The sequence below is a fragment of the Macaca thibetana genome, chromosome 5 (assembly GCF_024542745.1).
Source record: "Macaca thibetana thibetana isolate TM-01 chromosome 5, ASM2454274v1, whole genome shotgun sequence".
Classification (NCBI taxonomy): domain Eukaryota; kingdom Metazoa; phylum Chordata; class Mammalia; order Primates; family Cercopithecidae; genus Macaca; species Macaca thibetana.
In genome coordinates this window covers 22,367,490-23,520,922 of record NC_065582.1, presented here as the reverse complement: position 1 = coordinate 23,520,922, position 1,153,433 = coordinate 22,367,490, and the positions used below count along the sequence as shown (strand labels likewise).

The following is a 1,153,433-nucleotide window of genomic DNA, read 5'->3' as shown; positions in this document are numbered from 1 at the left end:
CTAGTTTTTGCATTGCTCACGTCACCTTCTATCACACTATTTAATTTAATATTAATTCTGTTCCCAGTTTTTGGGCAGTCCCCTCAGTAGCATTTACACTCCAAAGGATAGGAGTTTTTGTGTGTCTTATTGATCAGTTTGATATTTAAATGTTTCCCAAGCATGAAGAAGTTATTTAATAGGCATTTATTGGATAAATAATTGAATAAATAAGTTGGTTCTCTGCCTGCTTTCCAGGTTTTATTCCTCTCAAGTATATAGTGCCTGGTTTCTTAGAATGATACCAAATATTTTCCCTCTTTGGAGTCCTGAATGAAACTTTGACATAGGCCACACCAAATTAGATCACCACTTTGATTTTGGTTTATAAAATGTTGTTATGTACATTTTTGCTTTATTTGTATTGTTAAAAAACAGTGTTGTTATTCTATGATAGTTCAAATGGACTCATAATCACATATATCAACTAGACTCCAAATGTTTTGATACATTTAATCCATCTTTAGTATGGTTCTGGCAAATTAGTGTTGTTAGGCATGGCTAAAATTTTTGCTCAAGAGAGCAATATGTCCATTACCAAATACAGTTTTGAGTAGATACTATCATTGTACTGTGTACATATACCTAGTTACATTTAGGTCTTTAGTGACAAAACCTGTAGTGAACAAAACACAAAAGGTTTTATGTTATAATTCCTAAAATTTTTGTTGTTATTTAATGTCTTACTCAATTTCTCTTTTAAAAAATGGCAGAATTAACTTAAAACACATGTAAAATGTATTCACTTTCTACTTAAATTCAATGTACTGCATGAAATTCTGTTTTCCACCTACTTTATTCTAAGACTCCATTTATGCATGTGTATGTATAAAAGAAAAATGTGTGTTTGTATTGGTTGGTTTATTTATTTAGAACATTATGTTGGGCACTCAATAAATGAATCCTGGTGATATAAATATAAATAAACCATAATATTGAACCAATGCTTCTGTTTGGAAATAATCAATCGTCACAGTCCAGTTGGAAATAGAGACACAGCAACATATAATTACAATAAAATGTAGTGAATATGGCATATAATAAATAAATATATCTTTTTAAATAAGGACTTTAAAATCTAATAGAAGAACAAAGAGACAAGGAGAATTAAAGGCAAATATGGCTGTCAGGATTTTGTTTAAATATAATCTATAGTTATTTCATTAATTAAGATGAAAGAATGCTACAACAGTAGCTGACTTTTTAAACTAAGACACATTCAGATGACACATTGATTTTGATGAGCTACTGTGATTTTTCTAACAGATATTTGTAATAAGAAGCTTTAAGCGTTTATCTGGAATTAGTGAAAGGGGTTGTGAAAAGAGGTAAGGATTTAGGAATAATAAAAATATGGCTCATTTGAGGAGAGTGGACAGAATTGAGTTGAAGTAAATGTGATGGTGATTGTCAACTAGAAGGACTATTCCACCTTGAGGTGTGTATATCTAAACCTGGTGAGTGCATGGTGTGAGATTATTATGTGATTTATAAGAGAATATTTAGTATTGTTAAAATACTTTATGAACGATATATTTGGAAAACAAACAAAAATATATTAAATGGTATAAACTACAGAACATAAATATGCACAAAGTTGTCTTCACGGATGGAGAAGACAATCCAGTTATTTGCATCCAGACTCTTCATAAATGCTCTCTATGGATGGACATATTTTTTAAAAACTGCTGTGGGTAAATGGTTTCTATTTATATAAACATGTAAAACAACAGAATTAAAAATAAAATCCTAGAAATAAAATCCAGGATTTCACTGAAATCATTGAATCAGAAGTACCCATGGTAGATCTGGGTGCTTTCCTAGAGTTGAGAAGCAGCATTGTCTAAGTACACTAGGCAGTGTTGTATTAACAGGATTTATTGGAGCAATGAAGGATCTACTGAAGCAGATTGTTTTGGTAGGAAGTTTCTGCTCCCATATCACAGCTAAAGTAGCATTTTCCTATAACCGAAGTTAACAGACCCAACTTCCCAATTCCCAAATTCCATGTAGGGCATTATGTTCCCACAACCAGCTGTTGTAGAGATCCATTCGTCATTCCCAGGTTTTGATGAAAGTGGCTAACTTTGGAGCTAACAGTTTAGAAACGAGCATCATGATTTATTAACAGATATAGCAGTGTCCTCAGGGGCCAAAGTGCATATTTGTGGGGGAGTCATTGCTGGTTTCAGTTCAGGCCTTGCTCTGGCAGCCCGTCTCATTATTTGTAAGTATCTGACACCTTATATTAAAGCCATTTTTATTTAAAATAGCTAAAGTGTGGTTTTTGTTGCCTGCAACTCATATTGTGTTTGATACCAAAAGTACGTCTATGTAATAGATGTTTTTGGATGGAAATGTAATCTGTTTTATTGAAGTCAGTGAGAATCTGATTGATGTTATAGGACAGGAAGCTGTTGTTCCATATGCTACATAGAGCTAAACCCTGATTACTGACATTATCATTTGTGTTCAGCTGGAATAAATTGTCCTTTGAAAACAACTTGAATAGGTGGAATGACAAATGACATAGTAAAATATGTTAGGTATGGTAGATACAAGGTAGGCTGTCCTGTGCAAAACAGAAATAAAATACCAGTTTATACACTTTAAATTATCTCCAGGGATAGTGACTGATCCAGAGATTTGTTACGATTTCATGAAGAGAATCTCTTAAACTTTTAAGCTCCAGGGCTCATACAGACAAAATTAAGACCTAGAGTTTGATCCAACAAGTTTCTGAAGTAAATGTAGAATGACTACAAAGCATTTCATGAAATAGTTAAGACATTCACTTGTGAATTGTAAAGCTGACATTTTACAATTTTAATTGTAAAATTTTACAAAATTTTCAATAATTCTGACTATACTGCAAACAAAATATTTCATTTCTATGCCAACAGAAATAGTTCCTAATTTTCTGTTTAAAGAGGCTTGCCTGAAACAATACCAAATCTCCAGGTATATCACAAAGATTACTGCCTAAATAAAATCTTAAATAAAAGAATAGTTGGTGAAACTTATTACAAGATCCTTTTATTCAGTTGTTTTGTCTGTGAAAAAAGATATTTATTCCTTGAAAAATTAATGTAAGTTAATTAAACATTAGATAATGCCTCCAATTGAATATGGTATTTACACAGGACAAAATGGTACACAGGTATTAACTGGAGAATAATTTTTACTTCAAACAAATGAATAGAAGAATTCTGCTTTCAGTAGACGGGGACAGCAGAACACGTTTCTGTTTTTCTCAAGTACATATCAACTCTCCTGAGAGATAATGATCATTTCATCATGCCATAGAACATCATGTTGTTTCAATGCATTGGTGATATCATGTTTACTGAACTTAGCGAATAGAAAACAGCAGATATCTGTATGTATCTAGATGGGGTACGTATATGGCAAAAAGTGGCCTCTTGCTTGAATAGAGTTTCTTAGGATTCAGTGTTCTGATACCTGAAATACTGATTCAAATATGAAAGATAATTTGGGTGGTCCCCTGTACACTCTACGATTATGAAAGATATACTGTGCTCGTATATGAAAGAATCAAATACCACATTTAGGCATACTTCTTTGGCTCCTCTGCTGTGATTATGGTGTACTTTTATGGTGTTTTTTATGCATATTTGCTTGTGGTCCATTATATTTCATGAAACTATAAATTTATACTTTTCATCAAATTTGGAAACTTTTCAGCTATTAGCTTTTCAAATATTTTGCTTCCCCTTCCTCACCCAAACCCATTTCTCCTCTCCTTTTGGGACTCCAGATACATCTAAAGTAAACTGCTTGATTTTTTTCCTCCCATAATACTTTGTTCATTTTTTCTTCAGACATGTTTCTCTCTGCGTTTTAATTTGTACTGGTTTATTGTATGTCTTCAAATGTACTTTTTAAAAATCTTTTCTTCATTGATGCTAAATCTGCAGCTAACTCCACCCAGTTTATTTTTATCAGATATTTTGTTTTTCATCTCCAGGAGTTTAATTTGGATCTTTCTATAACTTCCCTTACTCGCTTAATTATGTTCATGCTTTTCGCTATATTTTGAATATGTGGTATGTATTTATAATTGCTCTTTCAATGTCTTTATCTGACAATTCTGTCACTTATTCTTATGTATCTACTAATTAATATTATCTTGATTATGGATTATATTTAGTATATTTGCATGCCTGATCACTTTTCTTAGATGTCAGATTTTGTGATTTATATTTTTAGATGATATATTTGTATTTCTTCAAAGAGTATTAGGCTTTTACTGCAATGTAGTTGAGTTACTTGGACTCAGTTTGGAACCTTAAAGCTTACTTTTAAACTTTGTTAGGGTGAATCCAGAGGAGTCTTTAGCTTGAGGCTAATTTCCCCTCACTATGAAGGCAATACCCTTTGAGGACCCTACTTCTACTTGACACTCCATGTAGTAGGAGGTCTTTCCATCTTACTGATGAGAACATAAAAAGTCAATAAGTCTGTGGGAGCTCTTGAGAATTTTCCACCTACTTTCCGGCAGTAACTTTTTTGTTTTTTTGTCTTCCATATAGTTTCCTTACAACATGGACAGATCAGCAGCCAGATAACCATTTGTATAGACTCCTTACATATATATGAGGGTTTTTCTCTCTCTCTTTCTGTGCGTACCCATGTGGCAACCAGGGACTGCAGTAGAGGGAATGGGGAGATATTGGCCAAAGGGTAGAAAGTTGCAGTAGTAAGTAAGTTGATTGCCATGCTGTTTACAATAGAAAAGACATGGAATCAACCCTGGTACCCATTAATGGTGGATTGAATAAAGAAAATGTGGTACAGGTACACCACAGAACACCATGCAGCAATTAAAAAGAATGAAATCATATCATTTGCAGTAACATGGATGGCGCTGGAGGCCATAATCCTAAGTGAACTAATGCAAGAACAGAAAACCAAGTACTGTATTGACTTATGTTCAACATGCAGGTCTGTCTTATAAGTAGAGGCAAAACATTGAGCACACATGGACATAAACTAGGGGAAAACAGATATTGCAGACTATTAGAGGGGGAAGCGAGACCAGAGGGTATAGGTTGAAAAACTACCTATTGGCTACTATGCTCACTACCTGGATGCGATATACTCATGTAATAAACCTGCATATGTATCTAAATAAAACTTGAATTGAAAAAAATGATGAGTAAGTTCAGGAGTAAGTACAACATGATGACTACAGTTAATAATACTGTATTGTATACTTGGAAATTGATGAGAGAGTCCATTTTAAGTACTCTCACCACACACACAAGGTAACAATGTGAGATGATAGTTATGTTAACAAGTTTGATTGTAATTATTTCAAAACGTATATGTATAACAAAAGATTATGTCGTGCACTGTAAAATACACAATTTCATTTGTGAATTATATTTCAATAAAGCTGGAAAATAAAAAAAGAAAGACAATTACATCCATTCAATACCTGAATTCAAAGGTAAAGCAGATTTAAGAACTATTTGTACTTCATTTTTAGCATACTTGCTTTACACTTTTAGAATAGCATAATGATCAAAATGTAACAATTTTTTTTTCAGTTCTTGTTTTCAAATCTTGGTCCAGCCTTTATTATGAGTATATAAAAAGAAAAAAGTATATTTTTTCCTTTTCTCTCATCTCCGAAATGCTAGTAAAAATAGTTCTGTGAAAATTAAATGACAACGTACATTAATCACCTTACGTAGATCTTGGCAAAGCAATTTCCAAATAAACGCGAGCTACTACTAAATGGGCAGCCCTTAACGTATTTGGCCCTAAATTCTTGCGATAGATGTCAAATTGGCATTTGTGCACAGTTTCGCTTTGGCTTATGGGTTTATTAGACTCAACAGCATAAAGCAACAACACTGGTAATTCAACAGATATTTCAGCCATGGAACGGCTGTGCTTCCAAAGTTAACTAAAATAGTTAAATCTCAGCCAGAATGAAAAAGAGAATTTTATTACTGTCCTAATTGCTGGCCTTATATTCAAGTCAATGATAGGACTTACAGATCGTAGATAGAAACATACTTCTATATATGACATTTCCCCATTCTCTGAATTGAATGTTAGCATTTCTGCCTTCGATTTCCCACCACTTGCTATCTGCAACACATTCTTTTTCCCAAATAAGTAAGACTCTCTGGTGGCACCTTGAAGAGAATTAAAGGAAGAAACAGAGTTAAACAAGTTAAACAAGTTAGAAATTATAATTAAATTAAATCTATATTAATTTGTGTTCAGTTCGCAGTTTTTCTTTAAACATTATTTGCCTTTTTGTTGTCCTTTGTGAGAAAATGCTTAAGGTTTAATCACATGAATGACAAATGTTCTTAAGCTTTCAGTAAGTGCTCAATCATTTTAAGATATAAGTTCTGCCAACTGTTGTCAGCAGCAAATCGTACACCTTTTAATATCACAGCATGGTTCATATTTTCTATGATCAATTAAACCCTAAGAGTATATAAACTTAGTTATATCAAAACTAACTTTCACATATGGATCTCTTTGAAAAGAAACCTGTGAAGGGTTTGACGTTTACCAGAGCAACCGGGCATACCAGTTGAATGTCAATATTCCATTGTTTATAACTTTAATTTTATTCAGAATTTACAAAATAATATTTACTTGAAAATATCAAATTTGGGTATTTTTTGATAAGTGCCGAAAATTTGTTCATCATGTTACATAAATTATGTTTCCCTTTGTATTTATCCACATAGTAACTTTCTTTTGAATCTAGTGATACATAATAAAATAAAAATGGAATGTTTCCCTGTAGTAAATAATAAAACTTACGATCTTGATGGTTTTAATTTTGTCTTCATCACTGGAAAACACATTTTTATTAACTAATACGTATGTGGTATTAAATGTATTTCTTTCTTCCCATTGAAATATTAATTCTGATGTTTTCAAATGATTTCACATCACATACAATCTCAAATCAATTTGAAAGTAAATTTGTTTTACTTTTAATTTCCAAATTCAAGGGTAAATCAGTTTAAGAACTATGTGTACTCTATTTACAAAGAGAGTTTTGTAAACTACATATAATAGACAAGTTTTACTATATAGAGACTATCGTATTAAAGAAGACTGTCTGTATTATTTCAGACTACTTCTGAAATTGAATTCACATATTTTTTTTCTTCAGAAAAAACCTAGATGTGAAGAAAGAAAGCAAAAGGTTAAAATAATACCCTAGTGGTTTTCTATATATACAGATAGACAGAAAAATAGAAAGGTAAATGTCAGACAGATAGGCAGTTGGATCAATAGACGTATTTGCGGTAGTTTGGTTTTGTTTAGTACCCATAGTAAAAATTATGTTTTGTATCAGGACATGGACACACCGCCCCCCTACACACACACACAGACACACATTGGAACACACACCCATAACGAAATTTTCAAAATAATTTTTATCCATTTTATAAGGAATGTGATAGGAAGAACAGTGGACATCAAAGGTTTCCAAGTCCTAGTCACCAGAACCTGTAAATAGGTTACATGGCAAAGGAGAATTAAGTTTGCAGATGGAAATTAATTTGCTAATTGGCTGACTTGAAAACAGTGAGATTATCATGGATTATTCAAGAGGATCCAATGAAATCACAAATTCTTAAAAGTGAAAGAGTCACAGTCAGGGAGGAAGATATGATAAAAGACTTAGTTAGAAGTGATTCCCATCATAGCTCTGAAATTGAGACCTCAGGACCTTCAGCCAAAGATGGCAGAGTGAGAATTTTACCCAGCTGTTTTCCTGGGGAGACAGGCCTAATTAAAAGTAGTGAATCTACATCAGAATTAGTTGTAAGCTATTCACAGTCCAGGTTTCCAGCCTCAACTCCAGAGACTGAAATTTAGTACATCACAGTGAGCCTAAACATTGTTTTGAGTTTTTGATTTTGTTGTTGCTGTTGTTTTTCATCTCTTCATGTGATTTTGATGCAACCAAGTTTGGGAAATACAGAATTAAAACACTCGTGATTCCCAAAGGACGATGGCAGTGAGGGGTGGAGTGATGTGAAAAATGGGCCTACCAAAATCACCTGGGAAGTTTTTTCCTAATTTCATCTGATTCTTCATCTACACCTAGTAACTCTCTGTGTAATATAGTGATATCACTTCAGAAATTTGGGAAGAATTTAAAGATTTGTGTAATTGGATAAAGATCCCCAGGTAAGTTTCACTGTCCCTCACTGCTTTTACAACAATTGAACTACAGATTTGGTAGAACTAAGGAAAAAATTCTTTAAAAAATGTTTAATGAGGCCAGGCGCGGTGGCTCAAGCCTGTAATTCCAGCACTTTGGGAGGCCGAGACGGGCGGATCACGAGGTCAGGAGATCGAGACCATCCTGGCTAACACGGTGAAACCCCGTCTCTATTAAGAAATACAAAAAACTAGCCGGGCGAGGTGGTGGGCGCCTGTAGTCCCAGCTACTCGGGAGGCTGAGGCCGGAGAATGGCATAAACCCGGGAGGCGGAGCTTGCAGTGAGCTGAGATCCGGCCACTGCACTCCAGCCTGGGTGACAGAGCGAGACTCCGTCTCAAAAAAAAAAAAAAAAAAAAAATGTTTAATGAAGTTTTGTTTGTTTGTTTGTTTGTTTTAAATGCACTAGACATTAGTGAAACCAAAATGGGGAGATAGCATAAGGGACTGACAAAGACTCTAGGACGGGAGCCAAATGAGTGAAGCTGGGAGGAGAGCCACGTTCAATATGCCTGTATGTATCATGTCATATTTATGACAGGAATTGTGAGGCACTTTAGGAAGCTTTGGTGATTCCTTTTGAAATGTAGCAAGGTCTGCAATACCCTTCCTACCCCAATCATTTAAAAGGTGCAAAGGGCTAGGCTAAAACAAGGAATGGCAGGCAATGGAAGACTGATCTTAGGTTTTTATAAGAGAAAGCATTGACATTAGGGTAATTATTTTAAAGCTCATCTTGATGAAACATCAGCAGTACACTTAAGTCTGTTGTATGCATTAGACTTCTCATTGTAAAAGGGATTATGATGACTTAAGTAAAGATTGCATATCATACCTCATTCAGAGGTGCTTTAGAAAGAAGACCAAGGTTAGATGATTTGTTCATAAATGTTTACTTGAGCTGGGATTGCAATGTAAAGTCCTTCGTGAGAATAACTTCTTACATACCTAAAAATGCATTGTAAGCTGTCACTGTTATTTTGAATTCCCAGTTACGTAACTAGGAGAAAAGTATAATTCAAAATACAAGGGACTACACTGCCGGACATTTTCTGAACCAATTTTGAAAAGATTATTTCCTCCAACTAGTATATTTTAACCTGAATTTCTTTTATTGCCAGGTTCTCACACTTCCCCAGGCCATCTCCATTAGGTCATAGAGGCTGTATCTTACATATGGTGTGGTAAATTATGGAGGGGTAACATATGACTCCCCAAAACCAGTTGCTTGCAACAACAAAGACTTGTATTGCTCGTACCACAGAAAAGAGTCCACTGTAACTCAGCTGTGGCCCTGCTGCAGGTCATCTTCATTTTGGGACCAAGCTTTTCTCATCAACCTCTTCCTAGAATATCACCAGACATTATATCATTGTGGAATAAGAAAAGGATAGAAAAATGCATCTATACATACATATATATGTGTGTGTGTGTATATATATATGGAGTGACAGATACACACACATATACAAATATACACACACAGATACACAAACTTCTATGGGTGTGTGTGCATGTGTAATGTATGTAATAAAAAATCATTTTAAGAATATAACAAAATTGTAGTTTCATGTTGTATAAATAAGCAAACAGAGACTAAATGCGTCTTAAATCAGTGATGTGCTGGAGCCAGCTTGCAAAGGCTTACGAGAGCTGATTATTGACACCTCTTCCCAACTCCGTATTTATCCAGATACAGCACATTGGTAGCTTGAAACCAGCCAGGGTGGGAGCACTTACATGGCAACACTGCAAATCAGGGCTGGCTGAGGTCTCTTTTTCCCTGTAGCACACCACTGCTTAAATGTAGCAAAAGTACAGCTAAATGATAGTCCTTAAAGTAGAGTACAGGGGTTAGAAGTTTTCTTAGAGCCATGAAGGAGTGAGGATCTGAAGCTGGTCAGGGCTGATCCACAGGCAGAAATCGTCAGGCTGTCTGTTACTTTAGCTTGCATATGTTGCAAATGAGACAGAAGCAGAAAACTGTTCTTTCAGGACAAAAGTCTAGCTGCACCACCTGGTTAGCTGCAAACACAAATCAAATAACTAAATTTACTTTTCTAGCTCCTTGAACACAATGTTTACACAAGGAACCTCAGTGGACTCATATATTTTAAAATGTTTATTCTTGATAGATGGGGTTCTTTCTACACACCACCTGCTTAAATTCTGCAGTGAAGTTAATGATCCTTTTAAATCCAGGATAGAACAGATACCCGATACAAACTTACTCATGGTACATTTGTTTTTGTTATGTTTTCTTTTTAAAAAATGTCATGGCTATTTGCCTGAGAATGTATTTTTTTACATTAAGCTTATTCATAAACTTTACCAGAATTGTATAATAAGTGCTTTAAAAGTCATTTCAAGTGGATTTACACTCATACCTGTGTATATGTAGGTCTTGTCCTCATACCTAGCATCAGCAACAGCAGAAAGAAAATATATTACAAAGCTATATTTTAAATTGTTAAAGTTTTATATACTTTAAGTTATCTAAATTACAATAACTTTTTCTAGATATTTTCACACCAAAACTCTTCCTCAGTGGTAGCAATATCAAAAGCTTTTATGCATCTAAGACTTTTGTTTCTTAAAGCAATATCATATTGATGCTCATATACAAATAGGTAACATTTAGATGGACAAGAACAGATAAATATTTTTAGAAAATGCAATCATTCAATGCATATTTTCTGAAATGAATAGTTATCTCACACATTTTCCTTTTTATAGAGATTTATTAATTTATTGATGATTATTATTTACTTATTGGGCTGTTTCAAAACATTGGTATCTTCAACAGAACTGCAGAAATATTCTTTGTGCACATAGACGTGTATTATATATACCTTTGCATGCTCGTCCTAATGTATCTGTAGGAAAAATTCTTGATAGTCATATTAGTGAAAAACTAAAATAAATACGGTTTGAATTAATTCGTATAGTTAATTCATCCTGTTCTATGTATCAGTTTTTCACACATATTAAAAAGGATTCATGCAAACTGTTTGCAGGTATAAATTCACTGTTGACCATGTCCTTCTCACACTTCAAAGGCATACATCTCATATACAAATGTGTATTATTTGATAAAATTGCCATAAAATATCCTTGATAAAAATAGTGTATATTTTTAGAGATGACAGAGAAGCACTACTGTATTCCTTGATGAAGCAAATGTAGAAAATATAGGTTCATTCGGGGGTCACCATTGACAAGTGCTTTACTTTACTTGATCTTGGGCAAAAGGCTGAGAAGTGATAATTGCCTTGCTTGAGTCCTAAATATTTATTTTTTTGGAGAAAACCTGACCCAAATTGGAGCAGGAAAAAAATCATCCACTTTGCAAAGTATTGCACTCATAGTCTTTTCCACATCTTTAAAAAATATATAAAGAAAGTTAACGTAACTTAGGCTAGGTAGCTCATTTAGAGTATAAACCATCATAAATATTGAGCAATGTTGCAGTTTCAATGTTTATGTGTGGGCCAGAGGGCAGCTATGAACATTTCACATATACCAGTAAAAGCAGAGATTTTTTAAATGATAGATTAATGATTTTAGGAACTAAACTCATGGGATTATGATAATTTTTTCAAAGTGGATGTTAAGTCTGGATAAAAGGTTCTTCTGTTTTGTTGCCTTGTGGTTATCTTAAATTGAATTCTAAAGAGAAATGAAAGGACTTGCTACTTTAATGATATTTAAATTAAAAGAATTTCATCAAAGCATTCAAATTGGAAAGGGAGAAATACAATTAAATCTACTCATAGATAACATGATCTTATATGTAAAAAATTTTAAAGATTCCACACAAAAATTAAATAATTTAGTAAATTAAATTACTATTTAGTAAACAAATTTAGCTAAGTCACAGAATACAAAATCAGTGTATAGAAATCAGTTGTGTTTCTATAAACTAATATGAACATTTCAAAAATAAAATTAAGAAGCTAAGAAAACAATTTCATTTACAGTAACATCAAAAATAATAAAAATTCTGGCCGGGTGTGGTGGCTCACGCCTGTAAGCCCAGCACCTTGGAAGCCGAGGCAGGCAGATCACGATGTCAGGAGATTAAGACCATCCTGGCTAACACGGTGAAACCCCGTCTCTACTACAATCACACACCAAAAAACCAAAAAATTAGCCTGGCGTGGTGGCGGGTGCCCGTAGTCCCAACTATTTTGGAGGCTGAGGCGAAAGAATGGTGGGAAGCCGGGAGGCGGAGCTTGTAGTGAGCCGCGATCTCGCCACTGCACTCCGGCCTGGGCGACAGAGCAAGACTACCTCTCAAAAAATAGATAGATAGATAGATAGATAGATAGATAGATAGATAGATAGATAGATAGATAATACAAATTCTTAGGAATAAATCTAACCAAGAAAGGGAAAGACATATGCTGAAAATTCCAAAATTTTGGCCAAAGTAATTAAAGACGACACCAATAAATAAAAAGACATTTCACATTCATGATTTAGAAAACTGAATATTGTTAAGATGTCAATACTAATCAAAGTGATCTACATATTCAATATAATCTCTACCAAATAATGTGTGTGTGTGTGTGTTTGCAGAAACAGAAAAATGCGTCCTAAAATTCACCTGAAATATCAAGAAACTCCAAATTCCTAAAACAATCTTGAAAAAGAAGAATTAAGTTGGAGGTATCACACACACAATTATGAAAAATAAGAATAAATTTGGAGGTTTCACATTTCCTGATTTCAAAACTTATTGCAAATCTACAGCAATCAAAACAGAGTAGTGGGACAGGCATAAAGGCAGCCATATAGACCAATGAAATACAATAGATATTCCAAAAATTACCCTCACATACATGGTCAAGTGATTTTAAACTTGGGTGCCAAGACCATTCAATGAAGGAAAAGACAGTCTTTGTAACAAGTGGTGCTGGAAAACTGAATAGCTACATGTAAACGAATAAAGTTGGACCTTTACTTACCCCACACTCAAAATTAAATCAAAATTAAAGGGTCAATGTAAGAGCTAAGGCTATAAAGTCTTAGAAGAAAATGTAGGATAAAAGTTTAGGACACTGAATTTGACAATAATGTCTTAAACTTGACACCAAAAGCACAGGCAACAAAGCAAGAAAATTAACAAATTGAACTACAGAAAAATTAAAATTTCCATACATCTAAGGGCACCGTCAACAGAGTGAAAAAGCAACCCAAAGAATGTGAGAAAATATTTGCAAATGACGCATCTGACAATGGGTTAATATTGAGAGTATATAACGAGCTGCAATTTAAAAACAATAAAAATGAACGAACAACACAATTTTAAAAAAATGGGTAAAGAATTTGAATAGATATTTGTCTAAAGAAGATAAGCAAATCACCAATATACACACGAGAAGATGCTCAATATCACTAATCATTAGCAAAATGCTAATTGAAACCACAATGAGATATGACCTCACACCCATTAGAATAGTTACTCTAAACAGAGGAACCAACAAAAAACACCAAAAGGAAATCAAGTAAGCAAACAAACAAAAAAGCCCAGAAAATAATTGTTGGTGGGAAGTGGAGAAATTGGACCCTTTGTGCACTGTTGGTGGGAATGAAAAACTGTGTAGTCACTATAGGAAAAGTAAAAGGAAGTTCCTTAAATAATTAAAAATAGAATTACCATATGTTCAGGCAATTTTACTTCCGGATATATATCCAAAAGGGGTGAAAATAAGGACAGAAAGAGATTTGTAAACACTTGTTCATGATAACATTATTCACAATCCAAGTGTTCATCAATACGTGTGGTAAACAAAATTTGGTATATCTGTTCAATGGGATATTATTCAGTCTTAAAAATAAAAGAAATTTTGACACATACTACAATATGCATAAATTTTAAGGACATTGTGCTAAGTGAAATAAGCCAGTCATAAAGACATAAATGCTGTATAATTCCACTTATATGCAGTACCTCAGTAGTTAAATTAATAGAGGCAAAAAGTAGAATGCTGGTGGCCAGGGGCTAGAGAGAAAGAAGGATGGGAAGTTGTTGTTTAATAGGTACAAAGTTATGTTTTTCCAAGGTAAAGAGTTCTATGGATGAATGGTAGTGATGAAAGCAAAACAATGTGAATGTACTTAATGTCACCGAAATTTACATTTGAAGATAGTTAAGGTGGTAAATTTTATGTTCTATGTATTTTATCACAATTAAAAATTTTTAAATAGCAATATGATCACAAACTTTTAATTGATATTGAATTCCTAATATTCTAAGGAAATTATATATTTAGTATATGTGAGGAAAAATAAAACTGTTCCCCCTCATTAGAAAAATATAGTACTCAAAATATTATAATTTGTAATATTAGTATTAATAAGAAAAAATGAAGAGGTGGGTTTTAATTTACAATTTAATGACTTGTACATCAGAAAAAGAATCTAAGAGTTTTGGAGTGAGTTTATATTAGGCTTCTTAGAGTTTTACAAACTTATATACCATTAAAACTCCCTGGAATACTTTTTTTAAATAATATATATTAAATACTCATTGCTACTTTGAAACTTGTGTGTGTTGTAGTACTTGAAAAGTGAAAGATGGTAAATATTCCCTCCCCTTAAAAGACAACAGGGTTGTAGCACAAAATAAAGTTAAGCTCACATTTTTAAAATAAATAAATGTATTAATTGCTCTTAGCTACATTCAGATACAAAAATTTGGTACCAACAAAAATATCTATGTTCTCTAAAGTTCAATTTCCCTGTCTACATTAATTATTATTATCTTTGGTGTCCAACAACGTGCTTATATTTTTAAGCATGTCTGAATTCTGTATTTTAAAAAGCCCTAATAAGATTCTGTTCTCAATCAATGTCTTCATAGATAAATTATTTCAGAACTTCTTGAGCACTTATGCAGTCTAAAAATGATCATCCTTCCTAATTGAAATACTCATCAGATTTTATTATTCATTTGTGATATAAGAGCTTAAACTGCTGTGCATAATTATTAGAGTGGATATTTCTGGTCTGTCTGTATTGTTTATTGTTAACAGAACTGAATTTTGTGGATGCATGAGGCACCCTTGTCTGGAGAAAGGATATAGCCACACAAAGAGTATAATTGATACTAATTATACTTTGTAATAAAATGGGGAGGCTCCAGAATAAAGTGGCTCCCTGTATGCAATTTTCCACATTCATCAATCATAGCAAACCTCTGAGAAAGCTGAAGCCACAATATATCCTATTAGAGGGGAAAAAAGGGAATTAATGGGTACTATAGGACTTCTCCAAGAAAAGAATGCTTAGCCTGCAGCCTGTGATTACCTGTATTGTTTGAATCATTAGAAATGTCTGGTTATGGTAAGATTTGTTATTTGTGTGTGTTTCATTCAATAGTTCAATCCTTTTTGCTCACACAAGGTATAACTCTAATAAAAGACATAATAGAATTCAAGAAAAAATTTTCTACTGACACAGAGAAGAGCAATACATTATATAATCTAAAGACCACAGATTACAGGAAAAACATGCAAGAAGTTATATTTGTCAAGTGAAATAAGGTAGAAATCTCCTTTGTAAAGCAGGGACTACAGAAAATTGGGGAATAAATAAGTAGAAATAGAAATTATAAAAATTAAGTCATAAAAAACTGTTTTCAGTCAAAGACTAAGTCAAATGGACAGAATTTTAAAATAAGATAGCAAATGTAAGAACATTACTTGTTAGTGTAATTATTAATATAGAGCTACAGGGTATAGTTTGCTATTTAGAGCTTGATAAAGGAAAATGTACTATATTCTTAAGTAATCATAGTGCATTTATAAAAGTTCATTATGCATTAGGTAAAAACACTATAAGCTACATAAGGTAGCAGTAAGACAAATACTATTTTAATTAGAATATAATAAAAACTAAAAATAATAGCAAAATAAAAACTAAAATATTCCTCCTAGAGCAAATCAGTGTTATTACGCTAAATAATGCTTGGGCCCGGAGAAGAAACAAAATTGTAGACTGTTTAATGAAAAATGATAATAAACATGCCAATATCATAATCTATGAAACCTAATTACAGCAATGATCATTGAAAAATGTAAAGCTTAGTTATATTAATTAAAATGGAAAAAGGAAGATAAATTATTAACTCTTGAAACTAGAAAAATAAAAAAAAAACATGACAATACTACTTCCCCCACTCCCAAAAAGAACTAAAAGTACTGTAATGGAAAATACAAAAACATATTTTAATATGGTTAAAAAATTAAATGAATAAATGTAGGACTAATAGAGCTAATATTAAAATTTTACAAAAGGTCAGATCTTAAAAAAGAAAATAGACAAAATAAACTATTAGCCCAGTAAATCATAAAAAGACATAGCACAAATATGGAAGTTAAGAAATCACAAAAGAATAAAATAACACAAGTATACAAAATAATAACAAAGGGAAGAAATAATTCTTGAAACAGAAATTTGTGCAACTAACTTCAAATAAACTTTATAATGTATATTAAACAAATAACAAAAACATAGAAAGACATTGCAAATAGAAAAATCGCCATAGAACTAAAATAAAATCATGAAATTTCTCACTGCCTTTTTCTTATCCCCCACACCAATAAAGGTGTCATGCATGGATGCTTTCACAGAAGAGTTATACCAAAATTTAAAACTCCAGAAATCTTAATACTTCTTAAATGATTCCAGATTATAGATAAAGTAAGAAAATTTCCAAATTGTTTTTATTAAGGAAGTGTAACATTGATTTCTAAATCAGATAAAGAAATCATAAGAAAAAAGTCTCACTTATGATTATTGATTGAGTGATTCTAGGTAAAACTGCTAGCAAAAAATCCAGCAGCGTATCCAAAATGCTGTATTATTTTTCAGCATGCTATGATGTTTTTGGTATTGACATTTTCAATACGTTATATGGTATTTTAATATGTTATTTTACTATTTTAACATATTGTAAAGTTTCAATTATTTTAAATAAATAGTAATCAAGCCAACATTAATACAATGATTAATACAATTGATATTTCTTAGGAGAAAAAAATCAAACAATTATCTCTTTACAATGCTAAAAAGCCATCTGACAAAACCAACATACTTTACTGATAAAAATCACTTGAAATAGAAATTGCAGAGTATACTGTTAGCATGGTAAAACCCTTGGGACAGGAAAAAGAGAATGATTATTGTTTTTCACCTGCTAGTTAATGTTTTATTAGCCAGTCTAGTGATGCCATCAGTCAAAGGAAAAGAGATGTACAATAATTTGAAAGAAAATGTAAGATTTTTATAGATAATAATATACTATATTAGAAAAACAAAATGCAAATCTAAATAACAACAAAACTCAGAAAGTTAACAAGATATAAAATTAACATCAAATAAATAAATTTTAATAGTCTTCATACATACAAACAGTAACAATTCATAAGATATAATTGAAACTAAAATTTCTTCTGTTAGTAACACTAAAATAAAATATATAAGCATAAATATAAGCAAGAGATGTGGGAAATGTATGTGACAAATACTTAAACACTCCCAAACAAAAGTTATAATAGAACAAATAGAACACCACCTCTTTGAAAGGAAAAAATCAACATCATAAAGGTGCCTTTATTTTCTTGTTAATATATTAACTAAATGGAATAATAGCACCTTTTTTGGGGGGTGCTAAACAATTATTTATAAAATTATATTAAGGGTAAATGGTAAAGAATGCATCTCCTACAAAGGAGAGCAATGGGGAGGACCTAGTCCAATCAGATGTTCAAATATACTCTTCAGCATTTACAATTAAAACACTGCAATATCGGTAAACAACTAGCTTGACAGGGTAATAAAACAATAAAAAGTCCAGAAGTAGCAGTATAAATTCAGAGAAAGCAGAGGAGAAGAAACACTGGAGGGCCATGCCCTAGGAATAGGGTCAAGATTGATATAGAATAAGTCTTACCCAACTGCAACCTAGGCCTCAGCTCAGTCCCTGATTGTACTGATTTGTTGAAGGGCATCGGGATCTGTGATTGCTCTGCATGCCAAATAAAGGCAAGAGGCAACCAGCTCTGAAGGAAGAAATATCATTGGAGGACTCTAACTTGAGAGAGAGAGAGTGTATGTGTTTACAAAGCATCTGGCATTCCATCAAAATGTCTAGACACGTGAAGCAGCAACATGATATGACTAAAAGAAAGAAAACATAAAAAGGGAACAAACTCCCCAACAATATACATATTGGTCTTAGAAGGCAAGAATTTTAAAACAATTAACATGTCTCGGCACGTAGAAGATAAGACATACAAAATGAAAAATGAAATCTTTGTAAATAATTAAAAGTCATTCAAAATCTAAAATATATACGATCCGAAATCAAAAATACAATGGCTAGGCTTAAAAGTAGATTAGACAGAAGAGAATGTAGGATTAGTTAATTAAACTTTAAAACAGGTAAATAGAAAATATACAAACTGAAGCAGAGATTACCACAATTACTTAGGGTTGGATGATTAAAAGAACTCAACATTTTCTACGTAGTGTACTCACATAAAGGTAACGCTGATAGTACAGCAGGATAATTAAATGACAGACAGCTATTGATCATTTTGCAAATTTACAAGTGAAGCCCTTAAAGGTTCCTTTCTAAATGGCACAGGATTTACTCCATTGGATTATGAATTATCAAGATATGTGGATGGTAACTTTGTGTCAGGGAAGTGCAGTCACAAGTTTACTCAGAGGTCTTTTTTGTTCTGCTAGTCCTACTACTAAAATCCGGCTACGTAACTGTATTTACTGAGAGACCTTTTTTTGTTCTGCTAGTCCTACTACTAAAATCAGGCTATGTAACTGTTTACGGCACATGCAAACCAATGATCCATGTATTCCTAAATGATGTTGATACGCAGTTTTAGATGCCTCCAGGGAAATGCAAAACTTTACAAATACATTATAAATCACTAGCTAGCATATCTCATTCTTGTATTAATCAAGGGTGAGTACCAGTCTTCCAGGTGTTCCCAGAAAATACCACAGTTTCCCCACTCCATCTGCAAGATTCCTCTGTACTTACGAAGGTATTTAAAACAAACAGGAAAAAATAAGCTCTACAAATTATGCAAGCCATGCTCAGATGTCCATATCTATCGATCTAGTTTCTCTTTTCATATTTATCTATGTCTATATATCTATATCTGTATCTCCAACATGACAGGAGAGACCAGGTTAGGAATATTCAGAGACACTGGCCAAAGGTTTTCCTTAACTGATGAAAGACATTAACCTATAGATCTACAGATTCAAGAAGCTCAGATAACTCCAACAGAAAAAATAAATAAGTAATAAACAAAACAAACAAACATCCCAGCAAATATCATACTGTGGAAAATTAGAAACAAGAGAATTTTTCTTTTTTTCTTTTTCTCTTTCTTTCTTTTTCTTTCTTTCTTTCTTTCTTTCTTTCTTTCTTTCTTTCTTTCTTTCTGTCTGTCTGTCTGTCTGTCTGTCTGTCTGTCTGTCTTTCTTATATTTTTTTTTTAACAGAGTCTTGCTCTGTCGCCCAGGCTGGAGTGCCGTGGTGGAATCTTGACTCACAGCAATTTCCGCCTCCCGGGTTCAAGCAATTCTCATGCCTCAGCCTCCTGAGTAGCTGGGATTACAGGGGTGCACCACTACAACTGACTAATTTTTGTATTTTTAGTAGAGATGGGGTTTCCCCATCTTGGCCAGACTGGACTCGAACTCCCAACCTCACGTGATCCACCCACCTCAGCCTCCCAAAGTGTTGGGATTACAGGCATGAGCCACTGCATGCATCCAGTCAGACTCTTAAAGCAGTTCTAATGCCAAAGGGAACATGTATATTGACTTTAAAGTGGACTTCCTAAGAAGAAAATGGAATCAAATATTGTAAGTGCTAAAAGCAAACAACTATTAACCTAGTAAAAGTATTCTTTAGAAATGAAGAAGGCAGAAACATGTTTTCAGACAAATAAACCTGTCCATTTACTATCAGAAGACCTCCTATAAAAGAAGCGCTAAGTGTTAAATGGAGTTCTACAGGAAGAAGAAAAATGATCTATACAGGAAGAAGAAAAAGGTCAGGAAGGAAATATGTAAATGTAAGTAGGAATAAAGAGTGCTAGAAAGAGTAAAAATGTGAATATTTATAAATTATTATTTACTGACAATGCAATGATAGTAATGCCTTATGGAGTTAAAATAAGACAGAAGTAAAATTCATGAAAACAATAATGCACAAATGACATGGAACAAATAGAGTTAAGGTTTTAAAAACAATAATCTTCATTAGATTCTAATAAGGGAAGAAACCATGTTTAATTCTAAAGGTAACCCATAGAATACGTGACTAACATAAGGACAAATAAAGTTAGAAAAGTATTTATTTAATTCAAAGCAAATCACATCTTAGCACATTATGACAAATCATCATTTTAATAAGTCTAAAATATGTTTTAAATAGAATAATTTCAAAAATGTAAAACAAAACCATTGAATGAGTCAATGCTTATGGTTCACTATGATAATAAAGATATATTGACAGATTGATTTTAGTCATTGTGTTGTAAAAGGATTTAACATATTCACTAAAATTTAGAAACTAGTGTATAATTTTTATAATTCTCTTGAACTTCAAAGGCTCTTGGCACCAGCTGTCACTATTTGATCAATATACTAATTGACTAATAGAACACAGACTGTTTAGGAACGTGGGAATACTGCTACAAGCACACAGGCCCTGGATTTGACTAGTCTCACATTTTAATTCTTGCCAAAAAAATATTAATAATCTTTGCTCATGTGATTTTGATCTGCATTGCAATCAGTACTTTTCAATGAAAAAACTACTTCTGCTTCTTCCCTATATAGAAAATTTATTCATCAACATAATATCTATTCTAAAAATCTCCCGGAATTACAATTCGTGGCCAAAATTTATGTTGGTATCCTTTATGTTTTCTCTTTGGTGTCTTTTAAAATACCTAATTTTTAAAAAGCTATTAATTTTACTATTGTCTATATATACAGTGCATTATGTGTCTATTATAATTTACATGTGGAATTATTTCTAAAAATTCTCTAAATATTCCTGTAGATAATTTAATTTGAGCTATTACATAAAATCACTTTATTTAGATAAGCCATTACCTTTGCTGATGAACTCAGTGAAAATCTTAAAGCTAAATTCATAACTCATGTAATTAACTACTTGAGAGTATTAAAATATATTGTATACATTGTTGTACTTCCTGCCTTCCCACTTCCTGCATCAATTTCTGCATCAATTTCTGTATCTGGTACATACTCAATAAGTATTTGTTAACTGAATGAATACAATAGTTTAAATCAAAATGTAAATTGTCACAATGTCTTTGTAGAACAAATCTACATCTCCAAATGTCACATAGTCAGTTTTTTCCCTGGAGATGCTCTTCCATGTATTATTTGATGTGGTAAACCATTCATAGCAGCTATTGCTAGAGGTAGCGGTTCCATTTTAAATTATATACTAATTGCATTAAAATGATTTAAGAAAAAAATGTTAAGTGCCTTTACAAATGTCATTTTTATTTACTCTATATATTTAAGAGGCATTCAGGGAAGCTTAATTATATCTAGAAAGTTTTTCATCTTATGTATCCATAGTATCCAATAAACCTATCATAATTTTCCTTTCTTAAATCACACCAAAGGATATTATTGTTATCTCTTTCCCTTAACTCCTTTACCTTCTAAACCTTTGGTCACTTATAAAACATTGACTAGGACTGTCAATGTTTTGTGGAGTAAAAACATTGAGTGGAGGTAAAAACCAATTTTGAAAATAACAGGTGTTCAGTTAAAATAATATTTTTGGTTGGTTACAAAACTTTGATGAATCTAAAAACTAATACATGACACAAATCTTCAACTATCGGGAGTAACTTGAAGATCGAGTAAAAAGTTATATTTAACCTCCAAATAATGTAATTCTAAAGGAGGCTTAGGTTTTAGGAACAAAAATAAAATATATTGGAAAATGAATCTACTTACTAATCCTTCATATATGGTAAACTGCTAAAATATTGTGAAACCTCTAACCTATTCCATTTAGTTGTTGACATTTTCTGGAGAGAGATATCAGATCTGATCATCATCCACATAGTTGCTAAGCAACTGATCCATAAGATGGAAGTAAAGTGCCATGTTCATAGGCATTGTAGAATGTGACTGCCCTTAAATTATTCCAGTAATAAAATTATACAGAAATACAAAAATACAGGATAAAGTACTGAGCCCTCAAATGCTAAACTAAAATTGCTAACCTTTGAAAAGCTAATTAGTGTAGCACAGAAATCAGTACATAATCACTTTGCCCATTTCAGAGGAGATATTTTCACTTCACAAGTACTTCACATGTAATAGGAGTATTCAAAAAGCAATCTAAGAAGGATATGCTGTTTAAAAGGAAATAAAAATTTTCATTTCCTTCTTTGTGTCTATATTTTTAATTCATGTACTGAAGTTGATGGCTAAAATTGAATTAAATGTCAAGTTATTATCACTGTCATTTCTAATTTGGGTGACTTAAAACTTTCATATACGATAGAACAAATTTTTTAAAGAAGTGAGAACTAAAAAGTATATTAGTCACATCAGATGGGTTATAACACCCACAGAGTACATTTTACTAACTAGTTGCAATTAATTTTAGTAATAATCATACGGTTCAGGAGAGGAACAAGAACTATATTCACATGAACAGAACAATAAAATAACAAGTAGGAGAATTTCTTGATTGTCTAATAGAGACTATATGTAAAAATGGATTCTGCAGTATAAAACATAGTTGCATTAGTATTCAGTAGTAACTGCCATGAATGTAAGAAAAATCACTAGTACACACAGTCCCTTGATTTAGGGCAAAAAATAGATGGCTTAAATTCATGCCCAGAGAGTAAACTCTCAGTCTTGAGACATAGTCTCCTTCCTTCCTTGTTATAAATTTTAAAGAGACACAGATGGTAACCCACTACAAATTTATGACAGCCTAAAATAATCCAGCCAAGTGTTAGCAAATGGTTATAAATGTCATGATTTGTTTCTGCTTTCAGATTTACCCCAGAGCATTCTACACACATATGTTCAATATATAGCACATAGCAAACTTCAAAGGAAAATGAACATGAATTGTACTCTTCCATTCTCTTCCCTTCATAAAGAGGGCAATTTTAAAATGTTTATTTTTACTATGATTCATTGATGGCTTCAAAAGTAACCATTTTACTATGGATGGAGTCATGTATTTCTTCACAAAACATGGTAATGAAAGGTGAGAGTAAGTAAAAAGATATTTCAGGCTAAATTTCTAAATTATCCTCATGGGAAGTTTTCTGAAACATTAATTTAACAAAAAAGCTAAATTAAATATACAATTTTTTTTTTTATAAACTCACTACTTGAACACTTAAAATAGTCAAAGGTTGGCTGGGAGCGGTGACTCACGCATGTAATCCCAGCGCTTTGGGAGGCCTAGGCAGGCAGATCACGAGGTCAGGAGTTAGAGACTAGTCTGACCAACATGGTGAAACCCCGTCTATACTAAATACACAAAACTTAGCCGGGTATGGTGGTGCATGCCTGTAATCCTAGCTACTTGCAGAAGAATTGCTTGAACCTGGGAGGCAGAGTTTGCAGTGAGCCAAGATCGTGCCACTGAACTCCAGCCTGGGTGACAGAGAGACTACGTCTCAAAAAAATAAAAATTAAAAAAAAGCTAAAAGTTACAAGTCAATGTCCTACTGTGTTGACTTAATTTACATTTTGCCTATTGTATAAAAACAGTGTAAAGTGCCTCTGAGAGTATTTTTTAATGCTTAACATTGTTTCCTTGATGTTTCTCATAGAAATAGATGTTCTTGGTGTTTCTCCACAGACTCTCTGTGCATAAAATATGTAGATGATGTGTTTTTCCCACTAGTACATTTAGTATTTCTTATACAATTTATGGCAAATGAGTCATGCAAAAAATTATAACTATTAAGTTTTTTAATATTTGAAGTTTATTCCCATATTTCCTCATTTCCCTTTCCCTGAAATACAGTTTACTTTGAATTTGTAAAAATTCTCTAACTCCTTTCAGATTTCATGGGTGAAAATCAGTCAAAATAACTATTAGGCTAGTAAACAGGGAATAATTCCCATTTTTAATAAGAATAATTTTTCTCTTTTCTTAACCTCAAATTAGAATATCAAAATGAGCTAATTCTGCAATCATCATACAAATTTGGATGTGTCTTTTGATTCACAAATCTGAGAATACACATTTAACAGACATATTCGTCCCTGAGGTAAAGTATGTTTCGCCTGTTGAGCAGAATTATTTTCAACTGTATTTAATTCTAGGCTCACTTTTAATTCAACTTTCACATGCTTGCATCTTAGTTTACAAAGTTGAATATTTACAAAAAGAATGAAAAGCACATTTTTCTTAGTTTCTTATTCTTTCTGAAAAAAAATGTATATTTCAAAGCATAAGAAGTCAATCTTTATATGTAGTTTGGAAGAGATTCTCATGCTTGAAAATGTATACTCTAATTCATTTCCTCTATTTTAATTGAGAAATCAATTTAAAATTTTAGTTCCTTTTCATTTTCTTATACAAAATAAGAGAATATTATTCAAAGAAGTTCTTATTCCCTAGGTTAACAACCAATTGACAGATTTAAAGGAAAGAATAACAATTCCTCTTACTGTGAATTATGGCCAAGAGATTAGAAGCTACTTAATATTTATTCTGATTCAGAGAATATTAATAATATGAGTTCATTTAGAGTTTCTTAGAATTTTACAATTCACAATATGCTTAGACATTGCTTATTTGCCTTTACTTATACCACCTTAAGTTAGATATTATTATTCCCACTTTTTCAGGTGACAAGATGGCTTAGGTCAAATGATTTGTACAAAATTCTTCAGATGGTCATGGAATTGACTATTGTTTTTCAATCGTAGTGCCACTTATGCAATTGAAGGTCTTTGAGATCCTTCATTAGAGCCATGTGCAATTTGACCTTAGAAATGTAAAAGCACTGTTTTCATCTTCTCAATCACATAGCACTGTTTTCTGGTGACCAAGATGAACACTTAAAAATTACTTATTTTCTCGTCTGATTCTTTCACTAGTAAGCTAAGACAGTGATTCCAATAGGGGCTTTTATAATACACCCAGGAAGTAACATAGTGTTTTTCGGTGGGATATCTGTTTTCAGCCTATACTTCAGTCAAGACTTATTCTTGCCTATGAACGTTTCAGATGGATTTTCTATTGCTATAAATGCGTGAAAACTTTGATCCTAGACATAGAGCATCTGCAAAGGGGCTGAATAGCAAATCCTTAGTAAAGACCAGAGCAATAAAATAAAATAAATTATTTTAGAAAATGAAGCGGATAACTCCAATTATGCAGAACACATCGAATGAAACAAATTCTTAAACAGAATTGTTATGAATTGAATGTTTGTGTCCCCTTCACATTTACACCTTGATATCCTAATCTCCTAGCTGTGGCTGCATTTGAAGATGGGGCCCCTAAGGAAGAAGTTAAGTTGAAATGAGCTCATAGGAGTGGGACTTGATCCAATAAGATTGACGTCCTTATCAGAAGAAATGCCAAAGAGCTTGCTCTCTTTTTCCTTGTGCACATGGTCTACAAACCAGGATGGAGTTCTCACCAGATATCAAATAGATGGGCATCTTGATCTTAACCTTCTAGCCTTGAGAACTGAGGAAATAAATTTCTGTGGTTTAAGCCATCTAGTCTATAATATTTTGTTATTGCAGTCTTAGAAGACTAATACAGGGACACTAGCAATTGAAAAATGTGGCAGATTTGTCTTCAATCCATTCTTATTTGATTTTTATTTTTATTTTTATTTTTTTTTTTGAGACGGAGTCTCGCTCTGTCGCCCAGGCTGGAATGCAGTGGCCAGATCTCAGCTCACTGCAAGCTCCGCCTCCCGGGTTCACGCCATTCTCCTGCCTCAGCCTCCCGAGTAGCTGGGACCACAGGCACTGCCACCTCGCCCCGCTAATTTTTTGTGTTTTTAGTAGAGACGGGGTTTCGCCGTGTTAGCCAGGATGGTCTCGATCTCCTGACCTTGTGATCCGCCCGTCTCGGCCTCCCAAAGTTCTGGGATTACAGGCTTGAGCCACTGCGCCCGGCCTTATTTGATTTTTATATGGTGGGAGGTAGGGGTCTAGTTTCATTTTTCTGCATATGGATATCCAGTTTTCCCAGCACCGTTTATAGAAGAGACTGTCCTTCTTCCAATTAAAAAATTAAATAAATGTCTATGCCCTAAACTGCAAGCTGTTATTAATGTTAAGGGCATGTAATTAAGAAAAAGGTAGACTAATGGTATGTCTTCTTTTGAGAAATGTCTACTCAGATGTTTTGCACATTTTTTAATCGATGATTAGACTTTTTCCTATAGAGTTGTTTGAGTTCCTTATATATTCTCCTTACTAATCCTTTGTCAGATGGATAGTTTGCAAATATTTTCTCCATTCTGTAGGTTTTCTCTTCACTTTGTTGATTGCTTCGTTTGCTATATAAAAGCGTTTTAACTTGATGTGATCCATTGGTTGCCTGTGATTGTGGGGTATTACTCAAAACAACTTTGCCTAGTCTAATGTACTGAAGAGTTTCCTCAATGTTTTATTTTAGTAGTTTCATAGTTTGAGGTCTATGTTAAAGTTTTTATTACATCCTGATTTGATTTTTGTATATGGTGAGAGATGTGGGTCTAGTTTCATTTTTTTGTGTGCAGATATCCAGTTTTTGTTTGTTTGTTGTTTGGTTTATTTTTTGAGATGGAGTCTCGCTCTGTCTCCCAGGCTGTAGGGCAGTGGCGCATCTCAGCTCACTGCAAGCTCCATCTCCCAAGTTCACACCATTCTCCTGCCTCAGCCTCCCAAGTAGCTGGGACTACAGGCGCCCGCCACCACGCCTGGCTAATTTTTTGTATTTTTTTTTTTTTTTTTTTAGTAGAGATGGGGTTTCACCGTGTTAGCCAGGATGGTCTCAATCTCCTGATCTCATGATCCGCCTGCCTTGGCCTCCCAAAGTTCTGGGATTACAGGTGTGAGTCACCATGCCTGGTGGCTATCCAGTTTTCCTAGCCCCATTTATAGAAGACACTGTCCATTTTCCAATGTATGTTCTTGGTAATTTTTTTAAAAATGAGCTCACTATAAAATTATGGATTTGCTTCTTGATTTGCTATTCAGTTCCATTGGTCTATGTATCTGATTTTATGCCTGTACCATGCTATTTTGGTTACTACATATTTGTAGTATAATTTGAAGTCAGGTAATGTGATTCCTCCAGTTTTACTATTTTTGCTTAGAATAGCTTTGGCTACTCTGGGTCTTTTGTGGTTCCATATACATTTTCAAATTTTTTTAACATTTACTTGAAGCATGTCATTGGTATTTTGATAGAGATTGCATTGAATCTGTGGATTGCTTTACATACTATGGACATTTTATATTTATCCTTCCAATACATGAACATGGAATATCTTTCCATTTTATTGTGCCCTTTTCAATTTCTTTTATCAATGTTTTATAATTTTCTTTTTAGAGAACTTTCACTTCTTTGGTTGAGTTAATTCCTAGGTATTTTGTTTTATTTGTAGCTATTGTGTATGAAATTAGTTTCTTGATTTTTTTTTCAGATTGTTTGCTGTTGGCATATAGAAATACTACTAATTTTTGTATATTGATATTATATCCTGCAACTTTATTGAATTTGCTAGTTTCGATCATTTTATGATGGAGTTTTAGGTTTTTCCAAATATAAGATCATATCATCTGCAAACAAGGATACCTTTTTTCTCTCTCTTTCTTTCTTTCTTTCTTTCTTTCTTTCTTTCTTTCTTTCTTTCTTTCTTTCTTTCTTTCTTTCTTTCTTTCTTTCTTTCTTTCTTTCTTTCTCTTTCTTTCATAAAGCTAAGAGGTTACATTGGCTCATGGTTCTAGGCCATACAAGGACGGCACCAACATCTGCTCAGCTTCTACTGAGGGCCTCAGGAAGCTTACGATCATGGTGGAAGGTTAGGAAGAAGCAGTCATATCACATGGTAAGAGAGGGAATAAGAAGGAGAGGGTATCCTAGAGTTTTAAACAACCAGCTCTCATATGAACTAAATGAGCAAAAACTCACTTATCACCAAGAGGATGATGCTAAACCATTCGTGAGAGATCCATCCCCATGATCCACTCACCTCCCACTAGTCCCCATCTCCAATATTGGGAGTCATATATCATCATGAGATTTGGCAGGTACAAGCACCCAAACCATATTACCATTTCTCATGTGACAATGAATGGGAGCCATTGTTTACAGGTGTGGACATAGAACATTTTTGGCAACGTTAAAATATAGCCCCTAAATTCCTCACCAGCATTCCTATTGAGAGGTGGAATCTCTGTTTCCTCCCCTTAAATCTGGTCACTGATTTCTTGACTACTAGAATGTGGCAGAATTGACAATTATGTTAGAAGAAAATTCCAGCTCCCACTTCATATCTCTTGGGATACTTGCTTTGGAAATACAACCATGCTGTGAGGCAGCCCAAGTAGGCTCATGAAGAGACCCACAAGGAGAGGAATCCAGGTCTCTGGTCCTCAATTCCAGCTGAGCCACCACCTGACAACTAACATAACTTGCCAGCCACGTAGGGGAACCATCTTGGAAGTGAATCCTCCAGCCACTTCATAAGATGAATAAATTGTTGTTAATTTAAGCCACTAAGTGAGTTTATAAAGCAACAAAACTAGAATACGGATACTTGATTCTTTATATGTGAACTTTTTCTTTCTCTTGAGAATAATTTACAATCTTTCTTTAATGACTCATAAAATGTAATGTTAACTATTTTTCTTTTCTTTCATTTTCTTTTTTTTTTTTTTCTCTGCAATTTGGTGATCTTTTAAAATAACAATAGAAAATAATATCCTTCAATTCTGGGGTATGTCTTTGACAATCTTCCTCCAGTAATTTTCTTACCTTTATTTTCTCTGTCCTTTATATCTGGAACCCCAAATGAGACAATTAGATCTCCTGATTGATTTTCTAATTATCTTTCCTTTTCTTCGTATTTTTTTCTCTATTTCTCTTCCAACCCTGATATTGAATGTTTAAGTACAGTTATCAAATATTTAACTTCCAAGAGTTCTATCTTGTTCTTTGATGCTACTTTTTAAATAGGATTCTTTTTCAGTGGATCAAATATATCTCTTTTCTCTCTGGGGATATCAATCTTCAGGATTTTTTATTTTATATATTTTTATTTCCAGCTTATATTTTAAGTTTAGGGGTACATGTGCAGGATGTGCATGTTTGTTACATAGGTAAATGTGTGCCATGATGGTTTGCTGCACAGATCATCCCATCATCCAGGTATTAAGCCCAGCATCTATTAGCTATTCTTCCTGATGCTCTCCCTCCTCCCACTCCCCACTCTCTGATAGACCCTAGTGTGTGTTGTTCTCATCATATGCCTATGTGTTCTCATCATTCAGCTCCCACTGATAAGTGAGAGCATGTGGTATTTGGTTTTCTGTTCCTGCGTTAGTTTGCTAAAGATAATGACCTCCAGCTCTATCTATGTCCTGACAAAGGAAATTATCTTGTTTCTTTTTACAGCTCCATGGTATTCCATGGTGTATATGTGCCACATTTTCTTTATCCAGTCTATCATTGATGGGCATTCAGGTTGATCCCATGTCTTTGCTATTGTGAATAATGCTGCAATGAACATAAACATGCATGTGCCTTTATAATAGAACAATTTACATTCCTTTGGGTATATACTCAGTAATGGGATTGCTGGGTTGAATAGTATTTCTGCTTTTGGGTCTATGAGGAATCTCCACATTGTCTTCCACAATGGTTGAACAAATTTATACTCCCACCAACAGTGTAAAATCATTCCCTCTTCTTCACAACCTTGGCAGCATCTGTTATTTTTGACTTTTTAATAACAACCATTTCAACTGCTGTGAGATGGTCTCATTGTGGTTTTGATTTGCATTTTCCTAATGATCAGTGATGTTGAGCTTCTTTTCATATACTTGTTGGCCACACATCTATCTTCTTTTGAGAAGTGTCAGTTTGTGTCCTTTGACCACTTTTTAACAGGGTTGTTTTTCTTCCTTGTAAATTTGTTTAAGTTCCTTAAAGATGTTGGATATTAGACCATTGTCAGATGAATAGTTTGCAAAAATTTTTGCTATTCTGTAGGTTGTCTGTTTACTCTGATGATAGTTTATTTTGCTGTGCAGAAGCTCTTTAGTTAGCTCCCATTGTTCAATTTTTGCTTTCATTGCAATTGCTTTTGGCATCTTCATTATGAAATCTTTGCTGGTGCCTGTGTCCTGAATGGTATCACCTAGGTTTTCTTCCAGAATTTCTGTAGTTTTGGGTTTTACATGTAAGTCTTTAATCCATCTTGAGTTAATTTTTGTCTATGGTGTAATGTATGGTGAGTTGATTTTTGTTCTATGGTCCACTTTAAATTTTCTGCATATGACTTGGCTGACCAGTTCTCCCAGCACCATTTATTAAATAGGGAGTCTTCCCCCATTGCATGTTTTTGTCAGGTTTGTTGAAGGTCAGATGGTTATAGCTATGTGGTTTTATTTCTGGGTTCTCTATTATGTTGTATCAGTTTATGTGTCTGTTATTGTACCAGTATCATGCTGTTTTGATTATTACAACCTTATAGCATAGTTTGAAGGCAGGTAGCATGATGTCTCCAGCTTTGTTCTTTTTGTTTAGGATTGCCTTGGCTATTTGGGCTCTTTTTGGTTCTACATGAATTTTAAAATAGTTTCTTTTTCTAATTCTGTGAAGAATATCAATGGTCATTTAATGGGAAGAGCATTGACTACATCAATTGCTTTGGGCAGTATGGCCATTTTCATATTGATTCTTCCTATACATGAGCATAGAATGTTTTCCCATGTGTTTGTGTCATCTCTGACTTCTTAACAGTGGTTTATAGTTCTCCTTGAAGATGTCCTTCACTTCCTTTAATAGTTGTACTCCTAGGTCTTTTATTCTTTCTGTGGCTATTATGAATGGAAGTTCATTTGTAATTTGGCTCTCGGCTTGCCTGTTGTTGGTGTATAGGAAAGTTGGCAATTTTTGCACATTGATTCTGTATCCTGAGACTTTGCCGAAATTGCTTATCAGCTTAAGAAGTTTTGGGCTGAGACAATGGGGTTTTCTAGATATAGGATCACATCATCTGCAAACAAAGATAGTTTGACTTCCACTCTTTCTATTCAAATACCTTTATTTCTTCCTCTTCCTTGATTGCCCTGGCCAGAACTTCCAATACTATTTTGAATAGCAGTGAGAGGGAGCAACCTCTATCCTCGTCTGCATTTCTCATTTCAGAGAGGGAGTCTTCAAGCTCTGAGGTTCTTTCCTCCACTTGGTCTATTCTTCTATTAATACTTATCATTGCAATGTGAAGTTCTTGTAGTGTGTTTTTCACCTCTATCAGATTGGTTATGTTCCTCTGTGAACCAGCTAATTTTGCTGTCAGCTCCTGCATTATTTTATTATGATTCTTAGTTTCTTTGCATTTGGTCACATGCTCCTTCACCTCAGCAATGTTAATTTTTATCTACATTCCTAGGCCTGCTTCTGTCATTTCAGCTCTCTCAGCCTCAGCCCAGGTCTGGGCCCTTGCTGGAGAAGTGTTGCCATTATTTGGAGGAAAAAGGGCACTCTGACTTTTTGAGATTTCAACATTTTTGCATTAATTCTTTCTCATTTTTGCGGGCTTATCTCCCTTCGCTCTTTGAGATTGTTGACCTACGGATGTGTTTTTCGGGGGTTTTGTTGTTGTTGTTTTCTGTTTGTTCTTCTTTTACCAGTCAGTACACTCTTCCATAGGGCTTCTGAGGTTTTCTGGGAGTCTGCTTCAAATCCTAGTCATCTCAGTTTTTCCCATACCTATAGGTATCACCAGTTAAGTTTGTGAAACAGCAAAGATGACAAGTTCTGGAGCTCCCTTTCTTTGCAAGCTCCGTCCTGGGGTGGGTACTGACCTGTTGCCAGCTCCAACATACCTGCAGAAGGTGGTTAGAGACCCTGGTTGGGAGGTCTCGCCCAGTCAGGAGAAATTGGATTAGGGATCCTCTTAACAAAACAGTCTGGCTGCTTTTAGGTAGAGCAGCTGTGCTGTGTTGCAAATCCCCTTAGCTTTCAATTTGTTTGGGGTCTTCAAAGTCTACAGGCTGGACTATCTGAGACACCTGAACTGCAAAGAGGGCAGCCTGCCCCACCTTTCAGGCACTTCCTCCCTGGCAGAAATTGGAACTCTGTTGGCTGTAGACACAGGTGGGTGTGGCTGGAGGCTCCAGCTGGGAGGATCTGCCCCATGAGGAGGAGTGGATCAGGGTTCTGCTTAAACAAGCAGTCTAGCTACCCATGGGTTTAAACTCTCCAAAGCCCCAGGATGGACACCTCAGTCATTCAAACAATGAAGGTGGTGGTCTGCCCCTCACCTTGTAGGGGCACTCCATCCCAGGGAGAGATCAGAATTTGCCTGTATAATACTGTTGGGGGTCACTAAAGTCTGTGGCTGGGAGGTCCTGCCCAGTGAAGAGGAATGGATCAGGGTCATGCTTAAAGAAGCAGTCTGGACACTTTTTGCCAGAGCAGCTGTGCTGAGGGGACCCTTTCTCCTATGGAGCATTTGAATTCTCCAGAGCCTACAAGCTGAAACAGCTGAGTTGATCAAACAGCAGAGATGGCAGCCCACCCCTGCCCCACAAGGCCTCCATCTCATCTCAGGGAGGTTCCACCTTGTTGCTAGTGGCTGACTGGAATTCCAAGCCAATGGATCTTATCTTGTGAAGTGACATGGAAATGAGGCCCACAGACTGATGCTGCTCAGCTTCCTGGATTCAGACCCTTTCCTAGGGTTGTGTATGGACCTCCCACCTTGCCCATCTTGTCCCACCAGACACCTTTGTTGGGGATGTCTGGAGCCAGAGCATGTAAAACTCCTGTGTCTCTGTGCATGCCTGAGAAGCTGCTCTGCTGTCACTCCACAGAGCTGTGTGTGTTGGACCCAAGGCCCTGGTGGCCTGGGCTCACAAGGGGATCTCCTGATCCATGGGTTGAAAAGATACGTGGGAGAAGTATGGTTTCCCAGATTCTCACACTCACTCACTGCTTCCCTTGGCTGAGGGTGTGGGTTCCCTTGGCTGTGTGTCACTCCCAGGTGGGCCATCGCCCTACCTTGCCTTCCTGTATTCTCTGTGGGTTGAGTTGTTTACCTGATCAGTCCCAAGGCGAGTACCTGGATATTTCAGTGGAAGGTGCTGTATTCACTCACCAGCCCCTTTCATTGATCTCCATGAATGCCATGGACCACAGCTTTTACTAATTTTTTTTTTTTTTTTTTTTTTTTTTTTTTTTTTTTTTGAGACGGAGTCTCGCACTGTCACCTAGGCTGGAGCGCAGTGGAGCCATCTCATCTCATTGCAAGCTCCACCTCCCCGGTTCATGCCATTCTCCTGCCTCAGCTTCCCAAGTAGCTGGGACTACAGGCACCTGCCACCATGCCTGGCTAATTTTTTGTATTTTTGATAGAGACGGGGTTTCACTGTGTTAGCCAGGATGGTCTCGATCTCCTGACCTCGTGATCTGCCTGCCTCAGCCTCCCAAAGTGCTGGGATTATAGGCGTGAGCCACCAGTTGCCTTTTATTTTGTTCTTTTGCCTGACTGTTCTATCTAGGACTTCCAGTGCTATGTTGAATAACAGCAATGAAATTGGGCACCCTTATTGTTTTCTGGAACTCAGTGGAAAGGCTTTCAATTTGGCCCCATTCAGAATGATACTAGCTGTATATCTGTGTACATGGCTTTTTTAAATTGAGGTGGCTTTTTTATATTGAGGAATATTCCTTCCATACACAGTTTTTTGAGAGTTTTTACCATGAAGGTATGCTGAAACATATCAAATTCTTTTTCTGCATCGATTGATATAGTCATATGGTTTTCATTCTTCATTCTGTTGACATGATATATCACACTGATTGATTTGTGAATGTTGAATCATTGTTGCATCCCTGCGATAAATCTTGCATAGTCATGATGAATAATCTTTTAAATATGTTGTTAAATTTGATTTGCAAGTATTTTGTTGAGGATTTTTGCATCAATATTTATCAAGGATATTGGCCTGTAGTGTACTTTTCCTGATGTGTCTTTGTCTGCTTTTGGTATCAGGGTAATACTGGCTTTGTTGAATGAGTTTCAAAGTATTCCTTCTGTATTAGTTCATTTTCATGCTGCTCATAAAGACGTACCAGATACTGAGAAGAGGAAGATGTTTAATTTGACTTACAGTTCCACATGGCTGGGGAGGCCTCAGATTCATGGCGGGAGGTGAAAGGCACTTTGTAGCCAGGCGCGGTGGCTGAAGCCTGTAATCCCAGCACTTTGGGAGGCCGAGATGGGCAGATCACGAGGTCAGGAGATCGAGACCATCCTGGCTAATATGGTGAAACCCCGTCTCTACTAAAAAAAAATACAAAAAACTAGCTGGGCGTGGTGGCGGACGCCTGTAGTCCAGCTACTCCGGAGGCTGAGGCAGGAGAATAGCGTGAACCCGGGAGGCGGAGCTTGCAGTGAGCTGAGATTCGGCCACTGCACTCCAGCCTGGGCATCAGAGCGAGACTCCGTCTCAGAAAAAAAAAAAAAAAAAAAAAAAAAAAAGAAAGGCACTTTGTAGATGGTGGTGGCAAGAGAAAAATGAGGAAGATTCAAAAGCAGAAACACCTGATAAAACCATCAGATCTAGTGAGACTTATTCACTATCATGAGAACAGTATTGGGGAGACTGGCCCCATGATTCAAATTATCTCCCACTGGGTTCCTCCCACAAAACATAGGAATTATGGGAGTATACTTCAAGATGAGATTTAGGTGGAAACACACAGCTGAATCATATCATTCCACCTCTGGCCCCTCCAGATCTCATGTCCTCATATTTCAAAATCAAACGTGTCTTACCAACAGTCCCCCCAAGTCTTAAACTCATTTCAGCATTAACCCAAAAATCCAATCCAAAGTCTCATCTGAGACAAGGCAAGCTCCTTCCACCTATGAGCCTGTAAAATCAAAAGCAAGCTAGTTACTTTCTAGATACAATGTGTGTACAGGTATTTGGTAAATACAGCCATTCCAAATGGAGAACTTGGCCAAAACAGAGTGATTACAGGGCCTATGTAAATCTGAAATCCAGTGGGCATTCAAATCTTAAAGCTCTAAAATGACCTTTTTTGATTCTAAGTCTCACATCCAGGTCACACTGATGCAAGAGGTGGGTTCCCATGCACTTGGGCAGCTCTGACCCTGTGGCTTTGCAGGGTACAGCCTCCCTCCAAGCTGCTTTCACAGGCTGGTGTTGAGTGTCTGCAGCTTTTCCAGGCAAACAGTGCAAACTGTCAGTGGATCTACTATTCTGGGGCCTGGAGGATGGTGGCCCTCTTCTCACAGCTGCACTAGGTGGGGGCCCCGTAGAGACTCTGATACCATATTTCCCTTCTGCACTACCCTAGCAGAGGTTCTACATGAGTGCCTCACGCCTGCAGCAAACTTCTGCCTGATCATCCAGGCACTTCCATACATCTTCTGAAATCTAGATGGAGGTTCCCAAACTTCAATTCTTGGCTTCTGTTCACTCACAGGCTCAACACCACGCAGAAGCTGCCAAGGGTTGAGGCCTGCACCCTCTGAAGCCATGGCCCAAGCTCTGCATTAGTCCCTTTCAGCCATGGTTGGAGTGGCTGGGACGCAGGGCACCAACAGCCTAGGTTGGTGGGCCCTGGACCCAACTCACAAAACCATTTTTTTCTCATCAGCCTCTGGGCCTGTGATGTCAGGGGCTGCAGTAAAGACCTCAGAACTGCCCTGGAGACATTTTCCCCAGTGCTTTGGTGATTAACATTAGGCTCCTCATTGCTTATGCAAATTTCTGCAGCCAGCTTGAATTTCTCCTCAGAAAATGGGATATTCTTTTATATCACATTGTCAGGCTGCAAATTTCTGAACTTTTATGTTCTGCTTCCCTTATAAAGCTGAATACCTTTAACTGCACCCAAGTCACTTCTTGAATGTTTTGCTGCTGAGAAATTTCTTCCACCAGATACCCTAAATCAACTCTCTCAAGTTCAAAGTTCCACAAATCTCTAGGGCAGGGACAAAATGCCACCAGTCTCTGTTAAAATATAGTAAGAGTCACTGTTGCTTCAGTTCCCAATAAATTCCTCATCTCCATCTGAGACGACCTCAGCCTGGGTTTCATTGTCTATATCATAATATTAGCATTTTGGTCAAAACAATTCAACAAGTCTCTAGAAGTTCCAAACTTTCCCACATTTTTCTTTCTTCTTTTGAGACCTCCAAACTATTCCAACATCTGCCGGCTACCCAATTCCAATGTAGCTTTCACATTTTTGGGTATCTTTTCAGCAGCACCCCACTCTACTGGTACCAATTTACTGAATTAGCTAATAGTCTGACTGCTGATAAAGACATACCTGAGACTGGGAAGAAAAAGGCTGTAATTGGACTTAAGGTTCCACATGGCTGGGGAGGCCTCAGAATCATGGTGGAAGTGGTGAAAGGCACTTCTTATATGGTGGCAGCAAGAGAAAATGAAAAAGATGCAAAAGCAGAAACCCCTAATAAAACCATCACATCTCATGAGACATATTCACTACCACGAGAACATTATGAGGAAAACTGCCCCCCATGATTCAAATTAACTCCCACTGGATCCCTCCCACAACACATGGGAATTATGGGAGTACAATTAAAGATGAGATTTGGGAGGGTCCATAGAGCCAAATAGTATCACCTTCTTTCTATTTTTCAGAAGAATAATTTGACTAGAATTGGTATTAGTTCTTTTTTAAATATTTGATAAAATTCAGCAATGAACTCATCAGGTTTTTCTTTACAGGGAGATGTTCATTACAACTCTGATTTCATTATTTGTTATTGGTCAGTTCTGGTGTGAAAGTTCTTCGTATTTCACACTTGATAAGTTGTATGTGTGTAGAAATGTGTGCATTTATTCTAGGCTTTCCAGTTCATTGGTATATAGTTGCTCATAGTAGCCTTTAGGGATCCTTTGAATTTCTGTTGTACTGATTGTAATATCTCCTTTTTCATCTCTGATATAAGTTTTGGGGTCTTTTCTCTTTTTTTCTTCATTAGTCTGGCCAAAGTTTTGTTGATTTTTTAAATTGTTTATTTAAAAACAACTTTATGCTTCAGTGAACTTTATATTGTTTTCTTCATCTCAATTTCATTTATTTCTGCTCCAATCTTTATTATGTCTTTCTTCTACTAATTTGAGGTTTGGCTTGCTCTTGCTTTTTTTGTTCTTTAAAAGGTATCATTAGGTTGTTTACCTGGCATTTTTGTACTTTTTCAATGCAGATGTTTATAGCTATAAACTGTCCTCTTAGTACTGCTTTCACTGTATCCTATAGGTTTTTGTATGTTGTGTTTCTATTATTATTTGATTCAAGGAATTTTTAAATTTTTTTCTTAATTTCTTCTTTGACTCAGTGATCCTTCAGGAGCATATTGTTTAACTTCCATGTGTTTGAATAATTCCCAAAATTCCTATTGTTATTCATTTTTAATTGTATTCCCTTATGATTGAGGATATGACTGGTATTATTTCAAAGTGTTTTGAGTATTTCAGGACTTGTTTTGTTGCCTAACATATCATTTATCATTGAGAATAACTTATGTACTAAGGAAAAGAATGTATATTCTGCAGCTGTTGAATGAAACTCTTTATAAAATCTATTATGTCCATTTGGTCTATAGTGCATATTATGTCTGATTTTTGTTGTTGTTGTTAATTTTCTGTCTGGATGATCTGCCAGTGCTGAAAATGGGATTTTGAAGTCTTCAGATATTACTGTATTGGAATCTGTCTCCCAAACTTTAACTAATAATATTTGCCTTATATATCTGGGAGCTCCAGTATTGGGTTCATATGTATTTACAATTGTTATAAATTCTGTTGAATGGGCCCCTTTATCACTATATGATGACATTCTTTGTCTCTTTTCATACTTTTTGCTTTGAAATTTATTTTGCCTGGTATGAATATAGCTACCCCTGCTCTTTGGTTTCTGCTTTTTTGAAATACCTTTTCATCTCTTTTGTTAAGTTCATGTGTATCTTTATAGATGAAGTTGATACAGGAGTTAGGAAGTCACTTAGACATATAGTAACTGTATGGGGGTCCTCAGTAAGGCTTTTCTTTTTAATGAAAATCAGCCCCAAATAATTTTCTAACAAAGAGCATCCTGTAAAGTCAAGCTGCAGACATAGACAAGCAAGCTGGGAGCTTGCACAGGTGAATGTCAGCAGGAACTAGGTACTAGACATGTTCAACATGGCGGCTTTATCTTCTTTTCTCTACAGACCATGTGTAAAGTAAGGAACAGAAAAGATGGTGCCAATCAAGGGGATAATTCATTTGCATAATAAGATTAGGGTGGGGTGACCAGACTTCCTTGCACACTATGTAAATGTCACACCTGATTGAATCAATCTGTGAGCCCTGCATAAATCAGACACCACCTCTTCAAGTTGGACTGTAAAATCCAGTGCACCCACCACCAGCCTGTCTTTCCCCTCAGAAGTATTTTCTCTCACAATAGAGATAAAGCTGTTTTTCTTTCTCTTTATGCTGTCTATTAAACCTCTGCTCCTAAATTCCTCATGTGTGTCCATGTCCTAAATTTCTCTGGTGCGAGATGATGAATGCCAGGTATATACCCCAGAGAACGTGGCCACTTCATATATGGGACATTGTCCAGGATGCCAAGGTAGAATATTTATCAAAACAGTGAGGAGAGGAGCAGGCTCCAACTCTGTCCTTTTGTTTAAGGGCTCTCGGCCTCCATTTTAGGACCAAATCAAACCAATAATGGGCATCTGTCAGCCAGTTAAAAACACAGTTAGTGTGGTTGCCATTTTCAAACTCTCAAATGTGAGGCTTACTGGGGAGAACTTGGGGAATCCCCCAGCACCCATGGGTTGCTGGGCATGTTGGCCATATTTGAACCAGCTCCCTTTCATGGAGGACTTAGCCATTTCGTGGGGCTGAAAGAAGTCCTAGAGCAGCTGAAGATTTCTGGCTGGGGCTACCCCCTGGCGTTATCCAAAGGCTACTGGAGAGACTCCAACTTCCGACTGCCCAGTGGGGTGTTGGCAACTGTATCTCCAACTTTTCTATCATAATTTCCTCCTTTCCTGTCCTTGACTGCCATATCTCCTGTCCTCTCTGTGTATGCAATGTGCAGGAAGTTTTACAGTTCGGGGAAGTAATCTTGTTTGACAAGATCAGAAAATGCTGTAGTAAGAAGGGATATACTTTAAGGGAATGCATCTTTGTGATTTTCTAGGAAGAGAGTCCCCCCATTTCCCCCAGTGAGTTTCACCCTCTGCCCTTGGTGTGGAGAGCATATGGCACTTCCAGGTCACTCTCATTCCTTGGTATGGAGAGTACATGGCATTTTAGGTCTCTCTCTGCCTTTGGTCTGGAGAGTAAATGGCATGCCAAGGTCATCAGTGCCACCTGGTGGAATAGGGATGCTCTCCATGAGTCACACTTTTGGTCCTTTAATGAAACACCCTAGCTTCCCTATTCTCTTCCCTTTTTGCACCTCTGTACTGGAAACCAGGCTTTATGCTGCCTCTGTAAATGGGAAAATTCTGCCTTCAAAAACTAGAAGTAAAATACCCTGCAAAGTCAAATTTTAGTCTTGATACTGTCCCATCAGCAGGAAAATGGCCATTTGGTTCCTACATACTTTTAAGGCACATATTCTGCCTCTAAGTAGAATGTTACTTAATTAGTAAGGGAATTTTAAGTTCATAAGTTAATCAGAACCATTCTTTAAGGGTACATGCTTTAGCATGGACTATAGTAGCAGGATATAGAGCTCAAACCAGCAGACTTTCTCCATTAAGAAGGGAAGTGTAACAGTTGCTCGAATGCAGCTGTCACGTAGTCTCTCCTGAGATCCATTTGTTTCAGGGACCCAGGCAGGTCACACAAGCCTAAGTAGTCAAAGGGAAATCTCAGGCAGAGGACTAGAGTCACATGGGTGAGCATGACTAATCCCAATCACTTAGTTCCTCTGGTTCCATGACTGGGAGTCACACCTGCAACCACGGGTGGCACATTCAACAAAGTGCCAGGACTCAGGAACCAAGGAGGAAAAACAGCAGGGGGGATGATCCCACTGTCTTTCCCTCCACCTGGGGTCACATCAAAAGGAAAGAGACTAAATTGACACCTTTCTCTCACTTCTCTTTCTAGATGGGTACCATCTTCAGCCTTCACGCCCCTAGAATGCATTCTGAAGCACTGGGACTCCTTTTACCCCAAGACTTTAAATAAAGACCAGCTTATTTTCTTTTGCACAAGGGCATGGGCTTCTCACCCTCTTGAAACATCCTGGCCTGAGAAGTATAGCCTTAATTTTAATATTATCCAACAAATATTATCCAACAATTAGACCTTTTCTGCAGACAGGAGGTCAAATTTTATCTGAGGTCCCTTATGTACAGGGTTTCTTTGCCTGAGAGACAACCCAGATCTTTGTAAGCAGTGCACAACTGACCCAGGCCTCTTGGCAATCGTATCAGGTAGGCCCAAAGAAAATAATTTTCCCAAATTAGAGAAGCAACTTTCAGGAAAACCATCTGAGGATCCCCTTTATTTGGGGCACCCTCAAGTTCCCACCTTATTACAGGACCTCAGGCAAATAAAGAGAGATGTACACTGATTTTTTTAACAACGCTGATAGGTATATAGAAGCTTTCTAAAATTTAACTCAGATGTTTGACCTCTCATGAAATGATATTAGGCCGCTCTTAAGTCAAACCCTAACTGCAACTAAAAATCAGGCAGCTCTGCAGGGAGCAGAAAAATTCGGAGATGAGCACTATGTCTCCTATAGGCTTAAAAGGAAAAGAAGAAATAGGGAAGATGAAGAGATAGTGGAAATATCATTCCCAAAAGAAAGGGAAGCAGTTTCTCTTGACAACCCTGATTGGAACCCCAGTGATGCTATAGATAAATGGAAAAGGAAACATTTTTTAAAATATGTAGGCCTATGAAGAACTAAGGCCAAACCTCTTAATTACTGTGAACAGTCCACAATAGACCAAAAGCCAGATGGGAATCCTGGTTTCAGTGGTTTAAACTGCCATTAAAGCATAGAAGCACTGCGTGTTTCTGGAAATTGAATGAATGAAGGTAGATCTTCTGGACACTGGAGTCAGCCTCTTCTCCTCTCTAATCCAGGCCTTCTCTCTTCCCATACCATGACTGTGAAGGGTATCTAAGGAAAAACTCTAATTTTTCTCAAGTCTTTAGTTGCAGATGGGGAAACCTACTATTTAAACATGGCTTTTTAATCTTTCTAAAAAGCCCTCTCCTTTATTAGGTAGAAACATTTTAGATTGCATGGGGCCAGCATTCTTATAACCCTAGGGCAATCTTTTTGCCTCCACCTGGTGGAAGCTAATATCAATCCAGAAGTGTGGACAATACAAGGATACCTTCTGTACACCATTATATCCTGACTCTCAATACCTATTTGCCTTTGAAGATCCCTCTGACCAAACTGCCCAGTTACCATGGACAGTGCTGTCTCAGAAATTTTAAGATAACCTTCATTTGTTTGGACTGGCATTGTCAAAAGACCTCTCTGAGTTTTCGATCTTCAGGTCAAGGTTTTGCAATACGTGAATGATATACTGATCTGTGTCCCAACTAAGGAAGCTTCTCAAGAAGACACTGAAGCTCTTCTTAATTTCCTAGTCGAGAAAGGATATACAATTTCAAAATGTAAAATGCCCAGCTTTGCAAAACCCCAGTGAAATACTTGGGTTTAGTGCTGTCTGAAGGGACCAGAGCATGAGGGGAAGAAAGGATTAAGCCCATTTCCTCCTTTCCCTTGCCCCAAACTGTCAAGCAATTAAGAGGATTTGGGGGCATTACAGGATTTTGCAGGCTACAGATACCTGGGTACAGTAAAATACCTCATTCTCTGTATCACCTCATAAGAGGAATGCAAGTGGCTAAAACTTATCTCCTAACCTGGGAACCTGAAGCTCAAAAGGCCTTTAACCAGCTGAAGCAGGCCCTACTTAAGGCACCAGCTCGCAGCCTTCCTGTAGGAAGGGACTTCAATCTGTTTGTATCAGAAAAGAAGGAGATGGTCCTGGGAGTCTTAACATAGGCCCAAGGACCAGCTCAACAGCCAGTGGGTTACCTGTGAAAGAAACTTGATTTGGTGGCTAAAGGATGGCCAACATGACTCCAAGTCATTGCCGCAGTGGCCCTACTGGTCCCAGAAGCACCAAAATTAATCCTAGGAAAGGACTTACCTTTTCATACTTCACATAATGTGGTGGGATTACTGTGCTCTAAGGGAAGTCATTGGTTAATAGATAGCAGTCTCCTTAAATGTCAAGCTCTACTGTTGGAGGGTTCCACCATCCAATTAAAAACTTGCTCTTGCTTAAACCCAGCCACTTTTCTCCCCAAGATAACTGGGGAATGTGAACACGACTGTGAACAAGTTGTAGTACAGACCTATGCAGCCAGGGATCTCAGGGAAACTCCCCTGGAAAATTCAGATTGAACCTTCTTTATGGTTGGAAGCTCCTTTGTAGAGAAAGGAGTCCCTAAGGCAGGATGTGCAATAATCACTCTGAATGATGTTATTGAAAGTGTGTCTCTCTTTTCAGGCACAAGCAGTCAACTAGCCAAACTTATAACTATTACAAGAGCACTTGAGTTAAGCAAGGGAAAGACAGCTAACATTTACATTGACTCTGAGTATGCTTTCCTAGTTCTCCATACTCAAGCTGCCATTTGGAAGGAAAAGCACTTTCTTACTGCTGATAGATTTCCTATAAAATATGATTGAGAAATTAATAGGTTATTACCCTCAGTTTTCCTTCCAAGAGAGGTAGCAGTGATGCATTGCAAGGGTTATCAGAAGGAAGTAAATGAAATAGCTGAAGGAAACAAGCTAGCTGATCAGGCAGCCAAGTTAGCAGCAAGGAAGCCCCTCTAATCTTGGAAGGCTCCACAGGAGAAATCAAGCCTCAGTACTCCCTTGCAGAAATACAATGAGTCACTTCTCGAGGGTACACCTTCCAGCCCTCAGGATGGCTGCAGTCAGAGGATGGCAAGCTCCACTTTCCAGCCTCCAGTCAGTGGAAAGTCCTTAAATTTCTTCACCAAGCTTTTCATTTGGGAAAAGATGAAATTTATCAAGGTGCCCAGTGATTGTTTTCAGGAGAGTACTTACTAAGAACAGTAAAACAAGTTGTTAATTCTTGTGAAGTCTGTCTTGAAAATAATCCCCTAAGCAGACGGCTCCTTCCTCTTCAAACCCAAAGGATGGGAAGCTATCCAGGAGAGGTGTATCAGATAGACTTCACTCACATGCCAAAGACGAAGGGAATCCAAAACCTCCCGGTATGGGTAGATACTGTTGCTAACTAGGTAGAAGCGTTGCCATGCCATACAGAGAGGACCTCTGAGATAGTAAAGGTGTTAATAAAATTATTCCTCATTTTGATCTACTTAAGTGCCTCCAAAGTGACAATGGCCCCTCATTCAAGGTAGCCATCAAACAGGGGGTCTTTTTTTTTTTTTTTTTTTTTTTTTTTTTTGAGACGGAGTCTTGCTCTGTCACCCAGGCTGGAGTGCAGTGGCGCGATCTCGGCTCACTGCAAGCTCCGCCTCCCGGGTTTACGCCATTCTCCTGCCTCAGCCTCCCGAGTAGCTGGGACTACAGGCGCCCGCCACCTCGCCCGGCTAGTTTTTTGTATTTTTTAGTAGAGACGGGGTTTCACCGTGTTAGCCAGGATGGTCTCGATCTCCTGACCTCGTGATCCGCCCGTCTCGGCCTCCCAAAGTGCTGGGATTACAGGCTTGAGCCACCGCGCCCGGCCGTTAAACAGGGGGTCTTAAAAGCACTAGGCATACAGTATAATTTCCATTATGCTTGGAGACCCCAGTCCTCAGAAAAGGTCGAGAAGACAAACAATATCATCAAAAGACACCTCAGGAAAGTGTCCCAAGACACTCACCGTCGTTGGGTTATTCTTCCTATGACTTTGCTGTGGGTGAGAAATACCCCTTCAAAGTTAGGTCTAAGACTGTTTAAGATGCTGTATAGACAGGTTTTTTCTTTCTTTTTTTTTTTCTTTTTGTCTGTCTGTCAGTCTGGGCTGGAGTGCAGTGGCACTATCTCGGCTCACTGCAACCTCTGCCTATCAGGTTCAAGCAAATCTAATGCCTCAGTCTCCCAAGTAGCTGGGATTACAGGTGCCCATCACCGTGCCTGGCTAATTTTTATATTTTTAATAGAGACGGGGTTTCACTCAGTTGCACAGACTGGTCTCGATCTCTTGACCTATTAATCCACCTGCTTGGCCCCACAAAGTGCTGGGATTACAGGCATGAGCCACGGCACCCAGCCTGGAGAGGCTTTTCTCACCAGTGATTTCTTATTAGATCAAGAAACCTCTGAATTGGTTCAGTGTGTAACCTCTCTGGCTTGCTTTCAACAGTAATTATCTAGTAGAAGCTCAACCTCAAGAGGTAGGACCACCTTTCTTTAATCCAGGAGATTTGGTGTTGGTAAAAGTTCTTCCTTCTCTCTCTCCTTCCCTAAGCCCAAGCTGGAAAGGGTCTTACACCACTCTTCTTTCAACCCCCTCAGAGGTATAAGTTACAGGTATCAACTCCTGGATACATTATAGTGGAGTCAAAGCCTGGAAAGCTGAGCAAGTCCTGACAGCCTAGAGGAATGTCCTGGATACCAATGTAAAGAAATAGGAGACCTTAAGCTAAAAATTGTAAGAGATAAGAAAAAGAGCAAGGGCTACTCATCCTACTCAGTTTCATTTCTACCATTTGGTCATTTCTACTTTTTCTCTCGAGATTCACCATCAAATATTGGAGCTTTTTTTTTTTTTTTTTTTTTTTTTTTTTTTGACGCATAATCTCAGGGAAGATAGTTACCAACAAGAAGGGTACATTGAAGATTTATACATCACTAGTCCGCTAAGACTTTTTATTGGGTTAGTGATAGGTCACACCCTTTAACGACTACAAAATCAGCCATAGCCAAGTAGTACAACAAGACTAATTGCTGGGTCTGTCCTAAGCAGTTTTCTCAGTTCAATAACACTAAGGAAACTCTCAATGACCCAGAACTTACTGTCTTAGGATTACCTTTGTTAATCTTACCTTTAACCCTTAAAGACTTATCAGACATAAACGGGACATGCTATGGGAGCACTTTCAACTGAGTAACTAACTCTTCTCAGGAAAACACTTCACCACCAGTGCCAAAGAACACTCTCTCCAAAGATAAGCTTCACACCCTCAGACTGGGAAACGTTCACCTGGTAATAGCAAATGCCTCCCTCTGCTTTAAAAGCATCGGGAAGGACCATTATATCATAGCATCACATTTGTAATTGATGATAGTTCTAAGATTTGGGGAGGAAAGCACAATAAGGGTGATGTAAAAAGATCAGAAGTCTTATGGGTGGGCCTTCAGAATCTAGCCTCTCCTTCTGGCTGGAAGTCCTGGTGGGAATGGCATGCTCTAAGTAACCACCTTGATTACAATGTAAAGAATAACACACGGGCCTTTCCAAATATGCCCCCTCATGGAATTACAGACCCTTGTATAATGTTTACTAATAGTAGCATCCTACAAATCTGTGGGTGAACTGGAGATGTCTGGACCGACAGCCCTTGTCACAAGCATCAGCTGAGATATTGGCCAGGGCATATTATGTCCCTAATTTTTCACAACTCTGTTTGTCAAGTCGACCCTTCTCATTTAGTATATAAGATTCCAAATGGCATCGTGAATGACTATTCTGACTATGGATATTCCTATTCCAAAGATGCTGTCATTATATGTAAGGTGGAAAGCTTGTAAGATATGAGAAAGATCTGCCTGTGCCTCTCACAAATCACAACTTAGAACCATCCCTTCAGGGGACAGGATTATATTTCCTTTGTGACTCCTGGCTACACTTAATCCTTCCTAGGCATTGTAAAGGAACCTGCACTATAGTAGCAGTGATTCCTAACCTATTATTTTTAAATTCCACTGACATGGACACATCATCTGGGGACATCACTAACCTAGGTTCCTTTTTAGAAAGTACACTCTCTCAGAGATGCCAAATGAAGAGCTCTATTATTTCTATGCCTTCCTATTGAGATTTAATTGAAAGAGAAGATTGGGGAGTACATGCACATGGAAATCCCATCATAGAAAAAACATGAATGGAAAATTCTAGAACCAGAGACCTCTTCTGGTATTCCTCTCCTTGAAAGGTCAGTACTTAATATTTCCATTATGATGCAGCAAAATGGAAGACAGTAGTAGGAGCCATAGAAGCACAAAAACAATCCATAGCCTCTTTAGCCTCAGTAGCAGCACAGAATAGATGGGCCTTGGATATCCTTACAACCAATGTAGGAGGGTACCAGCGTAGTTTTAAATGAAGCATGCTGCTTCTGGGTCAACACTTGTAGTCAAGTAGAAGAAAACCTACAGGTGCTTAAAGATGAAGTTAAAATCATTGACCGGTTAAGAGAAAATGCAGGGTCCAGCCCTGGATGGCTAAAATCCCTCTTTAAGGAATTACAGTCTTCACTGTGGAAGTAGCTAGCTCCATTATTAAGCCCCTTCTTGCTCATGTTTTATATTAATGTTTGAATATTGTCTACTCAATACTATAACTCGAATTGTTTCCTCTCACTTAGAAGTAATTAACCTCCAAATGGTGCTGCAGGTTGAAACACACAGGCACATGCCTTTCTTCCGAGGATTCTTAGATTGACCCTAGGAGAAGCCCTAGCTGCTGTTCCCCACATGATGCCCCTTTTCAGCAGAAAGTCACCAGAAAGACTTGTCACCCAGCATCCCCTAACAGCAGTCAGGGTTGCCACTCCTGAGGGGGGAATGATACAGGAGTTAAGAAGAAATCAGTTAGTCATATAGTGAGGGTATGGAAGTGCTCGGTAAGGCTTTTCTTTTTAATGAAAAGCAGCCCCTAATCATTTCTAACAAAGAGCACCCTGTAAAGACAAACTTCATACATAGACAAGGAAGGTGGGAGCTTGCATAGGTGAATGCTGGCAGGAACTAGGGACTAGACATGTTCCAGATGGTGGCTCCATCTTCCTTTCTCCACCAGTCACGTGTATGATAAGGAGCAGACAAGATGGTGCCAGCCAAGTAGAGAATTCAAAGATTAGGGTGGAGCAACCAGCCTTCCCTGCGTGCTATGTAAACATCACACCTGATTGAACCAATCCTTGAGCCCTAAGTAAATCGGACACTGCCTCCTCAAGCCAGACTACAAAATCCAGTGCATCCACTGCCAGCCAGTCTTTTCTCTTGGAAGTAACCTCTCTCTATCAAGAGAGAGAGCTGTTTGCCTTTCTCTTGCTTCTGCCTATTAAACCTCTGCTCCCAAACTCCTTGTATGTGTTCATGTCCTAAATTTTCCTGGCACGAGAAGATGAACATCGGGTCTATACCCCAGACAATATAGCTGTTTCAAAGTGTGTTTATTGTAGGCAACAGGTCATTGGTTCTTGTTCTTTGTTTATTTATTCAGTCATTCTATGTCTTTTGATCAAAGAGTTTACTCCATTTACATTCAGTTTTATTATTGATAAGTAACAACTTACTCCTGACATTGTATTACTTGTTTTCTGGCTGTTTTGTGGTCTTCTCTTCCCTATTTCCTGCCTTCCTGTCTTTGTTTTAGTGAAGCTGATTTACTCTGGTGGTATCTTTAGATTTTTTTGCTTTTCTTGTGTGTGTATTTGTTGTGAGGACTAAACTCTGATTTTTCTTATCTTGCCCAAATTCCTATCTAAGGGATCTAAGGAGTCATGCCCTAGAAATCATAAATTCTCATCAGATGTGTTTTATTTAACTCTATATATCATGACTTACTTTTTAACCTGGCTCTGGCATAACATTACAAGAAAAGAAAGAAAATCAACATATTTTACCTCAAAACATGTTTCCTTGCCATATCTTGAAATAGCCCTGCAAAGCTGTTCTTTGTGGAGGAAGTTTGCATCTGTAAAGAATCTCTATTAACATAGGTAGATCTTTTTCTTCCAGATCCTCCCAATCCTAAGGAGATTAACTAAAAGTCTAGCACCTTTTAAAGATGTGAATAGGAAACATTTGTCATCTATTGTCTATAAGTGCAGTCACGATAAGACTACAAAAGAAACTTGGTCTCCATAATCTTTCATCTTATCCTGAACATTTCCTTTCTGTCATCCTAGGTCTTTAGATTAACTCAACCAGTTGTCAACCAGGACATGTTTAAATACACCTGTAGCCTGTACGCCCCCACTTTGAGTCATCCCACCTTTCTGGACCAAACCAATGTATTTCTCAAATGTATTTGATTGATGTCTCATGCCTACTTAAAATGTATAAAACTAAGCTGTGCCCTGACCACCTTGGGCACATGTTCTTGGGACCTCTTAAGGTCTGTGTCCTAGGCCATGGACACTCATATTTGGCTCAGAATAAATCTCTTCAAATATTTTAAAGAGTTTGACTCTTTTCATTGACATTTGTATGTTTATTGATTTGATGTTGCCATGGAGCTTGCAAATAAGATTTTTTTTTGATGGAGTCTTACTCTGTCACCAGACTGTAATGCAGTGACATGATCTCCGCTCACTGCAACCTCTGCCTCCTGGGTTCAAGTGATTCTCCTGCCTCAGCCTCCCAACTAGCTGGAACTACAGGCATGCACCACCATGCCCAGCTAATTTTTGTATTTTTAGTAGACACAGGGTTTCACCATGTTGGCCAGGATGATCTTGATCTCTTGACTTCGTGATCTGCCTGCCTTTGCCTCCCAAAGTTCTGTGATTACAGGTGTGAGCCACCGTGCCCAGCCACAAATAACATTTTATATCCCATTATTTTAAACTTATGAAAATGTAAATTGCAAAAACGAACAAACAAGCAACGAGAAAACTAATAATTCCACATTTTAACTTCATCTCCCTACCTTTTAACTTTTTATTGTAGTTATTATTTCTGATCAGTTCAACTTTTAGTCATTCTACTGACTATATGAGTAGTTTACATGCCACAACTATAGAGTTATGATATTTTGTGTTTTTCTGTGTATTTACTCTTGCCAGTGAGTTTTGTGACCTCAGGTGATTTATTTTTGTTTTTCAGGTGGTTTCTTTTTTTCTTTTTCTTTTTTTTTTTTGAGACAGAGTCTCGCTCTGTCTCCCAGGCTGGAGTGCAGTGGCGCGATCTTGGCTCACTGCAAGCTCTGCCTCCTGGGTTCATGCCATTCTCCTGCCTCAGCCTCCCAAGTAGCTGGGACTACAGGTGCCTGTCGCCACACCAGATTAATTTTTTTTTTTTTTTGTATTTTTAGTAGAGACGGGGTTTCACTCTGTTAGCCATGATGGTTTTGATCTCCTGACCTCGTGATCCACCCACCTTGGTCTCCTAAAGTGCTGGGATTACAGGTGTGGGCCACCATGCCTGACCTTCAGGTGGTTTCCTATAGCTCATTAATTTTCATTAATTTCCTTTTCTTTCAGTTTGAAGATCCCCCTTTAGCATTTCTTGCAGGACAAGTCTGGTGTTAATGAAATCCTTCAGCTTTTGTTTGTCTGAGAAAGTCTTTATTTTTCCTTCATGTTTAAAGGATATTTTCATTTGATGTGCCATTTTAAGATAAAAGTATTTTTCCTTTGGCACTTTAAATATTTCATGCCACTCTCTCTTGGCTTGTAAGGTTTCCACTGAAAAGTCTGCTGCCACACATATTGAAGTGCCATTGTATGTTATTTGTTTGTTTGTTTTTTAAAATCTTGCTGCTTTGGGGATCTTTTCTTTATCCTTGACTTTTGGGTGTTGATGATTAAATGTCTTGACATAGTCTTCTTTGAGTTAAATATGCTTGGTGTTCTGTAACTTATAGTACTTGAATATTGATATATTTCACTAGATTTTGGAGTTTCTCTGTTATTATCCCTTCTAATAAATTTTCTACCCCTATTTGTCTCTCTGCCTCCTCTTTAAAGCCAATAACTCTTATATTTGCTCTTTTGAGGCTATTTTCTGGATTGTGTAGGCAAGATTCATTCTTTTTTTGCTTTTTTGTGTTTTCTGACTGTGTATTTTCAAATAGCCTGTCTTCAAGCTCACAATTTCTTCTGCTTGATAAATTATTCTACTTAGAGACTGAATTCTTCAGTGTGTCAGTTACATTTTTCAATGCCAGAATTTATGCTTGATTCTTTTTAACTATTTCAATCTCTTTATTAAATTCACCTGATAGGATTCTGAATTTTTTCTCTATGTCATTTTGAATTTCATTAAATTTTCTTAAAAGTTATTTTGAATTCTGTCTGAAAGAACACATATCTCTGTCTCTGCAAGACTGGTTCTTGGTGCTTCTTTAGTTTGTTTGGAAATACCATTCCCAGTAGGGAGGGAAACAGTTTCTTTTGACAACCTTAATTGGAATCCCGATGATGCTACAGATGAGTAGAAAAGGAAACATACTGTTTTTAATGTGCATATTGGAGACCTACAGAGAAGGCCCTGTTTTCCTTTTTTTTTTTTTTTTTTTTTTTTTTAAGACACAGTCTCACTCTGTTGCCTAGACTGGAGTGCAGTGGCACAATCCTGGCTGATGGCAACCTCTGCCTCTCAGGTTCAAGCAATTTTTGTGCCTCTGTCTCCAGAGGCACAAGAATCAGGCACATATCACCATGCCTGACTAATTTTGATGTTTTCAGTAGAGGTTGGGTTTTGCCATGTTGGCCAGGCTGGTCTCAGAATCCTGATCTCAAGTGATCCACCCACCTCGGTCTCCCAAAGTGCTGGGATTACAGGCATGAGCCACTGCACCCAGCCTCTGAATGCTCTTGTTGCTTGTGAGTGTTTGTTAGTGTCCGGGCATTGAAGAGTTAAGTGTGTATCGTAGTCATCATAGTCTGGGCCTATTTATACCAGTGTTTCTTGGGAAAACTTTCCAAGTATTAGAAGACAGGGACTTGGCCTAAGTTTTTAGTGTCTGTCCTGTATCTGCATTAGGAGGCACCCCAAGCCCAAGCAATTCTGTGCTTCTTGGAGACTCACAGAGGTACTGCCATGGTGGCATTGGATAATGTCCAGAAGTATTCTGTAACACAAGGTAGAAACTCTTGTTCATTTCCCTTACATTCTCCCAAATAAATGAATTCTGTCTCTGTGTTGAGATGCCTAGAACTGAGGGAGGGGTGACACAAGCACCTCTGTGGCCACCAGTAATGGACTGCACTGAGTCAGACCTGAGGCCAGCACAGCCCTGGGTCTTGCTCATGGCCCACGATCCCCACTGCCTGGCTATGGCCTATGCTTGTTCAAGCCCCGAAGGCTCTATAATCATCAGGTATTAAAGCCAGCCAGGCATGTGAGTTCCCTTCAGAGCAGTGAGTGCCCACTGGCTCTAGGCAGGTCCAGAGATGCTGTCCAAAAATCAGGCCCTGGTGTCAGACACATTAGGAATATACCTGATACTCTATTCTACAGTGGTTCAACTGGCACTCAAGCCACAAGACAAAGTCCTCCCACTCCTCCCTCCCCTTTCCACTAGCAGAGGGGTCGCTTCCATGGCTACCACTGTCCCAGACCTTCAGCAAGCACCGCCAAGGTACCTTCAATACTCAAGGCTGAAAGGCTCTCCTGTCAGCTTGTGGTAAATGCTGCCAGGTATGGGATTCACCATTCAGGGCAGTGGACTCTGCTCTGGTTCAGGGTGAATCCAAAAATGCTATCTAAAACCCAGACCTAAAATTGGGGACTCCCAGAGTCCATTTGGTGCTATACTCCACTTTGGTCAAACTGGTGCCTAAGCTGCAAGAAGGAGTCTCTCCCCACAGCCACTGCAGCTGAGAATGTGCTGGACCACACCCGAAGCCAGCACATCTCTAAGTTTTACCTAAGGCAGACGTGAGTACTACCTGGTTATTCTGGTTGAATACCCAGGTATTCAGGGTCCAAGAACCCCTTTGTCAGCAGGTGATAAATCCTGCCTGGACTGGGTTCTTCCCTTCAAAGCAGCTGGTTCCTTTTTGGCTCCGAATGTGTGTAGAAATGTCTTCTGGGTCTAGAATGCGGGTCTCAGGACTATGCCTGGTGCCCTATCATACTGTGGCTGACCTGGTATCCGAGATGCATGACAAAGTCATGCTTACTCATCCCTCTTCTTTTCTAAAGTAGAAAGAAGCCTCTTTTGGAGCTGCAAGCCAGACTGCCTGGGGTTTGGGGAGAGGTGATGCAAGCACTCCCTTAGCTGCCTGGCTGGTTTCTCACTAAGTCATGTGCCCCCTATGCCCACTGGCTTCAAGCCCAGCGGAGCACCAGGTCTTGCCCAAGAATTGCATCCTTTAAAACCTAGACTGCCTTTTAAGTCTATTTTGGACCCTAGAGCTCTTTAACCTCTGGTGGCAGCAAGGATTGCCAGAACTCTGGTTCCAGCCACTGGGATGGATGATTCCCCTCCAGCTAGGGCTCTTCTAAATGCTCCCTCCATGGGTACCCGCTGATTTCTGCCTGGTATTGCTTTTCATTGTCACAGGGCAGCACTGAGTTCCAATGCAAAGCCTCACAATCACTGTGCTCTCCCTCCCCTAAGTACACAGATTCTCTGCCATATGGTCACTACCAGGGGAGTGGGGAGGGGTGGTGTCAGCAATTCAAGACTGTCGTCCTACTCTTTTCAGTGATTCTTTCTGTGATATAAAGTTAAAACCAGATATTTTGATCACTCACCTTTTTTATGGTTCCTATGAAGGTGCTCTTTTAGTGTATATAGTTTTGCTCAATTTGGTGTTACTGTGGGGAGAATGATCAGGGGAAGCTTCTATTTGGATAACTTGCTCTGCTCTCTTCCCCAGTGTAGTCACTCTTATTTAAAAGATTCCCATTTGTTTATTTAATTAATTGACATGCAATTTGTAAATAAAGTTAACTAAACTGGATGAAAAGCAACTAAATGTTGCAATCAAAATTTTTTAGTTCAAAGTTGATAAAATCATGTGTGTAGTTTGCCCACCCTCCACAAATACACACACACAATTATGTAATCAATTAAATTATACTTAATTTTACCTGGGATGCTAAAAATTTCTCCAGTATTAATGCTAAACATTTTTCCAATATGGCTGAACTTATTTCACCTGGGTAGTTCCCTCTCTGTGAACCCATGAGACTAAAGGACAGGAAATTCTTGCCGAAATGGATAGTCAGTAACTAACTATAGAAATCAAAACAGTTGGTCAGACTTTTCTAAACCATGACATTAACGAGTCATTTTGTCTGACCTTATCTGACAGCTGTTAACTGTTAATTGCCCATATGTAACTGAATAAAGTTTGAATCTGTAAGTTGCTTAAAAATAGAACAAAAATTGTGTTTAGAAATCTGTTACTGATGCAGTCAGCAACAGACTTATATATATATATAATTTATTATATAAAAATTATTTTATAATCTTGCATTACTTACAAGATAGAGTTCTGTTTCAGATAAAGGAAACTACAAATTGAACATTGTGAATAATCTGTTGTTAATAATGGACCCATTAGTTAGGCATGTGTGCATTAGTATCAGCTGAATGTGCTCAGTTCCTATCTTATACTTTGCAGAGTAACAGATAAAGGCGAATTGAGAAAAAATAAAGAGGTTATATTCAGTAGAATTTTTTTGTAATCTAAATTCAACTTGAGATAGGGGCTACAGCAAGAACAGGAGTTGACAAACTTTTTCTGTAAAGGGTCAAAGGCAATTATTTTAGGTTTTGTATACCTAAAATATTCTATCAAAACTACTCATTTGTGCTCTGGGTAATAAAGCCATAGAAAATGCAAAAAGGAATGAGCATAGAAGAATTACAATTAAACTTTATTTTCACAACAGGTGGTCATTTAGATTTAAACTGATACCTTAGTTTGCTGATTCCTCTTCTGGAGAAACAGAAAGGTTGAATTTATATGTGTTTAGGGTCAAGGGACTGGAGATTTGCGATAGGACAAATCTGTAGAAACACAGTAGGCCATTGTTAAAGAACAAGAATGAGTTTTAATCCAGCATAGTGTCTGCCATTCCAAAGAATTCAAAAACTGGAGAAATGAAATACAGATTCTTCAAAACTGTTCTACACACTGACCATGTTCTTTGGAAATTGCCAGATAGGAGAGAAAAGACATCCATATGCCACTATTTATAATAAAAGGCAGCTGTAATCCCTATACTAAAGTACAGAAGAATCTTTAGAGGTATGGATTTCCTGAGAGATTCTGGATGCTCTGTTTAAAAGCCCACATGCAAGAGAGTATTGAATGAAATTATACATTGCATGTGCTCACCAGAGCAGCCATTTTTGACCTTTCCCTTGGCTTTTGCATTCCTTGAATTCTGGCCTTAGACCGTCCACTATGCTCATACTTGATTCTCTCACAGTTTTGTTCATTTGTTCATAGACCTGATTTCTACTCTTTATATATATACATTAACTTGATTCATCCTTGTAAAACCATACCCTCCTCAGAATCCCAAAACCCAGAGTTGTAATTTATACCTGATAGAAGGAAGTGACCATCCTGAAATTAACCACCCAGAACCAGAAACTGAAGAATCAAAAGAATGCAGTTTCCTCATAGTACCATGCCAAATGATTCACCAAGAGGAACTACTCAAGAGAAACTGTCAATTCCTAGCAGAGTTTATATGTTTATAATAATATACAAATTTATTTTCTAAATATATTGTTATATATCTATAAACAAATGACAATGTATTTTAAAATATATATTGTTAGCTGTGTAGATTGCTCATCTAATGTTCAGAATTAGTTTCAGTATATATTTTGATTGACTTGTAAAATATCAAGAAAAAGATATGGCTGGGGTAAAAGAAATGTTGAACCAAGGAGATATCATCTAAAAAAAAAACTAGCTGTTATTTCCAAAAAGAATATTGCCTCTTTCTGAATGTTTCCTTAGGCATAAATTAGTAAGTTTCTATACCATATACAAACTTTCCTGGCAAATAGGCAACAGGAGTACAAAAAGAACATATGTGTTTCTTAGTTCATTTGTGCTGCTATAACATATCATGCACTGAATAATTTATAAAGAAACAGAAAATTATTTCTCATAGTTATGGAGGCTGGGGAAGTTCAAGATCAAGGTGCTAGCAGGTTTAGTAAGCACCAAATGTTCAAGGCACCATCTTAGAAGTAGCCACTGATTCTAAGATGGTGCCTTGAACATTGCTTCTTCTGAAAGAGAGACACACTATTCTTCACAATAGCAGAACAACAAAAAAGAGCAAATCCACTCCCACAAGCCCTTTTAATAGCAGCATTAATTCATTTGTGAGGGTGGAACCCTCATTACCTAAATATCTGTCATCAGGTCCCACCACCCAACACTGTTGCTTTGGAGGTTAAATATCCAACAGAAGAATTTGAGATTCATTTGTACCATAGCAGTATATTTCTTTTAGCTGCCTAGCCAGCATCATGCATTGTTTGTTTATATGTAAATCCAATAACACTTAGAGCAGGTAATATGCATCAATCACATACTTGGTGCTGGGAATGCAACATGTTGTGGGTGAGGCAAACAATTATTAATAAATAAGCCAGTATAATATAGCAAAGATAACATAAACTCTTCTAACCCACATAATTCATTTATTCCATTTCCTTAAATGAATACAAATCATTATAAATCCCTTCAAGTGATCTCTTCAACAAAAATTGAATATCGTAATACCAGGTTGAGTGCTTCATTTATGTTGAGTATCCTAAGTGTCTAGGAGTTAACTTGAGTTTGTAGTTTAGTGGGTGCTATAGACAGAGAAACAGGAAAGTGCAAGCCAGTATGATATTTACTGGGGGATGTGGGAACATAAATTAAGTATGTAACCCAATTTTGGAGCCCAGGAAAGCTGCAAGAGAAGGAAGTAATATCTAAGCTGAGATTTGAATCCCAATATATTTGTTCAGGAGAGCAGGGAAAAGGATGGTGAGAAAGAGTAAGTACTAATCAAGGAACTGAATAAACCTTAATATGTATTCCAATCAGAATAAAAGTAGGTCTATTCTCTCTGGTTCCTAATTCAGGCTGTGCTAATGTGCTTGATGAGCCAACGTGAACTCACTGGGTCTTACGGAGACTGTGCAGAGCTGCACTGCTTACAACACATTTAACTGGATTTCTTGAGGCTGGAGAGTTATTTTTACCATCACAGGCATACTGTTACTCAATTCTCTGCTAGGACAAACAATAACAACAAAAACAACAGAAACGAAACTTCTAAAGGTCACTCTTATGGACAATGTTTACTCTTTGGCAAAAAAAAAAAAATCGTTTAAGTAAAAGAAACTCATTCACTTATTAGAGAGTTGCTCATAATTATGTGGTGCATCTTTATTTTCTATAAAAAATATAAGAGCAACATTATTCTATCTTCATCATCCAACCCTCATCCCTCTCTAACACCCCCCTCAAAAATGGGAACATCCAGAAAAATAATCTACTTTATAACTGAAATATCTGTGCATGCAATAATGGTTTTAAGGGCAAGTTCTCAAAAGAACGTATGTTCCACAGTTCATTCTGAGGCAGTTTTTGCTATTTACAAGTAGATGCTGCTCAGTTACTAATGCAAAGAACTATTCTCAGACAAAATCTAAAACATCCTGGGGTTTAATATATTGCAAATACTGTATGGAAATAAACAATTTTGGTGGTCCCCAAATGTTTCTAGAATGCGTTGCCTTATTTCTGCAATTCTTCAGACTAAAACTAGACTTTAATTTTTCTTACTCTAAAGTTTATTATTTGTTCTTATTTAACAGTGAATAGTTAATGCTTATTTGCTGTGAAAACACCCATGGATATTTCTGAAGCTTTGCCCCAAAGGAGAGTTAGCTTAAAGTTCTTGCATCAGAGTATTTTGTCCTTTATAATGGTTCTGAAACATTGCTTTTATACTGACCTATGGTATTAATTTTAACTGACTTCAGCTCTTTAGGGCATTTCTAAACAATGTTGCTGTTTGAAAGGAAAAGTTGTGTTCTTGAAATTATGTTTTCCACAGGGCCACTGCATATGCATTAGGATATAATAAAGCCATAAACTCATTTATTATTGCAAATTGCACATTGAATATGTCAGCTATGGTTCTAAACAATTGATTTGTTAAATGGAACAAATCCATTTACACTTTAATAGTTGCTAATTTGTTACATTTTAGACATTTGGAGAATTAATGGAAGCTTTATAATCCACTGACAAATTATCACCAGAGTAGTCATATGCCATAAATAATGTTTCTTTAATATGTGACATAGAATGGACTCAGAAGAAAGAACTGCATGTAGGTGTGATATATGACTTCTTTTAGAATCAATTCCAGGAATTGTTTATTGAATATAAATTTTATTGATTTTAGTTATTTATTATAAATATATATGAAATCATACTTTCATAAAATGCCATTTGTGAAAATAGTAATGAAAAGTTAGGAGTGTAAGTTCTGTAAATTATTAATTACCATTATTTAGGCTGAAAAATTTGATTATTTTTAAGGGTACTTTGAAAATGGCCTGTTTGCTTATTATATAATCGTTAAATTCTTACTTTTAGAGAAGGAAGTATTTTTCTTAAATTTTCTATTTCTTAGCATATAAAAAGAACTATTTTGTTATACAAGCTGTATGTTTCATGCTTAATCTGATACATCTAACTATTTTGGGGTTTCCATCTAGCTTTCCCCGTCAAATTTCAGTTTTGTTTGAAATGGTTTACAAGTATTAAGCTATTTTACAAAAAAGATAACCTAAGGAAATATGTGAAGTATTAAGTTAAGGTTTACCTCAATAAAATAAACACATTTTTTCCCTTTATTTCTCCAAACCCAGCAGTAAGTAGGATACTTTAATTCTCACCGAACATTATATACTTTACATAACTTAAATGTGAAGAGCCTCCTGTGGGCAGCCTCTGGTAGCAAATGTAAAACTGAGGCTGCGCCCTAAAGCAGGATTCAATCTTTTCCTTATTACCACAAGCAAATCTATACCAAAAGAGAGTGAAAGAAAAATGTACTGAATATTCTTTAGGATAGACCGGAGGATGATTTACCCACAAAACATACTACATTTTAAATTTTAAATATGAATCTGTAGATGTGTCTTTCCAAGCTTCTCTCAGCTGAAGGATTGCTTTTCTGTGCTATTCAGAATTTCTTTTGAGAAGACATTGCCCCAAAGAAAAATCTTTCTGCAGGTCCGATTGATTCATTTCTCTCAGAACAAGGATACCCACTCAAGAGACTAAAGCTCTGAGTGTGACTGGTCCTACGTTCTCCAGAATTTAGTTTAGAAATTACATGATTTTACTTGAAAGCATGCCTCCTAGAGAATCTCACCTCCCATCCTATGAGCCTTTTGAAAATATGTACCCCCAAAAGTGGAGAAAAAGTTTTTAAGAATAATTTATTTAGTAAATAAGTAATAAAAATATTGAGCGAAGAATGGAGAGAAAAAAAAAAAACTGTTGTAATTAGTAATTTTTCCATATTTTGATAAAAAATATATGTAGTGGTATTTTTTTATTCATTCAGTTTGCAAATGCCATATGGTATCTGATACTATTTCCTTCAGTGTCTGTGTGGGACTTGATATATTGTATCTAAATAATTCTTCCATTGAACTATCAGCTTATTTCTTTGTATTTCAAGAATTTTTTTCAGGGCAGTGTTGAAGAGTGCAAATTTTCAGATAATCAAAAATGTAAAATTGTCAAGTATCTGCTATGTTGCCCTGCTGAAAATGGTAGGAAGAAGATAGTCTGAGTTTACTTTGCTCAATCTGTGGAGAAGGCCATATTCCGTCCTCCTTGTCAAATATTCCAGATAATGTAGACCAAAAAAGGAGAGAGCGTTGTGTCATGATACCAAATAATAACAAAAAAAAAAAAAAAAAAAAAAGACTTCTGACCAAGTAGACTCAATTATCCAAGAAATTTTTCAACATACATACAACCATTTTACTAGCAGCTTTTGCTAGATATTTTAACATTTAGTTAAATCCCATGTTTCACAAGCAGAGTTTTTAGTCAGATGTATGGTAGGTTTTTTTCAACTTTTGGGTTTGGGGTACATGTGCAAGTTTGTTACAAGGGTAAATTTTGTGTCACTGAGGTTTGATATATGAATGATCCCATCACCCAGGTAGCAAGTACAGTACCTAATAGATTGCTTTACCCTTCCCCTCTCTCCCTCTTCCCCCACTCCACCTTCAAGTAATATGGTAGTTTTCTTTCCCTTCTCTATGGCATACAGCATTTGTATACTCTCATTAAGCAGTCATTATTCTACTGTATTTATTTCCTTTTTTTGCAATTTCTGCACAAAATGCAATTGCATGAATGAACTTCTTGCAGTCTGGGGCCATCATTTTATACTTCTTATTCCAGCCACAGTGTACTATTTAAATGTAAAGAGTGCTGATTGACAAAATCATCGCATAAATCACTTCCACTATAATTCAGTATCACCTGATATCTTTGCGTTAAGATAGAAAGTTACTGTCAACAACAACAAGAAAAGTTGAGAGCTTTCCTGGGTGTCACCCTGGATCAGCTCATTATGCAGAACATAGAATGTTTTAGCTATGCCATATATAGAGGCAAATAATTAGCGTTCTATCTATAAACTGTAACTAAAAGTTACACGATGCCCATGACTCTGGAATAGAACTGTCCCAGCCCACACATTATAAACTTCCCAAATCCCAAGGGAATGATACGAATGGGGAACGTTACAGCACAGTTGAGTTATAGTGACGGGCCTTTAAAGAGGAAAAGATAAGTACAAGAAAAGATGGCAAGAGAAGCTATCCCTATCTATTGAAGCCAGATTACTGCTATTTTTTATGATATATAGTTTATAACTGGAGTAATTTGTCTTTGTAGCTATATCTAACATATAGCTTTTTACACCATACAAATTTTTTTAAAGTGTAATGGTTTTCCACTAAATTGTACATAGTCCTCACACCGAGACAGTTCTCTCAGTGCATGAATGATTCTCCCTGAAACATCTTACTCTACCCGGAAGAACTGCTCAAATTGATAAATAATTTTAGAAAAAGCAAAGCAACATGCATTAACAGTGTACAAATGAACAGGAAATTTTATACAAGCAGTGGAGATTTGTAAAATGATAGAGCATATCTAGCTTTTAAGGTAAGTAACTACGCTTCTGGAATTGGAAAGCATAAAGAAGGTGGGCTATACGACAAACAACCAAAGTGGGAGGGCAGGTATATGGCTGCATTCTCTTTGTTTAAGCCCAAATGTGACACCAGCTAACTCTGGTCTCAAGGCTCTAGCTTTGTCGTTAGTGTTTGTAAGACCCTGTAAAAGTTTGTGGAAGGTAAATAATAACTATAACTCTCATTAGATTATTGCAAAAATTGCATTTTAAAATGTATATTAAACTCTTTGTAATGAACTAAATGTGCAGTAAATGCTAATTAATATTAGTTATGGTTGCATGAAATACAGTAACTTTATTTCCTGTACTGTATTTTACATGTTCTTCTCAGTAGTTTGACCTCTTGTGAGAATTGTAAATCTAGTTATCTTTGTGTGGAAATAAAAAAATAAAAAAGTTAAATACCGGATATCTTACCCATATTATCAGAACAATAACACTAAGAGCAATAAGAGGCCCTTAATTGGGCATTATGACAGAACCTGATTAATATTTGAATTCTTCAACCCATCCAATAATATAAGTTCCATAATTACTAAGTGTATGTTTTCCCTGTCTCTACTGTAAAGTTTTCCTCTGTTCTATAGTAAATACTATTAAAGAAATTATAAATGTAATTTATTTTAAAAATAAACTTTAGACACAAATTAAACTCATCACACAGAAAGCCAAGACTGTCAAATGGAACACTACATAACACACAGCAATAATTTTAGACTAGATGTATAATTTTGCAAAATAATTAGCTTATGTAGATGCCTGAACATTTCTATTCCTCCTTTCTTTCATAAGTTGCTAAAATTTTATGGGATTTTCTATAATAGCCTAATCAATAATAAGTGATATAACTAGTGTAGTCCAATATACTTTCATATAAATGTATGGAGGCAAGATAATTTGTTTACACAAAATAAAATATAGCACATATATCAATAGAACAGTATGCCAAGTTTGAATAAGGGCTTCACAAATGCCATAGGAAAAAAATAATTACAACACTTTAAACTTATCTGGCTTTCAAACTCTTCCCAGTTCATGACTGAAGTTATTATCTTTACATCATAACTTTTACTGTTATGATTCCTCTCTAATTTGGTCTTAAAATCTCTCTCTTGAGAATGGCCATTAAGTCAACATAGCCATACTCTAGGAGAGCCCTGAAGAGGGGAAAGTTATGTTTGGGTGTGTGTGTCAGGTGAAACACAATGAGGAGATGAAACTAAAATGCATGAAACAGAAGACACTTATTAAGCACAAGCCCCAGAGAGGTTAGGGATGCTGATGGGTGCAGCATCACTACCAGCTGGAAGGGAAAGAGAAAGGGAGTGAGAGCGTGAGAACAAAAGAGAGAGAAAGAGGGACAGTGTGGGATAACGCCTTTAAGTTCATGGGGGTTACCCCTTAGGCTTTCCCAAGGGAGACTGTGGATGGGCTATTTTAAAGAAAACACAAGAGAAGACGGAACTTATTTGCAAGATTCTACCATAGTTAGCAGCTCTGAGATGTGTTAGGTTTGGGGTTAGTAGATAAACAGGTGGGCTATATCACAACCAACCAAACTGGGAGGGCAAGTTTTAACTCAGCCAAAGGTGATGGGGTGCTACTGGGTCTCAGACCACTTATATCAGGCCTAAAAAGAGATCCCAAGGCAGTAGCTACTGTATTCTACAAATTTTGGACACCTTCTTAATCCTCACATAAGCTCTGCAATTTGGCTATTGTTATGGCATTGCTATGAGGTTACCGAGACTCAAAGAGTTAAGTAGTTTCCCAAATTCATACAGCAAGTAAAAGGCAAAGTTCAAATTTAAATCAGTGTCTGTCCGAATCCAAATCCCATGTACCTTTTACTATGTAGGAACTTACTCTGTTTCAAGAGGAATGAACACTTCATGCTTTTTCCTTGATTATCTATAAAGGAAAACTCTGTACTTCTGTGCTTCCTAATTCCACAGAAGTATGGGTAAGAATATGGATAGTATTGATGCATTTATCTTTGATTAAAACTGACTTTTGATTATCTGGATCTGTTTGATCACTTCACTTTTGTTTCACATTAAGTGAAAGCCTTAGAGTGTCGATTACAGGGGCTTTACTATGCCAAAAAGACAGGGATGCTTCATATGTTAAAAAATAGAAATTAAACATTGAGGGAGAATTAAGGAAATTAACAAGTGGTGGGTACAAAACGAAAGAAGTCAGGCATTCCTTAGACAAAATAGAGATACCTGCTCTGTTTTGTTTTGATTTAATACAGTTTTCATAAAGGCTTTAAATGGTTACAACAAAAGGGACACGAAGCCTCTATCAGAATTGCCAGAAATCTTTACTCCCCACTCCAAAGCCAAAGTCAGCTTTAGGTAAAACCCTAGGCTCCTCACCCATCTCTTAAGCATGGAATAATAAGGCAATAGTTTCACGTCACCACTGTGTAGCCTTAACTCTAGAAAATATGGACTATGGGCTAAATTTACCTACATTTTGCTGATTATGTTTTGTTTCTGTTACTTCTTGACACTTCACATCTTTTCACTTGCACTTCTTACTGTTGTCAATCTTGTTAAAACCAATGCAAGGAGTGATAATATAAAAAGGGGAAAACTCTAGTCTCCTAAGGGAACTCAATAATTGCCAGTTTTCCCCTACTCATTTTGAAATTTCTGTTTCCAAATGCCATGACTAATATATAGAAAAACGATTGACTTTTTTTGTAGGATGACATCATATCCTATAACCTTGATAAACTCATTTATTAGAGTTTTTTAATTATTGTTTTCTGTTTGTTTTGTGTTTTTTTTGGTCAATTTATTGGGATTTTCTACACAAACAATTATGTTGGCCACAGATAGGGGTAATTTTATTTCTTCCTTTCAAATCTTTTCAGAGATAAATGCCTTTTATTTTTTTAAAATTTAATGTATTTTATTTTATTTAAGTTAAATGTATTTCATTTCTTTTTAAATTGTATTATATTTTAACTTATTACACAGACTAGGACTCAGTAAGATGTCCAGTTGCAATGATGATAGTGGACATATTTGCTTTGCTCCTAATCCTATGTAGAACTATTCAGTCTTTCTAAAGTATGATGTCAACTGCAGCATTTTGTAGATGCCCTTTATCAAGTTGAGCAATTTCTTTCTCTATCTAGTATGCCTGGGATTTTTATCACAAGTGAGTGTTGGATTTTGTCAAATACTTTTGTGCCTAAATTGAACAATAATGTGGTTTATTTCTTTAGATCAAAATCTAAAAGAACCAAGTATTTTAGATTTTGTGGGCCATATGGTTTCTGCTGCATCTGACTTTTTTCTTTTAGACAATGTTTAAAAGGTAAACATTATTTTCAGAATGTGATCCACATAAAAATAGTCCACTGGCTACATTTTACCCTGGGACCAGACTTGGACAACTTCTGCTTTAGAGTAGTAGTTGATAGAGGCGTTACATTGATTTTTGAATGTTGAGTCAGCTTTGCCATCCTGTGACTAACCTCATTTGGTTGTAGTGGAGTTTTATTTGTATATATCCCCAGATTTTATTTGCTAATATTTTGTTGAAATTTACTTTTTCACCTCTTTCCATGAAAGATATCAGGTTGTAGTCTTTTTGTTTTACTCTGTTAATTTCAGGGTAATTCTGACCTCATAAAATGAGTTTGAATATATTATCTCCTTTATTTTCTGGAGGAGATTCTGGATAATTGGTGTTATGGCTTATTTAAATGTTTGAAAGATTTTCTCAGAGATTTCTTTTACAGTATGTTTTGACCTATGACATAAATTTCTTTAATAGATATAAAGAAGTTTAGCTATTTATTTTACCATGTGTAAGTTTTGGTAGTTTGCAGTTTTCAAGAAAATGGCACATTTCATCTAGGCTTTCATAGTTGTGTGTTTATAATTTTTCATTATATTACTTTACTATCCTTTTCATATCTGCAGGGGATAAAATTATATCCTCATTTGTCCCCAATGCTGGTAATATATATTTTCTTTCCGTCTTTGTAAATATTGCTTGAGGTATATCAATTTTATCATCCTTTTCAAGGAGATTACTTTTGGTTTCCTTGATTGTTCTCTATTGTTTTCCTGTTTTCAATGTCACTGATTTTTTTATTTTACCTTATTGTTTCTTTCTTATCCTTGGTTTGAGTTTATATTGTACTTTCTAGTTTGACTAAGATAAATTTGTATCGTTCATGTGTGGCTTTTTTTTTTCCTACTTTTTATTTCTTTTAAGTACTGCTTTAGCTGTGTCCCACAAATTTTGTTATACTTCCCTTTTTGTTTAATTCCTAATGTTTCCTAATTTATCTTGAGACTTCTGGTTTGACAATGAATTATTCAAAAGTATGTAGTTTAATTTTCATATTTTGGAGATTTTCTTATCTTTCTTTCTTTGGTTACGAGTTTTATTCCATTATGATCAGAGAATATATTTTTGTAAGATTTAATTATTTTATACTTGTTAAGATTTGTCTTATGAAGGACAAGTTGTTGTAACTATTTTCCCTCACAACCATAAAAGAAGCACAGTATCCTAGTGGGCCTCTTTGGGTTGTGGAGGTATCATATTCTTTATTTGGATATCACTCTCACCTATTTACTAAGTGATTCAAAAGCCATTTGCTTTGAGTCAGGGCACAGAACAAATAAAGGTTCTGAAACAAGTTCAGGCTGCTGTGTACACTGGTCTGCAACTTGGGGAATATGATCCAGCAGATCCAATATTTATTGACATGTCAACAGCAGATAGGGATGTTGTTTAAAGCCTTTGGCAGTCTCCTGTAAATGAATACAGTGTAGGCCTTTAGGATTTTGAAGCAAAGCCCTGTCATTCTCTGCAGATAACTTCTCTCATTTTGAGAAACAGGAATGGCTTCCTACTATGGCTTACAGACCATGGTCCACTAAGTTACCATGTGACCTGAGCAGCCCAGCATGCTGGGCTTTATCTGACCCACAAAGCCATAAAATCGCACATGCACAGCAAGACTTCATCATCAAATGAACATGGAAAATATGTAATCTGTCCTGAGCAAGTCCTAAATAAATTACGTGAAACAGTCCAAATATCCATAGTCCCCACTCTTGCTATACAGCCCTCTTTCCTCTGTCCTGCACCTCATGGGAGTTTTCTATGGTCATTTGCCAGAGCAAGAGAAGACAAACATGGATTACAGATGGTTCTGTGCTATATGCAGAGATTACCTGCCAGACTACGTGACAACTTTCTGGGATATTTCTACTGCCCCTTTCTGGGATATTTCTATAGGACAGTGGTGAAGGAAATTCTCCCAAGTAGGCAGAATTTAGAACAGGTTTTATTTGCTTGGAAGAATAAATGGTCAGATGTGTGATTATATACTGATTCATGGACTGTGGCCAATGATTTAACTATATGGTCAAATATTTGGAAAGAACATAATTGGAAAATGTGTGACAAGGAAATCTTGGGAAGAGATGTATAGATAAACCTCTATGAATGGACCAAAAAAACCTATGAGAATATTTGTGTCCCATGTGAATGTTCACCTCTAACCAGAGGAGGATTTTACTAATCAAATGTACACGTTGACCCATTCTATGGATATCCATTGGTCTCTTTCCTCAGCCACTCCTATTAAGACTCAGTTGGATTGTGAACAAGGTGACCATAGTCACTAGGATGAAGTTATATGTTGAATAAGCAAGTAGATTTCCACTCGTCAAGACTAACCTAGCTATGGCCACCTCTGAATGTCCAATCTGCCAGCATCAGAAACCAATTCTGAGTTTCCAATCTGGCACCATTTCCTGAAGTTATCAGACAGCTACGTGGTTGAAGGTTGATGACAATCGACCACCTCTATCTTATAAGAATAGGATGTTGCTCTTACTGGAAAAGGCACTAACTCCAGATATGGATTCGCTTTCCCTGTATGATGCCATGCTTCTGCCAAGACTACCATCTGTGGACTGACAGAATGCCTTTTCTAATGTCAGGACATTCCACACATAGCATCTGTTCAAGTAGCTCACTTCATAGCAAAAGAAGTGCAGTAATCAGCCCATGCTCATGGAATTTACTGGTCTTATCATGTTCCCCACATCCTAAAGAGGAAATAAGTCATTATTTACAGTGCCAGCTAGGGAGTAATACCTTATAGGACTGGTACAAAATTACCCAGAAGGCTATATATGCTCTGAATCAGCACGCAATGCACAGTGCTGTTCCTCCCACAACCAGGATTCATGAGTCTAGAAACTAAGAATTGGATATGGGAGTAGGACCACTCATTGTTATGCCCAGTGTCTTACTGGCAACATTTTTGATTTCTGCTCCCAAAACTTTTATGTTCTGCTGACCTAGAAGTCACAGTTCCAAAGAGAGAAATCCATCCACTGGGAGACACAACAGCAATTGCATTAAATTTGAAATTAAAACTCTTGCTTAGCCACTTTGAACTCTTTATGTCTCTTACTCAACAGGCATACAAAGAGTTACTATGGTGACTGGGGTGATTGTTCCTGATTACTGAGTGGAAATTGGGCAACTACTTCACAAGGGAGGTAAAGAAGAGTGTGTTTGGAATATGGGATCTCCCTTAGAGAGTTTCTTTGTGCTACTATGTCCTGTTATTAGGGTCATTGGAAAATGACAACAACCCAATCCAGCAGGACCATGCATGACCCAGATCCTTTAGGAATAAACTTTTGCATCACCCCACTTGGTAGAAACCATGATCAGCTCAGATACCTGCTGAAGGTAAAGAGAATACAGAATGGATAGTGAAAAAAGATAATTATAAATACCAATTACAGGATGTAACCAGTTGCAGAAATGAAGAATGTAACTGACATGAGTGTGCCTCCTTATTTTGTTATGAATATGTTTGTGTGTTTGCATATATATCAAATATCTTTGTATCTCCTATCTCTTATTCCCTTATCATGTAACATAGAATGTATATGGACTTTATATAATAGTATATATAAAAATATATATAATATTAAGTATTGCTTATTTTATATTGTAGTATCTAAGTTACAGCATATCAAGTAGAATAGTAAACATCACTCAAGGTCCTTGTGTTTTGAGGATGGTGTTAGTGCATTTTCAGTTCTATACAAGATGTTTGCATCATGTTAGGCAGTATTATAACCTTGTTAATGTTTTTCATTTGGAAAGGGCAGTGAATATGGATCTTAAGTTGGAGGATGGGCTTCTGATGCTTAATGCTAATTATGACAGTAAAAGCCCTGTTTCTGGGATACACACAGGAAATTTATATATGTTCTCGGTCAGCTCAGAATGTCTTTTTGAGTAATGAAAGGTCTATTATATGTATCCATGGGTAGTGCCACAGTATGTAAACACTTTTGTTTAGAGTTCTGGAATGTGAAGAATATGTCCTCTCTGGAAAAATGATGGATGTTTTCTCCAAATAATAAATATTGGCTTAATTTTACCAAGTTATTTTGTTTCATTATACTGTGCACATGGGGAGAAAAACAGTTTTATGTTTAAATCAGGCTTCCAGACAACTTAAGATAATGAGTAAAAAGGACACCCAGAAGCCATTTTGACGCTTAAATGAATCCTATATTGAATTTCTAGTCTCAGAATATCAGTGCTTATTCAACTAGCAACAATTACCTTGGTGGATGTTTAAGGACTTTTGGCAAAATCATTTCATAATCAGAGTGGAGTAATGTATTTTTAATGCTTTCTTACGAAAGTAAAAAAAAAAGTAATAGCAATAAAACGAGATGGATAGATAATGAGAAATAAGCAGAAAGACAATTGACAAAGAATAAAAGAAGCAGGTGATGTAACCAGGCTTCTCTTTGGCTGAAATATAGAGACTTAACGATTATTGCTTATTCACCAATCTTTATAGCCACTCTTTGCCATGGTTCAGAGCTCTTTCCATGAGCCTATAACTCCCCACCTGCCCTTTTTTTAGCTCAATACCAGAGATTCCCAACCTTCTCTCTCTACCCTCAGAATCCCAGTTCACCTTCCTTCACTCCAGGACTTGGTATATCAGTTACACATCAGGCGTTAATGATGGATTATTGAATTTACTCTCCCCTGTAGGACTATTTACATTTCAAATGTGAACATGTCCCACATAAATTTTCTTTTTCTTTAGCTTTTCTAAGGTATAACTGGCCAGTAAACATTGTACATATTTGTAGCATATAATGTGATGTTTTGATACATTGTGATGTGATTAAATCACCATAATTCAAATATCATCACTTCACATATTTATCTATTTTGTGGGTTTATTGAGAACATTTAAGATTACTCTCTTAATTTTCATATATACAACACATTCTTATTAACTATAGTCACCATGCTATACATTACGTCTCCAAAATTTATCCAGCCTGCCTAACTGAAATTTAATAATCGTCTCTGTATCCTCCAAATGCCCCAGGCTCTGACAATCATGGCTGTGACAATCATCATTTTACTTTCTGGTTCTATGAATTTAAATTTTTAGGTTCCACATACAATTGAGATCACATAATATTTGTCATTCTGTGTCTGGCATATTTCACTTAGCATAATGTCCTCCAGGTTCATCTCTGTAGCTGCAAATGATAAAATTTACTTATTTCTTTAGGGCTGAATAGTATTCCATTGAGATATATATATATATATATATATAATCTCACACTCTATCCATTCATCTTTGATGAGTGTGTGTTGATTCCATAGCTTGCTATCGTGAATAATGTGGCTATTGTGAATAATGCTCAAAAGAACATGAGAGTGCAGATGTATCTTTGCCATACTGACTTCTTTCTTTTTTCTTATAATTTGAACTTTTATTTTAGATTCAAGTGTATATGTGTGGGCTTGTTACCTGGGTATCTTGTGTGATGCTGAGGTTTGGAGTATGATTGATCCTGTCACCCAGGTACAGAACATAATACTCAATAGTTAATTTCTCAACCCTTCCTCCCTTCTTCTTTCCTCTCCTCTAGTAGTTCCCAGTGTCTATTGTTGCTACCTTTATGTCCATTTGTATCCAATGTTTAGCTCTCACTTATAAGTGAGAACATGTGGTATTTGGTTTTCTGTTCCTGTGTTAAATCACTTAGGACAATGTCCTTCAGCTGCAATCATGTTGCTGCAAAGGACATGATTTCATTCCTATTTATGGCTGCACAGTATTTCATGGTGTCTATGTACCACATTTTCTTTATCCAATCCACCATTGATGAGTTCTTTAGCTGAGTTCATGTTTATGCTGTTGTGAATACTGCTGTGATGAACACACTGAACACACAAGTAGAAGTGTCTTTTTGGTAAAATAACCTTTTTTTTTTTTTTTTGCTATATACCCAGTAATGGGATTGGGATTGCTGGCTCAAATGGGGTAGTGCTGTTTTAAGTTCTTTGAAAAATCTCCAAACTGGTTTTGCAGTGGCTTAACTAGTTTACATTCCCTCAGGTAAAAGAGAACAAAGTATGTGAGTGTTCTCTTTTATCCACGACCTTGGCAACTGGTGTTTTTTTTACCTTTTAATAATAGTCGTTCTGACTGGTGCAAGATGGTATCCTATTGTGGTTTTGATTTGCATCTAATGATTAGTGATGTTGATAATTCTTTAATGTTCATTGGCTGCTTGTATGTCTTCCTTTGCAGAATGTCTTTTCATGTTGTTTGTCCTTTTTTTTTTTTTTTTTTTTTTTGAGACGGAGTGTTGCTCTGTCACCCAGGCTGGAGTGCAGTGGCCAGATCTCAGCTCACTGCAAGCTCCGCCTCCCGGGTTTATGCCATTCTCCTGCCTCAGCCTCCCGAGTAGCTGGGACTACAGGCGCCCGCCACCACGCCTGGCTAGTTTTTTGTATTTTTTTTTTAGTAGAGACGGGATTTCACTGTGTTAGCCAGGATGGTCTCGATCTCCGGACCTCATGATCCGCCCATTTCGGTCTCCCAAAGTGCTGGGATTGTCCATTTTTAATGGAGTTATTTGCTTTTTACTTGTTGAAAAATTTAAATTCCTTTTAGATTCTGGATATTAGACTTTTGTTGGTTGCACAGTTTGCAAATATTTTCTCCCATTCTGTAGGTTGTGTGTTTACTCTGTGTAGAGTTTATTTGCTGTGCAGAGCTCTTTAATTTAGTTAGGTCCTACTTCTTAGTTTTTGTTTTGGTTGCAATTGTTTTTGAGGGCTTAGTCATACATTCTTTCCCAAGGCAGATGTCCAGAATGTTGTTTCCTAGGTTTTCTTGAAGGACTGTTACAGTTCAAGGTCTTACATTCAAGGCTTTAATTCATCTTGAGTTAATTTTTGTATATAAGTGAAGGTAGGGGTCCAGTTTCATTCTTCTGAATATGGATAACCAGCTATTCCAGAAACATTTATTGAATAGGGAGTCCTTTCCCCATTGCTTCCTTTTGTTGACTTTGTCAAAGATCAGATGGATGTAGGTGTGCTGCTTCATTTCCTGGGTATTCTGTTCTGTTCCATTGGTCTATATGTCTGTTTTGTACCAGTATCATACTGTCTTGGTTACTGTAGCCTTATAGTATTGTTTGAAGTCAAGTAATGCAATGCATCTAGCTTTGTTCTTTTTGTTTAGGGATCATTTTGGCTATTCAGGTTCTTTGTGGTTTCAATATGAATATTAGAGTATATTTTTCTAACTCTGTGAAAAATGACATTGGTAACTTGATAGGAATAACATTGAATATGTAGATTGTTTGGGGCAGTAGGGCCATTTTAATGATATTGATTCTTCCAATCCATGAGCATAGAACGTTTTCCCATTTGTTTGTGTCATCTCTGATTTCTTTCAATATCTGATTTCTCAAGATAATTAAAAATATCTTGAGACAAGCAGAAATGGAAACACAACATACTAAAACCTATGAGATGCATCAAAAGCCAAAAGCAGTTCTAAAAGGAAATTTTATAGTGATAGATTCCTACATTTTAAAAAAGAAATATCTCAAGTTAACAACCTGACATTATTTTTCAACAGTTTTGTAGCTCTTCTTCTAGAGATCTTTCACCTCCGTGGTTAGAGGTAATCCTTGATATTTTATTTTGTTTTCAAAGCTACTGTAAATGGGGTTACTTTCTTGATTTAGGTCTCAGCTTAAATATTACTGGTGTATAGAAAAGGCTAATAATTTTTGTATATTGATTTTATATTCTGAAACTTTACTGAAATCATTCAGCAGTTCTAGGAGCATTTTGGCAGAGTCTTTAGGATTTTCTCTGTGTAGAATCATATTGTCAGCGAAGATAGATATTTTTTCTTCTTATCCTATTTGGTTGCCCTTTATTTCTTTATCTTGCCTGATTGCATTGGCAAGGACTTCTCAATAATGTTTTGAATAGGAGTGAAGAGAGTGGACACCCTTGTCTTATTCCAGGTTTCAAGATAAATGCTTTCTGGTTTTTCTCATTCAGTATGATGTGGGCTGTGGCTTTGTCATAGATGGTTGTTATTATTTTGAGGTATGTTCCTTTGATACCTAGTTTCTTGAGCATTATTATTATGAAGGATGTTGGACTTTATGAAAAGCTTTTTCTTTCACATACTGATTTTATTCTCTTTGAATATATACCCATCAGTGGGATTGCTGAATCATATACTAGTTATTTTTTTAATTTTTGAGGAACCGCCATACTGTATTCCATAATGGCTACACTAACTTACATTCCTACCAACAGTGTACAAGTGTTCACTTATCACCACATTCTCACCAACACTTGTTATCTTTTTCTTTTTGATAAAATGTCACTATTACCGAGGTGAAATAACATCACATTGTGGCTCTTGTTTGCATTTTCCTGATGGTTAGCGATGTTAAGTTCCTTTTTATATACCTGTTAGCATTTTGTATGTACTCTTCAGAAATATCTATTCAGGTTCTTTGCCCATATGTTAGTTGGATTGTTGTCTTGGTATTAAGTTGTTTGAGTTCCTTATATATTTTAGATATTAACCTTTTATTAGATGCATGGCTTACAAATATTTTCTTCCAATCTGAGGCACATTCTCCAAAAATGTAGTTCTTCACTCTGTTGATTGATTCCTTGGCTGTGCAGAAGTATTTTAGTTTGATATAATCCCATTTGTCTATTTTTGTTGCCTGTCCTTTTGGAGCCGTATCAAAAATATCATTGCCTAGACAAATGTCAAGAAGTTTTTAACTCTATATTTTCTTCTAGTACCTTTAAAGTTTCTTACTTATTTAAGTTTTTATTATATTTTGGGTTCATTTATCTCTACGGTGCTAGTAAGGGTCTAATTTCATTCTTCTGCATGTGAATATCCAGTTTTCCGACCACCACTTATTGAAGAGACTGTACCTAAAAGAGATAACTAAAAATGTCTTGAGACAAACAAAAATGGAAATACAGCATACTAAAACCTATGAGATGCACCAAAAACCAAGAGCAGTTCTAAGAGGAAATTTTATAGTGATAGAGTTCTACACTAAAAAAAGAAATATCTCAAATAAACAACCTGAAATTATTTTTCAAAGAACTAAAAAAAAAGAAATGCAAAGCCCAAAATTAGCAGAAGAAAGAAAATAACAAAAATTAGAGTGGAAATAAATAAAATAGAGACTAAATAAACAACAGAAAAAAAATAAGAGGTTTCTTTGAAATTATAAGCAGCACTGACAAATATTTGGTTTCACTAAGAAAAAAAGAAGGCACAAATAATAAAAGAAGAACTGAAATAAGAAACACTGCGACTGATACCAGAGAAGTAAAAGGATCATAAGAGACTACTATGAGCAATTATATTCTAACATATTGAATAACCTAGAATAAACGGGTAAATTCCTAGTAAGATACAACCTTCCAAGGCTGAATCACAAAGAAATTGTAAAAATCTGAACAACCCAATAACAAGCAAGTAGATTAATTAAGAAAAATATTCCCATCAAAAGGAAAGTGCAAGTTCTGATGGATTTATGCCTGAATTTCACCATCACTGAAAGAACTAATATCAATTCTTCCTCAACTCATCCAAAAAATTTGAACAGTAAGAACACTTCCAAATTCATTTTTTGAGACCAAAATTACCTTGATACCAAAGCTAGCCAAACGCACTATCAGAAAAGAAAATTTGAAGCTAATATCCTTGTTGAACATAGCCACAAAAGCCTCAACAAAATACTAGCAAACCCAAATCCAACACACATTACAAAGATCATTCACCATGGTGAAGTAAGATTTATTCCTGGGATGCAAGGATGATTCAATTTAGGTCAATGAATGAATGAGATATATCACATTAGCAAAGTAAAGAACAAAAAACCTATGATCATACCAATAGATGCAGTAAAAACATTTGACAAAATTCAAAATTCTTTCTTGATAAGACTCTCTGCAAATTAGGTATACAAGGAATTTGCCTCAACAATAATAACCATATATCACAAGCCCACAGCTAATATCCATGACATTCAGTAGTAAAAATTTACAAACTTCTAAGATCAGGAACAAAAAGACAAAAGTCACTTGGATTCAATATAGTACTGAAAGTCTTAGTGAGTACAATTAAGCAAGAGAAAGAAATAAAAGACTTCTAAATAATAAAATAAGTTAAAGCAAGCTAACATGGCATGATCTTATAAATAGAAAATTCTAAATGCTCCACCAAAAGACTATTGGAATAAACAAATTTGCTAAAGCAACAGAAGAAAAAATCAATATACAAAAATCAGTAGCATTATTGTACACTAACAAAGAACTATACCAAAAATCAAGAAAATAATCCTACTTATAATAGCATTAAAAAGCAAAATACTTAGGAATAAATTTAATGAATGAGGTAAAAGATCTGTATACTAAAGACTATAAAACATTGATGAAGCCAGGCACAGTGACTCACACCTGTAATCCCAGAACTTTGAGAGACCAAGGCGGGCGGATCATTTGAGGTCAGGAGTTCCAGACTAGCCTGCCCAACATGGCGAAACCCCATCTCTACTAAAATAAACACAAAAATTATTGGGCATGGTGGTGCATGCCTGTAGTCCCAGCTACTCGGGAGGCTGAGGCAGGAGTATTGTTTGAACCCAGGAGGTTGAGGTTGTAGTGAGCCAAGATTGTGCCACTCCACTCTGGCCTGGGTGACAGAGCGAGACTCCATCTCAAAAGCAAACAAACAAACAAACAAAGCAAACATTGATGAAAGAAATTGGAAAAGAGCCAAATAAATGGAAAGACTTTCCATGTTCTTGGATTGGAAGAATAAATAATGTGAAAATGTCTCAAGGTAATCAGTAGATTCAGTGTAATCTCAATCAAATTCTGCTGATAATTTTCACAGAAATAGAATAAGCAATCTAAAAATTCAACAGAAAAGACCCCAAATAACCAAAGCAATTTTGAGCAAAATGAAGAAAAAAAAGCTGGTGACATTATACTACCTGATTTCAAAATATATTACAGACCTATAGTAATAAAACCTGCATGTTACCACCATAAAAACAGACATATGGACCAATGGAACAGAACCAAGAGCCTATAAATCTATCCACTCATTTATAGTCAGTTTTCTACAATGGTTCCAAAAACACAAATTTTCATCTATGAGATCTACCTATGTAAACAACTGAGAATACTGCCCATATGCCGTATAACAGTCATTCACTTATTGATGAAAATCTCACACAAAGCATTCACCTAGATTGTTTTTTTTCCTCACATAATTTAGTTATCAGCTCAGATAAACCTTCCGTAAAGAGATCCCTCCTTCTAGTTCCTAAAGAGGCTTCAAATCTCTATCATAATATCCCTATGTGCTGTATCATGGCACTTTTGGCAGTCTGAAATTATCTTATTAATTTACTTTTTATTATTAGTTTCATGCCACAGTAATGTAAACTTCATAATACCCTAGATTGTTCTTTGGTGTGTGGTATGTGTGTTTTATGAGTATGTGGTCACTTAGGAAAGTGGTTAGCACATAGCATTTGTTCTATAAACATATTGAATATAAATATAATTCAACAGCTAAGAAATTTGGCAAAGAATTTTGAGCATACTAATATCTGTCTCAATAATTTCTTTTCTATTTGTTTGTGTAAATAACCTAAAAATTTAGAAAAATGTTTTACAATTATTTGTCCATTTTAATGTTCTTTATGACTTGAAAATATGAAACCTAAATGCTTCAAAATAGCAAAATTGTAACAAATTATTAGGGTGCATGACTTCACTAGAATATTATTCACTTATTACATATTTTATTAACATGAAATTAGAACATACACAGAATATGTTTATTTTTATTTTATTACATTTATTTATACTTCAGTCAATATTTTTTTAATATCAAAAGCTTGTTTCTCATAAAGACCCAAAGATCAGACCCAAAGATCTTTGTCATGTAGTAATAAAACAGAAATAATTTTCCACAGGTAAGTCTAAGAAATCATTCCATGCTCACCATATGCTCTGCATGATTAACTTGATGGAATTTGACAGGCCACCTGCTACACAGTCTCCATGAGAACAGAATATAATACTGATTGGACATATCCAAAATTGAATTTTGTATATTCACGACTGAAATATAAAGAAAACATAGTTTCTGCCCATATACTGTGAGGTAGTCAGTCCTACACTTCACAGTCCACTTTTGGGTGCATAGGGTTACATGGCCATTTCTTCACAATGAGTTGTAAATGGGTATGATAGTGATCTGAGAAGAGCATTTAGTTGAGAGTTCCCAGCATTTATTTATCTTCTCTCTGACAGAGCAACAGGCAGTGTTTAACATAGTGATTATTAAACTAGACTGGTGCTTCAAATTACCATACTATCCATTATGCTTGAGCAACTTGCACTGGACAAATTGTGTGAGAAAAAAGAAAGAATATTTACTATTTGAAGGCACTTAGATTCAGGGATTTCTTGTTGCTGTGGCATAATCTGGTTTATCCTTATTAATATATTAAGCCTCAAAAACTTGCAGCTTCCTTTACTACATCCATAAGTACAAATTTCTGGAATGGCAATACAATTGTGTGATATATATTATTTATATTAAACTTCTAAGGAATCTGGATTAATGAGTATGGCTAGCATAATCATTATACACCATTGTGACAACTTTGCTTCTCACATGTGATCCATGCTTCGTATCTATTTAATGCGTCCACAGACTCAAGCTGTAAAATCTTTGACATCCTGCAGCAACCTCCTCCTGAGAAAAATCAAAGAACTTAGAATGATTAGATAATTAATATGTAGAGCATGCGAGAAGCCATCAAGGATTCTAAAAAATCATTAGTATCTATTTATACCTGTGCTTTAGTGAAATACAAAAATTAGCCCATCCATCAAGAGAACCCCTACTTTTACAGCGATTCTGACCTGAAAAGATATAGGGCAGGTCCTCTGAAACCTTTAAATGTGATTCAGCTTTAAATGAGGACTTTTAAAATAGGTCAACATGTAATTTGTCAACATTGTCTACTCAGAGTTTAAGAGAGGTACATGTCTTCTAACAAATTACAGGCTCTTTATTTTTTGGCCTGTGAAAAAGGCTGAAGTCAGTGACAGCTAAAGCATAGAGGTAGGACATTTCCTATAAATCTACCATGTAGGCACATTGTGTTGTAAAGGCTGATGGTAATCATTATTTCAGGATGATACTTCAAGAGCCTAAATTAATCTTTCATCCCTTCCAATGAAAAATGGGAATCTGGTAAGGTGCATCCTGGTTGAGAAAGAATTGTTCACATTTTCCTTTAGATTCTATAAATGCCACCCATTCAAGAGGAAGCATGACTAAAGTCTCCAATGCATGATTTTCCTCCTAAGTTTCCATTATTTTAAGTAGAAATGAATTATGCAAACAAGTGTGATTGGGAAAGTCAAGATAAAAGAAATATAGAAAAATAGTACATCTTATGAACATACTCAGAAGGAAAATATAATGAAAAAAATATACTTTGGTCATATCATAATTGTTTTTAAAACTGAAGAAAACTATCAGCTGCATAATAAATGTAAAAGAAAGGTATATATGTCATACATTAAATGTATATGTACTAAAAAACTCCCGTTAAAACGCAAAGCTTGACAACATTGCTAAGCAACAAAAACACTTAAAAGGAAAAAAAAATTGAAAAAATATTTAGCACAGAGATTATACACAGACATCAGCTAAAGTCAATAAACATAATACCAACAGATATTAGGTAATAATAAAAGGTATGATAAAACAATAAGTAACCATTATAAATCTACATGTATAAAACACAGCAGCCAAGTACATAAAGTAAAAAACTACTTGATCATAAAGAAACTTGATAAAAGAATTCACATATAGTGGGAGACTTAATATGCCTCTTTAAGAATTGAACATATAAAAATAAACAAAAGATAAAAAAGACACAAGAAAAACTAAATGCTAATCAAGCTGAATTAATAATTTGTTTGTAGAACCAGCCTCATATATCTAAGTAGAACATATATATGTATATATATACACACATACATATATATGTATATATACACATATACTTGGGGCATTAACCAAAAATATGTACCAGGCCATAATTTTTAAAATTAACTAATTCAAAAGTAAACAGCAAGATAAATTATCAGATCAACATATGATAAAATGAAAATATGTAATAACAAATTCACGGAAAAAATAATCGCTTGACAAGAAATTCACACTAGATAAATCTTTGATCAAAGATTTAAAAAGACACTAAGTGCTACTGTCTAGATACTAGAAAGGCAACAATAAGATAGAATGTACTAATACCAAAGTAGTTGTCACCATAAAACTTCTCCAAAGAATACTTACAATTGAAAATATTTTTAAGAAGAAATATAATAAATGATTAAAGTGCTTAGATTAAGAAATAGGAATAAAAATATAAAACACAAAACAAAGGAGAAGTTATTAATAAAGATAAAAGTGATATTATTTAATAAAAAGCAAATAGTAAGAAGCGTTAATACATCTAAAACGTTTTAACACCGATAAATGTCACGAAAGCCTGAGTAATTTTTTAAGAGCGAAGAAAAAGGAGACAATATAGGAAAGAGATTAGACTTCGAACCAGAGATTAGAGAAGGTTTAAAATAACTGTAAAAGAATATACCACGGAAAGGTGAACCTTGATAACACATATTTAAACACGCAGAAGAAATACATGATTCCTTACCAAAATAGCAACGCTCAAATTGACTATTTACCTACTAAGAAAGACGAGATTAATGCTTGCTCCACAATGATGCGCTTCACTTTGTCTTCGTGCCTATTTTCCTTACCGCATGCCATACAAATAAGCAGACATTCAAAATAATTTTATAATAATTCCTTTATATTTTCCCCTTCATTTCACTGTCCTTCCACTTTAGATAAGTCCCCTGGCCTGTCTTTATCTCTTCTTCTTATTGTGTCACGCTCCTAGGTTTTACTAACATAGTTGTTACTTAAATTTTGGAGTATTGCTGCAATTACTATTAAATTACTATTAAAGGCCGGGCGCGGTGGCTCACGCCTGTAATCTCAGCACTTTGGGAGGCTGAGGCGGGCGAATCACGAGGTCAGGAGATCCAGACCATCCTGGCTAACACGGTGAAACCCCGTCTCTACTAAACATGCAAAAAAATTAGCCGGGCGTGGTGGCGGGCGCCTGTAGTCCCAGTCACTGGGGAGGCTGAGACAGGAGAATGACGTGAACCCGGGAGGTGGAGCTTGCAGTCAGCCGAGATCTTGCCACTACACTCCAGCCTGAGCAACAGAGCGAGAGTCCTCAAAAAAAAAAAAAAAAAAAAATACTATTAAGTTGTTTAATATATTTATTTTTTACTTTTATTACAACTACGTGTTCCCTGCTTCTCTGCTTTATCATCCCCCATTGTGAAAACTCTCCTGGATCAGGAAGTGTTTCAGTGTTCCTCCACACCCACTCCCAGTTATTTTTCTTCTATGATATATGCTGGGATGACATACTCTACATATTTGCTTGTGTATCTATATATTTTTAACCACAACATCTGAATACTGTACAGCAAAATTATAATTTTCTTGGATTTCTTATTTTTGTCTCAATAGTTTGTGTTATTCTTCTGACTTTTAGCTTTCATTGGCATAGATACAAAGATCATTGCCAATCTAGCTTCAAGGATAACTTGATTTTCTTGTTTCAAAATTTATATTAATTTATCTTTATCCATGGAGTTTAATTATCTTATCTAAATACACATTAAGTTTGCATCATAACAATTCATTCTATAATTTATCTTTATTATTTACAGCACTATATGTTTTTTTATGGAAATTCTCTGAACTCATTTTAAAACTTCTAATATTCGTGTGTTAAATATTCTGAATTTAGCAACAGTGTCTTTCTAGGCTTATAATTTCTAAATCCATGTATTTTTATTCTAGTTTTTGTGATAGTTCTGTTATTTTATCTTCCAGAATTAATCTATGTCTCTCCATTTAAGGAATACATTTACCAAAGGTACTAATTTATATATCTTATTTTAGCATTTATGTGATTTTCTTAAATGTCCAAGCTTCTATTGTTATCTTTTTCTGTTTAGGTTCTTTATTGATGATTCCTCGGCTCAGTTATCTTTGATTCACTTCTAGCAGCCTAATCCTTCCAACAAAGTATAACAGCTGGACAAACAACATACGGAAATCATTTGAAGGCATTTGAAAGTGACCACCATTCATAGTTCTTTAAGGGTTATAATCCCCGAGAGATTAAAGGAATCAATAGAACGCATATTTATGGCAACATTTCTCCTTTAGGGTATTTTCAGCTTACTGTGTGGGATAGATTCAGAGAAGAAAGCCAAAGTCTCCCTGGGCTGAGGAAACATTGGATTTAAGTACAGTCACAGCAGTTGTGATTTGAGGGGACAAAAATCTCAAGGAATGCATATAACTGAACCCCAAAATCTGTACTCCATTTTTATTTTAGACTTTTTCATCTCTCAAGGTGTACAGGGAAAGCTCTAAGAAGCCCAACCAAAAGTGGGAGTTTAGACTGTGTAAAAGCACTGAACAAGTATTTCAATAGTTAACCGAATTAGTAGGCTTGGTAAATATTCCATGCTCTCAGCTGATACCTGGGACTATATCATAGAAGTATGATACTTACCCTTGAAGTAAGAGAAAAACGGAAAAAACAACAAGAACCAATTTGAATTGAAAGTATTTCAGAAAAAAATTGCATCTGTGCTTAACACGTACAGAGCATTTTTGGGGTCATTATTCCATAAACAATACAGTGCAACAACTATTATATAGCACACATGTTTTATTAGGTATAATAGGCAATCTATATACATATATGCCCTGGAATCTACTTTTTCTAATGCTAGTATAGTCACTCAAGCTACCTTAAGATTAACTTTAGAATGGTACATTCTTTTTCATTCTTTGATTTTTTTAACATACAGTTGTCCCTCCAGTATCCATGGATTATTGGTTTCAGGGTGTGTGTATATATACATATATATACTATGTATTGTCAGGGATAATATGGGTCATTTCATAGTGATAGATCAATCCATCAATGTTTAATTGCCTGATAGAACTCCAAAATAAATGAAGCAAAAACTAATAGAATTGCAAGAAGATGTAGACAAATCAACAAGTATATTCACAGAGTTCAGCACCACTCTTAATAGTTGATAAAACAAGTAGACACAAATTGGTAATTATGCAGAAGACATGAACAATATAGTCTACCAACTTGATCTAAATAACATTCATCGAACACTCCACTGAGGGCAGAGAGTACCAATTCTTTTAAGGTACACACACAAAGAAATCATCAAGATGAAACACATTCTGGGACAAACAAACAAACAAATAAACAAACAATAAAACTCATCCATTTTTTGAGAGTCCAAAACAGGAGGTTTTCTTGAGGCCAGAGGTTTGAGACCATCCTGGGCAACATTGCAAGACCTTGTCTCTACAAAAAAATTAAAAGAAAAAAATGTTCCAGGTGTGGTGGTGTGTGCCTATAGTCCTAGCTACATGGGAAGCTCAATCAGGTGTAGTTTGAGCCCCGGAGTTAAAGATTGCAGTGAGCTATTATCATGCCACAGCATCCAAGCCTGAATGACAGAGCAAGAACCTGTCTTTAAAAACAAAACAAAACAAAACAAAAATCAATGAATTTAAATGCATATCAGTCCTCCAATACTTTGTTAATCTTCTCTTATCACAGTGAAACTAAATTAGAAATAAAATATAGAATGTTCTCGTGAAAAAAAAAAAAACTTAAAAAAAGAAGAAAAAATATTTTCTTATTTTCTGATATTGAAGAGTTCTTTCAGCACTATAGAATTGAAAGTAATAAATTAAGGTTGAGTATGTCAATTTGATCACTTTTTACAACATTGTATTTTGTACATATCATTTTGTAACCAAGTTACTCAATAAAGAAATGAGCAAGGTAGTTAAGTTCATCACAGTGTGTGAACTCCAAAAGTGTCCAATAAAAATGTCTTAATTTTTATTTGGAAATGGTTTTTCTCCTGTAATACTGGAGACTATTTTATCTCCTCTTAAGTCTAAGCTGATTTAGTGACTTGTTTGCCCAATAGAAGGGGAAAGAATCATACAATGCCATTTTCCAGATCAAGCTTGAAGAAGTCTGACAGTTACCTTATTATACTCTCAGAGCCCTGAGCCACCATGCTCTGATGAAGTCCAACCTAAAGCCATGTAGAGATGCTATGTAGAAGGCAATCAAGGCAACTTGGTCAAAAACCCCAGACAGACACTAGCTCAGTACAGATGCAAGTGACCCAGGTGAGATGAGACCAGCTGAAGAACTGTCCAGTCAATCCACTATAAGAAACAAATTGTTAAGTCTTTAAATTTTGGACTGTTTTGATATACAACAACAGTAAATGATGCATTATAATTTCAATTATAGTTCAGGGAAACAATCTATGGAAAATACATGATTGAGTGAGAAATTGTTTTATGGACATCTTATTTTAATGTTATAACAAAATTCTAGAAAATAATAACATGCTCAATATATACAACAATACAGATATTAATATGATATATGTATTGTTTATTATATGTAATATAGATTGAGGATTATATGTTTTATTGTTCTAATTAAGTCACTTATCTGTGAAATTGAAAACTCCATTATTTTCATAATGTTGTATTTGATAAATTTTATTTCTTTTAGAAAACTTGTACTCTTCTTCGTTGATGTTGTTTGGCTGTGTCCCCACCCAAATCTCATCCTGAATTCTCATGTGCTGTGGGAGTGACCTGGTGGGAGGTAATTGAATCATAGAGACGAGTCTTTCTTATGCTTTTCTTGTGATAGTGAATAAGTCTCATGAGATCTGATGGCTTTAAAAATGAGGGTTTCCTGCACAAGTCCACTCTCTTTACCTGCTTCCAAACATGTAAGACATGAAGTGCTCCTCCTTGCCTACTGCCATGATTGTGAGGCCTCCCCAGCCACATGGAACTGTAAGTCCATTAGACCTCTTTCTTTTGTAAGTTGCCCGGTCTTGGGTATGTCTTTATCAGCAGCATGAAAACAGACTAATACAGTAAATGGGTACCAGTAGAGTAGGGCACTGCTGAAGAGATATCTGAGAATGTGGAAGTGACTTTGAAACTAGGTAACAGGCAGAGGTTGGAACAGTTTGGAGGGCTCAGAAAAAGAAAGGAAAATGTGGGAAAGTTTGGAACTTCCTAGAGACTTGTTGAATGGCTTTGCTCAAAATGCTGATAGTGATATGGACAATGAAATCCCCGTTGAGGTGATCTCAGATGGAGATGAGGGTACTTGTTGGGAACTGGAGCAAAGATGACTTTTGTTATGTTTTAGCAAAGACACTGGCAATATTTTGCCCCTGCCCTAGAGATTTGTAGAACTTTGAATTTGACAGAGAAGATTTAGGGTATGTGCTAGAAGAAATTTCTAAGCAACAAAGCATTCAAGAGGTGATTTGGGTGCTGTTAAAAGCATTCAGTTTTATATGGGAAGCAGAGTACAAAAATTTGGAAAATTTACAGCCTGACAATGCGATAAAAAAGAAAATCCCATTTTCTGAGGAGAAATTCAAGCTGACTGCAGAAATTTGCATAAGCAGTGATAAGCCAAATGTTAATCCCCAAGAGAAAGGAGGGCAAAATGTCTCCAGGGCATGTCAGAGGTCTTCACAGCAGTCTCTCCCATCACAGGCTCAGAGGCCTAGGAAAAAATAGTGGTTTTGTGGGCTAGGTCCAGGGTCCATGTGCTATGTGCAGCCTAGAGACTTGGAGCCTTGCATCCCGGCCACTACAGCCATGGCTGAAATGGGCCAACATAGCACTTAAGCCATGGCTTCAAAGGGTGTAAGCCCCAACCCTTGGCAGCTTCTATGTGGTGGTGAGCCTGCAAGTGCACAGAAGTCAAAAACTGAGGTTTGGGAACTTCTGCCTAGATTACAGAAGATATATGGAAATGCCTGGCTGCCCAGGCAGAAGTTTGCTCTAGGGGCAGGGTCCTCATGGAGAATCTCTGCTAAGGAAGTGCAGAAGGGAAATGTGGGGTTGGAGCCCCCAAACAGAATCTCTACTGGGACACTGCCTAGTGGAACTGTGAGAAGAGGACCACCATCCTCCAGACCCCAGAATGACAGATACACCAACAGCTTGCACCGTGCACCTGGAAAAGCCACAGACACTCAACACCTGCTCATGAAAGCAGCCAGGAGGGAGGCTGGACCCTGCAAAGTCACAGAGTCAGAGTGGCCCAAGACCATGGGAATCCACCTCTTGCATCAGCATAACCTGGATGTGAGACATGGAGTCAAAAAAGATCATTTTGGAATTTTAAGATTTGACTGTCCTGCTAGATTTTAGACTTGCATGGGTCCTGTAGCCCCTTTGTTTTGGCCAGTTTCTCCCATTTGGAATGACTGTGTTTACCCAATGCCTGTACCCTCATAGTATCTAGGAATAAACTAGCTTGCTTTTGATTTTACAGGTTCATAGGCATAAGCAACTTTCCTTGTCTCAGATGAGACTTTGGACTGTGGACTTTTGAGTTAATGCTGAAATGAGTTAAGACTTTAGGAGACTGTTGGAAAGGCATGATTGGTTTTGAAATGTAAGGACATGAGATTTGGGAGGGGCCGGGCAAGGAATGATATGGTTTGGCTGTGTCCCCACCTAAATCTCATCCTGAATTCCCTCATGTTGTGGGAGGGACCTGGTGGGAGGTAATTGAATCATGGGGGTGGTTCTTTCCCATGCTGTTCTCAGGACAGTGAATAAGTCTCATGAGATCTGAAGGTTTTAAAAACAAGAGTTTCCTGTACAAGCTGTCTCTCTTTGCCTGCTGCCATCCATGTAAGACATGACTTGCTCCTCCTTGCTTTCTGCCATGATTGTGAGGCCTCCCCACCCACGTGGAACTGTAAGTCCATTAAACATTTTTCTTTTGTAAATTGCCCAATCTCTGGTATGTCTTTATCAGCAGTATGAAAATGGACAAATACACTTGTTAAATTTCATTTCCCATAAGCATAGATAATTTTAGAAACTTACTTGAGTATGGTATTTGTGTTAATAGTCAACAAAGATTAAACCTAAACAATCATTAGAAGCATGGATATCTAGGAGAGAAACTCTGCTGGACAAAGAAGATAAACAATAGACACACAAACATAGTCAATCATAATCTGATTCCAGCATACTTTTTCATGTTTATACAAACTATTTTTTTGGTTTAAATTTATGCACATAGAGAAATTATTTCAAATATTTGAATAAATCATGCTGCCTCAACCTGTATATCTTAATACACGTACTGCTGCTTGCCTTTACAAGGCTTACTTTTACAGGCATAGCCGAAATACCCCTCGTTCAAAAAAGCCTTCAACTCTCCCTTCTCAAAAACAGAATTGGTAATTTCCCCCATTTTGTCATAGTTGTAAATTTTACATATTTTAATCCCTTAACACATGTTATGAAAATATTTTGCATTTCAGAATCTGTTATTAAACTATGTTTTTTGAGGGTAGGATCCATGATATGTTTATTAATGTCTCTTACTGGGGCCAGAGTGTAGTAGGTAACCAGTAGAAATATGATAAATGAATTAAATGATAGCAGAAAACCAACAGAGCTAAATAATTAACTACTGAAATGAAGAGCTAAATAATTAACTACTGAAATGAATATGTTAAAGTAATACATGTAACTTTGGAAGAAGTTGGTAAAAATATTCAAACATGAAAAGTAGTTGGTTTTTACCACGTTTTTAGCAAAATAAGAAAAGGGTTTCCAATACAGCACAAAACGTTACTGTGTACGCAAAGTCAGATGATATGCAAACGTAGCTTTTTAGCATATATGTCTAATACAAACAATAGAGTAAGCTGTAGGGAAACCAACTTTGGGCCATCCTAATATGTTCAGGTAAGCTTACATTACAAGTGACATGTAAAGATATCAATGCACTGCTTATTTTTAAAAAATAATTTGAGGTAGATAAAATAATCTCCAGATAGTCCTAAATGTTACTGTATTGTAGAGAAAACTTTCTGAAATGAATATATTGAGAAAAAACTTCATGCAACCATAATTTTTATATCATATAAAAGTCATATACACTTAAGCTTGATATCCATTCTGAGAATGAGCAGAGACACACTTTTCCTAAAATCAGTGTGGATGAGAAATTCCTTTGTGTCGTTTTTAAAAAACCAGTTAATGCTAAAATAAACCCCCTGGGAATTTCTTTAATGACAAATAACCTGAGTGAAAAAAGAATGAAAATAACCACTGGCTTTGGGCAACCATTCGTTATACCCACACTGTGGCATCAACTTCAAGTAGAGAAGACGTCTTTTGTCTAAATAATGCATTAATCCTCTTTTCTTTGTTGTTTCCATTGAGCATCCTTGATTGATTTTATTCCTTGCTGAAATAAAACTTATCAGACCCAATCATTTCAGCACCTGATTTCTTTGCTGTACTTAAGAAGAAAAGGGCATTTGGGGGCATTGCTCTATTTATATTGAAGCAGCAGAAGAATCATATTATATAAAACAGTGAGTTTTCCAATAATAAATATTCTGACCTGCAAAAATTGACCTCCTGTTTAAAGTCAAAGCAGCTATTACTGCCATTCGTTGTGATTTATTTCCCTCACGACTGTGACTGCATTAATTCAGATAATTTGCTTGCTTTGTAGTCTTAAAGGATAAGAAAAGTGGGTTATGAAGTCTGTGGTTTTGAATAATGACTGTCAAAAGGGACATATAGGTAAAGATACTTCCTAGGTATGAACAGCCATATTTTTGGCATTCTGAATACAGAAATCAGAGTTACCATAAATATTCTTATTTCAAGTACTTTTTGCAGATCTTTCACATACCAAAGTTTTGCTGCATTTGACTCACATCAGGCCCACATTTCAGGCTATCTAGAGAAGCTATTATAAATATTACATCAGAAAATTAGAATTTCACTAGTAATGGGTAGGACATGTATTAGAATCAAAACTGAATTTGTGGAAACATGGCAAAAATTATACTAGTTAACGCTAATGTCAAAATTTTAATACAGATGTATAAATGCAGACATAAATCACTGCCATACTGACAAACCCTCATTCCAAGATGTCAAAAACTAAAATCTTAGAAAATAAATGTTAAATTTTAGATTTGTTATTTATGAAAAGATACAAGCAAGAAGTAATATTACTATATATAATTAATCCATTATTTTATTTCATTAGATACAATTTTATCACTCATTTCCAGTGGTTATGATTTGGATGCTCTTAAGTCTTTCTCACCTTAAAGTTTAATTTATTTCCAAAACAGCTTCAGTTTACCTTGACTTAATTGAAGTATGTCAAAATTAGGGTATTGGAATTCAGAAGCCATAATCAGAAACACCAAAAATACATATCTTATTCATTTTAATACTGGCCAAGTGTCTTTCACAGAGCCTATACATTTAGGGCCTCCATCACGACTCCAGAGGACTTCGTATTTTTCTTTCTCCTGTGCTCTACAAGTTCTTCAAACTTATCTGTTTTATACCATCAATTATTTCACTCTGATACCATGGCTTTAAGATTAAGAGCAAAGTGTGCACCAGAAGTGATTCCCATTGCTTTCTGAGAAAGAGAGCGGTTAAAAGCAAAGTATCTAATGGTATGTGTGAAATGTACAATCTCCATCCCCGAACTTCTTTTTCTATTTTTTCTCAGAATATGAAATTTGTCATAAAAATAAACAAAAGAAAAGAAATTGTTTGGTTCACTTCCCTGCAATGTTTAGGTTAGCAAGGGCAACTTAGAGAAAACTGCAATGGAAGGATATTGCAGGCAATGGAAATGGAAGCTTTTCTCTCCTAGCTGTTTTGTGTTTCCTTTGTCTTTTGTTTTGAGATTTCTGATCTTTCCTTCATCCTACCGCTCCCTGCCATTTGTGGCCTTAGCTAATATATGCAGCAGATTATGACTACACTTTGGTAAAACACACAAAGGTTTTTGAGATTTAGAAGGCTAACTCTTGAGGGAACTCAGAGTATGGAAAGGCTTGATGAGTCAGAGTAAAGTTTCTCTCAGCCATGATCAGGTAGGTTCCCAGGACTAGAGGGATGACAGGGGAGATAGCACTGAGGTTTGGCTTAGATGGCTACTAAGTATCTACTAGGCATCTAATAGCATATCTATTTGGCAGAACTAGGTCAGAAAAATAGAAGTCATCTATTCCCCACCAGACTGGGGATTCACCCCTGGGACCTGCACCTCAGAGCCATGTCAATGCCCAACCTGTTTGGTGTCCTTTCCTCTGTGCATCTGCTAAGTCCAGAAGCCATGTTAGCTGTCCTTGGTGTGACCCAGTGACATCCTCTCTTTTAGAGCAGCCAGCACATCATTGCTTATTAGCCATCCAACAGGAATGGCACCCACCTAAGTTCCAAGAACCTGCTTGGTCTCCAAGTATCTTACATTGTGAATGTCAATATGTCCTATAACATAAATAACTTGGTTTTAAACGTCTAGGACACTTGAAAACTCAAAGAAAGTCATAATTTCTAGAAATGTGAGAATGCAGGAAAAGAGACACGATACCTGTCCTTATGTATTTGTTTGTGTCAGACTGGGACCAGGTCAGCCTCTACCCCAAATCAGTACTGTAGACACATACCCTTATAATCTTTACTTTCATTTATTTATGTCTTATCTTCAGAGAGCATGCATTTTAAGTTGAATAGATACAACTAATTCTGGTTCACCTGCATTACATTCCTCTCTATGGCAAGAAATTGAAAACAAAAATCACGATGGAACTGCTTAATGTTGGTTTATTACCCATCTTGAGTACCATTTACATAACTGTCCACATGTTAAAGGGATAGTCTCTATTTGCCAGCGTTAGCCATCCTCCCATGGGGAGCTTAAATATCATCTTCCAAGGGGAGCTTAAATACCACATTCCTCTGAAACTGTCCACTGTTCTCAGAAACCTGCTATCTCTCCTTCATTTTCTGAAATTTCACTGCACTTGGGCATCCTTGAGTTTACTATCAGGTGTATACATATGTGTCTCCCTAACTCCACTCTCAGTTTTTAATATCGGGTATGGTGGTGTTTGTGTCCATCTTGTATTTATTTTTGTGTTTCCTACACAACCTGCAATAAAGTCTTAAATTAAATAAAGGAGTCATTGAAAGGACATAGTAGTAGACCAGGTATTTTAGTAAATTCCAACTGATTATTTATTACTGCATTCAACTTTCTTTAGATTGAAATTAATATTTTATATAATATCATATGCTCCCTACATGCAGTTCATATTGTTGAAATTATCGAAGTCCTAAGAAAAGTGTGCATATGATTATGAGTTATATCTTTTATATGGTACCTGTCTGGGCATAGAGTGTTTAACAGAAATTTTCTATTCAATATCATCTTTAAAAAAAGAAGCAAAGCCCTTCTGCAGTATTCCAAATGTATATTTCATTGCCAGGCTTTTATGTCATGAAATTCATAATCCAAAATGATCTTCAATGAAAGTAAAACCAGAGGTTCTTACATTGTATCTGTAACGCAGAGAAAATGCTCATTGTTACAATCTGTATTAACTGAATATAAAAAGCAACTTCACAAAGGAATAGAAATCTAGCTCAGAGCTTACACATACAGACACATATATTTGTATTCTCCAAGAGATTCTAACATATTCCTTGTCATACCTCATGCTCCTTTCTTCACATCTGAACTGTATGGCTTTACTTACACCAGCAACGTGGAGTGGAAATACAGAGCATTTCATTCCTGGCAAATATGATCAAGTTAGGCACTGAGTCTGGATCATTGAGACTAAAATACAAGGTATTTTTCTTCCTTTTGACATCAAAATATCTTGTTTTCCCTCTTCAGCTTTCCATTTAATAATAATAGCATATTTGGATGGTGTTTTAGGATTTTTAAAAGCAAACGTAAGTGGTGGTTAGAGCAATTGGCATGAAGTCTATTCAACAGGAATGAAGAATAAAGAGTGTCTAGTGATTGCAAAAAACCAGAGCCAGTAAATAGCCAAAGAGAACCTAAGGGGCAGACATCCTGATTTCTAGTTCATTGCTTTTTTTTTTTCTTTTTTTCCTTTGAATATAATGCCTCTCACATGGTTATAAAGAAAGAAAGATAAATAACATTTATGTCTACTAAGAATTATGTTCTGGGTGTAAAATTATTTGAAATATTCTAAATAATCTTTATGAAGTCTCGATTTTAGTGGAGTGACTTCATGTATGTTAAATGAAATTACCTGACATCAGCAAGTTATAGGGTAGTCCAGATCTCCACTACTCAGTAGCTTCCTTTGAAAGAGAATTATTAATGACTTTTTCTGTTCTGTTTTTAAGTATTAATTTTCCAAAACTTTATTTGCTTGTTGTTCTCCAACTAGATTATGAGTCATTAAACTTATGAATCATATCTTCAACTTCTGTGTTTACCTAAGATTCCCAGTGCCATGTTCTGCCAATGAGGCACATACTTACCTGACTGTTAAATTTCTGACTATAAAGTTTTTGCCAATAAGTGAAAATTTCTAAATTTTTTATTTCTATTTATTTTATTTGAATTAAATCATATTAAAATGTGTGGCCTTATCTATAGAACAGGTTTAACTCTCAAGTGCTTGTTAGCAGGAGAAGTGAATAGTATTCTACATTTTACTGATTCTCTTTGTAAGTCATTTCTAGGTATATATTTTTATTACATTGTTTCATATGACAATAGTCTTCAAGACCTTAACTAAAATAATTTGAAGTTTAGAGATGCTTATAGGGTTTTATTCAGTCTCATTGATTTGAGCGTTTTAACACAGGATAAATCAAGTGAAATACCAATGGCTTCTTTTCAAACTCTAGAAATTAACAAAAGGCAGCTCATAAAGGGAAGAGAAACCTTATCCATGAAGGTTTGTTATTGAGAAGAATAGGATAAAGAATGATTTTTTTGGTCATTTTTTTCTAGCAGAAGCTTGCAGCACCGATAGGCTTCCTAAGTCATCACTATGTAGCAGCAGCCTCAAGTGCACCCAGGCCACAGTACAGTCTCTCACTTCACTGAGTCTCAGAGATGACCTCAGGTTATACTTTGCCTCATACTTAAACAAACAAAGAAATGGTACAAGAACTAAATAAAAGCTATAGTATGCAGTAGGCTTTTATTTTTTCTACTATAAAGGTAGATTCTGTAATAGACTCAAGGTAAGGTTAAGATACAGGCTTGCTTAGCTATATAATTGTTTATACCAATTCCCCAAATTACTACAATTTCAGAAATTTAGCATCCTCCTCTGGAATCAGACTCTCAATTGTAAAAATGAGAACAACACGTCACTGTCAGGAATGTGTGGTTTATTTATTATAAAAACAAAACAAGACAAAAATCCTCTCCTTCTTCATTATAGCCTACATTTCAAGATTCACCATTCATATGGTTTACTGAATTCAATACTTATCAGAATCCCTTGGGGAAATATTTAGAAATACAATTGGCAGAACCTATTCTATACCTACTATGTCAGGCAGTCTAGGCCTAAAATCTTGGAAATCGATATACTTTGGACCTCTTCAAATCACTTTATGTAATCCATGTCCTGCATTTGGAAAAACTTACATTTCATTAAAACTAATTTCTAGTATTCAGGCTTTCAACCTTAGAAACAATTCTGTGTAAGTGAACTGGCAAGATCTGTTAAATAAATTATAATTTGAAACACTGGATGAACTCCTTTATTTGTTTCAAAAAGAAATTCACAGACAATGGATAATACTTGTCCTGAATCAGGATAGAAAAGGTATGATCTTTACTTGTGACTTCTTATCTGTTTTTCTTTTCTTTAATCATTATTATTTTTGAATACAAACAGGATTTCACCATTTTGCGCAGGCTGGTCTGAAACTCCTGAGCTAAAGCATTCTGCCCACTTCGGCCTCCCAAAGTGCTGGGACTACAGGCCTGAGCAACCACGCCCAGTTGTTTTTCTATTCACAAGGTTCCCCGTCACCAGTAGCTGCAGCACAGTGTACTGGGAAAAGCACAGGGCTTGAAGGCTCACGGTTGTGAAGCTAGTCATGTTAATACACCTCAGTTTGTCCTGATGGTAAAATCTGGATTATAAATACTTATCCACAGATTTGCTGCTAATTTAAAATTATATAATGTTGTTAGTTACAAACCAGATAATGCTTTGAGAATACACTGTTTTAGAGAAATGTTAATTTCTTGCAATACAAGAGGCATTGTCTTAAATTTTGTGTACTTGAATTTTAATCCTTCTCTAACCACTGCTATTTATAAAGTATGATATCCCAGGAAGAGAACTATAATCCCAGGGTCATAAAATTTAGTAATATGAAGAAAGTTTAAAATTTGTGGAGTCAAATTTGTGGAGTCTACTGCATAGACTCCCAACCCTGTCAGCAGAAAATAACTGTAAAAGGTGGACATAGTAAACAAGCCACTACATGAAGGCACTAAAGACAGAACTAATGCAATTAAAGACTTATAGGGAGTTTGCATCACCATCAGTGGAGGAGGGGTACACAGAAAGAAATAACAAGCATGGAAATTGTAAATATTAGGTAAATATGAAAAAGTATTTTGTCATCGTCTTCTTAATTACTATGTAATTCATAAATTTGTTTAAAGCTAAGTTTGTAGCATTATTTTGTAGGGTTACAGAACATATAAATAAAATACTAAAACTAGCACATAAAATATAGGGTAGGGGCAATGATCTCACGGCTGCAAAGTTTCTATATTTAATTTGTAGTAGTATCATAATAACAGCAACAATTGGGAAAACTAAGGATGTATATTGTAATCCCCTGAACAAACACAAACAATGAATCATAAAAGTATGAGTTTTTAGTACAGTAAAATACTCAAAAAAGAAGAAATATTAAAGAAAAAAAAGTGGGACAAATGAAACCTAATAACAAAATAGTAACTCAACTCAACTGTATTAATAATTACACTAAATGTGCAATTAAATAGAAAGGATTTGTCAGATTGGATTAAATAAGCAAGATCTACTTATTTGCTGTCTTCAAGATACGTACTATAAACATAAATGTTTGAAAGAAAATTCATGGAAAATGTTACACTACACAAATAGCAGAAAAGGGATGAGATGACTAAATCAGTATCAGAAAAATATTTTATTAAAGATAATCTATCATTAAAGATAAAAATAGTGTTTAATTTTTTTAAGGGGTCAACTTATCAGAAAGAAAAAATAATTACAAAAAATGTTTTGCCTAATAGCAGGGCTTCAAAATACATTTAAAAAATACACAATTATGAAGACACATTTAGTGATTTTAACATCATTTCTTAGCAATTGTCAAAATAAATTGACAAAAAATTTTACCAAATATACAGAAAATCTGAACAGTACTATGAACTGTGTTGACCTAGTTGATATGTATAGAACACATTTTCTTCAAATATTCATATGAATACTTGAAATTATCCACTAGAATAGACCATTTACTGGGCCAAAAAATTTTCCTTAAATTTAAAAATTGTAATCAAACAGAGTTTATGTATCAGAAAAATTTGAATTACATTAAAAATTAGCAAGTATAAGATAACTAGGTAAAACAAATATTTAAATTTAACATAAAATACAATTTTAAACAATATAATTTTACATAGCACTATTCAAAAGTGAAATCACTAGGTAAATAGAAAATATTGCCAACTAAATAAAATAAAACATATCAATATACGAGAAAAGTAAGTAAAGCAATGCTTACTAAAAATTCATAGCTTTTAATGCATACATTAGAAATATAGAAAGATCTAAAATCAATGTTTCCAACTTAAGAAACTAGTAATCGAAAAAATAAACCCAAAGCAGATAGAGATAAATGCCTAAGAGCAAAAGTTGATTATACATAAAATAAGCAGAGGAGAAGTCAATAAAATCAAATGCTAATTCTTTGAAAAAAATCTACAAAATTGGTACACAAACAGATAAAGAAATAGAGAAATTGCAAATGACCAATATCAAGATAGAAAGAGGAGACGTCACTAAAGGCCCTACGGACATTAACAGGATAATAATAGAATAGAATTAATAATTGTATGCAATAAATTTGGCAACTTAGATGAAGTGGACAAATTTACTGAAGTATAAAAATGCTACAACTGTCTGAGAAAATGTAGAAAACTTGAAAAGACCTATATTAAATAAAGGAATTGAATTTATAATTGAAAACCTTACCTTCAAAGAAAAGCTAAAGCTCAAATGTTCTCACTGCTGAATTATTTCAAATATTCTAGAAAGACATTTTAATGATCTCTTATAAATTATGTCAGAAAATAAAGTGGGGAGGGATAATATTTCAACTGAATTTAGGATTCCAGTATTGCACTGACCTCAATATTTTTTCCAAATATTGTGGAAATCACAAGAAGAGAGAACCACAGAGTAATTAACAAAATTTTAGCAAATTGAATTCAGTCATTTATCAAAAGGATCATGCATCATGAATAAGTGGAAGTTATCATGGAAATGTAATACAATTTTAACGTCTGAAAATCCATTACTGTAAATTAATCATGTTAATACTAAAAGGAAGAAAAATTATGTAAAGAGTACCTAATTAGGATATCAAAAAAGATCTTCAAAAAAATTTAACATCGATTCATGTTAAAAATTTTCAGGGCCCAGCATGGTGACTCTCACCTGCAATTCCAGTGTTTTGGGAGGCCAAGGAAGGAGGATTACTTGAGACCAGGAGTTTGAGACCAGCCTGGGCAACATAGCAGGACTCTGTCCCTTTAAAATAAATGACATAAAATGTTAACCAGGTATGGTGGTGCATACCTGTAGTCCTAGCTAGTTGGGAGGCTAAGGTGAGAGGATCTTGAGCTCAAGAGTTTGAAGTTAGAGCGAGCTATGATCCTGCCACAGCACTCCGGCCTGGGTGACACAGCAAGAGCCTGTCTCTAATAATAATTATAATAAGTAATAGTAGTAGTAATTTTTTAAAATTTCAGCAAGCTATAAATAGAAATGAATTCCCCCCAGTGTAATAGAATGTATCTAAGAAAAACTCACAGCTAATATAAAATAAATGATAAAAGTCTCAAGGCTTTCTACTTAAGATCAGGACAAAATAAGGGTATCTCTCACAAATTCTATGTGACTCTTTACTGGAGAGTCTAGTCAGTGCATTAAGGCTGGAAAAATAAATAACAATAATGTATACTGGAGTAAAACATGTAACATTGTATTTATTTACATGCATCATAATTATGTAAAAGAAAATCCTAAAGTCAATGTAATATCTATTAGAATCCTAGAAAATATGTTTGGAAAGAAGAAAAACAAGTCCAAAGATTATTTGAAAATGAAAATCATCTAGAATAGTGTATTGAATTTTGAAAAAGAACAAGAGTAGATAACTCATACTGCTTTATTCAAATGTTTACTATAGTAACTACAATAATCAAGAGAGGCTAACATTTAATAGATACATGATTAATGGGACCAAATATAGATTCCAAACACCTATTTGTTCCATTGATTTTTTTTGCAAAGATGCCAGGGTAATTCAATAACGAATAATAATATTTTCAATAAGTGGTATTAAAAAGACTGAATATTTGTATGAAAGTAAAATGAAATAAACCTGTGCCTCACATAAAATGTATCAAAATGTACCTTTCTATCTCTTTATCATTCTCTGAGCTAAAATTCTACAATTTCTATAAGAAAAGAAAGAGGGAAACCTTTGTGACGTTGAGTTAGGAAAAGATTCCTTAAACAAGACAAAAAACTGAAACATACAAAAAAATCGGTAAAGCAGACTTCAAAAAGTTAGAGTCTTTTGTAATTATTTTCTTCATAAGAAAATGAGAAAGTTAAGCCACAGATTGGAGGACAAATTACAAAATGTGTATCTGACAAAACTCTCCCAAAAAATTTTTTTCAGAATAAACCCAAACTTGGAAAAACACAAATGTTTTTCATCTGATAAATGGATAAACAATTGTAGTACAAAATATTGTTACAGTAAAACAACCTAGATGAATCTCAAAATATTAGTCTAATATGGAGACTATAGTGTAATATTTATACTTTTATTGACATGAAATTCTAGAAAATGAGACCCACAGTTTAAAAAAAAAAAAATTAATGGTTTCAGAGAGCCAGAGAAAGACATGAATTGTAAATATTTGAACCTATATCTTGATTGTGGTGATGGCAAAGAGTTTATGGAAACATATACCAAAAATGGAAGAATTCTGTTGTATTCTAGAATATATTGTTAAACAAATGCAGAGAAAAATCAATAAGTCAGACATGCTAAATTTTAGGTGATGAGAATGCTGTTGTGGTATAACTATGATAGAATTGAATTATCTTAGTTTGACTTGTGTGTTGAAGGCTGGTAGACGTAACTTAATCTTAACTTCTGATTTTCAACACTACCAGAAAAGCTGAATTAACAGAGAAAAATAAAGAATAATTTTGAGAGAGTCTTGAACCTCAGTTTCAAGACTTAATTATCTAGTCTGTCTGACCTACCACTCCTTCCTCACTGATTATAGGAAGATCTTCCTTCTCTCAATATCAGTTTCCTTTCATAAAATTATATCAGGTTTCAGTATTCCTCAAGAAAAGTATATTTGCCACATTTATGGATCATGTTACCTAGAGTTGTCCATCAAAAAAAAAAAAAAAAACCAGCTCAAACGAAAAAATAAATACTTACACCTCTTAGCATTTTTCTTTTCTATTTGGAGCTTTTATTTTAAATTCATCATTCGTTTCCTTAACCATAGTCTTCTTTACTATTATATTAACCAGATTATAAAATTTCTCAAATACAAAGCTCTATTTAGGAGTTGTAGTAATATGGAGCATTTCCCTTGCTACTAAAAATTGGTAGAAAATGTAATGCATTAAGTCAAGCAGAGAAAGACAGATTGCAAACTGCCAGTGATTTACATGATAGAATTAAAGAATATACATAGATATATAAAAACACATTCTGCCAAACTTAGAAATTAGAAGAACCACAACTACCAGCAAAACTATACATTTATGAAAATAAGTTATTTGTTATCTGTTGAGCAAATTAATAAAGTAGATAACATAAATAGACGTTATTTTAATAGCAGTATCTAAAGTTTTGCTTCTACTCCTTAAAATTCTCAAAAGCTACCTTCTGGCTTTCTGTTACTTTAGTTTTACCTTATCCCTTCTCCAAAATGCAGAAAAATAGTATATACCAATGGTGGATGAATTCTTGTGTGTTGGAGGCTGACAGAGGTAATATACTCTCTAAAGTGGTATAGAGCTAGACAGAAGGTAAAATGAATGTTCACAGTGACAGCACTTGTTAATCATGAGAAGGTGGCAGGTTCAATCTGTGACCTGAGATACCGGGAATAATCAAGGCCTTAAAAGAAAGTAACTAGTAAGTAAAAATACTATAGCTAAAACCTATATCCAAAGTGAGAAGACAAAATAAAAACTAGAAGATAATGCAATGACCAAGAAACACATGAGAAGTCATCCTGAGAGGTCTGATTCTGTTGTTCTTACATGAATCTGTTTAGAACAAGATGGCCTATTTAAGAACCAGTGTTTGCCATACAGCACTCAAAGGTACATGTTAATTGTCTGATGGGATTTGACATTTGCCAATCTGTAAAACATTCAACACTTGTCCAGATTAAACTAATTTTCCTCATTCAGTCTAATTTAATGTAGGCTATCCTACACTTGAAAGGGTATAGGTAAAAATACCAGCACAATTGCACAATGAGAGAAAAAGCATTGTATGTGACAATTATCTGCAAATTCAAAAGCAGGGAAATATAGTTCACCATTTGCTCCAAAGACCTCATAATTTGAACTATCTATTCTGGTATTACACTTAGATTCCCCATTCAGGGAAATTCTCACACTATATGAGCAAGAAAACGTGTAGCTCACACAGGGGAAATTTCTAAATGTGGACAAAAATATCAATTGATTGTCTGAAAGCAAATCTTAGCTTGTTAGGCTTCAATATGTGTTGTATAAAATATTTCTACTGATTATTACTTCAACATAGTACCTAAGTAGATATTTGAATGAGATTTATTTAGCAGATTGATTTTTCTCAATGTGAGAATACCTCCTAGGAAGTATTAAGTTGGAAATAAATTATGAAAGTTAATTTTTTGTGGCATTATAAAACTTATTTTTTTCAAAAATGTGAGATGATTTAGTTATATATTCATACTGAAACTGATCATTGCAGAGTCTGGCCAGCAAACTTTAATAAATATTTGAAAAGTTTTGTTTATAACCTTCCTGACATTGGACTGAGTATAATAGGTACTTTTAATTTATCTTAAAAACTCAGGGGGGGCAGAGCAAGATGGCCGAATAGGAGCAGCTCCAGTCTCCAACTCCCAGCGCGAGCGACACAGAAGACCGGTGATTTCTGCATTTTCAACTGAGGTACTGGGTTCATCTCACTGGGGAGTGCCGTATGGTCGGTGCTGGTCAGCTGCTGCAGCCCGACCAGCGAGAGCTGAAGCAGGGCGAGGCATTGCCTCACCTGGGAAGCGCAAGGGGGAAGGGAGTCCCTTTTCCTAGCCAGGGGAACTGAGACACACAACACCTGGAAAATCGGGTAACTCCCACCCCAATACTACGCTTTAAGCAAACAGGCACACCAGGAGATCATATCCCACACCTGGCCGGGAGGGTCCCACACCCACGGAGCCTCCCTCATTGCTAGCGCAGCAGTCTGTGATCTACCAGCAAGGCAGCAGCGAGGCTGGGGGAGGGGCGCCCGCCATTGCTGAGGCTTAAGTAGGTAAACAAAGCTGCTGGGAAGCTCGAACTGGGTGGAGCTCACAGCAGCTCAAGGAAACCTGCCTGTCTCTGTAGACTCCACCTCTGGGGACAGGGCACAGTAAACTAAACAAACGCAGCAGACACCTCTGCAGATGCAAACGACTCTGTCTGACAGCTTTGAAGAGAGCAGTGGATCTCCCAACACGGAGGTTGAGATCTGAGAAGGGACAGACTCCCTGCTCAAGTGGGTCCCTGACCCCTGAGTAGCCTAACTGGGAGACATCCCCCACTAGGGGCAGTCTGACACCCCACACCTCACAGAGAGGAGTACACCCCTGAGAGGAAGCTTCCAAAGCAAGAATCAGACAGGTACACTCGCTATTCAGAAATATTCTATCTTCTGCAGCCTCTGCTGCTGATACCCAGGCAAACAGGGTCTGGAGTGGACCTCAAGCAATCTCCAACAGACCTACAGCTGAGGGTCCTGACTGTTAGAAGGAAAACTATCAAACAGGAAGGACACCTACACCAAAACCCCATCAGTACATCACCATCATCAAAGACCAGAGGCAGATAAAACCACAAAGATGGGGAAAAAGCAGGGCAGAAAAGCTGGAAATTCAAAAAATAAGAGCGCATCTCCCCCGGCAAAGGAGCGCAGCTCATCACCAGCAATGGATCAAAGCTGGACGGAGAATGACTTTGACGAGATGAGAGAAGAAGGCTTCAGTCCATCAAATTTCTCAGAGCTAAAGGAGGAATTACATACCCAGCGCAAAGAAACTAAAAATCTTGAAAATAAAGTGGAAGAATTGATGGCTAGAGTAATTAATGCAGAGAAGGTCATAAACGAAATGAAAGAGATGAAAACCATGACACGAGAAATACGTGACAAATGCACAAGCTTCAGTAACCGACTCGATCAACTGGAAGAAAGAGTATCAGCGATTGAGGATCAAATGAATGAAATGAAGCGAGAAAAGAAACCAAAAGAAAAAAGAAGAAAAAGAAATGAACAAAGCCTGCAAGAAGTATGGGATTATGTAAAAAGACCAAATCCACGTCTGATTGGGGTGCCTGAAAGTGAGGGGGAAAATGGAACCAAGTTGGAAAACACTCTTCAGGATATCATCCAGGAGAACTTCCCCAACCTAGTAGGGCAGGCCAACATTCAAATCCAGGAAATACAGAGAACGCCACAAAGATACTCCTCGAGAAGAGCAACTCCAAGACACATAATTGCCAGATTCACCAAAGTTGAAATGAAGGAAAAAATCTTAAGGGCAGCCAGAGAGAAAGGTCGGGTTACCCACAAAGGGAAGCCCATCAGACTAACAGCAGATCTCTCAGCAGAAACTCTACAAGCCAGAAGAGAGTGGGGGCCAATATTCAACATTCTTAAAGAAAAGAATTTTAAACCCAGAATTTCATATCCAGCCAAACTAAGTTTCATAAGTGAAGGAGAAATAAAATCCTTTACAGATAAGCAAATGCTTAGAGATTTTGTCACCACTAGGCCTGCCTTACAAGAGACCCTGAAGGAAGCACTAAACATGGAAAGGAACAACTGGTACCAGCCATTGCAAAAACATGCCAAAATGTAAAGACCATCGAGGCTAGGAAGAAACTGCATCAACTAACGAGCAAAATAACCAGTTAATATCATAATGGCAGGATCAAGTTCACACATAACAATCTTAACCTTAAATGTAAATGGACTAAATGCTCCAATTAAAAGACACAGACTGGCAAACTGGATAAAGAGTCAAGACCCATCAGTCTGCTGTATTCAGGAGACCCATCTCACACACAGAGACATACATAGGCTCAAAATAAAGGGATGGAGGAAGATTTACCAAGCAAATGGAGAACAAAAAAAAGCAGGGGTTGCAATCCTAGTCTCTGATAAAACAGACTTTAAACCATCAAAGATCAAAAGAGACAAAGAAGGCCATTACATAATGGTAAAGGGATCAATTCAACAGGAAGAGCTAACTATCCTAAATATATATGCACCCAATACAGGAGCACCCAGATTCATAAAGCAAGTCCTTAGAGACTTACAAAGAGACTTAGACTCCCATACAATAATAATGGGAGACTTCAACACTCCACTGTCAACATTAGACAGATCAACGAGACAGAAAGTTAACAAGGATATCCAGGAATTGAACTCATCTCTGCAGCAAGCAGACCTAATAGACATCTATAGAACTCTCCACCCCAAATCAACAGAATATACATTCTTCTCAGCACCACATCATACTTACTCCAAAATCGACCACGTAATTGGAAGTAAAGCACTCCTCAGCAAATGTACAAGAACAGAAATTATAACAAACTGTCTCTCAGACCACAGTGCAATCAAACTAGAACTCAGGACTAAGAAACTCAATCAAAACCGCTCAACTACATGGAAACTGAACAACCTGCTCCTGAATGACTACTGGGTACATAACGAAATGAAGGCAGAAATAAAGATGTTCTTTGAAACCAATGAGAACAAAGATACAACATACCAGAATCTCTGGGACACATTTAAAGCAGTGTGCAGAGGGAAATTTATAGCACTAAATGCCCACAAGAGAAAGCAGGAAAGATTTAAAATTGACACTCTAACATCGCAATTAAAAGAACTAGAGAAGCAAGAGCAAACACATTCGAAAGCTAGCAGAAGGCAAGAAATAACTAAGATCAGAGCAGAACTGAAGGAGATAGAGACACAAAAAACTCTCCAAAAAATCAATGAATCCAGGAGTTGGTTTCTTGAAAAGATCAACAAAATTGACAGACCACTAGCAAGACTAATAAAGAAGAAAAGAGAGAAGAATCAAATCGACGCAATTAAAAATGATAAAGGGGATATCACCACCGACCCCACAGAAATACAAACTACCATCAGAGAATACTATAAACACCTCTACGCAAATAAACTGGAAAATCTAGAAGAAATGGATAATTTCCTGGACACTTACACTCTTCCAAGACTAAACCAGGAAGAAGTTGAATCCCTGAATAGACCAATAGCAGGCTCTGAAATTGAGGCAATAATTAATAGCCTACCAACCAAAAAAAGTCCAGGACCAGATGGATTCACAGCTGAATTCTACCAGAGGTACAAGGAGGAGTTGTTACCATTCCTTCTGAAACTATTCCAATCAATAGAAAAAGAGGGAATCCTCCCTAACTCATTTTATGAGGCCAACATCATCCTGATACCAAAGCCTGGCAGAGACACAACAAAAAAAGAGAATTTTAGACCAATATCCCTGATGAACATCGATGCAAAAATCCTCAATAAAATACTGGCAAACCGGATTCAGCAACACATCAAAAAGCTTATCCACCATGATCAAGTGGGCTTCATCCCTGGGATGCAAGGCTGGTTCAACATTCGCAAATCAATAAACATAATCCAGCATATAAACAGAACCAAAGACAAGAACCACATGATTATCTCAATTGATGCAGAAAAGGCTTTTGACAAAATTCAACAGCCCTTCATGCTAAAAACGCTCAATAAATTCGGTATTGATGGAACGTACCTCAAAATCATAAGAGCTATTTATGACAAACCCACAGCCAATATCATACTGAATGGGCAAAAACTGGAAAAATTCCCTTTGAAAACTGGCACAAGACAGGGATGCCCTCTCTCACCACTCCTATTCAACATAGTGTTGGAAGTTCTGGCTAGGGCAATCAGGCAAGAGAAAGAAATCAAGGGTATTCAGTTAGGAAAAGAAGAAGTCAAATTGTCCCTGTTTGCAGATGACATGATTGTATATTTAGAAAACCCCATCATCTCAGCCCAAAATCTCCTTAAGCTGATAAGCAACTTCAGCAAAGTCTCAGGATACAAAATTAATGTGCAAAAATCACAAGCATTCGTATACACCAGTAACAGACAAACAGAGAGCCAAATCAGGAATGAACTTCCATTCACAATTGCTTCAAAGAGAATCAAATACCTAGGAATCCAACTTACAAGGGATGTAAAGGACCTCTTCAAGGAGAACTACAAACCACTGCTCAGTGAAATAAAAGAGGACACAAACAAATGGAAGAACATACCATGCTCATGGATAGGAAGAATCAATATCATGAAAATGGCCATACTGCCCAAGGTTATTTATAGATTCAATGCCATCCCCATCAAGCTACCAATGAGTTTCTTCACAGAATTGGAAAAAAAATGCTTTAAAGTTCATATGGAACCAAAAAAGAGCCCGCATCTCCAAGACAATCCTAAGTCAAAAGAACAAAGCTGGAGGCATCACGCTACCTGACTTCAAACTATACTACAAGGCTACAGTAACCAAAACAGCATGGTACTGGTACCAAAACAGAGATATAGACCAATGGAACAGAACAGAGTCCTCAGAAATAATACCACACATCTACAGCCATTTGATCTTTGACAAACTTGAGAGAAACAAGAAATGGGGAAAGGATTCCCCATTTAATAAATGGTGCTGGGAAAATTGGCTAGCCATAAGTAGAAAGCTGAAACTGGATCCTTTCCTTACTCCTTATACGAAAATTAATTCAAGATGGATTAGAGACTTAAATGTTAGACCTAATACCATAAAAATCCTAGAGGAAAACCTAGGTAGTACCATTCAGGACATAGGCATGGGCAAAGACTTCATGTCTAAAACACCAAAAGCAACGGCAGCAAAAGCCAAAATTGACAAATGGGATCTCATTAAACTAAAGAGCTTCTGCACAGCAAAAGAAACTACCATCAGAGTGAACAGGCAACCTACAGAATGGGAGAAAATGTTTGCAATCTACTCATCTGACAAAGGGCTAATATCCAGAACCTACAAAGAACTCAAACAAATTTACAAGAAAAAAACAAACAACCCCATCAAAAAGTGGGCAAAGGATATGAACAGACATTTCTCAAAAGAAGACATTCATACAGCCAACAGACACATGAAAAAATGCTCATCATCACTGGCCATCAGAGAAATGCAAATCAAAACCACAATGAGATACCATCTCACACCAGTTAGAATGGCAATCATTAAAAAGTCAGGAAACAACAGGTGCTGGAGAGGATGTGGAGAAATAGGAACACTTTTACACTGTTGGTGGGATTGTAAACTAGTTCAACCATTATGGAAAACAGTATGGCGATTCCTCAAGGATCTAGAACTAGATGTACCATATGACCCAGCCATCCCATTACTGGGTATATACCCAAAGGATTATAAATTATGCTGCTATAAAGACACATGCACACGTATGTTTATTGCAGCACTATTCACAATAGCAAAGACTTGGAATCAACCCAAATGTCCATCAGTGACAGATTGGATTAAGAAAATGTGGCACATATACACCATGGAATACTATGCAGCCATCAAAAAGGATGAGTTTGAGTCCTTTGTAGGGACTTGGATGCAGCTGGAATCCATCATTCTTAGCAAACTATCACAAGAACAGAAAACCAAACACCGCATGTTCTCACTCATAGGTGGGAACTGAACAATGAGATCACTCGGACTCAGGAAGGGGAACATCACACACCGGGGCCTATCATGGGGAGGGGGGAGGGGGGGAGGGATTGCATTGGGAGTTATACCTGATGTAAATGACGAGTTGATGGGTGCAGCACAGCAACATGGCACAAGTATACATATGTAACAAACCTGCACGTTATGCACATGTACCCTACAACTTAAAGTATAATAATAATAAATAAATTATAAAAATAAAAATAAAAAAATAAAATAAAATGTAGACATCAAAAAAAAAAAAAAAACCTCAGAGATATTTTTCAATAATATTATGCTATGGTATAGTATCTGATTGAGATGCATATATTATAATGCTAAAAATTTCCCTAAAGTAGCCTGTAATCTGATGACTAATGTTCATATCAACACTTTGTAAGCAAAATGTTTGAGTTTGATATTGTTGTAAAACTCCTCAAATCTTAATAAAATGTATGAAGCAAGATGAAATATTTTTCAAGTATAAAATTAATTGCAAATGCATGCAGACTTGATGCAGATAACTCCCTAAAAGAATAGAACTATTTGTGAATGAACAAACATGATGAACCATGATGAACAAAGAATAATTGCTTATACTTACACTGCACTTTAAGTGGCCTACAAAATACTGTCAAATAAATTATCTAATTTAGTCCTTACAGTTAGCTATTGCTAACTTTATTAGTTAATAGTTACTTGTATAAGTAGCTTATACTTATAATACTTGTATAGCAAGTATTGTTTCCTTTTCATGTAAAATCATGAAGAAATGTGACTCAGAAAAATAAGTAACTCATTTTATAAGCAAGCAGTTGGTACAGGTACAACTGGATTAAAATCCAAAAATTCCATTACAAGTCATGTCATTTTCCAGGATATTGTACCACCTCTGTCAATAAAACAGATAATTTTCTTCATCACCTTTTCAGATAAGTCAAAGTATAAAGCACAGAAGTGTAGATCACAGAGAGTTTGTGTTTGACAATTGTGTTTATTTTTCATTTCAACATCATTTCAGTCAATGAGTTACAGTTACAGTTTTATAAGAGCACTTAGCTCTTACAAAATATACAATAAAATGATTTATTCTGTTTATTTTATTGAGCTATGAAAACTTCTTCAACTAAATGCAAAAATGAAAACGTGATTTATAGTTATATCTATAAATATAAATACATTAAAAAATAAAATATTAAATTTCACCCAAAGGGAAAATCTTGAATATTTTAAAGAAGAAATCTAATAAAATGGTATACTATGATGAAAAAATACTTAAGTAATAGAGAAAATACAAATATTAAATATACAAATATTCTCATTTAATATTGTCTTTCTCAATTTGCAGTTTCCAATGAGAAGTTGTAAGGTATGCAAAAAAAAAAGCAATTTATGACCCATAGGAAGAAAAAGAAATAGTCTTAAGGAAGTCCAGACACAAGATTTACTAGACAAAGACTTTAAATCAGCCTTTACAAACATGTTTAACTAAATAAAGGAAACCATGTCTAAACAATTAAAGAAGTGTAAAAAATAAATCTTATCAAATAGAATATATTAATAAAGAAATAGTAACTATTTTTAAAAAGAGAACCAAATGGAAATTCTGGAGATGAAAAATACAGTAACTGAAATTTTAAAATATAGAAAAACTCAGCAACATTTTGAACTGGTACAATTAAGAAACAATGAACTTGAATATAGGTCAAATGATATCTAGTCTGAGGAACAAAAAGGAAAAAAATAATAACAAGAAATTAACAGATATTTAGCAACTTGTGGAGCATCATCAAGTACCAGTATATGCACAATGGGAGTTCCAGAAAGAAAGGAGAGCAATGAGGGAGCAGAAAGAATATTGAAAAAAAAAAACAATGGCTAACAACTTGCCAAATTTGATGACAAACTTGAATGCACATTTCCAAGAAGGTCAATTAAATCTAAGTAGGATAAACTAAAAAGTTATACTTGCAAGCACAATATAATCACGTAATTTAAAGCAAAAGACAAAAAGAGATTATTAAAAGGAGCAAGTGAATAGCAATTTATTATATACAGAAAACTTCAGTAAGACTAACATTTAAATTCTTGTCAGAACCTATGGAGGCCAGAAGGCAACAGAATACAAAATTCAAAGTGCAGGAAAAAAAGATTTTCAAGCAAAAATTCTACATCTAGCAATACTTTTTAAAGAAGCAGAAAAGTTCTCTGTGTAGTTATTTAATGCATGTGTCAGATATACTATAAAAAGAGGACACAGTGCAATAAAATGAGAGCAATTATATACAAATATATATCAAAAAAGATGAATCAAGATATTCCTTGATAAACAAAAACTGAGAGAATTTGTTACTAGAAGAACTGCCATACACAAAATACATCTTCCTGAAGGAAGAACTTCAGGGTTAAACGGAAGGATACTAATTATTATGAAAATAAATGAAGAACATCAGTAAAGTTAACTAATAGGTAATGTGGAAGACAGTATGAAGAGATTTCTATTCATAACTTCTTTATTTTTCTATCTGATATAAAATAAAATGACTAAAAGAAATAACTATTTATTTATTTATCTATTTATTTATTGAGATGGAGTCTCACTCTGTCACCCAGGGTGGCACGATCTCGGCTCACTGCAACCTCTGCCTCCTGGGTTCAAGCAATTCTCATGCCTCAGCCTTTCAAACAGCTGGGATTACAGGCGACCACCCCTACATCCAGTTAAATTTTGTACTTTCAGTAGAGTTGTGGTTTTGCCATGTTGGCTAGGCTTGTCTTGAACTCCTGACCTCCAAAGCTGAGGTTTCCCTGAAGAATAAGTCTACCTCAAGACTACAACTTTAACTACTGCCCAAGGGTTTCCTGCCTGTTGACATACCCTACAGATTTTAGACTTTCCAAGCCCCACAATCAAGTACCCAGTTCCTTGAAATAAACCTCTTCGATCACCAAATTTCCAAGATTGTCTACCTTCCTAGTCACCACCTTCCCTGCTGGAACCAATGTCTTCTCAAGACTAAATCTCAGATCTATCAAGTATAATTTTCAAAATATTAAAACCATAATTAGAATATAAATATGAAATGATCCCATATCAATGTTTGTTTACCACATTAACAGAAGGAAACCAATAGTATTATAGGATAACAAAGAAGATATAAATACTTATGTGTGTATATATGTGTGTGTATGTTCAATGAAACACACATACCGATAAATGCTGAAATAAATTGAATAGTTTAATAAAAACATGCTAAACATCCTACATGACAATAACTTCATATATTTTAATTATAAAATTAATTGTATCTTTTTTGCCTTATTATCAAATTTTGGTAAATTTTGATAAATTCTTATGCATTCCCTGTAAGAGTGCTTTCATCTATCAGGTGTCAGAAATGTTCTCGGTATTTCTCACTTGGTGTAGAACTTTCTTGGATGTTGATGTTACACTGGCTTATTGGTTTTAAGCCTTCCACTTCCCTCTCTGAACAGTCATATGATATCAGCTTGATGGTTATTTCTCTATTTACAAACAAATTTGTGTTCATGGTACTCTGTTTTCTAATTATGCTAAAGGACTAAGTTATATGTGTTTTTATTTGCTCTCCTTCATTGATTTCAGGCTTTTTTTTTTTTAAGACACAAGAAAGAATTCCAGTTTTCTAAGGCAACCGGGAATTTATTCTAAGGCAACCCAGGAACTTACATTATGTTATATATATTTCTGTATATATTTATTCTATTCTAAGGCAACCCAGGAATTCATATTATGTTTATATATATATATATATATATATATGTATATGTCTGTATATATTTACTAATGTTAAATAAATCTATTTGATGTGAAATACATGATTTTTGTCTTCTCTACTCTGAACCTTATCTTTCTATGTTTCTATGTACCTATATTTCCCTCATATAGTCTTATTGCATTATCTCTTTCTTTCTACTCAGACAGGATTAATTTTCAAGAAAGATTTAAGACACTTAAAAGTGTTTACAATCACTGTGCTTTTTCTTCTATGGCTAGGCTATTATCATTTAATCTTTTATGTTTTAATTATAAAAGTAAAATCAATGGCCTGTGTTAAAATAATTTCAAGGGTCAGCAAGTAAATGAAGAAAGTATAATTTGAGGCATGTGAGGTTTCCTGAAACTCCTGCAGGGTATCAAGCAGCAGCCTACTCGTAAGTCTAAACTAGAAGCAAAGACTGAGACAATCCATTTAGAATGTCTAGAAAAGAGATTATTGTGTCTTCATCTACTTCTCCCTATTCTCCAGTCTCCCAGAAAACTTACTCACTTGGGGTTGTAAAAGAACTTGGAATGAGTTTTCCTATGATATGACTGCTAAAGAATATTTCTTGAATGTTCTGAGATAGGGGAGAAAATTTCCAGATGAAAAAGAATCTTGGAATTCTAATCAGAAATAGATTTCATAATTTTCTCTGTTTGTCTTTTATTAGCTTTTTCTCTGATGCCACTTTGATGTTTAGTGTCTACCTATAATTTCAAATACAGGTATTTTACTTTCGCCAAGAGTCTGGCTTAAAGTCTGTCTGAAGTCTTTCTGTTTTCATTATATTCTTTCTGTCATCTATGATCAGTAAGGAGATAATTACATGAAGATCCTGGGCAGACACCACCCTTGTCCTCAGTCCTGCGTAGATTTGTGAGGCATTACTTCTACTACCTCATGGTTTGTGGCATTCTGGGCACCTGAAGTGAATTGTTCAGATGGGGGTAGCGGTGTAAGGTGAGGACTGACAATAGGAACAGAACATGTTAAACAAGAACCTTCACATGAAAGTTATGAGAAAGGACACAGGAGGAAATAAATGGAGCATCCTGTTCATTTTGACTGTTAGGAATCCATTTGTCTATTAGCATGATTTTAGGTATGTTCTAACTGTACTTATAATAATTTACAAAAAGCAATTACTGATGAAATACTACTTATAGATGGTAAAATAAACCAATAAAGATGAAAACCAAGCATTTATTTAAATTATTTAAGTTTACAGATTTAAATTAAGCATTAAACATATAATACTTGGGTTCATATTTGTGGAATCAGAATTTAAGAAAATTCACTCTGCCTAATTAATGTTCTATACAGTAATCATTAAGAATCCCTTGCCTATGTATCAGCTAGGCTCTTTTGTAAATTTTATTTAATTATAATAATAAATGCAATAGTTACATCTTTAACTTTTGCAATTTACAGCTTTTGTCTTACCCCTGCTTAAAAAATAAAGTGTTCATTATGATATGTCTTACATGCTTTCACAATGTTTCTATAAATAAATATTTCAAACTTATGCCTAACCATGTCATCACTACCTCAGTTGGTTAGATTTTTCCTACCTAGAATTGTCAAAAATATATGTTTAAAAAAGCAATTGAGATTGTGTATTACACAGACTGCCATCTTGAAGCAAGTCACTGTCTATGTTTAATCACCCGGCTTCAGTCACCTCTCTCCTTTTTTCTTAATTTTATTCTTTAGACCTTTTTTTGTTTTTTTGTTTTGTTTTGCTTTTAAAGGAGGTTGGCAGGATTCTGTTTTACATACACAGGGAATCCTGTATCCTGTTGACAATAAAGAGAGCCCCATGGTTCAGTTAGTTTTATGGTTGTATAAGTCAAAAACTCTTTAAAAACTTTTCGAACATGTTGAATGGTCACGAACAGTTCAAACAAATAATTTAAAAAATATATAACCATTACAATTTGATTTCTAGAAGTCCACTTTGATAGATACCTACATTGTTTAATAAGAACAAACAATTATTTATTTTTTTTAGTATTAGTGAGTTACATTTGACAAATGTATATTTTAAATCTCAAAACAATTTTGTTAAATAGTTATTATTATTAAGTCTATTTTGTAGCTGGGATATTTGAGGTTTACAAGGGTTAAGCAACGTTTTCCAAGAAACATAACTAGCATGTGGTGAAGAGGACTCATGCCTAGCCAGTCCAACTCTGAAATCCATTCTCTTAACTATGACTCCAGCAGTATCAAACCATAACCTGAAGGTCTCTGGAGACCCCTTTAGGAGTCTCCAGAGGCCCTTTTAAAGGATTTTTTGGATAAAACTATTTTCCTAATAATACTAAGATGATATTTCTCTTTTTCAAGTGTATATAGTGATGTTTTCTGGAAGCTACCTCACGGATGATATCACAACAGACTGAACGTAGAATCAGATATAGTAATCTAGATCTCTTCTATTGAGCCAGATATTAACATATTTGATAAGTTAAACACAATGTCACTTCTCTCTCATCTTTGTTTTTGGCAAAACATAACTATATTTTTTAAATATTGTTTATGTTACATAACAGATTATTTTTATTACTAAATACATAAATATTTTAAGCATCTCTTTTAGTTTCTAATGCATTTAATAATATAGTGCACATGTATGAACAAAGTCCTTTTCATTCCCAAAATATTTTAATAGTTCAGTCACAATCTGAGACCAACTGGTTTGAAAACCATTAGGCTAATCTGTACTATTTATCACTTTTGATTATACATTTCAACATATGATAGAATGGTATCCTCTAAGAGTATTTTAATAGCAATATTACTAAGATTCATAGTTCAACTATTTTTAATTCACTATATTTTATTTTAAAGATTCTATTCTCCACTTTTACCAGGTGGTCATTCTATTCCACAAGGATTTTGCATTTTTTAAATTAAGTTGCAGGACTTTAGTAAAACCAATTGTCACCCTAAGTGTGTTGGTTCTTCTTCCTCATTTCATCTAAATACTCATATCAAGTACCATTGGCGACTTAACATTCTCAGTTTTCTCTACAACTAATAGGCAGTTTTGCAGTATGAAGCTACAGCAGAAGACCCATCAATCAAATGAATGGAACCTTGACTCACAGAGAAGTAAATTCTTGGTAACTATCGGGATGTAAACCAAAAATAAAATTCTAAGCACCTCCCCTCAATCATCTGAATGGACTTACTGCTCACTCAGGACTCTTAACATTTAACCTGTGGGACTGCTTCAGGCCATGATGGGAAGTGGAGGTCAGACATGCCTCCTTATACCTCTCAGGCATTAACATGGACAGGGACTTCAAGTCTGATAAAAAACATTTTACAACCTATTCTCTCTGAAGCCTATTACCTTAGGGCTTCCTGTGCAAATAAGAAATTTGGTCTCTACAATCCTCTATCTTAACCCAGAGATTCCATTCTGTTGATCCCAGGTCTTTAAATAAACTCAACCAATTGTCAACCAGAAAGTTTTAAAATCTACCCATAAGCTTGAAGCCCCCACTTTCTGGACCAAACCAATGTATTTCTTAAGTGTACTTGATTGATGTCTCGTGCCTCCCTAAAATGTATAAAACCAAGCTGCACCCAGACTACGTTGGCTACATGTTCTCAGGACCTCCTAATGGCCGTGTCAGAGGTCATGGTCACTCATATTTGGCTCAGAATAAAGCTCTTCAAATATTTTACACAGTTTGACAGTTTGACAGGGAAAAGGCAATAAAATAAAGATTCTGTTACCCTTTTTATCTTGGCATTTGTTCTCATTAACACACTCCTAATTAATGGTCCCTGTCATAGGAGAACAAGGTCAGATGGAAAACAGTATGCAAGAGGTGAACAAAGAGTTTTTAGGTTAGTCTATGATGAAACTATAAAACTAGTAGAAAACGAGAGAAGACAAGATGAAACTTTTCAAGACTATCCAAATAGAGTCATGATAGATCCTTGGGAAAAACCATGAGCTGATGTTCACTGACTTTGTAAGAGATTCTTATGGCTATTGTTTAAACTCGTTTAAGCCATGCCGGATGTCAGCTCTATCCAAAAATGATGGATTTATAAAGTTCATTTGTGAGTGAGACTAAATATCTGTTTTTCTCAAAGCATAATTTCGAAGTGTTAAATGAATTCTACATAGAACTGACAAAAAATGTTTGACCTCAACGGGATGCCATTACAAGTTTAGTAAAATCATTAATGAGGAAAAGATTAAGCATTGATCACAGTATTAGCTAAATACTTAGCTAACTCAGCAATGACATTTACCAAGCTCATTTTCTTATTTTAAGAAGATTACACAAAATGTAAACATTAAACTCTTCTTCTCTAAGACAGCTAATGGTTCATTGGAGCTGCAACAGTTTCCTATAAAGATAAGAGGCAAACAAGCTCTTTTTCAATTATTATACTGTGATAAACTATATCTAAAAAATTAATATTGATAATAAAAGGAATAATGCATTATGTTGTATACTGGAGAGGTAGAAAGGAACCTCATACACAAAGGGGAAGTATCAATAGGTAAGATCTTTTTTATGAGAAGTGAGTTTTTGCAACTTTATTTTACTTGTTTCCAGAAAAAAAGATATAAATTGTAATTAATATCTAAAGTTTTGTATTTATTCTTCTGAACTTGAATTTTATTTAATGTACAGAATAAATAATTTCTACAAAGACAAAAGTGTTGGTATGTTGTTGAAGGCATGTCTTGCATTTAATTTTGCTCTGTAGTTCATCTTGGCCAAATGGAGCTAAAGTACTGACAGCTCTTAGTCACGTGTATTCTTAGTGAACTATTCTCTTCTTAGTGAACTACCCCCAGTCTCTAGGATTGTCCCTCTCAACCCCCTTTACTCCACTCTTTCTTTCTTCAACTAAATTCTTCTGCCTAAAGCATGTTGGAGCTGGGATTTCAGGAACAATGAATGTTTAAGTATTAACATGCAGAGTATTTGTAATATGAATTATAATATATCTATTCACACTATGTGTTCTTTCAGAAATAATTAATAGTACCTAAAAGATAAATTTACCTTGAATTTAATCAGCTTCTTTCTTTATCAATTCATAGTAGACCACAACACATAAATGTGTAAGAGATGAACTAGATATTGCAGAAGGTGGAAGAACAGCATTTGATGTAAGAAAGAGAATATCTTTGCATATATTATTTTAATAGGTAGTATGATGTAGATTATTTCATACACTGATCAACACCTTCCCTGATGCATCTATATGAATCTAAATGAATGGTTTACTTCTGAGTATGTAAAGGCAGTAATGAAACGGGTTTGGTCCAGGAAGAGCTAAGGAAGCAGTGCACTTTGGGAGTTGCAGTACTTCTTTCAGTGCTTCTGGCTGTAGAAAAATGTCGTCGATATTCTGGAATAAATCTCTTTCTCATAAGAAAATAATCAAGGACTGTTACTTTCAATCAATCATCCAGTTAAAATCTGAAATGATAACAATAAAAAAACCTCTAGAATTGGTCTGACACAATTTTGAATTTAAGGGATGAAAGATCTCTGGAACACGGGGGAAGAAAATATAAGGTATCCTGTAAAACAAGGAAAGTCATTCTTTACTCAGGAACAATGAGTACTGAAATTTTAGAACAATGGCAGATATTTTTAGGGAAAAATGTTGTGATTCAATATAACATACTCTTTATGATATTGTATTTCATATGTTTATGAAACAGAAGAACTTGCTTAGATATATAATAACTCAGATATACACACATCTCTATAATATATAAAGTGAAATTTGGTCAATGGAATTTGAGAGAGGAATCAAGTAAATAATTTATGATTAGGGATGTTATTATAAAAGTAGAAGCAGTGAATATTGAAATTAAATAAGAAAAACTTCACTCTAAATAAATGTTATGAATATGGATACAAATATGACTACAAATAAAAATATAAGTATCTATAAAGAGTTATAAAATACTTCTCAGTAATCTCAGTAATCACTGAGGTATCCAAATCATTCGATTATGAATATTGTCATTGCTCCTAAGTATGCTATCCTGTATGGGTTACTTTCTTCCATGAGGCATTTGTATTTGATGTCTGCAGGCTCTACATACCGGGGAACACTTTGCAATAAACATCTATCCACTTGATGTTTTTGGATACTACCCAGGTAGGTCCCAAATACATACAGTGTCACAACTTTACAGAAAGCTTTTATCCATTTTCAGGTGAGATAGAATTTTTCCCAACACCTAGTGCCTCGCTGGCTCTTCTGCTAACTTTCTAATGTGATCTCTCCAAGAGAACACTGAACTTTTCCCTTGATTCCCACGTACTTCATAGACATTAAAACAGAAGCTCAAAGTCAGCAAAGGCATGGGCTTTCAGAGACTCACAGGATTTTGAGTTTTCTACCTCTATGGATTTCTGCTTTCATTCATATATTTGGATATAGTAATTTTCTTTACATTCCTTTTAGCTCAGAAACACATTGAAAAATATACTTTTTATGACGTTTCCCTTATGCAGAATAAATAAGTTCTGGAGATTTAATGTAAAGCATGGTGACTGTAGTTTAGAATATTGTATTATATATTTGTAATTTGCTGAAAAAGATCTTAAATATTCTCACCTTACACACAAAATATGGTAACTCTGTGAAGTGATGGATTTAATAACTAACTTGATTGTGGTACATTTGACAATATATACATATGTCAAAACATCATGTCATATACCTTAAATATAGGCAATTTCTATTTTCAAATCATAGCTCAATGAAGCTGGAAAGAAATCTATAGATTTACTTTTATTATTATATATAGAATTAAATTTACTTTGCAACAAATTCATTTTACTTCATTGGTATTGTTTTCCCTAGAAATGTTAACCTTCTTCTTCTTAGGAATGTATAATAAAATGTTAGAATTGGCATATTTTCTACATTGTTCAACTTACATTATTTTTTGAATAGGTAGCACATATGGACTAAAGGAAAGCTGAGGACCTCTCTGGCCTATGATGCAGATAGGATCAGCCAATCTTATTCTTTGCCCTGGAAGCATAAAATAAGAAACACAAAAATAATTAGGCAATAATTGTTAGAAGCTACAGTTAAGAGATCATTGCTAGTGTTCAGACTGCATAGTCATCCTTGGGAGACTGACCTAAAAATGAGATAAAGAAGCTAAATAGTGGTAAGCAAGAAAATTTGGGTGTGCAAAGTAGAAGTGAGAGCCAGGATCCAAGATATTTTTAGCTCCCAGATATGTCTTACATATAGAACCACTCGCAAAACTCCATCTCAAAGAAGCGCTATTTCATTAAAATCAAAAATTAACACTTACTGCAAATGAATCCTGTGTCAGGTAGTATTCCAAATGGTTCACAAGGATTAACTCGTTTTATCTTCCCAACTACTTTAAGAGGTTGGGACTACAGTTATTACCACTCTACATATGGGAACACCAAGGCAGAGATAAGTTAAATAACTTTTTCTTAAGGCCATAGAGTGAGCAAATGATGCCTCCCAAAGACTAATCTTTGCAGTCTCCTTTGAAAGCCTGAACCCTGAACCTTGGCTATAATGTATTGATATCCATTTACCCTTCCTGTATTTGCATTTCAGGATCCCTTACCATGTCACGTGTATCTTTATAGTAAATATGCCTTTGCTTGTGCTAGTTTAAGTGTGCTTTTCTTCTCACGAACAAGTCTGCCTGAACATATTCCTGTGTGTTTCTATAACAACCTGAATTTTCTCCAGGCAAATGTTTATTACATAAGTACTCTACTGTTACATTGCTTTTCTGTAGCCAACAGATCTCTGTGGCAACAAAGCCCTGCTTGAGTCAGGGTTTATCATCATATCCAAATGTCTAACAAAATATACGGCACACAGTATGCCTTTGTAAACATTGTTGAAAGAAATAAAAGTGAATGAATGCTGCTGACTCATTAAAGAACACATACAAGAAAAAGAGAAGAAAATAAATATTTCAGTTTACTAAAGATGTTTGAAGTGTTTCCCCAAAAGTTTTATTAATAACTTAATTCAACAATTGTTTATCGAGTACCTACCACAAACCAAACATTTTTTTTGCAATTTTAACAGCAAAAATAAATTTTGATTTAATTTAATATATCGCTAGTTGTAGGAGACATAACTCTTAGCAAGACAAGTATGGTTCCTTTCTCTATGGAACTTAGAGTCCAGCAGTGGAGAGACAGATAGTGAAAGAAATAGTTACAATAAATCATGCCAAGTGTCTGATAAGCAAAGTTCAGTATCCTGACGAAGGCATAAAAATAATCATAATGGCCAAGGGGAAGGTTACACAAGGAAGAGAATTTTCATCTAAAGCCTAAAATGTAAGTAGGGTTTAGTGGATAGGGAAGTGGGTAGAAGACTGTTAAAGGTAAGAAGCACTCTGGGTAGAAGCTCCAAGACTGTCATGCTCATGAAATCAGATACAAATTTAATCAATGTATATTTTATGGATAATCAGGATATATACAACATCTACACAATATTCATTCCACACACTGTAACTGTAGCTTCTATGATCACAGAACCCAATAGGAAACAGAATCCTAAGAGAAATGATTATCATCATAGCAGCTTCCACACCATGGGAGTTAGCAGTATCCCAAATGAAACCCCATTCATAGGAATAGTTTCACAAAGATTCTGTGAGCATTAAAATTTTATCCAAAATCACTTCTCATCTCCCATCCCTCTCCATCACTTACTGCAATCCCTTCCCTCTATTTGACATAGAAGATAAGGCTGAAGTGATTGCTTTTAGGGAGGCTTACAATCTTTTTTTTTTTTTTTTTTTTTTTTTCTTGTGTGGTCTCCAATTCCCTCTTTTTGAGAAAGAAAAAAATAGCCTTGAGAGTTTTCATTTGTTATGACATTAAGAGCTAGGCCATAGCTTTTTTCTTTTAAATGTACACAATTTCAGGAAAAATGACATCTGAGGAGGCACTCTGTGATCGTGATGCGAGCTGACACCTTTCTAACTTTCACTGGGTACAGATAAAAACAAGAAACTGTGCAAACCACAAATGTGACCGATTTCCCTCCCTCCCGTCTCGCCTCAGTGAATGCTGCTTCTTTACCAATCATGGCTCCAACTGTTACTCCTCCTTTCTCAATGAAAACAACAACAACAAAACCGAAAAATCCAAGATACCCAATTATAGAATTATTACCTCTTTCTGAGAACACCCAGTTCAGAGAAAACCTCTGCTTCCTACAGCCCTTGAAAAAATCATTCATAACAAGCCATAATCCTTTAACAATTCCCACTTAATTCTGTTTGCAGAGGCCTTCATTGTTGCACTGTGGATATGTTCCTGGTGGTCTATAGCCAGACATTTTATTTGTTTACTCCATGCTGTGGGGAAAAGAGAGATCAGACTGTTACTGTGTCTATGTAGAAAGAAGTAGACATAAGAGACTCCATTTTGTTCTGTACTAAGAGAAATTCTTCTGCCTTGAGATGCTGTTAATCTGTAACCCTAGCCCCAACCCTGTGCTCCCAGAGACATGTGCTGTGTTGACTCAAGGTTTAATGGATTTAGGGCTATGCAGGATGTGCTTTGTTTAAAAAGTGCTTGAAGGGCAGTATGCTTGTTAAAAGTCATCTTCATTCTCTAAGCACCCAGGGAGACAATACACTGTGGCTGCAGGGACCTCTGCCTAGGAAAGCCGGGTATTGTCCAAGGTTTCTCCCCATGTGATAGCCTGAGATATGACCTGGAGGGAAGGGAAAGACCTGACCATCCCCCAGCCTGACACCTGTAAAGGGTCTGTGCTGAGGAGGGTTAGTGAAAGAGGAAGGCCTCTTTGCAGTTGAGATAAGAGGAAGGCATCTGTTTCCTGCTCCTCCCTGGGCAATGGAATGTCTCAGTGTAAAACCCGATTGTATGTTCTATTTACTGAGATAGGAGATAGGAGAAAACCGCCTGAAGGCTGGAGGTGAGACATGCTAGCGGCAATGCTGCTCTTTAATGCACTGAGATGTTTGTATATGTGCACATTAAGGCACAGCACCTTTCCTTAAACTTGTTTATGACACAGAGACCTTTGTTCGCATGTCTTCCTGCTGACCCTCTCCACACTATTACCCTATTGTCCCGCCACATCCCCCTCTCTGAGATGGTAGAATTAATGATCAATAAATACTGAGGGAACTCCGAGACTAGTGCCAGCGCAGGTCCTCCCTATGCTGAGCGCGGGTCCCCTGGGACCACTTTTCTTTCTCTATACTTTGTCTCTGTGTCTTATTTCTTTTCTCAGTCTCTCGTCCCACCTGACGAGAAACACCCACAGGTGTGGAGGGACAGGCCACCCCCTCACATGCATTTTATGAACTTCAGCTGTCTTTCATAAACACTGAAACTTTGACAGCACGTATCTTTAAGCAAAACATCAAAATCTTGCAATTAATAGTTTTTTCTACAACCTTATTTGCAGAGCTGACAAATAATTCTGCAGACACACTTCTTTAAAGAAATTTTTGAATTTATTTTTTTTTACTCAATAATCAGGGAAGGAAAAAAGAGGAGCCATTCAAACCATTGTAGGCAAAAGACAAAGGGAGGAAGTCTGCTTTAGATATTGGTCATCTCTATAATGAAGAATGTAATTAAACATGTTGAAATGTAGTAGATGGGGGGGAGCGGCAGTGGTGGTGAAGCCTGAAGCAAGCAGGGATCATCTCATGAGATGCCTTGGAGACCACGCTACAGTTTTTACACATTAGTCCACACAGAATGCCAAATAGCTGAAAATTGTTAAGCTGGGGAAAGACACAATGAGGTGTGAATTTTGAAAGCGTCTCTTTGGGACTAGCATCCATAATGGAATGATATTGGAGAGATGAAGGTCATTAGGAGGCAGCTGAGTTGAAGAATGCTTGTGTTTATGCAGGGACAGTGGAGAAGGAAGGGAGTGTATACACCTAATATTAAGAGGTAGAAATGCCAGGGCTGTAGGAGTGTTTTTGAATGGGAGAGGTGGAGGAATAAAGAATCACATCAAAGGTTATATATTCGGGAATAGAGAAGATGATACAAAGATGATACTACTCTGGAAAGCTATTAAGGGAAGTACATTTGGAGACAAAGAGAAGTTCAGTTTTAGATGCAGAAGCAGCAGTGCCGGCGGCGTTTGAGAGGAGGGTCTCAGAGTCAGTTGAATATATGGGTCAAGAGCTCCGCAGAGATGTCCCTGCTGAGGGTAGAGATTTGGGAATGGGCAACATGTAGGTAATAACTCAAGTCGAAAGAGTAACGGTGGTTGCCCAGGGAGAGTGTACATAGGCACCTTGAACTCTAATGCTGCCGGACCCAGGAAAAAAAATACAGACATGTAAACTCATTCCCCATATGAATGCATAGGGAGTGGAAGAAAAAACAAAGAGTTCATGCCCTTCCAAGAGATTGCTAAGAAAAATAAATATGAATTGCATATGATCTGGAAAAAGACTCCCCAAAAAAGGAACCAAGGGGAAAAGACAGGATAGTTTTTAGGGCACCACTCTGAAGAACGTTCACACTTTCATAATAGGTTGATAAAATGGAACATAAAAAGTGGGTAAGAATTAGAAGGAGAAAACCATGAGAGCGTGGTGCCACAGAAACGATGAAGGATGGTATTTTAAGGAAGCAGAAATGCCAGTAGTGCCCAATGCTGGGATCCTCTTAAATAAGTTATGGCTTTGAAAGGTCACGTTAGCCTTAGTGATGACAATGTGGTTTGGGCTGACTGGCATGAGGAGCTTCTGAGAAGCAGCGTTTTTAGAATCTGTTTTTAGGTTGAGGATTTAAAGGGATAAAGGGACAAAAGACAAAGTCAGCAATTGTAGCCAATCTATTCGATGTTCTTTGGAATAACAGTATATAACATAGAATAATATACCGAGATATTGAAAAATAAACTATGTTCACAAACTGTTTGATACCCTTTCTTTGCAGAAATAGAATCTAATTCCTCTCCTCGTTTTCGCTTATGCGCCTTCTACTGCAATCCAATAGGTGGCGCTTAAGAGCCATAGCCGGCTCACCCTCAGGTAGGCTGATGACTAGTGAAGCATACTAGGTGATACAGGAAATGGCAGGATAAGATTCTGTTGGGGTGTGCACTGAGGCCTCGGGGGAAGGGGAGCTTAAGGGGTAGCACCCGTTCCTCATCCTGAGCTGGCAGGAACACGGTCGGCTTCCGTATAATGCCCCTGTTGCAGGACTCATGACCCTCAGTTCCTAAAGACTTTGTCCTTTGTTTCCCAGTCACAGTGCTGATAGGTCCAGACTCTGCGACTTGTCTGTCCTGCATTGCTGCTGCTCTGTGTGGGAAGGGGAAGTTGGGCTCAAACCTTTATATAAAGGCTCGCTTTCAGCGGGCATGGTGCAGCTACGAAAAGTGGAGAACTCTCTGGGTGCATATGCGCCAGACCCCAGGATAAAGAACCACTGCTGCAACCACAACAGAGGATGGGGGTGGGGCAGGAGAGCACCCTTTCTCCACCTCTGTTCCCAGGCATCAGTGCTGCCCCCTTCAGTGACTGGCGCTGCACCCACGTTTTCTTTGTCCCAAGAGGGATTCTCTCAGGCTTTGTTCCCTTCTCCCTGAGGGGTGATCCACACCCAGGATTGTATTACTCAGTGACCCGCTAGTCTCCTGTGCATGCCAAAGGCAGACTGAGTTGTGCGGTGTGTTTGGGAGGGATCTGGTGGTGAGGTGACTCAAGGGCAGAAGAACCCCGTGCAGAGCAGTGGCCCACCATGAATGCACCACCAGTATCGCGTCTGTCATCCGGGTTCAGGCCTTGTGGGGAGTACAGCATGCCCGCATGAGCTGGCCACGTGGTTCTGCATCTCCCAGGAGTTCCCAAATCGTCACAGATAACATTGCCTTGGGTTATGAGGGCAGAGGGGCTTCCCCACAGTGTAGCAGTCAGCAGATTGTCGCAGAGGTGAGGGGAGCAGCAGAGAGGCACTCCTACCAACTCTTTCCACGGGGCTCTGAGTTCCTTGGGAGTCAATCTCTGCAGACTCCTGCAGCTTCCCTTTTCTGCATCCCAGCTTTTCCCATAGGCACTCCAACAGGCCCTGGCTTTCTTCCCTCAGTTTTCCATTTGGAACGTGTCCTTCACCACTAACATTTATCTTCTTCATGGAGACAACTGGCAATCCATGGGTCTAGTCAGACATCTTGAAAAACAATCTTCTATGTTGTTGGAATTTTATGGTCTCACAATGCGAATGGGTACAGGAATCGTGTTAAGTATTCTGGACGGGTGATGTCCATTATGAATGCCATGTCTTTTGTCAGGTCTGAAAAATGTTCACTCAGTATTTCTTTGAAAGTTCTCTGTACCCTTTGTTTTTATTCTTTCTATAACTTATATTGCATATACACTGGACATTATTATTCTATTCTCCATCTCTCAATCCATTTTTTCCATTTTCCATATATTCCATTTTGATCACACTCTGCATTTCATTCTCAGCAAAGAATCAGTTCTAGGGGACATTTATTCTTTTCTTTGCCTTACCTAAACTGTTATTTAAACCATCCACTTATGTTATCATTTCAATGGCTGTTGTTAGTATCAAGATTTTATTTTTCAAATCTGTCCTTTTAAAAATACTGTCATCCTCTCCTTTAATCTTCCATTTTTACAATTTTGTCTTTATCATCATAAATATCATTATTTTCTAATGTTCATTTAATTTTTCTGTTACCTGAAATTTAGATTAGTTCATTATATGTGATGCATTTTGTTTACGGGAGATTATTTTTAGTTTGTTTTTTTTTTATTTCAAATCATCCTGTTTTTGAATCTTATGTGACCTGGACTGAGGGTGTAACTGTCCACACCAATTTGGCATTTGCTTTGCCAAGTGTCCAAGGCTCTCTCTGCCTTAGGACTGCCTAATGTGTTATTTATTCAGTGTAGGGCCCTGAGCTACTCAATAACATGCATTTACATCACAGACTGATTGAGGGCATAACTGTGATTCTGAAATGTTAAGGATCCCAAGTCAAGAAAGACATATTTCCATTACATCTACCTCTTCTAAGACACTTATTTATTTATTTGTTTATTTATTTTTCTGGAACAACTGTTACTGAGGAGGTATCCAGTTTTATATAGAAGACTCATTTGCAATTTCACACAGACATGACTTTGCAGTTGATTTCTTGAGATTTATCTTATTTTCTTCTAAACTCATCTATACATTTAAAGACATAGTAATTTTTCGAGTATTTTAAAGTATTTTTTAGTGAGAGGGTTTTTGGGTTATGTAGTCTATGGAATGTAGTTCATGGAACAAACAGAAATTTCTTGACTTAATTGTTGAAGTAATCTTTCGTTGAATACTTGCAATTTGGAAAAAATCTATGTTGCATGATCAGTTTAGTGTTCTACACTTTGCTTATTGAGCTTCCTTCAGTGATTTACGTTTCTTTACTTATTCATGGTTTTGTGTTCCTCTCAAACCTCTACAGATAAAGCTATTAGACTCTCTAGAATAGAGGCAGACAAGAACAAGTAGAACATACTAAATTTTCTGATATTGAAACCTGCTGTAGAAGAATTGACGATCCATTAACTTTGTACTGAAGAATACAGCGGATTTCTTTCTGCCTCTAGGACTTACTGTGTGAGTTATCGTCCTTTCTTCTCCTCAGGTACTAAAATGAAACTAACTCCACCATTGAAATTTTCCTTTAGGCCCAGCAGGATTTTAAGTTTGGGGCAACTTCTGATAATCACAAGCAAAATGTAGAAAATGAGGTTCTTCTCAACATGATTTACACACCAGGTTATGGAATTTATTTTTAGGAAAGGAGACGTAAACCAAGCCAGGGCTGCTCAAGATGCCAATACTACAGAACTTGAACATTTTTTCACAGTAAGAAAATAATGGAATTTGTTTATCTTTTGGCTTTAACATATAGCGATTCTCAAAACCAATGGCCACTACAGAGTAAGGTGTCATCTACAAATAGGAATGAACGAATGTCAAACTAAGACATTAAATAATTTGGCTGGGCATGGTGGCTCACACCTATAATACCAGCACTTTGAGAGACTGAAGAGGGTGGATTACCTGAGGTCAGGAGTTCCAGAGCAGCCTGGCCAACATGGTGAAACCCTGTCTCTACTAAAAATACAAAAATTAGCTGGGCATGGTGGCAGACACCTGTGATCCTGGCTACTCAGGAGCGTGAGGCAGGAGAATCTCGTGAACCTGGGAGCCGGAGGTTGCAGTGAGCTGAGATGGCACCATTGCACTCCAGCCTGGGTGACAGAGCGAAACTCCATCTCAATAAATAAATAAATAAATAAATAAATTTGAAATATAATCTTGCAAATGTTAACAAATATAAAAACAATTACTTCTTTCAACAAATAAAAAGGCTAACACAATTTTGATGCTACTGAGGATTTCCATTGATTTCTGTTTATGAGTATTCCTTCTTTCTTGCTTTCCACTCCATTTATTCAGTTAGAAAAGGCAAGTCTGCTTATTTTCAAAATCTTCATTTCCCTATGGTAAATTGAAAACCAAGAAAACAATTATGGAAGAAGTGGCAGAGTGAAATGCAGTAGTCACTCATGCTGTTTAAAGTTTTCCTGAAGATCCATTTTCAATTGCTTCTTTCTCATTTAAATGCTTCGTACACATGTACTCAAAAACCTGGGGTCTAGAATTTGAAAACTTGTTTTGACCAATGTATAAAGTGTCTCCTTAAAATATCACACTAAAAAACAGAGTCCTAGAGAGTACATAAAAATAGTCTTTCTTTTTTGGTCTTCTAAGTTTTGCAATCTAATGTTTGGATCAAAATCAAAGATAATTTATATTGTCTTAAATTATGAGTATAATAAATCATATTTAATTGATCATTATTATTTTATGTATCTGAGGGGAAATTTCAGCAACTGGTTCATAAATAGAGTGGATAAATAGAGTTTTATGTCTACATATTTGGAAAAAAAGAAAAAAATGAAGTCACCTCCATTTAATCATATTGCAGCTTTATTTTGAGAAAGATTTGCTTTGCTTGTTTTAAATTAGGACACAGAAGAGAAAGAGTATAATAATGCCTTTCAGATAAGTAACAAGAATGGTGCATTCTTGTGTTGCCATCTCTGTTTAGCATCAATGAAGCTACAGGCTCAGCTGCATAAAAGCAATTGTCTCTTTAAGAGCTAAATCTTATTTGTGCACAGCATTAGCAATAGCCCCAAGGCAACAATGAAGATGTTTTCAAAGTATTGCTTGGGAATTTGTCAGTGATTCTCATTGACATTAATGGGAGTTTTATAGGCAGTTTTACTCACTTCACTTTGAAATGTGTAAGAGAGAGTTTCTGCAAGTGTTTTGTGAAGCCATTTTACACATTTCATGAAGAAATACTTTCAACTATGAAGTTGTCTAAAAAATGTTGAAATAACTGCTGATCTGGGGAACACAATCAACTATAAATCTTGGTATCCACTTTAATCAAAGTGGTTATTTCAATTTTTAATAGTTGATATTTTATCCTTCCTCTCCTTTTCAAATTTCAGCTTTTTGTAATGGATAATTCATTTGTAGCTGGTATGAATTGATACACTTGTAAGAGAACCGATCTACTTACACTATTTAACTGGACATAACACATGAAAATGAAATACCAAAATGTTTATTTTTACAGTGGTGAGCATTGATATTAGTTATCCATTGACTTATTTATAATGCTTAGCACTTCACTAGACACAGTGAATATAAAAGTGGTAAAATTAATAGAAATCAAATACTCATAACAGAAGTGCTTGCAAAATCATAATACGAAAAGCACCATGAAGAGATACATACATAATAAGAGGGATAATAGGGAGGTCCAGGCAGGATCTGGAAAGAATAGACCTTCAGCTGTGCTTTAAAGAATGAGTTGGTGTTGTTATGGTAATAAAAGGATGAGGAAAAACATGTCCCAAAAAGGGGATATCAAGTGAAAAACAGTTTTGTGATAGAAAGGATTATAGCAACTACCTGAAATTTTTAACAGGACACTGTGGCTTGAGTGGGCAAGGGTAGGAAGCCATGACCCATAAAGAGGCAGGGATGGTAGCAGAGATCAGACTATAGAGATTTTAGTACATGCTGTTAAAAAACTTGTTTATTAGGTGGGAGAGTGCGTGTGAGAATGAAAGGGGAAGATCCCCTTATAAAACCATCAGATCTTGTGAGAACTCACTCACTATCATGAGAAGAGCATGGGGGAAACGGCTCCCATGATCTAAGCACCTCCCACCTGATCCTCACTTGACACGTGGGGCTTATGGAGATTACAAATCGAAATGAGATTTAGGTGGAGAGACAGAGCCAAACCATATGAAATGTCAATGCTAATAAATCATTAAGTAATAAAATGGCTGAAATTATATATAAATATATAGGTGTGTCTAGACAAGTATATATAGAAGTGTACATTGAATTTAACAAAAGAGAACGAGCAATGGTGATATTGGAAAAGGTATTTGCATTTGTAAGGTCAGAAAAAATAATCTCAATCATTGGTTACGAACTGAGAAAGATTAGCAAACCGAAGGTTGGAAGGATCAAAGTCTAGAGGGTTGTGTGTACTGTATTTGATTCAGAAGAGAGTTCCTTGAGTTTGTGTAAATACTGATTATTATCATTCAATACAGAAAAGCAATCGAAGATTCAAGAGAGCTCAGGGATAGTGAATACAGTAAGTCACTAGGAAGGGCAGAAGGATTTGCTTTTTTAAAAAAGATGGAAACTGACTTCCACTACAGTTAATGACAGGGAAGAGGAAATCTATGGGCCAGGTAAATTGACAGATTTGTCAAAGGAAAAGTTTTGGCCCAAGCTTAACAAATGAGTATATTTTGTATCCTGCACCTTTGCAGCCTAAAACAATCTTTAATAGTGGTATGTTTAAAATTAGAACTATATTATTGCTTGGCCCTCTACCTCTGTTTTCTGTCTGATCCCAATTTACGCTTCCCTGTTAGTTGACCGTATTGTGCACTAATGCTAAGGTGTGAAATTATTAAATTCTAACTTAATATGCACATGTATCTTTAACATTTGTTTTTTCTATATGCTATTATTATTCTGACAGAAGATATCAATGTCATCTTGAACCATGTTACCAGTCTTTCTTTTCAACAACTTTTATGGGTATATAAAATATGTTCCCTCTTTCTCATACACACGCACACACATTCTTTAACCTTGAAACTAAAACAAAACTTTATTTCTGAAAAACAAAACTAGCCATTTATAAAAGTGAAATGTTTCATACCCTGTCTGAAATGGTACCCTATTTTTCATACTCTCAGAAATGGCAAATTTTTTTTCATGATTTTGATTTCTCTGCTGCAAGTTAATACAATTTGATAAATGTTTCTGATAAATTTGTCTATGAAATGTTGTTTTAACCAATTTTGTGATTGAAAAGTAAGATGCTATCTAATATTATCTATGACACCTGGGTAAGAGGTCATTTACTGTGGAATATAGAGTTGATGTTTTAAAAAAGTAAAGGATATTTTAAATAACCCCTGGGAAAGTGAACTGGCCAAGGAAAATGAGAGAGATTGTGGGTTAGCATTAAGTTCCACTTGATATTGGAGATTATAAATCTTATTTTATTTTACTGCCCAAGCTTTCAAATATTGCAATTATGCAATCCTTAATCTATGGGAAAATTTAAAAGTCCATATACATTGTGAGGTATTCTTATGTTTAAATTGAAATTTTCCTACTGGGATAGAAATATATGTTTATCTGTTTCTTCTTTGATACAGGGTAATATATTTCTCCTTGCCTCCTAGTGATAGATTTTTATTTGTACCCCAAAATTAAGATTGTTAGCATTTGGATTTCTCCCCTTTAGATAAAATAGTTTGTTTTAACCCTTTTTCTTCTTTGTCCTTTACTTATCTCAGTATTAAGTTATTGCTGGGTACTTTTAATGGCACAATTAAATTACCAACCTTTCCACGAGATTTCATCTCTTGTTAAGAAATAGGTGTGCCATGTTCTCCCTCTTTCCACTGTCTGTGAACAGAAGCTTTGTAATTTATCAGGTAAAGGCACCAGGAGAAGTGAAGCATCAGATAAAATCACAGTGCACTTTTTGGCGGTATGACAGGCATATGGAGGACTGTTATTAAATAAGTGAAATATTTCATGATGAGGAAAACTTTAAAAAGAGAATATGCATGAATTATAAGGAGAAATAAATCTGAAAGATAAGCTAGAAAAGAAAGGAATGTTAAAGACTACTATTACCTTTTCAACTAAAGAAAATAAATGTATTTGTTCTTATGTCTATATATATATATATATAAATATCAGAAAACAACACCAATTCAGCCATGATCTAACTTCTCACTTAATTTTGTTGTTATTATACTAGAAGATTTTAATTACTCTTATTGCCATTACGTTCTCAAGGTTGTGGCAACAGAAGTTCCCCAAGTGAGTTTCCCAGTAGGACAGCAGATGATGTAACTCAGCTGGCATTTAAATGGCCATAGGGGTCTACCACTTACCACATCTGTGACTTCTGAGGAGCTACTCAACTTCTTATCCTCAGTATCTTCCTCTGAAAATAAGAATAATTTATTCTTCAAAAGAATTTTTGCAAAGTAAATGACTAGTATATGAAAATTACTGAGTCAATTTTCTGACACGTAAGATTAATTAAATAAATAATAGTTTCTTTTCCTCTTCAGGGTTTCAGCTAAACATAATAAACTAACCTTGGGCTTTTGATAGTTATTCGTAATCATGCCAATCCAATAGTTTAACACTCTTCTAAGTTCCTCTAGGAATCCCGGAATACCAAAACGATTTAAGCTTTACTGCCTGAAAACTTTAAAGACATAGCCTTTCAAAAAATGTAAACCTATTTCTCATGGAACAAATATCATGATCAAAAAATTTTAGATTTGAAAAGTACTTTGAATCCTGGGTAGCTCAACCTTCCATGCAATGTAATGTTTTCTAAAGACCGCCAGCCAGGGTCTATTTGGACATTTCCTTGATAAGGAATTCATTTTGGAGGCTTTTTCAAGCTATTTGACACCTTTAATGATTACTACTATTATTATTGCAATGTAAGCGCGCAGTTTGCTTAGCTACACTAAAACCGATAACCTCTCTTCCCCTATAGTGGACAGGAGCTTACATTTTACCACAGGTCTTTTCTATAGCCTTTGCCGGACTGTTTGGAATCTGTGTCATGCACTGGTGCTTCAGATAACTGGACAAAACTTATCCGTACAATTTGACAGTACCCTTTTCTGGCTTTTTCTAGTCTGGAATTCCACTTCTCTCATTTTCTACAAACTGCAGTTTCCCCAGTCCCCACTGTGGTAAGCAGAACAATGACTTTCCCCACCAAAGACCTCTAGGTCCTGATCCCCAGAACCTGTATATGTTACCTACATGGCGAAAGGGACTTCAAAGATGTGATAAAGGTTATGGATCTTGACATGGAGAGATTATTCTGGATTTTCTGAGTAGGCTTGGTCTAATCATGTGAATCCTTAAAACCAGAAAACCATTTTGGCTTTGGTCAGAGACAGATTTAATAAAGGGTCAGAGAATTAATGCATTGCTAGTTTTGTAGGTACAGGAAGCATCCATGAGCGAAGGAATGGGAATGGCCTCTAGAATTGAAAAAGGCAAGGAAATGGATCCTCCCCCAGAACCTCAAGAAAGAAATATAGCCCTGCCAACACCTTGATGTCAGCCCGGTGAAGTCACATCAAGTTTCAGACCTAAAGAACTGTAATAAGATATGTTTTCATTACTTTAATCCACTAAGCTTTTGGTAATCTGTTGTGGTAATAACAGAAGGCTAACATACCCAGCTTCTAGTTTTTCAAGCCAGTACAACTGTGAGTTTTCCATCTGAGTGCCTCTGCTTGGGAAGCCTAGAGTCTGCCCCAGGCAAGTTGGGATGCTGTCTTCTTTAGTGAATCGCGTGTAAGTTCCATCTTCTTTGGTTCATTCTATTTTTGCTCACTCTGCAGTGTCTTCAGATAGTTGATCTTATAATTTATGCAGAATTTAAAGTTGTTTTATACCAGAGGGTCGATCAAATAGAACCTTATAGCTTATCAGCAGCAAAGTCTCCCATAACTTTAACTTTAAAATGTTTTTCTTTAATATTAAACCCAAATTCTTATCACAGTTATTGGTTCTAATTTTGTTCTTTGATACTTCACATAACTATGTCTAATCGCATTGAACATGGTGTAATTACTATTTGAAGAAAATCAAGATTTCCTCGCTAAGAATCTTCTTTTCCAGACTAAATTTTAGGTTTTTCTTATATGGTATGACTTCCAAATATTCCAGCTTAGAAAACTTTCTTGTATATATGTAAGCGGGAGAACATTCTGTGTGCATGTCGAAAGAAAGTTTACCCAGAATACTACACAGTATCTCACATGAAGTCAGGCCAGTTCAGAATACAATGTGCAATAGCTTTATCACACTGAATATGGTGATGACAGATCAGTTTCAATCAGGTCTTGTGACGTGTGCTTTTGATTCAAACTAAGTGTAATGCATTATATTTTTCAATTTTAGTTACTCCTTGGTAGATTTCTTCATATCTTTGAATTTTTAGTATAAGAAGAAGAAAATAATAATTACAATAGCCATTATTAATTGAAGACCCATAAATTGCTAGGCTCTGGGTAAGGTCACATTCTTCTGTTACCTTATTTACTTGGTACAACAATTATGAAAAATGTTGGGCATCATTTCTATATTTAAAATTATATTATTTAATTTAAGTGAAAATATCTACATAAATAATATATTAAGTTTTCTGAATAACCAATTAAACTTAATTTCAATCAAAATTGAATTTACTTTTAAGATACAAATAGATAAATTACATAAATGAAAGACATTTTTTAAACAGTGAGAGTTTATTACTGTTGCAATGAGTATATTCAGCTCTGTGAACCAAAATCTGCAAGTTCTGGTTAATAAGAAATTTTGCAATGAGTTTATTTTCATTTCAAGCATAGTAATAGGCATTAAACTGTATTTGTCTGAAAGCCAAGTATTTATATGAGTTTTTTTTTTTTCTATATACCATGCATGCATTTTCTCTAACAAAGAGAAACCCAGGTGTCACTGGCTCTCTTTTCATTGCTTTCCAAAATTTGACCAGTGTCTGTCCAACAAAAGAAGACTGGGTCCTTGAATAAGCCATCTCACTCAGTCACTCAGAGTAGCTCTTCAGAAAGAAGGGGGAAAATCTATTTGCTTTTTAAAAGAAAACCAGTTATCTAAGCCCTGATCAGGTTTCTACAGGAGCTTGGAGAAGGAGTTTCAAACTGCAGCCAGGCAGGTACTTGATAGACTTCACATTATTGGATTGACTATTTTTTCTCCCTTGTCACACCCGTATTTGTAAACTGTACAACTTGGTGACTGACAATGCCAAAGATGTACAATAAGCAGAGATTAGAGAAAGAGATGAAAAGACACTGTGTTGGAAGAGGAAAGCGATCAGCTTTTCATTATTCTATCAGAGCTTCTGCTTTGTGAGCGATAGATCACTGTCAATCACCAAGAAAGTAGGATGAGAGGAACACAAAAAATCTCATTTAAATAAAGTGTTCAGAGTGTTACAGGGATTCACAATCAGCAAGAGGTGAAGACTTTTCCTGTCACAGTTACTAAAATACTCGTCTTTCCGGTTGATGTAAGATTATGCTAGATGATATGCATGTACACCAGTAAACCCTTATTTGCTTATAAAGTGTATTGTTATTCCAACAAGAGTAAATATAAGCCTCACTTACTGATGAGACAAATTGTCCTAGATTATTTCAAGAAAACTTGGGTCTTTTTAACAAAGTTCCCTTTCCTCTAACTGCCAAAACCTAAGGAAGGAATTAAAACTCAATAATAAAGGACCAGTATAGACATTTTTCAAAAGAAGACATACAAATGACTGGCAGGTATATGGAAAAATGCTCAACATCACTAATAATCAGATAAATGCAAATAAAAACCATGAGAAAATATCAGCTTATTCCTGTTACAATGGCTATTACAAAAAAGACAAAAGATAACAAGTGTTGGTGAGGATGTGGAAAAAAAGAGAACTTTTGTACACCGCTAATGTGAATGAAAATGAGTACAGTTCTTATGGAAAATAAATAGAGCTGCCATACAATCTAGTAATCCTACCACTGGTTATATATACAAAGGAAGTAAAACCACTATGTCAAAGAGTTATGTGTACTACCATGTTCATTGCAGTATTACTCATAATAACCAAAACGTGGAGTTTACTTGAGTGTTCATCAAAAAATGAATGAATAAAGAAATGTGGTTTTATATATCATATATATATATGATATATATATGATATATAAAATTAGATACTATTCAGCCTTGAAACAGAAGAAAAGCCTGTCAATTGTGACAACATGGCTGAACTTGAGTGGCATATGTTAAGAGAAATAAGACAGGAACAAAAAGACAAATGCCACATGATCTCATTTATATTTGAAAATTTAAAAAGTCAAACTCACAGAAGCAGAGAATAGAATAGTGGTTGCCAGAAGCTGAGGGTGAGAGAGTTGGGAATATGTTGGTGAAGGTATACAAAATTTTAGTTAGATAGGAGAAATAAGTTCAAGAAATCTAATAAACATCACAGTGATTATAGTTTATAACAACATATTGTATATCTGAAAATTAAAAAGATAACCATCCTTTTAGATGTCAGAGGAGGAGATACCATACTGCTAAGTTTTGTGACATCCATGCTCTCAATGTTGGACAGCATTTGTCACAATAAAGAAGCTTTGGTGTCACTTATTGAAAACATAGGAAAAAGCCCTCTGTTTAGTTTCTTAGAGAATATTTAAATAATAACAAAAAGTTTTGAAATTTTCTATTGTAACATAAAAATGAGAGATTGACCAGAGTTCAGGCTTGATCAAAGTCATTCTTCTTAAATAGAAAGTATGTATTAATTCCAAAAAAATTGTGATATTTTATTTTGGATTTAAATTTCTAAATTTTTCATATTATTTTTATTCCAAGAACACAGATGAAATCACCTGAAGTTCAGAGTAATCATGTTAGAAATCAAGATGAAAAGTTGAATTACAGACAGTTTTTTAAAAAATCTGATATTTGCTTTCTGCTCTGTAAATCTCTGAAAACATTGTTCCATATGGCAGATGCCAAAAAGGGATTTAGAGATCAGGCAGTTCTTAGAGCCAGAACACATAGACGTAGTCATCTATCTTTGATTAAAGACTTTGGCCCATCTTGAAGTTATGTTACTGAATATAGATTAAAATTTCCATTGGCTTCTCCACTCCCTGAAAGCATGGACTGCACTTATACTGCTTATTCCATAGATTTTTATGGCAAATGTAAATGACAAGAGTGGACCCTTGAGATAATTGACACAATGCTGAGAAAAAATTTAATCATATACTTCCATTAAGGTAATAAGGTTATAAATGCAGCTAGCATAGTTCCTGGTACATAGTAAGTATCCAATCAATGTGACTTCTTTATTTTTTTCCTGCTTTGGACATGAATAATCTAAGAACTAACACACTTATGAGAACTGACATCTGCTAATCTCTCTCTGTTTCTCAAGATAAGTTGGGTCCTCTTCCTGCTATGAGAAATGATGTCCTAACTTTTTCAGGGTCGTTTTTGATGGTGTGTGGAAGACGTGTAGAATGAATTGTACTGTGACTATACAGTTGACCCTTGAACAATGAGGGGCTTGAGGCACCAGCACCAGATGCAGTCAAAAATCAAGGGTCAACTATATTCTTAAATAGGTGGTTTAATGAAAACAAATATATCTTTCTCTCATATACATCCTAGAAAAGCTCATATGAATGTAAACTGATGTTTTAAGTTAAAAATGTTTCATTTCTTTTCCCTATTTGTTATTATTATATCAAGAAGAAGACTACTTCTGATGCTTAGCTCCAACCCTCTCAAAAATATCAGCAATCTTCTAAATTTCATAGAAAATTAAGACAACGTAAATCATACTCCAAAGTCTTCTGTGTCTTTCTGTTATTTTGTAATGAGTTCTACTTTAGAGTAAGGAGTACACTGGAAAGAAGATAAACCAGGCTACTTAAGAGTCCTTCACATCTGTTCACATGTGCCCCGGCTAGTTTCCCATCACCCTTGTTCTCACACATGTTCACAGTCACAGCCAATAGTAAGTTCATGGTCTTCTGACTTACTGAGAGTTATTTGTAAAATGTAAGACAGACGTTTTTGCCTTTCAAGAAATAAGTCATGGACATGTTGCTGCATAAGTACCAAAAATTATGATAAGCCTCATAATATATCCTGGCCTAGTATATGAAGATTGTGATTGAGTTCCTATGACATTTCTGGAATCATAGTTTTGTTTCTGTGTTCTACTTCAGTAGAACAACATAAATAATGTTAATTTTAATAGAGAAGTCAGTGCTAAATGCTCTACACCATGTCTAGATGTCTATTATTTCTTCTGCAAACCAGTCATCTGTGTCAAATAATTCTCTTAAGTTTGTTGAGGCTCATCTTATTAAAGGTTCACTCTGGGGGAAGACGGAATTTTAAAAAGAAGAAATACAGGCAACTGAGCACGGTGGCACACACCTGTAATCCCAGTACTTTGGGAGGCTGAGGTGGGCAAATCACAAGGTCAGGAGATCAAGACCATCCTGGCTAACACGGTGAAACCCCGTCTCAAATAAAAATACAAAAAATTAGCCAGGCGTGGTGGTGGGTGCCTGTAGTGCCAGCTACTCAGGAGGCTGAGGCAGGAGAATGGCATGAACCCAGGAGGCGGAGCTTGCAGTGAGCCAAGATCTCGCCACTGCACTCCAACCTGGGCTACAGAGCAACATTCTGTCTCAGAAAAAAAAAAAAAAAAAAAAAAAAAAAAGACAAATACAGGCAACTTGAGGGAGAAAGGGAAGAAAGGTCACATTTATATCACTCTTTTACGTATCAGACTAAAAAGAAAAAAAATCGAAGTCTGACTTCAGTATGTCTGCGTTACTAGGTTATAGCCAGTATAGCTAGGTTAGTATAGCTAGGACGTTTACTCCGAATTACAGAAATGTCATCTTTAAATAAGACTCAGAAGAGATGTACAGTAAATAACAACAGCTAATCCTTATGAACACTTACTAGGCGGAAGTTTCTCTGCTAAGCAATTTGGCCTCTGCTATGAGACCTGAGAGAAATGATAGCTTCCCTCAACTTATCCTCAGTTGTCAACTACTACATGAGTCATTGTAGTCATTAACTCATCAAAAAGAAATTCTTTTTCTATTTCAGTTACTGTGCTTTCTTCCCACATATGACACTGCCTGGCTCAAAATAGACATTCAACAAATACTAGAAGTATTGTCTAAAGCAGTCCAAAGCCCTTAAAGTTGGAAATTACAAGAGAGCAAAGATGTGAATATCATTTTGAGAATTGTATGTCTGATAATAGAATTTCTTCTTGTAAGGTAATACATCATTTATAAAATGTGTACTATGACTCATATATGAATGTATTAAATAGATCTTTTTAATGCACATTTCTTAAATTGAAATAGAATCTTAGGAAGCTCAAGTTGCTCAAGGTCACACAGGTAATAAGTCTCAGAATAAAAATTTGAGCCGAGGAAATTTGGCTCCAAAATCCACCTTCTTAACCATTAAGTCATGCTGCTTTGTTACACATACTGACTATGAGCTTATGAACTAAATGTAAATAAGCAAATTTATAAATGTTTTATTGTTAATTGTTGAAAATTTGTATTTTGTGATATATACATCCAAAAATGTCTTAGTTATGATTATTTGATTCTTAAGAAAATACTTAGGAAATAAGAAAACATATCTCAAACAATAAGCTATCTTCTAGTTTTCAAAAGTCATTGCATTTTAAGAACATATTTGGATGTGGTTTTAATTTTCATAAAGCTATTCCAAACTCAAGCTTCTGTGTATGAAGCAATCCCACAAAATCAAATTAAGGTATGAGAAAGAAATATATATTTATTAGTTATTTAAAGCATTTTGTCAATGCAGCTGATCATTTCTCCACCTGGACTTCAGTACCTATGAGGAATGATGGTGGCCGAGTCCTGGAACATGGAAGAATGAAGTTTGTTAAGTTCATCTACTTCGTCTGTTTTACTATCCAACTGTTCTACTTTTAATAATGTTTAGAGTGAAGAAACTTAAACTCAGTAAAATATGAATTAGAGAGGAGGGAGCCGCAATCAATTTTTACAACTTCAACAATTATTCACACGCATAACATAGTAAATCAGGTTGATCTACTGGCATTTCAAAACTTTGTTCTTATGTTCCTGATCACATAGCAATTGCCAAAATATTGACTTTAACTCTTCCTCACTGGGGATTTCAAAAAGTCTAATGTAGACCAGGCATGGTTTACAACATAGGGTGCAAAGACTTGGGGAGGAAGGGACGTGGAATGGAGACAGAGACTGACATAAAAGAATTAATAATATAGGTGATATAAGTTAGGTTTGCACTGAAGGAGTTCACTTTTTTAGAATATTTCATTTGTGTATTTTTTTAAGTAAATAAGATTATTTAGCCCTATTAAATAACAATGTTTCCATTTAAAAATAATTTATGTTCAAGTAGTAAATTTATAATTTTCTGAGAATAAAGTTTGAAAATACTGCACATCTAATTTGCCTACCTGTGCTATTTAATAGATTGTAATAAAAAGGAAAAATTGAAAACAAAAACAATAAAACAACAGCAGCTCATTTACATAGAATCTCTGAGCTGTTCAAGTCGATTTTCTTTTGCCTTTTGGCAAATGTTTTTCATCAACTTCAGATGTAGAATGCATTTGTATTGGCTACAATAGCTCTCTAACAGCTGAAGTTGCAGCATGAGTCCAAAGTCTAATAGCACCCTTAAAATAAATCACTTTTACACTAGTAATAAGGCAAAGCCATTTTACTAATGGATCACAAAGAGGGTATGAACATGACACAAATGTTCGTCTAAATTGAATATGGCGAACACTATTACTTCTGTAGACTTCACTGCTAATGCCTGTATAAGCTGTTCAACAGATTGGATTATCAGACTTTTTTTTTTAATGTTCAAAATGGAAAGTTTTAAGTGGCTTAATTTAAATTGTAGAACTGATAATATTTGTGTCCCAAAAGTTCATACTAAAGATCTCTTATAGTTTTCTTATCGTTCATATTTTCAAAGGCTATTTCTGAATAGATCCTTTTATTTAGAAGTCCGTATTGATTACGAAATAAAAACCCAGAAGACACACACGTATACCCCAAAACCAATTCCAAAAGCCCAGACAATGCCTGGTGGAGTACAAATGACATTCCTTGAAATTGCTTATGTACACAGACATAAAAGTGCACTTAGTAGATGTAATTACAGCTTTTACAACAGTCTAATTAAACAGCACATCCATCATATATATTGTCTGTATCGCTAAGAATTGTATAAATCACTTTGAAGCAAAGCAAGCAGTGAGTTGCTTCTTCCTCCCCACCTGCTGTTACTAACTGTAAACAAGCAGCAGCCACAGGGAGAAAACAATCTTTCATATCAGAAAGTGATAAATGATATGATTTCCTGTTCTCAGTATGTCTTGGCTCAGACCAAAAAAATCTATATGTGCATTGTAATTATTGCACATTATTTACTTGGAAATGAAATTTATCCTGTGATGTGAATCAACACCATTATTTTTCTATTTAGACAAAAGAGAAAGATAATTTTTCCCAAGATGATAAAGTAGTGAGTATGCGGAAGGGGTGTGCATGACAGACAAACTAAATTGATTTCAAATGATAACGTCCATCAAATGCATAATTGGCTCTTTCTTTGTGGCACGATTTTTCTATAGTTTAAATAAAAAGAAAAGAGAGTTTAGTATTCACATTTTAAAATCAATACAGTCTCAATTTGCACGTTGGGCTTACTTAAATGTTGGAAATTTGAAACAAAGTGACTCATTAGGAAGAGCTAGCATATTTACAAGTGACTTCAGATCATTGTTGAGAAAACAAAATCAGCCTTATGAGCTCACTGTAACGTTACCAAGTTTCACAGTCCTAAGGTGTCCAGTTGGCTAGATGTTAAGGGGTAAAGTCAAAGGATTGGTGAAGAGTAAAGAACAGCATAAACATTACTTTCTTAGAGAAATTTGAAAAGCCATCACCATTTTAGGGACTTACTGAAAAGTAGAAAGTAATGAGATAGAGGTTTTCTTACTTATTGAAGGTAAAACCTGATTCTTTCTTTTCTTTTATAAGAAAAACTAAAAACAGAAAAAAACTTAGTCTTTCAAATCAGTAACATGGTGAGAAGCATCGGTGGGAAAGACAAACATTGAAAGGTCATCATTTCTTACTCCATGGAAAAGCGTTCCTTGGCAACCTCTTTGGGGGAAAAGTATACCTTTCTGCTCACTGACTTCTGACTTTTCACTGAATTTATCCACTTTATTAAAATCCCAGAAGTATTACTAGTCAAACACAGCTTTATAAATTACTTAAGATGACCCAAAGAGATGATTTCATAATGCTTTTTTTTTCTGGGTGAACTCCTGAAAAGAAATCAGCTCATGATCAGAAGAGGCAACACCTGTGTGGCAACTGTTTCCATAGTTTCACCAAACTTCCGGAGCACCAGTTGGTGGCCACTTCAATGTCTGCTCATGGAAGTAAAGCCCAGGCGTGACTAAACAGCAGTGGAAAAGCCATAGGGACAGAGCTAGGATTCCACCCGTTGTTTTTAGCTATTTCTTTGTTTTCTGTTCCTGGGAACTGAAGAGATGGAAAGATGTAGGGAAGGAGAGAATGGTTAAGAATCATTGAGTTCTGCAAATTCATTCACTTCAATTCTTAAAATTATTTCTGGCTCAGACAAGCGGTCAGTAATTTTTAGTCTTTGCTTTTTCTACCCTGTATTATTCAGTTGGAGCAAAGTGCCAGAGGAATAGTCAAACAAGGAGGAAGCAATTCAGCAGAAATTTGACAATACAGGGCCTGGGCAGTAGCTCACACCTCTAATCATAGAAGATTAGACACTAATCGCACTTTTGGAGGCCAAGGTGGGTGAATTGCCTGAGGTCAGGAGTTCAAGACCAGCCTGGCCAACATAGTGAAACCCCATCTCTACTAAAAATACAAAAAATTAGCTGGGCATGGTGGCAGGTATCTGTAATCCCAGCTACTCAGGAGGCTGAGGCAGGAGAATCACTTGAACCTGGGAGGTGGAGGTTTCAGTGAGCTGAGATCGCACCATTGCACTCCAGCCTGGGCAACAAAAGCTCCATCTCAAAAAAAAAAGAAAAAAAAAAGGAAGGAAAGACGGAAGGAAGGAAGGAAGGAAAGAAAGAAAGAAAGAAAGAGAGAGAGAGAGAGAAAGAAAGAAAGAAAGAAAGAAAGAAAGAAAGAAAGAAAGAAAGAAAGAAAGAAAGAAAGAAAGAAAGAGAGAGAGAGAAATCTGACAATCCCTGACACATAGTTACATGCTCTTCAAATAGAGACATATACTCTGATGCTTCACATTTTGAAACACTAATTTTCATAAATGCTTTTATGATTAAAGATGTGTTTCACAGAGGCATATGCTTAATTCAAATCAGTAGGAAAATGGATTTGTTAAGAATAATTCCTGCTCTTAGATTCTTTAGTCAAGTCCTGTGATACTATGGTAGATTGCCACCTATTTTTTTAAAATTTCATTCGGCCCTATTATTATAGATAACTGCACACCTGAAAATCTTGGATATTATCCATATTTGTGTTTACCATGTAAATGTAAAACTTCAGGCACATAATTTAGAGCTTATTCTTGAAAATGTAGTATATTTGAGTTATTTATAATGAAATAATAAGAGGCATTCCTGGTAAGAGCAACCTGAAAAGATTGCCAATTTGGATAATCCCTCTCGGAAGAAATAAAGTATAAAATCAGGAAAAAATTGTCAGAAACATTTCAAGTACACTGGAAATTAACCAAAATTAGAAAATAAATTGAGGTGTGATTATCCTGGAAAAACTGAGAAAAACTGGAGTCGGTGGTCTTCCTGATGGAGATTATCCCATTACCCCCAATCTCCACCCTCCCACCCCATTTACAGGTGTACACTTTTAGTTTCATCAAATTGGATCTGGCCAAAATAAATAAATAAATATAAATAAATAAATAATTAATAAATAAATAAATAAATAAATAAAACAGCAGCTTTGGTACCCAGCATAGAAAATTCAATCCAAAACCAGAGATGTAAACACCTACGGCTTTGCTAACTACAAGTGGCAGATTTTGTTGCAAACAATCAGGAAAAATTGAGTTTGTCATCCTGGTTCAGGGCAAGAAACGGCCCAGCCAGAAATTTATTGGGGAGATTCTGAAAACTGAGGGAACCATAGATACAAGGAGTGAGGTAAGTTCTCCACAGTCTCCAGGCTGACAGAAACTCTGCTTGTGTGAGAGAGATCAAAGACAGTCCTGCAAATCATGAGCTCCAAAGGAGATTTCGGAACAGGCTACAGTATTACATGCATTCCAGCCCGCATCCTGTCCAATTAGCAGATGAAAGCCTTGTGGGCTTGTGGTGTTTGAGCATAACCTCCATCCACAGCGGTAATTGATGACTAAACTATGCAAAGGGTTGACATGGGGGATGCAGACCGAAAACTAAAATAAGAATAAAAAACTAGCAGAGACATCAGTGGCTGTACACTGAGAAAGAAAAATAAAACAGGATCCATAGTTGTTAAAATATTGTCTAAATGTCTAGCTTTCATAATAAAACAGTCCCAGATAAGCAAAGAAACAGGAAATTCTTACTAGTATTAAGGATGAAATACAGTCAATTTAAACTTGCTTTAAATGGACCTTGAAGCTGGATTTAGCGACAAAGGTTTGAAAGCAGCTATTACAAACATAGTCAAAGGAAATGGTAAAGATCAGAGCAGAAGTCAATGAAATAAAATAACAATAAAATTAATAAAATCAAAAGTTGGTTTTTTGAAAAGATTATCAAAATTGATAAATTATTAACTACACGGACTTAGGAAAAACGAGAAAACAATAATTACAAAAATCAAAAATGAAGGAGAGCATTTCATTTAATCCTCATAGTAACTCTTTGAAGTAAATGCATTATCGTTCCTATTTTACATATTAAGAAACTGAGTTTTATAGCTATTCGATCAATTACCAAACTAATACATTTGAAAGAAATACAGGACAACTATTAAAAGTCAGTTGCTGTTCCAAGCACTAGAAATAGAATGGTGAATGAAAAAGACAAAACTTTCTGTTCTCATAGAACTTACATTCTAGCCAGGGAAACAAGAAAAAAAAAATTGATAGCATACCTTCTGTCTCTCTGTCTCACACACACACACACAGACACACACACAGGCGTGCATGCACATACACTAGATTAGAAAGTAGTAAGTGGCATAAAAGTAAATAACGTAGAAAGAATAGATACCAGAGGGTTGAATGGGGAATGCAATGTAATTTCAGATAAAGTGGTCAGGAGAAACGCCACTGAGACAATAACATTTAAAAAAAGATTGGAAGGAAGTGAGCATGTGATTCATGATTACAGTAGGAGAAATAAGTTTCCAGCAGGAAAAAAACAAACTGAATTTGTTTCTAGCAATTTCTAGGAGAATAAAAAAGAACAGTGAAATGGAGTATATCCAGGGAAAATAAGAGAAATAAGAGGTTATATTAAAAAGTAATGAGAGAAAATTGATGATGTACATAATCTAGTGGAAGGTTTTAAGGAGATCTATAATACAATCTGACTTACGTTTTAATCGAATGATACTGAATTGTCTGTTGAATCGGTTGAAGAATACAGTAACAAAGGAGATTGTGTGTCAAGAAAGTAAGTTTGTATCCTGAGATTTTGCTGAAGTTGCTTATCAGCTTAAGGAGATTTTGGGCTGAGACAATGGGGTTTTCTAAATATACAATCATGTCATCTGCAAACAGGGACAATTTGACTTCTTCTTTTCCTAACTGAATACCCTTGATTTCTTTCTCTTGCCTGATTGCCTTAGCCAGAACTTCCAACACTATGTTGAATAGGAGTGGTGAGAGAGGGCATCCCTGTCTTGTGCCAGTTTTCAAAGGGAATTTTTCCAGTTTTTGCCCATTCAGTATGATGTTGGCTGTGGGTTTGTGATAATAGCTCTTATTATTTTGAGATACGTTCCATCAATACCGAATTTATTGAGAGTTTTTAGCATGAAGGGCTGTTGAATTTTGTCAAAGGCCTTTTCTGTGTCTATTGAGATAATCATGTGGTTTTTGTCTTTGGTTCTGTTTAAATGCTGGATTATGTTTATTGATTTGCATATGTTGAACCAGCCTTGCATCCCAGGGATGAAGCCCACTTGATCATGGTGGATAAGCTTTTTGATGTGCTGCTGAATTTGGTTTGCCAGTAAATTAATGTGCAAAAATCACAAGCACTCTTATACACCAGTAACAGACAAACAGAGAGCCAAATCATGAATGAGTGTCCATTCACAATTGCTTCAAAGAGAATAAAATACCTAGGAATCCAACTTACAAGGGATGTAAAGGACCTCTTCAAGGAGAACCACAAACCACTGGTCAGTGAAATAGAAGAGGACACAAACAAATGGAAGAACATACCATGTTCATGGATAAGAAGAATCAATATCATGAAAATGGCCACACTGCCCAAGATAATTTATAGATTCAATGCCATCCCCGTCAAGCTACCAATGACTTTCTTCACAGAATTGGAAAAAACTGCTTGAAAGTTCATATAGAACCAAAAAAAAGCCCACATTGCTAAGACAATCCTAAGTCAAAAGAACAAAGCTGGAGGCATCACGCTACCTGACTTCAAACTATACTACAAGGCTACAGTAACCAAAACAGCATGGTACTGGTACCAAAACAGAGATACAGACCAATGGAACAGAACAGAGTCCTCAGAAATAATATCACACATCTACAGCCATCTGATCTTTGACAAACCTGAGAGAAACAAGAAATGGGGAAAGGATTCCCTATTTAATAAATGGTGCTGGGAAAATTGGCTAGCCATAAGTAGAAAGCTGAAACTGGATCCTTTCCTTACTCCTCATACGAAAATTAATTCAAGATGGATTAGAGACTTAAATGTTAGACCTAATACCATAAAAATCCTAGAGGAAAACCTAGGTAGTACCATTCAGGACATAGGCATGGGCAAAGACTTCATGTCTAAAACACCAAAAGCAACGGCAACAAAAGCCAAAATTGACAAATGGGATCTCATTAAACTAAAGAGCTTCTGCACAGCAAAAGAAACTACCATCAGAGTGAACAGGCAACCTACAGAATGGGAGAAAATTTTTGCAATCTACTCATCTGACAAAGGGCTAATATCCAGAACCTACAAAGAACTCAAACAAATTTACAAGAAACAAATAACCCCATCAAAAAGTGGGCAAAGGATATGAATAGACAGTTCTCAAAAGACGACATGCATACGGCCAACAGACACATGAAAAAATGCTCATCATCACTGGCCATCAGAGAAATGCAAATCAAAACCACAATGAGATACCATCTCACACCAGTTAGAATGGCAATCATTAAAAAGTCAGGAAACAACAGGTGCTGGAGAGGATGTGGAGAAATAGGAACACATTTACACTGTTGGTGGGTTTATAAACTAGTTCAACCATTATGGAAAACAGTATGGTGATTCCTCAAGGATCTAGAACTAGAAGTACCATATGACCCAGCCATCCCATTACTGGGTATATACCCAAAGGATTATAAATCATGCTGCTATAAAGACACATGCACACGTATGTTTATTGCGGCACTATTCACAATAGCAAAGACTTGGAATCAACCCAAATGTCCATCAGTGACAGACTGGATTAAGAAAATGTGGCACATATATACCATGGAATACTATGCAGCCATAAAAAAGATGAATTTGTGTCCTTTGTAGAGACATGGATGCAGCTGGAAACCATCTTTCTCAGCAAACTATCACAAGAACAGAAAACCAAACACCGCATGTTCTCACTCATAGGTGGGAAGTGAACAATGAGATCATCTGGACTCGGGAAGGGGAACATCACACACCGGGGCCTATTATGGGGAGGGGGGAGGGGGAGAAATGTCACTGGGAGTTATACCTGATTTAAAGGACAAGTTGATGGGTGCTGACGAGTTGATGAGTGCAGCACAGCAACATGGCACAAGTATACATATGTAAGAAACCTGCACGTTGTGCACATGTACCTTAGAACTTAAAGTATAATAAAAAAAAATGTAAAGATTCTGACTTTGAAGAAGAAAAAAAATAAATTATTGTCAATGATAAAAAAGAATCACTTAGTCCTACGTTCTGCAAAGGATTAAATAAATCAAATATTCCTCAAAAAAAAAAAAAAAAAAAAGAAGTAAGTTAAGAGATCATCTAGAGGGTCATAGCAACAATCCAGGTGAGAGATAATGGTGGCTTGAACCAAGATGGTAGGTTGAAAGTGATGAGAAGTGACAAGATACTGTATGATAATTTTATGGTGGAGACAAAGCGTTTTTTCATGGATTGGATGTGGGGTGTGAGACACAAGAAGCAGGCAAGAATCACACTAAGGATGTTGGTCTGAGGAATTAGTATAATAGACTTGTCAATCATTGAGATGAGCAAGCCTTGGAAGAGCAAACTTGGAGAGGAAAACCAGGAATAAGGTTTTGGAGATATGAAGTTTGGATGCCTAGTAGATATATAAATGGAAATAAGTAGGTATTTGGACATATAAATGTAGAGTTTAGGCGAGAGTTCTAAATATATCAATAGTAGTTGTCAGCATGATGATGGTATTTGAAGCCATTTGACTTTAAGCCATTTGTCTTTATAAATCTGATTATAAAGACAGCGATAAAGGAGAGAACTCTATTTCATCCAAAAGAGAGAAACAGAAAAGGAATGATCAACAAAACAGACTCAGAAGCAATGGCTACAGAGGTATGAGGAAAACCAAGATTTGGTGTCCTGAAAGACAAGTGCTTTAAATATCTATTGGCCTATAACAAACTGCTGTAAAAGGTATTGGCTTAATAGCAAACCAGTGTTTGCTTATTGTTCATGGTTGTCTGGGTTGATGTTTTAGGCTGGGCTCTGCAGGAGTGGCTTCTTTCTACTCCATGTAATCACCTGGGCTCCTATATACCTCTGGACCTCATCTGGTAACAGTGGCATAGCTGAGGCCTCCGCTCACAAGGTCTCCCATCCTTCTGGAGGCTAACTTTGCATTGTTTCCATGGAGGTTTCCAATACAGAGAGTACAAACTCTGCAGTGTTTCCTGAGGTTTATGCTCAGAACTCCGCAAGAACATGTCTATCATATGCTGTTGGTCAAAGATGGTAACAAGTACAGTTCAGAAAAAAGGGCATTGGAAATTAAAACTGCTTTGCAAAGAGTCACAAGAAATGTGTGAGAATTCTTTGCAATCTGCCTTATTTAGTGAAGAAAGTGCTTCAGCAAAATGAAATGGCAAACTGTCTAATGTTATATCAGGTAAGATGGTCAAAAGTGCACTTTTCATTAATACAATTAAAAACTCAGCAAAATTCCTTATGAAGATAATTAGATCATGGGGAATACAAAGGGACCATGTTTAATTATTTTTTGTGTGATAGTTATGCATATCACATGAGAACTTTCACAGTTTGAAGAAACTATGCATGGTCATAGGCTTTTATGATATTATATTTTAAAAAACTGTAGTGACCTTACTCACATTTTTATAGGATTTTAGTTTTCAGTCCCTACAGGTTCCTTTGTTAATTTAACCAGGTAGCAATTTGCTGTATTTTTTAAGTGAAAGAATGTTATTGAGAACTGTATTTTTAAATGAGTCAAGAGTAATACCATGACAACTAATGTTTTATTCTCTGAAATGAAAAGCTTAATGGCAATTTTTAAAAAATAAGTGCTTTATACAATATAAATGTATTTTTAAAAGGCTTAAAATTTTAAAGTTGAGAAAAATATAAAAGATTTGAATATATAAAATTACATTTGATTTTTCTATTTAAAAATATAGTTACATATGACCTGAAGAGTAGCAAGTTCACTTAAAAGAACACTAAGTGATTATTTTTTCCATTAAGGAAAAAGACAGATGAATTATTTTTAACACTGTTTTTACAATTGAGTGAAATTTAGTATATAATAATGAAAGTCTCTTAAATGGCTATTGCTACAAGAAAGAAGAAAAAAAATTACTTTTGGAAAAATATCTTCTTTCTTACATTTGGAATAACTAAAGAAAAATAATATCTTGTTATAAGATTAAGTATCAAAGGAAGACTATTGTATCTAAGTTATGAAAAATAATCACAATATTAGCACTACATTTTTTAAAACTACATACTTAATATTTCAAATTATATAACCAATACTAATTAAAGTCAAAAGTATAAATTAAACAATGCAGATAACCTTACCTCCAAAACAATACAATTTTTTTCACTAAATGTAAGAGAACATTTGATTTTATAATTAAGAAAAATTTAATCTATGCTAAGTTCATTTAAGTCTTTTGTGAGTTTAAACACATTTATTGTTTTACCTTTGTTGGTTATATGGATATCTAAATCATGATTTGTAAGTTTATGTCTTTAGTCCATTTTTCTCTAATGGTATTAAGTTTTCCTTTCGACTTACTTTAAAAACACAAATGAAGGACATTATTCTGACATAGTCACTGGTAAATAATTTATTCTAGACTCCTCTCTGGTTTTTAGTTTGGTTACATTTTTCTAAATGAAAGTTGTTAACAATCCTATTATTTTCCAACTTCTGTATCATCTCTTTAGCTCATCTAGGCACTGGTCATCCTATCTCCTTTGGGTACACTTTGCGAAATTTGTGCATTCTACTGCCACTCAATATATCATGCTTTCCTGTTAAGCTTGTGTGGGCAAACCTCATCATTTATGTCTCAACTCAGAAATTATCTCACATCAATGTTCACTGCTCATTATTTCTAAAGTGGAGAATTCTACAAAAACATAATCATCTTCTTTGATTTTCTTTTCTTTATAGAGCTCATTTTAATTCATAATAATTTCATTCTTTTCAAAAACTTAGCTATATTTGTTAAATGTTATCTCTACAAGGGCAGAGATTATATCTGTGCCATTCATTGTCAGGTGCCAAGAGTTTTACAGTTCTAGCTATATCATATATATTTAACAAATTTATTAAATGTATGAAAATATTCCTCACTAAAAAGCTATTTATGTGTCTGCTTCCATTAAAATCTAGTTATATTATACTTTTCCTTTCATATTTAACTCATTAAGCTACTTCTACTTTGTTTCGCTGAAGTAGTAAGTAGGGATATGATTTTTGCAGTCAAAATTTAAGATAGATATCATATCATATGTTTATGTATTTATTTTCTCCTTGGTTTAAAATGTCAACATGGTTAAATACTAATGTTTTCCCAAAAACAGGTGCCATTTCTGGAATTTTAAATTGTGATCCACTCTTCTACTCCATGGTCATGGCTCTTATCAAGATAAAGACTGTGGAGAATCATAGCTAGGAAGTGTTGAAAAGAATTATATTTTTGGAACACTCAAATAATATGAGACTATAGTCACGTAAATATCTTAAGCAAGTTATCACCAATGGCATCCAGAAAGTAGAACATTATTATCAATCATCTGGGTAAGCCTACTGCATATTAGTTAACTTCTGTTCCTAGCTGCCTGATATGGTTTGGCTGTATCTTCGCCCAAATCTCCTCTTAAATGGTAGCTCTCACAATTCCCATGTATTGTGGGAGGAAGCCAGTGAGAGGTAATTGAATTATGGGGGCAGACCTTGCCCATGCTGCTCTCGTGATAGTGAATAAGTCTCACAGGATCTGATGGTTTTATAAGGGGGAGTTTCCTTGCACAAGTTCTCTCTTGTCTTTCGCCTTCCTCCATGATTGTGAGGCCTCCTGGGCCATGTGGAGCTGTGAGTCCATTAAACCTCTGTTTCTTTATAAATTACCCAGTCTTGGGTATGTCTTTATCAGCAGCATGAAAACATACTAATACACCGCCCTGTGCTTGCTTAATAAGCTCTTGACAGTGACCATGGTTTTGGGAATGGAGGCTCTGCATGGAATTGCCACCCATCATCATCAATACCCTAGAAAAAATTCAAGACATAAAAAGACTCCTGAGAAAGTTAATTTTCCTAGGATACTCTGGGCAGCAGCAGGCAGGCAAAGACACATTGCGGGGCAATCATCTTATAACTGGCCAGCTAATATATTTCTGAACATCTTCATCAGGGTCACTGTTTTAGAGCTGCTAGCTACTGTTTTTGCCCCATGTTCAAGCCACAAGTATCACGCTAAATTAAGTGGGTTATTTTCAGGAACACCTCTTTAGATTGAAGCAGTATCTATCACAACAAAGGTGTTCATTAAATCTTAGCTATTAGCATTTTAAAACTATTATTGGTCTTACAAGTAAAGAAATTTGCTATGTTGGCAAATCTTAGCAATAAAAATATTTTTATAGGAAAATATAATTCCTTTAAATATTAAACAAATCAACTATTTTTGCAGTATGTATAGAATTTAATAAGCCCTTGACTCTAAATATTCCACTGGACAATAGTTGCCAATGTTATAAGAGCTGTGAGAAAACCATTTCTGTTTGTTCATCATAAAGGTAAGTGTTCAACATGATTTTTGCATCAGTAAATGCCCATTCCAGAGTAGAAACTGTGGATTCAGTTAATACTTTACAGATTATTTTCCTCCCTTTAGTTATTCTATTACTTCATTAGCAGATAACAGCAGGAATTTGGAGTATTTTATCTTGTTTTAGCATAAATGAGCTTCCATTAAGCCATAATTATAAATGCAACTGTGCTTTACATTATCTATTGATGTTTTTGTGCAACGCATTCTGCAATACCTGAGGTCATTATTTTTGGTATGCCTGGGCCTGGACTTAAGCACAAATTACAGAGTGCAGAAGAAATACTATGACCTTGAAATCATAGAAATAAAATCTATACAAACTGAAACAGAGAGGAAAAATAATTAAAATGTGTGAATTGATCATGAATCACCTGTGGAATAACACACAACGTTCTCATAGTGTGTGATTGGAATCTCGGAAGGAGACGATAAAGTGAATGATGGAGAAAACATACTATAAGAACTAACATATGAAAAATTTTCAGATTTGATTTTAAAAATCAACTAATATTATGGTGAAACCCAAGAGGAATAAATACATAGAAAAGCACATTTATAGAAAATAAATATAAAGAAAAGCAGGCATAGAATAACTATAATACTAAAAACATAATGAAGAAGAAAATCTTAAATGTAGTCAGTGAAAAAAATAAGCTATTATGTACAGAAACAATGATACAATGGCTCATTTCTCATCAAAAACAATGACAGACAAAAGATCATGAAGTTACATATTTGAAGTGTTGAAAGGGAAAAAAATATAAAACCAAAATTTTATATCTAATGAAAATATTCTTCAAAAATAATTCTTCATTTCCAGATAAATGAGAACTCAAAGAATTGTTTGAAGTCGCACCTGAATTACAAGAAATTTCAGATATTATTCTGGCTGAATAATGTCACTTAGAAACTCAGATCTACAGGAACGAATGAACAGCACCAGAAATGACATATACGTAGATAAATAAAATGATAATTTTTAATATCTTAGTTTCCTTAAAAACATATTTTTGGTAAAAAAAATTTTAACTATATATTGTGGATTTCATAATGTAAATAGATATATATTTTAATATAGCACAAAAGAAGGGGTTACATGGAACTTCACTGTCCAAAGATAATTGCATTCAAAGTGAAATGGTACAAAATTAACTTTAAATATACTGTGATTAATTAATAATGCATATTAAAATTCTAGAACAACCCTTAAAAGTTAAAAGAATTGTCATTAAATATCCAAATAAGAAATTAAAGTTTCCAAAAGAAATTTTAAAGAAAAGACAGAATCAAATTAAACCTAAGTAAAGTAGCTGCATACTAGAAAAATCCAACTATATTAAAGAAATAAACTCAGCATCCTACAATGTAAAATTCTTAATGTCTGATTTCCAATCTATAATTATCATACATGCCACGAAGCAGGAAAAGATTGTTACCAAGAAGTGCAGGAGTACTTGGTTCTTATCATATTCATGACAAAGAATTTGGCGAAGAGACTTAGTAAAGTAAGCAAAGGTTTGTTGAAGAAAAATAAAAGGCAAATAATGTATTGAAAGAATACACCCCAAGAGAGGAGCAGACTGATAGAGACAGAAAACAACTCCAGGCTGGTCTGCCCGGGAAAACAGCAGTAGTAGCAGCAAGGGTTAAGTAGTAGGAGAGATGGTATATTCTGAAAGAGGAGGCAGAGCAGGCTGCTCAAAAGAGAATGAACTTGGGAGGCCAAGGTGGGAGGATCACATGAAGTCAGGAGTTCAAGACCAGACTGGCCAACTTGGTGAAGACCTGTCTCTACTAAAAATACAAAACAAAAAAAACAAAAAATAAAGAACAGCCAAGCGTGGTAGTGGGTACCTGTAGTCCCAGCTCCTCGGGAGGCTGAGGCAGGAGAATAGATTGAACCCGGGAGGCAGAGGTTGCAGTGAGCCGAGACAGAGCCACTGCACTTCAGCCTGGGAAACAGAGTGAGATACCCTCTCAAAAAACAAACAAACAAACAAAAAAACAAAACAAACAAAAAACAAAACGAGAGAGAGAGAGAGAGAGAGAGAATGAGCCAGCAGTCCTGAGAATTCTGCACTGTGGTTTTTATTATGTCAGACTGTTCCTGCCTCTGTCTCAAGTCTCTGCCTTTGTCTTCGTCTAGTTTCCCAATTCTGCCTTAAGTGCCTGCCTTTTCCCCACCTAGTTTCTGCCCCAGGTTTGTGGGATTCTCCCTTACTCTCTGTCAATTGATGTGCTAGTGCGGGCTGAGTGTCGGATACAAATTCTACCTAATTGCAGCATTGCTCATTACTGCAACCCCAGGAAGGTTGTATAGCGATTAAATCTATGCTTATTGTGCTGCTTGTCTCTTAGGAAGTTCTCCTTTGCCCTCCTTCCTTCCTTATCAGCATGCAGCTAGTAACATTCTGACAGGTTAGCTGCAGAGTGTGTGATTACTGGATATCTTAAAGGGGGGTTCCTTTCTGCATAAGTGTTTCCTCTCCTCTCTGCTGGTATTTGGAATGACTGTTTCAAGTAGTCTCCGGAGCATGAAATTTTCCTGACCGCCTTTTCTCAGGGGCTCCCCCTCCTGCTTATTATGTCTTGCTATCTGCCTATTCTAACAAAAGATGACCCATAACCGGGAGAAACATAGGCACTTCTCCAAAGAAGATATACCTTTTGAAATAAGAATGTGAAATGATACTCAACATTACTATTCATTAGGAAAATGCAAATAAAATTACAATGAGATATCACTGTACATTTCACTAGAATGGCCATTTTTTTTATAAAGAATATACCAGGTATTGACATGGATATGAAATAACTGGAGCTCTCTTACAGTGCTGCAGTGAGGTGAAATGATACCAACTCAGAAAACAGTTTGGCAGTTTCTTTCCTTTTTTTTTTTTTTTTAATTGAGACGAGTCTCGCCCTGTCTCCCAGGCTGGAGTGCTCACTGCAAGCTCCGTCTCGTGGGTTCTCGCCGTTCTCCTGCCTCAGCCTCCCGAGTAGCTGGGACTACAGACCCCCGCCACCACGATCGGCTAATTTTTTTTTTTTTGTATTTTTAGTAGAGACGGGGTTTCACCATGTTAGCCAGAATGATCTCGATCTCCTGACCTCCTAATCTGCCTGCCTCAGCCTCCCAAAGTGCTGGGATTACGGGCGTGAGCCACCGCGCCTGGCTGGCAGTTTCTTAAAAAGTTTGAGCTCGCCGGGCGCGGTGGCTCAAGCCTGTAATCCCAGCACTTTGGGAGGCCGAGGCGGGTGGATCACGAGGTCAGGATATCCAGACCATCCTGGCTAACCTGGTGAAACCTCATCTCTACTAAAAATACAAAAAACTAGCCGGGCGTGGTGGCGGGCTCTGGTAGTCCCAGCTACTTGGGAGGCTGAGGCAGGAGAATGGCGTGAACCCGGGAGGCGGAGCTTGCAGTGAGCTGAGATCCGGCCACTGCACTCCAGCCTGGGCGATAGGGCGAGACTCTGCCTCAAAAAAAAAAAAAAAAAAAAAAAAAGTTTGAACTACATCTGTCAACTCTATGATCTGGACATTCCACTTGCAGGTTTTTCACACCAGAGAAATAAAAGCATAGATCATCCCAGACACTCGAATTCAAATGTTTATAGTAGCTAAAACCCAGATAATAGCAAAACCCCAGAAACAACTCAAAAGTCTATCTAGAGGGGAACGGATAAACAAAGGGTGGCATATCTATACAATATAATACTACTTAGCAGGAAAAAGTAATGAATGAGTGATAAATGCCACAACATGGATGAAACTCAAAAAATTGATCTGGAATGAGAAATGATGAACAAAACAGTATACACAATGTGTGATTACATTTATGTGTTATTTAAAAAATGAAAACTGATCAGTGTTTGCCTAGAGATTGGGGAGGGGATAAGAGGCATGGGCTTGTTCCTTCTGTTGAATTTGTTAATGTTACAGTTGCATACATGTGTTAAAACTAATCAAATTGTGGACTCTATGAAAAACAGCTTTATTGATGAATTATATTACAATAAAGATGCACACATAAAATAGCATGTTAAATTAATGAATGGGAATAGGAAACAAAGCTGCTTATGCATGTTTTGAACAAACACTTCTAAAATTTTAGGAGAACAACAGAATATTACTGCCAAAGAAAAAAAGAAGATTCCTAAAAGTCCATTTTTTTTTAAATCTCTGAGACACATTCTTAAAACGCATAAAACTTTTTGTGTAACTGAGAAGTGCTATGATATACCAATTAAATCAATCTACAAGGAAAATAAGGAATTTGACAATCATACATTTGTCTTTGTCTTTACCATGATACCAGGTTCTCCTGACAGCACCCAAGACTTGATCTTTTCTCTGAGGCTCTTTTTTTGAGAATACATTGCTGTTGTGAAAACACATTCCCGAAGTCATCAATATTTTCTTAAAATTCTACTTTAAACCTGACTAGTTTATTTTTTTAGTTCATCTCTCTCCTCTCATAATTTATTGTAAGCAAATAGAAAAAGCCAGTCAGTACCTTTAGCACTGTGCCCTTAAGCCTCTTTAGCTATATCATGCAACTCATTAGGTGCATTTTGCATAATCCATATCTCTACAAGCAGCAACACTCCACTACACGAAATGTATCCCTTTTCCTCTAGCTATCAGTAAGCTTTTCCTATAAGTCTTCACCCCTGTATTCCTTGAGGCCTGTCAGGTTTCTATTTACTACCTGGTCCCCAAACCAAAGCCACATATTTCAGGTATTACCATGAAAATAATCTTTTTCCAGGAACCACATTCTCTCCTGACTAACCGTGTCTGAGTAACAAATTGTCCCACAATTTAGTTCTGTATCTTCAGGGGTCAGGAATCCAGAAAGGAGATGGTATGTTCTTTTCATCAGGATACCTTGGGTCTCAGCTGAAGTGACTGAAAGTCTAGGACTGATCAATCTGCTGGGGGCTGGAGTAATTTGCAGACTTCTTTCCTCTTCTTATTCCTTGTGCCTGGTCTGACATGACTCACAGTATGGGTTCAGCAGATCTCCACATGTCTTTCTCCTTTAGATCAGGATATTTACAGCGTGGTGTCTGGGTGCAGAGAATGAACATTCTGAGAAGCATTTAAGAGCAACACTGCAAGACACCAGATAAAAACTGCACTTTTTTTTTTTTTTTTGTACTGACCTGACAAGTCACATAGCCTCTCGTTGCTGAATAAGAGAAGCAGTCCAAGGTACTGCCAGCCACTGCTAGCGTCAGACATTGGAAGGGGGTTAGAAAATTTCAAGTAGATGCTCTGGCTATTGGGACCCACATGGGGCTAAATTAGAGATGAGAACACCTGCCTGCATGGCCAGTCCTAGTCACTGAAGGGTGCTTACTTTAAAGATACTCCAAAATTAGGATTCCTTCAGGTATGGGGCCCAGGAGGAAGGCCTTCCTTAGCTCAGGTCTAAGAGTGGCATTGCTGGTAGCTCATTGTTAGAGCAGTGATAAAGATTTAGAAGTCAGTTCTACACAAGCAAGATAAATGCCAAATAAGACCTAGGTCATAGGTTAAAAGTCTGTGTGGTCAGATTTCGGATATTACAAATGTAGGCAAGGGGACTAAAGAAAACTCTTAGTCAAGCCAACAGTGGTAATGTGGTGATCGGATGGCAAAGTCCAATCAAAGAATCCAAACCTCAAGAACAAGACCCTAGTAGCAAGAAAGAAATTAAATACTATGTATGTTTCAATCCCTCTGAAGCAAACATTCACCATTCACCAGAGCACTCCAGTGTGACTGGGGTAGGGTATAAGAATTTGAAGACAAGAAAAATTTCTGGCACTTACACAATTAAAATATGCCAATCATTTCCCTTACAGCTTTCTCTGCAGAGCACTTAGGCATCCTAGGAAATTAAGTGGGAAAAGAGGATAGAGCAGTTAGCGATCAAAAACCTCCATCAAGTCTTCAGGTAATTTTATCTATCTAACACCTTGTATTCCCTGTAAATTCATAGGTAAAGACACATTTCCATGGCATTAAAAAATTTGAAAATCAATGTTACTAATGTTTAAGCAAAATGCCTCAAATGTGGAGTAATTATCTGAAACAAATGACAAACTAGTCAAGTCTATGTTTGCTGTATAATATTAAGAAAATTTAATTTTAATGTTGATGAGTCTGTGTCTTATATGAGTTTTCAAAACATAAATTCCCAAAGAAAAAAGTATCAAAAACAATAGTCTCTGGTAATATATAAAATTAAGTCTTCAATAATAAAATACAATAATATTTTTCCTCTGTTTCTTTAGTGGTTTAATTTTTAATATTTGAAATTTGAATCTTTATTACATTATATTAGATTTTTCTTTTTATTTCAAACTTAAATGAAATCAAAGAACTTCCAAATGCTATGCATTTGTTTTTAATGAACATAAAATGTCCCTCACTGCGACAATGTCAGTCTTCATGCAATAATAAAATGTTAATATATTTTCCAACCTGGAAAAATTGTCTGTTTTTTTTTATGTGTGTCTTTTATTTTTCACCGGTGTCTTCAAATTATAGTTATCTTTAATCCATTAAGAACACATGTTGTGAATCCAGTAAATGGAGAGTTCAAAGACAATTTAAGGAGATTAAAAAGAAATAGAAGTTATGGCTCTAAAACTTAAGCAGCTTACAATCACAGTGTTGACAAAGCAGAAAATATGACTTTTTTACTTTATGAAAATTAGTGGATCTCCATTCCCAAGTACTAGAAATAAGTTATGCCAAGAATAGGACCATTTTGTATTCATTTATAAATATTTAGTAAAGACATTCACAGAATTTGGAGACATTGATGAATAAGACATAATCATTAAACCAATGACATTTATGTTTTTGGAAAGAGAGAGGCCGACACATAAGTTAGCCACTATGGTATATTATGACACCAGTAATATTCACAGTTCATGTGAGATCCTATGAAACTACAGAGAAGGGAATATAGTTGGTCAATAATAACCTGTGGCATTTTCAAAGGCAAGGAAATTATCTCATTCAATATTTATCTCAGCAGCCTAGTGCAATACTTTTGAAAGGACATGTTCAAAATGTACTGCTGAAAACTACTCTTGAGTCAAAGAAGTCCTCTTAACAAAATTAACACTTGGGTTAACTCTTGAAGGGTATTGGTAGAGGTCAGGCAATCAAGAGAGAATAATGTGTGCAAATATAGAATTATAAATGGTTTTGCATATCAGAGCAAAGAAATGTTTGCATAAGAAGAATGGAACAAGTGAGATTCACAAGATACCGATTATTAAGATGTTTTGTGGCATTTCAAAGACTTTGAATTTTACACGTGTCCAAAAAAGAAAAACAAATAAACAAACAAAAAAAACTCTGAAAGATTAGAAGCACGAGATTGATATTTAGAAGAAAACCATGCTGAAGGCTGGGGACTTCATGGGGGTCATCTCAATAGCCCCAGTAAAAGCCAATAGTGGTTTGAAGTAAAGTAGTAAGTCTCTGTTTAATCAACTGTCTCTCCACAGGATTTAATGACTAGTTGAAAGAAGGAAGAGTAAAGAATAATTTCTAAATTTCTGTTTTGATAAACTGATTTGATGGTGTTATTTAACTCCACATATATTTTATCACTCACTATTTAAGACAAAAAAAATCCAAGATTTAAAAGCAGATTGTCATGGCTAACCCTGCCCCAACCTTGTTGTACTCCGCCAACTGCCCTGATAGCTTAACAAAAAAAAACATAAACTTTTGAGAGCTTTTGTAGCTCTGCCCATTGCCTGTGAAACCAGATTACTTCCCCCTGGGCAATTTGGGGCAAACTCAAATCCCACTACAACTACTACAGCTGGTGCTCTCTTGCAAGCACCACCTCCTAGCTGGAGACTGACAGTCTATTCTCATGTCTCCAGGTAGAATAACACTGCACCCAGGAAGGAGCAAATAAATACATAACCTCAGCTATCACCATTGCATACAGCACCCTCACTAACCAGAGATCCTGAGTCTGCCTGCATGACAGGTTCACTACAGTCATAACCAGCATTTGAGAAAACCAGCACACTAAGCCTATCTACAACCAAGGAACCTCACAGAGTCTATGTCACTCCCTTGCCACCTCCATCAGTGCTTATACTGGTACCCACTCCTGGAAAGCTTGAAGACAGGTCACATCACCAGACACCTTGAAGGTACTCCCCAGCATTAGCCTGGAGTGCCTGGAGCGTGGCAGCCCTATCTGGCTGGACCCAGAAGAGCAATATCAATCACTGTAGTCTGGCAAGACAATTTGAAGAAATAATCTATCGAAATGAGGAGGAACCACAAAAGTAATTCTGATAAAATGACAAAACAAGGTTCTATAAACACCCCTAAAATATTACACTAGCTCTCCAGCAATGACTCCAAACCAGTAAGAAATCTTTGAAATAGCCAATAAAGAATTCAGAAGGTTAATTATTAAGTTACTTAAGGAGATACCAGAGAAAAGTGAAAATCAACATAAAGAAATTAAGGAAACAATTCAGGATATTAATAACAAATTTTTCAGAGAAATAGAGAGCATAAAGAAAAACCAGAAAATGAAAGTGAAATGGAAAACACAGGTAGGGAAATACAAAATGTGGTGGAAAGTTTAAATAATACACTAGAACAAGTAGAAGAAAGAATTTCAGAGCTCAAAGACAAGGCTTTCAAATTAATCCGATTAGACAAAGATAAAGAAAAATAATCAAAAGAAGTGAACAAATTCTTTAAGAAATATGAGATTATGTGGAAAAGCCAAACCTAAAAATGGTTGGCCTTCCTGAGTGAGAAGACAAGTCTAAAAGTATGGAAAACTTATTTGAACAAGTAATTGAGGAAATCTTCCTTGGTCTAATATCAAAACCGGGAAAGGACATAACAACAACAACAAAAAAAACAGCAACAACAAAAAACTGCAGACCACTATCCCAGATGAGCATAGATGTAAAAGTCCTCAACAAAATACCAGCTAACTAAATAAAACTGCACATCAAGAATATAGTATATCACCATCAAGTGGGTTTTATACCAGGGATGCAGGGATGGGTTAACATATGCAAGTCAATAAATGTGATACATCATATAAAAACAAATTAAAACAAGAAACATACGATCATCTCAATAGATACAGAAAAAGCAGTTGATAAATTCCAGCATCTCTTTGTAACAAAAACCCTCAACAAAATAGGCGTAGAAGGGGCTTACCTCAAAGTAATAAAAGCCGTATGTGACAAGCCCACAGCCAATATTATACTGAGTGGGGAAAAGTTGAAAGCATTCTCCCTGAGAACTGGAACAAGACAAGGATAGCCACTTTCACCACTTTCATTTAATATCCACTTTCACCACTTCTATTTGATATAAATTAAAGTTATAATATAAATATGAATTCTGGCTAAAACTTTCAGTATCTAGCCAGAGCAATCAGATAAGAGAAAGAAATGAAGGGTATCCAAATTGAAAAAGAGGAAGTTAAACTTTCACTGTTCACCAATGATTTAATTATATACCTAGAAAACTCTGAAGACTTATGTAAAAAGTTCCTAGATCTGATAAACAATTCAGTAAGGTCTCAGGATACAAAATCAATGTATACAAATCAGTAGCACTGCTATACATCAAAAATAATCAAGCTGAGAATCAATTCAAGAACTCCGTTCCTTTACAATGGCTGCAAAAGTAAAATGCTTAGAAATATATGTAACCGAGGAAGTGAAACATCTCTGCAAGAAAAATTACAAACACTGCTGAAAGTGTCATAGATGACACAAACGGAAACATATCCTGTGCTCAAGGATGGGAAGAATCAATATTGTGAAAATGACCATACATTCCAAAACAATTTATAGATTCAATGCAATTCCCAGAATAAAGAACTCAAAATAAAGCCAAATAAGCCAACTGATTTTTGACAAAGCATACAGAAACATATATTGGGAAATGGACACCCTATTGAATAAATAGTGCTGGGAATACTGGCAAGCCACATGTAGAAGAATGAAACTGGATCCCATCTCTTACCTTATACAAAAATAAATTCAAGATGGATCAAAGACTTAAATCTAAGACCTGAAACTATAATAATTCTAGAAGATAACACCGGAAAAACTCTTCTGAACATTGGCTTAGGCAAAGCATTCATTGCTAAATCACTAAAAGCAAATGCAACAAAACAAAAATAAATAAATGGGACCTAATTAAACTAAAAAGCTTCTATACAGCAAAACAAATAATCATGAGTAAACAGACAACCCAAAGAATAGGAAGAAAAAGAACTAGTATACAGAATCTAAAAGGAACTCAAACAAATCAGCAGGAAAAAAAAAAAAAAAACAAACAAACAGAAAAAACAACCTCTTCATATAGTGGGCAAAAGACATGAGTAGAAATTTATCAAAAGAAGATATACAAATGGCTAACAAACATGAAAAGATGCTGAACATCACTAATCATCAGGGAAATGCAAGTCAAAAACACAATGAGATACCACCTTATTCCTGCAATAATGGCCATAATTAAGAGTCGAAAAACAATAGATATTGCCATGGATGTGATAAACAGGGAACACTTTTATACTGCTGGTGGGAATGTAAATTAGCGCAACCAATACTGAAAACATTATGGATATTCCTTAAAAACCTAAAAGTAGATCTACCAGTAGATCCAGCAATTACACTACTGGATATCTACCCAAAGGAAAAAAAGTCATTATATAAAAAAGATGTATGCACATGCATGTGTATAGTAGTACAGTTCACAAGTGCAAAAATTTGGAATCAACGTAAGTGTCCATTAACCAACAAGTGGCTAAAAAAAGTGTGCTAGATGTACACCACAGAATATTACTCAGCCTTTGAAAGAAGGAAATAATGTGTTTTGAAGACATTTGGATGGAGCCAAAAGCCATTATTCTAAGTGAAGTAACTCAGGAATGGAAAATCGAATAATATATGGTCTCACCTCTAAGTGGGAACTAAGCTATGAGGATGCCAAAACATACAGTGGGATATAATGGACTTTGGGGATTCAGGAGGGGAAATTGGGGGTGGGGATGAGGACTAAAGACTACGCACTGGGTGCAGTGTATACTGCTAGGGTGATGACTGCACTAAAATCTCAGAATTCAGCACTGAAGAACTCATCCATGTAACCAAAAATCACCTGTATACCAAATACTACTGAAATTTAAAATATAAAGGAAGATGGTTAGAACTGAAAGATATCCTGTTGTAATGGAGCAAAAGCATGTGAAAAATGAGACCACAGTTTATGCAATGAATTTATTTATTTCAAATAATAAGCACTCAGGCACAAGGCCAAATAAACACAGCAAGGATGAACAGTAATAACTAGATGAACTGAAAATATTGGGTCTGATTGTTACTAAATATTGATTAATATTTATATGTTGCTATATACTTGCAAACAAACATAACAAGATGGTGCTGTTGAAATATGCCAGGAGAAAAACCTAATATTATTAAAACATTTACACACTTCAGGTAAACAAGGTATAAAACTATTATTTTATTGCAAACACACTGTATGTGCTATGGCTGACAAAAGCAGCTCTTTTCCTTATATAATTTGCTTTTTTTGTTTTGGTGTTATTTTTACCCAACTAATGAGTTCCACAAAAATGTTTCCAAGAGGTTTGCAGCTAGCTGACTTGATTTCAGACAACCTCTCAGGGTCTCCTTATTTTTCCAAATCAAGTGAAAATATATTATTTGACTGCTAAAAACCTGAATATTTATTTCAGCAACCTCACCAAACTTAGATTATCTATCCTTTTAAAATGCAATATACTAGTATCTAAAATAGAGATATATTAGTATATATTGTTGGGAGTGTTTCCTCCAGAGAATTCCAGAATTCTAGAAGAATCACCTATGTATTCACTGTTACAGTTTCATTGGAAACAAATAATGGCTGTATTTCTATTATTATCATTTTAAATCACAAAGTGTCAAGCACATTTTAAACAATTTATAATTTCTTATGACTTGCCAAAAGAGTTTCTGATTGTTTTGATGCAGAATTTTTCTCTGCCCCTTTGCCAGGCTTGTGGCAGGAGACACACCATCTACTTAGCCTGCTAGGTCGTTTCTGGCTTGCGCTCAGGTGCAGATCCTGCAGCCACCATGACTGTGCACTCAGTCTTTGGTGGGAGGGGGTGTGTAAGCAAGCAAGTGTGGGGTCCAGTTGGTCATTCCAAATGCTGGCACAGGGGTGTACTTTGTGCAGGGCTTGTGGCTGGACCAGGTGTGGCACCCCAAGGGGAATGCAGGGGCACCCAGGCAGGGGTGCCCTTGACCCTGAATCCCCAAAGGGGGTGTTATGCCATGCCAATTAGCTCTTTTAGTTCCACTATCTGCAGCCCTATGGACATTGGCATGTTAACAGCTCAGTCAGCCTCTTGCCCTGCTCTGGCCTGTGCTCCACGGCTGGCTCAACCCTGCCACTGCTTCCTGTTACATGGGGTGCCTGCTTTACACCAGTGGAGGGCAGAGGGCCATGGTGTTGCAGTCTTCTGAATACCTACCATTTGGTGGATCCCAAGTTCTTGTCCTGCATCCAAGAAGAATGAGGTCACACTGACAATTGAAGGGTGATGACAACAGAGAATTTTCTTGAGCAACTAAAAAGCTCTCCAAGGAGACAGGATAAGAGGGTGGTCTCTCACCTGAAGTCAGGTCATCTCTCCCAGTGTGGCTGAGTCTGGGGTTTTTATTGGCACAGAATGGGGAAGGGTGGACCATAGGTAGCACTGGAAAAGGCAACAGTCAAATAATTGAAAAGCATTATTTAGAAAGAACCAATCAGGAAAGGGCAGACTAACAGAAACAGTTCTCACTCCAGGGTGCAGGTTTCATCTGGAACCAGTAGTCCTGCCTTTCAGCCTTCAGGATGTTTTTGGCTTGAAGATGGAGTTTTACCAAGGACCTGGCCCCTATCTGCCTAGACATTTGTCTGCCTCCTGCTGCTATCAGTTTGACCAAGTATGTCAAGAAACAAGCAAAGATTAGATTTTTGTACTTAAAACTAATAGCAAAAGCAAATGAAAATTTGTGCTCATTAAGCATCTGCAGATTCTAGAAATGTCTCAATACCTGTATGGTTCACTACAAAATAGTATTAAGTAGCAAAACAATGTGTTTGGGTCAATAATAGTTAGACCTCACTTCTAATGATAGGCTTTCAGAAGTAAATAAATTCATGATAATTAAGTCTTTATTTCTAATGTAATATTCTTGGCAGAGGGATAGACCAGAGAATGCCTTTTCTGATGAATGAGCAAGCATTAGTAGGACTGGACTAAAGAGGGAGCATATGATTTATCTAAATGCTTGGGTGGACCTAACTCCCACTCACTTACTTTCCTCTTATTGAGCAGGCAACCAAGAGACTATAGGACAAATGGAAGCATTAACATTACCACCATCCATCACCAGTCCTTTACATTTCCAGAAGGACATGAAGCTGTCAGATTACCCAGCACTGGGACCAAGGGCATGAGGTGAACAATGAAGGATGTCAGTGCCTCATCATGCTACGTCCCTGCACTCAGATTACTAAGTCTATTTCCTTTTTATGAAAATATTAAGAGTTTCCACTTCAGTTGGGCCATGTACATACATTAAGCAGTATTGAAATAACCTGCCTGTAAATCCCCCATTTCCCATCCCTGGATTGATGTTCTCTGTTTAATTCAGGAACCAAATGGAATATGACCATTTGTCATACACAGCAATCATCCTGAAAATGCCTTAAGGGGAGTGGTATTGTCAAAAGTAAAGAGTCTCCCCCACTCTATTACATACCATGAAAGTTATGAGCCCTAAATCATAGACTAACAGAGGTTTAAAAGTGAAACATTTGTGAAGTTAAAAACAACATGCCAAAATCTAGGGGTATATTGCCAAAATATTAAGACGGGCAAGTGGTACATGTTATAATACAGTATTAAATAGCAAAATTATGACTATTCTGAAAAGAATACATAAGTAACTGTATCTATTGCAGCCAACTGCCCCAAGGAAGGTTGTAAATGAATGAGTTTAATTATTTTTGGTTAATCTTTATCTGTTTTTCCGGAACAACTTTCCATTGAAGAAAATATTTTCTGATAATAATCAATAAAATGTTATTAAATTTGGTTATTTACAGCAGAAAAAAATACATATGTGAAATTGTAAAATGGGAAAACTGCCTTTTGTGAGCAACATGGCTATAGAAAGATTTCTCCACTTAAGAAAATAATGGAGCAAATGTGGATCATCACTTTCTAATGTGTTTTTACATTCATGAGACACATACAAATCTCATTCTGCAGTAGCCACTGTACCTCTGGGCATTGCCAATGTTTTATTTATTTGAGCTGCTTTCTCTTTAATGAATTACCAGATTGCCATTAGTCTGTGTAAAATTCCTATCCAGTTGGTTTTACAAGCACTATAGTAATGTGTATTGGCTCCTGGCAATATGGTTATGAACAGAATGTACACATCCTTACACTTATAAGAGGCACACCACACGCAGCAATACAGTAACACAGAACCATATTTAATCATCTTGCTGGATAAATAGTTTAAACATAACAGTACCCCAAAGGCAAGAACTTGGTATTGGGTAAACACTTTAAGATCAGCACAGTCTACAGTAAAGTTAATCAAAATATTTACAATATTTATAATTTAGCGTGTCACTTTCTTACAATACTAAACACTTGGCTTTAAGACTCTGTTAGAGACTCATAACAAAATCCACATCTAATAGAATTGGATGCTAAATATAATTCTAAAGACTAGTCATATTAAATGAGATATTGGTGCTCTTTCCCAACCCTTCCAAGCCTTCCTCTGTCATTCAGTGTACTAGCCACAGTCCTTACAATGACCTAGGAGGATGCAAGTTATTATCCCTTTCAACCCACTTGTCTCTAGCCATGCAGGCTTCCTTGATGTGCTATGTAAGCACACAGCAGCCTGCTTCTACCTAAGGGTCTTTGTACTTGTTCTTCCCTCTTCTAAGAGCACCCTTCCCAGGATTATATTCTCTCTTTCTCTTAACACACACAGCGTCACCATTCTCAGACCATTATTCAAACGTTATCCTCTCAAAGATGTTTCTCTGCCACCTTTTATAAGGCTGTATCATCACCCTCACCCTCCGTATACCCATTTCTGGCTTATCTTATTCATAGCACCCGTTGTATGATATAGAGTTTATTTATATGCTTATTAATTCTCTGTTATTCTCTCTCTCCTGACTAGAATTTGATCTCTGTGAGGATAGAGATTTTGATTGCTTATTCATTTCTCACATGCCTAGATCCTACAGGAGTGCCGAGTATGTAATCAGTGCTTAATAAACATTTGTTGGGTGATTGAATATTAACAATTTGAATTAAGCTTACTTTTTTCTTCCACACTCTTGAGAAACATACTGTATTTAAAATACATAATATCAAGAAGTTCTACTTGTTAACAGCTCAAGAAAATATCAAATGGCAGAGGAATATAATGTGAGATTTAATAAATGTAAATAGTGAGAAGATATTGAAAAAATATTAACAGAAAGGGCCCTACTCAAAGAGCTAATCAGAAACAGAGCACAGATAGAATGAGAAAGAAATCAGAATGTACTTCTGTGTTGAGAAGCGCAAAGAGCAGAATATGCAAATGCTATAGGACAGAAAGGGGGAATAGCATAGATTTGAATTTAGAAGAAAATAAATTTGAATAACAACACAGAAAAGTCAGAGGAAGACCTAATTTCTGTACTTATCAAATAAAAAGTTATGTCTAAGGGCCATAGTGAAGCAGATAAGGTCAATGTGGACAAAGATTTATTTTAATTTCCTAAGAAGGAAAGATGTGACAAAACAAAGAACACAGCAGAGAAGATTTCAGGAGACAGAATCCTGGTAGGATGAGAGATGTTAACAAATGGCTTAAGGAAAGCAGTGATAAGTATATCCTGAGAATCTTAATGCTGATTTTCAAGACTAAACCTATGCCTACAACTAATACAATAAAGGAAGTTCTTTTTGTTTTGGGGTGTGTATATTTGAACATGTATAAGAAGAAAATGCTTAAAATTATATTTCTTTATATTTCTGGTTATGAAAAGACGCTAATATTGTAAGATGATCAGGAACGCAGACCTTGGATTCAGGAAGACTTGGTTAAAATAAACAAATTGTATTTGCTATGTGATCTTGGATAGTTAACAAAATAGTTCTGAGTTTTCCTTTCTCCTGTGAAAAAACAGGAAAACAGAACATACCTTACAGTGTTGTTGTAAGATTAAATGACATAATATAAAAAAAGCCTTTGGCACAGGCCAGAAACACACTTATTAATTTTTTCTAGAATGAGCATCATAAACTCTGTCGAAGAATAGAGACCAACAGAATGACAAATTATATTGTGAAAATAAAAATCAAATTAGATGTGTATATGTGAGTGTCTCAAACTTTCCTTTGCCTATTTTATTGCCTGATGGTAAAAGCAGCTGATTCTGGTTCTGTTCGGAACCTCTGTTCCCGGTCTTTAGCTGGTTTCCTATTATTCTGCCCAGTCATTATTTATTAAGTATATCATGTTATGTACTATTCAAACAGCAATCGAGTTACTACTTGAGAGAAAAAACAAACTTAGAAATAGTTAAGAATTGTCATATTAAATACAGTTACTACCATAGCAATTATTTTAATTTTGACAAGATTTTTTTGAAGGCTAGAGACTGAAAATTTCTAGTCATTCCTGAGTGGTAGCACCACATTCACATCTAAGCATATTGAATCCTCTTTTTCTCTCTGTCTTCCTCACTCCACCAATCTCGGTTCCACTATTTTCAGCAGAGGCAGATCTCTGTGCACTACATTACTCAGGCTCCCTTACCCCATGGCTTCCACTTGAGTTGAATAGATCAGAGGCCAGAAGGAGAGTGACATTAGGATATTTATTCTTCCACCTGCCTGGATACAGTTTGAGGGTAGCCACTCTTTTTAGGGTCACTACACCCACAGGTAGAGCTGTGAGAGTGTCTATGGCTCTTTTTCCATTTGCAAGGATAGGTGTATATGTCTTGCAAATGGCCTCGCATTAAACTCTATTACCCCTTTGACTTTGCATTCTATTTTTTGGGGGAGTGCGAGCAGGTGGGGCTCAGAGTGCTTCTAAGTGTTTCTTTTAAGTGGCATTTCTACTGGGATAGAATTCTAGAGGTGAATTTTTAGTTATTCAAGGTACATGAAGAAATGCTCTAGGAGGAGCAGAAAACACAGCATTAGTTTTTTTGTTGTTGTTGTTTGGGATTAAAAACTATCCTACTAGTTCACTATGCACTGTTGAGGGATGTTAAGGGAGTAGGAAGGGCTGAGGGTTAATTTCATATTGAGACTAATATATTATCTTTTTTCATTTAATAATATCTACCCTCAAATTCACATTTTCTAATTTGAGCTCTTAACCAGTATTATCATCTTAAATTATTCATGCTTATCCTAAAAATGAATAATATTTTGCCTGAGGCCATACAATTATCTGTTATATCTTCTTGTATTCCATTTTTTTTCACATGTTCAAAACACTGAAATTCATGGTAGAAAGTCCTACTGGTAAAATGCCAAAACCTGGCCCAGTGCGGTGTCTCACCTCTGTAATCTCAGCACTTTGGGAGGTTGAGGTGGGTGAATCACGAGGTCGGGAGTTCGAGACCAGTCTGATCAACATGGTGAAACCCTGTCTCCACTGAAAATACAAAAATTAGCCGGGTGGGTGGTGCATGCCTGTAATCCCAGCTACTCAGGAAGCTGAGACAGGAGAATTGCTTGAACCTAGGAGGCGAAGGTTGCAGTGAGTCAAGATCATGCCACTGCGCTCCAGCCTGGGTGACAGAGCGAGACTCCATCTCAAAAAAAAAAAAAAAAAAAAAAAAGCTGAAACCCAATTCGTGTGACATAGTCTTGACATTAAAGAGAAAATAGGGTTATTAGTGGTAGATGAAACCATTTAAAAGACTGACCATAATAACTAGATAAATAAGAAATCAATATGCTCTTTAAAACAAAACTCTAAATACTTCTATTCTTTTCTTCAACATGGTGTTTTTGTTTTTTCTTTTGCTTTTGTCTTTCTTTTCCTTTTTTAATGCTAGAAAATGGACATCGAGCTGATGATTTGGATGGCTGTTTTGTGTTGTTTTTCTCATAGTTGTAAGCAACAATTTAATATTCATTTATGCAAAAAGTGGCATATTCAGCCAAAATTGTTTAAACTTGCATATATTTTAAAATAGTCCATCATTGCTGATTGATACATTGGACTTTTCCTTTTTACCCTTAAACACCATTGACTAATCACAAAAATTTAGTTTTACCTCTGGACTTCCAGTGAATGTTTTGATGCAGGCTGTACACAAACTCAGAATTGTTCAAATTATGGATATCATATTATGATTGTGCATTTATAATATAGGGCATAATTTTTGATATCTTCCATTTATACTTAACATCAAGATGTTTGCCTAAATAGAAAAGTGACATTTTTTAAACAAAGTAATATTTATTTCATATTCAAAGTGTGCTAAATAATTTATTTGAACACACACATGTGGATTATGTAGAGCTCGATTATATTGTTTACTTATACTAAACTATTTATTCTAATTTTCTTATTCGATTCTTTTGTGACCCACAGTTTTATTTGCATTATATTATTATTTTGGCTCTAAAACACCTATTTCTTTCTTTGTGGAGTTACACAACGCAAATGTTATAGTTTCAGAACCATTCTACAGGGTTTCTGTTCTTCTTCTGGTCATGCAAGGCCAAACATTTCTGAGAGTCCTCAAAGAGGTTGGATTTTACTTAAAAGCAATATTTTCTGTGATAAAACTCAGCATATATTAAAGATGTAAATAAAAATTCACTAAGGGAAAATTAAACTCAAGTTATGGGGGGAAAAAAAAAACAGAAATCACTGCCAACTCACAAATACACAACATAGAAAGCAATGCAATTACTTATTTGCCTGACTCTTCTTTAAGATCTTCTTGTCTCAAAAAATCCAGAAATATATGTAGATTTCAAAGATAACTGACAGTGAGGAAAAAGGATGATAGGATTTGATTTCATTGTAATTAAAAGATGTGAAAGAAGACATAAATGGTTAACATGAGTGTATTTTAGAAAGAATTCATTTTCCATTACTTTGATATTGGTTAATGATTTTAAAATCTTCTTGAGAAGTGATCTTAACATATAGATAAAAACAAGAATTTTTAAAAGGCACTGCAACTTTGAAAAAGGAAAATAGCATTCAGATGTATTGTTATTACTTTTTCTCTCTTCCTAAAGTCTTGTGTCAACACTTTTTAATGTAATATAACTTTAATCAAGGTCTAATTACTAATGTAGTTACTTATGTTAATTTTATGAGATATTTATTCTCTTACATGTAATTTTAAAGATAGCTTTATGCTTACCCCGTTGCTTTGAACTATTGTTTCCTTAATTGAAGAATACTGAAATTAGTCCCTATAAATCATAGCCATTGCTGGGGAAAGAAATATGTTCTGTGTGGTCCTCTCTCTAGAAACTGTACTTATCCTGTTATATACCCTTTCAGTATGATAAACAATAGCCATGACTATTCTTTTTAAGAATACAATTATATTCTAAATCCATGACATCATTCTTCGACTCAAATAAGCACAATAATTGTAGACATTTGATACTGAAAACAGAAAAAAAATCTTCCTTAGAGCAAAAGCAAAAAATAGTATATTCACTTCCTATTGACCCTTAAACATTTAGATAAAAATTTGAATAACAATGTTAATGAATATACAAATACACATGCATATTTATTCACTTGCTTTTCTGAATTATAATACAATAATTTAAAACATTCAGTCTCTATAAAAGTTATCAATGGCAAAATCTTGGTCATTAAGAAAGTGCCTGTAACTGAAAGGAAAGTAAAAATTTCATCAAGTGATTGAGTTATTGGATCTGGATATTACCATAAGCACCTATAAATTTGCTGTGATGTTTTTATACTTCTCAAATACTTGGGTTTTTTTTTCTAATATATTTTGCCATAGTTTGTGAGGCTTCTACTTGCATTCTTTGGGAAAATAAAGGATTAATATGTAAGCCAGAAAAATAAAACACATTTATGACTTTTTAATATATTGCTGTTTTGTGGCATATAAGGTCACTCTGCCCAGCTGGAGGTCTTCTTTGCCAACTAGATATTCTGATTTCCAAGGCTGTCCCAGGCCATGGGTGGCCCCATCTACTCTGAAGAATATGGGGCAGGAATCAAAAATCACTGCCTACCAGAGGAGCAGCACAAAAGTTTATTTCAGCGGAATCCTTTGTAGAATTTAATGCAGACTTCTAGGATTTATGTTCTCCCCTGATAACAGCCCAGGTTCCAGAAGGTAAGATCCATGTGGGTGACTGTAGAGTCCACAATGTCTCAGAAGCCACGTATCATGCAGTAGCTAGTGTTCTCTTGTAACAAGAGACAAGCCTGTCTTTCAGTGTCCCGCAAGAAATAAAGCAGTTACAAGAGTGACTGTCCTCAGAGAAACCCAAAACCACTGCTTCCAATCAAGTATTAATAATTCATTATTTGTTTATTCTCATACAGATGTGCTACACCAATCAGGGGTCACTTGATTTACAAAGAGCTTTCCTTAGAAGCAGTAGATATTCTTACCCTTATTAGGTTTTCAGGAGAATGGAGCTAGAAATATTCAAGACTGGCAGATACACAGTAAAGCAAAGGGTACGTTTTCCCTTTCAAACAGATGTCTTCGCAGAGTTTGCTGTTGGACTTTTTTGGTTGTCACTGCTAAAGAGACTCAAAACAAAAATTCATTTGAAGTTCAAACATTTTATATAGAATATGTCACAATTTCACTCTTATCTATCTAAAAACAATGGGCTGCACTCATCAACTGAATTAATTTAAAAATGTATTATATTTTAGAAGTTTTGTGGGTACATAGTAGGTGTGTATATTTATAGGGTATATGAGATATTTTGATACCGGCATGCAAAGTGAAATAAACATATCATGGGGAACGTGGTATTCATTCCCTGAAACATTTATCCTTTGAGTTACAAACAATCCAATTACATTTTTAAAGTTATTTAAAAACATACAGTTACTGACTATTGTCATCATATTATGCTCTCAAATAATAAGTCTTATTCATTCTTGCTACATTTTATCAATTAACCATCCTCACCTCCCTCCCAACAGCCCACTACCCTTTCCAGCCTGTGGTTATCATCCTTCTTCTTTCTGTGACAATGAGTTTAATTGTTTCGATTTTAGATCCCACAAATAAGTGAGAACACGCAATGTTTGTCTTTCTGTTCCCAGCTTATTTCACTTAACATAATGATCCTCCAGTTCCATCCATGTTGTTGCAAATGACTGAATCCCATTATTTTTTATGGCTGAATAGTATTCCATCATGTATAAATACCACGTTTGCTTTATCCATTCATCTGTTGGTGGATGCTTGGGTTGCTTCCAAACCTTAGCTATTGTAAACAATGCTGCAACAAACATAGGAGTGCAGATATCTCTTTGACACATTGAATTCCTTTCTTTTTGGTATAAATGCAGCAGTGGGATTGCTGCATTATAGAGAAGCACAGTTTTTAGTTTTGGAGGAATCTCCAAAGTGTTTTCAATAGCAGTTGTACTAACTTACATTTCCACCAACAGTGTACAAGTGTTCCCTTTTCTCCATATTCTTACCAGCATTTATTATTGCCTGTTTTTTGGATTTTAACTGGGGTGAGGTGATATCTACTTACAGTTTTGATTTGTCTTTCTCTGATGATAAATGATGTTGAGCATCTTTTCATATGCCTGTTTGCCATTTGTATGTCTTCTTTTGAGGAATGGCTATTTGAATATTTTCCCCATTTTTTAATCAGATTATTATATTTTGTTCCTGTAAAGTTGTTTGAGCTCCTTATATGTTCTGGTGTAAATCCCTTGTCAGATGGATAGTTTACAAATATTTTCTCCCATTCTATGGATCATCTCTTTACTTTGTTGCTTGTATCTTTTGCTGTGCTGAAGCTTTTTAACTTGATGTAATCCCATTTGTCTGTATTTGCTTCACTTGCCTGTGCTTGTGGGGTATTACTCAAGAAATCTTTGTCCAGACCCACATTCTGGAGATTTTCTGCAAAGTTTACTTGTAGTAGTTTTATAGTTTGACATATTAGACTTAAGTCTTTAATCCATTTTGATTTGCTTTTTGGTGAGAGACAGGGGTCTACTTTCATTAACTGGCATATGATATCAGCCTCTCCAAGCACCATTTATTGAAGAGATTGTTCTTTCCCCCACTGCATGTTGTTGGCATCTTTTGTCAAAAATGAGTTTACTGTAGGTCTGTGTATTTGTTTCTAGATTCTCTATTCTGTGCTATTGGTCTACATGTCTATTTTTATGCCAATACCATACTGTTTGGTTTACTCTAGCTCTGTAGTGTAATTTCAAGTCAGGTAATGTGATTCTTCCAGTTTCGTTTTTCTTTGCTTAGGGTAGCTTTGTGTCTTCTGGGTCTTTTGAAGTTCTATATAAATTTTAGGATTTTTTTTTTTCTATTTCTGTGAAGAATATCTTTTGCATTTTGATAAGGATTGCATTAAATATGCATGTTGCTTTGGGTATTATGAACATTTTAACAATATTGATTCTTCCAATTTTGAACGTGGAATATTTTTCCATTTTTTTGTTGTCCTCTTAAATTTCCTTCTTCAGTGTTTTATAGTTTTCATTATAGAGATCTTTCCCTTCTTTGGTTAACTCCTAGGTATTTGATCTTATGTGTGACTATTTTAAATGTAATTACTTCTTAATTTCTTTTTCACATTGTTCATTGTTGGCATATAGAAATGTTACTGATTTTTGTATGTAGATTCTGTATCCTGCAACTTTACTGAATTTGTTTATCAGTTCTACTAGTTTTCTCGTGGAGTCTTTAGGTTTTTCCAAATATAAGATCATATCATCAGCAAACAAGGATAATTTGACTTCTTCCTTTCCAACTTGGATGCCTTTTATATCTTTCTCTTATCTTATTGCCCTAGATAGAACTTTCAGTACTATGTTGAATAACAGTGGTGAAAGTGGGCATCCTTGCCATGTTCCATATCTTTGAAGAAAGGCTTTCAGTCTTTCTCCATTCAGTATTATACTAACTATGAGTCTGTCATAAATGACTTTTATTATGTTGAGGTATGTTCCTTCTATATGCAGTTTTTTAGGGTTTTCATCATGAGAGAATGTTGAATTTTATCAAATACTTTTCAGCATCAATTAAAATAATCATATGGTTTTTCTCCATCATTCTGTTGATATCATGTATCACACTGATTGATTTGCATATGTCAAACCATCCTTGCATCTCAGGGATAAATCCCATTTATCCTTTGATTAATAATCTTTCTAATGTATTGTTGGATTCACTTTGCTATTATTTTGTTGAAGAGTTTTGCATCAATATTAATCAGAGATATTGGCCTGAAGTTTTCTTTTATGATGTGTCTTTGTCTGATTTTGGTATCAGGGTAATATTGGTCTCATAGAATGAGTTTGAAAGTGTTCCCTCTTCTTCTATTTTTTGGAATAGTTTGAGTAGGATTGATTTTTTTTCTTTAAATGCTTGATAAAATTCAGAAATACCCCCATCCGATCCTGAGCTTTTGTTTACTAGAATAATTTTTATTAAGGCTTCAATCTCATACCTTGTTATTGGTTTGTTCAGGTTTGGGATTTCTTCTTGGCTCAATCTTGGTAGATTGTATGTATCTAGGAATTTGTTCATTTCTTCTAGATTGTTCAATTTATTGGCATACAGTTGCACATAATAGCCACTAATGCTCATTTGAATTTCGCAATATCAATTGTAATGTCTTTGTTTTCATTTCTGATTTTATTTACATTGATCTTCTCTCTTTTTTCCTTGGTCAGGCTAAAGATTCGTCCATTTTGTTTAACTTAAAAAAACAACTATTTGTTTCATTGATCTCTTGTATTTTTTATTTCAATTTTATTTATTTATGTTCTGATTTTTATTATTTCTTTTCTTCTAATTTCAGGTTTGGTTTGCCCTTGCTTTTCTAGTTTTTTAAGATGCATCATTAGATTGTTTATGTGATGTTTCTTTCACTTTTTTGTAGGCACTTACAGCAATAAAACTCCGTCTTAGTACTGCTTTTACTGTACCCCACAGGTTTTGGTATGTTGTGTTTCCATTATCATTTGTTTCAATACATTTCTCAATTTCTTTCTTAATTTCTTTATTTTTCCCACTGGTCATTCGGGAGCATATTATTTGATTTCCATGTATTCATATGATTTCCAAAATTCCTTTTGTTATTAATTTCTAGTTTTATTTCATTGTGGTCAGAGAAGATGCTTGATATTATTTAAATCTTCTAACATTTTAAGACTTGTTTTATGACCTAACATATAGTTTATCCTTGAGAATAACCCCTGTGCTGAGGAAAGGAATGTGTATTCTGCAGCTCTTGAATAAAAAATTCTTTAAATATTCATTAGATCTACTTCACCTATAGTGAAGATTAAGAGTGTGTGTGTGTGTGTGTGTGTGTGTGTGTGTGTGTGTGTTTTGCTTATTTTCTGTCTGGACGATCTAGCTAAAGTTGAAAGTAGGTTGTTGAAGTCTCCAGCTATTATTGTATTGGGGTCTATCTCTCTTTAGTTCTAATATTATTTACTTTATATATCTGGAAGCGACAGTGTGGGAGTGCATATCTATTTAAAATTGTTATATTGTCTTGTTGAATCTGTTTATCATTACACAGTACCTTCTCTTTCTCTTTTTATAGTCTTTGTCTTTAAATCTATTTTGACTGATATAACTACAGCAACTCCTGCTACTTTTTGGTTTCCACTGGAATGGAATATCTTTTTATTCCCCTTTATTTTTATCTATCTTTGTCTTTATAGGTAAAGCTTGTTCCTTGTAGGCAACAGTTCAGTGGGTCTTGTGTTTTCATCATGCACCCACCTATGTCTTTTGACTGAAGAGTGATATAGTTTGGTTGTATCCCTACCCAAATCTCATCTTGAATTGTAATAATCCTCATGTGTCAAGGGTGTGGCCAGGTGGAGATAATTGAATCATGGGGGCAGTTTCCCCCATACTGTTCTCGTGGTAGTGAATAAGATTCATGAAATCTGATGGTTTTAGAAATGGGAGTTTCTCTGCACAAGCTATCCTGCCTGCCACCATGTAAGAGGTGACTTTGATTCTCATGCATCTTCTGCCATGATTGTGAGACCTCCTCAACCATGTGGAACTCAGAGTCCATTAACCTCTTTCCTTTATAAATTGTCCACTTTTAGGCATGTCTTTATTAGCAGTGTGAGAACAGACTCATACAGTAAATTAGTACTGGGGGAGTGGGGTGCTGCTGTAAAGGTGACAGAAAATGTGGATGTGACTTTGGAACTGGCTAACAGACAGAGGCTGGAACAGTTTGAGGGCTCAGAAGAAGAAAGGAATATGTGGAAAAGTTTGGAACTTCCTAGAGACTTGTTGAATGGCTTTAACCAAAATACTGTAGTGATAATGGACAATGAAGTCCAGGTTTAGGTGGTTTCAGATGGAGATAAGGAACTTGCTGGAAACTAAAAAAAAATCGACACTTTCATGTTTTAACAAAGGGACTGGCTGGATTTTGCCCCTGCCCTAGAGATTTGTGGAACTTTGAACTTGAGAGGGATGATTTAGGACATCTGGGAGAAGAAATTTGTAAGCACCAAAGTGTTCAAGAGGTGATTTGGGTGCTATTAAGAGCATTCGGTTTTATCTATTCACAAAGTTATGGTTTGGAATTGGCATTTACGTTTAAAAGGCAAGCAGACCATACAAGTTCGGAAAAGTTGAAGCCTGATGATATGATGGAAGTGAAACACCCATTTTCTGAGGAGAAATTTAAGCCAGCTGCAGAAATTTGCATAAGTAATGAGGAGCCAAATGTTCATCACCAAGACAATAGAGAAAATGTCTCCAGGGCATGCCAGAGGTCTTCACAGCGGCCTCTCCCATCACAAGCCTAGAGGCCTAGGAGGAACAAGTAATTTTGTGGTTTGGAACCAGGGTTTCTGCTTTATGCAGTCTTGGGACTTAGTGTACTGCATCCCAGTCATGTCTAAAAGGGGTCAATGTATAGCTCAGGCTGTTGCTTCAGAGGGTGCAAGCTCCAAGATTTGGTGGCTCACATGTGGTGTTGGACCTGTGAGTGAACAGGGGTCAGGAATTGAGGTTTAGGATCCTCTGCCTAGATTTCAGAGGATGTTTGGAAATGCCTGGATGTCCAGGCAGAGGTGTGCTGCAGGGGCAGAGCCCTCATGGAGAACCTCTGCTAGGGTAATGTGCAAGGAAAACATGGGATGGAAACTCCCACACAGTGTCCCTACTGAGGCACTTCCTAGTGGAGCTGTGAGAAGAGGGCCACTGTCCTCCAGACTTCAGAATGGTAGATCCATTGACAGTTTGCACTGTGTACCTGAAAAAAAACCACAGACACTCAATGCCACCCCATGAAAACATCTGTGAGGGGGGCTCTACCCCACAAAGTCATAGGATTGGAGCTGCTGAAGGCCATGGGAAACCACCTCCTTCATCAGCATGACCTGGATGTGAGACATGCAGTTCAAGGAGATAATATTGAAACTTTAATATTTGGCTGCCTGGTTGGATTTTAGACTTGCATGGGGCCTGTAGTTCCTTTGCTTTGGCCAATTTCTCCCATTTGGAATGGTTGTATTTAGCCAACGTCTGTACTCCCATTGTATCAAGAAAGTAACTAACTTGCTTTTGATTTTACACACTCATAGGCAGAAGGAACTTGCCTTGTCTTGGATGATAATTTGGACTATGGACTCTCGAGTTAATGCTGAAATGAGTTAAAACTTTGGGGGAGTGTTGGAAAGGTATGGTTGGTTTTGAAATGTGAGGACATGAGATTTGGAAGGGGTCAGGAGTAGAATGATATGGTTTGGCTCTGTCCCTACCCAAATATCACCTTGAATTGTAATAATCCCCATGTGTCAAGGGTAGGACCAAGTAGAGATAATTGAATCATGGGGTGGTTTTCCCCATACTGTCCTCATGGTAGTGAATATGTTTCCTAAGATCTGGTGGTTTTATAAATGGAAGTTCCCCTGCACAAGCTATCTTGCCTGCCACTATGTAAGAGGTGACTTTGCTCCTCACTTGTCTCCTGCCATGATGTGAGGCCTCCTCAGCCATATGGAACTGTGAACTCATTAAAGCTTTTTCCTTTATAAATTAACCAGTCTCAAGTATGTCTTTATTAGCCACATGAGAACAGACTAATACAGAGTTTAGTCCATTTTTATTCAATGTTATTATTGATAAGTAAGAACTTATTCTTGTCATCTTGTTATTTGTTTTCTGGTTGTTTTGTGATCTCTTATTCATTATTTCTTTGATTTCTATCTTCCTCTAGAGAAGGTAATTTTCTCTGTTGATGTGCTTTAGTTTCTTGGTTTTTAATTTTTGTGTATTCATTGTAAATTATTTGGTTAGAGGTTACCACGAGGCTTGCAAATATTATCTTATAACCCATTATTTCACCTGATCATAATTTAACATTATTTGGATAAACAAACAAGAAAAGAGAAAACTAATGAAAACTTGCCTAACTTCATCCTCTCACTTTTTAACTTTTTGTTTTGTTTCTATTTTTATCTTATTGTACTATGCCTTGAAAAGTTGTTGCAGTTATTGTTTTCATGGGCTTATTTTTTAGTCTTTGTACTTAGGATAAGAGTAGTCTACACACCACAATTTCAGTGTGACCATATTCTGTGTTTTTCTGTATACTTACTATTACCAGTAAGCTTTGTACCTTCAGGTGATTATTGCTCATTAATGTTCTTTTCTTTCTGTTTGAAGTACTCCCTTTAGCATTTCTTGTGGATGGGTATGGTCTTGACGAAATCCCTCAGCTTTTGTTGTCTAGAAAAGTCTTTAATTCTTCTTTATGTTTAAATAATATTTTCACCAGATATACTATTCTAGGGAAAAATGTTTTTTATTTTCTTCAGCTCTTTAAATATGTTATGCCACTCTTTCCTGACCTGTAAGGTTTCCACTGAAAAGTCTGATGCCGAATGTATTGAAGCTTCAATGTATGTTATTTGTTTATCTCTTATTGCTTTTAGAATTATTTCTTTATCCTTGACCTTTTGGAGTTAATTATTTTATTAGGCAGTGTTCTCCAGAAGGACAGAACTAATAGGATATATGTATACATGAAAGGGAATTTTTTAGGAAGTATTGGCTCACACAAGGCAAAGTCCAATGATATGCCATTTGCAAGCTGGGGAAGAGAGAAGCCAGTAGTGGCTCAGTCCAAGTCCAAAAGCCTCAAAAGCAGGGAATCCAACAGTGCAACCTTTAGTCTGTGACTGAAGACCTGGGAGACCCTACACCACTGGTGTAAGTCCAAGAGTCCAAGTGCAGAAGCATCTGGAGTCTGATGTCCAAGGACAGGAGGAATAGAAGAAAGCATCGAACATGGGAGAAAGATGAGAGGCAGAAGACTCAGAAAGCCAGTGTATCCCACCTTCTTCTGCCTGCTGTTTACTAGCCATGCTGGCAGCTTATTTTATGGTGTCCACCCATAATGAAGATGGTCTTGCTCTCCCAGTCCACTGACTCAAATGTCAATCTCCTCTGGCAATACCCTCACAGAAAAACCAAGAAATAATACTTTACCAGCTATCTAGGCATCCTTAAATCTCATGAAGTTGGCACCTAATATTAACTATCACGATTATTAAGTGCTTTGAGGTAGTCTTGTTTGGTTTAAATCTTCTTGGTGTTCTGTAGGGTTCTTGTACTTGTATATTTACATCTTCTTATAGGTTTGGGAAGTTCTCTGATATCATTCCTTTGAATAAACTTTGTACTCCTATCTCTTTCTCCACTTCCTTTTTGAGGCACAGGCACTGCTCACTCTGCATAAAAGAGAAGTTTCCAGACAAAATTATGTGCATCTGTGTCGTAGTGCTTGGAGTTAAAGGGGGCCATGCTGTCAGCCACTCTGCGAAGCTCGGAGGAGGCCCGGGGTCTGTCAGGGCATCCCTTGGCTCCAGGATGGTCCTAACCTGGCCAGGTCCCTTACTGGAACTGATCTGTGACTTATTGATTTCCCCTGAGAAAAGAAGGCTTTGATGCAGTTCCAGCAAGAGTAGCCTACTGACCTCCCTCTGAAGCCAGTAGATTTGCCATTTTGAGGCTATTTTTAAGATCTTGGTAGGCATGCTTCATTATTTTTTTCTCTTTTGTCTCCTCAGACTGTGTATTTTCAAATAGCTCAAATTCAAGCTCACTAATTCTCTCTTCTACTTGGTCAATTCTTCTATCAAAGGATTCTGATGCATTCCTCAGTATATTAACTGCACTAATCAATTAAAAAATTTGTACTTGATTTTTAAAAATTATTTCAATCTCTTTGTCAAATTTATCTGATAGAACTCTGAATTCCTTTCTGCGTTATCTTGAATTTCTTTGGGTTTCCTTAACACAGTTATTTTGAATTCTTTGTCTGAAAGGTCACATATCTCTCGGATTGGTCCCTGATGCCTTATTTAGATCATTAACTAAGTTCATGTTTTTCATTTAGATCATTAACTTAGTTCATTAACTAAGATCGTCAACTAAGTTCATCAACTAGTGTTGATGCTAGTAGATATTCTTTGGTGCCTGGGCATTTAAGGTATTAGATATTTATTATAGTCTTTACTGTCTGGGCTTAATTGTAGCCATCCTTGGAAAGGATTTCTATTTATTTGAAAGGACTTGGGTGTTGTGATTTGAGCTGCTTCTGCTTTATGAAGCACCCCCAGCCCAGTAATGCTGTGGTTCTTGCAGACTCATAGAGATACCTACTGAAAGGGCAATATTCTTCCATTCTTCATATAGTCCTAGGCAATTTAGCTGAAAATGAAATATTAAATGTAAATATCCAGTGTGTCTGTTTTGTAAAAATCATGTAGAAAATTAGCTAATGTATTTAAAGTGCCTACTAATGCTTGGTACACATAACTAAGATCAATTATTGTTATTAGGTTTATAAATACAAATTAAGATTGTCATTTGTTAATCCATGAGGCTCATTTATTATAGGATTAAGTTTGATAATTCACAAAATAGTTTCCACACTTAGATATATGTGGTTCTACCTGATCACATCATGGTTTGATGGAGGTAAAAGATATTTTCTAGTTTACGGGAAATTGTTGACCTAGCACTGTGTGTGATGGAAATCTCTGTACTCCAAAATCTATTTGTAAGGCCTCCATAGAAGCTTCAGAAGATCAAAACTTATGCTTTATTTTTTTCCACACATCTCATTCTGTTGACTCAGACAAATCAAATTGATCTACAACAGCCTCTATTGAAAACATGTCAAGGGAAAGTGTTTCAACCACCACAGTGTTCAAAATATTGCTACATTCCGTCTAGTCAATTACTATTGTCTCTTTTGAAATTTTATTGTTTTCAGTATCTCCAAAAATATATCTGAGTTTTTTTAGGTCCAGTTTATTTGTTGAATTTTACTTCATCCAACACAAAATGATATTATTGGTCTAACAAGTTACTTTAATGTTTGAAAATCTAATTTTTACTTTTAGGATATAAAATATCCCCAATTTCAAGTATTATATAATGCAAACATCCAGTTTTCTATTATTCTCAGATTTTCCATCAATTTTATACTGAAGACATTGACATGAGCATTTTTTAAATGCCATGAAATTTTTAGAATAACATTATTATAAAGCATTTATATGTGACATTGCAATGTGGGTATCTAACCAAGAAACATCTTTAAAAGGTTCAGTATACAATTTCGATTCTTATGGGCATGACATTATCACAAATTATAAGATTCAAAGACATAATAATTATGCATTAAGAATGCTAATAAATGGAAAAAGCATATGATCAATTTGTTTTATTTTGTATTGTAGAATATTTTTACAATGCATACAGTCAACCAGTGAAACGTGCTATATCTGAAGATAGACCTCCTGAGTAATCCTGGATCTCCCCTCTGGTTAACTTTCTGATCTTGCGAAAGTTCTTTAATCTCTCTGAGATTAAAGTTTTCTTAGCCATAAGATGGGGAAAACAATTATTATACTAACTTTACAGGGTTGTTTTTAAGATTATAGAAATAAATACATGCACAATGCCTAGAAGAGTACGTGGCTCCTAATGGGATTTCCACAGCTATTACCTATAGAACAATATCTTTAAAGTAGCAGCAAAGTTGTAGTTCCATTTAAATCCTTTTTATGTTTACAATTTCATATTTTAAACCATGACAGAGAAAAATCATATTGCACTGTACATAGGTTCATGAGCTTTACAACCAGCTAGACATAATTTAGTTTACCTTTAAATTCCCCACTTACTAGCTGTGTGACTTTGGTTCTAGTTATTGTGCCTCAACTCACATTAAAATGAATAGAAATTTCCCTTTAGAACACTAGTCAGTAGTAAATAACCTAATTTAGATAGCTACCTAGCACCTAACCTATAGGTAGCAGTTGATGATAATCTGTTATTGTTATCTAAGTATTCAATTAAATAATAAACAAAAATTATATATTCTATTTATTTTTAAATGCCAATATTTATTTTATCTTTCTTTTAAGCAAGTTGCACATTAACGTTTTAACATAAAGTTATGAAAATGTTTTGTGACCACTATTAATAATATATGAGTAAATTACAAACTTAAAATCTTGAGGCCATAAGCTCCTTGTGGCCAGTAACAACCTTTTTGTTTATCTGCACTGCTAGTTTCCTAGAGCATTCTCAATAAATCTTTAGTTACAAAAATGTAAAAGATGATGAAAATAAATGACTTGCATAGACAGATTTTGTAGTCTTAGTATTATGTGTAGCAACTAACTAGAGAGGGATGAAACATTTAGTTGGCAATATACTGTCCACATACATGTGTGGAAAAAAAAAAAAAAACAGATATTTTGTATTTGCTTTCTTTTATCTTAAATAGCTGGTCATTATTAAACCAATTGTACAACTGTCAGAATTGATCAGTAAAAGACTTTAAAAGTATGGCCAACATTTTGGTTCATAAAAATTACTAAAAGCTTTGGTGTGGTGGCTCACACCTGTAATTCCAATACTTTGGGAAACACAGGCAGGAGGATTACTTGAGTTAAGACTAGACGGGGCCAAAGAGTGAAACCCTGTCTCTACATAAAATAAAAAATTAGGTAGGCCTGGTGCACATGCCTGGATTCCTAACAACTCAGGAGGCTGAGGTGGGAGGATCTCTTGAGCCTTGGAAGTTGAGGCTGCAGTGAACTGTGATTGCACCACTACACTCCAGCCTGGGAAACAGAGTGACATCCTGGTCTGAGAAAAAAAAAAAAAAAAATTACTAAATGAGACAGAGAAGGAAGATACATTATGAGCTAAATGACTTTTTGAGATCCAGACCACCTATCAATATCAGAACAAGGAAAGAGACAGAAGAGGATATTTATGATCAAAATAAGGACCGGGGTGGGGCAGGGTGCCTGGTAAGTTTGGAGAGAAACCCAAATCCAGACTGAGCTCTTCAGGCTAAAAAAAAGGCTAAAATTCTAAGGCTTATCTGCAATCTAGTTTAGGGATCCATTTTAAAGAAAGCTACAGAATCTTTAAAGTTCAGTATTTTAAATGCTTCCTCTATGGTGGGCAATATTTTGAGATTTCTCTTTTCTCCTACAGGTTATAATGGCAGTAATCATGCATTTTAGTCCAGGGGGTCCTTAATTCTATTAAGATTCTTTTCAATGGTATTGTGCTCAGCTTTCAGGTGAATGAAAAAATCAGGGATTGCTTTCATGAGTTCACTTTGTAAATCTGTGACAATATGAACAAATTTTGCTTTGCTATTAGGCTAAGCTATTTTGGGGAAAATTCACATGCTCCAGCATAGAACACTTAATAGTACCTTGCATTTGGGTAACTGTATGTTCTTTCAATCATGGAGAAAAATTTAATATTCACTAAACTAATCTCAGCGGGATTCACAGAGTCTAAAATGAGCTTTTAAAAGTGAAACTTTATAAAGAAAAAATATTTAAACCAGTTGTAAGTAAATTAATGTGGTGAGTGTTTTTATATAAAGAAGTAGGTTTGGCTGTTATCTGAAAAAAAATTTGTTTTAAAAAAGGGAACACTTTTGTATTTGTTTCAATAATGATATGATCTTTGTATTTCATGCTCTCAAAAATATTTTCCTAAATAATTCTAGAAAGTCAGTAATTAAGATGACGTGTAAAAAACAAATGACTAAAGCTCTGTGACTATTTGGCTACCTTGTTGAGTAAAAGGTTTGATATTATTAAATGTTTCATAGTACTTTTTCCACGGCTTTTGGAGCTGGGTGAATTTTTTGTGGTTATATATTTAAGTGCTAGATAATTTCTTTTATTTATCATTTTATTTGAAATACTTTTAGATTATCAAAAAATTGCAAAATAGTACAAAAAGTTTCCATATCCTCTTCAGCTAGCTTCCCCAAAGATTAGCATTTCATATACTTGTTTTATATAGTATACTTGTCTCAACTAGAAAATTAATATTGGTATACTGTTAACTAAACTAGAGCCTTTATTTGGATTTTATCAGGTTTTCCACTGATTTTTTAAAATAGAGATCAATTCCAGTTGTTATCATATCTACTTATTCATTGCCAAATCTGTAAGTTTGTCAGTTTTTCCTTGCTTTTCAGGACCTTAATAATTTTGAAGAGTACTGCTGAAATATTTCACAGAATGTCCCTAAATTTGGGCTTGTTTGACGTTTTTTCACAATTAGGCTGCATTATAGGTTCAAGAGAAGAATAACATGCAGGTGAAGTGCTGTTGTCTTCTAAATATATGAAGGATGCATGAGAATATTACACATCCCTGGTGATGTCAACTTTGATCACTTGGTGTCTTAGTCCATTTGTGCTGCTATCACAAAATACCTGATTTTTGCCTGAGAATGAATAACTTATAAAAAAACAGGACTTTACTTTTTCACAGTTTTGGAAGCTGAGAAGCCTGAGATCAAGGTACTAGAAGGTCCGGGGTCTGGGGGAAGGCATATTCCTTATATATGGTGCCCTCTAGATTTCCTTAAAAGGTGGAAGGGATGAAAGGGCAAAAAGAGGATAAATAAAGGTTGCATGCTTACATGAAAGAACAGCAAGCGGGGCCTAAACAAAATCCCCCCAGCCTTTGAATAAGGTACTAAGTCATTCAAGAGTGCAGGGCTCTCATAACTTAATCACTTTCCCAAAGGCCTCACTTCTTCATACCATCACAATGGGAATTAAGTTGTAACATGAATTTTGAAGGGGACACACATTCAAATCACAGCACTTGGCCACCATAGTTTCAAGTTTTTCTGCTTTAAAATTACTGTGTTATCTTTTTCATACTCAAATTATTAGAAGTCACTAAATCCAGCTCACATTCAAGAAGAAATAAATTAACCTCTAATCCTGGAGTAGTAAGTTTCTGTGTCACATTTAGAACTCATCTATAAAGAAGATTTGCCTCTTCCCCCATTTATTTAGACCTTATAAAAATCTTAGGTTAGAATTCTGTATCATTATTATTTATTTTGTTGCTTAAATTATTTCAGCTTTGGCTATTAGGACTGTTTCAGATAGACTTGTGTGCCCTGTTGACATGCTCTATTCTCTTATTTTTTCTTAGTTTCTTTCAGTACTTCCTTACTTTTTGTGCACACACACACACACACACACACACACACACACACACCCCCTGCAGGATCATCTTATCATTTTCTGGCCCCAACCTAGGAATCAGTCATTTCTCCAAGAAACCCAGTTGTCTTTTCGTAGAGAATAATATTTACAAATCAAGATATAAGTTACTGAAGTGTCAGTGGCACTATGCCCTCTCAGCCAACAGAGCAAGGAAACATATGTATATATACAAAACACCGTATACACGTAGGTCTGTATTTTTTTTTTCTATTTATCTCTCAGCTATTTATCTATCTGAGTTTTGCTTCCCTCCCAACATCATCTTCTCCCATCTTTGACCTCTATTGTAATTACAATTAAGGTCCACCTGGAGAATCCAGCCTAGTCTTCCTATCTCAAGATCCTTAACTTCATGACACCTGCAAATTCCTTTTTGCCACATAAGATAACATTCACGGTTCTGCAGATTAGAACATAGACACTTTGAAGGCAAGGGAGAGAGAGCATTCATTCTGCCTACCACATACGTTTCAATTTCCCAATTAAATATCCAGGAATATTTGTATTCATAACAATACATGAGTAAAGAATTAATTATAGTGTTACATATTAGTAAATAATTGAAATCAACTGAAACATTGATTAATGAAAGACTGTATATTATATTAAATATATAATATAGAATAGTACATTTTAAAACTGTGGTAGATTCTAATTTCTCTGTACTGAGAGATGTCCATAGTGTGTTATTAAATAAAACAAAATTAAATTAATAAAGGCTCTTTATTCTAAAATAATTTTTCTGGAATGAATGTGTATATGTGTGTGTATGTATATATGTGTATTCATGCATATATAGAAAATTATGAAGAAATATACATGCTAACCATTAAGAACAATTACAACTACAGGACTCAATTTGAAGTGCAGGGAATGGGAGGTATTTTGAGCATAGGAATTTTCGTATTTGATTCTATACTCCTGATTTGCTTGACTTTAAATAAGTATACGTCTATTGTATAATTAAATAATATTATCATCTGTTTTCCATTGAAATTACTCACACAGAATAACAACCAGGGCTTATAAAAAATTGTCTTATCTAATATGAGGGGAATGGCCCTTCCATTTCTTTCAATTATCATTATAATAGAACAAAACCAAACAAGCAAATTATTTCAATCTTTTTTTTTCTTAATGGCTTAAAAGCTCTGTTCAATTTCCTGAAATGCTCCATAGTCATTAGTACCTGATATTCTGTGATACTGTTGCAAAAATTTGAGCATTTATGTGTTTACACGCTTCCTTTTAATTATTTTGTAAAAATGGAAGGTGAAAGCACAGGGAATTGGGTGCTGTGCAGGCAGTGCACCACCTCAGAGCTATCAATGGTGTGGAAGCCATTGGTACATAACAAGAAACAGCAATCCAGTAACAGCCTCAGGCACAATCTCTACCTTTGTCATATGTTTTCGTTTTCCATAACAAAGTATTAAAACATTTGACAGGCATCACTAATCAAATTACAATGATATGTTTTAGGTTTTGATGGGCAATCTTTCAGAATGCCCTCAAGTCCATTCACCAATTTTTCTGGACATCCCTCCCTCTGGGCCAAAGTGCTCTACTGCAAAGCACACTGTCTTGGAAAACAGGGTGCATTTCAGATCCACTCACCTCTTCAGTGAGATATTTGGGCCCAATTTGGTGGGAACACCCAGCACAACTAGCCAATAGAGACCGGCGTAGAGGGTGTTTAAGATCTGATACAATAAAGCTAAACTCCATCTAAACTGTAAAACCCTAGCTGATGTAAAATAAACTACGAAAGTGGCTTTAAGATTTCTGAACACACAATAGCTAAGGCCCAAACTGGGATTAGATACCCTACTATGCTTAGCCTTAAACCTCAATAGTTAAATAACAAAACTACTCGCCAGAATACTGCAACCACATATGGTAACTGAACAACACCCTAGAGCCATGTGTCATGAAGGGAACTGAGACAGAGGAGATTAATGAGCTAATAACTGAGCACCATTGCCAGTTGTTAATGATTTGAGATGAGGGGATTGATGGATACAAAGTTATAATTTATAGCTAGAACCGTGAGACCTAATTAAAAAAAAATCTGGCTTGTGTAATTGATTATTTATACACTTGTTATTTAATTATTATATAGAGAGGGCCAAATATATGTGTGTGTGTGTGTGTGTGTGTGTGTGTGCATGTTTTGACATGAGAAATAGGTTCATGTTTTACATGAAAACATGAGACATTGGCTAGGATTATTTCCAACCCCTTTTTCCTTACAGAACAATGAACTGGAATGCAGTGACTTTTACTTGCCACTTCACCTCCAAAATACATTCGACTATACGGTCTTTTATCTGAATTAGAAAAAATGTAAACTTCTCTGAACATAATTTGAGAATAGTTTCAACCCAGAGTCATCTTTTCAAGAAAATAAGACCAGAAATAAATGGCTACAATTTCTTACCATTCACTGTATCTACACCATTGTGTAATATGAGTTTACAGCACTTTCCATCAAGAGCTGGTGTCTATTTCCTTACTTGTTGGATCTGACTGGCCTGGGCCTGGTGACTTGCTTTGGTTAATAGAATGTGGCAGAATCAGTGGTGTGCCAATTCTCAGCCTATCCTTCAAGGGGCCAGGCAAATTCATGCTCCCTGTCTGGAACCCAGGTCATGCTATGCCAACAACCCATGCTAGTTTGCTGGGGGATGGGAGACCATTTTGGGGACAACTTAGGTTCCTCAGGCAGCTTCCAGCCAACCACCATAACAGAGTCACCTAACTGACCCATGAGTTACCATAGACATATGAGGGAGTGAGACACATGAGGAACCAGAAGAATCATTTAGCTGAGATTAGACGAATGAGGACCTAAATAAATGGTTATTGCTTAAATAACTAAATCTTGAGGTATTTTGCTATACAGTGATACCTTAACAATGGTGGACCACATAATGCCAAAATAATGTGGAAATATGAGGATAAGGGAATGCTAGAACTATCTTTTGTACCATTTAATCATCAGCTATTTCTGATATTTTTAAGTTACGCTTCTGATTTTTTTTTAACAAATTTATACCTAAAGTCTGCCATATTGTTTATTTCAAAAGAAGTATGACAGACCATCAGTGTTTCTTGGAAAATAGGAAACTTTATATGTTTGATATGGTTTTTATAAAATTAAAAGTTATATTTGAATTTTAAATGTATTCAGCATATATACTTAACATTGTATCAAACGTGTATAATTTAGTGATAGCATACACACAATGATAGCATACACATGATGATTGATTAATAGATGATAGATAGATTATAAATAGATAGATAGATAGATAGATAGATAGACAGATAGATAAACAGATAGGCAGATGTGATAGGTAGACTTCTATGATGCCAATAATTCCTACATCCCAGTATTCACGCCTGTGTATAATCCTCTCCTCCGGAGGGTAGGCTAAATTTAGCTATTTGTTTCTAACCAATAGAATTTGGAAAAACAGGGGGATGTCACTTCTGTGAACAGTTTACAAAAGTTTATCACTTCTGTGATTAGGTTATAAAAATGAATTATTGGTAGCAGAATCTTTTTACTGTTTTCTTGACTTACATGTGTTGATGAAGCAGGCTGCCATGTTGGAGAGGCTCTTTCCTATAATGCGCTGTAGCCAACCAGTTCCCTAGTCACATACTCTGAACCATTCTGCCAGTCAGAACTGCTGTGCTTCTCCTCTCACCAGAAGATCCCCAACCTGAGTACCTTGTTTAACTATCGCTAATCCAACCAGGACTGGCATCCATAGACAGCTCAGTTGGTTTCTAATACATCTGAGATCTCATTTTCTTAATTCCTTCATTGGATTACCTGGTATGTCACTTCATACAACTCTTTATATTATAAATTCTTTCTCCTTTATCTATTCATTGAGACTGTCAATTCAAACCTGCAGAAGCATATCTATGTGTTTTCTAGATAAACCAGAGCAGAAGAGTGTTGAGAAGTCACACAGCAAGGCAGACTGATTCCAATAAAAATCAACTACCCCACAGTTTAACCAGGTTAACTCACTCTCCTATCCTCTGCAATGACTACTTTTACATTTCTCCAATAATACTCAAAATTTTAATATTTCTTCCACCATTTTTAGTAAATGCATTTATATCATACTTCCCAGAGAACCTGAGACGCTAGATTCCTTTGGGAAAAATTGATTAGCATCGACTACCAATATAAAAACCTACCAACAGCTATCATAATTCTCACGTCCTTTGATTTTACACTTGAAGAGTTGTTAATTAACTTCTGAAAAAAATCCCTGTGGCTGTCTCCCCAGAAAAAGCCTGTGATTTTTAATCTCTTCTATTGAGTCAGCACCTGTAAACTAAATTTTTTGTCATAATACTTAAATATGTTCAGAGCTCAAACTTAAGTCCATATTTATCTCAGATAATATGTATATATGTACTATGTAAGTACTTTTGTAGCCTCCAAGTGTATCTGTATACGGTATATGTATACAGTACATACTTGTATATATGTATACAGATACACTTGGAGGCTACAAAAGCACTTCAAAATACACGTGCAAAAAGCTAAATTAGTAGTCTCTGCTTTATAATTGTTTCACTTTCAGCACTTCCGATCTTGCTTAATGGTAACAGCATTGATTCATCTTTGTATGCCAGAAACCTAATACTCATCTTTGACACAGTCTCTCCCTTCTCTCGGTGTTTATTTTTAAATTATCTTCATTCAATTCTATTTCTGCTGACCCATGTTAGTCAAAGCTAACAATTTTTTTTTGAATCATTAAAGTATCATCCAAACAGATTCTGCGTGTATACTCTGGGCCTTCATCAATCTTTATAATATAGCAGATATAATCTTTTCAATAGAAACTGGCAAAGATTTAATTAACCCCAACCATTCTTTTCATCACTCTATTCTTTATTACCCCCCTTTTTCTTCAGGAAAAGTTTGAGTTTTTAAATATAAATTAAATATAAATAACTTATAATAATTATTATATTATATATTATTTATATGTAATATAACTTAAATATAAACATCTTATTTGTATTTGTTTATATTTTAATTAAATACATTATTTGATGAATAATAAATTAAATATAAACAGCTTATAAAAATCATATTATATATTATTTATATAACATAACTTATATTATTAAATATAAACATGTTATTTGTATTTAATTGTTTGTATTTTTTAATGAAATATATTATTTGATGAATAATCCATTAAACATAAACAATATATGGTAATAGGTACATATGTTTTCTATTTATTTATTTTTAATAGGAGAAAAAGGCATACAAAATTTATTTAATGTACATTAGCAAGGGGAATCACAGGAAAATGATTATGCAATAACCCAATGAGGTCCAGATGCTTATATACCCTTCTTTATAGAGCAAGGAGTAAATAAAGTTCCTTTGAACTCTGAGGGAGATGGTGAGAAGGCAAGTGGCAGAGCATCCCTGTGAACAAAGGTAGTCTTTTTATCCAGATAAAGTTTCCCAGGTATTCTCTTGGAGCTGCCCTCAGAAGAATAGATGAGAGGTCTGTCTAGGTGTGGTGATGATTGTCAGTCTCTTTCCTTCACTGGTGGTTAATCTTTTCGGGTTATTTGATGTGATTCTTAGGAAGGGGATTTTTAAAATAATTGCATTTCTTTTGGAAAGTAGCTTTATTAGTCAGAAAAGGGAATTCTAGAGAGAGTCCTTTTTTTCTTCACGAAGAGAAAAGATCAGAGAGAGAGGAGGAGGGGAAAGGTCAGAAAAAAGACCTTGGTTCTGAGGCTTGTTTCTAAGATCCTTCAGTTTTCTTTAATTCCAAGCAGTCACATGCTAAAGTGTCATATTTTAGGGTATTGCTTTCTGTACCCAATAGGCCTCACAACTACATTTTCAAGATCTGTTCTTTTGTTTTAAACTTAGGTTTTCTGTCCTTTAAAGGTGCTCTGTGGTCTATATAAATGTGAGTAACTTAATACCTGTTGTGGGTAATGTCAGCTATTTTGTGATAAGATAGAAAAAGATTATAAAGCATCACCCAAGTTCTCAAAAGGAAGTCTGCATGGAAAGGACTACTTCTTTATCTATAAAGAGGGTAACTTTGGAAGAGCCTCTCTGTCGCTCAGAAATAAGATCCAAAGAGAGAAAGTAGTTCAGTAAGGTTTCCAGTAACTTCCAGCTATCAACACAAAATGGAGGGAGTCAGGGAGTCAGATAAGGCAACTGCTTTTAAGGTTTTACTTTGTTAGATTGAGACATTAGTAGTTTTCCCAAGCTCATTATTTATGGTATCATTTTTTTTCCATAGGTTTTTCGGGAACAGGTGGTGGTTGGTTACATGAATAAGTTTTTTTGTTTGTTTGTTTTGTTTTTTTTCTAGACAGAGTTTTGCTCTGGTTACCCAGGCTGGAATGCAATGGGCGTGGTCTCGGCTCACTGCAACCACCACCTCCCGGGTTCAAGCAATTCTCGTGCCTCAGCTTCCTGAGTAGCTGGGATTACAGGCACCCACAACCATGCCTGGCTAACTTTTTTGTATTTTTAATAGAGACGGGGTTTCACCATGTTGGCCAGGCTGGCCTCAAATTCCTGACCTCAGGTAATCCTCCGCCTCAGCCTCCCAAAGTGCTGAGATTGCAGGCGAGAGCCACTGCGTCCTGCTAAATAAGTTATTTAGTGGTGATTTCTGAGATTTTGGTGCTCTCATCACCCGAGCAGTAGATACTGTACCAAATTTGTAGTCTTTTATCCCTTTTCAGAAAAAAAAGTGTTCCCATTAGCATGTATTAGTATTTATATTGATTCTTATCTCCATGAGCTAGAAATTTGTATGACTCTATAAAAATAATTTCTTAATAATTACCAAAGTGAATGAATGAGTCAATAATGTGATCACATTCCTAAATAGTTTCTTCATACTTCTGGTAAACATCAGACTTCTATCTATAACCTTTGAGGACCTAGAGTGTCCCTGCCCACCTCTGCAGCCTCAATGAGCATAATGATTAAACTTGGTTTGGTTCTTGGAATGTCCATACTTTCTCACAATTTACTACTTTTACTGTGCTGCATTCTCCTCCTAATCTCTGTGAACTTAGAGCAGGACTAGGCTCATGGAGATAACTACCATGTATTTAAAATGTTAATTGTGTAATTATAAGAGCTAATAAATCTAATAAACTATCAAATAAAATATTTATCTTAATAAAAATAAAACTTAGAAATGTATATAAAGTTCAGATTTTTATCTGACTGAAATTATGACAAAAATGTTAAAAACTACTAAATTTATGATTGTACAAGTTTCAGGGTTTTGTTGAAGAGAGATTGATATTTATGCACCTAAATAACTAAAAGTAGTGATTTTGTTAAAATGAAGGTTAACAAAATATACATGATGTTTTAACAGAATTTCCATCCCTGTTTTTTTCAACAAAACACCTTGGTATTCAATGATAATTAAATTCTTCAAAATTATTATTAAATGTAAAAGGCAAATTACAAATAATGAAAAAATAAAAATACAAATCAAAGTTACTTAAACTGAATTTAAACACTGAAAATGTTGCAAAACAGTATATATCTTTATAAAAATGAATGCTATATTTAACTTCAATTTTGTTGCCAAAATAAATAACTGATGTAGCACTTCACTAATATTTCATCTAAAATTATAAATTTAAGAATGCTATGAAATTTTAATACTGTAAAGTGCTCTTCAACTCTCTTTGCCATCATGTGAATGCAGCGTTAATTCACGAGTACTTTAGTTCCACACAATGGAATGTGAAAAGAAACAAGAAAATAGACTGTCAGCACTGCTAGGAAAGAAGAATTCTTTACGTAAGAATTGATTAAGTTCTTGCTATCTGAGAAGAAGAATTTGACAGTTAATAAATGTGTCTTTTTACTTACCTACCAGCTCCCACTGATCAAATCTTCACTGTGCTATAAACCTATGTCTAATTCTGACATTGGCAGTGGGAAAATCTATAAACCCTCACAGCATTCAGACATAGTCACCTTGTGTTTCAAGCATATGGGGAACGAATTGTGGAGTTTTCCTGGGCCACTAATGACAGTGGTGAGGATGATTACTTGAGGTTATGGGCTGCGCCGTACCAGTGCAAATCTCTATCTTGAGTGCTACTTCTGAGCCTGCACATTCTTTATTAAATTTATTTTGCTTGCATTTGTAATATTCAGAGTGTCTGTTTCACAGTACCAAGGATCATAAAGTCTTCATATGTCGTACATTTTCCCTCTCCATAGAAACATCCTGCATTGTAAATGCCTACATATGTGTCAGAGCTCATTCAAATATTAATTTCCTAGAAAGCTTTTCTCAAGCCCTGGACTAGGTCAGTGTGTTCAGTGTACCAGTCAGTATATTTTAAACTGCCTGCTATAATAAGAACAGTCCGATATCTCAATGGCTTTACACAAAGAAAATACATTTGTCACTCACCCAAACTGTGATGCAAGATAGACATCCTTCATCCACCTTGAACTAACCTCATCTGGAATGCATGGTTCCACGGCTACTGCAGAGGAGGAAGGGAGAGATGAAAGTGACATGCTGATGATTGTTTGTTCTAACCCAGAATTGACTCTGTCATTTACCTTTAATCCATTGGTCGAAACTAGCACCATTCCTAACTCTTAAGGTATGATGCAGTATGCAAAAAGACTCATAGATAACCACTAAGAAATAATTCAGGTAATCTTTCTGTTTGCCAAGTATCCTTTTGTTTTGTTCTTTCCATCACAACAATTCCTGACTTCTCTGAGAATCCACACAAAGTCCCCTCTTGTTAACGTATCCATGTAAACATCTAAGATTGGTAAATGATGCAGTACCCTCTTCATCACCTGTGGAATTTTCTTTCTTCAGTCAAAAGGGATACATAAATGCAAATTACTTCCACCTTCACACACCACATGCTTAAAATAAAGTGGTGAAATATGAACTGGAAAACTGCAATAATCACTTTATTAAGAAAGAGAAAAGATGAGAAGACATAACGATCACTGGTCCTTAGCAATTCTAAAGTCCCATTGGTCAGGCATTAGTAAAGCCTGCTATCTTTAGGGTGTAGAGGAATTCTTGAAGGAGAATTTGAATCCTTTCTCCAGAGAAGCCCCTTTGTCTTTATCTACTTTTTTTGTGTGTATGAAGAGGGTTTGAAAGACTATATCCTTGAGTGCTGTTCGGCTTTCATAGCCTTTTCCTTGTGAAAAGTATAAATGTCTAAACAATGTTTTAAGGCTGATAAAGTTAAAAATTTTGTAAAATACGTATTTGTGATTTCTTTGGCAACTGAATTATTCAAGACGATTGTAAGCTTTTGTCCACGGTTTCCAGTCACTTCCGTCTCCCATTAAATGCAGTCAAGTTCCTTTCTGGTGACAGGCTTAAGTGTGATTCCTTTGCTTCCTTGCCCCATGCGCATCTGTGTTACTCTAATGCTGGCTTCCTTGAGGCCATTAGCTTTGCTTGGGGAAGGTCAACCACTTCATCAACCTTTCCTCTGAGTCACTTGATCCAACTGAGAGTTTGGTATCTACCACACCTTAAATCTCATTTTTCTTTGAATGCAATTGAGTCATTTGTATTGACCATTTTTAATTTTTCTGTTAACCTTTGCATCTAACATTTTAAAAAATCAAAACCACAACAAAACACAATTTTAATTTCTTCTTGAATTATCTTCTTTCTTGTAATCACATACCAAACATAGACAAGGAGTGTTAAATTTCATTACTAATCTTATATTTTTCAAGTTGTTCCTCATATCAACTTTCATACATATTTTGGCTGATAATTTTCTTAAAGTGTTTGCTGTTTCATTTTCTATCCTCCAACTTCAGCTTTTTTTTTTTTTTTTTAACTATTTACTGCCCCTAAAACTCTGCCATACATTTGAATTTCTTAAAGCAGCAACCCATTTCAAGGTAGCAAAATTTCTACCTTAGTAAGGCTAGGCAAAGTCCAGTTTGATTTGCATGGTCATTTTCTGTCATGTATCTGTGCCATCTGAAACATACAGCCTCCAAGGTCACTATGGTAGAGACACATAAAGCAGACAAACCATCTCAACTCCTAAGAGACACATATTGTTATCTGCATACTATTCGTTGACTGAACTCATTGCATGGCTCCAAAATGTTTGTAATGGGTACTGGGAAATGTAAAGGAGCTTACTGGATACCAGTGCACATCAACTGTCTATGCCAATGTCTATCTTAAGATTTCAAAGCCTGGTATTATTTTGGTAGGATTTGCTTTTATTTTTATTAACTCAGATCTGACCTCATAATTAGCATCCCTCCCCCTATTCTCCAAACTTCCAACAAATCATATCCAGAAGCCAGATGTCAATTTCCTGCTCCATCCAAAAATACAGTCCTGAAGCCAAGCTCACAAAACAAACAAGCAAACAAACTCACCTAGAGAGAGCAAGCTCCCAAATAGCCTTCTTTACCTGTGAGTTCAGGGGTGGGGTGGGGGCAGACGTAGATCCAAAATGCTTTCTTAATATATGTTTTCTTTGCCTTTTTCTCAATTTGGGGAATATTTTAATCTGTTTGTATAAATATTGGACACACACACATTCACATATATAAATTATCATAAATACACAGATTTTTAATTTTCTGCTGTTTTTTTGTGCCTTACTTCTCTTTTCTCTTTATTCTTCACCTCCATACACAATAGTTTCAAACTGTTACCATAACCACAAACCCATATGAAAACCCTATATATTTTTATCAATTCTCCTATAACTATACAGATACATATTTGTATATATGCATGCATTAAACACATATAAAAGGTTATTTTGGCAATTATTTTAGAGACTTATATGTATCTTACTACTTCATATATATGTGTGTGTATATATATATAATTTTTTTGAGATAGAATCTTGCTCTATTGCCCAGGCTGGAGTGCAATGGCACAATCTTGGCTCACGACAACCTCCGCCTCCTGGGTTCAAGCAATTCTCCTGCCTCAGCCTCCTGAGTAGCTGGGATTATAGGTGCCCACGACCATGCCTGGCAAATTTTGTATTTTTAGTAGAGACGTGGTTTCACCATGTTGGCCAGGCTGGTCTCGAACCTCTGACCTCAGGTGATCCACCTGCCTTGGCCTCCCAAAGTGCTGGGATTACAGGCCTGAGCCACTGCACCCAGCCATTGTTTTACAGAATTATGTAACATATGTATCTTTAGATTTTTAGTATATATAGTTTATATACATATATGTATATAAATGAATATGTATGTATATATTCATATATTCATATATATTATACATATACAGGATTTTATAAATAAAACTTTGAGAAGTGCTGTACTAGCATATTATTTTTATTGATTGCATGGTGTTCTTGGTGTGGATTTGCCTTCATTTATTTAAGCATTTCTCATTTGCACATTTCCTTGGTTTTCTAGTCTTTGCCACTATAAGAATTTCTGCAATAAGTATGTTTTTGTGTCCATTATGCTTTTATTTCTGTGAGAAAAATTCCCAGGAGTAAGACTGTGAAGTCAAAATGCATATGTATTTTTAATTTTAATAGATATTACTACATTGCTTTCCAAATAGGCTGTGACAATATATGCATCCACCAATGATTTGTGAGATTATTCTTTTTCTCATATCCAGCACAGTAGAGCTAGATTTAATTACAGTGTCATTAGAGAAGATGCTGATCTAGTAAGACAAATGTATCTCATGGTTTTTGGTTTTCATGTTTTTTACACTAATTTCCAGCCAGATTTAATGAATTAAAAAGAAAACAAAAATATTGTGCCCCTCTAAAATTGTATAACTTCTATAATAATTTGGGAGAAATAAATACTGTTTTTCAAATTTATGAAATATTTTCATTCCAAGTATGCGGCATACTTTTCCATTGTTGAGATTGTCTTTGTCTTCTGATACGATTTTATTGCATTATTTATGTAGATCCTGTACCTTTCTGGTGGGCATTGTTTCTTGGCGTTTTATTGTTATTGCATCTGTTGTGGAACAAATTTATTCCCAATTCAACTTCTGGCATATCTTGCTATCCCAGAGATAAACTATTGATTTGATTATTTATAGCTTTTGTCAACTTTCAGTTTAGCAAAGCACTATCAGAAAATAGTATTGGATAAACAGAATTACTGAATTGAAAAATATATATCTTTGGTTGATTCTTTTTTTTTTTTTTTTCTGAGATGAGGTCTTGAAATGTTGCCTGGACTAGAGTGCAGTGGCACGATCTTGGCTCACTGCAGCCTCTGCCTCCTGGGCTCAAGGATCCTCCCACCTCAGCCTCCGGAGTAACTGGGACTACAGGCATGTGCCACCATACCCAGCTAATCTTTGTATTTTTTGTAAGGACGAGGTTTCACCACGTTGTCCATGCTGATCTCGAACTCCTGAACTAAAGCGATCCTCGGGCTTCTGCCTCCCAAAGTGCTGGGATTACAAGTGTGAACCACTCTTCCCTGCTGGATGTTGGTTGATACTTATCAGCACCTCAAAAAGGGAAAGAAGAGAAGAATGAAGTTTTAGAGCCTGGATTGAATAACTGAATTTAAGACAAGCCTTGCAAAGTTGGGAACTACTTGAGATTGGGCAGTGTGTATGACACAATAACTGTAGACTCATGGGCATGGTGAGATGACGTCTTCCACCAAAATGAGGTCAACAGGCTTCTAGACTTGGTAATTCAGACGTTTTGTGTTTTTGTTAATTCACATGGTATTTTCAGAGCATAAATATTTCATAGAACCGCAGTCTAATCTATCTTTTATTTCCCTCAGTCTTAATAATACAGTCACAAAAAAATATTCAGGTAATTGTCTTTTTTTTTTTTTTTTTTTTTTTTTTTTTTTTTTTTTTTTTTTTACCACTGGGGGAAAACTACATTGGTTAAAGTTCTCAGTTCTCAGACCTTTCCCTCTTTAGTCACTGGTCTGCCCACCATGGAGATTACATCACAGTCTGTTAACATACGCCATTTAAATCTTCACTGTTTTTCTGCTGTATCGTGGATATACGAAAAGGCTCTGCTGGTAGTCTTTCCAACGTTTATCGGTACCAGATTTTTTTTGTTCTTTTTATTTGAAGGTCATTTGTTGGATCACTTGATAGAACAATGTCTATGCAGCAATCTTCCACACTGTGGAGATGACACGTTCAGACACTATAGCACAAAATAACTAAGAGAAGGATGTAATTCACGGTTTGTAGTCATGTTTTAAACAAAAGATAATAGTACAGAAACTCTATTCCTGTGCGTGTTGGGCCACAAAGACAAACTCCAAGGAATGGTTACTGAGTGTTGTTATTGTTAAGACAGATACCTCCATATCGAGGCATGATTTAATAGTTTTTTTCATATATATTTCTGACCATCGGATCCAGTAGTTTATGGTCATCTAAAGGGTCATTTGGTGCTTGAGTCCAATAATGGAGTTTATTACATGGAACTAGTGTCAGAAGAAATTAGCTGCCATCCAAATGAATGGAACTATAAACACAGTAATTATATAGGAAGTTCATTTTAATCTAAAGACAGGTATTGAATACACAAAAAGGGGTGACCAAAGGGTCCAAAAACAAAATTAAGAATAAAATATATATGGATGCCATAAATAAGAGGTTAAGGAATCTGTTAATAATCTAGGCAATGAATATATGAAGAAGAAAGAATATAACTATGAGAGAACAAATGTAAGCAGATTAAAACATGGCAAGCTGTGCCTTTAATCCTTTGGAGTTTGTTTTCTGGATCGTGTGTAGAAACTGTCTCCGTACTTATCATCTTGATCAACGTTCTTGATAAAAGGTTATATCCTCTCAAAAATTGACTAGAAGCTTCTAAAGGGCCTTGGCCTAAGGTTTTAAGCTAACATAGATTTTCATGATTTGAAGATGGCTTAGATCTCTTCAATTGTGAGATAGAAAGCTAAGTCTCAAAGTTGTAGAGTTTTATTGTTGCTGTAGCTGTTGACAACTTCTAGTAATCATTTTCCTTGAGGCTCAACTACACATGTTCTTTGATGTCTCACCCAGAAGATTAAATTTCCTGTACCAGAATCAGAATTATAAGCGTGAAATCACTTTTTGAGATGCAGCACAAAATTTGTGTATAATGATGTGTTTAATTATACTCCAGGGGTAAATAATGCTGTATAAAATGAGAGTACTGAAAATCTTCAGGGTTTCTTGGCTAATATCTTAAATTATGTTATGATTATCCCTGACTAACAAGGAAATTAGAACATAGTAATTTAGGAATATATCTTTTGGTAGGAAGTTTCTTTAAACAATCTTTGACTATAAAAACAAATATGTCCTTAAGAAGTACACAGTTATTTAAATATATTGGTATTTGTAATTTATACATAATTATGACAATTGAAATTTATTTTTTTGATCAGGATTTTTAGCCTAAATTTAATCAACTAAAGAGCTTTAGTAGGAGTATTGGGTTAATTAAAATTTAAATAATGCCAGAGAATCCTAATTATTTCTATAAACTTCATTTTATATGGAGAAAGAGCAAAACTTTATGTTACCTGGTGATTGTTCCAAGAAACCCCTCTCTGCACAAGTTAAAGTTTATAAGGTTTTTCATAGTTTAGTTTGCTTTGAAATTAATAATCTGAATTGGGGAAAGACAAAAAAATACTGAGAGGGGTCATAAGAAGAGACAAATAGTAAGAAAATAATGGTATATAAATAAAGAAGTGGTTATAAAAATACTTTGAAAATACACAGCAATACATATCACTGAATATTAAGAACTTAATTCTTTATCAAAAATAAGGACATTTTGTCAAAATGATTCAGGATTATTTCAAAATCTTCAATTAATTAGGTAAATATTTTGATAATGCAAATTATATCTAGATACAGAAAAATATTGTCACTTTACAGAAAGAGAACACTAATTCTAATTTTGTTTTTATATATCTCCCATACAACAGTGGTTGGTAAATTATTCATAAGTCTTCTTCTTCATGAATAAAACCCTTAATATTGACACTTAGCAAACTTAAACAAAACACACATTTTTTTTCTAAATTCACAATTCATAGACATCATCAAATCAGAGCTACAAGCTTACCTTTCAGATCTTTTACATTTTTAGTGCGGTCTCAAATTTGTCTTCTATTTCATTTTAAAATTCTTTATAAATGTTTAAAATTAATTAATGTTAGTGGACACATGAATAAAAAATAAACATTTTAATTTTAGCATCGAATTATGCAAATGATAACATTAAGTCTAGATTGTCGTTCTGGAATTGTTTAACATATGTATTATTATGTAAAATAAAACTTTATGCATGTAAAAATTCCCTTAAGAAAAACTTTGTTTGTTATCTCTGATTTGTATTTTATTTCTCATATCATTTAAAATCATTATCTACCTGGGAATATTTGCTAGACTTTTGTTTGTATACAGGATAAAACTAAAGACAGAAACAAAGAGCTATCTATTTTACTATCTTTTTCTCCACAGAATATGTTTTATATAACTGACACATTTTCAGGTGATTACATGTGTATATACATGAACACTCTGTTCATGGAGTTATTTTTCTATACAAAATTTAAAATGCTAATTTAAACTTTGTTCAGTTAATAATACATCTTTATTTTTAATATAGAAATTTTACAGATTTCTAAAAACTATTTATTTAAATTTAATTACGTGTCCAGGGTCTTTACATTGATCAAAATCTTAAAATTGTAATTTAAGCCAAGAAAACATTTTTTAATGATTTGCAGGATTCTGAGATGTCATAATAATAAACCCTTTGAACCATGTATATCATTTAAAAGAGATAACATATTAAACTATAATTTCATTAAGCACAACTTTATATTTTAAGATTTAAGCAATTTCTGGAAATAATTTACCATAGAATTATGGGCCCATAGAAATATGCTAGAGATGTAAACAGTATGAATTTTGAGAATTAAGTGCAGGTCTTCTGCCAAGTATAATGTATCCTAACATCTTTTTCCCCTCTGTTATAAATCAAAGACAAGATAGTTATTTTTAATACAAAAACTAATTTGTTCAATAAAATTTCCACATATTATGAATATAATGTAAACTCTTTTGAATATAAATCTCATTTGCCCATCTAAAATAATACTTGTAAAGCTCTAAGAGTATAACTTTTCTTCTTGTAAAAGTACAAAGACTTTTACTCAAACTCAGTTGTTTCATTACCATACAAAGTAATAAAAATATTTATTATTTTTTATATATTTTGCGTATTATTGAAAATGTACTTAATTGATTCCTTCTAAAGTATAAACAAAAACTGCAGAACAATATTTTATGGTCAATAAATAGCAAAAATTTCCTATTACTATATGATTAAAAATATTAATCTACTAAGTATGAAACCAATGAGCAGAGTTGTTCTTTTATATTGATCTAAGTGGACTATCTTCTAGAACTGAAGAATGATTTTACTAAGTGTGCCTCTTCCTTTCGTTTACTGATGAATGTCTCAATTGGACTTTTGTTACTCATTTTCTGTCTAAATACTCTTTAAAATGTTAATAAGAAAACGGAAAAAATGCTTTAATTTTTAATAAAACGGAAAAAATGCTTTAAATTTTACGTTTAAAATTCTAATTATAGAAATTTTACAAGTAATATTCTAATTACAGAAAGTTTTACAAGTAAAATTACATGTTGATAACTTTATTTTTTCCTCTTTCTTTCTCTCTCTCTCTCTCTCTCTCTCTCTCTTTCTTTCCTTCTCTTTAGTATACTTTGCTTAATACTGGGAAAACTTGAATATTTATAGCTCCAGGGAAGAAGCCAGTGGATGGTGGAAAATAAATTTTAAAAGGTAAGTGAGACAACTAACAATTAGACAAGATCCTTACAGTAGTAAGATGGCATCAGAACAAGGCAGACTCTAAACTGAAAAGAAAATGGAAAGAAAATATTGGAAGTTATGCAGTTTTATTGAGATTGAGAAGTTATATAGAAACATTGAACTTGAAACAAAAAGACTTAAGACCTAGTGTTACTTGGTTCTGCCATATGCATAAATTGTGATAAAATTGTAGTCTTGAGATACCTGATGAAAAAATGCTAAGGAATCAGAAGGAATGCGTTATGAATCAGAGTAAATAATGTATGAGTCAGTTAGAGATTAAAAATTGTTAAATGCTCGAGAGGACTCTAAGATAGTTCACGAGTATTGTGATCCAAGTCCTAATCCCTGCAACTTGTGACTGTTACCTCCTATGGCAAAGTGGCTTTACAAATGTGATTAAATTAAACCAATATGACCTTGAGATGGAAAGATGATCTTGGATTATCCTGATGGTTATACTGAAATCTCCTGGGTTCTGAAAAGCAGAAAACTCTTTCCCAGGTAGAGTTACCAGGAAATGTAAATGTGGAAGAATGGTCAGAGAGACCAACACTGCTGACTTGGAAGGCTAAAGATGCTATAAACAAAAAATGTGGCAACCTTTAAAAAGTGGGAAAGGCAAGGAAATGTATCTCTTCAGAAAGTCTCCAGAAAGGAACACACCTTGCTGACACCTTGATTTTTGCCCAGTGAGAACTTGGACTTCAACCCTATAGAACTTAAGATGATAAATTTGTGTTGTTTAAGTCACTAAGTTTGTGGTAATTTGTTGCAACCACAATAGAAAACTTGTATAAGCATGAGTTGTCTATCCTTTTTCCTCTTTCTCAAAAAATTTCAAGATCCTGAAATAAAAGCATAAAAAAATCAAAGATTTTCTCAGTGATAAGGCTATACAAGCTAAGTACAGCAGAAAGAAAAAGGCTAATGCTGTAGCTGATAGTGTAAAACTGTGTATATCATGCATGTGTGTTACATCTATATTTCCATGAAAGTTGTTCAAGTGCTGTGGATACTTATTCTTGTACCACACTTAGGATGAATTATTAAACAGAAAATACTTAGAAGACTAGATAATTTACCTTTTTGTATTGATCACAAATTAAAATTGTAATTTTGTTTCTCTTTATTTACATAATGTTTTAGAATCAGTTCAAAATTAGTGTTAAATTTCTTCTCTTGAGCATATTGTTCTACATGAATGTAACCTTCAGGAGCCAGCCGCATATTTGCAGTTGTATAGAAGCCAATCGCATTGTTTGCAGCTTTTCCTTCTGCCTGTGATAGTGGAAGACCTCGAAGTTTGGATACCTCTTAGGTCCCGAACTGCCATGACTCCCTCATACTGTGAGCACATGACTGGGGGAAATTGTACACATCCTACTGTTGGGTTGTGAGAGGAAGTTCAAGAGTATTCCATGGTATCAACAGAAAAGGAAGCCCCGGTTTCCCATTTTTGGTAGTTTTTTCATGGAAATGTATAACCTGAATACAGAAATATCATAAATGTGTATACGTAGCTCACAGATTTTTCACAAAAATGCTTGCATAATCGGCACACAAATAAATGCATCATGACCAGAGGCAACCTTGTAGCCCTTGCCAGTTATGTACTGACCCCTACTTCTGCCTCCAAAGATAGACACTATCTGTCTTCTACCACCATAGAAGAGTTTTGCCTGCTTTTGAAAATTTTATGTGTATATGTATGGTGTACACACACACACACACACACACACACACATATCCATACACACACATAACCATACTGAACTACTTTCAATAACCTAGCCTGTGGCAGTTGCATGGTTGCTAATGAAATTTGCTTTAGTGTTCCTTGGGACTTAATCTTATGAGCTCTTGAGGGGAGAAAAAAATCTCAGGTAATTTTTTAATCAATAGGTTCAAAAATATAATCCCCATAGATTGTAAAGAGTTGTTATATCACTATGCTCCCTTAAGAAAAACAAAACAATGTAAAACAAAAATTCAAACAGGAGATAACTACATAAATAGTTTGTTTTTGTTTTCTCTTACACTCTTAAACATTTTTTAAATAAATAATGAAAACAAACTCTATAATAATGAATTTTAATGCATTTGCTAATCATATTTTTCTTTTAATGCATTAGCCCATCTTTGCTTTCTCTCGGTGACAAATAAACTGTATTTAAATTTCCAAGTGCTTGTATGTAGCAGGTAAATTACATATGATAATTGATATCTCTGGAACAGAAAAATAAACAAAAATGATCTTTGCCTCTCTAATTGTGAAAGTAACCATAACCTGTTTCCGATCTTTTGAACTAATTGGTCTTGGTGCTTTCATTAATTAATTCTACAAAAAATTTAATCTTCCTGTAGTGCTCAAAAGAGTGATGCTTGTTTCTGAGAATTCTATTAAGTAGCTGACAAAGGATATCTCAACAAAAACCAATATTTTCCAAATTTAAAATCCAAATATTATAGTGAAGAATATATTGTCAGTGTATATTTCTTAAGTAAAAGATACAATTAAAAATATACATGTAGGTCAAAAAGTAGGAAAACACATAGAAAATGGTATATCTTAAAATGCTGATTTTTACTAAGCAGTGTTTTAAAGAAATTATTATAAATATGCAGCCTCTCCCAGACAAGAATGTCATAGCTTCTCTCGCCTCAAATTTCCAACCACTTCTCCCATCTCCTTACTCTCAGATACGGACTTTGACTCTTAATTCTTTGAGAAAATAGTAGACATAAGAAGAGAACTTCCATAAAGTTCCTCAACTTCTTCCAATCTACCTTTGATCCAGTATACTCCCTTTACCTCTTATTACTGTGAGAAAAGCCCAGTGTCTCAATTTGTGCCCCAGCCCCCTTCCCCTTTTATCACAGGAGCACATGCTTTAGCAAATCTCTCCTCTCCTTTCTGCATCATGTGTTCCCCATCTAGGATATCTTCACATTGTTAAATGACAATCCATTTGTCATCTCTCAGTCTCAGTACTTTATGTATCAGCAGCAGCTGCCAACATAGATCACTTCCTCTGTCTTAAAATTTATGGAATTCTTTCTCTTGGCTTTCAGATACTATCCTCTTATTGTTCTCCACCTTGCCCATTTATTTCTCTATCACACTCTCTTTTGTCATTTTCTCCTCTTCTTCTGACTGCCTAAAATTGCAGTTTCCTAGGCCTCCTTGACCCTATTTTTCTATGTAATTGTACTCACTCCCTTAGTGGTTTCATTTAGTCTCATGACTTTACCAAATATGTCTGATAACTACTAAGTTTTTTTTTTTTTTTGTAGCCTAGATTTTCCTCCTCAAATCCAGACTTACATATCCAAAGCTCTACTTGACATCACCTTTTGTATGTCTAATAGAAATCTCAAAATTTACTTGCCATGAACTGAACTGTACATCTTCCATCACACACCTGCTCAATTTTTCATTATTTTTCTTCTATCTACTTTATAATGGCAATTTCAACCCCTTAGTGACTTAGACCAAAGGCTGGAGAGTTAACCTTGATGAGCCATACATGGAAATAATTTACTTGCCAGTTTAGTATCTGATAAAAGATGTGTTTCCAAAATACATATAGACTCTTAAAATTCAACAATAAGAAAATAAACAGTTTTAAAAGGCAAATGATCTGAATGGAAACGTCACAAAGGAGATATAAAGATGGAAAATAAACATATAAAAGATGTCCAACATTATCAGTTATTAGAGAAATGCAAATTAAAGTCAAAATGAGATCCTAGTCCTAGGTATTTATCCCAATAAATTGAAAACTTATGTTAACATAAAATATGAAATATAAATGTATATACAAAATATGGAAAATATGAATGTATATATGTGTGTGTATATACATATGTGTATATATATATATTTCAGTTTTATGAAAAATTTGGCAAAATTTGGAAAGGACCAAGGTGTTCTTCGACAGATAAATATAAACAAACTGTCATATCCATACAACAACATACTATCTGTAATAAAAAGGAAGAGGCTTTTATTCAGGTAACAATATGGTACTTGGATGGTAAGCATTTCTCAAAACCCACAAACTATGTACCATAAAATGTACTGCATGGAAATTGGGAATTCCCATAATGGAGTGCAGAATATAAAAGAGGAATTTAGCTGCATTACAAATGTATGATATAATATCATGGAAGGGAGTAGGGGAAAAGTTAGCTGACCTAAGTAATTTTGGAAAGCAATGTTTTCAGTGGTTCCTATAAGCAAAAGACAAAAAGAAATGTCAGTACACACTTATCTATTTGGTAAATTTTTCACAAAGGTACAGGATAACACTTTTGATACTACTTTATTTATATCTTGGAGTAGTAAAAATAAGTAAATCAATTGTCAGAGAAAAGTTACAAATAAGCAATAGAGGAAAGCTAGAATGGAACCTGTACTGTTGGATTTGAATCAGATAAATGAGTATGAATTCATATAACTATAAAAACATATATATATATAGCTATTTTATATATATATATAGAGAGAGAGAGCGCTATGTAAACAGGCCAGACAACTATAAACTATTTAAAGGAAAGTAACTTAGCTCTGTGTGATTAAAAACTGGTTAAAGACTCACATGATATATACTCAGATTTATATTTCTACTTTAAGTTAATTGCAAGTATTTAAGCTTTGAGAGAAAAAAGTTTAAATTATCCACCAATGGGCTAGGACTGGAAAGCAGATATTTTTACTATTCTTAATGAATGATGTGTTAATGCTAAACAATGACATAAAATTGTTAGGTATTTTACTCAGTGTCATTTCATTATTGTGTTGTTTTTTTCCTGTAAATTTAAAAGAGTTACCTTTAATGCTAATTTTCGTAACATTTAAGCCATATATAATAATGATATAAAAATTTACTCTCTTGGAGTATCTAAGTAAAATCTGTTCAACCATTTCTGTAATGAGAATGAGTCCTGAAGAGTATTACTTTACATCATCATAGATAATTGCAAGTCTATTTTAACAGCTTGCTAAATAAGATCAATTAAATTGACTGCCATCTTCAAATAAAGGAAAATCGACTTAGTTACTATAAATAAAATATGACTAATTTGAAAATCTTCTTACAAATAAAGTGAAGGTTTCTTATGCAGAATTACATATTAATAATATACAATTTCCATGTTTTACTATGTCAACTAATTCAGTTATCTGTATCTTATTACATAAAATACTTAGAAAATCTACCCTCTCACTGAAAATTTAGGTATCACTGAAATCCTGTGAATAAGTTTGTACTCTTTCTATAGAGTTGACTATTTTTCCTATAATACTATGGAGAGATGTTGCAAAATGAACAAATTTACCTGATTTAGAAGAACTAATTCTTTATCAAGATTTTATTACATATTTTTTTTTGTATCAAAAGAGAGCACCTTGGGCCAGGCACTTACTGTGGTGTACACTTGTAGGACTAATTACTCAGAGGGATGAGGCAGGATGATTGCTTGAGCCCAGAAGTTTAAGCCTGCAGTGCACGATGACCTCGCCTATGAATAGCCACTGCACTCCAGCCTGGACAACAGACTCCATTTCAAAAAAGAGCACTTTCATAAGCGGTTTTCTGAAATTCTTCATTTTCAGACAAAGTGAATGTTTCAAAGTCAGAAAAAAACTATGCATTCTCTGCTTTGAAAGGCACTCACCAGATTGGCTTTATCATGACTCAATTATTCCACCTGGACACCATGGACCCTCCCCATGGACTCATGGGTGTCCCCAAACTTGGTGCAGAAGGGGCTGAAGGACCCCGGTCTAGCTTTGCTTCCATTTGTTAGTGCCCATGACCTACAAGATGGCTAAAAATTTGGAGAAATACATGTTTTATATGGGACACTGATATATTGATGGAATGACTCTCTTATAGTTTATTATTTTTTGAGGAACTCACTTTCTTTACACATAGTAACACAAAGTTTCTTTATAAATTCCACTGATCTGCAACATGGGCATGTAAATTAAATAAAAAGTAACCAGCCCATAGATTTTAGTGTTGAAAATGTGAAGAAACCTTATGCTGCCTGGGAAAAGAAAGAACCTAACACCTAACCTTCATTTTCTGGTAAATCCAGTATAAATTTCAATATAATCTTTTGTACTTTTTAGATATCATTCAAGTCACAAGTTCATAATGTCATAATGTTTTCTTCCTTTCTCTCTTTTAGCTTTTTTTTTTTTTTTTTTTTTTTTTTTTTTTTTTTTTTTTTTTTTTTGGAGATGGAGTCTTGTTCTGTTGCCCAGGTTGCAGTGCAATGGCGCAATCTCAGCTCACTGCAACCTCTGCTTTCCGGGTTCAAGTGATTCTCCTGCCTCAGCCTCCTGAGTAGCTGGGATTACAGGTTCCTGCCATCACACCCAGATATTTTTTGTATTTTTAGCAGAGATGGGGTTTCACCATGTTGGCCAGGCTGGCCTCAAACTCCTGACCTCAAGTGATCCTCCTGCCTCAGCCTCCCAAAGTGCTGGGATTACAGGTGTGAGCCACCATGCCTGGCCAATTTTTCATTCTTAATTAAAACTAATTTATATTCCATGTCTGACTATATTGGGCAGATATGGATAAACAATAATTAGTAATGGCAAAAGCAGAATCATTTTTTTCTTAACTTTAATGAGAATATTATGTGTATTGTCATTAATAATATATTTAATTTGACATAGAAGTACATTCATATGTATTAAAATGTCTTCTATTATTTTTACTTCATTAGGAAAGAATTTTGTTAAATTTTGGGGGGAACTCATTTAATCTTTTAAGAATATAACACTCCAAATTTTATTATTTAAAAGTACCATGCAGTTTATTTATTGTTATATAGTTATATTTCAATTAAATTTAGAGTACTTCTTGCTATTTTTTTTTAATTTTGAGGGGTTTTTTTTACTTACCAGTGGTGGAATATTGATTTTAATACCATTGTAATCTTCTGTGTTACCAAAAGCTTTATGGAAATATTCACTGGAAACTTCTCACTATCCAAAAGATTTAAAGTAACTAGAAATTTTAATAAAAATTGGATACTATTTTCAGAGATAATGTGCAAATCCTACACTCGTTACTATTATAAATCTTGTGCCAAAACACCAGATTTGTAGAGATCTCATAGATAGCTTTTAAGTTTTATAATGTGCACATAGAGATAGGTGGATAAATGTTCTTTTAGTCTCTATGGAAGCAAAGGCATATTAGATCATTTTACTGCCATTAACATTTCGGAACATGCTAATTTTATGTTAGATAACTGGCTAGCAGATGGATAGAAGAAAGACAAAACTTCCAAATTGCATATAAATATGGTTGTAAAATGAATTAGGATAGAATAAAATAGCAGAGATGAGTAAAGAAGACCCACCCAAAGGATAAATCAATATATGTACCTTACAATATTCCTTTGTTTATTTTTTATATCCAAAAAGTATTCCCATCATTCGTTATTTCTGAGCCAAAAAATCAACTAATTTTAAAGAGTATCTTACTATAGCATAGAAAGCATGTTGCAGTACAACCACAGATAAATAGCTTCCCCGTTAAAGTCCTGTGATTAAAATCCAACAGAATTCTCTTGAACTTTTGCCTTCACATCAAGCAGAGCTTTTACATTTATTTTTCATTTACCCAAACTTCTGGATCACAATATGATAATCTAAAAAATTAAAGTGGTGACACTATAAGATGACAAAATAGGAGTTCTTTTGTTTTATTCCTCTCCACAGAAATTCAACTAGTAGCTATCCACAGACAAGAATACCACTGTGAATATACCAGAACTTGGAAGTGAAGCTAAGATAGCCTCTTGGACCACAAAACCCAGAAAAGTCTTGATCAAATGGTAAGAGGAATGGCTCTCTTTGACTGTGTCACTACTTCTCCACGACAGCATAGCACCACGCAGACAGAATTTCCCAACACTTTGAGTGTTTATAGTGGGAAAAGTGGGTTGGAAGTGAACATTCAGCTTCTGGGATCCATCACAGGAGGCTCACACTTGATTCATTTCACAGGAAACCTTGGTTATATCGACAAACTAAACCATCTGGGGTCAGTTAGAAACCAAGAACAGGGATGGGGCTTACAGCAACAAGCATGTAGATCTTGGTGGTTGCTCTGCATTTTAGCCAATGAAGAAAACTACCTACCAGCAGTTTTCCGCATTACATAACAGAAAACATGGTCAGTGGATCTTCCAGGCTTAAATCTCTGGATGGCTTCCCAATGCAGCCCAGGAGCCCTCATTGAGTGTTCCCCAGGTTAATTTTAGCCAGCCACTGTGCCAACCATTAAAGCCAAAAGGCTTCAGCTAGGGTGGTGCCAGCTGCAACAGTCCTGGACTTAGTGTGCCCTCTAGTGCTACAACAGCTGCAGTGGTCATGGGTTTAGGGACTACAACCTGCTCAGAATTTTTGTACAGGTTTACAGTTGAGGACATTCTCAGTCAAAGCCAGACTGCAAAATCTTCAATAAATACATAATCCGTAAATGAATAGACATTGATGCATGACCAAAGGGACCAAGAACCAGGGAAATATTATATCACCAAACAGACATAATAAGCTGCCAGTGACTGACCCAAAAGTAAAAGGGATGAATTAACTGCATTCCAAAGAAATTAAAATAGCTCTTTAAAGAAAACTCAGCAAACAAATAAAATATAGAGTAATACATCAGAAATTTAGAGAAATTTAATAGAGAGATTGAAATAATAATAAGAAAACAAGTGGAAATTCTGACTCAGAAAATACAATGAGCAAAATGAAAATAACATAGCATCAACAGCAGACAGAAAGAATCTGTGACTTCAAGACAGGTTATTTGAAAATATATTGCTAGAGGAGAAAGGAGAAAAAATAATGAAAAGTAATGAAGAAAACTTACTGGACTTATGGAACACCATTACAAAGGCAAATGTTTGAGTTATTGGTGACGAGAGAGTAAAGAAAGACAAAATGGGTAGTGTATTTAAAGAAATAATGGCAAAAAAAAAAAAAAAAAAAAAAAAAAAAAAAAAAAAAAAAAAAAACCCTTTCCAACCCTGTAGAAGGATATAAATATCCAAGAACAGGAAGGTCAAGAGTCTCTACTCAGATTCAATTCAATTAAGACTACCCCATGACATAACGTAGTCAAACTTTGGAAATTAAAGACAAAGAAAGCATTCTGACAGCAGCAAGAGAAAGAAACAAATAACATGTAAGGGAGTTCCAATACACTTAACAGCAAATTTCTCAGCAGAAATCTTACAGGTCAGGAGACAGTAGGATGATATATTCAAGGTGCTGAATGAAAAAAAAAAAAAGAAACAAAACTGACAATTAAGAAAATAGCACCCAGAAAAGCTCCCTTCAGAAACGAAGAAGAGATAAGACTTTCTCAGATAAATCAAAGCTGAGGGAGTTCATTACCTCAAGACCTACCTTACAAGAAATGCTAAAGGGAGTTCTTCAAGCTAAAACAAACAAAAAATGTTAATGGGTAACACAAAAACGTTAGAAGTACAAAATCCACTGGGAAAAGTAAGTGCACAGAATCAGAAACCTTTAATTCTCTGTTGGTGGTATATGAATTGTTTATATCTTTAGTATAAGGATTAAAAGAAAAAATATTAAAAGCAATAATAATTACAATAATTTAAAGGAATATGCAATGTGAGGCAGTGTAAATTGTGACAACAAAAATTTAAAATGGAGGAAAGCAAGTGAAGTGTAGAGGGTTTTATTTGCAATCAATATTAAGTTGTTATTAGCTTATATAGTTATACAGTTAAAACTATATAATGTTTTCTCTAAGCCTCAAGGTAACTGCAAAGCAAAATCTTACACACCCAAAATAAAAACAAGAAATCAAAACATACTGCTGAAGAAAAATTACTTAAGCAAAAAAAAAGATAGAAAGAGGCAAGGAAAGTATCTGCAAAACTAGAGAACAAATAACAAAATGGCAGTCATAAATTTTTACCTATCAATAATTACTTTAAGTGTAAATTGATTAAATTTGCTTAATAAAAGGCATAGTATGGTGCAATGGATTAAAAAAAAAAAAAAAGCCTACTTCACCTTCAAGGAAACACAGAATGAAGTGATGGGACAGAAAAAGATATCCCATGAAACTGGAAATTTAAAAAGAGCAGAATAGCTATATTTAGATAAAATAAACTATAAATTTAAAACTGTAAAAAGAAGACAAATGAGGTATCATATAATGATAAAGAAAGGGTCAGTTTAGCAAGGGAATATCACAACTATAAACAAAAATGCACCCAATATTAGATCACCTAAATATATAAAGCAAACGTTAATAGATCTGAAGGTGAAATTAGACTACAATACAATAATAGTATCAGATTTTTAACCCCACTTCCAGCAATCGACAGACTATCTATAGAGATAGCCAACAAGGAAACATGGGATTTAAACTACACTAGAAATCAAATGGAACTAACAGACATATATAGACTATTTCTACCCACTAATTGCAGAATACACATTCTTCTCACCTGCAAACAACATTCTCCAGGACAGAAGATAAATTAGTCAACAAAAAAGTCTTTGCAAATTCAAATGGGTAGTAATTGTGTCAAGTATCTTTTCTGACAATTGTTTGTCTTTAATTGTCTTAGGCCATGTAAGACACGCCTGCTTCCCCTTTGCCTTCTGCCATGATTGTAAGTTTCCTGAGGCCTCTCCAGAAGCAAAAGCTAATATGCTTCCTGTACAGCCTGGGGAACTATGAACTAATTAAGCCTCTTTTCTTTACAAATTACTCAGTCTCAGATATTTTTTAATGGCCATGTGAGAATGGCCCACAGGAGACATTGCAACTGACATCATAGATATACAAAAGACCAGAAGACACAGTTAAAACAATTATATGCCAACAAATTTAGTTACCTAGAAAAAATAGATGAATGTGTCTGAACATATACAACTTCTCAAGATTAAATTGTAAAGAAAATTTGTACAAAACAATAATGAATAAGAAGATTGAATTAGTAATAAATGTTTTCCATCAAACAAAATTCTCAGGACCTGAAGATTTCACAATTGAATTCTAGAAAACCTTTAAAGAAAAACCAATTCTTCTCAAACTCTTGAAAAAAAATTGAAAAGGAAAGGACACTTCCTAATTTATTTCACAATTCCAGCATTACCTTGATAACAAAATCAGACAACATCACAATAAAAACAAAAACAAAAATACAGGTCAATATCTCCAATCCACATAGATGCAAAATTCTTAGCAAAATACTATTAAACTGGATTTAATAGACCTTTGAAAAAATCATCCACCATAATTAAGTAAGGCTCATCCTAGATATGCCAGGATGGCTCAACATGCATAAATCAATAAATATATACATCACATTAACAGAATATAGGGAAAAACAATTTCAATAGATGAATATTGGACAAAATTCAATATTTCTTCATCATAAAAAACTCTCAACAAATTAGATATAAAAGGAATTTATGTCAACACGACAAAGGCCTAACGTTAAATTGAATGAGGAAAAGTTGAAAAATTTTCCTCTAAGAACTGAAACAAAACAAGGATGGCCACTCCCACCACTTCTCTTCCACATGGTGCTAGAAGTTCTTGCCTGAGAAATTAGGTGAGAAAAAAAAAAAAAAATCCAAATTGGGAAAGAAAAAGTTAAATTGTTCTCAGTTGTAGATTATATGATCTTTTATATAAAAAACTCTAAAGACTCTATGAAAAAAACTGTTAGGACTGATAAACAAATTTTGTAAAGTTGAAAGATAAAGTCAGCATACAAAAATCAGTAGCACTTCTATACAGTAACAGCGAACCATCTAAAAAAGAAAACAAGAAAACAATGTCAATTATAACAGCTACAAAAAGTATTTAGGAATAAATTTAACCAAGAGATGAAATATCTCTATATTGAAAATTATGAAACACTGATGGTAGATATAGAAGAAGACATGAATAAATTGAAAGATATGCCATGTTTATGTGTTAGAAGTATTAATATTATTAAAACATTCATACTATCCAAAGTTATCTATAGATTCAATGTAATCATCATCAAAATATCAATGACATTCTTTACAGAAATTTTAAACATCTTAAAATATCCATGAAATAGCAAACAACTTAGCAAACAACTTCCAATTACCAAAGCAATCTTGAGCAAAAAAGAAAAAGCTAGAGACATAACACTACCTAACTGTAAAACATAGTACAATCAACCTAAATGTCCCTCAATGGGTGAGTGAATAAAAAATTTAGTAAATATACACAATGGGATATCATTTAGCAATAGAAAAGTGAATCCTGACATTTTCAACAACATGGATAAACCTGGAAGAAATTAGATTAAGCAAAATAAGCCAGGCACAGAAATACAAAAGCCACGTGATTTCACTCATATGTGTGTTTTTCAAAAGACCACCAGGATGGCTCAGTAATAGAAAAGAGAATCTTATTGACAGTATTGGTTTCTGAGCTAGGAAGAAAATATCCCCAGCATTAAGAAAGGTGCTCTCTCCTTGAAGAGGGGAAGGACAGGTTAGGTTTTACACCCCACAAAGTTGGTATCATGCAATAAGGTCATACATAATCATCAAGATGGAGGGGGAAAGCTATACATATTTTTGATGGGAGTCAAGCACATGTGCAGTGGGTAAACATATGTAACATACATTCCATGTTCACTTTGGTGTGGGATTTTAGGATTAAAATGAGGTAGAATCTGGCACTTTAGGTCAAAAAGTGAACTATGGAACTTGAAGATAATTTGTGTGCAGGCTCTGTAAGTTGGTTGAAACTGTCTTGAATTCTGCAGTAGCTTATCAGAAGAGAATGTTTGTAAGGACGTTTCTCTATCCAACCAGAGTTGTAGTGATCTGGGTTGTAAATCAGAGTTTTGATAATTTGCTTGATAGTTCCTATTACTAGAACTTATACCCATATTTAGACATTTTCCATGCCAGCTGGGCTCTGAACCCTCCACCCATAGTAACTTGGTTTTCCTAAGCTTAGAGTTTATCTTAGTTGATAAAGTCACATCTATATTGGTATTTCCAATAACAGGTAGAATGTTAAAAAGTTGATCTCATATAATTTGGGAGTAGAATGATGGTTACCAGAGGCTGCAGTGGTTAGAGAGTGAGGGGAGCATTGGGGAGTTGCTGGTCAAAGGCTACATTATTATGGTAGTAAAGGAGAAATAAACTCAAGAGATTTATTGTATAGCATGGCTGACTATAAATAATGACAATATATTGTATTTTTCAGAAATGCTGAAATGAGATTTTGAGTGTTCTTACCATAAAAATTTATGTGAGATAAGTCATTGTTAATTAGCTAGATTTAACAATTCCAGAAAGTATATACATATTTCAAAACATTATGTTGTACATAAGAAATACATATAATGATATAGTTTCGATGTTTATCACTGCCTGAATATCATGTTGAAATATAATTACCAATGCTGGAAGTGGGTCTTAGTTGGAGATGTTTGGATCATGGGGGTAAACAGATAGCTCATGATTTGGTGCCATCGTCTTTGCAATAGTGAGAAAGTTCTTGTGCGATCCAGTCATTTACAAGTATATACTTCTCAGCTGCACAAACTTTCTCTCTCTTGCTCTTGCTCTGGCCATGTGATGTGCCTGCTCCTGCTTCACCTTCTGCCATGAGTGAAATCTTCCTGAAGTCTCACCAGAAGCAAATGCCAGTGCTATGTTTCCTGTACAGCCTGAAGAAATGTGAGCCAATTAAACCTCTTTACTTATAAATTACCCATATTCAGGTAGTTATTTATAGCAATGCAAGAATGGAATAACACAGAAAATTGGTACTAAGGAGTGGGGAGTTGTTATAAAGATACCTGAAAATGTGGAAGCGGCTTTGAATCTGGGTAATGACAGGGTTTGGAAGAGTTTGGAGGGCTCAGAAGAAGACAGGTAGATGAGGGAAAGTAAGAAACTTCTTTTTTTTTGAGACAGAGTTTTGCTTTTGTTGCCCAGGCTAGAGTGCAGTGTCATGATATCAGCTCACTGCAACCTCTGCCTCCTGGGTTCAAGTGGCTTTTCTGTGTCAGCCTCCAGAGTAGCTGGGACTACAATCACACACCACCACCACCGCTAATTGTTTTCTTTTTCTGTATTTTTAGTAGAGAGGGAGTTTCACCATGTTGGCCAGACTGGTCTTGAACTCTTGACCTCAGGTGATCTGCCCGTGTCAGCTTCCCAAAGTGCTGGGATTATGGGGGTGAGCCACTATGACTGGCCACAACTTCTTAAAGACCAGTTAAATTGTTGTGATGAAAATGCTGATAGTAACATTAACAGCAAATTCAGGCTGACAAGGTCTCAAATGGAAATCAGAAAGTTATTGGGAACTGGAGCAAAGGTCATGAGTGTTATGCCTTAGCAAAAGATTTGACTGCATTGTGTTCATGCTCTAAAGATCTGTGGAAGTTAATTTGAGAATGATGACCTAAAGTATCTGGTGGAAGAAGTATCTTAAGAGGAAAGTTTTCAAGAAATGGTGTGGCTGCTTCTAACAACCTATTCTTAGGTGCCAGAGAAAATAAATGACTTATAGTTGAAGCATATTTTAAAGGAAAGCAGAGCATAAAAGATTGGAAGATTTGCAGTCCTGGCCCTGTGACAGAGAAAGAAAAAGCTTTTTTGGAAGAGAAATTCAAGCAGGCTGTGGAACAATCACTTGCTGGAAATATTTGCATAACTAAAAGGGAGCCAAGTGCTAATATCCAAGACAATGGGGAAAAAGGCCTTGAGGGCATTTCAGAGACCTTCCTAGCAGCCCCTACCATAACAGGTACAGAGGCCTAAAAGGGAAGAATGATTTAATGGGTCAGACTCAGGGCCCCACTGCCCTGCACAGCCTCAGGACACTGCTTCCCACATCTTGGCTGCTCCAGCTCTACCTGTGGCTTAAAGGGGCCCAGATACAACTCAGGCTGCCACTTTGGAGAATGCAAACTATAAGCCTGGTGGCTTCCACATAGCATTCAGTCTGCAGGTGTATAGAGTGCAAGAGTCATGGATTCTTGGCAGCCTCCGCCTAGATTTCAGAGAACATAAGGAAAAGCCTGGATATCCAGGCAGAAGCCTTCTTCAGTGGTGAAGCCCTCACGGAAGCCCTACTAGCCTTCACAGAAGCCCTTCTATTGTGGAGGGGAGATATAGCATTGGAGACCCAACAGAGAGTTCCCACTGGGTCACTGCCTAGTGGAGCTGTGGCAAGGGTCCCACCATCCTCCAGATTTGAGAATGGTAGAACCACCAGCAGCTTGCACCCTGCACCTGGAAAAGCAACAGGTCAAATCGAGCCTATGAGAACAGCCCTAGGAGCTGGAACCTGCAAAGTTGCAAAGGTGGAGCTGTCCAAGGCATTAGAAGCCCACCCCTTCCACCAATGTGCCCTGGAGGTGGGCCATGAAGTAAAAGGGATTATTTTGGAGATCTAAGATTTAATGACTGCCTTGCTGAGTTCTGAACTTGCCCTTTTCATTTGGCTGATTTCTTTTGGAATGGGAATGATTACACAATGCCTATACTTCCATTGTACCTTGGGAGTAAACAATGGTTTTTTGTTGTTGTTGTTTGTTTTTGTTTTCTAATTTTATAGGTTCATAAGTAGAAGGGATTTGCCTTCTTTCAGATTAGACTTTGGACTAATAACTAGTTAATGCTGGAATGAGTTAAGTCTTTGGGGGACTGTTGGGAAGGCATGATTATATTATGCAATGTAAGAAGGACATGTGATTTGGGAGAGGCCAGGGAAAGAATAATATAGCTTGGATTTTTGCCCCTGCTGAAATCTCATGTTGAGCTATAATTCTGAAGGCCAGAGATGGGGCCTGGTGGGAAGCGTTTGGATCACAAGAGCAGATCCCTCATGGCTTGGTGCTATCTTGTGATAGTGAGTGTGTTCTCATGAGATATGGTCATTTAAAAGTGTGTGGTATCTCCTTCCTGTGGTATTTCTATCTTGTTCCTGCTCTGGCCATGAGCTGTGACTACTCCCCTTTGCTCTGACCATGAGGAAAACCTTCCTGAGACCTCCCTAGAAGTAAATGTCAGTGTTATGCTTCCTGTACAGCCTGTAGAAGCATGAGCCAATTAAATTCTCTTCTTATAAATTATCCAGGCTAAGGTATTTCTTGACTGGAATGCAGGAAAGGCCTAATACATATAATTTAAAATTAATAAATTTGAAAAATAAAGATTGTGCATTTTTTTCAACTTGACCATTTCAGAGTAAGATAGAATGCAAAATTTAAATATTCAAGGATAAATAGCAGCATAGTGGTGAATAGGTGTTATGAGATTTGCTCTTTGCTTTATTCATTAATTTAGAAAACAGATATTTTAAATTTGTTAGGAATTTTACATTTTTCAATTATTCTAAAAGGGCAAAAGTCAATTGGCTTTGGGAAGCAGAGATCTCCTATGTGAGATTAAGTGTCATATTTAAATGTGCCTTTTAGTTATACACATATAAAATAACTACCTACTCATTTTTCTAGGATGTTATCTAAATTCACTGCTTCAGATGGCATTATTGAGTATTCTATTTAGGAGTAAATGCTGGAGCTTTGTTAGTGTAATATAAATTGAACTTAGGCTTTGCAGTTTATATTGTCTTTAGTGGAAAGCTGCTCTTCTATATCAGTGAATTAATTATTGTTTGGCAGGGAAGTTGGGGCTTCTGGGTTACACACCATTGTCTACCAAGCACTTTGCTTGGCCAGAACTCCCAAGAGGCTTTCAGGAGGATCATCCATGTCAATATCCTTCTCAGCACTATGGAGAAAGATTGAAAAGGAACTATGGCTTATTTTGGCACCATGCAACCAGACTAATGTGTTAATATATACCTGATATTTTATTTTAGATTCATTAGCAAGAGTTAATGTCATTTGTTGTCTGTGTTTTTTATTTTATTTAATTTTATTTATTTCTCTGTTAAAGAAAAGCAGAGCTGGATAATGGCTTGAGTGGTAAAGCAGATCTTAATCAAGAACTCTTGCAATAGAGGACAAGAGACTCCAGTATAAACCAAACTCAATTTGAAATACAACAATAAAAGTGTGTGTTCATAGCCAAGGAATAGTTTGCATTGTGGGTGGAGCTCAGTGAATGAAAATTTACTAAGAACAAAATTCAGGGATAAAGGGAGATTCTGGTTAAGTTGACCTAACAGGATTCTTGCTGAAGGCAGACCAGGGTGAACAGACATCATCTGCAGGATGGTGGAAGGGGATACAAGTTTGAAACCAGCCTGACTAACATGATGAAACCCAGTCTCTACTAAAAATACAAAATTAGTTTGGCATGGCGGCACACTCCTGTAATCCCAGCTACTTGGGAGGCCAAGGAAAGAGAATTGCTTGAACCTGGAAGGCAGACGCTGCAGTGAGCCTAGATCATGCCGTTGCACTGCAGCCTGGCAATAAGAATGAAACTTCATCTCAGAAAAAAAAAAAAAAAAAAAAAATTATCAGATGAGGATGATCAGACATCAAGGAGGGGTTTGTTCTAAATGAACTTAGCAGAATTCTTGCCAAAACTGGTAATGCAACTTGACAGGAACAGAACAGGCACTGAAGATCTATGCCTAGAGGTCTTAAAGGAGCCTGACTAGAGCTTGGCCAAAGAGAAAATATTTGTGTTACTCTTCATGGCCATAAATCAGACTAGAACCCTACACATGAATACTTTAATCTCCCCATGAAAAATTATAAAATAATGCCCTGAGAAACCTCTTTCTCTGGCCAAATACTTCCCTACCTCTGGTGCATAAAAACCATCATGACAGTTTGACTTCTGTGAAAGCACCCCCACTCGTTCCAGGAGTCCGCCCAGCCATGGAAAATTCTCCATTCAAGCAATGAAAAGCACTTTTTCTTTTGAAAGACTCCCTTGCGCCCCATCAGGGACTATCAAATGTGCCTGAAGATGGATTAGACATCTCCCACTTCCCAAAGTCCCACCTTAATTGAACACCTGCCAATCAGACACTCTTTCAGTGTTGCCTCTTGACTCTATAAAGTGAACTCTTCTTTGTCATACCTCTTAACTCCTACTGAAACAAAGGTAATGCTACTTATAATAGCCAAAATCTATACAAAATCACAACAATACTATTTATAATAGCCAAAATCCAGAACAACCACATGCCTATCAACTAGAGAATGGATAAATAATAAAAAAACAAAAATCAGAATTAATGCAAAGAACAAATGCTTAAATAAAATAAAATGCATAATATGGAACATTATGAAGCATGAGAGTGTGGGGGTATTATGGCTGGATCTCACAAATATAATGCTGAGAAAAGCCAAACACAAAACAATGCATATTGTATGATTTCATTTACATTAAATTCACACACAAGATTATCTATTCTAGTATATTTAAAGTCAGGATTGTAGTTACCTAACTGAGGAATACAGAGAGACTGTCAGCCAGGGGTAAGTTTCTGGTTATATGTTTCTTGGTCTGGGTGCTAGAGGGACAGTGTTCATTTTATGAAAACTCAATGAGATAGAAATGGACTATTTATGCATATTTCTGTTTATATGCACATATTAAAATTCTAAAAAGAAATTTTAAAATGTTATCTTCTCTTATTGCCATAGGCTAGAGTTTTATATACCTCCTGAGACATAATGTGAAATAAAATAATTTAGGAAATATTTAAGCAACACTAATTTTCTCTTCTCACAGTAAAAGTAACTTAGATTTATGAAAAAAACATTATCAATGTTAATGCCTAAACGTAGTAATGGCTAAGAGAAGAGTATTTTTAAAACATTCTCATCTTAGTTCACTATTTACACCCTACTGTACAAGTATCAATAACTTTAAGAATGAATCAGGTAAAAATAGAAGTTTTTTTCACTCTAGTAACATTTTAAAATACGCATTTTTTTTCCTCTAGGCATGCTCACAATAATATTCTTCAATTTCTATGCTGAAAAAAAGCACCATATTATAATTTCAGGGTGGTTCAAGATCCTGAGACAAAATTGATTACATAAACAAAATTCAATAAACAAGAAACTCACAGTTCTTATCAGTAGACTGGTGTTTTACAGGTCTATATCACTTCAGAATGGTATTGTTCATAAGACCTTGCTAAGGGATAGGTTTGAATTGTATTCCTACGTGGCCCTGAACATCTCATCTCCAAGACAACCAGTCAGTAATGTACACTTTGTCTACCATCGAGTTGATAACATCTTGCCTACATAGTTAGCTTTTCAAGGTTCCCTGAATTATGTGTACAGATTTACACTTAGCTTTTACTTACTATATACAGTTTTTGCATAAGGATAAAGTCAAATCTAACTCTAAATATAACTATACTTTAAAGCCTTAAAAGTTATGAAATTGCCATTGAAAAAGTCCAGGTCAACTATATATAGAGAATATAATAAGCAAAAATGATCAGTAAGTCAAGTCAAAATCTAATGTTGAAACTGACCCAATAGTCCAATAGACAGGTTTTTTGTATAAATATATAAATTGACCCTTCTGGTCTTAAAAGCTGAAACTAATATTTGTTTTTTTCTGAGTTCCTTCCTCAGGAAAGGATGCTCAGCCTCTCAGAAAGCATGAAAGAACTGAAACTTCCTAGATCCTCTCATCCAGACAATGAGATGTCAGGTTGCTCATTCATCATGACTGCTTCCTTACCTCTACTGAGTTTCTGTCTTCCCACACATGCTTACATCTCTTCACTGCTATATAAACCCCTACTTTTAGTCAGTCTGGGAGATGGACTTGAGACGGGTCAATTGAGCTTTTTCTTTTGGAATGTCAGTGTTTCATAGTGCTACTTTCATGCTCCATTATGAATTAGAACAGCTGAGTTTACTGTCACAACTATTTAATATTTTGAAGAGCAAGGGCAATTTTCTAGACCTCAGCATTGTTGGCAAATATTGTTAGTGGCAGGAGGCAGACAAATCCCAGACAGAAAGGGGTGGGTCCTCAGTGAAACCCCAGCTTCAAACCAGGACAGTTTAAAGTGTGAAAGCCTAGCTCCAAGTCTTGGATAAATCCACGGACTGAATTGAGATCCTCTCTTACCATTTCATGCACTTTCCTCTGATTGATTCCTATCCCTCACCTATTTTACATATACCTACACTTCCCTAATTGGTTTTTTGCACTGTCATGCCCACTTCTGAGTGGTGCCTTTTTTAAGCCTTTTTTGTGTGCTTACAAACCAATCGGCATGCACTCCCCCATTCTGAGTTCATAAAAGTCCCGGACTCAGCCACACTTTGAGTCTTTTGATTTTTGGATTGGGGAAAATAGTTGCCTTTGGGTTGGGGTCCACCAACTTCAAGTCCCCTCTTTACTGAAAGAAGTTCTATTGCTTAATAAAACTCTTCTCCATCCTTTTTACCCTTCCTTTGTCAGTGTGACCTTATTTTTCTTGCATGTGAGACAAGAACTCAGGACCTGTTGAATGTCGATATGAAAAAGGCTGTAACACTCTAGCCATCCACCCCTCTACTGATGCCAGGCAGCCACCCCACACAACAGGAAGCAGCAGTGGGACTGGACCAGCCCTGGAGCCATGGGCTAGAGCAGGGCAGCAGAACTGAACAAGTTGTAGCATGGAGAGGCTGAAGCATGCATGGCCCAGCCACAGGCTGAGTGTGGATCCTGCAGCGAGCAGAGATTTAGGCTGAGGTGCAAGCTAAGTGCAGCCTGAATGACCAAGTGGGTGGGGTGTCTCTTGTGGAGAGACCAGAGCTAAGCGAGGGCCAGGCAGGAGCGTTGCCAGCTGCAGAGGTCTCTAGCTGACAAAGCAGCATGAAAAAGTTTCTGTGTCAATACGTTGACAGTGGAATATTATTTGATTATATTAAAATCTGGGGACTCAAGAAGACACAAAACCTGTGCGTAAAACTGCCTGAAAAACTGCTCTAAAAGCCATCCATGGATCTCAAAAACTATATGAACATCTGGAAAACTAAACATAAACACTTAGAAAGCTTCATAATTTTAAGACAAGAGTTAAGAATGTCCTTCAGACTTAAAAAGAAAGGTTTATCATTATAGTAAGACTAAATGAATTGAAAATAACAGTCATCAGGAGACCATGGGCCTCAAGTGAGGACACATCCCTCAGATCTGGTTCCCAAATAGAAGTAGATATTGAATCGGTGTTTTTATTATAATCAAAGGAGACAGACAATAGCCAAAGGTAGATGAGCTTCTTAAGCTCAAGGACAATATTGATTTAACTGGGAAGCCTAAAGAAGGGTTTTGAGGAGAAACTTGGAACTTCTGGAATCTAACATTCTCCTTTCCAGTCTTTCGTTCACAGAGCACACTTCTGCTTCCAGAAATTAGGCACACAGGAAGGCAGATACAGAGAAAGAGCAAAAATCCATGAGTAGAAACTGCTGTGGGAACTAGTACTAGGGTGGGAAAACCTAAACTGTAAGTAATGAATTCTAGAGACTCAGTGTGGACAAGTTTGAGAGCTGGTAAATCCAGGGATCGTAGAGAAAACTACACACCTTTGTGAATTTTACCTTCTAGAGTCCTACAAATTCTCACAGTGAAGATAGGAGAAAAAACAATTCTTTCTTCCAGGAGAGGGAGGGGTAAAGTAGACACATTGAAATATACCCAAAACATTCTGTTTTTAACAATACCTTCCCTCATGAGAAACCACTCACCATAGAGTAAACTGAGTTATGCCAGGGCCTACCTGACCTAGAGTAAGAAAAATACTCAATTCTACCCTATTCTAGCCTTCCACATCGGGGACGAGAAATATCCAACTCCAGCTACCTCTAGCCATCTGTCCTTCCTGAAAGCAATGGGTAAACTGACAAGGACTTATGAAGGTCATAGTCTAGGTATGTTTGTTCATTAAAAGTCTAAGAACAATAGAATGCAAAGAAGGCATTCTGTAGTCTCCTGATTAGTTCTTTGACTTTTAGTTCTTCTCTATTTCCCCAACTCATTACCTCCACATCCCTAAATGCCTATTTACCACAGCTTCTATTACTGAATATATCATGCCTCTTTTCAACTAAGATTATAAATCACATTAAAAAGAAGAAAAAAAAAAAAAAAAGCAAATAAAACACAGTTTTTAGACAGACCAAGCATAAGAACCAGATCAGCTATGGTTAAGATTTTGAAATTAGCAGGCTTGGAATTAAAACAAAAACAATGATTAACATGCCAAGGCATATCAAAGTTTATCCATTAATATCCATTCGATAAAATAGACAACATACATGAACAAATGAGTAATATAGGCGGAGATGAAAATTCTAAGGAAGAATTGAATTAAATACTAAAAGCAAAAACACTAACATAAATGAAGAATACCTTTGGTGGACCCATTAGTAAACTGGGCATGACTGAGGAAAGAATCAATTAAATTAAGGGCATGTCAAAGGAAACTCCCAAAACTAAAAAGCAGAGAAAAAAAAGCCTAAAGAACAAGAAGAAAAAAATAAAGAAATCTGATTATCTAAATATTGTGGGACACATAAAAAAGTATAATGTACGTAACAGTAATAACAGAGAGAGAAGAGAGAAAAGAACAGAATAAATGTTTGAAGAACTAATGACTGATAATTTTTCCCAAATTAATGTCCGAGACCAAACTACAAATCTAAGAAGCCCAGAAAATATCAAGTAGGATAAATACCAAAAAAAATCTACATTTCTATCATAGTCATGTTCACTTGCATAGCATCTCATTCTGTATCATATTCACTGCAGAAGATTTTGAAAGAAGGCAGAGGAAAAATGTACATTATCTAATGAGGAGCAAGAATAAGAATTACATTCATCTTCAAAAACAATGCAATCAAGAGAATGGAGAAAATGTTTATAGCGTCAACAGAAATAACATAGAATACTGTAACTAGCAAAATTACCCCTGGGAAATTAAAAAAGTCTTTCTCTGATAGGCAAATATTAAGGAACTTTGTTACCAGTGGATCTGTCTTACAAGAACTTTTACAAAAATTAATGGAGAAAAAAATGATAAAGATGATAAATTTGTATATTTTTAAAAACTACAGAAAAAATAAAAGAAAGTAAAAGAAAATCTTTTATTTTTCTGATACCCAAATGATCTAATATATAACAGTTTTTTCAAAATATAGCACAAGGTATTGCATGATTATAGTATAAGGATAATTGAAATACATGGCAGCAATGATAAAAATAACAAGAAGCAAGAATTAGGATCACTGAAGGAGTAAAGTGTTATTTGAAAATGGACTTGGATTAGTTTTAAATGCATATTACAAACTCTAGGGCAACCGGTAAAGAAGGGAAAATAAATATAATTGATATACTAAGAATAGAGAAAATAGAACCATAAAAATGCTCAAATGAAAACAAATACAACTGAAAAACAGTGAAGGACAAAAGATAGAAACACAAAATAAGGGCAAAGGCTAGAAAACGAAACAACTATGATAGAGAGTACTGCAATTATATCAATATTCACTATTAACATAAATAGACTAAATACACCAATTGAAAGATAGATTGCCAGAGTGGATCCAAAAAGGAAAGACCCAACTATATGTCATTTATAAGAAATGCACTCTAATTATGAAGACAGACCTCTTGATCCGCCCGCCTCGGCCTCCCAAAGTGCTGGGATTACAGATGTGAGCCACCGCGCCCGGCCATTCCTTGGGAAAATTGAATGGAGAGCACTGCTATCCTGGCTTTGTCATGCAATAAAGTCACAAACATTCATCCCCAGCAATTTCCATGTAAATATAGATCTGATCAATCCACAGACTAAGAACAAGCCACCATCCAAGAAATGCTTTGTTAGCTTTTTTTTTTATTTTTCATGGTGTCAATAACAGAAGAGTCACCTGGATCCTGTCTCAGGCATTATTCAGATAATTAGTTCTCTCCAATAGACAAACATATCCGTTCTGAAATAGTGTTTGCAAACCACTGCTAAAAAATAAAACTAACCAGCAAAAATTGACAGTTACAGCCCAGAAGACTTAGAGGGTTTCAGTAGTTTTGCCATTCCTTCTTAAATATTTAAAATGCTGTTTTGATAATAAATTCTTCAAATCAAAGTGAGCCGTTGAGTTTGCACTTCGTTTTATCTGGAGTCTTGCATTATTAAAAACATGTACTCTTGATGAGGAGCGGGTAAGGCTGGAATATGAAGGACTTTGCTAGTTTTGTGATATGATCATTTTAATACACTGAATATCCAGTTCGGCTCCAGGACCTCACAGTATGAAATAACTGTTATGTTCTGTATAAAACTTAGTCTAAAAAAGGAAAAAAAAAATTGCTAAATGATTAGATGTCTATAAATGCATGAAAGATAAAAGAAAACTGCAATTAGCTATGGTAACACAGTTAAGAAATAATGTTTCTCTGTCAATTACTATTATCTAGAGCTCCATCAGAGCTGGGAAAATATATTTTCTTTCTAGATTTATCTGAATTCAACTGGCTTATTTGAAGTTATATTAGGTCTGATAAGAAAGGTAGCCTGAAACACTAAAAAGTTCATTATCAATAGTTTATTAAATGATCAAGAGTTTGTGCTTTGTATTGAATGATTTATTGCTGCATAAAAATATGTGGGTATTGATAGTAATTTTCTAGATAAAACATGTTTAACCAGGATTCTGGATGTTATTACTACTAGCTAATTCAGAGACCTGATACTCATAGCAAAAGAATAAAATTAAACTTGAGTTATATGAAATTGTGAAGCTCCATGTGAACAAAGGAACAGACTTCTCCGTTACTTGTTTTTCTAGGGATAGAGCCTTATCTGACTTAGATATCTAACATCTGAATATTCTTTTATGCAATCACAAACAATGGAAGATCTGCTTCTTTTCATTTATATCCTCAATTTATTAAAATTATCTAATATTCGCTGGATGTATCATTTAATGGTCAACACTCTGGACTATAAAATTATCTAATCTAGAAAAATAATAATTTAAAATATTAGCATGCCTGGATTTGGTCATCATTTTTTAAATTAAAAATCCCATGGCAACTGACTAATTTGCCTTTATCAATGGCTGTGCAAAATGTTTTAATATATTCTTATGTGTCCTGTCATAGATTGCAGTAATAAACAATTGTCAAAGCAAAACAAATATTAGTTGATATCTATATGTGTATCTAACTATCCCTATCTATGTAAATCCTATTTAAATGACATTTTAAAGTGCATCAAATATTCTCTCTGGGCATGAACACTGCTGAAGCAAGCTAATTCTAAGCTTATCATCATTATAATGCCATTAAACATTTAGTGTTCTCTCACTGAGATTGGCAAAATAACTCAGCAATTTCTTCATCAGAATCTCTTCTGCTCCTTTATTCATAATTTCACTTTTACTATCTTTCAGTTTTATCTAAAACAAATATTTTGCTAGAAATTCTCATTTGGTGAGAATCAAGAACCTTACAAAACATCCTGCTATTTTCTGCCCCTCTGTTAATGTTTAAGACTGAAAGATGCAGGAGACAGAAAAGCAAGTGAAGATCCCTGACTTGTGTTCTATCAGCAGGAAGAATTGGATTAATTAAAATGGGAAGAAATGATCTTTACTTGATTTAACGAATATGCAAGTTGTCAACCTCCTGCCAAAATATCAGCATTAATTCTTATGGAAGTTACAGAAAACCTAGACTTTACAAAAAAAAAAGACTTCAGTCATTACTTAAAATCTTGTATACACCCTGAAGTCTTACTTAATATTTTTGAGAGAAAATTTGTAATGCTATTTTCCAAAAGAGGATCAACAGATGACCATAATATAAACCTAAGACATTATAATTTATTTTAAATAATTATAAACAATTATTTGTTTCCCTTTAATAATCTCTTAAAATATCTGAAATTCAAAAGCTCTGTGGAGGAAATTTTAAAAATAATGTATCGTTAATGCCCTTGAATATCTTACGCAAAGCTGACAGATATCACTTCTCAAAATAGAGAGATGTAGGTATAGTTATATGTAGCTATATAAAGACATATAACAATAATTCCATGATAATATAAAAGCAGTTGCATTATACGATAATAAACACTAATGATATAAAGTATTAATAAAGTAAAACAGAGACAGAATTTAATGAGAATCAATTCTTGACTTAGATCCTTGAAATCCAAACTGATAGGAATTATTTTTTAAAGTATCATGAAAAAATTCAAATTTTAACAAATGTGAAACTAGAAACAAGAAGATACCACCATAGGCAAATTCTACTGAATATGTACACTTTAGCGCTATAAACAGTGATTTAAAGACTTAACTCCTTTTGTCTTTTTAATTCTTAATGCACTAGGGCAAGAGTCACCAAATATAGGCCTTCAAACTTTTCACCTAGTTTTGTATATAAAGATATATTGATACACAGCCATACTCATTGATTTGAGTATTGTCTACGGTTGATTTTTCCTTAAAACTGAGGAGTAGCTGCAACAGAGCTGGTAGTTCACAAGCTTAAAATATTTACTATCTGGCCTTAAAATCTTTTGCCTACTTCTGCCCTATACAGTTACCACCTCCTTGACTTGGAAGAATCAAAGCATTACTGGGGATTGTGTGAGTGAGTGAGTGTGTGTGTGTGTGTGTAATAGTAAAAGAAAGAGACATGGAGAGAGAAAGGAAAGAAGTAGAGACTTCATCTATTAGAAGTATATTTTTATATTAATGAGGGGCCTTTTGATGTGAAAATTCATGTATTTGGAAGAATAGCAACAGTAGTTTAAATTATGAGAAAAAAATTATAAAGACTAGGAGCAGTGGGTCTTCCAATTATCCTGAAAGGGAAATCTTAATAGGATTTAAAAAAAAAAATACTCGATTTGCTGTCATATAAAATGTCAATTCTTTCAATACATATTATGATTTTCATTTTAGATGCAAAGTCTGTATCAGGAACTTGATGGTGTAAAGAATAAATGAAAGAGGCAGAGCATTCTGGGAAAATGGCAGAGTGAGAAGTACCAGTTATCTGTACCCACACCTGGATCAAAATTGCAGTGGTGGAATCTGTCTAAGGTAACTAAACTCATGTGTACATAATGGTGTTTCAGTCAATGACAGACTGCATATATGGCAGTGGTACCATAAGGTTATAATATTGTGTTTTCACTGCATCTTTTCTTCATTTAAATATGTTTAGATGCAAAAATACTTGCCATGTGCTACAACTACCTCCGGTATTCAGTAAAGTAACATGCTGTAGAGGTTTGTACCTTAGTAGCAATGGTTATACCATATAGCTTAGATGTATAGTAGACTATACGATTTAGCTTTGTGTAAGTACACTCCATGATGTTCTTACAATGACAAAATTGCCTAAGAATGCATTTCCTAAAATGTATCTGCTTTGTTAAGTGATATGTGACCATATTTGGAACCGTAGAGACTATCGAAGGCTTGTGATTTCCAGGGGAAGGCTTGGATGGTAAATTGTAGTAATTTTCAGTCAATTTCAGCTCTTAACACAATAACTATGGTTCCCCATCCTTCAGTACCATGGCAGGCAGCATGTTCTTGGAGCAGCTTGCACTCAACTTGCACAAGCAGGGTGGGCAAAAGCAATTCTGCCTGCCCTACCAATCTTGGGATTTGTGCTCTGATTGCTGACTGCTGTTTCTAATGATAGAGGTACAGATTAAGAAATGAGTGGCCATTGTTGTTGCACCTCCATCCATTATTCCAAGCCTCCCCATTCTAGCACAAGTCCCTTCTAGGTGAATTAGATGACTGGCGCTCTCTTTTCCCATCTTCATTTTTCTCTTTATACTTAGAGAAGAATGAAAATAAAAACACAGCATACTAAAACTTAAGGGTGCAGAGAAAGCAATACTAAAAGGGAATTTATAGCTATAAGCACATTAAAAAATAAGAAATATTTCAAATCAACAATCTGGCTTTACAACTTAAGGACCTATGAAAGAAGAACAAACTAAAACCAAAGCTGACAGAAGCAAAGAAGTAATTTAAAAAAGAGCAGAGATAAATGAAATAGATACTGGAAAAAAAATAAAAAGAAAAATCAATGAAATAAAAAGTTATTTCTTTAAAACAATAAAAAAAAATAAACCTTTAGCTAGATGGACTAAAAAAAAAGAGAAAATTCAAATTACTAAACTCAGAAAGGAAAGTAGGGGCATTACTCCCAATTCTACAGACATTAAAAGGGTTATAAGACAGTACTATGAAAAACTGCATATCAACTGATTGGATAATCTAGATTTATATGGAAAAATTCCTAGAAACACAAACACTATAAAGACTAAATCACAAATAAATAGAAAATCAGAATAAAACTATTAATATTAAACAAAAGCCATAGACCTACAACTAGTAAACTAGATTAAATCAGTAAATAAAAATTCCCTGACAAATAAAGGCCATGTCCCTGGTGGCTTCTCTGGTGAATTCTACCAAACATTTAAAGAACTAATGCTAATATTTCTCTAACTTTTCCAAAAAATTGAAAAAGATGGAATACTTCCTAACTCCTTCTAGGAGGCTACTCATTAACTGGATATTAAAGCCAGACAAAGACACTACAAGGAAAGAAAACTGCAGGCCAATATTCATTATGAATATTGATACAAAAATCCTCGGCCCAGGGCGGTGGCTCAAGCCTGTAATCCCAGCACTTTGGGAGGCGAAGACGGGTGGATCACGAGGTCAGGAGATCCAGAACATCCTGGCTAACACCATGAAACCCCATCTGTACTAAAAAATACAAAAAACTAGCTGGGCGAGGTAGCGGGCACCTGTAGTCACAGCTACTTGGGAGGCTGAAGCAGGAGAATGGCGTAAAAACCTGGGAGGTGGAGCTTGCAGTGAGCTGAGATCCAGCCACCACACTCCAGCCTGGGCGACAGAGCGAGACTCCGTCTCAAAAAAAAAAAAAAAAAAAAAAAAAAAACCTCAACAAAATACTAGCAAACTGAATTCAACAGAATATTAAAGTGATTATACACTATGAGCAAGTGAGATTTACTCTGTAATGTAAGGGTAATCCAATATTCAAAAAAAAAATCAATGTAATATACTATATTAATATACTGAAGGATGGTGATCTCAATTGATGTAGAAAATACATATGACACCAAAAAAGAGCCTGCATTGCCAAGACAATCTTAAGTCAAAAGAACAAAGCTAGAGGCATCACACTACCTGACTCCAAACTATACTACAAGGCTACAGTAACCAAAACAGCATGGTACTGGTACCAAAACAGAGATATAGACCAATGGAACAGAACAGAGTCCTCAGAAATAATACCACACATCTACAGCCATCTGATCTTTTACAAACCTGAGAAAAACAAGAAATGGGGAAAGGATTCCCTATTTAATAAGTGGTGCTGGGAAAATTGGCTAGACATAAGTAGAAAGCTGAAACTGGATCCTTTCCTTACTCCTTATATGAAAATTAATTCAAGATGGATTAGAGACTTAAATGTTAGATTTAATACCATAAAAACCCTAGAAGAAAACCTAGGTAATACCATTCAGGACATAGGCATGGGCAAGGACTTCATGTCTAAAACACAAAAAGCAACAGCAACAAAAGCCAAAATTGACAAATGGGATATCATTAAACTAAAGAGCTTCTGCACAGCAAAAGAAACTACCATCAGAGTGAACAGGCAACCTACAGAATGGGAGGAAATTTTTGCAATCTACTCATCTGACAAAGGGCTAATATCCAGAACCTACAAAGACCTCAAACAAATTTACAAGAAAAAAACAAACAACCCCATCAAAAAGTGGGCAAAGGATATGAACAGACACTTCTCAAAAGAAGACATGCATACAGCCAACAGACACATGAAAAAATGCTTGTCATCACTGGTCATCAGAGAAATGCAAATCAAAACCACAATGAGATACCATCTCACACCAGTTAGAATGGCAATCTTTAAAAGTCAGGAAACAACAGGTGCTGGAGAGGATGTGGAGAAATAGGAACACTTTTCCACCTGTTGGTGGGATTGTAAACTAGTTCAACCATTATGGAAAACAGTATGGCGATTCCTCAAGGATCTAGAACTAGAAGTACCATATGACCCAGCCATCCCATTACTGGGTATATACCCAAAGGATTATAAATCATGCTGCTATAAAGACACATGCACATGTATGCTTATTGCGGCACTATTCACAATAGCAAAGACTTGGAATCAACCCAAATGTCCACCAGTGACAGACTGGATTAAGAAAATGTGGCACATATACACCATGGAATACTATGCAGCCATAAAAAAGGATGAATTCGTGTCTTTTGTAGGGACATGGATGCAGCTGGAAACCATCATTCTCAGCAAACTATTGCAAGAACAGAAAACCAAACACCGCATGTTCTCACTCATAGTTGGGAACTGGGCAATGAGATCACTTGGACTTGGGAAGGGGAACATCACACACCAGGGTCTATTATGGGGAGGGGGGAGGGGGGAGGGATTGCACTGGAAGTTATACCTGATTTAAAGGACAAGTTGATGGGTGCTGATGAGTTGATGGGTGCAGCACGCCAGCATGGCACAAGTATACAAATGTAAGAAACCTGCACATTGTGCACATGTACCCTAGAACTTAAAGTATAATAATAAAAAAAAAAAAAGAAAAGGCATATGACAAAATTCATGACCTTTTTTTTTTTTTTTTTTTTAATAACAGCAAAGGAGTTTTTTAGTGGTGAAAGCACTTAATAAACTAGAAATAGCAAAAATTTCTCCAACATAAAAGGGCCAGATAAAAGCAGCAGCAACAACAACAACAACAACAACAACAACAACAAAAACACACCCACAGTGAACATCACACTCAGTGGTTACAGACTAAAAACTTATTCTCTAGCCTCAGGAACAAGAAAAGGATGCCGACTTTCTCTACTTCTATTCAACATAATACTGGAAGTTCTAGCCAGAGCAATTAGTCAAGGAAAAAAAAAGGTGGGGGGCATCTGAATTGGAAATGAATCAATAACCGCCATGTGAAATAGCAAATTTAGACCCTTACCTAATATCATACACAAAAATTAGTTTACAGTGTATCAAAGACCTATTATAAGCCTGAAACTAAAAACTCTTAGAAGAAAACATAGGGCAAATAGTTTATGACATTGGATTGGACAATAATTTCAGAATATAATACCAAAGGCACAGGTGACAAAAAAAAGAGCTAGACAAACAGAACTTCGTTAACATTTTAAATTTTGTGCATCAAAAGACACTATCCACAGAGTAAAAAGGCAATGCACAAATTGGGAGAAAATATTTCAAAATTATATAAATCTAGGAGATTAATATCCAGAATACATAAAGAACTCCTAACTGAACAACAAACCCAAGCCAATTCAATAATGAGAAATGGATGTGAGCAGCCGTTTCTCTAAAGAAGATACACAAATGAGTACAAATGGCCAATAAACACACTAAAAGATGTTCAACATTAGTAAAATGCAAAGCAAAACTACATTGAGGTATCACCTCACACACATAGGATAGATACTATCAAAAACATAAAATAACAAGTGTTGGTGAGGATATGGAGTAATTGTAACCTTTGCACATTGTTGGTAGAAATGAAACATGATACAGCCACTGTAGAAAGAGTATGGTGGTTACTCAAAAAATTAAAAATAAAATTATCCTATGGTCCAATAATTCTACTTCTGGATATATGCCCCAAAAGATTGAAACCAGCATCCCAATGATATATTTTTACCCTCATATCAATAGCAGCATGATTTACAATAATTAAAACATGGAAGCAGCTCAAATGTTAATCACTGAATAAATGAGAAAATGTGATAGATACATACAATGGAAAATTAATCAGTGTTAATGAGAAGGAAATTCTAACATACACTACAACATGGAAGACACTTGAGAGCATTATGCTAAGTGAAATAAGCCAGGCACACACACGCATACACAAAAATGAATACTGTTTTCTTCCACTTCTATAAGGTATGTACAGTATTCAAAATCATAGAGACAGAAAGTAGAATGGTAGATTCCAAGAGTTGGGAGGAGGGGCAAATGAGGAGTTATTGTTTAATGAATATAGACTTTTAATTTTACAAGATGAAGATATCTGGAGATAGATGGTAGTAATGGCTGCTCCTTATAAATGTATTTATTATCACTGAGCTATATAATTAAAAAGGTTAAGATAGTACAATTTATGTTATATGTATTAAACCACAATATTGAAAATGGTGGAAAAATGAGAGAACATCGCTTTCCTCGAAGCATGTGCAGTAATGGGGCTGAGGGGGATACAAGGTAAATGTACCTTTACTCTTGAATAACTTGTGCTCAGCATGTACATCTACACGTCATCTGACACCCTGGCCATTCAGTAACTAGACTATATATCCTGTGTAACAGTAACTATATATCCTGTATAATAATGTTGTCCTTACTCCTTTCTTAACTAATCATTACCCTAGTCATATTCTAGAATCCTTCATTGCCAGAAAATCCACCACTTCCAAAATCTTAATCTCCAATATCACAGCCTAACCTACACTTTTCATTTTTCTATTTATTTCCTCTACATTATCATTCTGGCCGTTTTTAATCCTATCAGATTTCCAATCCTTCTATTGTATTGCTTGACTGCATGTCCTCATGTCCTGTATTTCCTCGCTTCTCCAAGAATGATTTCCAGGACCCATGACTATCTGATCAAATTAGTAATGCATGTTACAAAGCCTTAGGCAAACAAAACATTTTTATCAGGCACAATATTCTAACGGCTTGGAAGATATCTCCCAGGAGCTGACCAAGGCCTATTCTGAAGTCAAGGCTTCATTTGTAATGCGCAGGGTTTGAGCAACACTAACCTGCGAGTTATTTCCCTCCTGCACATGTTTTTATGGAAAACTGCTCAAAAATTATCTATCCTTTATGTACAATTCTTTTTACTAGTATTCCAATGTGATTTAGAGTAGTAGAGAATGTTCAAAAGTTAAAACAAATAATAAAACCTTTTATTACATGGAGCAGCATAAGATATGCACATGGCAGTATGCGAAACTCAGATTGAATTAGTGTAGTAATAGGAAACAAATAAAATTTGAAGCTAAGAGGTAAAACTGAGCAATCATTTAACCTCAAATCAAGTTTGATATGCCCTCTTCAACTTCTAAATATAGAGATGAGGGAAAATCAGGGTTTTTTTTCAACAAAAAAACACCAAAACTAAAACTGAAAACATTGCCGAGAGGACCTGCGACCATGTGGTATTCATGTTTGTCCGTGGGCTCTGATTCGCTTGAGACAGTCTAAGTCTACAGTTGTTTTTTACCCACAACTATTAATATTGTCCCTTTTCACTCTGGTTTAGTTGATAAATTATATGGCCATTGGAAGCTGCAATATTTGTGGAGAAATCAGTTCCTGTGAGGCAGAGAAAGTGCTTCATGAGAAACAGGAGATTGCATCCAGGCTCACTTTTTAACCTTAAGCACTCAGGGAGGGCTTTCCCCGTTGTGAAAGAAGTCTGGAAAAAAAGTTGAAGTTGTTGTTGACAGTTTCTTAAGGTATAGCTTACAGCAAAAAATGATTTAGACGGGTGAAAAAATGCATATAGAATCTAGGGAGGGAGCAGAAACAAAACAAACTGTCTAATGAGATCATACGCAGCTCTGAGATATTCCCCAACCGATTCATGTCGGAATGTGGGAAGAAAGGCAAGGGCAGCCAACATCAAAACCACAAAATTTCAAAAAGTGAAAATGAATCTTTTTCTGCAAAATGAGATTGTAAATCAAAATTTCATAATAAATGGAGCAAAATAATAAAAGAAATCTAATGTTAAGATGTATAAAACTATGACAAACGAAAACTCATTATAAACTGTTAAGATCGAATCACCACTCTGTGGCCTACAGCATGTAGTTAGTGCCACATGATGTTCCTAGAGAGTCATCAGCAACATAAAGCAGTAAACCCATGGTTAAATGGATCTGGAAAATTATATTAAATGGATTTTCAACACCGTCCTTTTACTTTCCACTTTATAATAGCCTAATATTTATGGTGTATTTCATAATAAAAATAGATTTATGTATTATATGGCATGAAACACATTGCCCCAGCAGTTTTTAGCTTAAAACAACAAATATTTATTATGATAGAGTGCTAGGAATCAAGGCATAGCATGGTTTTATGGCTCCGAGTCATGGCTGCTGTCTAGCTGTTGATGGACAGACACATATATTTGGTTTTGTGCTTTTATGTTAATCCATAGGTTCTTATGTTGTCTGAGAATCTGAGCTGATACCAAGACTGACAAATTATAATTTTTGCCAGCAATTGTTTGAAAAATTTAATCTTTCATTTAAATTACATTATTTTTTTTACCCCCAAACTTCATTAAATACCACGGAATACCATACAATTTTTATTCGGAGATACTTCTGAGATTTTTTTTCTTATACATTCATACCTATAATAAAGTTTAATTTTTTGGCAAAGTAAAAGTTTATCAACAATACCTAATAATAACATAAAACAATTATAACAATATACTGTATATGATCTCACGGACAGAAGATTTGTTATTATTGTAGATCTGAAAATAAAATTCCTTTGATTTACATTGGCAAAGGGATGATTCATGTCCTAGGTGGTATGGTGCAGTGCAGTGCAAGAGTTCATCTCACTACTCAGAATGGCATACAATGTAAAACTTATCAATTCTTTATTTCTGAGATTTCCACTTAATATTTTCATACTGTGGTTTACTATGGGTAAACAAAGCTGTAGAAAGTGAAATGGCAGGTAAGTGGGGGGACTACAGTTCATTCTGGAGCATAATTATTATAGGTGCTTTAAGTTCAATACTGTGTTAATCTGTTTTGCATTGCTATAAAGGAATGCCTGAGGCTGAGTAATATATGAAGAAAACAAATGTATTTAGCTCATGTTTCTGCAGGTTATACAAGCATGGCACTGGCTTCTTCTTCTGGTGGGGCCTCAGGAAGCTTTTCCTCAAGTCAGAAGGCCAAGAGGGAGGAGGTATGTTACATGGCAAGAGAGGGAGTGGGAGTAGAGATGTCTCAGACTCTTCAACAACCAGAGCTTCTGTGTTTTCATTACTGAGGAGGGCACCAAGCATTCATGGGGGATCCTCTCCCATGACCAAAACACCTCCCCTCAGACCCCGTCGCCAACACTGGGGATCACATTTCAGTGTAAGATTTGGGGGGGATAAATACCCAAACTATCTCAAGCATCATCGTCAGTAACGGTCAGTTTCGATTGATCGACATTTCAAAAATGTAAACGTGTATCATTTACTTTTTCCTGTTTCTTTTTATGTCTAAATTTGCATTCTATTCTGCACATTATACATGATGTGCTATCGTAGAGGCTTTTGATCCTGTTATGTTCCTCTGAAGAAATTTTGTTTGTTGTTTTATTTGGTGCCAATCTTTTGTTTGTTTGTTTGTTTGTTTTAGCAGACAGTTAACTTGGGTTATTTCAAACTCCAAAGTATTTTTTTCTGTGATGTGAATGTCAGATGAAATCTCCATCCAATGTTATTGGTCCTATATGAGATACCTTGGCCAAATCCTAAATGTTTTCCAAAAGTTGATTTTTAAAATCATTATTTTACAGGTCATAGCTGTTATCTGAGGGAGTTTGTCCCATAAGAACAAATATGTCATTGCAAGAAATAATGTAACTTAAAAAAATTGGATCCTTGGTATACTTTACTTTCAAATAGTTTTGGAAGTAGTACAGATAAATAATAGCAATAATTGCTTATTTTCTTGACATATCATTTTGTAATATTGTGTAAAACTTTAAAATTAATCATTTATTAGAATTTAAGCTCCATGAATGATAATACTGTTGTCAGTACTCTATTTCCAGTGCTTGGAATACGAAATAAATGTGCTTTTGAATGAATAAGTGATTTAATAAACTCCTATTTTTATGTGGTTTTGTATTTGATCTATAATCTACAAAGCGTTGAAAATGTGAGTTTATATTTGGCTAATAGATATCAATTTTAATATTTTAGGACTTTTATTACAAATCTAAATATGATACTGTCTGTTTTAGAAAATGATAATCAGTAATAACTAGAAGTTACCCATTATTATATAATTTTCAGTTTATTTTTATAAGTATTCCTATTTAATTATTTTCTTTCATGTTAAGATTTTAAACTTTTTAATCTCAATTATCTAGTAGTTGGGATCAATGTCACTCTACACTGTTGTATGTCTGAAGGAAATATGGAAAAATTAACATGGTAACATTGCTGATTGTCTCAGAATATTGGGAAAAAAATATAAATGCCAAAACATTGCGGATTTTAGGGGCATCCACCTTTCCTTCACATATGATAAAACAAAGTTCCTTGGAGATTTGACCTCTCATTAATATACAGCTACATAGCTTGCACAAGATATACTATCAAAATAAGCGAGCTTCAACTACATTTGTAGAAAACACTTTATTTAGAAAGACATTTTATGTAAAAAAAATTTTTTAATGACCATAACAGAATCATGGAATATAATTTATTTATTATATAGAGAGACTAAAATTCAACATCTGAGGGTATTTTTATTCATATGATGTGAAACTCTAAGACTAATATTGTGTTAAGCTTATTAAGTTGAAATCTTGGTTTTAAGAAAGAGAAAGAAACTAGAGCACAAATAAAGATTTTGCATTGCTGGAATTTGAGCTCTATCTTTAATCCACTGGAAAGTGTGTTTTTTGTAACTCCCTGAAACTGCCTTGAGAAAAAGAAAATTGTCAGTAGCCAGGACTCACAGTTTTTTTCAATGATAACATCACTTCATCCAGATGATCAAAAAATATAAAAAGATAAATAATGAATGACAAGAGTAAAACAAATGTTTAATGGAGTAATTAAGTATTTTTAAATAGTCTCTCATATGTTTGTTCCTACAGTACTTTTCTGTCACTGCTTCTTGATCTTAAATAATTATGAAGACATTTATTTAAGTGGTAGGCAGAATAATGAGAATAATGTGCCTCCAGTGAGGTCCACAGTCGAATCCCTCGAACCTATGAATATTTTACCGTGTATGCCAAGGGGAATTAATGTTGCAGATATAATTAAGATTACTAATATGGTTAAGAAAGCATGATTATCCTAAATTATGCACATGGACCTAATGTTATGACAGAGATCCTTAAGAGGGAGCGGAGGGAAGGTTTATATAATGTGAGAAAGAAAGGCTCACCATTACATTATCTGAAGCTGGCAGAAGGGGGTCATGAGGAAGTGAATGTGGTTAGTGTCAAGAAATAGTAAATAGCCAGGAAACAAATTATCTTCAGAGCCTCCAGAAACGAAATGTAATATTGCATTTCCACTTATCAAAAACAGTCCTGAAAATGACCTGATACATTTTATGTGATCTACAATGTAGTAGAAACATCTGCATATTACATAATACGTGGGTAGCTAAACACAAAGCCTTCAATATATCACTGAATAAAAGCCATACAGTGAAAGGGGAATTTTAGGTTCAGACCAGTGGGAAAGCATTGGGAGAATAATCAATGATTTTTCTCACACCCTCTGTCTCCCAATAGAAAATTACTACTCATTCTTCAAGTTTTACTATTAAAAATATATTTATAGTTGTCTTTTTTGGTACCCTAAAAATTGCAAAGTATTGATACTATCCTGTTGGCTTTATTGTAAGTAATTCAGATCTTTTGTGTAATCTAAGAAAGTATCAATTTTGATTTAAGGAATAAGTAAACATTATAACTAGATTGTGTCCTCCTTGTGGATAAAGTTGCTAATGAGCTGTTTACTCTGGAAACATCCTTGATATGCATTGCTAAATCTTACAGCACTTTCATCTTCGAAATGTACTATTTTCTACCCCTTTTTAGGCTAAATTGCATGGATTAATGCCAAGTGAAATCACTGAACTTTACATTAAAATGTTTTGAAGTATTACATTTCCTTTCATATTTATTTATCATTTAAAAGCGTGAAGAATATTCTCACTTAACTATTATCCCAGTGGGAAAAAGTGCTTCCAAGAAACCAGTGTGCCACCAAACATAATAAAATCAAGAGAATTACTTTAAAGGCATAAACTTTAAAAAATACTTGTAAAATGCATTAACAAACATGTTATTCGATATCTGAAAAAGCATTTCATCTTTAAACAGCATATTTGTAAGATATTATTACAAACAAATTCTATATTATAAGACTGCATGTATTTGTGCAATACAAGCCAGTGGTCTCAGCCATATATAGAAGAACATGCATTATTTGCATTAGCCAATCTCTGAAACAACCCTTATCCACAATAAGTGCAAGTGACTATCCTTGAGCTCACAGTACATTATCTTATTTACTGCAGGTTTATAAATATGTTGATAGAGGTTAGATTACATCTTTCTTTTTTATGTCTTTTTGTCAAATCTTGACTATTCTTAGCCTTTTACATTTTCATATAAGTTTTGAAAGTTGATGCTACTTTCAAAAATATTTGGGATTTTAATTGAGATTGCAGTGAATCTAAGATCCCTACTAGGTTTGTCTTATTTGTTTTGAGTTGTTATTTTCAGAGTCTTCTGATCATTACTTTTTATGTATTTTGCTCAGAGTATTAGTTGCAACTAGCAGGAGGAATAGATTAGAATGCATGTATTCCATCTTGTCTGGATCCAGGGGTACTCTTAGTTAATATTTTAAAATATCGCTATGGAAAAAGTCTTCCACAGAAAGACATAGCCTATGCATGAATAACTAGTCATGTAACTTCATTACATTTCATTTAAAGGAATGAATTAAAATTCATTTCTTTAAAAATATATGGCAAAGTTTACATAAGCAAATGAAAGAATAAATGATAAAGTAGAATCATTTAACTAACATATTTAGCAAACAATAACAATCTCTAATATGCAAGGGAACTTTTAAATCAATCAATCAATCAATATAAACATGATTTGAAAATAGAACAAACTTTATTTATAAAAATAGATAAGATTAATAATATTACCAAAATATAAGTCATACTCAAAGCAAAATAAAGCATTAATGAGACACAATTTGTCACTTATAAGATTGGCTGATAATGAAATATTTTATAACATTCAATACTAGAAAATAAGTTGGGAAATGATTACATTCATAGAGTATTAGTAAATTTAAAAAACTATTGAGGACATTTACAGTGGGCAATTTGAACTATTTTGAATTTTAGGTATTTTTTAAGCCAGTGATTCTACCTATAGGAATTTATCTTACAGATATTTACATACATGTGGAAATGAAATGGATAATGTGGTGCACAGTAGCATTATTTGTAATAAAACACAGCTAATAATATTCACATCCATAAATAAACAAATATTTTGTTATTTATGACATATGTCCTCTTTATAGAAAATCTGTGAAGGTAGAAAAAGTATTCTGTCATGTTTACAACTATATTTGCAGTGCTGAGCATAAAGTAGTATATACTTATTGAATAAATGAAGAAGCAACTGATAAGGAAGGTACAAACCATCATATAACCATAAAAAAATCATGCAATCTTTTAAAAAAAGGTAGATATAAGTCCACAAGATAATATAGCATGAAATTTTCAAGCTGAAGAAGAAAATTATATATCCCATTCTAAATCAGAAAACATATTGACAAACATGAAGGTATTTATATATCATAAGATGTTGTATATTAATACGACCAAATTTTTGATAATGAATACCCCTAGAGATGGTTGAGGTGGTATTAGGAGGTTTTCTCTTTACCGTGTATTTTTATGTAGTTTGAAGATTGTACATTCAGTATTATTAACATTAGTTGTAATAATGAATCTTTGAGTGATTCGAGCTAAATTCTTTCTGCTATGCCCATCACTTTGCATAGACAACCTAAAGAGTGACTCTTGTTTGCCACCATATACATAGATACAATCAAATCTCAGGCTGGGGGTGGTAGCTCATGCCTATAATCGCAGTACTTTGGGAGGCAAAGATGGGTGGATTGCTTGAGCTCGGGAGTTAGAAACCAGCCTGGGCAACATGGTGAAACACTGTCTCTACAAAAACTACAAATTTATCAGGGTGTGCTGGCATGTCCCTATAGTCCCAGCTTCTCAGGAGGCTGAGGTACAAGGATTGCTTGAGCCTAGGAGGTCAGTGCTGCAGTGAGCCATGATCCCTCCACCGCACTCCAGCCTGGGTGGCACAATGAGATCCTGTCTCAAAAAAAAATAAAAATAAATAAAAATAAAAATAAAAAATAAATAAATAAAAATAAATTAAAAAGAAAGGAACAAAGAGAAGAAAATCTCTCACCTTTATGTTTTCTGGACTGTTACAATCTTATTTTTAAAAGAGTCAATCACTTCTACCAGAATGTTTTAAAAGCAGAGTTCCATCATCCCTAAGGAGAAGCAGTTTCAGAATAAATATATCTATTAGTCTACATAAAATGACTCTAGAAATATATTTCTCCTTATTTTATATTGTTAGTTCACAATAAGCCAAACAAATTAAATGAAATCATTTTAAACCTGTGGCAACATCAAGGAAAGTTAAATAAATCGGTTGGTATTACATGAAAACATAAAATAAGCCTTTTTAAATTTCCAACTCCAGGGCTCCAGAGTGTATCTTTAAGTTGCCCTGACTGAGGATATATCGAGTACGCAATTGAACACACTGAGATTGAATGCACAATTGCTCTCTTATTATGCAGTAATAGCTACATCAAAACCAGCAGGATGTTATATCACATCACCAAGTGGAGGAGAAACCCAGCCAGGTATTCAAGTACAATAAAAAAGAAAGGATTTGTTGCCACAGCAAGGTTTGATTCCTAAAAGTAATGACTTACAAACTGAGCTGCCTATAATGTCTCATCTACTTATTTTTAAGAATAAAAATCTATAATGTCAACATGTCCCAATTAACAACAAAGAAAAGAGATGAGTTAAAACTTGCTTAGAAAGAACATGTGACTTTTAAAATAAAATGATGACCTTTAGAATGCATGAATATAAAGCTATAAAGTGATTAATATAATCACTAGAAAATTCTCATGCTAATTATCTTTACGTCTTTTTATTAATAAGAAGCAAAGAAGTGTCATCAGGATATGTAGGACATTTTTGTTTCATTTTAAAAGCTCTTTTATCTCAAATTAAGCTCTACTGTAACTAGAATAGTGGTAATACCCACAGTGAACATTGATTTCAACATAAATTGTGTAACGCAATGCCTATCATGATCAATAAATACCTGTTAAATGAGCGAAAGTATTACATATGTATTAAGCTGTGTTTTTCATTGTTGAATACAAGTTAAAGATCTTTTTTCTACTGTTCTAAAGCCTCTCTTAAATGAAGAAAGTACATTCTAATGGCTGCTGTGGTTTGCCTCCCAGATTTGCCTAAGCACTTACACTCCAGCTGCTAGAAATGCAGGGTGCTAAGAGCTCACAACTGAGTCCCACCTTGAAATCACCAGTGATTGAAAGACATTGCCTGACCCCAAATTAGATAACTTCTCAGAGGCTGCCTGCGTCCAATACTTGTCACTGTGGATGTCCAAAACCCAACTCCCTTGGCTTAGTTTAAAACAACTGAGAAGAGACATTCCAGCTCCTGAGGCCTCAGTTTGTAACACATCACAGGTCAGCTTCTTCTCCTTCCATCATCCCCTCGCAGGTGTTCTTTCCAAAAGCACACACAAATTAAAATCCTGCACACACATTTTACACCCAGAGCTTATTTTCTGCAGAATCTAAACTCAAAGAGTTGGTCAAAGGTGGTCTGAGGAAGCATACTGTAAATGAGATTTGGAGGTGGACAACCGTCCCGCCTGCAAACACGGAGCAATCGTCACCCTCGCTCCACTCTCAGTGGAGTATGATAATATCTGGCATGTGGTAGAAGCACAGATGTTAAATCTGTAGAAACGTTGAACTGGAAGAAAACACTGGCTGAACAAATGCCCTAGCAGATATAACTCAGGCATATGGAAGGTGTTGAGAAAGTCGTAATTATAAGGACAATGGAATCAGATAGGGTGTTGAGGAGTGCAACTGACGCCCTAGAGAAAAACCCCGAAGGTCTCCTTGGCAACATATAAAAAGAAACGAATTTACTGCAGCTGCAGAGAAAAAAAAATCTGAAGATCCACTTTATATAGGAAGAGAAAATCACAACCCTGGTGATTTTTTTTTTTCCCAAGGTTAAGGCCCTGATGAAAAGGGGTAGGACCTGGAATTTTCTGATGGACACATGAAAGTTAATGCACTGATAATCTCAAAAGCCTAGATACCCTGAAATTCTTGAGTTTGAAGAAGTGGTCCTTTCCTCTCTGTTGAAAGCTAGCAAGGATTCTGCCTTGGAAGGTAACTCATGGCCACTGCCTCCGGGATTCATTCTACTTCTTCTGAGTGCCAGAGCAATGACTAGTTTTAACTCATAACAGAGCCGTGCTGGGACTGCTCAGAAAGGAAAGGGCCTATACCCCATAGTAACTCCAGTATCTAGTCAACATGTACTACAGAGCATAAGCTGAGAGAAGATGTGAAGGACTGGATCCTGAAATTCCTCAGTTCAAGTTGGGAGACATAAAACTGCATAAGGGAGAGTTCGTCTCTTTAGGAGCTATAGATATGGAAACTAATCGTAAGAGCATACTCCCATAAAGATGCAAATAAGCTGCATTTAGAGGCTTAGAATGTACCCTGAAAGCTGGTGCAAAAAAGATTCTAGGATGGCTCTTGGAAGATAACAGAGGGCCATGGCCGACACTAAGTGAAGTAAAAATTCCAGAACTGCCATAGTGAAAAGGACCAACGGGTTTATAATAGTGGGCATGTAAGAGCAGATATACTATGGCATATATATATAGATATAGCGATATATCTATATATCTATCTCAGGCGTATGGAACATGTTGGGAAAGTTATAATTATAAGAACAATGGAATAAGATAGGGTGTTGAAGAGTGCAATTGATGCCCTGGAGAAAAATAAAACAGTGAAGATCTCCTTGGCAATATATATACATTAAGCTATGTTTTTCATGTTGAATACAAGTTAAAGATCTTTTTTCTGTTGTTCTAAAGCCCCTCTTAAATGAAGAAAGTACATTGTAATGGCTGCTGTGGTATATGTATGTGTGTGTATATATATGTGTGTGTGTGTTTGTGTATATATATAGAGAGAGAGAGTTTCTAGTGAAAGATTAGATATACTCAGTATACAGTACACATGTATAATATACATTTCTATGTGGTGGCTGTCTTCGTGGTCAGATTTGTTTGCATTTGTATCTACGCCACCTAACAGCAATAGAGATAATAGAATCCCAAGTAGAAGTATCACATAAACTTCTTAATTAAAAGTGGGTAGAATTAAATAAATGAGGATTAAGTTTGCAATGGCAACTAGAGGGCTAGACCACAGAGAACTATGAAGATATTTAACAGAGAGGATGGCCTTGTTGGCAGTAAGGTAAATACGCATTGAGCAAGAGTACTGATCTATCTGGACAATGAAAATGAAAGCAAGAATGATCAGGAGGCTAAAGAAGTTTCAAAATTATTGCCTAGTTCCCAGATCTTAGCTACTTCTCAGACCTAGAACCCAATGACTGAAGGCAAAGCAGGCCCCTAGGAGGAAGGAGACTGCAACACCATGACAAATTTGTTCAGCAATGATTCCTCCAGTCTTTCTTGAAGAATCCAACAGTCATTTCTGAATATTAGCACAATGAGAATAGGGTGACATTCAGGCACTGTGAGAACTTCTGGAAACAGCCATGAATTGACACTGATTTCCAGAGATCTAGTGTATCATTATGGCCTCTATGCTAGGGAAGTACAAAAGAGACACAAGGAATAGGCAGAATTCTAGGCCCAGGTCCAGGCTGCAGTGGGTCTGCTGGGTGTACCAACATTCCATGGACCTTTCTCTAGTCACCTACTGTGTAATTGCAAGGGGCATATACCATATATTGGACATTGGTTCCTTGGCTTGTAGGGGGATTAGCTTATCAGTGAAAAAGAGTAAGTAGGAGCTTTTGAAACTCCACACAATCAACCAAGAAAGCAAACCAAAATACTACCATATCTAAGTGGGAATGGTAGAGAACGGCACCACTCTTAAATACCTGAACAACATAAGTGTTATCTCCATAATATTCCCATTTATTTTAGTAACATGGTTTTCCAAAAGTGCAACAGATACTGGAGGATGAAAGTGAATTAGAGCAAATTCAAGGAAGCTTAAGCTTCATTTTCAGCTGCTGTACCAGATATGTTGTCCTATCTGGAGATGATTCTTATGGCCTCGGGTACATGGTATGTGATCTTTGGTTTTGCCAGTGTATTCTATTCACCCGGAAACATAAATCTCCTGATAGTATTCCAGTGCTTGAGGAGACCAATCACTTATTGGTGACCAGTTCATTCTATGGAATAGCAACTCACTTAGATAAGAACAGACACATATTCTGGATATAAATTTGCCTTTCTTTCCTGCCTGTAGGGCCTCAACTGCAACCTCTAGCTGAGAGTTGACAGAGTTGTTTTCTACTGATACAAATCACACACTGCATTGTGTCAAAACAAAGCCTCCACTTTATAGCAAGTCTGCTGAGGAAGTGGGCAATTGACCATGCGATCTTCTGGTCCTATAGCATAACACGCTATTCAGACACCGCCAGCCAGATAGAGCAACAGAACAGCCTGTTGAAGTCCCCGCTAGAACAAAAATTCGGATGCAGAGATTTGTGAAAATGGGTTGACATTCTCTAGGCTACAGTGTACATTGTAAATCAGAGGTTAGCAAACTTTGGCCCACATGCCAAATCCAGCTTTGCACTCTGTTTTTGTAAGTAAGATGTTGTTGGAACATTGACATACTCATGCCTTTACATACTTCCTTCAGCTGCTTTGCCACAGTAGAGGCGAGTGGCTATGGCAGAGGCCATATGTACAAAAAAACCTAAAAATATTATCTACTACTTTAAGAAGAACCAAACTCCTTGCTGCTCCCTGCTATAAATCATGAATCTTTATATGGTGAAATCTCCAACTGATAGAATACGAGTCTGAGAACTAAGGTGTGGAAGTAGATATGGTCCTCCTTACCTTCAGTGTAGGAAGAATTCTAAAATTTGCCTCACCATTGTATAATAGTTTCTCCTTGTGTGTGGGCAGAATCTGTAAGTATAAAAATATAGTCATTGGCATGATTAGGTTACGGTATATGGACCAGCTGACTTTAAGAAAGCGAGATTTACCTTGGTGTGTCTGCTCTAACCAGGTGAGCTCTTAAATGCAATGATGCTCTTCCTGAAGAAGAAACTCAATATGAGGGAGATTCCACAGTCCAGAAATTCTCTGCTTCTGTCTTTGCAAAGCAGCAAGAAACCTGAGTAGTCTCTAGGAGTAGAGGGTGACACAGAGCTGAAAGCCAGCAAGGAAAAGAGGATTTCAGCACTTTCATCACAATTCTGCAAATAACTTGAATAAACTCAAAAGAGAATCCTGAGCCTCAAACAAGAGAGAAGCTCCGGATGACACCTTGATTTCAACTGTTTGAGATCTGAGCAGAGATGGCCTACAGCAACTAGGAGATAATAAATGGGGGTTATTTTAAGCTGCTAAATTTGTGATAATTTTTATGTAGCAATAGAAACTCATACACAACCACTGTTGGTGCTTCCTTTCCCTTTTAACCTGATATCTGAGTGTTTAGGGTAGACTTCTTCAACTGTGGGAAGCAGCAAGATTTCCACAAAAGTTTAAGCTGTAGATGCCAGGAAATTGACATGAAAGGAGTCACCATTGATAATTTTCCATGAGAAAAAGGACTCTTACTTTACCATAAGCATTGGGAAGAACATACTGGGTTTCAAGTACAGTTGGGTATCTGTGGTACTCCTTTGCCCAATCTTGTTGGCAAATGGACTGGTATAGCAGCTATGACTTGGTAAGTATAGAGAGGCCAAAGATGTAGACCCTTCAGATCCAGAATTTCTAACCAAGGTTGAAGGATGTATAGAGTAGATACTGCAGCTACAGGGACTATAGTTTATCCTACTAACCAACCATTTTTTTTTTTTTTTTCAAAGAGACAGAGTCCTTACTCTGTCGCCCAGGGTGGAGCACAGTGGCAAGTGGCATGATCATAGCTCACTGAAGCCTCAAATTCCTGGGCTCAAATGATCCTCCTTCCTCAGTCTCCTGAATAGACAAGACTACAGACACACATCATCTTGCCTGGCTAATTTTTTAGTAGAGATGAGTTCTTGCTATGTTGCCCAGACTGGTCTCCAACTCCTGGGTTCAAGCGATCCTCCCACCTTAGCCTCCGAAAGTGCTGCATTTATAGACATGAACAACCACACTCAGGCTCTTTTTCAGTCTTCTTCAGGAAATGAAAACAGATTCCAGAAATTGTTTCAAGGTAGGATAAAATTATTATACTAAAATAGATCTGAGTAGCACAAGTGATGAATTGCAGTAGATGTCATAGGGTGCCACACAGATATCATGTTTTGAACTGAGGCACTTGCTTCTTGGAGTGTTGGCTGCAGACATTTTACACATGAACCTTTCCCTTGGGATAGCCTGCATCCTACAACTGGTGAATGCAGAGGTCCAAATTCCTGTTCCTCTGGCCCTAGTTGGGGATAACAATTAAGAGCTATAGCAGCTCCAGAGCTCTTCAGAGGATCAGCTAAGGCTTCTGCTGTGACTGCAGCTGAGTCCCACATCTACTTATGCCAAGCTTGTTCCAATCACTCCCTCACAGGTATTGTTCCCAAGGGAACTACCCAATAAATTTTTGACATGACACACAAATCTCCATGCAGAGGTTGGGGAGCTCACTATAAGACACATATTATCTGAAGATATTTTCTGCAGATACCCAGTCATTAGCATGCGTTTGTCTCTTAAAAACCTTGTCTCAAGAAGATGCACAAACAGAGCTTAGAAACTCAAGGGAAACATTGGCAAGTTTGAATCACTGAGGCCCATGAAAAAAATATTGCTAGCTGTTTCTGATTTCTCACATTGGAGAAAGAAAAACAGAGATATGCAATACACTATGGTCTGAATGTGTCCCTGGAATTCATGTGTTAGAAACTGAATCTCCAATGCAACACTGCTGGAGGGTGAGGCCTAGGGGGAGGTGTATAATGCCATTAGAGAAGGGTCTGTGAGTGTGGGGTTAGCTCTCTTGAGCTCTTGCTCTTCTGTCTTCTGCCGTGTGAAGAAGGCCTTCACCAGATGCTGGTAACTTGATCTTGGACTTCCCGGCCTCCAAAACGATGCGTAGATACATTTATGTTCCTTTTAAATTATCCATTCTCAGGTGTTCTGTTACAGTAGAATAACTGTCCTAAGGCAGAGTAGGACAAGAATGTAAATGCAATACTTAGAATGGTAAACAAAGGATGTCAAGTTAAATAAAAGCAACAGCAGAATGAATAGACCAGAATGTGAAGTGTTTTTTCTTTAAGGTTGTCTTGATAGAGGTGACAAAAAAGAAATCAGAGCATTTTTTAGAATAAAGATGACCAAAGTAATTAGGTAATATGTGTATTTGTTTCAGCACAAATAAGTGATATATACAAGAACGATTTTTGAAGTATACCAAATACTAGTACCCATAGCTAGCTGTATCAAATTCTATGAATTTGCCTTGATTGCTTCAATTTTTTTTTAAGTAATAGACTTTAATTTTTAGAGGAGTTTTAGGATTACAGGAAAATTGAACAGAAGTAGAGTTTCCATGTACCCTCTGAACCCCAAATAGTTTATTTTAGCAACATCTTTCATTAGTGTGGTACATTTGTTACAACTGATAAACCAATATTAATATACGATAATTAAGTCCATAGTTTACATCAGGATTCACTCTTTGTGATAGGCAGTTCTGTGCATTTTGACGAATGCAAAAACGTCATAAATCCATCATTACAGCATCAAACAGAATAGTTTCACTGCCCTAAAGATCCCCTTGCTCCACCTATTCCATCTTCCTTTTCTTCTGCTGAATCCATAGTAATGACTAATCATTTTATCCTCTCCATACTTTTACCTTTTCCAGAATGTTATTGTTTGATATATATGTAATAGAACTTCTTCTGCTACTACACACACTCACAACACAATACTTCTGACAACAGATGTGTGGGGAGTTTTCCCCACATACCAGGTAACTCTCCAGCAGCCATCAGCTCAGTGTCCTATAAGTTAACTGAATTCTGATACTACTTACCTGGAGATACTGTCAAATCTTACAGGCTGAGGACTCAGTCTTATAAGACTGCCTCCCATTTCATTTTGCAGTTGTAAGTAGTAGGCTGTTAGCTATACTTTTGACCCGCTGGCTATAAATCAGGGTTCCCACGACCCCCTCCTAGGGTTCCATTAATTTGCTAGAGAGGCTCACAGAACTCAGCGAAGCACTTCTCTTAGTTTACAGGTTTGTTACTAAAGAATGTAATTAAGAATACAGATGAAGAGCCAGAGGGAGAGATACATAGGACAAGGTCTGGAAGGGCTCTGCGTGCAGGAGCTTCTGTCCTTTGTGGAGCTGGAGTGCGCCACTCTCCTGACAGGTAGGTGCATTCACCAAACAGGAAGCTCCTCAAATTCTCTAGTTCGGGGATTTTTGTGGAAGCGTTATCAGTAGATGTGACTAATTATTCACTGTATTTCTAGTCCCCTCTCCCCTCTCTGGAGAATTGGGTTTCCAAGGCTGAAAGCTTCAAGATTCTACTCATGGCTTGATTTTTCTGGTGACCAGCCCCTATCCAGGAACCCACCAAGAGTAGCCTCATTAGAAGAGAAGGTGCTCCTATCACTCAGGAAATTACAAAGGTCTTACTTAGGAGCTCTGTCTCAGGAACTAGGAAAGTAACCTAATACTGGGGAACAAAGTATTCTTCTAGCATTTCTATTGCTCAGGAGATTACAGAGATTTTAGTAGTTCTGTGCCAGGAACCAGGGGCAGAGACAAATATATTAACATATATATTCCTTATATTTCATAGTCATAATACTTATATTTCACAGTATTTGGGATCATACAGTATGTATTTTTTTCAGAATGACTGACTACTTAGCAATATTCACTTAAGATTCCTCCATATCTTTTCATAACTTGATAGGTCATTTTTTCTATTTTATGTGTCACCCTGTTTATTCAATATTGAAGAACATCTAGATTGCTTCCAATTTTGATAATTATGAATAAAGTTGCTGTAAACATTCATGAAGAAGTTTTTTTTTCTTTGTGGACATAAGTTTTCAACTAATTCGCATAAATACTAAAGGGCATGATTGCTGGATTGTATGGTACGATTATGTTTAGCTGTGTAAGCACTGCCAGATTACCTTCCAGATTGGCTGTACAATTTTGCATTCTCACAAGCAATAAATGAAAGTTTCTGTTGCTCTACATCCTCTTCAACATTTGATGGGATCTGTTTTGAGTTTTACCAGTTCTACTGCCATGAAGTAGTACTCACTTAATATTCAATTCCCTAATTATATATGATGTTGAGCATCTTTTCATAAGCTTAATTTTGTGTATATCTTCTTTTGTGAAGTGTCTATTCATACCTTTGGCCCATTTTTAATTGGGTTGCTTGTTTTCCTATTGCTAAATTTTAAGAGTTCTTTGTATATTTTTGATACATGACGTTTGCCAGATATGTGTTTTGCAAATATTTTTTCCTATTTTTTGTCCTTCTTTTCATTTTCTTAACAGTGTCTTTCACATGGAAGTTTTTAATTTAAATGAAGCCCCCGTTTTCTGAGAGTTTTATCATGAATGTGTGTTGAATTTGATATAATGTGTTTTCTGCATCTATTAATATAATGCAATTTCCTTTATTTAGATTTTTGATGTTATGGATTACCTTAGTTGATTTTCAACTGTTGAGTGAGTCTTGCATAGTTGTAATAAATCCAACTTCATTTTGGTGCGTATTTTTTTAGACACTGCTGGATTTGATGTGCTAATATTCTGCTGAGGATCTTTGCGCTTATGTTCATGAGAGAGATTGTTATGTAGCTTTCCTTTCTTGTAATATTTTTATCTGCTTTTGGTATTAGCGTAACACTGGACTCATAAAATTAGTTAGAAAGTATTACCACAACTTCTATTGTCTGGAAGAAAATGTAGGTCCTTGGTATAATGTCTTTTAAAAAAATTTGGGGCCGGATACAGTGGCTCACGCCTGTAATCCCAGCACTTTGGGAGGCCGAGACGGGCGGATCACGAGGTCAGGAGATCGAGACCATCCTGGCTAACACGGTGAAACCCCGTCTCTACTAAAAACACAAAAATTAGCCTGGTGTGGTGGCGGGCGCCTGTAGTCCCAGCTACTCAAGGAGAATGGCATGAACCCGGGAGGCGGAGCTTGCAGTGAGCCAAGATCCAAGATCGCGCCACTGCACTCTAGCCTGGGCGACAGAGCAAGACTCCAGCTCAGAAATAAATAAATAAATAAATAAATAAATAAATAAAATACAATTGGTTAAATTTACTGGAACCGCAGTCAGCAATCTTTTTGGCTCCAGAAATCAGTTTTGCGGAAAACAATTTTTCCAAAGATGGGGCGGGAGAGAGGATGGTTTCAGGATGAAACTGTTCTGCCTCAGAACATCAAGCATTAGAGTCTCATAAGAAGCATGCAACCTAGATCCCTTGCATGTGCAGTTCACAGTAGAGTTCATAATCCTGTGAGAATCTAATGCTGCTGCTGTTCTGACAGGAGGCAGAACTCAGGTAGTAATGCTTGCTTGCTTGCCAGTCACCTGCTGTGTGACTTGCTTCCTAATAGGCCAGGGACCAGTACTGGTCCATGGCCTGGGGGCTGAGGACCCCTGCACTAGAGAAGACATATTGAAAAATTATTAATTATTGACTCAATTTCTTAAATATAGAGTTCTGTTTCTCCTCGTGTGGTATGGAAGATTGTGTCTGTCAAGGAATTGATCCATTTTTTCTAGGTTGTCAAATTTATGAGCATAGAGTTTTACATAATATTCTTTACTATCCTTTTAATTTTCATGGGATTAGTAGTGATGCCTCTCTTTAATTTCAAAATTAGTAATATGTTTCTTTTCTTTTTCCTTACTTAGCTGGGCTAGTCCATTATCAATTTTATATATAAAAAATCAGGGTCTGATTTTGATTTTTCTGTTGATTTTCCGTTTTTAATTTTTTAAATTTATGATTGAATTTTACGTTTTTTTTCTAGTTTCCTAAAGAAGTTTAGATTAATACTTTCAGATTTTTCTTCTTTCCTAATATATGTATCACTTCTGTAAATTTTTCTCTAAACATTGCTTTTACTGCTTTCCATACATTTTTATATTATATATTTTTCTTTCAAACATTTTTAATTTATTTTGAGACTTCTTTGATCCATGTGTTATTTAGAAGTGTGCTGTTAAATCTCAAGTATTTTTTGAATTTTCCAGCTATCTTTTAGTTACTGATTTTTAATTCAATTATTTGATTGTCTGAGGACATACTTTATACAGATTTCTATTCTTGTAAATTTGTTAAGTTTTTTTATTCATGGTCCAGAAAGTGGTCTGTCTTGGTGGATGTTCCATGTGAGCTTTAGAAGAATGTGTGTTCTGCCATTGTTGGATAACATGTTCCATAAATGAAAGTTGGACCCAGTTGATAGAAGATGCTCTTCTGTTCAACTATGACCTTAATGATTTTCTGTCAATTACTGATTAAGAGGGGTTGAAATCTCTAACAATTAATTATTCATTTCTCCCTAAAGTTCTTGTACATTTTGCCTCATGTGTTTTGATGCTACATGGTTAGCTTAATACACCTTAAGAATTGTTCTTACTTCTTGGAGTATTCACGCCTTTATCATCACGTAATGGTCCCCTTTACCCGTGATACATTTTGTCACTCTGAAGTGCACTTCACTGAAATTAATATAGTTACTGTAGTTTTCTTTCGATTCGTGTTAGGTTGGTGTGTCTTTTTCCATCCCTTTACTTTTAATCTGTCCATGTCTTTATATTTAAGCTGATTTTCTTGTAGATAATATATAGTTAGTCCTTTTTTTTTTTTTCTGTTCTGACAATCTCTGTGTATTGGTGTACTAAAATCACTAACATTTCAATAAATAGTTAATATAATTGGATTACTATCTACCATATTTATTGCTATTTTCTACTTATTGCTCTGATTCTTTGTTTTTATTTTTGTTTTCCATGTATTCTGTTTCTTCTAATTTAAATTAAGCATTTTGTATGATTCCAATTTTTCTCCTCTCTAAATATATCAGTTATAATCATTATTTTGCATTTTAATGGTTGCTGTAGTCTTTGCAATATTCATTTCTGACTAATTGAAGTCTGCTTTCAAATAACACTATACTACATCATAGATACTGAAAATACCTTATATGAGAGTGCTCCTAATACTTTCTTCCTGTTCCTTAACATATCTGTCATTCATTACACTTATCTGTCAGTTTTAATCACTGAATACATTGTTGATATCATTGTTTTGAAGACATTGGTATCAATTAGATCAATTTTAATTTTTAAAAATGCCATTTATTTTGCCATCAAGTATTTTATTTTGCCATACTTTTCCTTTTTTTATGTAGGTTTGAGTTTCTGAGCTATATCACTTTCCCTCTCTCTGAAGTACTACTTTTGATAATTCTTGAAAGGCAGGTCTATGGGCAAGACAGTTTTGTTTGCCTGAGAAAGTTTTTATTTCTCCTTCACTTTTGAAGGAAAATTCCAATGGGTTCAGCATTCTAGGTTAGTATTTTATTTTTCTTTCTTTTTTTTTTTTTTTTTAAGCAAAAATCGAGCCCCAGCTCTATTTTATTTTTTTTTTATTTTTTTTTAATTTATTTATTATTATTGTACTTTAAGTTGTAGGGTACATGTGCATAACGTGCAGGTTTGTTACATATGTATACTTGTGCCATGTTGGTGTGCTGCACCCATCAACTCATCATTTACATCAGGTATAACTCCCAGTGCAATCCCTCCCCCCTCCCCCCTCCCCATGATAGGCCCCTGTGTGTGATGTTCCCCTTCCTGAGTCCAAGTGATCTCATTGTTCAGTTCCCACCTATGAGTGAGAACATGCGGTGTTTGGTTTTCTGTTCTTGTGATAGTTTGCTAAGAATGATGGTTTCCAGCTGCATCCATGTCCCTACAAAGGACGCAAACTCATCCTTTTTGATGGCTGCATAGTATTCCATGGTGTATATGTGCCACATTTTCTTAATCCAATCTGTCACTGATGGACATTTGGGTTGATTCCAAGTCTTTGCTATTGTGAATAGTGCTGCAATAAACATATGTGTGCATGTGTCTTTATAGCAGCATAATTTATAATCCTTTGGGTATATACCCAGTAATGGGATGGCTGGGTCATATGGTACATCTAGTTCTAGATCCTTGAGGAATCGCCATACTGTTTTCCATAATGGTTGAACTAGTTTACAATCCCACCAACAGTGTAAAAGTGTTCCTATTTCTCCACATCCTCTCCAGCACTTGTTGTTTCCTGACTTTTTAATGATCGCCATTCTAACTGGTGTGAGATGGTATCTCATTGTGGTTTTGATTTGCATTTCTCTGATGGCCAGTGATGATGAGCATTTTTTCATGTGTCTGTTGGCTGTATGAATGTCTTCTTTTGAGAAATGTCTGTTCTTTTATTTTTCTTTCAACACTTTCAATATTTCACACTACTTTCTTCTTGCTTGCATGTTTTCTAAACAGAATTTTCATTTAATTCTTACTATTGTTCCTCTATAAGTAGAGTTATCTGCCCTTGCCCATAACCCTCGCCTCAACTGCTTTTAATATTTTTCTTTCGTTTTGATTTTCTGCAGTTTGATACAATGTGCCTAGGTGTAGACTTTCTGGCATTTGTCCTGCTTTGTGTTTTCCGAGATTCTTGGATCTGTGGTTTGGTGTCTGTCATTAATTTTGAAAATTTTTCAGCCATTATTACTTCAAATATATATTTTGCTCCTTTTTATTTTATGCTTCTAGTATTTCCATTCATTAAACGTATAATATACCTTTTGCAATTGTTCTATAGTTTTTGAATATTTTGTTTGATTTTTTTCTTTTTTTTTTTCCTTTTCAGTTTAGGAAGTTTCATTTTCAAGCATGTGAATTATTTCCTTGTCCATATCTAATCTACTGATAAGCATATAATACATTCTGCATTTGTGTTACAGTTGTTTTTTGTTTGACTCAACAATGTCCTCATAACATTTTCTTCAAATGCTCATCTCTCAGCTGACATGTGATCTTGCATGTTGTGCACCTTATACATTAGAGCTCTTGACATATTAATTAGAATTATTTTAAATTCCTAGTCTGATAATTCCAAAACTCCAGCCATATCAGTGTCTGGTTCAGATGTTTACTTTTTATCTCGAGACTGCATTTTTTGTCTTGCCGCATGCCTTTTAATTTTTTTCTCATTTTGTGACTGGGGAGCATGACAAGAAACTGCAATAAATAGGCCTTAATGTGAGGATTTATGTTTACTAGTCAGAAGTGTCTACTCTTTATAGTAGCTGTGTGTGTAAAAGGTTATCATGTCCTCTATTGTCCTTCTTTTTGTTTTCCTTGATGTCTTTGGGTCTCTTTAGAGACTCATTTGAAATAGGACCTGAGTCTTGACTTTCTTTCCATTATAATCCCTTATACAGGAGCATGAGTTATGTGGTATAAAATGTGAGTTAAGAGAAGCAGTCTACAGTCCTGTAATTCAATTTCAGTCTTTCTGGGAGACTGTGCACCAGATATGTGAGCTTCACAAGTGCTTCTGAGGTGTTTTTGTTTTTGTTTTTTTAATCCCTAGAGATGCTAGTGGGTGTTTGATTTGGGTTTCCACCTTCTCAAAGTTAGGTTCTGGAAAACCCACGTTGCATAGGCTCTGGTAAAGTAGTTTTATTTGAAGACAGGCTTCTATTAAGGAGAAGAGAATGTTCCGGACTTATTTTGAAATTCCAGCTACTGGAAGCTTGAGGGGACTTTTCACCGACCTTGACAGGAGAAACTGGTGGGACTCCTGGAGGTAAAAATCATGACATTTTGAGTCCCCCCCAGACCGGGCCCCTCAATTTTTAACTGTCAGCTCATGCACACCGAGAGTCCAGCAATTCCTCCATTGCAGTTCGAGTGTTCCTTCCAGCACTGGATCCAGTGGCAAGTTTCTGCTGCTGGGTTTTGGTCTCAATTTAGTTGTGATTTTTCGCTGTTTACCTGTCTCTACAATTTTTTATGGCAGCAGTGTGCTCGTGACCTCAGTTTTCTGATAGATCTAAACAGAGTTGTTGATTTTCAGTTTGCTCAGCCTTTTTTGTTTTTTTACTGTTGTAAAGGCAGAAATGATGGCTTCTCAGCTCTTTATATGTCATATAAGATTCCAGAGTTCTCCAGATTTCTTTTAAAAAAAAATCTGGCCGGGCGCGGTGGCTCAAGCCTGTAATCCCAGCACTTTGGGAGGCCGAGGCGGGCGGATCACAAGGTCAGAGATCGAGACCACAGTGAAACCCCGTCTCTTAAAAAACAAAAAAATTAGCCGGGCGCGGTGGCGGGCGCCTGTAGTCCCAGCTACTCAGGAGGCTGAGGCAGGAGAATGGCGGGAACCCGGGAGGCGGAGCTTGCAGTGAGCCGAGATCGCGCCACTGCACTCCAGTGGGCAACAGCCTGGACTCCGTCTCAAAAAAAAAAAAAAAAAAAAAAAAAAAAAAAAAAAAAAATCTATTACGAATGATTTCATTCCAGCTCTAGCCTTAGGTATCGCCTTAGTTCTGGCTGATATAAAAAATTACCATAACCTCGGAAATTTAAGCGACATGAATTAATTTCTTACAGTTCTGGAGGCTGAGAGTCTGAGATCAAGTTTCCAAGCATCATCAGGAAATAGTGGGGGCCCTTTTCTAAGTTGCAGCCTGCTACCTTCTTGTGTCTTTGGTGGCAGAGAGTGAGAATGCTCTCTGGTGTCCCTTTTATGACAGCACTATTCCCATTCAATAGGGCTTCACCCTCATGATCTGGGAGACTGTACCCAAATCTAATTACCTTCCCAAGACTCTTCCTCTAATATCACCTCAGGGACTAGAATTTCAACATATACATTTTGAGAGGACACAACATTCAGTCAAATACTTTCTGCCCCTGACCTTTCAAAATTCATGTCCTTCTCACATGCAAAATATATTCATTCCATTCCAACAGTTCTAAAAGTTTTAACTCATTCCAGCATCAACCCTAAAGTCTAAAGTCCAAATCTTACCTAAACATCATCTAAATCAATGGCGATTTAATAAATGGGTGAGACTCAAGGTATAATTTATCCTGAGGCAAAATTTTTCTCCAAAAGAGTGACATGCTTCCAAAATACAGTGTTGGCATAAGCATCGATAACCATCCTTACTCCAAAAGGCAGAATAGGGAACAATGAAAGGGTAAGAGGTTCTAAGTACTAACCCAAGCAAGGCAAACTCCGTGAGATCTTAAAGTTTGAGAATAATCTGCTTTGGCTCCATACCCTGCCTGCCAGCCCCACTGGAATGGCAGTTCCACCTTCAGATAAACTCGGGCAGAGGTCCTGCCTTCCGGAGCTACTGAGGTGGCAACGTCACTCCCACAGTTCAGTTGGGCACTGCCCATGCTATCTCTTTCCGTAGTGACTTCACCCATGCCACAGCTCTTTGGGGTGGCCCCACCCATGCCATGATTCTCTGTCAGGGAAAAGGTAGCACCCCCAGGGCTCTTCTGGATATCATTCTTGTCCTTTGAAGTCCAGGTGGAGGTGTCCTGCTCCCTATGACTATGCATTTGGGGCCGTCTTCCCTTGTTTTTTCAACGATAACATGTGTTTGCAGCTGAACATGTTCTATGGTCTGGTCCTGGGGTCTAAGAAGTCTGACAGTCTTCCTCCATTTTGTCCTGTTTTCTCTATTTTCTTTAGTTCCTGCTGTCAATGCTTCTGCTGTTGTAATCCAATCTCTATTCCTGGCTTTCGCTGAGATGGTTGACCAAGTCTGTGGTTCACACTGGTAGTGTTCTCTTCTGAACACTGTTTCTCAATTTTTGTAATATGTACAGGCAAAGAATTATTTAAGTCTTCAAGTTCTGGTTCCTTTTTTGATGATCAATAACATCTTCAATTCATCTTTCTTTTTTTTACATTTTATGATAAGCCATCAGGAGAAATCAAGCCACTCCTTTAACACATTGCTTAGAAGTGTCCTTGGCTAAATATACAATTTCATCACTCACACGTTTACCTTCCACAAAACACTAGCACATAAACATGATTCAGCCGTGTTCTTTGCCAGTTTATGGCATGGATAGTCTTTCCTCCAGTTTCCAATAACGTGTTCTACATTTTCATCTGATACATCATCAGAGTGGTCTATACCATTCTTATTTCGACCTATATTCTCTTCATGATTACTCAGGTATGCCCTGAGAAGACAGAGGCATTATCTGTAGCTCTCCTCTTTTCTTTCCGAGTTCTCAACAGAATTGTGTTTAAAATTCGTTTATGACAATCTAGGCTTTTCCTAGCATGCACTTCCAAACTCATTCAGTTTTTACCCCTTACCCAATTCTAAAGTTACTTCTAAGTTTTTAGGTATTTGTCACAGTAGCATCCCCACTTTTAGGTACCAATTTCTGTGTTAGTGAGTTCAAATTGTTATGACAAAGTACCATAGACTATGGAACTAAACATTAGACATTTATTTCTCATAGTTCTGGAGGCTAAAAGTCTGAGATCAGGGTGCCAGGATGATTTGGTTCTGGTTAGAACCCTCTTCTGAGTTTCAGACAGTCTTTTCCTATATCCTGACATGAGATAACAAGGATGACAAAACCCTCCAGTTTTTTTTGTTGTTGTTGTTGTTTTTGTTTTTTTTTTTAAATAAGGGCACTACTCTCATTCATGAGGGCTCCACCCAGTTTCCTTCAGTTTCTTAATCACCTCCTAAAGCCATCACATTGGGATTTAAGATTTTGATATGTAAATTTAGGGGAACACAAACATGCAGTCCATTTCAAGTGTTTACCATACAAGAGGAGTAATATTATCTCTCTATATATATATATGTATGTACCCATAAAAAATATATATAGTAACATTTTTGCACATTTTAAAATCTTATGTAAGCAATTATATTGTGCGTAATTGACTTGTTTCATTTTACATTATATTTTATAGATTTGCTGATATTAATATATGTGGCTCTAATTTTCATTGTGTTTTTTTTTTTTTTTTTCCGAAGAATTAGGAGAAGTCTGAGATTTTATAATATTTGCTAGCTTGCAAGTCAGCCTGCTACAGTTTTATAGTTATTGAAGACATAACACTCTTGGGTCAGAGACAAAGGATATTAATTTTCTCAACAGTAGGAGAGGTCAGAGTATCTAATACATTTTCTTTTGCCTGAAGCCCCGATACTCATGGGAAAATTCAAAGAGGTCCAGGTGACTCCCGGGCATGCAGAGAATTGTGTTATAGGAGAGAAACACTGAACTATAGGGAACCTAAGTGCTTTCAAATGGACAGTAATCATGCAAAACATTTTTCTATCTTCTAAGACTGTTCACTGCACAAAAATCCTTGAAAAAATAATACGAATCAGTGGCAGTCAGTGTCTTTTCTCAGAAACATGAAGAAATATGAGAAAACCATAGAGAATTATCTGTTTATGGCTATTGGGTGCATGAAAAAATCTGATTCATTAAAGCTGTTGCTAATTTTATGAACAATTTATTACTTATTTTTATGTAGAATGCTGCAGTAAACAGACTTGTGCAAAAGTTGAACATATATGTGTATATATATGAAATATAAATCTTACATACTAATGTAGGGAATATAATATAACATATACAAGACAATATATATTTTATAATATATATAAGATACATTTCATATATAATATATATAAATCTTGAGCATACATGTATGTTCAAGAGAAGTATGTGTATGTGTGTACATATACATATATATATATAATCCAAATGAGTCTGCCTTTTTAATATGATCTTGGGTGTTCTATTTGGTTTTTGTTGCTATTGTACTGTTTTATTCTGTTTTTCTTTTTATATATTGAATTTATATTCATCACCTTGTTGATGTCTTATATAATATCTATTTTTGTCAATAGATATTTTCAATTATTATCACAACCCCTTAAGCCCTAGGAGTCACTCAGCAGATATTGTACCTAACAGTAATCATGAAAACTGCCTTATAAGGAAAGAATTTTATTGTCAAATAAGATAAGAACAGGTTATATTATTTACTTTATAAAGTTTACAATGCACATAAGTATATAAAGCTTTAAGAAATTTTGATAAAAAGCATGGTTTAATTTTATTTTCTATTGTTTTTCTTTTATTTTCTATTGTTTCTCAATTTTTATTTTTTATTGTTCTTTGCTTGAAATCTTTTCTCTAAAACAACTACATCTTCCTGTGTAACTAATCTTTACACTGTATATTTTGGAAAACAGCTCATTAAATAATTTCATCTTGAGATTTTTGTGATTAAAGTCCATCTTTGGGGTGTGCGTGTGTGTGTGTGTGTGTACATATAGCTACACATATATATATATATGTATGTTACATGCACACACCATACATACACACACACACTCATACACATTGGTGATACATTACCTTCAGAGAAAAGTTACACTTTTAAAGGTTTTCATTTTAGCTTCAATAGGAAAGAAAGGCTAAATCCTTTTACTAAGTAGCCATTTATAAAACGTTCGTTTCAATCAAGAATGAAAAGAAATAGAGCAAAGCCTTATAACAAGAAAGCACTCATTTCCTTTACCTCAGATTCCCAAACACATTGGCAAAGATGAAAACAACTTTCCTGCTGATGCTATTATCTATGATAGCCAGTCCTTTCCTCCTTACAATGAGGGCCTGGAAGAACAATCCGTTCCACGGGCGGCAGAGGCAATACCAAATGGGCAGGTGAAGAATTTCAGCATACGAACAATAAAAAGTATAGATGGCTGGACAATCACCAACAACAAAAGAGCCAAAAAACTCAAATTTCATCGCCTGTGTTTGTTCCAACTTCGCCAGTTCTTTCTCTATTTTCTTAGAGTTCCTATAGAGATGAGGAATTCACACAAAATGATCCTTTTCTAAGCTACACAGAAACAAAACAGATTTGAAAACAAAGAAACAAAAAGAAGAAAGAATGTAATTTAAGCTTGTGATGATAGGAAGTCAAACAAAGTTTCTTTTCTTTTGCTTGTATGATTACTTAGAATGACAGTAATTTTGTTAAATATACTTTTCTTCCAATAGGTCTTAGGAAATGGCCTTGTACTTAATGTTCTATTCTAAGGTTTGAATGATGAAATGTTGTAAAAAAAAAAAAAAAAATCTGGGGGGTGCTATTTTATTTTGCAAGTGCTATTTGATAGAAAACACACCGTTTTTATATTTTTTAAATAAGTAATCTTTTAAATTATAAAAGTCATATAAATTTGAAAGAAATTTATAACTTACTGCAAGGTACACAGAAATCTTTAAGATTTCCTCTGATTGTACCACCCAGAGTAAAAGACTCTACTAATATCTGTAGAGTGTGTGTGTGTGTGTGTGTGTGTGTGTGTGTATAGATACATAACTCTATAGTATTCTAATATATGAAATTTCTACTTAGAGGCATTCATGTTGCCACAATTTTATTAAAGCTATTTTTATTGAGGTAAAATATATTTATATTATTTACCATCTTTTTCATTTTTAAGTGTACATTTCAGCAACAACAAATACATTTATGTATTTTTTCCTTCATCCTCCTCCTTTTCTGGCCTCTGGTAAAAGACTATTGAAAATTATACTGCAAGTATAAGTTTAAATATAAATAAAAATAGTATACACTCATTACTTCCTCCTGAAACATACCAGCAACTGGAATTGTTTAGATATACAGATGTAAGTAAACTTATGACATATGATATGGCAAAAAAAAAAATTGGAAGACAAAATTTTTCAATTTATTTTATGTTGAAGTGAAGAAAATAATAGGTGGAATTATAAAGCATAATAAATAAAGATGTCTTGGATACTGAGAAAGAGTCAAACTAGTATCACTTTAACTTTTTCATGTACTTTTATTTATTAATTGGAAGAAACAATTTTAAGTTATGTTCTCTAATGGGAGATCTTACTATGACCTTCATAAATTATAAGAAAGAGAAACAAGAACATGCGTAATGAAAAGATCATTGCTTTTATTTCTACTTAACATAAAAGGAGGTAAGGCACACATTTTCATATTGCCTAGTTTAAAGGCTTTAATCTAAACTTCAAAATGAACATTTGAATAACCTAGAATGCTCATATAATTGATTTATCTTCTTCATCTTTTTGCTGGGTATTCATTACTTTAAATGCATTCTTACAGTTATATAGGAATCCTAGTTCTGCTTCTGAAGCTTAAATACTCGACCTTTTGGACACCACTAGTGGTCCTTCCAGTTATATCCTAAGCAATTTACCTCTTGCTCCAAGCATGCCCTGCAAAAGTCTAAATTTTATACACCAGGGGATGAATCACAGACAGAATGCATCCCAGTGTGAAAGCACATCTTCCATAGAAGTAAAGCTGTCACTAGTATGTCTGTATAGTTTACAAACTGCAGTGGAAAATGCCCACGATTTCATCAGACAGACCCGGCTTTGAGCGTTGTCACTATCTTTCATCATTATCCTGTTATCTTTGACCCACTAATTATCACCAGCGAGTTTTAATTTCTGCATCTAAAGAAATGGAGATAATTTGCCCTTGAAGGCATGTATATGTAATGTGCCTAACATGAGTCATGGCTCACTGAATATTGATTCCCTAAAATTGTCTTACTTATGATTTACTTAATTTTATTCTTTTTTAAAAATTTATTTATTATTATTATTATACTTTAAGTTCTAGGGTACATGTGCATAATGTGCAGGTTTGTTACATATGTATACTTGTGCCATGTTGCTGTGCTGCACCCATCAACTCGTCAGCACCCATCAACTCGTCATTTACATCAGGTATAACTCCCAGTGCAATCCCTTCCCCCTCCCCCCTTCCCATGATAGGCCCTGGTGTGTGATGTTCCCCTTCCCGAGTCCAAGTGATCTCAACCTATGAGTGAGAACATGCGGTGTTTGGTTTTCTGTTCTTGCGATAGTTTGCTAAGAATGATGGTTTCCAGCTGCATCCATGTCCCTACAAAGGACACAAACTCATCCTTTTTTATGGCTGCATAGTATTCCATGGTGTATATGTGCCACATTTTCTTAATCCAGTCTGTCACTGATGGACATTTGGGTTGATTCCAAGTCTTTGCTATTGTGAATAGTGCCACAATAAACATATGTGTGCATGTGTCTTTATAGCAGCATGATTTATAATCCTTTGGGTATATACCCAGTAATGGGATGGCTGGGTCATATGGTACATCTAGTTCTAGATCCCTGAGGAATCGCCATACTGTTTTCCATAATGGTTGAACTAGTTTACAATCCCACCAACAGTGTAAAAGTGTTCCTATTTCTCCACATCCTCTCCATTAAAACATTCTTGTGAGATAGTTCCTACTATCATTAAAATTTTGTTGTGTAGCCAATTAAGAAATCAATTAATATGAATTAAAAAATGGAGAAGCCATGATACAAGGTCTGGTGGTCCATTCAGATGTGAGATTGAACCTAAGAAACTGGAAATTATCATCCCTAACAGACTGTAAATATTATAAACCCTGCCCATGTATAATAATATGAAACAAATATAAAATAAAACAATATTATATATAATATATATTTATATAAAAATAATATAAAACAAAACAATAATAGCAAAACAAAACAGAAAAACCAGAAGATAAAGGGAAGAGATGTGAGACAATAGGTGATCATTCTAATTACCATATGTCTTATAGCAAAATGAATTAATTCAGATTGTCAAATTTGAGGCATAGAAATTTAAAAAGTTTGCCAATCTCAAAAAAAAATGTATTGTGCAGATGAGTAAATTGAGGCTCAGAAGTAAAATGACTTACCCAAAGAATCAAAACTCTTAGATTGAAAGCCACACCTAAAACTTAGCTATATAACCTCAGGTGGTATATTTTTTTACTATAGACTATTGCAAAAAATGCCATTGGAAAGCATAATTCATTTTTGCAATTGTGATAAATTGATGAATATTATGTCAAATTATTATGTTGAGGACATGCTGGGAGTGAAGTTTCCCCATGGTTAATCACAGATGCTGTCGTGCCAGGCTGTAGGCCTAAAACATGAAGAGTCTCCTGGAGCAGAGCTTTTTACAAAAACCACCACATAGAACTACTTTAAATGATTACATTTTTTCCTTTGCTGCTGTCCCATTTTCCAATTAGTTTCGCTGGATGTGTGCCCCTTTCCCCTCTAGACCAATCAGTCCCTGGCCACTGGGCAAGGAATAGATAACATGAGAAGCGAATTCTATTTTAGCTAACAAATCCTTATTTCCAAGTTCTTACTCTCAATTAGTTTTGAATTTGTGGGATTGGGTAAATATAAGCTTGACAAATGTTCATGAATAACAATAAATCAGTGTTGCATTTAACTGGTGATAAATCTGAATTTTTAAATGACCAGATGGTTAAAGAGGAACATGAAGTTAGTACGGAAGTTTCAGTTGGCACGAGGCATTGGTAACATGCTCAATATAAAGCCAAACAAGGGTCACATTTAAATAAGTCTAATACTTTTTTTTTTTTTTTTTCAACTAAGCTATAGAACTGAAGGAAAAAGTTCATAGATATTTAAGATTGAGTACAAAGCCACTCAGGTGAGAGATTATCAAATTGAGAGATGTCTGCTCAAAAGTAGGTACTTACTAAAATAATTCCTGGGGTTATCACTGTGGAAAATGACAAAGTGATTATCTTTTAAAAGTCAACTATTTTAGAGAGGCATTTTCCATTACTACTGTGGAGGGATTGAGTTTAACCTTGTGGAAAAACAGTAAGTGTGGGGTCAGAAAATGTCTACAATTTGGGGAATGACATAAACTGTGTCAATGTGTTCAATTTTGGAACAGACATCTCATCTAAAATTTCTGAGACTGGATTTTTTTGCCATTTGAAAATGGAAATTACATATACGGCTTCATATATGGATTAGTATGTATGAGTTTTAGACCCCACTAGTATATACAAGTCATCGATCCTAACATATTTTCATTGCTTCTCACATATGGATTATTATTTATGAGTTTTAGACTCCACTAGTATGTACAAGTCATCAATCCTAAGATATTTTCATTGCTTCTCACATATGGATTATTATTTATGAGTTTTACACCCCGCTAGTATATACAAGTCATCGATCCTAACATATTTTCATTGCTTCCTTATTGTCTCACTCCTCTCTATAAATAGCTGAAATTCCAAAACCTCACTTTTGCCTTAGGTTCCCTGTCGAATACATGGATGCTGGACAAATCTTCATTTGAAACGTAATCTCATCTCCTCCTAGCCTATAACTACACCTGTGCATTCAAATATGATAGGAGAACAATACACAGCCATCATCTTAGTCCATTTGTTTTGCTCTAAAGGAATACCTGAAGCTCGGCAAATTATAAAGAAAATAGGTTTATTTGGCTCATGATTCTGCAGGCTGTACAGGAAGCATGACACCAACATCTTCTGGTGATGGCATTAGGAAGCTTTCATTCACAGCGGAAGGTGAAAGGGAGCAGGCATCACATGGCGATGGAGGAAAGAAGATAGACGAAGAGGTTCCAGGCTCTTTTCAACAACCTGTTCTCACAGTAACTAAGTGTAAGAACTCAATCACTCCAGTAGGAATGGCAGAGAGCCATTCAGGAGATATCCACCCCATGATTCAAAAACCTCCCACCAGGTCCCAACTTCAGCACTTGGGATCAAAGTTCACATGAAATTTAGTGGGGCCGAAGAAACCATATCTGAGCCACAGCAGGCATGCTGACTATCATGCTTTAAATGTAGGACATCTAACTTCAAATTGGCCATTATTGCTTTCCTGTAATTTTAGTACAAGCCTCTATGTAGTTCACTCACTCTCCTCCTCTCATGGATGATGATTTTACATGTTCCTCTTCTCAAAACCGTAAGATTTCCAGTCCTATCTTCACTCTTAGGAGATAACCTGAAATCCAGTTGACTCATAAAATACAATAGAAGAGATTCCCACAACCTTCCACCATTGCATCCACACTTCTACGAGCACCTGTGCCCACATGACCTGCCTCCAATTCCATTGCTATCTACTAAAACTTCGCATCCTTTTCTACCATTGTCCTTTTTCTCCTCCCTTTCCTAAAATAGTTGTTATTACTCACTGATTCCAGTTACTTCTTCCCCCTAAATTTACTCTTGAACCTTTTCCTGGATATTGCTGCTGAATTGGCTCTTGCAAAATCACCGATAATTTTCACATTGGTAAATGAAATGATTCATTCTCAAATTACTCGAACCTTTATTGACATTCTTATATTTGACTATTTCTTCCTTCTTAAACTATTTTTCTCACACTGATTCCAAGAAATTTATTCTCTTTATTGCTCCTGTTACACTACCCCTCATTCTCAGCTCTTGTTGCTTGTTCTTTTTCTTCCTCAATGCACTAGCATGGATATGTCCCAAGGCTCAGTTCTCAGATCTCTATATTTCTCTACCCAATTTCCCTTCTGTAGTAATCCACTCTTACCCAAAGCTTTTTTTTTTTTTCCATGTATGTCAAATCTTTTTTTTCAATTTAACTTAATTTGATTTTAAGTTCTGTATTACATGTGCAGGACGTGCAGGTATGTTACATAGGTAAACATGTGCCATGCTGGTTTGCTGCACCTATCAACCCATCACCTAAGTATTAAGTCCCACATGCATTAGCAGTTTGTCTTGAAGCCTTCCCTCCCCCTCTCCTCTGACAGGTTCCAGTGTGTTGTTCCCCTCCCTGAGTCCATGTGTTCTCATTGTTCAGCTCCTATTTAGAAGTGAGAACATGCGGTATTTGATTTTCTGTTCCTGTGTTAGTTTGCTGAGGATAATGGCTTCCAGCTCCATTCATGTCCCTGCAAAGGACATGACCTCATTCTTTTTAAAGGCTGTATAGTATTTCATGGTGTATACGTACCACATTTTCTTTATCCACTGTATCATTGGTGGGCATTTGGGTTGATTCCATGGCTTGGCTATTGTGAATAGTGCTGAAATGGACATACACATGCATGTATCTTTATAATAGACTGATTTATATTCCTTTGGGTATATACCCAGTAATGGAATTGCTAAGTCAAATGGTAGTTCTGGTTCTAGGTCTTTGAGGAATTGTCACACTGTCTTCCACAATGGTTGAACTAATTTACATTCCCACCGACAGTGTCAAGGTGTTCTTATTTCTCCACAGCCTCACCAGCATCTGTTGGTTCTTGACTTTTTAATACTCGCCATTCTGACTGGTGTGAGATGGCATCTGATTGTGGTTTTGATTTGCATTTCTATAAAGATCAGTAATGCTGAGCTTTTTTGCATATGTTCATTGGCTGCATAAATGTCTTCTCTTGAGAAGTGTCTGTTCATGTCCTTTGCCCACTTTCTAAAGTTTGTGTGTGTGTGTGTGTGTGTGTGTGTGTGTGTGTGTGTGTGTGTGTAGGTGTAAATTTAAGTTCCTTGTAGATTCTGGATATTAGACCTTTGTCAGGTAGATACATTGCAGAAAATTTCCCCCATTCTGTAGGCTGTGTGTTCACTCTGATGATAGTTTCTTGTGCTGTGCAGAAGTTCTTTAGTTTAATTAGATATACCATTTGCCAACTTTTGCTTCTGTTGCAATTGCTTTAGACGTTTTGTCATGAAATATTTGCCCATGCCTATGCCCTGAATGAGATTGCCTAGATTTTCTTCAAGGGTTTTTAGAGTTTTGGGTTTTACATTCAACTCTTTAATCCATGTTGAGTTAATTTTTGTATAAGGTGTAAGGAAGGGGTCTAGTTTTAATTTTCTGCCTGTGGCTAGCCATACGCAGCATGGCCATTTCCACGACATTGATTCTTTCTATGGGCATAGAATGTTTTTCCATTTGTTTGTGCCCTCTCTGATTTCCTTGAGCAGTGGTTTGTAATTCTCCTTGAAGAGGTTCTTCACTTCTGTTGCTAACTGTATTCCTAGGTTCCTAGGCATTTTATTATCTTTGTGGCAATTGTGAATAGAAGCTCATTCATGATTTGACTCTCTGCTTGTCTATTGTTGGTGTATAGGAATGCTTGTGATTTTTGCATGTTGACTTTGTATCCTGAGACTGCTGAAGTTGCTTATCAGCTTAAGAAGCTTTTGGACTGAGACAATGAGGTTTTCTAGATATATGATAATGTCATCTGTAAACAAAGAGAATTTGGCTTCCTTTCTTTCTATTTGAATACCTTTATTTCTTTCTCTTGCCAATTACCCTGACTAGAACTTCCAATATTATGTTGAATAAGAGTGATGAAAGGGAGCATCCTTGTTTTGTGCCAGATTTCAGGGGGATGCTTCTTGCTTTTGCTTATTCAGTTTGATATTTGATGTGGGTTTGTCGTAAATGGCTCTTATTATTTTGAGTTATGTTCTGTCAATACCTAGTTTATTGATAGTTTTTAACATGAAAGGATGTTTAATTTTATTGAGGGCCTTTTCTATGTCTATTGAGATAATTGTGGTTTTTGTCTTTAGTTTGGTTTATGTGATGAATTACATATATTTAGTTGCATATGTTGAACCAGTCTTGCATCCCAGGCATGAAGATGACTTTATTGTGGTGCATAAGCTTTTTGATGTGCTGTTGGATTTGGTCTGTCAGTATTTTATTGAGGATTTTTGCACTGATTTCCACCATGGATATTGGCCTAAAGTTTTCTTTTTGTTGTTGTTGTTGTATCTTTGTGAGGTTTTGGTATCAGGATGATGCTGGCCTCATAAAGTGAGTTAGGGAGAAGTCCCTCCTTTTCATTTGTTTGAAATAGTTTCAGAAGAAATGGTACCAGCTCCTTTTTGTAACTTTCTTAGAATTCAGCTAGCAGACTGTCTGGTCCTGGACTTTATTTTTTATTTATTTATTTATTTTTTTTGGGTTGGTAGTAGTATTTACTGCCTCAATTTCAGAACTTGTTACTGGTTTATTCAGGGATTCAGCTTTTTTTCTGGTTCAACTGTAGAAGGCTGTATGTGTCCAAGAATTTATTCATTTCTTCTACATTTTCTGGTTTATTTGCATAGAGGTTTTTATAGTATTTTCTGAGGGTTGTTTGTATTTCTGTGCCTACCCAAAGCTTTAAATGCTACTTATATGTTCATGGTTGCCAAATTATACTTCTAACCTAATCACCTCCACAGAACTCCAGGCAAACATGTATGTCCATGGTTTTAAAATATCAACTTCCATCTGTATTTGATCTCTCAAACTTGAAGCATTCAGAAATAAATTCCTTATCTTTCTCTCAAGACATACCTCCTGCAGTCTTCCCTATTGCAGTTCATGGCCAAATCCAATCTTCAAGTTGATCTGACTCACCAAGACTCACTCTTGATTAATCTCTTTCTTTCATGCCCCATAACAAATCCAGGAGTCAATTCTTTTAAAATATATCACAGCCGGGTGCAGTGGCTCACGTCTGTAATCCTACTTTGACAGGCCGAGGTAGGCAAATCATTAAGTCAGGAGTTCGAGAGCAGTCTGGCTAATGTGGTGAAACCCCATCTCTACTAAAAATACAAAAATTAGCTGGGCATGGTGGCACGTGCCTCTAATCCCAGCTACTCAGGAGCTGAGGCAGAAGAATCACTTGAACCCGGGAGGAAGAGGTTGCAGTGAGCCGAGGTCATACCACCGCACTCCAGCCTGGGTGACAAAGAGGGACTCCGTCTCAAAAATAAATAGATAAATAGACAAATAAGTAAATAAAACATGTCACTAGCTCCACCTACACTGCTTTATTCACGTCATCACCCTTTTTCTTTTATATATCACATAAAATTCTAACTCATTTGGACTAGTTAACAACTCAAGTTCCCCCAGTGGTTTCCCACTCAGACCTAAAGAAAGACAGATCTCTTATGGTGGATTGACATGATTTGGCACTACACAAGTCTCTCTATGACGTATTCTACACTGTATCCAGGTTTAATCTCACCTCGGGTTCTTTGAACTTGCATTGCCCATTGCCTAGATGCTGTTCACCTAGAGATCGGGACTTCCTCTTTTCCATCAAGACCTTGATTATAAATTGCTCTCTATGGAGGTCTTTTATGATCACAATGCTTAAAATTGCAACCATTTTCACACTCCTCATCTCCCTCCCTTTAATGTTTAAAACATTAAAACTAATTTTTTTGTTTTCCTCATTATACTTATCATTATATGACATAAAAATACATTTTTTGTATTCTGCAGTATTGATTTTATTTGTATTGACAGTACTTCCTGTTATTATAATGTAAGCAGACATTGCATCAATGCAGATTTATTTTTCTGTTTGATTCATTAACACTGTCATCAGTGTCTAGAATGAGACTTGACACATAATGCTCAAAATCATTCTTAAAATAATGATAATATACAAAAAAGCACTTTGGAAATTATAAAGTTTCATTAAAATGTTGACATTATTATAACATCAACTAATTTAGTCAGATATTCTTCCTTTTAAATTTGATACCTGGTCTTATAAATATCCATAATTATCATTAAATTTATTTCCTATGTTTCAGGCACTGAGCTAAAAATGACATTAAAACTCTAACTCAGGTGACAGTGAGAACAAGGTCACATAGTGAAAAACACATGAAGAAATACAATGTTAATGGTTCATTTATGTATTAAAAATCATTTAAAAAATAATAATGATATACCTGTGGAAGTTAAACATATAAACTAATTTTAGCTAAGGTGAATGCCATCTTTAATTATAGTGGTTTTCACATAGGGCAATTTTTAATATTTTTGACTTACAGCTTACATGCAACAATTCTCAGTAATTATATATAATAACAGAGCATTTGCTTATATTTAAATGGCAAGACAATTAAAAAGTTATTACTCCTCAGTGTTTCAATACTAGCACGATCTCAATAATATGATTCCATCTGTCATTATTAAAAATTCTAGTCAGAGTCATAGCACTTAATTTATAATCTAATTTTATAAAAAATAGTTGACTTTTTATTTCTTAAATATGTGAGAGAAGGTTAGTGAATTTATCTTATGTTGAGAACAACCTAATCTAGAGATACCATGCATTTCGAATATAAATAGATAAGAGATAATATCTCCAAAAATGTTTTGTGAATTTATACACTGTATATCAATTTACAGTGCTATAGTAAATAAAGTTTTGTTTAATAAAATCACTTCAAATTTTTATGTTTATTCCAACTAAGGTAAGATGGAGGTAAGAATTATTTTAATGGGAAAAACCCTTTTGGAGAAATTCTATTAAAAAAGAGGAAATAAATTTACATGTCATGAAAATGAGTAACTTTTTTTTTCTGTTGCAATATGCCTTTTATAAAGTTTCCTCCTTTTCTGGAAAAAAAAATATGTCTATTGCTCAATTCAAAATATTTGACTACATACCCCTGTTAAGACCAATATAAGGTCACTAATCATTTAAAACATAATGTAATAGTTTTTGTTTGTTTGTTTGTTTGCTTGTTGAGACAGGGTATTTCGCTGTCACCCAGGCTGCCCAGGAGTGCAGTAGTATGACCATAACTCACTGCAGCCTTGACCTCCCAGGCTCAAATGAACCTTCTGCCTCAGCTTTCCAAGTAGCTAGGGCTACAGGTGCATGCCACCACACCTAGGTATACATTAATTTTTATTTTTTTTTTTGTAGAGACAGTGTATCATTATGTTGCCCAGGCTGGTTTCCATCTCCTGGACTCAAGCAATTCTCCCTCCTCAGCCTCCCAAAGTGCTGGGATTACAGACATGAGTCACCATGTCTGGCCTAACATTTTTATCAATTATATTTCAGTACAGATATTTAGCGGGGTCTGTGCTAAGAAAGACCATACACTTAGGGTGTAATGCTTTTCGGTTTCTGTCTTGACATTTTAAATAATTTTATCTTGAAATAACAACTTGTCAAATTTTGCCTTTCTGTCATGACCATCATAAGGGGGAACTTGTCAATTTGTGAAAGAAGCTCACATTACTTAGAGTGATTTACTGTTGAGTCATTGATTTACAGCTCTCCCTCGCTTCAGCTTGGTCTCAAAATGTTTGCCACTATCCGCAACAGTTTACTTTTCAATAATCATGACCACCCCATGGTCACCTGTTTCATTTGCCATTTGTGTTTCTATGACAGGGAGTCTATGCCAAAGTCTCAACTCCTCCTAGAACTATTTCCTGTATAAATCACACTGTGACCCGAAGTCTCACTCTTTCCTTACTAAACGGCAAACTTACTCTGATTTATAATATCGATGTCTATTATGGGGCAATTTTCTTATGTCAAAATCAATGAATGGATGTATTTAAGAGAAATCCTAAAAATACTAGGAATGAAAACAATAAACATTTAATAGTTAACATGTGGACAGCATGCTAACATCTGAAAACAAAATTCGAACTCTATGAGAGTCCCCTTCAGAGACTCTATCCCTTTTTAAATCCTATTCAACTCACATCTCTCTCTCTCGTACTCACTTTATCTGAGCAACCCATTAATTTTTTTTTCTATTCCTTCTGTTCCTTTACCTGACCTTCCAAATGTCACCCTTTCTTTAGGATTTTCAAAGGAAAATAATAATCACCTTTTAAAATTTCTAGACCAGAAGCAGACCTAGAGGAGGTGAATTAAAGCCATGGTCTAGAACAAAAGTATCTCCATAATCGAATATTTTTCTAATCTTTGGAGATATGGGCTGAAATTTGTTACAGAATTAATAATTATGTTAGATACTAATTGTGCTGGCCTAAAGGTCTACATCAATTAGTCCCATTAACTGTTGCTCTATTTTTTAAGCATTTTAAAAACAAAATTTTTAAGCATTTAAGAATTTAAGAAATGCTTAAATTTTTAAGCATTTAAGAAATGCTTAAAAATAAGTTAAGATTAAAATTTAAATAATCCATTTTTATTAAATTTTAAAATAATTCCCTTTACAAGCTAATAAAAATAAAATACACCACGTAAAGCAATTTGAGAACATTTTAAGATTAGACTAGACAAAAGCTCAAAGTTGTAAACTAAAACTAGATGCCAGAAAGCTTTCAAACATTAAAAGTTTCAGTATTACAGGGTAGGACCCAGCAACTGGAGTAAAAATGTTATTTCTTCTTTCTTCGTAAACCTGAATTAGGGGTTTTAAAAAATAAAATAAAATCCTTGAATTTCCAGTGTGTGGATGGACATTTTCAGAAATTTAGAAAGTAAACAAATTGATAATTGGCACAACTTTTGGCTCTTTAAACAAAATAACTCTTCACTCCAGGGGGAAAAAAAAAAAAAAAAAAAGATTATCTGTGTGAAATGGGAACTGTGACATACGGAAACTAGTACATACCATGAACAAAAGTCCATTAAAGAAACCAATTTTCCATGATGGCTAAGAAACGCAAAGAGAACTGTCCAAAATCTGTCCAATGATATTGCTTCTAGGGAAGCATAAGCACCCAAAAATTCCATGACCTTTATCTAAATTTCCAAGGAGAATTTGTTGATAACTATGTAAGGACAATACCCTTTCTTGTTGCTATGTGTGCCACTATAATCAACCATTCATCCCAGCTCTATATATCAGATCCCTTAGAGTAAAATACAGACCTGAAAAGCTAGAGGACACATTGACTGGTAGCGAGTGAAAGAAAAAGAAGTTTTGACTAAAGAAAAAAAATCACTGTTGTCAGATTATGAAAGAAGATAATAAAAGATATACTTGTAATCTAGTAGATTATAGATAGCGAGAGGAAAAATGCACTTCATTTCATTCATTTACTTCATTTACTTCAATTTGCTAGAGCCATTTAAGTATTGAGTATTTTTCACCATCCTATGTCCTTTCCAAAGTTCCAAATTCTGATATTTTGGCTTCATTATAAGAATACGCACTTATTCGTCGTAACACATTACTACAAATATAATAGGTAATATCTCATTTCATAAAAAATATGCTTCAATCCCAAGTCATGATTAGATCAAAATGGATCTAGGCATCATTATACCTATAGTATTCATGACTTGATTAATTACCAGAAAATTAGCTATAGTCCCAGAATCCTAAGGACAAAACACTACAACACTACAGGTCTGGACAGATTAATTAAAGTAGAGCATATAAAAATTCAGATTATCAAAAATCTGTTGAGCAAACATGAAGAGATTAGAGCATCTACAAGAAGTGTTATCTCAAAAACTTGATACACGTCAAAAACCAATCCAAACTAAATGCTTGAGGGGATGGATACCCCATTTTACATGATGTGATTACTATGCATTGCATGCCTATATGAAAACATCTCATATGTTCAATAAATATATACAAATACTATGTGCCCACAAAAATTAAAATAAAAAATAGAAAATAAAGTCAAATAAAAACCCATCTCTCATTTCGTCTATGTAACCTGCATTTTTGTACTAATTAGCCAAACTCTTTTCATCCTCCCTCCCTGCTACTCCATAAATATGTGTAATTATTATGCATCAATAAAAGTGACCCAATCTCCCAAAAAAAGAAACTAACTTTGATCCAGTAGCCAAGGTTTAACTTGCTTGCCTCCAAAAAATTCAGGCTGTAATTAAATTAATTAAAGCATCTTTAGATTTTGTAACAGGATCACTTGTAAACCTGAGGTTACTATAATTAGCAAAATTTTATGTTCCTAAAAAAACACTCAATATATTTCTACTAACTAACAAATGATTGATTACTGTGACTTTCTCTTTCTCATCTTACTATCTCCTGATGTAGCATTTCTAATACACCAAATCTGTAACACTAGTGATGGAAAATTACACAGTTGTATATCTGTAATTAAGGAATTGTCCATGCTCCCAACAGATTTTTTGTACATCCCAAAATCCAAATGTGACTTACTGTTTTTGAAGAGGTGGCTTTTATATTAAATATGTAAAGGAAAATATGAGGATTCATTAAAATATATAGTATAATCATTCCTGTAGAATCCACTTCCTTACCAGAAGTTCAATTGACAGAACTGTTACATTTTCTAGGGCACATCAAATTACCTAAATACAATAGATCTATATATTAGTGGTAGGTATAATTTTGGGATAATTCACTTATCTGAAATTATATAGAAACAAAAATATTTCATCAGACTCCTCAGGTACCATTTAAAAATTAAAAAAAAAAAAAAAAAAAAAAACAAGAATTACTTGATACCTTGATTCTTCCATAAAAAATTGTCATAAAGGTAGATTCTCATGGTAAATAACATATTATAGGATCAAGTGTCTTATACTGTGAAGAGTGTAGACATACTGTAGACTTACTATATTAACATATATACATACTTTAGGAAATCCTTTAGCAGGTTTTTATCTTTGGCTGTTCCAAATAAAGTACCTATAAAAGACTTTCTTACACATCAAAAACAAGTAGCAAATCTACAGAGATTTATAGACACACAAAATCTAGACTGATAAACTTGGGAAAAAAATGCCATGGAGGAATGATAGAGTTGTGAGAACTCAACATAGAAGGACATCACCTGGTAAAACCAGAATGACCACTTACAGCATCAGATAAAACCCCAGACTGTGTTTGGGTAAAATTTGTCTACACAGCAGCCTCTAGGGAAAAATTAGTGTGGAAATGATGCCAACAGGGTAGTGTAGATCATCATGTAGTTTGTGAGCAATAGAAATCACCTGAGGGGTATGTGTACACATATACATGTGTATACAAATGCAACTTTTCTCACTTGAGAAGTATGTGCAATTATATATATACACACACACAAATATATATATATATATATATACATATATATATGGATAAAAAGAGAGAAAGAGAGAGAGAGAGGGAGGAAGGAAGTGAGACACTTATGAGCAGTAGAAGATAATTTAGATGGCCTAAAAAGAGTGAGATTTTTAAAATCAGTAGAGCCTAGAGGTGCCAGGTCTGTCCTGCAGACCCTGGCTGAGCAACAGATGAAAGGAGTACTCAGACACAGGTATGCCGCGTAAGAGCAGCCAGAGGACTGCTGGGCACTTAATAGATGGAGACTGAGCAGTCTCGAACAACCGGAGCTGCTTGCTTTTATTCAGTATGGAAAAAAAGCCGAAATCCTGGAGTCAACACAATCAAACAACATGATTGTTCCTCCATTCAGGGAGCAGTCTTGGGTGTGGATGATCAAAAGTCAGTTTCCAGACAACATAAGTTAGCAAGCCTATTTAAGATAAATTCCCCTACACTCTCTTGTACCCATTCCTTGCCCTCTGCCTCAGGGTAAGAGAAGAGCTGCCTTCAGTTTATTATCCCCAAAAGCTGTGCAGAGCCTTCTGACCTTTCAGAATACCTGCTCATTTTCCTGTAGTTTCTCCCACCACCCTGACTGATCTCCTCCATGGAGGTCTAGGAAAGAGATGTCTGGATAGATCTATAGAACTGGATGCATAATGGGAAGCTCTTTATATTTGGAAAATTGTTAATGCCCATCAGCAACTATCCATTATAGAAGAGCACTAAACAACCAGGTGGATAGGATGACTTGGCCAATAGGTATCAGTTTCTATCCTCACACTCCACAGTATTAATACAATAGACTCATGAATGGAATAGCTGTGTGGCAGAGATGGAGGCTATCCATGGGGCCAACACCTTGGATTTCTCTCACAAATTCTAATCTAGTCACTGCCTCTGCTGAATTTTGATCTGTCATGAGAAGATACTGAGGTTGAATCTCCGATACAGTACCATGTCTCAAAGAAATAAATAAGCTTTCTGATGGCAACTGAATGACATGGAATATTTTCCAGCCAAGCAATAGCAATGATTATTCTGATCAGGACTGTTATTTACTTTGGATATAAATATGCATATCTCACCTGCAATGCCTCAGCCAACATCACTATTCAAGGGCTCACAGAGTATGTGCTACTGACATGGGAGCCCACATAACATCATAGCAATGATTTGTTGGTGACAACAAAACTATAGGATTGAATGGTTCTATTACAATATGACCCACCCAGAAATGACTGACTTAATAGAGCAGTAGAAAAGATTCTTGAAAACGTAGCAGAGAAACCAGCTTAGAGACGATACCTCAGAGAATAAGGTGCCACCCTTCAGGATAGGTAATATACCTTAAACAAATTGCTATTATATCTTTATTTGCCCTCCATTGACAGACTACATGAGTCTGGGAAACAAGGGGTAGAAATAAAAGTGACCTTCACTTTTAAAAACCCATTGAGGGTATTTGTATTTATCCCACAGCTTCTTAAACTCTATATAACTAGATGGCCTGGTTTCCAGAGAAGAGGCAAATGTATCAAGGGATATGGTCAGAATCTCAACAATTTTATATCAGGAATCTGAGCTCTTCATTCCAGTAGGCCAGCAGTCTCAAAAATGAGTTACAATACTAGCAGGAGTAATTGAAGCTGAATATCCTAAGACTGTAGGACTACTCCTTCTTAATTGGGTCAGGAAGGAATATTTGGTATTCATATAATCTGCTGAACATCTTTTGCTATTCTTATGTACAGTGTTAAATGGAAATATTCAAGTATAGCAGCCATAGCCAGATAAAAGCAGAAAAACAGGCTCAGATCTCTCAGTGATGTGGGTCTGAGTCACCCCACCAGGGAAGCCACTTCAACAGTGGAAGGGCTACCCAAGGGTGAGAGGAAAATAAAATAAGTGGTAAAAGAGGGATGTGATGAATATATCCTACGGTTTTAGGATTAGCGATAACATTTGGGGCTATAGTTTATTCCACTAAAGCAACTTCTTCCCAAATGAAATTCTGACTAACTGGACTCTTGTATAGATGTTTCCCTAATGTAGTAAATGTAATGTGAGTGCAAGGAATAGACTGATGTAGATGATGTTGATATTCTTTCCAGTTCTTATTTTCCAGTTAGCATGCCCATTCCTTAGTGATTGCAAGTGTCGTGGCTAATGGTTTACGCCTATGACCTTCTTGAAAGGAATTCCTTGGCTGATGGGGATTAACAGCACCAGGAAGACCTGGGAGGTTACACCTTTCACCAGAAGAGTAGCCACTGTCTGACTAACAAAGGGATACAAAACTCAAAGCCCTCAATGAAATAGGGGCCAAGTCTCTGTTGTAATATAGGCTTTAGAATACAATTTCTATGCTTTGGATAAGGCCAATACTAGAACTGAGGCCACATTCTTGCTTAGCTTCTTGACTTCCTCCTCTTACTTTGTTCACTCCCTTAACAGAATTTTTCCCCTGAATAGTACTTCTCCAATAAATCATGTTCCCTTGAAACCCAGTATCAGTCTTTGCCTCTGGAGCACCCAATGTAAAACAGTGATAATCTGGATATAAATGCTTATATCGTGCCTCTATTTTACTATGTGACTGAGTCAAAGGAAAATAAAAGTTGATAGCAAATAAACCTGACTTTGCCTGAATTAAGCTATTTTATGGCCTAAGGCTAATTCACAAGGGTTATATGAAGATTTTCTTTACTGCCTGCAGATGATCAATTGCAGGTAATGATGGTTAATGTCTAGAAGATAGCTTTGAGTAATAAGAATTTATAATACTGTCAAAAACTTAAAAGAGTATATGCAAACTAAGCAGCAATGAGGACAGATGAATAAGTAAGTTCCAGATAATATTTCTTAAAACTAAAACTATGACTTAGTAGGTGATTTTTTTTTTTTCAGGTTTGTGGAAGCAAATGGCCTTCTCATGTATTTTTGAACTGTCATGTGGTTGATTTTTTGACCTGAAATAACTTGAGGCAGAAATCATTTATGGTTGATCCTTGTGGTATTGAGATTTTAATATTTTCATATTTCTCTAAGTTCTTTCTCTGAAAGGATGAGCCTAAGATATACCATTTAACAAAAGTAGACTCAAATTGAGAATGTGAAACACCAACAGGGATTTCAGTCAGTTGTCTTGTTCTGCACTTTTAGAGCTATTAGAATGGTTGTCAGTGTGACAAACCTTGGCTTTCTGCTTCACTTGTTTGTGTGAAGCTGTACTGGTGTGTAACTGAAAGTTGAAGTTGGAGGATATCTATTAATTTCCTAAATAAATATTGTAGGTATGAACTTACCATTCTTTGAAGCATGTTTCAAACTATATGGTTCTTTCATGCCCACAGAATCACTAATTGTCTCTGTGGGAGATTTTAAAACAGCACTGACAAAAGATGTATGAAATAGACTCAAATATTAATTAAGCAGTATGTAAACTTTTTAAGGCTAAGGCCCAGCACACTAACCCAAGTTATTATGGAAATAAATTATCCAATCAAATAAAATTGCATATAAAAATTCAAACATATATTTCACATGAAAAGGTTTTAATATCATTAGTGTATTAATTGAAAGAAAATATAATAGCTCAGTTAGTCTACTTATGCACATTTTGAAATAAAACTTTAATTAATGTAATTATTACTCCTCTACCCAGGATATGGCTCTTTATTTTACCAAAATTTTTCCAATTTCTATGCTCATATTTATATGTATATCTCAGATATTATTGCTGCAATCATATTTCTTCATTCTGTAGTGTATTAGTCACTTATACTGTCATTCATTAACTCAACAAATATATATTGAAGAATATTGAATATTTAATATGGTCAGGTACAGTTCAACAGTCTGTAAATACATTGTAGAATGCTACAGATAGAAATCTCTATCCTTGTGGGATTTTATTGACCGAAAAGAGTCAATAAAAAGGATTAAATAGTAGAAATAGCAATCTTGTTTAAGGGCTCATGAGAAAACTAGAGCAAGGAAGGCCAAAGGTGATGTCATGATAAGGGAAGAAATGCCATTTTAAATATTGTAGACAGACAGCCAACTTTTGGGTTGATATTTGAATGAAGACCTAAAAAGATGAGAGGGTGAGCTATTCATTTGAAACATTTATTTTATTTTATTTTATTTTATTTTATTTTATTTTATTTTATTTTAAGAGAGGGTCTTGCTATGTCACCCAGGCTGGAGTTCAATGATACAATCATTACTCACTGCAGCCTCAACCTCAACCTCCCAGACTCAAGTGAGCTTCCTGCCTCAGCATCCCAAGTAGCTAGGACTACAGACGTGAGCTACCATGCTTGGCTAATTTTTGTAGTTTTTGTAGAGACCGGGTTTCATCATGTTGCCCGGGCTGATCTCAAGGTCTTGGACTTAAGTGATCTGCCTGCCTTAGCCTCCTAAAGTGCTAGGATTAGAGGCATGAGCCACCACCCCCAGCCAATGTTGGCTTTCAATAAGTTAACTAGACAATTATTGCATGACTTCAAGGAAAAAAACACATTTATTTAGCTAGGATTAACCAGATCACTTTAGCTGCTAAATTGAAGATAAATGAAAAAGGATAATAGTAGAAGTTAGGGAGAATAGATATGGAGCCCTTCCAGTCATCTACAACACATGGAATGATAGATTAGAGAAGAGTAGTAGCAGTGGGGGTTGAAAAAATAAATTGGATTCTGGACAGATTTTGACGATAAAACACACAGAATATGGCAAGAAAGAGAGCAGATCAGAAGAATATAATACGGAATGTTTATATAATACGGAATGTTCCGTATTATATATTCCGTATTATATTCCGTATTTCGGTCTGAGCTACAGGTTGAATGTTGTTGTCATTTAATGAGTTTGAAAAACTGTAAGAGTAACAGGGTTGGCAATTAAATATCAGAAGCTCATTTTAGGAAATGTTAGGTTTTAGAAGTAGTAGTTTTAAACAATTCTAGTTAGTCAGCTCATGCAAAGGTACCAAGTGGGCAGTTGATATTCTGTCCTGATATTCAGGGGAGAAGAGTTGCCTAGTGGTATATATTTGGTGGCCTTGAGCGCATAGATTACACTTAGTATCTTGAGGCTGGATGAAATAACCAACGGGGAGAGTATACTGAGGGAAAATAGATGAGATTCAAGAACTGAGCTGTGGGGAACTACAATATTTAGACAATACAGTGAAAGATCTGGCAAGTAAGACTGCTAAAGCAGCAACAGCAATAAAAAAGAAACCTGAGAATATTTTGTCAGAAACTAAGTGAAGAAATAGTTTGAAAAAGGAGAGAGATCATTGTGTCTACCACCTACCATTCCACCACGAACAACAGTAGATGTCCTCTAAATACCTAATTTTAATATAGAAACTTTATCTTTCAGTTCTAAGTAATTTCTAAGTCTCTTTTTTTCTTTGACTCATGAGTTATTTAGAAGCATGTTTGTCAGTTTCCAAATATACATGATTTTAAAAATTATTTTTATCTTAATTGTCTAATAATAAAAAACATAGCCTATATTCAGGGCTGACGTTCAGCCAGTATCACATGACAGGATGTATAGTCATCCCTCAGCATCTGAGGAATTGGTTCAGGACCCCCTCAGATACCGAAATCCATGGATGCTCAAATCCCTCATATAATGGCACCATATTTGCATATAACTTACATCCTCCCATATACTTTAAATCATCTCTAGATTATTTATATCTAATACAATGTAAATGATTTGAAAGTAATTGTTATAATATGTATTGTAATTTTTTTTTTTTTTTTTTTTTTTTTTTTTTTTTTTTTTTTTGAGACGGAGTCTCTCTCTGTCGCCCAGGCTGGAGTGCAGTGGCCGGATCTCAGCTCACTGCAAGCTCCGCCTCCCGGGTTCCCGCCATTCTCCTGCCTCAGCCTCCGGAGCAGCTGGGACTACAGGCGCCCGCCACCTCGCCCGGCTAGTTTTTTTGTATTTTTTAGTAGAGACGGGGTTTCACCGCGTTAGCCAGGATGTAATTGTTTTTTAAAATATTTTCTGTCGGCCGGGCGCGGCGGCTCAAGCCTGTAATCCCGGCACTTTGGGAGGCCGAGACGGGTGGATCACGAGGTCAGGAGATCCAGACCATCCTGGTTAACACGGTGAAACCCCCATCTCTACTAAAAAAAAAAAAAAAAAAAAAAAAAAAAAAAAAACTAGCCAGGCGAGGTGGTAGGCGCCTGTAGTCCCAGCTACTCGGGAGGCTGAGGCAGGAGAATGGCGTAAACTGGGGAGGCGGAGCTTGCAGTGAGCTGAGATCCGGCCACTGCACTCCAGCCTGGGCGACAGAGCCAGACTCCGTCTCAAAAAAAAAGAAAAAGAAAAAAAAAAAAAAATTCTGTCTATGGTTGGTTAAATTTGTGGTGGGAAAGCCACAATTATGGAAGAGCTGACTGTATTACTTTATGATTGTTAATCAAGTATTCATCTAACTTGCCAGGCATCTTTTTCAATTTATCAGTCCCATGGTGTAACAGTTGATAAATATTTTGAATATTACTTCTATCTGTATGAAACTGTTCTTTGAACTTTGTTGGGATTTTCTTAGTGGTCTAGTGCATGATTAATTTTTGTAAATGTTCTAGATTTCCTTGAGAAGAACATGTACTTTCTAATAAGCTCCACTGATATTTTATATGTTCATTAGATTAAGCATGTTTATTATGTCCAAATATTCTATAACCATTGATTTTTGTCTCTTTTTAAAATTATTATATATTTATTTGTTTTGGGGATATAGACAGGGTCTCATCATATGGAAAGAGTTATGGTAAAACATCCTACTATTACCAGTTGCTCTCTCTAGTTTTATTAATTTTTATTCCATGTACTATCAGAAATTCATGTGTCTTAAATTGTTAAATTTTTTGTCTCACTAATGCTTTTAAAATTAGTTAGTGGTATTCTCTATATCTAATAATGATGTATTTTTTCTTATAGTCTACTTTTTGTTTTGTATTTACAGAGATACACCCACTTGATTGCTTGTGCCAATAAATACCTTATATAATCATGCAAAAATTCCCTCCGGAAAAAGAAAATGTTAGCCTAGTTTCCGAAATTATTTAGGCAAAAACAATGTTAACCAAAGATAAGACAAAATTGAATATAAATGAAAACAATCAAAAAGGAAAGTCAGTGAAAACTAACTTAAAGTGACTCTTGAGATTGAAATTAGGGGAACATCACACACGGGGCCTATTATGGGGAGGGGGGAGCGGGGAGGGATGGCATTGGGAGTTATACCTGATGTAAATGACGAGTTCATGGGTGCTGACGAGTTGATGGGTGCAGTACACCAACATGGCACAAGTATACATATGTAACAAACCTGCACATTGTGCACATGTACCCTAGAACTTAAAGTATAATAAAAAAGAAAAAAAAAAAAAGTATAAAAAAAATAAATTAGTATACTGACTATTGTTAAAATACACCTCAGGAGACAAACACAATGAACTCTCTGGCTAAAAACAGACATAGTAAAACTACAAAACAGAACCAAATGGTCACGGCAGAGTGAGAGGCTGGTCACATATCCCTGGGCTCACAAATAAAATACATGTCACTACCTGTCACAAGGTTTTTATTCCTATAATTAAGCAGAACCAATTTCTCAAAAACATGTCAAAACAGCTATGGCTGAAAGATTCCCCAGCTGACCTCAGACAGAACACTTGGTGGTGACAGACTGACCACCTGGAACCTGCTAATTAAAAAACATGTAGCTTCCTGCTTCGAGACTACCCAATGCAGGCTTTTCTCCTTACCCTTCTGATACTTTCTCCCGCTTTGCAGTCCTGCCACAACTCTCAAAAGACTAAGGATGAGCCTTACAAACATTCTTTCCTGATAAACTGCTACAAACCTCCAGCCAGTTTCCTCTGGCTTATAGAGGATATGCAAAAACCTCCTTTGTGCCCAGTAGTTCACCATATGACATGTTGAGCCAAAATCTCCCTAATTTTAATATTGAAATCCCACCGCAAAGTGAAGGGAGAATGTAAGCTACACATGTTTAGCGGTTACACAAGTGCTTAACTTCCTCAAAAATATACATAATTTTTCACAAACTCCTCCACAAATCTCCTGTTTGTGTTTTTTGTTGTTGTTGTTGTTGTTAACACTGTAAAGTAAATATGCTTTAAAAGTTCAGGAAAATAACCATTAAAAATGAATAATTTTGGCTGAGAACTGGAAACTGTAGAAAGGAAATGACACTTTTTTTTTTTTTTTTTAAGAACTGAATTGAAACTCTGGTCAAAAAAAAAAAAAAAAAAAAAAATTAACCAAAATTAAGAACTCAGTGAATGATGTTTTAAGATGCATTGTAACCTCCAAAAAAAGAAATATTGAAGTTTTATTCCTCAGTATTCAGAATGAGATATTAAATGAAAATAGTATCATTTCAAAGGCATTCAAGTTAAAATGTGCTCATTAAAATGGGCCCTGATACATGTTAATGGATTCCTTAAAAAAGAAAGATTTGGACACAAAGACAACCATACATGGAAAACAATGTAAAGCACAGTGAGAAGACAGTCATCTATAAGCCAAGAAATACCTGAGGCTACCTGTTTGTCTAAATACCCAGTTTGTGGCATGACAGTCCCAGAAAAATAATACAACGTTTGTATTTGGTTGGTGCACCAACCTTATATAACTGTGTATTACACAAAACTGAAGAGATAATTACCAGCACAGGAGAGAACTCACAGTAATCCATCTGGAATAAAGGAGAGAGGTTCAAAACAATAAAACAAGAGAAGATAAAAGATATAGAGAACATAGTGAGAAGTACTAAAAATAATGTTCAATTATAGCCCTACTAGCAAAAAATATAGAAAATAGGGGAAGTAATATTTGAAGAAATAATGACTAAGCTTTTCAAAAACCAATGAAGGCCAGTAATCCAAAAATTCAAGATGTTTAATGAAACACAAGCAAGATGAATGAAAGTAAAGCTTTAAAAAACTGTAGTAAGACAGCAAAACCCCTAAATCAAAAAATAAAAATAAAAGAATAAAAACCATATCTGTAACAACAAAATAATTTAAAATCTCATAAAAATATTTCTCAATATGTTTTGTAAGAGCCAAGCACATGTAATAAGAAAGGTATTCAATGTCTTAACTGAATGTATCTACTGTCTTAAAAATCAACACTTTCTCCAGAATCTTTACAAAACAATAGTAAATAAAAATCATGTTCTAAAAAAGAAAAACAGGAAATTATGAAGATATCCTTAACTAGAGAATGAGATTCTCAGAAGCATTGTTGGAGATGCATAAAGGAATAAAAATATAAAACTATTAGATATTGGTGATACATGTAAATAGGTGTTTGAATAAATTTAGTCAACAGAATCTATATAATCTGTCTTTCTATATATACATATATGTAATCAGAAAACATAAGAAAAATAGCATGTAAGTCATGATGTTAAAGTATTCTAATTTATTTGCTTTCTTCTTTTCCAAAAGGAGTATAAAATTCCTATTATCATGATACCTTTATTAGTAGAGAATAAAACTTGTAAGGGTAGCGTAAGACACGTGTGTGTGTGTGTGTGTGTGTATACACACACATATATATAAAATATGTATTAGAATTTGTATATATTATATTATTGATATATACATTAGTATATATTCAATATAAGAATACATACTTAAAATGTTACAAGAATTTATATTAACCATATATTAAAATATTAAAGGTGAATAGTTATCAAAATACAACAAGTAAAGAGAAAATTTAAAAATACCTTGCTAAAGTGAAGAAGAGTAATATATGAGAAGGGAAAACAGATATAGAACTGAATAGCTGAACCAAACAGAAAGACTACAGTAAGATGGTAAATTAAAATATAAATATGTCATTAAATACATTACACGAAAAGGGAATAAGTACATTAAATGTAAATAGAATAAACACAAATTAAAGAACAATTACTGCTCATTGTAAAACAATCAGTTTGTTGATAACAAACATTATAACACATATATGCATAAATATATAGAAAATATAGTGAGAAATACTAAAAAAGTTCAATTATAGTCCTACTAAGAGAAAATACATGGAATACGCAGAAATAATATTTGAGGAAATAATGACTTTCCATTTCTTTTAAAATGAACCTATAAAAAGATATACAATAAAAATTATCAAATAATGATAGTAATGTTGTTAATGTCAGGCAAATTAGATGTTGAGACAAAAAAGCATTCATAGGAAAAATTAATGATTTCCTAATAAAATGTTCAATTAACTAATAATACGAAATAATTATATATATATTTATTTATTTTTATTTTTATTTATTTTTAGTTTTTGAGACAGAGTCTTGCTCTGTCACCCAGGCTGCAGTACAGTGGTACGATCTTGGCTCACTGCAACCTCCACCTCCTGGGTTCAAACTAAGAATTGTTATTCATACGCACGCAATTCCATGGTCTCAAAGAGTTAAGACAAAAGTTGTAAAATTGAAAGATGAAATCAGTCTAAATCATATTGCAGATTTTAACATAAATCTCTCAGTAACGAATGAAACAATCAAATAAAACTTCAATAAGAATACAAATGTTATAAAAATTAATAAAGCTCACCTAAGGGTCTCCTAACTATGACACTACACCCAAGACTTTCAAATAATGTATTATTTTCAAGAACACATAGATAATTTACAAATATTGGCCACATATTGAGTTATAAATACAGTAACAATACGTCCAGTTTGCCTGAGATACTTTTGGTTCTTTCCTGTTGTTTCAACATTAATTATTATTTCCCCCTTTCACCCTTTAAAGTGTGCTTGTTTGGATATAATTTATATGGGTACTTTAGTCAAAAAACAAGTATCAACAAATTTTGAAGAGTTGAAATCCTATAAGGTAAGATTGCTGACCCCACTGCAAATAAGCTAAAAATCAATACAATTTTATAAAAAGAAATGCCCATAAATTTAGAAATTATAATATAGATGTTAAACTAACCCATTGATGAAATAATGAACCATAATACAAATTGAAAAGTATTTTAAAAATAAGGATAATGAAAAGATATATCAGTTCTTTCTTTGTGCAATTAAATCTATTCTTAGAGAAAAATTAAGGTAGTAAATGTATAATGAAAAGAAAACAAAGCCTTAAAATTGGTAAGCTAAACATATGTGAATTTTATAAAGATGTATCTAGGTAAACTCAAAGAGAGTAGGAGAGAGGAACAAATGAAAATAGAGCATACATTCATAAAAGAGAAACAGGTATAAAATAGAGTGGATAAAATAAACCAAACTGAGCATACACTTTATGACTGTAAACTACTCAATGGTTTATAGTTTGTATAGGGCTGAAATAATATATCCTGGCAAATTTGGCCCAGATTTATCCCTTCAGTTTCAACTCTTAACACATTCCACCTCACAAAAGTCAACCAGACTGAGCTTTCAATTTCCCCATACACTCTCATATCTCAGACCCCTTCTTAATACTACTTCCTCTGTTTGGGATAACTTCCCACTTCTAAGTAATTCTTCTGTTGAATAATTCCTACTTGTCCTCTGGAGTAAGTTGAGAGCCCACCATCTCCAAGAAGCTTTCTATAATTCATGAGCTTGAAATAGGCATCTCTCCCATATATCTGCACAACATCATGAACTTTACAATAATGATAATAACACTGTATGGTAGTTTCCTGTGCACTTCTATGTGTCTTCCACCAAACTATTTATTCCAAAAAAAAGTAGAAAGTATGTCTATGTTGAGCAAATGAATAAAAGAATAAAGCTATAAGAGCTACATAAAATAGACAATGCAAGTACAGAAAAAAAGTGTAGAGATTAAAGTGGTTCAAGGAATTCTATACATGGTGACATTAAGTGGAAAGGATTAGAAAATACCCACCAAATTATACTATTTGAATGCTATTGTTAGTTATATTGACTGCTGAGTTTCAGGAAGTTAAATGTGAATAATAAAGTTCACTAAGAAGTGAAGGATAAATATCAATTATATACTTATTTTTTTGAGAAATTTTGATGAGAAGCAGAAAGTGACTGGATATTAGTGGATAAAACAGTGAGCAAATACATCTAAGCATGACTATTAGTATTTCTGTAAAAGAGACTGGGTATAAACCTTTTTATGTTTAAACCAGAAAAATAAATTTGAGCTATTCATACACGAATGTTTTATTGATAAAAGAGAGAATGGAGATTATCATTGCACTGATTTTCAAATTGAGTTGTCCAGATTCACTGTAGTTCCTAAAAGTTTATGGAGAGAGAAGATTTAGGTATAAATTAAACCCTAAAACTGACTCCTGGTTCTTTTACTAGCACAAACCTGAAAAAATACAGTTTTATCTGTCTTATTTGTCTATAGTTTCACCACATATAGATAAAGACAAGAATGTTCACATTAAAGAACATAACTTCTGCTGTTATAAAACATTCAGAGATGTGATAAAATGAACACCAAATTCTCCAGATCAGTATAACAAATACATATTCTAGTTACTTCAAGTAGTATATTCAGCTAAACTGTGAGGAACAAAAGTCTTTTGGATCATAAATGTTCACCCCAAACTCTCTGTATTATTGTTAACCACATGAAAAATGAAATATAACTAAAACAATGAGATTGTTATATTTCAACCTGTTAAACATTTTAGGAGTCAAATAACACACATGTGTGATGATACATCTCAATATATTAAAAACGAAAATATTTCAAAATTAAATGTATTAAAGATCTTTCCTTCTTAATATTTAGAGAAGTTTATCATCAGTTTCATGTTATATGGCATTCTATGGTACTTTTGTATCTGAAATAATTTAAAGAATTTCTTATTTTTTGACATCATAATTGTGTTTTTACACTTGTACAAGTTACTTACCATACTTCTCCTAGAAATGTAGAGTCTCTATGTCTTCTTCTTCAATATTGAAATACCTTTGTTATTGTCTGTGTGGAAAGATTAAGATGGAAATGACGCTGAGTGATTATCAAGGCTACATTGAGGAAGGTAATATAATTTCCACGTGGTTTCCTCTCTCTCTCCCTCTCTCTCTTTCTCTCTGTAAGAGTCAGGCACCTAGGAAGCTACCTTGCTGGAGATATCACAGAAAGAGGCCACACACAGATAAAGGGGTTGACTGAGGAAACTCAGCTATTCCATTCCTCAACTCTTTGAGACACTGAACCTGAGGTGCCAGACATATGAGCAAACATAAAGATGATTCCAGCCCTAGTCTGTATCTGAAAGTCATGAAGTGAGATACTGAGTAAGAAATGCCTAATGATTTGAATTTCTTTGATTGCTATTGCTATCTAACTCTTCCCACACTGTTTTTGAAACACATACACACACACAGTTTATGCATTTTGAAATATTTATGGGAAATGTGGTCAAAAATTTATACACATATTTCTCTTCCCATTAACTTTATGGAAGGGAAAGTCAAAAGTGAAAAACATTGTAAAAATATAAATTAACACATGAGTTAAGACTAGGTAGGACTTAAGATTAGATTGAGATAAAGGTCGAATTATTTCAAAATAGATTAACTGCCAAATTCCCAGGCTCATGTGATTTGAAGAGAGGTTATATCTTGAAAATCATCCTTATAAAATGCATTGAAACAGACCTCGCTTGCCCTTCAATATGTGTGTTTTCTTTTTTAAAATGATAATTTTTAGAAAAGAATTTGTTCTTACGAAGCCATTACTGTTGTATTTACACTCTACCTTTGTCGAAGGTTGACCATTATTGCAGAAATGTCCAATTCCGTACACAGTCACAGTGGAAGCCTGAGGGAAAAGTGTAGTCCTGGTTTACTAGACACTTAGAGAATATTGGTTTTATTGTTATAGAACATTGAAGAGACATGGAGGACACTAAAACTTTTATACATCCTTACCAGGAGGGTGCTTTTGTAAGCAGGACTCAGAAACCATAAAGAACAAAACCAACAAAAATGAAGGCAGAACAGATTACCTAAAGTTAAATTTAAATCTTCAAAAATAGATCATAAATATATTCAAAATAAAAATTAAAAAACGGAGAAAACATTTACCACGTGGGGGCGGGGGGGGGGGAACAAGAGCTAATATCCCTAAAGTCCAAAGAGCTCCTATAAAATAAAATTTTAAAGATATTCAACTCAACTGATAAATGCATATGAAAATTACAGGATTATTATCTTTCAGAATGATCAACAAAATGTAAAAACACTAATGATATTTCATTTTACTGATTAGAAGATATTTTTAAAAGATTGAGAGGTTTAGTGCTGGGAAAGACAATTGTATTCTTGGTAAGAATTTAACTTGTTATAATCATTTTAGAGAACAATTTGAAAATAGTTATTAAAGTTTAAATAAGACAAATATGCAAACATATGCAAGCAAGCATGCAATAAAGCATAATTTGGAGTAGAAAAATATTGGAAAACAATATTTCAAAATTGGGAAATGGTTGATTATTATATGAAACATGTGCTTCACACAAAAGATACTACAAGGGCAAGCTTCCAACAATCAACACTGTATTCAACAGTATTAGTTGAGCTAAGAGAAAAGAGAAAAAGGAGGTATTATAATTAGAATTTGGCATATGTCTCTCTTTAGATCCTTAATTAAACTCCATAAGGTTGGTGCAATTATTACCAGTTAGGAGCATAATTTTCAATACGTAAATTAACAGGCAATGTCATATATCTAGTATGTAAGAAAAGTAGATTTAAAATCAGAAAATCTGACAACTTAGTGGATGATTAGTATATGAGTACTATTAGGAGAAAATTATGAAGTAACTTTTGCCAAGTTGGGTGGTAGGAAAAAGTGTGTGTGGATGTTTGACTATATGATTTGTGGTAGGGATAAGTGGAAGTCAGTATTTTAAATAGAGAGAGAGTGTGTGTGCTTCATAAATGGTTAGAACATGGGTGATGCTTTTTACTTAAAAGTAGTTTCAGGGTTAATAGAACAACATAAAAATGTTTTAAAATTTTGTCACATCACTTGTTTTCAGAATGATTCTATTTGGTGTCTCTGTGTTTTTTAGGATTATGGAACCAGAAAGAATAGCACATTGTGAGTCTGATAATATGTTTAATATGAACTTAGATATGATAACATAATGCAGACATTTTCCATACATATTTTAAGATTTCTAAAAGTTAACATGAAAATATCTTGAATTATTAGTGTAATTCTCAGTCTAAAAACATTTTTGGCATTTAGATTTATCATACTGACCAAAAATATCACCATTTATGTACAACATCAGTTTTATATCAATGACTACAATATAAAGTCTACATAATGTTTAGTTTTGTATAAAAAATGAAATAATATTACTATTACATGGTTTTAATTGATTTTATTCTGCTTACAATCGATTCTAAAATGAAATAAGATACTTCTCAAAAGCCTCTGTGATATATATATTCAATGTCTAGCATGGCGATGGTTTGAAACTTGGGTTTTGTTTTCTAAACATTAAATTCGATCTACATTTTCACAGAGGATAAGCTGTATCAATTAGTGATTATACTCTAGTGTAAGATGGAATTTGCTAAAGTTAGAAGAAGGTTGAGAGATGGTGACATCTCAAAGAATTCAGAGTATTATACATATTAAGAGACAAGTAACAAATATTATAAAAGGTTTGGAAAATAGACCCTAATGTAAAAAGTTCAATGACATTACGCCTAGTAAAAGAAAATAAAAATTTATAAATATAGAAAAATATTTTTTAAAAACTGTTCAAGCATTTGAGAAAAAAATTTACTCTCTGAAGCTGAATTAATAAATAATAGGATTACTAAGCATTTTTTTCTGGGATGGCTTACATGTGACTAGGACTATGCTAACTGTCATAAAATTCTCACATCGTTCATGGAAAGAAAACTTAAAGCTTATTAAATATATTCCACCTACATTGTAAGTGAAGATATGCCAAATCAGGTTACTTTCCATGATCGTACATTAAATTATGGTAACAAAAGTAGAGCCCAGTTCTCTTGGATCTCAGTTTTGTCCTACTGCATATGCTATGATTTACTTTGTGTTTCTTCCTACTTCAGATTAAGTGCCATTTTTTACTAAAAGTGATGAAAAAGCACCTACACTCAATTCAAGTGAATACAAAAATATCTGAACAGAAAAATCAAGAACTGAGGCTGATGGAAATGGTGCATGGTAGTGTTATCAGATCCTAAAGGTATTTAGGATTTAGCATTTGGCTTTCAGCAAGTTAAAAAATATTTTAGCTGTATCTTTATGAAAAAATAGAAAGATGAATTGAAAAATGCTCAGACACAGATAATATGCCTCTCATATTATCTAACAGAGTACAAAAGCTTAGTGACAAGATCCATTCTGTTCTCCTATAAAAATTACTGGCTTTGGCCAGAATAATAGAAGATACTTGACACTAGTGTCTTAATGCTAAATTGAAAGAACTACCCAGTTGTTTTAATTTTGTGATAATGAACTCTAAAGAATGTCTTCTTCCTCTAGTACACATATGGTAGATTGTATCTCAGAATGCTTTTCTGTCTAAATATGCAGAATAAATACTAAATAATGTCACTATTATTATGCAAAAGCAGCATGATGTGAAGATTGAGGTACATGAAATACAGCAACATGGTATTTAGAAAAGCTTTTACTGGGCCAACTTTCATTCCCACAAAATGAAAACAAAATCAATTCTGCTTAAGATAACATAAGTGAGGCTATAATTGAGGCAATCTTTACAATACAGCTTGTGTAGTGACAAGAGGAAATGCAAGCCATTTTTATTTTGTTGGAAAATGGCTCAAAGGCAAAGAGATTCTAGCCCTTGGAGACTCGCAATAACCTATAATGAGGGCAACAGCCATCATACAAGAAATATAACAGATGGCAGCATGGTTGCCTCACTCAGACACAGGTTACAAAACAGATGAATATAGGATTTTAATAGTTAGAGTATATGAAGGAGATAGCTCTTAGACCAGGCAGTAAAACTAAAAGACATATAGCACCAACAATATCAAAACTATTATAAATATTTTTCAATATATATTACTCTACATGTGATTTGAGTTTCTTATCAATTTGATCCAAAACCATCACTAGAGTTTAAAGTCTTTGAAGAAAGAAAACACATTTTGACCAATGTTATAAAAATAAAAATTACATAGTGTGTATTCAAAATATATAAATATAAATATATTTGAAATGAATTAAAATGTAGCAGAAAATATCAGATAGAAATAAATTTCCCATTGTATCAAACTGCAAAAAAGCTTGGAAAGACCTATATCTATAACTGACCAAAAAATGTAAAACAGGATGAAAATAAAAACATCTCTTTAGTTTCATTGTTAAGTAAATGCAGCCGCTAAGACATGGAGTGAGGGAAGAAAGCAAGATCCAAGAAATGACGGAAACTCATTTATGTGAGATTCACATTAACTGTCACTTTTCCGCTGGGGCATTTCCCATTACCTGTCTGAGGCCATTGAAGTTTAGCTGAAATTGTGGTCCAGAGTTGTTGGCAGTCTTGCTGGCATGGAAGGCAAAAATTAAAATGTATAAGTACTAAGAAGACAGAACTTGGACAAAATGCTTGACTAACTGGATTACTGGAGGAGTGAACTGGACATTCTGCCCAGGTTTGTCCTCAATGTTATTTGGTGAATCTTGAGATGCTCGGGTCAAAAAGGGAAGAAGCTTAGTAGAAACCTGCTGTTAAAAGGTTAAACAAGAAGCCTAAGCTTTTGTTCATCTCACAGACCCAGGAACACACACACACACACACACACACACACACACACACACACACACACAAATGTACCTTAGAATGTTACAAGAAAGAGAAAACACTTCACTTTACAATTAAAACCAGAGAAAGAAAAAAACCTTAAACTACTTGCAAACTAGAATAAACCCTCTGAAAATTAAGCTTCAGATCACCTTCATTACTCTTTTAATAAGTTAATCTGTCTTCCAGAGAAATTAAATTTTCTCTGGAAGAAGGAAATATGATCTTCAGATCCTGAAAGTTTTCACACACAATGTATAACATTCAACCAGAAATTACCATGCATAAAATAATAGCACTGTTTTGGTTATCAACTATTACATAGCAGGTAATCTAAACATTTGGTGGCTTTTCCATCTAAAACAACAACAATTTTTTTTTTTTTTTAATCCAGAATGTTTCTGTGCATCAGCAACTGGGGTAGGGATTGGCTGGGCTTTTCTGGCAAAAGGCCTTTTACATAGTTGTGGTCAGACTGTTGAGGAAGCCTCTAGTGTGGGCTGCAGCAGCTGGGGAATAGCTGAGTATCTCCCTCTCCACGTAAACTCAGAGAAGAACTTGGCCTAGAGTGGCACAAGAGAGGGGCTTAGGATGTGAAATTTAAGAAGGCATTCCCGCTGAGGGTCATGAAAGTGCAGGTGTGGCACTTCCAAGGCCCTGAGAGAGAGTGTACAGTATAAAACTCAAAAGCACATTCCTTTTTTTTTTCTTTATATAAAAAGCCTTCACTTGCAAGACTTTAACAGTGAATATTTTCTTAATTGTTTGTATTTTGCTCTAGGCATCTCTTTTGCCTCTTGTCCCGTGTCCAAACTCTGACTTAGAGCTCACAATGTATTATAGTTCTATGTGACTTAATTTGGCATTCTTGGGAGTATGGTGGTCTTAGGATACATGACATAATCTATGGTGATCAAAGGCTTCAAGATAAGTTATTATTCTGAGGAATCCAGGTGGAAACTCTATCGCCATTTCTAACATAGGTTCGACTTCTATATAGTGTCATTTCCACTGTATTTTATTGAATATAAGTGAGTCACTAAGGTGTGATAGTTCCAATGGGAGATATATCACCACTTGATGAGAATAGTATCAAAAAATCTGGAGATTGTCTTAAAATATACTGTCTGGATCATTAACAAAATCCATACTAAAAATGAAACAGACCTAAAAGTAGTCCAGAGTTTAAAATAATTAGACATAAACTTTGGAAGGATTAAAATAATTATTTTTGAGGAAGTCAATAAAAAGACGGAGAATTTCACTAGCAAATTGTAATCTATAAAGAAAATCAAGAATCAAGAACAGAAAATGCAGTAACTCAAACTAAGAACTCATTTTTGAGTTTAACTGCAGATCATTAACATTGGAATAGAAGATTATTGATCGAAACTGAAAGAGAGAAAAAAGTACTTGGAATAAGAAATAAAATAAACATAAGAGACAGTGCCAATAGATGTGAAATCCATGTAATTAGAATAACAGAAGGAAAGGAGAAAGGAAATGGGTCAGAAGCAATATTTAAGAGCTACTGACTAAAAATTTTTTAAAACCTATGAAAGACATCAAACCTGAGATCCAAAATTATCAATGAACTCAAAGGAAGACATACATCAAGAAAACCACACCAATAAGTATTCTGTTAAATTGCTGAAAAAGAAAGATAAAAAGAAAAATCTGTAAAGCAATTGAAGGAAAAACGTCATGTCACCTTTAGGGTAGCAACAATAGGACTGACAAATGACTTCCTATCAATAATTATGGGCATCAGAAGACAACAATTTGACATTATCAAAACACTAGATGAAATTAGATTTTTATATTCAGCAGAAATAATCTTTCCTTATAAATATAAATAACATTTCCTTACCCTGGTGTAACGTGTCTACCAAAAACCTGCAGTTAACCTCATAACTAACAGTGAAATATTGAAAGTTCTTGTTCTATATTGAAAAATCAGTCAGACAATCTACTTTCACTATTTCTATTAAACGTATACTAGAGTGCCTAACCTGGACAATAGACATTTGTTTATATGTATATTTGTGTGTGTGTGTGTGTGTTTGTAAATATGTAAAACATGTAAGTTCATGTGTATGTGTGTCTACACAGTACTACATACAATTTGAATATGGCAACATTGTTTAAATAGAAAGTAATATATATTGTATAAATTAATATTATTATTAAGTAAATTAACCAAATCTGTTGGATTTAGTGTCAATATAAAACTCAAATCTGTATATAATCGCAACAAAAAATAGCACATTTAATATATACACAATCTAAGAAAAAGTTTAGCAAACATTCCACTCAATATGTCAATTTTGGGGGGAGCGTGGGGACAGAGTCTCTCTCTGTTGCCTTGGCTGGAGTACCATGGTGCAATCATGGCTCACTGCAGCCTTGACCTCCAGGGTTCAAGCAATCTTCCTGCCTTAGCCTCCTGAGTAGCTGGGACTAAAGGCATGCACCACCATGCTCAGCTAATTTTTGTATTTTTTGTAGAGACAGGGACTTGCTATGTTGCCCAGGCTGATGTCAAACTCCTGGGCTTAAGCAATTCTCCAGCCTCGGCCTCTCAAAATGGTGGGATAACAGATGTGAATCGCAGTGTGTGGTCAAAATATGTCAAAATATTAAAATTATTTTAAAAATTAAAGACGGCTTTAATGATTATAAAATTAGCCATTTATGATTGTTAGGCTTAACATATTGAAAGTTTAATTTTTCCCAAAGTATAGTTTCAAGAAAATTGCACAAAAAAGAATTCCTGCATGTTTTTGGTGGCTATTTACAAGTTGATCTAAAATATACATGGAAATTCAAAGCGTTCAGAACATCCAGCACAGTCTTCAAGAAGTAGAACACCATGAAGGATTTACCATTTTAGATAACATAACTTACTACAAAGCTATAGTAATTTAAACTATATAGTAATATTTCAATAATAGATACATGAATGAAATATAAATGAGTCTCAGAACAAATATTTATGTATTTTTTCACCTGCTTAACAACAAAGAATATTGTGGTAAGAGTAATTACAAGATTATTATATTGATACATGGTGCTGAGTGAACTGATACCCATATGCAGACAATAACCTTGCCTTTAATCTGTTATATAATATCAATTTCAAATAGATTTTAAATGTAAATGTAAATGTCCAAGCCACAGTGTTTCTAATATATTGCACTGAAGAATATCCTCCTGATCTTAGGATTTGTACAAATTTCCTAATTATAATTCAAAGAGCAGTAACCACAAGAGGTTGATAAATTAGATTTAACAAGAAAAGGCATAGCATTACTTTGGATGACTATTCACCAATAAAAATAAGTGAACTACTGATCAAATAGTAATAAGGAGATGAAGCTGAAACCCATTCAACTGAGAGACAGACTTCACGCACAAAAGAATACACACGGTATGATTCCATATGAAACTCTAAAAACGACAAAGCAATCTTTAGTGACAAAAAGCAGTCCAGTAGTTTTTCAAGGTCAGACATGTGTACAGTTGTCTGGGAAGTGCTGTAAAGAAAGTTGAGGTTAATATAAATATTATGTGTATTATTTTTTCTAGTGGTTACACAGGTATATGAATTTTTCAGATCTCATCAAAATATATGCTTAATGCAGTGCATTTTGTTAAATGTAAAGTATATCTCAGTAAAGCTGATTTTTAAATGTATGTAAATATATATATCTAAATTATATATATGTATAAATATATAAAGAATTAAGTAAAATAATTTTTGAAAATAAGGCTTAAATGGTAATGCTTCAATTTCAGCTTATTTAAAATCTTTCTGCTTTGCTACAAAGGCAGTCTACTTAATACACTATTAGTTTGTATCTTTTAATCCCCAGTTGTTCTAAATGCAAAAAAAAAAAAAAAAAAAAGGAAGAAAAGGAATAAGGCTAAGATTTCTATCAGTTTAAGCCAATAATGGCAAAATATCAACTGAGAGAAAACAATGCAGTTGTAATAAATATACTGCAGATAAAAACCTGAAGGGAAGGAATGATGTGTAGTGCAGATAGCAGCCATCTGGATTGTTTGTTTTTTGAGCCTTTCAACAACAAAGAAATGCTCATTTCCCAAAGAGACCTACAAATCAAGATGGATTGACAGCTTTCTTTTTTAAAGTGGCAAATGTTCAAAGGCGCTCCTGTGAGGGCACAGTAAACAAGCAACATCATCAGACCATGATTCGATTTAACTTGGTGCTGCTATGCAGAAAAAAGTGAGCAAATCCACATAATTCCAACTCACTTATTGAAATATTTTTAGTAGGACCCCTTCTTCTATCAAACAATTTGGTATTAACTCACACAATGGTATCTGGTGTCAACCAACAGTAAGAAAATTTCAATAAAATATTATTCTCCCGAATATCAAACGCCTATTCCAAATAATACTTAATGCCAAATATTTTCTTAATATTGGATTTTGTTTCAAATCTTTCAGATTAAATTCTTGCCTTCATTTGACATAAGAGATACAGCTTGTTTTCTGTAACCAAACCCCAATTGATAAAGTAGATGAGAAGTCCACAGTGTGCATACTAAAATACCTTTTTGAATTTTGCAGTGTGTGTATCATGTATCAAATGTATGTGAAGTCTCGGGGGAATGAAAGAGAATTCTAGGCAGGTAAAGCAATAAGAATGGCCACAATTTGAAGCAAAAGTGTATTGGGGAAGGTTTTCTGTCTTGTATCATCTATTCTCTTACTTTATTCAAGTCAACAATGCCATTGCAAGACTGAAAAGGGGAGATATTAATGTATATTCAAATAGAGAGTTTTGATTCACTCTTTGATATAGTTTGAACATATGTCCCCATCAAATCTCTTCTTGAATTATAATCCCCAGTGTTGGGAGTGGGGCCTTGTAGGAGATGTTTGGCTAATGGGGTCAGATCCTCTGTGGCCTGATGCTGTCCTCACAATAGTGAGTGAGTTCTCAACAGATCTGGTTGTTCGTTACACCTCTCTACTCACTGTCTCTCTCCTGCTTCCATTCTCCCATGCGAGACACCTGTTCCCCCTTCATCTTTCACCATAATTATTAGCTCTCTGAGGCCTCCCAAAAACAGATGCCAGTATTCTGCTTCCTGTACAGGCTACAGAACCGTGAGTCAAAACGTCTTTTCTTATATATTACCCAGTCTCAGGTATTTCTTTATAACAATGCAAGAACAGCCTCATGCATCCAGAGAAATAAAAAATGTGTCTCATTCAGTTAATGGAATTTAAAGGAAACAGAGATCCTCTGTTGAGTAGAGGACGTACCATTTCTGATCTTTCCTTGTCAACCCAAAAGACTTCTACGTCTACTACAGCTCTAATAATACATTAGGAATAAGAATAATAAGCATTCTCTGGGAAATCTTCCTGCAGAGGATCAGCCTTAAATAATTTTTCTCCCAGTCTACCCTGATGCAAAATCATAGCTTCTAAACATCATGCAACAGTCTTCAAGGACTGTGAGGCTAGTCACTGACATTTTTACTGAAGACAAGTTGAAGATGAGTAGACATGACAAAAAAAAGTCTTCGAAAGAATGGCCCAGAGAATCACATTATCCAATCCGGTATGTGCAAAAAGGCTATATCTGCAGCTGAACTGTGAGCTCAAGAGAAAGCTGACTAGAGCCTACAGTGCTGCTTCCACACCTCTTCCTCTGCCTGAAGAAAGTATATCAGTCCTGGAGAGTGGAACAGACACTGACTTGACTTGCTCACACTTATTACAGAATTCGTTGATGACAGTTATTTCCATTGGCAGCAATTGTGTAACCACATTCTTTTTGAGCCTGACACTTACAAAATTTGAGAGCCCTTTGAGGAAATAATATTTATAATATATATTAGATACAATGGCCTCTTGGAGGTAAAGCCAAAGCTCAAACTACCTTACCATCTCAATAAATCTATTTCTGAGAACCAGGTCCTGGATTCTGTAACTATGTGGAATTTTCAGGTTTGGCTGCATCAGGAACAGAACAGCAAATTAGAAAACACTGAAATGGGTCCCTGTCACCCCACAGGCATGTCCAGTACAAGATGGCAAGTCAGTGTTATAATAGATTCATGATGAATGCCATTGCCTGAAGGAGACACTTCAAGGAATTCAAGGCAGCCTGGCAGTTTTCCCGGAAGGTTTTAGGACATAAACTACAACACACATCTTTACTATCTCACATTGTATGCTTCGTATATGCCCTTTCTGATAGCAAGAGTTTTCCATGAAAAGTATTCATTCCATATGACTATATCCACTAAGACCACCCCAGTGAACACTGACAAGTCATCCAGGCACCAAAACACTCTTCTATTCCCGTGCTCCTCTGGCAGTTGAGTGCATGCATCCGCACCTTCACTAAAGAGTAAACAGCTAGCAGAATGTCCATATGGTAAGAAATATTGATCCAGAAATTCGATATGGCATTGCAAAGGTAAAGGAAATAGATGTGGTCCTATTCAGTTTGCCCTTTTTAACCAGTCTGGAGTTAAACATGTGCCCCTGCTGGCATCAACTTGACGCTGAGAACAGAAGCAAATGGCCCAGCAGCTCCCACTCTAGACCTGCTGGAGTAGCATTATTGATAAAAAGTAATGGAAATGGAATAGTATCAGTAGGTGTTTATGTCCTACGTTTTCAATTGCCTTCTAGAGTGGTACAGATGTTCTACTCCAGGCATGGGTTTCAAGCTACAGGAGTTTTTAGCACTAGGACTAGAAAGGTACTGATACAACCTCTTATAGGATCAAGGTCCAGGATATAGTAACAATATGACATCACAGAACCTGCCAGCTCTGTGTTTATAGTTCAAGGGAGCCACTAGTCCTGCATCTGAAATCATCAGAAGATCTGGGCTCGAGCATTCCAGTTGCAATTGCATTATATTGGAAACGACTCTCAGGGTTTGCTGCATGAGACTTCATGGTTGTGAAAGGACAAACCTCTCCCCTAGGGCAATCAGGGAATGAACTCCAAGCTTTATGTTTGGTTACTACTGATTGCTTTAACCACTCTGCTGTAGTTGATTTATGGGGGCATTTCATTGGGTGACCAATCTGCAAGGAATCAAATTTGGATGTGTTATCACTTACCTTTCACACTCACAGCTGGTATGGCAACATCACACATTCTTCAAGTAATGTAAATTGATTTTTAAAGTCAGGATCTTTTCCTAGTATCATAGTACAGTGACAATTTTGATTATATATTAAAATATTATATATCTTACCTAAATATAAAATAAAGTTGAATCGATTTTATGTAATAAGTTTAATTTTTATATTTGGTAGGCACTAAAATTAATGCTGCAAAGTCTTATATACAAAATATATTTAACAGCAGATTACATTTTTCTCTCATCCAAAGAAGAAGAAAATCATGGCACTAACAATAGGAAGTGATATCAGCTGAGTCTGGGCTTCCAGGATCTGAGGACAGCAGTCGTGTATGAGGAGTAGAAGATACAGACTCTGATTTCCAGGGAAGGGAATTGAGGAAGCAATAAGAAATCTGAAATTTTAAGTCAGTGGGCACATAGAGAGGCTAAGCCCTAAGTGAAGTGAAGTGTTTGCAATAAGCAACAGCCAATAGGCAAAACAATAAAACGGAGTTTGCCAAATTAAATCTAGAATGAGTGCCAGAGCTTAGAAGGGGTGCCGGTCTTTTATGAGATGTCTGTAGAAGAACCTGTAGGCTGAGAAAGAGCCATAAAGAGCATCCCTAGCTTAGAATGGAATCATCTAAGGCAGTGATTTTAACCTATTGCAATCACCGATCCCTTCAGTAATCCAAAGAAAACTATGAGCCATTCTCAACCTGTTCCACACTGAAAATGCACATAGACTTCAACAATGAGTTATTGTAAAATTAATTATTGCCTTTCCTTTTTGCTTCACTCCATTTATCAGAAAAGAAACAGCATGAACGAGATTGTAAATATTTTCTCTCACTTGAGGGAATTTTGTTTTGTTTTTTTGAGCTCAGGGTTTCCAACCATTCCAGTCTTTAAAGTGGAATGGAGTTAAGTTGTCTCAGAAGAGGAGAAGAGGGAAGATTCTGTACTTTAAATTAAGAGATGACTCTGACAAACACATGGAAAGGGTTAGGGTTTCAGAGACTCAGAATACAGTTGATTATTTTCCCAGTACCAATGAATAAGACTTGAGATGTCAGGTCTACTGATGAGGGCAGCTGCAGGTATACTTGGCACCAGAAATCAAAGAAGCTTATTGACAGTAAGTGATTCTAAAATATGGCGTAAAGGAGGAGCTGTCCACATAGTCTTGGAAATTAGTATTTCATCAGTGACCATAAGAAAACTGATCAGAGGTCTTTAACAATTTTTCATAAATTCCATCATGTGCAAGTTTTGCACAATAAGAAAGGAGAAGGGATTATAATGGATATGGGGGATTGAGGTGCAGCAAAAATCCCAACTTTCTTTGAATATTTGTTCATTCCTGTACCACATACTGGAAAGGCTAAACATTAACATTGTCTTGACCTCAGTGATTTCAGAATGTGGTTCAGATTCGTACTAAATCAGACGCATTGTAAGATGAGGAGAAACTGAGGAAGAATAGTACTCCCAGAGCTTCTGTTACTTGTCACATAAGCCTACTCTTACAGACATATACTCATTCAACTACTGTGTTAGCAGATACTTATTGCAATGCATCTACTTTTCTGATGTGTAAGATAATGGTTTTGTGGCTTGACGTAGTGAGAAGCTTCCTGAATGTGAAGGATTCCTGATGAGCAACAGGGTATGGCTCTAAAGCCATGGAGCAGCAGTTTCTCAATTTGAAGACAGTAACTACTTTGATAGACCACCCAGGGAATCAAATTAAAAATTTCTCCCAGCGTCTATATCTGTAACCCTATCAGTCATTCCAGAAACATCAATATCTTGGAACAAATCCCTTTCTAAGGATTCTATTTTCTGCAGTGTAACTGGAACCACTGTGACGAACAATCACCAGATGACTGAAATTAGATGGTTCATCAACTGGGCTGTTAGGACTAAATCCATATTTGTGGAATTTTTTTAAATTGTGTCATGTCTTGAAAGCAAGTGTAGTGTACTAGTAGTTCATGTTCATCATGTAATTGTCCAACAAAACTTTACACACTATGTCAAAAAATTTACAGAGTTCTATCAAGTTTTGTCCAAGGAATCACATGCCAAAAGGAGGAATCCAGTGCAAGAAAGCATGAAGAAAACAGTATAAGAAGTTTTATGTTAGATGTTGTTCATGGATAGCTATCGTAGGGAAGAGTTCATACACAAACACATGATAAAACAAACAAAAGCTTAACCAAATATGAGAAAGATAAACTTTTTTTTCTTGCAGTCACAGCCTCAGAGGAGAAGGTAAGAACACATTTGGATGAGTGGGCATATGTATCTAGATATTAGAGCTGAAAAATTAAAAATAAATAATCCCACTTAAACCGAACAGCTTAGTTTTCTGATTTGATGTGGAAGTTTGCCTCTCTCCAATTTTAGACTTAATGCAGTTACTTGAGAGACTTCTCAGCTCTACAGCCACAATTCACCAGAGTGTCCCAGCTGTCACAAATCTTGACTAAAAATAATGTGTAAGAATGTAAGGAAGTATGGTCAAAGGAAAGGAAAGAAGTAAGAAGAAAAAGAAAATCATACTTCTCTGATTCCTTATGCTGGAATATGTAGTAGCCTGTTATTTTTCAGGTAATTTCCTGAATCTTAAAAAATAAGAAAATTAAAAAGTAAGAAAACAAATAACAAACAAATGAAAACCTAGTATCAGAAAGGGAAAAGTCAAGGATTGAGAGAAAAAGAGAACGGAGAAGTGTAATAGTGTTTTCTTCAATCCCAGGGATCTTGAACATTCGTAGAATATTGCTCAAGATTTGCATTTATTGCCCACTTTTGACTTGATTCAGAAGTATTGTCTAATCCACTATCTCATTCCTTTTCTCCCAACAATATTTGGGAAAAGTCTCATTTATCAAAATGCTTTTCAGTCTTGTCCATAGCTCTTTAAACACAATCCCATAAGGCCTTAGTCCAAGACAGCCTAAACCAAAATGCATCGCTCTTTGAACCTTTCCCAGAGATCTCAGCCCATCCTCCCACCACCTTTTACCTAGTGCCCAGCTGATCGTGCATTTGCAAAACTTGGGTTTCTCTGGACTTAGCTTCAAATACTTCAAACACTGAGTCCTGACCTCAGTTCTACCCTCGACTCTCTGGTCTCTGCAGACTTTTTGTGTTTCAGCTGTTTGAACCTTGGGTTGCTCTTCTAGATTTACGCTGTCTGACTCATGAGGGCTTTTTAAAATGATCCATAGACATAGAAATCTCCTTGGTTCTTTAATTCCAGATAACTTTGTTGGAGTGTTAAAATAGTTATGTCTTTTATGTACATAGTCTTCAAACAAATCAATGTGTTTCTATTTTATATACCTCAAAGACGTAATAGTTTGAAAAGCATAGGTCACTGATGGGTTGGCATATTTTTTCATTTTTTACAAAACACGGTGGTGACTTTCAATGTCAATTTTCCTTATATCTCATGGCAAATTTACCATCTTCTTTGGTAGCAAGATATAAACATATGAACATAACAGAAGGTCAATGGCCAGCGTAGGACTTGGAAGAAGGATCACTCACTTTGGAAGCTTATAAAATAATGTCAATAAGAAATATAGCACCATTATTTTAAATTAAATTTGCACTATTTTTCAAAGTTATTGCCCTCAAAACTGTAGTCTTGTTTGCTTTGTATTGCTCTAGACTGAATAATCATATTCTTGTACAAATGACAGAAATACTTTTAAAAAATTTAACCGCACTTAAATGTTTTCATGGTGATATAAATCTCACATACCTCCATGTTTTAGTTCCATTCAATAAAGTTGTAATAACCCAAAATTTACATAGGCATATTTTATTATTTACCTCTCTTTGGGATCCTGGAAAAGCACATTCCTTTTCAGAATAAAAATTCATTCTTCATTTTTGCAAGAATATTGGTTATTATTTGCAAAATTAAAATATCCATAAAAGTAAGCATCCTGAACTTTAACGTCTGATTTGTTCCATTTGTGTTCAGGATGTCTTGGTAGAAACAAGATGCCATTTCAAACTAGATCCTCCTAATTGTGCTAAATTCATTATTTTATGAATGAAAAACCACATTAAAAAATTCTTGAAAGAATTATCGACCCAAATAGCCTATAAACTGCTCAAAAGAAAATATTTTTTCTTACAACATAGTTTTCTTTATTCTCCCTGAAAAAGCCTGTTAACTGATATTTTGTCTTTTCTTTCAAAGATTCATCTGACATATAATGTTTATTACTATCAACAAAAACCGTTATTAAGTTTTGAGATATTATCCCAAGGTAATAAACTATAGCTTTCCTCATTTTCTTAAAACTAGTGACCTAATACAGTGGGAATTTAATGGGTTTGGAATTTGGCAGACTGGCAAATGTGAATTTAATCCTATTTCACTATGCATTCTGTATCTAGAAAGATAACTGTAGTAACCTGTTTCCTCATCTGTAAAATGTTCACAATAATAACCAATAAGTAGATTGTGATGGGGGTAAAATAAGGCAGCATAGGAGAAAGCAACCAACAATTTTTGCTCATAGTGGATGTGCAATGATTCGTAATTTATATTCTTTTCATTAGTCATGCATTTTGTATACTTGTCTTTTCCCTCAACAATGTTCTCTCTCTCAATCTCTCTGTATCTTTCTGTTTCTGTCCCTCTCCCTTGTCCCTCACTGTCGAATCCTCTCCTACCCACAGACACAAGTACACACACACAGCATCAAAAATGAAAAACTTTTAAAGATACAGAAGGCATACACAATCATGTTAATGGACTTAGTCCAATCCAATTCTCTCATTTCAGTATCCATATAAATGCATGTACAGATAGCTAGACAAATTTACTTGATTGTGAACGACATGAGATCATAAGCGTAATGCTTGTAATTTAATCCAGTCACGCTACTGTCTGACCAAAATTATACTGAACTTTTTCCAAGAGACACACAGCTTTAAACCAGCCATCATTTTGCTTGAAAAAGCTGCCTGTGCTACCCTATGTGTCTGTGTGGTTGCAATCATACAGAGACGTTATCCATTTATATAATTGAGGATACAAATGGATAGAAATTTGCTTAAAATATGAATTCATTTATAGTTAGCATAACACACACACACACACATATACACACATGGTTTCTTTTTTTTCTTTTTTTTTCTTTTCTTTTTTTTTTTTTGAGACTGAGTCACCCGCTGTCACCCAACCTGGAGTGCCGTGGCCTGATCTCGGCTCACTGCAAGCGCCATTCTCCTGCCTCAGCCTCCCCAGTAGCTGGGATTACAGGCGCCTACATCCACGCCTGGCTAATTTTTTTGTATTTTTAGTAGAGACGGGGTTTCACCATGTTAGCCAGGATGGTCTCGGTCTCCTGACCTCGTGATCCACCCACCTCGGCCTCCCAAAGTGCTGGGATTACAGCAGGCGATATGTAATCCCAAATACATATCGTCCTCCCAAAGTGGACGATATGTCCTCCCAAAGTGCTGGGATTACTGGGATATGAGCCACCGTGCCCGGCCACACGTTTTCTTTATCAACCTTAAAAAACCCTCATTGTGTCACTTCAAGGTTGCCCAGACGGAAGCAGATCTCTCTCTTCTCTCTTAATGAATGCCAAATCATTCATTTATCATTTAGGTTCCTCCCTATCAGCCTTGAAGAATAACATATATAAATCTAAAGTGAAGAAAAAAAATTAAATAAGTGATAATAAAAACTATGGCTAATTTCATGCTTCATATATTTAAATAAAAATGGTATGCCTTATGCATAAACAACAACTCCTTGGAAGCAGGCAGTTGATTCAGCAGGTAATAGTCCATTTCAATAAGAATGTTATTTTCTCTGGGGATTTGTATGACTCTGTGACTCTGTGAGATGCTGGTAGCCATGATTGACGTACTACAAATTATGTGGAATTGGGCAAGTGCCATCATACAAAATAACCCACAGTTTCAAGTGCTGAATATAAGTCATTTGAGCAGTATCTATCTTAAAAATGTTGACTCTATCTATAACATACATTTTGGGGTATCATGTTTATGGGGATCGGGGTCATATACTGAGGAATAATATTGGGAGAACAAAAACTCACTGGTGGTCTCTTTCTCTAACTAGCCACATCATTTAGCAGTAAGTTTTTGTTCTCCCAATATTATTCCTCAGTATATGACCCCGATCCCCATAAACATGTTCCGGAGTACTGTACTTGTGCATATTTGAAGTTCAAATTTCAGGTCACTTTCACAATCACTAAGGAGGGCAGAGTACTCTTAGCCAAAAGTCTGCCCTAGTTGAAGTATTGAATTAAAACTGAAGTTTCTGAGTAGAGTTAGCTACAGTATTAAGTAATAGCTACCTGATCCAGTTGGAAACTAAGAGTATAGAAGTGGGATAGGATATATTCTTAGGTCAGTATTGATGTTAAGCATTGAACACCAGCATTGGCAGAGGTTCTGATACTTGTGATTTTTTTTCTGCATAGAATATTCAGAAATGGATTGAAAATTATTTTCAACAAAACCTCATAAGTATTTTTTTCTATATATTCAAATTGTCCTTGCTACATCCTCAGGAATACTTGAACTAGTTGCTGCTGGAACTGTTATTTTTTCTCCTTTCATCAGTGACAAACAGCCTTAGTACCAAATGATAGGCCTCACACTTTTCTTTCTCTTTCTTTTTGTTTCTCAGGTATAAGGCAAGAAGGACAAGCACTAATTCTGCCTTTGTTCTAGTTCTTTCATAATTGTGCTTTTGATAAACTTTATCTGCTGCATAAAAAGATATAAGGGAAACTTGATTAGTACACTTAAATTCTATGCTTATGTGGAGATCTTGATACAGACATCTAATGCACTGTTCTCTCTGTAATCTATTCATCTCTGGCCTTAAATAAAAGTCTCTCAGCCTAATAAATCTGTCTACGGTCTATCCAACATTGTCGAGATTAATGCCGAGACTATCAATTGACATGTCAAAGCACCTCTTCCTTTGAGGAGGATTACACCATGATTTGCTTGAATCTCATCAAAGTCATACTACATATTATATTTTATAAAACATATATAGATGCTCAAATAAGTCCTCAAATGTATATTCATTATATTCTTTCCAGATTGAATTTTCGTTTGAATGAAAAAGAACTTTCATCAAATAAAATACCAAATATATTTATTTTATAAATAGTGAGCTTAACTACATTTTGCCATCAATTATTTTGCCATCAATAGTTGCAATCTTTTCTCTATAATATTTTCATAATTTTTTTAAAATGATGGAATGCATTTCTTTTTTCTTGTTATTTTGGTGGATCTTAATTCTAATCCATCTATTACAATATTCCTGCTTTTGCTTTTTATTAGACCACTCTATAGCACTAGAAAAATACATATTATTATATATAATATTGTATTATTATGAATAAATGTTTCAATTTGATATCTTTTTTTAGCTTGCACCCCCTATTTATAATCTACTCCTTGAATTTATTTCTTAAATACAACTAAAGGGTATCAGTTTATCACCATGTTTAAGTAAGGACAATCCTTTATTGGTTTTCCCACATGTACTCAACAGTTTTCCAATCCATTCTCCAAGCTACAATGATGATAGTCTCTTTACAAAGGTAAATGTTCTATTGTGAGAATCCCTTACCCTTAAGACATTTACTATCTTTCCACTGCTAATAAGTTAAATACACATATCTTTAGTGTAGTGTACAAAGTGCATTCTCTCTATTTATATGTGTAAATATAGATGTATATATACACACATATTTATATTTTTCCATAAGGCCATGTACACTTCTAGAGTCTAGAGTTTACAAGGACATGAGAGTGAGTTCTACTTACCTTTCCAGCCCTAAATTGCACTATTGTCTCTTTCATGCTCTACAGACTACTTCAGTCATTCCACATGCTGGTTTTTCACCTGTGCTTCACTTGTCTTTTAAATCTCAGACAAAATGCCTCTTAGGAAAGACATTTTCTAGACTCTAGAGTGGAATCACTTTCTCAGACTTTAAATCTTTACAACATTTTTATCTCTCTTTTGTAAGTCTTATCTCATTTTATAGTTATTCCTTATATAAGGAATCATCTGCTTAATATCTATTTGAGCCACAAGACCCTCAGCTCTGTGAATGCAAAGATAAAACTGATTTTGGTCACCTTTATATTTCCATTACTTAGAGAGGTACTTGGCCCTTGGTAAGTACTCAATAAATATTTTGAAAAATATTTATTATGAATGAAAAGGGAAAAAAAATTGGAAAGAAACAAATTTCAAAATAGTGAAATTAGCATGTGAAGAAACAGATGTGGATGGGGACACTGACGCCAGCACCCACGTCTGGTGGTTTGGTGATTACCTGTACATAAACACCAGCTGGTAGCTCATGATCTGTGCAATCAAATCAGAATACTTCAGGTTTATCCCAAAGTTGAAAGCCATTATGGACATAGCAGTCTGCAGGAAATCATGAAAATATGTGAAGATTCAGTTAGATCTTGGATACTTTGATTATTCTTATAGCACTATATGCAACATCCTATCCTTAATAACCAGCTTTTCCCTCCTCTACATTAATGAACATATGCCTTCCCAAAGATAAGTTCCTCCTGACAAGTCTAGCCTACTGTTTGTTAATATTCAAAAGCAGTCCTTCTTGCTGTGTCTGTATAGTTTGCGAATTGTCCTAACTGCTGTCTTAAGGCAACACAAAGAAATTAACTAACTTGCTTAGTCTACAGAGTGCTTGGTGGAAATACCTCATGAGATGACTTTCATTAATTTGTCATTTTTCACTGCAAAACAGGTGAAAAGCCCTAAGAATCAACAGTATCTTTGTCTAGAAGCCATTAAGGAATTAAGAATTAATTTCTCTTGTGGATGTTAAAGACATTCACTTATCCTTTGAACAAGAATAATCTGTTTTAAAATGCATTACAAATGTAGTGATGGTGTTGATCCCAAAATTCCTAAAACTTTCATTACTACGGCAAGTGTATATTTAGTTTGAAGGAAATAAGTCTCATATAGGCAGTTTCTCATTATTTTATTTTAGAAAGCTAAGTCTGAAATGACTTTCATGCTGGCAATGGTAATATTGGTATTCTTGATTATATGTTTATATTTTTATCAGACACTTATAATATTATAAGCCTATAATATATATAAGCCTATTCTGTAGTTGACTAGATGATTTTAGATTTCATATCAAGGCATTTAGAGAAATATTCCTAAATGGAAACAGATCACCCTTAAACTTGGTACCAAATTGTCAGCTAATGGACTGAATATGTCACTTTTGGCATTCTGCCATTTATATGGTTGAAAACTGACTACAATAATCTTACTGGAATTATTTTCAGTGAAAGCTGGGACATGGAGGCAGTCCTTAGAATTTACATAAAGCCTAAACATCATATGCATATGGACTTGTTTAAACAAACTGCCCAAATCCAGAGCTTTACTTGGCAGTTTAATACTTCAGCAAACGTTTACTGAGGGTACAGCTTGTGCTACCCAATATGCTAGTCAATGGGAATATAAAATTGGAAAAGACACGTTTTGGCTGTCCAAGCCCTTACTGTCTTGTGGAGAAGGCAGAGAAATAAACATATCCTATTGAACAGCATGGTAACTTACATGATATGGGTAAGCTAGGAGTGCCCTGGAAGACAGGAAAAGCCTTCACTCCGCTCTAGACTTGAGCTGAATCAGGAAGCATGAAGGAGAACAAAGTAGCAACTGAAAAGTGGAAGGAGAGGAGTGCATTTCGAAAGTGGGAAAGAGTTTCAGCATGAAGATAGGAAGTTAATAGGTTGAGAATATCTTAATGCTCCAGAAGAGAGATGTCACCAGATGTGAGGATGAAGAGTTTTTCAAGGATGGTTCATGATCTCTTCTAAGCCAACCCTCAGCTTGTCACTGTGAACACACCTCAGTCTTCAACCCCAAGAGACAGGTCTTTCTAGCAGAGTCATTTTCTTCTTGAGCCTGCTTCCTGATTTGCTAATCTAGCTGTACTCTGAGTTCCCTTTGAAAAATGCACAAAGATTATTTTAGTCATTCGGTTCCCAAGAACCACAATCTATCCATTTCTATTTATATCCATGCTTTTTAATCCAATAAAAGTATGGTAAAAGGGAGTAAAGAAAAGGCTGAAAGTCAGTCTTGTGTTACTCTACTGAATTTGGGCAGTTTATCCTTAAATTACTAAAACTCACTGAACTTGTTTCATTTTCAAGTATTTTCAAGTCATTCTTAGCATTAGTACAAAGTAGTACTCAGTAAAATTGATGTTTTCACTATGGCATATTGGTAATATGATTTACAATCAACTCTCAAAGGGAAAAAAATCAAAAATAAGCCTTGATTTGTAATGTTTTCCATAATGATGGCATAATATTCTAACTATGACCAACTAAACTCTGACATCTATATTGATATCACTGAGTTCAAAGTTGATAAGAGATTTGGTGAATTAAAAAAAAAAAGAATTTGCAAATCATTTTGAATTAATGAATACATTCACAGGCTTACTAAGAAAAAAATAAACTAGTAAACAAATTAAAAATGTAATTTGATTTTTCTTCTGCTAAAAATTTCAAGCACCACATAAATTGTTAGAAGACACATTACCATTTTGCAATTTAAAAAAGGTGTAAATCTTAGGAAACAAGCAAAACTTGATGATCTATGACCATGCAGATATAGGTATCAATATACTTCTTGTTGTCATCCTAATAACCATCGAAACTTCAATTCATTTATTATGTTTATACATCAATTTTCTCAATACAAAACTGGAAAATATTATCCAACATTCAGATATTATGGAATATTCAGAAATCTTTAAATATGGAGCACTCTAGAATCATTAAAGAGAATTGGAGTTCTGGCCACCTTTATATGAATAATATTATTAAACATTAGCATGTTAACTATGATTTATCTGCTATCCAAAATATGGAGCTTAACTTTTTACAAACTTTGTTTATTGTGATATTTCATTGATACTTGAAGTCCATTTGTTTTCTCTTGTCAGATAACGATTTCACCAATAAAACATGCCAATTGTTATACATGCTTTTTAATTCACAAATAAAATAATTATAATGAATTATAAACTAAAAATGTTTTGTTAATATTACATAATATGTTGAAAGGCTAATCTATGGCATAGAGGAAATAGTTTACAATTTTAGAAGAGTTTACAATTTTAGGAGGAGGATCTAAATATACAATAATAACAACAAAGACTTTGATCAATAACATTTCTAAACAGCCAGTTTTGCCCAATGCAAATAGGATGTAACCCATACATGTATTTTAAATATTTTAGTAGCCAATTTTTTTAAAGTTAAAAAAGAGTGGGGGAAGTTAATTTTCATAATATGTTATATAATAAAGCATACCCCAAATATTATCATTTTAACATATAATTAATGTAAACATTTAAAAATATTTAATTGTTTCCTACTCAAAATTTAAAACCTGATGGGTATTTTACTCTTACAGTATATCCCGATTTGATGCAAATTTGTCTTAAAAAGTAATCTTTATTTAGATTTCCTGACATTTACAGATGAAAAGTAAGACTCAAGTACCCATGCTTTTGCAACCATACTTAAAACTTTTCCCATAATAAGTTCAAACACATTTTTTTTTTATTATTTGCATATACACTAACAAACCTGGTTCATATTTTTTAGGAAACTTGATTTGTCTTTGAAGTTGTCTTATATTTAAAAATTCCAATAATTCTGGATCTTTGATCTAATAGAGCTGGAGCACTGTGCACATAAGTGAAAAATTTTTTTCTGGTTAAAGCTATTCTTTAACATATATAAAAGATTGAAAATATCTTTGCAAGGATATTAATTATTTAGTCTGCAAAATAACAACATTTCTTTGTATATTTAGAAGCCCTTTCAGACAAAGCATACCAGTATGTTAACTAGATGGTCTCTCGTATGACACATCTAAGGTTAACTATTTTCGAGTTTTCAGAATTTGAATCCATTAAACTTTGATATTATTAGAATGGTTTTATATTCTATGGAAAATTATTTGATGGCTTCATTGAAGATGCTTCAGTTTCGTAAAATATCTTTTTTAGTTTTTTCATCATAATTTTCTCAAAAAAATTATAACTAAAATAATTTTTTTCTTTTACCATATCTTCACCTAAAAATGTGGTGGATTTTTGTGCAAGAACTCTGCCACATTTTAACTGGCCAAAATTATAGGCTGATGACCTACAGTTTTAAATCATCAGTATTTTTTGTTGCTCACTTTATTGTGATTTTAGACAACTAGTTTGTTAATAGTTTTTGAAGGTTGGGAGAAAATTCTTCATCAAATTTTTATCTATCTGCCAAAAATGTCTTTTAATATTTTCCCCTTTGTCAAATTTAGCCTATTTGTTTCACACAACACACAACTTTTCTATTTTTGCTCTACTGTACCAGGTTATAATTATCTTTAATCCTGAAATGGGCAAAGTGCTCTTTCTCTCTCTCAACTGTTCTGGTAACAGTTCTAGCTTTTGCATCTTCATTTGATCTTTGCCTCAGAATCACTCATATGTTTAAAATAAAATAGTTTCCTGCACCACTTAATTATCAAGCTGAATCTATGTGTTTCCATAAGTGTAGTACTAGAAATGATATATGTCCTAAACATGGTACAATGCACCAAAATGTCTTATGCAATGCAAGTTTAAAATGACATACAGTCCAGGAAAACAACAAAACTATGTTTAACAGAAGAATTTTTTTTTTACAATATACTAGTCATGGTTTCAGGAGAGACAAGATCAATAGGAAATATATCTAGATATAGATATAGATATATAGATATAGATATAGATATATAATGTATATAGAGGGTGTATATATCCTATATATAGTAGCTATATCTATAGCTCCTAAGTATAGTAGCTATATATATTTCATATATATAGGAGCTATATATTTGTAATATATAATATACATGAGAGGAGATTTATTAGGGAGATTATCTCATGCATTTATAGAGGCTTGGAAGTCACATGACAGTCTACAAGCTGGTAGTTGGCTCAGTTCAAGTCCAAAGAAGCAGGGAAGCCGATGTAACTGTCTCAGTCTGAGGCCAAAGACCTGGCAATCCAGGGGCCTGCTGTTGTGTGTCCTGAAATGCATAGGCTGAGGAGTTTAAGCAAAGAGATCAACACATTCACCTTTGCGTTTTTCACCTGTTTCTTTTTTTCTCTGCAGATCACCAGCAAATTGGATGGAACCTGTACACCTTTAGGATGTATCTTCCCAACCTAGCCCTCTCAGACTCACTTGCTCATCCCCTCTGCAAAGACTCTCACAAAGACACACCCAAAAATAGTGCTTTCTCAGTTTTCCAGGTATTCCTTAATTCAGACAAGTTAACACATAAAATTAATAATCACACACTGCCTTCGTATTAAAACTTAATCAAAATATAAAAATTTAGTTGCTCCTCAGATGTACCAGTCTCCTTTGAAGTCCTCAACAGCAACATTGGCTAGCGATGACTGTATCAGACTGTACAGATCTTAGGACAAATTGCCCTATAAGACTGCACAGATTTTAGAACAAACCACAAAATAGACACGGTAACAAGGTATTCTAAGTTTATAAAATTTTAAGCCAAGAATTTTCTTGGGTTGTTTGAACACTATTTCACTTAAGGCACGTTAAAAACAATAGAGTTTGCAATGTATGTGCCCTAGATTCGAAGACAGACATCCTCCTCCAATGGGACAAGGATGACCACAGTCTTTTTGCTAAAAGCATTAAAAGAATAATCATTCTAAAGAGTGTGACAGTCAAATGTGGGCAGTGTCCTTTTCAAGTACCTCCTATGGCACTTCTAACTTAGATCTACAAATATTTTCCAGGATTTATAATAAAATGATCCATTAAAATCAATACAGCACTGATTAAAATATCCTTTTTATCATTTCAATGAGGTACATACATATCTATACATATGTCCCTTTTTAGGATGTCTAAATACTCAATAATTACTATACAGTTTCAGTTTTTATATTTTTATTTATTTTTTAAAACATTTTGTTGACAAGTTCTCACTTGAAGTAATAGCAAGTAACTTCAAATAAGTATTTCATAATTTAGGTCTTGCATATCCTGTCAAATATGCCTGGGAGAAATGGTGCCCTATTAATTCAGAGCTTTACACACTTATAACAATAACCTTCCACTTACTAACTCTTAAGTATTATGTGTATTTGCTTCAGTCATAGTCATAACACTTTCCAAAATAGAAAAGAGGAGCTATGGCTTCCTTAAAAGATAAAGAAATAAAGGGCAAATGGTGAGACCAGTGTGTGAATGGATGTTTTTATTTCTATTTTAGTGCTTAATCTCTGCACGACTTTGTCCTTTGGGGAAAACAGCCACTGTGACTGCACACGATGTAACCTAGATCATAAAACTTTGCAGAAAGAATCCTCACCTTTTACCCTTCATGCCTTTATAAATCCTTCAACCCATGTTATTATAGTAAATATTTAAAAAAAAATTCTAATATGTCACTGACTTGCAACTACTCTTTCCAAGTGACCTAAGGCTGTTCTGCCAATGCAGTTTACTGTGCCATAAGTCGTATCATCACAATTTTACTCACATCAGATCCCAATGGGACCAAAAACTGCAAGAAGATTGTCAAACATTTCAATTTGTCATTCTGTCACCTAGATCCCTTTTCCCTCAGGCCCCAAATAGCTGTGTGCAACGGGATCTCAAAGAAGATAAAGTGGTAAACAGGAATCTTGATACACATCAAAACACTCTGCCACACGTAACAAAATGTTATTACCCTGAAGCAGACAAACTTATTAAAAGAGAAATATGTAATACCAAAGAGTGAAAAATAGCCTTTTGTGTTATGACAATATCTCTTATCTGGAAATACCCTAAGGTGCTTTTGCAAGATGCGCTATTTGAATTACTTTGCTATATTAAAATACAGGGACATATTGATTAATTTCTCAGTAGCGGAAGAATATATTTTTTTTAGAACGTGTAAATTTTTTAAAAAAAATTCTTGTCCTTTAAGGTCTTCTCACCTTTTCTGTCAAGCTTTATATCTTGTCTTCCCATTCCTCCTGTATAATTGCTTCCTCCTGAAATGACTGCTTGTATGAAGTTTATGTGAGTTATTGATCACATATTGCTATCAATGTACGATCTGTTTTAAGATCTTTTTTTAATGAAGAGCAGAAACAATCTCATGTCTCAGAATGGATGGATTATTTTAAAGACATAGGAAGCGATGTAGGAGACAGGTATGTTGCTTGAAGGAGTGAAGAAGCCATGGTCGAGATGGAGCTCATGCAAGCAGGAGGTGGAGGAAAGACGCATGAAGGGACCTAAGCAGCAAGTTTGCAAGTGTCCCGCAACAGACATGAATCGCCCATTTCCACCCAGCCGTTATCAGTCACTCCAGCAAATATATATTTGTCGCTACCCTTCATTGAGTTTGTCTCCTGGTAAATTTGATTACCATCACCACCTCACATCATCTGCTTCAACTGTAGTTGAAAATTTCTTACCACTTTTGAAATTCTTAAGAAAGAAGATATGCATGCCCCAGCTCATCTTTTTTTAAACACAAGGCCACCTTTTAAAATCTTGTTTATGTCTTTAGTTTCACTGTCCTCACCATCTGCATCTATTCTCCACATACCAATAGAATGCAACTCCTATATCACAAATTTGGTCTCATAACTTTCTAATGAAAAATGTTCAATGCTTTCCTCAGTGCATTTGTGATAAATGCACTGGATGTGGCACATTAGTGCGCGGTGATGTGGTCTGATTACTACTCCAGCCCCATGCTAACCACTCATGCCTCACCTCTTACTCATCAGTTCCATGTTCTACTTCATAGTCTCTGCTTTCCCTTGATTCTGGGCCTTTATGCCCGCTGCTGCTTCTAACTAAAATGCCTGACCTGCTCTTTGTACCTGAATAAGTCGTACTAACTCTTGAATGTTCTTTCGATGATTTTCTTCATTGTGGTGATCATATTCTACATTAAATGCTCATTACACTAGCCCATTTTTTCTCCTAGCACTGCCCAATGCACTCCTTGAGTGCAGGGTTTCTATCCATCTACAACAATGCCTACCATGTGCTTGGTAAATGAGAGACACCAATAAGTGATTGTTGAAGAAATGAAAACAAATGCATGTGCTTAAATCTGTCTACCTAGTCTCTATTAAATCTAAACAAACTAGTTGCAGGGAATCAAAATGCTGATTTATCGTGTAAGTGAAAAATTATTGAAGTTTTATCTGCATCCCAGAGTTGCTAGAAGAGCTGATTTAACTTTCTACAACAAATCTTTATTCTCATTTCTTCTTTCAACATTTATTTCCTTCCTTTAATGCTTGATGCATTGTACTATTTGCTATTTAAAAAAAAAAGAGTTGAAAATTGCAGTTTCTTTCTTCAGACTTCGAAGGCCAGTGGAGACACATAATGAAAAACAACAATAAAGCTATCAATTACAATGCTGAAATAGATAATGCATCAGTCATGGCAGTTTAGTTCATGCTGTAGCAACAAAGCACCGAAAAAATCTCAGTGGCTTCTGTGCTACCTATTACAGGTCAGTTATTATCCTGGTCTGTATCATCTTCACTCGGATACATAAAGTGATGGAACAGCCACTATTTGTATTGTCCTCCATCTCATAGTATAGGAAAAGGATCACGGAGTATTATGCTTATTCTGACTCTATAAGTTCTCGCCAAGTCTGCATTCATGTAATTAGGCAAAGCAAGTCACAATTTCAATTTAGTCAAGCAGGCTGGGCCTGTATCCTCCTCCCACAAGGATAAGCATCCCAAGGAGAAGCATCGAACATGGGTGAACTGAATCCTGTCTTGACTTGTACTGAGTCTTGAAAAATGAGTTGGAGTTATATAGAGGGAGAAGAAAGAGCGCTATTCCTAACAAAATGCCAGGACACAAAGGCAAATGACAGCAGGACATACTATTCTGGCTAACCAAAGTATACAATGTAGGGACCCACACATGTCTGCGTAGATTGGAGGGGCCATGCTAAGGGTTTGGAAGTGACTGAAAATCATTAAATAATCCAAGCTGAGAGAGTAAACCGGTGCACATTTTAGTAAAAATAGCTGCAGTCATTTGAAGAAGATGTTAATGGAAGTTGGAGTTAGGATAATCTGGAAAAAAAATAGTGATCTGTTAGAAGACAATTACAGCAATCGTGGTAAAAAAAAAAAAAAAAAAAGTGAACAGAAGAGAGGAAGGCAACAAGAAAGGTTCTGTTTTCTTAAGCTGCTTCAATTTTATTCGGTACCTTATGAGTAGGTTCAACTAATTTACCTTCAATATAATGGCAAGTTTCCTATTTCAGAACATAGAGGAAGTTATTCAATTGAGACAAACTAAAACTTTGGAAAAAAGGTCGTTGTAACTTTTGTTTTTATAGCAAATTACTCTTGTTGACATTTATGTCATACATTATCATTCTTAATTGTCCTACAAAATCATTGTATCATTTTAATCTATAATGAAACATGAGAGACTGTAGTCTTGAAAAATAATGAGGAGAGAGATGGCCAAAGTTATCTTAATATTCTTTTCCCTAGATCTTGGATAGTAAGGTTACAGAAATAACATCTCCATTCGTATGTTTAAGAGTTTTATCTAAAACAAAAAAGAGAAGTTACTCTAGGAAACTCTTACAAAACTTTACTGACACCTAATCACAATGAGTTTGGAATTGTTGTAAGGGTTGCCATTTCTATTCTCAATGTTGTTTTGGTATTCTAGGTTTCACACCTTTAGCATATCTAGGTGCTTTGATTTTTCAAAGGAAATTTAAAAATTAGAGTGCTATTCACAGCTTCTGGGGATAACAGTTAAGAGAGTTTTAAGTACATAAATAGTTACTTTAATTGCTATATTTTAATCCAGAATCCAGAAATCTTGAATGTGGCCAATGTATTAGATGTCTTTGTAAATTTTGGTAAATTAAGTAATGATATATGATAAGTTTTCTCTTCCAACCCTATAAACTAAAAACTGCTCATGCAAACTCTCTTTTAAGATGTTTTCTATATCCTCACATATATTAGTGTGCTTATAAAATCTCTGAATAAATTAGCATCAGGGACCAGTGTCATAAAATAAACTCTTTTGGAAGGAATAATATCATCATCTATTCAACAAGATGTGCCATTTTAGTTGGTTTGAAAATATTTGATAAATATTCGTATAGCATAGCTGATATAACTAAATGAAAATAGGGAAGTAAAAACATATTATTTTTTGTTATGTTATTAAAGCAAGTATTTGAAATATACTTTCGATTTTTAAAATATTCTGGTTAGCCTGCTCCTTGCAAAAAGCTAAGAGTAGCTTGGTTTATCTAATAGAGCTTATTACCAAAGTGTAAAGATAGGGAGAGTAGTATCAAAGGAACAAGTGAACCTGAGGGTCAAAGGAAGCAGAAAGACAAATAAAGTCAATCAGAACAAGAGTCTGATTGAGGCATGGAACTAGGAGGAATTATGAGTCAGCATGGTGAAAAATCAAGAGGCAGAGGGGCAGTCATGAGAAATCGCGGGGGGAAAACTTATCTTCCATGCAATGAACTATCTTTTATGTGGTGAAAAATTGACACTTTAAAAGTGAAAAGGAAATATGGTTTTTAAAAAATCACCTCCTGTTCCTCTGTAGAAGCACTCAAGAAAAAATTGTTTCATTTACACAATAACTATTGAAAGACCTAGCAAACTATAGTAAAGTGGAAAATCTAGAATTCCTCATATTCAGTTCCCCAACCAATCCAAGATTATAAAATTAGAGACACTGCAGTACATTTCAAAAACTTTATATAAAGTTTAGAATCTATTGAAGAGTACAAAATAGCATAAAAATAAAAGAAAACTCATTTAAAATTTCACCACTAAAAATGCACATGTAATTGTTCAATATGGTAAGTGAAATATAGTGATTCTCTCTTACAGATATAAGTATATATGTAATACATATGTATATCCATATATAAACATACTATTTTATTTATGATAAACATTCTTATGTATTTATGTGTGCATATATGTGTGTATATATAATTGTGTAACTATGTATATTAGTCCATTTTTGTATCACTATAAAGAAATACCTGAGACTATATAAGGTGTAAGGAAGTGGTCCAGTTTCAATTTTCTGCATATGGCTAGCCAATTTTCCAAGCACCATGGATTAACTAGGAAATTCTTTCCCCATTTCTTGTTTTTGTAAGGTTTGTCGAAGATCAGATGGTTGTAGATGTATGGTCTTATTTCTGAGGTCTATATTCTGTTCCATTGGTCTATGTATCTGTTTTAGTACCAGTACCATGCTGTTTTAGTTTCTGTAGCCTTGTAATATAGTTTGAAGTTGGGTAGCATGATGCCTCCAACTTTGTTCTTTTTGCTTAGGTTTGTCTTGGCTATATGGGCTCTGTTTTGGTTCCATATGGGTTTTAAGGTATTTTTTTTCTGATTTGGTGAAGAATATCAATTCTTTGATGGGAATAGCATCAAATCTATAAATTACTTTGGCAGTATGGGCATTTTCACTATATTGATTCCTCCTATCCACAAGCATAGGATGTTTTTCCATTTGTTTGTGTCCTCTCTGATTTCCTTGAGCAATGGTTTGTAGTTCTTGAAGAGGTCTTTCACATCCCTTGTTAGCGGTATTGCTAGGTATTTTATTCTCTTTGCAGCAATTGTGAATGGAAGTTAATTCATGATTTGGCTCTCTGCTTGTCTATTGTTTTATAGGAATGCCAAAACCAACACAAGTTGTGTTAAAGACTTAAATGTCTCAGGAGGCTGAGGCAGGAGAATTGCTTGAACCCAGGAGGCAGTGGTTTCAGTGAGCTGAGATCGTGTCACTGCACTCCAGCCTGGGTGACAGAGCAAGACTCTGCCAAAAAAAAAAAAAAAAAAAAAAAAGACTTAAATGTAAAATGCCAAACTATGAAAACCCCTAGAAGAAAATCTAAGCAATACTATTCAGGACACAGGCATGGGAAATGAATTCATGACAAAAACATCAAAAGCAATTGTAACAAAAGCAAAAATTGACAACTGAGACCTAATTAACTAAAGAACTTCTGCACAGCAAAAGAAACTATCATCAGAGTGAACAGATAACCTATGGAATGGGAGGAAATTTTTGCAGTCTATCTATGTGACAAAGGTCTAATATCCAGAATCTACAAATAACTTAAACAAATTTACAAGAAAAAACAAACAACCTTACCAAAAATTGGGCAAAGGACATAAAAAGACACTTCTTAAAAGAAGACATTTATGCAGCCAACAAACTTATGAAAAAAAGCTTAACATAATTGAGCATTAGAGAAATGAAAATCAAAACCATAGTGAGATACCATCTCACACCAGTCAGAATGGTGATTATTAAAAAGCCAAGAAACAATAGATGGTAGTGAGGCTGTGGAGAAATAGGAATGCTTTTACACTGTTGGTGGGAATGTAAGTGAGTTCAACCATTGTGGAAGACAGTGTGACAATTCCTCAAAGACCTAGAACCAGACATACCATTACTGGGCATATACTCAAAGAAATATAAATTATTCTATTATAAAGACATATGCAGACATGTGCTCATTGAAGCACTACTCACAATAGCAAAGACATGGAATTAATCCAAATGCCCATCTATGATAGACTGGATAAAGAAAATGTGGTAAATATACACCATGAAATACTATGCAGTCATAAAAAGGAACAAGATTATGTTCCTTGCAGGGACATGGATGAAGCTGGCAGCCATTATCCTCAGCAAACTAACACAGGAACAGAAAACCAAACATTGCATGTTCCCATTTATAAGTGGGAACTGAATGATGAGAACACATGGACACAGGGAGGGGAACAACACACACTGGGCCATGTTGGGTAGGGGGGTGGAGAGAGGGAGCACATCAGCATAAATAGCTAATGCATGCGGAGCTTAATACCTAGGTGATGGATTGATAGGTGCAGTAAACCACCATGGCAACGTTTAACTATGTAACAAGCCCGCACATCCTGCACATGTATCCTGGAACTTAAAACAAAATAAAACTATATATATATACACACACACGTATATATTATATATAATATACATATATTATACATAATATATATTTTATATATATAAAATACATATATATAAAACTGAGGAGACTGGGCAATTTATAAGAAAGAAAGTTTAATTGGCTTACAGTTCTGCAGGCCATACAGGAAGCTTAGTGGCTTCTGCTTTTCTAGAGGTCTCAGGAAACTTACAATAATGGTGGAAGGCAAAGGGGGAGCAGGCACATCACATGGCAAAAGCAGGAGCAAGAGAGGGGTGGGAGGTGCCCCACACTTTTAAATGACTAGATCTCACATGAATGCACTCATTATCATGAGGACAGCACCAGCACCAACGGGATGGTGCTAAGTTCTTCATGAGAAATTCGACCCCATGATCCATACACTTCCCACTAGGTCCCACCTTAAACATTGGGGATTACATTTGAACATGAGATTTGGGCAGGGACACACATCCAAACTAAATCAAAATGTATGTGTATCTATTTCAATATATCTTGTTTTATATGTGAATAATTATACAACGTCTATACATAGAAAATTTATATGTATTCTTTTTATGTGTATATATAAATTGTTTAAAAATCTATATGAATATTATATGGTCTTTATATGTGTAAAAATAGTACTGTTTATATATACAGATATATATTCATTTTATTTACTATACTGTGAACAATTATACATGTCATCAAGTATTTTCCTCAAGTCTCCAGTTTATGGACTGCATGATATTCCTTCTTTTGTTTTTGTTTGTTTGATGTGCACCAACACTGATTTACCATTTTGCTGGCATTAAGACATTCAGCTTGTTTTTGATTATCTGTATTACAAATAGCACAACGTTGCTCATATTGTAGATAAATTCTTCACAAACATTTACATGATTTTATTGATACGTATTTAAGACTTTAGATGAAGTTTTCCATATTATCCTCAATTTTTTATCCCATCTTTACAGTATAGGCACATTACTATACCTGAGTCTACTGTTTTTTTTTTTTTAATTTAATTTAATTTAATTTTTTTTTTTAATTTATTTGTTATTATTATACTTTAAGTTGTAGGGTACATGTGCATAACGTGCAGGTTTGTTACATATGTATACTTGTGCCATGTTGCTGTGCTGCACCCATCAACTCGTCATTTACATCAGGTATACCTCCCAATGCAATCCCTCCCCCCTCCCCCCTCCCCATGATAGGCCCCGGTGTGTGATGTTCACCTTCCTGAGTCCGAGTGATCTCATTGTTCAGTTCCCACCTATGAGTGAGAACATGCGGTGTTTGGTTTTCTGTTCTTGTGATAGTTTGCTAAGAATGATGGATTCCAGCTGCATCCAAGTCCCTACAAAGGACTCAAACTCATCCTTTTTGATGGCTGCATAGTATTCCATGGTGTATATGTGCCACATTTTCTTAATCCAATCTGTCACTGATGGACATTTGGGTTGATTCCAAGTCTTTGCTATTGTGAATAGTGCTGCAATAAACATACGTGTGCATGTGTCTTTATAGCAGCATAATTTATAATCCTTTGGGTATATACCCAGTAATGGGATGGCTGGGTCATATGGTACATCTAGTTCTAGATCCTTGAGGAATCGCCATACTGTTTTCCATAATGGTTGAACTAGTTTACAATCCCACCAACAGTGTAAAAGTGTTCCTATTTCTCCACATCCTCTCCAGCACCTGTTGTTTCCTGACTTTTTAATGATTGCCATTCTAACTGGTGTGAGATGGTATCTCATTGTGGTTTTGATTTGCATTTCTCTGATGGCCAGTGATGATGAGCATTTTTTCATGTGTCTGTTGGCTGTATGAATGTCTTCTTTTGAGAAATGTTTGTTCATATCCTTTGCCCACTTTTTGATGGGGTTGTTTGTTTTTTTCTTGTAAATTTGTCTGAGTTCTTTGTAGGTTCTGGATATTAGCCCTTTGTCAGATGAGTAGATTGCAAAAATTTTCTCCCATTCTGTAGGTTGCCTGTTCACTCTGATGGTAGTGTCTTTTGCTGTGCAGAAGCTCTTTAGTTTCATGAGATCCCATTTGTCAATTTTGGCTTTTGCTGCCGTTGCTTTTGGTGTTTTAGACATGAAGTCTTTGCCCATGCCTATGTCCTGAATGGTACTACCTAGGTTTTCCTCTAGGATTTTTATGGTATTAGGTCTAACATTTAAGTCTCTAATCCATCTTGAATTAATTTTCGTATAAGGAGTAAGGAAAGGATCCAGTTTCAGCTTTCTACTTATGGCTAGCCAATTTTCCCAGCACCATTTATTAAATAGGGAATCCTTTCCCATTTCTTGTTTCTCTCAGGTTTGTCAAAGATCAAATGGCTGTAGATGTGTGGTATTATTTCTGAGGACTCTGTTCTGTTCCATTGGTCTATATCTCTGTTTTGGTACCAGTACCATGCTGTTTTGGTTACTGTAGCCTTGTAGTAGAGTTTGAAGTCAGGTAGCGTGATGCCTCCAGCTTTGTTCTTTTGACTTAGGATTGTCTTGGAGATGCGGGCTCTTTTTTGGTTCCATATGAACTCTAAAGCAGTTTTTTCAAATTCTGTGAAGAAACTCATTGGTAGCTTGATGGGGATGGCATTGAATCTATAAATTACCTTGGGCAGTATGGCCATTTTCACGATATTGATTCTTCCTATCCATGAGCATGGTATGTTCTTCCATTTGTTTGTGTCCTCTTTTATTTCACTGAGCAGTGGTTTGTAGTTCTCCTTGAAGAGGTCCTTTACATCCCTTGTAAGTTGGATTCCTAGGTATTTGATTCTCTTTGAAGCAATTGTGAATGGAAGTTCATTCCTTATTTGGCTCTCTGTTTGTCTGTTACTGGTGTATAAGAATGCTTGTGATTTTTGCACATTAATTTTGTATCCTGAGACTTTGCTGAAGTTGCTTATCAGCTTAAGGAGATTGTGGGCTGAGACAATGGGGTTTTCTAAATATACAATCATGTCATCTGCAAACAGGGACAATTTGACTTCTTCTTTTCCTAACTGAATACCCTTGATTTCTTTCTCTTGCCTGATTGCCCTAGCCAGAACTTCCAACACTATGTTGAATAGGAGTGGTGAGAGAGGGCATCCCTGTCTTGTGCCAGTTTTCAAAGGGAATTTTTCCAGTTTTTGCCCATTCAGTATGATATTGGCTGTGGGTTTGTCATAAATAGCTCTTATTATTTTGAGGTACGTTCCATCAATACCGAATTTATTGAGCGTTTTTAGCATGAAGGGCTGTTGAATTTTGTCAAAAGCCTTTTCTGCATCAATTGAGATAATCATGTGGTTCTTGTCTTTGGTTCTGTTTATATGCTGGATTATGTTTATTGATTTGCGAATGTTGAACCAGCCTTGCATCCCAGGGATGAAGCCCACTTGATCATGGTGGATAAGCTTTTTGATGTGTTGCTGAATCTGGTTTGCCAGTATTTTATTGAGGATTTTTGCATCGATGTTCATCAGGGATATTGGTCTAAAATTCTCTTTTTTTGTTGTGTCTCTTCCAGGCTTTGGTATCAGGATGATGTTGGCCTCATAAAATGAGTTAGGGAGGATTCTCTCTTTTTCTATTGATTGGAATAGTTTCAGAAGGAATGGTACCAACTCCTCCTTGTACCTCTGGTAGAATTCAGCTGTGAATCCATCTGGTCCTGGACTTTTTTTGGTTGGTAGGCTATTAATTGTTGCCTCAATTTCAGAGCCTGCTATTGGTCTATTCAGGGATTCAACTTCTTCCTGGTTTAGTCTTGGAAGAGTGTAAGTGTCCAGGAAATTATCCATTTCCTCTAGATTTTCCAGTTTATTTGCGTAGAGGTGTTTATAGTATTCTCTGATGGTAGTTTGTATTTCTGTGGGGTCGGTGGTGATATCCCCTTTATCATTTTTTATTGCGTCGATTTGATTCTTCTCTCTTTTCTTCTTTATTAGTCTGGCTAGTGGTCTGTCAATTTTGTTGATCTTTTCAAAAAACCAACTCCTGGATTCATTGATTTTTTGGAGGGTTTTTTGTGTCTCTATCTCCTTCAGTTCTGCTCTGATCTTAGTTATTTCTTGCCTTCTGCTGGCTTTCGAATATGTTTGCTCTTGCTTCTCTAGTTCTTTTAATTGCGATGTTAGAGTGTCAATTTTAAATCTTTCCTGCTTTCTCTTGTGGGCATTTAGTGCTATAAATTTCCCTCTACACACTGCTTTAAATGTGTCCCAGAGATTCTGGTATGTTGTATCTTTGTTCTCATTGGTTTCAAAGAACATCTTTATTTCTGCCTTCATTTCGTTATGTACCCAGTAGTCATTCAGGAGCAGGTTGTTCAGTTTCCATGTAGTTGAGCAGTTTTGATTGAGTTTCTTAGTCCTGAGTTCTAGTTTGATTGCACTGTGGTCTGAGAGACAGTTTGTTATAATTTCTGTTCTTGTACATTTGCTGAGGAGTGCTTTACTTCCAATTACGTGGTCAATTTTGGAGTAAGTATGATGTGGTGCTGAGAAGAATGTATATTTTGTTGATTTGGGGTGGAGAGTTCTATAGATGTCTATTAGGTCTGCTTGCTGCAGAGATGAGTTCAATTCCTGGATATCCTTGTTAACTTTCTGTCTCGTTGATCTGTCTAATGTTGACAGTGGAGTGTTGAAGTCTCCCATTATTATTGTATGGGAGTCTAAGTCTCTTTGTAAGTCTCTAAGGACTTGCTTTATGAATCTGGGTGCTCCTGTATTGGGTGCATATATATTTAGGATAGTTAGCTCTTCCTGTTGAATTGATCCCTTTACCATTATGTAATGGCCTTCTTTGTCTCTTTTGATCTTTGATGGTTTAAAGTCTGTTTTATCAGAGACTAGTATTGCAACCCCTGCTTTTTTTTGTTCTCCATTTGCTTGGTAAATCTTCCTCCATCCCTTTATTTTGAGCCTATGTATGTCTCTGCGTGTGAGATGGGTCTCCTGAATACAGCAGACTGATGGGTCTTGACTCTTTATCCAGTTTGCCAGTCTGTGTCTTTTAATTGGAGCATTTAGTCCATTTACATTTAAGGTTAAGATTGTTATGTGTGAACTTGATCCTGCCATTATGATATTAACTGGTTATTTTGCTCGTTAGTTGATGCAGTTTCTTCCTAGCCTCGATGGTCTTTACATTTTGGCCTGTTTTTGCAATGGCTGGTACCAGTTGTTCCTTTCCATGTTTAGTGCTTCCTTCAGGGTCTCTTGTAAGGCAGGCCTAGTGGTGACAATATCTCTAAGCATTTGGTTATCTGTAAAGGATTTTATTTCTCCTTCACTTATGAAACTTAGTTTGTCTGGATATGAAATTCTGGGTTTAAAATTCTTTTCTTTAAGAATGTTGAATATTGGCCCCCACTCTCTTCTGGCTTGTAGAGTTTCTGCTGAGAGATCTGCTGTTAGTCTGATGGGCTTCCCTTTGTGGGTAACCCGACCTTTCTCTCTGGCTGCCCTTAAGACTTTTTCCTTCATTTCAACTTTGGTGAATCTGGCAATTATGTGTCTTGGAGTTGCTCTTCTCGAGGAGTATCTTTGTGGCGTTCTCTGTATTTCCTGGATTTGAATGTTGGCCTGCCCTACTAGGTTGGGGAAGTTCTCCTGGATGATATCCTGAAGAGTGTTTTCCAACTTGGTTCCATTTTCCCCCTCACTTTCAGGCACCCCAATCAGACGTAGATTTGGTTTTTTTACATAATCCCATACTTCTTGCAGGCTTTGTTCATTTCTTTTTCTTCTTTTTTCTTTTGGTTTCTCTTCTCGCTTCATTTCATTCATTTGATCCTCAATCGCAGATACTCTTTCTTCCAGTTGATCGAGTCGGTTACTGAAGCTTGTGCATTTGTCACGTATTTCTCCTGTCATGGTTTTCATCTCTTTCATTTCATTTAGGACCTTCTCTGCATTAATTACTCTAGCCATCAATTCTTCCACTTTTTTTTCAAGATTTTTAGTTTCTGTGCGCTGGGTACGTAATTCCTCCTTTAGCTCTGAGAAATTTGATGGACTGAAGCCTTCTTCTCTCATCTCGTCAAAGTCATTCTCCGTCCAGCTTTGATCCGTTGCTGGCGATGAGCTGCGCTCCTTTGCCGGGGGAGATGCGCTCTTATTTTTTGAATTTCCAGCTTTTCTGCCCTGCTTTTTCCCCATCTTTGTGGTTTTATCTGCCTCTGGTCTTTGATGATGGTGATGTACTGATGGGGTTTTGGTGTAGGTGTCCTTTCTGTTTGATAGTTTTCCTTCTAACAGTCAGGACCCTCAGCTGTAGGTCTGTTGGAGATTGCTTGAGGTCCACTCCAGACCCTGTTTGCCTGGGTATCAGCAGCAGAGGCTGCAGAAGATAGAATATTTCTGAACAGGGAGTGTACCTGTCTGATTCTTGCTTTGGAAGCTTCCTCTCAGGGGTGTACTCCTCCCTGTGAGGTGTGGGGTGTCAGACTGCCCCTAGTGGGGGATGTCTCCCAGTTAGGCTGCTCAGGGGTCAGGGACCCACTTGAGCAGGGAGTCTGTCCCTTCTCAGATCTCAACCTCCATGTTGGGAGATCCACTGCTCTCTTCAAAGCTGTCAGACAGAGTCGTTTGCGTCTGCAGAGGTGTCTGCTGCGTTTGTTTAGTTTACTGTGCCCTGTCCCCAGAGGTGGAGTCTACAGAGAAAGGCAGGTTTCCTTGAGCTGCTGTGAGCTCCACCCAGTTCGAGCTTCCCAGCAGCTTTGTTTACCTACTTAAGCCTCAGCAATGGCGGGCGCCCCTCCCCCAGCCTGGCTGCTGCCTTGCCGGTAGATCACAGACTGCTGTGCTAGCAATGAGGGAGGCTCTGTGGGTGTGGGACCCTCCCGGCCAGGTGTGGGATATGATCTCCTGGTGTGCCTGTTTTTTAAAGTGCAGTATTGGGGTGGGAGTTACCCGATTTTCCAGGTGTTGTGTGTCTCAGTTCCCCTTGCTAGGAAAAGGGATTCCCTTCCCCCTTGCGCTTCCCAGGTGAGGCAATGCCTCGCCCTGCTTCAGCTCTCGCTGGTCGGGCTGCAGCAGCTGACCAGCACCGACCGTCGGCACTCCCCAGTGAGATGAACCCAGTACCTCAGTTGAAAATGCAGAAATCACCGGTCTTCTGTGTCGCTCGCGCTGGGAGTTGGAGACTGGAGCTGCTCCTATTCGGCAATCTTCTCTTCCTCGTCTATTGTTATCAGAGGGGTGTGTAAGTGTATTTTGTCTTAGAAATGTAGTCATTAAAATATATTATTTATGTCATCAAGGGATAGTTGTTAATAGAATATTAACCCTCTGTGTATGTCATTGCTACAACTCTTTGTCAAATATGTTGAGTTTAAAAAAGGTTTACAGTATTTTGTTTCATATAAAACTAAAACAGTTATATTATTTTAATATTTTAATATAATGATATCTACCTATCTTTCTTTTAGAGTCTCTGATTTTGGAAATATTAGAAGGTCTTATTCTATGCAGAGGTCCTATAAGTAGTCACTTATATTTTTCCTTTAGAACTTTTATGGGTTCATTTTAAAAGTTAATCATTTCTTAATTTTTATATTTAATAATCAAACTTTTATTAATTTATTTTTTGTACATGTGACTTAAGGTGTGAATTATATATTTTTTCCAGGAGACTTACTAATTATGCTACTTGACTTATGAATTATTGCTGTACTAATTTTCCATATCATATATGTGTATGATATGTAAATAGATACTGTAGATATAGATATATCTCTCTATACAGGCTCTTGCACTCTGACAGGCTGGAGTGCAGTGGTGCAATCATAGCTCACTGCAACTTCAAAATCTCAAAATCTTGTGCTTAATCAATCCTCCTCCCTCAGCCTACCAAAGTGCTGGGATTACATGTGTAAGCCACTGTGCCTAACAAATACATTTTATTTTTTTTTTTATGTCTTTTGGATCTTTTTAAAAATTTTGTATTGAAAGGATTACAGTATTTTCATCAGAGTAGCTTTATGGGAACATTTAATGTAAAATAGAACATGTCCAGATATTTACTATTTTCTAAACTAACATTGGTTATACTCATCACTCCCAAGACGTTTACTTGGAAGTGATAGGAACTTATCTTTCATTCACTTATATTAAAGAAATTAAGTTTTGATAATTTATTTAAATTATTAATAGAGCTTAAAAAGGTTGTAATAGAACCTTTATTTTCTTGGTTATCTGAAATACGAATTAAAAGATGGCCCACTGTGAGTGAGCTGGAAATGCCTAATTGCCCTTGGTTTAAAGTAGAGGAGGGGATCCAAAGGCTTAGGGAAATCGGGAGGTTGGAGTGGATTAGTCACTTTAGACCTACTCATCCCAGCTGGGAGAGTCCAGAAGATAGACCCTTGACCAATACTTTGTGAAACAGATTTGTGAGGGCAGCACCTGCATCCTTGAAGAGTTATGTAATTGCTCTTCTCTCATATAACAGACACTTCTTTTCACTCAACTGCAAAATGTAAATGCAATGGGATCCCTAGGTGGCAGAGGCCAAGTGACGGCACTCAACCATCAAAGTAAGGTGGGTGTAGCTACCCTAATGAACAGCAGAGGCAAAGTGGCAATCAGAATAGTGTGACTCATGTAGAACCCTGGCACTGGCTAATGAATCACAGAATTCCCAGAAGTGAAGATGTTAGGAAGCCTACTGCATTCTAACTTAATTTATATAAGCAGGAAGCTTCCAGGTCAAGTGGACAAAAGACTAATTTAAATTATAAAAACATAATCGTCAGGCGCGGTGGCTCATGCCTGTAGTCCCAGCACTTTTGGAGGTCAAGGCCGCCGGATCACCTGAGGTCAGGAGTTAGAGACCAGCCTGCCCAACATGGTGAAATCCCATCTCTACTACAAATACAAAAAATTAGCCAGGCGTGGTGGTGGGCACCTGTAATCCCAGCTACTCGAGAGACTGAGACAGGAGAATAGCTTGAACCTGGGAGGCAGGAGATTGTGGTGAGCTGAGATTGCACCACTGCACTCCAGCCTGGGCGACGAGTGCCAGTTTCAAAAAACAAAAAACAAAACAAAACAAAAGAAACAACAACAACAACAACAAAACAAACAGAGAATCAGAACCCCTCAATCCATTTTCAGATTTGAACCAGTTTACAGACACAGAACCCTTTGAATGAAGAGGAGACCAGCTCCCCTTGAGGAAGGCCCCACTATACTACCGACAATATATGCTGTTAATCTTTCTCCTATCTTTTCCCAAGGAGACCTCCAGCCTTTTACCAGGGTAACTGTGCATTGAGGAAAGGAAAATAATCAGACATTTTGAGGACTCTTTAATAAACTTGCCTCTATCTGTACATCTATCCTATTAGTTCTGTCCCTCTGGAGAACCCTAATACAACATTCTTTCCATGCCTAATTTTGTGAGAGTTTTAATCATGAGTGGTGTTGAATTTTGTCAAATGTTTTTTCTGCACCTTTTGGGACCATCGTATGGTTTTTTCTTCTTCTTCTTTCTTCTAATATGGTGAAGCATACATACTGATTTGCATGTGTTGAATCAACCTTGCATTCCTGTGATATATCCCACAACATCATGATGATTAATCCTTTTAATATACTGTTGAATACAGTTTGCTAGTATTACATTGGTATTTGCATCTATATTCATCAGTGATATTGGTCAGTAGTTTTCTTACACTGTTGTTGTCTGATTTTGGTGTCAAGGTGATACTGGCCTCGTAAGTTTGGAAATATTCCCACTTCTTCAATTTTTGAAGGAGTTTGAGAAGGATTGGTATTAGTTCTTTTATAAGTTTTTTGTAGAATTCATCTGTGAAACCTTAAGCTTTTCTTTGATGTAAGGTTTTAAATTACTAATTCAACTTGCTTACTCGTTATTGGTCTGTTCAGATTTCCAAGTTATTCTTTGTTCACTCTAGGTAAATTATATGTTTTTAGAAATTTATCTATTTCTTTTAAGTTGCCCATTTTTTTCCATAGTGTCTGCCATAATCATTTGGTTTTTTTGTGTGTTATCAGTTGTAACATCTCATGTTTCATATTTTATTTTATTTGAATTTTTTTTCTCTTTTTCTTAGTCTCACTAAGGGTTTGTCAATTGTTCTTAGCTTTTCGGAAAAACAATTCTAACTTCTGTTTATCTTTTCTGTTGTTTTTCTAGTCTTTATTTCCGCTATTTCTGCTCTGTTATTTGTTATTTCCATCCTTCTACTAATTTTGGGCTCATTTTAAAAGTTTCTTGAGGTATATTCTAAAGTTGTCTAGTTATTTGAGGTTGTTCTTTTTTGATGTCTTTATTGCAATGAACTATCCACTTAGAACTGTTTTTGATGAATTCTATAGTTTTGGCAGTTTGTATTTTCATTTTCATTTGTCTTAAGACATTTTCTCCTTTAATTTCTTCTTTGACCAATAGTTGTTCAATATCAAGCATATTGCTCAATTTTTACTTATTTGTTAATTTCCCATAATTTGCTCACTTATTAGTTTCTAGTTTCATATAGTCTTAGAAAATATACTTGAAAGATATGATTTCAGTCTTCTTAAAATTGTTAAGACTTGTTTTGTGGTCTAAATATTCTTGAGAATGTTTTACATGTACTTGAGGAAAATGTGTTTATATGTACTCGAGGAAAATATGTTTTCTGTTGTTAGTACAATGTTTGGCATGTCTGTGCAGATCCATTTGATCTAACGTGTGTTTGAAGTTCGATATTTCCTTATTGGTTTTCTGTCTGGATGACCTGTTCTATGTTGAAAGTGAGGTTTGAAATCCTCAATTATAATTGTGTTCCAGTCAGTCTATGTTTACTTTAGATCTTTTAATGCTTGCTTTATATACTTATAAATATATAAAGATGCTCTGATGTTGTGTGTGTGTGTATACATATGTAGTATACACTTACATATATATATTTACAATTATGTCCTCTTGATGGATTGACTTCTTTATCACCATATAATGACCTTTATTTTGTCTCTTTTGCCCTAAAATTTATTTTGTTTGAAATAATCATAGCTACACTTGCTCTCTTTTTGTATCCATTTGCATAAAATATATTTTCCCAACCCTTCACTTTCAGTCTATCACTATCCTCTAAGGTTAAGTGAGTCTTCTGTAGGCAGAATATACCTGGGTCTGTGTGTGTTTGTGTCATGGGAGTCTGTGTGAAGAGACCACCAACAGGCTTTGTGTGAGCAACAAGACTATTTATTTCACTTGGGTGCAAGTGGGCTGAGTCTGAAAAGAGTCAGTAAAGGGAGATAGAGGTGGGGCAGTTTTATAGGATTTGGGTAGGTAGTGGAGAACTACAGTTAAGGGTGGTTATCTCTTGCAGGCAGGGGTGGGTATCACAAGGTGCAGGGTGGGGAGATCATGAGACTCATTGTCCGAGGGGGAAATGTCACAGGGTGACTGATTAGTTAGGGTGGGGCAGAAACAAATTACAATAGTGGAATGTCATCTTTTGTGGTTCTTCAGTCACTCCAGGCCATCTGGATGTATATGTGCAGGTCACAGGGGTTATGATGGCTTAACTTGGGCTCAGAGGCCTGACATTCCTGTCTTCTTATATTAATAAGAAAAACAAAACAAAGTAGTGAAGTGTTGGAGCATTGAAAATTTTGGTGGCTACTATGGAGAGATAATGGGCGATGTTTCTCAGGACTGCTTTGAGTGGGATTAGGGGTGGTGTGAGGAACCTAAAGTGGGAGAGATTAAACTGAAGAAAGATTTTGTGGTAAGGGGTAACATTGTGGAGTTGTTAGAAGGAGCAGTTTTGCCTGACAAAGGTCTCTTCTTCTTCTGTTACTCCTACATCTATGTGTGTCTGCCTATTAATTGGACAGGCATATGTATACCAGTTTTCCTTACTCCCCAAAATCTGTTTGCAAATAGGACCAAACAGCTTCCTGTTCCCCTCATGACACCAACACTTCATCACTATTTTGTTTTATTTTTTGTATTAATATAAGATCACAGGAATAGGCCTCAACTTACTCACTGCTGAAAAAGTAGGACTCTGTATATTTTTAAATGAAGAGTGTTGTTTTTACATAAATCAGTCTGGCCTGGTATATGACAACATAAAAAGCTCAAAGATAGAGCCCAAAATCTCACCAACCAGGCAAATAATTATGCTAAACCTCCCTGGGCACTTTTTAATTGGATGTCCTGGCTCCTCCCCATTCTTAATCCTCTAATACTTGCTTTACTCCTTCTCTTATTTGGACCTTGTGTCTTCCGTTTAGTTTTTCAATTCATACAAAACCACATCCAGGCCATCACCAATCCTTCCATATGACAAATACTCCTTCTAACAGCCCCACAATGTTACCCCTTACCACAAAATCTTTCTTCAGTTTAATCTCTCCCACTCTAGGTTCCCCACACCACCCCTAATCCCACTTGAAGCAGTTCTGAGAAGCATCGCCCATTATCTCTCCATAACACCCCCCAAAATTTTTGATGCCCCAACACTTCATCACTGTTTTGTTTTGTTTTTCTTATTAATATAAGAAGTCAGGAATGTCAGGCCTCTGAGCCCAAGCTGAGCCATCATAACCCCTGTGACCTGCACATATACATCCAGATGGCCTGGAGCAACTGACGAACCACAAAAGATGACATTCCACCATTGTGATTTGTTCCTGCCCCAACCTAACTAATCAATCGACCTTGTGGCATTCCCCCACTTGGAAAATGAGTCTCATGATCTCCCCACCCTGCCCCTTGTGACCCCTGCCCCTGCCCACAAGAAGTAACCTCCTTTAACTGTACTTTTCCACTACCTACCCAAATCCTATAAAACTGTCCCACCCCATCTCCCTTCACTGACTCCTTTTTCAGACTCAGTCTGCCTGCACCCAGGTGATTAAAAAGCTTTGTTGCTCACACAAAGCCTGTTTGGTGGTCTCTTCATATGGATGTGCATGACAGTTTGTATGAGTTTGCATATATATCCATTTTGGCCACTCTATGTTTTTTGACAGAATAATTTATTACATTTACATTTAAAGTAATTACTGATAGGTAAGGAACTTACTGGTACATTTTTAATTGTTTTCTGATAGTTTTATAAACTTTTTGTTCCTTTCCTCCTCTCTTGTTTTCTTTCTTCATGATTTGATGACTCCTAGCGGTATGCTTTAAATATTTTCTTTTTATCTTTTGTGTATCTATTATAGGTTTTCATTTATTGGTTGCCCTAAGACTTGCATAAAATATTTTATATTACAGTAGACTATTTTAAGTTGATAAGTTAATTTTAATTGCATATATAAACTGCACGCTTGTACTCTTCCTCCTCCCACATTTTATGGTTTTGATGTCACATTTTACATCTTTTTGTAATTTGCACCTCATAACAAGTTATTGTAGCTTTAATTGCTTTTAATAGTTTTTCCTTTAACTCTTATTCTAGAAATATAATTGATTTACCTACTTCCTTTATGGTATTAGAGTGTTTTGGATTTGACAATGTACTTACTTTACCAGTGAGTTTTATACTTTTATATGTTTTCATGTTACAGCTAATGTCCTCTTCCTTCAACCTGAAGAGTAACTTTTAGCATTTTGTGTAGGGCTGGCCTAGTGGTGATAAACTGTCTCAGCCTTTGTTTGTCTAAGAAAGTCTTTATTACCTATTTATTTTTGAAGGACAAGAATTCTTGGTATGATATTTTTGATTGGCACTTTTTTTTTTTTTTTTAATTTCAGGATGTTGAATTTACTATTCTATTACCTTTTGGCCTTCAAGGTTTCTGCTGAAAAATTCTTTGATAGTCTTATGGACATTCCCTTATATGTAATAATTCATTTTCTCCTTGCTGCTTTCAACTTAGTCTAATTTTTAGTAATTTGATTATAATATCTCTTTTTGTGGATCTTTCTGGTGCATCCATATGTGGAGGAAGTCAGGAGCTTCCTATTTCTACCATGTTGCTGATGTCACTCTCGGCAAGCACTATCTGATGTTTTCTTAAGATTAAATTGCCATCATGAAGTTTTGCAAGAAGGTCACAGAAATGATATTGTACCTTTTTTTATTGTAGTGCATATCAGGAGACATAGATTGTAGATATGTCTTATTTTTAAGAGTATTAGCCATGACTTCATTGTTAACATGGTGTCTGCTCTGTTTATCCAATATAAAGTTAATTTTTTTCTATGCAATTAAAATAAGTACCTTGTGAGAGATATTCTGTGTACATATCCTTTGCTTTTGCTCACTTAAAAACTGTATCCTGAAAATTACTTCACTTAACTTCAAAGAAGTCTTCTTCATTTGTTTTTTCAAACCCTCAATGTACTTCATTACATGGATATGCTGTAGGTTAATTCCACCACTCTCTTGAACCGCCTTTTTGACTCTTGCCTTTATGGATTCAAACTGGCTTTGAATTGTCTACCCTGATTTAAAGTCTATAAAAAGAAACACATTCTATTATTGGGCTGTGAAGAAACATGCACTTTAACACATTGCTGGTGGGACTGCAAAGTGGTACAACCTTTTGGCAGTAAATTTTGAAATCCTAACAAATACCTACACGTCTACTTACTGTTTAACCAACAATCCCACTTCTAAGAATCTTCCCTGAAAATACCATTTAAAAATCCAAAAGGACATATGCACACATTATTTGTAATTGCAAAATGTTGGAAACAATATAATAAATGTTCATACATAGGTGATTGAAAATATATAAAAGTATAAGACTCACTGGTAAAGTGTTTTTAATAGTCTTTCCTTTAACTCTTGTTCTAGAAATCTTTTAGAAATAAATTCTTACACAGCTCTCTATTAAAGTATTTCTAGAACTCAGCAACTAGCAGACTTGACTTTTCCTAATTGGTTCAATTGCCAGCTTCTCTTCCCCATCTCAAGCTCTAGCTTACTGTCATCCTACCTTGCATTATGGTGTCCCTTTAGCATTATGAGCTGTTTGCTTTCTGCCTAATAATTTCATTTCTTAACACGTGTTCAGCATCAGCTATATCTAGCGGTGGTGTTTATTGCTGTGATTTAAAAGAGTAAGCCATTCTCGTGTCTATGAAATTGGTATGCAAATGATAGCTACATTCCAGCATTCCATGAGAGTGGGGTGAGTTCCATGAGAAAGGGGTGAAAGGTGTTATAGCTCACTGTGAAAACACAGAGAAGGAGCAGAATACCTGTCTAAAAAGGGGTAGTAGTTTATGGGAAAAGCTTCATGGCTAACATGAGACTTGAGTGGAGGTTTAATTTTCTATTTGCTTGAAAATTTTCTCCTTTGTTGCCATATCTAGGGCTTCCAATTTTTTGTAAAATAAAAATAGATTAAATATTTTGGTTCATAAATTTGCCAAATGCTTTTCTCTATGAAATTATATATCAAGATCACTTTTGCTTTGTAGTTAAGTATATTGAGTACTTCAGTTAAGCACTTGCTTTTATGAAATTGTTATTATTATTATTTTTAGGAATAGAGTTTTACTCTTTATCAGGCTGGAATGCAGTGGCATGACCATAGCTCACTGCAGCCTCCAAATCCTGAGTTCAAGCAATCTTCCCACCACAGCCTCCGAAGTAGTTAGGACTATAGGTACATGACATCATGCCCAGCTAATTAAAAAGAAAAGAAAAATTTTTTTGTAGAAACAAGGTTTCACTACGTTGTCCAAGTTGTGTTTTTAAAAAACAATTAAAGAAGTCAGATAATTCACATTATTATACTAGAACTATTGTTACGTAGGCTTGGTAGATTATTTACTAATAGTTTTACTATTCGTATTACTATTACTATTGGTAGTTATAGGTATTTATATAAGAATGTAAAATAATCAGCCAGGCACGGTGGTTCACGCCTGTAATCCCAGGACTTTGGGAGGCCAAGGCAGGTGGATCACGAGGTCAGGAGATTGAGACCATCCTGGCTAACACGGTGAAATGCCCTCTGTACTAAAAAGTAAAAAAAAAAAAATATTAGTCAGACATGGTGGTGGGCACCTATAGTACCAGCTACTCGGGAAGCTGAGGCAGGAGAATGGCGTAAACCCAGGACGCAGAGCTCACAGTGAGCCGAGATCACGCCGCTGCACTCCAGCCTGGGAGACAGAGCGAGATTCCATCTCAAAATAAATAAATACATAGAAAGAATATAAAATAATCACTCAGTATTTTACTTTAGTACCCAATCATTTATTTCCTCATGAATTTTATGAAGGAGTTATCTTAGAACTCAATTATGTTACAGCGTATGCTTTTGTGATTAAGCAGGTGGTAATGCTTGGACTGCATGCTCAGTCTGTCAAAAAGAAACTTCCTCCTACAATGAGAAATTAATGTGCTTGTAAGGCAACAGCAATTTGTTTATGGCCTTTTCATGCAAGGAAGACATCATTACAGGCTCCATCAATACCAGCACAACTTTGATAGAACCTTCAGCATAATTAGTTTTCAACATATTGAAATTGATGAATAACTTTCTAAGTGTCATTATATTCTATATATGTGCTCATTACATGTGCTTTGGAAGGAAGAATAAAAACTTCAAAATGTTTCAAAGTAAGTTCTCTGATTATATGAAAATAAATGTTTGGGTATTTTCTTTATCTTTATTGTGCACAGGTGTAGGAAACTGTGTGTCTGTGCGTGTGTGTATGTGTGCAATGGCACACATGTGCTTTGGAAACTGACTCATAATTTCTAACACTTTGCAAGAAGAGAGAAGTAGAAAAGAGAGGTAACAACCTTCAGCCATTTCTGAGATAGCTAGAACTTGAAGGAAAATAATGAATCACCATGTTTAACAGAAGTTTGAGGGAGTATGGCATAGCATAATCAATTATTTTGCAGCCAGTTATAAATATCCATGTGGAAATATTAACAACATATACTACCATTAAGCAAGATGATATTTAGTCATTCTTTTTGTTTTTTGATGAAAAGAAACACAAACGAATTGTTGGAGTGGTAGAAAGTTTTAAATCAAGGCCTCACCTGGTCAGCAAATCTGATGAACTGTTCACTAGCCAACATGCTGCTATAGGGAACTGATAAGATAAAGGAGGAGATCAATTAAAAATAAGTTTTCACAACTTTGTTTGAATTGCATATGTCAAGTGTCATATAATTACTATCAGGATAAAACTGTGTGCTTGACATGAAACATGCTTAAGAAAGACAATTTTCTTCTTCCGTTAGATGGTGGCTAGGGCAATACTTTTGACTAAAAGTGAAAGAGGAAAAAAGGAAGGCCTATGAACATAGTTCTTTAATCAAACAACTTTGACTTTATTTAATTTGGTAGCCATTGAACACTGCAAAGCTGCTTCTGCTAAGTCTGGAGTACGACTTTTTGGACTCAGGCCACAATTATACTAGCCATTTGTTGCTCACCTCTGGCTCTAGGGACTCAGCTATTTTCTTTTTCTCTTAAAGGGATATCACTATTCATAGAATTCCTTGCAATCTCTTTCCCCATGAAGACCTTCTGACTAATAGCCTGTATTTTTCACAAAGAGTTCCATTTATAATGGCCATTTGCTAGGATATATATGCTATTGGGGTATAAAAATTACAAAGGTCATGAAAATCCAATAGAACTTGCCTAGATTAATTATATGTATTAATATTACCCTCTGCTCATTTGGGCACTGACAAGTGTTAAATTGACTGATGTGTTTTCTCTTCTTTCATATGTCATTTTTATTTTCAGAAGTCAGTATTGGAGACACAAAAGATTGCGTGGAGCATTACACATCCAGGTGTAGCCGCATCCATAATAATGCATGCATGAGCAATGCCCTAGGAATGCCCTTTGAAAATGATTAATACAGATGCTATATTTTTAACTAGGTACTACAGAAAGAGCATGCAATATCTATTACATAAATTTAATTTTCATTTTGGGCTTTATTATTTGTCATTCTTTTCCTTGAGCATGAAGGATTAAAATAGACTGTGATATTTATAAATGTTTAACAGATCTTCCTTATAGCATGCCCTAGACCATGTTTTAACTGAACAGCTCTTTGAATGGAGCCCCATCAAAGTCCAGGGCTAAAATTAATCTGCCTGAGGTACTACATGAACAGAGTGTGGTTCTTTTGGCAAGGTTTGACAATGTCTTTCCTGGCATTAAAGAGGCTCGGGTTGTAGCCACCCTGGGAAGAATACAACTGAGCTGCTATATCAACTGTGCTTTCACCTTGCAAGATTCTGGACCAGATTCTGGCACAACTGTTCCTATAATCACACTAGAGGATATGTTATTATTATTCAGCTAAAACGAGTCATAAAGTCACTTCCTGTTAGAGATCATTATAAAGACAACTAGAAACTATTGGCGGTAGTTTGGTATACACTGAGCATTCTTCAAAGGTATTTGTCAAAGTTTTCTGTATACCCTATGGTTTGCAGTTATCTTTCTTTTTTTAAAAAAAAAAAAATTTTTTATTTTAAGTTTCTGGATACATGTGCAGGATGTGCAAGTTTGCTATGCAGGGAAATGTGTGCCATGGTGGTTTGCTGCACCTACCAACCCATCACCTAGGTATGAAGCCCCACATGCATTAGTTATTTATCCTGATGCTCTCCCTCTCACTGCCCTTCCCTGACAGGCCACAGTGTGTGTTGTTCGTCTCTCTGTGTCTATATGTTCTCACTGTTCGGCTCTCACTTAAAAGTGAGAACATGTGATGTTTGATTTTTTTGTTCCTGTGTTTGTTTGCTGAGGATAATGACTTAGTACTTTAACCTTGTCCCTAAAAAGGACATGCTTTCATTCCTTTTTATGGCTGCATGGTATTCCATGGTGTATATTTACCACATTTTCTTTATCTAGTCTATCACTGATGGGTGTTTTGATTGATTCCATATCTTTATTATTGGGAATAGTGCTGCAATGAACATATGTATGCATATGTCTTTATAATAGAATAATTTATATTTCTTTGGGTATATGCTCAGTAATAGTATTGCTGGGTCAAATGCTATGTCTGGTTCTAGGTCTTTGAGGAATTGCCACCCTGTCTTCCACAATGGTTGAACTAACTTACATTCCCACCAATAGTGTAAAAGTTTTCCTATTTCTCTGCAACCTCACCAGCATCTGTTGCTTCTTAACTTCTTAATAATCATCATTCTGACTGGCATGAGATGGAATCTCATTGAGGTCTTGATTTGCATTTCTCTAGTGATCAGTGATGTTGAACTTTTTTCATGTTTATTGACCCAGAATTTCCTTAAGTTGATAAACAACTTCAGCAAAGTTTTAGGATACAAAATCAATGTGCAGAAATCAAAAGCATTCCTATACACCAACAATAGACAAACAGAGAGCCAAATCATGAAGGAACTCCTATTCACAATTGCAACAAAGAGAATAAAGTACCTATAAATACAGCCAAAAAGGGAAATGAAGTTCTCCTTGAAGAGAACTACAAATCGCTGCTCAAAGAAATCAGAGAGGACACAAACAAATGAAAAAACATTCCATGCTCATAGATGGGAAGAATCGATATTGTGAAAATGCCATACCACCCAAAGTAATTTATAGATTCAATGCTATTGCCACTAAACTACCATTGACATTCTTTACAGAATTAGAAAAACTACTTTACAATTCACATGGAACCAAAAAAAAGCCCATATAGCCACAACAATCCTAAGCAAAAAGAACAAAGCTGGAGGCATCATGCTACCTGACTGCAAACTATACTGCAATTTTCCTAAAAAAAAAAATAAATAAATAAAAATAAAATGGGATTAGGCCTGACACGGTGGTTCATGCCTGTAATCTCAGCGCTTTGGGAGGCCAAGGCGGGCAGATCATGAGGTCAAGAGATAGAGACCATCCTGATAAACATGGTGTAACCCTGTCTCTACTAAAAATACAAAAATTAGCTGGGCCTGGTGATGTGTGCCTGTAATCCCAGCTACTCGGGAGGTAGAGGCAGGAGAATCGATTGAACCTGGGGAGGTGGAGGTTGCAGTGAGCCGAGATTGAGCCACTGCACTCCAGCCTGGCGACAGAGTGAGACTCGGTCTCCAAAAAGAAAAAGAAAGTGTGTGGGGGGGGGGGCGGGGGATTAAAACACAAGTAAGAGTTTGTCACTAGTGAAAAAAGGAAGAGATAGGTTTTGTAAAGCTATGTTGAAATTGGATGCTGGGTGAATGGCTAGGTTTCCTTACTAGCCAACTGTCTTAGTCAGTTTGTGCTGCTATAAAGGAATACCTGAGGGTGGGTAATTTATAAAGGAAAGAGGTATGTCTGGCTCATGTTCTACAGGCTATACAAGAAGCATGGTGCCAGCATCTCCTGGTCAGAAAGTCAGATTGCTTCTACTCACGGTGGAGGGAGAAGGAAAGAGGTATGGGCAGAAATCACATGGCAAGGAAGAAACAAGAGAGAGGGAAGGAGGTGCTGGATTTTTTTCAAAAACCACTTCTTGTCACTCCTGCAAGAATCTCACCAAGTCATTGATGAGGGATCCACCCCCATGACCCAAACACCCCCAAGCATCCCCTACCACCAACACTGGAGACCAAATTTCAACATGAGACTTGGCAGAACCAAGCAGACCATATTTAAAGCATAGCACCAAAAGAGCAGTTTATTCTCATCTGCTTGGAGTAGGAGTGATTCAAGTTAAAAATGCATTTGTGGCACTGGAACACTTTAAGTGTATTAAATGTCAAGTGTATGTGATAATTAATGTAAAATATAATATAACGTAACTTACTTATAGTTATTGACTTCTGTTTCTCCTCACTCTAAACTGTCAGCATGCAGTTTTATTTCAAATAATAATCCTTCTAGGTATGCCCAATAAAAAATAATAGCCAGATGACTCACACGGAAACAAAAATTTATTCAAATTATCTCAAATTTTAGAAACTAAACTAAGATTGACATAGTTACGCATTGCTCTTATAATTATGAGGTTGACACCAAATACACATTAATCAATCAAATAAAGAGCCTCAATAGTCTGAGATTCACATGACCAACTGAACCAACCTTGTACAAAATCATTCATTTTTTTTCTTCCACCAAATATAACATATACACAATCTATTTTGCTATCATTTAATTGTATAAGAAGAAAGTTTTTATAAAATAGTTTTTAAATTAGAATAATTCTTTTTTAAAAAAATTATGTTTTTCCTTTTAAATCTAGTAAGTTCTAAATTACACTTTGATGCAACCTCTGGTAAGCTCTAAAACAAACTTATAGTCTCTATTTGTTGTTTTCATTTTCACTCTGGTACTTCTACATCTTAACCCCATGGGGCAAAAAAGAACATTGAAATTTAGCACTATTTAACATATCAATTAAAAAGACACATTAAAAATTAGAATTATGGCCAGGTGCGGTGGCTCACACTTGTAATCCCAGCACTTTGGGAGCTGAGGCAGGCAGATCTCTTGAGGTTAGGAGTTCAAGACCAGTCTGGCCAACATGGTGAAACCCCGTCTCTACTAAACATACAAAAAATTAACTGGGAGTGGTGACAGATGCCTGTAATCCCAGCTACTGGGGAGGTTGAGGCAGAAGAGTCACTTGAAATCGGGAGGTGGAGCCTACAGTGAGCCAAGATGGCACCACTGCACTCCAGCCTGGGCAACAAGAGTGAAACTCCGTCTCAAAAAAAAAAAAAAAAAAAAAGATTTACGGTGAAATTACATTAAGAATTTTCTATTAATAACCATTCTTTTGGATAAGACATTGTGGATAATCAATGTTTTGAAAATGTTAGCCCTTAATTAGGAATTGCATTTTAAGAGAGAACATTTATGAGAGCTCAAGAACAAGTTGATATTGGACTGCATTGAGCTGATGTTTCTTAAGTTTGGGCTTTAGTTTCTACGTTGATATCCCTGGTGACCTTTAGAGATCACCTTATTTCTCTGGACTAACTGTTTCCTAACACAGAAAACAGGAATAACAATTTCTATATTCTCATCTTAAAAATATAATGGATCTAAAATAGTGGCTAGTTTATTGATTTTATTTTTCTTCATTTCCCTCTTCTTAATAATAACTATTATTCAGTGCTGACTATGTGGCTAGGCATTGTTTTAAGTGTTTTCATAAGTACTAAAGTTTGTAATCCTCTGCCACATGTGCTAGGGTGAGAATTAATCTCATACCTATTTCACTGATGAGAAAACTAAGCCATGGAGATGTCAAGTAACTTCCCTAAAGTCACGCAGTCCATGAGTGCCAGAGCCAGGATTCAGACCTGGTAGACTATACTGTCCATGGCTTTTACCACTACACTTACTGTCTTTTTATTATTATTATTATTATTGTAGCTAAATTTTTTGAGCTAGGTATTTTACTAGAATGTCCACTGAAGCATTATTATAGCCTTATGGATTAAATCCTAACACTACTATTACTTTACACATGAAAAAAACCAGTTACAGCAAAGTTCATTATTTGCCCAACATCACAAAGCAGCATCAGATTGAGCTCAGAGATTTGACTCCAGGAATTGCATTTCCTGGACTGCTACACAAATATATTTCATTAAACAACAGAATTAACTTGTTTATGTTCTGCTTCCCTTTGCAAGGATTTGAGATGGCTTCAAAACATGTTGCATGTTGTTTAAGAAGAAGGCATTAGTTTTGGATAGTTGTTGCAAATGTAACTGTGGAAGTCGCATGACATGGTTCAATAACCAGTGGAACTGAGAGACACCGTTAAAAGATACAGTAGTCGGCCGGGCGCGGTGGCTCAAGCCTGTAATCCCAGCACTTTGGGAGGCCGAGACGGGCGGATCACGAGGTCAGGAGATCGAGACCATCCTGGCTAACACAGTGAAACCCCGTCTCTACTAAAAATACAAAAACTTAGCCGGGCGAGGTGGCAGGCGCCTGTAGTCCCAGCTACTCGGGAGGCTGAGGCAGGAGAATGGCGTGAACCCGGGAGGCGGAGCTTGCAGTGAGCTGAGATCCGGCCACTGCACTCCAGCCTGGGTGACAGAGCGAGACTCCGTCTCAAAAAAAAAAAAAAAAAAAAAAAAAAAAAAAAAAAAAAAGATACAGTAGTGTCACTGTTCCATCCCAACTGCCTGTAAACTGACGGCTGTGACACTTGCCTTGTCAAGAGTCATACATGTGACTTCAACTCACATTCAGTTGGCCAGAACTAGTTGCATGACCTCAATTTGACTGTGAAGAAAAAAGGAAGGTATAACGTGTTTAGAAAGGAGAGAGGAACCAGGAATGATGAGTATTAGTGATTTCTAGGATACTTCATCTCTATTATAAGAAAAAATAATACCCATCTCCTAGTTGATTGCTTGAATTTAATGTATATGACAGTTAATGTGTGGTACATATAGTAAGTTGACATCAACTCTAGTTCATGTTTCTCTTGAAATATATCTATTCAAAAATGAATAATTACTTAGGGAAGCCAACTAGTTAAGATACTTGGGTTTGAAGTTTATTTTTTCATTTCTTCATATGACTTTTACTATGCCTCATAAGCTTCTATAAGTAACAAAAATAATTACATTTATTTGGTATTTACTATGTTCCAGACACCATGTGTTAACTCATTTCATCGTCACACCGACTCTATGATGTGAGCACGATTTATTATGTCTATTTAGTATATGAGAGTACTATCAACTGGATCATTTGTTTGAATTACTGTGAATAAAGCTGTAAAAAGAGAAGATAATTCTACAGCACATCTTGAAAACTTCAGTAATACTGTTGTTGTCAACCTATTTTAAAGATCTGAAAAAAAAAATCAGCGTTTAGTGAACATTTACTACAGGATAAACACAGTGCTCCTGCTTTAACTTTGTGTTGCATATAACCTTCACATAAATTGGGGCCAGGATAAATACATTAAGCTACATTTGACAGATAAGAAAGATAAGGCATGTAGACTTCAAACCTAGAAATATGTGTATTTGTATATTTAAGGATGAATGGGATGGTTGATGATTAAAATATATTAAAAATGTATTCCCCAAGGATGTCTTTGAAAGAGTTGAATATGGATGTGATGGGGTTTATTGGTTGTTGCAATTTAAAAAACATCTTTCCGCCTACAATGGTTTGCTTTGCCATTTTAAATCAAGTTGGACCATGTATTCATTTATCTTAATTTTACTTGCTGAGCTTTTAACTGAGACATAGAAATTAGGTAAAGATATTAAGTAGAATAATGACAACAGATATGCATATACAATTGAGGAAAGAAAATAATTACTATTCAAAAAGACTATTCTGATTTGTCTTGTCCCAGGAGGGATGACATATATATTGTATACAGCAAAAGCTTAAGATGTTCTTTTTGAAGTGTTCATTGACTTAATCATTAATAAAAGTTTCATGAAGCTAAGTTATAATTCATGAAATACTTTTAAAACACAGAATTAAACAGTTGATATTATTTTCTATAAAAACGTGTACTAGAAAGAGTGAAAATGTTGCCTTTCATTATATTAACCTTCATATCAGCTATTAGGTTTAAAATAATGTCAAATAGAATAAGCTACAAGGAGCTCATATCATCATTTATTTATATCTTCATACCACTTTAAATGTTCTAGATTTTTAAATTTTCTTACTTCATCTGAGCAATGTATGATATGGTCTAGTACTTTTTATTCATCATGAACAAAATATAAGAGAAATAAATGTGAATCAATGTACTGAGTATTTTAAATTCAAAGAAAACACTGGGCTAATCTGTGTGCACACATGTGTTTGTGTGTGCATATGTGCACACTTGTGTCTGGCAGAACAAGCACATTACTTATAATGGCTGTATTCAGTGTGGCTCATTCTCCACTTTCCCCCCAAGTTATTAGAAATCTCTAAAAGTAGACTGTGTATGGAGGCCTTAATAATCTATTGCATACAGCTAACAACGACACTTCATTAATTTTATATAAAACAATTCATCAAAATGTTTGTTACAAAATGTGTATTTATTCCTGCAATTCTGTAAATATGCTCTAAATAAACTATCACTAGCCTATAAGGATCAATGCTTATGAGTTACTTTTCACATAATCAGTTTCATGTAAAATAAAAATACTGTAAAAATGTATACACAGAATAAAGTACTCTTAGCAGCTGTTTTATTAGTTAGAACATTTTTGCTAATGATTTTGATATTTTGGTTCGATGGATGTTTTCTATTAAATGATTGGCAGAAATACAGAGTTTGAATTAAGTCACATATCATTTTGATCAATATTAAAATGTTTCATGTTTATTTTAAACTTAGCATTTTTCCCTCAATAGTATTAGGCAGAATTACCATCCCCGATAGGCACAACAATAAAGCATCATTAATTTCCATATTAGATTTTGGCATAAAAGGAACACTTGCTATTTTATTTATATGTTTCTTCTGCTCATTTCCTCTATGTTTCAGTTTTCAATTTGCTGTGATTCCGAATGTCTTGTAATTTTTGAGTCGCATGTGTGCTTTCTAAATAACACAGATGAGAAAGATAAGACACTATTATAGACTGTATTGTATGACTTTATACCTATGAATCAGATTTCAATTTAAGAAAGAACAAACTGTTGAGATACTTGGATTCTTTTTAATTAAAATGTTAAGATTTGGGGTTTCTATCAAAGACTCTCGTTGGGGGGTTCAAAATACCTTGTTTCTTATTCAAATTAAATCTAGTAAATATCTTTATTTGGTTTATTCCAATGGAGATTATAGCCATATTGTATTATGGGCCAGGAATAAATGTATTGCCTGTCTTTACACTTCATAGTTAGTTTGTTCATTAATCAATATCTAGTGTGTAGAATACTGTCTGATTTACAGCAGCTGTCCAATATTTATATTTTGGGGGGATAAATGTATAGGTATAATTGTATTGTATCAAAATATTTAAAATGAATTAAATGATGATGAAAAGACCTAATATACATTACAAATAGAATTTTTATACACGCACAAATATATATTGTATACAAATAATTTACATAAAGTTCTATAGTGTAATTTTTTTTTATTTTCTATTTGCTGTTGATTTAATTGCTTTCTTGGGAGTCTAAGAGACACTTCTTTAGAAAAACAGCCTAACTTCAACATTACTATATTTGTTATGTTACATTCATTTGCTAAACCTCTGTATATAATTTGTTTTTGTCTCTTCCCAATCAGTTATATTTATATACATTTGTTAAATAGACAAGGCTATCTGACCACTCTTCAAAATGCTGTTGCTATAGAAATTTAGCCAAATATGTTAAGTATGACACTATAAAAGTGGGTTTTAAAATACAGCCTTGACAAAGATATGATCCATTTTACAATATTACGACAAATGAAACAAAACAAACCACCACCAACAAAAAAACATTTTTAACATACATTGAAAAATAATATTCAAGATTCCAAGGGCTCTAATTTTGAAATTCTAAAATTTCAGGAAACTCCCCTAGCTAGTTTGTGATGCATTCATTTTAAAAATCAAAGACTAGATTAAGAAACCTTCATGCTACTATGTGTATTCTGGAAAAACCATTGAGGAACAGTTCAATTTGGTTATAAGATTCTTTATTTTGTAAACTATACATAAACAGTAAAAAAGAAAATGCATTATACTTTAAATATTACATAAAGTCAACATTAAAGTTTGTATTGAGTGTGTATAAATTAAATTGAAATAATTCATCAATTTTGCTTTCAATGAGTTGTATACTGGGAAACCAGTTTACCCACTGTTGAAATTAAAGATACCAATATGTAACATTCAACAGGATTTTCCATTTTTATTATGGGCACAAAACCATTGGTCTGATATAGTTAAAAGTGATGGTGTGCCAAAATGTCTACACAATTAATTAACATGCTAACTTAAACACAGCGGTTAAAGTAATTTTTGCTACAGTTAAATCTTAAATGCTACTCTACACAATAATCATAAACAAGTCCACATGGCAATTATGTAACAATAGAAAAAAAGGAAGAAACATATCCCGTTTTCTTCATTCCAGCAGCAGTACCTTTACTGTTATTAATCTGTTAATTAGGTGTGCTTATATATTGCGTAATATACTATATTGGTATGCATGCTAAAATCTTTCTATTTCTATTTTTGCAAGGCACCATACAATACGTTCTCTAGGTTTCGGCACTACTAACAAAAATAACATAATTCGAAGATTAAATGTAAATTTTTATCTAAAATGGGAAATAAAGCGAAAATTAAGAATTTAAAATTTGACCTTGGGGCAAATGACAAACTTTGTAAAAATACGGTTTAAATCAATCTTTCCCTTTGTCTTCCTAATTTAAATTCTGAAACCTAAGTTGCTGGTCAGAAAGATAAAGAAATCTAGAAAGGCAAATAAATCATGTTATTAAAGAATATTTTTAAAAATCTGCATGAGACTGCCATCCAAATTAAAATACACATTGGAAAGAACAACTAAATTTTTAACTTTCAGAATCCATGGTTTTCCATACTTGCCATTTTGTAAAATGTACTATGAGATCCAGAATAATTTCATAGTTAAAAACACCACTATTAATGTAAACACAACGGAGGACTCTACAATTGTCACTTCACTTTTCTTGCCATATGGTATCTCTCTGTTATCCTGACTCATCTAGGTCTAGCAAGATGCTACTTTGGAAATGCAATTAAAGCATGCATATTTTTCTTAAATCTTCAGGACCCAGGTCATTAATAATTTATTCATTTTAAATTTCACTTAGAATTATCTTTCAAAAAATTAACATGTACGATCCCAAGCACTGGCTGTCATTTCGCTTATGGAAGATTTACGAAGTTTGTTCTCATGAAAAATTTATTATAGTAGCACTTCAAAACTTTATTTTCTCTGACTAGACTGCATATGTATTTTCTTGTTGTGTAAGGAATATAAAAACTCAAAGCAAATCATTCTTATTTAAACACAAAGTTCTATAACTTTAGCTGCAATTTTTCAAATAATTATACAAAATATATGTGAGGTTTAGAATCATTTTGTTATTGGGGAAGAAGATAATTTTAAATAGGCTATCATTTTTGTAAATATTAGAAATGTAGAATTTATTGATTTCAACTGTCATCAATCAAATGTATCCATCATGATCATCACCACCATCATCATCATCCCCTTCATCTTCATCATCATCTTCAATTTCATCTTCATCATTCAAAATATCGTCTTCATCATCCTCATCATCAGTCCATTCATGGAAATCTCCACTAGCAAAATCTCCAGAGATCTCAAAATCTATAGCTTGAAAAAAGTGAACATAAACATTACCTTTATTTGACTGAATAGTGTTAATTACTGAAAGACAAAATCCTTACAAAAATTAAGAATATTTTTTAAAAAGTAATTGCTTTTCTCTCTTATTTATCAAAGATAAGGAAAGATCCATTTTCTGGAAAATTATCACATGTTAAAAATCTATCATTTGTTAAAATGTATGTGCTAAAAGCAGAATCATTATCGAGGTGTGTTATGCAAGATTGATCTCAGCCCAGTTTTTATAGAAGTTCATGTCAGACTGTGCATTTTAATTTAAAATTTCTTCTACAAGTGTGACAGAAAAAGTGCCCCACCAAATATGTCCATTTCCTAATCTCCAGAACCTATAAATATGTTATCTTACATGAAAGAATGACTTTGCAAATACGGCTAAGTAAAGGAATTTGAATTGGAGAGATTATCCTGAATTATCCAGGTGGATCCAAATTGTCGCTTAGGTTCTTAAAATAAGAAAATGTTTTCCAGATAGAGTGGGAAGGAGCTAGGACTACAGAGGAATGATCAGAGACACCATGTTGTCAGCTTAAGATTAGAGGAAAGAGTCCATGAACCAACGGATGCAAGCTGCCTCTAAGAGGTGAAAAGGGCAAGGAAATAGATTTTCCCCTAAGGCCTCCAGAGAGGAGCACCCTCCTGCTGACATCTTGATGTTGAGCTTAGTGAGACCTGTGTTGAACTTCTGAGGTACGGAACTGTAGGATAAACGTTTGTTGTTTTAAGCCACTAAGTGGGAATTTGTTACTACAGCAACAGAAAACTAATATTTTACAAAATATTTTAAAAATAACTATTAATATTTATGGAGGCAATAATGCACATACATATTAGCATTCACCACGTATTGACTTTTCAACTCCTCCAGTGCTCGTGTGGATTTATTTTCTACTCTTTCTAATATTTTATTCTTATAATTCCTTTGTATCTAATTATAACAAATCCAATTGATGTACTTCAAGGTTTATAAATTGGTTGATCTCACGAGACAACACACTAAAATTCCCATCTTAACTGAAGAAAATATTGTTTCATTCTCCAACTTCATCTGCTGTATTAGTTATACAATGTTAAGAAAACTCAGATGTCCACGTTCCAAAAACAATGTTCTTGTTCACTTAAGGAACTCATCTCCATATAACTTTTACTTACAACATAAAAAACTTATGTATCCATCATTGTTATCAATGACAACTGAAGTAATTTATAATGCAACTACTTTACAGTACATATTACAAAGATGTGTTCCCTCTATGTAAAATTTATGTAAGATAGCTACTGAATCCTCTTTCTTCCTACTTAAATCTAATTGCATTGGCCAGGTCAGCAAACAAAACTAAGCTATTAAAAATGTTATGAACAAATGGATTCAGAGCAGGAATTTAAAGATTAAATGAGACTACTTTTATTGTTTATCTTTTTTCTTAACAGTCTTAGTTTATTAGTCTAAAATTTGCTTGAAGAATACATCTAAATATTTTCTAAAATGCAAGACTAAAAAGTACTTTATTTTCATTTTTGATCATTTATATTAATTGAAACACAATGAATTAATTCCTGGTGCATGTGTGTGTGTGTGTGTGTGTGTGTGTGTGTGTACAATGAAGTGGCTTTTGTCATGAAAACTGTCTATAATACAAACAAAATTGACACTTGCATTCTAGAAAAATGTTTTATGAAGTACAAATGGTACTACAATGGAAATTTTAAAATGCATGTATGTTATGTTCAACTAATTGTTACATTCTATTTTAAATATATACAAAGGCCGGGCGCAGTGGCTCAAGCCTGTAATCCCAGCACTTTGGGAGGCCGAGACGGGAGGTTCACGAGGTCAGGAGACCGAGACCATCCTGGCTAACATGGTGAAACTCCATCTCTACTAAAAAATACAAAAAAAAAAATAGCTGGGCGTGGTGGCGGGCACCTGTAGTCCCAGCTACTCGGGAGGCTGAGGCAGGAGAATGGCCTAAACCTGGGAGGCGGAGCTTACAGTGAGCTGAGATCTGGCCACTGCACTCCAGCCTGGGCAGCAGAGGGAGACTCTGTCTCAAAAAAAATAAATAAATAAAAATAAATAAATAAATACACAAAAAATGCATGTTCCTAAAAAAGAATTTGAATATTAACTATAATTCCCTTTAAACAATCAAATTACATTTTCCTCACTCAAGCACAAGGAAACATGCTCATATAGCTGTAATTTATGAACTTTTACTTTCAAAAGGTTTGTATTTCTTTGGCTGGTGAACCCACATATTCCCTAAGTCACCATCTCCAGAGGTATACAGACAAAAGGGTGTCATCTGAAGACATGATAAATAGAGTTTATGAATGAAAAAGGTCTGCTTCAGCTGAGAGGAAAAGAAGTACCTCAACCACTTTCTGAATTTGAAGTAGGAAAGGAACCCAGCTTTTAATTAATCTCTCTAGAAAATCTAAATTATGCAATGACCACTTATTATCTATCCAAGTTTTTAACATGCTAGGAGTAAGTTTTTTTGTCACTTCCTCCACCCTATATATTCTATAGTCTTTGCATAGAGTAAGTACTGATTAAATGCTTGAACAAATGAATGAGGCTCTAAAGCACTTAATTCTGTGCTTGGGAAATTATGAAATAAGTAACCCTTCTCCTTACCACAATCTGCAACACCATTTATTCTGGATCCCATGACTTCATTTCCGTATCTGTCAACACACCAGCACTGTCCAACACTGCCGTGGCATTGTGTTGGCTTGTAGTAACCATCTTCATCACACAGGGGGATATACTGTCCTGTTGAAACAAGCCACAGGCATACAAACACACACATGTAGTTTATGAATAAGCTGTGATCCTTTTTGATAGGCACCAAATTATGCATTAATGAATTAAAGACATACACATATGGAGTGTCCACTGTATTCCAGGATAGATACCAGTGATGCCTTAGACGAAATCAAGGAAGTCTTTTCTGTCATGGAGCTGGCCATTGCCACAGTGAACTGCTTATAGTTCAAGGATTCATTTCCTTTGTTAAGCAAATTACTATTTCATTAGTTCTCACTGTGCAAAGGGTAGTGTTTCAGAGGCACAATACAGAATTAACATCTGATTAGTGCCATGCTTATATTAAATCACCCAGACCACTTAGCATGGCAGAAGACCTGTCACCATCTGCCTCCATCACTGGAAACTTTCTACTTTCATTTCCCCAAATGTTCATTCTTATATTCCAAGCTCTTTCCAAATCAAACTCTCTGTTTTTCCCAAATTCAATGCTGTTTTGTCTCTTTACACATTGTTTATGTCAACTAGAATCTCTCTTCTCTCTTCCATTTTAAGATGTGACTTAAATGTGACCCACAATCTAAAGTCTTCTTTTCAAGTGATTCCTGATTACTTCTTCCGTTCTCTGTGTATGTGTGTGTGTGTGTGTGTGTGTGTGTGTGTGTGTGTGTTGACTGTCCCTGCGTACTTTCACCACTATATTGTGATATCATCTATAGTTAGAAATATTTAGGTTCTCTTCATTTTCATTGTTGTATGAACAACATCTCAAACCCATGGTCTAGAGGGAACACAGTCTATTGGGAATAGTAGAACAGATAGACAAATTTATTTATTTCTTTATTGAGACAGAGTCTTGCTCCATTGCCCAGGCTGGAGCACAGTGGCACAATCTTGGCTCACTGCAACCTCTGCCTCCCAGGTTCAAGTGATTCTCCTACTTCAGACTCCTGAGTGGCTGAGATTACAGGCTTGCACCACCACACCGGGCTAATTTTTGTGTTTTTAAATAGAGATGGGATTTCGCCATGTTGTCAAGACTGACCTCAAACTCCTGACTTCAAGTAATCCTTCCACCTCAACCTCCCAAAATACTGGGATTACAGGCATGAGCCATTGTTTCCGACCAGAGACTGATTTTTATATCTATAAAATCTAACATACTCCATGGTACAATGCTCATGATAAATGCTTAATTAGTAATTTAAAAGTGAAATCATGTTCTTTATAAGTACTCCAAACAGAATTTAAGTTCTAGGAGATAATAATATTTTATTTTATTTTCTAACTATTTTTTCTTCTGTGACCAGAAGCATGATAGTTATTGGTGAATTAAAATAAATAAATAAATAAATAAATAAGTGGATAAAAGACAAAATTTACTTAGTCTTGTAACCATATGGCATCAAAATTTCACTATCTCAAAAAGTTTGAAAATTGTTATATGCAAATTATTAACAGTTAACAAAACTATATTTATTCAAATAGCTGAACTGCTAATCTTTCAATGAGATATACAAAATATCATTAACTACAGAACACTTTCTATGGATTCAAGGCCAGAAAAAAAAATAAGGAAAAAAATTCAACGTTGTTACATCTACAGCTTTTACAACTACCATGATTTGACATACTTGACATATACATGTTATGATGTATAGTTAATGTGACCATAGTTGATACTTTATGCCAGTAAAGTTGGTTGATGTCTGCAGTTTTAGCATAATTCTTAAGAGTACTCTCTTTTCCTTTCAAAGACTGAATCTCTAAATCAGGACATGTGGCACCATACTCGTATATAACAAGTGATCAATTTCAGACGCATATAATACCCCACCCAAATTAGAAGAAATGCTTAAAGCCTTTAGTGTTCTCTATAAAAATTTTCATTTATATTATGAAAGAATAATGAAGGTAACTCTTCCCAAATGGGCACAAAGTATTTTTTTATACCTTCAAATAATAAAAACCTGTATTCTAACAGATTTTTGTTACTAATAGACCTTAAGTAGAAAATACTTTTCAGTTTAATTTCAATGGCTTACTTTATAGTACACGGCTAAACTTTGGTTTGCCAAGACAAACCTCTATAAGAACGTATTGTTATTATTATTATTTTTTTGAGATGGAATCTTGCTCTGTTACCCAGGCTGGAGTACAGTGGCACCATCTTGGCTCACTGCAACATCTTACTCCCTGGTTCAAGCGATTCTCCTGCTTCAGACTCCAGAGTAGCTGTGATTACAGGCACACACCACCATGCCAGGCTAATTTTTGTATTTTCAGTAGAGGTGCGGTTTTGCCATATTGGCCAGGGTGGTCTCAAACTCCTGAACTCAGGTGATGTGCCTACCCTGGCCTCCCAAAGTGTTGGGATTACAGGCGTGAGCCACTGTGCCCAGCCAGAATGCATTGTTTTCATTTGTGAGCTATGATATCTCCTGCATCTTGTAACAGGGTTAAAAGAAACATGACACATTGTAGCATTTATCATTAGTAATTTTCACACCTAAAAATGTTTTATTACAAAACACTTATTTTTTAATTCTGTACAATGGCCACTGAAACAAGGATTTGCAAGTAATGTGAAAAATCCTGTTATTTAAACATAATATATTGTAATTACAAAGATGGTAAGTCAAAATATAAAACAGATTAATCAGATCCAGAGACATTAGAGTTATGTGCCACTAAATACACAAGTATGTTAATATATGTGAAAATAAATATTGCATATGTGGTGTCACACTTTGGATTCCAAAATAGAAAAAGAAGAACAGTGGCAAAACTGGTGATATCCAAATAAATTCTGAAGCTTACTTAATAGGACTATAGCAATGCTAATTTCTTAGATTTTTACAAATATTCCATCATTATTTGGCACATGCAAGACGCTATATTTAGAGGAAGCTGGGTGAAGAATGTTTGGAAGCTATGTACCTTTGTCACCATTTTTATAAATTTAAGACTATTCCAAAAATAGTTTATTTAAAAATTGTATGGTTATATGAATAAACCACTCATATGTAATAGTTTAATAATCTGTTTATATCCAAACATTTAAATATTTCAAAGCTTTGAATAAAATCTAAAATATCTATCTATCTACTTATACATTTATTTATTAGAAGTAGGGTAGTAAAAAATACTAATGAAAAATACTAACAAGTCTGTTCAAATTTTCCTGAGGTACTCAGAGCACCTTTTCACCCAATTTATAAAACTACTTGCTTTAAATAGCACACATACATATATATATATTTGCCATCAATTCTTAAATCTTAACCATAGAATTAGAACTGAATTTTCTGCTGATGTTTTAACTTTAGCATTGCTTAAATCTCTCTTTTTACTTAATAACTTTCAAAATGAACATTATATTAGGGTAATAAAACAGACATAATATCTTTCAATAGGTAAGGTAATAAAAGTAAGTTTAATGGCTTTCAAAAAGTTCATAAATTTTGTTGCTGAAATTTAGTGCAGTCTATCTTTGTTGGATTAATATTGATTTTATGTTGCTGTTTCCCTGGGGTTATTTATGTAAGCAATAAAGCCTTCAGAAGAATGATCTATTACTCACCTAGGAGCTTCTTTACCCCTTGCCGCTTCTGAATATTGCTGAGCTCCGTCTGGCAAGGTGGGTCTGCAAAGACATTAAAAATGTTACTTAGAGGATTGTAGTTAAACAAAGAAAGTGTAATTTCTATGTTATCAAACTTCACTTGGTCTTTGCGTGCCTTCAGAAGACACGTATTACATATTAATTGGTTTACGTATGAAGATACATTCATATAGATACATACATGTGTCTGTCTATCATCTATCTATCAATCATCTATCTATCTATCTATCTATCTATCTATCTATCTATCTATCTATCTAATATCTATCTATATATAGAGAGAGAGCACTCATGCTACTTTCCTAATTGTCAATATATCTATCACCTTGGTTTTCCTCAGAATGCCTGGATCAGATTTTTTAAAAGTATAAGAGATACTTATATGATGAAAAATACTTCTTATTTACTTTTAAAAGGTCAATCAAGTCAGAAATGTGAATTCAACTAATTGACTGCTACTGAAGCAATTAACTGATTATGTTTTCCCCTCATTTAAAAGTTTCTATGATATAGACAAATAACTTTGTGTTACAAAAGTAACATATGAAAAAGTTAACGCTTCTTTCCAGCTTTGTTAAAGATCTTATTATAAATTTTAATATTGTATAATGTTAAGAGATATTGATCTTTTTAGTTTCATCCATATATGCAATTTAGGAACAGGATATAATATAAAATTATTTCTGATAAGCCATCATTTAAAAATAAGCTGAAAACATTTAAACCAATTTGGAAATAATCTTTGCCTATTTTCAAACTTAACCACTTGAAGGAGGACATTTGTAGAGAAATGTAAAATTCTAAATAGTCACAATATAGTTTGTCTTATATTGTTACTCTTATATTTACTATTGGCCCTTCATATCTGTGAGTTCTGCACTTATAGATTCAACCAACCGCTAATCGAAAATTTTCAAAAAATAAAAAAAACAGAGATGATTTAAAGTATATAAGAGGACGTGTGTAGGTTATATGTCAATACTTTGCCATGTTATAGAAGGGATTTGAGTGACTTGATTTTAGTGTTCACAAATTGTCCTGACATCAATACCCCTTGGATATCAAGAGATAACTGCATATAATTATATACATACATAATATGTAAAATATATAGTCTTATCTGAAAGCAGTTTAATGTATTTTGTATTCATAGTCTAAACACTTGCTGTTAATGCTTGCTATATAAAAGTGGCATTATAAAATAGTAAAACTGCAAAATAATATACTATATCTTATTGTCCTGTGGTATAACTTTTTAGTAAAAAGGTAAAGTATAATTAATTTAAATGATTTTAAAAGTATATAATACATTGAATTCAAAATATTCAGTTATTACATTTTATGTAAAAAAGTGGAATAAAGAATGAGAGAGGTGCTTAATATATATTTTGTAGTTTAATATGTGAATTTAATCTTGCAAAATCTAAAAAAAAATTCATCTTACAGAATCTAAAATGGAAAGAAAGAGAATCATTCCAAGATGGCCAAATAGGAACAGCTCCAGTCTACAGCTCCCAGTGTGAGCGACACAGAAGGCAGGTGATTTCTGCATTTCCAACTGAGGTACGGCATTCATCTCATTGGGACTGGTCAGAAAGTGGATGCTGCCCGCAGAGTATGAGCCAAAGCAGAGCAGGGCATCACCTCACCAGGGAAGCACAAGGATTCAGAGAATTCCCTTTCCTAGACAAGGGAAGTTATGACAGACAGTACCTGGAATATTGGGACACTCCCACCCTGATAATGTGCTTTTCCAATGGTCTTAGCAAATGGCACACCAGGAGATTATATCCTGCACCTGGTTTGGTGGGTCCCATGCTGAAGGAGCCTTGCTCACTGCTAGCACAGCAGTCCGAGATTGAACTGTGAGGCAGCAGAGAGGCTTGGGGAGGGGTGTCCACCATTGCTGAGGCTTGACTAGGTAAACAAAGCGGCCAGGAAGCTTGAACTGGGTGGAGCCAACTGCAGCTCAACAAGGCCTGCCTGCCTCTGTAGATTCCATCTCTGGGGGTGGGGCATAGCTGAACAAAACATAGCAGAAACTTCTGCAGACTTAAACGTCCCTTTTTGATAGCTTTGAAGAGAGCAGTGGTTCTCCCAGCATGGAGTTTGAGATCTGAAAACAAAGAGACTGCCTCCTCAAGTGGGTCCCTGACCCCCGAGTAGTCTAACTGGGAGACACCTCCCAGTAGGGGCTGACTGACACCTCATACAGCCAGGTGCCCCTCTGAGATGAAGCTTCCATAGGAAGGATCAGGCAGCAACATTTGCTGTTCTGCAGTCTCCACTGATGATACCCAGGCAAACAGGGTCTGGGGTGAACCTCCAGCAAACACCAGCACACCTGTAGCTGAGGGTCCTGGCTGTTAGAAGGAAAACCAACAAACAGAAAAGAATAGCAGTAACATCAACAAAAAGGACATTCACACCAAACCCCGATGTGTAGGTCACCATCATGAAAGAACAAAGACAGATAAAACCACAAAGATGGGGAGAAACCAGAGCAGAAAGTCTGAAAATTCTAAAAACCAGAGCACCTCTTCTACTCCAAAGGATCTCTCTCAGTTCACCAGCAACAGAACAAAGCTGGATGGAGAATGACTTTGATGAGTTGACAGAAGTAGGCTTCTGAAGATCGGTAATAACAAATTCCTCTGAGCTAAAGGAGAATGTTTGAACCCACCGCAAGGAAGCTAAAAAAATTGAGAAAAGATTGGACGAATGGCTTACTAGAATAAAGAGTGTAGAGGAAACCTTAAATGACCTGATGGAGCTGAAAACCATGGCACAAGAACTACACGACGCATGCACAAGGTTTAGTAGCCGATTCGATCAAGTGGAAGAAAGGGTATCAGTGATTAAAGATCAAATAAATGAAATAAAGTGAGAAGAGAAGTTTAGAGAAAAAGAGTAAAAAGAAATGAACAAAGCCTCCAAGATATATGGGACTATGTGAAAAGATCAAATCTACATTTGATTGGTGTACTGAAAGTGATGGGGAGAATGGAACCAAGTTGGAAAACACTCTTCAGGATGTTATCCAGGAGAACTTCCCCAATCTAGCAAGATAGGCCAACATTCAAATTCAGGAAATACAGAGAATGCCACAAAGATACTCCTCAAGAAGAGCAACCCCAAGACACATAATTGTCAGATTTGCCAAGGATAAAATAAAGGAAAACATGTTAAGGGCAGCCAGAGAGAAGGTCAGGTTACCCACAAAGAGAAGCCTATCAGACTAACAGCAGATCTCTTGGCAGAAACTCTACAAGCCAGAAGAGAGTGGGGGCCAATATTCACCATTCTTAAAGAAAAGAATTTTCAAACCAGAATTTCATTTCCAGCCAAACTAAGCTTCATAACTGAAGGAGAAATAAAAGCCTTTACAGATAAGCAAATGCTGAGAGATTTTGTCACCACCAGGCCTGACTTACAAGAGTTCCTTAAGGAAGCACTAAACATGGAAAGGAAAAACCAGTACCAGCCACTGCAAAAACATGCCAAATTTTAAAGACCATCAATGCTAGGAAGAAACTGCACCAACTAATGGGCAAAATAACCAGCTAACATAATGAAAGTTTCAAATTCACACATAACAATATTAACCTTAAATATAAATGGGCTAAATGGTCCAATTAAAAGACACAGACTGGCAAATTGGATAAACAGTAAAGACCCATCAGTGTGCTGTATTCAGGAGACCCATCTCTTGTGCAGAGACACATATAGGCTCAAAATAAAGGGATGAAGGAAGACCTACTAAGCAAATGGAAAACAAAACAAAACAAAACAAAAAAGCAGGGGTTGCAATCCTAGTCTCTGATAAAACAGACTTTAAACCAACAAAGATCAAAAGAGACAAAGAAGGCCATCACATAATGGTAAAAGGGATCAATTCAACGAGAAGAGCTAACTATCCTAAGTATATATGCACCCAATACAGGAGCACCCAGATTCATAAAGCAAGTCTTAGAGACCTACAAAGAGACTTAGACTCGCATACAATAATAATGGGAGACTTTAACACATCACTGTCAACAATAGACACATCAATGACACAGAAACTTAACAAGGATATCCAGGACTTGAACTCAGCTCTTCACCAAGTGGACCTAATAGACATCTACAGAACTCTCCACCCCAAATCAACAGAATACACATTCTCCTCAGCACCACATCACACTTATTCTGAAATTGACCACATATTTGTAAGTAAAGCACTCCTCAGCGAATGTAAAAGAACAGAGATCATAACAAAATGTCTCTCAGACCACAGTGCAATCAAATTAGAACTCAGGATTAAGAAACTAACTCAAAACTGCACAACTACATGGAAACTGAACAACCTGCTCCTGAATGACTAGTGGGTACATAACGAAATGAAGGCAGAAATAAAGATGTTCTTTGAAACCAATGAGAACAAAGACACAACGTACCAGAATCTCTGGAAGACATTTAAAGCAGTGTGTAGAGGGAAATTTATAGCACTAAATGCCCACAAGAGAAAGCAGGAAAGATCTAAAATTGACACCCCAACATCACAATTAAAAGAACTAGAGAAGCAAGAGCAAACACATTCAAAAGCTAACAGAAGGCAAGAAATAACTAAGATCAGAGCAGAACTGAAGGAGATAGAGACACAAAAAAATCCTTTAAAAAATCAGTGAATCCAGGAGCTGGCTTTTTGAAAAGATCAACAAAATAGACTGCTAGCAAGACTAATAAAGAAGAAAAGAGAGAAGAATCAAATAAAAGCAATAAAAAATGATAAAGGGGATATCACCACCAATTCCACAGAAATACAAACTACCATCAGAGAATACTATAAACACCTCTACGCAAATAAAATAGAAAATCTAGGATGGGCGCGGTGGCTTACGGCTGTAATCCCAGCACTTTGGGAGGCCAAGGCAGGTGGATCTCGAGGTCAGGAGATCGAGACCATCCTGACTAACACGATAAAACCCGGTCTCTACTAAAAATGGAAAAAATTGGTCCGGCACAGTGGTGGGCGACTGTAGTCCCAGCTAGTCTGGAGGCTGAAGCAGAAGATTGGCATGAACCCGGGAGGTGGAGCTTGCAGTGAGCCGAGATTGCGTCACTGCACTCCAGACTGGGCGACAGAGCAAGACTTCATCTCAAAAAAAAAAAAAAGAAAAAAGAAAAAAGAAAATCTAGAAGAAATGGATAAATTCCCAGACACATACACCCTCCCAAGACTAAATCAGGAAGAAGTTGAATCCCTGAATAGACCAATAACAGGCTCAGAAATTGAGGCAATAATTAATAGCCTAACAACAACAAAAAAAAGTATAGGACCAGATGGATTCACAGCCAAATTCTACCAGAGGAACAAAGAGGAGCTGGTACCATTCCTTCTAAAACTATTCCAATCAATAGAAAAAGACGGAATCCTCCCTAATTCATTTTTTCAGGCCAGCATCATCCTGACACCAAAGCCTGGCAGAGACACAACAAAAAAAGAGAATTTTAGACCAATATACCTGATGAACATCGATGCAAAAATCCTCAATAAAACACTGGCAAACTGAATCCAGCAGCATATCAAAAAGCTTATCCACCAAGATCAAGTCGGTTTCATCCCTGGGATGCAAGGCTGGTTCAACATATGCAAATCAATAAATGTAATCCATCACATAAACAGAACCAAAGACAAAAAAAAACCACATGATTATCTCAATAGATGCAGAAAAGGCCTTTGACAAAATTCAACAGCCCTTCATGTTAAAAACTCTCAATAAACTAGCTATTGATGGGACAAATCTCAAAATAATAAGAGCTATTTATGACAAACCCACAGCCAATATCATACTGAATGGGCAAAAACTGGAAGCATTCCCTTTGAAAACTGGCATAAGATAAGGATGCCCTCTCTCACCATTCCTATTCAACATAATATTGGAAGTTCTGGCCAGGGCAATCAGGCAGGAGAAAGAAATAAAGGGTATTCAGTTAGGAAAAGAGGAAGTCGAATTATCTCTGTTTGCAGATGACATGATTGTATTTTTAGAAAACCCAATCATCTCAGCCCAAAATCCCCTTAAGCTGATAAGCAACTTCAGCAAAGTCTCAGGATACAAAATCAATGTGGAAAAACCACAGGCATTCTTATACACCAATAACAGACAAACAAAGAGTCAAATCATGAGTGAACTCCCACTCACAATTGTTGCAAAGAGAATAAAATACCTAGGAATCCAACTTACAAGGGATGTGAAGGACCTCTTCAAGGAGCACTACAAACCATTGCTCAATGAAATAAAAGAGGACACAAACAAATGGAAGAACATTCCACACTCATGGATAGGAAGAATCAATATTGTGAAAATGGCCATACTGCTCAAGGTAATTTATAGATTCAATGTCATTCCCATCAAGCTACCAATGACTTTCTTCACAGAATTGGAACAATACTACTTTAAAACTCATATGAAACCAAAAAAGAGCCCACATTGCCAAGGCAATCCTAAGCCAACAGAACAAAGCTGGAGGCATCACACTACCTGAATTCAAACTATTCTACAAGACTACAGTAACCAAAACAGCATGGTAATGGTATCAAAACAGAGATACAGACCAATGGAACAGAACAGAGCCCTCAGAAATAATACCACACATCTACAACCATCTGATCTTTGACAAACCTGAAAAAAAACAAGAAATAGGGAAAGGATTCCCTATTTAATAACTGGTGCTGGTAAAACTGGCTAGCCATATGTAGAAAGCTGAAACTGGATCCCTTTCTTACACCTTATACAAAAATTAATTCAAGGTGGATTAAATACTTAAAACCATAAAAACCCTAGAAGAAAACCTAGGCAATACCAGTCAGGACATATGCATGGGCAAGGACTTCATGACTAAAACACCAAAAGCAATGGCAACAAAAGCCAGAATTGACAAATGGGATCTAATTAAACTACAGAGCTTCTTCACAGCAAAAGAAACTACCATCAGAGTGAACAGGCAACCTAAAGAATGGGAGAACATTTTTACAATCTACCCATCTGACAAAGGGCTAACATCCAAATCCACAAAGAACTTAAAGAAATTTACAAGAAAAAATCAAACAACTCCATCAAAAAGTGGGTGAAGGATATGAACAGACACTTCTCCAAAGAAGACATGTATGCAGCCAACAGACACATGAAAAAATGCTCATCATCACTCCCCATCAGAGAAATGCAAATCAAAACCACAATGAGATACCATCTCACACCAGTTAGAATAGCGATCATTAAAAGATCAGGAAACAAGTGCTGGAGATGATGTGGAGAAATAGGAACACTTTTACATTCTTGGTGGGACTGTAAACTAGTTCAACCATTGTGGAAGACAGTGTGGCAATTCCTCAAGGATCTAGAACTAGAAATACCATTTGACCCAGCCATCCCATTACTGGGGATATACACAAAGGATTATAAATCATGCTGCTATAAAGATACATGCACACGTATGTTTATTGCAGCACTATTCACAATAGTCAAGACTTTTTGAAAAAATCACCATATAAATTAATAGTTACTTTTTAATAAAATTACTTATTGAACTAAAAGAATACATAAAAACGAAGTTGTATCATATCACTAGCATGCCTTCTCAGTTACCCTGAGAACTTTTGTAACTTCTTGCAATTAAAGTAATGAAATGTTGGCTAAGAGTTTACCCAAACCATTCTAAGTGTTAGAGAAGTTGTATAAGCTCTTTTACTAGCTTAGGTACCATTTATTAAACTATTTCTGCTACACACTAAATGAATCAGAGTGTAAATCTTCTTATGGCTATACAAAACACTTTCGGAGAATGGTGCTCTTTAAATGAAACATAATAAAGTAAAACTTTGCTATGGGTACCTTTAATCAATCCTACAAATATTGCTACAAACCCCAAGAATATTCTCAGATAAAAGTATTTTTCTGTTTCTGTAGACGAAGCATTCAGCGTTATTCAGAATATTTTAAATGTTTGTGTATAGACACCAAAAATATGCTATCATAACACCAAAAAATAAAAATAAAAAACTAAAATAACATTTGTCATCATAAGAAAATAGTACATGACTACATGTATTTTTCTGGCAGTTTAGCTGGATTTACTACTTTTTATTATTTAAATTATTTAAATTTTTTAAATGCACACTTATCATTAATACTAGGATGTAGGCTTTTAAGAGTATTTAACTTGAAAGCACATATGTAATATAGCCAACAATGTGTGTTTGTGTGTGTAATACATATTTTAATACAGTAAATGTATTTTTTAAACTTTTTTTTAGAGTGGTTCATAAACAGTTAAGTTACTGTACTCAACTAAAGCTTCTGTTGACTTACCACTAATCAATTTATGCATATTCATTTCACCCCTAATTACTGAACTATTACTAAATATGGAAAAGTAATTGAGATAATAAAATACCCCATATAATGTGCTGGTTTTCCATATCGAAGACTAAGAATCATTGATATAGTAAAGTATCTTGTTCTGTCTCTTAGGTGTCAAGAATTTAAAAAAGCATTGACAAGGCAGGATATACCACATTAATTCCCAGGGTATTTTCCTAAATTAACATCAACATTACACTTACCATTGTTTCTTTAGTTTCTCAAAACTTTATAATAATGTGAGTTTCTTGTTTTTTCCCCTATACATATTTAATATAAACTATCAATTGATTCCGTAAGCGTGATTCCAATTTTACATTATGTTTACATTTCCTAATATACAAAGATGCAGAAAGAATTGGTATCATTCTAACTTTTCACTTGCCTGACCTCCTGCTTAGTATTAAGAGATGCTTTTTCTGCTAGTGAGTTTTATAAAAGCTAAGCTATTTTGAAAAGTTTGAAAGACTAAATCATTTTAAAATCACAGGAGTAAAAATAACTTTATTGTGAATGCTCTGGTTCACTCAACTCATTTAATACGATCACAAAATAGAACATTAAAACTCCACAGTATAGTGATAAAAAACTCATTATTTTACATTGTGGGCAAAGCAGATAGCAAATTAATTTTAATGATTACTTTTAATATCTATGTTCTTATATCTCTATGTGCTTCTTGGTGGCTCATAATGGAAACTATAATGCAGTGCATTAATATAAAATATTAATTACTATTTTTCATCTTATTTAGCATGTGTTGCATCTCTGGCAGAGTTGTTTGCTCAACAAGCTGCTTATTTGCTCTTTTATTAAACACTTGAATTACAAAAACGTATATAAAATGAATGAGCATAGTGTACTGTTTTATTATCATAAAAAATAAGTAAAATTTGACATGCAGGTCAACTATTTGCATCTGTAGGGGTCTCATCTTTTACCTTGCTGTCTCTGGAAGCAGTAGCACCATTCATTGTTAGATATTAAACTGTCCTTGTATGTGTCACAAGAATTGAAGAATGCCTTGGTACACTGTTCATTCTTATCAAGGTAAATGCTTCTGAGCTCTGACTGGTCCAATAGAAGGTCATAGTTTGTATCAAGTCTGTTAAACATCCAGCCAAGTGAGTCCTTGCAAATTGGCAAGATACTGGTATCAAATCCTAAAAGCAAAGGGAGAAAATGATTAGTTAAATATGAAAGACACCATTAGCAGAAAGCAAAATAAGTCAACATAGCAGGTAGCTAGTGTAGGATATCTAATGAATAGTCAGAGAAGTAGAGCATTAAATTCATCATGAGGAATTTGTTTCAAATTAAAGTGGATATAGTAGTTTCTACATTTCAGGATAGTTGTGAGAATTAATTAACCAGAAAGCATCTTGTACTAATTAGTCATTCATTCAATGGCAGTTACCATTATAATTATATATTATTTATATTACTTTACTGATCAAATGTCTTTAAATAAACAGTATATCATGATAAACATCTCATTAGATATATGTAAATAGTATTTTTAAATATCCTGTAAACAAAAAAAATATATATTTACTCACAGAACTGAAAATCATATCTTAAAAGCATACTTTACACAAAATAAGTAATAACTTTAATAATGCCCTATATGTTGGTCACTGTGCTATTTCACATAAACCTGTTGACCAGAGAAAGAATAGTCATCACGTAATTTACACAGCTACTTGGTCTCCTGCTTCCCTCAAGGAAATTTTACAAATGCAAATGTGTTGTTATGGGAGGCCAGATGGTGCACTGGATAGAGCAGGTATAGAGAGATGATGGAACTGGGTTTGTATTCAAGCTACACACTATTCCACATGGGTAACCCCTGGTAAGCTGCAGACCTCACTAACCTCAGTGTCCTAAATAGCATCAGATGCAACGCCAGTGTTTTGAACTATTTTAAAAATTTGCTTTTAACAATTCTTATTTTTAGGGATTCAGTGAGCTCTAATTTGTATGTTGCTCATCTAGTTGTTTAATTTTATCTTTCCTACTCATTACAAGTGAAAGTAAATGAATAACTCAGTTACTTGCATGGAAGAGAGGATGTAATGGAGACATGGGGACTTATGAAAAGAGTATCAAAAGATGTAATCTTCAACAACAGTGTTTGAAGAGTAGTTTAAAGATTCATGAGTGCAATTCTCTCAGATTTTGTAGCTAATTTTATGTTCTAGTAATACAAAATCTATTTTGATAGTTTTTTTCTTGTTAAACTTTGAGTTATAAAAATGATAGAAATAAAAATATAAATACTTAGGATTAAAAATTAAATTGGAGATTTGGGGGCTTGAAAAATGTACAATTTCACAAACTTTTGGGAATTTATTTTATTATTTTTCAGAAGATGTTTAATGCTATCTGTGAATCACCATATTAGAAAATGGGAATACGTAGGTGAAAGAGGTATTTCTGGCATTTTCATAAAAGTTTAGAGAAATAATTGAAGTGTTTATTTTTTTGTGTGTGTTGTTTAAATTCTCTTTGTAAAATTGTTTATAGAATCAAAACAGAGTTATCCTACTCAAACAAAGACTAAATATTAATTCCTTATTTCCTATTTACTGTGTAAGCATTTACCTTGGTTCTGGAAATGTAAGGTTAAAAATGTAGATTATGTCCCTATTATCTTGAAGCAAATTTTTAAAACAGCATATTTTGAGATATTGGTTTAAACTACTCTTATTACCAGAAGTTGCCAAATGCTCAAGGATTACATGAATAAAGCAAACTTGGTGTGAGATTTCTAGTGTGCCCTTGATCCAAAGTATACAAGGGTCTGCATAGAGAAATGGCCATCTCATTCCAAAATGAGTATCTGTTATCTATCTTATGGCTGGCAGGAAAAGAGCACTGGGGAAAGAGAGTTGGGTACAGCCAAACACATGAAAGACAAAAACTTCTCTGGGATTCAACCAATTCTGAAAGGCCAGACTCAGTTTGGAGGGTGCAGAAGTAGATGAGATATGTGTTACAGGGTTTTGTAGGTTGAAGGAACTGCCCAGAGAAACTGAGCAGAATAGCATGAGCTAGGGATTTGCCAATTAGGGTTTTCTGTCTGGAGACTATATGCAACATTCTAACTAGAATGTCTAGAAATGAAACATGCAATAAATGAAACAAAACCCATGCTGGATGGTATTGAAAGCACATTGGACACTGCAGAAAAAAAAAAAAAATCCTTGAAACTGAAGACATGTGAAAGACATTATCCAAAATAAAGCACATAGGAGAAAGAATATGAAAAAGAAAAACCAACCATGAGCCTTATTGAACTGTGGGACTATGTCACTTGCCTTAACATATAAGATATTGGGGTCCCAGAAGAATACTCAAAGTGTGGGGGTTCAGAAAATTATATGAAGAAATAATGACTTACAACTTTTTGCATTTGAAAACTATTACAAATGCACAGATACACAAAGTACGATTAACATCAAGCAGCAGAAAGAAAGAAAACGAAACTAAAGCACACCATAAACAAACTGGTGAAAGCCAGCATCAAAAAGAAAAACAAAAACTTTACAAGTAGCCAGAACAAATACCGAAACAGGAGAAATTTTATACAGAGAAACAAAGATGAGAATGGCAGCAAGCTTCTCTTCAGAGGCTATGAGGCCCAGAAGACAATGGAATATTTCTAAAGTGCTTAAACAAAGAAAAAAGCTATACCTGGCAAAATCATCTTTCAAAAATTAAGCTAAAAGAAAGATCTTCTAAACACAATGTAAAGCTGAAAGATTTCAAGGGTTGTTAAAATAATTTCTTGACAGATAATGTAATAATACCACATGGAAATTTGGATCTACATCTAGAAATGAAGAGGGCAAGAAATGCTACATATATAGGTAAACAGAAAACTTTTTTCACTTCATTTTAATCACTTTAAAAGCTAATGAGTTGTTTAGAGCAAAAACTATAACAAAGTACTGTGGAGTGTACAACATATGTAGAATTAAAATGAATGAAACTAATAGCACGAAATGTGTGTGTGCTGGGGTAGGGAGGGAAGTGAATTCTGGTAAATTTCTTACAGCATATGTGAAGTGCTACAATAGTATTTGAAGGTACATTGTGATAAGTTAATGATGTACATTGTAAACCCTAGGGCAAAAACCTAAAAGTAAAATATAGTTAATTAACTATGTTAGTGTGTTATTGTTGCTGTAATAGATGACCATGAAATTTAATACCTTAACATTAATTCATTATTTCATAATTCTGTAAGCTAAACGTCCAACAGAGATCTCAAAACGCTAAAATCAAGGTATCTGCAGTTCCTTTTTTGGGGCCGTGGCAAAGAATGTTTCTTTGTTCAGTGGGTTATTGGTAAGATTTAGTTCTTTGAAGTTAGAGTATTGGGGCCCCTATTTCCTTGATGGCTACCACTGGAGGACAATTTCCACCTAGCCACCATCCATATTTCTAGGCATGTGGTCTCTCTCCTCATCTTCAAAGCCATTTCTTCCACTTCCTTTTCCATCTCATTTCTTTTTTAATACAGGTGGGAAAAGATGTCCACTTTTAAGAATGTATATGATTAGATAAGCCCTATCTGGATAATCCAGGATAATCTCCTTATTTAAAAGTCAGGTGATTCATAACTTTAATTCCATCTGCAATCTTAGTTCCATTTGCCATGTAATATAACAGGTCCAGAGATTAGAATATGAACATCTTTGAGAAGTAATTTTTTGCCTCCCATCTAAACCAATTGTGGAGCTGAAATGTGAATCATGAAAAGATATAAAACTGATAGGTCTAATTGAAAATAAGGCAAGATGAGAGAAAAAGAAAAAGAAAATAACAGCAAGAAAATAAAATAATAACAAGATGAAAGTTCTAAACACAACTGTATTGACAATCATTAAATTAATATGGTCTAACCCTTACATAAAAAGGTAGAGACTGTCAGACCAGACAAAAATATCAAACTCAATGCTATACTGCCTCTAAGAGACCCATTTTAGATATAAAAATACAGACTGGTTGAGAGTAAAATAATGGAATATTTAATCACAAAGGCTGGAATGACTATGTTTACATAAGACAAATTAGACACCAGAAAATGAACTAAAAGTCTAATTTTCATTGTGGTGACAAGAATGAGATTTTAGGTTAGAACTTCAGTTTCCTTTTTATGTCTATTGATTTTGTTTATAAATATTTATCATATAATACAATGTATACAATGCTATATATAATATATTATACATAGTGACTGTATGGTAGATTATATAAATATAATATTATATATTTGTATTGTATCATATAGTGATGAAATGATAGCACTAGTCAAGAGCTCTCAAAGTCACCAAATAGTAGCTATTGTCTAAAAAGTTCAGAATAAGAAAATTTTTCCCAAAATTTGTTTCATTTTATATTTGTAGCATCAAAAGAATCATATTTGAAAGGTATACATATAATTTACAATACTGCAATCATTTAATAGCTAACATTCTTCTTAGCATTTATTGCTTCATCATCCTGATGACTCTTGTAACACAATTTTATTTATTGAGATATTCAAACTATAACAAAAATATAAGCTTGCTCTATCTTTGAATTTCAAGGTAAATAGATTATTTTGAAGAATCCCCACATTATCTAGATGTGTACATTAAGGCCTAGGTATATTAATAACAAACAAAGCAAGGTAGTGGCAGAACACAGCCCAATGACCTAAATCTAAGTTAGGTAGACATCCTCCACCAAACCATTATTATTACATTTCATCAAATTGACTTTTTACCAAGCATGCAGACTTACATGACTTTCACTTATTTTTAATATAAAAGATAAACTCTGAGTTCTAATATGTCATGTCATTAAATATCTGTGCATATCATATGTTTAGAAATATTCTTTTATATTGATATGTGAATTGTGGAATAAGCTTTCCTCAAATAGAGTGAAAAAAATTATTGTAAGTTTAAATATACTTTCATTTCACACTATATTGACAAAAACAATACTTAACAATGTATTTAAACTGTCAAGGATGTATACATGGTACATCATAAAATTATTTATATTAGCTGTTTTAAATTCTTTATCCCATAACCACTGTTATTTCTGGTAATATTTTCAGGACTTATATTTCACCTAAATACAGATCATATTTTTATAGTTCTTAGCATGCTTGGTAAAATTGCAATGAAGAATATTCAGTCAAAATTGCCTCAAAATAAATTCCATAAAACTAAAGATTTTGAAGAAAATCATGCAAAATCAGTATATTTATGGATTATTATAAATAATCTCATTTTATTTTATAGTCAGTCTTTAAACTACCATGAAGATAATGTTATATGAGGAAAGTTAAACATAAACAGTAATAATTTATTATTGATCTTTACTTTTTTCACTTAAGATTTTAGAACTAGTGAACCAAATACTACAAATAATACAGTAGAATGTCAAATGAACAAAAAGTACATAAGATATATGTTTAAAGTATGCAATGCTATCTGCTGTATTTCCAAAAATGCCATATTCCATGTGGAATATGGAATGAAATTCTGTATGGAATATGGAATGAAATTCTGTATGGAATATGGAATGAAATTCTGTATGGAATATGGAATGAAATTCCATATTCATTTCTTCTATTATGTTATTCTGAATGTGTCTATATTGTGTCTGAATTGCAATGTGACCTCGTAAGTATATGAATGAAAACTTTACTTTCCCTAAAAGACTCTGTGTCCAATTTCCAGGAACATACAATTCACATAATTATAATAATGGTGAAGAAATTACATATGAAATATTATCTAATAGCCATCTAATACAATCAAATCTACTATTCTATCAAATTAGAAGAAAGGAAAAAACTAGTGGAAAATTTAAATTTATACAATGAAATATGATATTATTGGGAAATTGATACAACAGAATATTCACAAGCAGTTTTTAGGAGTCTGAATATTACTTAAAATGAAATTTTAAATAATTTAGAAACAACATACTGTAGAGCTGTGCAAAAATTACTTTTAGAGTGAATTCAGATTGCTACATATGATTCTAACTGCACTCATGTTGAGGTTTCTTTCTTGTTTGTTTGTTTGCTTTTGAGACAGGGTTTTGCTCTGTCACCCAGGCTGGGATGTAGTGGTGTAATCATGGCTCATTGCAGCTTCAACCTCCTGGGCTCAAGTGGTCTTCCTACCTCAGCTTCCCAAGGATAAAACTATAGGCACATGCCACCACGCCTGGCTAATTTTTTATTTTTTATTTTTTGTGTTTTGTAGAGATAGTCTCACTGTGTTGCCCATGCTGGTCTCGAACTCCTGGCCTCAAGCAATTTGCCTGCCTTGTCCTGCCAAAGTTCTGGGACTACAGTCATGAGCCACCATGCCTAGCTTCATCTTAAGGTTTCTGCCATCCCTTGACTTCATTAAAGTTACTTCTCAAATTATTGTTTCTATAAGGATCTCCTCTATTCATTAAGATTATTTTCACAAACTTTTGGAATAATTTTTCTAAATGGAGGTAACCAGCTCTCAAATCTTATAAGAAATATCATACCAGAAAATAAAAGAAAATCTTTTTAAGCAAAACCTTTGTAAGTTATCTGTGTTGCAAAAGTCAAGTAATTATGATAAAGATGTTCAATATTTAAGCTAAAATTTTAATTTTGTTATGAGACTCTAAAAAAGGTGTGAAAAAACTGATACTTTATTTTGCAGTGTAATAAAAGTAACTTTATTTTTTTTTTAACTTAGATGTTGTTTGGCAATCAATACCAGGATTCTAGAGTTTAAAGCTAGATCACATTGTGTTGAAAAATTTATACCAGGGATTGTATAAGAAGATAATACTTAATTTTTAAGACATTTTACAACATTCTATTCTCGTATGTATTCACTTTTTCAGTCTTCTTCCTATATTCTTTTACTTCTTAGTTCTTAAATATTGCCATTCTCAGTGTTCATTTCTCAGCTGATTTTTTTCTAGTCTACATCAACTCTTTACGGGTGCTGATTCAATTACACTGTTTCAGCTAACATTCCAATAGCTCACAATCTTTATCTCTAATCCACCTACTTCATTTGAGCTTCACATTACATGTATATAACCACAGGCACACACACACATTTTATATTAACTAGTATATTGATCACACAATGCACATATATGCATATATTGAACAAATAAGGCTTACAGGATATAATCTAAAACCACCCTTTTTTTTTCCTCTTATACTCTGTAAATATGTGTTTATTGGTAAAGGTTTTCTCCTATCTCTGGAAGGAAACTCAGGAGGTCCCACAATTTGTTCATCTCAGCTTTCAGTAACAAAAAGTTGTATCGTCCTTGTAAGGTACAAATGTAAGATAATTGGCATTGCAAAATGTCTAATGTTATATAATAATCACGATTCCAAATGTGATTCTTCCTTTCTGTAGCTGGATATTTTGCTGGTGCAAAGTCAGGTAAGGAGAAAATGATGTTTCCTTAATCCTTCTCTGCTTTTACTTCTAACTCTCCTCCTCCATCTTTTTTATGACCACCTCCAGTTTTTATGTGGATGAATGAAAGATACATAAGAGTGGACAGGGAGTTTCTTACCAAATTGATAACTGTCTTAGGAACACTGTGTGCTGTATGGGCCTATCAGGTTTTAAAGGCTTCATCTATTTTTATACTCCTAGATCCCTTTTTTGGTCTTTCAGGGGTCTGAAGAGTAAACATACAAGCATATGTCTTGTCAAATGTGAATTTTTTCTCCAGCTACCGCCTCTTTGTCCCTGGGTATCTATGATCCATGTTTCCACTGCAGTTTACTCTGTGTTCCCAAGAGTCGTCTTGGGTAGAATGTACATTTGTTCTCACCCATGGCATTCAAGTCTGGTCCACAGTAAATATTACTGTATTTCTTCCCCAGACCGTTAATTTCAAAGCAGCAGCAACTTTGCTTTGACACGAAATACGTAAGCAGATCATGCCTACCTCTGACTTTTAGATTTTTCTGGTGAAATTCAGGCCACAGTCTGCTTGTCTGGGAACACATATAAAGCTCTCTGAGTGGTTCTGTTGAAATATCTGTTGAAAATTTCTGTTGAAATTTGAAGTTATAATCACCCTCATCCGTCCTTATAGGAATGGTGGAATCATAGCATAGCTCTTTCCAAAGAAACCCTCTTCATAAATTCTGTTGCCACCTTTGCTGTCTTTACTCTTTTAGATTTTCCTTTTGGATATGTTAATAGTTTTAAGTGCGACTTGCTTACATTTGCAAATACCTTCACATCATAGCAGTAACTAGACTACTGTGTGGCTGAATAACGAAGAGTCAGGAATCTTGGGAGGAACATCTAGAATTCTTCCTACCACAATGTCTCTAAATTTAAGCAGAAATACAAAGAAAGTGAGATTATGACTAATGCGGGGGAATGAGGGAAGGGCATTCCAGGTAGAAGGAAGAGGAAGAGTAACGGATCTATGGTCAGAGCATGATTAATGTCGCTGCAGGAAAAAAATGAACCAGCGTGACTGGAGTAGAATGGATGAGGAGAAGGTGGCAGGTGATGGGGTCAGAGCATGAGTGGTCTGCTCACTCACATAGGTCACAGTAAAGATGCAATTTTTACCTAGAAATCACCCATCTTCCTCTCTGCCTCTTTTTCTCAAGGATGGCTTCAGGTGATTGACCTGATCCACTGATATAATGGACTCGACATTTACTGAGTTGAGAAAGACAGCAGAAGAGTGAGTTTGTGTGGGGTATCTGGCTTTGGGTATGTTAAGTCTGAAATGCCTGTTGAACTTTCAAGAGACGATTGGAACACAAAGTTAAATGTAAGATTCTGGGAATCAAAGCTACAAGTATAAATTTGAAGATCATCTGTATATAGCTGATTTTCTAAATGGGATACTGAACAACATCTTAAAGGTAATGATTACAGCTAGAAGAAAAAGTATGAAGTCTTTGGGACTACAAACATTTAGATATCAAACAGGTGAGAAGAAATCAGGAAGGCAGACTCAGAGGGTGACCCATGAAGTGAAAAAGGTCTGTTTATTCACTGTTGGAATCCTGAATGGCCCGGGCAATGCTTGGCAAATAGTACGAATTTAAAAATATTTTGTAAAACTGATTAAATGAATTAAGTGCGAAGTATATGCCAAACACTGTAAAGGGTGGAGCACATGCATGAAGAATACAATATGGAACAGATATAAATGTGCACTCAAACAACAACAACAAACCCAAAGTGACAAGTGGTAGAGCAGGTACTTTAAGAACAGAGAAAAAAGAAAATAGTGCAGAGTGTCAGGAATGCTCAATAAAGGATGAAACACATGAGGTAAAATTTGAAAATCTAAAAGGAGTTAAACCAGTAATAGTACTTTGTGATGGAGAGAAGTTTGACAGAGGGACAGAAGGAGAGGAGGAAGGAGATAAAAAACATTTTCTGGGCTGGGCGAGGTGGCTCATGCCTGTAATCCCAGCACTTTGGGAGGCCAAGGAGGGCGGATCATGAGGTCAAGAGATTGAGACCATCCTGGCCAACATGGTGAAACCCCCTCTCTACTAAAAATACAGAAATTAGCTGGGTGTGGTGGTGCCTGCCTGTAATCCCAGCTACTGGGGAGGCAGAGGCAGGAGAATCGCTTGAACCAGGGAAGTGGAGGTTGCAGTCAGCTGAGATTGTGCCACTGCACTCCAGCCTAGTGACAGAGTGAGATTCCATCTCAAAACAAACAAACAAATAAACACCAACAACAAAAACATTTTCTGCTGGGATTCAAAGGACATTTTCAAAACTATTTTAAAATATGGATTGGAAGCAAATATTCCATTAACTCATCATCTTCTTAGATAACATTGACAACTTTGGATGCTAAAAACTAAGTGAGATTACAGGTAGTGAATGCAACCCAAACAGTACAAATTTATCATTATTAGCTGGCAGCTACAGCTTAAGAAAGGGATCTAGGAAGGAAAATACTTAACAACACTCACTCAAGGACTAATCTAAGGAAAAAAACCAATATCCTACATGTTATCATGAAAATAATGTTAGAAAGAGAAGAGATAACTCTTTAATTGTAAGAAGAAAGTAATATAACCACCTAAAAATCTGCTGCTACATGCAGATGTCATGACTTATGGAATACATTAACATAAGAAAATTCACTTAAAGGCATAGAAAATTATCAAGGAAATAAAAAATAAGTAAATAATTGTATTAAAAGTAATGATTTAAAATAATTCCTTTAGGCAGAAATACAAAGACTGAGGGACTTTGAGAAAACATTTTCAACTGTGGAAAATATGAATATTACAAACATGTTTGTAATTATTAAATGTCAGAATTCTAAAACTCAGAAACATTTTGTAAATTTTGAATAGTTAACACACAGACCAATAATAAATGCAAGCAAACAAAACACAGAAATAATTAAATGAACAAAAATCTTTCTCTAGAGAGTTGATTGAGGTTTTTAATATAATTCATTTAATAGTTTTATATGCATATATTGATCTATCTCAATCTAAGTTATTTTTTATTTATATGGAAAGAACGAAAACATTGAGAAACAGTATAATACAAGCAAAATAATTGTTATTAATATTTTATAAACATTCCCAAGCTAGGTAAAATGCAATAGGAAAACATTCTCTGTGCAAGCATGTATATGTGCCAGCATGTACATGTATACCACAGGCAGTTATTGCAACCTAGCTGAGTCACATACTTGATACTGGCTATTACTTAGATTCTGAGAGATTGACTGGGAGATTACATAATTAGTGAAAGTATAGGTTTCAAGCCCACTGTGGTGGCTCAAGCCATTAATCCCAGCACTTTGTGAGGCAAGGTGGGAGGATCACCCCATGTCTTTATAAAGAATAAGAAATTAAGCCAGTTGTGGTAGTATGCACCTACAGTCACAGCTACTACTAAGAAGGTTGAGGCAGGGAAATCACTTGAGCCCAGGAGTTTGGAGCTGCAGTGAGCTATGATTGCACCACTGCACTCTAGCCTAGGTCACAAAGTGAGGCCTTATCTCAAAAAAAGTATATAAATACATAAAAGTTACGTTTCTTAGACCCAAAAAACCCGGGGTTAAATCCTAGCTCTACCATTTACTGTGTGACTTTGGGTTTTCCCTCTCAACCATTTCAACTATAAAGTGAAGTAAATAATAACTACTTTGCAGAATTGTAAGGATTACATGAAATAAGGCAAATACTTATGTTTAATTGCTGAATCCTATGGTATCGGTACTATTAAAAGATTACAAATTCCAGGTCCAGACCACAGTGTGCTTATTAATATTGAAAATGCTTTTGCTTGTCTTGCCTTCTCATCCTCCCACACTCACCAATCTTTGTAATCCCTTGGAAAGCACCAGAGCCCCCATAAGACATGTCATCTTTTGTAAGAATTGTCAAGCAATGTCTCTTCTCTTCAAAAATATTTCAAAAAATTCTGAAAAGCAGAAGCTATCAAATATATTTACAATAAAAAATTCAACATTTCCTGATTATTTATGTTATCGTAGTAAATGAGGTTATTTACTTCTAGAATGTAGATACATAAAGAGTAGAGTTCCCAATCTTATGAACTAGCAGGCCTATATTATCAATTTTACTTGCTTAGTCCTCAAGTAAATCAATAGCATAGCTGAGATGAACATAAATCAGAGTAAAATCATTCAAATGAAAGCAAAATCTGGGTAAATGTGCATTTCAAAACCTATTCTGAATTACTGAATTGTCCTCACTCACGAAAGTTCAATATTTTTAAAGTACTGTAATACCGTCAGATTTGGTGAGGGGAAGGGGTCAACAGCAAGTAATGCAAAGAAAAGCACCATTCTGGTCCACACAAGATTCAATACACACTACTAGGCCTTGGTTATTCAAGGACAAGTAAGACAAAATTCCTCTCTTCAAACTGTCATTTAAAAAATTATTTTAGATTCCACTTTCAGTAATTGTTGAATATGGTCTTATAGAATGAACACAGATGCAGATAAATAATTAAATTCCAGACTTTTTTTTTTCTCTCTAAAGCAAGAAGGGTATGAAGAGTTAATAGAGTAGGCAGATTCTTGTTGTAGTCTGCATGTTGAGGAAGGAAGTTATGTGTAGTGAATTTCCAGTTTTTGCTGTTTTTTTAACTTGGGGGTAGGCAGAGCTTTCATGGTGCAAGGTAGCAATAACACTGGAAAAAACAAACAAACAAACAAACAAAAACAACGCAGACTTTTTAGCCTGGAGAATCAGAAAGTTGTGTATAGCCGCTGAGGAAAGAGGATGAAATCCAAGAAGAAAATGGGATAAATTATCACCAAATACCACCTACCCAAAACTCGGATGATCTATCAGCCACATATGTATTCCACAGGCTTCAATCACCTCTGCTAAACACTAGAACACTGAATGGAGATTGAAGCTGGCACCCAAGAAAGTGAGTTTCCATTTTGAGACCAGCCAAGTTAATCATCTGTTAAATCAATCGAGCAACACTCTCTGGGGAAAATAATGCAACGCAGCATCACACAACTCCATATTCATAAGGTCCAGAACACCATCCTGAATTTTGAGACATGTTAAAAACAGAAATATGGAACTCATTCTCAAAAAAAGTAAAAATAATCAATTAAGAATAAATTTGAGATGATCCAGTTGTTGGGATTAGCAGATATTATTTTAAAGCAACTAACACTGTTACATTCAATAAGGTAAAAGAAAACATGCTCATGATAATTGCAACAATAGAAACTAAAAGTAGAGAAATAGAAATTATAAGAATGAACCTAATAGGAATGTAAGAATGACAGTAACAAAAAAAAAAAAAAAAAAAAACAAACAAAAAATAAAACCTTGTAAATTAAACTAAATTGACAAAGGAAAAGGTAAGTAAACATGAATAGACATCAATCAAAATTATCTAATTTGAAAGAAAAAGATTGAGGGAAAAAAACTAAATAGAACCTCAGGGAACTGTTAGGTAATATCAAGTGCTATTATGACATAGACAATTGAAGTTCCAGAAGAAAGAAGAAAGATAATCATGTAAGAAAATATTTGAAGAAATAATGGCAGAAAATTTGCTTAAATGCTTACATTTACAAAATAAAGATATGCAGAATTTTTCAAGCAGAATGACACAAAGGTCATTCCTAATCATAGTCAAACTTTCGAGAGCTAAAGATTAAGGCCAATTTTGAAAGCAGTAGGAAGAATATGCCACATAGAGGTAAACAATAATTCAATTTGTCTGGCACCTCGTCAGAAATTTTAGAGACCAAAAATGAGTTGAATAACATCATTAAGTCAAGAAAAAAAATAATTGAAAACTTTCAACCCGATAATCTCCATTCATGAAAATACCATTTAGGATTAAAGGCAAGGACTCACTGGTTTCACCTAGAATGTGAGAAGTTGAAAAGAGTATTGCTCACAAATAAACAATAAGAAAAGTCTGAGTAATTAGCAAAACTACAATTTTCTTGAATCCATAAGTGAGTTTATGTCCCAGAGCAATGAAGTAACCCAGAATCTAAAAAGAGACAAGTGCCTCCAAGAAAAGATGGAATGCGAACACTGGCTTACTTGAGACAGATACCAAATGCCATGTAAGCTAATAAGAAGAATTCTATTTATATTTTCAGTGAATTGCTAAAGGCTGAGTGTAGGCTAACATGACAGTAAATAACCTCTGGAAACCACAAAAAGAGGAGGAATTCATAAACATTGACAGAATGACTCCAGGATCTCAGTGTGTGCTCTCAAAGAAGACTTAGGGCAAGATAAGAGACCCAAGAAACTACCTGAGAAGCAGAAGCTGCTGTGGGAAAGGTATGAACTCCCATCTGCATCCATCTTCCCTACATACCTTATGGAAGAAAACCTTAAATTCCTGGGGGTGAGCCCAATATCCTGTCACTCTCTAGATATAGGTGAGGATCCCTTGCATCAAAGGGAAAGAGTTAAAAACCAAGCTGTACCTGGGAAAGGATCAGGAGAATATCCTGAGTACAGACCATCAAAGAACCTCTTCCACTAGGGCGGCAATAGGATTTCTGAGAAAGTCCCACTTTTGAGATTCAGACATGCATTATCTTCCTAAAGCTGTAGCTTAACAGAAATATGAAGGATGTTCCCACTACCAGGGTATCAAATGTTGCTTAAGAAGTGTCAACCTTCTATCAGTGGTGGAGGGGTACAATCAAGAAGGGGGACCTTCTCTGAGGCTCAGCTGCAAAGGAAAAATCAGTAAGAAACAAGTGGAGAAAAACGCCGTGGCAAGCCAGTCTCATGCTAAGCACAAGGCAATGCTATAGTTACTTGAAGCCTGGGATATGCTGAGGATAACAAGAATAAAATCAAAGCCAAAACTTAGTTTAATTATCAGAATAGATTGGCTCAACTGCTGTATAAAAGCCATGCAAAAGAGGAGGCATCACGATTTCTAGGCACAAATGTTATTTACATCCATCCCTACTGCTCTACACAATATATCCAGTTTTAACCAAAAAGATAGAGACATGTATTAAAGGAAGAAGAAAATAAACCAACAATAAACACTGCCAAGAGACACAGCATTTGATAGAACCAGATTAGAAATAACAGATGTACACATAATCAGAGAAATGATTTAAAATTACAATGATTAATAGGTTAAAGGCTGTAGTATAAATGGTGAACACTTGCATTAAAACTACAGATGGAAACTATAGGAGAAAAACAAATAGAATTGTTTGGGAGAAGGAGGCAGAGGAAGATAAGGAGAAAGAGAAGAAAAGGAAACAGAGGAGGAGGAGGAAGACAGGAGGAGACAAAGGAGGAAGAAGAAGAAGGTGAAAAGGCATAGGAGGACAACAGAACATAATAGAGCTGTGGTTGTTATCAAACAATCTAAGAGAGAAGTAATTAAAATATCAGAAGAAGAAAGAGAGAAAAATGGGGTTGAAGAATATTTCAATGATTAATTTAGAATTCTCCAAAATTGATGAAACACATCAAACCACAGAGATAAGAATCTTAGAGAACACCAAACAGAATAAACACCAACCAACCAAATAAACAGACATACAAACAAAAATTAGGTGCACCATATTCAAACTGTTTAAAGGGTGATGAGGAGAAGCATCTCTAGAATAGATACATATTTCACTAGAGTAGTAAAGAAAATGGTGGATTTGTCAGCTGAAACCCACAAGCCAGAAACAGTGGCGTGACAGGGGTAACGTGCTGAAACAAAACAAAACAAAACAAAACAAAACAAAACACAAAGCTCTCAACCCAGTATACTTTACCCAGTGAAACTATATTTTAAAAAAAGAAAGATGAATATATTTTTTAAGTTTTATGGATATATAATATCTTTACACATTTATGGGTATATGTGATATTTGGATACAAATATACAATGAATAATGACCAAATCAGGGTAACTGGAGTATCCACCATCTCAAAGATTTATCACTTCTTTGTTTTGGGAGCATTCCAAGTCCTCTTCTCTAGTTATTTTGAAACATACAATAAATTACAGTTTACTATAGTTCCTCCACTGTGCTATCAAACGAGATCTTATTACTTTTTATTTGTGTTTTTGCATGCATTAACCAACATACATCACAAAATAAGGAGTTCAATAAGAAGATACAGTAACCCTAAATGTATAATGTATCTTAAAAGAGTCTTCAGAATACCTGAGAAAAAATCTAATAGAACTGAACACAGAAACAGACATTTATATCTGAAAATGTCAACGCTGTTCTAAAAGTATTCACTAAAGTAAATAGATAGAAAAACAGTAAGGGTATAGATCTGAAAATCATTGTCAACAAACTTGGCATAATTTATATTGGCAGAATAGTCCAACAAATAATAACAGGATACATGCTCCTTTTAGGTGCAGATGGAACATATGCTGGGCCATAAAATAGACCTCAACGAATTTAAAGAACTAAAATCATTCAAAGTCTGATACCAAAACTAACCAGAATTACAGTAGAAATCAATAACATAAAGAAATATGAAAAAAAGTAGCATTTAAAAAGAAAATGCAATGTAAGAATAAACAAAAATTAACTGCAAAGATATTATTTTTAATTCAATAAGGGTACATAATTTATTGCCAGAATCCTAGCTCACATTAATAAATTGTAAATAGGTTTAAAGATTTAAGTGCAAAAAAAATACATTAGGAGAATATACACGTCAGTATTTTTGTAAGAAAGACTTTCTTAAAGAACATGAACTAAGAGATATTCTAAAGTCAAAATAGAAAGGATGTAGTGAGAAAATATTTGCAACACAATGAAGTGTTAAAAGGTTAAAATAAAGTTATAATAAGCGAGCTGGCACATACTGTGTATAGTATGATCTTCTATTTGTTTTAAATAGGTCTGTTTATGTAAATAAATATCTTTGTACAAAAATGAAGTACATTTGGTGGGGCATGGTGGCTCCCTTCTGTAATCCCAGAACTTTGAGAGGCTGATGTGAGTGCATCACTTGAGGTCAGGACTTCAAGACCAGACTGGCCAACATGGCAAAACCCTGTCTCTACTAAAAACACAAAATTTAGCCAGGCATGGTGACGCATGCCTGTAATCCCAGCTACTCGGGAGGCTGAGGCAGGAGAATAGCTTGAACCTAGGAGATGGTGGTTGCAGTGAGCTGAGATCATGCCACAGCATTTCAGCATCGGCAACAGAACGAGACTCTGTCTCAAAAAAAAAAAAAAAAAAAAAAAAAAAGCAGCATTGGAAAATCATATAAATCAGGCTGCTAACAGTTTCTACCTCATGAAAAAGGCAATGAATGGAGTTGGTGAAAAGATACTCTCTTAATTATATCTCCATATGTTATTTTTTAAAATAAGCATGCATTACTTATGCAATCAAAATGCAAAATATAAAAATAAATAAAATGGAAAATATACAATGTTATATGGACTCTTCCTTGCTGTGATATGTTGAAAATCAGTTAACATTCATTAATGTCTCAAAGGAATCATCATAAAATTAATGGCTTTTTTATTGGCTAGCATATGGTTCAAGGACTGCAGTGGTATATAGAGTCATTTGTTTTCACATTAAACAACCCAAAATAATTTTTTAAAATTATTTTACTTGTTTTTATGTATACTTTTTCTGTTGGTTTTAACTATCACTTCTTGATGCTTTCAAGACACCTATTTTGCAAACATTCAAGAATTTATGTATTACTCAACTGGCATTGGAGTAAAGTTTAACAGGAATAATGTTTATAATTGACTATAATTGACTAAATATATGTGGTAACATAAAATTGTGTGTTTTATTTTATTTTTCTGTAGATGTCTTTTCTTAACCTCTTCATTGTCTTTTTTTGTGAAGGGTGTTGTTTCATTTTGAATAGGTTCTGATAGTTCAGATGACTGGTGAAAATTGCTTGAACAGTCTACATGGCTTTATTTTGAAATTAAATATTTACATTATTGAAAACAGAATGTAATAAAGTTGACAACATTTCATTCATCCAGTGAGAAATGTTAAAAAATAGCCAATGCTGATAGCAATTGCCATTGTTTGGAATAATACAGTTCCTTAAAGGATGACCAAAAGTTTGGTTCCTAGTAGATCCAATGCAGTAATTTCGCAGGACACGATAATGTAACAAAATAATTTCACTGCAGTACATCAATCACTTAGTACTTTTATTTTATAGCAATACTTTTAAGCTGCATGGGATTACATTAATTTAGCTATATATGAAATACATAATTTCAGCAAAATTAAAATGTACAAATCTTAACATAATACCTTAGTAATACTTAAGTATATAATTAAATTTTATCATAGGGAGTTAGAATCTACAGAATAAAAGAGAAGAAAGTGCCAGATGTCTCAATAATTAGAACCAAAATAAGCAATGATCTGGATCTCTCATTTTATTACTTGAAATAAGAAAATTTATCTAATTTTCTCAAATATTTTGTTTTCAAAAGATGAAGTCTCCTGCTATACCTAGAAGACTCCTAATTGCATTAAAATGTGGCATTTAAACCATTTGATTCCAAATTCAATCTTTCTCTTAATGTGAAGACATCATGACATAAAGTGAGCAATATCTGGGTAAGAAATTAGAATGTATGCATTTACCTTGGAGGTTTAAATAATTCTATCATTTTCTCTGACTGAGGAGAACATTTGGCATGTAGGAAAGCAGAAATAAGACATTATCTTAATCTGAGTCAGACTCTGCTAATCTGGGGATTTTTCATATGATGCTAATGTCCCGATGTTCTCCAAATTGTTAAAGGGGAAATTAGTACAATGTCACTTTCACGAACTATATATTCTCGATTGCAGCCATATTTTTAAAAGCCTGGGTATAGTATTTCTGCTATGCAATTTTTGGAGATTTAAATAATAAAACAAAATCGAGGTATATTGATAATAATGGGCACAACATATTTTTATTGGATAAAGCATCACCAAGCATTTTCATGCTAATAATAATAGGATGAGAGGCTAAATAGCTCCATTTCCTTCAACTTGTTACCGTAAAACACATTTTAAGACTTTTACCATCTTAGTTACTTTTCTGTGATCATTTCTTTGTTTTTCAGTGATAGCTCTAAAACAAATCCAAACAAAATATATTCAAGAAGCCTGAGTTTATAAAATAAAAATTAGGTGTCCATTGTCAAAAAATAGTGACAAACTGTATAAACTTCATTTTTTTAAAGCTATGACATTTTTGACCATTTTATCAACTCAAATCATTTAGCTATGAAATATTTACACTGTCCAAGATTCAAGTAAAATACAATTCTTGAGTAATGACTGTGGAATTCTGTATGCAAATGCTGTAATACAATTTGGTTGATTAAAATCTCAGGTTACTATCATAATGGGTTTAAGAGTTAAGTACAATTACTAAAATAGCTACTAAAAAAAACTACATTTCATTATACTTTAAATATTAACTAATGCAAAATATATAGCATTGTTGATTTGATGGTATGTGAGGCTAGAAAATCACCCTTTCTTTATAAAACTAAATTCCACTTTCAAGGTTCATTGACTTTTTTGAAAAAGCAAAATATCTTTCCATTTAAATGTCATTAAGCTTTTACCCTTTTAATCCAATTCTGCTATCATCAGAATCTTGCCCTTTTGGAACCTATGTTATGTACCAAGTATAAGCAAGCAGCTACGGGCTAATTTATCACTCTTCTGAAGTCAGGGCATTGTCTAGGTAACAATTTGTGATTAGACTTCTTAGTTTATTCATTAAACAAATTGTTATTGAATCCCTACCATATGCCAAGGCCTTTTATAGTGCCTGCAGGTTCTACAGTGGAAAACTATTGACCTTAGAGTGCTTATATTTTATTTGGAAGAGATAAAAAATAAACTAGTAAACATTTGTATATCAGGTAGCAATATTTGCTAGAAAGAGTAATAAAGCAGTGTAAAGAGGAAGTGAATGCTCTGTGGTGCCGTTGCTATTTTAGATGGGGCGGAAGGGAAGGCACCTAGTGAGGAATGTTTGGACAACAAGCTGGATGAAGAGAGGGAGTGAGCCATACAGCTACCTGGGGGAAGAGTGTTCTAGGATAAGTAAAAGGCAAATATGAAGGATGTGCCTTTACTATGAGGAATTATACTAATCAAACATTCTATAATACTTTCTGGAAGTCACAGAGAAGTCAGTAGGCAATGATTAGTCCTAAGAGTAATCTGTACTCACAGTTTTTAGCAATCTGGCTTATGATTAGGAAAAAAATGAAGTTAGAGAGCATGCTACCCATTCTGCACTCAGCCTACCATTAGCTAGATCATTAGCTACCATGCAGTTAGGATATAAATACTAAGAATGAGATTATTATCCTGGATCATGAGATTAGGATAAACGAGAAAAAAAGCATGGCTTAATTTGTATCCTTACCCGTTATAACACAACTGGGAAATTAAACACAAATAAAAGGTATGTGTTACTCAGTGAAAGAAAATAGGTTAAAGTCTAAAGACTAACTTAAATATAACAAGTAGTCGATTCTTAGATGACTTATATCAGGTTGACCTCTAAAAGCTATTGTTTTGTAGTTCCAAAATTGGTAATTTCATGAGGTTCAACTTAATATTTGCATTCATTCTCAACAATGTTTGGCAAAGCATTGGCCCTTGTTTTGGCCACTATTTCCAGCCAACTTTTCTGGATTGTACCTATGGCCTTTATTGCTCTATATTTGGGGTTGGAAAAGATCACATATCTAAGACTTTGTGGTGAAACAGAGTGCTGAATTTTTCAGATTATTTAAGGAGGTAAAAGTATCGACAAAGCAGACACATGCTAGCATCCTTTCTGCTCTCTTCTCCTGTGTGCCAAGAAGCTCAGCATCAGCTCAGATGCACCTCTTGAAGTCATTCATTAACTTTCCAACTGTATATTAGTCTCTGAAGTTAGACCAAACAGATGTAAATATTAAGAATTACTTTTTTAGGAAACTATATATTCTATTCACACATATTCTAATATTATAGAAAACAAGCTCCATGGTATTTCTAGAGAGTAAAAAGTGACCATTTTAATGAACATTACATTAATAATTTAAGTGTAATTGGAGATACAGATTCATCAAAAGGCAAAGATCTATCTCAAAGGTAATATTCTACACATTAAACAAAATATATTAGCATTTAAGCATTCTTCTTTGCACAACCAGAAAAAGGTGTGATTTGGCCCTCTCTTGCATGTTTGCCCCTAATATCATTATTCTGACACTAAATACAAACAAGAACAAAATACTTTGTAAGTAATCACTAATAAAAATAGAGGTGGCTATTAGGAGAAACAGGTGATTGTGTTATTTTTTTTAATTTTAATTACTATTCAAGAATATATAGTTCTCTTTGCTGGGCATCAATAATAACTAATTTTAAAATTAAGTAAATAATAAAATAAACAACTTTTAATAAAAAACACAAACAAGCATTTTTATACATTATTATGCAGGCCCATTGTCATGTTTTCTATATTAAAATGGAATGGTTAGGCATAGGATTACTAAGAATAACTCTCATGTTTTAAAAATTCAATTCACATAATTTTAAAAAGGCTGGTAAAAATGACTGGTTTAATGTTATTTAATAAAATGTAGCTATGATTCTAGTGTTATCAGCATTAAATATAACACAGCTTACATTTTTATTCCATTTGGATATATTTTTCCTAAACTTATATAGGTATACTGATGCAATTAGTTAGCATTACATCTACTAAGTGTTTGAGATTATAAAAAACATAAATTTGGCCAGGAGCTGTGGCTCACACCTGTAATCCCAGCACTTTGGGAGGCTGAGGTGGGCGGATCACCTGAGGTCAGGAGTTTGAGACCAGTCTGGCCAACATGGTGAAACCCCATCTCTACTAAAAATACAAAAATTAGCTGGTGTGGTGGAACACACCTGTAATCCCAGCTACTTGGGAAGCTGAGGCAGGATAATTGCTTGAATCCAGGAGGTGGAGGTTGCAGTGAGCTGAGATGGCACCACTGCAGTTCAGCCTAGACAACAGAGTGAGACTCCATCTCAAAAAAAGGAAAGAAAAAGAAACCATGAATTTGTTTTTAACCAAATTAAATCACGTAAATGACAAGCTTTATTTCAACAGTAATTGTGTTTTTTAATAAAGCCAACTTAAAAAAGTCTCCAAGAATTTTTGATAGTTTAAAATGTTATATGTATATTAGATTAAATTAGTTAATAGGTATTCCTTAATCAACATCTAATCTAATATCTAGATCATTTTTAAAAAGATAAAACACAAAAGCATGCTTTGTAATTTATATACTTTTAACTCTTATTTTTATAGTTTAGAGAAGCTGTATGTACTTGGTTCTGTTAATAAATATGTCATTCTTGCCACATTAAAATGATATTCTACAAAGAAGTGTATGGATATTAAACAAGTATAAAATTTATATTCATAATGTCTGCTTATTTACTACAAAATGCTGACAAACCTTACAATTATCCACCTCATAATTACAGCTATAAAGTGAAAATTTAATTAAAAATTATAAATGATTTTCTTAGGAAAAATCATGACATAAGGCAACTTTGTCAACAAGATACACAAGACATTATTTTTTAAAAAATATAGTGCTATCTTAATAGAAAATGACTAATCTTCCTAAAAATGTGAAAAATGTGTAAACAAATGAATAAAATGTAAAAAGTGTAAAAGATTCATGAAAAGCATTATTTTTTCATAGTCAATGTTGGCTAATTTTTAAAGTTTCTTATAATATTTTTAATAATAGCATCAAATTTTATTTTGATGCAAAACTAAAATTTGATTTTTGTCTCTTTATTAAAATGACAAAATGTTATTGGATTTTTTTGTTTGCTATAAATAAGAGATTGTAAAATATATTTTTATTTGGCTTCACTATAAAATGCCTGAAGACAAATATTCAATACCTTATCAGAATATTTTTCTCTGCCTTATATTGACTTAACCACATTCTTAATTATTAAAAATACAAAAAGTAGCCGGGTGTGGTGGCTCACACCTGTAATCCCAGAACTTTGGGAGGCTGAGGCAGGCGGATCACCTGAGGTCAGGAGTTCAAAACCAGCCCAACCAACATGGAGAAACCTTGTCTCTACTAAAAATACAAAATTACCCGGGCGTGGTGACACATGTCTGTGATCCCAGCTACTCAGGAGGCTAAGGCAGGAGAAGCACCTGAACACTGGAGGTGGAGGTTGCAATGAACCGAGATCACTCCATTGCAATCTAGCCTGGGCAACAAAAGCAAAACTCCATCTCAAAACAAACAAACAAACAAAAAAACTAAAACACCCAAAGTTTGCTCACTGTTATATTAAAAGATCAAAACCAAACTATGGGTTTTCACAAGAGAGACACTTAAATGAATATAATAAAGAAAAGTTGATTGAAATTTTTAGCAAAGATATTAAACAAATGTGATAAAATGGAATGTAGGGGTGATAACATTAATATCAGATAAGTTGAAAACTGCTTTTTAGTCTCCCCCCATTTTTTAATGTTCAAATTCACTGCTAATAAAGAATATACAAATTTAATTAACAATGAAAAACAATAGCATATTTATCAGAATGGAAAAGTTAAAATGAATGGCAATTTTTTTTGCTATTAGGCATGAAGGCAAAAGTTAACTCTCATGTCTTGCTGGTAAAAATGCAAAATGCCCTAGGCTTTTTACAAAGCAGTCTGGCAATATCTATTATCTTATGTAATTTAAAATACATGCACATTTTGACTCATTGCTTCCACTGCTTGTGATCTTTCTCACAGAAACAAAAGCATACAAATTGACTACAGTAATAACTGCCATGATGAAAACAATGAATATTATCAATAATCATTCCTAGGGCACCAATTGAGTGACTCAACTATGGTATGGGTACACAATGTAGTATATTGATTGCTTCTTTGCTTCATTCATTCATTAACTCCTTTCAGTTTTATTTAGTGAATACTATATGTCAAACTCTATCCTAGGTTCTGGAAATACAGTGGTGAATAAAGACCTCTTACTGCTTTGAGTTTAAGTAGTCTGGTTGGGGGAGAGAGAGAGAGAGAGAGAGAGAGAATTAAATAAACACTAGATTATCACTATATTAGAACTGATAAATGCTCAGAAGGGAAAATAAAAATAGAAAGGAGATGGGAGTCTGATATTGGAGGATTGATTCACAAATTAAATAAGATAGAGCCAAAGAAGGATTCACCCAGAGGGTGCACAGATCTGAAGAGCTGAGGGAGCCAGCCATTTCTTGTCTATGGATTTGTCGTATCTATTCTAATGAAAAACTTCCCTTTGGAAATTTTTTTTCTAGCTGGCCTCTGACTCCTTCAAGCAGTATACATAATCATTTGGCCCACTTTTTCCTGTCCTGTCCAAAGATATTCAACTCTAAAGAAGTTTCTTATAATTAATCTACTACCTTTAGAGAGTCTCATGGAATTTATTGACAGAAAAAGCTAGAAAGGAAAATATCTGTGAATGTGTACAATTACCCAGGCACCTTGCTGAGTGTTGCAAATGTTCTCCATTATCTATCTCCGTATCTGGAAGGACACATCAGTCTGAACTCAAGCTTAGCTTAAAGGAGAAATTTTAGAGAAAGCAATAAAAATGTTCAACTATGAATATTGGGAGTGTATATGAATTTTAAAAACAGTTGTGAACATGAATCTTTAAAAAATCAATATGCAAGGGTGTGGAAGAAACCTTCTCCCCACTCCAGTAGGGAGGCAATAAATACAGAGGCAAATATACGGAATCATTATTTCTATTGGGCAAGTTCAAGCTAAAAGGCATCAAAATATTTACATTTGCCAAAAAATTAACCAATAAATCCAGAGATAAGTCTGAGGAACTCTACTGCAGGAAATGAAAAATACAATTTTTTCGTGAAATTCATAAAAGGAAATATATGGATAGTCAGCATACATTCACAATTACTAATCTAAAAGTAATGGCTTAATTGCACTTCTGCATTAAATTATTTCACTATGTAAATTAGATTCATAACTACAATTTGTTGAAATTGTAGAAAACTCCTTAATGTGAAAAAAAACAAAGCATTTTAGGAATCTAAAGAGGATTGTGTTATCTTACTACATCATTTTGTTAGAAACTGCACTTTGAGGGTAGCAGGTGAGAATGGATGGGTCACATCACGACAGGTGATGAATGTCACACATCTGGCTCTTCTTTGCCAGCCAAGAGATATGGCTTGTAATTGCTACTCCTCCCCCTTTTCTTGTGTTTTGGAGCACATGCTTCAATCTTTGAAAGATTCAGCCCATGTTTCCATATCCTTTTATATGTATTAAATAATAAACAAATTTTTATACATATGAAAATAATATAAAATGAAAAGTTTATAAAATTATTCATAACAAATACCCTATTTCAATTTGTATTTCTTATTTCCAAGGAATTAAAAAAAACTTTTAGAGAATTATACTGATAATTAAAAAAACTTGTAAGAGGTATATGCTCTTTAATTCCTTCTGCATTTTACTTATTTAATTTGCAGATATCCTCTCTTGTCTACTGATCCATTTCACACTGGCTCAAAATAGAGACACCAGCAAAGCAATCTCGGAAAGGCTACCATATGGGGGAGTTCCACTGTATTCTTTTAAAATCTAAGCGCTCCAAATTTTTTACCTTTATTTTCTGTGTTGTTCTATTCTTTACCACCTTAATAAAACACTGAAGAATATTCTCATTCTTTCTGCTCTACTGAAAGCTAAACACCCTCTGAGGAGACATTCCCTTTTCCTCCAATCAGAGTTGTCCCAAATGCCTTATTTCCCTGCAAAATAATACAGGTGTGCTTGGAAGTAATCATGTTCTGATTTTTATTCAGTATATATGCAGTGAATAAATACTGAAATATGTGTTTTGTTCTACGTGGTTCATTGGAAATAAAACTTCATATCAGATACAGTAGCAATTATCAACTTGAGAAATCTTACTGCTTCTCTCAGTCCTCAGCAATGTTTTTGTCTTCTTGTTTTGACTTCCACTTTCGTGAAGGGCCTTGAACCAGTCCCGCAATCTGTTTGCCACTTCCCTGAACTCCAGGTCACTGCATGCTAAAAACAAAGAAACAACACAAGTCTTGAATAGTATCTTAGTATAACATTAGTGCTTTTTCTCTCATTATTCCCATAAATTGAAAGGTAATGACGACTAAAAGAAAAAGGTGTGACTCTGTTTCAGCTTTTTCAAAGTTAAATACATGCTTTAAAATAAGATGTAATATGACAAAAACATTTTATTCAATAAAGAAGTATTATTAGTGGAATTCTATTTGCATTCTTCATTAGAATATGACACTTGGAGGATTTGTATTGATAACACCACAAAAGTTGAGCCATAATATTTATGTCATAAATACTTTTTTATGCTGGGGTGATAGGTTATCAGAGAAAATACAGGGTTGAAAATCCAAAATGATTATTATACATTTATTGTTGGCCATACCTATTGTAAGATGTCACAATTTATAATTCTTTATTCATATACTCAGTATATGTAGGAATGCACTATTATAAATATATACTGTTCCTATTTGATTTAATGCTATATATTTGTTAATCACAGAAAAGAAACAGCTATATAACTTGTGATTAGGAAAAAACTATAAAATATTTAAGAAAGTACTATAATGTTTCTATTGTAAAAAGACTGTACTGGAAAACCTTGCCATTTGGAACTAAAATAACTTCCTCTTTATTTTTTAAAGATACCATTGTTAGCAGAATATGTTATGTGTGTGTGACTAGCATTAAAATATAGTATTCAAATTTAGTAATTTACTGCAAAAATATTTTGAAAATATATTTTAAAAGCCACCAATTTACATTGCTTAGAGGACATTGTTATTGCAGACCAATCCTCTGTGCATGCTGTAAATGTGCAATTTCCTCAACTAACAAGTAATTCATGCTAATACTCATTTGTCCATTTGGTTAAAACACTATGCAATTATGGTATGTTTTAATACATTTAATATATACCATATGCATTATATGTATCATAAATAACATAATGTAATGTAATTGGATGTAATACCATCCCAGACCATTTCCTAGTTCTCAGGTAGGGGTATCCAATCTTTTGGCTTCCCTGGGCCACATTGGAAGAATTGTCTTAGGCAACAAATAAAATACACTAACAATAATGATAGCTGCTGAGCTAAAAAAAAAAAAAAAAAAAAAAAAAAAAAAATTGCAAAAACATCTCATAATGATTTACGAAAGTTTACAAATTTGTGTTGGGTCGCCTTCAAAGCTGTCCTGGGCCACATGTGGCCTGTGGGCCATGAGTTGGACACACTTGCTCTAAAGGAAATCAGCTCCTAAATTAAAAGGAATCTCCCAGTACCTGGTATGGTGGGATGACCAAATTAGCCAATCATTGTGACATTTTAGAACACTGGAGACAAAATGATGATCTTATAAACTTCCATGGGGGAGGGCAACTAAAATTGTTACATACAAAGAATAAGGAATCAGAAATGTCTTCCAATATTTAAATAACATTGAAAGGCAGCATAGCAACATAAAAATTATTTCATATTTCTAAGAGAAATCAGGTGGGAAAGTAAGGTAAAGTAATTTTTACATAAACAGGGTCTGCAAAACTAAAAATCCACATAATCTTTGCCCAAGATGCTACTACAATATGTGATACACCAGAGGGAAAATCAGCAAGAGGATGTCTGAGTCACAGGAACTAATGGAAGAGAGGGGTGAAGGACATTCTAGGAAGCTGGCGAAGGGTAATTACAGAGTGTGTACTGTGTGCCCAGTGCAGAGCAAGATGGCAGTAAGATTGAGATTTCTAGGCCAGGGACAGAGCAATGTACAGAATTCATTACTATCCTTTCATCCAGGGAAAAGAATAAGTTACAGTGAAAATCAAAGAAAAAAATCACTTTTACTGATAAGGTCCACCACGGCTGAGGCTGAGGTGATGAGGCAAAAAAATAGCATACTCTTGATATGAATGCTTACACTCTAGCCTGGAGTCTCTGTTTAAGCCATCTTGACATGGGTCTTCCGCTCCCCTTAAAGGGATAGGCACAAGAAAACAAAATCCTACTTGAAAAAGAGGAATTCTACGTATTCATACATACCTGTGTAAATATCACATATTTCTAGAAGGATTTATATAAAGACATGACTCCCAAGGGAACTGGATTAATGGAAGAAAGTGGTGTGAGAGAATTTTATTTTTACCATTCATCTCTTTCTCTTTTTGAATTATGTACTATATAGCTGTATTAATATTCAAAAGTCAACAAAATTTTAAAATTAAAAAAAATTACAAATGCATCTAACCCTTGACCCAGTAATTCTTTTTCTCCCTTTCTTTTCCCTTCCCTTTCCTTCCCTTCCCCTCCCTTCCCTTCCCCTCTCCTCCCCTCCCCTCCCCTCCCTTCCCTTCCCTTCCCCTCCCTTCCCTTCCCTTCCCTTCCCTTCCCTTCCCCTTCCCTTCCCTTCCCTTCCCTTCCCTTCCCCCTTCCCTTCCCTTCCCCTTCCCTTCCCCTTCCCTTCCCCTTCCCTTCCCCTTCCCTTCCCCTTCCCTTCCCCTTCCCTTCCTTTCCTTTTTTTTGACAGAGTTTCGCTCTTGTCACCCAGGCTGGGATGCAGTAGTACAATTTTGGTTCACTGCAACCTCCGCCTTTCAGGTTCAAGCTATTCTCCTGCCTCAGTCTCCCGAGTAACTAGAATTACAAGCCCCCGCCACCATGCCCAGCTAATTTTTGTATTTTTAGTAGAGACGGGGTTTCGCCATGTTGGCCAGGCTTGTCTTGAACTCCTGACCTCAGGTGATTCACCTGCCTCGGCCTCCCAAAGTGCTAGGATTACAGCCGTGAGTCACCGTGCCCAGCCCCTATTTCTTAAAAATGTATCATATAGGTATACTACATGTATACAAACACAGTCATTTAAATTGTGTTATGTGGTGTATTCAACACTTTTTTAATAGCAAGTTTGTTAACAGCATAACACTCCATCATGTACACTATGGAGGTGAGATCTGAGAGAAAACAATGAACATTTATTGATCATATTCATCAACTCAAACATTGGGGTATCCGCTTCTTTTATAACACCATCAGCTAGTGAATTCATGTTACCTTGTCCAAATCATAGGTATTTGGTAGCACATCTGGTACTCCTAATTTAAAACAATTTCTATTATTTCAAATTAACATCTTTTCCTACCAAAAAACAGTATACCAGTAATATATCTACACAAGAATACTGTATAGTCACATTCCAAATTCTTAGTATTTATTCTTCAGAAAGGTTCATTTATAATGAGAATTGTTGGAGAGATTTCAGGAACATTTCAGTAACTTCCATAAGCCCAGGACATCTTAGTTTTGAGTATTATTAAAAATAATACTTTATATATAAAACTTTTGAAATCTTTTTAAATAATTTTTCAATTTAATTTTAATTTGCCAACAATTAACTGATTTACTTTAAAATTGGCAATAATTTATCTGAAACCATTGGCCCAAACGGGGATTCTTGCCAAATTAGAAAGTTTAAACCATACACTTCCTGAAATTAATTAAATTTGATAAATACAAAATTTAAAAATTAACAAAGTTGATATATTTTATAACTATTAAATGAAGTATTTATAATAGTTATTATTTTCATGTTATAGTTGAGAATCAATAAATATTTTTTTCAGGTCTCTAACTTTTACGTAAGTTCTTACATTTTAATAGGCACAAAACTCTCTGCCGATTACAAAAATCGCTTAAAATGTCCCCTCAGTCCCTCAAATTGTATTAACTGAATGTTTATGTTCCCCCAGATTCATATGTTAACACCTAATCCAGTGTTACGGTATTAGAAGGCAGGGACTCTGGGAGGTGATTAGGCCATGAGGGCAAAGGCTTCATGATTGGGATTACTGCTCTTTTAAAATGGAATCCAGTCAGATCCCTCTCCCCTTCCACCATGTCAGAACATAGCGAGAGGAAGGCCATCTATGAACCGGGACCCGGGCTTTGGTCAGACACTGAATTTGCTGGTGCTGCTCTGATCTTGCATTTCCAGTCTCCAGAATTGTGAGAAATAAATATCTGTTGTTTATAAGCCTGTGGCTTTCTGTTATTCTTAGTAGCCTAAATTGAGTAAGACACACTATAACATACTTAAATGTAGTTATCAAGAACATGAATTTACTAAAGAATGAATATACTCATATCTGGCAATATGAGTTGTTAATTGTTTATGATTATGTTATACAACAAGGAAGCTCAGATGTAAATACAAAGGTCCAAGCAGAGGGGATGCTCTGGGAAGTTTCAAATCAGAGGCAGAGTCCACATTTTATTGTGCATTATCTGTCAGAAAATTTTGTAAGTTTTGTTCCAATACTATATTTAACAAGCTGTCTCCTATCTCTACTAGGCTTGATTCATAAAGTTTTTTAAAGCACTCCTAAGGTCACCATTCATTTTTGCTTAATGTTAGAAAATAATACTTTATGTCACAGATGATGAAATGAAGTAGTATAGGCATTTGTTATTTAAAGAAATTTAGTAAATTTAGTTCACAAAATACCAGGCATAATTTATTATTTTTTCCCTTATGAAATCTGGTAAAGAGACTTTTCTAAGTCTGATCTATGAGGTGAAGAAACGAAACACATCATTCCTTACTCTTCATCAATAAAAACTATTTGCTACCACCACCTTCCAACAATGTAATGTTTAGGAATTTTGACGGTCTTCCTGATGGGATTGCTTTGTATGTGAGTGTAGTACAGTTAAAATCTGGCAGAATACAACTACTCTAAAAGCAAAAAAGGCTTAGGTTGGTTCCAAAGTGATTATTTTCTTTCAAGATATGTCCATTACAAAAAGAAAAGTCCAAAGAACATGTCTCTCAGTGTCAACTCCAATCCTCCTATTACATAGGGCCACGATGCCCTAGAGACATGAAAATGACAATATAGGCCGGGCGCGGTGGCTCAAGCCTGTAATCCCAGCACTTTGGGAGGCCGAGACGGGCGGATCACGAGGTCAGGAGATCGAGACCATCCTGGCTAACACAATGAAACCCCGTCTCTACTAAAAATACAAAAAAATTAGCCGGGCGAGGTGGCGGGCACCTGTAGTCCCAGCTACTCGGGAGGCTGAGGCAGGAGAATGGCGTGAACCCGGGAGGCGGAGCTTGCAGTGAGCCGAGATCGCGCCACTGCACTCCAGCCTGGGCGACAGAGCGAGACTCCGTCTCAAAAAAAAAAAAAAAAAAAAAAAAAAAAAAAAAAAATGACAATATAAGACAAAATGCTCTGATGGCACAATGTTTATTTCACATTGAAGAGGAGTAAGGAGGGAGGATTTTTTTTTTTTTTTTTTGAGACGGAGTCTCGCTCTGTCACCCAGGCTGGAGTGCAGTGGCGCCATCTCGGCTCACCTCTAGCTCCGCCTCCCGGGTTCACACCATTCTCCTGCCTCAGCCTCCCGAGTAGCTGGGACTACAGGCGCCCGCCACCACGCCCGGCTAATATTTTGTATTTTTATAGAGATGGGGTTTCACCATGTTAGCCAAGATGGTCTAGATCTCCTGACTTCGTGTTCCGCCCACCTCGGCCTCCCAAAGTGCTGGGATTACAGGTGTGGGCCACTGCTCCTGGTCTAAGGAGGATTACTTGTTGGGCTCTACTCTTAATTATTCAAGTACAGATAATCATATATTCTTGAATTAGCTCTATTTTTATACTTCACTGTGACAGAAGGCAATAAATATTTATAAACAATTAATATATAGTCTGTATTAATTAATAAGTATAATATAATATCAATATAATATATTAAATATTATTAATTTAATATAATAAATTAATATTTATAATTTAAGTGGCACAGATTTCCACCTTTATTTCTAAGTGGTGCTTTGTTAAAACAAATCTTTGTTATTTGCTTTATTTGATCTTTTTTATTGAATACATGTTCAGATAAACCTGGCTACAAATATGTAAATAAGAAGAAGAAATTACATAATCTTGAATAACTCTTTTGGCTTTTTATATATTTTTGGTGACTTTTAGATTATGATAGCCTTCCAAGAGTCTCTATTTCCTTTTCCTAGGCTCGAATCTTCCATAATCATGGTTTCTTTCTTTCATTTGAAAGGTCATTTATGAATCATCTAGTTGTTAGAAATTTTAAACTCTACATTACATGAGTAATGGAAACATTTTACCATTTTTTATAACAGTATTAAAAACTTACTTTTTTCTGACTACACAGTAAGAGATGCCAATTTTGTAAATGTAGATTATAATGTATATTAACAATAATAAAAATAAACCAGTATATTTAACACTATAATCAATAAGTAGTTACTATAAAATATTTATTGTGTATATCTGCTATGCATATTTTGCATAGCTTGAATAATGTTAGATAAACAATATTTACTCTTACTCCTTTTCATTGTTTTAAAATGATAATTTTTAGGTTAAAATATCTGAAAACAAAATACAGTCACATGCTGTATAACAGTGTTTTGTGCAAAGGACATCATATACAATGTTGCTCCCACAAGATTACAATGGAGCTGAAACATTCCTATTATCTAATAATGTCATACTATAACACATCACTCATGTTTGTAGTGATGTTGCTGTAAACTAATCTACTGTGCTGCAGTGGTAAGAAAATCCGATACATATAATTATGTATAGTATATAATACCTGATCATTATAATAAACAACTATGCTAGTGATTTATGTATTTATTATACTCTACTTTTTATCAGCACTTTAAAGTGTAATCCTACTTACTAAGCAAAAAGTTTCCATTAAGACAGTATGCTGTGTGAAGCCCACAGAAGCCTCACACATCTCATGTTTACTGCATCCCTTGACTGTGTAACCTCAGTGGATTTATTCTCTTGTTTTGTTCATCATGGTCCCTAACAATACAAAAGCCACTGCTAATGCTGCCCATAAGAGGCCCCTTAGAGTGACTGTCATGGAGACTAAATGAAAAGTGATTAAGAACTATGAAGGTGGAAAACCAGTGGTGGTTATTGCTCTTCAGGCAGGCATATTCCATTCCACCATAGCTATGATCAACAACAAGAACAAAGTGACAGAATCTGTTAGAGAATCTGCTTCTTGGAGGCAACAAGACTAACAAAAATTCAAGAATGGCCTATATCGGATATGGAGAAGCTGCTGATGAACTGGATTAAAGAGCAGACACAGAAACATATCCCTCTTGGCACCATGATAATTATAACCAAAGCAAAATCTGTTTGCAATATTGTAAGAAAAGACAGTATCCAACTACAATGTGAAATTTACTGTTAACTCTGGGTGGTTTAAACAATTCATGAATAGTTATTCATTATATAATGTAAAAGTGAGTGGTGAGTATGCAAGTGCTGATGTGACAGCAGCTGAGGAATTTTTGGAACTTCCAAAAATCAGATTGTATGATTCTACAATAAGATAAGCTGGTTGTGCAGAAAAAATACTTGCGAGAGCAAATCTTCAATATGGATGAAAACTCCCTATTCTGGGAACAAATGCCTGAAAGAACTTTCATCCCTACGAACACCAACTTAATGCCAAGATTTTTTAAGGACGGGATAAGAGTCTTATTTGGTGGCAATGTTACAGGCTACAAATTGAAACCCTTTGTGATCTGGCACAGTGAGAATGCCAGGACTTTCAAGCTTATTATCAATAAACACACACTCCCTGTGTACTACAGGTGCAATAGTTTGTGGATGACCCAGCTCCTCTTCCAAGATGCCCGTCAGAATTGCTACACGAGCAAAATGGGGAAGTACTGTTTGAAGAATAGCATGCCTGTCAAGATTCGGCTTATTGTTGATAATGCTCCTGTACAGTCTCCTTTTATTGGTGACCTTCATGTCAATATCAAAGTGAGGTTTTTTTTCTTCCTAACATCACCTTTTTCATCCAGCCAATTGATCAAGGAGTAACGGCAGCTTTGAAGCCCGACTACCTGAGGACATTTGCCCAGGCTATTGCTACAACTGAGGAAGACATTCGGAAGACATTGATGCTACTCTGGAAGGATTATGCCATCTGTGACTCTACCCTGGACCTTGCTTGGGCATAGGGTGATGTTGCCAAGGAGTGTATAAATGGCATCAGGAAGAAGATACTTAAAAGGTTCATCCATGATTTTAAACAATTTTCCAAGAATAGAAGGTTGCAAAAACCAACAAGCCTGTAGTTGAGACGGCAAAAAACTTTAATCTGCGTGTAGATGAGGATGACATTGAGGAATTCCTAGAAGTCATTCCTGAGAAATTGACTAATGGGGACTTGTTGGAACTGAAGCAGAAACACAGAGGTAAAGAGGCAAAATAAAAGCGAACTGAGAAGAAAAAGAAGAGGAACCCCTTGACAAGAAAGTTCACAGTGAAAGATTTAGCAGAAGGCTTTGCAGACCTCAACAGGTTCCTTAAAAAGTATGAAAACAGCCGGGCGCGGTGGCTCACGCCTATAGTCCCAGCACTTTGGGAGGCCGAGGCAGGCGGATCACGAGGTCAGGAGATTGAGACCATCCTGGCTAACACGGTGAAACCCTGTCTCTACTAAAAATACAAAAAAATTAGCTGGGCGTGGTGACGGGTGCCTGTAGTCCCAGCTACTCAGGAGGCTGAGGCAGGAGAAAGGCGTGAACCCAGGAACCCGGGAGGCGGAGCTTGCAGTGAGCCGAGATCGCGCCACCGCACTCCAGCCTGGGCGACAGAGCGAGATTCCATCTCAAAAAAAAAAAAAAAAAAAAAAAAGTATTAAAACATGGACCTCAACATTGAAAGGTCCTTATTAATAAAGAGGAATATTCATGGTGCATCATCTGCTTACAAGCAAATCTATGATGAAAGAAAAGAAAAGAAATAAACCAAGCAAACCACTATAGACATATTTCTGAAAAGAGTGACACCTCCTCAAGAAAAGCCTCGGTCAGGTCCTTCAGGAGGTATTCCAGAAGAATACCAGAAGGTATTTCAGAAGAAGGCATTGTTATCATAGGAGATGACAGCTCTATACCTGTCAATGCCCAGGAAGACCTTCTAGTGGGACAAGATGTGGAGGTGAAAGGCAGTGATATTGATGATCCTGACCCTACGTAGGCCTAGGCCAATGTGTGCGTTTGTGTCTTAGGTTTATCAAAAAAATGTTTTAAAAGTAAAAAACAAAAAATAGAAAAATATTTATAGTACAAGGATGTAACGAAAGTGAAATTTGTTTACAGTGTACAATGTGTTGTGTGTTAAAGGAAATATACGGTATCAAAAAGTTAAAACAAGTAAAATTGTATAAAGTAAAATGGTTACAGTAGCCAAGGTTAATTTTGATGAGTGAAAGAAAATATTTTTAAATATTTACTATAACCCAAATGTGCAGTGTCTCTAAAGTCTACAGTAGTGACTTAGGCCTTCACATTCACCACTACTCACTCAATGACACCCAGCGCAACTTCCCATCATACATGCTTAATTCATGGTAAATGTCCTATATACATGTATCATTTTTAATCTTTTATACCATATTTTGACTGTACTTTTTCTATGTTTAGATATGTTTAGCTTTACAAACACTTACCATTGTGTTACAATTGCCTACAGTATTTAATACATTGCCGTGATGTACAGATTTGTAGCCTGGGAGCAACAGGCTATACCATGTAACCTAGGTTTTTAGGAAGTTACATAATGTAGATTGGTTTAACTATGCTCTATGATGTTCCCACAATAACAAATGATAAAATATATTATTGATCACATTCATCAACTCAAACATTGGGGTATTAGCTTCTTTTCTAACACTATCAGCTAGTGAATTCATGTTACCTTGTCCAAATCACAGGTATTTGGTAGCACATCTCGTACTCCTCATTCAAAACAATTTCTATTATTTTAAATTAACATCTTTCCCTACCAAAAAAGGGGAATATATTCCTGTCATCAAGCAACACATGACTGCATCTGATAGATACAAAAATTCCATTATATGAATATATCATAACGTGTTACAAATTTCCACAATAAATATTGTGTCAAGAATATAGTTCCTCATTTATGAGCTTATTAAAAAGATCTAGGATTAACTTTTATTCAACAAATTATTACTGTATCTTATTACTGTGTTTTCTTTGAAAAACCTTAAAAATTCAGTTACTGGATCAAATAATATAAATATTTAAAGGCTCTCAGTACATATAGTCAACTTGTTTCTGTAATATACAAACTTTAAATTCCAGAAAATATTTCAAATATATTTAAAATGTGCATTGTTTTATTTATAATTTATTTTTTTATAACTGAATTGTTGAGAAATGAAGTAGTATAGGTATGAAGCAATTGAAACAACTCAATGAAGGTTAGAAAAAGTTCTCCAGTATAAAGCAGCATAAATGGTAGGAATTACATATTAATCTAGGACAATCTCACTAAAAATAAATGTAGAATGTGTAGTCCACAGAATAGCAGACACTGAACAATGAAAGCAAGCCAGAAACAGAGAGATTCCTGAAATCCCCCCAGGAATATGTTCATGAAGCTTTAAAGTAAATGTCAGTTTCTACATTCTGTTCAATTGTGAGATATGTTTTCAACACAGAGCCAAGTCAGAAAGTTTTTCCCAAAGCAAAATTAAAAAATATATTAATCACTGCCTTGAGGTAGACAATACATGTACAAAACACCAAGAACACATAAATTAGAGAAAAAATAAATTAGAGAATATGCAAACATTTTCTGGCTAATAAGTAAATGATGCTGAACATTTGCAGGTATATTTGAGTTTTTGTCTGTAAAAATCAATGAATAAAGATTTTGTGAGAAAATAAACAAGCAGAGGCTCAAGACATTAGGAAAAGATTGAAGGGACAAGAATAGGTATGAATGAAGGGAAAAGGACCAGCATGTCTTTGGCCTGATGAACAGCAATTCTTTTGATCAGCTGTAATAACAGCCGTTTTGGCTGAGTGGCTTATAAACAGAAACATATTTCTCCCAGTTCAGATGCTGTGCCAAGGTGCTGGCAGATTTAGCAGGTTCAGTGTCTGGTGAGGGCCCCCTTCCTAGATGGCATTTTTTTATTGTTATGTTTTCACATGGCAGAAGTGCTAACAAGCTCCCTTGGGCCTCCTTTATAAGGGCACTAATCAAATTCACATGGGCTCAGCCTTTATGACATAATCACCTCCCACAGGTCCCACCTCCTGGTACCATTGGCTTGGGGATTCGGATTTGAATGCAAGAATTTGAAGGGGACACAAATGTTCAGCCCTAGCGCTATTCTAGAAGCTTATCCTGGTAAATGAAGAGGAACTGAAAATCCAAAGCAGGATATATGTGTAAAAAAATATGTCCACACATATGTGTGTGTGTGTATACAACTTACAACTAATTGCCTGATTTTAGAGTAAATTGCACATAAGCCTCATTCCAGGGCAGATTTGAGCAATTCTAAAAGTTCTTTCTTAAAAAACTCAGTTTAAAAATTCCTGCAGGAATTGTCATAGAGGGACAGATCTGGAGTAGAGTCCGCAGTAGTGGTGTTTCTGTTGCACAAAAGTGTAAAATCAGATAACTTGGTCTCCAATTGCTCTCTGACAAATAAAGCACACACACATGAGCACACATGCGCATATATCTTCAAAATTATTCCTTACCAAGGATTATTTCAGTCTGAGTGTGCTCTGTATTAAAGCCACACTAAAATTTTTAAGTGATAAATTCTGAAAGTAAAACCATGGGTCTTCAGCATTGTTATAAATCACGCAGTTTTATTAAAACATGAGGTATAATTTCTGTAGCCAGTAAAGAATATTGATGTTCACAAGTGTTTCTGAAACTTTGATTCATAAATAATTTGCCTTTTGAAGACCAGCCTAAGGATGGAGTTGTTCTGTTCTGAAGGCATTTTGTTCAGACATTAGAGAGTACAAGTTGAATAGATGAGTCTCCAAGCAGGCATTTTGGCAGTAGTAATACATGATTCATTATGTTCTGACAGCCAGTGGCATTTGAGGTTATAAAAAGGTCTCTCAAAAAGCAGGAGTAACTAGGGACAAGACCAAGTGAAAAAGTGGCATTCCAGGCAAACGTCTTAAAGATGACAAACTTTGTTGGGATATGTAATGTCCTGCAAAACATAGATAAATCAATGTATGTCCTGAGGATAGCGATAGAATGAATATTAGCTTGTGCCAATATACTTTTTAATCTAAAACATTTGAATCAATCTATTTGAGGCTTCAAATATCTGCTGATATTTTCTGCTAGTAGAACATGACCCTAAAACTTAAATTTATCTATGACATTTAATAATGCAACCAAAAGGCTATTAAAATTCTATGCCTAGAGTTATTACTAATTTGTATTTCTGGAAAGAGCAGTGAGATGTACTTATCTAATTCATCTGAACATATAAAGGATTGTTCTTCTTATTTTGTTAAATGTAATTTAACTGTATTGTTCATCAGAGGAACAAGCTTTCTCCAACTTTAATAGCTACCCTATATTCTCAAAGAAACCACAGAAACATGCAGTAATAAATAAAACTGAAAGAAAGAGGGGTTCACTAGCAGCTTCTATGGGATGATGGGGGTTCGAAGATTTTTTTTATTGGCAAAGGGGTGAATGCAGCATTGCACTGTGACCTTTCTCTTGGTTTGGCCCAATTCATGCTTAGGAGTAGTAGTAAGGTTTCTTAGTAAGTATAAGTTTTGTAAGAAGTAGGAATTCTGGGGCTGCCATAACAACGTACCACAGGTTGGGTAAAATATAAATAACAGAAATGTATCTTCTTACAGTTTGGGAGGGTGGAGTCCAAGATCAAGGTGTCAGCAGGTTTTCTTTGTCCTGTGGTGTCTATTTGGCTTGCAGAAGACAATCTTCCCCTCTTTGCAGGTCATGAGTCAGATAGGATTAGGGCCCACCCATGTGACCTCAGATTACCCTATTTACCTCCTAAAGGGCCTATCACCAAATGCAGCCAAATTCTGAGGTAGAAGAGGTTAGGGATTCAACATATGACACAATTCAGGCCATAACAGTAGATAAGCCCTGAGCTGGAGGCACATTATCACAATGTCACAGGATGTGACTGTTACCATCTAAAACTTGCATTGTGAACATTAAGAAGCTCTTTTTCTCAAATATATGTTTTTAGATGTATTTTAAATCTTCATATACATTTAGAAATCTTTGTGTTGCTTGTGGAATCTTAAATATTACATGTCTTAAATATGACAATTATCTCTCATACTCGCATACTGAATAAAGTGATGGGAAAACCAAATGTACTTGTCTCCTTTGTCTCCAAGCGTAACTGATGATGCTATGTCTAGAAATAATGCATTTGTCTCTAGCCATCCTGAGAAAAATACACTGATTAGGCAGCCAGTTCTAGTACAGCATTTCCCAAGACATCCTCAAGAATTACTATTCTGTGGAGTATTGTGTTGTTTCATGAGGAAATGTTCCAAAGTCAAGTAAGTTTAAAAAATGCCAGAGCTGAAAATGTGTTAAACTAACTTATTTGGGCCTAATTTATTTAGATATTTAAGATGCTTTCAAACAATATGCATCTCCAAGATTGATGTAATATCTAGTATCATCAAAACTTCATTTTTTAAATTACAACAGAACAATATTTTCTTCTGGGCAATAATATTCTATGGATATGTGTGTGTGTAACATATGCCCTTTTTTCTCAAATGATACTTCACAAAAGGGAAATTGAACTACACCTATTATATATTTTTCATGAATACCTAATTTTCACAATAGAAGTACACTGATAATAAATAGATCTCTAAAATTAATGGATGGATGGATGAATAAAACAATGGAAAATACAATGTTACTCTTTTTAAAAGAAACATTCCTTGAGATTCTTCTTTTGTAGGTCTGGCAAATTTTAAATATCCAGAAAATATGTTTTATAATACATATAAAACAAACATTGCATTCTAGTAGGTTTTCTTTCCTACTTGATGGTAATTTAATGGTCACATATATCTACAATGGGTAAAAATAATAGTCTGATATGATTTCATAGATGAGGTAAAGTCATACAGATCTGTTCAGATTATTATTTTATCTGATAGACTGGCAGATTAATCTTTAATGGCAAAAGACAGACAGTAGAGGTTGCAGAAGGTTAGACGGTAATCAAAAAATGAATATTTAATCAGATGAATTCCATTCAGGAACTGCCAAGAACTGCTTTTACTCCTGCATAATATTGATAAAAGGCATGCCTACTATTACAATCAATTCTAGTGGCCATTAAGAAAATTACTGTGGGGTAAAAAATGAAGTCGTAAGCTCAAAGGTTGGTACACTTGGCAATCATCTGACATAATAAAAACTGACTGGCTTTGCAAGAACAAAATATGTAAGTCTGAAACAGTAGACACATTTTCCAGTTCATAAAGTACCATAAGTACATGTTTCAGAAAATTGTTTACAATAAATATTATTTAAATAGTTTAGCCAGTTTTCTTCCACATAGTAAAAGGTCTAATCTGAAACTGCATTCAAGTGTAGTTGCTGTTTGTGGGAAAGCACAACAAGATGTTAATGAGTTTATACTTCATACGCTGGATTCAAAGGTAATTAAGAGTTGTAGGAAAGTAATGTCATTTAAAAGCAATGTTGAAAAAAATGCTTAAATTATGTGATATTGTTAAAACAAGATTTTTCTTAATTGCCACCTCATTGCTATTTAAATTTCATGTATATAAACAATATACAAACATTTAGATGTATGTCACTTTTTAATTTGAATCCGCAAATTAGGAAAGGTTCTTTATTAGTGTCTCAAATACTTCACATGGCTCAAGTCTTTGGCAAGACCTCAATAATAAATTATGCAAGCTTTTTGATTGCAATAAATACATAATGCTACATTTTTTATATATTCTATTTTACAATTTACCATAAGTGAGTAATTTTGTTTAAACAAGGTCATCTCCCTGGAGATTGTTTCTTTCTTTCTCAGGCAATTAACCTATAATTGATACTTCTATTTTGCATGTTAATGAACTAAGTTACACAATGGCATTTAAAAAGGCTATTTTCATGACTTCTCATGAAAATATTATTTTTTATAAAATGAAATATATTTTTAAGAAATCTTAAACAGTATTGGTCCTATGTATATATTAAATATGTGAATGTATTATGTAAAGTAGGTAACAATATTTTAGTAAAATTTGGAAAAATACAATTGCTTGTTTGGATTATTAGTGTTTCACACTATTAATACATTTGTCTTAAAGTATGCACCCCTATAAGTAAGGTTCAGATACTTAAAACACTAACTCAAGGAAGTTCTAATAGTATAGTAGTCCCTCAACTTTATTCATGTGGGATGTATTCAAAGACCCTCAGTAGATACTTGAAACCTTGGATAGTACTAAAGCCTATATATACTGTGTTTTTGTATACATACATACATGTAATCAACTTTAATTTACAAATTAGGCACAGTAAAAAATTAACAATAATATTAAAATAAAATTATATACTTTAATAAGAACTGTTTGAATTTGATCTTTATCTCTCCAAATATTTTATCGTATTATAACTGTACTCATCTATTTTAGGACTGTAACTGAAACTGCAGAAACTGAAACTGCAGATAAGGGGGGGAATACTTTATAGTTATATCAGATAAAAGATAAATGAGAATTTAGCTAAGCATTGTAGCTAAGACCAAGAATATATACTTTATTGTTGAGTTTTGCAAGTAATAAGCAATCTGTAGTGAGGTGATGCAGCTGGCTTGGAGAATAGAAACTGGACATAAAATGTTCAAAGAGTTGTATGGCTAGTTGTGGGACTGAGTGACTATGCATAAAGCCTTAAAAAAAAAAAAAAAAAAAAAAAAAACAGGGTCAGTGGATTCTCGAGGTATGATGGATCATGTTGTCTCGTCTTCATCACTTAAGGAGTTTCTTGCATGTTTAAGTGCAGAGTGACTGATTAGCAAAGTCAGGCCTGGAGCACTGAGAGCTTCACCATGCTGTTGCTAGGCATGTTGTGTTGTTGTCTGCCCTGTGTTCTTTAATAAAGCAAAGTAAATGTATATTAGTTAAAACCTGACCTGTCTCATTATTTTCTTCATCAGTGTGAACTCAAGACCACTGCTGCCAGTTGAGCAGAGTGAGTGAGGTACTCAAGAATACCTTTTTGATTAAACTCGTTTCCGTCAGTTGCTTTTTCCAATGCTAAAGTTTGAATAGGACACAAACTATAAAAAAGAAATCAAAATTTAATGATCATCTGCTTCAACTCTTCTATTTATCACGTAAGAGGAAAAAATTCTTACTATTTGTATTCCTTCCTAGATTATATATACTTTCCAATTCTTGATCTCAGATGGCATTTGAGTTATATAATATTTTCTCTGCTCCTAAATTTTCTTTCCGTAGAAGTTCACAGTTTTCTTGAGATTTTTCTTCTCTATAAGAATAGAGAAGCATGTTTCGATAGCATGTCAATGACATAATAACTACTTGTAGTTCGGGACCATTTTATCTTGCTATGTTCTCTATTATAAAGCCGCAAAACTGAAAATCACATTTCCAGAATCCCTGCAGTGTATTTCCAGAGCAGATTTTACCTTAACAGGGACTCAAGCTATATTTGAAACACAGAAAAAGGGCAGTCATAGTATTTTTATTCCTCTAGTAGGAGCAAGTAGACCAATGAGCATTGTTAGATGTGAAATTTTGCAGCTGCCCCTTTTTTGTTTGTTTGTTTGTTTGTTTGACTGTTTTCTCATTTTTTCAAAAAAGTTACTGACCTCTAGTTGATTTTGTAGCTGATTTTGGTATCTACCATCTCTCTCCCTGCTGTGGACTGAATTATTTCTCTCCCAAACTCAAACATTTAAGTCCTAACTGCCAGTGTGACTGCATCTGCAAATAGGGTCTCTGGGAGGTAATTAAAGTTAAATGAGGACAAATAGGTGGGGCCCTAATATGATAGGACTGTGGGTTCATACAAAGAAGAAATTATCTCTTTCTCTCTCTCTGCCATGTGAGGGCACAGCAAGAAGGCTGCCATCTGCAAACCAGGAAAGGAGCCCTCACCCGGACTCCCCCATGCTGAGTGGCACTCTGATCTCAGACTTCAGCCTCTAGAATAGTGAGAAAAGACACTTCTGTCGTTTGTCATCCAGTCTATGGTATTTTACTATGGCAGCCTGAGCTAACTAATGCACTTCCTGAAAGCTAGTAAAAATCTGATTCCACTATCTGTCACCCTTGACTTTTGTTTCTCCAACATTTTCAGTGTTATGACAACATATAATATTACCTTGAAACACCTAGAGTGATTCCTGCATTTCTAAGTCTTGTCTATAAAGTCGTCATCTACAAACAGAGGCAAAATTGGATAGGTTCTCATGGACTAGGAATATTTCTGTTTTATGATGTGGAAACCTCATTACTTCTCAAATGAAGTCACTTTGCTCCCACTTCAAATCAGAATCAGTACTGCAGAAGACTGATTTCAATGATCTTTTAAACAAATATCTTTTACTAGGAAACAGATATAAATTTGCTTCTTACACATCTTTGGAGAATAAAAACCAGAGTTACAAGAAAACATGATAATTAAAGTACAGTTAGATCAAATATTACATGGTTTGCAGATTCTGTCATACTTCTTTCATTAATAATGAACTTAAACAGTAAAAAATAAATAAGCAGATATTAGAAGACTAATGTGCTCAAAATGTTATTTATCCCATCCTCCTGCTTGCCTTCCATCCTTCATTCCTTCCTAGTTTCCTTCCTTTTTTTGATTCCCCTACTATTCTTATAAAGTGTCAGTGTGGACAGTTGGTCAGGAAATTCAAAAATCTCTTGTTAAACAGATTATATATTGTAGGGTCACTTCCATTTATGGCTTAAGCGATACTATTCCAAATAATATCCCTTTTCAATTCTTGTTCCAAATCTTTAGGCCGTTCTCCTCTGTTCAATGATTAACATCATCCTATGACTAATGAATAAATGAAGATAATTTTAAATATTAACAAACAATTCTGATACATATTTATGTTCATTCCATGAACTCTGACCCCAAATGAAGAGATGTTGCAATAGAATAATACTTTGAGTCAGAGAGTCAATGTTCAAATTCTGGGTTTGATTTAGACAAATTATTCTTTCAGGTTTTGTTTTTGCTTCATCAATATGATAAAGCTAATGACATTTACTTTGCTATGTTGATATAATAATCAACTGATAGAATATGAAATAAAGAGATAAGCAGCCCCTGATAGCTGGAGATGACTGGGTGCCAATTGTGAAGCTTTGGTGTTCCTAAGTTGTTCTGGCCTCCCAACTAAGCCATGGTGCTTCTCAGAACATCAGCATCAGACAAGGCCACTCCGTGACCATGATGGATCAAGACAAAAATTAAGTTTACTCTGTAATCATGTATGAGCACAGACAAAAACAAAAATTTCTTCATACCATGAAATTAATCAAATATATCTCTCCAATACCTTTCCTGACTAATACTAATAACAATCACAAATTTATCAATTATAGTTTTAGGTCTACTTCATTCCTACCCACTTCTCCATAAAAATTATTAAGCAACCCAAACATCCAATTATCTTCTCTTCTGCCAATATCCAATCCAGAGTCAAGCCCCACTTTGTTGAACCCTTCCCCAAATCATTATCACAAGTCCAAATGTGTCTTGTCCTTTATTGCAGTAAGCCAATCAACATTCCTTTGTTCAACACCATGTGTGTCCCTGATAGTCTTCAACTAGAGGGAACTGACATGTGCATAAAGCAAATAAAGCATAATAACATATAACTAACATTAGTTTTATTTAATTTCCCTCCACATACCAAACTCAGTTAGATAAAATGTTGAATGCAAGATATTACAAAGTGTGTCCTTGTACTCATTGTTAAAAACAATATTTTCAATATCTCATTAATAGAAATATTTGCTATATATGTTTGTATAGATATTTATTTTCAGATTAAGGAATTTCCATTTTTTAAGTACTAATTCCTTGAGCTTTTTGCCATCAATGGGTATTGAAATTTATTAAATAATTTCAAGTATGTGATTCACAATGCATTTTTTTCATTGTTATAAACAAAACTGATTTTTTAATGTTAAAACTTTCTTCAAATCCTGGAATTCATCCGACTTTGTTGTGATATATACTTTCTTAAAAAATATATTCCTAGATTGTTATTTTTTATTATTAGTTTAGGGTTTTTATAACTATGGTTATGGATGAGAAGGACCTATTAATTTCTTTTATATTTTGTTACCAAATAACATTGAGCATATAAAATAAACTGGAGTGTGCCACTTCATCTTCTATCATTTATGTGTAAATAAAACTAGCATTTTTTTAAAAATCTGGGCCTAAGTTTTTATTTGTAGAAAGCTGTAAATTTATAACTTTACTTCTACAAATAGGATTGAATAATTTAAATTTTACATTTCTTGTTTGTCAATTTAAGTAAGACTTTTTTTCAGTATTTATCTAGTTCAACTTCATATTCAAATGTATTGACCAAAAGTTTTAAATTTTATTGTATTTTTATTTCTGATGACTCTATTGTGTTATCCCCTTCTCTATAAATGATATTATTCATTTGTGCATTTTTTCTATTTCATATTCTCATTATGAATTGTTTTACATTATTAATCATTTTACCTAACTTTTGTCTTTTGCAGTCCTCTGAATTGTATTTTTATTTGACATTTTTATTCATTTGTCCTCTTGTCTTTATTATTTTCTTTCTTTTTGGGTTTAATGTTATTTTCTTTTAACTTCCTAAGATAGATTATTTGCTCACTGATATTCTGCTTTGCTTTTATTTTACATCTAAAGTTTGCAGGCCAAAGATTTCTTTCTAAGCACTGTCTTAGCTCTATCCCATAAATTATGATACCTAGTATTTTTATTATCCTATAGTTTCATGTTTTTTCACTCCATTGTGATTTCTTCTTTGACCTGTACATTATTTGGTAGTATATTCCTTAATGTGTAATGATGTGGGAGATTTTAGTATCATCTTTGATATTGATTTCTAGTTTAATTGCACCATGATTAGAGACTATGGAATGATTCACATATGAGAGTGGCAAAGTTACTTATATAGAATGCTCCTCAGAGATCAGTTAAGATAAGAGATTGGTGATTGCTAAATTTAGTAATATGGAATGTAATGCTAACGTTGAAACAGCCATCCCAGGAAAATAATGGAAGAGAATTGCTATTATTTGCAACACGGTACACTTATTCATAGTGATAAAATTACCTCATTTAATTTTCAAAGCTATACTTTATTACATCTCAATCAAATTTTACTTTTCAAATATACCAGTTCTCAATAATCTTTTAGTAATTTTTTTTTTCCTACCTGGAAAGAGTATTTTAGGAAAATGTTTTCATTTTATTATTTAGATTGAGACTGCCTAGATTGGATAATAAGGATGTTTAATTCTTAATTTTTTCAAATTGTCTAAAGATAGTAAGTGATAGTCAACTCTCAAAATTAAAGATCTGTGTTTTGCTCATTTTGTTGCATATTTTAACAAATATTTAATTGGAACATTAAAGAATATAGAAATGTTCATTTCAAATACTGGTTAGTGCTTCCAATCAGTATTTTCCTGTATTAATCATTATTCTACGCAATATCTTTGATTTAACACATTCATTGATAATTTAACTGCTATTCTTAATAAGTTTAGGGTCTCACCCAAATCACAGTAATGCACAAAATTAATCAAGTATTTATTCCATAATGATGATTTTCTATGACCCAATATATGAGATTACCATTTAATATTTGACTCACTTTCAACTAGGTCTTCAATATTCTAATAAATGCTGTTTAATTTAAATTTAAACTCTAATCGGGCTTATGCGAAAAGTAAAGTTAACATAAGAATTAAAGTTAACATAGAGTAAGATAACACAGGCAAAGTCAACACAAAGTAATTGTTCATTCATATAAGAATAAAGTGGTACATGTGATTCCCCTTAAGGGAAGTAGGCAGATGATAGAGATTTCACTTAAGATAAATTGTCATACTCAAGATAACAAATTCGTCATAAACATTTCACTCTAAATGTAGAAAGAGATTCCAACTGAATGATATTGGACAACTTTTTAGAAATAGTGCTTCTATTTCCATTGTATTTCTATTTGTATTAGTTCAACTAAAATATTTAAAATATGTCAACAATATGATATTGGAATGAACTTTTCTATTTTGGGATATACTTCCATCGGATCATAATTCTTCACTGGGACGAATTAAATTTATTATTTACAAATCTTAAAGGTTATATATTTTCAAAGTTCACACATACACACATATACTCACACACATATACATACAGAGTAACAATACATTATGATTTCTTTCAAGTTCATTGGTCACATGCTATCATCAAAGGTATTATGGGTTTTGGGGGGTTGGTGGGAGTTTACTCTAAAACCAATAAATATTTGCACTTTTATTTCCTCTCTCTTTAATGTAGCATAATGAATTTTCTATTCCAATGATTCCATTTCATTGCATAATTAACATAAATACTATAGTTATCGTATCAGGGAAACACAGCTGCTTATTCTTACTGCTTCAGACTAATGTTCCATACACACATTCTGTCCATGATTAATGTAACATAAACCTTAAAATGATTTAAATTAAAACATATTTTCATAACGTAATTCTGATCTGATTGTCTCTCCACAACTGGGAAGACCACTAATGGCCTGTAGGACAAAGGCTAAATAACTGTACAATCAAATAAGCAATAAATATCCAGGGAAGGTTTAGAAAGTGTTTGCAGCATATTCTCACATAACATATCATAGTCACAGCCTGAGATTCAAACCTGAAGATAGAAATGAAAACTCAAGGATTAGGCAGGCTCTGAGGAATGTAACTGAAGTAACATCAATGCATCACTTACTTCAAATTGAAGAACAGCAACTCTAAAATTATTACATCGCAACTAGAAGTTTATTATCAAATATTTATTCATTCAAATAATAATTCATTTCAGTGAGGAATTATTATCACAAAAAGAAATATCCAAAAATATAATTGGGAAAAAGTAGAGGAATAGATACAACTATATATTTTTATAATATAATATATGCTTCATATACAATATAATATTGTAAAATATAATTATATATCAATTAAATTTGAGGGAAAGGAGAAAATATATGTATTTGAAATTGCATATAGAGGAGTCTTCAGTAAGTTTATGGAAATAGCATATTATGAAAAACACTGCATAGATTTCAAAATTCTTTTGTACTAAAATAAATTCATATTCTCAGAGAGAGTATTTAAAAAAGTGAAATATAAAATACAAATAAATAAACTGATACTACTTGTTATAACATTTCTGAATAGACTCTAATCTGAGGCACTAAGGAGGATAAGGTATTGGTTTTCAAAGAGTCCCTATCAGAGTAACGTGAATTCTGCTAAAACTGAAGTGCAAATAAACATCAAATTGATGGTAAAACTTGGGTAAAAGAACAGTGAAATTACTGATGCCTTACAAAAAGTTTACAGGAACAATGTCCCCCACCCTAAAACCAACAATTTACACATTGATAACCTTCCGTTTTAGCAGAAAAGAAACCTGAAAATCTTCACTAGTGAGTCCTTCTTCACTATGAAAATGCTCCTACTCATTCTTCTTATCAAACAACGGCAATTTTGTGAGAGTTTTAGTGAGAAATCGTTAGGCATCCATCTTAGAGTCGAATATGGCTCCTTCTGACTTTTTTGTTTTCTAATCTTAAAAAATCCTTAAAGGGTTCTTCACGGTTAATGTTAGGTGTCAATTGGATTGGACTGAAGGATGCCTAGATGGCTGATAGGCAAAGTGTTGTTTTTAGGTGTGTCTGTGAGGGTATTGCCAGAGGAGTTTGACATTTGAATCAGTAGACTGGGAGAGGAAGAGCCTCATTAGGTGGGTGGGAATCATCCAATAGGCTGCCAGCTTTGCTAGAACAAAGCAGGTGCAAAAAGGTGGGATAAGCTGGCTTGCTGAGTCTTCTGGCTCTCAGTTTTCTCCCTTGCTGGATGTTTCCTTCTGTTCCTCCAGCCCTTGGACATCAGACTCAAGGTTTTTTGACCTTTGGACTCTTGGACTTACATCAGTGGTTTGTTAGGAGCTCTCACATCTTTGGCAACAGACTGAAGGCTGCACTGTTGGCTTCCCTGCTCCTGAGGATTTGGGTGGACTGAGCCACTACTGGCTTCTTTCTTCTCCAGCTTGTAGATGGCCTATGCTGGGATTTCGCCTTGCGATTGTGTGAGCCAATTCTCCCCCGTAAACTCCCTTTCATATATATGTATATCCTATTAGTTCTGTCCCTCTAGAGAACCCTGACTAATACAGCACCCACTTTTCTCTAGTTAAAAATGTAAAAAGACTCCATGGTAAATTCCCAGAGCCCCCTCAGTTATTTAGGGATGGACTCAATGATGGCTGATATCATTGCTATAAATGCGTTTTGAACTTGATGGAGCTTATGTTGAAAAACAAAATCCATATTTTTTACATTTCTTCTTTTGATTCCATTTTTCCATGAACTTTTTGAAGTTTCCTTATGTATGTATATTCATTTCTTAAAATGACTGTTAGAATGAGTATGGAAGGGCTTAATTTTAAAACTTCATGATAATTTTTTTTCTTTTTCAAGACTAAGATCTAATTGATGTACGGAGAAACCCTTTCTGTATTTGGGAATTTTCCCCACATTGTCAGACTGACGATAGTGGGCCCATCAACTAATTAGTTAAGAAAAAAAAAAAAAAAAAAGACTTAGGACCACAAAACTGTATAATTACAAAAAGTGAATAAAAATTATAATGGTATTAAATGTAGCTTAAATACTGACCATACTGACATTATTAGTAATGGAAAGCTATATATTTATTTGATGTGATTATAAAATTGTGAATAAATCATGTCTTTCATAAAACACCTACATACATTGAATATGATCTGTTAAAAAGGTGTGCATATTTTTAGGATTTAACACATGTAGGGCAAGCAAGGTGGCTCACACCTATAATCCCAGAACTTCAGGAGGCGAAGGTGGGAAGATCACTTGAGGCCAGGAGTGGGAAACATAGCGAGACCCTACTTCTATCTAAAATAACAAAAATTATCTGGGTGTGGTGGTGGGCACCTATAAGCCCAGCAACCTGGGAGCCTGAGGCAGATTACTTGAGCCCAGTAATTCCGGGTTACATGAGCTATGATGGTGCCACTGCACTCCAGCCTGGGCTACAGAGCAAGACCTTATCTCTTAAATAATAAATAAATAAATAACAAAAAAGTGTTACCTCTACTAATAGACTTTTAGCATAATTAACCCATTAATCAATCCTAAGAAGCATTATCACTGTTTTAAAGATGAGGAAACTGAGGCTTAGACTATGTGCATAGTTAACTCAAATCTATACAGCTAGCTAAATTGCATAACAATGCAACAAATCCTGTTATTAAAGACTTTGCAACTCACATTGTTCTTACTATTATGCTATTGCATTCTTACAATTACAGAGGTTAAAAACCTAACAACATAATCTGGTAGGGACTGTTTAATAATTCCTCTATTAAGATAAAGTAATTATCTAGAAAATGAATTTAAATAATGTCTGCTTTAATTGCAGTTCATTTTGTGCTTTTCTGTCTTCTTTGGGAATGAAAGTAATTCATTTCAAATTCATTTAATGTTATTTTTATATAAAGAGTCCCTGTCTTGCTAAAAATTAAGTTACCCTTCAAATTTTTTTAGCTTTAAGAATGAATAGGCTTTGTTCGTAGATTCTATTTCAACTGGGTATATTTACGTAATTTTTAGTATGTGCTGTCCTTCTAGGCTGTCTCAAACTTCTTTATATATCCTAGGTAATTGGTGCTAAATACTGCATTATTCATTCTGCTAATTCATGCCAAAATGATTCTTATGTATGTGTACATTTTGGTCCTGAGGATTTTTAATTAATTTCATTGCCGTCAAGTAGCATTTTTATAAAGCATTTTGTGTGTTTCGTAAGAATGCAATTTTCCAGTCTGCCAAATATGTTTTGTTTTGTTTTGTTTTTTTTCCCTTCAAGGACAAGCTTCCTCTGGAGCCACATAATATCACTGTGCTGATTGGAAAGGATATTGTATACAAGTCAAGCACTTTGTGTTAAGATGAATGCATAACTAATTTTAAACCACATAAATTCTATGCAGTCTGACAAAATATTGAGAAGGCACATAATCTTTATTCTCTTCCACAGCCCAAAGCTAGAGAAACCACAGAAGTAAGAAATAAATAAAGATAAAAACATTAAGGGAAACACTATTAAAAATCTTCTAGAAGATAGAAGGCCTCTGTGGTATGGTGTTAAGCAGAAAAACTTAGCCTAGAGGTCGAGGGTCCATGCAGTGGGAGGGGTTTGATGCCCTTTTATCTTAACTTTGCACTGGGCGTGCCATTTTATTATTCTTTCCACTTTGTGGTAGAAGAATAGTGTCAAGAACATGATGAGTCTGAATGTTTACCCTACTTACCCAGTAGCCTGACATAGTTTTATGAATATTGGCAGAAGACCCAGACTCTGGGCAAGAAACCAAGGTCAGTTTATTACCCATAGCGATAGGAGCAGTCAGAGGATAATCATTTTCTTGCTATTTCCCGAAGGTCTGATGCACAGGGCAATGTGGTAAGGGCCAGATGACACAACAAAGACAGGTGATATCTGCCTGTAGAGTGTGTTTCACTACAGGAAAGGAAACTTGAGCTTAGGAAACCTGTACCTTTTGTAATAGGCTGTAGACAAACCTTCCCTTTTCACTAGGTGAGAAACATTACCTCTTATTTTCCAGGACATAAGCAAACCTGCCTTTTAGTCTCAAGGGAGACACTTTCATCTTCTTCTAAGGCTGTTCACCATGTAGACATCCTTGAAAAGGCATTCCAGAATGAGGGCAGACAGTGCCTTTGCTCATAATATGGGCATAAATGTGAAGGACCCATAGAGTGTTGCATCCCAACTGATAGTAGCAGAAGTTCAGGGTCACAGAGTTATATCAAGTAAAGCAAGAATCAAAATGGGGTGAAAAGTAGATTTTGTTTCATACAAACACAATATCCACTGCTGAGAGTCCCCTGGTCAACATTTCCTCATCCTGAGTCTGGAGACATTAAATCAAGAGAAAGAGGAGCTCTAAGAAAGAATCCAATTTAAGGCATGTAAAAAGAAAAACAGGCAATTAAAATCTAAAGAAAACCAAGGTAACAACATTTATATCAAATAAAAGAGAACATAAGAAGAAAAATAGCTTCATGGGCAGAGAGAGATATAATACAGATTTCAGGAGGAAGAGTGGATTAAGAAACTGTGACAGTAATTGACAGATACACACATAGCTATACAGCCCTAAAACACAAAATAAGGGCATTTAGTTAATGCATGTAATGTGTCTGGTCTTGTTCTCAATTCTTTAAAATTACCATATTTTAAAATAATATCAGTAACCATAGACTTAGGTTACTATTATAATGTTCATTTTTTTAAATTAAAAAAGATACAAAGAGTTAAATAATATGTCCAAGATGATGCAAGTATCACTTTTGTCAGATAACTGTTTTGAAAATAAAAGAAGCTAGCGCTCTCATAGATGAGTGAAAATATGTCATATTTATCTTTCTGTTCCTGATCTATGTCACTTAACATAATATTCCCCAGGCTCATTACTGTTGCTGTGAATGACAGGATTTTATCCTTTTTTTTGTGGCTGAATGGTATTCCATTGTGTGTGGTGTGTGTGTGTGGTGTGTGTGTGTATTATTATGTGCTAACTAAAAATAAAAGAGGATCCTTTTAAATATCTCAGTATAGTGCCTATAATTATAAAGGTGTTCAATAAATGTTAGCTTTTATTATGTGATTCAAAACTCTTGTTTAGTATAGTACACCAATACCTCAACTAGCATTATAGTAAAAACATTTTGATGAGTATTATGCAGTAATCTTTTAAAAATAAGCAGTTTCAATTTTTCTTCCCTTGGCATGATTAAGTTTAACTTACTTTTGATTTATGGAATTTTATATGGATCATAAATTACTAGCTATACTTGCTTTCTATACAATATAAACTTAAAACATCATATCTACTAAGTTTCTCTTTTTCTCTCTTGTTACAATTAAAATAGGCACATACTTCACTTATCACAACTAATGCTAAAAGCTGTTGTTGAAAATTGCACCTAAGACTTGTAGTTCTTTTAAAACTTCTTCTGTTAAAGTATAACTTATATCCATACTAAACTTGATTTTAAAACATTCCAGCTTAGTTTAAGTCTTATTGCAACTACAGATAAGACTCTTAAAATGCTTTTCAATCAACAGGACTTAAAACAGAACCTTGCGAATTTTCTATTTTTATAACTGAAAGAGACTAATAAATGAAGCTTTAATAGGAACACAAGATACCTTTAAAAGTCTCTAGACTTTTTAATAATTTGAGACATAAAAGTCTATTCCCACACATTGTATACTGGTGAAATTACCACTGATTTTTAGCATATCATATAAGTACTCTCCTGGTAATATTTGGACAAACAATAAAGCAAATTCAAATCCTTGCTTATCCTTGTCATTATTTTTAAATTGCACATATTAAGGAAACAAGATCACATGATTATCTCAATAGATGCAGAAAAATCATGCAACATATCGAATACCCATTCATTCATTCTCAAGAAAAATGCTCAAAAACTAGGAATAAGAGGGAGCTTCCTCAATCTGACAAAGGGCACCTACAAAAAAATTACCTACAACTAACATCATAATTGAAGATGTAAGACTAAATGCTTTCCCTCTAACATAAAGAACGATGCAAGATATCTGTTTTTACTACTCACACTCAATATAGTGACGAGGCTTTGAGTCAGAGAAAGGAGGCAAGGGAAATAAACATAAGGTATCAGAATTTAAAAAGGAGAAAGTAAAACAGTCTTCATTTACAGACAATATGATCTGTATAGAAAGTCCTAAGGAATACACATAAACATGCACACAATTAATAGAACTAATAAAGGAGTTCAGTAAGGTCACAGGATACAGAATCAATATACACAAATATAATTATATACTCCTAACAATGAACAATCAAAAAAAGTAATCAAGAACACAATTCTGTTCACAAAAGTATCAAAATGAATGCAATAAGAATAAATTTAACAGGTACACACTAAAACTACACAAGTTGCTGCAAGAAATTAAAGATTAAAGAAATTGAGAGATACCCACATTCATGAATTAGAAGATTCTTTTTTTTTTTGAGACAAGGTCTTACTGTGTCACTCAGGCTGAAGTGGCAGCCTTGAACTCCTGGGTTCAAGCAATCCTCCTGCAACAGCCTTCCAAGTAGGTGGGACTACCGGCATGCACCACCATGCTCAGCTTAATATTTATCATTTTTCATAGAGACAGAGTCTGGCTATATTGCCTAGGGTATTCTTGAACTCCTGGCCTCAAGTGACCTTCCTGCCTCACCCTCTCCAAATACTGAGATTACAGGCATTAGCCACTGTGCCCAGCCTGGACAATGAATTTTTAAGATGGTGATTCTCTTCAAATTCATGTACAGATGGAAAGCAATGCCTATCAAATTCTCAGGAGAGTCTTTTTCAGAAACAAGCAAATTGACTCTAATTAAAACAGTGAACAGCATAGTGACTACAGTTAATAATGATATATATTTTGACAGTTATTTATAAAAACACATTTTATATATTCTCACCACAAAAAAGTGATGACACAATGGATATGTTAATATGTTTGATTTAGTCATTCCATATACATATATCAAAACACTGTACTTCATAAATAGATAAAACTATTATTCATCAACTAAAAATAAAGTTAAAATAAACAAAACAATGTAGTACTGGTATAGTACAACAGTAGAGGTTTATACAGATACACATTTAGATTAATGGAAGAAAATTGAGAGTCTAGATATAAATCCTTACATTTAGGATGATATAAATTTAAAATTTATGGTCAATTGATTTTTTTTACAAAGATGCCAACTCTCACACTAAACATTAACTTGAAGTGAATGCATCCCCAGCTTTAAGAGTTAAAACCTAGCACTTTGGGAGGTGAAGGTGAGTGAATCACTTGAGCCCAAGAATTTAAGACTAGCCTGGGCAACATGGCAAAACCCCATCTTTACAAAAATGTAAAAATTAGCCGGGTGTGTTGGTGTGTACCTGTGGTTCCAGGTACTTGGGAGGCTGAGATGGGAGGATCGCTGTAGCCCGCAAGGTGGAGGCTTCAAGGAGTGGAGATCATGCCACTGTACTCCAGTATGAGTGACAGAGTGAGATCCATCTCAAAAATTTGTTTAAAATAATTAAGACTATAAAGTGCTTCAGAAAAAAAAGAAGTAAATCATTGTGACCTTTGGTTAGATGATGACATCTTTGCTACAAAACCAAAAACACTAATAATAAATGAAATAATTGACATACCTCATAAAAACTAAAAATGTCTGCACATCAAAGACATTATCAAGAATGTGAAAAGATAGGTCACAGTTTGAGAGAAAGACAAAATGTTTTCAAATGATATATCTGATACTGAACTGCCAGAAAACACAAAGAAATATTATAATTCAATGAGACCTAAAATAATCCAGTTAAAATAGAAAAATCAAATTAAAAATATAAAACATATGAATGAATATTTTATTAAATAAGAAATGCAAATTTCTGATAAGCACATGAAAAGATGCTCAACATAATTAGTCACTAGGGAAATGCAAATAAGAAATAAAATGAAATACAACTTCACAGCTACAATTTGTTATGGAGTATAATAAGTGTTGTCACAACTGGAACTCTCATACGCTGCTGGTGAAAATGTAAAATGGTGAAGACATTTTGAAAAACAGTTTGGTAGTTCCTTAAAAATTTAACTGTAAACTTGCTGTATGACTCAGCAATTCCACTGTTAGAGAGATGAAAACATACGGGAACACAAGGACTTGCATGGAAACGTTCATAGCAGTATTATTGACAACAACCAAAAAGTGGAACCTATCCAATTTTCATTTCCTGGTAAATGGATAAACAAAATGTAGTATATTCATGAAAGGAAATACTATGCAGCAATAAAAAGGAACAAAGTACTGAAACCTGTTACCATACAGATGAATCTCAAAACAAGTGACACCAAGAAGAATCCAGACACCAGAGATCAGAAAGGAAAATTTATAGAGACAGAAAGTAGATTACTGGTTGCCAGGAGATGGAGATGGGAATTAACAATGTCGACAAATGAGCATGAGGTTTCTTTGGGGATAATGTAAATGTTCTAAAATTAGATGGTGGTGAAGTTTCCACACATTTGTAAATTTACTAGAATTAACTGTATATGTGAAATGAGTGAACTTTATGGTATGTCAATTATCTAAACATAACTGTTAAAATTGCAGCACACCAACATGGCACATGTATACATATGTAACAAACCTGCACGTTGTGCACATGTACCCTAGAACTTAAATTATAATTAAAAAAATCACATGTGTTATTGTTTATTAGGACAGATCAATTAACTATCAACTGTTTGAAAAAAATATATACAAATGACCGAGTAGGCATTTAAATAGAACAGCATTTTAAAAATGCTTTTTGAGATAGAATATTCTGGAAATATTTCTGTCTTTATTTAAACCTACTTTGATCCTAACAATAAAAACAACATTGAAGTTTGATTTTGAATTCTATGATCACACTAATCATATCAGTGCTTATCTCACAATGAAGCTGCCATATTTCCCTAGTGAGAGTCTACGTAGCATAGTCATGAATTGTATTTGCTCTGAAGCTTAATGCTGGACCTTCTTATGCTTTTTTTCCCACTGACTAATGAAATGAACTCAAGCAAATTGCTTAATGTTGCTGTCTCTTAATTTTCTCTCTGAAAATGTGGATCAGTATTTGTCACACAGAGTCATTATTGGAATTATAGGAGCTATCCCCTGTAAACCTCTTTGAACACTCTTTGGCCATCAGAAGCCCTCAATAAATTCTGGCTATTATTTTTAAATGTCTCAGAGATTTTTCTGCCCTAAGGATGCATAGAGTCAGCCATAGAAGCAGTTTCATAATTTCTTTGAGAAATTTTTTGGCACTCATAGGATGTCTGATCGCTCATGTGGAGAACTGGCAGCTAAGCTGATTGTTTCTTGGATCGAATAACAGTCATTTTCAAAGGCACTATTGTACTCCATACACTCCAAGGTGTCTTTTTCAAACAGGATTGAGTAGAAATCCTGATAACAATCGGTTCCTAAAAATCTTTTATTCTTGTAATTTATCATCCTTTTTTCCCCTTAAGTACATATGTCTTCTGTTCAGTCCATCTAGAAAAATGTGAATAAGTTCTGGGCCTTTAACTGGAGAAAGTTAATATAAAAGTACAGATGTTAAGGATTTGAATTTATCTTGTTTATTAAGCAGCTTTCATTTGGTTTAATATCTTCTTTTAAAAAGTGAGAGAAGCTTAAATTTTTTCTCTTGCTGTTAATGGTACAAAAAGAGAAAACAATTAAGTTAAACTAGCAAAAAATAAATTTATCTTGGCTAACAACTACCCAAAGATGTATAGTTAGGAAGCCACATGCATATGTGGCTGGAGTTGATACTCAGGAATTCAACTCATTCCTTTCCAAGAGTTCACATTGTGATGGACGCTCACATTCTTCTTTGGACTTTATGAAAAGGTTGTTAATTTTGCAACACATTTAAAACCTTCATTGTGAAAATATAAACATTTGATTTTTTTCAAAAACAATCTTGTGTTTTCACCAATGGAACGTGAGTCAAAGTGATAAACACTTTCAAGCTGGGACAATCGAAAATAGCTTTACCTTTTCTCTACCTTCATCTTCTGACCAAATCCAGAGGACTTGACACAGGACTCTGAAGGAGAGACACTAGATAAAAAAAAATCCTGGGTGCCTGAGTCACAACATAAGTTGACTGATGTACATTCTATTGGACTGCTATGTGAGAAAGAGGTAAACTTTCATTGTGTGAAGTTGCTGAGATTTAGGTATTGTCGTATTGCAATACTTAGCTTATGCTGACTGACATAAGTCATTTTATAATTTCTGTGAAAATTCTGACTCACTCTTTACCAAAGCAACAACAACAACAAACACGATTGAAGGGTCAGGGAACACTGGCAGCAGCACTGTGATCCTGCAGCAAGTGACTAGGGAGAAGAATGAATTCTCACCAATATTAAAATATGAATATCCATTATTTCCTTTGTGAATGTGCATTGCGTCTACATCCCTTGTTTCATTTGGTCCTAACTCAATGACGTTATGAGATAGGTGTTATAGAAATAAGCCAAAGATAACTTCTATTTTTTTGCCTCTAGGTTATTGATTCCTTGATGGCAGGCTGAGACTCATTACCTCCAAAGCCCACTGGCACCAAGCTCAAATTTATAAACATCCAATTATTTTAGAAAAATAGTCTAACCAAACAAATTTTTGCCTTTAGCACCTCCCTGGTTTGCATAATCTACCAAACCTCATCCAACAGTTGTTATTGGTTAATGAGATAGGGCCTTGCAGTATTAAGTCCCTAAGCTGCTGCTTCCAGGGAGTTCCCTGACCCAGTGTCCCCTGTCCTGCTCCTGAGTGACATCACCAAGACAGGTCAGTCCCCTTCCAATGCCCCTCTACAGTGATTTCCCTTCTAGATAGTGACCCCTGGGAGCCGTAGCCTCTCAACTATCTCATGCTGTGATGGATTTCTCATCTTATGCAACCTGTTCAATTGCTACCCAGTAAGTTTGTTTGTTACTACCTCTAGTGACCACATCTTTTTCTTTGATCAGCCTCAAATCCCTTGAAGTATTCTACAATACATCCAATAGATTATCCCATGTATAACCAAAGAAGTAGAGCCTTTGGACCATTGAGTTGCTGAAGCCAACCCTGATTGCTGCCATCCCAAAAGTTGTTTCCCTTTTATTCCACTCTTACAGAGCCTAGATCTTATTCCAGAGTATTTCTTCTCTCTCTAGTATGATAAGATCTGAGTGATCTAAGTTAATTTGCTACTGTCACATTTCTGAATGAGCATGTGATTCAGTTCTGGCCAAAGACACAGAACACTAAGTCTGCTGGGAGCGTCTGTGAAAGGTTTCTTTGGTTAACACAAAAAAATGAAATAAAGACATAAGAAAGAATCAGGCCTTTTCTTTTATTGATCATTGCTCTTTCTTCCCATGATTCCTGAACTAGCAGGGGCCAGGATTTGGTTACATGTTAGCTTGAGAAGACTAAAGATACAAGAATAGAAAAATAGAAAGAACCTTCCCCTTTGATGACAGTGTTAACTAAATTAATCAATCCCCGATCACCAATCTCTATACATACTATGAGAGATCATCAATCCCATTATTTTTAGGTAATTATTCAGTAATTGTCTGGAGTTCTTATATCCTTGCAGGGAAAATTACACTAATTGATACATTTTACTAAAGTTGTATTGCCAATGGGCAAAAAAGCAATTTAAACCTGTGCTATGAAGATGAATACATGAAATTAGCAATATTAGTCTCCTGTAAGAATGGAATCACATTTAATTAGATGGAACTATGGAATAATAATTTGGCCTTGAAACATTTCATTTATTCAGACATTATGTTGTCCATGATGTTTTTATACTCATAAGTAATCTAAAGATTTCAAATACATATGACCCATGGAAATAAAAATAGTCACTATTATGTGACAAAGTACTTAACAAAATAATCCACTTGATGAAGGTCTACGTCTCAAGTAATATTAGATTTGATCTTGCCCTAATTTTAGCATAGGTTCCAGTGTTTTTCTTTTATATTTTCTGACCTGAAAAGTAAAACTATTAAGATTACATTGTTGTTACATTAATTTACTATAATAATATCCTATTATTGTATAGTTAAGGTATTTTGCTGCAAAGCTTATCTATACTCATCTGAAATATAACAGACGTCAAAAAACACCTTTCACAACTAAAGGAAACAATTTTACACTGCAGGTGGGAATGTAAACTGGTACAACCACTGTGGAAAACAGTATGGAGATTCCTTAAAGAACAGTAAAACTACCATTCTATCTAGTAATCCCAATACTAGGTATCTATCCATAGGAAAAGAAGTCCACATGAAAAAGACACCTGCACATTCATATTTATAGCAGCACAATTCACAATTGCAAAAATATGGAACCAGCATAAATACCCTTCAACCAATGAATGGATAAAAAATGTGGTATATATGGGATGGAATACAATTCAGCCATAAAACAACTGCAGAACGGCCTTGGCAACAACTGGATGGAGCTGGAGGCCATTATTCTAAGTGAAGTAACTCAGGAATGGAAAATCAAATATTGTATGTTCTCACTTACAAGTGGAAGCTAAGCTATAAGGATGCAAGGGCATAAGAATGATAGAATGGACTTTGGGGACTCGGGAGGAAGGTTGGAAGGGAGGAGTTAGGAATAAAAGACTGTGTATTGAGTACAGTGTACACTGCTTGGGTGACAAGTGCACCAAAATCTCAGAAATCATCACTAAATAACTTATTCATGTAACCAAAACCACCTGTTCCCCAAAAACTATTACATTTTTCAAGAAAGAAAGTAATATAGTAGAGTTATAGGATCCAAGAGCCAAGATGTGGGTACAGGTTAGATACAAAGCACAGAGTACTCATATTTCAAATAAACAAAAGCAGTACAGAGATTACAAACATTTTTAAAAATAACTCGCAAAAAATGATATATTTTTCCATAATCTGCAAAACAGACATCAATATCGAGCTGTATTTTGTATTGTGTATTACTGTATGTCATCAATTCTAAGATGCAATTTGTTTTTCTCACTTAAATGTTTTACAATTTGGCAACTGGAGGTGCTTCAGAAGTAAAGTGGGCAACTTCTTAATGGCATATAAAGTAACGGTGCATCATCTGTTAACCTCTGAGTCAATGGAATATGATAATTTAATAAGCTGTCAAGTCAAAATTTATGTATTCATTCACTCATTCATTGAAATCACAAGAGCAAGCAAAAATTTCAAAAAGAGAATGGCCAAACTAGTTGTTCTGGGCTCCACATCATGTGGTGTGGCTAACATTTTTGTGGAGAATTCTCCAAATGGATATTGAGGATAATTTCCAAGCCATGAAATTAATAGGCCAAAGAGTATGTATAATTTTACAGTCAATAAATAAATTTTTTTTTTCAATTTACATTCTAACCTTGGATTATGTGGGAATGAACATATCCCGTATTTCTGGGAGCACAGTACCTTAATATGAGTATGATTTCTGTCTTTGTGGCATTCCTTTTTTGGTCTTTTCTTTAAATCTATCTTACTCTCCCCTTTGTAGTCATCTCGTGTTTTAGGTGAAGTTAGGTCTGATTCACCTTTGAGAGGGCAAATGGCCTGGAGAGAATCAGATTGTCCAGTCTTACTTGACTCCAAAGACCAGATAAAGAATGAGAATAAGACAAAACTGAAATAATTAGAGATCTTCTTAAACATTTTGCTGGGTCCATTAAGAAAATAAAAACATGACTTTATTTTATTTTGCTTTGTTTGTTTAGTTAGTAATCCAAAGTTTGAAGGAAGTACAGACTCTGTCAGTGGTCCCTATATTCAATCAAACTTTATCTTTCTAATGGTGTTTTTCATTTTGCTATTACTTTGCCAACATTTTCTGGAGCATATAGCCTCAAAATTAGAATTAACTTACTTGTTGATAAAGAACCAATAGTGTCAAACTATATGAAGTAATTCTAAGCGAAGGTTTCCTTGAATACCTAATCTTTCACAAGTGATTTAATTACTATATATCTCCTTCCTAAGAGCCACCTCCTGCCTTTTGGAAAGGAGATAAGAAGAGGTAATTAAGAGATTTGCTGTTTACCTGAGATAAGGGTATGTACACCAGCTGAGAACACTGCCTGGCATGAGACAAGCACCCAAAGAATGGCAGTCATTACAATTGTTCACTGAGTTTAAAATTGAGAAACATTTATTCAACGCTTACTGTGCCATGGACTTGGATTCTCTAGTAGCAAGTTTTATTTTGTTTACAGCAACACAGAGCTGCCCTCAGTTACCACTAGGCTTTCGCATGGGAAAAATAAATGGCTCAGGTCAGTATTTAGAGAAAACAACAGCAAAAACAACTACAACGGCATCATTTTAAGTGAGAAAAATATGTTAGGACTGTACATTCTGGTCAGCTTGACTTGGCTGTTACTTGCTCTGATTAGCAGTAAATCTGTAGAGTTTGCTGAAACCAAGTGTGCTCCCCACACATTACAGCATTTTGCACCTGAAACCCACTTCAAATCTGGGAGTGAGAATAATGGCCCTTATACATACTTTACTCATCATGGGAAAACGAAACTATATGACCGAATGGAAATCATTCTAAGACCACATTATGAGGAACATATGCCAAATATGTCTCATCTATTACAGAGCATCTCTCTTTTTAATGAAAAACTTTTAGCAGCCCATAAATATGATTTAAATTTCTCCAAATCATTTAATCTGAATTGTTATTTAAAAGAAAATACATCAGAAAAATACTTAAGCAGCACAGCATTCAATGGTTTAATCATTTCCCCTTATTTTGTTTTTTTATAATTACAAGCTTAATTAGTTTTAGTATAATATCTTCAGCTTTTTAAAATTTGTTGGTTGATATGTCCAATAGATTTCTTCTTACATATATTTTAAATACCATAGAACTAGACTGAATATTAATTCCTGATAAATGGAAAAATATAGAGAAAAACTAGTCACAGTTTATAAATTTAGTACCATGATATATGATTTGTTCTATAATTTCAAACTTCAATAATACATTTTTATAAGCCAAATTTTTCAAAATTTCCTTTGTATTCAATTAGAAAATTAGATTTTTTTCCAAATGTAATTTAGCTTGGATTTACACATTTTTGTTTGACTATTTCCAGAGGAGAAAAATATTTATTATCAGCAATACTTAGGAATTAGATAATATTGTGTAGCTTATCATATTATGTAGGGAACAATTTTTCCCACTTTTTATTTTACACCCAGAGTTGTCTCACAGCATCATATTACTTATCTCCCAAGGCACACACACTAGTATGATATTATCATAGAGTTTAACCACATTTCTAAGATAAAAAGCTTCCTCCTTGACATTGTGGTGGTAGGAAATGATTGTTTTGCATTGTGAAAATGCAGAATAAGCATTTATCTGGGTCAATTCTTTGTTCATTTTAACACATTAGGAAAAAAATGTCTACAGAATATAGGGCATCACATACACAGTGACTGTGGATTTACAAATGTTACAGTTCAATGAAATAAGTATTTCTTTTGACCATGGATCTTTATTTCACTCAAGCTTGTCCAAAAAGGCTTGAATCCCCCCAAGAGAACTGTATCTTGCTTTTCATAGAGAGGAATGTGCTGAGATGCAATATTTCTACTGAAAAGACTGATGATGCATCTACTGTTTCTCTATTAAAAATAATGTTATCTGAAATATTGAAAATATTGTATGTTTGCTTATGAGGATTTTAATTAGCCAATTTAAATGATATAATAACTGATAGCGGGTCTACCTGGTTTTCACAAGTGGTTTCCAAAAAACTTTACAGAAATGGTGTAACCTCACTGCACAGACAGAGACAAACATAAACACAGACATAGATTAGATTAGATACTGCTGATATAGATTATAAAGTATACATAACATACCAGATTAACATGGCTCAACACATCCAAAATCATTGTAATTTTGTTTAACTGGAGATTACACTATGTAAAGGTTAGCAGATAATTTAAAGACTACCTTTGTTAAATCATTTTTGAATTTGCTTATTAATGTTTGTAGTTTTCATTTAATATAGTAAGTTGTGTCAAGACAATGTTAACCTCATAAGGGGAGCTGGCATATATTCCTTTCTCTTCTATTGTCTAGCAAATTTGGGGTAGAAACTGGTAACATTTTTAATTTTTTCTTAAATGTCTGTTAGAAACTGCCAGTGAAGCTATCTGTGTCTAGAGTTTTCTTTGTGGGATACTTTTTAATTACAAACTAAATTTTATTAAAATATATAGGATAAAAAAGAAGACTATTCAATACATGAATTTCTTCTTGAGTAAGCATTGGTAATCTATGCTTTTGAAATTATTTGTCTATCTCATTTAACATATCAAATTCATTGAAATTAGTTGTTCACAACATACTCTCATTATCCTATTAAATAACATCTATGGTGATAATGGTAATATGTGTTTTCTCTTTTATTTTCTTGACCAATCTGAGTAGAGTCTTGTCTATTATATGGACCTACTTTTTTTGAAAACACTTTTTGGCTTGATCAATGTTCTCTATTTTTGTTTTTTAATTTCATTTATTTCTGCTCTTATCTTTAATATTCCCTATCCTCTGCTTGCTTTATACTTAATTTCCTCTTCTTTCTCTAAGTTCTTAAGGGAAAAGCTTAGACTGCTTGCATGTCTTCGTTTGAGACTCATCTGTTCATGTTTCTTGCCTCCTTTTTAATGGGGTTGTTATTTGGTTTTTGCTTGTTAAGTTCCTTATAAATTCTGAGTACTAGATCTTTGTCAGATATATAGCTTGCAAAAGTTTTCTCCCATTCTGTAGATTGTCTGATTAATCTGTTGATAGTGTCTTTTGCTGTGCAGAAGCTCTTCAGTTTAATTAGGTATAATTTTTCAATTTTTGCTTTTGTTGTAATTGCTTTGGAAAACAGTCATCAATTACATCGCAAGGCCAATGTCCAGAATGATGTTTCCCATGCTTTCTTCTAGAATTCTTAGTTTGAGGCCTTACATTTAAATCTTTAATCGATCTTCAGTTAATTTTTGTATATGGTAAAAGGTCAGAGTTCAGTTTCTTTCTTCTGAATATGGCTAGCCAGCAATGAAATGCCCAACATCAGAGAAATGCAAAGCAAAACAATAATGAGACACCATCCCATACCAATCAGAATGGCTATTATTAAAAAGTCAAAAAAGCAACAGATGTTGGTGAGACTGAGGAGAAAAGAGAGCATGTGTACATTGTTGGTGGGAATGTAAATTAGTCCAGCTACTGTGGAAATCAGTTTGGACATTTTCCAAAGAACTTAAAACAGAACTAACATTCAACCCAGTAACCCCATTACTGGTATATATTCAAAAGAAAATAAACTGTTCTACCAAAGGCACATGTATTTTCAATACAGTACTAGTCACAATAGCAAAGACATGGAATGAACCTAGATATCCATCGATAGTGGATTAAAGAAAATGTGGTAGATACACATCATGGAATACTATGCAGTCATGAAAAAGAACAAAGTAATTTCCTTGCAGCAATGTGGAGGCAGCTAGGGGCTATTATCTTAAGTAAATTAATGCAAGAACAGAAAACCAAATAGGGCATATTCTCACCTATAAGTGGGAGGTAAACACTGGGTAAGCATGGACATAAAGATGACAATAAACTCTGGGTCCTACTAGAGTGGGGTGGGAGGAAGGAGGACGAGGATTGAAAAACTATTAGGTACTATACCCACTACCTAGGTTTCAGGATTGATTGTACCAAATACCTCAGCATCATGCAATACACCCTTGTAATAAACCTGCACATGTACCCTGAATCTAAAATTAAAGTTGATATCATTTTTTAAAAAAGCAAACAAATACATATACGTGTGTGTGTTTGTGTGTGTGTGTGTGTCTGTGTGTGTGTGTCTTTAATTTCACTTATGACTACCACTTTAATCCATGGCTTATTTAGAAGTTTAATTTCCAAATATTTAATAATTTCTAGTTTAATTATATTTTTGTCAGATAATATACATCACGTGATTTCAATTCTGTTGAAGTTTGTTTAATGATCCAGATATGGGTTACTAGGTGATTATCATGTGTGCACTTAAAAAGAATGTGTATTTTGCTCTTTGGGGATGATATGTTCAATAAATGTCAATTTCGTTAAGTTGGTTGATAGTATTATTCAGGTCTTCTATACATTTATTGATTTTCTCACTTTTTGTAGTATTGGGTACTAAGAGACAAACGTTGCAGTTTCCAACTCCAATAGTGGATATGTGCATTTCCTTTTGGTTCCTATCAGTTTTTGCTTTGTATGCATTAAAATTATGTTGTGCCGGGCGCGGTGGCTCAAGCCTGTAATCCCAGCACTTTGGGAGGCCGAGGCGGGCGGATCATGAGGTCAGGAGATCGAGACCATCCTGGCTAACATGGTGAAACCCCGTCTCTACTAAAAATACAAAAAAATAGCCGGGCGAGGTGGCGGGCGCCTGTAGTCCCAGCTACTCGGAGGCTGAGGCAGGAGAATGGCGTAAACCCGGGAGGCGGAGCTTGCAGTGAGCCCAGATCGCGCCACTGCACTCCAGCCTGGGTGACACAGCGAGACTCCGTCTCAAAAAAAAAAAAAAAAAAAAAAAAAAAAAAAAAAAAAATTATGTTGTTAGGTGCAAACACATTTGGCATTACATTTAGATTTATTGTAATTTTAATATCGTTAGATTTAAAGCTACCATATACTAGTTACATATTCTCATTACATTCTATTTGCCCTACATATTCCCCAATCTTTTTTTGTCTTTTTTTCTGCCTTTTGAATTAACTGAATTTTTATGATATAACTTTTTCTCCACTAATGGCTTCTTAGTTATATCTCTTAGTCTTGCCTGGTGCACCTAGGACCTGTGGTGTGTCCCTTTCAGCATTCTTGCTTCTCCTCCCAGTGCTAGCCAAACTCTGTCTTCTATCTGTGGTTGCCTTTGGGCACGTGTTGTGTCACCTGCCCTCTGTTGGAGGAAAAATGGTTCTTCTGCTCAAGAGAGGTCTGTTCCTCTGCTCAAAGGTGGTCTTGTCTTTCCTCAACCAGACAGATTTTGCTTCTACCTCAGCTTTAGAAGGAAACTTGCTAAGATGGTTTCCAATATCTTACCCAGAACAAAAGCGTTTTCCTTCTACTCCTCCCCAAGAAGCAAGAGCTTTTTTCCTGCTTTGGGGAAGAGGTGTGAGAGAATGTGTTACCCCAGAGACTTAACATTATTGCACACTTCTCTGGTCTTTTGCCCTGTCCCAAATCTTTCTCTTGAGCACCAATAAAAGTCCATGGAAAATAACGTAGCATTGATTGCAACTCTTTTTGTTTCTGTGGCCCCCAACTATCTCAAACCAACTCATCTTGCTGTAATTGGGATTTGCTAGCTCATCCAATTCCCCAGCTTCTGATTGCTTATAGGCAGCCATGTTTTTCTCATATGCTCTGCCAAATCTGAAACAGGCTATGTCACCTGTCTTCATTGGAGAGATCTTGCTCCTCTTTGAAATTCAGTTTATTTGATGGCTTCACCACCACAGCTCTCTGATGAGCTCAAGAAGATTATAAATGTAGAGAGAACCAGGCTTCTTCTCTATGGTCAGGTGAGAAAATTCAAGTGGGATCCATGTTCTCTTAGGACTTTCTACTGCCAAGTAGAAGCCCAAGTCTTCTTTCTCGTGTGAGATTAATAGGACATTTTCTTTGGTATCTTTTACTGAAGTGTGTTTCACAGAATACCTGAACTGCTATATAATTCTGGAAATTAGATGAGAAAAAAACAAACAAATGAACAACAAAAACACAAAAGTCTAGTAAATGAATCCCTTGTTTTCCAAAATATATATGACCACAGAATTCTATATTTTACTTGAGAAGCTTTTTTGAGTGAGGAATTCTAAGTATTTTTCTCTCTCTCTTTCTCCTGCCTTCTTCTTTATCTCTCTTTTAATTAGAAAAATTTGACTATGTTTCAGTCAATCTGTACTTCTACTGTACTCTGATTTCTCAATAATAGTTATATAAACAAATATTTGCTTTTTTGTTTACTATTGCAACACCTTCTTAGGTAAATTTGGATGGTTTTTACTCTTCCCAAAATCGATCTACGAAGATTTACCATTAATATGTAAAAATCTGAATTTGCAAAGTATAAATCGATTACCAATAAAAATGTTCTTCTGTTAATTTACTGTGATATTTATATAAGTACTGTTAATAAAAATGATATCTTACATTTATCTATAAAATCGTTATTCATCATAGAATAGTAAATATTTCTGAACTAATCGGCTACACTGACTTACACATCAGATTGTAAAGAACTATTATCATCACTGAGATTATTTCTTCCTACAATTTAAGCATCCATTAAATATTATTATAATGTCCAAAAAAACTTTTGTCTATTTACAGAATTCATGAAGCCAAGAATGATTATAATGTCGACAATGACATCAGAATTTTGTTAGAAAGGTTCAAAAACAATATTTAAGTAGAAGATACCAAAGGAAACAAAACAAATTCTTTATTTTTTTAAACATCTGAGGTAATTTTTTGTGTTATATCTTAAACTATTCAAAAAAAGGCTGAAAAGGAGTAGCTAATGTGAAACTAGTCCTTCATTTTTCATACATCTGTATGAAACCTTCACTATTCCTTTTCTGTCAAACTATTTCTTGAATAATTTGTTATTTATCTTATGTGTTATTCTGTATTTCACCTTTAGTGGGCTATACTTTTGTGGGTTTTAAACACTGTTTATCCTTTGTAGACACTTTTTCTTCATCATCAGAGGAATTTCATGAGACAATATAAATATTCCTTAAAAAAATTCTGTTTTGGCCAGGCACAGTGGCTCACGCCAGAACTTTGGGAGGCTGAGGTGGGCGGATCACCTGAGATTGGGAGTTCAGGACCAGCCTGACTAACATGGAGAAACCCTGTCTCTACCAAAAATAAAAAATAAAATAGCTGGATATGGTGGTGCGCGCCTGTAATCCCAGCTACTCAGGAGTCTGAGGCAGGACAATCGCTTGAACCTGGGAGGTGGAGGATGCGGTGAGTCAAGATCATGCTACTGTACTCCTCCATCCTGGGCAACAAGAGTGAAACTCTGTCTCAATAAATAAATAAATAAATAAATAAATAAATCTGTTTTATTATTGGAGCCTTTGAGATGCCTTCAAAAAAGTGTATTGTTATATTAGCTATATGAACCTTAGCAGAGTAAACTTTTATTATAACTTTTATTCTTGGTTTTTCTGCTTTCAAGTTGTCTGCGTCCAATAAATAGATAAAATGAGGACCCACTATATCCTAAATTGAGTACTTTAGCTAATTTTAGTACACCTTCTCAGTTTTTTGAGTTATTTTCTGAAAGCTTAAAGCACAAAACAGTGCAAGAATAATATAACAAAGATTCATATATTAAATTCCCAACACAAATTTTATCATTTTTTTCAGCTTTCTTAGAAATATTTTTAAAATAGCACATAACTAATATTTTGGTTGGCCATTCTTTTTATTTTCTTTCTCTAATGGCGTAAAGAAACAACTACAATGAACTTATATTAAAACTGCCACAAGGTATTGTTTTTTGTAGAGCTTGAGAGGAAATTTTGTTGTTGCTTTCTTTTCAGTTGAATCTACTGACACGTATTCTTTATGTGACTTGAGATTTTTTTGCCCTGTGAATTTACCTCAGTGAAGACTGTTTTTTAAGGCAGTTCCACTTCCTAGGTGGTAAAGATGGCCCCTATGGAGTGGTTTTTGTTTTTGCCTCATCTAGAGCCCTATGGATTTCTGTTGAACACGGCACTCCATTCCTGAAAAGACTCTTTCCATCAAACCTTTAGTAATTCTCCTTTGAGTACTTTCTGACCAGGTTCGACCTTAGCCTGAGAAAGAATTCTGCTAAACCAATTTAGTGAAAATCCCCCGATCTTGGTATCTGACCACCATCCATATCTTATTACCCTGGCCTACTTTCAGAGAATTCTGATGAGTCAAACTAAAATCTCCCTTACTCCTGATGTTTTATCTTAGTAATTTTCCATGCATTAATTGAGCCTTGCTACTTGGCTATCAATTCCCACTTGTACATACTGTATTTGGAATTGAGTTCAATCTCACTCCCATTGCAAGACCCCATTGCCATGGTTCCTGTACCTGTTGCAATGACACCTCTTGAATAAAGACTGCCTCACCATCTTTACTAAGTGCCCAGAGAGGACTTTCTCCTTCATTACTGCATCTACAAAAAGCTGGCAGGAGTTTTGTTTATTCTTCTTTAAAGACTAGGAAGTCTTTAGATTCCTGGCTGACTTTAGGTAAGTTTTAGTTCTTTTCTTTCTGAGTGGTGTGAAGTTAGACACACCAGCTTTGACCATTAAACCTAGCCTTAAATGTTAAATGCCCCTGTGAATAATTTCAGAATAAGCCCACCAATGCCTTCTAGACTTGAGCTGTATTTTATTTTAAGGTAGAGATGGTGTTTCACCACGTTCCCCAGGCTGGTCTCAAACTCCTGGACTCCAGCGATCCTCCTGCCTCAGTTTTCCAAAATACTGGGATTAAAGGCATGAGCCACCACACCTGGCCTGAATAGCTTTTTACTGCTTGCTCTAGCCATTACATTGTATATACAAAGCATCAATAGATTGCACTGATATTATCATTTCACTAGTTGGAAAGAACTATAGAAATTGTACTTCCCATTACATGACTTTACCTTCCCTTATATGAGATATAGTGTAGTTTTTTTCCTGTGGACATTTAGAATCATTTTAGACAGTTACAATGATTACTTCTGTCCTGAAACATAATCTGGAACACTAGATAGGAGAAGGAAAGTCAATTGTATCTACTCATACTTTTTCCTACCAAGTCCTTTCTTCCTTTCTAATGTTCCAAGATTGGTTCCTTTAGCATTTTCTTTCCTTTTCCAGACTTTCTTATAGTTATTCTTTCAGGGAAGCTGTGGTTGCTACAATTTTTTTTAGGTTTCCTTCATCTGAAACTGTTTTGATGTTCCCTTAATTCTTGAAAGATATTTTCACTTGACAAAGGATTCTGGGTTGACAGTTCTTTTCTTTCATCTCATGATATATATTGTGTTGCTTTCTTCTTGCCCTCATTGTTTCTAATGTTAGGTCCATTGCCAAACAAATTGTTTTTCCTTTATAGATAAATGTTGTTTCTCTCTCATTGCTTTCCAGATTCTTTCTTCATCTTTAGTTTTGCAGAAGCTTGACTTTGATTTGTCTTGGTGTGGATTTCTTTAGTTTTATCTTGTTTTGGGTGTGCTCAGCTTCTTGAATAAGTTAATTTATGTCATTTGTCAAATGTGCCATTTTCCACTGTTATTTTCTCAAAAAGTTTTTAACTCCACTTGGTTTTCCTTTTCTGGCAAAGGCTCAGATGACATAAATGTCTTTTGTTGTAATCTCACAGATGCCTAAGGATTTGGGTGTTTTTGTTGTTTTTTGTTTTGGTTTATTTACTCTGTGTTGCTTAGATTGTATAATTTTATTACTCTATTTTTAAGTTCACTGATTATTTTTTCCTTTGTCTTCTACATCATGCTACCCACTGAGTTTTTCATTTTATTTTGGTTTTTATATTTTTTAATCCCAGAATATCCATTTTTTTTTTTTTTTTTTTTTTTTTTTTTTACGTTTTCCATTTCTTTGCTGAGACTTTCTATTGATTTGTTGGGACTTTAGAAAAACTATTTGTTTCAAGTATGTTCATACTTGGTCACTGAAATATCTTTATCATCGCTACATTAAAATCTTTGTCATAGAACGGTGTGGTGGCTCACACCTATAATCCCAGAACTTTGGGAGGCTGAGGTGGGCAGATCATGAAGTCAGGAGATCGAGACCATCCTGGCTAACACAGTGAAACCCCACTTCTAACAACAATAATAAAAAAAAAATACAAAAAATTAGCCAGGCATGGTGGCAGATGCCTGTAATCCAGCTACTTGGGAGGCTGAGGCAGGAAAATCGCTTGAACCCAGGAGGCGGAGGTTGCAGCGAGCCGAGATCATGCCACTGCACTTCAGCCTGGGCAACAGAGTGAGACTCCATCCTAAAAAAAAAAAAAACTTTCTCATATAGTGCTAACATATCTGTCTTATGAGGATTAGTGTCTGTTGTTACATTTTTCATTCAATCTGTTGTCTTCCTGGTTGTTGGAATGATGAGCAGCTTCCTTCTGAAACCTAGACATTTGGGGCACTATTTTATAAGTAGGATCTGATTCATACTTCATTTTAGTTGGCTTTTTCTGAGACTACTCTGGCAGAAGTGAGAGGGCCACCATCTCATTACTACCAGGTGGTGTCAGAAGCCTGCTTCACTGTTCCATCACTGTTGACACTGAGGAGTTGTCCTTCCTGGTTACAGATGAGTGACAGGGGAGTTCTTATTCCCTAGTAGGCCACCACTCATACGGAACGTCTCACTGTTGTTGCTAAAATAACCTCCACTGACAACAGGAAGAAGGGGTCTCATTACTACTAGGTGGTAGTGAAAGTCTTGACTTTCCACTAGGCTTCCTCTTATACCATTCTGTTTGGTAGTTAGACATTAGCAAGGCATAAGAGAAGAGAGCAAAAAAGGTTGTCACTAAGGCAGCCCGTGGCTGGCCCACCTAAGTAGAGTCCCAGAACTGCCCTAACTCCACACTAATGGATGAAGTTCCTGGTAAAGTCTGTGGCCAGAACATCATGGAGAACGAAAAACTAGGGAAAATCTCCTAAAATGTCGCAGGCCCAGTAACATAGAAATGTGTCCTCAACTTCACCCCAAGCTCATTTACCATCATTATAATCAATTTACATCTGGTTTTACCTCCTGACTGTGGGCTTTTCTTAACAAATTACGGGTATGAATGTGCACAGTTTAATTTTAGCTATATAACCAGAAACTGCCAATCAAATGCCATCATCCTGTCATTCCGACACAGCCCAAACCTCAACTCTTCCCCACAAAACCCCCATAAAAATCCCCTGGGTTTTGTAAAGAGGGGCTGATTTCACTTCAGGAAAATCAGTCCACTCTCCCTCTGAGGGTGTATTACTGTGCTTCAATAAACTTTGCTTTGAGCTTGCATTTTAGTGTTAGTTTGCAATTCTTTGCTCACTATCACAAGAACTGAGATTGCTGGTCCAGAGCTTCAGCTCCATTGACCTCCTCAGTTAAAGGGTCTATCCCAGTGCAGAATTCCTAGTACTATCTTCAGTAGGAAAAAGGAGTGGTGTCTCATTATCTCCAGGGGAAGTGAAGTCTAAGTATTGACACTTGAGTGTAGGGAGACTCATTTCCACCTAGTGGAGAGGAAAATTCCAGCTCCCTACATAGCATTTTTTCATAGTACTTAGGTACATAGATGGGGTGCTTCACAATCACTTGAAAATGTTGGAAGTCCAGGCTCCCTATTCGGCTTTGTCTGATTTGGGTGAATATTGGCTACATTATTTTAAAAATCTTATTTAGATGCAAGAGAGCAATTATTGTCTAAAGTTTTCTCTCTTGCTAGATTTACCTTGTCCTTGCCCTTTGGCTACAAAGAGAAGAGGGTTTAATTGGACTTTTTTGTTTGTTTATTTTATCTGTGCCCATCATATCTAATGTTTCTGGGCTTTCTAGTTTCTGGATTTTCTAGTTTGTCAGCTCCAAGTCTTGTTTATACAATGCAAAAAAAAAAAAAAAAAAAAAAAAAAGAGATAAAATAAAATAAAATAAACCAGGGAACTTACCTATTCCTTGGTTCCTGAGGTCCCTAGCTGGTTGGCCAGCTTCTCCCTACATTTCAGAGTCATGTTTTTCATAGACATAATTTTCAAGTTTCTAATTGCACTTAGAAGAAAGAATAGGACAAACTATGTCTAATTCATCTTTCCAGAAGCAAAAGTTTTAAACTATTTTTAGAGTGATTCTTTGAGAGGAAAGAAGCAAGCCTAAGTGTTGTGGGTCTGAAGTTTACCTCTTCAATTATTAGAGACTGATAAAAACACGCTAGAAATTTGGGTGCAAAAAGGCTTTAAACATGGAGTTGTGGCTATTTAACTGAAGATCAGTTATCAATTCCTAATTTCTTCAATCATTTCCATTTCTGGCTGTGGAGTGCCAGATGTTAGCTATACCAGTAGGATGTCATAGAATAATAAGAATATTGAGTGTAGATTCAAGCAAAAGAAAAACTATTTCACTTAAATTTATACAATTATAAATTGCCAATTTACAATTTTTTTTAAAATGTCTTAAAGTAAGAAAAAATAAAGATTCTTTTACATTATGCTTCTGGCTTCTACTGTTAAAAAATAAGGAATCATTCTCTACTTCTTCAAAATTTAAATCTACTTAGTTTTCCTGTACTTTCTAGCTCTTATTTTTGTGTCCATCACTTTTCAGTAGTTCTTATAAATATGCCCTTCCTTAATTTGTTTTCATTTCTTAGTGTGGAAAATTATAAAAAAATAAAAAATATATAGTGTTCATAAGTGCCCCTTTTTTTGCATACATGTTATTGAAAAGTAATATTACAAATCCACCCCTCTGTCTGTGGAAGGCAGAATTCAAAGAAGATCTCAACCATTCCTACCTCCTGCTCTACACAGCCTATATGATGTCTTCTTGAGTATGAGCAATATCAGTGACTAGGATGAAATATTTCTCCCATGATTAGGTTATGTTATCTGGCAAAGGTGAAGGGATCTTTCAGATACAACTAAGCCTCTAATCAGTTGACTGTGAGTTAATCAAAAAGGACATCAGTACATTTGGACCTCACCTAATAGGTGAGTCCTTTAAAAATGGTATAGAAGTAAGGGACAAGATACAGCAGCAAAAATTATCTTACTAGTCTTGAAAAAAGAAGCCACCATAAATCTTGTAGTTTCAAGGAAATAAATTCTGCCAACCATCTGGGAGCTTGGAAGACAGCCCTGAGACTCCCACACAACCCTAGCCCTGGCCCATGCTTGATTGCAGCCTTGTAAGTACTCAAGCAAAGGATCCAGTTGGCTCTGAATCTATAGAAAGGGTGACAGCATTAAATGCATGTTGTTTGAAACCACTAAGTCATAATTTGCTATGCAATAAGAAAATAACTAATACGTGTCCCTCTCTCTATCCCTTGAATTTAGTTTGACAATATAACTTCGTTTGTCAATGGGATGTTGCCAAAGGTGACATGAACAGAGGCTTGAAAGCATCCTAAATGATGGGGCTTGAAACTCTGAGATCCTTATGTAGAAAAGGCTGAGCTAGTTTGCTAGGTGATGAGAGACATGGCCTAGCTATCCTCATCATCCTAGATTACATTGAGCTAATGACCGGGTATGTGAATGTGTCCATTTTAGACAATTCAGCCCCAGCCCAGCAACCAGCTAAGCATAACCACTATGTGGGCCAACAGCGTGTGACTGAGCCAGCCCAGACTGAAAGTGGTTCTAAGCCACTACAATTTTGGGAAGTTATTTAGAAAAGCCCACTGATGTCTTGTGTTTCTCTGGGTCAAAAACAAACAAATAAACAAAAATGGCTACCTGAGTTCAAATTCTATCACCATCCTTTACTAGTTACTTGACTTGTATTAACCACTTTTCCCCATCTTTGAGTAGGGTATGATATGACTACCTTAGAGTATTTTTGTAGTGACTACAGGAAATTGATGTAATACATGTGTTAGCATATACTTTATGTCATGGTCTATTCTATGAATCAACCTGGCTATTATAGATGGTTCTGTGAAGGCTTTTTTTTTTTTTTTAGATGCAATTAACTATTAAATCAGTAAACTTTGAGAAAAGAAATTACCCTTCATAGTGGGACTGAGCCTCATCCAATCAGCTGAAGACCATACAAGCAAAAGGCTGACTTCTTGCCAGTAGATCACCTTGGACTCAAACTGCAGTGCTTTTCTGGGTGTCTTGCCTGCCAGTGTCTGTCTGTCTGTCTATCTGTCTCTTTCTTGATATATGTATAGATAGATATCTCTATCTATCTATCTATCTATCTATCTATCTATCTATCTATCTATCTATCTAGATCCTACTTGTTGTTTCTTTGGAGAACCCTGGCTAATACCAGTGTATATACAATGGTTAACTATCATCACTTTTCCTGACTATAGTTGCTCAAAATATGCTGAAATAGCTCTGTGCTTAGTGATATCTGGTTCTAATCTTATTGTCCTTGGGTTTTTTCTTTGTTGATATTTGGATTGCTGGGGCAGAATACAAATGCATGTGCTGTTATCAAAAGTAAAATATTTGTGAATAGGTGTAACCTAGTATGAAAATTCACAAACATGATTGAATTTGCTATAATCTAATATGTTAAACAAATATAAAATATTTTACTGTAACCCACACTATTCAGTAATATTATACCACGTTCAATAATTTATGAATCTTTCTGACATTACAGATAAGGATAAATTAGCTACAAGAAATCATATTTTATAATTCTAAAATGTTGAAATTATATATTAATTAGTAATTTAGGACTGAATCATTTGGCAAAAAGAACAATTGGTAAACCAAAATAAATTTTTCCTTTCAATAAATGTTTATTAATCTAAAAAAAGTGACACTGGGCATATGAAATTTTAGCAAAAAAACCATGTGCCCTATACAACTACACTTCCTTGTACAAAAAAAATGACAAATCTAATTGTGGCTTTAATTTATGTTAAATATTTCACTTTGTGCTGTAACTTATAATCTTACATGTTTTCTCGAATTTCAGAAAAAAAAATACTTCCTGAGTACTGTTTAAGTAATTGAAGGAATTTTGAAGTAGTTTCTATTTTGTAAACAATGTCTCTAGGAGAACAAACAAACCAACTTTACCGGAGGGTAGAAAACAGGTTTGGGAGCTCAGTTCGCAAATGGCCAGACCATCTCTTTTATAATTACCAAGCAATAGTTCAACAACTTCAAACTCATAATCCAAAATGCCCTGTTCTGAATTTTTCCCACCACGTTATTAACTAGGTGATTTTTAAAGCGATGGGACAAAAATTACTCTAAGACGCAATAAAATTAGCTATACAATGGTATACAGTCACATGTCACTGAACTATGGGAATAGGTTCTGAGAAATGCATCCTGAGGTGACGTGGTCCTTTTGGGAACATCACAGAATACACTTACCTAAGCCTAGAGAGTATACCCTATATGGTAAAAGCAATTGCTGCTAGGCTACAAACCTGCACAGCATGCTCCTGCACTGAATACTGTAGGCAATTAAAACACAATGGGAACTATTTGTGCATCTAAACACGTCTAAACATAAAAAAGGCAATGCTTTGAGCTAAGACTAAATGAGGGCTACAACCTCACTAAGAAATAAGAACATTTCAGCTCCATTATAACCTATGAGACCATCTTTATATATGCCATCCACCCTTGACTGAAACGTTGATATGTGGCAACTGACTTTTTTTGATCTGCCAGGGATTATGGCTAAGAAGGAAAATGAGAGAAATGCTATTACTATACTAAAGGTATAAGAATATAGCAAAAAAAGTTTAGTATGTTTCTATAATTTGCCTTTTAAGTGACAGATTCATATTGTAAAAAATATGTTCATATTGTAAAAAATACATGATATAAATGCAAGTAATATTATCATATATAATTTTAGATTATTAGATTATATTGTAGATTAATAGATTATCCTTTTAATTAATTTGGACTAATATTGTAGTTCAAACATTCTAACAGTGAATAGGAATAAACAAGGCTGAAAAAATATGGGATTCATCCCAAGTGAAAAAAAAATGATGTCTAATGTTTAATATTTCAGACACAAACCGAAACATCATTGGTCATACATTTTTGTCAGACAGTTGGTAAAATACTTTAAAGCCTGCTTTTATTTTTGGACATTAGTTCACTTTACTTTACATACCTGAAATTGGTATACTCTAAAACCCTATGTAAATAATAGGAGCTTAATAATGTACTGTGCTAGTGTTATGTTTTATTTATATTTTAACGATTTGGGTATAATTTCTTAGGTCTCTGGTAATTTGCAAGGCAATTTAAAAATGTTCAACAGCCTAACAGAATATTGTAGTCTTTAATGACATATTTAAGAAACAAACCAGAAGATTTAAGAAGAAAATTGATTCCTAATTTTCCAAGAAATATATACAAAACAGTATCAACCCAGGTAAATGTTCCTAAAATGTGGTTAAATCATAAAGTACATTAAACCAAATCTATGTAACAAGAAGAAAGACTGTGCTTAATTTCGTCAAAAAGTTGTCTTTTGACAAAAGTATATGCTACCCTGTGAGTAAGCAAAATAATCCCAGTAGCCATCAAGAGATCTATTTAAAAAAAAAAGTGAGAGAAAGAAGAAAACAAAAATCAAGCATTCATTTACATCAAAATGGAAGACTGATATGACATCCTGTATTACAAAATTCTGGTCATATAATAGATTAAATAAGACAGATATAAGTTTCTTTTTCAAGCTAAGTGTTTTTCATTTACCAGTTTACAGGCCATTTGGGAGGAGTTAAGCAACTTTGGAAATTCCTTTTATTTTATTACTCAGTCAGATATGTAGTATAGGGAGACTTGTTAAACATTTATTGAATTTCTGCCTTCAGGCCAATTATTTATATAAATTAAAGGTTTCTGAGGAATGCTGAAACTAGGCCTCATAAAACTTAGAAACTAGGCCTCATATAGAAAAAATTAACACCAGGTGGCTCTGGATAGGGTCCCACCCTGCCTCAATAGGGTCCCACCCTGATAGGGTCCCACCCTGCCAATTCCGGGAAACAACCTCATGGGGTCCCACCCTGCCAATTCCGGGGGTCCCACCCTGCCTCGAAGTTCCCGGAATCAACAACTCCAGGAAAAAAAAACCTCATAAGGTCCTGCTCTAACCAATTAGCATAAGACACCTTGCTCAGGCCATAGACAGACCCAATTACCACGCGCCTAAAGCTTTGTTTGAATTTCGCGCCCTAAGCTGTGTTTGAACTTCTATTTGCCTATATAAACAGCCTGTAACAAACAGTCGGGGTCCCAGGGCCAACTTAGAGCTTGGGACCCTAGCGCGCTAGTAATAAATAACTCTCTGCTGTGAATCTCGTGTCGGTGATCCTTCGCGGCGACCCCTGCCCAGGAGGGAATCGACAGTTCGGTTCCAACAATGCAACATATCAAGATGTTATATTTTCTAATATCATAAGGCATCTGAATACACTAAACTTGCAATTCTGAGGGAAAACAGTATTGATTCTTTGTTCAGGAATATGCAGATATTTACACCTGGACACAGTGTTGTGACAGAACAATCAGCACTGGAGATTATGCTCATAACACATTATTAGTAAGCTACCTTCATGCTGTCCTAGAATCTGGAGAAAGTAGAGCATTTTGGGGTAAAACTAAGCTACAATTCAAAAGGAAAATCCTAGTTTTTTTTTTTTTTTTTTTTTTTTTTTTTAAATAAGACTCATGTTTACTTTTTTTACAGCTTGCAATGACAATTTTCAGGATTATTTTAATAATCCAACACCGGGCATCTTGGTATAGGTCAGCTTTAAAAAAGACTGATTAGGCAGAAATTGCTCTACATACAATGAAATAAACAGAAAAACAAAAGCAAGATCACTAAAGTTTTGATAATTCAGATATCAAGCACGTAATAATTCAAAGACTTCTAGTTATGCAGCCAAACTGGCAAAAGATTTGTATCATCTGCATTCTGTGAACATTTCATGAAACTACTAAAATCAAAGCTAGGAACCATCTGGCTTGTAACCCAAAATAAATCACAATCAAGTTTCCTACAAATTACACACAATCGTTCTTAAAATTCAGAATGTTGGATGGTGGTGTTCTCCTGGAAACTTCTAAAAAATTGTAACAACCAAAACTTCAGTTCTGAAGCAGTACCTTATAGCTTCCATAGTAATTTCAGTATTTATTTGCATTAAAGTTTATAAATGCTCATATTGCAAATTACTTACAAACTGATGGAGTACAGTAGAGCTTTGATCAATGAACTGTTGAAATGACTACAGCATAGATGTACTTTTATGGACTAGAAAAGGGAGTCAGAAACTTCAAATTTGAGGAAAAGGGGAAAAATACTAAAACATTTGCCTGCCTTTTACCTCTGTCACGGTTTCCAGCATCCTTGTGGGCCAATCAGTTGGCTTTAAGGCAGACAGAATTCTTTTTGCTACAGAGTGATGTTTTGAAATGCTCTGAGATATAAAACACAATGTAGAGAAATGGTCAATAAGCATCTTTTGCTGGATGTACTAGGAAAGGATTCCCATTTGAAATGTGTGGTGTGCTGCCAGCTGCTTTGAGTGTGCCAGGCTGGATACCTCATGAAACAAGTACTTGCCTTCAAAAACAGTCTGATGAACAAAAGTGAGCCAACATTTGAACTCTCGTGTATGTACTAACAGAATATATTATATCTACCTTTGCTACTCTTTGGTTCAGAGCTTAAATGTGAGGCACTTGTGCAGGTGGTCACTGATAAGATTCTGGAAGCCATCATGCCGGCCAGTGTTTGAGGAGAGCATGTGCATAGTTCCTGGTGTAATTTCTTCCTGTATGCTACTGCTTTCCTCTTTTTTTTTTTTTTTTTTTTTTTTTGGTTACTCCCTTAGTTCCAAGTGCAATGCTGTACCCTTTCTGTATTATCACATGGATAATTTTGTTTACTACTTTATTCTGACAGGTGATGTAAACTACACCACGGGTTGCTGTTCAATATTTACCAACACCATGGGCGTCATTAGACTTCATTTTATTCAGAAAATCAAGAAATCATTTAAGTACAGAAGTCAACATTTGACCAACTTGAATATACTGAGGGAATTTAGAAATATATGAATATCTAAAACACAGGCCTTGCCATTGAGACTATAGTTTGTGGAAGTGAGGCATATAGTCCTTCAAATACGTTAGAAAAATACCGTATACAAGCAATATTAAAGGGCTGGTAACTAACTGGTATCTTGATCAGTAAATTTTTTGTATTCATTCCTGTTTCTACACACATCATTTATGTGTGTGCATTTGTATTTCTGTCAGTCTGTATATTACATATATTGTATGCATATATAATACATATTATATTACATATATTACATTATATTACATATAAAGGAGATGGTAATTCCTTCATTTAGCAAAAATAAAAAGAAATTCAAATCTGCTCATTCTGTACTATAGTGGATTGGTTTATTTGGTTGATGCAAAAGTAATTGTGTGGTTTTTTTTTGTTTGTTTGTTTGTTTTGTTGTCATTAAAAGTAATGTAAGTAACCTGGAGTCTGCACCCCACAGGAGAGACCACTAATAATAGGCACAATTAGAGAAAAATCATTTAATACTTGTTTGGCCAGGGAAGATTTCATAAGAGAGCATGAAATTTAAAGGCATCTAGATTCATTTACTATTATAAAACATCTTATTTTAACTGTGCTAAAATACAACATAACATAAAATTTACCAGAGTCATCATTTTTTATACACACATTTCTGTAGAATTAAGTACATTCACATTGTTGTATTATTACAACAATGTAATTTTCATCATGTGAAACTGCAACTCTGTACTCATTAAACAGCAACTCTCCATTCACCCCTTCTCCCCCAGTTTCTGGCAACTGCCATTCTACTTTCTGTCTCAATGAATTTGTATTAGCTACCTCATGTAAGTGGAATCATAGTACCTGTCTTTCTGGGACTGGCATTAGCATAATGCCCTGAGATTCATCCATATTGTAGCATGTACCAGAATTCTCTAGCTTTTTAAAGAATTAATAATATTTCGTTTATGTATATATCACATTTGGTTTATTCACTTATCTCTCCATGGACACCTGGATTGCTTCCCACCTTTTAGATAATGGAAGGAATGCTACTATGGACACAGTTCTACAAATTTTTCTTTGATACTCTGCTTTCATTTTTGCGGGAGTATATCCCAGAGGTGGAATTGCTGGATCATATGGTAATTCTATTGCTAACTACTTTAGGAACTGCCATACGGTTTCCCATAGCAATTGAATCTTTTTACGTTCCCATCAACTGTATACAAGGGTTTCTCTGCATCTTTATCAACACTTATTTTCCGTTTTATGACAGTAGACAGTAGACATACAAATGTGTCTAAGGTGGTGTATCTCAATGTGGGTCATTTGCTATGTTTTAATAAAAAAATTTGAACGGAATAAAAGATCTCTATAGTTAAAGTGCTATGCAATAAATTTGTGATATAATAGGATTCTGGATTTTGAAGTACTCTGAATGTGATGCTAAGAAATTTGAATTTTATTTTAAGGAAAATAAGTGAAAAATAAAATCCTAAACTTTCCAGTCAGTGGAATGAACCGGACTTTCTCCTGGCAAAGGGGATTCCAGAGAAACCTTGAAAACTGAGTTGCTGCCATGATAGGATAGGAGGTCAGACAGGCCCCATTAAAGCCCCTCCATCCCTAACCACCATTAGGCTTTCTTCACTAAGAGTTAAACAGAAAGGAACCCTTTGGAAAGACCTGTACCCCTCCTGACACTGCCCTGCTCTCCTGTGGTTTCCATAAAACAACCAACTAGCATTCTTTTCCAGTAAGAGAGCACCAACCATAGAGGGGTTCTGTCCAGTCATAAATCCCCATCTTGTTCTTTCCTTCCTCAAAGTCTTTGCTTCTGGCTTCTGACCAGAGGCTATGCTTCCCAGGCTGTCAGTACAGACCCCTGCATGCTACAACCCTTAATGAGAAATAAACCTCTCCTTTCCAAGTCTAGGAACTTCATTCTTTAGATGACAGAAGTCAGCAGAGGTTTTAAAGAAAAGAGGTACATATAATATATGGAAACACTATGCAGGATTGAATAAAGTAGAAGGAAGTCTCAAAACATATTGTTAAAATGGTAACTGTTACATTTTGTTGCTTGTATTAAAATATTAACATAACTATGAGAAAATAAGTACATGAACTGCCTGTAAAAGTCTGAATTAGTGAGACCATCTTTGCACTAGATGTAAGCAGTTTTCAGTTTTAACCTCAATTTCTAGGCTGGTTATTTTCTTCTTACTTTTTTGGTGTGATTTTTTTTTCTTTTATAAAATAAAGAACTAATATCATCTCCAAAATTATAAATTCTCAAAGGAAAAAACCTGAAATTTGATGACAAATTTAAAATTGTATCTATGTAGATATTGAAATAGGTTGCTAGTATTTCTAAAAATTAAATCATATTATTAAATTTATTCAATACAAAAAACAGTAATAGAAGAGGAACTAAAACTGGCAATAGGTGAAAATTCAAAGTCAAATGTAAGACAGGTGAATAGTTATTTTGTTGTAAGAATAAGTATGAAGACTTTTTTCTAAATTGTTTATATCAATTTTATAACATAAACATGGAAATATTAAGCAGCATAAAATTTTTCCTATATGTTGACCTCCTCTTATTTTTATAAATTATTTTCACAGAGGACCATTTATTTTTTTGAAACTGAAACAACTATTCAAGGTCACAATAACATCTTTTAATTTGGTGTGCACAAAGGCATTAAAACTCTCTCTCAATTTTTCATTCAGAAGTTTTCAAAGCATTTTACAGGATGGGTAATGGAACTAAATAGCAGTTGTATGGGGGGCGGGGCACAGTGGCTCACTCCTGTAATCCCAGCACTCAGAGAGGCGGAGGTAGGTGGATCACTTGAGGCCAGGAGTTCCAGACCAGCCTGGCCAACATGGTGAAAAGTCATCTCTACTAAAAATACTAGATTAGCTGGGCATGGTGGCACGAGCCTGTAATCTCAGCTACTTGGGAGTCTGAGGCATGAAAATAGCTTGAACCCAGGAGGTGGAGGTTGCAGTGAGCTGAGATCATATTACTGCACTTCACCCTGGGTGACAGAGCAAGACTCTGTCAAAAAAAAAAAAAAAAAAAAAAAAAAAAAAAAAAGATGGTCTCCAAAGTCAGCCATTGACAGAATCAATAATGAAATTAGCCAAAAACAAAGCACCATTTTCTACAAAATGTAAATCAGCCTTTTAAAACAATGTTAGTTTGAGCAATATGAAATTGTCTGATATTCTATGATTTTTACCTACAAAAAGGCAATTTCATATAGCTTAACTCAATATATTTTGCATTTCTCGCTGGCATTCTAACCATTATAGATATATTGAACTTTTACATAAATGAACTTTCCCTCCCTAAGCAAAGAAGAATAGTGCTGTCCTACATCAGCAAACCTTAGAATTTCATTGCATTGGTGTTCATGTTTTGTGCAGATTCTTGGTGTAAGAGGAGGATTCTGATACTCATTTTGTTTTCCAACAGCACTTTAACATGGTAGGCTGTATACAGTAAACTCTGAACAAATATGTGATTTGATTTGAAATACAAATATATTCTATTTTCAATTGTCCAAATCCTGATTTAACTAACAGGTTATGTTTGCTATTGTTTGTTCATCTTTGTTCACTGAGCAGAATAATTAAGAAATACCCAGATAGTTCCAATGAATTGGATTATTTGACTCTGTTAAAAAAACCTTTATAAAAATGTACAGCCTTACCATCAGTTATAATTCATTTCAAGATTTCTGTCAATCATATTATACACTGTCCATAATATTTAAAATAATGTATGCTATTTTTATATAACTTAAGAACTTAATTCCCAAAAATATGTAATCAAAATTATACTGTTGACTCAATTGTTTACATAGGAAGGGGAGAATTGGAGATGGGGAGAGGCTGGACAGTTTCAGATACAGTAAAATTGTTTTCCAGTTGGAATTCCAATAGTGAAGAGGTAATTAATAAGTTAATGAGCTGTTGACAAAACTCATACACACACACACACACACAAATACATAAAATCCCTGAGCAGCTTCTAAGGGGTAGGTGCATTTTTTTCTGTTGATGAAGAGCTAGGAAAGGTCTGTCCACTGTTATCACCAGGAGTATCATGTTGGGAAACCGATACTCCGAACTGTAGCGCATTTACATGCTGAATTGAAGAATTCTCAAAGTCTCTGATTTTACCCCGCCCTCCCCCAGCCTGTCTCAAAGAAGTTGATGTTCCTTTATCTGCCTAAGATCCAGAACCATCCCTGCGAGCCATTGTTTTCCTTTTCCTTTAAAACCAGAATGTAACCACACCAGAACAGACTGACTTACTGTCAAAGAGAACAGTGAAATTCACCGTCAGTGAATTTTCAGCAAATCATACAGGGCCAAGAAAAAGATTCCCCTGACCCCGCAACAATCAACTCAGCGCTTCTCACACGATTTTTTTATGATCTTGACATTTCATTGAGAAATGCAACATAAATTTTTAAAACATACACACAAAAAAATCAAAATAAATTGTAGTTTAAGTTCACAACAACCTGTGATATTCAAACCAAACAGATCAGAGAGAAATAGCCACCTACAGAGACAAAGCAACTCTATTTTTTTTTCCCCTAAAAGCAGCTGACCTTTACTGGTAACACAGGGTGAGCTAGCTCCTGATTGCTCTGAAATTTTAACCAACATTTTTCCATGTAGTACAAACTGTTTCTTACTAAATTGGGTCAGCTGCTCTTTATACATATGAAAATATATTTTCGCTGTAAAATAAATGCCTTTATTCCATATTTTATATGCACAGGAAAAAACAAACAAACAAAACAAAAATGTGGTTCTTACTGTCTTCTCACTACTACCATTCTTATTGAACCTTACTTAATTCCTTTAACTTGTAGTTTATGCATCGTGTGCCAGGAAAGTCTTACACCAGAATCACTGGAGGGTAATTAAAACACAAGTTTCTGGACCCCTGTTTCATGAGTTTCGGATACATTAGGTGTGTGGAGGGGCCTGAAGATTTGTATTTCTAATTCTACCAAGTTTCTAACACTTTCTCAGGTCATGCTGATTCTGCTCATCCGGGGACCACATTTTGACAAACACTCTTATAGGGGTAGGGTTACCAGGGCAAGGAAGACAAATCATCTTTTCTCATCAAGTCTTCATTCTAGTGGAAGACTATTGAAAAGGTTAAATGGATTAGGGGAGATTATGTTAAGGTTAAATGTAGGGGAGATTATGTTAAGTGACACAAACCAGGTACAGAAAGACAAATATGGCATGATCTTATTTACATGTGGAGTCTAAAAAAGCTGAACTCACAAAAGTAGAGAATGAAATGGTAGTTACCAGGGGCTGAGGAAAGGAGGAGGAGGAGGAGGAGGGTGGGTGGGGTAGGAATAGGGGAGAAGTTGTTCAATGGGTACAAAATTTCCATTAGATAGGAGAAATAGTGCTGATATTCCATTGCACAGCATGGGGACTGTAGTTAACAATTATGTTTTGTATATTTCAAAATAGCTGAGGAAGAGAATTTTGAACGGTTTCACCACAAAGAAATGATAAAATTTGAGGATATGCTAATTAGCCTGATTTGATCATTCTGTAATGGATACATTGTACATCGCATTGTACCCCATAAATATATGTAATTGTTATTTGTCAATTAAAAAAAACATAAAAATATATACAATAGGCCAGGCATGGTTGCTCACACCTGTAATCCCAGCACTTTGAAAGGCCGAGGCGGGTGGATCACGAGGTCAGGAGATAGAGACCATCCTGGCCAACATGGTGAAACCCTGTCTCTACTAAAAATACAAAAATTATCTGGGTATGGTGACGTGTGCCTATAGACCCAGCTACTCAGGGGTCTGAGGCAGGAGAATTGCTTGAACCTGGGAGGCGGAGGTTGCAGTGAGCCGAGATTGTGCCACTTCACTCCAGAATGGGTGACAGAGCAAGACTGTCTCAAAAAAAAAAAAAAAAAAAATCTATCTGTCTGTCTATCTATCTATCTATCTATCTATCTATCTATCTATCTATCTATCTATCTATTTATATCTCTCTCTATATATAGATAGATATGCAATTGACTGGAAATAAAAGAGTGTCTTACCTATTAGTAGTTAATAAAAATTGACTGAATTGAAATCATGAATACACTAAAGCAGTATTTTTCTTCGGCAGTTTGATTTTCTAATTCTACAAATCCATGCCTGGATTCCTACACCTGCCGCACTAATCAACTATCATCTGAAGTCACATCTAGGCAGGTTTCAAGGGTAAAATGAGTTACTCAGAGACACCGACTTCTTGTTCTGACTTTAAAATGGGTAAATGATATCATATTTACATATGGAAGACAGTTTGTCTTTTAAAGTGTTAAGAGTTTTAAGTGGTAGTTTCTCTCTGTTTTTCCAGCTCACTCATGCAGGTGGCATGGTCTTCACTCAGAGGTCAACAGGAACTGCACTGAGCTCCTCAGAGAATGTGGCCTCTGTGTCACTGCCCAAGGCTCAGACCCCACCTCTGGCAGGAAGCTGAACTGCATTCACACTGGTGGGTGCAGAAACCTGTACCAAATGAGGGACACAGTTGGGCACAAGGGGGATTCTGCTGGATGGAGACCTTCAGATAATCTGCATGAGCCAGCTGGAAAGTCCTGTTGCCCCAGCTTCGATATTTCATTTGTCTAAAATGAACTAGGCCTTCTCTTCATCCATTATGGAGGTCCCAGTATGCCTCGGACCCAAACTTGTTCAAGAAATAACCGGGGATAGGAATTTCAGAGTCATCTTCTTTCCTGCAAATGAGGGAAAACTTGGAAGAAAATTTAAAAGTTGAATTTAAATTTTCTATTATAAGTGATTTGAATACACTAAGAAAAAAACTTTTCTGAAGATATTTCAGAGATAAAAATGTCTGTCTTTCCAGCTCCAAATATAAAGTCATTCAAGTAATTCATTCATATGTTGAGGAAGTAGTATGGGAATTGTCTGCCAGATAGGCTAACCACAGTCCTTCAGGGATCTGTTTGTACATGGTTAGGCCTTTAGCCCTTTGCCTTGCCAAAAAGGAGTGTTCTATATTTTCCTATTTTCTTATAATTGTATTCTTCTTTTCTGTGTATCTTGGGGATAACATTACAATGGAATAAATTCTCCTCAACCTATAGTCCAAAAGTAAAACTAATCCTGGTTAATTCTTTCAGCCAACATTTTGAATTCTAACATTCACAAAGCTGGCTTTGTAGCATAGTTATGTAGAACATGGACAATATATGGTTATGTGTATTCCTGTAGTCCCTAGCATAGCACTTGCACTTGGGTATGGAAGATACTAGATAGATTTCTTTTAATATAATGTGATTTCTTCCATTATACTCACTGATCTTTTCAGACCCAATTTAATACCACATACATAAGAGTTAGTATCTGGAAGCATCAGGTATAAATAATTCTACTGAGAATTTGGAAGGCTCCCTATTTTACCAAACTCCTTGTGAAATTTTATTGCTGTGAATTTCATAGTGTTCTTTGCTCGCCTACATTCTCCGTACTTCTATCTCAATATGCAATCTTTAGTCTATGTCAAATGGTGACTCTTCCATTAAGCCCATTCTGATTTTTTTAAACTTCAACAGAATTTTGTCTCCATATTTTTATGGTACTTATTTGCCTTTACTTCATATTATATCATGTAAGTACAGAGTAAAGAGACTAAGAATTCTTGGGCTAGAATAAATCTATAGTTTTCTTAAACTGCATCTGCCACAGTGATTTAACTTTCAGTAACAGATTTTTGGTAAATATAAAATAGAGGTAAATTTCAAGTCCCTGCAAATATGTTGTATTTAATATCAAGTATAATACATGTGATCATATATGTGGAATGGAGATCATTTACTAAAAATGAAAATAGAATAATTCAGAAAAATTATAAGAAGACAGAGGAAGACAACTAGCTGAGGTACTACATAAGCAGAAATATAACAATATTTTTAAAATAAAACAAACACAAGCACATTATTATTTTCCTGCTCACTGTTGGGCTCTTTTCATTGTGAGTATAAATAAATTTATATATATACACACACACACACACAATTTGTTACATGTATATACACAGTCACAAGTCACATAACATTTCAGTCAACAGCTGGCTGCATATTCAATGGTGGTCCCACAAAATTATAGTAGAGCAGAAAAATTCATATCCCATGGCAATGTAGTAGAGGCTGCCACATTATAGCACAATGCTTTACATTTTTTATGTTTAGATTCGTTTAAAAGTATAAATACTTACCACTGTGTTACAATTGTCTACAGTATTCAGTGTAGTACCATGCTGTACAGGTTTGTAGCCTAGGGCAATAGGTTATACAATATAGCCTAGATGTGCAGTGGGCTATGCCGTCTAGGTTTATGTAAGTGCACTCCATCTTGTTTGCCATTTCTGACTCATTTCTCAAAATGTATTTCTGTTATTAAGTATTATAAAAATATACACAAACATATACATATTGAAGGCCTAGATTGATACACAAATATAAAAAATAAACACTGATATTATTTCTAATAGAGGTTTATGTCTTAACTACATCTATTCTGTGGGAGCAATTCCATTAAGTGTTTAAAATTGCACAAATGTATTCACTCTTCTTTAATCATAAATTACAAAGAAAACAAACTGGTCTTGGATATTTCAGCTAATATTTGACACACAGTAGATACATCATATGATAAACAGTGACTATTTTTAGTGCCAGAGCATTTTTATATTTGTAATCATGTACATATGCCAGTAATATTAGCTTTCTTAGAAAATTCACGTGTCTTATAATCGACTGGAATGAAACTATTACTCTGAATCAGATAATTCACTCAACGGGCCTTGAGAACATAGACAAACTATAATTTTTCTTTGTAAAGAAAGATCAGAAGGGGAATGTTTTAAGGATAATTAGCACCCAGGGGGTTCCTTGCACTAAATAGGACACATCTTCAGAAATAGGGCACCACATTTGAAAATAACAGTTTCCAAAGACATTCTAGGAAAATGCTACACAGTCAACAATAGCAGAAGTATCCTATATTTTATAAGTAATCTGTGAAGAGAGTTTACAAATGTATTCATGACAAGAGCAAATATTTACCAGTATCTATCAAGAAGACCATAACCTATTTAGGTTAACCACAGTGACTAGAATTGATCTTGCCACTGGAATGTAAGAGAACATAAGATAATCTAATACAACTGAAAGCCACTCAACTATGTAGGAATGAGTGACAGACTTTCTGTGTTCTTATAAATCAGGCAAAGTAGGTGTCACATCACCTAAAGTGTTGTAAGTCAAATAAAAGAAATCTATTGGTAATGATTTTTTAGGGCGCTCCAGTGAAGATGATGCTTGGAATGATCACACTAGCACTGATGCCCATTTAGCCAGGATGGTGTTGTTTGCATTAGAATCTTCTGTTTGATAAGTATCATACTGTCAATAACTTCTTACCTGGGATGGAGACATTTTAAGTGTAATTATTCAGGAAAATTTTTTATTACTGAAAAATTTGGCAGCAATAGAATTTTTTACACCAGTATGAGAAAAAAATGAGGAACACAGCTTTAAAACAAAATTTTAAAAGGAAGTAAGAAAGAAGAGAGAGAGCTAGAGAGACTTTAAATAGTTAATGAGACTACTATAGGTGTTTAAGGGCTGCAATAGAAATACTGAGTTGCATAGTTAAATTGTGTAAAATCGACGATCAAGGAGTGCAAGCAATCTATGATATATCCCTTATATATACTAGGTTATATATAAAATACACTCATTCAATAAAGAATCAGGAAGATAGAAGAGGCCCAGCATAGATACACTTCCCAACATCACTTATTATTAAGGGTTAATAAGTAGATGATGGGAAGAGACTGGAGGTGTTTAACCACCTCCCATTACATTCCTCACTCAGAACACAGGAAAACATATGTGTACATGCACACACAAATTCATATATATATATATATGTATATACATGCAGAAAATATAACTTCATGTTTAATTGCTTCGTAAACCTCATAGAATACTTGTTATAATGTGGGTTTGGTGATTCTCAATCTTTACTGGGAACACTATAAAATCTGGAATATAATTATTATTTTGAGGACATTGCACATAAATATTTTAATGGGAAGAGTCTTAACTGTCAATTATTGGTTTTTGTTTCCTAGGCAAGAAGCTGCGGTAATTAGTTCTCCCGACTCAGAATGATAAACAATTAGGATCATCCAAAAGCCATAACTCTGATTCAATCTCCACTAGGAGAATGTGTACATACAGGCCTTTCCATATGACAAATGCAGTAAGCAACACATCTTATCAGTTTGATTTCAAGCCACAGAATATGATTACATAAAGATAATTGATAAAATTAAAAACCCGGATAAGAGCCTGTCCTGAAGGCAACTCTGTATAAGAATAAGAGTCTTTCCCTCAAGTAGTTTAGGTTAAAGTAGCAACCAGTCAATCTCTCTCTCTCTCTCTCTCTCTCTCTCTCTCTCTCTCTCTCTCTCCTGCCTTTCTGTATTTCTCAAAGTCTCTTATTAGTAATACTAGAAACATTTGTGCTTAGATATACTTCAATAAAAGCAAATCCTACTTTATTGAATTCCACTTCAAAATTCTAGGTCAGCACTTTTTAAAATGGCAAAATAACCCATTTCAGTAGATGTTTAAATATAACGCCAAGATTGCCTTGAGCAATACGTTTGTTGAAGACTAAAGTGAAATAAATTTCCTTTGTAGTGTGCAGGATCCTGATTGCCCTTCCTATGCTATTTATGTGTGGCTCTCTCCAGCCAGGAGCTCCGATAGGCAGCACTTCCCTGAAGAACTGATCTCTGAACTCATGCTGGTCATCCACAACATACTGGAGTTCCTGAGAGCCTGATTAGACATTTCCTTTTCTGATTGTGTGTTTTAATTGCAATCTGTATTGCAATGAAAACTTCAGGAAAGTCTCTACAAAGTAGAGTGTTTGGCAGCAGCTGCAAATTTTTTCAACGTTTGTCTGGTGTGGGATTCCTCTTCACGCTCATCCCTTTGCTTTTCCATATTATAATAATTTGCTTTTCCATCTGTGGATCCATTAGCTCCACTTTAGCAATCCCCAGGTAATATTTTATTCCCTTCTGCCCCTCTAGAAATGTACAGTATATCCTAGCAAGCCTGAATGATGGCATTTTGTTCAATAGATATTTTGCTTAATCAAATTAAGTTTTTCCTTGGCTCTCTTAGTTGGCTGTGGTTTTAGCACAGCAATTTAAACCCTGCTTAAGTGTGTATAAATTCAGGAGTTCATGCAGTAAGTAGGTTCAGATTGGATCCAAAGACAGAAATAGAAGCCTAGAAAATAAGTGCAGTGATTAAATTTAGAAAAAGCAGGTGGGAAGTAGGCTTCCTACTCGATGAACTTGATATGGCTTTTGTGCCTTGGGATATTTGAAGGTAACCAAGTTAGGAGCCTTGGAAAGGAAAAACATAAAAAATAAAAAGGAAGTAAAACTATGAAAAAGACTTGAATGTAGCAAATTGAATAAAAAGTAACAGAGAATGCACCTGTCAAGTTCATGGGTTCATACACAAGTGACATGACATTGAGAGAGTAAAAGAACAATAACTAATTTTGGTTAAGAGTTAGTATTGCTTTTAACTTTTTAATCTTACATTACAAAATAATCTAAACTTTAAACATTTTAAGTGTTCTCTTTTACAAATCTTTGTTATGCTTGTTAGATACATAAATATTGAGAAAAAAACTTAATCTTCCTGAGTAGCCATTAAAAAGTCTATAAAATGCTTTGTTAATATTACACAAATCATTTTATTTGCTGGTGGTGCCAATTTTTCCCCTTTTCTAGCAGATAAGTCAAGCAAAAATGAGGATTGAACTAGATCTTTACAATTATTTTTTCTTTCAAGAGCTTTCAACAGGCATTTACTATTTATCATTTATCATATGACTTTTATGTTTACTCATTGTTTTCATTTGTATTATCATTTACAATTTGTGGTCACAAATATTATAATTTTTACATACTTAAAATTGCTCCTTCAAATTCAGGAAATACAGAGAACATCACTAAGATTATCCTCGAGAAGAACAACATCCAGACACATAATCATCAGATTCTCTAAGGTTGAAATGAAGGAAAAAATGTTAAGGGCAGCCAGAGAGAAAGGTCACATTACCTACAAAGTGAAGCCCATCGGACTAACAGTGGATCTCTCTGCAGAAACCCTACAAGCCAAAATAGAGAAGGGGTCAATATTCAACATTCTTAAAGAAAACAATTTTCAACCCAGAATTTCACATCCAGCCAAACTAAGCTTTATAAGCAAAGGAGAAATAAAATCCTTTACAGACAAGCAAATGCTGAGGGATTTTGTACCACCAGGCCTGCCTTACAAGAGCTCCTGAAGGAGGCACTAAATATGGAAAGGAAAAGCCACTACCAGCCACTGCAAAAACACACCAAAATACAAAGACCAATGACACTATGAAGAAACTGCATCAATGAATGTGCAAAATAACCAGATAGCATCATGATGACAGGATCAAATTCATACATAAAAAATATTAACCCTAAATTTAAATGGGCTAAATGCTTCAATTAAAAGATATAGACTGGCTTGCAGTGAGCTGAGATCCGGCCACTGCACTCCAGCCTGGGCGACAGAGCGAGACTCCGTCTCAAAAAAAAAAAAAAAAGATAAAGAATCAAGACCCACCAGTAGACTGTATTCAGGAGACCCATCTCACATTCAAAGACACACATAGGCTCAAAATAAAGTGATGGAGGAATATTTACCAAGAAAAAAAAAAAAAAAAGGAGGGTTTGCAATCCAAGTCTCTGATAAAACAGACTTTAAACCAACAAAGATCAAAAAAGACAAAGAATGGCAGAACATAATGATAAAGACATCAATGCAACAAGAAGAGATAAGTATCCTAAATATATATGCACCCAATACAGGAGCACTCAGATTGATAAAGCAAGTTCTTAGAGACCTACCAAGAGACTTAGACTCCTACACAATAACAGTGGGAGACTTTAACACCTCACTGTCAATATTAGACAGATCAAAGGGACAGAAAATGAAGTAGGATATTCAGGATTTGAACTCAGCTCTGGACCAGGCAGAATTAGTAGATATTTACAGAACTCTCCACCCCAAATAAACAGAATGTACATTCTTCTCAGACCACATAGCACATATTCTAAAACTGACCACACAATTGGAAGTAAAACACTACTCAGCAAATGCAAAAGAATGGAAATCGTAACAATCTCTCAGACCACAGTGCAATCAAATTAGAACTCAAGATTAAGAAATTCACACAACTACATGGAAATTGAACAACCTGCTTCTGAATGACTGCTGGGCAAATAACAAAATTAAGGCAGAAATAATGAAGTTCTTTGAAACCAATGAGAACAAAGAGACAACATACCAGAATCTCTGGGACACAGCTAAAGCAGTGTTAAGAGGGAAATTTATAGCACTAAATGCCCATATCAGCAGCCTTGAAAGATCTGAAACTGACACACCGGACATCACAATTAAAAGAAGTAAAGAAGCGAGAGTAATCAAATTCAAAAGCTAGCAGAAGACAAAAAAATAGCTAAGATCAGGGCAGAACTGAAGGAGATATAGACAAAAAAAAAAAAAAAAAAAAAAAAACCCTTCAAAACATCCACAAATCCAGGAGCCAGTTTTCGTAAAAGATTAACAAAATACATAGACCACTAGAAAGACTAATAAAGAAGAAAAGAGAGAAGAATCAAACAGACACAATAAAAATGAAAAAGGGGAGATCACCACTTATCCCACAGAAATACAAACTACCATCAGATAATGCTATAAATACCTCTACACAAATAAACCAGAAAGTCTTGAAGAAATGAAAAAATTCTTGTACATATACAACCTCCCAAGATAAAACCAGGAAGAAGTCAAATCCCTGAATAGACCCATAACAAGTTCTGAAATTGAGGCAGTAATTAATAGCCTACCAACAGAAAAAAAGCCCAGGATCAGATGGATTCACAGCCAAATTCTACCAGTGGTACAAAAAGGATCTGGTTCCATTCCTTCTGACACTTTTCCAAACAACAGAAAAAGAAGGACCACTCCCTAACTTATTTTATGAGGCCAGCATCATCCTAATACCAAAACCTGGCAGAGACACAACAAAAAAAACCAAAATTCCATTGATGCAAAAATGAACAATGAACATTGATGCAAAAATCCCCAATAAAACACAGGCAAACCAAATCCAGCAGCACATCAAAAAGCTTATCCACCACAATCAAGTCTGCTTCATCCCTGGGATGCAAGGCTGGTTCAACATAGGCAAATCAATAAAAGTAATCCATCACATAAACAGAACCAATGACAAAAACCACATGATTATCTCAATAGTGCAAAAAAGGCCTTCAATAAAATTCAGCATCCCTTCATGCTAAAAACTGTCAATAAATTAGGTATTGATGGAACATTTCAAAATAATAAGATCTATTTATGACAAACCCATAGCCAAAATCACACTGAATGGGCAATAGCTGGAAGCATTCCCTTTGAAACTGGCACAAGACAAAGATTCCCTCTCTTATCACTCCTATTCAACATAGTATTGGAAATTCTGGCCATGGCAATGAGGCAAGAAAAAGACATAAAGGTTTTTCAGATAGAAAAAGAGGAAGTCAAATTGACTCTGTTTGCAGATGACTTGATTATATATTTAGAAAACCCCACCATCTAAGGTCAAAAACTCCTTAAACTGATAAGCAACTTCAGCAAAGTCTCAGGATACAAAACCAATGTGCAAAAATCATAAGCATTCCTACACACCAATAACAGACACACAGAGAGCTAAAATCATGAGTGAACACTCATTCACAATTGCTACAAAGAGAATAAAATACCTAGGAATACAACTTACAAGGGATGTAAAGGACCTCTTCAAGGAGAACTACAAACCACAGCTCAAGGAAATAAGAGAGGACTCAAACAAATGGAAAAACATTTCATGCTCATGGATAGGAAGAACCAATACCATGGAAATGGCCATACTGCCCAAAGTAATTTACAGATTCACTGCTATCTCCATCATGCTACCATTGATTTTCTTTGCAGAATTAGAAAAAAACTACTTTAAGCTTTATACAGAACTGAAAAAGAGCCCTGATAGCCAAGACAATCCTAAGCAAAATAACAAAGCTGGTGGCATCATTGCTACCTGAGTTCAAAGAATACTGCAAGGCTATGGTAACCAAAACAGCATGGTACTGGTACCAAGCAGATGTATAGACCAATGCAACAGAACAGGGATCTCAGAAATAACACCACACATCTACAACCATCTGATCTTCAACAGACCTTACAAAAACAAGCAATGGGGAAAGGACTCCCTATTTAATAAATGGTGCTGGGAAAACTGGCTAGCCATATGCAGAAAACAGAAACTGGACTGCTTCCTTACACCTTATATAAAAATTATCTCAAGATGGATTAAAGACTTAAATGTAAAACCTAAAATCATAAAAACCCTAGAAGAAAACCTAAGCAGTACCATTCAGGACATAGAAATGGGCAAAGACTTCATAACTAAAACCCCAAAAGCAATCGCAGCAAAAGCCAAAATTGACAAATGGGATCTAATTAAACTAAAGAGCTTCTGCACAGCAAAAGAAACTATCATCAGAGTGAACAGACAACCTACAGAATGGGAGAAAATGTTTTCAATCTATCTATCTGACAAAGGTCTAATATCCAGAGTCTACAAGGAACTCAAACAAATTTACAAGAAAAAAGCAAACGACTCAATCAAAAAGTGGGCAAAGGATATGAACAGACACTTCTCAAAAGAGAAGTAAGATGGAATATAGCATTAACTTATGATCAAACTATGAGTCTGGTTGACAACTAGTATGAAAACTGAGTATTTCAAAAGGATATACTCCTGGAAAGTATTATATTTCCAATCAGAAATGAGATAGTGAAATATCTGCAAATAAAAATAGGTTTCTTTATTGAAAATCGTTTTTAATCTTCGTGAATGCATTATTACTTCATCAACTCCACATTGCATGTCCGTGTTATTTCTAGGTTGAAATACTTCAACATAAATATAATTAAAAACATGATTCTTAAAACAAATTATTTATCATACACAAAACTGAACTTCTGAATAAATATAATCATGAATACTTCAGTTCTAACTAAATTGGACCATGACTATGGAGCTACTAAGAGTGAACAAACTGAACCTTCCTCTCTGCAAGCTTAACCTAAGTTAGAAGCCCCATATAAGAACAGTAAAGAAGACACCTGATGAAGGCATCATTTTAATGCACAATTTGCAGAATTCAGAGTGAAGTGATTTAGTGAGATTTTGTGGAATAACAGTCTATAGTCTTATTTCAAATTACTGTTTCCTCTGACATTCCAGATGAAGATTAATAAGCTACTATGATTATCATAAAACAGTCATTATTATTATTTAATAAGTAATTATATGTTGATGAGTGGTTTATAAGCATAGGATATAATACACTGGGAATGAATTCCATAATTTTGGAAAAGTTATTTGGCTAAATTTTAAATGATTATTGACTAATGAATTATATTAAATAAGTAAAAATAATTAATGACAGGTAAAGAAAACTATTTAATGGTTTTAAAGATTAGCAAATGTGTAGTATATGCTAATATAAAGGTAACATAAAATAATTATATTTAGGCATAGTTTCAAAACATTAATCGTAGGCATATAAATTTGGGCATAAAGGTATTATGACGTTTTTAATCTTAAGTACCCGATACTCATTTGTGAAAGGAAAAACTGTAATTGAGAAACACATTATGTTGAATTAAAAATATTCTTGACTCCCAACATATATATGTTCCAGAAAAAAAGTTTATGTTTTAAATTTAATTTAAATTTATTTACCTTTATATGTACATAGTATATGTATATGGTACATATACCATTTGATTTGTTGGATTAAGAAATAAATGGCATTATTTAAAAAATAGGTTTTCAGAATTTAAACTTCTTCACTTCCATTTCAGTTGTAATTTTAAGGAAATAAATTAGCTAACTGCAAACTACTATATAATTTTTGAGTTTTTGTTTTTTCTTGCTGCTGTAGTTACACATTCTGGAAGCAAAATATAAAAATTACCCAGGTGCAGTGGCTCACACAAGTAATCGCAACAATTTGGGGGACTGAGATGGTGAGATGGGAGGATCACATGAGACCGGGAGTTTGAAACCAGCCTGTGCAACATAGGAAGACCTTATCTCTACAAAAAAACAAAACAAACAAACAAACAAACAAAAAACTAGGCATGGGGGCACAGGCCTGCAACTGTAGTTCATCAGGAGACTGGGGTGGGAGGATTGCTTGGGCCCAGGAATAGAGGCTATGGTGAGGTATGATTTATGATTGTGCCAGCGAACTCCACCCTGGGCAACACAGCATGACTCTGTCTCTAAAAAATTAAATCTTACAATGAGTATAAATCTTACACTGAGTGTCACCTGGACTAACTTGGAGGTATGAAGTTAAATTTTCTTAAAACCTATATCGAGGTAATCTCAGGAGGATGACCATAGTATTCAAGCATAGATCATAAAATAAATCCAGGAAAACTCACATTTCTCTGAGAAACAGTAATTTAGCTTATGCATACTTTTATCTATTTAACATTAGAAGAAAAGGACAACATTGTTGAAAAAGTCAAACCATATCAATATAATTTTCTTCATTTAATCCCACAAAAATAAAACAATGGCTACATGCTATGTGTACATTTCTCAAACTACTTGGAATTAGGGCCTATTTAAAGAAAATGGAATGGTCTCTGGCCAAAATTTACAAAATTTCTCTATTATCTTTTTTTTCTATGCTATGATGTACTAGCATTATTTTATGTTTATACATTAGTGGCTTTAATGAAATTTATAGTTTTGATAATCAAGCCTAATTTTTGGAAATAAAGTTTTAAAGAACTGTATGCTAAGAAAATCAATTAAAACCAAATGTTTAGTTAGATGGGAGAACTGTTGGTGTTTTCATTAATTATTCAGAAAATTACAAAGCTGCTCCCAGGCTAATGCAGCAGAGCTCTCCATTTGACTCAACTGAGCAAGCACAGACAAATGCCTGGGAGGACTCTCTGGTGCCTGATATTGCAGGATCAGCAGGAATAGTTAAAAGGACAGCGTTGCTAATTTCACAAAATGTAAATTGCTGATATTTTGGTCTTTTCAGTTCAAGCAATCAGAGTTAAACATATGCCAAATTCTACAGTCAAAAGTCTTAAAGCAGTAGGCATAAGGCCATCTAAGTAAACCAGGGAAATTAAGATCTTTGGCTCTCCCTTCTTACCCTCAAGGAGAGCAGCTTTTTGGCATATTTGTGCTCTTGGTTTCCAGAAAATCTGGGTGAGAAGATAACAATATTATAACATCTACAATATTTATATGAAAGAAATGGCACCATGTCTAGTAAAAACAGTTTATATTGAGTCACAGTGCCATGTTTGTATTCAAAAGGCAACTGATAGCATTATACACCAATACATTATGTAATTATAACTAATACAATTCTGTGTGTGTGTGTGTGTGTGTGTGTGTTTGAGATTTACAGTTTTACCTACAACATGTAAGGAGCTTCAAAGTCATTCCCATACTTATACTAAGAAAACCTGAAAAAACTGGAAAACACTGACTCTTTTGGGACCCTTCAGATAACTGATATTATAGGGCAGATCACCACAAGAAACCTAGAGAGCCAGGCAATTCCATAGAGATACAGTACCTGGGATTTTTTACTTAAAGCATAAGCTGATGAATGCCATAAACAAGTAGAATACTTAAACAGTAACTTTGATTAATTGCTGGAGGCTGAGTGTGGTCCAGCTTGCAATTGAGAAGTTCCTGGGGCTACGGTCAAAGGTTCACATTTTACAGTTTGTCCTCCAGGAACCCTACAACGTCCTCATGGCGGGGATCGAGAAAGTTCTCCACATGGCCCCGGAAACAGGAAGGGAAGTGTGGTTATCATGAAATCTTCTTAGACTATTCTCCCTAATGAGTCCCTGGTCTTTAGGAGAAGGACTTCACTAGCGGGCAATGCTGGTCCAGTATCCCATTTCAGGGATGGGAATTCTGTTCTACTCCCATAAGAGAGAGACAGCTGAGATCAGCTTAGTTGGAACCAAAGCTATCAAAGTAATAAGTTGATAGTGGCACTATTATAGTTAAGACTTCAACGTTTATCAGTAACTGATAAAGCACAAAAAAATTAGTAAGTGTATCGGGGACCTAAATAGTGCTACCAGTCTTCTCAGTCTAATTGCTATTTACAGAATACTCCATCCCAAACCCATATTCTTCTAAAATGCGCAAGGAACATTCACCAAGACAGAATATATTCTGGGTCATAAAACAGACCATAAAAAATGTAATATAATAAAAATCATGTTAAGTATATTCTTAGAACATAAAGGAATTAAACTAGAAATCAACAAGATAGTTGAAAAATCCCCAAATATTTTATAATTAAACAAAATAATTCTAAGTAACCCACAAGTCCAGACGAAGTCTCAATAAAAACTAAAAGCTACTTTGAGCTAAATGAAAATACAACTCATCAAAATTTTTGAAACTTAAAGAAGTGCTTAGAGGGAAATTTCTTGCATTGAATAGATATGTTAGAAAAGAAGATAACCTAATCTTCCTGATATAGTTTGACTGTGACCCCACTCAAATCTCATCTTGAATTGTAGTCCCCATAATTCCCACATGTTGAGGGAGGGATGCGGTGGGAGGTGATTGGATCATGGGGGTGGTTCCCCCCATGATCTTCTCAGAATAGTAAGTTTTCATGAGATCTGATGGTTTTATAAGCATCTGGCATTTACCCTGCTCATACTTGTCTCTCCTGCCACCATGTGAAGAAGGTCCTTGCTCCCCCTTTGCCTTCTGTCATGATTGTAAGTTTCCTGAGACCTCCCCAGCCATGTGGAATCATGAGTCAATTGAACCTCTTTCCTGTATAAATTATCCAGTCTGAGGCATTTCTTTATAGCAGTGTGAGAATGGACTAACACAATTCCATCTCAAGATATTAAAGAAAGAAGAACAAATTAAATATAAACAAGTAAAAGGAAGAAAATGATAATAAAAAGCAGAAGTCAATGTAGCTAAAACAGTAAATCAATAAATAAAATCAATGAAACCAAAAGACGATTCTTTGAAGAGATCAATAAAATTGAGAAGCATCAAGACGAATTAACCAATAAATAAAAAGAGGGCAAAATTAGCAATACTGGGACAGACCAAAGGGTCGTCACTACTGCTTTCATAGACATTAAAAGGATAACAAGATAGTATTATTAACAGCTATATGCTCATAAATTTGATAATTTTAGTAAAACAAACCATGTCCTTGGCAGATTCAAACTATCAAAACTCTTTTAAGGAGCAGTACATAATCTGAATAGCCCTACACCTATTTTAAAAATTGAATACTTGGTAAAAACATTGCAAAAAAAGAAAATATCTGCCAAGGTACTTCAGTGGTGAATTATATGGAATATTTAGAAAAAACAATTACCAATTCTACACAAAATCGTCTAGAAATGAGAAGAGAAAGAAACACTACAAATAATATAAGACAGTCTTTGCCCTAATACTAATGCCAGAGAAAGACATTACAAGAAAATTACAAACTAAACTACCTTCTGATATTTTAGCAAAAAAATCTTTAAAAATATTAATAAATTAATTTATATATAAAATACTATAAAAAGAGTAAGCAGAATTTATTCCAAGAAGTAAGCCTGGTTCAGCATTCATAAATCAATGCAATTTAACATATTAGAATACCAAACAAGAAAAAATAAATTGACCAAACCAAATGAGGCAGAAAAATAATTTAACAAAGTTTAATACCCGCTCTTGACAAAGTATAAAGAAAAACTTTCTCAATCTAATAAAGGGCACACACATACATACACAAACACACACACACATGCATACACACACACACACACACACACACACACACATATATTATTTTAATTATGACAAACTGAAAAATTTTACCCTAAGGTTCAGAACAAGAAAAATATCCTCTCTCATCACTCATATTAAACAGTACAGTAAAAGTCCTAGTAGTGTAATGAGACAAGAATGAGTAATAGAATACGTACTAGAAAGTGGAAAGTGTACATATAGGATTTAGGGAAATAAAATTATCTGTATTCACTAACAACATTACTGGCTACATAGAAAATGCTAAAGAATCTACAAAAGTCTCCTGAAAGTAATAAGCTAATTTAGCATTGTTGCAGGATATAAAGTGAACCTCCTAAACACTAGCAATGACAAACTAAAATTCAAAATGGAAAAACAAAAACAAACTATACATATGGATATACACATAAACTTATGTCCAGACAAAAACCTGTACATGGATGTTTATAAAAGATTTACTCACAGTTGCCAAAACTTGGAAGAAACCAAGATATCCTTCAGTATGTAAATGGATACACACACACAGTGGGGCATCCAGACAAAGCAGTATTCTCTACCACCAAATAGAAATGAGCTATCAAGCCACGAAAGGACATCAAAGAAACTTAAATAAACATTACTAAGTGAAAGGAGCCAATCTGAAAGGCTACATAGCATATGATTCTAACTATATGACTGTCTTAGTTATTTTTTTGTTGCTATAACAGAATACCTGAGATTGGATAGTTTACTTAAACAAACAGCTTTATTTGGCTCATGATTCTGGTGGTTGGAAAGTTCAAAATTGGGCATCTGTATCTGGTGAGGGTCTTATGCTGCTTCAATTCCTGGTAGAATGCAGAAGGGAAGCTGGCATGTGTAAAGCAATCACCTGGTGAAAAAGGAAGCAAGAAAGAGAAACAGGGGAAGCCAGAGTCTTTTTAACAACCTTCTCTCTCAAGATCGCATCCATCATGGAGAGAGGGAGAGCTCGTTCACCCCTGACAGAGGGCATTAGTCTCCATGAGGGATCTGCTGCTATGACCCAAATACTTTCCACTAGGCCTCACCTCCCAACACCAGCAGACTGGGAATCAAATTTCAACATGAGTTTTGATGGGGACAAACCAAACCATAGCAATGACATTCTGGAAAAGAAGAACAATTAAGAAGTTAAAAAAAGATCAGTGGTTTCCAGGGCTTGGAGAAGAGAGGGAGGAAAAGGTGGAGCACAAAGTAATTTTATGGCAATGAACTATTTTGTATAATACCATAATGATTGATACTTGTCATTATAAATTTCTCCAAACCCATAATATGTACAATAAGAAGAGTGAACCTGAATGTAAACTATGGACTTTGGGTGATAATGATGTATCAACAGCTTCATCAATTGCAACAAATGTACTAGTATGATGGGGGATGTTGATAATGGAAGAGGCTATACACATGTGGATATATGGGTTATATGTTAAATTGCTGTACCTCCTGCTCAATATTGTTGTGAACCTAAACTGCTCTACAAATAAAGCCTATTTTAATAAAAATGAATATTTTCATTTCAAATATTGATAGGAGACATATATTGGACTTTGAGAATCATGGTGTAGATAAATTCTAATGGCCTTTCTTTAAGATTCCCTGCTACTACTAAGTTAGTTTGATTCCTGACCAATACATTCATAAACTCAACTCATTTAATTTGAACAATAATTTTCTCTAAACTAGGCACTGTACAAGATGCTAAGAACATAAGTTGATAGTTGGGGAAGGATATAGAACTCAATAGAAACAAAAGGGACAGATTCTAAAGGAAAAAGAGGAAGGCAAAGTGGCATCAAAGATCTCAAAAGCATGTGGGTATTCACTCAGAAGAAGGAATGGATTTGATAATAATATTAAGAACAATTTCCCAAGTGTCTCTTGTGTGTACACACATCTTGTAGTAGCTTTTGTTCCAGACTGTCATTTTGAAGATGCATGTATAGCAAATGATCCTGGGAGACTGAGATAGCGTCTCCATGCAGGGGAGAGAACAAAATCTGTTGCTTTCCAGAATAGTAGAGATAATGTCTTTCTCTGGGGTAGAGGTTGGACAAGTTTGCTACTATCTTCTTTATAAGGATGGGGGTTACCTAAGCTCGGTATTCCTCAGCTAAGACTCAACTCCACCATGTATAAAGCATTCTCCTGAGCCGAATCTCACCAGTGAGCTTGTGACCAAGAAGAATGAACGCAAGCAAGAAGTTCTTGTTGTAAACAACAAAGTCCTATATCTCTGATCTCAAAGTCTCCTGTATGCTGCTAGCAGCTGTGAGATTGTGGCAGGAAGGCTGTTTAGCTTCCAAGTAGGGAAAAGCATCAGATCCTTGAAAAATATAGGTCTTTGATAAGCACAATTGATTATTTATATACCATGCTAAGAATATTGTATCTGTGTATTCAATTTAATCTTCACAAACCCAGTGGATTTTACTTTATATATATTGCAGAAGAGGAAACTGAATTAGCATGTAATTACTAACCTCCTCAATATCAAACTTCAGGTCAGTGGCAGTATCACTCATGTAAGCACACACATGTGTGGCCCCAATATCTGTGAGTTTAAATGCAGGAATCAAGTGACTTCCTGGATACTCAGGTTTTAAAAAAGAGGACTTTATAATAATCAAAATTTTTCAAAAGTAAATTGTGGAATTGTATTTGGTACCTGACATATATGCAAAATGACAGAAATTAGGGCAGATGCAAATTTAATATCTTACTGGAAAAAGTAATCCCTAAAGTAGTAGAACCTTAATAATAACTCTTTTGCCTGACCTAGTTAAGTAATTATATCAATACCTTCTATTTATATAAATAGACTAGAATATCAGAAAGCTATTCTAACCTGCCCAAATTGTAAGACATTTTTGTCTTAAACAAATAACTGTGCACCTTAATTTCCACTATGCTTACATATGGCTAAAATCTTTAAGAAAATTATCTGATAGAAGAGTGAGTGATCTATAAGTTTTTTAAAGGACATATAGTTATACTTGTCATATTTATAATCTGTAAATCACTAATGCCATATAAATATTTATGATAGGTTGATTATTACTTTTTATAATCAGTGTCACTTTTCTGCAACACTTTTGCATATTTAAAAATAAGAAGCTGAAATTAGGTATTGTTAAAATATTTACTTTTAGAAAAAGTAAATAGTTCAAAAATCCCAAGTTAGTTTATATAGTCTTAGATTTTCTAGTAGGTATGATATTTTTGTCTATATTATTAATTTTAATGGTGAAATAATCATGACATTCCTTTTAGTTATTCATACAGCACTTTCTATAATGTAAAGGATATTATTCCTGTCTACAACACTAGAAGTTAGAAGACAAACGATCGAAGCTTTGACATATCAAGGGAATATGCTATTTTATCCAGAATTAAATTCTATTTACCAATTCTATATTCAAAATAAAGACTTTTCTGATATCGAAGCTCCTAAAAAGTTTACCATACCCACACACTCTTTAAGAAAATATTAACATACCATGCTCATGGATAGGAAGAATCAATATTGTGAAAATGGCCATACTGCCCAAGGTAATTTATAGATTCAATGCCATCCCCAACAAGCTACCAATGAGTTTCTTCACAGAATTGGGAAAAAAAAAAACTGCTTTAAAGTTCATATGGAACCAAAAGAGAGCCCGTATTGCCAAGACAATGCTAAGTCAAAAGAACAAAGCTGGAGGCATCATGCTACCTGACTCCAAACTATACTACAAGCCTACAGTAACCAAAACAGCATGGTACTGGTACCAAAACAGAGATATGGAACAATGGAACAGAACAGAGTCCTCAGAAATAATACCACACATCTACAGCCATCTGATGTTTGAAAAACCTGAGAAAAACAAGAAATGGGGAGAGGATTCCCTAGTTAATAAATGGTGCTGGGAAAATTGGCTAGCCATAAGTAGAAAGCTGAAACTGGATCCTTTCCTTACTCCCTATAAGAAAATTAATTCAAGATGGATTAGAGACTTAAATGTTAGACCTAATACCATAAAAACCCTAGAAGAAAACCTAGGTAATACCATTTAGGACATAGGCATGGGCAAGGACTTCATGTCTAAAACACCAAAAGCAACAGCAACAAAAGCCAAAATTGACAAATGGGATCTAATTAAACCAAAGAGCTTCTGCATAGCAAAAGAAACTACCATCAGAGTGAACAGGCAACCTACAGAATGGGAGAAAATTTTTGCAATCTACTCATCTGACAAAGGGCTAATATCCAGAACCTACAAAGAACTCAAACGAATTTAAAGAAATAAACAAACAACCCCATCAAAAAGTAGGCAAAGGATATGAACAGACATTTCTCAAAAGAAGACATGCATACAGCCAACAGACACATGAAAAAATGCTCATCATCACTGGCCATCAGAGAAATGCAAATCAAAACCACAATGAGATACCATCTCACACCAGTTAGAATGGTGATCATTAAAAAGTCAGGAAACAACAGGTGCTAGAGAGGAAGTGGAGAAATAGGAACATTTTTACACTGTTGGTGGGATTGTAAACTAGTTCAACTATTATGGAAAACAATATGGCGATTCCTCAAGGATCTAGAACTAGAAGTACCATATGACCCGGCCGTCCCATTACTGGATATATGCCCAAAGGATTATAAATCACGCTGCTATAAAGACACATGCACACGCCTGTTCATTGTGGCACTATTCACAATAGCAAAGACTTGGAATCAACTCAAATGTCCATCAGTGACAGACTGGATTAAGAAAATGTGGCACATATACACCATGGAATACTATGCAGCCATAAAAAAGGATGAGTTTGTGTCCTTTGTAGGGACATGGATGCAGCTGGAAACCATCATTCTCAGCAAACTATCGCAAGAACAGAAAACCAAACATCGCATGTTCTCACTCATAGGTGGGAGCTGAACAATGAGATCACTTGGACTCGGGAAGGGGAACATCACACACCAGGGCCTATTATGGGGAAGGGGGGGGGGGAGGGATTGCATTGGGAGTTATACCTGATGTAAAGGACGAGTTGATGGGTGCAGCACAGCAACATGGCACAAGTATACATATGTAACAAACCTGCACGTTATGCACATATACCCTAGAACTTAAATAATAATAACAAATTAATACCTTAACAATATTATTATTAATACCTTAATTATAATATTATTATTAATAATACCTTAATATTATTATTATTAATACCTTAATAATAAAAAAAGAAAATATTAAGGCATATAGCTGTAGTCAAGAAAACCAAACAAGACAATATAAGAAAATGGAAAATATTAAATTAGAATAATTATGGACATAGAGTAGGAGTGCAAATTACAAGTATTACAGATGAGAATTTGCTGCAGGTTTAGGACCGAACAGGTCTGGATTGGAAGAGAGTGTAGAAAGGTCTAGAACAGACAAAGTGCCAAGTGAAGAGCAAGTGGTTTCTAAGCAGCAGAAAGCTGTGATGTTGCCACATTTTCAGAAATTTGGTCAGTAATTGAAACAACTCTGAAAGAATTTAGACAGTTTACTACTCATGGCACAGCAGGTAGCAAAAGCTTCTTCTTGTTCACATGAGTTCCCATTGCCCCTTAAATCCCACAGAGGCAACAGGAGTCAGCCCAGTGGAAGGCGGAGCACACAGATCTGTGGCACATCTGAGGAGCACGGGGCTCAGGAAAAGCACAACCTATATGGGATTAGGAGCAAACTTACTCGCTGTTGCCTTGGAAGAAGGCATTACCTTTACTACCGTGGGAAGTAAACAAATCTCAGAGAAGTGAGGGTCTTTGTTATAGTCTAATTCAGTAAGTCCATTCACTAACTTGAAGGGAAACATTCTTCCGGATGCTTGCTTGGAAAGACAGTTCAAGACTTCTGAGCACGCTGTGGAGAATTGATTTCCTACATGCTGGGAATGTGACTGGTATATTCTTACAATTTCAGACTAAAGAATTTTGAAAATATGGCAATGGAATTTTGTTCTTTCCTCTTGACGAAAAAGAAAGCTATTTAGAAGCTCCATGGAAGAGAGTTAAGAAACTGAAGAAACAAAAACTTATGGGCTGGGGAAAACAATTAGCATAAAATAAATACACATAAAAGTAAAAGCAGAAACATATCAAAGATCATGTTAACTAAAATTTGGCATGATTTTAAGCAAATGAAAATATTGAATAGATGATCCATCCAGTCTTGGCATTCTAGTTTAATTGGCACAAGGACATACAGCATTTTATAGTGGTGATGAACATGTATATGTAGCATAATATACTGTATTATAGTAAAAATTATTTACAAACAATATTAATAGTATTTGCTGATTTTTAACATTTAGTGTCAAACTCCAGACTAATCACGAAAAACTTGTTTTAGTTAAGTAATAATATTTAAGAGTAAAAAAACATAAAATATATGTAGGTGAAGGAAGTCGGGATGAATGAGCAGAAGTTGTTGTAAAATTAAGGGTGCTGGTGACAGTTTTCTGAACTTGATGGAACAAGAAATATACAAAATATACACTTATCGAAAGGTTAAAAATTACCAGTGAGATAACTGTAGTAATAATTCACTATCACTATGGGAAGTTTGAGGTAGAGAAATAAGATAAATACTTATTTTTCAAAATAGTAACTATTGTCTCTAATTGATGCATTATCAGTGAAGGGATACACACATTAAAGTTACAATAGAAACAACCAAAAGAATGAAATACCCTAGTGGTTAAAGTGGTTACCGCTAATCAATAAAACAGGATTTTAAGGGTTTGTGCAAGAACAATTGATCTCATTATATTTTGATTTGTGCTAGTTAGCATTTTACCATGTACACAAATTATTTTGTGCCCAAAAATTCTCTTACAGAAACCGAAATTCTGAACCTCTCAGAGCCATATTAGACTTATTGTAGATTGTGATTCAAAAAGTAGATTTCGATTCAAAAAGTAGATTTCTCTGCAGCTATTTTCTCTGGTATCATTGAACATTCCTTGATTACTGTTGCTTTGGGTAAATTCTGACATTAGAGTTGAGATATTTCTTTTATGGTGTTGAAACTGCCAAATTTTAAGCAAAGTGTTCCATTACAGAAAAAAAATAAATAAATAAAAGCAATTAAAGCTCTCACGTTCAGAAAACATAAGCTAAATACTAATAAATATGAATGTATTCTTAGGCAAATGTAACAGGATTTAAAGCAGGTGCTATTAAATACCAGATCTTTGGTAGGGATAGAAAAAAAAAAAAAAGAATGAAAATCTCAAAAGGGCAGTGAACAGGAGGTAAAATGGTTCCACAATCCATTTCAGAGTACATTATAATGTAAAAGTTCTCATTAACAGGTCATTTTTGTTCAGCAATAAACCATACTTTTACTCCTAGAGATGATTTGGGGAAAATAAATTAAAATTCTTGGACTGATTTTTTTGTTTGCAGTAATAACTTCATTACAAGTGATTTTACATTTAACTGATGCTACTAATGATGTAAAAATAGGTAGAAGAAACAGTAATAATTTTGCCAATAAGTAGAAATTTGGTATAAATATACAAAGAAATGCACAGAAAAGATTAATTAGTAATATATTAAGTAAATCATCTATTGCTACCATAACTATCATCCTGCATCACTTTGGAAATATGAAAAATGCTACCAGGAAAGATGTAAACAAAATGGCTGGGTGCAGTGGCTCACGCCTGTAATCTCAGCACTTTGGGAGACTGAGGCAGGTGGATCACCTGAGGTCAGGAGTCGAGACCAGCATTGCCAATATGGTGAAACCCCGTCTCTACTAAAAAAAAACACAAAAATTACCCGGGCAACATGATGTATGCCTGGAATCCCAGCTACTCAGGAGGCTGAGGCAGGAGAATTGCTTGAACCCGGGGGGCGAAGGTTGCAGTGGGCCGAGATCACACCACTGCAATCCAGTCTGGGTGACATCTCAAAAAATAATTTAAAAAAAGATATAAACAAAACTTCCAGGGAGAGAAAAATAAATGATGCATGTTTACTTGTTGGCATCTCAGAATATTTATTATGTAATATTTCATGAAAATTTGGCTCCCAAATATGTACACTTATAAGAAGTTGTCCAAAATCATAGGCACATAGGCCAATAAATTTTTAGACTTGCAACAAGCAACCCCAAATGATTTAAAATTGCTTCTTTAAAATGTATATTTAACTCGTGGCTTGTAGTAAGTTCATTTTAAAAATACAATGTCAATTCTTTATGTATCTCTGCTTGGTAAAATAATACAAATACTCTTAAGTTATTTCACACATATCGCCAAAATTATATACTGTTATTGAAGGAGCACATAACCTATGACCATAACAGAAAGAGAGACTCCAAAGGGCTAGTAAGACACTGTAATTAGGAAGCAGCAATCATCTCTTCAAATCCTTGCTTTGGTGCTTATCAGTTGTGTGACTTTAGACTGGTTACGTAACTTCTCTGTGGCTCAGGTTAATCATGTGTAACGTGAAGAAAGGATACAAATAGCATCCACATCCTAGGGCTTTGTGAGGACTAGATGAAACAAGACATTTAAATAATACATGCAGCTAAAGGAGTGTCCAGCATATACTAATAAGGGCAAAATGATATTAGTTTAGCCCTTTTACTTTAAAGTGGCTATAAATTTATGTTCAACAAATTTAAGAGATTTAACCAAAGTTTACAAAAGTGACAAACCTGGGTTAAAATCAGTCTCTTAATTAAAAACACATAAATATGCACAGCGTAGATAGTGAAGGCAGAAAGACTATCTGGTAACTATTTTAAGTTAAAGAAACGTCTCTTCACTTTGGAACTTCAGTTTCCTCATGTTCCCAGCGGTTTACTAATAAGAGTTACAGCCAGGCACGATCATGATGGCTCATGCCTGTAATCTCAACGCTTGGGGGCCTGAGGTAAGAGGATTGCTTGAGGCCAGGACTTAGAAACCAGCCTGAGCAACGTAGTGAGACTCTGTCTCTACAAAAACAAAAATTAAAAAAAAAAAATTAGCCAGGTATGGTGGCGTGCACTTATAGTTCTAGTTACTCAGGAGGCTGAGGTGGGAGGATCACTTGAGACCAGAACTTTGAGACCAACCTGGGAAACATAGTAAGACTTTGAGTCTAAAAAAAAAGTGTAAGATTTAAAAGAAAATACATATTTTGAGAACTAAATGAAATGACAAAGGCAAATTACCTTGCATATAGTAAATGCCAGATAAATGTTATTTTCACCACTTTCTCTCATATTTTACATTTGTACTGTGTTCTCTGAACTCCACTGAAACAAATTATATGTCGGGAATGGGGGATGGGACAGCAGCAGGAGAAGAAACATTTATTGGATACTGATATGGTTTGGATCTGTGTCCCAGCTCATATCTCATGTTGAATTGTAAGCTCCAGTGTTGGAGGTGAGACCTGGTGGGAGGTGACTGGATCATGGGGGCAGTTTCCCCTGGGTACTGTCCTGAGTTCTCATAAGATCTGGTTGTTTAAAAGTGTGTACCATCTCCCTCTTCTCTCTCTGCCTCCTGTTCTGGCCACGTAAGACATGCCTGCTTCCCTTTTGTCTTCTACCATGATTGGAAATTTCCTGAGGCTTCCTGAGCAGTAGAAGCCCTGATGCTTCCTGTACAGTCTGCAGAACTGTGAGCCAATTAAACTTCTTTTCTTTATAAATTACCAATCTCAGGTATTTATTTATAGGAGTGAAAGAACAGACTGATACAGATACCTACTATATATGTCAAGTAATTTGTTCACTTTATTTTACTGAACTCCCGCTAGACTGAAGTTGCTTTTTCTATAGTTACTACTGATACTCTAATTGCTGAAATCTGTGGTCATTTCTCAGTGGTCATATTACTGAACATTCCTTCTGTAGTCAAGAGTCAAGCTCTTTATCTCTTTCAAGTCAGAATCATTCCTCAGCTTCTGGTACACTGTTCTCTCCTGTTTCTCCTTAAGTCCTCCACAGATTCTTCCTCCTTTTCTGACCCATGCATGCTAGTCTTTTCCGGAACTCAGACACTGCTTTTCTCACTTTCTGTTCCTCAGTGGATTTTGTTCATTCTCATGATTTGATGTATTACCTGTAAATTCTCCAGCATTTACTTTAGAAGAACCCAGACTACTTCTCTTAAATGGGTAAAGGCAAATGTGTCTACACTTGGTTTGGCCATTGACACCTTAAAAACACTATGTCCCATATTGAAATTAACAACTTTCCCATGTCATTTGAATTCTCTAACAATTTTTCCATCTGGGTTTTATCACCACAATCTTCTCAGGAGTTATCATTAATTCTCCTCTCCTTTCCTAAAGTCAATTGACAAGGCATAACCATTTAACTTCCTAAACATTTCTTAAATCTATCATCTGCTTCCTATCTCTGATATTTTAATCACAATCATTTCAAGCTTCAATTCTTACCAACTTCCTAACTGCTCATGCTCCTCCATTCTTGAACCACCATGTTTCACCTTTATCTATCCCTCATTAAGTATTTAAAAATCCATATATAACATTTCTCATGAATGTTGAATTCACTGAAAATCTTTGTGGACTGGTATGTTCAATAATTTGCTAAATATATTATTTCTTTGTTATATTATTCCATATTTATTTATAGACTTTGTAATATAATTTCCAAATAAACTAATCTAATACTGAAAAGATGTGTTGTAATAAAAACTCAGAAAACCATACCAACTTTCAAGATATACTTTTAACTTAGTTGTTATATAGAATAAAATGTAATACAATTTTACTTTTGTAATGTTTTTGAAATTTAAAAAATTCACAGGCATAGTTTACATTAACATGTAAATAGAAACATCAGTCACATAGTTGCATTTTTTTCCTTTTCTTATTTAGTCACTTGCAAAATATCTAAAGTTTGTTATTTGCAAATAACAGAAAATGATATATCCATAACAGAAACTATTTACTACTAAGATAAATTAATGTAGTAAATTGATAAATAGTAATTAACCAAGGAATTTCAAAGTATAATTACAAAATAAAAAAGTATAGAATTGTATATACAGTGTCTTTACTTCAACTAACTTACTTGTATCAAATATATTTTACAGAAAAAGAATTCATTTTTTTTTATTACTTTTAATTCAATATGGCTTCATTATTTCTTTTCGTTCCACAAAACATAGATAATATTTGTCCTGTATCTAAAATTGACAGTCTTTGAGAATTTTTTCCTATTTCTGAAATATCAAAACAATTTCTTTATGAGGCTCTGTAAATACTGCATTCATTTTGCTTTCCTTTCTTATTTTGAGGCTTAAAATTATCATGAGATCCTGAAATCCTCCTAGATTTTTTAAGCTGATAAGTTACATAAAGAAACTATAAGCTCAAATATCATTTCAAGAGACTGTTCAGAATGTGTGATGCTAAACTTCAAATGTATTTCATTATTCTTCTATGTACATACGGATTTCACAGAAGATCTTCTAACTACAAAGCAATTGACCTCATTTATATATTTGGAAAGCTAATACATTCTATATTAGAATTGTAATAGCAAACATCTCCTTACTATTGTACATTATATATAATATTGGTACAAGTAAATGCTGTTGAATATGTGGTAGATCATACTTTTTAAGACACATACTCGGTGGAAAGGGGGATGACAGCCATGTGCATTGTGGAAGTAATATTTGATTTTGCACTATTATATGTTGGCATATAATTGTTATTTATTTCCTTCCTTATAATAAGCTTGAATGGCATGTGGTTTCTATGTTAGAATTAAAATGTGTAAAGCACACTTAAGGTAAGATCAGCATGATATAAGTTAAAGTGTAGAGATAGTCTGAAAAACAGTATCACTCCCTCCAGGGTAACTTAATGTGCTTTTTCAAGAAATGTACTCATCTTAACATATAGATCTCAGGAAAAGAGTTCACCAATATCAACATCTTAATATATCTCAACATATCCATTTTAAACCAAGAAATGCTCAGTTTCTGATTTCATCTTCTGGCCAAACCACACTGTATCGTGGTGCTGATGGGGCTTTCATCAATTCTGATTTGTCGGGACCCAGTTCAAACTTGTTAAATATTTGGACTATGACCACTGCTTTTAAGTGAGTGCTTATATTGCATTTTGTAAATAGTTATCTTAAAAGAACATGCCATATTATGTATTGGAAAGGAGTTAAACAAAGAATAAGTATAAATGTCCTTTAGTGCTACAAGAATTAATACAGAGCTATTTCTCACTTTTATATCTGATAACATACAACCACATAAACTCAAAATTCAAAATTTCTAAGTAAAATTAGTAAGGAAGTTAAAATTTAGTCCAACATTAGTTTCATAGATAATGTAAAATATTTGTGTAAAATATGAAATTTATTATTTCACACGAAAATAGTCTTCAGAGAGGACATTGAAAACTGTCCCCTTTCAGGTTTGTTCTGTTTTCAGACACATTAATTTAATCCAAGAACATATTTCAAAAAATCCAAATAAGTAAAACTTTATTTTTATTATAAATCATTATGCAACACTTGCCAATAAACTCACTTAATTTTATTTATCCATGGATCCAATTAAACAAAATTACAGAAGAACTTATCATTTATGAATATACTATATTAGCTATGGAGAAGCATGCATGTTGCAAGAGTATATTAATACACTGATGTTCATCTGTTTCTCATTGAAAATTAATTCCATAATTCAGAGGATATAAAAAAATTCCATCATACAAAATTAAATGTTAAAACTAAATTATTCACCACTTGGAAAAAGGCATACATTAATTCTTAATCAATAATACTTTTTCCTTAAATCAGTTAATTTATAATCATAGCACAATAATGAAATAAATTTTGTTTCTTGATAGGGTTCCATAGCATTCAGAGTACTGAAATGAATAATGGAAAAAATGACTGTGTCAGATTATAGAATAACTCAGTCCCATACCTTCTCATATTGTAAATAAAATCTACAGGCTTTATAGTTTAATATGGAAAGAAAACTAAAGTTTACAAACCGATACTCATTGTCCCCACATCCATCTACAAGTAATACAATCAGTCTCAGATGAAGTATCTTTTGTTAAATAAACAGCATCTTTTTGTTTGTTGTGGTTGTTGAATGCTCTCTGACCCCACGCCAAAATTTCATGGATACCAATGATCTCTGATATGAGGAGGACTCATTACAAATCCTTCTCAAACGTGTGTCTGGTGTGGGTCCCAAGAAAGAATAAAAGCAAGCACAAGATTTTTGTACTTTACTGCTGGACCCATTGTACTTAGAAATGCATGGCTCACCTCAAGGGCCAAGGTTTGAAAAAAATGTCTTTTTGTAACTAATGACAACAGCATATGAATCATTACAAACTGCTTTCTTTTAACAGTGCTTAATTTGCATTTTAATACACACATTCTGATAGAAATTGTCAAAAATCAAGTGATAAAGAATTTAAGAAAATTTAAATAATGTCACAAAATTATAACTGCCAAAACATAAAAGAATGAAAGTACAGTCATTAACAAATGTGTCCAGATGGTAGTTCACTGTTATCTTTCCTGATGACTTTGATCACCTAGAAAAACTATTTTTATTTTTATTTTTATTTATTTATTTTTTTTGAGATGGAGTCTCGCTCTGTAGCCCAGGCTGGAGTGCAGAAAAACTATTTTTAATTACAAAATAATACAATGTCCATTTAAGCCTAATAATTGTATCAAGAAGCAGTATATAACTACTACATATATCTCTATATATCCCTCTCTCTGTATCTGTAAATATATGTTGCAATGGCCAGTAGCTATAGAAGAATGTGAAAGACTTGTCAAAGAAAATGACCAATAATAACTTTCAGGCTAAAGAATTTTTTACTGATGAGTTGTTTCAAGCTCTCAATGTAGAGATATTTTGCAAAATATGCAAATACATACTATTAACTATAGAAAAAATTAAATCTCTTCAATTTTTGTCACCCAATATGATGTTAAAAGCACTACAAATAAAATTACAAATGGCATTTAATATATGAAAAAGTCATGTAATTTACTAGGATTCAACAGCATTTTACAGGTATAATCTGTTGAAATGAAATATAAATGCAAAGATGGTTAAATTTGAGGAAATATATCCATAAATCCCAATGATTCATATATTTTATATTTTACAGATGAAGAAACGAGACTCGTAAACTTAATTATATAGCTAAGAACCACACAGCAGTGAAGGACTGGAATTCTAAAATTTATACCCTTAATGAATAAATTAGGCTACTCCACAGGATAACAATGCATAAATCAGAAAGAAATTCCATAAACTGGTTAAACACACACACACACACACATGCACATGCACATACACACTTAGGATTAAAGTCTAGTATATAGGATAACAGATTATATGAACAAAGCAAAAAGAGAAATTTGATAAGTTACATGATCCTCAGCTCCCAATAAAAGAAACCTCTAGTTGTATTTTTTAAAATGCAGATGAGGATTAGTAGGAATTATCAACCAAGGGCCCAGAAAAATAAGCTAGTCCTTTCGGTTAGCATTCTATAAATCACCTAGATTACTAAATTCAGAATTATCTTAGAGGGATTCTTTTTCCTTGTCCGTCATATCCAATTGGAATTAAAGTCTTGTGAATTTCATCTCAACAATATTACCCCAATTCAATTTCTCCTGTTATTTCTTCATCTACTATCCTCGTTGGGACTTGGTTGCCTTATTTCTAAAATAACCACCCACCCCAACTTCAAACAAACAAGCAAAAATTGTCTCAGTAACATAAGTTTCTCTACGATTTACTAGAAACCGTTAACTCTTTTCAAGTAAAACTTAGAAAAACAGTTTTGGAAATGTTAACTCTTTGCTCAAGAACATAAACATTTTCATATGTCTGACTGAGATAAATTAATTCCAAAGCTTTCATGTCTGGCAATGACCAATTTGCACTGTATCCTCCTTGAAAGTATTCTGTATCCTAGAACAAAGGGATGGTTTTCTTGAAGGTGCCCAAGGCCTTTAGGGTTCCATGTTCCTTTTCTACTTCCTTCACTTTTACCCAGCTTCACCTGTTACTTTTTAAAATAGGTTATTTTCCTTCTCTATTCAGGCTTCACTGAAACTCAACAATTCAAACTATCAAGATGCATAAAGAGTATGTGTTTATATGCATGTTGGGGTTAAAATATTCAAACTGATATAACTTGAAATGAATTAAATTTTAAGAGTTTAGATATATAGAACTATAAAACTCATAATCATAAGAAAAGTAGTTTGAACTTTGGAATACCCAAATTTGAGACAAACAGAAAATGTCAATTAAAATGATCTTTTGATTCTAACCAGTGAAATTAATAACCAAATGGAGCACTTTAGATATGTCATACGTCTAAAGTTTACCGTGCTTATGTACCACTGCTGTGTAGACAACTTAAGATTTGTCTAGGGTAGAAAAATCCTACTGAAAAATAAATGCTTTCTACAATATTTTTCGATGTTATTTTTCAGTGAACTTCTGTCTTGCACGTCCTTTCTAATTCTTAGGATTGCGTTATACACACATACACACACACACATAAAATCTGTGGAAGATGGTCTATTCATAGACTATGCTCACAATTATGAATCTCATATATTCCTAGCCATAAAAATATTAGAGGCCTCTAAAAATCAGCTGAAATATCAATATTATTTGAATGAATTTGATCTACTTTACAAATAATACTTTTTATTTGCAATTGAAAAACAAATTAACAAAAAAAGATGGAAGAAAAGGAGGGAATCCATTAAAGGACCCCAAAGCACTGGCCTTTGTAATACTAAATGTATGAGTTAGAAAAGGAGAAAAGTGTATAGTTACGTTACTATTGAAGGGTGTATGCTTATCTATTTATGTAAAGTCAGAATCTAGGGTTTAAATCATGGAATGTATGTGTTTTTATTTATTTAAAATACTTGAATGTATGTATTTGGACCAATTTATGCACATTTGTTAATAAGTACATTAGAGAAATAGAGGAAAACTTTATTCATACTTTATGAAGAAAACCTACATTTATTAGTTTTAATGCATTTCAGGTAGAATTAAAGATTCTGATCGTAACATAGGAAAACATATTATGGTGCCAATTTGACCTCAAATATATGAAGTCAGAAAGATTTAAGAAATATCTCATTGCTGGTAGTTTATTCCTCACATTTTCTAGAACAGAGATGATATTAAATAGAATTTCCTGCACTGTACAGTCTACCTAAGGCATGCTTCTAATGTAAATGACAGTTGAAAGATTAGAAATGATACTAAACTCAGTCTCATATTTCCCCTGTCTCTCAGCCTTTGGCACTGTGTAGAAATGACACTCAAAATTGACTCTGTTTTTCCATAGCAGGTAGCAAAATCCTATACTTGCGTTGCCCTGACAATTTGTCAGAGCATTAGTTTAAATTCTTCTTGCCTCTCTTTCTACGCACAATTGAACACAAATGATCCTTATCCCTTGATGATATGACTTTTAAAAGTTTGCTTCTTGATATATTAATATACACACTATACAGAAAATTTGAGTAATGTGAAAAATAATTATTGCTTATTCACAAGAGATCCTCTTTTCAGATGTATTACCTTCCATCTTTAATGCACATAGAGTTCCTTTTGCAGCTTGTGGTTGATTATCATAAATTAATACTACATCAAAAATACCTTTTCATTCAAAAATCAGTCTAAATACAGGAAACCTCATTGAAGTAAAATCTCATTGAAAGGCTGTGATACATTAGAGATATACACTTACTATGACCACATTTCAAATGTTGTGCTTAATAGCCTTCGGTGAAAACATTGGCTCATGGATAGTGAACCTGGTAGGACTTGTTTCTCACCTGAAGCGATTTTCAAAGATAAATGTGGTCAATTGTGTCTTCAATTTAATTGTGAAAATATACTCTATCAGGAGTGGTAATGAGGAAGGCACAAACATCAAAGAATTTCAGTTAAAATAAAACCACAATTAGCTTTTGGATTATCTGGGAGCTAATTAGTATATTCAAGTTGGTACTGAAAGTCTTTATTTGTGCCATGTTGAAAACGGTGGATTGGAGGAGATGAGGGCTGAGGACTACAGAAGGACCCACAGTGGTCAAACTTAGACTAGGGCGAGTCAGCAAGGTTGAGGCTTAAAGAACAGGGCTCCTGGGCAACATACATGGTGCAGTGTATACTGCTTGGGTGATGGGTGCACCAGGATCTTACAAACCACCACTAAATAACTTACTCATGCAGCCAAATACTACCTGTGCCCCAATAACTTATGGAAAAAAAAGAACAGGGCTCCTGGAAGGCAGTGTGGCATCTCTCTTCTACCAACTGGTGTCATTCTTCATATGATCTAATGATTGAACACTAATTTACCATTAATTTTCAAATTTTCAACTAATTTATTTTTGAATAATAAAATTAACTAGTCTCTCTTAAAGGCAATGCGATAACATTTAGTTTCATTTTGTTTTTTCATCTTAAATATTACTTAATGAGTTAAGACCAATACAAGTGGCACAACTGAGGTTTGGAAGTTATATCTGTAATAAAATATTTATATGGTATTGTAATATGGAATAACAAGTATATCATGCTCAACGAAATACATAAGTTTATATTAAAGAAATTTCATACTCAATACATTTTTACTATTTGAATATCCATTCTTCACATTTTTAAGGAAAAAGGGGAAAAATTACTTATCCACAGTAAGAAGGGCATCCAATAATAATTATTAGGAGAGTTCAATAGTAATAAATTATATGATAACTGTTGAAGACAGTACTCTAATGCTCTAAAATATCTTTTGACTTAAAGATGTATCTATTCTCCACACTTCCTTCTTTATCTAGAGGTGCTAAGGACTGGAGCTAGCAGCCATGGAGACTTTTTACAAGGGAATAAACAATATTTCAAATATAATAATGATACCATGTACACTATAATAAATAGTCTTAAGAAAAGTCAGGTTATATACTATAGTACATATCTGGTTAAATGCATTTTATTTTTATTAGATAGTAAACTAATGAAAACAATGATTAAAGACTTCATCTGGTCAAAAAAAAGTTTAACTTATAAAATTATTACACAGGAAATTATGAAACACAAACTGCATACATGGGGCAGACATCTTTATTTAAAATGGTTAGTATTAATTGAGCAGTTGCAGATCTGATCAAACAACTTAATTACTGGTTTATCAATAATCAGTTTGCTGCTCTAAAAGAAAAATATAGATCTAAAACACGTTTTAGACACAACTATTTACAGAATGCATTGGTTTAGATTTCTTCTATATGATGAGCACATAGGAAAGAAGTATCTAGTTATTACTATCAAAATAAATATAAATCTATAGAAAATCATTTTTTGCTATAATAGTTGAGACTAACAGGAAAATATCTTCAATAAAAATATAAATGATATTAGGCATTTTTATAAGAACAAACTTCACTGTGTATTTAATGACAACATTTATTGCAAAACATTTTAGTAGAGAGGGATGAATGTAAAATTATAAATATATTTTTGTCACTTACCTCTCTCAACATTTCTGCTTGTACTGGTGGGCTTATCTGAAGGACATGGGCAATGTCCTTCACATTTGACTGAGATCTGTTTTCCTAAGACACATGCCTGATATTCTAGTTTGCACTGTATAAAAAGAGAAAAGAAAGTAATTCAAATGCTTTAGTTATATCAGCAGAAACTCAAGAAATTTTTAGAAAGAAAGGTAATTTTACGCATATAATTTGGAGATTTTTCCATGAGCTAATACATCTCCAATACTAAAGTGCAGTTTTACACACTTACGTAGTGTATCACTGCTCCGTAAAGAAGGCAGAAACGCAGTTGCCTTGGTATCATTTTAGTGAACAATCACTGAGAAATATAGTAGTTTTAAAAGTCCTTCTTAGTTTGCCAGATCTATTACATGACATGAATAGAAAATTTTAGAATCAAATGGAGAGAGGCATTACATAGAGTTTGACAGTACATCTCTTGAGCTTCTTAAATGTAATCTCGGTTTTGGTTACTTAAGTAAGCATGTCTTCTCTTACTTATTGAACTCTAAGTTTTGGCTACAGAGACTCTATGCATCAGTCTTTAGCCAGTGGCTTACACAGCATCAAATGGCCCATCTTATATCACCCTAGGCAAAGAATTATAAAATATATATTTGTAAATTGATGTGTTTGTCAAATAGTTCTATAGTTTCTTGTGGTTTCCCACAAACATAGCACTATAGCTCCAACACACATTCATACACATAGAGAACAAACATATATATTTACATACAAAATAAATCAAATAATTATGTAGCCTTTATATAATATACTCTGTGTGCATATATATTTCACATGTACTTTTGGTGTGATGATGTGCTTAGTGTCTCTCTAATCCTTGTGTGCAAATGGTTTTTAGACTGAATTTCCCATAGGTCTTACATTGGAATTAATGTGCATTTGTAATAAGATATTGTCACCTAAGAATGTTTCTACAAGCCCCAGACTTTATTTCACTTGTTTTACATAAAACAGTATAGCATGCCTCTCTTCTCTCCTGTGGTGCTTGTATGACCACAGGATTGAAAACAATTAAGACGGTGATGACAGTGCATTTCTGATTCCACCACACATGTAATGGAAAATGATAAATAAGTGGTCTAGAAGAGAGGAATGCCTGAATCTAAATTTTCTGCGTACCATCTTCTAAAAGTGATGGGGCTAGTTGCTCAAATGTTTTTAGCCTCAATTTTCCCATTAAAAATCTGGGGTAATGATACCTAATTTCCAGAGTTTTAAGAAGCAAACAGCCAGTTTTTCTCCATGCAGTGGCTATCATGAACCAGGCTCTCGGTAAATGCTAGTAAAAGCTGAATACTCTTAAACAATTAAAAATATTATGACACATGAGATTTTCATTTGTTTGCTAACTTCTTAGTTTAGTTTTAGTTGTGTTTGGCTTGATTTTTTTTTTTTTGTAAACATTACTCCTGGTAGAATTTTAAGCCTAAGTATCTTTCATTTATTTCTAAGATAATATTTTATAACTGCATATTTGACATGATTAAAAATTATACTCCCCGTTATGTGGTCAATTTTAGAATAAGTGTGATGTGTCGCTGAGAAGAATTTATATTCTGTTGATTTGGGATGGAGAGTTCTATAGATAGATGTCTATTAGGTCTGCTTGGTCCAGAGCTGAGTTCAAGTCCTGAATATCCTTATGAATTTTCTGTCTCGTTGATCAGTCTAAGATTGACAGTGGGGTGTTAAAGTCTCCTGCTATTATTGTGTGGGAGTCTAAGTCTCTTTGTAGGTCTCTAAGAACTTGTTTTATGAATCTGGGTGCTCCTGTATTGGGTGCATATATATTTAGGATAGTAACTCTTCTTGTTGCATTGATCTTTTTACCATTATGTAATGCCCTTCTTTGTCTTTTTTGATCTTTGTTGATTTAAAATCTGTTTTACCAGAGATTAGGATTGCAACCCCTTCTTTTTTTTTTTTTTTCTTTCCATTTGCTTGGTAAATCTTCCTCTATCCCTTTATTTTGAGCCTGTGTGCTCCATCTTTTAAGAGTCAATAATTATCTTCCTACTCTAAAAGAAATAGATCTTGCTAACTAAAGTAATATGACTTCTTTAGTGGTTACTGCCATAATTTACTCAGAGAAAATGATTTTAAAATTAAATAGGGTAGACTTTCTGGCTCCAATCGACAAATGCACCAGTGACTAATTTAATTCCGCTTCAGCTGATATCAAGAAGCACTGAATGCACCCAATAGCTACTCAGATTACTCATGTCTCTACAATATTTTTATTTTTTCTTGTCAAGTAACTCCTTAATGGACAGTTGAAATTCTTAACTAGCCTTGTGACAAATGATTAAAAATTGTTAAGGACTTTGAACAAGTTTATAGTAGCATATTGGTCCTTTCAAGAGAACAAAACACTTTCAATGGTATCATTATGTTTCATTATTTAATGCTTCAAAAATGGAAAAAAAATGCTTTTGTCAGTAAAATCAGTAAAATCATATTGGTCCTTTCAAGAGAACAAAACACTTTCAATGGTATCATTATGTTTCATTATTTAATGCTTCAAAAATGGAAAAAAAAATGCTTTTGTCAGTAAAATCACAGCGCATTTTTAAATGTAATTAAAAAGTCCAATATCTAATCAAAAGTAGACATAAATAGTTAAGCAATTATGAATGTTTTAGTGAAAGCCAAATGAATTATATGAAAGTTTGGAACTTCAAATTTAATATTCTGCACTGTAACTTCTGTTAACTTAATATTTCAGAACCCTGAACTGGCTCATATAATAATTCTGATTCATGACATAATTTAAGAAAAGTTCAGGAGCAACTGTTAGTGGTATATGAGCAGACAAAGCCAAAAGTCAATATTAATCTTAGCAAATATTAAATTTTACCATCTGAATATATGTTTATCTCCCTTCATACATGTGTTATACCACACTCATTTATGCTTTAAATGTAGTTTATTTAGCAGTGATTTTTTAAATATAAAGAACATAAAAGCCTGGCAAATACTTGAATGAAAAACAAACATACAACAACTATTAGTTTATTAATAACAGGAATCACATTTTCTGCCCAAAAGTTGATGAGTCATTTTTTACTCGTTAGGCACTAGAAAAATAACTTACAAGAGAATTACATAATCTTTACAAAAATTTGGTTAATTCTTCATAAAAATATGTTTCACCTTTTAGCTTTCTTTCTCAAAATTACAATTTAAACATTTCAAAGCTGTCTTTATGATTTTCAGGAAATGATAAAATTATAGCTTTGCAAAAGTTACTTCATATGTGAAATGATTTCAGAATGATTCTAATCAACAACTTTTTTTCTATGCATTTCTATGAAGAATAACAGAATCAGATGTATAGCAAATACGCCCTTTGTATATAATCATACGATTTTAGCTACTTTTTATCAGAAAGCTACTTAGTTTTACTCACTTATGAATTAATTTTGGAAAAAAATTCCATGGAGAATTTTACTCAAAGAATATCAGGACATTAAAAATGCTACTTTCAAATATTTTTTAGCTATATCCACTGATTGCATTCTAATTAATAATGTTCAATTTACTTAATTACTACAAAGCTGAAATATTTATAAAGGTATATGTGAACTAAAATATCACATAAAGGCCAAGCTCATTAGTCTATAATTACCAAAAAACGCAAATAATGTAGTGAAAGACATGATTAATGCATTCCTGATTATCTAAGACCCTGAGTATTGAGATCACTTAAGTTATGAGTTCTTGTGAAAAGCAAGCCTGCAGATGATTTTGACACTAGTCACAGAAAGTTATTTTATAGTCATTTGTTTAATAAGAGGATTGAAGAAGAAAATATGATCATACTATTGGACAAAAATGCAGCATATGAAAAAGATTCCACCTTCAGTGTCAGCAAACACTGGGACAGGCTGTTGTTACCAGTTTTCAAGCTGATGAAATCATCATGGCCCTGATATATTAGAGCAGAGGTTTTCAGCTGGGGATAATCTCGCTCCCCCCTTCTTGGGGACATTTGAGACATTTTTGTTTGTCACAACTGGAGGCAGACGGGAGAGTGATTGTTTCTGGCATCTACTAGTTAGCAGCCAGGAATGCTGCTAAACATCTTACAATGCACATAACAGCCCCTACTGATAGAATAAAGATTTATCTGGCCTCAAATGTCAACAGTGCCCAGATTGAGAAGCCTTGATTAGGCATTAGTCTACTGTAATGCAATGAAAGGGTTAATTCAATTCTCAACCTCTCTTACATATTTCCCTTAAGAATTAGGAATTTTTTCTTGGGCATTCACTAAAGTAATCCATATAAAATAACAATTCTACAAACCAACTGCCAATAACAATTCTACAAACCAACTTAATTATCTAGAGAAACCAGAAAATACAAACCAGCTAAAACAAGAAAATATACAGTTGACAATGGCCTACTTTTGTTAAGGCACCACTATATGTCAAACACTGTGTTAAGCAGTTTAGATGTATTATTCTTTTGATCATAAAAATAAGATGCACATATTTTTACAATACATTTTTCAAATGAAGTTTAGAAAGCTTATGCAACTGATAAAAAATATATGGCTGAAATGGTATTCAAGCACTATTTTATAGTTCTAATGTAGAACAAGTACATAATCAGCAGAGAAATAGCAGCAATGTTATTTTTCTTATGGTAGCGATACAAGTTTTCATTCAAGTGAAAAAAAATCAGAAAATATGGAATGTCATGAATCACTTTTTTATTCCCCATTTTAATCTATCTTGGACGGACTAATGTATTATATTTTTAATGCCGTAAATAGCCAATATCAAAGCCATGCTTTGAACTCTCATAAACAGCATTCCTCATATTCAGCTGCAGCCAACCCTTTCCCAAGAAAACACCGTTCACTAAGATTCTTCTGATCCCTATTGAATGGTGTTTCCCATTCAAACATAACCACAAGAGGAAATGAAGACTCCAGCCTTAAATCCATTTGTTCATCCAATCAGGATATATCATTTACACAGAAATGCCTTAATTGTAGCATACATACACACACAGGAAGTTAACCCCAGTAACAGCGTTAAGAACCCCTGCACCACAGTGGACACTACACCATTGTTCTCTCTGGAACACTCTACATTTCATCACGGAATACCACCCTGCGTCATTGGAGGAGCATTTCCTTTTCTCACCAGAAACTTGATTTCAAAAAACTTCTTTTTATATCACAAAATGTTATATTAATAATATATCATACTGGCCTCACCACAGGGAAAGAAATGCTTGTACCACAGAGCAGGTGAGAATCATTTTCCTGCTTTCTTAATTCAATCAGAGGGAAGAGAGGCAAGTCCCTTGCAAAGACAACACTAGAGATGTGAGCATAGGTGCTCCTAGGCAAACTGAAAATGAGAAATGGACCCACAGAGTCCTGAGAATATTAAAATTATTAATTCAAGCAGTCTTTAATGCTCACAGATATGCAAGTTAATTTTTCATTATACCTTATGCTTCAAACTTTAGGCATTCAAGATAGCATCTAGAAACTGGGCATTGTAAAGGAGTAGTTGAATTTAAGCTAACTAAGCTGAGATGAGGGAAGTAAGGACACTACAACCCAGGCTAGTAAGTGCGCAATCCTTGTCATGTAGTCATGGACAAATTAAAATACTGCTCCAGTTGGTAACCAGATTAACCGACCAAGGAGAACTGCCAGGAAAATAAGTAACAAAACTATACCTAAACCTTAGCTTGCTAAACACATTCTCTCATATGTACTATATCCTTTGGACCAGTATATCTCTAATTTTCCAAACAGGAATTATTAGTAGGAATATTTTATTTTTCTCCCAAAGCTAAACACATCTCAAAATACTCTGCAAAACTTTCGCATTTGACACAAAGCTCACAACAGCCTGTAGTGGCATATCAGAAAATGCCCAAAAGAAAACAACTGGACACATGGATGATCCTAAACTTCAAAATGTGGTAATAAATTTTAAAAATTGAAAGATCAAAAGGCTAGTAGGTTTATCTTATAATAATTTGATTTTATTTGTTTAATTAAACTTTGTCATTCAAATCAAAATTCTTGTTTAAATTATTATGGATTCATGTTGCTTTCAATTAAAATAGCTTCAAGTAAAATAAAACCTATAAAAATATGTTGTTTAATGATTTGTATGATACATGTGATTAATAAAATAATTTTTACTTACTCTTACCTTACTTTTTAATTATTTGTCTTAGTATATAATACAAGCTTTGTCAAATAACAACTAATAGGATTTTTCAAAGAGATACAAGTGTTCTTAAAAATAATAAAAAATAAGATGAGAGTAGAAGGTCATGAGGATAGCATTTCAGAAGAAATTAATTTTACAGATATAAATGAGAGTCAAATTTTTAAAAGAATGGAAGTAAGCAACAAGGGATACACTGTAAAAAAAAAAAAAAAAAATGTAAGGAGCAGAAAGATTCAGGGCAGAAGGTTAAATTTAGCTAACAAGAGAAAAGACTTTGAACACTTCAAAGCAGTAGATGATTTCAATGGTTACCCAAACATAAAAATACTGACGTGTGATAGCTTGTACATACATTTCAATGTCTATGTGGTTTACATAACTAAATTGTTATATTAACTGCTTTAAAATACATAAAACATGAAGAAATTCCTTGTTTATTATGCTTAAGAAATACCAAGGGCTTATTTTAAAACATGTACTATTTTTATAACCAAGATACATGTTAAATGATCAATGGTCCCCAAGCCGTTTTATGCACTGGTAGCAATAGTACATTTTGGGATTTCTAAATGTGAAAGACGGGCAAGAACTGGTGAATTTAGCTTTGACACAGTTATACGAACACATAAAACGTAGCGTTTCCTCTGAGTAAAGTCTCCCCTTGAGTAAATCTGAGGGATTAACCTAAAAAGCCATGATTTCCTGAGCCTTAAAATGCCCTCGGTTACTCACTTCAAGAAAATTTGTACATCTGACACCAGGGCTCAGAACACACATTTGGGAAGGAGAAGTCCTGGCAATGGTGTCATAGTGAAGAGGAAGGAACTGTTAATCAGAGCGGTTAAAACATTAAGAGTAAGTTTCTATAGGAAAAGTGACTATAAAAAGGAAGAATCATGAGGTTAACATGAAACAGAGAGAGTGGAAACAAACTAGTTAACCTTTCAAAGGTTAAAAATACATTAACTAGTTAACCATTCAAAGGTTAAAAATACATTAAATATTGTAAAAAACAATAACGATTTTTCTAGGATTCGCATGCACAAAAACACGTCTGGAACCATTTCTATAGGCACCTTGTGTATTTATGTTGTTAAGAAACACACAATATACTCAACATGAGATTATACTGATCTCTCCAATTCCATTTGTCAAGAGGAACACACTCTGGGTTATCAATCTCAGGGGAGAACCCTACACACTTCAGTCTATTGCATCTTAACATGGGAGTCACCAAGAGAAACTTTCACAAGGCAGCCCTGGAAGAAACAATGCTTTACTCACTTGGGGAAGAGACAGAGCAAGATGGGCTTCAATGTGTTCGGACCCTGCCCCCACCCATGGCTAATGGACCCTCCAGCAGCTGACACAAGGCAACTGATGCCCACCCATTTCCTGCTGCAGTAGAGGGACCCAACCTCTCTTATACGGAATCTGAAATCCTGAAAGCTTTGGGCCTGCCTGGGGGCCACAGAAGTGCATGCTTAAGCAGAACAAAGGAACACTCATTACATTTGAAACAGGAAGAGATACTCCCACACAAGGTGCTAATACAAGCACAGGCTGTGTGGCCTTCCTATCTCTCGGTAAGGAAGTGTTCCAGGCTCATGGCCCATCTTTATGTGGATGAGTGGGGGTCAAAAGACTGCACATGAGATTACCTTCCCCAATGCCAATCCAACATATCAGCATTCTTTGCCGCTTGCCTTTTTCCATGTTTGTAAATATTTTCTCCGTGAATGAGAAACTTACATTTAGTTATATGTTCAACCAATTTTCTTAAATGTGCAATAGAATCTGTCTTACATTCTTGCTGCCTTCTTCTGCAGTATAAAATTCTAGGAACTTTTCCAACTACACGGCCCATGTTCTTAAATACAGGTGAGTTTACCATCAGGACTATATTAGAGAGCTCAACTCTTCCCCTCTTCACCAATCGGGGGTCCCTCTGATTTACTTTGAGTCAGGGAGGGCAGGGGAAAAGATTAACTTTTTTTTCCCCTGTAGCTCCATCAATTACTAAGATTACTAATATCTCACTATGTGCTGATGAGATATGACAGTTTGTCCCTGTAAAAATTGCTTTATATATCTCAAGACTATTTTATTATATACTTCCATGATTGGAACTATTGTATCAGATTTTCCAGTTAAATTAACATATTCATCATTATGTAATAATTCTCTCTGCCATTTTCTGTGGTGTTTATGTGAAAATCTAGTTTGTCTAATATTAATAGAGCTGCCCTATTATTGTGTAGTGTTGGGGACAAGTACCCAATGTATTGCTGTACCTTGTGGGAGCAGAGACACTGACAGCCTTTTGTTCTGTATTATCTATTCAATTTTGTTGTTTTAGGAAATACAGTTGCAAGACAGAGATAGTGTCTAAGTACAATATTCCTTTGTTTCTGGCCCAGGGTATTATGTCTTCTGCCAACCTCCAAGAAATTGCAGCATCTTGCAAATAGGATAAAATTTTCAGACCCTTCACAATTCTAGTGGTTTTTGGCAATGACAATGAGATGCTGGCTGAAAAGTGACTTTCTGTAAGTGAAAGAACAGAGGTCCCACAGACCATATTAGAAGACCCAGTAGTGAATTCTATCACCCAAATCATGAACAAGGGTAGTGAAAGGCTCACCCATATTCTCTGTTATTAAAAGTTTCAAGCCTAGTCTGGGTGCAATGGCTTATGCCTATAATCCCAGCACTTTGGGAACCCAAGGCAGGCGGATAACTTGAGGCCAGGAGTTTGTGACCAGCTTGGGCAACATAGTGGGATCCTATCTCTACACAAAAATTAAAAAAAAAAAAGGGGGGGCTGGACTGGTACTGTGCACCTGTAGTCTAAGCTACTCAGGAAGTTGAAGCAGGAGGATCATTGAGCCCTGGAATTCCAGGCTGCAGTGGTCTGATTTTGTCAGTGCACTCCAGCCTGTGTGACAGAGCAAGACCCTCTCCCTAACATAGAAAAAACATTTTTCATGTCTGGACAGTAGGTTTGGTTCAGACTGTTCCAATGTGTTCCAATGGCACTTTGGTCAGTTATTGCTCACTCATCTCTGGGCAAGGGGAGGAAGGGTTGTTATTTTGACAGTGGGTTCAAGGTTTCTCTCTCTCCAAGTGAGACAGAAGGCCCAGTACACTCATTCCCATATACTGAAGAACTTTGCTATAGGGAGTGACTCAAGCTTTTAAGACTGTATTGGATGCAGGCACCCAACCCAAGTCACTATCATATCTGGTTCTGTTGGAGAAGGTGGCACAGGTTTCAACTGGTAGGGTTTGGGCAGGGTTTACACTATGAAAGGTAATAAGGAATGTAAGCCAACATGAACTTTCATGTGAGGCTTTTGGGGCCAATTCAATGCATGCTATTCTTGCTTCCACATCTGAATTCACATTAGGTAGCGATGTGCTATGTATTTGTACTTTTTTGTCTGGTAAACGGTAGAAGAGATTCTTCCCTACCATGAGTGAGCCAAGATCCATGTGTAAAGAAGTTTCCTTGTGGGAGGTGGAAACCTCTTATCGTTTGCCACAAATAGGTGCATATAACTTCATACAATGATTAATTTCCTGTGTCAATCTGAATGGGCTAAGGGATACCATATAGATGGTCAAACATTATTTCTGGGCATGACTATGAGGATGTTTCCAGAACAGATGAGCATTTGAATTGGTAGACTGAGTACAGAAGACCCTCTCACCAATGTGGGTGGGCATCATCCTATTCGTGGAGAGTCTGGATAGAATAAAAAAGGCCGAGGGAGTGCAAATTGCCTCTCTGTTTGAGATATCTATCTTCTGTCCTCTGACATCAGCACTCATTTCTCTCAGGGTTTTGGACTCACATCTGGGACTTACACCATCTGTCCCTTGACTCTCACACCTTGGGCCACGGACTGAATTACATCATCAGCTTTCCTGACTTTCCTGCTTGTAGACAACAGATCTTGGTACTTGTCAGCATCCATTACCACGTGACTCAATTCCTGTAATAAATCTCCTCATCTCTCTCTCTCTCTCTCTATCTCTCTCACCCTCTCTCGATATATACATATATGGGTTGTAATTCTGTGGATAACGCTAACAAACCTTAAATGCCTACAACTTTTCCTATGCAGATGATACCCTGTTGTTTGTCAAGTCCAAAGTCTCAATCTCAATGACTCTGACTGCAGTATTATTACACCTCTGTCAGAAGAGATAACTGATAAACCCTAACAAAGTTTGGCATCTGTTCAGTATATTTCTTTTCTTTCTTTCTTTTTTTTTTTTGGAGACAGAGTCTTGCTCTATCACCCAGGCAGGAGTGCAGTGCCATGATCTCGGCTTACCTCAACCTCTGCCTCCCAGGTTCAAGCAGTTCTCCTGCCTTAGCCTCCTGAGTAGCTGGGATTACAGGTGACCACCACCACACCCATCTAATTTTTTTTATTTTTAGTAGAGATGGGGTTTCACCATGTTGGCCAGCCTAGTCTCGAACTCCTAACCTCATGATCTGCCTACCTTGGCATCCCAAAATGCTGGGATTACAGGCATGAGCCACCGCTACTGGCCCCTGTATACTATATTTCTTAGGGCTATGTGGGTGGATTTACAATGCTGATCTCTCCAACAGTGAAGAAAAACTACTATCTCTTTGATTTTTGTCACCAAAACATAGACCCAAAACCTTATTGCATTCTTTGGGTATTGGAGAGAGCATTTTCCCCACTTCGGCATTCTCCTTGGTCCTTGACAAGTCAACTAAACCAACAGGCTGATTTGGAAGCCACCCAGCAAGTTGTGTCACATCTCCTATCTGTGGGGTTCCACAACCCTAATGAGCACCTTTAGCTACAAATCTCTACTGAGACTTTTTCTGATAATGCTGTCGCTGTTCCAGTTTTACCAGCTGACTCTGACAGCATCACTGTACTATTTAAAACTAGTATGTGTCATATGTTAGCTCCTTGGACTACTTGCAGTCTGACAACAGTTCACCTTTTATCACCAAATCTATTCAGTAATGGGTTGACCAGCAAGGTATTTAAGCACTTTCCATGCTCCTGATCATCCCAAGAATCTGATATTGTTAGGCATCGGGATTGGCTCTTAAAAAATAAACTCAAAAAGATTTATGTCTTTGCCTCCCTCACCCCTACATGGTTCACACACCTTAGTAAGGCAATTTGGTCCCTGAATTTTGCTGTCCCCAGAAAAGGAGTATACCCTCTCACTGGCTCCTGGGTAGTGAATAAGATGAAAGGAGGTTATATATACCTATTTTAAACATTGAGGAGTTCTCTTTACTTCCCCTAACAGCAACTGCAGGCTGTCCTGGTTGCTGCACCCTCCAGTTGGCAGCCTGTCCAAAGGGAGCCTTAGGGATTCAAACTCAATTGTGGATCACACTGCTCTTTGATTCCACTGACAGTAGTCCACGCAGGCCACAGATGAAAACATAATGGGTCTCTCTTTATAAAACTTCCCCTGTCCCACCTAATAGACTCTTATGGACACAATGTTCTTGTGTAAAGTTTAGGAGTTGATGGAAAGAAAGAAAAATTTTAGTGACTATAATGGGACCCACTAATCTTGTGGTGATAGAAGGCGAACAACACCAGGTATTCCTGGAGAGGGAACACCTTAGACTCTGCAATAAATAGAGGGACAAGAAACATTCATGAGCTTTTGTTTTTCCAAGCCACGCTGACATCTTTGCTCCCCAAGGAAAATGCCCTTGTGTGTCTTCCAAAATGTTGCAAGTGTCTTAAAGTTAACTGCGTGCTGGATCTGACTTCCCCAGACCCTCCTTTTTCCATTTCACTTAACCTTACCAGAGAAGTCTAGAAACAAGAGATGGCACCAGCTCCTGAACCTCCCATGTAAATCACCTGTCAACACCATCAGACGTCTTTACCACCTCCCCTCTCATTCTGTGGGGTGAATGAATGCTACCAGTCTGGTTGCTAGACAAACCAAGACAAATTAGGCACACTTCCTTCAAGCTATCACTCCAAAAACAAGGAGTAGAGTCTATTATTCTAACTGAATTGGGAAACCTGAGATCTGACAGCAGGCTGGAGAGCCATATTTGATATACTGTCAATCTATGTTCCATGAACAATATAGGTCCCACCTGCAGAGTCACATCAGTTTTAACAACACTTTCTTTCCGGGGCACCATATGCACTATTAGCATTGTACTTCCGGAAAGGAAACCAGGCATTAACTTGCTTTTGTCCTGAAAATAGAGTGACATACACTTCAGGGGTGGTCTTAGAGACCCTCATCTACTTTAGGAAACAGCACCAGTAGATAACGTAGCCCTCAGCTAACTCAGGAGCTCTCTCTAAAATTAATTTATCACAGGTGACATATTTCCAAGTGTGACACCAGGCTCATTACTTATGGACACCATGCAAGAAGTTCTTTTTGTAAGAGGAGGTATGCATTAGAAAAGTTGATAATAAATGTTTCACTAACAAATTTTGTGAAGTGAAGTGAGCAATGACAGGACGTTGTTTCTGAAAGGCATTCAGGTCAGTCCCAGTCCACTGACCAGATATTTTGGATGACACAATTGTCCAAGACGCCTCTCTGTAGGTCAAGTAGTGACATCTATGCAATCACTAGTGTATCCTGCTGTACCTGACTTAATTCCATAGGCCAAGTAGAAAGGCCAAGACAAAAACGTAAGGCAAAAGTCACATTGGATATATAAGGTAGATCTGGATGATGTATGTGATGTTTCCAGGAGGCTGGCTCTGAGACCCTGGAGTGGGGGGTCGGAGACACTGCTGAGATAAATTTTGCTTGCAGGTTTGTATCATCCTCCTGCTTAGAGTTCTCTCCATGATATCCTTAATTAAAGGCTACATGAGATAAATTGAACAGATTTGGTTCAAATACCTGTTGATGGAGTGGCCTACGTAGAGGAACATTCTCTAGAAGCCAAGATGTGGAAACAAAGGTCAGATACTGTTTGGAGGCAGATCTCCTGGGTTCACTCACATTTTTGCACATCATGCAATCAGAGGCACTGACAGCTTTTGTTCTGTGTACTCTTTTCAAGGACGTTTATGTAGCAAATGGATTTAGAAAGTATTTCCTTCTGAAATACTGGCTTTTGAACTTTTAAAAATTTTCTTTTAATATTGTAAGTGTACATTTCCACCGTTTTTTGCATCACATTAATCTTGCTGAATACTTTTTGTTGGTATAATGGTACGGTATTTTTGGTAGGTCATATGGCTTTTCTGTCTGGATGGACTTTACTTTGGTAATCTCTCATTTTACTGTAATGTGTCTGGACTTGGGTTTCTTCTTGTTTATCTTACTTGGTATACACTGTGTTTCCTGTACTTGTGGAATCATGTATTTCATCACTTCTGGAAAATTCTCAACCAAATTCTCTTTTAATATTTTCTCTGTGTTATTACTTCGGATTACTCTTTCTATATTTCATATTAAACTTTGGATACTTTTTCATTCTACTCTACAGTCTATATATTCTACCTTTTTGGGTAATTTGTCAGAAACATGTATGTGTATGCATGTACACACATATAATATATATATAATATTTGCATATATTGCACACATGTAATATATATGATACATACATATATTACAGTTTATTATTGTATGTTACATACATAATACATATACATGTACACACACATATATATAAGTTGTAGTTCATTATCTTCAAGTTCATCTAATCTGCTGTTTAATCTACTGACTTAATTTTTAATTAAATAATATTTTAATTAAATAAATGATATTTGGTTCTTTTAAAAGCTGAGTTTTTTTTTTCTGAAAGTATATTTGGTATTGTTTGAATATTTCAATATCATTTTTAAATTTTTAAATACTTCATACATTAATATATATTATACAGTTGATGTCTGTTAAGGAGCTGAGAACATTTAAGGGATTCTCCCGATACTTGGAAGCCTCAATATATACATTCTCTGTAGAAATCTATTATGAATTCAGACTTCTAAGGATTCCACAGAATTTGTTCGGCCAACTCAAATTCACAAGCAATTAAATAAATATTATAAATAAAGGAGCACACCAATACAATACAAATAAACTAATAAACAAAATGAGGCAAGCTAACAGGAGCAAGAGTGAACAATGCCAACAGCAAGAACAAGGCAAGATTTGTATTTTAAATACTTAAAATTCTAAAATTGTTAGACAGAAATTATTATTAAAGGGTCTCAGCTTTGGGCTTGCCTGACCTCTGCTCAGATGTAGTGTAATTCAGAACACCAGACCCATGCAAGAGCAGCTCAAAAGCATCAACACTATACCATAATAATGATATTATTACCCCATGCTACTGCAGGGACCTGTAGATTACTTTTCAGATTCCTAGTGCCTGATGACAAATATTTCCTTTCTTTTCACCGGAGGCACAGCTGTTCAGAGGGGTTGTCTGATTCATTGACATCACTATGCTTTCACATCGAGCCTACTCTACCATTCTTTCACAGGCCATTAATCTTAATATTTTCGGATTCTAGTTATTGACAGTTTTTTTTTTTTTTTTTCCTTTCTCAGTTTCTGCATTAGTGTTGTTACCTTCTATTTCATTTGGCTGTTTATTTGGCTTACTTCAGATACAAAAACATACTTAACCCACTGTCATTTCACATAACAAGACTAATTTTCTTGGTGGAGTACATTTAGGGTGGGAAGAGGTTAAAGGCCACTGAAACATACAGTGCTCATAGAGTATATCCAGTGTGATTGTGGGAAAAAATATAATTTGCTCAGGTACCCCAAAAGGATATGACAGCCACATTCTGTTGTGTTTATTTTATAATTCAAGTGATTATAAACTGATATAGATACAATATATGTCATACTATTTTTTCTTTATCTAGAAAAATAATGTCATATTAATTTTAAAATCATCTGTGTATTATTTGTTATTGATATAAAATTAGCATGCTTAATTACATGTTATACAAAATAATTTTATTATAGTATTACTTTTATTTAACCATATTTTTATTCATAGCCATAGTATTAGTCTTGCTCTTTACTAGCTCTATGCCCTTATGAACTTATTTAAAATCTGTTTCAATGTCTTATGTTTAAAATGGGAACAACATTAGTGTATGTTAGTGTTTGTTATATATCTTATAGCATTGCTAAAATTAAGACGTTAATGCATATATAAATTAACACATTAGCTTAATTGAGTCATTCATTAATACATTAATTAATACAATAATACTGATTAACACACATTATGCAATCATGATATGTTAATTTTTTAAAAGAATATTTGTTTGTTGATATGAGTTGGGTGCCTTTGACAAAAGGAATATAGAGCTCTTCCAAAGGTGCTGTGCATACATTTACTTAATTACCTGGAAACTTTCTGAGTAACTCAGCTGGAATAACTTCTAGTAACATAGTAAGGATGGCACACGCTATAGTTATCTTTACAGATGAATAACATTGTATTAATTGAAATAAGCCAGGCACAAAAAGATAAATACCACATGTTCTCACTCATATGTGGGAGTTAAAAAATATTTTGAGCCCCTGGAAGTAGAGAGTAGAATTGGGGGTATTAATGTCTGAGAAGGAGAGAAAAATAGGGAGGATAAAAAGAGGTTGGTTTACAGATACACATGGATAACCTATTTACTTTTTTACAATCTTTCTGAAGAGTTGAAATATATATGGTTTCTTTATATCTCTCCCATTGCCTCCCATGTTTTTTTTTCCCCCTTGGCAAAGTGATGAATAATTAATGTTACAAAGGACATCATTAAGGTAAAATTCACAAGTGATAAATGCATCAATTAAGGTCTTGCTGGGAGTTTTATTGCACAGTGCAGTGCTGTGGTTAACTGTATGTGAGCTTAACTGGGCTCCAATTCCAGCATTGTAATTCACCAGCTTTATGGCTGACATGGGTTTCCTTTTCTTTATCCTTAGTTTGCAGATCATTATAAAAAAGTCTTGTAAATTTCTTTAAAGATTAAATTACTACACATAAAATATTTAGGATATTAACTGATATTATTGTACATTTATTTTAGCAATTACTACAAATATTACTAGAACTTCTATTACCACAACTAGTATATGCCTAGTATTATTATCATTATGTTTCTCTTAAAGAACATGTATATTTAAACATGTTCTACATAGTTTAGGATTTTTTAGACAAATGGGTTCCTTATATATACAAACTAGATGGACTGTTTATTAACTACAAGATATCTAAGGTATAAAAGTTAACATGAAAATTCCCCAAGTGAATATATGTGATGTTAGTCCTTTTTTAGTATATAGTAACACAAGATGAAGACACTGATATTATATGTTCTATTCTGTGATGGCTACAGAAAACTTAATTAACATAGGCTTAAGCTCTATTAAAACTTCATTTTTTTACAAACAAAAATCTATAGGTAACTTCATTCCTAATGTTGAAAATACTGAACACTTTTCTTATAAATTGGGACTAAGGCATGGAGATGCATTGAACCTTGTAGTGGAAGTCCTAACCAAAACCTAAGGCAAGAAATAAAAAGATAAAAAAGGAAGAAATAAACCTGCCTCTATTCATGGAGAAGGATATTATGTGTAAAATAATCTGGAGAGATCTACAAAACATTACTAGAAATAATAAGTGAATTTAGCAAAGTGGTAATATACAAGTCAGTATAGAAAATTAACAATATAACAATATACTATCAGCAAACAGTTAAAAATTGAATTAAAATTAAATTTACAATAGTACTAATAAAAAACTACTTAACAAATTTAATAAAGGGCATTATGAAATCCTATACTGAAAATTACCAAACATTAATTAATGAAATATAACTAAATGGAGAGATATACCAAGTGTGTGGATTTGAAGATTTGGTACTGCACAATATCTAAAAAAATGACTCCAACTTGTTTTCTATAGAAACTGATAGACTGATTCTGAAATTCATATGGAAAGGCAAAGGGTAAACACCAAAGCAATAGTAAAAAGGTATAACAAAGTTGGACTTTGCACCGGAATTCAAAAGTCAGCATTAAGGTACAACAAATTAGACATGTGATACAGGATTAAGGACAAATAGTTCACTGAACATAATAAAGACAGAAACAGACCCACACATTTAGGACCATTTCATTTTTGACAAAGACGTCAAAGCGATCCAATGAAGTAAGACGCTATAAATGATTCTGCAACTGGTTGGCTACTTTAAAAAAAAAAAAACATTGTGTAGAAACGGGTTTTTGCCATGTTACCAAGGCTTGTCTTGACCTTCCGAGCTAAAGCAATTTTCTTACCTCTGCTTCTCAAAAGGGTGGGATTATAGGCGTAGGCCACTGTGCCTGGCCTGGTTGGCTACATTAAAACAACAACAACAACAACAACAAAAACCCTACCTTCTCCTATACACAAAAACTAATGAGTATCACAGTCCTAAATCTAAAAGTTAAAATTTTAAAGCTTCTAGAAGACACAGAAGATTGTTTTCTGCAACAAGTATAATCATAGAAAGTTGATGAGTTAGGCTTATTTATCATGCATAATATCTAAAAATATATTTTATTAATACTCTGATATCACAGGCTTTAAGCCAGTGAGAAACAAACAACTCAATAAATTTAAAAGCCATATATTTTATTTTATTTTATTTTTTAGTGATTCAAATAAAGGTAGTTACCACATTATGTGTAGCAACATAGAAAAATAATGAAGGGTAATTAATTTAAAAAATGAATTTGCTTCAATTTTACATTAAAATATTGAAAGGCAGTTAAGAACATGGGCTCTGGACTTAGCTGAGTAACACTGGTCAAATGACTTAAATTCTCTGTGCATCACAGTTCTCATCTATCAAGGAGGGAAAATAACCAGTTAATGTATTTAAAATATTTGAAATATTTGCCAGAAAATATGGTCTACATAAATGTTTGATTTATATATGTACACACACATTATACATATGCACACACACTTGTATATATGAGGTTATGAAAGTTAATGTAGTGAAAAGGCCATGGGATACCATATTGCAAGATCAAACACAAGTTACTGTGAATGGTAGACAAAAACCAGGCACCTGTGCCTCTGACTCATTACATTATACCTTCCCCACAGATAGGCCACTGGCACCAAGCTGTGGGAAACACGGATCAGGGCATTAGGAAAATAACTTAGTATCCAGAAACGTATGTAAAAATAAAGGGACTGGGGTGAAGGTATTCTGGAGCAAGGTACCCTGTCTTCTCTTAGAAGCTTCTATTCAAAGGCACCAGTCATTGATCAAGTCAATGGCCAATCAGGGATTTGAAAAAGCAAAAACAAACAAAAAAATGAGTTCTTTTCCCACATGTGAAGCTGCTTTGCAAGTGTTTTTTGGCTGTTTGCTTCACTGCAAGTGGCCAATTTAAAATTTACATTTTTCCCAGTAACTGAAGACCGGAGAGGATGTATTTTGTGCTTCAACACATGGCTCCAGGGAGTAAGGATACGGAGTGTTGGAAACAAAATCAATGTAAGGAGAGGAAGACTTTTTTAACAATTAGAACACTCCTCAAATATAGAGGTTTACCTCGCAGAATATGATTTCATACCAGGGACTTTATTGCATAGAAGTTTTTCCTAGATGTTCTTTTAAGTTCCTTTTGAATTTGAAATTTTATGATAAGGTTCATTCATATTATTTCCTGTAATGTTCAGTGCTGTAATAAGAATTGATCCCCATAAATGACCATGGTAATGTTCTGGTGGTGTGATATTGATCGAGTTGGCCAAAAGTCAAACCCAATCTAAGTGGAAAAGCAAGTCACATGGAAAGAGTGCACATCCATTTTTGATAGTGGATCTTCCAAAATCAAATGATCTCAGCTCTAAATATTCAGAGGAAAGAAGACAGAACAACTAAACACTAAAAAGTATAACATATCAAATTTCTCATGATTAGGAGTCAGAAATTATCTACCTTTCAAAATGTGCATATAGTTGCTAGAATTAGTAACTATAAAGAGAAAGTAAGAACATGCCTCAAATATGGAAAAAAAATAAATGACAGAAAGGTTAAAACATTATAGTAGCATGTTGAAACTTAAAATAGAAATTTTTTGAGCCAGGTGTGGTGGCTCACGGCTGTAATCCCAGCACTTTGGGAGGCTGAGGTGGGTGGATCATGAGGTCAGGAGATTGAGACCATCCTGGCTAACACAGTGAAACCCCATCTCTACTAAAAATACAAAAAAAAAAAAAAAAATTAGCCAGGCGTGGTAGCGGGCGCCTGTGGTCCCAGCTACTTGGGAGGCTGAGGTAGGAGAATGGCGTGAAGCTGGGAGGCAGAGCTTGCAGTGAACTAGATTGCGCCATGGTACTCCAGCCTGGGCAACAGAGTGAGACTCTGTCTCAAAAAAAAAAAAAAAAAAAGAAAAAGAAAAGAAAATAGAAATTTTTTGAACAGTAATAAAAAAAATAGGCCTTCTCCTTTAAGGCTAATGTTATTGTTCACACACACACGCGCACACACACCCCTATCTTTTATTTAAGTATTCAAAGGCATTAATTTGAAGGGATGCACGTGATTCTCAGCCATGGCTACATATAAAAGTCACATGAGAAGTTTTAAAAATTCCAATTCATGGGACCCCATTCCAAATCAAGTTAAGTAGCATCTTTACAGCTGGATTTGGAAAACTGCAGTCTAAAATAGGTAAGCTTTATATTTGCCTTCCTTCAAAACCACACACACACACACACACACACACATACACATGCACACACAATTTTATGAACAATACTCATTTCTAAGGAATTCACGATTGTTTAGTTCCATTGCCAAGCAGCGCATCACTAAAAATATGATAGAAAAGAGTTTAAAATCATCCACTGTTGTCCTCAGGGAATTTATATTACACATGTTCTACTCAAGTCTGAAACATTAGTATTATTTATTGACTTGTGCTCACGGCAAATGTAATGTACATTTTACATAACAAAGTGAGAAATATATCCATGATCTAACATAAATGCTGTATTGAAGAACAATTCCTAGTTCTTACTGAAGCTTGACAATACAATCAAAATAGACTTTGCCTGAAGTAAAGAAATGAAGGCCTTCATCTTTTGTGTCAATTTCAAGAATGATTACCTCTCAAACAACCTTGAACAGACTTATATTTTGATTTTTCTGGCAATGCTGAATTTGAAAGAATTCAGAGAAGACTGGTTCTTTTAAAAAGAAAGATTAAATAGGCTTCTAAAGAAAGTAAATCATTTTTTCTTAATAGGAAAAAAGACAATGTTCCAAAAATACTTTTTATGAAAATCACAAATGTCCCAATATTTTTTCAAGTAAGCCTATTTATCCATAGTTCCTCATCTATTCACTTTTCTTTTTGTGTATGCATTTTTAAAATACTCTGCTGAGGATTTCTAGAAATGCCAATTAACTTAAAAGCTTGAACTCAAATAAAATAATTATTCAAAATTGGTCACATTGCATAATGAAGTTTACCTTTCAAAATTATATCTTAGTTATGTCATTTGGCTACAGTCTTTCTTTGTGTACCTTCTGATATCCCTCTTTCCCACCACATCCCCCAGCTCCTGCACCTATTGTACTTCGTAATGACCTCACCTCCAGTTAGGATGTGCAATGGAAATATCATTTATAATCTTCTCTCTATAAAATGAGCTGAAAGTAATGAACAAACATTGTGGGTCTAAAACAGAACTTGTAGGAATATTATTTGTAGTGTTAAAAAACCCCTTTGTATCAATGCATGGGTCGACAATTCAGCAGATGAATAGGAAAGGCTTCCACAGCAAGATGACACTTCCACACTGAATGTAGGGCCCCACATCCAAGACTCATCATATCTGGCTTCTGGTTTATCTTTAACATATCAGGACTACTCGGGGAGGATTTACGACTTCAAGCAAGGAGCTTCATGGACCCCACTGAGCTTAGAATTTGGAGCTCATCATTATTGTTCGAATGTGTTTACATCTGCCCTGTCAAAATTTGCAAGTTTATTGACAAAATTTAGTGATCCAAGAGCCAGAAGAAAGATCTTGTGATCTCTTACCTATATTCTATTTTCAACTCTCATAAGTAGATGTTGGGAACATAATAAGGTGACATTTACAAGAAGATACTGGCCTCTGTGGTCTTTGTTCTTGATCCAGTAGCTAAATAGCCTAGGGCAATACTTTCTTATGAGGGAGGAACAAAAAATCACCAACATGTTGAAGTCATTAATTTGAGATTCAAATCAAATAAACTCTTAAGAAAAGATTAGTAGGCCGGGCGCGGTGGCTCAAGCTTGTAATCCCAGCACTTTGGGAGGCCGAGATGGGCGGATCACGAGGTCAGGAGATCGAGACCACCCTGGCTAACACGGTGAAACCCCGTCTCAACTACAAAAAAATTACAAAAAAAAAAAAAAAAACTAGCCGGGCGAGGTGGCGGGCGCCTGTAGTCCCAGCTGCTGGGGAGGCTGAGGCAGGAGAATGGCGTGAACCCGGGAGGCGGAGCTTGCAGTGAGCTGAGATCCCGCCACTGCACTCCAGCCTGGGCTACAGAGCGAGACTCCGTCTCAAAAAAAAAAAAAAAAAAAAGAAAAGAAAAGATTAGTAAGGATAGTTCCACCTAAATTTTTACTGGGTTAAGAGTTCTACTTAGTTTTCATTGTTTTATATAGTTCAGTCTCATCGCTGTCAATGCCAAAGTTTAAGATTAGGATGGATGGTCCAAAGTGGAAAACTCACTAAGTTAGATTAGAATTAACAGAAATAAAAATGGTGATTTAGAGTTATTCAAGACCTATATTCACTTGAATCATGCTTTGTGTAATGTCTTTCTATGTAAAGAAAGCATTTGTTAAAAGTGACATTTATGCAAATAAATATTAAAATAATAATTCAAATATGAATTATCTATAAGATTAGTTGTGTTGATAATACTAATAAGATTAGATGATTTATAAGCCAAGGTATCACAGTGTGCCCCATGCCCAAGGAGAACAATGAGGAAACCCCATGAAATTGAATATATACCTGAATTAATCTACGTATAATAGGTGCTTTTAGTCTTGAATGAGAATCTGAGGGCTATTTCTTACATGCTAAGTAACTCTAACATCATCAATCAAGTCTCATCAAATAGAATTCCACTTCTAATTGTAACTTGGTGTCCTATGAAACTAAATTGGAAAAGGAAGGAGCACCTGCTAAGAGCAACCTAAAAAGAGTCCCAAAAATGTCAGCAGAAGCCAGTAGACTTCTGTTAGCACTCTTTGGGAATGATGACACCCTAGGCACAAACTTCTGGCACATATGTCCAATGTTGAGAAAGACATAGTTCTACTTAGGTGGATGCCAGTAAAAATTTCCAATCTCTCTACCACTGACTCCATTTGTTCAATCATCTACAATCACTAGATAAAATTAGGATTAAAATTTGCTTCCTCTGTAGCTCTTTCCATCAGTTTGAATATTACAATCTGCATCCTTCGTTATAAGTCAATAAATCAGTAAAATGATTTACACATCGTTTCCACGTGGGATTTTATGAGATAGATTCGCTCTCCCTTGTACTGACAACATGAATTCACTAAACTTGCAAAGCCAAAGCCCTACCTATACCATGTTAAATTCACCAAGATCAAGACCATGTTGAAAGGACCCCTGACACACTCCTCTCCTAGCAATAACTCCGCTTCTATATACATCTATAAAAGTTTAGCAGGTAGACATAAGACAGCTTCACTAAGGATACACAGTACTTGGCACCTAGTATGTACTATGTATGTATTTAGTGACTGAATTAATTAAGAGTATTGTAGTGCACTTGCCCAGATTTGTAATTGTAAAAGGCAAGTGGAAGTTTTGGGGAAATATTTGCTCAGACAAATTGTGATTCATAAGCAGGTATCCACAAAACCGAAGCATTTTAATAAAAGGTAAAAAAATTCTGGAAATAACTTTGCAGCAAGCACAATCAGATATGAACTAAGAAAAGGTTATTTATAGATCTCATGTATACTCTTTAGTAAGAATATTCGAATTGTTGCTTAAAAGGATATTAACATGTTTTTGTTTTTTCAAACAGGTTTGCTCTTGTTGTTCAGGCTGGAGTGCAATGGCGCAGCTCACTGCAACCTCCGCCTCCCTGGTTCAAGTGATTCTCCTGCCTCAGCCTCCAGAGTAGCTGGGATTACAGACGCCCACTACCATGCCTGACGCATTTTTGTATTTTTAGTAGAAATGGAGTTTCACCTTGTTGGCCAGTCTGGTCTCAAATTCCTGACTCAGGTGATTTGCCCACCTTGGCCTCCCAAGTGCTGGTATTACAGGTATAAGCCACTGCACCTGGCTTAATAATTTAATTATAGGGTAAGCTTCTTCTAGGGACACTGCATAATATGCTACACTACCTGTCTAAAATATATATTTCTTAAATCTAAATTTTTTAATGTATTCAGTCCCTAGGGTTTCAGATAAAAGACAGTGAGTCTGAACTCTTTCCTTTCTGTTACATAAGCTAAGGAAATTTATCAATGTCTTATTTAGGCAAAGTTTGTAAAAATCCCAAAATATTTTAACAATATGGGACACTTAATTGGGAGGAAGAATAATGTAGACGAGAGAGCAAAGGCATTGAATCAGAGATTATATCAAATCCCGGCTTCAGTGTCAACTAAATATGTGAAACTTGCCAAATTGCCTTTCTGATCCCGGTTTTTTCATCTAGTAAAGAGGTTTTTTTTTGGTGGCTTAAACGAGATAATATAGGAGATAAAATATGAGATTAAAAAAAGTAATTGTAGTGACAGATTGTAGCACATTTATTGTTGTTAAAATAATATTGATCACTAAAGCTATTGTACAGCACACTAACATTTCTGGCACCTTTCATAGTAGCAGCAAAGGAAAGGTTGGCTTTGATATTTGAGGGTTCATAGCTTTAGTATTTCAAACCTTAAAAATTCTGATATGGAAAAAACAAATACATATTGGATCATATTCCAAACCAGTGAGATTATTCATATTATTTTATAAAGTAAATGAGTAATTTGAATATCACATTAGATAACCAATAGTTTTAATCATTTACTAATACGTATGCATCACTTATTTCATACTAAACAACTGTAGGTGTCTTTACCTGAAAAGAGTAGGTATGACCATCTGAACCACAAACAGGGCTGGGATAGACCATTGGGCACTGCTTGCAGGTGGATAATATGGGACCCCTCCATTGCCTAGGGTCTACTCCTGCTTCTTTCATCCTGTTAAAAAATAAAGCAAGCATATTGAGCATATTTATTTAAGAACATGCATTTATATTAGCTCATTCCTCTCCTCCACTGCCATTCCAACTCCTGAAGATACATTAGAATCAACAAACGATTCTCATTTTTAATTTATTATTTCATGTCATATTTTTCATTATATCTTTTGATTTCTATCTCAAGGCTTGCCTCTAATGAAACAGGAATATGTCCCTTAAATATATTCTGCTAGTCACATATAAATGATAGCTGTATTTCTTCATGCAAACCCTTTTCATAGCCTCAGAAACAGAAGCAACACTTGCTCAGCAATAAAGGACTCACACATCTGGCACCTTCTTAAAAGCCGTCCTCACATTCCATTAGGAACAATATATAAGAGATGACACCTAATTCACTGGGTGCCTAAAAGTAAGAGTGGCTTACTTTTAGAGAAAACAGAAACAAAGAATTCCAATTTTCCAGCATTTACCAGTATTTAGAAAGCCAAATGACTAGGGTTAGTGACAGCAAATTTCCTTTTGTTGTGTAAAAGTGTCTTAAAATAGATCCATGCGGCTTTGATATAGAATAACTTGAAAAAAATCCATTGTTTTCTGCTACCTACACTTACAATTTGCTGTTTCCCCACTTTGGTTAAATTGCTTTATTCCTTTGCCTATTTGTGTGAACAATTTACACAGAGTCAGGAAAATGGCTTAAAAGCTAGAAAAAAAAAGTAACTGAGAATTCATAAAAAAATTAATATTTAGAAGTCCTGTAGTAAATCAATATTCGTTTATTACAACTGCTTATGGAGAGAGTAATTTGATGCCTTATGTCAGGATGAGAATAGATGTTTTACTAGAAACTATTTTTTCTTTGTGCCTTTTGTTTTCTTTTCATGAATATGTCAAATCTACAAATAGTGGTCCCAAAAGACTATCAAGACACATTTTAAGGACTTTCACTATAAGTAAAGACGTTTGAACTATGTATTTCAAATTTTGCCAGAGTTTGGTTGGGCTGGGCATTACACATTGATCATTTTATCTCTCTTTCTCTCTCTCAGAAACGATTTTCATGAAGCCTATCATAGTTCCAAATAAATTCTCTTTATTTCAGTTTTGTACATTCTGCCAAAAGACCACATTAAAACCTTGCTTCGCTACAAAGTTCATCTTATAACAGATACAATGAGAAAAAATTAATATGCAAATTTTTCCTGAAAAACAATTGGCACGATATCCTAGCGAGAAATAAAACAATGACTGAAAAACTTGGACTATTCCGTAACACTTCAAGATTTATAAATTACAAAAATGTAGCAGAGAGAAATTAAAAAAAAAAATAAAACGTTCTACTTGCACTGAACTTTCACTGTGTGTAATCAAACAAGACATGAAATTATGCAAAGTTATTTGCTCTTCAGATACATTAGGAGAAAGTATAAGCAAGTTTGGGCTTCTAATCAGTGAAAAGTATTTTATTAGAGCAAAAGGGGATTATAGTAAAAAAAATAGGATGTATATGTTCTTTATGCTTAGGTTTATATCCCAACTCTGTATCTCTTTTATACTTCATCTCATTCTGCTTTTTTAACACATATAACTTAAAAAAAACCCTAATGAGATCTGGAAACTAAAAATTGTTGTATTAATAAATTTCTCTTATAAATATAACATTTACAACTTAGAAAATATTTTAATTTCTTTTTAAGAGTAAATATAACTAGAAGTAAATTTTTTAAAAATTTGAAGATTTGGCTGGGCATGGTGGCTCATGCCTGAAATCCCAGCGCTTTGGGAGGCCAAGGTGGGTGGATCACCTGAGGTCGGGAGTTCGAGACCAGTCTGACCAACACGGAGAAACCCCGTCTCTACTAAAAATACAAAATTAGCCAGGCATGGTGGTGCATGCCTGTGATCCCCGTAACTCAGGAGGCTGAGGCAGGAGAATTGCTTGAATCCAGGAGGCAAAGGTTGCTGTGAGTCAAGATCACACCACTGCACTCCAGCCTGAGTGAAACTTCATCTCAAAAAAAAAAAAAAAAAAAAAAAAAAAAAAAAAAAAAAAAAAAAAAAATTGAAGATTTATTAGAAATTTGTGACATTGAAATGAGCTCAAAAAGTAAAATTGTAATGTACTTGTAAAATAAATTTTGAAGCAAAACAAGATTAGTTGTTCTTATTCCTTCCAGTTTTAACCATATGGAACACTAAATAAATGTGTTCATATTCCTAAAGTATATCAATAAAAAATGTACTTTTTATTTAGTTTTGATGCTGGTCAGGATTTGCTGGAGTGAAATATAATCACCAACAATATACAAATGCATTTCTTAGTCTTATGGGAATACAAAAGTACTTCTACAAATTTATATAAGTCCAACTCTATGTGATATCACCTTTCCACATACATGTAACATCACTATTCATCATGGAAGAGATTTTTGCATTTCCAGACTCCTTTTATAAAAATGTATCCTAGATGACAAGTTGATAGGTGCAGCAAAGCAACATAGCACATGTATATATATACCTCTGTAACAAACCTTTACATTCTGCACATGTATGCCAGGACTTAAAATAATAATAATAAAAATGTTTCCTATGATTCAGAATGTGTTTGGTTTGACATCGGAGATTGTTCTCAGAATTAGTGTTCTTCACAGTCTATTGAAATTTTTGTTTTGTTCTTAGAAAAATTAGCCAAGTAGATGAAGATATAACATTAAAAACTTAACACTTAATTTAATATCTATGTATGATATATAATATGTAAACTTATATAAATTATATATACATGGAAATCATCGGTTGTTGGTTGGTTTTTAATTACATTTTGAAGGCCCCATTTAAGAGAGAGCAACGTGTTTCTATGAGAGAAGTGAACTCATGTAGTCATCGTATAGGTGAAGATGTGCGAAGCGACATGATTAGGGAAAGGTGTACTGGGCTCAGGCTATGAGAATGGCTGTCTGGCAACTGTGGCAAGAGGAATGCCCCATGTAAGAAACTAGATCTGGGAAGAGCACAACTAGGCACATTATTCTGAATATTCTAGGTGCAGAAAAGATTAACCTTTGAGCCTACATCTAATTTTTTGATACACCGAAGGTCATTTACAGTTAGTTGTTTTAAATTATTAACAAATAGGGTGATACAACCTGTTTCCATTAATAAAGTACAAAACCAAAGCTGGCTGAAAAACTCTGAACATTTTCAGAAATTGGTCTTCCAACAGCAACTCCACTGGAATAAATATATGACTTCCATAGACTCATCTTTTCAAATAAATATTCAATTCTAAAACTCTGAGTTAAAAATTTATTTAGTTTCTAACTGCATCCTATACAGGGTCACACCCCCTTCCCTCAAGAAGCAAAAAATTGTATTTTGGAACTCAGGTAAATGAAGAAAATTGAATAACATATAACAAACTCAAGTTTTCTTTTCTTTTTTTCTCAGAATCATTCGTTTTAAAGGTTCCAGATTCAAGGCCCTAAGTTAGTTTCATATAATTATAAATATTATTATGTTTTTATGAGCTGGAAAATTAAACTAATAACTAAAGAGGAATTCATACTATTGCTAGTGTTCTTTTAGATGACTCACTTCTAGGCCTTTGAATCATATCATCTTCTTACCACCTGAACTATTATCTTGTATTCATGATTTAACTTTCACTGTAGCCTTCAGTATGTCTCTAGCATCAGTCTCATATGAAAGCTCAATAGTCTCATTTTCCTAATAACTATAAGTTAATTGCTGCTACATCCATTTACTCATTTATGGTCTACTTAGTTTTCTGTTTAAGTTAATCATGTTGTTCATTTTTACAAAATAATTTGAACAAAACTTCCATGTTTCAGGATTTACATTGATTTCTGAAAGAGGGTAAATGATGTCACCAAAATGGTGAGCAAAAAACCAAAAACCACAAAATACCCTCTCATTCTAACTTGACTTAAATTTAACATATGCCCATTTCATTAATCAGCCTCGGCAAGCCACCTACCTCCCTCGGTCTTAATTTCTTCACGTGTGCAACGACAGGTTTCATTATTATGGATCATTTGATCTTGAGTAATCCATGAGTCTATAAATCTTTAATAAAATTGCTTATATGAAGACCCTTAGCAAAAGTTAAAAGCGTAGATAGCGCTTATTGGCCATATGTTATGATTTTAGGATTTGGTTTAATGTTAACAAGTGAAGAAAATATGTCATTTTGGGGTGAAGGATGAGGTTGGGTGTTAAAAGAGAGAGCTAGAAATGCTGAAGTTGCAATGCTGGGCTCTCTCAGGTAGCAAATGAAAGACATGGAGGGAGCCCTGTCATATGATAAGCAATGAATGAAGGGAAATAAAATGTAGCGTGGTTGTGTGAAAAGAGGCAGAATTTCCACAAATGCATATCTATGAATCAAATAATATTTGCATTACAATGTCAAGAAACAAGAAATCATAAAAATAAATGGTATAACATATTGATTCTCTAAATAAATATTTTTCTTAAACCTTGTAGTTCTTGAATCTGATATCATGTAGTAGAAAGTCACAGTTCTCAAGGTCCTAAATATGCAAGCAGAATAAAATGCCAGCTTAGGCATTATATATTTACCTTAGGAGAGTTATAGTTTGGCTCTGTATCCTCACCCAAATCTCATATTAAATCGTAATCCCCACGTGTTGAGGGAGGGATGTGATTGGATTATGGGGGCGGTTTGCGCCATGCTGTTCTTCTGATAGTGGGTGAGTTCTCACGAAATCTCATGGTTTTATGTGTTTGAAGGTCCCTCCTTCACTTTTCTCTTTCCTGCTGCCTTGCGAAGGAGGTGCCTTGCTTCCCCTTCCCTAATGACTGTTTAATTTCCTGAGGCCTCCCTAGCCATGTGGGACTGTGTGTCAATTAAACCTCTTTCTTTTACAAATTACCCAGTCTTGGGCATTTCTGTATATCAGTGTGAAAACTAACTAATACATACCAATATTAATTTAATTATTAACAGAAGGATTTGATTATAATCTGATAAAACAACATTCAAGTGAGAAGAGATATTCTGTGGAATATCTCAACTGATGGTAACTTGATATATTTCTTCTGTTTACTCAGTACCCTGTTTCATGTCCCAAATCATTTGCTTTTTAAAATTCTGCCAGAGTTGTGGTAGGATTATTTCTTAAGACATGACTGACAAGTCATGATCTCTTCCCTATTGGTCATAACTTTTCAGGAAAGAAGGCTACTTTTATTACATTTTGCCATGGGTCTTAGCAAAGGACAGATGCTATTAGCTGACTGCAGTAAATTATCTTTCAGTGCGAGAAAATTATATAAAAGCTGGAAAGGCCTACATGGAACTTATAAAATTTACAATGAACACTATTTACTTTAAATGATTTCTATATTGTATGTCAGGAATTTGAGCATTAAAGGAAAATGCCATAAGAAATAAATTTTAAGTAAGGTATATACTCTATGAATACAAAAAAGTATTATGTCAGCCTCCTATCCAAACACTAACCAGGCCCAGTCCTGCTTAGCTTCCTAGATCAGAAGAGGTCAGATAGGTTCAGGGTGGTATAGGTTCAGGCTGTAGACTAAAATACTTTATAAAAGAAAATATTATAAACAATGCTGCTATTAAAAATGGATGTTATAGAAGAAATTATTTGACATAACTTATTCTGCAATATGAATAACAACCTGATTTGCTCTCTATATTTTTGAAGGACAGAAATCCACACACAAAAAAACAATTTTTAGACATATTTTAAATACAGTGGTAGAAGTAATTAATAAAAAATAACTTTTAAAATTATTCCTAAGATAAATTAACTACAATCTGATATAGTTTGCATGTTTTTTCCCTCCAAATGTCATGTTGAACTTTGATCCCTATTGTTGGAGGTGGGGCCTGGGGGAAGGTGTTTGGGTCATAGGGGTGGGTCCCTCATGAGTGGTTTGGTGCCCTCCTCATGGTAATCAGTGAGTCCTTGCTCTATTAGTTCTTGTGAGATCTGATTACATAAAGAGCCTGGTCTCTCTGTCTTGATTTCTTTCTGGCCATGTGATCTCTGCACACCCCAGATCCCCTTCAAATTCTGCTATTAGTAGAACCACTCTGGGGCTCTCACCAGAAGCAGATGCTGTCACCTTATTTCTTGTACAGCTTGAAGAACCATTAGACAAATAAACCTCTTTTCTTTATAATTAAGCCAGTATTGGGGTATTCCTATTTAGCAACACAAACTAAGACACAATCTAAAGAATTATGGTAATAATAAATTTTCAATATGAAGTGTGCTTATGAGGCCAACTAGTATGATGCAGAAAAGATACCAAGAAATCAAAGCAATCAGTGATTTAAAGTATATGCTTTACAGAGCTTTTAAATTAAACATCAGGATTTAGAGTTTAAAGAGAAGTGGATAATTTATAATGAGTACCAATTTCTTTGAACAGATCCAGTTATTATCATATTTGAATAATATATGCTGTCAAGTAAATGATTTTTTAAGTGGTGAGCATATTCATAATTATTGAAGGCATCAATAAACTCTTTCAAAATTTCAATAGGCATCACAACAAATGACATGACTGCATATTTGTAATCTCCTTTTCAATCTGACCCTCAACAGATTGAATGAGTAAAATAGCTTTGAAATGTATAAAATGTAGATGATGTCAAATTCAGATTGTAGTGATCCAGGTCCATACTCTTTCCACAGATGTAATTCCACACTATTTCAATTACTAAAGACCTCTTCGTTTAAAAAGCTATATTCAACTGCAAATGATCTTCATTGTATAAGATATAAAGAGTCATTACCAGGAGTTATAATGGACCAGAAATCTTTATAAACCCATTTCCAGTAAAATGCAGGTCAACAGATTAAGAATTCATAATCTCATGTGTGACAAATTAATTACCTAATTAAAAGCTATGTATAGTTATCTTCATTGAAAGAAGTGTTAGGAAGTTATTTTTTCTTTTAAATCAATAAAAAATTAAAATGCAGTATTTTAGGAACTAAATCAAGTATTTAAATAAATCTAAGGTTAGATTTACATGTATGCTGATAGCTTTATGTGACACACATATATGTTACATTGTTTATCATTTTAACAATCTTATACAGTGTGTATTATTAGCCTTTAAATTGTGAGGCTAGGAAGAAGTAAATTGGCAGAGCTTAATTATCAAGCCTCTGGTGCATACAATTCATAAACATGAACTTCCAGGGTTATTCTTTTCATTGGGCCATTCATGTTTCCTACTATAAGTATACATATAAAATTTTAAATGTAATGGAAAACCACATTCCAATATTCCATAAATTTCTAGACCCGTTAACGTAATAGGTTAAAAATGACAGCATCACTACCTCAAATTTTAGTTAGAATCTTCATCACCACCAAAGTACAAGGTGGTGTCTGGAGAGTATACCTCCTGCCTAATTAAATCTGAAATTTATATATAGTGAACTAAGTAACACAATATCATAATCTAGATTCTGAATTAGTAAAAGGATTAACTAACTAAGATATGAATTGGTTCTATTTAATTTGCATTGACAGGTATATTTATTTTCATTCAAGATATTAATGTTCATAAGCAAAGTAAGCTTTCAAACAATAACTGTGCTACTATTTTAACCTGAACTAGCTTATAGTGTCAGCACTGAGCAAAGTGTGAACTAAGATTTGAGTTCATAAAAATATGTGATTCTTAAATATCAAGGAGATTCTATATTTGGAAAAATGTATTCATATTTTAAAAATAACAGTGACAGATATGCAGCTTAAAATGAGAAAAATATTTTACCAAAGGAAAATGACTAACAGTGCAACATTTCCTAAAAGATATGGAAAAATATTGTTTGACTCTTGAAAACACATTTTATATATATATATATGTCTTGATTGTGAAAAATTATTTTAATTAAAAAAAAAAGGCCGGGCGCGGTGGCTCAAGCCTGTAATCCCAGCACTTTGGGAGGCCGAGATGGGCGGATCACGAGGTCAGGAGATCGAGACCATCCTGGCAAACACGGTGAAACCCCGTCTCTACTAAAAAAAATACAAAAAACTAGCCGGGCGAGGTGGCGGGCCCCTGTAGTCCCAGTTACTCAGGAGGCTGAGGCAGGAGAATGGCGTAAACCCGGGAGGCGGAGCTTGTAGTGAGCTGAGATCCGGCCACTGCACTCCAGCCTGGGTGATAGAGCGAGAGACTCCGTCTCAAAAAAAAAAAAAAAAATTAAATTAAAATAAAAAAAAAATTATTAACAGAAGCCAATAGTTTTAGCTGCTTTTAAAAATAGATCTGAAAGCTTGAGCAGAGCCATTTAACAATTAAATGCTGCATTTGATTTAAGTAAACAGTCATTAAAGATTATCCAAAGTTCAGGGAAACAAAACACAGTTTTTCCTTCATACATGGTCTTTGTGAAATTCATTGTCATTGCCTTTCTCCTGGCTTACTGCTTTGTTGGAAAAGAAAAGTTGCAGAAAGAAGAAAGAAGAAAGAAACTGCTTGAGTCTGATTTTTTTACAGGATGAAACAAACGATTGAGGGTGAAACCTCCACTCTGCATTAGCTCTGACAGCTCTATTTCAAGTACAGTAATTTGCCCAATCGCATGTCTGAGTTTTTCAAGTTAAGAAGTAATTAATAAAATTTAAAAGATAGCCTAATATTTTATTCTATAGCATTTTCCTATCAGATTGTACTTGTTTCCTGTCCTGGAAAAGTATACTATCAAGCATGAGTTGATTCTTTTTTTTTTCCGAGACTGAGTCTCACACTGTTGCCAGGCTGGAGTGCAGTGGCACGATCTCAGCTCAACTTCCACCTCCCGGGTTCAAGCAACTCTCTTGACTCAGCCTGCTGAGTAGCTGGGACTACAGGCACACGCCACCACTCCCAGCTAATTTTGTATTTTTAGTAGAGACAGGGTTTTCACCATGTTGGCCAGGATGGTCTCGATCTCTTGACCTTGTGATCCACCTGCCTTGGCCTCCCAAAATGCTAGGATTACAGACTTGAGCCACTGTGCCTGGCCCATGTTGACTCTTTATGGTATAACCAGGAGTAGGGGCAGACTCACTAGACAAGGAACTGTTCTCCTGGAATTATATCTCAATACTTCATACTATATATTAAAGACTATAAAAAAGCCTTTCAAAAACAGTTTTATTATTGTTACTTATATATTATTACTTATAGTTACAGCTACATAAATGTTCTATGAACTGAATCAGGTACCATTAAAATTTCCATCACCATCTCTCCCAATAAATTATCATCTTCTAACCTACAAATAGTACCTATGCACCCTTCTAGATACTGTTTATTTATTTGCTCGTAAATGTACAACAGGGGTCCCCAACACCCAGGCAGTGGCCCAATACCTGTCGCCTGTTAGGAACAGGGCCGCACAGTAGGAGGTGAGCAGTAAGCAAGCCAGCACTACCCCCTGAGCTCCGCCTCCTGTCAGATCAGCGGTGGCATTAGATTCTCATAGGAGTGCAAACCCTATTGTGAACGGCGGACGCAAGGGGTCTAGGTGTTGTGCTCCTTATGAGAATCTAGCGCCTGATCATCTGAGATGAAGTAGTTTCATACCCAAACCATCCCCCACTCCCCTGTAAACCGGTCCTTGGTGCCAAAAAGATGGAGACCGCTGCCTTGCAATATATTCAGGAACCATTTCACACGCCAGTGGCACCAGTGGGACAGAGTCATTACATTCATGGAAATCAGAATTTATTTGTGGACAAAAAAATAGGAGTAGCTTGGAGTAGGATTTTTCCATAGTACAGGAAGTTATAGGGACAATATAGAGCCTATCTCATGAAGTTACATTCATCTTTAGGGTCCTGACTTTGATGCCATTACTTTGTAAATATTTTCTGACTCCCCTTATGCTTTTATATGACTTGCCAATTCTAATAATCACCCATATCTTTCCCATTTAACCCAACTTATACTCATACTCCCCTAATTCTGAGTCCCTTTGGTGCTCTAATGACATCTCTCATGACATTAGGAGACATATCTGTGCCTAATACCTACTCTTTCCTTCCTTATGCCGTTTCTCTAACTCTGAAGTCTGGGAGATTATGGACCCACTTAGAGCAAAGGCCACTTTCTGTAGCCTACAGATATTTCTAACTTCTGTTGAACTCCACTCACAAGCACGCAGGAAGCCGCAAGGCGGTGAAAGATGTCATTTTAATCACAGTAGGATATTGCATATAAGTTGAATTTAATCTCAGCATACTTTGGAGTCAACATACCAAGCATTCGGACCTCTGTGCAATTTGCCCAATCTCATGCCTGTTTTTCCTTTCGTTAGATCACACTTCCAGAAATAGAGTTTCTAAGATTGGGGGATGCTCGTTTCCTATGTGTGCTGTAATAACTTACCGAAAACTTGCTGATTTAAACAACAGAAATTTAATCTCTCACAGTTAGGAATCTAAAAGTCTAAAATCAGTATCTCTTTACTGAAATCAAGGTGCTGGCAGGACCACACTCACCCGGGCAGGGGGAGGGGTGGTTTTCAGGTCATAATCTGTGCCTTGCTTCTTCCAGTTTCTGGTAGCTATTGCCATTTATTGGCTTACAGCTACAACTTTCTACTCCATCTTCACATCACTTTCTCCTCTTTGTGTCCATGTCAAAACTCCCTGTCTCTCTCTTATAAGGATACATGTGATAACATTTAGGTCTCACCCTGATAATCTAGGATAAATCCTTCCTCTGAAGATCCTTAATTTAACCATATCTTTTGGCACATATAGTAATATTCACTCTTATGCTTTATAACATGATATTCACAGATTATGGGAACTAAGATATGGTCATATGTTTTGGGCCATTATTTAGCTCGCAACAGGGAGAGTACTCAGAAAAGAGAGATTCTATTTCTCTGATAACAAAAAAGCTTCAGGAATGGAGTTCCTAATTTGGAGAGATGTCATAATTAATCCCACGCATAAATTCACATAGACAGTATATTCTGCCCTGTCTAATCAATTCTTTTACATCTAATGGAAAAATATATGGTCTATGATGATATTTTGTGACTCACACATTGCCCATTAGCAGCCACAAGACTGTACCCATCTATGCTTTGTCTTAATCACAAACCACAGCCAGGTCTAACTGATTCTTCTGCCAGTAAAGACCAACTGTAGGATCCCAAACAAAAGATATTTAAATTCATCTAATTTCCCAGTGAATTTCAGCACCATTTTTACTTTTTACACTTTACTGATTTTTAGACGCTACATAAGGGTTAAAATTTTAAAGAGTAGAAAACAATAGACTCCATTTTTCTGCATTAAAAATTAAAAATGTCGGGCATATCAACATGCCTCATTTGACCCGAAACTTTATTAGAGCAGGGACTAATGACAATGGGGTTTTCTTTTTGTTCTTTCGCATTTAACAGTAGTGGTCACCGGAGGAAAACTGAAAGAAAGTAGTGGGTACGAGGCTAGGTGTCACGGAATTGGGGAAGATATAGGCTTTGTGACATCCAAGGTTGACATTAGCTTGCCATGTTAAAAGTCAGTCAGTTAGAACACAATAAAAATAATAAACTTGCCACTGAATTCAAACAAGTGTCTTTTTTTCCTAAATGTTATTTTATGCTATAATATAAAGGAATATGACAAAGCATTTAACATAATTTCTTTCCTTCTGTAGATTCAGCCTATCAAAGACTCTTTTCTGCCTTGTGTTTTAGAATTTTTAGGATGCTTGCCATTACTCATTTAGGAAGCAAGCATTCAGGAAATTAAAAATTTGGCTCTTCACAACTCTAAGTGGAAGAGTAATTTATATAGGCTTTAAAAAAATACTTTAAACTTTCAGAACATTGTTAATTTACTGCATTGTTTGGTTTGTCACATGACTTTTTAGAATAACAAAATCCATTTAATCTACAAACTCATGCTAATTTCCCCTTGAAAAATGCTCACCACAGTCTCTCTTGCCCCTGACAAGAGAGTTTTTTCTGACCAACTGGAGGCCATAAAATATACTGCAGGCTAAGAATTGTCTACATTACCCAACTCCCTCAGTAACAATGCCTGAAAGGCGTAGAAAGATGACTAATGACTTATCATGTTTGCTGAACACATGGCTGGTAAGTGGAATTGCTAGGCTGAAGAAAAAGGTTAATGGGTCTCAGGGTGTGGATCCCATGGTTAAATTAAACTGACCTGGAAAATGCTGCCAAGGAGTTAGCCACTGTCTTCCCACCATATTGAAGGGAAGCTGAAATAGGCGACTTAATCTAGTGCAACTTGTTATATACTTTTGATAAAATAACAATGCTTTTTTTACTTTCATTTGTTTTTCTTGTTAGAAGTTTGTTTTAACATTGATTTGATAAAAGTAACATTTGCATTATTTAGGATTGGGGTTCCCTAAGTTACTTTAATCACTTCACAGCAACAGGTTAAACATAACTTTATAGTAATCTTGTCCCACAAATGTCAGTGGATATATAGAGAGATAAATATCTATGCTTATATATTACTATTGCATGGCTAGAGAAGGAAATTCTACAAGCATGCTTATAGAACAGGCAATACATAAACAAGTACTCATAGCTGTGTTCTAATACAACATTTGTATGAACAATGAAATTGAATTTCATATAACTTAACATCTCACTAAATATTACATTTTTGATTATTTACCCCAACTCTTTGAAAATACAAAAAACATTCTCAGTTCTCAGGTCCTACATAAAAAGACCGTCAACAGGATTTTGTACATAGGTCTAGTTTTTGACCCTGCTTTAAGAAATAGTAGAGCTACAAAGTAGAAAAAAAACCTTATTCCCCAAATCAACGAAAAAGAGACCTCACTGCCTTGCCTGACGCTGAGAATATCCTTATTAGTTTAACGTGTATGTAAAAAGTACATTTATATTGTGTGATACCATTGAAATTTGGGGTTAAATTTGTTGTAGCATTATGATAAATAATGTAGATATTTGAAGCCATCTAGACATATTAATATCTAAAATACAAATTATTTTAACACAGTCAAAAATGAAATAATAGAAAATGATTTCTAGCCTTCTTGGTTTCTAGTGAGACATCAATTCAACCACTCAAATAAAAATTTATTTTTTAAAAAATATTTACAAACTATTCTAACTTTCAAAGCATAGAATCTTGGTATTGGACTTGAGAGAAGAAATTTTAAAAGCAAAAATACAACAAAATATACCTCAGAGTCAATGCTGTGCTTGTGAATTTCCCAACGTGCAAAGTGAAAGAGTTCCAAAATCCAATTAATTTTAAGAAAACTCATGGAACAACATGAAGGCATTAAACTTATTTTCCAGTTTTTGTTTAACAACTCACTTTAAACAAGTATGCAAACATATCTATGTTCTAGTAGAAAATCAAATAAACTTCTTCTCTAAGTTACACACATAAATTTACACTCATACATTTACACAACCGCTTGAGTGAATGATTATTAGACAGATTTTTTTCAAAGCTTAGAGAAATTTTTTATACGAAAATTACTATTTGAATAACATAGTCATTAAGAGAAAATAAATTATGACATAATAATCCCTTTGGTGAAGCTAAATTTTCAAGCCCTTGGACCAGAGTGAAACACAGATGTTGAATAAATGGTAAAGCTCTACTAAATATAGAACATGAGAAGAAATGATCATGCAGTTAATGAATTATTCATGGAGTCTCACATTCAATAATTATGTGAATCCTATGGGCCCTTAGGAGTGGGTCAGCATACTCATAGTCACGCACCATGGATGGCCAAAACTGTAGAACTTCAGTTTTCTCAAATATTTGAGGAATAGTATACATGTTTTTAACAGAAAATGGCTGCCTTTGGTATTTGCTTCAGCCTATGCTATTCAGATCCTACTTGAAGTAATTCTGTGGGAAGGTTTGATATCTGGGTGGTTTTTTTTTTTTCTTTTCTTTTCTTTTTTTTTTTTTTTTTTTTTTTTGAGACGGAGTCTCGCTCTGTCGCCCAGGCTGGAGTGCAGTGGCCAGATCTCAGCTCACTGCAAGCTCCGCCTACCGGGTTTACGCCATTCTCCTGCCTCAGCCTCCCGAGTAGCTGGGACTACAGGCGCCCGCCACCTCGCCCGGCTAGTGTTTTGTTTTGTTTTGTTTTTGTTTTTTTGTATTTTTTAGTAGAGACGGGGTTTCACCGTATTAGCCAGGATAGTCTCGATCTCCTGACCTCGTGATCCGCCCGTCTCGGCCTCCCAAAGTGCTGGGATTACAGGCTTGAGCCACCGTGCCCCGCCTTTTTTTTTTTTTTTTTCTGATGAGTATTTGAACTTAGTTTTTAGCTTCCTTGACAGAATTTTAAAATGTTGCCTTTATGTCCAAGCAACCCAAGAGCTGGTAAGAGATACTTTAACTTTTACCTCTTCCGGATGACACCTGACCTCCTTTTCCTCTATGTGAGACTCAGGAGAAACTAGCAATAGGTATGCATGCCATATTTATTTCTAGACAAAAATCATCACGAGTTCTATTTCAGCAAGTTAGTAACTAATACCCTGTTACCTCAAACTCTGCAAAAAGGACCCTCTGAAATACACTTAGAGGGGCAATGGCCGTATTGAACAAAGTAAAGCAAGAGAGGAGTCTCTCTCTCTCATTTCAACATTTCCATAAGGTGTGAAAGAAGAAAAATTCAGAACGATTTAATTTCAAGCTTTATAATGCTTAAATCTCTGAAAAAGAGGTGAGAGGTGACTTATAGCAATGGACTGTAAATTCTTTAAAAAATCCACATATATATATTTCATAGCTGCAAATTATGACAGAAAAACTACTAATACGAAGTTAAGGTAGAAAATATGGATTTAATTGTTGGAAGATATAATGCAGAATAATTTCAAATAATTTCTTCAATAATAATATTTTACAAACTGACAAGTAAAAGTATCCCATTGATATTATTTCACTCTGTGTCCCCACCCAAATGACCTCTTGAATTGTGGCTCTCATAATTCCCATGTTTTGTGGGAGGGATCCAGTGGGGGATAATTGAATCATGGGGGGCAGTTTCTCCCTACAGTTCTTGTGGTAGGGAATATGTGTCACGAGCCCTGATGGTTTTATAAGGGGTTTCCACTTTTACTTCTCTCTCATTCCCTTTTTTTGCCACCATGTAAGAAGTGCCTTTCACCTTTCCCCATGATTGTGAGGCTTCCTCAACCACGTGGAACTGTGAGTCCATTAAAGCTATTTTTTTCCCCAGTCTCGGGTATGTCTTTATCAGAAGCATGAAAACAGATGAATACACCCATAAAGTTATCACACTCTTCACAAAATATAACTCAAAACGGATCACAGACCTAAATGTACAATGCAAAACTCTGGCAAACCTAGAATTTAACAGAGAAGAAAATCTACATCACCTCGGTTTTGGAAATTCTTTTTAGATACAACACAAGGGGTATGATCCATGAAAGGCAGAATTGAAAAGCTGTATTTCATTACAATTAACAATTTTTGTTTTGTGAAAGACAGTGCCAAGAGAATGATGAGGAGACAAGCCAGAGACTGGGGGAAAATATTTGCCAAAGATATATTTGATAAAAGTCTGTTATTCAAAATATGAAAATAATTTTGAAAACTCAACAATAAGAAAAAAAAAACCCAATTTAAAAATGAGCCTTGATAGACACCTCACCAAAGATGATATGAATATGGCAAATAAGCATATTGAAAGTTGATCTACAGCATATGTTATTCAGGACTTGCAAATTAAAATCATGGGATAGCACTATAAACTTATTAGAATGGCCAAAATTCAAAACGCTGACAACACCAAAAGCTGGGGAGAATGTGGCACACTAGAGACTCTGATTCATTTCTGGTGGGAATGCAAAATGATAAAGCAACTTTAGAAAACGGTTCGACAGTTTCCTCTCAAACTAAACATACTCTTACCATAGGATCCAGCAATTGTACTCATTGGTGTGTACACAAAAAGTTTGAAAAGGTATGTCCACACAAAAGCTTGCAGACAGATGTTTATAGCAGCTTTATTCATAATTCCAAAAACGTGGAAGCAAGCAACACGTCCTTCAGTAAGTGACTGAATAAACTGTGGTATATCCAGACAATGAAATATTTGTCAGCACTAAAAAGAAATCTTAATGCATTAACTGGAAGAAGCCAACCTGGAAAGGCTACCTACTGTATGATTCTAACTACAAGAAATGCTGGAAAAGGCAAAACTACGAGACACAAAACAGATCAGTGGTTGCTAGGGGTTATTAGAGAGGAAAGGATGAATAGACAGATCATAGATGACTTTTAGTGAAACTACTCTGTATGACAATATAATGGTAGATACAAGTCATTTTAAATTTGTCCAAACCCATAGAATGTACAACACCAAGAGTCAACTCTAATGTAAACTATGGACTTTGAGGCCGGGGACGGTGGTTCACACCTGTAATCCCAGCACTTTGGGAGGCCTAGGCGGGCATATCATGAGGTCAGCAGTTTGAGACTAGTCTGACCAACATGGTGAAGCTCTGTCTTTACTAAAAATACAAAAATTAGCCAGGTGTGGTGGCGGGCACCTGTAATCTCAGCTACTCGGGAGGCTGAGGCAGGAGAATCGCTTGAACTCAGGAGGCAGAGGTTGCAGTGAGCTGAGATCAGGCCACTGTACTCCAGTCCCAGGAACAGAGTGAGACTCTGTCTCAGACAAAAAAAAAAAAAAAAAAAAAAAAAAAAAAAAAAAAAGCCAGGCGCGGTGGCTCACGCCTGTAATCCCAGCACTTTGGGAGGCCGTGGCAGGCGGATCATGAGGTCAGGAGATCGAGACCATACTGGCTAACACGGTGAAGCCCCGTCACTACTAAGAAATACAAAAAAAAAAAAAATTAGCCATGTGGTGCGGGCGCCTGTAGTCCCAGTTACTCGTGAGGCTGAGGCAAGAGAATGGTGTGAAGCCAGGAGGCAGAGCTTGCAGTGAACTGAGATCGCACCACTGCACTCCAGCCTGGGCGACACTGCGAGACTCCGTCTCAAAAAAAAAAAGAAAAAGAAAGAAAAAGCTTCGAGTGATAATGATATAATGATATAGGTTTATGGATTGTACCAAATGCACCACATTGGAGGAATATGTTGATAATAGGGAAGGTTCTGCAGTGTGTGGAGGCAGTAGGTACATAGGAAATCTTTGCATCCTCAAAACAGCTCTAACAAAGGTAAGTATTTTAAAAAGAAAGGTAGAATGTTAGTTTATGTTTAAAACACATAGCAGAGGTGTTCTGGTTTGAATTGATGGTTTAGTGCTCTGAGAATACTAGTTCAGGGGTAATTTTCTATTCCCTCCCACTGCAGAAGTGAGTAATTTGATAGGTTTTAATGCATATTCTAAATCTTCCCAGAGATGTCAAAGTGCTTCAGAAACTGAATGTTTTGAATTTTTCCCTCTTTATTGTGCTCACAATGTAGATGCAAATAGATTATAGATCAATGTTATTAAACTACTTTTTTTTTTTTCAAACTTGGGATCAGTATCTTCTTCCTAGAAGATTTCAGGGGGATCAACTCCAAAGAGCAAGATTTCAGTAGTTTAAATATCCTTATAGTGATTTTGTGAATCCTGGTAATTTTTTAAATCAGAAATCTTCCATTTTTATGCAGATTCTTCACAAATTCAAGAACCCGTTCTTCTCAACTATCTGTTTAGTTCTCGAGTGCTCTTGGGAGGTGTTGCTTCATTTAAGTACAAAATCAAGACGTATACTACCCACCTTTCTAAATTGGAAAATAAGATATCCATTAGCTTTATGATTTTTCCTCTTAGCTGTTCCCCACACCCTACTTAGTTTGAATTATTAGTCTAATATATGCAAATTATTAGTCCAATATATGTGAGAACATAATTTAAAAATTTTTAAATATTTGATTCTATATAAAATGTTTGCATCAATTAAAAGAGCGATAATAAATATCGTAGCAAAATATAGTGGTCATTACTTAGTCTGTTAAGAACTATTCATCTAAATAATGTTTAAAAAATGATGTACTTTAAGTTTCAAATGAGGAAAATGAATCATGATGTAGAGTTGTTTTGTTTTGGAATACTTTCTAATAAACTTTTAACTCTCTAACTCCTTAATTCAATATACTATTTTTAATTGAATCTTTTTTCTGCTAGATGTAATTGACTGACTTTGTTTATAAAAAATGTTTTGCTAGAAGCATGACTAATCTTTATTAAAAAAAGAACTAGTTTTAGTAAAATTACAAAGAAAATATATTTTTCCCTCAAAATATTGGAGGTGAAAGGGAAGAAAAAAAGGCAGTAAAGATTGAGCCATAAACACAAAGTAATAAATGTTTACATACACAAAAGCTGTCAACATACCTCTTTTACTATTTGTGCTATATATGTGTAGGTCATTTTAATAATCATTGATTATAGTAGCTTCCTCTGTCATTATAAGCAACAAGTGTATTTATGTAGAAAGGAGCTAGTCTTATGAAATTGACATAAATCCTTTTAGTATTCTATCCTTGTAAAAAAAAAAAAAAGGACAATGATAGTCATAGTTCGATAGACAACTCTTTAATAATTCTGCTGGCACCATAAAAATGATTAAAAAAAAAAAGCAACCTTTCATGAGGACCATAAATCAAAGAGAAATGATTAAAAATAAATTACTACATTATAAAAAGGTCAGACACTTAGATTACCATAGAAGGTACTTACGGAAAACATTTGCATTTCCTGTCAAGTGATCATAAGGCAAAGCATAGACAGGGAAGTTAGCATGCATTATCGCATAAAACATATATCCATGAGATCAATTTATTTTTGTCCCATAATATTACATTTTTAATAAGATTCCTAATATCACCTTTTAAAATTAAGTTTTAAATATAAGACACAGTCACTTATTAGATTTGTTACTAAACATATAAATGCATCAATTTGTCATTTGCCAAAATAAGTAAATGGGCTATTTTAGGGTTTCGATTAATGTCTCATTCTACACGTCTTGTAGTTATTTGCCTACACACAGAAACAATTTTCCTTTTTTTCTTTTCTTTTTTTTTTTTGTTTGACAGAGTCTCACTCTCTCGCCAAGCTGGAGTGCAGTGGTGCAATCTTGGCTCACTGCAACCTCCACTTACCAGGTTCAAGCAATTCTCCTGCCTCAGTCTCCGGAGCAGCTGAGATTACAGGCGCCTGCCACCGCGTCTGGCTAATTTTTGCACTTTTAGTAGAGACGGGGATTCACCATTAGGACGGGCTGGTCTCGAACTCTTGACTTCTAGTGATCCGCCCGCCTCAGCCTCTCAAAGTTCTGGGACTACAGGCATGAGCCACCTCTCCCGGCCCAGAGACAATTTTCTATATGCATACAAACACACTACTGTAGGTGTGTGTGTGTGTGTGGGGGGGGGGGTGACAAGAAAACCTTTGAGTTGCTTTTAGCCCTGCATTAGAATATTGCTTTACAGCAATCCACTGGTGCACATAAAAAAAAAAACTTACATTGCATTAGTTTACCTAATATTTAATATTATAATCTTTCCATATTAATTTTGTTTATAATTTTATTCCCCCAGAATATAAGCTCCTTTTGAACAGAGATTTATGCATATCTTAATTTGCTCTATGCCTTATGACTAGAATACTCTGTAATACATAAGTGCTCAAAAATATTTATTTTAAAAACCATGAATAATAGACAATAATTGGTATCTATTCTTCATCTACCGCCATTTCATTGTTTAGAGCATTCAATTTATATTTTGTGTTTATTTTCACTCTAAAGTTCATTTCGCAAATATTGATCATTTGTGTTATATTTTCTAATTCTGATTTTAGAACAGGGACATAGTTAAAGGTTTTACATTTCTTTAGAGAGAAGGAGCAGCCAGTATCAGGATCTCAATAGGCATTAGGCAGAAAATTGTTGGGGAATTGGATGTGCCCTCTCCATTACTATTGGATCTTCCCTATTACTCTTGGTATTTTGGGTCTTTTATTCTCTTCCTTTCATGATACTTCTCCTGTATCCTACATTCTACACATTTAAAGTCCATGAATATAGAAATATAGAGGAAGAAAATATGAATTGTGATGTTTTCTAAGTATTGACAGAAACACAAATTTCATATTTGTTACCATTATTTCTTTCAAAATAATGCATTTGACATGCATATTTTAAGAATACATCCTGAACCATAGTAATAAGCCTGAAAATATGTTAACTCATTGCATTATTTAACTCATCAATGTTCAATAAGACCACAATTAATGTATAAAAGAGACAGCCAAAAATGTCACATGAGTTATTAATCAGTATTATTTTATTCTGGAAATAATGGTAAAGTATCATATTTATTTTATCAAGAAATTTCCTAAAGTGTGTACTCTTGGATGTAAATTTTCAGTCATATTATCAAGAGCCTTTTTCCTACACAAGGTCAGATATCTTTCACATAATATCATGTTTTTCCATCAAATGCAGACCAAGTATTTATCCTGGTAACACCAAAACTATAGGCAACAATATGATAATTAATCCAATGCAGATAATTTATCTTTGATATGAACCTTGTTATTAAACAAACTTTCTTTAAGAAAATCCAGCCACAAGTGAATTCCTCGAAAGTTGTATTATGTTTTATAATAAAGTGTAATGTTGGGAGATTCTTGTTGCTAAAAATGCCAATTTGGTGAATGTCAATTGAATTGTTTCTCACTGAAACAAAATCTAGAAGAAAACAATTTAAATTAATTGTTTAATTCAACTTCATGAGAATGCCATCTATTTGATCTATGGATGGATGCACAGATAGGTAGATAGATAAATAGAGAGAGGTTAAAACATTCACTTGCTTAATTTATTCACTCTCCTTCTTTATCTGTGGATATTACAAAGTAAAGTGCTTTTTTGGCAAACTAAATTGATTTTAAGAGCTATCTAATTGATAGGAGAAAGATTTTTTGTGTGTCTAGTATCCTTCTGATTTTCATTGAACAGGTTGATTGTTGATATAACAATCAATGGAAGTAGCCACATACGCTTGTAATAAGAATCCTAGCACGTATAAAAGCAATGACAACTCCATGCATTAATAAATTTGCTCACAAGGTATTTTGGGGAATTTTTTAAAATGTGATTGCCAAATTGACTCAAATTTCAAACGTGAATAAATTTCATTAATACAATATTAAAATGATGATACTATTGAATAACGTTAAAAGGGCTCACTGAATCCCATTTGACTCTATGCTAAAATCAGAAGAGCTTTTTCAAATGATAATCTAATTTTGCCACTATCTTGCTAAAAAATAATAAAACAAAACAATCAAACAACAAAAGAACTATAATTAAAATTTTAATGGTTTCCTTTTGATCGCTACATAAACAAAGAAGACCTTCACCTTACCTGGAGGCTATGGCATTGCCTGACTTCCCCATCTCTCTCTTCACTGTGCTCTCCTGGCTCTGAATGCCCAGCCACAATTTCGGCTCAACTGCTGGTTCCACAGCGAATCCCTCCCTGACTGATTACATTCCTTTCAGAAAGTTATGTTTTTCCCTCACCTCTCTCTCACGGAAAATCTCAATTCTCTTTCCAAATTGGAGATTTTTCATCATTGTTAGTATTTAACATGTATTATTAATGTTAGGAGACAATTCATGTGAATCTTTCATGTCTGCTCCTCTTATAAGCAAGGCACCAACTGCTCTGCTAGACAATCTTTTTGAGGAAGAGTAAATTGCAAAGAGACTTAGAACATAGAGATAATGCTTTCCTCTGAGAGAAAGGGCATAATTGTTCACTGTCCTTTATAATAAATATAATGTTTCCCTCTAGAGTAAAACAGAGGAAGGCTTACTACCGTTATAAAGTCTTGATTATCTAAGTTCAGGATCTTTCTTCTGCAATGCAATCCATGGTGTGTGCTGGTATCTGGCTGGGCCCAGCCATGTTGCCCCACCGGACTAGGAACAAGAGGACTTAATAAATATGCTGACGTTCCATGTTGCCTTCTGTTTCACAGGTAATCAAGTCCTTTATCTGTGACCCAGGAGTCTTTTACAAGCATCCATGGAATGAAATCAGGCAGATTTTGTTAGATTACAGGTAGGGTAAAATCTCAAACTCTTCATAGTTCTTAATAATGCATAAAAAGAGGAGGAAAAATATGAGCCATATAACAAAATATAAGGAAAACGATGGAGAAAAATAAGTTCCAAACAGGAGGGAATAGCAAGAAATTATGCAACCACATACATAAGAAAATAAAAGTCACACATAATATCACCACTCAGATATCCCATGGCAGTTTTTTGGTATATATTTGTATTTAGAAATGATCTATATATGTGTTTACTTATAATAATCTATATGATCTAGATATGTGTTTATTTATAATAATAATTTCTGATTATTAAAACAATGTTGTGATAAACACTCCTTCTCCATACTTCTATGAGATCTGGTCTGATTATTTCTAGCACATAAATTTCTAGAAGCAAATTTTCAAATCAAAGATGAAACGCTTCCTGCTCCATTTCACTGCCTTCCGGAAAGGCAGTTTAAATGGTAATAAGTACTTTGAAGACAAACAAAGAAGCAAAAGTGGTTGTGTTGCAGTTTTATATAGAAAGCTAAAAGCTGAAATGTTAACATTTGGAAAAAAAAAAAAAAAAACACAAAACTGAAGGAGGTGAAGGAAGAACCTATGACAATTCCAATTAGAGGAAACTGTGAGTAAAGTCACTCTGAGAAGCAAAACAGTTGGCTTGACCTGTTAGAGGAATAGCAAGTGGGCAGTGAAAAGTCAGATAAGCAAGGAGTATAAATGGTAGAAGAAAAGGTCAGAAATGTAATGGAAGCTCAGACTTATGGGGCTGTCAAGGGAGTCAGTCCACCATGAGGATTGGCCACCTGTACTTCCTTGTGGGGTATGCCAAGAATAGGCCCCGACTGTTCCTTATCCAAACTGTTTCCTGGGGTTGGATTTCCATCCAACAACCATGAGTTTGAGATAATATCTCCCTCAGCAAAGGGCAGGCTTGCTCCCACTTACTATAAAAGCGGCAAAGTTCCAAGCTCGATGTTCTTCTTCTCAATTGCAGTCCAATGTGCGAAATGGTATCCATTTCAGCATCAGTACTGTGCCCATGGAACTTTGGGACATGGGGAACCTACACAAATAGGAAGCTCTGGCTACTGCTTTTGCTGTAATAAAGTTCTAGTTTAACAAAGCCAGGAATCTTATGCTTTCTGCCAGCGTTCATGAAACAATAACAGGCTAACTTTTAGTTTGCAAGTAGGGTAAAATCCCAAAACTTGCACAGCTCTTGACAAAGTAATGTTGACCACTGTAAATGTAAAAACCATTTTGGTTTTTACCCTGAGTGATAAGAAGGATCATTATAGAGTTTGAGCATGAGGGTTAATGTGAGGAGTAAAAAAGATCACTCTCAGCTGTGTAGACTGAAACAAAACTACAATGAGACAAGGATGATGCAGAAAGCCACATAGTTAGGAAGTAATTCCAATAACACAGGCAAGACATGATTCTGGTATAAACAAAAGTGATAGCAGTGGAGGTGATGAGAAGTGGCTGCACTCTAATATATTTTGAAGATAGAGATAACAAGATTTGCCTAAAGGTTATATGTGGTGTACAATTAAAAAAAAAAGATCATGATGAATTACTAAAAGGCTTGAGCTAGAATTAACTGAATTTGTATGAAAAGGTCAGGTTTGGAAAGTTCAGATTTTTCCTACCATTTTTGGTTTCCTAAGAGGTTTGATCATGAACTAGTATTGAGGGGTATTGAAATTTAATAAATATCTGCATCTAATGAGAGGATGTTAAGTTTTATTTCTTTTATTATATTAATTACATTGACTATTTTTTGGATTTTAAACCAAACTAGCTTATTTTCTTAGAATAAGCAATACTGAGCTGTGATGTATTATCATTTTACATAGGCTTGACTATGCTAATTTTAAAAAAGAATTTACATATGTATTCATGAGCAATATTAACATATACTTTTTAAAAGTTCTTGCCTGATTTTAATATTATTAATCACAAGTAATTTTTAAAAATTCAGATCTATTAATTAGAAGTGTGTATATAATATTTGTTTTTCATCATTAAAAATTTAAAACAATTAATGAGGAAAACACCTATGTCTAGAGATTTCTGTTTTGAATGAGATAAGTTAAATTTTTCTAGAAGTTTGTACGTTTAATCAAAAGTGCCAAATTTATTACAGTAAAGTAGTTGCTATAATTAGCACTTAGGATCTTTTTAATGTCTGTAGGATCTCTAGTTATCCAGTGGCACACCTTTCCCCATGTTTGATACTGGAGATTTGTCTATTTTTCTAGAAAATTCTTGATAGGGGTAAATCTTTTTTATTAGTTAGTCCCCCTAAAACCAACTTAAGGTGAGCTGATTTTCTCTACTATGTATTTGATTTATATTTGATTAATGATTTACCTTACATTTATTATTTCCTTATTTCTATTCTCTTAGTTTTAATGACTGATTCTTATTTTACTGTCTTGAGTTAAATACTTAAAGTAATTCTCAACTTTCTAAAAATTTTCTAATATACCAAATTTAAGGTTATATGATTCACACTAACATGGATTTATCTATATTCCAAATGTCTTCACATTTTCATGTTTGATAATCTTATTTTCATTCAGTTTGAAACATTTGCTAACCTTAATTGTAACTTTTTCTTTGATAGTGGGTTATTTACAAGAATATTCCTTGATATTCACACTTTGAGAACTTATTTATTTTTTAATTGATTACTTTTAGCTGAATTCCACTATGTGTAAGAACATAGTATGAAAAAATAGTTGAGATTTGCATTATAACCCGAAGTATTTGTCCTGGTCACAACAAAAGGTAGATTTTTGGTAGATATGGAAGGAGCAAGCATAAAAACTGCTTGGGAAGAGAAATTGATGTCATTTTACCATTGATTATGTGCAAGAATGAGTTTCCTCTGGAGCTTTGATTTGTAAACTTACATTTCTATAAAATGAATATGAATACAGGAAGTATATATTCATAATTACTTGAATTAAAGACATCTTGAATTTCAGATGCTGGTGATTAATCTGGTAAAAAATGTTTAGTAGGTAATTGCAAGTTTATAACAAACTCAGAAAAGAATATAAGTACAAAGTTTTAGAATTCATGATAAAAAATGTGAAGCCATTATTTTAATTTATAGATACAAATGAAATCTCTGAAAAAAAAGGATGTGGGAGAAAAGAATAAAAAATATTATTTTGTGCACACCCTTTTAGGAGACAGGTAAAAAAGAGAAGAAAATGAAGACAATAGAAAAAACATAATCAACATTTAGTCAGTAAATAAATACAACATAACACAGTACCAGTCACACGCTAGTTAAACAAAAAGGGTAATCATGTAGTGTGATACCACAGATGCTAAAGAGGAAAAGAGTTCCAAGAAAAGAGGTGCTAATGTGCAAAGACAAATATATCAGTGGTTATAAATAAGAACACCAACCTTTTTTGAGTATCTATTGTTTGATTAGATAAAGACACACACACACACACACACATACACACACACACAGAGATTCTATTTAAATCCTATGAAACATATAAAACATGTTTATATGTTTGTATGTATTATAATCCATGTTTACAAAGCAAAGATAGAGGCTCTATACAGTTAAATGGCATGCTTGCCCTACCAGAAGCTAGTATTTGGTAGAACATAGATTCTTTCTTTTTCCAAAGTGACCCTCAGAAAGAAAAGATGGATTTTAGTAATGTAACATAATTAAAAACTAGGTGATGGAATTGAGGGGAATGAAAATAGACGGCAAAAATTTACTTGGAGAATGCAGTTGAGAGTTAATGTCACACCCATAACATGGATTCATTCTTTTTTTCATTTATTCTTTCAATGCATATTTACTTTAGTATTTATTCTGCAAAATAAGCTATACAAGATGACGGGGATAAAAGAGTTCAGCATACATAAAAGAATGCCAACAAAGCAATAAAAACAAATCTCACAAGAACTTTCTTCTTATGAAGATAACAGTAGGGTGGGAAGAATTGTGAATTTTCAAGAAGACCAAAGAGATGTAAAATTGTGACTACCATAGTGCAAGGAGGGAGATCCAGAGTTCCATGCAGAAAATGATACCTGAGCTGGGATCTGCAGGAAGAGAAGTTATTTGGCAAATAACATGCGTCTAAGTTTGTGACTGGCCTGGGAGGAAGAGGCTGTAGCACATATAACCCATAGTAGGAGCTCATTGAATACTAATTGGTTTCTAAATTGATCTTATCTAATCACCTCAGTCTTGTTAAAATAGTTCAAAACCAGAGTTTTGATCATAATATTCTGAATAATAAATCGCAGTATCCTTTTGTTTAATAGAGGAAAAGCTGTTCCAATGAATATATTTCCAACAAAATTGGTAAACATAATTGAATTTATTTCTCTTGTTTAAGGCCATTGCTACTAGAAACATAAAATTAAGAGAAACTAGAAACACATAAAGTAAAATTCCTTTAGTTGAGTTACTTTTTTTCCAGGTTTTATTCGGCAATAAACAGATAACTTGATTTAATGATTCCACAAATTAACATTTTCTGTAGTACTAAAGCAAAGACATCTAAAATGGGATTCATAAAATACATGAGGAAAATGGACATGAACATGCCATGACCAAGTGTATATGGCACACATGGTGAGCAGTCAGACTGGTCAATGACATCTTTTCTGCTATTGCTGAAACAATCTAGGAATGATTCTCAGGAGAGAAGAAATATTTGTTCTGGTGATTCAGTTATCCTTCTGACTATGATGATATAATAATATCTAGAAATTACCTTTTGAGTGTGAGCCTAGATTACAACATCCTCTCTTCTCTCAGAATTACCAGGTGATTTGGTCTGAGTTTCAGCCACTACAGCCTCCCTACCGAAGTCCGCAAGAGAGACACTGACCGTTCTATACAAAGAGCTGTGGATTCTGCAGCTGAGGCAGGATAGGGAGTCAAGGAAGTGACCATGTTCTTGAGAGGCAGAAACCATGGTGATGGTACAATCAACACAATAGGCCTCAGCATTTGCATTGTAATTGAGTTCATTCAAGCAAAGCTATCTTCAGTAGTGACTTTCTCTTCTAGTCAGCATGTGTATTTTGATTTTACCTGTCCTCAAACTGACCCTTAGCTCATTATAATAATAAAAAACAAACCCCTGGAAAGAGATTTAAGATGCTAATGAGATATGTGAAATATGAGCAAACATGTACAGCTACTGTGCATGAGCACCCAGAACATAAGACAGCAAAGATCAGAACTTGGGAGATTCCCTTTACAGGAGTCTTACATTCTTTATAAGGAGGTGGGAAGAAGAGTTACTAGTAAGTAAGCACTAGTTGCTACTACTAGTGCTTACTACTAGCAACTAGTGCTTACTTACTAGTAACTCCTCTTCCCACCTCCTTATGAAGAATGTAAGACCCCGTTAAGGAAGTCTCCTAAGTGCTGATCTTTTCTGTCTCATCCTTATGAGCAGCCCATCCTGAATTCCCTGTCTTTCAGGGTGAACTGTCTATTCTGCACCTAATTTTCCAAATATTATTTTTCTTTTGCAGTAAATTACTCTATACCGCACTTCTTTTGCTGTGTGTCTCTTGTTTACATTCTTTTAAACCAAGAAGTCAAGAACCGAGGTGTCACATTAGCCATCAACACAGTCACGTTTGGTCACAGTTAAAACAGATTCAGGAGGGCTGTCAGGCAGAAGCTAGGCCCGTCAATTTACACCTCCCAAGAATGTAGAAAAAAGCTGGTCAATTTCTATGGGAATTTAAAACCATAAGAAAGTAAACTTAGAATCTGTGGACAAGAGAAACAGAAAAAAAATGGATCCTTTTCCGTCATGATTTTGTCCTTGGGATTAGAAAAAGTGAATTTAAGAAAGACATCTTGGTTATTAACTCCGGGATGAAACAGAGAACCATTAGAAGAGGGTTTATTTCCTATGTCTTGTAACCGTTTCCCTTTTTATCAATTGTAGTATTATTCCTTCCAGCTACAGTCTGAAAGCTAAAATATCTAGCAAGAGGGGATTTTTTTTTTTTTTTTTTTTTTTTTGTAATATAGTGTTGTCCTTTCAAAATTTTAGTATCTGTGGGTAGCTGGCCTCTAAGATGGTCCTCAGTGATCCCTGCCTCTGGTTCCCACCTTTGTGTGATTCTTCTTCTAGAGTGTGAGCTAAACTCATTGACGTTCTTCTAATACACAGAAGACAATCGTGTTGAAATGTCTATGATTAGGTTACAAGAAGACTGTGGCTTCCCTTAGTGGGTGTTCACTTTCTCTTGCTCTCTCTTGAATTACTTGAGCTGAGGAGCAGGCTGCAGAGTTGTGAGTAGTCCTATGGTGAGTTCCTGGGGCATAGTAAGAATTGAGCCATTAGGGAACTGTGTGGTGAGCCTGGATGTGAATCACTCAGCCCCAGGGAGTCTTGAAATGACTCTGGCCTAGCCAAAGCTTGAAGACAACTTCATGAGAGACCTTAAGCCAAAGGCACCCAACTAAGCTGCACTCAGACATCTGACCCATAGAAACTGAGAAGAGTGTTTGCTGTTCGAAGCCACTAAGTTTTCCAATAATCTATTATATAGAAAAAAAAAAAAAAACCTGTTATAATGTCATTTGATATTTTAATACATAATTTTATAAACATTTAAATGTTACCATATCTCCCTTAGACATCCTAACAAAATATAACTAGACATTAAAATATGGTTAATAAATGCACTGTGTTGAGTGTAGGTCAGTCGGTGTTTCCATTTCTTGATTTGTTTATTTTTTTAATTTTTTAGATGGAGTCTTGCTCTGTCGCCAGGCTGGAGTGCAGTAGCACAACCTTGGCTCACTACAACTTCCGCTTCCTGGGTTCAAGCGATTTTCCTGCCTCAGCCTTCCGAGTAGCTAGGACTGCAGGTGCGCACCACCACACCTGTCTAGTTTTTGTATTTTTAGTAGGGACAGGGTTTCACCATGTTGGCCAGGATGGTCTCAATCTCCTGACCTTGTGATCTACCTGCCTCAGCCTCCTAAAGTGGATTAAAAACAACAACAACAAAAAAAGGTTAAAGCAAAGGAGACATGACCTCTGGAAATATTGAGAAATCCTTTCCCTCAAAACAACTTCCAATTTTTATAGAACACTATATATATTTCAATAAATGGATACTATTCTGTTGAGGCAAAATGCAAAAAAGAATGTAAATAAGCCAAAAACTCAAAAGCAATGGGGCAGAAAAGATTAGACTAAGAATACCCTATAGAATTTGGCATAACACTTAGAAAGTATCACAGGTGTTGATATTTGCATGATACATTCAAGCAGAATTTATAGCAGCTTAGCAGCTGTACTGTAAATAGTGTCTTATAAAAAGTCTATTAAGCAATAATTACTATTCAATATTCATGGCTTAATTAAAGTGACTTGTTGCAATTTTAAGCCATTTTAGAATCATTATGTAAATCTTTGACATGTGGAAGTTGTTTATATTAGTTAGTTTGGGAGGAAATGTGTGCATATATTCTGTCTTCTTTTCTTCCATACCAGGAAAGAAGAAAACATTGCATCCCGTGTAAATAGTTTTTGTGTGCTTTTTATGTCATTTTAACAAAATTTTCAAAAAATTTTATTTGATTTTCTTGACAGCTTGTTCTTCAACGGCATTGCTTTAACATGTGCAAGAACACACCAATTAGAAAACATTTTATATCACACTTCAAATTCTAGTGATGCGAATTTTAAAAAATGACAAACTGATAATTGCTTCTGTAAAGTTTCTAAACAAATTCCAGTGTGTTTGGAGTACAGATATCTGTTTAATGTCCACCCATAGGAAAACACTGATTTCCAGATATTCATAGACACTGGTCATAGGCATTTCTTTAGGGGTCCCCAGGCAGTGAGAAAACACATGAGCCATGCATATCTTCTGCAGGCATAAAGTGAGTTAAAAAGAGATATAATATTTAGTATAAAAAAAGACATAATAGTAAAAAGTCAGAATGTTTTGGAACTTAATGACATTGTTTAGTGAAAGTTTACATTAAAATTTGACAAAAAGAAGACACATCATGAAAACACGGAAACATCAAGTTAAAAACCTCAAGTAGTTGTTCAGTTTTTTACAGTTCAGTGAAAACATAATGAATAATTGGAAGGGAAAAATGTTTAAGTAAAACTGAAAAGTACATAATGTATTTCTATTTTGTTTACATTAGATATCATTTTGAAATATTTCAGGGTGTTACTCAAAAGTATATTCTTATTTCTTGTGGCTTGCCATGACAATTACTAAAGTGTTCATATGCTTTTCATGTAAACTCCACGTCCTTTAGTTAGATGTAACTCTTCCACATGTATATATACTTTAAAACATTATGTGATACATGATAAACACATGAAATTTTATGTTAATTAAAAAATAGGCCGGGCGCGGTGACTCCTGCCTGTAATTCCAGCCCTTTGGGACACTGAGGCAGGCGGATCACTTGAGGTCAGGAGTTCAAGACCAGCCTGGCCAACAATGGCGAAACCCCATCTTTGCTAATAATACAAAAATTAGCCAAGCATAGTGGCCCATGCCTGTAGTCCCAGTTACTCAGGAGGCTGAAGCAGGAGAATCACTTGAACCTTGGAGGAGGAGGTTGTGGTGAGCTGGGATTGTGCCACTTCACTCCAGCCTGGGTGACAGAGTGAGGCTGTCTCAAAAACAAAAATTTTTTTTTTTAATAAAAAAATTTTAAGAAGTACAGAAAATATTCTTCAAAACAGAGAAGTGTATTTTTTTTAACCTCAAAGGGAGGGGATTGTACAGATATATGAATATCCATTGCTGACATGATATTCCATCATTCCCCCAATATGTCTGTATTTCTTACAATGGCATATCTCCTCTATAACAACAAGGCGACCATCTGAATGAGGACATAAGATTGATACATCACTCCCATCTAACCCTCATTTGAGTTCTACTCATTGTCCCGATAATGTCCTTTTTAGCAAATGAATGTAATTTAGAACCATACTTTTTGTATATAGTTGACACTTTTTTAATGTCCCCTTTAGTCTGAAACAGTTACAGTTCTTCAGTGTTCTGTTTTTCTTGGAGAGGAGTGGCTTTCGTAACATTTATTCCTCTAAACATTATAGGTCAATTATATTGTAGAATGTTTCTCAGTTTGGGTTTATCTGATGTTCCTTAAAGATTAGATTGAGGTTATGCAACTTTGGCAGGAGTATCACAGAAATTACATGTTATTTTTGTCACATCTTCTCATGTGGCTCATAATTTTGTTTTTTCCTTTCAGAGTGACAATAACTTCTATCACTAGATTATGGTGGCATCCTCCAGTATTCCTCACTGTAAAGTTATTCATTTCCCTTTGTAGTTCAAAAGTATTTGTGGTGGAAGTACTTTAAGACTATGTAAATACCCCATTTCTCATCAAATTTTCATTTTATTCACTCATTTATTTATATTATTGATATGATTTCAAATTGTATTCAGTGGGTTGTAATTTGGTACCATCATTATTATGGTGCTTGAATTCTTTCACATGTCCTGTTGCAGGCCCTTCACACTGACTTTTATGTCCTTTTGATATACCACTATCAATCTTTGAGCACTTCTTTGCTTTCTGGAACAATACGATGTTCTTGGCTCATGTTGTTACCTTTGTTTCAGTTTGGATTCAACCATTACTGCAAGAAGCCTTGGCCTTTTTTGGTGGAGAATGATATTTAGAAACCAAGAGCTATGAACCAGGTGTACTCATTACAGTGGGGATATAATTACTCCCTGGCACCCTCAGTAAATAGATATAGGAAATACATTCATTATGTACATCCATATATACATATAAACACCTATATTTACATCTATATTCATTTTTATAACCATATGTTTTCCAAATTATAAATCATTATGATTCTAACACTTCAAGATTTATTATGACTTCCTCCCTTTCATATTTGTAACTCTGTTCTAAAACAAGAAACCAGTCTCTGATTTTCTTTCATATGTTATCTGTTAGACAGATTCTCCTGACATAATCAGTTTCCCATATAGATTCTGCCTACAGCTTCACACTGATTTCCTTCTTGTTTCTGCCACCCATAAACATACAGCCATAACCACTTACTTTCTCACCCTCTCCTAATCAGTCTGTGTCCTGCGCAGTTACCCTCCTCACTCCAATTGACCACCGATATCTCATGCTTAGATGGCATCCCAAGTTGGGTTCTGATCCTCTGCACAAGACCATCACTCAATGGGCATAGTTGATGTCTCATAGTATTCACATAGTGTTCCTGGGTAAGTACATCCTGCTTCTACTGGTCAGGCTCCAAAACCTCCCACAAGATCACACAGGTGTAGTATTCCTTCTTTACCCTAGATGGGAATTGATACTTCATTCTGAGCTTTCACACCTTCTCCACCTGGGGTGACAACCTCCCATACTCTGTTCCACTTAAAGCCTTCAGGAATTAATTTTTCAGAAGTAGTAAAAGAGGAAGAACCTCCTATTCTCTCTTAACCCCATTTCAATAAGGTGTCTGCCCTAACCACTCTACACAACTTTTTTCATTTTGTAAAAAATATATTTATTATTGATTGGCTAGGACCACAAATAACTATGATAACCATAGGCCTTGTTTAACTGGAACATTCTTAATTTATTTCATTATCTCTCTTTTGCTCATAAAAATGTCCCAGTTTGGAGAGTAATAATTTACTCTCCAAACCCCGACATCTTACAGTTCTTGATACGGTTGCCTGAGTAATTGTCTCAAAACATAACTCAGGCCGTATACTCCTTCGTTTAAGACCCTGCAATGGCTCCCCTTTCCATTCAGAGTAAAAGCCAACAGCCTTACAAAAGTATACAATGTCTTACATAATCGGACTCTCTCTTATTTTTCAGAGCACATCTAATTCATTTCACCAGGCTCAGTCTGCTCCTGTGTGTTGGCCTCCTTGCTGTTCCATGAGCAAGCTAGCATATTCCTGCTAATGTGTGCTGCCACAAATCCTTTGCTCTAGCTTTTCTTTCTGCCCAAAATACTCTTTCCCAGACAGCCAGGTGATTAGCTTCCTCAGTACTTCAAATCTTGGCTTAACTATCACCTTCACAATGAAGCTTTCCCTGACCATCATCCTCTTCAGCGCTGCATTCTGGCCTCTCCCTGTCTCTTTGGCATGTCAGAATCTCTTCCCCTACTCTACATTTTTATAGCACTTGGATCATAAAAAATATCCTAGTTACTTTGTGAATACTTGTTAATGCTTTTAGTTTTTCTCTTTACACTATAATGTAAGTACAGCATGGGCAGGAATGGTGTCTGGTTCCGTTTTCTCACAGATAGCACCTATAACAGTATCTGGCACATTGTGGATGAACAATACATAATTGTAAAACGAATAAATGAAGGTGTTAAATACAAAACAATCAACATCATCTATGAAAAACCCCAAAATATTTTGATTTAAGATGGACAATAATTTTCTCAATCTGTCATCTCTAAGCTAACTACACCAAGTTTCCTTAAAATGTATCTTAAAATACCACTGAGCATTTTACCTGATACCCTCCGATAATGACCAAATTTCAGGCCCTATTTTTTTAAGAAATTAGAAGTACCCATTATTTTACCATGTAAAATTAACTTATTTGTGCTTCTGAAATAACAAGTGACAAATTTTTCATCTCCTATTACTTTGCATTACCTCTAACATAGAAATTATATTGTAATTATATAGTCAAACAACAGCCCCATGTTTTGTTCTAACTTTTGAATTTTGGTGCCAATGAATATATATTTATAGTTTAGCATACTGAATATGTCACCTTTTTTATTACTACACACAGATTTTCTAAACTTTTAGAGTGTTATCATGTTCTAAAAATTCCATAGCACAAATATCGCATGATTTCCCAAATGTTCATTCATTATAACACTGTACAGAACTTTATTTACCAAAGCATTTTTCCCAATAGTAGCAAAGTTTTGCATGCAACTTTTGCCACCTTTGAAAATAGTTTTCCTAAGGAAACATTCTCACAAATGAGAAAGAATGTAATGTGTTGCTATTCTGATTACAATATCACTGGCAATAAAAAAAAAAAAAAAAGAAAAACATAATCGTTTTTTCTGCTAAAACTCACCAGCACTACATTTAATTTTTGATCCTAGTTTGGTTGCTTAAATATTTTATTGAAACATTCTCCATGTTACTTCTTTTATTTCCACTAAAAATGTTATTTTAAATTGACATGTCATAATTGCACAGATTTATGAGGTGCAGTCAGATGTTTTGATAAATGTATACATTGTTTAATGATCAAATAAGGGTAATTAGCATGTCCAGCTCCCCAGATATTTATTAGTTTTTTGTTTTAGTGGTGAGAACATTCAAATCACTCTCTTCTAGCTTTCTGAAATATACAATACATTATTGTTAACTATAGTCAGCCTACTGGGTATTACAACATCAGAACTTATTTCTCCCAACTAACTGTAACTTTGTACCTATTGTCTAACTTCTCCCCATTCTTTCCTCCTTACCACTTTCCCCAGCCTTTGGTAACCTCTATTCTACTCTCCTTCTATGGGCTCAACTTTTTAAAAGTCCACATATGAGTGAGAACACACTAATTTGTCTTTCTGTGCCTGGCTTATTTCACTTAACAAAATGTCCTCTAGGTTCATCCCTATTGTTGCAAATGACAGGATGTTCTTAATGGTAGAATAATACTCCATTGTGCATGTATACCACATTTTCTTTACCCATTTATCTGTTGATGAACTCCTAGATTGATTCCAATCTTGGCTATTGTGAATAGTGGTGCAATAAACATGAGAGTGCAGATATTACTTTTACTTGCTGATTTCATTTCCTTCGAATATATAACCCAGTAGTAGGATTGCTGGATCATATGGTAATTCAAGTTTTATATTTTTTTGAGGAATCTCTGTACTATTTTTCCATAATGAGAGTACTAATTTGTATTCCTAGCAATGGTGTATAGGAGATCCCTTTTCTTCCCTTCCTCACCAACATTTTTTTATCTTCTGACTATTAGACAACAGCCATTATAACAGTGGTAAGATGATAGCTCATTGTGGTTTTGATTTGTATTTCCTGATGATTAGTATGTTGAGCTCTTTTTTTTTCATATATCTGTTGGCCATTAATGTGTCTTCTCTTGAGAAATATCTATTCAAGTATTTTGCCCATTTTTAAATCAGGCTGTGTTCTATTGAGTTATCTGAGTTCCTTTTATAACAGGTTGGTGCACAACTAATATTTTTGTATGTTAACCCCTTACCAAATACAGAGTTTGCAAATATATTCTCCCATTTTGTGGGCTGTCTATTCACTTTGTTAATTGTTTCCTTGCTGTACAGAAGCTTATAGTTTGATAGCATCCCATCTGTCTATTCTTGCTTTGTTGCCTATGCTTTTGAGGTCTTATTCAAAACAATTCTTGCCTAGACCAACATCATGGAGCTTTTCCCCCATGATTTTTTTTCTAGTAGTTTCATAGTTTCTGGTCTTACATTTCAGTCTTTATTCTATTTAAGTTTATTTTTGTATATGTTGAGAGATAAGCATCTATTTTTATTATTCTGCATGTGGATATCCAGTTTTCTCAACATCATTTATTGAAGCAACTGTCCTTTTCCCATTATGTGTTCTTGGCTCCTTTGTCAAAAATCAGTTGGCTGTATATGTGTGAATTTTTTTCTGGGCTCTCTATTCTATGTTAGTCTATGTTTCTATTGGTCTATGTTTCTATTGAGGCATAATATACGGACCTTAAAAAGGATTCATTTTTAACTCTACAAGTCAATGGTTTTAAATAAATTTCTACCACAATCTAAATTCAATTCAATTTCTCTGTTAGCCCAAATGATTCTTAGCACCTATTGGCAACACACTCCATCCCCCACCCCCAGGTCCAGGCAGTCAATCATCTACTTTCTGTCTCTGTAGATATGCCCTTCCTGTATATCCCATGTCAATTAAATCATTCAATATGTGATCTTTTGGAACTGTCTTCTTTCATGTAGCATAACTTTATGAGACTCATCCTTGTTGACTCTACTACTAATTCACAGCAAAAATGTACAGTATCTATTATATGTTCACTGAAATCCTTTCTAATGTTAACTCTTGGTTCAAGGTTGTTATTTTTTATTAATCCAGGAAACTATTAAGTGAAATCACTGATATGTAAATTCATGATTCACACAAATTATTTTTTAATTACATAGTGTACAAACATACAAAAGCCTTTGTTAATATTTCTGGGTTAAACAGAGAAATGTATGAGTTTCCACGTCTAGGAAAAAGTATCAATATATTTTTAAAGAATATTGTATTGTCATAATACCTGTATTTATTTTAATCAAGTATTCTCACTCACTCCCTTGAGCTGCCTCCTATGTTACTAATTTGCCATTCCTATAGGCACTCAAAAGCCATGACTACCACAGATTAAACAGGCTCTATGAATTTCAGCACATGTCAGTAGCTCATCAGCATTGTTTTGAGTATTTTCTAAAACAAAGAAATATAAATTAGTAAAAAGTTTTATTTTACAAATATATAATTTATAACTATATTTATTACTTTTATTTTTTTGCTCTAACCCAACTTGTATGTCCCTTGACACACTGTTTCTTCAGCCCTTTCAAGCAGTGACTTTTATTTTCCCCTCTTACGTGACTGACATCATGAGCTGAGAAGCAGGATAGATGTCTCTATCTCTCGTCTGTCACTTTTCCTGGAAAGCGCTCACTTTTGAATCTCACATCATCGAATTTCACCATCTTTCCTCTTTACAGTCCTCTATAGCATCCAGACTGTCATTATTCCTCAATAGCTTTTGTTCCTGGTACATGGTCACTAACTCCAACAGTGTTAGTTGGTGAGTTTAGTATCCGTTTAGAAGATACTTTGGTGAGTTTAGTATCCATACAGAAGATACGTTCATTACTTTTGATAACCATGATCTTTTCCTCCACCCAAATTCAGCCACTCACTTCTACGGTTATACATTAGCTCAGGTTACATTAGTCCCTCATTATTTTGAGGGTTATGTGCCAAGCCCCCCAGTAGATGCCTGAAACCATGAATAATATTAAACCACACACACACACACACCCCCCCACACATGCACACACACACACACACAGATCTTTTTCTATAGATCCATATGTGTGATAAAAATTTGATGTATGAATTAGGCACAGTAAGAGACAGACAACAATAATTAAAATGGAGTAATTATAGCAATATGCCAGCAGCACTGTGCTTGCACTTTGGGGCCACTGTGAAGTATAATAAGGGTTGCTTGAACACACTCATTGTAATACCTTGACAGGCAATCCAATAACCAAACCAGCTACTGACTGACAAATGGGTAAGTAGCACATACAGTGCAGGAACCCTGGACAAAGGGAGCATTCACAGAGCAAGAAGGCATGAGACTTCATCACACTACCCAGAGCAGCAAGCCAGTTAACACATTGTTTCTGAAATGTTCCATTTAATATTTTTAGAATGCAGTTGAAAATGGGTAACTGAAACCACAGAAAGCAGAACCATAGGTAAGGAGAGAGTACCATATTACCAAAAACTGTAGAATCTCCATATTCTCACATCTAAGCCTACTCCCTCTCATACCCAACTCCCACAATTCTTCTACTTTACCAGAATCTTCTCAGTCTCCCTCGCCATGCTTATTTCTCCCTTCTCCACTTACCCAGTTTAGAATCCATAAGTTATTACTAAACTCACTCTCCTGCAAACATTCTCATCTTCCTTGCTTCTCGCTTACTTCATCATACACAGTTAGCAATGTCCCAAGTCTTCCCTTGCACTCATGCAGTTGTACATGTTTAAAAGAAAACCTGGCTAGGTGTGGTGGCTTACACCTCTAATCCGAACAACTGGGGAGGCAGAGACAAGCAGATCCCTTGAGACCAGGATTTCGACACCAGCATGGCCAACATGGTGAAACCCTGTCTCCAAGAAAAATACAAAAAGTTAGCTAGGTATGGTGGCAGGTGAATGTAGTTCCAGCTACTGGGAGGCTGAGGTGGGAGGATCACTTGAGCTCAGGAGGCAGAAGTGACAGTGAGCCAAGATCGGCACTGCCCCCCCGCATGGGTGACAGAGTCACATCCTATGTCAAAAGAGAGAATAATAATAAACACAAAAACAAAACCCCCACATGATGTGAATATTTTGTCTCATTTTAAACTAATAACCACTAAATTCAAGTGGGCCCTGAACTCAGGCATTATTTTCCTGCAACGATGACTCTTCATTCTCTCAAAGTACACTTCCCTTTAGTAATAATGCATCAGTCTGAACTCCCAACTTCCTCATTCCCTGAATGTGTCTCTCCTTCATTCTTCTCCATCTCACTTATTTGCAACTCCATCATTCTAGTTGTTCAAGCAAAACTCCTGGAACCATCTTTGACTCCTCTTTATTTTCACAGTCTAAGGCAGAAGTGGTGGCTCTTTCTTCAAAATATCTTGTGAATCCATCACTTAGTATAGGCTGTGACCAAGCCCTTGGGAGCCCACTTCTTGCATCAGTATGTACTGGATGTTGGACATGGAGTCAAAGGAGATTATTTTGAAGCTTTAAGATTTAATGAGTAACCTGCAGTGTTTTCAGACTTGCATGGGGCCTACAGCCTCTTTCTTTTGGCCAATTTCTCCCTTTTGGAATGGGAGTATTTATCCAATGCCTATAACCTCATTGTATCTTGGAAGTAACCAATTTGTTTTTGATTTTACAGGTTCATAGGTGGAAGAGACTAGCTTTGTCTCAGATGAGACTTTGGAATTTGAGTTAATGCTGCAACGGGAGAAGAATGTGGGGATTACTGGGAAGGCACAATTGTATTTAGAAATGTGAGAAGAACATGGGATTTGGGGGGGCCAGAGGCAGAATAATATACTTTGAATCCATATCTCTGCCAAAATCTCGTATTGAAACGTAATCCCCAATGCTGGGGGTAGGGCCTGGTGGGAGTTGATTGGATCATGGGGGTGGATTTCTAATGAATTAATGAATTGTTTAACACCATCCCCCTGGGTGCCGTCCTCACAATAGTGAGCATGCTCTCTTGAGGTCTGGCTGTTTAAAAGGGTAGGGCATCTTCCACCTTTGCTCTCTTGCTCCTGCTTTCTCCGTGTGACGAGCCTGCTCCCCCTCTGCTTTCTGCCATGATTGGAAGCTTCCTGAGGCCTCCCCAGAAGCAGACCCCATTGTGCTTCCATACAGTCTGCAGAACTGTGAGTCAATTAAACCTTTTTTCTTATAATTAAGCAATCTCATGCATTTCTTTCTAGCAATGTGAGAACAAATTAATACACCTCCTTTGCTACTAATCTGGATGAAGCCATTGCCATCTCTCATCTGTGTTATTTCAACAGCTTCCTCACAGGTCTCCCTGACTCGAATCTTGTCCTTGACCCCTCAGTATTTTCTCAGAAAAAGCAACTAGAGTGATGCTTTTCTCCTATTACTTTAACTACATCATAAAATGTACAGACGGTGATAAAGGTATAGGCAGAATAATCAGGAAAGAGGAAAATGTGTATCACATATAAGGAAGGGTTGAAACTTCAGGTGATTATGAAAGTCCAAATTGAGAATGTAATATTTAAGTTGAAATTTCTTTATTTTGCTAGTGTCTGTCTCCTTCTACTAGAACCTAAGGTCTGTGATGGCAGGCATTTTGGTCTGTTTTGTTTACTACTGTATCACCAGAACTGAAAACTTCATTCCTTCCACAAACGCTCCATAGGCAAATGAAAGGGATAAGCAAGACAGAAAGCCGTCTCTCCTTTTTTGAACATAAAGTCAGTAGATGTGTTGGGGAAGGAAAGAGAGTGACAGGTTTAAAAAATGTTATGTCTTTGATAACATTTTACATTCAATGAAAACTAGTTACAAAAAGATTACTTTTTATATAAAGGATGACAAGCATCCAACTGATGCTATAAGCATAGCATTAACTACATGTTAATGATTTTAGAATGCATGAAATGTTGTTATTGCAGATGTGGGTTGCTCATTTGATATTGCGTACCAGGTTCCTCTTAAGTTAATGAAGCAAAAAAACATAGGAAGGGAAATAAGGAGTGATCAAGAAAGATGTAAGTTAGAGAATACAGCCTATGACTTTTTTCAAGGAATTAATGCTTATGAGAAAAATGAGAAAACTAGGTTAACTGGGTAGGTGAGCTAAAAGACTGAATTCTCGGCCGGGCGTGGTGGCTCATGCTTGTAATCCCAGCACTTTGGGAGGCCGAGGCAGGTGGATCACGAGATCAGGAGTTTGAGACCAGCCTGGCCAGCATAGCGAAACCCCGTCTCTACTAAAAGTACAAAAATTATCCAGGCATGGTGGCACATGCCTGTATTTCCAGCTACTCGGGAGGCTGAGGCAGGAGAATTGCTTGAACCCAGGAGGTGGAGGTTGCAGTGAGCCGAGATAGCACCATTGCACTCCAGCCTGGTCAACAGAGCAAGACTCCGTCTCAAAAAAAAAAAAAAAAAAAAAAAGAGATTGAATTCTCAAGGACTCTAGAAAAGTAAGAGAGAGAAACATAACTGGAAAAAATGTGAAATACTATCCTTACTTAATAATATAACCACAATTTTTAAACCTTGTATAGTTACAGTTGAGATAGTACTTTCTAAAGACCAGTAATACTATTAAAATTACATTAAGACTGTTTTATGCGTACCATACATAATATATGACAAAAGAATAAAGGAAATATTCACAATAAGTAAACATAGAATTTAATTAAGGGAGCAGGCACAAAAAAATAAAATTTTTCCATTTCCTCTTTATGGTTATTTTGAAAATGAAGCACAATAAAAGCATATTAGACTAATAATTGAAACAATTTACTCTAATTAGATTTAATGATTTTTGGAGCTTTTTCATAATGTTACCCCTAGAGTATAAACCTAATAACTCCCATATATATTTTTATCTTTCTGATTATGAAAGTGGTATTACTCATTGTAAAAACATTAGACAATATGGAAATGTTTGATTTGAAAAGTAAAATCCCTTGATAACTCAAAGATACTTTTTTAAACAATTTTATTTATCTTAATTTGGAAATTGTTATTTTGATGTTATTTAACATCAAAGCAAGGCCTTTTGCAGGCTGATATGGAGAATGCAAAGATAAAAAAAAAAGACAAGGAGGCTTATAGACCCTAGCAGATGGTAGGTGTCACTCATATTATAGTGTAAGGCCACAATGAGGGATATAAATTTCTGTGAGATATAGAAGGAGAAATAACTTTAGGTGGGGAACACCATAAAAATTCACTGAATATAAAGCACTTGGAATTTACTCTGAAGGATGGATATATGTGTCTGCTACCTGAGAATATTCATTACCCCAGAATATAAAATAATCAATCTTAGCAGCTTTGGCAGTGAGTCTGATAGTGGAGGACAGCTACTCAAACAATGCCATACAAATAAAGGGATTTCTCAGGCATCTCAACCTCATCCCTGAGTGTGACAATTGGGTTTGGAATTGTTAAAACAAGAGAGGTCCCACCCAGTTTAGTAAGATAAGCTAAATCAATGCTTGGGATCAGAATGTGACAAATTGTGCTTGTACCCAGAATAAGATGAACACTGATAAGTGGAGGATGCACAAGAATATTTATGTGCAGAGAATAGCAGGAGAAAAACACTTGCAGTGGACATGCACAGGAGGGATCAAGTTTTAAGAAATCCTGTCTGGTCAGTCTTTCAGGCGACTGGGAACTGAGTAGTTGGAATGAAGTGGGATACGATATTGTAGGAAGAATCAAGGGCTGAGGAGAATTTATCACATATTAGATAAGTAAATCCAACAAAGCTTGTAGATTGGATTAGAGATGATTGTTATTTATAAATAATAAATATAAATAGGCTAAATAATCTGGCAGTTGTAGATTTAGAGTTCTACATTTATTGAACTACATGTATTCATAATGTTAACAAAATGGATAAGTATGGAAAGATAGGCAAATGATAAAATCATACAATAAAAGAAGAAAACATTCAAAAAACTGTCAACCTTGGTGAAGCACAAAATAATCTAATCACATTTATACTCATGAAATTCATAACATTTTAAAATGTCAATTAAAAAAAAAAAGACAAACCTTTAAACACACTAGTCTCATCCATGAAATAAAAAAAAAAAACTGCAAAATTTTAAAACATGAGTGCATAGAACACATTTGCACCCATAGAAATGTACAGACATTTTAAGCATATAATCTAACAGAGGATATGCATAATTGAGCACTCTCAAATTTGAGGATTGAAGTATTAATTGAAGAAACCTTTTGGAGGATAATTTATTGGGGGTGATAAAAATAAAATATGTGTTTTTCATTTGACTTGTTCAGCTTGTCTCTTGAATTTGGATTTATATAAATTTGGTAGTCATGGGCAAAGAAACTAAGATGTCATTTCCTTTTAAGAAGAAAAATTGAAAGAAAAAAACAAAACAAAACAAAACATATCAAGTGTTCAGATATGATTCAAGCTTCTGGCTCAAGTTTATTCCTGAGGCTGGAATCAATTCTGCTCTTTGAGTTCTATGATATATTCCTTAATGCTTATACAAGAAAGTCTTCTCAAAATCTTTCAAAAGATAGTTTCCAGGACATTTTTCCTTGCAATTCAAAAGTTAAAACAAACAAAAAAAGTCAAAAAAGTCAAAAATACTATTTTAGTTGTTAAACCAATAAGCCCTGGAGGAAGACCGGTTGTTCAAAGTCATCTGCCTCATTTACCAGCTCCTCTAAACCTGAGCATCCTCATCAGAGAAATGGGAGTCATTATCATTCCTATTCCAGTTTCTGTGAGCATTACAGGAGTTCAAACATCATAGCAGTGCTTTCCTTCTGGAAGCTCTAGGAAAGAATTAGTCCTTGTGTTTTCTAGCTCCCATAGGCTATCTCCATTCCTTAGCTTGGGTTCCCTGCTGTCCCTTTTCCTTCTTCAAAGAAGGCAGAGTCTTTCTCACATCACTCTGAATATGAGTATTTTTCCTCCCTTTCCACATTTAAGGAAACTTATGATTACTATGAGCCTACTCCAATAATCCATGAAATTTAACATATCATAAGGTCAGCAGATTAGCAACCTTAATTGCTCTTTGATATGTAAGATATCGAGAGGTTTGGTAATGTTGGATATCTTTGTGAGGCCATTGTTCTGTCTACCACACTGCTACTAAGATATTTAGATGTCCTCTCAGTAATAGAAACCACAGTGTGTTAAGGTGTTACATGGCCCTTTTTATGTCACCCTGGGGATACTGGGGCTCAGGGAACTTGTAGAAATGACACTTCTCTGACTACTGCTATTGTTGTGAGTAATAAACCATCATCTGTGTTAAACTAGAACTATTTTCAGTGTCTGTATCATGATATTCAGCAGCATTAGAGACCCTTCTATAGTTAACAAGAATGCCATTTGCAATGATAAATATTTTAGGGAGGACAGATATAGGAAAGGAAGGGAAAGAAGAAGGTGCTATAGTGGAAACCTATTTTCTTTGAATTTGTATCTAAATTCTAGAATATTATCTTTAAGTGCATGACACTTCAACATTAGAGAACTACTTATGTCACCATTTTCATGACTTGCATAGACCCTGCAAGGTCTCAGGAACAGAGAAGCCTAGGTAGCTATTGAAAATGACTTATTCTATTTTCAATCAAAGAAATAATTATTTTCAAAATCCAACTATGAGAAATATCATGGTGATTCACCAGATGAAACTTCATCAGACTCTAACAATCCCATAATAATTTTAAAATAAGAAGCTTCAGCTCATTTGATCATGAGAATGTCAACATGCAAGGACCACAACATGGTCAGTTCAAAATTTGCTGTATGTTATTTTATTTAGGTCCATCATTGAATAAATGCCATTCCTTTTGTCATGCAGTCATTTATACACACTGTGTTCTATATACAACAATTTACCTTCTCTTTGCTGCAATCCAAGTTTCTCCAAGTATATGTCCTAGGAACCTGCATCATCAAATCTTAATTCCTGACTTTTTCAAGCCTCAGCTCTACTAATTCTGTCACTTGAAATCAGGCCTCATAACTTTCTCCCTGATTGTAAAACTTTTTGTCCTGAACTTTACTACCATTACTAAAATTCGTTAAGAGCATCTTTTTGATGTTTTTGACAGGTAGCAAAAAATCCATGTGATTTGAAAAGAGAAATGGAAATGTGAGTGAACAATGATGTTTATTTTATTTAATGTAATGTGTTATGTGGAAATTGAGATGTTAACCTCAGAATGACACAGATGCTTGTTTTGTACTCTTTATAAGAAGGTAACATTATTTTCTATCAGTTAGAATTTTGCTCTTGAATCATCATTGTTGATAATGAAATATATTCAATGATTTAGTGTTAGAACCATAACACTAAGAGGATTTTTGAGGCCTTCAAGCAGCCAAAAAGTCTTTGGTATTAAAATTCATTAACTTAAGCCCCAGGGGATGATACTGAATAGGCAAGATCCATGTAAAACTCACACTTTATTTCCTTTTTTATTCAATTAAAAAGAAAAACAAATTAAAATGTGCTATTAAATATTCTGCACACAAAATGTTGTTGACTTCCTTTTTATGCAAAGCCTTTGGCTAACATTATTTATTTTTCAATGGAAGGACATGAATATGAATACAGTGTTGGCATGATTTGCAACTTGTTTTTTATCCCAATGTCAGATTTTACTTTCTCCTGACTTTCAAAAGCATAAATGAGAGACAAAGAATTATTATATCAGATATTAGATATCATGAGTCATTGGGTCAAACACCTTGATTAGTAATATTATTTAAAATATAAATTGTAGTCTTATAGTCTCAGGATGCAAGGATTAAACTCAGGTACTGTTCCTATCTGTTTTCATAAAATCTGTACTTACTTTCACATAATAATTATCCATTATCTTGTACTTTTTTATATCCTATATAAGATTGCGTACTCTGAGAGCAAACCTACTGCCTTGTGTTGAGGTGAATATATACTGGATGATCAATAAATTTTGAATGCATAAAATTAATTAAAGGATAAACAGTCCTGTATTTTAGAGATATTATTTTCAAAATAACTGTAATTTCTCCTGAAGTGTTACTTGGGAATAAACATTTCATTTTTTCCTATCAGTATTCATTACTGCATATGTTCAGAGGAGGGAGAAAATAAAAACTAAGTAAAATTAGGAACAAAGCTAAAGAAGATTAACCGATGTTGCTATGGGATTTAAAAGTATTTAGACATCAGATATATTACAGTATTCTCCTAAGTCTCAACCATATCATTGTTGATTTATATGCAATATTCTCTAGGTCCTTAGAAAAATGGTAACTCAAAATGCATACAAAATACTAATAATTTTAAAGAATTAGGGAACACAGGATCTCAAGTAATATCCTCGTCACATATTTTTATTCTGTTTCATCATTTGGTATACAACAAGCTGAGTTTGACTCCCCAAATATTTCACATCTAAATATACATATGTAACTATATAGTTGATATTATATATAATAATATTTCTATGAGGAGATGGAGGGAAGGCATGCAAATCTACTAGGCTTGCCAAAATATTCCAGTTCTAAAAGAGAACAGGACAGATTAAAGGAAAATAAAATAAACAGCTTGAAAAATAAAATAACTAAAATTAAAGAAGTTAATAAACTGGACCTCTCTTTAATAAGGGAATACATTTCTTTTTTCTAGGATATTTTTAAGCTGTCATCAGTAATACATATCTATTAACTAAAAATAATTTGAATGCTATTATTTTGTGACTCCATTCCCAGGAATGTGAAAAATTGTAAAGATGTAAAGACAAAAATGCCAATCTCTCTTGTGTTGGGACTTTTCAGTGTTTACAAGGCTAATGTCTAGGCACCTGGCAATGAAGCCATTTTGAGCTCTTAAACTTTTTTGAAGAAGCCTCTAATGTGTTTTAGTGGACTAACGATTATCTGTTTATCTGGAAAACTTAGTAGAAATGGAAAGGTAATTATTTATGGAAAGAACATGCTTTTTATTATTAATTATTTGAAATACCCCAAAATTCATGCAGACTACTTAGAGTCAATATTTTACCAATGCATGTAAAATGTTAGAACTGGATAGTAGTGCATTTCCATTTGCCAACACTCAGCCTTTTACTATTGTTTTCATGGCTGGCTTTCGTAATCTTTCTCGCTCTCTTTCTTTCCCTTACCTTCACCTTTTCTCTCTGCCTTTAGAGGTTTTGTAGTGAACGGTCTGCTGGCAAAGAATTTTCTATTATTGTTTTTTTTGTTGTTGTTGTTGTTGTTTTTTTTTTTCTGAAAATCTCTTTGTTCCACCTTCAATTTTGAAAGTTAATTTTGCAGACTCTGTTTTGGTATCTTTTCTTCTTTTGGCACTTTTAATGTGTCATTCTATTATCATCATGCCTCCACTGTTTCTGATGACCACTTAGTCATTATTGATACCATTGTTCTCCTTTGCAGACTGTGTAATTTTTCTCTGGACAGTCACTGGCTTCTTGGATCTGCAATTTGCCTACTTTATCAAATTTGAAAAATGTTTGCCATTAATCAAACATTTTGTCTCTGGGTTTATTTTTTAAAGCTGCTTTAGATTCATATCAATATTGAGTAGCAGGTGCAGAGGTTTCTCATATACTCACTACCTCAGCAAATGGATATCAACACCCCTATTATTGACATCCCCATAGAGTGGTACATTTATCATAATCAGTGAAGCTATATTGACACATCATAATCACACAAAGTCTATAGTTTACATTAATGTTCACTCTTGGTATACATTTCATGGGTTTTGGGTAAATGTATAATGACATGTCTTCACCATTATAGTATCACAAAGAATAGTGTCAACTCTCTAAAAATCCTCTGTGCTCCACCTTTCCATTCCTTCCTCCTGTCAGCCCCTGGCAGCCACAGATCTTGTTACTGACTCCATAGTTTTGCCTTTTCCTGAATGTCATATAGTTGGAATCATATAACATGTATGTAGCTTAGCTTCTTTCACTTAGTAATATGGGTTTCACTTTCCTCCATGTCTCTTCAGAGCTGGACAGCTCATTTCTTTTTAGAGCTAATGAGTACTTCATTGTTGGATGGACCACCACTTATTCATCCATCCTTTCCTCTTTTTTTTTTTTTTTTTTTTTTTCTGTCAGGTTTTCCTTGAAGTGACAGATTTACTTCATTCGTTATTGAAAATACATCTTCCAAAAGCCCAATTCTGAGTAACCATAGTTTTCTTTCAGTCATTATTTTATATAACATTGTTATTCTGTGACAAAATGTGGTCAGTTCTCTCTTCAGCTCAATCATACAAGTGCTTTCCCTTCAGACAACCATTTTACTCTATTTTGCAGCAGAATGTTTTATGCATCCTTCTGATTTCTTTATACAGATAATTAAAAAGCATACTCAAGAGTTGAGGCTAATAAAATTAATGCATTTTACTACTTTGTCAAGGATATTCTGAAGTGAAACTGTTATTTTATACTGTGGTCTCTGAGCAGTGAAGAATAAAACAACTACAACCATCATTTGTTGCCACTGCCATTAAATGTTCTAAAGTATTAGAAGGTTTATTCACTGTGTTTTTAGTAACATCGTTGCAAACTTTAACATAGTGGAAAAAATGCAAACACATTATTATTACAATATTATTATTATTATTTTAAAAATTTGACCTTACTGACCCTCTAGAAGAGTCTTAGGGATCCCAAGGAGTTTACAGATCACACTTTGATGATACTGTTATAGTGATAAATTAGCTCTATTTCCCAAAGACTGACTCATTTAGAGTGTCATGAGCCCCATAGATTCCAAAAAGAGGTTTCTGTGCTCTGATTCATTGAAACTCTTATACCTACCAGCATCATGCAACCTCCAGATAGCTACTGAATTCACAGCTCCCTAGGAGCTAAATTTTGCCCTAAATGTATGAATCTTGTCTATTTGGTCAAAGATGTAAGAACTACCCCATGTTAATTTATGAAGTACCTCATCCAAGTACTTAGTTCCCTGATATTTATCAACTTGATCTGCAAATTTGGTCACGTCAGCAACCCTGAATTCTAAACTGGGAAACCAGGGTTCATGTTCTGGTTTCTACCTGTCTGCATAGTTGTCTGGCACCCGCCTAATCTGATTCCCTCTAACTCAAAGATTGAAGAAATGTACAGCTGGTTATCCAGTGTCTGATTATGTTTGTCTCATACATTGTGCCCATTTATATAGTGGTTTTTGAAGGGAAGGTGATATGGTTTGGCTCTGTGTCCACCAACCCAAAACTCATGTCAAATTATAATTCCTCTTGTTGGGGGAGGGACCTGGTGATTGGATCATGGGGACAGATTTCACGCTTGTTGTTCTCATGATAGTGCATTCTCATAAGATCTGGTTGTTTAAAAGTGTATAGCACTTCCTTCTTTGTTCTCTCTATCCTGCCACCATGTGAAGACATGCTTGCTTCTCCTTCAGCCTTCCACCACAATTTTAAGTTTCCTGAGGCCTTCCTAGTCAGTCCCACTGTATAGTCCATGTAACTGTGAGCCGACTAAACCTCTTTTCTTCATAAATTACCCACTCTTGCATAATTCTTTACTGCAGTTTGAGAACTAACTAATGCAGAAAATTGGCAAAAGGCATGTGGTACTGCTATAAAGATACCTGAAAATGTGGAAGCAACTTTGGAACTGGGTAACAGGCAAACGTTGGCACAATCTGAAGAGCTCAGAAAAAAAGATAGAAAGCTGAGGGAAGGTTTGGAACTTCCTAGAGACTTATTGAATGGTTATGACCAAAATGCTGATAGTGATATGGACAGTGAATTCTAGACTGAGGTGGTCTCAGATGGATATGAGACCTATTGGGAACTACAGTAAAGATCACTCTTGCTATGCTTTAGCAGAAAGACTGATGGCAGTGTGTCCCTCCTCTAGAGATCTGTGGAACTTTGACTTTGAGAAAGATGATTTAGGGTAGCTGGTGGAAGAATTTAGGGTAGCTGGTGGAATGATTTAGGGTAGCTGGTGGAATGATTTAGGGTAGCTGGTGGAAGCAAAGTGTTCAAGAGGTGGCCTAGCTACTTCCAAATGCCTATGCTCATTCACATAAACAAAGAAATGACCTCAAACTAGAACTTATATTTTAAACAGAAGCAGAGCATAAAACATTGGAAAATTTGCAGCCTGACCACGTGGTAGAAAAAAAAAACTCATTTTCTGGGGCGCAAATCAAGGCTGCAGAAATTTGCATAATTAAATAAGAGTTGAATTTTAATAGCTGAGACAATGGAGAAAATGTCTCCAGGGCATTGCAGAGATCTTTGTGGCAGCCCCTGCCATCACAGGCCTGAAGGCCTAGGAGAAAAAAATGCTTTTTGGGTGGCAGGCCCAGGACCTGCTGCCGTGTGTAGCCTCAGAGCAGGATGCCCTACATCCAAGCTGATCCAGCTCTAGCAATGACTAAACAGGCCAAGGTACAGCTCGGGCTGTTGCTTCAGCAGTTGCAAGCTACAAGCTTTGGTGGCTTCCATGTGGTGTTGGAGAGGCAGGTGCACAGAAGGCAAGAATTAAAGTTTGGGAGCCTCTGCCTAGATTTCAGAGGATTTATGAAAAGGCTTGGATGTCAAGGCAGAAGTCTGCTGCACAAGCAGAGGCCTCATGGAGAACCTCTACTAGGGCAGTGCACAGGGGAAATGTGGGGTTGGAACCCACACAAAGAGCTCCCACTGGGGCAGTGCCTAGTGGATCTATGAGAACTGGGACAATTATCCAGACTTCACAATGGTAGATCCACTGACAGCTTTCACCACACACCTAGAAAAGCTGCAAGCACTCAACGTCAACCCATTAAAGAAGCCAAGGAGGTTGTACCCTGCAGAGCCGCAGGGGTGGAGCTGCCCAAGGTCATGACAGCTCACTCCTTGCATCAGGTTGTGAGACATGGAGTAAAAGGAGATTATTTCAGAGCTTAAAGATTTAATGACTGCCCTGTTGCATTTCAAACTTGCATGGGGCCTGTAGCCCCTTTCTTTTGGCTCATTTCTCCCTTTTAGAATGGGAGTACTTACCAAATGCCTGTACCTCCATTATCTCTTGGAAGTAATTAACTTGTTTTTGATTTTTCAGGGTCATAGGGCCTTGCATTGTCTCAGAAGAGACTTTGGACTTGGACATTTGAGTAAAGGCTGGAATGAGTTAAGACTTTGGAAAACTGTTAGGAAGGCATGCTTGTGTTTTGAAATGTGAGAAGGACATGAATTTGGGGAGGGACCAGTGATGGAATGATACACTTTGGTTCTGTGTCCCCACCCAAGTCTCATGTCGAATTGTAGTTCCAAATGTTGAGAGAGGGACGTGGTGGGAGGTGACTGGATCATGGAAGTGAATTTCCCCCTTGCTGTTCTCAAGGTAGTGCATTCTCATGAGATCTAGTTGTTGAAATGTGTTTAGCACTTCCCCCTTCATTCTCTCTCTTCTGCTGCCATGAAAGATGTCTTTGCTTCCTCTTTGCCCTTCTGCCAAAACTGTAAGTTTCCTGAGGCCCCCCAGCCATGCCTCCTGTACAGCCTGTGGAACCATGAGTCAATTAAACCTCTTTTCTTTATATATTACCCAGTCTCAAGTAGTCATTTATAGCAGGGTGAGAACAGACTAATTCAGAAGGCTAATCCAATACAAGTCATTCCATCAAAGCCTTCTTTTTTTCAGGTGATTCAAAAATTGGATATATCTATGGCCATTGCCTATTATGTCTTATTATGGGTAGTCTTATGAAAATATTATTGATCTTGATAAAAATGCATTATGTTTTATTCATTTTTCTGTGTCAATATACACACAAATAATTCTTTCAATAATGACCACATGAATTTAGAAGTATTTCAGTCTATCAAATGCAAACATTTTTCTTCAACTAATTATATCTCAAGGCTTAGAAACACACTAATCTTTCTTTTGCCAAAATGCAATTATAAATAACTTTAATTATCAGAGACAAAGTAGCTGTAGTCTGAGTATACTGACTCCCCCACTTTATCATCTTACTAGATTCTGGTCTGAGGAGTTCATTGACCTTTTCCATCTACATGTAAACGTTTTCTTTTTTGGTCATTTATTAGTTACACAGATCTTCACACCAGGCTGACTCACTAGCTCCTTACCTATAATGTTCAGATTTGGGACTTTATTATGGAATGGCTACAGTTCTTTGGAATTCCTTGTGACTCTAACATCAATCTACCACCACTCTTATGTTTCTTGGCATACAGACAGCTATAAAATCCAAAAACAAGATTTCAAAAACAGAGTGGCTGTGAGTGGTGGCTTGTGCCTGTAATCCCAGCACTTTGGGAGGCTGAGGTGGGTGGATCACCTGAATTCAATAGTTCAAGACCAGCCTGACCAACATGGTGAATCCCTGTCTCTACTAAAAATACAAAAAATAGCCAGGCGAGGTAGCTGGTGCCTGTAATCCCACATACTTGGGAGGTTGAGGCAGGAGAATCACTTAAACCCAGGAAGTGGAGGCTGCAGTGAGCTGAGACTACACCACCGCACTCCAGCCTGGGCGACAGAGCAAGACACCGTGAAAAAATAAAAATAAAAATAAAAAAACAAAAACAAAAAACAGAGTAATACAGGACTTGATCACTTGTAGTGTGTCATAAAATTACAATTAAAAAACCACAAACCCATGAAATAGAACTATATCAAGGCCATTTGGTATATTGCCAACTCCAATCACAGTCATATGACTTATTAAATTTGATTTTTGTTACTTTCGTTTTATAAGAGACAGAGTCTTGTTATGTTGCCTAGGCTGGCCTCAAACCCCTGTGCTCAAGGGATCCTCTCACCTCAGCCCCCTGAGTGCCTGGGATTATAGTCGCATACCTGCACACCTGGCTTTGCCTTTTTAAATTAGGAAAGACAAGTGGCCTCAAACCCCTGTGCTCAAGGGATCCTCTCACCTCAGCCCCCTGAGTGCCTGGGATTATAGTCGCATACCTGCACACCTGGCTTTGCCTTTTTAAATTAGGAAAGACAAGTTGAAACACATCATAAGCATAGGCATAGATGTTTTCTGGCACCCAACTTCAATGTATAATTTACATACTTCAGAAGAAAGTTCTAGATGTGTTTGCAATATGTGACACGGAGAAAGGTAAAAGGTTCATGAATTTTTCTGACACATAAATATTTGTACATAGAGTATCCCTAGGTTTTCCATCAGGTAAATAATTTTGCTATTTTGTGTTTTTATTTTGCGCCCCATGTTCCAATGTGTCACATATATGTTTGTATTGTTTACAACATGAAACAGATGTTCTCTTTTTTAAAGTGCTTTACTCTTTTAGAAGGCAAACATGAGAAAAGGGAGAAAAAAGTCTTTAACAGAATTCGAAGAGTACTTGATATGGAGTCACGTTTCTCTTTTCACAAGAAGAGAAGGGTATTTTTTGCCAATTAATAATAAAAGATAATTTAAGGTATTTAATAAAAATAATTTTCATCTTGATCTTCTATGAATACATTTTATTTGCCCAATATTAAGTATTAGATGTGAATCTAAAAGAAGCTATAAACCAAAACACTAACTGCTTAAGATATAACTCCTCTAATTCAACTAATACTCCAATAATGCACTAAAGTAATATATTTCCTATGTATGTATTTTCCTGAAACATACTAGACATTATTAGCTTCAGCTTACAACTAAACACAAATATTAGGGCAATTTTCACCAATGGCAGATGGAGAATTAATCGGTGTCAGATTACTACTACTACTAAGGAAACACGCCAAAATATTAAGGGCCAGTATGTTTAGAATGAAGGAACATAGCCAAGGCACAAGGTACAGTGTACTTTTGCTTTGCAAAAGCACAAGTGATTCCTGCTTGCTCATGAGATGGTATGAGAGAATTATAACTGGATAGATACACAATAATTGTGCTAATCCAAGTTATATAATAATAACATTATGAAGGAAGCAGTGTTGTTCATTATCCCTTTGCAAACCACTACTATAAATTCAGCTTCTGTGGCACATCACTTCCTGTGCAAACAAACATTGATAATACAACAAGCTGGAAATTCTTCAAAACTGGCAGATTGATAGCACAAATTACTCAGCGAAAGAGAAAGCCTTCAGCAGCTTCAGAAGTACTTGCTACATAAGCATGATTAAGTGTTCCTGTACAAAACCACAAATCACAATAATGAATCAGATGAAAATCTTCAATAAGAAACTTAAATGCACCAGCTGGTCTTCATCACTCAGCAATGTTACAATGTAAAATGATGACATTCTAAATAGCCGTGTTGGCAGCCTCAGCAGACTGTCTCAAGTTAGCTCCCTCTTTTGACAAGCACATCAAAAAGAAAAACTGACAAATCAAAAGAACATCACCCACTTTTTAAAACTCTGAGAAGAGAGAAAAAGAAACAACAAAAACAATGATTTTCACATCGATAGCTCTTAAGATTATTAAAACACATTAAAATGAAAAGCTCTATAACCCTATGTCAAACACTTCAAAACCTATTTAATGAATACTAAAATTTGCTTAGTTGTGAGTCCACATTGTTTTAAAGATGTTTATTTTAAAGCAAGCACATGTAGGTTATTTTTCTTAATTGTTGATCAACTATGGAGTCAGTTATACTAGTCTTAGCAATATATTAAACTATATAAAAATACAAAATATATAACAATAAGTAAATAACGACTAACAATACATAAAATAACTACAGGTGTGACATGTTGAAAACTCAAACAAATTACACTTGATTTTCATCACACTAAAGTAATTCAGTAGTTTGGGTAAACTCTGCTGGAATAAAGTATGCCTTTCTCATTTTAAACTACAAACAATGGCTTAGGCATATTCAGATGTACATGTTGATACCATTTGGCTCTGTTTCCCCAAGCAAATCTCATCTTGAATTGAATTGTAATCCCCAAATGTTGAGGAAGGGACTTGGTGGGAGGTGATTGGATCATGGGAGCAGTTTCTCTCATGCTGTTCTTGTGATAATGAGTGAGCTCTTATGAGATCTGTTGCTTTAAAAGCATTTGGCAGTTTCTCCTGCCCCCACCCCCAGCTCTCCTACTGCCTTGGGAAGAAGATGTCATCTTCCTCTTCACCTTCCACCATGACTGTAAGTTTTCTGAGGCCTCCCCAGCCATGCAAAGCTGTGAGTCAATTAAACGTCTTCTGTTTATAAATTACTCAGTCTCAGGTAGTATCTTTACTGTAGTGTGAAAGTGAATTAATACATGTTGTTATTTCCATGATACAATATCCATGTTAAGAAGTGTCTCCAAAACATACTCAATAATAGCAGAGTGCAGAGTAAAGAATTTGCTAATTGGGGAGGGCTCACCTCTTAGCTAAATAGAAAGTACTGACTTCATTACAGGTTATTGTCACTGAAACCAGAGGAGGTTTACCAATTAAATTCTTAAACTTTATCAACTAATTTAATAAAAAGAAATATAATTAGTATGAAATAAAAGAAATATAAGAAAAAAGAAATATAATTAGTATGCAATGTAAATGAAAAATATTTGTCTGCTATGCCCGGATTAAATTTCATGCAAAATAAACTTGCCTTAAATACACTGCCACTAGACAAAGTGAGTGGTTTGAACACAAGTCGATTTAATTGCCGCTAGAAAAGATAGATCCAAGATTGACAGAAGATAACCTGAATGGAAATGCAAGTTACTTTTCATTTTTTAAGGAAAATAAAACAACTTTTACCAAGAAACGTTATGATACAAGACTTTGGAATACATAAATGTATGTATACATTTTTAAAAAACTCTTTACTTATGGAAATCAGGTGGCTATGGCTAAGATACGTATCTGATAAACAAATATTGCCTATTCATATATCTAAATTTGAAAGTTCTTTAAAATATGAAGCTACTACCTGAGTAATAGTCATAGGTCAAAGAGTAAACTGAAAAATAACATCAATGGCAAAGTTCACCAGGTTATCTTCATGAGGTAAATTTGAAAAGTCATTTTTAATATTCTCAAGGAAGTCTAGCGATCCTTTAATAAAATTTTTAAATAGGTGAGATTACTATGAATATTGTGAATAGAATATTATTTTTACATCATCATGCAAAATTCTCTGACAATAATAATCAAGTATCCACTAATGTCTACCTTTTAGTTATGAAGGTTTTCTTTTTAAGAATATCAAGATTGTGGAGTTTGGAACTGGGGGTAGTCATTGAAAGTTTTCAGATTTTAAAATCTATTAATATTAAAATAACATAATAATACTTCAAATAATTTTCAAATACATGTTGAATTCATTTACAGTCAAATCATGCATGCCTATGTGCATGTTATTTTAGCAATAATTATAATGTTTACAAATTAATCCTCATAACAAATATTTTAATACCAAATAATAATCCTTAATATGTATCTACCATTTCTCTCTTTTTCTTTACAACAGAATTTCTCTCTTTCTGTCTCTCTCTGTATATGTGTATACTCATTGTCTCTAATTTCTCTCCTACCAAATTTTCTTAAACACTCACTACACCAAAAATATTTTTGTCAAGTTTACAAATGATTTTCACATTACTAAAAGCCAAACGGTAAATTCTCAGTCCTTGATTTGATCTTTCAGTAGCATTTGATAATATGCAGTACTTGCTAATGTTTTTTGTCTATAGACATGGTTTTGTTATTATTATTCAGTTACAAATATTTTATGTGTTATGGTTTGTATGTTTGTCCTCTCCAAAACTTATGTTGAACGTTCATCTCGAATGTAACATTATTGAAAGGTTGGGCTTTTAAGAAATTATTAGGTCATGAGGAATCTGCTCTCATAAATAAATTAATTCTCTCATAGATTAATCAATTAACAATTTATCATAGGAGTGGGTTAGTTATCATGAGAGTGGGTCTGAGAGTGGGTCTGTCATAAACAGCCAGTTTGGGCCTTCGCCCCGCCCCTCTTGTCCTGTGATGCCTTTATACATGTCGGGGTACAGCATGAGGCCCTCCACAGCAGCTGAACAGATGTAGCTGCTTAACATTTGACTTCCTGGTCTTTATAACTGTAAAACATACATTTTCATTATAAATTATCCAGTCTCATGTATTCAGGTGTATTCAGTTACAGCAACAGAAAGTAGACTAAGAAAATATGTATAATTCAGAATGTAAGTCATCATTCTATACCTTTATCAAAATGCCAGATTCATGTGTCTAACTACATAGGTATCTTTCAAAAATTTTTTAATGTTTAATTTTTATGGGTATATAGGTGGTGTATAAATTTATGGGGGTACATGAAGTATTTGATACAGGCATACCATGTGCAGTAATCACATCAGGGCTAATAGGTTATCTATCACTTCAAGCATTTATCATTTATTTTTGTTACAAACATTCCAGCTATAATTTTAGTTATTTTAAAATATACAGTAAATTACGGTTGACTGTAGTCACCAAGTTGTGCTATCAAATATTTAAGATTTTATATATTCTATCTAACTGTATTTTTTGTACCCATTAACCATTCCCATTGCCCTCATGCCCTACTTCCCCACTATCCTTCTCAGTCTCTGGTAATCATCCTTCTACTCTCTATCTATATGAGTTCAATTGTTTTACTTTTCAGCTCTTTCAAATCAGTGAGAACATGTGAAGTTTGTCGTTCTGTGCCTGGCTTATTTCACTTAATATAATGTCCTCCAATACCATCCATGTTGTTAGAAATGACAGGATCTCAGTATTTTTTTTATGGCTGACTAGTAGTCTATTGTGTATATGTACCACATTTTCTTTATCTGTTCATCTGTTCAGGGACCCTGAAGTTGCTTTCAAATCTTGGCTATTGTGATTAGTGCTGCAATAAGCATGGGAGTGCGGATATCTTTTCAATCGTCTTCCTTTCTTTTAGGTATGTATCTAGCATGGGATTCATAGAAATCTTGATCTTAATGTGCCCTGAACTGAGGGTCTATTCAACCCCTACATACAACACTCTGCACCCACCACAAAAAACAAATAATAACCAGCCAATTAACTAACAAAAAAAAAATTATCTGTTTCTACCACTTTCTTCCCATCTTACATTTCATCCTTTGTGTTGCTCAGATCAAATTTTTGGAGGCATCATTGGCTTCTCCTCTCTAACTTGTTATCAAACCCTACTGGCTCTTCAATGTAAATATTTCAAAAGCTCAATTATTTTTTACTTCCTTCACTGCTATCATCCCAGTCTAAGCCATCATCATCTCCCACCTGAATGACTGAAATTCATCTCCATGGTCGTACCCTTGCCTATTGCAACCCAATATCAGTATAGACCAAGAGTTTAGGTAGAGCTTAAATGTAACTAGGAGCTTGACTTTTGTTGTTCCTGGAACAACACTCACTCTTCCTTTCAAACTTAGTCCTTGATATTTGAATTTGAACCTAGATATCCAAGTGACTCAACCTCCTTCTGCCTTTCTTTATTTAGGTTCTTTCATACTCAACGCAGCCACCCTAATTAGACTTGCAACATCCTCTCCCTTCATCCTACCAATACTCTCTCTCCTCCTTCTTTATTTTTCTCCTTAAAATTAAGTTTCTGTACTTCTAGCGTAAAGAAAAGCACATGACACAAAGAACTGCTCAATAAATACTTACTTAAGTGGTGACTGCAACTGATCCTATTTCTAGTTTCAAGAATTTAATCTAGTCATTAAATTCTAAATATTTTCACCACTTGTTTTACTCACCTTTTATTTGCCATAAAAATCTCACAGATATTATATAACCAAATTGTATTTATTTTATTATACCATTTAATTTTTTAATAATTAAACTATCATTTAAAATTAAATTTTTATATGCAAAGAAACAAATTGAGAAAGATGATATAATAAGCACACATGGTTAATAAGAGGCAGAGCAAAAATGTAAGCCAGTCTTATTATTTTGAAACTTGTATTTGAAACTTTTATTGTCACAAAAAAACAGAGCATCTGGTGATTCTTCTATATGTCTTTAATGCAATTAAACGTGGATTACTTTTTGCTGTTTTTAGACATTTTATTCAAAACATATCTTCTATTAAGTCTGTCTATTTTACATTATGATGTTCATAATTTCTTTATAATCATGTTGTATTTAATACAGATGTACAAGTTAGGGATTGATTAAATTATTTTTAAAGGTTTTGTTTTGTAGAGTCAACTAATTCAGACTTATTTAGACTTAATCTCAGTTATGAAAATGTAGACACAATGATCAAGACCAAAATGTATAAAGAGTTGTAAATCTCACAAATACTTTAAAATATTCATTATGATAATTAAGTAGGCAAGACAGAACTATTTATAAAAGTTCATAATCATAGCATTCTCTGATAATATTGTATCTTTTCCTTGCCAATTTTTAAAATGACTGTCATTTTGAATTGCAGAAATTCCAGAAACGTTTTTCTCTGTGTTACCTTCACAGTAATATGTAATATGGATTGATAACAAATTCTTGTGTTTTCAATTTCAGAATATATATTTTCAAGGATATTTGGAGGATTTGAGTATCAGATAAGTCAGAATGAGCATTCTAGAGTAAGTCATTTAAACCTAATGCTTCTTAAATGATTGTTCCATTGATAGTGAAGCCAGAATCTGATAGTCACAAACTTTTTTCTGGAAATCTTCCATGAGTTGGGAAGGTTGCCAGAGCTCTTCTCTTTTAAGAAGAAGGATGGAAATCAGATTTGAATCAGTATAGCATTAGATCAATTTTCTCCCTCTTGATAAAACTGCAAATGCATATACACAAAGATTTTAGATTCCTATTAGTAACACAAGCTTTTGACCCAAGTCTAGCCATGATTCAAAGTTATTGCTACAAATCTGCTTAAGACTCTCCATTGACTTTTTGAAAACAAAGAGTGAGTCTTCTATTACAGAGGAAGAAGATACTGATTAATGGGTTCTGATTTAGTCTGCCATTAAGTATATCATAACCATGTTTTCACTAATGTTGGGCCAAGCCCACATTAGTATTATTAGGATTGGCAGTTTCACAAGTTAAGACAGTTGAGCACTTATACTCCATAATTCCTACTTCTCTTTTCAATTCATATTTTATTTTATTTTCTGTGTTACATGAAATAATTCCTGGGACCTATTGTCTTAATCAGGAGCCCTGATTAAGACAAACTGGGAAATGGCAAGCAGAGACTGAGTACAAGTAGGGAAAAAGGATAATGAACAGCAATCAAAGCAAGGCCTTATGAGTCAAATAGGGAGAATAATAAAATAACTCGAACAAGATGGTATTGGGAATAGTACAAGATCTCTATTGTTGGAATAAAATTTGAACGTCAGAGATGAATAAAAAACATAGATGAATTTATTTTGTGCTGCTTATTTTGGTCTGGAGTCCCTTAAAATCTCCAATACATGGAGAAAAGGAAGGAAATTAACATTTATTGTATACCCACCATGTACTGAGCTTGGAGTGATGTACTTTATATAAATTGCCACTTGCATTAACAGTTTAAAAACAGTAATAAGGCATGCAATGTAACTCTGAAGGAGAAAGAGGAAGAGGAGTGGGAGGAGGAGGAGGGGGAGAAAGAGAAGAAGGAAGACGGTTTTATTTACTAAGTGTGATCTCAAAATAGTTTATTGAGTATAAATATACAATACACACATATACAAAGTGAAGATGATAGAAAATTAAGGGAAAAAGAAAATAATAAAATGCATTTGTTTGTATGTGAATACAATATTTCTAAAAATATTCAAAAGACATCAAAAACATTTTTGCTTCCAAAAAAGGGATATGAGCGTGGAAGAGTCTGGGAAGGAGACATTTCTCTGTACATACCTTAGTATATTTTGAATTGTGAAACATGTGAATGCATTCTTATTTAAATAAAAATGAGAACAATCATAATACTTCTGTTTTTCAAATACTTCCTATGTTCTAAGAACTGTGATGATCTATTTATACTGCCTTTAGAGAATAGAAGTTTCCTGGAAAAAAATCCCTTTCATAATTTAAGAGCCACACATTCACATGCATCTCTGCAGATGTCTTCTTTATTTCTTGTGAGACTGAGAAAGCTCCTCTTTCTACCCAGAGTAAGTCCCCATGCACATATCCATATTCAGGGTGCCTCTCTTCTCATTGTCTCAAAGACTTTGTCCCTCTTTCTCCTGAACCGTAAACCTGTCTTGCTTTACTGAACTCCCCATCAATGAAAAACCGTCTCTGGTGGTAAACTCCAACCCTACAATAAAAGAACATAAAACACTACAAAAACTCCTTGATTTTTAATGAGACATTGCCATTGTTTTTTCCTCAAAACCTAATTTCTAATTTCTTATTTTCTCTTCACTCCTCCATCTATTCTGCTTTGAATGCCAGTTCCAGATTGCCAAATTCAATCGTTATTTTTTTTCTGTAATCATCTCTTTTTACTTCTGTGCAGAACAACAACAGTCAACAACCTCCTTCGCCTTAAAATTTTACTTGGCTCTTATTACACCAGGGACTCCTTATCATCTTCCACTTCACTAGTTGTTCCTTCCCAGTCTCTTTTGTAGACTCTTCCTCAATGCCTACCTCTAAAGAGTTTGAATTTCCCAGGGATCTATTCTCTTTTTTTGTCTTCAATCTCTCCTTAAATGTTCTCATCGATTTCCATGAGTTTTAATGTTATTGATGTGTTGAAATCTATCTCTAGGCTGAGATCTTGTGATAACTGTAACCTCCCACCCACCTTACTTCACATTTTTACTGGTTACCACATAAGCCTTTTAAATTTAACATGTTCAAAATGGAGCTCTGGATTCTTACTCCCCTTCCCTTCAGTTCCTCAAACATGTCACATTCTTTCCTTCCTTAGGGCCTTTGCACAAGCTCTTTCCTCTGCCTCACTCTTCTTTCTGTGTTTTGCCTGAAGACTTCCATTTAGTTCTCCATGTTCATGCTTTGGTGGCATACCTTCAGAAACCTGACAACTCTGCCAGTTTGGATATCATACCAACTTCATTTTCATGGGGAACTTCACAACAGTGATTTTATACTGTATTTATATATCTATTCTTCACTAAAAGAAAAACATATTAGACTTTAGCCTGCAGGAGAGCAATATGTACATCTCTTTTATTCATTAATGTATCTGGCATGCCTAGAATATCTGGCATATTGCAGATAATAAATCATTGTTGAATAAATGAATGAAGAGATACAATAATATCTTCTTCAATCTTTCTCCATTACCATTATGAAAAATTTGCTTGATTCTATCAACTGAGAGCTCACAAGTGTCACAGGATCCTTTGGGTGTCACTTTTCCAGCACGAAACCTCTGTGGCTGGTGGTGCCTTTGCCCAAGTTTTGCTCAGGCCTACTGGGCTCGTTCCACCCACTCAGCAGGCTGCACTTGGCTCATGCTACCAGCCAAGATCCCACACCTGCCAAGGGCGAGCCAGGAGCAGAGTGGTGCAGGGTGCATGAGTGAGCAAGCATGAGGTCCGGCCACTGTGAACAGCTAGGCAGACCAGTAGCTGCAGCAGGGTGGGCAGCTCCAGGCTCTGGCACAGGCCCTGGCTCCATGCAAGCCAATGGCTGGATCAGATGTATCACAAGCAACATCTGCTGTAGGCACCTGTGTCTGGTTGAGGGGAATGTGGTGGTGACTAGAAGCTTGGAGTCACTAGAAACCACAAAGCTCCAAAAAGGGTATCATAGCCCTGCTTGGGAAGCCCCTATGTCTGGGCTCCCAGAATGACCACAGGTCTTTTCTCCTTCCTGTCACCCATAATATAGTGTGTGGAGGAAGGAGTGTGTTTCAACCCTGTTTGTGATAAAGCTCCTCCAGTTCCACCATTCAGCAGCTCCCAAGTTCTTGTCCCTGGTCCACAAACAATGAGGTACATGGACAACTGGAGGGTGAGCAAGGTAAACAGGAGCTTTATTGAGTAACAGAACTGCTCTCAGGAGACCTGAAGTGGGTACCTCCTTTCTGCAGGCGGGTCATTCCAATAAGCGTCCAGCTCTCAGCCCAGAGGAGACCGTAGTGGGTAGCTCTTTTCCACAGGAAGGGCATCCCAATGATTGTCCAGCTCTCGTCAGATAGAATACCCATAGTGGGTAGCTCCTTTCTGCAGGCAGATCGTCCTGATGAATGCAGCCCTCAGTAGAGAGGAGAACGGAAGCTCCTATCCACAGGCAGGTCATCCCAACAAGTGTCCAGCTCTCAGCCAAGAGAAGAACTGGAGTGAGTAGCTCCTTTCTGCAGGCAGGAGATCCCAATGGGTGTCCAGCTGTCAGAGGGTAAGAGACCTGGAGTGGTAGACCTGGGTGGGTCATCCCAACAAGTTAAAGAGACCCAAAGTGGGTAGCTCCTTCTGTAACTGGTAGTCCCAATGTTTGTATGAATCTGGCTGAGTCCAGGGTTTTTATGGGCTCAGAAGGGAGGAAGTGCATGCTGATTAGTCCATGGGAGGCCATGGGCAGGCCTGGAAAAAGCACCATAATTCTCCCTCCTGTCCACCAACTTCACTCAGAACTAGCAGCCTGGCTACCAGGCTTCAGGTCTTTCCTGGCTTGAAAGAGGGGTTTCACCAGGGACCTACCCCTTTCTGACCAGGAACCTGTCTGATTCCTGCCATCCATCAATCATGTCATCCATGGCATACTGGCTGTCCACACCAAGGGGAGCCTGCTGCCCTGCACGAGCTGACCTCAGCACCCCGGCTTCCATCCTATGCTTGTCAGCACCCAAACTCTGGTGGGGGCTGAGGCTGGGGGCCGGCGTGTCAGCACTGCCCTCAGCTCACACACACTTGGCAACTTTGCCCCACCACAGAGCAGATGCCAGAGCAGGAAGAGGGCAGGAAGTGGGAGTAGGCACTTCTGAGGCTGTGGGGACAGGGGGGCTTCTGGGTCCTCAGAGTGCAGCAATGCCTGGATCTGGAGCTGCAGTTGGCTGGCTGCAGCTGTGCCCAGGAGCACAGTGCTCCCACCCTGCTGTTCCTAACTCCCCATTGGCTCCATGGAGCATGTGACCCCAGCCATGCCTCCCCTGTTGCAGCCAGCATCTTCACAGTGGCTGCTTCAGATGGGCTGCTGCTGCCATCAGTATAGTGGAAGATATACCACACCATCGATACAGAGTTTATTGATAATGCAAAACTGTCTTTTGATGACTTTGTATCCCTTTTATCCATCATTTACATAGAAAAATCAGAACACATATTTTATAATGTCACATAATAATAAATGCATTAAAAATCACTCCTATAGACATGATGATGGGTGCCTGTTGTCCCAGCTACCTGGGAGGCTGAGGCGGGAGAATGGCATAAACCCAGGAGGTAGAGCTTGCAGTGAGCTGAGATCACGCCACTGCACTCCAGCCTGGGCAACAGAGCGAGACTCTGTTTCAAAAATAAATAAATAAAATAAATAAAAAATAAATAACTTCTATAAGTGAAAATAACATTTTAGGGTTATCCATGTAAATAAAATCAAATAAATTATGACTTTTACTAAACAGAGAAAATGTACTTTGGATTTTTTAATTATGATTACATTTCTATACATGTTGAAAAGAACTATACCTTTGAGTCACTGAATGAATAAAGTTAAAATGAGTAGAAACATAACATATAAAACTCAAGCCATATTTATTTTTAGACCATTTATTTAGAGCACAGTGGCCCTATATTTTGAGGCCATACTTGCACTCAAATAATGCATTCCCAGGAACTAGGACAGTAGCCAATTATAGATAAGGATAAGGGGCAATATTTGTGATTTATCAACCCCTCTTCCCCAAGTTCTTTCCTGAGGTAATTGTTCAATGAATATAAGTGGAGATCTTGTTAGTAAGGAAGAATTGTACAACTATATTGTACAACTATGTACAACTATATAGTATATAAAATGTATTTGCATTTTAATAATGCAATCATTAACTTTCAAGACTTTTTCCACGTAGTATTGAGTCTATACCCAAAGGAGGAAAACTGAACCATGGTGTAGTTGAAAAGAGACAATTTTAATGCCTACTAATTTTAATCTTGACAGTTTTTGTTTTTTTCTTCTCAGCTTGTTTCTGATACATAGCATAGCACAGGACTTCATAAAACTGAAACTTATTATTTACTTGTTTACAATTATTTTATATTTATATTTAAATGAATATTATCTTCACTCCTCCCAATCTTTTCAGCCTTTAATAGTCACAGTTCTACTCTCTTCTTCTATGACCTCAACTTTGTTAGCTCCTACATATGAGTGATAACGTGTCATATTTACCTTCTTGTTCTTTGACTTTTTTCACTTAATGTAATGTCCTCTTGACTTATCCCTGTCTCTTCAAAGGGAGAGGTTGTTTAACAGAAACAAAATTATCTCTAGATAGGAGAAATAAATTCTAGTACTCTATAACTGTATAGCATGACTGCAGTTAATAATTCAGTGTATATTTGTCAATAGCTAGAAGAGAGGATTTTGAATGTTCTCAACACAAAGAAATAATAAAATCTGAAGTGATTAATATGTTACTTACCATGATATGAAATATGTATAATAATGTCTTAATTAAATATAAAATAAAAGATTCAAATCGTAGAGCCCCTGAAAAATGTATATTGTCCCTATGTGGAATTATATAGTTATCTCTCTATTGAATTAATACTGATGGAAAAGCAAGACTATAGTAGCCTTCATTATTAATTTGAATTTTCTACAATGGGTAGTACCATGTCTTACATATAGTAGGTACTTAATAAATATGTACGGAGTTGAAAATATTTTTCCTATTTACTGCAGCTTAATAAAACAAGAGAAAGAAAAGACCATGAATCACGGAAATACTTTTAATGTAGTTGTGGCTTCTTTTAGAAAAATTGCAGAAAATCTAAAAAATAATATCACTTTCATCAATATGCTAATCATTCTTCAGACCATTATGTTTAAAAAGAACAATACAAACTGTTTGAAGCAACTCTATATCTACCTAGAGAAGGGTACTTCTTATAAATTTAACACCACGAATGCATTTAAATTATTTTAAAATTATGCAATATTTTTTATATTTTCCTCAATAGTTAATTTATTTTTATACTGATAATTTATCAGCTTAAAGAGCAAGGTTGTATGCCTTTCCGGAAACTATTAACATCCAAGGGGAATTAGGAATTAGGATATAAAACATTAAAAACAATACATCAAATATGTAATTTGATAAACTGTGTAGCTTTTTTATCTCAACAAAAGGTGTCTTTTTCTTCCTCTTGTAGCTGAAAAATTTAATCAGCTTTTGAATCAGTCAAACATTAACACTGGATCTTTTAAGTGAATCATGATTTGTAATAAATTTATAAAAAAATACTGGAAGTTGTATTTTTGTTTGCTGATACACTCCACCATTTAAAAAATTCTTGGTATAAGGGATGTTAACAGAGTTAGATTTCTCTATATATGAGGGAGAGATTGCAGATTATCACAACAGCAGAAACTGAATAAACAGGGACAAGATAAGAGTTCATTCTCAAGGTGCATACATGGTCTGGATGATGCATAAAATAAAATCCTTCTCTCTTCTAAGACAGTTCAAAATTCTTGGTTTTTTGAACTTCCTTTTTGCCTCTCAGCAGCAATGTTGTTTTTCTATACAATTAACTACAGACCATGAAATGTATATATAGTGCCCATTTTAAAGTTTAATTTGAAAATCAATTTGTCCTTTCTAATCATTTTGTTTTGCAATAATAATTCTTTAACTTTTATCTTTAATGATCATGATTTTAGTTCATTACATGGCCTTTATAACCAAAGTGAGTTTGGCATGGAAGAACACGGGGAAATTGCTAGCAAAGGGCCATTCAGAACATGGTCCCAGAAGTGTCTACATTTAAACACTGAGATACTTTAGCTTCCAGAAGAGAAGCCCAAGGCGTAATATTCTTTATCATTGATGATTTCATTATTCTTTATGTTTATCAGATTTTTGAATCATTACAGAAGTTGGGGGAGAAATTGACTGAAACTCTGGCTTATTTTCTTACGGTTATCTTTGAATTGTCTGAAACCAAGAACCTAAGAAATCCTCCACAATGAAAATTCAACATTGGAATAAAAATAATAATAGAAAGGTTTTTTCAAATTGCCTGCAAAAATCATCAGCTGACTATAGTTTAGACTTAATCCGGCCAAGTGAAGAGGCAATAATTCAAATCTTCCAGGCCCAATATTTTGAACACATGGAGGTTACAATGGAAATATTTGCATCAGATAACTTTCTTAAAATGGATTTGCAATTTTTAGTTATAGTGCACATCTCCCTTAAGAGAAAAACTGTTCACAGAAAACATGTCACTTTGTACTCATTATCTGTTTTTAGCAAACATTCAGGACTCAATGTTGTCCTCAATGTTAGAATTTCTTAAATTGAAAAGTATCACAATAATCATAATCCTTGGAACCTGTTCTACAGTATTACAAAGTTTCAATATGCGATGTGACTATAAAATGATAATAATGAACCATATTTTCTTGCACTCAGATTAACACCAGCATTATATAATTAGTTGGGAAGGCAAGCAATTTTGTTTTCACCTTAAAAGAAATACAAAAGCCATTTACTGGAGAGAGGATTATTTATTCTATGAAGCTAAATGGGAAGAGTAGATAAGCAGATACTACTTATATCTCAATAGAAAATTGCAGTCGTACAAATATTAGGATACCAACATTTCCAATTTGGTTTAGTATATTCAAACAAAAGGAACAGATAAAGTTAAGGTGACATTATTATATTTTCTGTCTCTAGGCTCTAAAAGTTTAACATATCTTTCCCCTTTTTAGCATGTCAAAATATATAAAATTTTGAATCACAGAAACTGTAAATGAAATAATTTCACTTCAAACTTAACTCTTCCAAATTTTCCAAATCTACAACACTATTATTTTAAGAGATCTTCATGTTTAAAAGACAAAGTAAAATACTGGAAAACAAAACATTTCAAAGTCAAATTTTAGCATGTTTCACTTGTTGAAGAATTTCTTCTTTTTATATATGTCATTATTATGTCAATCGTAAGTTAAAATCATAATTAAAGATTCATTTTTTTGTCATGTTTTCCACAGGAGCTTTCGCTTATAGCAAGGATGCTAGAGTGTTACCCATTCTACCCAACTCCGACACACAGACACTTTAAAAAAGTCTCTTTCCTTAGTTGGAGAAACTGTCCTTAAATTCCATATGATCGTGATGGTACTTCCAATGATAATGTCAAACATTCTGGTTAAAGAGAAACACATATCACATAGATTGCCAAGTCACAGTGCTCCATTAGCCTGTCCAAGGTGATTGGCTGGGAAATCTGCACCTTCTCAGGATTAGGCCCCAGTGTTTCCAAGCCATCTTACCATTTATAATTTTACAGCACACGAATGAACAATTGCTGAATCTTGTGATGTATATCATCACAAAAGCAGGCTCACAATTTGTGATCACTACTAGCAAGTGAAGTGGGAAAACTAGGGCAGCAATAAAAGGGAGTCTAATCTCCCAGAAGAGAAGTAAAATAATATATCTAGGATGATCAATCAGTGACACAGCTTTACTCTAGTGATTTTACATAGCCATTTCAACAAATACCAGGCTATCTGTAATGATTTATTATAGATTCTCAACTTTCTTCCACAACACACACACGTGCACACACATCAAAATGAGATATCCAATTCATTCTTGAGTCTTTGGTTTGACTGTCCAAATGCATTCTGTACACTTGTACCCTCACCAACCCCATTGCACCACCAGTATCTTCCCCCAGGAGTTACTGCCCTCACCCTCTGACTAACTGGACCTAGAATTTCACTGTTGCTTCTCACAGCATATGCAGTGATCCTTTGGAAAGGAAACTCATTTCTTATTTGTATCTTGACTGAAGCCCTGCCACTGTTTGCCTGTTACATTTATGATAAAATTCAAAACCTCCCTTACACAGCTTCAAAGCCCTATAAGATATGAGTACTGCACACTTTTGGACCGGATATCTTACTTCTTTTATAACCACACTGGCCATTTTACTGTTCTATGGGAACACGCCAAGTCCGTTCTGCCACAAGATCTTTGCAATCTCTGTTCCCTGTGTCTGGCTCACTCTTGCCTGATATCTGAAAATGACTCTTTTCTTTTCACTCAAGTAATTCTTCAAACATTATCTATAATGAGAAAGTCTCCTTAACTGCTGTGTCACCCTGCCTCTTTCCTCTGTCACCTCTATATCTGCCTTGTCATTGATCACTATCTTAAATTATATTGTGTATTGTTTGATTTCTTTATTGTCTGTCTTCCACTCCAAAATGTGAAAGTAATGAGATTAGAGGCTTTCTTTGTCCTTCTAACACCATAACCCAGGTGCCTATATGCATTACTGGCTCACAGTGATGATCAATACGTGTGTTCCATGATAAACACATTTTGAGTAAATGAATGCAGTACAAGTCTCAAGTAAGAACAAAAAACTAGACAATAAATTTGGCAACATAGAAGTTATCAATGCCCTGTGGAAAAGTAGTTTCGTTGCTTTAGCTGACTAGACACTGCAAATTAATACATTAAGTAATCACAAGTTAGATTAGGTAAAAGTCTCTATTTACAGAAAGACTACATAAGTTGTTGGAAATTTTTATAATGGGTGGTAGGTGCAAAAGCAAATGGAAGGCAAGAGAATAAAAACAAAATTATTCTAAAAGATTTAACTGCAAAGAGCAGTATAATTGCTCAATATGAAATAGAAGGAAACCAAAGGTAAAGAGAGGATATGGACTTCTTTTCTCCTCCTATGTTGTAAAAGAAGTGGAATTGTTGTATGCTTGCTTTAAAAAAATTACAGAATTTGCATTTGTTCATATATGCTAAGCAACAAGCTAACAGAGAAAGATTAAAAATATTGCACAAGCAATAATTGTTAGAGCAAGGAATGCAAACACAAGAAATGATGGTTCTAGAGCCGAGAACATAAACTGATGGATTAGGAATATATAAAAGAGGATGAGGAAGGTCATGGTTGATAACAATAATAGTAACAGTAATAAAAGCAGCAATAAGAATAGAAGCCACTGTCCTGAGTGTTTCATGAGTATTAATTAAACTGATATCTGCACAAGTTAGTAAGCAAAATGTCAGAAAAGACCCCACTGGATGCTTTCTATTTTGTCTGTGAACAAAATGCTGAATTTGCCTACTGAGAACAGAAGGGAAGAGAGCAATATATGCAGCTTAATGCAAACAGAGTTTTATAATAGCATTTTATAAAAAGAGATATAAATTGATTCAGGACACAGAACAAGTAACATAAAATGTGAATGGTCTAGTTGGGAATAAAGCATATTCATCAGCAGTGATATCGAGACAGCCACATAGGTCTCAATAATAATATGTGGATTTCAGTCTTAGATACAGTAATAAATAAACAGCTGTGTGACTCTGGACAAGTCACTTACCAGGCAACTAATAATAGAGTTAATAGGCAGCAGATAATGGGAGGCTTTGAAATTGAACAGGTCTAAATTCAACTCCTAGTTATGGCAGTTAATAGTGGTATAGCCTTTTCAATTCACATCAGCTGAGTTTCATTGTCTTAATCTGTAAAGGGAGGAAAATGATAGTAACTAAAAAATAAATTAATACATGTAAAATACCTATAAAGTTCTTAGTAAACTCTTATCAATAAGCAGGTATTGTTATTTCTATGATTCTCAAACTAATTCTCTTATCATTTTCATAATCATAATAATCCTTACCTTATATTTAGAATGCAGAATGGAATTAAATGTCTCTAAAGAATTTTCTAGATCCAAAATTAGTTTATTCTCTACGTGCAAATCCTAGATACATACCAGTCAACCCAATGTTAAAACGGGAGGAAAGAAACCTATGAAAAAGATAAAGAATGTACTCTACCCCTACAGATGTATTAGCTGTTTATATTTCGTCACTAAACCAGTAGACCTCTTGGATTTCAAAGCCTCCCATTATTTGTTGCCACAGTTAGTTGCCTGTTAACTGACTTGTCCAGAGTCACACAGTTGTCTAATTATTAATATATTTATGACTAAAATCTAGGTTTCTCTATTGCACACAATATTAGTGAGACCTGTGTGGATGTCTTTGTATCACTACAGACGAATATACTTTACTCCTCACTTAAATAATTATGTGTTAAGTATCTGGGACCTAAGGCTTAAATTAATATAATTTATATTCTGTTTTTATATAAGCCTTTATAACAGGCAAAATCCCTCTATGTTTAGTGAAGCCTCATAGTCTAGAGTAATTTTTTATGATAATCTGGAAATTCCAGTATTTTTTGTGTCTTATATGCTACAGCTTTGTCTGTAAGAGTAAATAAGTGTTTACGTTTGGAAATGAATTACGTGCAATTGTTAGCGCATTTCAACAGATAGTCTCCAGTAGACAAGTTCTTCAAAACACTTACACAGTCTCCTATGCTTTTAACCAACGTAAAATTTGATGAGATAATTACTAAGATCCCATCAAACACCTCTATTATTTTTCTACCATCAACGTACTTCTTAAGTTTTTTTGTAGTAAATTTCAAATAGATTTATTAATCGGGATAATGATAGCTACTCTCATGAATCTAAAAAGTTCAGTGTCTTAACACAAAAGTTTATTTTTCTTTCATATAATAGGCCAATGAGACTATTTCTTGGATGATCATTCCTATGGTGATTCTGGAATTAAATTTCATTATATCTTGTGTTTATACCATCCCTTAGATCTCAGAATTATCTGCTTCCATCTTATAAGTAGAAAGGGAGGGGGGAAGCAGTCACACCCATATCTTAACCATCTAAACTCCGAAGTGATAAGCATTACTTTTGTTCTGTTTTGACAAGCTAGAAGTAGCCCCATGATCTCAGAAGGATGTCAGGGCTAGTGGGAAAAGCTGCAGGAAACTAGTACCTGGCCTGTCAGGCACTTCCCAGAAACAAGTCTACCCTGTGAAAGAGGAACATCATCCTTTGTTCTATGGCTAGCTGTCTCTCTGCTCAAAACTGAATATCAATGAGTACCAATTACATATTCAAAATCACAATGTGAGGACAGAAATAAATCAGAAGTGAATTGATCTCCATATTTTGACACTAGATAGGCCCAACTTTAAAAATGTTCTTACATGTATTTTAAAGAAATCTAAAGAAAGTAGTAAAATAAAGCAAGAATTTAGGAATAGAAAGATTATTCAGGCTGAAATATAGCAGCAATGACTACTAATTTCCTCATTATTTATCTACATTAGTCAGCAACAAGAAAAAAGATTTTATGCAAAATTTAAAAATCAGTATGCTCCAGTCCTTAATGTCCATTGCCCAGAAATACAATTGTCTCTTTGCCAACAGTTGACTAGGAGGAGGTTTAGCTGTAATTTACCCAAAATGTTGAATTATTTAATAAAAATTCAGTAACAACAAGTTTGGATTTAATATTTAAAATTTCATGATTAAAATAAAATGAATTTATTAATGAATTCATAGTAATCATCATTCCAATTGATCACTGGAAATCACATTATTAATAATGATAACAAATACTCTAAAATTTTAAGAAATATAATTGATCAACTGGAGAGAGAAATATTTAGAATAAGAAATATTTAATGAAGAGATTAGCAAAAACAGAAACATGTAAAGTGCTAATTAAGTTCATTATAGCACCTGTCCATCAAGCACTAATTGCATTAAAGTAATAGGTCTAAATATTAGTGAAAGTAAATAAATTACACACATTTTGTTACTGCTTGAAGATCCAGTACTTCTTTTCTACTGTTGAGCTTCTTTTTTTAAGTTTCTTTATCTTGTGCTAAAACTATCCTCTTCTTTGAAAAAATTGCCTAAGTTCCAAAAAATGTTATCAGTACAGTCAATTTCCTTTAATTCACCACTATTTTTTACCATGATTCACCATGTTACAACTTAGGGATAATGGCTGATATCAAACCACCAACAGTGTGTACATAGCCCTTCCATTATTAAAGGCACACACACGTACATTTATTCCTGAAATTGAAAAAAGATAATGTGACTTTTTGTTTATTTATTTATTTATTCATGTTTTGAGACAGAGTTTCCCTCTGTCACCCAGGCTGGAGTACAATGGCATGATCTCGGCTCACTGCAACATGTGCCTCCCTGGCTCAGTAGTTTCTCGTGCCTCAGCCTCCTGAGCAGCTGGGATTACAGGCATGAGTGACAACACACTGATAATTTTTGTATTTTTAGTAGACACAGGGTTTCACCATGTTGACCAGGCTCATCTCAAACCCGTGGCCTCAAGTGACCTTCCTGCCTGAGCCTCCCAAAGTGCTGGGATTACAGGCATGAGCCACCAGTGCCCAGGCCATACCAATTTTAAATAAAAAATAAACCATGACAGTTGAAGACTCAAAATCACTAATATCTAAACAGTATTCTTTACTGGTAAAGGGGTGAAACAACAGGCATCGGCATGTTGTTTACAGTAGAGAAATTGACACACTCCCCTTTGGAGGGTGTTTGACAATATATGTCAATATTTAAACATATTTTATTTTTGACATAGCAATCCAATTACTAGGAATTTATGGCAAAAATATTCGCACACATGTTTATAAAGATACATGCTGAAGAGTGTTGTATAAAGCATGATAATAAGAAAAACTAGAACTAACCCTAATGTCCATCAATAAAGTATTAAGTAAATTATGGGATAGTCTTGTAATGGGTTTCTTTACAGCCATTTAAAGAAATGAGATAAAATCCATTTTCTGAATTGCAAATGTTCAAACCATGTTATGTTAAAAAAAAAGGCACAAAAATATGCATAAAATATTCCCATTTGGAAGTATGTGTGTTTGTGTAAATGTGTGTGGGTGTGTGTGTAGATAATTCCTGGAAGTGTAGGAGTGGAACTGAGTGGTCTGGGGAGGAAGGCATCAAATCTGTACTGTCATCATATGAAAAGACATTATCCACATCTTTTTTTCATAAGTGTTAAATTTTAAAAATAAAGAAGCTTTAAAATTGCTATCACTTATACCACCTTTGTATAATATTTTCTACCCTCTTCTGTGTAGCTGATAAACAATCATAATTTTTCTTCGTTCTTTCAAAATAATAAAGCAATATAGAAATAGACCAATTCAGAAGAACTAGAATAATCATTATTCTTAATAGGCAGGTAGTTTCCTCTTTCTCATAGACAAAAGAATAGGGTTTTTCTTTTATATAAAAAGCACCTACTACATATTTGTGTAAATATATCCCTTCCTGCATTTCAGAAACCTAAGTAATGTTGATTAAACTTTACTTTGAACCTGAGCATTTTAATCTTCATCTCTTAAGGATATTTGATTAAGAGATTAAGGTTCATCCAAAATACGTCTTTAAAAGTAACCTTCATGAATATCCAATTTTTTCTCTTCCAAGGTTTATACCAAATTCTTGTCTATTTGGGGAACAAGAAGAAACCAAGAAATATTTGAATCTTCCTTTGCTGTACTTTTTTTCCCCCAATTCATCCTCTTTTCCTTGTATAGGGGACATTCATGAAGCACTAATTGGATGGCAGAGTAACGGCTTATGTGTGAAGGAATTCCTTCTGTTCACTGTTCACTTTACACCATCAACTGGCCTTCATCTATTCCCTGTGTCACAATGCACCTTTTTTGTGGCTAGCTGCTCCATTTGACCTCTTCTACTGATCATCAATTTAAACCCCTGTTCTCACAGCTGAAATCTTGGTATACAAGATTCAGAAGTATACACAGAGCCACATTCATTACAAATCTGTTATACAGACTTCAAAGCCAGTACATACGGCAAACAGAAGTGTGAAAGATCTCAACACAGATCCAAAATTTCCATCCTTCAAACGCAAGGACAGTTCCTACTAAGCAGAAGGAGTCTTTAGGCCCAGTGGAGAAACAAAATCTCTCTGACAGGACATGCAAGGATTTAGCTATGCTCACTCATAAAAGTTGGCATTCCTTGAAGCATCCAGTACATGTAAATCCTTCTCCTGTATTTTGGAATTTCTGGTCTAAAGCTCCTATTCTCTGGTCATGAGGAGATGGGCAATGCTAAAGGATGTGAAGCAGAGAATCATTAAGGGCAGCAAATTTGTTGAAATTAAGTACCCTAATAATCTTTAACCCACCAAAGGTATGCCCACCCCCATGTTATTTCTCTTTAAGCATCTGTCTCACATTTTTTATAACACAATGAGGGCTCATTGTTTCCATTCTCTTCCTTCTCAACTGCCAAAATCATGTCCCTGCTTTTATTTAATGTATAAGGTAATCTTAAATTTCATATCCTATGATCATGCAAGGAGTAAATCGATTTTCAAATACTTTGTCAATGGCAACCCAACAATTCACCTGTTAGCTGTTAAATATACAAACAAGTCACTATCATATTTGTGGGTTAAAAAGCATTTCTAATGTGCTATGGGCACAAAGATGCAAGCATATTTAATTCTACCTTGGGTTGGGAGGGGAGACTGAATAGACCTTTCTCAATAATTAATGTTTATTGAGTGCTTTCATTGTGAAAAGTGCTTTACACAAATTATGTCATTAATTCTCACAAAAACAGAGGGAGATACATAGTATAATTATCAACTCTATCTTTTAAACAAGAAAACTGAGTCTGGGATAATTTAATTTGTTCAAAGTCATTCTGGAGAAATGGAGATGGAGCCAGACTTCAAAGCTAGTCAGTCCAGCTTCAAATTACATACCATTAACCATTATGCTAAAAGCCTTCTCAGAAATGGAGTCTGCCAGAAGAACAAAGGAACAAATGGGCAGGACATCTCACGAGAAAATAAAACACAGCCATAACCAACACCCATGATCATAAAATATACAACGTGTTTAGGAAAAAACAGTAATAGCTAACCCTATCATAATGCCTATCATGGATGAAGTAGTTCTAATTGTTTTTGCACATTAAGTCATTAATCCTTAAAGCAACATCACAGAAAGTACCATTTGCATGATACCTACTTTACAGCAGAAAAATCTGAAGCACTCAGAGCTTGAGTAACCCGTCCAAGATCACAAAGCTAAGAACAGTGGGGCTAGACTGTGAAGCCAGGCATTCTGGCTGTGGCCCCTTGTGCTCTGACATACATCCTATGCTCTCTACAGAATGAATTTCCTGCTGTGAGAAAGCCACAATGTGCCATTGAGAGAAAAATACAGAGGAGGCTCTAAAGCTACCTGGGACAGATTATGAAGGACCACGAGGACTTTGGACTTTAATCAACAGGTTCCTGATTTTCAACTGGAGAGGAAATATATCCCAATAATGATAAGGTGTGTTGTGTATTCCAAAAATAAAGTCAATCCTGTGACTTATTTTCATATATGAGAAACATACTTTCTGTTTTTGTGATGCATAGCACCTAACACAAAGCCTGACCAAATCATATTGACTGACTAATATACAATCTAAGTAGTTGAATTTTCTGATTACAAGTAATTCTCAACTAGGGGAGATTATACTCCCTTCAGGGCGATAATAGAATAACTGGAGAACCTAAAAAGTGTATATTCAGCAAAAAAAGAATATGGGCTAAAACATGCTGAGAAACAGTACATTAGGCAATAGGTATAGAGAAATTTCTTTTTTAAACATATAGGGTGGTGGTAAGATAAGTAACAATTCTACAATGTTTAGAAGAATGTCTCATTTATATAACATGCTTTATAAGTAACATAAGACAATAAAACATAATAAGAGCACAAATTCTAGAATCACAATGACCAGGTTTAGTGTTCAAGTCTACCAATTGAACAAATTAAGTGAATTATCTGTCTCAGCTTTTATCACAGGTAAAATGGGGATAACAACTGCAAGTCACCTTACTTTCAACTATTGTAAGATTAAATGAATTATACACATATATGCATGTATGTATGTGTGTGTGTGTGTGCGCGCATACAGATACCAAGTTCCAGACATAAAGGAAACTCTATGAAATTTAGTTATGATCTGTGTTTTAAAAAGAGGAATCAAACAATGTTATACTAATTTGCTATCCAAAGTACAATGACCATTTGTAAATGTAATTAATTTTTAAAAGTTTTGCAAACCTTCATCATCTTAACTAAAATAAATTTATGAAAAGTTAAGTATCTATAAACATCTGTTCATATACATGAAATTGATAATTATGGAAAAAGAATGTATATATGTATATATAAACAAGATAGGCATGATTTCAAATCTGAAATGTATACTTCATATCTATCACCTATCTATCTACCTACCTATCTAACTATACCTATCAATTTTGCTTCTATAGAACTAATCTCAGACAGAACACCCAGAATCTCTGAGCCTCAGTTATGGGTATAATAGTGTTTAGTATAAAGCATTAGCATCATTGTAAAAGCTAAATCAATTTAAGGCATTTAGTAACGAGTATTGCATATATTAAGTATGAAATAAATACAGGATTTAATTCTCTCTGAAGACATTATTAATACAGTCATATTCCATAGAAGTTAAATGTCTCACAAGTATGAGAAGCATTATTTTTAAATGATTATGATAAGTTCAATTCAGTTCAACAAACATTTGTAGAATGCTATATAACTTATGCTTTGTGATTAAATCTTTCTGCCCCTTCAATATTTCAACAAAGGAAACACAAACACCATAGCTATTCAATCAGTGATAAATGCATTTAGATCTTTAAAAAAATAGTCATTATAAACCATGAATTCCAAGATTGCACAGTTAAAACAGATACATTTTAGGACTCACTTCTTTGATAATTATTTTTGATAAGTAGCATTTTACACTACTTTCATCATTTTCTATGTAATGCCTTCTTAGGAGGTCAAAAGCACTTCCTTATTGATTCTTTTTTTTTTTTTTTTTTTAATCCTTCGGTGTAAATGAAGTAGAAATTAACATGGCTAGTTTTGTCCTACAACAACTTCTTCAACCTTACTCTGTCTTATTATGTCAAACCTTTTTCTTTTAATATCAGCAGCATCGACTGGTGCCAGCAACACTGATCTAGAAACAGTGCTAATTATCTGCAGCTGCACAGACAGCAAGGGAGCATAAAACACTGGGCTTCTTGCTCACAATATACAAAAAAAACAAAACAATCACCCTCAGCTGTCAGCATCTGCAGCTCTTTCCCCAAGGGTAACAATAGAAAAAGGGGATCACATTCAAAGCTTGGGAAACCCATCATGTATTTCATATTAAAGCATCTAAATAATGGGTTATGTTACCATATTGGAAAAACGTGCTACAGCTAAAGTTCTTTCTCATTATTCATACCACTATTTTCTTTTAACTGGTAATGACAATGGTAACAGAAAGCGCAATAACAAAGATATCACCTGGTTTGAGACCAGTTCTTCACAGAAAAAGCCATTTGGAGACAATCTCCAAATATATGACTTTCAACATCACATATTTGGATGGTTTACACCATCCTCTACACTGGCAGTGGTGGTCAAAGCTAGAGTAAAACTGTGATTCACCTAATCATGTTATTTTGCTGATTTCAGAGGACAATTATTGTTATTTAAAACACTAAGGAAGGAAAAATTTACTAATTATTTCAATTATTTACAAATCCAAGTGAAGGACCTACTACTTTCTTAAAACCAATTTTTACATTCCTCATTTCATATTTAAATATCCTTCTTTAACAAGATCATGTGCCTTTCAGGGATATGTATGGAGCTGGAAGCCATCATCCCAGCAAACTAACACAGGAACAGAAAACCAAACACCACATGTTCTCACTTATAAGTGAGAGCTGAACAATGAGAACACGTGGACACAGGGAGGGGAACAACACACACCGTGGCCTGTCAGTGTGTGTTGACGGTAGGGGGAAAGGGGAGTGAGAGCATCAAGATAAATAGCTAATGCATGCGGGGCTTAATACGTAGGTGATAGGCTGATAGGTGCAGCAAACCACCATGGAACACCTTTACCTATATAACAAACCTGCACATTCTGCACATGTATCCCGGAACTTAAACTAAACTAAAATAAACATTTTAAAAATACTTCTTTTCCTTTTATTTGATAAATCATGCATTCATTTATTCTGCCAATTAAAACATATTTGTTGATTGATGCCTATACCCTCCTTAATTCATTTTCAACAAATATACACAAAGCACTAAGAAAATAATGTTTAAACCTAGATTATCTAGATTGGCCATTTCAATTGATCAAACTATTTGTCAAAATTTTCTTCCTAAATATTTTACAAATGGCAGCTGTTTCACTAAACTCCTCAAAGAAAACATGTACTGAGCAGTAATGTAACATCTGGGTCCACAGTAGTAAATAAGACACCTTCACTGAGCTTTCAGTCAGTCAAAGGAGATCGATGTCAGACAGACTATTACAAATGTTGCGAGCATTATAAGATGAGAAGTTTAAAATTCTAAGGCAATGGAGAAATGAGTGTGATATATTGTATTGGGAAGAAGAGACTGGAAAATGTGTTTGAAAAATTGTGTTCCCCTTGCAGAAAGAAACGGCAGGTTTCCTTTCTCTTTTATGAGATCAAGGGAAAAAAGAATAAGTTGTTCCTTAAAAGGAAAAAAAGTAGCAATATATATTCTAAACTATGCAAATGGCCAAAACTTGATTAATTAAGCCCACTTCCCCTGCTTTCTCTACCCCATCCCCAAAATACACACAATCCTCAAATCTAAGATCTAGATTATTTGTATTAGCCATTTTTATTGATAAAGTGCTCGGCAAAGCTCTTCTTCCCTAAGTGTTGTATAAACATTCACTATGTACTGACATCCTCAAAGCAAATAAAGCATATCAAATATTAATCTTAAAATCAATTTGTTGGAAACTAGTGATTTATTTATTGAATAGAGTGTGGATTGAATGGAAATTTATAAATAGTCTCTATCAGAAATAGAACAGGACTAAATACTATTTACATAAAACATTTTGAAATTCACCCACTAAAAGCATATTAGTCTCCGCTCTGAACCCCCTGCACCACTACACCAAAGGCAAAGCTTCAGTAGTGCCCTATTAAGGATCTTTCAATTTTATATATTAAGGGATATTTGGCTATTGGTTTCTGATAGTCTTTATCATGTTAAGGAACATTTTTGCCTGTAGTTAAGTCGTTTAATAAGTCAGAGAAGTAATGAGACAGCATAGTTGTAAAAAGCTTAGACTCTGGGGTCAATCAGTACCGATTGGAATTGAAGCTCTGAAAAATTCTAGCTTCGTAGTCTTGAGTCTGTTACTTTAACCTCTCTTAGCTTCAGTGTCCAGCAAGTGTCAAAACGAGTGTGTCTCTGCCACAGACATGATATTAACTGCGAGGTCTTTGGTTGCTCTTTGACTTGGGTTCATGGGGCCAGGGGTGAAGTGGCAGGTGAATCTTTTCAAAGCTGTTAAATGTCTGCACATGGAAATCTTTCCCAGGGTGTCTAGAATTTGTGATAAAACAGCTTTTGCTTTTATGGGAGATGAACTTACATAGTCTCTGTAACTTAGGTGAGATATCATATATGAATCCCTTTTGACACCCTTCTCTTTTTTTATTTCACCCCCAATATACACACATTCACATACTAATATTTTTAAATTTGTTTGATTAATTAATAGAAAGGCCAAGAAATTTAGAATCCTAAGGAAATAAATAGAAAAATGAGTTTCTGGTCCAAAGCTTTGTTATCCCTTTGAAAAATTAGCATCAAAGTCAGGATTAACAGGGGATATGTTACTGATAACTGCTTCACCCATTTGTGCTCTCCCCTAGAAGGCTAACTTTATAGAATTGTGATTTTTCAAGAAGTCTTTTATTCTTTATATCACCAAACCGTTGTTTTCTTTCTCCTACTCCCTCTGTGTCTTCCACAAGTACGTTATTGATATACCATGATTCTAACCCAAGTGAACACATTTCCAAACCCCCATACCTTTGTTACATCAACCTCCCTTGGTTCTAGAAATCTGCCACTATAGACTTAACATTGTGAAATAAAGACTTCTAATCCTTTTAGCATGTAAAAGAGAGTGTTATGTATATGTGCTCTTACATTATAAGAAACATCAATGTAACAAATATTTGTTTTCTAGAAATGCTATTTATATTCTTATTTTCCAATATTCTTATTATCCTCTTACTCTTGGTGTGTTTGAGTAACAGAATTTATATGCAAGTACACTAAAGCCAAAAATCCAATTTTTCTCTAAGCATACACAAATAGCAAAATTTTCTTTGTTCATTTGATTTGAAAGCAATACATAAATTAAGTCTATTATCAAAGAAAGAATATTCTCAAAAAGTAACTTTAAAAATGATAAAGGAAATGAATACACCACTTGTTTTAGTCGGCTAACCAATGAATTCTTGTTTGATTGTTGACGTGTTCAAATGTTTAAGACAGCACCAAACTACACAGGCTATTTCTAAATTACTGGTCCTTCCCAAAACAGAGCCCGTCTAACAGAAGCAGTGATGGTTGTTATAAGATACTTGAAATCCTCCCTTCCTCTTTAGAAATTGTGAATCAGCATCCAGGGAATAGATGTAAGGACTCCACTGGTATGAGTGACTCCTACAGAAGGTGTCCTGAGGGGTTCGAGTCCCAATTCCCTATTTCGTGACTTTTAATCTCTTTTTATGAACATCAATCAGTTTCTCTCCTGTAACTTTCTAACTCTCTCCTGAGGGAAATAAAGATGTTTGAATAGCCACAAACAAAAATATGCGGAGGGAACAAAACTAATTGTTCCTTAAACTTGAAAAAGCACAAACATCTAGATATAACATTTTAATATCATCTTTATACGACCTTCTTTATTTAATAATATATGCCTCAAATTCTATAATCTGTAGTAATGGTGATTGATACCAATGTTTAACCCAAGTGAATCATAATTGTATTAACCAAGCTTCTGTAACTGCTTCAATAAAACTCTGCATAAAAGATTAGCAGGTGCTGCCAAATATTTATACTCTCCAGTTATTTCTGGTAAGGAGCACTGTTCAATCAGTGGGATTAAATTTAACAATGTTTACCTGTGTGTAAGCCTCCGGTGACTAATGCAGACTGCAGTCTGAGAATCTTGAGCAATGCATACTTTATGGCGACTACATTTCATCTTTAAGCATGGATCCTTAGCTGGATCTAAAGCTAAAAAAAAAAAATTGCACAGAAAATATTAAAATAAGCTTCTGTAAAATGGAGGTATCAAATCCCATGAAACACAACTTGATCAGGTAATTTACATAGTGCTTAATTGTAAACTTTCTTCACATTCTTCCTCTGTTAAGAGATACTTCTGCTTCTACCCACATAACTCAGACTTAACAGCTAGCTGTAGTTTAGTCTCATCCACTCTATTCAGAAGCTAAGATGCACATACGCCTATGATCAAACAATGTGTTATCAAAATAGAAACTTTAAGACCCAAACTTTCTGTGGTTGCTACTACCTTCTAAGCAGCAAAGGTGGTGAAATAAAGTTAGAGTATGCTACTGAAGTATTTTATGACAGTGGAAAACTACAATCTATACCCTTGCTTTCCCTAGATAAATGCTGGTGGGTAAATAAAAGGGATGAAACAAACAAACAAAAATGTCAGTAAACATTTGTGGATATCTGTTATCCAAAAATAGTCTGGAGCTGTATTTGGAGACTGGATGAATACGTCATAGTAAGAACTGAGATTCTGCATTTTCATTTTTACATCATTTGTGCGTAATATTTGGACCATCATTTCTTCAAACAAACCTCTGTTTTCATGGCTGCCAACAAAAAGACTGTGTGAAATGTTGATGGTTTCATTTTATAACAGCTTTATTTATATGTAATACTACACCATTCGGGCAGTTAAGTTTACAACCAATGTTTTTCAGTATGTTTGCAATTGTAAAACTATCACCACAATCAATATTAGAATAATTTAATCACCAAAAATACCCAAACATATCCTCTTGTTATCATCCCCTTCCCTCTCCCCTCCAACTAGTATTAGGCAACTACTCATTTAATTTCCATCTCTAGAGATTTTCCTATTCTGGACATTTTATATAAATTGAATGATAAAATTTGTGGTGCTTCGTGCCTGGCTTCTTTCACTTGAACAATGTTTCTGAAGTTCAATCATGTTGTACCATGAATCACGACTTCATTCCTTTATATTGCTGAATATTATGCCATTTTACAGATATACCACATTTTATTTATTCACTAGTAGATATGCATTTTGACTGTTTCTACTTTTTGGCTATTGTAAATAATACTGATATTGGTGATCATTCATGGTTAATCCCAGTGACACTTTTTTTGTAATTTATTGTTGGGGGCAGACCAGAGGAGGAGTTGGTAAAAATAAACAAAAGGCACTGAGTGTCCAGATTTGGTACATGCCAAAATTGATAGAAAGAAACAATGAAATACGGTAAACAAAAAGTTCCAGTGCACAAAGAGAAATAAAACCAGAAAAAGGTGCATTTGGAATATGCAGAAGTATTTGGAAAGGCTCCAGGCTGACCAGTGGACATAAAATGTGGATTTGAGACAATCTTTGAGGGTAACTCAAGCTGATTCTTAAGCATATTTAGTCAATAGCCTAAATAAAGTGAATATATTTTGATAATCAATGCATTTTATTTATTTTATTATATTTTATTTTATTTTTGAGACAGTCTGTCTTTGACACCCTGGCTAGAGTTCAGTGGCGCGATCTCAGCTCACTGCAACCTCTGCCTCACAGGCTTAAGTGATTCTCCTGCCTCAGCCTCCCAAGGATCTGGGACTACAGGCACGTGCCACCACGCCCAGCTAATTTGTGTATTTTTAGTAGAGATGGGGTTTCACCACGTTGGTCAGGCTGCTCTCGAACTCCTGACCCCAAATGATCCACCCACCTTAGCATCCCAAAGTGCTGGGATTACAGTGGTGAGCCACTGCTCTCGGCCTGAAAATCGATGAATTTAATAAAATACAGACATAAGCTATAATACATATGCACATATGTCTTACTGATTTCAATATATAAAGTATATTTCTGCAAAACTCTTGTTAGAGATTTGACATAACCATGAGATTTAAAATAATGTTAACACATATCATTGGTGAAATATTAACTAACAGACATTTTGTATTATTCCATGCTAAAGTGGTCAAGACATTAAATGCATCTATTTGGAACACAAATGTTTCAATTTTCTTCATACTAAGAAAAATTTTTAATGAGTAATGATAGATTAATTATAGCTTTCCCTATTTGGTCAGTAGCTTTAATAATGAAAATAAACTATATTACTTTTTCATTGTCTATAAAATGATAAATATACTCTGTTCACTATGCAAATATAAATTGCTACAACATTCTTTTCAGACTATCACAGTTTGAATCATCATTAGGTAAAAAATATTGTCTTCAAAGTATTGCACTACAAAAGGGTGTGACTTCTTGTTGGACAACATAAAAGAAAAAACCATACAATAACTTAGAAGGCATCAAAAGTGTTTTGAGCTATTTCTAATGTTTAGTCTATGTTGATTTCTAATTATTAAAATAACATTTTTAAAATTCATTAAACAATTCTGCCTAACAATTAAATAATGTCATTGTTACCTGCCTCTGCACTACATGTACATATGTCATATACTCCTTTTAAGTATACTTAATCTTGGACTTATGTTCTGAAAAAGGAGTGTTTTCATTTTGAAATAAGACACTATAGTATATATAAAATTATGATTAATCTAGTTATTATTTGAATGCAGACTGGTATGATTAGAGCTATTTTTTCTTTACTTGATAAAATATACATTCGATGATTTCCAAAAGTTCTATGACACAGTTTTGTCATACATGCTCAAGAAAATAGAACTCAAAAATTGGCATACAGTGAAAACAGAACAAATTTAACACATGAAAAATAATGTAATTAGTTTTACATACGATTCTATGTATATGACCAAATAAGAGAGGAGCAGTATTTGTCAGGAGGTGGAAAATATAGGAGAAAGTGAATATAAAGAATCAGATACATAGCATGTACAATAACAAAAAGACCACTTTCTGTGCGTGAGATTTTAACCATCTGTATTTTTTAGTAGAACTCACATTGTTGGCAGCTTAAAAAATACAAAACATTACACACTGTAAATACAGATGCCTAAGATTTTATTCTTGAAATCACAACAATAACACAACCAATTTCTCTTGGCTGAAGTCCATGGATTAGAATCAATCCTGTGCCTTAAAGAGACCTGGCATAAATTCATCATCTCCCTCTCTTGTGTTCTTCTTTCCGTCTTGTTTTCCATTTAACATCTCCTCTTCTGTTCTGCATGATTGTATTTAGTCTTCTCTCCAGCAACCAGTCAAACTACCTCTAAAAAGATTTCAGCAACTGCATTTGACTTCACTTGGCTATGTTCTTTTCGTCATCCTAATCTCTAATAAACTTTCTGGTCAGTGTAAACTAACCTGGGTACCTGACAAGTTTTTTTTGGTTGTGTTTCAGAAAATAGCATCTGTATTTTAAACAACTGCCACATAATGTATCCTTTGAGCATCATTACATTTGCAATGTAGTATTTCCCTCAATCTTTTGCCAGAATACTTGTTTTTTAGTCTAGATTTTTTCCTAGTTACTTCCAGATGAGCATAAACTAGGAAGAATCAGGCCTTATCCAGCCCATAATGGTGGGAATGCCTGAGGTGGTAAGGGTAGGTGATACCAGAAACAAATGTGAATGAAGCCCTGTATGTCAGTAAAAAAGAAATGTAATTCATGAGAAGTCCTAATGTGAAGGGAACAAGAAAGTAAGGATGCACAATAGAGGCAACAGGTCAGGCAAACAAACATGGGTGGTAATTTACAGGTAGGAGAAGAAAAGTTCGTATTGATATTCATATTTAGTGCATGTGGCGTAGGAAAAGGCAGTCACATCATTAAGGTGCAAAAAAATGACATTAATGTTAGTATTAATAATTGAAATTAATTTTAACATGGAAGGCTGAAACTTTTAATCTGCACAAATTCTTCTCCAGATCTTAGCTGAGTTTGTTCACAAGTCTGTATTTTAGATTAAATCCTAATAATTCTAAGCAAAATTACTCTTAAATCATGCTGTATATAATGCTTGGTAAACTTAAGGAGAAACAGTGCACCTTAGCTTGGCCAATTCTAGATAAAAATTTCTTAGATATAATAGGAACTTAACCCCACTAATATTGACTCAGATTTGTGAAAGACCAGACTAGTATAAACAAATAATCTCGAATCTGTTAAGGTCATCTACATACCAAAGAATTTGAACCACATGATCTCTAAAATCATATTCTGCTCTAAAAGTGGATTACATTCTAGCATACAGTTTTGGCACCAGATATCATACAAGAATTGCATCTTGTCTCCAACAGACTCAACGTTTTTATTAGCAGAGATGTATAAATAGTTATTAATAATTAGAATACATTGTTAAGTGGAACCTACAAAAATATATACAATATACACAGAGAGAGAGAGACAGAGAGATCACATGATGGTGAATGGAAGAAAATTAGAATAAGTGACACCTTGGGTAAGTTTTAAAAGATATATAGGGCCCACCAAGTGCACAAAATGAAAGGAAACCTCAGTGTAAGTAGATAGAATAAACAGCAAAAACATAGAAAAAGGATGCCCTACTCATGGAATGGCAAATAATTCAGGACCAATGACCTATAAAATGCTCGTATCACCTGTGAGCATTGTGGAAAACACTGAACAGGGAGATGGAAGCTTCTTAGCCTTCCAGAGTTTTATCATTTTGGTAATGTCATGGCCTGGCATGATTTTAAGTAGAAGAGTAGTATGATTATGTATTACAGAAAGACCACACACAAGAATTTGGAGATAGTTTGAAGTGTATGTGATTAAGACAGGGATATTAACCAGCTGTATGAGAGAGAACGAAGAAGAACCTAATCTAAGATAAATGGGTGTGAAGATGGAGAAGAGGAGATGCATTTCAAAGACATAAAGGACACTGATTCAATAGGGTCGAATTATTAATTTGATAGAAGGGAGAAATTGGTCAGAAATAAAATAAATGGTGTTTGGTGGCTCCACTGAACAATAAATAAGATATTTGGTGGCAAGAAAAAAAATATAGTGAGTTAGTTGTGAGAAGTTAAGGTGATGACCTTATCTTTCATATTAGTGAAATGCCTGTGGTGACATCCAGAGACAAATACTCAGCTGTCACCTAGATATTTGGATCTAGTATTCCAAGGAAAAGTTAGGGGAAAGATGTCCCTCCAGCAGTCACCTTAAAGAATGTACTATAGAAACATAATCAGTTTTGTAATCTAGTTTGATTTTTAGGATGCTTAGCTTGATGACATATTTAAAGTAAAAAGATGGAAAACCTATTTTTATGGCCGACTCTCTTATCTTCTTTCCACAGCACATTTTTGCATTGGAACTGAGAACTCAGGCACCATCTCCCAGGTTTTATGCATACTGAGACCAGAATAATGGACAATGATTTTCTTGGAGTCATGAGCTTCTTGCCCATCGCCTTACTATTTTGAGAACAGGGATGCAGAAACCATTAAAAACAAACAAACAAACAAACAAACAAAACAGTAGTCAGAATCCCTTTATGTACTTTGTGCAAACCTTCTACTCTGGACGAAAAATGACTAGAAAGTTCTTAGACCTTAGAATTTCAATGTCCTGTAAAATGCTGACTTATAATCAAAACACCCAAAAACTTCTGATAATGGAAATTGTTTTTTTATTTTTGCTGTTGTTGCCAGGGACTTGCAAATACTTGTGAAAATCTGATACTTGTGAAATACTTGTGAAAATTTGATAAATAAAATGATACTGTTAATTAATGTAAATTAATTTATGATTTTAACTCAATTTAGTGTTTAGCTTCAAAAGGACTACTATTTTTAATTGCAGTGTGGTGTGCTGCAGAATTATAATTTTTTTACAGGATATACATGTAGTCGTATGCATTATATGATACACAAATCATATTGATTTTTTACAGTATGCACATTTCAAAATTCTATACACATTTGTTCTAAGGATTTGGATGGGATATTGTATGAGCATTCAATTATTGCAATTTATTCAGTATCTGCTATGTGCCAGTACAGTTCTTTTTTGTTTATGTGTAAAATATCCTTAAATCCATTTTCTGAATCATGTTAGCATCTCAGTTTTAGATGTCAGAAAACTATAGCTCAAATACAATGTTTATCCTAGGATGTATAACTAGCAACTAGTAGAACCAGTTTCAAACCCAAGCCCTTGGAATTACAAAACCTGAATAATTTGCCACAGAAGAATCCTGTTTCCTGAGCTTGCAGTGAGATTCAGAGTAGCTGAAACAATGTCCTGTCATCAGGACCTTTATATTCTCTATAACAGAATAAAAAGTTAAAACTTTTGCTGAAATAATATTCACATATAATATCTAGTAAGACAAACAGAAAAGACTGTAAGATTGACTATCACCAGAGTATTTGTCTAGTTTTGATTCTGAGAGTTCATTCTTATGGTTACATTTGTGGCTTTCTCTCTAATAAATCAGTTCCATATACAATTGCTTGGAACCTAATACTGTATTCTGATAATTTGCCTACCCAGAAAATCATTCAACAATGCCTTAAAGCCATCTATTTAATCTGATCTTTACATTTCACATTAAAGCACTATCATTTTAATGCAAAATACAGACTTTTTTGGGGAAACCCTTCAACTATTTGATCTGTTCATTGATTTTTCACTACTTTAAAATATTCATCATATGTTCTATTTTAACTCTGCCTCTTTTCCCAGGCATATTTCTAGGCAGGGGTATTGTTTCCTCATACCTGTTGTTTCTACAGCACTGCTTCTCTTACATACTCTTTATCCCTCTCAACTCAGAACTCTCTTGCGCCACTTTGCTCTTTCATCACAGCATGGCCACGTCCAAGGATTCTTTGGGTAAATATTGTTGTCATTCTTTTCTATAGAGATTCATTTCCATGGAGATGTACTTAAGGGAAGTTTTCGTTGTTGTTATCTCTAGAATTCATAAGCCTGCTCTCCATCACCAGAGCCTTCTTCCAAGGAGTACATATATCCCTGCATTCACCTTGAAGCATTATTTTTCAGTTCTCAGAAATGTGTGAATTTAATGGAGCTCAAGGAAACATTAATACCCTAGCTTCTGGCTCTATTCTTATATGACTGATGCAATATATATACAATCATCCTTTTGTATCTGTAGAGTATTGGTTCCAGGACCCCGGAGGGTACCAAAATCTGCAGATGCTCGAGACCCTTATATAAAATGGTGTAGTACTTCCAAAAAATCTACACACATCCTCTTGTATAGTTTAAGTAATCTCTAGATTATTCATACCTACTACAATGTAAATGCTATAAAATAGTTGGTATACTGTATTTATTTTATTAGTATTTTTATTGTTATATTGCTATTTTAATTTTTTTCAAATCTTTTTGGTCTGTGGCTGCTTGAATCCACGGATGTGGAGTCTGCTTATTCTGAGGGCCAGTTGTAATCTGATTTAAGCAACAAGTCAGTCCTTACCGCAATCTCCGTAAAACCTTAAATATCTAGCTGAAAGAAGTTAGTCACATTGTTCACAAAACAAGGTCATTACCCTATGGAAATCTAAAATGCCCTTTATCTGTAGAAAATCCTTTACTTCTTCTGTGGCAAGAAAAGTATTGACTAGGCTTTATAACTTTAAAATGAAAAAGTTTAAATTTGTGGCAAGCCTGCCTGTGTTCAGTAGAACCTCTACGAGCTTACCGATGATGCGTTTGTCAACAGCTTTTCCTCCTTTTGTGAGTGAAGGTGACAGGGCAGTGCTTAATTACGAATATTACCATTGGCCAAAGTCTAATGACGCTAAGGTATTAGACCTTCTAAATATCAGTGTATTTCAGAATTTTATTTTGTTTCAAGAGGATTTATAAAAGAAATATATTTTTCACATATTTCTAAGTGTCAAAAGGAAAAAGAACACAAGATAATTCAGTGCTAATAAAATATGCACAAGGTTCATGCAGATCGGGAAGGCTAAGAAGACACTTAATGAAAATAAGTTTTAAAACTAGAAATATATTTATTTTTTGAGCTTGAGCAGTAGTAGCAGTCCATTATTATTATAATAGCAAGATTGTTTGACATCTAAAAATAACCTTTTATATACAGAGTTGAAGGTTTAAAAATCAGCATTTTTTAAAAGCCTAATTTTGTAAATGCACTAAATCATAAAGAATTTCAGGAAGATTAATATTCTATTGTAATATTTTATATGTGATTGTTGTTCCATGTCGATCCTATTATAATATAAATATATACTTAATTCTTATTTTCAAATACAGAATGATTAAGTCATATTAGGACATTTATAATTCTTCTTAGCAACACTATAAACTATATTACTAGAGGTAATATTAGCATGAAGCTATAAAAATTGTAGCATAAAAGGCTATGGTAGAGGATTTAAATACGTAAGTCTTACATATTTAGGGACCATATAATGATATTACACAGTCTTTTTAAGAAATTCCTTCTTCAAAAATGAATTCTCATTTTAGATAGTCACATTTTTCTCTTTAACCAAGTAAACTTGTGCTTACATGCTGACTACTGTTTTAAAATGTCTTTTGTAAAATGTAGTACACGTGCACCATGAAGGACTATACAGTCATAAGAAAGAATGAAATCATGTCCTTTGCTGCAACATAGATACAGCTGGAGGCCATTATTCTAAGTGAAGTAACACAGAAACAGAAAATCAAATACCACATGTTCTCACTTATAAGTGGGAGCTAAACAAAGAGTACACATGGACCTAAAGATGGAAACAATAGACAGTGGGGACTCCAAAAGCAAGAAGGGAGGGAAGCGGGTAAGGACTGGAAAAACTACCTATTTGGTACTATGGTCACTGTTTGAGTGACGGGTCCACTAGATGCCTAAACCCCAGCATTACACAGTGCATCCATGTAACAACCTGCACGTGTACCCCCCAGAATCCATCACAATTAAAAAGAATAATATATCCCTAAAAAGTTTTTAAAAATAAAAGGTCTTCAATTACTTTTTCTTTTGTCTAACTAATATGCTTCATATCATATTTACATGATAATCTAGTTATCCTTCAATAAAGTCTGTCCCATATGAATAAAAATGATAAATAAAAAATACTAATAAACATCCAACAACAACAAAATACCTTAAAAAATGCTAAACCATAGGCTAGGATCTGGCAATTTTAATATGTATCCGAGGGCATTACATGTTCTCTTGGGTGATGCAAAGAAAATGGGAACTGGATTTGGGAACCCTTTAAAGCCTGGATTCCTGAGGAGCTTCTTCTTTAATTAAATAAGAAAGCCAAGCAATTAACCAAAATAAACATAAAATTGCAAGTGTATCCAAACACTAGTTTAAAAAATAATTACCATGAAAGGATATAAAACTCCAAGCCTTTTCCACATTGGTGGTGAGGTTTTAATTTATATTATTTTCATGGTGTAAAAAAATTCAAGCTCATAATTTAATAAAATGTTGGTGGAAACCAGTTACAAATCCTAAGTCTGTGAGAGAGAGAAATGCAATTTCTGCAGTATCAGAATTTTTCACAAGCCAGTGCATACAGAACCCTCACAATGCCAAAAATAATAACAACAAAAATAATAAAATAAATATAATGAAGAGGATCACACACACAAAATTGCAAACCACACCAGGAAACAAATAATCCAAACCATTCAAAAATCCAAATTCAATCCACTCAAAAACTAGCATACGAATAAATCAAAATATTCTTGTAAAATCAAAAAGGGGCAAAATATTAAGCATGTTTATATTAATTCATGGCATAAGAGAAAATATTTGATTAAAGATATAAAATAAATATAGAAATATAAAAACAACATGATAGCATGAAAAAATTAAAACAGACCTTCTAGAAATGAAGAAGAATTAAAATTTAAAAAGTAGTTGCAGATTAACAACCCTAGCCGTCAGAGGAAATAATAGTGAGTTCTGAGTACGATTATTAAAATTAAATTAACTACCAAAACACATTATGTTGAAACTGAAAAGAAATAAACAATAAGCGGCTGGGGGGGGGGGGGGGGGGAGTAAATTGAAAGCAACCAAAAGGAAAAAGCAGTTTGTTTTCAGGGAACAACCACAGACTAAGAGCGAATTTACGAGTTAATGGCAAATCACGGCAAAACATGTGAAATCATATATTGTGGTGAGGAACAAATAATTATCAAATAAGAATTCCGGCCAGACACGATGGCTCATACCTGTAATCCCAGTACTTTGGGAGGCTGAAGTGGGCAGATCGCTTGAGCTCAAGGGTTTGAGACTACCCTGGGCAATACGGAAAAACTCATCTTTACAAAAAGTTCAAAAATTAGCTGGGTGTGGTGCCCGTGCCTGTAGTCCCAGCTACTCAGAAGGCTGAGATGTGGAGAACCACTTGAGCTGAGGAGGTTGAGGCTGCAGTAAGCGGAGGTCACGCCACTGTACTCCAGTCTGGGTGATACAGTGAGACTCTGTCTCAAATGGCTCATGCCTGTAATTCCAGCACTTTGGGAGGCCGAGGCGGGCGGATTACGAGGTCAGGATATGGAGACCATCCTAGTGAACACAGTGAAACCCTGTCTCTACTAAACATACAACAAAATTAGCCAGGCGTGGTGGCGGGCGCCTGTAGTACCAGCCACTCCCGAGGCTGAGGCAGGAGAATGGCGTGAACCTGGGAGGCGGAGCTTGCAGAGAATAGAGATCGCGCCACTTCACTCACTCCAGCCTGGGCAACAGAGAGAGACTCTGTCTCAAAAAAAAAAAAAAAAAAAAAAAAAAAAAAAAAAAAAAAAAAAAAATCCAGACACACCCAAATTATTCTTTAAGAAAGATACATTTATGAAAATATGTTCATAAAGATACATTAATTAACAAATTATTAAACGTATAGCACAATTTGTTCATGTTGAAAGAACAAAAGGATATGCTTCTACAAATAGAAAGAAATTATACCAATGGACCCAGAAGGAATAGTGAATTACAAGAAGTGATGATGAGCAAGAAACTGATAAAACGTGATAATTTAAAATTAGGTATGTAGTAAAAATATTAATAGAAAAATGACTAATTTGCAGTGGAGGGGGGAGTTAAAATGAGGTGAAACTCATTAAAAATAATGAGGAAGTTGAATGTCAAAGATTTGGAGCTAATGTGGTCTAAGATCCTAGCACTCTTCAGAAGGACAATAGAACAGATTATTATATAGTTGCTTTCATCCAATTTTGCTGGTTGTGCATGTAAACATTTAAAATAAATCACTCAAAGAAGAGCAAGAGTTTTCATAACTTTTAAACTAGCACAAAGTAAAATGATAAAAAGGAACTCAATTATATCAAAACTCACAATTGATGAAACAGGAAAAAAAAAAAGAGAGAGAGAGAGAGATAGTCTTAGACTGGACTTTAAAAAAAAAAAAAAAAAAAAAAAAAAAAAAAAAAAAAAAAAAAAAAAAAAACCCTTAAGGGTTCTTGAGAGCTATACCTAAAATATAATACAAATTGAGTTAGAAATTAAAAAAAAAAAAAAAAAAATGTGGGAAAAGCTTACCTGGCAAATACTGATCCAAAGGAAAGCAGTAGTTATGGCAATATTTACAACACACAAAAATCCCCAAATCGTGGAAGGAGAGAGCCGGAAATGTATTCAGTTGATTCAGGGGTTGTTGCCTTAAGCATACCTAGTCAAACAACCTCTCTGAAGTACTTTCCTTTTCTATTATTATTATTATTATTATTTTTTTTTTTTTTTTTTTTTTGAGACGGAGTCTCGCTATGTCTCCCAGGCTGGAGTGCAGTGGCTGGACCTCAGCTCACTGCAAGCTCCGCCTCCCGGGTTCATGCCATTCTCCTGCCTCAGCCTCCTGAGTAGCTGGGACTACAGGTGCCCGCCACCTCGTCCGGCTAGTTTTTTGTATTGTTTAGTAGAGACGGGGTTTCACCGTGTTAGCCAGGATGGTCTCGATCTCCTGACCTCGTGATCTGCCCATCTCGGCTTCCCAAAGTGCTGGGATTCCAGGCTTGAGCCACTGCGCCCGGCCTCCTTTTCTATTCTATAGTCATCATTGTTTTCATGACCCAATATTCCTAAACCTCTGCTTTGTATTGTTACTTTCCTCCACCGAAATTCAAATCTTTGTTATTTATTACAATTTCACATTTTTCAATGTTAAAACAATTTTAACAATTTTAAAATATTAACAAGAACCATACCGAAAACAAAAAATTTCCTTCAGGATCAATGTTGCTAAAATACAGCTTTAAACGCTATGTCCTTTCCTTAAGAATTTGAGTATGTCTTAGAATAGTAAGCCTTGAGCTTTAAAGGAGATGAATACATTAGTTGGCCATATAAGCATCAACTCGACAGCAAATGCGGCTTTCTAACAAATAAATACACAAAAGACCTTTTGCTTTTATTGAATTCAGTCTCTTTTGGAGACCATTAATCTTGTAAATATTAATTAGATTCCATTCTTCATTTAACCATCAAGAAGTTCAGAACCAAATGTGAGATATGCTTTTTACAATTGTACAAAATATTTTAGGATATACATTTTGTATAATAATCCTCTCATTGTTTTATTTTATATCTTTTTAAATATTTTTGTGTGAAATTTAAGTAAAAATAGTTTTCTTCTCTCCATTCATTCTTTTAAAAATACAGTTTATTTCACATTTAATTCAGTGACATTTTTCAAGATTGGGATGAATAGATTTAAAAAACTGAAAAAATGAGGCAACTTCTATTCAAATTGATTTTTCCAGTAATTTTTTGGGACTGTGTTTTAATAATTAAAATGAAAATCTAAAAGAAAGATGTATACAAACACAAATGTCAGTGAATAAAGGTAGAAGTAGTTATGTACTTCATTTAGAATGAAGTTGTCAAGCATTAAAATTTATTGGCATTATATAGCTTCTACTATTATATATGCAAATGTGTAACTTTCCTCATATGAGATGAAAAAAAAGTTGTATATGTAAAATTCAGTTTGCCTTTACTTCCTGGGTATTATATTTTATCATCAAAATTTTGTATTGTGGCACATATATCTGCCACTATTATAGCAAACACATAAGCAAATATACCCTTTTCTTGAATTTCAGTTGTAACTTAAAGTATATTTACGTGATGAGATAGCTCTTTAGCACTTGGGGAAAAAAATCAAGAAAACTAAGACTAAGTTGGACAGTTATCATGATTTAAAAGCAGATGAATAGTAAAACTCAGAGTTTAGTGGCAATTTTGGAAAAATCATATCACAAAATAATGCAATCAGTACATAGCCACTATCCATTTGCTAAAATGCTTCTTTAAGTCTACTTGTGTGCTTTCACAAAAAATGAAGTGACCAGTAACTTTAACATGATTTTAAAATGGTTTCAATAGTTTAACAATAAAGCATTAAACATGTTTTTGTCGGTCTGATAGCAGTTTCTTTCACTGTAACTCTATGCTGTAAAGCTATAGGAAGAAGTGGTTTTCTTGGGAATTTTTTAAACTTGCCAGATGCTATGATGAAAGGCTTTGCAAGTGAGCAGCATAGAAAGTAGAGCTGATACTTGACAGTTAATTAGACTTTTGACAGCCAATTTTGTGGTACTAAAAGTGATTAAATACAGTGAGGCTTTGGATTGACTTTCTTAGTTTCCAACCTTAATATTACTTCAGTTGTATAAAATCCATCTACTCTAACTCTGCTCTCCCCATTGCAAATATGAAATGCGGAAGGCTACCTATTAGCAGATTTTGATGCATTGCAGGCTTAATTTATTTTGTAATAAATAAATACCAAAATACGATAATATTTATTTCAATAATATCCTAATACATGTTTATTAAAAGCAATAGCTACTACATTGACAAATCAAAGCTAGTGAAAAATCTAAATGCTGTTACAAGGCAGAAATTTATTCTACTATTGCTCTACTCTAGATAAAGGATTGAGGAAGGTTTTAAAATACCATTATCTTTGGTTCTCTACCATTTGTTTTCATTGTCAATACATCATATTGTCTTCCAAATTTCTTAATAAAATAAATGCTAATAGGATTTCTTTTATAAAATTGGTGCCTTTCAGAATATTGATCACTGTATGTGTTAAATACAGTGAATATTAGTATAAATAATATTTATAAAATTATATTACAAAGTATCATAAAATATTATTTTTACTGGTTTCCATTTTGCAATCTATTACATGATATATAATGAAGATGAAGATACTGAATTCCCATCCTAAGAATTTATATTTGGGATTGCCTTTCCGGTGTTAGAACTGAATATATCTATGATTTGCTTAACACTAAAAGGCTGTCTCAAATAGAATCATAAAAGAAAGCCCCTACTAATTGGCAATTCTGGCTTTGGCTTGATAAAATAATGTTTACCTGTAGTTCCTTGATGATGTCCCCTAACCATCCTAAACCTAATGTTTTCATTTGTAAATTGAAAAAATTGGCTATTAATTCTAAAATGTAAAATAAAATATCCTATAATTGTGTGATTTAACTGGCCTGGGAGGTAGTACATAAACACATAAGAAATATATTTAAAAATTCACATTGAGTTGAAAAGATGTGTATGTAACTTTGAATGAATGTGTGTTAGGTGCCTAGAGTATTTACAGGCACATAGAAAGCATTATATTTGGCTATTAGCATTTGTCTTTTGGTTGATTGGCTATGAAACCCCTATAACATCTCTTGTAACATGCCCTGCACTTCTACTGAGCTCCTCCTGGAGGATCTCTGCCCCACTTTGAGTAACAATCTGCCTTTCTCAGTCCTCTACTAGGACACAGAATTTCCTCCATGCGACAAAATCCTTTTGACTCTAAACTCACCACTTCCCTGAATAAATTAGACTTTTTCTTGTTTTTTGTTTGTTTGTTTGTTTTGTTTTTTCTGGTTTATTTTAAAGTAAACATAACAATTTTCACGTAAATTCTTTTTAAAGAATAATGAAACTAAGCCTTAAAACAGACCAGGCAAAGGATGGCTCATGCTTGCAATCCCAGTACTTTGGGGGGAAGAGGCAGGAGGATTGCTTGAGGCCTGGAGTTCAAGACTAGCCTGGGCAACAAAGTGAGACTCCATATCATCAAAAAATGAAATAAAATAAAAATCTAGCTGATCATGGTGACATACACCTGTAGTCTCAGCTACTCACGAGGTTAAGGCAGGAGGATTACTTGAGCCCAGGAGTTCGAGGGTGCAGTAAGCTATGATCATGCCACTATACTCCAGCCTGGGTAACAGAGAGATACCCTGTTTTTAATTTTTTTAAAGACTGAAACAAAGGTTTTAAGTACAGATATGTTTTCTCTGAAAGCTGTGTCAAACATTGCCATCAAAATAGCTAACACACACATGCATTCACACACTCACACACACACACACATACACACATATACAAATGGTCAGGGTGGGGCTGAGCTGGCACTGACGATGGAGATGATGATAGAAATGTTCTTAACTCAGGTATCTGCATTCACAAAAATGTCTCAAACTACACTTAAAATTACTTCATTTTATTTTAGTAAATTATACCTCAATGAAAAAGAAAATTACTCTTTTTTCTAATATATTATTATTTTAAAAAATATTTTGTAATATAAGAATATTAAAAGCCTTTTAAATCAACTATTTCAGGGCAGCAAAACCATGCAATCAGAAATAAAACATCAAAAACTCCACATTAAAGTTTATATTTATAATTCAGTTTTTCCCCATTCATGGAGGGTGCTCCTCTAGAAGGTAAATACCGCTCCCTATAGATAGATAAAACTAATTTTAAAAAACCAAGTATGACTTGAAAGAAGACACAGAACTGCATCTCATTTTCCCAAAAATTCAAATACTGTTGGTAATTATAAAAGACTTGGATTTCACTACTGGAATCTAAATACTCTAAAGATGAAAAGAGGCTTTATATATGCACAGACTTTTAAAACTGAGACTATTTTGTAAAACCAATAATAATACTGGCTAAAGTAACAAGTTAATAGACTTTAAACCTAAGAATTATCTTTAATTTTGCATAGAAATTTTTAGAACCTAGTTTACAAATTAAAGCTTTGTAAATGTTTTTCAAATAATTTCTTCTTCCAGGAGATTGATGTTGCTTAAATAGAACTGCAATTGCAATAATAACAAACTATTTTAGCTAAGCAATGTTAACAAACAACCTGGCAGGTAAGTGAGGGGTATGGATCTTTCTTAGTCTTCAGTTTGTCATTTCCAATTAATATCACTGCTTACAAAAAACAATCCATTGTAAAGTAATGATCTGACTGTTGTTAAATGTAACTTTCATTGACTGCCACCTCCTTAGGTGTGATTAGATTAAAACCCAGAAGTTATCCAAGTAATTGCATCAAATGATAGAGTGGTTTCTGACACTCATAGACCTTTCAGTAACCTTATTTTGTTAGACATGCTAATCTGTAGTTCATCTTGGTGCAAATGAAAATTCCTAATTGTTATTTACTAAAGAACTGCATCTTTACCACTGGTCTACCAGATGAATAGTTTGCCATATCTGGTGAGCTAATATGCCAAAGTGCCTAATTTAAAAATCTAGACACTGGGAATTTTTTGTCAAAAAAAGTATTTATCTAAATATTTGAAATATCAAAAAGTATTTATATTCACTTTCTTCGGGTTGTAAATTGACAATTCAACAGGATCCAATTAGGCCTGACTGAATCATTATAGCAGAATCCAATTTTTGAAACTGACAGGAAAGCCTGTGGAATTATAATATGTGACTTGATGATATGAAAAATAATGGAAGCAACACAAATGGTAAAACAGTTAAGTCTAGGTAGTTTTTGATACTAAATATTAGAAATTTATTTTTCTGACTAAGCTTTTAGAAAACAAAAATAACATATTTTTAAAAAACATAGACAACAATGAATCTGAAACATGAGATTCTAAAGTATTTCAGGACTGATCAATAGTAAAAAAAGTTAAAGAGGATAAAATGCTGCTATATATTTTTGTTCAACTTTAAAACTTAGATAAAATGTTTGGAAAATTGTAAATCTGCATTGCACAATTAACTTTTAGAATGTAGAAACTTCACTCTATTGCATATCATTTCCCCATGGAGAAACCTGGATATGTCACTGAGAGATACAAAAGGAACCCAGAAAATCTTTTTTTTTTTTTTTTTTTTTTAATTGGTCTTTCTCTGTCGCCAGGCTGGAGTGCAGTGCCGCGATCTCAGCTCATTGCAACCTTCGCCTCCTGGGTTCAAGCGATTCTACTGACTCAGTCTCTTGAGTAGCTGGGATGACAGCCACCTACCACCACGCCAGGCTAATTTTTTGCATTTTTACTAGAGACAGGGTTTCACCACGTTGGCCAGGCTGATGTTGAACTCCTGACCTCAGCTGATCCACCTGCCTTGGCCTCTCAAAATGCTGAGATTACAGGTGTGAGCCACCGCTGAACTTGCAATTTAATTACTTTGAGGAACAAAGCTTTGGAAAAGTGTTTCCCGGATTTCTAACTACACCATTACTGTCCCTACTTAAGCTATCAACAGTAAGCCTCAACGACCAAGATCATAAGATTATCCTGTGGAATGGTATGGATCTCTATTAGGCTAGGGTGTAGTAAAGACAAGATTTGAAACATGCGAAGAATGTAAGAGCCTTCCCATATTTTCTATCTTGGAATAAATGAGGGGAAAAAATGGAGAATGAACAAGGGCAGATGACAAAATAATTGAACCCGAGTTCCCATTTCCCTTTCCTTGGGCTTCAACTCAACTTTTGGGCAAGGCTCAGAAGAGTGAGAGCAAAACTCCAAACAGTGGGGCAGGGGATCATTTGACACCCCTGTGTTACTGTTACTGTTTGTACAGTAACACAGAGGCCACCACACAAACCGTCCTGGGACAATCTCAGACACGAACATATCTTAATAACCTCGGGAGGAGAGCTGCTCAGTCAAAGGGAAATATTATGTTTGCACTTTTTAGGCCACTTCAGTTCCTACCCAGCATAGTCACTAATTCAAGAGCCCCTGGGGCTTGGCATGAGGCCCATTCTCCAGAGGGAAGTGACTTTGTCTCCAGAGTGGAGTAGAGCCACTGGATAGATAGAGGTCATGGTAGATAATTTGCAGTCTGTACTCAGCAGGGCTAAGTCTCCCCTTCACCAGCTATGCCCACCTTACACCCAGACAGACACTATCTTGGAAAGAGAAAAAGTGAATGACGGGACAGTTGAGAGACTTAACATCTTAACACTCAGATACCTGAGTTAAGAACATTTCTCTTACCATCTCCATCCTCACTGCCAGCCCAGCCCCACCCTGACCATTTGTGTATGTGTGTGTGTGAGTGTGTGTATGCATGTGTCTGTTAGCTATTTTGATAGTAATGTTTGACACAGCTTTCAGAGAAAACATATCTGTACTTAAAACCTTTGTTTCAGTCTTTAAAAAAATTAAAAACAGGATATTGATTACAACCCAATATTGGGTGATATTGATTAAAAACACCCAGTATTGATTAGATTGAATTATTTTATTCAATTATTATCTAATTGTTAAATTAGAGTAAATAAAAAATCATATTGTACTTTTCTTTTTCTCACGAAGGGACTTATTAAGAGAATTTTCTCTTTTAGGGACTTGGGAAGAAACCAAATACTATAGACTAAGTAAAAATATTCTATTTTTTCACATATTCAAGTTCAGCTTTTTATGCTGATATATAGTTATAACTTGTCTAATGCTTGTCTAATAAATGATCTTGATTGAGTACAAGTATTAATAAAAAACAATCTAATTCTCAGAAAGTATTTGCAGTGTTCAATCTTCTCCTGATGAGTTTTGCTTCTTACACCTACTATTTCTCCTTGCACCTAATATTTCCTTTTCTCACATAAAATCTCAGGCAGTATTTTTAGTCACCTTTACATAATGAAATGCCCAGCCTGGTTTAATCATTATATATTTTAGAATGTCTCCATATTACATTTACTCTCCAGCTGGGGTCCTACTTTAGTTTTGGAATTCTGGAGTGGGATGAAGAAAATTCTTGTCTTCTTCCCATACCCTCCACTCACTAAATATGGCTTGTGATTCTGTAGCCATTAGCCCAAAATAAAAGTGGAAAAGAACACAGGCCCCGCTTGCATCTGTGCACTCAATGACCAATGCTCATTGGTCATTGTTGGTTCTTCCTCTTCCGGCATGCTATTTTGGTTTCTTTGGAGATTCTCCTTTAGAGGATGTCTGACTGTAACTTCTCGATAGATCATATCTCCCCTCTGGCTAGTCAATTTTCACTACCCAGCAGCCTTTGAGAATCCAGTATTCTATTATCTATCCTTCAGTTGGAATCCCACCTTTCCTTCAGGTGGTCCGTTTGGTCCTTTTGGAATAACTTCATGGTGGCTTCTATCAGCAGAGTATGAAGCAAATGGAAGCAATAACCCTATCTTTGAAGGAAGATATTTTCCTTCTCAGTGAAGCCACCTCAGTTTTGCTCTGCTGCAAAGAGAAGTAGCAATTTCCACTGATCTTCATCATTAAAATATCCAGACCAGAATTACCACTAGTTCTCAAGTCCCTCAAGATCAATGGGACACAAGTCTTTCCAAGTGCGCAGGATGAAGCCATTTGAAACAATAAAAAATCAGCTGTTTCCCTTTCCCAAGAGGCAGTGGATGCACACAGCACATCACCAACTCTTTATAAGGGAATATCAACCCTCCCTCTGATCAGTCTTCAATTTCTCTTTTAAAGCTCAGAGCTGAGGTTCACAAAACCAGCTTCACAATCTCTTTGCACTATTCAACGAAGTGGTCTTGCATTTTGAGTTAAGCCTTCAAATCTCTGTGTCTTTGGCACCCATTTTATTGTTTGTGGGCTTTGAGGCTTCTACTGAGACTTCTAAACCACAGAATAATTTAACCTAGTCTGTCCTATAATTCAAAATAAAAGGCCAAATTTTTCTTAAAAGCTTTAGGTTTGTGGTAAAATGATGCAAACTTATTGTTTCTGTATTTTTCCACTTATGTATGATATATAAACATATATATATAGTTAAATACATGTGAGAGACGCCTAGAGTTACAATCATATATCATTTATAATGTTAAATATACAAAAAGTATATAGTATACAATATATACATATATTTCATATTTTACATGTTACTTGTTTTATATATACTACAACATACACAAGTTAAAATGCAAATTTTAAATTATTTGCATTTAGTTTTTTATCCTAAGTTTTTAAAAATAAAAGTAGTAAGCAATAAATCATATATTCTTCAATTTTGTACCTGTACACATTAAAGATATTTATTTACGGAAAATTAAAATGTGTTAGGGAATACTGAGCATTCTCCAAATGTCATTTTTTCTTCTCCTGAACATTTCATTTTCTGACCTTCTTTTCTAAAGAATTATAACCATGTGACTGAATTCTAATTGACAGAACATAAATAAGAGCGATGTGTACCAATTTTAGACTCATCCCATAATTATCTCTCCTTCACCACCCTCTGGGATATATTTCCACTTCAGCTGAGATGGTGCTCTCCAAGGCACTGGAAAGTCAGGTACTGAAGAGGGAAAAGCTGCATTTGCATGGGTTGCTATGAGTGACTGGAGCACAGGCCCCCCTGAATTTGGAAATACTATTGGATGTTACAGAAGTGAAACTTTAATTGAAATGAAAGAACTTTGGGACCTTTTGTTGCTGTAACCTAATAAATCTCACTGAGGCAGATATTGCTATCTTGCAGCGGAGTGCCTACATAAAAGAAAGCTAAAATGTGTGTGTTGCCTTACTGGTCAGGTAGCAGGTAGTATGAAAACAGACACAGCAGTTTGGAAATATGGAAACCCATGTCATACAGTAATCAAACATTTTGTAAAATAGCCATATAACTTTTAAGGCAGATGAAGTGCGTATTTGGCCTCCAGGGGAAATTTCTAGAATAGCATTTGCAGTTTTCAAAGGGGGTAACTTTTCTTCAAAGTTTCTCTATTGCTCATAGATTGAATGTATCCCCTTAAAAGTTCATGTTGAAATTTAATCTGCATTTTGGCATATTAAAAGATGGAGTCTTGGCCGGGCGCCGTGGCTCAAGCCTGTAATCCCAGCACTTTGGGAGGCCGAGACAGGAGGATCACGAGGTCAGGAGATCGAGACCATCCTGGCTAACACGGTGAAATCCCGTCTCTACTAAAAAATACAAAAAACTAGCCAAGCGAGGTGGCGGGCGCCTGTAGTCCCAGCTACTGGGGAGGCTGAGGCAGGAGAATGGTGTAAACCTGAGAGGCGGAGCTTGCAGTGAGCTGAGATCTGGCCGCTGCACTGCAGCCTGGGCAACAGAGCCAGACTCCGTCTCAAAAAAAAAAAAAAAGATGGAGTCTTTGAGACAGTTATTAAATCATGGGGATGCTGCCCTTATGAATGAACTAGGGCTCTTATGTAAAGGGCTTTTGGGTGCGAGTTCACGCTCACTCTTCTGCCATGTGAGAACAATGTTCATACATCCCCTCTGTTCTTCCACCTTCTGCCATGTTGGGGCACTCACCAGATGCCAGTGCCCTGATCTTGTATTTCCCAGCCTCTAGATCTGCGAGAAATATGTACGTGTTGTTTATAAATTGCCCAGTTTGTGGTATTTTGTTATAGCAACACAAAGACACATGAAAGAAGCATCATTTTTTCCATAAAATAACCACATCCTTACTTCCCATTACAAAAAAAAAAAAAAAAAGCTCACCTCTAATAACCACTAATACAAGCAAAACAACAATCAAAGCAGCATGTTTCAAAATTGTTGGGATAAAGTTGAAGAAGATGGGTGGAGTAAATTAAGACGCATCAGTTTCTTAGGGCCAGAACTGAAAGGTGGAAAAAGTGAATTCCAAATTCTAATTGGAAATGTACTGTTATATTCATCAAAGTACTGACTTTTCCTGAGAATGAAATTGAAGAAGCATTTGTTAAGTTGGGTTACCTATTGAAACTGATTGATAAAACATTATTATACTGTGTCATTCATTAAATAAAAATTATAAGAATACTGGACCTTGAAAAAACTTAATCATCAGATAAAATGCTCAGACTTTTTAAAATCAAATGTTTCTTCCCAAGATATTTACTATAGAAAAAACATAGAAAATATTAACACAAAATGGTTCATTAAATTTCTATTTCATTCATCTTATATAATTTGTAAATCATATAAATCTTATAAACTTCAGACATTTGGATGATTTTGTTTATTGCTGTCATTTCTTGCCAGTTAGTCCTGAAGGAAAAAAATTGTTAGGTAAAATAAATATATTAAAATCTGGTGACAGCCCACCCATCAGTTCTCTCACTGGAGATACATAAACAGTGACGGGTGACTGGTTCTTATTTCTTCCCAGTCACGTTCTCAAAAGTGGGTGTCAAAAGTTCTTATCTAGAGACTGTTGTAACTTAGGCAAGGAAGGCTAAACAGGGAAATGCCAGGGATCAGGAGAGTTCTCACATCCCTACCCCCCTCTCCGGTCGATTTCCCCAGATCAGACTGATAAAACTGGCACCAACTAACTTAAGGAAATTCCTAGAATTACAGTCACTGTCCTAGTAGATTCAACAGGAGCCAGAATGACCCATATCAATACAAAAAAAGGTCAAAACGGCCACCACCAGGTGGCGCCAAACAGCAACCCAAATCAAGATAATTTTGGATGGCACAAATGCACCCACGGAGTTCTCAACCAGACACACAGACATGTCCAGATTGTTTTTTAATCTCTCAATAATAGAAAATGTACGTTTTAAGTAAAGGTTTTTGGACCCAAATTCTCCTTCAGTGTGTATTAAACTTATATAATAATAATAATTGCAGTACCATAATACTACCTCTATAACTTAGTAATTCTTTTACTTGCCAGAGAACAGAAGATAAACTCTGCAAAGGTTCTGGGATTTGTCACATTGGTAAAGTTTCTAGGAGCTCTGTTAGTTTGGAGCACAGTGTGATACCCACACATCATTTGGATGTGCTGCTCCCATCTAGTACTGAATAACTCACAAAACTGTGTGCCTAGGTTGGGCGTGGAGCAAGCAAAAGACCTGTACCAGATCCAGATTGAGATGCAAGCAGTCAGGCTATGCGAGCCTTATGACCCAAGACCCAGTAGGAGAAATATAATATAAATCTCTAAAATATTCACATGAGACACATTCCTCTTTTGCCATCAACTGTTCTGCAATTGAAAAATATTATCCATCTTGTCTCTAAAGCCTGACCAGAGTAAACCAAGAAACTAGGCAGCCCAATTTGCCCATTATAAACTGAGTGATTTCTAATATGTAGGAACATTCAATCATTAAAGAAAATGTGTGTATATAACAGCAGGGCCAAGAAGTTCTGGATAAGACAAATAAACTGAGCGAATGACTTAGATACCAACGGTGCTGAGCTAAATTGTTGTACCACTTTTCCCTCAATCCACAAGTAGGGCCTCAGATGGTGAAAAAGACACAATCAAAAGTATGGCCCAAGTTTATGGACAGGTCAGAAATGAATTCCATTGCATTATGGACCTCTTCAGAGGTAACCCTGAAATATAGTGATAAAGGCAAATCCTATTAGAGTGTAGGGCAGCATATCCCATAATGTGCTGTAGGTGAGAGGCAACATGACAAATTACAAATATACCCTGAGTCATGGCCAGGATTGACATGCTGGTCAGTTGGTTGGGACATGGGAAGAACAAGACTAAATGATTGGGACAAGATGTCAGTGAGAGAGATATGTGGATGATCCTCTAGGAATACACTCAGAGGAAGCAGATTTTTTTGTTCCATATAAATGTCACCCAGAGAGAGCTTTCAAATCTTTTATAACAGTCAGTTCTTTTTCTAGTCCCCAAGATCTTTCCTCCAGTCTTCCCAGTTTTTGTTCAAGAAGTTCATGTACACGATGACTATCGTGACATGTATAGAGACTATGCACAGAATTTTTTTTTTTTTTTTTTTTTTTTTGCTAAATGGTTTTTCACTTAGTCAATGCGAACTAATGATCTTCCTCTCACAAGGTTTACCTGGATACTGACATTTGCCAAAACTGCCAAGAGCAGAGGTCATTGCTGAGGTCCCAATAAGGCACAATTCTTCAGGGGGACCATTTTGCATCTTGGAACCCTAAATGTATCTCCCTGGATTAACTTTTATGAACTCAGAAAAAAACCCTTATTGATAGCCATGGGTACCATGTCTGGCAGCCAGAGGATCCGCCTGGGTGCATTCTAATACTCAAATGTCTAATAGTACTGGTCTATTGGATATTGCAACCATCAAATAAAGATGCCATAATTATATCAATCCTATGGGAATTAAGATTTGGATCACCACACTGGGTTAAAAAAAGAAAAACTCAACAAGGAAAAAGTTGTTGGCAAAGAGTAAGGGGGTAGGGGTATGGGATGGATGCCAGTGTAGGAAACTACCGTTAATTACTAACTTAGCCTTCATGACACCAGTGGTGACTTTAGCAGCTGTAGTTCTTTGATGAATTATTATTCCCCCTTTTTCTCTTCTTCATTACTTAAAGACCACTGGTGGTTGGTAATGCTCCAATCATGGTTCTGTAAAGAATATGACAAAACTGAAACTCCCTTACAGTGACATGGTGAGACTACCAGGACTTTGTATGTTTCCCACTTGTCGAAATGGGCTAGAGAAAGGACAAGATTACACATGCCGGGGAGAAAAGAAAGTAGGCCATGCTGAATACCCCCGGAACGCAAAGGCAGACTGTTTTCTATCCTGCTCTGTGCTATAAGTCTGACTTCTTTAAAATTTATCATCTTGGCCTCCTTGCCCTCTGCAAAGTTATTGGTGAACAGAAGCAGAAAGAAGTCAAAATGTATATTACTCCCTTTTCTCTCCCTGCTACTCCATGTCTGCATGCCTCACCTACGAAGATGCTATTAATGGCAAATCTCTCTCCCATGGTTACAATTTGCCTGGAAGAATTGCCTGGGTTCCCTGTCCTGTCAGGCCTAGGAGTGATGACAATTTTCTTTGTTGTTAGATCCTGGGTGCTTCGTCATCCTTTCTTGGATCCCTTAACCTGGTCACACTTTTGCGTATAACTTCTACTCAACTCTCTTTAATTACTGATTTGTACAATCTTTTTCCTGACATTTTCCAGCTGAAATGAAATATTTGCTCAAAAAAAAATAAAAATGAGTTTAGAAATATATTATTATTAATTCCAATAGTCAGAATTATTTTCAAATTTATTTTTTACTTATAGGTAAGACCGGGAGCTCAAATAGTATAAAATGGTTGAAATTCAATGTATAAATTTCTTACAAGTTAAATGGTTTACAAATTTCTTCTAATAAATTCTATTAGATTACATAAGAGATACCCTGAAAGTTAATTTTTAACCCTACAATTATATTTCTAGAAATCAACCCTGAAATAATCATTGGGCAAGATGTAAACAAAATATATCAACAAAAATATTATTCAATTTCAATTTGAACAAATACATTAGGGTATGTGTCAATAATCCTTCAAATAAGATATTGTGCAGTCCCAAAGACCTAAGAATAATACAATAGACTTTGGGGACTTGGGGGAAAGGGTGGGAGATGGGCAAGGGATAAAAGACTACACATTGGTTGCAGTGTACACTGCTCACTGCTCGGGTGGTGGGTGCACCAAAATCTCACAAATCACCACTAAAGAACTTACTCATGTAACCAAACACTACCTGTACCCCAATAACCTATGGAAAAATTAAAAAAAAATAAAAAATTTTAAAAAGAGTCCTTTAAAAGTATTGTAGCTACTAATATCTTATTTTATTATTTGTGCATCTTAAGTTATTGAAACTGTACTTATCTTTCTATGGTAGAAATGTAAATTATCATTTTCTTAGATTTGTACCATGTATCGTAAAAAGCTATCTGGCTGGACTGGATCATTGAGGATAAGACGCAGCAGGAGAGCTGTATGGCTAGTCCTCTAGAAATGGATGTGGTGTGAGTAGATAATACATCTGAAAATATCTTTATCCTTCTTGTCAAACTAGTTCTATCTTTTTCTGCTCATGTTCCTTGGCCACTCTCTGATCTTTGGCAGCTGTGGACAATTCTTTGGCCGCTGAAGGTTTTTTTTTTCTTAGAAAAAACTGCCCATCTCCAGATGGTTTCACCCTGACTTCAAGCCTGAAGTTCTCCCATTAACCAGCAAGCCAAGCCTACCAAAGCTATTCATCAACGAAAGCAGCCATCATGAGGCTCTCTGAATGAAACAGGCAGTGTCTTAAACAAGTTGAAAGGATAAAAATACCCTATACCTATGGCCTTAAATAAAACAACACATGTACAAGGCCTTTCTGAAATTTAGTTTAATTACATTTTAATATGGATTTAACTTAGAAACAATATGTATAACAATATTAACCCAATTAGAGACCTATTTGATCATCCAGGGGTTTATCTTCCAGGTCAGGTATTTAGGGCTGTGAGAACCAAAAGCAGGATTACAGACAGTTTTAGCAACTGTCATTATCACCAAGAACTTCAGACCAAGAGTCTGTTATCCCAAATTAGTACAAACAAAATGCACCAGATATCACCCCCAACGCATGTGTTTTTTAATTATAGTTATCTCTTTAATCATTCTTACATTTTAAAAACACTACATAACATAAATATAGTTATGCCTGGCTTAACAATGGGGATCTCCTCTGAGGAATGCACCGTTAGGTGATTTCATCCTTGTGTAAACATCATAGAGTGTACATATACAACCTACATGGTACAGCCTACTACTCACCTAGGCTACATGGTAGAGCCTATTGCTCCTGGGCTACAAACCTGTACAGCATGGTACTGCACTGAACACTGTAGGCCCTTGTAATGCAATGGTAAGAATGTGTGCATCTAAACATATCTAAACCTAGAAAAGGCAATTATGTCATGCTGTTATGTTACAATGGCTATGACATCACTAGGTGACAGGAAATTTTCAGCTCCATTGTTTTCTTATGGAACCACCATCCTCTATGTGGTCTACTGTTGACTGAAATAGCATGTGGTACGTGACTATAAATCAATTAATGTTGAATACATGCCATGCAGAGCCCTGTGTAATAGTAATTGAATTATTTAAATTTTAAATCAGCTCTTTCCTATTTCTTGAAGTCAAAATAATAAAGAACTGAAACATAAAAATTTCTACAAATTAATTGATAAAGTGAAAATAGCTTATGGCAATACACTATTTTACATCTAGATGTTGTATGCATTTTGAATATAATTCATCGTGTATGTTAAATTATTTTAATTTGAAAATATATCACATTGGTTGCAAAGCAAGTTCTGGCATTTGAAGTTTTTTTTTTTTTTTTCCCTTTTTTTTTCTCCTCAAGTGTCTGGCTTTTATTTTTGAACTCATGTATCTACCTTTCTAAAATGTGACATTTTGAGGTGACTGAAGAGGATCAGAGAATACCTTATATGATACGGTTTGTGCAGAATTTTCTATCCTTCCCTCATATCATATAATTTTCTCCCTGAACTGTAATCAAATCATTAAATCCCCAAATCTTTTCTTTCATGTTCTCTCTACCTGGAATTTGACCACCCCCTCACCTTGATTAATTCCTAATTTATCCTTGACATTTTTTGAAATGACATTCTTCAGGGAAGTCTTTTCCAACTCCTTCAGACAGAAAAGATCAGGTTGTCTTCTAATATGACACCATAACACCCTGAAAAAATTCTTCATACAGTCTTCACAATTTAGAACATTATCTACTTGTTCTAAAATGTTTCTGATTAAATTGTGCCAAATTTCTGTTTCATGTTTGCACTTTTCATCCATTTTCTCATTAATTTTGTCAATGTTTACATGTTAAAGACTATGTTGTTTGGTCCATACATCCTCATCATACCTCATATTTTCTTGAGGAATCATTCCTTTGCTCACTAGGTAACGCCCCTTGTCTTGCATTTTGTTTTGGGATTTTCTTTGCACTATTTAATAGTATATATAATTAATACTTCTATTATAAAATTTTTATATTGTTTTAGTTCTTTTGATTTAAAACATAGGAGTGGGGAAATCAACCCCCATGCAGTCAAAAATCCATGTGTAACTGCTGAGTCTACCAAAACTTAACTATTAACAGCTTACTGTTGATTGAAGCCTTACCATTAACAGTCCATTACACATAGTTTGCATTATTTTCTATATTTTGACCATAAAGTATGCTAGAGAAAAATGTTTTTAAGAAAATCATAAGGAAGAGAAAATACATTTGTTATTCATTAAGTAGACGTGAATCATCATAAAAATCTTTATTCTCATTGTCTTCAAGTTGAGTAGGCTGAGGAGGAGGAGGAAGGGGGCCTTGCTGTCTCAGGGGTGGCAGAGGTGGCAGAAAACATGTGTAGGGACACACACAGTTCAACCCATGTTGTTGAAGAATCAACTGTACCTAAAGTTTGGTTTTTGTTTCCTTCAATGTAACAGTTGGGTTGCACATATTTATATTTAATTGTGACCACTACGTTTGAACTTCCTGTCCCCTTATTTTATGTTTTATTTACCATACTTCTGTTTTTCTCTTTGATATCTTCTGTTGGACTGGGAGTGTTCCTTGTTCTTCTGATTTTTAATTTTTTTTCAATGGAGTAAAAATTTGTATCACTTAAGAATAAGGGCAAGCTGAGGCAGGAGGATCACTTGAGGCCAGAGGTTCAAGACCAGCCAGAGCAACAGCATAAAACCCTGTCTTTACTTTTTTTTTTTTTTAATTCCATGCTTGGTGGTGCATGCATAGCTACTTGAGAGACTGAGGCAAGAGGGTGACCTGAGCCCAGGAGATTGAGGCTGTAGGCTGTAGTGAGCTATGATCTCAACACTGCACTCCAGCCTGCGTGACAAAAAGAATAATCCTATATGTGTACTATTGAAATGAAAAATAATAATGATTTAATAAAAATTGATGCTGTCTGGGCCAAGTATGGAGCTACAGACTTGAGGGCCCCTTATATTGTTGTTCTACCATTCTTGGCACCAAGTTTGCCGTTTGTGTCTATCATGATCTCTTGAGTTCCAGTTATGTATAATTTTCCAAAGTTACATATGACTTTCCCAAAAGCTTTCTACTTGGACTTAGTCATCTGGCCACACTTTGCTTCCAAGGAGATTGAAAAATCTCTTTATCTGTGGTAGCCAGGTGCCCAACAAAAATTTGACATTCTAATACTATTCAAAAAGGATAAGAACAACATACAGTTTCTGCCATGAATACTAGATCACAGATACCGTTTTTAAGTGGTAACATATCACACTTCATAAACTAACTTAACTCTTTGTCTCTACTAACAAATCCTGAAGTTTTCATTGCCTATTCTCTCAAACAATGCTAGGATCTTAGCAATCTTTTTTCTTCAATGCTTATTTTAAGTTCTGGGGTACATGTGTAGGATGTGCAGGTTTGTTACACAGGTAAACGTGTGCCATGGTGGTTTGCTGCACAGATGTTTTGCATCACCTAAGGATTAAGTCCAGCAGCCATTAGCTATTCTTCCTGATGCTCTTCCTGCCCCCACAGACAGGCCCCAGTGTGCGTTGTTAACTGCCATGAATCCATGTATTCTCATCATGCAGCTCCCACTTATAAGTGAGAACATTTGGTGTTTGGTTTTCTATTCCTGAGTTAGTTTGCTGAGGATAACGACTTCCAGCAATCATTAATCACACCAACTACTACTCACATCAAATTCACTATTGATTTTTAACATTTTGGCTGAAACATTTTGGGCTTATAAAATTAGTCTCTGGCCTTTTTAGAGTCATAAAAAATTAAATTTACCCTCTTGTGTTACCAGTTTCTGATAACCTTACTAAATGTACCATTATTTTTTTCATTTTGCTCTATTCCCAGGTTTTATTTTATTCTTCTTTTAAAATATACGTTTCAGATGTTTTTTAGAAGGGGTCTAAGGGTGAAAATTATCTTTCTGAGTGTCTGTAATTACCATTATTTACATTTGCTTTCAGATGATAATTTAACTAAATATAGAATTGTAGATTGTAATTTACTTCCCTTCAATTTTAAAGATATGGGCCAATTTCCTCCCATATCTATTGTTAGCAGTAAGATACATGCTGCGGGCATAATTGGCTTTCCTTTTAGATAATCAGTCTTTTCTCTCTGGCATGTTTATGATTTTTCTTTATATTTGCTGTTCTTCAATAAAGATGTAGGTATGAATTTTTTCAATCTCTTGTGACATTTGTTGCACATATATTTTATGTTGCTCTTTCAATATGGAAATTCTCAATGATTACATTTTTAAATGTTTTTATGTTATTTCCGTTTTCACTTAATATTAACTTCTGGAACTCATGATAGACCAACGTTGAGTTAATCATCCTTCTATTATTCAAAACGTATTATTTGTATTGGACTTTATTTTTTTTCTGTTTCTGTTTTTCTATGTCTGTGCTTCAATATCACATAGTATGTTAGTATTTTCTTAGCTCTTCTATTGTTTCACCTATTCATAAAGGCTTCTATTTTTGTTTTTAGCGTTATTTTAATGGCTCATTCTATCTATCTATCTATCTATCTATCTATCTATCTATCTATCTATCTATCCATCCGTCCATCCATATCCATCCATCTATTAATTCTCAACTATCCATCCATCTAGAAAAAAGAGAGCCTGAGAGAGAGAAAAGAGGCAGAGAGTGATTTATTTTTAGGTTTTCTATTAAATTATTTTAATATACACTGAATCTCATTTCATTTTTACTTGCTTTTGATTAATCTGTTGTTTTTTATACCTGTTTTTATTGTCTTTTTGAGCAAGCTAAACATTATTTTTTATCAAGATCGGATTACCATATTTTGTTCACGTTGCTTGTGCTGAATTTATTTCTTAGCAATTGATTTAGTTTCTTGGCTGCAAAGCACAGGTTAATTTTAGCTAGTCTGGATTGACTTCTTGTTTACCTCAAGGTATTAACTGTTGGCCAAAATAATGAAGTGTATTAATTAAAGGCAAGAAAATGACGTTCTGTAGCAAAGCGCCTATCAGCGTTTTGGAGGGTATGATATATTAGCCTGTTTACATTGTTTGGTTAAAATAAATTGTTTTATGATTTGTACCTCATTTTGTTGAGGACTGGCTCAATTTCATGGTTCAGGATAGACATGTCATTTAAATACGCCTGTGTGAATGTCCCCAATAAGAGACTCTACCATAAGCCACCGGAGTTGATAGGACTTTGTTGCTAAATTCTTGCACTTAACCTCCAATACGTAGGAAGCCTACCTTACCCATGTTTTCAAATAATAATCCTAGTTCCTTAATAAAGTTTCTAGCAAGGACACTTTTAATCCCTGTTTCTCCAACAAGCTGCATGAACTCTTGGCCATCTCTTTACAACGTCAGACTAAAGTCAAAAATCCCACAGCCTGAACCAGCACATTGCTCCATTTCTCATCCATGAGATAGCTGTCATGTGCTGAGTTTTAAATTTTTTCTCTCATCATATTTTATATATAGCCTCATATCTTTGAAGGATAATTGATAAATTACATTTAATGAGTAAACAACCAAAAGTTAATTTGGATTTAATCTTCAGCTTAATGTTTAGATAAATTCATATATTTTTATATTCAGATTAATAGCTTCCAATTAATAAAAACATGGTCTAATATTGAGGGTTTTATACTTATTGAGTCTTACTGTGCCAAAGGTACTGTCTCTATTAGAGATATGAAATAAGACAAGGTAAATAGAATACATATATTTGTTATAGCCTAAATATTATCAATTGTTTTATTATGTGAGCTACTTTAGTAAAGGGATATTCACATTTGCTGACGGGAAAAAGAACAAATCTACTTGATATTATTGTCTATTACAAACACAAATATTACCCCATTTTACTAAAATACTTTATTTCCTAACAACAACATAAGGAGTTAAAAAGCACAGTTACCATGATCAAGTTATTTAAGAACACATTCCAATATTATTATAATGATAAATGGCTCACTTACAAGAAAAAGGCACATGGTTAAGTGAACAGGACAGAAAAGAGAAAAACACTTGGATTACAGAGCTAAAAGTTTAAAGATGTCTGCTTGCCTACAGTGGATTAAAACCCTGAGCAAAGAAAAACTAGAGACAAGACCGGGCACGAAGTACAGTATTATGACAGAAGAATGGAGGGGGAAAATAGTTAAAAATAGGGTTTATGCATCTGCCAGCAATCTTTCCCTTTCTCTGTTGCAGCTCCTTTCTTTTCTTTCAGGGATCTGCCCCTCTTCATGCCAATGTGGTTGTGTTACAATGATAGAAATGGCACAACTTTAGTTATAAAGGGAATATTAAATTAAATGCTGCCATTCAAATTCAGTTCTTTAGGGTTTGTATCTGGACCATGTACAGTGGTAGCAATGTTATGTATTCCTTTATTTGAAGTATCTAGAGTTCTGTTAGTCATTTTCTGTTTGTTTAACTTAGCCAGGGCTGGTTTATTTTGCTTGCATTAAAAGACTAAAATTCACATAAACTTGCTACAGCAAGTACACTTACTTCAACAAATAAACAGAAAATCTGAATTTAGAAGATGAAGCTGAAAAACAAATCTAAATTTACAAGCCCAAGAAATCAAAATAGCAACAATCATTAAACAAAATCAAGATTTTGGGCAGAATTTTGTTTTTCAGAGAGGGGTAGTATATGCAGCAAAGACAAAGTTTTCCATTTTTTACATATGATTTAATTAATTAGTATAAAGATGCTCAGTTAATATCAATGCTCATTGATAGAAAGATGTTGTCAGTTAGAGCTCCAGAGGCAAAAATTGAGGTGGTAATTATTTCTAGGCATAGCAAACTGAGTATCACAAAGAAAATAAAATAAACTGAGGAATGAAGATTGGTGCCACTCTGCTGTTGAAGAGAATGGTACATAGGGCTAGAAGTTGACCAGCTTCACAGATTACAACACTGTCAAATTTTGGTTTCTTCATCAGTAAAATCACATAATGGATTTGTGCAATTCCTAAGATCATAAAAAGTATCTTATGTCACTCTCGGCAGGTACTGTATGCCCAGTTAATGCTTGCTAACTGACTGCTGAGACCTTAGTATGCAGAACATACATGTGTGTTTATGACTAAAATACCTGAGCTTTATAAAAAAAAGAAAATACTCCATTCTACGAAGATATAATTTAGATTTTATTAATTATCATAGAATAAAAAGAATAGAAGGGAAGATCTCAACTTAAATGACATTTTGACAAATACATGTTCTGTATCCAATTCTAAAAATTATAAGCTACATTTCTAATTAGGTTCTGAAACACATACTAAAGAGCTCAATTGTCATTATCTCTTAAGATGCTAATAAGGCAATGAGGACTGGTTATTTTATTATTTGGGGCTGATTTGGATTCATCTTCTTAGTTCCCTGTGAAAAAATGCCACATATAAACATGAATTCTTCAATTACAACGAATGGCTTTGTTTCTTAATTGTTCATGCTTAGCAGAGATACTCAGCAGGATTGCTCATTATGCCACTGTGATTTAATTTAGTTCAGAGCCACTGGCAGGACATATTAGCCATAATATCACGGTATCATGACATCATGATTATCATAAACACTATTGCTAAATTAGGAGTGGGAAATCACCAGTGCCGAGCATTATTATATGACTTCTTTAAACTAAGAAGAATTCTTCCCTAGTGTCAAAGTAATTCACCACTGAGCATCTTTAAGAGCTTATATTTCAAATCAATATATTATAAACATATTTTAAATAAAGAAAGGTAGCATAAGTCTGGGGAGAAAACAATTTATATTTGGTCCTTTAAATAATAATTCAAGAAGTTATATTTCCATAATATATGCAATTATCTACTATTATTATTATTACTATTAAGGGTTTGATATGGCCAAAGTAAAGTTCTCAAGGCTTCATTGATCTTGTTTACTTCTCACACCAGTCTTATGAGACAAGAATTTTTCCTTATATTTGAAGATAGGAAAGTGAAGGTTAAATTGAATAGGCAGAAACAAGCAATAATTGAATCACTCTGGCGAATTGGTAGATACGTGGCATGCAGGTCTTCACACCCCTAATCCATGGTGAACCGCAGAATGATTCTCAACACAACACTATAGTATTCCCAAAACACATGAATTAGGACGCTAAGGGAATCTTCCTTGCCTACCTGGGCCCTAGTGTTACGAAAACTATTTATAAAAATTTAAGATGAATTTAAGGTTGCTGTTACTAGGAAATAGTCTTACTTCTCCATTTGAATTTACTAGATTAAAGCAGTTCTCTATAAAATTATTAAAATTCTTTATTTTCTTCTAATGATTGCATGTCAAATTCATAAGCCGTCTTACATCATTAAAAGTGTTTTTTGAAGTAAATTAGCAAATGTATTATGTACTACTGGACTTCAGAGTCCCCTTCTATCCCACGAAATTGTATCTAACATAAGAAAATAAATATTAACAGAAATAGCCACTATCTTATTGTAGAAATGTCTTATAATAAAAAGTAACTTTCAGAAAGAATCTGATTATTGGAACTAAAAGATTTCCAGATTATTAAAACCCTCAGAATTCTTGTGAATTCTATGAAGCTATTTACTAATTTTTCATGTGCAAAAAGGCATTCTGAAACAAGATATTAGACTTAGAAGTTAGAGATAAAATTTGAGTCCATATACCCAAGCTGTATCAAAATACAACAAAAAATACAACAACAAAATACAACAACAACAAAAAGAAGCTGCTGAATAACAAATTATCCTGGGTATGGGAGAGACTCAACTGACACAAGGTCATCCCGGTATTTTTCAGTATGAGATACTGAATGTCTTTTGTTTAATAGAAAGATAGAGATAAGATTTAAAAGCACAGTTTGATACCAGCTTAACCATCTAATTAAAAACACTACCGCAAAATGAAACCTACCTTAGCGGCATGGGAATGATTTCATTTTTATCAGCTCAGCAAGACTTAAGTCATGTTCTGTGATTAAAACTATAGCTCGTACATGTGTACTGTCACTAGCAAACTTCTTAATCCAGATAAAATATGGCTTCCAAGATCTATATCTGGAGAGAATTCCAATTTAACTTAAGCCAACAATGCTGTAACTAGAAAAATCTCTGGAGGTTAATACATCTACATTTAAAGCAATGTTAAATTCATTTGAAAGGACATAGTTATTTTAAGCTAATCAACAATAATGTATTGTTCAGGGTGAAAACAAAACCAGGCAAAGTCCATAAATATAAAAGTAATTTATCTCCATACAGAGTTTCACATTTTGAGACTCTTCCTGTGTTAAGCAAACATTTTGCCAACAAATAACTTGTGTTCAAGTATATTCTGAGTAATGTATTAGTTCCCACATTAACATCTACCCATTGATACAATATACATCTTCATAAATCAGTTTAAACCGTTATAGCAACCTATTCAGTGTAGGTTTCAAAAATAACCAAAAAAACTAGATGAGTGAGTAGCAAATAAGGGAGTAACTCTGCCAACATAAATACTTAGGTCAACTCCAAATAGAAGAAAAATACAAACAAGGGTAAAGTTTGGGGATAAAGGTCAAAGGACAAAAAAAGCTATTTCTTCTGTAGACTGAATGACTCAGAGACCTGATGTAGCACTACTTTTTTGTTGTTATTGTTGCTGTTGTCTGTGAATTTTGCTGTATGCCTTACATTATTTCTATATGATTACCAGAACATCTCAGTGTGATCCCATATTTACAATGAAGGACAATACAGAAAGTGGAACAGGTTTAAATGTTAAGATAAGCAGATAATGTAATATAAGATGTGATGATAACAGAAAGTATCCTAGGGTAGGAAATTGAATACACTTACGGGCCAGCTCAGGAAAAGTCCCTGCAGGAGCTACCTTTCCTTAAACAGAAGGAAGTTAAACAGCTCCAAATTTAACACATCCCCATGGATTAACCATGTTCTACACTCGTTGCAAAACCACCCCGATCATGTTTCTCACATGTGATACCAGGCTGCCCTCTAACCCTGCAACCCAATCTGCAATTTTCACAGTTCTGGTCATTGGTTCCCCATATTTTTCCCCACCTGAATCCTGGCTACGAAACATTTCCTAGAACCCTAGCTTGAACTTATATCTGTCCTTATTTAGTCAAACCTTCATTCTCATCCTAAGGGATTAGATGCCCTGTCTTTGAACATTAATACAACAGCCAGCTACAACCTGCTAACTCACATGCCTACTATCACAAATTCCACAATTACTACTTCTTCCTGATTTCTGAGACTCCATGTAATTCTGCATTAGCAACTCTGTTCCAATTTATTTCTACCTGAACAACTACCATTTCCCCTATCTTTTAGAAAAATTAAATTATTCACTGTAGCTTAAATATCATTACAGATTACATTTGAGCTTCTGTTGAATGCAGCTCCCAATGAGATAATCCATTTTTTAACTTCATATTTTAAAGTTTTATGAAAAATCATTTAATCTATCTTGCCCAAATATATTTAAATCAGAATCTCCCTACTCATGTAGTTACCCATTGATAGAAGGCAATATTCCTAACAAGACACCCAAATTGGCTCAACTATTTTGAGTTCTGTTTGGTATGCTTTTGTGATGTGTCAAAATGTATTTCCCTGGATATTTAGAACTGATCATTTGACTTCACAGTGCCCTTATCTGCTTTTTTTCTCTGTTCTATATTAAGTAAAAAACACCCAAAGTTTGAAAGTTTCTTCTCCTTCATGGATGTTCTTGTCTTCCTTGACCTTATTTCTTTATTTATATCCCAACTGCAGTCTTGTGCCCAGTCACAGTTTCAACCAAAAATAACTTTTAGTCCTACTGTAAGCCAGGTGTAGAAGAAATGCACAAAAGACTATTTTAAAATATTCTTGCTGACTTAGTTATTTAGGATCATTTTAGGTTGTTATTTAGTGGTCTCTGAAATAAAAGACTTCTGATAGAGCAGCTAATGTCTTTAAGATATGGTGTATTTTTAAATTTAAATTTTTTAATGGAATAGTCTACTCATAAATTCTATTTTCTTTTTACTCCTCTCTGTGAAGTACAATTCCATCAAAACAAAAATAAACAGCTACTGGCTAAGCAAAGTCATAGCATCACATATTCTTTATATTATTCTATATTCTAATAAAAATAAATATGACTCTAGATTTTTATGGCTTATTTTTTTTTTAATATTTAGATGGCTCAGATGGATGCCTGCCCTCTAACGCTGTTATACCAACAACAAAGAAAATTTTGGGAGATCCATATGGTTTGAAAATTTTATAATTTTACACTCGAGATCACATACAGTGTTTCTCCCTGGGTGAGATTTTGGATCTAGACCCCTATCTTATTCTTACTGCCTGAAAGATCTTGACCAGTATCAAGTGATAAGGTAGGTTGAAGGTTTACACTTACAAATTACATATTTTTTACAGAAGAGATTGGGGAGTTGAGGATTTGAGACCACTGCTGCTCAGCTCTTCACTCACTGAGGCAATGTTGCCATCTTCAAAAGCAGGGGAGAAATTAAGGATATTTGCTTGTGCTTTATATAAACTATGCAGGTAAAAGATTTTACAGGGGCCAAGCACGGCGGCTCACGTCTGTAATACCAGCACGTTGGGAGGCCGAGACGGGTAGAACACAAAGTCAAGAGATCAAGGCCATCCTGGCCAACATGGTGAAACACTGTCTCTACTAAAAATACAAAAATTAGCCGGGCGTGGTGGGGTGAGCCTGTAGTCCCAGCTACTCAGGAGGCTGAGGCAGGAAAATCGCTTGAACCTGGGGGGCGGAGGTTGCAGTGAGCCGAGATTGTGCCACTGCACTCCAGCCTGGGCGACAGAGCCAGACTTCATCTCAAAAAAAAAAAAAAAAAAAAAAAATATTTTACAGGAACACTGTTCACACACGAAGGATTTTTTGAAATATCTAAAAGCATCTCCAACATGACTGCCCGGATTAGCTCACTGCTTTCAGAGTTCAGGCTCCACAGGCACACTGTGAAAGTCTGAGAGCCCAGAAGGCACTTGAACTCTTCTGCACTACTGGGGCCAAATGGAAGAGAAACAAAGAAGTCACTACAGATGAATGTGTCATATAGAACAACTAACTTAAGTGGAGGAGGTTTTAACCTTTTAAGAAAATCTGGTTCATACCAAATATATACTTTGACATAACATAGTTATATGAAGTATTTTCCTGAACTTGTCTGCACACCTAATTAGATAAAGTACATGTCTAGCTTTTAAGAAAGTCAAAAACTTTTTTGTTGTTGTTGTTGATACTTTTGTTTTTGTTTTTAAGCTGCTGATATAACGACAAGACCAGTCACAGAAATAGAAAGCTTTGGGACAAGTACGATTCTATACACTATCATCATATGCAATTTTCGGGAGAAGGACACTTACCTAGCATGACCCCAAAACGACCAGTTTCAACAGCACACGCGATGAGACCCCAGAGACAGCAGGCTACAAAACAGTCACTGCAGTCCTATAATACAGCATGATATACCAATTCTTATATATGGGGAATCCCCTCTGCCCCATCTCAGCTCAGTCAACTTCAAAACTTTTAGCATTCCTTACAACTCAGGTCCAGATATTAGTGTCTATGTCATTTGGACACTTTCAGTTGGACATAAGAGAATTAAAACTGGTTTGACTAAGGAGAGAAAAAAAAAGAAAGGGTAAAGAAATTTATGTTTACAGCTCACTTCAGACATGGCATACTTTCTTCATCTCTTAACGCAGCATTCCTATATTTTGTGTTCTTGCCAAGGTGGCTCTGATTATCTCCAAATTTATATTTTCTAGCTAATCCTGAAAAAAAGAGAGCTTCTCACTCCTGTAATTCACTCCGCACGTCCCAGAATCTAACAGCCTGATTATGGTAACTACTCACTGAGAACAGGGGGCAGGGAGGCTCTAATTGGTCAGATCTGGGTCACATGACTACTCCCAGGGTGCCATCCACCTATAGAGAATCTGTGGTCTAAGAGTAAGAGCGTGATGCATGTTTTCTTATTCCCCACCCCCACCCCAAAAAAAGTCAGAATGCTAAAGCCAGAAAAACAGCTGCTAATTGAGCAAAAATACTCATCTAAAATACATACACTGTATATAAAGTTATAGAATTAGCTCATAAATTAAAAGTTACAATTAATATATACTGTTGCTAATATTAAAAATCAAAACTAGGCATTCATCTAGGTTTATTCTACATCAGCTCTTGCATTTGTGTGATGGAATATGTTTAGCCGTTATACAAATTATTTTAAAATTATTTTAATAAGATTAATTGTATTCATTTCCTGGCACTACTGTAGCAAAGTACAGCAAACTAGGGAACTTAAACAAAAAGATATTTATTATCTCACATTTATAGAAGCTAGAAGTCTGAAATCAAGGAATCAGACTTGGGTCCTTCTTGAGCGCTCAGAGGGACGCTCTAGTCCATGCTTCCCTCCTAGCTTCCCGGGCTTGTCAGCAATCCATGTGTTCCTTGCTTCCTTCAGTTTAACTCCAATCTCTGCTGCTGTCATCATGTGGCCTTGTCCTTGTATGTCTATCCGTCTTTTCTCCTTTTCTTAGAAAGACGCTAGTCATATTGGTTAAGGTGCACTTAATGACCTCATCTTAACTTGATTATACTTACAATGACTTTATTTTCAATTAAGGTCACATTCATAAGCACAGGAGGTTAGGATTTATATGTATCTTTTGGGGGGACATAACTCCATCTGCAACACTGATCTTACCTTACTTCATAGGAGACAATAAATACTTAAAATCAATTATTAAGTATAATAAATGTAAAAATTTATTTCTATAATTAACAACTAACACATTATATATATGTGTGTGTATATATGTGTGTGTATATATATGTGTGTGTATATACATATATATTTTTTACAGCATTAATATCTATTTTCTTCCTAAGAAATAAAATGAGTCAAGGAGAGAAATGAGTAGAGAATATTTTGATTTCAAATGAGTAGAGGATAGAAATGTATGCATTGGCTCCCACCCCCATTTACAAAAAAAAAAAAAAAAAAAAAAAAAAGCTGAAAAGTTGCAGTGTCAAAATTAAGTGAAAATTGGTAATACTTAATATTTTAGAATAAAAGGTGTTCATATTTTAAATGTATATGGGAAAATTTTAAAAATATATGTATGTTATGTATATATACCACACAAAGTTGTATAAGCATTGAGCCTAAATGACAGCTTGAATATTCTCACCTCTCCTCTTTCTCTACCTTTTTATTTTCTATCTCTTGGAATTCTTTTGGGCTTAAGCTAAATGTTAATCTGAAAATGTTGCCTTTGGCCTTGAGTTAATTAATTTTTCCAGTTTTGCAGAGCTACTAAGTTGTAAAGCCCAGACTCAAGTCTAGTATTATCTGATTCCAAAGCCTACAAAATTTTCTTAAGTTATGCAGCCTGTCTTGCATTAAAGGTCACTTAGAAATTTTAAATATACTGCCTCCTATCTTGCATTAAAAATATTTTAATTTCTAAAAGTTCTGACTTTAACTGGAAACACAAGCAACCCCACTGCAGTAATGCAATAACTAGTTTATCTTTAATATGATGGTGAAAAGTAGCGTGTCATTATTTCAGAATATAGGACAGTGGGAAGGCACAGAACCCAGTGATACATGACATGAGTTGTGGTCCTAGATGTGTCACTTAATATAAATGACTAGCTTTATAGTTATTTCATTTAACTTTAGGCAAGCCCCTTACCTTTTTGATTAAGTGACTATGAAGTTGGAAATAGCAAGAATCATTCTCCCAATCATATAAACAGGCTATTAGCCTCAAATTAGAATGTATAAGAAACTGCAAAATATTACAGAAGCCTTTCTTAACTAATGCTTAGCTGGCCATATATATGGTAACAATGTGCTTCAAAATACATTTAATGAAATATTTGCTTCACCAGCGTATTTTTTGTAAATTTCTCCTGAAAGTAAAATCCATTCTTTTGTAAAGTGAGAATAGTGAAAAATCACTATTCTTTTTTTAAGAAATATAAGTGTAAACTATTGGCAGAATGAAATGTTGTAACATGTCAATATTTACATTCAAAGATATAATTAAGATGCTATTCGATGAATTTGTAGAAGATTAGAAAGATAAAACTTAGGGGATAAAAAGAGACCTTGTAAGTTATTTTCTGCAATTATTTTCTCATTTAAAAAAATCAGAAATTAAAAACCCAATATGTTTGATTAAATGATTTATATAAAGTTACAGTGAGTGGCAAGAATTCATTCCATTTTTTAGTGGCAACAGCAGCTTTCTCATGAGGTCTCACTTGAAGGTGTAACGAGTGGTCATGGATAGAGCCAGGCTCACTGGCATGAATGCCCACCTCACTCATGATTCAGAGACAGCATGTATAAATGGAGAAGCTCTGAAACTGGAGTAAAATAAAATAGATTAAAATTCTGGTTCTTAATGTAAATAGCAGTAGGATCATGGGCAAATTATTTTTCCTCTTTGAATATCAATGTCTCTCCTCTTTGTAATAGGAGCAATAAAATAATAAACATGGCAGCAGAATAAATGCAACAAAAATGGGAGCTTGTGTGAGACTTGAGTGAGATATTGGCCAAATGCTAATGGTGTATAGTATGTGTTCAACAAATGACAGCTAATATTATTAAATTTTGCACTCATGAAAATTATTCTCTACCAATAAACCATTATTATGAAACTATTAAATTAACCAAGGCTACATGATATCTTGAAAACCACAAAACTAGTATCTAGAAGATCTAAAATCTAATCTCAACTGCATTTATTAATATTGGTGTAATCTGTGCAAATCAAACCCGAAATTATTCCCAGTTTGTTCTTGTGTTAGAATTAGCAACAATCCTACGCCCCTACAAATTTTGAAAGATTTTCCTTGTGAGGAACAAATTAAAAAATGTATGTGAAAAATACTCTGAAAATTGCTCTAACAAGGAGCAAAATCACTAACAAGAAAGAAGTGAAACTCGGCTTTGGTATTCTATTATACTGTAGGATGACTATAGCAAATAACAATGTATCATATGTTTTGAGATAGATGGAAGTAAATATTTTGAATGCTGCCACCACAAAGAAATGGTGAGTGCTTAAAGTGATGGATATGGTATTTACTCTGATTTGATCATTATACCATGTATACATGCATTAAAACATCCCACTGAACTTCATAAATATATACAATTGTATTAATTGCAAATAAAAATTAAATGAAAAAATGGTAAAATGTAAATTATAAGTTAAATATGGTTTAAAATAACTTCCTCAATAATAAGCATTGCATTAAACAAATTCATGTTTAGATTTGAATGAAATAAAATATATTCAAAATTCCATTTTCCCTCCTATTAGACTTTTATTTAGTCCTTTCATTAGATATATCAAGGGTAGCAATAGCTATCCAAACATAACAGATAACACAAGGTACAGTCATCCCTTAGCATTAGCAGAGAATTGATTCCAGGATCTCCAGAAGACACCAAAAGTTGCAGATGCCCAAGTCCTTTAGTCAGGCCTCCTTATCTACGAGTTTCGAATAGGGGATTCAACCCATATGCAGGTATTTTCTATCCATGTGTGGTTGAATCCTTGGATGGGGAGCCTATGGATAAGCAGGGCTGACTTTAATTGCTGCTTATAGAATACTGCATCAGAGGAACAGAAACAACAAATAGGATATGTTATGTAATTGTTTTAACTAAAACCATGTCTGGATTAAATATATATGTTGTGGAGTTTGTGAAAATATAAAGTTCAGAGATCCAGGCATGGAGTTAATGATATAGTAGGCAGGCCTGGGGTTCATACATTTGAACATTAAAGTCGTACCTAGCTGAGTTTCATAAGTAGACTGATCAGAAAACTCTGATTTACCAAATGTCTTAAATTAGTGTATGGAAGAAAAGAGAAACCTGAATATGAATTCATATTCAGGACAGTTTTGTACTTACACCACACCACATAAAGGAAAAACAATAAATCCCTCTTAAGGTTAAAAAGACTTTCATTAGAATATCTTCAAAAATGATCAAGTGCTTCTGAACATGTTCACAGAATTTTTTGATGAAATAGAATAATCAACCAAGTTTATTTCCAAATGCTTTATAAGGGCTTTAGGTTGATACCTAAGGGTTAAGTAAGTCATGCAAATAAGCGGGGTGAGGAGTAGTTATTTGTGTGCCCCTGATCATTGTTATTCACTAATGTTTACTTATTACTGGTAGCAGATTATCCTGTTTTTTAAGACTTTTGGTGAGGCACACACTACTGGTTCTCTCGTCATTAGCAACCCCATCACTTTTTCTGTCTCTACAGTTCTGTCTTTTGCAGAATGTCATCTAGGTGGCATTATATAGTCTGGAGCCTTTTCAGATTGGCTTTTCTCACTTAGTAGTCTGCATCTTTCATTCCTCTGTGGCTTGATAGCTCATTCTTTCATCAGTGTTTTCTGCTTTTCTAATAGAAATCTTGTTCATAGTTGGTTAGATTTATACCTAAGTATTTCATTTTAGAGGATACTAATGTAAATGATATTGCATTAATGCAAAATCTCATTTGTTCTGAAGTATAGGAAGGCAATTGACTTTTGTATGATAGCTTTGTATTCTTCAACCTTGTTATAATCTTTGTTAATTCCAGGAGGTTTTGTTTTACGATTTTCTACATAACTGATCATGTCATCAAGGAACAAAATCAGTTTTACTTATTCCTTTTCAATCTGTATATCACTGCTTCCTTTTCTGTTTCATTGCATTAGTTAGGACTTTTCGTAATTACAAAGTTGAAAAGCAGTAGTGAAAAGGAACATCCTTGCCTTATTCCTGAAGCTTAGAGTTTCTCATCATTAGGTATGATGGTAGCTATAGGTTTTTTTATAGATGTGCTTTATCAGATTGAGGAAGTCAACATCTATTCCTACTTTATACATAGTTTTTATCATGAATAGGTGTTGAATTTTGTTAAATGCTTTTTCTCCAGCTCTTTATGTGACTATGCATTTTTTTTTCTTTTCTATACTCTTAATTTGTTGGGATAACTGCTTTTGAATTATATTGAGCCAGCCTTGCATTCTTGAGATAAATCTCACTTTGTTGGAGGGCATTAATCTTATAATACATTGTTGGATTAGATTTGCCAATATTTTCTTGAAGATTTTTGCACCCATGTTATGAGAGATCCTAATCTGCAGTGTTTTTGTTTTTGTTTTTCTTTGTAGTATGTTTGTCTGATTTTGGTATTAGGGTGATGGTGGTCTTTTAGGATGAATTAGGAAGTATTTCCTTTGCTGCTTCTATCTTCAAAACAAAATGCAGAGAATTGTTTTAATTTCTTCTTTAACGGTTTATTTGAATTCACCAGTAAATCCAACTGAGTTTGATATTTTCTGTTTTGACAGGTTATTAATTATTGACTCAATATTTTTAATAGCTATCAGGCTACTAAAATTGCCTGTTTCTTCTTGTGCAGGTTTTGGCAGATTGTGTCTTTCAAATAATTGGTCCATTTCATCTAAGTTACCAAATTTGTGGGCAGAGAGTTGTTCATAACATTTACTTATTAACCTTTTAATGTTCATAAAATCTGTAGCTATTTTGTCTCTTTCACTTCTGATAATAGGAATTTGTGACCCTTCTTTTTTTCTTAGCCTGGCTAGAGTTTTGTCAATTTTAACGACCTTTTCAAAGAACCAGTTTTTGGTTTTATTGTCTATAGATTTCCTTTTTTAAACTTAATTGATTTTTGCTCTAATTATTATTTTGTTCTCCTTTTACTTCAGACTTAAATTCCTTTTCAAGATTACTAAGAGCCTGTAAGACTGATTTTAGATCTTTCTTATTTTCTCACGTATGCATTCAATGGCATAAACTTCTTTGTAAGCACTGCTTTCACTGCATGCCACAAACAAATTTTGATAATTTGTTTTCATTTTGGTTTAATTCAAAATATTTTAAAATTTCTCTTGGAATTTCTTCTTTGACATGTGATATCTACAAGTATGTTGCTTAATCAACACACATTTTGGAATTTTCTGGTTATCTTTCCGTTATTGATTTCAACTTTAATTCTATTATGGGCAGTCAGCAGCTATTGTATGATTTTTATTACTTTAATATGTTCAGGTGTGTTTTATGTCACAGCATGTGTGGCCTATATTGGTGAATGTTCCATGTGAGCTTGAAAAGGATGTTTACTCTGCTGTTGCTAAATGAAGCAGTCTATAATGTCAATTTTATCCATTTGATTGATGGTGCTGTGAGTTCAACTATGTTCCTACTGATTTTCTGCCTGTTAGATCTGTGCATTTTTAGAGGGATGTTGTCTCCAGTATAATAGTGAATTCAACTATTTTTCCTTGCAGTTCTCTCAGGTTTTGCCTCACATATTTTGTTGTTCTCTTGTTAGGCGCATGCAAGTTAAAGACCACTTTTTTGGAGAATCGTTATGTAATGTCCCTCTTTGTCCCTGATAATTTTCTTTGTTCTCATGTCTACGTTTTCTGAAATTAATACAGGTACTTCTGCTTATTTTTTATTAGTGTGAGCATGGTATATCTTTCTCTATCCATTCACTTTTAATCTATATGTAGCTTTAAATTTAAAGTGGGTTCTTTTTAAACATATAGTTGGGTCTTGTATTTGCCCCACTGAGTTTCTGTCTTTCAATTGGTGCATTTAGGCTATTGTTATCTGAAGTAATTATTGATATAGTTGGAATAATATGTACCATATGTGTTAATGTTTTCTATTTGTTAGCTTTGTGACTTGTTTCTATTTTCTTTCATATTTTTGCCTTTTGTGATTTTAATGGAGCATTTTTTAGGATTCTGTTTTTCTCATTTCATAGAATATTTAGTATACTTCTGCTTTAAGTAGTTTCTGCTACTTAAAATAGTATATTTTTAAAATACTTAAAATAGTATATTTTCCCTAGAGTTTGTGTCATGTGTTTGTAAGTAATCCATGTCCACTTTTAAATAATACTCTACCACTTTATGGGTAGTGCAAGTATCTTATAATAATAAAATATTTATAATTCCTTCTTTTCATACCTTCGCTCTCATTCATTTCACCTATACATAAGCATAAATAAGGACAGATATATAAGCATAACTACTTGAATACACTGTTGCTACTATAATTTTGAACAAACTACAATCTATTAAATAAGCTAAAAGTAAAAAATAATTATTGATTTTGCACTTCTTTGTTCTTTTCTCAGTAGCCTTCCTATTTTATGTAGATCTGAGTTTCTGAATTATATCATTTCCTTGTCTCTGAAGAACTTCTTTAAACATTTCCTGCAAGGCATGTATGTCTAATGGCAAAAAAATTCCCTCGATTTTCTTTGTCTGGACAACTCTTTATTTCTTTTACTTTCGCAGTAAAATTTAACAGGGTACATCAAAGTATATTCTTCTAACTTGTTTTTTTTTTCCCCCTTTCAGCATGTTGACTTTTTGACTCACTCTTTTTGCTTGCATGGTTTCTGAGGCAAAATCGATGTGATTCTTGTGTTTGATTCTCTACAGGAAATGTGTTTCCCCTTTTCCTGCCCGACTTCTCTTGAGTTTTGTTTTGTTTTTGTTTTTGTTTTATTTTCTGCAGCTTGAAAATATGCCTAGATGTGGGTAGTTTTCTTTTGCATTTATTCCTCTTGGTGTTCTGAGCTTCCTGGATCAGTGCTTGTTGTCTGACAAAAATTTTGAAAAATTATGTCATTATTGTTTCAAACATTTATTCTGTTCCTTTATTATCTTTTTTTTCTTTCTGATATTCTTTTTTTTTTTTTTTTTTTTTTTTGACAAAGTCTCACTCTGTCATCCAAGCTGGAGTGCAGTGGTACAACCTCAGCTCACAGCAACCTCTGCCACTTGGGTTCAAGCGACTCTCCTGCCTCAGCCTCCCAAGTAGCTGGGACTACAGGTGCCTACCACCACACTTGGCTAATTTTTTGTATTTTTAGTAGAGATGAGGTTTCACTGTGTCGGCCAGGGTGATCTTGAACTCCTACCTCTTAACCCACCTACCTCAGCCTCCCAAAGTGCTAGGATTACAGGCATGAGCCACCACACCTGTCATCTTTCTGAGATTCTTATGTATTGATTTTTAAATTTGATTTATTGTAAGATAATTGTACACAATGAGCATGAAATACAAAATAGTGTTAAGAGAGAGTCTGATTATTAAAACTAGAAGTAACAAAGAAGTTGTGGGGGAGACAGAAGTAAAGACTCAGAAACAGAAACAAAATGGAGAAAGAGAAATGTCTAAACTTGACTCTAGTGAAGAGTTTATGATATTTATCTGTAACGGTGCAGGACTTTGTAGGGGCCATATGGATATAATTATGTGCTAGGGCTTTGATAAGCTTATGATCTCAATCAAGAAGATACGTTAACTCTCACAAAACAAAGACCAGGTGAATTCTAAGGCAGGCATTCTTGAAGATAAGTATAGTGAACTTAAAAGAGAGTGCATTTACAGTCAGAAGAGGCATCTTCATAGGGAAAGCAGAGCTTGAGTTTGATAGATGACATCTTGTCATAAACATAACTGCTTGTAACATCTAATGAATATTTTAAAAATAGGGTAACTATAAAAATAATTTGAGCAGAGAGAAGTTATACTAAGTAGAAAGTTAAAGATCTAAAAATTAGGAAAGTACTGTTTCGCTTTTGACTGAAGATGTATTCTAACAACTTGATGAGGCAAGACATGTAAGTTCATATTGATTGATAACTAGTCATAAACTTTTCCATCTTTTTGCAAAGGCCAAATTATGACTTTTAAATCATTGCATGAATTTCCCAAAATAAGCCACCAAGAAAAATTCATAATATGAATTTATGGTTTATGTTAGAAGTATTGGATTGGTTGGTTTATGGAGCTTGCCAACTCACTTAACACTATTGACCTAAACTTAAGACACTACAAAGCAATTTAGATTCTAACTTTGGCAGTCAGACAATGATTTTCTATAGGCATTTTAATATTTGTTTTCAGTGGGGGTTCCACTATCTTTACTCTCTATTCTATAACAATTGAAACTAAATGAGAAGACTAAGTGGTGGTTGAAAATATGTTAAGTAACACTAGTGCTATGGCTCATGCCTGTAATCCCAGCACTTTAGGAGACCCAGACCAGCAGATAACTTGAGGTCAGGAGTTTGAAACCAGCCTGGCCAAGATGGCAAAAGTCCATCTCTACATAATACAGAATTTAGTCAGGTGTGGTAATGTCCACCTGTAATCCCAGCTACATGGGAGGCTGAGCCAGGAGAATCAATCCCTTGAACAAGGGAGGTGGAGATTGCAGTGAGCCAAGATCATGTCACTATGCTCCCGAGTGAGACTTTGTCTCGAAAAGAAAAAAAAAGAAAGAGAAGATGTTAAGTAGAACTATTCCTGAGCGCCATATATATGGTTTCCCCTAGAAAGTTATAAGAAGAGTATAAAAATACTAGACATTATCTTAATTAAAGCATGTAAGAGACAATTTCCTGAAATAATTATATATTAATTATACTGTCTAGAAAGATCTAGCATTCACTAGTAGAAGTAAATATGTTCAATTTTTCATCTTTTTAGACATCTAAGACTATGTAAACAAGCATTAGTCTAGAGTTTATATACTAGATTGTTAGGTAATTTACAGAAATACAAAAGAAAAAAAAGCAGTGTGTGATATATTTCAAAAGTGAAAGTATTATACACATGATTTCATATTGTTTTAAAGTAAGTGTCAGAAGAAACCAGACATGCCTAATATATATTATTACATAGTATTTTGTTATCCAGATGATAGGAAAACTAGAAGATTCTGACAACTGTATAAAATTGAACATATCTGGAAACTTCAACAGCTAAGAAATAGTATTTCCTTCCATAACAAATGCCTTAGAAAAACATATTTTCAGCTAACACATAAATTATGAAAGAATATTTCCATGGTGGAAAATATGTAATAGAGAGAAACTTGTTTTAGTGAAGATAATTTTATGGGTTTCTAAATCTAAGGCCATATTAAGTCATTTCTGATTAAGTGGAAGGCTCCAGTTAGATACAATCCCAGTACAACTGGGATTGAAGAGTTGAGTAGTCATTGTATTTTTATTTATCTTTCATTCATTTTTATTTATCCTTGTAGTTTTGGCACAATTAATTACACAATAATCATCTTGACATAATGGATAAATAATGATAGATACGTATGTGGGAGACAGGTATTTATGTAAAAGTGCTTGTTCACTTTTAAGAATTACTGGTGGTTGAACCATAAAAATATAATTTATCTAGTTCTCCAATAAGAAATGTTAACTGAAAAATCACTTAGCTTTTTTTCGTATGAAAGTTAAATCCTAAACCTATGGAGATCATCAGATATGCAAAGATAGGAACACAGTATACTCCGAAGTATTTCAAGCAAAGTTAATTTTCTTTTTCTTTTCTTGCTTTTTTTTTTTTTTTTTTTTTTTTTTTTGAGACAGAGTTTTGCTCTTGTCACCCAGTCTGGAGTACAATGGCGTGATTCCGGCTCACTGCAACCTCTGCCTCCTGAGTTCAAACATCTTTGAGATTTTTATTGTCTTTGAGTTATTTCCCTTCCTACTAATGAAAATATTTATAAGTAAAGTGGGTACAATATTAGCAAATTTCAAATTCTTTAGGATATTAGCTTCTTCACAACACAAAGTATACTGTCTAAAGGCTGGAAATGAAGTGCAGGTTGATCACATGTGGAACTTTTAGAGGGTTTGTGTGAAAGCAAACACACTAGACTCGCTGGTGTCTCAATGAGGATTTTGAAATACAAACCCAGATTATTTCACCTCTTTTTTATACAGACCACGAGTCAGTTTGAGAAGCAGTGCAAATATATGTATTTTGACCTCAGAAATGATTTTTAAATAATATTTGATATAAAATACATTAGAATCAGGAAAATGATGCTCTAAAATCTAGATGTTAAGTGATGTATTATTGGATGAATGCTCAATTTATCCAAAGATCATTTATAAAGATCAGACATTAGGGCAGTCAGTTTAAAACACTGTATTTCTAGATTCTAAAAATTAGAATACAAGTTACAAACACCTCATATCCTCTCTTGTGGAACAATTCTAAATATGATTCAACAACATATGCCAAATGATTGACCCTTTAGCTGCCTGTGTTCAGCTGTGCCATTCCCACCATGTCTTCTCATGAAAAGGGTATAGTCTGAGTTGAGAAATAAACCAGGCAAGCTGATTATAAATCACTATTTCATAATAAAAGAGTAAATGTCCTTCAAAACCACAAATACAAAATTCCAAACCTCCGCTACACCACATACTAGCTTTATATTTACTTTTTGAGGTAGTGTAAGTGTCTTCTATAAAATACTTGACATACAGGTGGTGTTTGTTCAACGGAGACAATGATTTTTCTCTGGGGGTTTCCTTGCTTCCCACAATTTATTCTCAAAGCCCTTTGGTACCTGCTTCTGACACCAGATCTGAAAAAGTGAATAGGTCAGTTAAAATTCTCTGACACTTTGGGCTGTTTTCATAAGAAGAACTCTTTTGACACAAAATTCTCAGTACTACTAAAGGAAATGACAGAAATGAATTATTTTGATAAGCTATTGCTAGTACCCTATGATTCTCTACTATGCCTGCATAAAATAACAAATTTTGCAGTTTAAAACACAATCACATTCACAGCCATTAGGATAGATTTTAATTTTAAAAAATAATGTTGACAAGGATAAGGAAAAATTGGAACACTATGGATTGCCAGTGGGAATATAAAATCATGCAGTTGCTATTGAGAACAATATGGTTGTTTCCCAAATAAATACAATTACCATATGATCCAGCCATTCCATTTCCAGGTATATAACCAAGAGAACTGAAAGCAGAGACCCAAACATATTTAGACACACACATTCGTAGAAGCATTATTCACAATAGCCAAAAGGTGGATGTAACATAGGTGTCTATGGAGAGATGAATAGAGAAACAAACTGTGGGATAGACATACAATGAAATATTACTCATTCTTAAAAAGTGGGAAATTCTGACACATGCCACAACATGGCTGAGCCTCGAAGACATTACACTAAGTGAAATAAGTGAATCACAAAAGGACAAAGATTGTATGATTCCACTTATAGGAGATGTCTGGAAAAGTCAAATTCAAAGAAACGGAACAAAATTGGGGTTGTCAAGTGCTGAAGGGGTGGGAGAAAGGAGAGTTATTGTCTAATTCATGAATAGTTTCAGTTCATACCCAATAAACTGAAGATAGTCATTAATGGGAAGATGAAAAGGGTCCTGGAGATGTATAATAACAATGATTGCAAAAGGATATGAATGTACCTAATGCCCCAGAACTATAGTCCTTAAAGTGGTTAAAATGGTAAATTTTATCTTACATATATTTTGCTGCAATTTTTTAAAAAGTAAAATACAAAAAAGAAAAAGAAAAAAAAGCCTAAGCACACACATCAAGGGCCCAGATTAATTAAATCAAAACATTCAGGGATCAAGAGATCAATTGAATCAAAACATTCAGGTATCAAGCCTAGGCAACTATACTTTTTAAATGAGTGTGAAGTAATTCTCCTGTACAGCCAGGACTGAGAATCACTTCTCTAGCCAGTAGAGGCTTCCTGGTAAAAGTATGACTTTCTATGTATGTCTAGAGTTTTTTCAATCTTTATAATAGTTCTTGCTCTGCTAGATTAACAAGGCTTGAGATAATAATATTGTTTCTTTCTTTTGTTTTTTCCAAGATAGACTGTATCCAGCTTTATTAAAGATACTTTCCATAAACAATTATGCTATCACAGGAAGGACATGGGCAGACAATCTATAGCAGTATACAACAACTTTCAAACTCCCTTCTTCAATGGACTAGCAAAAGACAGAAAACCACTGTAAAACCCAATGAAGTCTTCATCTGATGCTCTGAACAGGAAAAGTTTAGAGTGAGGGTTGACATTTCACACTTAGCGTGTTTAACTTTTCACAAGCCAATCCTGACTTTCACCTGACACCTAATTATTGATTATCAGTGTGTCAGGCAATCTGGACTTTCCAGATTATCTGATAATTATCGATTATCAGTGTATCAGGCAATCTGGACTGTCAAAAGAGCAGTGGTTCCATTCCTAGATTGTGGGTCTTCAGTTAAATTCTGCAATTGTCATTTCACTTTCTGAAAGCCAGTATCGGCTTCTGAACAACATTGTTTCTTAAATTACTAAATACCTTCTAAATTAATTTGATTAATTTCCTGCTCTCTATATTTGATTACAGCTTAATAACACATAAGGAAATGGAAAATAGATATAATTTGCCTTCTTGCACACCTATGTAGGCTAATGTGATATGAAGCAAATCAAGTATTATATACTAATCTTCATTTTACCTTATGAATTAAAAACACAGACCTTTACATAGTATTTATTATTTTATGGAACATGTACCTTCATTTGATATAGAACAAAACAATCTAAGATTTTTGGTGCTACATTTTATGGGTTATGGTGTAAAACAAATAAAACACCATCATTGTATAAAGAAGTAAGAATTGGATAATGAAATAAATTTCTCATTTAGAAGCCCTATGTAGTTCTTAGGTACTAAATCTGACATAGAGTAAATGAGCATTACTGTTGGTTTCTAGATTGAATATAATTTCTCAGCAGGTTTTCCTCAGGGATACAAAGGACTTCTATGATCTAAGGTTGCCAATATGGATGATGCAACCAAAGTAGGGTATATACATTGATAAGACGATTAGAAGTTGAATGTCTAAACAGGGAACTTGTCCAAACATATTCAAAACTCCTAAATCAATTCATGTGAATTAATCAAATACTGGTTCAATCAAATAAAGGCTCAGAATTTACATTTCTAAATGACTGAAATCACTTTCAGAAAATACTGTAATCATGTAATCATCCTTGTATGTTGCCTCCACTGAATTTCAATACTGGGAACACCAATTTTTCCACTAGAAAAATGACAAAAGTCCCCAAGCTCTTAAACAAAGCAGCATTATGATACCACCATGCCCCTATTGTGAAGGATGGATCAGACCTTTCTATTGTTTCAGAATACTATCAATAAATGCCATCTGAAAACATAAAAAATGAATGATACTCATGTAAACAAGTAAAAATTAAAGGCATCTGGGAGACAGCCAATATCAACATTGTCTAATCTACGTAACCTATTCCTTAAGAAGCATGATAATGCATTTTAAGAAGAGGAAGCTAAGTTAGGGGTGCATTTCCTCAAACACTAGTCTTTTTCAGTTTCAGAAATAATTACACCCATAATACTATGAACAGCACTGTTCATTGGAGGGAATAAAAGCTCCAGATGAAATCTCAACAGCTTGTCCTTTGTAGCCAAATACTGATTGCAAAAGGACATAACAGGCTGTGACTGTTATTATATATGAGACATTTTGCAAATGGATGGAAAACATGATGGGAATCAGATAAAGTTCTAAGAAATGATTCTGAAGAGATTAATACAATGGATAAGTATATAGCTAAACACATGACTGCTCTTCCAAAGAGCTAGTTATTTCTTTCTCACAACTCCCCCTCCCCCGACCCTCTAATCCTTTCCAGAATGCTTCCTCTAGTTGTAAGTTTAGCTGCCATGTATCTATCTCTCATGGCTAGATTATCTGAGCTGCTTGAGTTTAGGAACGGTTTCCTCACATACCTCCTCTTCGGGAACTTTCATTGAATTATCTGCCATCTTGGCCACATGCTGTGACTCACGCAAGTAATCCCAGCACTTTGGGAGGCCGAGGGGCAGATCACCTGAGTTCAGGAGTTTGAGACCAGCCTGGCCAACATGGTGAAACCCTGTCTCTACTAAAAATACTAAAATTAGCCAGGCGTGGTAGAGGGCACCTGTAATCCCAGCTACTCAGGAGGCTGAGGCAGGAGAATTGTTTGAACCCAGGAGGCAGAGGTTGCAGTGAGCTGAAATCAGGCCACTGCACTCCAGCCTGGGTGAAAGAGTGAGACTCTATCTCAATAATAAATAAATAAATAAATAAATAAATAAATAAGAACTCCAATCTAACAAACCAGTAGGAGTTAGGCTGCCCTTCCTGAGAGGCTCTGATTTAAGAAGAAAGCACACAATGAAACTGCTGAGAAAAGACAGAAGGGTGCTGATCTGAGCCACAGCTACACTTCTTGACCCTAATTCAAGATCCCCAAAAATGTGCAGGAGCAGGAGAAACACATCAAAAAATGAAACGGGTTCGTTCTTATATCTCTGGATCTCTCTATATTGATCTTCTTCATTTTTAATCTATTCATAATAATTTACTACCATGGTAGAGACCAAGTAGGGGCACACCAAGCTCCTTTGGATAGCAAAGTTAGGAAAACCTAGAAAGCATATTTTCCTTCTAAATCTTTCACCTTAGGACACCTAGAGATTTATGATATTTATCATATGCTGGGGAAAATAACGTTTAAATAAAAGGTGATCCTTGTAGATGGGGTACCTCAGTTCAAGCAGATTCTCTGAGCAACTGTCAGGATTCACTGCTAGGAACTTTACTGATGTATCTCTTATACACCAATATTAATCCATGACCACAAACAAGGCAGATTTAACATAATGAATGGAAAAATGTGAATATTTATTTTTGAAAGCTACAGCATATTTATCTAAAGCATTGATTAAATTGTTCAAAATCTTCATCATGCTACCACCTAGGTTCACACATGCATTTTCCCTTTAGTTTATTTATCATAGTAAATATAGTAAAGAATATACATTTTATGCCTTATTCAACATATATGTCCTCATCAAAACAATTTTTCAGGTAATTTCTGTCATGTCAACTCATGATTAACTGCACTAATGAAGAGAAATAATATCACAGAAAAATCAGTGTGGAGATATCCAGACCAATTTATTGTTGGTATTGGTGTGCTTTAGTTCATTTTGCAGCAGATTTACCATCATCAAAATAGTTTCTACTTAAGCTTATTTGAAAACATTTTATTTCCCCAAAACTCTTACTATTTTAGTGGTAAAAAATAAAGAAACTGGAAAAATGATTGATTAAAAGAAACTTAAATGAGATGAAAAATATGTCACGGTTAAACCAAAAGGTAGATCAGGTGTATATGAACAATCAGTTGATTTTACCTGGAACCAAATTTGCAAGTGTAATTGTGTCTGTCCTTGTGTAAATATGTAATCAATATGTTTATGTATGTATGTATATGTATGCATATGTAGAAAAGAGTTTTGTGCTGAGAAGTTACACCATTCATATTAAAAAATATTAACATTTTCATTGGTGGTACTTTAATTTCTGCATGCTTTATGGTGCATTCTATAGAAATTGAAGAAAGGATAACTTTAAATGGATATATGAATTGTTAAAATAGTATAAATACCAGTATTAAAATATAATGACAAGGTAACTTTTTCTTCACTTTTTTTTTGAGACAGAGTCTTGCTCTGTCACCCAGACTGGACTGCAGTGGCGCGATCTCCACTCACTGCAAGCTCCAATTCCCGGGTTCACGCCATTCTCCTGCCTCAGCTTCCCATGTATCTGGGACTACAGGCGCCTGCCACAGCACCCAGCTATCTTCACTTTTTTTAGGAAACATGCAAACCTCTTAAAAATGAAATAGGGGAAAATCAACTTATATTGATATAATATGGATGTCCATAATTCAGTGAAAAACATGGTAAATTAAAAACTAAAAACACTCAAAAAAAGTATTTTAAATGGTTTCATGTTCAACATACCAATAAGCTTTTGAAAATAATACTTGAAGGAAGAGTCTGTCATCAAAAAGTGAGAAACACACGAGAAATGAACATATCTCATGTCTTTTCTATCTAGATGATGTACACTATTTAGATGGAAATAGGATTATTTTGCTCACTCTTCAGTGTGGTCTACAACTAGGTTGGTTAATTTGACTCAAAGCCACAAACAAATACACATATCTCAATCTAATTTTTGTTCTATTTTTATTTTTTTGATACAAAACTTTATTACATGTTTATCAACCATATATGTTCAAGAAATCAAAACTTGAGATCTGACAGTCTGTTGTGGGAAGTCAGGGACCCCGAACGGAGGGACCTGCTGAAGCTGTGACAGAAGAACATAAACTGTGGAGATTTCATGGACATTTATTAGTTCCCCAAATTAATACTTTTATAATTTCTTGCACCTGTCTTTACTGCAATCTCTGAACATAAATTGTGACGATTGCATGGACATTTATCACTTCCTCAGTCAATACTCTTGTGATTTCCTATGCCTGCCTTTAATCTCTTAATCCTGTCATCTTCGTAAGCTGAGGATATATGTTGCCTAAGAACCCTGTGATGATTGCATTAACTGCACAAATTGTTCATAAAGCATGTGTGTTTGAACAATATGAAATCTGGGCACCTTGGAAAAAGAACAGGATAACAGCAATGTTCAGGGAACAAGGGAGATAACCATTAGGTCTGACTGCCTGGGAGCCGGGCAGGACAGAGTCATATTTCTCTTATTGCCGAAAACAGGTAAGATAAATATTGCTGAATTCTTTTCCTAGTAAGGAATATTAATAATTAACAGCCTGAGAAAAGAATGCATTCCCAGGGGAAGTCCTCTAAAAAGGCCACTCTGGGAGTGTATGCCTTATGCAGCTTTAGATAGGGATGAAACCCGCCCTAGTCTCCTGCAGTGCCCCCAGGCTTACTGGAATTAGGGAATTCCAGCCTGGCAAATTCTAGTCAGACTCATTCTCTGCTCTTGAACCCTGTTTCCTGTTAAGATGTTTATCAATGACAATGCATGCACAGTGGGATATGAAACTTCATCAGCAATTCTAGTTTTGCCCTGGTCTTGTGACCTTGCCTGCCCATTTGCCTTGTGATATTTTATTGCCTTTGAAATGTGATCTCTGTGACCCACACCCTATTTGTACCCTCCTTCCCCTTTGAAAATTGCTAAAAAAAACTTGCTGGTTTTGAGGTTCAGGGGCATCGTGGAACCTGCTGACATGTGATGTCTCCCCCAGACACCCAGCTTTAAAATTTCTCTCTTTGGTACTCTTTCCATTTATTTCTCAGACCAGCCAACACTTAGGGAAAATAGAAAAGAACCTACGTTGAAATATTGGGGGGTGGTTCCCCCGATAATAGTCCAGAAAATATTGTTTTAACTTTATTTCTAACATTTGTTCAAGTTAGTGGTAATATTGTGTAGCAATTAGGAAATAGGTTTGGGGGTTCAGACTGACTGAATCTAAATCCCCACTCTGCCACACTGTGGGAATATAACCTGGGCAGGAGCTTAACTTCTTTCAATATTTTAACTTTCTCATCTACTTTGCAGGGTTATAACAACTAAATTAAATAATATATATAAAAAACTTGGAGTAGTCACTCAAAATAGGACATTCTTCATAAATATTAGCTATTATCATGTCATAAGCTTATTCCTGCCTGATAAACATAATATTTTTAAGTTAGTAGGTTAAAAACCTCTCTGAATAGTAAAGCAAATCAGTCTTGTATCATTAATTGTTTGGAAGACTCTAAAATAGCATCCTTTTTTTAAGAGATAAATTGCAGTTCAACACAATGTCATGCACACATAAAGGAAAATAAAAGCATCTATATTATAACTGGATGCACCGAGTATGACAAATTCCATAGCTAACACCCATTTTACAAGGTTTATGATTCCATCATAAAAATTCATTTCCCAAGAAAGCCAGCAAATAACATCTCTGTCTGCATGTCATTATTTTTTTATTGCCTGTGTTTTAGAGCATTGGCTTGACTTATTAGCAACAAATTCAAAAATAATTCTTTTATAATTTTAAAATGCTGATCTCACACACACACACACACACTGGAGGATAGTGAAATCAAATGAAATATATAAGAAAAAAGGTCATTTTAAGAAGATACCCGATTTGAATGACCGTTTCAGACTCCATGTTAATACCAATGTTGATGATGGTCTATGTCTAGGTCCACATAGGTGGTTTCTCACTCATACAGCATGGGTGTTGTAGCATTCACCGCAAATATTAAGTAAAAATCTGGTAACATAGCAAAATACTCTAAGCTTTTTTAAATAACATACTATGTCTTCATCATCTAATCACTTACCTAAACACTCTTACAAAGACTTCTATTTTTAAGTATGACTACTTCACAGAGTATTATCTTTTGCATGGTTACTATATGCTCTATGTAAAGAAGAATTTTTTTTTTTCCTACTTTGCACAGACTATAGAAAGTTACAAAAAGAAACTTTAAAAGTAAGATACTTTTTAAATGTGAACTTTAGTAAACAAATCTCTTTAGTTATTTATGTAACTATGATTGCTTGGGGTTTGATGTGTCCATTCTCATTGCACATGTAGAAGTATTTCCATTTTCATCCATATTTCCTGTTTTCCATTTAAAGGTAAGTTAATCAGAATTGCAAGCTGTTTGAAAAGAGGTGGGGAAGCCCCAATTTTGTGTAACATTTTTCCTTTTGGGTCTTGTTAAGACCCCAGCTGAGTCTAATTATGAATTTACTCATCTTAAAGGAAACCTTTTATTAATTTGAAAAGAGGCAAAAAAAAGCCATTTGTTTTAAAAGTTTGCACAAATAAATCTATTGCCCAGTGAATGCACTTGAAAACTGGATGAAGTGACTTGTATCTACTGATAAAAATAAACCTGGTAATGTTCAGAAGCCCAAATCAGTCCTCTAAAACATGTATCTAAAAATAAAAGACATCCTGACATAATCATGATAACTAATTGCTTACTTCTAAAAATATTATGCTGAAATATAAGTAATCATTGCATAAATTTTTCCATTCATGTAAGCTCTTGTATTTAGTATTTTCAAGCCTAACCACACAATAAATATCATTTCTAAAAGCACAATGATTATGAACATGTAAAGATTTTTATTTTAAAATAGTTAGATTCTTACCCTGATCGAAGGGTTTTCCTGGACTCCAAGTGCGGAAATAATCATCCTAAGGGGGAAAATAATGTGAATTGAGTGTATATGAGTAATTAAAATGCAAGGATTCATATAAAATCTAAAATTAAATATGAAACACAGAAGCTGTATACAAACCTCTACTTCCTGCAATGGCAAGCAGCAAATTATAAAATAAATAAATAAAAATAAAAAAGAAACAAGAGAAAAAGAATAGTTATCAAAAAGGAACACACTGTTTACAAGTTACAGAAATGTCTTCCAATAAATGTGTTCATTTTCATTGCAAGTCAATGGTTAATATAACAATTTAACTATTTTTGGTTGCCACTTCTAAATATTACAATGCAATATTTTCAATTACAATTCAGTGCATAATATAACATGCAGATAATTACCCTAAGCTAATAAGCTATAAAGTATCTTACCAGTTTCCAATTATACAACTTCATTGTCCCCTAGTACAACAGTAAGTGGAACTATTAATATAGCAGGGAAAATACCAAGTGATTCTGCAATGGCTCATGGGGTATAAATATGCTTTATGCAAATCATTCTCTTGTTAATCGAATATCTAAGGAGTTCATCAAAATGCAACCTAGAAGTTGAAAAACATGCACACCTAATTAAGTCCTGCCTAAAGTTTAATTCTTTAATATGGAAAAGAATCAATGCAATATATTTACAATATACTTAGTAAATATGACAGTATAGCACAAATGTAAGGCAAAGCATACTGGAAAGAATTTTGAAAAGTAAGGCCAAATAGACTGTCTATTTATTTACTGTTTTTACCGCTCTAAAAGCCTTATAAAAGTTCCTCATTAATATCATATTTTATTATAAATTAAAAAGATGTCACTGTTGAAATTAATACACTGTTGTCACTATGGTAACCTGCCAGAAGAGAGTAGCACATCATGGTGAAGTTGTAACATTTCCAAGCTCTAAACTGTTAGACCCACTCAAGTCAGTTAATTGGAAAGCTACAGAAGCTACAGAATTCAAAAGGGGTAAGCAGAGATTCTTTCTCTTTGTACAAATTTAAGGGGTACAAATGTAGTTTTGTTATATGAATATCACATAGTGGTGAAATCTCAACTTTTAGCGTAACCATCACCTGAATAGTGTACATTGTTCCCATTAAGAAATTTCTCAGCTCTCACCCCTTACACCCTCCCACCCTTCCAGGTGTCTCATGTGTATTATTTCACACTCTATGTCAATGTGTACACATTATTTAGCTCCCACTCATAAGTGAGAACATGAGGTGTTTGACTTTCTCTTTCTGAGTTGTTTCACTTAAAATAATGGCCTTCAGTTCCACCCATGTTGAGGCAAAAGACATTTCATTCCCTTTTTATGGCTGAATGATATTCCATTTTCTTTTCGCAATCACATGTTGATGGACAGTTCGATTGAATCTAATATATTTACTCTTCTGAACAGTGCTGTGGTAAACATATGAGTGCAGTTATCCTTTTTATATAATGACTTATCTTCCTTTTTTGAATCTTCTTTCTAGCCTCTTTTTCAGTGTCTCCACTGTATAAGGAAGAAAATGCAGCATTGACTTCAATCATAGAAATAAATATAATCCTTTAATTTATTTATGAAAATTTTAAATTAAGTTTCAGGAGTTTTTTTAATGTGACAAACAGTTAATCAGTACTTTCTGAAACTGCACTCCACTAACTTCAAATTTTTTAAAAAATGAAACAAAGAGAAAAAAATGACATCATTGTAGTTGATACATTTATGTCCAGATATGGTTATATTAAGAGGAAGGCAAATTATAGCAATCTATACCCATAGATTTTCCACTAAATAATCTAGGATTAGATTAAGAAAGGATAATGCTACTAGATAATTAAACAAACACTGATTATTTATTGTCTTTAAAATATTTTTAAATACAATTATAGCATGATACAATTCTTGGAAAATTAGACTTTCAAATTAAATTACTCCAATAAACGTCTCAAAACTTGAGCTGAGCAACATAACATACTCATTTAGTATCTTTTATTTTTAAAAATGTATCTTACTATTTGAGGATGATGACTATTATTCATTCCAAGCGTGGGGAGGAATTGGGCCGCTATGGTTTTACGTCTCTCCTGAAGCAGAACAGAAAGCTAGACATGCACACATGAGTGATGGCTTTGGAGACAGGCAAACCAGAATTTTAAGTCTGGCTCTACCACTCATTAGCTGCATCACTTTAGAAAAGATGATGGCCTAGACTATCCTCAGATTCCTGTGACGAAAGTTGGAAAAATAATTTCTACCTATTTGACGGGAGATATTGGGATTAGTTATCAACTGTGTAAAATGCCAGCACCATACCTGGAATAAAGGAGGTGCTATATCTTAATAGTTACTCATAAGGGTCAAGTTTATGTCTGTCAGTGTCTTTGGGTAACACCATGGACAAGCTGTCATTACTGCTCACCAAATCCTTTGTTTTTCTGATTTCTTACAAGCAGCCATAAACTCCTCCTCCTATTTTCAAATCCAATGCTCTCTCCAAAAAAATAATAATAATAATAATAAAATAAAAATAAAAATAAAAAGACAAATGTAACAAATTTTTAAATACCTACATTTATTGCTATAGTGAATGCAAGAAGAAAAATATTTTTGCTGTCATCTCAGATTATTCTGATATGGTACAGCTACCAGTGGCAATACCTGAAAAGATGTGGCTAAGTTTTTATTGTAATAGTGACTCCATTCATATAAAAATCACAGAGTCCAAGAAGGTGGAAAAGCTGTAGAACTGACATTGTCAGCACTGAAGTCACATAATGTCAAAGTGGCATGTTTCACACAACACATAGTGTTTGCAATACTGAATACCTGAATAGATGAGCAGGAATTAGGGGGGGATATATATTTTAAAAGAACATAATTTTAAAATCTTACGTCAACCACATTTAATGATCTTCCTTCAGAATAATATGGTCAAGCTTGGTGCGTTTGGGACCACAGCTATAAAAAAATCTACAATCACAATTGTGAAACAGGAACTTGGCTCTCTTGGTTATGTCAAGGGCAATCTTGAAGTCTGACCACAGTGGGGATCAGACATATATATGATGGAAAAGGAAGGTAGCCCTACTACTAAGCCATTTTTAGATATATTCTTTGTGTTCTGACATCACTAGACATTTTTTTTATTAAAAAAATAGTTTCACCTCATTAAATCTTAGGAATTTTGTCAGGATGAGAAATAAAAGTATTTTCACGTAAGTGTTTATTCAGGCACAATTTCTTTTGTTCCAAAACCTTGTGTGAATATTGGTTGTTTTCAGGCTTCAATTTATATCCAAAATAAGCCAACCAGGGATTTAGAAAACAGCTACAAGAGATGCCTTCAATTGGAGAAATTCTGGATTTAAATGACTGAAACCAATCCTGAGTGCTTCAAGAAGCAAAGTTGGATTCTTGTCACACACATTCAAAAACTTATGGAGTGAATTACAGAGACCATTAGAATTTAATATTAAACCATTGCCAACTTCTTGTAGTTATAGAAATAATAACTGCAAGTTGTCCACAAAATAAAGTCTACATAAAAATTGGGCCTATGTGTTTTATTGTTTAAACTGTCTTTTTCCTTGTGGTTTTAATGCTGTGTCCTTTTCTCTAATTTTAAATAAAATATATGTGCACTTTATTGAACACACCTATGTATTGTAGAGCACAGTTTCTCATCCTTAGCATTATTGATAGTTTGAGCCAGATAATTCTTTGTTGTGTTAGGGGTAGGAAGACTATTCTGTGCATTGATCACTATTTAGTACCATCCTCTGCTTCTACTCATGAGATACTGGTGGGGACACTCCCTCAAGGTGTGACAAAAGGGAAATGTAACAAGTTATTGCCAAATATCCGCTGGAAGAAAAATCACTCTTGTGAAGACAGCTGATGTAGAGTTGTTGGTAAATAAAGACAAATGAATCAAACTACCTTACAATAAAGTACTGCTACTAGTAGCAGATTTTCTGCACACATATTTTATAATATTGAAAGCATATTAAACATTCTATTTTAAATGCAGATTTTTGTGTAATATTTTATTAAGAACATTTTACAACTGTATGAGTTTTTTCTCCAAAATATTTAATGGCTATATAATACCCTTTGGTATCGACTTACTGTCATTTATTTAACTATGCTCTCATATGTCTATGCTCTATGCCTTTATATTGCTTATCATATTTAGCTATAACAAATAACATACAAATATATCTGACTAAATTTCTATTTTCTTATAAATATAAAACATAACTGAAAGTTCAGAAAGGTGATTAGTAAAAATAAACACAACACCCAGTATGGAGAGGCTAGTTTCCTCTTCCAATAACTGGTTACAACTAGACTTTGTACAGGTGAAGTGGGTCAGAAGGATAAGCTTTCACGGAAAGATCAACTGTTTGGTTCATTTGTGTCCACACAGCTACGTCTGTACTGATAAACTCTCCCATTGTCTGAAGGAATAATTTGGATGGCACAGAACTAGGTCAGAGATTGCTTAAGCATCCTCATAGATTTTGATACAGAATCAATTGGGAATAAGAGATCTTGATGCCCAAAAACTCCATAAATGCCTACAGATGAACATAAAAAGACTAACACTCAGCCATTATGTTAGCCATTATTAAGCTATTTAAGCCATCCCAGTGGCATGAAGAACTGTTTCGGCAATAAAGTCTTTCTGAAATCTATGTTTGAAAAAAAAAGCTTACAAAGCATCACACTTTTAAATATTAGTAAACAGAGATACTATTGAAGTCTACTGAACACAATTTTGTTGCATATTTTCACAACTATTTGGCAATTTATATTAACTGCTTTAAAGTATTTTAAAACTATAGAAAAAAGATCACATCATTATAAAGTGAGACACAGAGGATAATACTTTTGAAGGCACACTTCAAATATAAAATGAATGTCAAAGTGATGATTATCAATTGTAACTATTTTTGTTACAGTACGCTCATATTCTAAGCAAATATGACAGTCTCGATCTAGGTGGGGTATAGAATATTCTGGTGAATCTATATGAAAAGAGTTTAGCTAATAATATTCCTATAGTATTTCACTTTCTTACCTGAAATCTGATGTCACTAGGATTTCATATAAGACCTCTGTATAGAGTCATCCATTTGAAATACATATAAACGAACGTTAGATTCAGCTATGGTACTGCCAACGATATTTATTAACATTTTATTATTAAAATGAACATCTTAGCAATACATTCTCCCTTAAAGTAATAGCATCAATGCTATACTATACCCAAAAAGCAGACAGCCTTTTCCAATAGTACTGTCTTTTTTCTTTTTAATTCACAGTCCCAACTGACGTTACATTGTTTATTTTATTTTTTTCTCTTTTTCTTTTTTTTTTTTTTTTTTTTTTAAGAGACGGAGTCTTGCTCAGTCGCCCAGGCTGGAGTGCGGTGGCGCGATCTCAGCTCACTGCAAGCTCCGCCTCCCAGGTTCTCGCCATTCTCCTGCCTCAGCCTCTGGAGTAGCTGGGACTACAGGCGCCCGCCACTACGTCTGGCTAGTTTTTTTGTATTTTTAGTAGAGACATTGTTTATTCTTAAGTCATTCAGGATTACATTTTATTATGTTAATAGTTATTAATTGTATTTCATTAATGTATCACTGTTTAAAATATTTAAAATGTCATTTTTCCTTTTGTTCCAAAAATAAATACCTCACTGTTTTACGAGTGATCTCATTCACATAACAATTGGCTCCAATTTCAGTTACATTAGGATGAAAAAAATAAAAATTTAATAAAATGCTAAAAAGAATAATTATGAAAATTTAAGGATGAATTTGTCCTGGAACAAATTTTCAAATTTTAGCTTAACAATTTCAATTAATATATATTAGAATGAAAAATAAATATCGAAGAATGCAAACAACAAGGAATAATAGAGCATCAGGGAAAAGACCAAGCTCTTAGAAGAAGAAAAGTCTAGGCTTGAACCCTATATCTACCATTTACTCTGATATTTACACTCTGACTTTCAATTTTATTTTCTGAAAATTGAGACTAATAATGTGTTAAGCTTTGTAAATATTAAATTAATGCATACAAACTATTAATATAGTTCTAGTTCACAATATGTATTTTAAAAATGGCACTAATTATTTTTATAGCCAGGAAAACATTCTAGTATTTGTCACTGATCATTATGATGCTACAAATAAATATATCTATTAAATTATATCATATAAAAATAAAAATTTTGAATAAAATATATAGTATATTTTAGGAAGATTATAAGATATGGAATAGGTGGTTGGAAAGCAGATTTTTGATAATTGCACTGTGACCTCTGACCCTTGACTTCTGATGCCAAATGTACATAAATTATGACCTTATTAATCTACCAGTGTCATATCAGACTTAGGATTTTACTTTTTTCAACTGTTCCAATAAATAATTATTGTGCTCCAGTAGATTCTAAGGACAAAGAAAATTGAGTGGTACATAGCTGGTGACTTCAAGGAGCTCAGAATCTAATGTGAAAGCCAGATGCATTCAGAATGGACTAAGTATGTAAAGAGAAACCTATTCAAAGCATGATGGGAGCAAGAAGAGAAAACCAATAAATCACAAATGTTGCTAGTGATAAGTCTTCTTGGGGAACCTAACTTATAAACAGGTTGATATAGGATATAGGAACCCAAAAATTTAATTTCCCAAGGTATCTGAAGTATTACCTAGTTCTTCCTAAATTTAGAGATAAAGAATCCAAAGCTTCTGTTGTATAGGCATAGATGATCTCCAAAGATGGCTTTTATCAATGGCTTTCCTCACTGCATATTCGTCCTGCTACTTACTCATAACAAAAGATGAGTTTTCATCCTCCTCCCCTTGAATAGCATATGTTTTTATGACTGTGACTAATAATATGTGGCAGAATGGCATTCAGGACATTCTAGTGCTAGTTCATGAGAAACCTTTCTTCCAACCACCATAAGAGAAACCCAAGCCACACAGAGAAGCCATTTGTCTATATCCCCTGCAGAGCTACCAGATGACATCCAAAATCAACTACCAAACATGTGAGAGAACCGTTTTGAACTTCCAAGTGACTCAAAACTAGGCATCCATTTTGCTGCCATCACTTTAGAGACTCAAAGTGAGAAGCAGCCAGCTAGTAAAGTCAGAATATGATATCATAAGACAAAATAATAAACTGTGGTTTTAAGCCACTACATTTTGGGCTGGTTTTTAGTGGACTGGTTTGCTGCAGAACAATGAATAGCTGGAAGGTCTCCAGGTTATACAATTAGTCAATGGCTAAGATGAAAAAAATATACAAGATCTTGAGTCAGGTCAAGTGTGTCTTTCATAACACCACATCTTCAGATACACAGATACAGAACCTCCAAACAATCCCTTGTTCACAGGATTTTGCTGTAATTAATCATGTAAATCCTTCCAGTGTCCTTCCCCTACTGAGCATCTGATGCTAAATGTTGGCTTTAGCCTTAGAAAATGGTTATGTAAGCCTGTAGAAGAATCTTAGAGAAAATCCTGAGGAATCATGAAGTAACTTGGCTCTGCGTAGGAATGTTAATCTGTATTCCATCCATATTTCTCTGAGATTTTCTTTCTTATCCACTGGCTTATTTTCCTTTCTGGATTTTTCATTAATCCCCTACTACCCATCAGTTATTCTGAATCCAAACTTACTTTCCTGACTAACTTCCCAATCTTGACCTACTGGTTTCTACTAAGTCTTGCTTGAAAGCAACAACCATCACTGTTGAATTATTTTGTCCACAAGCCAGTAAGTGGAAAAATGGGTCCTAGTCTCAAATTCCACCTAAACAGAACATAATTACAAACACAATAAAAATTACAGAAAGTGTTTTGGGCTCCTAGTCTTCTCCAGGAAAGAAAAAATTGGGCCAGAAGTTCCACACTGAAAGGTCCTACTTTTTTCCAAGGAGAAGGTCAACCAGCCAAATATTCATAATTGGGGGAAGTATAAATGACAGGGAGACCCCTGATTTTTAACCTTTCTACAACCATTTTATTTTCATTAAAGTCTCCATAATCAAAGCAAAGTTTAATATGCTATTGTTCCACTTATTGACAAATGCTTTGTTAATTTTTATATATCTATACAGAAATATAAATAATATAATGATTTTGTAACTCTATGCTAAGGAGTTGGGAGAGAAATTTTCTATGATTTTTGGTTTTTGTGATTATAATCTCCCAAACCCTGTCAAACCAAACTTCAGAATTTTCCTATTATAATTAACTTTTATTGCTTCCTCTATTTTGATAGATCAGCTAAATCATAAGGCTTTGCTAGTTCTAAAGCTAAAAAAATAGCAATGGCAGTCTGTTCTTTTTGGAAATATGTTATATATTATGGCATATATATGATCTCATTTACACATCTCATCTTAGTATGGGAAGAATGGCTAGCATAATAGTTAAGCCAATACATTTCACAAAAGAGGAAACTTTCCTGTAGAAATACTGAACACATGATTTGATCACAAAATAGATTAGGTAAAGCTTTGTCTGGGTATAGAGGAATTATCTATATGAGACAAACTATCTGTTTCAAGCCCCCAAGTGTTACATTTATTACCCAGGTAGCACTCATTTTTCCATGTTGTGTACTAGAATCCTGAAAGAATTCATTTATAACACTTTGGTGAGCCCTTTATTTTTTACAGAGCATTTTACGCTCTCTGACTCACCACAGATTAAAAACATAAATAAAAATTAAATTATGTCAAAAGGACAGTGCCATTGGGACAATTCCTCATTTGTCTCTGAAAGCCTCTGAAAATTGAGGTTAGAATCCCTCTGAATATATAGAGAATATGTACTGGTTAATTTTACATTGATATACAAAACTTATGATTCATTTATCTCAGAGAAAGGCACAAATAAATACTTTGCCTCAATGAATAAATTAAGAACTTTTTTTGTTTGTTTGTTTTATTATACTTTAAGTTCCAGGGTACATGTGCACAACGTGCAGGTTTGTTACATATGTATACATGTGCTATGTTGGTTTGCTGCACCCATCAACTTGTCATTTACATTAGGTATTTCTCCTAATGCTATCTCTCCCCTGGCCCCCCACCTCCTGACAGGCCCTGGTATGAGATGTCCCCTACCCTGTGTCCATGTGTTCTCATTGTTCAATTCCCAACTATGAGTGAGAACATGTGGTGGTTGATTTTCTGTCCTTGTGATAGTTCGCTGAGAATGATGGTTTCCAGCTTCATCCATGTCCCTGCAAAGGACATGAACTCATCCTGTTTTATGGCTGCATAGTAATTCATGGCATATATGTGCCATATTTTGCTAATCCAGTCTATCACTGATGGACATTTGGGTGGGTTTCAAGTCTTTGCTATTGTGAATAGTGCCACAATAAACATAAGTGTGCATGTGTCTTTATAGTAGCATGATTTATAATCCTTTGGGCATATACCCAGTAATGGAATCGCTGGGTCAAATGGTATTTCTAGTTCTAGATCCCTGAGGAATTGCCACACTGTCTTCCACAATGGTTGAACTAATTTACACTCCCAACAGTGTAAAAGCGTTCCTATTTCTCCACATCCTCTCCAGCATCTGTTGTTTCCTGACTTTTTAATGATCGCCATTCTAAGTGGTGTGAGATGGTATCTCATTGTGGTAAGAACTTTTAAATATTAAGAATCTTCATTGTAACTATACAGACACTAACACATGTAAAAACATTTAAGAAAAATAGTGGTTTTAATTTATTACTCACTCATCCTCTACCAGGAACTGTTCTGCACACTTTACTCTCAATATCTGCAAGAGGTAAGTGATTCTATCACTCCCATTGTACAGATGGGAAAGTGAAGCAAAGAGAGATTACATAATCTGCTAAAGGTTACACAACTATTTAGAAGTACTCTTGGAATCTGAATCCCGGAAGTGTAGTCCAAAGCCTGCATTTGAAACCATTCCAGCATACCACAGGTCAGCAGCCATGATGGCCTATGGGCCAGGCCCACAACTTGTTTTTGTAAATAAAGTTTTATTAGCCACAATCCTTCTTTTACAGGTCATATCTACTTTAGTGCTTACCACAGCAGAGATGAATAGTTAAGACTGAGGCCATAAGGCCTGAAAAGCTTAAAATATTCACTCTCTAGTCTTTTACTGAAAAAGACCACTGTACTAAACTATCTTATACTATCTTATACCTCACCCCCAAAAGAAGGCTTAAAAAAGTGAAAAAACAATATTTAATGGAATATTTCTCTATTTCCATACAGGAAACAAGAAAAAACTTTTGTGGAGATGGAGAAGATGTTTCTTGTTCTTAAAGAACATTATTAATTTTAACAATGTTAATAGAATTTGCATAATTCTATTCTAAAACCTTAATGTCTCTAAATTTTCTAAATACTTTTATTTTTCTTTTCTGACCATCAGTATCTCATCTAGCTTTGGATACAATCTACAGATGAATGTATCATATTTTTAGAAACAGAAATCACGATGTATATTCTGAAGCCAAGGAAAATAAGATTATAAAAAGCTTTATGATGTACTATACAGAAAAAGTTTTAGACACAGGTTGCAAATATCTATTCTACATTTTTATGATCCTCAATTTAAAGTGAAAATCAGAGGCTAAATTAAGGTCAAGCACCTCTAAGTACTAAAAACATGCTTCAAATCCTAGAATGCTTCTTATATCAGTAAATCAAAACTTTAGATACTGTTTACTGATCAAGCAAAATAACAATACCAATATTTCTATATTTATTTTGCATTCTTTGTAAAAATGTATGTTTCTATATGTGCAATAAATATAAATATTAATACATTTGTATTATATTAATAATGTAAAAATATTTATAGTATTTCCATGTTTATTTTACATTTGATATTTATAATGGCATTATCTTAGAGTTTATAATTCATAATTTTAAATCATCTATGATGCTAAATACTGAATATAGTTTATAAGACTAATTATATCATCAAATATAAATAAAAAATAAATTTATATAACATAAATATTAAATGCATGTCAGTCTGATTAAATATTTTCATATAGAGTCAACAAAAATACAGAGCTGTTCAAAATTTCAACCAAATACTGTGTAAAATAAATAACAGTCATCATAAATGAAAGTAAAATAATAGTTATCTTTTTAAGAAAGTGCTATCCTGAAAAATGGTGCATTCATTGTTTCATTATTGCATCAAGAATGTATTTCTGTGCTTTTTTCCCCCTCTAATAGCAAAAATAAGCTATTTTGTATTGTATACTGGTTAGGGATTAAGGAGGATATGTTTATCACTGAACTTTAATTATTTCCCTCTGAGTTCTTTATTGTGATTAATACCTGTGAATATCTTTTTTGAACATATCTGTTTTTAGACACAAACTAAAAGCTGTTTTGTTCCCACTGAGTTTTTATTTTTGTTTTTAAAATGCTATTTTTAATTTATTTCATTGTCATTTGGTTTCTACATGTATAAATTGAGAATCTGATGCATAGTTGCTGTTATTTGTAGTAATAGTGTTACATTCATAGTTCATGGTTTCTAAAATCTGTGAACTAAAATATGATTCATTCTTATCTAAAAGCTTTGCTTTGTGACTATCATATTCTTTATTATCTCTTTAACATTATATAAACAAAAGACTTTCAAAACACCCTTTGCACTATTCGAAAATTTAGTATGTGCATATATTGGGGTTTGTCCAAATATTTGGTTTTAGATTTCACCTTTTTCAAAACACTAAGATAATACTGCCAAATAATCAACCTGAAAGTCAAAACAGAATTATAATAATCAGCAGAGGGTCATGTGGAAGATAGCAGCTAACGACAGTTCCCAGGAATCCACTTGAGTTTGCAGTGGCAGTACGTGATTCTCCCCCTTTTTTAGCAAAGATTTATCACTTTTCTATAGGTATAAAATAGATTATGCCAAAATTTAGCAGCTTAGAACAACAGACATTTATCTTACACTTTCTGAGTATCAGAAATCTGGGCATGATTTAGTTGAATGCTGCTGCCTGCAACTCTTCCACGAGGCTGAAACCAAGGTGTAAACCAGGGCTGCCTGCTCCGCTGAAGTCTTGACCAATTATCTTCCAACACTTCACCTATTTGGGAGCAGGATTTTGTTCCTGGCTAAGTTTTGAACTGAGGGCTTCAGTTTCTCACTGACTCAGTTCAAGTTCCTTGCCACATGGGCCTCTCCACGGGGCAAATCACATCTTGGTTTCCCTTAATGTGGGAATTCCAAGAGAGCGTGAGAGGATGGGTAATATGGAATGCGATCTTTCTAAAGATGATTTCAAAATGACATCCTATCGCTATAGCACTGTTTGGGAGAAGTGAGTCACTAGCCCGAATTTGAGCACAAAAGCATGAATACCAGAATGTCGGGATCATGGCGGCCATCTTAGAGGCTCTCTTCCACACAGGGAGGGCAAGTAGTTGCTGGAAAATCTCTGGAAACTCTTTTTCTCATTTGACAAAATAGTGATTCATTTTTTCTAATGTCAGGATTTTCAAAGAAAGAGAGGTCAAATCTCACTCATTTCGTTTAAAAAAATTTTATGGATACGTAATAGTTATACATATTTATAGAGTACCTATAATGTTTTGATACAAGTTTACAATGTGTAATGATCAAATCAGGGAAATTGAAATATCCATCACCTCAAGCATGTATCATTTTTGGTTTAGGAACATTCCAATTCCATTCTTACTTATTTTGAAATATACAACAAGTTATTGTTAACTAAAATTGCCCTATTGTGCACTCATTTTGTTTAATTTCAAATTCAGTAAACTTTACTGTGTGTTCCTGTACTATTTGGCAGCACTTCTAAAACTATTTGTCATTAAGAACCAGTTATTTTCCCCCCAATCGATTACAGAACAAACCTTTTATAAAATACAAGAAAATTAACCACTTAAAACTTGAAATAAAAACAAAGACATGAAAAATACAAAAGTAAATTCATTGCTATTAGAATGAATCAATATATAATTTTTTTTTCTGTTAAGTTGCTGTGAAAGCTTTTCGAATGCTGACACTCAATTTCTGCACCCATCCCACTCAGGTTACAGAGCAGCATCACTCTGTGGACGATTCTTTGAGCCACATTGATCTCTATGACATAGAGAAATGTAGTTAGAGATGGGTCTCCCAGACTTTCTGCCTCAAAGTTTGCAATTTCTGATAAAAATCTACGAATTCAACCAATAATAAAATGTCACATCTCCAAAAGTCTGTGAATATTTCAGTTAATTTGATAATTGGGAAAAGTACAATTAAATCATTTTTGTTTATGATAAAGGGAGATAAACACAATAACAATATTTTGCTTCTTTCTTTTTGTTTTTTAGAGATGAAGTCTTACTCTGTACCCAGGCCGAAATTCAGTAGCATGACCACAGCTCCCTGCAATCTTGAATTCCTGGGATCAAGAGATCTTCCTACCTCAGCCTTGAAAGCAGCTACCACTACAAGTGCACACCACCACACCTGGTCAATATTTTATTTCTATTTTGTATGTGATTTAGGACATATATCTGTTCTTCTCTCTTGCATTAGTCTATGCCCATCAAGTAGCTATCAACAAATGTAGCCATGGAAGATAAATATATTTGCACATTTAAAAACTTACATTAAAATGAATCACAGCATTAACAAGAGATGCCAAGCCATTGAAAGACATTGAGGGAAATGTCATATTACTAAGTGAAAGAAATCAGTCTACAATGGCTGTATACTGTATTATTCCAACAGTATGGCATTCTGGAAAAGGTAAAACTATTGAGGCATGAAAAGATCAATGGTTGCCAGGGTTTGGGTGGGGAGAAGAATGAGGCAGAGCCAAGAGGATTTGGGGAACAGGGAAACTATTTAGTGCCATACTATAATGGTGGATACAGGCCATTATACTTTTGTCCAAATGAGTAGAATGAACAATATCAACAGTGAACCATAATGTAAACTATAGATTTGGGAGGCTAATGATATGTCCAGAAGGTTTATTAATTGTAACAAAGTGGGATCACTCTGGTAGGGATGGTGATCATGGGAGACCTGAGTACCGGAGGCAGACAGTATATGAGAAAACTCTGTACCTTCTGCTTGCTCAGTATTACTGGGAACCTAAAACTGTTCTAAAAAATAAAAGTATAGTATATTAAAAAATAAACCTCAGAAAAAGTTTATAACATAGCTAATATTATATAGTTTGCATTTTACATCTCTAATTATAATGAACTACACACAGTAGAAGATTTTAAATAATGCTTACACTCTATGCAATGGAAAACAATATAAAAATTGTACCGTGTATGTTCACAAATATCCCCTATAACAATAATCTACAAAATAAACAATTTTTTAAAACTGTACAAACTGCTTATTTTCTTAGGTGTCTGCTAATTAATTAGGCTTATGCCGCAAGGTGAAACTATTTTTTGCATTAGCTGATATAATAGACAATAATGTATAACAAAAAAGTCAAAAAGATGTGATTTCAGACATCAAAAACTAAAAATTAGAAACATTCTAAATTTTATATATTCTTTTGATAACTTAGTTTGCTATTTTTATATCCTTTTAGAAACATATGAATAAATATATATTTACCATAATTAAGTCAACTCTGCACATGAGATTAAAATGAATATCTGGAAATCTGAGACTTATGTGCAAAACTATGCATGGAATTGAATTGATATTTTAGACATTGCATTAAAATATGCCAATTGAGATCAAAATAAGAAGTAAAAAAATTGTACAGATGAAATAAACCAGAAGGTTTCTCATTTCATTTTATATTAAGTGACTTTAAATAATATATGCATCTAAAATAATGAGATTCCTTCAGTATGTATTTTATGATTTGAAAATGTCAGTTTTAAAAGGATAATAATTTTCATAAAATATAGAGATAAGTTTTCAAAGGATAATCATTCTACATACACACACACACACACACACTCCAAAATTCTTTACAGGCAAATAATCCTGCATTGTCTACTATTGTGCACTAATGTTATCTCAACTATAACAGAAAAAAAAGCTATAGCCCAAATGAAAAGTGTAGAAATGAAACTCAAGGAAATGCACAAGATGTTCTTATCTAATTGCATCTTAGCTCAAATTACCAGAACATTTTTAAGAGAACAAGATTCCCTTTAGAATAATCCTGTGTACAGAAAGACAATATCTATATTACATGTGTTTTAAGTTAGAAAAAAAGAAAGTTGCTTTAAACATCTAAGACATAAAATGCTGCTTCCCTGTTCCTTCTTTTGAATAAAAGGAAAAGAATGATTTTCTAATGTGGCCCAATGCTAAAGTTTAACAAATAATTGGTTTTATCGATGCTCTGTCCTCCTCATTTGCACCTTAATATGGCCCAAAGTTAAGTAAGTTTTAAATGTTATAGAAGAAAATATTACTATTGGTAACCATTGTAAGGTATTTTATACATTTAATTTCATTATTTATTGCACTTAGTACTTGCAGGTGAATCCATTCATAAATGCAAGAGAGGAAAGAAAGATGGAAGAAAAGAAGGAAGAAAAGAAAAAAGGAGGCAACAGGAAGAGGAAACGTGACTTTAGTTTAACAAATTATTCCTTTAACACTTTTATGCCATACCATGGTAGCCTCTAACCACTGGAAGATGAAATACATAAACATAGTCTCTGCTCTCATGTAATTTACATTCTATAGAAAGAGTCATGGTAGCAACATAACGTAGCTACATCTTAATACAAAATGTTAAACCTTCCTTAGTTTGACATGATCAGGGTCAGAATGCATGCTATGGGAGCTATGGCTTAGGTATGATGTTTCATGCAGAAGTATTAACAAAAAGACAGAGATGCAAGAATATATGAGAAATCTAGAAACTACAGGCACTATCAGATCAGAAACTCTGTATTATCAGGTCATAATGTTTATTACGTGACTATGTGTATCAAAATCACACAGGTCATAACTCTGTGTGCGTGTGTTTGTGTGTGTGTGTATGTGCAGAGGGATCTGGAGTATTGGGAAGGAATGGGGATGGGTGTAGGTATAGCAAAAGATAAAGTTGTCTGAGGTGAAATAGATAGGCAAACTCATAATCAGAGTTGGTTTTGCAAGGTATATATTTCTTATTTATTTCCAGATTAAAAGCAAGCCTAAGTATTTTAAGGTTGATGTATGCATTCTGGAAAAATCAACACATTAATATATTTTCATGAGTCCTTAATACCTAGAGAGAGTTCAGGTATTAAGTTTTTATTGAATGAAAATAATAATAACCCATAATCACCCTATGATGCAGGTATCATCCATTACCTGAATTTACAGATAAGAGGTTAATTTTATTATGCTTCAATTTTCTAATGTTTAATTTTATTATTTAATTTCCAAGTGCAAGTAGCAATCTGCTATGGAAAATAATTTAGGAATCCTAACCTAAATTATTATTGCTTATTGATTTACTCAGCAAATACTTACAGTCCTCTTATATTGCAGCTCTAGGCAAAAGGTAAAGTGCCCCCTGTGTGCCTGGAGCTTACAGTCTGACTCTAGGGCTTTGTACTCAATACAGTTCTATATAATTTTTATAAATAAGAGAGCAGTTCTACAATCACTGGGAATATCTGTTTTTCTAAATTTATTCTATTTTGGCGTTTATATTTTATTCTTTGCATCTCCAAATGGGATCTGGGCAAATCAAAAAAAAAAAAAAAAAAAAGAAGAAGAACTCTCTAGCGATTACAACAGTATATGCACAGAAATCTTAGATGCAGGCTCAAAGATACTGTCAAATATAAGAAAAGGAAACATTGAAACACCTGTGAATATCTGAGGTACATTTTGAAAACACAGAACTAAACCTTATCTCTTTCCTCTTCAAAATGTGCTAGTCTTCACAACTTTCAAAACTATTAATGACTTTTCAAAGCTTCCCACAAAATTGTTTTGTCAGTATTCATTCATGAGGAACGACCTATATCCTTGATAGAATCTAATTTATGCTCCTTGCTGTGTTTCCTTTTAACATTCCTGGATTTAGTTAGCTATAATAAACTGTTCCTCTTGACAAGAAATACTGTTTCTTGGTTTAATTCCATGTCTATAGAAATTTAGAATCAACATCCAATAGAAACGGGGAAAACTCTTTATAGACTAAATACATCAAGAAAATAAATGTCCATGGAACATGGTGAAAAGGGCCATTTCCTTAGTTTTCATCAGTGATTAGATGCCAAAAACACATAAGAAAGAAAACAAAATCAAATGTAATAGTCAACTTCTCTGTGAATGTGTGATTAATAATGCCAGTCAACTGAATCTTGTAAGCAGTTCAGAACGTTGTTAATTACAGTTCAGGGGAAAGCAAATTCAATATCAAACACTTTTAAGCAAAAGTAAATGGGATTTTATGGTGTTGGCAACTGTAATGTGTTTTGAGCAGTGCTGAGCTACTTTATACATTAGCATAGTTGTTTATGGACTTGGTGATATGATATTTAAAACGTACTATAATATGGGTATTAAATTAGATCAGAAACTGTGCCTACCAGTTTCAGGGTGGGAGGCCATATGTGCTATAAAGATAAAAGGATTTAGACAGTTGAAAAAGCAGTGAGTAGAGTTTAAAATCCCTACAATGAAGAAGTTGAGAGAATCTGCTATCTGCGGGGAGCAGGTAATTTCTCACCAAGCAGAGTTCTTGCAAAATGCATAGATGGCAAATTTGCCTTTAACAGATGTTCTCCACTCCCACCATTTTCCAAACCTGAGTACTTTTCATGGGTTTTGGCCTTAGAACTATATATGTCCCTAATATTCAACTGCTTACTCTCTAAGTTAGTTCACCTTACAGGTGAAGAGAGAATTTGCCATCAGTATTGTCTGATTTATGTTCTGTTACACTAGTGGCTGAGGAAGTGAGAAGGCATAAGAAGGTCAGTTGACACTAAGAAATGGCACTTGCAAACAAGTTTCCAATTGTCCCAACAATTAGTTATTTGATTGATTAACTTTCCTTTTATATTGCAAACATTCCCTGAGAACATGCAATCGGTCATTCCTAAGAAGTAATTACAGCAATCTTCAGCAGTACTACACTCTTACTAACGGGAATGAGCCTTTCTCTCATCTCCACCCAAAGGAAATATAAGGACAAAGAGTCATTTAAGATCATATAGCATTTTAGGAAAGCAGAGCTCTAAGAGGGATATCTAAACAGAATGTTTAAAAATCTATAGGGCAGCTTGAGGGATTAGGTTAAGAGTGAAATTTAGAAGAGTAAGCGGAATGACAAAAACAACAGCTGCCATGCAATTTTGACTCAGATTTTGATGGTAGTCATACTATCTACCTCTACCTACCTGAGATAGAAAAACAAATGACATGTTAGATTATCTCTTGCAAGGAGGCTGGAAGGAGGCACACCCACCAGAAGTCAAAAGGAGATCTTGAAATTATTGTTTTCTCTGCCAACTTCTTATCTTATCTTGATGATTATGTCCTATATTCTTCTTGTTGCCCAGGCTGGAGTGCAATGGTGCTATCTCGGCTCACTGCAATCTCCGCTTGCCTCCCAGATTCAAGCAATTCTCCTACCTCAGCCTCCCAAGTAGCTGGGATTACAGATGTCCTATATTCTTGATGATGATATCCTATATTCTTCAAAGAACACTTCTTTGAAGCTCACTCAATAAATTCCTGTTTTTGCTCTTATGCTGGCTTTTGAGGCAGCATGGCATAGCATAAAATCTAGAAATAATACAGACAGGTGAAAGTTCTAGCTCAACAACTAACTGGTGAAGGTCACTGAAAAACTTATATACTTTCAGCTTCAATTTCTTCAACTGAAAAACTGTGAATAGTATCACCTTTGCTGGACTTTGAAGATATTACTACATGGAACACATAAATACACCAAACACAATTTCTGGCATTTAACAAACTTTCAGTAAATAAAGTGTTGATGTCTTCTTTTTTTTTTTTTTTTTTTTTACTATGAAATACTGTTAAAAGGAAAAAAAAAAAAAAGTCAGTGGCTCTCCTGTTAACACTATAGAGAGTCAACTCTCCATTCATATATTCACTCACTCACTCAGGCATATTATGTTCTTGTGTAGTTAATATGAAATAAGGACAACACTAACACATCATTTAGATATTTCTGCCACAACCCCACAAAAAAAGGAAAAGCCAAACCAAGGATGGAAAAATACTTTTACAACAGGATTAAGTTGTCATTAAAATCTCCATCTGGAGAATTAAAATGGGAACTCTGTGAATGACTAAAGATACAGTAGCAACATCAGTAGCTGGAATACCCTGGGAAAGAGAGAGGCAATGAGGGAGCCAAAAACAGGAGAAAGTCAAAAGGATGGCTAAGTAAAATCTATAGCTAATATGAAATTGTGAAGGAGAAAATATATAGATACAGAACTGATGAGGCAGTAGGAGTAGGGAAAGCAGAATTGAGTTTTATTAAGATATAGGAGGAAACCAAAAGAACTGTCTAGCTTCTGTCTCATCTCCTGAATGGCATTTCATTCCAGCCTTCATAATGTCAAGGTGTAGTATAGCTTTGCTCCTCCCATAAATTCTCAGTGCATCTCTCTTATCAACACCTGCATCATCAGACTCAGTATCCAATACTTAGGGTACCCAAGTGAATCTCTGTCCTGACAAACCCGAAGCTCACAAATACATCATCTGAGTGGTAATTTACTTTAAATACTTTGGTATGAAGAGTTTGAAGCACATGTGTGCAACTTATGCTTAAAAGGTGCTTAGCACCTGATTAATTAGCATTTGAAATCCCCTAATCAAGAATCAACATTCATGTCATAGAAATCTGCACAAGATGGTAGTTAATTAACTAGTATAAGTTAGTCATATGGTTGTATAGAAAAAGTGTGAGCCCCAAACCCCTTGTGTGATCTGTTTGGTTTTATGCCAAATCTTTTACAGAAGTTGCCCAATATGACCACAAGATCAGTTGGTTTTGCCTTTACATGGCAGTTTTGTAAACTACAGCTGGCAGGCCAAATCTGGCCATTGACTGTAAATAAAGTTGTATTATAATTGTTTACATATTGTTCATGACTGCTTTGGGGACTTCCACAACAGAGTTTAATAGTTATGAGGAATATCAATGGAAAGATATTCAAGCACATAAGAGCAGGCAATATGACAGTTTTATGCTTGTTTACTAAAATGAAATTGGATGAATTTAGACTAAGATTTTCTTATTCTCAAGTCTTGGTGAGGTTGTTCGGCAGGGACCTATAGCCTTCCTTGATCTTTGGTCAGTTCTTAGTAGTAATACAAATCCCAAAAGAGTGCCATGTTGGAGATTTTTCTTCCAGGAAGGGAGGAAGTGAAGGAGGGAGGGAGGGAGGGAGGGAGGAAGGGAGGACAGAGGGGGGACAGAGGGAGGGAAGGAAGGAAAGAAGGGAGAGGAGAGAGAATAATAAAGATAGAGAGTGTGTGTATGAGAGAGAGAACAAAAGAGAGAGAGAATGGCCAACCATGATACTGGAAACTGATCTGACTTCACAACTCAGGCCCAATGTGATTTGATACTTCTTGGGTTCACAGATAAGCCATAATGTTCTCCTGTTGGATATTAACAATCTTAAAGAACATTCGCTTCAGACAAGGTCATTGTAAAAACTTCAAAATACCAAAGAGCCCCCTCTCACAAAATGAATGAGGGGTACTTTAACTAATTACAGCTTTATGGTTGCCCTAGGCTGTTCTTCCTACAGCTAAGATGTATTGAGATAGCTAGTCATAGAATTGCCATAAAATTTCTGTCAACACCCAACCCAAAGCAAACCTCTACTTCCTCAGACTTTCCCTAAGATTCCTCAAACCAGGCCCAAATCCTATGTGAGGTTCTTTGTCACCTGCTCCTACTGAGATGTCCCACAGTTCCCCACTGTGTGCATTCCCTCTTGCTGCAGTGAGTAACGAATTCAACTTGCTCAACTCTAAGTGTTCCTGTGACTGGATGAAGTCTGCTAATGTGGCCTTTCCTTTCCCAGTGCTTCTATCTACAATATAGCTGAGTGTACAACCTGGTATCTGCATGCAGACTGCTCAGCTGTGTGAAGGACTGTATTACCACTTTGTTTAGACACCTAAGTATGTCCTTTCATTTCAGGTTCATTTTATACTTACATTCAGGGGTAGGTTTAGTTTAGGACTTCTGCTAGTGTTGTGGGAAGTCAGGGACCCCGAATGGAGGGACCGGCTGGAGCCAAGGCAGAAGAATATAAATTGTGAAGATTTGAAGGACATTTATCAGTTCCCCAAATTAATACTTGTATAATTTCTTATGCCTGTCTTTACTTCAATCTCTGAATATAAATTGTGAAGATTTCATGGACATTTATCACTTCCTCAATCAATACTCTTAAAATTTCTTATGGCTGTCTTTACTTTAATCTCTTAATCACGTTATCTTTGTAAGCTGAAAATGTACGTCACCTCAGGACCACTATTGTAAAAATGGATTGTAAAACATTTGTGTTTGAACAATATGAAATCAGTGCACCCTGAAAAAGAACAGAATAATGGTGATTTTCAGGGAACAAGGGAAGATAACCATGAGGTCTGACTGCCTGTGGGGTCGGGCAGAATACAGCCATAGTTTTCTTCTCTTAGAAAGTCTATAGATGGATGTGTGAGTAGGAGAAATATCACTGAATTATTTTCTCAGCAAGAAATAATCCTGGGGAAGGAATGCACTCCTGGGGGTAGGTCTATAGATGGCTGCTCTGGGAGTGTCTGTCTTATATGGTTGAGATAAGGATTGAAATATGCCCTGGTCTCCTGCAGTACCCTCAGGCTTACTAGGATTGGGAAATTCCAGCCTGGTAAATTCTAGTCAGACCAGTTATCTGCTCTCGAACTCTGTTTCCTGTTAAGATGTTTATCAAGACAATGCATGCACAGTGGGACACAGACCATCATCAGTAATTCTAATTTTGCCTTGCCTTGTGATCTTTATTGCCCTTTGAAGCATGTGATCCTTGTGACCTACTCCCTGTTCATACATCCCCTCCCATTTCAAAATCCCTAATAAAAACTTGCTGGTTTTGTGGCTCAGAGTTGTCATCATGGTCCTAGCAATATGTGATGACACCACCCGAGGCCCAGCTGTAAAATTTCTCTCTTTGTACTCCTTCTCTTTATTTCTCAGACCAGCTGACACTTAGGGAAAATAGAAAGAACCTACATTGAAATATTGGGGGCTGGTTTCCCCAATAGCTAGTATAATTGTCTACTTGAAATGCTGTGGTCAAACTAGGTTATATCATTCAGCAGAGTATTGAATCTACATGAATGATATGAAACCCATTGATAAAATTTACATTAATTTCAGAAGGATAGGGATAACAAAAGAGGATTATAGAAACTTATACAAGTCATTAATTTTCTTTGTTCATAGTTCCTGAATATCAGTTATAACACTGAAGTCTTAGAAGTTAGTTTCTTTAGCTTCAGGGTTTTTAAACGTAAATTGTTATGTTACTTTTTTTTACCAAGATCACCAAATGTTAATTAATGGTACAATGCCTGGGTAGGTTAACTGAAAACTTTTTATTGATATGAAATGTCAGTAACCTCGGTGACTATTTAGCAGAAAAGGTCAGATGTTTTTCAAGGTCATGTAAAATATGGAGAATAATCCTTGGTTTGCAATATTTGAAATTTATGAGGATAAGCACAGTGTAATAATTGGTCTCATATTTCATGGTTTATGAGAATATGTGTTGCTAATACACATGTACAAGAGCATCTAATATTAGGTCTCTCAATTTGTTATTATATATTAAAATTATTAAAAGATATAGGTTATATCATGAGAGAGTGTGAAACAGAAAAAAAAGAAAAAAATGATATAGTTGATAATTGCCTGAATATGCTGGAAATCATAATCTCTGTCAAACTCCAAACAGGAAATGTACCTAATAGCATTGGTTCTACCACAAGAAACTATTGCATATTTTTTCTGTTTTTTTTTTTTTTAAGTTCAGTTTCTCTTCAATATTTTTCTCTTTTTGATGTTTCTCTCTTTTGTATTTTTTCTTCTCTGAGAATAAGTCCACTATTGATCCTAAATATCACTGCACAGCCCCAAGGCAAATACACTGATGCCAATTGAAATCTAGATAGAATTTGCATAGTTCAGAAACATTATCTTGACAACTGCTTTTGCAACACCCCTTACGTATGTGGAGTGTAGCCGAAAATGACATAGTGATGACTAGTACTGCCTTCGGTCTTGAAACTGTTCTAAATTTCCTTTCATAGGAAACAGGAAGTCTTGGAGGGATCCACACTAAAGGAGCTTAGGTATCTGAGGTACCCACACTCCTAAGAGTTCAATTTACATCTTGATGTCTTTGGTGAAAGTTAGAATGAAAGTGAATATAAACTACACATTGATTATTAATAATCATCAAGAAATAATATTTTTAAGTTTCACATTAAAATGTTATCATAGATGGCAACGTAAGTTATACATATATCAAAAATTAGAGCAATCATAAATAGAAACCCATTATGTAATAAAAAGTCTTGTAGGTACAAACAGCCCCTGGAAATTCAGTTTGACAGTGTAAGGCTTATTAATTGAAGAATCTGTTTTTGTTTCCCTCCCTCTACTTTTGTCCAAAGGGATCCAGGGTGATGGGTTCACTTGACTGGAAGCTTATAAGAGCAAACCATTTGACACAGTTAACAGTGATCTGGATAAATAGTGTAATGCCATCTAATGCAGGCAAGCAAAATGTCGGGATCAAAGGAAGTAATAACACCAGTTCATTCCTCCTTTCCTGAGAGTTGAATCTAGAAAAAAAAAAAAAAAAATGAAACAAGTGTGCTTTGAGGAATGACTACAGGAATTTGAGATGCTTATCTTGGAAGGGAAAAGACTTTATAGAGCAGAGAAAAAACGAAGAGAGAGAAAAAAATGCCCAAACAGACTTTTTTCCTTTGAATTAAATTGCTTATCAAATTGGAGCAAACTCTGGCAGGTGCCCAGAAGGTCATATTGGTTGTTAAACAGTGAAAGTTAAATTTATTCCAGGACCTCTATTCCCAGTTTCAATGTTCTTTCCATGACCATTTTCAAGAGGTCATGAGTTTGGTGACTTTGGAATCAAACAATGCTAAATTGAAATATCTGCTTCCTTCCTTTCAATGGGAGGTAATTTTTCTTTTAATGAGGGAGAGCCATGTGGTGAAATTCATCCTTTGAAAAGAGGAATCTAGCGTCATGATGGAGGATGTGTCATAGCCAAAAGGGAAGAGAATCATTCTAAATATACATTCCAGGAATGACTGGATTTTCATGCTGTGCTATACTGGGTTTCTTTAAAACTTTCCTTCATCATTTTTACTTGGGGAAATACAGTCCATTTTTATAAGGCTCTTTACAGATGGCAACTTATTTGGCAAGATGGTAAGTCCATACCACCTCAAAGTAGAAGTAATACATATTTGTATTAAGTTCCCAGAACAGAAATGACAACTCATTATGATATAGGTATTTATGTCAAACACAGCACATTATATATTATGGGTACTTAATAATAAACATTCATTGTTGGAATAAACTAACCAGATTACAATGGTGATGTGGGGAAAACAGAATAAGATATTTAACGTATTAGGCTATGAGAAAGTAAATTATCGGTGGAAACTTTCTTTTTACAGTTCTTCACTAATGTATTTATGGGTTTATGTTCTTTATCTGTTTTAACTATTTTTCAACAAATAAGCTTTTTAAATATCATAAATATAAAATTATTTGATAATATAGTGAAATTTTACTTAGCTTATTGAATTTAATTTTTCTGAAAATCTATGGGAAATAATATACTTAACTATAATAGTTCATCAGAAAACATTAATTTTAGTCCATGTTTTGTTATTGCAAAATGAACCATATTTTAATTACATCATAGCTTCATATAATAAAATCCATTTACTAAAGTGAGACTAACATACTGTCCAATCACCAACAATCAATAGCTCAAACACAAGATAAGTCAAAACAAAAGGATTCCAATAGTGGAAGTTCAGATAGATCTTATTTCTGCCATCCCTTTACCTAAGAAGTAGACAAAAAAGGATCTGACTTTGGAATCAGATCAGCCTGAACATGGTTCTGGGTTCTGCTAACTGACGGGCTCTGTGGCTTGAGGACTGTTACCTTGAAATTTCAGATTTGTTCTGTTTACAACTGTTAAATGGTAATAATGATAATGTTTATTTCACAGCATTTTTGCTACAATCAACACTTTCATTCTTTCAAGCCCAGAGGAAGTGTCATTAAACTGTCACTGCTTTTTTTCCCTGTTTCAACTGAAAATATTCACTTTCTCCTTCTGTTATATTATATAAATATCTAATTTACTCAACAGAACCAAAAGCTCCCTAAAAACAACCAAGGCTCATTCTTTACATAGCCTCTACAACCTTTAGCTCAATGTACAAAACAGTTGACTGAGAAACATTTGATCACTGAATTAATGAGATTACAAACTTAAACTTTTGAAATATAGTACTTTTTCACTAACCTCAGAAATTGATAAAGATAGTTTAGAGCTTAACAATGAATATTAATGAGTAGACCACCCAGATAGCAATCACGATGCAGAAATAGCAGACTATGGTACTTGGCCTACCTGAATCTATAAGAATATAAACAAGATATATTTCTTTGAACAAAATGATCTAAATAATTTGTCTGCAAATAATTTTATTTCTTAGATAATGCTTACTCTGTACCAGGCAGTGTTTGTAGTAACTTAAATTTTTTTACTCATTTAATAATCATAACAAATCTATAAGGTACAGGTGTTACTACAACTTCCTTTCTATAAGTGAGAAAATTGAAAAATAGCTTTTCAATAAATAACATGCCCAAGACCATGGAGCTTATACATTTCAGAGTCAGAATTTGAAACTAGACAGAGGATCTTCAGTTTCTGCTTTCCTAACTATCATATTATGAAGTAGAATTTCAAAACATATGTCATCACTACTCTCTTGAAATACAGAATGCAATTATCCTGACATTTGTAATAAATATATTGAGGTTACAGTAAGAACCACTGATAGAAAATCTACTTTTTCTTATACTAGTGACAACAGAGCATACTTTTCCACAAATCTTATCCCCACAACATATCTGTTCCTTTTCCTCCTAGGTGCTTAAACAATTCTTACAACATTTCACCATAAGATAGATGTTAGGAATCTTTCAGAATAATTTAGAACTATTTGATGGTGAGTACATGCTATCTGAGATTGCTCCTGCAGTAAATCACCTAAAGTTATTGAATTTATTTCAAGTTATCATATATAAAGTAAACACCATTATTGACATGGAAGATATTTCATTTCCTCATGTTTCATTTACTTCCCACATACTAGGGAGCTAAAATGGACTATCAGGATAGAATTCTGGTACACATTGTTTCAAAACATCATTTATTTATAATCTAAATAAAAGCCTTCTGCCTTTAGGTATCAGAATTGTGCTTAATAAAATCAATGATGTAGGTATAGATTTTTTTTAGCTGTTGTTTTATGGAACCAGAAAAAGACGGTAGTAGATAAGCAAATGCTGATAACATATACCACCAATATACTGACACTAAGAGAGTTTATGAGCTTTGTCTATCAGAAATAAGAGAAATCATTTCACCCAAAAAAAATCTTAGAAGCAAAAGCAAAGATGGCTCTTTGCTTAATTTTTTCTCAGGATGATATATAACAAGTACTATTCTAGATGCGTAGGAGGAAAGTTAACATATAATAGATGCCTTAAGGCATTTGCAAACTTTAGCTTACAACAGAATCACCAGGAGGACTTGCTATAACATGGATTTCTGGTTACTTAGAAATTTGTTATAACATAAATTTCTGGGCTCAACCTTCGGCAAAGCAGTAAGCTGGTCTAGGGTTAAATCTCAGAATTTGCATTTCCAATAAGGTTTCAGATGATGCTGATGCCGTCGTGGTCTGGTACCACACTGAGAATCACTGCATTAGGGTTTTAATCCTTTCTCAGAAACCTGGTTTGCAAGACCACCAGTCTTGAATTACTTTCTGTTTGCAAACATGGAGGAAGTGTAGGTTGTCTTGCAAATAACACCTATGAAAAATGAATCATGGTTTGTTTTTTTTTTTTTTTTTTTTTGAGATGGAGTTTCACTCTTTCACCAGGCTGGTGTGCTGTGGCGTGATCTTGGTTCACTACAACCACTGCCTCCCAGGTTAGAGCAATTCTCCTGCCTCAGCCTCTGGAGTAGCTGAGACTACAGGTGTGAGCCACCACGCCCAGTTAATTTTTGTATTTTTGGAAGAGATGAGGTTTCATCTCATTGGCTAGGATGGTCTGGATCCCTTGACCTCGTGATCCGCCCTCCTGGGCCTCCCAAAGTACTAGGATTACAGGTGTGAGCCACCACACCCGGCTGCTCACTTTTAAGGTCAATTCAAGTATTAAATCTGTTTACACTTAAAAAAATCCCTTTTATAGTAGCTAGTATCTACATTTGATGATGAATCCTACATTGTTGTAATTGTACTAAACAAGTTATAAATACTTGGTTTATTTTTAGTCATCCACATATGTTCCCATACAGTAAAGAACTAATCAATCATTCTTCTTTGTAGACGTGGTTATTGTATATGTCAAAAAATAAGCTTATTTGTTATATTCAATAATTCATCAATTCATTAGGTCAGCATATACATATTGAAATTGCACTTAGTTACAAGGTGCTGGTGTTCTATAATGAAAAACAATAGACAAACCTGATATGTAAGTTACAATAAAGATTAAAAATAAGTTTAAATATATATGTGTGTGTGTGTGTATATATATATAAAATACATGTATTTACACATGCCATTTGAGATAATATAACTGTTAAAAAAAAAAAAATGACCAAACGAACTAAAACTGCAAGAAAATACAGAAGACTAAGAATGTCTAGGATGTTGCAGTTTCGCATAGTATGTCCAGAGATGGCTTCTCAGAGGAAGTGTCATGAGTTAGGTTACTTACTCTTTAATTTAGGTTAACCTTACTCTTTAAATTTAATTTTCTAATTTTTTTATTTTCAGTTTTTGCTCTGTTTTTCTAATTCTTTTTTTTTTTTTTTTTTTTTTTTTTGAGACGGAGTCTTGCTGTGTCTCCCAGACTGGAATGTAGTGGCGGGATCTTGGCTCACTGCAAGCTCTGCCTCCCGGGTTCACGCCATTCTCCTGCCTTAGCCTCCCGCGTAGCTGGGACTACAGGCGCCCACCACTACGACCGGCTAATTTTTTGTATTTTTAGTAGACACAGGGTTCTACCATGTTAACCAGGATGGTATGGATCTCCTTACCTTGTGATCCACCCTCCTTGGCCTCCCAAAGTGCTGGGATTACAGGTGTGAGCCACCAAGCCTGGCCTGTTTTCTAATTCTTTTAGCCCATGTACTGATATGACAGTTATACACTCTTTATTCTGTGATTGGTTCCTTTTAAAAATTTATATGGCTTTTATACAAAACCTAAAGTTGAGGCCTTGAAAGCTTCAGCCCAAAATAAACACATCCAGTATATTCGGGAATTTTTAACCCCACAAATTAGACTTTTAAAAAATGATATATGTTTTAAATTTATTTCAATTTTATGGGAGGTCTAATTTATGTATGTCATATTTCCCCTTTTAGATGTACACATCAGTGAGTTGTATCAAATATATACAGTCTTGTAAATATTACCACAAACAAGATATAGAGTTTTATCACCTGAGAAAGTTCTTTCATATCCCTTTATAGTAAGTCCTCCATCTTCAGGCCTTTGTGAACACTAATCTGCTTTCTTCCCCCAGAGATTTGTCTTTTTCAAATGTTATACAAATGGAATAATGGAGTACACAGCTTTTCAATCCTTGCTCTTTCCGGAAGTGTGGATTAAGCCATATTGTTGTAATGTTCAGTAGTAGTCTGGGTTGTTTTTTATTGCTGAGTAATATTCCATTGTCTGTATATACAACAATTTGGGTATCCTTTCGGCAGCTGCACATTTGGGTAGCTTTCAGTATGGGGTAATTATGAACAAAAGTGCTATGCATATTTATAACAAGTTTTGTGTGGACATATGTTTTTCTTTCTTATGTATAAATACTTATGAATAGGACTGCTGAGTCATACAGTATGTGTAGGTTTAACTGTAAGAAACTGCCAAGTTGCTTTCCAAATTAGTTGTACCATTTTACATTCCCAGGGCAATGTGTAAAATTACAATTGCTCTGCATCCTCATCAGCACTTGGCATTGTCTTTTTTGTTTGTTTGTTTTTCAGCCTTTTTTTGGGGGGGGGGGTCATTCTAATAATGTATAGTGATATTTCATTTTGTTTTTAATTTGCATTTACACAATGACTAATGATGTTGATCAACTTTTCATGTGCTGATTGGACATTTTTATGCCCTCTTTGGTGAAGTCTCTAAATATTTTTAGCATGTGATATTTTTGATTTCTGAGGCAACAGTAGTAGATATGGATTTTTTTTTTTTTTTTTTTCTTTTGAGACACAGTTTTGCTCTTGTTGCCTAGGCTGGGTTGTAATGGCGTGATCTCGGCTCACCACAACCTCTGCCTCCCAGATTCAAGCAATTCTTCTGCCTCAGCCTACCGAGTAGATGGGATTACAGGAATGCACCACCATGCCCAGCGAATTTTGTATTTTTAGTAGAGATGGGTTTTTTCCGTGTTGGTCAGATTGGTCTCGAACTCCCGACCTCAGGTGATCCACCCACCTCACCCTCCCAAAGTGCTGGGATTACAAGTGTGAGCCACTGCCCTCGGCTGATATGGATATTTTGAAAACTATTTTACTATTTTAGTAATCTTTTTTTTTTTTTCCAAGTATAGTTGAATGGCTTAAAGAAGAAAATTAACCATCATTAACTAACATTGCATTATTCCAACAAATAATGCAGATCTAACAAATTGAGAGGGCTAAGTAGAAATCAGGACATACTGTCTTTAAAAGTTTAACAAGTAATCAAAATGATCCATTATAATCAAATAAAAGTACTTTTATTACTATGGCTACATCCTATTAGTGCAGACTTGGCCAAATACTTAATGATAACTAAGTACAACAGAAACATCATAGTTTAAAGCATTTCACACTGAACTGCTGCAAATTGTCCCCTAACAACTAGTCCTGGATGCCTCTCTGACCATCTTTTGGCTTAGACACGAAATAAAAAATCATATTTCACTTATTTTAAAGGACTTTGAAATATGTAAATACCTACATGGTATAACAAAAATAGCATATTATTAACAATGAACTGATTACAAGTACTAATAACATGCTTCATTATAACATCATAATGAAATATTCAATATATGTATGATCAGAGATTTTGAAGATCCGCATGGAATTATGCCACTATAAATTACTAATTATGTGACAAGGCTATATTCACTCTCAAAGCTTAATTTCCTCATTTGCAAATGGTGATAATATCTACTTTACAGGTTGTTAAAAAAATGTAAAATCACTCTCTAGATTATATATTGATATTTAAATATTAATATTGTATCTCTTCATATATAATTTAAAATGTGAAAATCATTGCTCCCTCATTAGTATATAATCTATTTAATATAGTGGTGGACACAACTTTTTGCATGTCATATGCAGTGTCACCATCAGAAACAAATGTACGTTCTAATGAATCCTGGAAAATCATAGAAAAGCTTTAATTTTTGTAATATTTTGGCCAAATAATGCAATCCTAAAGGATAAAGAAAGTGCAAAGCCCCCAGGAATCATTTCTCCCTCTACTCACTTTCTAAATCCTTATGTCCTATGAACAATAATTTATAATCTATATTTTTGCCAAATAATATTCAAAATGAAGTTATGTAAGTTTTTCTTTCCCTGCAAGGCAATAAGTGAAGAAATGGAAATTAAGAATAAAAAATATCTCTGTCTTTCCTGCTGCCTTGTGAACAAAAGTGCCTGCTCCTCCTTCCACCAGGGGGTGGCTGGCAAGATGGCTGAATAGGAAGAGCTCTGGTCTGCAGCTCCCAGAGAGATCAATGCAGAAGGCGGGTGATTTCTGCCTTTCCAACTGAGGTACCCGGCTCATCTCATTGGGACTGGTTAGACAGTGGGTGCCGTACACAGAGGGCGAGCAGAAGCAGGGCAGGGTGTCGCCTGACCCAGGAAGCACAAGGGGTCGGGGAACTCCCTCTCCCAGCCAAGGGAAGCCGTGAGGGATTGTGCCATGGAGAACAGTGCATTCTGACCCAGATACTACACTTTTCCCAGTCTTTGCGACCTGCAGACCAGGAGATTCCCGCAGGTGCCTACACCACCAGGGCCCTCGGTTTCAAGCATAAAACTGGGTGGCCTTTTGAACAGACACTGAGATAGCTACAGTTTTTTTGTTTTTGTTTTTGTTTTGTTTTCATACCCCAGTGGCACCTGGAAAGCTAGTGAGACAGTACCGTTCACTACCCTGGAAACGGGGGCTGAAGCCATGGAGTCAAGTAGTCTAGCTCAGCAGATCCCACCCCCATGGAGTCCAGCAAGCTAAGATCCACTGACTCGAAATTCTCACTGCCAACACAGCAGTATGAAGTCAATATGGGATGCTCGAACTTGGCGGGGGGAGGGGCATCTGCCATTACTCAGGCTTGAGTAGGCAGTTTTCCCCTCACAGTGTAAACAAAGCTACCAGGAAGTTCGAACGGGGCAGAACTCACCACATCTTGGCAAAGATGCTGTAGCCAGACTGCCTCTCTAGATTCCTCCTCTCTGGGCAGGGTATCTCTGAAAGAAAGGCAGCAGCTCCCGTCAGGGGCTTATAGATAAAACCCCCATCGCCCTGGGACAGAGCACCTGGGGGAAGGGGTGGCTATGGGCATAGATTAAGCAGACTTAAATGTTCCTGCCTGCTGGCTCTGAAAAGAGCAGCAGATTTCCCAGCACGGTGCTCAAGCTCTGCTAAGGGAGAGACTGCTTCCTCAAGTGGGTCCCTGACACCTGGGCCTCTTGATGGGGGCCTCATACAGGAGAGTTCCGCCTGGCATCTGGTGGATGTCCCTCTGGGATGAAGCTTCCAGAGGAAGGAACAGGCAGCAATCTTTGCTGTTTTGCAGACTCCGCTGGAGATACCTAGGCAAACAGGGTCTGGAATAGACCTTCAGCAGACCTGTAGCAGAGGAGCCTGACTGCTAGAAAGAAAACTAACAAACAGAAACAAATAGCATCAACATCAACAAACAGGATGTCCACACAAAAACCCCATCCAAAGGTCACCAACATCAAAGACAAAAGGTAGATAAATCCACAAAGATAAGGAAAAACGAAAGCAAAAAGGCTGAAAATTCCAAAAACCAGAACGCCTCTTCTCCTCCAAAGGATCACAGCTCCTCGCCAGCAAGGAAGCAAAACTGGATGAAGAATGAGTTTGACAAATTGACAGAAGCAGGCATCAGAAGGTGGGTGGTAATAAACTCCTCCAAGCTAAATGAACATGTTCTAACCCAATGCAAGGAAGGTAACACCCTTAAAAAAGGTTAGAGGAATTGCTAACTAGAATAACCAGTTTAGAGAAAAACATAAATGACCTGATGGAGCTGAAAACAGCACGAGAACTTTGTGAAGTATCAATAGCTGAATCAATCAAGTGGCAGAAAGGATATCAGAGATTGAAGATCAATTTAATGAAACAAAGTGTGAAGACAAAATTAAAGAAAAAAAGAATGAAAAGGAACAAATGAAGCTTTCAGGAAATATGGGACTATGTGAAGAGACCAAACACAAAAAGCAATGACAACAAAAGCCAAAATTGACAAATGGGATCTAATTAAATGAATGAGCTTCTGCACAGCAAAGGAAACTATCATCAGAGTGAACAGGCGACCTACAGAATGGGAGAAATTTATTGCAATCTATCCATCTAAGAAGGGGCTAATATCTAGAATCTACAAAGAACTTAAACAAATTTACAAGAAAAAAACAACCCCATCAAAAAGTGGGTAAAGGATATGAACAGATACTTCTCAAAAGAAGACATCTATGTGGCCAACAAACATATGCAAACAAGCTCACCATCACTGGTTATTAAAGAAATGCAAATCAAAACCACAATGAGCTACCATCTCATGACAGTTAGAATGGCGATCATTAAAATGTCAGGAAACAACAGATGCTGGAGAGGATGTGGAGAAATAGGAACACTTTTACACTGTTGATGGGAGTGTAAATTAGTTCAAACATTGTGGAAGACAGTGTGGCGATTCCTCAAGTATCTAGAACCAGAAATACCATTTGACCCAGCCATCCCATTACTGGGTATATACCCAAAGGATTATAAATCATTCTACTATAAAGACACATGCACACATATGTTTATTGCAGCACTATTCACAATAGCAAAGACTTGGAACCAACCCAAATGCCCATCATGATAGACATTTGTTTTGTTTTATTTTAAGACAGTCTCGCTCTGACACCAGGCTGAAATGCTGTGGCACAATCTCGACTCACTGCAACCTCCGATTCCCTGGTTTAAGCGATTCTCCTGCCTCAGCCTCTCAAGTAGCTGAGATTACAGGCACACACCACCACACATAGCTAATTTTTGTATTTTTAGTAGAGACGGGGTTTCACCATGTTGGCCAGGATGGTCTCTATCTCCTGACTTCACCATCCACCCACCTCAGCCTCCCAAAGTGCTGGGATTACAGGTGTGGGCCACTGTGCCCACCTGAGACTATGCATTTCTAAATGTGATGATTTACATATTTCACAACACAGTAGTTCTGCTCTTAGAGGAAGACTCTAAGAAAGTTGTTCCCAGAAGCATTGTTTGTGGTAGCAGGAAAACAGAACCTATCCAAATGTGTGCACCAATGGGAGAAGAATATATTTACACTTACAAGGGCTGCCAATTACATATGGGAATATATAATTCCAGTGAATAAATATATTATTAGGATGTATAGTATTCTATACTATAGTGTAATAATGTATAGTATCCATTCACTAAAACACTATACATCAATGTAAAAAATGCAATTGTATATACAACATGCATATACATGTATACACATGCATATATATACACACACACATATATATATCCATGTATATATCAGAAACAATGCTATGTGAAAATATGAAACAATGCATCCAACTCAATGACATTTATAGAAAAAGAAAAATATATAATGGGAATATATGTATGCACTGAGAACAAACTTCAGAACAGGTATTACCCTTGTGTGAGGCAGAACAATTGAATCACAAAAAGAAATTTAAAAGTTTTAACTACATTTTATTTCTTAATGTGATGTTGCTTACATTGGTATTGTTTTGTTATCTGAACATCATCTACATATTATTTTACCCCTCTTATATGAAATATTTTATAAAAGATTGGCATCAATCATTCATTAAAGAATAACTATGTAGCAGTTTTAGACAATTAAAAAATATCAACTTCCATAAATTAAAATTACATACCTTGTTTTGTTTGAATTCTACCAAAATATAGAATTCATTACCAATTACCCAGTTAGAGAACAAAATCTATGTAATTTATAATTGACATTTTAATGTCAGTTTGCCTTTGTTTTCATTATTATTTGAAAACTCAAGCAATAATTTGATGGATATTTGCATTTGTTTTCAATTTTTACCAAATAACTACTAAGCAACTACTCTGTGGCAGGCCGTCTTCTTGTCAATGGGTGTACATCATGGAATAAAACAGACAAAACAATTTTACCCTTGCAGACTTTGTATTATCTAAGGGATGTGACAGACTGTACACATTTTAAGTAGATTTACAATATTGTATTGGGTATCTGGGGTTAGAATGTAACGAGTTCTGTGAAAAACACAGAGCAAGCAAGGGGGATCAGGAATTCTGAGAGGACTCCATTTCCCTAATGGCAACAAAAATCTATACATGCTTATAAGATTTGGGATTACTGATATAGAATCTATTTTCAATTTTCAGTCAAATTCTTTATGTTCTTGAATTCTGCATTGTTACATGTTAAGACAAAGTCCTCACAGACCTAAAATATAAAAAGCATAAGTATATTTTACATATACAGCACAATATAAATCTGAAATTCAACTTTTTCATTTTATTCTAACCACTCAAATTTCCACAAAATATGTTTAAAACAGGCAATGAAAATTCAATGCCTGGAATGCATTGTTAGGAGAAAAATCTGAAGATATGTATAATACATTAGTAAAAGAATACAAATGAATATAAAAATTGCTCCTGGAAGATTTGATTATCTACAGAATCGTGAAGTGGTTTTAGGACAGTAGAATTATATGAATTTAGGACCTAAAACTAATTTTCCAACTATAAATTTCCATTTGAGTTTGTGGTCCTTGATAATTGGAAAGTGTGCTGAATTTGGGAACCTGCAAGTAATTAAGGACGACCTCAAGAGCTTTACTCTCCTCACTTGTAAAAATAAAAAAATAAAATAAAAAAATTTAAATGTGTAGTTTAATGGGGTGGGGGATTTCATGAAATGATTCTCAAGACTTATCCTTATTTTCTTCACTTTTCTTAATGTATAGTTAAGTCCTAAACTTGTAATTTATAAAATTCTCTGTATGCACCAACCACTATCCTTGGTACAGTGTGAGAATTGGGAGGTGATTTCTGGAATTTTTGTTCCAATGTTATTGGTCCATTGGTTTCTGTGAGTTTGCCATGTCTCTTGTACACAGACCTAAATGCCCTGGCGTCTGCCTATCTTTCTGAAGGCATCTCTATTCACTGTTCTCTTCCTCTACACTGGCAACACAGGTCTTGACATCCACGAACAAATCATAATTGTTCCTACTCTAGAGACTTATACTCTTTTATTAGGCCACACTGTAATGTGATATCCCCAGAAATTCGTTTTCTCTCACCCTTACTAAAATTTTCCATCACTTTTCATTTATTTAGACTGGTTTTCTTTTCCAGATAGCACTTAAACCTGCAATTATATTCTATATTCATTTTCTTAGCCTTTGGAAGATCATAAAATAAAAAAGACTCATAAAATTGAGGGATATATTCTATTAATTGGTTATCAATATGTATTGATTATTTGCAGTGGAAATTTGAGTAATTCACCAAAGCAAACAAAAGGATTCTAAGATTTGTAATGTAATTGTGGTGTAATATGGCATGTGCAATAACTAAAAGTAAATGACAGCAGTAGTGCATTGTAATCGAGGCAACATCTCCAAGTTGCAAGACTTACGAATTAAAGTGGTTGATGTTGATAGTAAGAAAATATTAAAATGACTGAAAAGAATTAATATTAACCACTTAATCATTAATTATTCAGAATTTCTCTATCATTTTCATTATATAATATTTTATAGAACTTACACACTATTAGGCAAAAGGAAAAATGGAATGCATAGACAAATGAAAAATTCGCTATTATTTATTTGACATTATAGGAAGTATAAAAATTAAAAAGGTGGATGACATTTTGCATCAGGGAAATTTTCAGAGTTGGTGAGTGTAATAATTTTAGGAGCTTGTTTAATTTTTCATTCAAGCCTTTGAATGGAAAATTTTCTCTATTATTCTTCACTGTTGGGCATTTTACAGCTTCTCAGCCTTTTCCTCAGTATCTGGAGAAATTAAGTTAAAAGGATACACAGTTTGCCACTGTGCAGAACAGAATAAAAGTTTACAAATTACTGATCAAGACATGGAAAGATCTGGCTAAAATTCATGTTTCGGATATTCTGGTAATTTAAATTCTCCAAGTTATCACTATTCTCAATGTCTACAAAGAATTTAGAGTTACCTAAATAAAAGGAAGATCAAAAGCAAATCACTGCAAGTTTCAAATACATTTTATCAAATCAGATCAATGCAATCATTCAGAGGAGAGAGAACTCAAAGAAAGGCACTAAGATAAAAAGAGAACACTTGCCAGGAGCATGTGAGGTGATCAGGGAGCAGGTTGGGACTGTTTGTTACAGAAGGAAATCAGGATACAACCAGAAGACACATCAAAGAGGATTTGTTTATGTTTGTGATACTAATGGGGAAATCCCTTAGACTAGAGATTAACATTTTCCTAAAGGAGGAACCCTTTAATCCTGCTATTATCATAATCAATTATACTTTAAAGTGAGCACTTGTGTGAGCAAAATGACCTACATCTCTTTACCATATTCTTAAAATAAGTAACAGTTTTATCTATGGCCTTTGTGGAAAAAAAAAAAAAAAAAAAAAAAAAAACTATAATAAATTTCTTGTGCTGTATGTTCTAATGTAATTATAGATAGACTAATCAGAAGACTATCATCACTCTTCAATAACTCTTCAAATCTTTCCACAAAAATTATTTGGAAGTTAGTGAAGAATGTCTCACAAGGAGGCTAAAGTTCAACTCTCAGGCTTATAGAAACAAAATGATTTGTAAATATATGTTTCTTCAAATATTGTCAACATGAAGGAACACCTTTTTTGGAGGGACAATGTTTATAAGACACATTTTAAAAAACCAAAACAGTTACATTTACACAATGATTATAAAAAACAATCCATTCCAATATTCTGTCAATTCCCATAGCCTATAGCTATAAGATTAGTGCAAATAAATAAAAAGAAAAAAATACAAATAATTTTTACAGTTACTTACAAGTTAAAGTACTTCATTTTGAACATCCATTTTAAAAAGTAAACAGTAATGTCATAATTAGTTTAAATGACTGACTCAAAATATTATGTCATTTTAATTCATTTAAGTCTTTGATATACAAACTGGATCAAGATAAGCTATTGTTTGTGAGCAAGCACAGAGTAAAGAGCAAAAGCAACAATTAGCAATCTTTTATGACTAACTTCATCCTTAAATCATTGGACCATTTGATTATAGGAAATGAAAGTAATAAAATCTACCAATCTATATATCTATATTAGATTACATCTAACTGTTTCACATAATGGAGAAATACGGGGTATGTATTTAAATTGCTTCTGTGTAATATTAATATATGGGTAATTCAATTTAACATATTTGAAAATGGGGAATTTTTGTGGATCTTATGAAATATATGTATTAAAAAAAACCTCAATGGTTAAGATGATTCTGCTTTTCAGAATTCTGGCTAGAAAGATAAGCTATCATGACACCATGTAGAATTTTGAAAAATGAAATCAGTAACTACATATGTGGCTTTTATCTATGCCACTTAGCAGATAAGCCTGGGAGTGGTGGGAAATGTGGGAATTTTAATAACACAATGAGCACAGAAATTTGGATATTACTTTAAATCCATTTTTTTACATTCTTCTTTACATTTCAATTTTGACAAAAAAATAGTACAACTTATTGTATCGAATTTGGATAGTTTGCTCTAACTCTGCACCTAAAATAGATTGAGATAGTCTTTAAATCTTACAATTTTTTAAAAAAAATTCAAAATTTTAGAACAGGTTTAGAATTACAGAAAATTATAAAGGTAGTAAAGATTGCTCTCATACACCTCACATATAGTTTCCCCTATTACTGACATTGTACACTGCCTTAACAATATGGCTTTAAAATCATTCATGCCTTTCATTAGCTTGATTGCTCATTTATTTCTATTGATGAATAATATTTGATTATATGTTGTACCCTCTTCATTTATATATTCATCTATTAAAGGACATCCTAATTGTTTCCAGCTTTTGATGATTATAAATAAAGCTACTCTAAACACTTGTGTGCAAGTCTTATGCAGATAAAAGTTTTCTCATCAGTTGGCTAAACACTTAAGAGTATGGTCGATAGATCCTATCATAAGTGTATATTTAACTGAGTAAGAAAGTGTCATACTGTCTTCCAAAGTGGCTGTAATAGTTTACATTTCCAATGGCAATGAATGAGAATTCCTACTGCTCTGCAATGTTGCCAGCAATTGGTGGTGTCTGCTTTTTGGATTTTTGCCATTCTTACTGATATATAGATGGTATTTCATTGGTGATTTAATTTTCAACTGTCTGTTGACAAGTGCTATTGAACTTCTTTTTATATTCTTATTTGACATCTCTATATCATCTTTCGTGAGGTGTCTGTTCACATCTTGTGTCCATTTACAAATGTGTTTGTTTTCTTATGGTTCAGTTGTAAATGTCTGTTGTATATTATGGATACAAGTCCTCAGTATAAATGTGCTTTGCAAATATTTTCTATCAATCTGTGGCACATTATTCTCATTCTCTTGAAAGTGATTTATACAAGACAGAAGTTTTTAATTTTAATAAAGCCAAATTTATCCTTTTTTCTTTCTCAGAGCATGCTTTTAGTGTCATACCTAAAATCTTATCAAACAAACCAAGATCAAGTAAATTTTCTAATATGTATGCTTCAAGAAGTACTATAGTTCTGTCTTTTACACGTTGGTCTGTGTTCCAGTTTGAGCAATGTTTGTAAAAAATGAAAGGTCTGTGTCTAAATTCATTTTTCTTTTGCCATTGAACATCAAGTTGTTCCAACACCATTTGTTCAAAATACTATTCCATTCTTCATTAAATTAACTTTACTCCTTTGTTGGGGACCAGTTGACAATATTTGTTTTGGTCCATTTTAGGGCTTTCTACCCTGTTCCATTGACTATGTGTCTATTGCTTTTGCCCGTATCATGCTGTTTTGAATACCATAGTTATAGGGTAAGACCTCTAATCTGGTTGAGTTATGCAATTTTGTTTTTCTTCTTCAGTATTGTGTCGACTATATTAAGTTTTAAACTAAAGTTTTGAATCAGTTTTTCTGTATTTAAAAAATATCTTGTTCAAAAGAATGAGAAAATAAGCCAGAGTCTGGGAGAAAATAGTTGCAAAAAATAAACCTAATAAAAGTTTGTTACAAAAAGTCTTAAGGAAAAAGAAACAAAAAACGTAATTTAAACAGAGGGCAAAAGATCTGAACAGACGCATTACCAACAAACAAATAAATATGGAAAATAAGCATTATGAAAAGATGCTCAACATCATAGATCATTAGGAAATTACAAATTAAAACACCAAGATACTGCTACACATCTATTAGAATGACCAAAATCTAAAAAACTGACACCTAATGCTGACAAAGATGTGGAGCAACAGGAACTCCCATTCACTGCTGGTGGGAATGCACAATGGTAAAACTGCTTTGGAAGATACCTTGGGAGTTTCTAATAAAGCTAAATGTATTCTTTCTATATAATCCAGCAGTTGTTCTCCTTGGTATTTACCCAAAATTAGTTAAACATTGTTCATATCAAAACTCGCACATAGGCGCAGCTTTATTCATAACTTCAAAAACTTAGAAGCATCCAAAATGTCCTTCAGTTGGTGAATAGATAAAAAAATGTACATTTAGACAACAGAATGTTACTCAACATGAGCTATCAAGCCATGGATGAAACATAAATGTGTATTAAGAAGTGAAAGAAGCCAATATGAAAAGGCTATATACTGTATTATGCCAAATAAATGACATTCTGGAAAAGATAAAACTATGGAGATAGTAAAAGGATAGTGGTTTGCCAGGGTTTAGCAGGAGAGAAAAGACAAATAAGCAAGTACAGAGATATCTGGGACAGTGAAATTATTCTGTATTGTGCTATAATGGTAGATACAGGTTATTATACAACTGTCCAAATCCATAGAACATACAATACCAAGACTGAACATTAATATAAAGTATGGATTTGTGTGACAGTATGTGTTAATCTAGGGTCATCAATTGTAACAAATGTAACGCTGGTGCAGATGTTGAGTGGGGGAGATTGTGCATGTGTGTGGGAACGGGGAGTTTATGGCAATTCTCTGTAATTTCCACTCAATTTTGCCATGAACATAAAACTACTTTTTTTTCTATTTTTTTATTATACTTTCAGTTTGGGGATACATGTGCAGAACGTGCCGGTTTGTTACATAGGTATACATGTGCCATGGTGGCTTGCTGCACTCATCAACCCATCATCTACATTAGGTATGTCTCCTAATGCTCTCTGTCCCCTAACCCCCCATCCCCTGACAGGCCCCGGTGCATGATGTCCCCCACCTTGTGTTCATGTGTTCTCATTGTTCAACTCCCACTTATGAGTGAGAACATATGGTGTTTGGTTTTCTGTTCCTGTGTTAGTTTGCTGAGAATGATGGTTTTCAGCTTCATCCATGTTCCTGCAAAGGACACGAACTCATCCTTTTTATGGCTGCATAGTATTCCATGGTGTGTATGTGCCACATTTTCTTTTTCCAATCTACCATTTATAGGCATTTGTGTTGGTTCCAAGTCTTCGCTATTGTGAACAGTGCTGCAATAAACATAAGTGTGCATATGTCTTTATAGTAGAATGATTTATAATCTTTTGGGTATATGCCCAGTAATGGGATTGCTGGGTCAAATGGTATTTCGGGTTCTAGATCTTTGAGGAATCTCAATATGCAATCTTTGGTCTATGTCAAATGGTGACTATTCTATTAAGCCCATGCTGATTTCTTCCAAACTTCAAGAGAATTTAGTGTCCACATTTTTATGGTACTTATGTGCCTTTACCTCATATTATAGCATGCATGTACAGAGTAAATAGACTAAGAATTCTTGGGCTAGAATACATCTATAATTTTCTTAAACTGCATCTGGCACGGTGACTTAACCTTCAGTAACAGATTTTTGGTAAATATAAAATAGAGGTAAATTTAAACTCCCTGCAAATATTTTGTATTTAATATCAAGTATGATACATGTGACAATACATTTGAAATGAGACCATTTATTAAAATTGAAAATACAATAATTCAGAAAGTTATAAGAAAACAGAGGATGACTATCAGCTGAGGTATTGTATGAGCAAAAATGTAACAATATTTTAAAATATAATATATGCATATTATTTTATTCCTGCTCACTGTTGAGCTCTTTTCATTGTGAGCATAAATAAGTTTACACACACACACACACACACACACACAAATAAACTTATGTGTAAAATCACTCAACAAAATATTACCAAGTATAAATCAACAACATATAAAATAAGTATATACCCTGACAAAATGAAATTTATTCTGGGTATACAAGCTTGTTCAAAATTCATACACCAATCCATGTAATCCACCCATATCAAAAAGTAAAGAGAAAAAAAATCTTACAATCATATCAATTAATGCTGAATAAATATTTCACAAAGCCAGCCATTATATTCATAATATAACTATGAGCAAACTAGGAATAGAGGTCAATATTTTAACTTGGTAAATAATATCCACAAAAACCTTAGAGTTAGTATTATACTTAATGATGTGAAACTAGACACTTTCCTTTTAAGATCAGAAACAAAGTAAATTATGTCTTCTCTCATTACTGTTATTAGATTCATATAAATTTTCTATATACAAGATGCTGTCATAGAAGAACAAAGATAATGTATTGTTCAGGGTATATCTCCAGAATAATGTACGTAGAGAAAGACACAGGGAGAAAGAGATTATTCTAAGGAATTGGCTCACATGATTATGGACTTTAGAAGTCCAGATCCAGAAGACCCGATGATATTGATCCAGTTTGAGTCTGAGTAGGACAATGGTATAAGTTCCAGTCTGAATCCAAGTTTGAAGGCAGAGTAAGACCACTGTCAGCTCGAAGACAGTCAGGCAGAGGAAGGAATTCTTATTTTATTCAGGTATTCAACAAACTAGATAAGGCCCACCCACACTGAGGAGGGTAACCTGCTTTACTCAGTTTATCATGCAAATGTTAATCTTATTTAGAAACAGCCTAACAGATACACTTAGAATAATGATTAAGCAAATATCTGGGAACCCTCTGACCCAGTCAAGCTGACACAGAAAATGAACCATCACAGATGGTTTTAATTCTTCCTTGTGAATCTATATAACTTTCACTTCTTTTTTTATTATATTATTTTATCTTATTATACCAGTAGGATGTTGAATAATAGTAACGTCATCAAAGATAATTCTAAATTCAATAATCTAAATTTACACCTTAGGAAAACCAGAGAAAGTATTGTATTCTATTCTCTGACTAATCCTAAGGCAAGCAGTAGAAAAAAAATAACAAAAATTAGAGTAAAAATGAAATTCAAAATGGAAACAGTAGATAAAATTCACACCAAGTGTTATTTGAAAAATAAAATTGTAGTCATAGTAACTAAAGAGAGAACAAGTTACCAATATCTAAATATAAGAGGAATCAATTACCACTCACCCATGGACATCAAAAGGATAATAAACAAATAGTATGAAGGACTCTATACTCACAGAATTTATAACTTAGTTGAAATGGTTCAGTTCTGTGAATGACATAAACCTCCCAAACTTGCATGAGGGAAATTACAAAACCATATATATATACACACACATATATATACACACACACACACACACACCCACACATATATATGTGTATATATGTGTGTGTGTGTGTTTGGGGGTGTGTGTGTACAATTATTTTAATAATTAATTTTTTAATAGTTAATTACCTTCTAAAAAGAAAGAACTAGCATGATTGTTTTGTTAGTAAATGCAACAAAATAAAAATTCCTGGTACGAATAACCAAGAATACAAGGAAACACAGCATACAAGGATAATATACAAATGTTACTGACTTTCTTATATACTTTCAAGAAAAACTAAGAATTGATTTTACGGAAACAAAACCATTTGCAATATTATCAACCAATGGAATACTTAGGTGTAAGTCTAACAAAATAGTTATTGGCTTTCTATGTGCAAAACTACAAATCTCTGAGGAAAGCCATAAAAAGACCTGAATAAATGGGGAGATATTGCACGTACATAGATAGGAAGCTTCAATATGATTCAGATGCCAATTATTCTCATTTTTGTCTGTAGATTCAGTGCAATCAAAATCAGAATCCCAACAAACTATATTTTAATAAACTTTATTTTAAAAGCAGTTGTTATTTTTTTCTACTGCTTATTTTAGGATTAGTCAGAGAATGGAATACAACACTTTCTCTAATTTTCCTAAGGTGTAAACTTAGATTCTTAAATTTAAAATTATCTTTGATGATGTAGATATTCAGCATCATCACTTTCCCTATAAGCATTTCTTTTGCTGCATCCTACAAATTTGGATAAGTTGTAACTTCATTTTTTATTTAGATGTAATTATTTTTCAGTCATCTTGATACTTCTCCTTTGACTCATGTGTGATTTAGAAGTGTGTTCTTTAGTCTCTCAATATTTGGGGATTTTTCCAACTACCTATCTGTTACTGATTTATAATAAATTTTGTTATAATCTGAGAACATATTTTCAATTATTTTTATTTTTTAAATGTATAACTTGTGTTTTTCAGTCCAGAGTATAGTCTGTAATCATGAATATTCCATATGAGCTTGAGAAGAATGTGTTTTTTTGCTGTTCCTTGATGTAGTATTCTAAATACGTAAATTACATCAAATTGATTAATACTACTGTATAGTCATTTGTATTTTCATTGATTTTCTGCCTGCTTGATATATCAATTACTGAAAGAGGAATGTTGAGATCTTCAACTATAGTAATGGATACATCTAGTTCTCTTTTCAGTTCCATCAGTTTTTGCCTTACATGTTTTGACACTGTTGTGTGGTACACACACGTTTAGTATGGTTATGTCTTCTTAGAGAATTGATCTCTTTATTGTTGTGTAATGCCCCCTCTATCCATAATAATTTTATTTATTCTGAAGGTGACTTTATCTAAAATTAATACATAGTTACTCCTATTTTATTTTCAATAGAGTTATCATGTCATGTATTTTTTATTCCTTTACTTGTAACCTATCTATATATTTATATTTGAGTTTCTAAGAACCACCATATAGTTGGGCCATGGGTTAATATCTAACATTTTAATAACTGCTTTCTATTTGTTGCATATCATTTTTCTTAAGCCTCTTGTTTTCTGTCTTCTCTATTTTATTTGAGAACTTATATTTTCAAGTTTTGAGTATTTTATACAATTCATTTTATTACCTGTCTTGGTATATCAGTACATCTTCTCTAGTAACTTCATTTTTTGTCTCTTTTCTTGACATTAGGCTTCAGTAATACTGTTCCTCCAAAAATCAATGTCTTACATTGCCTTTCACTGTAATCTACTACTATTGTTCTACTGGAGTCTTATGGGTGATGTGGTAAGATGTGTGGAGTGGAAGCAATCTGTCACCTTATAGTTATTTTTTTTTAATTTCAACTTTAATTTTTAATTCAAGGGGTACATGTGCAGAATTGTTATTTCTTACATTGATATATTGCATGATGCTGAGGCTTGGGGTACAATTGTTCCTGTTATCTAGGTAGTGAGCCTACCGACCCAGAAATCCCATTATTGGGTATATACCCAAAGGAAAACAAATCATTTTACCAAAAAGACATATGCATTGATGTATTCACAACACTATTCACAATAGTAAAGCCATGGAGTCAATATAGGTGATTATCAATGATAGAATGGAAAAAGAACATGTGATACATAAACACCGTGGAATACCATGCAGCCATAAAAAAAGAATCAAATCATGTCATTTGCAGCAACATGGATGCAGCTGGGGCCCATTATTCTAAGCAAATTAACACAAAAACAGCAAACTAAATATTGCATAATTAACCTTAATCTTTTAGTATGCTTGTGTCTCTAGCCTGTGACCTTCATAAATGTGTCCCCTGTGTTACAGCTTCCTTCCCAACATCTTATCTTAGGTGTGACAGAAAAACTAGAGTATCTATTAGCGGCAGTAGTGCCTTTATCCCAGACCTGGAACATGACTCTTATAAGGTCTTTTGTACGGAGACTAAGTCTTGTTGGGGAGAATATTCTAGGTATGTTTAACCATGATTACTCTTCCCTTCCAGCTGCTAGAACCAAGAAGAAATCTTTCTGAGAACCTGCTGGAATTTCTGGAGGTAAAACACAGAATAAAGTGGGTTCTTCCTGCTAAGACTGCAGACTTATAGGGCTTGCCCAATCTCTGCCTAGTCTTCACTCACCATCCAACAATTTTTCTTGATTAATATTTAAGTATTCTTAGTACTTTGTGACTCTGTGGCTTCTGCTCCAGGTAAGGAGATCTAAACTATCCCTCTCTCCATCTAATCTATCTATCTATTATTTATTTAAATTCTTTCTTTTTACTTTTAAACTTTAAAAAAATAATGCCCCACTTAGGAAAGTATTCCATATTTACAGAACTAATCTTGATGTACAACTCTTATTGTCTCACAGCCTTGTTTAAAATCTTCAAAGCTTCTCATCACCTACAGAACAAAGTCCAATGATTTTCCAACCTTGCTTTTTTTTTTTCCTCTGTGTCACATCTCTGATTCTCCCACTCAGCTTATTTTTCTGTTCCCAGCATTTTAATTAACTCATTTTATCATCTCTTTGTTGGTGGGTTAACTATCACTCTTTGATACCGTCTTCAGCTCCAAAAACTATCTAACCTTTGACAAGCACCTTCATGTCAAATATTCCAGAAAGCCTCTCCGGATTTCCCAGAAGAAACGATGCCTTTCAAAATGCTCAGAACATTTGATCTATCACTTTCTGATGTATGGCTCCTTATCTAACAAAGCTTATGTTTGTTTATCTTATGAATTATTTACTTTATTGGAATGTATGCACCTAGAAGGAAGGGATCAGGGTCTAATTCATCTTCATAAGCTCCAGGGCACCAAGTACAGTAAGCCTGTCACACAGGATATGTAGAATCGTTATGTTATAAATGAGTGAAAATATAATAGTTGCTTTTGATTCTTTCTGGAGATTTTTCCCATTCATTTTTATTATACTTTTTATAGTTAATATGCACAATTATATTTGTGAATCTTGGTTAATGTATTAAAAGCATAAAACTGCAAGATTTTAACATTTTCTTCATTTATTAGTAGTTTTATTATTTTAAGTTATTTTTATCTATATATTTTTAAATATTGGAATTAAATATAGCAGATCTAACAGCATATATAATTCCTGATTTCCTACTGAAGTGGCTGTTACATAGAAGGAAAAATATAATGATCATTTTGGTATATCAAAATAATCTTTTCTTATTGAAAATTAGATGCATATATGAGAAATGAGTTAGATCAGAGGTGCCTGGAACTTAATACCTGCAAAAGTTGGAGATAATGAAAAACAAGCATATTTGACAAACAAAGTTACGTAAAGGCTCAGAAATTGGTGGCATATATACAAAGCTATACTTTATGCTTATCTTCCACATTTACATAATAAATGTAAAGTTTCTCTTAATCATAATTTCTTCATTTCATTACCTTCTGAAACCACCAGGTGCATAAGCAGTATTTAAAATTTGTTGTATTTTTATATATATTTTTTAAATTTTAAAAGAACACTGGGTTGGCATTTAATGGACTTCAGTTTGAATCACGTCTGTCACTGTCTGTAATTTTTCCTTTCCTCTGCTGAAGTTTCCCTTTTTGAATGATAAACCTATTACTTCACATTAAAAACTGATGTGACTATTCAAAAGCATCTTGGTAAAGCATAGAAGAGCTTTTCAAAATTGAAGTATAATTTGACACATTAATTTCTTTCTTCATGACAATTATGTACAGTTTGGTCTGAGCTATCACAATAAATAGAACCTAATATCACTTAAGCTTCACTTTTTATTTATATTATGTTCAGAAGTTATTTACTCTCACATTTTATATGAATTTAAGCTTGGATCACTAAGACATGTCTATCCTTTTTAAAACTAATGAATACCAAACTCTCACTATCAAATTACTTCTTACCAAATATTTTATTTCCATCAATAAATAAAGCAACCAAGGTGTAATTTGTCAAGGCCCCTTATCTCAGTGATTTCAAATGCCATGTAACATAGGCAGCTATTGTTAGATGTCCTCTCTTTCTCTGACTGACTGACCTCTTCTAACCAGCTGACTCTATTCAGTAGCTGCCAGCTTTCTCTTTTCTGTTACTAAAAGTGACTCACTGCTTGCTTAGCTCAGTAATCAAAAACATCGTGAAGGTATCTCTTCCACTTCCCTTTCTGTCTCTGTCTCTGTCTCTGTCTCTGTCTCTCTCTCTCTCTCTCACACACACACACACACACAAACCCCATTCTCTCTCAGAAAATTATTTCTCAGATATATTAATCAATGTAGAGTCAACCTCACCCTCCCATCTTATCCCTTCTGCATTACAAATGTGCACAAATAATTAGGATATAAAATACCAACTGAAAAGCAATGGATTTACATCGAATAAAAAAGACTGAAATATTCTGAAAAGAGTTTTGATGATTCTATTTTATCATATGCTAGTTATTTAAATGTTGGTTAATTTATGAGTAGATGATCTCAGTTAAGCAAAATGCCATCCATCAGATCATTATATTCCCAAATCTAATTATTCCCAAACAAGTGATCACTTGCATTTACTTCTAGAATATATTTCTGTGAAACAGAGAATGTTATACAAATCTTTCTAGCTTCTTATCTTTGCATAATGACTTTCTAGGATTTAAACCCCAAATGTGTTACCATCACTCTCAAATTTCCATTCAGTTATATAACACCCCTATATATATATATATCCTGGAACCCATGCATGGTAATTCTTTGAAACTCATGGTCAGTTTTGGTGAAACTTCCTACATCTTTAGTTTCAACATTTTCATTAATATTTTTCACTAATTGAAACTGGCTCTGTACTAATGATACTGCTTTCCCTAATGTTCTCTTAAGTGGTGGCTGTTTTCTTTATTACATTCTTCCGGCAATGGCCTAGACATGGGATAGGTGTCCATTTGACTTCTCAAGTGACAGGGCCTGCTAGTCATTTCTAAGCTCTCTCTCCCTCCCATTTCCCCAAAATTTTATGGCTTTGGTTCTCCAAATCCTTCTTGTTGAACTCACTAACTTTCTCCCTAATTATAACCTTTTTTAGACTCATTAGTCTCCCTACTTATTCCCTGAGACTGACTTAATGATAATTTCTCCACAACCACTCTCATCAAAATCCTTGGTAATTTCATTATCCACACTGATGACTTTCAGTCCTGGCCTCTCAGCTATTTGTCTTCTTCTTCAATATTATTGTTCTCTACATACCTCAGAAACTCACATGATCATATTATGCTTGCTATTTACCAACAAGTGCTATGATCTATGCTTGTTAATTACCAATAAGTGCTATTTATTTAAGAACTCAATTGAAACATCCTCCTCACTAACCACTGGTCTTGTCTATCCAGGTTGTTTCCTTCAATATGCTAATTCTCTAAATGCCTAAGGTTCACCAGTATCTTCAATTCATAATTCTTACTCTTTTTTTTTTTTTTTTTTTTTTGAGACAGTGTCTTTCTCTGTCACCAGGCTGCCAGATTGGAGTACAGTGGTGCAATCTTAGCTCACTGTAACCTCCACCTCCCAGGTTCAAGTAATTCCCCTGCCTCAACCTCCCAAGTAGCTGGGACTACAGGTGTGCCTGGCTAATTTTTTTTTTTTTTTAAGTAGAGATGGAGTTTCACCATGTTCACCGGGATAGTCTCGATCTCCTGACCTCGTGATCTGCCCACCTTGGGCTCCCAAAGTGCTGGGATTATAGGTGTGAGCCACTGCGCCTGGCCCTCTTACTTTTTTTGTTTGTTTGTTTATTTGTAGCCTAAAATCTAAATTAGCAAGAGTAGCAAGAGTGTCATAACTTGGATCCTTGTGGGTTGAAATAACCACTTTATTTTGCATACCTAAGCTGAAACAAGGACAAGTGGAGACTGGGAAGAGGAAGCTTTATGAGGAGATCAGATTGAAACCTCAGGTAACAACACAGACTATAGGGAGCATCTCTTTTTTCAGCTATTGTTTGTAATGACCTCAAAATAAAGCACAAAGATCAGGCCTTGGGAGACAACAACCTAAACTTTAAGTATTCTGGAGAACATTCCAGATGGGGCAGACCAATATGGCTAAATAGAAGCCTTCACCAGTTTCCTCCCTTCTCCGGCAGGAACAGCAATTTAACATCTGCACGAAAAAAGCACCTTCATAAGAACCAAAAATCAGGTGAGCAATCACATTACCTGGTTTTACTTCATATCACTAAGAAGCACTGAAGATGGTAAAAAAGACAGTATTGAATTGCTGATACTACTTCTCCCCCATACTCCAGCAGTGGCCTCCATGGCATGGAGAATATGTGTGCTCTGGAGAGACACGTACGGTGATTGTGGAACCCAGTGCTGCTGAACTCATTGCATTGAACTCAGTACTGCTCTGTCATGGTGAAAATCAGAACTGGTCTAAACTCAGCCAATGCCCACACACAAAGGGAGCATTTAAACCACTCCTAGACAGAGGAGAATTGTCCATCCCAGCAGTTGAAACTTGGGTTATGTCAAGCCTCGCCACCATAGGTTAAAGTGCTCTGGGGTACCAAATAAACTAGAAAGGCATTCTAGGCCATAAGGACTGTAATTGCTAGGCAAATCCTAGGCTCAGAGACAGTGGATGTGGGACACCAGCCAGGATGGCTAAGGAAGTGCTTGTACTGCACCTCCCCAACACCAGGCAATATAGCTTACAGAAATAATAATAATAATAATAATAATAACAAAAGTCACTCCTTCTTTCTGCTTGAGGAGAGAAGAGGGAAGAATAAAGAGGACTTTGTCTTACATCTTGAATATAAGCTCACCAACAAGGTAGGGACACGAGGTGCCCATTCCAGGTACTAGCTCCCAGACAACATATCAGGAAACACCCTGGGCCAGAAGGGAACCTACTCCCTGAAAGGGAAGGACCTAGTCCTAGAAGAATTAATTACCTACTGACTAAAGAGCCCTTGGTCACTGAAGAACCAACAGCAATACCCATGTAATACACCAAGGACCTTGAGTAAGATTTTGTGAAATGCTGGCTTCAGAGACCAGCTTCGCCACAGTGGGACAGAGCACCAAGTGGGCTCTTGGGGTCTCAGATTCTAGGCCTTAGCTCTTGGATGGTATTTCTAGGTCTGCCCCGGACCAGAGGGTGGCGCACTACCCTGAGGGGTGAATCCCAGGCCTGACGGCATTTACCACAAGCTCGCTGATGAGCCTTTTAACCTATGGGAGCATCAGAAGTAGCCTGGCAGTACTCCCTGTGTATCTGCCAAAATGAGAGGCCCCTCTGTCTGTGAAAAGCACAGGGAAGAGTGGGAAGGACTTTGTCTTGCAGTTTCAGCGACATCTTGCATTCAATAAAATAGAGCACCAGGTAGATTTCTAAGGTTTCTGACTTCAGTTCCGGGCTCCCAGACGGCATCTGTGGATCTGCCTGAGGCCTGGGGAAACTCACTGCCCTGAAGTGAAGGACACAAGCCTAGCTGGCTCCACCACCTGCAGATAATAGAGCCCTAGGGGCTTGAGCAAACATAGGCAGTAGCCAGGGAGTGGTTACCATGGGCATTTGTTGAGACCCAGTGTTGTGCTAGCTTCAATTCTGACCCAGTGCTGTCCCACTGGTTGTGGCCACAGGGTTGCTTGTGTCTCCTCATGCCCAACTCCAGGCAGGTCACCACAGAGACCCCATTTGATTGGGAGAAAATAATGGAAGAGGACAAGTAATCCAGAGAAGTTTTTTGGATCTTACCGAAGACCACCAAGGCAGTACCATAGTAAATATGCAAGAATCACGGCATTACTCGCCTTTTGGTGTACCCTGATGCAGATGAGGCTTAGAGCACAACACTCAAGTCCTTTCAACAGCCATCAGGATCAGCCAGAAAAACATGACCTTACAAAATGAACTAAATAAGGCACCAAAAACCCATCCTGGAGAAATAGAGATATATGATAATTCTGACAGAAAAATCAAAATAGCTGTTTTGAGGAAATTCAAGTAAATACAAGAGAACACAGAAGAAATTCAGAATTCTATCAGGTACATTTAACAAAGAGACTGAAGTAATTAAAAAGAATCAGCAGAAACTCTGGAGTTGAAAAAATGCAATTGGCATACTGAACAATGCATCAGAGTCTCTCAATAACAGAACCGAGCAAGTAAAAGAAAGAATGAATGAGCTTTAAGACAGGCTGTTTAAAAATAAGGTGTCAAAGAAAACAAAAGAATAAAGAATAAGAATGAAGCACACTTGCAAGATCTAGAAAATAGACTAAAAAGGACACATTTAAGAATTGTTGCCCTTAAAGGAGAAGTAAAGAAAAAGATAGGGGTAGAAAGTTTATTCAAAGGAATAATAACAGAGAAAATTCCCAAACTTAGGAAAAGATATCAATATTCAAGTAAAAGAAGGTTATAGAACACCAAGCGGATTGAACCCAAAGAACCAATCAAAAATAAGAACTACAACAACTTTTCAAGACAGAGAAGTTACAATAAGATAAAAATAGAAACAAGAAAATTTAAATAGTGAAGGAGCAAAGTTAAAAGTGTAGGGTTTTATTAGTTTTCTGTTTGGTTGTTTGTTTATGCAATCAGTGTTAAGTCGTTTTCAGTTTAAAATAATCGTTTATAATATAGTAATTACAAGCCTTGTGATAACCTCAAATTAAAAAAATTACAACAAATACACAATAATTTAAAAAAATAAACTGAATCATACCACCAGAAAAAATCACCTTCACTAAAAGGAAGATAGGAAGGAAGAAAACAAGGAAGAGAGACCGCAAAGCAACCAGGAAAAAAAAAAAAAAAAAAATCAACCAGGAAAAAAAAAAAAAAAAAAAAAAAAAAAAAAATAGCAGGAGTGAGTCCTTATTTAACAATAATAACATTGAATGTAAATGGACTAAATTATTCAATTAAAAGATATAGACTGGCTGAATGGATTTAAAAAATTTTAAAAAGACCCAATGATCTGTGGCCTACAAAGAACACATTTTACCTGTAAAGACACACATAGATTGAAGATAAAGGGGTGAAAAAAGATATTTCATGACAATGGAAACCAAAAAAAGAGCAGGAGTAGTTATATAAAACAAAATAGATTGTAAGACAAAAACTATAAGAAACAAAGAAGTACATCATATTATGATAAAGTGGTCAATTCAGCAAGAGGATATAACAATTGTAAATATATATGCAATCATTACTGGAGTACCCAGATACATAAAGCAAATATTATTAGATTAAAGAAAGAGGCCCAATACAATAATAGCTGGAGAGTTTAACACCCCACTTTCAGCATTGGACAGATCTCCCAGATAGAAAATCAACAGAGAAACATAGGACTTAATCTGAATTATATAACCAATGACCTTTATAGTTATATACAGAACATTTCATCCAACAGCTTGGAAATACACATTATTCTCTTCAACACATGGATCATTCTCAAGAACAGACCATGTTAGGTAACAAAACATTTTAAAATATTCCACAAAAAAAAAAAAAAAAACTGAAACAATATCAAACATCTTCTCTGATCACAATGCAATAAAACTAGAAATCAATAACAAGAGGAATCTTGGACACTATGAAAACACATGAAAATTAAACAAATATGCTCCTGAATGACCATTGGGTCAATTAAAAAGTTAAGAAGGAAATTTTAAAACTTTATTGAAGCAAATGATAATGAAAACACAATATGCCAAAATCTATGGGATATAGCAAAGGCAGTACTAACAGGAAAGTTTGTAAATATAAGTGCCTACATCAAAAACTAAGAAAAATGTCAAATAAATAATGTAATGATGCATCTTAAAGAATGCATCATTTATTTAGAAAAGCAAGAGCAAACTAAACCCAAAATTGGTAGAAGAAAAAAAAATAAGAAAGATTAGAGCAGAAAAAAAAATTGAAATACAGTAAAAATGCAAAAAAATGCAAAGGATCAATGAAACAAAAAGTTGGTTTTTTTTGTTTTTGGTTTTTTTGAAAAGATGAAATTGATAAACCTTTAGGCAGACCAATGAATAAAAAAAGGGATAGAAGACCCAAATAAATAAAATCAGAGATGAACAGGGAGACATTACAATTGATACCACAGAAATTGAAAGGATCATTAGTGGCTACTATGAGCAAGTAACTTTATGCCAACAAATTGGAATATCTAGGAGAAATAGATAAATTCCTAGACAATACAACCTACCAAGATTGAAAAAGGAGGAACCCAAATCCTGAACAGACCAATAACAACTAATAAAATCAAAGTAATAAAAAAAAGTCCCCAATAAAAAGATATGCCCAGGACTCATTGGCTTCATGGCTGAATTCTGCCAAAGATTTAAAGAACTAATATAAATCCTACTCAAACTATTCCAATAAATAAAGGGGGATGGAATACTTCCAAATTCATTTTACTAGGCCAGTTTTATCTTGATACCAAAGCCAGACAAAGATACATAAATAAAAGAAAACTACAAGCCAATATCCCTGATGAATTTTAATGCAGAAATCCTCAACAAAATATTAGCAAGCAGAATTCAACAACACATTAAAAAGATCATTAGTCATGACCAAGTGGGATTTATCCCAGTAATGCAAGGATGGCTCAACATACACAAATCAATCAATGTGTTATATCAAGAGAATGAAGGACAAAACCCATATGATCATTTCAATTGTTGCCAGAAAAAAGCAATTCATAACATCTGACATCCCTTGGTGATAAAAACCTGCAAAACATGGTGATAGAAGAAAAATATCTCAACATAATAGAAGCCATGTATGACAGACCCACAGCTAGTATCATACTGAATAAAGAAAAACTGAAAGCCTTTCCTCTAAGGTTGGGAACACAGTAAGGATGTCCACTGTCACCAGACAACAGAGAGATATAAAGGACATCCAGATTGTAAGGGAAAAAGTCAGATTCCTTGTTTGCTGATGATATAACCTCATATTTGGAAATACTTAAAGACATCACAAAAAAGTAATTAGGACAAATTCAGTAAAGTTGCAGGATACAAAATCAACATACAAAAATCAGTAGCATTTCTATATACCAACAGTGAGCAATGTGAAAAAGAAATAAAGTAACCCCATTAAAAATAGCCACAGATAAAATTAAATACCTAGGAATTAATTTAACAAAAAAAGTGAAAGATTCGATCTGACAAGAGATTAACAACCAGAATGTATAAAGAGGTCAAGCAATTCTATACAAACCCAAAAGAAAGGAAATCAGTGTATTGAAGAGATATCTCCACTCTCATGTTTATTGTGTCACTATTCACAATCGCCAACATTTGGAAGCAATCTAAGTGTCCATCAACAGATGAATGGATAACGAAAATGTGGTAAATGTACACAGTGGCATACTATTCAGTCATGAAAAGGATGAGATTCTGTCATTTGTAACAGCATGGATGGAACCGGAAGTCATTAGGTTAAGTGCAATGAGCCAGAAACAGAAAGATGAAGCTTCACATGTTCTCACTTATTTGTGGGAGATAAAAATTAAAATAATTGAACTATGGAAAGAGAGAGAGTAGGATAGTTACCAGATGCTGGGAAGCATAGTGGAGTGGGGGAAGCAGTGAGGATGGTTAATGGGTACGAACAATAATTAGAAAGATAGTTAGAAAACAGTATTTGCTAGCACAGTAACTGTAGTCAAAAATAATTTAATTGCACTTTTAAAAATAATGAAAAGAGTATAACTGGATTGTTTGTTACACAAAGGATAAATGTTTGAGGTGATGAATACCCCATTTACTCTGATGTGATTATTGTACTTTGCATTTCTGTATCAAAATATCTCATGTACCGCACAAATATATATATATGTATATGTATATATGTGTATGTATATATACTATGTACCCACAAAAATTAAAAATAAAGTTTAACTCTTCTAATACCTCTTGGTCTTACTTGTTTTACAAAGAGAAACCCCTGAAGCATACAAAAGTATATGCTAAGAACCTAAAATTGCTCTAAAAATAAAATAGAATGAAAAACAAGACCTTAAAGAAGAAAAAAGAAAACAGAGAGAAAAAACCAAAGTACCAAGTGAAGGAACAATCAGAGTGTCCATTCAGAAAAAAGAAAATAAACAGCATAGTACACCCCATCATAAAATCATATTTTCCTACTGCATTTTCAATGTTCCTTACCACCCCACCCCCATGTCCTCCTTTCCAGTCTTACTAGTCTGAACTCCATGGTAAATTCTTTTAATTTCTTTTAGACATGTAAACACACAACTCCCTGATGCCTTGCTCTCTCTAGGGCATTTACTTGGGTAAATAATAATTCTTCTGTAAGCCACATCTAACCCTCCTTGGGGTCTGAAATCACAAAGCTGCATACAGTTGGAGAGAAGCACTCAGCCAAGAAAGCTTTGACATCATGTGTGATCTCTTATCTCAAGTGGCAGCTTAATGGTACCCAACACCCTTTATCCTGTAATGCATTCACTTTCCCGCATTCCCTCAAGAGCATTCCACATCTCTTTCTTGAAGCAGAAATATCTCCTCTCCCATCTTTCCTCAGGTTATAGCCTCCTTTTCTCTATTTCTCAAAGGAAAGAAAGAAAAAGAAATAAACTCTCACCACCATATGTACATTTCTTTTTAGGTGATGATTAGGTCTGGGTACAAAACATCTTTTAAACTCTTACTTCATTTAAGAAATATACATTTGCAGAAATAATTATCACTCTTACCTATATGATTCATGTCTCAGAACTTATTAGTGTGAAATCCAGTGTCAGGGCTGATAAATAACAGACTCTTAATCAATGAAAGATCAATGAACCAAACAACAAAAAAGGTGATAGGGAAGAATTCATTAAAGAAAGTATGCATATCACCTTCATTTGTGTTCCATTTAATCATTTATCCATAAGACAATACCTATTGAACCCCTATTATGTGTAAAGAAGTAATAAACATTTTATGGATGAATGAATAAATACACTTATGGGGGAGAAAAATTCCAAAATAGAGCCCCAAATTCCAGGAAACGTTTAATAATATAGTTAAATATCTCTAAAAAAATCCCTTTCAACGTAAGATTAGTAACCACTAGTGAATGTTCCTAAAATGAAGATGAGTGTGTCAGTGCTAACAATGTCACCATATAATTTATTATACTGGTTGAGAGATTTTATTATTTTCTTTCATTTTTTTGAAAATATAATCATCAAGGATCTGTTACATGTTTATCATCACAATATTTTGCAAAGACATACTAATATATTTTATTTGATAATAAGCTACTGGACACTTACAGGGCCAAAAAAGGAAATATAATTTAATATAAAATAATTGATGTTTTCCCTTTTTTGAAATAAATGACATATTTTCAAATGTGGATGTACAGACTATACACTTTATATATATATAGTCTATATATATATACCTTATATATAATTATTAAATACAGAAAAAAATTTAAAACCAAAAATTGGTGAAATTTCTTAACTGAAGCAAACATCAAATGCAAACATGAAAATAAGGTCATTAAGATAGATAACAAAGCCCGTTGACTCAAGAATCTATTTTGCAATTGCAGCACAATACTAGAAAGATTTTTGTAATTTGAACACTCAAAATGATCACTTTTTTTTTCATTGAAAGTTGAGATAAATGACTAGTGTTTAGTAAGAATTTTTAATTAATTTATTTATTTATTTTGAGATGTAGTCTTGCTCTGTCGTCCAGGCTGGAGTGCAGTGGCATGATCTCGGCTCACTGCAAGCTCCGCCTCCCAGGTTCACACCATTCTCCTGCCTCAGCCTCCCGGGTAGCTGGGACTACAGGCACCCGCCACCACGCCCGGTTAATTTTTTATATTTTTAGTAGAGATGGGGTTTCACCATATTAGCCAGGATGGTCTCGATCTCCTGATCTCGTGATCTGCTTGCCTCGGCCTCCCAAAGTGCTGGGATTACAGGCATGAGTCACTGCGCCTGGCTGTCAGAATGTATTTTTAAATTACAATCATGAGACCTAATTCCAGCCAAACAGTATGAGGCCCTCACTGACAGGATGATCACAATTAGCCCCATCTGACCTATTCACTCTAAATAAACTATTAAAAGGCATTATTCTACATAACACTTGCTTAATTTTTTAAATAACAATTAAAAATTTTTGAGACTAGTTTCTAATCAGATACTAAAAGTAAATATCTCAGCTTATCTCTAGTTAACATTAATTCATCCTAATGTGAGAATATGCTATTTCATTATCATAGTTGAGTTATGGGAAGACTGCTGACAGGCCAAAGTGGGTTATAAATTTTGAAAAGCATCCTGTTGCCAGAGTTGATGACTGAATTCATAACAATTGACTATAAAAGATAATGCCACTAGTTTAAAAGTAGCACTTTTTTTTTGAGACAAGATCTTGCACTGTTGCCCAGGCTGGAATTCAATGCACAGTCACGACTCACTGCAGCCTTGATTTCTCAGGCTCAGGTAATTCTCTCACTTCAGCCTCCCAAGTAGCTGGGGCTACATGAGCAAGCCACGATGTCTGGCTAATTTTTTCTATTTTTTGTAAACATAAGGTGTCACTATGTTTCCCAGGCTGGTCTCGAACTTCTGGGCTCAAGTAGTCCTCCCACCCCGGCCTCTCAAATGCTGGGATTACAGGGAAGAGCCACCACCCTCAGCCTAGAAGTAACTTTTGAGAAGCTTTAGTTTGGTGAAACTTTCAACAGGAAATATGCTGGCATCTTAAATCTGTATATACGCTTCATCACTCTTAAAAACTATGAGCTCGTAAAACACCTGAGTATAATATAATTTCCTGAAAATATCTAAATCATATGAATCCCCTAGAGGACTGTCTTCCACAGAAGACACAACAGTAAGTAACCATAAATACTTCAAAAATAGAGCAAAGTGTTCTAAAAATGACTTTTCTAAAATGTTACAAGTATGCAACTCCTGTCAGTTTTTTAAATATAAATTGCTTAAATAGTGTATTAAAGCATATTTATGACTAGATAGGTACTGACTTGCTATGGTTTAAGGGATTTTGTCAGGGTCTGCCTACCTACTTTATTCCCACATGAAATAGACAGTGGGTTCATGCTTTGCCTCAACAAGATCCAGGACTCTTGCAGCAAAACATTGGGATTGAGGGGGCTGTTGCTAATACTTCAAATGATTGGCATGTCTCCAACAGGAGGTGAAAAAGATGGGAAAGCGTACAAAAACGTAAAGCCTTCACCATTCCTTTGTATTACTCCTTTAAAATTGTTCCATTACAGATCTGGTTTCCAATAACTTTATGTCAGGTGAAACGCAGAAATAGGAAAGAAATGAGGTTTGGAAGAAGCCTCACAAAATTGCTCTGAATGAAAACATAGAAATACCATGGGGTGTCATCAAGGAGAGACCCCATCAAAAATTTCCCTGAAATATATGCTCCAAGGACTCTGTTTAAAACTGCTCTTTTAAAAATAAAATCATATATATTAGATGTGTAAGTATAAACCAAGAACTACATGAAAGTAGGCCTGTGTGCTTGTCTGTATACTTGTGTAAGCACATCCAAGGACACTGGATAACTATTTTCCTCCCCTATTATCAGGCTATTTCAGTATCAAGTGATTTGCTTGCTTGATCATATTGATTTTGTATCTTAGCAGCAGGTAGGAAGAATCAATGTGAAAAGGTCAACATGTCAAGAGGAGAAGTACAAATCTTAGGCCAATTGTTGTAGTAATGAAAAATACTCAAAGTTAATGACAGTGACAAACTAAAGCCAGCTGAGCTTTTTAAATCTCACTTTAGTCCAAACCACTGCATTTTAATTACTGAGTTATTTCTGAAGTACATTCCTACTTAGATTCATATTGAACAACTCTATAAATCTTTTTCTACACAGTAACCTAACATTTTGCTTTTTAATCCTGTGCTTTACGATTATACAATTTATGTGAGTATGCACTTGCATGGTGGGAAGGTTCTTCTTATGAATTTTTTTTACCATTGGCTATCTTTTAGGTTTTGCTCTCAATTAAACACAAGTCTGCATAAGTAAAAAGGCCATAGTTTTCAGCAAAAAACTATCCCAGCCACTCAGACTTAAGACACCATCTAATTATCAGAATAGGAATAAGAATGAGTTTCAGTCAGTGTCTGAGCAGATAGATGGCACATTCAAAGATTTAACTGATAAAAACTTTACCTAAGGGTCTATTCAGGGAATAGTTGGCAGGATTAAGGGAACAATCAAAGGCAGGATACACACCAAGTTTCAAGCAACAGCAGTAAACCTCATTACCTACCCACAGGCCTACGGTACAAGAAAGAAGCAGGACATCATGGTACCAACACCAAGCGGAAGCCGCATCTGTGGGAGATCACCCACCCCACAAGCGCTATGGACAAAGGTGAAGAGTATCTTTTTCCATGAAGAGAGGGAATGAATGTCTCAGTTTCTCTCAGCTGCAGGGCTTTGCTCCTTCATTTGCTGCTTCCCATTCTCTAAACCCAGTAAGAAGCCATTCAGCAAAGGAGTGTGGCTAAAGGAGTTTATAGGACCTTCTGAGGCACAGAGCAGAGAAGAAATATGCAGAGAACGAAGTTGAAATAGCCAGCTGAAAATAACCAGAACAAAGTGAGAGAAAGAGGGGAAAACTTCCCTTTTTAATTGTATTCAAGAGACTAAAAAGTCACAGGTGAATGTTCATGCTCCAGGAATACCAGACTAACTTATAGCAGACCAAACTCTCCTCTAAAACAAACAAGAGAAGGTAGAGGCCAATCCAACAAACAAACAATGAGAAAATACACATCTATTTGAAGGCATCGGAGAGCTAGCAAGTGAGCCAGTACTTGAAAAGCCAAGATCCTGGAGAAGAGGGACTCATGGAAGAAAACCTAATAGCTATGACACTTCTCAGTAACAGGTAAAAATACCTTTTTCTGTGTTGAGAAAAAGATGCTGATAAGCTAAGTAGAAGGACTGTGAAGAGACAGAGAATCTGAACAGAGTTTCTTCCCATTTCTTAGGACTGGTAGATGAAACTCCGGGATCCTAAGACAGCCAAGATTAAATATACGAGCTCCCTCAACAAAGGGAAGATAAGAAGGCCTGCACGTGTCCCCTCTAATACTCACACATTTATAAGCAGTGCAGGCACAGAAAAAATCATGAGGAATCCAGTATGGAGAAGTGAGCCTTTAAATGTAATTTTCAGCATCTTTTTCTCAAGTAAAGGTCCTGTGGAAAAAGACTGGTAGGCAGGTCAGAACACATTTTGTGACTAGGTCGCTTCAGAATTCTACTCCCTCATACCAGTCCACAAGTGGCAGTTTAAATTGTGTTACATATTCCGCTAATGTTCCTTTTCCTCTTTTTAAAATTTTTATGGATATGTAATAGTTTCACATATTTATGGGGTATATGTGATTTTTTGATACAAGCATACATTGTGTAATAATCAAATTTGGATAATTGGAATGTCCATCATCTCAAACATTTATCATTTGTGTTGGGAGCATTTCGGTTTTTCTCTTGCATTTACCACGGCCCTGTTGAAGGCCACCATTGGTCATTCTGTCCCAAGAAGCATTTGTCTATATCTGGAATTTAGTGCCTCTAATTTTCTCGATGGTGGGTCTAATATATATAAAATATTAACTATATTATATATATTACTGTATATATTATATATCGTATATATATAATATATAATATTGTATATATTATATGTAATTGTATATTGTATATATACATATATTATACATATTATATATAGTGTATACAATACTCTCTATATAGTATATGCAATACTATATATAGTATATGCAATGCTATGTGTATTGTATATGCAATACTATGTATATTGTATATACAATACTATATATATATTGTATATGCTCTATGAAACCCAGAACAAATACAAATTGGATGACTCTGACTCCATTTTATTAGCACAACAGAAAAACAGTGAGAGGAAATGGCATCTACCTCAGTTTCTACTATTCTTTTACATAAAATATTTGGTATGAAGGATTATATGATCCATAATTAGAAGCACGAGATCCTTTTGGTCAAACCAACATTTGAGCTCTGATCTCCTGCTTGAAAAGTTCTTTCAGTATTATAACACCCTCTCCTACTTGCCAGACTAAATTTTGCTAAGCAATAAAGTATTGAATGTGATGTTTCTTTCTATGTGTGTATGATTATAATTAATTCAAAAAGTAAACAAGCTAGATCCAGAAGCTAATGTGATTTTATAACTTATAGAACAATATATATATTGTGTGTATACATACACATATATTATATAAATATATTATTGTGTATATATATACATATAATGGGTTTAATATATACATACTTTTGTAATTTATTTGACTTGTTTTCATTTCAAAGAGGAAGCAATAGTCTTTTATAATTTTCTATATCTTAACTATAATTGGAGCTACACTTACTAAGTTTCCAGTTTTCTGCCATGAAAATTAATATTGCAAGGAATTTTCTTCCTCATGCCTTTTGGGGGGTGTGTGTGTGTGTGTATGCGCATGCATGTGTGCATGTGTGTATGTGTCTGTACACATACACATACCTCTTGGGTATTTTTATAGGAGTGAAATTTCTGGGACATAGAGCATGCAAAAGTCATGCATTTTATTTACATATATTTTGTACTCCATGAAATGTTATTAATGCCTTAATACCTTAATAGTTAATATTTATTTAGGTTAGCTACATATTTTTCCATTTCATTACTCTTTATTCCTTACTGAATGTTAGTACTTTTCTCTGTTATCATATCCTCCTACCTGAAGAACTACTTTTAGTAGTCGTTTCTGATGTGAGCCGACTGCTGATGAATTCTCTGTTTTAGTTGATTTGGAGATATTTTTCTTCTGCAATTTGAAGTGTATGGATACAGACTTCTGTTCTAGAAGCTATTTTCTTTCAGAACTTTAAAGATGTTTAAATTCATTAACTTCTGTTATTAACATCTTTCACCTGTCTTCTGGCTTTCATAAATTGAGCTGAGAATAGTTAGCTGTTAATATTCACTGTAGCCCCTTTGAAGGCAACCGTCTCATATTTCCCTACTTCTTAACAACTACATTTTAGTTTTTACCCTGGGCTTCCAGGAAGTACAAAACAGCAAGCAACTGAGGTCTAGGGGCAGAGCAGCAGTGTGGGAAGGGCTCTCCCAGAAGGTGAAAATCCCAGGGAGGCTCTGGGGAGCAAAGTGCAATCTCCAGTTTTCCTGAGAACTGATGGTTAGGCTGCAAGGAATAAAGAGATTTCTGGAAGTCAATGCAAACATTCCAGGGAAAGACCTAGTCTCATTCTGCATCTCTGAAAAAGAGGATAACTGAGTCTGACTAAAGTGCAACAAAGCTTAATAAGACTCAACAGACTGTGTCATGAAACCCAGCACAAATGCAAATTAGGATGACTCTGACTCCACTTTGGTAGCACAGCAGAAACACAGTGAGAGGAAATGGCACCTACCTCAGTTTCTACTCTTCTTTTACATAAAATGTTTGGTATGCAGGATTATGTGATCCATAATTAGAAGCACGAGACCCTTTTGGTCAAACCAACATTTGAACTCTGATCTCCTCCTTGAAAGGTTCTTTCAATATTATAACACCCTCTCCTACTTACCAGACTGTTCGAATTTTGCTAAGCAATGATGTATTGAATGTGATGTTTCTTTCTGTGTGTGTATGATTATAATTAATCCAAAAAGTAAACAAGCTAGATCCGGAAGCTAAAGTGATTTTATAGCTTATAGAACATAATGAGAATCACACATCTTATTTAAGTGCTTTCTTACTAGAGGAGCTCCATAATCACTTATAAATCCAATGTAATTATTTCCTTACTTTTCTTTCGTTGCTGCTCCATAAGATTTCAAAGAATGCATATCTCTAAAGTTCACTCTTAATTAAATAAATTCATCCTAATAATACCTAGAAATACCCATATTAATCTTTTTAAAAGGCAGTGACGTTATAGAGTCAAAATGTCCTTGTGAATAATTCATATCTTTAGAGATGGTCTCATTTATTTTGACTGTGTCTATATTTTATGATTGCTTATGTAGCATTTTCAACTTTAAAATTCATGTCAATGAATCCTTCTGAATACCAGCTGCCATCTCAGTTAAATCTTAAATAGACAAATTGCTCATATTTCATGTACAGTTATTCTTGAAGAAGCTTCATCAAAGTGGCATTATGCCCTGTTTTACAAGTATGTTATATTTTTTCTACAGGAAAAAAAAAGGAAAACTTGGCATTTGTTGATCAGGAAGCACAAATGCTGGTTTCTTTTGGCTATTTTGTTACTTTCTTCCTAAATACTCAGGGGTCAATAGCAAATCTATGAGAAGGGATTTTATGTAACCCATATCAACTTTCCCATTGTGATCCCTGCTTCTACTATTATCTGCTGCTGGTTTAAGCCGTTCTTACTTGTACTTTGATTATTTCAGACTCTCACTCTTCTCTCAGTGACCAATCTCAGCCCTTCCAATTTATCTACGTGCCTAGAAATCAGGGCTGAATCAAGAAGTTCATCATGCTCCCAGGTACATGGAGGTGCACAAATAGCTGTAATATACAAAAGCTAGCTGACTGCAATTTTATATTCTGAACTAGAAGGGTTGGAGGGAAACACCATTTCTTTTCAACTATGGAAAACAAGAAAAATAATCTGTAACGGCAATTCTAGAATTAAAGAGAAACAAAATTCCTATTGGTTATGGTGGAATGTAGGCTCTAAGATAGGTGAAGAGCAGCATTTCAACAATCTCTCACATACACAGTGTGATCAGAGAGTAATCATATATACTTTGGTGAAAGGATGGAGTGAGGATATGAAATAGTTCCCAATAAACACATATGAGAGCAGTCGTTTTAGGATTTGACATCCCCAAGCCTTATAAAGAAATGTCTTTTGATGATTTTTATTATAATATCCCTTAAAAATAAGTTCTGCCAATAAATAACAGGTTACTAAAGTTTTCAGAATGAATAACAAAGGTTGATATCATCTGTTAACAAAATACTCATCTCCAAAGTAACATCTGTTGAAGTCATTTAAAGCATCATGAGAAATACTTGATTATACAGCAGAAATAAACCACAAGTGAAGGGCTGAGGGATGACATCAGTCATAGACTTGTTTTTTTGATGCATATCAGAAAAACAACAAATTTGAAGTATTTAAATAGAGAATGTTATGTCTATAACATAACGGGTACTCTGCTACCCACTATTTCACATTAACATATATTTAACAATTTTCATTACCTGACAGAGCTCAGAAGACATGTGGATGTGATCTTGTATGATCAGGACTACTATCCTGTCAAATAATTGTTTTTCTTCTTACTAATGCCCCAAAGGTTTCAACAAAGAAAGAAAGAAAGAGAGAAAGAGAAGAAAAGAATAAACCACTTTCTGATGAAAATAGCTACATTTTAAAATGGGTAAATTGTTTCCACTGAAATATTTTATGTTAAAGCAGTACGTCTCTTAAATTATATACATGGTAGATTTTATGTTTCTATAAATAAGGGTCATAAACAATGTACACATACATATCTTTGTATATTAAATGCAAGTTTCAAAATTACACCTCATTTCAAGAGGCACAATAAATATGTGGTTAACAAGTTAGACTGAACCAGGGTTCCTTAGTTTAGATCCTTTATCACTTTCTAGCTATGAAGCTTTGGACAAGTTATTTCAAAAACACTGTGCTTCAATTTTCTGATATATAAAGTGGAAATGACAGTATTTTCTCCTAGAGGGTTGATGTGAGGATTAAATGGACTAATATATATATAAATTTCCTACCACAGTACCTGGTACATAGTAAGGTTGTCAAAATTTTAGATATTATAAATTTTAGATATTATAGTTATTATTATACTTATGTTCAAAGAACATTCATGTAAACAAGAACAATATTGATGCTTCTGGTTATCATGATAAAGTAGTAACGACTTGACAATCTAGCATTGATTATAAAAATGCTTTGGCAAAATAAATAATTCAATCACTCAGTGTTTGTATTTAGTATTATAGTTAGTAATTTCTGTTAGCATACGTTGTCAAGAAATAATGAAGAGGATTTTTTTTGTTTGTCCTTGAATTTAGGATTTGTGGCTGAATTTGCTAACTGCACATTTTAACAAATATTACCCTTTGATATAATAGGAAATACAACTTTACATGATTATAACTTCATTCATCTTAACACAAGTGCATTTTAAAATAGGTTTTAAACATCAAAAATGGTTATTTTTGCATAAATAAAAGGATTCATTTTAGAAAGGTTACTTTAAAATCTATAACCTATAGATCAAAGATCTGTTCTTCCCAATGTTACCATTTAAATTAGTTCCAACATTGGGTAACATCATAGTTTGAATGAAGATTAATTACTTACATTTATAATTACCAAACATCTATTTTTTCTACATATTAAAATGTCTAAGTCCACTGGATTACTAGTACTCCTTATCATTCAGTGGGTTTTGATAGTCATTCTGCAGACCCAGAAACCATTCAATGGCACTGAAAAGTTCAAAAATCTAACCTGGGTGTTTTTTAAATCTATTTAAAATTAATCATGAAAAAATGATAGCCATGCCTAAATCTAATATATATTTTAACATACAATTTATATAAATTCATATGCAAATGGACAAAGCAGTTCTAGGCTATTGACATTTAGCACACAGGACTTCTCCAGGTTAAAGAAGTTTATTCTTTTCTTGGACATGGCTCATATTTTTCCAGATCAGAGGATGGATAACAATAATAAATTCCTCATAAAAATTTTTCTCTTAGCCAGTTCTCATCTCTCTTCCTGTCAGCAATCCGATTGTATTTTCCCTTGAGTTTTGTGTTATAGTGTTAGATGAGAGATGTCAGAATCCATTAGCACCTCATGTAGAGAGTTCTTTTCTGGTTTCAAATAAAAAGAAGTGAATGTGGATAAGGTTAATTTTCCTACCTCAGAGCTAAATCAAGTGATAGGAAGCAATAGGAAGAGATAAGAGGAAAATATTGAAAGAGATAGTAGAGGGCAAAATTTTATCTGATAGAATCCCCCATATTATGTGACTGCATAACAAAATTTTATACTATTCATTTCTAATCTTGGAAAAATGTTATCAGTAGGATTCATGTTCATCTACTAGCTCCCCATTTTCTCACCCTTAGAGAACAACGACATAGCAGTGATAGCCTGATGTTCCAAACATTTTTGTCAAAATATGATTGCTTTGAAACTCCTCGCAGTTTGGGGGCACTAAGAAGCCATCTTCTGTGAAATAATAATTCAGGTAATTTTAACATATTAATTAATACTATACTTAATATAACTATTATAAATGTTAGACATAAAAATCATGAATAAAATGTACAATCATTCACATGTCAGATAACTGCAAAGTAATACAAAAAGAAACCTGTCAATTTACCCATGGCAAACCATAATTTCAAGTTTTTCATTAATAACCTTCCCTCCCTCCCTCCCTTTCTTCCTTCCTTCCCTCCATCCCTCCTTTCTTTTCTTTTCTTTCCTTTCTTTACTCTTTTCTCTTTTGTTTTCTTTTCTTTTACTTTTCTCATTCTCATTCTCTCTCTCTCTCTCTCTCTTTCTTGAGACAGGGTCTAGAATATAGTGGTGCAACCACATCTCACTAAAGCCTACAGATTCAGCTTCCCTGGGCTCAAGTAATCCTCCCACCTCAGCCTCCCAAGTAGCTGGGACAGGCGTGAGCCACCATGCCTGGCTAATTTTTGATCTGTGGAGACAGGGTTTTGCCATGTTGCCCAAGCTGGTCTAGAACTCCTGAGTTCAAGTGATACACCCACTTCAGCCTCCCATTAATAATTTTTAATTGTGCATTTGTTTTGCTATTATATTGTACTATGCAATACAAATTGTAAAGAGCCATAAGTTACCTTTGTCATTCCTATAGATAGGGAGGAAAAGTCGTTTTACTTCCTTTAGGGATACAATACCTCAGTGAACATGGTACAACTAGAATGTAGTGTGAAAACATTGTCACATTGTACTTGTGAAGTCATCACCCAATCTGATGAATATAATACAACACAAACATATGTTTATACATATCCGTTATTCTTCCTTCATTTCTTAGAGCTGGCATTTGAAGGCAGAAGTAAATATAGTAAAAAGATATATGAATATTAATGAAATGTATAATTACTGCAAACTCATTTACGCCTTCTGGAGAACACTAAATTATAAAATAAATTTTTGGTACTTTCGCATGAGTGGTGCTAAAGAACAATAATCAACTCAATAAAATTTACCCACCATTGCAATCTTTACCAAACATCTTTATCTTTTATTCAAACTAATAGTAGTGCCAGCTTTAGAATAATGGTAACTAGCATTAAACATTGTGTTATCAAATAAATAAAAAAATACGGAGAGTTTTCAGAGCTAAAGAGATTATTTTAAAAAAATAAAAATCATGCCCTCAATAACACTAGTGTTGTGAAAGGGGAAAAAAAAGGTAGAATAAGTAGAGAGGGCAGAATAAAGACAGTTAAAAAGCATCATTTTAGTCTTCAAGAAGCATAACATTGAGTGAGGCAAATAAAATTACAAGAATGTAGAAAAGTTGAATGTTTAAAGTGATAAAGTATATTTCAATATAATGATACAAAGCAGCCTATTATAAATTATTTTTATATATGAATGATATAGGAATTTGCAAGTTAATGAATAATAATAAATAAATGATATCAGCAGCAGCTATATATTATTAGAAGTCCAGCATCATTTTGTAAGGAAAAGTATTATACCTTAAGATTCTCTTTCACAGCTTGTCTCCTGAAGATAGTGTTATGGCTTTCTATTTCATGAGCTATCCAGACTAGGCACTGCAAATTTCTTTTAAAAAGCGTCAAATATATTTGTAGTTGTGCTAAGTGTAAAAATGTCTAGATCTGCAGCGATTCAGATAACCTACACTCCTGGCTGGATTCAGTCATAATTTACAGTAGCCAATTATCTGTCTGTACCAAGATGTTCCATGGTTCTAGGTTTGATTGTATACTGTTCCATCCACCTCTGCCACTCCCTGCCAGATTGACAGTCCAATTAACACATGGCGTGTCTACAGACTATAGTAGGCAGTCAGTCATATTTTCTGCTCTTCCCAGAGCCCAGAAAAGACAGCTCCAACAAGACTTTTTTTTGGGGGGGGGGGGGGCGGACAGTCTTGCTCTGTCACCCATGCTGGAGTGCAATGGCGGGATCTCCACTCGTTGCAACCTCCCGCCTCCCGGGTTCAAGAGATCCTCCTGCGTCAGCCTCCCAAGTAGCTGGTATTATAGGCTCACGCCACCAAGCCCGGCTAATTTTTTGTATTTTTAGTAGAGATGAGGTTTCACCATGTTGGCCAGGCTGGTCTCGAACTCCTGACCTCCTAATCTGCCTGCCTCGGCCTCCCAAAGTGCTGGGATTACAGGTGAGAGCCACTACACTCTGCCCCCCAAAAGACATTTGTATGGTATGTTTTCTTCACTAAGAATTCTGGATACCACCCCCACATGTTTTCCTCCCACCTATTATCTTTTGTGGCTTCCTCCTAATATTCCTGACTTCTAAATGTTGAATGGCCCAAGGTTACAGACTAGTCCTTGAGTTTGTCTTCTTTTTTACCTGTCACTCCCCAGGGACTTCATCTGGGCTTATGATTAAAATATAGTCTACATGGTAAGACTTCTTAAATTATTTCTCCTACTAAGATTATCCCCTACACTTCAGAGATGTATATCATCTCTATTCAATCTCTCCACTCAGATATCTAATAGGAACCACAAATTCAGAATGTCTAAAACCCCTCTTATTTCTTGTTCCCCACAGCCAGCATCAGGTTTTCATGCGGTCAGATATTTTCATCTCAGTTAACAGAAAGTCTGTTCTTCTAGTTCCTCATGCCACATCTTTGATGAAATCTTTGATGCCCCTCTCTCCCTCACACCTTCCATTTGGTCAGTTCTACCTTCAAAATATATCTTGTCAACAGCGTAACCCATTTATCATCATCTCTCATCTAAATGATGCAATAGCTTCCTATTAAGTTTGCCTTCTTTTCTTTTCTTCTCTTTTCTTTTTTTTTTCCTTGAGACTTTCAGTTAATTTTCTACAAATTAAACTGAATGCCTCTTTTGAAATGTAAATTGAATTATGTCATCAGATAGAAGCCGTCAATTGTCTTCACAGTTCATCTGTGGAATAGCCATAATAGTTACCTTGACTCTCAATATATGGTTCTTTTATCACACTGATCTCATCTTTTAAAACTCTCTTCCCCTTCACTTACCTCCAATTGTATTATCTCCTTGCTACAGCACAATAAGGTCTTGTGGTCTTGGCTTTCACTGGGCCTCGGCTTGAATGGCCTCCCTCAGTCCAATATCTGCACGGCTGCTTTCCTTGCTTATTTCACTGTTTAATTCTAAAGTCACTATCTCAGTGAAGTCTTTTGTGGTCATGCTATCTTAAAGTTTACTTACCACTTAAAATTTATTTTCCTCCCTTCCTTACTATATTTTATCCATAGCACTAATTAAGAAGTTATATATTTTCATGTATTTATCCTTCTTATGGGGTAGCTCCTCCATTAGAATGTTCTTTGTATGGGGGTGTATATATATATATATATATATATACACACACCAAATATATGTGTATATATATATATTTGGCTAGGGTAGAGGACTGCTGTTCACTATTACTAGAATCTAGAAAGGTGCCAGGCATATAGCACTCTATAAACATTTATTGAATAAATTGATGAGAGATCTTAACAAGTATATTAGTTAGGACACAGACTGCTGAAACAAAAGACAAAAATAAAATGGTGTTTAAAGAAAAAAAACCACCTCCGGCCGGGCGCGGTGGCTCATGCCTGTAATCCCAGCACTTTGGGAGGCCATGGCAGGTGGATCACGAGGTCAGGAGATCGAGACCATCCTGGCTAATATGGTGAAACCCCATCTCTACTAAAAAAATACAGAAGAATTAGTCTGGTGTGGTGGCGGACGCCTATAGTCCCAGCTACTCCGGAGTCTGAGGCAGGAGAATCGCATGAACCCAGGAGGTGGAGCTAGCATTGAGCCAAGATCACCACACTGCACTCCAGCCTGGGCGACAGAGCAAGACTCCTTCTCAAAAAAAAAAACAACAAAAACAAAAACAAAAACAAAAAAACGTCCATTTCTTTCTTTCATGTAGAAGATCACTCAGAGGATACAGAAATACTAGTTCAGTTTGACAGTTAGTGACTGATGCTGTTTCTGATTGCTCTATCACCTTCAACATCTTGGCTTCATTTCATGTTCTAAGATACTCTCACAATTATTATTTCTGATTTACAGTTGCAGGGAAGAAAGGAAAAGGGAAATGGAGGGCATGACCTCCTTTCTCTTCAAGAGCACGATCCAGAAGTTACACACTTTATGTTTACTCATGTCCTACTGGAAATAACAGGCACAAAATACACCTAACCACAAGAGAGGCTTGAAAATATAAACTTATTCTAGGTTACTATATACCCAGCTTAAAAAAGAAAACGGTGAAAATTGTTATTGGATTAAAAGAGGCAACAGTCTGCCCAAACTCTTAACTCCTAACCCTACATCAAGCACACTGGTTGACACCTAAGGTAAGGTAAGTCAGTCCACAATCTGACTGGACAAGTCTGTAAATAAACCTCACAATAAGTTCATTGTAGGCCAGGCACTGTGGCTCACGCATGTAATCCCAGCATTTTGGGAGGCCAAGGTGGGCGGGTCACCTGAGGTCAAGAGTTCGAGACCAGCCTGGCCAATTTGGCAAAATTCTGTCTGTACTAAAATACAAACAAACAAAAAAAAAAAATAGCTGGGCGTGGTGGTGCGTGCCTGAAATCCCAGCTACTTGGGAGGCTGATGCAGGACAATTGCTTTAACCCAGGAGGCAAAGGTTGCAGTGAGCCAATGTCATGCCATTGCACTCTAGCTTCGGTGACAAGAGTGAAACTCTGTCAAAAAAAAAAAAAAAGTTCATTGCCAACACATTGATAAGCTTATATATCTATGAATTTCCAACTCCTACAATACAAAAAAAAAAAAAGTCCTTAAAATAGGCAATGATCTCTCCTTCTCAGGCCCACTATACCTGAGCTCACCTAAGTGTGCCAATCTTTTATCCTTACAATCAACTCCTAATTAGCATGTAACTTATCCTTTTAGGAAACTGCATATGCAGTAACACCAGCAAAATCTGTTTAATTTTGTTTTATCTGTTCCAGGCATTTGAACCCTACTTCGACTTCCATTTCAGCCTCTGGTTCCTCTTCCACCCCTCACTTTTCCCTACTCACAAAAATCTCATACTGATTTTGGTAGAAGACAAACACAAAGTAACCTGCCCTATGCCTGGGCCTATATATTCCCCTCTCTCTTCTTCTGACAACTTTACCATCATATTGCAAAGTACAGCCAGGATATATCCTGGTGATGAATGGCTTGGACTATCATGAACCATCTATAGAGTAGACAATTGGGTGAAGAGAATTGATTGATTGATTGATATTTTAGGAGGGAAATTAAGCTTAAAAGGAGATGAGTTATAAAGGTTTCCAATAAAGCATTTCTGAATGATAGTAGCAAGATTTGACTCAAAATCAAGTATTAGTACTTTACTTTGCCTCATATGTGTCAACAGATACTAATTTGCTTTGACAAATACAGGATGCCAAAATGCACCAAAAATACACACATATACGCAAACAAGTCGAACTGATTTCTTCTGTACTTAGTTGTATTGCCAAGACTACTTTTTTATAATTACAAAAAAAAAATAATAATAATAAGCCACCTAGAAGTTTGTTGGGGAAAAGATTGGTGGAAATTTTCTTTTTTCCTTTCTTTTCTTTTATTTTTTTATTTTGGAGATGGTGTCTTACTCTGTCTCCCAGGCTGGAGTGCAATGGTGCGATCTTGGCTCACTGCAACCTCTGGCTCCCAGGTTCAAGAGATTCTCCTGCCTCAGCCTCCCAAGTAGCTGGGATTACAGGCACCTGCCACCATGCCCAGCTAATTTTTGTATTTTTAGTAGAGTCAGGGTTTCACCATGTTGGCCAGGCTGGTCTTGAAATCCTGACCTCAGGAGATCCACTCACCTCTGCCTCCCAAAGTGCTGGGATTACAGGAGTGAGCCACCTAGCACAGCCTGGAAAATTTCTTAATTGATAACCAATCATTCATTTATAGAAGTGGACAAAAATAGAGTGATGATAAATAGCAAAGACCTGAAAAAATTGAGAAGAAAATAAATTTTCCTAAACTTCTTCAAACTTTGGTTTCCCTTTATAGAAGAGGTATAATGAAATTATCAAAATAAATTACCATACATTTGTGACAATAGTCCAAGGAAGACCTTTGAAACAGTATTAGACATTTAATGGCTCCCTTGGTGCTCTAGACACTGGGCCCCTCCCACTTCCCAAAAGAACTTGCAGAATCAATTATCATCTACTTCTCCAATAATTAATTACCTCTTTCCTTCTTGTTCTTCAAACTCTCCCTTTACTAGATTTTGCTTTCAGCACATAAAATTGTTCAAACTTCTTTTCCATGCATAAATTGCAAAATTATTTAGAAAGACCTTGTAACTTTTTCCCTGAATGCTGAAGCATATTGAAAAGCTCTTTCCTTACACTTCTTCTCATTCATTCCTAAGCCCAAAACCACCTTGCTTCTACTAGGACCACTTCACCAAACTCCTCCCGAAGTTAGGTTTTATTGTTCGTTTGTTTGAGAGGAGTCTTCGCTCTGTTGCCCAGACTGGAGTGCAGTGGTGTGATCTCGGCTCCCTGCAAGCTCCCCCTCCCAGGTTCACGCCATTCTCCTGCCTCAGCCTCCGGAGTAGCTGGCACTGCAGGCACCCGCCACCACGCCTGACTAATTTTTTATATTTTTTAGTAGAAATAGGGTTTCACTATGTTAGCCAGGATGGTCTCAATCTCCTGACCTTGTGATCCATCCGCCTCGGCCTCCCAAAGTGCTGGGATTACACCCAAGTTAGTTCTTTTATTGCCAAACAAAGGGTTTTTACCCTTCATCTTATTGGACCTCTCTGTAACATCCAACACTGTAGATCACTTACCTCTCTTCTTAGTCTTCTCCACATGAATTTTGGGTACACCACCATTTACTACTTTGTGTAGAAAAAGTAGTGGTCCTCATCTTCTTCTCAGTATTTATCTCCCTATCTCTTAATTGTTGTGCCTACTGCCCATTCCCATATAATATATGGAGGTGTTCATATGCTGTGGCCCAGAGAAGCTAAACAGTATTCAACTGTTTTTTATGTGTGGCCCAAGACAATCTTCTTCTTCAGATGTGGCCCAGGGAAGCCAAACAGTGTTCAACTAGGCCACATCCGAAGAAGAAGAATTGTCTTGGGCCACACATAAAATACACTAACACTAATGAGAGCTGATGAGCTAAACAAAAGGTCTGTGCAAAATGTTCGTAATACTTGCCGCCGCAGATAAGCAAAAAAGTCCTCATTCAAAGGGTTGGAAGCCCGTATTACCATTTGTTCTCCTCTTCCTAACAATCCCTCTACATGAAGCAATTTAAAGTCCACTCCGCCTGCTCAGTTTGTCTTTTCTGTTAGGTTTACCAAGAGCATGGACTCCCAACAGCCTTCCTCCTGACACACCCTGAATGGAGGATTCCAGGGTGACGGGTGGGCTTTATTGTCTCCTCGTGGGCACCTGGGCCATTTCCAAACCCTGCCAGACTAAGGGGTGAAATGCACTGATGAGAAATGACCCCGAGAGCATAATGTGTCCCTGCTCCATACCCATGATTCAGGGGCTGCTGGCCACTGTCACCATCTCCTAAGACAAACACACCAGGAGAGGTACAACAGAGAGTAGTGGTTCTCAACGTACTGTCTTTGAGTCATGTAAAAGATTCATGAGCATCACCCACAAAGATGTCAGAAATGCCGATTCTCAAGTCCCGCCCCATATCTACCGTATAAGTGACTGTGAAGATAGGGCTCAGCAAACCGCATTTTAAGCATACCATTACACGAATCAGATGGAGGCCCAAGTTTGAGAAATACAGCTGTAGAGTATCAGATACCTGGCTTAAGAGCCAGTGTGCTAGCTCTGGACTCACTAAAAACAGCCTTGGGGAATATTACTGGAAACACACTCTTATCTGGTGCCCCGTCTCCAGAATCATCTATTTACTGAGGCAGGCACAGGACACTGGAGTTTCTCCTTGCTAATGCACTATTTCATTTGTTTTATCCCATTCTGTTTAGTGCTTGAACAATCTCTTTCTTGTATACTTTTGGTCTATTCCACTTGTAATTTCAGACATTCTGTTTCTTCATTTACAATACAATATTTCTTCATTTCCTTGTCACTCCAAATATAATGATATTTTAAAAAATATTATAGTTAAAGCACAGACTGCTATGTAGAATCATAAAACATGTAGTCAGCAAATGCACTTAAACCTATAGAGTTGAAAATACATAAATTTAGAAGCTTGTATTTCAGTATGAAAGAATCTAGATAAAAATAAAATATAAATTTGTCATAATGGAAGGAGAAAAACTGTCAGTTTTGAAACTGCATAAAAGGGTGAGATATATATTATTTAAAGTTGCACTAAAATTTCTTATGTTCAACTTGCACAGTTTCTTATTTCATCTCCACAGGGCTTCCACAGTGAAAATCTAGAAGCTGTCTTGTCATGAGAGGGTGTTTCAGTGACATCTATATTTAACGCTCTAAGGCAAAAACATATTTCCAAATATGCTTTCCAAAAATAAGTTTAATTTTAAAAAAAATTTTTTGAGATAGGGTCTTGCTCTGTCATCCAGGCTGAAGTGCAGTGGCATAATCATAGATTACTGCAGCCTTCAATTCCTGGGCTCAAGCCATCTTCCCCGCTCAGCTTCCTAGTTTTTGCAGAGAGAGGGTTTCATTATGTTGCCCAACCTGGTCTCAAACTCCCAGCCTCAAGCAATCCTCCTGCCTCAGCCTCCCAAAACACTGGGATTACAGGCTTGAGCTACTGTACCCAGCCAGATTTAAATATTCTAAAATAATAGATTGTTTTAATTTTTAATTATCAAAGTTAAATATATTTAAATTAGATATAACAATTTGGTGCTTTTTTTATTTACTGGAAAAAAGCATACTTTACATAACTAGTGGGTAACATAAGGAATATAAGAATAAGAGGCAAAGTCAATATAGAGAAAACGAAGATGTCAAGCCATTAGATATAATGCCTAAAAGTTTCTGATGGCTCACACTCATTACCTGTATTTTAACCTAATGTATAATTTGTGAAACTTTAAAAAAAAAAAAGTATTTAATTTAGATGTTTTTGTACTTAATGTAAACATCTTTCCACCAGCAGTTTGCAACTAAACACCAATATAATTATCAATATAATTATCAAAATCAATATAATTATCAAAAAATGACAGTTAAAAAAAAAAAACCCAGTCCAAGTAAGACAGTTAGACATTTACAAGGTATGTCTAACAATTTCGCCACCTAAAATGCTACATAAAATCAGTTTCGTCTTACAGTCAATCAAAATACAAGAATTACAAGCAAAGGACTGAATCATAAAATACTGTATTATAAACATGTCACTAGAAAAATTTAGATTAAAATATGCTTCAAGATACTAAAATATGATCTTTATTTACAAGATGTCTTAAATCCAGAAGAAATATTACTAATAAGTAGCTTGTAGATGTCATTCATATCTCTGTTAAGCAATTATATTAATGTTAGGTAGAGTACAAGGCTGTAGATCTAATGGTGATCAAAAATTAACAAACCTTAATAGACCTTATTCTAAATGTATGTTAGTTGAATAAATCTAAAGTTCAGGGTTTTTAAAATATTACTAAAATTAATTGTGCAAATACACTGAGACATGAACAAGATCTCATGGTAAGTGACATAGCCAGGATTACTTTATTTTAATTACCCGTAGCTAAAGTTTTGCCACTTTCTACATTACATTAATAATTAAATTATTAAAAATAAACTTTTAAAAAGTGAACTCAACCAAAGATAACATGCGCTACACTATGACATCAAAAACTAGGAGTAAGGCTGGGCGTGGCAGCTGACACCTAGAATCCAAGCATTGTGGGAGGTTGAGGTGGGTGGATCAACTGAAGTCAGGAGTTCGAGACCAGCCTGGCCAACATGGTAAAACCCCATCTCTACTAAAAATACAAAAATTAGCTGGGCGTGGTGGTGCACGCCTGTAATCCCAGCTACTTGGGAGGCTGAAGCAGGAGAATTGCTAGAACCTGGGAGGTGGAGATTGCAGTGGGCCTAGATCGTGCCATTGCACTCCAGCCTGGGCAACAGGGCAAGACTCCTTCAAAAAAAAAAAAAAAAAAAACACACACACACACACAAAAAACAAATAAAGAAACAAAAACCTGGGAGTATACAGATAATAGTCCTAATCCCCTCACTTCTCTGATAACTAAACCACCCTGTTTTAAAGTCTTAGTGTATGGTTTTCTCGGTCATTTTCACCATGCCACTCTTTTCATTTGAAAGCAATTTAAACATTTTCAAAAGCTTGAATAGAATTTTTTTAACGCCACAAGAGAAATTATGAGAAACAGAACAAACCAACCCATAAAGTAAAAGTACTAAGAATCTCAAAACCTAAGAAAAATGTGTTCCATATTTGTAGTTCTATAATATTTTAGGACATCTGTAAGTATATGGTTGTTTCCCTGGAAAGTGTTAGTGAAGCCCAGGTATTTACATCTGAACATTACTTTTTTATCTAGAATCTCTCCAAGAAAATTTGTAAAAACTGACAAATACCAACATCAATAAATAATTATCTAACTCCCTTATTAAGTATTCTTTTAAAGACACATTTTCCGTGATTTTTTTTGTAAGTTTTGTATTTTTCACCTAGGATAAATGATGTCATATCCACTCTATCCCTTCTCTTAAAAATCATTTGAATTCAACCAATATGAACACAAGAGATTTATAAATTTACCTTGCTTAAACCATCAATAGCAGAACTACAGTCAACTCTTTTTAATGCTGTAGAAAATCATTCAACCTCTAAAGCATTTCATATCAGAGACCAAGCATTTATCTTTCAATTGTTATCACAGAAGACAAGCCAAATATTATCATAAATGACAAATCATGTCTCTAGAGATGACAGTTCTGTATAGTTTTTTAAAGACATGTCTTAGCATGTTAAGATCTTTAAGATTATACAGTTACAGTTTATGAAATAGATAACTATCAAAAGTTATTTATTTTAATCTCCTTTAAAAAGTCCTTAGCATTTGAAGGATATTTCTGAATGTTGAAATTTAGAGACTATATTACTTTCATTTGACTACTGTAATAAATTACCAAAGGCCCTAGGTGGCTTGAAACTAGAGATGTATTCTTATTCAGTAGTGGAGGCCAGAAGTCAGAAATCAAAGTGTTGGGCCGGGCGCGGTGGCTCACGCCTGTAATCCCAGCACTTTGGGAGGCCGAGGCGGGCGGATCACAAGGTCAGGAGATCGAGACCACGGTGAAACCCCGTCTCTACTAAAAATACAAAAAAAAATTAGCCAGGCGCGGTTGTGGGCGCCTGTAGTCCCAGCTACTCGGGAGGCTGAGGCAGGAGAATGGCGTGAACCCGGGAGGCGGAGCTTGCAGTGAGCCGAGATCCTGCCACTGCACTCCAGCCTGGGCGGCAGAGCGAGACTCCGTCTCAAAAAAAAAAAAAAAAAGAAAAAAGAAATCAAAGTGTTGGCAGAAGCTAGGGGAAGAGATCCATTCTTTACCTCGCTCTTAGCTTCGGATAGCTGCCAGTAAACCCTGGCATTCCTTGGCTTGTGACCACTTCACTTCAATCTCTGCCTCCATCTTCACACTTTCTCCTTCTTCCGTGTCCCTCCTCTGTGTGTCTCTTATATATACATATGCCATTGGATTTGGATAATCAAGGATGGCCTCCTCTTCTCAAGGACCTTAATGCCATCTGCCAAAATCCTTTCTTCCAATCAAGATAACATTCCCAGGTTTGAGGTATTTGACATGGACGTATCTTTTTGGGGACTACCATTCAATCCACTGAAGAGACTAAACATTATCATTATATAAACATTTTCATTATTGTCTATAGTAGGCAAAATAATGACCTCTCACATATGTCCATATCCTAATTCCAGGAATATGTTACATTACAATGCAAATGGGATTTTGCCAAACTGGTTAAAATAAGGATCTTGAGATAGAAAGAGTATTTGGGTTATTCAGGTGGGTCCAATGTAATCATGAGGATCATTTTAGGAGGAAGGCCGGAGGGCCAGCATGAAAGATGTAAGGATGGCAGCAGAGGTCAGAGTGGTGGAACTTGGATCCAAGGGATGCCAGTAGCACCTAGAAACTGGACAAGGCAAGGCAAGGGTTTCTCCTGCAGGTCCCTGGATGTAACACAGCACTTGAGTTTAGACTCATCAGACCAGCTGTAGACTTTTGCTGCCAGAACTGTAACATAATAAATTTGTGCGTTTTAAGCCATGACATCTGAGGCAATATGTTACAGAGTAATAGGAAGCAAATGCACTGTCCAGTATTCTTTTGTAAAGCAGATAACCAGTAGTAGATGTCTTTAAGAACACAGCCTGATTACTGTGGTCAGATAGATAGTTGGGGCTACCTAACAGAGAAGAGTGAAGGAAAATCTATTTTATTTTTAATCATACGAGTTATCTTACTTAACTTGGGTTTAATTCTAACATAATTAGTAATTAGAAGCTTGTTTTGCTTTCCCTTGGCTTCTAAATGATGCCTGTGATTCATGCGGCAAGAGGACAGGCATTTCATGGGACATTCTCAGAAGTCTTTCCCCTATTAGTAAGGTTGTGTCCAACATTTTCTATCTCTGTTTAAAACTATAAAATAAATTGCTATAAATATCACTTGAGAGTATTAGGCAGTCAATAAATTTCAAACAGAATCTGCTGTTCTTCAAAATAAGCAGAGTCGACTAATATAAAAATTAATATGTTGGTGTAGGCATGCTATATTTATTATGCTTTGCCTTATAACTTTTATAACTTTTACACCTTTTTTTTTCCTTTCCTTTCCTTTCCTTTCTTTTTTTTTTTTTTTTTTTTTTTTTTTTTTGAGACAGAGTCTTGCTCTGCTGCCCAAGCTGAAGTGCAATGGCATGATTTTGGCTCACTGCAACCTCCATTTCCTTGGTTCAAGTGATTCTTCTGTCTCAGCCTCCCAAGTAGCTGGAACTACAGGCATGCATCACTAAGCCTGGCTAGTTTTTTTTTTTTTTTGTAATCTTTGTAGAGATGGGGTTTCGCCATTTTGGCCAGGCTGGTCTTGAACTCCTGACTTCAGGTGATCTGCCCGCCTCGGAATCCCAAAATGCTGGGATTACAGGCATGAGCCACCCTGTCTAGTGTTTGATAACTCGTACACCTTTTATTTAAATTTTCCTGAGGCAAAAACTAGATATTTGGGGGTGGAAGCATTGTTAGTGGGGGGCAAATGGCAAGGAGTACTGATATTAATAAACTAGTTTCTCAATTTAATTTTTATTTGCTATTATTTTTCCATTTCAGTATCGTTTTAATAGCATGAAAATTGTCTGGGTAGTTATTCAGATTATGGCTTTACCAAATATGATTGTTTTTTGCCTGTTTTATTGAGGCATCACAAACTTTAATTTTCTTTTTAAAGTTATATTCTGAAGGTTATCAAAAGTATTCAAAGGCCTTCAAAAGTCATATTTACCATTAATTAGAATATCCTATTACGTCGTTGCATATAGTTCTTCAGTCGTTATTATATTCCCCACATTGCTCTATTATAGGAGATTTCCTTAAAAGTCATGTAAAAAGATATAACTATTTAGCAAGTTTACCTTCCTAGCTTGAATTATTTCTCAGTTTCATTTTATTGACTTTTTCTTAGTGCATTGGTCAGCATTATTCAATACCTTATTCCCAGTTCTATTTAGAGTTTCCAGATCCATGAAGTGAAAAAGATTGATCCCAACACTGATCTTGACTTTTTACTTCAAGTGGAACTTAAGAAAATACTTTTAAGATGCTGTTGTTGGCTTACATATAAATATATACAAATATGTGTTTAACATATTAAATATTACATTAATAATTATATATTTTTATACATAATTAGTGACTGATTTAAATTTTCCTGAACATAGTATTATGTCTAGATGAAAAGTAAAAAGACCATTTGTCTTGTCATTTATCTTCAAAGTCTAAAAATGCATACATAGAAAATGTCCTGTTTTAAGCCTTTATATCCACTAGCATTCAAAATATACAAAAGATTTGGAAAGTTTTAAGAGATGACAATGTTCAATTTTAAAATGTAGCACACATTGGAGGAAAAAAGTAATTCCCAGTCTTACCATTTGTAATAGAAAGTGCATAGATCTAAAAGAATAATTTGGGATTGTCATCAGTGGAAGATAATAGTTTTAACCAGATTCAATCACAAGTAGTTGTAATCTTTCTCACTGTTCAGCGTCTCACTGGAGTGAGTTCACCTGTCTTAGCAGCCTATGAACACTCTGACCACCAATGTACTATATGAGTCATATTGGAAATGCACTGGAAATTCACAGCAGATCAAAATCCCAGCAAATACACAATGTTTCACCATTTTTTTCAACCTAGATATATTATTTATTGTCCTATATAAAATGTGTGTATGTGTGTGTGTGTATGTGTGTGTGTGTGTGTGTGTAAAATTGTTAGGCTGTTTTAATCTACCAGAAACTAAAACAAAAGTTTTAATGATTGACTGCTGAATAAAGCACTTGTCAATGGAATGATTGAATGAAAACACATCCATTCTCCAGTGTACATAATGCTGCTATAGGTGTCATTCCACTTCTGATTTGATCTGTCAATGAGCTAAAAAGGCAACCATATCCTTTCAATGTCCTACGAAGAATAGACCATTTTTTAAAAGTACATATAAAAACCCTCCCAAAGCAACAAACAATGAAGGGATACAAAGAATATCCCACCTTTTAGCTAATGTCCAAATATGCTTATTTTCATTTTTTTCCCCTCTAAGGCAGTGGTTCTCAAAGTGTGAACTCCAAGAAAAGCAGTGTCAGCATCACTTGGAATCTTGTTGAAAATGCAAATCTCTAGGATTTCCATTGCTGAGAAGATGGCTCAGGGAGTGGTCAGTAGTTGTTTGATGAAAGACCTTGATTAAGTCATCTAATCCTGTGGCATCTCAGTTCTCTCACCCATAAAATTAACATATTTGATTATGGAAAAATCCAGCATTATAATTCTGGTAATAGGTAAACCACTTTGCCAAATACTAAATATAGGCAATTTTTATGTAAAATACTGTATTGGTCATAAATGCAGCCTCTTATTTCCCTTTCTCCTCCTTATGTGAGCACTTCTCTAAAGCAAATATGGACTGAGCAGGGAGAAAAATTGCATCTCCTCTGAAATATCTTGAGGCAATACATAAATAAGTAGATAAATTGCTAATAAAAATGCTCAGTGAAAACAAAAATCATAAATACAGACATTTTTTCCTAAGTGTTTCTCATCCATGGGATCCAGTAGAAAACAAAGAACCTGAGTTAATCAAATATCATATAAAATAAGTGTGGTTACGTTTCAAACTTAGTTTTGCATCTTTTAAAAAATTCATTATGAAGGGATAGAATAAATTTTAAAATCCATTATTATTATTTAAAAATTGAAAATCCTATTACTTTTACTGATTAATCCTTTGGACGAAATTTGATTTTTGCATATATGCTGTTTAAAATCTAAAATAAATTTTTAATTTATCTCAGTTATCAACTTAATGACACTTTAGCCTGACCTCATTTCTATATATCATTGATTCTTTCATAAAGGGGTACCACTTTGTATTTATTTTCTGACTATACAACTAACTCCTGCCCATTGTAGGTAATAGGCAGAATACAGAAAAAGGATAGGGTATAAAAGTTTTTAAAACACCAAAATCACAAAAATATTTACTAAAATACTTGGGCCTAAGTGTGTTTATTTTTCAAACTATTGCATTTTAAAATATGCCTAAGTTTTGATGCAAAAAATCTAATACCTGTGTATGTATTCAAATGTATTCAGCTATTCTAATGTGACTCTTCTATTGGTTTTAAGCTAAGGTGGTCCTTCTCTATTAGGAGATCTAAAAATCAAATACTCATATTTTTCTACTAAGATATTAATGATGCCCCATTTTAATATCTAACATTTTAAATAATCTTTTAGTGTTGGTTTTAACTCTAATAATATTTCAAATTTATATTTTCCTTAATGACCAATTATCCGAGCACCACTTTATTAAAAAGTCACTTTTATTCAGTGATGTTAAATAACTAGAATACAAGCACCTTTCAGATCATTTCTTTATTTTTCATAGTATGTACAGACCTAATAGGATCAGACATCATGAAGAAAGAAGGTTCTGGAATAGGGTATCATGAAAACCATGAAAACATTAGGTATTAACTTCAGACCATCTCTATTATCTCCACTATTTTTCCTTCAATGTTTAGTCCTATTTACTGAATTTCTGTCACTGAAAAAGATTATTCTTATAATTTCATAATTGTTTATATACATATATAGTATCATTTATTGGATATTTATATTGTCATTGAGAGAGATATATACAGAGACTTTTAGAGGTGAATGAAAAACAATAATTAGATACAGGATTTCATTTCTGTCTTCTTCCAGCCTTGGAAGAAGGAAGAGCTGCTTATACTTCATAGCCTAGAATTACTCTGTTCATTTTCCATCTACTTTAAGAGTTTAAAGAGAAAACCTATCTTTTGGATCCTGTAAATAAAAATATAAATAAGCTCATATCAAGAACACATAAGATTCGGAGAAATGAGAAGTGAGACCTTGCTCCTTGCTGCATTCCCACTGATAAGGAAGAGTTGTCTAAGAAAAAGCCAATTTGCTTTGGGAAAGATACCATTAAAAATGTCACTGTGTTTTCAAAAAAGAAAAGAACAAATGGAAAAGTGGATAAAAGGAAATATATTAGAGGGAAGCTCTTATTTGAGACATTTTTATCCTCTAAACATTTACAGGAATCATTTGAAAAGGAAAAAATCATAAGACTAGAATAAATTAATGCAGTTCCATGATCTTCAGTTAGTATGATTTATAATTAAATTAATTCATTAAAATTTTAACAACAAAAAAATGTTAAACACTGCAGTGTCAAAAAATTTGTTGGAAGATAAGGGCAGTGAAAAATTTCACGTAATAGGATCAATTTTAGAAGACCTTATTACTAGGTTACTTTTCTCTGTAATATGAAGGGACTCGAGCAGAAGCCCTTCAATTCTACATCCATGTTTCATCTGTAAACCCATATAATAGGTTCTTTTAGTCGATGATTCATTTAAAATCATGTAAGAAAGCAGATAAGAAGCTGAGCGTGCAAATGTGAACATATAATTGCATCAAGCAACTTTTCAGAAGACATTTAGAAAATAATTTATGTGTCCATCACTGAATGTTATTTACTCAGCTGATACATATAAATTAATGAACTACACTAAAAAAAGAAATATTCAAAAATATCCATGTTAGATGTGTTTATAAATATGGCCCAAATTTCTGTGAGAAATAATAATTTCTGGTAGAAAACATGGAAAGTAATTCTAGAAAAACTAGATTTAAAATTATTGCCAATCTGAAGGTTATGCTAGTATGAAATAGAAACATATGAACTAATAGAGCTGACATGTTGGGTAATAATTAATAGTTGATTTCTTGATATATTTTCAATATATAAAGTGCTTTTATTTCTCTTCAAATGGAAAATTGGAGGATGTGGCTACGAGAATCTTCCAAACAAAATGATTGAGGTTTTGTTAACATAATCAGCAATGGCTCATATTTTCACAAGAATTTTGTTAGTCAAAATTTCAGTAATTTTCCTGAATTTCATTTTAGAAAACCATTTCCATTCAAGGTAAAAAGAAATTTAAATAACGTCTCCATTATAGCTTATATCTTTCATCTCTCAGATGAGTACTCTAACTTAGCTGTGGAACTTCTAAATTCTAACCTTCAGAGGGGGAGGAAAACTTCTCTTGGCCCCTGCAATCCCATCAGGCTGACGCCAGAGGAGTTGGCCTCCTGACGAGCTCTATGGAAAGCAGTTTTAGCTCGTTGCTTAAGGTGGCAAGCTCTGATCAGCTCACGGATTTGGACCTCAGCCCCAATGATACCAGGAAAAGGATGGCTATTTTATATTTTCCCATACCAAAATGCCAGTGTGGCAAATCCGGAAGCTCATATGAGATGTTGTATAGTCATAAAAAAAAAGTCTTGGACCTCAGCCTCCTAATTTTTCCAGATGTCCTAGTGCTCATCTCTCACCAACAGAGTTGACTTGAAAGGTTATAAATAGAGCAAATGTTCCATGACACCACATTTCTAGTTTATCCTAATCTCTAATCACAATAGGGGAGGACCTAGTGCTTTTCCAACCATTACATTTAAAAGCATCGCAGCTCTAAAATCAGGGACCCTCTCCAAAATCAGGTGTCCAATTCAGCCTTAGAATGCAGTCATAAATGGGAATCTCCATACTTGCTTTTATTCTGCCGCTGCATTTTCCCCAATGGCAGCTGATTCAATAGGTCTGCTGTGTGTGCACTTGTCCATCGGTCTTTGCTTGCACAACACAGGTGGCAGATAAATTTTATTACACCTCCAGAAAGTAGAGCAAAAAGATAGCAATGGAAAATAGGAAAGAAAAGATAGGTAAATTAGAGGGCAAATCCAGAAGTCCAACTTCTGAATAAAAGTACAGGACACATTCCACTGAGATAACGAAGGCAACAAATTATAAACTAAATAATCATAATGGAAGTATATCAGTTCCTAGATTGAAAAGGGCTACCTAGAACCCAGCACAACAGATTAAAACTATAATAAGGCAAAATATTGTAATTAGAACAAAGAAAAGATCTGACTGTCTTTCAGAAAGCAAATGAGCTTATTTGCAAAAGAAAGAAATCAAATAGCTTTGGCTTTCTCAACAGCAACACTGGGAGGAAGATGTCAATGGCTTCTAAAGGAAAATTATTTCCAATTTAAAGTTTTTTTTACCCTGCAAAAATCTAGAATATACTTTATTGAAACATCAATTAAGTATGTGAGAAGAATAAAGGATTTTTAGGTAAGAAAAGTCTCAAAACTTTTGTGTTTAATAGACTCTTCTACAGGGAGCTGCTGGAAGAGGTCCCCAAGCAATATGAGCAAGTAAATAGCAGCCACAAAATAGAGAAAACTGAAGACCCAGTCAAAAGAATAGTCAAGGATGTCTCCAAAATGGTGGTGAGATGAGAACCCAGGCTGGCAACCACACTAAGGCATAATAGGTTGATGCAGTAAGACTTAATTAGCAGGCATGCTATCACCATACTTTCATGCTAATGAAACTACTGGAAGCTATTCTTTCCTATTATAGTAGTAAATCCAAAAAGAGGCAGCCATGAGAAAAAAAAATCCATTAATATAAATAAGCAAATGAATTATAATGTGACAAAGAGTGTCTTAGAATGAGAGTCACGTAACAGCAACACAGATAGAAAGGATATAGTTATTTTAGGAGGAATACTTTGAACCAAACAATGGAAGAAAATAATGTGAATAAAGAAATCACACCTTCTGTTGATCTCATTGAAAACTAAACTAAAGTTCTATTGGAAGGTGTGAGGAAAAGCAATAGATGTAAAGGCAATCAAGCAGATGAAAACTAATTGCATAATTATTAATTTTAGGAAATAGGTTAAGAATGGAAAATGGATCAGAGCACACAATAATGCTAAAAAATGAACAAAAGTGACAAAGTTGCACTAATATAAATTATTTTTTAATATTTTTGATTTAGTGAAAATATTAACTAAATAAATTGGAGGAGGGAGCAAGGCAACAAAGGTGTGGATGTGGCAAAACAACCAGGGCTTCATGATGATAATAGGAAGTCAATACACAATATTATGCCACTAGCTGAAGAAGTAATAGTTAGGAACTTTCCCATGTATTTAGAAATACAGAGATGTGCAAAAGCCAGAATAATGGTTTAAAGACAGATCATAGTTGCATCAAAGGAGAGTAAATAGAGATAGAGACTTATATTATATTATTATGTCCTTGGAGCACTATTCAAGTCTTTAAAACTAGGTGCATATGCTACTCAGATAACTTAACAATTAATGCATAAAAGTCAACAAATTCATCGGTTCTGTCCAATAGACTATGCATCCTTCCCACATTCTTACAGAATCAGAGGCAAACTGAAAGAGGTGCCAAATATACTTTTGTCCTTCAGGTATCTTCATGTAACTTGTAAAGTGGAAAGATTGTGGGTTATGGATTCAGAGAAACATGGATTTGGATTACACTTCCTGAATTTCTGATTTGTCTTCTATCTCCAAGTGTGATAATATTTTTATTAGAAATCAAATAACAGAAAAGTTAAGCTCTTAATACATACATAGCAAACAGTAAGTGATCATTATTTTTAGTTCCCTCTCATCCTTGATAACATAATGCAGGCAGTAGAAAAGCCAACTACTGTATTTTATTGACTCAAAGATACATACCTTTCACTTTGTTGAGTTGAGGATAACCAACTGTGTCTTAAAATTGCCAGCTGCCATTTTTTTTACATTTTTTATCCCTGAAATTGTGCTGGTTTATAATAGCATCTCATACAAAAAAAAAATATATATATATATATATATATATATAGTTTAAACAATAAAAAACTAAAAGAACTCATTTTCCAAATGGAAAATCCTGAGCTCAGGCACTGTTCACCACCTCACTGCCCCAAAAGGCAAAACTTCAATGTGAAACAGGCCAAATAACTTTAAATAAACATTTAGCTTATACGTAAAATTCTATTAATGAATGAGGTACTTAGCCAACAAAATAACAGATGAGACCAAGGATTGGAAAGTGGCATGGGAGTTAACATGGGGCCAGCCAGATGGGTGAGAGAGCAGGTGGTTTAAAAGTCACTGGATATAATTATTCACAATTCCTTCACATAACTAACACTACACAGCACATGTTATGCTCCAGGCATGGAATAAGTCACCAGAATACAACTGAGTCAAACGAGTACATGCTCTTCAGAACATTATTTGCTACTACTTGCTTCACATATTTTTCCTGTTTTTAGCCTTCCCCTTTTCCTATTTTATGCTTTTCCTCTTCTCTTGGTGATATAAGCTCAACTTAAAAGTCTGTGGAACTATCATAGACAGTCTACTTTCTTTACTTTTTTCTATAAATAAGTTGCGAAAAGCACCCTAGCAGTTATGTTTGTGCTTTATTAGAAATAACTTCTCAACTATACTAAAAATATCCCTTATTTATAATGTACAATTACCCAAACATAAGAAAATATGCTGTGTAAAATTATACACTAACTTCTTAAAATAATTTCAAGTACTTAATGTCTACTTGAAAAAAAAAAGTAGCTGCTCAATGCTGTTTACATTTCATACATTCATTTGCTCAGTTTGCAAGTTTTTAGTAAGCTTCTACTATTAGCCAGTCATAGCCCTAGGTTTTGGGCTTAACAAGGACTCCATAAAATATAAAAGCAGAGGAAAAATAATATCAGTGAAGAGTGTCAGATTGTGACAGGTAATAAATGATATGGAGAAGGGAGAAAGTAGGAAAGATAAATAAGAGAAAAGTGGAAGGTTGTGATTTTAAACAGGACGGGTCTCACTGAAAGAAATGTGAAGGACAGAGCCATGCTGATATCTAGGGGGGTAAAAAAAAAAACCTTAGGGAAAAGGAAACACAAGTGCAATTAATCCTGATGTGGAAGCAATATATCACATGTTGGAGAACAGGAAGCTGGAGAAGAGAGTGGAAAAGAGGTCAGAGTTAAGCAGAAAGCCAAAGAGCAAACAAATGTTGAGCAAGACCCTAATGAGACAGAGAACCACTGCAGGGTTTAACATAGCTTTGTCATAGGCATCTCAAAATTAATAGTGTTGATACAAGCTCATTTTATTTTCAAAAGGACCACTTGAAATGCTGTTCAGAAAAAAACTGCATCACAGTAAATTGGGAGATATTAAATTAATCCCAGTGATAAATCATAATATATCTAGGGTGGTCATGCTGGAGTTGGGGAGAAACTGATTCTGGATTTATTTGAGATACAGTCATCACGATTTACTGATAGATTGAACATGCACCATTGTTAAGAGTGAAGTCAAGGATTATTTTGTTTGTTTTGTTTGTTTTGTTTGAATAAAGTGAAAGAACAGGATTGCCATTTACTGACATGGGAGGCTGTGGAAGAAGTAGCTGGGCAGGAGGGAAGACCAGTTTTTCTGCTTTGGACATATGAACTTAAAGAAACCTATTACATAATCAAGTGGAAATATCATTAAGCTGTTAGATATATTAGTAGTGATATCTGAAGATATAAACATGGGAAGCATACAATTTTTTTAAATCATAGGACTGAATAGGGTCGGCTGATCAGGGTCACCAAGGAAATTTATGAAAAAAGTTGTCATGAGTAAGGTTGTGTGTCACCCTAATTTAAAGGCCAAGGAAATGAAAAGGATCCAAGAAAAACAGCTGAGAGGGAGATCCCAGTGAGGAATGAGAAAAATCAAGAGTGTGGTTTCTCAGAAGCCAAATGAAGAGAGTATTTCAATGTAAAAAGAAAGATCTGGGAGCCAATATTCAACACTCTTAAAGAAAAGAATTTTCAACCCAGAATTTCATATCCAGCCAAACTAAGCTTAATAAGCGAAGGAGAAATAAAATCCTTTACAGACAAACAAATGCTGAGATATTTTTGTTCCACCAGGCCTGACTTACAAGAGCTCCTGAAGGAAGCACTAAACATAGAAAGGAACAACCGGTACCAGCCACTGCAAAAACATACCAAATTATAAAGACCATAGATGCTACGGAGAAACTGCATCAACTGATGGGCAAAATAATCAGCTAGCATCATAATGGCAGGATCAAATTCACACATAACAATATTGACCTTAAATGTAAATGAACTAAATGCTCCAATTAAAGACACAGACTGGCAAATTGGATAAAGAGTCAAGACCCATCAGTGGTCTGTATTCAGGAGACTCATCTCATGTGCAGACACACAGATAGGCTCAAAATAAAGGGATGGAGGAATATTTACCAAGCAAATGGAAAGCAAAAAAAGCAGGGGTTGCAATCCTAGTCTCTGATAAAACAGACTTTAAACCAACAAAGATCGAAAGAGACAAAGAAGGGCATTACATAATGGTAAAGGGATCAATGCAACAAAAAGAGCTAATTATCGTAAATATATATGCACCCAATACAGGAGAGAGCAGATTCATAAAGCAAGTTCTTAGAGACCTACAAAGACACTTAGACTCCCACACAAGAATAGTGAGAGACTTTAGCACCTCACTGTCAATATTAGACAGCTAACGAGACAGAAAATTAACAAGGATATCCAGGAGTTGAACTCAGCTCTGGACCAAGCGGACCTAATAGACATCTACAGAACTCTTCACCCCAACTCAACAGAATATACATTCTTCTCAGCACCACATCGCACTTATTCTAAAATTGACCACATAATTGGAAGTAAAACACTCCTCGGCAAATACAAAAGAATGGAAATAATAACAAACTGTCTCTCAGACCACAGTGCAATCAAATTAGAACTCAGGGTTAAGAAACTCCCTCAAACCGCTCAACTACATGGAAACTGAACAACTGCTCCTGAATGACTACTGGGTAAATAATGACATGAAGGCAGAAATAAAGGTGTTCTTTGAAAGCAATGAGAACAAAGACACAATGTACCAGAATTTCTGGGACACATTTAAAGCAGTGTGTAGAGGGAAATTTATAGCACTAAATGTCCACAAGAGAAAGCAGGAAAGATCTAAAATTGACACCTTACCATCAAAATTAAAAGAACTAGAAAAGCAAGAGCAAGCAAATTTAAAAGCTAACAGAAGACAAGAAATAACTAAGATCAGAACAGAACTAAAGGAGATAGAGACACGAAAAACCCTTCAAAAAATCAGTGAATACAGGAGTTGGTTTTTTTAAAGATCAACAAAATAGATAGACAACTAGCCAGACTAATGAAGAAGAAAAGAGAGAAGAATCAAATAGATGCAATAAAAAATGATAAAGGGGAGATGACCACTGATTCCACAGAAATACTAACCACCATCAGATAATATTATAACACATCTATGCAAATAAACTAGAAAATCTATAAGAAATGGATAAGTTCATGGACACATACACCCTCCTAAGACTAAACCAGGAGGAAGTTGAATCCCTGAACAGATCAATAACAAGTTCTGAAATTAAGGCAGCAATTAATAGCCTACCAAGCAAAGAAAGTCCAGGACCAGTTGGACTCACAGCCAAATTCTACTAGAGGTACAAAAAGGAGCTAGTGCCATTCCTTCTGAAACTATTCCAAACAACAGAAAAAGAGGGGAATCCTCCCTAAGTCATTTTATGAGGCCAGCATCATCCTGATATCAAAACCTGGCAGAGACACAATAAAAAAAGAAAATTTCAGGCGAATATCCCTGATGAACATTGATGCAAAAATCCTCAATAAAATACTGGCAAACCGAATCCAGCAGGACATCAAAAAGCTTACCCACCACGATCAAGTCAGCTTCATCCCTGGGATGCAAGGCTGATTCAACATACACAAATCAATAAACATAATCCATCATATAAACAGAACCAATGACAAAAACCACATGATTATCTCAATAGATGCAGAAAAGGCCTTCGACAAAATTCAACAGCCCTTCATGCTAAAAACTCTCAATAAACTAGCTATTGATGGAATGTATCTCAAAATAATATGAGCTATTTATGACAAACCCACAGCCAATATTATACTGAATGGGCAAAAACTGGAAGCAGTCCCTTTGAAAACTGGCACAAGACAAGGATGTAGTCTCTCACCACTCCTATTCAGCGTAGTATTGGAAGTTCTGGCCAGGGCAATCAGCAAGAGAAAGAAATAAAGGGTATTCAATTAGGAAAAGAGGAAGTCTAATTGTCTCTGTCTGCATATGACATGATTGTATATTTAGAAAACGCCATCGTCTCAGCCCAAAATCTCCTTAAGCTGATAAGCAAATTCAGCAAAGTCTCAGGATATAAAATCAATGTGCAAAAATCACAAGCATTCCTATACACCAATAACAGACAGAGAGCCAAATCATGAGTGAACTCCCATTCACAATTGCTACAAAGAGAATAAAATACCTAGGAATACAAATTGCACGGGATATGAAGGACCTCTTCAAGGAGAACTACAAACCAGTTCTCAAGGAAATCAGAGAAGACACAAACAAATGGGAAAACTTTCCATGATCATGGATAGGAAGAATCAATATCATGAGGCCACATTGCCCAAAGTAATTTATAGATTCAATGCTATCACCATCAAGCTACCATTGACTTTCTTTACATAATTGGAAAAAAACTACTTTAAATTTCATATGAAGTCAAAAAAGAACCCGTGGCTGGGCACGGTGGCTCAAGCCTGTAATCCCAGCACTTTGGGAGGCCGAGACGGGCAGATCACAAGGTCAGGAGATTGAGACCATCCTGGCTAACACGGTGAAACCCCGTCTCTACTAAAATACAAAAAAAAAAAAAAAAAAAAAAAAAAAAAAATTAGCCGGGCGAGGTGGCGGGCGCCTGTAGTCCCAGCTACTCGGGAGGCTGAGGCAGGAGAATGGCGTGAACCCGGGAGGCGGGGCTTACAGTGAGCTGACATCCGGCCACTGCACTCCAGCCTGGGCGATAGAGCGAGATTTCGTCTCAAAAAAAAAAAAAAGAACCCGCATAGCCAAGACAATTCTAGGCAAAAAGAACAAAGCTGGAGGCATCACACTACCTTACTTCAAAGTATACTGCAAGGCTATAGTAACAAAAATAGCATGGTTCTGGTAGAAAAGCAGACATATAGACCAATGGAACAGAACAGAGGCCTCAGAAATAATGCCACACATCTACAACCATCTTATCTTTGACAAAGCTGACAAAAACAGGCAATGGGGAAAGGATCCCCTATTTAATAAATGGTGTTGGGACAACTGGCTAGCCATGTGCAGAAAGCTGAAACTGGATTCCTTCTTTACACCTTATCCAAAAATAACTCAAGATGGATTAAAGACTTAAACATAAGACCTAAAACCATAAAAACCCTAGAAGAAAACCTAGGCAATGCCATTCAGGACAGAGGCAGGCGCAAAGACTTCATGACTAAAACACTAAAAGCAATGGCAAAAAAAAAAGCCAACATAAACAAATGGGATCTAATTAAACTAAAGAGTTCTGCACAGCAGACTATCATCAGAGTGAACAGGCAATGTACAGAATGAGAGAAAATTTTTGCAATCTATCCATCTGACAAAGGGCTAATATCCAGAATACACAAGGAACTTAAACAAATTTATGAGAAAAAAAATCATAAAGTGGGCAAAGGATATGAACAGACACTTCTCAAAATAAGACATTTATGCAGCAAACAAAACTATGAAAAAAAGCTCATCATCACTGGTCATTAGAGAAATGCAAATCAAAACCACAATGAGATATCATCTCATGCCAGTTAGAATGGTGATCATTAAAAGGTCAGGAAATAATAGATGTTGGAGAGGATGTGGAGAAATAGGAACGCTTTTACAATGTTGGTGGGAGTGTAAAGTAGTTCAGCCATTGTGGAAGACAGTGTGGTGATTCCTCAAGGGTATAGAACTAGAAATACCATTTGACCCAGCAATCCCATTACTGGGTATATACCCACAGGATTATAAATCATTCTACTATGAAGACACATGCACACGTATGTTTATTACAACACAGTTTGCAATAATGAAGACTTGGAACCAATCCAAATGTCCATCAATGATAAACTGGATTAAAAAAATGTGGCACATATGCACCATGGAATGCTACGCAGCCATAAAATGGATGAGTTCATGTCCTTTTCAGGGACATGGATGAAGCTGGAAACCATCATTCTCAGCAAACTATCGCAAAAACAGAAAACCAAACATCGCATGATCTCACTCATAAGAGAGAGTTGAACAATGAGAACACATGGACACAGGGTGGGGAACATCACAAACTGGGGCCTGTCATAGTGTTGGGACTGGGGGAGGGATAGCAGTAGGAGAAATATCTAATGTGGATGACAGGTGGATGGGTGCAGCAAACCTCCATGGCACGTGTATACCTATGTCACAAACCTGCACATTCTGCACATGTACCCCAGAACTTAAGGTATAATAAAAAGTAAGAAAGAAAGAAAGATCAACTGAAAAATGCTGCAGATAAAGCAATAAGTTGAGATCCAAAAAATGACCTCTGTAACCAGCAGTTCACGGGTGATTTTGAAATTAGGAGTTCCAGTGGAATAATGGAGATATGGCCTCATTTCCATATTTCATCACTCTCAACAGTGTTCTTGAGAACCAGTGAATTTGTCTGCTAGGGGATCTTTGTCAATATCAGTAGACATTTTTGATCGTCACAACTTAGGTGTTTGGGGAGTTGCTACTGGTATCTCGTGGGTAGAGACCAGAGATGCCGCTAATGTCCTAATACAAACAGGAGAGCCTCTACTTCACAACAAAGAAATATTCGGACAAATATGTCAGTGGTGGTAAGAATGAAAAACCTTTCTATAAAAGAATTTTCTTTTATCACCTGGTCCTTCAGAGAAACAAAGACTCTCAGAGTTCACAAATGAGGCATAGTGGCTTAAGTATTATAAAATACTATAACTAATTGGCTTCAACAAATCATGTTAAACTTATCTCTACTACCACTTAACTGTTTTGTCATCATTAAAATGAGGGCAATATAATTATTTCTATAAAAGTAAGTCATTCTCTAACTACAGATTTCTGTTAAAAACTGATCTCTCTCTAAGCATCCTATAAATACAACCGTGTATAGTCTCACATATATACATTCATGTGTATATACAAACCCAAAGCCCTTAGGAACATATGCAATTTTTTAAATTTAATTTCAGATTTTGAAATTATTTAACAAATTGTTTTTTTCTTTGAATATAGTGCCTTCCTTGAAACCAAAACTGAATAAATTAATTTCATAAAGCTGTTCATACATATCAAAAATAATTTTCAAGGCAAAGTGAACAAGGTGAATACATTTGTTCTGAAAAGCTAAAAAATTATTTGGAACATTATTTTAGAATCAAACAACATCTAAACAAAATTAAGATGTGCTAATAATAGATTGAATATTTTGTTTCACTTTGAAGGATGTATTAATTTGAGTAATTCTTTTGAATATCTATCATATAAAAAAGGAAACTTTGGGCATGTCTGTTGAACTAAATTCATTGAGCATTAATAATGCATATACGAAAGTAAATCAAAAAGAACTCTAAGCCATGTGACCACAAGAGCAATAACTGCTTTTGGTCTAAAGGATATTTGAAAACAATTACAATTGTATATCATTCAGTTCTTTCAGTAGTTCTCAATTCATTCTTCTGCACAGCAAATATACATGGTCTACTATGATAAAAAAAATTTCCTATGTACTGAGAAAACAACAGAAAAAAAGTTAGGCATAATCTTTGTTCTCATGCTGATTTACTTACTCATGATTGACTTACTCATTTTATTTTATTTTTTTTCCTAAGCAATCCCTATTTGCTATACAGAAGGGTGCTTCTGGCTAAAAACTGTTCATTTGCAAACAAAGATTCCTGTGAAGTCTTCATGAGGGAAATACCTGCCAAAAGAAGTATGTCAATGGGATACTATAAACTGATATACCCGGGGCTACAATTATGCTTCGAAGAAAATATAGATTCTTCTATTCCTTGATATTGCTCACAACTTCATAATTTTACATTGTTAATTTATACACTAAATTTTGAAATCAAGTCAAAATCTGTTGATTAGGCCTATTGGTGTTTGCACATGAACACATGACTATTACTATTGCATGACATTGCTTTCTCTCATTTTGGAGTCTTAAGGTCCGTATATCAGGATTTCTTTAAGCTGCTAACAAAATATTAAATGCTATTATTATTAATGTGTGGGTTCCTTAATTGTAGAGAACCTTCCACATTTGAGAGATATATATATATACATGCACTTGGTACACTATATATAGTGGGTGCACTTTATATAGTGCGTGTATATATACACATACATACATATATATACACACACACATATACTAAAAGTATAAATGCAGAGATGTGAGTTTGAATTTGAACTCAGCCATTTACTTGCTTTGTGACATTGGGCAGGTTACTTCTCTAAGCTTCAGGTATTTCATTTAAATGGCTGTCATGAGGATGAAGTGGGGTGATTTGGGGGAAAGCATCTGATGGACAATAACTGCTCAATAAACAGCTGAATTGTTCTCTTGATGTGTAACTAATTTTATTTTTCAAGGGTCACCTACATGGTAGATATTCTATAACTGTTCAAAGTAATGTATGAATGGAATAAGGGCTTTTAATCTGTTTTCCTATAGCATTTAGGGCCTGAAATGCTATCCTTGAATTTGGCAATAAAGACCCTATTAAATTTTTTTTACAGAGAATTATTAGAAGCATGGTTTGTCTGAAGGTCAGTGTGTAGACTATAAAGACTACTGATTTTTTTTAATGTAAAATGAATACACTTTAAATACTAGAGGAATTTGGCAGAAAAGTTACTGAAGAAATAGATATATTTAGGTGAAAAAGAAAGAACAGATGTAGATTTTCAAAGGAAATTTTGTGTACATCCAGGAGAGGTAGGGAAAGGCGAGGTTGAAATCAGAAGTGATCAGAGGAACAGATATCCTGAAAGAGGGTGGAATGAGTGGAAGAAGACAGCCAAATATTAAACTGTCTGGGGAGTGCAAACCAGTTTAGACAGTACTGAAAAATAAATGGCTAAATACAGTAGGAATGGAAAACCCATAGACTTTTATGGTTGTGATAAGTCACTATAGCGGTATGTGTGTAATGGGAGATGAGTATTTGATATTATTGAAGAAGTAAGGACATTATTTTTCATCCGCAAAGTGAGAGAATAAGGCTGCAAGGGCTTATCTGATTGTGTCAGCGTGAACATACTGACTTGGTGTTTGCAGAGGTAGAGTTTTCCTAGGTAGTCTTAAGGATGGCAGCTGATACCCACAGTCAATATTGGGAAATTCATTGTATCAAGACAATCAAGTAATCCAGAGAGTGACCAATATGGATGCCCAAATTACTGTGAATGATAAGCATGTTCTTTATTTAAAAATATGTCTGATCAGAGTATAAACTTTAAGAGCATTGATTGCCTTATTTACCTTTTTGATTGAGGTAATTGAAGATAACATTGCGTCTGAACCCATCATCTGGTGAAGCATGACAAGGATGTTGATGTTTACTGCATTGGTTCTCAAGCTGTGCTGCAAATTAGAATCTGTTGACAGTTTTTAAGAAATGTCATGCCCAGACCACACCCAAGATGAGCTAAATTAGGGTCTCTGGGGTGGGCCTCAGGCATCAACAACTTTTAGTGCTTTTGGGATCATTGCAATGTGTAGTCAAGTTTACAATTCCTTACTCTAAATTGAGGAGATGAGGCTCTAAGGTTTTGCATGGCATCCTCACTTTGGATAGGATGACATAGGCTAGCAAGAGCTAAAGACAGAGGGTGTGGCAGCACTGGGTGCAAGCCTGCCAACCCAAAGGCTGCTCAGGCTAACTTTTTATTGTTAGTGTTTTCTCACTTTCCGCATTCTTAATTTCAATGTCATAGAAGGATAAAGAGAAAAAGAAGGGAGGAAATTAAAGAGTGTGAAATAAGACCTTAAATATATTTCCTCTAACTGTGAAAATATTGCCATATTCATCAGCTGTATGGTTTCACTGCTATGCTCTGCTAAGTAAGCCGTCTCACAGCTAATGCATTTTTAGTGTCAGACTGTACAGTAGAGATGAGTCCTATTAACAAAACTTTTTTGTTCATAGAATACACAATAATGAGTCTCTGAAATTTTTACTTAAAATTTAAAATATGTAATGAAACCCCAAGGCAAATTAATAAAGAGAAGCAACAACAGTTCTAAAGAGTGAGATAAGGTATTTTGAGATACAAATATAAGTAGCTTACATCGTTGTAAAAAATAACACCATGCATGCTAAAACGGCCATTAGTTATGGGAATATCCATACATAATTTTACAACGTAAGATTCCAAGCTCAAATATATCGTTAACACAAATGTTCCAGGAAACTGTGGAATAATTGTTACCTAACTAAAAGTTTCACTGTACACAGATCAGATAATCCACCAATAACTACACAAGGATGAGGAGAGCAGCCAAATGACTAAGAATAGAAACACTTTAGGAGAATGTAACCAATGCTGATATTTTACATAGATAACAACGAACCATGGAGTAGTTTCTCAATTTATTCAATGTAGAGAATATGACTAATCCAGATAGTCGAGTAGGATCGTTAAACATTCATTTCCCTGATAGTTCATAACAGATATCTGACACATCTATGTGATAAAAGCAACACTTGAACACTTTAAATAGTCATCTAAGCTTGGACTAAACTGAAATTCCAACTTTTTAAATAATCACTGTGCACTTAAATATGAGTAAAATTTAATTATGAGTGGTTGTTGATGGTTGAGAGCAGATTTCCCACTTCAAGAGGATAAATCATACTTCTAAAAAGTAGGAAAAGTTCAGCAAAACAAATAAACGAAGCATCACATGCTTCCAAAGTAGTAATACACTCTAATATCTACCTTAATATATTGACCAGAGTATTTATCAAAATATGTTTTTAAAAATTTGCTCCAAATATATTGAGATAAAAATTAATTTTTTTCCTAAGATGAAATGTTTTATTTGTTTAGCCTATCTATTTATTTGTTTATCATGCATGAAAGTGAACTTATCTATTTGGATATTTTACCAATTACCCAATGTAAAGAAATCCAATCATATCTATCATTTATTGATTAACAATAGTGTTAGATACCACGCTAAGCTCTTAAAAGGTATTTAATTTTATTCTAACAACACCATGAGAGAGAGATTACTTTTGCCATTCTACAGATGATAAAACTGAGGTTCAGTAAGGTAAGATAACTTGCGTAAGGTTACCACCACATAAGGTTAGTTATGTGTGATCAGGGTTTGACTGAATTGCACATCGTCTGCCTGTCTTCTAATGCTCTTTGCACTCCACGAGGCTATCTTCCTGCCATGCGCTTAGCGATCACTCTCAAACAACAAAAACAAAACAAAGCAAAACAAACCATGGGAATAAATGGGGTGTCCATGGGACAGTAAAGCAGAGCAACTTTTGGCATCAATTCTAGACATTCTTTGTTAGAAAACTGTTAGATTATATCAATCAAAGAAGATTGCTTTATAGGGTTGCTGTCCCATATGTGACTATTTGAATCTAAATCAAAATAATTAAAATTAAATTAAATTTTAAAAATTCACCTCCTCAGAAAGTTACGCCACATTTCCAGTGATCCATAACCACACAGCACTAGTGGCTATGGTATTGTATAACGCAAATATAGATCATTTTTATTACCATAGAAAGTTTTACTGGACAACACTCTATACCATTACCTTAAAAATCTTAAGAGACAGAAAGTTGTATATTTCACTTTGTGGCTTTAAATTTTAGCAGGATTTTTCCTAGCATGTTAGATGTCTATAAAACACAGTAGAGCCGGGCGCGGAGGCTCACGTCTGTAATCCCAGCACTTTGGGAGGCCGAGGCGGGCGGATCACAAGGTCAGGAGATCGAGACCATGGTGAAATCTCGTCTCTACTAAAAATACAAAAAAAAAAAACCATTCGGGCGAGGTGGCGGGCGCCTGTAGTCCCAGCTACTCAGGAGGCTGAGGCAGGAGAATGGCGTGAACCCGGGAGGAGGAGCTTGCAGTGAGCTGAGATCGCGCCACTGCACTCTAGCAGGAGGAGCTTGCAGTGAGCTGAGATCGCGCCACTGCAGAGCGAGACTCCGTCTCAAAAAAAAAAAAAAAAAAAAAAAAAAACCACAGTAAATACAGCATTAACATTCAAATGACACAAAGCAACAAAACACAAGGAGTTTTTGTCATCAGCTAACAAATACAATTATATTACTTAGTGATATTCTGATTACAAGTGACAGTAACTGACTTCAAATTAGTTTAAGCCGGGAAAAAATGACGAGACATAGGTAGGTTTCAGGGAAAAACTAGAGCCAGGGCTTTAATCACTGTTAGAGCCTTCCTTTCCATTCTCCTCTCTGCTTTCTCTACACACCTGTTTGATTTTCATTTCTGCCTCAAGCCCCCAATACTAGTTTTTGTTCTCTCTGTTTAGAATCACATACAACATTGATCACATATTTAGTTTTTCTGTTATATTTTGCTAAATTTTAATAAAAATGGTATCCTTTATAATCCTAAGTATGTTATTATATTCATATAAAAACATTATTCCAAGAACGATTTCCTGGAATTCCAATAGACTTCACCAAAGTGATCCTTGTCACACACACATACACACACACGTGCATGTGCACACACACACACACACAATGTTTATGAACACTGCATCTAGGAAGAGAGTAAGATTATATTCCCTCCAGCCTAAACTCCAAAATTCCCAGAAAAGGGTTGGAGCAGCTCAATTTCCGTGCCTGTTTTGGGACCAGGATTATGGCCCTAGGGACACTCAGAGGCCCCAGTACAAACCATATGTGTAGAAAGTATGGGTCAGCACTAAGAAAAAATGAGGTTAATTTTCCAATATGAGAAGGTGAGGGGAAAGAAAAATAATAGCTGGCTGCCATGTTAAAACATTATTTTAGTTCTCAGTTCCTATGCAGCTGTCATAGATTTAAACAACTGAGCTAAAGAAATAAATTACCTCAATAGAAGTTGGGGGCAAAGAAGTTTCTTCAACATTCATTTCCAGTATGATCCTCCCATAACCTGTTCAGAAATCCCCCTGCCTATGATTACTAGAAATTCAACAAAAATTGAAAATTTCTATCATTTCTGTGATCTTGTTATAAATGAATCTTTGCATTACAGAATGACTACAGATTTTCAGGGCATCATTACAGTATGTCATCTTTATTGGAGTCCACGGTTGAGAAATAGAAGCCCTGTAGAATAGCATCTCCAAAATCTGATCAAAGGAACCTTACATGAAATCGCTAGCATCTAGCAAAGCAGTGACAATAATGTTGCACTTTCCAGTCTTTCCTGCTTTCTTGGTGCTTGGTAATTGTGATGATGAGAGGAAAAGCAGTATTCACTCATCCTAATGTTTTGCCTTGAAATTATTTTAACCTAATCCCTGTGTTAAATCATTCATCCAAGTAAGTTTTTATTGCCCTCATAACAGGAAGTTATATAGTATATCCGGAAATGTATTATAATTTATTCCAAAATTTTGTGATTTTTTTTTTTTTTTTTCTGGAGTCCTTCTCTGTCGAAGACTAGTGCTATCTCAGCTCGCTGCAAGCTCCACCTCCCAGTTTAAAGCGATTCTCTTGCCTCAGCCTCCTGAGTAGCTGGGATTACAGGCACCCCACCACTACGCCCAGCTAATATTTTGTATTTTTGTTAGAGATGGGGTTTCACCATCTTGGACAGGCTGGTCTTGAACTCCTGACCTCAAATGATCCACCCACCTCGGCCTCCCAAAGAGCTGGAATTACAGGTGTAAGCCACCACGCCAGGAATATCTACTAATATCTACTTAATTTAATATTTTTAAATCCAGAAAATAGAACCAACAATATTCCCAAATGTTTTAACTAAAGTTATGACAAACACGTGAAAGAAAGAAAACAACACATGAGATACGGTAAAATTGCTGTGTATAGCAGTTCAAAATCTAATACTTTTCAACTCATTAAAGATTGAATACAGTTTTAATTCATTTGAGTTTTAAAACTTTCACAGAATAAATTTGAAATCACTGGGCAGAGGGTATTAAATGTAGACTTTGTTAACAAGAAAATATAGAAAGGCTTGAAAAGGTCAAAGAAGTTAAATGAAAATAGCAGGGAGAAAAATATTGACTGCAATATTTGAAGAGATAATGCAGCTATATCTAATAGAAATACTACCTGAACTACATATGAAAGTTAAAATCTAGTAGTCAAAGGGCAGGGAGAGCATTAGGACAAATACCTAATGCATGCAGGGCTTAAAACCTAGATGACAGGTTGATAGGTGCAGCAAACCACCATGGCACATACATACCTATGTAACAAACCTGCATGTTCAGCACATGTATCCCAGAACTTAAACTAAAAATATATATATATTTTTCTAGTAGCCACATAGAAAAGTAAAACAAAACAGATAAAATAAACTTTAACAATATGTTTGACTTAATGCAATTCAAAATAGTATCACAACATTTAGTCAATATGAGTTGAGATATTTTACATTATTTTTAACACTAAGTCTTCACAATTATGTGTTCTGTTTTACATACATAGCAAAATCTTAACTTGTACTATACACATTCCAAGTGCTTCATAGCGACCCTATGGACCAGTGCAGATATAGAGACATAGTTAATGGGAATAAGGGCCAGTGCAGATACAGAGATATAGTTAATGGGAATAAGGGTGCAATGATGATAATTCTGTTTCATAACTCTTTAACTTCAACCCATAAAAACACAGGGGATGCAATAACTTAGAACTCTTCCAAATAACCTCCCAATTATCTTGTAACAACTGAAGAAATGTCCACACATGTATGTACACAAGCACAACTTAATCTATCTGCACCATGAGCAACGATTCGAGTATGAGTGTTAATCTTTCAGTGCTTTAGTCCCATTTTTGTAGTTCAGGCATGTGAAAAGATAAACAACCGCTACTCCATGGACAAAAACTCTAAGACATAAATGAGTTTTCTTTTAATTATAAAGGATGTAAAATACAGGATTTACTTAAAACTAAAAACATAAAGCAAATAATTAGAAAAAGAAATTCTGTAACTTACTGATGTGTTCATAATTTCCCTATTTCATGTAAAATAGCCTCTTCAAAATGAGCCCTAAAGCGTGATCAGCTATGCCAATCTCATTGTAAGCACTGACAGCATCCAGAGCTTCCCATCCAAAACATCTGAAGAGCTGAAAATGGAATTATTAAGACTTCTCCACAATTCAAGAATAGAAATTACAGGACAAGATTTAAAGAAAGACAATTACTTAAACTGCAATTAGGCCAAACAATGGATGTCTACCAAAGGGTTCACTGAAAATATTCTGTAATTTTTGACAAATATCATGACACTGAAACTCGATCTGAAATTCTGACAGTAAATGCTGGATCTCTTGCATTAAATTTTACTTACAAAATCTGTCACTGCATTATTCTGGGAGGGGTAGTGGAAGTACAGAAAAGATAATATTCAAAATAACTCCTTCAAAACCTATGGTTTTACCCAAGTTCTGCTTTAACAATTTATGAAACACATTATGAATTAAAAAAATAATCGAGGGAGAAACTGGGAGAAAATTCAAAATTATAACGCTTAGTTTGTTAGCTGTTATGTTTTTGAGAACAACCAGCTCTACAAAGGTTGTAAGGTTGATCTCCCAAGCTCTGACACAGTCTAAGTATAGTATTATATCATGACTTGGGAAGATAAGAAATTAAAAGCTGAAGCATATAATAATTTAAAGCAATCTATATGTTTTTGGTTTAAATTGTACTCCTGCAAAGCAATAAAACAACACTTGCATAAGACTATTAGAAATTTTCTTGGCCGGGCGCGGTGGCTCAAGCCTGTAATCCCAGCACTTTGGGAGGCCGAGGCGGGCGGATCACAAGGTCAGGAGATCGAGACCACAGTGAAACCCCGTCTCTACTAAAAATACAAAAAATTAGCCGGGCGCGGTGGCGGGAGCCTGTAGTCCCAGCTACTCAGGAGGCTGAGGCAGGAGAATGGCGGGAACCCGGGAGGCGGAGCTTGCAGTGAGCCGAGATCGCGCCACTGCACTCCAGCCTGGGCAACAGCGTGAGACTCCGTCTCAAAAAAAAAAAAAAAAAAAAAAAAAAAAGAAATTTTCTTGACTATATATAAAATTTTTTAATTTGAATAACCTTGTGGATTTACATATACAGCAAAATCAACAGAAAAAAATGAGGGAGGCAGGAGTTGGGGTGGGAGTTTCTGGCATTAAAAACATCTGGAAAAATGTCACATATTATATTTCTTCTCTCAGACATTTACCAAGCATTTTCAGATAGGAAAGGTTCTTTAAAAAATTATTCCACAATAAATCATCGTTTTAAAACTCTTTTTTTAAAAAACTTTTTAATGTAATATTAGTAAACATATTACCAATCTAGAGCTCTGAAAAGCACACTTCTGGAAATGCTACCCTAGTGCAACTGTTATTATTGTTTAAAGGAAAACACACACCCAAACTTAGTTTTGGTTTCTCAGATATTTCTCCCCATCTATGGAAATCTGCCACCCATTATGCTTGTATTTCTTTTGTGCCACATCCATTCCACTTCACTGAAAGTAACAGAAGTAAAAGGGTTTGTGATAAGCCCTATATGCAAGTCATTGTGGATTTTTGCTTAGATAATAATCCAAAGGTCTTCTTTATATTCTTTTCAATTTTATTTATTTATTTATTTATTTATTTATTTATTTATTTATTTTTGAGACAGAGTCTTGCTCTGTCGCCCAGGCTGGAGTGCAGTGGCCTGATCTCAGTTCACTGCAAGCTCTGCCTCCTGGGTTCACACCATTCTCCTGCCTCAGCCTCCCGAGTAGCTGGAACTACAGGCGCCCGCCACCACTCCCGGCTAATTTTTTTATATTTTTAGTAGAGACGGGGTTTCACGGTGTTAGCCAGGATGGTCTCGATCTCCTGACCTTGTGATCCGCCTGCGTCGGCCTCTAAAGTGCTGGGATTATAGGCGTGAGCCACCGTGCCCAGCCTCCAATTTTTATTTTTAAATGGCAAATATGTTTGAGTGTTTCTATAGATCAAGTGTAAAAATAACTATCTTTACAGCATTTTACTTACTAATAGTAACATAGATATTTGAAGCTGAAGATGAATGTTCATAGTCCGAGGAGGATAGAGAAAATAAATATACATATAAAAGAAAGCAAATCTAAGCCTATTCAGTTGTAGTTTATAGTAATTTTAATCTCTATCCTTAAATGAGGTGTTTTTTAAAAATATAGAAATAGGATACAAAAGACTATAGTCTTTTGTAATAAGTCACAGAGATAATATAGCCCTCATTATTCCATCACCCCCAAGAATGGTCTCTGTTGGGGTTTTAAACATAATTATTTAAATAATAATTGAAAAAGGTATTAAAATGTCACACCTGGCCATCAAAAGTGAATACATATACACATTTATATGAAATGCAGTAGGTGTCATCACCAGCTTGTCTGCAACAATCTATCACACATCTTGTTTTCATTCTGTAGTATAGTGGAGTTTTGTCAGGATTTGTTATTATACACAGAAGATCATTCTCCTTACCAGAACACCATCCTCTCTAGAACCAAGTAAATAACCTTTGAGAGTTTCTAAGATATGAACCAACCCTCGAGTGGTTTTCTTTCGGAGTGTGATGTGTAATAGTTATTAGTAAAAGCCTAAGATTATTACAGTTTTCACATAGTTCAATTCAAATAAACTCCATTTCCTTGAAATAGTGTAGGAGAAATAAAATGGGTAATAAAATTAAATCCATACATATTATCTAAACTTTTACCTGAATTTATAATTGAAATCTTTACAATAGATATCACCTGGCATCTTCAAAGAAATGTAACTGAGGTAAATGTTCATCAAAATATTTTTACTTTGTTTATTGTCTGTTTTTTTATTTTTATTTATTTATTTATTTTTTTTCCCCCATGGAAAGATCTCAGTAACAGTAAAATATCTACTCATGCAAACTGGAAGGAAGGCAGAGCTATTTAACCAGAAAAGTGCTCATGTATACATAGTTAGAACAAAAATTTCAAAAGCAAACATCTTGCTTGGGCTCAAACCTCAAACCTCAAACATATACAATGATATATGTCAGCAAAGCACGAGAACTAGCAAGAACAGAGGTTTAATTATCCATCTGTCCTTGTTGTGAATCCTTTATAATCTGAGGTATGTTGTTTAACCTAATTAAGCTTTTATTTCCTCATCTAAAAAGTAATAAAATCTCACATAACTACACTAAGTATTAAAAGAAAAAAAAGGTCTTTTTAACATTTATCCCAGTATGTACCATCGTGATTATTATAATAATTAATATATGCTTGTGATAGGGTTCAGAACAACTGCCCAAAATATGGCATCTTGCACTTAAGAAAATATCAGAAGCAGAAATTTCTCTCTCACTTTCCATTTGCCCTTCTCTCATAAAGCAGGTCATAATATCCTCATTCCTGAGATGACCTCCCTATAACCAGAGGAAAGGAACATCCTTCTCTTAGAAGACACAGAGAACACTCTGGACAAACAGGTCTTGCTAAACCACTCCCCACCTGTTTATGAACATTAGATCATCCCCTTTTGTCTAATCAAACCTCTCCCTGACTATCTACCTCTTCACCAAACCTAGCACAAAAAATACACCAGTTTATGTTTCTTTGAGGTCTTTATTTTGGAAGGCTTTTGTGTTACACTAAACTTAAATAAATCTGTATGCATTACTTTTGTTAATCTGCCTTTTTAGTCCCAAACCCAGCAATGGGTGAGAAAAAGAAATATTCTTCTCCCTATCCTGGGCATTCTTTTAAGCACTATCTGTGAATTTTCTCATTTAACACTTGAACAACACTCTTCCAAATCTGTGCTGTCCAATACAGTTGACACTGGACCCATGTACTTACTTAAGTTTAAATTATCAAAAGTAAAACTTAGTTTTTCACTTCAACTGGCACATGTGCCTGATGACTGCTGTGTTAGGCAGCACAGAACACAGACAATGCCATCACCATAGAAAGGCCCACTGGACAGTGCTGTTCAAAGGTACACTTACCAATCACCTTTTAATACTACAGAAGAGGAAAGAGAGTTACATAAAGGGCTGCAGCTGGGATATAATTATGGCGCTCTGCCTCCATTGCATAATTCTGCCTCCCCTATCATGGCAAATGTTCAGCAAATGCCAGCTTTTTCTTATATGATTTTAAATGTGAGGGTAATTTTTACCACCAAATATGAAGATGTGCAGTGTTCATACAATAATCATACTAAATTAAGTTTAGCATGCAAAATTATAGTCGAAAAATTAAACTATCAGAACGGATCTACAGGTGAATTCAGCAGTGGCAATGACAGCTTATTTTTATTCTCTGGGTGGATAGTTTTCTATTTATAATTATTAAATATAATATAAATATTAATTTATACATCATCCATGTTTTATGACACATATTTGTTACTAAAACCTGTTTGAATTACAGTAAAGTGTTATTTAAAATTTTTCTTAGCTCTTATTATAATTTTTATTTAAATACAATTTTTGTACTACTTGAATGCAACAATTAAAACGCAGGGTTTTTTTGTGGGGGGATTTTTTTTTCCGCCAAACCTAAATTTTAGGTAATCTTAATCATGTTAAATATGAGAAAATGCCACTACATGAACCTGTGTTCCTTTTTTAAAACATTTATTTGTTTTTTACATGAAAATTTTATTTAATTTTTAATTTTTATGGGTACATAGTAGTTGTATATGTTTATGGAGTACATGTGATATTTTGGCTTAGGAACACAGCAGGTAATAATCTAATCTGGGGAAATGGGGCACCCATCACCTCAAGTATTTATCATTTTTTTGTGTTACAAAACTTCCACTTAGACTTTTATTTCTAAATGTAAAATAAATTATCATTGATTATAGTCAGCCTGTTGTGCTATCAAACACTAGTTTTTATTCATCTAACTATATTTTGGTACCCATTAACTCTCCCCACTTCCCCCCCCCCACCACCCTTCCCAACCTCTAGTAACCGTCATTCTGCTGCTTATCTCCATGAGTTCAATTGTTTTAATTTTAAGCTCCTACAAATAAGTAAGAACACGTGAAGTTTATCTTTTCATGCCTGACTTATTTCACTTAACATAATGTCCTCCAGTTTCATTCAGAACATGTGTTCTTTATACCAGATTTTCTTAAGCAGCAAATTAGCTGATAATCACTCAAGTGAACAATGAATATGATTCAAGTTAGTATGATCCAGAAAAAAATCCTGACCTTAAATGTGAAGATAAATTATGTCTTTAGACAAGAGTTATGATATTTTCATGTGATATAATTGGTTTTATAGCTTATCAATTATAGTCTATTAGAAGAAAAGTCATTTACTCTATAAAATCTAGACATATGAGGAAATCTTAGAAATTTTATTTGAGAACATGGAACAAAAAATACAATCCTAGGATTTAAGCTTAAAATTTCCAGATCTCATTTTCTTTAAAATACTAAACCCAGAAAAAACAAGACTATTTAGACTTGTCCAGACAAGAACTAACCAAGCTTCAGTTGAGACTAGGAAGTCGTGATCAACGTATTTTGATAACAAACTAATTCTACCACCCTCTATTCATTTTTGCATCACTCAAAATAAGTAACATTCTAGCTAAGAAAATATTTCAGCATATTCACATATATACCAAAATCATGTGAAGTTTTACAATTAATGTGATTATATTGCTCTGAAATGTAAAATTATTTATTTGTTCTAAGTCAGTATATATGAATTTGATAAAAATATGAATCCAAAAAAAATGATATTAAGTGGGATTTATAGGGATCACAAATTCTTTTTTTAAATTTTACTTTAAGTTCAGTATACATGTGCAGAACATGCACTTTGTTACATAGGTATACATGTGCCATGGTGGTTTGCTGCACCTTTTAACCTGTCATCTAGGTTTTAAGCCCCACATGCATTAGGTATTTGTTCTAATGCTCTCCCTCCTCTATCCCCCAACCCCCACACAGACCCTGGTGTGTGATGTTCCCCTCCTTGTGTCCATATCTTCTTATTGTCAAACTCCCACTTATGAGTAAGAATGTTCAGTGTTTGGTTTTCTGTTCCTGTGTTAGTTTGCTGAGAATGATGGCTTCCAGCTTCATCCATGTTCTTGCAAAGGACATGATCTCATCCTTTTTTATGGCTACATAGTATTCCATGGTGTGTATGTGCCACATTTTCTTTATCCAGTCTATCATTGATGGACATTTGAATTGGTTTCAAGTCTTTGCTGGTGTAAATAGTGCTGCAATAAACATAAGTGTGCATGTGTCTTTATAGTAGAATGATTTATAATCCTTTGGGTATATACCCAGTAATGGGATTGCTGGGTCAAATAATATTTCTGGTTCTAGATCAGTGAGGAATCTTCACACTATCTTCCTCAGTGATTTAACTAATTTACACTCTGACCAACAGTGTAAAAGTTGTTCATATTTCTCCACAACCTTGCCAGCATCTATTGTTTTCTAACGTTTTCCTAAGCAATATCATTTAGGACATAGGCATGGGCAAAGACTTCATGACTAAAACACTGAAAGCAGTTGCAACAAAAGCCAAAATTGACAAATGGGTTCTAATTAAACTAGAGAGTTTCTGCACAGCAAAATAAACTAGCATCAGAGTGAAAAGGCAACGTAAGAATGGGAGAAAAGTTTTTAAATCTACTCATCTGACAAAGGTCTAATATCCAGAATCTACAAGGAAGTTAAATAAACATAGAAGAAAAAAACAACCCCATCAGAAAGTGGGCAAAGGATATAAACAGACACTTCTCAAAATAAGACATTTATGCAGCCAACAAATATATGAAAATAAAGCTCATCATCACTGGTCATTAGAAAAATGCAAATCAAAGCCACAATGAGATACCATCTCACGCCAGTCAGAATGGCAATTATTAAAAGTCAGGATCACAAATTCTAAACAAGAAACAAGGTAAAACCTCTTCCAATGTTAAATTTGGTTTAATTCCTAGAAATTAGAAGCAATACCTGAAAGCATATATGTACTGAAAAATATACATAAACCAAAAATATAATGGTTAAAACTATATATAAATGCCATAAGAAATGACTTTCAAACGGAGCATGTGGTGTGAGAGAGGCCTGTTGAGCACACCAAAGTATTATACATCACACAATATTGCAATTGCACACAAGAGGGAGTTATCAGAGATTAAAGAAAAATCCAAATGTAAATTGATAGATATGACATCACCCTGAGAGGACATATGTGAACTAAAGAAATATGATCTCTTTGGGATGGGTTAAGAAAATATTTATTCATAAAAAAAGAAAATCTTTTTTCATGAAACTGACTTATGAAATTTTGTATGGTTTAAACAACATCTTAATGAAATGGCAATAAACTCTAAGATGACAAATTACTGCTCAAAACAGACAATTATAGACAACAATGAGAAACTCACAACCCACATTCAATGAAATTCTATAGCAAAAATTTGGAAAATTATTACTGTTATAAAGCTTGTATTTTATCAAATATAATATAGCTATTTGCTTTGATATTGTAGAGAACTAGAAATTTTACACTATTTTAATATTCCCTGGACAAAACTAGAACATTGCAGAAAAATAAATCTTTTTAAAAATAAGAAGTCAATACCTACTATTCCAAGAAATTAAAACATAACTGAGTGTTTGACAGAATCCAGTAGGCATAATTCTTTTCAACTGTCCCTCAAGGCTACATACCATTTTTTTTTCTTCCTGAAGTAGTTGACAGTCTACAACCCTCTCTCATTGTACTGTACTAAAAGGTAAACTGATCTGTCAGTGACACTGGTACTACAATCCATCTCTCAAGAGCAGGAAAATGTTGAATTTCTTACTAGACTGTCAAGAGTTCACGTGCTCTTGCTGTTAAGAGTTTTCTGCATTTTTATAACTCTGGTTATAATAGCACCTGTAAGGCTTTTCAGCAATTAGTTTCCTGGGGACTGGTTAATAGTGTCCTGTCAGACAGCTAATATTTATGACAATGGAAGGTAAATGTTCCGTTGAAATGTGGCCCACCAATCATTAATTTCACTCCTTAGTGGAAGAATAGCAGTTTACATATTTCTTTTGAAAACTGTTAAAAATGTTTGCATGGGATTTTGAAAATGGCAATGGTTTTAAAATATCAAAGAGCCTTTTTGTATCATGATTCTATAGTGGAATAAAATATTAAGTGAACCTATTCTGAGTATTTCTCAAAGATTTTAGTCTTAAGAAAGAAACTGAGTCTTTTCATAATGAATTACACTTATAGTGGAGTCCCATGCCCTAAATATTTTTAAAGAACCAGGAATAAATTAAGTTTCTATATATTTCTAGGAGTTTATAGGACACTTCCAACTCAAATGCCCACATATGATGTTGCATTTTATTTTATTTTTATCCTTGCTGGGGCAAGCTGAACTCGTTAAGTAACTTTCCTGTCTTTCCAGATGCAAATTTCACCTTGACATTTGGTACTCTTTTCTGTATCTTTCTTAAGAATGACGCATTTTGTGCAGTGAGCCGAGATGGCGCCACTGCACTCCAACCTGGGTGACAGAGCGAGACTCCGCTTCAAAAAAAAAAAAAAAAAAAAAAAAGATGCATTTTGATTACAAAGAATGAGATCATCAATAATCCAAGGAACAAGCATACAAAAAATAATATTCACAGTATTGATACTTGAACTTTAAAAAAATAGTTTCAAATGGAGGAGAATGTAAGAAGTGTAATTCCTTTGCCATTGTGAAAGCTTTTTATGGTGAGAATGGGGGTTATTTTTACCAAGATTCCTCTTTCACCAACTGCCTTTGGCAATTCCTAATTATGAGACACAATTTAAAAGTTGGGATTTCTTTCTGCAAGTGCCTTGAAATTCAATGTAATTAACTTGAGTCAAACTCCCTCTGCCTATTAAAATACTTCTGGAAAATTGTAAAAAAAAATCATCAAAGTGTATGGTATTTCTCACTAATATGAAGAGGAGAGCATGAAGGAAAATTAATTAGTATCTTTTGTGAAACAATTCATCCTAAGAAATACAAAACCACACTTTCCGTGATAGAGGATCTGTATAGTGAGAAGGTACACCAGGATTAAATTGAGTCAAGGTAGACAGGGAATGTTTGCTCCAATATCAAGTAGTTGAGAAGACCTTATTTAATTTATCAATATATACTTATAATTCTGTATATGTATTAATAAAAATACCACTGCAGGCATTGAAAATTCAGGGGACTATTCATATCAGTTCCTTTAACATATGTATGAATAGTAATCATATGGTTTGGTGGTGTCCCCACCCATCTCTCACCTTGAATTGCAATAACCCCCAAGTGTTGAGGTTGAGGCCAGGTAGAGAAAACTGAACCATGGGGGTGATTTCCCCTTGTACTGTTCTCATGGTAGTGAATAAGTCTCATGAGATCTGATGGTTTTATAAATGGGAGTTCCCCTGCACAAGCTCTCTTGCCTGCTGCCATGTAAGATGTGACTTTGCTCTTCCTTCATCTTCAGCCATGATTGTGAGGCCTCCCCAGTCATGTGGACCTGTGAGTCCATTAAACCTCTTTCCTTTATAAATTATCCAGTCTTGGGTATGCCTTTACTAGCAGCAGAAGAAAGGAAATAATACAGTAAATTGGTACTGGTAGAGTGTGGTGCTGCTGTAAAGATACCCAAAAATGTGGAAGCAACTTTGGAACTGGGTAGCAGGCAGAGGTTGGAACTGTTTGGAGGTCTCAGAAGAAGATAGGAAAATGTGGGAAAGTTTGGAACTTCCTAGAGACTTGGAGGGGTCAGAAGGCAGGAAGATGTGGCAAAATTTGGAACTTCTTAGAGACTTGTTGAATGGCTTTGGCCAAAATGCTGATAGTGATATGGACAATAAGGTCCGGGTTGAGATTGTATCAGATGGAGATGAGGAACTTTTGGGGAACTAGAGTAAATGTTACTCTATCTGTGCAAAGAGACTGGCAGCATTTTGCCCCTGCCCTAGAGATCTGTGGAATTTTAAACTTGAGAGAGACAATCTGAAATCAGAACTTAGTGTTACAGAAGAAGCAGAGCATAAAAATTTGGAAAATTTGCAGCCTGACAATGCAGTAGAAAAGAAAAACCCATTTTTCTGGAGAGAAATTCCAGCAGCTGCAGAAATTTGCATAAGTAACAAGGAGCCAAATGTTAATCACCAAGACAATGGGAAAAATGTCTTGGCAGGGCATGACACAGACCTTCACAGCAGCCCCTCCCATCACAGGCCCAGAGGAATAGGAGGAAAAGATGGTCTTGTGGGCCAGGCGCACAGACCCCCGCTATGTGTAGCCTAGGGACTTGGTGCCCTAAGTCCCAGCTGCTCTAGCCATGGATAAAAGGATCCAAGGTGCAACTCTGAAGCCATGGCTTCAGAGAGTGCAAGCCCCAAGCCTTGGCAGCTTCCATGTGGTGTTGAGCCTGCAGATGCACAAAAGTCAAGAATGAGGTTTGGAAACCTCTGCCTAGATATCAGAGGATATGTGGAAATGCCTGGGTGCCCACGAAGAAGTTTGCTGTAAGGGCAGGACCCTCATGGCGAACCTCTACTAGGGCAGTGCAGAAGGGAAAGGTGGGGTTGAAGCCCCACTGGGGCACTGCCTAGTGGAGCTGTGAGAAGATGGCCACTATCCTCCAGACCCCCGAATAGCAGATCCACTGACAGCTTGCAATGTGTGCTTGGAAAAGCCATGGGCATTCAATGCCAGACTGTGAAAGCAGCAAAGAGGGAGCTGTACCCTGTAAAGCCACAGGGGTGGAGCTGCCCTAGTCTGTGGGTGGCTACCTTTGCATCAGCGTGACCTGGATGTGTGACATGAAGTCAAAGGAGATCATTTTGGAACTTTAAGATTTGACTGCCCTGTTGGATTTCGGACTTGCATGGGGCCTGTAGCCCCTTCCTTTTGGCCAATTTCTTCCATTTGGAGTGGGTGTATCCTATGCCTGTACCTCCATTGTATCTAGGAAGTAACTAACTTGCTTTTGATTTTACAGGATTTTAGGAAGAAGGGACTGGCATTGTCTCAGATGAAAATTTGGACTGTGGACTTTTGAGTTAATACCGAAATTAGTTAAGAATTTGGGGGACTGTTGGAAGGCAGAATTGATTTTGAAATGTGAGGACATGAGATTTTTGGAGGGTCCAGGGAAGGCATAATATGGTTTAGTTGTGTCCCCACCCAAATCTAACATTGAATTGTAATAATCCCCAAGTGTCAAGGGTGGAGCCAGGTGGAATAATCAGATCATGAGGTGGTTTCCCCCCATACTATTCTCGTGGTAATGAATGAGTCTCACAAGATCTGATGGTTTTATAAATGGGAGTTCCCCTGCACAAGCTCTCTTGCCTGCCACCACGTAAGATGTGACTTTGCTTTTCATTCTCCTTCTGTCATGATTGTGAGTCCTCTTCAGTCACGTGGGACTGTGAGTTCATTAAACCTCTTTCCTTTATAAATTACACAGTCTCAGGTATCTCTTTATTAGCAGCTGAGGATAGACTAATACAAATAGTATATTTCATAATGGTAGAATAGTATTAAAATTGCTGAAATTCAATTCAAAAGACTAGTTATTTCTTATGTTTATGCCCAGGGTCACCATTTAGGAAAGCTACTGTTTGACTGTTGTAAATACAAATAAGGGATGTCTATTTGATTTGTTCTATATAATATGCTAGGAGAAAAAGTAACCTAAACTTTACCTACTTTAAGACTGTTTTTGAATGTCTGATACCTTTAAGCAACTCAACTTCAAAGTCCTAAAAATGCACCAGGTGCTGACAGTACATAAAGGCAATACATCATTCATTCAATAATATTTGCTATATGGCCATCATCAACTATACACTTTTCTAAGCAGAGATAATGATGAGAGCTAACATGTATTGAGCAATTTCAATGGAAAAGGCACTAATCTAGATACTTTACTTGTATTAACTCATTAAATCCCCATGACAATTCTCTAATCATTCCAGTTTTACTAACGAGAAGACCAAAGCACACACGAGTCATAATATTTTGCCAAAGTCACATAGCCGGAAAGTGGGAGAACTTACCTTTGAATCCAGCAATTTATCTTTGAGCCCAAGATTTAAGCTGTTAGTCTCTATCAAGTTTTTAAGTTTACCTTTTCTTAAGAAAACTTGATTAAAAAAAATAAACAATTATTGAAAACCTGAAAATACTTCAGAAAGAACATTATGTTTCAGAATGTGGAGTTGTTAGAGCCCCAAGGTGGAGAAGAGTCAGAGTTCTAGTGTTCCAACTTTTCAAAATTCAAACTTTGGATTATTCTATTTACAGACAGTACAGGGGCCCTGAGTTATAGATGAAAAAAATCAAATCAGTTCTAAAGGTTCATGATTTCAAAAGAAAAGCAAATGGGGCAAGGAGAAGAGGATGGAAAAAATGGGGAGAAATTTGCAAGCAACAAAGAAGCAGAAATTATCAAGAGGAGAGTGAGTTTCAAGTATTTTACCTTACCTATAGAAAGAACAGATGACTTGAAAGACTAAAGCACCCAATTCCCCAAGTTTTTCAGTTAAAACACATTTTTGACAAATAAACATTTGACTTATTAAACCAATAAAAGGGGAAGGAGGGGTTTATTTATTTGACAAATGATTTATTTTGATTATTCAAACTAACCAGCTACACATTAAAGGTATAGAATGTGCACAGGTTGGTATGAACTGAAATTATGCAGTTTTGTTTGGTTATATCTATTAAAAGGTATGAGGTATTCAGTTCATTGTCAGAAATTTAATATGATTCAGACATCTCCAAATACAAAGCAGGTTAACTTCCAAGAGTATGTGTTTAAGTACTTGTCTAAAGCATGTAACCCATTTTCCAATGCAGAAAAATATATAAAAGGTACTTAAGTTCTCATGCTAATCAATTGCTTAATCATGCCTTATTTTAGCTCAAGTATTAATATTTATAAAAATTAGATAATAATATGATAATGTACTTATTAACCAAATGACCAAATTTTATATTTCCTCTTAAATGTTTGTTTGAGAAAACAACATAAACTTAATTAGAAGAAAATTATGAGGCAGGTAGGACAATCCAAAAACAGACCCTAGGGATATAAGAATATTTTAAAAGTTAATGACGCTATATTTTGATTATATCTAACTTTGCATTAAACTTTATGGCATAATTTTCCTTAACATAAAGGCATTTCTGTCAATAAAGGCATCACTACCATGATTTCATCTATTTATATTCTCTTGTACGTGGGACAAGACAGGAATAAATAGGAAGATAAAAAGTAAATTTTTAAAAAAAAAAGGAAAAGAAAAAGAAGAAGATTACCATCCCCCAATCCCCCACATAATGAAAAGAGCAATAGAAAAGGCTGAAGTACAGAAACAGAACTAAAGAGGATACTGCATAAAGGTAAAAAGATATGGAAGGAGATGAACTTAACTGGGTTTTAAGAAATAAAAGAACCTAATGGGAAGGACAGCAAAAGTCAGCTGCTTCTGGCGAATCTCTAGGCAGAGCAGTCTGTGCAGTCCAGCCTGGAATCTCTCAGCAGTGGGCACTATAGACAGGCACCAAGAGACTAACAGAGAGAGCCAGACATAGCAAGGGGCAGGGTACAACATTTACTGTGCCTGCAAGTCCAGTATTGCTCATGACAAATCAGAACCAAAGTTCATAATCAAAATTTCTTCACAAGGCAATTGTTATAAACTTCTTTGACTTAATATCTCTCTTTACACTGGGACTATACCAATTTTTAGTTTGGCAGTTTGGAAGTCAATAATCAAATACCATTTTTTATACCCAACAGAAAGTCACTCATTTTCTAAAACAGCACATAATGAAGGCAAAAGCTGACCACTCCAATGTTTATATATATAAACTGACAACCCACCGTTCATATTTATTTATTTATTGAAATGGGATTCCTAATAATTATTTCTTCCTTTTGATAGTTAACATTAGTATATATAGATATAAATGAAAGCATATTTCCTAAAATACATAAGCAACTTCAAACTAGTTTTCCTTAATTTGTCCAAATGAGTTAAATCAGTTAGGTTTTATTATAGGCAAGGTATATCTAGGGACATATTTTTTATAAATTGTTTATGACTTATAATAAACATTTTTCATAGAAAAATCTACATATATGTGCATATATATGTATACATCTGTATGTATATATATGTGTGTTTATAAACATATGTGTTTATGTATATATGCAAGTATTTCATTTTGGAAAGACACATCTGGTTGACAATTCACCAAAGTTTTCAGGGAATTTGGCAAGACTTCAGAGTTTATGCTTTTTCAGGTGCATGTTACTTTAAATAATATTGCAGGTACAAATTATTTACAAAATCTTAGAAAATTGATCACAGAAATAAATCTTTGTCTTATTTCTCTTTCATACTCTCTATATTAATTAGGCTGGACATGTATAGAGCCATATGCCAATCAAATGTTTTCCTTTCATCTCTATTGTTCATTAGCACGAGGCATTTGCAGTCCAGGACAGTAGTCCATATTTATGTTTCACTTGCCTTGAGTTATGTTTTTATGACTTCCCACTTTCATTCGTCAGGATGAAAGGTGGGAAATACATGCTCATAAGCACTCTGTTTATCTATGCAGAAGTGGCACTTTATTTGATGTTGCAACACAAAGTGAAATATCTCTGTATTTTTACTTTTCATTATTTTCTGCTCCTTCTATTACAGTGAATACAATCACCTTTATTACAGGTTCTCAATATATATGTAAATTGCCTGCACAATATTGCCTTACATATTTTTAAGTTCCTTTGAATTTTGTAACTTTCCTTTCTCATACTTTGAGCCTGTATTTCCAACTACTTCGTAAATTTCCTGAAAGAAGTGTTTGTCTTTTTCCCCACTATATCTATCTAACCAGTGCTCTAAATCTGAAGGATGTTTATTACATCCTGCTAGTAAATTTCTTCATATGGCCTTCTAAAATTATTTCATAGTGACAATGACAAGAAAAATTTGTTATAAAGAATATTCCAACTCCCCTCCCCAATCATTTCTTTATTGACTTGAGCTTCCTTTTCTTAATCGGACAGGCATATTTGAATGCCTAATGAATAACTGGTACTGTGCTAAATGCTGGGGTTTCAAACAGTAACCAAATTTGACTTCAAGAATCTCAGGGTTTAGTGAGAAAAACTGACAAAAAGAACGAGGAGGACGACGATCAAGACTAGGAGTAGACGAAGAAGAAATTAGTGAGTCTAGCCTTATGTGGTCATTGCTGAAACAGAGTATCTCTGGATTCATAGGGCCCCATAGGCCTGAGGGTTTCAGGAAATGCTTCATTGATGGAGTTTTAACTTGAAGAAAGCAAAGATAAACTAGACATTCCAGGCAGAGGAATAGCTAGAGCAAAGGTAACATACAACATAATTCATTCCAAGTTAAGTTCTTTGCTACATTTTCCTCATGATTTTCAATATTTGGTTACTATTGTTGTTTTTTAATGGCTTCAGAAATGAAATGATAACATTTTATTCCTTACTTCTTTATACAAGAACACAATGGAATATCCATCCAAATAAAACATACAACTATATAATATTGATGTAAACAGCAGTCATACGATATTATATTAGTGTATGACTTTTCCAATACAAGAAATATTGGAACTCATAAAGCAAATAGCAATTTTATTAAAAAATTTTTAAAATCATACTGTATTTTTAAAGGATAATAAAATCTATGCAATTTGAAATATATGATCTTTCTTATAAAAATGCATCTTAAGGGTGCATTTTATGTTTCAGGGAAAGAAGATATAACCAAAACTACTAGTTACACATGAACTACAGATTAAACTCTAAAATTTTGAAAAAGATAAAATCACTCCACTAAAGTAAACAGAGGTGACCAAAAATATATACGGATTTACAGTTCCTGGGGTTGAAACAAGGAGGAGGCAGCTGATGAAGTGCAGCATTCAGAGAAGTTTTAAAGTACCAGTCAGGTCAAACACTAGGTAGCAGTTACTGGCTTGGAATCAAGAGATGAGCCCAGAGCCTATCGGATGAGAATGAAGGCTCTAGAAGCCAATAAAGATGGGACATCTTGAGAGGTGGCTAACGCAAACAAGAGACCTTGAGAAAAAACTGCTTCAGATAAAAGGTTATGGGACCTTGGGGGCTCCATAAATAAGCTTTAAAAGTTCTTCAAATTGTTTGAAGGTAATGCAAACTTAAGCACGTGCACACGCGTGCGCACACACACACGTATACACATAGGCATGCACACAAACTCTTCTAATGAGAAACTAATCTTTTTTTTTTTTTCTTTTGTAATATGCATTCTCAAAGGAGTCCTTGAAGTTTTAAGCCCTACTGATCCAGGACAAATCTAATGAAAGTCAGATTTTTGTTAATTATGATTTGACTTGCTTCTTCTGTAGTAGGATACATCTGCCACATTCTATATTAGACAAGCTATTTTTACCTACTACCTGCAGAATTATCAGAGATGCTCAAAATGATGTAGTACCTGCAAACTTATGGGGACCTCATGGGAGAACACGAGTGACTTCAAGAACTTCTAATGCCACTAAAGGAAATTCTCTATAATTATAAAAGAGAATTGTTTTTAGAACTGTTAAATTGCCATTTCCCGTAATTGAGGTTGTATCCCAGTGGTAGAATCAATGATACTACTTCTTATTAAGCCAATAAATCATGGTCCCTGTGCAATACAGTACATTCCCAATTATGGTATCCTTTAAAAGAATCACTTTTGTCAAATCAAAGTTACGACTAAAATAATTCTTAGATACTTTTTGTTTCTGAGAATATAGTCATTGCTCTAAAATTTTAGGATTTGCTTTAGAGGCACAAAACGATGATTATGGATTTTTTTGTTTCCTTCAAAATTTATACATTGAAAGCCTAAGCCCCAGTACCTCAGAGTGTGACCTTATTTGAAGCCAGGATCTTTACGGATGTAATCAAGTTAAAGTGAATTCATTAGAGTGGGCCTATATACAATATAACTGGGGTCCTTATAATATGGGGAAATTTGAACACAGAAACATGCACAGAGGGGGAGATGCTGTGGAGGCTTGGCAAAAACAGTCATCTATGAGCTAAACAGAGGCCTGGAACAGATCTTTCCCTCAGAGTCCTTAGAAAACACCAGCCCTGTTCACACCTTGCTCTTAGACTTTTAGCTTTCAGAACTGTGAGAAAATAGATTTCTGCTATTTATGCCACTCTGGTACTGTGTTATTTTAGCCCTAGCAAACTAATACAATACTATCAATAATAATACAAAATCTATTTAGCGTATCATATTAATTTCCTATTGCTGCTGTAACAACTTACCACACACAATGATTTAAGCAATGCAAATTAATATCTTATATTTCCAGAAGTCAGAAGTTTCACTGGACTAAAATCAAGGTGTAATCAGGGCTGCATTCCTTCTAGAAGTTCTATAGAATGCTATCCTTGCTTTTTTTAGTTTCCAGAGGTTGCCTGCATTCCTTGGTTCATAGCCCAGTCATTCTGACCTTTGCTTCTATGACTAAATCTCTTTATCTGACTCTTACCCTCTTGCCTCCCTTTTATCATGACCCTTGTGATTACATTGGGCCACAAGATAATTCAAGATAATCTTCCAATCTCAAATACTTAATCACATCTGCCAAATCCCTTCTGCTATATAAAGTAACATATGCAGATTACAGGGATCAGGACATGACCAACTTTGGGGAACCATTTTTCTACCTATCACAGATATATTGAGTGATTAGCACACAGAAGCAACCAGCTAAGCACTTTACCTTAATTTCTTACCAACTACTTCATCTTCATCTTCCCAACCACTTTATAACGTACATTCTATAAGGATGTTCATTTTACCTGAGGATTTCAAATTGTATGTTTTTCTAATGAAGCGCTCTAGTCTAAACCTTTCTAAATTATATAATTAAATGCCATTTTTTGTTGTCAATATATCTTCACAGTCTGTATATTTAACTAATTTTTTGCGTAAAGGTAAGTGCTTCCATGTCTTTCAATTCTTGAGTATCAAATCGCTATATCCCATTCAGTCTAGTCTACTAAACATGCAGAAGTAGAACCTAGATAATGAGTGTGATACAAAGAAAGGGATTGGAACTGGATAGGGTAGAAATAAAACTGTTCATAACATGGCAGGGAAATCCTCAGCATTTACAAGCATGTAGTAAGAACTGCTCCATATGGAGATAAGGTCAAATGGTACATGGGGGCAGAGACAGACCTGTCAAACATTGCAAACATAGCTACTCAGCACAAAAGCGCAGCATGAGATCATAGTAGTACTAAGTGCAAGGACTATGTTTGTTCAACCCTATATCCACAGCATTGTTGATTGCTAAGTAAATCAGCTGATGAAGATGAGAGACAGGGTTATTTTTTCAAGATTGCCCCAATTTTATCATTAACAAGGCAATATTCCACTAACCTCTACCAAATAGGTGAAAGTGTTTGCCAAGTTCAAGAAACTAGAAGGGCAATTATTTGGTGAGGCACTAGTTATCATGGGCTCTCCCTGACATGAGCAGGCAACTGAGTTATTGATCTGTGGCCTGAGTAACCTGAGAGCAGGGGCATGGTAGAGGATGGCAAGTCTTCAAGAGAAGAACCGAGAAGAGCACAGCTCAAAAGGCCAAGGAAGCAGGGACAGAGGGTCAACTGACAGCACTTTTTTTTTTTTTTTTTTTCCAGTCAGGCATGTTCTGAGCACTTTTCACACACTAATTAATTCTATCATCACGAAAACCTTATAAGGAAGATGCCACTATTATCATCATCACCACTGACACGCCTTCCAAGCAAGGACCACAAAGGGAATGCCTAGAGTTCCATGAGTTGGATTTAATATTTGTGGCAGTGAGGGATGTACATGGAGAATCAAGGGGCACCTCAGAGAGTGATTGGAAGGACTTATTATGGGATTCGGGCTTAGGCAAGGTGATTTTGGAAGAGGACTCCAGAAAGCAGACTGGACTGGGTACTGTGAAGAGACAGGAATAATTCTATAATTAGGCATATTAATAAATATTTTCTAAATGGAGGACAGACTATAGGAAAGCAACAAAGCAGCAGTCACACGCTCTGCTGCAGAACCTCTGTCCAGCTCACAGTCTTTAAAACAAAACCAAGAAATACCATAGACAATCCCTACAAATGTACCATGGCAGGCACATACACATAAATCTACTTATTCATCTACTTCCCATTCTTTCCCTGAACAGTTTCGGTTCCACAAAACTCTTTAAGTTGCTAACATGATTTCCCACAGGAAATATTTTTTATAATCAAGTAACTTTTATCAGCAGACATTTTGTGGTTTTTACAGTGACCTTTTTATCTGCACTTAGTCAAAATTGTCAGCTTGCCTCTCTTTATCTTTATACAGGTCACAGAATAGTCTTGTCTGATGTTGATGTTCTGTGAGATTTCTTTATGCCTCATAGGAGAACACCAAGGCTTTGCTGTGATTGCCAGGCCAGCTCCTACCAACACTAAGACCTAGCTGTAAGATTTCAAGCTCTTTTTCCAAACATCAGGGCTGCTTTCCTCTTTCTCTGTCTCGGTCTTATCTATAGAGAAGCAGAGGCTCAGGAAGTTTCAGTAACTCACCAAAGGTCACTCAGCTATGTGCAAAGCAGGAATTGAACCCAGGTAATTGAGTTCCAGATTCTAAGCCTTTGGCCATTGTGCTATATTATCAGCAGCTAGCAGCAGCTGTAGTGACAAACATAATGCCACATTTCCCAGCCCAGAGCTCACCACAAAGATCTTCTAAGAGGTATGAGGCTATTTCTGTGACTGTAAACTTCTATTTTTAAAACTACTCTGCCTGAACGAGTGCCAGTGGTGAGGGTTTCACACCTCAACATTTACATTCAATCTTTTGCCATTGTTTAAATAATTTAACATTCTTCCATATAAATAACAATTTTCACTTAGGCAGACTCTTACTATACATTGAGGATTACCCCAAGATGAGAAAACCTCCTAAGTGAAAATCACTAAGGCAATTTAAAATACTGTTGTCCATGAAATTACCTTTAATCAAGTCACAAAACTTCCCCATTTCTCTCACTGAAAGTCCCAATTTCACCTCCTTCCTAACATTTCATGTTAACTATTGGAATATGTTTGTAATATATGCCCTTTGTTTGATCAACATATATTAATATTAGTTGTTATATAACTTGATCCTATAGACATTTTTAACATTTAAAGACACATGATGTGAGAAAAAATTTCAATAACTTTTTACTTTTATTCAAAGAGATACAATAATAACATACTGAGCAAAATATTTTCAAAAATTTATAGTGTAATTTAGGAAATTCATACAATTTAAGAAAGGGGATAAGAACCATGATTTCATAAAAATAAAAGATGATGTAAATATAAAATACACACATAATTAAAACAAAATACATGGTATTACAAAATGTTGTATTTTTATACCCTGTTGGGTACTTAAAGAGAATTGTTTGTTTTTAAAATGCCAGTTTTTATAGTATGTTTGAAATTATGTCCTATCAAATTAAATTTGATGAAAAACGTTCAATGTCAATTTAAAAATTTTGCAAGCAGTTACTTCTTTTCCAGAATTATTTTTGGGATTTCCTGAGTCAAATTTGTAAAGATGACTGATTTGTAACACTGCTATTTGCACAAGACAGTTTATTTTTATCAGAGTCCTGGAGAGTCTGCCAAATGGAACCCAAGGTGGCGAGGGTAAGGTTTATACTGGATATAGGCCTTGATTAGATATTCTAATGTTTCATTCCATTGATATAAAACTGCATTTTCCTTAGTTTCTTCCTTATTGGCCAAAGTAGAAAATTTCTAGGATGAAAGTCTCCATTTTACATGTCCATGCTAGCCACAGCCAATGAGCCACACGCTCTGCTGCAGAACCTCTGTCCAGCTCACAGTCTTTAAAACAAAACCAAGAAATACCATAGACAATCCCTACAAATGTACCATGGCAGGCACATACACATAAATCTACTTATTCATCTACTTCCCATTCTTTCCCTGAACAGTTTCGGTTCCACAAAACTCTTTAAGTTGCTAACATGATTTCCCACAGGAAATATTTTTTATAATCAAGTAACTTTTATTCATTCATAGATGTTCTATTTTCTCTATCTAATTTATTATGTATGGGTTTCTTACAATCTTAATATAAAAATTTAATGAGCAGCCATGACAATCTATATTGATTTTACCTGCTATACTTTAACCTTCTAAAGAAGTAGACTTTGCACATTTTGTTATATGCATGTCAGAATGTTAGTGCATTATATTAATAGGGATCTATTCATTCACAGTGTGTAAGAGGCAGGGGTCTCAACTATGTCAGAACTGAATTTTAGCTATGTCTCTTAGGAGAACTAAGAAGAAATCTTTCACCTTGCACTTAAAATTTATTTGTGTCAATTGATTGACTTGGAGGCTTGTGAGTTTTCTAGAATAAAACTCAAACTATAATGGTGAGAATTAAATAACTCACAGAATGGCTAATATGCCAGGATTAGTACAGGATGGACAGAGGAGCAAGGTTAATGCCCCAAAGAAGGTATACTGCAAGAGGGGAATGTGGCTTTCCAGGGAGGGACTCCATTTCAGTGAAAGGGTTGTAGTTTACAAGCTGGACTCAATGACAGAGACTGAGGGTCTGAGAGAAGCAGTACTTTTGAGTAAAATTGTGGCACTGCTGTTTCAAGTGAACTCAACCTTCCTTGGGAGCACCGTGGTAGAAAAGAGCCAAGTAAAATTTGGAAAAAAAGTAACCACTCAAGGTCTTAAAAAAAACCCTGCTCTGGAATGCTTCTGACACAGATATCAGAGGAGAAGGACATATGCCAAGAAGGCTGAGAGGCAAAATCGAGAATGATTCCACTCATACAAAGTTGTACTTAGCAGCAGGGATACCTGAACATTGAGGAATGCCTCCCAAAGCAGAGGCTGTCATGGTCAGGCCCGAACAGGGACATTACCATATGAGCAGCAGCCTGAGAGTTAGTGTTAAGCTGCAACCACGGGCTCAAGTTTCATTACCCATGAGGAGAAAGTATACAATTAAGAGAACCTTGAAGGAGAGGTTACGTTTCTATAAATATGTAAATAGGTTCTAATGAGCAAGAAATATTGAGGCCTATAAGGTGGTCTCATTTTTATGCACACAACGATGAATCACAGTGATATTGCAGCATTTATATTTTAGAATCAATAAACCGGTTGGTGGTTCATTTTGTGTCTGGCCTATTTATATTTTATAGGCACCAAAAAACAACTAAGATTATGACTGTGAGTCCAATAATCCAGGTACTTAAGAAAGGCTAGATTTAAATCAGGAAGACATGGCCTAACATTTTTAGAATAAGAACGTCCATGTAAGAGAAAATATTTTGTTTTTAAAGCATATGTTACAGACAAATTTTCAGCCTGATGAGGTGACAGTAAGTAGATATGGAACCATTACATAAAATTTATAAATATAGAAGTCATTTACATTAAAATTATTTGGGTGTTATTTAAATGTTTACATTAACTTGGACTATATTGAACATGACCAATCCATGGCACTGATTCATAATTATTTCATTAATTAAAGAGGACCTCAACTGGTTCCATTGCTTTACATATAAACTACAGGTTAATGACTTCCAAATGTATACTTCTGTTCCCATTTTTTCCTTAATCCTCCAGACTCTGAAATCTATATCTCTACTGACCTTAAACTTAACATTCTCCCTAAAAAGCTCCTGAATTTCTCTGTGAACATCTTCCTTGAGTAATCTTCCCCATCTTGTTAAAAGGCAATTCTAATCTTAAAATGCATAGGACAAAAAGCCTTGAGTCATCCCTGACTCCTCTTTCCAAGGATTCATTAGCAAATTCTGTGGTCTCCTCCTTCAAAATGTATCTCCAGTCTGACCACTTCTCACTGTCTCTGTTGCCCCAGGTCATCTGCAAGACTGTTGGACGAATTTCCTAACTTGGCTCCGTGTTTCTACCCTTGGTTTATTCTCCAGATAATGTGATCAAGTTATTGCTTGTTTTCAACCTTCCAATAACTGTTTATCTGTCTAAAATTATGATGGTTAGTCTTGGCCTAAAACATTGTTTTATGATCTTGCTTTTTACTAGCACTCTGACTTTATCTTCTGTATTTCCCCGCCACTTCCTTCATTCCAGTCATAAAGACCTCCTTGGTATAACTCAAATTCCCATACTCCCAACCCAGGATCTTTTCACTTCCTTTGTCTTCTAACTGGAAAGCTCTTTAATTAAATAATCATATGATTCTTACCTTCCTTTTGTTTCAAGCTATACTCAGTAGTTGCATTTGCAGAGAGGTCTTTTTTGACCCCCCAGTACATTAAGACACGTCTGCTTCTTCTCACTAATTTTATCTGCTATATTTTTCTTCATTTCAATAGTCACCCCAGTAACACTCATTTTTGTTCATATGTGTCTTCTACCACTAAAAACATAAGTACCATGAAGTCCCCTGTAATATCCCCACCCAGCACATGTGATAAGATGCTCAATAAGATGTTCAGTAAGATACCCAATAAGATGCTATTGGATAAATTAAATAAGAGCAGAAAAATTAGAATTTCATGATTTTTAAGCTATTGTCTTTTAATCTATCCTTTAACGACTTTCTAAATAACTCATTGAACAGAGTTATAATTTGTAAAATTCTAGCATTTTTTCTGTTTACAACAAAATATTAGAGAATGCATAGTGCCTAATCTGGCAACTTTTTTTTCCCCTTGGTTATCAAAATTTAAACAATGCTTAGTTTTCTAGTCCTCAAAGTACAACCACAGACTGCAATATCTGTCTAGTTTTCCAGCAGAAAAGAAAGTATGCATACTTAGCCAGAACTAACATGACCTTCCCAATCTGATTCCACCTAACCCTTTCACATTTATATATGAATACAAGGATTCTAGAAGGAGTTCCTTGAAAACGAAAGAAAGACAAGAAAAAAATCTACTCCTGAGTCTTATGCTCAAAGAAAGATATTTGGAAGAAGTCAGAAGTCAATGGAAAAAAAAAATATGCAATCATAAAAACATACCTGACAAGTATTCACAAAGCAGCTCTCATTTTCTTTTTTGTTTCTTTCTTTTGTTTTTCTTTTTTTTTTTTTTTGAGATGGAGTCTTGCTGTATTGCCCAGGCTAGAGTGTAGTGGTGCGATCTTAGCTTTCTGCAACCTCTGCCTCCTGGTTCAAGCGATTCTCTTGCCTCAGCCTCCTGAGTAGCTAGGATGACAGGCGTGTGCCACCATGCCTGGCCAATTTTTGTATTATTAGTAGACATGGGGTTTCACCATATTGGTCAGGTTGGTCTTGAACTCCTCACCTTTCAAGATCTGCTCACCTCAGCCTCCTAAAGTGCTGGGATTACAGGCATGAGCCACTGTGCCCAGCCCATTTTCTTTCTTACTTATCTTTTGGCAGATTGTAACACTGACCTCAATCTTTTACATGTCTTTGTACTCATATCCTGTCCATGGCATCATTATTGACAAAGCATATCCCTTAACTTTGCATCCTGCCATGTGATTTGCTTTGAAGGCAGAAATGGCAGTGTGCCCATTCTGAGCACAGAGTTGAGGAGGCTGTGCAAGTTCCTGATTGTTCTTGTTTCTTGAGCATTACAATGATTACAGCAGGCCCTCCTGGTCCTAAAACAATTAGAGAATATGGAACAGAGTAACTCCAACTAACCCACAGAACTGCAGTAACAAGCAGAGACTCCCAGCCAGAAAACCCTGATGAAAGCATTCAGCCCAGCCCACTCCTGCCCAGACCAGCCACAGACATTTGAAGGATAATAAATGATCATTGTTTTAAGCCACTGAGTTTTTAGGTAGCTTATTATGCACATCATAAAACCAATATAATCTTCTTTCCAAAATACCTTTTACACTTACTTAAAGTATTTTTTTCATAAGTCAGAAAAAAGTTCAAGTACAAAAATAAAAAAATGACTTCTAATCAGAATTTAGGTTGAAATATTCAGCATGAAAAAAAATGACACTTCTTTAAAACAAAATGCATAGAAGGAATTTCTAATGAATTATCTTCTTAAAGGCATATGAATAAAATGTAATTCTGAAGTGCTTTCATGATAAAAAAAAAGTCTGAACAAAACAAAATAGGAATAAAGAGAATAAAAGCCTTGTGATATTCATTGATATTAGCATTTTACTATTCCAAAAAGAATCTTAGTGTACAATAGCCACATAAAATTATAGTTTGCCTAAAAGAAATGAATTCCCAGAATAATAAAAGCTACCCTTTGAAAAATAGAATGAAGAGAAGCCTACAATTTATCAGACTGTAAATAAGAGATTGTCTAAAAGCCTATGAGAACAATGACAGCAAATAGTTTTCAGCCATGAGAGCTTACCAGAATCAACCTAACATTACCCTTAGGGCCCATTAAAGGAAGATGTAGAAGAAATATCTAGACATAGAAACTTTTATTAGAGATGGTTATAAAACATTGATTGCAAAACCTTTTTGAATATCATACCAGGATCATTTATTTGAAGCCCAAATGGTTCATGAGTTACCAAGATGCTAATAAATCAAAATGGTTGTGAAGGTAATTTGTTTAACTTCCCATTTGTTCTTGTTAAACGTATATACACTGAAAGAAATTGTTCTCTTTATGTGCACATTGAACATATTTCTTAAAAGTGAGGCTTCAATATTGAGGGACTTTGAAATTAATCCCCTTTCACTCTTATGCCTATTTTCCCAAAAGAATCACCATACACGTATCTTGGCATTAACTATTCCTTTAGTCTGACAAGAGAATATATCACTAAATTTAATCAAGAAACAGCCAATTCAGTTTTAGGTGGCTTGTTTCAACTCATAGGAATCCAGAAGGCAAATAGCATGGACACTTGGTTATGTATGTCTTAAATGCTCCTAATTTACTATATATCATTCTTTCCGATGATAATTGGTACTCTGTCATATCCAGCAAAAAACTCATTTATGCAAGATTTAGCAGGAGATAACTTTTACTGAACATTCACACTGAGCCAGGCACCACTGCAGGCACTTTACCAGAAGTAATTCCTTTAAGTCTCATCACTAACCTATAAAATAGATTATATTGTCATCTCCATTTTATAGATTAGAGAAGTAAGGAATAGATTTGCTAACCTGAGATGGAACCAGTGTACTATTTCAGGCTGACTGAGTCTCTTAGGCATTATATCACAACTCTTAAAAACTGGAAAATAAAACACTTATCACCAGATTTCCTCTTAGTATAAGAACAGTCTGATTTTAAAATACCTTTAAGATTTCTTAGTTTGGAAGCTGAGGCTCTGAGAGAATTAGCTATCTGTAGTATTCTAGGGAAGAAAACAAAATTATCATTAGTTTCCTTTAAATATGAAATGGAAGGCAATAGGTGTTGAAGAGTGAGCTGGGGTAAGTCCAGACATTCATGTAGTAGAAAAGGAAGTAGAAACTGTTATTAAGAACAGAGATGTCTGATATTCAATTGTAAGTTGTTTGAATATGTAATATAAAACCCCCTACCCCTCCCTATTTCAAACAGACAAGTTGGTTATGTTCTATCTGCCTTATATGAATTATATTTTGTTTGCATTATGTGTTGTGGATGGTTGTAAATCAAGAGTCTGGGTTCTACCTCTGGGTTAACAGATTAAATTAACTGAGTGAAAGCAAAACATAAAATGTGATAGTAATCATAACAATCTTAGGTTCTTAAAAATTCACAGAAATCTTTAAAAGTTTTTAAAGTATTGGACTCTCATCAGGGCATGGAATATGGGGGGATTTGGAATCACTTTTAACTAAATATTAAAACAGTGATTAAACCCAGTTGACAACATGCCATACATTTATCTTTTACTGTAATATTCCCACCATTGATAAGTTGGCAGCCATCTTATCCTGACCTCCAACGTTATCCATACTTCCAAGAGCAGGTGCCTCATCCTGTGCCTAAACACTTAACAGTCAGTGAAGCTTTCTGTCTACTCTTTAATCTTAACTTTTTTTTTTTCTCATTCCTCTGCCTTCTTCCCTTTCTTTTTCCTTTCTCCACCAGAGAACCAACCCTAAATCATCCAAAGCTCTGCCATGGCCACGAGTCAGGGTTCCCTGTATAAATGCCATCTGCTGTGTGGGTCCTTCTCCAACAAAAAATTGAGCTGATTAGGAAAATACAGTCGTTGGTGAAGTCGTATCTATGAGAAGAAACATGAAAAACCAGAAAGATTGGAGTTCTCCATATTTTAGCGTAAACCAAGAGCGTGGGCGGGGCATTCCTCTCTAGTAACGGCTGCCCTTTTACAAAAATTAGAAGGTAGATCCTGACAACACAATGGTAGGATTTTTTTTTTTTTTAACCATCGAGTTTCTAAAATAAAAATGCAAATATTATTTCATTTCTTTCCTTCACCCTTATCCCAGATTCCGATAACCTACATACTTTGACAAACACTACTGTATTACAGAAAGGGGATAGTAAAATGCTTTGTACTATTTCAAAACTGCATATGTACCCTCAAATATAACATATGCCCCATATTCCTACGATTGGCTGAGATTTATTTTACAATAGAGCTCTAAAGATATAAAAGTAGATGATACTGATATTGGAAAGAGGACAGAGATGGAAGAATAATTTAGAAGACTCCCATAGCATGTAGAGTTTGTCTTTAGGACGAATGTTTTTCAGAAAAACAAAATCAAATTAAACAATTAATTATAAAATATTATACCTGGATATTACAACTCAACTAGAAACCTTAAGTGCAAAATTAGAATAAGATTCAAAATGTAAAGATAAAAATCTAAAATTTATTTTATGTTTAAAAATACATATTCCAGCTTTACATTTTTCTCATTTCATAAATACTTGTTCACATTTAAAACAAATCCCTAGGCCAAGTGTGGTGGTTCACACCTGTTAATCCCAGCACTTTGGGAGGCCGAGGTGGGCAGATCACGAAGTCAGGAAATTGAGACCAGCCTGGCCAACATGGTGAAACTCCGTCTCTACTGAAAATACAAAAATTAGCTCAGTGTGGTGGCATGTGCCTGTAATCCCAGCTACTTGGGAGGCTGAGGCAGGAGAATCGTTTGAACCCAGGAGGCAGATGTTGCAGTGAGCCGAGATCATACCGTTGCACTCCAGCCTGGACAAAAGAGCAAAACTCTGTCTCAAAAACAACAAACAAACAAACAAAAACAAACCTGTATTCAAGACAGCAGTCCAGTCAGGTGTAGCAGCTCACACCTGTAATCACTGTACTTTGGGAGGCTGAGGCAGGTGGATAATATGAGGTCAGGAGTTCAAGACCAGCCTGGCCAATATGGTAAGACCCCATCTCTACTAAAAATACAAATATTAGCTGGGTGCGGTGGCATATGCCTGCAGTCCTACCTACTTGGGAGGCTGAGGCAGGAGAATCGCTTGAACCTAGGAGGCAGAGGTTGCAGTGAGCCAAGATCACGCCACTGCACTCCAGCCTGGGTGACAGAGCAAGACTCTCCCTCAAAAAAAAAAAAAAAAAAAAAAAGACAGCAGTCCACTTGCTAGATATAAAATATCTCATTAAGAGGTCAGACATTATAATTTTAGATTAATTTTATATTGGTTAATTTTAAAAACATATACAGTTAATAGAGTTGCAAGGATCATATTCCCCTAAAGCATCAGTCATGTACCATCTCATTTTTCATGGTGAACTTACCATTCTTTCAGGATGTCATGCTGTAACTTCTGCTTCATCTTTTATGTTTCATTCGCACAAAACTTTGCCTCCTGTTCTAGAAGCAAATTTAGGGTTCCAGTTCTTTTTTTTTTTTCCCCACTCTCAATAACAATTTGCCAGATGATCTCCCTCATTGTACTCTTTGTTCCTATTTATCAGCAATAATTAATTTTCAGACTACTCTTTCTTACATTTTTTTCTCATTTTATCACTTCCCTAATTATGAACCCAACATGGTCTCTACTTTCTCCATAATATAACACCCTACACATTATAATTTTTTCTCACTCATTTATAACCATCCACTTTTGATTCCACAAGTTCTTTAATAAATGAACTACTGCTGGGCATTAGAGGTATTTTTTGCCCCAGTCTTTTTTTCCTGTTGTAAAGTGCTATGATTCATCCTCTTATGCTGTTTGTTTCTTGGTCACTAAGACACTATAAATACTATTATATTAATTTTTCACTTAAAATTTTTTGATTAGGAACTTGCATTTATATATATATTATCTTATGATCAACAATTTAGAAAAACTCCTTTATTATCAAATGATTCTTCAATGAAAATGAGTATGAGTTACGTACAGTGCTACTTTAGTAAACATAATTCTGACACCATTAATTACAGAGGACATTTGCTATGCAAAGTCATGAAGGACACTTTATTGTGCCTTACATAATGTACGAATATGAAGTGGATCTGGGCTGCCATGCAAAGGTAAGGGGAAGAAAAAAGACGTCCCACTATACCCTGAACTGAGTGGGAGACAGAGGTTGTTTGTCACCAGATGAGTGATAGGAATACTGAGAAATCTACAGTTCTGAGTTTCATAAAAGAGTCTGCTGCTAAAAGCTGAGGATAGAGAAAGAATATTGAGAAAAATCGCACGATAATCCAGATAGTACAAAGTAGTGGAGGTTCACAACTGAAAGAATTTGAAGACTCATATACGAAAGGTATATGTGGCAGCAATCAAACCCGAACTCAGCTCAACAGCCCTCTGTATTGATTATGACTCCCACACTGAAGACCTGACGAGAAAGACAGAGGTCCCTTTCGGGGAGTAAATATTATTTAACTCACTTTCTATTGTTCATGTATACATTTATCACAAAATCAGGCATTCTATAGAAATTACAGGGAATACAAAAGAGGAAAAGACGTCACTATTGATAAATGAAATAGTGAACAGAACTAGAAATAGCCCAAATATTGGAACTATAAGAAAAAGGTCTTTAAAATTTATCATTAATATGTTATGATATAACAGAAAAAAGTGGACAATATATGAAAGATGGGGAACTTTAAGAGCACACTGACAGTAATAAGATTAAAATAATTAAAATGTCAAAATAAAAAGCCTAAAATCAATAAACATGGAAAGTGGAGATAAATTTGAGCCCCAAATAAGCAGAAAAAATAAATAATAAAGAGAAGAGCAGAAAAAAGTAAAAATCAATCAAAACAACCTGGTTCTTTGAAAATATCATTGTACTTGCTAAACATCCAACAGATTTATTTTTCAAAAGCCACAGTTGCTAATATAAAGAAAGCCAGAGGGAGTATTACTGTAGATCTTATGACATTTAATTGATAAGGGAATATTAGAAGTATTTGCCAATAGATGCAACAGTTTAAATGAAATTGACAAAATCATTAAAAGATACCAACTTCCAAAGTTCAGACAAGAAAAAAGGTAACCTGAATAGCCCTAGACATATTAAAGAAATTGAATTTGCATTTAAAATTCTTCTCATAGAGAAAACTTCAGGCTTCACTGTTGAAGTCTGTCAAACATTTCAGAATGAATAGTAACAACCCTACAAAAATTATTCTCAAATAAAGAAAAGAAGGAAGCATTTTCCAACTCATTTTATGAAGTTAACCTCACTCCAAAATCAAAACTACACACATTACAAGAAAACTACAGATGAGTATTCTCATAAGTCTAGACAAAGGGGAAAAAATAAAAAACCCTTACAAATGTTAGCAAATAACATCCAACAATATATAATAAGAAAAGTACACTAGACAAAGTCAAATTTGAAGTTCACTTAATATGCAAAATGTTTAAGACTGCTTCTACATTAGAAATCAATTAATATACCATAACATATTTAGAAACAGTTTGTCAGCTCATTACAAAGAAAATTAATAATATACTTACCATATGAGCCAATAATGCCATTCCGAAATATTTAACCAAGAAACAAACTGATTTTATAAACTTTTAAAGACATTAATCAGTCCAGAAATTGTATCATTTTTTCCAGCTTTATTGAGGCATAATAAATAAAAATTATATATTTCAAGGTATACAATGTGATGATTACATACACATTGTGAAACCTGATATGCCAAAATCAAGTTAATTAGCACATCCCTCACACCTCAAATAGCTACCATTGTGTGCGTGTGATGATTACACTTAAGACCTACTTTCTAAAAACACTGAAGTATATAATACAATATTAACTACAGTCACAATCACACACTGTACATTAAATCCCCAGAACTTTTTCACCTCGTAATTGAAAGTTTGTATCCTTGACCAACATCTCATTTCTTCCACCACCCAGTCTCTGCTAAACACTGTTCTCCTCTCTGCTTTTACGAGTTCACCCTTTTAAGATTCCATATATAGGTGATATCCTACAATATTTGTCTTTCTGAGTTTGGCTTACTTTACTCAATATAGGTGAAATCTGTCCTCCAGTTTCATTCATGTTGTCACCAATGAAAATATTTCCTCTTTTTGGCTGAATAATATTCCATTGTACATATATATCACTTTTTATTAATTCACGATGGACACTTAGATTGTCTTCATATTTCATCTATTGTGAATAATGCTGCAATAAATATGCAGATACAGATATCTCTGTATTGTTGATTTTATTTCCTTTGGAAATATATGCAGAGTAAGATTGCTAGGTTGTATTGTAACTCTATTTTTAATTTTTTGTGGAAAGTCTATACTACTTGCCATGATGGCTGTATTAATTTCCAGTTCCAACAACAGTGTATAAGGTTTCCCTTTTTGACACCCTCACCAACATTCATCTCTGATCTTTTTGGTAATACCCTTTTTAGCCAGGTAAGGTGATATCTCATTGTGATTTTGATTTGCATTTTCCTGATTATTAGTGATGTTGAGCATCTTTTCACATACCTATTGGACATTCATATATCTTCTTTGGAAAAAAAGTCTATTCATGTCCTTTGATCCTTTTTGAATTGTATTTTATTCGTTTTGGCATATTGAGTTGCATGCATTTCTTACATATTTTTGGATATTAAGCCCTCATCTGATTTATGGTTCACAAATAGTTTCTCCCATTACATAGGTTGTGTTTTCATTTTGTTGATTATTTGCTTTGCTGTGAAGAAGCTTTTTATTTTGATGCAGTCTCACTTGTTTATTTTTGCTTTTGTTGGCTGTGCTTTTGGTATCATATACAAAAGATCATTGCCAAAACAAATGTCAAGGAGCGTTGTTCCTATGTTTATTTCCTAGAGGTTTGTTTCAGATTTTACTTTTATATCTTTAATCCATTTTAAGTTAAGTTTTGTATATGATATGAGTCCAATTTCATTCTGTTGCATTTGTATATCCAGTTTTACTACTACCATTTATAGTAGAGAATATCCAATATCCTTTTCTCATTGTGTATTCTTGACCCCTTTGACAAAGGTTTGTCTACCATGAAGTGCATTAATTGACTTCTGATCTCTTTAGTCTGCTCTATTTGTCTAAGTGTCTGTTTGTATGCCAGAACATACTGTTTCAATTACTATAGCTTTGTAGTATATTTTGAAATTGGAAAGTGTAATGCTTCCAGCTTTGTTCTTCTTTCTAATCACTATTTTGACTATTCAGGGTCTTTTGTGGTTTCATACACAGTTTAGGATTGTTTTTTATTTTCTATTTCTGTGAAAAATGCCATTGGAAATTTTACAGGGATTGCATTAAATCTATAGTTAACATTGATTATATGGATATTTTAAATTTTTTTATTATTGAACGGAAATTGAACAAAATGCACGAACAAAGCCAGAAAAGAATGAAGCAAAAAACATAGATTTATTGAAATGAAAGTACACTCAATATAGTGGGGCTAGGCTCAAGCAAGTCCCTCAAGAGCCAATTGTATAGACATTTTAACAACATGAAATCTTCCGATCTATAAATATACCCATGGGTTGTCTTTTCATTTATTTGTGTCTTTTTCAAATTCTTTCATCAGTATCTTACAGTTTTCAGTGTATGGATTTTTCAATTCCTTGGTTAAATTTATTACTAAGCATTTTGTTCTTTTTGATGCTAATGTAAATAGGATTGTTTATTTTCTTTTTCAGATACTTGGTAGTAGATTGAAATGCAAATAATTTTGTATATTGCTTTGTATGATACAATTATACTGAATTCATGTCTTAGTTCTGACAGTTTTTTTGTGAAGTCCTTAGATGTTTCTATATACAAGATCATGTCATCTGCAAACAAAGACCATTTAAATTCTTCAGTTCATGTTTGAATGTTTTACATTTCTTTTCTTTTCTTCTTTTTTTTTTTTTTTTTTTTTGTCTAATATTCTGGCTAAGCCTTTCAGTAATATGTTGATAGAAGTGGTAAGAGTGGTGAACCTGTCTTGTTCTTGATCTTAGAACAAAAGCCTTCAGTTTTCACCATTTAATATAAGGTTGGTCACGAGCTTTTCATATATGATCTTCATTAAGTTGAAGTACGTTACTTCTTTACCTAATTTTTTGAGAGTTTTTATTATAAAATTATATTAATTTTTTCCATATAGTCTTTCTGCATTGATTGAGATGATCATTTGATTTCTGCCATTCATTCTGTTAACTTACTATATCATAGTTATTGTTTTTTTTATGTTGAACAATTTTTGCATTCCAAATATAAACCTTATTTGTTCATAGTATATTGGCCTTTTAATTCACTGTTGAATTTATTTGGTTTGATAGTTTTTTTTTAATATTTTGACACTTAAATTCTTCAGGGATATTGGCTTATAATTTTCTTTTCTTATAATTTCCTCTTCTGGCTTTGGTATTAGACCTCATAATATTCCAACCCCATAATATGAATTTGGAAGTGTTCTCTCCTGTCCAATTTTTTGGCAGAGTTTGATATGAATTGGAATGAAGTCTTTTTTAAATGCTTAGTGTAATTCACCTCAGGAAGCCATCTGTTCCTAGGTTTTTATTTGTTAAGATACTTTTTTATTACTGTGTCAGTCTTCACCCTTGTTATTGACTTGTTTAAATTTTCTATTTCTTCTTGATTCATTGTTGGTAGGTTGCATGTTCTAAAAATTTTTCTATTTTGTCTTTTAAGAAAAACATTCTTACCTTTAGCATTATTTTCTGTCATCTCCTTAGTTTGTGTCTCATTTATTTCTGTTATAATTTGTATTGTTTCTTTCCTTCTGTTAGCGTTTAGCTTAGTGTGTTTTTTCTAACATCTCAACATGTACAGTTATTTGCTTGAATTTTTTTTTTTTTTTCAGTGTAGGTATTTATCACTATAAGCTTTCCTCTTCAAACTTATTCTGCTGCCTCCCACAACTTTTGATATGTTGCATTTCAATTTTCATTTGTTTCAAGATACTTTTTATTTCTCTTTTGATTTCTTCTTTGACTCATTGGTTGTTCAGGCATGTCTTGTTTAATTTCCTTGTATTTGTGAATTTACCAATTTTCTGATGTTATTGATTTCTAGTTTTATACTATTGTGGTGGAATAACACACTTGAAATAATCTCAATCTTCTTAAATTTATTAGCACTCATTTTTTGACCCAACATATGATCTATCTTGGAAAATGTTCTGTGTGAGCTTGAGAAGAATGTGTATTCTGTTGCTGCTGGGTGAAGTCTTCATGAAGTGCCTGTTGGGTCCATTCATTTACATTTAAAGTTATTATTAATTTGCAAGGACTTACTTTGCCATTTTGTTGTTTTCTGGTTGTTCTATAGCACCTTTGTCTCTTTCTTTTTCTCTTGCTGCCTCTTATTTAACTTGTTGATTTTCTTTGTAGTAGTATGGTTTTATTCCTTCTCTTTATATTTTATATATCTGTTAGAGGTTTGTGCTTTGTTAGCACCATGAGGTTTACATAAAATACCTTTGCTATAATATAACAGTATATTTTAAAATTATAACTAACTTCAATCGCATAAAAACCCCACACATTTAGTTTCCTTCTCTACATACATTTTATATGATTGAGGTTATACTTTACATATTTTTATATCATGCATCAATAAGTTATTATAGCTATAGTTAAATACTTTTGTTTTTTAACTTTTTAATAAAGTTAAAAGTGATGCAGCACCATTTACACATCACCATTACAGTATCAGAATATTCCAATTTCACTATAGATTTGTCTTTATTAATGAGTTTTTCAATGTTTAGTTTTACCATATATAGTATTCTTAATTGGAAGTTATTTTTGTTTCAACATTTTAAATATACTAATCCATTCCCTTCAGTCCTGAAATGTTTCTGCTGAGAAACCAAAAGATAATCTTATGAGAGTTCTCTTATAGGTGACAAACCACTTCCCTCATGCTGCTTTTAATTTTTTCTGTCTGACCTTTGATAATTTGATTATAACATATCTCATGGTTATCTTCTTTGGATTGACTTTGCCTGGGGTTCTTTGAGTTTCACAAATCTAGATGTCCATATCTCAAGATTTGGGATGTTTCAGCCATTGTTAATTTAAATATGCCTTCTACAACTTTCTCCCTGTCTTCTCCTTCTGAAAATTACATAATGCGTATATTAATTTGCTTTTTGTTATCCCATAGGTCCAGTATGTTTTCTACACTGTTTTTCATTCTCTATTGTTTGTTCCTCTGCTTTCTTCACTCTTTTTCATTTTCTTTTCAGTTTGTTCCTCTGTTTGTCTCACTTTAAACACCCTGTTTTTGAGTTCACTGATTCTTTTATTTGCATTACTAAGTCAGGTTTTAAAATTCTCTATGAATATTTCACTTCTGTCATTGTATTTTTCAATTATAGAATTTCTGTTTGGTTCTTTCTTACACTTTCTATTTTTGTATGAAACTTCTTATTTTGTTCAACTTCTCATTTTTGTATTCTTGATTTTGTTTAGTTGTCTACATGCATTCTCTTGCATCTCATTGAGATGAAAGATCCTTTAAGATTAATTTATTTATATCAGTCAGCTTATAGATCTCTATTTCTTTCAGGCCTGCTACCAGAACTTTATTAGTTTACTTTTGCGGTGTCATGTTTTCTAATTCCTTGTGATTCATGTAGCCTTTCATTGGTGTTTGTGCATCTGAAGGAGTTAATGCCTCTCCGAGTGTACAGACTGGTATCGGCAGGTAAAGACCTTTTCCGGTTTTAGTGCCTTGGCTAATACGATTGCCATTAGGACTGTAGCTTATTAGTATTGAAACCAGGTCTCAGTGTTGCTGCAGGGTCCAACATCAGGTCCCTGGCTGGCAGGCCTGTTTCGGGGACTTAGGTAGTTGTGGATCCTGTCGTTTCCCTGAGAAGACTGGATTGTCTCCAGGACCTTGGCCAGTAGGGCCAGTGCTGGGACAAGGATACACCACTTCAAGTTCCACAGTAGGGTCCAAAGACATGGGGCCTGTTACCACTGGGTATCTGGGAGGTCTCCCATTGGGTCCCTGGAAAGATACTAGCCCCCAAACCACAACTGAGGGGGTCTAAAACTGAGCCAGGCCTGCTTCAGGGTCCAGAGCTGATACTGAGGTCTGCAGACCTAACTCTAGTGACATGGATGGGCATGCCTCCTGCTGGGTCCCAGGGTGGGCAGGACTGCCCCAGACCATGAGTAAGCAGAGTTGGAGACAGGTCACATGGCTGCTTCAGGATCTGTAGTCAGACCAAGGGACATAGATGGGTGTCTCACTCATTGGGTTCTTAGGCAGGCAAGATTGTTCTCAGACTGTAGCTGAGAGGAGCTGGAGCCAAAGTACAGACCTGTTTCAAGTGAGTCTCTCTTTGGGTTACCCCTTGTCCTATTTTCAGACCATGACTAAGAGGGACTGAGGATGAGTTACAAGGCCATTTCAAGATCCAAAGTCAGACTAGAGTAAGCATGCCTGCCTGCAGGGTCACCATGGATGTGTTTCCAAGAAGGTAATTAGGAGTACAGAACTGTTGAGAGAGGCTAGAACCAAGTTACAGGCCATTTCAGGATCTGCTGTGGGATCGGGTGAGTGGGCCTGCATCTGAGGGCACAGACAGGCATGCCACTGGGTGAGTCCCTAGCTGGGAAGGACCTCTCCTAGACTGGGACCGAGACAGGCTAGAGCCAAGTTTAGAGTTGTTTTAGTATTTACTGCTAAACCAACATCAGCAGGCCTATTACCCAAAGTGTGCGTCGGTATGACTCTTTTCAGGTCCCTTGGTAGATGGTTCTGGTGGCAGGACCAAGGCTAAACAGCATTGTAGATGTGTCCACAGGAGGATGGGATTGTTCTGTGTCTGTGGCAGAGACCATGGTCAAGGAAGGTCTGCCACCTGGGTACAGACCTTTCTTCTCAAAATGGACCTCCAAGACACACTGGGGTGTCACAACCGAATACCTGAGTCCCAAAACTTTTACAAAGGTACTTTTATTTGTGAATGGCTGCCAAGTTACTCTTGCTGTAGGGAAATACCTAGTGGGGAGCTTCCCATTCTGCCGTATTGCTGATGTCACTCTCAAAGAAATTTTAGATTATCATAATCCTCTTTTCCATATTTAATTTAGTATATATTCTATCAGTTCTTTTGTAATGCATTTATATCTACTAATTTTTAAGAAAAAAATTGTATCATACAGAGCATACCCTCTGTATACTCAGAATGCTGGAAAAGAGTATAGTTTGCAACCAATTTTTAATCATTTAAAAATATACCAAAAGCTACTATATCATTTGTAATGCCTGAGCACCCTGGTATATAAATATACCAAAATATTCCTTATTTTTTGTTGTACTTGCTTGTATTTTGGGGTGTTATTTTCATTTTTAAACTACACAGAACTGCGAGCATTAACATGTTTGTTGTATTAGTTACCTATTGCCACGTAACACATTATCCACAAATATAAGAGCTTAAAATAACACTCATTCATGAATCTCACACTATCCATTCGTCAGTAGTCTGGACACAACTTCACTAGGTCCTTAACTCAGGGTTTCAAATGGCTGTAATCAAGGTGTCAACCAGCTGCATTCTTTTCTAGAGTTCAGGGTCCTCTTCCGAGCTTGGATGACTGTTGACAAAAATTCATGTCTTTGCTATTGTAGGAGTGAATACCTCATTTTTCATATTATCAGGGTCCACTTTTGACTCCTAGAAGCCACTCACAGTTGTCAGATGGTCCTCGCATGGGCCCTCTCATACACTGGCAGCTTGCTTTCTCAAGGCCAGCAGGAGAATCTCTTCCCACAGTCTGCTAAAATGGAATTTTATATACTATGGCATTATCATAGTCTACATGATTTATTTTTGCCATATAACATTATTTTTGCCATATAACAAATGCTAATCATGGGAATTACATCCTATTACCTTTATCAAGGTTTACTGTTGAGAAGCATATAACAGTTTCCACCTACACTTAGGGATAGAGGTTAATACAAGGGTGTGAGGGTGTGACTCATTAAGGGCTACCTTAGGGTGCATCTACCAGGCTTGGGTCTACTCTATGTAGCCATGATAATTTATCCAACCTTGAATCTAGCCTTGGGGTGGATTATTACACAAAGTTTTGTTAAATCTTTCATGGGTGCTATCAATTTGCCTTTATCCAAGGTCAAATTAAGTTTCAAATCTATCTGAAATGCAGAATTGTGCACAGTTATATAAATTTACCAATTTCAATAATATAGATTAAGGACACATTCTGAGCTATTCAAAAATGATACAAATGCAAAACAGATGGGTTAAGCATCTATAAAAATTAGAAATTATTTTAAATTTACACATTTTATTTTATGATGTGTGAAATTTAGGCTACTACTTATAAGGTAGATGAAATTAAAACAAAAGTGAAAATAAACTAATGGAAATTTAAGTGTGAGAAATTTGCAGTTCATTAATTCTAAATTTGTACATAAATGCTCAAAAGTTAAGTTTCTTTAATATTATTTTAAGATTGCACTCTAATGTCTTTATTGCCTTCAACCAGAAAAAAAGAAACATCACACAAAAGTGGGAATAAACCTGTGAAAGTAATTTAGATAAAGTTAAAATAATTAAGAAACAGGACAAAAATAAAGTGTTGCCCCAATTAGCTATTTCTACTTCTACGCTCATCTGATGCTATGTTTTAAGTTTGTCTTCAAAAAGTAAGCATGAAAAATGAAGTGAATTCCCAAATGGCCTTTGCAAAAAAGTATCTTGATCCTTACAAAAAACATTATTTTCCTCATTACCATTCATAAAGGGCAGATCCAAACTGTGTAATGCAAGCCTACAGAAGACACCTCATTCTCCCGGATTCCAAAAAGACCAACCAGTGTGTGGCTTTGCAACATTCTTGACAACAATTCCACTAAGTTGCTGATGTAGCTTGTCTCACTAAAGAGTGTGCCTCCTATTTATTTGTGTTTGGTCCATCTTTATGATATATAAAAAATCTATGTCCATGGCTGTATTTAATTCCCTAAAACAGAATATAGCTGGAATCAGATTACACATAATTTTAGCCAACCATAGTAACATGGGTCTTGAAAATATATTTTCCTCTTGAAAATAAGAATGTCAAAATGGAGCTATGATGAATGAGACCCATTTAGTGTTATTAATGCTATCATAAACTTCTTGTTGCTTAGTATTAAAAACAAAAAGAAAAACAAAACAAAACAAAAAACAAAAAAGTCTTTCTGTGGAGGTTCCTGTCACAACCCCCAAAGCCAGACTAGAGTATCTGGAATGGCTATGGCCCTGCTAGGTGACATCCCTATATGATAGTTTGGTTATAGATGTCTCAGAGCTTTCTGGAGGAAAATAGAGAACTCCCACCTTGTTGAGGCTATAGCTTCGCTAAAGAGTAAGAATTAATGAATCCTATGTCTATGCAAATAAGCCCACACATACATCTAAAATGACCAAATGTCAATTAGATGTAGAAGTAACAAAATCTGCATTTGGTTGATACAAGGCCAGTATATACAATCTACAATTAGGATACTGCTCATAATAATTTAAAAAAAAAATAGGAAAGAACATACTTTTCTGTTAGTTTTTGTGTTTTTCATTTATTTTGTAACCCTGTTTCAGACCTCTTAGTGTCCATGCTTTGAATCCTACCTCATCTCTTTGCCCAGCTCAGTTTCTGAGAATGATAGTTCAAATCTGATAATAGATTTCAGTTCACTCAAAGGCAGACTTTTACAGCAACCTACTTAGACTACAAAATTAAACTCAATAAATTTGTCTCTAATGTAATAGGTTGGAGCAAAAGTAATAGATTTAAATCCTATTTAATCAGACCTATAATATATGATTCTAAAGTTTATTTATTAATTTAAGAAGCTCTAGAAAACATATTAGGTAGTAGATGATCACCTTAGATATTTCTATGTATTCAAAGAAACACAATAGCATCTACTGTTAAACACATAAGACTAGTGTAGAAATGAAAATCTAGTCTATTTCACTGACACAGGTACAATACTATTATGAAATATGCCCTTTATGTTGTTTAAAGATGCCACGTTAGATTTCATTAACTAAATTTATAGGTTGAAATTACAAAGTATGGCAATGTGTACTATATTGAAAAGGCAATTGGCTCCATCAGTCACTAGATACACCATAAAATGCTCTCAGCAAACAACTTTTTCATATATTTCATACCTAAGCATTTTACTCTAATAACATACATATAATGTTACAACTGATAACAGCTATGAATAGGAAAGTCATCAGATAATGAGCAGATACTAAGGAGCAGGAGAAGGTCAAATGACGTAAACTGCCTCCCCAGAGTTGCTGATTTCACCATTACCAGGGCTCGCACAAGATTAACTATCAATTTCTAACCTTGGAAGTTAAGAAAACAAGTTGGAAATTCTGTTGAGTTACGTCACCTTATTGTAAATGTAGGAGATTAAAACACTATTTATTGTATTAAAAACAAAAGTATCTGGAAATTTTGGTTGGCAAAGAAAGAAAGTGTATCCTCTTGGTATGGCATTCTTTATAGCAATTCATCCCAAACACAACCGTTCAGCAGAAGCCACCCACTGTTGTATATGTAGGCACACCAGCTATAATTAAACGACTTAATTTTAACTCTTGCTACATAGGTTATTAAAGCTTCTTATCACACTTTAAAACAATTGAGCTGAGTAAAATTTCTTCCTTAAGATACTGGCAATTTCTCTTTGGTGGCGTGATGGATAGAAAAACAGGGACAGAGATGGAAAGAGAAGAGAGATAATTCAAGTTCTAAGAAGAGAAAATTCAAGAGAAGAAAAATAAATATGCATTCCTTTAAGAATTAGGTTAGAACATAAAAAATTTGAAAACCAAAACTATACTGTATTTATTTTCTCTTTTCAACAGTAGGAACAAATATGATTACTGTATATTCTTATAAAATTATAATGGGTTAAAAGTTATTTCAAATCATGATGATGATTGATGATGGCATTTTTCTCAGTCATTAAAAGCAATAATGTAGAACATACAATCCACATCCCAAAGTTCTACAAAATATATGAGAATTGGGAAGACAAAAATATGAAGGCTATGAGCACAGAAATTGTCATATCATCCTTAATGTATCTAATGCACTTCTTAAATTGAAATCCTATTTATTACTATTGGAAATAAATATCTAAAAATAAATGCATGCCTGCTTTTGCAAGAGTAATACTGTCTAATAAAATACTTGTATAAAGTTATGTAATTATCAAGATGCAAAAATATATTCCCACGTAAATATATGCTTTTTTTTTTTTTTTTTTTGAGACGGAGTCTCGCTGTGTCACCCAGGCTGGAGTGCAGTGGCCCGATCTCGGCTCACTGCAAGCTCCGCCTCCCGGGTTTACGCCATTCTCCTGCCTCAGCCTCCGAGTAGCTGGGACTACAGGCGCCCGCCACCACGCCCGGCTAGTTTTTTGTATTTTTAGTAGAGACGGGGTTTCACCATGTTAGCCAGGATGGTCTCGATCTCCTGACTTCGTGATCCACCCGCCTCGGCCTCCCAAAGTACTGGGATTACAGGCTTGAGCCACCGCGCCCGGCCTAAATATATGCATATTAAAAACACATTTACTGAGTTACAGCAGAAGAAATCACCTTTATATTTTTCTTCTTTAATGACTACTAATGTGGGATAATTTCTAAACCAAACATTGCATTTGGTAGTTATGTGATGTACCTAAAGTTAGCAGTATTGTAGGAGAATGAAATTTAAACTAGTGAATCTTCTAAGGATCCTAACTAAAGAAATTTAGGGCCGGGCGCGGTGGCTCAAGCCTGTAATCCCAGCACTTTGGGAGGCCGAGACGGGCGGATCACGAGGTCAGGAGATCGAGACCATCCTGGCTAACACGGTGAAACCCCGTCTCTACTAAAAAATACAAAAAACTAGCCGGGCGAGGTGGCGGGCGCCTGTAGTCCCAGCTACTCGGGAGGCTGAGACAGGAGAATGGTGTGAACCCGGGAGGTGGAGCTTGCACTGAGCTGAGATCCGGCCACTGCGTTTCAGCCCGGGCAAGAGAGCCAGACTCTGCCTCAAAAAAAAAAAAAAAAAAAGAAATTTAGAGTTGTACCTTCAGACCTTTCCAGAATGAACCAGACTGATGGCATGATTTATGTATGACGTTTTTGGAGCAATTTTTCAGTTTTATATATTGTTACAGACTCATGAAAATATAATTACTCTTCTTTACCTTTGTTCACCTTCATGAAATTTATTTAATTTATAGACCAGAATTTATTGATTGTTTGGTCAACTGAATACATTTTGGCTTCAAAAATTAAATGTAATTTATTAAATAACAGTGTAGAAAATATTGTTTTATAATTTTACAACCACTATTAGAACTAGCTTCTTCACCTAATCCAAATATATCATTGCATTGTGTTAAACTTTACTTTTAGATGCCATGTCCTGCCTGCACACTTGAAACAATGTACTTTTCATCAAATTTGTTCCAATTATGCAGTTCTATGTCAGCAGTCTCATAACAGCAACTGCAATATATTATTTATGCAAATCACATAGGAAGTTTGATTAAAGTAGTATATACAGAATCACTTCATAGTCTTTATAAAGGTTTCTATAGACGTGAGAGAAAGAAAAAAACAGATTGTGTACATGACAGTTTATGCAAAGTGTATAAAATATAGTCAGCTTTGTGAAAGTCACCATTTTAACTAGTTAGCAGGTATCATTAAAACACACTTGCTATACATGGCATTGGGGTATTTGGGATTACCACATGCATCCTAGCATTTGTGCCACAACCACTTTAAATAACCCAATTGTCACTATTTGCAATGAAATTAACTGTTATAATTCTCCCTCTGATTTTTTAATACTACTCTTACAAACCATATTGCCAGTCTCAACTGTGAAGGGTAGAGAGATGACTGCATCACCTTCCACCCAGGAAATAAGGATCTCTTTGTACTTTTGATAAACGAACTGTTCCCAAAATAAACTTATGTGTATTCAATGAAAAAAAAAAAACATGGAGATTGCTTTTTTCCCCCCATTCAAGCATTCTTAGCTCAAAACCAGATGTCAGCAATATTAAGATGTAGATAAAGGGGAATACTAAACCACTTAACCTATATTTAAAGATGTTTAATAGTAATTTTTCTCTCCTCTTAAACATTCTTTTGTCATTTTTTTGTTTCTTTTATTTGGTTTTTTAAAAGGTGAATATTATAAAATAATAATCATGTTATTTTGATATTTGTATTGATGCATACACAATTAAAATATGATTATTCCTAATGTGTGAGTAAATTATAAAATATTAGATTAAGTAATGACTTGAAACTCCAAAATTCTTTTCAGCTATTAATGAATTTCTGTATTTTGTGTTTACTGTTATAATGTGAAAATATTACTTACTGATTTTTTTTAGTAAGGTTTATGAATAGCATTACTACAGTAATATAAGATCATGAAAAATTGTATGTATTAGAAATCCAATGTTAAAGAAGCAAACCACTTCCATTTTGTATAATAGCTTCCACATAAACTTTCTAGGATTTTCTTAGTAAATAAGCAAACATCTTACCTATATACATATTTTAAGTTACATTATTTAATTGTGGTAGAGACTCTCGGATGCCATTACAGAAGATTTCCCTAATACCTTCTTTTCTGTTAAAGTGCTAAAAATATCAAGTATTAATACTCCCTGAAACCAAGGCAAAGAATGTATGACCCAATATTTGTCACTGAAACCTAAGATGAGACTGCTTAGATTACAGAAAAGATATTTTTGTCTGATTAAAAAAAAAAAAAAAAAAAAGACAGAAAAGACAGGTAAAGCAATGAGGAACCGCCCTCCCTACATTCGCATATGGCTTTCTGGGAATGCGATGCCTTGGAGCTACAACGGCCAATTACGACCTTGTAGAAAAAACTATGCATGACAATCTTGCTAAAGATGTGGGTAAAAATAAAGAAAAAGAGTGTAGTTCTTGATAAAATCCCTGAGAAATGAAATAACCAATCCTGTCACAGCTCTACCCATATGAGATAAAAAATATTCTTATAGTTCAAACCACTTTTAGCAGCATTGCCTAATACTTGCAGCTGGAAATATTCTAAATGATACACTACTATTTAAGGCAGGGACTGTTTCTCTGTAAAATTTCTAAAATAATATATTCTAACATTTCTGTAGCAGAAACTGCTTGTTTTCATCTAATATCCATTCTTTCCTTGTGACAGTAATAGAATCTCCAGTTTTAGATGTACACAGGGCTGTAAGATTTGACTTCCTGATCCCTTTGTAACTATGTGAACGCATGTCGCTAAATCTTAGCAAAACAGATATGAGTGAAATTGTTGTATACAACTTCCTAGGTTGAGCTCTGTAAAGTAATCCTGCTCTTCCTCCTTCCCTCCCCTTCCCAATAGCTGGAATATAGATGTCCTGGCACAAGGAGAGTGACTATCATAAGGCACTGGATAGAAACTCTCTGGAGACAAGGGTGGAACAAAACAACAAAGAAAAAACTTGCATCCCCCTGTACTAGTCCGTTCTCACGCTGCTATGAAGAAATAACCGAGACTGAGTAATTCATAAAGAAAAGAGGTTTAATTGACTCACAGTTCCACATAGCTGGGGAGGCCTCAGGAAACTTACAGGCATGGTGGAAGGCACCTTTTCACAAGGTGGCAGGAGAGAGAATGAGTGTCACCAGGGGAAATGCTGGATACTTATGTAACCATCAGATCTCATGAGTCCTCACCCACTATCAAGAGAACACCGTGTGGGGACCACCCCCATGATCTAATCACCTTCCATAGATCCTTCACCCAACATGTGGGGATTACAATTCGAATCACTATTCAAGATGAGATTTGGATGGAGACACAGAGCCCGACCATGTCACTCCTACACTGTGCCACTATCAGAACTCTCTTTGGTTAATTAGGTTTGAGTTGCTACATGAGAAAAAAATCATCTTCTAACCTTTTAAAGTCAGTTTTTTTGTTGTTGTTTTGTTTTTTTGTTTTTGTTTTTTTTTGTGGGGCGACAGGTCTTTGTTATAGTAACAGCCTTTATCCTAATGAAAATAATATTTATTTATTATTTATTTATTAGAAATTGGGTCTTGCTCTGTCACCCCAGACTTGAGTGTTGTGTTACTATCACAGCTCACTGCACCTTTCAACTCCTGGGATCAAGCAATCCTCCTCCATCAGCCTCCCAGGTAGCTAGGTCTATGGGTGTTGGGGGCCGTGCGCAATACCATGCCCAGCTAAATTTTTTTTTTTTTTTTTTTTTTGGCAGAGAAGGGGTCTTGCTATGTTGCCCAAGCAGGTCTTGAGCTCCTGTCTTCAAGTGATCTTCCCACCTCTGTGCCCCAATGGGCTGGGATTACAGGCATGAACCTCCATGCCTGGCTGAAAAAAATATATATATATATATATTTTTTTTCCCCTGAGATGGAGTTGCTCTGTCACCCAGGCTGGAGTGCAGTGGCATGATCTCAACTCACTGCAACCTCTGTCCCCTCTGTTTAAGCAATTCTCCCGCCTCAGCCTCCAGAGTAGCTGGGATTACAGGCATGCCACCATGCCTGCTAATTTATGCATTTTTAGTAGAGAGATGGAGTTTCACCATGTTGGCCAGCCTGGTCTCGAACTCCTGACCTCATGATCTGCACACCTCGGCCTTCCAAAGTGCTCAGATTACAGGCATGAGCCACCGCACCCAGCCCCAAAATAATTTTTCAATAGGAAAACTGTTTAGGTTTTTATTTTCAGTTTAAATTTGTTGAAATAGTTTAGAAAAAATTTTTGATTTTTCAACTTATTTAATGTAACTGCCTATACATTCCTATTACATTCCTATAATTTTAGATTTTTTAAAGAAGTATGCTTATGAACTTTGGGAGGCACGGGGTGGGTAGATCACCTGAGGTCAGGAGATAGAGATGAGCCTGGCCAGTGTGGTGAAATTCCATCTCTAGTAAAAATACAAAAATTAGCTGGCCACGGTGGCGTGCGCCTGTAATCCCAGCTACCTGGGAGGCTGAGTCAGGAGAATCGCTTGAACCCACGAGTAGGGGGTTGCAGTGAGCTGAGATCTTGCCATTGCACTACAGCCTGGGCGACTAAAGTAGAACTCCATCTCGAAAAAAAAAAAAGAAGTATGTTTATGTATGTTGCATATACAAATTGAACCCTTAAATCCTGAAGAGAAAATAACATATATACATATATGTATGTGTATATATAAATATATATAATCTTCAAACAAAATTTAATGAATTATTTTTATTAAACAGCTGATCAAAATATATAAGCATTACATAAAAAGATAAAACTACTATGTTGTTTAAAAAGTTCATCAGCAAGAATGACTTGTGTCACTTTTCTCAACAAATGTATGTTTGCTTTGGTAGCTAATGAGTCTTGAGGAAAAATAAATATTTCCAGTGAAATGTGAGATATTAAGTTCAAATGAAACGTATCAACTGAACACAATAAAACTCCATCTTAAGACTCAAGTAATTCTGTTAACAGATACCAATTTTTCTCTTTATTGTTTTGTTTTAGTGATGGTCCTGGACTTCATGGAGGTTTTTAGTGTGATGACAAACTTATGTTGCTGAAAACTATCAAAACTAAATGACTAAGAGGCCACCTGCCAAGTTGAAAATACTCCATAGAAAAAAAAATCTGCTATATGTTAACAGATACCAACTTTTTTTTTTTTTTTTCCTTTTTTGTCACAGTATCTTTTGTTTTGTGATGGTCCTGGACTTGGAGATGTTTAGTGTAATGAAAAACTTAAGTTGCTGAATATGATCAAAACTAAATGACTAAGAGGCCACCTGCCAAGTTGAAAATACTCCATAGAAAAAAAATCTGCTATATGTTAACGGATACCAACTTTTTTTTTTTTTCCTTTTATGTCACAGTATCTTTTGTTTTGTGATGGTCCTGGACTTGGAGATGTTTAGTGTAATGAAAAACTTAAGTTGCTGAATATGATCAAAACTAAATGACTAAGAGGCCACCTGCCAATTTGAAAATACTCCATAGAAAAAAAAAATCTGTTATAGGATACAAAGTTACAACTGGATAGGAGAACAGCTTCTAGTGTTCTACAGCGCTGTAGGATGACTGTATAGCTAGAAGGATATGTAATGTTCCCAGCACAAAAAAACAATAAATGTTTGAGATGATGGATATGCTAATTACCCTGATCTTATCACTATGTATTGTATGTATTTAAACAAGACTGTGTACCCTATAAACATGTACTATTATGTGTCAACTATAAAAATTAAATTAAATTTTATAAAAATAAACTATGGATTTTGTCTTTAAGTCGTTTTTATTTATTTGAAATAAAATTACATGAGAATGCATAGGTAATAAGCATTAACAGATTTGTTGATTTACTGTTTATATAATATTGTGATTTATTTAAACTCTCTAACAATAAACTATTACTTTGACAAAATAAAGACCGGCTTAGAGAGGTAAATGAACATTCAAATACTACCACTCTCAGAGTCCTAGCATTATGACTTTAGAAAGACTTATTTTAGAAAAATTATATATTAACAGAATACTGTCTTATTTTCTAATAACAAGAACTAAAAAATAAATGTAGAAAATAAAATTAATATTTTCAATTACTACATCATATGTCACGTATTTGGTGTAAAATCACTATAGTTGTATATTTTTAAAATATGAATATTTATTTTAAACAATGAATAGCAAAATGTAAAACAATGTTGGTTATTCATTTACTACCTACGAACCCACCGTCTGTGGCCCTATTTAAAATATTTCTTTTAATATCTCATTTTAAATCTTGTGGAGCATGTTAGACAATTTTTGAGTAATAGTTAATATAAATGTAAACCTATTTCAATAAGTTAATATGCAATTATAAGTTTTGGATCACTCATTTTCTGAACTATATAAACAATTCAGTTTCAGATTGTCTCTGCTAACCAAGAATTGAGCCACAATGTTTTTCATTTCATGGAAACGCATTTTAATGCTAAGCCAAAGAAGCCTGATGTGTAAATGGCCTTCTGAGCTTTCCAGGTACTTGCTGCTCTTACTCAATGCTCCATCTGATGTGAAGACCACCCCTAGTCCCAGATCCCTAAGTATTTGGCAAACACGTTTTCATTCCTCAATACTTGTGCCAGTGAAACTGCTTCTATAAGAAATTTTCCAATTGAAAAGATGAAGGCAGGTCCCTTAAAACATTTGTCTTTGAATCACCATTGCCGAAAAGTGGAAAAAAAAATAAACTGGTCAGCGGGAAATTTCTAAGAGTTTTATTTAATGATAAGTAAAATTAAAATGGTATAGGCCCGGTGCGGTGGCTCACGCCTGTAATCCCAACACTTTGGGAGGCCGAGACGGGTGGATCACGAGGTCAGGAGATCGAGACCATCCTGGCTAATACAGTGAAATCCCATCTCTACTAAAAATACAAAAATTAGCTGGGCGTGGTGGTGGGCGCCTGTAGTCCCAGCTACTCAGGAGGCTGAGGCAGGAGAATGGCGTGAACCCGGGAGGCGGAGCTTGCAGTGAGTGGAGATCGCACCACTGAACTCCAGCCTGGGCGACAGAGCAAGACTCCGTCTCGGGGGGGAAAAAAAAAAAAAAAAAAAAAAAAAAAAAAAAAAAAAAAAAAAAAAAAAAAAAAAAAAAAAAAAAAAAAATTGGTATAACAACAACAACAGAGGTAACATTTGTTTCAATTATTTGTAGTTAGATATTTTATTCATAGTTGTTCCCTCTGTGAGCAGAGATGTAATAGGAAATGTAGTTGGTTTATTTTATTTTGGAGCATTATTTCTCTCCAAATAGTTATAGACTCAAGTCACTTACTTTTAGGAAAATTCTTTGCAATTTAAGAAATCAGTAGAGAACACTGACAAAGATCTTTGGCTTCAGAGTCAAACAGGCCATCTCTAAGACTTACTAGCTATGTTATCTTGGGCAAACATCTTAAATTCTCAATATAATATTCCAAATTTAACTGGTCTTTACGTTTTTTTCTTTTTTATCTCATTACTCCTTGTTGAACTAAGCACATTTTTGATAACATATTTACCACTTGAGAATAGTAAACTGAATGACATTTGATTTAGATTTTTGTTTATACATGTAGAGCTGCTAAAAATATGAGAAAATATTTCTGTAAATTTAGCATGATTTTATCTGTGAAAAGGAATAGTGATTATTTTATTAATATTTAGCAAGGAAACTTTCCTATAAAGGTTACAACTAGTGAGACTCTTAAAACAATATTTTGATAAAGAAAACATTGAAATCTTGTTAACAGCTTCGAGTTATATTTGCTCACAATCACTCTTTTCAAAAATTGCATATGCTAGCTAATTATTTATTTGTATTTTGCACATCACTAATAATTTCTTCTTTGGCATTTTAATCTACAAATGAAGTGGATGAATATATTATAATTCAATTATTGTCTTGTTTGCTGTATAATAATCACAACTACTAGAGTCACCACTAAAGACAGAAGGGCATCTGCAATTTAGTTTCAATAAGCCAAGGGAAAGGTAAAATGGCTTTTACTAATATTGTGCTTCTCAGACTGGGGTTCATTTATTGGGTGACATGACATGGAATGTTCCATGTTACTGGAAACGTAGTTTCCTGAACTTCCAACATACCAATTTTCTAAGTAATATTTAAAAATATTATTTTTAAATTAAAGCAAATATGTTTTTTGATTCTTAACCTAGGTTTTGATGGATAAGTAGAATTTTTCACTAGTACTAGAATGGAACAAAATGCAAAAGGCCTATGAATTTTAAATAAAAATGATATTTCGAAGATATTTCACAATGCCAACACTGAAGAATTTTTCAACTTGATATGGTATGGAAATGAATCTGTTTTCTGTGTTTGGAGGCTAGAAGAAAATCTTTCATGTCTTTATACATCCTATGTTCAAAAAATCCCCACTTTAAAGAGTTCCTGTTGCCCTATTTAGAATACAAATTTTCCTCAGTTCTCATTTTCTCACTTAAATAGTCAGGTTATAAAATGTGGATGGATTCGCCATCCATTACATAGAAGATCAATAATTTTGTACTGCATTACCTGAGAATACAGGAGCATGTGCTTAGAACACTAGTAAATTGGGGACACTCAGAAAACTGGGGACACTCAGACAATTACAATATAAAAAATTTTTTTTAAACCTTAGTGAATTTTGTATTTATAACTTTTCTAAAATAATATAAAGTAGACATAATAGGGGGAAAAAAGAGAACTTCATTGGAATTCCTTATATTAATTTCTCACTCTGCTTTCTATTTTGAATTGAATATGGGCAGTGAAGGGGGGCATCACAAGCTATTCAGGTAGCAGCACCTGCAAAGGTCTTTCTCTGACCTTGTGGATATCCATCAAAATCTGTCAAGGAGGCAACCGTAGGAACGCTCCTTTGTTTATGAAAATCATCAGCTTAGCAGGTTTTGGAAATAACTTCAGATCCTAGTCCTAATAATTTTCAGTCTCCTCTATCTTGACTCCCTATCATTCACAATTTGTTTATGCACACTTAATTTCTTATACTTATGGAACATGCCACGGTCTTTTATACCTCTATAACTTTGCACATGTAGATCCCTGTCAGGTATGCTTTCTTCCACTTGTCCAAAGAGCAAACTCTGCTCATTCATCAAAAAACAGATTAAGTGTCATGGACTCCGTGAGGCCTTCATTGAATCACCTCCCCCTACAGATGTAATTTGCATGTACTTATCTGACTTCCGTTGTCACAGTGCATTGAATCATTATTCAACATGTCAATCTCTTCAACTATTACAAGGATTCTTCAGGGAGGAGATGGTATGTCTTGCGTAGTGGGCTAAAAGTGGCACATATGATTATTTAAAAACAAAGAGGTCTTTTCCTCTTGATTGATATGTTTTCAATCTCAATGATTATGTATTATAAATTCTATAAATATTAAAAGATAAATGTGTGTATTTAGCAAAGAAGGACTTTAATTTTATATAGATGAATAATATTTGTTTTTGAAATATCATATTTTAGCAATTTATTTTCCAAAGTGTTTTCTCATACATTTGATTATCTGATATTCATAATAATCCTCTCATTTCCTGACAAAACAAACATCATTCTCATTTTTAAAGGCTGAGTCATACAAACATATGACTAGCTGGAGAGCAAAATAGGTAAGTACAGAAGGCTCTCTCTCTCTCTCTCTCTCTCCCTCTCTCTCTCTATATATATATAAATTTTTAATTTAATATCTGACCACATATTTCAGTTATTGCATAGACACTTCTGATTTATTGGAAAATGATAGATCCTCCATATTTGGGAAAACATGCTTAATCTAAGTTTAATTGCTAAACAATGAATGATTTTTTAAGTTCAACTTGTTATAAATTATGTAATTGATAATGACAGAAATAATGATTAACATGTATTATGTACTTAATATACATAGTTGCATCAGCATGACCTGGATGTAAGATATAGGATTAAAGGAGATCATTTTGGAGCTTTAAGTTTTGACTGCCCCCTGGATTTCGGACTTGCATGGGGCCTGTAGCCCCTTTGTTTTGGCCAATTTCTCCTATTTGGAATGTGTGTATTTACCCAATCCCTGTACCCCTGTTGTAACTAGGAAGTAACTAACTTGCATTTGATTTTACAGGCTCATAGCAGGAAGGGAACTTGCTTATTTTGGATGAGATTTTGGACTGTAGACTTTTGAGTTAATGCTGATATAAGTTAACACTTTGGGGAACTGTAGGGAGGGCATGATTGGTTTTGAAACGTAAGGACATGAGATTTGGGAGGGGCTAGGGGTGGAATGACATGGTTTGGCTGTGTCCCCACCCAAATCTCATCTTGAATTCCCATGTGATATGTGAATTCCATTACCTCTAGGAGGTAATTGAATCATGTGGGCAGGCCTTTCCAATGCTGTTCTCGTGATATTGTATAAGTCTCAGGAGATCTGATGGTTTTAAAAAGGGGAGTTTCCCTGCACAAGCTCTCTTCTCTTGTCTGCCACCACGTGAGACATGCCTTTTACCTTCTGCCATGATTGCGAGGCCTCCCAGCCACATGGAACTCTAAGTTGATTAAACCTCTTTCTTTTGTTAATTGCCCAGTCTTAGGTATGTCTTCATCGGCAGCATGAAGTACATGTGCATACTGGAATATAGTAAATATGGTAGTTTTCATTTTAACAACAGATAATGGCATACTTTTAATCAATTGTTTTAGTGAAGCAATTTTCCTTTGCTGAGCTATGAAGATATAAAACAGAAACTTCAAGATCTATTTGCATTACTATTTACCAAATTGTTCATGTTGCTATACTATGGGCAGTGTAAACATACTGACTCCAGCATCATTAGGCAAATCTCTGACTGCTATTATCTGTTCATCTGTTTATTCTGGCTTTCTGGAAAATAACGACAATAATACCTACAATACAGGGTTGTTATTAATATAAACAAACACATAATAAATGATAAAACCAGTTCTAATATATGCCTTTACTAACCAAGGCACTACACTCTGGGTAATGTTCATTTTAGATATTTTAGTAGTTTTTGTTTTGTCTATTTGACTTTTTAAAAAAGATTTACTTTTTCTTTTTTGAGACAGAGTTTCGCTCTTGTTGCCCAGGCTGGAATACAATGGCATGATCTCAGCTAACTGCAACCTCCGCCTTCCAGTTTCAAGCGATTTTCCTGCCTCAGCCTCCCGAGTACCTGGGATTACAGGCACCCAGCACCATGCCTGACTACTTTTTGTATTTTTTGTAGAGCCGTGGTTTTACCATGTTGGCCAGGACTGATCTTGAACTCCTGACCTCATGATCCACCTGCCTCGGCCTCCCAAAGTGCTGGGATTACAGGTGGGAGCCACCACACCCAGCCAAAGATGTACTCTTATACCTCTGAATATAGACAGAAATCTGGATTCAAGAAAAGTTTGATGATTTTAACCTAAACAATTTTTTCTATTCCTATTGCTTTGATAATAGCACAAGTTGTATCTGTCTCAGTAAACTATTTAATGTAATTCAGAGAACCAATGGCCAAGAGACACATTTCTCCACCCACTACATCATAATAGAGACCAGAAATCACATTCAATTCAAAATACATTTAGAGTCATTCCAAAATTGATAAAGTACATTTTTTCCAATTTGCTTATGTACTGTCACTAGAAAATTATACTCTAGGGTATTAGAAATAGTGTGATAAGGTCAAGGTATTTTAGAAAATTAGAGTGATTTTTGAATTTTTTTCAAGCTACATGACAAAATACAAAACAAATGAAACAGAACATTCGTCCACATGCCTTTAATAACTACCTTACAACATTTCGTTTGGCCACTACCCCTGTCTGTAATGAAGATGCTAGAGCACAATCTACACGTATGCATTTTCCAGATGTTTATTTACAGAAATGTTAATACTGTCACTCCGCATCATGTGATTCAATTGTTTAAGTTTAGCATAGATGGCCTGGTGTCAGCCTATGCTCATTGATGGCAAAGTAAATGACAAAGTTGCTCTCCTAGGCCTCAGTTCCTTGCTAGGGAAAATCAACTTAATGTTTTATTTTTGTCCATGGAATAAAACTGTGTACATGTGCAATTCCTTCCTGTGTTTGTGCAAAAGCAGATGCAGTTCTGTATCACATGGAGTCAGAATGCCATAGAGATATGTCACAGTTTATTAAAAATTGTAACTATTTTTAAATCTTTTCTGCTATTTGATGATATTAAATATTCTTGCTTTTTTTCCGGGCAAAAACTGCATTAATGATAAGAGTATAAAAAAAGTTATGTGATATTACAAAATTCACTCTCCCCATAACTGAGAAAAGTTAAATATTTAACAAGAAAAGTTTTCTTTTATTGTAGTCTTTCATTTTGTCTTTTCACCAGTATCATCTGCTACTTTATAGATAAAATGGAGCTAGAGTTTGAAACTAAACACTCTTGCCAGAAAAATTCGCTTAAATAAAATGGAGGAAATAGAAATCTTTGTTTCCCCCATGATCAATTTCAACACTAATTATAAATCAAAACATCATGGCTTCCATATAAAAACATTCAACTACCTTGTATTACCAGTGTTTGTTGATGAAATCCTAAAATATGACACATGGTGAATCTTGAATCTTTAGAAATTTTACAAAACAGCACAAAATAGATAACATATCACATCACAATACCAATAAGCAGTCACCATAAAAAAGTGTAAACGTCAAGGTGGCATTTCATCACACAGATGAGTTAATCTATTGCACTGTCACAAGACTGCTTGATTTAAATATTTTTCTTTTTATTATGACGAAAATTGAAACACTATACTCCTACACTACAAAATGCTATGGTAATATTCAAGCAATTGGAGTACATGATTTGATACCAAATTATGTTCTCAAAGGCCTCATTTCTGCTTTTGATTTTATGAGTGTAGCTGCAACCTTTATTGAATTGGTTGAGGATGTCTTCCAAGATGTAAATTTAGAAAAGGTTTTAAGAACATAGCAAAGCATAACATCATGAAACCATCCAATAGGTAGTAGCTGTAATGGTTTCAGTATTGTATTTGCTGTTACTACTGTTTTTATGTAGTTTAAAGAATAAAACACCTATAAATAATATTTGTGGTTATCTTTTCTAAGTAACTTTATAGCATAGATTATAAATCCAGTTGTCTCTCATTAGTATTTTAGATTCTCCAGAGTTGAATGCATAACACTATAACAAGATTAGCAAAATAGAAAAAAAAGTTTTGTGAGTAATTATGATTGCAATTTTGTTTGGGGTACTAAAAACACTGTCATTTTTTAAATTCGTGAATAAAACTTCAAGTTACTTAATATACATCAGATTATTTGTCTTCTCAATAACAATCATTTAGTTTTTCCCAAGTGATTGTTCTTAACATTATATTTTTATTATAAAATCAGGATTAAAAGTTATCTTAAAATACATGGTCTTCCAGAAAAAAATAAAGTCTACAAATTCTTTTCTGTAATTTTACACACAGAGAACGAATCTTAGGGTGAATCTCAGAATGAACCACTTGAGTCTTAATAGCAGTTCACCAGTGTTTCTTCTTACCTAAAATGTTTTTCATTTTTAGAAAGTTTGAGTTCAGACAAGATGCAGTGAAAATCCTTTCTCTAGGTTTGAAAGCTTACCTTGGGGCAGCAAATTTCTGTGATGACTTACGGCAGAAATCCAGCAGCCTACTGTTGACATTTCATAGTAATTATAGATCAGGAGTTGGCTGCTTGGAAGAGCAAAACATGTTGCATATGACATGGCAAACCCTTGTTAATATATATTATATATGTGTGTTTTATATATTATATAAACAAGGGTTTGTTAATATATATTAAAAATATATATATTTTACTGTATATATATATTTATTTACTATATATATTTACCATAGTTCAAACACGATAGTAAAAAGTTACAGTGTTCTTGTAAAGTAAATGAGAGTTTAAATGCAAAAATCAAAATTTAGGAAAGACTGTCTAGAAATTAAAAATGAACATGTGCTCCATAACTGCCAGGCTCAATAAAAAATTTCTACAGAAGTAAGATAAAATGTTGTGTTATCAACTAATAATATTAACCTGGGTTGAGGTATTTATACTAACTACTAACTCCTATACTTGGTCTGCAAAGAATGGGTTACAGTTTGCTTCACCTACCCCCATATTTGAATGTTTTATGACTATTCCTTCTGCACTTCTGGAGTGCAAGGTACAGAACTCTTAAGGAACATGGCTCTTTCCACTGCTGACACCGCCTTTCAAAAAGTGCTTCAGGGACTCATGGAAAAGACAGGTTGCATGTGACTATAGTAATCATGGAAGAGGTCATGGAAAAAGGAAAACATAAAAATAAGTCATGAAAAATGAGAATGAGATAAATAAGAGGGTAAAGGCCGCCTTTTCTAGATGAACAACTCACTGTGAGGAAGACGCAAAAAAAGAAAGAGCAGCAAATGTGGCATGAAGATAGGTGATACCTGATTTGTGTAAAGAATGCATGAAAGAGGGGTAAGGATAAGAAAGCAAATACAGGCCGGGCGCGGTGGCTCAAGCCTGTAATCCCAGCACTTTGGGAGGCTGAGACGGGCGGATCACGAGGTCAGGAGATCGAGACCATCCTGGCTAACACGGTGAAACCCCGTCTCTAATAAAAAATACAAAAAAAAAAACTAGCCGGGCGAGGTGGCGGGTGCCTGTAGTCCCAGCTACTCAGGAGGCTGAGGCAGGAGAATGGCGTGAACCCGGGAGGCGGAGCTTGCAGTGAGCCGAGATCTGGACATTGCACTCCAGCCTGGGTGACACAGCAAGACTCCGTCTCAAAAAAAAAAAAAAAAAAAAAAAAAAGAAAGCAAATACAGTTTGAAGGCGTGAAGAGTTTTGGATTTGGGAATGGGAAAGTTGGATGTTGTTGGGTGCTGATGTTTGAATAGAAAGCTCTCGGTGAGACCTATCATCAGGAACATCCTGGCTACCTGTGAAAGAGCTCACACTGCAGTATTATTACCTTGATGAATTTCCCACCATCCATGATCTGGCCTTCAGCCCTAAAGCCTCAGAAACCTTGTTCTGTCAGCAGAAAACATGTGTCGGGAAGACTGGTACATTTGCTCCCTAGGCTGAACTACATTAAAATCAGAAATTTGCTGGGTGAGCATGGAATTGAATAAAGGAAAAACTTTGACCTGTACATGTTGTAGAGCATCAGAGTAATGTTAGAAATGACCACTCTCTTTTCTTAGCACTAGCAAAGCTTGCCTGAGTAAATGATCTTTCTCTGTCTCACTTCAGCCTCCTTCTGGTGAACAGCCTCCCTCCAAGTATATGTTACAATATTTGAAGAGTCTCCAATAGACTTAGGAATCACAAGATCTCCCTCTAACATAACTATACATATACATGAACTGATCCATTATGTGGAGTTTGCAGTTTATCCCACCGAAAACAATACCGTTCACAGATTTTTGGAAGGTAACTTACAGTTGCAGCTACATGCAATCCTATAATAAATTAAATCCCATAATAAATTAAAGGATGCATGGAAGTTTTCAAACATAAGAACAAGATCGGAACTATGATGTGGGAAAAAATAATTGATCATAAAAGCGTTTTAGGTGCTTGCAGGCCCGGAGAAGCCTGAAAACATGAAGGTTATCTACAAGACTAGCCTAAGCGATGGATAATGAGGATCTGGTCCAAACAAGAGTGAACAGTCTTGGATTTGAAAAATACTGTAGAGAAGACCCTGACAGGATATGCAAGTGATTTGATTGGGAACACTGAGGAGGAAGACAAGAGTCCAAGATACAATCAATAATAAACTTCCTGTAATTGCAAAATCATTTAAATTTTTTTTGCATAGCTTTAAGTGATCTGTTCTGTAGAAATGATGGCATTGTAGAGCTCACTTTTCCCTATGTTTTAAATAATCACAGCTGAGAACTGTGAATTCTCTGAATATTATACACAATTTTTTGTATATCTAAGTATCTTCTGAAAAAGTATGACCATAGATATCCTCAAACTCTGAGTTTCTGCACCCCAAAATAATTAAGGATTTTTGGCCCAGAAAATTAGCTTTGGAAAAGCATCAGTTTAATACATGTAGAAACACTTTATTAATTAGGTTGCAAAAGTAAACACTCATAACTGAATGACAATAGTACAGAGAAATCCTAAAATAAATATAAATAAGATCAGAGAATAGAGATAAATGACTTTGCCAAACTAAACACATGTACAAATTGCCTTATCCAATAGCTTTGTTAAAGGACAAAAAACCATTTGTTAAACACTGTGAAAAAAAAATTTATGTGGCTACGTTATTTGCCTTTTATTAATGAATGTAAACTTTAAAAAGAAAACAAAACTTTGTTAAATAATAATTTGAATATCCTTAACAAGTCGGACAATTTTATTTACAAGGTTTTTTCAGTTAAAAATTATAATACAGTTGACTTTCTGTATCCAGGAATATCACATCCATGCAGTCAACCAACCACAGGCTGAAAATACCCAGGAAAAAAAGAATGGATGTTTGCCTCTCTACTGAACAGGCTGAAAATACCCAGGAAAAAAAGAATGGATGTTTGCCTCTCTACTGAACATGTATAGATTTTTTTTTTCTTGGTATTTTTTCCTAAAAAATAGAGTAAAGCAACTATTTACATAGCATTTATATTGTATAAGTTATTATAAGTAATCTAGAGGTAATTTAAAGTTTATAGGAGACTGTAGGTTACATGCAAATACTATACTGTGTTATACAAGGGACTCGAAGATCCATGGATTTTGGTATCTCTCATTGTGGAGGTGTCCTGGAACCAGTTCCCCATGGATACTGAGAGAAGACTGTATATGAAAATATATTAAAAACCTAAAAAATATGCTACCGCAAATTTGTATAACATATGAAATTCTATTCATATGTTCTTTACACAGCTTATTTTGATTACTAGGTGATTTAGCCAATATTTATTTAAAAAGAAACTTGGTGGTAGATATATAACTTGTGCCCAATTTAAAAATCAATCTGAAATACATATTTTCACATACTGAATGGTAATACATGATATAGATATTGCAACATTGCTATAAAAATTAAACTATGGATTTTTTATCATACCATCTAGGAGAAAGTTATTTAAATATACAGTTTCATTAAAGTAAAAAAAAAAGTTAAACCCACAAACCAAAAGGATTTTAGCAAACAACAAACACAAATCAGAAACATCACAGTATAGTCCAAAAATAAAAAGGTAAAAACTAAGTTATCAAAGTCCAATAACTAAGAACAAACTTTTTAAAATTACAACTCCTAAATCATACAACTACCTACCACTTACAAGAACTACTACTACAAGAACATGAGCTTTCTTATGTTTCTAACATGGCACATTTCTGAATAGCACTTACAAGCTATTCAGGGGCACATAGGCTGAACAATCAGAAATCAGGGAACTGCCCTTAGCTCAAAAATAATCATGTGTTAATAGCAAAGTAAGTGTCTGAGATCCCCAGTAAACATTAACTTGGCCTCAGATGATGTTTTGACGTTTTACTTGACTTCTGATCCTAGTTCCAAGAGTAGCAAATGGCACCAGGGGTGCTTTTGTCACCTCTGAGGCTGATGCCAAGGTTCCTCTAGAATCCACACATCAGAGCAAACAGCATATTCAATAAAGAGGCACTCCTTCCAAGAATAAACATAAGACTTCTTGTAGCAAAGCCAGGTAGCTTTCAACTACTCAAAGCAAACAAAGCAGTTCTGAAATTAGATGTCCAGATCTCCTTCACTGACCTAAAAACTGCCTATGCTTCTCAAACATATTCAAAACTTGGTTCACAGTATACATTTAAAAAATTTTTAATATATTTTATTCCCTAAAAAGGTGGGATATTTTTCCTATATTGACTACTAATTTGTTATCTGAATTAAACATGTCATTCCCATAGACAACCTTCCCATTTAAAAATTTTTTTATCTAGAAAAATATGTAGACTAAAGACAAAAAAACTTAATTCTGAAATAAACAATTTTAAATGACAATAACATTAGCAAAGAAAGTTAGCATACTTAATAAGAAATACCAAGGATAATGTACTAAACGTATAGTCTGTGTACAAATACTCCTTTGCTTAGTGTTACTGTCAAATTTCACAGCTTCCAAACTAGCATTTCCCTAGTTATCAGTTTGGAGTGTGCCTTTAATTCACAGTTTCAGTAAGTACAATGGTTCTTTAAAACTATAAAGTGTATAACATCTCAACTCCAAAAAAATATATTTTATGTCAAGGAAAAATGTCTCAGGTAATACTAGGTTAATGCTGTTGATACAATGTTCTAGAAAAGTTTTGCCTCAGGAATTGTTCATTTTAGATGAATCTGACTGCCTTAGGGACATCTGAGGAGAGTATCAGATGTTGCCAAGGGCACCTTAGGCAGCCTTACTGGAAGACTAGGAGGTTGTCTATAATTTCACACTATACTGTATGCCATGAAAGGCTATAAATATTGTCTTGATATTCTAAAACTGATTCTCAGCAGATGCTAATACCATGTGCCAAGGCAATGAGCAAGCTAGTATTTCAGAGTATCTTGCCTATAGTACCCTATGTAAATATTTTGAAAGTCACAAAGTAGCTTGGTAATAGAAAAGTAAAAGTGAGCTGTGATTAAGGGACTATCAAATTACTACTTTTAGGAGGTATATCTAATATTTTACCAGTATTCAGGCACACAATGCCATGCAATGTTTTATACATCAGAAGACAATTAACTAGATTGAGTTGTGGCGTTTTTGGTACCTCTCTCATTCCTGCTAAATGAGCTTCTACTTTTGCTAAGAACGAAGAACTCACAAAATTATCTAGACCACTCAACATAAAGATTTCAAGTTGACTGAAAGATTCATTTTAATTTTCATCAGAGAATATTCCATATAACCATTTATTTCACATACTTAGTATAAAATTTAGCATTAAGTTCTCTGTAACTTAAAAATAAATTACAGAAATCATATAATTTTAATTTACTCAAATTTACTCTATATTTTCTTCAGTGTAGCAGGAGATTAATTTTTCTTTTTTGCTAAAAAACTTCAAAACAGAACCCATGTTCAGTGCTATTGTTCATAATACCTTAAATGAAATTCTAGATGTAGAGGACTTCAAAATATATGTAGACAACAAAATATTCTTTAAAACTTACATATATTCCAACCTATCTTATATATGATAGGATTTCATTTTTGTAAGTCAATAACATTACATCTCTCTTTGATATTCAACATGGCAAACAGAAAACTATATTTTCTACTAGGACAGAGATTGCTACGTTTTCTCAGAACCCATTCAGCAATGGTTATACTTATGTTGTATGTGTTGATTACCTATGATGATAAGTTGTGAATCCTGAAATTTAAGTAAAGAAAATAATTCCTTTTTCCAATTTACCTAATTTGATAACAGGAAGAAGTCAAATTCTCTTCAGCGAAGAAAAGGAGGGGGCGATGGCACAACTGTAGAAATTAAAAATTAGGCACAGTAACACTTAAAAAACAGCTTCCGAAGATGTTAAACTTCTAATCCAACCAACAGATACTGTAAGAACTTTTTTTTTTTTTTTTTTTTTTTTTTTGAGACAGGATCTCACTCTGCCATCTAGGCTGTAGTGCAGTGGTGTGATCACGGCTCACTGCAGCCTCTACCTCCCGGATCAAGCAATCCTCCCACCTCAGCTTCTCGAATAGCTGGGACCATAGGCATGTGCCACCACACCCAGCTATTTGTTTTTTGTTTTTTTGAATTTTTGCTGAGATGAGGTCTAGCTCTGTTACTTAGGCTGGTTTCAAACCCCCGGCCACAAGTCATCCTCCCACCTTGGCCTCTGGAAGTTCTGGAATTACAGGCGTGAGCCATCCCACCCAGCCTAGTATTTCTTTTAACAGCTATTTCTGACCACATAAGATATTCAGACCTGTACTTTGATATCAAAAAAGGTCAGTAATAAAAATGCCAGTAATATGCTGTTGCCAAATATAGTACCTCTATAGGGATAAACATTACTATTTGAACAGTATGTGATTTGAAACTACTGACATTTGTAAGACTAATGAAGGACAGACAACTAGAAGTTTCCTACTGCAGCCTCAAGATATGCTGATCAAATTATAGCAAGATCATAGTGATTTTGCATAAAGGACAATAAATTCTAATACAAATTACAAACCTTAATCAATTTCTTGGTCTAGCGGGTAAGAAAATAGACAGTCAATGTGACCATTTAAAAGGACCAAACTATATGTCAAAAGATAGAAAAACAAGCCACGTGCAATGTGCCACGCCCATAATCAACACTTTGGGAGGCTGAGGCGGGAGGATGGCTTGAGTCTAGGAGTTTGAGACCAACCTAGGCAACAAAGTGAAACCCCAGTCTCTACAAAAAAAAATTTTTTTAAAAAAAATTAGTCACACATAGTGGCATATGCCTGTAGTCCCAGCTACTTGAGAAGCTAAAGTGGGAAGACCGCTTGAGCCCAGGAGTTTCAGGCTGCAGTGGGCTATGATGGCACCACTGCACTGAAGCCTGGGCAACAGAGCAAACTGCTGTCTCTTAAAAATAAATAATATAATATAATATAATACAATACAAAAAAAAAAAAAGCAGTTTGAGCTGTCTGTAGTAACTGATTTAAAGTGGTCAACTGTTAATTTTAAAAAACATGGTCTTTAGAGTTAGAAAATCATTTCAAACTTCACTGATTTTGAGCAGGTTGATTAAGCTTGGTGATACTGAGTCACTTTATTTGTGAAAGAAGATTAATAATCTACTTTTTTGATTGTTAAAAGATTTTACCAAAAAGAAAAACACATAACCCAATTAAAAACGGGCAAAGGACTTGAGCAGACATTTCTTCAGAAACGATGTACAGCCGGGCACGGTGGCTCACGCCTGTAATCCCAGCACTTTGGGAGGCCGAGACGGGCGGATCACGAGGTCAGGAGATCGAGACCATCCTGGCTAACACGGTGAAACCCCGTCTCTACTAAAAAATACAAAAAACTAGCCGGGTGAGGTGGCGGGCGCCTGTAGTCCCAGCTACTCGGGAGGCTGAGGCAGGAGAATGGCGTAAACTTGGGAGGCGGAGCTTGCAGTGAGCTGAGATGCGGCCACTGCACTCCAGCCTGGGCGACAGAGCGAGACTCCGTCTCAAAAAAAAAAAAAAAAAAAGAAAAAAAAGAAACGATGTACAAGTGGCTAACAAGTATATGAAAACATGCTCAACATTACTAATCATTAGGGCAATGTAAATCAAAACCACAATATCAACTCACACCCATTCAGATGGCTACTAACAACAACAACAACAAAATGTCAATTAACAAGTGTTAGCAAGGGTGCGAAAAAATTGGAACGCTTATTCATTGTGAGTAGGACTGTAAAACAGTGTAATCACCATGGAAAATAGTATGGCAGTTCCTAAAAAAAATTAAAAATAGAATTATCAGATGATCCAGCAATTCCACTTCTGAGTATATATCTAAAGAACTGAAAGCAGGATCTTCAAGAAATATTTGCATACCTATGTTCATAGCAGCATTATTTACAATGGCAAAGAGGTAGAAGTAACCCAAGGTTTGTATTGACAGATAAGTGGATAAATGTAAAATATACATACAATGGAATATTGTTTAGTCTTTAAGAAAAAGGAAACCCTATCACATGCCATAACATGGATGAAACTTGAGAACGTTATGCTAACAAAAGCCAGTCACAAACAAACAAATACCATTGTTCCACTTATATATCTAAAGTAGTCAAATTTGTAGAAATGAAAAGTAGAATGGTTGTTACCAGGGGCTGGAGGAGGGTGAAATGCGATGTGGTTAAATGAGTATAAAGTTTCAGTTCTGCAATGAAAAAGTTCTGGAGGTTGGTTGCAAAACAATGTGAATATACTTGACACCACTGAATTGTACACTTAAAAATGGCTAATATAGTAAATTTTATGTCATGTGCTTTTTACTACAATTAAAAATTATATATATATTTATATATAAACATATATATTTTATATAAACATATATTGTATATGATATATAAATATATAAATGTATATTCATATATTACATATATGAATATATAATACATTTATATATGAATATATAATATATAACATATCTATATATGAATATATGATATATCTACATATGAATATAAGATATATCTACATATGAATATATGATATATCTATATATGAATATATAACATATTTATATATGAATATATAACATATATGTATTATATATAAATATATATTATGTTTATATGTAAATATATATTTATATATAGAGAGATATTATATTATATATAGAGATATTATATTATATATATAGAGAGAGATATATTAAGTGGGATAATATATTTAAAGTGCCTAGCATATTACAGAGACCCAAAACAGCATTAACAGATGAGAAAGCATTACTCTTCTATATTTAAGGATAAAGTCTTTGGAGCCAAAATTCTACTACTGGAGACAGCCCTGACTGATACTTACTAGCTGTGTGATCTTGGCCCTGAGTTTCCTCAGCTATACAATGGATTAACAGTTGCACATTTCATATGGGGATATTACTAATTAATACATTTTTAAAAACTAGTCAGGCACAGTGGTTCATGGCTGTAATCCCAGCACTTTGGGAGGCCAAGGTAGGAAGATCATTTGAGCCTAGGAGTTCGAGACCAGCTTGGGCAATATAGCCAGTCCCTATTTCTAAAAAGTTAAATTAAAAGTGAACTTATAATAATCCTTGCATGTGATATGCCATATTAAAGTGCTTGTTATTATTACATTATTATCAGTTTCTAGACAAGGAAGAGTCTGTCATTATATTTCTATTATAAAATTTTTAGCACTTAACCTCACTTGATATTTTGGGTGAGTGCATTTTTGCCATCATCATTCTCTATAGCCATAGCGAGTCAAACTTTGAGTATCCTATTCACATATAATATAGACTATTTGTGGATTTAGCTTATTTTTAAAGGTAATTTGGTTAGAAAAACAGTCATTAATTAAATTAAAATCTTTTAAAATTATTTCCATCAAATATCTAGTAAAGTTGTATTTACTTTATAAATTGTGACACCATAGTTTTCTAACACATTTTTTTAATTTTCATTATCTTTGCCATCTTGCTTACTATATACATGTTTAGCGCACTATTAAAGACATTGTGTTTAAACTTAAATACCATGGTTAGTTGAAATTTTCAGATAATAAAATAAGACAAAACGAGGAATCCATCATAAAATAGTATGGAAAGTTAAAATAGAGTTTATTTTTCCTTGAGTATTCAAAACTGTAGATAAAGATGTGGGATGATTTTATTGATGAAATGCTATAACAATCTGAAAATAGAAACATTAGCATATAGTTCATTCTAAATCCACATAAAAAAAGCTTAAGAGAATGCTGTGGAAAAAGAAGCAATTTTTGTATACGCCCCTTGCTATTTGATTGTATCAAATAGCCATGTACACCAAATGTAAGTTCCTTTGCTAATTATGTTAATAGTAAACCAAGCTATCAAATGTTCAAACCTAACAAAATATATATATATATATACACACACATATTTTACACATAAATGCAATAAAAATGGTATTTAAACTTTCTTATTTTTTTTTTTTTTTCTTTTTTTGAGACCTAGTCTTGCTCTATTGCTAGGCTGGAGTGCAGGGGCATGATCTCAGCTCACTGCAACCTCTGACTCCCTGGTTCAAGCGATTCCCTTGCCTCAGCCTCTGGAGTAGCTGGGATTACAGGCACGTACCATCACACTCAGCTAATTTTTGTGTATTTAGAAGAGACAGGGTTTCACCTTGTTGGCCAGGATGGACTCGATCTCCTGACCTCGAGATCCACCTGCCTTGGCCTCCTAAAGTGCTGGTATTAGAGGCATGAGCCACCATACCCGTCCAAAACTGTCTTTTCTATATTGAAATGGCACAATTTAAATAATCAATAGCTTTTCTAATCAAACAGCTATGAAAACAGAATACTGAATTTAATTATCTCTGTTTTACAATAAGAGTGATAATATGGCTTAACAGTATCCAAAACATACAAGCCACATATAAAAACAGAAAGAATCTACCTCATACAGATTCTTAAGATTATTATTACTTATTCAACATGATGGTTTTAAAACTAATAAATGAACTAATGAAATATAATGGTGCTATTCCTGAAGGAGGGAATAAAAATTTTTATTAGGCCATTATTCTTAAAATCTAAATAGAAAAATCTGCAATATATATTCAGAGGTCGGAGACAACGTTTCTGATTCAGACCATTATTTCCTCGATAAAGGAAGGAACTTGTGAGCAGAAAATTGAAGGCCAGATGACTTCTGGTGGAAGAATATTAGGGAAAGCATCAGTCCTTTGGGAGAAATGACATGACTGTAAGGGGAAAATAACTGTATGAAGACTTTTTACCTACCCTTTTACGCTACATATTTGCAGACCATATTATTACTATTATTAATTTAATTATGTGTAGGTAACATATTAAGCAAAATTATATAATCATCCCTTGCAATATAATCATGCCACTAATATATATGAAAAATGATAAATAAATATGAACGTTTTTCTTTAGCAAGTATGAAGATGGAAAAATCAAGGATCATTCCAAAACACAAAATCTGATAGAAAGTGCAATTCACCATCTCTGTTTATGATTCAGTTAAGAAGTTCAGGCATTCTAATTGCCAGTAATCTCCTATGTCAAGAAAAAAAAAAAATCTAAAGAGTAAAGCCTGTATGGGAATTCTGGCAAATCCAATTTGCTGCAGTTTTAGTTTCCTAACTGTCCCAGAGATAGTAGAACCAAAAAGATTGTTTTCTTTGCTGTCAAGCCTAAGAGCTGCATGAACCTGGCAAGGGTGTCACTGCTAGTATTTTTCAGCAAAACGTTGTTTGTATTAGTGGTACTTTCCTTTTTCTGCATCCAAGGAAATACACCAGTAACAGCAAGAGAGTATCCTGTTCTTTAAGAGATGTGAGAAGTAAATTCTGATTCTTGCCCACCAATCACCATTAATGCCTTAACGCAGGGAATTCCAGATCCATGACCAAAGATCTACAGCTCAAAAAAGATTTCGCAGAAGTCATGCTAAATGATTTCACTAAAGGAAAACAGTCTTGGTATGTAGATTCAGGCTCTCCTTAACATGATAGCTTTTTGGATACTCTGCTTTGGTTGTGACCTTCGAAATTTCCTTTTAGAAATTAGCACACTACTACTTACTGCCAAACTCCTACAACTAGAACAGTAGGTACTAGGTGTTGTAGTTTTGACCAAGCAAGCACGACTCAAGCATGTCCATCATGGCTAAGAGGATAGTGGGATAATATGGAATTTGGAAGAAAGATTGATTAGGGAGGAAAACAACTGACAGGCAATGATAAAACAAAATTCCCATCAGAGGACACAGGGGTGGAGACTGAGAATATTTTCAAGAGATGTTTAGATGATTGAAAGAGCATAATCAGATCCATAGTTACCAAAATTTTCTCTGAGTATTGAGTATTGCTTGCTTTCTTTTAGGGTTGATGATTCCTATTAAAGACTAAATTTCCCAGTATCCCTTATAGCTAGGTGTTGACATGTAACGAAGTTCAGGCCTGTGGGATACAAGTAGAAGTAATGTGTGATGACTTTCAGGTGAATTCTGGCACAAGGTGATTGTCCTAGATTTTCTATTAAATGCCTCCTGTTAGATAGGAAATGGCCATTAATAGAGAAGCTTGCTTGAGGGAGTAACCCTGAAAGCGCAGGCCTGGACACCCACTTCTTGACGGTCTCATGCTTGCGAAACAGAATTCTATCATTACTCGGGTACTCTGATTCAGGGTCTCCTTTCTGCAGGAACTTAACCTCTCTCTAACCAATGCATTGGCAGTTGTAAGTGAGGTGGAAGAGAAAGAAATAAATCTGAACTGTCGGTAAAGTATCTGGATTTACCGATACAACCATTAATTGAAGTTCAGTAGTTAAAGAAGAAAGGGAAGACACTAGTGCTTGATATTATCTATTAGGCAGCAAAAATATTTAAAGATGTTAGAGCAACACAATTATGTTGTCAAAGAGAAACTATGGAAAAAAGAATTGAACCAACTGGCTGAGGGAGCACCATGATGCATGTCATTGTCATCTGCTGTTGACCATTCTAAAACTGGACACGACAGCTTGGACATGGCATTTCTATTTTGGCATGTTTTGGAACTTATAGGACTAATGTGGTTTAATACTTACAACTTTCTATTTTATAAAAATTGAATTTTTACTTAAATTACAAAACTGGCCTTGAAGTGGTCAGAAATTGAACTGGCCAATAAAAGGCAACACAGCTCTAAAAAACCTTTAGGTAAGGATTTTTCAGTTGGCAATGTATTTTGAATATAATGTCATCTCATTTAATACGTATTTTCTAGTGATAACTCTGAGACAATTATTGTGGTAATGCTAGGTGAATTGTAGGATTGTGGAGAGGAAGGGAGACTACAATCTGTAGCTATAGGGAGTTCACAGTGTAATGGGGTGTCCAAATCTGTAAACTAGAAGAAGTAGAAAGAGTAGAAAAGATGAAATGATTTTCATAAATAAAAAAAGACATATAAATACTCCAGGAGCTTATAGAACTTGGATAGTATTTATAGAAGTCAAAGATCAGTCTTTAAAAATAAGTACATAAAATGAAATAAAATTATGACCCAGATCCTGAAAACTAAAGTTGTATAAGAACATACAATGTCACTCTGAGTCACAATCATAAGATCTAAAAGCATCCAACCCCAAAGTCTTACTGTCAGAGTAGCAAAATAAATGCTCTATAGCAGTACACGATGTTCCTTTTGTATATCTAGCTAAAAAGTTTAAATATATAATCCCAAACAAGCTGTAAGAAGCAGAAAAGCACACTGTGTCCACACATGTAACAGTAAATGAAATCATCTCAAGTTATAAGATGCGGAAAACCTAACCAGGAAAAAAAAAAAAATAAAGAAACCTAACATATCTTAACATTTTGGGGGTGGGTAGATGGATGTTGGCTTTCTACTCAACATGTTATGTGTAATAACTATAGACATATATGGTGCATACAAAAAACCTATAGCACAATATATAATTGCCTCTGTATTCAGATTATTTAACCTGTTATCAATTTGACATACACACATATAACACATATATATAGATATACATTTATGCATGAATCTACACACATAAATACATATAAACATAGACAACATACAGAGACAGAGTCATTTGTTTCTCTTACTTTCACTTTTACACTTAGTTACACTTTTCGTCATTGATTGTAAGTTTTGAGAGCCAGAGAGTTAAAAGTACGGCTTACTTCTCTATAATTTCTGTTAGGATGAACCCATGGAAAATCGACTAAAGTCTTGTGATCAACTCATACCTCCTGAGAGAATCTGATAATGTGATACCAGCTCTAGCTAAGATTCCCTCCAGAAACAAGCAGATCAGCGGATATTCTTTGACCCCCCTTCCTCCATCATGTGATACCTGATGACAAAACCAAACTTAAATCCTGACTGGCAAGCAGGGTAGTGGTTGTAGTAGCAGGTTTAAAAAAATAGGAGTGTGGAGTTTGTACTATGATCATGGCTTAACCAGGGATCCTGATGACAAAAACAAGAGTCAGGATGCTGCCAGAGCCTAGCCTCTTGCTGCTGTAGTTACTCACTGGCCCCAGAATTGTCCAAGATTGCTTATTGCTTCTCTTAAGAGGTCAATTGCCTCTCTCCATTAAATCTCCCCATGATTTAAACAATATGAACAACAGTCCAATAAAAAGATTATTGCGTGCTACAGTCTTCACCAGCTCTGATCTGCAAATGTATATACACTATATTCACAAGCTTTTAAGAACTAAACACAGTGTTCATAATCACCAAAAAAGCAAAAGAAAGAGAGAAAAACACTCATGATAATGCGCTCAATTAACTGGGAAGAATTCCCAAGAAATGCCTGTGTTCTCAACTATAGTGAAATGTAGGTAATTATTACCACAGTTACAAATGTTGCTTCATAGTGAGAAACACTGAAAATGTACATTTTCATAAGAATTGGATATCCATTATGGAGAAAGCATTCTTAAACAGAGAGAAGAGTAGTTCACTTTATTAAATATGTCCAAATTATTAACAAATCTTTAACTTTATTTTTGATACACATTGTTGAAATGTATAATGGTAAAACTTTGTTGCCAGAAAGGAGGATCCCTCAATGGTAAGAGTGTGCCAGTAACTCAAGAAATATAACCAGGGCACATCATAAACCTAAACAAAGTACTGAGAGAGCATTCCTTCAAGATTCTCATTGTTTGAATTTTAATGACCTGTACAGCCATAGAATACTTTATTTGGAGTAGACATAGAAACACATGGTTGTATTTACTTTCTAACAACAGCAGAAGTTGATAGACCCTCGGGAATCTTTACTCCTCTGTAGCCCACTAAGTGCTAGGAAATATCCCTTACCATCATCCATTATCTCTTAAATAATCTGTGCACTTAAGAACCTCACCTTTGATGAAAAAGGCAAATAAAAAGAAAAAACAAATTAAGAATGTTCTACCTACTATTCAACACCCCCAAATCAGGTATTTTTTAAAAGTTAACTTATAATTTGAGTGCCTCTGAGACATGTCAGCCTGTATTTTATATTTTCTCAATATTCTGCATGTCCTTTAGCTTACATTAAGGTTAAATTTGTAAAGTTAAATTGTAGAACTTTCTTATTGCATTAAATATATCTAAAGTATATTAAACATCACTTAAGGAATAAATGTAAACTGAAGTTGATTATGGTTTCTATAACACTAATGGTAACCATTCCTTAAAACAAAAAGTTCAAAATGAGGCCCAGGTATTTTTATTGAAAAACAAATTTAATTTAATCTAGAACTATTTGAATTTCCATTAAAAGGGTACAATCCTGTTTTTATTATATGAGTTACTTAAAAATTAGCATGGCCATCATTCCTCTTTTTTCTAAGTTTTTATTATATTGATTCCTAAATACAATATTTGAGGGCTTCTCATATTTTATCTTTTTCTATCATTCCTAATTGCTGCATGTATTTCAATGAAATCAATAATAATTTTGATAATGTTATTATACCATGCATTACTAATTAATTCACTGGTTCCAAATTCCATACTCATTTATTACATGATAAAGGGTATGGTTTAATTAAACTATAAAATGCAAATATTTGAAATATGCAATACGTAAGCCACTTGAGCTAATAATTCAGTTTCCTCATAATGATCCTGATTTCCAATTATCCTAATATATTCACAAGAATGGGATGTATGAATCCTTTACTCCTGCTCTGGGAGAAAGTAATGGTAGCCCCACAATTTTTCCACCGAGGAATCTTGTATACTTAATTTTGTCACTAACAACAGAGCCCCCCACCAAAAAAAAAAAAAAAAAAAGCATGTAACCAGTATATCTACTGAATATATACTATTGTCGAGAGAGTTTTTATTTTATTTTATTTTAAAATCCCATAAGTATAACCTAAGTAAAGCATGCTGGTTCTATCTACTGTACTTATGTTTAAATGTGTTGACTTTTCTATTTCTTTAGATTAAGTGAAACTTTTATGCTTTCCTAAAACATAGATATTAAAATCTTTATCAGAATTTGTATACTAATAACCACATAAATTAATAATTTTCAAAACAGTGAAAGCTCTTTATGCCTATAGCATTAAGGGTCCTACACTCCAAGAGTCCTTCAAAAGGACAATAAAGGTACTTTATTCAACAGACGTTGCTAGCATAGGGTAGTCAAAAATACTGGAGGTTTCTCCTATGTTAATACCTACTCATTATAAGCTTGTTTCTCCTGTGTTAATACCTATTCATTGAAAGCTTGTCTTTGCTTTCATTGCTTCTCTAGCATTTATATTGAGGAAACAGATAATGAGCCTCAATGGCAGTACTTCTTATGCTCACCTACTCTCACGTAACTCTATCCACTCTCTTTGTTCCTAAAGCTTTATTGTAAATCAACTATATTTACATATTTATATTACAAATAAAATATATAAAGAGTAGCATTTATTTTTAAAATTATTCAATTAAAATATAATGCTAAATTGTATTTTTAAATATTATTTAAGATAGTTTTCAAATGTATTTCAAAAGAAGAACAGTTCAAACTTTCATTAAGGAGTTACTTGTAAAACAGTGCTGATTATGTAAAACAGTCAGGAGGAAAAAAATAATCATAAGGATTAATCCAAGCAATAATTATGCTGGTGCTTCCCAAGGCTTTTTTATAAATAAAATTAATTATATTTTATGGGAAAAAAGCACAAAACAAAAGTACTTCAGTTAAATTGTTTCTCAAATAAGAGGTTCAGAATTCCATGTTTCTTTGCCCTCATATAAAGTGAGTACATAAATCATTATTTGCGATATGAATGCTCATACAGAACATTTAAAGGTAGATTCATGCAGTACAGTATTATTTCAAGTAATGTCTTATCGCCACGTGCTTCTAGCTGAAAACCAACTGAAAAATAACATCCTGAGAGCTACAGAAAAGATTATTAAGCTAATGATTCCCCAAAAGGGAAAGAATATGCATAAATAGCAGTGGGGTGGATGGTGCAGATAAGGATTCTATATTATGCATTCGGAATTATTATTTGAGAAACCACACTGTCAGCATACATTTTATCATGTTAATAATAAGCAACAGGTGGTTCAAGGATTAAAAAATGATAGCATTTATCTGCTCCATTCCCTGCAGAAGTCATCTTTACATAACCGTAACTGTCTTACTAAAATGGTAACACTAAAACCTGACGAAAGTTTTTCCAATAAATCAGAATTATATTTTTAGGTATTGCATATACTTCAAAACAGATATTTGCATAAAATGTATCACTAAATCCTTTGAAAAATTTATGTACAATTTTGATGAACTTTTTCCTTGAGATCATAGAGCAATACCTGAAAATGATATAGCAATAAAATATTCTGTCTCTATAGAAATTGACTCCATAAATTCTAGCATATTTAGTAGGCAACTCAGCCTCTAGTAGGCAACTCAGCTTGTCTCAATAGTTTAAATCAAACACATTCACAAACTGCCTAAGCCACTCAATAATTCAATAAAGTAATTTGAATAAAGAGAAGACCAAGTTATTCAACAATTAAAATACATTTTAGAGAAGAAAGCTTTTATCTCTGCTCTCGTTGAAGATAGTAATACTCTTACAATTCTGCCAGCAAGGAATCTTGTGTAGTTGATTTTATCACTATCCAGCAGAACTAAAAAACACACCCCAAAACAAATAGAAAACAGCATGCAACCAGTATTATCTACTAAACATATCCCATTGTTGAGAGGTCTTTCAAAAATTCATTTCTAAAAGATTTTAAAGCAGCCATTAAATAATGAAATGTCATAATGTCAAACACTGTTCAAATACTGATAAAATGTTCAATTTTCTTTTTTTTTTTTTTTGCCAAATGAGGGCGTGATAAACAAATTCTCTTTAGGTTTAGGAATATCTCACTTGCTATCGTTTTTGCTTGTACTCAATATTAGTGTAAACTTAAAACAAATATGCAAGGGGTATGTTTTTATAAGGGCATACCCCTTATATGCTTAAACTTTGTTCATAAAGTATGTAGGCAAAGTTCTCCATTAAATATTCTCAATCAAATTTGTGTTCCTTCAGGAATCCCTCTGCTAGGTTTGGCTTGTCAGCTACTTCATGGAGAGGTTGAAAGAATGGGTTAGAGGAGGCAGGATGAAATCTAGCCTAGGCTCCCATTTATTTTCCCAAATGGTGACCGAATCAGAGCTGATGAAAGAAGTTAACTCATCTCCACGTAGTGCAGTGCAGATGTACTCCACGAGAAATTCTCTCAAATGTCACGGTAAGTATTGGCAATGTGTCTGGGAATCACGCTTGCTCCAGTTCATGCGTTCTGTGCTTTAAAGGGTGGGCCGGGGTGGTGGTTATTCAGCCATCTGGGCGGCTCCTCACTGGGACAACTGAGTTCAAGGCTTCCAGTCATATTGCGCTCTGTACGTGAGCAGCTCTTACTGGGCTCCATTCAGATCAGGTGAGAAAAAAAAATGACTGGCAAGTCATGGCCACTGGCTTCAAGTGTCTAAACCTGGCTCCCTCTTAATAACCCTTTTGAAAACTCCCCAGGGGAGTCTATGGTTTAACTCTTTCATCGCTGTCACCTGCAACCCTCCCGCCCTCGCATCCCCTTCCCGCAGATTTCAAGGCAGTGATTCATTTTGGAATAAAACGTAATCAAATACATTGCAAACATGTTCTGGATTAAAGTCATGTTGAAGCACAAATTTGATCGACAATTTTATGTAATCGGGAGCAGTTCAACGAGTCCCTACTGGTGCCGCCAAACATCCTCCCACTCTTGGAGAGCGGGCATTTATAAATCTTACATCTTCCTACCTCCTCCCTCAAATTCCTTAATGGACCATTAGCGACGGGATCGATCCTAGTTACTTTAGTAGCGATACATCGCAAAGGCACATCTGCTGTGTTTACCCGTGCCAGAAACACCATTCAAAAGTTGAGAGGGTAGAGCCAGCACTTTCTAACCTTTGTGGGCCGGGAAGGGGCACAGGGAAGAGCAGGGTGGGGGAGGAAGAGTGGGAACCTTCTGAGACCTGAACTCTTGTGCATCCAAGAAGCAAGCCCTTGAACCAGCTGGGAGGGGGCAGCGGAACTGTGAACTTCTCCAGCAGCCCTGCGCCGCCGCACTTCCCTAAATCCCTCTCCCCAGAAAACGGAGCCCACTCCCCACCCACACCCGGCCACCGCGGCCCCCGCCACGGAGCAGCGCGCGCGTGTGCCCGGGGATGGGGGTGCGCGGCACTTACGTCTCGGAATTTGTTCCACTGTCCGACTTCCTTGTCATACTGAGAGATTGTGGTGAGCCATTGTTTATCATCCAGAAAATTACCGCCGTCCGACCGCCCCCCGGCTGCAGCCACCGCCGCGGCTGCTGCGAGAGACTGACTGCACCAAGCGGCTGCACACACACACAGTACGGCTGACACCTTGAGCATCTGGGAGAGGAGACACAACGGGGGTGGGGGGGATGTCAGTGTCAAATAAGGGGTACGAAGCCAGGGGCGACCCTGGAAAACATGCATTAGCAACGACGGGGGTAGAGGGAGGAGGAGACAAGCAGAGGCAAGCGTGTCCCCTCCCCGCAGGCTTTACCCCCAAAAGCCGGGCACTCACACACACGCAGACCCAGAGGAGAAGAGGTGGGTATAAGGAAGCAAGCCCCAGCCGCAGCAGCCCGAGCGGGCAAAAAAACCGCTTCCTGGCACATCACCTTGTTGTGAGCCAGCACTGTGCTCGCAGCTCCTGCTGGAAATGCAGCCCTGCTCTGCCAACTCGCTGCTTTCTGGAGCTGCTGCACGCGCCGCCGTCTCGAGCCGTCCACTCAGCTCCCTGCGCCCGGCGCGCTCCCCCCATCTCCACCCTCCCTTCGCGCGCGGATCTCCAGCTTACTCCCCTCCGTTCCCCCTCCCTCCTCGACCTCCGTTTTTTTTTCCTCTTCCACCTCCAGCTGCAGTTGGCTCCGGATACGACGCTTGGCTGGAGCCAGAGTACGAGTTAGCTCCTAGCTTAGGAATCCTTATCTGCTTTGTAACCTCTCCCCTCCAGAAGAGGTTCTCATGTTCGCGAGAGAGCCTGCTCATTCTCTGCTCCTGGATTTAACACAAAGCGTACTATCTCTCGCAGTTGCCTCTGCTCCACAATTTCCAGGGTTGTCAGGCAGACGTGAGAAATGAGATCTGAGGACAACTTTATGCATCAACAAATAAGAATACCTGGACTTCCTACCCTGTAAAGCTCCTGGACTCAGCTCCTCCCTAAAGAAAGGCCATCTATCCACAAGGTCTTGGGAGATCTGTTTAATTTCAGAAAATTTAAAGTTTGCTGTGAGCTTCCGGATTATTACCGAAAACAAACTTTAATGTTAAAGGTTGCAGTTTCTTTCTTTTTTTCTTTTTTTTTTTTTTTTTTTTTTTTAAGAAGAAGCATAACCAGGTAGGGCGTTTGAGAACACCTATATCTCCCACATACTCTAGCTCCATTTTTCCCTTTATAAAAACTCCCTGGCAACTTGTATTTTAGAACGTAGAACCCGAATCAGAAACTTCAAAAGCCTACTGTCTCCCTCCTGCAAAATAAGAAGAGAGTTTTGAAGCCTGAACACCAGTTTACCAGTTTTGTATTCCGAATTTCCATTTATGACAAAATACTTGGCTTTCCATGTCTTTTCTACATATTCTAAATAAACTGGAAGGAAATCGGCAATTAGCCCCCTGTAGAGAAAATCTGATACAGAGAATCTCTCATACTTAGAGAATTTAGGTGAAGTGAATATTACACATAAATCAAGAAATGTCTGCAAGCCAATAGACTGCAATAACATTATGAATCTCTATTTGAATTATTAGAGATTTCAGCGAAAACTACATCTCCCAAAGCTATGACCTTTGAAAATTTCTTGTAGCCTCCAAAACTTCAGAAGCTCTTCAAATAGCAGCAGTACACATATTCCATATCAATCTTGTCTAACATTTTGCAATCTATATTAAAACACAACGAAACTCAATGATTAATACTAATTGCTGTTTTTTAATGTATATTTCAAAATAAATGTATAATATGTATGGTAGGAAATAGATGTGTAATATTTATATAGGCAAGAAATTTCTACTACTATTTTTAACTCAGAAAAAGATATTTTTCTCAGTTCCCCCCATTTCTACAGTGATGAATGAAATCAGTGGAGACAAAACGCAGAACTTACTACTGCAATTCATGGGAGCCCTAATTGACACAAACAAATGTCAGGAAACTTTAAGAATATAGATGTGTGCTAATTCTTCAAAGATATTTATTTTCGCCTGTTCAGAGGGTTATTACCATGTAGTTTACATATTTAAATTCCTGTTTGGTAAATTTATTAAGACAATAGTAGGTGGTCCATTCTCCTCTATCACCTTTTCCTGACCCCTGGTCCTTAGACCTCCCATACTCTCATCCTTAGCTCTCTACCTCAAAATTTGAAGAAATACTTTCTTCTTAATAAGAATTTCTCATCATGTTTTAAAACCTCATTATTTCTAAATTTAAGTCTAATAGGGAAAGCACAGAAATTGTTTCTTACAAGAAACTGATACTTGGCAGAAGTCAGTAATTTTAAGAGTAAAAATGACCTTCTAACCGTTGTAACTTACCTTTAAAAAAGATTGTTGCTATTAGCTACAAAATATTTGATGAGGAATGATGCTGTAACACTCATACCCTTTAGCATCTGCTGTACATTTTAGCTCAATAATTGCTACCATGTAAGGCCAACATGGTCACCTTTAGATTTACGGAAGCACATATAGTATGTTTATACCGCATTTCCCGCCCCCCTGCAAATACATCTATTTTGTGGCTGACTCACCAATGTTCATAGCATGTTTTCACATCTAGCTTTCACTGGCAGCTTCCCATGCTGCAGCTCCACAGGGGTGTCTCCAAGTTGTGAAATTTGTTGAAAAACAAACAATGACAGTTGAATGCATCTTGGGAGAAATGCCTTTGATAGGGTTTTAAACTCCAGATCTCAAGATAGAGTAGGATTTACTGGCAAATTGCAAGTTTCAAATTCTAAAGTCGAAAGAGGCAGAGTGAGCCTGTCTACAGTGTATTTGTGTTGACCTGGTGTGGTCCAGTGACCCTCACTCCTCCTAGAGCTCCTTAAGCTTCTCTTTCCAAGCCATTGCCATTGTCTAGGCTAAGTGGGCATGTTAGTAGTGAGAGTCAAAGTCTAGTAGGTGTGATGTTGTGATGTTACTAATCACAGGGAAAGCTTTCTGTCAATTTCTCTATATATCAACATTTTGGTCCTCAAACAGTCTGCTTTCAAGGTTTAAATAATCCTAGGAGAATTCACACTTCAGTTAACACCTTGGTTACCAGTTATCACCTCAGTGGGGATTCATTGAAAACTTGCTGAGAGCAAAACACAGCAGAGAATAATCAGGGAAGAGGATTAGGAGGGAGGTAAGATATTGGAAGAGTAGTCAGGAGCCTTGCAAGTCAAGATAGGTGAGTAGACAGGAAATACTTCACTGACTGCTTCCCAGTTTGATGGAGAGCCAGTCTAAGAAACTGGGGAAGCCAAAAAAGCAGAAAGTGGGGTGCAGTATATGAGGTGGGTAAAGTGAGACACTGGTGCCAGGGACTGGGACTTGATTTTATTTTTCTGATCATGATTTACAAAATTGGAACTCAGAGCAAGACACAGGTCTTCAGATTCCCAGCATTCCCTTTTGTTGTCACTCTGCCCCCGATGCAGAATCATAGTTTAGATACATTATGAAGAGCCAATGCTGGGGCCACTGCTGGATTGTACTTTGCCTTCATATTTGTGTACTTGTCCCTTTAGTTCTTTCTCTACTAAATATTCAGTAAATCAATCCACAAATATCTATCATCAAAGATGTAAACAACATTTTGATAGCTATTATTTTAATTAAATTTATTTCTTCTGTAGGTTTCCTTAACCTCATTTTCAGACATGCCACAGCTCTAGAAAGAAAAATGCTAAGCATATATAATGACAGCTGGTCCATTTCTAACCGGCTTTGAGGTTGGATCTATTAAGACCTTCATATAACTCCATTTTTTTTAAATGCGTGCACATACAAGCATGTGCACGAATGTGCACACACACACAGAGTTGTCTTTCATAGGTTATTTTTTTCCCAACAATTATGAAAGCATGCTACTCCGCTATCTGTAACCAACACGAGGATATGCAGGAAAGGTCCAATTTATTGCACATCTTCCATGTGCCAGACGCAGAGCCAGGCAATTTACACTCATGATACCTTTTAGCCTTCACTACCTGCCTAAGATCCCAAAGCTAGTAAGTGCAAAGGAAAGTTCTGGAAAATGATCAAGCTACATTGTTTCTAGATATTTTTTCTCTATGTAGAAATATCTCTGAATCATCATCTGTTTATGTTCTTTAATTCTTCTGCCCCCATATCTTTCCTTCTCCACCTGTTGCATATTTATTTATCTATCTCTATTTCAGTAAGAGCTAGGACTCATCTATAATTAAAGGCAGGAAAAGAGAGAATGGCAACATCGGGGAGATTGCTAAGCTAGGCAGAAGCAGCTCCACTTGTATAATGAACACCCTAGTCCCTGACTCAAATGATGACCCTGTCCACTAGAATCTTTCATCTCAGCAGCATCAAGCCAGTAGCCCAGCAGGCAATCCGACTGGTTGGCTGAGAAGGGAATTAACCAAGACTGCCTCTCTCTCCTTATTGCAAAAGTGTTTGCCAATCAAGCAAATGTTGTTTGTCTTTCCTGGGGGAATACATGCTTCCCATTACCTTCCCAGCTGGTGGAAGGTAAGGAGACATGTGCATTAAGGGAATTCCAAGTGTCTGACTTCACCCAAAGCTGTAGTTTAATGATATATATAAGTTAACCTAAAAACAAAATTTGGCCATTTCTGAAACATTTCATTATAAGGCTAGGGAAACAATACCTGATTTGTAAAAGTCAACCATCTAGAGTGGCGCCTTATACCAAATCCATCTATGAGCTTAAATTAAGCATAGAAAAAAGGGAAAAAAAAATGAAGCAAAACCCCTGGGTATTAAAAACTCAGGAGTAAATTAAATACGTCATAAAATGATGTCAAGAAGGAACACTCTATGTCTTCGTTTTGGAATTGTATTTACTGAAGCCGTGTAAGTCTTAAAAATCATGTGTTCTTAATTTAATAGAAAGTAGCAGCATTACTAATATTTGCATTGAGGAAATAAAAAACAAACAAACAAAACCAGAAAGAAATTTCTAGAATAGGATGTTAACAGACTTTTGCTGTTGTTTGTTTGTGTCTTTGTTTTTAGAGATGAACCCACTGAAGCAAACTTGGAAGATACTAGGTGCCTAATTTGATAAACAGGTCCTCTTGTGATCTAACTTAATCTAAAATGTTCCGTAGATAAACAGGCTTTAACAGCTGTAGTAGTTCAATTACTATAATTCTTAAAAAGGTATTTTTCAACATTTAAACCGTAGGGTGAATCTGATTGAATTAATTGATTACTAAGGAGATGATAGTAAAGTGACCAATAAGGCAATTAAAATTTGTGTTTTCTTTCAATTGAGATATATGTTTTGACTTTGTAAAATAAAGACTTTTTGAAAATTTCAATGAGCATTAATTATAAATACTTAAATTTTCATGAGGGCTATGAGGCACTGACACAAAAAAGGATAAAATAAAAGGTTTAAGAATATTTTAAAAATAATTTCACTGTATGCCCATGCACAGAAAGACACACATTCTTATATTAAGGCTATTAAATTTAAAAATTTGCAGGTGAAAAGATTTCTAAAAATACCTCAGTTCTTGAGACTTATACCAATGTGTTCTTAAATTTTTGTTAAAACTGCATATTTATTAATTTAATGATCTTAATATAAAATATATGTGGAGCCAGTTTATTCTCTGACTCAGAATTCTGCTTGGTCGAGTAAGGTATATTGTTCTAAAATGGCCATAGAGTTTCTATAGTCAAGATCTACAAAGAACCTATTATGTTTATCTTTGTAAGTTGTTGTTGTTTGTTTATTTTTAGCTGACTAGTGCAAAACGGGCATTATATATCATTCTCTGTTAAATTATCATGGGTTAACTATTTTCAGAGGATAAAAACTATCCCAAGTGCTATTGCAAATTCATGCCACTTATTTCTGTCCTCTTGGGTAAATGGAGAGTTCCCTTAATGTGAAGAAGGAGTATAAGATTATGATTACTGTCCATACGTAACATGCCAAGCATCCTGTTTTCTACAAGATAAGTGAAAGTAAAGAAGGAATAGGATGTTAACAGGCTTTAACAGGCATTAGTTTAATTTTAGTTTAAAAATTAAACTAAAATATGAAACAATTTTTGAATATGTCTATTGATTGTCTCTAAATGTTACACAATAAGCTTCAAAGTAGGGATAAAAAATGTGGCTAAGTTGCTACATGATCTCTCACACTTGTGAGCAAAAACACATAAGTTAATAATTTAATTGGCGTATGATGAGTGAAGATAGATAATATATGGAGCAGGTTTCTTCCTGAATTAATGAGGGCACTGAAATCTGAATGTACTGTCATATATAAATAAAAAGTTGAGAGGTAGGCTTGACCTCAAACAGCTCAAACAAAGCTAGTGAGCTGCTCCATCATATGCCAGTTCAATCAATGGACTTTATAATATGAAACTTCAACCCTCCAAATTCAGGTCCCTTAAACAATGGCACAGCACTTACAAATCTCACATTATGGAAAAGGGAGAGATTATTTTTCCAAAATTCATTCGCAAGAAAATAAGAGTTCCTTCACCTTGGAAGCTTTAACAGTTCTGACCTTGTATCCTATTGGTTTTCATCTGGTTACAAGTCCAACCCTAAACTAATCCCTGGTGGCAAAGACGATGAGAAGTGGACAGTGACAACCCAACACTCAAGCAGTGATAGGAAGCAGTCTCTACCAAATATATGATTTTTAAGTCTGAGAGGGACTAGTTCTTCAAAGAACAGAAGATTAGAGCATTGGTTCACCAGTGGTAGGATCAAAGATGGCAAATGTAATAGATTTCTGCCAGAGACCTGCAGGGGATACTGTGGGAGCAAAGAAAGGGGTCATTTAGGAGACAAGACGTGAACCTTGAAAAATAAGACTTAATAGGAAAAGAGTGGTAAAAATAACATGTGTTGTGGAGGGAGGAAGGTGGGTAAAATCAGAGAGATGTGAAATAACATGATGTTCACAATAATATTGTTTTTCCTTACCTAAAACATTAACATATAGACACATATAGAGTGTATAACACTAAGTGAAAATTCGAGGCAAAAAGAAAATCTCTCTTAAAATATATTTTTTGCAGTGTTTTTCCATCTAATATGCCTCACTTAGCTGCATGAAAAACTTTCCAGTGCTCATTGATGCTCAGAGAATTCCCCTGAGAATCAAGCAAATTCTTCTTACTTTTTAGAAGTAAATACACATGGGATAACACAGATCAATAATGCAAGCTCTTCTTTTTTTTATATATAAGTAAAATATTTTTACTCAAAAATTTTTAAACAAGCAGCAATAATTTAAAAGATTTACTCTTCTAATCAAGCTCTGGGTTGCAATCAAGAATGACACAGCTCAATTTAGCTCAGGTTGTACTCTGAATCGAGGTATTTTTCTTGACTTTTTAAAGGAGTTTTTAACAACAAATTTAATTTTTTACTTGGTATAGGAACTATTCAGATTATATATTTCATCTTGACTTGGTAGTGGGCGGATTTAGAGGAACTGATTCATTTCTTCCAAGTCTTTGAACTTACGAGTGTAAAGTTATTTGTACCATTCTCTTCATATCTTTCTTGTGGTTGCAGGATCTGTAGTAATAGTGCCTGTTTTATTACCAATATTGGTGATTTGTTTCTTCATTCCACTTTTGTTGGTCTTGCTAGAGGTTTATGATTTTTGTAATTTTTTTGAAAAATTAACTTTTTGTTTTATTGATTTTCTCTATTAGTAAACTTGGTGCAAAAGTGACTGCAGTTTTTCCCATTACCTTTAATGATGTTTAATGACAAAAACCTGATTTCTTTTGCATCAACCTACTACATTCCTGGTTTCAATTTTATTAAATTAAAAAAATCTTTATTATTTTCTTCCTTCTGCTTGTCTGGGGTTATTTTGCTCTCTTTTTCTTAATGTCTTAAGGTAGGAAATTAGATTACTAATTTTGGAAATTTTTTTCCTAATTATAAGCATTTTATGGAAGAAATTTCCCCTCTGTACTGCTTTAGTTTCACCTGACATATTTTTATGTATTTCGTGTTCGTTTTTATTCAGTTCAATGTATTTTTGGTTTTCTTTCAGAATTCTTCTTTGACATATAGGCTGTTTAGAAATGTGTTGTTCAATTTCCAAATGTTTGGAGATTTGTATATTTTTTTATTATTACTTTCTAGTTTTTTCCAAATGGTCAGAGAACATATTCAGTATGATTCAATTCCTTTAAATTGGTTGAGATTTATCTTATGACCAAAGATCTTAGTTATTTCAGACAAGAAAATATACGTGCTTAACTTCGCATATTGAGGTTTTACCTCTTTGAACAAAGCTTAAAAGACCTTACCTTCATTCGTTACCTTGAATATTTTCTCTACATACATGAGGCACCAAATTTAAATGGCGTTATAATTTTTGCTTCAACCATCAAATATCATTTAACTTATAAGAAAAATACTATTTTATTTACCCAACTTTTTACCCATGTTAATGTTCTTATTTCCTTTAGGAAAGGTCTAAGACTTTTTTTGGTTATCATTTTCTTTTTCTTTAGAAAACTTCCTTTAGCCATACTTCAAAAGTAAGTTTGCCACTGATTCTTGCTTTTAGTTTTCTTTCATCCGAGACTGTCTATATTTCTTCTTCATTCCTGAATGATAGTTTCACCAGATATATAATTCATGGGTGACAGTACTTTTATTTTAACACTTGGAAAATGATGCACTCTTTTCTTTTATGCTCCATGGTTTCTGTTTCAAATGTGAAATCCACTGTCATGTGAATTGTTATTCCCTGTGTAACACAATCTCTCTCTCCAGACAATTTCAAGATGTTTTGCTTTATTCTTAGTTTTCAGAAGCTTAGAATATGTGGGTAGTGTATTCATTTGGTGTTAATTCATTTCCTGAATTAGTAGTTCTGTGTCTCACTGTATTTGGGGAGTATTTACCCATTATATTTTTCCAGGTACCTTGTCAGCATTTTTTTCTGAGTCCTCTTCTTTGACTCCAATAAATGAATGTTAGTTCTTTTGTTGTTGGTTCACAGGTCACTGAGATTCTGTACTTTTTAAGTAAATTCAGTTGATGTGTTTACTGATTTTCAAGTTCACAGATTCTATGCCCGGTCAACTTTACCCTACCATTTAGTGAGGTTTTTATTTCAGTTATTATATTTTTCAGTTCTATAATTTCCATATTTCCACCTGGTTCTTTTTATATTTTTCTATTTGTTCGCTAATATTTCTTACTCTTTTTCATTATTAAGGAGAATTTGTAAGTGTTTGTTGAAGAAGCATTTTAACGCTTCAATAACCTTTGTCAGCTAATTCAAACAACTGATTTCACCTTAGTATTGATGTGTGTCAATTGCCTTTCTCGTTTTGGATATTCGGTTATGGCTGGATTATGTTTAATCTTTTTTTTAGTATGCACCCCTTATTGAATTATACAAACAGAGGTGGGTGGGTAAGTTCAGCTTTCCAACTGGGTCCTGCCAACCCTACTGCTGGCAAAAGTGGAACATCATACTGCCTTTGGAAGATGCTTGAGATGGACTTTCAGCTACTGCCAACATCTTCCCAGCAAAAGTGGGATACCTCCTTGCTTTTGAGTTGGGGTGCAAGGCAGGGAATGGAGCTCCCTACTTAGCCATAATGGCATCTGGGAGCTGGGAATTAGAAGAGTGACCCACACGTCTTTGTTGCTTAGCACGAAGGGAAAACCTAAACTACTCTGGAGCCACCTGACATTAAAGAATGGGATGGAGGCAGAAATGCCAACTAGCTTTTACTCTCAATACCTCAGTAACCCTTGTTAATAACTGGTGAGTATGAGAGTTTGACTCCCCATTGGACTCCAGTAACACTAATAACTGGGAAAAAGTGGAGTGCTGATTATCTGAGACTCACACTGCCTTATTCAATCTCTCAATGACTAGTAAGGGTGGAGGCTCAGCTCCACATTGAAATTGCAGTTTATTCATTGACATTTGGCTGGAGTAGAGTGGTTATTGCCAAAAACAGGTTTCATTGTAAGGCCACCCTTTTCCAAGTCCTTTACTAAAGAAAACCAGATTTTTCTCTGAGGATTTTTGTCTGTTCCCCTTGCCACTTCCAGGTTGGAGCCTTCTGCATTACCTTGTCTGGGATATATGGGTAAGAATAAGGAGCCCAGAGTACTCACCTTCCCGTTGTTTCTCACGTTGTGAGGTTCCTAAGCAGTTCATTTCCTTCTTTCCAATCTTTCAGAGTCTTTCTATACTGATTTTTTGAATTGTGTTCAGGTTTTTTTTTCTCTTTTTCTGTTGTAAGAAGGAGGTTCTGGGCAAAATGGGCTACTCCGTCATTTTCACCAAAACCAGCAATCTCTTGACTGTTTTTTGTTTGTTTGTTTGTTTGTTGTTTGTTTTGATTTGCTTTGTAGAGTCAGAGTCTTACTCTCTTTCCCAGGCTGGAGTGCAGTGGTGCAACCATATCCCAGTACAACCTTGAATGCCTGGGCTCAAGTGATACTTCTACCTCAACATCCCAAGTAGCTGGGACTATAGGTACCCATCACCATGCATGGCTAAGTTTTTGTTGTTGTTGTTGCTGTTGTTATTTTCTGTAGAGATGGTGGTCTCGCTCTGTTTTGAGCTTTTGGTCTCAGGCAATCCTTCTAACTCATCCACTCAAAGTACTGAGATTGTAGACATTAGCCACTGCACCTGGACGTTCTTGACTGCTTTTAAATAATTAATTCATCAACTCTACCCTGATATCTGCTTTCACCTTCCCTCTTTGAAACAGAACCCCAGGGTTTGGCTGGTAATAAAAGACAATAGTTCTCAGCCTTCTTTGTAGCTAAGGGAGCAAGATAGTACTAGCCAATTAAGTTTAAATAGAATTCATTAATACTTTCTTGAAATGTCTTTACAAGGTAAGGGTGCTATCAGTTTTCTTCTTTCCACTTCTGGGATAAAGGCCTAGATGGCTAGAACTCTGCCAACCATCTTGTCATCTCTATAATTCAAGCCAATTATTGAAGATGTCAGAACAGCACAATAGGGACATGAGTCCCTGATGATATTGGGTAACCATTTCAGATAGAAAGAAATAAACTCAGCTGGGTACGGTGGCTCACACCTGTAATCCCAGCATTTGGGGAGGCCAAGGACGTTGGCACACCTGAAATCAGGAGTTCGAGACCAACCTGGCCAACGTGGTGAAACCCCGTCACTACTAAAAATACAAAAATTAGCCAGGAGTGGTGGCAGGTGCCTGTAATCCCAGCTACTCAGGAGTCTGAGGCAGGAGAATCACTTGAATCTGGTAGGCAGAGATTGCAGTGAGCCGAGATCGCGCCATTGCCCTCCAGCCTCAGTGACAAGACTAAAAGTCCATCTCAAAAAAGAAAGAAAGAAAGAAACTCATAAATGTGGGATGTTTTTAAAACATGTCTGCAAATACTTTGAATTTAGTGACTCATGTCTTACAAATCAAATATGGCAGGAATAATGCTATGTGACCTCCGAGGCTGGGTAATAAAAATAATAATTTTCACCTGGCTCTGTGTGTGTCTCTCTTTATCATACTGCTTGCTCTAGAAAAGCTAGCCACCATGTTGTACTAACACCCAAGAGACATGAATAGAAAAGATCTGAGACTATTCACAAATAGCTGCTACCAGCCAGCCAGACACCTGAGTGAGCCCCCCTGAGAAGCACATCTTCCAAGCACAGTTAAGATTTTGAATGACAGTAGCTCTGGTCAAAATTTTGACTGCAACCTTATGAGGGCCTCTGAACTGGAAATGACCAGTCAACTGCTCCTCCTGAATTCCTGACCCACAGAAACTGTGAGAAGTGATACATACTTAGTGGGTTTTTTTGTTTTGTTTTGTTTGAGACAGAGTCTTGCTCTTGTCTCTCAGGCTGGAGTGCGATGGCACTATCTCAGCTCACTGCAACCTCCACCTCCCAGGTTCAAGTGATTCCCCTGCCTCAGCCTCCTGAGTAGCTGGGATTACAGGTGTTCGCCCCTACACCCGGCTAATTTTTGTATTTTTAGTAGAGATGGGGTTTCATCATGTTGGCCAGGCTGGTCTCAAACTCCTGACCTTGTGATCCACCCGCCTTGGCCTCCCAAAGTGCCGGGATTACAGGTGCAAGCCACTGCACCCCGCCTAATACTTATTGTTTTAAAACACTAAGTTTATATGCAGCAATAGATAAGTAATACAAAGTCTATCGTGTTAGGTCACTTATTTTGCGGTGTGTGTGTGTGTGTGTGTGTGTGTGTGTGTGTGCATGTTGTAATAGGCTTCTGAACTCAATCGGGACTGATGGACTTAATCGAAAGAGGGGATGAAAACACTGCAAGGAGCACTAGGATGTAATTGGGCTTCAAAAGTAATGATCTGAGGCTGCGAGCCACCATGACTATGCCACATCTTTCAGTTTCTCTCTACACATCAACCTAATTTTCTTTAACCATAGGCAACATCCTCCACATCAATGAATGATATGATATGGAGCCATCAATACACCCATGTACTATATCCATTCTCAGGGGCCTAAGTCTTTTCTGCTAAAAAGAAAATAGGTTACATATTCCAATTGAACAGCTAGGGAAGACAGGTATCAGAGGAGGGTGGGATTAGACATTTCCTGTAAAAGGAGATGGAGAAATGTGTGACACACAGTCCCATTTAAGTCATTTACACATGCCGTTTTACGATTTCCTAAGGCAAGCTTTTTTGGTTCATTCCTCTTCATGAACTACCCCCTTACACAAGACAACATACCTTTTTTTCTTTTTCTTTTTTCTCTTTTTTGAGTAACAGTCTCACTCTGTCACCCAGGCTGGAGTGCAATGCTGTGATTGGCTCACTACAACCACCACCTCTGCGTTCAAGCTATTCTCCTGAGTCACCCCCTAAGTAGTTGGGATTACAGGCCTCTGCCACTATGCCTGGCTAATTTTTGTATTTTTAGTAGAGAAAAGGTTTTACCATGTTAGTCAGGCTGGTCTCGAACTCCTGACCTCAGGTGATCTGCTTGCCTTGGCTTCCCAAAATGCTGGGAATAGAGGCTTGAGCCACCATGCTTGGCTAATGTATTTTTTTTCTAACTTTAGGATAAGGATTAAGAGATTTGTAAGTCATAGAAAGAGACGTGTCTCTTGAACCTAAATAGCCCTTCCTCTAGGAAGCCTTCCTTGATTCCCTTGATCTTGACTGGCTACTCTCTGGTCTCTCTGTTTTTCTCTGTGCATATCTATGTGCTAGTACTTATTAAAAGAGTGCCCTACAATTTTGTCCATTTGTTGTATTCCCACTACGCTGTATATTCCTGTTCGAGGAGAGCTTGTTTAACGAGCTCTGCATGCCTTGGGCCCAAAATAGGTGTTCAACATAATGAGTGAGCAAATGTGTGACTAGAGATAAGAGAGACTGAATTAAATTTTGAAAAGGTTATCTTATTGATTACATCATATGTAGTTTTCCTTTTTAATACTTTTTGACTCTGCCCTAGTTCTTCACCTAATATGAGTAGACATGAAAAAAAATCTCAGTCTTATGGTGACTTTCTTTCTACAGAATCCAGACAGCTGAGGTTAAATAGAACATGCTTAATAAAAAGATTGGGGAAACTCATGAAGTATCCAGGAGAGCCAGAAAAGCATTCTTGAAGACTAAACTTTGAGAAACACTGACCTACCCAGAACTGTTCCTGTGAAGATTCCATCATTCTAGTCACTTCCACCATCATTGCCAGAAAAATGTGTTCTGAGTTATGCATGCTGCATGACATTTTGGAATGTAATAGTGTCTGATCCATAGAGCGTGACTTCAACAAGACTGCATAAGCAAGCTTCTAACTTCTGTCTTGGATAGGCTGGGCCTGTAAGAAAGCTCCTTCAACAGAAGATTCTTCAAAAGATACCACAAAATATAGCAAATATCCACCACAGTTAGAATAATCGAAAAATACTGCCTTAGAGATTACATTCAGAGTGATGATTTGACAAATTTTCAGTCGTTACATAACGTTAGGTAGAAGCTGGAGAAATACTTGGTGTAAGAAATATCTGTAAGGAAATTTCTGGCTCAGTTGAATGGATAGCAACAAATGTAAAGTATCTTCTAAACTAGAACTTCTGAATCTATATAGTTTTTAATCTGCCTAGGCACCTTATTAGAATATCTCAGCCACAAAGAAGTAATTCATCCACCAACTCTACTAACCTTTTTTGTTAGAACGTCTTTTAGTGATGGTGTCAAACCCAAAAGACAAACCGGTATCCAAGTATCTATCCACATGGGCACAGAGACACAGACAAACACATAAAGTCAAATAAACACTTGATTTTCTTACTCAAACAAATTTCATTTTGGTATCTGGTCCAGGGAAAATTTTTAAATACCAAAGTGAAAACTCATTTCATATTATTAACAATAGTGACTTGATCCTAGTAACTTGGTAAGCTTTGCCTTCTATTTTGTGTGACTTTTTTGAAAAAGGGAGAAAGAATTCCTCATGAAATTATGAGACTTACTGTTAACTATTCAAATTGGAAGATTTCTATTTAAAAATTCTAAAAATGGGAGTTGGAAAGGAATAGGCCATAACATAAAGGAAATACTTCAATTTTTGAAGTGGAGTTTGTAGAGACAGGACACAAGTCCAGCCTCATTGTTTTATGAACAAAGAAGTTGAAGGCCAGAGAATAAATGTGACCACAAACTATAAAGTTAGTAAGCAATACAGTTCCTCAGGTAGCACATTTTCCTAATCATGGCACTACAGAAGAAGGATAACAGACTGTAGTTAAACCTGGGAGATCAAACATAGGCATTTATCTCTGGCTCCTTAGGAAACCTCTAAAATGATAAAACAATACAAATATTATAAATGCCATAGACAAAAAGAGCAGGAGAAGAGATGACAGAAAATTGTAGGGGTCAACATTATTTGTAAATCAATTAAATGGTAGTGATGGAGTATCACCCAGGGCCTTTTGATTTTATAGGCTATGAACACTCCATTACATTAGATGTTTTACTGTAAATAACCCTCATGTTAGAGGACTTTTTTTCTCAGTTGTCTGCTTATGTGTAAAAGTCAGCACCAACTTGGCACTCTTTCCCTCTTTATAACTAGAGAATTAGACTAACTAAACAATGGATTTTCAAGTTTGAAGTGCATAAATACATTTTATTTTAGTCACACTAACACAAAGCACAAAAACTCATATACACCCAGACACAAGTTTCACCAAAACAACTCACCCTTACTACATTGATAACAACATTCTTATTGCCTTGATATTTTCTATATTGTTACTTCCAATTGTGCTCATTTGGTTAAAGTGGTTGGGAGTGTAACCAACTAAATGCATTCCAGAGCTCACTAATGAGCTTGACATGCCACTTGATGTAGCTGGAATTACAGGTACGCACCACCACGCCAGCCTAATTTTTGTATTTTGAGTAGAGACAGGGTTTTACCATGTTGGATATGCTGGTCTCAAATTCCTGACCTCAAGTGATCCGCCCACCTCAGCCTCCCAATGTAAGATAAATCATTCTACATACATAGCATTGAAATAACAGCATTCCCTATTCTCCCACTTCTTTATCTTTTTGAGCTTTTTGTTAATTTTACCTTTCACTTCCATATCTCCCCATTATACATTTGTTACTACTTTTTATTTTTCTATTGTTTGGTATTCCTTTATTGATTCTCCTTGCCTCCTTCTCTTCTCTACTCCTTACCAATGGCCCACACACCCCCATCATCCCAGCACCAGTGTATTAGCACTTTGATAATACATATATATGGCTTTTGCCTTCATCTCATGAAGTAAATGCTTTTCAGAGTTGAACTGTGTAATAAGTTGTAACTGCTTTTTCTTTCTTGCAAATTTTTTACTGTTGATGTTAACTTTATTTTTAGATCTTTTCAATTTTTAACATGTTTTAGCTTTTTACCAATTCTCTGAATCCTCTCCGAAAATGTACAGAGAAAACTGTTTTGCCAGCTTTTATCTTTCTGAGGAAATCTCATTCGGAGCCACTGGACTGCTCCCATCTGGACGGTTTGTCTTTGTCTCTAGGTTTGGCACACAGTTGTCCTCCTGGGATCGACCTTCACCATCACCTTGCTGAGTTCTGATGCCTTTCTTCTGCCGCAGACCTCCCGTCCCCATACCTGACACGATCCTCTTTCTCAGAATTTGCCTTTGTTTGGTGGAATACAAATGAAGTAGACCATCTAGTAGGTCCCCTTATGAGTGCGCAAGGGTGGTAAAAATCTTCATTAGCAATATTTTATTAGTGATTTTTATCCCAATTTTCTTGGTTCCCCTTTCCTAGAATTCCTTTAATTTGTGTTTTTAACCTCTTGAACTTTTCAAAAAAAAGTCTTTGGCCCACTTTTATGTGTCTGTTTGCAGTTTCTCTACTCTTAGAGAAAATAATTCCCCTTTTCTCTGCAAAGGCAATTCCTGAATATTATGTTGAGATATGCCTTTCTGATATACATACATACATATATATATATATGAACACATACATGTTCAAGAGTTCTTTGTTTCCTCTGACAGTCCCCAATTTTACTGTACTCTGTTGTTGATTGATGGTTGCAATATTTTCTCCAGTTTTTCCGAGGATGCTAATTATAGTTTTTGAATTATATTTTAAATCCTCACAAACTTTGTTTCCTCCATGTTACTTTCTTCTGTGTATCTACTTTCTATGTTTTATTTCAGATGCTTCCTCATATTTCAGATAACTCTTCCTTTTAACTGATATACTGACAATATTTTGACTGTATAATGGGGCTTATACATTCTGAGTATTAACCCAGGGGGATCTGATTTGGTAATATGCTTCTTAAGTGAATTTTCAGCCAATCCTCTTTATTTTAACCCTCTCTTCACTTACACATGAAGAAGTAACTGGGTGCCGTTTGTTTTGTAGTATCCTGGGGATGGTTCAGGGTTGTTAGGGTTTAATTTGCTTTCCTGTTTACCTTCTAAGGACTCTGTGTGTTTGGGGTCATTTATTATTTTCTCTCGACATCTGATGTTCATCATCGGCATTTTGTAGCTGATGTAACCTGTTCTATTCTTCCCTTGTTCATTTATGCACCTTTAAAAATCTCTTTATCTTCATTTTAGTGTGGTTTTTAAGAGAGGGTGAAAGTTAATAAATGTATTCTATTTTCCATATTTCCTGAAGTCTTCTTTTAATATGAAATCATTTTTAATAAAATAAAATACTTGGGGAGTTTCAGATTGAATCATGTCCCTATTTTTAGATTAGTTCCACCTATTCATTAGTTTATGAGGAGAAAATGATGTATAATTCTCCGAAATTATTATGAAACTATTGATGTTTCAAGATGGAAACACTGAAGATGAGATTTCAGTTTAGTTTTACAAATTAAAAAACTCACATAAACCACGCAGAAGGTCAGTGTTGTCCATCAGAGCCACGTGAGTATTATGAGCCCTGAGTTATGCTTACTTTTATCACCTTAAAACAAGACAAAACATTCATATTAAATATTTCAGTGGTAAAACAAGTCTTCTTGAAACATTTAATAGAACATCCTTTGCCATTGGGAGAATCTTCCCCCTTTGAAATCCACTGTAAAATGCCTTTTATCGTACTATAGGGAAAAGGAAATCATATTGAGAATTTGAATATTAATAATCAATTAAAATGACATCACAATACTACTATAAGATTAGAAAATAGATAAGTTCTACTGTGTGAGTTCTTCAGGCAGATGTTATTCACTGCCATGCTGTCTGGTAAGCTTTGCAGTATTTTTATCAGCCTCACAAATAACTCTCTTGCTCTGTCATACTGGCCTCATCACACTTCTTTTACATATTGAGATAGATGACAATCAACTCAAATTAGTTCACATATTTTGATCAACAAATAATAGTTCATTAAATTAAAACAAACCAGAAGAAAACTGCATTTGCTTCAAGGGATAAAAGAAATAGAAGAACAATGAGTAGGGACTATAGAAGCAATGTATGCATGATTATTTCCAAAGACAAAGTGATACATATCTACTATATAAAAATTCATAATATGTCGATACAGTGCAGAATATTTCACACTCTCAGATGTTGTAGGTGAGTAAAAATGAATCCACTGGTAAATTCAGACTGGAAAGGTTCAAGTATAATAGGAGTTTCGGGGTTTGTGCTTCTGAAGAGAGAAAACGGGTCTTTCATAGGCATGGTATTACTGCTCACAGTAATGCTAAGTGTATTAATTTAATCTTAAGACTTATGAATGGGAGAAGCTTTTGAACATACTTAGTGTTGCTTCAAATATTTAATAATAATTATATTTCAGCATGGTGGCTTTTAAAATATATGTCTGCCCCTAAAATTTGTGGAGTCTGGGGCCAGAATACATATAAATAGAGGTCTATATATCATATGCCTAACATTTTGAAATTATTAATTAAGTTATCATAAGCTGTATTTACATTCTTATGCATAATCTGCTTCCTGTGGATTTCCCTGATGACGTCAAGACTAAAAGAAACATACTGAACTCTGGGTCCCCCGCCACCACCCACTGAACTCTCTGGTTGCAAATTGAAGGTTTACCTATGTTACTCAATATTAAAATAGTAAAAACTAAAAGAACTAAAGAAACCACTCTTTTCAAATTACAAAATCATGAACAAAGATTACATAATTAAAAAGATAAACTAAATGAAGAAGCAAGGAAGTTTTGAAAATAAAACAATATATAATACTAAAATTAAAATACAGGCTTAAAGTCAACTAAATTGATTATGAAATACATGTTAAATGTGATTAATTCATCTTTGTAAGAAAAGATTATCAGATTTGATCAATAAGTAAGATTCAAATTGACTATATCAATACATTTTCAAAAAGAGTGATTCAAAAGGTTGAAATTAAAATGGGAATAAAACCAGGTACCTACAGGGAAAAGAAAGCATGGGTTGATATATTAATATCAAATAAGATCAAATTCAATAGAGAATTGTTTTTTTAAGTTATATAACCTGACAAGGCTGTATAGCTATATATAGCTTGATGGGAATATTTAATGTTATCGAAGTCACTGTTAGAAATACGCACATAATTACAACAAATCATATTGAATATGTAAACTAAAGAGTAAAGGCAGTATGTGGGAAATTAGTAGAACTTTAATAATACCAAAATATTAGTTCATATTTCTTAGCCCCTGACCAATCATGAAAGAAAGATATAAGGTTATGAAAGAGATAAATAAGCAAATATTTAACAGCTGACAAAACATATTAATTAGGATGAAGTTTGAACGAATATATTATAGAAACCCAAATTAACAGTGTCCTTATCTAGCTAGTATAATAGCACATAATAGAATCCCATACGTAAGCATGTCTCTTAAGGCGGTGTCACATTAATCGGAAACTAGAAATTCTTCCAGCTGTCTGATCCATCCCAAGGTAGTGGCCTTCATGTTATCCAAGATGACTGCTGGATGTGCAGACATCATATGCGAACAATAGAATTCAAGAGGGAGCAAAGAAAGGTATAATAAGGGTATATTTTTCAATATACATTGAACATGTATGGTCATTGGTCATTGGTTAAAACTTAAGCATGGGCCCACACCCAACTGCAAGCAAAGCTGAGGAATGTAGTCTTTCAGCTTTGGCGATGTGCTTAGCAAAATGCCAGATGGTTTTCATTAAGACAGGGAGAATAGATATTGGGTTTCATCTATCTACCTATGATCAACTATCCTTTGGGTATCTATATGTCCATGTGTTCTTCCATGCTTGCAAAATACTCAGTACTTCGTAAATGAGCCAAACTTTTTTCCATCAGCTTAAATTTGGGTTTTCTGAGCAGTATGCCATCCTCTCCATCAATCTAAGATATAGCTACTCATATCTCAGCAATCAAATAATAGACATACTATATTCCCTCCATACATCCAATGTGCAATGACAGATGAGTAACAGAATAACCAAATAAAAATTCCCAGCTGTAAAAGGAAAGCACAGAACTTATTGGTCAATAACTGCCAGCACTAGAGCTTTTTCCTAAAGGATTAACTGATTTGATTATTCAATATACCTATTTATATTTCCTCTCTGGGAGAAAATATCTTGTTTTCTTGCAAGGTTCTGACAGGTTTTTAACTGTCATTTATCCTCCCTAGCCAACTCTAGGGCAGATATTGGTACTGGAAAAGGCCAGGGAACCAGAAGAATAATTTAAGGGCTTACCACCACAGGCTGCTTTTTGCTACCCAGACAAGGAGTGCTTAAGTCTTCAATTAATTTTGAGTTGATTTTTGTTTATGATATAAGATAGGGTCTCAATTTCATTTTCTTATATGTGGATATCTTGTTTTCCCAATATCATTTGTTGAATAGATTATTCTTTTGCCATTGTGTATTCTTGGATCTCTTTTCAAGGGTCTGTTGACTACATACATGTGGGTTTATTTCTGGGCTCTCTATTCTGTTCTATTGATCAAAATTTCACACCAAAATGGGAACAATCAGCAAATAAAAAGGCAACCTACAATATTCACAAACGGTATATATGATAAGGAGTTGATTTCTAAAATATTTAAAGAATTTCTACAAGTCAATAGCAAAAACTTCAAAAAATGATTAAAAAATAGCCAGTGGACTTAAGCAGACATTTCTTCAAAGAAGACATCAAATAGCCAACATGTATATGAAAAAGTGCTCAACATCATTAATTTTCAGAGAAATGCAAATCAAAACTACAATCAGATGTCACATCACACCTGTTAGGATATCTATTGTAAAAGAACAAAGATAAGTTTTCGGGAGTTTGTGGAAAATTGAAACCCTGTTTATGCACTGTTGATGGGAACATAAAATGGTAGATCATCTACAAAAAAAAAAATGTACTTTCCTCAAAAAATTAAAAATATAGTAAGTCACATAATTCACCACATAATTCAGCAGTCTCGCATAATTCAGCCACATAATTCAGCAGTCTCGCATAATTCAGCCACATAATTCAGCAGTCTCGCATAATTCAGCCACATAATTCAGCAATCTCACTTCTGGGTATACATCCAGAAGAACTGACATCAGGATTTTAAGGAGGTATCTGCACTCTCATGTTCATAGCAGCATTATTCATAATAGTCAAGACATGGAAACAGTACAACTCTATTAATGGATAAATAAAGAAAATGTGGCATATACATAAAATGGAAAAACATTCAGTCTTAAAAAGAAGGAAATCTTGTCATTTGTTACAATGTGGATAAGCCTAGAGGACAGTATGGAATGAGAAACAAACCAGGCACAGAAAGAAAAATAGATAGAATGTTTCCACTTACATGAGGTATCTATAATGCTCAAAGTAGTAGAAGCAGAAAATACAATAGTGGTTTACAAGGGCTGTGAGAGGGGAGAATTAGGAGTTGTTCCATGGGTATAAGTAAAAGAGAAAGAGAGAGATGAAGATATGACTGACCTTAAATATATAACTTTGAAAAGTACACATTTTTTATAATGAATGAATGAAGTGATTATCTTATAAAAACTTATAAAGAACCCAAAAAGAACAAAAGAAACCCAGGAAAGCCTATTGAAACTATCAAGCAAATACAAAAATATTAATTTTAAAAACACAGAATTGATTAAAAAAACTTTAGAAATGTTTGGGTAAAAATGGAAAACATCTAAGTAACTTAATCTCGTAAAACAAACAGGAATAATGCTCCAAAATTGGCCTCTGACTATACAAATAACTGCATATTCTGAAGAAAACATGTTAGTAATACAAGTATCTTTAGCCCTTTTGTAGGCAAATAAATTTAAATAATTTAGAAGAAACTAATGATTTTCCATAAAAATATAAATCACCATTACTGACCATAAAAACATTAAAAAAATTATAATCTATACTAAAAGTGGTAACTGGCACAAATGAATTTGAAAAAAAAAATGGCCTGGTGGGGGTGGTTACATAGATTAATTTTCCTCAAATCTCCTAGAAGCAGATAATTGTAAAGTTATGTAAGTATTTGAAAGTTAAAGAATGGAATCTTGTGGGGGTCAGCATAACACTGACTTAAAAATCTAATGCCTCACTCATCATATCAGAATACATCTTGGGTATATCAAACATTTAAATTATAGAGACAGAATCTTTAAAAAATGTTTATTGACTTTGTAATCTTAGAATGAGGAACACATTGTTTAGCATAACCAAAACCCAGAAAGCAAAAACATCAAAACAGTTAAATTCAATAGCATTGAAAGAAAATAATTTTACACAAAACAAATTAAAATAAGCATCTAAAACAAAGGCAAAATAATAGCAAAAACTGAGAGAAAATATATTTGATACACACAACATAGGATCAATTAATTTATTATGCAAGAAAAATAAGAAAATGTTTTCCAATTCAATGGAAAAAAAGATTAAATTGATAGGTGCAGAATAGAAAAGATCTAATTTGAGTGAGTTTAAAAAATTTACTTAGTGCATCAAATGTTAAACAGAAAATAAATATTAACGCTCTTTAAGCATTCAATAAATGTTAGCAAAATCTATAGACAAAAGATGGGGGTACTTTTAAAAGAGTTCCTTTAACATTTATAATACGACATAATATAAACTGCTCAGTAACTCAAAAGAGAGGGAGGAAATTAGTTTATCTACATACCTTTTGAAGATATTAGTGTGTCTTTCAACTAACTAATCTTCTTTACCAAGTTTCTGTACCATTTTAGAATTTTCTTCTTATAAATAAGTTAACTGTAAATAATGACAGTTATTTCTTCGTCATTTGATAAAGTTATCTCGTTGTAGTTTACATGACTTTTTCATGACTTTTTTTTTTTTTTTTTTTTTTTTTTTTTTTAGACGGAGTCTCGCTCTGTCGCCCAGGCTGGAGTGCAGTGGCCGGATCTCAGCTCACTGCAAGCTCCGCCTCCCGGGTTTACGCCATTCTCCTGCCTCAGCCTCCCGAGTAGAGTAGCTGGGACTACAGGCGCCTGCCACTTTGCCCAGCTAGGTTTCTTTTTTTGTGTTTTTTAGTAGAGACGGGGTTTCACCGTGTTAGCCAGGATGGTCTCGATCTCCTGACCTCATGATCCTCCAGTCTCGGCCTCCCAAAGTGCTGGGATTACAGGCTTGAGCCACCGCGCCCGGCCTTTCATGGTTTTTTATGTATTTAAATTGGGTAGGATCTCTAATAAAATGCTAAGTAATACTGGTGAAAGGAGATTATGGTGTTTTTTCCTCTATTATGTGATGATAATTTATCTGTTGTCTTACTACATTTTTGCTGCTGTAACAGAATACCTGAGACTGAGTTTAAGCATGGCAGAATATTCCTTTCTCCGATTTCTTGAGACTGGGATGTCCAAGATCAAGGTGCTGGCAGGTTTGCTTGTCTGGTGAGGGTCGCATCCTCCAGAGGGAAGAGACACTGTTCCTCATGGAGGAAGCTAGAAGGGCAACAAAGCAAGCTAGCAGAATGCCCCATGAAGCCTCATTTATAGGGTCTTAATCCCACTCATGAGGGATAAACCCCTCAGGGTCTATTCACTTCTACAAATATTATGACATTAACAACACCTAAATTTTGGAGAGGATGTATTCATATGTCAGTGAGAACATATAGTACTCACTATTTCTTCATTAAATATAATGATGGTTATAGAAAACTGATTTTTATGTTGACATGGTTTTCCATCTAAATACAACAATTTTCACGTATTTTTATCAAAAGCTTTTTAGCTTCACATCATTCTCCCTCTTCTCTCTCAAGTTTTCATGTGGCAAATTAAATGAACAGACTTCTTATCACATGGGGATAAACCATGATCAATTATGATTTATTAATGTATTATGTAATTTTATTTTCTAATATTTTAGTTTTTGATTTTATTTCCACAAGAGATATTTCTCTCTGGAATTTTCATGTTTATAATTCAAATCAGAATCCTCCTTCACGTGTATCAAACAAATCAACAAGGAAAAAACAAATAATCCCATAAAAAAGTAGGCAAATTCCATGAATAGGCATTTCTCAAAAGAAGATACACAAATAGACAACAAATGTATAAAAAAAGTTCAATATCACTAATCATCAGGGAGATGTAAATTAAAACCAATGAGATACTACCTTACTCCCGCAAGAACAGCCATTATGAAAAAAAAAAAAAAAAAAAAAGATGTTGGGATGGATGTGGTGATGAAGGAACCTTTGTACATAGCTGATGGGAATGTAAATTAGCACAACCTCTGTGAAAAACAGTACGGAGGTTCCTTAAAGAATTAAAACTAAATCTACCTTTCAATCCAGCAATCACACTACTGGGTACCTACCTACAGGAAAAAATATTATTATATGAAAAAGATACATGTACATGTATGTTTACTGCAGCCCAAGTCACAATTGCAAGATATGGAACCGAATTAGGTGGTCATTGATCAACGAGTTGATAAAGAAAATGTGGTATATATACACCATGGAATACTACTCAGCCATAAGAAGGAATTAAATAATGTTTTTTACAGTAACTTGGATGGAGTTGGAGGCCATTATTCTAAGTGAAGTAACTCAGGAATGAAAAACCAAAAACCGTATGTTCTCACTTTTAAGTGGGAGCTAACCTATGACCTTGTAAAGACATACAGAATGATGTAGTGAACTCCAGAGACTCATAAGGGGGATGGTGGGAGAACAGCTGGAGACAAAAAGCTACATATTGGTAAAATCTCAGAGCTACCACTATATAATTAATCCGTGTAACCTAAAACCACTGGTACCCCAAAAGCTACTTAAATTAAAAAAAAATAAATAAGAATTCTTCTTCACTTACAGACTGAACATGGAAATATTTTTGCTTTGTACCATGTTCTTAAGTAAACTGGTAGAAAACTGGTAGTGCCAATTGTTAAGGCAGATTAAATAGAAGTAATTCATAATATTATTTTGGTTTGTTTTTATTCAGGTGGTAGATTTCAGAATACCTTTTATGAGTTTTGATCAATTCAAGTTTCTAATTCATGAAATTACATTTCCCAAGAAATTTATGTATTTTTCTAATCATTTGCATTTATCTAACCCTAGTTGTACAAAATATGCTTCTAGAATGTTTGTATTCTAAATGTATATTTTAGTCTTTTTTTATGTTTCTCATTTTGTTCTTTAGTTCTTTTTCATTTGTGATGATATGTTCCAGAGGTGTATTGATCCATTCTTCTTTTTCTTGTATATTTAGTTTTATTTATTTTATTCTTGTGATTTTTTGGAAATAATTTTGTGTTTTTTTAAGTCATTTTTGTTTTCTAATAAAGTTATTCTATTTTGTTTTGATTTCTAGTGCATTCTCTTAAGGTTAAAACTTTCTCTCTGTTTACTACTTTGAGCACATCACACAATTTTTTATATATAATGATACATTGTCATTTAATCCTCAATAATTTTTATTGTTTATTCTTCAAAGAGTTATCTAGGTGTATGCATTTTTAAAAAACATGCTAGTAGATTATTTACTTGAACATGTATATTCTTTAAGTATTGACTCATATTACATAGATTGTAGCTTGAAATAACTTATTTCAAATTTTGGATGGGATTTTCTTTGTGGCTTACTACATGATCATATTCTGTGAATGTTCAATGTTCATTTGAAAATAATAGATTTTTTTCTGTTAATTAGAGTTATATGTGTATATCTCTATAGATATATTATACATGATCATGTTTGAAAATTTTATTTTCCAAAACCTTGCATCCTTATTTGTGTTTTTCTAAGCCATCTGTTGTTTTCTGAGAGTGATGATACTGAGAAATTGTGATTTTTGTCAATTTCTTATTAAATTTCCATCAGGTATGTTCCACACGTAAAATCGATGATGAGTTTTGCCTAATACTTATGTTTCAAATTCTAGCCCCAAATGTGCCATCAACTTTTGAATTCAAAACTAAGTCAAGAGTTTACCTCCTCAATGTCCCTTAGCAGTAAAACAACAGGTGAAACCAGATGAGTTCTAAGGGTCCTGCCAAACCTGTCATTCTTTGACTTAATTTATAACGAATTTTATTTTAAGGCACCTTTGGAACCATTTTTCACAATAAGTTTTTCTCTATTACCGTAAAAATTAAGGAAACACATGAGACCTAAGGATCAAAGTATTGGTCCTCGTGGTGAGGAAACTCCTTTCCCATCTGAACTGAACTTAAATACAAGCCTAGAAGGAAAGTTTGTAGAATTGGCGTCTTCTCTCTGTGAGACTGGATTCAGGTCTCCAGAAACTGCATGAGATGTATCACCCGTTAGAGTAAGAATTAGTCTTCGCCAAAAGACACTGGAATTGAATTTTTCACCCTATCAGTATATTATTAATATTTTTCATACCATTACAGTCTTGAACATATAATTTTAAATGATTTCATAGTATTACTTTATATGACTGTACTATCTTGAAATTAATTCCATTATATCTTTGCATTGTTGCAAATATTTTCTACATCAATAACTAAATTGAACTTTCATGGTTATTTATCCCAGGTAAAACTAAAAAGGTTCTGAATTTTCTACAATTATTAGTAATTATCCTGTAGCAATCTCTTTTTATGCCAGCTGTTGCTCTTAATTTAATTACATTGACCAGAGCAACCTAATAAGCACTTCATTGATAGAAACACGATTATCATAGAATGCTTAGTAATTCTTAAAATTGTCTTATGGGACTGATTTAATTGCTGCAAGTAGAACGCTTCATCCATGTCATGGCCTTCTCGTGTGTGTTTGTTGCTAGAAACATGATGAAGTTTAGTAATTTATCTTCAAAAGACATGAAATCAACATAAATAGACTATTTTTGGCATACTGTACTGTTTATGTACAGTGACAACTAAAGACTATGAATATTTCAGAACTTAGATTTATTTTAAAATCGCATACAATATATTCCAAGATTTAAAATGTTTAGCAAAAAAAATGAAGAAAATACCTACTTAGACTAAAAGAAAGTATTGCAAAAAAAAACCTAATAAAAGTTGGGAACATGGGCCCAGCCCTATGAATTACGTTTTAACAACCAAAAGCACATCAGAAAACAAACAAACAAAAAAATTAAAATGTTTGTTGTTCTGAGTCTTTATAAAACACTATATCTCATTTATTCAGTAAATCACCTTTGTGACTTTGGGAGGCTGAGGCAGGCGGATCACAAGGTCAGGAGATCGAGACCTCCTGGCTAACAGGTGAAACCCCGTTTCTACAAAAAATTAGCTGGGCGTGGTGGTGGGCGCCTGTAGTCTCAGCTACTCGGGAGGCTGAGGTAGGAGAATGGCTTAAACCCAGGAGGCAGAGCTTGCAGTGAGCCGAGATCGTGCCACTGCACTCCAGTCTGGGCGACGGAGCGAGACTCTGTCTCAAAAAACAAACAAACAAACAAAACCACTTTTGTGATTTTATGATTATTCTCACTATTTTGATAAACATTTTTTAAGAGTAACACAAATATACTTGACAAAAGCAAATGTGATTGACCATTCAATTTGTCTAATTGCTGAATTATTTTATGGTCAACCTGATTATCTTAGGAAATTAACTATTTTCCCATTTCCCATTTATCCTGATAATACTCTGTCTCTAATCCTATATCATATACATTTCTGTTACATTAGGATTAGAGACCAATTTTGTTTTTAAAGAACTCCAAGAACAGTTTTTATGTCTTATTTTCACATTGAAAATCAGTCATATTTGCTTTAGCCTCAAAGAGCATGTTTATGTAAAATTAAATAAGCGCTGGCAGTGAGCTCCACTTTTTTTTTTTTCTAAACAGAAAATGGGTTCATAAGACAAATACTTTCTTGTAACAATACATCATTTAAAAATAAAAGCTATGTTTTTCAGTCTGACACCTCATGTTAAACTTAATAATAAAATACAAATTAGACGTAAAGATAAATTATGTAAAAATATCTTTAGCTTTCCAGGGGATTCTGTTTTAACATTGCGAGTAGAAACATTCACGTGTCTCTTAAAAGCTTCTATCATGGCTGGGCGCTGTGACTCATGTTTGGAATCCCAACACTTTGGGAGGGTGAGGTGGGTGCATAACGAGGTCAGGAGCTGAAGACCAGTCTGGCCAACATGGTGAAACCCCATCTCTACTAAAAATAAAAAATTAAAAAAAATTAGCCAGGCGTGGTGGCGGGCTAATCCCAGCTACTCGGGAGGCTGAGGCAGAGAATTACTTGAACCTGGGAGCTCTGTCTCAAAAAAACAAAAAGAAAGAAAGAAAGAAAAAAAGCTTTAATCATTTGTTGCTAAGTTTATTCTGGAGAAATTTCCTTTACACATTGAATATTTCATGAACTTACCACATTTTGTAGTTATAGTTCAAAATTCACTAGAATATCACTAACTGGCTATATGCTATGTCAACAATAGCAACAACAGCAAAATTTCATCAACGACCTGAATTTTCCATTTTAAGCCCAGTGAAGTAAAGTTGCCTTGAAATTTCAAAAAAAAAAAAAAAAAATCATGACTCAGTGGTGGTTGCCTTTTCTTCTTTCTCTTCATCATACTTTTTCAATTACGACTCTGCTCTTGCAATTTAAATTTTCAAACCCTTTTTAAAAATTCAACTCATTACAGACTGGCTTAAATCCTTACCACTTTACTAAAAATAGTAGCCTAGGTTTCACATTGTTTCCCACTATCTATAAACTACTTTATCTTTCTGCAGCACTTCACACAACAAAACCTACTCATTCTTGGCTTACATAAAACCAATCCATTCTGTTCCTTCTCAGCACCTACTGAATCCTTCACTCTCTCTTTTTCTGGCTTGTCAACTTGTTCTCTCTCTTTTTTTTCCTTTGAGACAGAGTCTTCCTCTGCTGCCCAGGCTGGGGTGCAGTGTTGCGATCTTGGCTCACTACAACCTCTGCCTCCCGGATTCAAGTGATTCTTGGATTACAGACATGCACCACCATGCCTGGCTAATTTTTGTATTTTTAGTAGAGATGGGGTTTCACCATGTTGGCCAGGCTGGTCTTGAACTCCTGGCCTTAAGTGATCTGTGTGACTGGGCCTCCCAAAGTGTAGGAGTACAGGTGTGAGCCACCATGCCCAACTTTCAACTTAATGTTAAATGCTGATGTTTCTTAGATTTCTAAGGTAGACTTTTTTTTTTTTTTTGCTCTACATATATTTACATTCATTTCTTATTGGATCTTAGATATATTCACTGCTTTTATGTTTCTTCACCTGAATAACAAACATGCCTACATAGTCTATATCAAACTGAAATCGTTGTTTTATTTTGAATCTTTTCTTCAGTATTTTTCCTGAATAAATATCTTTGAAGAGCTTTAAAGTTATAGAAAAACTGAGCAAAAAGTACAGAAAGTTTTCATATATTCCCTCCCCAATACGCACCAATTTCCCCTATTGACATTTTTCATCAGTGTGGTACATTTGTTACAATTGATGAGCTGATATTGATGTATTACTATTAACTAAAGTCCCTAGTTTACATTAGGATTCATTCTTTGTGTTGTACATTTTGTGGGTTTTGAAAAATGTGTAATAACATGTATCTGCCATTACAGTATCATATAAGATAATTTCACACCCTCAAACTGCCCTGAGGTATACCTATTCATCCCTCCTTCCTGACTCTAAAAACCCTGGCAACCACTGATCTTTTTTACTGTTGTCATAGTTTTGCCTTTTCAGAACATCACGTAAGTGATACCGTATAGTCTGCCGTTTTTTCAGGTTGGCTTCTTTCATAGCAATATGCATTTAAGATTCTTTCAAGTTTTTTGTAGCTTAATAATTCATTTTCCTGTCTTGCAGAATAATATTCAATTGTTTTCATATACCACAATTTATATATCCATTCACCTATTCACAGACCTCTTGGTTGCTTCCAGGTTTTAGCAGTTATGAATAAAGCTGCTATAAATATTTCAGTGCAGGCTTTTAATGTGGACATTAGTTTTCAACTCATTTGGGTAAATACCAGAGTGTGATTGCTTCATCATATAGTAAAATATGTTTGGTTTTGTTAGGAACTGCCAAACTATCTTCCAAAGTGGCTATACCGGTTTACACTACCGCAAGCCATAAATGAGAGTTGCTGTTGCTACACATCCTCACCAGCATTCGCTGTCATTGGTGTTTTATATTTTAGTCATTCTGATAGATGTGTAGTGGTATTCCATTGTTCTTTTAATTTGCAATTCCTTAATGACATATGACATAGACCATCACTTCATATGCTTATATGCAATCCATATATATTCTTGGTGAGGTATCTATTCAGATCTCTTTTGACCATTTTTTAGGCTGTTTCTCTTCTTATTGTTAGATTTTAAGGATTTTGTGTATATTTTAGGCAGTTCTCTGTTATCAGATATGCATTTGGTCAATATTTTCTTTCAGTCTCTGGCTTGTTTTTTTACTCTCTTAACAGTGTTCTTGGCAAGGCAGCAGTTTTAAAATTTTAGTGAAGTTCAACTTATCATTTTTTTTTCATGGACCATACTTTCAATGTCATATGTAAGAAGTCATTGCCAAACCCAAGACCCTTTTAGGTGTTAAATTAAGTTTAGTTGAAAGCTACCTTCTTACCTATTTAAGTGCAGCCTGAAGGTCTCTCTGTACATAGAAAGAATAACCTAACTGAATGTGTAAACAGACTGAAACCTTCCCTTGTACCAACCACCAAGCTTCAGTCAGTCAACGGCAGTCAACTGTTCAGACCATGTTCAAACAAGGCAAATCTGTGCTATAACTAATCTGGCTATTTGTGTACCTCACTTCCATTTGCTGTGCCTTCTTTTCCTTTTTCTGTCTGTAAATCTTCTTCGACAACATGGCCGTGTTAGTCTACCTTATCCCATTTTGGTTTGGAGGCTCCCCGATTTTCCCATCATTCTTTGCTCAGTTAAACCCTGTTAACTTTAATTAGTCAAAAATTTTCCTTTTAACATAGGATTTTTAGAGTTTTGCATTTTACCTTTAGGTCTACAATTCATTTTCAGTTCATTTGTTGTGAAAAGTATAAAATCTATCACCTTTTTACATATGGATGTCCAGTTGTTCCAACATCATTGACTGCAAAGTCTATCTCTTCTGCATTCGATTGCCCTTGCTCCTTTGTAAAAGACCAGTTAACTATATTTGTGTGGTCAGTTTCTTAGTTATCTATTTGTACCATTGATCTATTTGCCTATTATTTCACCAATACCACACTGTAATTATTACTGAAGCTTTAGAGTAAGTTTTGAAGTCTGATAATGTCAGCCTTCATTATTTTTGGCTATTACTTTGGCTATTCTTGGACTGTTGCCCTTCAATATTTTTTTCTAACAATGACACCAAAACACATCCATTCTTAATTTTCTTCTCTTTATCTTCACCCACCAACATTGACATCACACTCTTGTGAACCCAATCATCTCTTCTGAAATTGTATAAAATCTGCTCTCTTATGTGTCATCGCACTGTCTTCATTCAAACCCGTACCTTTTACCTGTAATAAGTCATCCTTCGAGCTATTCTTGGTATCAGTCTCTTCGCTTTGTAGTTTACCTCTATGTTATTTTCAAAGATGTCATATGTTTACAAATTGTGGTAATGCTTGCCTCAATTGGCAAAATTAAATTCAGATCATATGAAATATTTATTGAGTTTTAATAAATACATACTTCCTCTAGTCATGATCCCAGTGAATATTTAGAAAATGTTAACCTCTCCAGAAAATCCCCCAAAGGGCACTTTCTGTCAATCTTCATCTCTCTTAACAATCCACTATTATGTTTTATATATATATATATATGTTAATAGATTAATGTGGCTATTCTTTAACTTCATATAAGTGAATTCACACAGTATATACTCTTTTGTGGCTAGCTTTTTTGCTCAGCATAATGTTTCTGAAATTTATTCCTGCTGTCCCATTTTAAAGTAGGTTGCTCATTTTTATTACTAAGTAGTATTCCACTGTGTGCATATATCACAATATGTTTGCCTACTTTGCTATTAATGGACATTTGGATTGAATACAATTTTTGTCTATTATAAATAATACTACTGTAAAATTCTTGTGCCATTTATATATATATTTTAAATATATATATATTTAATGTGTGTGTGTGTGTATATATTTATTTACATTTCTGTTGGGTTAATAAGTAGGAAGAGAATTCCTGGGTCATAGGGGAAGTTTGTGTTTAACATTATAAAAAGGGGCTGAATACTTTCCTAATGTGATGTGCATTTTACACTCCCACAAGTGTATGAGTGCACCAACGACTCCCATATTCTTGTCAACTTTTCATGTCATTAGTCCTTTTAGTTTTTGACATCCAGTGGGTGTTTAATGGTATTTCGTTGTTGCTGTCAGAATGACAATTTAAAAATTAAATAAATTCATACAGTCTCTTCTTGCAAGACCTCTGGTGACTTGGTAGCTTCCTGCTGCTTTATAAAAGAAAGTCCCTCTCCTCAACATCACAAAAGGGTCTTTCGCGGTGCTCCCAGAACATACTGTGTCATGGGATCATACTTCCATTCCCATCTTTGTCTATTTACTTACTCTGACTCTTCTGTTCTCGATGCAAGGATTAAGCATTCCTTGAATACTCGGTGCCTTCTCCTAATTCTGTGCTTTTGTGTATGCTGATTCCTCCCCATTGGAGGCACTTGTTTTCGATACAAAATAATTTTTATTCAACCAGCTCAGATGTCCCCTTTCTCTGGAAACTTCTATCTCTCTATGCAATGCTAGTAGATACTCCTCTCCATGTTCCCAGGAAAATATTGTATCATGTTCCCATGTTTCTATTTTAGCCTTTATACTTTATTTTAATAAATTTTTCATGTCAGTATCTTCACCAGATGACAGCAATGTCCCTAAAACCAGAGTGTCAGAGGCATGTGAACCAGAGCAACTCTATCTTGAATAGGAGCTGGGTAAAATGAGGCTGAAACCTACTGGGCGTCATTCCCAGATTAGCCATTCTGAGTCACAGGATGACGTAGGAGGTCAACACAAAGTACAGGTCATAAAGACCTTGCTGATAAAACGGGCTGCAGTAAAGAAGCTGCCTAAAACCCACCCAAACCAAGATGGCCATGAAAGTGACCTCTGGTTGTCCTTGCTGCTACACTCCCACTAGGGCTCCGATAGTTTACAAACGTCATGGCAACGTCAGGAAGTTACCCTATATAGTCTAAAAAGGGGTGGCATGAATAATCCACCCCTTGTTAAGCATATCATCAAGAAATAACCATAAAAATGTGCAACCAGCAGCCTTCGGGGATGCTCTGTCTACGGAGTAGACATTCTTTTATTCCTCTACTTTCTTAATAAACTTACTTTCACTTTACTCTATGGAATCACCCTGAATTCTTTCTTGCGTGAGATCCAGGAACCCTTTCTTGGGGTCTCATTCGGGACGCCTTCCCTGTAAAAAGAGTATATGAATAGTTTAACATTGTGCCCTAAGCTTCAGAATAGTAACTATCAGTCAAGACCTATTTATTAAAAGAAAGAATAACATGTTTGCCATCTTCTTTAGTCTTCAGTATGGGAAGAATGTCCCTGTGTTTCACAGAGAAGGGAGAACAAAACATTTTCCTTAAAGGAATGATTTTTGAGTTTTTGCTCTATGTTTAATGTCCCCCAAAATCCATTCTCCAAAAATATCCTAACTTATAATTAAATTCTATGTGTTTGCCACAAATTTAGTTTAAAATACACACTGGTTGCTTTAAACCAAAATTTATTAATGAAAACATGACTTTAGATATTTTAATTGAGCCACCTGAGTAAAAGAATTGGTAATCATATATTAAATTATATCTTTAAGATCTTTGGCTTTTTCATATATTACTTATGTTCAGTAAGTTATTTGTGTAAGTATTGGTTTAAGAGAATTTACAACATTTAACTAACAAACTTCCTAGTGTTTCTTGAAAATTTTAACCAGGCTAATTTTTCTAATAAAATGTCATAGAAAATTTATTTATTTTTAACTTCTATAAAGGTTAATGAGTAAAGGACAAATAAAATGCACTTAAATCAATATATTGATGGAGTGTCAAAAAACCTGATAATTCAATACGAGCTGATTCCATGGGTTGCCTGAATCTCCTACCACCTTTTCCTTACTGGCATGGCCTGCCTATCAAACTGTGAGATATTAACTTTTGATCTAGTGGCCTGGTCTTGACCAACGAGATATGAGAGTCTGAAGAAGATTGTCTGCAGAAGACATTCCTCCCTGAAAAAAAAAAAGAAAAAAAAAGAGATGTATGAATACAACTCTCATACACACTGGTTGTTTTAAACCAAACTATCTCACCAATCTGCCCCTAAATTGGGACACTGAGTGGGTGCTCTAAGAATGTATCCTCTATGAGCCATTTTACAATTATGAACTGGAAGACAAAAAGCCAGTGCACTGTGGGTGTCTAGCTCACCACCCTCATCTGTGAGAACTTCTCTTCTATATGCAGAAATAAGCCCCTAACTGGAGATCCATAAGACATGTTTTGGCCCTGGTTCATAATTGACTATAACCCTGACTCAAGCTGGAATAGTCAGATTCTCTCCCACAGAAATTAGGAAATGGCATTGAAGAATTCCTGCCAGTCTGGGCTGAACACCAAAATGAAACTATAAATGCAGCGTTTGATGCCGAGGATGCCAATTCTGTAAAAGTAGGTCATCAGAAAAAAGAACACATGAAATAGATATACAAATCCTAACCCTGCTCTAATCTTCTCCTAGTGCTCATTTACTTCTAATATCATATACTTTATTCAACATTATGTTTATGGCTTATTATTTGTCTCCTACAGCTGGAAACTTATTTCTATGTTTGTCAGGATTTTTTTTCCTATCCATGAGTACCAAGTGCTAAGAACAGTGCCTTAGCCCTTCTGTTAAAAAGAAGGTATTCAATAAATAATTTTCAAACAAATGAATCACTATTAGTTTCAAGTTGGACTCATTTTAAAATAATAGATTTATGCCACGGAATATGTAATTTTGCTATAAGTTTGTTGTTCAATTTTTAGATACTCCAACAAATCCAAAAGTATTTTGGTCTAAGGAGTTTCAATACAGGAAATAATTCTGATTAGAAATGAAATGGAGCAATCTGAAGAATTTAGAATTTATTTAAAATGTACAGGTCAAGAAACCAACTAAATTCTAGGTTCAGATATTCAAATTTGCTCATAATTGACAAAACAAATAAAAAATATCAAGTAAAAAACAAAATTGCAGTGTAATTTTGATGTTAGATTACTCATTGTTTCCATGAGTGGAGTAACCAGAAAGGAGTGTGTACTTACAACACATCAGAAACCAAACCAATACTTACCAATAGTGGCCATATAGCTTAGAGTGTTATGTAACTTAAAAGTGAAATTTGACAGAAAATGCATGGAGACCACATTAGTGGGAAAATAAAAAGCCTTGCCTTTTCCCCTAAATGCATCTGTAGTTTGTGATTCAGTCACACTGAGTCTTTTTGCAACCAATCAGGATAACCACCACCTAAAAAATTAAAATATATATATATTTATATATACACAAATAAAATACCATATTTCTTGACTTAATAAGCATAATTTTAATCTTGATTAAGCATAACCCCTTAATCTATTTCTTTTAAATTATTTGGGCTGGAATTTTAATCTTTGATCTCTGAATACTGAAAGGAAGACTAGACATCCGAGCACGATAAATTGACTAAGGTCAAGTTTACTGATAAATAACTGTGGGAATTTGCAACAGTCACTAAGCATCAAAACCAATACCATTAAGTCATATTTCACAAAAATGTATCTACTTTTTGTTGAGTTTCATAAAGAAAAGTGTTATATGTTATATTTCCTTTTAGTCCTTTCAATGTCAGAAGTAACTCTGAGGAAGCAGATGTTCTTGCCAATGCCGATTTAACAGAACAGACCATAATAGCACAAGTTAAATGCTTTACAGCTTATTTAAAGCTTTCGTAGAGATGACTCTACTTAATCCAAACAACAAACCAGTGAGGAGTAGGAAAGTTATTTTTACTAAACCATTTCGTAGCTTAGAAAATTGAGGCTTACAAGGCTCCAGTAGCTTGTAGAAATTTACAAAATATAGTATATTCAAGAAAATATGGTAATTATCAAAAGAATATAACTTTCTCCAAATGCAACAGCTTAAATTAGCAGCAAGCTCAACTCCCATTGCTTCCTCTTACTGTTCTGCTCTTTCCTCTATTTTAAAGTCCATAGAGCAGGCAAAACAATTTTCCTAAAATATATGTTATGTTGCTTCCTTCTTTAAGACTTGGACAGATCGCCATTACAACTAGAATACAAACGGGGATGCCTACTTCTTTCCTACCTGGCCCTCTGTAATGTGCCTGCCAACTTCCCCTCCCACTCTGTTGTCTCTTCTTTTTCATTAGCTACACACGAGGTTCCCTCCTTCCAATATGTGATGCTCCTAACAGTCTCAATGCCTTTCCACTTATTTTTTTTAGTATCCCCTTCCACCAGATGTTTTCATGACTGTCTTCATTACCACATAAATTTTGTAGCTGAACTATGACTTCAACATAGAATCTTCCATGACCTCTGGTCCAAGCAGGTCTGCCCCATGGCTAAGTGCCATATTACCTTGTTGGGCTTCTTTAAGGATTCTACATACCTAAGATTATTTTATTTACTTTGTATAATATATTCATATTATACCCACATTTACCCCAAATGGAAAATGGGTAACAGATAGCAGAGATTCTCTTTTGTCCTCTGCTATATTTTTACAATTTACAATGCAGAGTAAGCGGTCTATAAGTATGAGTTACTGCTGAAGCAAACAGAAATGAAGCCAACCTCCCTTAATCTTATTCCACCACCTAGATATGAGTCTGTATCTTTCATTTTATTGTCTCAACTCTCTCACTCCCCATTCACCACTCTATTCCAAACAATCTGGCTTTTGCCCATACCACAGTGCTGCAACTATTTCCCAAGGTCCAAATAACGTTGTGTCTTCCTCCTGACATTTCTCTGGCAGTTTTCACAGTTTACTACACTTTTCTTTACAACTCTATCCTCCTTTGGATTTTTATAATACATGTGAAAAGTTTCCATACCTCAACACATGCCATTTTATCTTCCTAGACAGTTTCATGACACCTGCATACTTTCAAACCTCAATTTTTCTTTAAAATGCCTCTGAAAGCCCCAAATTTCTCTGGGCAATTTTTGTTATTATTTTTCTTATGCTCCAATTGCTCATTATCCATAAAAGAATAGTTTTTCTTATTAATTGTTTCCCTGTCTCATTACTCTCTGGAATCTAAACTTCTTGAAGGCAGGGACATTCTTTATTATTAGTATATCTTTTATAATTAGTGTTTGGTTCTTAACTGAGGAGCTAAATATGCATCTCTTCAATAAATAAAAACATGATGATGCCGTATGAAAGAATGAGAATCCTCAAACAGTTTCTTAAAAAACATTTACAAACCTGCAGTTAAAGATATAGGTTACTTGGGAACCCCATTTAATATGGGATGTCAGCCTGCAGTGTACAGTATGAAGGCCAAAATATCTAAAGGATGAGGTACAGCATAATCGGAAAATCTTAATGCAGACAGCTCACCAAGTCAGCCTTGTGTTAAGTCTTTCTACTTTGTACAAATAGATGCAATATTACTAAGAAAAATACTCTTAGAATTATCTTCTGATGACATTAGAAATGTTACATGATAATTAAATCAAAAAGACAAACCTTTAAAAGGCATTTAAGTAGTAAAGATCATCAAAACATAGCAGTAAAATTAGGGGTACAATTTCTTGATTCCTATGTTAATACCAAGAGATTCTTAATTAATTAAAACAGAGATCTCTTCTGGTCAACTTTGGTTTACAAAAGGATGCTTCCCATGATGTCATGTGAGATTGTGTGGAAAATATCAAATGGACCACTGGGGTAAGTTTTGAAATTCATGTTCCTTATAGTGGATTAACATAAGATTCAATCATAAGATTCAAAATTACTGAGGGTTTAACAGAAGTGTGGTAAAATGGGTTGTTTTATATACAACTAGTAGGAAAGTAATACAATCTTTGGGACAATACTGGTATTTATTTTTACAAATTTTACATTATAATTATCCTTTGTGTCAATAATTTCATTTGTGGGAGTCTACCAAAAGTAAATAAAGAAGCAACAAAAATAACAAAATATGACACTCAAAAGTATTTATTACAGTATAATTTATTGCTGCCACAAAATGAAATAAACTTATATAGTCAACACAATAAGCAATACTTATGTTTTACATACAGTACAGGAACTTTTTCTCACTGTACAATAATAACAAATGATGGAAACATGATTTTATCATATAATTAACCAATGGTATATTATATACAAATGGGATATTATACAGCAATTAAACGTGTTGCCAAAGATCTTAAAAGAATATGAGGCATTATATGTGGAGAAATGAAAAAAACAGAAAAACATAAAAAACAACAGCAACAACACAAAATTGTTTTTAGTGTGATCCAAAATTGATCAAAATTAAGATGAAGATAAAACTAATAGAACAAAAAGATAATATTGTGTAAGCATGATGATAATATAATAGTATTTGTTCTGATTTTCTATGGTTTAGTATTTTTATAATGCCTATTGTGAGTGAAAGGGAAAACTAGCTACATATTTTAATTTACAGGAAGATGATGAGTCATTTAGTTTTATAAAAGATATTGGAAAAGCAAGTATTCAGCTGGTGATTACATTTATTGGCATACAAATCTAGCCTGACTCAACCCATCACTAATTTCTGGGTGAATCATTAGGTAAAAAACAAACACAGGAAACAGAAACACAGCATTTTCCTACTAGCATGTCTAAAAAGTATTCTTGGAAATATTGCAGATAACTGATGTAAAAAAAATTGTTAGGGAATTATATGCTATTAAAAGAAAGCAGAGAAGGATAAAGTCAAGGATAGTTTGTAGGAAGAATTAGTAAAGGAAAAACTGAAAGAAGGAGGAAGGAAGAAAAGAAGGGGGAACAAAGGAAGAAAAAGAGAAAATGATACCTCAGACTCACATCTTGATATATTATAGAAAGACTATGCAGTCATGCACTTGTCTTGTCTCAATGTGATTTGTCATTTCTGGTGCATGTGCATTACTCAGAATTTCAGGTCTGAGTCAATAGAGTATATCTTGTAAAACAATAGGTGTTTTTCAATGAAACGAATGAAACTTGTTTTTGAATGAAAAAGAGATTTTTCATGCCTGTAGCATTTAAACACTTCTCCAGTCATGTCTATTTTCTTTTTTACCATCTCTCCTTAAGGGATATTATCATATTTTTTCAAAACCCATGACAGTTTTGACCATGATATGGATATATATACCATGACAATATTAAGAAAATATGTTGACAGAGAACTTGGACTTTCTTTTTCAGGGGTGCAGTTTTATTTAAAACATCCATGTAATTAAAGTCAATTATATTTTAATACAAGCAAATCATGATAAACATAGTTTTTTTTTTCAAGTATCTACTACTTTAAAATTTAAGATGTTTCTAAAGCTTCAGACTAATTGTCAACTACACAGAAAACATATTTTCTGGTAGTTCTTACATTGTGGGAAAGAAAATCACTGGGATTTGAGTTAGAAACCTAAGTTCCAATTCAAAGCTTGTGACTAAGACCAGCTGTGAGATTTTGATATATGGTTTGGCTTCTGTGAACAAGAAGCTAATCAAGTATTGTTGAAATTGAATGATTAAACTCAATGTAAAAATGAGTGCCCAGTGTAATTGCTAATAGTAGCATTGTCTTAAATTACACAGGTCATTCTAAAAATTAATATAATAAAAATTCATACCTAGACGCAACCAACATATGATTATATGTGGCATAAATATAAATCCTGAAAGGCAAATCTTAGTATGATGAGAAGAAATTCTAAAAGCCCCACCCTGATGACTTATGATGATGACGGTCATTTCTCTAGCATTGGTTCAACAGTATTTATTTTCAAAAGTCACATAACTTTTCTGGGATGTTAATTTAGGGCATATAGATTTCTTAAATATATTTTAATATAAATGATTATTATATATTGCTTTGTAAAATTTCACATAGGGTTATTGCAATCTTAGAACATGTCATCATGTAACTTGACATTTGAGAACTCCATGAATAAGTAGTTTGTCTTTCTCTACTAACTGTTCTGATTCTTAATTATTTGAAGGACCAGCAAATGATTGCTTATTATATGAGGCATAACTATTATTAAAGATCATTATTAGAACCATAGATATTAGAAATAGAAGGGACTTAAAAGTTAATATAGTTTTTCTCATTTTGAAATGAAGAAATTGGAACCTCAGGAGTTAATTGATCTACTCACAGTGTACAACTAATGAAATGGCAGAGCCAGAAGAATATCTAACTTTCTTTAAAAAATTTTTATGTCCCCGGATACAAGTGTAGAATGTACATGTTTGTTATATAGGTATACGTGTGCCATGGTGGTTTGCTGCACCTATTGACCCATCCTCTAAGTTCCCTCCTCTGGCTCCCCACCCCCCAACATATCCTGATGTGTGTTGTTCCCCTCCCTATGTCCATGTGTTCTCATTGTTTAACTTCCACTTATGAGTGACAACATGTGGTGCTTGGTTTTCTGTTCCTGTGTTGGTTTGCTGAGGATGAGGGCTTCCAGCTTCATCCATGACCCTACAAAGGACATGATCTCATTCCTTTTTATAGCTACATAGTATTCCATGCTGTATATGTACCATGTTTTCTTTATCCAGTCTATCATAGATGGACATTTGGGTTAATTCAATGTCTTTGCTATTGAGAATAGTGCTGCAATAAACATACGTGTGTATGTGTCTTTATAATAGAATGATTTATGATCATTTGGGTATATACACAGTAATGGAATTGCTGGGACAAATGGTGTTTCTGGTTCTAGATCCTTAAGGAATTGCCATACTGTCTTCCACAATGGTTGAACTAATTTGCATTTCCACCAACGATGCAAAAGCATTTCTATTTCTCCACAGCCTCAACAGCATCTATAGTTTCTTGACTTTTTAATAATCACTGTTCTAACTGGCAGGAAGTGGTTTCTCACTGTGGTTTTGGTTTGCATTTTTCTAATGATCAGTGATGTTAAGCTTTTTCTAATATGTTTGTTGGCTGCATATATATCTTCTTTTAAGAAGTGTCTGTTCAAATCCTTTGCCCAGTTTTGATGGGGTTATTTTATTCTTGTAAATTTGTTCAAGTTCTTTGTAAATTCTAGATATTAGATCTTAGTCAGATGGGTAGATTGTAAAAATTTTCTCCCATTCTGTAAGTTGCCTGTTCACCCTGATGCTAGTTTCTTTTGCTGTATAGAAGCTCCTTAGTTTAATTATATCCCATTTGTCAATTTTGACTTTTGTTGCTATTGCTTTTGACATTTTTATCATGAAGTCTTTCCCCATACCTATGTCCTGAATGGTATTGCTTAGGTTTTCTTCCCGGGTTTTTGTGGTTTTGGGTTTTACATTTAAGTCTTTAATCCATCTTGAGTTAACTTTTGTATATGGTGTAAGGAAGGGGTCCAGTTTCTGTTTTCTGCATGTGGCTAGCCAGTTGTCCCAGCAGCATTTATTGAATAGAAGATCCTTTTCCCGTTGCTTGTTTTTGTCATGTTTGTTGAAGATTAGATGGCTGTAGATGTGTGGTGTTATTTCTGAGGCCTCTATTCTGTTCCATTGGTCTATATGTCTGTTTTGGCACCAGCACCATGATGTTTTGATTACTGTAGCCTTGTAGTATAGTTTGGAGTCAGGTAGCATGATGCTCCCAGCTTTGTTCTTTTTGCTTAGGATTGTCTTGGCTATACGGGGTCCTTTTTGATTCCATATAAAATTTAAAGTAGTTTTTTTCTAATTCTATGAAGAATGTCAATGGTAGTTTGATCAGAATAGCATTGAATCTGTAAATTACTTTGGTCAATATGGCCATTGTCACAGTATTGATTCTTCCTATCCATGAGGATGGAATGTTTTTCTGTTTGTTTGTGTTCTCTTATTACTTGAGCAGTGGTTTGTAGTTCTCCTTGAAGAGGTCCTTCACATCCGTTGTTAACTGTATTCCAAGGTATTTTATTCTCTTTGTAGCAATTGTGAATGGAAGTTCACTTATGATTTGTCTCTCTGTTTGTCTGTTCTTGGTGTTTAGGAATGCTTGTGATTTTTGCACATTGACTTTGTATCTTGAGGTTCTGCTAAAGTTGCTTATGAGTTTAAGGAGTTTTTGGGTTTGAGTATTTTGCATTTGCTGAGAAGTATTTTACTTCCAATTATGTGGTCAATTTTAGAGTAAGTGCCATGTGGTGCTTAGAAAAATGTATATTCTGTTGATTTCTAGTGGAGAATTCTGTAGATGTCTATTAGGTCCACCTGATTCAGAGCTGAGTTCAAGCCCTGAATATCCTTATTAATTTTCTCTCTCACTAATCTGTCTAATATTGACAATGGGGTGTTAAAGTTTCCCACTATTATTGTCTGGGAGTCTAAGTGTCTTTGTAGGTGTCTAAGAACTTGTGTTATGAATCTGGGTGTTCCTGTATTGGATGGGAAATATATATATATTTTATATATATATATTTATATATAAAATATTTCATATATATATGAATGATAGTTCGCTCTTCTTGTTGAATTGATCCCTTTACCGTTATGTAATGCCTTTCTGTGTGTTTTTAGATCTTTTTTGGTTTAAAGTCTGTTTTGTTAGAGACTAGCATTGCAACCCCTGCTTTTTTTTTTCTTTCCGTTTGCTTGGTAAATTTTCCTCCATCCCTTTATTTTGAGTCTATGTGTGTCTTTGCACGTGACATGAGTCTCCTGAATACAGAACACCAATGGATCTTGACTCTTTATCCAATTTGCCAGTCTGCATCTTTTAATTGGGACATTTAACCCATTTACATTTAAGATGAATATTGTTATGGGTGAAACTGATCCTGTCATCATGGATGCCATCTGGTCGTTTTGCACACTACTTGATGCAATTTCTTCATAGTGTCAGTGGTCTTTATATTTGGTGTGTTTTTGCAGTGGCTAGTACCGTTTTTTCCTTTTCATATTTAGTGCTTCCTTTAGGAGCTCCCTTTAGGAGCTCTTGCAAGGCAGGCCTGGTGGTGATAAAATCCCTCAGCATTTGCTTGTCTGGAAAGGGTTTTATTTCTCCTCCATTTATGAAGTTTAGTTTGGCTGAATATGAAATTCTGGGTTGAAAATTCTTTCCTTTAAGAATGTTGAATATTGGCCCCCTAATCTCTTCTGGTTTATAGGGTTTCTGCTGAGAAATCCACTGTTAGTCTGATGGGTTTCCCTTTGTAGGTGACCTGGTTTTTCTCTCTGGCTGCCCTTAGCATTTTTTTCCTTCACTTCAACCTTGGAGAATCTGACGATTATGTGTGTTGGGGTTGATCTTCTTATGGAGCATCTTAGTGATGTTCTCTGTATTTCCTGAATTTGCATGTTGCTCTGTCTTGCTAGTTTGGGGAAGTTCTCCTGGATAACATTCTTAAGTGTGTTTTCCAGCTTGTTTCTGTTCTCCTCATTTCCTTCAGGTACTCCAATGAATTTTAGGTTCGGTCTTTTTACATAGATCCATATTTCTTGAAGGCTTTGTTCATTCCTTTTCATTATTTTTTCTCTAATATTGTCGTCAGGTCTTATTTCAGCAAGGTGGTCTTCATACTCTTATATCCTTTCTTCTGTTTGGTCGATTCAGCTATAGATAGTTGTGAAAGCTTCACAGAGTTCTCTCTCATGCTGTGTTTTTCAGCTGCACCAGGTCATTTATGTTCCTCTCTAAACTGGTTATTCTAGTTAGCAGCTCCTCTACCCTTTTATCAAGGTTCTTAGCTTCTTTGCATTATGTTAGAACATACTCCTTTAGCTCAGCAGAGTTTTTTCTTGCCCATCTTCTGAAGCCTACTTCCATCGATTTGTCCTCCATCTCATCCTCTGTCCAGTTCTGCACCCTTGCTGGAGGGGCATGGCTATTATTTGGAGGAGAAGAGGCATTCCGGCCTTTTGGATTTTCAGCATTTTTTATTGTTGTTGTTGATTCTTTCTCATCTTCATGAGTTTAGTTTTTATCTTTGAGGCTGCTGACCCTTGGATGGGGCTTTTGCGGGGAATTTTTGTTGTTGTTGATACTGTTGTTGTTGCTTTCTGTATGTTTATTTATCTTTCAATGATCAGGTCCCTCTTCTGTAGAGCTGCTGTTGTTTGCTGGGTGATCTCTTCAGGACCTGTTCATCTTGTTTGCTCCCACGCCCGGAGATGTCACTCAAGAAGGTGCCTCCCTTGGCTAGGGGGTGGGAGCTCTTCTGCCCTCTGTGACTCTCAGATGAGCCAAGGTACCACATAGCTCTTCCTTCCTTTCCATGGATCATACCAGCTGCCTGGTCAATTCTGATGGGAAAACCTGGATACCTTGGTTGTTGGGGCAAGATTCACACACTTTTATGGTTCTTTTGGAGGGAAATCTCCAATTGCCACCGCTTCTAGTCTGCCATCTTGCCCCCCCCTAACTTTTCTAACTACTGTGGGTCCTTTTTACTACTCCTAGAACTTTTTAACTACTCTGAGCTCTTCTCTAGATATTATGGGTAGCTTCCTTGGAAACATGATTATATTTATTATTCGTAATTATTTCATTGATTGGCTTAACTTTCATTTAAATCATTCATTTGAAACAATTGAAATCTAACCAAATCGTCTTAAATTAAAATGGTAATACCACATCAATAAACTTGTCATATATTGTTCATCTTGGAATACCCTTAGCCTCTTCACATAAAAAGTGTTAAAATTAAAATTGTAAGAGCTATTATCTATTTTTCATTTTTATTTATGATTATTAATAAGAGGAATAGATTATATTCTGACTTAGCATAATGTTGGCTTTACACTCTTGTCAAACACTTAGTTTATTACTACTCCTACTACCTCATATTTCTAGTCCTAATATTGTCATAACGGTAAAAACTCTATCTGGTTCATCCTCTAATATCATTAGCAACTTTGAAATACTCCAAGTAACATTAGCACCATATAAAGAGAATAATACAATTTCATTTTAATGCAAAATATATTATGCATTTCTGCTAAAATGTTTAAATCATATAAAATTCATGGAATGTTAAATGTTTACTAGATGACCAAAAAAGTATTGCAAATGGAAAATTCATTAATATATTTCTAAGTATAAGCAGAAAAAAATGTCATTCCATACATTCCAAAACTTTTATTCTTAATGGAAATATCTAATCATTCTTAAGAGAAAATTATTTTTGTAGTACAATTTTAAAAGGAGTTCAACTATTTAACCTTTTTGCTGCAATTGTTAGTGAATTGTGATTTTTTATAGGCACAGTAACATGTGAAGAATATTCTAAATTTATCATTAAAAATAGTATTTTGTATATATCAATAGAACTACTATTATGAAAAAAACTACTTTAAAAACTCATATACTGAAATCTTACCTTTTTTTCCTGATGTATTTAGTAAAAGAGTGCCCCCTTGTGATTTCTGAATACTTATACAACAGCGAGGTCTACTAATCTTGGGAAAAAATTTTTAATTAAGAAAAAAAGTCTCCTCTCATCTTTAAAATACAACCAACACTTTATTTTTGCACATGAAACTATTTTAAGTTTAAATTTATTTTACTGGAAGTAGAAAAAAAGTGTTACATGGAGATTTATCAGAAAGTAATTTTAAGAAAACCACTAAACATTCTAGGACGCCAGCTCACAGAATGCATATACTGCTGCTGTTTTCCATTTTTATGCCCACGTAGGTGGCTCTCTAGAGACAGAGCACTGTTTCTAGAGAATAAAGCTGCTGAGCTTACATTGACTGGAATTTTCCTGACAGTGCAGCATAACTCTGACATGTTTTATGTTTATTCTTCATTATGAACCTAGGACACAATACATAGGGCCATATGTTCCTCTGAGTCCTCAATGGAACTCCTAGGGATACCAACAGGGAGTTGTGTAGATGAAGAAACAGCAAAGCTCACATTGAGACTGGACGTGTCATGACTTTGGGAGTTGTGGCTCATGAATATCTGAAACACTGGAGAACATTCGATGTACCATTAAACTGCATGCAGTACCAATGAGAAATTGTGAAATTAAGTTAATGGTAGACTGGGGATTTAATATAAAATTACTAGGCTAATTTTACCACTGTTTACACTCAGTCAATAATTTATTAGCAATGTAGCTAATTAAGGCTGCAGAATATCATACTTCTCTGGAAGGACAAAAAAAAATGTAATAAAATAGTTTAGTTTGAAATAACCTTGACTCTCCATTTCTAACCATGAAAAGAATATGTCTCAATTTAGTTAGTCAAAAAATAATATTGAAAGACAAGATAATGTTTTGGTAGAATAAAAAGGTGACTGATAGATCAGAGAGGCAAAAAAGAATATTAGCCTTTCCAGTTAAAGCCAATTTGTCAAAGGTAAACCAACTTTTTAAGGCTACTTGTAATAAAAGTTGAAAATATAAGCAACTATATCAATGGTAGATATTTTTCAGATTATTCAAATTTCACAGTCTTCAAAAAATATAATATTTGTAGATGAAAGTAAAAGAAAAAGAAATCCGTTTCCTGTGAACATTTACCTAGACCTGAGTTTCTCAACAGAGGTGGAGCAGTTTTACCTCCTGGGACATTTGGCATTGTCTGAAGACATTTTTGATTGTCACAATAAGGTGGAAGTGTTACTGGCGTCTAATGAGTAGAGGCCATAAATGCTGCTAACCCTCCTAGAATGCACAGAATAGTTCCCAATAACAAAGAATTTTCTGGTCCTAATAGGTAGACTTAGAATTTTAGATTTTAATAACCTATAAGACCTTACCTTGCTAGATTTTGTATGCTCCATTGCATAATTCTTCACTTGAAATCAGGCTGACAGTGGAAGTTTGTGATAGGAAAAACTTGGCTTACAAATATTACCATTCCTTTTTTACTTAAAAACATTTCTACCAATGTGTAAAATATCCTACAACAGATATTTTTCTTAAAAAAGTGTGTAAAGGAAAATTATTAATGCAGATGTAGCATCCAAGGTTTATCACTCTCTTGGTACTCCATCCCAATCATCCACCCTTACGTTCAGATATTGGGGATAGGGTCCAAAAATCTACATTTAAATAATATACCCAGGTGATTATCACACAGGTGTTTATAGACTACATTTGGAAAAATGCTAATCAGATTCCCCTGAAGATTCTCATCAGTAAAATATTCCTTTATCTTTACACAAAATTATTTTACAAATTCCAGTGCTCAATATGGGGTATACTTAAACTCATTTTCTTATTTCTCTCCCTGGCAGAGCAAACTCTATGAACCAGCTTTACCTTAAGTAGAGAAGCATGGAGGGAGAGAAGGCAGGGAGATAAAAGGAGATTTAACAACTAAGTATCTGATTGCATGTGAAGAAATAGAATACTTTGTTTTTGTTGTGTATTTTTAATGATCAAAGATTATGAAAGTTTAGAACAGAGTACAAGAGAACGTTGGAAATCATAGACCACGTGGTGACTTTGAGTACCTTCTAAGTGTTAGAGAAAATTTTAATGTATTTTTAAATTAGCTATTAATTATTCCTATTTTTAGTTTTCTAGCATAAAACAAAACAAGACAAACCCACCTAATCCCTATACTCAATCATTAAAAATGAAATTATAGAATTTACTTGCAAATCTCTAATGAATAAGTCACATTTTTGTTATTTCACAGGGTATGCTATCAAAATGACCAGTAATATATCTATGAAATACTAATGTCATTCATTCAATCTCAAAGCATACAATTTAGACATCATAAATACAACAACAATAATTTAAAAACAAACAACACTAACAGAGCTGTGTTCATCTTTGAGGGCAAAGTGACTACCTAAATAATGCAAACAATTTACCTCGAGTGTTTGCTCAATTGAATCAAGCTTTACAGTTAACCAAATAAGAATGCATTTAGAGATTTGCATTAATCAGCATGATAAATCTTGAAACAATGCCATTATAAAGGAATTTAGCCTTCAGAGCTTACTATATAATTTAAGATTCCATCTGAAAAATGTATTAAACTGAACCAAAATGCAAATCCCTAGAATTCTAATCAACTTGGAGGAAAATTACTATTAAGTCTACCCATTTTGCTAATAGAATTATATATATATTTTAAAAGCCTCTAAATTTTATATTCTTAGATCAGTCATCATTAAATAAATAATAAATTCTTTGTAAGCAGAAATTTGGGCAATCTAGCTTTAGCATTCTAGAACATAGAGTCATCAAACCATTATTCAATTATTATACACTGGCTAAGAACAAACTTTTCTATGTATAAGTGAAACATACAATTGAAAACACAATCTTAAATATTATTTTTTCTATATATGCTTCCCCAAATTACAGTCTACTAATACTTAACAGCTCTCTGCTAGTCATGCCTAAATACTAAACTTTAATTGGTCTGTATAAATTCATTATAAGGAATATGGGGAAAATGTGACAGAGGATTGAGCTTTAAAATATGAAAGTAATAGCTTTCAGCCCTTTGTATTTCACTTTCTGGCTTGCATTTAATCAATTTGTATATTTTTGAATAATTTTATTTTGTTTAATATTTGAAAAGTTTTCTATAAATATGATTCAGAAAAGAAGTATAATGATTAATTTTATGTTAACTTGGCTGGGCCATGGTGTCCAGATATGTGGCCCAGATATGTGGCCAAACATTATTTGTGGTGTTTCAGTGGGCACCACAAAACACCACAAATTTGGATGAGATTAACATTGAAATCAGTAGACTTTGAATAAAACAGATTGTGAATAAAGCAGATTGCCCACTGCAATGTGGATGAGCCTCATCCTGTCAGTTGAAGGCCGGAAAAGAACAAAACACTAACTTCTCCCACCCCATTCCCCACACCAAGCAAGAGGGAATTCTGCCAGCGGATGTCTTTGGGATTCCAACTGCAACATCGGCCTTTCCCTGTGTCTCCACCCTACAGGCCTGACCTGTAAATTTTGGATGTCCCATTTACCATAATTATGTGGGCTGATTTCTTAAAATAATCCCTTTCTCTATATATGCATGTCCAACTGGTTTCGTTTCTTTGAAGAAGTTTGACTAATACAAGGAGATGTGAATTTAAAAAAAAAATTATGCCATCTAAAAATAATAGATTTTTCTCATTTTTGTTTTGTCTTTTTGCTTTAAAAATACTGAAATAAAACACATATAGAAGGAAAGTAGGCAAATATAAATACATGTGAAACCCATTGAATTATCTCAAAGAGAATTATTTGTGTAACCACTACCCAATACAAGAATTTAAATGTTTTTAATGTATGAGAAGAATCCTATCTTTATCCATCAACTCTTCCCTTACTCTCCCTCAAAAAATTTCTGGTTTCCAACACTAGAGTAACACTAGAGTTTAGTTTTCTTCTAAAACTTTATATAAATGCAAATATACATATATTTATACTTTTAGGTCTGTCTTTATTCATCCAGCCATATGTTGTTGATGCAAGATTTTTGCTCCTTAGTTCAGCTAAATCCTGTTCTGGTCTCACGAGCTGGAAAAATTAGTCATGCGGACACATTGAAGGGTGAGGACAGAATTTGATAAGCAAATGGGAGGCACTCAGCAAAGAGGGGTCCTGCAAACAGGTTTGAACCTCACAATTGAATACCAGGGCTCCCACACAGGAGCTGCAGAGGCCAGGCTCCTTCTTACTATAAGCCATGAATTCTTGGTGGGCCCACCCCATGCTTCCAGGGTGCATGCAGGCCCTTAGTTTGAGCCATGATTTATTTCCCTTACTGGGCATGGGTTAAGTGATGAAATTTTTCACCGTGGGCATGTTTAGGTAAACCCCCTGTAAACAATGATCTGGGTGGGTCAGGGGTTCTCTGGGGACCCTTCCCTATCTGCCTAGGCATTTAGCTGCCTCCTGCTTCTATCATTGTGACAGTCATCCATGTTTGTGTGTTTAAGGTACTATTATTCATTTCATTGCTCTAGTATTAAATTGCATAAATAAATGAAGATTTATTTATTCGCCATTGGATTGTTGATAAGCATTTAGATTTTTATTAGGTATTGGCTACTGCAAATTATATATCTATGTTTGTGTGTGTGTATGTGTCTACTCAATGTAAATGTGTCTGTGCCTGTTTATGTGTGTATGTGTATGTGTAAATGTACCTTGAGTGTTTACTCAGTTGAATCAAGCTTAACAGGTAAACAATACATACACACACATACATAGACACAGACACATTTATATTGAATACAAACATACAAGTAGATTTTCTGGTTAGTAAGATATATCCATGTTCAACACTATTAGGTAATTCCAGTAATTTTGTAGAAATTTAAACTCTTTATCACCCATATATAAAAGATCAGTTTTTCCATTTTCTCAGTTACATTTGTTATGTCATTCATTTAGACACTGGTGAAAGTATGTGTTGTATCTTATTTTTAATTTGCATTACTTTTAATTTCCATTTCACTGATGTCAGATCAAATAGCCCACTTTTTACATATGTTTTGACTATTTGCGTATCTTATGATACGACTGCTTGAGTTCTTGGCCATACTTGATTTTGTGCTTTTTCTCCCTAGTAGAAATTCTTTTCAGTCTTCGTAACTTTTATTTCATTTCCTTGTCTAATTCACTGGCTAGAACAAGTACAATATGGAAAAGAAGAAACGATATTAGACATCTTACTTCCACCGAATCTCAGATGATTCTTTCAATATTTCACTGTTTACCACCATTTGCTGCAAATATTTTGCAGATACTTTTTTTTTCTTTTCTTTTTTTTTTTTTTTTTTTTTTTGAGATGGAGTCTTGTTCTGTCACCCAGGCTGGAGAGCAATGGCATAATCTGGGCTCACAGCAGCCTCCACCTCCCTGTTCAAGTGATTCTCCTGCCTCAGCCTCCCTAGTAGCTGGGATTACAGGTGCGTGTGAGCCATCATGCTTGGCTAATTTTTGTATTTTTAGTAGAGATGGGATTTCACCATGTTGACCAGGCTGGTCTCAAACTCCTGCCCTCAGGTGATCCTCCCACCTTGGCCTCCCAAAGTGCTGGGATTACAGGGGTGAGCCACCATGCTCGGCCTATAGTTACTCTTTGACAGATTAAGGAAGTTTGTTTCACCTATATCTAGTTTATATGGGTATTTATCATTAATTATTACTATTATTATATTTGTGATGGAGTTTCACTCTTGTTCCCCAGGCTGGAGTACAATGGCAGGCTCTCGGCTCACTGAAACCTCTGCCTCCTGGGTTCAAGCGATTCTCCTGCCTCAGCCTCAGATGGGGTTTCTCCACGTTGGTCAGATGGGGTTTCTCCATGTTGGTCGGGCTGGTCTCAAACTCTGACCACAGGTGATCCACCCCTCTCGGCCTCCCAAAGTGCTGTGATTATAGACGTGAGCCACCGTGCCGGGCCTATCATTAATTAATTTTTATTTACTACTGCATCTATAGAGATGATATGATTTTTCTGTTTTATTTAGTGGAAATACATTACTTGATTTTTTTTAAAGGTTAACTCTGCATTCCTGAGTTAAATACAACTTAATTATAAAATATTACTCATTTTCATCTCATTTGATTTGGTGTGCAAATACTATTTCAGATTTTTGCTTTTATGTTCATGAGAATAACTAGTTTTCTCGTCTCTTAATGGCCTCCTTTTTTAAATATGAGGTTTAACGACTTGCAAGAGACAAGGCTGAGGAAGTCTCTCTTTTGCTAGTTTCTGAAAAAGTTATATTTCCTCCTTTGTTGTTACGTAAAATTCATTGCTGAATCTATTATGGCATGGAATTTTTCTTTGTGTTAAGGTATTTAATTTTTGTTTTTAATTACAGATATAATTGCTTTAATAGGTATAGGCTATTCAGATTCTCTATTTTATCTTATTCCCAAAGCTTAAATATTTATCAGATTTTGACTATTTCATCTAAATCATCAACTTCATTAGCATCAAGCTACTTATATCTTTTTATCTGTAAGATGTATATAAATGTCACTTTTTTGTTAGCTACATTATTATTATTATTATTTATGCTTCCTTTTTTCTTGGTAACTATGTTGGTTAGTCTTTTTACAGAATGAATATCTATCTTTGTTAAAACACACAAACATATTTACACACACATATATTTCGTGGAAATTTGCTATCACTTTGATTATTTCATTATATGATTATTTCATTTTCATCTTTGTATAATTTTCTATTGGACAGCGCTGTTTTAGACAATGCAAGACCTTAACCACTTGAATTCCACTTCTGCCATCCTGACTCATATGGGATTTTATTTATGGGTTTTAACTTCTCCATATTTTAAACCTGAAACAAGTAAAAGTATATCTACTCAGTAATTTGATACAAAGTTCCCTTTGAACATTCATTCTGGCACTGCTCACCTGGTGCAGTGATTTACTACACTGCAGAAATTGTAATATTCCATTTGGAGACTCAACAGAATCTAGATACAACCAATATTTGTGATATCATATATGCAAATAATCTTTGGGACACAGGTGAAATAATATACTCTGGTTCTTAGAATCATTTATAGATATAAAGTATTATAAAATGCATAATATATTATATAGATATAATATATAGTATATAAAATGTTAGGTGTAATGTTGCACACCTATAATCCTAGTTACCCAGGAGGCTGATGTGGGAGAATTGTTTGACCCCAGGAGTTCAAGACTAGCCTGGGCAACATAGTGAGACCCCATCTCATTAAGTAATAATAATTTCAAATATGTGTATATATAAAATATTGCTTTAGATTTTTGCAATAAAGTTTGTATATAAAATCGATGCTTTTTAAGATTTCTTGCTTTCTATATGAAAATCACATAAAATTCAATTCAAATATCATCCAAGCTTTTCAAATGTATCAGGTATCTGACTTAAAAAATAAAATGCTGGAAAACACATTGCTTCTGCACTTATCACAAGAAAAAGCTATATAATTTATAAAAGCAATATTATTTTGAATCAGTGAAAGAGCTGGATGAAGAATAACTCACAAGTCTACATGCTAAAGAAAGACAAGTGCCTCCAAGGAACATAGCATAGGGTAGGTGTTGGGTACCATAAATGCTATTAAGAAGAATAGCATTTTCATCTGAAAATTCTTAGCAAACTGTTAAAAGCCAAGTGTAGGTGAGTCTGAGAACATAGAAGCTCTGTAAAATGCAGACACAAAGAGGACGTATTATACCCACTGGTGCACTCTTACCCATAGAAATCTTTGGGTGCTCAAAATAAAGATTGCAGTCAGGGTAAGAGATAAAACAAACAAACTAACCAACAAACAAAGTGTCCCTGATAGTACATGGACCACAGGAGCAACAGCCATTCTGGAAAAGCATGAAACTTCAGCTGGATCTTCCTGTCTTCTAGATCTTCAGCTGGATCTTCCTACCTTCTAGAACAAAACCTTAAAAGTTTTGGAATTAGAAGAGCAAAACTTTTCGCTCTCAGGGCACAAGGGAAGATCTGCTGCTGGGAGAAGAAAATCAAAAACAGACAAACAAACAAACATCTTCTACTTCTGGGGAAGGGGAAGGAAACCGTCCTTGGTCCAGAACATTGAAAAGAAAGCAAAGGCAAGGTAATATCAGGATCATTGAGAAGGGTCATCTCCTGAAAACAGGGAAACACCACATAGCTAGGATTGGGGACCCAGAAAGCAGAGAATACTTCTTTCCCCACCATCTCCTCCCACCACTAGGCTAACAAATAATGGTAGACTACTGCTGGAGAAGAAGTTTGAGCCTGGATAGAAAGAGATTCTTTGAGACTCAGCAACAAAGGGAAGACCAAAAATGGAAAGTAGAGAAGATAGTGAGAAAAAAGCTTAACTGCAAACCGGTCCATATAATGAACCTCTTAAGTGTTTTAATGGTAAAAGTGGGCAACAAGCACGAATAATAGGAAGCTTTGGCAGATAGATAAGAACTATAAGAACCAAACAGAAATTCTAAAAAAGAAAAAAAGTAAGTAACAGAGATAAGGAATCCCTTCTATACATTCATTAGTGCATAGCTGAGAAAAGAATCAGTGAACTTCGAAGACACATCTATGCAGACCACCCAAACTGAGAGACATACAGAATAAAGGAAGGAAGAAGGACAGAAGGAAGAAAAGGAACAAAGTATCCAAGAGTTGTAGGGAAATATCAAATGACCTAACATACATATAATTGGGATTTAAGAAGGAGACAACAGAGTGACAGTGATCAAAGAAATATTTTGACAAGAAAAGGACTAATCAGGTCAGATGCGGTGGTTTACACCTGTAATACCAGCACTGTGGGAGGCCAAGGGGTGTGGATGACGTGAGCTTAGGAGTTCAAGACCAGCCTGGTCAACGTGGTGAAATCCCATCTCTGTTAAAAAATACCAAAATTAGCTGGGTGTGGTGGCACATTCCTGTAATCCCAGCTACTCCAGAGGCTGAGACAGGAGAATTGCTTGAACTTGGTGGGCAGAGGTTGCAGTAAACAGAGATTGTGCCACTGCACTCCAGGCTGGGAGGTGGAGTGAGACTCCATCTCAAAACAAATAAATAAGCAAAGAAAGGACTAATTTTCAAAACTAATGACAATCATTATACTGACATTCCAACAAGTTCAGAGAAAACAAAGCAGGATAAACTAGAAAAACAAAACACAACAAAAAAATGGACATATTGTAGTAAAAATGCTGAAAACAAAGATAAAGAGAAAAGAGAAACTGTTGAAAGCAGCCTGAGGAGGGAAAAATGCAGCACATAAAGAACAAGAGTTACAGAATAGTTCTTGTCAGAAAGTATATAGACAAGAAAATGGGCAGCCATCATCGATCTGATAAAATTAAAATTTAAGTCATCTCTAAATCATATAGTCAGTGAAAATATTTTTTGACAATAAAGAAAACGTGAAGATATCTTTTAGACAGACTGAGAGAATTATTTGCTAGATTTCCACCAGAAGAAATAGTAACGAAAATTCTACAGACAGAATAAATATGTCACTAGGCAAGGACATAGATCTGCACATACACAAAAGAGAACACGGAATTGAATAAACACAGATAAAGTAATTTTTCTTTATGTAAATAGTCTAAAAGAGAACTGGCTGTCTGAAAAAAAAATGGTAGCAATGAATTTCATAAAAATAACGGCACAGAAAATGGAAGAGAGGTATTGGGGCTACATTTTTGTAAGTTACTAACACTACACATATAACAGCATAATAGTATTAAAGGTAGTCGGTTATAACTGAAGATGTATATTGTTTTGTAAAATAAGGACAGCTGCTTAAAAAGAAGAAAAAAGCCATAAATAATAATCCAAGTATGCAGATAAAATAAATTTTACTGCAATGGAATATTAATATCAGTCAAAGCAGATTTAACAATTTCCAAGAGCAGAGATATTACCTAATACAAAATTGTTAGGGGTAGAGATATCACATAATGTTTAAAACTACAATGATGTTAAAAGAATGTGCTCTTAAGAATAGAGCTTCAAAATGTGAAGCAAAATCAGTTAAGGCTGATAGGACAATGGATACATCACGATTACAATTGGAGACTTCAACAATCCTTTCTCAAAAACTGACTGAAAAAATAAATAGAAAACTAAGAAGTATAAGAAGACCTGAACAACACTATCAACCAACTTGACCTAATTGACATTTATGGAACCCTCACATGCATTTATGGAATACTCAGAAGGACTCACGTTCTTGTTAAATGCACATGGAAGTAATCACCAAGATAGAGGATATTTGGGGCCAGAAAAAAACTTTACAAATTTAAAGAACTGAAATTAAATAATGTATATTTCTTTATTATAATGCAATCAAGTGTCAAAAATTAATAACAGAAAAAATATGGAAAATCTTAAAATAATTAGAAACTAAACAATATATTACTCATAGTTGCATCCAAGAGAAAATCATAAGGGAAATAAGAAAATATTTTAATGGAAAGGACATTATAAAAATGGAAGCAGATACATAAAGCAAGACAAGAGAAAATGTACACAATTAGTTGCTTACATTAGGACACAGAATGCTTATGATTTTGTCTTTTGTCTTCCCTCTAAGGAAAATAAAAACAAAAACAATCAAAATTGTTGAGAGACAATTTGCCATGGATTTTTTTTTTTGTATTTTTTAAGAGTCTAGGCCTTGGGAGGCAAGGTTACTGCAAGGATCTTTGCTTGATACACTTGAAAGCTACAGACAGTGTCTCTGTGACAATAAAGAACTTTGGAAAGACTTGGAGACATGAAGCTGTCTCACTCCCCTCCCTGGAGACCCTGTGCCCTTTGTCCCAAGTGGTGTTTCCTTGGTGCTCTGCACTCTCCCTTCCCTTAGGAACAGTAGTCCCAAGAGGAGACCTGGACCTGTGGGTGTCCCTCAGTTGTCCTGGATCCCCCAGCCCTGTGTGGAAGAGGCTAGGGAATGTCTGCAGGGGCTCCAGTGATGTGGAGACGCAAGGGTTCAGGTTCTGTGTGCAGGATGCAGTCCCCCCTTGGCTGTGCCCCCAGTTTGGTGCCCGCCACCGCCTCCTGGGTCTGGAGGAAGGGCCAGAGATTCTGCGGGAGTTGGTGGTGTGGTGTAAATGTTCTTAAGAAGTTCCCAAATCGCTACCCACACCACTGTTTTGGTTCATGAGAGCAGAGGAGCTTTCCAACAGTTTGGATACCTGAGGTCAGCTGCAAGGGTAAGGGGAGCCGAAGCACTCTCACCTGCCCTTTCTGCCAAGTGACAAGTTCCTCGGGATCCTAACCAGACTCTAAGGGCCTCTTGCTTGTGCTTTTTCTGTGCCCCAAGTTCATCCCATGAGGCTCTGCTAGGCTCCAGCACTTTCCCCTTCATGCTCTGCTCGAGTTAGGATTACCCATGTGAAAGAATCAACTTTGGTTCTTCTTTCTGAGAACTGGCATCTGACATCTCTAGTCAGCCATTTTCTGAGTGGTATTTATTTCAACCTGGTTCAGCAGTTGAAGATCTATCAATATAATTCAACAGACTGAAGAAGAAAAATACTCGAAGAAAAAATATTTGATAAACCTCAACAAATAGTCATGATAAAATGTCAGCTATATACAAAAAGAAGAAAAAATCCTCAATCTGATAAAAGATCAGTGACACCAGCAGAAACCACCACTACTACAACCAACATTATACTTAATGATTAAATTCAGAGTAAATTCTCTCCTAAGATCAGAAACATTAACAGCCCTCACTCCCACCACTCTTACAGAATATTGTACTTGAAGTCCTAGCCAGTGCAAGACCACACAAAAGAGAAAAAAAAAAAAAAAAATGAAAGGAAGAAATAAAATTAGTTTTTTTACAGATGACACTATCTACATAGAAAGTCCAGAAGAACTACTATAAAACTTCTAGAACTGAGTGAGTTTAGAAAGTTCATAGGATATTATGTGAAAAATCAGAAAAATATTGTTGTGGTTTTTCTTTATTGACAATGAACAATTGGAAATTTGAATTTTAAAAAATCTTATAATTCATAATACTATAAAAGCCATAAAATACATATAAATCTAATAAGTATCTTCAACATCTGTATATTGAAAATTGTACAATCCATTGATGAAGAAAAACAGAAGAGTCTAATAAATCAGACATAATTTGTAGTCACAAATTGAAAAAATCAATATTATTAAGATTTTAATTTTCCCCAGACTAATCAAAGATTAATGCAATTCAACTGAAATCTCAAAATCTCCTAAGGAAATTTTATAGAAATTAACAGGCTAATTCTAAAATGTATATAAAAAAGCAAAAAAAATAAAAAAAACTATTATAGCCAAAAAAAGTCGACATAAGACAACAAAAGTGAAAAACTCACACTATTTAATTTCAGTAATGCTTAAAAATCTATACTAATCAAGACAGTGTGGTATATGCTAAGGGAATGCAGCATATGTTCCACAGGTCAAGTTCTGCTCATAGTCTCTATTTGTATGAACTGTGAGCCTATTTTTTACACATTTATTGTTGTTGTTGTTATTGCTTTTTGAGGTGGAGTCTCGCTCTGTCGCCCAGGCTGGAGTGCAGTGGTGCGATCTCAGCTCACTGCAAGCTCCACCTCCTGGGTTTACACCATTCTCCTGCCTCAGCCTCTTGAGTAGCTGGGACTACAGACGCCCGCCACCACGCCCGGCTAATTATTTTGTATTTTTAGTAGAGATGGTGTTTCACCCTGTTAGCCAGGATGGTCTCCACCTCCTGACTTCGTGATCCGCCGGCCTTGGCCTCCCAAAGTGCTGGGATTACAGGCATGAGCCACCCGTATCCGTCCTTTTACAAGTATTTTTTAAAGATTGGGAAAGTAAAATTACAAAGAAAAATATGAGACTTGGAAAGCCTAAAACATGTACTATTCGGCCCTCTACTGAAAAAAAAAAATCTGGTGACTCGTGGTATAGGCATAAGAACAGATATATAGATCATTGGAAATAAAAAAGAGGATCCTGGAATAGATATGTATGTCATTAATTGTTTGCAAACAATGGTGCAAAGCCAATTCAATGCATTAAGCATATTTTTTGTTTTTGTTTTTGTTATTTTTCTGCAAATCCTGCTGGATCAGCTGACTATCCATGTGCGAAAACATGAACCTCAATCAACACTACACAACAGATACGTTATAGAATGAAATTTAAACCCCCAAACTATAAAATTTAAAAAATAAAATATATTAAAAAATTATTGTTATCTTAGTTTAAGTATTACCTTGATAAAATATCAAAAAAATAATTCACAAGAAAAAAATGACAAATTGGATATTGAAAGACATTGTTTAGAGATTAGGGAGGCCAAACGCAACATGGGAGAAAATATTCGCAAATCATATATCTGATAAAAGATGTATCTATTGAATACCTTAAAAATGATCAAAAGTAAATTATAATAGCAACTAACTAGAAATAAATGGACAATAGATTGAACAGGTAGTTTATCAAAGAGCAAGTGCACATGAGACATTAGTCCAAACATAAAAAATCTCAACATCATTAGTCATTCGGGAAATACAAAATGAAACCAAATGAGTTTACTTTATATGCCATTTAGAATGCTTAAGCATTAAAATCTGACAATACCAAATGCTAGTGAAAATGCAGTATGACTGGAACACGTTTTGCTGGTGTGAATGCAAAGTTGTGGGCATTTTGGAGAACACTTCAATGGAAGTTACTTAGCAGTCACTGTTGCTAAATCATCAGCAATCACAGAATTAAGTCTTTTACATCCCTACTATTACATCAGGATAGATAGTAAGGTAGGTAGGTAGGTAGGCAGGTAGGTAGGTAGAGAGAGAGAGAGAGAGATCTTTTGATGTTTGCATAAACAAGTATAACCTTATTATGATCTAAAATCGTTTTATATATAAATAGTCAAGAAAATGTCTATGCAGGTTGATATGAAAATCATTTTTCATATATAAATACTATGTTTAAACTGATTATCTGTTAGATTTACATTTGTGCTTCATTTTGTGAGATTCAAAGAAGCCTTAATATTTTATTTAAACATATAAATTGCTAAGCAAGGTTTTTTTCTCAAGAATTGGGTCAGCATAATTATTGTTTGAATTAAAGATGTAATTTAGGCTGTCAGTTAGTGCCAAAATAGGTTTAATAGTTTTTTTGTGTGTGGAAAAATCTCCATTCTCTTCTGAAATCAATACTTTCCAAAAATCGTGAAATAACTTATGTAGTCTCCTCAGAGTTATAAATAATATTGAAATGGTACAACTGGTATATGAAAGAAACTGTAGGGTTGATCTTGTACCACAGTAGCTTCACATTTCAGCTTTTCTGATGTTTGACTTACAGAGAAGAGGTTTGTATTTCTTTTTAAACACAGACTTAGCCTTCTTCTGTGGCCCGTGGAACATTTTATTTTTGAATTCTATTTTGAGTAAAAGACATATACCAGCATATTGGATTTCATGTTTTCAAGGACACGACATTTTTTAAGTCTTGTTTATAGTGTTCTCCAGCAGTTTTGTGAAATGTAGTGTTTCATTTCTGGGTCACTGGTTGAAATGGGGACCATTAATGAAGTAACTATTAAGGCCTACCTTAGAAAAATCCTTTGATCAAACATATTTTGTATTGAATGGAAGAAAGAGGAGGACTGACACAGGTCAGTATCACCCCAGTGAACACTCATTGGTAACACCATCATTCCTCTCATTCTTCCCACTACAGCCAGCAAAGCTTTTGCTGTCTCTTTGTGTCACATACATCATCTACCCAGCTTTTTTATATGAAAGGAACATTTTGTTTAAAATAGATATTTTGTCTCATTTTCTTATGAAATTTAGTTTTATGTTATTCTTTTTGCAGAATGAAAGTATAAACTTCATATAAATAACAGTGTTTGGGAGTAAAGGTTAATGAAGCTATTAAGCATAACAGTAAAAAAGAAGACAAAAAAACATTTATAATGTCAGGTTAATATTATTTTTTAAGTTCTTTGTATTTATATGCTAGGAGAGTGTAAAGAGGAAAATGAAAAAGTAATCGCTAAAGTGTGCACTGACGAGCGATGTTGGCATGAAAAGACTTACTCGATTTTTTCCATATATATTTGAATATTGAGGATGATTTATGTGGGTTATAGATTACTAATGGCTTAGAGGTTAACATTACATCAAGCCAGTTTATTTATTTATTTATTTACTTATTTACTTATTTGTTTATTATTTATTCTCTCTCTCACTCTCTCTTTCTCTCTATAAAAGCAAATGTAGCTTATACCCATCTTATCCAAAGAAATACTTACTTTTGCTTCACATTTACCTTCTGTTCTCATAAAAAACAAATGAGACAAACACTCAGAACCTCTGCTTAATAGTAGGTCATTTCTCTAATAGTCTGGTTATACAAAAGCCTATGGGGGTAGAAAACTATGGTTAAGAGTTGCCAGAACATTAGCTCAACTTATTCAAAGATTTTTAAGCCACTAGGAAGAGAAGTTTACTATCCACAGAGCAATAGGAAAGCAATAGTTCCTTAAGAATAGATTCTTCATGACATCATTGATTGTAAAATAAATACAGGAATGAATGGCCCACATGTTTTACTATGTTAAATATGCAGTGAAATTCTAGAGAATATCTTAAACTGTAAACTGACCAAGATTATATTAAAATATATTTTACTCAGTTAAAAATTACAAACTGTTGAAATAAATTTTTATATAAGCTCTTCTCTTTTTGCAAAAGTTTTCTAAAACATATATATAGTTTGTCTAGGATGAGATGCTTTAGGAAAAGGAAAGTCTACTTACTTCAACAATTGAGAACCTTAGTTTAGTAAAGTGCTTTATATATTAATTTAAGAAAAGTCAATCAATGTGATAATTTTTATCACGTATCTCACAATTAGCAGCTAGAACTTATTTAGTAGATCATAATATTTAAAATGCAAATATATTGATGTGAATGCTACAATTAGAAATTGTTTGATTTCAGGTATATATATTGTCCTGAATCTTGTGTTATTGTTTTCATACCATGAGGCTTCATTACTAATTGTTCAGTGTACTTTCTGCTCAAAATAAACATTTGTCAAGCAGAATAAAGGGCACATGGTTAAGGGTAAATATTTGATTGTCTTTTCTTATTTCCTTCGGAAGCTGCCTATAATTTTGTAGTGCAAGTGTACTGTGTAGAGCCTTCTGCTGGTTTCCATTTTCTTCTCTTGGACTTTCTGTTCTTCTTTTCATAAAGATTTTCATAAATATTTTTAAGGTGATGTTCTTGAAAAAAAGAAGGAATAAAAGCGTCTTCTCTCTGATTATGAAGAACTGATCAGTTGAGAGGAATTTTAGAACAATTACTTAAAAAGCATTGGATTTTGCTTTCTGAACTATGATTGAAGTATTATCTTCTTCTAGCGTCACATATTTTAAATTGAAATATGAAAATCATTTCCATTTTATTGAATTTTATTATATTCAATAAAATTCAATCAGAATAATACTGTTAAAATATATAAAATATATATTATATATTAAAAATATATATGAATTTATATAAAATATAAAATATATATATAGTTTGGCTAGGTTATAAATTAGAAAATAAGTTACTCAAGGTATAGAAAGAGCTCAATAACATGTCATAAAGCAACAGCTTCACGAGCTTATGAAGTAAAGCTACAGATAAGCAGCAATATGTAGAAAGGACACAAAGGAATACATTAACTGTACTTAATACCTTAACTATACTTTTCTCCCCTTCGTTTCAAAGCAGAAATACAAGAAAGAATACCTGAAGTTTACAATTCAGAATGTTTTCTATCTATCTGATATTATAATATTATCCTTTCTCAAAAAACAATTGTATATTTTCTTTTGAACCCTAGCTTCCCAATTATATTTAACAAAAATAACAGCAAATATATATTTTCATAGATGGGCCTCCCTGAGGACCCCTGAATAGATCCAGGAACATAATCTGCCTTACTCAGTCTCTGGATCATTGCAGTTAAACAATTGTATAAAAAGGGTGCATGCCTCTATTAACCCGGCACTCTGTGTTTTTTGAAATTACATTTTACCGTTTAAAATGTTGTAAAGCCAATGTTCAATAACACTGCCTCTAGAATACCAGAAATGAGCACTTTCAGTGAATCTTCAATTACGTTGAAAAGGTCCCAGATTTTTTCATGCCAACTAAGTATATCCTTTCAAATCTTAACCACTGTAATTGACACATCAGGCTCTCATATACTCACTGTTATTAACCAATAGCTTATTTTAGGAAGATAGTATTTGTACTCAGTGTCAACTCACTATTTATAAATCAGAATGTTTAATGCCCACTAAATGGAAATTCCTTGAGGACAAGAAACATATTTCCTTTTTTTCTTTCTTTCCTTTTTTCCTTTCCCTTTCTGTTCACATAGACTAGGTACTGGATTAATATTGGAAACCAAGAAAAAATAAATCAAAGAATGAATAAGTGAATTCTGTTCCATAACATTTGATCTTACCTAAGCCCAAACAGTTTGATTGTAAGTGTTCCCAGTTTAAACCAATCCTTGTTATAGTAGTGAGAAATTCACAACCTTCTAGCTATACTTATATCACTGTATATTCTTCATGTGCACACTGAGGGATTATTATAAATCAGTTATCCCTCGAACAATTGCTTTCTGTATAGCGAGCCTTCAGTATCTAAAACAAAAACAAAACAAAAGCTGTGCTTGCCTGCTTGACTAAAATTAATTAAATGTACTTGCCTTATTCACCAAAATGTTCATTGAGATTTGTGTTCACAATGGTTGGGAGGCGAGGTAGAGGCTGCATTTGAGATTCCTTATTTGATTTTCTCTTTTCTACTCTCCTATGTTGTCTTACTCTGTGTTCATACCCCTTGTTTTCATGATGGATGATTCAGGGAGAGCTAGATATCAAACAGATAACATTCATTGCTATGAAACTTTTTGCATTACTCATAGCATTCATCATTTTTTGTTTATATGTTATTAAGTTATTTACTTCCTGGCATTAATATTTAAAAAGGAATTTGCTAGGATGTATTATTACTGCTAGTCACTGTTATCTATGCAAACAGCTGCTACAGCTTGATGGGGAAAGAAAATACAAAGGTTATCTATCATGACCTTGCTATACACATACAGGTGGTTTACTTCATCATTGTCACTCCTGAGGGTGACTACTGTGACAGAAACTGCTTACCTAAGGGATTTTCTAACATCATGGCATTTAGAGAATTCTGCACTCCAACTGTATAATGAGAATAGTAGCATTCATAACCTTTTGTAATCCTAAAAAGAATATCAAGGTACCAAAAACATCCACAAAGGAAGAAGAGCTTCTAAAAATAAGAAATGAAAACTAAAGAAAAATCTACAGTAGCAGCTCACTGAGCACTACCTTGAGTAAAAACAAAATACAAAATCTAAAACTATAAAATAATTGAATGACAACATATTTTTTATATTTACCATACCAAGCAGTTTTTTTTAAAAAAATGAGGAAAATATCTAGGAATAAAGCTAACACAATGTAATATATAAGATAGTTTATTTAAATAAATTTAAACTTTACTGTTTATTTAAAGAAATTAAATAATATCTTAAGAAATGTAGTAATATGTTAATAGATAGAAAGGTTCAGTATTGTAAAAATATCAATTCTATAGAGTCAATGTAATTTCAATCAGAATATCAGTGGGAATGTGAGTGTGTTTGTTTATGTATATGAAAATTGATAAGCTAGTTCTAACATTTATACAAAAATGCAAATGTCCAGGAAACATCAAGGCATTCTTGAAGAATAAAATTGAAAGATTAATATTGCCATCTATCAAAGCAATAATAATTAAACAACATGGTCTTGGCACAAAGATAAAAAATAGATCAGTAAAACAAAACAGATTTGAAAAGGAGTTCTACGTATATACAGACACCAGATGATTGATAAAGGTGACACCACAGCACAATATATAAAATATACTCTTTTCACAAATGACTATTTTTTTGAGGTATTCATATTTTTAAAAACAATATTGACTGTTTCCACACACCATTCAGAAAACAAGTTATGCATTAATTGCTGGTCTAAACATAAAAGGTAAATGATAAAGTCCATAGAAGACATTATGGGAAGACAATTTCATGACCTGGAGTATATTTTTTAACAGAATATAAAACAATGCAAACCATAAAGAAAGAAAAATGTTTTAATTAACTTACATTATTGTGAAGAATGTCTGTTCAAAAGACACAAGAAAATAAATGAAATGAAAACCACAGAATGGGTGAAGATACTTGCAATACATATATCTGGTAACAGACTCATACTCAGAATATATAAAGAAGTAACACAAATCTTAGGTAAAAAGAAAAACCTGTAGAAAAATAGGCCAATGATTTATATAGACATTTTATAAAATGGAATATGTAACCATTAAGTAAATATATTTAAAATAATAATTTTTTTGTTTTTTATTTTTTTCTCAGAAATGCCAATTCTGAATAAAATACTCACATTTATTTGTCATCAGGGATCCATAAATTAAAATCACCACCAGAAATAACTAAAATATGAGCCTCTGACAATTTCAGGTGTTGGTGAGAGTATGGAGCAACTGGAACTCTCTAATAATGCTAGTGGGAATATAAATGGTACAACCACTTTGGAAAGTTGCCACTATCTGCTAAAACCAAGCATATGCATAATTTTGACCAAATAACTCCTCAAGTTAGAAAGTACATACTCAATAGATGTGCATTGTGTATACACAAACACCCCCCCACACACACACACCACTCACTAAATGCCATGTATAAGAATATTAATAGTACCATAATTAGTAACACAAAGTATAGAAGCTTTCCAAATGTCTATCAAATGTCCATCAAGAGTAGATTGGATACACAAATTTTGGTATACTCAGAAAGTAAACTATTATATGTAATAAGAATAAAGATGCTTCAACTATACAAAATATATAAATATTATAAATCTGAGCAAGAGGAAGACATTAAAGAATAAATACTGTATTAGTTCATGTATATAACATGCAAAAGCAGGCTGTTAGAAATGGGAACAGATCAATTATCACCTCAGGAGAGGAGTTTTTAAACCAATTCAAGGGAGTCTTATGTGGTGATGAAGATATTAGATTTCTGAATCTTGGTGCTGGTTATACATATTAGTTTATTCATTATAAATTCATCAAACTATATATGCATGAATTTATACTCTTTTCATGTATGTATGTTACACATCAAAATTTTTTGTTTTCTTTTTTCCCCAAGATGGCAGATCGAAGGCTTTGTTTTCATGCCTCACCCACTTAGAAAGAGCAAAATAGTGAATAGAGATTCATACTGTGAACTTTTATCCAAGAAGGAACCCAGGAGCTTGATTAAAAAAATATATATGGTAGAAACTTTATATACTTTTAAAGGAGCTGAAGGCAACAGCCTAGGCTGCGGCCCTGCCAAAAAACTGTTACTCTTCAGCATGTGGAAAAGAAGAGAGACTTTCTCTGTGGTGTACCTTTCCACTGAGAAGCTGGGCAATCCAGGCCTCAGGGAGTCTCCTGGACACTACCCAGTTCTGGATCTGACTTGGTGCATGGTGGGGAGTCTGTGAGAAGCAGCAGCATTGGAAGTGCTTTGTGTGCACTTCCAGTCCCTAGTCCTCGGACAAGGCAGCTATTCCTAGTTTTCAAAGGGGACCTCACGGAAATCTACTGCCTAAGTTGACTACCTTCTGACCCCCACTGAGACTGCTGCTTGTGCCTACTCTTAGGAAGACTGAACTTAGGCTTACCTAACCCAGTCGTCACTGGCTTCCAGGAAACCTACCTTGGTGGCAGAACACTGAAGAGGGACCCTTGGGAGTTTCATTACCCTGCTCATTGCCTGAGACATTTGAGTACCTGTTTAACAAGGGCCAAGCATAAATCCCACTGCCACCATTGCATCTGGCTCCTGCAAGTGTCACCTACTGGCCAGGAGGACAACCTGTACAGACCATTAGAACATCAGATGACACAATTATGCAGTGTTCAGGAAGGTGAAAAGTTTTGTGCGACCTCAGCTACCACCATTGGCCACACCATCCCAGCTAGTCAGGAGGCTTAACCATGTTCACCCACTTAGTTCATTACTACTATGGCTGGCATATGAAACAGCCATGACACTAACGCTATTTAATCCAAGGAAATCTCACACAGTCTATGCTACTCCCCTGCCACCTTCGTCAGGGATGATGCTTCTGCCTGTCATTAGGGATCTGAGAGTGGACCAGCCTAGTACAGCTCTTCCTAATTTCACCCCTCTCTGAGGATGAGAGAGAAGGCCAGGCCACTATGCCTTCCAGAGAACAGTTCATGAACTGAGGTATGGGAAAGTTTCTGCAAATAAAGATCAAACATATATCCTACGGCTATGGCTGCAGCCAACTCTTACATACAAGCGTCATCTATTGGCCTAGAGGTTGAACCGAGTAACACAGTAAAAAATATGCTGACATAAGTGCACAGAACTGGGAATGAGATAAGCTTCTTGAGACTTCCACCTCCCCATCTCTGCAGGAAGCTGAGAGTCTACTCACACACTGATTACACTGGTACTACAACCATCAGTTGACAAGACCACCACAGGAGGGCTGTCTATAAGCAAGGAGTTCATACAGAGCCCTGACCCCTTGAAAGGACCCAGAAGCAAAGTCGAATGACACTACTCAACATACAATGCAGTCATACCCTTAAGGAGGAAAAAATGTCTCATATAAACAAAAGTAAATTCAAAAATCAGAAGTGAAAATTTCTTCAGATGAGAAGGAACCACCATAACAATTCTGGCAGTATTAAAAAACAGGGTGTAATGACACTCTCAAAGGATCACACTAGCTCTCTAGCAATGGATCCTAACCAAAATGAAAATTTGGAAATGCCAGATAAATAATTCAAAATATACATTGTAATGAAGTTCAAAGAGATCCAAGGAAAATCCGAAAACCAATACAAAAAAAAAGAAAGAAAAGAAATTCAAAATATGAATGTGAAATTTGTCAAAGAGATAGATACTTTAAAGAAAAAGCAAACAGAATTTCTGGAAATAAAAAAATGTTAAAGGAATTACAAAATATAGTTAAACTTAAACAATATAGTAGACTAAAAAGAAAGAATCTGAGAACTGTAAGACAGAACTTTTGAATTAATCAGACAGAAAGTGAATTTAAAAATAATTTTAAAAAATAATTGAAAAATGAGCAAAGTCTACAAGAAACAGGGGACTGTGTGAAATGTCTGAATCTATGAATTATAGGTATTCCCAAAGAGAAGAAAATCCAAAAAGTTTAAATTTTTTTTGAGAAAATAATTTAGAGAAACCTCTCTAGTTTAGCAAGAGAACTAAACATCCAGATACTAGCATCTCAACAAACTCCAGAGAAATACATTGCAAGAAGGAGCTCACTGTGACACACAGTCATCACACTAATGTCAACATGAAGAAGAAAATCCTAAAATAAGACATCTGGTGATCTATAAAGGACCAGCAGACTTCTCAACAGAGACCTATAATCCAATTAACAGCAGACTTCTCAACAGAAACCTTACAAGCCAGAAGAAATTGGAATTACATTTTCAATACAGAATTGAAAGGTATTTAAGGACAAAAACTGTTCAGTCCTAAACTTTGTATCTTACCAGAACAAGCTTCATAAAGAAAGGAGAAATAAAGTATTTCCCAGATAGGCAGACACTGGGAGAATTTTTCACTACTAGACCTGCCATACCAGAAATGCTCAAGGGAGTACTAAACATAGAAAGGAAAGATTGATATTCTCCATCATGAAAACACACAAAAGTATACAAGTCATGGGTGTTATAATTCTCAAATGAGATTGCGAAGCAACTAGATAAAAATTAATACTATGACAGGACAAAAGCCTCACATATCAATCTCGAACGTAAATGGATTAAATGCTCTACTTAAAGATATAGACTGGTAAAATAAATTAAACACACACACACACACAAACACACACAAACAACTCAACAATATGTTGTTTACAGAAAACAACATATTGCCCTGGCTGGGCACAGGGCTCATGCCTGCAATCTCAGCAGTATGAGAGGCCGAAGGGGGGTGGATCACCTGAGGTTAGGTCACCTGAGACAAGCATTGCCACCATGGAGAAACCCCGTTTCTACTAAAAATACAAAAACTAGCTGGATGTAGTGGCTGGATGTAATCCCAGCTACTTGGGAGGCTGAGGCAGGAGAATTACTTGAACCCTGGAGGCAGTGGTTACAGAAAAACAAAAACAAAAACAAACAAAAAAAACAAACCAAAACACCAGCCCAACTGGTAAAGACCCTTGTAGAATCAGAATAAAGAGGTAGAAAAAGATATTTCACCTAAATGGAAACAAAAGTGAGCAGGAATAGCTATAGTTATATCAAATAAAACAAACTTTAAATCAACAACAGTTAAAAAAAGGCAATGAAGGTCATTATATAATAATAAAAAGATTATTTCAACAAGAAGACATAATCCTAAATATATATGAACCCAACACTAGAGCACCCAGCTTCATAAAATAAATGCTATTAGACCTAAGAAAATAGACAGATAGTTATACAATACTGTGGAGGACTTCAACACCCATTGAAAGCACAAAACAGATCATCAGAAGAGAAAATCAACATAGAAACACTGCAAATAAAATGAACATTAAACCAAATTAGTATAACTGACATTTAAAGAACATTCTACCAAACAACTGTGGAATATATATTCTTATAAGCACATATAACATTTTCTAAGATAGGCCATAGGTTTTGTTCCAAAACAAGTGTCATTAAATGTAAAACCAACAAAATCATATCAACTGTCTTCTCAGGCTATTATTGAATAAAAGTAGAAATCAATTCCAAGACAAACTCTTAAATGACTACAAATACATGGAAATTAAACAACTTGCTTCTGAACAATCTTTGTGTCAATGACAAAATTAGTACAGAAATTTAAAAAGGTTTTGAAACAAATGAAAATGGAGACACAACATAACAAAACCTCTGGGATACAGTAAAAATAGTGCTAAGAGGGAATTTTATAGTGTTTAATACCTACATCAAAAAAATCACAAATTCAACGCAATGTCACACCTTGAGGAACTAGACAAACAAGAACAAACCAAACCCAAAGATAGCAGAGAAAAGAAATAATAAAGTTCAGGCAGGGCTAAGTTAAATTGAAACAAAAAATCCCCAAAGAATCAATGAAATGAAAAATTCATTCTTTGAAAAGATAAAAAAGGATAGACCACTTGCTAGACACCCGAGAAAAGAAGAGAGAAAATTCAAATAAGCACAATTCCAAATGAAAAAGGAGACATTACAATTGATACCACAGAAATACAGAAGATTATCAGAGACTACTGTGAACATCTCTATGCTCACAAACTAGAAAACTTAGGGAAAGTGGATACATTCCTGGAAACATACAACCTTCCAAGATTGAACCAGGAAGAAATAGAATTATGAAAAGTCCAATAATGACTGGTGAAATTGAATCAGCAATAAGAAAATCTCTCAACAAAAACAAAATCCAAGATGAGATGGATTTAGGGCCAAATTCTGCCAAATATAAAGAAGAACTTATACCAGATCTATAAAAACTATTTCCAAACATCTAGGATGAGGGAATTTTCATAACTCATCATATGAAGCCAGTGTCATGCTGACAACAAAGCCAGGCAAGAATGCAACAACAGAAAAAAGAAAACTATAGATCAATATTCAATAAAGTACTAGCAAACTAAATCCAACAGCTCATAACAGAGATAATATACCATAATCAATTGTGCTTTATTCCAAGAATGCAATTCCAGAAGTGTTCAACATACGCAATCAACAAATGCATTTCACCACATAAACAGAATTAAAATTAAAAGAAAAATATAATCATCTCAATACATGCGGAAAAGGCATTTACTGCCATTCAACACCCCTTCATGATAAAAACTCTCAACAAGTTAGGCATAGAAAAAATCATACCTCAAAATAATAAGAGACGTAAGTAAGAAACACAACTAATGTCATACTGAAGAGGGAAAAGCTAAAAGCATTTCCCCTAAGAACTGGAACAAGACAAGGATGCCCTCTCTCATCAGTCCTATGTAACATAGTATTGGAAATCTTAGCCAGAGCAATAGGCAAGGTAAAAAGAAGAAGATACAGCCACATTGGAAATGAGAAGTCAAGTTATTTCTGTTGGCTGATAATATTAACTTATACCTAAAAAATCTCAAGACTTCTCTGAAAGACTCCTAAATTTGATGAATGAATTCAGCAATGTTTCAGAATACAAAATACATGTACAAAATCAGTAGCATTTTTATAGACCAATAATAATCAAGCTGAGAACCAAATCAAGAAGTAACCACTATTTATCACATTCACTACACAAAATGAAATACCCAGAAATACATTTAATCAAGGAGGTGAATGATTTCTACAAGGAAAACTACAAAATACTGATGAAACAAATTATAGATGACACAAACAAATGAAAAAACATCCCAAGCTCATGGATTGAAAGAAACAATATCATTAAAACTGTTCAAACACACTGTTCAAAGCAATCTAGACATTTAATGCAAATCCTATCAAAATACCAATGTCAATTTTCACAGAATTAGAGAAAACAATCCCAACATTTATATGAAACCAAAAAAGTTCAAATAACCAAAGCAATACTAAGAAAAAGGAACAAAGCTGGAAATGCTACATTATCAGACTTCAAATGATATTACAAGGCAATGGTAAGCAAAGCAGTATCTCACTGGTATAAAAATACACATACAGATCAATGGAACAGAAGAGAGAATCCAGAAATAAAGCCACATATCTACGACCAATTGACTGTTGAAAAAGTTGACAAAAACATACACTCTGGAAAGGACAAACTGTTCTATAAATGATGCTCGAAGAACTGGATAGCCATATGCAGAAGAATGAAACTGGGCCAATATCGCCTACCATATACAAAATTAACTCAAGATGGGTTAAAGACAAATATAAGACCTGAGATTATAAAATCTTTCATAGAAAAATCTATAAAAATTATTTATAGGAAAAACGCTTCTTTACATTGGCCTAGACAAAACATTGATAACTAAAACTTCAAATGTAAATGCAACAATTTAAAAAATGAACAAATCAGGCCTGGCATGGTAGCTCATGCCTATAATCCCAACACTTTGGGAGGCTGAAGTAGGCAGATCTCTTGAGGCCAGGATACTAAGACCAGCCTGGCCAACACGGCAAAACTCTGTCTCCTCTAAAAAAATACAAAATTAGCCAGGCGTGGTGGCCTGAACCTGTAATCCCAGCTACTCGGGAGGCTGAGGCAGGAGAATCGCTTGAACCAGGGAGGCAGAGGTTGCAGTGGGCCAAGATGTTGTCACTGCACTCCAGTCTGGACAACAGAGTGAGACTCTATCTCAAAAACAAAACAAAACAACCCCCAAAACCAAAAATGGACAAATGGACTCAAACTAAAAATCTTCTGCACGACAAAAGAAATAACAGAGTGAACAGACAACCTACAGAATGGAAGAAAATATTTGTAAAATATGCATCTGACAAAGGACAAATATCCAGAATCTACAAGGACCTCAAAAAACTCAACAAGAGAAAAACAAATAATCCCATTAAAAAGTGGGCAAGGGATATGAACTCACAGTTTCCAAAAGAAGGCATACAAATGGCCGATGAGCATTGAAAAATGTTCAACATTGCTTATCACTAGAGAAATGCAAAATAAAACCACAAGAATATAGCATCTTAGACCAGTTAGAATAGCTATTACTAAAAAGCTAAAAATAATACAGGTTGCCACAAATGTGGCGGAAAGGGTACACTTACTGCTGGGAACATAAATTGGTACAACATGTATGGAAAACAGCATGGAGATTTCTAAAGGAGTTAAATGTAGAACTACAGTTCAATGCAGCAATCCCACTACTGAGTGTCTACCCAAAAGAAATAATTGTATCAAAAAGATACTTTCATGTATATGTTTATTGCAGCACTATTTGCAGTAACAAACATATGAAATCAACCTAAGTCCCCATCAACAGATGATTGAATAAATACAATGTTTTATATATACATAAAACACATTATTATATATAACATTATATGTAATACAATATATAACATTACATGTTACATATAACATTATACATATCATATTATATAACATCATATATAATATAATATATAACATAATATATAGCATTATATAGAATAATATAATATATAATATAATATGAAATATTACATGTTGGCACTTATAGGTGGAAACTAAAGGTACATAAAAACATGGAGAGTGGAATAATAAACAACAGAGTCTTGAAAAGGTAGGAAGTTGGGAGAGGGGTGAGGAATGAGAAATTACTGAATTGGTACAACGTATACTATTTGGATGACGGATACACTAAAAACCCAGACTTTACCCTACAGGAAATATCCAAGTATCAAAACTGCACTTGTATTCCCTAAACCTACAGAAACAAATTAAAAATAAAATACAATGAAAGGTAATGTCACTAAAATAAATATTGGGAAAATTTTCCTAAAGCTTATTAACATGTAATTTAAAAAGTACATATGTTGATTCAGAAAAATGCATATTGTATAAAGTGAAACATAGCTACATGAAGTACACTAAGTGGTGACAGAAGTCTGTATGAATTGAAATATTCCTTGGGATATACAGATACTTCTCTAATATGTGAGAGGTGCTACAGACTTGGTGTGTGCAAAAGTGTCATTATGCTTCCTGTTTCACCTGTTGGCCCTTTCCTCTACCCTATTTGTATTAATGATATCATCCCTTCTCCATCCAGCATCGCTGACCTTCTCTTTTTGAATATAATAGTACATTATTGAACTGCCTTCATTTTTAGTCGTTTAGTTGATGAGTTCTGTTAACTATACCTTGTGATGTCTTTAACTACCATTATGCCACTACCACCATTCCTAGTACTATTGTCTTGCCGCACACTATCATTGTAATAGGCTCTTATTTTGTCTTGAGCACTACTGCCAGATTATGTTTTATGAAGCATAGATTAAATCATATCACCTCTTTAAATAAAATAAAGTAGATATTTTTGATTATTACCTTTTATTAGCAAAACTGTAATCAAATTGAACCATTTTCTGTATCCTAAGCAAGTTTCTTACTTTCCCATCTCTCTTTTCTCTGTGCTCGTTTTTTCATCTAGAAGATTATTCATAGCATAACTTATTCATATTTACTAATAACCATTTGACTTAATTTCTATTACTTCATGATTTGTATTTATCAACCAGGATCACTATCACAACTTCATGTTCTTTCCACTCATTTTGTAGCAATTTTCTTCTTTATGACTTACAATTCATTTTGCCTTTTTCTGCTACTTACATATTTATCCCTAATCTTCCTCTAGACTTACATATATTAAAAGATAAGAAAGGATTTCCTATTTTTAAAATGTAAATCTAAATTTCCCTTGTTTGAACTCATACTTCACCAGATATCTCTGATTCTCTGGACTAGATATTTCAAGTTCATTTTGTTTTTCTTTTTTTAAAAAAAATTAGGTTCAGGGATACATGTGCAGGTTTGTTATAAGGTAAATTGTGTCTCATGGGTGTTGGGTGCACAGATAATTTTGTCACACAGATTATAAGCATGGTACCTGATAGGCAGTTTTCTGATCCTCAGCCTCCTTCCCACCTAAACCCTCAAGTAGGCCCTGGTGTCTGTTGTTTCCTTATTTATATACACACATACTCAATGTTTAGTCCCCACTTACAAGTGAAAACATGCAGTATGTTCCTGTGTTAGTTCACTTGGGTCAATAGCCTCCAGCTCCATCCATATTGCTGCTGTTGCAAATAATGTGATCTTGTTCCTTTTCATGGCTGCATAGTATTCCATGGTGTATATGTAACACATTTTCTTTATCCAGTCCACTGTTGATGGGCATTTAAGTTGATTCCCTGTCTTTGCTGTTGTGAATAGTGCTGCAATTAACATATACATGCATGTATCTTTATTGTAGAATGATTTATATTCCTTTGGGTATACACCTAATAATAGGATTGCTGGGTCAAATAGTAGTCGCAAGCTCTTTGAGAGACCACCGAACTGCCTTCCATGATGGCTGAATTAATTTACACTCCTATCAGCAGTGTGTAAGCATTCCCTTTTCTTCACAACCTCACCTGCATCTGCTATTTTTTGACTTTTTAATAATAGCCATTTTGATTGATGTGAGATGTTATCTCATCGTAGTTTTGATTTGCATTTCTCTAATGATTGGTGATGTTGAGCACTTTTAAATATGCTTGTTGGCTGTGTAATTTCTTTCTGTTTAATATTTTCACTTGTTACTTGCCTTCTTGTTCCTCAACAATTTTTCAATCTTCTCAGTGTGTTATTTTGTTTACAATAAATGTTTCCAACTGAATGCCATACTTTGACTTTATGTTGAATTGCATTAAGATCTGCTGGGCTGGGCACAATCACTCACACCTGTAATTCCAACACTTTGGGAGGCCAAGGTGGGTGGATCACCTGAGGTCAGGAGTTCGAGACCAGTCTGGCCAAAATGATGAAACACCTGTCTCTGCTAAAAATACAAAAAAATTGACTGAGTGTAGTGGCAGGCGCCTGTAATCCCAGCTACTCAGGAGGTTGAGGCAGGAGAATCACTTGAACCCAGGAGGTAGAGGTTGCAGTGAGCCAAGATCGTGCTATTGCACTCCAGCTTGGGCAACAAGAGCGAAACTCTGTCTTAAAAAAAGAAAAATAAAATAAAAAATAACTGCAGAAATGCTACCTTTGTCATGTGAACCTTACTATTAATAAAATTGTTAACTTTATCATTTTATAAATAGGCTATTTTGATCCCTAAGTAATAATTACAAGATAGTTCTTTATCCATGTGAAGATAATAGACATATATTATCTCTTTCCTTGTTAAATAGATTTTTGTCTAATCTTAAAAAAGAGATCTGTACAAAGATAAACGGTGTCTCTATTCATTGAGCTAATGTCTAGTCTAGCTGTCATGTTCAACCTTACTTCCACTGGTTCCATTATCCAACATATTAGCTATTATTTCAAATTTAATATTGTGGTACACTTGCATTTTATATCTTGATCTAAGTAATTGATTAAACTATAGATTAAGATAGGGCCAGATACAGAGTCCTTGATTTCAGTATTTTTATTGTCACTAGGTAATGTCCTTTTAATAAATCTGTGACTACCAACCTTCAAATATTCATAATAACTGTTTGTTTTTAGGCAAAAACTTACCAGCAAATTTAATATAGTATGTTTATACTAAATTTCTCTATGTTTTTATCCAAAAACCCTAAAGAAAAGGAAAAGTAATTTTCTTTATAGCTTGAATGAATGATATTTAGAATCTAGTTAGACTTTCTTCACTAGCTAACCTTACAAACTATCTAAATAATTTAATAAAAATTAAAACAACATAAATATGTGACTGATATAAATCTTAGCAATTATATCTGGCCTTTACAACTTTTTTCTTTGAAAAAGCATGATACTTGTCTATCTTAACTTTTCTGTCAAAGCTCTCATGTCCATGATTCTTCAAATGCTAATGGTATCTAGACCTGAAGTCACTTTTGCAAACCTTTGCACCTCAGTCTAACTCATCTCGGCTAGGGACCTGATCTATTTGAAGACTTGTGGTGAACTCTTACCAACTACTCCTTAACCATGAGTTGTACGTACAAAACTATTGTTTTATTATTTCAGGCTGAAGATTATCTTCATAATTAGAAAAATATAGAAGCAAAATAGAAAAGCACATTTTTTTCCTTCTCTACCGTCTGTTAACATATAGATTATCCACTAGACCTATCCATTTCTTAGATTTTTTTTTATGTTTCAAGCAGAACTCGGAAAAAATGTTGTGCTTAGTTCTTAACGTTTCATATTCTAAACTTAATAATTCTGAAAAAATATTTTTATTTTAATATTTTGTATTTTATCTTATTTATAGTGTCTCCATTGTACTTTGTTCTTTCAAAGTATATACGTTCATCAAACAACCCAACTACTTTCTTTAAATACACACACTCACACACACATATTTTTCATTGTGATTTTGTTTATTCAAAATTTAGACACTATTGTTCTATAACTTTTTTATTGAACACACTTCCTTTAAAGAAATGTGTAAACATTAAATATTCTTGACATTTTGAAATTTCATTTTTTAATATTTACTTCAATGATCAAATTTATTCTTACAGACTAAAGAAATATGATCAGAATCAAGTTTATGACCTTGTGTGACACCCGGGGATTGGAAGACATGGATGGCCTGTACACTGAATGTCTTCTGAGGAAGAGATTTATTTAATTCCTTACAGCCTCTTTTCCAAGTAATTGGAATATATCAAAGAACATGACAGATAAGTCCCTGCTCTCGTGCAACTTAGGTTTAGATGCCCTAAGGCAACCATATGATGAAGGTTTCATAGAGTAGAGTGTTTTAGTATTAACTTATTTCTTTAGAATTTAACAGAGAAGCATCCTTCACAACCAAGCAATTTATTGATATTGATCAATTATTATTTTATGCAGTGTATTTCAATGTATGTTCTGGACTACTAATCAAATGACATATGTTTTAATTAAATATAAAAATAACTAGCTTTCCAAATAATATTATAATTCAAGTAAAGGGAGTTTTTTAGAGCCATTTGCTCATATTTAGATCCAGTTGAATAAAATTCCCATGCCACTTAAATCATGCATCACCAAACAAATTTTCATGGAAATGTTGCTAAGAAGTTTAGTTCTCTGGGATGCCTCAAAGGTAATTTAATTATATATGAATTCAAAAGAATAGCAAAGGTAAACATAATTAAGAGAGAAAATATTAACTGCAGATAGTTTTGAGTCAACTATGGGAACATTATTTATAACATGAATAAATATTTGTATAACAACATGCATTGAAGTATTAAATAACTTATACCTATTGTTTTATTCACATAAGTGGTAGATATGATGAGTTACTTATTAATAGTTTTGAATCCGTTTGCTCTTCTTGGGAGACTTCTGTAAACTGAGATATAGAAATTAATAGAGATCAGGCAGAATAAAATATTCTCAAATGACTGAGTATAGGCTTTTATTTTTCAGGTGCTTTTGCAGCACATAAAGCTTTCCAAATTAGGAAATTATGCAAGCATGCACATGTCATGCATCCTTTAACATAAATGTAATCAGAATGATTTGATTTTTATTGAAATATTATTAAACTTTGATTAAAATTATCTGAGGCAATTTATTGCTCTAATAGTTTTAAGATCCTATTTGTTAAAATACACTTCTTCTGAAGAATTAATTTAATTTTCAACCAGATAGTTTAGTTCATTAATTACTTTATCTTCAAAACTGAAGTTCTTTTGTAAACATGGTGATATGATCATGTTCAGAAGCTCAGACTAAATAGTTTGTGGACAATAATTCCTATCATAGTTTATAAACTGAGTTATTACCACATTTACACTTAAAATATTAAACCCAGTGCTTCCTTGCTAATTTTCATAAAACAGAATAAAACTAGTTTGTATTGATCCTTTGTTAATAGTTTTCAATTTTTATGTTTTGTATTTATTAAGTCCTTATAAAGTACTGTAAGCACATTTATAAAACATCGGAGATCTTTTATATTCCTTAGATTAGCCTCAGAAACTTCCACAATCTTACTGAATAAATATTTGTCATCAGAAGTTACTGTTTTAAACTTTTTTTTTTTCTGGTAAAATCACATTTAGTATTTCATTTAAGGGTTTTTAGTTTTGTTTTGTTTCTCCTATTGATTGATTTACTAATGTAATGATTTCCAATCACCTGCTGTTATGATAGTGTTATTAAAGTATAAATTAAAAAATATAAATCACAATGTAAACTAGAAATAGCAAATTTGTAAAAGACACAGATGTCATAGTGTATATAAAGTGTTTCACTGTTTTTGGGAAGTGAGAGTGATTAATACGTTTTTTGTTTTCATTTGTATAGCTTTGTATAAATTTCATATTACAATTTTCGTTTAAAAACTATTTAACATTTTGAAACATATATTTGACATGTCAACGTATTTTACTGGCAATTTAAAAAGTAGGCTATTTCGGGTTTGGACAAGCATTTTTTTTCATAAATTTGTATGTAATTATGCAAACAAGTACACATAGTTTTAAAACATTTGCTAATGCCTTTTAGACAGAACTCTCGATTTATTACAGTTCCTTTTAATTTATAAATGCTTTAAACGAAATATATTACTTTATTCTCCCAAAAGCCTCATGTATATCTTACTATTGTAGGTTTCACAAAGGTAGGAGAAACTATGACTAATTATCACATAGTAAAACTTTTATTGGGTTTTATTATTCCCACTCAGTCCAATGCTGCTTACTCTATATAACACTGTTCTTCTATATATGAAATTTTAAAAGGTTGGTGAGTGACCACAGTCATGTAATATATTGGAGGATGACATAGAAACCCTAAGTGGCTTGGGTACTATATTTGCTTACTAAATTCAGCTCGGAGCTCTCTGAAATGAATCAATGCAATATAATGTATCATGTCTTTTTTATTATCTAAAATAGGCAGTTAAAAACAAATATCTATCATAGAGGTGGACTCTCTATATTGCCCAGGCTGGTCTCAAACTCCTGGCTTCAAGTTATCCTCCCTCTGTGGCCTCCAAAAGCACTGGGATTACAGGGGTGAGCCACCGTACATGTGTCCCCCAAGAAAAATTTCTAAACATCAGGAAATATTCCTGATATTAATACATTTCTGATGTCAAATCATACAAATAATTTTTTTATTTTGAGAGATTTTTATATTAAGATAATTAATAAACATTATTAATAATTTTGATAACAAGTTTGTTAAGAAATGTAAAAATGTACACAAAACTATTTTTAGAGTATCTATACCATAGTATATGCACAATAGATGTATGAAAAGAGTCAGAGATGAAAGTTATAAATGGACTCAACATTTCCTTATCAGCAAGGCTAACATGGCTTTTCATGCTGCTTCTTATTCAATCATCAGGAGCAGAGACTGGAGATGTGATCTTGCTGTGGTGCCGTCTTTTAACAAGTCAGCCACTTGGTTGTTTGATGACATCACACAACCTGTGATGTTGTGGAGGAGTTGATAGTCTTTGCTGGAATTAACACCTATGCTGGATGTGGATTTGTCTTTCCTTACTGCAATGCCACTTTTCTCATCACTACCCAAGTGATCTTACCAAATGACCAATTTATTGCGAGGTATTTCACAAGGGATTTGTTTGAGGCAATTTTGTGAACTCCACTGATCTTCCTAGCTAACGTATTACCCTGATGCAATAAAATAGACCACTGAAACAGATTATGTAAAATTCAGCTAAGAAGCTAATGTTGAGACAATGCCCTGTCAGGATACACTATCCTTGAGGATATAGCATTTACATTCAAGCAATGATAAGTATTCTGAGCTCACCTGACAGTTAGAATGCAGGTCTGTGAACATGACACTGATGGATTAGTGTCCTAGGAGGAAAGCTGTCATTTTCCCACTAGGGTCCATAGTTGCATTCCCCAGTCTGATGGTCTTGACACTTTTTTTTCTTTGTTTTTAAATTTTATTTTATTTTAAGTTCCGGGATACATGTGCAGAATGTGCAGGTTTCTTACATAGGTAAACTTGTACCATGGTGGTTTGCTGCAACTATCAACCCATCACCTAGGTATTCAGCCCCACTGCATGCATTAGCTATTTGTCCCTATGCTCTCCCTTCCCCTGTCCTGCCCCCATGACAGGCCCCAGTGTTTGTTGTTCCCGTCCCTGTGTACATGTGTTCATATTATTCAGCTTCCACTTATGAGTGAGAACATGTGGTGTTTGGTTTTCTGTTCCTGTGTTTGCTGAGGATGATGCCTTCCAGCTTCATCCATGTCCCTGCAGAAGACATTGTCTCATTCCTGTTTATGACTGTATAGTATTCCATGGTGTATATATACCACATTTTTTTAATCCAGTCTATCACTGATGGGCATTTGGGTTGATTCCATGTCTTTGCTATTGTGAATAGTGCTGCAATAAACATATGTGTGCATGTGTCTTTATAATAGAATGATTTATAATACTTCTGATATATATACCCAGTAATGGGATTGCTGGGTCAAATGATATTTCTGGTTCTAGATCCTAGAGGAATCACCATGCTATCTTCCACAATGGTTGAACTTATTTACATTCCACCAACAGTGAAAACCATTTCTATTTCTCCACAACCTCACCAGCATTTTTTGTTTCTTGACTTTTTAATAATCGCCATTCTGACTAGTATGAAATGGTGTCTCTTTGTCATTTTGATTTGCATTTCTCTAATGATCAGTGATGTTGAGCTCTTTTTCATGTTTGTTGACTGCATAAATATCTTCTTTTGAAGAGTGTCTGTTCATGTCCTTTGTCCAGTTTTTGACTGAATAGGACTGGCCAGTTATTTTAACAGTCTTTCAGTTCAGGTTTGCTTGATGCTTTCTTATGATTTGATTGAGATTATTGTTTTTGGCATGAATGTTACAAAAGTAAGAATTATCTAAATTCATAATATCTGAGAGCACATGTAATGTTGATGTATCTTGTTGTTTATATTAAACTAAACCATTTGTAGAAGGTGGTGTTTGGTAAAGTTTCCCACCATAAACATTTTCCTTTAGTAACTAGTAAATATCCTTGTGGAGGTACTAAAAGATTATGCAAATATCTTATTTTCTCTTCAGTGTTTATTCACTAATTTTAGCATCCATTATCAAATCTTGACAATGCAGAATTAGTACTGTGCTATTTTAAAGTCACAGTAATAATTGTTGCGTTGCCCAGATTTTCCGATTTCTTGCATTCTTTCTGCATTTATTAGTTTGAATTCTTCTGTAAAGAAAGCTATCTCTTCTCCCATATATATATATTTTTTCCACTAATTATTTATATTAATATGAATATGAGTTCTTTTAATGTATTATGGTATTATTTATCTTATTGCTCAAATTGTTCCAGTTTTGGGCATTGGGGAATCCTTCAGATTAGCACCCTTAGTCTTTTAACATGACTCACACTTTTTAAAAATAAACTTATAATTTTAGTACAATTTTTAATTTGTAGGAAAATTATGTAGGCAGAATATTTCTTCCCCATTATTAACCTCTTACTTAACTATGGGTAAATGTGTTCTAATTAATGAATCAATATTGATACGTTTTGTTATTAACTAAGTATATACTGTGTTAAGGTTTTGCTTAATGTCCTTTGTCTGCCCCAGAGTCCTACTGAGAGGAATGCGTTATATTTAGTAGGTATGTCTCCTTAGGCTCCTGGTGGCTGTGATCCTGTTTTAAGGAGTCCTGGTCAGATTTTTTTTAATGTCCGTTTTTTGGAACCTGTACGATTTTTTTTTTCTCGTGATTAAGACTGTGTTTAGAAGTTTTGGGAGGAAGACCACAGAGGTAGAGTGCCATCTTACCATATCAAGGGTACCAACTATCAATGTGACTTTTCATTGTTGATGTTAACCTTGATCACTTGGCTGATTGTGTTTGTCTGATTTTCCCATGCTAAAGTCACTCTTCCTTCACCTGCCTTTCCAAGTTGTACTTTTAGGTGACAATTTAATGTAAACAATCCACACTTAAAGAGTTGGGAGTTATATTCCACCTTCCTGAGAGACGATCATCTACATAAGTTACTCGGAATGCACAGATATTTCATGTCTTCCTTTATTCAATCATTCACTTTCATCAGTAAAGAGTAAGAGATTCTTGATTATTTATTTTATATTTTGCTTTATAATCTAATACTACTTTATTTTATTGCTCAGGTTATTCCTGCTTTGGCCAGTGGCAGTTCTTTCAGTTGACTCCTCCATGCCTCTGACATACTCCCATCACTGTGTGTTTGAGCACTTCCTTGCTTTCTGACACTCCAAGATGTTTCACATGCATTATCTTCTACATTTCTTGCCCAGTTCTAGAATGAGCTGTTTCTCCAGAGCGCCCACCAAATGCATCTCTCTTGCCTGTGTCCTTCACAAGTTTCTCCAGCGGTACAGCTTTCCAGTTCCCCGTTATGCGAGACTGGAAGGCTGCAGGGTCTTGGAGTCAGAGAAATGTTCTTTCCTCAGGTGGGCTAAGGCTGTGGTAGAACATCTTTGCCTGCGGAGTAAGTCTTTGTTGTAAAGAATGTTCAGGAGTATCTCACAGGGGTTCTTCTTTCCCTGCCTTTGTCAGAGCCACACGGGGATCTTTCCTGCTTTTCACTATAAGAACCTGGCACGGTTTCTGGAGGTAAAACCTATAAAATTGGATTCTCCAACACTGTAGATCCCAGTAATTTCTCATTCTCATACCAGTCCACACTCAGCTTCTAACAATGCGGGTGTTTCTCCCTGTTTACTGCTCTGGCAGCATCTGCACCAGGTAAGCAGGTCTCAGATGTGACGACGGGTTTGCCTGTCTCCAGATTTCAGATTGGTTGTTTGCGCTACAACCTCCATTCTCTGATTGATCCACACCATTGATTTTTCATTGGCTAAGGTTTTCCTTATTGCAAGAACAAGAGTGATGACTTCAAAGCTGTTTAAATGCTGGCCCCAATCCAAGGGTACTGACTCACATTTGGGCACTCTTTACTTTTTGCCTTTGCAAATGTGGTTGCATCCATATTGTAAATTTTTATGTTGGTTATTTTAATTTTCAACTTTACAGTTTTTATTTCAGACTTTGTAAATAGGTGCTGTTAATCTATTTACATTCCTTGTTTGTTAAGTCATTGTGATCATTTATTTCTAAGTTATCATACATACTTCAATTCTATGAAGATATATATAATAGTTGAATAAAATGTTTCCTGTTAGACCTAGCTTAACCCAATTTGCATCAGTTTGTACTGATAGTATTTTATCCTGATTATTGGTCATATTTATTTGAATGTCTCTAGGAATTTTTGTTTTTGGAAAATGCACATTTTTATGTTTTATAGTACATATTTTAGTAATACCTGATCCTGATTGTTTTACCCCACCTCTTAGCTGAATCTGTCTTAGTGTGAGCAGCCACTGTGATTCTCCATAGTTTTGCTAAATCTTATTTTTATTTTCTAGCCTGACTGAAATCTCCTGTGTCACTGCAAAGCTTAGTGGTCAGCTAATATTTTGGGAAGAGGTTATACTCAGATACCTCAATTCTATAAAGCATATACACTTTGCTGGTATATTTATGTGTAGTTTGGAGAGTGCATTCAAAGTTCAGCCAGTTTTTAAGTCTGCCTCAACTTATACTTTCATCCAGGCCTTCATAGTTCCTCTCTTTGGATGCATTAAGTTTTCTAGTGAGAAAGAGCTATTGGGCAGCTTATCTTAGCCCTTCTATGGCTCTCTTATCTTAGTCCTTCTATGGTTCACTGATTTCCAGGATCTCTGTGAAAATTTTGACTGGACCACTGTTTGCCTCTTCACACCAGCAGGGTGGTGTGTTTGCCACATTCCTTTCCTATTGCATGTGCTTCTTGCTTAAAAATTACATCAGCCATTCATTTTGCCCTGTCTCCAGAATCAAGTCTGCATTGCAGCTCAGAAGATGCTGGTTTTCCTCCTAAGTCCTGCCCTAACACAACACCCACTGTGAATGAGCTGTAATGACTAAAATGGTGGCAGCCATGAGCAAAAAGGCCTGCTGCCTTCTTCTCTTTATCCCCAAAACTTTTATCAATTTTTCATGAATAAATGCTACTCCATGACTTACTTCATCTTTCATCAATTTCTAGAACCCTGAGGAAATGTTGTTTTTGAGAATTTTCTTCCGTTTATTCAATGTCATGCTTGGTATTTGGAGACAGAATTCTCAGTCTCTTCATACGTTTCTACACGTTGCAATAACCTGAAGTTACCACCTAGTTATCTGTTTATGGGGATTAAGTCTGACTGCAAACCCTAAATATCAGGATAGAAATGGTAGACTGCTGCCTTCTTTGCAGGGTATTCTATCTGGGCATTGATTTTTTTTTTTTTTTTTTTTTTTTCCTAACTAGTCAGATTCCTCAAGAAGGCCCACGCAATTTCCTCTGGAGAGTGAACTAGAAGAAGGTAACTTTGATGATTTCACATCCAGAATATAAAGTGTAAATACTCTTCCTATCTTTAATTTGGCATTCTTTAGCTCACATATGACTATTGCTTTCTAGTTTACAGGTACAAACTTGGACATTTTTTAGCAAAATTGGGAATGACATAGATTTTAAAAAATTCTAAATGTATGCAGATGTTGAAAGCACTAAAAGAACAGATATTATCTACTGAGGTCTAAAAAATATGCTGGATGATAACACGCCACTGTGTAATGTGAAATTCCTCAAAGATAAATAAATCTGATGTCATATTATTATTAAATTTATGTTACTACATGAAGTCAACTAAAATACATTATATAATATGTAAAAATTCAGATGATAAGCTTTCTGTAGAATTACACTAAATAAATTTTGAAGATAATCTTCAGCCAACTTAAAACTGAATAAAGGATAAGAAATTTAAGATAGGGATATTATTGAACAACCGTTTTGTGAAGCTTCTTATACTCAAGCCTCAAATTAAGAAAGTTATGTAAAAACAGCACTTTGGGAAGCTGAAGTGGGCGGATCACCTGAGGTCAACAGTTCCAGACCAGCCTGGCCAACATGGTGAAACACCATCTCTACTAAAAATACACACACACACACACACACACACACGCGAAAGAAAAGAAAGAAAGGAGAAAAAAAAAAGAAAGAAAAAAAAAAGGAAAAAAAAAAATTAGCCAGGCATGGTGGTAAGTACCTGTAAACCCAGTTACTTGGGAACTTGGGATGCTGAGGTACAAGAATCGCTTGAACCGGGGAGGCAGAGGTTGCAGTGAGCCGAGATCGCGCCATTGCACTCCAGCCTGCGGGACAAGAGCGAAACTCTGTCTAAAAAAAAAAAAAAAAAAAATGTAAACTGGGCACGGAGGCCCACAGCTGTAATCTTGGCACTTTGGGAGGCCGAGGCAGGCAGATTACCTGAGGTTAGGAGTTCAAGACCAGCCTGGCCAACATAGTGAAACCCCGTCTCTACTCAAAATACAAAAAATGATCTGGTTGTGGTGGCTCACGCCTATAATCCCAGCTACTCAGGAGACTGAGGCAGGAGAATCACTCAAGTCTGGGAGATGGAGGTTGCAGTGAGCCAAGATCGCGCCACTGCACTTCTGCCTGGGCTACGGAGTCTGACATCATTAAAAAAAAAAAAAAAAAAAAAAAAAAACCTAATTGCATGATCTGTGGCCAGAGGTCTTGGCCAAGCCATTCTGTAACCCTGTTTCTTCATTTCCTGGTATCATGACATCAGCTGCATTAACTTTGTTTCACATTTCATAGGGAATCTTTGCCAGATTTACTGTCATAAAATAGTTTCAGGTTCTCTTCTACTTATTACTCGCAAACATTGCTAAAATAGTTATACATCTAGAGCACCCTGCTGGGAAAAATAACAAAGTATCTCTGACAAAACCAGAAAGCAGCAGAATGACACCATGAAGTAAAGGTGAGTAACTATGCTCTAGAGTAGGAGCATTTCAAACCCTGGTTTCACATTCTGGCCTGACACTTACTGTCAGGGTCCCTTAGATTCTGTGATGTTTCTCATGTTCTATCTTTATAAACGAATGCAGGACCTAGTATAATAGGCATTCAAAAGTTAATGCATGAAAAAATGGAGATTATGTAACTACTTTATGCCTTTCTATCTTCACTCGAAGACAAAAAATGAAATATATTTATATTATTTTATATAATAAGTTATTACTAAACTGAGACACACACACACAAGAACTGTCAATGTCCAGACTGGAGTATGTCTTCATTAAATGTTAGATGCTATCTTTTGTTTAAGTGTTTGCACTGCTATTAAAAAACCTAAGAAATTATTTTCTCCAGCATTAAAATTCACATCAATATGTCTTTTAAATTTAGAAGTACTATGAAACAGTTACCTGAAGCTGCTTTTAATATACCTCTTTCCTTTAATCATGCTTTATCTTGCACCCATGCCTGTTTCTTTCAATAAATTGTGCTTATAAAGGTACATATAGTGTATGATATCAATAAAATAATATGCACAGAAAAATTATAATGACATGCAGAAAAAGGTTAACAATAGTTGTGTGGAAGGGGATTCTGGGTGTTTTCATTAAAAATTATTGCATTGAAATTTTTCAAAATGTTTGTGATGATTAATTGTTACTTTTATAATCAGCAGCAACTACTTATAAAGTAGTAATACAGAATTGTTTGTACACTATAAGGAAATGTAAAAATATGTAAAGCAAATACACCAAATATTAACAATTTGAAACATGAATTAAAGACTTACAGATAATTTTGCTTCTAACATTCTGCAATGTCTAGTATGATTTGATATTTCCTTCATAATAAAAAAATGTATCTTTAAAAAGAAACATGTAGGAATTTTATATAAAGTGATTAGGTAAGTGAGAGGATTTCAGATGGACAGAATGGTATGATAGTTTGTTATATTTAGACAAAGAGGAATTTGCAGGTAGAAAAAAGTAAGAAAGGTGAGGTTGTGGAAAGCAGGAATGGATTGTTTTGTGAAATATCTTTGAGACCACTAAAGGTAGCTGAGGAAACACATTAAGAGTCTTCTTCTTGTATTCATATTGGCATAGATAAATTTAATGGGAGTAAATGGGTTGAGATGGGTCAGTTTCCTGGATTGTCTTTGTGTTTGCGGTTATTACAGACAAGTTTAGGATAATGTATTGTCAGTATTGGTCTTGGGGAAGGCATTTTTAAAAAGTGATCATTGAAAGGCCAGAATACACAGGGCACAGTGGCTTATGTCTGCAATCCCAGCACTTTCAGAGGCCGAGGTGGGTGGATCATTTGAGGTTTAGGAGTTTGAGACCAGCCTGACCAACATGGTGAAACCCCATCTCTACCAAAAAATACAAAAATTAGCTGGGCGCGGTGGCACATGCCTGTAGTTCTAGCTAATCTGGAGATTGAGGTGGGAGAATCTCTTGAACCCGGGAGGAGGAGGTTGTAGTGAGCCGAGACTGTGCCACTGCACTCCAGCCTGGGTGACAGATTGAGATCCTTTCTAAAAACAAACAAACAAACAAACAAACAAAAACAGCTAGCATCCAAGATCTATACAATTTACAAAAACATAGAACATTTTTTGAGACTTAAAATACATACATATGCATATGCATACATATAAACAGAAATAAGTACAAAATATACTACTTTAAATTATGAAGTTAAAAGATTTAAATTCATGAAAATGTAATAAATGCATGCACCAATAAACTGTAAATCAATATGTTGCAAAAATAAATTTATATAACAGAACAAAATCATTTATTTAACAAAATTTTAATATATAAACGTATTAAAGACTTCCAGAAAACTGTTTAAAGCAAGATATTCCTATGATTTCATATATTTAACTTGATGTGGAGAGACATTTCAAACGTTTTGGTGCCTAAAGCCTGCAAATTTTTAAGAATAGTGCTTCCACATTTGCAGTCCAGTTTTCTGGTATGAATCATCAAAGTTTCCATGAATGAATGACACTGCAATGAGCACAAAAGGAGGTAACAACAACTGGGCTTAAAGGCAGCGGCATCCAAAACTGCACACTCTCCAGTTGAGCCCTCCCAAAAGTATTAATTATTTTGTCTGGGAAAATGGAGCCCTTAGGTGTGGGGTTCAGTGAAGGTTCATATTTTTTTCTCACTTGCTGGAAAAATGAAAAATAGTGGTGCTGTACTTAGTTTGGAGGGTCTCAGGGAATAATAGATACAGTACACGTAGGAAGCAAATTAAGTCAATATTTTCTGAATGCAGGAAAAAGTGAGTTTCCCTGCAGACTATAGACAGAACTTTTGGGCACAGGTAGGGGAATGTTATCCTCTTAGGAACTGGAGCGCGATAAAAAGAGATTGATTTCCAAAGTACTGTGGAAGGAGTAGAAATTAAGTAGGCTAACGATGAAATTTTGCCAAACCAATAAATGAATTTAAAATAGATAATTCAAACCAACGAAGTCAAAATTATATATATATATGTGTGTGTGTGTGTGTATATGTATACAAGTGTGTAAATACGTGTTCATAGGTCATGTTTCATGAGTGAAGGAGGATTATTCTTCAGGACTTAATTCCTGTGACTATATTGAAGCTTGTTAATGAGTCTCAAGACTTTAATGTAGTACTCCAACAAAAGTTGATATCTTATTTCATTTATTGTAATGATTACTTTTTATCATCAACTTATGCACTTAAAATTGTTGGTCTTGCTATATTTAGAGATAATCATGTATATGGTGAAAGCAGAATGGCTCTCTTCCATTATGCTAAACTATACAAGTTGTAACCTAATTTATCTTATAAAGGATATATGCTTGAATTCCACATGGCTTCATTACAGCCAGTTGTCCCTGGTAAATATTCCAGCATTGCCTATCTGCAGTTGAGTGAGGAGTAGTACTCCAACTAGTTTGTCTATTCTGCATACTATTATTTCTATGCTTTTCACATATTTTAGCCTACTAAGATCAAACTTTCAAGCCTTTGAATTTACTAACATTAAACATTGTAGTTTACTTCAGGATGACACAGTTATAGGTATAGAAGAGTAGGAAGAAGGAAGTCAACAGAGTAACTTGGAAAATGAGCAGTTTTTAGAATTAGAAAGCTATTTAGATATAGTCACATGCTTCTTGAAGATTGGTTAGATATGGAGGACTCTGAAATGGGAAAGATAAAAAGAAAAGTTTCCCAAACTCAAATCTCTTGTTTTTATTTTTCGGATTGTTTTTTAGCTCAACATCTCCAATTAATCATTTACTTTTTCCTTTTTAGTAATGTTCTGTCATTTACTACAGAAGCTGTGTAATTTATCTCTGATGTTAGTATTACTTTTACTTGATACATTTTATTAAAATGTTCATTTTAAAAATCAAATAGCTATTGAGTAATACAGGTGAACGTATATACGTTTTGTCGTTTGGTACACAAACACATACAAAGACTTCATGCTCTTTGAATTCTGACTCCTAAGCTTACAATATCCTTTATGGTACCATTTTGGTCCTGCTCTTTTGATCTTGAGGGAATGATTATTTTTTTTAATCTACTCTCATCATTGGACATTTCTCCCTTTTTGTAGTAGTCTCGATTTGCTATCATCTCCAGTTGTCATGGTAAGAATAGCAAAATTGCCTTGTTCATTTATTTTTCATATATTACCAATGTGATTTTTAATCAATGCCTAACTCCTCAACTTTAAGTCATAAGATGACTGGAGTGTTTTGTATTAAGAAACAATGTTATACTTTCTGGGAGATAGTAACGGTCTATTTTGTAGGGTTTGGGATAGACTGTTGACTATTTGTCAGAAGGTCAATGAGTGTGCAGTTAAGATATGTGCATTTAATTGCCTCTGAGTTTTGCAGCAAAAGGAGAACATTGTAAACAAATATGGATGGCTAGATACTGATATGCATGCCGAGATACTCAAAGAAAGATATTGATACTTTTAGTTTAAGTTGAAATGCATAAAAGAAAGATATATTAATGGATAGTTACCATTAATGCATTAATATATAGTAGTATATGCAATATACCATACTATGCATTAATGTATATTTAGAAAGTAGTAAAGGCAGAATCCAAATCCAACTTTTGTGATCCTTAAATCTATGTTCTATCATGCTTTTATGCTCCCACCTTAAACTCTCCTTTTCCTACTTATTCCAATTGGGAACAGCATGAAAGTAGAATATTTGAAAGAAAGCTTTTAATGCTGTTTTTGTCTAATGTTTTCTATTAGTAATAATATTAACTAAGAATTGTATTAATATGTCATTTATTTCACCCTTAAAAACTTTCCTTTTTTTTTTTTTTTTTTTTGGGATGAAGTCTTGCTCTGTCACCCAGGCTGGAGTGCAGTGGTACAATCTCAGCTCACTGCAACCTCCACCTCCCGGGTTCAAGCAAGTCTCCTGCCTCAGCCCCCCGAGTAGCCTGGGCGCCTCCACGCCTGGCTGATTTTCGCATTTTTAATAGAGACAGGGTTTCACCATGTTGGTCAGTCTGGTCTCAAACTCCTGACCTCAGGTGATCTGCCCGCCTCAGCCTCCTAAATGCTGGGATTACAGGTGTGAGCCACCAAGCGCAGCCTGGCAGGTTTTTTCTTGTGTGTGTGTGTGTGTGTGTGTGTGTGTGTGTGTGTGTGTGTGAGGTATCCATGCTATTACAATCAGTTCTCAATGCATGATTTGGAGCACTGAAATTGAAACATGATTTAATCATTAAAACTGAGTAGTCACTTTTTCATCTTTCCTTATCTTTATTGTCTATATAGGAATAAATATGAATGTAGAATTTGTGACTGAGGGGTGAGCAGATATTTAACCATATTTTCTCATAAACTTTCTTGGCAGAGAGATTAAGCATACCTTCTAAAGAAATCACATCACCAAAATGTTTACATAGCAGTCAAGGATACATTTTATATCAATCTTTAATACACCATTTGTTTGTTTTCAAGTCTGGAAGTAGATCTATCATTTGGCTAGAGATAGCTTTTCACAGAACTGTCTTTCTGTATGGTGTTCATACATTTTCTAAAGAGAGTGCTTTTTTTAAATTTCTTTCTTTTAGAACTGTGTTAAGTCACACAAAATGAAACAAATTGTAAAACATTATTTCCCAAATGAATTATCACATTCTCTGTGACTTAATTTGTCCTGACAATTTTTGTAATGGCAATACAGTATTTTTTTTGACAAGTAAAATTAGGTTTGGTGAAGCACACTTATTTCATGTTTCTGAGACAGCAACTCAGCTCAAATGGAGAAACCTCAATGACAGAATGAACAGTGCAAAAGAGAGATATGATACGTTTAAGTAAAATAATGTTGAACTAGGATTCATAAAACATAAAACAAAGTCATAAGCCACTATTATAAAAGTTTAATCAATAACCTGCTTAAAGTAGAATAGATTGCATAATGCTTATGTTGCCTTTTAGGTTTAGAGTTGAGAGAAAGAGAAAGAAAATCAGATTTTTTCTTCATCAACATAAATAATATTAAATAATTTTCATAACTCAAACATTTGATCAGTTTTGGGATAATTATAGCACTCTTTCCAAATTAAGTAAGACATTTTGATAATAAATCCATATATGTTTATTTCTAGAGAAATGCCTAAATAGTAATTTAGATATTTAGGCAGTTATAAAAAATGGTGCCTTATCTCCTCAATAGAGTACATGTGTCCCTCTGAAGATCAGGGAGTGATTAAGACTACTCAAAATTGTTTAAATCCTGGAGGTATTATGGATTGATTTTACTAACCACGTAATCAGACACTGGAGCTATCTTACTGTCAATGTTATTATAACTTGGAAGTAGTTTAACTTCCAACATATTCTTAAATATTAGAACCTTCTGAGATTAGCTCTCTTTTGGAGGCACATTGCCTCATTGACTATAGGGTTGATGACTGCTAATTCATTATGGGACATTTAGTTCCCAACTATTTCAGAAGATTCTCTAGAAGTAAGATTATTTATAATCTTTTCATAATCTCCTTGTGGCTTACATTACTTCTTGTTTTAACCAGTAGACTTCAGCTTCACTCCAATCACTTTTGGAAAGTGTGTTACAGTCTTTTATTATAGCAAACTCCCAAGTGCTCCCTGATCCATTCTTCCCCAAACACTGTCACAAATCCCATTCATTATTGTCTAGTTACAGCTCATACAAAACTAACATTAAATTTTTTGGTTTAATACAGTTTTGCCCAAAGGAATTATAGCATTGCAGATACAAATTAAAAATGTCATGTAGCTGTTGGTTTTGTGAACAGTTTTGTATACTAAGTTATTTTATTTATTTATTTATTTATTTATTTATTTATTTATTTTAATTGACAGATAAGATTGTATTATATTTTTTTTTTACCATCTTTTGGTATCCTGTCCTCTCATTAGAACATTGCCTCCAGGCTCAAAACTCGTTATTGGGCCTTGTTTTTCTTCACCTCAGAGAAAGGCCCTGTAACAATACAGCTTCCTCCTTTTTTTTTTTTTTTTTTTTGGACAAGTACAATTAGGTTCACTGTAACACACATATTTCATTTTTCTGAGAAAGAAACTTTTTACTTGATGCCAGCCTGAAATCTGAATTTCCTATATATGGACAGATGTCCCAAAATCACTTGACTCTCCAAGGCCCTAGAATTGGAACTACCTTTGCAAAAATTATAACAGTGAGCATATTATAAGAAAGAGACCTGATCTAATTAACCTCCATCTTACCTTTAACTTTCACACCTTCTTGTGTCATTCCTGAGCTTGGCCCCAGTTAACTTTGGAAGAAAGTTATAGTTTAAATGATCATAGCCCTTCCCAAAACACCACTGTCCTGTGAAAATAATGAGGATACTAGGAGGATAGAGGAGTCTGAATTCTGCTAAGGCATAGACCTAAAGATTGCCAGCTATTATTCCAGAAGTCACAAAATTTGGAATATCGCCCATTATTCCTGCAGACTACCTCACTGTTGTAGAACCAAAGATTGGCTTTTTGAGATTTATTTTCAGGTTTTTGCATTTCTGAAGATGATGACTCCACCTGGACCTGCCAACTTGTCCTGTGTCCCCACTCATAAGTAGACTCAACATTTACAAAGACCATTTTCCACATTCCTATAATTGCACCCCCAGCCAATCAGTAACACCTATTTTACAGTCATCCCCTTACCCCAAACTATCCTGGAAAAACCCTAGCCTCAGAATTTTCAGAGTGGCTGATTTGAGTAACAATAAAAGTCTGGTCTCCTGTTCAGTCCCCTGTGCATGAATTGAACTCTTTCTCTATTGCAATTCCCCTGTCTTGATAAATTAGCTCTATCTGGGCAGTGGGCAAAATGAATCTATTGGGCTGTTACCGTATCTTTTGAAACCAATGCTCTACCAGCCTGTCTTCCCTATTCCTAATTCATGTTTGGAGACTATTTAACTTTCCAAGGTCAAGTTTTGTTACCGGCAATGAATATGTACAAGTCTGCAGCAACCTTCATTCTTGCCACCTCAGAAGAAATAATTTGACTGAGGGGCATAAAGCAGAAGGAGAGACTGAAGCAAGTTTTAGAGCAGGAGTGAAAGGAAGTAAAATATACTTGGAAGAGGGCCAAGCAGGTAACTTGAGAGATCAGGTTTGTGGTTTGGCCTTTTGACTTGGAGTTTAATACAGTGGCATATTTCCAGGGTCTTGCATTTCTTTTACCCTGATTCTTCCCTTGGGGTGGACTGTCTGCATGTGCAGTGGCCTGCTAGCACATGGGAGGGGGCATGCACAGTGTGTTTACAGAAGTTGCACGCATGCTCTCTTGAGGCATTCTTCCCTCACCAGTCTAGCATACCAGTTAAACTCCACCATTTTGCCTCCTAATATGCATGTTTAAGCCCACTCCTGAGATCTTATTGGGAAGCTACTGATCATCAGTTTCAGGTTTTTCTTCTATCTATTGGGAGACTGCCTTTCCCTGGCAGTGGCTATGACCAATCTTTACTTTAGAGTGACAGTTAACAACTGCCTGACCATCACTGGATGTTCACCTGACACTTCTTGTGTGTGTGAATGGGAGCCCTCTCCTGCCCTGCTCACACCCGACTTGCTACCTGTTAACTCTATAATTCCTATCCATTCTACTTTATCCTGACATCTCCTCTTACCCCTGCACTCCTTTCTATTGTCCTTCTCTTACTGTGGACCCACCTGATATCTGACCAAGTTCATTTTAGGAAAAGCAATCCCCTTTTCTTAATCATCACTTCTATTGACCTAATTCAGGCCCACATCATTTCTTACCTGTTCTCTTTCAAAACCTTCTACTCACCGGTCTCCCTCTCTCTCTCTGTATCCTGCTATTTAATTGTTACATTGTATTCAAAATTATCTTTCTAAATCACGTGTCTTATTATGCAACTACCTGACAAAACAATTTCAATTGTCTATAATATAAAGTCAGAAATCCTAATTATGATATTTTCAACAAAACCCTTAAAACTAGTTCATTTTTACTTTCTCACCTAGCACTTTCTACCATGCACCTATAATTCAAGGTTTCAGGTTTGCTGAATTTTCCAAATATGCCATGCCCAGAATGCTTCTTATGCTTTCTCTTTTTTATCTCCTTTATTAGCTTCTATCTATACTTTGTGAATGAGACCAAATTGTACTACCTTTCTGAAGCATTCCTGAATTGCCTTATGAAATGTTAATTGCCTTCTTTGTTATACATTCCCAATATTTTTACATATCAACTAGAAGAATTATTACAAATAATTAGATTCTAATTATTAAAAAACACTATCTTCCAATATCGTGGGGGAGGATTCCTCGTGCATTCCTCTTTATATTTTAGGCATTTAGCAAAGCGTAAAGTACTTTGTGGTCAACACACAAATCATTTGTTAATTTGAAAAGATAATTTAATTGTATTAAAGTTCTCAACATTTTAACCTCTAAATATAGATATTTAGTCTTCTGATAAAAGTTTACAAGAATGAGCCGGAGGTGAGGTGTGGAGACTCGGACATCAGGAATATGGATTATGAAAAATCGCATAATGATTCATATTAAGTTCTTATATGATGACTGATGCCCTAGAGGAAAACTTGCATCAAGCTACTTCTAAAATTTCATTTAAAACACTTAGCAATGCTTTCCCACCTCCATGCCCACTCCCAGCCTTGACACAGACTGGCTGAATTTTAGCCTGGATGGTTTTTCTCTCTCACAATCACAAAACTCTTTCCGTTTATGGACTGCAGGTGCTGCAGCCAGAGTGAGGGGTCATCCAATCTCAGTTCTTAACTTTATTTGGCTTAAACATTTATTCCCTCAGTCTTAGATGACTCTATATCTATAACCTTACCTGGGTGGGTTATAAATTCCTATGGTATGAACTGGGATCCTTTTCCAGGCCCATAACGAAACAAGCCAGGATTTGGGGGATAATGTTATTTTTCTTGTTTATTGTGCTATAACTAGAAATAACCACTCAGACATTGTTTTCTAAACTCTCTAATACAAAAGTAACTCTACTTTATTCTACAGCAGCACACTTGCCTCCAAAATTCTTACTTTACGTATTTAATGTGCACTTAAATATATAGTGCAAGCAAGAAAAGATGTACTTTCCTTGCCTGCAAAGAGTTTAAAAGTTAGAGATATTGAGAACTGTGAAGTATGGGAAGAGACTGTTCCTGCTTGACTGTAAATGTGTACTAAAAAGAAAAATGAAAATGTATATTGGTGTAAGAGCATGGTAAATCTTGACAACAGACAAAGGAGTTGGTATCAGTAAGATGAGCAATTAAAGTTACTGTAGAGGACTACGTGCTCGCAAAGGAGACTTCCCCCGATAAGTCCTGCTCTTGCAAAGGAAGCAGGGCGTTGGGGGCTTGTTTATGTGTAAACATCTTGAAAATGCAGAAAGTCTTGTTTATGTGTAAACATCTTGAAAATGCAGAAAGTCAGGGAAAGGTCAGAAAAACAACAATGTGTCTTGTGACTTGGCAACATTCCACAAACGACTGTATAAAATAAAGCAGAGCGCGCCATTCGAGGCGGCCGCCATGTTTGTCTTGTCTTGTATTGTCTTGTGTGTTCATTCCTTTGTTTAGGAAACATGCGGACCCCTACAAGTTACTGATGATTAAAAATTTTTATGAAGACAATGAGGGCAAAGTCTGCATTCTGATATTACAGAAGTTAATATTAATTAATGATGATGTTGATGAGAAAGAATCAGAGAAGTAAAATGATAGCTTAATTTTTGTTCTGTGCTGAAAATTATGGGTTAAAGAGTAGTGAAGGCCATGAAGTAGTCAAAGAATGAAAACTGGTGTGATGTTTAGGGAATGGCAAACTGAAAGAAAGATTATTGGTAACTTCAGCACTTTCAGTAAAATGTGAGAGTAAAACACAAATTTTATCTATCATTACAATTGAAAAATAAAGGATTGAAACCTATGAGAGAGTCTCTCTCTCATAGGTTTCCTGTTTAGAAGGAAGAAACTCATAGGTTTCTACTTAGAAGAAATCTTTTCCTTTTTCTCCTTGGTCATGATCCAACCATGGTAAAGAATTATGAATCTTCTAAGAAGATGGCAATAATCCCAAGTGTTTTTCAACACCTTTTGTCTCCTCATAAAAATTTATCTGCTGTTGCCTTTGATAATCTTGGCTTTTACCTTGAACTTCTGTGTTTGATATGACAGCGTTGAAATTCTCTCTGCTGGGATACAGGTTAAAATCACATGAGCTTTCCAACCAGTATGCTTTATGCAATGTGAGCCACTGACTCTTCTGTCCTCACTCCTGGCTTGCCTTCTCTCTTTTCTCATCCTAACCTGTTCCAACTTTAATCTGGCTTTCTCCAAATTGAACTAACTTCTATTTAAAAAGGTTAAGTTAGTGATGTACAAGTGGGTGGCTATGAAGCAACTGTATGAAGCGCTAATTGTAACCCCAATGTGCTTTTAAATAATCTTAGTGTTAAAATGGCAGAAGAACATGCAGACTGAGCATAATGGAAGGGAAATGTTTAAAGAAAATTTTATAGGCAGTCATGACTTGAGTTGATACGAAGATCTGCCTGAAAACATGTTTGTGGTAAATACAGTGCAAAATAAAAATTTTAGAGTGTTTCCCTTATAGCTCATATTTCACAAAAGCCTTTCAATTCATGGAGCCATCCTGTGAACATTTATTGCAAAGCAAAAAAGGTGTTTGAAAAATTCTTATAGCATATGATGGAAAAAGAAATGAGACTGACTTTCACCAACAGATACTTATGCAACATGTTGGTGGTAGGGCTCAAGACTAGAAGCCCCATTGGCGGAGCAGGTGTCTAAGAGATGATTGGTTCCAGCTTGTTGACAGGAGCAAAGATCTGCCCTATTGCAACTCACTCTTCTTTCATAAGAATCCAAAGCCTTAGACCACTAGGAGAGGCCATTAAGCCTTCTTGGCAATGGGGTTGAGGTAAAAATTTATTGCTTCCAGGGAAGACATAGAAACAAAATCTGTCCACCTCTGAGAAAAGAGTAGGAAACATTTCTGGCTTTAGGATACAGACAATTGATACTTTACTTCTGGAGGAGAAGTACAAGCAAGTACCCTGTGACTGTTAAGAAAACCAATGTATAATTTCTTGTTGCTCCTGCAACAAATTACCACACATGTGGTGGTCTAAAACAACACACATATATGACCTTACCTGTACGATCTGGATCTCAGAAGTACAAAATGGATCTCACCATACTAAAACTAAGGCATCAGAAGTTTCATTGTTTCCATAGCTCTAGAGGAGAACCCATTTCCTTTCCTTCTCCAGCTTCCAAAACGCCTGCTTTTCTTGGCGCATGTTCCCCTTCCAATTGTTGATTAAGTTTTTTTTAGTTTCATTTTGTTTTGTTTTTATCTGTGTTACCTGACCCTTTTCCTGCCTCCTTATTTGACTGTTGAGGACTGTTGTGATTATATCAGACTCACTTGACTAATTTGAGATATTATTTTATTTTACTATCCGCTGATTAGGCCAGGCGCAGTGGCTCATGCCTGTAATCCCAGCACTTTAGGAGGCTGTGGTGGGTGGATCACGAGGTCAGGAGATCGAGACCAGACTGGCCAACATGGTGAAACCTCGTCTCTACTAAAAATAGAAAAAATAGCTGGGCATGTTGGCACGTGCCTGTAATCCCAGCTACTCGAGAGGCTGAGGAAGGACAATCGCTTGAACCAGGTAGTTGGGGGTTGCAGCGAGCCAAGATTATGCCACTGCACTCCAGCAGCCTGGCAACAAAGCAAGGCTCCGTCTCAAAAAAAAAAAGGAAAGAAAGAAAAAAGATCTACTGACTAGCAAAGTCATATTGGAAGCAGCTAGATACAGCTGAAGAAAGAACAAGCAAACAAGTATGTCAATAGAGACTGCACAAATTAAAACATAAGGGAAAAAAACACAAATCAGAATACAGCATCCAGTAATCGTGAGACAGTATCAAGTAATGCTACAGAAAAGAAACATGTGTTCCAGAAGAAGAAAAGAGAGAGACTTGGGCAGAAGAATTATTAGAAGTGTTACTGGCTTAGAACTTGCGGAATTTTTTGAAAGACAACGTGCCACTCATGCAGGAAGCCCAGAGACCCTAAGCAGGAAACACACATACATGATCACATACTTACACACGAAAGCCACACCTATACACATTACAGACTCCTGAAGAACAAAAATAAAAAGAACTACTGATAGTCGGGCAAAGGTTAAAGAAACATCCCATATATAAACACAAATGTAAGAATTCCACAAAGATTCTCATCAGAAGCTGTGCAAGCCTGAAGACAATGAAGGGGTCTCTTTAAAGTATGAGGGAAATCATAACTGTTATCCCAGATTTTAATAGCATAAAAGAGACTTTTTCAGAAAAGCCGTACTGAATAAAGAGCGAGATTAGAAAATCTGCACTATATGAAATGTTAAAGGAGGTTTGTCATGCACAAGGGAAGTGACACCTGAGGAAAATTAGGATCTACAGAAAGAAATGAACTACATTAAAAATGGTATACATGAGGTAAATGTGGAAGACATTTTCTTATTTTAATCACCGTAAATGATAATTGCTTCTCTGTAAGCTAAAGTAATAATGTATTGTGGGCTTTCTAACAAAAACAGGAGAATACATAGTAACAATAATAGCACAAAGTGTAAGAGGGGTATATTAGAACTGCAGACAGGCAGGACGCGGTGGCATGTGCCTGTAATCCCAGCTATTCAGAAGGCTGAGGTGACAGGATCCCTTGAGCACAGGAGGTCGAGGCTGCAGTGAGCTATGAATGGACCGCTGTACTCCAGCCTGGGTGACAGAGTGAGACCCTGTCTAAAATAAAGAACGATACAAATAGTCCTGACTAGTTTGATTGACAGTATTTTTATTTTATGATGGTGTAAAAGTGATATGCATTCAGTAGAAATTGTACTTCAAGTTTTTTTCTCAGGCTAGCAATTTGAAATCTGATATTCTCTTATAATGCTAGGCAAGGGCAGTGAGGCGCAGCTCCCAGTCAGCCGCACGATAACGAGAGCAAACAACCATGCCTTAGAGTGCACTGTGTTGCAGGATGATTCGGTCCAACTGCAGGCGAATGTAAGTGTTCTGAGTATGTTTTAAATAGGCCAGTCTAAGCTAGGATATGCAATAGGTGGCATGTATTAAATAAATTTTTAAATTATGATGAGTTTATCTGAATGCAACCCCATCGTAAATTGAGAATCATCTGTACACTATGCATGAAGCTCTGTAACATTATGTGATGACAACATATGATAAAATATGTGTATTTTAAATAGAAATATAACATCTACAATCATAAAAGCAATATCTAGTAAGTCATCAGTAGAGATAGAGTTATAAACAAGAATCAACCCAAAAGAAGGAAGGAAGAAAAAATACATATAGAAAACAACAATACAGTATCTTTAAACTCAGGAAAAAAAAAAATTCACTGTGAATATGAATTTTTTTAACATTGAAGTTGCAGACTGTCATGCTGGATAAGAGGACATTTCCAAATATGTAGTTTCTATAAGATGCATTCTTTAAATATAATGACATAAATTTAAGTTAAACGGATGAAAAAATACCACTATATTAATATCAGAGAGTACATTTCAGAACAAGAAAAATTACAAACGTTTGTAAAGAGGGGTATTACATAGTAATAAAGGAGTTAATTTATGAACACCTAATGATTCTAAATGCGTGTTCACATACTATGAGGGCTTCAAAATGCAAAGGAGGAATAGAAAAATCTGCAATTAAGTCGTTTGGGAATTTTGAGCCCTATGAAAACCCATCATCATACTTGACCTAGTTTAATTTATTATTATGATTATTAAAGATGGTGTTTCTCAATGTTTCCCAGGCTGCTTTCAAACTTCGTGGCTCCAGTGGTCCTCCCACCTCAGCCTCCCAATGTGTTGGGATTATTGGCGTGAGCCACCGAGCCTGGCTGACCTACTTGACATTTAAAGAACATGCTATAACTACAGAATACACATTTTGTCAATGTGAATCTCAGCATCTACAAGAAACCATCAGTATTTTGGGCAGATAACACACACAGTCACTAATCTATCTCCTTTCCAAATATTCAGACAACTTTTCGTTTGCCTTGAGAGTATAAGGCAGTGTATAAATAACTGACTAGGAGCATGGGATCAACCTTCAAAATGATGTAGAAGACAAGAGATACATGAGTAAATAAGAAATAAACAAAAGAGGGAGAAAGAAATCATACCGGAAGAACCAAGGAGGGCTTTCAGTGTCTGATGATTCTTGCATTAACCCTCTCATCTCCACCTAAATGATGTACCAGTGATTTTCTGAACGAGACTTGTATTTTCTGCTTTGTATTAGTATGTCCTCACACTGCTATAAAGAAATACCTGAAACTGGGTAATTTATAAAGAATAGAGGTTTAATTAACTCACAGTTCCACAGGCTATACAGGGGGCATGGCTGGGGAGGCCTCAGGGAACTTCCAATCATGGCGGAAGCGGGAAGGGGAAGCAAGCACATCTCCATGTGGCACAGAAGAGAGACAGAGTGAAGGGGAAGTGCCATGCACTTTTAAACCATCAGATCTCAAGAGAACTCATTTACTATTATGAGAATAGCAAGGGGAAAATCTGCCCCCTTGATCCAATTACCTCCCTCTAGATCTCTCCCCCAGCAGAATTTAATTAGGAATTAAAATTCAACATGAGATTTGGGTGGGGACACGGAACCAAATCGTGTCAGCTTCCATACTGACTCCATTTATCAATTTATCATTTTATCTTGTCTAAATTTAATATATTTTTCAAGTGGTAATTCAAACTTTTTGAGAAAAAGTATTTCAGCTTTTATTTTAGATTCAGAGGGTACATATGTAGGTTTGTTGCATGAGAATTTTGCATGTGGAATGAATATACTGTATGCTGAATTGTCTCATCATCTAGGTAGTGAGTATAGTACCCCAGTTACGTTTTCAACACTTATCTCCTGCCTTCTTTCCTCTCCTAGGAGTCTCCGGTGTCTACTGTTGCCATTTTTATGTTCGTGAGTATACAATATTGAGCTCTTACTTAAAAGTGAGGACATGCAGTGTTTTGTTTACCTTTCTTGTGTTAATTTGCTTAGGATAATGGCCTATAGCTCCATTCATTTTGCTGCAAATGACATGATTTTATTCTTTTTTAAGACTGCATAGTATTCCATGGTGTATATGTACCACATTTTCTTTATTCAGTCTAATGTTGTTTGGTACCTGGGTTGAATATGTATCCATGGTGAATAGTGTTGCAATGAACATACTAGCGTTAAGTGTCTTTTTCATAGAATGATTTATTATTTTTGGGTATATAACCAGTAATGGGATTTCTGGGTTGAATGGTAGTTCTGTTTTAAGTTATTTGAGAACTTTCCAAACTGCTTTTCACAGTGGCTGAGCTAATTGACATTCCTACCAACAGGGTGTCAGCATTCCCTTTTCTCTGCAACCTCACCAACATCTGTTATGTTTTGACTTTTTAACAAAAGCCATTTTAGCTGGTGTGAGATAACATCTCATTGTGGTTTTGATTTGCATTTCTGTGATGATGAGTGATGTTGAGCATTTTTTTCATGTGATTGCTGGTTACTTGTATGTTGTCTTTTGATAAGTGTCTGTTATAATGTCTTTGGCCCACTTTTTAATAGGGCTATTTGTGTTTTGCTTGTTGAATTGTTTAAGTTCCTGACAGATTCTCAATATTAGACCTTTGCCATATCTATAATTTGTGAATGTTTTTTCCCATTCTGTAGGTTGTTTATTCTGTTGATAGTTTTTAGTTTTGTGGGTTTTATTTTTTGCTGTAAAGAAACTCTTTAGTTTAATTAGGCCCACTTGCCAATTTTTATTTTTGTTGCAATTGCTTTTGAGGATTTAGTCATAAATTCTTTCCCAAGACCAATGTCCAGAATAGTGTTTCTTAGGCTTCCTTCTGGGAGTTTGATAGTTTGAAGTCTTACATTTAATTTTTTAACGCAACTTGAATTAATTTTTGTATATGTTGAAAGGTAAGGGTTCACTATAATTCTTCTGCCTATGGATAGCCAGCTACTCAGCACTATTTATTGAATAGAGAGTCCTTTCTCCATTGCTTATTTTAGTTGACTTTGTCAAATATCAGATGACTGTAAGCATGCGGTTTTATTTCTAGGTTCTCTATTCTGTTTGAGTTGTCTGTGTATCTGTTTTTGTATCAGCACCACACTGTTTTGGTTACTATAGTCTTGTATTACAATTTGAAGTCAGGTAATTTGATGCCTCCAGCTTTGTTCTTTTTGCTTGGGATTGCTTTGGCTAGTTGAGTTCTTTTTTTAGTTGGGCTCTTTTTTGGATCTCAAGTAAATTTTAGCATAGTTTTTCTTTTCACTAATTCTGTGAAAAATTACATTAGTAGTTTGATAGGAATAGCACTCAATCTACGGATTGCTTTGGGCAGGGTGGGCACCTTGAAAATATTGGTTCTTTGAATCCATGAGTGTGGGATGTTTTTCCATTTGTTTGTGTCATCTTTGATTTTTTGCAGCAGTGTTTTGTAGTTTTCCTTGTAGGGTTTTTTTCACCTTCTTGGTTGGCTGCATTCCTAGGACTATTTTTTCCTTTTTCCTTTTTCTTTTTTTTTTCCTGGCCAATGTAAATGGGATTGGATTCTTGATTTGGCTCTCAGCTTGAACATTATTGGTGTATAAACTTTTAAATTTTGAAGAAGACATTCTTGAGCAACAATATGGAAGGAAACTTAATCTCTGATATACTGCAGGTATTTAGCAATATCAATTACTTAGTAATTTTAGTTTACTATTGATATTGACAATAACCTCAAAGTGTAAGTGCCTCATGAATAAAAAATGAGAGAGTGTTTTGAAATTATAGAGCCATTTTCAAAATTATATTGCTATCATTAGCCTTTATGTTGTTTTTATTTCCTGAAATATTTAATTTGCATATTTGTTCTCTAATTCATAGAGCAATTTTTCAAAATGCAGAGTAATGCAAAAACAATTACTAACAATGTAAGTGAACATTTGTTATAGTTTACTTGTACAGACTACAATTAGAAAAGAGAATTCAGGTAGTACTTTGCAAATATTGTTGTAACACTATCACTTTCTTTAAACATTTTCATATGTTATACCTTATTATATACCTTTCTCATTCATTAAACTTAATGAAAACAGACTCCTTTAATAAAGTAAACTAAAGGATAATTTTTATGTTTTTTCTAATCTATTTCTAAATCTATTAATTACTTTTCAAAGCTTCATCAATGTAGGCTAAATTCAAATATTTTCATTGCATTTGTGTATTTTTTACCTTTATTTACAATTAAATATTATAAAAATTATATAGCAGGTAAACTAACTGTGGACAAAAACACTGAAAAGAACTTACTATTACAATCTTTGATTTTTTTTAATTTTTCATTTTTTTTAAATTTTTTGAGACAGAGTCTCACTCTGTCACCCCAGCTAGGGTGCAACGGTGTGATCTTGGCTCAATGCAACCTCCACCTCCCAAGTTCAAGCCATTCTCCCACCTCAGCTTCCTGAGTAGATAGGATTACAGGTGCCTGCCACCACATCCGGCTAATTTTTGTATTTTTGTAGAGACAGGGTTTTACCATGTTGGCCAGGCTGATTTTGAACTCCTAACCTCAGGTGATCGACACACCTCGGCCTCCCAAAGTGCTGGGATTACAGGCGTGAACCACTGTGGTAGGCCAATCTTTGATTTTTATGATACTCTTGAGATAATAAAAAAGTTTAAAAAACCTAATTAATATTTATGCCATATTTTGTTCCCATTTAAAAATAAATGGAAGCTAAAAAATGTCAACCATCTTAAGAAAAATTTATAATTCATGACAAAAGAAAGAACTAATATTTAATGTGGAAGACTAAAACAAGAAGTTAGACTGAAGACATATATATCTTCTAAAACCCCTTGAAAGAGGAAAAAAATAAGATGGTGTGCCACTTACATTTTAAATAATTCTTAAAAAAAAACAAGCAAAAATCTAATTGACAACTCAGAGAAAGAAATAACTAATACAAATAACAGCCATAAATATGAAGAATAAAAGAATGCAAAGGTAAACAGAAGTTAGCACATACAAATATGAAAATGCAATCAGAATGATTGAATATTTTCTAGAATAACATCACCATAAGTGAGAGGCAACAAAACATGCTAAACTGAAGAATTAACATTGTAGAAACAGAATTTATGAAAATAAATTGACAAAAAGAAGATTTTAACATAAATAAAATTACTGCTCTAGACATTCCTACATCCATAAGTTGTGACACTTGATATGAAGGAAAAAAAAATCCTATAAATTAAGAAGTTAAATTGTCTTAAATGGGATATTGTAAAGACATAGTAGTATAGTTGCCTACATCATCTGTAGTTTCACTTGCTGTGATTTCAGTTACTCGTGGTCAATGGACATCCAAAACCAGTAAGTGAAACATTATAGTTTATACGTTTTAAATTGCATGCTGTTCTGAGTCACATGATAAAGTTCTTGTGGCCATCCCAGTCTGTCCTGTACAGGTGGTGGAGTCTTGCTTTGTCCGGTGTATCCACCCTGTATACACTTCCTGCCAGTTAGTCACTTCATAGCCATTTCATTATCAGATCAAAAAGACATAGCATTTATAGGGTTCAGCCTATCTGAACTTTCAAGCATCCACTGGGGGACTTGGATCTTTTGGCTTATGGATAAAAGAAAACTATTATGTATATGATTTAATAATTGACGGATTAAAGAAATGCAAGGTGCAAGATAACAGTACAAAAAGAAAATTGATGTAAATATTACAGAAAAGAGAAAAATGCTTGGAACAGAAATCTACCCATTTAATAGATAAAATAATTATCATCATAATCATAATCTTAAAAAGGTTTGTCTCAAGTTCAAATAAAGACAAAAATCTTAAAACTAAAAGGACCATATTGACTAACTCATTGAATTAAAAGAAAGACAGAGAAAAAATACAGATACGGTAAGAAATAATTTGTAGTTTCTGTTTCTACACTGATTTCACTTATCATTTTGGCTTTTATAAATCTAATGTGTTCTTCAAGATGCAACAGGGAAACTTTACAAAAATCACAGTAAAGTATCTTTTCAATATAGTGACTTATTTTCCTCTGGGTAGATACTGGTGATGGGTGCACCAAAGTCTCAGAAATCACGACTAAGAACTTATTCATGTAGCCAACCACCACCTGTTCCCAAAAAAACTATTGAAATAAAAAATAAATGTAGATATAATATATATAAATATATAATTAAAAGTGTACAGCATGGTCTTAGAATAGAATATCAGAAGCTACTAAAAATTATAATTGTAAATTGTAAATATTTATATTGATTGATACTGTACAATATTTACCACTCAATCAGATAAAGAAGAATGTTGAAAAGCAATAATCAGGTAAGATCCCAGGTTTGTTAAGCATATATTTTAAAGTGTATTTACGCCTGGAGAAGAAGTCCAGAAGAATTAACACCAGAAGAAGCCAGTATTTAGCTGTTCAGAGGAGTGGGGGAAATGATGAGTGGGTTGTTTTTTTTAAAAAATTATCTGTGTTTTCTAAATGTTCTACAATGAAAGTGAATTGTTTTTGTAGTAAAGAAAATATATTACTTGAAAAAAATCACAAGAAAGTATATTCTACAACTGTAGACATATACATTCAAAACCTAGGTGAAATTAATAAATCTCTAAGAAAATAATGTTTACCAAAATTGATTACAGTAGAAAGAGAATGATCAAAGATAATAATTTTCATAGATAACTTATAAATTATCAATATTTTAACAATGGAGGTGAGATATTAGGGAGTATTGAATGGTGAGAAAATACCAGGACCGGATGGGTTCTTAGAGGACTTCGGCCAGATTTTTTTTTTAATTTAAAAATAGTTTTTGTTAAAAATGCTAATGTTCGGCTGGGCACGGTGGCTCATGCCTGTAATCCCAGCACTTTGGTAGGCCGAAGAGGGCTGATCACGAGGTCAGGAGATCGAGACCATTACGACTAACACGGTAAAACTTCATCTCTACTAAAAATCCAAAAAGTAGCCGGGTGTGGTGGCGCACACCTGTAATTCCAGCTCAGGAGGCTGAGGCAAGAGAATTGCTTGAACCTGGGAGAAGAGATTGCAGTGAGCCGAGATCTCATCACAGAACGCCAGCCTGGGCTACAGAGCCAGACTCCGTCTCAAAAAAAAAAAAAAAGAAAAAGAAAAAGAAAAAGCTAATGATCATCTGGGCCTTCAGTAAGTTGTGATATTTTTGCTGGTGGAGGTTCTTGCCTAGACGTTGATGGCTACTGACTGATCATGGTGGTGGTAGCTGAAAGCTAGAAGGCTGTGGCTATTTTTTAAAATAAAACAATAATGAAGTTTGCTGTATCAATTGGCTCTTCCTTTCCCAAAAGACTTATCTGTAGCATGTAATGCTGTTTGATAGCATTTTACTCACAGTAGAAACTCTTTCAAGATTTTAGTCAATTCTGTCAAACCCTGGTAGCTCCTCAGCAGATAAGTTTACAGAATATTCTCAATCCTTTGTTGTCATTGCAACGATGTTCACAGCATCTTCACCATAAATAGATTTCATCCCATCCCAAGAAACCACTTTCTTGGCTCATGCCTAAGCAGCAATTCCTCATTCATTCAAGTTTGATCATGAAATTGCAGCAATTCAGTCACATCTTCTGGCTTCACTTCTAATTCTAGTTCTCTTGCTATTTCCACCGCATTGGCAGGTACCTCCTCCACTGAAGGCTTGCATCCCTCAAAGCCATTTATGAAGGTTGACATCAACTCCCTCCAAACTTCTGTTAATGTTGATATTTTGACATTTTATTATGGCAATCATAAATTTTTAATGGTTTTAATGGCATCTAGGATGATTGTATGCTTTCCAGAAGATTTTTAATTTACTTTGTCTCTATGGAATGTTTAAAGATATAAAATTTAAAGGTATATGTACTATTCCAGATCTCTGAAAAAGATTTCAAAATTTTAATTATTCTTATGAAACAAGTATATTGGTGATAAGAGCTAGTAAAATCTAGAGAAAATATCAACCAAATATAACTTATGAATAATGATGCAAATATCCTGAATAAAATACTAGCAATGTTAATCTGAAGTTATTGTGTACAGTATTCATTACATGCATTTAGATTAAGTTGTTCAAAAGTACTGATCAATTTTTCATATATTTATTATTTTTGAACTGTTTAGTCCATCATTTAGTAAGAGGCTAAATTATCCAACAATGATTGCAGATATGTCTATAGCATTAGTTCCCATCATGGTAACTTCATAAATGTAAAATATCTGTTATTATATGCATACAAATTATTGATTGTTATGTCTTCCTGATGTATTAACCCTTTTACTGCATGACATAGATCTCTTTATCTATGTCCTCTCTATCCTGGGAACTCTCCTTCTCTTGAAGTCTATTTTGTTTATTTTAATATAGGCACACAATCTCTTTTGTATATTTTTTAATCTATTGTATACTTTTGCCTAGTACATTTTACCCTTCTTTTTACTTTCAAATTTTTCATATTTTTATAGTTAAAATGTCTCTTGTGAATAGCATAGAAATGAGTATTTCTTTTTAATCTAGTCCAACAACTTGGCCTATTAATTAAAGCTTTCTTGCCTTCTTTTGGATTAACCTGGTAATTTTTATATTTAGTTTTATATACTTTTTTGACTTTTTAGATACACACTGTTGCTTTAAATTTAATGTGCGCTGAATGGATTACAATGTGCATCATTAACTTATCTCACATCGAGTTTTAAATTAATATTATGCTACTTTACTTACAATTCAAGAAACTTAAAAATGTATAACTGATTTTAACCCCCACCATTTATGTAAATTATGCATCTCTGTAATTTTATATATAAACTGATATATATCACAATGTACATATACAAATACATACTTTTATATATCAATGTTTATATGTATAAGTATATACTGATATATGTATCAGCGTGTACATATATACAGCTGCGTGTATGTATATACATACATACAACTTCTGTGTTTGTTATAAATCCCATAATATACAGGATTTCTAAAGGATGAAAAGTTAAACCACTTATAATAATGATAAGAAAAAAATGTTCTTGATATTTATGAACTTTTTTCTTTTCTATTGATATTCAAGTTTCCACTATAATTTTGAAGACTCTTCATCATTATTTCTTCAAATATTTATTTATTCTGTTCTTTCATTTTTTTCTCATGGAAATCCAATCACAAAAATATTAAATCATATGTTATACTTCTGATTGTCTATATTGATATCAATATTGATATCTCTATGTCTCTAATATATATTTTGGGTTAGCTTATTTCTCCTTTTTTAGTTTTACATATCGTATATTTTGGTTCTGAAATTTCCACTTGCTTCTTTTATACAGTTTCTGTTTCCCTCCTGAGATTACCCACCTGTTCACCCATTCAGTCCCTATTTTCCTACAAATCTTTTAAATAATGATAAGAGCCAGTCATTGTATAATTATAAAGATGTCAGTTTATCAAGAAGTTATACCTATTATAAACACATTTATATATGTATCTATAAGAGCATCTAAATATATAAATAAAATATTAATAGATCAGAAGAAAGACTACAACATAATAATAATAGTGGACTTCAATACTGCACTTTCAGCAATGAACAGATCATCGACACAGAAAATCAATGAAGACCCATTGGACCTGAAGTACACTTTAAGCTAAATGAACCTAATAGATGTATGCAGAACACTTTATCCAACAGCAGCAGAATATACATTCTTCTCAAGCACATTATCTAGGATAAATAATGTGTTACGCCGCAAAATAAGTCTTAAGCTTTTTAGAAGATTGAAATCATGTCAAGTATCCTCTGCAACCCAACTGAAATCATGTCAAGTATCCTTCCCAACCAAAAGGGTAAATACTAGAAATCAATAATAGTAGGAACTTTAGAAAATTCACAATTATGTGAATCTTAAACAACATTCTTCTTAAAAACTAATTAAAGAAAAAATTAAAAAGAAAATAATTTTTTGAGACAAATGAAAATAGAAAACATAATTTATCAAAACTTATGAGACACAACAAAAGCACTTTAGAAGGGAAGTTTATAGAAGTAAACTTAATAATAATAGAAATAACTTAATGTTAAGTTATTTAATAACAAAGAAATAACAATGTTATTTAGTTATTTAATAACTTAATGAAATAACAATGTTATTTAGTTATTTAATAACTTAATGAAATAACAATGTTATTAAGTTATTTAATAACTTAATGAAATAACTTGATGTTCAATCAACTGTTGATGGTATCATACACTCATGTAACAAACCTGCATATGCACCCCTAAATTTTGGCATTTAACCAAATTCAACATTCTTTCATGGTAAAAACTCTTGACAAATTAGGTATAGATGGAATATACCTTAGCACAATATAGGTCAGATATGATAAACCATAGCCAACATCATACTCAACAGTAAGAAGTTGAAAGGTTTTCCACTAAGAATATGAACAAGACAAAGATGCCTATTCTTACCACCTCTATTCAACATGGTACTGGAAGTTCTAGCCAGAGCAATTGACAAGACAAAGAAAAAAAAGCACCCCTACTGAAAAGGAAGAAGTAAAATTGTCTCTGTTCATTGATAATATGATTTTACACATACTAAACCCTAAAGACTCCACCAAAAACTTGTTAGAAATAATAAACAAATTAAGTAAAGTTGCAGGGTATGAAATCAACGCACAATAGAACTTATTTTGCTTCTAGCCTGTCTCCTCTCCTAGTATGTAAGCTCCTTGAGAGTAGAGAGTTTTGTGTGTTTTATTTACTTTTGTACGTCCGGTGCCTAAAAGAATGTCTGATACACAGTGTCCAAGAAAATTTTGTTGAAAGGATTATAATTCATAAATATATACACACACAACTGAAAAATTTTAGTATATTCTTATACAATTTTGAGGCACTTAGAAAACAGTGCAGTGTATTATGCCAAAAGGAAATGTATTATGCCAGCATTTATATAAATGCATATGCTGTTCATGGGCATACATATTCTGTTTATATGTATACATATAATTTAAAAATTATCAAAAGTATTTGAAATGTCCTTTGTGAATTCAAAAGTCACTATTGTAAAGGATTTGTGGGTTTAAACAACTGTTGATTCATGGACAGGTTGGTGCTCAGAAGGAAAAGCATATCCTGAAATGCATTTGTTGATAGAAAAATTAATAAATAGAGAAAATTTGAAAATAAAGTAGCTACTTGAGCACTAGACAGCAAATAAAGAGCAAGAAAGAGCGTGGATGATGGTATACTGCAGGCATATTACTTTCTGTTTTACCAAGCCTGTTCTCAGAGAAGGGGAAGAGTAAGCTCACTCTGAAGAACTGAGTCAAAGGTGAGCGCTCTACAAGGCCTTAAGATTCTTCAGCTTTTCAGAGCCTGGGGATGCTCTCTAAGAAAGGCTGTTGCATGCCCTCTTGTGAGTGCTCAATCCTATCCACCCCCAGGGGACACAAGGAGCAGGAAGTGAACTTTGCTGTTGAGCAGGAAGCTGTTGGTCTGGTGCTGGTTAGAAGGATGCTGCCCCGGTAGGTCCAGCAGAGGCACTTGCTCCCCACACGTTAGGCAGAGTGAGGGTTCGCCAGTTTATTCACCTGTGTTGTTTAAAAGCAAAAACTGTTTTTCTAATTTTCTAAAAATATGAATGACAAAATGTGTTGTTATTAGAGAACACAAAAGTGGTTATTTTGAAACACAATTGTAATCTGAAAAAGGAAAATTACTACTCAAAGAATGAATTGAGGGAAAGAGAAAGTTCCATACGCTTGGTGGTTTCCTTACAGATACATCTGAAGTTACTTTAATAAATAAATGATACGAATTCTTAAGAATACGCATATAAAACATATGAAACTACACATAACTACTCAACTGCTTCTTCAAAAATTCAGCAAAGATGACTACCAAGATTATAAAATTTAAAAGTTAATAGACAAATGGAATATGGGACTGATCATTGCTTACCTCTGAATTTTTAATCAAGGAATTCAATTGAAAATAATATTTTGCAGCTTAGAATATAGAAATAATAAAGGAAAAGCAAAAAGCAAACAAAAAACTCTTGCCTCGCCCTACAAGGATAAAGTTTAAAACTAAAAAAAAATGTGGTGAGAGACTGAATAAAGGTCCAATGGGAACTTGGGAGGAATAAAAGGAAAGATATAGAGAAGCAATTGTTGAACATAATAAAGAAAATGCACTCAGCTTAGCAATATTCAATCTACAAATTAATTGGTGCCAATGAACTGTATTTAATGAATGTATGTACCATCCTAGATTTATCTTTATGAAATTACTGATGGCTAAGGATACTGTGAAAAAAATTTACATATTTCCAGATAGAAAGTACAAATTTCTCATTACAGACACTAGTGTTGGAATTAACATCAATATTACATCAACAATGAAAATAAAACACATTACACATTATATCAAAAATATCCAGAAATTAATTTCATTAAAATTAGCATCCAATTATTGAAAATTCCCTAAGAATAGAGGAAAACGAATAGAATAAGGATTCTTGAAATCAGTAGTAAAATGTTTAAATCATTTCCAATAAATGGTCAGTATTACCAGTAAATAAGAAGTATTGATCAGAGGCAGGAATCTGTAGTAGCAGAAGATGGCATCAATATTAGAGAAAGAATTAAGTTAGTAACTTCAGGAGAAACAGTAGAGATATGACTTGGTGTTCTGCATGGGGACTCAGAGCAAGATAGGCTGTTGCTTGGATTTATTTCCACACTACTGTTACCTTGGAGGTATGAGTGCTGATGTGGTGTGGTTGGTGGCAGAGGAAGCATACACAGGTAGTCAAGATCACCAATGCTGGCAATGTCATTTGAAGGTTCTAGTTAATGAAGATGTGTCATGAATAAAATAGAAGGATGTGTCATGAGTAAAAAAATGAAAAGAAGAGCAAACTCTCTCACTGCAATCTGATGCCATACTTAGAATAAAGAGGCTCTTATAAATATAACTGTGATCAATTATGATAGGGTAAAATGGTCGAGCAACAGAAATTAAAGGTAATCAAAATATCTTTTTCTGTTTACTAGCCATAAGACTTAAATTAGAATAATAAAAACACTCTTTCACAGTAGTGAGAATCATTTTCTTTGACAGCAAGCTATTCAAATGTAAGAAGAAACACCAATAATTTTGTGTCAGTTGGATTTCTACTTTGCAGCCACCGCCGTTCTTGTTTTATCAAACTTTTTCTCTGCAGATGTATTCTCCACTTCTCTCTTCATCAGATTCTCTTCCTTAAAATCAAAGAATCATGGAAAAAGCCTTTCAGAGTCCAGACACTTCCTTTTAGGGAAATCTCTATTATTCTGAGATCTGAAGATATTTAACTTTCTTCTTCATTCCTTATCTTGGCATAAATTTCACATTTTGCCACATACTCTTTGTCATTTATAGTTGAGCTTTGTTACTGTTTCTTCATTTATTTCCACTTAAAAAAAATAGTTTATTTGTATTTCAGTGTGGAAAAGCTATAAATAAATTATTGTGGGCCCTTTGCTTTTCTTGCCAAGTTAATGTCTAACTCATAGATGTTATAAAATTTTAAAGAATAATGGGTTTCTTTTAGTTCTGTATTATCTTTGGAAGACTTCAGGCTCATTTGATTGCTTGATTAATAAGAAATACATTATGTAATAAGCCCTATGATCTTAATCACTTTCATTTAATATTAAATGCCCAGTACCCAGTACCTATTCTTACCACTTCTATTCCATTCTCTTACCATTCAAGAGATAGTTATTATAATTTTGGTTGTGCAAATGGGGCAATTTATATACAAAGACATAGATTAAACTTAAAAAATAAAATGTATGTATTAATATCCGACAAAGTAGAAGTCTTCACAAGGAGTATCACAGGATGAAGGACATTTTGTAATGATGAAGAGGTTGATCAAAAAGACACAGCAAACTATTTACCTCCTTAATATACCTATTTAATAATGTTTCAAAATACATACAGCAAAAACTGTCAGAAGTGAAAATAAATACATAAATGCCAATTATAGTTGGTGGTTTAATAGTTATCTTGCAGTAATTGAAACAATATGTAGAAAAAACTAGTAAGAATTCAAGATACTAAAACAACAGTACTGATTTGCTTGCCCTAATTGATAAATTTACAATAGTTAGATCCATCTAGAAGCTCATTGACAAAACCTCTACTTCTATTCCAGGCCCTGAAAGATTCCTGGGAAGCACTGAAATCATCTTTATCAAACACATTTGGAATTCACATTACTGAATCTCGGCTGATACTTCATTGCTATTTGGAAATATTGTATTCAACCTTTATTTATTCTACATCTCATTCTTCAGATAGCAATGTGTTACTTTTCACCTTCCACACATGTATGCTTAATTGTGTTTGTCTATTCAAAAATTACAGAAGTGTAAAAGGCATTTTGTTTACAATATGTATTAATATTTATATGTTATAATCACAAATAGAAGCAATAAAATTTAGTTACTGTTTAAAGCGTATCCAAGGTAATCATCCCATCTAAAATTAAAAGTACTGCAGGTAATTGAACATTAATATTTTCTCTTTTTTTAATGACATGTCCCCTCTAAACAGTCTCGGAAAATGTTTCCAAACTTGTGTCAAGTTTCTCTTTACTGTTGCCATAATTAACAGGTCCCGTTGCCTTTATTTTCTATTTAATTGCTTCTGCTTATTAAACATTATATTAATCTTCCTAAGCTGATATTTTTATAATTTTTTTCCTCAGCTGCTCTCAATGCTTGAGTTCAACTATTTTAGGCCCACTTTCCAGTTATCTTTTGAGTTTTTTCTGCCTTTTCCTCCCAAGCCAACCGCCTGTGCCAATAAAATTATCCTGGACAAACCTGGATGTTTTAATCACGATTTTCCTTTACTTCCCCGAATTTTGGCTACTTTTGCTTGCCTGTTTTCAGGATAAAATACATTTGAGCACTGTGTAATGGAAAAATGGATAGCTTTGGGGGTCAAAACCTGGGTACAGATATAAACTCTGCAAATAGATAGCAGTGTGAACCATGGCTGTTAACTTCAATTGTCTGAGCCTCAGTCGATGGAGTTTGGTAACTAAGTTATATAAAGTATGTAGGGTGACAGGCACACAGCACATGTCAGTTAGTGATACTCTGTTCTTCCTCACCCTCTCCAAATCTACAAGTCTTATCTCAAATTCCATCTCTGTCAAGAAAACTTCCCTAAGCCATGGGCTCTGGTTTACTTTCTCTTTTAATCTTGTATTATTTATTACACTTCCTTTACGTGTACATCTTTGAGCCTTTCATTTTTCCTTAGTGTTGAGAGGTCTTTTTATGTATGTTAAATACATTAATTAGATTATAAACTACTTAAGTACTTTTATCCCCACTGGTATCTGAAAAAACACCTTCAACTTTATAGTGCTATTTTTAATTGATTAAATTTTTTTCATCATTATTTTATTCCACTTATTTTATTTGTGTTGTTTTCACACACAAGTTTAAGTGGAAAAAAAATAATAAAGCATATTTTAGAGAGATACAATGAAAAAACATTCCTATGTGATTTTAAAGTAAGGAATGCAAATCTCAGGGTTACAATGGTTTATTTTTAAAACTTTCACTGCAACAATATGTAATCATGCTAATCGATACTGTATATTTTATGAATAATAAACAATGGAATTTTCCTCTTTTTGTGCTATGCTTGAATAGACTGACATTTTTCTGATGAATTACATTATATATTCTATTTTACTATGCAAGATGGTTGCCCTTAATTTAAACATGATACTAAAATGAGTTGATCTTAAATGATTTCATAAACTTTTTGCCTATATATTTCCCCTAACAAGGCAAGCATTTCAATGTGTTCTTGTATTTCTTTTATCTCCCATTTTTCTTCCTTAAGTAATACTACATAAAATTTAAGGTAATATTTACAATTTTTTAATATGAGTCAATATTTTGTTTATAACTTAAACAAATGGACAAAACATATTTTTAGAACAACAATTATTATCATTGTATTTAATTACACTTATTTCCCACATGCCTTGCAACACATTCTAGATTTACTTATTTACTTACTTTCATACTTATTGCAAAAGAGTTTTCAATGTCGGCTTTGATGTGATAATCTTTCTGAGACCTCATATACCTGAAAATATTATTATGCTTTCACACTTACATGATAATTTAGATGGATATAAAATTTTAGTATCCAATTTTTCCCTTCATTTTCCAAAATGTCACTCTAATGGCTTCCGCAACCGAAGTTGCAACTAATTCCGATGCCAACCTAATTCTTATTCCTTCCTTAGTAATCTTATTCTCCTGTTAAGCGCCTAACATTTTAACTCTGTATTTAACCATGTTAGAATTATTATAAGTCTTGGTGTGAATTTTCCCTGATCCCTTCTGTGTGGCATATTTATGCTCTTTCCATCTGGGAACTTGAAAAAGTCTTCTGATCTGGGAAATTTATCTCAATTTTTTCTTCATATATATATTAATGTCTGACTTAGGTTCTATTTTTGTGAGACTCTTGTTTTCATACTGCTACGAATTCTAATTCTGTCCTCCATGTTGCTTGGATTTATTTCACATACATTCTTTATTTCTACTTTTATTTTAGATGCTGAGAGAATTCCTCAATCTGTTCTTCCAATTCCCCAATTAATTACTTAGCTATTTCAACTTTACTGTTCTCCATCAGATACTTGAACTATTATACAATTTTTATATCTAATGCTTTTACCCAGCCATTTATTATCATTTCTTGTGTTGTTCCTTAATTCTTTATATATATTTTCACTTTTTAAAAATTCTTTTCTTTCAGTAACTCTGTTTCAGGTAGCACAGTTGTGCAGTTTTGTTGTTTTCATCTTGGGTGGTCTTGTTATTTTGTCCTGTGAGTACATGTTTTCTTAAGGTTGCAAACTACTCTGTCTGGTCACTTGTGTTGAAGAAGAGGTAAAAAGACGGGTTCAGTACCCATCCTTAGGAGTTAAGGAGAAGATGGAACATAAATCCAATGGAAGTAAGCGTCAAACTTTACAGAACTCCACCGCTTTCATTTCCTGTTACTTTGTTAAACAACACTTCTGGTTCGGATTTTCCTTTTAAATTCTTCAGTAACATCAAAATTTGGAGGAGATTAACTCCACCTGCTCAAATGATTTAAGTGAAGGGGATACATGTATAAACATTTTAGGCCAGTGGGTCAATCCAGACTTCCAAAGATAGCACTAACATGCTGTAGGACTCAGGAAAACACTTATTACAATATTGTCATTACTCAACAAAGTACTGTTAACTTTGACTATGAGAACTGTTACACAAAAATAAGTCTAAATTATAATGGTAATTGAAATAATGCAAATAAGGCAAAGAGATTAAATCCACCAATTGAAATGATGAATTTCTAAAACTGGCTTAGAAAACAAGACCTAGTCACAAAAAAAAAAAAAAAAAAAAAAAAAAAAAAAAAAAAAAAAAAAAAAGAAAACAAGACCTAACAATATATTTTTCATGAGACACACACAAAAGACAAAGTTTGAAAAGGGAAGGAAGGGGGAAACCTGCACAAGAGTGCAACCAACAGGAAGCTGGAGGAGAAATATTAATCCAACAAAATCGATTTTAAGAGAAAAAGTAGACAGCAAAATGAGAAACTTGTTGACAAAGATGAAGATCAAATACCAAAAAAAGTTAAAAATGAAATAAGAAGATATATTGTGACAGTCATATATCACTTAATATAAGAGACCTAAAATACATCCAGGAATAACTAGCAGAATTATATGAAAAATAAAGAAAATCAATAATTTCAACTAGAAATTTTAATATATCCCTCTCAAAAACTGGTTGATTAGAAATGAAAAATAATTAAGATAATAACACTTGAACAATACAGAGAACAAATAGTCAGTAGATGCAAATAAAAATCTGCACACAACATAAAGAGAATGCATGTTATTTTCAAGCATAAGATTAATACTTATAAAAAGTAGGCCATCTATAGATTATAAATACATTTCAGAGGATTACGATTATGCAGAACCAACAAAATCATAATTCAATACAGGTAAAAATTAATCAGTAAATATAATTAATGCAATGTATATTTTAAATAAATTCATCCAAAACAAAATAAAATCAATAAATATGAAGAGATTATAAACAATTTATCTCAAGAGATTGAAGATCCACAGATACATCCTAAAAGAAGACAGAAAGTCTTAAGAGAGAAAAGGATTACAAAGGCAAAGACACTTACACCAATCAGAAAGTGAATAACATTCTTATTCTCAGTTTAGCAAACCAAATAATTAATAAAATGAAAGATAGATTAGAAAGAAAGGGATATACAGGGTGAATCCCAGAGGGAAGGAGAAAAAATGGAAAATACTCCAAATAACATGAAAGACATGGAGGATACAGGGAAATGGTAATTTCGAGAGAAAGGGAGAGAAACATGGGAAGAAGAATTTTTCCACAGAGACAACATGCAAAAGCCTCAACTTGAAGAATGGGTACAAATACTAAACAGGGTAAATACAATGAAAGGTAGCACATTTTGGTCTAACCTAGAAACATTAGTAAAAACAAAACAAAAAAATGAAATTTTCAATTATTGGAGAATAGAAGCAAAATATCTTTAAAAAGATGATAATAAAACAATTAACTTCCCAACAGAAACAATGAAAGAAGAGAAAATGTAATATCTTCCAAGTGGTGAAATAAAACAATAAACAACCTAAGGAACAAATATCTTCAAACCGATGATGAAATAAAGACCTTCATGGATAATCAAAAACAAAGAGACTTGTTTTCACCAGCTCCTTACATTGCAGTTGGCCTGTGGAGACAGGACTCTGACTGCTTCTTACCTCGTACCGTCCTCTATCCTACCCTTCCTTCCCTCTGCTCTCGTCATATTTGCCTATGTTTTGTTCACTCAACACAGCATACTCAGCCTCATATCAAGTTCTTAGGACTCATTCTCTTTTCTGCTTAAAACACGATTCTCCCAAATTTTGCGTGATTGTCTTATGTTCAGACATCTTCTCAAAAAGACGTCCATTGTTCCACTGGCTAAAGCAGCACCCCAACACCCGGAATCTTCTCTTATGCATCCAAAATCTTCTCTCATTAGCACCGAAAATGTTTCTTCTTACATACCTTATGGCATTTATTTTCTGCATCCTCTGAAAAAAAGTATAGATCGTGATTTGAGGACAGAGACTCAGTGTGCCTTACTCACTATTGTATTTTTTGCATCTACAATGCATAGTTTGACATATAGTACATTTTAATAAATATATTTTGATTGACTTATCGAACACTAAAGATTCTAGCTTGGATTGCTGAAGAAATTTTGATGTTATTTTCTGTGCTGGATCTTACAGGGTAAGATTATATGAAATAGATTTTTTAAAATAGGCCCATACAATTTTACTGCTTTGACACTGAATGTAGCATAAGTATTCAATATTAAAGAGTGTATCTATCTAAAAATATAATTCCCACAGGGGTGTGTGTGTGTGTGTGTGTGTGTGTGTGTGGTTATGATAGGAGTGATATCATCATTTCAAATAATATCATGAATTAGTAGGAGAGTTTCTATAACTTTACAGAGTTTGGCCAAATTTGTTCTTGTTCTAAATTCCAGAAGATATGTCCAGCCTAACGTTTTCACACTCAACTGTGATGCAGAATTTTCTTCATACAATCACAATCTATCATCCCAGAGAGAATTAGAGACCTGGTGATTTCAAGTCTAAGGTGTGCTCTAGGGTTGATGCCAAGGGAGTCTCCAGGGAAATTAAAGGTTGATGATCAGTATAACTCAACACTCTCTTGAAAAAAAGAAAGTATGCAACTTTAGGCACAGAGGTCATGTCCACTGCTTTCAATTTTACAGAAGGCACTTATTGCCAATCCTTAAAGAATAAGCATTTTCCCACTTGCTCTTTTATCTTGATTTACATTTTGCTCAACATTTACATTTATGATTTGTAACTATCTTTCCTGATTGCCAGTGTAAGCACTGGCTTCCTTAAATTTCCACCTTTATAGGGTAAAGACAATTTCCACGTAATGCTGTCTTATAGGTACATGCATCTCAAGCTACTAGGAACATAATTAGAAGCAGTCAATAAAGCAACAGCCTGCTCCAGCAATTTGTACTGTTCTACAGATAGAAGGCAAATGCAGTTTTCATCATTTTATAGAAAGAAGCAAGGCAGTAGAAGAAACCTTAGTAGGAGATATTTTCTGAGCGTACTCCTTAGCTTTTGATTTGTCACATTTCTAGAACCCTAGGACCTAGAAACTTGTGCAATTACTTGGCTGACAACCAGCAACAATTCTATTGCTAGTAGAAATGGATAAACTGCTGGAGGGCTCTTTGGGAAAAATCCTGGATCGTTGTTTCTGATGTTCAGTTAGGCAGGCTCTAAGAGCAGCTGACGTGCTTTTATTCCCAGATTAAATTACTATCTTAATAGAGAATGTTTGAAGCCAAAATCACTTGAATAGTTGGGATAATAGACTTTTGCAAAAATGAAATTGTTTCCAATATCAAGTATAATAAGAAATTTTATGATTTAAAAAAAAAATGTACCTTGCTGGAGGATTATTCAGTCCTTATATATATATTGCTTTCTTCTTGAGAATCCTCACATATGCCCAGGTGACAAAGATGTTGAAGCCGTGACATAATTACTGCATTATAAATTAGGGTTAAAAACCAAAAAGAGAATTAAGGTGAAATATGTATTATCTGTATTATTATTTTGATGTATTTAGCATTAGTTTAGATGAGCATTATTTAAAATATTTTTAAGTAGAATGTTTTCAGTCATAACTGTTAACAATAAAGTGTAATAAGTGATAAAAAGCTAGTGTTATTAAGTGGTAACTTTTAAAATTATTTTTCTCTGTTTAAAATTAATTGCACTTATAGAAATGATAGGATTTTTGGCTACTTGGGAGTATGTTATAATCTTCCCAGGTGAACAGATTATCATTACTCCTTCAAAGAAATACCCAAAGGAGAAGCATTAGCTTCATTTACCCTGTCATGGCCTTAAACCTGTTGAACATTGTCTTTAAGTCCTAGATTATTATTTTCTGTTTAGCAGTGGAATGTAAACAAACCTCATCATTTTTTAAAAGTCTCACACTAAGATTTTTCATAACACATTAACTATGATAAGCAGAAGAGGCGGGGTGCTAACTGCTACAGTGGTTCGATCCATTTGCTAAATGATGAGAACATCAATAATTCGTAAGAATTAGCTGCTAAAACATTTAAAGTCAGACAATCCAAGTCTGGTAATGCAGATAGTAATCTTTTGTGTGTACTAGTTGGCATTCAGACACTTCCTTTTCATTATGAAATAGAAATTCTTTTTGTTTCTTGCAGCAGTTTATATTACAAAAGATGGCAGATGTATAATATGTCTAGTCTGATTGGTCAAGGTACTAGTCAGGCCCAGCAGACAGTCTGCAGATGTCTCATACTTAGTGAAAATCAGTCCTACAAATTGTAAAATGCCTATTGAGTGTCATCTGCTGAGAAGAATCAATTATACAAAAGAAACTGAAATAGCACAAATATCAAAATATGAAACAATTATTAGAATAGAGGACGATTCATTCCTACGTTTTATCATGTTATCTAAGTCCAGCTCTTATATTGTTGATGTCTCAAAGTTTTATGTCACCAGACCATTGAATATAACATTGGAATTTTTTCTTATTTAATATGTTGCTTTAATACCTGATGTATACTTACATATTCATAAGGAAGTAATTTTAATCATTTTTCTAAAAATCTCATTTTAAAATGTTTAAGTGGGCTCCTGAAGCATAAGTAACAATAACAAATGATAAGGTTTTTAAGCGCTTAACAACTTTTAAGTCAGAATACTAATAAATATACATAACATTATCGATATTAGTAACTGTGACAGGCAGTGCTTAATTAAGTAAACTGATTGTTGGAGTTATGAGACTGTGTCCTAAAAAATTAAGATAATCATTGCTTCACTAGCTTTAATATCTAAAAAAGAGCAGTGTTAACTGAGATGAATATATTCCCAGTTATAATAAGATGAAGAGGAGATTTTTAATCTGCAAAATCAAAGGGAAAATTCCTACATAGCTGTACCACACTGAAAATTTGTTTTGGTAAATGATTCCTTAATGGCTCAAATTCAGTGCAGATCTTATAAAACAACCTTAATACACACAAGGAAGTGAATAGCTTAAATCCTAAATCCTTAAATCATCAATGTTTTAGACTAAATGATTTTGCTCAGGCTAAATCCACATAGAGTTCTTTATTTTTCATAAGTCCAAACTGTAATCTTTCATTAAAATTTTGATTGAGTCCTAAAGATATAAACCTCTGTTAGACAAACTTTTCCACTAACAATTTTTGCTACGAGTACAATTAATTTCCATCTCTTTTTGTATATTGGCAGTATAACTAAAGGGAACATCATGAAACTGGTTTTACTACTATATAATTATGACATTTTTCCTAACTTTCTAATGAGAGATATGTTATTAATAATATCACCTTCCAGCATAATTTTGCCTTTTAGCTGACTTAAAAATTTCTCCAATTAAATTTTGATAATATCAAGAAAAATTTTAGACAGAAACAATTTAACTTTACTATCTATTAAGCACAGCTTCCAGGAATGAAAACTATCATGTATATTACAAAGAGTACATCTTCAACTCCAAGAACTTTAGAGTGATTATATCGTGCCTCAATAAAGAAATTTGACGTATGGAAACAGACTGAGGAAAACAGAGTTCCAAGTCCATATAAAGTAAGACATAGATACAGGCATTGGGTTTGATTTTATTTTATTCAGGCACTAGGTGAATATTTAATGATATTCAAAAATACATCAAGACAAGCATTGACTTACTCTTACTGTTTCCAATCTTGACCTTTAGTTAACATAGCGAAGGAGTGACTTAAGTCAGGAATGCATAAGACAGAAGTTGCCATGGCCATGGCACCCATAGCCATTGTTCAAGGTTACCCATAGCTTCAAGGTTATGAACCCATTGTTCAAGGTTACTCATTGTTCACCCATAGCCATTGTTCAAGGTTACCCATAGCTTCAAGGTTATGAACCCATTGTTCAAGGTTACTCATTGTTCACCCATAGCCATTGTTCAACCATAACCATTGTTCAAGGTTAGAAACATCACTTTCTCTTTTCTTTCTTTTAGTGCAGTAATGACTTTAATTGAAAAAAAAAAAATCTTTTCTGCATTACGAATAGGCAGTTTTTACCCTTACTCTTGTGGGAAGTGAACCAGCTCCTCACTGCCTCCTATCAGGGTCCTGGAGTTCTTTCTGTTAGATTCTGCTGGTGGGTAAGCATTCTAGAGGGAGACTGAAAAGTAGGAGGAAGGGAGATGCAACTTTCTTCCTGTTTTCCAGGAAACAGCAGCAGCACCGGGCTCCAGTGGCCAGCCTCTGCTGTCATTCTTTGCACCAGCTGCAAGAAGCTTCCTTTCACATGTCTGATCAAGAGTCCATTAGGATGGCTCCTCTGAGCCTGCAGATTCTTGGAATACTAACTCTTTCCTTTTGCTTCCTGAGTCCTAGACAGAGTAACTGCTTTCTATCATCTTTAAACTCTGGATTATCTGATTTTTGCTCTTTTAGTCTTTCAGTAATGCAGTAACCAATTTCCTGTATTGAATTTATGTTTCAAGTACTTATTGCAATTTTCAGTTTCCTTGAATGGACCCGATTGGGAAGCCATTGAATGGAATTAAGCAAGATACTGACATTATTAGACTTGTGATCTGGAGTAATTACATCGGTTGCATTACAAAGAAGAGATTGCAGAAAGAAATAGTATCGATATGATTGTTAGCAGTTTGGAGACTATTTTAATAGATCAGAAAAGACTTTGGCTAAGATTATTGTGATAGTAATGGAAACAATTAGATGGATTCAAGATGTAGGATATAATATTGGTAGGATTTGGTAATGAATCAAGTATGGGGCATTAGAGAGTAGAGTAAAAGAAAAACAGGTGACAGGATTGTATATGATAACCACTTGCTGAGATAATTATTACTGGATATTGAAGAAGCTTGGAAAGAAGATCACAGGTTCATTACTGAAATAATAGAATTTGTATTGCCTATGAGTCATCCTAGAAGAGATATCCAGTAACAAGGTGTATGGTGAGTCTTGTGCTAATAATAGAAAAGGTCTGGGCTAGGGCTGTACATTTATGTATAGTGTGTTTATAGGTAGATGTTGGCACCATGTGTCTAATGAAGAGTAAATAGAATGAAGAGATCTACCATCAAAGCTTGAGGAACTTCTACATTTGATGACCTGGTAACCCAGGGAAAATCTTCAAAGGAGATAAAGAAGTATGTCGAGAGTTAAGAGGAAAACAAGCATGGTACTGTGTCAGAAGAGATAATGAAAGGAAACACTTAGAGAAGGAGTAATAACCAATATTTTCAATGACTGATAAGATGCGATTTAAAACAAGAAGCTTAGATATTTTTAATTAGCGTGCAGTGGGAAATTAGGAAAAAGGAGAGTTTCTAAATGGTAAGGAAAGCCCCATTCTGTTTCCAAAGAAATTATGAATACAACACTTATCTTTAGCATCTGGTTAGTATTTCTGTATTTCAAATATTTTCAAAGCAAGGAAAATGATTAAAATTATTTGTGGCATCTTTCTAACCACGGCTGCTGTTCTTTCAACCTTTGACCTGTCTTTGACTTTCTCCAAGAGACAATTTTAATCAACAAATTATACATGGATCGCAGTGTCTGATAACACATATATGCTGTATATATTTGGTTATGGTATTGATAACTGCATTTCACAATTCCCATTTCACAGAGTCAGAAATAAACTGTTCCTTACTCATTTCATAAGAAATCATGACCAAGAAGATAATCGGGTTCTCCAGGAAAAATGGAATTTTGAATATTGGAATTCCTGCCCCTTAAATAAGAACAAAGCTTATTAATATCATAGAACTTTAACAGTCCATTAGCTCCAACTCATAATCTCCCATTCTGCAGCCCTACCTTTAAAAACATCAGCTGGTAATGATTCTCAGTGAGCACAGACATTATGAAAATACATTATTACCGAGTAAATTTCTATTGCAATTTTGTCCACAATTGCCACCTTATTGAAAATCTATGATGTAGTGCTATATGGTCTGAAGCCCAGCGATTAAACTGAAACAATATTCATTGATTTTTAAAGGCTTTCAATACCCAGAACACAGGTTATTAATAGCAAAAAAATGACTTCTTAGGCAAATGAACCAGTGATTTGGCAATGGTTTTGCTAATTTCTGTCTGAAACACATTTCCTAGAGGATTTAAAGAATGTTATTTGGTTGCTAATTAGCTAATATACATAACTCTTTGATCTGGCATTAAGTGGGTCAGGATTTTAAGTGTACTTTATAAGGCTTTAATAATTGTACCTGCAAATGGTACTATTGAGCCATCATGGAAGGATATGAGCTTTGACTTGCTTTTCAAGGGTTAGGGTGGATTTGTAACACAGTTGGTGTCTATATCTTTATACCTATGAAATGAAATCAGATAAAGTATTCCAGTTCTGCTGGTCAGTTCACTGGCTATGCAAGTTGTTTAACTTGTCTATATCTCACTTTCTTATTGGTGAAATGGGAATCTAAGCCATACCTACCTTATTTGGGCATTGTGAATATGAAATATATTCATCCATTCATTCATTCATTCAATCAATATTTTTGTGGTGTCGACTTTGTCAAACATGATTTTCTGTTCATCAAAATGGCATTGAACAAAGAAAAAACAGTGATCGTTGTCATGACTCATATAATAATGAGAAAAAAAACAAGAAAATGAAGTTGCCAACTAGTATAACTAACAGGAAGAAAAATAAAGGAAGATAAGGGAAAAGAGAATATGGGGCAGTCAGTGTAGGCATTTCTGAGGAGGTGATATTTAGCAGAAGCATTTACGAAGACAGGGAGCAAGCCACAAAAACGTATGATGGGAAGTGTTCCAGGTTGAATGAACAGCAGTATAAAAAATTCCTTTTCTCCTAAGCACAGTCATTTTCCAAATACTACATGTTGTTTTTTGTTACTCATCATTATTACCCATACGGCTTTTAACTCATCCACAAAAATATGGAGCCCTCAACATGTGCTGTTTGTCCACGAAAGCCCTGCTCTCGGTCTTCTTGCATGTGGGGCAAAGCTTCTCCGAGGTACAGGTAGAAATCGGAACAGGTAAGAATAGGAGATCTTCTTAATCACTTGCTACTTGCCAGGCCCTGAACTGAGCACTTTTATGTCCATTGTCTCATTTGAATCTACATACAAGCATATGAGAGGGCTTTTATACGATTCTCATTTCACAGCAGATGAAGCAAAGACAACAGAGAGTAAGAAACTAAACCACTGTCTCATAGCTACTAGCAGAGACTGAATTTGAATTCAGGCAACTACAGGTTGCAGGTGTAATATTGAATCTATTCTCAAAGTGTGTATGCGCACGTTTGTATCCATCATGGTAGTTCTGGAGAATAGGGAATATGCAATCCAAAACCACAGGCAATCCTAATAATAATTTTTCTGCAGTAAAAATTTCCAAAAAGTATAGGAGACTGTGTTTTATTGACTTAGAGTATAGTCAACTCTTGATTTTTTTCATAGCAGAATGTTAAAGTAGATAATTGAAACTAGCATAAAATTCAAGTCATTTATATTGATTTAAGACTTCAGTTAATTTTTGTTACTGTTATCATTATTTATTGATTTCACTAGTATAAAATTAGCTTTTTAAACATTTCAGAACACACTTATTGACCATTTAAGACTATGTATAATAAGAGAAAAAGACAATGTAGGACTCAGAAGTATCTTCTTGTTTCACATATTTCACAGTGTTGAGAAGAAATTATAAAAGCTACAACTCTTTCAACTGTGAAGTAGAAAACCTTGCTACTCCATATTGGCCAAAATGGTGTATTTGACTCCTGTTCTTGATATTTCTGTGATACCTTTATTTAAAGGTATTCCAAGGATTTAGTTTATTTGCATTCTTAAAAATTATAGGCTGTACTTTTAGATATTTTCACTTGTGGCAATCATTCTTCTACTTAATGATAATAGATAACTGTTATTAGACAAAAATCACTTAAACAATCAAAATGAGTCATACACTTAAAAGGAAAAATTACTATGGTAATTCTTAAGTAATCCATGGTAATTCATAAATAATTATATTGCCCTTTTTTGAGGGTCATAGACGGATTCAGAAGGAGATGTCAAATTGAAGTTTCAAACATATTCATTTTTGGTATGTTCTTGTAGTTTTTAATCCCTTCTTTTCCTCCATGAACACTTATGATTACTGTTCTCTTAATAAAGCACATAGGTATTTTGTGAAAAATCATGAAGTTCTTGTGCAGTTACGTTTGAATAAATTTAATTTGCTAATTTATAGAAATTCCCCTTTCTACTGACAATTTATTTTCACCTTATTTAATGGAATTTGTTTTACAGCAGTGCTTTTCATTTAGGAAGCTTGTTATATTTGCAAGTGGTTAAGATGGGAGGTCTTATGTGTTTTTTACCATCACAATTAAAAATTCAAAGTTTAAAGAAAAAAAAAATTAGAAACACATGCAAACTGAGGTCAACTCAACTAAAGTCAACTTTGAAATAAAAAGTGTCTCTCTCTCTATATATGCTTTTTTTACACATGCATATATATGAATATTTTATGTATCTATGTATAACCAAACATACACACACACATATATATTCTGTTTACAGAGATTCTAATATGTAATTGTGCAAAGGGAAATGTTTTTGAGGCCAGCATGTTGTTGAGTGGGGCAATTGTGGTGAAATTGTCAGAAAATTAATGGAAATCTGTTCTATAATATAGTATAGATTTGAACTGGGTTATATAGTCTGACCCTCCCACCTCCACACATCCCCCCACCGGGCCCCTGCAAATCTGTATATCCAGAACCTATGAATATTACCTTATTTGGAAATAGGGGCTTTCCAGATGAATAAGGTTACGATGAAGTCATATTAAATTAGGGTGACCTCCAATTAAATAACTGATGTCTTATAGGAAAAGAGAGATTTGGATACAGACAGAAATGGGGGAAAATGCCATGTGAAGACAAAGGCTGAGCCTAGAGTATTGCCTTTCTAAGGCTCGGGATGTCAAAGATCGCTGCCAGCTACCAGAGGTGAGGAGAGAGGCATGAAACAGATTCTCCTTCAGAGCCTCCGGAAGGAACCAACACTGACAACACCTGCATTTTGAACATCTGGCCTCCAGAACTGTGAGAGAATAAATTTCTGTTGTTTTAAGCAACTCCTTTTGTGGTGTTTTGTTATGGTATCCCTAGTATCCCTAGGAAACTAACACAACATACTTCTACCTGTTTTTGTTTGGTTTTTTTTTTTTTTTTTTTTGAGACAGAGTTTCACTCTTGTTACCCAGGCTGGAGTGCAATGGTGTGATCTCAGTTCGCTGCAACCTCTGCCTCCCAGGTTCAAGAGATTCTCCTGCCTCAGCCTCCCAAGTAGCTGGGATTACAGGCATGCACCACCACACCCGGCTAATTTTTTTAATATTTTTATTAGATATGAGGTTTCACTATGTTAGCCAGGCTGGTCTCAAACTCCTGACCGCAGGTGATTCACTCGCCTCTGCCTCCCAAAGTGCTGGGATTTATAGGCATGAGCCACTGTGCCCGGCCACTTTTACCTTTTTACATGTGGACATTAAATCTAAACTTTCTGATGACTCACTGTCAACTTATACTCGTGAATCACAATTATTTTATTGCATTATTAACTCTAACAGAACACATTATCAATGTTTTAACTCTTTTGTTTCTGTGTCTGCTCATAGTCTATCAGTGATCACTTCTAAAATTTATGAATTTTTCCACTTTAAACAGCCTTCTATTTCTGCCATGCTTATGGTCTGAGAAAGTGTATCTGGTTGATTAAAATGGGTGTTAAGATATAATAAACTAACTCTTTAAAAGGATAACAGGTAATACACATTATGTGATTTCTTATCACTTATATTGGATGACCACAAGCTTTTAAATGTATATCTGTACAAAGTTTTGTTCATGAAAGTGAAAGTTACCTTATTTCAGTAAATGTTTTTGAATTATAGATAATACATTAAGATCAGAGATTGCCAAGTAAATCATTACAGTCTGTATTTTTGCTTATATAGTTTTCTCTTTATAATATCACTTTTTTTCAGATGGAGCAAATTAAGCCCTAAATAATATGTCATAATTTATTAATAAGGATGGTGCCTTGCCTTTTTCAAAGTTTTGGAATAAAATATGATATAAACAATTTAATACAGAGTTTATTCTCCTAGTAAAATTTTGAGGTTTGTATTTTTCCTGATTCAGTCTGGACAAATGTTTACCTGGTAAATTCCAAGAAGCTTAATAAAGTCGTATGTGGTTCTTATCAAAACTGTAAAATGTTTCCATTCTGGAGATATTGTCAATATCTACTGTTATAATTTGGTGATAATCGTCTTTCATTTGCTTAGTACTTCATAACTGTTATCTGAAATTACAGTAGATAAATCATGTACAAAATTGTGCATGTCTAAAGATATAGAAAATAAAGATGGACAGATGTTACTGTTACCTATTAATTAGAACAGTCAATTCCTTTGTTTCTCACACATTTTCTAATTCTGTATCTTACATTTATGTTTTCATTTTTCTATATGTATTTTCATGTGACAATGTTCAACCTTGTAGATAATTATAAGACTATAGGTTCTTGTCGGACTCGGTGGCTCATGCCTGTAATCCCAGCATTTTGGGAGGCTGAGGCGGGTGGATCACCTGAGGTCAGGAGTTCGAGGCTGGTCTGACCAACATGGAGAAACCGCATCTCTACTAAAAATACAAAATTAGCCAGGCATGGTGGTGCATGCCTGTAATCCCAGCTACTATGGAGGCTGAGGCAGGAGAATTGCCTGAACCCGGGAGGCGGAGGTTGCAGTGAGTCGAGATTATGCCATTGCACTCTAGCCTGGGCAGCAAGAACAAAACTCTGTCTCAAAAAAACAAAACAAAACAAAACAAAACAAAAGATATCAAGTTAATATCTGTCATATTTGCTTAACTTTTAATGAATTTATTGTGGGTATCTCAGACTACTTGAAAAGTTTAATATCTATGTTGTACACTATTATTTATTTTGATCATTTGGTAAATTTAGGTTTAATTCCAGAGCCATAAAAAAAATGAAAATCCAGACTTTTCCTTTCTTTACAAAAATAAACACTTAAAAATAATAAGCAATATGTTCATTAAAGTTATAAATTTTTTAACTTTCAATTTTTAAAAAATCAATGACATTTTAAAACATGAAAGTGTCTCACTTAAAATTTTTAAAATGTGCCCTGCAATAACTGCTTGATTCTGGGAGATGGAGCAGGGGTATGGGGGATAAAGGGAGCTTTTCACTGTCCTTGCCATTGTTTCACAGTCTATTAAGTTGATATCGGGAAACATATAAACATCTGGAGCTTTTGTGTATGGAAATCAGTCCCACATTACAGTTCCACACTGGATGTGATGAATCTATTCAGTCTCTTTACCAAACAGTACTGCACATTCTAAGATATAATAGTGAAGTGTACCACAGAAAAGAAGACCCATGTGCACAAAACTTAAAAATATATGAAAGGAAAAATTATTCATTGCTCAGCAAATAAAATCTAAGAATGAAGAGTTATGCGCAGTAAAAAATAAACTTTCTAAATTTTTAATTTAAAAGTTTTTATTCATTTCTTCCAACATGATGGGACCTTGCTTTACTTGTTGATCAAATGTGCTAGTTAACTTTGTAGCGTTTAAGTCAAATTACCTATTAAAGCTAGTCTCTTGGATGATAACATGTAAGGTATGCCAAAAAAAATTAGAAATAAAATGAGACAAATTTAAATGATTTTAACAAATAACTGTAAGACAAAATTTGTCCTTCCACACACATTTGTAAGACTTGTTTCCAGATATTTGGAAGTAACTTTAGAAATTTGACTGAAATTAATACATATTCATTTTTTTTCCATCTTAAGAAGTCTTTAGACATTGCATATGCCTCAGCGGGAATCTAATGGATGAATTAGATCTCTCAAAGCTAAATTATAAGGAAATCTTTATCAGCAATGTCCCATGTGGAAGTAGAATGTAAGATATTATAATTGAGTACATCCCCAATCCTCCATTAATTGGCAGATTATATACGATTCACAATCGCTCTCATTCAACAAACTGAATATCAATACATTGGTGTTGCATTCATCATCTCTAAATAGAATGAATTTTTGACACACACAAAAAAAGTTGGAATGAACATTGAGGAAAATGAATTTAAACCCGAGGTGGGTGAAGGGTTTATAAGAAAACCCCTAGCAATTTTAAATGTGTTCCTTTCTCCAGGTCTGAGGACTTGTCAGGGAATGGAGACATTTCACCCTAGAGATCACTGGCAGGGGCTCTGTGTGAGCCACTGCAGAGAGAGAGGCTGGAAGACGCCTACTCTGATCCTCTGAAAAGGAAAGCAGGTGCATTTTGTAAACTACATGTCTGTGACCTTGACATCAATTCCCCAAATGATCCTAAATCCAATTATTAATGGAATGATTTGTGAACGCCTAGGAGAGGAAGGCATAATCATTAAGACCCACCATGGGCACACTAAGTGCAATTCATGCCACACTAACCTCATTTATTTTTCAGGCAGGGTTGATGGACTAGCAGATCAGGGAAAATAGACATGCATATCAGTGGAATGCAAATACCTAAAGGAAAGAACCATGACAGATCTGGTGGCCTGGGGGTTTCATTTTTCTGATATTTGAGGAATTGAGCAGGAATTTGGCTCAGGAACACTTAACTCAGAGATAGATTGGGTGATGACAGCCCTGAGTGCCAGAGGCTCTCTTTCCTAATAAAGCCATCTCTTTGACTGGCTGGAGTGTTGCCATTGTTACAGAACGGCACAGAAGGTCGTCCCATTTTCTATCAATATCGATAGTACTGGGCAAAGTGGAGCAGCGGTGAGGGTTGTTACTGGAATGCTGATTATGGGGCAACCCCAGCTCTGCAGCTCTGCCTAGCCTAATATGTAGGGCCAGTGTTCCAGAATTGTGTACACACTGTGACTTGGCTACTCTTAAGATTTATTTAAGAAAAAATTCTAATGCATATTAACACCAGATCTAGAGTTATGTGGCCATAATATCTTTGCAGGGAACAAAACTTCAGAAGAGTTAGGATAAAATCCACTTGTTAAATGTCTATTATGTGTGCGAGTAATCTCAGTTCTTTTATGTGTTTATTTCTCCCAGCAACTGTTTTCTTGTCTTTCCCACTGCAGGCTTGGGTCCTTAACAACCCTTTATTTTCTGGCTCTGCAACTGTTTTGTCACTGGATTTATTAGAATAGCAGAATGTTAACGTTTAAGCCTCAGACTTATTCCTTTCTAACTCTGGTTTCACATTTAATTCAAAACTAATCTCACTCCTTTCCCCAGGGCAGACCGCCAAAGTAGGTACAACTACTTGAAGCAGGGGAAAGCAGGTGTGGTCAGACCCCAAAGTCTTGGCTCCTTCTTCATTTGCTGGGCTTAGGAGCTTTTGAGGTTAAGGATAGAGATGGTAAGTGGGAGATTTCTTTCTATTTATTTATTTATTTAGATTATTTTATTTATTTATTTATTTATTTATTTATTTATTTGAGACAGGGTCTCGCTCTGTTGCCCGGGTTGCAGTGCAGTGGTGCGATCTCGGCTCACTGCAACCTCTGCCTCCCGGGTTCAAGCAATTCTTCTGCCTCAGCCTCCCAAGTAGCTGGGACTACAGGTGCCCGCCACCATGCCCGGCTAATTTTGTTTTTTTATTTTTAGTAGAGACGGGGTTTCACCGTGTTAGCCAGGATGTTCTCGATCTCCCGACCCCGTGATCCGCCCGCCTCGGCCTCCCAAAGTGCTGGGGTTACAGGTGTGAGCCACCGCGCCTGGCAGGAGATTTCTTTCTTATGTGATACATTGAAAATCCACAATGGGAAGAGGTTCATGGTCTTACTCTGGTTCAGTCAGTGTCTGTGTAATGTTGGTGGCTCTGATTATACTGCAGTCTCTGTGAATTGGTGTACCTGAGTTTCTTGAATTAAAAATCAATTTTGCCTTTGCCGTTGCCTTTCCTAGCTTGAGAACACCACTTCCCAAGGAGGGTTTCCATATATCCCTTTGTTCTCTTCAGGTGTGGATGCCTCCACCTTTCTCCAGGACAGGCTTAGCAATCACCTGGCCTTGTAGTTGCCTGTGGAGATGTGCTGCTCCTGTCCCACCTCCATCCTCTGTGCTTCTCATGAGAAAGCCACAAGAATGGCAGGCCATCTTTTCATATGACCTGAGGCAGCTGGAAACTGGAATGACATGGAGCTCTTCAAGGAGGGATTAGCAGGGACCAGACAGATTGTGCTACCTGCCTTCAGTAATCTCTAGACTCAAAGGTGGCACTGGGTTCCATGCCATTTGTGCCCCTAGAATTCAGAGATCACTTGTTAAGCATCCCGCTCTTCTTCACTCACATGTGGGATGGGTACAGAAGGCAATATACCAGCACTCTCTTAGGCTCCTACAATGCTCTCCCATGAACTCTGTGGCCACACTGCATTCTTATGGTGACAGTTGGGTAGATCTGTATATTCTGTCTATCGGTGGTGTCCATCGGAAGAATGAGATAGCGCTCTTTCACTAGGAGGATGATCTTTTGAAATCTCTCTCACTTGTCTTGAAGAAGGGGAAAGCACCTTCCCTCCCTCCCCCATGAGGAAAGGGGAGAATAACCTCACACAATATTGCCTAATTCATCTACAGGCTGACAACCACCCGACTTCTCAGTCCTGTTTATTGACTTGCTGAGGGTGGGATGTCAGTGGGTTGTAGAGAGTTCTGGCTCCTGTATGGCACTGACTGGTTCTAAATGCAACCTATTTTGTGATACTTCTCAGAAGTTCTATTACCTTGCCTTTAGACATCATCTCCAGGAAAATGTAATAAAATTTTCCCTCTCTCTCTCATCAAGTGGTTGGACTTTCCCTCAACTCTCACACCAATAAAATGACTAGATTGAGCCTCTCCTGAGAAGTGTAGGTCCCATCTGGCTGACTGGCTCATTTGTTATTCTGGCATCCAGCATTGCAGACTACATTTAACCAGTAACTGAGAACTTGTGCTTTTAAGAAACATTGTGGAGATGTGTGGTTGCATCAATATTTTATGAAAGATTTGGAGAAAAAACACCAATCCTGGATTGGAAAAAACATGGACGGAAAAGACAGAAAGAAAAAAATGAATTAAGCACTAGAGAAAGGAAATGAAAATTTATAGAGCCAGAGCTATTCTCATTAATGTAATATAATAATAAAGAAGATATTTTCTCCAAATCCATTTTGTTTCTGAAACACTGGAGGTATATGGAGGAGAGGTAATATTAGGGTCTTTAAAAATGAGCCAGTTCCAAAGGATATTATTTCAAAACTATTGCTAAACACTGTTTCCAATAGATTTTCAAGCAAAGAGAAAGATTATGAATTTTGAAAATGTCATATGCCCTTTATTAGTGTCAAAGCAAGTTATCTGAATATTGTATGGATATTGTAATAACTGTTCAGATGAATGGCCATTTGATGGAGTCAGGATAAACAATGTTATAAGAAATCGTTATGATTACTATTATATTTCAAATATTTATGGATGTTTATAGGGAAGTACATTTTCTAAAATCCCCTAAAGGTGAATAATATGATGAATCAAAATAGCTGAGGTTTGTCTGCATATGTGGAGAGGGCTTCTGACCTGTATTTATTGTACTTATAAAAACCAAAACCTGTAACTCTATAGAATCATTTCTAGATATATTTTGAGGGAGATTCTATAAATAAGAGTCAAAACCATATTAAAACTGTGAGATAAAATTATGATTCTCATAGCAAGTGCGGGATATAGAGTTGCTTACACTAGACACAGCCCCTTGAGCATATTAAAAGCTGACGAACACCTTCTTTTGATTTGGTTGACACCTGGACCTTTTCTTCAAAGGTAGAGGCTAGCAATGAGGATTGGAATTCTTGTCGATGTATGAAAAGCAACATTTTACATAACTATGCAAATTTAGGCATCAAAATTTAATGTATGAAAGTATGGGTTATGTGAATGTCAAGTGTTTGAAAGCAGGGACATTTCCCCTAAAATGTCTATTGTAATTTAAAGCACGATAAGGGGTTTCACTCTCAAAATGTTCTTCTTTTGGTTTCTAATGCCTTATAGTCTTACTTATTCCTAAATGTCGCCATTCAAACACTTTTTCTTGCTCTTTTTAAGTCATTTCCATTAGTGTCTTTTTCTTCCTTTTTTTTTTTTTTTTTAGATGAAGTGTCTCTCTTGTCCCTCAGGCTGGAGGGCCACGGCGCTATCTCGGCTCACTGCAACCTCCACCTCCCGGGTTTAAGCAATTCTCCTGCCTCAGCCTCCCACGTAGCTGGGATTACAGGCACCTGCCACCACACCGGGCTAATTTGTGTATTTTAAGTAGAGATGGGCTTTCATTGTGTTGGTCAGGCTGATCTCGAACTCCTGACCTCAGGTGATCCGCCTGCCTCGGCCTCCCAAAGTGCTGGGATTACAGACGTGAGCCACCACGCCCAGCCCCATTAATGTCTATTTCTTAATCATCGCCCACAAGCTGATCAATCTTTGGGACATAACTAGACAATAAATAGATTTTAACAAGAACATTTTGAGATGGTTACAGATCACTTTTCTTTTTTTTTTTTTTTGAGACGGATTCTCGCTTTGTCGCCCAGGCTGGAGTGCAGTGGCTGGATCTCAGCTCACTGCAAGCTCCGCCTCCCGGGTTCACGCCATTCTCCTGCCTCAGCCTCCCGAGTAGCTGGGACTACAGGCGCCCGCCACCTCGCCCGGCTAGTTTTTTGTATTTTTAGTAGAGACGGGGTTTCACCATGTTAGCCAGGATGGTCTCGATCTCCTGACCTCGTGATCCGCCCGTCTCCGCCTCCCAAAGTGCTGGGATTACAGGCTTGAGCCACCGCGCCCGGCCCAGATCACTTTTCTTAACTGTATATTACCAGCCAAAGTAACAACAGACTTTGCCACTGTTTCTCACAAACATTGATAGAGGCACTTGCAATGTAAATATTACCCTCTCTTTCTCACATGTAGTCAAAGATTTACTTTTGTAGACAATTTAAACATGATCTCTTCCACATTGTTAAGGAAGAGCCTCTTCCACAGATGTACTGTCTCCACATAGGAGTTAAGAGACCCTCCTATGTGTTTGCTACATTTGGGAGCTCTTATTAGTTAGCTGTCATCGTTAAAAATTTAAAGCACAGGATCACGGAAGCAGGCGTGCATGTTTCTTAGCCATCTATGGCTGTACACAGTTGTGGAAAGATAGGATTACGTGCCTTTAGGAGCAATCAGCTTCAGTTCCTTTAACAGCTGTACATTTTGATCAAAGGATTACGTTAGGAGGCTTTTTTTCTTCTATACCTTTTATTCAGGGAAATGAGGTTAGTTATAAAAGTAGTTTAAAAGAAGCAACTTAATAAGCATATGGAATCACATAGAAAAATACAGTGACTAATGGGTGAACTTGAAACCTTCATTAACATCTAACTACAGATTTATTGCAGGCATAGAATGAACAAGACTGAACTCACATTGGTCATGCTTGCCAGCTTAATTAATTAATTTACCTGTGGGCTCTAATACCTTTAAAATCATGCTATTCTTGGTGACAAAGTATTATTTTTGGCCGGGCAGTAATCCTTGTGTATTGGGAGGCTGAGGCAAGAGGACTGCGTGAGGCCAGGAGTTTGAGAACAGCCTGGGAAACATAGCAAGACTCCCATCTCTACAACATTTTTTTTTTTTAATTAGCTGGCCATGGTGGCATGTGCCTGTATTTCCAGCTACTCAGGAGGCTAAGACAGGAAAACCACCTGAGTCTAGAGTTAGAGTGTAGAGTGAGCCCTGATCACACCACTGCACTACAGCCTGGGCAACAGAGCAAGACCCCATATCTAAAAATACATACATACATAAATAATTTTAAAAAGTATAATAATACTTTCAAAAACAGTATTATAGAAATCTTACATAACAGACTGGTTATGATATAAGATACTACATGACTTTCAAAGCTTACCCATTAATTAGGAATCTGTAGATTTGTGCCTCATGACCTGTAATCAGCTCAGAGCTGAAAAGTTTTATAAAGAATAGAAAGAGGTTTAAACAAAGGATGAATATTATTCTTCACTACAGTTGATTACTAGCTTTCTGCCTAACTAGTAAGAACTAGAACCTACACAGAAATGTTAAAAATATATATACATACACAATTCAATACAAATATCCACATATATCTGTTGTGTTTATTTTCTCTGCACCAAAAGATATGGCTTCCTAAGAGCCTCAAATTGTTAATGAAGTAGAATTTTTTATTTTTCATAAAAAATTAATTTATTCTTAAGAAAGTTCTAGGGATACCAAATAGTAAGGGATTAATGAAAACAACTTTATCCCTAGCTAAAATTCCAAGTCACATGCTAAAAAAAAAAAAAAAAAAAAAAAAAAAAAAAAAAAAAAAAAAAAAATGCAACTCCAGAAAAAGAGGTCAGCAGTAACAGTATTTATGTGGGAAAAAAAACTTAGAAAGTTATAATCAATTTCTAACCATTCAAATTACTGTAGGAGACCTATGACATAAATTATTATAAACCTGAGAAATCTGGCTCTGCATATCAAGCCACAACTCACAGCATTCCGTAACACTTGCATTTAAAGTGCTAGATAAGCTATTCTACTTGATAATAAAGAAATTAACCTGTGCAAATTCCTTCACATACTGCAAAGTACGGTAAATTCTATAGCAAATATCATGTCATAAAATCTAAATGCCTAACATACACTCAACATAATTAAAACTCCAATTAAAAATAAAGTGTTATTTATAGCAAAAGTAAATATTTTTGTGTGAGAAGAAATTTTTATCAATATACTTACAAAGAAGCATACCAATAAAAGCTTCAGTCTTCATTCAATCTCTTTAATTAAAATTTGGACATACCAATAATAAATTCTTCCTAAAACATCTATTTATAATTGGAAACCTTCCAATGAACCTGGGGCAAGGAGAATTAATAGGTAATTTTGTCTAGTTACATTAATGTTTGTCTGGAAAAGTTGGTATAAACTAAGAAATGAAGTCAAGATCTCATTCAATATTGGTTTACTATTGGCACTGAATGGGAATGACCAAATAAACTACGTGAAGATTTGCGAGAAACACTGAATTCAGAATTAGAAGGCAGACAAAGTTCATAATTACATACACTCCAGACAAAATGTGCTTATGCTACCATTTTCGCAAAATATGGCCTCCCTCAGAATGAAGTCAACAAGATGGTGGAGTAGAAGTTTTCTGCTATCATCTCCCCACATTGTACTGATTTTGACACCCACCCACCAGACAAAAGTACTCTTGTGGGAATCCAAGAGTCCAGTTGAGAAGTTCCAGTAATGTAGGAGTAAAAACATCTTAGAATAGACACACTGAAAGGGGTAAAACTTTCACCTTACTCATGGCACCCCAAGGGCACACAGCTCAGTACCAAGAAAGATCCCCTTGGCCAATGATTCCTCCCACAGGTGAAACTGAGAGTACAGTGAGCGAGTCCCCTGCTTTCCCACCTGTTTCTCACCCCACCAAGAATACTGAAGGGATCAGCATGGCTGAGTGGCTGTGGAGGCAATGAGCAGGGAAGAGATGTGAAGATGCCAACAGTCCGGGCTTTCAACTTAATGAAAACCTGTATCCCACTAACCACTATGCAGACTCCATCAGCCCCCACACCCTCCCCACCCCAAGGAGCTACTTGGGATGCCTCACCTGAGAAACTCCCAACTGACCTATAGGCACTCCTAATGCTCTCCGCACCTCACCCCCATCCTTCACTGGAACTGACTTCCTGAACACAGCCCCCAGACAGTGAGGGCAAGCCTTTGCAGCTGGCTCACTATTCATTGATTAAGCTTTTGTATTCTAAGTATATTTACATTGTATTTATTATTACTATTATTGAAACAAAGTTTGTTCTTTCATCCCAGGCTGGAGTATAATGGTGCAATCATAGCACGCTGTAACCTCCAACTCCTGGGCTCAAGTAATCCTCCAACCTCAGCCTCCCAATTAGCTGGGGCTACAGATGTATATCGCCACATCTGGCTAATGTTTTGATTTTTTTGTAGACATGGGAGAATCTCACTATGTTGCTCAGTCTACTCTTGAACTCCTGGACTCAAGTGATCCTCCCACCTTGTCCTCCCAAAATGTTGGGAATACGGGTGTGAGCCACTGTGCCCAGAACACTGTACTAGAAATTTTTTAATCCCTGTATGTTAAAGATGAGAGAGTTAGTATACATACAATACCTCTCAGCTTCTCCTTCCTTTCTAGTTCTAGCTATTAATATTTATATAATAAAAACTCCAGTAGCATTCATAACATTTATAATCTCCTCTTTAATCATAATAGATATAATATTCAGCATCAATCTGTAATATTTACTCCCATACAAGCCTTGATTGGCTAAACCTCATCCTGTCATAACTTCTGAAGAAAGGTTTATTGGCACTGATGTTTGAAAATGTTTGGTGTTGCCTTTCTACTCTAATCCCAGTCTACCTGACTATAACATTCTTAATTATAACTTTCATTTCCTCAGAAATCTATGGACATTCTTACTCTCGCTTCTAAAATCAAATATTGCTAGAAAGTATTAACCATGAAGCAGATAACGTTTCTCCTTATCGATAACCGGTTCTTTCTACCTGGGTAACCAAATAACTCTTTATCTTTGAAGTCTAGAAATCCTAGTGAAATATTGTTTTTTACATTATGATTACCTTTCTCTTACATATAGTATACATTTTAATCTTCAGATTCAAGAAATTTGCTCTTTACAATATGGCAGTGTAATATTTTTAATTAAATAATTTAATTAGCTGTAGTCCCAGCTAATTGGGAGGCTGAGGATGGAGGATTACTTGAGCCCAGGAGTTGGAGGTTACAGCACGCTATGATCGTACCACTCCAGCTTGGGGTGAAAGAACAAAATCTTGTCTCAATAATAATAATAATAATATAAAAAAATACAATGTAATCTTTAATTTTAAAATTTTGATTTCTGAGCTATATTTTCTCATTGTTTTCCTCCTGCTGTCTCTCCAACTCTTCTGTGAACCCACAATCTGAATAAGAGAGCCTTGTGTTCTTCTTTATACAAGTAATTGCTTCATTTAAAAAATTATAGTGAAATAGATGGTTAAATATTTTTCTCTGCTCTATACTAACATTTTCTGTTGAATGTCCTGCTGCTGCTTGCTTTTTCTATCCTCTCTTCATTGCTTCTGTGTTATCTGTGTTTGTATAGATACTGGCTCCTTTTGATTACAAATGGGTTCATTCTTCTTCAAACTGCTATTTTTTTAGTCCATGGAGGAGATGCAGCCATTGACGGCCATCTACTTACAGAAAAAAGGAGTAAAAGGAATGTTTTGGCATCTCTCGCTTTTCATCTTCTAATCTTCCAGAAGTGTTTATTGGCTGACCCAGTTAAGATTAGTTGGAATAAAACGCTTAGGACTGAGCTTCTGGTTGTCATCTCCCACTATATGGAATAAAGAAAAAAAAAAAGGCTGTTGGATGAATTGAGTGGCAAACTCATATTCTTCTTCCTGTACATCTGTTCCTACTCAAGACTTCTTTCATCATTTCATCCTGGATACAACTCAAAGAGCTACAGTCCTTTTGCTTTCTTTTTTTTTTTTTTTTTTTTTTTTTTTGAGACGGAGTCTCGCTCTGTCGCCCAGGCTGGAGTGCAGTGGCCGGATCTCAGCTCACTGCAAGCTCCGCCTCCCGGGTTCACGCCATTCTCCTGCCTCAGCCTCCCATGTAGCTGGGACTACAGGCGCCCGCCACCTCGCCCGGCTAGTTTTTTGTATTTTTTAGTAGAGACGGGGTTTCACCGTGTTAGCCAGGATGGTCTCGATCTCCTGACCTAGTCATCCGCCCGTCTCGGCCTCCCAAAGTGCTGGGATTACAGGCTTGAGCCACCGCGACCGGCCAGTCCTTTTGCTTTCAATCAGAAATACTTGGCTAAACAAAGATAAGACTCGTGGTTTATAGGAAGAAGAGATGAAAATGACCATTTTATCTTTGAAATTTAGTAAAGACTGCAAAGAATTTGCCTTAGTGATGTGAGTCAACATACCTTCCGCAGCACAGAGGACTTGCTGGAGTGTTCAATGTATGCTCTGAAGTTAAAAATTACCCATGGCTCATCCATCTTTCTCCTGATTAATCTATGAAATCACCAAGGTGAACACTGAAAGGTCCTTTCCACTCCAGGTCTGTGCTCCAGTACTAGACCTCTAGCCTCATCCCCTCTAAAGGAAGAAGAGTCCTCTTTTTCATATATATATTTATTTCCATCCTCTTGCTGGATAGAAATAAATATATATATATAAAATATATATCTAAAATAAATATATATATGTATATATATATCACAGACTCACATGCAAGAGGATGGAAAGACAGAAGGGTAAGACAATCTTCTTGGAAATAAGAATAGATGTTCTCAGCCAGACACGGTGGCTCATGCCTGTAATCCCAGCACTTTGGGAGGCTGAGGTGGGCAGATAACGAGGTCAGGAGATTGAGACCATCCTGGCTAACACAGTGAAACCCTGTCTCTACTAAAAACACAAAAAATTAGCTGGGCGTGGTGGCACACCCCTGTAGTCCCAGCTACTTGGGAGGTGGAGGCAAGATAATCATTTGAACCCAGGAGGCAGAGGTTGCAGTGAGCCGAGATCACGCCACTGCACTCCAGCTTGGGCAACAGAACCAGACTCCATCTCACAAAACAAACAATGACAACAACAAAAATAGATGCACTCGAGTTTCCACAGGGAAAGGAGGGATGCCTCTCTTGGTGTCATCTCTGCTTCTTTAAACAGAGCCATTCCAAGTGCTGAGGCTGAGTAGAAGCAACTTGAGTTTAATTTTTCTGTGACATTCATCAGCCAAGGAAAGGGGCCCAGCAAACCCCAGTGAGGTTCAAATTAAGTAAGAAGACCTTACTGTAATCAAAGATACTTTGACTATTACCTGATTTTTAAGAATTTAGGGTCTGAAGAAGTCATACTACATGTATTTATGTTCTAACACTTTTCTGCAAGTTACTTAGCATATCTGAGTTTCTGATTCCTCATTTTAAAATAGGAATAATAAGAACAAGAGTATAGGATTGATTTGATGATTAACTCAGATTAGTAAATAAGATCATAAAAACATAGCATCTAGGTGATATTATGATGATCACCATTATTGTTTTGCTGGTACATGTGAACATGTATGTGCATATGTGCATGCATGCTGACCAGGAGGGCCTGAATGCTTCCCTTGTGGCTAGATTTTAGGCAGGCTTCTTCCTGACTCTATGCTCTAACCTTTTTTTTCTTGGAGCACTTACCTTAGAAAACTTATAATTGTGAATTCTTTCTCTGCCCCTTTGAAATGTAAATCTTGGGGAAAAAAAAAAAAAAAAAACTTGCCAATTTTACAACCCAGGGCTCTCTCTCTCAAGAACCTGGGAGTCCTCCCTTTGAAATGTAATTATCAAGCAAGATAGTACCCCTATCTTCCAGGCTGTGCGGTTGAGTAAGAGTGTAACTTCTGTAGGCACCTTACTCCAAGTTATAATAGAGACGGCCTTTGATCTTCCCTTTCTGCACTTTAGCTTTTTCAAATTCTTGCCCTTTGTCTCAGTAGTGTTGAGTGCAGACAGCTGTGGCCTCTCTCCACTATTGCAATAGCTTGAAAAAGTCTTCCCTGCCTATTTAACTTTGGAGCAACTATTGCTTTCACAGTGCTATGAGGTGAACAAGGATTTTTAAACATATTTTCTAAATCTCATAGTGTATAAGGATTAACAACTCAGATAACACAGCTACTTGCATATAGACGATTTGGCACTAACGTGAATTACAGAAATTGATGAATAACAGTGTTTTGTTTCCTATTTCACATTAGCCTGTAGTCTGACACTTATCCTTTAGTAAGATTTCATATTCTAAATGTTTTAGTAGTTTTCATTTAAATAAAAGAGACAACCTATGAAACATTGATTTAAATGTTTTATTTTTTCTTTTTCATTTTCTTTTCCCTAAATAAATACACAGGTCTTTATGCCTGCAGCAACGTGTTTTAAAACCTTTCATCATTTGTACTCTGCACTGTATATTTTATTATGAAGGTAGTATTAAGTATCATCTTAAGGTGGTGTATTGTTTTAGTTTTCATATGAATTCTGTGTTTTGGAAATACTCATTTTGATTTAAAAGACTATCTAAAAACTCATAGATACCTATAATTTGACATCTATTGAGGATAAGCATAAATTAAGTGTTAATGTTTTATTTACTATTTTAGTCTATCGTCTTAAATCAACTTAAATATTAACATTTGAAAGCAAAACCTCTTTCATATATTATGCATCAAAACTAATTACCTTATTGCATGCTACCCTGTTAAACAGTTACAAATTAATTTGATCATTAAATTGTGAAATAAAATATCTAAAGAGTCTTTGTAGAGAAATTATGTAAAAGGCAGCCCCAACATGTAATCTTGACCATTTTTCCTGTAATTCTAAAATCAGATGGACCTCTCAGGCCAATTTTCCTAAACATTGAGGGGAAAACATTTTTAATCCTTCTAGACAAGCCCAAGTCCCTATTATTTTTCAACTTGTGCTTCTCAAGAGTCTTTCTTCAGCTCAATTTGCTGCTATTTCCCCATACCCTCATATCACTGAAGCGAGAGAAAACTGGATGTCATTGTTTTAGCACTTAAAATTGCCTCTGAGCCTCTTTTCTCTTGGCTAATTATAGTCTATTTTAGAAAAGAAAGAGAAAATGGAAAAATGAGAGAGTTATCATATCCCCTTATCATAAGATAGTCATGGCAATATACACAGGAATGTTCTTTTCATGGTAAGGACCAAAATTATCTCATTATATTCAGAATTCTAATTATATTCAGATAATTTTTGGAATATGGTTTTGAAACTGTATCATTTCTCATAAATTTTATTTTACAATCACTTTTAGGTGTTAATGATATCTATTATTTTCTCTAAGAGCATTTTTGGTTAAATGCATTGTCAAAAATTGATGGATGCTTTTCTAAAATGTACTATGTAAAAATTCAAAACTACCTGTACAATTAACATTATCATTTATAAAAGTAATAAAATGAAAAAAGAAGTAAAATGTACATCATCTCCAGATAAAGCTATTGTATACTTGCTAACATCTATCAACATGTGTGATACCATTGGAAGAAAATACATTCTTTATTTTATGTAGAACTGAGGGAAAATTACTATTAAATAATTCATTGACCACATTAATCTAGCCTAATACTAGGTTTCTTGATTTAAATGTTTCTTGGCAGTACACTGGTTTAAAAACTAAAAACTTTTCAGCTGCCATTTTTAAAGTAAATATTTGGTTAAAAAAAGTATGAAGTATGCAATAAAATGAAAAATGTATTTTTTTGAAAAATATCCCTGATATAGAGGTTAAATTAGAAAATCCAAAGAATTTAAAGCATCAGAATAATTTGCAACCCTAAGATATCAAAGTTCTTAAATTGTTTTTGTTACTGAGTTTACACTGCTCATGTATTTTCATAAAATGCCCTAATGCTCAACAGAAAACATGAAGTGCCTTAAGAACAAACCAGAAGGAATTGATGTAGAATGCTGAGTTGTTGGCTTTGGATAAGAATATGCAAGGGATGGGAAGCAAATAAAGAGAAAGCACTACCATAGCAAACAGGAGAAAGAGAGATGGGTATAAATACTAGTGAGGGACCATGCACTACAGAAATAAATTTAAATTGATATTCATGTGTTAGCCTTCAGAAGTTTTTATCCTAAAAATATCTTTAGACATAATCATATGTAGTTCTGAAAATAACTGAACAATTCACTTTGATGAATGCAAATTTTGGAAATGTTTTGAATTTTTCCCTTAACCATAACTCTAAAACTAAGAAATTATGCATGCCTTATAAAACATGAGAAAATTATTTGATTATTAAGGATAATTATCTGACAAAAATTTTCAATTTGGAAAATAACAAAAATGTATTTGAAATAAAAGCTGAATTTAAACTGATCAATTTAAAGATTATTTTTGATTCAATATATAATGCTTTATCATTTCATATTAAAATCTATATTTTAAACTCCAAATAAAAGCTTAGAATTTTAGGTCCAGAAATAACACGGAATTCTAGAGCCAGAATTCCTCTCTTTTGTCATCTAGTTAAGTGACAGATTTTCTGTATAAATGATGTTAGAAATATCAAGCCACCAATCCAAGTTAATACAATACACTAATAGCAGAGGTAAGACTAAAATCAAGATATTTCTTATCCTTTAAAGATTCATATTTTTCAGTGTTCCATAATATCTCGTATCCAAGTCCAGGAATTATATTTCAGGTGTAGAATCAATTTTATGGTTGTGAAAATCAAGACCAATAAAAGTATTTTAATTTCATCAGTGCACCACCCAACTTTACCTCTAGCCTGGGTTACGGAAATAGTCTCCTAACTTGTCTCCTTGCTCCAGCACCACACTGCACAATGTGTCCTGCATTCAGCCCACAAAAACTGATCTTTTCCAAATATAAATCAGATCACATCTGTCACCTTCTTGGAATACTCTAACGTTCTCATCACATTTGGAATAAAATAAAAACTTCATGTCATAGCCTATGAAGTGCTGTATAATCTGGTCTTTAACTAACTCTGTGACCTCATCTACCATTAAGTGCAGCATCAGAGAATACTGATGTAGCTCCTATCCTGTTCCAGGCCTTTAGATGTATTAATCATTCCATATTCCCGTTAATTCTATGAGACAAGAATGCTATTAGTCCCAACTGACAGATTTAACAACAGAGTTCAGAGGGGCTAAATAAATTGCCCAGCATTATGTAATAGTGTATCCAGGATTTAACTAAAGCCTTCTGGCTCCAGGCAGTGCTCTTAATGCCGTGCTATACTCTAGCTCTTTTCTTTGCTTCCCTTGCTGCAGCGACTGTCTCTGATTTCTTCAGTACTCAAGATGACTCTCACCTGGGCTTTCTGGATGGTTTTTCTCCTTGCCTATAATGTGATTCTCCAAGACTTCACATGCCTTGGTTTTCCACAGTTTTCAAATGTATGTTCAAATATTATTTTTTTAACCATAGATTTTATCACCTAAATATTCTGTATCTTTGGCAACCCGTGCACTGCTGCTAACCTGGATCCTAATTACTAATTCACTAACACTTTGCTTTGATATTTTTTCTTTCTTTTAGTCCTTAATAATTCCTGAAATTGAATTACAGTCATGTACAGCGTAAAATTTTGGCAAATGTTGGACCACGTATATTATAATAATCCCATAAAATTATAATAACATATTTTCAATGTGTTTTTTCTGTTTAGATATGTTTAAATACACAAATATATACACTGTCTTAGAATTGTCTGCAGTATTCAGTGCAGTAACCTACCAGGTGTGTAGTAGGAGCAATTGGCTATATCCTATACCCTAGGTGTGTAGTAGGAGCAACTGGCTATATCTTATACCCCAGGTGAGTAGTAGGAGCAATTGGCTATATCATGTATCCTAGGTGTGTAGTAGGAGCAATTGGCTATATCATATATCCTAGGTGTGTAGTAGGAGCAATTGGCTATATCATATATCCTAGGTGTGTAGTAGGAGCAATTGGCTATATCATATATCCTAGGTGTGTAGTAGGAGCAATTGGCTATATGATATATCCTAGGTGTATAGTAGGAGCAATTGGCTATATCATATATCCTAGGTGTGTAGTAGGAGCAATTGGCTATATCTTATACCCCAGGTGAGTAGTAGGAGCAATTGGCTATATCATGTATCCTAGGTGTGTAGTAGGAGCAATTGGCTATATCATATATCCTAGGTGTAGGCTATACCATGTAGGTTTGTGTAAGTGCACTGTAGGATGTTCACACAAAGCCAAAATAACCTAACAGCACATTTTTCAGAACACATCCCTGTCACTAAGTGACACAAGGCTCTGTTTCCTCTTTATACAGTTATTCTTTATGTCCCTTACTGGAGTGTATTTTAAAGAGAGTAAAGATTTTATTTTCCAATTCATTATGTATTTCTTATATCTAAAACTGTTATAAGAGATACTGAATAAATACATTTGAATTAATTAATTTTCTTATATTTCAGAACAACTTCTGAAAAACACCTTAGATGCTTTAGAAATTGACATAGGGTAATGCAGAATTATTATTTTGGAATTGTATAATGCTTTATTGTAATTATATCTGTCCATTCACCCATAGCTAATTAATTATTGGCTTATCATAAAATTTAATTTACTGTCTAGATTTTCAGAAAATTAGCCCTATGTTCCTTCACGCTATGTTGTTTTCTGGTTTTACTCATGGATGCTATACAAAAAATAACAACATACAGATAAAAGAATGTTTCTGCTATTAATACAAGATTGTTTTGTCCTAAGCATGATACTTTTTTAGAAGGGATTGCATATGCATATATTATTGATTTAGGATAGATAGAAAAACTGTTAAAAATGAAATTCTTTCAACATTTGATTATAGTTAGGGAATTGATAATGGGAAGAATGAAAAACATACAAACAATAAATAGTGTGTTTTTCAGTACTCAGAGTCTTAAACATAGAAATTCAATAGGTATAATGAAACCTTGTATTACAGTGTAACAGATTATCCTGGAGCTTTGAGACTACAGAAGAGAAAATAAAATCTATAAAGAGTATCTCTGTTTGAAAACACCATCTGTGATTTGAAATTGCATTTCAGGACCATAGCTTAAGGTCCTATCACTTTAGTATATTTATAGATTCAGTATCTATAAACCAACATATCAAGGATGGATAATAAGTAAACTGAAATTGAGACTCTAAAACAGGACGGTAAATATAATCTTATTGTTCTCACTGTGACTTTGTGAAATGGAAATTAAGATTGGAAAATGGCAATGTGCTACAGGTATTCCATATTCAAAAGAAATATATTTCTGAAGAGGAAAGGCAGAGCACAAAATGTAGTTCTTGAAAGTACATATTTTCATGGAAATGTATGAATGTGAAGGTAGAAGTTTACTGATAACCAAAGAAGAATAAAACTGAAATGATATCAGTAAGGAAACATACTATGTACATTCATGTAGTGAAAGAAGATGGTTTTGATAGAACGCAATGTTTTATGGAAGTACTTCAAATAGCCAGTCCTATTCAGTATTCATTTGCTTAAAATATAGTGTTCAAGAAACTCCTGAATTATTTGATTCATTAATTCTTCTCTAAGAAACCAAAATAACAAGTTGGGGTAACTTCTACTTTATATATTATTCTGTCCTAACAAAAAAGGAAAGTCAATGTGTGTGTGTGTGTGTAGTGGAAGTGATAGACTCTTTGAAAAAAATGCAGCATTATCAGGTTATAATTTTGGAAAATCATAGATGAAAACAGTAGACATTTTAAGACATACACCCTATATTACTCAGCATTATTTTAAAGGAAGAGGTTGATTTAAAAGTTCAGAGAAAAGACTGATGTTAAGCATTCCTCAAATTGGATTGTACAGCACACACGTTTCTCTTATGAGAAAATTTCAGAAAACAACATATAGTTTGTTCCTCTCACAAACTGCATTGTATCATTAGCTAGTAGATGGTCATTCTAGTATCTACAGTTAAATAATAAACCACTACAAAATCCAAAGATTATAACAATGACATTCATTTTGCTTGTGAATCTTCATGAAAGGTTTGATAGAACTTACTTGGCATCAACTGGGCCTGGGCAAAGGCTGGATGCTGGAATCGCCTGCACCTTCAATTGACTGTAGTTTTTTGTTTTTTGGTTTTTTTTTGAGATGGAGTCTTGCTCTGGCTCTGTAGACCAGGCTGAGTGCAGTGGCGCGATCTCGGCTCACTGCAAGCTCCGCCTCCCGGGTTCACGCCATTCTCCTGCCTCAGCCTCCCGAGTAGCTGGGACTACAGGCGCCCGCCACCACGCCCGGCTAGTTTTTTTTTGTTTTTTGTTTTGTTTTGTTTTGTTTTTGTATTTTTAGTAGAGACGGGATTTCACCCTGTTAGCCAGGATGGTATCCATTTCCTGACCTTGTGATCCGCCCGCCTTGCGTCCCAAAGTGCTGCGATTACAGGCGTGAGCCACCTCGCCCGGCCGACTGTATTTCTTATAGTTATCTGTTTGTCAGCTGCTACCTCAGCTTGAGGTGTTGCCAGAACACCAACAGAAGGACTTTCTATGTGGCTGCTTGACCTTTGCACAGCGTGGTGACCGTATTTCAAGAATAAGCAACCCGCTAACAGAAAAAGAGCTGGAGGAAGCTGCATGGCCTTTTTATGACTTAGCACAGTCTGGACAGCAGCACTTCCACCTACTAGCACTGGTTAGAACTGAGTTGCTAAGACCATCCTGTATTCAACGGGGACAGAATTGGACTCCTTTTTTTTTTGGTAAAAAGACTACCAAAGAATATGCAGATGTGCTTTGAAGCTATCACAGACACTCTGAAATTTTTAAAACAGAGAAATCTTTTTTTGCATTATTTATTTTGCTAGTAGTATTCTTATCAGATAATGCTAATTAATATATTATAAAGATATTATTTTAGAAAAATGAGAGAAATTGTTTTAAAGGAAAAAATACTTCCTGCAAGAACATAGTGTTAGTCTGAGCTTCCTTGAGTAGTGACTTAATGAATGAGATTAGAGTGGCCTGAAATGCATTCCTAGGAAAAGGTTAGTCATATCAAAACCTGAAATACCTTAATAAACAAACAAACAACCTTCATCTTTTCCTTTTACCCTTCTCGTTCACGTTGGTACTCATTCATATCTTTATGCTGTTAGCAAACCTTTAATAAGGGTCAGCAACAGGAACACACACACATTAGGAGCACTGTGATCTTTAAACAGAAAATGACATTTATTGGGTAAACCTGATAACCAAAGAAGCTTTAAATCACTCCTAGGTCTTCCATTCTTTCATTATTCTATAAATAGATATATTTAGGTGGAATCTGGCTAGATTGAACACACTAAGCAAAGGACGACAGAAGAGAGAAATTGCACTGGTAACACTTCATATCGTTATAGAAAAAGAAAAAAGGCACATATACATTTATATGTCACTAGTTGTTAAATATTTTAAAATGTAATAAATAGGATAGGATGTTTACCACAACGTGCCTGTCAACTCTCACAGGCAGAGGAAGTTCCTTCCTCTTTTGTACTTCAATTGTATTTTGAGTAAATTTCCCATATCTTCAGAGACTCTTCCTTATCCACTCTTATTCCTATCTCTATCTTCAAATTCTATACTGGCTTTAAAATAAACGTAAATGTATTTCAAGACTATCATTTCTTTAATAAAAGAAATTTCAAAAATATACATTTCCTGCTTCCTTTTATGTCCATTGTGTTTAAAAAGGAATGCATATTTTGCAGCTGTATGTCCTCTTGTTAGATTCACTACAATCTTTTGTTTTAATTCACTGTCCCATTGAAACTCCTCCTTCTGGTCACTAAAAATGTCCTACTTGGGAAATGCAGTGTCAACTTTTAAACTTCTTATCACCTGTCATTTCTGTTACATTCGAACTTTCCTTCTTCTTTCCTGTGCTCTATTAATGTTTACCTATCTCTAATCTCCCGATGTAAACATAGTATCTCCAAAATCTGTGCCATTTCTACATTTAATGTTTTATGAAATTCTATGTTCATGCTCCCATTTTTTCCAGGAATAGCTCTTGAAAACTAGAAGTCTTTCTTAATACCTCTTTTCTCTCACCATTTCCTACCAGTTCCCGTGTATTATCAGCTCTTCATCTATGCTCTCTCTTAAATTGTTTTTCTCATTGCTACGTCTTTATGAAGTAGAAAATCACTCTTCTCTGGATTATTACAACTGTTTCCCAAATCACCCTTTTTTCTATGTAGCTCCCTCTAAACTACTTATCCCGCTGCTACTACAGTAGAAATATGTATTTGTTTAAAATCACCTACCTTCTGTAGCTACATTGATCACTCTATAATTTCTAGAACGCCACAATCCCCTTTTCTTCTATGCTATTTTGCATGCTGCTTCATCTACTTGTATCACTTTTTATCCTCTTCTTAACCTGATAAAAACTCTGTCATTGATGACCTGGCTTAGAAGTGACATTCTCTGAGAATCCTTGCTTACACCAATCCCTTCTCTCTTGCTATGATACACTAAGGATATGCTTCCATCTAATCTTGAGATATTTCAATTATTTTATAGATTCCTTGAAACAGAATCGTTTTTTAATTTCCAATAATAGAACTTGTATCATAGTCCACACATAAAAGGTACCTGCCATATTTCAGTGTAATTATGTTCTCATGAGTCTGCCTCTATTAATAAAATTTAATGTATAAAGATCATATTTTATTTGCTTCTTTGTTTATAATCCTAGTGCCTAAAACATATGTTGAATGAAACAAGTAGAGAGGCAACATCTTGGAGACCAGCCAGTTCTAAAGATAATGCCATTAACAACATTTCTTAAAATCCAAATGTTGATATATAAAATCAAGAGGGACTTAGTATATGATTAGCTCTATAAACTTGCAAAGCAATATTCTTTTTCTTTTTTTCTTTTTAAAGATGGAGTCACACTATCTTGCTCAGGTTGCAGTGCAGTGGCTCAATCATACTACTGATCAGTGTGGCAATTTTGACCTGGTCTATTTCTGATCTGGGCCAATTCACTGCTCCTTATGCAATCTGGTGGTCTCCTGCTCCCAGGAGGTCAGTATATTGACGCCAAGGACAACCTGATAAGCATAGCGCACTACAGCCCAGAACTTCTCCACTCAAGGGATCCTCCCACCTCAGCCTCCCAAGTAGCTTGGACGACGGGTACAAAACATGTGCTTGTAGTTCTTTGAGAAAATATCCATTATTTTTATTTCTAAGTATACCTTGTTTTGTTGGTTAAGCTTTTAAATGTTGCTTTTGAAGTTCCATAGTGGATTTATGGAAATTGCAAGAAATGTGTGGTCTGGTTTTCGCTTACTTAAGAAATCTCTTTGTAATGCTTGCCTCAACAAGAATGAAAGACAGCAAACAAGTCAATGTAAATTGAGTAAATTTCAGAAAAAGTAAAGCATAATTGCCGTATTACCACTTAGGAATATTTGCTTGTAAAAGTACTGTAGATAAACATACTCATAGCAATGAATAAAATGCTTAAACTTAAAGCTTGCTAACATGTTTTAAGCATCACAATGAACAAACTACTTCACAAGTTAGAATAGGTCTATCAATAATAAAAACATTTTCTTTTATTAAAATGGCATACCATTTTATTAAAAATGGTGCTTTATATTGCTGCCCATACAGAAAGAGAGAAAGTATAAATCTTTTAAATGGAACTCTTGAGTTCCATAGCGGTTGCCTTAATTTCGTATCTCTATGCTCCAAATCAACATTTAATAAATCTGAAAATTTATTATAGCTTTACAAAATAAATTCCTATCACACCTAAAATCCGGTACAAACTTAAGAGCACAAAACAGAAAAATCAGTCCAAGAGGGCAGAGCTTTTCCTGTGTTGTATTTCCTAATATGTCCCCACAGCCTGGAACAGTACATGGCACATACTAGGCACACAATAAATATTTATAGAATTAAAAACTCTGGTTTGAATAGAAAGTAATGTTTAAATTGGGAACCATCTAATCACCATTGTCAAGAAGGAAATATAGTTATATATGTGGATTATACATTTCCTTTCCTATTATCTCTAAAATGCTCATATTTCCATTGATACCATATTTATATTCCTATGAAGGAATGTAAATATGGGACTTTTCTTACGTAAATTCATTCACAGGGACTGTTAAATGGGCCACATTATCAGTCTGTCACAAGAGTGACTGAGAAGATACACTCAATAACATTTAATTTTTAATAACAAAAAAATTTTCTCAGACATCATAGATTTTTTTCTCCCTCACAAAGAGATGTGATGTAAGTGAATATTTTCAAAGAATGGGGCTTAGTTAATTAATTAGCTACAAATACATATGCTTATGTCATATTAGTGATGCCCTGCCTCTATTTGAGATTTGAAAGCTCATTCTGATAAAAAAGTAATGAGATCTAGGGATAGCCCTTCATTGTGCACAAAGCATGCTATTATTTTGCCTACATTTACCCTTTGTGTCCTTAATGGTGAATATGCATTCCTAAAACAGGAGCATCAGAAGCAATGGCTTCCCTAGGTACACTGGACTCCCTGTTCTGTGAAAGCCCCAAACATGGAGCTCTGCAGCCCTTTGCCTTAACTCTTCCTTCTGGAATGATTTTTTTCTTTTAATGTTCATTCAGCCAGCACCCTTTATTTAGGGTCAAATGTCAGATCCTTGAAGAGCCTTTTGCTAACTAACAAACCCCTCCCCTTCCACTGCTTCATTTTTCTGCACGACACTAATTGCTAACTGCTATGCCCACATAAGTATATATGTATTCATGTGTTTCTTCTACTCTGTAACATTAGAATGTGAGCTTCAGGAAGGTAGAAACTATTTCTGTTTTTTTTTTTTATTGCTGTATCCTGCATAGTTACTAGCACATAGTAGATGCTTAACACATATTTTAAAAATAAGATAACAAATGAATAGGAAATGGAGGGAAGTTTGGCCTGTGGGGAAATTGGTGGCACATATTTTATTAATAAAGGAAATGGGTAAGTTTTCCTCAAATTCAAAGGGAATTTTAAGAAACAGCATTGTGTAAGATCCTATCCCAGCCAGAAGCAGATAACTGCCCAGTATCTTTACGGAGGCTACATGAAGTAATGTCTTGAAAGGTCCTTTCCAGGTGAGTGAGAAATAGCAATGAAATTGAAAGTCCCACAACTGACTGAATGGAAATGCCTTTGGCCAAGGGGACCCCAGAGTAACCTTGAAAACTGAGTTCTTGATCAGGACAAACAGAAGGTCAGACACACCTTGCCTAGTTATACTCCCTACTTCGCTAACAGTCATTATTAAGCTCTCTTCCCTACAGGCTATACAGAAACCACCCCTTACATAAAACTCCATCAATGATATCAACCAACCGACTGACACTGCCCTCTCTTTTGCTGTTTGGACACAACAATTGACAAACGTTTTTCCTGATAAGAAACCACCAACCACAGAGTGGTTCTGGCTAGTCTACCTGGAACCTATGAAAGAGGATGAAGCTCCATTACGCATGCGTGCATTTCTCCCATCATAAATATTTATGACTCTTCTTATAGCTTATTTAATATGCATAATCAGCCCTACTGCTCAGCATAAATTTGTAATCCCCTTTTCTCTTCCTCCAACTACTTTAGGCTTCTGACTGGAGGCTGTGCTCCCCAGCACATCAGATTGGCCACCCTGTAGGCTGCAACTGTATGAGAAGTAAAGGTTTCCTTTCCAAATGTATGAACCTTGTCATTCTTCAGCTGCCATGAAGAACTGTGAAGAATTTATCCAAAAGACTCCTGCCAAAACCCGTCTTCCATTGGTCAATGTTCCCATTGGGCATCACTATACTATAGCTTTGTGCTTTGTATCAAAACCTCTCCAGAATGTCACTGGGAAACGTAGTTTCTCTGTGAGTCCACTCTGGCCAGTGCTAACTGCCATGGTCTCACCTTGTCAATTAGCACCACAAATAGGAGGTTTCACTACCTATAGCAATAATGGTGGCAGCAGCAGTGACATGGTTGCCTGGCCATGTTGAACTTGCTCAGAAATAATAACACAAAATATTCAGGTTCTTATTAGGTTTAGATTTAAATAATATAACTTGTCCACATTACAGCCCCTCCTCATGCTCAATTACAAACCAGAGTGACTGCTGAATAAGATATTCTGCAAATGCGAGTTGGTAATCTAACCCCATGTAAATGATAGAGTTTTATTTTGAGTCACATAATGATGGTATGTAATCCAAGGGTTCTTAACAGGTTAATATATGTGATAGTCTAAATCTCTTAGCTAATTTAGATCAGACAGACATTTAAGTTAAAAGTTGATGAGGGTTAGTCATTAAAGATTCATTTTGTGGATTCACCTTAAGAAATTACTTTTGGGGATATTCTCTCTTTGCAACCTAAGATTGGCTTTTGATAAAAGAGGCAATAAATGATTAACAGCTAAATATTTTTGGAATGCATTTAGCAAGTGTAATTATACTTGTTTGTTTGAAACAGACGTGTTTTAAACAACACCTCTAATACCTCTAATAATGGACATGGGTTAAGTAGTGGTGACCATTCACCATACACCAACCAAACACCCTTATTGTCACTTGTTTAATTATTAGTACTGATAAAATATAAGCCCCTTTGTGACAGAAAAATGTGTCTATTTTATTTGCCTGCTATATATTAAGTGTTTAAAATATTTTTTATGGTTACTGCCTAGATACCTAGGGGTGGCCGAAGTAAATACCCTTCTCCTACTCAATTTAACAATCTAAATAATTTGTCTATCTTCAGTTCTGTTTTAAGTTTTTTGTGCAAATGCACCTTATCTTATACATAAATGCACCCTCAAGCAAATGCATCTTCTCTCACTTGAATACGTGTGTGTGTTTACTGTCCTCTCTCTCTACATATACACCCACATATATTCATGTACATATACATATATATCTTATCTATTTTATATATTTTAATATATATATCATATGTGTATGTACATATATTATATATATATGGGGGGTACACTCACACAAATCTCTCCCTTGGGTTCCACCAATAGGAATAAATTATTATTTGACACCTGCACTGGGGAGTCGTTAACATTGAGATTCCTCTATCATCACCCAAATGGCCTTCTTCAAATTTATCCATTTCAATCTTGGATTGTATTTTTTTAGTATAAGCACACTACATTGATTAAAGACAAACTAATGCCTGGGAGTGACAAAATATGAGTGATACAATAGGAGTTATATTAAACAAACAAACATAAATTAGATTATAAATAAATGTAAGAAGATTAAGCAGGACCCTTAATTTCCTTCCATCTCCTCATTGCTGATCATACCTAAATACAGACTGGAAAAATGTCTTTGGAAATACTTGGGCTCTGAACTCTGACAGAACTGGGTTTGAAATGTAGAATGCCATTTACTGGTAGTGAAATGTTAACAAATCATGCAGCTGCAGTTTGCTCATCCCCAAAACAGAGGAATCTATGAGACTACATCCTCAGGGATACGTGGGATCAGATAAAGCAAATCACATGATATGTAGTAGGCATATTATATGTATTATATCATGACGTTCTCAAAATGAAAGATGTGTAGTACCATCGAACTATTTATATGTAATCTATTTTGCAATTTAATTATTTCTTTTGCCATTTTCGCTTTGTGAAATCCTAAGCCATTTTCTTCTCCTAAATTTGCCTTCCCTCTTCTGCAGATAAACCATATGAGGATTCTGATGTATTTATATGGCTGGGAGAAGTGGATCTATATACACAAATATGTTAAATGAGACTTTTCCTGTTGTTTTAAAGTTTGGACAGAAATACCATCACCTAAATAGGACTAGAGAAAATATTTTGAATCTGGTTTGTGACCCTTAGTTTATTACCTGACTGAAGAACATAAATGAGATTTGTTAGAAAGTTGTGGAGATTGGAGATGGTGAATTTATTTTATTGGAATTGCCAGTTTGCTTTTGAAGATAAACCTATATCACCTAAAGCTCTGTGAGAGAATGTTCACGATAACCATTTGTAGACTTTGGTATGTGTGCTTTGGAGACTAAATAGCTCAGGAAATAATATCTGGCTCAACTCAAATGGCTAGCTTTGTATCTACTTTGAGACTGAAGATTAAAAAATGATTCTTAAGGATTCAATGGGCTGGAGATAAACCCTGCAAAATGTGGTTAACTATAAGGCTTTTTGAAAAGGACTCCCCATTAAGACAGCCTTGTTTCTAGAGGCAAGGTGATATCACCAGAACAGTATTGGCATATATATTGAGATGCAGACACCCTTGTAGAAGCTATAAACATCACTTAGAAGAAAAAGTATCTGAAGTATACTGAAATGGGATGTTTTCAAACTGCTTCCTGTGATACAGAGAAGAAATAGATCATGCACTTTTCTACCTACTGACTCCTAGGGTGAAGTTAGACCAAGCTGCAGTAGAGAGAATGTACTAAGCTGAGAGTGTAAGGTTTTTATTTTACACAAATCCAGATGTCTTAATGCTTGAAAAATATATATATTTTTATATACATTTATATATTTATATAAACATTAATATTCAATTATTTATTTGTAAGTTTTAATATTAGTTATAATACATAAATGTATAGATATGTATACTTAATATATAAATATATAAATATATTCATATACTTATATATTCATATAAATATTAATATTTAATTATTGATATAGTTATATATAAATATATATTTATATATTAAATATATATATTTATATATCTTTACCCAGTTCTGTAGACTACTTCATCAACTTTCACATTTATTTTATTTTCATGAAATATATTTATATATAAACATAATTATATAAATGTATAAATATATAAATATATTTATATTTAATATATAATATAAATATTTATATTATATTATATACTATATAATATAAAAATATTTATATTATATTATATACTACATAATATAAATATTTTATATTATATTATATATAAAATAATTAAATATTTATATATTAAATATATTTCTTTATATACATTTATACATTTATGTTTATGTATAAATATCTTTCATGAAAGTAAAATAAACATGTGAAAGTTGATGAAGGAAGTAGTCTACAGAGCTGGGTAAAGATACTTATCTTTTTGTACTCCAATGAATACAATTCATTTAATAGACATTCCCATAAATTTAGGTGCCTTGTAATATTTGAGTTTAGTACATTGATTTAGTTGTGCTCTCTCCCCTTTGGAAATTGACTGAATCATTTCTCAGATGCACTAGGAATTCATGAACATGATGTTGAGAAGATACCATAAACATGAATTACCATCTGTGTTAGACACAGATACACACCACCCACATCCCTTTTTAATAGAGGACTTTCTGCCCACCTATGAGAAGCACAGTCAGTGGATAGTTTAGCTCAACCAAAGAGAGCTAATCAATGCCACACCCTTCCCACAGAATCCTGAATCTTGTATCTGAGTGAGGTGGTGGTAAAAAGGCCCAACTATTTTGACCTAACATGGAACAATCCTTTGGACAATACTTGTGCTAGAGCTCTACATTAGGTAGACCAAAACTTTTTCAGGTCTTCATCATTATTCAGCTTTGTCTTCTACTTAATCCTGCTAGCTTCACCTCCTTTACACAGGTATTAATCCTTAATATCATGCACCAAAATACATCTCAACACCTGTTTCTGGAGAACCCAGCTGCAACAATGTATATAACATGGGATTTTAGAACTGGATTATTCATTTCCTCACTGCTGGTGAGGACTCAAAATAATGATGGCATATAAAGGACAGATTGACACTTTCAAAAACACTTGCCAATGTGACTGTAGACTAGTGCAGGCTCAGTCCAATAGTGACCTTAATTGCAGCTGCTATTACAGTCGTAGTGCTTTTGTCACAGCAGTCTTACATGGCCCCAGGTATGTGGCATGCAGTCACCGATTTGGTGAATAAATCATCTTCTATTCCAATCAGAAACATAATGTAATATAGTCCAATGAAGTGCAGACCATGTTGACATCCTGCAGAGCATCACATCAATGCATTACACTGATGAGATCATATTGTTTGGACCAGATGGGCAAGAGGTTACTAGCACCGTGGAGGCATTGGTAAGATGCATGTGTTCTGGAGGGTGAGCACAGATTCTGGTCTGGATATTCTACAGATTCATGTTCTGGATTCATCCATAAGATTTTAGGAGTTCAGGAGTTCAGGGGTGAAGGGCATGCCTGGGTGTGGTCTCTAAAGTAAAGGCTAATCATTGCATTTTGCCCTTCCTACCCCCTGAAAATCTCATTGCCTGATGAGCCTCTTTGGGTTCTGAATTCAGTATATTTTATACTTAACAATACTTCTCTGACCCAATTACTGAACAATATGAAAAGCTGTCAACGTTGAGTGGATAACAAAGCAGGAAAGAACGCTGTAGCTGGCATAGGGCTGTGTTGTAAGAAGCCCTGCTACATGAGCCATATGAATCAGCAGACGCTTATAGTGTTGGAAGTGGTAAAAGAGATTTATTTTATAAGGAGAAAAGTTGGGTCTCCTTTTGACATCTAGAACCTTAACCATACCAAAGAAAAATACTGGCTTATTTTTTGACCTGAAGCTTATGTATATCATGTTTTACAACATGCCTGGCAAGCGGGGAGAATTCTAAAGTTAAAACATTGACAGGGAACATATACACAATATCAGTCAGCCTATAAACCTACTCACCTGAGAAGTTTATGAGATTGGACAGATCTCATACTGTTCAAACAGACAAATGGACCAAATTGTCCATTTGGTCCAAAACGGAGCAGCCCTAGATTAACACTGACCTTTTGAATTAGTACACATGCCGTTTTAGAAGAAGACTATTGTATTTATACACCTATATTCTTTTCTGATTTTTAATATTACTTAGCAGATTTGGGAATAAAATGAAGACATTGTGAAATTGGGTATTTGGCTAACACCCATGTATCTAATTCTGAGAGTTCTTCATATTGGGGATAGAGTATGTACTCTATCTTAATCTTAACACTTTTGGTTCTTGACTTAGAGTTAAATAACAAACAAGCCAGAATCCTTCTGTTAATATTTAGGGGTAGATCACAGAGAGCTTTGACAATCATGTTAAAAAAGTTGAACTTGTTCTGAAAAGCAATTAATAAACAAGCCAAAAATTGACAGAATTTGTACTTTAAAAGATCACATTCTTTCATCAGTGTGTGAATAGATTAGAAGAGAAGAAGATTAGACACAGACACTAGCAGTCTATTGTAATAGTCCAAAGAAAAGATCTTGGATGTCTTGGGATTGGATATGTTAGTGGAATTAGAGATACATAGACAAGTTCAAAGGTGTTTTGGAAAGTGAACTAAAAAGCTTTGGTGTTTGTTTATATGGACTGGGTATTGTAGGTTAGAGGGAAATAAGGGTGAGGAATGATTCTAAAGTTTCTGTTCGAGGCAAATAAATGATTGTTCCATTGGCCAAAAATTGAATATTAAATGATGAGCAAATTTTGCAAGTTGAGTAGGAGAGGGCTCTGGAAAGTAATGAGGTCAAAGGTGAACATACTGATTGCATTACCTATGAGACAGCCAGACAAAATTTCTAGTAGCAAGTTGAATATATTGGTTTGAACGTTTTAAATGGATGACTGTAGGTGCAAATTGGAGTCATAAGCATTACCCTACTAATTGAACCAAGGAAATTGATAAGGTCACTGAGAGCAGAAACATCCAAAAAAAGAGCCTAGGGCTAAGGTTCAGATCTTTCTAAATAAAATATTTAAAGATAGAGAAAAAGGTGTTTTAATATAGTGAAAGTGAAGCAATGGCTAGATAAATAGAAACAATTCAGAAGTGTGTATACTATGTAAGTCTAGGATGGCTTTGGAAAGAGTATTTTGGACAAGAGATAGTGTAAAATAATGCAGAGTCAAGAAATGAGACTGAAATGAGTCTCATTTACAAATATGTGATTAGTGTGATGTGGAAACCAGCAATGAGAGTCTAATGGAAAAATTTCTAGATATGTAAAGAAGCATATTTAAATGATCTAATGCATTTATATAGAAAATGTACCAAGTTTTTGATAACTCAGAATCTCAACTAATAATATAAACCATTTCTGTTTCATCCTCTTTTTACGTAAATGAGACACATTTAAGGTATGCAGAAACATTTCTTTGTTGTTAGAATAAGAAGCATATAGATGATCACTTTTATGGTAGCAGTCTTTATTCTGCCATATATGTGCCACCCTTACCCTCAAAAACAATACTGGAAATACACAGACATTAGAAACCTGAAAATTAAGGCAGAGAAGAAGGAGAAGAAGAAAAATAAAAGTAAGGAGAGAGAAAGAAATAGAAAACAGAAAATGAGGGGAGAAAAAGGAACAGAGCAAAGGAGAGAACAGAATAGAAAAGAAAGAACAATTTTAAAGAAGAAACGAACTATATTATTTTGACAATTTTCTGTTCTTAGGCCAGTAGTTTTCTTTTTCAAACCATTTTTCATCAACTCTGATGGAGAAGCTACAGTCGTTACAAATCAAAATGAAAGTTAAAACAAGAGACTCAAATCCTATGACTATGTGTTGCCTTTTCTGTTCTTGTTAGCTAACATTTAATTTTTAAAAGATTATTTCAGAATCTTTCTTTCATATTTATGATTTAGAAAATAGTCTGTAAAAGCAAAAGTGCACATCAATGAACTCAGATTACCTAAATGGTATATTTTGAAAAGTCCATTGAAGCATGATCTTATCTCTATATCTATTTTCACTTTAACTATCTTAAATGGAGTATTTTGTTCATTTGTTCTTCTTGAGACAACTGTTAATGAACATATAGAAAATACAATTGGCCGGGCGCGGTGGCTCAAGCCTGTAATCCCAGCACTTTGGGAGGCCGAGACGGGCGGATCACGAGGTCAGGAGATCGAGACCATCCTGGCTAACCCGGTGAAACCCCGTCTCTACTAAAAAATACAAAAAAAAAAACAAAAAACAAAACAAAACAAAAAAAAAAACAAAAAAAAAAAAAACTAGCCGGGCGAGGTGGCGGGCGCCTGTAGTCCCAGTTACTCCGGAGGCTGAGGCAGGAAAATGGCGTGAACCCGGGAGGCGGAGCTTGCAGTGAGCCGAGATCCCGCCACTGCGCCCTAGCCTGGGCGACAGAGTGAGACTCTGTCTCAAAAAAAAAAAAAAGAAAAAAAAAATACAGTTTATATTTCTTGAAGGAAACAAATGACTAGTAGCCACCTTCTTGAGGAGATTAGTAACAGACGTTGGAATTTACTAGCTCCAGGTAACTTGCTACGCCTAATCACAAAGCACTCCTGATTACCTGTTATATTACCCTGGAAAACCTTAGTAGAGTGTGAAGCATGGAAAAGGGGAAAAGAAATTTTCATTTGATGTCAGAGGAAAAAACTCTATAACATTTGAGATGAGATCTGGAAATTCCCTTCCTGCAGTTGGTTCACTCAGATTTAGCAAAAGGAGCGGAACAGCAGCAAACATGCTCTAGACTGTAGAGTTTAAGGGAAGAAAACAGAGCCTCTATTGAAAAGTAAACATAAAGATCTCTTGCTTTAAGTAAATTTCATACAAGTTGCTATCATTGAGAATTAATATAATTATCAGTATTACTAAAAAAAGCTTTGCAGCAATTACACTTAATTTCCATATAATGAGAATAAAATAATTTAGCACATAACCCAGAAGCAAATCAACAGGACCTTTAGAAGTTATTTCAGACTAGATTACATAACTGATGTTAGTTATAGATTTCTGCAATAATCTTTGAGAGAAAAACAAAATATATACAAACACCTCTCTTTATTAATTGTCGTTTGTTTAGTTAAATATACACAGTTTCACTTCAGATAAGAGTTCAGGCATTTTAAAGTAAATTATAATCTTTTTAAAATGTTCATTAAATCCTAAGTAATAAAGACTATCCATATATTATTCAGAATGATGGTGGAGCAGTGGGTTGTGATAATCTTGAGTCTGCTGTTCAGCATAAGAAAAAAGCTGGTCCAGAGTTCCCCTGACCAATTGTTTTTCATAATTACTTCTTTTCATCTGGCATTGTATGCCACAAATAACTAGCCTTAAAATCAACTAGCTCTTACTGTTACTACTAGAAAATAGTTCTAAAATGTAGGAAGGTGTTTGAATGCAATATAAAGTACCATTTTGTAATATACTTTAAATTATAAAACATTGAAAATTAGAAACTCAAGAATAACTTATGAATAGCTTAGAAGAGTAAGGAAAGAAAAACTAGATTAGCACAAAGATAAACAAATAAAGCAACACAATTAGCACAAAGATATACAAATATACAAACAAACAACAACAATAACAAAATGGTTCACACATGTATTGCTACCTAAATTAAAATGAAGCCCACTGCAGTTCAGTGGGGGAAAAGATGGCCTTTCAAAAATGAACAATGTTTAAATCATTGGATAACAATATGAAAAAAGTGAAACTTGACTTCTACATCACATAATAAATAAACTAAATCAGAAAAGAATCAGAGACCAAATGTGAAAGGATAAAAAATAAAGCTTCTAGGGGATAGGGAATATAGTATATCCATGACCCTGGAGTAAGCAAAGATTTCATAAACAATGCACAAAACTATAAAATGCATTAATCCTAAAGCAAAAGATTGGTAAATTGGCCTTAATTAAAATTAAGAATTTCTATTCATCAAAAGGCATGACAAAAAGAATGACAAGCCACAATTTGGGAAAATAGTTTTATAATTAATATATATAATAAAAACACATGTCTAGAATATTTAAAGAAATCTACAAGCAAATATGAAAAAATACAATTCAATAAAAAAACTGACAAAGACTTAACTACACAGTTCAGTTAAGCATATAAAAAGTTGTTCAGTCTAATTAATTACCAGGGAAATATATATAAAAATTACAATGATATATCATTACATAGTTGAAAAATGGTTTGACATTATCTGCTATTGCTAAGCAGCTGCCAATCTGTTAAATCAGCAAATTCCACTGTTAGGTACAGTGGATCTATATCCAATATCCAAATCATGGTAGTTTTGTTCATGATATGAAGGAATCAGATGAAAACTTAACCTCACAAATAACCACATGAATATGCTACTATGATATATTCATGCAAGCAAACATCATGCAGTGACTTTTTTAAATACAAAAAAAAAAAAAAAAAAAATGATGCACATAGTAACATGGCTAAATTTCATATATATAATGTTGAGCAAAGAAAGCCAGACACAAAATAGTGTACTTTATATTCCTATATTTACAAAATGATTAAAAAGAGAAAAAACTAACCAATGAGTGATAGAAGTCAGAATTGTAGTTACCTCAGGTTGGGAAAAGTGGGGGATTAAAGGTGAAGGGGAATAACAGAGTCATCTGGAAACAGTTTATTCAACTGTTTTTATCAAACCCTGTTAGAGTGCTAGACCCCACAGTACAAATTATTCCCTGTAGTCCAAACAGAAGCTACAAAAGTGCAGTGGGTTAGCGTGATTCAAAATGTATATAAAACGGTGTCTACAAATTTCTTCTACTACAGTATAACTTCTTTAACATAGACTTCTTTGTAGACAAATCTTCAATGTTTTATCTCACACAAGCCCCAGCACAATGATCTGCCCCTCAGAGACACTATCAATATTCTAAATTTACTTAATTAATGGATGTTAGAATTTTAAACCGCATCTTTATCATGTATATATCCTTGTCAAGAAGGACAATGTCATTATCTTCACTAACATATACAGGAAAACCAATACGGTGCTACGGTTCGCTTTTTAAAACTTTGGATATTTGTGGATAACTATATAAACTCAGTATGTGGGAATATAAGTATAAAATTAAAAGTTAAGCATCCCAAAATATTTGTGGATAAAGATATGGATGAAAAATCAGTAGACATGAAGGGTATATCATTCTTGTTGTTCAATGTAGATGTAGTATTATAATATATATAAAAATGTTCTTAAGTCTACAATTGCCTCTTGTTTATATATGATTTGTTGTATTTTGACTTATTATAAGAGTACTCACACTGTTAATTTAGGAGAGAGATTAATTTTTAAAAATATGGTGTTTTCCTTAATCGAACATATTTTACCCTTCAAAAATATATTGCCCAGAATAAAACTTCTACCCAAGATTTAGTAAGGGATGAAATTCATAAGTGACAAAGATTTGGGGGGAAAAGTCCTCAGAGTATCTTTCCACATCATTGCTTAAGCCTTTTTAATGAAAAACTATGAATTTAAATTAGACAGTTTAATAGATGCAAATTAAGATAATGGAAATTAAAAGTGTAAGTTAGAAGAACATTGTTTTCATAGGTGCTAAAATAGCAAGGGTTATTAAAGAAGTTCCCTGGGATTACACTACAGATGAAGGGTTGCTAAATTATTCATATAGACACTAATATATCAAAGCACATTTTCATAAAATTTAAATAGTTAAAGCCTGTCTTTTTTGAATATAAAATGTTAAATTCCTCTTAAACCTAACAAAACTCAGCATTTTATTGATTTTATGTTATAAATGTATTTGAAAAATTGAATAATTCGACATTTATTCCAAATTCTGAACAGTAAAATTATGCATTTGGCCTCTCCTATTATTTACACTCACTTCCTTTTCCATTCTTGGCTGCTAATTTAGGAGGTTATATTAATATATTTTTTTTGATTTTTAGAATTGCACTAAAGTTAGAGTCATAAAATTATGTCACATAAACAAAAAATCAATATGTAAGACAAAGATGACAAGAGTGACATTGCTGCTTATGACTATGAAATTTGTTTCTGTTCGTAATCATGTGAATCAGCAATTTTATTAGTGATTTTTCATTCCCAGTTACAATTCAGCAATGTGCATAAGCATTCAAGGTCGTCATCTTAACGTGACAACAGTCACTAAGTGAGGAAGATCCTTGTTTTTAATGTAAAATTCACATTAGATGTATTTTAACTTGAAAATCTCATATTTCAAATTAGAAGTTTAAAATCAAATAGATTAAATAAATTGCTGAACCTTTCTGTGATCTGATACATACTGAATGTTAATCCCTATAATTAATATCTAGTTTTTCCTTTAGTAATAAACTGTGGGTGTGAATTAGCTTTTCGGGAGTTCACCATTTCATTGCTTTAATGCTATTAAATTATTGTCGGCATACTTAAAACATTTTGAATATTTTAAAGCAAAATGATGAAGAAAGATTAGTATTCTCTCAAGGAAGTTGTCATAATAAATAATTTGATAATTTTAGTGCAAAGAAAAAACAGCAGCAGTCATATAAGGAATAAATATTATTCATACAAAAATTATCTTCCGTGCTTCTATCTGTGCTCCTTTAAATAGAGTTATATTGGAACATGGCAACACCCATTAGCTTACATGTTGTTTATGACTCCTTTCATGCTGTAACGTCAGAGCTCAGCAGCAGCAACAGAAATGACAAAACTTGCAAATCCAGTACTATTTACTATCTGGTCGTTTACAGAAAAAGTTTGCTAATCTGTACTCCATAGACTCATACAAGAAGGATTGTAAGTCAACACCTCATCTTTAATTATAGGAGTTATGAAGATATTATTTTAGGCAGATAGAGAGGATAAGGCATCCTTGGTAAGATTTTATTTTCTTTTAACGCAGCTCCAGAAACATCTCTTTTCTAGCAGAAAAATGCTTTGAAGGGCCAGCCCAGCAAGCTTTGATATACAAATGCCAGCCTTTAGAAACTGGGTCCATCCAATATGGCAATTCCCGCCTTCTTCTCAACACCATGTGTGCCAAGCATCATGGCCACCCCCAGATATCTCTATGTGTGCGTGTGTGTACAACTTCATGGCACCCTGAATTTGCATATTAAAAGGCTAGAGTGGGAGGGCCAGTTTTGTGACAGGCTATGTGAATGACATACCTTGTCAATCCAATTTCCCTGGGCCCTGCGTAAATCAGACACCGCCTCCTCCAGCCTCCTAATATAACCAACTGTTTTCTGCCACAGTCAGGGTTTCCTCTGTCGGCTTGGAGACCCCTGTTAGCTGCCATGGCAGGCAAGCCCACAGGGAATAGCTCTGCAGAGCTAAAACAGGTTCCAGAGGAGCAATCTGAGACAGCTATTGAATGTCCCAACCCTTCCAGTCTCCCTTCAATAGTCCCATCAGCTCCTCCAGCTCCTCTATCTCCAGGATATCCAACTCTTCCCCCTTCACTCTTACCTCTGCAGGAAATGCCTGATGGAAATGGTGCCATGAGGGTTCAAGTTCCCTTCTCATTTCAAGACCTTAAGTAAATAAAGGAAGACTTATGCTGATTTTCTGACGACCCCAATAGGTATATATAAATTTTCCAGAATTTAACTCAGGTGTTTGACTCTACAAGGTGGGATGTTATGTTGCTGCTAAGTCAGACCCTCACTGCATCTGAAAAGGAGGCCGTTCTGCAGGCAGCAGAAAAATGCGGAGATGAGCAACATGCCTCCTAGAGCAGATCAAGGAGAAGGGGGGTAGGGAAGGTGAGGAAGAAGTGGAAACTCCATTTCCACCAGTAAGGGAAGCAGTTCCAGTAGACAACTCAGATTGAAACCCCAATAACCCAAGAGATGTATGGAAAAGGAAGCACGTTTTAAAGTGCCTATTAGGGGGCTTACAGAGAACCAGGGCCCAACCTCTCAATTACTCTAAACTGTCCATGATAGACCAAAGACCAGACGAGAATCTCACAGCCTTTATGGAAAGGCTGAGAGAGGCACTAATAAAACACACCTCTTTATCCCCTGATTCAGTCGAGAACTGCTCATCCTGAAGGACAAGGCAGCTCCTGATATTAGAAGGAAACTACTGAAGCAAGCTACAGGACCAGATAGCAGCCAGAAAGCCTCCTGAGAATAGCCACTTTGGTCTTTTACAATAGGGATCTAGAGGAGGCCCAAGGCAATGAGAGGGATTACAAAAGAAGGACAGAGGCTCCAGGGGGAGTGTTGCAAGCTTACAAAGTCCAGGATCCCCGAGGTGCATCCACTAGCTGTTATCGATGTGGCCAGTCAGGGCATTCTAAGAAGGAATGCACAGTCAGCAATTGAAGCCACCTCAACCCCGTCCAGCCTGTGGCAGAAACCACTGGAGACGATCTGCTCCTGTAGGCAGAGTTCACTGGGTGCAGAACCAGTCTCACAAATGGTCCAGCAGGACTGACAGGTCCGGGGGCTCAAACCCCTGGCTCAGGCTGCCATTACAGCAGAGGAACCTGGGGTGATTCTGGAGATTGAAGGAGGGAAGGTAGATCTTCTGGATACTGAAGCCAGTTTCTCTTTCCTCTTCTCTAATCCAGGGCTCCCCTGTTCCCACAGCATGACTGACAGGGGCTTCTCAGGAGAAACTCTAACCCGATACTTTGCTCAGTGCCTTAGCTGCAGATGGGGGGACTTACTATTTACACAGGCCTTTTTAATTATGCCTGAAAGTCCCCTCCTTTACTAGGCAGAGATATTCTAGCTTGGGTGGGGACCAGCATCCTTATAGCCTCAGGATAAACTAATTTTTTAAAAATCTTGCTGTCTTTGCAATTCAGTTTATTGGGCTTTCTTCTTTTTCAAGTGACCTATTGTATCCAGTCAGATGGTTGCAGGCTAAACTTGGAAGAAAGATTTAAAATATGAATAAACTAAGAGGAGAAGGTGTGCAGGAGGTTGGGCGGGGGAGGGCATGTGGAAGTCTGTCTGCACTACTGTGAAGATTCCTAGACTCCATAAATTGAGTCTGTTTTAATCCTTTTTAAAAACCAAGCTTTTTTTTTTCCTTTTTTCTCCTCAAACAAAATAAAATGATGTGTTTTTTTTCTTTTTTTATTTTATTATTATTCTTTTTCTCCCCCTGATGGAAGTTAACATTAATCCAGAAGTGTAGGCAACTCAAGATTAGGTCTAGCTATAACCGCTAGGCCAGTCCAGATCTATTTTAACTATCCCACTTCTTTTCCTAACCAGAAACAGTATCCCCTGAGGCCAGAGCCTAGGAAAGGGCTAAAAGCCATTATTAATAATCTAAAGATGCAAGGTCTCCTCAAACCCTATAATAGCCCCTTGCAACACCCCAATATTAGGAGTGTAGAAACCCAATGGGGAATAGAGACTAGTTCAGGACCTCCACCTCATTAAAGAAGCTGTAGTTCCAATCCATCCAGTGGTGCCTAATCCCTAGACCCTGTTAACTCAAATACCTGAGGGAACTAAATGGCTTACAGTCCTGGATTTAAAGGATGCCTTTTCTGCATACCATTACATCTAGACCCTTATACCTGTTTGCCTTCAAAGATCCCTCTGGCAAGACCACCCAGTTAACATGGATGGTGCTGCCTCAGGGATTTTGAGATAGTCCTCACAGGTTTGGACAGGCACTGTCAAAAGACTTCTCTGAATCATCTCATCCCCAAGTTAGGCTCTTGCAGTATATTAATGATATTCTACTCTGTTCCCCAACTAAGGAAGCTTCTCAGGAAGGCGCTAAAGCTCTTCTCAACTTCTTAGCTAACAGAGGATATAAGTTTCAAAACCCAAGGCCCAGTTTTGCAAAACCTTAGTGAAGTGACTACGCTTAGTGCCTTCTAAGGGGACCAGAGCATTAGGGGAAGAAAGCATTAAGCCTATTTCCTCCTTTCCTCTCCACAAAACCCTCAAGCAACTAAGAGGATTTTCAGGCATTACAGGATTTTGCAGACAATGGATACTTGGGTATGGTGAAATAGCTCATCCGTTATAAAACCTCATAAAAGAAACTCAGGGAGTTAAAACTCATCTTTTAACCTGGGAATCTGAAGCACAAAAGGAATATAACCAGCTAAAACAAGGCTTGCTTAAGGCACCAGCTCCCAGCCTTCCTGTAGGGAAGGCCTTCAATCTGTATGTATCAGAAAAGAAGGGAATGGCTCCAGGAGTCTCAACACAGGCCTGAGGACCAGATCAACAGCCAGTGGGTTACCTAAGTAAGGAACTTGATTTGGTGGCTACAGCCCGCATGCCTCCAAGTCATTGCCTCAGTGGCTCTGTTGATCCCAAAAGCCTCCAAATTAACCCTAGGAAATGATTTAACCGTTTACACCCCACATAACGTGGCAGGACTATCGCACTATAGGGGGAGCCTTTGGCTAACAGGTAGCCAACTCCTTAACTATCAGGCCCTGCTGTTAGAGGGCTCCAACATCCAATTAAAGACTTGTTCTCACCCAAATCCAGCCACCTTCCTCCCCGAGGAAACTGGGGAACCTGAGCATACGTGTGAACAAGTCATAGTGCAGACCTATGCAGCCAGGGAAGATCTCAGGGAAACGCCACAAGACAATCCAGACTGGACCCTCTTCACACATGTGAGCTCTTTTGCAGAACAAGGGATCCATAAGGCAGGATACACGGCAGTCACTCTAAATGACGTCATTGAAAGTGCATCTCTCCCTCCAGGTACAAGCGCTCAATTAGCTAAGCTAATGGCTCTTACAAGAGGAATTGAATTAAGCAAAGGAAAGGCAGCTAACATTTATACTGACTCCAGGTATGCTTTCCTGGTTCTCCATACTCATGCTGTCATGTGGAAGGAAAGACATTTTCTTACCACCAATGAGTCTCCTATAAAATATCACCAGGAAATTAACAGGTTATTATCCTCAGCATTCCTTCCACAAGAGATGGCAGTGATGCATTGTAGGGGCATCAAAAGGGAACAGATTAGGTAGCTGAAGGAAATAGATTAGCTGATCAGGCAGCTAAGTCAGTGACAAGGAAGCCTCAAAACATCAACATACTTCAAACCCCTCTAGTCTGGGAAGGCTCCATAAGAGAAACCAAACCGCAATACTCCCCTATAGAAATAGAATGGGCCACTTCTCGAGGGTATACATTTCAGCCCTCAGGATGGTTATAGTCAGAGGATGGCAAACTCCACTTGCCAGCCTCCAGCCAATGGAAAGTCCTTAAAATCCTTCACCAAACTTTTCACTTGGGAAAGGATAAAACTTACCAGTAGGCCCAGAGATTGTTTTCAGGAGAGGACTTACTAAAAACAGTCAAGTAAGTTGTTAATGCTTGTAAAGTCTGTCTTAAAAATAATCCCCTAAACAGGCAACTCCTTCTTCCTCAAACCCCAAAAATAGGAAGTCATCCAGAGGAAGACTGGCAGATAGATTTCACCCACATGCCGAAGAAAAAGGGTATTCAATACCTGCTGGTATGGGTAGTTACCTTCACTAACTAGGTAGAAGCATTTCCACGCAATACAGAAAAAGTCTGTGAGGTAATAAAAGTGTCAGTTAATAAAATAACTCCCTGCTTTGGTCTACCTAAGTACCTTTGAAGTGACAATGGGCCCTCGTTTAAGGCAGCTGTCACACAAGAGGTCTCAAAAGCACTAGGCATAGAATATCATTGCCATTGCGCTTGGAGACCCCTATCCTCAAGAAAGGTAGAGAAAACTAACCATATTATCGAGAGACACCTTGGAAAATTATCCCAAGAAACTCACCTTCCTTGGGTCACTCTTCTTCCCACGGTCTTACTACGAATAAGAAACAGCCCTTCAAAATCAGGTCTTATCCCTTTTGAGATGCTGAACAGATGGCTTTTCTTTACCAATGATTTTCTATTAGATCGGGAAACCTCTGAGCTAGTTAAGCATGTAACCTCTCTAGCTCAATTCCAATAGGAATTAGCACAATTAGTGAGAACCCATTCCCAGGAAATTGGACCACCTCTATTTAACCCACGAGATTTGGTACTGGTAAAGGCTCTCCCTTCTCTCTCTCCCTCCCTAAGCTCAAGCTGGGAAGGGCCTTATGTTGTTCTTCTTTCAACCCCCTCAGCAATAAAAGTTACAGGAATTGACTCTTGGATACTTCACACTCAAGTCAAAGCCTGGGGAGCTGAGGGACCAACCCCTGACAGCCCAGAGGAACGTCCTGAATATCAACGTAGTGAAATAGGAGATCTTAAGCTGAAAATCACAAAAAGATAAGTAACTAAGTGAGAACTACTCATCTTACTCAGTCTCACCCCTACCTTACCAAACACTTTTTGTCATTTCTACCTCTCCTTTTGAGCCAAATATTAGAACGTCTTTTAGATGGAAATTATGTACTATGCCACCCTTTCAGGAATTGCTGTCCTCATTCTACTATTTGCAGTAGGACTATATATGGTAGCACCCTCAGGGTGGAATATCCAAAAGAGAATCTCAATTACTGTAGCATTTCAATTAATTATTATCCTCATAGTAGTAATAACGGTTACTAAACAGGAAGTAAATATGAGTGTTTTGCTATCTCTAAGTCTGTTAGGACTTTTTATAGAACTTAGTGATACGTAACACCATTTAGCTCCTACAATATCTGCCATGGCCCATGTGTACAATAAGACTAATTGTTGGGTTTCTCCTAGTGGTTTGCTCAGTTCAATGACATTGAGGAACCTTACAATGACCTGGATCTCACTGTCTTAGGATTCCCTTTGTTGGCTTTCGCTTTAACCCTTAAAGACTTATCAGGCATAAATGGGGCATGTTATGGGAGCACTTTCAACTGAGTGACTCCTCTCAGGAGAACACTGGGCCCCCCAGTGCCAAAGAACACTCTCCCCAAAGATAAACATCACACCCTCAGACTGGGGAAAGTTGACAGAGTAAAAGCAAACACCTCCCTCTCCTTTAAAAGCAGCAGGAAGGACCATACTTGGGAGATCTCAGATATTGTGCAGCAGAAAGGACCATACTTGGGAGATCTCAGATATTGTAACATCACACTTGTAATTGCTGATAGTTCAAAGATTTGGGGAAGAGAGCACAACAAGGGTAACACAAAAGCATCAGAAGCCTTAGAGGGGGCTTTCAGAATCTAGCTTCTCCTCCTGGTTGGAAGTCCCAATGGGAATGGCATGCTCTAAATAACCACCTTGACTATAATGTAAAGAATAACACATGGGGCTTTCCAAACATGCCCCCCATGGAATTCCAGACTCTGGTATGATGTTTGATAATAGTAGCAGGTTACAGATCTATGGGCAAACTGGAGACATCTGGGCTAAGAGCCCTTGCCACAAGGATCATCATCTAAGATATTGGACAGTACATATTATGTCTGTAATTTATTGAAACTCCATTTGTCAAGTGGACCCTTCTTACTTGGTAGGTCAAATTCCAAATGGCATGGTAAATGACTATCCTAAATATCTGATCTCCTTATCCCAAGGATGTCTCTATTATATGTAAAGAGGGGAAACTTCTAAGATATGAGAAAAATTTGCTGGTATCTCTCACAAACCACAACTTAAAACTGTCCCCTCAAGGAACAGGGCTGTATTTTCTTTGTGGCTCCTGGATACACTTAATTATCCCAAGGCATTGGAAGGGAATTTGTACTATAGTAGCAGTAGTTCTCAACTTATTATTTTTAAATTCTACTGAAATGGCAGCATCATCTGTGGATAAGCCCCTTAGATTGACCCCAGGAGGAACCCTAGCTTCTGTTTCCCACTCTACTCCCCTTTCCAGCAAGAAGTATCCAGAAAGAGTTGTTGCCCAAAACCCCCTAACAGCAGTTAGGGTGATATCTTCTCAGGGGGGAGTATTATAGGAGTTATTAAGAAATTATTTTAGGCAGAGAGAGGCTAAGGGGTCCTTGGTAAGGTGTTTTTTTAAAAAAAAAGCATCTCGAGAAACTTTTCTTTTCTAGCAGAAAAATAGCTTGAAGGGCTAGGCAGGCAAGCTTTAGTATGCAAATGCTGGCCATTACAAATTGGATCCATCCAATATGGCAATTCCTGCCTTATCCCTTTGTCAACATGTGTGCCAAGCATCATGGCCACTCCCAGACACTTCCACTTGTATAAAACATCACAACATCCTGCATTTGCATATTAAAAGGTTACGGTGAAAGGAACAGTTTTTTCGTGGGCTACGTGAATGACATTCTTTGTCAAACCAAGAAACCCCTTGGCCCTAGGTAAATCAGACACTTCTTCCTCCAGCCTCCTAATATAACCAACTGTTTTCTGTCATACTCACAGTTTCCTCTGTTAGCTTGGAGCTCCCCTCCCTCTGTCTCAGTACAGGGGAGCTTCTGCCTTCTTTCCTGCCTATTAAACGCTCTGCTCCCTGAAACCACTCCACATGTGTCTATGTAGTTTTATCTGAATTGGCTCAAGGCAAAGGACACTGCTGTCCCTCCAGTCATTGGAGCTGTATCACATTCATTTGTTACATATTTCAGAGGTCTGGAATCCTGGCAGCTGGAAACCCCACAACCCCCACAGACACTTGAGCTGGAAAGGAGAGCTGCTTAGAGAGGCAGTTAGGGTCAGGACTACAGCCCGCGCAGAGCCCAGTGGTTTTGGTGCAGCAACATATGCAGCGGAGCATGGCCAGAGATGCCCATCCCCCAAGGCTCACCATGGTCCTCTAGAAGACTTTAGCCTTAGGAGGATGTTGGAGCAAGACAGGGCAGTCTTGCCAGTGAGATGGGACCAGTTAGATCTAGGTGCCCCATGTCTGCTGGCCACTCCCAGGACCCCAGTCTGGCCATGTCCACTTGCCATGCAGTCTCTGATGCCCAACCAGGGTGCGTCCCAGAGACCCACATCATAGCTCCTTCACTGGCAGACCATACCTAACCATCAGAGCTCCGGCAGAATGGCACCCACTGACAGGCACCTGCACTCTCCCCCAGCACCGCTTTGTCAGCATGCACTCACTCACAGCCACCCCTCCACTGCTTTGCTGTGAGCTTTTGTGTGGGCAGACATTGCTTCCTTCCCCTTGCAAGGGCAGTGTGTGCCTGTGCCCATGCACCGTGCTACACCACTGCTGCTGGCATGACTGTACTCCATCCTCCTCCACCACCACTGTGCCACTGGTGTGAACACATGTCCAGATGCCAGCGATTTTGCCCACTCTCTGTGCTGCCATCACTAACAAGCACACAAACATCAACAACACTGACCCCCACCCTGAGCAACAACCACTACTGCTGCAAAAGCACACACAAAAGAAAGCCAGCATGCTGAGGTGAACCAATGTCCTGCATCCTCTGCTGCTACCTCCAACAGCATCAGCATGTACATGAAGGCCATAGCCCCATCCCCACTGGTATCCAACCCCAGTCAACACACATGCACCCTGCAGTACTGCCACTGCTGCTCCTACACATGAATGAGCACAGATCTCATTGCTACTGCCCCAGTGATGTTCTTGGCCAGCACCACCCATCAGAGTGTTGTGGACAGTGGTCCGAAAATACTTTGACCCCCCTAATACCTCAGGGTCATAACCTCCAAGGTTTAAAGAACAAAGCTGGGGCCCTAATAATCGGTACCCAGAATTGGAGCATGCAGCCCAGAAGTGTGGAGCTGAGCCTTGGCTGCCTAAAATCATACAAAATTGAAGCCAGACGACTATATCCACCTCCTGCCATGATCAAACCATTAAAGGCATAAAAAAAAGATAAAATCAAAAGAACACATTCAAAAGATGCAAGGTTGGTTCAACACATGCAAATCAATAAATGTGATTTATCACATAAACAGATGTAAAGACAAAAACCACATCATCATCTCAATAGATGCAGAAAAGGCTTTCAATAAAACTAAACATCCCTTCATGTTAGAAACCCTCAACAAACTAGGAATTGAAGGAATATACTTCAAAATAATAAGAGCCATCTATAACAAATCTACAGCCAACATCATACGAATGGGCAAAAGCTGGAATCATTACCCTTGAAAACCAGCACAAGACAAGGATACTCTCTCGCACAACTTCTATTTAACATAGTACCGAAAGGCCTAGCCAGAGCATTCAGGCAAGAGAAAGAAATAGAAGGTATCCAACTAGGAAAAGAAGAAGTCAAACTATCTATGTTTGCAGACTAAATGTTTCTATACCTAGAAAACCCCACAGTCTCAGTCCCGAAACTCCTCGATCTGATAAAGAACTTCAAAGTTTCAGGATACAGAATCAATGTAGAAAAATCAATAGGTTTTCTATATGCCAGTAATGTCTAAGCCAACAGCCAAATCAAGAATGCAACTCCATTTACAATAGTCATGAAAAGAATAAAATAATCGAGAATACAGCTAACCAGGGAGGTGAAAGCTCTCTTCAATGAAAATTACAAAACACTGCTCAAAGAACTCAGAGATGACACAAACAAATAGAAAAACATTCCATTCTCATGGATAGGAAGAATCAACATTGTTAAAATGGCCATACTGCTTAGAGAAGTATACAGCTTCAATGCCATTCCTATCAAACTATCAAAGACATTCTTCACAGAGTTAGAAAAGGCCACGTTAGGCCAGACGTGGTGGCTCACGCCTTTAATCAACACTTTGGGAGGCCGAGGCGGGCGGATCACGAGGTCAGGAGTTTGAGACCAGTCTGGCCAACATGGTGAAACCTCTGTCTCTACTAAAAATACAAAAATTAGCTGGGCATGGTGGTAGGCGCCTGTAATCCCAGCTACTTGGGAGACTGAGGCAAAATAATCATTTGAACCTGGGAGGTGGAGGTTGCAGTGAGCCAAGATCGTGCCATTGCACTCCAGCCTGGGCCACATGGTGAGACTCTGTCTCAAAAAAAAAAAAAAAAAAAAAAACTTTAAAATTTGTATGGAACCAAAAATAAAACTCAAAATAGTCAAAGCAATCATAAGTAAAAAGAACAAAGATGGCCGAGTGCAGTGGCGAATTCCTGTAATCCCAGCACTTTGGGAGGCCGAGGTGAGTGGATCACGAGGTCAAGAGATCGAAACCATCCTGGCTAACAAGGTGAAACCCTGTCTCTACTAAAAAATACAGAAAAATTGTCCGGGCTTGGTGGCGGGCGCCTGTGGTCCCAGCTACTCCGGAGGCAGAGGCAGGAGAATGGCGTGTGAACCTGGGAGGCGGAGCTTCCAGTAAGCAGAGACTGTGTCTCAAAAAAAAAAAAAAAAAAGGAAAAAGAAAAAAAAAAAAAAAGCTGGAGGTATCACATTATCCAACTTCAAACTATAAGGCTACAATAAGCAAAATCCAAAAGGTTTTGAACACTGACATGATGCCGCAAATGGAAAATTCCACACTTGGCCTCGTGTGATGAGTAGCAGTCAAAATTCAGGCATGCAACACAAGTTTATTCAGCATCCCCATGGGAAAAAATACCCTCCCCGCCCTCTTCAACTGTAGTATGTTTACACATACCCAGACTCCCCCATGCAAGCATGCCTACAAAGAGTATAAACTGACACCTATTCAGGCCAGATGTTCCAACAGCAAGTTTCCAACAATGCCCCATATGGACCCAAGACCTATGTGCGTTATTCACTGTGATTTTTATTTATTCTTTGCTGTATGGTATAAAGACATTGTTGAAAATGTTAAAAAAAAAAAAAAAAAAAAAGGACTGCAGAGATCTTATGGGTTACATTGATAAGAAAAAGAGAAAGCATGTATGTTTGTCTATAGCACAGAAAGACAAGTTTCTCTGTCTGTTGGAGAAACTGCACAGTAGTGTAAGTGTGAAACGTCCTACAGAAGAGCGTGTTGTTGGAATGACCATCATTTATGACCTGAAGAACAGAAGGATACACTGTTGAAGGTCAATGCTGCAAGTCACAAATAGAAGTTAATGAAAAATAGAAAAATACTACTTAATGCTAGCAATAACTATCTCAATCATGCTTTGGAAAAGTTGGCCTGTGAGCATGGCAGTGAAAAGATGCCGCTTAATAGTACACGGATCATGAAACAAAGATCTATTACAATGAACTGAAATGGAACGGAGTTGTGAATATTCAGCAGACTGACTGCTAAAATTTAAGAAAAGATATAGAATTACATTTTTAAAGATTTGTGGTGACAAAGCATCTGCTAATCACGAAGCAATGGGAAGTTCATTGATGAGTATGCCAAGGTCATCACTGATTAAAAAAAAAAAAAAAAAAGAAAAAAAAAAAAAAAAAAAAAAAAACAACTGTTGCTAGAATAAGTCTATAATGCTGATAAAACATCATTGTTTTGGGTGTTATTGCCCCAGAAAGACACTGACTACAGCTCACGAGACAGCCCCTATAGGAATTAAAGATGACAAGGACAGAATAACTGGGCTGGGATATACTAATACAGCAGGCATGCATAAGTGTAAACTTGCTATCTTGGGCAAAAGCTTATGTTTTCAAACAGTAGATTCCTTATCAGTGCATTTTTATGCTAACAACAACAACAGAAAAACATGGATTGTTAGGGACATCTTTTCTGATTGACTTCACAAACATTTTGTTCCAGTGACTGGTGCCTACTGCAGGGAAGTAGGATGGATGACAGCTGCAGAATTTTGTCATTTCTTGAAAAACATTCTGTTCATACTCCAATTGAAATTCTCATAAAAAATAATGTGTATGCCATGAACTGTTCCCCAAATGTGACTTCATCAGTTCAGCCATGTGACCAAGGCACTCATAAAACAATAAAGAGTAAATATGCAAACACCTTTTTAAACAACATGTTAGCAGTAAGGGAACAGAGGCATGGGTGTGGAAGGTTTTCAAAAGGAGTTTAGCATGCCATATATGCTGTTGACAATGCTTGGAATATGGTGGCTAAGGACGTAGTTGTGTATGCCTGGCACAAAGCCTGTGACTATGTCAGTGATGAGGAACAAGGTAGTAATTTTCAAAAATTCTGTGTGTCAAGTGAGAAGGAAAAAGTATGACCTCCTTACATTTGCAAAAAATATACCTTTAGAGTACATCAGTAAACTGAAAAAAGTGGATGTTGAAGAATTTTTTAACATTGATCCTGAGGCTCCAATTTTTTATTTATTGACTGATAATAAAATAGTCAACATGGTTCTGAATCAAGGTAATCCTGAAGATGGTGATGATGAATATGATGTTATTAACACTACAGAAAGAGTGTCTGTAGATGACATGGTGAAAGCGTGATGGGCTTATGATTGCACTGGTGCAGGGTACATTCACACTAGAAAAAAACTCATGCCAGTTTATAAAATCAAAGAGAGACTTCTAACACAAAAATTGTCAATGAGGCAGATGACTGATGGAAACATTTAAAAAGTCATGCCATGGAATGCTTCCTCATCCTGGGGAACCCACTTTCTAGTCCCTCAACAGCTTCTGATGTTTCTTTCCACCTGAAGAACTAAAATAAGGTATACAGTAGACTTTTATTCAAACATAGAATCATAGGTGGAGACTGAAAGCCTGCAATTGTTTGTTGTTGTTGTTGTTTAGCAGCTGTTCTAGGTATTCTGGTGATGCCACTGTGCTGCTTAGCTACTCTGAACACATTGCTTTTACACTGCATTAATGGTATGTTATTCATTTTTTTACTGTTCAGTACTTGTGTGTGGATATGTAGAAGAAAATAGTTATTAGTAGCATATAAATTCAGAGTAAGGAATGATGATAATGTCAAACAACCACAGATTGTCCACATGAGGGGCTGAGATAGTGACTCATTTGCTTTCTGATGGTTCAATGTACACAAACTTTGTTTTGCGCACAAAATTACTTAAAATATTGCCTAAAAGTAACTTCAGTCTATTTGATAAGGTAAATATAAAGCAAAAATGAATTTTGTATTTAGAATTAGGTGCCATTCCCAAGATATTCCATTATTTATATGCAAATATTTCAAAATATGAATTTGGATCAGGGATATTTAATCTCTTTAAATTTGAGATCTATGATGTGGTCATGCTCTCCCTATACTGAGTATTTACCAACAAAAAATATGATCTGCTGATTTTCACTAAGCTATCACACTGGAAGAAGGAAAAACATTTATCAAATAATTACATAATTATGAATAAAACTCTAAATAAGTGTTCTTATTAAAAAGAAAAAGAAACATTGAACATAAATAAATTTTCATTAAGTGACATATAAGTGGAGATATAAAAGCTATGTAAGAAATTAAGTAGATGAAGAAAGAGAAAGAAAAAGTAGAACTTTTAGGTCACTGAGAAAAAAAGTATGCAAATCCCTATATCAGGATGAGAATATTACTCAAAGATCTAAAGTAAAATGAGGCTAATGAAGATAATCTACTAGGGAAAACTGTTAGGAGGTGAGACTGAAGTAAGCAGCCAGGTGATAAAATGTCTTTATAAACTGACCAAAAATGAACAAGAACAACCACAACCAAAAAAACAAAAAAATTTAGAAATCAAGGACGAAAGGGAAAACATTATTACCATCAACCTTATAGAAATAAAATACATCATATGGTAATACTATCAATGATTGTATGCCAACAAAATATATAACTTAAATAACATAGATAAATTCCCAGGAAGAAACAAACTACTGAAACTACTTAAGAAATAGAAAATCTATATATACACCTATAGCAAACAAAGAAATTGAATTAGTAATCAAATACTGACAAGGAAGTGACTAGCATGAAATATCTTCACTGTTCAATTATCCCAGTAGAAAAAAAAAAATCAATTATCATAAATTCTTCCAAAAAATAGAAAAAAAAAGAGAATACCTTCAACTCACTCTGTGAGGCCAGCATACCTGATGATACCACATCTTATGTAGATAAATACAAGCATCCTCAACAAAATACTGCAAACCTGAATCCAGCAGCATATAAAAAAGGACTATACATTGACCAAGTGGGATTTATCCTAAAAATACAAGATCAGTTCAACATACAGGAGTAAATCTATTTAATACACCACATTAAGAAAATAAAAGATAGAAACCATATTATCATATCAACAGTCACAGAAAAAGCATTGGAATCCTATGTGATTTCTAGTTTTCAACAAACTAGAAACAGAAAGGAACTGCCTGAACCTGAAAATGGGAATCTATAAAAATTACACAGCTAACATCATCCTTAGTGGTGAAAGATCAAATTTTATTTGCCTAAGATCAAGAATGATACAAAGATATCCACTCTCTCCACCTTTTTTCAACATCATACTGTAGATTCCAGCCCAGGTTATTAGGCAGAAACGAAAATAAAAGACACCCAAATTGAAAAGGAAGAGAGAAATTTATCTCTGTTTGCAGATGACATGATCTTGTATATAGAAAATCTTTAGAAATCAATTAAAACATCTATCATAATTATAAATAAGGTCACTTGGGTTATAGAATACAAGACCAATATAAAAAAAAATTGTGTTTCTAAAAAATGTCAATGAGCAAATTGAAAATAAAATTTAAAAAGCAATTTCAATGGCATTAAAAAATAAAATCTCTAGGAATAAATTTAACACAAATTTCAAATTTTATATCTTAAAAATTACAGAATATTATTTAAAGAAGTTAGAGAAGATCTAATCAATGAAAATGCAACCCATGTTTATGGGTAAGAAACTTAATGTGCTAAGATTATGATACTCCTAAAATTGAACTATAGATTCAATACAAGTACCAACAAATATTCAGCTGGCTCCTTTGGAAAAATTGACAAGCTAATATTAAAATTAATACCAAAGTTCAAGACACCCAGAATAGCCAAACCAATTTCAAAAAAAAAAAATTCAGGCCCAGTGTGGTGGCTCACACCTATAATCCCATCACTTTGGGAGGTCGAGGCAGATGGACCACAGGTCAAGATATTGAGACTATCCTGGCCAACATGACGAAACCCCATCTCTACCAAAAATACAAACATTTGCCAGGCATGGTGGTGCGCGTCTGTAGTCTCAGATACTCAGGAGGTTGAGGCAAAGAATCTCTTGAACCCAGGAGGTGGAGGTTGCAGTGAGCCAAGATCGCCACCACTGAACTCCAACCTGACCACAGAGCGAGACTCCATCTTAAAAAAAACAAAACAAAACTGTCAGAGGTGTCAGCTTTTCAGATTTTGCAACTTGTTGCAAAGCTTTTGTAATCATGATGATGTAGTACTGGCACATAGTCAATCCAAATGGAATATGACTGAGAGTCCATAAATAAACCCATACTTTCTTTTCATTTCAACTGATACTTGACAACAGTGCCAAGATCATTCACTGGGAAAGAAAGACCTTTTCAACAAATGGTCCTGCAATAACTAGATATCCAAACACAAACATAAATAAATAAATATATAAGAAGTTGGACTCTTACCTCACACCATATACAAAGTTGATGTAAAATTAATCAAGATTTGAATGTAAGAGTGAAATTCTAAAACACTTGCAGGAAAATATAGCATAAATCTTTGTGACGTTGGATCAGGTAATCATAACATACATATGACATGAAGAGCATAAGTAAAAAAGCAAAAAGTAGACAAATTAAACGTATTTGTATTAAGGATTTGTATTAAGGATTATTACAATTCATTATTAAAAAGAGAAGTAACCAATTTTTTTAAGTGAGCAAATGATCTGAAAAGACATTTCTCCAAGAAAAACATGCAAATAGTTCAGCATCACCAGCCATTACAGAAGTAAAATTTTAAAAAAGAGATTCTACTTCATACCTAGTAGGATAACTATAATATTAAAAAAAAAACAAAGATTAAAAATGTTGATGAGGATGTAGAGAAATTGTAGCCTTCATACACTGCTGTCAAGAATGTACACTGCTACAACTAGTTTAAGAACAGTTTGGTAGTTCCTCCAAATTTAACAGAGTTACCATATAACCCACCAGTTCTACTCATAGGTGTATATCCAACAGAACTGAAAACAGGTATTCAAACAAATATTTGTAGACATGTTTATAGCAGCAGTATTCACAATGGCCCCAAAGTGGGAAAACTCAAATGTCTCTCAACTGCTGGATGGGTAAACAAAATTTGATATATTTATATAATAAAATATTATCTGGCAATAAAAATAAACAAAGTGTTGGTACGTGTTTCAATATTAATGTGCTTTAAAAAGTTTATGCCAAACAAAATAAGCCAGTCAGAAAAACCACAGTGCCTAATTCCGTTTAGGTTAAATGTCCAGAATAAGCAAATCCACGGTGATGAAAAGTATATTAATAGTTGCCTAGAGTGGGAAGGGTGGAAGGGGAAATTGAGAGTGGCTATTAATGGGTTTGGGGTTTCTTGGAGAGATAGTGAAAAGTTTTTTTAGATGATTGTAATTTTTGTTCCTAGAACTCTGTGAATATACTGAAGCCATTTAATCATATACTTTAAATGGGCTAATTATATGGTGTTATGGGTTGAAATGATGCGGCCCTCTAAAAAAATACGTTGAAGTCCTAAACCCAGTACCTTAAGAATGTGACCTTATTTGAAAATAGCATCATTGCAGATGTAATTAGTTAAGTTAAAACGAGGTCATACTGTAGTAGGCAGGGCCATTAATCAAATATAACTGGAGCCCTTATAAGAATATGACTATGTGAAGACACAGGGGCATAAATGGAGATCACCATGTGAAGATAGACGGAGGCAGAAACTGGAGTCATGCATCTGAAAGCCAAGGAGCCCCGGTGATTGTCAGCAAACCAGCAGAAGCTAGGAAGCATTAAGAAAGGACTCCCTTACTAATTTCAGAAGGAGCATGGTCCTGCTTTCACCTTGAGTTTTGACTTCTAGCCTGGAGAATCTCTAAATTTCTACTGTTTTAAGCCACCCATTTTGGGGACTTTGTTGTGGTAAACTTGGGACATTTATATATATAATATGTCAATTTTATCAGTAAAGTTATTACACAAAAAAGCTTTTGAAATATTTTAAGTGCTCAATGAAAGAGTGAGGGGAATGTGGTGAGATGATGTGTTAGTCAGTTCTCACCTGCTATAAAGAAATACCTGAGACAATTTAATGTGTCCTCCAATTTTATTCTGCATGTTACAGATAGTGATGATTTCAAAAACAAATTTAGTCATCTGATATGGTTTGGATCTGTGTCCCCACAAAATCTCATGTCAAACTGTGATTCCCAGTGTTGGAGGTGAGGTCTGGTAGAATGTGATTGGATCAGGAGGCGAACTTCTAAATGGTTTAACACCATCCCCCTTGGTCCTGTCCCCACCACAGTGAGTGAGTTATCACAAGATCTGATTGTTTAAAAGTTTGTGGCACTTGCCCCCTCTTTCTTTTCTTCATGCTCCGACGATGTGAAGTGCTGGTTCGCCCTTTGCCCCCATGACTTTAAGTTTCCTAAGCACAGCTTCTCCTAGAAGCCCAGCAGATGCCAGCATCATGCTTTCTGTACAGCCTGCAGAATCGTGAGCCAATTAAACCACTTCTCTTCATAAATTAGCCATTTCCCTCACTCTTTCTCTGACAATAGCTTTATTGTCAAATTTTTGAAACATTTTTACCACTTTCTCAGGCAGAAGACAATGGTTGAACTGGCACGTTGTTTGACTTGTCCTCTCCTAAAAATTGTTAACACATAGAAAGAGATATTATGTACCTTTGTTTTTATGATGGTCAAAGACTTGAATACCCTGAATTCAATCATGTCAATCATACCACTTTCTTTCAAGAATCTCTAGATAGTTATATGCATGCAAAAAATAGTTTAGACCAAGCACCAATTCGTTAGTAGATATGTACATCCCCAATACTCCAATACAGAATTCTGATAAAAGCTGGGTTACATCATTTAGGTTAAGTTCCTTTGCCACTGATGCTATAGGCAGATCACATTTAAGATGTTGAAAAATGGGAACGTTTTAGAGAAAATATAATAAAAACTAACCCAAGGAAATAATAGGAAACTTGGATAGACCATTAGCAATTAAATATACTGAATCAGCAGTTAAAATATTATTGAAAAATTATAAAAAGTCTGAAATTCCTTTTCAAATGAAAACAAAAATTTTCAAGGCACAGTTAATTCCATGTTATATAAACTTTTTGGAAAGAGAAGGAAAATGAGGAGGAAGAAGAGGAAGAGAAGGAGAAGTAGAAAGAAAAAGCCGAAGGAAAAAGAAGAAACTTTTAAAAAAATATTTCTTATAAGTACCCTAAGAAACAAAATGATCTAATAATGTACAGAATCATGTTATTGTATTATCAATTTTGGTGTATTCTTGATATAATAATTTGTCAATATAATTCAAAATAGTAGCATATATGAAAGCATGTTTCTCATAATGGATCCAGAAAAAAAAATAACTAAAAACATAATTAATATAATTAAACAATCAGGCAGGCATGGTAGTTCACCCCTGTAATCCATGCACTTTTGGAGGCCGAGGTGGGTAGATTACTTGAGGTAGGGAGTTTGAGATCAACCCGGCCAATGTGATGAAACCCGTCTCTACAAAAATTAGCCAGCCATGGTGGCGGGAAACTGTAATCCCAGCTACTCAGGAGACTGAAGAAGGAGAATCATTTGAACCTAGGAGGCGTAGGTTGCAGTGAGCTGAGATTGCATTACTGCACTCCAGCCTAAGCAACAGATTGAGACACTGTCTCAAAATAATAATAATAATAATAATTGTGATGGTTAATTTTACTTGTAAGTTTGACTAGGCCATGGAGTGAGGTGTACAGGCATTTGCCAAATATTATTCTGAGTGTTTCTGGATGAGATTAATATTTAAGTTAGTAGACTGAATAAAACCACAGTCCTTCATAATTTTGGTGGATTTCATCTAATCAGTTGAAGGTTTGACTAGCCTAAAAGGCTACCCTCCCCAAGATTAAGAGAAAATTCTTTTGGCTTATGGCCTTGAAACTGGGACATTGGAATCATACCTAGTGTCCCATATCTGACTAGGACTCTATTTAATTGAGACTTTGGACTTGGAATTGATGCTAAAAAGCATGAAGAATCTTGAAGATACTGAGATGGGGTGAATGTATTTTGCATGTAAGATGGACACGAATTTTTGGGGAAACCAGAAGACAGAATACTGTGGCCTGATTTGGGTCCACTTAAACTCTTTATGTTGATGTCCTAATCTCCAATAGACTATTTGGAGACAAGGTCTTTAAAGGGATGATTAAAGTTAAATGAGGTTTAAGAATGGGGCCCAAATCTAATAAAATTAGTGTCCTTATAAGAAGAGGAAGAAATACCAGAGAGTCCTTTTCCATCTCTGTCTCTCTCTCTGTCTCTCTCTCTTTCTCTTCATGCACCACACAAAGAGAAAAGTCAGCCAAGGATAGGGGCTTCACAGATGCCAACCCTGGTGGAACCTTAATCTTGGACTTCCAACTTCCAGAACTGTGAGAAAATAAATTTGTATTAATTAAACCACCCAACCTGAGGAATTCTGCTATGGCAGCCTAAGCAGACTATAGAATGATTTATGTTAAAAAGTATCAAAAAATTAGATTATAATAGGAGCACTTTAAAATGTATTTCCTCTCAAATGTATAACTAACAATGCTGTAATTGTTCAATATTAGAATTATTTTTAAAAATCAGATATAAGACATTAATGTAACCAATACACCACTGGAGTCATTAGCCAAAATACCACAAAAATTATTTGAATTAATTAGAGATTTAAGAAAGGGTTTTGATTTTAATGTCAGTATTTAAAAAGTATTGCATTCTAGTAAACCAGTATGAACTAATAGAAAATATAATGTTAAATATAAACAAAAATATACAGAGACAAATATGACAGAATATGAACAAGGATATTATGAAGGAAAACTAAGTAACTTTATTTAAAAATATTATATAACATTTGAATTAATGGGAACCTAACTCATGTTCTTAGATAGGAAGACCAAATATTAAACTGTCTCAGTTTTCTAGCTGACCACTAGATTGAATGCAATACCAGTTTAACATCTCTCAGCAATAATTTCCTTTTATAGAATTTGTCAAGCTGATTCTAAAATATATGTGGAAAGAGCAAAGGTCTAAGATGTTCCAAGTTTTGTTACATACATCAGTGGCCCTCAAATCACTTTTCATCAAAATGGTTCTTTAGTATGCATCAGAATCACCCGGAGTTGGAGAAGTTTTTAAGCATAGATTTCTGGACTCCAACCTGAGTGTTTCTCAGTCTGGAATGGAGCCTGAGAATTTGTATTTCTGACAAGTTCCTAGGTTATGTTAATGGTGCTGGGCTAGACTACTCTTTTTGAACAAATGATATATAAGTGTACTGACTGTGTGTATTTGTAGAACTTCCATTACTTTCATTGTAGCATAATGATAAAAATGTTAGACTCATGAGAAGGACACAGGGATTCTGATGTTTAATGTGCCAGTTACTCACAATCTACTATAGGCTCTCAGCTTGCTCATCTGTGAAATAAATAGATTGGGTAAAATGACCTTTCTGTATGTTCATTCTTGGTATCATTTTATAATCAGGATCTTGGTCACACAGTAAAATGTGGTTTGATTATATATAAATGCACAAAAATGGGTTGGCTATTATTGTCCCTTTTGTTCTGTTTCTATTTCAATGTAGATCAATCAGTTTTTACGTAGGCAGTATGTACTATTGGAAATCTGGCTACAATCAGAGGTTAAGATGTTTCTAAAGGTACCATGATTTAGTGCAAAAAATATTTTCTGTTGAAATTTCAGGAAATAAAAAATATTGCCTAAGACATATTTAGAATATCTAGTAGACATAAAAGAAAATACCTTAAAAACTTCAGCCCACTCTTTACTTATTTACCACATTAGAATTCCTAGCGCACCCAAACCAAGCCTGAAAGCAGGTTTTGCTCCTGCTTTCTCAATAGACTCACAATCCCTTGGGACCATTTCCCTCTCAGTGAGCTACATCTCAATCAGCAGACAATTCACCGAGGAGACTCAGTTTGAATTCTTGCTTCATCTAGTCACACTCAATTGAACATAGAGGCCTGTGATCATTAAAGGCCGCCGCTTTCTCCTGACAGTTTCATGGAAGCGATCCAGAGCTACTCAGTCCCTGAATTTCATATTCCCTTGAAATTGGAGCTGCATAGCATGCAGTGGTGTGACCTTTTCCTGTAGGCATTTTTCCTCTCTGCAGATTTAAAGGTATATATGCACATTAGAGAAATTTCACTAAGGACAATCACATAATAAAATGTGATAGGAAAAGTCATAATATATATCAGATAGTAATTTAATTCAGATAAGGAACTCTGCTGTTTATATTACTAAATATATGGATTTCATAGGCACTTATTTTTTGTGATGATTTAAGTAGCTGTATCACCTAAATGTTCAGACTGTTTCTTATTGAAGTAAATATAGATTCCAGGTTTTTTGTTTGTTTTTCTTTTTTTTTTTTTTTTTTTTAATTTATTTATTATTATTATACTTTAAGTTGTAGGGTACATGTGCATAACGTGCAGGTTTGTTACATATGTATACTTGTGCCATGTTGCTGTGCTGCACCCACCAACTCGTCATTTACATCAGGTATAACTCCCAATGCAATCCCTCCCCCCTCCCCCCTCCCCCCTCCCCCCTCCCCATGATAGGCCCCGGTGTGTGATGTTCCCCTTCCTGAGTCCGAGTGATCTCATTGTTCAGTTCCCACCTATGAGTGAGAACATGCGGTGTTTGGTTTTCTGTTCTTGTGATAGTTTGCTAAGAATGATGGATTCCAGCTGCATCCAAGTCCCTACAAAGGACTCAAACTCATCCTTTTTTATGGCTGCATAGTATTCCATGGTGTATATGTGCCACATTTTCTTAATCCAATCTGTCACTGATGGACATTGGGTTGATTCCAAGTCTTTGCTATTGTGAATAGTGCTGCAATAAACATACGTGTGCATGTGTCTTTATAGCAGCATAATTTATAATCCTTTGGGTATATACCCAGTAATGGGATGGCTGGGTCATATGGTACATCTAGTTCTAGATCCTTGAGGAATCGCCATACTGTTTTCCATAATGGTTGAACTAGCTTACAATCCCACCAACAGTGTAAAAGTGTTCCTATTTCTCCACATCCTCTCCAGCACCTGTTGTTTCCTGACTTTTTAATGATTGCCATTCTAACTGGTGTGAGATGGTATCTCATTGTGGTTTTGATTTGCATTTCTCTGATGGCCAGTGATGATGAGCATTTTTTCATGTGTCTGTTGGCTGTATGAATGTCTTCTTTTGAGAAATGTCTGTTCATGTCCTTTGCCCACTTTTTGATGGGGTTGTTTGTTTTTTTCTTGTAAATTTGTTTGAGTTCTTTGTAGGTTCTGGATATTAGCCCTTTGTCAGATGAGTAGATTGCAAAAATGTTCTCCCATTCTGTAGGTTGCCTGTTCACTCTGATGGTAGTGTCTTTTGCTGTGCAGAAGCTCTTTAGTTTAATGAGATCCCATTTGTCAATTTTGGCTTTTGCTGCCGTTGCTTTTGGTGTTTTAGACATGAAATCTTTGCCCATGCCTATGTCCTGAATGGTACTACCTAGGTTTTCCTCTAGGATTTTTATGGTATTAGGTCTAACATTTAAGTCTCTAATCCATCTTGAATTAATTTTCGTATAAGGAGTAAGGAAAGGATCCAGTTTCAGCTTTCTACTTATGGCTAGCCAATTTTCCCAGCACCATTTATTAAATAGGGAATCCTTTCCCCATTTCTTGTTTCTCTCAGGTTTGTCAAAGATCAAATGGCTGTAGATGTATGGTATTATTTCTGAGGACTCTGTTCTGTTCCATTGGTCTATATCTCTGTTTTGGTACCAGTACCATGCTGTTTTGGTTACTGTAGCCTTGTAGTATAGTTTGAAGTCAGGTAGCGTGATGCCTCCAGCTTTGTTCTTTTGACTTAGGATTGTCTTGGAGATGCGGGCTCTTTTTTGGTTCCATATGAACTTTAAAGCAGTTTTTTCCAATTCTCATTGGTAGCTTGATGGGGATGGCATTGAATCTATAAATTACCTTGGGCAGTATGGCCATTTTCACGATATTGATTCTTCCTATCCATGAGCATGGTATGTTCTTCCATTTGTTTGTGTCCTCTTTTATTTCACTGAGCAGTGGTTTGTAGTTCTCCTTGAAGAGGTCCTTTACATCCCTTGTAAGTTGGATTCCTAGGTATTTTATTCTCTTTGAAGCAATTGTGAATGGAAGTTCATTCCTGATTTGGCTCTCTGTTTGTCTGTTACTGGTGTATAAGAATGCTTGTGATTTTTGCACATTGATTTTGTATCCTGAGACTTTGCTGAAGTTGCTTATCAGCTTAAGGAGATTTTGGGCTGAGACAATGGGGTTTTCTAAATATACAATCATGTCATCTGCAAACAGGGACAATTTGACTTCTTCTTTTCCTAACTGAATACCCTTGATTTCTTTCTCTTGCCTGATTGCCCTAGCCAGAACTTCCAACACTATGTTGAATAGGAGTGGTGAGAGAGGGCATCCCTGTCTTGTGCCAGTTTTCAAAGGGAATTTTTCCAGTTTTTGCCCATTCAGTATGATATTGGCTGTGGGTTTGTCATAAATAGCTCTTATTATTTTGAGGTACGTTCCATCAATACCGAATTTATTGAGCGTTTTTAGCATGAAGGGCTGTTGAATTTTGTCAAAAGCCTTTTCTGCATCTATTGAGATAAAATCATGTGGTTCTTGTCTTTGGTTCTGTTTATATACTGGATTATGTTTATTGATTTGCGAATGTTGAACCAGCCTTGCATCCCAGGGATGAAGCCCACTTGATCATGGTGGATAAGCTTTTTGATGTGTTGCTGAATCCGGTTTGCCAGTATTTTATTGAGGATTTTTGCATCGATGTTCATCAGAGATATTGGTCTAAAATTCTCTTTTTTTGTTGTGTCCTTGCCAGGCTTTGGTATCAGGATGATATTGGCCTCATAAAATGAGTTAGGGAGGATTCCCTCTTTTTCTATTGATTGGAATAGTTTCAGAAGGAATGGTACCAACTCCTCCTTGTACCTCTGGTAGAATTCAGCTGTGAATCCATCTGGTCCTGGACTTTTTTTGGTTGGTAGGCTATTAATTGTTGCCTCAATTTCAGAGCCTGCTATTGGTCTATTCAGGGATTCAACTTCTTCCTGGTTTAGTCTTGGAAGAGTGTAAGTGTCCAGGAAATTATCCATTTCTTCTAGATTTTCCAGTTTATTTGCGTAGAGGTGTTTATAGTATTCTCTGATGGTAGTTTGTATTTCTGTGGGGTCAGTGGTGCTATCCCCTTTATCATTTTTAATTGCGTCGATTTGATTCTTCTCTCTTTTCTTCTTTATTAGTCTGGCTAGTGGTCTATCAATTTTGTTGATCTTTTCAAAAAACCAACTCCTGGATTCATTGATTTTTTGGAGGGTTTTTTGTGTCTCTATCTCCTTCAGTTCTGCTCTGATCTTAGTTATTTCTTGCCTTCTGCTAGCTTTCGAATATGTTTGCTCTTGCTTCTCTAGTTCTTTTAATTGCGATGTTAGAGTGTCAATTTTGCATCTTTCCTGCTTTCTCTTGTGGGCATTTAGTGCTATAAATTTCCCTCTACACACTGCTTTAAATGTGTCCCAGAGATTCTGCTATGTTGTATCTTTGTTCTCATTGGTTTCAAAGAACATCTTTATTTCTGCCTTCATTTCGTTATGTACCCAGTAGTCATTCAGGAGTAGGTTGTTCAGTTTCCATGTAGTTGAGCGGTTTTGAGTGAGTTTCTTAGTCCTGAGTTCTAGTTTGATTGCACTGTGGTCTGAGAGACAGTTTGTTATAATTTCTGTTCTTGTACATTTGCTGAGGAGTGCTTTACTTCCAATTACGTGGTCAATTTTGGAGTAAGTATGATGTGGTGCTGAGAAGAATGTATATTCTGTTGATTTGGGGTGGAGAGTTCTATAGATGTCTATTAGGTCTGCTTGCTGCAGAGATGAGTTCAATTCCTGGATATCCTTGTTAACTTTCTGTCTCGTTGATCTGTCTAATGTTGACAGTGGAGTGTTGAAGTCTCCCATTATTATTGTATGGGAGTCTAAGTCTCTTTGTAAGTCTCTAAGGACTTGCTTTATGAATCTGGGTGCTCCTGTATTGGGTGCATATATATTTAGGAGAGTTAGCTCTTCCTGTTGAATTGATCCCTTTAGCATTATGTAATGGCCTTCTTTGTCTCTTTTGATCTTTGATGGTTTAAAGTCTGTTTTATCAGAGACTAGTATTGCAACCCCTGCTTTTTTTTGTTCTCCATTTGCTTGGTAAATCTTCCTCCATCCCTTTATTTTGAGCCTATGTATGTCTCTGCGTGTGAGATGGGTCTCCTGAATACAGCAGACTGATGGGTCTTGACTCTTTATCCAGTTTGCCAGTCTGTGTCTTTTAATTGGAGCATTTAGTCCATTTACATTTAAGGTTAAGATTGTTATGTGTGAACTTGATCCTGCCATTATGATATTAACTGGTTATTTTGCTCATTAGTTGATGCAGTTTCTTCCTAGCCTCAATGGTCTTTACATTTTGGCATGTTTTTGCAATGGCTGGTACCGGTTGTTCCTTTCCATGTTTAGTGCTTCCTTCAGGGTCTCTTGTAAGGCAGGCCTAGTGGTGACAAAATCTCTAAGCATTTGCTTATCTGTAAAGGATTTTATTTCTCCTTCACTTATGAAACTTAGTTTGGCTGGATATGAAATTCTGGGTTTAAAATTCTTTTCTTTAAGAATGTTGAATATTGGCCCCCACTCTCTTCTGGCTTGTAGAGTTTCTGCTGAGAGATCTGCTGTTAGTCTGATGGGCTTCCCTTTGTGGGTAACCCGACCTTTCTCTCTGGCTGCCCTTAAGATTTTTTCCTTCATTTCAACTTTGGTGAATCTGGCAATTATGTGTCTTGGAGTTGCTCTTCTCGAGGAGTATCTTTGTGGCGTTCTCTGTATTTCCTGGATTTGAATGTTGGCCTGCCCTACTAGGTTGGGGAAGTTCTCCTGGATGATATCCTGAAGAGTGTTTTCCAACTTGGTTCCATTTTCCCCCTCACTTTCAGGCACCCCAATCAGACGTAGATTTGGTCTTTTTACATAATCCCATACTTCTTGCAGGCTTTGTTCATTTCTTTTTCTTCTTCTTTTTTCTTTGGGTTTCTCTTCTCGCTTCATTTCATTCATTTGATCCTCAATCGCAGATACTCTTTCTTCCAGTTGATCGAGTCGGTTACTGAAGCTTGTGCATTTGTCACGTATTTCTCGTGTCATGGTTTTCATCTCTTTCATTTCGTTTAGGACCTTCTCTGCATTAATTACTCTAGCCATCAATTCTTCCACTTTTTTTTCAAGATTTTTAGTTTCTTTGCGCTGGGTACGTAATTCCTCCTTTAGCTCTGAGAAATTTGATGGACTGAAGCCTTCTTCTCTCATCTCATCAAAGTCATTCTCCGTCCAGCTTTGATCCGTTGCTGGCGATGAGCTGCGCTCCTTTGCCGGGGGAGATGCGCTCTTATTTTTGGAATTTCCAGCTTTTCTGCCCTGCTTTTTCCCCATCTTTGTGGTTTTATCTGCCTCTGGTCTTTGATGATGGTGATGTACTGATGGGGTTTTGGTGTAGGTGTCCTTCCTGTTTGATAGTTTTCCTTCTAACAGTCAGGACCCTCAGCTGTAGGTCTGTTGGAGATTGCTTGAGGTCCACTCCAGACCCTGTTTGCCTGGGTATCAGCAGCAGAGGCTGCAGAAGATAGAATATTTCTGAACAGCGAGTGTACCTGTCTGATTCTTGCTTTGGAAGCTTCCTCTCAGGGGTGTACTCCTCCCTGTGAGGTGTGGGGTGTCAGACTGCCCCTAGTGGGGGATGTCTCCCAGTTAGGCTACTCAGGGGACAGGGACCCACTTGAGCAGGGAGTCTGTCCCTTCTCAGATCTCAACCTCCGTGTTGGGAGATCCACTGCTCTCTTCAAAGCTGTCAGACAGAGTCGTTTGCGTCTGTGCAGAGGTGTCTGTGTGTCTTAGTTTACTGTGCCCTGTCCCCAGAGGTGGAGTCTACGGAGACAGGCAGGTTTCCTTGAGCTGCTGTGAGCTCCACCCAGTTCGAGCTTCCCAGCAGCTTTGTTTACCTACTTAAGCCTCAGCAATGGCGGGCGCCCCTCCCCCAGCCTTGCTGCTGCCTTGCCGGTAGATCACAGACTGCTGTGCTAGCAATGAGGGAGGCTCCGTGGGTGTGGGACCCTCCCGGCCAGGTGTGGGATATGATCTCCTGGTGTGCCTGTTTCCTAAAGCGCAGTATTGGGTTGGGAGTTACCCGATTTTCCAGGTGTTGTGTGTCTCAGTTCCCCTGGCTGGGAAAAGGGACTCCCTTCCCCCTTGCGCTTCCCAGGTGAGGCAATGCCTCGCCCTGCTTCAGCTCTCGCTGGTCGGGCTGCAGCAGCTGACCAGCACCGATCATCCGGCACTCCCCAGTGAGATGAACCCAGTACCTCAGTTGAAAATGCAGAAATCACCGGTCTTCTGTGTCGCTCGCGCTGGGAGTTGGAGACTGGAGCTGCTCCTATTCGGCCATCTTCCTGACTCAAATCTTGTTTTTCTTTTTTGAGGAGGTAGAGAATCAGCTTAATTTATAATTTGCTTGATAATCCTCAATTGATTTCCAACTGTGGCCCCACCTACCTATTTCAAATTGCATATTTTTATTTTTTTCATCCTTTTATGTGTTATGGCTATGTTAGTCTGTTTTGTGCTGCAATGACACACGCTGGTTCATTTATAATGAATAGAAATGTATTTACCTAACAGTTCTGGAGGTTGGGAAGTCCAATATTGAGGGGCCGCTTCTTGGGAGGATTTCCTTGGTGCATGATCGCATGGCAGAAGGCAAGAAGGTAAGAGGCCACACGAGCAAGATAGCAAAAGAGGCCAAACTCACTTTTATGAAAAATTCACTCTTGTGATAGTAAACCCACTCCCTCAATAATGACATTAACGCATTCATGAAAGCAGAGCCCTTATGACCTGACCACTTCTTAAAGGCCCCACCTCTCAACACTGACACATTGAGAATAAAGTTTCCAACACCTGAACTTTGAGGGACACATTCAAACTTCAGCAACGTGCTTGACTATTTCTTCAAATGTTAAATATTCATCATTCCTAAATTCTTGCTGGTGACATAATTAGGTACTCCCTTAAAGAATTCTTCTGGCCCAAGAATATTATTATGTAAGAAAAGCCGCAACTTACTAAATACAGTAAAGTTCCTTCTTGTATAGTTTTGTATCTTTGAAGACTGTAAAGCCAGTGTGTTTGTAAAAATTGTTTTTCATACCACTGAGAGGTAAAGTTGAAGAAAAGATGTAGATGTTGTGTCTGTCATTGGAAGGATATTTAAGAGAAATTAGAAGGCTAAAGAGTTTATCCTTCCCTAATTCAACAAATAATATCCCACTTATAATTGTTTCCCTGCATAAATGGGAGAAAGTGGGTACATGCATTTGCATACAAATTTCCTGGGCTGAAAGAAAAGGAAAACGTTAAAAGGAAGAGAAAGAAAAAGAAACACAGGCCTACCACCTTTAACACCTGTTCCTGAATACAGGATGCTTAACTTCGTGTGGTCTTTATTAAGATAATAATTTTAAGTCAAATCTCCCTCTGTAAGATGGGACTGACAATAATGTCTGACTGATATATATGTAGTAATACTGATGAAAGCAAATTCCACATGCATATGAAGGAATATGGAACATGTAGTCCGTAACTTAGCTGAAGAAACTGTAGCAAAACATAGACTATATGTTGAAAAAGTTTCTTGAGAAGTTAATGATTTCTGACGATTGAAATTTTGTAAAATGTAACACAAAGAAAACATTTAGTGAATACCAACTTTACATATCATGGGTCTAAATCAAATAAAAAGTGGTAAAATTGGAGAAAAAACATTTGCAATCTGATGTTACATGATCCAGGTCCTTAGGGAGACAGAGTACTTAAGCAGGTTTCACAAACTGGTATAGGAATTGCATGAATATAACTAGGTATTATAACTGACTTACATCCATAAATTGAGTTGTAAATACATTTTAGTTCTACTTTTATGAATATACAAAGACTATACTCTAACATGGCAGTACTAGGATCCTGCTTCCTGGTATAATCTACTGGCAGAATCAGATTCATCTGGGCACAGATCAATATTATAGATTCCTATTCCCTACCCAGAACCCACTTCATTCAAATCTCCAGGAGTGGAAGACAGAATCTGCTAAATACAAGTTTAGCAGTTTCCCCCGGGTGAAACAAGCTAAAGGTCACTCTGAGAGGAAGGGCCAATGACAGTAGGCTGTAGCTAAAGGTAATGACATGCAAAAATTGCTTCTATCCTGCAGGCAAAAAACAGGCTGAGAGTATGTCTGATCCATCATTGCTTTCAATGACCTTCAAAACATCATATCAGGATGGATAACTCCAGTTCTTCAACCAGATTCTTTCATTTGTGTGACTTGATTATTTTTTCTGGTGCTTTGAAAACATCGTACACTAACATTATCCCTGTAGATGCTATTCATACTGGGAGATAAATTGAGGTTTTATTCATTAGCAGAAGAAATAGCAACCCTGAAAGAAAAGGCAAGAAATGTGGCAGTAGTCATAATATTTACTACTCTTTGACGTTTTTTCAGCTTACAAACCAGTTTTTCAAACAGTTGTGAATTAATGCTGACAACAACCTCATGAGGTTAAAGAACTAGTTTACTGTGTGGGTTGTTGAACTGGGACTCAAGTTCTATTACTTTTTATATCAGAAATATAATTGGTATCCCTAGGCCATCTATCATAAACATAGAAAATCATTTTGATTGACTATAAATGTAAATTGATAAAGAAGCTCCTTTAAAAAAGAAAAACTATATAATGGTGTATTTACTCAATATGCTAGCTTTAAAAAATATAATATTACTAGTTTCTGCAGCTTTAGCACATATTAATATATTAATCCTTCAGGAATAAGCACAGATGAAGAGAAAACATATATCCATGGATTCTGAGCACAAAAGCACTCAGATTTAGCCCAAATGGAAAATAAAATTAAGCATATATGTTGTTAAAGACTGAAAATAAATAACAAGTCCACAGTAGGAAAAAGAATAAAAAAAAAGATATCTAATTTAAGTTGGCTTACAGTCAGAAAGTAGTTATAAGTGATTGATTTTCATTTTGGTACTATCATCATGAATATTCTTTTGCAAGAGTCTCTCATCCTGAAGCAGTTAGCATGAGAAAAAAAGGAGTGTGGATGCTTTTCCACTGCTTTTCTTGGGCTGTATGAAAAGTCATCAAGACTACAATTTTCTGCCAGATTCACAGGCCAAGTAGTGTAATTGAAAGAACGCTAGGCCAGGAGTCAGTCAGACAGATTATATTCTAGATATGTTTCTGCTACAAATAGGCTAGAGCATGTATATAATCCAATGGAATTCAGCTTTATAACTTGCAAAATGATGGAGTTGAACAAAATTATCCCTAAATGTTCTTATAAATATTAATGTATTTTGAAACTATAGAGTCAAGCTGACTGAGGGATACAGCAGGTCAATACTCATAAATGTGTATGTTCTGTTTACATACAAATTCTGTGAAAACATGCTAAGCATTCCAGTTCCCATCCAAAGTTATGGTAAGTCGAACAATGGCCCCTCCAACGTATCCACATCCTACCCCTGGAACCTATTTATTTATTAGTTTACATACTAAAAGGAGATTTACAGATGATTTAATTAACGATTTTGAGATGAGGGGATTGCCCTGGATCAGAATCAGGAAAGACATGTTACAAAGGGTACTAAAGTCAGAGTGATGGGGCCAGGAGCCAAGGAATGCAGGCTGGCTCTAGGAAACAGAAAAAGCAAGGAAGAGAGTCACCCCTGGAGACTCCATAAAGAACACAGACATTGACCATGACTCCTTTAAGATTCATTTCAGACTTCTGACCTTCAGAACTGTAAGATAATACATATATAATTATTTTTTTGCTTTAATGGATTAAATTTGTAGAAATTTGTTACAACAGTAAAGTGAAACTAATGTAAGACAGCTATGAGGAAGCTCCATATGAGATGGAAGCTTGTCAGTTTTTGTTGTTGTTGTTTGTTTGTTTTTGTTTGTTTTGTTTTGAGACGCAGTCTCCCTCTGTCGCTCAGGCTGGAGTGCAGTGGTGCCATCTCGGCCCACTGAAAGCTCCGCCTCCCAGGTTCACGCCATTCTCCTGCCTCAGCCTCCCGTTACCTGGGACTACAGGCACCCGCCACCACGCTCGGCTAATTTTTTGTATTTTTTAGTAGAGACAGGGTTTCACTGTGTTAGCCAGGATGGTCTTGATTTCCTGACCTTGTGATCTGCCCACCTCGGCCTCCCAAAGTGTTGGGATTACAGGTATGAGCCACTGCGCCTGGTCGTCCGTTTTAAAACATATCTGTAAAATCTTTGAGATTCTTTCTACTGAGAAGGGTATCTATGTCCTCTTCTCTTATATTGGTGCTAAAATCTGTGTTCATTTATATTAAGAAAATACAGAGGAAGTGATGCTAGATGCAGTCTGAGTCTAGGTCATAGAAGGTAATTAGCTATAACTCTGCTCTGTGCTGTTATAAGTAAACTAGGAGCCTTTAGCTATCAACTAACTATTCCCATTACCCTGAGGTCATAATGCCTTGAAGAAGACTTCATACAGAGATGAGTAGCCACTCCAGTCACCTACACCTGCACAGCTGAGCTTCCAGCCAACAGCCATGCAAGTAAGCTATTTTTTATGACAATACAGTCCAGCCTTCACATGACTGGAGCTCCAGTCAACAAATGACTGAAACTCCAGGAGAGATCCTAAGCTAGAACTGTTTGCATGAGCCATCTCCAAATTCCTGACCCACAAAATCTTGAAGCATATTAAGATGGTGGTTGTTTTAAACTGTTAAATTGGGGTAATAATGGGGAGATTCACCAATAATCTTCCAAAAACATCTTTATCATAAAATATTAGTTGCACATCAACAGTTATATTTCAGTTTTAAAGACTTTATTACTAACTTCTGCATATTTAACTGCCAGGAGTCAAACATTGGTGACTTCTAAATCAACAGTTCAGGCTTCTATTCTCTGTGTTAGTCCCACATAGCTAACAGGTTTCAAATGAGGCCTCAAAGTAAGCATGTTTAAAAATTGAATGCTCCCCTATATCAGTCCTGCTACAGAGACTCTTTATACAGTATTTTCTATTTTTGTGAAAGACACTGTTAGCTAATCAATTGTCAAAACATAGTCTGGGCATCATATCCAATGCCTTTCTCTTTTCCTTCACAATTAATCTGTCACTAAATCAAGCTATTCTTCGCCTTCACAATTCTCAACTGAATCTCATTTTCTCAACTGTTATTACAATGGCTTTCACTGTGGACTTTAACATTTTCTACATGGACTAACTAAACGACTTTCTAAGTATTTTCCTTCTCCTTTTTCCAACTCAGCCACTGTAATTATGTTCCTAATTTGTCAGCCTACTTGTTTCCCGATAATCCCTTCAATGATTTTCATCATCTATTGCTAATAAAGACGTAACAATTTGAAATTCTGTTCTGATCTAATCTAGTTTACTCAAATTTGCCAACTTTCACAGAAATTCAGAGAATAAAATGGCTACATAGCTGTTATAAACCCTGAAGAGTACATTGTTCTTTCACTCATCTATGTGTCCCAGCAGGTATTATGATGTTTGAAATATCTGTGGTCAATTGAAACACTGACAGTGATGATGGCAGCCTACAATAGAGAATTAGAGAATGACACTAAAATTTCAAGCCTAACTATTCCCTCTCTAGAAAGCAATTCCCTTGGCAAATCAGCTGTTTGGATTTCTATCAGAATCTGATAGAGGATGAATGTATGATTGTTAGATGCCATTTAACCATATAACCTGAGCTGTCTATCACAAATCAGGTAGCCGGTGTTGACTGTAGCCCCAGAATCAAAAATACATGGGGGCACTCCATAGTGAGGCATGAGAGTGTTCATGAATCTGCGTACAATCTAGCTAGAATACATTACTCAAGGCTCAAGTAAGTTTCAGGGTAAAAATTTACTGATATTTCCTGTGATTCAGTTACAGGTATAGTACAGTGCTTGTCTCAATATATCCATGTGTCTCTGCAGGAAGCTTTGGCTGTCAGTTAAATGAGTAGAAAACAAATAACTAGGCCTATTCTACAGAAAGTTCTGCATGATACGCATGCATGAATTGAAAATGGTCTACTCCTATATTTCCATCCCATTTGAGATATCCATAAACAACATCAGAGAAGGTGAATCTTCCATGTGGAAAAATTTTGAAACACCTCATTTTCCCCTTTTCCTGAAAATAGAGATGTAAAGAACCAACGGTTATCCTGATAACCGAGGACTTAGAAAGACAAATACAAAGACTGATAAAGTGGGGAAAATGGAGTGAGTTCTCTTTTCTGAATAGGCTAAATTAATATCTGTGCCACAGAGGGATGCTTACCGAGGGGCCCTTACCTCAGAGGAGGCTCTTTATAATCCAAATAACTTTTCTATGTACTTCAGACACCTACTTTCTAGGCTTCTCGCAGCATGTTTGGTCTTGGGAATGGAATGGATAGAGTGGTAGGAATGACAAACATACAAGGGCTCAATATTAAGGAATTTGCTCCATGGAGTCTATCTTGGTCACTACCAAGTACCTTATAGCTCCCCAGTGTGGCCATACTTCAGTTGAACTAGCCTAATACCAGATGTGAATTAAACTAGATTCCTTCTAGCAAGCAAAAGGTAGTAATTTATCTTCAATTAAATTAATACATTCTGAGTTTGTATTTACTTCTCTGTCAATCATGCCTCTTCCAGACCTATGCACTTGACTTTCTGCATGACCTATGCTTTATTATAGGAGTCTATGCAGAAATGCTTCTGAATGAGGAAATCACATCACAGTGAAATATAAGATAATGAGATAATAGCTATGATGTTCTTCAGCATTACCAATGAACCCTAACATCCAGAAGCATCTGGCCTTATAGAATGGAAGAATGACTTATTGAAATACAGGTTGGCATCCTCTAGGAGAAAATAGTTTGTGAATTTGGGGTATTGTCCTAGCACTTTCTCTGGAAATGTAGAGCCCACAGGTCTAGGAATCAAATAGCCAGCCAATGGAATATGACCCTCCTAAGTTTAATCTTAGTAAGAGGGATGCAAAGTCTAAAATTCCATTTTGTATGATCATAATTTGGATTCCATTGTAAAAAACTCCTTGTATGAAAAATGAGCTCTATATCTTCCATTTGTTGACTTATTCTCTTTTCTAAATTTTAAATCCATGCTCAAACAATAGTTTTTAAAACTCAACATGCTTTAATTAAAAAAATAAAATAAAATGATTAATAAGGATGCCGTGCTGATAAAGGGTGGATTTTACTGTGTCTCATTGGCTGATTCTTACTACTATCTCTATTCTTTTAAATTATCCCTTGTACTACAGGTATGTGAAGTCTGAAAACCATAGTGCCAAGGCTTCCTTAACATCAATTTTCAGGTAGATTCTGTGCTTTGGAGGCGATTGTGCAAAATTTGGGAGACAGAAAAGAAAAGCAATGCCACTGTGCTGCTGTCAGCAGGTCTGTGGGCACTGAGAGATAGCAAATATAAACCTTTATCTGTGGCTTGCAGGCATTCTCCTGAAAAGAGTGTACTTGGAATCTGCGGTTGGCTAATTTTATTGGTAATGGTTACCTTGTCATCACTACAATTTAGGAATTCCTGAAAACCTTCATAAACTTTTTATTCCACCTTATCAGTGATTTTTAAAATTCTGTTTAATTCCCAGTATATCTTTTCACTCAAAATAACTAGAGTAGCTTCTATTTTCATAACTTAACTAATAAAATGCTAAATAAATCTATTAAGTAGATGGATACTGAACTGAGTGAACAGGACACCTACCTGTACAAGAATTCCCTGACAGAATAACTGGGTTATCATTTCACAGATATCAAGATTCTGCTAGACAATAGCAAACTTCCAGCCAAGCTAACTTTCCTTTGTCATAAGGTCAGTAACTTCATGACCAAGCATACAGGTGTTTATCATTCTGGTGCATGAGATGCTGAAATGCTCTCAGGCTGGGCTGCAGGATGAGCAGGCATCCCTTAGTTTAGACTCAAGTGTTTTAAAGTAAAATTAGTAATAACATTTTTCCAACATTCAGGAGCAAATACGTAGACTTTTTTCTATGTAAGGTATCCTCATATAATTAATCTAAATTCTGTAGTATTTTCTAGAAAAGAAACACTGGTAGAATTTAGAAAATACTAACAATATAAACATAAAACTTTACAAATGACAATAATCCTTAGTAATAGTTTTTGTTTGCAATGGCATGAATGGACAAAATTGAGGGAAAACAATTTCAATTGTTTCTAGGTCTTTAAAATTTAAAACAATTAAATCAGATAACATCTTTCAAACAATATTAGCTTAAGAGTAGATGAATTGTGGACACCCAAACAGTGGTACATCCACACAATGGAGTATTATTCATCAATAATAAAGATCTTTAATGAAAATTTAATAAATTTTACCAAAACCATTGTGAGAACAATGAAGGCCTGAGATTTTACCCTATTTAAAAGTTAACACATTCATCTGCCATAGTTTACAGATGCTGGTTGAAGACACAAGACTCCTGAGTCCAAGATGAAAGGTAAATATTACACATAATAATAGCAGTAACCAGAGTATCAGCATATTTGTATCTGTTTTCTGAGCCCTAGTCCCGGTGTTACGAAGGCCAGATATAACCTGCATGCACAGAGTATTGGCCACATATAACCTGCATGCAGAGTATTGGCCACATATAACTTGCATGCACAGAGTATTGGCCACGTGTAACCTGCATGCACAGAGTATTGTGTTACAGAATAGTAACCTTGAGTTTAGAAAACAAAAATTTAAAAATTGACAGTGTGTCTAACTTTGGCTCTTAATGATGAGATTAAATTTGGTATCTTGGATGTTGAGCCTGTCTGTCCTTTGCTCTAGAGGGAGATACACTACCTTCCAAAGCTATTCACTACACAAAAATTGAAGAGATATTCTGGAACAAAGTACGTCGGTCCCTTGCACATAAGATACATAAAAATATGAAAGATCCATAAATCATTGTCTCTAATCAATCTCAAAATAACAATATTGATAATAATGAAAATACTAATAGAATACTAAAAGTAATAGTTTTTGAAATCCTAACATAGGCCGGTTTTACCTCCCTTTGTTTATGAAAACGTAACGCATAATTGTAAAATGGATTATATTCTGCCCAGAAGAAAAAAATTCCATTAATGTGTTGCATTTGCACAATTAGATTTTGTCACTAGAGATACAGAATAAATGTAATAATAAATTCCTACTGTGGTGTGGAGGAAAAACTTCAGACTAGAATCTTGTGTAGGCAGCCTCTCAATTACACTTAAATGATTCCCACTTCTTGATCTTAAACTTAGATTGTATCATTTACTACAAATAGACGGTGGTGGTGTGAAATAGTGAGAAGTCACTTCTGATATTAAATTACAAAAAGACAGAGGAATCTGTTTTGAGGTGCTCTCTTTTCCTCCCCAGCCATTTGTTCTAAGGGAAGCCAGCTGCTGTGTCGTGAGCCAACATGTTGTTAGGTCCATATGGCAGAGAGGTTTCTGGATAACTACAAGTGAGAAATTGAGGTTCTCAGTTTAACAGCTTACAAGTAACCAAATCCTTCCAGCAGCAAGGTGAGTGTGCTTAGAAACAGATATTCTCCCAGAAAAGCCTTCAGATGAGAACACAGCTCAATCAATACTTTCATTGCCAGCTTTGTAAGAAACCTTGAAACAGAGCCAGCTGGCTAAGTGATACTTGCATTCCTGATCCACAGAAGCTATGAGATAATCGTTTTGGAAATCTGTTTGTTTGTAAGATGCTAGGTTTGTTTGGGTAAGGTACTAGGTTTGTTTGTAAGATGCTAGATTAGGTTGGGAATTTGTTTGTTGGTGAGATGCTAGGTTTGTAAGATGCTAAATTTGTTTGTTTGTAAGATGCTAGGGTATAGGGTAATTTGTTATGCAGTAATGGGTAACTGTGATAGTTAATATTGTGTGTCAACTTGATTGGATTGAAGGATGCAAAGTTTTTTTCCTGGGTGTGCCTGTGAGGGTGTTGCCAAAGAAGATTAACATTTAAGTCAGTGGAATTTGAGAGGCAGACACACACTCAATCTGGGTGGGCAACATCTAATCAGCTGCCAGTGCAGCTAGAATAAAACAGGCAGAAGTTGGAAGGACTTGACTTGCTGAGTATTCAGGCCTCCATCTTTCTCCCTTGCTGGATCCTTCCTGCCCTCGAACATCAGACTCCAAGTTCTTCAGCTTTTGGACTCTTGGACTTACACCAGTGGTTTCCCAGGGGGTCTCAGACATTGGGCCACAGACTGAAGGCTGCACTATTGGCTTCCCTACTTTTGAGGTCCTGGGACTCAGACTGGCTTCCTTGCTCCTTAGCTTGCAGATGGCCTACTGTGGGACTTCACTTTGTGATCGTGTGAGTCAATATTCCTTAATAAACCCTCCTTCATATTTACTTCAATCCTATTAGTTCTGTCCCTCTAGAGAAACTTGACTAATACAGTAACTAATAATAACATTAGTACTGAAAGATTGGGTTCTGCCGTAGTAAATACCTAAATGTGGTAGTGGCTTTGGAACTGAGCAGTGAGTGGGTGGTGACTGGAAGGATTTTGTGAAGTGTATTAGAAAAAGCCTACGTTGCCTTCAACAGACTGTAGAATTTTGCACATTGAAGACAGTGTTGAGGCCACATAAGGAGGTAAAATATGTATTACTGGAAACTGCAGGAAGGCAAATCTGCGTTATGTAGTGCCAAAAAGATTAGCAATGTGACTGCCTGCACTACAGTGTGAGGTAGAAAATGTGCCTAATTACTTGAATGATCTAACTAAGGAGAATTTCTAAGGAAAGTGTTGAATGTGACATGTGATTTCTTTGTGCTGCTTAGTGTAAAATGTGAAAATAGGAAGATAAGTTGAAGGAAGAACTGGAAAATGGAAAGGAGTCAAGTCTTGAGGATTTTGAAAATTCTTAACCTTTCCAAATGACAAATCAGGCCAAAATTAAGAATTGGCTTCTGAGCAAATATTGAATCTGGGGCATTGCCAGAAATACATGGTCTTAAGATGAAGCTGGGGATGTGACTGCAAATGTGTTTGTTAAGATGACAGAAAGACCAAAGGTGGTGCCAAATCAAAGGTTCTCTGAGGAGATTAAGGGTGTGCTCCGCAGATCCTCTCAATTTAAACAATTGGTCATCTAGGAAGCTTAAGGTTGTTATCCCTCAGCACTCTCAACAGGAGCTCGAGGTGGAGAAGGGCTTATCATAGACGCTTGTGGCTGTGGCTTTTGAAATCTAAGTGGATAATTCTTCCAAAAAAAATCACAGAAGAGCCACCATTATTTCGAGATTACAGCCATAGAAACGATGACATCTTTGACTAAAAGGAACAGAGACAGTATAAATTGTAAAGAGGTCATTGGACCCACAAAATCCTATTGAAATTCTGAAATTTTGAAGCAGGGCTGACAAAACTACTCATCTGCAAACCCATGCTACTTTTCATGGGCGGCTTAGGGTAGGGGAAGCATGACCCGAAGAACAGAAGCCAGATCCCGAAGTGCAGAATCTAGGACCGTGGAGAACTATTCCCATGCTTGAAACCTAATCAATACGTTTTCAGCATTCGCCAGGCTGGAATTCAGAATTACTATAAATCGATGATTCATTTGTGCCTCTCTGCTTGCTCCCTCTACTTTTGAACAGAGAAGAACAAATATTCTACACCTACCCGAACTTTATATTGATATGTTGGAGACAAATTACTTGTCTCCTTAGTTTCATAAGTCTGAAGATAAAGAAGAGCTGCATTCTAGAAAACGTATGTAAGAAACTGTGCCCTGGCAGCCTCATCCACACTAGGAATGATTTAGGTCGAGATCCTAGACTTTGAGCTAATATTGTGGTGGGATAAGACTGTTGGGGACCTTCAAATAAGGTGAGGATATTTTGCCTGTAGAAGGGATACAAGTTTTTGGAATCATAGAATACAAAGTGGTACACAGAATAATTAATATAGGCCTTAAAGACCCAAAGTTAACATTTAGGTTTCGACTTTTACTAAGATATTTATTTGTGTGTCTGTGTGTGTATATATGTATATATGTGTGTGTATACATGTATATGTATGTATATATGTGTGTGTATACATGTATATGTATGTATATATGTGTATACATATACACATACATGTATGTGTACATATATACATACATATATATACATGTGTACATATGTATACATATATACTCATATATACACACATATATACTTATATACATATATACACACACACATATACATATATATTTTTACCATATCCAAGAGTAATCATACTTAGCACTATATATATTATATGTGATGCCTAATAATTATTTGCTGGCAGTGACGCTGTAGTGATACTCCATGGAAGTCAATTTTAATTTGTGACTCTATGTTTCTCCTTTCACTTCATCATATATCCTCAGTTTATTTCTATTAGATGCCTTGGATTCAATTTTATAAAACTCATTAGTAATTGATGTATTCTCTTTTCTCTCTTTAATATTGCCATGGTGAATTCAGAGTACTCAGTGGACAAATATCAGAGCAATTCATACTCTTTTGAAAAACTCTAAATTATCCATTTAGATTTCAAAAACTCTTTTGAAATCCAGGCTGAAATGCAAATATTCATTTCATTATGAATACATTAACATGTTTTCTTTTAAAGAAAATGTACTCCTAGTAAGTTATGCTATAGTGAGGATTAAAATAACAAAAAAGACATCAAAGTGTAATGCTTTACAGTTTAATCAAATTTTCAAATACCTCACACTATTATGTGATTGGCAGATTTTCAAAGTAACTATAAATTCTCACTAACGTTGTTAAACAACATGTTTTGCCATTCAGTGAGTATGTGTTTCTAAGTGACAGATCAAATCTGAGTCAGAGAAAAATTCAAAGATTTTGTGAGAAGAGTTTATTGAATGCTATTTAAAAAGTTATTGTTTTGTTGAGTTCTCAAGTTTTATTTCTTATATCAGACTTCTAAGAAAATAATTTATATATTAATGAGCTATATCATTTATATATTACTTGATTTCCTTATCATATACATAGTGTGTGTATATATATATGCACATATATACATATATATGCACATATATATACGTATATATGCACATATATATACGTATATATGCACATATATATACGTATATATGCACATATATATATATGCACATATATATATGTATATTTGACCAAAACCAAAACAATTTCTATGACAATTACTTTTGAATACATGGTTCTTTTCTAACGTTACAAACTATCTTCTCCCAAATGTGAATATTTTATTTTTTTCCTTGTTCTAACATAATACTTCCCATAGATCCAGGCTCAATAAATAATTCTCTCTTGGAGAACTTAATTTTGTTCCCCCAAAAAATTAATCTCAAAAGATAAACCTAATTCAACAGAAAAAGAGGAAAATAATAATATTGTGTTAAATATTTGTAAGATGTGAGCATTTTCAGGGGTTCTCACACAGTTCTTGTAAACCGCCACAGGTCACCAACTTCCATACAATCATATTCTGCTGCTACTGTCCCAGTGTAGTGATATACTTATTTTTTGTTTGCTATTTGCCTCTGTTTTTCAGTTTTACTTTTTCCATCTTATTGTGATTGTAGATTGGTCAGAATACATGAGTATGAAGATAGGACTGGAGCTCAAAATATTGGTTTGATGGATGAAGTCTTCCATAATACTTAGGTGGATGCTGGGCTTTTCAGAAACTAGATAATGTTCCATGAACTGCTATGGGGTTCACATATTTCTTTCATTACTTCTTGAGAAACTGCATCTTTGATAATATAACTTTGATGAAAGTTTGATAATCTCCAATCATGTCACACTTACGTCTTTCACTGCTCCTTGGGAATCTCATTTCAATATTATTTAATATCATTTTTATTAATATGATCTATCAGTTGTTCAGCAATTCTCCATTGATTCTTACTCTGTATCAGGAATGGATTTGGTGGCTAGGGAAAGAGCAGTGAATAGAAGATGGGCAAAGTGACAATTTCTTAGCAGTCTATTAAGCTTCCTTGAGTAATTCAGAAAAAAACTTAAATTTTGTAATTCAGAAAAAAACTTAAATTTTGGTAGTGATGAGAATTGTTATAGTTGAGACTAGATACATAAAAAATAAATATATATATGTTCAAAAACACATGCACATATATACATTTATGCATACATATACATGTTATGTTTAATCTCCAGATTTCAGTTTGTTTTATGGAAGTGAGTTAAAATTTTGATAATCTCCAGTCATCTCAAGGCTAAATATGAAGGCTGTGGTTGTATTTTTTATTTTGTTGCTCCATATTACTGGCTGAGTAGATGGGGATACTTTTTGTCATTTTATCTTTTTCTATGTGTAAGTGACAGAGACTTTCATTTTGATGTTATTCGGATGTTTTCAGATTAATTGATTTTTTAGGAAAGTAATTCATCCTTTGTTGTGGGTACACGGTTGGAAGATGACAGGAGTTTTGTTACATTCAAATATCGACTAGATGAAGTAGGCAAAGTTCGTCATTTTTTGTAGCAATTTTGTAGCACATATGCAATCTTTGTGGCTCCTTACCAACGTCTGTCTCTCCTCTTTATTGTAAAAGGAATAATGCTTTATCTGTGTCATCTAATTTCTTAGAACTCACCTTGAAATGTGTAATAAATGTTTTATGGATAACTTTATTAAGCTAAGATAAAAGCTTTCCAAAATTTTGTCTATTTAGGATCATATTGATTAAAAGTGATAGAATCTGAACCCAAACAAGTTTAAATAAAATGTGGAATTAATTTCCTCAGGAAATCTAAGCAAGTTCAAAAAAAAAAAAAACAAAAACAAAACACACAGGAAACACAGGAACAATCAGAACCAGGTACATGAACTCCATGAAGATGTCTCTTTTCTCTCCTTTTTGTTGCCTGTTAGTTTCTTTCTTTTTTTTTTTTTGTGCCTGAGGCAGAAAACACTAGTACTCTTTTTTTTTAAGCATTGAATGACATGTGGTCACTAATATTTCTTAAGTTTTCTAACTTAAAACTTGAGCTCCAAAGTGAGATTGAGTAACTTCCCCAAGTCTAAATGTAAAAATGCAAAATCTAAGAGTTATATTCAGACAGGTGTGGCATAGGCACGACACAACCTGGAACCAATAATTGCTTATGCTGAGTGGGCAGGTGCTATCGTAATAACAGAAAGAGGCCCTGGTAATCACATCATCATGGAAAATATTTGGCAATGAGATGAGGATATGTTTGTGTGCGTGGAGTGCAGTGGGCTTCCGGTGAAATTATTCTCAAAACAATTCAGTATGCATCACCACCAACTAATTCCTACTTTGTGCTTCAATCGTTAAATAATGGATCTTCAATTTATCTGAGATATATCCTGTATCTATTATAATTTTAACACTCGCTACTTTTAAAATTGTATATAGTACTTCAATCCATGGATTGCAAGCTACAATATTTCCAATAAATACTTGCATTGTCCAATAGAGGCAGAAAATATGTATAGCAAGCAAATAGATTGAAATTTTACTCCAGCTGCCTGGCTTATTCTGTGAGTTTAGGAAAATTACTTATGCTCTGCTATTTAATGGGGAAAATAAAGATAATACCTGTTTTGGTTATTGTGAAAATTAAATGAGATAAGGCCAGTAAAGCAGGACTATTTTGAACTTTAAATGAGATTAGTTTAACTGTGTTATGCATTTTTACCTTTTAAGTATAGGCAAAAGGTAATTAATTTAATTGTTCTTCAACAAGCTACATCCTCTCTTCTAATATTGAGGTAGTTTTTTACATCATTTAGGAAAGTGTTAAACAGATATTACATGTAACTATAGTTGGGTACTTGGCTATTTGGTTTCAAGAAGGAAAATCTGTAATTTCCAGATACAAGTTTAAGATTTTTAGTGCTAAATTGCACATTATTCAAACCAAATTTTTTTTTTTTTTTTTTGAGACGGAGTCTCACGCTGTTGCCCAGGCTGGAGTGCAGTGGCGCGATCTCGGCTCACTGCAAGCTCCGCCTCCTGGGTTCACGCCATTCTCCTGCCTCAGCCTCCTGAGTAGCTGGGACTACAGGCGCCCGCCACCGCGCCCGGCTAATTTTTTGTATTTTTCGTAGAGACGGGGTTTCACTGTGGTCTCGATCTCCTGACCTTGTGATCCGCCCACCTCGGCCTCCCAAAGTGCTGGGATTACAGGCTTGAGCCACCGCGCCCGGCCTCAAACCAAATTTTGAGCAAAAATATCACTCCAATGTATTGAATAATGTTAGCAGTAAAGTATTGCCATTCTTTAGCCTGAATCTGTAAATGAATTTAGAAATAATTGTTGAAATAATATTTTCTTTATTACTATAATTACCAGTGTGTTGACTTGAAGATGTATTTCCAAGAATCTACAGTTTCCTTATATTTAATTTTGCTCCCAACCACAAGCAGTTTTGCACCCTGTTGAAGATGACAGGAGACACCTCCATAGTCAGTGGTTTTCTGGCTTCACGTAAGATTAATTTCATAGCCATTGCTTTTGAGTTTTCAATAAAGTTAACTATATACCTAACAGCAGTCACACATTTCTGAAAGAAAACCCCTTTCACTCTAACAGCAGGTTATTCTTTTACTCTCCCATTTTGTTAATATTTCAAATAATCAATTACCAAGTATCTTTATTTTATATTGAAAATAAACTTAGGTCTGCCCTCCAACTCCAAAGCAAAGTGACTTAAAAATAACAGAAAGCACTTCTAGCTTACAGATCGATGGTTCACTGCGATTGCTAGGCTCTACTTGTCTCTACTCTTGTGTGTTTTTTCCTTCGAGAACTCAGACTAAGGAAACAACTGTTCCTGGAGACATACTGTTCTCACTTCAGAAGGCAAGGAAACAACCAGCAAGCTAAATCACACAATTACATTTAAAACCTCTGCTTGAACATAGCGTAATTCAAATCCATCTTTTATTGGTCCAAATACGTCACATGGCCAAGCCTAACAATGAATACAGAAATATCATTGGCCTAGAGAGAGATACTTCACTTTTTATTGCAAAGAGCATAGATGGATAATTATTTTGTTGGGTAGTGAATATTTGGGTAATGGATATTTATTGGGTAGTGAATATTTGGGAGCAAAAATGCAATAACTTGTTTTCTCTCTTCTCTCTTTTTTTTACTAATACTCCCTTCAGATTTCTCTTTCCAAAGCAAATACTATTGAGTTGCTTTTATGCATAAAATTCTGTTTTGTCTCCGGGTGGCTTACAGGTAATCTAGACTTCTTAATGTTACGCATAGGATCCTTCAGAATCTGCTCTCTAACATGCCAACAGCCTCATACTTGCCACTCTATCTTTGTTTTTCAAGGGGGATAGTATCCTGAAAGTTGAATGAAGAGGAGATTTCAAAGGACCAATGAAATGAGCCAAACACGGCTAATAGATAAAGCGTGGTGAGACTTGATCATTTGCCTTTGATTTAAAAACATGGCAGTAATTTGGGATTCTGAAGAAGACAGTTTTGTTGGAATAACAAAGGCAAAAACTTGAGTGGAGTGGATTCAAAAATAATCAAAGACTAACACTGAAAACAGGGATCAGGGAATCAGAGGAACAGTGAGGTGACTTGAAGCATATGTGGGGTCCAGAGAAGTCTTTTGTTTGTTTCTTTGTTTCTTTTTAATATGAGAGAAAATGAAGTTCTGACTGTATGTTGATTTGAATAATCCAGTGAAGAGGAAAAAGTTACTGATGTGTAAAATATATAAGAGACTCGAAGCAATATTCCTGAGTAAGCAAGAAAAATGAGAGATAGGGCACGACGGAGTCTGGCCTTAGATGGCCAGGAACACGTGTGTGTTGCTTGAGGCAGACCTAAAAAAACTAGATGTGATTGTAGGAATATTCTGTCAGTTTACATTCATATCGTTAGTGAATAAGCAAGAAAGTTTATAAGCTGAGAGTGAGTATCATGGAAGAAACATTGTGGTTCTGAAGACAGAGGGCAACATAGGAAATGATTATATAATAGAATATGAGACTGAATGGATAGAGATACGTGAAACAACCTATAGGCTGTCACAGGCTTATTCACAAGGTACATCAATATTTAGAGCTATTGGCAGGCATATAGATTTGACTCTGTGTGAGATATATATATACACACACACATACACGCACATATATATATATATATATATATATAAAAATTCTATGCATGTCTGTCTATCCATATATGAAGTGTGGGCAGTACTGGAAGTTAATCCATTATTAAGCATGATACAGTTAAACTGGCTCAAGGATATTATATTGTAAAATGACAGAAGCTTATAATTAGTAAAATTCAGAAGTGTAAACTTTCATTTGGTCCCTGGTGTCACCCTGACTACCCCAGCAGACACGGTTCACATCTCCTTTTCCTATGCTCTGCCTCTCCTCTCATTACACTATTGTTCACCAGGGAAAACCAGGGTTTCCTTGACAGGTAAGCAGAACTAGAACTTAAATGGAAGAAGTAAGGTAACCAGAGCACATCCTATGGCTGATGGGAAGCAGTGATGCTTCCAAAGATTTCTGGTATGTTAAAATGGCAAGTGATACACCTTGTGGATAGTGAGTAGAAATGTGTTAATAATAAAAAGCAAAAAAAAATTTAGCCGCTGAAGCAAGATAAACCTTTTAAGCAAACTAAGACCACAATGATCTAGAAAAGAGAAGATGACATAACTTACGCTTATTGGAAAGTATAAGATCTCAATAATTTTTTATTAAAGACAATACTCTATATTAGTGAAACAAGTGTATGAGAATTCTGTACCAAAAAATGGTCAATAAACAAAAGACTATTGGAATTTTTTAAACTGCCCTAAGAGACTTCAAACCTAAAATTTGTTATTTTTGAAGATTCAGAACATGTGCTCTATTTCTTTTAAACATTTTTGTGTATATATATGTGTGTGATGCAGACAATGGGTATAATAAGTGAGGAATGGTATTTAAAATACACCTGCATTTTATGCTTAGCCTTATGTTCAAGCCTATACCCCCAATCATGAAATCTGTCATTTAAATGCCTATGAAGGCAGATTCACTTTGCCCTAGAGGCAGAAATTATAGAATTTCCCTTGATCACCTACCCAAATAGATAATGGAGAAATACGTCAACATACAAAAGAGATGAGTGGTATACTATTCTAATCATTCTACTTTTGGCAAAATTAACTTCCCACTTTTGTATTCAGTTTTTATGCCAACAAATATTACAAATAGAAGCAGCCAAGGCCGGGTGCGGTGGCTCAAGCCTGTAATCCCAGCACTTTGGGAGGCCAAGACGGGTGGATCACGAGGTCAGGAGATCGAGACCATCCTGGCTAACACGGTGAAACCCCATCTCTACTAAAAAATACAAAAAACTAGCTGAGCGAGGTGGCGGGCGCCTGTAGTCCCAGCTACTCAGGAGGCTGAGGCAGGAGAATGGCGTAAACCCGGGAGGTGGAGCTTGCAGTGAGCTGAGATCCGGCCACTGCATCCCAGCCTGGGCGACAGAGCAAGACTCCGTCTCAAAAAAAAAAAAAAAAAAAAAAAAAAAAAAAAAAAAAAAAAAAAAAAAAAAAAGCAGCAGCCAATGTCAGATTTACCTTGTTGCCTGAAATCCACGTGGTAGCTGATGTCGTAACTATCTCCTTGTGTACCAATAAACATATGAATTACAAATTTGGGCTACCGTATAGCTATGAATCATTTTGAGTGATAACCTTCCAGTTTGAGAAAAAGCATTAATCTGAACGAAGAAAATGGTTGAGTAACTAGCCTGGGGTGAACACATCTGTTTATTCTTCACCATATGTTTAACAGCCTCTAAACTTGCTTTCTTGGCTACATTCCAAGGCTGTTTGGGACTCACTGGGACTCAAACAGCAAGCTACAAAAGGTTTCCATAGGTCACTGACCCTGCACTTAAGCACCACTAACTATAATTTTGTTTTTTGGTCGTTAGTAATAAGTCATCACTTATTAAGAAGATGTGGTTGAGATTATGTTTATTTTTATCAACTCGTAAATTCAAAGCTTTAATGTCTATAGGGAATGAGGATGGACTAAGGGATAGCTTCCCCCTATCCTTTAGTGGCTGAGCCATGAGAAAAGACTGTTTCTACTATTCTGCTGATTTTTTTTTTTTTTTTTCAAGACAAGGTCTCACTCTGCCACCCAGGCTGCAGTGCAGTGGCACGATCATGGCTCACTGAAACCTTGATCTCTTTGGGCTTAAATGATACTCCCACTTTAGATTCCTAAGTAGCTGATATCACAGGTGCACCCTACCATGCCCAGCTTTTTTTGTTTTTTTGTTTGTTTTTCAGAGACAGAGTTTCATTATGTTGCCCAGGCTGGTCTAAAACTCCTGTGCTCAAGCAACCCTCCCAGCTTAGCCTCCCAAAGTGCTGGGATTACAGCTGTGAGCCACTATGCCTGGCCTCTGCTGAAATTGTTAACAAGATTTATTATCAATATTTAATGAATGTCATTTTCCTTAACATTTGCCGATATGTCCATTCAACTGGTTACTAGATCTAAATCCTAACCACGGCATTTTGTTGTTGTTATTGTTTGTTTATTTCTTTAAACCAGAGTGTCACTTATTCGTCAATTTTTAAAAACATCTGAGCTGTATTTCTAATTGCTCATCACACATAACTTTAGGTTATGGCATTAGACATCATTTCCATGACAAGGACACACATTTTAAAACATTTACTTTATTATTCACATTTTAAATAGGTTGAACCTTTGAGCTATTGTCAGAGATTCTTATGGGTTAATTTGTACATGAAATTGTAAAACCAAGGGAAAACATATTTTTTCTGTAACTATACACAAAATATGCTCACCTTCAGATTATTTATATATACTAGTATAAAAGCAAACTGAGAAGTGATTGACGATACTGCCAAATTCTCTCTGAGCCTACAAGATATAGATGGTACCTTTAAAATTGGCAAAAACCTAATTAATCTTGCATGAGGCGTAAACTTTTTCTCCTTAACCTGATAACAGTATGTAACAGTAGGAAACCCACAATTTTCATGATAAGGGAACCCAAGCGTGAAGGATGTGTATAAAAATATTCAAACAACAATAAAATTACTTTTTTCTCTACCATAAAAAAGAACGGAAATCATACCCTGTCATTCTCTGAGGTGTTTTCGAAGTACCCGGCAGCGGGCTTTCTAAGTACTGTAGTTGATCATAAAAATCACAGATCAAGTTAAGAAGTGTTGTGTGTGTTTGTCTTTTTAAGTTGTTTCCTTTATCAACTTGACACCTAAAGCCTATGCTGCTTAAATTGATGTTTACTTGAACTGCTGCTGAGCAATCCTTCTTCTACCCTCTAGGGAATGAGCAACATCTTTTAAGCCTCTTGAGAAGCTGATGTGTCTTCTCCAGTCTAAATCATGTCCCTTAGCTTTAGTCATGCTATTAGTGAAAGATCTTTTTTTTATGGTAAAATCATGACACTCATAGAGATATTACATATAAAATAGACGTGTTAAGGATTCGTTTAGCTCATCAATTAATGAGGGGAACAGTGAGGTGTTACAACCGGTTCTGAGAAGAGTTCATGAAACCACACATATATTAGGCACTCTGGAATGCTGAACTGAATTTACAAATAGATGCAAAATTGGTCAGTATCCACAGGGAATAATCAATTGCGTTTCAATGGACAGAGTTTATTTGCATATTTATAGGCAAAATCATTTGCAATAGGATCTGTTTTTTAGTTTAATGGATTTGAAAAATAGTTGAGATAAAATGAAAGGCAAAGATAGCTTTTAATAGAAAATAGCTTACTCAGTAATCGTTTTAGCCCACTGCAAAGTTGTTCACAAATTTCTTGACTATGAAATAAGCAAGGGAAATAATGATGAACAACTTGAATGTCATGATTTACAAAAAGTTTAGATGAAATTTATGCTTCCAACAAAAACATCTTAATCTAATTAAGTGTTGAAGATATTTTTACAGAACGTTACTTCTTATATTTATAATACAAGAATTAAAGGACTCATTTTACAGATTATGGGCATAACTTGCATTTGCTGCAACCTACATAAACACTTTTTGACAGAGGATGTTCTCAAAAACTTAATGCCATTGTTTGAATTTGGTCACAGCTGCAATTGAAAATTTCCTCATTAAATAATTTATAGACAATGACTTGGCAAGAACATGCATGAGAGCTTGATATCTTTGTTGTTTTCTGAAATCGTTCAATAAACTTCTAGAGTAACTAGAGAACCTGAGTCATATCATGTTAGAAATTTGCGTACTTAGGGAAAAATAGGTTAATTCAATTAATATTGTTTCCCTTCATTTATTGTGTGTGTACACACATGTGTGCACTTGCACAGACTTTGAGGTGAATTTCCTAACAATTCCTGCCTCTTTTCTTGCGTGCGTCCACGCGCGCGCGCGCGTGCACACACACACACACACACACACACACACACTCTCTCTCTCTCTCTCTCTCTCTCAATCTGTTAGTCTGAACATCATCGATTGGTCTGTTTTGATAATGGCTGATTGGGTACCCCACTTATTGAAAAAGTTAATCATATTTCTCTAGTCATATTTAACGTCTTTTCATCTCTTCTTGATCCACTTCTCACCCTTCTTACTCTGTTCTCTACCCTAAGATGCTGACCCGGTTTACAATGAAAATATTGGTTTCTATTCCCCCTGTCTTCTATTTCAAATCCCAATAAGATACACAGTGGAATATTGGAGGGAACGGGAAAAGGAGGTCAGGGATTTATTGCTCTAGCTCTTTCTCTGCTAAGTCAGTCAAGCTTCTTATGTCTTTGGACCAAAGGTTACTGCTCCTCTCAAGGTAATCTTCTCTACAAGTCTCTCTCTCCCCCCGCCCCCTGCTTTGTATTTTGGTACCTGCCTCTTCTTTTGACTACCTCTGGCTCTTGCAGTAGCAGCTTCTCTGCTATATAACCATCTATACCATTATAAATATTTGTTTTATTGAAAAATCATCTTGGAATAATCTAAATGTGGGTGGCCTGTGTTTTCTGTTGGACTCCTGACTGATATTATTTTTAAATATGCTTTTATCTTCTGAATTATGTGGCTAGCCAGAGGAGTGGAAGTTCCTAAGATTTTAATCTGAGTTCATAAGAAAATAGAAGCTCTTTCAAACCTTCAGGCTTGACCAGGGGATCAGTAACATCATCTGTAAAGAACCAAAGAGTAAATGTTTTAGGTTTTGTAGACCACGCTAATACCAGTCATAGATAATAAGGAAACATGGACATAGATGTGTTCCAATAAAACTTTAGTTATAAAACAAGGGAGTAGTGGTGGTGGTGGTTGTGATGGTGATTTTAGCCTTTGGCAAAAGTTTGTTGACCTTGGACTAGACCATAAAATGCAAACTAGGTTTACATGAGCTGCACCTTTGTGTATCTGTCTTACAAACACCATTATTAACAAAGCAATATTTTGTTTTAGTTTATGCTCTAGCATTTTTATTTTTTGAGATTTTTAAAAATAATTTTAGCTATTTAACATTGCTAGAATATGACATTAGTCAGACATTTCTAATATTTTGCATGACATTTTTTCAGTTTTGAGTCTCATAATGCAATTCCATTCTGAAGCAAAGTCATTGCTGAGAATGCTAATATAAAAAGTAAAATTTATAAGATTTTTAAAAAATTGTATTAAATTGGTGCTCTACTAAGGTAGTATTCTGTTCTGCAATGAAATACTTTCCTTCACAGACAATTATATAAGGACCTAGTCTAGTAACAAATAAGTTTGTTACCTATTCAGATTCATTGCTTCTTTTCAAATTTCTGATGAATTTCTGTATTCCATGACTTCATTTATACATTATGTCTAGAATAAGACATTGTAGTTTGGATTCTCCCTCTTGCCAGTTCTTTTCACTTCACTTTTCACAAATGGTGTTCCTTGCTGCCTGCAAAGAGTCTCAGAGACGTTTTCTCAGGTTACCTGACAGTCTCATTAATTCACTTTTTCAGCATAAGTCATAAGTTTATGACTTATACAGTAGAATAGTTTGTCGTATTTGTCTGTTACAACTAGAGTTAAGATAATGAGGTCTTACTTTACTTTCACTTACTTCTTTTTCAATGTTCTTCCTTTCTGTATGTAGGTCCGAATTTCTGACCATGTTATTTTTCTTCTCTGATTTATTAGTTATTTCCTTCTATAACTTATCTCTCTTAATTCTTTTCCAATGTTCTTCCTTTCTTTAGGTAGGTTCGAGTTTCTGACCCATGTTATTTTCCTTCTCTAACATTTCTTGCAAGTCAATTCAACTGCCAACAAACTATTCTTGATTTTTGTTTGTTTAAGATAGTCTATTACTCCTCCGCTTTTGAAGGACAGTTTCACAGGGTACAGAATTGTAGGTGAGTCATTATTTTTTTCTCTGTCAACACTAAATATTTCACTCTACTCTCTTCTTGCTTGCATGGTTTCTGAGGATAAATTTGATATAATTCTTATCCTTGATATTCTATAGGTAGGGGGTCCCCCCAACCACCACCTCTAGCTTTTTCTTCAATATTTAATCTTTATCATTGATTTTCTGAAGTTTGAATATAGTATGCTTAGGTGTATTTTTTAAAATATTTATCCTGTTTAGAATTCTCTGAGATTCTTGGGTTTGTGGTTTGGTGTCTGACATTAACAGATGGAAATCTTCCATCAGTATAGCTTTAAATATTTATTATATTCCTGTCTTGTTGTTTTTTTATTCCCATTACATGTATATTACACTTTTTCCAGTTGTCCCATAGTTCTCTAATCTTTGTTCTGGGATTTGTTATTTTCAGTTTTTTTTCACTTGCTTTTCAAGTTTGGAAGTTTCTATTAAGATATCCTCAATCTCAGTTATTCTTGCCTCAGTTGGGCTCCATCTACTGAGCCATCAAAGGCATCCTCCATTCCTGTTGCAGTGTTTTTGATTTCTAGCATTTTATTTTATTTTATCCTTAGATTTTCCATCTCTCTGCTTACCTTGCCCATTGTTCTTGCATGCTGTCTACTTTATCTATTAGAGCCCTTGGCATATTTTAAAATTTTCTGGTCTGATAATTCCAACATCCCTACCTTGTCTGGTTCCGATGCTTGCTCTTTGTGTTCAAACTGTGTTATTTGCCTTTTAATATAACTTTTACTTTTTCTCCTGGTTATTGGGCGTGATGTACTTTAATGTGATGGGAAAGTGTGGAGTTGGGGGTGAATTCTATAATTCTACGATTTTCAGTCTTTCAGTGACCCTGTGCCTCTGTCTTGTGAACTTTAAAAATCTGTTCCCCAGAATGGATGGGGCTAGAGATGACTGGAGTTGGATACTTCTCTTCACACAGGTCATTTAGGCCCTGAAAACTCCCCAACAGTTTAAGCTGGGTTAAATTAACTTTGCTTCAGTTCAAGCTGCTGAGAACAGAATGCTTTGGCATATTTTAAGTGTTACTTTTCCCCTCTCCCACAAGAAGTATGAGAGGATTTTTTCTCCAACATTCAGTGTGAGAATCTAGTTGAACTGTTAAAGGTAAAATTCATGAAAGCATAGGGTCCCTGCTATGACTGGGTTCTACAGGAATGTTTAACTCTCAAACTTGCCTACTCTAAGCCTCCAGGAATTTATCAATTGCAATTCAGGTTTTCCTACCCCAGAAGTTGTCCTCACGGAAGTTTCCACTATAGTTTTTGTTTTTGTTTATTTTTACTTTGTAAGTTGTGATTCTCTGTGTGCATCTGTCTAGCTCTCCAATTTTGCAGGCAGCGATTTGACCTGTGGCCTCATTTCTCTGACAGATCTAAGAAAGGTTACTGGTTTTTCAGTTTGTTCTGCTTTTTACTTGTTAGGATGGAGTGTGTACTTCTGAACTCCTTATATGCCAGGCTGGAAACACAATACCTCATCAGTGCTTTTTACCATTATGGCTTTTTCTGTATTGCTTGTTTAATACGATCAATTTTTAAAAAGAGACAATACTGTACCAATAGCTGTATTTCAGTGTCTTCATGGGTTTCCTAAAAAAAAATTTCTCAGATTTCCTTTATAGCAAGTGTCTTTTGATACATTTAAACAACTTAGAGAGTTAGGTTTTGTACACATTAGGTTTTGAAAGGATAACTTCAAAGCGATGCTGCATTTTAGAAACTTAGAGCCAAGGACTAACAATACTTTTTACGCATTAATTCAACCTCTTTAAGGGAGTTATGCTTTTTTCCTGTGTTATTGGCCTCTTCAAACTCTCTTTGCTCTCCTGGATTTTCAGTTGCAAGTCTGACTCAATTCATTCATAATAGTGTGTATTTTTCAATTAAACATGTCCAGACTTCAGATGATAAGAAACATTACTTTCTCATAAAGTTAAAATATTTTCAGTGATTATTATTATTATTATTATTTTGAGACAGAGTATCACTCTATCACCCAGGCTGGAGTGCAGTGGTGCAGTTTCAGCTCACTGCAACCTCCGTCTCCCAGGTTCAAGTGATTTTCCTGCCTCAGCCTCCCGAGTAACTGGGACTACAGGCATGTGCCACCACACCCTGCTCATTTTTGTATTTTTAGTAGAGACGGGGTTTCACTGTGTAGGCCAGGCTGGTCTTGAACTCCTGACCTTGTGATCCACCCGCCTCAGTCTCCCAAAGTGCTGACATTACAGGCGTGAGCCACCACACCCAGCCTCAAGTCTTCTTATCTTGTGCTGATTTATACATACTTTTAACTGCAATTGACTCATGTGGGAAACCAACATACAGACCCACCTGGACCTTCCCATACTATTATGCACTTATATGAAAATGGAAGTGCTGTTGCCACAAAAAGTCACCAAGTACAAAGAAAGACTCATTGTAATTTGTCTGCTAGGCAATTGAATCACCTACTTGGTCCCCTGTCTTATATATGACACCATTGTATGCTCTGTCACCCAGACCTAAACCTTTCTATCACACATATATTCATTAAAAAATATTTTTAGAGTTACAATTTATCAGGGTCTGGGGATAAACTTATGAACAAATTGAAATCGCAACTTTCTTATTACACTAATGGTCTATTGAGGAAGGCAATGTTAATCAAGGGTGAAATTTGATTAATATTGAATAATAAGTGCTATTTTATGAGTTCTGTATGGGCAGTAACAGGAGCACTTCAGAAGAAGTTTTTCTGGAATTGGTGATATGTGCATTAATATATCAGAATGAATTGTTTATACCGAAGTCAAAGTGATGAGTGAGTGTCAGAAGGGGCAAAACCTTGGCAAGTTGGGAAGTGTCAGTGGTTCATTATTCTTGGAGCCGAGTGTGTAAGTGTAGGAGTGAGGGTAGAAAGGTAAGAGTACCCACATGGCACACAACCTTGTAGAGAGTTACAGACGTCTATCTAATGGAAATGGGAAAGTGTTGAGGGTTTCAAGTAAAGTAATATGATACAATTTTCAATTTAGAATAGTCACTTAAATTTGAACATAGAGAATAGATTGAGACAGAAAAATATGAGAGGCAAGCAGAGTACCTATGAAGATTCTGCCTTAAATCACAGAAGAAAATAATGAACAAGGTGTGGTGCTTGAACCAGGTGAGTAGCAATAGGGAAGACAATACAAATTCTAAAGATTTACAGAAACCAGTCTTATAATTCTTGGCTTGGTCAGCCTAAACGATGGTGGCGTTCTTTGTTTACGCATTTATTTATGTTGTAGAAATATATTGTTCAGAACACAAAAAGAATAGATAAAATTTGTAGCTCTGGACAAAATAAAACAACATTCTACCATATATTTATTTATATACACACACATATAGTAATTATGTAAATATAATTACCATTCTACTGTATATATAATTACAAATAAATACCCTGCACAAAATACATAAAACAATATTGACATTGAAAGAGGAATAAAAAGATGAGAAAATGAGCATCCCTACAAGACCAAACTTTTTTGGCTAAATTTTCCTCATTCCGGAAGAATACTATTCAAAATGCTAAACCCTTCTGTCTTCCTACTGACTGTTATGACCATATAGACTATCAACAAATCCTTGCCAACCATTTCCACCCTGCAGTCATGAGTCAGTCCCCCTCCTTATTCCTACAGCACTGCAGAGCCCTTGGAGTGAATGAAGCCCTGTTGGCTTTCCCGGCCTCATGCTAAGAGAAAGACAACAAACACACAGCTCCCGATCTCTTCCAGTTAAAGACTTGGAGAAGGATTACAGAGAGGTGGCAGCTGAAGAAAAGAATTATTTGAATTACGTATGAAGTGTTGTTAAAATTTTTGAAGGGCCTTGTATAAAACCAATCAGACACGACAGAGCAAAAACACTAAACCGTTTTTTGAAATAACACCAACCTCTCAGATTCACCTCTGTGTAGCACACAAGTGAAGCAGACCAGAATTGCATGCAAATATTTTGAAAACTAAATTGATATTCAAACCATAGCCCATGAAAGTGAGCAAGAATGTGCATTCCGATCCTAACAGGTTGACTGCTTGCTAAAGTAAAAGATTGACGTAGGAACCCAAATCTCACAACTTAATACCCACAATTTTCGGGACATAATTCAAAATTAGTTTTGCTAACAAGACCACAGAAATCTTAGTTTTGAATGAGGAAAGATAATCAACAAATACCAACACTGAGATAACATAATGTTGGAATTATCTGACAAATATTTTAAATCAGGTGTCATAAAAATGTTCCAACAAACAATTATGAATACTCCTAAAACAAATGGAAAAATATAAAGTCCAAACAAAGAAATAGACAAAATAATAAAGAACCAGATAGAAATTTTAGAATTTCATCAAGCAATGACTGAACTAAAAACTGAACAAGCGTGTTAGTGCAATGAATATGACAGAGAAAATAATTAGCAAATTTGAAGATAGAACAATAGAGAATATCCAATCTTCATAAAAGACCTAAAAATGATTTTTAAAACATGAACAGAGCCTCAAACACCTGTGGGACAATAGATATGATCTAGAATTCTTGTCCTTTTTAGCCCAAGAAGAAGAGGGTATGATAAAAAAATAAAATAAAAACTAATGTGAAAAAATAAAACAATGGCATAAAACTTCCCCAATTAAAAGAAAAAGATGTAAACCTAAAGATTCAAGTAATTGAGCAATATCCAAACATGGCAAACACAGAGAAATTCATGTCAAGACATAGCAGAGTCAAATTTTTGAATACTAAAGGCCAAGAAAAAGTTTTGAAAGGATCCAGAGAGAACAGACACATTACCTGTAGAGGGATAGCTAATCAAAATGTAACAGATATCTCATTAAAACTTCCCAGAAAAAAAGAGAGAAAATTCATTTTGGAAACAAAATTTCTCAGTTGAGAATTTATCCCTCAGGATAGAACGTGAAAAAGACATATTCTCAATGGGAAAATAAAACAACAAAAAAAAAAGATTATCCATGACTTGCAGATTTGCTCTAAAATAATAGATAAAGACATTTCTTCAAACAGAAGGGAAATAATAAGGGGAGGACACATGGAACATCAGGAACAAAGAACAAAAGAAAGGGGTGATATTAGATAAAGAAAATGAGCAATTCTCCCTATGTTTTTAAAATAATATTTGATGGTGGAAAGCAAATATTATAACCTTTGTTTAACATTTCAATGTATGTAGGAGTAATATTTAAGACCACTATATCACAAACAGAAAAAATCAAAGGACCTAACTGTTGGTAAATAGTCTGCATGCCACTTTAAGTAATAAAATGTTGATTCTAGTAGACTATGATACATTACTTATGTACATTGTAATCCCTAGAGAGACTACTAAAAAAACACAAAGATATACTGAAAAACACTATGCAGAAATCAAAGTGAAATACTGTAAAAAGGTGAAGTAACCTACAGGAAAGCAGGAAAGGAGAAATAGAAGATTAAAAAAACAGAGGGAAACAACAAAGAACAAATAATAAAATGAAAATATCAGATATAAATAATTGCATTAAACTAACTAGTCTAAACCAACCAGTTAAAATACAAAAAACTGAGACAATACAAAAATTAAGTCCCAATTTTATGCAGCCTACCAAAAATATTTTCTAATATGATGATAGGTATGTTACAAAATAATATCAAACTATAGATCATATAAATACTAATTAAAAGAAATCTGAAATGGCAACATTATTTTCAAAGTAGACTTCAGAGCAAAGAATATTATCAGTGACAATGTCGGACATTACATGTTGATATAAGTCTCAATTTATCAAGATGACAAAACATATATAAATATATATACACCAAGCAATAGGGTTTCAAAATAACTGAAGCAAACCCTGATAGATCTCTAATAACATCTAACAGATTCACAGGTGTAGTGTGTGACTTCCACACCCAAACTAAGTAATTTATGGAAACACTAGATAGACAAAAGCAAATCAGTATCAAAATAAGAGAACCAAACAACAACATCGAGAACATTCGACCCAACGACAGAAGAATGCACACTGTTTTCAAGAAGAAATGAGAGTGTGGAAAGCAAGTGATTAGTATTGGCATAGGAAAATAATCGTTTAATTTGTGACATACCAAACATTTTGCTTAAGAATATTCTTATGAATTTAATACAACAATAGTGTTCTTTGCACATCTTCACTTAATAGAGAAGTTCTTTTGGCTTGGGATATTATTTAAATTATCAGCATAAAATAATCAAAGCAACCTAAAGGCATTACAGATTTTGATATATTTATATTACAGAAAAAGTAAAATTTCATTCTAAATACATCTAATAATAAGACTGGTGGAGTTTTCTTTTTTCATAGTATTTCACTTATTTATGAATGAAAGTCAACTTTTGCAGGAATGACACAGGATATAGCACCAGCCTTATTGTTATTTTTCTTATTATATTAATAAAGACTGACAATTTTTTAAATACAAGACAGAGAGAAATTTCTTATACCAATGTAACTAAACAAATTTGAACTCCTTGTTGAATTCACAAGGTCATTTATACTCCAAATTTAATTTTGAAGGCCCATCAGATGATTTTTCTTGAGACTTTCATTTTGTTGAAAGCAAAGATTGGAAACTACTTGCTTGCAGAAGTTGGTTACTTGTAAATGAGAAACATTTACACACACTCTCAATATCAATATTTGTAAATGCCCTTCTGTATGGTACCACAGAAGTGTAACAACTTTCGACAATGTGTCACAGGAAGATTCCGGATATGCTTTCCATTTTTAAGTGTGAAATAAAGGCAATTACAAAAAGGGAGATGGGAAAAGATAATTTCTTCAAGATCTTCACCATAGGTGATTTCCTGTGCAGATTTTTAAAGAAATAATGCATATGAAAGGTAAAAATCTAGAAATTGGTTTCCTTAAAACAGTGATTTATTAAAGTCCTAAACTTTTTAATTTTTTCTGAACATTTTGTGTAATTGTATGCCTTTATGCTTTATTCTAGAAATTTCCTTAAATTTAAATACAATCTAATGTAAAGCATTTTATATTTATGTACAAATAAGTAATTTTCATGCCCTTTTTTATACTTACTTGCATTGTATTTGTATTTTGTATTGTATTACGCATTGTTGTGGCTTTCTTTCAGTATCTTGCACAGTATGGTATCAAATATATGCTTATAGAATAAATGAACTTAGAAATAGGAAGGTAGTAACCTAGCAAAAAAAATATCCTTTTATCTTAGTAGGTATATTTCTACAGAAGAAGGTGAACGCTAAGAGCAAAGTCTCTGGAGACATGTGCATTTGGATTTGATCTTCATCTTCCTACACTAGGTATGCTTACATACACTTCTTTCAGATTTGGCGTTGAGGTGAAATTGCGACAGTCTTATTTATCCACAAGACTACAATAAGAATTAAATGAGGCAATGCAAAGGCCCTGCAATTTGTAAATCTTCAAAAAATCAATTTATTTTTATCATTATTATTAATACTAAAATTTGTGATGTAACACACTCCATATGACTATTAGCATATATATATATATATATACTTCCTATGCTGTAGACGATAATAATGCACAAAATAGTCTGATATGCACTTTGTTGAAGTTTCTCTAACAGTGATATTATTCATTGCTGGGGAGGAGGAATTACTCAGTGCGGTACTACTAGTTTAGCTTAACTGCATCATGTTAAAAGGGAGAACAAAAAAAATAATAAGAGAGACAGAGGAAGAAAAAGAAAAAATGAAGAAATAAAAGCCAGAGACTGAAAGTTTCCGTGGGAAACTTTAAGTAAAAAAGTTTAAGTAAAGCTTAAGTAAAATCAAATATGTAATATGGAATGGGAAGTAAAAGTAGTATATAAAAATAGTAAAATGATAATGACACTAACATTTGTAACTGTTGTGACTTTTAACATGCATTCTCATCTATTGTCTAATGGAGTTTCTTATCAATTTTGTGAGTAGACAGGAAAGAAAAGTGATTTGTTCACAAACAAGAGAGCTAGGGTTAGAAGATAGAGATTTTGAACTTTTTAAAATGGTATTTAAGTATCAAGGAATAAATATTTGCCTATTCTCTTCCTTTAGTAGGAATAAATCATGGAAAAATGAGGAGTGAATACTTGTAAACCATGCCAGCCATCTTTTTGCCCCTTAATCTCAATATGCAATTATCATATCTTAATGTATCTTTCAATATTCTTTCTGCCTCATCACATCCATTGCCACTGCCCTTATTATTTTTAACTGGAGTACTGTAAACACTTCCTAATTAGGTTTTACACCCTGCTTCTTGACTCCTTCAGAACATCTTTCTCATTCCCACTAGACTGATCTTGCTAAAATAGCAATGTAAGGGTCCTAGTCTTTCAATCAGTACTCATCACATTCAGTCTAAAATACAAACTCCTTGGCATGACATATAAGAGCTTTCTTGATCACAAACCATTTTCTCATAGATATCCTTTGTTCAAGTAATAGAGAATGAATTAAAAGGCTTGGAACAGCCCAGGTTCTGTAAACTATATGCCTTCACACAAACTATTTCCTCACTTTGAAACACTTTCTCTCCCTCCTCTGACTAGCTCTTCCAGGTGCCTCAAGCTTCAGCTCAGCTTTTATCTTGCCTAGAAACTCTCCGAAGAACTTTTCTCTTGCATTACCTCCCTGGTCCAAGGTGTGTCCCACTACCCTCATAATACATCATGATGTTCATCTTACTAGGTTTATTTTATTAGTTCTTTCATTCTTGCAATAAATAATTATGACTGCTTTCTGTATTTAAAATACTGTTCTGAGTCAAGAATACAATAATACACAAACTAGTCAACATTTTATCTTACAAAACTTACAACAAGACAGAGGGAGTTACAAACAACTAAACAATTTCAGAGCCATATGATACTTATATAAATGAGCAGTACAGCGTTGATCTGATTTTTCTACAGTCTTGTGTATACTTAGCAAAGATCTTATTACTGGAGACCATTTGGAAGCAGGAACTACAGCTCTATCACTACATTTTCAGTGCCAATATCACTATGTTCGTATTGATGGAGCCTGACACACGTTTGCAGAACTAATATATATGCATTATTTTAAAAATATGATCTTCTAAAAGATTACATAACTCCTGTAAATCTATTCTTATGATAATAATATTTATTCTTAAAATGTTATCTTCACATTAGGTTTAAATTTATACTTCTATGTGAGATAATTTTCTCTTGTGTTTTCAAAGAAAAATGGCAAGTCCCTTTATATGTTTGGATGCTATAGTAAGGTTTCTGATGACTTGAATTTGGTAGTTTGATCCACCAGGATCTGACCTGCAGTAACATCTCTCATCTCATCCCCAGCACTCTGCTCCTCCCTATTCTGTTACAGCTGCACTGGCCTAGTTCTTACCTCAGCTCTCCAGCATTTACAGATGCCTCTGCCAGCAACACTCTTTCTTTAGATATTAAACGCACAGGTTTCTTTGCCCCTCAGATAAGCCTTCCTTAAAAATAGTGCCCTCTCCACATTCTTCTTATTTCTATAATCTGTCACATTTTTCTTCATGACACTTGAATGTAAGCTCCATGAATACAGGAACTTTCTTTTCTTCGATGTCGAATCGCCATGGACCGGTCCATATTCTCAATTATCATTTGTCGAATGTAATGTTGACAACACAACTGCAAGGAAGTACAACTGGAGAAGAGAGATTTGGAAGATTTCGTGGAACTGAGAAACAAAGAGAAAACATCAAGAAATGTAGAAGAGCCAGAAATTCTATTCTTGGCACAGGAACATGACATCTGATATCATCGGTATTTTGAACTTTTATTGGAATATACAGTTGTCCTCTGGAGACATTTAGAGATGCATTAATACATGATCCTCTGTAAGGAAGCTGCCTTCTCCCTTCATACTGCCTCCTAGGCTTGTGGCATTAGGCCCACAGAGATTGAGTAAATTTAAGTACACACATTTGGACTTCTTTTCCCTGGACTATATCATCTCTAGTCTATCATTTTCTATCATCATTCATATTTTTAAGTATTCCTTTCAAATTGTTATCATTTTTAAAATGTAATTCAAATGTTCCATATTGATTTTAAGGCATTTGGCCATATGAATTTTTGCAACTTTTAGTCAGGATTTGACAAAAAGAGACTCATAGAATGTAAATGCATACTTATCATGTATATAAGAAATCTAGAACTCTTCGTGTCTTGGAGTTTTGAGTCATTATGAAATTAGTAGATAATAGATAATGCTAGATTTATTATGTTTGGGGGTTCAGTAGATCACACTGGATCATTAAATATAATGTTTTAAGTATAGTAAAATAGTGATTTAAAAAGCTATGTATTTTTTTTCTAATAACTTTGAATGTTTTTCATTATGTAAGAAAGTCACTTAATGATATGCCTTGCATGATTTCACATTTGTATTTAATTCTTCATAAACAATTTAACTTGGTTCTGGAGTTGAAAGACTTACAATAATTTAAGTTTAATTTAGAGATTCTAAATGTATACATGTTATTTGATTTCATTTTTTTGCAAATGTGAGACATATAAAAGAAAATTTGAATTCTGCAAACTCAAAAGAAATTTCCAGATTAACTGCTGTTTTTGAAGAGTAGTTTCAATTTTCAACAGTCTGATAGATTTGATTGTTGGTATCACTTGTCATATTGCCTCTCTGTTTATCAGTTCACTAGAACCAATATAGAAAGTGCTATTAATACCCCTCTTCTTATCGTCTTGCCAACTATCCATGAAGAGCAGCAGTCAAGTAATTCCTATATGAAGGATTTATCAATGCTGCAGTGACTTGTAATTGAAGGCATGTGGCTTCTGTGAATTCATATATTTAAGTTGTCCTTGCTAAATGTCACAGAATAAGAGGCTATCATATAAGGAAATTTAAACTAATAACCTAATTAATCATTCACATTAAGTGCATAATGTTAAGAAAAGAGTTTTCTTGCATCATCTATTTCTAAGAACAAGGAAAATATAACTTCATCATTCAAATGAACAGGTCCAGTTTTTCTCCTTGTCCTCCAGTGGCCTTATACACAAAAAGTAAACTAGTTAAAAACAGCAGTCAGAGATTATGGTGAGTCTAAACATATTAAAGGAAGAGCTGGCATCTAATGATAAAAAAAAAAGATCGAATTTTATTAATTTCTTACTTAAAAATTCTTTAGGCCAGACGTAGGCACTTTGGGAGGCCGAGGTGGGTGGATCACCAGTGGTCAGGAGTTCGAGACCAGCCTGACCAACATGGTGAAACCCCGTTTCTACTAAAAATACAAAATTAGCTGGGCATGGTGGCGCATACCTGTAATCCCAGCTACTTGCAAGACTGAGGCGGGAGAATCGCTTGAACCCAGGAGGTGGAGGTTGTGGTGAGCTGAGATCACACCATTGCACTCCAACCTGGGCAACAAGAGCAAAACTCTGTGTCAAAAAAATAAATAAATAAAAATAAAAGTAAAAAATATTTCATTGAAAATATTTTCACTTACTTAAAAACAAATTTAAGTAGCATTTCCTCTGTGTAAATGTTGACAGATTCAACATCTAGATTCTCCTTGCTTCTTTTTTTCTGTCATCTATCTATCTATCTATGTATTTACCTACGTATCTATCCTAATTTTTGAATGTGCCAAGGGTCAGGGACGCCAGGGAGCCACAGAGGGAAGGCATCTTCCATACCGAAATACAAGAAATTCAGCAAACAGTGAACAGTATAGCAGCTGAGACATTTCAGGTTTCCACACAGTTTTCAACTCTAAGGAAACTTGTTTTTCTATGTTCACACTGGAGCTTTACCAGGTACTTGCTTTTTAGTTGTATTGGCCATGCCTGAATTTCATGTGGACTTACATTAAGGAGAAAATTATGTGGAAAACCTCAATGCATTTCTCAGGCTATCAAAATTAATTGAATATGGTCAATGAATACCAAATACATGGGAGTCATTGTACATGTTCCAGTGGATAAAGCAAATATTTTTGAAACTTCAATATCACTTGACAAGAAATCTGTTTAAATAAAAACATTGCAAGTACTGAATGATGGAAGAAATATGTTGTTTTTCTTGATTAAGAACATCTACAGTCTTTCATAGAATACCCACAGGAAGCTCAGAAACATAATGGGAAAAGTGCAAAATCTATTGAATGCTTTATTGGCTCAGTTATTCTCTGAATCACAGTGGATATAAATACTCTCCTTGGCCTTGGGGCTGCCTTCAAAAATGCTTGTCTATATCAACTTAGATTGCAAAATAAATAAATAAATAAAGTGTCAGGAACTGTGTTAAACTACTGCAGGCAGAGATTGAAAAATGGTGCAATAGTATTCTCAGTAGTTGACCAAGATCAGAGCTGTTAAGAGGGAGTGACAGGTGGTGTATGCATCCCCAGGCCCTGACTCACTAAATTCTAAATGGCACTTACTCTACCTAGACTAATGATCACAGCAGTCACGTTGTACCAAACACTTCTTGTATTTTTCATCTGTGGCTTCTGTTAAGGATAAAACATTGTAAGAACCTCATAAAGAGATGAAAATGGTTGATTTGTACTTTGTCATGGATTCTAAATCCTATATTAAAATGTAAATCTGTTGCATGAAACGTGATTTGTCCATGTACCCTGAGTTTATAAACATTAAGGTGTTACCGTACGGTGGTGTAATCGTCGTCTCTGTGTGCGTCTCTGTCTCTGCTGAAGTTTCAGCTGTTTGAGAGCCAACTGTTTGAGAGCCAGGAGCCTGTATTTCCATTTCTTTGTCCTTAGCACCTAGCACATCATAAATATAGTACGTGATGAATGAATAAAAAGAACAACTAGACAAGTGGACAATGTTAATGATACACAATCAACATTTTTTTTCTGATATTTCATGGGGGAATATATAATGTAGCTCTCTACTTGACAAAGGATATTTCAGAACTCAGTGAGTTTTCAAATGTAATTCTGAAGACATAAGTTTGTTTTGACATGCTTACCAAGCCATAAGCTGCTGGGATTGCAATTTTAAAATGGATGAAATGAGGAAACTCGACATGAGTAAGCTGAGGTTGGGGATGAATGTACTCTAACAGAAAAACAGATGTAGGAGACTTCTGTGATTTTAATTGTTTTAAGATGTGGAGAGTATTTCTGGAGATTGAAAAGAAAAAAATATATAGGGGTTTAATCTACATATTTATAGTATAACTACTTAATTACAGAAAATGAGAATAGGAGGATCTGTATAGCCTTGAATTATCTGCAAAAAGTTCAATGAATCAAATTATTGAGATATTTTCATAGGAAAACTGTACCCCCTTCTTAGAAAAAAAAAATGCCAGTTTTCCTGGAAGCCTACCAGTCTATTATCAACAAATTCCTTGCCTATTCCAACGTAGACTCATTCTTCAAAGTCTGTAATTCGCAAATCAATTATGTCAGTGCTGGGTCTTCTTAGGGGCAGAAAGAGCTCTTAATCCTAGCCTTTCCCTCTCTCTGCCTGTGCTTGTAGATCACATGGTCGAAGATTTTCCTATTGCAACAACCCTGCATCTCCCTATTTCAACAGTTGTCCTCCCCTATTGTAATAATCCCTTTGATTAAAATATATTTTTCTATGCCCAGATTTATAGTTATTTGATGACATGATATATTTTGTAGGTAAATAAACTGTAGGAATAAAATATACTCACTAAATATGAGAACTATACACACCAGTACCTAGAATGTCTATCAGAAAGGTATTTCAGTTACAGGTTTTTGGAAAGCAGGGCAGAATATAACATATAAAGAGTCTGGTAATATTTAATATTGCACCATCAATCAGCAGATAGTGTGTGGACAGAAGGCAGGTGAAAGAGTACAGAGTCATTAGACTTATCTGAAGAAAATTTTTTACCTATATGTTTTTGTATCATATCACCCCGGACTACCACTCCAGACTTGCGTACGCTCCCCTAAGGTAGAGTAATTTGTCTCATTTAAAATCTTCAAATATTCCTTCTCCGGAACAACTTCTGCTTTGAGTTGGGAGGCTGGCAGAAGGCTCCCAGGAGAGGCCTCACTCAGGGCAGTGGGAGCCGGGCATCTGGTTTTGTCCTTGGTGAAAGGCTTTATGAGAAAATGAGCTGGTTGAAGTAGAAAAGTGGAATAGTGGCTAGGGACAATATTTTGCAGGATTTACTTATTCATGATTGTAGGCATATCTGGTAAAATTGCAACAAGGCTTCTTTTGTCAGACATCATTTGTGAAAAACAGACCTATAAATCTCTCTCATAGCCATTAAGAGGGAAAGTAAAATTTTCATTTTTACAAAAAATCCATGGCAACCATTAAACTATGTTTCCAAAAATATATATATTTTATGTCATTAAGATACTTACATTGTTTACATAAATTTAACATACTTTTTCCACTCACAATATAACCGATTCCTAACTATAATACATTGTGTCAGCATAATCTGTTGATATAAAAGTTTGTTTAATTTCAAAAGTAGAAAATGGTCTATGCAAAACAAAGCTTCATGTTTTGACTTCTTGCATTTAAATGGAAAATAATTTTAGTTTTTTGGTAAGAAAATTATTTGACATTTCTTAATCGTTTTAAGTATTTATGAATTGTTTACAATGAAGCAGTGAATAAATTACTGAGCCCATAGTTTGAGTAAAGTATATAATTAAGTGGAGGAAGTGAAAGTAACAACAGGTAAGAAACTATCTAAATTGGAATTTTTGTTTTACAGAAATACTTTACAGCAAGGCAAATTGTACAATATGTGGAAATAATTATAGCAGTGCCCACAAATTGCAGATTAAAGTTAAGATCACTTCCTAACATTTTCTCTGAGAAGTACACCACCACAGCTATTCTTGGATTTATTTATAATGTTTAAATAAAGACCTCCATGTTTTCATGGAGGTTGGCTTCTATTCATTTCTGTTTTTCATTTTACAATACTATATGCCATATTATTTCTAAAAGGAAGAAAAACAAATCTGTTCATTAGGAAATAATTATATTAGCAGATCTTACTCTACAAACTTCCAGTTAACTAGTTGGACAAATGGAAAGAAAATATTAACTTAATATATCAATGACTTCATATACATTTTTATTTTCTGTATCATTATTAAGCCAACCTGCTTCTAAATTTTTATCTTGTTTGCCCAGGGATAGATTCAAATTGTTAGAAAATCACACATTTTAATTTGATCATTGTATTATATTTCTGATGCACCTTTGATCGTTAGCTCAGGTCAATATTAGTTATGCCAGAGGAGTTGTACAACAGCCAGTTCCCACAGCATAAAAATTTCATGCACTATTGAAAATTCTCATCAGCAGAGTAATATTTTCATATGCTATTGAAAATTGCCAGAGTTTATTTAATAAATTAGATTAACAAAGGAAAGAATATATACAATTCTCATGACTGAAATATTCAGAGATAGTTTAGGTAAGGCTTGAACTGGGGACTCAAATAATACCAGCATTTTTTCACATAATGTTCAGGTAGAAGAAATATATCCCTTGTAGTTATTAGGAAGAAGAAATTGTCCTCTAATAAATAAATTGATATTGTAGGGAAAATAAAGATTTGTTTTTCTCAATCATGGCAAGGTTTACGACTGAGATGACTATAACAAAAAAACAGCTTAATAAAAGAAAAGTATGCAAATTTATTTAATATAAGTTTTGCACAAAATGGGAGCCTTCAGAAATGACAACCAAAAGAAATAGGGAAATCTGTTATTTGTATGGACAGTTGCGCAGAAGTATGATTAGACAACAAAAGAGTACCCTCTAATGGTAATAAACTAGGAGAGTCAGGAGGGTTAGCAAAGTCTATTTATTTTTCAGATTTTTCTTGACATCTTGATATCTTTATTTCTCCAAGGATAGGGAAGATTCTTCTGGAATGAAGGTTCTGTGACCTACTGTAGAGAAAATTTAGATAATTCTTTTATGGTATTCTTTAGGGGATAATGATTAAGAGAGTCAGAGAGACCTACCTGCTTCTGCTGTTTTCCCAAATGCCAAGGTGCCATATTTTGGAGTAGTATGTCCTAACACCCATCATTCCCATCTGAAAATGCATTGGTGAATTGTTTCATAAGTTAATAAACCGGTCTTTCAGTACCAGAATTAGGTTGGTCCAAACAGTTTAAGTTTTGTCTCATTTCAGAAGGCAGTGTTGCTGGTAGGCTTCCACTGAAGTTATGACTCTATATGGTGTAATCAATCAGGAATTCAAGAGACATTTACATGAAAACAACAGAAAGACAAAGGTTAGAACAACCAATAAACTCAATTTTGAGTTTAGAAGAGATCGGGTAGAGATGATTTCTATATATTATCTTAAAGCATCTTGAAATAGAGGGTAGGCAGTGGCAGCCTGAAAGATTTTCCTTGTTTGTAGTCTGCAAAAGGTGTCCCAGTAAACTTTTGGAGTAACCGACATAGCAACAGGCATAAAGTTTGTCTGTATTTAAGCAGTTATGATGACTTTTCTGAAGTCTATATCAAGCTGTCCAGCTTTAGTTTGCAGGTATTCAGGAAAAGGGGAGTTTTAATATTTGGTGACACCAAGTGAGAAGGGTAGAAGAAAAATTGGAAACATTAATTTGGAGAGATATAATCAGATATTGGATAATCTGGTTCAGGTTTTGTAATAATACCTCAAAAACAATGAATAGGGCTAGAATCTAATAACAAGTTACTCAATTTTTTTTTGAATCATATTTTCTCTTTCTACAGTTACCTCTATTTCTACCAAAGATGATCAAAGTAAGACTAATTTGTTTGCAAAAGTTTTTGTTTTATTAAACATGGCCTGATTATTTACATAAGTAAGGCAAGTATTGTCGTTGAGTATATAGTCTCTTTTTAAGTCTCCTTTGCTGAAAATTTTAATAAGGAATCACAGAGTAGACATTTGAAAGCCTCTGAATGCTAGGAAACCAAGCTAAGAGCATGTCATCAGACTTTGCCTGTAATATCGACATATTTAGGTGAATATATCTCTTATCAGTGTGCAGAAAGTATATCAAGATTCCCAGGCCTATTAGGAATTGATATCCCTTACTCATCACTAAGGCAACCATGTACGAGAACCATATATGGGAATCATGTATGTAGGCTATAAAGCCAACTCCCCGAACCAGCCCCGAACTATAATCACTAAGGGCTTTCACTCACTCTACAAAGTCAACCTTAGTTTATTAAAGTTGTCTGGTAATATCTGAAAATACGATATTCCAGTCAAAATCTTGATAATATTACCAGTGTTTCTAGTTGTGTCCTGTTACAAAAACAGATTCTTAATTTATGTTAATACCTATATTATCCTAAAAATAAGAGTACTAATAGTTTCCAAATTATAAAGAGATAAAGTAGTAAATAAAGTAATTGTTTTATCTTTGTTTATAAAAAAATACTTTACTAAATTGTCTAAGCTATAGATAGCTTAAGAGTAGGAAAATATTTTCTTAAATTTGGAAAACAAAACATTAAAGAAGCAGCAATGCTTCAAATAAAAGGTCATACAAATGATTTCAGTTCATTCAGTCCTATGTAATTAATTATTGATTGTTTAATTTTGATTGGTGATTGTATAAACCCATCAGTTTCTTTATTGGATTTCTAAGTATTTTTACTGAGTCCAATGGTGTGAGCTTAAACTTATGAGAAAACTATATTCTGAAGTACTTATCAGTCTTTTTTCATGAATCTCCTAGAAGAAAAACCAGTGTTGAACTTTTACTGGTTGCAAATATTTGCAGAGAAGAATCAAAGTAAAACAATAACTGTAGAAGACAAAAGAGCTAAAATAATCACTGTTATGGATCTAATGAGAATTTACTATAATAATGATGCAGTTGACAAGGAAATTTGGTTATTTCTGTGGCATACAACATTTTAACATAGTAAATAAAATTATAACTGATAACATTATAAAGGATATACCAAAATTCTAAAAATTTCGTAAAAGTTCTGAAACACACAAAATGTTGGTCAAAGGATCCATAATTATATAGAACTACATTTCAAGAGATCTATTGTGTAATAAGGTGACTACAGTTAATCAAGATGCATTTTTGAAAAATATAATGAGAGTGGACATTATGTGCTCTCACCACAAAAAAAAAGTATGTGAGATAATGCATTTATTAATTAACTGTATTTAACCATTCTACAATGTATATGTACTTCAAACCATTATATTGTGCACAATAAAAACACAATGTTATCCATCAATTTTTAAAATAATTCTTTAAAAAGTTAGTCTGAGGTCAAAAGACTTAACTTAGAATTTGATTTGGGGAAGTTATAAAACGTGCCAAAAGTTTCAAACACTTTATTAAATAAAATTATACATCACTGTGGAAACAATACCAAAGTGACAAAAGATTTTGAAAGCAAACACAGAAAAGTTATATAGTTGTGAATAAAATTTAGCTCTTATAATATTGAAAAGGCTTAGTTTTCTTAGCTGAAGACCTAATAAAAGACAACATGATGCATAATAAATTATTATAATAAAACATGAGATCTTATTTTTGTAGGACTGTTACCTAGAAGGAAAAGCATTTACAATATTATCAAAAACAGAACAATAGTTCAAGAAAACTTTTTCGTTTAATAGAGAATACCATATTCTAGTTTTGTATCAGTGTGCAATTAATACTAAGAATAATTTAAGAAAAAGAAATGTTATAAACACATCCATTTAACTTCAGGCAGTTTTGACTACCCAATAATAGTTTGTTTTTTTGTTGTTTTTTTTTTTTTTTTTTTTCCTCACAGCTTTCTTTTTCACAAATCTTTTTCACTCTTTTTAAAACATATATCACTTTTTTCCTACATTTTTTTCTTTCTCATTCAGAAATAATCTGAAATTTTACTTCAGTACAGAAATAATTATTCTCCTTTACTCTTAACAAAAATGCATCTTTGTACTTCATACCTTTTTTAAATCAAAAACACATTTTCTTTTCATACAGATATTTCCCTTATAATTCCTAGTAGATTTAGGTCCATATATTAATTAGAATTTTTAATTCTTAGTAACCTTAATTTCTACTGAAAACTAAAAAATAAACAACTGTGAACTGTTGTTCACATGCCAACATTTTGTATATAAATATCGTTTTATAATTCTAAACACATGTTCTTACTCATGATACAATTTCTTGTGTTTAGTAACAGACCCAAATATCCTGAGTTTCTCCATAGTGCATTACAAACAAGATGTTCTTAATGTTTTAGTATTTTATCTTACTTGGAAGTAATCTAGGTTTTCAATATATGTCTATTACTTAATTTAACTTAGAATAATATAAGGTTTTAAATTACCAAAAAGTCTAGTAATTATATTTAAGTAGTATATTTTATAAAACATAATTTTATAGAAAAAATTATTTAAAATATGTATCCCATTTATATTTATTTAGTTCACTTATTCTTAACAACTATGCTTGAACCACTCATGAAAATTTCATGGGACACTAAACAAAGCTAGGCACCATCTTAAGTGATTTGTCTTATTCACAAATCACGTACATATAAAAACTATCACAGACAGAAATAAGCTAAAATAGTAAACATATAATTATTTCTTCTTTTTTTAATGTATTTTCCACTTTCATGATAAACAAACATCAAGCAATTCATTTATTACATATTTTGCTCTAATTAGATTTACAGTTTAAGGATCTTAAATATCTAGCAGAGATGATATAAGGTGTTCAATTAGTAAATCTATGTAGAAAAAAATTGTATGTCTGTATTATATTTAATTCTAACAATTCTGAGATGTTTGTGTTTTTATTTTACCAAAAATTTAAAACCTAGCTAACTTAAAAAGAATTTTAAAAACACATGAAATTAAAAAAGAAAGAACATTTTAATGAATTTCTATATTTCTGAGTGTTCCAGAAATACTTAATTTATATGTGTCCTCATTATCTCTATGTCAATTTGAATACATTCCCTTAAGGTATTTTATAAACTAACTTAGTAATATTATCGGGAGGTAGCAAAATATCACATATATATAATATGTTATATGGATACATACATAAATGTACAAAAATCCATAGATAGATGCAAAGATCTCATAGCTTTCATTCTAAAATTTTAGCCATACATGTACACTCATACAGAAATCACTGGGTGATAAAAGAACATCAGGATCCAGATTGTGTTATAGATAGAATAAGTTAAGATTACATGCTAAGATAGCAAAAGATGCTGCCTGCTGTGGCTCACGCCTGTAATTCCAGCACACTGGGAGGTCGAGATGGATGGATTGGATGGATCTCTTGAGTCTAGGAGTTTGAGACCCGTCTGGGCAACATGGCAAAAGCCCTCTCTACAAATAAAAGTACAAAAATTAGCCAGACATAACGGTGAATGTCTGTAGTCCCAGGTACTAGAGAGGCTCAGGTGGGACAATCACTTGAGCTTGGGGCATCAAGGATGCAGTGAGCTCTGAGTGTGCCATTGCACTCCAGTCTTCCAGCTTGGGTGACAGAGCAAGACCTTGTCTGAAATAAAATAACAAAAATAAAAAGACACCCAAAGGTTGTTATTTTCACTAATACTTATAGAAAAGACTCTTAATGATTTTCCTCATGTATCCAATTTCTAAATAGTTTCTTTATAAAAGTTTCTGATTAAAGTCATTTCTCTGATGTTCATATTTCCAAAATGTAAGATTCTAGTGGAGATAGGGTAGAGTATTCATATCTCAAGAGGGCACAGATAAATAATAGGTTTTAAGAAAGAATTTTAGAGATATTTACCTATCATCTGAGGTCAATTGTATGGAGGTTAAAGACTAAATTTTAAGTGAGTGACTGAAATGATATCTAGCAGCTGTCATCCAGTCTATTTCCAACTAGACTGTTTCTTTTTCAGCCCCAGGTAGTTGCTTTTGGAGGTCCTTGAATCTCTTGACAGCAAAGAGCCCCAAAGCTTAAGTGAATGAGGGGTTAGAGTGAGAAAGAAAAGGTCTGGCAGTAGTGGACAGAGAGATGGAAGACTTAGGGCTTTGATGGGTGACATAACGGATAATTCAAGGAAACTGGATAAATGACTGAAGATGACAAAATGATGAAGGAGGACCAGAAGCAAATAAAAGAATCTTACAGAAGCCAGTATGAGGGGATTTTAATCTTCCCAAAGAGGCCATTGACGTTCTACATTTTTTTTTTTAGCAAAAATCGTTCCAACAAGAAAGGAAGCAAACAGAAAGAGCAGAGTATACGGTTAGCAGGGTTTCAAAAAGAGTGATTTCTGGTGACGAGTAAGTATCCATAGGAGAAGCATGACCCATTGGAGAGAATAGAGGCCTCAATAGTATCCTTGATATATTCTTAGTACCAGCTGTCAACCAAGCTGACTTCTAATCAGAGAGATCTTCAAAACAAATAATCAAAAAACCCTTCCTAGCAATGTCGATCTCACTTTTTCTTGTTTTAAAAAATCAAAGATATCTATCAAGTGGCTCAAAACCAAACACAGTAAGCCTTTTATGACTTAACTATGAATGCAAGAAACATCCTCAAAAATAATGCAAAAAGATGCAAGCTTCTCGAGATCCAGAACCAAAACAGAAAAGAGCTAAAAGAAAGATCTTTGCTGTCAAAAGAGTACCTCTGTTGTAAAATAACAAAGGTCGAAATGACAAAGTCCCCTGGAAGACTGGGACCTCTTATTATAAACTTCCCTGAGAGTTGGCATGACAGATCAAGGAGAGTGCTTGGGCTACGAGCCTCTGGGACTGGCTGCCTAAAGCAAGGTGACACTTGTACCACCCAGCTGACAGAGACCACAGAGAATATTCTCAGTGATGACAAAGCCAACTTCTGTCAGAACACAAAATAAGACAAACAGGAAATAGATAGCTGTCCTTGGGAGGGAAAGGATCAATAACAAATAGGTACCACAAGATTAAACGTATACAAGCATCACAGTAAAAACAATTGCTTCTGTTAATCTAAATTTTCAAAGGAAGAAACAGAAGGAATGTTTATTTTTGTCTCTTGACCAGGAACTATAGAGATGTAGGTGAACTGACTAGTAAGAATGTTCACCTTTCATCAGCTTTTTGTCAGCTGTTTCTGAATCTCATTCACAGGCTCCAGTGTGAGTGGCGTGTCTCAGCCACCCAGCATTGGGTGCCAGAAACAGTAGGGTTGAAAACATTTTTTCCTCACTTATCACAAGATTTATGGCTGAGACTCTTATGACAAAAGATAGATTAACAAGAGAAAAACATATGTATTTACTTAACCTAAGTTTTACATGACATTGAGCCTTCAGAAACAAAGACCCAAAGCAATGGGGAATCTGTGTATGTTTATGGACAGCTGTGCAGGAGTATGACTGTAGGATATAAAAAGCATGATGCAATGGTAATAAACTTGGAGAAACTTAGAAAGAGCTGTTTAGATTTTTTTTTATTTTTCATTTTTGATGTCTCTGTGTCCTCATTCATTTCCTTCAGTTATAGGGAGAAGACCTGGGAGGCCATGGTCTCATCTGGGATGAGAGTTTTATTATCTACTTTAGAATTTAAAAAGCAAGTTCAACCATTGTGGAAGACAGTGTGGCGATTCCTCAAGGATCTAGAACTAGAAATACCATTTGACCCAGCCATTCCATTACTGGGTATATACCAAAGGATTATAAATCATGCTGCTATAAAGACACATGCACACGTATGTTTATTGCGGCACTATTCACAATAGCAAAGACTTGGAACCAACCCAAATGCCCATCAATGATGGACTGGATTAAGAAAATGTGGCACATATACACCATGGAATTCTAGGCAGCCATAAAAACTGATGAGTTCATGTCCTCTGTAAGGACATGGATGCAGCTGGAAACCATCATTCTCAGGAAACAGAAAACCAAACACCTCATGTTCTCACTCATAGGTGGGAGTTGAACAATGAGAACACTTTGACACAGGAAGGGGAACATCACACACCGGGGCTTTTCATGGGGTGGGGGGAGCGGGGAGGGATAGCATTAGGAGATATACCTAATGTAAATGACAAGTTAATGAGTGCAGCACACCAACATGGCACATGTATACATATGTAACAAATCTGCACGTTGTGCGCATGTACCCTAGAACTTAAAGTATAATAAAAATAAATAAATAATAAATAAATAAATACATTTGGAAAAAAGCATTCTTATAGCCTTATTTGGGGGACAATGGTGAGAGAAGATCAGAAAGGCCTTTTCCTACTCCTGCTGTCTTCTGAAATGCCACGGTACCATATTGTGGGGTAATGTGTCCTGAACCCCATCCATATGCAAATTATCATGTTGAATTGTGACTGTGTTGACATTCAACTAGATTATTTCTTTTCTTTTTTTCTTTTTTCATACACTCTTTCTTAAGCCTGGCCTGGATTTAAGGTCTTGAACTGGGAATCTACTGCAGGCTAATGTCACATACTTTACCTCTTTCTCTCCTCACATCTCTGAGTAGGTGGCAAGAATGAAATCATGAAAGATACAATGTGAATAGCATAGAGGAGATAATGCAAGGTCTAGTAACAGGGTACATCTAGAGTGTTAAGATTTGCTAAAAGTGAGACTTGTAATAGAGGAGACAAAAATGTTATCATCAGCATGTTAGGATTGCTAGGATAAAACATTATTGTCATCGTTCTGCTGAGTGTCAATCCCACTTGTTATTATGCAATCTCTCTACAGTGGATACAGAGACTATGCAAAATTGATTCAGAGGAACCTCATTATGAACTGAGCACCACTATCAAATGTATCTCGAGAGTGTTTTTCCTGGCAGCATCCGATGCTTTTGAAAACTAAATAGATTTAATATGGCATCCTCTTCTCCTATTAGTATCATTCACAATTTTAGAAATTAATTCTCTTATGATGCCTCTCACAGATGAGTTATGAAGTAATGATGAGTTATGTAGTGATCAATTCAAAGGCAGATATTTGAGAGGATCAAATGCTTGAGAACAACATGATTTCTTTATCTCTGGAAATATATCTTCATGTTTTCTATTATTTTTCTCTACAGAATGGCAAGATAAGTTTTCATAGCAAACTAAAGAGTAAATAAAGGTTATGACACATAAGAATAATAGAAACACTTTTGTTATAATTTAATATTCATTTATTTTCTATTTTGATTTTACAAAATAATATAATAATGTTGGAGAGTGCCCACTTTAAGAAAAACAGACTGCAAAACTAATTCTTAGACTTAATTATTTGAAAATAATAAAACAATGCTTTATTTCAGGGTAAGAACAAAAAAATTCAATCAAATTGAACAGAAGAGTGCTATAAGATTATCTGATTTATCTGAGTGAAGAGAGGTAGAAGGATAGTTGATGCTGTTATAATGTAAAAGAAAATAATTTTGCAGTTGGGTAATAATCCATACATTTCACATCAACTTACAAAATCCAGCTTTTCTGTTATGCTTACTAAATATCTGACAAACATGCTTGAAATTCATGAATTAGAAAATTAAGAAGTCTCCCCAGGTATATATGTAAAGACTCAAAGAATAATAAATATATATTACGTAGCCTGTGTCAAGAAACATTAACTTACCAAGTTATATTTATGGCCTATACCTCCCTGCCTAGGAAGAAGTTATAATTTAGGGAAGTTCCCTTTATAACTAAGATTTAATATGTATGTTAAGAATATATTATAATTACAAAGAAAAGAGGCAGAAATAGGGGGAAAATAAAGCCAATTTAGAAAAATTTAAAAGAAAAATACTGTTGATTTTATTCTGGCTCGATGGAATTTTAAGAAGTCAGAAATATATTAGTTTATGAAAAGAAGTTTTGGGACTAGAGAAAAATGTATTAAGGGAAGCTCTACATGAAAGAATGGTAGAGTAAGATATTCTCAGTCAAATCCAGAGAAAAATACATCTGTGAGACTGGAGGTTAGCTGTCTGTAAGCCAACTGTGATGCTTGCAGAAGAGGGACATAAACTAAGAATGCGTACTACCAAACAGGATCTCTATAGTGAAAGGAAATAAAGGAGTCTTACTTTAGTCAGCGCTCGAACATCTCTCTATTCCCGTGGTTCTTTTAACCTGACTGCCTGCAGTAACTTACCCATTCCAAGTAACCCTGAAAGGGGATATAACTCAATTTAAAAAATTAAAAATCAACCTTGGGACCAAAAAGCAGACTCAACCATTGGAAATATGCTCTTTTGTGCTTTAGTTTAGAACAATTTTGAATTTGAGATAGGTTTGTAAAATATACAAAAGCACTATCAGAGGAGGCAGAACCAGATGATGACTCAATAGAATTCCCCAGCAAACCTTCCTTCTGCAGGAACACTAACCTGAACACCCACCCACACAGGAAAGTGTCTTCTTTGGAAACACAGCAGAAAATCATGTGAGTGATCACAGCATCCAGCTGCAACATAACAAGCAAGATGGCATTGAAGAGTTGAAGAGGGTAGGAAAGAGAATCTTTCATTGCCTACTCCGCTCCTGCCCCAACCCCAGGCAGCACAGTGCGGAGAGAAGATCTTTGTTGAACTTTCTTGAGTAAGCTAAAAAAATGTACTTGAGGAGGGAGAACAAAGTGAGTGTGGGACTCTGCAATGGGACTCAGTGCTGCCCCGTCATAGTGGAACACACGTCGGACACAATGCAACAGGTGCCCACAGAGGGAGTATTTAGACCCGTCTTGGGTCAGAGGAACATCCTCCATCCCAGAAGGAGAAATCTGAGTCCAGGCCAGCTTCACTATCAGCTGACAAAAATGGCCTAGGACCCCCTCAGATAAATTTGAGTGGCAGTCAGGCCATAGAGACAGCAGTCCTTGGGCAAATCCTGGTGCTGTCCTCATCTCAGAGGCAGTGGGCTATGGATGCAACTCAGTGAGATGCTAGCAATGGTGGCCAAAGGGTTGCCTGCATCATCCCTTCCCCAGCTGCAGAAAGTCCAGTACAGGGAGAGACTCCTTCCACTTGGGAAAAGGCAACAGAAGAGAACAGAGGACTTTGTCTTGCAACTTGGGTATGATCTCAGCTGTAAAGCACCAACAGATTCCTGAGAGCCCCAGTTTTAGGCCTTTGCACTTGGATGGCATTCCTAGATTCACCTTGCTCCAGAAGGAAATCTGCTGCATTGATAGGCAGGCTTAGTCCTGGTAGGATCAACTACCTGTTAACTAAAGTAGCCTTGGGCCTTTAATAAACATCAGAAGTAGCCAGGCAGCAGCCATTGCAGACATTGGGCAAGTGCCAATACTGTGCTGGTCTGGAAGACCACGGGCTTTTAAATGCCAGGCAGTGAAAGAAGCCAGGAAGGGAGCCTGTACCCTGCAAAGCCACAGGGGTGAAGCTTCCCAAGGCTGTGGGAGCCCACCTCTTACACCAGCATGACCTGCATGTGAGACATGGTGTCAAAGGTGATCATTTTGGAGCTTTAAGTTTCAATTTCCGTCGTATTGGATTTTGGACTTGCATAGGGTCTTTAGCCCCTTTGTTTTGGCCAATTTCTGCCATTTGAAATGGGTATATGTACCCAATGCCTGTATCTCCATTGTATCTAGGAAGTAACTAAATTGTTTTTGATTTTACAGGCTCATAGGAGGAAGGAACATGCTTTGTCTTAGATGAGACTTTTGACTTGGACCTTTGGGTTAATGCTGGAATGAGCTAAGATTTTGGGGGACTGTTGTAAAGGCATGATTGTGTTTTGAAATATGAGGACATGAGATTTGGGGGGGGCCAGGGCCAGAATGACATGGTTTGCCTGTGTCCCTGCTCAAATCTCATCTTGAACTGTAGTTCCTATAATCCCCATGCGTCCTGGGAGGGACCCCTGGAAGTGATTGGATCATGAGGCCTGTTTGCACCATGCTGTTCTTGTGATACCAAGTGAGTTCCCACAAGATCTGATGGTTTTATAAGTATCTGGCTTTTCCCCTGCTGGTACTTCTCTCTCCAGACACCTTGTGGAGAAGGATGTGTTTGCTTCCCCCTGCACATGATTGTAAGTTCCCTGAGACCTCCCCAGTCATGCAGAACTGTGAGTCAATTAAACCTCTTTTCTTTATACATTTCCCAGTCTTGCTTTTTTTTTTTTTTTTTTTTTTTTTTTTTTTTAATATAGCACTGTGAGAACAGACTAATATGCTCTTGTAATTGAAAAGAGGAGTTTTTGGTTAGGTTGTTCTCTTCTGTATTTTTCACAATTATACATTGTGTGAAGTATCATGTAAATAACTGTGATGTTAAAAACGTTTTTTAACGAGACAGCAAAAAGATAAGTATATTAAGATGCTTTTGCCATATAAGTGCCATGATTAATATCAAGTGGAGGATAAATTTAGTTCTGCTCCTTCCACTTAGATAACCTGTCAGAGAATGAAATGATACTTAGAAGGTTTTGCTCAAAATATCATAATGGTTTATTTTTCAAGATTTTTGCCAGTGCTTTGTGTTGCTAAGGGTTAGAGTTACGCAGTAAATGGATATTTGCTTAGTAGAATTATTAATTAATATTTGCATGTATTATAGTATTCCCAGAGCTGAATCTGTTGTAGGGATAAGAAATTCTTGAATTGCTCTGCATAACAAAGTGTGAGAAATTATTCACTTCAAAGAAACTAGACAAGGGGTGGAGGAGATTTAAGATGGGAGGATGAATCCTCTAAAAAACAGTATCTCTTATTATTATTAAATTGTATGCCTCTCTGTCCTAAAATCTACTGTAATGCCCTTACATTTTCATAAAATGTCTATAACATACAACTATTTTTTTTTGTGAGGAATTGTTTTTCCTTGCAAAAACAAAATCCTTTTGTAAGGAAAATCAAGAAAAAATAAAACAGTCTTTGTTTCTTGTTTTTTGTCATTATGGAGGGTAAAGACAAGATCAACCTCCAATGATGAGCCAAGAATCATGTCACATATTCATTAGAAGCAGATGATCAGAACAAGAGAATGACTTAAGAAGAATACCGGTAATACTGGAGTGGGAAGGAAAGTCACATTTTCTTTCTTTGAAATTCTAACATTAAAATTAAAGGTGGCTACTGTTTTGGTTATGCATGCAAACATCACCTTTTAGTGTATATAATTACTCCTAGAAAAGGAAGAAAGATAACGGGTATATATAACTAATATTTGCTAGTTCATTATATGGCGAATCAACTTGCAAGAACTACCCACACCTGTACCAGGTGTCAAATTAATAAATCTAGACTTAGTAAGGGAAGAATTTTATTGGAGAGGATTATTGCAAGGCAGTAGTTAGAGGGTGCTCTTCCAATAGGAAAAAATACAATGACCTGTAAGAGTCTAAAGATTTAGTCAAAAAGTGGTCTTATGCATCGAGATGGAAGAACTGATATAAAGAAGTAGAATGAAAGGATGGTATGGATTTGATAGTAAATCAAAATTTTTGTACTTTGTGGACATCCTATTTTTTGGGAGGGGCCCTCGAAGTTGTTAAAGCCTGTCTCAGGCTGAGGGTGGGCCCAACTTCAGGGACTTGAGGGAAGGAGAGAAACTTAAGCAAAGTTTTCTTTCCATTGATCAGTGGGTACTGAAAAACATACCTCTCTTGATAATCGCTCCTCAGGCTTCTTCTAAACTCTCTGCTCAAGTAGGCCTCAACTTTTGGACTTCCCTGTTCATGTCTACGTTGTCTAATTTCAACAAGAATCCTCCTAGAACAGTTTAATCACAATTCCCTATTCTCGATATCTGATCACCCTTGATATCTGATTGAGTTTCTCGTCCTCCACCAACACCCAGTTGATGTGTAATCACGCTTGATCACCCTGGCCTGCCTTCAGCAAGAATCATGCTAGGTCAGTTTGGCCGGATTCTCCCTTATCACTGATGTTTCCTTTCAGTAATGTTCCTGCCACTGACCCCAACTCTGCTTCTTGTCTATAAATTACCACTTGCCCATGCTTTATTTGGAGTGGAGCTCAATTTCTCTCCCTTTGTAAAACCTCATTGCATTGGTGATCCCTACACTTATTGCAACAATCTCCCTTGAATGAAGTCTTCCTTACCATATTTAATAAGTATCATGAATAATTTCTTTTTTCTTTAACAGTACAAAACAGTTTAGCTAATCATTTGTAAGTCAAGAATGAGGATTTGAAAGTTCCATGTCTGGCCTTGTCCTAGGTAAGCAAAGGGTGCACAATTGTTATCTAAGTCTTACACAAAAGAGAGAAAATTCCATACGGTAAGTTGTTCCCTGGATACAAAAGGGAGGAGAAAAAGAAAGAATTCCTTAAACTTGCCCTGTTTTGCAGGAGCACAGGGCTCCGGTAAAATTCAATTTGTCAAAGGATAACTCCTCCTCTAACAATAAGTCCAGATATAAGAAATTCTATCTATAAGCAATAGTTATTGTATAAATAATTAATTTTCACAAACAGAATGTAAATTCATAGATTTACATGACGCATATAATACAAATATTAATACTGTTGCTAATACAAGCTAAATTATATCTAGTGATTACAATGAACCAGGCACTGTGTTAACTATATTGAATGGACTATCTAATTATTTCCCACAATTTTATGAAGAATTTAGTATTTATACATTCATTTTACAGAACAAAACACAGAAACAAAAGTGAGAACTTAAGACAATTGCCTAAGGCAGCAGTGTAGTTAAATGACAGATGAATTCATTGTTGAAATGTTTCCCCCTTTACTTGTTTTAAAATATGGGGGAAACAAAGGTGGTTTTTCTACTGTGACTCACCACTTAACATCACTGACACCAGATGTGCATGGGAGGTATTTTCCCACACACGAAGCAACTTTCCAGCAGACACCAGTTGGGCTTCCTAAAGTCAATTTAATTCAGACACGATCTACTGAAGATAGCATCAGATCCCACAGGTTGAGGGCTCAGTCCTGTAAGACTGCCCCAACTCCCAAGCTTCACATACGAATCAGAAGTAATAGGTTGTCACCTATACTTCTGACTGACCAGCTACAAATTAGGGATAGCTACCCCTTACTTGGGTTAGATGAATTTGGTAGAGTAGCTCACAGAACTCAGAAAAACACTTAACTTACTGCTTTATTAATAAAAGATATAATAAATTATACAGAGGAACGCACAGCCAGATGAAAAGATGCACAAGGTGAGGCCTGGAACGGTCCTGAGTGCAAGATCTGTACCCAGGGAGTTGAGGCGCGCCAACTTCCTAGCATGTTCATGTATTTACAGACCTGGAAGCTCTCTGAATCCCATATTTCAGTGTTTTTAAATGCAAGCTTCATCCTGTAGGTATGGTTAATTATTTACTATAGTTCCTGTTCATCTTTAATTTCTGGAGAATGGGGAATGGGGCTGAAAGCTCCAAGCTTCTAATAATGGGTTGGTCTTTCTAGTGACCAGTCCCCATCCAGGAGCCCAAAAAGTGTGGCCTCATTAGAACAAAAGACATTCCTATCACCCAAGAAATTCCAAAGAATGTAAGAGCTATGTGCCAGAAACTGGGATCAAAGATCAAATATTAGAACAGAAGATTCTCTTTCACCTCTATTGACAAGGATAGTGTTAGCAGTCTGCAGCAATCTCAATTCTTACCTCCTCAGAAGAAATAATTTGACCAAGGAGCATGAGGCAGAGGAAGAGACTGAGGCAAGCTTTAGAGCAGGAGTGAAAATATACTAAAAAGTTTAGAGCAGAAACGAAAGAAAGTGAAATACACGTGGAAGAGGGCAAAGTGGGTGACTTGAGAGATCAAGTGTGCTGTTGAACCTTTGACTTGGGGTTTTAAATGTTGGCATGCTTCCGAGGGGCTCTGTCTCTTCTCCCCTGATTCTTCCCTTGGGGTGGGATGTCCACATGTCCAGCGACCTGCCAGCACTTTGGAGGGGCTGCATGTGCAGTTTGTTCACTGAAATTATGCACATATTCACTCAAGGGGTTCTTCCCTAACCAATCAAGTGTTTCTAGAGGAAGGTCATATACCTGTTAAACTCTGCCATTTTCCTTCTTATTGTGCATATGTGAGCCCAATGGCTCAACTCCTGAGCTCTTATCAGAAAGCTGAGTATAAGTCTTTTCTCTCTATTGGGAGACCTCCCGTTCCCTGGCACCACGTGAGACCAATAATTACTTTAGAGAGATAGCTTAACAACCTTGATGGTTGGCTGATATTCTTGGTAGCGGGTGGGGTTACTCTCCTACCCTGCTAATGTCTGCCTGACTACCTATGATAACAATATTAGGAGGTGTCTCAGTAACTGGGACAGAGAACAAATATTAGAACAAAATATTTTCCTAGCACCCCAAAAGCTCGGGAATTATAATTGTCTTTGAAAGCCCTGTGTCAGGGACAGGGGAAGAGACCAATATGTATACTTCTTATTATTTTTACATAGGTAGTCAAGCTGTTTCAGCCATCACATTGAGTTCTCATCAATTTCTTCATCAAGTTTGAGGTATGTGACAGATTCATATGCCCAGAGACTGAAGAACAACTAAGCAGAGAGAATTATGACTATGACTCTACCTTATGTGAGGAGATTAAAAATATTTAATATTTTTCTTTCTATGCTTCTAGGCTGGGGTCCATATATCAAACAGGTAGATAACACATTAACAAGAGGAAAACCACTTTTATTAAGTCTGTATGCATGGGAATTCTCAAAGAATGTGTTTGTCAAGGAGGTGGCTAGTTGATAGCTGTGGACGCCATCTTTGACTAAACAAAGGAAAATGGGTCTTAGACTTCCAGGTGGGGGAGGTGAGTAATGGGAAGGTGAAGGAAGACATGCATGGTAAGTAAGTGTTGTCTTATTATGCAGATAAGAATCTCTCAGGTGATAAGAATTTTCTCAAACACTAGCTCTCTTCTTGGTATGGAGATAACTGCACAAATGGAAATTTTATTTGTAAATGAAAATTTCCTTAACAAAAGGGGACATTTGTATTCTGTTTTTGGGCAGTTAGGAAGAGATAAAGAGTTTTTCTGGCATCCACTAGTCTTCATGTCCTTTAGCTCAAAATAATCTGTATGCTAAAGAGACATATTTTGGAATGGAATATTCTGATACCCTTCACTGATGGTCCGGGGTTCAAATGGAGATAAAATCAATTTGGGCCAAATTCTTTTTTTTTTAAAATAGATGTGGCCACTTATAAAGGTATAGATAAAGATTTATAAAGATAAAGGTGTTAGGCATGACTTTCACTTTTTTAAAAAATAAGTCAGCATCTCTTAAAAATTAATTTTAAAAAGTTTGTAATAATTGATACTGATAATTGATACTGATGATTTCTTAGGTAAATTCAGAATATCATATGATGACAAATGACATTTGATTGGTGTACAGAAGTTATTGTCTCAATGGTTTAATATATGCCATTATAAATTTATATTTACATAATTCTTTTAAGTAATCCACTTAATTAATGAGAAAAATAGTTTGCTACACATGAATCATTCAATGATAAAAATAGAAAATTCATATACAATAGTTAATAACATAACTAAATAATAGGTAATAAAATCAAGTAAACGTTTTCTTCTAGATGTGTGTCTATAATTCTGCTTTACAAGCCATGTGTCAAATTCAGTAAATCCAAACTAATTATTTACATTAATATGTTAGTTGAAGATGATAATTAGCTTATGTATGAAGGATAAATTCAGGGATATTTCACATTCAAAAAGTTACTTTAGGGTTTTATATCTTCTTCAGTAAAATAAGCCCATTATTAAACTCAATTTTGTATCCCTTGTATATAAAATATAACAAAAAAAGGTCATTTTGTTAGAATAAAATCAAATATGTAATCAGGAAAATACATTAGTGAACATTTTACAGTAAAATCACTGGTTACTTTGGACTATTAAAAATCATCACACTTTCAATATCTGTTAATAAAATATTAGAAATTACAGCAGGATCTTAGTATAATTTTTTTTATAGATGTCTGTGTCTGTGTGCTATATTATGTATAATGAATTAGCAAAACCCAAGTAAAATTTAGATATGGGCAGAAACCATACTAATTTGCATATCAAATTAAAGTATGATGAGAAAGGAACAGATGATGACTGTTTTTCTGTTTTGATTTTAAGTGTTTGTAAATGTGTGATTCTATGTTGCTCATCTTTTTGTGCTTATTTGCAATGGATTTAAACTCAGAACTAAATTATCTAATGAAGGAAAAAGAAAGCCTAATTTTTAAATATGCCAACCTGTTTATGCAATATAAATATTCAACATGGATAATTGGGCCAAAATACTGGTATTTGAGGAAACATAACCTTGAAATTCCTTTTACCTTGAGCTTAGATTGTATTCATTTTATTTAGTTCTGTGGCTTAAAATCAACACATTAATTAATTTGCTTCAATCAATATTTGTTGAGCTTCTACTCTATATTACAACACTGTATTGTATGCTAGAGAATCTTACGAAATACAAATAGAGAACAATATCTTACTGTTTATTGGGATTCCATATATTGTTATGAATGTGTAAATTGTGAGTGGTTGGATAGATGAAGGGATAAATGGATGAGCTGAAGTCTCAACCAAATACATTTTTATGACTTCCATTATAAGTATGATATATAGTTTTTGCTTGTAGTGACAGCATCTTCTACCATCAGCAATGGACCTCTGCATTCGTTTCATAGGTCTTATGCCTTAACACACACTTAAATCTCCTGTAAATTGTAATCCCTCAGTAATAATTAGATAGCAATTTGCTTATTCACATCTTCATTTATTCTTTAAATCTTTATCAACTACCTACTCTGTTCCAGGAATTTCACTGAGCCATGGAATCCATGCCATTATGGGTCACTTCCCTTAGTAAAGTAAAACAGACTTTGAGCAAATAATTTGAAGTATAAAGAATATGAAAAATAAGCTTGGGGAACTATAAAAGATCAAAGAACCTTGAGGGGAATAAAATGAGACCTGAAAAAAAAGTTGGAGTTAGCTAGAGGACACTGGGGTTATGAATAGATGTTGGGGTGGTGATCACTGTTGGAAGAGCTTTCCTTTCCAAGAATACCAAATTTGAAAGGTCAAAAGGCAAGACCTAAAAGCAGGTTCGCATATGTATAGTATTGAGAACAATGGAGAAGCGGTATAGAAAAAGGTATAGAAAAAGGCTAGAAAGGTAGGCCAAGATCATATCACAAGAAGCCCCCAACTCTGCCACCTCTTCTAACATGGAAGCTTGATGAATGTTCCACGAAAAAAACAACTATACATTTTGTTTAATAGTTTACTATTATCTCCTCCTGGAGTACAAGTCCAGTAGGAATTGATTTATTTTAAGTAGGCATATCACAAGCATTCCATAAATATCTGTCAATTCAGAAACAAAATAAGATATTATTCAATCTATACAACAAAATTTAGATTAGAATAATTATAATAATTGAACATATATAATTTAAACAAGTTTAAAATAATTAAACACGTATAATTTAAACATATGTTTAAACAAGTAAACATATATACCTAAAATGACTGTTACTGACATCTGTTTTCTGCTTAGGTTCAGTAATCTCCTTTCACCTGTAAATTTGTTGTGTTGCTAAAATAATACTTAAATGGAATTAAAATATTTATCTTATTTTCTCATATGTTTCATAGGCTACTTAAAATATCCCTACATATTTTCTTTATTATATTATGAATTATTTAGCAAAGTCATTGCTCCTATTCACTTCCAATTTCAAGTGAAAAATTATTTTCCTGAGACAGTCTCCCCTCCATATTTTAAAGCGTTCAGTACAATTTGTTGTTCCCTATCACCAAACCAATATATGTTCCACCTTTATGCTAAATTTATTCTGTGTCTAAATGTTTTATATAAATTATTAACAATATGCAGCATTGTACTTGTGTTCACAATTATTTTTATTTAAGATTGTAGAAACACTTGTACCATTATAGAAGTATTAATAGGCTATAATAGTTTTCTGGGTTCAAATGCTTTTAAAAATTATGTTTTTAACCTGTGATTTCTTGTAGGACTTCAGAGCATGCATGATCCCCAAGATATTGTTTGTGAAACACTTAAGGTTCCTATGTGCACTCCTTTTACAGACAACAGAGAAAGTTACCATATCTTTTATCACATTCTCTAATGGGTCTGACATCTTTTACAAAAAGGTTAAGAACCACTGTTGTAAATAAATATGTTTTCCTCTAAGGTTTCATAAGTGCACAAAACTTTGCTTTAGAAAAATTGACTTTTTTATCTCATGAGTTCTTGAGGCTAATTTCTCACTATGACTGAAGGACAACAAGATGAGGTTAAAATAGTGAACCATCTTGCACATTTGAAAGCACTGTCTATTGTATTGCTTTGGTGATATACAGAACCATTCACCCCTTTGGTTTCTAATTAATATTATGCTCCAACTCGGTCAGAGAACAATGATCTTTAACCAGATGTTTTTAGTCAAATGACTTGCATCAGCTTATCCGTATTCCCCACGGGGCCATAACCACAAGAATGTCATTAGTAATTACCTGTCAAATCCACTTAGCACAGTCTTAAATAATTACCACATTATCACTTCTGCAGAACTGTCTCTATAGTGACTGGATAATCACCTCTTTGTATTTTCAGTGTGTTTCTCCAGTTCCTCTTCCTTCTCTGTATTCTGTAGACCACTCATTTTTGTTGTTGCTGTTATTTTTGTTGCCTTCTGTTTTGATAGAAAGCTGGGCACCCTGCTACTACCCCTTTTTCAAAAAACTCTTGGGGAGGAGGGAGGGATAGCATTAGGAGATATTCTTTTTTTTTTTTTTTCCTTTTTTTTTTTTATTATTATACTTTAAGTTCTAGGGTACATGTGGATAACGTGCAGGTTTGTTACCTATGTATACCTGTGCCATGTTGGCGTGCTGCACCCATCAACTCGTCAGCACCCATCAACTCGTCATTTACATCAGGTATAACTCCCAAAGCAATACCTCCCCCATCCACCCTCCCCGTGATAGGCCCCGGTGTGTGATGTTCCCCTTCCCGAGTCCAAGTGATCTCATTGTTCAGTTCCCACCTATGAGTGAGAACATGTGGTGTTTGGTTTTCTGTTCTTGTGATAGTTTGCTGAGAATGATGGTTTCCAGCTGCATCCATGTCCCTACAAAGGACACAAACTCATCCTTTTTTATGGCTGCATAGTATTCCATGGTGTATATGTGCCACATTTTCTTAATCCAGTCTGTCACTGATGGACATTTAGATATTCCTAATGTAAATGACAAGTTAATGGGTGCAGCACACCAACATGGCACATGTATACATATGTAACAAACCTGCATGTTGTGCACATGTATCCTAGAACTTGAAGTATAATAAAAATAAAAAATAAAAAATAAAATACGTACAGGTCCCACTAACCAGCTACTTTCTGCCATCTGTATGTAGAAAGTGAGTTTTAGTAACGAATATAAGAAGAGAACAAAGAGCACTTTTGCTTCCTTCATACTTCTGGGGTGCACAATCTTGACCTTTGTGGAGACAAATTGGAGGGAATTAGGCAGATTATCTATAATATAGCATAAATATATGCTAATTTTATTTCCAAATCATTATATTATTGTAGGCTTTCAGCTGTTTTAAGTTTCTTTATAGACAAAAATTACCTGTTAGCATTTAGGATCTGAAAATCTGCACTCCTAATGGCCTGATTTGAGGGGCTTATTATGAACTCTATTTTTTTGGTAAAGATTCTGCAAAGCAAAGAAGTTGTGGCACATCTCCGTTTGCTAAGGTGTTCCAACTGCTACTTGTAAGGCTAAATATTAAATAGAGTTGTTTGAATTCCTTATCACAGTTAAAATACATGACTATGAGAAGGAAAAGAAATGTAACATAAAATCAAGTCATAGAAAATCGGATTTGTTTAGGGTGGTATGGTATCATCTTACCCCAGGTAGGAAGACTGTTATTAAAAAGACAAAAACTAACAAATTTTGGTGAAAAAGGAAACTCTTATACACTGTTGGTGGAATGTACACTAGTACAGCCATTATGGAAAACATTATGGAGTTTCCTCAAACAATTGCAAATAGAACAACCATGTGATCCTACAATCCTACTACTGGGCATTTATCCAAGGGAAAGGAAATTGATATATCCAAGTGACATCTTCATTTCCATGTTTATCATAGCATTTTTCACAATAGGAAGCTATGGAATCAACATAGGTGTCTAACAACAGGTGAATGGATTAGCAATATGTGGTATATATACACAATAGAACACTCTTCAGTCACAAAAAAAGAATAAAATCTTGTCATTCAAGGCAACATGGATGAAATTGGAGGGCATTATGTTAAGTGCAATAAGCTAGGAACAGTAGGAAAACAGCACATACTCTCACTCATATTTGGAACCTAGAAGAAAGTTAGTTTTACAGAAGTAAAAGGTAGAATGGAGAAGGCTAGAGACTGGGAAGGTAGAGAATAGGGAGAGATCTGCTAAAAGGCACAAAATTACAGTTAGTTAGGAAGAATAAGTTCTATTGTTTCACAGCACTGTAGGATGACTGTAGTTAACAATAATATATTATATCTTTTCAAATAGCTAGAAAGGATATTGAATATTCCCAACACAAAAAAAATGATAAATATTAAGATGATGGCTATTCTAATTACCCTGATCTGATCATCACACATTATATGTATTGAAACATTACTATGTACTCCATGAATATGTACAATTATTATTTGTCAATTAGTTAAAATAAAACAAATCAAGTCAGTAATTATGTGATGGTCAACATCAATGATAATCCAACTTCATGTGCTCACAACAGAACCTCCCTTTTCTTCAGATATAAACTTTTTTTTTTAAGTTTGAAGGATTAAAAATAAAAGATACCAAAATAATATAACAAAACATATAACATGACATCATATATAATAATATGCCCTGAAATAATTTTGCCTTTTATTACACTGTTTCCTTTTTAAGAATAGAATCATCCTATTTCTGCTTTTCCTTTTTAATGAACCTTATTTTTAAAATAAATTTTAGATTTACAGAAGAATTGAGATAATAGTACAGAGAATTTTCATAAACACTACATCAAGTTTTGCTACGATTAACATCTAATATTAGTATGGTACATTTATTGCAATTAATGAACCAATATTGATATAATATTATTAACTAGAGTCCAAAATTTTATTCAAATTTCTTTAGTTTTTATCTAATGTTCTATTTCTTTTCCAGTATCCCTCCCAGAAAACCACATTTTATTTAGTTGTCATGTGACCTTAGACAGTGACAATTTCTTGTACTTTCCTGTTTTTTCTTCCTTCCTTCCTTCCTTCCTTCCTTCCTTCCTTCCTTCCTTCCTTCCTTCTTTCCTTCCTTTCTCCTTCCTTCCTTCCTTCCTTCTTTCCTTCCTTCCTTCCTTCCTTCCTTCCTTCCTTCCTTCCTTCCTTCCTTCCTTCCTTCCTTTCTCCTTCCTTCCTTCCTTCCTTCCTTCCTTCCTTCCTTCCTTCCTTCCTTCCTTCCTTCCTTCCTTTTCTTTATTAGACAAGAGGTCTTACTCTGTCATCCAGGCTAGAATGCAGTGGATCACAATTCACTGTGGCCTCAACCTCTTGGGTTCAAGTGATTCTCTCATCTTAGCCTCCTAAGTAGCTAGGACTACAGGCACATGCCACCACACACAACTAATTTTATTTTATTATTATTATAACGTTTTAGAGACAGGGTCTCTCCATGTTTCCTAGGCTTGTCTCGAACTCCTGGCCTCAAGTGATCCTTTCACCTCAGTCTCCCAAAGTGCTATGACTACAAGTGGGTCTGTCTTCCCAGCCAGACTTTCCTATTTCTAAAGATCATCACAATTTTGAGGAGTAGTGGTCAGGTATTTTGTAAAATGTCCCTCTATTGTTTAGAGTGAAATAAATACAATATACAATGGAGGTACACGTGTTGGATAGACATTCGCATTCAAAATGGGAGAAATTCGCCAAAACAAAGGGGAAGGGGCACAGGCCCCATGCAAGTCTAAAATCCAGCAGGGCAGTCATTAAAATCTTATATCTCCAAAATGATCTCCTTTGACTCCATGTCTCATATTCAGGTCACACTGATGCAAGAGGTGTGCTCCCAAAGCCTTGGGCAGCTTTGTCCCTGTGGCTTTGGAGGGCACAGTTCCTGTGCTACTCGCATGGTCTGGTGTTGGGTGCCTGTGTCTTTTCCAGGTGCACGGTACAAGCTGTCAGTGGATCTACCATTTAGGGGTCTGGAGGATGGTGGCCCTCTTCTCACAGCTCTACTAGGTAGTGCCCCAGTTGGGGCTACAACCCCACATTTCCATTTTGCACTGCCATAGCAGAAGTTCTCCATAAGGGCTCTGACTCTTGTAGCAGACTTCTGCCTGGACATCCAGGCATTTCTATACATCCTCTGAAATCTAGGCAGAAGTTCCCAAGCCTCAATTTTTGACTTCTGTGCACCAGCAGGCCCAACACCATATGGAAGCCACACATGTTTGGGGCTTGCGCACTCTGAAGCAATGGCCTGAGCTGAACCTTAGCTGCTTTTAGCTGTAACTAGAACTGGATCATCTAGGACACAGGCCACTAAGTCCTGAGGCTGCACACTGCAGCAGGGCCCTGGGCTTGGCCTACAGAACTACTTTTTCCTTTTCGACCTCTGGGCTGTGATAGGAGGGGCTGCCACCAAGATCTCTGACTTCCCCTGGAGACATTTTCCCCATTGTCTTGGTGATTAACATTTGGATCCTGGTTACTTATGCAAATTTCTGCAGCAAGTTATAATTTTTTCCCCCAAAAATGAACTTTTTCTTTTCTGTTGCATTGTCAGGCTGAAAATTTTCATAACTTTGTGCTCTGCTTCCCTTTTAAACATAAGTTCTACCTTCAGATTATCTCTCTCAAGTTCAGAGTTCCACAGATCTCTATGGCAGGGCAAAATGCCACCATTCACTTTGATAAACATAACAAGAGTGATCTTTGCTCCAGCTCCCAAGAAGTTTCTCATCTCCATCTGAGACCACCTCAGCCTGGACTTCATTGTCCACATCATTATCAGCATTTTGGTCAAAACCATTCAAGGAGTCTCAGGGAAGTTCCAACCTTTCCTACACCTTCCTGTCTTCTTCTGAGCCCTCCAATCTGTTCCAACCTCTGCCAGTTACCTAGTTCCAAAGTTGCTTTCACATTTTCAGGTTATCTTTATACAGTACCTCACTACCTCAGTACTAATTCATTTTCACGCTGCTGTAAAGAACTCTCCTGAGACTGGATAATTTATACAGGAAAGTGGATAAATTGATTCAGTTCTGCATGACTTGCAAGGCCTCAGGAAACTTACGGGCATGGCAGAAGAGGAATCAGGCATATTCTTCACAAGGCAGCAGGAGAGAGAATAAAGGAACTTCCAAACACTGTTATAAAATAACCATGAGTTCTCGTGAGAACTCACTCAGTATCACAAGAACAGCATGGAGGAAACAGTCGCCATGATCCAACTGCCTCCCTCCCTTGACATATGGAGATTACAGGTCCCCTGCTTGGCACGTGGGAATTACAATTTGAAATGACATTTGGGTGGGGACAGAGAGCCAAGCCATATCAGTATGTATTCGTGGATATTTGTTTTATATTATGGGTAATAGTCATTTATTATTTGGTTGCTCCTATTATCCAAACTTCAGTCAGCTTTTCAGTTGTCTTTTGTGTCCCTTTTATATAAACTCATTACTATAGTTCTTCTTCCCTCCTTTGTTTCTTTCTTCCTTCTCACTTCTTTCCTTTTTGGTGCTACAAGATGTTTCTTTCTTCTTTTGTATAAATCTAGTGCCAGCCCCAGAATCAACCATTTCTCCAAGTAGCTTCAATTCTACTTTCTTCATTCACCAATTTATATTTAAGGCAAAAATACTCAACAATTTACTCGTGTAGGTAAAATTTGTTTTACTGTTGTGTAGTATTCTATTTTATAAATAGGTGATATTCTATGTGTTCCTTTTTCTTGTAATGTTTAGGATACTGACTAATATTTATGAGAGACACAATTTTGACTATTCTTGAAAATGAGATTTTGAGTACATGTGACTTTTTGAGTACACACACTTTCTCCAACTTACAAATCTAGAAGATAAATTATTGAGTCAGGAAGTGTGACCATTTTTAATCCTACTAGAAAGTATCTCTTTGGATGGTAGAAAGGTTATGCTAATGTACCCTCATATTGGAAGTTCTAAGACTTCACCATTATAAATCCTTGGAATTTATAGACTTTTTGTTTCAACCTGACATGTAAAAAGTATCTCTGGTTACTTCATTTTGCAATTCCCTAATTCCGGTTGTTAAGCATCTAGGCATACATATTTTAACCATTCCCACTTTCCTTCTGTAGAATTGCTCATTCATTTCCTTAGCAACTTCATTTCAACTAGCTGTTCTTGATATATATATATGATATATTTAAATATACATATTTATATTTATATAAACATGCATAAATATGTGAATGTGTGGAATATATACTGATATATATTTTGTATATATATCATTTGTATCATAATATATGATATAAACATACATATTTGTGTATGTATGTGTAGAATATATATAGACCTATTAAAATACATGTTAATATATCTATATTTATATATATAAACATACACATCTGTTAGTACACATATTGCAAAAATATTTTTTCTGTTGGTTACTTATGTGTTACTTTGTAGCACTTTGGTAAAATTTTAAGTTCAATATAGTTATATTTAATAACTAACTTTCTTCATGGAATATGACTTTTTCCTGGTGGAGGAGCAAAAATGAGCTTAGCAATTATTTCCTATACCATAAAGTCATAAAAATTGTCTAGATATCCAGTAAGAGTTACATGGCTTTGTTTATTAAAATGCAGATATTTAAAATATCTAGAAATTATTATGTGTGAAATGAGGATTGAATCATATTTTATTTAGTTTAATATTAAAATCTATTTTTCTCAATATTTTTTATTTAAAATTTATCCTTTCCTTATTTATTTGCATGTTGATTCTGCACATATAAATTCACATATACATATTTATCTGTTTGGAAACTGTTATGCTACATACATATATTTGTCTATTGTTTTAATATAGCAACTTTATCATACTAATTTTAAATATTATAGCTTTCAATAAATTTTGAAAACTGACAGATTTTGTACCCTCCAATTATCATGCCTTTTCCTAGCACTTCCCTTTTTTTTTAAATAATTAACTTACTAAGTACTATTAAATTGTAAGTTTGCATATAGATTAGAACTGCCACTTATGAAGTTGTATTAATTAATTAATTTTCTTAACTTTTAAGTTCAAGGGCATATGTGCAGGTTGGTTACACATGTAAACTTATGTCATGTAGGTTTGTTGTACAGATTATTTCACCATCCAGGTATTAAGCCTGGTACTCATTAGTTATTTTTTCTGATGTCTGTCTCCTCCCACCATCCACTCCCCAATAGGCCCCAGGATGCTTTGTTTCCCTCTATGTGTCAATATGCACTCATCATTTAGCTTCCTCTTATAAGTGAGAACTTGCAGTATACAGTTTTCTGATCTTGTGTTAGTTTGCTAAGGATAATGACCTCAGACTCCATCCACGTCCTGCAAAAAACATGATCTTGTTTTTTTTTATGGTTGCATAGTATTACATGGTGTATCTGTACTACATTTTCTTTATCCAGTCTATCATTGACTGGAATTGTATTAGTGCATTTTCATATTGTTGATAAAGACATACCCAAGAATAGGAAGAAAAAGATGTTTAATTGGACATACAATTCCAGATGGCTGGGGAGGCCTCAGAATTATGACAGGAGATGAAAGACACTTCTTATATGGTGGTGGCAAGAGAAAATGTGGAAGATGCAAAAGCAGAAACCCCTGATAAAGCCATCAGATCTCGTAAGACTTAGTCACTACCATGAGAATAATATGGGGGAAATTGTATCCATGGTTCAAATTATCTCCCACCAGGTCCCTCCCAAAACACATGGGAATTATGAGAGTACAATTCAAGATGAGATTTGGGTGGAGATACAAAGCCAATCATATCGTTCTGCCCCGGCCCCTCCAAATCTCATGTCCTCATATTTCAAAACCAATCATGCCCTCCCAACAGTCCCCCAAAGTCTTAACTCATTTCAGCAATAACCCAAAAGTCCACAATCCAAAGTCTCATCTGAGACAAGGCAAGTCCCTTCTGCCTATGAGTCTGTAAAATCAGAAGCAAGCTAGTTACTTCTAGATGCAATGAGGGTACAGGTATTGGATAAATACAGCCATTCCAAATGGAAGAAATTGGCCACAACAGGGCCCATGCAAGTCCAAAATCTAGCAATGCAGTCAAATTTTAAAGCTCTAAAATGATCTTCTTTGACTCCATGTCTCACATCCAGGTCATGTTGATGCAAGAGGTAGGTTTTCATAGTCTTGGAAAGCTCTGCCTCTGTGGTTTTGCAGAGTATAGCCCCCCTCCTGACTACTTTCATGGCTGGCATTGAGTGTCTGTGGCTTTTCCAGGCACACAATGCAAGCTGTTGAAAGATCTACCATTCTTGGGAATGGAGGATGGTGGCTCTCTTCTCATAACTTCACTAGGCAGTGCCCTAGTAGGGACTCTGTGTGAGGCTCCAAACCCACATTTCATTTCCGCACTGCCCTGACAGAGGTTCTTCATGAAGTCTCCACCCCTGCAGCAAACTTCTGCCTGGGCATCCAGTAATTTCCACACATCTTCTGAAATCTAGGTGGAGCTTCCCAAACCTCAATTCTTGATTTCTGTGCACTTGCAGGCTCAATACCATATGGAAGCTGTCAAGGTTTGGGGCTTGCATCCTCTGTAACCATGGACTGAGCTGGACTTTGGCATCTTTTAGCAATGGCTGGAGTGGCTGGCACAGAGGGCATCAAGTCCATAGGCTGCACACAGCACAAGGACCCTGGACTCAGCCCACAAAATCATTTTTTCCTCCTAGGCTTCTGGGTCTGTGATGGAACGTGCTGCCTTGAAGACCTATGGCATGGCCTGGAGATATTTTCCTCATTGTCTTCAGAGTTAACATTTGGCTCCTTGTTACTTGCGCAAATTTCTGTAGTCAGCTTGATTTTTCTCCTCAAAACAATGGATTTTTCTTTTCTATTGCATCATAGGCTGCAAATTTTCCAAACGTTTATGCTCTGTTTTCCTTTTAAAATGGAATGCTTTTAACAGCACCCAAGTCACCTCTTGAATACTTTGCCATTTAGAACTTTTTTCCCATTGGATTCCCTAAATCATCTCTCAAATAGAAAGTTTCACAGATCTCTAGGAAAAGGGCAAAATGCCATCAGTCTTTTTGTTAAAACACCAAGAGTCACCTTTGCTTCAGTCCCTAGCAAGTTCTTCATCTCCATCTGAGACCACCTCAGCTTGGACTTTATTTTTTATATCACTATAAGCATTTTTGTCAAAGTCATTCAGCAAGTCTCTAGGAGGTTCTAAACTTTCCCACATTTTCCTGTCTTATTCTGCATGCTCCACACTGTTCCAACCTCTGCCTGTTACCCAGTTCCAAGGCCCATTTCCACATTTTCAGGTATCTTTTCAGCAGTGCCCCACTATACTGTTACCAATTTATTGTATTAGTCCATTTTCACACTGCTGATACCCGAGACTGGAAAGAAAAAGAGGTTTAATTACACTTACAATTCCACGTGACTGGGGGTGTTGCCTCAGAATCATGACGGGAGGTAAAAGGCACTTCTTACATGGTGGCAGCAAGAGAAAATGAGGAAGATGCAAATCCACATGACTGGGAGTGTTGCCTCAGAATCATGATGGGAGGTAAAAGGCACTTCTTACATGGTGGCAGCAAGAGAAAATGAAGAAGATGTGAAAGCAGAAAACCCTGATAAAACCATCAGATCTTGTGAGACTTATTCACTGCCACGAGAACAGTATGGGCAAAACCATCCCCATGATTCAAGTTATCTCTCACCAGATTTGTCCCACACCACATGGGAATTATGGATGTAAAATTCAACATGAGATTTGGGCAGGGACACAGCCAAACCATATCAGGAATTTAGGTTGATTCCACATGTTTGCTATTGTGAATAGTGCTTAATGAACATATGCATACATGTCTATAATAGAATGACTTATATTCATTTGTTTGTGTAACCAGTAATGAGATTGCTGGGTCAAATAGTATTTCTGCCTTTAGGACTTTGAGGAATTCCCACACTGTCTTCCACAGTGGTTGAACTAATTTATACTCCCACCAACAGTGTATAAGCATTTCTTTCTCCCCATGCAGCACCTGTTTTTTGACTTTTTAGTAACAGCCATTCTGACTGGTGTGAGATACTATCTCATCATGATTTTGATTTTATTTCTCTAATGATCAGTGATATTGAGCTTGTTTTCATATGTTTATTGGCCGCATGCATGCCTTCTTTTGAAAAGTGTCTGTTCATGTCCCTTGCTAACTTTTTAATTGGAGTGTTTGTTTTCTTTTTGTACATTTAAGTTCCTTACATGCTGTGGATATTAGACCTTTGTCAGATGCATACTTTGCAAAATTTTCCCCCATTCTGTAGGCTGTCTGTTTACCCTCTTGACAGTTTCTTTTGCTGTGCAGAAACTCTTTGGTTTAAATTGAGCCCGTTTGTACATTTTTGGTTTTGTTGCAATTGATTTTGGCATCATCTTCATTAATCTTTGCCCATACCTATGTCCTGAATGATACTGTCTAGGTTGTCCCCCAGAGGTTTTAGTATATGGGTTTTTATTTTAGGTCTTTAATCCATCTTGAGTAAATTTTTGCATATGGTGTAAGGAAAAGTTTCCATTTCAGTCTTCTGCATATGACCACCAGTTATCCCCGTGTCATTTACTGAACAGGAATCCTTTCACCATTGCTTGTTTTTGTAAGGTTTGTCGAAGAATAGACAGTTTTAGGTGTGGGGTCTTATTTCTGGGTTCTCTATTTTATTTAATTGGTCTATGTGCATGTTTTTGAACCAGTACCATCATGTTTGTTTACTGTAGCCCTGTAGTATAGTTTGAAGTTGGGTAGCATGATGCCTCCAGCTGTGTTTTTCTTTGTTGTTGTTTTTGCTTGGGATTATCTTGGCTATCCAGGCTTTTTTTTGGTTCCTTATTGATTCTAAAATAGTTTTTTTCTGTTCCTTCAATAACTAGTTTATTGAAAGTTTTTAACATGAAGCGATGTTGAATTTTCTCAAAGGCCTTTTCTGTGTCCATTGTGATAATTATATGGTTTTGGTCTTTAGTCCTCTTTATGTAATGAATCATACTTATTGATTTGCATATGTTGAACCAACCTTGCATCCCAGTAATAAAGCCTTCCTGATCATGGTGGATAAGTTTTTTGATGTTCTGCTGGATTTGGTTTGTCAGTATTTTGTTGAGGATTTTTGCACTGATGTTAATTAAATATATGACCTGATATTTTCTCTTTTTATTGTATCTCTGCCAGGTATTGGTATTAGGATGGTGCTGACCTCATACAATGTGTTTGACAGGAGTCCCTCCTCATAATTTTTTTGGAATAGTTTCAGTAGGAATGGTGCCACCTCTTCTTTGTACATCTGGCAGAATTCAGCTATGAATGTATCTGGTCCTGAGCTTTATTTGGTTGGTAGGCCATTTATTACCGCCTCAATTTCAGAGCTTGTTATTGGTCTATTCAGGTTTTCAATTTCTTTCTGGCTCAGACTTGGGAGGGTGGATATTCTCAGGAATTTATTCATTTCTTCTAGATTTTCTAGTTTATGTGCATAGAGGTGTTCATTATATTCTCTGATTGTTGATTGCATTTCTCTGGGGTCAGTGCTAATATTCCCCTTGTCATTTCTGATTGTGTTTGACTCTTCTCTTTCTTCTTTATTATTCTAGCTGATGGTCTATCTATTTTATTATTTTTTTCAGAAAACCAGTTCCTGGATTCATTGATCTTTGAATGGATTTCATGTCCTCATCTCCTGGTATGGTTTGGCTGTGTCACCAACCAAATCTCACCTTAAATTGTAATAATCCCCACGTGTCAAGGGTGGGGCCAGGTGGAGATAATTGAATCATGGGGGCAGATTCTTCCATACTGTTCTAGTGGTAGTGAATAAATCTCATGAGATCTGATGGTTTTATAAATGGGAATTCCCCTGCAAAAGCTCTCTTGCCTGCTGTCATGTAAAATGTGACTTTGCTCCTCATTCGCCTTCTACCATGATTGTGAGGCCTCCCCAGCCATGTGAAACTGTGAGTCAGTTAAACCTCTTTCCTTAATAAACTACTCAGCCTTATTATGTCTTTATTAGTAGTGTCAGAACAAACTCATACATCTCCTTCAATTCGGCTCTGATTTTGCTTATTTCCTGTCTTTTGCTAGTTTTGGAATTTGTTCACTCTTCTTCTCTAGTTCTTTCAGTTGTAATATTAGATCGTTAACTTGAGATCTTTCTAACATTTGTGGGCAGTTAGTGCTATGAATTCTCCTCTTAACACTGCCTTAGCTGTGTTCCAGAGGTTCTAGTATGTTGTTTCTTTTTTTTCTCATTAGCTTCAGAGAACTTCTTGATGTTTGCCTTAATTTCATTATTTACCTAAAAGTCACTCAGGAGCAAGTTATTCAATTTCCATGTAAGTGTGAGTGAATTTCTTCATCTTGATTTCTAACTTGATTGCACTTTGGTTTTCATTTGCTGAGGAATGTTTTACTTCCAATTATTTGGTTGATTTTAGTTTTGATAAGAAGATTTATATTCTGCTTTTTGCTTTGTGTAGAGTTCCATAGATATCATCAGGTCCATTTGATCCAGTGCTGAGTTCAGATCCTGAATATCTTTGTTAACATTCTGTCTTAATGATCTGTCTAATAGTATCAGTGGGGGTATTAAAGTCTTCCACTATTATCATGTGGCAATCTAAGTCTCCTTGAAGGTCTCTAAGAACTTCCTTTATTAATATAAGCTCTCCTGTGCTTGATGCACATATATTTAGAATAGTTACTGGTTCATGTATTTTAATGTGTTTTTGTAGCAGTAGGTAATGGTCTTTTATTTCCATATTTAGTGCTTTCTTCAGGAGCTCTTGTAAGGCAGATTTAGTGATAACAAATTTCCTCAGTATTTGCTTCTCTGAAAAAGATCTTTTTTCTTCTTTGCTTATGAAGCTTTGTTTGGCTAGACATGGTATTCTGGGTTGGAATTTCTTTTCTTTAAGAATAATGAATATTGGCCCCCAATCTCTTCTGGCTTACAGTATTTCAGCTGAGAGGTCCACTGTTAGTTTGATGGACTTTTCTATGTGGGTTACCTGACCTTTCTCTCTAGCTATCTTTAACATTTTTTCTTTTATTTCAAATTTGGAGAATCTAATAATCATGTTTATTAATGATAATCCTTTTCTGAAGTATCTTACTGGAATTCTCTGCATTTTCTGAATTTGAGTGTGGGCCACTCTAGTAAGGTTGGAGAAGTTCTCATGAATAATATACTGAAGTATCTTTTCCAAGTTGGTTCCTTTCTCCCCATCTTTTTCAATTATACCCATCAGTCACAGATTAGGTCCTTTTACATAGTCCCATATTTCTCAGAGGTTTTGTTTACTCCCTTTTATTCTTTTTTCTCTATTCTTGTCTGTCTGTCTTATTTCCGAAAATCAGTCTTCAAGTTCTGAGATTCTTTTCTCCACTTGATCTATTCTGCTGTTAATATTTGGGATTGCATTATGAAATTCTTGTAATGTGTTTTTCAGCTCTATCAGGTGAATTATGTTATTCTCTATACTGTCTGTTTTATCTGTCAGGTTCTCCAATTTTTGTCATGATTTTTAACTTCCTTGCATTGGGTTACAATGTACTCCTGTAGCTCAATGAACTTCATTACTCTTCATATTCTGAATTCTATTTCTTTATTTTCTGTTATCTCAGCCTTATCCCAGTTCCAAACCCTTGCTAGAGAGGTAATGTGGTCATTTGGAGGCAAAAAGGCACTCTGGCTTTTCGAATTTTCAGCGTTCTTGCAATAATTCTTTTTCATCTTTGTGGGCTTTTCTACCTTCAATCTTTGAGTTTGCTTACCTTCAGAGGGTTTTCTTTTAATCTTATCTGATGACCTGGAGGGTTTCATTGTGGTATAACATGAATTCAGCAAACTGGCTTCCTTTCTGGGAGATTTTAGTGGGCCAGTGTCAGCTCCCAACTCCTGAAACTGCATACTCTAACGCTGGGGGACTTATATTGGGGCCTCACTTTATTCTCTGGCTCATCAAGGTTTGGAGACCACTGCAATAGAGGGGACTGAGGTGTAGCAGCTACAACAGAGTGCTAGTAGATACAGGGGTGCCTGCCTCCTTGCAGGTGTTTACCACAGTGGCTCAGGTCAGGTAGTTGTGGGGCAAGTCAGGGTGGGTGGCCCTGCTGGAGACTGTGCACTGTTGCACTAGAAGTGGTGTTGGATTGGCGTGGGGTGCTGGCCAGTGCATGTCTCAGTGTGTCCTCTGTGCCCATGAACAGAAGTGATCACTCACGGTGTGGGAGGATCCTCTGTTCTTTGCTCAGTTTTAGTTCAATGTTGGGGCACAGGCATGGGTGAGGTTTGCTGGGTCTGTGCCCACAAAGATTCCATCTAAAATGGTGTCAGCAAGGGTTGGGTGGGGAGTATACTGCACACTCACATGCTGGCAGGGCAAGTAAAGCAAAACCTGCCTGTGTAGACATGTGTCAGCAAAGTGATGTGGGGAATTGGAGTGGGCTGGGGAAGTTGCAGTATGGAGAGGGAAAGTGCAGGTTGGTGTGCAACCATAGGTCACCTAATTGGAACTCTCCACTGGTCAGGTATGGTTTGCTGGTGCAGAAGCTATGGTGTGAAACTCCTGGCATCAGAGACTGCTCTGTATGTAGGTGTGGCCAGGATGATTCCCTGGGAGAAGCCAGAAGACCAAGGAGTGCTCAGGTCATACCAGCCCCATCTGATCTGCAAGAATGCCCTGCAGAGATCAGGTTTGACTATTCCCCTAGGGCTAAAGTCTCCTTTGGGAGCAAGTCTAGCCTAGAGGGATAGCCTGGATACATTCCACTACAAACGCTCTTTCACCAAACCCTCTGGGCTCCACATCAGGTGGCTTGCTGCCCCACCACTTCTCTAAGCAGCTCTCTACTCACCACAAGTGTCCATGAGTGGTTGAGGGGTCCCCTCCTGCATGATTCCAGAGGGCTGTGGCAGCGGCAATTTGCTCCTTACCAGTTCAGCTGACCCATTGCCCTGGAGTTGCTGCAGTTCAAAAATGAGTCCCAGTGTATGGTAGCCCATATGGAATTCCCAGCTTTCTCCCCACTTCAGCCTAACTTCTGTGTCTTCCCTCCATCCACTCTCAATGCCTTCCCTCTGAAGATTTGTTAACAGCATGCCAGTCATCACACTCCCTCCATGGGAGCTGTTCCACTTGTTTGCAACTACTTGGCCATCTTGCCCTCCCCAACTACTTATGAAATTTGAGTGGAAATATCGTTCCTATAATATTGCTTTGCGCTAGTTTGCTTTTGTTTCATAACAAAGTACCACTAACTTAGTAGCTGAAAACAACATCCATATATTAGCACACAACTCATAGGTCAGAAATACAGTGTGGCATAAAGTATGGCATCAGGGCATTTCAAGGCTGAAATCAAGGTGTTGTCTGGACTGATTTCTGATCTAAATTCTCTGGTGAAAAATCCACTTTCAAGTTTATGCTTCTTGTTGGAAGGATTAAGTTCCTAGATGTTGTTATATTGAGGTACTCATTTTCTTGCTGGCTGTCAGCTAGAAACCACCCTGAGCTCCTAGTGGCTTACTGCCATTCCTTGACATATATTTCCCATTATCTTCAAGCCAGTAATGACACATCAAGTCCTTTTCATGCTTCAGATTTCTGAGTTCTTGTTTTTGACCTCATGTGGCCTCATGTGATTAATCCATTTAGATAATAACCCCATTTAAAGTTATTAAGGTTAGAAACCTCATGTGATTAGCCCATTTCATGAAACTAATGAAATGGGACCTTAATTGCATTTGCAAAATTTCTTTACATCATGAAATCTAATCTCATTGGAATTAGTGTAATTCAAGTACATGTTTCCATACCATGGTCCCCAAGACATTTCAAATCAACTGCTCCAGTACTTCAGGAGTCCAGAGAATCTAATGATTTGTGTTGAGCTGGAGACTCAACTATGGAAGCAAGAGGAGTGAATGCACGCGCGCGCGCACACACACACACACACACACACACACATACATAGACACACACCACTGAAACCTTAGAGCAGGGGTTCTCAACCCCCACTGGTCCACAGCCTGTTAGGAACTGGGCTGCACACCAGGAGGTGAGTGGTGGGCAAGAAAGCATTACCACCTAAGCTCTGCCTCCTGTGAGATTAGCAGTAGCCTTAGATTATTTTAGGAGTGTGAACCCTATTGTGAATGGTACATGCGATGGATCTAGGCTGTTTGCTCCTTATGAGATGGAACAGCTTCATCCTGAAACCATCTCCCCCACACATACACCATCTGTGGAAAAACTGTCATCCCTGAAGCAGGTCCCGGGTGCCTAGAAGTTTGGGGACCTCTTCCTTAGAGGGATGACTCTGTTTTCTATTGGGATTAGTAGATATCATCCAAACAGTTTAGGACTAGTGTGTTTACACCACTTACAAAACACAAGGGCAATAAAACTCTGGAAAATTTACCTCAAAAAGCATTTGTCCTGACCCTGAATTTGCCACTCACTGATAGGACTGGAGGTTCCACTGGGACACCTAAACCACACACGCCCTGAATAAGGTCATCCTTTGCAAGAATTCCTCTCTTTCTTTCTCTCTCTCTCTCTCTGTGTCCAATCTCTTGGGGGCCCAGAAGTAGAGACGTGGCAGAAGTTTGAGCAGTAGAAATATGTGAATGATCTCACTTTTCCTATTTTCTTCCAATTTCAATGTCTCGGGCATTTGGAAGTACTAGATTCTATTGTTTGTCAAAAGGTAGATGACATCAACTTGAAGGTGTTGCTTTTGCCTGAGTTTTTACGGTGGCTCCAGTGTGAAGCAATACCTGATGCTCCTACCCTGTCTTAACTCAGACATTCTGACTCACAGGTATTATGCTGGCTGTCATTACTTTTGTGTGGGTACAAAATAAATAAACTTGAACTACCACAGGACCATGTGGGTGAAGAATGTGACTACTAGTTCTGAGTAATTGCTAAGGTGATCATCCAAGTATGGAACAGAAGCTATGATGCTTCTAGAAATAAACGTCTCCCAGACAACATAGAGGCAGAGAATGAGAGTTGTACATATTAACAGTCTTTCATTTGGATCCTTCCAGGAAGGCTGTCACCCAGGTTGCTCTGGATTTGTTGTGCATGCTCACAGAGACTGATGTTTTCCATTAATACTTCATGATGCATGGCCGGGCGCGGTGGCTCAAGCCTGTAATCCCAGCACTTTGGGAGGCCGAGACGGGCGGATCACTAGGTCAGGAGATCGAGACCATCCTGGCAAACACGGTGAAACCCCGTCTCTACTAAAAAATACAAAAAACTAGCCGGGCGAGGCGGCGGGCGCCTGTAGTCCCAGCTACTCGGGAGGCTGAGGCAGGAGAATGGCGTAAACCCGGGGGGCGGAGCTTGCAGTGAGCTGAGATCCGGCCACTGCACTCCAGCCCGGGCGACAGAGCCAGACTCCGTCTCAAAAAAAAAAAAAAAAAAAAAAAAAAAAAAACTTCATGATGCTATATTTTCATTAGGTACCAAATAAAGCAAGGGAGAACTGTACCCATTTCAATACCTTTTAAAATGCAACCTTACTTTAAGATCCTACCAACCTCCAGGCATGTTCCATCAGGCCATACCACTCTTTCCTGTGAAACAAACCAGTGCCAAAAATAGACTTCAGATCTCCAAAGTTAGCATGCCATGTTGAACACATCTCCCATCACAGAGAATGACAAGAATTTTCTAGATTTTGGAGAAGGTTTGAGAGATTTTCTTGGACCTTCGTCAGACAGCCACTCCCAGTTATCTGGGCCCCCTTTCCAAGTTCTCATGACTATCCTCTGGCCATGATGCAAAAGCAAACAAACAAGAAAACTTCCTGTGGAATAGCAGTGATAATACTACATGGTATCAGACATGATATTATTCCATACTATTGAGAGGACTTCAGGTATTAATCATAACCATTTTTTCCTAAGCACCAATCAATTCATCCTGTTGTGTCTTCTTGAGGAAGTCAGAAACTAGCCTTGCATATCCAATGGGCCGAGATGATAGTTAATGCTGACAAAGTGGGCTGTGATGCACAGAGTTCACCAGTTCAAAGGGTGACAGACTATAAGGTAACCATTAATTCATCCAAAAACAACTCCTTTGCAAACTAGCCTCGGTGAAAGTGGTTTGATCTCTTGCAGAAGAGAATAATTTGCAAACTCAAACTTTTTTCTGTAAAAATATGCAAAAACCAAGTGTGGTAGGCAATCAGACCTGGTGGAATGCTGATGTGGCTCATCAGGACTGGAAGCTGTTTGTCTGTGTTGTTATCATACAGCTGCAACTGTAATACTTGGGCTCTAATCCCAGGAAACTCCAGGAAAGGAGTTAATGTTATCCCAACAATGACTGCTGACATTGGGGAACAGGGATGGAAGTCAAGTTTTCTCCATATTCTACAGCTGTGAGCAAAAAACTTCTAGCCTGTACAAAGCTTGGTCAGGCTAGGATTTACCCTGACTTATTCATAATCATGCAGTTTATAAAACCTCACAGCCTAAGAAAGAGCCAATGTCTCTCTTAAATTCTGACACACAGCCCTGATAAATCCTGACAGATTCTAATTTTATTGTATTGCCCTCATAAAACGGATCTTATAATCTATATCCTTGGGATTTTTTTGAGTGAAATAGGGAAAATCATACCCCAGCTACTGCTTCTGTTTTGAAAGTTTCATCATGCTATTAGGTCATTCACTCTTATTTGCTTAAGAAATATGCTGATTTCATTTATGATTGTTCATCTATTTTCACATGACAATGTTTCTTGTTTTTTTACACTACCTTTGTCAAATGTCAATTTTAACGTCCTAATAGGTTATTAAAATGATTTGAATAGATGTCCCAATTTTTCCAACGTCTAGAAAAATCTACAGAAGAAAGAAACTATTTATCTTGGTATTTTTGCTGAAACCATCTAAAAACATTATCTAGGACTCATGACATTATCTTAAATTATAATTTTAATTTATAAATTATTAATCTATTAAATTTTTTGTAAGTAATTTCTTTCTAATAAAAGCATCCATTCATCTTTTTTCAAAATTAGCTCATATTTCTTCAAAATGCTTTGATGTAATCTTTAAAAATATCTTCTAAATGCAAATTTTATCAGTTTTCCAATTTTAATCATTGTTTAACTATGATTTTTTGATAAGTCTATCAAGATATGGGTCTATTTAATTTGTATTTTTAAATAATTAGCATTTAATTGTATTGATCACTTTTTTCTTTCTTTGTTTACTATTGTATTATTTACTTTTACCCTTAGTTCTACTTTCTGCTATATTTTTTTAGTTTACTGAGTAATTTGAAAAATTTTCTAGCTTCTTGTTTTGTATAGTTCATTTATTTTCAATATAACTGGATTAATGACTAATGCTTTCAAAGTTATAAATTTTCCCCTAAATATTATTTGAATTGCATCCTACATGTTTTTAGCAGGTAACATTTGTGTTAATTTTCAATTCTACACACTTGGTAATTTCAATTATGTTTTCTTTTTTAATTCAAGAGTTGGCCAGAAGTGATTCATTTTTACTTTTGCTGTTTTCTGGCTTTAATTTCTAATTTTATTGCATGTGATCATAAAACAGAATCTTATCACCTGTATCCATGGCAATTTTTTGTCTTCATTTGTAGTCTTATATTGAGTAAATTCAAATTTAATAATTAATAGGGACTAAAAAGGAATGTTGATTCAATTCGGGGGAGGTGTTCAGATTTTATACACATATTCAAAGTTTGTGAAGTACCTCATTTATATATTTGCCAATACAGTTAATTTTTTTCTTTTGTGTATCAATTTTAGAGTAAGAAGTGTTAAAAATATTTCACTGTGATAAGTCATTGGTTAATTTAGCATCAAAATCTTTTGATGTTTGTTACATATTTAGGATCATGTTGCTAAGATTTATTCAATGAGCCTGGGGAACATTTCTAAAAAATACATATTCCTGGACCCTGAAACAGATTGACTGAAGAAGAGGTTCAGAGGGTTGAGGTTACATGTCTGTATTTTCATAAGTTTCTAAGTTAAGGAATTTAGGACCTAGTTATTGCAGTTTTTTTAAAAACTTTCTTTCTAGATGGCCTCATTTATACTTATGATGTTAAAATGATAATATTCACAGATACATATTTCTAATTTAAATGTTTGCTTTGCATTCCAGATATGCTACAATCTTGACATGTCACATTGGATGTTTCACAAGAATTTCAGATTTAAAATGATGAAAATTGAACTCCTGATATTTATTATCCCTGATATTTACAATCTTCCACATTTCAGCAAAGAGAAATTATTGATACCCATTTGCTCAAAAGAGAATCCTTAGATTCCTTCTTCATTTTCCAGTTTCCTTTACCTACTTTTACCCACCTCAAGAATAAGTACCACTATTTATTTCTCCAAAATTTGGGTCATATTCATCCACTTGTCTTTATTCACAATTCCATCATACTAGCCCAAATCACAACATTATCATTCTTTATTTTTGGACTGTTGTCCAAAGAGAATTATCATTGTTTTTTGAACAGTTCAAAAACATTTCAGATTGGTCTCCAAAATTCTGAAAAATATTTTATAAGGCAAATTTTTACATTTTTAGTTTTTTATATACAAATCATCAATAAATTTCCATTACAATTTAAATAAAACCTAAACCTTCATGGCCTAATTCCTACATGATCTGGCCCCTAATTGTCTCTGTGTTGTCACGACACTCTACTGTTGCCCTGCTTTCTCCTCCATGCCAAGATTCAACCATACAGGTTTCTTTACCCTTCTGTTTCTACTCTTGAAGTCAAGGGCTAGTCCCTCTGCTGGAATTTTTTTGTGTTTATAATAACCTTCATCTTTTGCAACTTCTAGTGCCCAAGCCCCATATATCTACTTCATATTCAGTTTAATGCTGTTTCTTCATGCAAACCTTCCCTCTCCATCACTACCTCAGCTGTATTTAATGATACTATAGCACCTTGAAAACCTCCTTCATGAAAATTCTTGCACTTATAATTTTAACACCTACAATGCAGAAGGCCAAGGAAGCTCTTTGGCTAATTCAATACTCTATTACCAATGTACAGCAGAGTAAGAATATAAATATATAAATAAATAAATAATAAATAAATACATAAATAAAGCAAGAATTAGAGTTTTGTTTGATGGATCCTTTGAAACTTATAAGGAAAGAATACAGAGGTTTGAGGATAGTAGAAAAGTCCAATGTCACAGTAGGCAAAACTGTTGAACTTCTTATCAGTAACATAAAATTTACTTACCTACACTGTGTGTATTTATGTGTGTATATGATACAGTAGTATATGCACGTATGTATATAGATATACATATATACATACATATTTCAAATATGTCAAAATATTCATCTTGTATAATATATAAATGTACATACATACATCTATTGTGACCTATTGCATATGTGTCTGTGGACAGAGACAGAACAGAAAGACAGAAGCAGATTATATACCTACATACGTGTGTTACATACCTATATCCATGGATGCAGGTATGTACATGAGAGAGAGGGAAGAGAAATTGGCAAAATACAGAATTATTTCCCTATATGGATTTTAAAAATTTAAAATTACCTAGAGATAAAATCACTATGTATATCTTTGATTTTCCCCTGAAACAAAAATTTGCAAGTATAGTTATTAGAACAAAAGATGGCAACATGCTGATATATATTGACAAATTGTCTTTCTGAAAGTTTTTACACTATGCATCATGCATTAACAATACATGATTGGACCACTAATGAATACTGTGGATTTTAATTTTCACTTTGAAAGATCATTACTAAATGAGTATGTTAAAACATGCTTCTCTACTCTTGCTTTAACTTTTATTTATTTGATGAATTGAAGGTTGCATACAGTTTAACATTCATTAGAGATCCTTACTTCTGGGATTTTCTTTCACCCTCTCTACTTTTTTCTACTTTTGTGTGTTTATTGTTTCTTAATATTTAAAAATTATTTGTCTACTAAGGTTATTGACAAATTTTGTTTCTCATGTGTAGATATTTTCTTTTATATATAAAATATATTATTTCTTTACAATTTACTTCTTTATGTTAAAGATTAGAATGAGCACTCCTAGTTCAAGAATAAATATTTATATTAATTCATTTTGCAATAATTTTCCTTTTACATCTAACTTTTTAGTACTGAAAGCTATGACAAATTCTATTAAAACTAAGAATTTGAATTTTAGTATGAGTCAGCCTAAAGTGTCATTCTTTTCATTCAAAATATTTTAAGAAAATAATGATGTCTCAGGGATAGCTGAGCTCTTGAACTATATCAAGGAAAAATAAGGTGGCATTGAGGATATAGTCAGCTTAAAGATTCAACTTAAAGTTGATCATACTAAGCAGAGAATCTCTAGATGTGAAGATGGATTTAGTGCATCCATATCTCTGAACAACTGCCTACATTCTTCTTGAGCTTCTCTCTTTCATTATTAAAATACATTTCTCAGCTTATCTCTTGCTTTTAGATAGTAGGCAGTTGAACAAAACTAAAGAAACATTGAGTTATTTGTTTGTAACTGGAAAGGAGATGCACAGCTATTTTGAAATGTGATAAAAGTCACTTTAATATTCAAAGGCTAAAATGGATAATTCAGAAATCCTCCAGACGTCTTTGGATTAAGCTTTATTTTAACTTTATTCCTAGAGAATCTGGAGTTTAAAGATGCAATTTATAATTTCTAAAAATTTATATAATGCAGGTAATTGTTATTTTATATGAAACTTATAATAAAATTTTATAGTCAACTTTCCTCTCTCTTTCATGACCCTTTATTTGCCAAATCTTCACAAGACTGTTGAATTATTGTGACTGCTTTATCCAAAATAATAAATTCAGTTTATCTGGTAAAAGCAGATGCTAAAGCTAGATTCAGTAATTATCACATAAAATGGAGCTATACATATGTATGACTTTATCAGGTAATACCAGGTACTGAATATTTATCCCTCAAGCCACAATGGCTTCATATTATAAATTTATGATTTCTTGGTATCCACTATACAGAATGCTTCTAGCATTCAAATAGGCAAATCCCACCTCTCTCTTTCTTTGAGAGTTGTAGTGAATATTTAAATATATACGTGTTTGTACATATATGTTTATATCTACGCTTATATCACTTTTGGTCTGTAAACTACAATTACTCAGAGGTTGATGATCATGTATGAGAAAAGGAAAGGAAGCAAAAGGCTCTCTAAAACTGCATAAAATTTAAGATGTTCCTTCCAAAGAATCATTTGTGTCTGGAGGTTATAACAAACAGGCAAAATAAAAATGCTGAATAGAGGCACAGAGCACCTCTACATAAAATAAGAATGCTTGGCAGTGACCTTGAGGCATAGCATTTTAAATATTTCATGCATTTTTCTTTAAGGGGATCAATGTAGGTAAAATTTGTAGAATCCTATATAAAATTTGCTAAGATTTCTTTGTATTTACAAAGGACAAAACAGATTTTCTCCTTTAGAAAGAAGGTTTTTTGTTTGTTTGTTTGTTTGTTTGTTTGTATGACACAAGTACAGGCACTTCTGCCTCATTTTGGAAAGTACTTTATAAAGAATGGCTATTCCTATGATACAGAAGGGAACTTAGAAATACTCAAGGCAGCCGGGCGCGGTGGCTCAAGCCTGTAATCCCAGCACTTTGGGAGGCCGAGACGGGTGGATCACGAGGTCAGGAGATCGAGAGCATCCTGGATAACACGGTGAAACCCCGTCTCTACTAAGAAATACAAAAAACTAGCCGGGCGAGGTGGCGGGCGCCTGTAGTCCCAGCTACTCGGGAGGCTGAGGCCGGAGAATGGCGTGAACCCGGGAGGCGGAGCTTGCAGTGAGCTGAGATCCGGCCACTGCACTCCAGCCTGGGCTACAGAGCGAGACTCCGTCTCAAAAAAAAAAAAAAAAAAAAGAAATACTCAAGGCAAGAAATTTTCACAGGGTCAAAGCATTCTTTGCAATGCCTGGGTGAATTTCCAGGTACCATTAGCTAAAGCAAAGATGGTTATTTTCAGGCCTCTGAGCCCAAGCTAAGACTTGCATCCCTTGTGACCTATATATATAGGCCCAGATGGCCTGAAGTAACTGAAGAATCACAAAAGAAGTGAAAATGGTCTGATCCTGCCTTACCTGATGACATTCCACCACAAAAAAAGTGAAAATGGCCAGTTCTTGGTTAAGTGATGACATTCCCTTGTGAAACTCCTTTTCCTGGCTCATCCTGGCTCGAAAAAGCTCCCCCACTGAGCACCTTGTGACCCCCACTCCTGCCCACCAGAGAACAACCCCCTTTGACTGCAATTTTCCTTTACCTACCCAAATCCTATAAAACAGCCCCACCCCTATCTCCCTTTGCTGACTCTCTTTTCGGACTCAGCCTGCCTGCACCCAGATGATTAAAAAGCTTTATTGCTCACACAAAGCCTGTTTGGTGGTCTCGTCACATGGACACACATGATATTTTGGTGCCATGACTCAGATCAGGGAACCTCCCTTGGGAGATCAATCCCCTGTCCTCCTGCTCTTTGCTCTGGGAGAAAGATCCACCTACAACCTCGGGTCCTCAGACCGACCAGCCCAAGGAACATCTCACCAATTTTAAATCCAGTAAGCGGCCTCTTTTTACTGTCTTCTCCAACCTCTCTCACTATCCCTAAACCTCTTTCTCCTTTCAATCTTGGCACCACACTTCAATCTCTCCCTTCTCTTAATTTCAGTTCCTTTCTTTTTCTGGTAGAGACAAAGGAGATGCATTTTATCCGTGGTCCCAAAACTCTGACACCAGTCACGGACTCAGGAAGACAGTCTTCTCTTGTTTAATCACGCAAGGATGCCTGCCTGATTATTCACCCACATTTCAGAGGTGTCTGATCACGTGGGAATGCCTGCCTTGGTCCTTCACCCTTCGAGACAAGTACCACTTTTCTGGGGTGCAAGAACCCTCCAACCCCTTCTCTCTGTGTCTCGACTCCTTCTCCACTTTTCTGGGGGGCAAGAACCTCCTGACCCCTTTCCCGCTTTTCTGGAGGGCAAGAACCCAACCCCTTATCTCCAGGTTCTGACCCTTTTTCCTGCTTTTCTGGAGGGCAAAAACCCCCCGATGCCATATCTCTGCATCCTGACCCCTTTCTCTTTTTTCTGAAGGACAAGAACCCCCTGACCCCTTATTTCTGCATCCTGACTCCTTTCCCACTTTTCTGGAGGACAAGAACCCCCCAACTCCTTCTGTCCATGTCTTTTTTACTCTCTCTTTTTTCTGGGCTTGCCTGCTTCACTATGGGAAACCTTCAACCCTCCATTCCTCCCTCTTCTCCCTTAGTCTGTGTTCTCAAAAACTTCAAACCTCTTCAACTCATACCTGACCTAAAACCTAAATGCCTTATTTTCTTCTACAATGCCGCTTGACCACAATACAAACTCAACAGTGGTTCCAAATAGCCAGAAAACAGCACTTTAGTTTTTTTCCATCCTACAAGATCTAAATAATTCTTGTTGTAAAATGGGCAAACAGTGGGAGGTGCCTGATGTCCAGGCATTCTTTTACACATCGGTCCCTCCCTAGCCTTTGTTCCCAATGCAACTCATCCCAAATCTTCCTTCTTTCCCTCTCACCTGTCCCCTCAGTCCCAACCCCAAGTGTCGCTGATCTCGGCTCACTGCAAGCTCCGCCTCCCAGGTTCACGCCATTCTCCTGCCTCAGCCTCCGAGTAGCTGGGACTACAGGCGACCGCCACCACGCCCGGCTAGTTTTTTTTGTATTTTTAGTAGAGACGGGGTTTCACCATGTTAGCCAGGATGGTCTCGATCTCCTGACCTCATGATCCACCCGCCTCGGCCTCCCAAAGTGCTGGGATTACAGGCTTGAGCCACCGTGCCCGGCCCGCTGAGTCTTTCTAATCTTCCTTTTCTACAGACCCATCTGACCTCTCCCCTCCTCACTACGCCAAGCTAGGTCCCAATTCTTCCTCAGCCTCCACTCTTCCACCCTATAATCCTTTTACCATCTCCCCTCCTCACATCCAGTCTGGCTTATGGTTTCATTCTGCCACCTGCCCAGCAATTTCCTTTTAAAAAGGTGGCTGGAGCTAAAGGCATAGTCAAGGTTAATGCTCCTTTTTCTTTGTCTGACCTCTCCCAAATCAGTTAGTGTTTAGGCTCTTTTTCATCAAATATGAAAAATCCAGCCCAGTTCATGGCCCCTTTAACAGCAACCCTGAGACACGTTACAGCCCTAGACCCTGAAAGGTCAGAAGACCGTCTTATTCTCAATATGCATTTTATTTTATTACCCAATCTGCTCCCGACATTAAATAAAGCTCCAGAAATTAAATTCCTGCCCTCAAACCCCACAAAAGGACGTAATTAACCTCTCCTTCAAAGTGTACAATATTAGAGTAGAGACAGCCAAGTAGCAACATATTTCTGAGTTGCAATCCCTTGCCTCCACCATGAGAGAAACCCCAGGCACATCTCTAGCACACAAGAACTCCAAACACCTGAACCGCAGTTACCAGGGGTTCCTCCAGAACCTCCTCCCCCAGGAGATTGCCACAAGTGCCAGAAATCTGGCTGCAGGGCCAAGGAATGTCCACAGCCCGGGATTACTCCTAAGCTGTGTCCCATCTGTGTGGGATGCCACAGAAAATCAGACTGTTCAACTCACCCAGCAGCCACTCCCAGAGCCCCTGGAACTCTAGCCCAAGGCTCTCTGACTCCTTCCCAGATCTTCTCGGCTTAGCAACTGAAGACTGACATTGTCCAGTTTCCTCAGAAGCTTCCTGGACCATCACAGACACTTTAGGTAACTCTTAGAGTGGAGGGTAAGTCTGACCCTTTCTTAATCAATACGGAGGCTACCCACTCCACATTACCTTCTTTTCAACGTCCTGTTTCCTTTGCCTCCATAACTGTTGTGGGTATTGTCGGCCAGACTTCTAAACCTCTTAAAACTCCCCAACTCTGGTGCCAACTTGGACAACATTCTTTAATACACTCCTTTTTAGTTATCCCCACCTACCCAGTTCCCTTATTAGGTCAAGACATTTTAACCAAATTATCTGCTTCCCTGACTATTCCTGGACTACAGCCACATCTCATTGCCACCCTTCTTCCCAACCCAAAGCCTCCTTTGCTGCTTCTTCTGGTATCCCCTCACCTTAACCCACAAGTATAGGATGCTTCTACTCCCTCCTTGGTGACTGATCATGCACCCCTTACCATCTCAATAAAACTTAATCACCCTTACCCCGCTCAATGCCAATATCCCATCCCACAGCAAGCTTTAAAAGGATTAAAGCCTGTTATCACTCACGTGTTACAGAATGGCCTTTTAAAGCCTGTAAACTCCCCTTAAAAATCCCCCATTTTACTTGTCCTAAAATCAGACAAGGCTTACAGGTTAGTGCAGGATCTGCACCTTATCAACTAAATTGTTTTGCCTATCCACCCCATGGTGCCAAACCCATATACTCTCCTATCTTCAATACCTCCCTTCACAACCCATTACTCTGTTCCGGATCTCAAACATACTTTCATTACTATTCTTTTGCACCGCTCATCCCAGCCTCTCTTTACTTTCACCTGGACCGACTCTGACACCCATCAGTCCTAGCAGCTTACCTGGGCTATGCTGCTGCAAGCTTTCAGGGACAGCCCTCATTACTTCAGCCAAGCTCTTTCTCATGATGTACTTTCCTTCCACCCCTCTGCTTCTCACCTTTTTCAATATATTGATGACCTTCTTCTCTGTAGCCCCTCCTTTGAATCTTCTCAACAAGACACCCTTCTGCTCTTTCAGCATTTAGTCTCCAAAGGTTATCACGTATCCCCCTCCAAAGCTCAAATTTCTTCATCCATCACCTACCTCTGCATAATTCTCATAAAAACACACGTGGCCTCCCTGCTGATCATGTCCAGCTAATCTCCAAACCCCAATCCCTTCTACAAAACAACAACTCTTTTCCTTCCTAGGCGTGGTTGGATACTTTTGACTTTGGATACCTGGTTTTGCCATCCTAACAAAACCATTATATAAACTCACAAAAGGAAACCTAGCTGACCCCATAGATCCTAAATCCTTTCCCCCTTGAAGACAGCTTTAGAGACTGCCCCCACCCTAGCTCTCTCTGACTCATCCCAACCCTTTTCACTACAAACAGCAAATGTGCAGGGCTGTGCAGTCGGAATTCTTACACAAGGACCAGGATCACATGCTGTAACCTTTTTATCTAAACGACTTGACCTTACTGTTTTAGCCTACTAGCCCTCATGTCTGTGTGCAGTGGCCGCTGCCGTCATAATACTTTTAGAGGAGTTCAAAATCACAAACTATGCTCATCTCACTCTCTACAGTTCTCATAACTTCCAAAATCTATTTTCTTCCTCCCACCTGATTCATATGCTTTCTGCTCCCCAGCTCCTTCAGCTATACTCACTCTTTGTTGAGTTTCCCACAATTACCATTGTTCCTGGCCCAGACTTCAATCCGGCCTCCCACGTTATTCCTGATACCATACCTGACCCCCATGACTGTATCTGATCCACCTGACATTCACTCCATTTCCCCATATTCTTTTGTGTTCCTCACTCTGAACACACTTGGTTCATTGATGGCAGTCCTACCAGTCCTAATCGCCACTCACCAGCAAAGGCAAGCTATGCAATCATATCTTCCACATCTATCATTGAGGCTACTGCTCTGCCACCCTCCACCACCTCTCAGCAAGCCAAACTAGTTGCCTTAACTCAGCAGGCCCTCACTCTTGCAAAAGGACTATGTGTCAATATTTATACTGAGTCTAAATATGCCTTCCATATTGTGCACCACCGTGCTGTTATATAGGCTGGAAGAGACTTCCTCACTAAGCAAAGGTCCTCCATCGTTAATGCCTCTTTAATAAAAAATGCTTCTCAAAGCCACTTTACTTCCAAAGGAAGCTAGAGTCATTCACTGCAAGGGCCATCAAAAGGCATCCGATCCCATCACTCAGGACAATGCTTATGCTGATAAGCTAGCTAAAAAAGCAGCTAGAGTTCCAACTTCTGTCCCTCATGGTCAGTTTTTCTCCTTCACATTGGTCACTCCCACCTACTCCCCCGCTGAAACTTCCACCTATCAATCTCTTCCCACACAAAGCAAATGGTTCTTAGACCAAGGAAAATATCTCCTTCCAGCCTCACAGGCCCATTCTATTCGTCGTCATTTCATAAACTCTTCCATGTAGGTTACAAGTCGCTAGCCCGTCTCTGAGAATCTTTCATTTCCTTTCCATCATGGAAATCTATCCTCAAGGAAATCACTTCTCAGTGTTCCATCTGCTATTCTGTGACCCCTCAGGGATTGTTCAGGACCCCTCCCTTTCCTACACATCAAGCTCGGGGATTTGCCCCTGTCCAGGACTGGCAAATTGACTTTACTCACATGTCCTGAGTCAGAAAACTAAAATACCTCCTGGCCTGAGTAGACAGTTTCACTAGATAGGTAGAGGCCTTTCCCACAGTGTCTGAGAAGGCCACCGCAGTCATTTCTTCCCTTCTGTCAGATATAATTCCTCGGTTTGGCCTTCCCACCTCTATACAGTCTGATAATGAGCCGGCCTTTACTAATCAAATCATGCAAACAGTTTCTCAGGCTCTTGGTATTTAGTGAAACCTTCATACCCCTTACAGTCCTCAATCTTCAAGAAAGGTAGGATAGACTAATGGTCTTTTTAAAACACACCTCACCAAGATCAGCCACCAACTTAAAAAGGACTGGACAATACTTTTACCACTTGCCTTCTCAGAATTCAGGCCTGTCTTTCGAATGCTACAGGTTACAACCCATTTAAGCTCCAGTATAGACGCTCCTTTTTATTAAGCCCCAGTCTCATTCCAGACACCAGACCAACTTGGACTGTGCCCCCAAAAACTTGTCATCCCTACTATCTTCTGTCTAGTCATACTCCTATTCACCATTCTCAACTACTCATAAATGCCCTGCTCTTGTTTACACTGTCGGTTTACACTGTTTCTCCAAGCCAGCACAGCTGATATCTCCTGGTGCTATCCCCAAACCACCACTCTTAACTCCCTCTTAAAGTAAATAAGTAATCTTTGCTGACAGGGCTATGCTGAACCTCCTTGGGCACTCTCTAATTAGATGTCCTGGGTCCTCCCAATTCTTAGTCCTTTAATACCTGCTTTTCTCCTTCATTTATTCCATTTAGTTTTTCAATTCATACAAAACAGTATCCAGGCCATCACCAATAATTCTACACGACAAATGTTTCTTCTAACAACCCCACAATATCACCTCTTACCACAAAATCTTCCTTCAGCTTAATCTCTCCCACTCTAGGTTCCCACACCACCTCTAATCCCTCTTGAATCAGCCCTGAGAAACATTGCTCATTATCTCTCCATGCCACCCCCCAAAAACTTTTTTGCTGCCCCAACACTTCAATACTATTTTATGTTATTTTTCTTAATATAAGAAGGCAGGAATCTCAGGCCTCTGAGCCCAACCTAAGCCATTGCATCCCCTGTAACCTACATGTATATGCCCAGATGGCCTGAAGTAACTGAAGAATCACAAAAGAAGTGAAAATGGCCTGTTCCTGCCTTAACTGATGACATTCCACTACAAAAGAGGTGAAAATGGCTGGTTCTTGCCTTAATTGATGACATTCCACCATAAAAGAAGTGAAAATGGCCGGTCCTTGCCCTAACTGATGACATTTCCTTGTGAAACTCCTTTTCCTGGCTCATACTGGCTCCAAAAAGCTCCCCCAATGAGCACCTTGTGACCCCCACTCCTGCCCACCAGAGAACAACCCCCTTTGACTGTAATTTTCCTTTACCTACCCAAATCCTATAAAACGACCCCACCCTTATCTCCCTTCCTCCCTTCGCTGACTCTCTTTTCAGACTCAGCCCGCCTGCACCCAGGTGATTAAAAAGCTTTATTGCTCACACAAAGCTTGTTTGGTGGTCTCTTCACATGGACGCGCATAACAGTTATTACTTTTTTTTTTCTTTTTTCTGTCCTAAGGTGACACTTACCCTTATTCCTGCCTTTGGGATGATGACCTAATTTCCTAGCTCATGGAGAAAGCTGGAGAAAACAAAAATCAGCTCCAACAAGCTGTCACCCAGTTCATCCAAACCCCACCTGCTCTGTGCCGCTATGCTCCACCCTGTCACTTGGGAACTTCAGCCTCACTCCCTTCTGCCCACTCAAGCAACTCTGTCCTCCATCTCCTGCATCAAGGTTTTTCTTTCTCATAATTCCTATCAAATTATTGTTATTTCTTCCATCTTAAAATATCCATTTGACCCTATTTCTACCACCTCTTTCTTTTCCTCCTTCCCTTTACAGAAAATTCTGAATTATTCATTTCTGTTATTTCCCAACTCCCTTATGGCATTCTCTCCTGAAGCCACGGTGGTGCCTTTCAAGCCTCACTTTTTTTTTTTTTTTCCTGCATCTGAGCAAGCTGATAAGACGCCTGCATGCTATGTTCTTTGGAACCAATGGGAGTTTCACACCTTTGGAAGTCCAGGAAGTGTCAACCTAGCCCCACCTCCTTGCCACAATGTTACCCCCCTCATTGGGTCTCTTTTCTCTGCTCTTAAGCCTTTTTGGATCAGTTTGAAAGCCACATTATAGGAATAATAAACCTTTTCAGACTCTCTTGGCATGTGTGTGGTGTATTAGGACATCACACTCCCTGTGTTATTCTGACCCCTCTAACTGTTCCTTTCCACTTTACTCTGTTGATTCCTCCTCATTGCCTTCATCCTTAAAAAGTGAATGACCCAGGCAGGGCTCAGTTCTGGAATCATTTCTCTTTTCTGTGTATCTTCACTTCATCATGGTCTTATTCAGACATATGAAATGTTTTTGTGCTGATGACTCTTAAATTTTTTTCATTATCTCAAATCTCTTCCCGCATAGTTAGATTTATAGATTCAACTATGTGTTCCATATCTGCTGTGTACAGTCATGTGTCATGTAACAATGGGGATAGATTCTGAGAAACACCTTCTCAGGCAATTTTATCATTGTGTGAACATCACAGAGCATAGTTACACAAACCTAGATTGTTTGGCCTACTACGTACCTGGGCTACAAACCTGTCATGCATGGTACTGTTCTGAACATTGTTGGCAATTGTAACACAATGGCAATTATTTGTGTAGCTAAACACAGAAAGGTTACAATAAAATGTGGTATAAAAGAAAAAAATATGGTACATCTGGATAGGACACATACAATCAATGAAGCTTGTCGGACTGGAAATTGCTCTGGGTGAGTCTGTGAGTAAGTATGGTGAGTGAATGCGAAGGCCTAGGACATTACTGAACACTAGTGTAGACTTTATAAGCACTGTATACTTAGGCTACACTGAATTTATTGAATAGTTTTTATTTCATTCTTAGTAAAACTTTGCTTACTGTAAGTTTTTTACTGTATAAACTTTTTATAAAAAATTATTGACTTCTATAACCTTTAGCTTAAAACACAAACACATTGTACAGCTGTGCAGAAATATTGTCTTTCTCTATCTCCTTATTCTATAAGCTTTTTCTATTTGTTAAAATTGTATTTTATGTTTTTTTTACTTTTTAAATTTTTCTGTTAAAAACTAAGACACAGGCCGGGCGCAGTGGCTCGTGCCTGTAATCCCAGCACTTTGAGAAGCCAAGGCAGGCAGATCACCTGAGGTTGGGAGTTTGAGATCAGCCTGATCAACATGGAGAAACCCCATCTCTACTAAAAAATACAAAATTAGCCAGGCATGGTGGCGCATGCCTGTAATCCCAGCTATTTGGGAGGCTGAGGCAGGAGAATTGCTTGAACCTGGTTGTGGTGAGTCGAGATAGTGCCACTGCACTCCAGCCTGGGCGACAAGAGTGAAACTCTATCTCAAGAAAAAACAAAACACACACACACACACACACACACACACACACACACACACACACACGAAACCTAAGATACAAACACACACATTAGCCTAGGCCTATATATGAGATCCGGATCATCAATATCACTGCCTTCCACCTCCACATCCTGTCCCACTGGAAGGTCTTTAGGGACAATAACAGGCATAGAACTGTCATCTCCTATGATAACAGTACCTTCCTCTGGAATACCTCCTGAAGGACGTGCCTGAGGCTGTTTACAGAGAACTTTTTTTTTTCAATGAGTAGAAGAAGGACACTCTAAAATAATGATAAACAGTACAGTGTAATAAATACATAAACCAGCAAGAGTCATTTATCATCATTATTAAGTACTATAAAATGTGTGTAATTGAATGTGCTATATTTTTGCTACATTTTTATATAACTGGCAGTAAAGAATTATTTACACCCACCTCACCGCAAACCTGTGAGTAATGCTTGTGCCATAATGTTAAGAAGACTCTGAAGCCTGTAGGCAATAGGAATTTTGCAGCTCCATTATAATTGTATGCAACCACTATGGTATATGGTTTGTTATTGACTGAAACAGGGTTAGGCGCTGTTAGATGTCATTAGGCAGTAGATGATGGTATCTCATCAAGTCTCATGGCTTCAAATGCTATTAATAAGCTGATGCTTCTCAAGCTTATATGTTCAAGTTGAACCTCTATCCTTAACTCTAAACTCTGATATCCCCACCTAATAGACACCTTAAAGATAACATGTTAAAAACTGAATTTTTGATTATTTCCTCAGACATGCTGTTCTTATAGTCTTCTTGATATCTGCAGATGACAATTCCAGCTTTGTAGTTGTTCAGACCGAAACATCAGCAAATCTTCTTAAGTTCTTGCTTTTTCTCAAGCCCCACTTTAATCAATCAGTAAACCTTATCAGCTGTTCCTTCAAATTATAGGGTTGCATAAAAACAGAAGCCTTTCCAATTTAGACAGGCCACTTCAAGAAACAAAATCAAAAGTTTTGAAAATAAAATTAGGCATAAATGTGAATATGTATTTATAACAGGAATCACAATATAATATGAAATTTGGATAGCTGATAAAAGGCAAAAAATTATAAAATAAAACATAAGAAATATTTTGTTATGTAATTATATGGCATATCTTTATAGCATTTCTCCTTACAAATTCTAGCTTCATGCTCCTTGAGTACTTTCTCCTATGATGATTCTCAAAATACTCTTAAAGAGAAGAAAAAGACATTTAACATCTTCGTAACAGTTGATTGAAAATTTAAAATTATTTTTAGTTTGGAAATAAAATTTGTGAAATTTCAGCTTTACAGCTTACTTTTGGCGATGCAATACAAGTATTAACTTTATTGGATTGCTTATGTTCTAGAAAAGTCTTTGGAATTTGGAATAATCTTTACATATTTTCCTTCATATATGACAGAATTTCAAGGCATCTCAATTTTCATGTAGGGATACTTTAGGTACCTTTTGAATGCATAATATTTATTACATTACCTAGTTTGTCACTGATGCCCATATTTCAGCAGTTAGTTGTGAATTTTAAGTTATTTTCATTGATGTATTTAATGAGAATGCATAAAATATGAGACTTCAAACACAGTTGAACTTACTATTTGTAAAAACACTGTAAGTTGCTGATCTATAACCACATAAATTGTGGTAAATTCTGTTTCATGCTCTTCTCATCAAAATATTTTTAAAATTAAGCTGTTTATAATTTTGTATGCAGAATTATCAAATGCTTCTGACAGGCAGGAACTTCTGTTTTGGCTAGATATTAATTAGAAGAAAAATCTGCACTTAGAAATTTACACATCTCTTATTTGGAAGAATTGCCCACAGGCTAATTTCTGGCCCAAAAGTTGTTTGTCCTTTGCATTCTGTCCTCCAGCTCTTCAACTGTTTATCCACTGCCCCCCATGCATACACGCTAGGAGCCACAAGACATTCGTTTCAAGATACAGGCCTTCTTTGGAAGGAACCCGTGCAGAGGAGAGTCCCAAAGCTAAAGTTTCATTAGCTTCACGGTTGCTTTGCTTCTGTGTGTTTTATCGATCCAGACTCTGTCCGTGTCACCCCACTGCTGCCATCATAAGGCACGCCACAGTCATCTTTCTAAATAGCTTACTCTCTGGTCTTCTTCATTTTTTTCTTTCCTGTTCCATATTCTATCATTGTGCAGAAGAGAAAACGATCCTATTAAAACCAGCTTGGCTTGTGGTGCTCCCATGCTCAGTATCACATTATGGCTTACCATCTCACTAATTGTAAAAGGCAGTCTATAGCCATAAGGTCCTGGCATAGCTGACTGCTGGTTACCTCTGTGCTCCTATCCCCTATTCCCATCACTTCCTTACTCTACACGAGTCTCCTTGCTAGTTCTCTAACACGCCCAGGCACACTCCTGCCTCCATGTCTGCACACTTGGTGCCCTGCCTGCTTGTCTTTCTCTTCACTGTTTCACTTCTTTCATGGCTCCATTTTGTCACCTTCTCATGTAGTACTTCCTATTGACTTTTATAACCTAATCACCATCCTTCTTCCCTTTCCCTGTGTTATCTTTAACAATGATCACTATTCAACATTCACATATTGCACTTATTTAGCTTATTGTTTTATTTATAGTTAACTTACAATTAACCTATTAGCTTATTCACTCATTATTCTACTTTCTGTTTTCTTTACAAAAAATTAAGCTCCATAAGGACCATGCGTTTTGTTTTGTTTTTATCCTGAAACCGCAAAATATCAGAAGATGCAATTTAAATTCTAGCTCTTGTGTCTAAATCACAAAATATTTGTATTATATTGCTGCTGACCTGATAGTAATGTGCTAACCCAAAGGCAGTAAGCAGAATTGAATTTGTCTGAGGAGTTATAAATAAATATTCTCGTTTTCTATTAACACTGGTAAAGAAAACACCTTTCCCAAAATGTGCATTTTCAAAATAGCTCTATGTTAAATAGCCAAGGTCAAAATAAAATCTACATATGGATTTATACCATAATCTTTTATTGTTTATACACTGCCCCTACTTCTCAAGTCCTCTTCACTTAATACTTTCCATAACCTGTTTATTTCTTGGTTTAGTCATTCAAAATCCTACTTATATATTAAGCGCCAATTTTGAGTCCATTTTCGTGACAAGTTTTCCCTAACACAATAGGATGATTTTTTTTTTTTTTTTCCTGTGTAAGCACCAATTATTATGCCTAGGCAATTTTACATGTTTGGTATCGGTTTAACCAGCTTTAATGAATTTTGAATGTGCTTTATGTTATTGTTGTGATCTCTTATTAAGATGTAAAAACAAAATATTGGAAGTTAATGATAAAAACGTCTCCAGGACAAGAAACCATGTTACTTGGGAATAACTGTTACATATTAAATTATTTCAATCTCTGGAAATGTTTTATCTGAGGTATCTTAGTTTTACAGCGCACAAATGATTTATCATGCCAGCCCTAATAGGATCCTGACTTACCGTAGTCACAGCCTACTCCTGTGCTATAAAAGAAGTGGAATATTCAGCTTAAACAATTAAGGGGCAACCTTATGAAAACCATTGGCATATTTTTGTACAACCATTTGATGTTTCAAGACAAGCTAAATGGCTTAAACTTCATTTTCTTAGATATTACATTTTCAATATTATAATATTATGCTGATTAGAAATACAGCAATGAGAACTGTGTCAGCCGTGCCATTGATGTTCAATAAATGTCTGTTGATTATGAATTAAATGAAAAAAATCATTCAGAGAATGAATGCGTTGCCATTATCTTCAAAATTTTATTCTTTATGCTCATCCAACCATCATAACAATTGTCACATCGTCATCAATATTTAGGGCTGTTACTAAGGTGAATGGGCAGCCCTAGTAGGGCTTCAATAACATTTTTATTATCTTTTGATATTTTTCTCTTCCCATACTCTTTCATTTTAAAAAATAGTTGAACTATACCATTATTGCTATAGTATATAGCCAGGGCATACTACAGTACAAAAATACATTTTTTCACTCTTATTATCCATTTAGTCTTAAAGTCTGCAATTAGCTATATCTGTAATGCTCATCACCAATGCTTATGTTAATATTTCTGGTAACTTTTTAGGGAAGAGACATAGGAACAAAAATTCCTGACTTCTTTCATGTTCATAAATTTGGAAGTTAATCATAACAATGTTTCCAGGACAAGAAACCATGTTACTTGGGAATAAGTTTTATATATTAAATCATTTCAATGTCTGGAAATATTTTATCTGAGGTATCTTAGTTTTATAACAGACAAATGATTACAACAGACAAATGCACATGTGCTTTTACACTTAAATTTCATTTTTCCCCCCATAGATATAAAACTCCTTAAATTAAATTTCCTCTCACCAAGTTTCTTAAGTATGTTACTTTTATTTCCACTAACATAAGCAGTTCTGTAGAAAAGTGTTATAACAATCTAATTTTAATTTTTCTTATAAGTCACCCTATTTTCTTCCTATATGGCAAAGGACTATTTTCTTTTCTTTAAAGTTAAATAACATTACTTAAGTATGTTTTGCTGTTGGTCATTCTGGATCAATATTATTAGTATGTGAATACATTTTTAATATGCAATTACAAATCATTTATAGTATCTATTTAGAAAAATTTTATTTTAATTATATTAAATATTTATATCTATTCTCTTGGTTTGGTTTTCTTTTTCAATGATTTATAATATGTCAGATATACTTTGTTTAGCTTTAACATTTAACACTTTTTCTTAATTATTCATTGCCTATTTTATTTGTTTAATACATTTCAACTTCTGTTTCTCTTAAGGAATTAAGTGTTGCGTGTATTTCTTCTTGTGTTGAAATTATTCCTCATTTCTGTAATAACTTTTTTCTTTATTTCTTATTCTTTCTGAGTTATTTTAAAAATCGATTTAAACAATTTTTGTGGGTACACAGTAGATGTATATATTTATGAGGTATGTGAGATGTTTTGGTATAGGCATGAACATCATTATAAGCACAAAATGAGGAACGGGGTATCCATCCCATCAAACATTTCTCTGTTGATTTACAAATAATCCAATTATACTTTTAAAGTTATTTTAATATACAATTGAGTTATCTATTGTAGTCACCTTATTGTGATATCAAATATTAGGTTTTATTATTTCTTTCTATTTTTTGTACCCATTTTTGTAACCATTCTCACCTCCACCCTAGCCCCCCACTATTCTTCCCAGCCTCTGGTAATCATTTTCTATTCTCTATGTTTACAATTTCAATTGTTTTGATTTTTTAATTTCCAGAAATTAGTGAGAACATGTAATGTTTATCTTTCTGTGTCTGGCTTATTTCGCTTAACATAATGATCTCCAGTTCCATCCATGTTGTTGCAAATGACTGGATCTCATTCTACCTTTTATGACTGAATAGCATGCCGTTGTGCATATATACCGCTTTTTTTCTTTCTTTTTTTTGAGATGGAGTCTCACTCTGTTGCCCAGGCTGGAGTTCAGTGGCGTGATCTTGGCTCACTGAAAGCTCCTCCTCCTGGGTTCAGGCCATTCTCCTGCCTCAGCCTCCTGAGTAGCTGGGATTACAAGCGCCCGCCACCATGCCTGGCTAATTTTTTGTATTTTGAGTAGAGCCGAGGTTTCACCGCGTTAGCGAGGTTGGTCGCGATCTCCTGACCTCGTGATCCGCCCTCCTCGGCCTCCCAAAGTGCTGGGATTATGGGCATGAGCCACTGCGCCCAGCCCACATTTTCTTTATTCATTCATCTGTTGATGGACATTTAGTTGCTTCCAAATAGTAGCTATTGTAAATGGTGCTGCAACAAACATAAGAGTGCAGATATCTCTTTGATACTAATTTCTTTTCTTTTGGTTATATATCCAACAGTGGTATTGCTGGATCACATGGTAGCTCAATTTTTAGTTTTTTGAGGAACCTTCAAACTGTTCTCCATAGTGATTGTACTGATTTACATTCCTACCATAAGTGTACCAAGGGTTCCCTCTTCGCCACATCCTTGCCAGCATTTGTTATTGCCTGTCCTTTGAATATATGCCATTTTAACTGGGGTGAGATGGTATTTCATTGTAGTTTTATTTGCATTTCTCTGATGATCAATGATATTGACCACCTTTTCATATACTTGTTTACCGTTTGTATGTCTTCTTTTGAGAAATGTCTACTCAAATCTTTAACTAATTTTGTGATTGGATTATTAGACTTTTTTCCTGTACAGTTGTTTCAACTCCTTATATATTCCGGTTATTAATCCCTTGTGAGATGAAGAGTTTGCAAATATTTTCTCTCATTCTGTGGGTTGTCTTTTCACTTTGCTGATTGTATTCTTCACTGCGCAGAAGCTTTTTAACTTGATGTAATCCAACTTGTCCAGTTTTGCTTTGGTTGCCTGTGCTTGTGAATATTGCTCAAGAAATCTTTGCCCAGAATAATGACCTGGAGATTTTTCCCAGTGTTATTTTGTAGTAATTTCGAAGTTCGAGGTCTTAGATTTACATTTTTTAATCCATTTTGATTTGGTTTTTGTATGTGATGATAGATAAGGGTCTAGTTTAACTCTTCGCATATATATATCCAATTTTCCCAGCGCCATTTATTGAAGAGACTACCTTTTCCTAGTGTAAGTTCTTGGAACTATGTCAAAAGTGCTGGCATTTTGTTGAGAATTTTGGGTCAGTATTTATTAGAAATATTGGCCTGTAGTTTTCTTTTTTTTTTTGATATGTCTTTGTCTTATTTAGATATGAGGATAATACTGGCCTTGTAGAATGATTTTGGAAGTTTTACCTCATCTATTTTTTCAGAGTAGTTTGAATGAGATTGATATTAATTCTTCTTTAATGGTTTGGTAGAATTCAACACTAAAGCCATCAAGTGTCTGGCTTTTGTTTAGTAGGAGACTTTTTATTACAGCTTCAATAACGTTACTTGTTATTGGTCATTCAGGTTTTGGATTTCTTCCAGATTCATTCTTGATAAGTTGTATATATCTAAGAATATGTCAATTTCTTCTAGTTTTTCAGCGTATTGGCACGTAGTTGCTCACAGTAGCCACTAATGATCCTTCAAATTTCTGTTGTATCAGTTGTAATGTCTCCTTTTTCACTTCTAATTTTATTTGTTTGAATTTTCCCTCTTTTTTTCTTAGTCTGGCTAAAGGATTGCCAATTTTGTTCAACTTTAAAAAAAAAAAAAACAATTTTTTTGTTTTACTGATCTTTTGTAATTTATTTTATTTTAATTTCATTCATTTCTGGTCTGACCTTTATTATTTATTTTCTTCTACTAATTTTGGGTTTTCTAGTTCTTTGAGACGCATCATTGGACTATTGGTTTGAAGTTTTTCCTCTTTTTTGACATAGACATTTACTTCTACTTACTGTCTTTGCTGTATCCCATAGGTTTTGGTATGTTGTTTTTCCCTTATCATTTGTTTCAAACAATTTTGCCATTTCCTTCTTAGTTTCTTTATACTGATCATTCAACAGCACATTGTTTAATTTCCATGTATTTTTATAGTTTATAAAATTCCTCGATATTAATTTTAGTTTTATTCCATTGTGGTCAGAAAAGATGCTTGATATTGTTTCAGTTTTGTTTTTAATGTTTCAAGACTTGTTTTGTCTCCTAATATATAATCTATCCTTGAGAACCATCCATGTGCTGAGGAAAAGAATATGTATTCTGCAGCTCTTGGATGAAATGTCCTGTAAATATCTATTAGATTCATTTGGTCTATAGTGCAGATTAAGTCTGACGTTTCTTTGTTGATTTTGTGTGTGGAAGATCTGCTCAGTGCTGAAAGTGGGGTGTTAAAGTCTCCAGCTATTATTGTATTGGGGCCTATCTCTCTCTTTAAGTCTAATAATATTTGCTTTATATATCTTGGTGCACCAGTGTTGGGTACATATATATTTTCACAATTGTTGTAGCCTCTCACTGAATTGACTGCTTTGTTATTATATAGTGACCTGTTTGTCCCTTCTGAAAGTTTTGGTTTTGAAATCTATTTTGTCTGATGCAAGTATGGCAAATCCTGCTCTTTTCAGATTCCATTGGTATGAAATATCTTTTTCCATTCCTTTATTTTCAGTCTATGTGTGTCTTTCTAGGTGAAGTGAGTTTCTTGTAGGCAACGGATTAATTGCATTTGTTGAGTGCTGAGTTCCCTCAACACAGCTATTTGGAATTCTCTGTCTAAAAGGTCACATATCTCTCTATCTCAAGGATTGGTTTCCTGGTGCTTTATATAATTCACTTGGTGAGGTCACATTTTCCTGAATTGTCGTTGATGCTACTAGATAGTCATTGGTGTCCGGGCATGATAGAGTTAGGTATTTATTGTAGTCTTTACTGTATCAGTCCTTCTTGGGAAGGCTTTTCAGATAATTAAATGGACTTGGGTGTTGTGATCTAAACTGTATCTGCTTTAGGGGGCATCCCAAGGCAAGTAATGCTGTGGTCCTTGTAGACTTGTATAGGTACCTTCTTGATGGTCTTGGACCTGATCCAGGAGAATTCTATGGATTTTCAGGAAGAGACTCTTATTCTCTTCCCTTACTTTTTCCCAAACATACAGAATCTCTGAGTCACCTAAAGCTGGAGGTTGACACAAGAACCCCTGTGGCCACCACTACTATGACTTTGACTTTGCTGAGTCAAACCTGAAGCCAGAATGGCATTGGGTCTTGCCCAAGGCCTGCTGTAACCACTGCTTGGCTACTGCCTATGTTCACTCGAGGTCCTGAGGCTCTCCAATCAGCAGGTGGCAAAGTCAGCCAGGACTGTGAGTCAAAGACTAGAGTGAAAAACCTTAGAAGTTTACCTGGGATTCTATTGCATTATCGCTTAGCTAGTACTCAAATCAAAAGATGCAATCTTAACCATATTCTCTCTCATTTCCAAAGGCAGAGGAGCCTCACCTCACAGGCACTGCCTTTGAGGAGTACTGCCTATGAGGAATACTGCCAGACTACTGCCGGTGTTTTCTTAATGCCTAAGGTCTCTTAAGTTGGCTTGTCATGAATGCTGCCTAGCCTGGGACTCACCCTTCAGAGCAGTGGACTCCGCTGTGGCCCAAGGCAGGACCAGATATGCCATCCAAAATTACGTCCTGGAATTGAGGACTCTAAGAGCCTGGTTGGTGCCCTGCCCTTCTGTGGCTGTTCTAGTACTTAAGGTGCAAGACAAAGTCCCTTAATTTTCCCTCTGCCCTTTTCAAGTAGAAATTTTGCCCCATAGCCAACACAGCCGGTAATGTGCTGAGTCTCACCAAAGGCCAACCTCTCTCAGAGACTCACCCAAGACCCTCAGTGTGGTACTTGGGCATTGCTGCTGGTTATTCAGGGCCCACAGGTTCTTCAGTTAGCAGGTGATGAATGCTGCCAGGACTAGGTCCTTTCCTTCAAAGCAGCAGGATCCCTTCTGTCCCATGGCATGGCTAGAAATGTCTGAAAGATAGATCCTGGGTCGAGGTCTTCTCACCTCCAACTAGTTCCCTATCTTGCTGTGGCTTAGCTGGTATACTAGATGCAAGACAAAGTCCTCCCCACGCTTCTTTCTCTCCTCCTCAAGCAGAAGGAAGGGGACTCTTAAAGCCTCAAGTTGTGCAGCCTGGGGTTAAGGAAGTGGTGATGCCAACACTCCCTTGGCTGCCCCAGCTAGCATGTCAGTATTTTGCATGACCCTCAGTCCACTGTCTCTGGGCCTAGTTAAGCATTAAGATTCTCCTAAGAGTTGCAGTCCTTATGTCCTAGATTGCCTTTCGAGTTTACTTGCAGTCACAGAGTGCTGTAGCCTTTGGTGGAGAGGTTGCAGGCACTTGAGTTTTGAAAGCTGGGATTGGTGAGTCCCTTATAGCTCGAGCTGGTTTAAGTACTCTCTCCCTGGGCAGGTGTCAGCTGAGTTTGATCTGATTTTCCTTTCTGCTCTAACAGGACAACACTGAGTTCAATGCCTCACAAATATTCTCTTCTGCCTTGCCCAGTGCCAGAGACGTTCTCCACACCATGCCGCTGTTGCCAGGGTTTGGGGGATTGGTGTTGATGAGTCAGGACTGTCTTTTTCCATCTCTTCAGTGTCTTTTTCAGTGACATGAAGTTAAAGCCAGATACTGTGAGTGCACACCTGATTTGAGTTCTTATGAAGGTGTGTTTTTCTGTGTAGATAGTTGTTAATTTTGTGTCTTTGTGGGAGCTTTCGATTCTGCCATCTTGCTCTGCCTCCTTTCTTTCTGAGTTCTTTTAACTCTGAGTTATTTTATTCTGCATAATTTTTTGAGGTTACATATTATTATTTTCATGTCTTTTGGTTAATTTCAAAATAGTAAGTCATATTTTTATATATTTTGTTGATGTGGTGTATGTTATAATTTCATGGTGATGAAGGATGTTATTCTGCTCCTTATTATACTTTTTTTTTAACTTTTTAAGATTTGATACTTTTTTACCTTTTTTAAGATTTGAAATTTTCAAGTTCTTTGTTTATTTTGATATGAAATTTGTATTTCCAAACTTTCAGGAGTTATGAATTAGGCAGAAAATATTGCACAGAAGTCAAATAATCTAATTCCCTGGAAGTTTTACTTGTTGTCTCTGTTTAACTGTTCAAAATAAGTAGCTTGCACTTTTGAGAATCACCAATTCTGTTTTCCTCTTTCACTTATATTAATATCTTCATTCTTCCTTTAACTGTATTGTTCTTGACCTCAAACTTGACTCAGTTTCCAGCAGTTTCTGCTTTTTGTGCAAACTTATGCAAAAAAAAATCCTCGTTGATCAGTTTCAAGAATTTTTATATGGCAACTCCAGCCTTTTTAGAACTCACTTTGGGGCATGTTGACTATTAGTTTCAGTTTCTGATTACAAATTGACCACATGCTCTCCAGTGTATACTCAGCAATTTGGGGAATTTTTCCGTTCTTTGATCCACTGGAAACTCTGTTGACTCTCTATGCTGTTCTCTTGCACTGACTCAGATAGTACGCAGGTCTCTTTTTCAGTTGTTTGCTGCCATTTGCATGTTTGGCACTAGAGATGTAACTTGTTATCTACTTTTGTTGTCAATATTGTCCATGGATTTTTGTCTTTCCTATTCTATTGCTGTCTTTTGTGAGAGGTTCCAGAAAAACTATTTAAAAAAAGCCATCACCACAATTTTGAAGAATCAGAGTAGGCAAAACTTCAAAAAAGTATAAATACAAATAAATTACTTCACACACATTGTCTTACAATAATATTGTTAGGAAAAGTGCTCTGGATGGAGACAAACATCATATTTATAAATTCTGTATATTTCAGTGCAAATAAGTAGAATTGTCAATGGTCTCCACTCATCAGAATTTGTTATCAGCTTACCAGTTATTCCAGCACATGAGAATATTGATCTCATTTAAAAATAGCATTACAAAGAGAAGCTTCAATTAAAATGTTTAGCAATTTTAAACTCATTAAGCATAAAATGGAAATTTGAAGAAAACTAGAAGTAACATTATTTAAAGATAAATAAACTCTACTGGAAAAAATACCCTAATTTTATAGTGGACATTACTTGTCCATTGCTGTAAGTATGGCTATGAAACTGATTAAAATATATGTAAATCAGTAACAGGGGTCATATTTCTGCATACACTATTTTTAATATTCAGAGAAGCAATGTTACATTTAAAATTTTTGCCTTGATATAAATTAATAATACTACCTTTAGGTATAAAAAGCTATTTAGAGGTCTATCAATATAAAGAAACCTATTTGTCGATTAATAAGCAAGAGTTTCAAGTAATCATATAATTTTGAATAGTTTGAGTGTTCCCTTTCTTCTTAAAAGCATCTTCATTTGGAAGATAACTTATATGATTCTAGAAGTAATTAACAACAAAAAACTAGAATGGTTAACAGATTAAAGACCACAGTAAAATGAAGTATACTGAAATGGGATTATTTGGACAAGAGAATTAAAAATATAAAAGTATGATCAGAGAAGAATTTGCCTGGAGTTGAGATTTTGATACTTTGAGATTTTGATTTTTGTGTGGTTATTCATAACAGCCATGACTTGGTTATAATTATGTAAATAAATGAGGTTACATATGATGAAGAAGAGATTTCAAAAGTAAGAAAGTCAACACACTCAAAAAACCTAGGATGTTATATTGATGCTCATAGCAAGAGCCCTAGACATAAGACATGTCTAATATTTTTAAGGAATTATAAGTAACAGAAATTGTGTACAAAGCTTATAGATTATAGTCTGATGACATATACTTCATTAGAGGTTATTTATTCTCTTGAAATGCACACATTTATCAAACATTAATGTTAGATAAATTTTCCATATCAACTATTATTGAACAACATGTGATTTGGAGGCTGTAAAAGGCAGAAGGTAAAAGAGAATGATGTTGCCACAAGACACACCTAATCTGAGATGAGGAAATGTAACAGAAAAACTTCTAGCCATGAGAATAAGAACAAAGAAGCAGATAAAACTAGATTTAGAAAATTCTCTCTCAAACTGAGTATACAGTGCAGGTACCCAATTTTATTTAGGTGCTTGTTTTTTAAGCTTTCCTCTTAAAGAGTAGTGTTTTATTTGCATGTATTCCACAGTTACTATTTGCTAAAACTTTTCATTTATTAATTAACTCATAAAATTTAGTAAAACAAATAATTGGATTACCTCTTTGTAGGAGAACTAAAGTTTAGAGTAATTGTGATTTTTTTTCCAATGTCATGTAGCTAGTAGAAGTTAGAACCTGGGTTAAAATTTATCACTGTTATATATTAGAGAGTGATTTATTATAATTATGTCATACTAACTATTCTTATTCACTTTGCTTTTAAAATTTAATTTAATCATTTAAATTAAAGTATTTCTAAGCAAACTTACACAATCTCTTACATTCTCCTTCCCTGGGATGTATGGACCAGCAATATGAACTCAATATATTAAAATACTAGTGATGTCATCGGAGGTGACACTTGCCCCAAAATAAAAAAGAACTCATCAGTTATTATTATTTATAAGATAATATTGATTGATATTAATTTTGAATCACAAAAATTAAATGACATTTTATACATACATATCACATAAGATAAAATAGTCTAGGTATTGTGGGGTAAAAATGTAAAATTACAAATTTACGCAGACAAAGTTGTTATAAGCTGAATGGTGGAGACAAGAAAGGGGCACGAGAAAAGGAAACAAAAATATAGCAATGTATTGTTGTTACAGAATTTCTATATGTAAAATATGTGTAATATTAAAACACAAATAAAATATAAATATAAATATCTTCAGTATTCTATGTTAATTCTACATCTAAAATAGAAAAACATATAGTGAATAAAAATATACACAAATGCATTCATAATGAGCTCCATCACTTATTCCAAAGGATTATGATTAATTGAAAGCTATAATAAATGCAATTCTACCAAATTGGAATGGGCTGTTTTTGGAAATTAGTTAGCTATGTACTCATCACTGAACTTGACTTCCAAATGTATTATTTAATGGATAGTCACAGATAAATGTGAAATAAGTGACTCTATAGATGTGATTTTTGTATGTCCAATTGTATTTTCCCAAATGATTTGTTTTGAATCTTTTGAAGATGTGTTACTCATCCTCACTTGAGGACTAATGATGACACAAGTGATGTTCACTGTAAGGGTTCTTTTAAATGCTAGCTCTTACCATCAGTCTTAACTCTTATAGCATTTGCACAATATGGCACTGATATATGGCACTTGAGAATTCTGAACATGTTGGGGGCTGCCTCACAAGCAAGTGATAAAAGCAAGGAGAAGTTGATTGAGCAAAGGGAAAAAGAAAAAAAATGGGAAGTAGATGATTTTAAGGACTGATAAGTTTTTCACAAAATTTCTTGAAGTTCTCTTGAGATGGGAGGAGTATTCAGTCCACTCTAATTGATGAAAGGGTACTTTTTCAAATTATGGCCTTTTTCACGTCGCACAGGGAGTTAGACTATATTAACTCTTTTATGTGTCATAAATGCATAAGGAAAGACTTCGCATGCACCCTCTCCCCTTTTTAATGTGGCCTTTTGCTACTATTTTTCTATCAATCATGTTGAGGGTCAAATTCCCCTGAAAAAGCCTAGATTCATATTTTGTAGACGAATTTTAAGTTCCCTGTAAATCATCTCTCATTTCTTCAAAATTAAGCATCTGTTTATAGCCTACATAAACACATAATTGACAATTTAAATTGAAGTTCTAAATGATGCTTTGTGGAGACAGAATAAAAGACATACCTATCTTTACTGAGCTCACTTTAAATTCATTATTACTAGCATGATGCCGTCCCTCAGTTCTGCTGGAAACTGTCCTGACTTTCTTGGGTCCATGCATCTCCCACTTTCTCAAATGATGACTTTACCTCTCTATTCCCTTAATCTAATATTGTTGATTCTTGTTTCATTGAGAAAAGATAATGAACATTTACAGAGAAATGTTACAAATATCCTCAACATTACATTTATCAGCCTATATATGGACCCATATTATTAACTTTCTCTTCTATTACTAAAGATAAACTCTTTCTGCCCCTACCTAAGGTCATACTTTCATACTTTCTACCTATACCCTAGATCTCATGCTCTATAGGATCATCAATGACATAGCTCCAGAAACACTTCCCCTTTCTCACCCATTATGTAGTTCTCCTTTTTTGTTGGATTATTACAAAAGTTTATGTATTTGTTTCCTAGGGATATCATAACAAAGTACCAACACTGAGTGGCTTCAGTGACAAAATTTATTTTCTCACAGCTTTGGAGGCTAGAAATCTGAGAGTTAGGTGTTGACGGTTTTGTTCTAAGACATCTCTCCTTGGCTTGTAGATAGCAGCCTTCTTCCTGTGTCATCATTTTCTCTCTGTACATGTACATGTCTGTGACCAAATTTCTTTCCTTCTTTCTTTCTTTCTTTCTTTCTTTCTTTCTTTCTTTCTTTCTTTCTTTCTTTCTTTCTTTCTTTCTTTCTTTCTTTCTTTCTTTCTTTCTTTCTTTCTTTCTTTTCTGAGTTGGAGTCTCGCTGTTGTCACCTGGGCTGGAGTGCAATGGCACAATCCTGGCTCACTGCAACCTCCACACCTCCTGGGTTCCAGCAATTCTCCTGCCTCAGCCTCTGGAGTAGCTGAGATTACAGGCACCCACCACCAAACCTGGCTACAGTATGTAATACTTGATGATAAATGACCATGTTACTTGTTTGTGTATTTACCATACATTTTATCATTATCTTAAAGTGTAATCCTACTTGTAAATATGTCAACTGTGAAACAGCCTCAGGCAGGTCCTTCCGGAGGTATTCCAGAAGAAGGCATTGTTATTATAGGACATGACAGTTCTGTGTGTTTTATTGCCTCTGAAGGTCTTTCAGTGGGACAGGATGTGGAAGTGGAAGGTGGTGATATTGGTGATGTTGACTCTGTGTAGGTCTAGGCTAATGAGTGCCTTTGTGTCTTAATTTTTAACAGAGAAGCTTAAAAAGTAAAAAATGATAAAATTTTTAAAGATGAAAAAAGCTTACAGAGTAAGGGCATAAAGAAAGAAGATATCTTTGTACAGCTGTACAATGTGTTCATGTTTTATGCTAAGTGTTATGAAAGTGTTTAAAAAAGTTTTAAAAAAGTGCATAAAGTGAAAAGGTTACAACAAGCCAAGTTTAATTTGTCATTGAAGAAAGAAATTTTTTAAAATAAATTCACTGTAGCCTCAGTGTACAGTGTTTATTAGGTCTACAGTGATGTACACTCATGTCCTAGGCCTTCATGTTCCCTTAGCCCTCACTCACTCACATACTCAGAGCAACTTGCAGTCTTGCAAGCACCATTCATGGTAAGTGCCCTATACAGGTGTATCATAATCTATCTTGTATAACGTATTTTCACTGTATCTCTTCTATGTTTAGATACAAACACCATTGTGTTTCAATTGCCTGTAGTATTGAGTACAGTAACGTGCTGTACATGTTTGTAGTCTAGGAGCAATAGGCTATACCGTATAGCCCAGATGTGTAGTAGGCTACACCATGTAGGTTTGTGTAAGTACACAATAAGGTTTCCGGAAGTGCACAACACAATCAACTAATGACATTTCTCAGAATGTGTCCCCATTGTTATGTGACCCATTACTATATTCACCAGTAAGGGAATTGTTGGGCATATGGTAATTCTGTGCTTAACTCTTAAAGAAACTCTTCAATTGTTTTCTACCTTGGCTCCCCTATTGTACATTCCTAGTAGCAACGTTTAACAGTTACAACATTTCCACATACGTCACACTAGTTATTTTCTTTATATGTAAATAACTATGTATCTGCATGTTAGTAGATGGGAAGTGGTATCTCATTGTGGTTTTGATTTGTATTTCTCCAATGGCTTATGATGTTGAGTATCTTTTACATGTATTTATTCACCATTTCTGTATCTTCTAATGAGACAAATCTATTTATATATTTTTCCCATTTTAAAACTTGGTTATTTGCTTTGTATTATTAATTTGTCAGAGTATTTTATATATTCTTGTACTAAACCCTTATCAGAAATATGATCTGTAAATATCTTCTCCCATTCTGTGGTTGACATTTAGCTTTCTTGGTGTCCTATGATGCTCACTTTTTTTTTTTTTTTTTTTAGACAGAGTCTTACTCTGTCACCCAGGTTGGAGCGCAATGGCACGATCTTGGCTCACTGCAAGCTCCACCTCCTGGGTTCAAGCGATTCTCCTGACACAGCCTCCGAAGTAGCTGGAACTACAGGCACATGCCACCATGCCCAGCTAATTTTCCTATATTTGTAGTAGAGGGTTTCACCACATTGGCCAGGCTGGCCTTGAACTCCTGACTTCATGATCCTCCTGCCTCAGCCTCTGAAAGTGCTGGGATTACAGGCGTGAGCCACCATGCCCAGCCAAGTTATAAGTTTCTACTGAGCACCATTTCCACTCTTTCCTGTACATTTTTTATATGCCATGTTTTGGTTTTTCTTTATTTCTAAGTATTTTCACACACACACACACACACACACACATATACACACACACATATATAGAGAAGCACATATATATGTATATACACACAAATATATTCTTAAACTTTCAAGAATCTATAAGGAACTTAAACAATTAAATAAGCAAAAAATAAATAACTCCATTAAAAATTGGGCAAAAAACACAAACAGATTTATCTCAAAAGAAACTACACAAGTGGCCAAGAGACATGAAAAAATGCTCAGTATCACTAATCAGCAGAGAAACGTAAATCAAAACCACAAAATGACATTCTTATGCCACTCAAAATGGTTATTAATAAAGTCAAATGTAATAGATGCTGGCGAGGCTGTGGTGAAAAGGGAATGCTTGTACACTGTTGGTGGGAAGGCAAATTAGTTCAGCCACTGTGGAAAGCAGTTTGGAGATTTCTCAAAGAGCTTAAAACAGAACTACAATTCAATTTAGCAGTCCCATTACTGGGTATATACCCAAAGAAAAATAAATCAGTCTACCAAAAGGACAATTACCCTCATACGTTCATTGCAGCACAATTCACCATAGTAAAGACATGGAATCAAACTAGATGACTATTGGTGGTGGACTGGATAAAGAAAACTTGGTACATATGCACCATGGAATACTATGTAGCCATAGAAAGAATAAAATCATTTACTTTACAGCAACATCGATGGAGTTGGAGCTCATTATCCTAAGCATTTTCTAATTTGTTTGTGGGACCTATGATTATTTCAAAATGTGTTTTTAAATTTTCACATATTTCTGAATTTTCCAAATTTCTTTCTGTTAATTTATAATTTTTTTCAATTGTGGTTAGGAAATATACTTTTAATAATTATAATATTTTAAAATGTATTGAAACTTGTTTCTAGCCTTAAAAAATGTTTTAACTTGAAGAATATTCAATGTACACTTTAGAGAAATGTGTATTTTGATTTTTGGAGGGTAGATTATTAGGTACATATCTACTAAGTCTAGTTGATATTTAATAATATACAAATCTTCTATTTTCTTGCTTTTCTTCATTCTAATTTTTCCATCCATTAGTGAAAGAAGGGTATTGAAGTCTCAAATTATTTTTGTTAAATGGTGTTTTTCCCTTCATTTCTATCAGTTTTTACTTCTTGTATTTTGGGACTCTATTGTTAGCTGTGTATATGTTTATAATTGTTATATATTCTTATTGGATTGACTGTATCATTATGATGCCCTTTTTTCTTTAGTAACAATTTTATATTAAAGTTCATTTTATGTAATTTTAGCATAAGCAGACCTTTTGTGTCTTTGGATCTAAATGATGTTCTTGTAGACAGTATAATATAGATCTTTTGAAAAATCCATTCTACCAAGCTATATATTTTTATTGGAAAGTTTGTTTACAGTTAATGCAATCTAAAAAAAAAAAGACTTATTTATGATTTTGCACTCTTTCTTGTCTCTGTATCTTATCTCCTTTGGTTTCTTGTTCTTCTTACTGCATTTTTTGAATTAAATATTTTCTAGTGTATAAATTTTAATTTCCTTGTCATTGCTTTTTCTATAAATTTTGAATTATTTTCCTAGTGGTTTTATTGTGTATTACAAATAACACAGTAATTTATAACAATCCGGCTTGGATTAGTAACAATTTCTATATTACAAAAATTTTACTCCCATATAGATCTGTCCCTTCTTGGTGCTGTTATCATCACAATTCATGTTTGTACATTGTGTGGCCAACATAGACTTATAATTATTGCATTATATAGTTGGTTTTTAATTTAGGTGAAATAAAAAGGAATTATAACACATACATTTATTCAGTCTTTTATATTTACCTATGTAGTTTCCTTTATGTTGTTATTTATTCCTTCATATAGATTTGAGTTAACATCTACTGTCCTTGAATTTCAACCTAAGAACTCCCTTTAGAATTTGTTGTAGGGCATCATTAGAAAAAAATACTTGCAGACACATGTTTATAGCAGCACAATTCACAACTGCAAAATTGTGGAACCAACCCAAATACCCATCAATCAATGAGTGGGTAAAGAAACTGTGATATCTATCTATCTATCTATCTATCTATCTATCTATCTATCTATCTATGATGCAATACTCAGCTACAAAAAAGAATGATTTAACAGCATTTGCAATTACCTGGGTGAAATTGGAGACTATTATTCCTAAGTGAAGTAACTCAGGAATGGAAAACCAAATATCATATGTTCTTACTGATATGTGGGAGCTAAACTAAGAGGATGCAAAGGCGAAAGAGTGATACACTGTGTGACACACATCTACAACCATCTGATCATTGACAAACCTTACAAAAGCAGTAGGGAAAGGATTCCCTATTCAATAAATGGTGTTGGCAAAACTGGCTAGCCATATGCAGAAAACTGAAGCTGGACCCCTTCCTTACACCTTATACAAAAATTAACTCAAGATAGATTGAAGACTTAAATGTAAGAACTAAAACCATAAAAACCCTAAAAGAAAACCTAGGCAATACCATTCAGAACATAAGCATGGACAAAGACTTCATGACTAAAACACCAAAAGCAATGGCAACAAAAGCCAAAATTGACAAATTGGATCTAAAACAAAGAGCTTCTGCACAGCAAAAGAAACTATCATCAGAGTGAACAGACAACCTACCAAATGGGAGAAAATATTTGCAATCTATCTATCTGACAAAGGGCTAACATCCAGAATCTACAAGGAATTTAAACAAATTTACAAAAAAAAAAAAAAAAAAAAAAAAAAAAAAAAACCAAACAACTGCATCAAAAAGTGGGCAAAAGATATGAAGAGACACTCAAAAGAAAACACTTACTCAGCCAACAAACTTATGAAAGAAAGCTCATCATCACTGGTCATTGGAGAAATGCAAATTAAAACCACAATGAGATCCCATCTCATGCCAGTTAGAATGGCAATCATTAAAAAGTCAGGAAACAACAGATGCTGGAGAGGAAATGGAGAAATAGGAATGCTTTTACACTGTTGGTGGGAGTGTAAATTAGTTCAACTGTTATGGAAGACAGTGTCGTGATTCCTCAAGGATCTAGAACCAGAAATATCATTTGACCCAGCAATCCCATTACTGGGTATCTACCCAAAGGATTATAAATCCTTCTGCTCTAGAGACACATGTACACATATGTTTATTGCAGCACTGTTCACGGTAGCAAAGATTTGGAACCAACTTAAATGCCCATCAGTGATAGACTGGATAAAGAAAATGTGGCATATATACACCATGGAATACTAAGCAGCCATAAAAAAGGATGAGTTCATGTCCTTTGCAGGGACTTAAATGAAGCTCGAAAACATTCTCAGCTAACTAACACAGGAACAGAAAACCAAACACTGCATGTTCTCACTCATAAGTTGGAGTTGAACAATGAGAACACATGGACACAGGGAGGGGAACATCACACACTGGGGCCTGTGAAGGGTAGGGGGCTAGGAAAGGGATAGCATTAGGAGAAACACCTAATGTTGATGACAGGTTAATGGATGCAACAAACCACCATGGCAGTGTATACCTATGTAATAAACCTGCATGTTCTGCACATGTATTCCGGAACTTAAAGTGTAATAATAATAATAAAAGAAGGCCAACACATCATCTCTAAATAAAAAGCATTAAGTAGCATTGAAAAAAAATAATGATACAAAGAAGTTTGGGGACTTGGAGGGAAGAGTCGGAGGGGGGCAAGGGATAAAGGACAACAAATACGGTGCAGTGTATACTGCTCAGGTGATGGGTGCACCAAAATCTCACAAATCACCACTAAAGAATTTATTCATGTAACCAAACACTACCGGTACCCCAATAACTTATGGAAAAATACATTTTAAAAAATTTAAAATTAAATAAAAAAAGATTTGTTGTAACCAAATACAACCTGTACCCCAATAACTTACAGAAAAATACAACTAAAAAAAAGAACTTGTTGTAGGGTAGAGCTGCTAGTGATAAACTCTGTTTTTATCTAGGAATGTTTTTGTTTTTTCTTCATTTTTGAAGACTGGTTTTGCCAGATATAGAATTCTTGCCTGACTCTTTTCTTTTCAGAAAGATGAAATATTCTTTAAATATTTCATCCCATTACCTCTATGTTTTCTGATATGAAATTAATCATTAATCCCATTGAGGATCCTTTGTATGTTACGATTATCTTTTCATGCTGCTTTCAAGATGTTTTCAATATATTTGGCTTTTGAAAGTCTAATTATGATGTATCTAGTTATAGATTTCTTTGAATTTATTCTACTATGAGTACATTGAGCATTTTGATGTGTAGATTAACATTTTTCATCAAAGTATGATTATCTTTAGTCATTATTTCTTCAAATTTCTTTCTTCCCCTTTTTCTCTCTCCTCCTGGGATTTTCAATATGAGTGAATTGGTACACAAGTCGCCAAGACTTTCTTCAGTTATTTATTTATTTTGCTGTTCCTCAGTCTGAATAATCTCAATTGATCTACTTTCAGTTTTGCTGATTCTTTATTCTGTCTGAGTCTGCTATTGAGCCCTCTCTATATAATTTTTCATATCAGTTATTATACTTTTCAACTTCTTAATTCCTATGTAAACTTTTAATTATTTTAATCTCATTATTAATATTCTGTACTTTTTGAGACAGTGTTCCAATTCGTCTTCCTATTTAGACATTGTTTTCTTAGCTCATTGAACATGTTTAAAATAGCTGAGTTAAAGTTTTTGTCTTAAAAGTCTAAGTTCTGGGCTTCCCCTTGGATAGTTCTATTTAATAATTTTTTCTTCCTCAATATGGGCCATAATTTCTTATTTCTTTGCATGTTCAGTCATTTTGGTTGGGGACTGGATATTTTGAATATTATAATTTAGCAACTCTGGAAATTACATCCTCTAAAGAGTTTTTCAAATTACTCATAGACATCTCATCTCCCAGACTTTCCTCCCAAGTTTTAAGTTAGTCTGTCGTGCGGCTCAGCTGTTTTCTAACCACACGCAGAAGCAATTAAAATATTTGCCTATACATGCTTTAAACATATGCAGTCTTTCACTTCCTTCTGGATGGCAACTTTAGCATTGGGCAAGTTCTGAGTTAGGTGAAATAAAGATAAGCCCTTTGAGCCAGTCTTCCAAGGAACCAACGTACAGATGAAAAAAATAATTACACTTACTTGTTAATGAGGTCCAATCTTCTCCTGTGGTACTGGAAATGTGAGCTGTTACTTCCAATACTACCAGAGTTGAAAACTGGGAGATGAGAATGGGGTAGTTAAAATGCCACGCATTTCACTGTTCTTACCAAGATTCAATTGTTTTTCTTGAGTAAGCACTGGTTGTTGCAAGCCTTTGGTTAATCTTCAGTGTTCCCCAAAATTTATACTGACAGCTTTTCCCAGTATTTTAATTGCCTATTTTGAAGGGATACAGTTTTAGGTTCTTATTCCACTACTTTCCTGAAGACTATACTTTTTTATTTTTCAATTCCTAACTTTTAAATTAGTTTAGAATTGATTATACCTTTCTTACCTTTCAGGCTTCTGAGTGGTCTATAGACATTTTTAAAAAAACATATTAAGGCTGAACATAGTGACTCACACCTGTAATCCTAGCACTTTGGGAGGCTGAGGCAGGCAGACCATGAGGTCAGGAGATCGAAACCATCCTGGCAAACAAGGTGAAACCCCATCTCTACTAAAAATACAAAGAATTAGCATGTGCCTGTAGTCCCAGCTACTCAGAGGGTGAGGCAGGAGAATTGCTTGAACCTGGGAGGCAGAGGTTGCAGTGAGCTGAGATCGTGCCACTGCACTCCAGCCTGGGCGACACAGCTAGACTCCATCTCAAAAAAAAAAAAAAATTCCAATATTAATATACTATATTTTAACTCAGCTGATCTAAAGCTCCCTCTTTTTTAAGTTCTTAAAATTAAATTTAATATTCACTCTTGAAACACTTGTGTATAGTATCTTTAAAGATCCAAGACTTCGAGTCCTGTGCATTTATACCAAACTTTTTTTTAAAAAAAAATATTACGTAATTCTTTGCTAGTCCTTTCTTGTTCAATGTAATAATAAAATAGACATAAGTATCAGCATATTAAAATGATTAAAAATAACAGGAGTATTAATTATGTTGCCATTGCTGAAGTATAATACATGTAATAATAAGTATAGTACACACATGGATAAGAAACAAGAAAATAACAACAGAGATAAGCCAGGCCTGAAGAATGAAGAGTAATAAGTTAATCATACATTGCAATTACTGATTTAAGAGAGAGAGGAAACATTTTGCCGGCAGATATTGTAAGATGGATGATTTCTAATTTGATACTAAAATGGATAAAAACATTACTTTTCAAGTATGGTTAATGTAAGCATTGTTACTTATGAGTGGGAAGATAAGTATCTCTTGTAATAAACAGGTAACTATATAGAATTATAGTACTTGCAATAACCCAGAGAGTAGTATTGTAAACAGAAAAAAATAACAAATTTATTTCATTAAAAATCACTATAAAAACTTAATACCTTTATTCCTGCTGTCAGGAGCAGAAAGAATGAATATGTATGACTAGGTACTATTGAATAACCTGTTTAAATGAATGTAGCAAATCACTTAAATCCTCCAGGGTTTTCTTTTTATTACCACAAAGTCATCTAGGTACATAGGCAATTTAGTTATGTCAGCTCAAGCAGTGTGCATTTTTATATCATCAAAAGAACAATTTAGAGTGTACATTTTTACCTTTCTATTGTAGGGAAAACAGCATGACAGTATGATTTTAGACTATTCTGTTCAAACTTGCTCTAAGTTGGTCAGATAGTAAAATATTACCTACACGATTAACACAAAATCTATAAGATTGTATTAATCACCATGTATCAGAAAATAAAAGAAATGTAAAATTATTTATGCAAACAGAATAATATCATACTAAACACATACACCAATAAGGTCTTGCTAAGATCCCAGTGGGAGCAGAATTGAAGTGCAGAGTTTAACAAAAAGCATTAACTTCCTACAAAATGTGTTTTTAAAATATTTTTCTAAGAAAGCCTCCTTGGGAAAGATCATTAAATAAGTACTTGTACTTAAAAACTGCTTATATATAAGGATATAAACATTGTATCCTGGGATAAAAAAAAAGTTATGTTAAAATGAACAACTGAATGCTCTGCCTTCCAAATAATAACAGATATAATATGGAGAAGACTTTAGGAAACTTGAATGAAACAAGCTCTGCTCAAGTGTGTGTTTTTCCCATACATTATAGTCAGGGAAAGGAGAAGCCTTGCTGCTGCTCTTCAGTGCCTGGCAGCCAGGTTGGGGGTGACGAGTATACTACATACCCCTCATGCCTCTCACCAGCTTCTGGGTTATTTGCATAAATAAATACCTAAATTTTAAATTATGCTGATATTTATTATGTTAAAATATTGACAAAATAAATATTTTAAATAATGAACTCATTTGTTTTGTGTGATTGATTAAAAAACATTGTTTTTATTGACTTTGTCAAAGATCAGTTGGCTGTAGATGTGTGGAGGCTTTGTTTCTGGGTTTTCTATTCTGTCTTATTGATCAGTGCATCAATTTTCATACAAGTGCCACACTGCTTTCTTACTGTAGGCTTGTGTTATAATTTGAAGTCAGGTAATGTGATGCTTCCAGGTTTGTTTCTTTTGCTCAGGATTGCTTTGGCTATCATTGGTCATTGGTCATTTCATTTGGTCATTGAAAAGTAGATACTTACCAAGTATGATTTACAACAAAGAGTATATTATAGTATAATGCATTTATTTTTAATATTTGATAATATGATATATCATTAATATCTAACTAGTTTTTGTATTTTATAGATTTAGGGGGTATGATGGCAGTTTTGTTACCTAGATATATTGCATAGTGGTGAAGCCATTACCTAAACAGTGTACCTTGTACCAATTAGGAAATTTCTTATCTCTCATCTGCTACCCACTTTCAAACCCTTTAAAATTCTCCAGTGTTACCTTTCTCTCCAGAATAACCCTTTAAAATTATTCCATACTCTATGTCCATGTGTACACATTATTTAGCTACCACTCATAAGAGAACATTTGCTATTTGTCTTTCTGTTTCTGAGTTATTTCACTTGTGATAGTGGCCTCCAGATGTATTCCTATTGCCACAAAAGACATGACTTCATTGTTTTCTATGACCAAGTAGTATTCTATGGTATATTTGTACCTCATTGTCTTTATCCAGTCATCTGATCATGAACACTTAGGTTGGTTCCACATATTTGGTATTGTAAAGAATGCTATGATAAACATATAAGTGCAGGTATCTCTTTGATGTAATGATTTCTCTTTCTTTGGGTAGATACCCAATAGTGAGATTACTAGGTCAAATAGTATTTCTATGCTTAGTTTTTTGAGAAGTTGTCCATACTGTTTTCCATAGTGGTTGTACTAATTTACATATCACCAACAGTGTATAAGCATCCTTTTTTTTTCTCTGTATCCTCACCAACATCTATTATTTCTTGACTTTTTAATAATAGCCATTCTGACTGCATAAGATGGTGTCTCATTTTGGTTTTGATTTGCATTTATTTAATGATTAGTGAAGTTGAGCATTTTTTAATATGTTTGAGGCCATTTGTGTGTCTTCTTTCGAAAAAAAATGTCTGTTCACATCCTTTTCTCACTTTTTAATGGGGTTATTTGTTTTTATTATTGTTGTTGAGTTGTTTAAGTTCCTTGTAAATTCTGGATATTAACCCTTTGTCATATGCATAGTTTACAAATATTTTCTCTTATTCTTAGGTTGTCTGATCACTGTTGATTATCTCTTTTGTTGTGCAGAAGCTTTTTAGTTAAATTAAGTACAGTTTGTCTATTTTTGTTTTTGTTGTATTTGCTTTTGAGGACTTAGTCATTAATTCTTTGCCTGAGCCAAAGTGCAGAAGAGTTTTTTCTAGGTTTCCTTCTAGCATTTTTATAGCTTCAGGTTTTAGTAATACATTTAAGACTTTACCCCACCTTGAGTTAACTTTTCTATGTGGTAAGCAATAGGAGTTCAGTTTCATTCTTCTGCATATTGCTGACTAATTTTTCCAGCACTATTTTTTAAAGCAGGGTTTCCTTTCCCCAAAGTGTGTTTTTATTGACTTTGTCAAAGATCAGTTGGCTGTAGATGTGTGGAGGCTTTGTTTCTGGGTTTTCTATTCTGTCTTATTGATCAATGCATCAATTTTCATACAAGTGCCATGCTGTTTTCTTACTGTAGGTTGTATAATAATTTGAAGTCAAGTAATGTGATGTTTCCAAGTTTGTTTCTTTTGCTCAGGATTGCTTTGGTTATTTTGGGCTTTTGTTGTTGTTGTTGTTCCATATGAATTTTCATATTGCATCTTCTAATTCTATGAAAAATGATACTGATATTTTGATAGGAATTGCATTGAATCTATAGATTGTTTTGGGTAGAAAGCTCATTTTGATATTATTGATTTTTCCAATCTATGATTACGAAAAGGTTTTCATATGTTTATGTCATCTACAATTTATTTCACCAGTGCTTTGTAGTTTTCCTTGTAGAGATTTTTCACCTCCTTCCTTTAATTGTATTCTTAAGTATTTTATTTATTTGTTTGTTTTGTCATATTTATAAATAAAATTGTCTTCTTGATTTGGCTCTCAACTGGCTTGTTATTGGTGTATAGAAATGTTACTAATTTTTTACAATGATTTTGTATCCTGAAAGTTTAGTGATTTTTTAATCAAATCTAGGAGTCTTTTGGAAGAGTCTTTAGGGTTTTCTAGGAATAAGATCACATCGTCAGTCAGCAGATAATTTGACTGCCTTTTTTCTTATTTGGATTCCTTTCTTCTCTTTCTCTTGTCTGATTTATTTGGTGAGGATTTCCAGTAACATGTTGAATAGGAGTGGTGAGAGTGGACATCTTTGTCTTGTTTCAGTTATTGAGGGAAATGCTTTCAAATTTTGCCCATTCAATATGATGTTGGCTGTGGGTTTGTAAGAAATGGCTGCTACAAATTTTGTGGTATATTACATTGCTGTTTAATTTCTTGAAGACTTTTTTCAAGAAGGGATACTATCTTTTTTTCTTTTTTTTTTACTTTAAGTTCTGGGATACATGTGCAGTTTGTGCGATTTGTTACGTAGGTATCTATGGTGGTTTGCTACACCTATCAACCTGTCATCTAGGTTTTAAGTCCAGCATGCGTTAAGTATTTGCCCTAATGCTCTCTCTCCCTTTGCCCCCCAAACTCCAACAGGTCCTGGTGTGTATTGTTCCCCTCCCTGTACCCATGTGTTTTCATTGTTCAACTCCCACTTATGAGTGAGAACACATGGTATTTGCTTTTCTGTTCCCGTGTTAGTTTGCTGAGAATCATGGCTTCCAGCTTCATCCATGTCCCTTCAAAGGACATGGTCTCATTCTTTTTTATGGCTGCATAGTATTCTATGGTGTATATGTGCCACACTTTCTTTATCTAGTCTATCACTTATGGACATTTGGGTTGGTTTGAAGTCTTTGCTATTGTAAATAGTACTGCAAAAAGCATACATGTGCACATTTCTTTGTAGTAGAATAATTTATAATCCTTTGAGCATATAACCAGTAATGGGATTGCTGGTTCAAATAGTATTTCTGGTTCTAGGTCCTTGAGGAATCACCATACTGTCTCCCACAATAGTCAAGATAATTTACACTCCCACCAACAATATAAAAGCATTCCTATTTCTCCACAGCCTTGCCAGCATCTATTGCTTCCTGACTTTTTAATAATCGCCATTCTGACTAGCGTGAAGTGTCTCAGTCGCAGATGCAGAAATCATCCACCTTCTGCATTGGTCTCACTGGGAGCTGGAGACCAGAGCTGTTTCTGTTCGGACATTTTGCCCCCTCCACCAGGATGCTACATTTTTAATGCTTTTTCTGCATCTATTGAGATTATTACATGGTTTCTGTTTTTAATTATGGGGTGAATCACATTTATTGATTTGCATATGTTGAATTGTTCTTAGATCCCTGAAATAAGATGCATTTGATCATAGTGTATTTTGTTTTCAATGTGCTGTTGAATTCAGTTTGATAGTATTTTGTAGAGGATGTTTCCATCTATGTTCATCAGGAATGTTGGTCTGTGATTGGCTTTTTTTTCGTTGCACTCTTGCTGGCCTTGATATCTGGGTGATACTGGCTTCATAATATGAGTCAGGGAGGTTTCCCTTCTTTTTAATTTTTTAGAGCCATTTCAGCAGAATTAATATCAGCTCTTTGTACATCTGGTAAAATTCAGTATGAGTACACCCGGTCAGGGGCTTTTTATCAGTGTTGCTGCTGGAATTTTTTTTGCTTGATTCAATCTTACTAGTTATTATTAATCAAGTCAACATTTCTATTTCTTTTTTCTGTTTCAGTACTGGGAGATTGTGTCTTTCCAGAAATTTATTTATTTCCTCCAGGTTTTCTATTTTGTGGTTGTATAGTTGTTCAGACTTTAAGTCTTGACATTTGTAATAGTATTTCCTAAGAATGAAAATCCTTTCGTTTGGTTTGAAAATATGAGAATCTAATGTGGGATGAAAGAAGACTCTAAATAAAGTAATCAAGTGAATCCACGAAAGGATGTTGAAAAAGATTACCAAAATAATATATCATACTAAATACTAAAAACAATTTTTATTATTTAAATTTATTAATTGCATTCACAGGCTATTACTTTTATCCCTGATGTCATATTTCTTGAGTAAATTTTTGCCTTATATATTAAAAATTCTAATTGCATTCAAACTTTTATATTAGTGATAAACTATTTTTGAGCAATTATAGTTTTAATATTATATTGAGAAAAATAATTTTGTCAACTTATGTAAATTAAAAAAGTAAAAATTATAAAAATATAGGCTAAGTTTTTGATTACATAGTTAATGCTAGTTTTAATTTTAATTTTAATTTTTTTCAAGTGTCTTTTTCTTTAAATGTATTTATTTGATTTAACAAGTTCAAACAAATTTTATATTATACCTTATTACCTCCTGAATAATTATCAGTATCAGAAGCACATTAAAACTAAAATCCTGTTTTAAATGCACATATGAAATGTGAACTACATAGACATAAAATATACTCTTAATTATTTAAAAATTTGAAATCACTCTTATTGTATGAATTTTTATCAGAAAATTCAGCATGAAAGTATTTAAAACATAGATTCATATGAAAAATAATACCCCAGAATGTTTTAAAGTGGAAGACAATGACAAAGAGATTAATATTAACAATATTATTTGCACATTGATAATAGACAAGGCAATCTTCTGGAAGTTTTTGATGAAATCAGAAAATGATATGTACTTTGTGCTCATGGAGTTTACCACCTGGGAAAACTGGAAATTCGAAAGAAGCAAACATGTTTTCTCCTTAAAAATATTTCCAATGTTTGATATCCAGTTTCCTGGACAATCCACTTTTGTTTTCTTGCTTTTTTAGCTTGAAAACTTAAGTGAGACTTTTGTCCTGCAATAAGACATCACAATTATTTTTATACTTTGGGAAGTTCATTAGCATTCAGAATTTATGTGGCAAATAAATCACATTTTTCCTCCTTCATTCAGAACCACTGAGAAATATGACACACAAAAAGGTGGAGACCCAAATGCTAACTTATTAGTAATACAGATTGAGAATATAGCTATTTGTCTATGGGCAGGTGGGCTTGCTCATAACCTCTTCTGCATTAGGTGAACATTCTCTAATACTATAGGCCTTGTCCATGGGTGGAAACTACCTTGCAGAAAATGCTAGGAAATGGAGTAGTAGAGGATGCTTTAACAGCCAGTCTGAGTCTAAAACACAAACTGTAAAGGGTAAAGCATGATGTTCAATGTTTTTCTCCCAAACTCACTGGTAAGGTATTTCACACTTTCCTAGGGTTACAGAGAGTGAGTGAGGTAGTACAGAAGGTAGAATGTTTGTCACATTTTTTTTATGGCTAGTAGTTGAAAAGAGTTCTCTTGTATAGAAATAATATAAGTGAGGATTAAAACCTATCACACAGTTACTCTTTCAATATATTGGAATCCTATTAGAATGTTTCATCCTTTTTCATTCATTAGTTGCCATTATACAGGTACAACTGCTACAGTCCCACATTCATTTGAAAACAAAATTATCATAATTTTTATACTCACTTATTAGAAAATGTGAACTTTTGCTTGGAGCCCAGATCAAAGTGGTTGCATAGCACGGTATGTAACAAATCATTGTTTGTATCACGGTGAGACAGAAATCATCTTACGAATGTCAGGATGCCAAATTTTGATATTGTTTTATAGCTAATGCTTAACATAGAATATTTCATATTTTTCATTCCTATTGTGAGAACTACAGCTTAAATTAAAGAGTGTAAACATAACATTTATCTATTTTTAAACAAACATTACTGATAATTGTTTCTTTTGTGTAAAGGAACACAAATCTTCTTGTCACTGAATTGTATAAACCATCTTCCAGTCTGGTGAGAGGCTATTATTAGCACATCCAACGCAGAAAGCATCTTACGTTAGTCAAAGAATTATAGAAACTTGGATTTGGAAGGACATTAAGGATCATTTCATCTAAATCCTGCATTTTACTAATGAGGTCCCGAAGTCTAGACAAGTCAGTTGATTTTCACAAGGTGAGATCTAAATTCATAATAGGCTAAGACTAGAACTCCCTTTTCCTTGCTCATTTGTTCACTGTCAAGGCTATATTTCAGACTGTTCTTTCTCTGTGTGGTTCCAATATGCACAAATTTGTTATCACAGCTTAGGTACATGACACCAATCGCCAACAACATAGTTCCATTTTCAGTTTCCACGGTCTATGAAGTGTGAGTATTTGCATAAAGTGCAAAATTCACTGTCAGCCCTTTCATCCACTAATCAGTAAATAAATGGCAAATGAGAACCATAGCCGGGGACGGACTTTCAAAGTCTGGTAGTGCTTGTTCCTGTGGATCTCTTATCTAATGCATTCACAGATAGCAAAGTACATAGTTGTATTGCCTCCTTTACCTCCAGTGATAAATCCATGTGGCATTTTACAACAACAACGACAAAAAGTATAATCAAGGGAGGGAATGGTCCAACAAAGACAAAAGTGCAGTAAAGGAAAAAAAAAAAAACACAAGAATGCTGGAAGTGAAATTGATTATGATTAGGAAATTAAAAAATGGCAATAGCAAAGCAATGCTAAGAGGAAACCCGGGTCTGTGTGAAATTTTGGTACAGATCACATTGACAATGTACAACGAATAAAACAAAGTAACATCTCTTTAACATCTTTTATTTTATTCGCTCTAGGAACAAAAAGTTGTGTATGGCCAAAGCGGAGTGTTTGCTTCTTGTGTTAGGTGGAATAGTGACTTCCCAAAATGTCAATGTCCTAAGTTTTGCAACCTGTGAACATGTTACTTTACATGGCAGAAGGTACTTTGCAGATGTAATTTAATTACAAACCTTGAGTTAGAGAGCATATCTTGAATTATCCAGCTGGGCCTAATGTAATCATAAGTTTTGTTTTTTGCTTGTTTGTTTGTTGTTTGAGACGGAGTCTCACTCTTTCACCCAGGCTGGAGGGCAGTGGCGCGATCTCGGCTCATTGCAAGCTCCGCCTCCGGGGTTCACGCCATTCTCCTGCCTCAGCCTCCCGAGTAGCTGGGACTACAGGTGCCCGCCGCCACGCCCTGCTATTTTTTTTTTTTTTTTTTTTTGTATTTTTAGTAGAGACCAGGTTTCACCCTGTTAGCCAGATCTCGATCTCCTGACCTCATGATCCGCTCACCTCGGCCTCCCAAAGTGTTGGGATTACAGTCGTGAGCCACTGCGCCCAGCCAATCACAAGGTTTTTATAGGAAGAAGACAGAAGGTGACAGTCAAAGAAATCTTAACAAGGTGACCGCATCTTATCGTATGCTCTTACAAATGAATAACCTTCCACAGCAAGCTTAGAGGGAAATGTGACTATGGAAGAATGGTCAGAAAGATGCAATGTTAACTAGCTTTGAAGATAAAGGGATAGGGTAGAGCCAGGGCATATCAGCAGCCTCTAGGAGCTGAAATAGGCCAAGAAACAGATTCTTCTTTCCTAGAGCATCCAGAAAGGAAACCAGTCCTGCCCACACCTTGATTTTAACCAATCGAAACCTGTGTCAGGCTTCTAACTCACAAAAGTGTAAAGATGATAAATTTGTATTGTTCTAAGCCTCCAAATTTTTGGTAATATGTTACTGCAGCAACATAAAACTAATCTACTTGCTCTTTGAATTGCACATATTATGGCTGACACTTTTATTATATCGTGAAAGTAACTTTGCAGAATCTAAATAGAATATCAGTGGAGTTATAGAATGAATAGTTTACTAGGGAATGTTAACACTGTTGCCATTCCAGTTCCAAGAACTTAGTGAAGGCAGACTTATTTACAGAAATGAGGAAAGTGTGAGGAGATGGAGATGCCCAAGAAGAATTGACCAGCAAAATCACACTAGAGAAACTCTCAGACATATTTGATGACATTAAAAGCTCAAGGAATGAGAAATACCAGGTGCATATCTACTCTTAAGAAGAAAGAAGTATAAGAATTCACCAAGACACAGAAACATTATGAATAAGATATGTGATAAGAAGGTAACACTATTCAAACTACTTGTGATAAGTCTTTTACAAAGAAATATAATATTTAATTCTCCATATCTAATACTTTAAAACACAATATTCCAAATAAATACTAGTTTTACTGCTTGTTTCATTTCCGTATACATTTGTAGTTGACAGAGAATTTTTAAAATGTTGACATATTTGCAAAAGTATTGGAACAATCGTAGGTTCCATAACACTCGTATTATTATTATTGATAATTATGGTCATTTGGCACAGTCCTAGCTTGCATGATCCTTTTGAAGATCTTGCATTACCATGCAAAGCAAGGGCTGCCTGTATTTGATTGTGTGAATCTAACACAATTCGTTTTTCTGTTTGCTTCTTGATGGACACATGGGTTGTTAATAGTGTTGCTGTGATCTTGCTTCTACATATACTTTAGTGAACAAATGTGTACATTTTTCTTCACACATACTAGAAGGTGAATTGTCAGGATAAAAGATATGAATTTTTAGATTTAGTACAAACTGCCAGGTAAAACCTTCCAAAAGAGTTATATTAACATTTACAAATTTATATTAACATTTTTATTAGTCCATTTTCACATTGCTGATAAAGACATATCCGAGACTGGGCAATTTACAAAAGAAAGAGGTTTATTGGACTTACAGTTCCATGTGACTGGGGAGGCCTCACAGTCACGGTGTAAAGTGAAAAGCACGTCTCACATGGTGGCAGACAACAGAAGAGAAACTGTGCCAGGAACCTTCCCTTTTTAAAACCTTCAGATCTCATGAGACTTATCTCACTATCATGAGAACAGAACAACACAGGAAAGACCTGCCCCCATGATTCAATGACCTCCCACTGTTCCCTCCCATAACATGTAGCAATTCAAGATGAGATTTGGGTGGGGACACAGCCTAACCATATCAATATTATAAAAATATACTAATATATGATATTATCACTGTATATAAGTATATAAACTTGTATTTATATAAGTTGACACTAATTCACCTTAATTCCAAAATTTGGCATTGTTAGCCTTATTTTTTTACCGTTTAGTTGAGTATAAAGGTATATTTATCATTGCAGTTTAAATTTGCATTCACCTGAAGATTCAATCCCATTTTATTTGCCTTTTGACTATTTTGTTTTCTATTTAGTTATCTTTCAATTTATTTATTTGTGGAAGTTTTAAAATATGGTATAGTTCTTTATATTGTCTCTTTTATAATCTGTGAATTATTATTCATATGATATTTTTTCTATCTAATTTCTTGCTTTCTCCCTTACCAAAGGATATCCTTTGATGAATAGAAGTTTTACATTTTTATGCACTCAATACTTTAATCTGTTTTTTTGCCAAGTGCCTTTTTAAGTTAATAAACTTTTTTTCACCCAAAGTAATGGCATTCGTAATGGTACTCTCTTATTTTTTAGTAGAAGTGTTACAGTGGATTTTTTTTTCAGATTTAGATCTACAATTCATCTTGAAATAATGTTAGTATAGTGGGAATGTGACAGTAAACATTATTTTTGTTTTTTCCATGTGTACATCCAATTGTTCCACTAACATTGTTCAAAAGACCATTTTTCCCAACTGATGTGTCAGTTTCTCACTTGAGTTGTTCTATCCGCTGATCCCTCTTCTCTTCACACTATGACTACCCACACACTCCTTCTGTAAATCTTCTTTTTCATTGTCCTGTAAGGTTTTAGGCTTGCCTATTTTACTTAATCTGCAACAGAAGCCTCATGGTTAGGCAAAATAAACTTAGTAAACATGCATTACTAAGTAAATGCCTTATACTTAGCAGAGCTTAAAATTGTTCTTAGAAGCAGACCCTGAGATCTCAAACAATTGAGAAAATACGGAGATGGATGATCTTCATTCTTGCATGGGGAAATAGGAGATATTTTTAAGAGAAGATGGGGAGTGAGTTGAGGCTGGAAAGTCAGGTGGAATTTTAACAGGCAAATAAGAAACCAGCAATTTCAGAAGAGGGAGTAACTTGAGTACAAGCAGAAGGTGATAAAGTTGTTTACGTGAGAGAGAAAAATGGATGTGACAAAACCATGAAGGAATGTGCATTTTAGGATGTGTGTGTGAGTGTATGTGTGAGAGAGAATGTGTGTGTGCATATGTGTGCATGTGAGAGACAATGTGTGTGCATGTGTGTGTGTATTTTTGTGCATGTGTATGTTTGGGTTGAGTACTAGGTTATAAATCTAAGAGGACAACACATTACCAAGTTCTAAAACTGGGAAAATATGCTTTGGAGTGAATGCATAAAAAAGTACATTGAAGTATGGGAAGAAAATATTAGGTGTTTTGATCTAAATATGACATTGAATGTTACCAGTGTTCAATATTTGCTTTAGCCAGTGGCATCTTCCATCTTTCATAAGTCAATGAGAGGACTCAAGGTTTCCTGAGAGAAGGATGAAGTTCACATGAGGAAGAGGAATTGTCAGTGGCCCTTGGATTTCTGGCTTTGTTTCTGGTTAGTGTCATAATTTAATAAAGACGTACTTGGTTAAAGTGAATTTAAAAATTTTGTTGTCTAGTTTTAACTGAATTAATGTTTGCAGAAAAAAAAAAAAGGCATATGGTGAAAATTATCCCTGTAAAGAAATGAAAGATGGAAAATACTGGCAATCACAAAAATTAAGGCAAACAAAAAGACAAGGGTATAGAGTTACCCTTTCACACCTAGGAGCAGCTCTTTTCAGATATTTATTACATACGTCAATTATAATCTAATCACCTTTGCAAGTGAGAAAAATACAAAAATATGTCATCTAGAAGGTTATTAAAAATATGAGTTACTTTCTGTTTTTAACAGTTAAACTTTCCCTGCTTTTTGTTCTGTGAGAGATTAGCTAAAAATACTATGTCATCATGACCAGCTTACTGTAAACTTAAGCATCCAAAGTCTGAAGGCAAACATTTTTATTTTTTGGTACATTTAGTCATGCAGTAGTTAGTCCAAAGCTTTATAATGTGTACTAAACTGAATAACCAATGTTTAGGAACCTCAATTTACTACTTTAAAAAACGTGATTGAGAAAAAGGAATTCTTGCTGTGAGAAAAATAGCTGAAATGTGAAATGATAATTAGAAAATAATATTACAACAAATTAAATAAATTTACTGTTAGTATATTTTAACCAGAAGACATTAAGAATATAGTTGAATATTTGAAAAATCAAAGATCAGAAACATTAATACTGAATGGGAAGACTTTAGATAAACTCAATGAAAGCACATGTATATATGTGTGTGCATGTATGTGTATACGTATATGAATGTATGCTTTCATTCAATATGCTGTCATTCAGTGCACATACATATGCTTGTATATGTATATGTGTATACATATATATATATATATATATATGCACGAGCACACACACACACATACTCACAAATTGTAGCTGCCTCATTCCTTTAAATGACTGAAAATCATGTCCATGATTCACACAAGTTTGGGTT

The 1,153,433-nt window shown here is 35.1% G+C and overlaps 1 protein-coding gene across 3 annotated transcripts; it reads right to left on the bottom strand.

Moving 5' to 3' along the window:
• Positions 1 to 348,129: 348,129 nt before the first annotated feature.
• Positions 348,130 to 830,326, bottom strand: SPOCK3 (SPARC (osteonectin), cwcv and kazal like domains proteoglycan 3). 3 transcript variants are annotated; one of them, XM_050791745.1, is made up of 11 exons: positions 830,178 to 830,326; positions 829,714 to 829,902; positions 651,155 to 651,200; positions 591,909 to 592,023; positions 510,351 to 510,474; positions 485,921 to 486,035; positions 391,207 to 391,326; positions 365,612 to 365,833; positions 356,227 to 356,289; positions 352,512 to 352,649; positions 348,130 to 349,840 (listed from the first exon to the last, which is right to left on the bottom strand). In XM_050791745.1, the coding sequence occupies exons 2-11, from the start codon at positions 829,900 to 829,902 to the stop codon at positions 349,671 to 349,673; spliced, it is 1,302 nt and encodes a 433-aa protein (XP_050647702.1). In that variant the 5' UTR covers positions 830,178 to 830,326; the 3' UTR covers positions 348,130 to 349,670. The 3 variants fall into 3 exon arrangements, with proteins under 3 accessions (XP_050647702.1, XP_050647704.1, XP_050647703.1); XM_050791747.1 differs by lacking the exons at positions 829,714 to 829,902; positions 830,178 to 830,326 and adding an exon at positions 656,286 to 656,309; XM_050791746.1 differs by lacking the exons at positions 829,714 to 829,902; positions 830,178 to 830,326 and adding an exon at positions 651,595 to 651,640.
• Positions 830,327 to 1,153,433: the final 323,107 nt, after the last annotated feature.

Bases quoted from the DNA above. Each gene is read 5' to 3' on its own strand.
- SPOCK3 (XM_050791745.1), bottom strand. From the start codon at position 829,902: ATGCTCAAGGTGTCAGCCGTACTGTGTGTGTGTGCAGCCGCTTGGTGC. The intron at 592,024-651,154 runs GTAAGAATCTAA...TTTTTTTTTTAG, and splicing joins AGGAAAACCCTTCGATCAGG to CTTTAGATCCAGCTAAGGAT. The intron at 510,475-591,908 runs GTAAACATTGTT...ATTTTTTAACAG, and splicing joins CACCGGAGGCTTACACACAG to GATGAAAGAAGCAGGAGTAG.